Source organism: Heterodontus francisci, chromosome 42 (assembly GCF_036365525.1).
Source record: "Heterodontus francisci isolate sHetFra1 chromosome 42, sHetFra1.hap1, whole genome shotgun sequence".
In the NCBI taxonomy this organism is placed as follows: domain Eukaryota; kingdom Metazoa; phylum Chordata; class Chondrichthyes; order Heterodontiformes; family Heterodontidae; genus Heterodontus; species Heterodontus francisci.
Window position 1 is genome coordinate 8469177 of NC_090412.1, and position 838144 is coordinate 9307320.

Here is an 838144-nt window from a genome sequence, read left to right on the forward strand (position 1 = left end):
TAAAAAATACATTACCAAACAGTTTCAAACAGCACCAAAATACAAACAGTGCAAAGGAGATCAGTTTCCTTCAATACAATCATGAGTTGCCTCCCAACCCTTCCATTTCATTTGTTATGCCATATACACTGGAGAGTTGGTAACCCTAGACTCAGGGAACCTTCCATGTGAATTCAGGCTGCTTCGACTTAGTTTAAAGGACTGACTCAAACTGCATGTGACCCCCTTACAGTGATCTGTAATTATTACTCTCAGCACCAATCACCTCTTCAGCCTTGTATTTAAACACAAGGCAACTTTCAAGTTTTTACTTTTTTAGAACAGGAAACACGCTGATCATTAACCGGAATGATGTAGGCATCAGGGAGCCTTGATGATAGATTTTGTTCAGTGCTAGTGGTTTCTGCTGAAAGTTGAAACTGTTGTTATGTGGGAGGACAAGCTGACAACCAGTACATACTCGAAGTGAGTCAAAAAAAATTATGCATGCACGCTCCTTTGCACTGCCCACATCACCTGACAACTCTGCTTTAAGTTGCTAACTGGCAGGGTATTACAATAAGTCAGCGTAAAGACTGATGCAGCTGAGCACAGACATCACACAGAAACTAAACAGAGGCAGAATGGGAGAAGGAACAGGACTGTACACAGATTAGACAGTGGAAATGCAGTCCCTGCCAGGGTGCAACTATGGAATTTACTTTTTTCATCTCCAGTCTGGGGTTGTATTGTCTGTATGTCTATTAATTCAACAGGGGCTAACCTACAGCCAACGATTAGTACACCTGTAGCTGTTGATAATAGCAAGGTTAGTGTCGATTCAGTTTACTTCCTAATCACTCTAGTTCTTCAGAATGTGCAAAGGGCTTTCTTTCTCTGCCTATCTTAATGCCTCGGTCTCTCCCCTTGAGGACTGGCACTCCACTGCAGTACCGATGGAGTGCTGTATCTTTTGGGCGAGAGGAGCGGGGTGTTTTATTGGTACTCTGGCCAGTACTTCTCACTCAAAAAACACTGTCAAAAAGTAAGTCATCTCATGATTGTTTGTACAGAATGACTGCTGTGTTTTTCTGCCAAGCAAAATAATTTGTCAATTGTGAACTGCTCCCACATTTTCTCAATATTTGTTTTGATAGCACGCACCTTGGGATATTTTACCACGTTAAAAGTGCTTTATAAATACAATTTGTTGCTGTTGCTTTCAGATGTTTCTGCAAAATGTGATAACATGCTTTGGAAATGTCAGTCTGTCCTTCTCACTGTTTAGATTTGACTCTCACTTTTGCCTCATTCTTGGTTTCCTGTTTCACTGCTGTGGCTGCAACTTAATTTTAAACATTAAATACCACCCCATGGAAAAGTCCCAGAAATATATGTCCCATACTTCCTCCTATCAAACCTTTCATTCAGGAATATAAACTCTCAGGCATCTCGCTGTCTTTGTTTGATAAATGTAGCAGCCAGTTGACTTTATCACAAAACAATCTTGCTTCCTCTTCGGAAGATGCACTGATAATGGTAGAAACAGTTTTCAGATAGTTTTTACATGTGACTTTGTTAAAGCCCTGTTACATGCCTACTCATCTGCAAATCACCACCCTCACCTCTCAATAGTGATGCACAGTCACGTCCCAATGATTTAGTGGTGTGCAGTTTAGAGGTTAATGATGCCTTTTCTGAATACATCAACACTATCCAACAAAAACAAACAAAAGGGATCCTTTTTGAGAGGGGCAAACTAATAGAGAACTAAACCCCAATCCATTCATTCCATGCTATCTCTTTGGTCGCACAATCCCACTCCCCTATTCTTTCCCCACAGTCCTGCAAATGTTTTCCTTTCACGTTTTCATCCAACTTCCTTTCGAAAGTTACTATTGAATCTGCTTCCACCACCCTTTCAGGCACTGTCAGTTCAGTTGGTAGCACTCTTGCCTCTGAGACAGGAGTTTGTGGGTTCACAGTCTTACTCCAGCACTTGAGCACAAAAGCAATGCTGGCGGTGCAGTGCTGAGGCAGTGCTGCATTGTCGGAGGTGGCATTTTTTGGATGGGGTGTTAAACTGAGGCCCCCGTCTGTCCTCTTAGGTGAATGTAAAAGATCCCACAGCACTATTTTGAAGAAGAGCAGGGAGGTTATCCCCAGTGTCCTGGCCAATATTTATCCCTGAATTAACATCATAAACACAGATTAACTGGAGATTATCACATTGCTGTTGTGGGAGCTTACTGTGCACAAATTGGCTGCTGCATTTCCAACATAACAAGTGACTACACTTTAAAAGTACTTCATTGGTTATAAAGCACTTTAGGACATCCTGTAATATTGAAAGGTGCTTTATAAGTTTTGTATTTGTTTGACTCATGCTTTTTGCAACTAACCATTCATGCACAGTGTATAAATTACACTCCAGTTGTACATTGAGGTCAGTCAAAGGTTAAATGTGTCAAATGTTTGCACTTGTGTAAGAAATATAAATTAGAAGTGAATTGTGAAACCAGAGATCTGGGTTGCAGCTCCCAATTTATGTTTTTAAAATGGGCAGTTAGCCTGCCTGTCAACAATCTGCATTTCAAATGGATAGTTTGGTGTTTTACACCTTATAAAGATTACGGGCCTGCACCATTTCAAGTCTGCACCCCGGGGAAAAGCAAGTTTAACAGAGACCTCTTTACAAATCATCAGATCTAACACGTTATCTTTTATAATCTCTATATCTTTTCTCAAGTGTATCTGTATGTGTGAGAGCGGGTGTTGTGTACGTTTCCGGTGTTGTATAATAAATATTTATCATTCTTTTTAAGCTTACGAGAACCTGTCATTTGTCTGTTCTTCATAATTAAAGAACTCAGAGATCAAAAAGCAACTTTTTGTTTTTAAAGAATACTGTCTTCGGTCAGTCGAGAGGGGTCCATCCCTATCATCTCTCACCTGTCTGTGACATTTTAAAGGGACAGAGTTGTCACATTGGTGAAATTGGTCTTGGACTATAATGCAACAGGGGGAGTGTGATTCACTATTGCCCATTTTATGCAGTAGACCCAAGATCAATTTTAGCCCCACAGAGTTCTTAGACAGGTTCTGTGACTGGTACAACATGGGAAAGCATCAGTTCAGTGACTGCTATATCACAGAAGGCAGCCACTCGGCCCATCGTGCCTGCACCGGCTTTTCAAGAGAGCAATTCCCTCAGTTCCATTCCCCTGCCTTCTTCCCATAACCCTGCACATTCTTCCTTTTTATAGAGCTGTCTAATTCCCTTTTGACTGCTTCAATTGAACCTGCCTCCACCACATTCTCAGCCAGAGCACATTCCAGACCTTAACCACTCGCTGCGTGGAAGTTTCTCCTCGTGGCATTTTTGCTTCTCTTATCAAATACTTTAAATCTGTGCCCTCTCGTCCTCGATCCTTTCACGAGTGGGAACAGTTTCTCTCTATCTACCCTGTCCAGATCCCTCAGGATTTTGAATACCTCTTATCAAATCACCTCTCAGCTTTCTCTTCTCCAAGGGAAACAGTCCCAACTTCTCCAATCTATCTTCATAAATGAAGTTCCTCATTTCTGGAACCATTCTAATGAATCTTTTCTGCACTCTCTGAAAATGCCTTCACATTTTTGCTTAAATGCGGTGCCCAGAACTGGACGCAATACTCCAGCTGAGGTCAAATTGGTGTCTTATACAAGTTCAACATAACTTCCTTGTTCTTGTACTCTATGCCCCTATTAATAAAGTCCAGGAAACTGTATGCTTTATTGACTGCTCTCTCAACCTGTCCTGCCACCTAGAATGACGTAGACACATATACACACAGGTCCCTCTGTTCTTGCACCCTCTTTACAATTGTACCCTTTATTTTATTTTGTCTCTCCACGTTCTTCCTACCAAAATGAATCACTTCACATTTCTCTGCATTGAACTTCATCTGCCACCAGTCTGCCCATTCCACCAACTTGTCTATGTCCTTTTGAAGTTCTACAATGCTTCCAAGTTTTGTATCATCTACAAACTTTGAAATTGTGCCCTGTTCACCACAGTCTAGGTCATTAATGTATATCAGGAAAAGCGAGGGTTCCAACACTGACCCCTGGGGAACTCCACTACAAACCTTCCTCTAGCCCGATAAACATCCGTTAACCACTGGTCTCTGTTTCCTCTCACTTAGCCAATTTCGCATCCATGTTGCTGCTAACCCTTTTATTACATGAGCTATAACTTTGCTCACAAGTTTGTTGTGTGGCACTGTATCAAATGCCTTTTGGAAGTCCATGTGCACCACCTCAACAGTATTGCCCTCAACAACCCTCTCGGTTACCCCTTCAAAAAACTCAGCAAGTTAGTTCAACACGATTTTCCCTTAACAATCCATGCTGGCATTCCTTGATTAACCCACGTTTGTCCATGTGACTTAATTTTGCCCAAAGTATTGTTTCTAGAAGTTTCCCCACCACCAACTGCCAGAAACCATTTACACTGGAGATAAGATTTATATCTGCAGCAGCACAACATTTGGCACATGTTTTAGCTTCGTTTCAGCTCAAGCTTTACATGAAATTAATTCATTGTTGAATGGGATGCAAACTAGGTGGTCATTTTAAAAGTCTGATGGGCTATCTTCATGCTGCAAGGTGCCTTACCTGATGACAAATCCCCTTTAAGAGCAAAACTTTGTTTTCATCAAAATAAATTTTAACTCAGAATTTTATTCCCTTCTAACATTAATTAAGTTTGGACTGAGCCAAATCAAAGATTTTTTTTCAATTCAGGAATATCTGAATGTAGCCCAGTTCAAATCCTTGAAGCTCAGGGTGTGCTAATTTTAAAGAATATAAGGAGCAAAGAGACACTTTGCATGTTTCTCGCTCTGTTGCGATGGGTAAATGGACTACATGTCAAAAGTACTTCATTGGCTATAGAGTGCTTTCGGACATCCTGAGAACATGAAGGCACTATATAAATGCAAGTCTTTTTTTCTTCCAAAGTGCTTTGTGTCTGTGACAAGAAAGAAAGGTGTTCATTTAGATAGCGCCTTATTACCTCTCTGAGCACCTCATATACAGTGCAGTGACAGTTGCTATGTAGGCAGCCATTTTGCCGTTAGGAGGATCTCACAAACAGCGTTGAGAAGACCAGTTTTTTGGATGAATGAATGAAGCAGGAAGACAGAGCCCCAGTTTAATGCCTCACTGAAGAATAATATCTTTGACACTGTGGTACTCTCTCAGTACTGCATAGAAGTGTCAACCTCAGCTCAAGACAGCTGAAGTGGGTCAGGGATGCACTACTTTTGACTCAGAGTTGAGAGTGGTACCAACTACAACAACTTGTTTTTATATGGTGCCTTCAACATAGTAAAAGTTCCCAAGATACTTCACAGGAACGTCATCAGACGAAATTTGACACCAAGCCACATATTAGGACAGATGACCAAAAGCTTGGTTAAAGAGATTTAAGGAACATCTTAAAGGAGAGAGGCTTAGGGAGGGAATTCCAGAGCTTGGGGTCTCGGCAACTGAAGGCATGGCCAGCAATGGTGCAGAGACTAAAATCAGCAATGAGCAAAGGGCCAGAATTTGAAGGAGCGTAGAGCTCTAGGAGGGTTGTAGAGCTGGAGGAGGTCACAGAAATGGGGAAGTGCAAAGCCATGGCAGGATCTGAAAACACGGATGAGAATTTTTAAACTGACTTGACAAGAAAGTACTTCGATTTTTTCAAAGAAGCCCTTGTAAATGTTATTTATCCAATGGGCTTAAGGGCCTATTTCTGTGCTGTATAACTCTATGACTCTATTATTGTGTATTAGTCCAGGAGGAGCCCAAGTCCTAGCACTCAGGGGTATGCGTCCGATTCATTTAAAAACAAATCCAAGGTGGTTAATCATGTGAATATATCTGTGTTTGGGAGAAAGTCTGTTGGATTCCTCTAATGTCTTGTGTTAACTAAATCTGTATTCTCTGCTGAAGTAGTGATGCTCAATTTATTTTAATATTATTTCTGACATAGGGAGAAAATCAAATCGATTCCTCTTTTGCTGCAAATTTGGAGTCAGCATTCTGCAATGCAGTGATAATATGTGTGGTGTGCTTAGCAGTGTTTACTCAAAGGCATAAACAGGCAGAAGCAAATAGCAGACAGAAGCATTTTGGGGATTGGGAATGGTGGGGGGGGGGGGGGGGGTGGGGGGGAAAGGGGGGGAGCGTACCTATGTTAAATAATTTGGAGTGAGGAAACATGGTTATCTCATCTCCCCTTCCCCCACATGGTGGCCACTATAAGTTAGCAATAGTATTTCCAAAAAATAACTATATGGGGCCTGTGGCTCAACAACACAAGACTATCGCTCACTAATGTTACAGGATGACACTATACCATGATATAAAACATTTACGGCAAAAGCATTATACAATTAATAGAAATAGCTGATACCTGGGGTTGTGGGGGAGAGGTTGGTAAGTCCCCTGTATAGGGATACTTCAGTGTGTGAGAATCTCACTACAACATGCTGTATCAATTGTTGCAGTTAAACAACAGGCTAGATCCAAAATACAGTAGCTTAGATTCACTGATCGATGTGGGCCTGACTGAAAGAACATTGGTGCATCTTTAAAGAAGAGCAGAGAGTTCTCTCAGTGTCCTGACCAATATTCATCCTCAACTTAAACAAAGATGAATTGTTCATTCATCCGATTGCAATTTGTGGGATCTTGATGCACATAAATTAGCTGCTGGTTTACCTACATAAGAGCAATGACTATACTTCAAGATAAGTAGTTGGGTGTGAAGCACTTTGAGATGTTTCTGAGAGATGCAATATGGAATGCTATAAATGTGAGTCCTTTCTTTAACTCCCAAATGGCTTTCGTTTATTTTTGAACGTTTTTGTTTGAACCATGAGAGCTAGTTATATCGCTGGAGGTATTGGCTTAGAAGATGGCTGTTTAACATAATGGAATTATCATCAGTAAACAAGCAGCTCATTAACTGAGGTCTCATTAGTGAGATTGCCTTAATTCAGCGCCGACACACTGGCCTGTAACAAATACCAGCCAGCACCTCAATAGTCTTACTGGAACTCACAAATGAAAGATATATTGAAACCAACAGCAATGGGCAAATAAACATAAACAAAAGGATTTGAGTAGATTGCAAAAACATATTTGTTAATAAAAAAATCTGATAGTAAGATAACACAATTAAAATAGATTTTTTAAAAATCATATAATTTACATTAGTAATCAATTTACAAACAGCTTTGGGGGGTGGAAATCGTAATGAAATTAAATGCTTTTCTTCATCCAAATCCATCTTGTGTTTTGCAGATGCCGCTGGCTTGACCTTAGCCTGATACTGTGAAAGACAAAAGTCGATGATGTCAATCCACGTGCTGGAAGTCTGGGCTATTATCCTGGTGATACTGGCTACCATCATCGTAATGAGCTTCTTGATCGTGCTACCTCCTGCGGTTGTACTGATCTGGAGGGTGAAACATGCCCCTGACATCTCACTGGCGGGAGCAATATGAAGCAGGATTCACACACCTTTGTCCAATTACTGAGATATCACTGGAGTAATCGCCAACCTCTAATCTGTCAACTCAGTGTCTAGATGCAGTGCTCTGAACTGTTAGGCGCTAAGTTCCTAAATCTCTTGGGTTTGAATCGTGGCAGCAACCCTCCCATTGAAAATCTCAGGAAGACTTCTGCTGCTTGGAAAACCCAAGAGATTTAGGATAAATTCTGTCTCACCGATATCCCCATCGAATGGACTTCTAGGTGGAATGGAGGGGAAAACCTTGAAATCATTTAAGAAGTAGTCAGATGTTATGATGCTGGTTCTAACTGGATGGATGAGTTTTTTTTAATACTCATTCATGGGTTATGGGTGTCGCTGGCAGGCCAGCATTTATTGTCCATCCCTCATTGCCCTTGAGAAGGTAGAGGTGAGCTCTGGGATTGAATGCAGTTCTATCACAGAGATAGGGCGTTTCTCTGCTATTTTGGAACCCCCATTCTATTGAATTTTTTTTACAGTACATAAAATGCCATTTTGAAAATGAGGATATCTACAAATTAAGTCAGCTGATGGTCTCTAAGGTGTCGCTACTTTACAGGTTTCACCGTGTATGTTTATTAAACTCGAGCACATGGGGAGATATAGTAAATAACAGTTGTTGACTTGTGCACAATAATGGACAACTCCTTTAATGCAAATATGGTCCCACAAAGCAGGTTACAGATGTGTTCCTATCATGCAAAATTTTGCATGAATCACTTCCTTTGTCCTTATTGTGTGCTTATTTTCTACTCAATCTGCCACAGTGATCAACAAATACACTCTTGTGCGGCAAGATGAGCATTGACATAAAAGCAAATATCATGAGGTAATTTTAACTATGACAAATAGAACTGTGGCACCACCTAGTGTCAAATTAAGCCACATAAAACAAGGTCCTGGGCCTGATCTGGACTCTGTCATCCAAAAACCCCTCTGGCTGTAGTTGGGGTTCTCCATGGCCCGACGTTCCATGACAGTTCAGCTGCTTTGCAGTATGGGAGTGGGTTGGGGAAGACAAGTGGGAAGAAATCCATGGGAATACTGAGGACAGGATCCAGCTCAGTGTCATCCAATACATCAGTCACTAGATACATGTGGAAAATTGGGAATTGGGTGTGCATTTCTGAATAGTGAGCAAAAGAAAATGAGTGAAGTGCCACCCTTGGGCATTGTGATTCCAAAAAATCATATTCACGTGGCATATCCATGATCCATGTCTACTTTAACCTTTTTATGCATTTGTTGCTAAACTGATGAGACAAAACGCAGTGTGGTAGGGTGTTTATTGAGCATTGTAAGTGCTTTATTTCCTTGGTTACTGAATGGTGGTAGATGTTTTATTAATATACTCGTGAAGTACTGAGTCCACGTAAGATGTTTTCTGTAAAAATTAGTGCACATGGCTAAAACAGTGTCGCTGCAGCCAGACCTGTGGCTACTCAGTGATTTCTACTGGACAACACTGATGCAGTCAGTAATTGCTGTTCAAACACCAAAGGACTGATAGTGAAACACTCACAGCAAGTCAATGCCTTCAGAGGAGGGGGCAAGTAACTAAGAATGTTTGCTGTCAGCAACGTATCCCTGCTCCTTCTGACACCACAGAAACCTTTCTTCAAGCCACTGCTCAGACCTCAGAAGAATTGAGCAGAGCAGGCCCAAAGACAAACCAATTCAATGCACAGGTCCTCAACAAAGGTGTCAGGAGTGTCAAAGATGCATGTACGGTGCCTAATGTCTGTGTCAGACGGCACCAAGGGGTTGCTCCCCAAAACTGGCCCTCATTATGCCTATCTTAAGGGCATGACCGATGCAATGTGGCTCAATTTCTATTGCCAATCTCAAATATGGACTCGAGTCAAATGAAAGGTTGAGATGAACTACCTTTAATATTGAGACAGCAGTCAACCAAGGAGCACCGGCTAAACTGGTCAATCAGTCTCAAAGGTAGGGGACAACACAACTGCATAATTGATTGAGATTGGCTGCTATGAACCCCATTCTTGGTGGATCGTGGGACTACCAGGATTCTAGAAGACGAACTAAAGCGACCTTTTCTTGCCTGGCAATCTTGATGTTCCTCCAGTGGCAGGAGGCATTCCTGAAGTAATAGCTTTGTCTTAACCTTACACTGAGTCTTGTTCTTCCCACAGCAATAATTTGCTATTTCTGTGGTGCAAAGCAGGAATTTAAGTACATTACTGATTGGCAATTCAATAAATTTGTTTTACTATCTGGTCCATACTCCACTGATTTCAATTTTACGAGTGTACAGGATGATCACAGTGTCTCATTTCAACTGAGAGGTGGATTCGAACATAATATTAGTCAATCGCAGTAAAGTGCTATGCTTGGTTGGTGAGTTGTCAGTATTACAATTCAAAATTGGAATTGTTTCCTCCCGAGTGAACTCTTCAGTAATATGCAGGCATCATTTCAGCTGTGATAAGAGTCATGGGGCTGCATTTTCCTGACTTTGTTTTTTTATTGGGCATCAGGACTATTTTTGCATCAGCAGCCTGCACGTGCGATTAGCCAGACTGTAGATCCAATCTTCCGGGAGCCATCCAATTAAGAAGCAACTTCCGGATCACCATCCAATTAGAGATGGTAGTGGGTTGAGAACACAAGAAGATAGGAAATAGGAGCAGAAGTAGACCATATGGCCCATCGAGCCTGCTCCGCCATTCAATACGATCATGGCTGATTTTGGGCTTCAATTCCTGCCCGCTCCCCATATCCCTTGATTCCCAGCGAGACCAAAAATCTATCTATCCCAGCCTTAATTGTGACAGAGTATCCACAACTCTCTGGGGTAGAGAATTCCAAAGATTCACAACCCTTTGAGTGAAGTAATTTCTCCTCACCTAAGTCCTGAATGTTTGGCCGCATATCCTAAGACTGTGCCCCCGCGTTCCAGATTCTCCGACTAGCGGGAGGGCGAATCAGCACATGATTTGAAGGGTGGCTGCAGTGAAGAGTGCTGCTGAGGCAGAAAGGAGCACGCAACAAAATGGATGCGAGATAAGGCTGAAGGAACCGGCAAATGTTTCTTCACCTCAAGCACCATCCCTGACAGCAGTCTCAATGAGATACTACAGCAATGGTGACCCTTTTCCCACAGATGACCTCAGGCTTGCTGTTTTTCCCTGTTTTAAAGTTCACATTGCGTGTCACTTTCATGCCTCTCTGACCTCCCACTGTGCACTCGCCTGCTGTGAACTGATGGGTTACAGCCACGACGTGGGTCCCATGCACCCCTGGTAAAATTCCACTGCCCTGGGAAAATGGTTGCTAATTGACTTATTAACAAGTTGAAGTTAGGTGCAATGTTGGCAGGTTGTATGGTACACATCGGAGAACTATCTCACTGCCTTTTTCCCTCGGCCTCCTCCCCCAACCACCTCCAAAACCACTTCCATGGGCCTGGTAAAATTCCCCCCATTGGAGTCAGTTATTTTTTTATTTGTTTGTGGGATTATGGGCGTCGCTGGCTCAGCCAGCATTTATTGCCCATCCCTAATTGCCCTTGAGAAGGTGGTGGTTAGCTGCCGCCTTAAACTACTGCAGTCCATGTGATATAGGTACACCAACAGTGCCGTTCGGGAGTTCCAGGATTTTGACCCAGCGACAGTGAAGGAATGGCGATATAGTTCCAAGTCAGGATGGTGTGTGACTAGGAGGGGAACTTGCAGGTGGTGGTGTTCCCATGTATTTGCTGCCCTTGTCCTTCTAGTTGGTAGAGGTTGTGGGTTTGGAAGGTGCTGTCTAAGGAGCCTTGGCACGTTGCTGCAGTGCATCTTGTAGATGGTACACACTGTTGCCACTGTGCGTCGGTGCTAGAGGGAGTGAATGTGGATGGGGTGCTAATCAGGCAGGCTATTTTTTCCTGGATGGTGTCGAGCTTCTTGAGTGTTGTTGGAGCTGCACCCATCCAGGCAAGTGGAGAGTATTCCATCACGCTCCTGACTTGTACCTGGTAGATGGTGGACAGGCTTTGGGGAGTCAGGAGGTGAGTTACTCGCCGCAGGATTCCTAGCCTCTGACCTGCTCTTGTAGCCACGGTATTTATATGGCTACTCCAGTTCAGTTCCTGGTCAATGGTAGCCCCTAGGATGTTGATAGTGGGGGATTCAGCGATCATAGTGCCATTGAATATCAAGGGGAGATGATTAGATTCTCTCTTGTTGGAGATGGTCATTGCCTGGGACTTGTGTGGCACAAATGTTACTTGCCACTTATCAGCCCAAGCCTGGATATTGTCCAAGTCTTGCTGCATTGTTACACCGACTGCTTCAGTATCTGAGGAGTCGCGAATGGTGCTGAACATTGTGCAATCATCAACGAACATCCCCACTTCTGACCTTATGATTGCAGGAAGGTCATTGATGAAGCAGCTGAAGATGGTTGGGCCTAGGACACTACCCTGAGGAACTCCTGCAGTGATGTCCTGGAGCCAAGATGATTGACCTCCAACAACCAGAACCATGTTCCTTTGCGCTCGGTATGACTCCAACCAGCGGAGAGTTTTCCCCGATTCCCATTGATTTCAGTTTTGCTAGGGCTCCTTGATGCCATACTCAGTCAAATGCTGCCTTGATGTCAAGGGCAGTCATTCTCACCTCACCCCTTGAGTTCAGCTCTTTTGTCCATGTTTGATCCAAGGCTGTAATGAGGTCAGAAGCTGAGTGGCCCTCGCCGAACCCAAACTATGCGTCACCGAGCAGGTTATTGCTAAGCAGGTGCCGCTTGATAGCACTGTCGATGACACCTTCCATCACTTTACTGATTGAAAGTAGACTGATGGGGTGGTAATTGGCCGGGTTGGATTTGTCCTACTTTTTGTGTGCGGGACATGCCTGGGCAATTTTCCATATTGCCAGGTAGATGCCAGTGTTGTAGCTGTACTGGAACAGCTTGGCTAGGGATGCAGCAGGTTCTGGAGCACACTTCTTCAGTTCTATTACCAGAATGTTGTCAGGGCCCATAGCCTTTGCAGTATCCAGTGCCTTCAGTCGTTTCTTGATATCACGCGGAGTGAATCGAATTGGCTGAAGTCCAGCATCTGTGATGCTGGGGATTTCAGAGGAGGCTGAGATGGATCATCAACTCGGCACTTCTGTCTGAAGATTGTTGCAAATGCTTCAGTCTTATCTTTCGCACTGATGTGCTGGGCTCCCCCATCATTGAGGATGGGGATAACTGTGGAACCACCTCCTCCAGTTAGTTGTTTAATTGTCCACCATCATTCACAGCTGGATGTGGCAGGACTGCAGAGCTTAGATCTGATCCGTTGGTTATGGGATCGCTTAGCTCTATCGCATGCTGCTTATTCAGACTAGCACACAGTAAGTCCTGGGCTGTAGCTTCACCAGGTTGACACCTCATTTTAAGATATGCCTGGTGCTGCTCCTGGCATGCCCTCCTGCACTCTTCATTGAACCAGGGTTGGTCTCCTGGCTTGATGGTAATGGTAGAGTGGGGGATATGCCGGGCCATGAGGTTACAGATTGTGGTTGAGTACAATTCTGCTGCTGATGGTCGACAGCACCTTATGGATGTCCAGTTTTGCATCACTAGATCTGTTCGAAATCTATCCCATTTAGCACGGTGATAGTGCCACATAACACGATGGAGGGTATCCTTAATGTGAAGGCGAGACTTTGTCTCCACAAGGACTGTGCGGAGGTCACTCCTGCCAATACTGTCATGGGCAGATGCATCTGCGGCAGGCAGATTTTTTTTTTTTATTTAGAGATACAGCACTGAAACAGGCCCTTCGGCCCACCGAGTCTGTGCCGACCATTAACCACCCATTTATACTAATCCTACACTAATCCCATATTCCTACCACATCCTCACCTGTCCCTATATTCCCCTACCACCTACCTATACTAGGGACAATTTATAACGGCCGATTTACCTATCAACCTGCAAGTCTTTTGGCTGTGGGAGGAAACCTGAGCACCCGGAGGAAACCCACGCAGACACAGGCAGTACCCAGAATTGAACCCAGGTCGCTGGAGCTGTGAGGCTGCGGTGCTAACCACTGCGCCGCCCCAAGGGTGTCTACTGTGTAACCAATATGTGATTTAATTGGTTGATTTTGTACTGTCAGCTGATAGGTGGGATTGGCTATCCAATTAGCACTGTGTATTCAATTATGTGCTTTGTGATTGGTGCAATAGCACATTGATAAGCAACCAATTGAAACTTGTTGAGATAGAGCGGTTCGAGAGTTTGGATAAAAGCAAAATACTGCGGGTATATTTTATTTTAACCAGTTCTGATGGAAGGTCACTGACCTGAAACGTTAACCCAGTTTCTCTCTCCAGAAATAAAAACAAGAAATGCTGGAAATACTCAGCAGGTCTGGCAGTATCTGTGGAGAGAGAAGCAGAGTTAACATTTCAGGTCAGTGACCCTTCTTCGGAACTCTCCAGATACTTCCTGACCTCCTGCCGTAAAGTGTCGACAGTATTCACATGCTGACGTAAAGTGTCAGTGTGTTCCCCCCCCTCTCCGGCCGACCTCCTACCGTAAAGCAGGGCGGCACGGTCGCAAAGCTGACCGTTACGCCATGGTGGCCGTTCTCCTCAGGCCGTGGCCGCTGGTCGCTTTGTTCGCCTCGGTGTGCAGCCTGCGGGAGGCCGAGGTCTTCGAGGCGGCCTCGGCTCTGTCGGAGTTCGAGTTCGCCTGGGCGGGCGGATACCGCGGGCCGGGTAATAACGACAGCCGGGCCGAGCGGGAGCTGCCGGTGTTGCTGTGGTGGAGCGAGCAGCTCTTCCCGCATTTCCCGGGCCGGACTCAGCGCATCGACTGCGGCTCCGGCTCCTGCCTGGTCACCCGCAGCAAGCGGGCCCACCGGCAGCGCCGCACCGCCTCCATCATCTTCTACGGCACCGACTTCAGGGCCTACGAGGCGCCGCTGCCCCGGCCGCCGCACCAGACCTGGGCCCTCTTCCACGAGGAGTCGCCCATGAACAACTACCTGCTGTCGCAGGCCGCCGGCATCCGCCTCTTCAACTACACCGCCACCTTCCGCCGCCACTCCGACTACCCGCTCACCCTGCAGTGGCTGCCCGCCGCCAGCTACCTACAGCGGCCTCCCGCACTCAGCCTCGCCCACAAGAAGCGGCTCCGCCACCTGGGCCAAGCCCCCGTGCTCTACCTGCAGTCCCACTGCGAGGTGGCGTCTGACAGGGACCGCTATGTCCGCCAGCTGATGGAGCACCTGCAGGTGGGGGTGGGGGGTGGGGGGGAGTGGGGATTGGGGGGTGGAATTGGGGGGGGGGGGAAGAGGGCCGATTGACGGGAGGAGGGGGCGTTGATGGGAGGGGTTTTAAGGGGAGGGTAGGAGGTGTTGATGGGGGGATTGACGGAGGGAGGATTGAGGGGACGGGGGGGGGGGGGGGGGATTGACGGGAGGGGAGGGGAGAGGTGGGGGGGGAGGGCCGATTGATGGGAGGGGTTTTAAGGGGAGGGTAGGAGGTGTTGATGGGAGGATTGACGGGACGGGGGGATTGACCGGAAGGGGGATTTGAGGGGACGGGGGGATTGAGAGGAGTGGTGGGGGGATTGACAGGAGGGGAGAGGTGGGGGGGGGGATTGACGACGGGTGTGGGGCGGAAGGAGGGAATTGACGGGGTGGGGGGAGGTGGCGGGGGGATTGACGGGTGCAGGGCCTGTTTGGGGGGGCGGGGTGGGAATTGATGGGTGCTGGGACTGGGCACTGGGGAGATTGGGTCTGGGGCTAGTGGGTGGCAGCAGTTGGGTTCCTGGGGCGATACAAGTGCAGGGAGGGGCATTGATTGGTGCAGGGGTGGTGACCGGACCTGTGGTATGCCCGGGGCTGTTGGGGAGAAGGTCTACCACAGGTCGCATGGGGCCGGGCAGGCATAGGATCATGGCCAGGGGACAATGACAGATCAAAAGGCGGGGCTAACGGTAATAGGTAAAGGCTGGGTCCAGGGGTTAGGGTAATAGGTAAATTCACTGTTTTGATCATTTGTCCATTTAAAGAAGAGACTTGGATTTATATGGAAGCCTTCAAATATCTAACATTACAACAGTGACTATACTTCAAAACTACTTTATTGACTGTCGACACTTTGAGATGTTCTAGGATGGTGAAGTGTCCTATATAAATGCAGGTCTTTCTTTCACAACTTCAGAGTGTCCTATAAATCTTTACAACTAATAAAGTACTCCTCAAAGTGTAGTCACTGTTGTAATGTAGGAAACGCGGCAGGCAATTTGCACACTGCGTGCCCACAGACAGCAATGTGATCATGTGTTTTTTTTTTGTGATGTTTTTTGCGGAAATAATGTTGGAAATAATCCTCCTGCTCTTAAACTATCTGGAAGATGGCAGCTCTGACAGTGCAGCACTCCCTCAGTACTGTGCTAAAGTGTCACCTAGACTTTATTCTCGAGTCCCTGGAGTGGGACTTGAAGCCACAACCTTCAGACTCTAAGGGGAGAATGCTGCTGCCGAGCCATGGCTGACACCTAACTTTTTCACCCTAAATCAGTTTGGATTTAGAGCAATAAATTAGTGAAATGCTTTTTAAAAGTGTTTTGTTGCAAGTTTAAAAGGGTCTGAGTTAAGGTGATATCGAAGTAGACTGTAAATGATCAGAAAATTGGTAGCTTGTCTCAATAATTGATAAACACCTCAGACCCAGTGTTTTGGAATGTATCGGATTCTTTTGGACGGAATAGTCAGGAATAAAGCAATGGAGAAGCTGTTCCGGCGGTAAAGATATCTTCAAAAAATTAAGATTTGCAGAGACTTGACATGTCGAACAGGATAAACCATTGAAGCTGGTAGCATAGTGTTTTTTTTATGTTGGTACATGGAGCTAAGTTACATCAGTTGAAATAAGTGAATCTGTCCATAAATGTCGCTCTATATATTCGCCACCTTAATGATTTGGGGAAGAAAAACTTCATTTCACTTCATCTACTGTTAACTCAGTCTGTCTTTGAAGAGATTTGAAGAACTAGTCATGTGAAAGATACAAGAATTATGTTCAGCTCATGAGGACTGCTATTAAATTCCTGGGTTATGTGATTGTAAAAGTAGTGTGTCAATTCCTAGAAAAGGTAATATGTTCAGACCACTTAGAGAAGCTGAATCCACTGAACCTGAGGGGATATCAGTGGCAGACTTGAATTCATAAGTATCCTAAAACCAATTTCGCTGGCTACCTTGAGCATTTGGCTTCCTAAAATTGGCTGTAAAAGACAGTGTTAGGCAGCCTGCCATCACCCAGATCGACAGTCAGTCGCAGCTGAGTTTCTTTAATGAGTAACAAACTCAGCTGGTGTTTTGCCCAGGTTGTTTACATTGAGGTTACAGCATGAAAACAGGTCTTTCAGCTCAACAGTGTCAGCATCTACCCTCCACGCAGGCGATTAGTTGGAAGCACATTTATAGCCACAACAATTCACTGACTCGACCATTGTTCACTTTTGGTCGGGGGACGGGGAGGTGGAGTTAACTGTCTTCTCAGCTCGCCCAACTATCCAGTGCTGCTGTTGGGATTCAGCACAGAAGGTGGATAAGACTGGCACAATTCTACACAAGTATGTGGTGCTCAGCCTGTGACTGGTGCAATAAACTCTCACATTTAATCAGAAACAGTACATCTAAATTACATCACTCAGCAATTGAGTTATGTCATCAATCAGACCCAAAAGGACTTCAGTAACCCATGACTGAATGGCGGATGGCATAGTCAAAAAGACCAACTATCTGGCACCAGTAATCGGAAAGTGAGGTTGTTAAAATCACTCTGTAGGCCCTGAGATAAAGGCTCCTTGAGGGAATATACTTGGCAAGATGGTTTGCAGTAGAAAGTTGCACAAGGAAATTAATAACATCCTGCATATTTCTGGCGGAAGCATTTTGCGATCGAAGGAAAGGAACAAGGATGAGCTTTTCTGCAATGGCTGTGTGGCAGATGCAAGTGAAGAGAAACTTGACTTTAAGTTCTTTTTTTAAAAAAAATTAATTTGGCTATGGATAAGCGGGAAGTTTTAATTTCCCCCTTTTACAGGAAAGGTATGAGACCTTGATCAATTTCAGAATTCTCCCAAATGGTCCCAGCTGTAATCTGGCTTTTAGGGATGTGGGAGACAGTTTAGTGACTCAGACCATATCTTGCTGTTTCCCAAGAAGAAGGAGGTAAGTGGGATAGAGTGGTCGCCAGTATTGAATCTATAGTAAGCATAGAGCTTAATTCACACAGGACTTGTGTACCTGACATGGCTTTTGTAGTTGAGGTTTTATGAATAGTGGAGTGAGGTTAATTCATTTTATAAAAAATTCTATAGCACATAAATTTTCTCTTTCTCCACCGCATGCATTACAAATGAGGACGTTCTATGCCGTTTTTTTTAAATGGTTGAATTTTGAGCTTGATTATATATGAATTGAGGGGCAAAGATGATTTCAACTTGAGATTAAGATGGAAAATTAATTTGCAGAACAGTTGGTTTCTAAAATTTGAGGAAAGACTGGAAAAAGATCTTCACTCTGCAGTTGACCTGTACCTGACCTCGGAGTGCTCGATGTCACTCAAGCTTTTTTTTGTTAAAGATTCAACTTCCCAGTATTACTGTCTTATGGCAATGAGTACAAGTCTCACCAAAATGGTGAAATATTATCCAGCCTATTTGAAGAGGTGGGGAAGAGGATAGAGAAAGAGAATGCAAATGATTGCCTATAAATTTATACAAAATATAGCTTATACCTTTACAGTAGGGGGCAGTGTAACTCTACAAGCAGGAGAAAATCTGAAGAAGAAATCACAGTATTGGCTTCAACACTGGGTTAGTAAGTAAAACAGTTTTACATATGAATTAGGAGCAGGAGTAGTTCACTTGGCCCCTCGAGCCTGCTGATCTGATTGTAACCTCAACTCTACATTCCCACCTACCCCCAATAACCTTTCACCCCCTTTTGAAATATTGTTCTGCATTAACTGCAGCTACAGAAGTTACGAACAACATAAAGAGTTTTTATTTGAAATTCAAATTCCATTTATGTTTAAATATTGAATCTTACAATATGTCTATTTTATTTAGACTAATATCGAATGTGTTTTTTTATAAATGTCATATTTACAGATTCAGCGACAATAGATAGCATTGCACTTGTTTGTGAAATGATTTTGTTCAGTAGTTTAACTGATGCCATTCTGTTTAACGAAACATTCCTTTTTGACTAAGCTTTACATAGTTTTAATACTTAAATATGCAACTTTAATTAGACCTGGATAGAAAATCTGCATTTACTGTAAAAAAGAAACCTAAGTGATGAATCTGCTGTTTTGATGTATTCTGAAAGGAAGACTTGCATTTATGTAGCACCTTTCACAACCTCCAGATGTCCCAAAGCGCTTGACAGCCAATGAAGTGCATCCTTTTATCTCAACTGGATAAACCAAAAGTGATGAGGTGACTAAAATAGCCCTCTGTCTGCATCTGGGTTCTGTTGGCATACAAAGTGCCATAATCAAATAATAGAGTCGACTGTAGCTGTAACGTGTGTGTATATTATAAAGTTTTTATTAGTTACTGCAGCGCACAGAGATTCTGCTGCATTCTGTTTGAAGTTCATTTCTTAATCACTATAATAGGAACCTCAGTGGTTAGGCGGCCAAATATACTTTATTATGATTATAGTAATTTTGTTTGTGGTGTTGACAAAGACTAAAATTAACTGTTCTAAACCAGAAATGTTTTTGATATTAATTGACTTCTGTGATGTGGTTGAACTAGTTATCATGTTCACATTGCTATGTGGGGGCAAGCTTTGTTGCATCATTTGAGTTGCGGCTTATCCCCAAATTGCCCCTCCTTGCCATTCACAAACGAAAGAAAATTGCCATTTTAACTCTGCCTAGGATATGCATTTACTACTGGTAAAGCAAAGTAATGTTCCTAAGTCTTCACCAAGCAATTTTCTCTTCGTCAACTTTAACTTAAAACGACTCTTAAGACACATGTTGATGAATACTTAATTCAACTTTGTTTCCTTCCCTTTCTCGCACATAGATTGACTCTTACGGTCAGTGCCTGCAGAACAAAGACCTGCCTAGTGACCGGCTGGTGGATACACTAACTGCCACAACCGAAGATTCAGAGTTCATGGATTTCATAAGTAAGTACAAGTTTCATCTTGCCATGGAGAACGCAATCTGCGATGATTATATGACTGAGAAACTGTGGCGCCCCATGCACTTAGGAGCTGTGCCAATATACCACGGTTCCCCTGTGGTGCAGGACTGGATGCCCAATCAGCACTCTATAATTCTGATCGACAGCTTTGAATCTCCAAAGGACTTGGCAGACTTCATCAACTTCCTCGATCAGAATGATGAAGAGTATTTGAAGTATCTAGAGTACAAACAGCCAGGTGGCATCACCAACACTCAGCTGCTGAAGAGTTTAGAAAAGAGAGACTGGGGCGTGAATGACATTAGCAAGCCCAACTATTTGAATGGATTTGAGTGCTTTGTTTGCAATAAGGAGAACGAGCGCCTGCGGGCAGAGGAGGCTCACCGACAGCAGCCAGCTAAGTTTCTGCTTCCAGCCCCTAGAATAGCTGCTTATAATCACATGGGCTGCCCGCTGCCAATCCCTGGATATGGAAACTTTGATGAGATTCCTGAAGATGATAGGTACGTTACTGCCATCATTTCCGGTGTACAGAGCATAGGAGTATTGGAGAAATATTCGCACGACATGGCATTCGTTCTTAACTTGACCATCCTGCCGCTGCATTTGAGAATTCTTCCCCTGCTGTGTGTCCTATATATAATGGTGGTATTTTTGAATCGGTACTCACCTTAGGCAGTAACTAAGATATTGTGAGGTTTGAGCACACTGCTACATCCTTGGTGAGATAAAGCTGATCACTACAATGCACCCAGAGTGCTGATTCAGTTTTTTAAATTGATTTTGTATTTTCCATTCAAATAGAATTGTGTGCATCTCTTTGTTTTAAAGCATATCAGTCTAGAAATCGGGTCACGTAGTGCCTGCTCTTCAGGCATTATGCAGCCGACAAAGGCCTCACAATGGTGGGCAGGAAGCACTTGCACCTCCAGCTGGAAATGCGCCAATGCTTTTTTATTCATTCACAGGATGTGAGGATCACTGGCAAGGCCAGCATTTATTGCCCATCCTTAATTGCCTTGAGAAGGTGGTGGTGAGCTGCTGCCTTGAACCGCTGCAGTCCACCGCGGCAGCTTTGATGCAACTGAGTGGCTCATTAGGCCATTTCAAATGGAAGATGTCAACCAGGTCAAACCAAGTAAAGGTGGCAGATTTCCTTCCCTAAAGCACGTTAGTGAACCAGTTGGGTTATTGTGACAATCCGGTAGTTTCATGGTCACCATCACCGATAGTAGCTTTTTAGTCCAGATTTATTTCATTAATTGAATTTAAATTCCCCAGCTGCCCTGGTGGGATTTAAATTCCTGTCTCCCAGATTTTTAGCCAGATCTCTGGATTACTCGTCCAGTAACATAACTACAATGCCACCGTACCCTGCATATTGGGTAATGACAAAGGCAAATATGGGGCCTAATGCATGCTTGAAGTCCCTTTCCAAGATTGGTTTGCCCTGAGTTGGTGCACAGGGAAACCAGCCCTATGGAGCACCCACAATCCAGAGGGTAAGTAACTTACCTGAATATGAAGCCAGAAAGATCACTGCTGTCCTGGCTCCGAGAACAATTCCCAGGTAAAAAGACTTAGGAGTCGGGACACACAATGTTGACTCGCTGAGGCAGTGGAGGGCAAGGCAGAGCTGACGTGGGTACAGGAGAGGCTGGGAAGTTGAACAGAATCCAATGGCTCCTTCTTGGCTTGGCTGTAAAGCGCTTTGGGATATCCTGACGTTGTGAAAGGTGCGATATATAAGCTGGTTCTATATAGGATGTCAAAGCCTTGGAGAGGATGTAGAGGAAATTTACTCGAATGATATCAGGGATGAGGGACTTTAGTTATTTGGAGAGACTGGAGAAGCTGGGGTTGTTTTCCTTGGAGCAGAGAAGGTTATGAGGAAATTTGATAAAGGTGTTCAGAATCTTGAAGGTTTTCGAAAGAGTAAATAAGAAGAAGCTGTTTCTCGTGACGGAAGAGGCGATAACCAGAGGTCGCAGATTTAAGGTGACTGGCAGAAGAGCCAGAGGCGACATGAGGAAACATTAGTTTACATAGCTAGGGTGTTGTGATGTGGAATACGTGGCCTGAAAAGGTGAAAGCAGACTCAATAGTAACTTTCAAAAGAGAACTTGATAAATAGCTGAAAGGAAAAAAATTTACAGGGCTATAGGGAAAGAGCAGGGGAGTGGGACTAATTGGATAGCTCTATCAATGAGCTGGAACGGGCAGAGTGGGCCAAATGGCCTCTGCTGTGCATATCATTCTATGAGAGACTCTAAGTTCTTTCTTTCTAGATGCAGTAACCTAAGCTACTTCAATGATTTGTCTTTTCAGCCCTAAATACTAACTCCTTTCCCTCACATTAGCAGATCTTTGCTTGAAAGGTGTAACATGATGCATAGTGGAGTTTCTGGATTACCTGCTGTAGATGCCATATAGTGATGTATAGAGGTGTGGTGATGTGATCTCTGTAGGGCAGGCCAAGCAAGTACTAGAAGCTTATGAAAGAATGAACCAAATGATGATGTAATCTGTTAAGCTGGTTGTTGATGCCAGTTGTAAATGACAGTGGATTCTGTTGGTGTTTCAAATCCTTTAAGCTAAAATCCTGCTTTCATTCTGTTTTTTTTTAAATGGAAAAATAATTTGAGATTAGAAGAGTTTGAATTAGATGATTGCTTTTGAGCTTTGACGTGCTGAAAAGGGGGGATGGGGAGTTGCTGATGATGGCTGCGGGTTATGGATTTCTTACTCGGAGTTGAAACCACTCAAAAATGAGGCGAGTTAGTGCTGATATTGCTAATGTTAATCTGCATCTTCTTCGCCAGTACATTTAATTTTGCCTGATGTGTTGTACAGTTCATGTAAGGTTGAAATTCTGTCCATGGGATTGTACAGTGGTTGCATGGCAAGTGCATAGACACTGAGGGGAGGGCTTCAAAGTAAATTGTAATCAGTGGTGTAGGTGTGAATAAGCATGTTAGGATTGCAGTGATGAACTGTGTTTGGCAGGCAGGACATATATGAAAATATTGACAAGCTATTACTGTACATATTTACAACAGCAGCTTTTCATTTATATAGCACCTTTAACATTGTATAATGTCCCAAGGCACTGCAAAGGAGCATTATCAAACAAATAGCTAGTGTCCATGCTGTGATTTCTACTAAAATATCTGAACTGGAATTAGATAAAAGCTTTGACTAAGTACTGTATTTTGACTCTGTTCCCAGCATCATTTACTCTTGATGCTTTCCCATAGAAAACAGCCAGATTATGGAGGAAGGAAGGAAGATCATGGGGTCATAGGCAGTTGCTGTCTCCCTTTAGGTTATATAAGGAGGAGTTCATAGATTAGCTCATGCCAAAAGATGATTATGCAGGTCTGAGGGTCAATTTAAGGAGATGTAGAGTAGCACTTAATGAGGATAGGATGGGGAATGTGGTCCTGTGAAGCTGGAAGTTTTTTCCCATTTTGTTAAAACATATTTGTAAATGTTGCTGCTTGTTCACAACTATTGACCTGTGACGATGCACAGAATGTTTAGCTATGGTAGTAAGAAAAAATGAAGTGCAGTAACTACAGCAACAGCAATGTTTTGACAGAAGAGGAACAAAGCACGGCAGACTTACAAAGCAATAGGGTTGGTTAAATATTTTCCACCGTTAAAATAATTGTGCTACTGATACAAATCTTGTAATTAAACATGCAGTGCGCTTTAGTTAGTTGTATAGAAAAATACAACGCAAGCTGAATATTGCTTTTCAAGAATTGAAGCTAAACGCTACATTGATGACCAATGGCTGCTTTTTGTGTGTTGGTGATGGCAGTTTGCCATGAGTATATCAGAAGTGAAAAGCTTCTGCCTGCGAGTCCTAGTTATAACAGGGGGTAACAACCAGTTTTAAGATTTTGTTATTCTAGTTATTAAGTTGTTGAATCTATAGGATTGATTCTTAAAAATGTGAATTACTGGGAATGTTATGTATAACAACAAAGTCAAATTTATTAACTGCAACAAATTTAGATGGAGTGTTGAGATATATTGTTTATATTAATTCCTGGGTTGGGAGCATTGTTGGGGCCAACATTTAATGCCTATCCCGAATTGTCCTTGAAAATGTGCTGTTGGGTAGGGAGTTCCAGGATTTGCACTCAGCAATGATGAAGGAATAGCAATATAGTTCAAAGTCAGGATGGTGTGTGCTTGGAGGGGAGCTTGCAGGTGATGGTGTTCCTAAGCACCTGATATCCTTGTCCTTCCAGATGAAACAAGCCCCTAATGGGTTTGGGAGGTGCTGTTGAAGGTGGTACTTGCTATCAGTAAGTTAATTGGTCCAGGACTATTTCACTAGCTTTGACCAGTGTTCACTACTGACGTACAAAATGTGAAAATACTTAGCAGTGCAAAGGTTTTCATAAAGCAACCAGTAGTTACATGTTTCACATACCTAATTAAAACCTTTGCAGAATGGCTTTGAAAGTGTCGGAAAAAAACCTGCAGTTTATTTCTGTGATAACAGTAATTACTTTGAATATTAAAAGCTCCTTGGGAAGTAGTTGATCAGTTTTGTGCATCAGTATTATGGTAGACTGCTGTCAGGGTTGTAACTCAAGTGTATTAAATTGGAGACGAGCCCAAAGCTGAGTAAATGCTAAAATTAAAACTGTTATATTGAGTAATGGTCAAGGATGGAATTGGCAGGCAGCATGGATAGCTTTGTGCTGGAGCGATTCATTGATCTAACACAGTATGGCAGGTTTGTGGGATTAATTAGAGTGACCAGGTATAGAATATCTGTAAAGAGTCCTCAAGATTTAATGTACATTGTTTTTTTAATATATAACGTTGAAGGCCTGAGGTACAAGAACCTACCAAAGCATAGCCTAAATACAGTAAATCAAGATGAGTGATTAGGCAATGCCAGGTTTAAGCTTGAAAGTCCTATTGATTTTAGTCGGAAGGGATGAATGAGAGGGTCAAGAGTTCCAAGGTTTTCGGATCCTGTGGATGGTAACTTGTAGTGATGGTGCAGTCATTCTGAACAGCACCATGAGTATGCAGGAAGATGAAAGCACATATAAGGCTTGAGAGAATTCATCTGTAGTTTCCTCCAGGGCTCTGGACTGACTAGCATACTCTGCCTTGGCTGTGATTTGTTTTCCCACAGGCAGTTTAGTTTAGTTTAGAGATACAGCACTGAAACAGGCCCTTCGGCCCACCGAGTCTGTGCCAACCATCAACCACCCACTTATACTAATCCTACACTAATTCCATATTCCTATCACATCCCCACCTGTCCCTATATTTCCTTCCCACCTACCTATACTAGGGGCAATTGCTAATGGCCAATTTACCTATCAACCTGCAAGTCTTTGGCATGTGGGAGGAAACTGGAGCACCCGGAGGAAACCCACGCAGACACAGGGAGAACTTGCAAACTCCACACAGGCAGTACCCAGAATTGAACCCGGGTCGCTGGAGCTGTGAGACTGCGGTGCTAACCACTGCGCCACTGTGCCGCTTTAACTGTGCTGTTTAATTTACCCAACTTTTATCTATTTTCTCCTTACCCCAAAAAATACTGATATTTTTCTTAAGTACTTCATTGGTTGTGAAATGCTTTGTGGGATGTCCTGAGTCTGTGAAAGACGCTATATAAATGAAAGTCTTCCTCATTCGGAGGCCAGAAATATAGGAGCATAGGACTTTAGTAACAAACATAGACATACATAACGTGAGAGGATTAAATGCAAGGAGAATTTTTTGGTAAGATAGTAGCTGTGCATTAGCTGCCATAGAACCATAGAAAAATTACAGCACAGAAGGAGGCCATTCAGCCCATTGTGTCCGTGCTGGCCGAAAAAGCTAGCCGCCCAATCTAATCCCACCTTCCAGCACCTGGTTTGTAGCCTTGCCGGTTACAGCACTTCAGGTGCAGGTCCAGGTACCTTTTAAAAGAATTGAGGGTTTCTGCCTCCACCACCACTCCTGGCAGTGAATTCCAGACACTCAGAATCACAGAATAATACTGTGCAGAAGAGGCCCTTCGGCCGATCGAGTCTGCACCGATGCATTTAAACAGCTGACTTGTCTACCTAATCCCATTTGCCAGCACTTGGCCCATAGCCTTGAATGTTATTATATGCCAAGTGCTCATCCAGGTACTTTTTAAAGGATGTGAGGCAACCTGCCTCTACCACCCTCCCAGGCAGGGCATTTCAGACCGTCACCACCCTCTGGGTGAAAAAGTTTTTCCTCGTGTCCCCTCTAATCCTTCTACCAATCACCTTAAATCTGTGCCCCCTAGTAATTGACCTCTCCACTCGGGGAAACAGGTCCTCCCTGTCTACTCTATTTAGGCCTCTCATAATTTTGTTCACCTCTATTAAGTCACCTCTCAGCCTCCTCTGTTCTAAAGAAAACAACTCTAGCCTATCCAATCTTTCCTCATAGCTGCAACTTTCAAGCCCTGGCAACATTCTTGTCAATCTCCTGTACTCTCGCCAAAGCAATTATGTTCTTTCTGTAATATGGTGACCAGAACTGTACGCAGTACTCTAACTGTGGCCTAACCAGCATTTTATACAGTTCCAGCATTACATCCCTGCTTTTGAATTCTATACCTTGGCCAATAAAGGAAAGCATTCCGTATGCCTTCTTCACCACTCTATCTACCTGTCCTGCCACCTTCAGGGACCTGTGGACATGCACTCCAAGGTCTCTCACTTTTTCTACCCCTCTCAATATCCTCCTGTTTATTGTGTATTCCCTTGCTTTATTTGCCCTCCCCAAATGCATTACCTCACACTTTTCTGGATTGAATTCCATTTGCCACTTTTCCACCCACTCAACCAAACCATTGATATCATTCTGGAGTCTACGGCTATCCTCTTCACTATTAACTACATGGCCAATTTTTGTGTCATCAGCAAATTTCCCAATCATGCCTCCCACATTTAAGTCCAAATCATTAATATATACCACAAACGGCAAAGGACCCAGCAACGAGCCCTGTGGAACGCCATTGGAAACAGCTTTCCATTCGCAAAAACATCCGTCAACTACGACTCTTTGTTTCCTGGCCCTGAGCTAATTCTGGATCCAACCTGCCACATTGCTCTGTATCCCATGGGTTTTCATTTTACTGACCAGTCTGCCATGTGGGGCCTTGTCAGATGCCTTACTAAAATCCATATAGACCCATCCACTGCACTACCCTCATCAATCCTCCTTGTTACTTCCTCAAAAAACTCAATCAAGTTAGTAGGACATAACCTTCCCTTAACAAATCCATGCTGACTATCCCTGATTAATCCATGCCTTTCTAAGTGGCAGTTTATCCTGTCCCTCAGAATAGATTCTAACAATTTACCCACCACCAAGGTCAGACTGACTGACCTATAATTATTTGGCCTATCCCTTGCACCCTTTTTAAACAATGGTACAACGTTCGCAGACCTCCAATCATTTGGCACCTCACCTGTATCTAGTGAGGATTTGAAGATGATCCTCGGCGTATCTGCTAATTCTTCCCTGACTTCCTTTAACAACCTGGGATGCAATCCATCCGGTCCTGGCGATTTATCCACTTTCAAGGATGTCAGACCCTTTAGTATTTCCCTCTCATTATGCTTATCGTACCTAATATTTCATACTCCTCCTCTTTAACTATAATGTCTACATCAACCCTCTCCTTTGTGAAGACAGAGATAAAAAACTCATAAGAACCCTGCCCACATCTTCTGCATCCATGCATAAGTTCCCCTGTACATCTGTTAGGTCGTACCCTTTCCTTAGTTATCCTATTGCTCTTAATGTACTGATAAAACATCTTTGGGTTTTCCTTGATTTTACCTGCCAATAGTTTTTCATGTCCTCTCTTTGCTTTTCTAATTTCCTTTATTATTTCACCCCTGTGCTTTCTGATGTAGTAAGATTTTTGTGATCGTCATAAGCTTTTTTTTTCTGCTTTAACTTGCTCTGTAAGCTTCTAGATAACCAGGGGTCTCTAGATTTGGCAGTACCAACCTTTATCTTTGTGGGGTCATGCCTACACTGTCCCTGTAGTATCTCACTTTTGAATGCCTCCCACTGGTTTGCCACTGATTTTCCTTCAAGTAGCTGTATCCAGTCCACTTTCGCCAGGTCACCTCACAGTTTCTTAAAATTTGCCGTCCCCAATTTAGAACTTTTACTCCTGTTTTATCTTTGTCCTTTTCCATGATTATGCTAAAACTTACCGTATTATGGTCACTGTCTCCAAAATGGTCACCCACTGTTATTTCCTCCAGTTGCCCAGCTTCATTACTGAAGACTAAATCTAGAATTGCGCCCCCTCTTGTTGGGCTTGTTACGTGCTGGCTAAAAAAAGTTCTCTTGAATGTAGTTCCAAGAATTTTGTCCCCTCTGTGCCCTTCACACTGTTTGTTTGTATCCCAGTTGATATTGGGGTAGCTGAAATCCCTAACTATTATTTCCTTATAGTTTTCGCACTCAGAAATTTGCCTACATATTTGTTCTTCTACCTCCCTCTCACTATTTGGGGGTCTATAGTACACTTCTAGTAGTGTGGCTGCCCCTTTATTATTTCTGAGCTCCACCCATATGGCCTCATTTGACGATTCATTTCGCATATCATCCCTCATCAAAGCTGTTATTGATTCCTTAACTAATAATGCTACACCCCCTCCTTTTTTTTATCTCCCTCTCTGTCCCTCCTGAAAACTCTATCTCCAGGGATGTTGAGTTGCCATTCTTGCCCCTCCTTAAGCCAAGTTTCCATTATAGCAACGATATCATGTTGCCTTGTGTCTATCTGTACCCTCAGCTCATTGGCTTTATTTACTATACTCCTTGCATTTAAATAAATATCCTTTAACACTGCCAAATTCCTGTGCTGCACACTTTTTAACCTTTGCTTCTTCTGCCTTTCAGAGTCACTTGCTTATTTTCTGCCTCCTGTTCCCTGCCCTGAAATTGTCCTATCTAAGACTGCGCTCAGGTTCCCATCCCCCTGCCAAGCTAGTTTAAACCATCCCCAACAGCACTAGCAAATCTTCCTGCGAGGATATTTGTCCCAGTCCTGTTCAGGTGCAAACTGTCAGCTTGTGCAGGTCCCACCTTCCCCAGAACTGGTCCCAATGCCCCCGAAATCTGAAGCCCTCCCTTCTGCACCATCTCTGCAGCCATGCATTCATCTGGTGTATTTTCCTATTTCTATACTCACTCACATGTGGCTTTGGGAGTAATCCAGAGATTACTACCTTTGAAGTCCTGTTTGCTAATCTCGTTGCTAACTCCCTAAAATCAGCCTGCAGGACCTCATCCCTCTTTCTTCCTATATCGTTGGTACCAATGTGGACTACGACCTCTGGCTATGCACCCTCGCCCTCCAGAATGCCCCGTAGCTGCTTAATGATATCCATGACCCTTGTACGAGGGAGGCAACATACCATCCTTGAATCACAGCTGCGACCACAGAAATGCCAATCTGTTCCCCTATCACTATTGCTGTCTTGTCCTTTCTCCTCCCTCCCTGCACGGGTGAGCCACCCATGGTGCCCTGGTCATGACTGTCGCTCGACTCTCCAGAGGAACCCTCTCCCCCATTGGTACTCAGAACGTAGAAAGTGGGATGCCCTCTGGGAACTCCTGCACTACCTGCCTTGACCACCTTGTCTGCCTGTGCTCTCTTAAGCTCCGGAGTGACTACCTCCTGAAACGTGTTATCCACGTTATCTCTGCCAAGATATAAGAATGCGTATGGGACCACCTTTTGTCAAGAAAGCTTTCTGTCTAGATTAAATATGAGGTCGTTCCACTGCAGTGTACTATTAAATCTGGCTTGTCTGTACTTATAGAAGTAAGGCTGTTAATTTTAGAAATTCAACACTGTTCTGTTCAGACTCTTAAGTCAACCCATCATTTAGTGCAGCCAGATTTCATTTCTGTAAAATGTCCATTAAAGAAAGTGCCCATCCTGTGTAATAAAATCAGTTGGAAACCTTCCACTTAATGACTGCTTTCCTCTGCCCAGTTTCATTCCTCACCGCAAAGTCATCCTATTATCATGATTCATGGAAGCGTTTTTTCTCCAAAAAGAAGCATTCTGATTGAGCAGACACATGAAGAAAGCAAGAAACAAAGTACCATCAGAAAGTATTCCCAGCTTTCCACTTGCTGCCCCGTGTGTGGATTTCAGTGTAAATCAATTAAATGGTGATTATCTTTAATCACCAGTCGCTTACTCCATTATGGTTGTGCTTACAGTTCAGTCCCCACAGCAATGTAGAAGCATACTTATCTGTAGCCTCCTCCAGGATTACAACCCTCTCTGATCTCTGTCCTTCTCCAAATCTGGCCTCATGCACATGGAGTTTCATCGCTCCATCATTGGCAGCCATGCCTCTAGCTGCCGAGGCCCTAAGTCCTGGATTCCCTCCCTGAACCTTCCCGACTCTCTACTTCCTTGCTCCTTTTAAGACTCTCCTTAAAGCCACTTTCACCAAGCTTTTGGTCATCTGTCCTAATAGCTCTTTATGTGGCTCATTGTCAAATTTTGTTTGATGCACCTGTGAAGCACCTTGGAACTTTTTACTACAGAGTGAGGGGACAAGTAGTATAATGGATAACAAGCTGACTACAAAATAAAAAACAGAGAGTATGGGTTAAGGGTAGTTACTGAGACTGGCTAAAGGTAGGAAGTGGTATTCCACAAAGATTGGTGCTTGGACTGCATTTTTCACTGTTTTCATTAGCTATTCAGAAGGCAATGTTGAACATACAAAATTGACAGGCAGCAAAAGACCAGCTGGTCCATCAGGCCTGTCTCACACCTGTAATGGCTGGAGCATCATGACTAAACATTTCTTGCTTTGCAGGAGGATAATTCCTTCCGTCTCCCATCCCCATCACAAAAATTGATAGACATGGCCAAATTTTCTCTCATTGATGAAATCAGTGTCAAAATACAGGATGCACAAGCAATTCATTGGCCCTTTCAGGGACAGGTGCAAAAGTATATTTATCATTAACTGAAGATTTTGTTCCTTGCTCTATAATCAAGGTGAACTCTTCAGTGTGCACTGTATTAATGCTAAGTACATCATTTAGATACACTCAGGGAAGTGTATTGTTTGCAGCTTTTCCCAACCGAATGAAGAGATATGGAAACAAACACGGAAGTGGGCAGAGGAGAGGAGCAAAATGTTAAAAATTAATATGGAGTGGGTGGGGGGGGGAAGGATATTTCCAACAGGGTATCATTATCTTTTACGTTAATCATAATGACAGAGTAACTGCATGGATTTATGGGATCATTTTTGGGGACCACATTCTTTGATTCCGTCCATAATGTAATCAGAAAATGCTGGACAGTTCAACAAAGTTTCAGCGTCAGGAGGGTACAGACCACAATAGTTGCCAAGAACATGTGGTAAATGCCAGGTAAAGAGTGGTAAAAGCTTTGTACAAGTCAGTGTATACTCACAAAAGCAAGCGCTGTGATCCATTTGAAATAACCTATTGTGCAATTATTGAGTTTCCTCATAAGCATTATATGTCAATCCTGCTACTTGCATTAAGCGCACTTTGCCTAGACATGTTAGCTGACCTCTGTAAAACCCCACAGCATGCTGCTAGGTTAATTGTGATCTAATTATGTTTTTTGTTTGTGTATCCAACATGCTAATGATGAGTTATATCACAATGTACAATTTTTGAAAGGATTGCAGGAACAGAGAGACCTAGGAGTTCACATACATAAATCTTTGAAGATGTCAGGACAAGTTGATCAGGCTGTTAGAAAGGCTTATGGGATCCTTTGCTTTATAGAAGCATAGAATACAAAAGCAGGGAAGTTATGCTGAACCTTTACAAATTGCTCATTAGGCCTCATCTGGAGAATTGTGTCCAATTCTAACATCACACTTTAGGAAGGATGTCAGGCCTTGGAAAGGTTGCAGAGGAGATTTACCAGAATGATACCAGGTATGAGGGGCTTCAGATATTTGGAGAGACCAGAGAATCTTGAATTGTTCTCATTAGAGCAGAGTAAGTTAAGGGGAGATATAATAGGTTCAAAATTGAGGGGTTTGGTAGAGTAAATAAGGGGGAGAGTGGGACACCAATTGAAGATAATTGGCAAAGCAACCAGAGGGAAGATGAGGAGAAATTCTTTTACTCAGCCAGTTATGATCTGCAAGCCATTGCCTGAAAGGGTGGTGGAAGAAGATTCAATAGTAACTTTCAAAGAAATATGTACCCGAAGGGGAAAAATTTGGGCTATGGAGAAAGAGGAGGTGGATGGAACTAATTGGATAGCTCTTTCAGAGATTCAGCACAGGCACGATGGGTTGAATCACCCCCTCCTGTGCTGTATAATTCTATGATTGTGTTGGGATGTGACTGTGTTGTCAAAGGCTAACATTTGTTCAGTGCTCTGATCTATCCTTGGCCCCCCTCCTATTTTTCATTTACATGCTGCCCTTTGGCAACATCATCTGAAAGCACAGCGTTAGTTTTCACATATGCTGTGACACTCGGCTCTACCTCACCACCACCTCGCTCCAATCCTCCACTGTTGCTAAATTATCAGACTGCTAATATGACTTCCAGTACTGGATAAACGGAAACCTCCTCCAATTAAATAAATTGGAGGACTGAAGCAGCTGTTTTCAGTCCCCGCTCCAAACTCTGTTCCCTAGCTACTGACTCCATACCTCTCCCTGGCAGCAATCTGAGATTAAACCAACCTCATGATGAACTTCTGACTACATATTCACCAAGACTGCCTATTTACACCTTCATAACAACACCCTACTTCGCTGCTGTCTCAGCTCATCTGGAAAAGAAAATCTGCTGCTGAAACCCTCATTCGTGCCTTTGTTACCTCTAGACTTGACTATTCCAACAAACTCCTAGCTGGTCTCCCACATTCTATCCTCTGCAAACTTGAGGTCATCCAAAACTCCGCTGTCCATATCTTAACTCACACCAGGTCCTGTTCCCCTGTCGCCCCTGTGCTCACTGATCTAAATTGGCTCCCAGTCAAGCAACATTTGCTTTTAAAATTCTTATCCTTGTTTTCAAATCCCTCTATGGCCTCACCCACCCCTATCTCTGTGATCTCCTCCAGTCCCACAACCCTCCGATATTTGGGCCTATCTAATTCTGGCCTCTTGAGCATCCCTGATTTTAATCACTACACCATTGGTGCCTGTGCCTTCAGCTGCCTAGGCCCTAAGCTGTAGAATTCGCTCCCGATACCACTGCAACTCTCTACCTCGATTTGCTCCATTTGGACACGCTTTAAAACTTACCTCTTTGTCTAAGCTTTTGCTCATCTGCCCTAGTAACTCCTTATGTGGCGAGGTGTCATGTTTTGTTTTATAATGCTCCTGTGAAGCACCTTAGGATGTTTCATTTTGTTAAAGGCGCTATTTAAATAGAAGTTCTTGTGTGATTAAACACAAGAGTTAAATATACTGTACTGCCTCTCAGTGATGCTGCAGCTTTTGAGAATGATCATAAATTAGCCACATCAAATGTTGAAATTTAACTCTTAGCTTCAATAAAACATTGAGTGGACATACGAACTGGTTTGTCTTGCCTGCCCCATACAGTTATGATGCGCTGTGCATGAAAATATTAAAAATTCCCACCCATTGCAATCTTCTGGGAGAACCAGATTTAAAAACCCAGGTCAACTTTGGGGGGTGGGGGGGGGGAGGGTAGAATGTGGAATTTTCCTCTTAACCCCCTTAAGTGATCAAAATTAGTCCAGGAGCCCACTCTAGCCCAACGTTACTAGGTACCTACCTCCTTGTAGTGGATGATCTCCACACCTGGTATAAACAGGTCCAGCTGTCACTTGAAGGAATTCAGTGAATCAGTGTTCACTGCACGAACTGGCAGTCTGTTCAAGGTCCACTATTCTCTAAGAAAAGAATATCAGCATCTAACTTGGTTCTGCTGTTAAAACATGTCACTGACTGAATAATCGGGTACAAGGTAATCGGAAGAGAGGATGCTGTAGGCAGGGCCATGTGGCCAGAAAAGATCACTCGGTAGGGGTAGAGTGAGAGGTTTGAGGATGAGTGTGTCAGTTCTTGAACAGGAAGGCTGTGAGACTTTACAAGGATTAGAGAAAATGGGACTACAAGAGAGGACACAGGGTGATGCAAATAATTATTATCCAGTGGAAAAAAAATTGCATTTCTATAGAGGCCACTATACTTTAGTTTTAATGCCGTTGATTATGTCATCCTTATTGATAATTTGTGATCTTTCCTGGTTTAAGGTGTAGGTTTGAGATTAGCCTACATTTTCGTTAAAGTAAAAATAGTGGATGAGATACAATTCTAAAACATCCACTTCTGCAGCAAGTTGCTAATTACATTTGAATTTTCTTTGAAAGTTTGATGGTACGATTTACTGCCGAACCTGTAAAAGAATCTGAAAATAGCCAAGTGGCTTTTAAATGCTACTAAAACTGTGCATTTTTTTTAATGGTTATTACTAATTGTCATGAGTTAATAAACTTGAGCTTGTCAGCCTTGATAAGGAGGTAACTGAATATAGAGCTATTTAAGGTGAAAAATGGTACAGAGAAGCTAAATCTAGAATGTGCCTTTTGATCTAAATCACAGTTGCAGGACATGGGGGTACAAGCTCAAAGTGGCAATGGGGAAATGTGAGTCTGGTGTCCGGAAGCTCTGCACACAAAACACTATGTACTCCAGGTAAGATAATAGGGACTAAAACCCTGGAATTGTTGATGGTTCAATTGAATGCAGTGGGACTGGCCTTCGATCTCTTTCCAATTTAGGATTGTTCTGCAGGATTAGCAACGTAAATATTTCTTATCAAATCCTCCTGCCGCCTAACTCGCTGATCTAATTTGATCCTTTCTCCACAGTTGGAAACAAATGTGGCAGCAAGATTACTGGCAGAGCCTTGACCAGGCTGAAGCCCTGACTACAATGATTCACCGCAATGAGACAGACCCAAGTAAACTGTGGGATTATGTTCATCAGCTGATGACAAAGAGAAACAGACTCTGACATTGAGACTAAAGACATCTGTGACTGCTGCTTGGGAATCGGCCCACTGGATAAACACTACCACCTGTGTGTTATTTTGTGAATTCAATTATCATGAGTTTTATGGACTCCTTTTTTATATAGGTATATTTTTATTGAAAACACTTTCTTACAACTTTTTAAAAGCTCTTTGCATATTTATCCTGTTAAAGCTTCCCCCAAAATAGGCAGTTTTTTTTGGGAGAGGAGGGGAAAGAACCATTCAAATTGGATAAATAATGAGCTGCTTGCAGGAGTCCTGCACACACTATATAATGCCCATTGTGTTAAAGATGGTGCTAACCTTTTGTGAGACATCCGGTTTGGGACTGAAGTTTGATGGTGCTGTCGCAAAATCTGGTCGCATGTTTTTACGACACGAAATGGATGCCGGACAGAGACCCATGATGCTGCAAGCATGGGCCCTTCTCTTGGACTTCTCTCCAGCTGCAATGCAAACAGAGATAAATATCTTTAAATTTCACTGTGAACATTACAACACTTAGAGTTTCTATTAAATTTGATTTTCTACTCTTTTTTTTTAAGCCTTTCAATCTGGTTAGCACCTTTTGTTTTAAGGAAGCAACAAAAGAATTTCACATGAACGCTACAGCACGTAAGAGATAGGAGCAGGGAAGAACATAAGAAATAGGAGCAGGAAAACATAAACAGGTATTCGGCCCAACAAGTTTATCTTCCACATGAGTCCCCCCTCACCTTTCTTTATCTTGCCCTGCCAACATAATCTTTTATTCATTTCCTCCCTCATGATCTTATATAGCTTACCTTTAAATGCATCTGTGCTATTCAAGTTTCTCCTGAATTCCCTAAAGTATTTATTAGTGACTACCTTCTGTTTATGACCCTTAGTTCTGAACCTCCACAGGTGGAAAGATCTTCACTACGTTACTCTGTCAAGCCCCTTCATAATCTTAAACACCTCTATTAAGTCACCTGTCTTCTCTGTCATAGAGAAAAGAGCTCCAACATGTTCAGTTTTCCTGATGGTTGTACCCTCTCAGCTCTGATATCGTCCTTGTGAATCTCTTGCATTTTCTCCAGTGCTTCTATATGCATGGTCTAACCAAGATTCTGTATAAGTTTAACATAACTTTTCTTTTGAGTTCTGTTCCACTAGCTGATATGCAGTGGCATTGCCACAGGGACTCGAGACCAAGTGTAGTCTTCAGATGGTGCAGTATTAGAGGTTGAAGGGGTAATTGAACCAAGACATGCAAATGTAATTTAGTCCTCTTTTGAAATGTTTTTTCTGTCATTTTACTTTTTCATTTATAATAGAAATGGCCTGTGTAAACTTATCACGCTGGTGCAAGCGTGTAATTATAGTGTAGTTTCAGATTTAAATGGGGGCATAGGAATTTGTAATGTAGGGGAAAAACACAGATACAGATTTTTATATATATATATTAGGTGTTGCGTGTTAGGGGAGTTAATATTCACATTGTAATTTCAAAGCAGAAGAGTTTTCAATCCTGAAATGTGCTGCTTGATGGCATATCTTACCAGGGAAAAAAACTATATCTCTGGAAGGAAAGTGGAACAAGGAAGAAGAGGCTATAAAAAATATGTTCACAAAAATGTTCTTGAGGCATGCCTCCTGTACTGGTACCTTGGGAGCTGCCATTGTAGACCTTGTTGGAGATTCGTTACATGCCAACTTGGAAATGCGTCCTCTGCCTTTTCAAGGTTACTTGTTCACTTATTTGGTCATTGGGGGTACAGTGCTTCAGGATTCCATATATGCTTTTCGGTGATTGACGGTGCTGATGTTGGAGCAGGGTTAATTGGTGCCTGAGGGAGACCCAAAGCTCCACTTGAAAACTGTCAGTAGCTCAATTATCTCAGGTTTTCAGCTATTTCCCAAGCTTTATGAAATATGAATCTCACTGTTGAGGAACGATTTTATTAACACCATGAATCAAATTTTTTTTAGCTATTTTTGGCAAAAAAAGACAGTTTACAGTCCAAGCATGACCAAGCAAGGTAGCCAGAGAATAGTAAGAAGATTGAGATGATTTAAGACATATCTTCCTCTATCCATACAGATGCTTTTAAATCACTGAAGGATATCAGTTTGAGACGAGCATGGTATCAAAAGTATAGCACGTGATTGACCTGGTATCTGTGAAATACTTTGTGCATTACTTGCAGATGTCACAGTTGAGTGCAGACAACATTGTGAGGGATGTTTTGTTAAAAAGTTCGGTACATCATTAGAACCATTTTATCATCAAATTAGCAATGCAGCCTCCTCGAGTTTAAAGTTGTATTTTTCTTTAATTCTCACAATATGTATAAATTCCACAATGGCAAGAATAGTGGAATAAGCATGTTACCCCCACCTATAGGGGAGGCATCATACTTCACTCACTATTGGGTTACTCTTATGGAATAAACCGCTGATCCACTTTTCCCCACATGCATCCCAAGTGTTGGTAGATCACGACATGATTATTGATTATAACGCACTGTACTAATTGCCACCCAAGAGCTTGCACAAAAAATGAAATGGAATTTGTGCACTGGAGGAGTTGAAGTTACACTTTGCACTTTCCAAGCAATTCAGATATTGAGATGAATTATTACATCAGTTCAAATAAGTGGATGCCAGAGAATTATTTTAAATTGTTTGCATGGTTCATTATAAATTTAAAGCACTGATCATTTTTGAGTATTATGTGCCTTGGGCTTTGCCTTCTTGATGGAGGTTCATGTTGAAAGATTGATTTTTATTTAACCTGTATATCTACACATCAGTAAGGCTTAACTAGTTCCATATAGTACCGATTACAAAATGTATTGCCTATAGCCAAAGAAGTTCATTGTTGGATACCTCCTTAGTGTTTACCACTATATTTCTCCAGCAGACGTTCCTTTTAACGGACAAAGGAAAATCTCCAAGTTTGCTGTAGCTGTTCCATATTGTTAAGTTTATATTTTGCACCATGTAGGACTAATTTTTTTTTTCCTGTTTGGTTTTATTTTGTATTCCAGTGGCTTTGAGTTTCTCTTAATGCCTATACAATGTGGATAATGCAAAGTGATGAATGATGGAAATGTTAATTCATAGGTGAATTATGAATCAGTGAAATGAGAGGGCAATAATTTCCCCTAAGTATCTTGGTACAGTAGCCTAGTAACAATGATACTAGTGACTAGGAACCCCAGGGATCAAGTTCATAGAATTGTCCAATGCAGAAGGATGCCATTTGGCCCATTGTGCCTGTACCTGCTCTTTGAAAGAGCTGTCCAATATGTTCCCCTCCCCTGCTTTTTTCTCCCATACTCCTGAAAATTCAAATATGAAATTGAATATAATAAATCTGTTAATCTGTGGAGATGAACAATGTCCACGAAAGCTGCCAGATTGTCATTAGAGCTCACCTGGTTCAGTAATATCCTTCAGTGAAGGCAGTCTGTTAACCTACTTGAGTCTGGCTACTTGTGACTCCAGTCCCAAACTGTAGAATTGACACTTACTACCTTTAGGCCTAGTAGGAATCAGCATTAAATAATCCCTTGCCAGTGTTGTATCCCATGAACCAATTTTTTTTTTAAAAAAAACCTTTCCTCTATTGCGAACCTCCTGAACTCTTCAATTTGATATCTGTCCCAAGAATATAAAGTAAAATGTAGGGTATAGGACCCAATGGACTTCAATCAGCAGACATGTTTCCTAACTGTTCTTTCAGAACTGGAAGAAAGCTCTAACCATTTCATCAAATATGTTACAGTAGTTATGATTTGACAATCTGGTTGCATTTTGAGTTGTGATAGACAGTATTATTTGTACAAGTATAGAAATACAGAATTATTGCATTGTCAACAAACTGTGACATTTGAGACAAATGCCTAGTTAATTTATTTTGTCTTTTTTTTATTTTATTATTTAGAGATACAGCACTAAAACAGGCCCTTCAGCCCACAGTCTGTGCTGACCAACAACCACCCATTTATACTAACCCTGCAGTAATCCCATATTCCCTATCTACACTAGGGGCAATTTACAATGGCCAATTTACCTATCAACCTGCAAGTCTTTGGCAGGAAACCGGAGCACCCGGCGAAAACCCACACGGTCACAGGGAGAACTTGCAAACTCCGCACAGGCGGTACCCAGAATCGAACCCGGGTCCCTGCAGCTGTGAGGCTGCAGTGCTAACCACTGCGCCACTGAACTCTTGGTTTAATTTTTTGCATATTTGATGTTCTAAAAGCTTCTTGTGAGGAGAAGAAGTGTTCTGAAAATGTCATGGAACATAGGTTGACGTTATAATCAAAATTCGAGCCTCGTTCTCTGGGGACTCATTATTTCTTGATCATATCTAAGCTGAAAGGAAGAAGTTGTTCTCCAAATACAGATAATGCTGTGTATAAAATCAAAAAAATGAAAAATAAGCTTTATGCATCTTACTGAAATAGATTATATATGTATCGGCAAACCAGTTATTTGTCTCAGATGAATTCACTGCTATTAGTTTGACCATAATATGGTCGGTGCTACTGTCAACTCCCCCCAGCTCCCCCCTCCTCCCCACCCCCACCCCCCCCCCCCCCCCCCAGTTGCTCCTCCTGAATTCCAATTCAACCTCCAACACACTTCTGCTCAAATCCTGTGTTGAAATCAATACTGCAGTTTTTTGCTCTAATTCATGCTTTCTTAGGACCTCCAAATCTTCCTCCTACAGTCCTCGTGCGTTTAATTTGCAACCATGATGTCAGCTAATCAATGCTTCCTATCTTATCTCACCCAATACTTGATGTCAACTTGGCTCAGTAGCACTCTTGCTTCCCAGTTAGAAGGTTGAGAGTTTCAGCACTGCTCCAAAACATGAGCACATAGTTTTCAACAGCAACTTGCATTGATAAAAACAGAAAGTTCTGGAAATACTCAGCAGGTGTGAGAGAAGCAGAGTTAACGTTTTAGGTCTCTGACCTGGCGAAGGGTAGAAATGTAATAGATTTTAAGCAAGTGAAGGCGGTGGGGGAAGAGAACAAGAGGGAAGATGTATGATGGGGCAGAGGACAGGAGGGATTAAATGACAAAAATGTCTTGGGACAAAGGGAGTGTTAAAGGTTGCGGTGAAAGACAAAGCATTGTTCCAGAGAGTGTTAATGGCAGAATAATGAGCAGCTGTGTCCAAAATCACAAAATAAAAGAACAAGTTTAAGACAGGCGCATGGTTAAAACCTGAAATAAAATAATAAAAAGGCCAGTCATACTCTAATTGCTGAACTCAATGTTGAACTCATTTATATATCGCCACCTTTAATGTAGAAATGCATTCCAAGATACTTCAGAGGTGTAGTTGGATCTCTGAAAATGAATAATAAGCCAAAGGTGACTTTAGGAGAGTTGACTAAAATTTTGATCGTCAAGTGGTGGTTAGTAAAGGGTGTCTTAAAGGTGGAGGTGCAGATGTTAGGGAGACCATTTGGAGTGTAGGGCCTAGACTACTGAAGGCATGCCACCAGTATCATAGCAAGGGGTGTGGAAAATGCAAAATAGGCAAAGTTGGAAGAACACAGAGTCCTCAGTATTGTAGGCTTGGATAATGTTACAGAGATGAGGCTGGGTGAGACCATGGAGAGATTTAAACACAAGCATGAGAATTAATTTGATGTGTTGGCACCAGGACTCAATCTAGTTTTATACTTCAGTGCAGTACAGAATGCTGCATTGCCAGAGGTGGCATCTTTTGGATGAGATGTTAAACCAATGCCTTGCCTGCTTGTTCAGGGGGACGTAAAATATCCTATGGCACTGTTAAAGAGAACTCTGCTGCTCTTTTTCCCTTAACCAACATCACTAAAACATTATCCGGCAGTTGTTTGTCAGACATTGCTGTATGCAATCCGAAGTTCCGAAGAAGGGTCACTGACCTGAAACATTGACTCTGCTTCTCTCTCCACAGATGCTGCCAGACCTGCTGACTATTTCCAGCATTTCTTGTTTTTATTTCAGATTTCCAGCATCTGCAGTATTTTGCTTTTATATTCTTGCTGTATGGAATTGGCTGTCAAGTTTATCTACATAACAATAATGAGTACACTTCCAAGGTAATTAATTGGCTGTAAAGTGTTTTGCAAATGCCTGAAGATGTAAAAGGTGCTCAAAAGCTACAGGTTTGTTCTTCAATCTTAGTCATGTCCTGTCTTGACCTCAGGTTCCCAATATAAACAAAGGTAACACAAGAAACTGAAATAATTTTTCCTAATTCAATTGAGCAAAGGAAAGATAAGCTGGGGCTCTTCTCTGTAAACAAAAAAGAGAAGCCCGAGGGGTGACCTAATAGAGGTCTTAAAAATGAATGGGTTTGATCGGATAGACGTGTTTTCACTTGTGCGGGAGTCCTTCTGGGGGGACATAAATACGCGATAGTCTCCAGTAGATCCAATGGAGAATTCAGGAGAAACCTCTTTATCCAGAGAGTGATTAGAATGTGGAACTAGCATGGAGTAATCGAGGCGAATAGCATAGATGCATTTAAGAGGAAGTTAAAGTACATGAACGAGAAAGGAATTGAAGGATATGCTGATTGGGTGAGATGAATTAGAGAGAGAGGAGGCTCTTGTTGAGTGTAAACATCAGCATAGACCTGCTGGGTCAAATGGCCTGTTTCTGTGTTGTAAATTGTACGTAAACCACATTGTATTCCCATGGTCAGATTACTGAGGTCTATACAGATTCAACGTTGGGCTGAATTCTATAAACCTGCCACCGAAATTGGCAGTGGGTGAAAAAATGGTGGGCCGCACGCCAAAGAGCTGCTGCGATTCCAAGCACGGCGGATCATTTAAATAGCTGGGGCGGATCACCCGCCCCACCCCGATCACGTGGAGGGGCGGGCTGTCTGTCCCCGGAAATGCGTCAGCTGTCTATGTACAGGTGCTGATGCCATTTTTAAAGAGTTGTCAGCCCTACCGGGTCATTTAAATATTTAAAGTGAAATTGAATTAAAATAATTAAAAAAATTTCTTTTACCCCTCTCTCACCTCCCAATATCACTTAAATTAATTATTTGCTCTCTTCCCCCCTCCTCCCCCCCCCCCCCCCCACTAAAAGCGCTTACCTTCACAGTCTGACCTGCCCCCCCCCCCCCCCCACAAACTGCACAAACAATTTCTGACTTGCCATCAAAGGGAAATGTTGAATGGTGATCATACAGAGAAAGGGAAAGCTCAGAGAGGAAGTCACTCTAGGCAGACCCCTGCATACCCAAGAATAAGGCTATAAATGATGCTGGCCAAAATTTGGGATCATTGCCAGATGCAGTTCTCCAGTAAGGAGAATGGATCAAGATGCAAAGATATGGCCCTGTTCAAATTGAAAAGTGGCTTTTAAAATGTGCAATGCATCAAATTAAAAGGTATATTTTAATTGATTTATTTGCATTTTTTACAATCATAGTAAAGCCAGTGTTTAGGTACTTTGTAAATGAAATTCCTCATTCTGTCTAAAATCTCTTGTTTCCCTGCATTTATCCACTCCTGTTGTAAAATCAGGATCATTAAAAACCTACAGAATGGTGCCCTGATAGTAAAGACCCTTCCTAGCATGAAAGTGAATTGAACAGTCCAGGACGCTCCCAAGTTTGATCCTCAGTCCGTTAACTGATATCAGTCCAGGGCAGCAGTGGCCTCAGCATCTCCGAGCTAAGTGAGCGGCCAAATCAGCCAGCTTTCTCAATTCTAGATCTACCCAGTGACTCCTGCTGGAAGTGAGCATGCACAAGGGCATTGGGTGAGGACGGGGCTGAGCTTTGCTGTGATTCCCTGGATCAGTGCTCACTATCGGAACTTCTTGAAGAATAGACCACTTGGGCAATTTACAGGATACTAGCCGAGTCCTGGAGAACTGTATCCCAGCATGAGTTTTCAGGAGGGGAGAAAATTAGTATACTCTGGTAAGTGGCTCTTTGTTCACCAGAACATCAGGCCTGTTCTCAGTTTCACTTTATACTGCAGTTCCTTTAACCATTTTTACACCTCTCCCCAATCTACTGAGTTGGCAGTTCAGCAAGCCACTTCCACCCAGAACGCTCATGGATTCCACTCCATACAGTCAATGGAAAGAAATGAAGATTTGCATTTATAGAAGTGCCTTCCACGACCTAAGGAGCCCCAAAGTGCTTACAGCCAATGACTTGTGGTCAAAAGATATACGACAGCTATGTCACAACTTAAAAAGAAACCCCCACGTTAATGTAGGAGAGAAAATTAGATGGAGGAGGTGGGGAAATTACGGGATGTCTTTTTTGCTGATGTGGTTTTAAAAAAAAAGTCAACACTCAAAGGGTTAAAATCAATCAATAGTTTTAGCCCCAACTGGAGATAAAATTGCACTTTAAAGAGAGTGGGCTCAGTTGCCTAATAAAATGCTTTGCTTCTGACGGAAATCCATTACAGATAAATAAGGAGCTGCTTTATCCTCAAGTTTATTTCCTGTGTGAGATCTAGAGTTTAAAGGGGAATTGAGATTGAACATCCTTGGCTTTTCAAAGTTGTTGGTACAAAAAGCTTCATGGATTATTCACAGATCTCCCTGAAGGCAGATGACATGTTTTTTTATCCTGCAGGCATGTTGTACCATGTAACCCACAGTATATTCTCCTGTGAAGGATGAATTATGTTTGAGGCCTTTTCTTTAAAGACCACTAAAGTCTCTGCTGTAAATATCCATCTATTAGGAGGTAATTACTGTTGCTGCAGGAAGTGTGCATTTGGGAGGCACTTGTAAATTTTTGGCTCCAAGTCTGAAGAAACCTGAATGAAATGACTAAACATTTTTCTCCTCTTTTTGTTATTACTTCTGACATTTTGAAATGCAACATCTGAAGTGCGATGGAAAATCGAAACTTATAGACAGAAGAGTGCTGTAACTCAGTAGAAAATGTATTTTTCAGCAAAGCATTCACCTTGAGAAAAAAGAACGATTCATTTGTATAGCGGCCTTCAGAACATCCCAAAAATAACAGCAAAATAAATACTTTTTGAAGTGTAGTCACTGTTGTAATTTAGGAAAGGCAGCAGCCAATTTGTGCACAGTAAGCTCCCACAAACAGCGATGTGACAATGACCAAATAATCTGTTTCAGGTATTGGTTGAGGGATAAATATTGATCAGGACACCAGGGAGAACTCTCCTGCTCTTCGTCGGAATAGTGTCACAGGGTCTGTTATGCCCACTTGACATGTTTGAACAACAGCTTACTGTGTCCAAAATCTTTGTATAGGACATTCTTGATGTCAACGGTGACATCAGTGTGAGAGGTCAAGTGAAGGCAGGGAGTTCTCCTGGCCAATCCTCCCTCAACCAGCATCACCAAAAACAGATCGACTCCTCTTTCATGTCAATGTTGTTTGTGGGATTTTTTTGCAAAGCATTAAATGGCTGTGGTGTTTGCATATGAAATGCTATATTAATGTCTGTATATCAAAATCCTTGTAGGTGCTGTGTTTTGATCTGAGGGATGTGATCAGTCTATACTTAAATGCAAGTCTCTTTCTTACTCCCTGGACCTCTGCCAATACGATCCTTGTGCCAGCTGTTAGGAGGTATACATGAGTGGGCCAAATTGACAAGACCTCTTTCCCTGATTATTCTCTAAACAGTTCACTCATGATCAGGAATTGACAACAGCAATTTGCATTAATGTAGAGCCCCGTGTCGAAGAGTGCCTTACGTTGGAGAGATATATAACACAAGCATGACCCAATCATTTACAGCACAATGTATCAATGCTCTCAGCACCTGGACAATAGACCCCAGGCTGTTCTGTGCTCCAAGTCTAGTCACAATAGTTTAGCAACATTGCACCATTGTTTCAAATACTCTGTACCAAGGCTCTCTATTTAGCTTTAAGTAATTTGAAAATAATTGATCTTGTACAATCTACAATGATATCAGCGTGCCAATTTTGAAATTTAATTCAATTAGGATATTTAGCTAAATAAAATTTATCCGTCTATTAAAAGGCATTGATACTCTTAGTGACTTACTAAAGGGCAGTGCGTCGAAAAGCACTTTCTTGGGGGAAATGGAGTATGCATAATAAAACCGCCTTTTTAACAGCCGATGCATTAGAATCAATGCTACCTTTTCATCTTGTTGAGCTATTGTCATTACTTTAACTGTGTGTATATATAAAGTGAAGATACACATGGGGCCAAATGTTTCGAAGGAATGTGTCTCTGACAATGGGCTGAAGATTATACAATTATCCCACTGTTGTACATAGGAAGAAGGGACATGACCTCCACAAGCCAAGCCTTGTTACTGTGGAAACGTGATTTGTTATCTGTGAAACGCAAAGGCCTGGATAAAGCAGCTTGACAAAGAATTGTAGTTTTCAGCTTCTGTTCTGGGTAGAGTTGAGGCCTGGCCAGTAGACGACTTCATCGTATCTGACAGCGTTTAAATAATTGTTTATTTTTGCTCACGCTGAAAAAAAGCCTTTTCTTTGTTCTTCCTCTCTTTGTATTTGATAATAGTTCTGAGCAATCAGAGGTCAGCTGCGATGTGCCTCAACAATGAAGTATCCATTCGAGCCACAGAAAAGTGTTCTGTACTGCAGCAGGTAACATGTCCACACTTTCTAGACCAGAGCTGCTGGGGGGGAGGGGGTCAATTGAAATTTCAAAAACTGCTATTGATAAATTTTCATTAGACAAGGGTATTAAGGGTTACGAAACCCAGGTGGGTAGATGGGTTTAAATACAGATAAGCAATGCTCTAATAAATAAAACTATTAAGGGGTTTGGTGGAATAGATGCTAGGAAGATGTTTCCCCTGGGTGGGGAGTCTGAGAGTAAGCAGCCAGCCATTTAGTACTGAGGTGAGGAGAAATTTCTTCACTCAAGGGGTTGTGAATCTTTGGAATCTTGTTGGTTAATTTTAGAATTCTCTACCCCAGAGAGCTGTGGAAGCTTTGAGTATATTCAAGACAGAGATCGCGCCAGTTATTGGGGGCCATTCACTTCCAGAGAAGGTACTTGTCATACTAGTTATATTATACTTTTCTGATATTTAGATAAACTAGCACATCAAGATTTGTCCATGATACTGAATAGACCATGCAGAAATTCAGTGCTTTATCCCAATCTTGCTGTGACTTGGTGGCTGGCCTCTTTGAAAGAATAGTGAAAGCCTTTGAAACTGTATTTTTATGTATATTTGAGGTAGCTATTTTCTGACAGATGCAATTGCAGTTAACTCAATAAAATTTTTGCAGCTTCAGAGATTGCTCCAGATGTTAACATGAATGCTAAACATGTAATATGACCTTAGTCAAGCACTTTTAATGAGATTCCAAGCCTATGTCTTAAATTGGTCGGTTAATTAAAGTAGCTTTCCTCATCAGCTTCAACTGTTTCTTCACTGCATTCCAGTTCCTCATAAGAAGCAGTTTTTAAAAATGCTTTTATATAGTTTTACTGAATTAAAAATCCATGAAATGTCTTGGATTATGTAGGCAGGCTATTCAATTGGTGAGCACACTGGCGGTAATTTTGACTTTGTGCAATAGCATGAAATGGGTGATTGGGAATCGTCAGCTCGGTTGACGTCTCTTCCGATCTCTATTTTTATATATAAGTCAGACAGTCAAAACCTACCCCACTGTCTTCCCCCCACTCCCCCACCATCCATTTCTACTTGTCTAATTCCGTCACTCACGCATGCTCACACACAAACACATATATATGCCAACAGACACAAGACTATCGAAACATTCACAAAGAGAATTGAAGGAACTCAACATCCTAAACATAGATAATACACACACAGTCTAGACATGAAGGAGGTTTAATTGTAGCTCTGTTAAATTCTAGTTCTGATTATTAAAGGTGCTTTACCTGGAATAAAATACACCTGGCTAAACCATTATATAACAGACAACCAAAGTACATAGAAATTAAGTTAAATGGTTCTAGTGCTTTGACATTCTACACCAGTAAGTAGATACAAAACTGCATGACAAGCCTTCGTGGTACTGTGTAATTCCTGCAGATTTTTACACCATGAGGATCTCTATAGTAATGCAGCAACTTTATACTGAAATTAGCTCTGGTGCATGTAGTGATAATAGGGTATTATTCTAAATGAAGACAGATATTACATTTTTCAACTGATTAAGATTTAGCTACCTCCAAAAGCATTAGCCTATCCAGCAATATTCTGAATGTCAATTTGTTTGCATTTCTCTTTAATCACCTTAATCTTTCTCTATAATGATCCCATCTGAAGCCATATAAAAAGCTGCGATATAGAGGAGGGATTATTGCAGACTAGCTCATGCATTTTATTGCTGAGAGGGCCTGAAATAATTTGTCAGAGAGTGTTCTCAGGAGTGGTTACTCCACACACTAACCTTTCCTGAGAGCTTTAAAGCCTACCTCTTTGACCAAGATTTTCTTCACCTGTCCTAATATCTCTTTATGTGCTTAGTGTCAAATTTTTGTCTAACAATACTCCTGAGAAGTACCTTGGGACATTTTACTTTTTCCCAAAAATTTACTTTATTCATAAAAATCTGTATAAAAAAAAAATGCATTACAAAACAGTTCAAAACAGCACCAAGTTGACATTTCAAAAAGTGCAAAGGAAATCAGTTTTCTTCAATACAGGAGTGAGTTGCCTCACAACCCTTCCATTTCATTTTAAATGCCATGTACATTTTACAGCAAACCCATATTTGGTGTGTACAGCCCGAGGGGTTTCCCATGGGTCCAGCCCCTCAGTTCCCTTTGGTGGGAGGACCTTACACTGTGGTCTTTCCCCATTCAGCCTTTGCAGCGGCTGCCCCAAGCTTTAGCGCGTCCCTCAGCACCTAGTCCTGGACCTTGGAATGTGCCAGTCTGCAACACTCTGTCGTGGACAACTCTTTTTGCTGGAAGACGGGCAAGTTTCGGGCAGACCAAAGAGCGTCTTTCACTGAATTGATGGTCCTCCAGCAGCAGTTGATGTTTATCTCGGTGTACGTCCCTGGGGACGGCCCGTAGAGCACAAACCCCTCTGTTACAGAACTGCTTGGGATGAACCTCGACAAAAAGCACTGCATCTCTTTCCACACCTGCTTTGCCAAAGACACATTCCAGAAGGAGGTGGGCAACTGTCTCTTCCCCACCGCAGCCACCTTGAGGGCAGCATGTGGAGGGGGCGAGACTCCAGGCGTGCAGCAAGGATCTGATGGGGAGGGCCCTTCTCATCACCGGCCAAGCTACATCTTGGTGCTTGTTTGAAAGTTCTGGCGATGAGGCATTCTGCCAAATGACTTTGGCGGTCTGCGCGGGGAACCATCCGACAGGAGCCACCATCTCCTTTTCCCGTAGGGCCTTGAGGACATTCCGTGCAGACCAGTCTGATGGATTGATGGTCAAAGGTGTTTTCCCACAGAAACTTTTCCATGAAGGATAGGTGGTACGGCACAGTCCAACTGGATGGAGTGTTCCGCAGCAATGTGGCCAGACCCATCCTTCGTAACACTGGGGACAGATAGAACCTCAGCACGTAGTGACACTTGGTGTTTGTGTACTGGGGCTCCACGCACAGCTTGATGCAGCCGCACACAAAAGTGGTCATCAGGAAGAGGGCGACATTGGGTACATTTTTCCCGTCCAGAGGTTTGAACATCGTGTCCCTCCAGGCCCAGTCCATTTCAGATCTCCAGATAAAGCAGAAAATGGCTCGGGTGACAGGAGTGGGGTATGGGCCAGACTCACGCTACGTACAGCAACAACGTAAGCGCCTCGCACCTGATGACCAGGCTCTTACCCACAATGGAGAGAGATCGCTGCTCCCACACGCTCAGCTCATGGTGTACCCTGGCTACTCGCTCCCTCCAGGTTTTGGTGCACGCCCCGGCCCCTCCGAACCATATCCACAGCACCTTCAGGTAGTCTGACCTGAGGGTGAAGGGAACAAAGGATCGGTTGGCCCAGTTCCCAAAGAACGTGGCCTCACTCTTGCCGTGGTAGACTTTGGCTCCCGAGGCCAGCTCGAACTGGTCACAGATGCTCATCAGTCTGTGAACAGACAGCGGGTCCAAGCAGAAGACGGCGACGTCGTCCATGTACAGGGAGGTTTTTACCTGAGTGCCTCCGCTGCCTGGGATTGTCACCTCTCTTATGTCCACATCCTTCCTAATGGACTTAGCAAAAGGTTCTATACAGCAAACAAACAAGACGGGGGACAGAGGACATCTTGGGACATTTTACTGCGTTAAAGGTGCTAGGGGGAAACAGTCACTCATTGGGATTTTGACCGGGCGCCCTAATTGGCATGGAGACAGGCTCCCTTCCAGGTAAGGGTGGCAGACAGGCTCTAAAAGCTGCAGGGCCAATCAGAGGCCTTACAGCTTAAGAGGAGCAGCAGGCTGTAATAGAAGATAAGTAACTTAGAGGGTGCTTCAACATGAAGGTGCACTCTCAGCCTTTTTTTTCAGAATTTAATTAAAATATAAAGAAAGCAACCAGCCAACACTCTGGGGGGGTGGGTGTATCCCTCTACAGGGTGCCCGCCTCCAGGCAGTAGATCTACCCCACCATCGCATCGGGAAACTGGGGGCTGCCTGGAAAATCCCAGTCGATCGCCTTAACTTACCTTTAACAAGGCACTTAATCCTGAAACATTAACTCTGCTTCTCTCGCCACAGGTGCTACCTGACCACCTGAGCATTTCCAGCATTTTCTGTTTTTATTTCAGATTTCCAGCATCCACAGTATTTTGCTTTTATGTTAATACGCCTAATTGGCTGCCTGATGGGAACAGGGGCTGGGAAACCAGCACGCCAGTCAGTTTTGGAGGGACCCGAAAATCCTGCCCCTAGTCTCAAGTAGTGGGAAAGGAGGTATTAATATGATCAGGGCAGACACATGGTGCCTTTAAAAACTTGTCTTGCCCCGAATGTCATAGCAGTAGACATGGCTTGGGAGCAGCCTCATAGAACAAAACGATCCCAACTGTGCAGCTCCCAAAGGAACTTACAGTCCATCCCAAGGTACTCCAGCTGCTCCATCCAGCCCTCCCAAGGCTTGCTAAAGAACTCTCTTGGCTTGTTTTCATGCTATTGGGCTTGTCAGAAAGAACTTGCATTTGTGTAGCACCTTTTCACATCGTTAGGATGTCCCAAAGCTCTTCACAGCCAATGACTTAGCTCTGAAGTGAAGTCCCATTCAATTCTGCTGCAAAGCAGTTTCAGCCTCCAGCTACTAGGTGTCCCTATGGGACTAGTTTCTGAAGTCTCACTCCCAACAATGTCATACATTAAAAAATACCAGTTTTACTCATACCTTAAATATTTGTAATTGTTTTTTTCCCCCAAGTGTTTTTTTTATTATTAAGTACTCTGTGACTTTAGTAATAGAGCTTTTAAAGTCTGGACCAATGCTGCTGTAAGTAAATTATTGCACTGGATTTTCCCCCATGGGCTTTGGGACTCTGACATCGGGTCCAAATGGAGGTCCCGAGTCTGCAGTTGCCGCCAGCAAGACTGACGCCACAATCTTCCAAGAGGCTGATTGGCTGTCTCGCACTCGCAGTCCTGTTAAGGATGGTGGATGGGCTCTTGATGCCGTGGGGCCAATCAGAGGGCCAATCCCCACCGTCCCGTCTCCCTACCACCCTAGGAGAGGTGGGCGCTGCTGAGGCAGGTCGGGGACTGTGAGGGCACCTCAACATGGAGGCACTCTCGGAGATTGTGGATACAAGGTAAAAATTAACGAGGGCCGGAGCCGTTGGGCACCTCGGAAAGGAGGGAACTGCCAGCGGGAGGGATCGTTTGGGCTGCCAGTGCAGCCTTTCCTGCCCACAGCTGCATCACTGGGGCATGGACCCTCCAGCTCCAATGACTCCCTAGCCTGTCAAAGTCCATTGGGCTGGCAGCCTCTGCATGCGGTGAGGGGCCGCTCCGCTAGCAGCAAAATCGCCCCTCATTGGGGGCCTTAACCAGTGAAGACAGCAGCTGATCCTATTCCCAGCCCACCCCTGGGAAGTTCTCCGGCCATAGTAATGCACGGGGAGCTGTCTCAACTCGGCTCCTCCCTATTTTCCCAGCCCCACTGCCTGCAAGCCCTCCATCAAGGGACCGGGAAAATTCAGCCCATTGTTTCATTAAGCCAACAATTAGTTACTTTTGGAAAAATTTAACTCAGTCGGCAACATTCTTAAGGAAAAGTAATTAGGAAATATAAATACATTAATAAATCAACTATGGCCTCTAGACTTTACAGGGTTTAATTATTACAACTAATGCAGTCTATATTCAGCAGACACTATTTCATGTGCAATTGACTGACACAGTTTCTCATTAAGTGCTGATGATGTTCGCAAAAACTCCTTCCTGATGCATCAGTGGAAAATTTACAACTCATTGCCCTATTCATTTCTTTTAGTGCACAAGCCCTATAATTCTACAGTGAGATAGCAGCATACGAATGCATGACATGCTCTCCGAGGCTGGGTTTTGATCGCCTGAGGGAGTTGCAGAAGGGTTTTCCAGAGTATTTTTCTTCTCTTGGGTTTTTCTCTTTTTTCTTTCCCAGAAGATTACATGGTAGGAAGTGTCTGGTCATGAAGCTCCAGCTATCACGAGGATGGAGCAGGCTTACCGGGCATACTGGCCTTTCTTGCCCGCCATCTTCGTATGTTTGCCTAAATCCCTCTATCTGTTTTTTGTTGGTTAATGCCTGCACTTAAAGGACAGAAAGAGGAATCGTCGATGAATTTGTGCACTAGATTGCCAAGGCAACATTTCAAGGGCCCGCTTGGTGTTTATTTGTTTTTTTAAATCACGAACTAGCATTGGAGGCAGTTCAAAAGAGATTCACTAGGCTGATTCCTGGGTTGAAGGGGTTGACTTATCAAGAACGGCTAAACAGGCTAGGCCTTTATTCATTAGAGCTCAGAAGAATGAGGGGTGATTGTATTGAAACGTACAAGATTCTGAGGGAGCTTGACAGGGTAGAGGTTGAGAAGATGTTTCCACTAGTGGGGGGAATCTCGAACTAGGGGACATAGTTACAGAATAAGGGGACACTCATTTAAAACTGAGATGCGAAGGAATTTCTTCTCTCAGAGGGTGGTGAATGTCTGGAATTCTCCACCTCAGAGAGTTGTGGAGGCTAGATCACTGAAAGTGTTTAAAGAGGAGGAAGATAGATTTTTGAAATATCAGGGTGTTGATAGTTATGAGGAGCTGGCACCAAAGAGGAGTTGAGGTCTGGGGCAGACTTGAGGGGCCGAATGGCCTACTCCTGCTCCTATTTCTTATGTTTTTATGTACAGTCAGCTCCTCATAACTCAAAGTTGCTTAATTTGAGTTAACTAATAAAATGGTGCAAAAAATGCCTCCTGTGTTCTTTTTTTAGGTAGTTCCCTTAATTAAAACTACAGGATTCTTTTGAGCAGGGAAACCATTTTGAATTAGCCAGGAGTAAACTGCATTAAAATCTTAGCATTTGAAGTAAGCACAGCAATTCCGATTTTCTTTGACCTCACATGAAATTAAAAGTGGCTATATTGTGGCTGTAACGGATCTACAACTCCTTAGCACAATAAAGCTGCAACACTAGCTTGTTGTCCCCTAGTGAATTCAAACAGCATTGAACTCTGCAGTCTGGGCTCTATAAAGATGACTGTTTAATTGAGTCGGTGAAAAAGCCATTTTAAAGGTGATGTGTTACACTCGAACTCCACACTGTGCTGCTTGGAATAATAAATATGGACATTTTCTGGTTTTTGCACCTCTCGAGTGCCTCAACAGCAATAAATTGCATTTATATAGCAGTAAAACATGCCGAGGTGCACTGCAGGACCACTACCAAACAAAATTTGGCAGTGAGCCACATGAGATCATTAGGAGCAAAAGCTTGGTTAAAGAGGTAGGTTTTAAACAGCGTCTTAAAAGGAGCAGATAGAGAGGTGGAGAGGCTTGGGGAGGGAATTCCAGAGTTTTAGGGTCCAGGCAGCTGAAGGCACTGCTGCCGATGGTGGAGTGCTGAAAATAGGTGTTGCACGAGGCCAGAATTGGAGGAGCGCGGAGAATTTGCAGAGTTGTAGGGTTGGAGGAGTTTACTGAGATAGGGAGGGATGACGCCATGGTGGGAATTGCAAAGAAGGATGAGAATTTTAAAATCGAGGTGTTGCTGAGGTGGGGGCCAGTGTAGGTCAGCCAGCACGGGGGTAATGGGTGAATTGGACTTGGTGCGAGGGCAGCAGGGTTGTAGATGATCTCCAAGAGCACGAAAGGAGTTTGGCCAGTGTTTCCAAATATCGCCCGTCTATAAGCCATGTTTCTTTCTGGTAAAATGTACACAGCAGAGACACTTTCTTTCCACCAGGCTTCAACATAAATATTACCTGTCACTGCAATTCAGCTAGGATGGGAACAGATGGCTGGTTTTGCTCCAGCTACCAATACCTTCTCTTCAGCATATTTAAAATCAATTTATTGAGCCTTTGCTATTGATGTCGGCCTTGTGCCTGTGTTGAATCTTAAGGAAAGTAACCCTTTCTATGAAAGGTTGCTCATGCCCTAACTGCTGTAAATCAACATGAATACATCACCATGTTTTATATTATGTGTGTATAGCGGCCTGTCGGCCCATTTTTGATAGAATCTTGGGCAGCTGAATAATGTACGAGTGACACATTGGCAAATGTCTTATAACGGAAGTTCTGTCATTGGAAAACTGCCGTTTCCAATGAGGTGTTTGCTATAACTCAGTGGGAAGCACTCTTGCCTCGCAGTCACAGGGTTATCTGATGCCTTGATCCTTCATCTCCAATCTATCTGTAACATAGGAGATTCCATCCATTTAAAAATTCCATCCTACTAATCATCACCTCGGAAAACATTTCAGCTTGGATGTCGAATATTTTCTAACCAACTTTTCTTCCATACAAATGCTTAACACAGTCACACTATATCCTCTGGGCACTTTCCTGACCAGCTTACTTAGCCCTGCGTTAAAAAACACACAGGGAATTTATGTGAGGAGATTTAAGTGTTTGACTGGAAAAGGCTGTGGTTGGAAAATGGTCCCTATATCCCTGCACTTAGGAAGAGAGCTAACCTCTGTTACTGACCATGGATGGCCTGAACTTTACCATTTCAGATTAAAATAAAGAGTAGTGCTTCCATCAAAATGGCAGATAAAACTCACACAAGAATATTAAATACTCATTCATTAATATCGCCAGTAGAAACATCTAGGCTACAATCTTCTAGAGTTGTGGGAGGGGTGGTTGCGGTGTACAAGTGGACTCAGAGTGAGATTTGAATTGAAATGTAAGGATAATATAAAGAACAGGCCAGCACTGTTATCTACTTCCACCTCAACTCAGTTGGTGTCTTCGTCCGTTCATGTACAACATGGCAGGTGTTTCACTCATTAGAACTGAATCCTTCATAACCACAGAAAACTCTGCTTTATGCGTGCAGGCAGCTCTACGAGTAAATGTAAATATGGAATTACTGAACTTGAGCTCCCCCCACTCCCCAGAACAAACTAGATGTTAATTACAGAGCTGTACCAGTGACAACAACAACTTGCATTTAGGTCATATCTTTAAAGTAGTAAAACAACCCATGGCGTGCTGCAAGATCGATTGTCCAACAAAAATTTGACACCAAGCCACTTCCATAAATATTAGGACAAAGGGCTTAAAAGCCTGGCCAAAGAGTCAAGTTCCATGGAGTGTTTTGAAAGAGGAGAGAGAGCTGGAGAGGTTTAGGAAGGGAATTCCAGAAGTTAGGGCCGAGGCAGTTGAAGGCACAGCCGCCATTGATGTAGCAAAGAAAATCGGGGATGCAGAAGAGGCCAGAATTGGAGCAAAGATCTGGAAGGGTTCAGGGACTGGGAGACTTGCAGGGATACAGAGGGTGGATGCCATGGAGGGACTTGAAAATGAGGATGAGGATTTTAAAAATCAAGGCATTCTCACAATGGGAGTCAAAGTGGGTCAGCAAGCACAGAGGTGATAGACGAACAAGACATGGGGCTGAATCTTACTGGCCCACAGGAAGCAGGCTGTTGGGTGGGGGTGCAGTAAAATTGCAGCGAGCCACATTGGACCAGCTCCCCGACATGATCACGCATTGGGCATTTTCCCAACAGTGAGATCAGAAGTGGAAAGGCTGGTCACTCCAAGGAAGCAGGCAGTTCCATATTTAAATCTCCATATTTAAAGGCCCAATTAGGGGTCATTTTTCATTGCCTTGGGTCAAACACTGACTGTGAGGAGACTGCCAGCTAAATGGAGGCGGCCACCCAGTGGCAGCCTGGGGGCAGGGGGACAATTTTTATGCAACAAAGAGGGGGACGTGGGCAGGCAAGGCAGTTCCCGTGGCCCCAATGATTTCCCCAGAGGGGTTCCCCTCCAGCACCCGGCCCTTTGATTGTTTAAATGCTTTTCTTCACCTACCTGCTGTAGGCTCCAGGTTTCCTGCCTGCCTCAACCACCTCTCCCAATGGCGCTGCTGAGCTCTTGGGGGTGGTGGGGGGGGGGGTCGGGCCACTGACAATAGGGATAGTAGCTGTGGCGGCAAAGTGCAGCCCCAGGTCCCGCCGCCAACCGAAGCGGGGTCACCCCCACTTTCTGAGTCTTACTGCCTCCATGAAATTCCAGCATTGATTCGAGTTAAAATACAGGCAGTACAACTGTCAAGCCATTGAAATCACTCCCAATATCCATTGACAACAACAAGGACAATGTTAGACTTTACAGAGATGCCAAATGTTTGCACAATTATTAAGATTAATGTAGTGCCCATTTAAGATCATGTCTCAAAATCGGTATCATTGTTCATTAATTGCTGGTGCAACATGATGCTAGGTCTTGCAACAAAAATCTTGCGAGCTGGAACCTGTATGAGACTGATTTGGGTGGATCCATGCACGAACCATCCTCATCTATTCCATATGTGTTTGCCAGTTATGAATTAATAACTCAAAGAATATATTTATACCCAAAGAGAAACAGTCGCCAAATAATTCTGATTCAGAGCCATTATCTATGGGAAGAAGATCAGTATTGATCTTGTTGAAAACATTGCTTCTCATGGGGCAAGATTCTGTTCACATTCAGTATGAGAAAATACAATAGGGTTTTTATCCCCGACCACCAATGAACACTTTTAGCTGTCGAGCATGCTTTTAAAACAGCTTCAAACCCAAATTTCTGGAACTGATCTTCTTTTGTTATATTTCTCCTGTATGTGACTCTAATTTATAAAGTTATTTTTGTAATACTTGCATTTAGTGTGTGTGCTGCATGAATTCTGAGCTACCGGGAACATGGAAATATCATGTCAAGTGAGGCAATGTGTCAATTATCATATAGGGTACATTTTACAATTTAGGGCTTCTGGGGCAGTTACACGTTAATTTCAACTTGTACTTCATCGGCTGTAAAGTGCTTTGGGATGTCCTGTGGTCATGAAAGGCTGTATATGAAGGCAAGTCTATTTTTTTAATGGAAATTTGGGCAGGACTCAAATCAGGCCCATTGATTTTCATGCCTAAATTCCCAACACGTGTTCCACTGCAGGAGGGTTCCATTTTTTTTCAATCAATCTTTGTGGGCGTCGCTGGCAAAACCCACATTGATTGCCCAACCCTTGTTGCCCTTGATAAGGTGGTGGTTGGGCCATCTTCTTGAACCACGTCACAGTGATGGTACTGCCACAATGCTGGAAGGTAGGGATTTTGACCCAGTGGTGATAAGGGAACGGTGATGTCCAAGTCAGAATGACATGTGACTTGGAGGGAAACTGGGAGCTGCTGGTGTTCCCAACCGCGTAGTGGCTTTGTCCTCCTGGGAGGTGAAGATCTCGGATTTGGGAGGTGCTGCTGAAGAATCTTTGGTGATTTGTTGCAGTGCATCCTGTAGATAGTACAGACTAAAGATAGTACAGACTGTAGATAGTACAGACTGTAGTGATGGTGCACAGGTGGTGGAGGCATTGGGTATTTAAGCCAGGAACATTTAAAATAATCCTCAAAATCGATGTTGGTGATATTAATGGACAAATGCTTCATGGTTTTCATGACATTCCTCAATCCATTATTTTAATAAAGGGACTAGGTTCTGTTACAATAGTAGACGGAGGGAAGCCAGAAAAGCAGGTTAAATTCACCCGTTAATTTTGCAACGTGGCATTTCTAGGCTCTAGGTTAGACAAGTACCATGGAGCTTTGTTTGAATATCTCAGGGATGACAGGGCGAGATTTAGCAGATCTTTTCTTCGGAAGGTGAAATTAAAGGGTTGGATCAACTCCACAACAGAGCAGCATGTACATGGTGTGTGGAAGGAAGGGAGTTGGTGTGTTGAGTAATCTTTTATCTCCTTCACATATTTAATGTTCTTAAGATTCAGCTTCCAATCAACATTTCTTCCTGAACACAGAGCCATTCATTCAGTCTAATGCATCCTGAGTTTGACTACCACATGTACTTTGTTCAACAATAATGCAACACCAGTATAAACTGATGCAGATATTATTCACCTACATGGTGAATATGATCATTCCTTCATTACGTGTTCTGTAATAAGAAAAGAGATACTATTCCTGATTTTAAAAAATAACAGTTTGCGCTAGTGTGCCTTGGGCAACTTTCAGATTACATAACCTTTCCTATGGGAGTTCTGCCTGCCTATCGCAACTTCAGAAACTAATTTCATAACAAGACTTGGAAATGGTTACAGACAAAATATTTTCATCGCATCAAGCAGTAATTTGTTTCTTCTTCTCAAAGGTGATTTGCCATGACAGAAAAGCAGTTACTCTTGGGTACGTGCATTCTCTGTGATACTTTTGGTGGGATAACTAACACTGTACACCCTGCTGACACCACAGCTGAAATCCAGATCCATCAACTTCAAAGGCAGAGACAGCTCTTGTGCCCCCAAGTGAAAGAAGATGGGGAGGAGAAGCATTGGGTGCCAATTTATTGTCGGGCATGTAAAGAATAATGATCTGAAGGATTGTGATGGTAGCTCCCTCCAAATCTGACGAAAATGATTTGTCGTACACCTACTACAGAGGTGCAATGTAGAGCAGTATCCAGGAGACAACCAGAGGGTGAGACGCCAACCCAGGAGAGAAATAAAAGAGACATCAGCCCCAAAAGTTTCTGGAATTGCACAGACACGTTTGCAATTGTGCACTTATGTCCTGTCAATATGCTCAACTGCATTTTTTAGTGTTTTAATAATGAGACTGCTGTTCCCGAGCCAGACACGTTGGCAGGCTTTGACTGACGTTGGCAACAACACATCATTTCAGTTGATAAACTGCGGGATGTGACTCTGCTCTGATGCCTAATATGTCGGAGGATAAAGCTGACACCTGTCAAACCTCTCCCTGGTCGTGAATCTAAAGCTTTCTATTGAGTGAAGTTATCTTCTCACATTGTGATGACAGGGGTCAGACCAAGTGGCCAACTGCATTGAAAGTCACCCAGCAATTTCAGGAGAGTAGGGGAAAAAAAGGGGCTAAAAATCGTCCGATCAAGTCAGCCAAAGAAAAGTGAGCAAAAACCCTTAAATATATATAGAATCATAGAAACTTACAGCACAGAATGAGGCCATTCAGCCCACTGTGCCTGTGCCGGCTCTTACAGCAGTCGTGTTTAGTCCCACATCCCTGTTTTTTGTCCATAACCCGGGAAGTTCCTCATCCTCAACTCCCTTTTAAAATTATTTATGGAATCAGCTTCCACCACCTTTTCAGGTTGAGTGTTCCAGATTCTGACAACTTTGAGTGAAAAAAAATTATCCTCATCTCCCCTCTAGATCTTTCGCCAATGATTTTGAGTCTAAGACTATGTGATGTCTGTCAAAATGTAAAGAGTTCGTTTTCTACAATACATTTTCCAGATTATTTCAATATAGAGAAAACCAAATGCATCAATATTCAATATATAATTGGCAGAACGAGTACACAAATTCTGGATAATGCATCTGTCCGAATGAAAACTGGGATAATTGATGGGGGATGCTGAACTGTCCAGCTCAAGTTCAGTTAAAAAGTGAAAGATAAGTTTATATAGCAGCCGTATCACATCTCTCTGAAATATCTCAATGTATACCAGATACAATGAACTGCTTTTGTAGTAACTGTGGGTATGTAGGGACAATGCGACAGCCATTTTGTGCACAGAAAGATCCCGCAAACCAGCAACGAGCTTGTGACTAGTTAATCTGCACTAGGTCTGTTGATTGAGGGAAGGATATTGGCTGGGACACGGGGGGGGGGATCTCCAGGCTCCTTATCAAACAGTGCTAATGGATTTTTAACATTTACCTGAGGTACCTGAACGTGCAGATAGGACCTCAGTCAGCAACTCTCACGATGGCAATGCAGGCTGAGTAAGGTGTTAAGTGTGACCAACCTGCACATTGGAGTCAGCAGGTAATGGTCTCATCCATTCATTTAAAAAAGTTCTTCTCCTATTGTGCAGCATTTTTCCTAACAGGTTGTGTTTTTCCACAGTGACAGTATGCCGGGCACAACATGCCACTAAAATCTGCCATATCTTCCTAGCAGTATACTTATGAAGTGCATCTTTAGAATGCCAACTGGACTTCTGGCACTTGCATTTCTCATTGAATCACAGAATGGCACAGCACAGAAGGAGACCAGTCAGCCATTGTTCAGCTCTTTGAAAAAGCTAACCAATTAGTCCCATGACCCTGCTCTTTCCTCACAGACCTGCAAAATCTTCCTTTTCCAGTACATATCCAATTCCCTTTTGAAAGTTACTCTTATAACTCTCAGCTGTGGTTCCGTCATAGCACTCTCGCCTGTGAGGCAAATGGTGCGGGTTCAAGTCTCTCTGGTTCTTTTGCCAATTGCCTTACTTCCGTGTCCTTTGGTTGCCAATTCTCTTGCCGGTGGAAATAGTTCATTTTGAACCAGCTGGGATAAAACAATGGAGTCATCATCTGTGATTTCAGTCTGCATCCATTGACAACTAGGCAAAAGCTAATTCATTATTTTTAAAAATATTGCCTTACCTGGTTGTTAACTATCATTGGGTTTATACAATTCAATATGAGTGCAGATCTTTAATAACAATGACAGAAGGTTTGAATATAATCAGATATTTCATACTTTACTCCTACAAGGTGATTCAGATACAGTAAACAGTCTGGATTGCATTACAAAGCTACAACATTTTGAAATAAGGGATCACCTTATAAACAGTAGAATAAAGCCCAAGTCTTTATTAATTCATTCTCAGGATGTGGGCGTTGTTGGCATTACTTGCCCATCCCTAGTTGCCCTGGTTACCATTCACTAACTTGCTTATCTACATCAGAGAGCAGTTAAGAATCAACCACTTTGGCGTGAGACTGGAGTGCACGTATGCATAGAATTACATAGCACTTACAGCACAGAAATAGGCCATTCGGCCCAGCAGGGCCATGCCAGTGTTTATGCTCCACATGACCCACCTCCTATCCAACTTCATTTAATCCCATCAACATATCCCTCTATTCCTTTCTCCCTCATGTGTTTATCTAGCTTCCCTTAAATGCATCTATGCTAGTTGTATCAACTGTTCCATGTGGTAGTGAGTTCCACATTGTCACCACTTTCTGGGTAAAAAAGTTTCTCCTGAATTCCTTATTGGATTTTTTAGTAGCTATCTTATATTTATGGCCCCTTGCTCTGGTCTCCCCTGTAAGTGGAAACGTCTCTACATCTACTCTAGTCTTAAAGACCTCTATCAGTTCCCCCCTCAGTCTTCTCTTTTCTAGACATAACAGCCCCAGCCTCTTTAATATCTCCTGATAGGTAGAACCTCTGAGTTTGATATAGCCCAGACCAGGTAAAGACAGTGGGTTTCCTTTTTTAGGGGCATTAATAAACTATTTAGGGTTTTTACGCCTTTCCAATGCTTCTCAGTCACTTTTACTCAACTTTACCACTTTTTTATAAAACTGAATTCAGGTTTTCAAGCAACCCTGATGGGATTTGAGCACATGTTCTCTGGATTACTAGTCAAAGGCCTCCGGATTGCTAGTCCAGTAACATAACCATTGAACTACCATGCCTATAGCAATTTACTGGGACCCCAGCAAATGAAGGTGACACTGCCAGGATTGTGGTGGCATAACTACAATTGCCCTCAGTGCCCTGTAGAAAGGAAAAGGGAAAGAAACAACCAAGGTTTCCGTTCCTAATGGTTAATCAATGATCCCACTCAGAAATTGATTGTGTGTGGTTAGGTGGGAACAAGCATGAGATTAGCTGTGAAGCATCCACAGTTGAATAGCTTACTAGCACTATCGGGTTCACACATAAAGGATGAGATTTCCAGGGCCAATGGAGCCGTACCTCAACATGAAACACTTACTCAGAAAAACTGTGAAGGGGAGAGATTTCACATGTTTTTCGCCACCTGTTTTGGAACTGAGACCCAAACTGAAAACAAAATCCAAAGATTAATATTTTAGTAGACAATCACGATCCTGGAGTGATAGACTGATATGGTCACCTTATAGATGTGACCAGGTCAACATTTAACTTGATTTTGCTTCAGGTATACAGAAGAAATATGGCTGGACAAGTGATCTTGTCCATGGTGCTGACTACCTGATAGGGCCCTTAGTTAGCTCACTGTATAGCATGCTCACTCTGGAGTCAGAAGGTTGTGGGTTCAAGTTCCATTCTAGAGATTTGATCACATAAGCAAGGTTGGCTAGTACTGAGGGAATGCTAGATTGTCAAAAGTGCTGTCTTTTGGACAAGATGTTAAACCGAGGCTCCACCTACTCTCTCGGGTGGATGTAAAAGATCCTACGGCAATGTTTGAAGAAGAGTAGGGGACCTATCTCTGGTGTCCTGGCCAATGTTTATCTCTCAATCAAGAGCCCTAAAACAGATGCTGTGGTCATTATCACATTACTGTCTGTGGAGGCTTGCTGCGCACAAATTGAGTGCTCTATTTTCCTATATCTCAACAGTGACCACACTTCAAATGTACTTCATTGGCTGTAAAGCACTCTGGGATGTCCCTGAGGTCATAATAGATGCTATATAAATGCAGGTTCTATGTTTCACCCACACAATGCAGGTTAATACTCTCTATCGGTGTATTGCAGCAGCCAGTAACACTTGGCAATACAATACCTATGACTAAACCTTCCTACGAAAAATAGTTTTCAAAGCATTGATTCTTTAATATCTTATAACAGGCCAGTTGCCAAACATTGAGGTAATGTTAGTTCCTGCCTGAAATGCTGATCAGTTATCCTGATTGCTGCCTGAGTCACACACTAATTGTACTCATTTGAGTTTTTCTAAAGATCAGTCATCTATTAATGAAAGCATCTTTAAGTTCTACAATATTATGATAGAGGGTTATTACAGTGACTCCTCCCTGCCAGTGTAAAGGTTAGGAAAACCTTTAAAACTAATGCCTCTAAACTCAGGTATTTATTAGCAGTAGCAAGGTTTATTGGCAGTGGTAAGGTTTATTATCTAATAGATAGTGGAATGGTAGGGCTGCTCCAACGTCTGGTGTGCACATCCTGTCCTCCATGGGAACTCTAGGACACTTCCTGTATCTGGGATAACCGTATGTACAGGAAGTGTTGTTAGTTGCAGCAGCTCAAGCTCCAGGTTTTGGAACTCGAATAACAGCTAGTGTCACTGCAGCGCATCCATGAGGTTGAGAGCTTCGTGGATAGCACGTTTGTAGATGTGGTCACCCCATAGCTTAAGAGTATGCAGGGAGAGAGGGAATGGGTAACCACCAGGCAGTCAAGAAGAAACAAGCAGGTAGCGCAGGAATCCTCTAAGTACCTCTCACTCTCCAACCGGTATTCCGTTCGGAAGACTGAGGAAAGTGATGATTCATCTGGGTAGCGCAGCCAGAGCCAAGGACATGGCACTACGCCTAGCTCAGCTGGACTGGAAGAACGATAGTTATAGGAGATTCAACAGTTAGGGGAATAGGCAGGAATTTCTGCGGCCGCAGTCATGAATCAAAGATGGTGTGTTGCCTCCCTGGCGCTAGGATCAAGGATGCCACTGATGGGCTGCAGAACACCCTAAGAGGGGAGGGTGAACAGCCAGTGGTCGTGGTCCACTTTGGTATTGACGACAGAGATAGGAAGAGAGATGTGATTCTGCAGTCAGAATTTAGGGAGCTAGTGTGAGAAATTAGCAAGTAGGACCTCAAAAGTAGTAATCTCCAGATTACTCCCGGTACCATGCACAAGTGAGTATAGAAATAGGAGGATATAGCAGATGAATGCATGGCTGGAAAGATGGTGCAGGAGGGAGGGCTTTAGATTCCTGGGACACTAGGACCAGTTCTGGAGGAGATGGGACCTGTACAGCCTGGACAGAGCTGGGACAAATTTACTTGCGGGACGATTTGCTGGTGTTATTGGGGAGGTTTTAAACTAACTTGGCAGGGGCGTGGGAACCAGGAGATAATACAAGAGAGGAACACCATGGTGCACAGATAATTGGGAGAGACAGATTGCATTTGAATCTTTTATACCATTTGCTAGTGATAAATGACAGTATATGAATTGAACGCAGCTTATTTTCAACTTGTGAGGACAGCCTATATTAGGGTTGCCAACCCTCCAGGATTGCACTGGAATCTCCAGGAATTAAAGAGTAATCTCCAGGACACTGCTACAAGTGACCCAGAAGAAAAATCATGGCCATTGAAAAAAAAATTTTCTTCTTTTTAAATTGAACACTTTTGTTTAGATATTCTTAAAATATTGTACATGGGGAGGAAAGGCTGAGTCAAGAATCATCCAAGAGTCTAGTCATGTTCCAACTGGCGTGGGAGGGCCGGGCCCCGAGAGAATGGACTATTGAGTGACCGATGGCAGGAGTGTGGGGGTGGGACAGTTGGAAAGCAGCAGTCAGATCATGACACCTCCAGGAATATGTCCAACCACTGTTAGCAACACTACCTTATAGAGCTGAGACCCATCTACAACTTTCTGATCAGGTAACTTGTCTGTTCAATATATTCCCCTGCATCTAATTATGGGGACTGATCCCTTATAAATGAGTAAAATGTGTCCTTCAATGTAAAAGGTACTTTCTGTACAGCTTTTGTAACTGGTAGTATTTTGAAGCCTTCTGTTACCAGGAGGCTCAAAGATCTTCCAATTGTGTTTTAAAACAACAACTTGCTTCAATACAGTACCTTCAATATAGGAAAGCGTCCCACAGTTTTTATTTTCATCTGCAAGTATGAGCTACAGCATTACAAGGTACTTCTCATGCAAGGCACACATCAGTCCAGACATGTCCCTGAATTATGATGGAGAAAATGAGCTTGTCTCTTTCCTGCTGAAGCTATAATTGAGTATGAACGTGTTCTGCAGAAGCCAACAAGCAGTTCATTTTTTATTTACACCCGTCATGGATTGCTGGATCTCCACATCCTACTCTAAGTGCAACTGTTAATAATTAACAGGAGTTTGAACATGTCAGAATACAAATTGAATTAAAGTTTCACACTGACGTATATGTCTAGTATCTTCCATTCATCCCAGTCAGTGTAATTAGCTAATGGTAGTCAGATAAAATCTGAAATTCATGCTCAATGTCAAGCTGTCATAGCTTCAGGGATGACTTTTGTGAGTAGCAGATTTAAAAAACACTATAATTCTGCAGACGAAAAGGCCAGAAGTGACAAGTTATGAGTTGATTCTTACTGGAGAATTTTCTCTTTTTTGTTGCCTGTCAAGGTGAAGAATGTCACTGCTGGAGAATGGAACTCTTGCATTTTTTTGCAGCATCACGTAAGGCACTTTTATATTACACTTAGGGCAATGACATTGTGTACTGAGATGCTTCATAGCGGTGTGAGGAAAATGGGCTCGCCAGGAACTTGCATTGAATGTACTGCAGAGAAACAGGCTATTCAGCCCAACACGTCCATGCCAGTGTTTATGCTCCTCAACAGCTTCCTCCCACCCTACTTCCCTACTTTATCTCACCCTACCAGCATATCCTGCTATTCTTTTCTCCCTCATGTGTTTATCTAGATTCCCCATAAATGCATGTTTCTTCTATCACTTGTCTCCTACTCAGCTTCCTTATCCCATCCCGCTCCCTCTATTTTCTTATTCATCTCTCCTTGTTTCTTATTTCCCACTCTTCATTTCCATCCCTTACTCCATTTTTCCTTCATCTTTTTCATCTCCACTTTGCTCACTATTTCCCTACCATGACCATTGCTGCGTCAAAGAGATGTGTTGAACTGGAGGGCCTTCAAGGAGGAGAAAGAGGTAGAGTGCTTTAGGACATCCCAAAGCAATTTACAGGTAATGAAATACTACTTAAGTGTAGGCACTTTTGAATTAAATAATAAAGGGAAAAAATAAAGAATCAAAGCAACAGAATGTAAAACAAACTTTGCATTAAGAAGAGCTTTGAATGGGATGTTTAAGTGCACCCTCATTTGTCCTCACTAACCAGTAGAATATATAGTTGTGTATATCCATACAAAACAGCAGCAAGACATGTCCTGAACTGTTACAATTGGCTCTTTTCAACGGTGATATTTACGGCAGTAGGTCAGCGTCCAAAGGTGGCGTATTCCTTTACGGCAGCGTGTTGCGCAGGCGCAGTTGCAACCTGCTCTGTCGGTGATGGCGGTGTCTGGAGGTAATGTCCAGGCCCGGGTGGCCTGGCTGGTCAGCAGGCGACACGGGAGGCCGGTGCTGAAGCCCAACAAAGCCCTGGTGCTGGCCGATAAGGTGGCGAACCGAAAGAGCCGGCTGGGAGGTGAGTGTCACCCGGTAGTAACACAGGAAAAGGCCATTCAGCCCAGCAGCTCCATGCTAGCCCCCAAGCCTCTGGACAGCCTCTTATCTTATTGGCATTGTTTTCTATTCCTTTCTCCCTGAGGATCTAACCATGGCTCAGTGGGCAGCACTCTGGCCTCTGAGTCAGAAGGTTGACACTACTAATGTCGGTACTGAGGGAGGGCTGCACTGTCAGAGGTGCCATCTTTTGGATGAGAAATTAAATTGAGGTTCTATCTGCCCTCTCAGGTGCACATAAAAGATCCCACAGCCGCTATTTTGAAGAAGAGTGGCAAGCGGATGTCTCCCCGATGCCCTGGGGCCAATATTTATCCTCAATTGACATCAGTTTTTTGTTTAAAACAAAGAGCAGATTATCTGGCCATTTATTTCATTACTATTTGTGGGATTTTGCTGTGCATGATTTCCTACATTACAACAGTGACTGTACTTCAAAAGTATTTGCTTGGTTGTAAAGTGCTTTGGGGCACGCTGAGGTCTGAATAAATGCAAGTTCTTTTTCCTTTATCTCTGGCGGTCTTCCACTGCTCCTGTAATCAAACTTTTGAAATTTGAACTTGATGCTACCTTCTGATTTATCTTGTTTTATTTTCAGTTCTCAAGCTTAGACTGGCTTATGAGTGTCAGCCCATCATCTACATTTCATCATTTAAAATAGGCAGAATCTCTTCTATTTATGTATCAGCATTTATTCTAGCTATTATCCTTACCAATGTTTTAATAATTCACAGAGGCAACGTGTATCACAGAGATGTCGGTGATGATGGCTTGCTGGAAACAAAATGAGTTCAGTGAGAGAGCCTGTGCCAAAGAGATTCAGGCATTCTATGCATGCACAGCCAAAGCAGAGGTAAAATTAAAGTAAACATACTATGCTGGAACTGTAGTTAATGTTGGTATATTTAGTGCAAAAGAAAAAAAACTGGCCATATTGCCAATTTCACAAGAATACTTTTGGGAAAGGGAGTTCAAGAGAGGTTAAGAAAAAATTATTTGATCTAGATTTCCTTCTGACTCCAGGTCTCATTTTTATGGCGGGGTGGGATGAGTGGCTATATGAAACAAGAGTTAAATGTCATAGCCACTAGATGTGTGAGAGAGAGAAACTGAGGACCAGTGGTGAGAGGGGGAACACGTTTTGCATACCAAGCAGTTTTTTATGCCCTGTGTGTAACTTTGAAAAGTGTACCTGCCTCAGATGTGGGAATATGTTCAAGCCTTAGGCAGACTTGGGCTTTAGAGTGAGTAACAATAACTGAGGGTAACTCGTGGAAGAAACAGAATCCAATGAGATATCACAAAAAATGAATGCACTTAGCATGCAACAAAGCACATTGTGTGTTCTATCCAGTCAAGTCCACAAGTTATGTAAATATGGTATCTCACTGAGACCTGTATGGTAATGTTAATATATTTTATTTTTAAAAGAACTTTTTAAAGAGTTGGAGAATCTTGGATGTCATTGAGGAGGGGTATGGCAGTTACTGCACTGTAATTTTGCAGTTTGTCCAGCCTTGTGGCATTTGATTACATTTAATGGATTTGAATGCAACTCACATACACACTTCAGTTTATTTTTATGGAGATTTTGGGTAGTCTTCTCATGGATTTCATTTATACCCTTGCTGGGGTTTCTTCTCTTTGCTGGAATTTCAGTTTTTGAAGAACGCTGGCAGCAATGGGTTGTCCAGGGAACCTTGTGATTGTTGACTACACCGGTATTGGAATTGATGGCAGTATACTGCTCCTAAGGCCACACTCACTGTATCAAGTACATTCTGTAACATTCCTTTCACAGGCAAAAAATGGGGCTTTATCCCAGGCACTCTGTTATGCAGATCAAACCTTCCAATGTAGTTATCTTGATGCCTTAATGGGAATGTCTGTCTTGCAGGCTGAACGGAAAGCGAGAGCAAGTTTGGACAGTGTGGGACAAACAGGTACTTTGACTCCCAGACAAGCCATGAAGTTGCTCCAGCGATATCCTAACAAAACGCACCTGACATAAAATTCTGTTTCTGAAGCACGCAAAAGAACTATTTGGATTCAAAAGGCTGCTGTTAGCCCCTTTTGCCTGTTTGAGTGGCTTTTACCTGAAGGATATAACAGCTGTGGGAATTGCATGAATATATTGTTCATCAATAACAGTACAAATCTGACAGACCTAAGACCATGTCCTCAGCTGAAATACACAAATATTCAAGACAATGGGTCTCATTGGGTAACAAATAATGGTGATTTATTATATTTTGTGAAATACATGTTGAAATATTTCATAACTGACAGTTGTGTTGCATGCACATGAAGGATCTGTGCCTCTTTTGGGTTGTGTTGCATTTTAGTCTCACTCCTTGGGTCTACCACATCACATAGAATTCCCATCTGTGAAGATGATCTGCTCCCAGGTCTCTTATCTAGATGTGAGGAGGTGCACTACAGCAGTCTGGGCTGATGCTGCTTCCATCCCTGCTTTCCACTTTTTTGCCAATGGTGGTAATGTCTGAGATCACAGACCCCATTGTGGGATATTGCAACTCAAACCCATTTTGCACATTTCCATACAACGCTTTCTTCAATATGTCATCCAGCTGTGCTTCAGAACAATTTCATTCTATTAAAGTAAAAATCATTCACATGTAAAGTAAAAATCATTCACATGTCAAGTAAAAGCGAATCTTAACATTCGGGAAGATCTATCAGAAAAATCTACCAGTTTGTATACGAAAGAACAAGTTTTGAGAATTGCCTATTACATTTTCAATGGTTTGTAGATAATCATATATCATAAAGACAACAGTGAAGTTAACATTGAAATAATCCTCCTTGAATGTTGTTCAGTATTGTCACAGAGTTGTATAAAATCAAACCAAGCCCTTTGTAATCACAGGAGAAAGGATCTTGTGTTCCTGTGCTCCAATTAACTTGGTCCAATAAATAAGTTCCAATACTTACTGTACTTACAGCCTTTACTAATAGACCAGCAGTGATTTTGTAAGAGTGGGGAAGTGTCTTGTGGATGTTTTGCAATAACATGCATTGTGGGGCCAGTCTCTGCTCGCTGATGTATTAGAATGTTAATTAATTTTTGTCTTGTTGAACGATGGTAAATTGTTTAAAATATCATCGAGGAAGATTGTTGCATCAGCAACTTTTCCCTCCCCTTTAGTATTTGTGTGAGCCGATGTGTTCGGTGTATAATTCTGATTTTAAGTAGATGGTCCTGAAAGTGGAAGATGGTGGGTTGTTGGACCTGGTGTCAACTTTAACACTGACATAGTTCCTTGGGACCACGCTCGGTAAGAGTGAAAGGTCTTTCATCGAAGACCAAGTCCCAGTGCATATATAAAATTCATCCAAACAGTTCTCTGTTGTGCCTCTAAGTTGCTCAGAATACAATAGAAAGGTTTCATAGAATCATAGAAATTTATAGCACGGAAGGAGGCCATTCAACCCATCGTGTTGCACCGGCCGACAAGTCACCATCCAACCTAATCCCACTTTCCTGCTCTTTGTCCATAGCCTTGTAGGTTACAGCACTTCAAGTGCCTCTCTAAGTACGTATTAAATATTATAAGGGTTTCTGCCTCTACTACCCTTTCAGGGAGTGAGTACCAGATCCCCATCATCCGCTGGTGAAAAAATAGCCCCTTGAATCTCCTCTAAACTATCTACCTCTTACCCTAACTCTATGCCCCTGGTTATGGATCCCTAAAACAATAGGAATAGAGCTTTCCTCTCATAATTTCATACACTTCAGTTAGGTTTCCCCTCAGCCTCCTCTGTTTTAAAGAAAACAACTTTAGCCTATCCAATCTTTCCTCATAAATAAAATTCTACAGTCCAGGCAACATCCTTGTAAATCTCTTCTGTACCTTCTCTTGTGCAATCACATCTTTCCTCCTCTTCTTTCTTTGGCCTCCTTATCTCGAGAGACAATGGGTAAGCACCTGGAGGTGGTCAGTGGTTTGTGAAGCAGCGCCTGGAGTGGCTATAAAGGCCAATTCTAGAGTGACAGGCTCTTCCACAGGTGCTGCAGAAAAATTTGTTTGTCGGGGCTGTTACACAGTTGGCTCTCCCCTTGCGCTTCTGTCTTTTTCCTGCCAACTGCTAAGTCTCTTCGACTCGCCACACTTTAGCACCGCCTTTATGGCTGCCCGCCAGCTCTGGCAAACGCTGGCAACTGACTCCCACGACTTGTGATCAATGTCACAGGATTTCATGTCCCGTTTGCAGACGTCTTTAAAGCGGAGACATGGACGGCCGGTGGGTCTGATACCAGTGGCGAGCTCTCTGTACAATGTGTCACATGGCCAAGCCATCTCAAGTGCCGCTGACTCAGTAGTGTGTATAAGCTGGGGATGTTGGCCGCCTTGAGGACTTCTGTGTTGGAGATACGGTCCTGCCACCTGATGCCAAGTATTCTCCGGAGGCAGCGAAGGTGGAATGAATTGAGACGTCGCTCTTGGCTGACATATGTTTGCCAGGCCTCGCTGCCATAGAGCAAGGTACTGAGGACACGGGCTTGATACACTCTGACTTTTGTGTTCCGTAACATCTTTCCTATAGTGCAGTGAAAAGAACTGCACACAGTACTCCACCTGTGGTCTAACTAGTGTTTTATACATTTCCAGCATAACCTCCCAGCTCTTATATTCTATGCCTCGGCTAATAAAGGCAAGTATCCCATATGCCTCTTGACCACCTTATTTACTTGTCCAGCATCCTTTAGCAATCTGTGGATTCCAAGGTCCCACTGTTGCTCTACACTTCTCAATATCCTACCATTTATTGTATATTCCCTTGCCTTGTTAGCCTTCTCCAAATGCATTACCTCACACCTCTCCGCCTTGAACTCTATTTGCCACTGTTCTGTCCACCTGACCAGTCCATTGATATCTCCCTGCAGTCTACAGCTTTGTTCATCATCATCAACCACATGGCCAATTTTTGTATTATCTGCAAACTTCTTAAGCATATCCTTACATTCAAGTGCCAATCATTGATACAATGCACAAAAAAAGCAAGGGACCTAGTATTCAGCCCTGTGGAACTGCACTGGAAACAGTCTTCCAGTCACAAAAACATCCATCAATCATTAACCTTTGCTTCCTGCCTCTGAGCTAATTTTGGTTCCAACTTGCCACTTTGCCTTGGATCCCATAGGCTTTTACTTTCATGACCAGTCTGCTATGTGGGACTTATCAAAAACCTTGTTAAAATCCATATAGACTACATCAAATGCACTACCCTCATCGACCCTCCTTATTACCCCCTCAAAAAATTCACTTGCTGGTCAGGCCCGATCTTCCCTTAACAAATTCATGTTGACTTGCCTTTTATTAAAACACGTCTTTCTAGATGACGATTTATCCTGTCCCTCGGAATTTTTTCCAGTAATTTTCCCATTACTGAGGGTAGGCTGACTGGCTTTTAATTACTGGGTCTATCCCTTTCTCCCTTTTTAAACAGTGCTAGAATGTTAGCTATCCTCTGGTCCTCTGGCACCACACCTGTAGCCAGAGAGGATTGGAAAAAGATGGTCAGAGCCTACACTATTTTGTCTTTTGTTTCCCTTAACAGCCTGGGATACATTTCATTCAGGCCTGGGGATTTATCCACTTTCAAAGATGTTAAACTCCTTAATACTTCTCTCACTATGTTAATTTCATCTAATACTTCACACTCCTCCTCCCTCATTACAATCCCTGTATAGTTTCTCTCTCTTGTGAAAACAGACACCAAGTGTTCATTAAGAACCATACCCATGTCCTCTGCATCCACACACAGGTTACTGTTAAGAACCCTCATAGGCCCTACTCTTTAGTTAGCCTCTTGCTCTTTATGTATTTATAAAAAATCTTTGGGCTTTTCCTTGATCTTACTTGCCAATATTTTTTCATGCTTTCTTTCCTAATTTCCTTTTTAATTTCACCTCTACACATTTTATACTCCTCTAGGTTTTCTGCAGTATTGAACCCTCTCTGTCTGTCATATGCTTCTCCCTTTTTTTCCTTTATTCTCTCCTTTAAGCCCCTTGACATCCAGGGGCCTCTGGATTTGTTAGTCCCACCCTTTTTCTTTAAGGGAACGTATTTGCTCTGAACTCTCTCTATCTCTTCCTTGAATGCCTCCCACCTTTCCTTCTGCTCAAGACCAAGTTGTTGATTTACATCAGTACTTTCGCTCCCATTGAAGAGACAAGAAAGAACAGATAACCTATTGCTCTTTCCGAGCAAAATTCGAAAACATTATGCTAAAATTGGCACCCAGCAGACCTTCAAGTTCTGATACTCAACAATATAAACGGAAAATTCTGGAAATACTCAGTGGGTCAGGCAGCATCTATGGAGAGAGAAACAAAGTTAATGGACTGAATCTTCGGGCCCTGTGACTTTGGGAGCTGAGGCAGACAGGGCCCAAAAATTACGAGGCTGGCCAGCATGCTGGCTCCCCTACCCCATTCCTGATGTCGGCGAAATGTCTGGGCCTGGGAAGGCCACCACCCCCGTGAGGCGGGGCAGGAAATAAGGCTCGTTAAGAGCTTTGTTGAGCAGACGCAACGGGGGACAGAGCAACTACCTGGAGGCAAGCGCCTAGTGCGAGGCTGGGGTGCCAGTTGGCAAGACGACAGGCCCTCCCTGCTTGCCTGGATGGGGGTACAGCCAAAGGCCACCCTGTAAGAGGTTCTCCCCCTCCCACTCAGCACACACACCAGTTTCTGGCTGCGTTTTGTGTTTTTAATTGAAGTTCTTTAAAAAGTGGCTGAGAGGGCAGCTTCTTGTTGAGGCGTCCTCCTACTTACTACCTTGTACCGCAGCCGGCTGCTTTTCTGAAGCTGGAAGGTCTCTGATGGGCCTCCAACTTCAAGAGCCTGCTCACTGCCCTTAATTGGACAGGAAACCCGTCTCCATGCCAGTTTTTAATTGTTCTGGGTGAGGTTACCATAGATACCATCTAGATAAAGAGAAAATAATTGAAAGTTGCCAGCACAAATTTCAAAAGGAATGATCGCTTAATAAACCTCAGAATTCTTTGAGGAGGTAACAAGGTCATAAATAGTGGACATGCAGTGGATGCAGCAAACATGGACAAAGAAAGTTATAGGGTTGTAAGTTCATTCAGCATTTGATCTTTTAAAAGTTAAACATTTGCCAAACCTGAGCCCATTCTTCTAATTCATCAAGATCTGCTCACATTCATTGAACATCCTCTACAGTCCTAGTTATCACACATATCTTGGTATCATCTGCAAACTGGCAGAACATTCTCCCAACATATGCATCCAAATCATTAATGAAAATTGTAAGTAACAAAGGTCCTAACACCAATCCCCTGTATGACACCACTGGTAACCAGTCTCCAAGCAGATCCAAATCCATTAACAACACATTTCTGCCTACAGGAATTCAGACAATTTTCAATCCCATGCAGTTGATGATTTCTTAATTCCAGCAGATTCTCTTGTGAGGTACCTTATTAAAAGCTTTCTTAAAGTTGAGGTATATAATGTCTACTCTCATCTACTAACCTGGTCACTTCTTCAAAAAGTTCAATGAAATTCGTGCGACACAATCTTCTTTTCCAGAGGCAGTATTGGTTATTCCTGACAAGACCTTCTCTATCTCTGTAGGCATATGCGGCATCCCTAATGATTCCTTTGAGTGTTGTACCTGTTATTGAAGGCAAGTTCACGGGCTTATAGTTACCTGGTTCTGCCACAACCTTTTTTAAAAATTGAAATTATGTTAGAATCCTTTCAGTTTAGGGGAACAGTCCCCAAGTTCAGCAGTCAATGAAGGATATGAGCAAGGGGCTTGCATACCAACTGCTCCATTTTTTTAAGGACGTTAAGGGTGGATATCATCTGGTCTGGTAGCTTGATCTATTTGTAAGCAGGTAATTCACCAGTGTTTGCTGGTAAGCTTTATGGTTTTAAGCAGTTAAAACTCCAGCAGTCCTCCACATACATTTGAGGGTTCCCATCCTTAGTTCTTGCAAGCAATGATGATTTGGGGACTTGCATTAGTGCAGTATGTCCCCATAGGGAGAGACAGCACCACAAATCAAACTGACTCAAAGAAAGAGGTGTTATCAACCTATCATTGCACTATGCAATTCTCGGGATATGGGAGTCGCTGTCAAGTTCGGTAGATATTGCCCATCTCTAGTTGCTCTTGAGAAGGTGGTGATGGCTCTTCTAGAACACTGCAGTCTATGTTGAAGGAGCTCCTACAATGCTGTTATGTAGGGAGTTCCAGGATTTTGACCCATCGATAGTGATGAAATGGCGATATATGTCAGGACGGTACGTGACATGGAAGGTAACCAACTATTGCATTCTTAAAAGTCGATTAAAACATTTTAGAAATGCCTCATTTGTTTACTCAGTTTTCCAACTCATCGTTAATGGTTATGTGTGTCAGTGAGTAGCATTCTCACATGAGTTGGATGGCAATGGGTTTATATTTGATAGAGCAGGGATAAGTAGTTTGGAATATTTTGTATAAACAAAGCTATATGTGATGGGGAACTATTCAGGAGCACACAACTTTATTCCATCCAGTTTCCTGTGCATGGTGAATTTAGTAATTAAATTAGGGGATGTAATTAGCAACTATACACTGCGGAAATGAGTCAGGATGTTTGGTGAGAATCTATGTTATATATAGGAAGGAGGGGAGAAACAACATCTACTTGGATCCGGCTTTGCCCTGTTCAATTGGATGGATTTCCTGTCACCATCTGAACCCTTGGAGTACTCTTAATTTATTTAAATATAATTTTAAAAATTGGCCTGGTAGTTTGGGTTGGAGGCTCAATCCCAATTGTATGTTTTATTGTCATTGTGCCTAACACTGAACCCAACTCCCCCGATGTTACACTGACAAATTCTGAAGTGTAGACGGGAGAAAATATCACTCTGTTTCTACCCTACATCGACTTTCGCTCCTCTCTGCAGTCTCTTATTTTTTGTCTTGTGTTTACTAATGGTTGGAAAGGGAAGGCAGAGGGGTGACCTAACAAAAGTCTTAAAAATGTTGCCAAGTTTTGATACAGTAAACACAGAGAGAGCATGTTTTGCACTTTTGCAGAAGAGACCAACTGAAGGCCATCAATATAGGACAGTCACCAAGGAATCAAGTAGGGATTTCAGAAGAAACTACCCAAAGAGAATGTGGAACTGGTTGATGCTAGATAAGCATATGAAAGAGAAAGGAATAGAGGGGTATGCTGAAAGAGTTAGATGAGGAGGGGTGGGAGAAGGCTGTGCCAGCATGGACTGGTTGAGCTGAATGGCCTGGTTCTGTACTGTAAATTCTATGTAATCTTTGGGCTAGGAAAGTTTTCTGTTGTGAAGACGCAGCTCCCTTACATCCACTTAAACCCGACCCTGTGTTCAAAGGGCACTGTAATCATGATTGACACTTGGCTAGCATCCTAGAATGGGCTATGATTAAGGTGATGCAATGGCGGGGGTGGGGAATCTTTTGCCAATCCGGTTGTGCCGAAAGGGAGAAGCGAAATATGCCGATGGGCTGAGATTATCTGCAGTCTGATGTGTTTTTTTTGTGTGTGTGTGCACGGTCTAGTCCCACCCATTCACTGAGCTCCTACACACACACTCACTGCAGGTCTGGCTCTGCACTGTGATTTTCTGGAGACTCACTCTTCTGAACACTCTCGCCTGTTGACCCGGGACAGGACTGGACTGCCTTTCCTCCCATTCCTTTGGAAATCAGGGGAAAGCTGTTCTGGAAATTGCTTCATTCTGATTTCAGACAGATAGATCAGTGGGGTCGCAGCAGCTCCGGAATCCGGGCTAGGATGTAACTTCAGAATGGTATTGCCTCCTGCTATCTCCATAGTGCTATATTTCTATTCCGTGGGCGCAGAGGTAAGGTTGCAGCTTAATTAATTACTTTAAAAATTAGTCCACAAGCTTTCTTAAATTTAAAATGATAGAAACAGAGGAACAATTTGCAGTCAGTTTGCCCGCTCTCTGATTGATAACCGTTGCTATTTTGCTGCTCCAAAGTCCCCAGTTTTCTTCAGCCTGGTTTGAACCTGTGAATTGGACTTGATATTGCATGGTGAAATCTGGTTTTAAAACGGCACTGAGAGACATGCAGCAGCTCACCATTCTGCAGATAGGGCACATACATGTACTGGGTTAATTCATATTTTATGATGTTTTCTTTATTGCCAGTTCGCAGAGACCCATCAAGAAAAAGACAATCATCTATCAGGTAACATGTTTTAAGTCTGTTCTTGTTAAACGACATCTTTTATACATCTAGATAAAAAAAGACTTGCATTTATAAAGCTCTTTTCACAACTTCAGGAAGTCCCAAACCATTTTACAACCAATCAAGTGCTGCTGAAACATAGTCCTTGTTGTAATGCTGGAATAGCTTAATATATAATATAATAGGAAATATAAATACAATACAAATATTTTTAAAACATGCATTTGTTATCACAGCTTATCAGATCTCAAAGCACTGCACAATGTGAATCATTTGGGAATAGAGAAAAGTCACCTTGCATGTTTTACCCACGTGTAGATTTGTTTTCATTAAGTTGTTATAAAAAATAATTTATTATTGAAAACAATAGTTTTAGAAGTCAAAAAGAGTGAATGTTTAGTTTGGAAATTCAGGAAGACAGCCTTGAGAAGCTTTCTTGTCATTGCAGTAAAACTGGTTGGCATGATAAATAGTTTTTTTTGTGCAATTCAACATGTTCCTACATTACTTGGATCTTCTGAACAGCGAGGAGTGAAGCTGGGTTCACGCGAGGGCAGTTACTTGCTGGGAGCAATGTTTTCATTTCTTCTAATGGAAGAGCAAACAATTTAAATGATGAAATGGGTTCAAATAATATAATTCTGGGTGAGATTTCACAGATAGACAGAACAAGCTCAAGGGGCTGAATGGCCTATTCCTGTTTCTATGCTCCACGAATAGCCCCTTACTCACACAGACATAGATCACCCCATTCCCAACATCTGCTGCACAGGAGTTGGGGGGAATTTTCATTTCAAGAGATCATCACATTTGCTGGACCTTTTGAGTTTGTCAAAGGCTTTAAAAAGATTTTCATTTATATATCACCTTTCACAACTTCAGGATGTCCCAAAGTACTTAACAGCCAATGAAGTTTTTTTTAATTCTTTCATGGGATATGGGGATTGCTGGCAAGGCCAGCATTTGTTGCCCATCCCTAATTGCCCTTGAACTGAATGGCTTGCTAGGCCATTTCAGAGAGCAGTTTCAGAGAGAGTCAACCACATTGCTGTGGGTCTGGAGTCACATGTAGGCCAGACCAGGTAAGGACAGCAGATTTCCTTCCCTAAAGGCCATTAGTAAACCAGATGGGTTTTTATGACAATCGATGATAGATTTATGGTGCCATTACTGAGACTAGCTTTCAATTCCAGATTTTTAATTAACTGAAATGTAATGCAGGAAATGTGGCAACCAATTTGTGCACAGCAAGATCCCACAAACTGTGATGTGATGATGACCAGATAATCTTTTTTAGTGATGTTGATTGAGGGATGAATATTGGCCAGGTCTCAGGAATAACTGACCCGCTCTTCTTCGAAGTAGTGCTGTGGGATCCTTTACATTCTCTTGAGAGGTTTAATATCTCATCTGAAAGACAGCACCTCCAACACTGCAGTATTCCCTCAGTACTGCACACAGGTGTCAGTCTTTGCAGCGGGGCATAAACCAGCAATCTGTTAACGCAGAGCCAAGAGTGCTACCACTGAGCCACAGTGAACAATACTCACTACATGTTGTACGCTACAACAAAGAAGTCCAGCAGAAGCGAAAGGCGGTATTTGTAACTGCAAGACAGGTGCTTGATGTCTAGAAGAGGGAGCCAGGCTGTTTGTGTGTGTGCCAAAGTTCAAACCCACTCCTGTCCAGTAGGGATTGAGTTTCAGAAAAACACCGAGGGACAGGTGTTTCCCCAGTCTCAAATCTACCTTATTATCAAAGCAGAAGACTTTGACTTTGAACTGTACCTTTGTGAAATTAGGTGGTTTCTTTATGTTGTCTACGATGCTTAGCTTGGCAAGTCAGATATCTGAAGTGAGCTGAGTACTCAGTTGAGATCCCAGTCAGACCTGTACAGTAGTCAGAGGTTCAGTCTTCAACCAGAAGTGGCTGGATGTAGGAGTTCTCCTATTTTCTGAGTACTGAGGGAGTGCTGCTCTGCTGGAGTGCCGTCTTTTGGGTAAGATGCTAAACCGAGACTCCGTCTGCCCTCTCAGGTGGACATAAAAGATTCGGTAGCACTGTTTAAAGAAGAGCAGGGAAATCCTCCAGTATTCTGCCCAATGTTTCTCTCTCAGTGAACTTCACCAAAAATAGATTGCCTGGTCATTCATTCATTTGCTGAGTGTATTGCTTTGCTTTTCAAAATTTGGCTGTCGTAATTATCTACATAAAAACAGTGATTGCATTTCAAAAAGTAATCAATCAGTTCTAAATCACTTTGGGACAACCTGATGATAAAGCAATGTGAATAGAAATGTTTTCTTTTAAAATTATTTTATACCCATGTTTGATGTGGTTATGCATTGTCCTAATGGAGTAATTTAATCTAGTCTGCACTGAACATCTGTTTAGAAACAGTTCTCTTTATGGATCCAACATATTTCAACTTTGAAAGATGATGATCCATATTGCTCATAACTTTTAAAACCTGCGTGTCTTGTGAGATGTCAGTTTTTTTTATATACAGAAATTCTGGCCGGTATTTTTCTGAGTAGCACGTTGACCAAGGATGTAGATGGTCCAATATGCTGAACCAAGGCATGGTAAGAGCCAGGCTAATGTTTGCGGTTCCCTATATTTTGAGTTCTCAGTCCTTGCAAAACAGTGAGGGTTGTATAAGACTTTGTTTGCTGTAAGATAGACTGTTTGCTTTAAGTCCTGCCCCTGCCTTCAACTTATTGTGTCAGCTGTGGCTCAGTTGGTAGCACTCTTACCTCTGAATCTTAAGGTTCTAGGTTCAAGTCCCACTCCAGCCCTTTTAAGGGCAAAAGTCAAGGCTGACATCCATTGGTACTGTACTGACTGAGGGTGTTTTCTCTCAGAGGAGATGTTAAATTGAGGCCCCATCTACCTGCTCAGGTGGGGGAGTTATCCCTGGTGTCCTGGTCAATATTTATCCCTCAATCAACATCACAAAAACAAATTATCTGGTTATTATCACATTGCTGATTGTGGGAGCTTGCAGAGCATAAATTGGCTGCTTCATTTCCTACGTTACAACAGTGACTACGCTGCATAAAGTACTCCACTGGCTTTGAGATGTCCGGTGGTTGTGAAAGGCACTATATAAATGCAAGTCTTTCTTTCCTTCAAAAGGACTTTTTTAGCCGTAAAGGACTTTGAGATGATCTGAGGTTGTGGAAGGTGCTGTATAAATGCAAGTCTTTCCTTAATTAGCCGACACAGTGATGTCAATAGACATTTTGTACAATGAGAAAGCAGTGATGAGCAAGGTTTAGAAAATTCCCACAAGGAATTGAAAGGGATTGACCGAGAGTAGTACATTCTCAAACATCACTTAGTGGTTGAATCACGTGTGGCATTGACAGGTTCCTGGGAGCAAATTACTTGCCCATCCTCTTTAACAGTGTAAAACAAGTGAAGAACAAAGCCTAATTACTTAAAGCCTTCCTTTGCTTCTGCAGTTGTTAGCTGGTGCTTAGGGAGTTTCACAAAACTGGGTTACTACACTGGGTCGGTGACATTCACTGTGACTGGAGAAGAGTGTCTGAAGTGGACAGAATTCCCAGACTATGTCCAGCAGTATCCTAACAAGGGTCTCGGCGACCACAACTTCTGCCGCAATCCCGATGGCGAAACAATTCCATGGTGTTTCTACAGAAAGAAAACGGGGTCAATAAGCTGGGCAGAATGTGACTGCAATCATGGTAAACAGCTCAGTTTTCTTTACACTCATCATGACCATTGAAATGGGTGAAGGTATTCCTCAATTTCTGTTGGGCTGCAGAATGCTGATCCAGGCAAGAAGGAAAATAAAACTGAACGGATAGCTAAGCCTGTGGTTCGCAGTTCTCCACATAGGGATTTCCCAGTCCTGTCAGGCAAGGGAGGTGATAGAGGCCCATGCATTCTCCCTTGATGAAGGAATTAAAATCTATGGGCAAAATCTTTGAGTAAGACGTACTCACCTTCACTACCAGGGGGATGATGTGTAGCTTGGGAAGGATTAGAAGGAATGTAAAATTTAAGGGACAGTCAATCAACTTTGAGTGCCCTGGAAAAGGATCTGTTAGGATGCTTAGCAACTGATGTGAGAATTGGTTTTTAGCTTCTTAATGAAATGATGTGCTGCATGGATTACTGTCCATCAGCAGCATTCTTCACCTCACAGTAGAGGAAAAGTGGGCAAGACTAAAGCCCATTACAGGGGTGCATCCCCCTCATGAATCCAACCATAGTTGGTGGGCAATGTAGGCAAATTTGTGATCCAAATCCTCCTGCCTTTTCCACTGGGAATAATTGGGGATGGAGGGCAGGAGAGGTACAGGATGAAGTTTGACCAGTTGCAATGTCGAAATAGGTAAGTAAGATATCTAGATTATCAAAAAAGTAGCTGTTGTAGATATCTTTCAATGAAGGAGTGAAAGGGTTCAATGTGCCGATACACTGTAGAAACAAATTAATCTTTAGATAGAAAGGCTAGGAATATTTGGCAAAAGTATATAATATATATTAAAGTGTATGTTTTTGAATATTTCCCCACCTCTCCATTAATTTTCCCATCTTCAAGGCATTGAAACCTTGCTGTGTTTAGGTCCTTGGGAGCTGAACACTCTCTGCTGGCTTGCTTTCATGGCCTTTCTTCGTGTGGGGCCCTAGACAGTGCATATCCTGCAGGGGATTTAAAAAACATTTTTTTTTAATTCATTCACGGGATGTGGGCGTCGCTGGCCAGGCCAGCATTTATTACCCATCCCTAATTGCCCTTGAGAAGGAGGTGGTGAGCTGCCTTCTTGAATCGCTGCAGTCCATGTGGGGTAGGTACACCCACAGTGCTGTTAGGAAGGGAGTTCCAGGATTTTGACCCAGTGACAGTGAAGGAACGGCGATATAGTTCCAAGTCAGGTTGGTGTGTGACTTGGAGGGGAACTTGCAGGTGGTGGTGTTCCCATGTATTAGCTGCCCTTGTCCTTCTAGTTGGTAGAGGTCGCGGGTTTGGAAGGTGCTGTCTAAGGAGCCTTGGTGCATTGCTGCAGTGCATCTTTAGATTAGATTAGATTAGATTAGAGATACAGCACTGAAACAGGCCCTTCGGCCCACCGAGTCTGTGCCGAACATCAACCACCCCTTTATACTAATCCTACACTAATCCCATATTCCTACCAAACATCCCCACCTGTCCCTATATTTCCCTACCACCTACCTATACTAGTGACAATTTATAATGGCCAATTTTACCTTTCAACCTGCAAGTCTTTTGGCTTGTGGGAGGAAACCGGAGCACCCGGAGAAAACCCACGCAGACACAGGGAGAACTTGCAACCTCCACACAGGCAGTACCCGGAATCGAACCTGGGTCCCTGGAGCTGTGAGGCTGCAGTGCTAACCGCTGCATCTTGTAGATGGTACACACTGCTGCCACTGTGCGTCGGTGGTGGAGGGAGTGAATGTTTGTAGATGGGGTGCCAATCAAGCGGGCTGCTTTGACCTGGATGGTGTCGAGCTTCTTGAGTGTTATTGGAGCTGCACCCATCCAGGCAAGTGGAGAGTATTCCATCACACTCCTGACTTGTGCCTTGTAGATGGTGGACAGGCTTTGGGGAGTCAGGAGGTGAGTTACTCGCCGCAGGATTCCTAGCCTCTGACCTGCTCTTGTAGCCACGGTATTTATATGGCTACTCCAGTTCAGTTTTCAGTCAATGGTAGCCCCTAGGATGTTGATAGTGGGGGATTCAGCGATGGTAATGCAGTTGAATGTCAAGGGGAGATGGTTAGATTCTCTCTTGTTGGAGATGGTCATTGCCTGGCACTTGTGTGGTGCGAATGTTACTTGCCACTTATCAGCCCAAGCCTGGATATTGTCCAGGTCTTGCTGCATTTCTACACGAACTGCTTCAGTATCTGAGGAGTCGCGAATGATGCTGAACATTGTGCAATCATCAACGAACATCCCAACTTCTGACCTTATGATTGAAGGAAGGTCATTGATGAAGCAGCTGAAGATGGTTGGGCCTAGGACACTACCCTGAGGTACTCCTGCAGTGATGTCCTGGAGCTCAGATGATTGACCTCCAACAACCACAACCATCTTCCTTTGCGCTAGGTATGACTCCAGCCAGCGGAGGGTTTTCCCCCTGATACCCATTGACCTCAGTTTTGCTAGGGCTCCTTGATGCCATACTCGGTCAAATGCTGCTTTGATGTCAAGGGCAATCACTCTCACCTCACCTCTTGAGATCAGCTCTTTTGTCCAAGTTTGAACCAAGGCCAATCGAGTGGGGACCCTTACCCCATTCACCCCTACCTAGTCAAGGTACAGCAATCGTAGCCCCTCTAGTTGCTAATCTGCTGAGACCAGCTGACCCAGTGCAGAACAGATTTCAAACCAGGCACCTTCCTAGACTGTATGGCACATCTACTCACTTTCTTCATGAGGTGAGCTGTTGGTGATTCCCAGATCACTTGCCTCAAATAATCCTCCCTCAACCTAAGCAGATTTAATGAATATCAACAAATCTTTCAAGAAAGCAGTTGGAAACCAGCAGCAAGATTGTGAAGCAATAAAATTTTCAAGTTGAACTTGATCTTCCTGGTCAGCTGGGCTGAATAATGAGGTAGCCCACGCGAGCCTGTGTTACTGATCCATGCATATTCTTAAAGTAATGAATTTATTATCAGGCTTAGCTGTCTAATTACTTCGACTAACTGCCCATCAGCCTAAATTTCAGAAACAGCGCTGTGTTGGCTGCAGTTATGTTGTGGCAGCAGCAATGCATGAGTGGTAGGAAGTCAACTCTAAGAAGTGGAGGTGCGTTGGTGCTGGTAGAGTTACAGAGCACTCTTTAGGATGGCCTGAGGAAAATTGGTCCTGAAGTGCAGGATTAAGGGGATGCCAGTTGGATAAGTAATGCGACGACAAAATCAGCATGTTCTAAATCAATTAGTGTTGGGTTACGATGCCTGAGGAGAATTTCAGCATGGCTTGAGTCTTTCCAACACTTGTAATAACTCGTCTGAAGTATTTATGATCTACATAATAAGTGGCAATTTATTTTGATTAAGGAATTGTTACTTTTCAAAGGACAATAAGTCTTTTCTTAGTTTTCTTGGATTTTTAAGGTGCCATTCGACTGAGTGGAGGAGCCAGCCAACATGAGGGAAGGGTGGAGTTACTTTACAATGGACAATGGGGCACTGTCTGTGACAAGAATTGGGATGATAGAGATGCCAGTGTGGTCTGCCGTCAGCTGAGATTGAGGTATAAATATTGGAACAATACATTCAGCAATTATTCTGAACACAGTAATTACAGTTGTTGCCAAGGTTATATTAAACCTCCGAATCAATGTATAGATCTTGGCATCATACTGTTCAATGTTTAATCACTTTATACCCCGTGTTTTTATTCTACCGCAGTAGGAATTGCTTGCATCAGTTTTGAACCATTTTGTTTCTGGTCAGTTGTTGTGTTGCCGGATTCGTCCCATTGTCTCTTTCACTGTTTTTAAATGACAAAGCTTTTTGAGGTTGGGGAGCAAAGTGGCACAGCCAATTGGGCCGGTACTGCATTAGCCAGAGTGACAGGGTGCAGGTACACCCCTGCCTTGTCCAAGTAGTGCGCTATCAACATCAGCCATACTCCAGCTGAAAGCCGAATAGGGAGAGTGACTTCAGCGCACTTTGAAGTACCTGTTCATGGCCATTGCTCAGCCAGAGTAGAAGAGGACTGGGAGCAGGTGACCTGCCAGTCTTTTGGGCCAGAGATGTGACGTAACATGAGCAGAGCACAGCGGGGAAGAAATACTAACACTTTTAACATCAAAACCAAACTTCCTTTCATTCGAAAGCCAGAGGGGAGATGAGGAGAATTTATTTAACGCAATGGGTTGTCACTACCTAGACTGCACTACTTGAAAGTGTGGAAGCATATTAAATAGTGGCTTTCAAAAGGGAATTAAATATATACATGAAAAGTAAAACTTGGCAGGGCTACAAGGAAAGAGCATGGGGGTGAGACAAATTGGATTGCCCCAAAGAGCCAGCACAGACACAATGGGCTGAATGGCTTCCTTCTATGCTGTAAAGGTCTGTGATTCACTAATTCTAATGTCATTTATTACATATTGTTCTCTCTGTGTTATCAGCCATTTCCTGGTCTGAAGATAGCCAACCAGACTTAACCCACGATTCATTCTTCCTATTGAGGGCTTCTTATTTCAGTGAAAATTGGCACCTTGAAATGTATACAATCACAAACGTGTGCCCAACCACACTATTATAGCAGATTTGACTATTTCTCCTTTCGCAGACTTCTAAAAAGCCCAGGGAAAAATACAAAGGCTGAAATTAAGCTTGACCTTTTGTGAGTGAAGCTCATCTTGACAACAGAACAGGTGAAAATGCATCAACTGCCACAGCAGAGTAAAACCAGCTGCTGACTCGCTATTGCCCAAGATGAACATCATCCCTGCTGTTTTTACAATTAATATTTCCAATATTTCCTTTCTAAGCTCTCTTTGAGGTGGGAAGGCGAACCGTGTGGGATATTGAAGTCTGCAGTTACACTCAGTACTGCCCCTACCTCCAGTGTATCTCTGGAAGGCAGGACTGGCCCCATCTCTGATTTCTCCTTTAGTTCAGGCAGAGCATTTTATGCCACATGCTCGCGTCTGGAGGACTCCACAGCAAATCTACTGATTGCGAGCAGTACAAGTATGAGCCCCTCAAAGCATATTTGTTCTATTGGTTCCAGTCTATATTTACAAACCTTACCTGGAACGTGCAGTGAACAATAAAGCAAATGTTGGAGTCAGCCATCTAAAGGATTGAATTTCACATTTTATATATTTTATACTAAAATCAAGATCTTTTCTCGTAGTAATGATTAGAAAATAATTAGATAACTCGACCAAGTAATATCATTGCAAATGTAGGTCTCAGTGGGTAACACTCTTGCCTCTGAGTCAGAAGGTTGTGGGGTCAAGTCCCACTCCAGAGACTTGAGCACTAAAATTAAGGCTAGTAGTACATTATTGTTACGTTTATGTTATAGGAGACTGCAAATGGTAATTGTTGTTCAGTCAATTGTTAATTTTAAATCTGAGATTGATAGATTTTTGGTCATAACATGTGTTAAGGGATGTGGGGCAAAGGCAGGTATGTGCAGTTATATTGCAGTTCATCCATGATCTCATTGAGTGGCAGAACAGGTTCGAGGGGCTAAGTGGGCAGTTCCTTCTCCTATGTTCCTGTGTGCACTGGGATAGAAGAACTGGGCTATTGTTTTGGGAGATATCTATTGCTCTTTGTGTTGGCAGAGTGAAGTCAACATACTGTAGGCAAAGTGAATACAATGCTGAACAGGGGGTTATATTATTTATCTCAGGTCATTTTAGCAGCCCTATGATTACCTCCAGGATTTAAATAATCTGAGGAAGTGTTATCCAATGAATCAAGAAACAGTTTATTTATTTATCAAATCTATAAAAGAAGCTTAATTTCCTTTGCACGTTATTTTCATTGATTAATGTCTTTGTGTTAAATTTCCACACTATTTTCTTGCAGTCATTAATCTGCTTATTTTTAGAAAGTTAATGAGTGCATCAAAATAACACAAATTTGTTAACTAGCACACTAAAAACAATGCACAGAGGAAGTAAATTTCCAAAACATGTAGTGCAAACAATTCTACTCATTAAATAACCAGTTGTCACTTCCTTTCCTTACCCCTCCTTCTCCTTCCCACTCTTTCTTCTCCTCCCTTTCCCTCCTTTCCCACTGCGACCGCCTAACCCGTCCTTTCCTCCTGATCCTCCCTTTCTCCTCTGTCACTTCCGTTCACAGTGAAATAGGTTTTGGCAAGAAGAATTCATTCTTCGGCGCGGGATCAGGACCCATACATGTGGAGGTGGTTCACTGTCGTGGTGACGAAGCAGCCTTGCTGCGATGTAGAAACAGCACATTAGCAAGTGGAGTTTGCAGGCACACCAATGATGCAGGAGTTGTGTGTGGACTTCCAGAAGGTAAAAGTCAGAAGTAAACTTCTCATCAAATTTACCTGAAATTAATGGATTTGCAAACAAAAACAGTTGATACTTATTATTTCTGTATAATATAATACATTAGACAAAGAACTGGATAGCAGCTTTATTGTAACTGGGTTCCCTTGCCATCCTAACGCTCACCAGGTCCCGTTCACCCATTGCTCCTGTTTTGCTGACCTTCATTAGCTCCCAGTCTGGCAACGACTCAGTTTTCAAATTCTCATCCTTGTTTTCAAATCCCTCCATAACCTCACTCATCCATAACCTCTGCCGGCCTACAACACTCTGAGGTCTCTGCACTCTTCCAATTCCGGCCTCAGACTTGTACATCCCCTGGTTTTTATCACTCCACTGTTGGTGGCTGTTCCTTCAGCTGCCTAGACCCTAGATTCTGGAATTCCCATGCTAAACCTTTCCATCCACTCTCTCCTTCAAGGCACTTCTTAAAGCCTACCTTGTTGACCAAGCTTTTGGTCACCTAACCTAATATTGCCTTCTGTGGCTCAAATTTTGCCTGAAAATCACACCTGTGAAACACCTTGGGACATTTTACTATGTTAAAGATGCTATATAAATGCAAGTTGTTATTGTTGGTCATTCTCAGGTGAATAACTTGTTCTTAAAGACATGTATCATGATAAGGTGCCAAATAAGTGCAAATTTTTCTTTATAAGAGCAAATAGAAATGGCTCTTACAGCACAGGCAGCAGATAAGTTATTTTACATTTTCTTCCACACGACATGCGCATTGTCCCAGAATCTAGCATGGTGTTCTATGACCTAGAAAGAAACTGAGAGTAGATAAAAATGGGCCTATTTATCTATTCCTCAGTGTGGACAATGCTTAGGCTCTGCCACCTCCCAGTTGAGGCACACCTAAGATAAGAGACTCATCGCATGGAGAATTCAGCATGCAAAACCCACCTCTCTGTGCCATAGAATCTCCAGTCTGGCCAGGCACTGTAGTGCCCTAAAGTTATCATCATTGCATTTTACTGCGAGTATCAAAATTGTCATTGAGGATTATGTTGATATTAAAATGTCACTTTACAGGTCCTTGTCTTGCTTTTCTCAAGTGCAGGTTCAGTAATGCCCATTCGTCTGGTTGGAGGGCAGGAGGACTACGAAGGTCGAGTTGAAGTTTTTCATGGTGGAAAGTGGGGGACAGTGTGTGATGACCAGTGGGATGATCTGGACGCAGAGGTTGTCTGTAGACAGTTGGGCTTAAGGTATGAAAACAATGTAAAGGGAAGTTTTTTTGCCTGTTCAAACGTTCAAATTATCAAACATTGAATAATGCCAACACAGAGTCTTAAGGGATAATATTGAAGGACGGTTGTCAAGTTATTGACTAAACTAACTCCTTTAAAAGTAGAAATTCAATCATATGTGTTACATTGGAGTTTGCATTGCAGTTGGAGGGGGTTTTCTACGATTTATTCCTTTACCTCTACCATGTAACATGTCCTGTTCCACATCCCCTGGAATTAAACACCATTCTTGGAAAAATGCTGTCATGTAATACTTCATGTCCAGTGATCAGATCCTCTGTCCCATATTAATTAACTGACAAGATTATTTAAAATTGATTTTAAAACACAGTAGAGATAACAGGAAACCAAAAAAAACTGCACATGCTGGAGGAAAAAAACAGCCGATCAGTCAGCATCTGAAAAGTGTAAAATGTCCCGAGCAAAGAGCCTTTGTCAGAATGAGCAAAGTCCAAGCTTTCCACTCTGGCCAAGGGACCACATATGAAATATGAACCCACTTTTCTCTATGCAGGTGCTGATGGGCCCACTGTGTATTTCCAACATTTTATTTTAATACTTAAAAAAAATTTGTTGCAGCTTTTTGCAATAGGGTTAATATTCTGACAGGCTGAACTGTGTAAGTAGCTCTGGAGCTTGCTAAGAGTAAAAATTGACCCAATGTAGGCCTGTTAGGAGGCAAGCTGTGTATAGACCGTAGAGAATCTCAATAATTGAAATAATTAGAAACTTTTGCAATTCATCCTCTCATAATAACTGTGTATCTTATTGAATGATCTTATTGAATGGCGGAGCAGGCTCGAGGGGCCGGACAGCCTACTCCTGCTCCTAGTTCTTATGATCTCCCTGCCGCTCGGCGACAGCAGCGCCATTTAAATATGTTAATCAATGGATATCAAAGAATTAATGACTTACCTGGTCCCGCCGGCTGCCCGACTCCGATATTGCTATCGGTGGCCAGCACTCCCACACTGTCCGATCTCCGACCAGTGATGTAAGGCGGAACACTGGTGGGGAGGGGGGAGCAGGTACGTTCCTCAGTGCAGGAGGGGGAGAGCGGGGTCAAACTATTTTCATTGGTCTGGGGGATTGTAGGAAGGGGTAAAGATTAAAGTTTGTGAACTTTGTGGGGTGGGGGGGGGAAGGGGAAGGTCAGGTGCACAAGGTAAGTAATTTGGGGGGTGAAGGCAGCTAATGAATTGTTTAGTCATTGGGGAGGGTAGGAGAGGGGCTCGAAACTTCTATTAAATTTTTAATTTAAATTTGTAATGCCTATAACTTTAAACATTCAAATTAAATATAAGGGCTTGAAGCCCTTTAAAAATGGCGTCTGCGCAGTGGCGCCGGACACTGTTGCTGGGTATGGAGCGCCCGCCCCCTCCATGTCATCGGGTGGTGGGGGGGGGTTGGTCCACTCCAGCCAGATAAATGAACCGCCGCGTTTAATATCACAGGGGCTCCATGGAGTAAAGCCCGTGCATGCAGGCCACCATATTTTACGGCCGGAGGCGGCAACATAAAATTCAGGCCGTAGTGTGCAGAAGTGTTTCAGTAACCTCCTATAGGAACAAGAGGAGGCCATTCAGCCCCTTGAGCTTCCCATTCAATTAGATCATGGCTGATCTGTAGCTTAACTCCATTTACCTGCCTTGTTTCTATACCCTTAATACTTTCACTGAACAAAAATCTATCAATTTCACTTTTGACACGTTCAGTTGACCTATTCTCAGTAGAGTTTTGTCACACATTAGTCACATGTTTACTATTTTGATATCAAATATTAAATATGTGTGATAGAATGCTGAGGAGACTACAAAAAGTGGTTGTTATGATCTTAATTGAATTTCTTTGGTATTGGCGCATGAAACTGAAAGCTATTTATTTCCCCAACCCATTCATCTGCTCAAAAAAACCTTAATAGCTTTTAAAGATTTGCAGTAAACTTAATGATGCATAGTTAGTAAATAATATTAATATAATGTTCAACATGGAGGTAGTAAAAATTAACATCTCAAGTAATGAAGCAGTTCAAAAACAGGTCGTGAGCAACATCAACAGCTCTTGTTTCATAATCATGAAGGTTAAAGCTAATTTAACTTGGGGGGTGTGGACCGAGGGGCCTGAGGGAACCCCCAGCGACTCCTTGGCACAAGGCACGGCCTGTGTAAACTCCTTCAAATAGTTTAGTTCTGTCTCCTGCACAAAGTCGGCAGGAGTGATGACAAGGCTGACAGTTCAGACCCAAACGCTGGTGGAGTCCAAAAGAAACAATTAAGTCATGGAGTGATTGGGAATCTGGGCTATTCCCACTTGGAGGAGGGTGGGGAGAAATCCCAGGATAGAGGAGTCGCAAAGTCTTCTTGTTGGGCCAGGAGGCGCCCTCCTCCTCCTCTTGGGCTACAAAAACATAAGAAATAGGAGCAGGAATAGGCCATGTGGCCCCTCGCACCTGCTCCACCATGTAATAAGATCATGGCTGATCTGATCTTGGCCTCAACTCCACTTGTCCTGCCTGTTCCCCATAACCCTAATCTGTCTAGCTCAGCTTTGAATATATTCAATGGCAGTCTCCACTGCTGTCTTGGGTAGAGATTTCCAAAGATTCATGACCCTCCGTCTTAAATGGGCAACCCCTTATTCTGAAACTGTGCCCCTTAGTTCTAAATTCCCCCACAAGTGGAAATATCATCTCAGCATCTACCCTGTCAAGCCCCCTCAGAACCTTATATGTTTCAATAATATCACTTCTCTTTCTAAACTCCAATGACTGAACCTGCTCAGCTTTTCCTCATAAGACAACTCCTTCATCTCAGCAATCAACCTAATGAACCCTCTCTGCACTGCCTCCAATGCTGGTATACGCGTCCTTAAATAAGGAGAACAAAACTGTACGCTGTACTCTAGGTGTGGTCTCACCAACAAGGAACCTTCCAAAAGCAAATTCAATCACTATTCGCCTGGGCTGCTTCTGGCTCTAGGCTGCTTGTCACCAGCTTTTGTTAGACACTTGGGGACTGTACATGTTTGCTGCATCTCAAGGTGAAATTGTTGCTATCTGAATAACGTCATCGATCCCCAACATCTCAATAACACCTCCACATTCCCCAAAACCTTGGGAATTAAAATGGCAAGGGAGCGGGAACACTGCGAGAACAAAGTGGAGTGTGAACAGTTGCCATTTTAACTCCCCCCCGCCCCCCACAAACCCCCTCCTGCCTGCATCATTCACACCAGGTGAGCAGGGTTAAAATCAGGGCTGAAATTTCTGAGCAAGTTTCAATGTTTTCTTAAGTCTTCCGTACTAGAAGTAGCTAGCTGAATAATCACTGAGCTGTGAACTGTAATGCTTTGCAAGAGCTTCATATATATGGATTTAGATTGTTACTGGGAATAAACCACACGTGATCATATAAACTATGGAATAGGTACTTAGAGGGGTACAAAGGAACATTACAAAGTTTCTGGCATTCTACCCAGGAGACTTTTTCGTTCTTTGTCCTTGTCTCTTCCCTACATAGTGGGACTGCCAAGTCCTGGATGTGGTCTCACTTTGGTCACGGGACAGGTCCAATACTACTGGATGAAGTTGAGTGCACGGGCAATGAGCTGTCTTTGGATGAGTGCAAGAAAAGCAACTGGGGAGAGCACAACTGTGAGCATGCAGAAGATGCTGGTGTCTCCTGTGACCTATATGCAGGTAAAACCTCCAAGTGTTTACTTGCGCTGATTTTAAGTTGACTTGTTTGGGGCAGGGGAAGAAAATTACACGCGGAAACCAGCTGATCTCCCATCACTAAGAATGACCATAGAATTTAACATTATCCCTTTCATTGTCACAACCCTGTATTTGTTTTTACTCATTCTCAGAATGTGGGTTTCGCTAGCCATTTATTGCCTATCCCTAGTTGCCCCGGGAAGGTGGTGGTGAGCCTTCTTCTTGAACGGCTGCAGTCCATGTGGTGAAGGCACTCCCCCTGATCCAACTGCATCCTGGATAGTTTTAATCTATGTGTAGATTTGAGTGCACTGGTTAGATTTGCCAGCTCTCAAGGATTGGCCTGGAGTCTCCAGGCGTTAAAGACTAATCTCCAGGACACTGCTGTGAGCAAACTGGAGAAAAATCACAGAGGCAACAAAAAAATTGTGTTTTTGTTTTACTCAAAAGGGTTCCTTGACCCTTTTTGTTTACGAGTTACAAAGAAAAAGTTATAAAGTTACACAGTCAAGAATCATCCAATTGGCCATGGGCGCCGTAAAGATGGGCAAGTGTGTGTGGCAGGACGGGGGTAGGGGGGACGCGGAGGTGGGAAACAGCAGATCATGTGATGACATCTCCAGGAATATGTCCAAGCAACTGTAGAACTGGCTGGATCCAGCAGTTAGTGAAAAGGGTGAAGCGAAAAAATATTTATATAACAGAATATTAGGAAAAATGTCTATATAATAGTTTGGAACAATATAGTATAGTAGGCCAGCCTACACGTGACTCATCCACATTATGTGGCGAACTCTTATTGACTTTTGAAAGGGACTAACTGTACAAACAACCGTAATTTTCCAAATATAATATGCCTCCAAATATAATACACACCCAGATGTAATATGGACCTAGACTTCCATGAACAAAATGCCTTATCATCATGTATGATACACGCATAGACATTTGCAATATTGCAGTCATTATTCCCAGGGGCATGATAGGCAAGTTGCAAGTGATGGACATCAGCTGTGGCCTGTGCGAGAGTGCCACACTCCCGGAAGACTCCTGCATGCCTGCCTGTTACATGACTTATTACATAACAACTAACAAACCCGGACGATGAGTATCAAAATAGTCATCTCGTGAAAGGTTTTGGATGACGTCCCACTGCTTATGATACCAGTTGAGTGCTCTGGTGGATTAAAACCTTGCAATCCCCAAATGGTTTGCCTCAGAGAAGAACTCGCACCAAGTCAATCTTCAAAGAATGCACTGTTTAACCCTCTTGCACACAGCACTTTTCTTTTATAGCCTCCCTTGTGAGAGTTTCCATCATTCTGCCCTTATATAGTCTCAGGATTGACTGGATTCTCCGTGAGACCTACTTACCGGCTGCAGAAAAACCCATTTTGTTTTTTTTACTATGCATAATACGCAGCCCCTAACTTCGAGATCAAAAATGTTTATTATATTCAGAAAATTACAGTATTGCTCTGACCACAGTCGATGTAAATACAAATGTCTCTCACAACCCGTGAATAAGTTTACAACAAAGAACGTCTAAGATGGAGGTAAAAACATTAGGGACAGTCAAAATTACGCTGGTTGCTGTAATGAAAGTGTAGAGGGTAGGATTGGTTAAGCTTCAATGGGCCAAACAGCCTTTTGTTAGATATCTCAGAGCAGTTGCTGTCAAATTTCTTCTGAAGCCGTTTAACCTGCACAGGACAAGATCTGCCTACAACTGCCAAATCCTGGGTCATGTTGTTTATTTCACAAATTTAAGAATGTACAGTTTTATTCTCATTCAAAACCAGTGATGCCAAAACAGCAATGCTTTGTTCATAAGCCTGAATCTTTAACATAACTGAACATTTCTCAAACCTCACAAATCACAAATGAATTTTCTACTACAGTACCCCTTACGTTAGGTCTGATCAGGATGCGAAGCATTTGTAAACTCATACAGCCCCATATCTTATACAACTGCAGCAGTGCTCCCTACATCCTGTAAAGAAGTTACATTCTCTTGAATGGGACTTGTGCTAATGTGGAAGTCACATTTTGTAAGCTAGGTACTTGCATATTTTGATTATTAAAATTAAGCTGCTTTTTTGTAAAACCTTGCTTAAATCTGTGCATTTGAGGAGGATTCTGACAAGGAAAATCAGATTACTGCAGGGTCACGAACAAAGCATAGGATGATATTTTAACTCATTCAAAACGCACCCACTTCTACAGAGTTAAAATTGGGCCCTATTAGCATCCTCACAGTAGCTGAATTTTATTGTCTGCCTTATTATGCTCCTTAAAAACTACCACTGTGGTCATCTTTCCTAATATCTCACGAGACTCGGTTTCAAATTTTATTTTGATAACATTCCTGTAAAGGCCTTGGGAAGTTTTACTATATTAAAGGCACTATATAAATGCAAGTAATTGCTGTTGTTGTTATAGACCTTGGATATACTTCAACCAGCCTCAAGCAGTCAAAATTAGAATCCTTAGTTGCTTTTACATTGAAGCCTGGATCACAGGAGTGCAATCTAAGTGCCCCACTATCTTGTACAGATGACGTATAATGGTGGTTATTGTACTGGAACAGCAACACTGAAGTCACGGATTCAGATTCAATAAATCTAATCAATAGTGACTGATCAGCAGGAAAGAATGACTGTTGTAAAAAATAAAACTGGTTCTCTAGTGTCTGGGAAACCTACTACCCATGGCCTACATGTGACTCCAGTCCCACACTGCGATCGACCCTTCATACCATCAAGTCACTCAGTGGGGTTCATTTGGACCTTCGGTGGTCTGCCCGTTTTAACGGCAAAGAGGCCCCTGCTATTTGAATTCGGCAGACCAGCTGCAGATCACCAAACCGGTGACTGGTGTTCCAGTGCAGCCCACTAGATTGAGGCTTCAATGCCAGCCCGGCCGCCTGGAGGATAAGTTGTGGTTGAGGCATGGATGGGAGGGGGAGTGGTACGATTATGGAGGGTAGGGGTTTGGCGCATCAATAGCCAGAATATTTTTATGGGCCCTAGAAGAGAAAAAGTAATACCTACCTTTAGCCCGTCTCCTTGGTTCCTTCGTCCGTGAAGTTAGTCCGATGTGCCCTTCTCAGAATCCAACCAGGATCCCAATTTCCATATAGACAGGGACTTATCACCTGAAACAGGGACGTGTTTTGGACACCCAGCTGTAGGTCCCTTTCAAAATGGACCCACCATAGTGCCAGGGTTAACAAGCATCGAAGGTGACTGATCCCATTCTGAGGCCATTATCACCCCATGGGGCGGCACAGTGGCGCAGTGGCGTGCACCGCAGCCTCAAAGCTCCAGCGACCCGGGTTCAATTCTGGGTACTGCCTGTGCGGAGTTTGCAAGTTCTGCCTGTGACCGTGTGGGTTTTTGCCAGGTGCTCCGGTTTCCTCCCTCAGCCAAAGACTTGCAGGTTGATAGGTAAATTGGCCATTTGTAAATTGCCCCTAGTGTAGGTAGGTGGTAGGAATATGGGATTACTGTAGGGTTAGTATAAATGGGTGGTTGTTGGTCGGCACAGACTCAGTGGGCTGAAGGGCCTGTTTCAGTGCTGTATCTCTAAATTTAAAAAAATTAACGCCAGGCGACAGCTGTGAAAATTGACCTCAATCACTCAAGAACATGTCAACTAGGGTAGGCAACAAATACAAACATATATTAGAAAGCTAATATGAAACGCTGCAGTCTGAAACATTTTGTTTTATTCATTTCTCAGGATTTGGGCATCACTGGCCAGGCCAGCATTTATTGCCCATCCTAATTGCCCTTGAGAAGGTGGTGATGAGCTGCCTTCTTGAGCCACTGCAGTCCATGTGGGGTAGGTACACCCACGGTGCTGTTAGGAAGGGAGTTCCAGGATTTTGACCCAGCGACAGTGAAGGAACGGTGATGTAGTTCCAAGTCAGGATGGCATGTCCTGGATGGTGTCGAGCTTCTTGAGTGCTGTTGGAGCTGCACCCATCCAGGCAAGTGGAGAGTATTCCATCACACTCCTGACTTGTGCCTGGTAGATGGTGGACAGACTTTGGGGAGTCAGGAGGTGAGTTACGCGCCACAGAATTCCTAGTCTCTGACCTACTCTTGTAGCCACGGTATTTATATGGCTATTCCAGTTCAGTTTCTGGTCAATGGTAACCCCCCCCCCAGCCCCTCAGGATGTTGATAGTGGGGTATTCAGCGATGGTAATGCCATTGAATGGCAAGGGGAGATGGTTATATTCTCTCTTGTTGGAGATGGTCATTGCCTGGCACTTGTGTGGTGCAAATGTTACTTGCCACTTATCAGCTCAAGCCTGGATATTGTCCAGGTCTTGCTGCATCAGTGTAGAAATTCCTTATTTCAGACTGAAAGGTGGTATAAAGCATAATACACCCATTTAATATATTATTTCACAGAATCATAGACATTTTAGTACAGAAGGAGACCATTTGGTCCATTGTGTCTGTTTTAGCACCACATCGGAGTTTTCTATTCTAACACCACTTCCCTGTTCTTTCCTTGTATCCCACTGTTAAAGCATGGTATGTAAAGTACAATCTGGAGACTTCACTCCCAACACAGAGTCTCACTCAATGGGACAGTGATTCATGACAATCATGAATTTTTAGTGATGAAGGTTCTGAACCAGATATTGGGCGTGTTACTGCCCACATTAGGTGGTCATTTATCTCATTAGTGTTTGTGGGATTCAGGATAGCTGCTGTGTTTGCCTACATAGCAATGGACCTTCACTTCAAAAGTAATTCATAGGTGAAGTGCTTTGAGATATTTCAACATGAGGAGTTGAAATGTAAATGAAAGTATTCGTCCTCTTCTCCACCTGCACTCTTGATTTTTGCCCTTTATTAAATAAATGATACAAACGTGTGTTCAATGGATGATTACTACAGATGGTGTCTTACGACTGGTTGGAGGCAGAGATTCCAGTGAGGGAAGGTTGGAACTTTATCGCAACGGAGCCTGGGGTACAGTGTGTGACGACAGGTGGACTGACTTGAATGCTCAGGTTGTCTGCAGGCAGCTTGGATTCAGGTAATTTCAAATCCTTTCAACATCCGTTATTTAATAGAATGATGCAGCGCGGAAGGAGGCCATTCAGCCCATCATGCATATGCCAGCTCTCTGAAAGAGCTGTCCAGTTAGTCCCGCACCTCTGCTCTTTCTTCATAGGTGTCAGTGGTGGCTCAGTTGGTAGAACTCTTGCCTCTGTGTCAGAAGGTGGGGATTCAGGTCTCACGCCATGATTTGAGCACAAAATTATAAGCTGATACTCCAGTGCAGTACTGAGGGAGTGCTGCAGTGTTGAGAGTCTCATCTTTTGGCTGAGTTGCTAAATCGAGGCTCTATCTGCCCTCTCAGGTGAACGTAAAAGATCCTGTGGCACTATTGTGAAGAGCAGGGGAGTCACCCCTGGTGTCCTGGCCAATATTTATCCCACAAGTCAACATCACTAAAAACAGATTATTTGATCACCTCTATTTGATCATTATCACATTGCACTGTGTGCAAATTGACTGCTGCGTATCCTATATTACAGCAGAAGTACTTCATTGGCTGTAAAGGGCTTTGGGATGTCCTGAGGTCGCGAAAGGTTCTATATAAATGCAAGTACACAAACAATGAAGAAAGAAAAGGAGACCTGGGTCTCAGGCCCCACACAGTTGTGATACCTTGTGTATCGCTGTCCACCCCACTCAAAAACCTTGCATGAAAGAAAGTGCCCTTGGGGGGGAGGAAATGGGAGAAGAAAAATCCACGAAGGGAAAGAAACATCCTGAAAAAATAAAATCTATCGAGGGATATGGGCCTGTTGAGGATATTTTCACAAGTAACGCTATTGACAACAGCTTCAACTATGATTCGAGAGCATTTCACTAACATTACACGGACGCAACGCAACTATACAGAGCTATGAAGAAATTATTTGTTGTATAACAGGGCAGCCAACTCCCTTTGTGTGGTGGTGGTATATTTAAGGGAACTGCAGTCCAGTGTTCTTAATTCAAAGTTTTTCAATTCAAGTTAAACTGAAGTCATGTCAAGAAAAAATAAAATTGCGTAGTTTGCACTTGATAATTTGAAATTTTGTTTCCGGCACAAAATGTTTTTTAAGTAGTGGGAGTTACCTGTATTAAAACGCAGCAGACCTACATCCTCCCACTGTCTTTTTGCGATTGTACTTCCTGCCTCAGTGACTTGTCTTTACCATTGACCAGTGGCCCTGGGATTGTGGCACCTGAGGCTAAATTCGGACAAGGAATTGGCTTCATACTCCTGGATGAGGTGGTCTGCGCGGGGACTGAACCAGATCTTCTGGGATGCGCTCGGAGCAACTGGGGCCAGCACGACTGCTCGCATCACGAGGATGTGGGCGTGGTATGTGCACAGGAAGAGACCAATAAAATAAGCGAGTCTAATTTAGGTAAGAGGCATGCAGTTTCCAAGTAAACGCTTTTAAGGGGAAGCTGAGTAGGCACATGAGGGAGAAAGGAATCGAAGGTTATGCTGATAGGGTTGGATGAAGTAAGGCAGCAGGAAGCTCAAGTGGAGCATAAACACCAGCATTGAGCAGTTGGGCAGAATGGCCTGTTTCTGTTTTGTGAATACTATTGCTGGAAAAGCTTTAATTGAGCACAGGCAGCTAAATATTGTCAGGAGTGCTATTACAGGGCACCACCCTAAGGTTCCTGCCCTTTCCAAACATTTTAATCACACAGCCAGGTACAATGTTTAAGAGAAAACAATGATAGACAGCCTTATCACGATTCTCAGAAGCGTCTCCAAAGTAGTTCATAGAATAATACAGCACTGAAGGAGGCCATTTGGCCCATCGTGCTTGTGCCAGCTCTTAGATGGAGTTATCCAATTAGTCCCACTCTCCTTTTATTTCCCCATAGCCCTGTAAATTTTTTCCCTTCAAGTATTTATCCAATTCCCTTTTGAAAATTACTATTGAATCTGCTTCCATCGCCCTTCCAGGCAACGCATTTCAGATCACAACAACTCGCTATGTAAAAGAAGTGTTTCTCCGTGTCGCCTCTGCTTCTTTTGCCAATCACCTTAAATCTGCAGCCTCTGGTTACTGACTCTTCTGCCACTGCAAACAATTTCTCCTTATTTACTCTATCATAACCATTCATGATTTTGGACAGATGGTGTGAGGGAGAAGAGTGGGAAATATTTGGGGAAGGGAGAGAAGAGAAGGCAGGATGAGATTACAAAACAAGGCAGAGTCACGTTGAAAAATCAGAGCTACCCTAACAAAAATAGGTCAGTTGGTACGTGTGATGTTAAGGACTCTGAATCTGGAGCTCCTCAACATTGGTGGGTAGATTTCTTTCTGTATTTTGTTGCAGTGTTTCTTCTGTGACTGGTTCTGCTGCGTTTCCAGGGCCAATTATCCGACTTGTGGATGGAGAGAACAGCAAAGAGGGGCGTGTGGAGGTGTACCTCAATGGAGAGTGGGGAAGTGTCTGTGATGACGGATGGACAGACAGAGACGCGAGAGTCGTCTGCAGGCAGTTGGGTTACAGGTGAGTCGAGGAGTGTGACCACCTTAAAGCGGTCAGTCAGCTCTCTGAATACTTGAATCAAAAACATATATAACGATGGCAAAATTCAGAAACCTAAGAAACACATTGACAATGCATTTAATTATGTTTTGCTGCCAAGACAATGGCCCAGAACTTGCTCAAGTGGGCCATTACTGGGATGGCGGGACTGACGTGTGAAGAGAGGTTGAGTCGGTTAGGATTATATTCGCTGGAGTTCAGAAGAGTGAGGGGGGATTTCATAGAAACCTATAAAATTCTAACAGGACTTGACAGGGTAGATGCAGGAAGGATGTTCCCGATGGTGGGGGAGTCCAGAAGCAGGGGTCATAGTCTTAGGATACGGGGTAAACCTTTCAGGACTGAGATGAGGAGAAATTTCTTCACCCAGAGAGTGGTGAGCCTGTGGAATTCGCTACCACAAAAAGCAGTTGAGGCCAAAACATTGTATGTTTTCAAGATGGAGTTTGATATAGCTCTTGGGTCTAAAGGGATCAAAGGGTATGGGGCGAAAGCGGGAACAGGCTACTGAGTTGGATGATCAGCCATGATCATAATGAATGGCGGAGCAGGCTCGAAGGGCCGAATGGCCTACTCCTGCTCCTATTTTCTATGTTTCTATCTCGTGGCCCGAGTTGGGCTTTTTCCCTCACTTTTGCAAATTGCTGGAAATGCAAGTTGATAACAGGGCTTGTGAAAATGAGGAACAGAAAGAAATTAGTATTGATAAAGACCTAGTACTCAAAAAATTAACTGAAATTCCCTTTTTCCCTGAAATTAACTGAAGGTTGATAAATTCCCTGGACCAGATGAGCGACATCCCAGAGTGTTAAAGGAGGTGGCTATAGAGATAGTGGATGCATTGGTGGTTATCTTTCAAAATTCTATAGATTCTGGAAAAGTTCCTGCAGACTGGAAAGTAGCAGGAGGAAGAAAGATTAAATTAAGAGAGAGCAAACAAAGCAGACAGAAAGGACAAGTAATAACATTTTAATTACACCTAGTAACAACTTCCTCCAGTAATAACTCACTACCTGTAGGAGTGAGACTACGGTTTCACTCATTCACTTCTGGGCCTTTGAGGCTCTCTCATGTTAGGACCAATAATCATGTAATTAACAGGGTCCTTATGACATGAAATCACATTCCTATAGGTGGCAAGATTCATTTGTATTTGTAGTGCAAATGCTGCAATTCCTTGAAATTAGCAGAGCAATTGACACAGAGCTCTAGTTTTTGTGAGGCTAATGGTAGAGTGATGCTAATTGTCCAGCGATTTGCAGCTCACAGGGTACCTCTTCCTTGTCACAAGTTGCTGGGTCTTTTGCGCACGAGTAATGCTGTGCGCATTAAAACCTGCCATTACTTCTCGAGCAATTTCTGAGACATTTTATAACAGACAGATCCGAAGAAATGTACTTCAGTTACATTAGATATGTAATTGGGCAACGTTTGCAACACTCTGCGGCCCGGTGAGGGCGTGTGGGTCAGAGAATCTGACACAGAGGTCGGCACATCCGATTTACAGCACTCCTGAGTTTCCAATCATAAAAATTAACATTGTGAGCGCGGCAGGTTAAATCTGCTGATCTCTGTGCTCGATTCTCCGTTCTGTGCTCCTGGTGAGTGAGACTGTATACGGGGAGCACTACCATGTGAAATGTACCTCAACATCTCATGACTACAGTGGGCTGATTTTAAAGTGTAGGGTCGTGAATATACTGATGACCTTGCAGGTTCTATTATATAAAAATATGTGGGAAGATTTCCCTTGTTGGTTGTCTGTCGTCAAGCTGTAAATATGGGTACCAAACAAACAAAATCTCCCTCCTAGAATTACATGGAAATTACAACACGAGAAACAGGCTCTTCAACCCACCCAGTTCATGTTGGTGTTTATCCTCCATATGAGCTGTAGTCCTAATCTCAAATAGGTGCCCTATTCTGTAAGAACTAGGAGCAGGAGTAGGCCATACGGCCCCTTGAGCTTCCTTCGCCATGCAGTAAGATCATGGCTGATTTTCTACATCAACTGCACTTTCTCGCCAGATTCCCACATTCCTTGATTCCCTTAGTGTCCAATAACCTATCGATCTCAGTCTTAAATATACTCATCAGAGCATCCGTAGCTCTCTGGGGTAGAGAATTCCAAAGATTCACAACTCCATTGAAGAAATTTCTCCTCACCTCGGTTCTAAACGGATGACCCCTTATCCTGAGACTATGACCCCCAGTTCTAGACTCTCCAGCCAGGGGGAAACAGCCTCTCAGCCTCTACCCTGTCAAGCCCTCAAAGAATTTTATACGCTTCAATGAGATCACCTCTCTTTTAAACTCCAGAGAATTTAGGCCCTTCTACTTAATCTCCGATATCTCCTTTATTTGTTGCCATAATCCCTTTATTCCGTTTCCTTCAACCACCTATCAAGCTGAGTCTTAAATGTTGACATGTTTCTCTGCTTGAATCACTAATTTATATTTACAACCCTCATTCATAAGCTTTCACCTGCTCTTTCATCTTTTTTTTACTCGTCCATGCCATGTGGGCGTTGCTGGTCAGGCCAGCATTTATTGCCCATCCCTAATTGCTCTTGAGAAGGTGGTGATGAGCTGCCTTCTTGAACTGCTGCAGTCCATGTGGTGTAGGTACACCCACAGTGCTGTTAGGGAGGGAAATATCTTGCATTTGATTTGATATCGATGTTTCCTTGTTCTCTGCTGCTCAATCACCGGAAATATGTCTTTGGGGGGATTTTTTCAAGTATTCCCCTGATTGGCCACCATACCATCAGCCATTGGAAACCTAATTGTGCTGTTTACCCAGGGTTTCTGCTGAAGTTCTAACAGCTGATCCCACCACTCGTCTGGAAATTCCTAATGACATCTTCCATCTACCCTCTTCCATTCCCTTTATCGTGTAAAAAAAACCTTTATCATATCACCCTTTAATCTCTTCTGTTCTAACAAAAATAGCCACTTTATTTTCTTTGTTTAAACTGATAACTATGCGAAATAGTCTATTATGTAAATACAAAGGCTTGTGTGGGCCATTCAACCCCTCAAACTTGTTCTACCACTCAGTTAAGTCTTGGCTGATCTGTATAGTAGCTCCATCTACCCACCTTGTTTCTGTAACCTTTAATATTCTTTCCATATGAAAATTTATCAATCTCATTGTTGAAGTTTTCAATTGATCCCACCCAAGTTTCAACAGCTTTTTGAGGGAGTGAGTTCCAGATTTCCTCTATCCTTTGTGTGAAGAAGTGCTTCCCGACATCACCCCTGAATGGCCTGGCTCTAATTTTAATGTTATGCCTCCATGTTTGGACGGCAGTTGTGAGTAAAAATCCTTCTGATCACTATGCTCTAACAAGGTCAGAAACACAGAGGGGAAGATTTCCCGCATCAGCTGTTCTGTCAAAACGCAATCTCTTCAAACCATTTCACAGGTTGGGAAATCTTTCTTGTATGGTTATGGTGGCGGTAATACATGGCGGTCAAAAGAAATCTCTAGTTGCCGCACCCCACGTTCTTTGTAGAGGAAATGGGGAAGTGGGAATCTGACTGACAATGAAAGACGACTTCCTTTGCAGTGGCAAATCCAAAGCAAGAACAATGGCCTATTTTGGGGAGGGCCACGGACCTATCCACCTGGACAATGTGAGGTGTACAGGCCATGAGCATTCACTGGCTGAGTGTGACACACCTGGCTTTGGAATCCATAACTGCTGGCACAGTGAGGATGCAGGCGTCATCTGTGATTACAAGGAGCATCCACTGGAGGAGCTTAGCAGTGGTGGTGAGTATTGATATACACTGACGGGCGAGTGGGATAAGCTCCCATATAGCCATTCTTGTCCAGTATTTTCGCTGAGAGTTACTGTCTTGATTTACTCCATATAGCGGTGAATGTTGATAGCCTCACTTTTATTTTTACCATGAAATCCAGGCCCTTAATGAAGAATTATTGCCATCTAAACAAATTATCAAAAAGGTGGCTTACATGGATATATTCCTGAAACATGATTCTGTTTTTTCTCTTTACCGATACTGACAGACTTGCCTTTTAATTCCAACATTTTCTGGGCTTATTTTTAACTTGTAAACAAAGTGACTTCCAAACTTGATATTTTCGCCAAAACAATTTTTTCACACCAATAACCCTCGCCCGTGAAAATCCAACTTTACTTTCTTTATCTGTGGAAACGAAATGCTTTTATAATCTTTCACACAAATATTCCTCACCCTTTGCAAAAGTTATTTTGGAACTAACAAACCTCAAGCAAACCTCAAGCAGGATTGAAATTACTTTTTGTAGAGTAATGATCTGAAGGAGAAGTTAATACCTTTTAATGAACTCATTTTCAAAAGGAACTGGATGAGTATCTTATGAAAGAAGCTGAGGTTAAAGGGATGACTGTACACAGTGTATTTAAAGAAAGGGTTCGGTGGCCTGAATTACAATTTTTGTCCCTTGTTTTCTATAATCTTTTGTTTAAATCTACACATATACCAGCTATTTATAGGTAGTACGTTTACCCCACAGTCATAAACAGTCATGATAAGCTACATTGCTCTCAACCATTTCTATTCCTTCAAGAGTATTATTTAACGCTTGTTTAAGATCCCACTTTGAACCCTTATTTAAGACGTACCCTTTGGCTTTTATGCTGAAGAGTTTTTTTTTATTCCGTGGTAAACTTAAATGTTAATCGATTTTATTTGGGATGTTTAGGTTCTTTGCCTTCAGTGTGTGGCCTACGTTTAATTAATCGTCGTAAAAAGCGGATTATTGGTGGGAATAAGTCTATCAGGTAGGAATTGGAAATGGTATTTTAATCAACATTTTGCTCTCTGTTTGGGAACTTGGTGGTGAAAATGTCATCTAATGATCAGCTGAGTTTAAAAGTATACGTGTTGCCAAGTTTGGCCTTACTTTTGATAAAGGTAAATTAATAATTACAAAGATTATTTCATCTTCCTACTGGTTCACCAGGAAAGTTAGTTAATTGTGGGTCAGTTGATGTCTTTATAAATGCATGGGACCAGCTTCTTTGGAGAAAGGAGTTTGGGGGTTATAGAGTTATAGATGAGGTTGATTCACATACGGGTTAGGAAGAGATTCCGGAGGTCTCAGGGGTAAGGGCGAGAGGGAACACATTGTTCAAATAACCCTTTGTCACTCCAAGCTTTCTGCTGCTCATTCTATCAAGAAAATAAAATAATTGCTCCCTTATTTTCATTTCTTTAATTCTCCTTATTTTTGCTTGGGATCATCTTCACACATTCCTTTGTGACCAAATAGTCACTTCACTGCAAACTGTATTGCCCTCAACCAGCAATGTCACAGAGCATTCCTAACTTTAATTCCCAATAGACTAAGTTGCTAATTTCAGTCAGGTACTTGGAGGCGATAGGAAGTAGAGGCTAAACCTTTCCCCACAGGGAAGGATGTTCATGAGTTATCTGGAGTGTTATCTGGAGACCTAAATGTACAGCAGGATAACTGTAGTCTCTGTTTAATAGAACATAGCCACCATGGTTCATTAACTGCAAGTCTTAGCATCTTGTTGAATGACATAGGGAGAGAGGCTGAGAGTACATTTGTATGCATTTGTAATTTTCAAATTAACTTGCAATAAGTTTGATGCACAAGTTGTACCCCCTTGAATGCAAGTCTCTCGAGATTAATGAAGTTCATAGGTGAACACGTTCAGTGTTATCTGGAGGCCTACTTTATATCTGATGTGTATGGGAGGACATCCACAGTGTGTGTGATGTGTCTGTGCATGTGCACAACTATCTGTGGAAAATGAGTGAGGAAAAACATGAGTTTTCAATTACAGTCCACTATGTCTGTAAAGAGCATGTTTATAGTGGACGATTACATATATCAAATACTGAAAGCCATATACTTATATCTACCAAGGTAAATGGACATTGAAACTGGTTTAAGTGGATAAAACCTCTAATTGTGATATCTTCTTTACATCTCATTGTCCACTCCCAGAACTAGGGTACGCTCAATCTTTGCATCCATATAGATTCTGCTTTACATTGTACTCGATAAGGAAGTTAGAACCTGCATTGAGTGCTACTTAATTTTAAAACATGTACACTACCTCCTGATACAACTGGAATTGTTGTTTAATTGTATTCCTGTATTGACAAGTGCAGTGGGTATTCAATGTAACAACAGCTACTGTTACAGTCAATACCTGCGCTGGTCACCAGCACAGTGGCTGATTTAAACAGCTAAGTTCTAGTTGCATGAGTACGCTGTGTAATGATTCTAACATCTAACCAAATAAGGTAAATCTGCATAGTTTTAATCTGCTTTTTGATGCACCCTATCATTACCTCCTATCATTTTCTACACCTCTATTAAATCTCTCCTTAATCTTCTCTGCTCTAAGGAGAACAACCCCAGCTTCTCCATTTTCTTCACGTAACTGAAACCACTCATCCCTGGTGCCATTCTCGTGAATCTCTTCACCCTCTCCAAGGCATTGACATCCTTCCCAAAGAGTGCTGCCCAGAATTGGACACAATGGGCTGAATTTTTCCAGGATTGATGAAGTCCCGCCGGATGGGGCTGAAAGTGGGAGCGGAACCCACACTGGCGGGCAATGGGAGGTGGGACTCCGGGGCGGTATTTTACCAGTTGAGGATGGGACGGTGGCCCACCTTCTAGACTACAGGTCCAATCAGAGGGCTGGCAGTTCGGCAGCATCACCGCTAGCAGCTGGCAGGCCCCAGCGAACAAGGGGTGGGAGATGGTCACCCTCAAGCGGCGGTGCGTAGCTGCCGGGCCGGCCATTGTTGCCAGGGGGCCCCCTCTGTGGGCCAAGGGGCAGCCATTAAGGATGGCCACCCCACCCCACCACCCCTGGGAACCTACTGGGAGGCCGCCAGGATTTATCTGGCAGTCTCCCCACAACGTGGCGGCCCCTCCCGTAGCTGGTAAAATGCCAGCGGGGGGGGGGGGGGGGGGGGGGGAGGGGGTGCAGGTATGGGAAGTGACCCTTAATTCAGCCCTTAAGTGGTTAAATTGGCTGCCCATCCAACTGCAGCTCATGACATCTTCCCCCACTGCATTACCAGCCCTCCCGTCTCCCAGTCCATCTCCAAATGGCTGGTAAAATTCATCCCAGTGCTTCAGCCGAGGCCTAAACAGTATTTTATGAAGGTTTAGCAGAGCCTCCTTACTCTTGCACTCAATGCCTCTATAAGGCCAAGAATCTGGTTATAACAGGAAAAACATGCCTGCCCATATGGGTCCAAAATAAGCAACTTTCCCCCAGACCTAAAACAAAACATACAGGTTACTCTTCTCTTTTGGTTAATTCTGTACATACCATCACTGCACAGAGGTGTTTATAGGTGTTTTGCAGTAAAGGTATTTTTGGTTTATGGTTCCAGAGGTGGATGGCCGTGGCAAGCTTCGCTGAGGCTGAAGACGTTTTACCGAGAGAGTCGTTTATTGTGTGGAGCCACATTAATCAGCAACTGCTGGGTGCTGACCGCAGCTCACTGCTTCAAGAGGTTTGCAGAGGGCGGGAAGAATAATCCCTTGTTTTCATTCAAAAAGTAGTTTTGGTCCTGTTTCCTCAGTCCATTTAGATTTATTAGTGTGGCTGGCATTTAACTTTTGTTTTGCACTTGAGTGGTATTTGCACTTACCATGCATTGTGTTGGCCACAGACTTCAATGTGGAGACGTAACCATGTAGAACTTAGTGCATGCTTGTTTGTCATGAGGCTGCCATCTGTTAAGTGTCAGTGGTGGTTCGGTAGGTAACACTCTTGCCTCTCAGTTAGAAGGTTGTGGGTTCAGTTCCAAGTCAGAGACTTTATAAAATCTAGGCTGACACTCCAATGCCAGTGATGCTGTCTTTCAGATGAGATATTAAACTGAAGCCCCTTCCCCCATCTGCCCTCTCAGGTGGACATACAAGATTCCCATGTCATTGTTTTGAAGAATTTCAGGGGCATTCTCCCTGGTGTCCTGGTCAATATTTATCCCTCAATCAACATCACAAAAACAGAAGATCTGGTCACTATCACATTGCTGTTTGTGGGAACTTGCTGTGTGCAAATTGGCTGCTGCATTTTCGAAGCTACATCAATGACTACATTTCAAGAAAAAAATACTTCATCGACATACAAATTAGGAGCAGAAGTAGGCCATTCAGCCCTTCTAGCCTGCTCCACCATTCAAAAAGAACATGGCTGATCTGTTTGTGTCTCGAACTCCACACTCCCATCTACCCCTGAGCACTTTGGAACACCCTGAGGTGCTATATAAATGCAAGTCTTTCTTTCTAATTACTCACTTTTGACACTCACTGGTGACCTTGGAATTACCACCTTCCTTTGTCTGTTATTTTCATGGAGGCATTATCCTGTTTATTTTAACTGGGTTCACTCCTCTGATAAAACAGTAGACAAAGAAAGTGAGCACGAAGACATTAAAATGCTAATATTCTCACAGAGTAGTTGTACCCCAGTTTGGCATAATTGGAAAATTGAGGCCTCCATGTCTATGCTGTTGTGTGAAGATACCTGTAGACACCTGTATCCATGCTCCGCCAATGCCAGCTGCTTCTCTGCTTCATTCCATGGCTATTTCATTATAATGCTGTGAGAGGCTCTGGTCATCCTACATACACCAGCCCAAAAGAACTGATGTGAACATAATGCAGTAATTCAAGATTTATTAACTCTTAGTACACTTGGACGAGCATAGGAATTGATATAGCATTCAACATGCTACAAGCCCATCTATAACACCACAACTATCACTGGCGTAACCGTCAAATGTTTCTTCGATAGCGTCTTCCAATTCCATGGCAGAAGGCACATCTGCAGTTTCCCTTCCGCGTCACGCACCAGCCTGACTTAGAAACATATCGCCGTTCCCTCACTGTCGCTGGGTCGAAATCCTGGAACTCCCTCCCTGACAGCGCTGCGGGTGTACCTACACCACAAGGACTGCAGCAGTTCAAGAAGGCAGCTCACCACCACCTTCTCAAGGGCAATTAGGGATGGACAATAAATGCTGGCCGAGCCAGCGACGCTCACATCCCATGAACGAATAAAAAAAGTAAGGCTTGATCTCAGTGATTATAATACAGCTCAAAGGTTGGCTGATCCTTAGCACAAGTAAATAGAGTCTAAATCATCAGAACCCAAGGAATACATTTGATTATTCAGTATTACAATATCACAGCAGTAGTGGGGATGAACTTAGCATTATATAATGGGAAACTTCAGATTCGAAGATTGTATTGCATCCTTGGCAAAATTCAAGGTGGCACTGGTACCCTTCCACTGGTAATATGAATGTAATAATTATAAAAAGAATGAATGAAAGACCTGCATTTATAGAGCACTTTTCACAACCTCAGGATGTCCCGCAGCACTTTGCAGCCAATGAAATACTTCTGAAATGTAGTCACTGTTGTGATCAGGCCAAGATTACCCGTTGTATCGTGTGGTGCTGGTTCAGGTTCTGGGAGTCTATAGTTATCTGCTTGCTTGGTTAGTGGAAATCCTTGTCTCTTATTTTCTTTCTGCCTTTCTTTCCAAAACGACCATTTTCTTCAAGAGTTTCCATTTCAGGTGAACAGCGTTGAACTGTACAACAACAACTTGCATTCATATCATCTTTAATGTAATAAAATGTCCGAAGGGGCTTCACAGGAGCGTCATCAAATATCAAAAGAGATAGGTTTTAAGAAGCGTCTTAAAGAAGGAGAGAGAGTAGAGAGGCAGACAGGTTTAGGGAGAGAAGTCCAGAGCTTGCCAGGGCAGCTGAAGGCTGCCAGTGGTGGAACGATGAAAATCGGGGATGCGCAAGAGGCCAAAATTGGAGGAGCGCAGAAATCTTGGAGGGCTGGAGGGGATCACAGAGATAAGGAGGGGATGAGGCCATGGAGGGATTTGAAAACAAGCGTGAGAATTTTAAAATTGAGGCGTTACCAGAGTAGAGGGAAATCCTTGGAATGGCTTTTCTCCCTGATATCTTGGATGGCGATAGAGGTTGCTACAATTATCCTGAGCATCCTTGGCTTGAACACACATGGTGCAAAGTGCTATGATAATCTAATAAACAGCCTTCCATGTTTGAGCTGGAAGCTGTGAATTTACAATGAAATCAGCTCTCGTTTCCTAATGTTGTTTCCTGTGCCTGATTGCAGGCTGATCTTTTCCATCACCCATCTTCCTATGGGGACGGACAGCAACATTTATCAAACAGTCAGTCGTAATCAGCATCATGCACCAGAGGAAGGTGGGGTGATTGGCATGTTCTTGAGAGTTGTCATATACACAGGGAACAAAAAGGGGGCAAGAAAATGGAAGAACAGCTACTCATGGAAAGAAAGACTTGCATTTATATAGCACCTTTCATGACTGCAGGACCTCTTAAACCAGTTTGCAACTGATGAGGTACTTTTGAAATGTAGCCACCTATTTGTGCACAGTAGGCTCCCACAATCAGCAATGTGATAGTGACCAGATTATTCTGTTAGTTGACATATCATCTGAAAGTCAGCACCTCCAACAGTGCAGCACATCCTCAGTACTGCACTAGAGTGCTAGCCTAGATTTTTGTGCTGAACTCTAGGAGTGGGACTTAAACCCACAACCTTTTGGCTCAGAGGTGAGCATGCTACCCATTTAGCCAATGAGGGCAGCTATGGAGATGCTGTGAGAATGTCTTGGCCTTCCCTTTCCTCTTACTAATCATAGATCATAGAGAGATACAGCACTGAAACAGGCCCTTTGGCCCACTGTATTTGTGCTGACCAACAACCACCCATTTATACTAATCCTACATTAATCTCATATTCCCTACCACATCCCCACAATTCTCCTACCACCTACCTACACTCGGGACAATTTATAATGGCCAATTTACCTATCAACCTGCAAGTCTTTGGCTGCGTGAGGAAACTGGAGCACCCGGCAGAAACCCACACAGTCACAGGGAGAACTTGCAAACTCCACACAGGCAGTACCCAGAACCGAACCTGGGTTGCTGGAGCTGTGAGGCTGCAGTGCTAACCACTGCACCACTGTGCCGCCCTCTGCAGAGAGTGTAAAATGGAAAAGGTGAAAAACCTTACATTGTAAAAACTTTACTTTATAAAACCTCCATTTCAAAAAGAGCTTTGTGTTTACTGAGCTGTTGAATGTTTCAGATTTGGTAACAAAACGCGACCTTACTTTATTCGGGTTGGAGATTATCACACAGCCGTGGAGGATGAATATGAGCGAGAAATCCCTGTTGAGAGGATTGTCACACACAAGAACTACAAGCCAGACAGCAGTGATAATGATATAGCGCTGGTGAGAATGAAAGGCAAAGAAGGACATTGTGTGACATTTAATCAGTATGCAACACCAGTCTGTTTACCAGGCAGAAAGGAAAAGATCAGAATAAACAGGCAAACCTGTTACATCACTGGTTGGGGAGATACAGGTAAGCAGTTTCCAACTGCTGCAATTATTCATAGAATTACATCAAATTTACAACATAGATACACGCCATTCGGCCCAACTGGTCTCTGCCGGTGTTTATGCTCCACACAAGCCTACTCCCACCTTTCATCTAACCTCATCAACATATCTTTCTATTCCTTTCTCCCTCATGTGTTTATCCAGCTTCCCCTCAAATAGTTCTATATTGTTCACCTCAACTACTCCTTGTGGTAGCGAGTTCCACATTCGAACCACTCGCTGGATAAAGAAGTTTTCCCCTGAATTCTTTATTACATTTATTAGTGATGATCTTGGTCTAGAGTCACCACTTCGGGCGCAATCAGGAAACTGGGCATACATTTGCGCTGTTTTTCCAAAGTGAAGTTCAAATATCCCTCAACTCATTTGCATAATCACAAATGAAAAATCTTCCATGAATCAGTGCAGAGTTTACTCATGTAACAATTTTTTTCCCTTTGTATTAAAAAATATTCTTTGATATATTTAGGAGTGGTAACCTGATGCAGTTTTATTAATACAGCTTGTTAATACACAAAAGATAAGCAATTATAATATGAGTGTCTAGTCCTCCGTCTGTAAGTAACCTGATTTTAAGAAACTGTCAGAACCATTTATAAGTTCATTGGTATATAGTAGCCTGTTTCTTAGCAAATTAAATATTTTGAAGCTTATAAAAGGTGCCTATTAGTGACCTTGCACTTAAAAAACAAAGAGCTTAACTTTTACTATTGCTTCAGTTGTACACAACCTTGGTCAGACCCCAACTGGAGTACATCAGAAAGATATATTGGCCTTGGACAGGTACAGTGCAACTTCATCAGAGTGACACCAGTGTGTCAAGGGTTAAACTATGAGGCTGGTTTGTATTTTTTTTGAGTTTCAAAGGTTGAGAAGTGATCTAATCGAGGTGTTTAAAAGGATACTTAAAGAGATAACAGTTTCCCCTATGGGGGGCATCCAGAATAAAAGGGTATCATCTTAAAATTAGAGCCAGGCCCTTTAGGAATGAAATCAGGAAGCATTTTTTCACACAAAGAATACTGGAAATCTGGAATAAATGATGGCTGTGGATGTTGGGTCAATTGAAACTTCCAAGACTGAGAATAATAGACTTTTGTCAGGTAAAGGTAGCAAGCGATCTGGAGCAAAGGCCATGAATAGTGGAACAGGATCTGAATAGCCTCCTCCTGTTCCGACATGCAATGTGATAGTAAAGACCTTTACAATCTGGTTTTTACCATTTAGTTACATGCAGAGAGGAAGCTGTCCCCCATCCTTCAGCCCTGATAATATGCACTTTTTCACTCTTCCGTGACTTTGCCACAGTGTTATCAAATAGCACAGCACGAGACCATTTGGCCCATCAAGTCTAGATCAAGTCTTTCAAAGACCAAATTTGACAGTCCCACTCCCTTGCTCTTTCCCCATATCTCTGCAATTTTTTCTCCTTCAAATATTAATCCCGTTCCATTTTGAAGGCTACTATTAAATCAGTTTCCATCACCCTGTCACGAACCACTCATTGCATAAAAAACCTTTTCCTCACCTCACCTCTGCTTCCTTTGCCAATCACCATGGGGAGATGGTAGCATCTTGGTAATGCAGTAATCCAGAGGCCTAGGCTAATGCCCTGGGGACGTGGGTTCAAATCCCATCACGGCAGCTAGTGGAATTTAAATTTAATTAATAAAAAATTTTGGAATTGAAAAATTGATAGTTTCAATTGTCATTAGGAACCCCTGTGGTCCACTAATGTCCTTTAGGGAAGGAAATCTGATGTCCTAACCTGGTCTGGCCTACATGTGACTCCAGATCCGCAGCAACGTAGCTGACTCTTAACTGCCCTCTGAAATGGCCTAGCAAGTCACTCAGTTGTCAAGGGCAATTAGGGATGGGCAACAAATGTCTCCTCTACTCTGAGGAGAAAAATCACAGCTTCTCCAGCTATTCACATCACTGTAATCCCTCAACCCTGGAAGCACTCTAGTTAATCTCTTCTGTACTCTCTCCAAAGCCTTCATGTCCTTCCTAAAGTGTGGTGTCCAGAATTGGACACAGTACACCAGCTGGGGCCAATCTAGGGTAGAAGATAATGTGGTAAATGTAGCAATATTTTGAAAAAGGATACTCCTTAAAACATATCAGAATAGAACTTTCAATTGGCAAAGTTTATGTACGAGTACTTACCCTGCTTCTACTGCATTATTGTATGCACTGTCTTCACACAGGCATCGCACTGCTTAAAATAAATGTTCCTGTGTGAAAATTGTTTACATTGAATTACATGGCACAGAAAGGGGCCATTCGGCCCATCATGTCTTTGCTGGATCATTGAAAGAATTATCCAAATCCATTAGTCCCACTCCCCTGCACTTTCTCCATAGCCCTGCAGATTTTTTCTTTTCAAGTATTTACCCAATTTCCTTTTGAAAGTTACTATTAAATCTGCTTCCACTGCCCTTTCAGGCAGCGCATGCCAGATCACAGGAGCTCACTGTGTGAAACAAAAAGGAAGGCATTGAGAGCACATACATCAACTTTGCCAGTTGCAAGCTCTACCTTATTGCATTGAAGTAAAATGGCCAACACTGGCCACTCTAGAGGCAAGTAATGCGATGACTCATTGTCGTTCTAACCTACTTTTTAGGAAGATCCTACTCAAGAACTTTATTACAAGGCGCTGTCCCCTTACTGCCAAAGAAGATTTGTGAACGCCGCTACAGGAACAAGTTTACTGCCCGCATGATTTGCGCGGGCAATCTGTCTGAGCACAAGCGGGTTGATAGTTGCCAGGGCGACAGCGGTGGGCCTCTGATGTGCCAGCGCACAGGAGGACGCTGGGTCATTTTAGGCATCACCTCATGGGGCTACGGATGTGGAAGAAAGGACTCTCCTGGTGTTTACACAAAAGTGTCCAAATTTGTCTCTTGGATCAAGAAAGTGACTGAAACCAAAGTGAAAATGCAGGAAAACCTGGTGAGCAAGCAAGCTCAGAAGGCATAAGGTGGCAGGGGAACGGGGAAAAACTGCTTCAAACAATAAACGGCCAAATTATTTCTTACTCAGCTGCACCAACGAGCTCCTGGAGTAATAATTGGGATATAATCTCTCTCCATTAGACATTTAAAACAACCAGCAAACATAATGTTACAATAAACTACAGACAATAAAAATAATTGATGCTGGCGATTCCCTTGGTGAGGAATAGGCTGATGTTTGACAATTCTATTGACAGTTATTTAAATGATGCATTGCATTATCTTTCTCACCAGTTTTTTGGCTATTCAAAAGCACGGAGGGAGATTCTTCCATCTGCTATTCACGGCAAAAACTTAAATATGTTTTTTTTAAGCTACTTCTTAGATTTTCTCTTCTCCTTACATTTGTTTTGTAAACTAGAACGGGGTTAGTTAGTTCTTGGCCTTGAAATCATTAAAATTGAGCTGCCCCGAGATGATAACCCTTATTATGGCCTAGTAAGGTGGTGTAGTATAGTAAGGTCATTGCAACACATGACTTGCATACATATCAGGTACACAGATCATTAGAATGTCACGAGCAGGTACAGAAAATAATCCAAAAGGCTAATGGAATGCTGACCTTTATATCCAGAGGACTAGAATACAAGGGGGTAGAAGTCACACTTCAACTATACAAAGCCCTGGTCCGACCTCACCTGGAGTTACTGTGAGCACTGGACCTTAGGAAGGATATATTGACCTTGGAGGGAGTGCAACGTAGATTTACCAGAATGATACCTGGACATCGAGGGTGAAATTACAAGGAGAGGTTTCAAAAACTATGGTTGTATTCCCTGGAATTTAGAAAGTTAATGGGTGATTTGTTCGAAGATATTAAGGAGAACAGCTAGGGTAGAGAGAGAGAAACAATGTCTGCTGGTTGGGGAGTCTAGGACTAGGGGGCAGAGGCTAAATATTAGAGCCAGATTTTTCAGGAGCGAAATTAGGGAACACTTCTACACACAAAGGGTGGTAGAAGTTTGGAACTCTCTTCCACAAATGGCAATGGATGCTGGATCAACCTGTGAATTTTAAATCTGAGATTGTTAGATTTGTATTAAACATAGGGATTAAGGGATATGGAGTTAGGTCACTGAACAGCCAGGGTCTCATTGAATGGCGGAACAGGCTGGAGGGGCTGAATGGCCTCCTCCTGTTCCTTTGTTCATATGTTCCCATTCGCTGATACAATACTAAGCTAAACACACAGCCCCAGGCTAACTCTCTCCCTGGCAGGTTAAAACAGGAAGACACAAAATGTGGCTCACTTTTTTTTCACATATTATCCCGGGTGATTAACTTGACTTCTGGTCAATTGTTGGGGCATCACTATGATTGCTTATCAGACCACTGCTGTAAAGAGTGTGATATGGTGAATATGATTTCTCTGAAATGAAAGAGGTTGCAATTATGAGAGGACTGACCCAACGCACAAAGCACATCATCCGCGATTGCAGGCAGCTCAAGGCACAAAAGGGCGGACAGACCTCAGCCACCCTGTGCATGTGCATACTGAGCCTCCAACTCTCATGATATATGGCGCTTTAAACCGTAGCTTGTCCCTTGCAGGACAAGCTCATGGGTTTATCCTGCTACACGTACTCATTTTTAAAAATTAAGTCATCAAAGTGTTAATATTTAAATCAAAGCGAAGCTTTTGTGACCACTGTCCCAGTCCATGTAGCATTTATTTTAAGGAGCAGTTCTCTAATCCTGTGGATATTCCAGTCAGCAAACTGCCATTGTCTGCAGTTTCCTTCTTTTCTTCTTTTGGGCCTCCTTATCTCGAGAGACAATGGATACGCGCCTGGAGGTGGTCAGTGGTTTGTGAAGCAGCGCCTGGAGTGGCTATAAAGGCCAATTCTGGAGTGACAGGCTCTTCCACAGGTGCTGCAGAGAAATTTGTTTGTTGGGGCTGTTGCACAGTTGGCTCTCCCCTTGCGCCTCTGTCTTTTTTCCTGCCAACTACTAAGTCTCTTCGACTCGCCACAATTTAGCCCTGTCTTTATGGCTGCCCGCCAGCTCTGGCGAATGCTGGCAACTGACTCCCACGACTTGTGATCAATGTCACACGATTTCATGTCGCGTTTGCAGACGTCTTTATAACGGAGACATGGACGGCCGGTGGGTCTGATACCAGTGGCGAGCTCGCTGTACAATGTGTCTTTGGGGATCCTGCCATCTTCCATGCGGCTCACATGGCCAAGCCATCTCAAGCGCCGCTGACTCAGTAGTGTGTATAAGCTGGGGATGTTGGCCGCTTCAAGGACTTCTGTGTTGGAGATATAGTCCTGCCACCTGATGCCAAGTATTCTCCGAAGGCAGCGAAGATGGAATGAATTGAGACGTCGCTCTTGGCTGGCATACGTTGTCCAGGCCTCGCTGCCGTAGAGCAAGGTACTGAGGACACAGGCCTGATACACTCGGACTTTTGTGTTCCGTGTCAGTGCGCCATTTTCCCACACTCTCTTGGCCAGTCTGAACATAGCAGTGGAAGCCTTACCCATGCGCTTGTTGATTTCTGCATCTAGAGACAGGTTACTGGTGATAGTTGAGCCTAGGTAGGTGAACTCTTGAACCACTTCCAGAGCGTGGTCGCCAATATTGATGGATGGAGCATTTCTGACATCCTGCCCCATGATGTTCGTTTTCCTGAGGCTGATGGTTAGGCCAAATTCATTGCAGGCAGACGCAAACCTGTCGATGAGACTCTGCAGGCATTCTTCAGTGTGAGATGTTAAAGCAGCATCGTCAGCAAAGAGGAGTTCTCTGATGAGGACTTTCCGTACTTTGGACTTCGCTCTTAGACGGGCAAGGTTGAACAACCTGCCCCCTGATCTTGTGTGGAGGAAAATTCCTTCTTCAGAGGATTTGAACGCATGTGAAAGCAGCAGGGAGAAGAAAATCCCAAAAAGTGTGGGTGCAAGAACACAGCCCTGTTTCACACCACTCAGGATAGGAAAGGGCTCTGATGAGGAGCCACCATGTTGAATTGTGCCTTTCATATTGTCATGGAATGAGGTGATGATACTTAGTAGCTTTGGTGGACATCCGATCTTTTCTAGTAGTCTGAAGAGACCACGTCTGCTGACGAGGTCAAAGGCTTTGGTGAGATCAATGAAAGCAATGTAGAGGGGCATCTGTTGTTCACGGCATTTCTCCTGTATCTGACGAAGGGAGAACAGCATGTCAATAGTCGATCTCTCTGCACGAAAGCCACACTGTGCCTCAGGGTAGACGCGCTCGGCCAGCTTCTGGAGCCTGTTCAGAGCGACTCGAGCAAAGACTGCAGTAGTTGGGGAAAAAACGCCCAAGTTTCTACTTACAAATGATCCAGGTGACCATGTTTATTAGATTAACCAAAACAGGTGTTACAATGAGCTTTTGAAACACTGCATCATCCAAACAACGACTGAATGAATGTAAAGTGCTCATTTAATATTGATAGATTCCATTGCATCCATCAGCATGCTTTTTGCTGATTTGATTCTCTGGTTATGGTGTAATTCTGCAGAAACACCAGCAGGTGACGATCCATTACATTTTACAGAATTTTCTCCTCACGGTCAATGTCTTTGTCAGCAGAAGAGTGACTGGCTATTACATTGGGGTTAATAACCACACTGTTACAGGTCTTAAAACTAATGTTTCACATTAACACTGTTGCTTAAAAAAAACTCACCTAAATTTCAATTGCACTGTCACCGAATGAATGCAATTTATAAAAATTACTTTCACCTCATTCTGATAATCATTGTTAACATTGTAAAGAAAGACTTGCATTTATATAGCGCCTTTCACGACCACAGGATGCCCAACACCAATGAAGCATTTTAGAAGCGTTGCCACTGGTATAATATAGGGCAAACAGCCATTTTTTTTTACGCAGCACAATCTCACAACCAGCGACTACATAAAAGAGCAGCTTGTCTGGCCTTGGTTGAAGGGTGTTTCGGAGTCATCTGGTGAACCCCACTGCTCTTTTTCCAATAATGGCCCTGTGATCTTTTATGTCCACCCTAGAGAGCAAACAGGGACTTGATTTAATACAGCATCTGAAAAGCAGCACCCTGTCGGTACTACACTGGCGCATCAGCCTGGATGTTGTGCTTACGTCTCTGAAATGGACCTCGACCCACAACCTTCTTAACTAAGAGATTAGAGTGCTACCCACTAACCCATAGCAGCCTGAAACTTATGTGACTGCAGAATAGTCATATGTAACCCCTGTTGTAAAAAATAATTATACTTCCAAATGCTATTTTTTCTATGTGGGAGGTAATTTCTCTAAAAATAGTTTGGGTTTGAAATTATGCTGTGGGATTACTCACGTTAAAGCACGTAAATGTATTTATAAAATTCGCCAATGTTTAAAGAGAGGCGTTAACCTGTTTATGGTGTGGGGGAGGGGGGTCTAGAATCAGGGAACACAGTCTCAGAATGAGATAGGCCATTTAGGACTGAGATGAGGAGGAATTTCTTCACTCAGTGGGTGGTGAATCTTTGGAATTCTCTACCCCAGAGGGCGGTGGAGGCTCAGTCATTGAGTATGTTTAAGACGGAGATCGATAGATTTCTAGATATTAAAGATATCGAGGGATAGTGTGGGGGGAAAATGGCATTGAGGTAGAAGATCAGCCATGAATGGCAGAACAGGCTCAAGGGGCTGAATGGCCGCCTCCTCTCCTATTGCCTATGTTTAAAATAATTTAAAGGTTTTCATCTTCAGTATGCAGTGTAGAGCAGTCAGCCATGGTTCAGTTGGTAGCACTCTTGCCTCTGAGTCACAAGGTTCTGAGTTTAAGTCCTGCTTCAGGACTTGAGCACAAAAATTAAGGTGGACACTCCAGTGCTGTGCTGTCATCCAGATGAGAATTTAAACCACGGCTCTATCGACCCTCTCAGATGAGCATTAAAGATCCCATGGCACTATTTTGAAGAAGAGCAGGGGAGTTCTCCCTTGTGTCCTCACCAATATTTATCCCTCAAACGACATCACAAAAACAGATCATCTGGACACTATGACGTCGCTGTTTGTGAGAGCTTGCTATGTGCAAATTGGTTTCCATGTTTCTTACATTACAACTACACTTCGAAAGTATTTCATTGGCTGTAAAGCGCTTTGAGACATCCAGTGGTTGTGAAAGGTGCGATATAAATGCAAGTTTTTATTCCTTTTTGCCGTTATCTGACCTGTCCACATCTGAAGAAAGGTAATAACAGACAATTCAGAGATATTTTTACACAAAAGCTCTTTTATTGAGATTACCACGTGATGAAACCTGATTGGAGTGGGATACCTGCTTGAGAAGCGCCAAAGGCCCATTAGAGGCTGGCACATCGGTTTTGGTTACCAGTATTGATCAAAACATTCTGGGAAACTTGCCTTCTTGTGATTTAAATGTTTCAATAGTAGGTCGTAAATTACACTTAAAAATGGGAATTTCTCTCACTTTTCAAACACAAACTAATACAGGCCCAAAAATCCTTCCCACAAAATCGAAAGCAGCTTCCCGCAAAATATCACCTTATTGATAACTACAGCTGCTTTTAAATCGCATGCCTACTGCTTTGTAATCTTTGATTTTTCACATATCCCTTTTTAGGATGCTGTCTACTCATAATTCAAAGTTATTTGTGATTTTTTTTTAAATTGAATTACCCAACAACTTTTAAATTAAGTTATGTAAATAAAACAGTGAAGTGGCCTCTAGTTTTACACTTCCCCACAAGTGGAAACATTCTCTCTGTGTCCACTCTTTCCAAACCCTTCATCATTTTAAAGACCTCCATTCAGTCACCCCTCAGCCTTCTCTTTTCAAGAGAAAAGAGACCCAGCATGTTCATCCTCTCTTGATAGTTTATACCCCCGAATTAATGGTATCATTGCTTTAAATCTTTTTTGCACCCTCTCCAGTGCCTCTATTTTTTTTATATAATATGGCGATCAGAATTGGGCACGGTACTCCAGGTATGAACTTTGAATTAAGAGGAGTAGACTTGGAATACTGGGATAATTTCAGTGAAGTCATATTGGCAAAACCCCTCTGTTGTCCTTATCAGTATCTACTGCTCTGTGAGTATCCTGTGTAAGAGTCCAGATTAACTCAAGCAGTGTATCTCAGAGCCCTTTCCTATCCTGAGTGGTGTGAAACAGGGCTGTGTTCTCGCACCCACACTTTTTGGGATTTTCTTCTCCCTGCTGCTTTCACATGCGTTCAAATCCTCTGAAGAAGGAATTTTCCTCCACACAAGATCAGGGGGCAGGTTGTTCAACCTTGCCCGTCTAAGAGCGAAGTCCAAAGTACGGAAAGTCCTCATCAGAGAACTCCTCTTTGCTGACGATGCTGCTTTAACATCTCACACTGAAGAGTGCCTGCAGAGTCTCATCGACAGGTTTGCGTCTGCCTGCAATGAATTTGGCCTAACCATCAGCCTCAAGAAAACGAACATCATGGGGCAGGACGTCAGAAATGCTCCATCCATCAATATTGGCGACCACGCTCTGGAAGTGGTTCAAGAGTTCACCTACCTAGGCTCAACTATCACCAGTAACCTGTCTCTCGATGCAGAAATCAACAAGCTCATGGGAAAGGTGTCCACTGCTATGTCCAGACTGGCCAAGAGAGTGTGGGAAAATGGCGCACTGACACGGAACACAAAAGTCCGAGTGTATCAGGCCTGTGTCCTCAGTACCTTGCTCTACGGCAGCGAGGCCTGGACAATGTATGCCAGCCAAGAGTGACGTCTCAATTCATTCCATCTTCGCTGCCTTCGGAGAATACTTGGCATCAGGTGGCAGGACTATATCTCCAACACAGAAGTCCTTGAAGCGGCCAACACCCCCAGCTTATACACACTACTGAGTCAGCGGCGCTTGAGATGGCTTGGCCATGTGAGCCGCATGGAAGATGGCAGGATCCCCAAAGACACATTGTACAGAGAGCTCGCCACTGGTATCAGACCCACCGGCCATCCATGTCTCCGCTATAAAGACGTCTGCAAACGCGACATGAAATCGTGTGACATTGATCACAAGTCGTAGGAGTCAGTTGCCAGCATTCGCCAGAGCTGGCGGGCAGCCATAAAGACAGGGCTAAATTGTGGCGAGTCGAAGAGACTTAGTAGTTGGCAGGAAAAAAGACAGAGGCGCAAGGGGAGAGCCAACTGTGCAACAGTCCCGGCAGACAAATTTCTCTGCAGCACCTGTGGAAGAGCCTGTCACTCCAGAATTGGCCTTTATAGCCACTCCAGGCGCTGCTTCACAAACCACTGACCACCTCCAGGCGCGTATCCATTGTCTCTCGAGATAAGGAGGCCCAAAGAGTATCTCAGTGATGCCTTTCAATTTCCTCCAAGACTCAAGATTTAAAAATGTTCAAGATCTGAGTCACCATCCATAAAAGATGATGCATTTTTGTGAAAACTATAAACTGATTTGGTTTTATGGCAACAATATTCCTACATCTTAGATTGCTCACCCAGTACAGGAAGCCTTTTCTGCTCCTGTGTCTTCCAGCTTCCAGTATGGATTCCACTATATGCTCAGATCTGTTGTTTTAGAAACATTACTTGTGGCCACTATGATGTAGATGTCAGAAAAATAAGGATATTGGTGGGCTTGTTTGAATCAAACGTTAAAATATTTTAACTGTTAAATTATGCTTGATGTTCGAGAAATATATTAAGCAGATGTTGCTCGGAGGAAGTTGCTGAATATATTCTGTCACTGTTGATGTCACTATGGCTTGTTTTAGCTGTACTTTTTTCCCTGTTCTTTTCCAGTTATTTATTGCCTCCTCGCCCTCACACTCTTCCTTGTACCTGCATGTTGCCCCTGTTCCTCCTCTTCCCTCTTTTTTTTCAAATCAACAGAGTGAGAATAAAGAGACGGGTTATTTAAAAAGAAAGGTGACAACAGGAGAGGAGGGCGATTTAACTAGAGCATAGCAACAGGAGAAAAGGAAGAAAAAGAAAGTCTTTAATTTATATAGTGCCTTTCACAACCGGAGGACTTCCCAAAGTGCTTTAAAGCCAAATGCAGCAGCCAATTCACGCACAGCAAGCTCCCACAAACAGTAAGTGATAATAGCTAGATAATATGTGTGTTAGTGGTGGCCTTACACCAGACCACAGTCTACGCTCTTGGTACAGATGATGGAAGACCAAGGAAAGGGAGACAAATAAAGGAAATAACATCAAATATCTGATTTCAACTTATTCTGTATGGAGGGTGTGCAAACAAGCACAAAGTTGCACACATTTAGTTATAATTGGCAAACAAACTATGGCATAATGATGAGTGAAATACACATTGATTGATGCATTGTCGATGTCCACTACTGCCCACACGGCTGTGCAAATTTAAGAAATATTGAGAGACCTGGATAAAGCAACCTGGGGCTATTTGAAAGTCTTGTTTTACATTCAGGAAGCTGATCTGCTCTTGGCAGAGCCTGTGAAATAATATCAGCAGAGCAATGGAATGAGAACACCCAAGCCAAAAAGAAATGGATTGTGTGGGAAGTAATGGAAACTCTTAAATATCGCTCTTCAACTGAAGCAACAGTGAGATTAATGTAGGGAGAGGGATAAGGAGGTTGAATTGGTTACGCAATCAAGATTGATGGAGCTGACTCAGAATCTCACAAATGTGTTACAGCGACAGTGGATCTGATTGAGGTGACTAAGACACAGTCAAGGACACAGCAGCGAATGATCCTGAAGTTGCTTGAAGATTCAGCGGTGGCACTTATTTCCCATTGCTGGATTTCCTCGATTTCCTGGAGACAATGCTTGTATTTGCCACTTGGGGGTGCTAACTCTAGCACTATTGTCACCTAGAATCATAGAATGATACAGCAAATAGGAGGCCATTCAGCCTGTCATGGCTGTGCTGGCTCTTGACAGAGCTATCCAATTAGTCTCACTCCGCTACCCTTTCCCCATAACCCTGCAAAATTTTCCCTTTCAAATAATTATCCAATTCCCTTTTAGAAGTTATGTTCTTATTCATTGGCAGCATTGTAAAGGAGTATAAACCAAAATCATTAATAGACTAAAGTAACACAGTATTAGTGCTTCATGTCACCTACGAACAGATGGTTTAATTTACTGCTGCTGGTAAATTAACCCAGTGAGAAATAGGACAATGCTGTACTTAAAGAACAGCACTAAAACTCTAATGACATTTAGGGGTAATTTATTTACCACTTTTGTGCTTCTGATGCAGATCCGTGCCTGCTAACTCATTCAGACGTGGCCTTCGATTTCCTGCCCATTAACCGCGGGAGGGTCTCAAATTGAATACTGGCAAACTCATAGCCCCGATTGTCCATCCAAGTATAGTAACCAAGGGTTGACTGGAGGATTTTTCAATATTGCTCACAGTGACCAGGGCTCCATACTCCGATTGTAGAAGTGAAGGTTTGCCTTTCAGTTACTGGTACAAGTGCTTTAAAAAACACACTCACACACTTAGGGGAATTGCCAAGAAACAGAAAGAAAGACATGCATTTACATAGCACTTTTATGACCACTGGACGTCTCAAAATGCTTTCTAGCCAATGAAGTACTTTTGAAGTGCAGTAGCTGTTGTTATGTAGGAAATACAGCAGCCAATTTGCACACAGCAAATTCCCAAAAACAGCAATGTGATAATGACCAGATACTCTGTTTGACTGAGGGATAAATATTGGCCAAGACACTGGGGTTAACTCCCCTGCACTTCTTTGAAAGAGTGCCGCGGGATCTTTTACATCCACCTGAGCAGATGGGGATCACTGTCTAACGTCTCACCTGAAGGACAGCACCTCTGACAGTGTAGCACTCCCTCAGCACTGCACTGGTGTGTCAGCCTTGATCTTTTTGCCAAAGTGGGACTTGAACCTAGAGGCACAAGTGCTACCAACTGAGCTACAGTGGACAGTGGTCAACTATACCTGTCACTTCCAAAGTCACAAAGCTCAAAATTACTGACCTGATGGTTTGTACCTTATCAACATTTCACACTTTCTTGTGACATTCCTCTGTTCATTATTTGATGAGAGTGTTAAAACCAAAATATTACTGTATTTTTCTCTCTTAGATGCTCTTAACCTGCTTGCAGTGCTGTTGAAATATTTCAGTGTCTAAATTTGCTAGTCCCTTTTGTGGGGATTGCTGTACAGCTGGTGGCAAGGACTGTCCCCTCATGATAGTGAAGTTTTGCAGCATGCAGCAGAAACCTGCTCTGCCAAGGACTGCGGGCATTCCCCAGAGTGGTCCAGACAGTGGAAGCTTATTTTCAGGCCACCAATGGTCGGTTCTATCACATTTCATGTGGCAGCAAGGCTTCCACTGTATGTATTCTGTGCCCGTGTGCATGGGTTGCATGCTGGATTTATCAGCCATGTGGCCAGCGGATAGCCCTTGTCGCACAGTGGAACCCTTTGGTTTACCATGGTGGCACAGCGGACCACCACAGAATGAAGGGATCATGACTGATGCCAGGATACCGGGCGGGGTCACATGCCAGCTGGATGCTGAGGGAGTGGAATTCCTTTTGGTTCTAGTATAGGGCAGAGTTGACATGCTCGCAAAGCGATGTGCCTGCAGTCATTGGCACCATGGGGAATCCTGCAATCCCAGTAAAGGCTCACGCTCGCTCTGTCTGCTTCCCTCTGGAAAGAGGGAATGAAATGTCGTTAGTTGTCAATGAGTAGAAAACCTCAGTGGCCTCCCTTCCACGACAGTAGATGGACAACTGCAAGATGTTGCAAATATCACCAGCTCCAGCCTGGAAGGGAGGCAGCCGCATAAAAGTTCATCTCCATGGTCACCTTCAAAGCTACTGGCGAAGCCGTCCTCACTCTACTCTGGCTGCAGTTGTGGCTGCAGCAGGTGGCAGATTTCAGTGAGGACATCCTTACTGAAGCACCGACGTCTCACACGTTGTTCCTCGCCGAGGTTCATGTAGGAGAATTGCTCCCTGGGTGGATATAGGCTCCTGCTGAGAGCCCTTCTCCCTTTTCTCCCTCTTCCAGCAGCTTGCCCTATTCCGTGTGGCCTCTACTCATTCTCCAGGTTGTGCTGTATTCCAAGGGGCATGCCTACTAGTGCACCCATGTCCAGGAGCAACTGGTTTGTGCAGAAGACTTGAAGTCAGCAAAAACTGCCACACCACGCCCTGTTGGTTTTGGCAACTTTGAATAACAATAGAAAGCTCGGAACACTCATAGAATTATAGCAACACCTATAAGAAATCAACCAGCAACTAATCTATAAGTAGTTGATAATCCATTTAGCATTGGTTAGGGGTTTGGCTCCTTCCTGCTACTAAATACGTGTTCAGTTGTGCAAGGTTCAGAGAGGGCATTAGCTGGAGCGTTGAGCTCTGAAATGGCACTGTTGGCTTCACATCAGTGTTGCACACAGTTTGATGTCATTGTCTGGCTGCTCTGCATACTTCTGGTGTACATTCACTGCACTCGCTAACATCCTCGCCAATATAGCATCTGGCCCTATTCGACCCGCATGTATGCACCCAAACCACAAGCACTATTTTGGAGCTCTAAAAGTACTTGTAGCAGCCAAAAATGGGCAGTAACGATCCCAATGTTTTGCCCTTACTGTTTTGGAAACCTTAAATCATGCAAGGCTGGAAATAGATTGATAAACTTGATGGACTTGATAATAGCTGGCAAATACTTAATGTACTTGTGACAATCTTCTATCTCCTATTTTAACTGATGTGATAAACGTCTTATTTGTAAGGAAATAGACAACAGAAAATAAACATAGCATATGGTCCTGCAGGGCATATACTGTTATATTAGACCCTTCTATTTTCCAGTCTACATAAACTTGAGTTCATCCAAAACTATGCTGCCTGTAACCTAACTTGCAACAAGTTCACCCATCACCCCTGTGCTCGCTGACCTATATTGGCTCCTTCTCTGGCAATGCCTCAATTTTAAAATTCTCATCTTTGTTTTCAGATCCCTCCGTGGCCTCGCCCTTTCTTATCTCTGTAATCTGCCACAGCCTGACAGCCCTCCGAGATCTCTGTGCTCCTCCAATTCTGGCTTCTTGCACATCCCTGATTTTACTCATTGCACAATTAGCAGCTGTGCCTTCAGCTGCTAAGGCCCTAAGCTCTGGAATTCTCACCCTAAACCTTCCTGCCTTTCCACCTCTCCTCCTTTAAGAGGCTGCTTAAAACCTACCCCTTTGACCAAGTTTTTGGTCATCGGTCCTCATACCTCCTTATGTGACTCGGTGTCAAATTTTGTCTGATAACACATCTATGAAGTGCCTTGTGACGTTTTACTACGTTAGAAGGTGCTGTATAAATACCAATTGTTGTTGTTGTAGAGGAAGAATTGTGGCAAAGTCAGATATAGTTTTATAATAAACAGAAATGATTACTGTTTAAAATCACAGCTAATCTAATCTGCCAGTACTTTTATTGTAACTTAGAATGATGCCAAGAAGCAGAGCACACACTAAGTGACTGTCAACTGATAAACCAGGGCCTCAAAAGACTGAAACATATGACACAGGCTCTTTAATGATCAGTTGATGTCTGTAAACCGTTAATTACTAGTGGCAGATGGGTATTAACACTGGACTGGCACTGGCACTGGAATACATATTTCATTAGCGACAAAGTCACAAAACAGTCTGCCAGGGGATCTCAACCATGTACCATCACAGATCGTAAAATCATGTGTGCACTTTAATAAAGGAATATTTAAATTGTGCAGTTCAAGTTAATGATTGAACTTGAGAATGAATCTGGTCTTAATCAGTTTTCATCAAAGTAAAGCAGACTTCACATGCAGTGCGTCAGAGATGTTTAGGTCGAAACCAGTTGCTACAAGCCTGTGCTTGTCAATATTGAGCCACACTTAATGTTGTATACGTATGCATTACCAACTTGGCAATTTCAAATTCTGCAATACAATTAAATATACAAATGAAAACTCATCATTCTTGTTTGTTCTGAAAGGATGAATCCTACATTGTAGAAGTGAAGGCTGAAAAAGGTCATTTAACATTCGGATGAGGTGAAGCTAGTGTAAGAAATGCCTTTGCAGTTCAAAGGTTTCTTCTTTTTAAGTTAATCTGCTTCATTCAAAATAGATAAGTTTGAGGCTGGTTTGTATACTGCCCACACATTGAAGTTACATTGCACTACTGAGTCTGAATTTAAAGCAGGAATGATGATATCTATGTTAACAACTTAAGAAATAGGAGCAGGAGTAGGCCATTCAATTAGATCATGGCTGATCTGTATCTTAACTTCATTTACCCGCCTTGATTCTGTAGCCTTAATACCCTTGCCTAACAAAAATCTATCAACCTCAGTTTTGAATTTTTCAATTGACCCCCAGCCTCAATAGCTTTTTGGGGGAAGAGAGTTCCAGGTTTCCATTACCCTTTGTGTGAAGAAGTGCTTCCTGATATAACCCCTGTAATTTCTTTAATTCATTCATAAGATGTGAGCGTCGCTGGCAAGGCCAGCATTTATTGCCCATTCTTAATTGCCCTTGTGAAGGTGACGGTGAGCCGCCTTCTTGAACCACCGCAGTCCGTGTGGTTAGCCTAATTCATATAATGACAGAGAGAAAGAAGAGAAATTGTAGGGTGGGTAACTGTATCAAAGGTCTAAGCCAAGCCTCACAAAGTCTCTAGTAACGCCCGAGTTGGATAACAGTATGGCAGTCTGCCAAACAGGAAAGGTAGGTCACATGCTAATATACCAGCCAATCAAATCCACCCTGTTGGACATAATCCAACCCGACACATAATCAAGCCAGTTTTAGCTGGCACTTCTTTGTATATGGTTAAGCAATGCAACTTCAATTAAATAAATAGTTCAGCTTCGTACATAATGTCTTACTAATTACACCCAGGCTGGCTGCTTTGTTACAGATAGACATCAGGAGAGGGATGGGGAGATAAAACAAGGGATCAAGAGACAGAGAAGAGAGTCAAACTAGCCTTGAGAAGGAGACTAAGGGCTGAAGTTTGCTGAGAGCGTGGGAACCTGGTGTCGGGACCATTGACCTCACTCAATGTCATAGCGTGCCTGAAGCAGCCAATCAGTAGGCTGCCTCCGCGTTTGCTGTCCAGTTAGGTTCGGCAGGCAGGTTCTCTAGGCGGGAGCTCAGGACAAAGCGGCCCATAGCGATCGGAGACATCCATCTCCAGGAATTCTACATCGGCAAAGCTGTAAGATGGGAAAACAGCAGCCGAGCCATTGTGTGCCAGAGACATCTGACTATCTTTCCTCTGTAACGCAGCCTCCACCTCCGACCGTGCAGCTGCCTCCTTATACCTGACGAGATGCGAACACAGCAGGGGGTGGCCAGTGCGAAGCTGAAAAAATTGCTGTGCTGCTGCAATTAGCGCCTTCTAGTGGAGTCCTTAATTGGGTTCAATGTAATCCTGCCGTTGTCGGGCGCAAACCTGTCATCTCCGTGAAGCTGCCTCAGGAAAAACCGCGAGGAGGCGGCAACACATGGGGCAACCAGCACACAATCCTCTGCCGTGAATTTACCAGCCCACCTGACTCCAAATCCACCTCTGGCACTCTGGGAAAATTTCCCCCTAAGCGTTCATAATCCAAAACAATTATACTACGAGCTGTTCCCACTCCCCCAGTTTAGTGTTGTTAGTTAGGCAATCAAACCTCATCAGAAGAACTCATCTTTGTGCTCATAAATAATTTTTCCAGCATCCATCACTGCACTGATGAAGGAGGGAGGAGCGGTCCAAGACTATCTTTGGAAAGGAATGATACAGAGAGTGTGAGAAACCATTTGATCACGCTTCACAGGGCTCACTAACTTCTTTCCATTTAAATGAATGGAATGAAAATGGGGCAGGTTGCCCTCAAGCCAGGCAATGCACTCAAACGAAAATCTACCTATCCATCCCCACTTCCTTCCCCTATCTTTGGACATCATAGATCCATTTATGTGAATTCTCACATTTATAGGGATTTTCAGAGTGACACACTCCTACAGTCAGGAAATCAATTAACTGCACTGAAAGCATGGCCGCCAATGGTGGAGCAATTAAAATTGTGGATGCTCAAGGGATTAGAATTGGAGGAGCACAGAGATCTTGGAGGGTTATAGGACATTACAGAGATAGGGAGGGGTGAGGCGATGGAAGGATTTGAAACTAGAATAAGAATTTTAAAACTGAGACTTTTCTTAACACATATGAAGAGATGCATGGGAGGTATGTCAGAAGCAATTCTGGGATTTAGAGTGGGTAGAATGCATCACTGAGTCCCTCATGTCACCTCCCAGTCTTTGCTTCAGACCTGATAAAGAATTCCTTATTGATTGAGTTCCTTTGCTAAATGGTGAATCACTCAGTCACTTTGCAATAATGTTGGTTTAATGCATTTTACATTTCCCTGTTGCAATCCAATCCTTTTTAGAGTTAGTCCACACCATGTGTATGCCTTTAACCTAGTCAACCTGCATAAACTGTACATTACTTTTTGTGGGATGGCTGTTGGATTTTCACTCCTGCCTATTTGCATAGTGCCATATTCTTGAAGCAAAATGCTAAGATTGGACTTCAGTTACTCAGTCGCCACATGCCACACAGTGAACGGGCGCACTTCATAAGAAATTGGTTGCTTTGGAAAATCATGAACTGTCCAGTTAGATAACTCTCCAAACACCTTCTATGAAAGGATTCTGAGACATCTCACACAGTGACGTGTTTCAGCCAGCAGTATGTGGGTCAGATCAATATCTGAATATTACATCTGTTATGACTGAGACAGGAGGAGTGCACTGTTTATTCTAGTTCCACTTCTCCACGGGTCACACTCTATATTTAAATTTTTTCCCACTTACCGATGCGGTCAATCATTGACTCTATTTTTATCCCAGAATAAAACACACCAACCAGGTTTCTTTAATAAACAACAAAATTATCAGTTTATTATAAAACAAGTCTTAACCAGTAATGAGGTAAAGCATAAACACACAGATTGAAATATTCAAGTTACCATTTGACCTTTAGCCCCTCACACGTACACACACACATAACTGGAAAAATTGAGGTATTTTTGTTTTTAGAGCTCTTTTACATACAAAAATCCCACTTCGGCTGAATATTTACTCATTCTTGAAGAAACAGCAGATGAGGTATGTTGTGTTCCAAAACTGGCATGCAGTCTGGCCTCTGAGTACACATAGATGGGTCAGTGGGATCTTTTAGAACACTTCTTTTCAGGCAGCATTGAGAATTAATTTAGCAGGCTTTTCTTCAAAGACAGGAGACGAGATGAGTTGACACAGTGGATTTCTCAGGGTCTTTTAGAGAGATACTGGAAAGCTGAGTTGGGTTGTGGTCTTCTCCCCTTCTTTGGGAATTCTCTTCTCTCCTTGGAAGTTCTCTTTCTTCTGCAGGCTTTTTAAAGAGATGGAACAGGCTGGGCTGAGCTGCGGTTCTGTCCTTCAATTTTATTTTTTAAAACGCCAACCCCTTTTAAACAGTTAAGTCTCAACTCCAAACAATTCAATAGTGAAACCTTCGCCTTCTGACCTGTCACTTCTCTGCACACATCTTCCCCCAGTTACCAGGGTTTCTGTTTCATTTTTTAACTTGAATCATGTGACAACCAGTAAACGTTGTTGTCAAACAAGTCCTTTCGGTGACCTCCTGATGACCCTCTTGAAAAAAAAACTGGTCCAACATTTCTTCAGTTTGACTATGAATCCTCAAAAAATATTTTTTAACCAAAACAGAAGCACTTTCATAACACAACATCTGTAGAGAATTTGGTCAGGTAAGAAAAGAAAGCAAGATCATCGACAGTTCACAGGAAGTAGAAATAATATGAACATGGATTAATCCATGCATTCATCTGACGTGAGCTTTTGCTTAATAAAACCCATGAGATTACAGTTTAATTGTCAACTGACTTTGAAGAGAGCCTGTGATGACATGGGTGTTCTTCAATTTTCATTGAGTTTAATGGGGCTTATTTCCTATTAAGTGTACCTTGAGGTAGTTTTGGCTGTGAATTGGTATTTAAACCACCAAACTATCTCAAAATATTAGCAACTCAATTGCTGCTGTGTTGCATGTTGCTTTAGCACCAGCAACAAGTTAAGCCATCTCATTAGAAATCATACAACAAACACAGAGAAGGAAAGTCCATTAAAATAAAAGCAAAATACTGAGGATGCTGGAAATCTGAAATAAAAACAGAAAGTGTTGGAAATACTCAGCAGGTCTGGCAGCATCTGTGGAGAGAGAAACAGAGTCATCAGAGGTCTGGTGAAAGGTCACAGACCCGAAAGGTTAACTCTGTTTCTCTCTCCACAGATGCTGCCAGACCTGCTGAGTATTTCCAGCACTTTCAGTTTTTTTTTTATTTCAGGAAAGTCTATTGTTGTTCATTTATCCAAAAAGAAAAATCTATTCCATTGACTAAACTCTTGAATGACTATGAGCTTTTCACCTTCATTACTACTACTGTACATCTATTTGAGCACCTGAACAATTGGACTAGACCGCTGATCACATGAATTAATACAGAGAACACAACACTGTAAGCCCTTGGCAAAGTCAGCATAGATTTCCCATCCCTAATTGCCCTTGACAATTGAGTGGCTTGGTTGGCCATTTCAGAGGGCAGTTAAGAGTCGACCACATTGCTGTGGGTCTGGAGTTACATGTAGGCCAGACCGGGTAAAGATGGCAGATTTCCTTCCCTACAGGGCATTAGTGAATCAGATGGGTTTTGACAACAATCGATGATAGTTTCATGGCGCCGTTACTCAGGCTAGCTTTCAATTCCAGATTTTTATTAGTTAATTGAATTTATTAATTAATTGGATTTAAACTCCACCTGCTGCCGTGGTGGGATTTGAACCCGTGTCTCCATGGAATTAGCCCGAGTCTCTGGATTACGAGATCAGTGACATTACCACTGTGGAAACTGGAGCAGGAAAACAAGACCAAAAAGTTGGGATCCTTCAAAATGACTACAGAAGAGAACTTGGGCTGGATTTTTGCTGCGGGCATGGGAAACAGAAGTCGGGATTGTCTCCGGTCTGCAAACATGCCCCTAGGGGCGGGGAACAGTAATTGGCCTGAGTTTCATGGGGGCACCCTTTAATTGGCCTGGAGACAGATTTACTGGGGCTGCCATTTTACTGTTGTTACATCAGATGAAAGAGCAGAGAAGATGCATATTCAACAATGTCTCAGGACCGCCAGAGGCCTGGAACCCTGGCAACCCCAGATACAGACCTGGAGGTCCTATTGGAGGCCATGAGGGAGAGGAGGGAGGTCCCCTTCTTGGAGGGTGGCAGGAGGAGGTCACCTACCCAGACAAAGCAGGCATGAATGCACATTGCTGATACAGTCAGCAGAAGGAATGTGGTCTGAAGAAGTTGGATCCAGTGCAGGAAGAGAGTCAATGACCAGATAAGCTCTGCCAGGCTGAGTGCAACCCCCAACCCTTAGGACAGGCCTCTAGGTATTCAGCCTGCAGCAGACACAACAGCTGAGGAGTGATGGAAATAGCCAGATCGCAGACCATGAGGGAGTCGGCCATGGTGAGTTGGACTTCATGGTGGAGATGGTGATTACAGAGGGCAATGCGCTTAGCAAGGGCGAGGTTTGCATTCCACCCTGTCCGACAGCATTCTGAAAACTGAATGAGTACTAAATGAGTACTTTGCTTCAGTATTCACCAAAGAGAAAGACTTGGTGGATGATGAGCCTAGGGAAGGGAGTGTAGATAGTCTGGGTCATGTCATTATCAAAAAGGAGGAGGTGTTGGGAGTCTTGAAAAACATTAAGATAGATAAGTCCCCAGGGCCTGATGGGATCTACCCCAGAATACTGAGGGAGGCAAGGGAGGAAATTGCTGGGGCCTTGACAGAAATCTTTGTATGCTCATTGGCTACAGGTAAGGTCCCAGAGGACTGGAGAATAGCCAATGTTGTTCCTTTGTTTAAGAAGGGTAGCAAGGATAATCCAGGAAATTACAGGCTGGTGAGCCTTACGTCAGTGGTAGGGAAATTATTGGAGAGGATTCTTCGGGACAGGATTTACTCCCATTTGGAAATAAATGAACTTATTAGCGAGAGGCAGCATGGTTTTGTGAAGGGGAGGTCGTGTCTCACTAACTTGATCGAGCTCTTTGAGGAAGTGACGAAGATGATTGATTAAGGAAGGGCAGTGGATGTTGTCTACATGGACTTCAGTAAAGCCTTTGACAAGGTCCCTCATGGCAGACTGGTACAAAAGGTGAAGTCACACGGGATCAGAGGTGAGCTGGCAAGATGGATACAGAACTGGCTTGGTCATAGAAGACAGAGGGTAGCAGTGTAAGGGTGCTTTTCTGAATGGAGGGCTGTGATTAGTGGTGTTCCACAGGGATCAGTGCTGGGACCTTTGCTGTTTGTAGTATATATAAATGATTTGGAGGAAAATGTAGCTGGTCTGATTAGTAAGTTTGCAGACGACACAAAGGTTGGTGGAGTTGCGGATAGCGATGAGGATTGTCAGAGGATACAGCAGGATATAGATCGGTTGGAGACTTGGGTGGAGAAATGGCAGATGGAGTTTAATCCGGACAAATTTGAGGTAATGCATTTTGGAAGGTCTAATACAGAAGGGAAGTATACAGTAAATGGCAGAACCCTTAGGAGTATTGACAGGCAGAGAGATCTGGACGTACAGGTCCACAGGTCACTGAAAGTGGCAATGCAGGTGGATAAGGTAGTCAAGAAGGCATACGGCATGCTTGCCTTCATCGGTCGGGGCATAGAGTATAAAAATTGGCAAGTCATGTTGCAGCTGTACAGAACCTTAGTTAGGCCACACTTGGAATATTGCGTGCAATTCTGGTCGCCACACTACCAGAAGGATGTGGATGCTTTGGAGAAGGTACAGAAGAGGTTTACCAGTATGTTGCCTGGTCTGGAGGGTATTAGCTATGAGGAGAGGTTGGATAAACCCAGATTGTTTACACTGGAACGACGGAGGTGGAGGGGTGACATGATAGAGGTTTACAAAGTTATGAGCGGCATGGACAGAGTGGATAGTAAGAAGCTTTTTCCCAGGGTGGAAGAGTCAGTTACTAGGGGACATAGGTTTAAGTTGCGAGGGGCCATGTTTAGAAGGGATGTGCGAGGCAAGTTCTTTACACAGAGGATGGTGAGTGCCTGGAACTTGCTGCCGGGGGAGGTGGTGGAAGCAGGTACGATAGCGACGTTTAAGAGGCATCTTGACAAATACATGAATAGGATGGGAATAGAGGGATACGGACCCCGGAAGTGCAGAAGGTTTTAGTTTAGACAGGCATTAAGATCGGCGCAGGCTTGGAGGGCCGAATGGCCTGTTCCTGTGCTGTACTGTTCTTTGTTCTTTGAATTGCATTGGGAAGCCTCAGTGCTTCAAGCTTCTCCTTTCCAAGTCTACCTCTCATGTCCTCTTCCTGTGTCTCACACAAGTTCAAGAAGGCGGCTCACAATCACCTTCTCCAGGGCAATGAGGGATGAGCAACAAATGTTGGCCTTGCCAGCGACATTTACATCCCATAAAAGAATAAAAAAAAGTGCAGACATCAAGCTAAGGAGACCATCTCCCTTACTATCACCAGACCAAAGGGTCCCTCACCATTACCAGGCCAAAGGCTCCCTGACCATTGCCAGGCCAAAGGCTCCCTGTCCATCACCAGGCCAAAGGCTCCCTCACCATCACCAGGCCAAAGGCTCCCTCACCATCACCAGGCCAAAGGCTCCCTCACCATCACCAGTCCAAAGGCTCCCTGACCATTGCCAGGCCAAAGGCTCCCTCACCATCACCAGCCCAAAGGCTCCCTGACCATCACCAGGCCAAAGGCTCCCTGACCATCACCAGGCCAAAGGCTCCCTCACCATCACCAGTCCAAAGGCTCCCTGACCATTGCCAGGCCAAAGGCTCCCTCACCATCACCAGGCCAAAGGCTCCCTGACCATTGCCAGGCCAAACGCTCCCTCACCATCACCAGGCCAAAGGCTCCCTCACCATCACCAGGCCAAAGGCTCCCTGACCATTGCCAGGCCAAAGGCTCCCTCACCATCACCAGGCCAAAGGCTCCCTGACCATCGCCAGGCCAAAGGCTCTCTCACCATCACCAGGCCAAAGGCTCCCTGACCATTGCCAGGCCAAAGGCTCCCTCACCATCACCAGGCCAAAGGCTCCCTGACCATTGCCAGGTCAAAGGCTCCCTCACCATCACCAGGCCAAAGGCTCCCTCACCATCACCAGGCCAAAGGCTTCCTGACCATCGCCAGGCCAAAGGCTCCCTCACCATCACCAGAACAAATGCAGTAGCTGAACTCCGAAGAAGCACCATCATACCTTACAAGCGCGCCATTCACCAGTGCAGACACTCTCACCTCCGTGGGTCCTCGTGCAGAGTTGGATAGGATGGCAGTGGGTGAAGAGCACAACACAAGTTGCAGGAGGAGGTGCATGAGGCAGAGAGAGCTGTGGTCAGGCCTCCTTGGAGGAGAAAGCCCATCAGCCCTGCTCAGTTGGGCTCAGATGCAGGGCCTCAGGAATCACTGTAAAGGAGGCTGTACCTAGACCAGCAGCAGAAGATGTGCTCCCACATGCCAGAGTTCCCTGACGGAGTGCGGGGTCATGGGCAGAGAATGCGGGAGTCCATCAGCTCATGGACGCCACAATGGCTTAGGGCTTTGAGCGCATGTGCTCCTCCATTGAGAGAGTGACCAAACTCATGGAGAGCCACATGCGGCAACACTTGGAGCGCATGCAAGAAATGTGCACTGACATACACAGGATGCATGCCACACTATGTGGCCTGGACCGGTCAGTGGTGCTGGTGGCAGAGAGATGTTTGGAGGGGATGCCAGTTGCAGCCCAACTGGTGCCCCCTCCAGCCATCCAGAGCACCAGCCAAGGGCTAAGGATGTCACCGAGGAGGATGAGGAGCCACCCCTCACAGGGCTCCATTGTCATCTTTGTCCTCCTTGGCAATTCTGACAGAGGCTGCCCCTGCAATGATTCGGGTACAGTAGCCTCCATGGGGGCGTCTCCATGGAGGGGACAAGTGCGACGTGCATCTCAGCTGCAAGCCAAGACAAGTGAACAGGCTGCCTCCACCTCCTTCGAGGCCACAAGGGGAGTACTGTGTAGAAGTGGCCAAGTGTGGAGGCCACTGCATCGCGCAGAGCACTGAGTGGGCCACTGGGGTGTTTTTTTCCTGTAACTGTGCACTGTTTGCCTTCTAAATATTAACACTTGAAGTCAGGCATGTGAGCCTCCTTTTATTACTGGCAATAGATCAAAAGCGGTATGAGGTTGTGAAGGAGAGCAAGCGTTCCTCAACAGTGACAGTGAAACCTCTGGGCAGATGTGCATCCTTCATCAGCAGTAAGAGCTCACATGGTCCAAGCTTCATCTACAATGGAAGTGTTAGCACAGGTACCTCACACTGAGTTCCATACCACGTCCTTCATCCTGGGTCAGAGGGGCTCAGTTGAAATATGCCTGAATCAGATGATGCTTGACATTCATGGCATCCTGATGAGACCTTAGCGCACGCGCCAGGTCCAGCCACCTCCCTGGGCAGCCAGGGCACCTTGGTTGTCTGCATTTAACCCCTCTGCCTGTGTTACCTCCTCCTCGCTTACCTCCTGCCCCTCCCCCGATGAGCTGTCTCCTTCCAGGGCCTCACCTTCCTCAGGGTCCAGCCCTCTCTGGAGGCCCACGTTATGGAAGGTGCAGCAGACCACCACAATGAGCGAGACCCTTGCAGGTGTGTATTGCAGGATGCCACCAGAACCACCTCTTCAGTAGGCCGATGACCTGCTCAATGGTGGTCCTGGTGAGCAGGTGGCTTTGGTTGTATCGCCTCTGTGCCTCTGTCCAGGGCTTTCGTAGAGGAGTGAGTAGCCATCTCTTCAAGGGATATCCCTTGTCCCCCAGGCTCCAGTGTGAGGAGTGGAGTCACAGGTCTGTGAAACGTTAACTTTGCTTCTCTCTCCACAGATGCTGCCAGACCTGCTGAGTATTTCCAGCACTTCCTATTTTTATTTCAGATTTCCAGCATTTGCAGTATTTTGCTTTTATTTATCCAAGAGCTGAGACCTGCCCCCATTGACAGCTGCAGCCTTCCTTGTGCTCCCCAATTGTGTTTGGCAGCCTTCGCCCCTGCTCTTATGCCCCCACGATGCCGGGGGGGGTGGTGGGTGACGGTCCCCAGTGCTATCCAAGTGCTTACTGTCCACTCTCCCTGTCACCTGCACTGTGCTGATGGCACTGCACTGTCTGCAAGACCAGAAAAATTAATCCCCTTATGTGTGGAGTCTCTGTTTTTGGGGTAGCTGTGAGCCTCCCTTACCTAAAGGCATACATCAACAACATCCATGCTTTGTGTCTACATCTGCAACTGAATTTCCACAGGGCTCCTCCTGACCGACTGCTGCAATATCTGTGGAAACCTGGTGTAATTCTAGAGGGATGGCATAAATAGAACCACAACTAGCATTTATATAGCATCTCTAACATAGGTCATTCATCGGATGTGAATGTCACTGGTAAGGCCAGCATTTATTGCCCATCCCTAATTGTCCTTGAGAAGTTGGTTATGAGCTGCCTTCTTGAATACAACTGATGTCTTGCTCAGCCCTCTCAGAGGGCAGTTAAGAGTCACCACATTGCTGTGGGTTTGGAATCACATATAGGCCAGACTAGGTAAGGACAGCAGATTTCCTTCTCTAAAGGACGTTCGTGAGATTTTATAACAATCCAGTATCTACATGGTTGCCATTATTAATGGTAGCTTTCTATTCCAGATGTTATTTAATTAATGGAATTTAAATTCTCCAGCTGCCGTGGTGGGATTTGAACTCTTGTTTCTAGATCATTAGTCTAGGCCTCTGGATTACTAGTCCAGTAGCACGACCATTATGCTACCTCTCCGCTCTATAGTGAAATGTCCAAGGCACTTCAGAGACTAAAATAGCTTTAAACGGTTAAAAACATTCCATTTCCCTTACCTCCATCTCAGAAGAACATTGGCCGAGATGAAGGAGATGGTTGTCTTGACTATTTTAGCCCCAGGTGGTGCTTAGTCTTGGGAGCAAGAGATTGTGAAAGAAAGTGAACCCTCAAAAATTAAAGCTACAACTTATAAAACTGATTTACCTTCTGTTTCATAAGGTGATTTCATTCTAAAAACTTATTATGATATCATAGAATCTATCATAGAATGGTTATAGCACAGAAGCAGGCCATTCAGCCCATTGTATCTATGCTGGCTTTCTGCAAGAGTAACTCACCTAATCCCACTCCCCCTTTTGTTGCTTCTTTTGCCAATCACCTTAAATCAGTGTCCTCTGGTTTTGGATCCTACTGCCATAGTTTTTCCCTATCTACTCTATCCAGACCCTTCATGATGTTGAACACCTCTTTCTATATAAAGCTAAAGTCTTGTATATTTACTAACTCCAAGAATCTAGACTTTAAAGAATTTGCCTTTTGCAACTTAGATCTAAATACATTGAAGTACATTGAATTTTACAGCACAGGGGAGATGGTGGTATAATGGTAATGATACTGGACTAGTAATCCAGAGGGCCAGGATAATGTCCTGGAGACACAAGTTCAAATTCCACCATGGCAGCTGCTGGAATTTAAATTCAATTAATTAAAAAAAAATCTGGAATTGAAAGCTAGTCTCGGTAATGGTGCCATGAAACTATCATTGATTGTTGTAAAAACCCATTTGGTTCACAAATATCCTTCCTTAAATAAGGAGACCAAAACTGCACACAATATTCGAGGTGTGGTCTCACCAATGCCCTGTATAACTGAAGCATAACATCCTTACTTTTATTTTCAATTCCTCTTGTAATAAAGGATAGAATTTCATTAGCCTTCTTTATTACTTGCTATACCTGTATACTAACTTTTTGTGACTCATGCACTAGAACATCTAGATCCCTCTGCACCTCGGAGTTCTGCAGTCGTTCTCCATTTAAGTAATACTCTGCTTTTTTATTCTTCCTGCCAAAGTGAACAACTTCACATTTTCTCACATTATACTCCATCTGCCAGATTTTTGCCCACTCACTCAACCTCCTTATGTCTTCTTCACAACATATTTTCCTACCTATCTTTGTGTCATCTGCAAATTTAGCTACCATGCCATCACTTCACTCATCTAAGTCATTGATATAAATTGTAAAAAGTTGAGGCTCCAGCACAGACCCCTGCGGGACTCTACTCGTCACATCCTGCCAATCAGAAAAGGACCCATTTATGCATGCTCTCTGTTTTCTGCCAGCCAGCCAATCTTCCATCCATGCTATTATGTTACCCACTACAACATGAGCTCTTACTTTGTGTAATAACCTTTTATGTGGCACCTTGTCAAATGTCTTCTGGAAATCCAAGTACAGTACGTCAATGGGCTCCCCTTTATTCACGGCACATGTTACTCCTTCAAAGAACTCCAATAATTTGGTTAAACATGATCTCCCTTTCACAACGCCATGCTGACTATTCCCGATTACCTTGAGTTTTTCTAAGTGCTCAGCTGTAGCCTCTTTAATGATCGATTCTAATGCCTTCCCCATGACAGACGTCAAGCTAACTGGCCTATAGTCACCTGTTTTCTGTCTCCCCCACCCCAATTCCGTTCTTGAATAGAGGGATTATATTGGCCACTTTCCAGTCTGATGGAACCCTTTCAGAATCTAGCGAATTTTGAAAAATTAACACCAGTGCATTTACTACCTCATTAGCCACTTCTTTTACGACCCTAGGAATGAAGTCCATCAGGACCCGGGGACGTGTCAGCCCACAGCTCCATCAGTTTGCTCAGCACTGCTTCCCTGGTGATTGTAATTTCACCAAGTTCCTCTCTCCTTCCACCTCCTGATTTACAGCTATTACTGGAATGTTTTTTGTATCCTCTATAGTGAATACAGAAGCAAAATATTTGTTCATTTCATCCGCCATTTCCTTATTATCTACTATTAACTCCCCATTCTCACTCTCTCGAGGTCCAACACTCACTTTACTTACTATTTTCCTTTTTGAGAAACTCTTGCTATCTGTTTTTACATTTCTAGCTAGCTTCCTCTCATACTCTAACTTTTAGGACAGAGGTGAGGAGAATTTTTTTCTCTCAGAGGGTTGTGCAACTTTGGAATTCTCTGCCTCAGAAGGTGGTGGAGGCGGGGTCACTGAATATTTTTAAGGCAGAGGTAGATAGATTCTTGTTAAGCAAGGTAATCAAAGGTTATCAGGGGTAGATGGGAGTGTGGAATTCGAGATACAAACAGATCAGCCATGATCTTAGTAAATGGCAGAGCAGGCTTGAGGGGCTGAATGGCCTACCTCTGCTCCTAATTCGTATGTTTGTATCCTTTAGGGAAGGAAATCTGCTGTCCTTACCTGGTCTGGCCTACATGTGGCTCCAGACCCACAGCAATGTGGTTGACTCTTAATTGCCCTCTGAGATGGCCTAGAAAGCCACTCACTACAAGGGCAATTAGGCTTGGGCAACAAATACTGAACTTGCCACCAATGCCCACATCCCATGAAAGAATAAAAAAAAATTGAACAGGCCATTGGTCTATGTCTCCTCCCAACCCTCTTCATCTCACCACGTTCTTCTATAAATGGAACAACGAAAATCAGCACTACACAAAAGGTCAGAATTGGAGGCATGCGGGGATCTCAGAGGGTTGTCGGGCTGGAGGAGGATTCAGAGATAGGTCGGGATGAGGTCATGGCTGGATTTAAAAACAAGGATGAGACAGGGATGCTTGCCGGACTGGGAACCCAGTGCAGGTCACCGAGCACAGGAGTGATGGGTGAACTGGGTCTTGGTGCAATTTAAGATGCAGACAGCAAAGAGCAAAGGGTTGTCATACCCTGTAACGCATAATGTACCATCATCTTTTTCTGGGCACTTGGGTTACTCATGGCTTCTGCCCCTCTTTAATTCCAAGTTCCATGTATTTCTGTGTTAGAAATCGTGTTAAAAAAGCTTACACCCCCTCTCAGTATCATACTTGTTCCTTGTCACACTTCTGACTCACTGTGAGTAACGGCACTTTAATAATATCTAAACGTTTCATCTTCACGATTCTAAGTCCCTCTCTGAATTACCCAGCAGCAGAGCCAGATGGGAAAAGTTAGGCCAGTTCTGACAATGGGAGGTATTTACACGGTGCACGGGGGCCCCAGGGGTGAGTGTCGTGATCCCCAACTTCAGCCTTTACAAGTTTGTATCTAGAAGCTCGCAGTGGAGCTTACAATAAACACCAGGAAAAAAAACCTGACACCCCAGTCCTGAAATTCTGGCTAGGAAATTTACAGCGTGCACAGAGCCAAAAAAATAAAAAAATAAGGCAGGCAAAATAAATATGCTGGTTTCCCACAGCCCAAGATCAATGTCCTAGAAAATGTTTATTGCACGACTGTGGGATTGTGTAGCTCAGATACAAGGAAAACTTCCCGAAAAAATACATTCAATGGATGAATTTCATTCGTGTAGAAGGAGGCTGGAGCATGAGCTGTGAGGATCACAGGGTGAAACATGAATCAGACATTTCTAACTGGGGTGGGGGGGGTGAAAATGCAATTGAATTCTCGCTCCCAGCAAAAGCACACGGTTAATCCTAAAAAAATAAAAGCAGGCTGCAAAGAGGAGACGGGACCGGGAACCCTTTATTTTCTTGCTCCCTCCCACTAGTGCTGACTGCATAAGCATTCTGTCAAAAAAGTGGCTACACGTCAGGCTCTCATTTCCTTTTACGTATAGGAAGTGCCCGGGTTAGAGGTCGTTTGTACACACACATACACACATCTTAGGAAAGAGAAAGGAGAGACTGAGAGCTGAGGCTTGGCTGGCTGCAGCTTGCAGGAGCTGTGCTGCTGCCCCGGGGACCGAAGCGCTGGCCTGAATGAAACCCCCCCCCTCTCTTTTTTAACAACAAAGGTGGAGAGGCAGTGGGCAAGAAATCTGTGTGCAATTCAATTCCCAGCCTGTGCAAAAAAAAAACCACACACGGGGAGAGAAAAATCATGTGATAGAAACGGAAGTGGCCAACAGCTGATGAGTGGCCCAGGTGAAGTATCCATGTTTGGAGAGGACACTCGGGGCTTCTGAAGCTGTGAGCAAACTCCCACTTGCTTTGTGTGCCTGCTTTATTTATTGATGCTTGATTATTTGTGCGACAACTTTGTGGACTCCCCTTTTCCCCCCCTGCCCTGTTGCAGAGAGAGAGAGGAGAGGAAAGGGGGAGAGAGAAGGGATTGGTTGGGTTGAAGTTTGTTACCTGTCGGAGGCAGGGCTTCCCCGTTCTGTTTCCAGCTGAAATTGACACATTTGTTGCCAGCGCTGCTGCTGTTGTTGCCATTTGGAGAGGGTGGGAATCCCCTGGTTCTCTCTCTCGCTCTCTCTCTCTCCATGTCTTCCTGCCCAATGTTGCTGGTCAAGGACAATTTGCTCAGAAGGAGAGGCAGCAGCAAGAACTGATGGCTCCGTTTAGCCAACACTGCTTCCCAGGCACAGAAAGAGAGGGACTTTAATCATTCTTTTGTTGTTGCAGATTTCCCGAAGATTAACTGGAGGTGACTTTTCCTCCTCCCGCCCCCCACTTACCAAGTGCTTCCTTACCCGAGAGAGAGAGTGTGTGTGTAAAGGAAACAAAAGGGACACAAGCGGTCGACAAGCCACAACAAAACGAATCCCACTTCCCTGGCTCCTGGAGAAATAATTGAAGGTTCTTTTTCTTTTTATATTCCAACAGTAAATTGGGGTTGCAGGATTTGTTGAACCTGTTTATTAAGGGGATTGATGATGGACCCGAATGAATGACAAAGGACTGCGTTGTTTCCACTCAAAACAATAGGAGGCTGTTTCTAACATCGACTTCAATTTGAAGAACTTGTTAATAGAGGCTCCAAAGGAATTGTGTCCAGATCTTTTGTTTTTAAGTGCTTGGAGCTTGGATTCCTCCACACCTTGGCTGCTTTCTTTGTTTGGATCATCCCCGACGCTGTAAATGTGATGGAACTAATGTTTGCCGAGTGGGAGGACGGTGAAAGGTTTTCCTTTGAAGATAGTGATCGATTTGAGGAAGATTCTCTCTGTTCCTTCATCTCTGAGGCAGAGAGTTTGTGTCAGAACTGGCGAGGATGGAGGAAGCAGTCTGCTGGTCCAAATTCACCTACTGTTAAGATCAAAGGTGAGCCAGTTATTTTTTTAAATAAGCAAGTGTCCTTGGCAGATTTTTTTTTTGCAGATTAACTTTGTCAATAATTTTAAAAAACTGAAAGTACATCTAGTGTTCTTGGTACAAAGACACCCCTCCCCCAGCTTCTTCAGACAGTGCAGCCATACTGTCTGCAGAAACTTTTTTTTTTACACAAAAGGACATTTTATTGACCTTTCCTAACATGATTCCCATAGGAAGGGGATACAAAACCAAACAGCGAGGCTCTAAACTTTGTTCAAAACTTGCCTTTATAAGAGGTACAGCTGCCATTTCAGGGAAAAGACTGGTGTACAATATTGGATTGTCATAATTGTGTTGATTTGCCCATTTTTTGAAAAGAATTATTTGGAATGTTTGGAAATCTGAGAGGCCTTTAATTTGATGTGTGTTATTTATAGGATCCATGTGTTCCTGCATTCTATAAATGTATTATGCATTAGTACTCTTCTCAACAGAACATTATTGCAACATTTTGTGGATTACTGACATTTGGTGCCTTGCATTATTATATACCCGGGGCAAATTCATTTGTAGGCTGTTAATGTTTCTTCTTATTCTCCGTGGAAAGCAATGTGTGTGTATATGAATTGGATGAGTTGCTGCATGACTTTTGTTAGTGGTGAGTTATGCCCTTGGGGACAGTCTGTGCCCTGTTTGCTGGGTAGTGATTGTATCAGCATATCAACTTGCATTGTGCTTTATTAATATTCATTTATTGCCAATTCCAATGCCGCAACCACCAACAGCAACCCCCCCCCCCCCCCCCCCACCGCCCCAACCACCTTGTACCCTCCGTGAACCTGAGTTCATCCAAAACTGCCTGTATTCTAACTCTCACCAAGTCCCATTCGCCCATTACCCCTTTGCTCGCTGAGCTACGTTGGCTCCTGGCCTGGCAATGTCTCTGTTTTAGATTCTCATCCCTGTGTTCACATTTCTCCATGACCTCAGCCCTCTCTATCTCAGTAACCGCCTCCAAGACCTCTGAGCTCCTCCAATTCTGGGGCATCCTGCCCCGTCCCCGATTTTTAATCGATTGGCAATCATGCCTTCAGCTGCCTAAGATTTGGAATTCCCTCCCTAAACCTATCCGCCCCTCTCCTCCTTTTGAAAGCGCTTCTTAAAACTTGCCTTTCTGACCATCACCTGTAGCTCGGTGTCAAATATTGTTAGCGTACCTGTGAAGCTCTTTGGTGACTTTCTACTATGTTACAGGGGCTATATAACCGCGAGGGTCAGTAATGGTATTTTTGTGATTGGGTCCAAATTGTGCCTTGTATTTTTTGCAGTGATGTGCGCAGCCACCCTTGGCTAGTAATATTGATGTACAATAGTGGTGGTGGGGGCAGTGTGGGGGAATATGGAAACAAAAGGCCAAGCTTGGAGCTTTCAGTGGATGGATGGAGTCGTGACTGTTTTACACAATAATTTGTGCAAGGACAGTAACTGAAAAGCAGCAAGACTGGAGAGATCTTAGAAAATATAATGTGTAGGTTGGTAGTACCTGAGCATTAGCTATTTCAAGCTGATTTTTTTTTTAAAGAAATATTTGAGCTGGTCTATTGTTGGAAGGGAAGGTTTATTAATTATATGCTTCCTGTACAATTTGTCTTTTGATCTGTAAATAAATGCTTACATAGCATTTTTGAATCGCAAGTTCTTTTGTTCCTGATATATGCAACATGAGTGTTGCAAATTGTTGGGTTTTTTGTACCCAAGATGTTGAATATATCTTGGGGACCCAACTTTACAGGCAACTTATTTTTACAACATATTTTCTCAATGACCGTACACGTATCTCTGTGTGTTTTGGATCCATCAATGTCACACATCTCAACTGTACTTGAGTAAAGGAGATTTACTACTTTAAAGGCACTATATAAATGCAAGTTGTTGTTGGTGTACAGCTGACTGTGGTGTTTTGGATCTGTACCGATTCAGTGGCAGTTAAAACTAGAGAAATAAATGCTTTTCAAAGACATTGAAGCTACAGGGATTTTGGTGATTCAAATTGCGTTGGTCTGAGGTAATGCGTGTCCCTTTTAATTAAACACACAAGTTCTGCGTTTTCCACTAAAACTGTTTCAAAGCAGAGTTTTTTTTAATTAAAAGCTAGATTGAGTCAGAGTTGTGCGGTTTATTTGAGGTCATTGAATTTGGGTCTGTGAATATTTAACCTTAATTCCTGCAGTGGAGGGTGGCTGAGAAGGCAATGAAAGACCCTCGCAGAGGTGGAGACTGCTTCCTGTAACTATGGAGATTATTAAAGTACCCAAATGTTACTATTGGGCCAATTTAATGCATTGACACAAACCTGCTATAAGGAAAAAATCAAAGTCGACCACAATGCTTTAATTCATCATCATCCGAAATTCTCCGCACCATAGTGACTGGACTGTAATTATTTGTATGTCGCTCCTGGTCTTGAGCAGTTCGTCTGTTGTTTAAGTGGCCCCAGAGGAGTGGGAGATTCTCTAACTCGAAGCAGCGTTCATCCCTATTTATTTTATTTACTGCTCTTTCTCCAGATCCGGAGTGGAGGCCTGGGATTCCCATAGTTAAAATGCAGTGAATCTGGCTTGCTTTTAGTTTTAACAGTAGATCTCTGATGAAACATGGGCTATTCTTAATTCCATCAGGTCTGAGGAGCCCAGGTTACTTATATGAATTGTGGGGTATTATACATGTGGATGTACTTCAAAAACCTTGGAGCCTTTACTGAAATTCTAGAGACACAGTCATATGCTTGTTCCGTGTGGAATGTATGGGTTAAGTGGAGTAAAGACCTGCTCAGGCCAGGAAAAAAAACCTGACCCGAACCCGACGGAACCACATCGGACCCGAGCCTGACCCAGCCTGAGTCCCTCTATTTTTTCCCAAGCCCGACCTACCTTCCGACTCGGAATCTGCAGGAAGCTGCAGCATGAGCGTAATGACGTCATAGAGACACTCACACGCTCACTGCACACACTCAAGCGTTTCCCTGCTTGATGTCCTTGACTCGCAGCTCAGGTAGGCTTTTCAACTTTTGACACTTACCAGCAGAGCAAAATGCAATACTTTTTGTATGTGTCTGACCCGAGCCCGAAAGCTGCACCCGGAAGATCGACCCAAACCCGACGCGTGTCGTTGGTCTCGTCGGGTTCGGGTCGGGTTGCAGGCTTTTAAAATGGAGTCATGTAATGCTACGACGTGAGACAGACAGATTCTGGGTCGAGGGTTATGGGGAAACAGGTACGAAAGTGGAGTTGAGGCCAAGAACGGATCAGCTATGATCTTATTGAATGGCGGAGCAGGCTCGAGGGAGTACTGTGACCTACCCCTGCTCCTATTTCTTATGTTCTTGGTTATTGGGCATCCACAGTTATCTGAGGCATGTGGGTCCAGATGAGTTATTAAGTCCAATTGCTTGTTGTGCATTTCCTTTGTGTTTTGCTGTTTGCACTCTTCTGCTATAAGTGAATGTATATCTTTGTTTTGGGGCTGCCTTTTCCCGAAATGAGTGTGTTGCATCCGGCATTCGCATTCTCCTGCTCCCTCCAAAGTTAATTAGCATCAATATCCTCCAAACCCCTGATGGTTTCTGCCATGATTCTGCTTGGCTTGTCAGCTGAACTCGCAACATGAACTAACTTAGAAATGTGACCTTTCCCACAGCAATTAATGTGGGTTTGCTCGCCCTGTTTAAGTGCACTGTTGATTTGCACAGATGTATTTGAATTGTGTATGTGATGAGCCCCATCTTGCATTCCGTTCATCGAATGCATGTCAAATATTTTCTCAATTATCTTTACGTAGAGGAGTGTTGGAGCATGGAGTGCTTTGCCACAGGGAAGAAGCAGAGAGCAATGCACCTTTCTAAGGGAAAACCAACTAAATATTGAGGAAGGCACAGGGCTAGGCAGAGGGCAATGGGATTAACTTCAAACAGCAAAGAGCCAGCACAGATGCAGCGGGCCGAATGGTTGCCTCCTGTGCTGTAAACCTCTGTGGTTCTACCAGAAATGACTGTGGAAATAAATTTAACTCCGTTTCATAGTGGACATTATTCTGGGGAATTAAATAAAGAGATGGATTGTCTGCATTCTATGCTTGGTTAACTCAGTGAATTCAGAACTGTAGGCGGTTTTGAGAAGGCTTCTGTTAGACTGGATTTTCTATGTGCTTCTGAACTTGAGCTGTATGGAAACAGTTTTGCTAATTCAGTGGTTTACACAGTGAGTAGCTGAGTCACACTGGCCCACAAGTGTTTCAGGTATGATCCCCTGTTAACATTGAGTTATCTGACCTCTGCCAGGGTGCTATAACTGGCCTTGTCAATTATAAATGTCCCTGGCTGCCCCCTCAGCTGGGCGTAAGAGATCCTGTGGGCACTATTGTGAAGAAGAGCAGGGGGTTTGACCCTGGGTGAATATTTATCCCTCAACTAACACCACTAAAACAGATTATCCAGTCATTATTGCATTATTGTTTCTGGGAGCTTGCCATGCACAAATTAACAGCTGTGTTGTGATTTGCAATTTTTTTTTTAGTTGAAGGACTCCTTTTTGAATGGATTAGTCATCACCGATTCCTCCCTTCCATCTAAATTATAGTACCATATAATTCTCAAAAGCTAGGTGAATTTGTGTTTTAGCACCCTTTCTGAATTTAAATTCTTAAATAACAAACTTCCCTCTCCTGAACTCACCTGGTGCCCCCCACCAGCCTTGGTAACTATGGGTCTACGTGGCCATCTTCTGCCACTCTCAGGGTGCCTCCATGTGCGCTCCCCTCCTGGGTGAGACAGCCAGCCCACTCTGAGCTGCACATGTGGCGGCCGCACTCCGCTCCAGCCTCCCAGCTCCCACCAAGCCCACCTCCGGCCTCTGCCCATTCGCTTGCTGCTCGACTCCTTCCCGGCCCCCCTAGCAAGTTTCTTATGCGCTCCCAGAGGTCCCCGGACACCAGTTTGAAAACACTGTCATACGTTACAACAGTGACTACGCTTCAAAGGCACTTCGTTGGCTGTAAAGCGCCTGAGGTGGTGAAAGGCACTATATAAATGCAAGTTCTTTCTTTTATTGTGTCTGGGTTGGGGGGGGGGGACGTTGACCCTGGTTGCTGTGTCTTTGGTCACCATCCAATTATCTGTGCCGGAAGTGCTGATATCGGGAAGTCGGGTGAGGATAGGTTCAGGCTTGGCTGTGATGCTTCTTGTGGTAAAATAGCTCGTGGACACTTGGGCCTTCTGTTATGATCACGATGCCATTTTAAGAAGCTGCCGTCGGGCTCCAACATGACCGATGGCGGCCGATGTGCGGTATCGTTAGGCATCTATTAACCCAACCCAACAAAGTGTAAATGATTAAAGGAGTGCAAGGGGAATGGTGGGGGAAAACTTGACAAGAAACGAAAAAGTAGCGTTGGGAGCTAGAAGATGCAGGAGTGGTTGTATCAAGGTGTATTTTGATTGATAATTTCAGCTATCATCACCGCCCAATATGTCCTGGTATGAATACATCCATCGCAACACTAGCACTTTGATCTCCTGGCTGTGGCTCACTTCACTGTCAGAGGGATTGGCTTCCAGTTGTATTTTTGGAGGTTTCTCAAAAGTTGCCTTGTTAGTGCCAGAATTATTGGCATTGGGCCATAAAGCAGTTACTTTCACTTCCCTGAGAGACGAGTGGATGTTGGGTCATTTTCGCATCAGATCCAAATTGGGCCAAATGTGTGTTTTTTAATAAAACAATAGCATGATTCATAAATTGCTAAGGTGCAGTGGGTGCTTTAATTGACAGTTCATCCCTGGATAAGTTGGAGGTCCCCACAGTTTATGTTAAAGGCCATAAAATCGAGGTGTTGCTCTTTTTGGCGATTGCGAGCGCCCAAGCAAAAATTTAAATATGGTTGGGGAGGAAGCAATGGGCTAGATTTAACCCCTTGATTTTGTAAGCTTTATTTTTTGACCATTTTTTTTCTGGCTTCTTTTAAGCAATCTCCAGTTGTCAGGACAGGCCACTCTTATATTTGTTTTTAAGAAAACAATTCACAGGATGTGGGTGATACCAGCAAAGGTTAGCATTTATTGTCCATTTCCATCTCCAGTTGCTCTGAGAAGGTGGTGGTTTGGCTTTTTCCTTGATCCACGGCAGCTCTTATGGCAATGGTATTAAATAGGGAATTCCGGGATTTGAAAGCAGTGAAGATGATGGAATAGCTAGATGTTAATGGTGTGTGGCAGCACCTGCTTTATCTACTGTCTGGTTCATGCTGCTGCTGCTTTATGACCAACTATTGGGTGATGTGCACAGCAGTATGTTTTCAGATTGGAAATGGGGTTTTTTTTTTTGTTCTTTATATGGTGCAGCCCATTGCCTCTGCAGTGTCAAAATGTTTGGGAATTTCCCATGTGGTGATCTGGGGGTGGAAACTGATGGCTTTGTCCGTCAGTGGTTTATTGCAGAGTCACAGTGTGTTGTTGGAGCAAAGCTCAGAAAAGATCACTTTTGCACCTCGTATGCAAAAAAGAAACCGCGCGCACCTCTGAAGTGAGTGTTGCTCTCTCTCTCTGTCTGTCAGGGTCGGTCTCTCTTTACCTCTGTTCATATGATAAAAACAGTTGCTGAACTTTCTAAGGTTTTCTATTTCAAATTTGCAATGCTGCTATTTTATTATTGTTATTCGCTGCTGTGCAGAAAATGGTTGATGTGTGCCATCATAAGGCAGCTCGTTTCAAAGAATTATACGCGAGACAGTTCTGGACAATATGATCAGCTGCTGTGTAAATGCAAGTCTGTCTGTCCTTGTGCGTGTGTACTGAATTGTATGTTTAAAGTGATTCTTTATCTTGCATAAGGCTGGACAGTGACTCCGAACAAGCTGCTCATCAGGGCCAAGTTTGATTATGCTTCTGCCAATCACGTACACATTCTGGCAGGGAGCGGAAAGTCAAATGTTTATACACTTGCAAAAAGTGCTGAAAGTTTGATTCAAGCACTCCTCCCCCCCCCCCCCCCCCCCCCCCCCCCCCACACCCCACAAAAATCCAAGTTTATTGCAGAATGCAGTCAATTTTGCGAACACGGCACTTCCCTCTCAAATAAATTGTACTCGTTTTAAAAAAAAAAGTGGTAAATGTCGGTAGTTTATTTTAAAAAGAAACATAAAATCTTGTTGAAGTGTTTTATGTGCTGTAGGTGAGGTTGTGTTGCAGAGGGATCCAGTTTGTAAGGTTACTCATGAGGGCCACTGTTGCTCCACAATGAGCTAATATTCCTTATTGCTTGTGCCATGACTTCACCACAAAGATTGGCTGACAGTTATTTTGGGTGACTTAATTCTTCTCTCTGTTTTCCTACTGTTTCGAAATTGGACCCGTGTGATAAGACATGTGGAGTGGTCTGCTTTTTACTAGGAGACCACAGAGAGAGAGAATGCGCAGAGAGCAGTAAAAGACTTGCATTTCTGTAGCGCCTTTCATAGGAAAGGGCCATTTTGGCCCCTCAAAATTGCTCCGCCATTCAACTAGATCGTAGTTAATCTTCTACCTCAACACCATTTTTCCGCATTATCTCATTGCCTCAGGGTGGCTTTGCAGCTGACAAAGTACTTTGTGAGGTGTAATCACTGTTGTGATGTAGGAAACATGGCAACCAGTCTGTGCACAGCAAGCTCCCAGAAACAGCAATGTGTGGTTCATGTCCAAATAATCTATTTCAGTGATTTTGGTGACGGGATAAATATTGGCCAGGACACCGGGGAGAACTTCCTGTTCCTCTTCTAATCGTTCCATGGGATCTTTTACATCCACCTGAGAGGGCAGACGTGGCCTTGGTTTAATATCCAAGCCAAAGGGCAACAGCTCTGACAGTGCAGCAGGAAGAGGGATTGTTTAGCTCCAACTTGTATAAGCGAATAAAATGCGGGGCATGAAAAGTATGGGTGTATTGTTGCAGGGAAACTTTGCTCCATGACTTTGTTGACTTTTGTTATCAATTTAAGTTAGATTTACAAGGATGATACCAGAGCTGAGCGGTTATTCTTATTAGGGAAGATTGAAGAGACTAGGGTTCTTTTCTCTAGAAATGAGAAGCCTGAAGGGTGACATAGTGAAGTTATGAAGGGCTTTGATAGGGTAGATGTATAGAGAAGCTGTTTCCACTTTTGGGGGACCAAAACTAGGGGTTATAAATATAAGATTATCACTATTAAATTCAGTAGGGATTTCAGGAGAAACCTCTTCACTCAGAGGGTGGTTAGAATGTGGAACACACTACCCCATGGAGTAGTTGAGGTGAATAGTGTTGATGGAGTGGGAGGAGGCTTGTGTGGCGCATAAACATCAACATAGACTTGTTGGGCCAAATGGCCTGTTGCTGTGTTGTTAAAAATTAGTGCAATTGAATATATCCTCAATACTGCACTGAAGCATTGGCCTAACTTTTGAAGGAACTGTAGTTTGAGATATTAAAGGACAAACAAACTCCATCCTAATTTTGGTAAATTTTTTCCATAAATAAATTAGGCCTTTTTTACGTAGTGTTCTGAAGCACGTCATCGTGTCCACTGGAACAGGTGGACCGGGTCGCAGTTTAAGATGTTGTCTGAAGGATGAGATACCTCTGATAGTGAAGCAGTCCCTCAGTACTGCACTGGATTGTCAGCCCAGAAACTTCCGGTGAAAGTGAGTCATTGATGTTTTGAACCACTGGCGAGAGTTCTAACAGACACGCACGCACAGGAGAGGACAAGGAATTCAGAAGAGTAACATTTTGGGAGACAGTTTACGAGCAATTTGAGACGTGACGTGTGTGTTAAGTGTAACATGCTCAGGTAGGCCAAGGAGACTTTGGAACTCTGGTTTCCAAAGTTCTTAATCACTAGGGTTTTCCCTGTGTTGTTTCTGGGTCTGTCATAGACTAACTGATAGAGGTTGGTTGCTATGAATGTGAGACAGACGTGATTCCATCCTACTTCGGGTGCCTGCACACTTGTTTTCCAGCATTAATGTTTGAATAACTAGCAGTAGCAAATTTCTTTTTCTTTTCCTTTTCCTCACCAAGGTCCTTAATTGTCCTGTCCTGTTGCCAGCCACTGACACTTTTTTGATATATTAATTCTCCATTTCTGCTCCAGTGAAAGTCATCCCAATGTCTCAAGTCTCTCTCCAATTGCATTGGGCAAGGGTATGGAGTCAAGACAGAGTTAAGATACAGATCAGACATGGTCTAATTAAATGGCCGAACAGGCTGGAGGGGCTGAATGGCCACCTCTGTTTCTACTGCTGATATCAGTTAACTTGGTACAGTCTGTGGATTAAACCCAGGGCCATCTGATCCTTTATAGGTTTTTACTGACTGAGCTGTTGGGAGTCTCCAATTTTTAATGTAATATCTTTTTTCCTCTGGTTGACTGTGATTTTGCTGACTTTGCATTAACCTATAACTTTCTTGTAACCTTTCTGAGTTTTTCTGACAACTAAAATGAGGGATGTTGGCAGTGGGGAATGGAGTAGATACCGATGCTAGGTACCAGGTGTCCGCATCGGCCGCCGCTGGTTATGGAATAAGACAGTGCCCGCTCCTACTCCTGGAATGATGTTCCTTAGTCCATCTCAGAAGTGTAGCCTTCACTAGCCTGTCATTCTACAGCCTGTCTGAGCGAGAATGCCAAGTTGCATGCCCATGTGGAACTAGGTTGAGACTGCCCAAGCGTCTTTCTGGGTAGGACTTTGGCAAGCAGCAGAGAACGATGACTTTCATTCTGATAATCTGGATTTACTTCAAATCCAGGACCTGGGCATGAAAGCATCTTGTGCGAACACACTGCACCTTGTCTTAAATAATCTCATCCTTTCCCATTTCTTCTAGTTTGGAAAGTGCAGCCATGGATGTTGCTCATTGTGCTCTTGCTTCTTGTAGGAGCTGGACTGTAATAATAATAATGACTCTTTTCCCTTCGTATCTTCCCTTCTCTCATTTCTCCAGCCCCCTCTCTACCCCAGAAAGAATGCCTGAAGCACCATCTTAAGATTGTCAAGTTTGCTTTCTGTGGGAGCCTTGGAACTTGTTCTCTGGTCTCCCACCATGACTATGTCTCCTTGAGTATAAAAATCTCCATGGATTCTCCTCTCCCAATCTCTGTAACCTCCTCCAACCCTCTGAGTTCTCTGTGTTCCTTCAACTCTGGCCTCTTATGCAGCACTGATTTCCTTTTTCGGCATTGTTAGCGGTCATGCTTTCAGCCGCCTAAACCCTAAGCTCTGGAATTCCCTCCCGAAACCACTCTCCTTTAAACTCTAGCTCTTTGACCAAGTTTTTGGTCACCTGTCCTAATCTCTCCTTACGTGGCTTGGCCTCAAATTCTGTTTGGTAACGCTCCTGTGAAGTTCCTTGGGACACTTTACTTTGTTAAAGGTGGTATAAAAATGCAAATTGTTATTGTGACTCCACCGATAATGCAAGTATTGCAATGTATCAAACACAGAACCAGTTTTGAATCCCAAGATCACATTGCGAGACTTATTTCACTTAATGTAGTGCTACAATACAACAAGCAGCTCTTTATAGCGAATTACCGAAGCTATACGAACACGCAAGCAATTCATTACGAGATAAGTGTATTGTTGTTAAAGGGTAGAATAATTACTTCATGGCTTCAAGATTGTTAATGTGCTTTGAAATATATTCTTTTGGGCCTCCTTATCTCGAGAGACAATGGATACGCGCCTGGAGGTGGTCAGTGGTTTGTGAAGCAGCGCCTGGAGTGGCTATAAAGGCCAATTCTGGAGTGACAGGCTCTTCCACAGGTGCTGCAGAGAAATTTGTTTGTCGGGGCTGTTGCACAGTTGGCTCTCCCCTTGCGCCTCTGTCTTTTTTCCTGCCAACTACTAAGTCTCTTCGACTCGCCACAATTTAGCCCTGTCTTTATGGCTGCCCGCCAGCTCTGGCGAATGCTGGCAACTGACTTCCATGCGGCTCACATGGCCAAGCCATCTCAAGCGCCGCTGACTCAGTAGTGTGTATAAGCTGGGGGTGTTGGCCGCTTCAAGGACTTCTGTGTTGGAGATATAGTCCTGCCACCTGATGCCAAGTATTCTCCGAAGGCAGCGAAGATGGAATGAATTGAGACGTCGCTCTTGGCTGGCATACGTTGTCCAGGCCTCGCTGCCGTAGAGCATATATTAGTCCTTTTAAATGCCTTGCCTTATTCAGTTGAAGATTAAATCGAAGCAAGGTCCAACTGCAATATCGACAGTTGTTAAACTTTTTGTGCAATCTCATATTCGTGATCCCTGTGAGGACAATTGTGATCACTTTTGAAAAATATCAAAATACTTTTTGATTTCCTCCATAAATGGAGTGCTCAGCATTCCCTTACTGTTCACTCCTGGGTCAAACAAGCCACAGAATATCAGTTTTGTGGATGTTGCTTTGAAGTTGAAGTTACAGAAGTTTATTTTTTAATCTACCAAGAAACCTCTGGGATTATTTTTTTTACCTGGTCAGATCCAATTAGCAAACTCTACATGGGCTCTTTTTAAGTTGCGTTTGAATAAGATTTCCAAAGTGAGAGATGTTTTAAAAAATTACAACAGCACAATAGCGCCTTTGGTGAACAGGTTTTGCAATCTGTAGAATTATGTACAATAATCTCATAATTTGTTATATTAAAGGCGATTGGCAAAAGAGCCAGAGGTAACAAGAGGAAACATTTTTTTTTTATGCAGTGAGTTGTTGTGATCTGGAATGCGCTGCCTGAAAGGGCGGTGGAAGCAGATTCAATAGTAACTTTCAAAAGGAAATTGGATAAATACTTGAAGGGAAAACGTTTGCAGGGCTATGGGGGAAGAGCAGGAAATTGGGATTAATTAGGTAGCTCTTTCAAAGAACTGGCACAGGCACCGTGGGTCGAATGGCCTCTTTCTGTGCTGCATCATGCTATGATTCTAGAATGTTAACACAAAAACCTCTTTTCTTTTTACTTGTAATGTTATCAAGAGTGGTAAATGGAGAAGGACAGGGATGTTAATACTCGGCTGAATGACCTGTAGGGCATCATGCATGCGATCGTGGAGGGGTGAGCTACTAGGTTCAATCTATAGTTTCCACTGTGTTCCTGGTGTAGACTGGAAGGAGAAGCAAGTCGGGTACGTGTGATGACCCATAAAACCCCTGACCTGCTGTGGTAGCCCCAGCCATTAGCAGGTGGGTCCAGTTGAGTTTCTGGTCAGTGGCGCCCCCGAGATGTTGCTGGATGCGGATTCGGCGATGGTAATGCCATCGAATGTGAAAGAAGGTGGTTAGGCCGGCTCCCTCTTGTTTGAGATGCTTGGCACTTGTGTGGCGCAAGGTGGAGAAAAGGAAATTCAATTTTTGGGGAATCTTAATGGAGCTCCTCTCCACACCAAATAGTCTTCATTGGCTGCTCAAGTGTATAAGGTGGAGCCTCGGGGGATGCCTGTTGTAATGTTTTAAGTCCATCTTCCTATTATTTGACACGAATCTCACACAGTGCTGATGCCAACAGATCTTGGTGGCTCTGATTTTGGATTTACCCATCCATGAGGCAACCGTGCTGAGAACAGTCTTTTCCAAACCCTCAGGCCAGCAACATTTAAAACCGAGCAAAACGAGTAAGTGAGGAATAAAAACGCAAACAGGATTCAGTTGCCTGGGCTGGATTATCAGGGTCCACTGTACTTGTGTGCTGCCTGTTTGAAAGAGCTGCTCAATTAGTCCCACTCCCCTGCTCTTTCCCATGTGGAGTTAGATCACAGATCAGTCATGGTCTCATTGAACGGCAGAACAGGCACGAGGGGCTAAATGGCCTTATTCGGAGATACCTGTGGCTGTAGCTTAGGCACACAGCCGTAATGCAATTGAGAAAACTTTAGGCAACCAATGAAAAATATACCTAATTCCCCAACGCCATGCGTGTCTCCCACCGTGTGCTGCAATTTTCTCCATCAGGAATGTATCCACACTTAACATGCTGCATCTTCCTTGTTCTGAATGGTAACAGACACCGGAATAAAGAAGTGCCTTCTGGCATCCAGCCTCAGTATTTCTAGGCATGCTGTCTTGTTTTGCTATCACTATTGAAGTGTACTAATGTCACGTGAAATGTAAGTATACAAATCTTTGAAGGTGGCAAGCTGTTTAAAAAGCATATGGGATCCTTGGCTTTATTAATAGACGAATAGAGTAAAAAAAGCAACTAAGTTATGCCTAACCTTTATAAATCAGCTGTTAGGCCTCAGCTGGAGTATTGTGTCCAATTCTGGGCATCATACTGTAGGAAGGATGTCGAGGCCTTAGAGAGGGACGGATGAAAAACTTCAGTTGTGTGGAGAAACTAGAGAAACTGGGATAAAAAACAAGAAATGCTGGAAATACTCAGCAGGTCTGGCAGCATCTGTGGAGAGAGAAGCAGAGTTAACGTTTCAGGTCAGTGACCCTTCTTCAGAACCGGCAAATATTAGATATGTAAAAGGTTTTAAGCAAGTAAAGCGGGGGTGGGGCAAGAGATAACAAAGGTGAAGATGTTGATAGGACAAGGTCACAGAGAATAACTGACCAGAAGGTCATGAACAAAGGCGAACGGTATGTTGATAGTGTGCTGAAAGGCAAAGCGTTAGTACAGAGAGGGTGTGAATGACTGTAAAGCACAGAGCACTCCAAGCACAAACATAAAAAAACACATTAAAAAAACCAAAATAGTGGGTAAGCACAGTGGAAACAAACTAAACAAACTGAAAAACCTAAAATAAAATAACCAAATAAAAGAGGAAAAAGAAAAAAATAACTAAGCATAAAAAGGGGGACCCGTCTGAAATTATTGAACTCAATGTTTAGTCCGGCAGGCTGTAGCGTGCCTAATCGGTAGATGAGATGCTGTTCCTCAAGCTTGCGTTGATGTTCACTGGAACACTACAGCAATCCCAGGACAGAGATGTGAGCATGAGAGCAGGGGGGAGTGTTGAAATGGCAAGCAACCGGAAGCTCGGGGTTTTGCTTACGGACTGAGCGGAGGTGTTCCGCAAAGCGGTCACCCAGTCTGCGTTTGGTCTCCCCAGTGTAGAGGAGACGAGAGAAACTGGGGTTGTTCTCCTTGGAGCGAAAAGATTATGGGGAGATTTGACAGGTGTTCAAAATCATGAAAGGTTTTGGTAGAGAAAATGAGGAGAAACTGTTTCCAATGGGTCAAGTGTCAATAACCAAAGGATTTAATGCGATTGGCAAAAGAACCAGAAGCGACATGAGGATTTTAAAAATATACGAGTTATTATGATCTGAATTGCGCTGCCTGAAAGGGCGGTGGAAGCAGATTCAGTAGTAACTTTGGATAATTGGATAATTCTTCTCCTCTTGATCAATTCTTAAATTTTTGGTTTCAAGTCCTTCCATGGCCTCGCCCCTCCCTATCTTTGTTACCTCCTTTTAGCCTTTCAACCCTCAGGTTTCAGTGCTCCTCCAATTGTGGCCACTTGTGCATCCCTGATTATCATCCCTCCATCATTGGTGGCTGTGCCTTCAGCTGCCTAGGCCCTAAGCTCTGGAATTCTCTCCCTGAACCCCTCTGCCTCTCTCTCTCTTCCTTTAAAGACATTCCTTCTGACCTACCAGTTTGACCAAGCTTTTGGTCACCTGTTCGAACCTCCTTATGTGGCTTGCTGTCAAACTTTGTCTGACAACGCTCTTACATTACTACATTGAACAACTTGCATTTATATAGCGCTTTGTCTATTTTGAACAAATTGAAAGATTTATAACCTGAATGAAGTTTCGGGGAACATTGGTTAGGGTTTAACAGTTTGAGGGAAGATGGATGTGGTTGTCGGAGGTCAGTCATCTGAGCTGGGGATGTTCGTTGATGATTGCACAATATTCAGCACCATTCGCAACTCCTCAGATACTGAAGCAGTCCTTGTAGAAATGCAGCAAGACCTGGGCAATATCCAGGCTTGGGCTGATAAGTGGCAAGTAACATTCGTGCCACACAAGTGCCAGGCAATGACCATCTCCAACAAGAGAGAATCTAACCATCTCCCCTTGACATTCAATGGCATTACCATCGCTGAATCCCCCACTATCAACATCCTAGGGGCTACCATTGACTAGAAACTGAACTGGAGTAGCCATATAAATACCGTGGCTTCAAGAGCAGGTCAGAGGCTAGGAATCCTGCAGTGAGTAACTCACCTCCTGACTCCCCAAAGCCTGTCCACCATCTACAAGGCACAAGTCAGGAGTGTGATGGAATACACTGCACTTGCCTGGATGGGTGCAGCTCCAACAACACTCAAAAAGCTCGACACCATTCAGAACAAAGCAGCCCGCTTGATTGGCATCCCATCCACAAACATTCACTGACACACAGTGGCAGCAGTGTGTACTATCTACAAGATGCACTGCAGCAACGCACCAAGGCTCCTTAGACAGCACCTTCCAAACCCACGACCTCTACCAACTAGAAGGACAAGGGCAGTAGATGCATGGGAACATCACCACCTGCAAGTTCCCCTCCAAGTCACACACCATCGTGACTTGGAACTATATCGCCGTTCCTTCACTCTTGCTGGGTCAAAATCCTGGAACTCCCTTCCTAACAGCACTGTGGGTGTACCAACCTCCCATGGACTGCAGCAGTTCAAGAAGGCAGCTCACCACCACCTTCTCAAGGGCAATTAGGGATGAGCAATAAATGCTGGCATAGCCAGCGACGCCCACGTCCCATGAATGAATAAAAAAGTGAGTTGTCACTTCACAGAAGAAATAGAGCTTGACTCTGGTTTAGAATGTTCCTTAACATTTATCCTCCAAACTAGTTGCTGTTGCAACTGGAGATTGATTAGTTTTTTCAGGAGAGTAATAAGGACCCGACCCTTTTTGTATTAATCCTCCCTTTGCCTGTCTTTTTTAGCAGGATTTAATTATCCTGTTGCTCAATTGTGTACCAATCGTGGATGTACGGACATATGGATTAGGAGCAGGAGTAGGCCACTCGGCCCCTCGAGCCTGCTCTGCCATTCAATAGGATCATGGCTGATCTGATTGTAAACCTCAACTCCACATTCCTGTCTACTCGCAATAACCTTTCACTCTCTTGCTTATCAAGAATCTATCTACCTCTGCCTTAAAAATATTTAAAGACTACTTCCACTGCCTTTTGAGGAAGAGAGTTCCAAAGACTCACGACACTCTGAGAGAAGTAACGACCCCTAGTTCTAGATTCATCCACAAGGGGAAACATCCTTTCCCCATCCACCATGTCAAGACTGCTCAGGATCTTGTATGTTTCAATCAAGTCGCCTCTTGCTCTTCTAAATTCCAACGGATACAAGCCTAGACTGTCCAACCTTTCCTCATAAGACAATCCGCCAATTCCAGGTATTAGTCTAGTAAACCTTCTCTGAACGGCTTCCAACACATTTACATCCTTCCTTAAATAAGGAGACTGTAGACAGTACTCCAGATGTGGTCTCACCAATGCCGTGTATAACTGAAGCATAACCTCCCTACTTTTGTATTCAATTCCCCTCAAAATAAACAATAACATTCTATTAGCTTTCCTAATTACTTGCTGAGCCCGCATATTAACCTTTTGCGATTCATGCACTAGGACACTCGGATCCCTCTGCATCTCAGAGCTCTGCAATCTCTCACCATTTAGATAATATGTTTTTTTATTCTTTCTGCCGAAGTGGACAATTTCACATTTTCCCACATTATGCTCCATTTGCCAGGTCTTTGCCCACTCACTTAACCTATCTATAACCCTTTGTAGCCTCCTTACGTCCTCTTCACAGCTTACTTTCCTACTATCTTTGTGTCATCAGCAAATTTGGCAACCATACCTTTGGTCCTTTCGTCCAGGTCATTTATATAAATTGTAAAAAGTTGAGGCCCCAGCACAGATCCCTGTGGCACACCACTCGTTACATCTTGCCAACCAGAAAATGACCCATTTACGCCTACTCTCTGTTTCCTGTTAGTGAGCCAATCTTCTATCCATGCCAAAATGTTACCCCCTACACCATGACCTTTTATTTTCTGCAATAATCTTTGATGTGGCACCTTATCAAATGCCTTCTGGAAAGTACAATACATCCACCAGTTCCCCTTTATTCACAGCACATGTTACATCTTCAAAGAACTCCAATAAATTGGTTAAACATGATTTCCCTTTCAAAAAACCATGTTTTTTAAATTTTATTTTATTTAGAGATACAGCACTGAAAGAAGGCCCTTCGGCCCACCGAGTCTGTGCCGACCATCAACCACCCATTTATACTAATCCTACATTAATCCCATATTCCCTCTCACATCCCCACCTTCCCTCAATTCCCCTACCACCTACCTACACTAGGGGCTATTTACAATGGCCAATTTACCTATCAACCTGCAAGTCTTTGGCTGTGGGAGGAAACCGGAGCACCCGGCGAAAACCCACGCGGTCACAGGGAGAACTTGCAAACTCCACACAGGCAGTACACAGAATCGAACCCGGGTCGCTGGAGCTGTGAGGCTGCGGTGCTAACCACTGCGCCACTCACGATCTTAAATTCCACCAGCTGCCATGGTGGGATTTGAACCCGCGTCCCCAGGACATTAGCCAGGGCCTGTGAGTTACTAGTTTAGTGACATTACCACTACGCCACCATCTCCCCTAACTAACTTGACTCTGCCTGATTACCTTGAATCTTTCTAAATGCCCTGCTATAAAGTCTTTAATAATAACTTCTAATATTTTACCTAAGATGTTAAGCTAACTGGCCTGTAGTTTCCTGCTTTCTGTCCCCCTTTTTGAAGAAAGGAGTTACATTCGCTATTTTCAAATCTAGTTGAACGTTCCCCCGAATCTAGAGAAGTTTAGAAAATTAAAACTAACGCATCAACTTTCTCACTCGCCGCTTCTTTTCAGACCCTAGGGTGAAGTCCATCAGGAAGCTAATGGGGAAATGCTGGTAATATATATTTTTTGCAATATGAAGATTTCACACCTATTTTTAGGTCTATATTTTTAACCAAACAGCAACGAGCTCTTTAAAATTTTCTATAATTATACTTGTTTTGGAAGAGCACTTTGCAATCATTGACTCAACTATTTATTCAACCTCCTATGTACAAATGAATAGGCTGTCATCCAAAACAGGGGAGGAGTGAAGCAGGTGCCAATTCCTAACAAAGCCGCATTCCTTCTGTGGATCTTTTTGAGTGGCAGGCACCCACGTAAACTGTGTGCGTGATTTTCAGAGGTGTGTAGGCTGTTTTGCATTAAGCAACAATGCTTGCCATAAATAATTTAAGTCACTGGAAGGAGTTCCAGCCAGCTTGGAAGGCCGTAGCTTTCTGTTACTGTTCTTGGAGAGTTACTGCGTTACCTTAAGGTGTTAGCTATTGGCAGCTGTCATGGTTGCTGTCAATGGATGTCACTCAATTTTGTGACATGTGGCAACAGTCCTAGTGAATGGCTAACAGTTGATATAATCACCGACAAGTTTTTTGGGTGGCAGTCAACAACTGCTTATCATCATTGTTATCTGTAATGCACTGTTGGCTCCTGATAATTTAAAATGCTTTTATACTAAAAAAAAATTAATTGTCCAATAATCTTGAATTAAACAATGTAAATAACAAAGTAGAAAATTAGTGCAAAAAGTTTGAATGAAGTGAATCAAGTGACTTTGAAATAAAAAATAGACTCTAGCGATAACTGTCAGTTAAATTCTGGCACTGGGATTGTGCTTAATTCTTTGAATACTGTTTAGTATTTTTCTTGAGACTCGAGAATTAAAATAAAACGTGCCTTACAGGCTCATAAATTGGAAACTTCTTTTTACAGTACTCTTTTTAACTATTGTTTTGGACATTATTTAGGTGAGGGATTTCAGTTCTGATTGGAAAATATTTTGTCCTTTAATCATATCAGTTATAGAAATTTTCAGCCCAGAAGGAGGCTATTCAGCCCTTCGCACATGTGCTAGCCCTCTTAAAGAGCTATCCACATTGTCCCTTTCCATATACACTTTACAAAATTTCTTTTTGGAAAGGAGATTGGTATATATTTATAGACCTACCATGGATTCTCTGTATCCTTTCTGGCAGGACATTCAGTGTCTGAATGAACAGCCCCCTGCATATTATTAAAACAAAACCTCTCCTTTTCCTCCATTTGTTGACCTTAAATTTGTGCCCTCTGGTTAGCAATTCACTCACTGACTACCGGAAACGATTGCTCCTGTATTTACATTTTCTTAATCCGGACACCTGTGTCTGGTCGCGTCCCGCCACGGCAACTGGGGAATTTAATTTCCGTTAATTAAATAAATATGTAATTAAAAAGCTAGTATCAGTAATGGTGACCTTGAAACTACCAAATTGTCTTAAAAATCCATCTGGTTCACTAATGTCTTTTAGGGAAGGAAATCTGTCTTTACTCAGTCTGGCCTATATATAAGTCCAGACACACGGCAATGTAGTCGACAGTTGTCTCCTGAAATGCTCTAGCAAGTCACCCAGTTGAATTAAAGAAGGCGGCTCATCGTTACTTTCTCGAGCACGAATGGGGATGGGCAATAAATGCTGGCCTTGGCAGCAACGCCAAAACAACTTTACTAAGTAAAATAAGTGGATGATTCATTGTTGGGGACTTGGATCAAAGTGTTGCCATGTTAAAGTCTAACTGCAGATTTTCTACAAATTGCAGCTGCGTATAGTGGCACCAAATGTCCCAGCCAGAAAATCATGCCTGGAGACATCACTGGTGTAAGCGACTGCGATTGACTTTATGCCTATAATTTGTATTAACTAACTATTCTCCGCTCACTGCCGTCTTTCGGATGATATGTTAAACCAAGAAACACGGCAGCCAATTCGCATTCAGCCAGGCCACATAAACAGTGATGAAATGAATGACCTGATAACCTGTTAGTTGTTGGTTGAAGGATAATTATTGGCCAGAATTTGGGGGAGAACCACCCCCCCCCCCCCCCCCCCGCCCCCCCTCCTCTTCACCTAGTGGGCAGATGGGCCTCGGTTTAACGTCCCATCTGAAAGATAGCACCTCTCGACAGTGCAGCAGTCCCTCAGTACTGCACTAGAGTGTCAACCTGGATTACATGCTCAAGTCTCTGGAGTGGAACTTGAACCCACATTCTCTTGATTCAGGTGAGAGTGAGGCTGAGAGTATGTGCGATGTTGTAAGGTTTTAGTGCAGCAATTAGTTCACTGTTGGACCTTTCAAGTGTATCATTGCAACACAGCCATGCACTTATGTGGTTGTAAACTAAGGCATCGTGTGTGTCACCATTATACTCCAGCAGGTCTGGAAAGTCCAGGGAAAATAAAATTCATGTACAGTGCATTTCTTGTACAGTTCTACCTGTGTGCATTTGCTATAGGGGAGAAACTAGTTTGAGCAGTGATTAACCTACTGTGGACGAGGTTATTTTTAGAACGGCTAAGGATAAACTGGATACTTTGCTCGCATGCATTGGAATATCTATTCCAAACACTTCATTAATGCCGCCTTTGTTATATCAAGCATTGTTTTTCACTGCAGTGTGCGTGTCTGCATTTGTAGATTTAAAAAAACTCCGATGGGATGTGAGTTTTATTCAGAAGCAGGTAATATGTTTTAACTTCTGTTTTTAGATTGGGTGTCCTTTGCCTTGGATGTTGGTCAGCTTAATTGTTTTGCAGTCGCAGCAACACATAGGCTCCTGTGCTGCCTCCGATCCAGAATGTGGGTTCAAGCCCCACGCTAGTTCAGAATCTAGATGAATAATCCAACGCAGTACTGAAGGAGGGCTGCATTATCAGAGGTGCCGTCTTTCTGATGAGGCGTTAAACTGAGACTCCATCTGCCCTCTTGGGGATGTAAAAGATCCCATGGCATTAATTTGAAGAAGAGCAGGGGAGTTCTCCCTGGTGTCCTGGCCAATATTTATCCCTCAACCAACATCACTAAAACAGATTAACTGGTTATCATACTATTGTCTGTGGGAGCTTGCTATGTACAAATTGGTTGCCGCCTTTCATGTGTTATAACAGTCACCACAGTTCAAAAGTACTTCATTGGCTGTAGAGTGCTTTGGGATGTCCTGAGGTTGTGAAAGGTGCCATATAAATGCAGGTTTATCTTTTGTTAAAGCGGCAGTTCAGGGTTGATGGTTTATTAACCGGCTGGGGAAAAAATGCTTCTGTGAATTGGTGCTTTGCTACAAGAGATAAGAGGAGAGTGAGAGGAAAAAAGTGGATATTTTGAGTTCAATGTAGAAAGAGTTATGGGCAGATTGTAGTTTAATAATGAGCAGTACAGATCAAGGTGTAATACACTCATTCCTTTTGTTTGGCAGATGTTACTTGCTGATGAATAAATCAGCCATGATCTAATTGTACGGTGGAACAGGCTGGAGGAGCTAAATAGCCTTCTGATCCTATGTTTCATTGAAGGAAATGGCACTCGCCTACGAAATGCTGTGAGGAAGTATTTAATCACTTGAGTGCTTTAAAACCTGTGATAGAGCGCAACTTTTCCAAGTTTTCACATGCTTGATGGTACAGTTCCCCTGAGGAGGGGGATTGCCCCAAGTTACTCCGTTGATCCAGGCCCCATTTTTAATTTGTTAATTGAAAGTTAATTTTCCAACGGGCTATGTCACCAGTATCTTTCTGTGTGGATTTTCAGTTGTTAGCAAACGGGTGCAATCTCCACTCAAGAGACTACAATAGTGATGCCCACCATTGTCAACACCTTGTCAAATACTGGCTGCCATCTGTCTCTCCTGACCAGGAGTGAGCTCTGCACTTGCACCCGCACACACCCCTTCCCTGCTAACTGGTAGTTCTTACATTCCAGAGCATAGCCTCCATGCTGTGCTCAGTAGATAAGGCAGAAAATGCAGTGAGGGCCAGTTGGCAATTTGTGAACTGCAGCAAGCCTCACTTCATCTGTTTCCAACGCAAGTCAAAAAGGATTTTGCGTGATTTTAACATCAACGAAGAAATTCCAAGCCGTCTGAAAATGGGTTTATGTTGGTGTTTCTCATTTCTGCTCAGATTGCATGTGACCTGTTGCAGCCACGCTAACCTGCACAAAGCTGATATTCACATCGACCTGACTGGCAGGGTGGGGTGAGCGGTGAGCCCACAACGTCCCTGCTTCTTGAGAAAGTTGGCGGTCTGAAATCTTTTTGCTGTTGTAACAGGCCGAGCGCTTACTGCTCCTGCCAACTGTGGAGAATTACCCACAAAGAAATGTCCGAGTTGACGTTCTGTGGGGTGGGGACAGTCCGCCCAGCTCCTACATCACACCTTTTTACCCCACCCCCAGTTGCAGTCTATCCAAGATGAAATCCTCAGCCACTGGCTAATGATCTCAGCCTGACAAGGAACTAGACGAAGGTTCTCTGCCGAGTTCAGTTAAGTTCAGATGGCTGTCCTATAGCCCTGCCAAGTGCTATTCATTGGGGCTGGCAATTGCTCACTTCATTATCAAAAGAGAAAATGCAATCTATTTCTCCCATGGCTCTTTCTAAAGTGAATAGAGCTCCTTCCACTTGAAATGGATTTCCAGGCTTTGCCACTCTTGAGGAACAGGCATAATGTTTATGGTCAACAGCTCCCATTCTGTCTGAAAGCCAGTGTTCAGGGCAGTATAAGCCTCTAACTCAAGCCCCTACAGCTTGAATGTTGAGTTTATAGTCTTTTGAGATTAATATTTTAGCACAGTAAAGACCATAAGTAACTGTTGCAGAGGGCTGTGTGGCTAACGTAACGTTTTCAGCTAATTCTACTTGGTTATCTCTACAGGAAATAGATTTGACTTATGTAATGAAAACCTCTGCTGAAGTTATCTTCTAATGAGTTATTGAAATCAAAATAGATATTTGTGACTTAGTGTTACTAATCTTGTCTAGTTTCAATTCTGTTTGTTACTATATTTGTTTTCACTGACATTCAGAAGAATGAACTTGCAATGCTACATAGCAGGATGTCCGAAAGCATTTCACAGCCAATTAAATAGTTTCAAAGTATATTTTATTATGTAGGTTAAATGCGACAGCCAATTTATGCACAGAAAGGTCTCACAAGCTGTGTTGATATAATGACATGTGTTTCTGGTGGTTCAGAGATAAATATTGGACTCCTCTGCTCCTCTTCAAAAAAAAAGTGCAATGGGATCTTTTGGGAGGGCACTTGGAGTCTCTGTTCAATATCTCATCTAGAAAGCTGCACCTCTGACAGCACAACACTCCCTCAATTGCTACACTGAACTGTCATCTTCGACTATCTGGTCAAGTCCCTAGAGTGGGGCTTGAATATGTGACTTGATTCAGTAAAGTGCACTACGACCGAGGTGCTTGTTAGTTTTGTACTGCTGCTTGAAATTTTGGGCATTTTGAAGACTTTTTTTTTTGCATCCTCAGGCACCAATCGTAAGCTGAGCACCTCTTGGGTCTTACCCAGAGTTTTCCATGAGCCAGCCAGTTGGGAGCGTGCAATGGTTGATAATTTTGTTTTTGATGCTGCATGAAGCATTAGGTAACCTTGGGAAGTTGCTGTTGGGAATTGTGGATGCAGGTTAATGCTGCACCAGCCTGTGGCACACCTTGTGAGCACCTCGATGCAGAGCACCACTCAACTACCCAAATGAGAATGGGCTTCACATCAGTGTTAAACAATGTCTGAATAAAATGGATATCAACTTTTATGTGTTGAACTCACTTTCCAACCAAAAACGAAACTATTCCAACTTCTTTTTTTCAGGGCACTCCATATTAATCTGGGGGGATAGAAACAACAAATGCTGGAAATGCTCCAATAATCAAAGTGATCGGGCGGGGGAGAGGTGCAGCATTGAGATGTGGGAAAGGAGACCAGGCTAAATAAACAAACATATTTGTATTCAACAATAAACAGACCATAATATTGTATACGCACGATATGACAAAATGAAGGTTGAATTGTACCTGGTCAATTCCTCCAATTCTGCCCTCTTTCTTACCCCTGATATTAATCACTCCATCATTGATATCCGTGCCTTCAACTGCCTAGCCCCTAAGCTCTGGAAAAGCCTCTCTCTGCCTCCCTCATTTAACTTAATTGCTTAAAGCCGACTTATTTAACCAAGCTATTGGTCACGTGGCTTAATACCTCCTTGATTGGCTCAGCATCAAATTTTGTTTGATCATGCTCCTATGACATTCTACCACCTTAAAGGTGCTATATAAATGCAAGTTGTTGTAGGAAAAATATAATGCCAGTGCGTTTTCTGAAGCTGATTGGCGCTCATTCCACTTGGGTCACGACTTGCAGATTATCCAATAATTGTGCATCTATACTGACTGCCTGTTTTAATTATATATTGTAGCTATTGTCATGCTAGGCCTTCACCTGCCAAGAATGAGGCACATTAATTTTGTCATGAACATTGATTTTAAACTTACTGGAGTGAAGAAAGGACTTGTTAAACAGATCGGCCTTGGCTGGGAAAGACATTTGCATATTAACAGACAGTGCTTGGAAGGACAAAGGACCATTCCCTGACACATTCAACCCACAATGGACCTTGATCACCAGCTATTGTGGGTAAGAGGAGCATTCCAGTGATTGCTATAATCCAAGACGTGGTCCGATCAGTTAGTCACATGACTAACCTGCTTGGCAACCTGGGTTTTTCTGAATTGTCCAGAGTTTGAACGCAGAAAGTCTGTTTGCTCCTGAACTGTGAAGATCTCTCCTGTCTGCTCTCATCTCTTTCTCACAAGCCTCTGAATCCACTGAAGACACAAGAGCCCCAAGAGAGAGAAGTCTCCTACAGTGAACAAGGTTTAAGAAGAATACTGGGCCCCAGTGAAAAGAAAGATCTATCTACAATCAAGGACTCTACAGTGAGCTCGAAGAACCCGAACAAAAACTCTTCAGATACTGCCTTAAATCTTTCCACTTTATTTTTCTTCTCTTTTCTGTCTCTATTTGCATGTGTGTATCACATATGCATGCTAGCATGGGCGCGTCGTGTATCCGTAGGCGTCAACCAAATTAGAGTTTAAGTTCAAATTTAATAAATTTCAAGTTTTCTTCGTTAAACCTAAGAAAGCCTGTTTGTGCTGGTTTCTTTGCCTTATAATTGGAAAGCGGTGAGCAAGGATTCACCAAGGGGGAACTAAAAACACAGTGTGTTTAAAATTAAACCCTGTTATGGTAAGATCAGGTGCAGGCTGAGAGGGATCCCTGGACACCTTTTTCACCTGGCTGTAACACTACATACTTCCAGCTTGTAACTAACTTGTGTTACCTGTTGCAATTCTGCACTCCTGATGTGCTGCTGCTTTGCATTATATGTATGAAGTAGAAAAGTTTCAGAAAGATGTGATAGATTGTTGTTGGGTAACATTATTAAGGGTTACAGACTAAGGTGAGTAGATGGAGTTAAGATACAGATCAACCATCATCTAATTGAATGGCAGAACAGTCTTGAGGGACTGAATGGTCTCCTCTTGTTCCTGTGTTACTAATGTAATCCGGACACGAGGGAGACATTGAGGGGCTAGAGGCGGTGCGTATAAGAGCTATGCGGCTGATCCCCAGTGGTGCAGATTAAATTGAGGAAAAACCTGGCATTGAAAGGAGGCATCAAGAGGTGATCTTGGAGTGGTATGTGAAGTTGTGAACTGTATGGTAAAGGTAAACCTGGAATAATAATTTGTTGAGAACGGGACAAAGGGACGGAGATTGGAATTAATAAAACCTCAAGATAGGAGTGATATCAGGGTTGTGTGCTTCAAAACAAAAGTGACAAAACACTGATTTAAAAAAAAAACCCTGGAATCAGTTGAGAATAAATTGGATGCTTTAAACTGATATTTAGTTCTTGAGATGAGTGACTTGGATCCTATTCAGCACTGTCTCTGACACGGACTTTAGTGCAGACTAGGATGTGATGATGAATGTATTTGGAGAGGTGAAACTCTTAAGGATGAAACAGTTCCCTGGGCTGTGTTCCTCTTGTGGAACAAAGCCCACTGGAGCTAAATGTTCTGAAATCAATTTTGAAGCAGTCACTGGGCAGCTGTATCAGGCTGGGTAAGTTCCAGTTGGACTGTTCACTGGAAAGCGTTGATCCACAGCACTGTACTGAGCTTCCACAGAAAAGCTTTTTACCAGCAATCGCTCTATAGCTTTGGGCACTGTGCACACGCACATAGTGCAAGGGTTTCTGGGCTAGTTGAAATGTTTGTGCAGCCAAATCCTCAGCCATTGCAGCAGAGCACTTTGTCAGTAATAATACTCAAGGCTTCCAAAACATTGTCAAATCAAATATATAATCAATGGTAACTTCTAATAAGTTGGCACAGATGGAAGTGAACAAGCTTGAAGGGCTGAATGGCCCATCATCTGCGCGCGCGCGCGTGTGTGTGTGTGTGTGTGTGTGTGTGTGTGTGTGTGTGTGTGTGTGTGTGTGTGTGTGTGTGTGTGTGTGTGTGTGTGTGTGTGTGTGTGTGTGTTTTTTTTTTCTCTCTGGTCAGCACTTTATGTACAGATTCTCAGTTCTGAGGAAGAGTCTTAGACCTAGAAATATTGACTGACCTGCGAATGACCAACCTTTCTGTTTTTTATGGGTTGCCTTGTTGATTTTTAATTTGCGTATGTAAATGTGATTTCATTGTGTACTGTGCACTAAAGCAAGCTGCGTACAGGTCCAACCATCTCAAGGCAGTTACAATAATGAGGCAGTTTGAAGAGTTTATTACTGACATATCCACTGCCTGGACTGTGTTACACCAATGTATTGAGATTAACAAGTAACAGATCAGCATCTGCAAAGGTGAGAATTGAGGTTAATGTGCTACTTTAGTATGAGTTACAAGTATGTATTTCAGACCTCTGAAGTGCTAGTAATTAAGGGCACTTAACATTTTATGAGGTTGCCTTGAACAGTTCATTAAAATATACATGTATTAAGCATACTTCGAAATGGGAGACTGAAAAAAGGCTGAAAGAAACCAGATTTCTTTCTGGTCTCTTGCTTGTCCCTAATTGTCTTCACTTCACCATTGGCAGCCATGCCTTCAGCTACCTAGGCCCTAAACCCTGGAATTCCCTCCCTAAATCCCTCTGCCTCTCTACCACTCTCTCCTCCTTTTCAGATGGTTCTTAAAACTTACCTCTTTGCTTAAGTCTTTGGTCACCTGACCTAACATCTTGCGTGGCTCGATGTCACAAAATTTTTTTGACGCTCCTGTGAAGTGCCTTGGGACATTTTATTATGGCTATGTAAATGTAAGTTGTTGTTATAACCCTGATTATAATTTGTCTTTTTGCAGATGGCCAAGTTACTCCTTTGGTAGAACTGTCAGCCAAGCAAGTAGCCCTTCACATTCCCTTTGAAGTAGTTGAAAAGGTTTATCCACCCGTACCTGAGCAGCTGCAACTTCGCATTGCCTTCTGGAGTTTCCCGGAAAACGAAGAAGACATCAGGTAATAAGACGGTGAACACACGCGACTCTTCCAGCACAGTCGCTGCACAGCCAGTGTATTATCTTTGGATGGTAATGAATTGTGGCGCAAGTGTACATTGGACAGTTTGCCATACTTCTATTTAAAACCTACCTCTTTGACCAAGCTTTTGGTCACCTGTTCTAAAAGTTTCCTTACCTGGCTTGATGACATTTTGTTTTATCACCCTCCTGTGAAGCGCCTGGAGAAGTTTTACTACATTAAAGGCGCTATATAAATGTAAGTTATTGCTGCTGTATGTAAACGCTTGTCCGGTGGGGAATGGGCATATAATTGGAGACTGAGGAGGAATAATGAAGCAATAACTGCAATTATTTAGAAGCGGTAACAAGCCCCCTTGCATTACAGGAGTGACCTTGGGTCAGCTGTTGTAGAACTAGCGTGTCATCAACTTTGCGATGCAATGCCGAGGGCTGTTTAACTGGAACACTCGACAAAGTTGGATCACAAGCCAGGAAGGTGCCAAGGTCATTGCCTGTTATCTGTTCTCAGCTGGGGAACGACCTGAGATGCTGCCGTTGAGCTGAGCGCCTCTAGGCTAGGGGTGGAGAAGGGTGGGGTGGTGAAAGAGAATCAACCAGGAGTTTTGCATAGCATATACAACACAGAGACGGGCCATTCAGCGCAACTGGTCTGTGCCGTGTTTATGCTCCTCACAAGCCTTGTCCCCACTCCTCTTCATCTCACCCTACCAGCATATCCGCGTATTCCTTTCTCCCTCAGGTTTATCTAGTTTCCCCTTAAGTATGTCTAAGCTGTGAATGCTGAGGCGGATAGTGATAGACTTCAAGAGGACATTGACAGGCTGGTGGAATGGGCAGTCATGTAGTGGATGAAATTTAATGCAGAGAAATATGAAGTGATGCGTTTTGGTGGAAAGAACGAGGAGAGGCAGTACAAACTAAAGGATACAACAGAAACGGAGAAACCTGCGGGTACGTGTGCACAAATCGTTGAAGGTGGCAGGGCAGGTTGAGAAGGTGGTTAAAAAGGCATACAGGATCCTGGGTTTTATAAATAGAGGCTTAGAATACAGAAGCAAGGAAGTTATGATGAACCTTTATAAAACATTGGTTTGGTCTTAACTGAACTATTATGCCCAATTTTGGGAACCACGCTTTAGAAAGGACGTGAAGGCTTTAGAGAGGGTGCAGAAAAGATTTACAAGAATGGTTTCAAGGATGAGAGACTTCAGTTGCATGGATAGATTGGAGAAGCTGGGTTGTTCTCCTGAGAGGAGATTTGATAGAGGTGCTCAAATTCATGAGGGGTCTGGACGGAGTAGATAGAGAGAAACTGTTTCCATTGGCGCCAGGGTTGAGAATCAGAGGGCACTGATTTAAGGTGATTGGCAAAAGAACCAATGGCGACATGAGGAAAAAACCATTTTACGCAGCGAGTGGTTAGGATCTGGAATGCACTGCTTGTGTGTGTGGTGGAGGCAGGTTCAATCGTGGCTTTCAAAAGGGAATTAGATAATTATCAAGAGATAATATTTGCAGGGTTATGGGGAAAGGACCAGCTGTGTTGCTCTCGCAGAAAGCTGGCACCAACATGAAGGGTCAAATGTCGTCCTCCTGTGATATAACTATTCTATGATTCTATGCTATTCACCTCAACCACTCCATATGGTAGCGAGATCCACATTCTAACCACGCTCTGGTTAAAGAAGTTTCTCCTGAATTTCCTGTTGGATTTAGTTATAACGACCTTCTATTTATGGCCCCTAGTTTCTGGGTCTACCTCACAAATGAAAAACCTCATCTACTTCTTCTGCCCTATCACACCCTTTCATCTTTCTTTGGCCTCCTTGTCTCTAGAGACAATGGGTAAGCGCCTGGAGGTGGTCAGTGGTTTGTGGAGCAGCGCCTGGAGTGGCTATAAAGGCCAATTCTAGAGTGACAGGCTCTTCCACAGGTGCTGCAGAAAAATTTGTTTGTCTGGGTTGTTACACAGTTGGCTCTCTCCTTGCGCCTCTGTCTTTTTTCCTGCCAATTGCTAACTCTCTTCGACTCGCCACATTTTAGCCCCACCTTTATGGCTGCCCGCCAGCTCTGGCGAATGCTGGCAACTGACTCCCACGATGTGATCAATGTCACAGGACTTCATGTCGCGTTTGCAGACGTCTTTAAAGCGGAGACATGGACGGCCGGTGGGTCCGATACCAGTGGCGAGCTCTCTGTACAATGTGTCTTTGGGGATCCTACCATCTTCCATGCGGCTCACATGGCCAAACCATCTCAAGCGCCACTGACTCAGTAGTGTGTATAAGCTGGGGATGTTGGCCGCCTCGAGGACTTCTGCGTTGGAGATACGGTCCTGCCACCTGATGCCAAGTATTCTCCAGAGGCAGCGAAGATGGAATGAATTGAGACATCGCTCTTGGCTGACGTACGTTGTCCAGGCCTCGCTGCCATAGAGCAAGGTACTGAGGACACGGGCTTGATACACTCGGACTTTTGTGTTCCGTGTCAGTGCGCCATTTTCCCACACTCTCTTGGCCAGTCTGGACATAGCAGTGGAAGCCTTTCCCATGCGCTTGTTGATTTCTGCATCTGGAGACAGGTTACTTGTGATAGTTGAGCCTAGGTAGGTGAACTCTTGAACCACTTCCAGAGCGTGGTCGCCAATATTGATGGATGGAGCATTTCTGACGTCCTGCCCCATGATGTTCGTTTTCTTGAGGCTGATGGTTAGGCCAAATTCATTGCAGGCGGCCGCAAACCTGTCATAATCTATGCAGATTCTATTCCAGATTTCTGCGCAATGTTGCTTGCTGAAATATGTGACTGAATCAGCATCATGTGAGGGTAAGATTGAGCCCAGCTGAGATACCCACTGTGAATGAATGCTCTGCTTGGACATGGTCTAGGAGTGTCACTGGTACCCATCGGTTACCATGACAACAGGACAAACGCAGAAAATCTCGTGACATCCAGGCCAAGATTGCAGTAAATGTTTTCTAGCTTTCCCAGACAGCAGCGAACTTGGGAGCTAAAAGCAAGTGGACAGGTACCAAAAAATGACTTAAAAGGCTGAAGTACTGAGCTTGAGGCAGCACTCGAGCCAGTGCTGGGTAAGATGTGAGGAGAAGTTAGGTTGGGTCAGTCTGCCCATGCCAGTGCTGGGAGCGTGACACCACAGTGCTGCCAGGCCAATGGTGCAGAGTTGCGGGTGATGGACTGAACTTGAGGCTGCCACTAAGAGGGCTGGAGTCATCAAGGGTGAGGGAAGCCTTGTTGTCAGGCTGAGTAATGATGAGGTTGGAACATGGCCAGAGTCTGGGAACTGAAATATTCCCAGTGTCACTGACCTCCATATCGCTGCACAACCGACACATACAGGTGGATCCCGACTTTGCTAGCGCTCCAGGACTTCTTTGCTTTGGCCCTCAGCTGAGGTGAGCTGCAGAATTTAGGGGACGGGGGTATCTGTGAATGATGCCCAGCATGCTATGCCAGGTTATGCAGGACAGTTGTTACAACAATTGGAAGATGGGATGGGTAAATTTGCAAATTTGTCTCCCTGCATCAAACTTCTTTCTGTTAATTTCTTTCACGTCAGCTGTAGGTCAGTTGGTAGCACTCTCACCTCTGACTCACAAGGTTCCGGGTTCAAGTCCCACTCCAGTGCAGTGCTGAAGTGTCAGAAGTGCTGTCTTGGATGAGACGTTAAACCAAGGCCCCATCTGCTTACTCAGTGGATGTAAAAGATCCCAATACACTATTTCCAAGAAGAGCAGGGGAGTTCTCCCTGGTGTCCTGGCCAATATTTATCCTTCACTCAACATCACAAAAAAAACAGATTATCTGGTCATTATCACATTGCTGTTTGTGGGAGCTTGCTGTGTGCAAATTGGCTGTCGCGTTTCTTACATTAAAACAGTGACTACACTTCAAAAGCACATTGGTTGTAAAGCGCTTTGAGATGTCCTGAGGTCATGAAAGGCACCATATAAATGCAAGTCTGTCTTTGCTGGGTTTTTTTTTTGGGATGTCGTTGACAGTATGCTACGGATTGTTTCTGTTAGAATGGTTGTCTTTTGTTACTAATCAGAAATGATACTACAAAGATGGTTCTGAGATCCGATTCGTCCATTGGAATATGGTATTGGGTCTGATTGGTTCCTGGTTCTGGAACTGATTTGTTAAATGGCGAGACGGTTTGTCGTTCTGGAATGTAGTTGGTTGTTGATTCCTTGTTTTGCAGTCTGCTTATAGGGACTTTGCATTGTTGCAGTGCTGCATTCGCACAGTTAGTCCACTCTTGACTCAAAGTTACTTAATTCACATTATTAGAGAGCAAAATGTGAGCTGACAGTCCTGGTCTCAATTTATCTGCCAATTCTGGTTGGCACCATGCTTTAGAATTCCTATTCAGTCACTTATCTTCAGTTTAGCAGGAACCTGTGACACTTCCTATGGGGCTTGGCACAAATTGTGTATTCAAAAAATCAGAGCCAAGTTTAAAATTTACAGATAATTTAGAAGAAATTTTCAGCAGTGTTTCAACAGTTTGCGGGAGCATTTCATTTTTAAAGTTACAGCCACTGTTCTGAAGAACCCAAGGCATGTGGGCTAAGTAGAGTCTTGGGTCCTGGCTACCTGCTGACTAAGGCTCAATTTGCTGCTTGTTTGTAACTTTGCTGCTTTCTTCTATTGAAATTTCATTGATCTGCGGGTTTGGAAAGGTCTATTCATAACTCTACTACTCGCTGTTGAGTGCATCTTGAATCAGCAATCTAATATCTTGCACTTGTAGTTTGACATAAGCAGATGAGTTGAAACATACATTTAACGTCTCTATTTAGCTCATGGAGCTTTGTACTACAGATTGAAGTGTTACAAGTTTGGATGGCAGTTGCTGTTATAGAGTCATAGAGTCACATTGACTACTATGTATATAATAAAAGCAAAATACTGCAGATGCTGGAAATCAGAAATAAAAACAAAAATTGCAGGAAATAGTCAGCAACTCTGGCAGCATCTGTGGAGAGAGCAGCAGAGTTAACGTTTCAGGTCAGTGACCTTTCATCAGAACTGGCAAAGGTTAGAAATGTAATGGGTTTTAAGCAAATAAAGTGGGGGTGAGGCAAAATAGAACAAAAGGGAAGGTGTTGATAGGTCACAGAGAGTAACTGACAAGGAGGTCATGGGGCAAAGGCAAAGAGTGTGTTAATAGTGTGATGAAAGACAAAGCGTTCGTGCAGAGAGGGTGTTAAATGACAGAATAATGAAAGCCCAAGCCAAAAGCAAAAACATGATAAGTGGGCAGGCACATGGCAAAAAAAAAATTGAATGATGAAACAAACTAAAATAAAATGAAATAAAAATAAAAAAGTGGGGGGCAAGTCATTATTGAACTCAATGTTCAGTCCGGCAGGCTGTAGTGTGCCTAATCGGTAAATGAGATGCTGTTCCTCGAGCTTGCGTTGATGTTCACTGTAACACTGCAGCAATCCCAGGACAGTATTGTGGACATGAAAGCAGGGGTGTGTGTTGAAATGGCAAGCAACAGGAATTTCGGGGTCATGTTTTCGGACTGAGCGGAGGTGTTCCACAAAGCAATCACCCAATCTGTGTTTGGTCTCCCCAGTGTGGAGGAGACTGCATTGTGAGCAATGAATACAGTATACTACATTGAAAGAAGTACAAGTAAATCGCTGCTTCACCTGAAAGGGGTGTTTGGGGCCTTGGATAGTGAGGAGAGAAGAGGTAAAAGTGCAGGTATTACACCTCCTGTGATTGCATGGGAAGGGGATGAGGTGTTGGGGGTAATGGAGGAGTGGACCAGGGTGTCGCGGAGGGAACAATCCCTTCGGAGTGCTGACAGAGGAGGGGAAGATGCATTGGTAGTGGCATCACGCTGGATGTGGTGGAGGATGATCCTTTGGATATGGAGGCTGATGGGGTGGAAAGTGAGGACAAGGGGAACCCTGTCACGGTTCTGGGAGGGAGGGGAAGGGGTGAGGGTAGAGGTGCGGTAAATGGGCCGGACACGGTTGAGGGCCCTGTCAACCACAGTGGGGGGGAATCCTTGGTTAAGGAGAAAGGAAGACACATCGGACTACTGTGTATATGTTGAAGAATATGTGTAGTGATTATGCTGCTGACTTGGAATCCAGAGAAAGCAGGTGGAGTTCAAATCCCATCATGGCTGTTTGGGAATTTGGTTTCAGATTTTAAAAAGCTGGTGAATCTGTCAGATGGTCATTTTTAAAAAAAACACAACTGATTCACGATTGCCCTTAAGCTGGTCTGGTCTATAAGTGATTCCAGTCCACTCCAAATGTGGTTGACTCTTAACTGTCCTCTGAAGTGGCCCAGCAAGCCACTCAGTTGTATTAAAGCCCTACACAGGGGTGACTATTGATGGATATCAGGGGACTTCTTGGGATGGTTTTTTTTTGTTACGTAGGTTGGTTGTGTAAAGACACCAGGAAACAGTTGTGCTGTTGCTGTATTTAACTGAGCGATGAAGCCTTATGGAAGTGATTTCACTTTTGAGTATAGTATTGAAACTGCTGAGAATAATCACAATGCAGGTTTAGCATACCTTCTGCCCATGTGTCTGTGCCAGTGACTGGTTACAGTCGGCAGTGACTATTATTGTGCTTCCTCCTCTCTCTGCGTTTGTATAGCCCAGCCTGTTGTGCAGTTAGAGGAGGTGAATGTTGGGCGTAAACCTCCATTGTCCCTGGTGCAATGCGCCGAGACAATATTGGATGCCACCATGTACCTTGTTTTACTGCTGACCACACACAGTTAATGAAACTGGCCATATTTTGGATTTGGTATGAACCAGACTCCTCCTCAACGTGCTATTTAAAAGCACATAAACTATTGAAGGGTGGTATTTCTAAAGCCGTACTGCATCTTCATACATTGGCATGATGGTATTCATCAAAATATGTAGCTCCAGGCAAATTATGGACATCAGTCTTCTGCAAGCTTGTGAAAAGAGAAAAGTTGGTGCATTAAGATTGCTTTTTGTTTTTATATTGCTCATGGTGGGTCTGTAATGGGTTGCGAACCATGTTGAAGGATTTCTCCCCTCCAACTGCAAACAGTTTTGTTGGAAGAGCAGAAATGTCCTCCCCAAATAACCACCTTCAACATTAAACTGGTGGAGAAGATCTGCTCACTGGCTGATGTCAGCTGCTGGTCTGGCAATGATTAACAGTTGAGAATACAGGAAATAGGCATTGGGCACATCAAGGCCACGCAACCAATGACCACATGCAATTATTCTATCGTGGCCTCTTTATCTTGCTCCACCACCTGATGGTCAGCTACAATATTTAAAAAAAAAGCCAAATTCCACCCTCCAACTCCCCTGAATAAAATCCAGACTAATATCTTTATGATCAGGGTGGGCAGCTCCAAAATTAGGCAACAAGTTGGACAAAATGTGCAAGTGGGTAGAACGTGGCAGATGTAATTTAATGTAGGCAATTGTGCAGAAAGGAGAAATGGGAGGGCAACACATGTACTGTATGCGTCGTGCTGGAATAGTCACAGATTAAGTTGCAAGAGATCCAGGAGTCTTGGTAGACTTTGCTCATCATGCTCAACCAATGCAGAGCAGCAAAAAAAAACTAAAAGCAGTAAGAGGTTGGACTACATAATGCAAGCAGTTGAGGTGAATAATGTAGTTGCATTTAAAGAGAGGCTAGATAAGCAAGTGAGGGAGAAGGGAAAAGAGGATTATGCTGACAGTTCGAGGAGGGGAGAAGCATCGAGTGAAGCATAAAGGATGGCATGGACTGGTTGGGCTAAATGCCCTGTTTCTGTGGTGCATACCCTTTGTAATTGTATGCAACACAAGTCAGGAGAAGTTGTGATCAAGCTGTTTTATTGCTTGAGTATTAATCGGGCATGACCTCAAAATTCGAGCCAGGCCATTCAGGTGTGATGTCAGGAAGCACTTCTCCACACAAAGGGGAGTGGAAATCTGGAACTCAGTGTAGGTCAGTTGACAATTTCAAAACTGAGATTGATGGGTTTTATTAGGCAAAGATATTAAGGGATATAGAACCAAGGTAGTTCAATGGAGTTAAGATACAGATCAGCCATGATCTAATTGAATGCCGGAATAGAATTGAGATGCTTAAAATGGCCTAATCCCATTTCTGAGTTTCCCATGTATCCATTTCTGGTCACCCAGAGTTAAGGGAGACATTGAGGAGCTAGAGACAGTACAGATAAGAGCCTTGAAGCTGGTCCCCATTGGTGAGGATTAAATTATGAGAAAAAGACATTGAAAGGAGGCATCGAGAGATGATCTTAGGGTGGTATGTGAAATATTAAACAGTATGGTAAAGGTAAACCTGGAATATTAAATTGTTGAGAGTTGGAGAAAGCGACACAAGCTGGAATTAATAAAACTCCAAGATAGGAGTGATTTCAGGGCATTGTTCTTCACAGTAAAAGTGATAAAACGCTAATTTTCATTTCACGCCTGTTTGTGAGATGTTTATAGTACAGAATAATCATCTGTCTTCATTATATTTGCTGCACTTTTTAAAAAAAAAAGTAGTGTTGAGCCTTTTGCGACACTTTGATGCAATTGACACTGTGGGTCTGTATCGATGGTAGTTACTGGTGTCATGCCATTATGCAGATACCAATATTGGGGTATCCGATTGCATTTTTGAAACCTTGGCTTGTTTGTGATACTTCAAGTTTACTTTTTTTAAAAACAAAGTGAGCATTGACACCACAGTGTCAATGAATGGGGGATGATGTGAGACTTATGGCAGGACTCCTGGGTCTATTTTCAGCGAACGAGTCCTTTTACTCAGCAAACAGAGTCTATTTTAAACGTCGTTTCCACAAGCTATAGCAAGCAGAACTCCTGGCCGAAACTACAGCAACATTTCCTGATAAAAGAGGGTTTATTTCTCCAGCAAACTGCAGTGAGTGGAGGATAGTTGCGGAATATAAATTGTGATGTAAAATCAGTCCTGGTCACTCACAGTAGTCCAGTCTGCAGGTATGATTGACAGGGTAATTACCCAATCACCTCCATTCTGGCCTTGACTTTTGTCACGATAATGCAGTCTTATTTTTAAAAGCCTCGAGTACAAACATTGGTTCATATTGGTGCTCCTATGCAAACATAAAAACAACTACAATGGGTCTTAAAATCTTCTGTAACTGATTGGATTATGATATTTAACACAGGATAGTACTTCAGTTGATGTGAAGGTGTTATTTGTTCCAGCAATAGTCCGACCTGGGATTTAGTTTGGAGTGAGTGTTGCTTTACTTACTGACTGCATATTGCAGGTTTTACAGAATTATGCTTTTCAGTACTTGTAGAATGGTTGCAGCACAGAAGGAGGCCATTCAGCCCATCATATCTGTGCAGGCTCGCTGCAAGAGCAGCTCAGCTAGTCCCACTCCCCTGCCCTTTCCATGTAGCCCTGTAATTTTTTTCTCTTCAGGTGCTTATCGAATCCCCTTTCGAAAGCCATGATTGAACCTGCCTCCACCACACTCTCAGGTGGTGCATTCCAGATCCTAATCTCTCACTGCACCTTCTTTTTAAAAAAAAAAGGTTTTTCCTCATGTTGTCATTACTTCATCTGCCAATCGCCTTAAAATGTCCTATGGTTCTTGACCCTTCCGTCAACTCTGTCCAAACCCGTTATGATTTTGAACATCTCGCACTGGTGAGGGTGCATTAAAGATTTACAAGGATGATATCAGAAATGTGAGGTTTTACTGTACAGGCTGAATGTCTTCTCGGGAAAGGAGTGAATTAACTGAGGTCTTTAAAATTATGAAAAGTTTTGATCGAATACACACAGAGAGGGTGTTTCCCCTCACAGGGCAGACCAGAACTAGGGGCCATCAATATAAGGTAGTCACCAAAAATAATCAAATGGGAAATTCAGAAGAAGCTTCTTGACCCTGCAAATGGTTGAGGCAAATAGTCTGGATGCATTTTCGGGGAGGCTGGGAGTAGGGGATTGATGGCCTCGTTGATGGAGTTTGATGAGGAGGAATGGCAGGAGGTTCAACAATGACCTTTGGATCTCTAATCAAAAAGGAAAACTTTGGGCGATGGGGAAAGAACAGAGTGGAGTGGGAATTAACTGGATAGCCCTTTCACAGATCCAGTACAGGCACAATGACCTGCTTCAGTTCTGTACATTTCTATGATCACCGTGTGTTTGAGGGGGATTTAACTGCTCCCACAGTGAAAGTAATTTGTGTTGGCTTCAAAAATTAGATTTGTTTGCTGTGGTTAAATAGCTGGGTGAATTGCTAAAACTTTGAACACCTGTGATACTTTAACAAAGAAAGAAAAAATTGCATTCATAGTGTTTTTCACGAGCACCGGACGTCTCAAAGCACTTTACAGCCAACGAAGTACTTTTGAAGTGTAGTCACTGTTTTAAGGAGACAAAATACAAACATTGATACAAGGATATTAACAGCAACATGTAAAAACAAGTTGCTGGTGATTCCCATATTAAACCAAGGCTCTGTCTATTGATCAGAGAAAGGAGGAGTATATATTGCTTAAATTCCAGCATAAAATGTGGCTAAAGTTTGTTCTCAAGACAGGCTCATTTTCCTAATTGGCCTAATAAAACCTGTAAGTTAAAAAGAAAGACTGGAATTTATATAGCACCTTTCACTCACACATATTAAAAAAATAGGAGTAGCCTAGTTGTCCCCATGAGCCTGCACCAGCATTCAATAAGATCACGGCACTTTCTCACCCAATCTGATTTTATTTATTTATTTAGAGATACAGCACTGAAACAGGCCCTTCGGCCCACCGAGTCTGTGCCGACCAAGAACCACCCATTTATACTAACCCTACAGTAATCCCATATTCCCTACCACCTACCTACACTAGGGGCAATTTACAATGGCCAATTTTACCTATCACCTGCAAGTTCTTTGGCGGTGGGAGGAAACTGGAGCACCCGGCGAAAACCCACGCGGTCACAGGGAGAACTTGCAAACTCCGCACAGGCAGTACCCAGAACTGAACCCGGGTCCCTGGAACTGTGAGGCTGCGGTGCTAACCACTGTTCAGAAATGTCCATTCTTCTGGAGCCTCATACAGGAGATGCCAACCTGTCCCCTCTCCACCCTTCAGGACTGTGATCGCTGGCACTTATGCACAAACCAGCTTGTCCCAGCATCACTTTTTAGAAATTTCTTTTGCGTGAGCTCACTATGGTGACAGAGCTTTCACACCATTATTGTGATATTACAAATCCACCACTAAATCCTGCAAATCCCACAGCAGGGCAAGGCTCCAGAGATAAGGAAAAAATATATAAACAAATGCAAGAGTGAGGGAGGTTCATGCAATTAGTGGGGACACAAGAGTGGTGCAACGCATGGCATCATACAGGGGTGGTAGAAAAGTAGAATCACGGCTGGTGTCCTTGCCAATATTTATCCCTCAATCAACAGCACCAAAACAAATTATCTGGTCATTACCACGTTGCTATTTATGGGGGCTTGCTGTGCACAAACTGTCTGCCGTATTTCCTACATTATAACAAGCAACTACACTTCAGAAGTACTTAGTTGGTTGCAAAGCGCTTTGGGATGTCCCAAGCTTGTGAAAGGTGCTATGTAAATGCAGGTCTTTCTTTCCAGGTCTGTTGAAGGTGCTGACTCTGGACGATGTACATTATGATGGGTGCCCTACAGTCCCTCATCCCATTAGTCATTCTTCACTGGAAGGCCCTGAGAGCAAGTGTCAACAGCCTATCGGCTGTGAGCGCTTCATTTCAGCCAAATCCAACCCTGTCCTAACCTGACACATACTTTCCAGCAGGATTCACTTGGACAGCAATCAGATAACCACAATTACACAAGAGTTGAGCTCAGGATATAGATCTTTACATTGTGACCTTAAAAGGCACAAGACTCTTTAAACGCAGCTCCGTTTCTGCAGCAGTGTTGGATGGTATAACACTCCCGTCATTGCAAAACAGAGCATCCTCAACTTATCTGAGCAACGTCACTGGGGAGCTGCTAGTGTAGAGATCCCTTAGACCTCCGGATGTTCCAAAAAGTTTCGCAGCCAAAGATGTACTTTGGTGGGGATCTTTACTGTGAGTTTTACTTTTGTGAAGGTGGAGAGAACTGTGGAGAGAGCAGTTATTCTCTGGAGCTAGGATTCAAATCCAACCCAGAAATGTGTGGTGAAGATCTGCCTTGAAAAATCCCTCGTCAAATGAGAGCAGACAATCTTAAACAAATTCCTAGCACCCCCAACAAAAACCATCTCTTAATTTGGCACTAACATAGATGGAATTGAATGTCCTCTCTCATGTAGAGAGGACAAGAACAGCTGGTGTGTGTGGGAAGTCGGAAAATGTCACACTGACATGGTAGCAGCTACTCTCCTGAAGATGGGAAGGGAACTCTATTCTGTGTGTCTGTGTCCTTGTGCTATTTCTTATCTTGAAATGCTTGAGGCTGAAGCCTTCAGCATTGCCCCCCACCAAGAACCCCCACCCCAGCTTACTTTATCTCCCTTGCGCCATGAAACACACTGAGCTATCTTTATGTATATGAGCAGTGTATCAGAAATACAAGTGCTTGACACTGGGTGCTTAAAATGGACAGTTATTAAATTCCTCTGCTGTACAAGCCCTCACCTTGCTGAATCCAAGAGGAAAAAGTATTTTTTTTCTTGGACCTTTATTTCTTCATGTGAATGGTCTAACTTGACTTCACTGGACTTGGAAGAAACAGTTCTAAACATTGAGATTTGTAATATTGCCTTTGGAGCAGGATGATAAATGGCAATAGTGTGTGTTTTATTTAAGGAAAAACACATGTTAGCGCCTGCATTGTGGACAGATGCAAACAGCCGAGCAACAGTCAATCTCCAGCCTAGAAAAAAAAATATCTTAGTGTGACACAGCGACCAACCTTGGCAAGGATTGGAAATTTCACTTTGCAACCCAGCAGTAATGTGTCTTCTGACATTCTCCTTCTGGCCATGGGGAGGTGCACAGAAGACCTTCTCTTAGACCCCTGCCCATGATCTGTTTCCCTGTGGTGATATTACCCCTGTGCATTTGTTAAGCCCTCCCCACCTGTAGAAAATGCCAAGATTCTACCTCCTGCAGAGGCCCTAGATTTCACTATTGGATAGAATCTGCAGTACAGAAATGGGCCATTTGCCCAAATGGTTGATGCCAATGTTTAATTTTAATCATTCAGTTGCCTTGGCCCCAAGCTCTGAAATTCCCTCCCTAAAGCGCTCTATTTCACTTCCCTCCTTTAAGACACTCCTCAAAACTTACCTCTTTGACCAAACTTTCGGTCACCTGTCCTAATATCATCTTATGTGGCTCAGTGTCAATTATTTCTTTAGAATGCCCCTGTGAAGCACCTTGGGGCATTTTATTCTGTTAAAGATACCATATCAATGCAAGTTATGATGCTGTACGTGGACCTTCTCCCACATTTCTTCATCTCACCCAATCAGCACGACCTATTATTCTCTCCCTCATTTATCGAGCTTTCTCTTTAAATGCAGCCGTTTATAAAGTTGCAAACCCTGCTTGGACATATTCATGGAGGTTTCATCACATGACCTTCCGCCTTCAGCTGCCTCCCAGTAAAACGACCTTTTTTTCACCATCTTCAGTATTTTTATAAACTAACAAACAAAAACATTCAAAGAAAATGAATAAAGCGCTCTTTTTAAAAAAAAAATACTGCTATGATTTTCCTCCTGGGTTGCTTGCAACAGTGTTTGGAAGATTAATATTCAATTACTGGAAGCTCCAGAGCAATCTGGGAGTTACTGGCTGCCATATTTTGCAGTTGGTATTGTGGTGCTGTCCCATCACAAAACGTTGCTTTTCAGTATAAATTAACAGCAATCGCTAAATAGCATGAGATTTTAAAAAATTCATTTGTGGGATGTGGGCGTTGCTGGCCAGGCCAGCATTTATTGCCCATCCCTAATTGCCCTTGAACTGAGTGGCTTGCTAGGCCATTTCAAAGGGCATTTAAGAGTCAACCACATTGCTGTGGGTCTGGACTCACATGTAGGCCAGACCAGGTAAGGACGGCAGATTTCCGTCCCTAAATGACATAAGTGAACCAGATGGGTTTTTACAACAATTGACAATGGTTTCATGGTCACCATCAGACTAGCTTTTAATTCCAGATTTATTAATTGAATTCAAATTTCACCATCTGTCGGGTTGGGATATGAACCCCTGTCCCCAGAGTGTTAGCCTGGGCTCTGGATTACTAGTCCAGTGACATTACCATTATGCCAATGGCTCCCCAGTGAGATTGTGCATTCATCAGTTTTCTGTCAGTTTTGAGAAGCTTTTTTTGCCCTCGTTACTGTGGAGCCCTGATTGTCTTGTAACAAGTGCAGAAATTTGTTTCAAACAAGTAGTGAGGGTTTAAAGTACAGGTAGTCCTCTCTGTTGGTTACGGAATTGGCAAAAAGGTTTATCTCTGCTGTGAGAGGAGCAATTCTTTATGGAACCATAGAATGATGCGGCATGGATGGAGGCCATTCAGTCCATCATGCCTGTACTGGCTCTTTGAGAGAGCTATCCAATTCGTTCCACTCCCCTGCTCTTTCCCCATAGCCCTGCAAATTTTATTTCCAAGTATTTATCCAATTCTCTTGTGAATGATTATTGAATCATCTTCCAAAACCCTTTCTAGATCACAACAACTTGCTATATAAAGAGAAACGTTTCCTCATGTTGCCTCTGGTTCTTTTGCCAATTGCCTCAAACTTGTCCCCTCAGGTTACCGACCATTCTGCCCTGGAAACCCTTATTTACTTTATCAGAACGCTTCACAAATTTGAACACCTCCATCAAATATCCTCTTCTCTGCTTAAAGGAGAATTCAGTTAAGATAAAGATGCTTTGAAGGAGACGGCATTCCTAAAATGTTAATCGATGTCTTTTTGACAGACATCTGCATGTTTGTGTGGAAACAGGCTGAAGGAAAATATGTACCAGGCTCAGCTGTTGCAGTTTGGTATCTCTGTGTCTACTGAGATGTGAAGAATACTCACGTTTTATTTGCTTTATTGTTTCAATAGAAATGGATTTACATCAAAAAGGGTGTTTGGATGAATAAGCTCTAGCTATTAGTCTTTGAGTTCTGGTGTGAATGCACCAAGTTCCACAGTTACTCCAACCTTATTTTAGAATGTTCCAGCATAGGAAGAGGCCATTTGGCCCATCATGCTTGCTTATTCTCTATGCAACATATCCCCTGAGGCTGTGGACTGTTTACCAAGGAAAGGCAAAGTTAATTTTGCTCTAATGACCATAAGTTTGTAAAAAGGCAGCTTTCTGAAAAAGTTTCCAATTTTTATATAAATATGGTGTTCAGTGCCTTGTCGATATCTATTTTTTGTTTCAAGCTGAAAATTATTGCTTCAAGCCAATTCAAGGGATCCGAGCACATAATCTAGGCTGACACTCCCACTGAGGGAGTGCTGCACTGTCATAGGTGCTTGCTTTCAGATAAAACATTAAACCACCTCTCAGGTGGGTGTAAAAGACCCCACGGGACTGTTGCAGAGAAAAGCAGTGGGATTGTCCCTGGGGTCCTGGTCAATATTTATCCCTCAATCAACACCTTTTTGTTTTTAAAAAAAAACAGATTATCTGCTCATTATCACATTGCCGCTTGTGGGATCTTGCTGTGTGAAAATTGGCTGCCCGCATTTCCTACATTACAACAGTGGCTACACTTCAAAAAATGTGCTTCATTTCTTTTGAAGTGCTTTTGGCCATCCTGAGGTCATGACAGGCGCTATAGAAATGCAAGTCTTGTTGTCACTTCATTTGTAAGTAAATTTGCCTAAAGTGGTCTAATGAAGTGATATTTTCCATCTTTCAGATTGACTGGAGTGCTATTGTGAGCGTTTTCTGTATTCCTGGGGGTTGGAGTTAAGTGTTGGGCTTGGTTATGTTAATCCAAGGGAATAAAGGTGCTGTTTACATAAACTGTGTCATGGAAGTTTACACCAGGGATCGTCGACCTTAATAACAAGAAAAGCCACTTTTTAAATCTAGTCAAAACGTAATATATTAAGAGCCATAATGCTGTTACGCAAATGCCAATAATAAAGAACAAGACATTTATGGATTTCTTTGCAACACCTTTTTACTTCTTTCTTCTTTGGCCTCCTTATCTCGAGAGACAATGGGTAAGCGCCTGGATGTGGTCAGTGGTGTGTGGAGCAGCGCCTGGAGTGGCTATAAAGGCCAATTCTAGAGTGACAGGCTCTTCCACAGGTGCTGCAGAAAAATTTGTTTGTCGGGGCTGTTACACAGTTGGCTCTCCCCTTGCGCTTTTGTCTATTTTACTGCCAACTGCTAAGTCTCTTCGACTCGCCACACTTTAGCCCCGCCTTTATGACTGCCCGCCAGCTCTGGCGAACGCTGGCAACTGACTCCCACGACTTGTGATCAATGTCACAGGACTTCATGTCACGTTTGCAGACATCTTTGAAGCGGAGACATGGACGGCCGGTGGGTCTGATACCAGTGGCGAGCTCGCTGTACAATGTGTCTTGCGGGATCCTGCCATCTTCCATGCGGCTCACATGGCCAAGCCATCTCAAGCGCCGCTGACTCAGTAGTGTGTATAAGCTGGGGATGTTGGCCGCCTCGAGGACTTCTGCGTTGGAGATACGGTCCTGCCACCTTATACCAAGTATTCTCCGGAGGCAGCGAAGATGGAATGAATTGAGACATCGCTCTTGGCTGACATACGTTGTCCAGGCCTCGCTGCCATAGAGCAAGGTACTGAGGACACAGACTTGATACACTCGGACTTTTGTGTTCCGTGTCAGTGCGCCATTTTCCCACACTCTCTTGGTCAGTCTGGACATAGCAGTGGAAGCCTTTCCCATGCGCTTGTTGATTTCTGCATCTAGAGAAAGGTTACTGGTGATAGTTGAGCCTAGGTAGGTGAACTCTTGAACCACTTCCAGAGCGTGGTCGCCAATATTGATGGATGGAGCATTTCTGACGTCCTGCCCCATGATGTTCGTTTTCTTGAGGCTGATGGTTAGGCCAAATTCATTACAGGCAGCCGCAAACCTGTCGATGAGACTCTGCAGGCACTCTTCAGTGTGAGATGTTAAAGCAGCATCGTCAGCAAAGAGGAGTTCCCTGATGAGGACTTTCCGTACTTTGGACTTCGCTCTTAGACGGGCAAGGTTGAACAACCTGCCCCCTGATACTGTGTGGAGGAAAATTCCTTCTTCAAAGGATTTGAACGCACATGAAAGCAGCAGGGAGAAGAAAATCCCAAAAAGTGTGGGTGCGAGAACACAGCCCTGTTTCACACCACTCAGGATAGGAAAGGGCTCTGATGAGGAGCCACCATGTTGAATTGTGCCTTTCATATTGTCATCGAATGAGGTGATGATACTTAGTAGCTTTGGTGGTCATCCAATCTTTTCTAGTAGTCTGAAGATGCTTTTTACAGATGCTCATAAATGTACATGTATTAATATCAATTAAAGAGGGCATTTAATTATCAAAAATATTTTAATGGTGTGTACAAAAAAGTTGCTACAAAGTCATTTACGGCACAGAAGGAGGCTATTTGGCCCATCGGGTCCATGCTGGGTCTCCACGGAACAATCCAGTCTGTCTCAAGCACCTTAGCCCTGCAAGTCTCTCAATCCAACTTCCTCTTGAAGTCATTGATCGTCTCCACTTCCACCACCCTTGTGGGCAGTGAGTTCCAGGTCATTTCCACCTGCTGCATACTTTCTCATAAGTATAATGTTTAAAAAAATGAGACAAGCCATTTACTTACCATGCAGCAAAGCACAACCTCTCTGAACAACTCATGTGATTGGCTAGCGTGTGATAAATAAGCCATTGGTGATGGCGCATGACATCATTTTGCTTGGCAAAACAGTGCAACTGTATCTCATAACTTTTGGGTCCAAGCAAGTTTCGGATAGAATTTCGTAGTTTTGAATTTCACATGTTCTAGCTGTGTTATCTGTTTAAAATATTCATCGCCAAGGAGATTTATTTTTAGATGTTTGATATTCTTTTAAAATTAGAAACACATTTAGATAACTATTTTCTAAAAAGTGATAGAGAATAAAATGGGTTCAGTCCATCAAGGTTGGAAGCCGCACATGAGTCCTTAGCGAGCCTCATTCAGCTCGGAGCCACAGGTTGCCGACCCCTCTTTTAGACGAAAGAGTGTGGGGTGGAGGCGACAATCTTAAACTGTGACCCTCCCGTGACTCCCTCTGAGTATATTTCATTCAGGGAAACAAAATGGGCGCAACACAAATAGAAAATGCTGGAAATATTCAGCAGGTCAAGCAGCATCCGTGGAGAGAAAAACAGTTAACCAATGACCTTTCATCAGAACTGGCAAAGGTTAGAAATGTAATAAGTTTTGAGCAAAAGGGAAGACCTGTGATAGGGTGGTGGGCAGGAGACATTAAATGACAAAAGGTTTCATGGTACAAAGCCAAGTAAAGAAACAAAAGATGTTTCTGGATGAGGTGTAGAATGCAGGATTGCAGCCATCCAAACATATAGTGAAGAGATGAACGAAAGGATGCAGGGGTTATGATCTTAAATTGTTGGACTCGATGTTGAATCCGGAAGGGTGTAAAGTGGCCTGTCGAAAGATGAAGTGCTGTTCCTTGAACAAAATGGATTCTTTGCTGAACCAGACTGGGCTTTATTGCAGTCTTAATTTTGAAGGCTGCATCATAATCTGTTGTGGGTTATACATCGTTTTATTATGTGGATGGTGTAAGATTTTGAGCGGAGGTACAGTCTTGCAATGGAAGGTGCATTTCATAAATTAGTTAATTAAAAAGAAATTGGGTCACCAGCCAGTGAAGCTTGAGTTTTGTTTTTATGTACAGTCGCTTTTTAAACTTTTGCGTTTACACTCTTTGTGCCAATCTTAGCTGTACTCAGCAGTCTTCGGCATGCAAGCCTGAAATTTCATTGGCTGAAAGCCAGGGCTTTGTGTATGCTTCAGTCTGTCAGGAATTCCTGGTTCAACTGCTTTTATGATGCCTTACTGCATTCAAAGAATTGCAAAACTATAGTCCTCTAACTTATTAATGGGAGTCAACAAGATTAATCCTCAGTAGGTGTTAACCGTGACTCTTTGGGTAGCACCCTCGCCTTTGAGTCAGAAGGCTGTGGGTTCAAGTCCCACACCAGGATTTGAGCACAAAAATCAAGGCTGACACTCCAGTGTAGTACTGAGGGAATGCTGCTCTGTTGGGGTTGCTGTCTTTTGGATGAGACATTAAACTGAAGCCCTGTCTACCATCTCAGGTGGATGTAAAAGATCCCATGGCACCATTTTGAAGAAGAGCTGGAGAGTTCTCCCCAGTGGTCCTGGCCAATATTCATCCCTCAATCAACATAAGAAAAACAGACAATCTGGTTGTCATCATATTTCTGTTTGTCGGAGCTTGCTGTGTGCAAATTGGCTGCTGTGTTACCTGCATTACAACAGTGACTACACTTCCAAATACTTCATTGGCTGTAAAGCATTTTGGGTCATCCTAAAGTCACAAAAGACGATTTGGAAATGCAAGTCTTTTTTTCTCATCACTGATTGGTATAGGAAAAATGCAACTGCCAACTCATCGCCACAGAAGTATCGACCAATGGCCTTTTTGTCATTCTGTTTTCTTTTTTACATTTCACCCAGTTTTTTTGAGTGAATTTGATCTATTTCGTGTGTTTTTGTTGTGTTTTATGTGGAGCTGTTTTGCTGTGTAATGCAATAAACAGGCCACTGGGTTCAATGTTGAGTTACCCTACTAGTTCGGTGAACTAATCTGATATTTAACCACCTCACAGAAGAACGGGAGGCAGCCACTCAACCCCTTGAGCCTGTTCCATCATTCAATTAGATCATAGCTGATCTGTATCTTAACTCCATCTACCTGCCTTTGTTCTCTTACCCTTAATACCCTTGCCTAACAAAGGTTTAGCAATCTAATTTGAAATTTTCAATTGACTCCCTGACTGAACAGCTTTTTCGTGGAGAGCGTTCCAGATTTCCACTACTCTTTGTATGAAGGAGTGCTTCCTGACATTGTCCCTGAACGACCTGGCTCTAATTTTAAGGCTATGTCCCTTTGTTCTGGATTCTCACCCACAAGAGGAAGTAGTTCTTCTCTGCCTACCCTACCAAATCCTTCAATCATCTTAAACACCTCAATTAGATCACTCTTGTCTTCAATAGTTAAGGGAATCTCCCTGTGGCTCTCTTCAGTTTGACAGTGGGAGTCTAGCCTGAAGATTTGAGGGAAGATTGCCATTTAGACATCACAAGGTGATCACAAAGCAGAGCAAAGGTCGATCAAAATGTGTTGCTGTAATGTTGCTGCTGGGCATGTAGTCTCTGGAGAAATTGGTTCACTCGAGGGCAAACCTAGCAGGATTGTAAAACCTGTGCACAGGATAGTGTGCGCGCTTATTTTTAATCCCCAAACGATTACACCAATTTTTAGCCTAATGTGTATTTATGGTAATGTCCATTTTTAAAAAACTTTCTATTAAAAAGGTAACTACAGTTCATTTTTAGGAAAGTTATTCAAAAAAAAAATTGTTTCACATTATGACTTGTTATTTGTGTGAATCTGTGCCAATCATTAGCACAGCTCTTAGCGTTGTCTTTGCCTTGCAGTAGATGTTGGAGAATTTTTGCAGACATTTCCTGTTCTGACCTGATCCAAGCAAGAATAGTTTGAACAGGAAGTGTTGCTGAATTACCACAGAACGTTGAAGTGTTGTGTTTTGTGTCCTATTTTGACATCCTCTGTTTAACAAATTATGCAAGTTGCGCTCAAGTCAAGATTTTCCTCATTTCTTCCTATACATATCAAGGCAGTATATGGGCTGGGGAAACTGTGGCATGCAATCCTTTCATAGTTACAACAGTAAAGACTGCTCCAAGTTGAGACTGGGTTGTTTGTAGGAATGGTTCTTTTGCGATTCAGTCAAATATTCTCAATTCCTCAAAATTTGAAGATCTGGTTCTCAAACCTGTTGCTCCTGGAACAGTTTTCTTCTATGAATACGAGATTCACATTGCAATAAAACTTTGTCTTATTATCTCAATGATAAAAATAAAAAAGAACATTTATACGCAACCTCGTGAGGACCAAGGGTGCTTTGCATCCAGTGAAGAGCACTTGAAGTGTTCTGATGAAAGGTCATCGACCTGAAACATTAACTCTGTTTCCCTTTCCACTGATGCTGCCAGACCTGCTGAGTATTTCGAATATTTGCTGCTTTTATTTCACTTAGTGTTGCAATGAAGCAGTGCTCTGACTTTCAGAGGCCTTCAGGAAGGATCTAATTTTGGATTTCTCAATTATTGCAGGCAGCCGTCTGGGGTTTTCATAACGTATCTGACATAGTGACCTATCACTGGGCCACTTGGCAGGCTGCAGGATTTGTGGCCAACGCTACCTGTTTCTCAAAGGGCTAGCAGCATGATTTGGGATGTTTTAAAGGCACTACCTAAATGCAAGTGGTTTTTGTTTGTTTCTTGTGGTACTATTGCCCAAGTGGTTAAGACTGTTACAGTTAAACTTGTGCCATTGGTTCCTGAAGTGTTGATCAATCCAAGCCAGCTATTCTTTTAAGCTTGGTGGCCTTGAGGAAAGAGTTGCAAGTGAATTGCCCAGGCAATCTCCCAGAATATCTGTTACCTGGGAAATACATCAACTTTAGTTGGAGTGTAGCCATGTCCTGTCACACATTACTACATCAACAGGCTTGAGTTGCAACTGGTATGTTTAGCCAGCTCAACAAACATGATGGGTAATTGGCAGAACTCTAGTCTGACAATCCCACAGAGGTGGTAGGAGGGAAAACTCAGTCCTGCTGGCCATAGAATGGCAGAATACCCCCTTGGTAGTGACATAAGAGAATAAGAAATAGGAGCAAGAGTAGGCCATTCAGCCCCTCGAGCCTGCTCCGCCATTCAATAAGATCATGTCTGATCTACTGCCTCAACTCCACTTTCTCACCCTATTCCCATATCCTTTGATTCCCTTCGTGCTCTAGAATCAGTCGATCTCAGTTTTGAATATGCTGAACAACTGAGCAGCTACAGCTCTCCGGGATAGAGAATTCCAGAGATTAACAACCCTCCAAATGGAAACATTTCTCCTCATCTCCGTCTTAATGGACTGCCCCCTTCTCCTGAGACTGTGAACCCCTAGTTTTAGACTCTCCATCCAGGGGAAACATCTACCCTGTCAACCCCTTTTAAAAAAATATTTCAGTGAGATCAGCTCCCATTCTTCTAAACTCCAGAGACTATAGCCTACTCAATTGACAGAACCTCACCAATCGGCCATTAAAAATACACCATCAAGAGGATGCCCCCCATCTTGTACCCCTTGTGAATTTTGACAACTGAGGTTACCTCGTGGAAGAACTCCAGAATGATTTCCCTCGATAGTCAAGGCAGCCTGTCGGTCTCTGGAAGGGAGTGCTTTGTATATTGATATCCTCTTTCTGAGGATAGTTAGCTCCAATCAGGTGGTAACCATGGTGACTCCTTACTGGCCAAGGCAAAAAGCAGCCTTCTGGACCTTTTGGAGTGTTGACCAGTCTGCACCAGTTCCCCGCAGGCAGAACCTGCTATTGCTAATGAAGACTGAGAAACATCATGAACCTCCTCAGAGCCGCCATTTGTTTGCTTGGCTGTTCAAAGATTAGGCCTATCACCCTTCCCACCCTCTTGTGGACATTTTTGACATCCGTAATAAGTCTCATTGGATCACACGATTGGAAATAGCTCTTCACATGCAAATTCTAAACTTAAGGCAACTTGTCTATTTTGAAATTGATGTTTAAATTGTGAGTTATTCTTACTTATACAGCAACTTGCATTTATATAGTGCCTTTAACATAGTAAAACATCCCAAAGAGCTTCACAGACGCGGTTATCAAACAAAATTTGGCCCCAATTGCATGACGAAGTATTAGGACAGGTGACTAAAAGCCTGGTCAAAGAGGTAGATTTTAAGGAATGTCTGAAAGATTTCTTATTGAAAACAGAAAATGCTGCAAACACTCAGCAGTATCTGTGGAGAGAGACACAGTGTTAACGTTTCAGATCGATGACCTTTCATCAGAATTGGCTATTCAATTCCGATAGCAGTTTAGATAAAGCCGCGAGTTGTTGCATTAAAAAGACACACTGGTGTTTGTTTAGTGCTTTATCATGTTTTTGCTTCAAGTACAGTGAATTCCTTTGAAGCGCAATGACTGTTTTAATTCATGCAAATGCAGTGGCCACTTTGCCGACAACAAGATGTCTGAAGCAACAGTGGAACGGGTGATCAATCTGTTTTTGGTGGTGGTTGAGTGATGAATATTGGTTAGGCCATCGGGAGACCTCCCTGTTCTTCTATTGTAAAACCCATCAGTGCAGAGTAATGAAATTTCTATGAACCATGATAGTACTCTTGACAAGTTTTTCAAGACTGGATTTGGGGGCGGGGTGGTTATTCCCTCCCTTTTAATGGTTCAGCAATCCAAGCTAACTAGTTTTGCCTCCTTTCTCTGTTGATGACCTTGCATGTGTTAGGATGTGAATGAAATGAGGTAGATTCTAGATTAGATTAGAGATACAGCACTGAAACCGGCCCTTCGGCCCACCGAGTCTGTGCCGAACATCAACCACCCATTTATCCTAATCCTACACTAATCCCATATTTCCCTACCACCTACCTATACTAGTGACAATTTATAATGGCCAATTTACCTATCAACCTGCAAGTCTTTTGGCTTGTGGGAGGAAACCGGAGCACCCGGAGAAAACCCACGCAGACACAGGGAGAACTTGCAAACTCCACACAGGCAGTACCCGGAATCGAACCCGGGTCCCTGGAGCTGTGAGGCTGCGGTGCTAACCACTGCGCCACTGTGCTGCCTAGATGCAGTTAACTTGGGAATGTAAGCAATGACACCACTGAGGGGAGTGTCTGCTCTCTCTGATGTCAAAGGATGTTGACAAATGGCATAAGCACATTTGGCTGTGAGGAATTTCTTTTCTCCAAGGTAGATATTTCCAGTCTCTCCATGTAGCTCAACGATCAAAATTAAGGTAACAAAGTAGAATCTATGCGGGGGCAATGCCAATACTTTGTCAATGTCCATGGTTACTTTCAGAAATTTTGCTCCACCTTGTTTGATAGAGTGCTAGAGTTATACAGCACAGAAACAGGCCCTTCGGCTCACCGTGTCCACACTGGCCATCAAGCCTATCTATTCTAATCCCATTTTCCAGCACTTGCCTTGTAGCCTTGTATGCTATGGCGTTTCAAGTGTTCATCTAAATATTTCTTAAATGTTCTGGGGGTTCCTGCCTCTACCACCCCTTCAGGCAGTGTGTTCCAGATTCCAACCACTCTCTGGGTGAAATATTTTTTATCAAATCCCCTCTAAACCTCCTGCCCCTTACCTTAAATCTATGCCCCCTGGTTATTGACACCTCCGCTAAGGGAAAAAGTTTCTTCCTATCTACCCTATCTCTGCCCCTCATAATTTTGTATACCTCAATCAGGTCCCCCCTCAGCCTTCTCTGCTCTAAGGAAAACAACCCTAGCCTATCCAGTCTCTCTTCATAGCTGAAATGCTCCAGCCCAGGCAACATTCTGGTGAATCTCCTCTGCACCCTCTCCAGTGCCATCACATCCTTCCTATAGTGTGGCGACCAGAACTGTACACAGTACTCCAGCTGCAGCCTAACTAGCATTTTTATACAGCTCCATCATAACCTCCCTGCTCTTATATTATACGCCTCGGCTAATAAAGGCAAGTATCCCATATGCCGTCCTAACCACCTTTATCTACCTGTGCTGCTGCCTTCAGTGATCTATGGACAAGTACACCAAGGTCCCTCTGACCCTCTGTACTTCCTATGGTCCTACCATACATTGTATATTCCCTTGCCTTGTTAGTCCTCCCAAAATGCATCACCTTACACTTCTCAGGATTAAATTCTATTTCCACTGCTCTGCCCATCTATATCGTCCTGTAATCTAAGGCTTTCCTCCTCACTATTTACGACACCACCAATTTTCGTGTCATCTGCGAACTTATTGATCAGACCTCCTATATTCACGTCTAAATCATTAATGTACACTTTTTTATTGCATCAAACATTGCGCCGATAGTTTGAGCAAGCTTTTCACCAAGGGTGGGACCCGCCATTCGTGGTTAATTAAAACAGTTAAAGATGGTATCAAACTTAAAGAAAAAGCCTATTATTGTGCAAAGATGAGAGGCAGGTCAGAAGATTGGACAGAATATAAAAAAACGGCAAAGAAGGACTAAAATATTGATAAGGAAGGTAAAATTAGAGTACGAGAGAAAGCTAGCTAGAAATATAAAGACAGATAGTAAGAGTTTCTGTAGATATTTAAAAAAGAAAAGTTAACAAAGTGAGCATTGGTCCCATATAATAAGTGATTCTGGGGGAATTAATAATGGATTATAAGGAGATGGTAGATGAATTGAACAGATATTTTGCATTTGTCTTCACTATTGAGGATATAAGTAACATCCCAGTATTAGCTGTAAGTCAGGAACTGGAAGGGAGGGAGGAACTCAAGAAAATTACAATCACCGGGGAAGTGGTAGTGAACAAATTGTTGCAGCTGTGGGCTGACAAGTCTCCAGGTCGTGATGGACTTCATCCTAGGGTGTTAAAAGAAGTGGCTAGTGAGATAGTTGATGCGTTAGTTTTAATTTTCAAAAATTCCCTAGATTCGGGGAAGGTTCCTTGGAAAATAGCGAATGTAACTTCTTTATTCAAAGGGGGAGGGAGACCGAAAGCAGGAAACTACAGGCCAGTTAGCTTAACATTTGTCTTAGGGAGAATGTTAGAAGCTATTATTAAAGATGTTATAGCAGGGCACTTAGAAAAATTCAAGGTAATCAGGCAGAGTCAACATGGTTTTGTGAAAGGGAAATAATGTTTAACCAACTTATTGGAGTTCTTTGAGGGAGTTACATGTGCTGTGGATAAAGGGGAACCGGTGGATGTACTGTACTTAGATTTCCAGAAGGCATTTGCTAAGGTGCCACATCAAAGGTTATTGCAGAAAATAAAAGGTCATGGTGTTGGGGGTAACATATTGGCATGGAGAGAAGATTGGCTAGCTAACAGGAAACCGAGATTAGGCATAAATGGGTCATTTTCTGGTTGGCAAGATGTAACAAGTGGTGTGCCACAGGGATGAGTGCTGGGCTCTCAACTTTTTACAGTTTATATAAATGACTTAGATGAAGGGACTGAAGGTATGGCTGCTAAATTTGCTGATGACACAGAGATAGGTAGGAAAGTAACTTGTGAAGAGGACATAAGGAGGCTACAAAGGGATATTGATAGATTAAATGAGTGGGCAAAGACCTAGCAAATGGAGCATAATGTGGGAAAGAGTGAAATTGTGTACTTTGGCAGGAAGAATAAAAAAGAAACATATTATCTAAATGGTGAGAGATTGCAGAGCTCTGAGATGCAGAGGGATCTGGGTGTCCTAGTACATGAATCGCAAAAGGTTAGTATGCAGGTACAACACATAATTAGGAAAGCTAATAGAATGTTATCATTTATCGCGAGGGGAGTTGTAGTACAAAAGTAGGGAGGTTATGCTTCAGTTGTACAGGGTATTGGTGAGACCACACCTGGAGTACTGTGTATAGAACTGGTCTCCTTACTTAAAGAAGGATGTAAATGCATTGGAGGCAGTATAGAGAAGCTTTACTAGACTGATAGCTGGAATGGGTGGGCTGTCTTACGAGGAAAGGTTGGACAGACGAGGCTTGTATCCTCTGGAATTTAGAAGAGTAAGAGGTGACTTGATTGAAACATACAGGATCCTGAGGGGTCTTGACAGGGTGGATGTGGAAAGGATGTTTCCCCTTGTGGAAGAATCTCGAACTAGGGGTCACTATTTAAAAATAAGGGGTCGCACATTTAAGACAGAGATGAGGAGAATTTTTTCTCTCAGAGGGTTGTGAGTCTTTGGAACTCTCTTCCTCAAAAGGCAGTGGGAGCAGAGTCTTTGAATATTTTTAAGGCAGAGGTAGATAGATTCTTGATAAGCAAGTGGGTGGAAGGTTATCGGGGGTAGGTGGAAATGTGGAGTAATCAGTTCAGCCATGAACTTATTGAATGGCGGAGAAGGGTTGAGTGACCTACTCCTGCTCCTAATTTGTATTTATGTATGTAAGTATCTCCCAGATTTATCCCCTTTCTTGTGTTGTATCCTGGCTAATATGGTTTCGCACATATTCTCATTGTTCTACTATCCCAGCCTCCCTATTTGTCTGCGTTAAACAACATCTGCCACAAGCCATCCCAATTGCAGATTTGTGTACGTGCTATCTTATTTTGTTCGCTGCCACACAGTCCAGTAGTAGGGTATTATTTCTGCTTTGTAGATGTTTGCAGAACCCCAGGTTATTCTGTGGCTTGCACAGAACAACTAGACAACCTTCACACTTATTAACTTCTGATGGCATCCATAAGGCAAGGTAAATCAATAACTCAGTGGCAGACTGCAAAGTGGATGGTTGACTGCATCCTACATTCTGAGAAGAAACCCAAGGGGCAGATTAAGGGATTTTTCACCTGTTCCATGGGTGCTTCCTGGGCATCTCTCCAAATCTAATTGATGGCATATGGCAGGCCATCACATGCAGCAATCCTGATACATTTCTTACGGATTTGCTGTCTAGATTTAACTGCAGAACGTGACGACTCCTGTTGACAGCTTGACCCTGGCAGCTGGTGTCATGCTGCTGAAGCAAGGGTGTCATCATCCTGGGTTTTTTCTCGTCCATTCCCGCAGACTTTGCAAGGGTGTGGTTTCTTGGAGTTAGTGGCAAGTTTGATTGTAGCTTTAGGTGAAAATAAACTGACGCTGGCTCTGAGGTTTTATCTGCCATGGCAGTAAGATACCACGTGGCATATGAAATTGTGCCTATTCCACATCATGACTTTTTCAAGTGCGTGCTCAGTTTCTGGAGAAACCGTGCTCTATAAGCAAGTCTGTGTTCCTAATGTCCAGCAACACTTGATAGTTCAAGAGTGAAAAGAACCCTACTGGTAATCTATATTCTTCAGGTGTTTACACACGATGGCATATTGTTATTTGCCTCCTAGGCATTTGTAGGAGAAAATTATTGACATTTTGTGTTTTGTGGTTTGGTTGCTCCTGCACTGGGAGGAATCTGCAGAATTGGTGGTTCTGTAGGATGGTCTCATTATCCTTGTCTGAATTTGGATTTACTGCTGCTATTCAATTGCTTCCTTGTCTGGAATGTGGCTTGGGATGTTGGACAGAGGTCATTCAATAACTTGGAATGTACACCCGATAGGGGAAAAATGCCTTTTCACTGATCGATTTATAATTCAAAGTTGGTGATAGAAATTTTGAGAATATTTGTCTTTGGAACAGGCAGCATTTCATTGTGCATTCAGTATATGTCCCGAGTGTAGTGAAGAGATGATTCCGCTTGTGCGGACGTCCAAACCTAGGGGCCATAAATATTAGATAGTTGCTAATAAATCCAATGAGGAATTCAGTATAACCTCCTTTCACCAGACAGTGGTGAGAATGTGGAACTTGCTACCACATGGAGTAGTACAGGCGATTAGAGGAAGTACATTTAAGGAGAAATTAGATTAAGTACATAAGAGAGAAAGGATTGGAAGGATATGCTGATAGGGCTAGATGAAACAGCTTGGGAGGAGGCTTGTGTGCACCTATTGGGCCCCAAGGCCTGTTTCTGTGCTGTAAATTCTATGTAATTCTGTGCCATGTATTTCCGATCAGTTCCTTAGTTCCCTATGTTGCAGTTGTTGTAACTTAACTATACGTCTCTCAACTTGTTCTCAGATTATACTCGTGTCTGGCTAATGGCAGTGCCGATGAATTCCAACGAGGGGAGCAACTTTTCAGAGTGCGGGCAGTCAAAGATCCACTGCAGATAGGTAAGCTGTTGATTTTAAAAACTTCATTCCCCGTACAATTATCTTGTCAAATGTCGTATCTCGTAATAAACTGTTCCCGCTTAACAAACCTACAAAGTGTTTGGAAAGTAGGTAACTGTGACGGGTTAAGTAAGATCGTACTGGAGAGGGTGCAGAGGAGATTTGCAAGAATATTGCCAGGACTGGAGAGTTTTAACCATGAGGAAAGATTGAATACAGTGGGGTTATTTTCCTTGGAACAGAAGAAGCTGAGGGGAGGTTTACTTGAGGTGTATAAAATTGAGGGGCCTAGATAGAGTTTTTTATTCGTTCGTGGGATGTGGACGTCACTGGCTATGCAAGCATTTATTGCCCATCCCTAATTGCCCTTGAGAAGGTGGTGGTGAGCTGCCTTCGTGAACCGCTGCAGTCCATGGGAGGTAGGTACACCCACAGTGCTGTTAGGAAGGGAGTTCCAGGATTTTGACCCAGTGGCAGTGAAGGAACAGCGATATAGTTCCAAGTCAGGATGGTGTGTGATCTTGCAGGTGGTGATGTTCCCATGCATCTGCTGCTCTTGTCCTTCGAGGTGGTAGAGATCGCGGGTTTGGAAGTGCTGTCTAAGGAACCTTGGTGTGTTGCTGCAGTGCATCTTGTAGATGGTACACACTGCTGCCACTGTACGTCGATGGTGGAGGGAGTGAATGTTTGTGGATGGTGTGCCAATCAAGCGGACTGCTTTGTTCTAGATGGTGTCGAGCTTCTTGAGTGTTGTTGGAGCTGCACCCATCCAGGCAAGTGGAAAGTTTTCCATCACACTCCTGACTTGTGCCTTGTGGGTGGTGGACAGACTTTGGGGAGTCAGGAGGTGAGTTACTCGCCGCAAGATTCCTAGCCTCTGACCTGCTCTTGTAGCCACGGTATTTATATGGCTACTCCAGTTTAGTTTCTGGTCAATGGTAGCCCCTAGGATGTTGATAGTGGGGGATTCAGTGATGGTAATGCCGTTGAATGTGAAGGGGAGATGGTTAGATTCTCTCCTGTTGGAGATGGTCATTGCCCGGCACTTATGTGGCGCGAATGTTACTTGTCACTTATCAGCCCAAGCCTGGATATTGTCCAGGTCTTGCTGCATTTTTACACTGACTGCTTCAGTATTTGAGGAGTCGCGAATGGTGCTGAACATTGTGCAATCATCAGCAAACATCCCCACTTCTGACCTTATGATTGAAGGAAGGTCATTGATGAAGCAGCTGAAAATGGTTGGGCCTAGGACACTACCCTGAGGAACTCCTGCAGTGATGTCTTGGAGCTCAGATGATTGACCTCCAACAACCACAGCCATCTTCCTTTGCGCTAGGTATGACTCCAGCCAGCGGAGGGTTTTCCCCCGATTCCCATTGACTCCAGGTTTGCTAGGGCTCCTTGATGCCATACTCGGTCAAATGCTGCCTTGATGTCAAGGGCAGTCACTCTCTCCTCACCTCTTGAGTTCAGCTCTTTTGTCCATGTTTGAACCAAGGCTGTAATGAGGTCAGGAGCTGAGTGGCCCTGGCAGAACCCAAACTGAGCACCAGTGAGCAGGTTATTGCTAAGCAAGTGCTGCTTGACGGCACTGTTGATGACGCGTTCCATCACTTTACTGATGATTGAGAGTAGACTGATGGGGCGGTAATTGGCTGGGTTGGACTTGTCCTGCTTTTTGTGTACAGGACATACCTGGGCAATTTTCCACATTGCCGGGTAGATGCCAGTGTTGTAGCTATACTGGAACAGCTTGGCTAGGGGTGCGGCAAGTTCTGGAGCACAAGTCTTCAGTTCTATTGCCGGAATATTGTCAGGACCCATAACCTTTGCAGTATCCAGTGCCTTCAGTTGTTTCTTGATATCACGCGGAGTGAATCGAATTGGCTGAAGTCTGGCATCTGTAATGCTGGGGACTTTAGGAGGGGGCTGAGATGGGTCATCGACTCGGCACTTCTGTCTGAAGATTGTTGCAAATGCTTCTGCCTTATCTTTCACACTGATGTGCTGGGCTCCCCCATCATTGAGGATGGGGATATTTGTGGAGCCACCTCCTCCAGTTAGTTTAATTGTCCACCACCATTCACGACTGGATGTGGCAGGACTGCAGAGCTTAGATCTGGTCTGTTGGTTATGGGATCCCTTAGCTCTGTCTTTTGCATGCTGCTTATGCAGTTTGACATGCAAGTAGTCCTGGGCTGTAGCTTCACCAGGTTGACACCTCATTTTGAGGTATGCCTGGTGCTGCTCCTGATATGCCCTCCTGCACTCTACATTGAACCAGGGTGGTCTCCTGGCTTGATGGTAATGGTAGAGTGGGGGATATGCCGGGCCATGAGGTTACAGATTGTGGTTGAGTACAATTCTGCTGCTGCTGATGACCCACAGCGCCTCATGGGTGCCCAGTTTTGCATTGCTAGATCTGTTCGAAATCTATCCCATTTAGCACGGTGATAGTGCCACACAACACGATGGACGGTATCCTCAATGTGAAGGAGGGACTTCGTCTCCACAAGGACTGTGCGGTGGTCACTCCTACCAATACAGTGCCACCCTTAGTGCTTTCTGCAAGTGGTGCTCAACATGGAGGAGTACTGACTGATCAGCTGAGGGAGGGCGGTAGGTGGTAATCAGTAGGAGGTTACCTTGCCCATGTTTGACCTGATGCCATGAGACTTCATGGGGTCCAGAGTCAATGAGGACTCCCAGGGCAACTCCCTCCCTACTGTAGACCACAGTCCCGCCACCTCTGCTGGGTCTGTCCTGCTGGTGGGGCAGGACATACCCAGGGATAGTGATTGTTGTGTCTGGGACATTGTATGTAAGGTATGGTTCTGTGAGTATGACCATGTCAAGCTATTGCTTGACTAGTCTGTGGGACAGCTCTCCCAATTTTGGCACAAGCCCCCAGATGTTAGTAAGGAGGACTTTGCAGGGTCGACAGGGCTGGGTTTGCCGTTGTCATTTCCAGTGCCTAGGTCGATGCCGGGTGGTCCGTCCGGTTTCATTCCTTTTTATTAACTTCGTAGCGGTTAGGTACAACTGAGTGGCTTGTTCAGCCATTTCAGAGGGCATATAAGAGTTAACCGCATTGCTGTGGGTCTGGAGTTACATACAGGCCAGACCAGGTAAGGACAGCCGATTGCCTTCCCTAAAGGACATTAGTGAACCAGATGGGTTTTTACAACAATCGACAATGGTTTCATGGCCATCATTAGACTAGCTTTTATTTCCAGATTTATTAATTAAATTCAAATTCCACCTTCTGCTGTGGTGGGATTCAAACCCATGTCTCCAGATCAATACCCTGGGTCTCTGGGTTACTAGTCCAGCGATAATCCCACTACTATAGAGTGGATAGGAAGGACATATTTCCCTTAGCAAAGAGGTCAATAACCAAGGGGCATAGATTTAAAGAAATTGCTAGCTCGAAAGTGTGATGGCTCTTTTTGGCCATCGCAGAGACGATGGGCCAAATGGTGGCCTCCTGTCACGTAAATTTCTATGATTCTATGGTAAGAGTTATTTTGTTTTCACCCCCCTCAGCTTTTTACTTGATTTTTTTTTCCCTTAACGTTTGGTTGGCTGGGCTAGATTTGGAGTTCAGCAGGTGTGGGAGATGGGGTGGTGGGGGGGGTGGGGTGGGGTGTTGGGGGCAGGCTCTGATTGGACAGCAGGATTTATTATGCATGCATGAAGCAACTCAACTGTTGCCTGTCCCATTGACCATTTAGTGGCATTTTTACCTGTTCTGGCCATTGGTGTGGTAGCTGTTGCTATGGTAGCCAGTCCTTGATTGGCATGATGCTTCTTGTTTTGTCTGCAAAACCGTGGAATGCAAGATTGTACCAAAATTTGCAAGCATTTTTTCCTCTCTGCAGATTTTAAGTCCGAACTCAAAGCTTTCACATCGGCTAGGCAGCGGCACGTTGCATAGTGAGCTGCAGAAGCTATTGTGCTATATGTTTGAAACTTTCTAAACCCTGATTCATGTCTGTTCAGCTACAGTGGAATCCTAGTACACGTCAGCTGACAGTTTCCATGCATTTTGAAAGAGATTCCCAAGTAAAATCTCTGACTGTACAATTTTCTCCATTTGTTGCAGTTTTCACAGTAGATTCAGCTGTTGGAAAAGCTCTTTGAAGGTTTTCTCTTTCAGACAGTTTTTGGATCAGCTTTTCCGAACAGTACCCAGCAAAATGGTACTACTGGAGCTTAATGATTGAAGCAGAGACGATAGCAACATTTTAAAATAGGTTAGATGAAGAAAGGGGGATGAGGAGATATTGGAACAGGGCAGATATATGGAATTAGGACTACTAGGTGTGTAGGATCTTCAATGATGATTAAAGTTGTATTAAAAGAACACTTGATTTTGTGATTCCTATACTGATTTGTGAACTTGTGATTATTTCTATATTTGGAATATCTAGCTGAAAGTGAAATTCATATTTTTAATCTGTTTGTTTATTTTGTTAATGCATAATTTTTTTTGGGGGGGCGGTCAGCCAGGTGTCTTGGCACCTGCAGAAACTCATGACTATACTTGGGAGTTTCCAAATTAAGCTATTGAGAAATCCAAACAAGTGGAGTTTCTGCACTTGATATGGAGTCACCACTCCCCATAGGGGATTAGCTCATTACCCGAATTCCTAGAGATCAGGCACTTGCTGGCAAGAGCCAAACTTGAGAGACTCCACATGTGTCTTGGGACACTGATGGTCTTCAACCCATGAATGACATTCGTGCCCTCGTCCCTGAGTAGGGAGGTAGTGGGTTCAAACCCTACCAAAGGAATGGTGTATGCATTCTAGGGAGTGCTGCACTGTCGGAGGTGCTGTCTTTTCAATGAGATGTTAAACTGTTCAGGTGGACATAAAAGATTCCGTGGCATGTTGGTTGACTAAGAGCAAGAGAGTGTTCTGATCAACATTTACCATTCAACAAATAGCACCAAAACTGGTCAGTTAGCTCCTTTGCGCTTGTCGACCTTGCTGAGTGCATATTGGCTACTGTGTTAGTATAACAGCAGTGACTACACTTCAAAGTGGATCATAGACTTTGATCTACTTTGGAATGCCACGAAAATATGAATGATGCTATATACATGTAAGCCTTGCTTTCTTTTCTTCCTTTCCTTGTCTTAAGATACCAAGCATTACCTTGCAGGGCTATCGAGAGTGAAGTTAGAAGACTCCCAGTTCCAATAACTGCTATTCTAGGTCATCCTAGTGCATTAATTTGTGCTCTGAAGTATAGGATTCATTTCGAAAGAAGTGCTGGTTTGCTAAAGGAAATTCTTAGACAAGAATTTCTGATTGGCCATTGTGTAATTACTTCTGGACAGGCACACACAAAGGTGGCAGTTTAAATTACTTTGCATTTGCAAAACACTAACAATGTTCCTCATTTGCATAAACTGAAACGTACTGGTGTACTACAGACACCAAGAGCTAAGAGTTGATTGTATAGTACTCGGGACTGAAGTGACGCAGTAGCTGTGGCTGGGTTTGGAATCTTGCATTTTTTTTTGTAGCCGGTTTCCATACCCTGGTGTGTGTGTCAGATCGTTTTCAATAAGTAAAGGTTTGACTGAGGCTTGCCTGTAGTTCTTCCTATATTTGCCATGCAGTCCCACAGTGCATCCATCTGTACCCAGGCCATTCCTCTCAGTGTGCTTCTAACAGGCTTTAGAATTTCCTGTTGTTCAGTTGGCTTGATGGGTACAAGACTTGCTTCTTTTCTGAAGACAGGACAGTTCCTATGCCTGCCCACCTAAAATCCTACTAGAGGGGCTATTTTTGATTCACTATTTGACTTTTAGCTGTCCGTAACACTCTGCTTAACACCTCTGCTTTTCTTTTGTTCGCTGGCCGAAATTGTCCTTGCTGTGCTTAGCAATCTCTGGGCGAGCTTCAAACCGAATATTTGTGCATTAGATCTGTAATCTGCCTCTGCAAAGAGGCTTTTGCTTATGTCATGTGCTGCTGCTTGTGAAGTTGGTCATTTTAGAAGGAGCTTTATTTTTAGATGATGTGTTGACTGCTGCTTTAAAAGCTTCCCCTCCAGGGGTCTCTTGTGTGTCTCTCAAAACTCCTCGTTTCCAGCAAAGCGGTGATCGATTTCTGATCTAGGTTGTCGCAGTGTTATTGAACTTCCATCTAGTACTGTGCACTGCTCCACAATATGGAGCTTAAAAAAGACATAAGACATTGCTCATCAGGCCCCATTTAGTGGTTTCTAAGGTGACATGAAAAACATCAAGGAGTTCAACACAGTTTCAGTAAATGAATAAGTGACAAATAGGAATGTTGTCTGGGTTTGTATTCTCTAGAGCTCAAACACCTATTGCAGTTTTGGGTTAATACGAAGACTGCTTTGAAAGTGGTAAACTAGAGTTCAAGTATGGGAACTAAGTTACTTGTCCTTCTCAAGCAATAGATTCATTTAGTATGTTGTATATAATGGGTGATCAGCATTTAACGAAGGTCACATGTATTGAGTCAATCTTTCTAAAAAAAAAATCTAACCATTATAAATCAACCTAGTCCCAAAGGTTGTTGCAAATGAATTTTGTCTCTGCTTCTCGTGTCATGAGCAGGAGGAGTATGGTTCAATTGGCACTGACCACCCTCCTGTATCATTGCCTAAGTGGCCATATGTGAGACCAGCAGATGAGAGTCGCCAGGTTGTTTGACTGTGGGACTTTCACAGCTGAGCCCAGTCCTGGCCTGAACTGAACTGTCCATATTGTGACCACTGATGTGTCTGAAGTATAGCAGTAGGAAAAGCCTAGAAGAAAATTTTCTCCGCAGTTTGGGGAGTAGCGTAATAAATGAGTGAACATTTGGGGAAAAAAAATCTCTTAATGGTTGAAATGTTTGTGAAACAAGGAGACTGTTAAGGTTTTGAGATGTCCCATTATTGGACACAAGTTTTGACTGTGTGGTTTATGGTTACTTTTTGGCCCGACTCTTAAATTATCTGCTTGGCATAGAAGATTTTGCCTGTAGTGTATCACAGGAACTAGCAGAAATATTACAGTGCAATAAAGCTTTGTTTGGACAAAACATTTGGTAATCAAGTCAATGCCTTTTGGCTTTGTGTAGCACATCCATTGTGATGGCTTATTTAGCAAAGGAGCATATCAATGGAGTATGACTAAGAACAAGTCAAGATGTTGGATCCTTGACTAGATTTGAAACTTTTTCCTACATTTGTTTATCTCCTTTTCAAATATGTTCACAATGACCTTGTTTTGCCCTGATTTACAACTTGTGTTTGTAAGAAAGAACTTGCACTTATATATCACCATATCACATCCCAAAGGGCTTGACGACAAATGGATTACTTTTGCAGTACAGTCAATATTATTATTTGGCAAATATGGCAACTGATTTGTGTAAAAGAAGATCCCCCAAAAAACAGATAAATCAAAGATGAATTGTTTGCTTTTGGTGACATTGACTGAGGGATGAATGTTGGCCAGGACACTTAGAGTTGCTCCCTGGTCGACTGGTGCCATGAGATCTTTTATGTCCACCTCAGCACGCAGATAGTGCCTTGGTTTAATTGGTTGGTCTTCAATGTCTCTGAAGATAGCTTCATTGTACAGGTTGAACAGTTTTGGGGACATAACACATCTCTGACGCACTCCTCTTTTGATTGGGAAGCTGTCTGACAAACTGCTGTCAAGTCTAATCACTGCTGATTGGTTCCAATATAGATTCTGAAATATCCTTTTATCATTTCTGTAATTTTCTAGTTTGTTTAAGCACTCCATTATTTTCTGATGGTGGATTCTATCAAATGCCTTTTCATAGTCTATGCAGCATACAGGTTTTTGTACTTTCAGGTGTTTTTCAATGACTACTCTCAAATTAAAGTTGCCTTCTCTTGTTCCTTTCTTTGGTCTGAATCCTGACTGACTATCATCTATCTCTGCTTTTCTAGATTCGTCATTTCTTTCTAAAATGATTGTTAGAATCATTTTTATCACATGGCTCATGAGGCTCATTGTCCTGTGCTCTGAGCGCTTCCGGGCTTTTGGTTTCTTTAGGAGCTTAACGAACACGGCATAAGATCCACAGGCATGAATCCTGTTCTGTAAATTTTGTTGCAGAGACCTGTCGGTATACCAGTGTTAACATCATTCAGGGCTTTTAGGTATTCTGTTGGTATCTCCGATTCCAGGTGCTTTCTTTGCTTTCATCTTTTTGGCCACTGCACTGACTTCTGCCTCTATTATCTCTTCCTTCTGGTAGCAATTCACTTCTATCTTCGTCATACAGCTCTCCGATGTACTCCACCCATCGTTTCTCTAGACTTCCTTTCTCGAAGAGAAGTTCACCTTCCTTGCTCCTTATACATCCACTATTTGTAGTTATTTTCTTGTCTGTCAGTGCTTGAACTTCCTCATGCACAGCTCTCTTATTGTTCCTTTTCTCCAGTCCTTCTGTTTCCTTCCAACTGTTTTCCTACCACTTTTCTTTGGGCGCTTTACAAGCTTTTCTTATCTGCATTTCTGTTTGGTCATATTCTTTTTTTCCTGTCTGCTTTTCTGCACCACATCTAGTATTTCATCAGTCATCCACTGTTGATGTTTCCTTCTCTCTTTCTGAAGGACCGTCTCAGTTACTGCATATTTCATGCTCGGTTTCAAACTTTCCCAATGTCTTTCTGTTGTTTCCTCTTCGCTAACATCTTGGTCTGTCACTTCCTCAAGTAAAGGTTCAAACTTGATATTAACCTCCACAGCATGAAAGAACTGATCGAGCTAAAGGATTTCTTTTCTGAGACATGTTTTTTTATTTTATTTATTTTGTTTAGAAATACAGCACTGAAACAGGTCCTTCGGCCCACCGAGTCTGTGCCGACCATCAACCACCCATTTATACTAATCCTACATTAATCCCATATTCGTATCACATCCCCTCAGTTCCCCTACCACCTACCTACACTAATTTATAATGGCCAATTTACCTATCAACCTGCAAGTCTTTGGCATGTGGGAGGAAATGGAGCACCCGGCGGAAACCCTCGTGGTCACAGGGAGAACTTGCAAACTCCGCACAGGCAGTACCCAGAATCGAACCCGGGTCCCTGGAGCTGTGAGGCTGCGGTGCTAACCACTGCGCCACTGTGCCGCCCAATGATAATATGAAGAACCTTCAGGGGAAATATATTCTTTCAGCCCGCACTGTAGTTTGACTTTTACAAATACTTTTCACTTTCTGTTGCTGTTAGCACAGCAATATTTTACTGCAGGTGCTGTAATTCAAGGATAGTTTTTGATCAGCTGATTTTCAGCATCATTGAAAAGTAACAGTTACGGTATCCTGAGATTCATGAGTTGGGAAATGAATATTACAATGTGCAGCCATTGGACTTAAGCATATAGTTTAGATGGCATGCTGTAGTGTCCGTTTTCCAATCACTGAACAGTAACTGCATTTTCATTAGGAGTTGTGAATTGGTTGATTGCACAATCGTAGCTGCCTTACCTGTTTCAAGCATTTTCAAAATGTGGATCAGGCCTCATTTATAATAAAGAGTCGATCTCTGGTATCAGTGCTGATGGTAAGTGTTATAGGAATATGATTATAAAGAAAAGAGAATTATAACAAGGAGTGCAAAATGCATGTTCTGTTGAAATGGACTCATGTAGTTTGGCCAGCTGCTTTAGAACACCAGTGTGTGTGATCAGTGGTAAGCTAGAGGTTAGATGTTCTTAATAGATCGTTCGGTCAATTAGATGGCAACTGTGAAAAGGTTATAAATCAGCTACATCCTGAGAAAGGAACAAATGGTACAGGGTTTCCTGCCCTGCCCCTTGGATAATGTTCTGACCTGCTTCTGAATTCTTCCAACCACTGCTCAATAACTACAACAAGAACCTGCGTTTATATAGCAACTTTAATGTTGTAGGATGTCCCAAAATGCTCCATAGGAGTGTTATCAACAGAATTTGTCGCTGAGCCACGTAAGGAGATATCAGGACAGTTGACCAAAAGCTTGGTCAAAGAGGTAGGTTTTAATGAGTGCCTTGAGGGAGGAAAGTGAGGTGACAGGTTTAGAGAGAGAATTCCAGAGTTTAAGGCCTTGACAGCTGAAGGCATGGCTGCCAATGGTGGAGTGTTTAAAACTGGGGATGTTCAAGAAGCCAGAATTGGAGGAGTGCAGAGATCCAGACGAGTTTTAGGGCTGGAGGAGATTACAGAGATGGGGAGGGGCGAGGTCACGGAGGGATTTGGAAACAGCTATGAGAATTTTAAAATAGAGACGGTGTCGGACTGGGAGCTAATGTCGGTCTGCTACAGGCAGAAGTGCAAGACTAAACCGGGGAGACGACTACCCAGATTCTGAGACCACTACTCAGATTGCCTGACTGAGACAGTGTCCTTGATGTGGCAAATTGTAAGTGGAAACTCGTCGAACCATTCAGCTAAATAATGACATTGTTTTTATAGGCTAACAGGGCTGTTTATAATTCAAATTTGGAAGCAAAATGTTTATGAATTTAGTAGTAATTCATTTTCCCTTCAGGAGATTTCAGATTAGACGTGTAAATTTCCAATGTGGTCCACAGTTTCTGGAGTGATGACTTGTTTTCAGGGCCACTGTGGTTTCCCCAAGCACTAATGCACCAGAATTATTGGAAGAAATGTCTAAAGATATAATTATGCAGTTGAGCCACTGCAGATTTATCATCACAAGTGGTTGAATAATCAAGTAGTGAAAGCCTTGGTTGCTGCCACAAAAAGCGCTATATATGATTGAAGACTTGCCTTAAGCAATGCTGTTCCAGTTCATTTTTAGCAGTTTGTTGTCTCTGAAAGCAGGAATAATGTTGCTTAGTCAAATGTGATTTACATAATGCAAATTTACAGGTGAAATAAGTTGCTCCACACCTTAGGAAGGATATTCTGGCCTTGGAGTGGGGGGTGGGGGGGGGTGGTGGTGCAGTGTAGATTTACCAGAATGGTAATTGACACCAAAGGTTAAATTAGAAGGAGAGATTAAACAAACTAGGGTTGTTTTTTCTGGAATTGAATTTATAGTTAAGGGGTGATTTGATCAAAGCTTTTGAGGTCTTAAGGAGAACTAATAAGTTCAGTTAGAGAGGAACTATTTCTGCTGGTTGGGGAGTCTAGGATTAGGGGACGGAGTCTAAAAATTAGAGCCAGACGTTTCAGGAATGAAATTAGGCAGCACCTCCTGTTCCTATGTCCCAAAGCATCATGAATTCACAGAGCAGCTGGCATCTTGTCCTGCCACACATGTGGTGTCGTTTGATGTACAATTCTGTCCAAGGTATTTCAGTGAAGGAAAGAGTGTTCAGTTATTTCTCTTTGACCGTTCTGCCAGCTGACTGTATAGGGAGGCTGCTTTCCACATGAGGTATTTTAAGCTTGTTAAATCATCATACTTGTATATACCTGGAGTGTCTGTTACCTTAGAAAGTCTCTCTTATGCTTCCTACTTCCAATTCAGTTTTTGTTATCCTATAATGATGTAGCACTAGTATTTTTATAATCTGCGACTTCCTTATTTGGTTTTTGTAAACTACTATGCTTATAAGCAAATTAAATTCTTTGTTAAAACAAGACTGCATGGCCATGGTACCCTAGTAGTTATGTTACTGGGCTAGTAACCCAGAACCTGGACTGATCATTCAGAGAACCTGGATTCAGATCCCACCATGGGATTAAGCAGAAAATGAAAAAGCATCCAGAAATAAAAATGCTGGCACCAGAAATGTAAGCTGTCAGATTGTCATAAATACCCAACTGGCTCACTAGTGTCCTTTTTAGAGAGGGAAACTTGCTGTCCTTACTTGATCTGGCCTCTATACGAGTCTGCTTCTACGCTAATGTGATGGATCCCCCACCATCAACATCGTGGGTCTCTCAGTGAATGAAAAACTAAACTGGACCAAGCCACGTAAATGCTGTGGCTACCAGAGCAGGTCAGAGGCTGGGTATTGTGCAGTGTGTGGTTCACCAGCTGACTCCCCAACCCTTCTCCACCACCACCAAGGCACAAGTCCGGAGCGTGATGGATCATGCTCCATTTCCTTAGATGAGTGCAGCTCAAAAAGTACGGCAGCATCCAGGACCGAGCAGCCCACTTGATCGGCACGCCATTCACCACTTTGCACATTCACTCCCTCCAGGTGTCAGCATCACTCAGTTGGTAAAACTCTTGCCTCTGAGTCAGGATATTGTGGGTTTAAGTCCCACTGCCACACCAAAAGCTAGGCTGACACTCCAGTGCAGTACTAAGAGAGTGCTACACTGTTGGAGGAGCCATCTTTCAGATGAGATGTTAAACCCAGGCTCTGTTTGCCCTCTCAGGTTTGTGTAAAAGATCCCATGGCACTATTTCGAAGAAGAGCAGGGCAGTTCTCCCCGGTGTCCCGGCCAATATTTATCCCTCAATCAACATCGCAAAAACAGATTATCTGGTCATTATCACATTGCTGTTTGTGGAACTTGTGTGCAACATTTCCTACATTACAACAGTGACTGCACTTTAAAAGTACTTCATTGGCTGTAAAGTGCTTTGAGATGTCCTGAGGTCATAAATGGAACTAAATAAATGCAAGTCTTTTTTTCACAATCAGCGCACCAGATCTGGAACATATACTATCTACAGGATGGTATTGGCTCAAGTTATGGTTTGTTTTTCCATGTGTTGACAATACCAAACTTGCCTGTGCCAAGACCTTCTGCTAGGACCTTTTGTGATAGCGTGGCTGAGGTCAAGACTTGGTATGCGTGGGAGTTGTAAGCATAAACCCAGTTCTTTCTTCATGGCTTACACTGCAATAATAATACACTCTGTTGATCCTATTACTCAACACAGCAATAATTCATTCCTACAGTGGCCCACTCAAATGCATCTGGGCAACAAACATGTCTCATAGCTCTCAAATTGTACATTGTTATGAGAATTTTATTTACAGAACTGAAGTGTGGACCGGAGAAAGAATGTCAATCTGTCTTTAAACTCTACATTGTTGCATGCCTTCACAAAAATGCATAAAACAACCTCCAGAATTTTGTCATCACTGGTTTCTTCGAATAAGCAGCTTTAGTGTAGAGAGGACATACTTTTTGCCTCAGTCTATTCTACTGTTAGGCACGATGGAGACCCTTAGTAATGACGTTAAGTTGTTGCAGAATATCCTTTCCCTTTCAGTCCCTGGTCGAATGAGAGTTTGCGTCAGGAACTTTGTATTAAGATGGAAAGCTTTTTGTCAACTAGACCACGAGTATGTGGGGTACATAATCGGGTAATATTAAGGGGTATGTGTTAGGGTTACTTGTGGAGTATGTATTAGGTTAAATGAGTGTATTGTAGACTAAGATCTGTAATTCATGAAGAACTTAACTAATTGGTTTATTACGATTCACCCATCATGTGAAGAACTCATGCTGAAAGTATCCTTCTGCCAAAGAGTTTGCGTTTAGGTGAAGAAGCTAAGCACTTTGGTAAAATATAGGCATTATGTCTAAAAGCATCCAGTGCGCACAGGCAGTGAAATGTCTTCTCCCTCTGCCTTTTGGATTTATTTAATTATTCATCCTCACTTCAATCCCTCCATGGCCTTTGTTTCTCCCTAGCTCTGCAATCTTCTCCACCCCTATGTCTTGGTACATGCCTTCTACACTTGCAACTTCTGTATACCGTGCATCTTTATTGTCTTTGTCTGCGTTTCCCCCCCTGCCACAAACAGCCTGGGCTGCCTCACCATTTGTATTAGAGTTCTCATCCAGGCTCCAATTCAAGCCCACAAATTTGTATCCTATGTGTAGTAGTTTTGCTGAATAGGTAGCATTTTCTCATTTTAATCACTGCAGTATTCTGGATCTGTAGTCTTAGAATCACCAAAATGATCAGTGCTGTAGTTCCACGTGTTTCTTTGCTCTTGAGACTGGTCAAAGGTTTACTGATGCTCTCTGTGTTAGACCTTGTAACTTCTGTTTCTCCTCAGTCTTGTTTTTGGACTGTGCTTTCTTGTATCTTTGGCATTCGATCTTGGGGCATATGGTCTGGAACCAGAGTGCAAAATATGTGCTGGCGTATACTTATCTACAAAGTAATAGACCTTGAACCTAATGCTGTTTAAAGAATCTGAAAGAAGCCTTAAAAGTAAAGGTTTCAAATAGCTTTCTCTACTGTGGTTGTCAGTTTGTGCTGACTGACACATCAGGTCACAGTTCATGGTTAAACATTAAATGCCACCTTCTACTAAGAGCAATCAAGCCACATTAGTCGTCAATATAAGTGGAAAGCTTATCCTGGAAATACTTTCTCTGCCTCCAGTTGATTTTCCAGAGCACTTTGCAAATCATTTTTGCACCAGTCAGATTGAAAGATGAAGCTCTGCTACCTGAATTTAACAAAAAGAATGCCTCAAGTACTGATTTTACCTGCATTAGTGCTCTCCACATAGCTTTAATGTCGTGCTAACATTGTTTTGTTTTGTATGAGGCTCTTAGTTCATCAACTTCAGTTGCATCTACAATCACTGGCAGTGGCAGTGACTGTGACCAACATTTCACCCCTAGTTTCATACAACTCAACTTCTACCAGACGCAATCAACTTTGGGCGGGGGAGTGGGGGGGGAATGTGGCCAGGCGGAGGTTAGGTCAACGGATAATGGGCATTTATTTTCAGCTGGTTTTTAGGAAATAATTCGCAATGGTAAGTACAGATGTTGGTAATGATGTAGCTCATTAAATTCATTCCTCTACAGAAGAATCTACTGATGGGAAATGCTTTGGGCAAGGTGCATTTGATGGTGTCAACCTTTAGAGCAGCTTTGTACAAATTCTAGCTCTGGGGCTAACTTTGGCTCCCTGTCCATAGCAACCCAGCTGGCAAAGTCCAGGTGTCTCAAGTTATGTTTAGGTATCTTTCTTATTCCCCTGGTTTATCCTGTTTGGGTTTTGTAGGCCGGTATGTTTTGAAAGAGCTGCTGGAGGAGAGATTACACAAACTAGGGCTATATTCACTGGAATTTAGGGTTTGGGGCAATTTGATGGAAGATTTCAAGCTATTAAGGGAAATTGCTAGGGTAGATAGAGAGAAATAATTTCCACTGGTTGGAAGTCTCTGACTAAGGGGCATGGTCTAAAAATTAGACACTGACCTATCAGGAGTGAAATTAGGAAACCTTTTTACACATAAAGGGTGGTAGAAGTTTGGAACTCTCGTCCGCAAATACCAATTGCCAGATCAATTGTTAATTTTAAAACTGAAATTAATAAATTTTTATTAACGCAAGGTATTGAGGGAAATAAGGTGAAGACAGGTAGATTAGGTTCCAGATCTGTCATGATTTCATTGAATGATTGGACAGACTCGAACAGCTAAATGACCTCCTCCTGTTCCTGAGCACTAATTCAAAGCCAAATACTACGGATGCTTGAAATCTGAAATAGCAACAGAAAATGCTGGAAACCGCTCGACAGGTGAAGCAGTATCTGTGGAGGGAGAGAAAGAGTTGATGTTTTAGGTCATAAAGTCAATAAAGGTTTAGAACGAAGCCATTCGGCCCATCGGGTTCATACTGTCTTTCTGTGGAGCAATCCAGTCAGTCCCACTCCCCCGCTCGATCCCGTTAGCCCTGCACGTTTATTTCCTTCAAGTGCCCTTCCAATTTCCTTTTGAAATTAATGATTATCTCCGCTTCCACCATCCTCGTAGGCAGCAAGTTCCAGGTCAAATTACCACTCGCTGTGCAAAAAAAGTTCTTCCTCACACTCCCCCTGCATCTCCTGTCCAGAATCTTCAATCGGTGTCCCCTGGTCCTTGTACTACCAGTTAATGGGAACAGTTGGCAAAAGGTCATTGACCTGAAAGGCTAACCGCTATTTCTCGCTGCACGGGTGAAGTCCGACCTGCTGCATGTTTCCAACATTTTCTGTTGTAACTTCTGCTCTTCGTATTGATGTATTTACTTGTGGGAATGCTCTAAACCGGAATTCCAAGATCTGTTCAGATCAGCAACTGAAGATACGTGCCAATTAGCGAGAACATGGATTAAAATCTTATGGTCACAGAGGTTCAATGGAGGCCCATGAAGTCCAACAGCTTGGACAGTCCTGTCTTATTGTTAATTGTATATGAATTATGTTTAATTGTATGCAGTTGGCGGGCATTAACTGGGGATTCACTTGTGCTCCCATAAATGGGAACAGACTGAAACTGTGGTTGTTGGATGAGGAAGTGCATGTTTGTAATGTGTATCTCTGTGAATAAATGCTTATAAAAGTGTGTAAAGATTGGCTCTAGTTCTATCCAGGCTTTTTAGGTTATAACATTTAGAAGGTAAATTCTTTCTTGATCAAATGAAAGAAAAGACAGAATTCTATTTCTTTAGCGCGTTTTACAATCTTGGGATGTCCCAAAGCACTTTGCAACCAGTTTAGTACTTTTTTTCTCTCCAAGCATAGCCGCTGTTCTGACATAGGAAACATGGCAGCTAATTTTCCCACAGCAAGGTCCCACAGATAATGTCCAGGTAATCTGTTTTTGTGATGTTGATTGAGGGACAAATATTGGCAGGACACAGAAGAGAGCTCCCTGCTGCTTTTCTTCAAAATAGTGACGTGGGATCTTTTACACCCCCACCCCCGAGATGGATAAAAGGCTTTGGTTTAATGTCTCATCTGAAAGATGGCTCCTCCAACAGTGCAGCACTTGCTCAGTATTGCACTGAAGTATCAGCCTACATTATGTGCTCAGATCGCTGGAGTGGGACTTCAACCCACAACCTTGCTATCGTATCTGCTTCCACCACCTCCCCTGGCAGCAAGTTCCAGGCACTCACCACCCTCTGTATAAAAAAAACTTGCCTCGCACATCCCCTCTAAACTTTGCCCCTTGCACCTTAAACCTATGTCCCCTAGTAACTGACTCTTCCACCCTGGGAAAAAGCTTCTGATTATCCACTCTGTCCATGCCACTCATAACTTTGTAAACCTCTATCATGTCGCCCCTCCCCTCCGTCGTTCCAGTGTAAACAATCCGAGTTTTTCCAACCTCTCCTCATAGCTAATGCCCTCCAGATCAGGCAACATCCTGGTAAACCTCCTCTGTACCCTCTCCAAAGCCTCCACGTCCTTCTGGTAGTGTGGCGACCAGAATTGCACGCAATATTCTAAGTGTGGCCTAACTAAGGTTCTGTACAGCTGCAACATGACTTGCCAATTTTTATACTCTATGCCCCGACCGATTGAAGGCAAGCATGCCGTATGCCTTCTTGACTACCTTATCCACCTGCGTTGCCACTTTCAGTGACCTGTGGACCTGTACGCCCAGATCTCTCTGCCTGTCAATACTCCTAAGGGTTCTGCCTTTTACTGTATACCTCCCACCTGCATTAGATAGCAACGTTTAAGAGACATCTTGGCAAATATATGAATAAGAAGGGAATAGAGGGATATGGGCCCCGGAAGTGCAGAAGGTGTTAGTTTTGGCAGGCATCAAGATCGGCGCAGGCTTGGAGGGCCGAATGGCCTGTTCCTGTGCTGTACTGTTCTTTGTTCTTCTGACTCAGAGGCTAGGGGTAAATGAGGCAATAAACCTGTGGGTGACCTGTTCAACTCATTTTATATGTTACCACTGACATTCAAAGAGAATTTGCCAGCGTCACTGGTGCAACATTTTCACAACTTTCCAGATAAATTAATAACCGAAGGCAAAGTGCTGCAGACATGTTTTCTATTTTGCAAATATCTTCAGGCAAAATCAGAGTGCCTTGGAAGTGTGGATTTTTTTTCATGTTCACTTTGTTTAATGGGGATAAATGAATGAGATTACTCAATTTCACTCAGATAACATTGTTAAAAATACTGGTATACTGTATAATTTACATAAAATTTGATTTATCTGTAGCCATTGCTGTGAATTCAGAAATGCCAATTGTATGAATGGTTAAATGATATATTTACAAGCTTGAGTGTAACCATTTGTTTGGTCTGCAGTAGTACCCCATTAAACCTGTTTTGCTGAAGATCGTCTGTATAGATGTTGCTTTTCTCTATCGTCATAGAATCGTACAGCACAGAAGAAGGCCATTCAGCCCATCCTGTCCATGCCAGCTCTTTGAAAGAGCTATCCAGTAGTCCCACTCCCATACACATTTTCCCCCTAGCCCTGCAAACTTTTCCATTTCAAGCTTCTATCCAATTACCTCTTAAAAGCTATTATTGAGTCTGCTTCCATCACCCTGTTAGGCAGTGCATCCCAGATCACAGCAAATCGCGGCATAAACTATTTTTCCCTTATGTAACCTTTTTTTTTTTTTGCCAATTACCTTCAATCTGTATACTCTGGCTACTTGACCCTCTGCTACTAAGATCACTTCCTTCTTATTTGTTCAGTCGAATCCCTTGAACATTTTGAACACATCTCTACAATCTTCCCTTCCCCTTCTCCAAGGGGAACAGCCCCAGTTCCTCTCCTTTTCCACATAGCTGAAGTTTTTCATCTCTGGTACGATTCTAGTAAATCTCTTCACCCTCTGTAAAGTCTTGACATCCTTCCTGAAGTGTGGTGCTCAGCATTGGCTGCAATAATCCAGCTGGGGCCTGACCAGTGTTTTATAAAATGTAACATAATCCCCTTGATTTCGTACCCTATGCTTCTATTTATTAAGCCAGTGGTTCTGTGTACCTTTTTAACAGCCTTCTCAACTTGTCCTGCTACTTTTGTACACCCCAAGTCTCTCTGTTTCTGTATCTTTCAGTTTGCTCATTGAAGAAATTGCTTGTCAATCAATCAATCCTTGAGTCACTTTGAGTTTTCCCAAGCCTTGCCAGCTTTTCATGAATTATGTACATTGGAAATGCTGTGTCGGCAATTTTCCAATGTCTCAATACACCAATGTTGCTGCAGTACAATGTGTCAATGTGTAGCATTGAGTTGCTTATTAAGTGCTAATAAGAATTTAATTGAATACACAGATTGTAATCGATAATTCATTTGGTGATCATTCTAACAGAATAGTCCAACTTTAAAGTTATATTTCCCCATCGACATCCGTTCTCATATTTTTGGATGACTCATTAAAATTATGAATTATTTTATAAACAAGTGTTTTGCAATATTGTAAAATCCATTCATAAAATAATGCTGTGGGGGTGTACTAGAGCACTGAGTTAGCACATTGCCCTTTCACTGTTGGGGCCTGGGTTTGATGACTGTGGTGAAAGCATTGCTTCTCAAAAAGATGCTCCATGAAATGTCTATGGGAAGCTTCAACCCAACTCCTAACGCACAACACATTGGTCACCAGATTGTCAACCTCAGAAGAGGTCATCATGGCAAATGGAAATGCGTAGCAGGGATATTCTTCAGTTGGGTGTTGTGACAGGCATTCTGAGATATACCAGACCAGAGGAGCAATTAATACCAACGCTAGAGTACAGAAGTGAAGAGTATTCAATTCTCTAACATCGATGCCTCTCATGTTTGAGTAATATTTTTTAATAAATCACTTTTGGGTTAATTACTTTCACCAGTTTGATTTGAGAATTTCATATTACTAAAGCCTGTTTCTGGAGTTGTTTTAAGCAATCTTCATCTTCACTAAATGATGAAGATAATTGACATTTGCCATGCAGAAACTTTTGTTGTTCAGCCATTCCATTGATGTTGTTCTGGTTTATTTAGAAGCTAATGGGGTTGTCTTTACTCGCTCCACCTTTATAGTCTCTCAGTAATCGCTGTACAACAAACACATTTTTTTTAGTGCCTCATATGGAAGTCAGTGAATCTTGCTAATAGATGGTTGTGAATTAGACTAACAGTTGAGGTTGCAACCTGCCACCAAAATATTGGCTTATTGCTCCTGTGTAACATAAATAAAGTTGCACCTCCTGAGGAGATTCATTGGGTAGAGAAACTATATGTAGTCTTGAGGTGAAGTGGAGTTACAGGATGGGGAATAATTAGACCAGGACGCATAATTTTAAAGCCATGGATTCTATCCTTATTTTTATATAATAGATTTTCTATTATTTACTTTTAAGTAACAAAACTTTTGCCAGTTTGGGAGGCAATGGATTGGTTAGAGCATTAGAATTTCTCTGCAGTAGTGGGTGAGGGGCTGGGTAATGCAAAGGTGAGGAGCTACAGGCACCACCAGTGGTAATGGGGTGTAATTACAACGTGACGAGTTTACATAGGCCGTTCCTCTCATGAATGTGAACGCGGGAATTTACAATGGGATAAAGCTAATACAAAAGTGTGACAAAAAACGGACGACAGGGAATGCATGCAAACAGAAGATTTTAATTGTCTAATGCTTATGCACTGTAGATTATTGTGTGACCACTGATCACTTCAATCCTTATTTCCTTTTCTCTTCCTCCCCCTCCCCAAAACAGGATTTCACTTGAGTGCCACAGTGGTTCCTCCGCAGACTGCTCAAGCTAAAGGGGCATTCAATGTGGCTGTTATGTTTGACCGCTGCAGAATAACCTCGTGTAGCTGTACCTGTGGAGCAGGAGCTAAATGGTGTGCTCACGTAGTGGCACTCTGTCTCTTCAGGATACACAATGTAAGTATGGTGTAATATTGATTTTTTTTTTTTGCTTTAAATTTAAATAGAAATTACTGTGTATTTTGGCAAATCACATTTCCCATTGGTACAAGGATGATTTAAAATATTAAAGGAGTAAAGTCTTTCTCTTTAATCACTGGACGCAGTCGGAAACTCTGCCAATTCATAGGCGATGGAGAATTTTGCCCCAAAGGTTTCATAGCACACAAATAGCCCATCTGTCCCCTCCCTTGCCCAAGTAACAATCTTCCCACATTCAGATCCTCATTCTTTTTTTAGTAATTCATTGACTCTGAAAGAGCTGGAATATCCAACATGGAAACACAATGCAGATTGTCACTTGATCTTGAACTCAATGACTTTTCCTTCCTGAAATCTTTATTCCTTGGTCCTGAGAGGAATTAACTTCAGGTTTTTTTTTTTTGTCTCTTGCTGTTGTTACCGTGATCATACCTTTTTCTTGTCTTTTTCCAGTGACTTGCAGTTATCTTCTGTGTCATTTGTTTTCTGATTTAATTTTCCTTAAAGGTCCTCGTTATTTGCTTCGAGGAGGCCTTTCTTGTGGCTGACTGACAACAACAACTTGTATTTACATGGCACCTTTAATGTAGTAAAATGTCCCAAGGCGCTTCACAGGAGCATTATGGAATAAAATTTGACATGAAGCCAGATAAGGGGATTTTAGGATACATGGCCAAAAACCTGATCAAAGGGTTAGGTTTTAAGAAGCCTTTTAGAGGAGGGGAGAGCTAGAGATTCAGTGATGTTCAGTGATGGGATTCTAGAGCTGAGGGACTCGGCAGCTGAAGGCGCGGCCGCCAACAGAGTCATAGTCATACAGCACTGAAACAGGCCCTTCGGCCCACCGAGTCTGTGCCGACCATCAACCACCCATTTATACTGATCCTACATTTAATCCCATATTCCTTACCACGTCCCCACCTTCCCTCAATTCTCCTACCACCTACCTACACTAGGGGCAATTTACAATGGCCAATTTACCTATCAACCTGCAAGTCTTTGGCTGTGGGAGGAAACCGGAGCACCTGGCGGAAACCCATGCGGTCACAGGGAGAACTTCCAAACTCCGCACAGGCAGTACCCAGAATCGAACCCGGGTCGCTGGAGCTGTGAGGCTGCGGTGCTAACCACTGCGCCACTGTGCCGCCCGAGGAGCAATTAAAATTGGGGATATGCAAGAGACCTGTTTTGAATTGGAGGAACGTAGAGATTTTGGAGGTTTTGTATGGCTGGAGGAGATTACAGAGATCAGCCAATAAATACAGGAAACAAATCAGAAATTTGAAGACCTTAATGATCTCTGGGTTTGCCCTCACGGACCACTGAGGTCCAGAGATCTAAATTTGAAAACCCGTGCTATAGCTGTGTGCTGGGAAGTTTGAGAGTGCAGGATCAGGTGACTAATGTCTTCTTTCCCTGTGAAGGGTGATTGATCAATGGAATTTTATCTGAGGTGAGTTGTGCTGTCCTGCACCTCAGTCCATTGGACCTTTGCTGCTGGCAAAGCTTGGCCAGTCCAAGTAAATATGGCTGGGAATGATCATGGCATGTGACCTAAACCGGATGCAGCTTCTAAGTACTGATGCACTTGCAATCTGCCACGGAGGATTTGGGCAAACAAGTCGGGGCTGGTGGTGGGGGTGGGGAGGGGGGGAACCAAATCAGTTAAGGTTGGAAGATGCTGAAACTTGAGTTTCAAGCCTTGTTTGACTGTTAGTGCAGCAAGAACTGTGGTGTAAACCTTTTGGGGCCATATACAGAGACTTGCATGTTGTTAGCGACAGCAAGTTTACGTGGCGAGGGGTGGCAGGGAGTGAAGAAGTGTTCAGTCAGGGTGGTCTGCCCATTTATGGTGTGGGGCCGGTTTGATGGTTCAGCTGGTCTGCTCCTGCCTGTCAATTTCGTATGTTGGTAAGTTGCAACTTAAAGTACCATTTTGAGAGAGTAAACATGGTTGACCTTGCACATTTTCCTTTAGTCTGCAGTGCACATATGCATGTTGTACAAATTGTTCTCACTCTAACCGCATGTGTTGAAATGGGAATGTTGGTGAAACAAACCTGACCCAAGTTTAGGAGGCACCAGCACTGATGTACAAAATGTTCTTTTAGGCTTACTGTTTTTAACTCCTGTAATGAGTACAAATGAGATAAAACCATGTTTCATCTTAAGAGAGTAATAGGACAGGGATTCTCCGGTGCAGGCGATGGATTTGAACATTTGTAAATCGGGCATTGCTTAGCTAAGGCATGTTCTGCACAACCAGTAGGATTTGTACCAACTCTCAAATTTGCAGCAGTATGTCTTCATAAAGCTTTTGGTATCATTCTCTGTGTCATGACATTTGTTGATGGATTAACATTATGTTCTAGCACAAAGAATTTCCACTTTTATATGACCAAATGCTTTTCTACATGTCCTTTAGTGAGAACGTGGCACTCCTGTGGCATGGGTGCCACAACAAGGGAGGGGGGATTCAAGATAACATAATTACTCCTCTTCGCACCCCCACCCCATCCCTATCCCGCAGTAGTTTTAGGAATGAGTTCCTTTCCCACTCAGTGTCCTGCCTCAGCCTAGGTCCCACTGCCCAAGTTTGGGCTGGAGTGTTCATGCTGACCACTCCAGCCTTCTGTACTTGGTTCGAAAGCTGTGCCCTCACCCACTTCAGAATGTAGTCATCTCTGGGACCAGTTGGATGGGCCGAACTGGCCTCTTCCCCTCCTGTATGTTCCCATGACACACGGAGTTTCACCCTCCTTTCACTCTTTCTTGGGTTCTTGATCTTTTTATCCCCCTCTCTTTCTCTTGCTTTTCTTGTCTCCCTTGTTTTCTCTATCCCTCTTTCTCTCTGCATCTCTCTCTTTCTTTCATCTGTTTATCACAATCCAAGATACAACAACAAGAGAAATAGTTGGAGATTATAGAGTCATAACAGCACAGAAGGAGGCCATTTGGCCCACTGAGTCCACACCAGCATTCTGCAGAGCAATCCAATCAGTCCCACTCACCAGCTCTATTCCCATAGCCCTGTAAGTTTATTTCCCTCAAGTGCCCATCCAATTTCCTTTTAAGTCTGCTTTTCATTAAATTATATTCATGCTCTCTGATCATGTTTGAAGTAATATCCAGTAACATTTCTGTCTTTGGGTGTTGATTGTTGATCCTCTGTAAGGTGAATTGCCAACTTGCCCATTTGTAATTCTGTTCTTTGATAACTTGCTACCGAATGTAAAATACTCATTGATGTATCCTGATGCGCCAAAAGAACTTGCTTTTCTTGAGTATCTTTCAGAACAGGAGTGGCGCAGTGGTTAGCACCGCAGCCTCACAGCTCCAGCGACCCGGGTTCAGTTCTGGGTACTGCCTGTGTAGAGTTTGTAAGTTCTCCCTGTGTCTGCGTAGGTTTCTGTCGGGTGCTCCGGTTTCCTCCCACAGCCAAAGACTTGCAGGTTGATGGGTAAATTGGTCATTGTAAATTGCCCCTAGTATAGGTAGTGGTAGGAGATTTGAGGGAAGGTGGGGACGTGGTAGGGAATGTGGGATGAATGTAGGATTAGTATAAATGGGTGGTTGATGGTCGGCACAGACTCGGTGGGCCGAAGGGCCTGTTTCAGTGCTGTATGACTCTATGACTCTATAACATCAGGACGTTCCAAAGTGCTTTACAACCAATGAAGTACATTTTTGAAGTGTAGTCACAGTTGCAATGCAGGAAATACAACAGCCAATTTGTGCACAGCAAGCTCCACAAACAGCAATGTGATAACAACCAGATGATTTGCTTTATTGAGGGATAAATATTGTCCAGGACATCAGGAAAAATCCCCTGCCTTTCTTATATTGCGGTGGGATCTTTTATATTCACCAAATGGGGCAGTTGAAGCTTTGGTTTAATGTTTTAACCAAAAGAGAGCAGCATCAGTACGACAGTGGAGCTATCAGCCTAGATTTTATGCTCAATGCTGTGGAGTAGGGCCTTCTAAAACGGAAGCAAGAGTACCAACAACCGAGCCATGGTTGATGCCTAACTACTCCCAATTTGGAGTATATTTTGGTTATTTGCAATCTGGCTTTCTCGTTGGGTTGTGGTGAATCCAGCACGCTGTGGATACTGTTGATGCAGGAGACCCACAGGCAAGGACGTGGGAACCCAGCACCTCACTAATTCCAATAGGAAAGTGGCTGATGTTTTGGCATGTGACGTTAAATACTGAAAATGGGGCCCCTGGTATAATGCAGGGTGTACCACCATGTTCCGCATGCAACTACTGAACCCCCTGGCGTTTTCTCTCGATGCCTTGGGAACACTCTCCTGTTTGTGTTTTGAGCGTTTAGCGATTTGGCAGCGGCTGTTGCCTCATTGATGGATAAATCCTACAGTGGAACACCTCAGTTTGTTATCAGCAACTGGTGATCAATACAATAATTGGGACATCGAGATCATCCTTGTATGTGGCCCCAAAGATGAAATTGGACACTCCTGATCTAGTTCAGTGTGGCACTGAGCCACATTGAGTGTACGCAGTGCGTTTTCTGTCTGCGTATTTCCGTGAGCTGATGCTGGTGAAGGGATGTGTCCAGCTGAAGCAAACTCCATCTCGCTGGGAAAAGTAGAGGGGCAAATGAAAGCTGATCCCACTTGGCATGCTTTCTATTCTCAACGCATTTGAATAAATTGGACCAAATGTTCTATTTTTTTCAGTGTTTGCGATTGAAAAGAGACCTGGACTCACGAGGGAGGGAACAACTCGTAATCAAATGCCCGTTCTACTCTAAATTGGCACAAGCCTATGGGGAATAAATTGCATTTGTATTTTAGAAAGCTGCCCTTGAGTGTGTGTGTGTGGCTCAAAAGCAACTTTGCAGCAACGAAGGAAGTCCCAAGTGTTCTAGCTTTTCGCTTAATCTTCTCCATCTCAACTGTTTCACCACATCCTGTCCCATTGCATTCCTCATCCTAGCACTGGGAAGGATGAATTAGTTTGCTTCTGTGCCAGTGACCTATTGAGCCATTGGGAGGTGCGGTTGGCACTGAGGTGCTAAAAAGGGAATGGCTTCAAACTGGCAAAGACGAAAGAATGAATATGCATTTGTATAGTGCCCTTCACCTCGGGGCATCTCTATGTTCTTTGCAGTCTGTGAAGTACTTTTGAAGTTGAGTGTTGTGTAAGAAACGTGTAGCAAATCTGTGCACAGCAAGCTCCCACAAACAGCACTGTCATAATGACCAGATAATTTGTTGTTGTGATATTGATTGGGGGTTCAATATTGACCAGGACACCGGGGAGAGTTCCCCTGCTGTTCAACATAGGGCCAACGGATCTTTTGCGTCCACCTGTTGGGGGTAGTGGGTGGAGCTGCCTTTGGGCCCTCCGTTTAGCATCTCATCTGAAAGACTGCACCTCTGACAGTGCAGCACTCCCTCAGTACTGCATTGGAAGGTCAGCCTGGATTATGTGCTCACGTCTCCCGAGTGGGACTTGAACGCTCAGACCTTGAACCAGAGGTGAGAGCACTACCCACTGAGCTAAGGCTGAATAAGTGAAATCAACCTGACTTGAGACCAACAAACCTGAGTAGACAGTTTTGGGAACTTGAGTGGGCAATCTTCCCGTCATGTGATTGATTGCTTCCCTGCCCCTCCTCAATGCATTGACTAATCCCTCTCCCCCTCCCCTTTCTCTCCCCCTCCCTCTCAGGAGAGTGGAACTAATTGGACAGCTCTTTCAAAGGGCTGGCACAAGCACGATGGGCCAAATAGCGGCCTCCTGCGCTGTGTCATTCTATGCTTCCGTTTCTGAAGCTAATCGCTTTCTCACAGGGAGGGGCAAAAGAGTGGCCTCTGTATCTGAGCAGCCAGTTATACCCTGGCAGTGTCAGGGTTCTCAGACCTGCTCCCTAACCACCCTTTCAGTTGCCAAATGGTGTGTTGCTTGCATAGATCTGAGCTGTGGAGTAAGAATGTTTACTCTTTAAAATAAAAAAAAAGTAACAAAGCTCCCTCTGTGGTTCTATCCATTTACAGGAACAGAAGGAGGCCATTCAGCCCCTTAACCCATTTCTATTCACTTAGATCATGGCTGATTTGCATCTTATCTCCATCTGCAAGTTAGGAAACAGGCCGCAGTGTTAACTGTTAAAAATGGCTCCAATGTTAATGAAGGAAGCAGTTTAACAATCCTGAGATTGCCTCAACTTCTGATCTGGATATTTTAATGCAAGTTGAGCCGTCTTGTTTTACTGAATGCTATTTCTTATGAAATTCTGGCGCCACGATTGTAAAGGAGCAGAGCAGACACTTGATGAGTTGCTCTTAATGCAAAAATACTGCTGTAGTTGAGTGTGACAGCGAACGTTAAGAGTGAACTCACTGAGGTGTGAAAACGGTTAATTGGTTTGCCTTCACTTTGTGATGGGGAATTACTAGAAAAGAGAAGTTTTATGAAAAAAAAATTAAGGAACGCCTGGTCAGAAAAGCCAAATTTTGCAGCTACAAAGGTCTTCAAATTGTGCTCATTATTCTTAAAAAGGCAGAGGCTGATTCCAGGGAGCGCTGCAGCCTAATCTGACTACAGTCAGCTGTCGTTCTGTAGCTGAGAGTGATGTACCTCTGAGATCGAACATAGAAAGGCAGCTGTCTCGATAACCCGCACAGAGATTATGGCAAACCTACTGCGTGGCTTCTTGAGATTTACCAATAATCTGCCTTTTGCCTATAAAACTGTTCCAGATTTCTTCCGGTTCACCCCTCATCGCTAAATTATTCCCTCTTGTGTATAATTTAAAGTCTAATAGGAACATCCAGAAAAGCAGAGTGCTGACGCTGTTGTGTGGTGGGTGGGGAGGTGCGGAGAAGAAAAGTGCTGTGTGCAGTCCAGGCGATTTTAACTAAAGTCAGCATCCTGGGATCTAAAATTTGGGTGACATCCCATTCTAAAGCTCTTATGTATTGGGCAGAATGCTCGGTTAATTTATTTGATAACTTTGAAGTTATTTTGCTTCCTAGATGGCGTAGCTGTCAGTTTGTGGAGCGGACAACAGCAGGGGAAGCAGTACAGGCAAATTGGACTCTCGTCAGGAACCGCGGTTCATTCATGTTTTATTGGCTCCAGCTGTTCACTGGAGTTGACACCCCCTAGTCTTGCCTGGTCCTGTATAGGAGTGTCAATAGATGATTGCCATATTGCAATGTTATGGCATAAATTGAGCAATCATGTAATGAACTAACATATCATTGGGCCCAACTCGATGGGTCTCTTCTTGTTTTGTCTGATATTAATTGACCAGATTGGGATTTACCTGGTTTACTGTACAGATGCAGGGCAGCACTGAGCGGTAATGAGGCTGTCGAGGAGGAGGAGGAGGAGGTTCTTACTGTAGGCAATGCATTGCCATGGTAATGACCAGGCCGCGAGGACGCTGCTAATAAAGCTCCCCACGCAATAAGGCTGTGTTCTTGTGTTCCTGCATGAGGCCCCACAGTATCAGATGAGCAAAATTTCACTCAGTATTGAATAATACCCTTTAGGGAGGGAAATGTGCCATCTTTTACCCAGCCTGGCCTACACATGTGACTCCAGACCCACAAGAATGTGGTTGACTCTAGTGGACCTCTGAAATGGCCTAGTAAGCTACTCAGTTAAGCAGAATGAGGGATGGGCAATAAATACTGGCCTTGACAGTGACTTCTACGTCCTTTGAATGAATTTTTAAAAATCGTTTTATTTTTAAATACAGAATTTGCCAGCAAAATAATGGAATGTTTAATGCTTACACCATGACTGCTGTGTAAATTGTCCAGCTGTTTGTGACCAGGGAGAAGTATGGTGTGAATTTCGAATTGCCACAAATTGATGTATGATTTGCTGTTGCTGTTTCCTTCCCTCTCTCTTTCTCTTTCTCCCTCCTTCCCCATTGTTCCTCTGTTTCCTTCTCAATCCTTAAATCTCAGTGGCTGAGGAGATAGGCTGTTGGCCCCTCCATTGATAGCTGGTTGATCTTGTGCTACCGTTATCAGCAGATTTTTGAGCTGAAGGGTGAGGGATGAAGACTAACTGATGAATTCTGCTGTGAGATGACTCACTCCTGCAAAGTCTGGGCCTAAACAAACTGGTGGTATTTTTTAAACGTTGCACAGTGAAATGTATTTGTGTAAGACTGTGTTCTTCAGTGCTCTCTCTGCCCAGGGGCAAGTCTTTACGCTTTCAAAGTGTCTCTATTTTTAAAAAAATTCTTGAGTTTGTGGAGAGCTGGCTCCCAGTGCTCTCATTGTTGAGGTTCTCTAGATCCATTGCCAGCTGTGCTTCACTTTTCCCTTGACCTCCTAGCTCTGAGTCACAGTCTGAATTAATACCACCTTGGATCCAACTGAGACCAAGTGGGAAAAATACACTTGGAAAATGCGACTTGGAAGTCAGCACATACAGTGTGGGTGATGGCTGCAGATGTATCAGTCAGCTTTTCAGTAATGTACGCCAGTGATTTTTGAGAGTGTCCCATTGGCAACCACACCTTCAGCTGCTCAGATCCTAAGCTCTGGAATACCTTCCCTAAGCCCCTCTGCCTCGCTACCTCTTTCTCCTTTAAGATGCTCCCTAACACCTACCTCATTGACCCAGCTGTTGGCCGTCTGTCCAAATGTCGCGTTGCGTGGCTGATTGTCAGACGTGGTTGGATATTGCTCCTGTGAAGTACTTTAGGAAGTTTTACTCACGTAAAGAGGGGGGGTGAAGGAGGGGATAAACTCAGTTATCCAGATAGTTCAGCAATTAGGAATTGTTAAAAAAAAAGTAAGTCTGGAATGCAAGTGGAAAATGCTGAACATATGAGGGTGGGCAGTCAGCATCTACAAAAAACAGGCAAGTTAATATTTCAATGTAAACCCTTCCAGCAGTCAGGGTCTGATATAGGAGACACACCCAAAACATCATACCCTGCCTTGTCCAGTCAAAAACAGAACATTGCAAAGTGTGTCAGTCACGTGTCCGATCTCTGATCTTAGTGGGCATGGTTGTGTAATGGTTATGCTACTGGGCTAGAGACCTAGAGGTCATCAGTAAAAATTCCAGCGTGGCAGTTTGTGAAATTGAATTCAGCAAATCTGGTTAATAAAGAAAAATGCTAAATCTCAACTGACTGAAGGAAGCATGCCTGGTCTGGCTGACACAACAACAACTTGTATTTATATAGCGCCTTTAGTGTAGGTATCTCTACACCTGTGTTTCTCACCAAAATAATATATCCTAATGCACATCAGGAATGCTCCTACACATACATTTAAAATAAAGCACACATTCAAATAGGTGTCGCTACTTCTGAAATATATTCAATTTATTTCTTCAGGTTGGAACCTGTGATTCGCCGGTGAAACCCGGCAATACGCAGGTACTGGTGCATTTTCCGTGCCTATGTTTTGTTCCCTGACAAAGATGTTGGGAACTCATCTTCACGGTTTTGAAGTTACAAAACGTTGGAATGGTTCATGCATTGGTGGTTTCATTGGATCATCCATGTTGCAACGCAAAGCAGGTCATTTGACCCCATTAAGCCTGTGGCACTATTGGTTCAACTTATAGAGCTGTCAACTCCAAACCCATATCCCTGCTGTTTTCTTGTACCACTTAATATTTAATTCCCTCATAAATGTGATTGACTGGACTTTAATTTTTAAAAAAACTTTCTCAGATGATTGGGGACAAAAAGTAGCTTGATCTCTGCCCCTGCCCCATCTAGTGGCAGAAGTTTGGTCCTGAGTCAGTTGAAGTGGATGACTCCTCCTCCCTATTCACCTTCACACTTTGACTGGAGTGAACAGAACAAAAATGCAACAACCACTGATTGACTGAAATTCAAGAAGTTGTTTTGTATAATTCTTTCTGTACAGTAAGCTTAGTGTAACAAGGGAGTAGTCCAGTAGATCAAAGTTTGCCTTCTCTCCCTTAAGTGCAAAGCAACTTCAAAACACCCAAAACCTTAGAGTGAAAACTTCCTCAGGGAAGGGGTTGGGGATGAGGCAGTTCATTTCTTTAGTCCTTTCAAACAAAAAATCAATCCAGCAACAGTTCTCTGCTTTAGAGAGAGATTAGATATTGCTTTTGGAATCCTACTGCAGTGGGATCCAAGTATGGTGTAATTTATGATCATTTGCTCTCTTATGTATCTTGTGTCACTGTGTTCAGGTCAGGGCGCTTTTCAGTAATTGGATAATCCGCTGTGCTGGAACAACAAATAAAAAGCTAACCTGTAAATCTATCAGTGCTGTTCACTGCACTGCTTCAGACATTGCATCTCTTTTCTTTGAGGAATGACCTTAAACCAACTTGAATTGTTTATGTGGCACCCTTTCAGAATTTTTATTAAGTATTTGTTCTTGGGATAGGGACAACACTTGGCAAACCATCTTTTACCATTTTGTTTTGTCCGTTACCAGTTGCGCTGAGGGCATTTAGAGTCATAACTAGGCTAGATCAGGTAGAGTTGGCAGTTGGACTGAGTTGGATTAATGTGTAAAATGACCATCTTCAGTTGACCCAAATGCCTGATTTCAGTTGAATTTGGCATTGTAGGAATAATAATAACATAAAAACATATAAATAAACCTCAGGGTTCTCCCTAGACCGGAGGTAACCAACAGTGACACCACATGGAGCTCACCAGGCTCTGATAGACCAGCCCTTGTACCACAGTAACTCGGTCCAATTGATGCTTTTATAACTTTGAGCTTTGTTGACGTGGGCATTTGGCAAGGTCTGCTATTCTTGTCCTTGTCTCACTGGTGGGCAAATCCTAAATCTGAACACCAAGATCTGTTCGTTATGAGCACCTTGAGATCTACACCGATTAATAGCTCCATGGTACATCTGTATGCAGCCTGTAAAAGTATGGACAGCCTGCCCTGCATTACTCCTCCTTATGATAAATGCAAGCTGTTTATGATATTAAGCAGGCACATTGTATCTCTGCATTTAAGTATTGTTTCTGCTATTGTATGATTCACTCTGGGTTGCTTATTGTTTTGGTACAGTATGCTGTGATAGAATTTATGCCTATTGGAGTGCACGTCCACAGATCTCTGAAGGTAGCAGGACAGGTAGCTAAGGTGGTTAAGAAGGCACAGGGGATGCTTGCCTTTCTTCGCCAAGGCATAGAGTGTAAGAGCAGGGAGGTTATGCTAGAACTGTATAGAACACTACTTAGACCACAGCTAGAGTACTGTGCACAATTCTGGTCACAGCATTACAGGAAGGGTGTGATCGCACTTGAGAGGGTACTGTGGAAATTTGTGGGTCTGTTGCCAGGAATGGTGAATTTTAACAGTGAGGAAAGAGTGGATAGACTGGGGTTGTTCTCTTTGGAGCAGAGGAGGCTGAGGGGAGATTTTATTGAGGTGTACAAAATTATGAGGGGCCTAGATAGAGTGGATAGGAAGAATCTATTTTCTTTAGCAGAGTGGCCAATAACCAGGGGACATAGCTTTAAAGTATTTGACCGTTGGATTAGAGGGGAGTTGTGTTTCACCCAAAGGGCGATAGAGGCAGAAACCCTTATCACATTTTTAAAAAAAAACTTGGATATGCACTTGAAGTGCCATATCCTACAGGGCTCCTGCCCAAGAGCTGGAACATGGGATTATGCTGGATAGCTCTTTTTCACTGGCATGGATACGATGGGCCAAATGGCCACCTGCTATGCCATAAATTTTCTGTGTTTCTATGTTTATAGCAATGGCTGTCAAAGTGTGGTCCGCGAGGGTCCTCCAGGTGGCCCGCTGGCTGGTCCAAAATGCAAGTCAGTGACGCACAACAGTGGAGGCCATACGGGAACCCTCATCCCCGCCACTCGCCTGATGTCACACAACCAGAGCGGCTCCCATGTGTGCAGCACTTGTTGGCATTAGTGCAAGCAACAATAATGTAGCTTTATAAGCAAGATTCATTTTGCTGTTGATTTTTGTTTGATTAATTTGGACATGAGTATTAGTTTCTCAGAAGAAGATTATTGTGATCATTTTATAACACATATTAGAATGTTTCAAATAAACCTGTTCTCTTGTATTATTAATGTTTATAATATGAAAACATCTATACTGCTTCTGGTATGAATTAATATACCTGTATTAAAAATTAATGCACATAAATTTATTCCAATTAGTGAAAAAGTAGCATAATATTTATAGTTTCCATAAATTCCCATTAATTTTGATGAGTTTTGTTTTGCGGTGGCAAGTAAAGGTGGGTAGTTTAGGACCTAAGTAGTCCGCAGATGAAAATGTTTTGAGAGTTTATAGCAAAACCAGATGGTTTTCTTAGTGATTGCTACATATTCATTTAGTTGCTGGGTGGAAAAGAGTTTATTAAGGCTTAGAGGGTGCTTACTTGTTTTCTTCTATGAATATGAATTGCAGGTAAGTGTAATTTAAATTGACTGTAAATATTATAGCTGATGGATGAGGCTAGTGTAAAGTGGTGCGAATGGAAATCACAACAACTTGCAATTTATGTTGCACGTTTGATGTAGAGAAAAACATTGCAGGGTACTTCACAGAGGTGTAATTGGACAAAATAGCTAAAGAAGCTCTTAGGAGGGGAGACCAAAGTCTGGATCAAAGAGGTGAGTTTTCAGAGGGGCCTTCAAGGGAGGTGGAAAGATGGAGGGGTTGATGGATGGAGTTCCCGAACTTGGGGCCTAAATGGGTGATGGTGCAGCCAACAATGGTGGGATGACAGAGGGATGCATGTCTGAGGAACGAAGAGTTCTGGGGTGCAATAGGGTGGTTTGTTAGACTGAAGGAGGTTACGGAAATAGGGCGAGGCCATTAAGCGATTTAAACATAAGGATGAAAAATTAAACTGGAGGGATTCGGGGAGCCAATGTAGGCCAGCAAGGACAGTAGCAATGGGTGAGCGGAATGCAGTGCAGGTTAGGTTATGGGCACCAGAATTTTGGATGAGCTGAAATTTACAGGCATGATGGATGGGAGGCCAGCCAGGAGAGCATTGGAATAGTTAAGTCTGTGTGTGGAGCATGCATGGATAAGAGTTTCAGCAGTGGATGGGCTGAGGTAGGAGCAGTGAGTGTCAATGGAGAGGTTATGGGATTGGAAAGGCCAGTTTAGTGGGGTAGAATAGGGTGCCTCGGTTGGGAATAGTTTGGTTCAGCTCGAGATGATGGTTTGGAACACAAGAGGGAGGAGGCCATTCAGCCCCTCGAGGCTGTTCCACCATTTATTAAGATCTGTATCTTGGCTTCATCCGCCCGTCTTGGCTCCATATTCCTTTATACTCTTGTCTAGCAAAAACCAATCAATCTTAGATTTAAAGTTATTAATTGAGCAAGCATCCACTGCTTTCTGTGGGAGAGTTTGACATGGCCTGGCACTGATTCTAACATTATGTCCCCTTGTCAGAGACTCGTCCAGCAGCGGAAGAGGTTTCTACTTCCCCTATTGGTTCCTTTCAAAATCCTGAGAACCTAATCAAATCACCCCATAACCTTCAGTATTCCAGGGAATACAATCCTAGTTTATGTAATCTTTCCTCATAATCTCTCTCCAATTTGGTCATTAAAGCATAAGGATTTGGTTGACAATGAGTATTTGTGGAACTAACCCAAGATTTAAGGTTCTACTAATAACAATGGCTCCTTATACTGTTGGCATTGTTTCTGTATAAGCAGTATTCAATGAGTAATAGTATTTTTTTTTTTGCCTTCATAGCAGTGTTATATGAGAAGTTAAAGAAAGTTCAGGCTTTTCAGAGCAACTTTATTGGAGTAAATGTACTGCTTGATGTTGAACTAATTGAAAAAGGAGGTGTTGCTGTTCTTTCTCTTGCGCTCTCTCTCATCTTCCCCCACTGCCACTGCACCATCCCAAGGATGAGGACATTGGAGGGGTAATTAAGTCTTGGGTTGTTGGCAGCTTGTAGCAGTTGATGTATTTTTTAGAGCTGGCCATCAGCTCATCCATTCAGCCAGAATAGAAGTACACAGCCCGAAGAAAGACTTGAAGAAGGAGGGGAACGGGAATAATGAGAATGAGTATCTTTCCTCTTCCTCCCCAATCTCATTTAATAATTGACCTCCATACTAAGGGTGGAAACTCGCCTGATTTCTGTCAATATTTGAGTTTGCATTCAGCTTCTGACCAGTCCATGAACCTTGACACTTTCCATTGCTGAAATCCAAGGAAGAAAGTAGCAGCATCTTGTCATGTTTTCTGCCTGACAGACTTTACAAACTCTCCTGGAGCAATTATTTCTAGATTTTCCCTGTTTGAGTTATCTGCCAATTAACGCATTTGACCAGCCTGCTCGGGATAAATAACTGTCTCGAGGGACAGAGGCTGAAGAGATGATGTGTGGCCATGAACTCCCTTCCTAACAGCACTGTGGGTGTACCCACTCCACATGGACTGCAGCGGTTCAAGAAGGCGGCTCACCACCACCTTCACAAGGGAATTAGGATGGGCAATAAATGCTGACCTAGCCAGTGATGCCCACTTCCCATGTCTCAGCAGGGTATCCAGACCTCTTGGTCTTCCCTTTGGAGGGTGCTTTTTTTTTTCTGAAGTTGCAAGAGACCTTTGCCTTCTGACAGAGCAATAGTTGTCATCTGTGGATGCTTCAAGTTTTTGGCCAAACTTCTGCAGGTCACAGGCCTCAAACGCCTCAGTAAAACATTTAAAAACATTAATTCTTCTGATTTTGAGAGAGCAAGAGAGCTTCTGCTTCAGAAGGAGCATAGGAACAGGAGGAGGTCATTCAACCCCTCTAATCTGATCGATCCATTTAGATCATAGCTAATTCAAGCCTAATGGTTCAACTTTTCAGTGGTGGCACTCTCTCTGAATCAGAAGGTTCTGGGTTCAAATCCTGTGCTGGAGAATTGAGCACTTAATCTAGGCTGACGCTACAGCGCAGCACTGAGGGAGTGCTGCACTGTTGAAGCTGCCGTCTTTCGGTTGAAATGTTAAACCAAGGCTCCATCTACTCTCTCAGCTGGATGTAAAAGATCCAATGGTACTATTTCAAAGAGGACCAGGCGAGTTATCCCCGGTGTCCTGGCCAATATTGTTCTCTAAATCATCATCACTAAAACAGAGTATCTGTTTATGTATCTCATTGCTGTTTGCGGGAGCTTGCTGTGTTTACAACAGGAGCGACACTTCAAAATTGCGTGACTGGCTTTGAAATGCTTTGGGATGTCCTGAGGTTGTGAAATGTGCTAGACAAATGCAAATTCTTCTTTTTTCAGCTTAACTTATGAACGTCTAGCCAGTGGACTCTCCAAGTCCTAATGAGTACAGTCAATGTCGAATCCCCTTCAGGGTGAATGTCAGTGTATTGTCTACCTTCATTGCTTTGCGAATGTGCATCACTGTCAATAATATTGCATTATTCCTGTCAAATTGAAAACTTTTTCCGCAGCCACTGTGTTGTCAGATAACCTTATTGATTAAAAGCTACCAAGTTTATTCATGCTAGTTCATGAAGTGGTTACTACTTTGTGGGATATGTAACTCATCTTTCACCCGAGATACTTTAATGATATAGATAGTGTAAGTTCAATAGATTGGAAATCAAAATCTTCAAGACTGTTGAGGGAAGGTATTGATTAGTGTTATTGATCTTCAGGACATCTATCCTTCACAAAACAATTATTCATTTGATGAATAATGACTTTTGAAGTTTTTTTTTTGTAGAATGAAATTAATCTCAGAATATCTTCTTGGTTCTTTCTCTTGAGGTACACTCTGTTTTATTGAGCTAAAATAAAAGCAAAGTACTCCGGATGCTGGACATCGGAATTAAAAACAGAAAACGCTGAAAATAGTCAGCAGGTCTGGCAGCATTTGATGAAGGGTCACAGACCTGAAACATTAACTCTGTTTCTCTCTCCACAGATGCTGCCAGACCTGCTGAGTATTTCCAGCATTTCTTGAGCTGTCTCGTTCTTCGAGTCTGGTTCCTGAGAGACGTGCGTGAACAGTCTTGACAAGAACGTGTTGGCCAGTGTTTTGCCCTTCCCTTTAGAGATTGTGATTCATTGAAATGCCTCCTAGCCTACTTGCAGAAGGCTTTGGAACGTTTCTGTCACGTCACCATGGAATATTCGCAAATATTATACTTGGGAAAACTCATGTATTCTTCTTTCTTTTTGTAGGCCTCGGCTGTGTGTTTGCGCGCACCAGTATCTGAATCACTGTCCAGATTACAGCGAGATCAGCTGCAAAAATTTGCTCAATATTTGATCAGTGAATTGCCTCAGCAGGTAAGGAATTATTGGCTAACCAGTGAAAATCTTTGGAATTGGCCGTAAATCCCAACACCGTTCCGCAGATGTTTCCATGAGTGAATAAAACTGTAGTTTGTAAAAACTATTGAGTGAAGCTTTTAAATCGTTTGAATTGTAACTTTGTCAAAAATGATCCTGTTAAGAAAAAAATATTGCATTTTGCTAAGTTGAGTTGTTGAGAGACTTGGAAAGGGAAAACTGGAGATGACTCCGGTTTCGCAGGTCATTGTTTGGTGTAGTCTTGCATTATGTTTTAAAGCTATGAGAGGTAGCAACAGGAATTAATACAATTTGACGGTTGTGCCATTGATCAATAGAATGCAGATTTGTTACTGGGATGTCTGTAGTGATGTATTTTGTGCAGAAATGTCACTTCTTGAAACTATTGATGCAACAAGATGATTTTTGGCAAGTTGGCAGAAAGCCACCAGAAAAAGTCAGTGTGTCAACCGTCCTGTACAGCTCATTTCCCAAGAGCAGAACAAATCCCAAATAAAATCTGCACAAGATTTCTGCACCTGCCATACTTCTGGTAACTAGACAGTAATAACTCAGGAGAAAATCCAAGAGGGAGTGACGCTGTTTTAGTGCACGAGATTTGAGAACGGAGCTCCCAACTGTTCATTGCACTCTCATGCAAGCTAATTGAGATTTCAGACCTACCCCATTGTGGCTGGTACCTCATCTGTTTGTCGTCAGTACGCAAGGCAGGCATTGAATTTCTCCGAATTTAGATACAACTTTTTTTTTTATCTTTTTAAGGTAGGACAGTGTTGAAATTGGGCTTTACGAAGATGCCAAAATATAAACTGGAGGCCTGCAAAATTCCAGGCTAACTGGGTAAAAATGAACATCAAGCACGGCCCTTACCGTAGGTTGAGCTAGTCCGGTATATTGTATGTGACTTGAATTGAAGCAGTACTTAAAATGTTGCAGAACTCAGGTCAGCTTTACTTACATTGGAGGCAGTACAGCAAAGTTCACTAGATGGATTCCTGGGATGAAAGACTGAGTAAATTGGGCCTTTACTCCCTGGAGTTCAGAAGAATAAGAATGTTTCTCATTAAAACATACAAGTGGGTGGCGCAGTGGTTAGCACTGCAGCCTCACAGCTCCAGCAGCCCAGGTCGGTTCTGGGTACTGCCTGTGTGAAGTTTGCAAGTTCTCCCTGTGACCGCGTGGGTTTCCGCTGGGTGATCCAGTTTCCTCCCACCTCCAAAGACGTGCAGGTTGGTAGGTAAATTGGCCATTGTAAATTGCCCCTAGTGTAGGTAGGTGGTAGGGAATATGGGATTAATGTAGGATTAGTATAAATGGGTGGTTGATGGTCGGCACAGACTCGGTGGGCCAAAGGGCCTGTTTCAGTGCTGTATCTCTCTATGACTCTATAACTCATGTTACATGGGAGAGCATTAAGTAAGACCAGTTTTGTTATATCCTCTTAGTGTGTGTTCATTTCTCTCTCTCTTGTTGCCTTTTTTTGGAAGATCCTCCCCACTGCACAAAGGCTTCTCGATGAGTTGCTTTCATCCCAGTCGACAGCAATTAACACAGTCTGTGGGGCTCCAGGTAACAGAAATCTGGTGAAATTTGTTTTATAGTTTGACTGCCTTTTCGCATGGAAACTATATGGATAATCTGTCAGATATCGGTCTTCCACTTATAACAGAGATTTATAGTTTGGTCAGAAGTGAGAGGAGAGTTAGTGATGTATATGCAGGATAATCTAGATTTCAGGGAAGTTTAAACAGTGTCTGGGAAGGGGAAGAATGAAAATATACTAGCCTCAGCTTTCAAACAAAAAGGGTCAGAGTACTGATTAACAATTGGAGTCTGCTACAGGCCACTGGGAATGGTAAAATAAGACAACAGCATCTTGAGATTAGAGTAGTTTGTATGTGGTAATAATGGATGACTTTGAATAACTCCAAATGCCCCAAGTGGGAATGTGACAACAGGATGTGAACTGGTAAATGTGGTGCAAGATTGCTTCTTGCTGAAGGGGTCATGGACCCCACAGGGGAGCTCTCATCCAGACTTGGCTCTTGCAAGTAATTACAATAATATCCATAATTTAGACTCTGCAGACTAGTGACCATAATATATATAATATTGCCTTGCTTGGAGCAATTTCTGTGCCATATTAAATATTCGTATTGCTACACTTGAATTAACTCGGCTATTAAACGTTGGCTGGGTTTTACAGACTTAAAACTGCAGCGACTAATAAGAAATGAGAAGCATGTAAGATTAGGAAATTCTAGAATTGCAATGTATAAACCTACATAGACCAAGAAAAGTCGCCAATAGGGTTACAGACCCTTCATAAGGTCTTTGGCTGATTTTTTTTTTAAAAGTCACTGATACGTGTTGAGTAATGTTCTGTTTTGGGAGGAAATTTCCCCTTGCTTTCCCTAACCAAATGCCAGAAGAATTACTCAATCAAAACCAAATCCAGCTTCATTCTTTTGAAGTAGAGATTTCTCACAACTGAGATAACTCTAACTGATATGCAAGTTTGCAAGGTACAAAAATAGCTCTTCAAACCAACAAACTATCGCTAATATAATGAGCATGGATTTATCATGGGGCAAATAGTTCAGTGAGGTGTGCCTTCCAAACCTCCTTATAGAGTGCTGATTGTAGTTAATATATTTCTTGTGCAATTCTTCATGGCCATTCCCATTCTTGTCCTTGCACTTGTCAAGGCGAGGCATGTTAATGTGGGGAAGGCATCCAGTGTCCATATCAAGCACTCCCAGTTTGGGTATTACGCAGCCCGATATAGAAAACAGTTCCCTCCACTTGGCCTGAATGTGGAGCTTGTGACCACAGGGAGTAGTTGAGACAAATAGCGTGAATGCACTTAAGGGGCAGTTTGATAGACATGAGGGAGAAAGAAAGAGAAGGATAAACTGGTCGAGTGAAATGGGAGAAGGCTCATGTGGAGTATAAACACCGGCATGGACCAGTTGGGTCGAATGGCCTGTTCCTGTGCTGTAAATACTATGTAATATATCTTGTACCATTGGCTAAACAAGCATGTTTTAAAAATTGTCTAAGTCTGTTGCCAGCTCTGTGGGAAACCTTAAATTCATTTGAAAAAGTTGATTGTTATTGACAGATCCCACTGCTGGGCCATCTGCTTCAGACCAGAGCACCTGGTACCTTGATGAATCCACGCTTAGTGACAACATCAAGAAAACTCTCCACAAATTCTGTGGCCCCTCTCCTGTTGTGTTCAGGTAATGCTTTTTCTTAATCCCGTGTTCCATTGGCTTTCCAGGATGTTGTATTGTTTGTAAACTGGCAGCTGTGGCTCAGTGGGTCCTACTCTCGCCTTTGAGTCAGAAGGGATCAAGTTCCACTTCAGAGACGAGAGTGCAATAATCAGGGCTGACGCTCCAATGCTGCACTGGTCAGAGGCGCCATCTTTCAGATGAGTCGTTAAACCGAGGCCCCCTCTGCTGTCTCAGGTGGGCACAAAAGATCCCATGGCACTATATCCCAGGGTCCAGGCCAATATTGACCCCTCAATCATCATCACAATAACAAGTTATCTGGTCATTATCAAGTTGTTGTTTATGGGAACCTGCTGTGTGCAAATTGGCTGCTGCATTTCCTATATTACAACAGTGACTACACTTCAAAAGTACTTCAATGGCTGTCAAGCACTCAGGATGTCCTGAGCTGGTGAAAGGCGCTATGTGACTGCTTTTCTTTGTTTAAAAAAAAAAAACCCTCCATTCTGTCGGAGAATTTGCACAGGTTTCCAGTTTTTTGTAGCAAATAAATTGGGAATAGAACAAATTATACATCGATCACAATATCCATGCACGTCCTGAGTGTTTAACATTTGTCAAGCACTGTCATATTTCCCTGCTGGAACTTCGTCAAATGGTGCGAAATGTTTGTGTTGCAGTGTGACCTAAGGATGGCTTAAAGCACTTAGCAGTGAATTCCTTTTTGACGTGTAGTCCATATTATGGGTGCAGGCACGGCAGCCAGTTGTGCGCACAGCAACGACAGCGGGCGAAATGCACGACCACTCTACCTGCCTCCCTGCCTTTGATAATATTGGGTCGCGGTGTCGATGGCGCCATTAGATCACCCTGCTGATGATGTCACCAGGCTGTGACTTTTGCATGTTAAGTAGTGCCCTCGCGTGCCTTCAGCGGGAGCCTTGTTGATGACTGAAATTGCCACCATGTGGAGTGGGAGATGTATATAATCTAGCCCCTTATGTCTACACTTCGAATTCAGAGGAGTCTCACAACAGTGCCATCTTTCATAATTTTTTAGCTACTAGATTGGCTGTCTATTAAAGCAGCTCTACCTTTTAGACTGGTGCCGGGCCCAACGGTTGCCAGTCTCCCTGGTCTATGCAGTTTGCACTGTCTCAACTCATGTATTATGAGACTGTTAATATTCCAGCAATAAAACATTACATTTTAGGAGATACATCTTTAATTGTAATAATGCCAAGCTACTAAAATGGATGCTTGAGCACAGTTTAATTAAAAAATAAATCAAAACGTTCAATTCTGCTAGTAATTTTTCACCCTCTATCTGCTCTATTTATTACATTTCTGATAATGTAGCCCATATTAATCTCATCTGACTCAATCCAATTTAGCCTAACATCTGATTTAATCCAATCTAAGCTTCAGCCATATTGCAGATGAACCTAACCTAAGAACATAATAAATAGGAGCAGGAATAGTCCATACTGCCCCTCAATAAGATTATAGCTGATCTTGACCTCAACTCCACTTTCCTGCCTATTCCCCAGAACCCTCGACTCCCTTATAGTTCAAGATTCTGTCTGTCTCTGCGTTGAATATACTCAATGACTCACACTCTGAGAGAAGAAATTCCTCCTCATCTCTGTCTTAAATGAGCAACCCCTTATTCTGAAACTTATGCCCCCTAGTTCTAGATTCCCCCACGAGGGGAAACATCCTCTCAGCATCTACCCTGTCGAGCCCCTTCAGAATCTTTTATGTTTCAATAAGATCACCTCATTCTTCTAAACTCAAATGAGTATAGGTCTAATCTGCTCAAAGGACAACCCCTTCATCCCAGGAATCAACCTAATGAATCTTCTCTGAACTGCCTCCAATGCGAGTATATCCCTCCTTAAGTAAAGGGACCAAAACACTACACAGTATTCTAGGTGCAGTCTCACCAGCACCCTGTGCAGTTGTAACAAGATTTCTCTACTTGTATACACAATCCCCTTTGCAATAAACGTCAACATTCCTTCCATTTACCTTCCTAATTACTTGCTGTACCTGCATATGCTATCTTTTTGTATTCCATGTACAAGGACACTCTGATCTCTCTGTAACACAGCATTCTGCAGTCTCTCTTCATTTAAATAATATTTTGCTTTTCTACGCTTCCTACCAAAGTGGATAACCTCACATTTTCCCACATTATACTCCATCCGCCAAATGTTTGACCACTCGCTAAACCTATCTATATCCCTTTGCAGACTCCTTGTGTCCTCCTCACAACTTGCTTTCCCATTTATCGTTGTATCATTTCACTACAGTACACTCTGTAATTTCATCCAAGTCATGAATATAGTTTGTAAATAGTTGAGGCTCCAGAACTGATCCCTGTGGTACTCTACTAGTTACAGCTTGCCAACCTGAAAATGACCCATTTCTCCCAACTTTCTGTTTCCTGTTACTTAACTATTCCTCTGTCCTGGCTAATATATCACCCAACACCATGAGTTTTTATCTTGTGTTGTAACCTTTTATGTGGCACCTTATCGAATGCCTTTTGGAAATACAGATACACTACATCTACTGGTTCCCCTTTATCCACCCTGCTTGTTACATCCTCAAAGAGCTCTAATACATTTGTCAAACATGATTTCCCTTTCATGAAACCATGTTGACTGATTGTGTGATGATTTTCTAAATGATCTGCTACTACTTCCTTAATAATGGATTTCAGCATTTTTTCAATGACAGACGTTAGGCTAACTGATCTATAATTTCCTGCTTTCTGTCTCCCTCCTTTCTTGAATAGTGGTGTTACATTTGCAGTTTTCAGTCTGCTGGGACCTTTCCAGAATCTAGGGAATTTTGGAAGATTAGAACCAATGCATCCACTATCTCTACAGCTACCTCTTTTAAGACTCCAGGATGCAGGCAATCAGATACAGGGGACTTGTCAGCCTTTCGTTCCATTAGTTTTCCAGTACCTTTTCCTCTAGTGATAATTGTTTTAAGTTCCTCCCTCTCTTTTGCCCCCATCCGATTCGCTACTATTCTACTAATTGGATGCATCTTTTCTTAGTGGCACTTGAGAATAAAATAGCTGATAATTGTATGAGTCAAAGTCCTTCTGGTTGTGACGTAACTATGCCGAAAATTTTATATTACGCTGGTGTATGTTAACCAACATAACCTGTGACCAAGGACAACAGGCACCAAGTTCCTCTCCAAGTCACACATTTGGAACTATATCGCTGTTCCTTCACTGTCACTGGGTCAAAATCCTGGAACTCACTCGTTAACAGCACTGTGGGTGTACCTACACCACACAGACTGCTGTAGTTCAAGAAGGCGGCTCACCACCACCTTCTCGAGCAATTAGGGATGGGTAATAAATGCTGGCCTTAACTCCAGCTGAAAATTCACATTGCTTTTTAATATTTTATTGCGCAACTTTTAAAATTAAAATCTTAATTCAGAGTCTTGTGTGCTCTTAATTCTTTAGCAGCCAGGAAGCACATTGATAAATCATTTGAAGTCTCCGCACTTCTGTTCAGGTATTGTTTGATGGCTCTGGTTAAAATTCGTAGTTGTGTTTTCAGCTCGACGGTTAGATTCATAGACGGATGCATTCATTGGGCACAGAAAGAGGCCATTCAGCCCATCATACCTGTGTGGACTCTGAGTTTCCACTTGGTCCCATTCCTCTGCTCTTTCCCCAACAGCCATGCAAATTTCCCCCTCCTCTAATTGTCTCGTCGTATTATGTTTTTCACTCTTCCTGCAGTGATGTCAACTCTTTGTATTTATCCTCAACGGAGCCGCCAGCTGCTGCGGAGTGGGCTTGCCTCTTGCGACCCCTTCGTGGAAGGGAGCCAGAAGGCATCTGGAATCTTTTATCCATTGTCCGCGAGATGTTCAAACGCCGAGACAGTAACGCAGCTCCCCTTCTTGAAATTCTTACTGATCAGTGTTTGACCTACGAGCAGGTAAGGCTTTGGACGAATTCAGTCCCTTTAAACACTTAGTGGTTGAACTGCCCATTCATTTCGCCATCGTTTACTTAAATCTAGAAAGTCCGTGCATGTAATGCAGTCGTCTGCTGTCAGTGAGGGAGTGAAGGAACGTCACTACCGGGCATTCGTATTGCTACTTTAGCGTGACAGTAGAAACATAGAAAAATGTATGGCAGCAGAAGAGGCCATTTGGCCCATCGTGTCCATGCCAGAAATGCAATGTAATTGCAATGATGCTACAGTGAGGGTATAACTAGGAAACGGAGAGCAGCTTGAGATCTGCACGGTAGCCAGTATCGCTCTGCTTCGTTTGGGACCTTCAGAATATAGAATATCTCTCTCTTTAGTGTTGACGCTGTCTGGCGTACCGTTCAAACTGGCCTTATAAGGGATCTCTTGCACTACCTGAGCAGAGCTTTAAATGAATATATTGAGTATGGGGATTGCGGGACCTGCCTCCCATTCACAGGAAACATTTACCAACTAGGAGCAGAGGTTTTTGTGTGTCTGTATGCACATGTACTCAAAGCTGTGACTCATGCACCTGGGAGTGATCTAGCCTGTACCAGGCATTGCAAGCATGGTCTCGGACTGGTTGTATAACATTCATGTACAAATGCATCGTTTAGTAATCAGTAACTTCGCCAAAGACGAGTGCACCAGACAATTTTATTTCCCCTATAATTACACAATTTGATTGGGTGAGTCACCAGAACGAGAGTGTGGCAGGCCAGAACAATAACTGTAGAGGGAAGTACGGTATAACTTTATCATTTTCACTGTAGGTAGTTCCTTTCTTGTTCACATGTTAGTTTTGAGCTCTCTCTCACTCGCCTCTTGAAACTGGAAAGCGTTAGCTGAAATTACACTTTGGATTTATTTTGATGCCAACTTAAAATTCACAGACAATGCCAGTATTCCCTCCCTGTGGATGAGGGTTCCACACTAACAACAGAGACTCATTGTTCAAGTAGTATTTAAGAGGATCTCAGCCATGGCCTTGCATTACCTTTGACCTTGCTCCTGTAATCCTTAACCTCATTCCATGTGCTTCAGTGTCACCTTTTTGACCAACTCAGCATTCTGAAAAGAACCTGTTGCACAAGTTAAAATTGCTGCTGCCCAATAAACTGACTTTCACCTGTCTTGATTAGCTTTGAGTCGGAAGGTTGTGGTTCAAGCCCGACTTCAGGTCGAGAGCAAATTGTCTAGACTTGGCACTTCAGTGCTGTTCTGAGGGGGTGCTGCATTGTAGAAGGTGCCATTTTTCAAATGAGACATTAAACTGGAAGGCTGATGAGGTGGAGGTAAATGCTCCATGGTACAAATCAAGTCGGGGGTTTCCTGACCAAACCTTATCTTGCAATCGAAGCAGACTAAATGGCCAATTATCTCACATTGCTGTTTGTATGATCTTGCTGTGCGCAATTTGGCTGTCTTGTTTGCCCTCAAAGTGGTGACTCTGCTATATGTGACTCCAGTCCAGCACCAATGAGGCTGATTCTTAACTGCCCGCTGAAGTAACTTAGCAAGCATCCTCGTTGTATCAAACCGCTACGACCGCACAAACTGCGGCAGTTCAAGAGGGATAGGCAGTAAATGTCGATTATGTCCATTTAGAGCCTTGCGCAGATGAAACGCTCCAGTTTAATGCCCGTTTTTGCGTCAAGCTTTTAATTATGCTCCAGGCAGTTTTGCTGATGTTCTGATTTCTTTAATCTGTAGATAATTGGATGGTGGTATAGTGTGCGAACCTCAGCGTCCCATAGCAGCGCCAGTGGTCACACAGGCCGCAGTAATGGCCAGTCGGAAGTGGCAGCTCATGCTTGCGCCAGCATGTGTGACGAGATGGTGGTTTTATGGAGGCTTGCGGTCCTGGATCCCACCATGAGTCCTCAAAGGTAAATAAAGGTTAATCATTGAGAAGCCGCGATAAGGTGGTAGAGGCTGGAACCCTCACAACATTTAAGAAGTATTTAGATGAGCTTTTGAAACGCCATAGCTTACAAAGCAACGGGCCAAGTGCTGGAAAATGGGATTAGAATAGTTAGGTGGTTTATGGCCGGCACAGACATGATGGGCCGAAGGGCCTGTTTCTGTGCTGGAAAACTCTATGACTGTAAGCCCCCATGCCCATAGTGCAGGCACGACCACATTTGAAGAGGGATGGTAACTGAAAGTAGTAGCAATGTTGAGCTTCGATTTTAAAATAAAGACCTGGATGGTTGTGATTTTTGTTTTATCTAATAGCCATGCCACAGCCAATGGAGGGTGTTCGAGCCTTTTGAAGTTACTAAATTGACACCAGTAACGTCATGTTCTAGAATTCTCCAGTGCCTGAATGAAAAGATTTCCATTTATATAGTGCCTTTCATGATCTCTGTACCTAAAGTGCTTTACAGCCAATGAAGTGCTTTTGAAGCATAATCACTGCTGTAATGAAGAGTTTCCAGTTTCAGAGTACTCTTATATTTTTCAGAGTACTCTCTCTCAATTCTGGAACTGCCTCAATTTTGAAAAGCTGGAATTGTTTCCATGCCATCTCCTGGACTGGGTTTCGATCACCTGCCAGAGTGGGAGAGAAATTTTCCAGAGTAATTTTTCCTTTACTGGCTCTGTGTTCTTTCTCTGTTTTAGTCTCTTCCAGGAAGTTATGTGACTGGATGGCAGGGTGAGAAGGGAAGGGAGTCGTCTAGTCCTGATGCTCCCAGTGTGGGGTGGTCTTGATGGAGCAGCTGGTCTTTTCCTGCCCTTCAAGTTTCATCCGCTCCCGGTTGGATAGGGCTGTGAGGTTGAAGTGCAGGTCTTTGGGAAGGTGCAATCGGTATTAGACCACCTGTGGAATGAGCCTCACCCCTCAGGGCTTTAGTGCTCTTGGCAGAATTCGGCAGTTGCTGCTGTGCACCAATGCATCTTTGCATCTGAGCAAAAACAGCAGCTTAAATGCAGACTTGGAGACCACAGTGTTGAATAGATTGGGGCTGTTAAAATGCGCACCTAAAAATAGTCATCCGTCTGCAAAGGAATTGCTGAAATGACGAAAAAAGCTGATTACACCGTTCTGCTGCATTCTCTCTGAATATAGCAGGGTTTTCTTTGCATGACATGCAATTTGAAATTTGCTTTAAAACTTCTTGTAGCGTTTGATTTATTTGTTGTTTGACATGTTGCCTTTGCAGGAGGAAAGAGCTTTGCTCACAGCTGAGGCTGTGGCACCTGAAGGTGATTGAAATTGTAAAGAGAGGCCAGCATCGTAAGTCACTGGACAAACTCTTCCAAGGCTTTAAGCCAGCCGTGGAGGCTTGCTACTTCAGTTGGGAGGAGGCGTTCCCCATTCCCGGCATCACCTATAACAGCGCTGAGAAAAAGAGCAGCTTCTGCTGGGGTAAAGCGATGCAGCACAAGAGCAGCAAGACCTGTGGGGAAGTGCAGAGCACTGACCCGACCTGCGAGGCTGGCGGTATGGCACCACCGAAGACTCAAGGGCCAGACGCTGCTGGCGTGAAGCTGGCCACTGTGAACAAAAGCAGGAGCCCGCAAGAAATGGCCATCCGGCCAAAAGACAGTGTGGCGAAAAGGAAGGCTACCTCCGACGCCTCTCGCAGCAATCTGAGCAGGGCGTCAACGGATGCTGACAAGCCCGTTTATAAGCCGAGCGCAACCAAATGTAAACTACCTCAGGGGAAATGCTTTGCCAGCAAACATTCAGGGAAAAGGCGGACAAGCAGTGAGGACAGTTCTTTAGAACCCGACCTGGCAGAACTCGGCCTGGACGATGGGAACCTTGCACTAGGGGCCGAAGCTTGCAATACCTTCGACTTTGACGATGGCCCAACCAATAGCTACAAGGATTTATATCCAGATGAGAATGAAGGTTTCTTTGCTGAAAATTTTGATCCCGAAATGAACAATACTGTCACAAAAGGGCAGGGCGGAGAACAGGTTGAGGAAATGAGCAATGGAGAGCAAGATGCTCTTGCCGAGACTGACTCCTTGTCGAAAACTCTGGGCCCGGAAGTTGCCGAGAGCTCTGCTACAGGCGAGGACGACTATCAGGTCTATTACCTTAATCCACAGGAAGTGGCTAAAGAAGAAGTAAAACAAGAGGGAAGCAATGAAGAGGAACAGGACATCTTTGCTGGTTTAAAGCCACTTGAGCAAGAGAGTCGGATGGAGGTAAATACTCTTTTTTTAAAAAAAAAAAGGAAATCTTTTACCTTTGATGGACAGCAAGTATGGTCATGTAGTAGTTAATGCACAGAATTAACAACCGAGATTGAGAGTTCAAATTCTATTATGGCAAGTTATGAAACGGAACTTAATCAGAAAAGTGACCACCAATTTTTCAGAGTGTTGTAGAAAAAAAAACTCATCTGGTTCACTAATGTTCTTCAGGGAAGGGAATAGTCACCCCACCCTGATCTGACGCACACAGACTCCAATCTCCAGTGTTTTAAACCCTTAATGCTATCTGATGTGATTCAGCAATATACTCAGTTGTAAAAACAGCTGTCTCAATTTTTGGAGACATGTTTCCTGCAAAAACTGCAGCAGTTTGAGAACGCAGCCCACGGCTGCTTCAGGGAAGCGTGGAACAGGCCAAAGTCACTCACACATCCTGGAAACATGACTGCATTCATTGTCCTGGGATGACAGTGATGGGCTGCCTTGAACTGCTGGTAGTGGTCTGCTTTTACAACTGAGTGGCTTTCAGGCTACTTCAGGAGACAATGAGTCAGCCGCCCACTATTCCATTTGTGAAGTGTGGAAATTTTTGGGGGGTTTTGTGGTGGAGTGAGGATTATGTATGTTGAATTTGGTTCTAGTTTGTTTCCTGTCTTGAGTGGAAATACTTCAGGCTTGGCTCACTGCCTCAGGTTTCTGATTGTATTTCAATTATCTTGCTTTTATGCTACAATTTTGGCATCAAAGTGACAGCCTCCTGGGCACTAACTGGATGTATGTATTCGACAAATATCCTTCAGTGCTGCCATTTATACCAGTGGCCAGACCAATTGGAAGGGACGTCTGATGACCTAACTCTGTATGTCAGCCGTGGTTTCAATGTACCCACTGTAAAGTCTGCCAAGAAGCACAGTATTCATTTCTTTTTGAAGAAAACATTCTTGGATGTGGGTGTCACTAATATCTATTGCCTGCCCCAATTGTCCTTGAGAAGGTGGTGGTGAGCTGCCGCCTTGAATCACTGCAGTCTGTGTGGTGAAGTTACTCCTCGATGCTGTTCGGTAGCAAGTTCCAAGTTTTTAACCCAGTGTTGATGAAGGAACAGTCGATATTTGCCTAAGCTATGATGGTGTGTGGCTTGGAGGGGAACTTGCAGGTGGTGGTGTTCCCATGCGCCTGCTGCCCTTGTCCTACTAATGGCAGAGCTCGCGGGTTTGGGAGGTGCTGTCGAAGAAGCCTTTGCGGGTTGCTGCAGTGTATCTTGTGCTGGTTGTGATCTGGTGTACTGATATTTTACCTAATGCTGCATACTGGAAATACACAGCAGACCGGTCAGCATCTATAAAGAGAAAAGGCAAGTGTGAAATTCTGATGAAGGTTTCAGATGCTGACTGACCTGTTCTGTGTTTCCAGTAATTCCTGTTTTTAGTTCAGGTTCCCAGTAATTGCAGGTTTTCTTTTAAATTTATGGTCTTTTTCCCACTGGAACCCAGTCTTTGACCATCAGCCTGGACTAGATGGCCTGAATCGAGTTAGCAAATGCTAGTCCTCTATGTTGGGGGTATGCATTTTTTTAAAAAACAAACAAGAATTCTGTCTGTAAGTTGCTCTGAATCTCACTTGCAGTAATTCTCAATTTGTGAGTTGGGGTGATTGAGTGCTGTTCTGGGATAAGCCGACATGGTTCTCTTCACCTCTGGGAGTTGGGTTCCAAACAAGCCCACACAGTCAGCCTTTATGGATGATCTCAATTGAAGAGAAAAAAGGAAAATTTTGCATTTATATAGAGCCTTTCACAAACTCAGGGCGTTCCAAAGTGCTTTGCAGCCAAGGAAGTACTTTTTGAAATGTAGTCACTGCGGTAATGTAGGAAATGCAGCAACCTATTTGCGCACAGCAAGCTCCCACAAACAGCAATATGATAACAACCAGATTATCTGTTTTAGTGATGTTGATTGAGGGATAAATATTGGCCTGTACCTTGGGGAGAACCCCCCTGCTATTCTTCAAAATAGTTCTGTGGCATCTTTCATGTCCATTTGAGAGGGCTGACAGGACCTCAGTTTAACTTCTCATCCAAAAGATGGCACCACTGACAATGCAGCACTCCCTCAAGCCTGCAGTGGAGAGCTGGCCTAGATTTTGTGCTCTGGTCTCCTGGAGTGGGACTTGAACCCATTACCCTTCTGACTCTGAGACATGAGTATCTTGGAAGAATTTGCTAGTATAGTGGGTGGTTTGAAAAAGGATGTCACTGCTTCCAATGCCAGGTTTAGTCAGTTCTTGGTTCATTATAGCAGGTGTAATTTAAGCCTCTTTTCTCTAGATATTGTTTGCCTGTGCAGAGGCACTTTACGCCCATGGCTACAATAACGAAGCATGTCGACTGGCGATTGACCTTGCCAGAGACCTCTTGGCCAACCCTCCGGATTTGAAGGTAGAACAGCCTCAAACGAAGGTAACAAAAAAAAAAAAAATGCTTGCATGTTCAATTGATTCCCGCCTCTGCTTTTGTTGTATTGTGAATTTTTGGAAAGAACGGCAGTTCTTAAGCACCTTGTTCCGAGTTTTTAATGACTGTGAATTCATATCTAGAATTTTCTAACAACTTGTATTTTGATAGCACCTTGAAGGGAGTAAAACATCCCAAAGCACCTTCATATGAGCGTTATAAGACAAAATTTGGCACCAAGCCACTTTGAGTGATACTAGGACAGGTGATCAAAAGCTTGGTCAAAGAGGTAAGTTTTAAAGAGTGACTTCAAGAAGGAGAGTTAAAGAGTTTGAGGGAGGGAATTCCAGAGCTTAGGGCCAAGGCAGCTGAAGGCATGGCCGTCAATGGTGATGTGATGGAAATTGGGGATGTGCAAGGGGTCAGGTTTGGGGGAGTGCAGAGTTCTTGAAGGATTGGAGGAATTTACAGAGATAGGGAGGGAGGCCATGGAGGTATTTGAACACAAGGATTCCAATTTTCAAATTAAGGTGTTGCTGGACTGGGAGCCAACGTAATATATGAGTCAGAGCTGATGGAGATATTTGAGCTTGTGAACAGGGGTTGATTGGGTCGATTGGAGAGAAAATACCTTAACTTGTGGGGTGTCCAAAACTGGAAGTCTTAAGTATATGACAGTCACTAATAAGTTTGATAGGGAATTCTAGAGAAACTTCTTTACCCAGAGAGTGATGAGAATGTGGAATTTGCTAACAGAAGAAATAGTTGATGCGAATAGCATGGGTGAATACCATAGATACATATAAGTGGAAGCTAGATAGGTGCATGAGGGAGAAAGGAATAGAAGGATATGTTGATAGGGTGAGATGGAGAGGGGTGGGAGGAGGCTCATTTGGAACATAAATGCTAGCATGGACCAGTTGGGATGAATGGCCTGTTACTGTGCTGTAGACTTGATGTAACTCTACATCCACATAATAAAGCATTTAATTTACTTGTGGCAGTACTGTAAATTGAAGTATTAATACATTGGTGACAATATGATATAGAAAATAGACTTCAGTGATCCTTTAAGTCGCCGCCTCATTGCTCTCATTACTGCCACCTTAAGTGACGGATGTGGTGACACCGACATTTCACCCTTGTGTTGCACAGCTTGAAACGTTATCTACAGGCACTCAAACTGTGGAAAGACACAAACTATAATCTAGTTGTACTGTTGGATATTTTTCAGTTTGAACACACTGACAAGCAGCTGAAAATAGTAGCTTGCACTCAATATGTTTGGATAAAAATTATAGCAATACATCTTAAGTGGCGTGACACAAACTTTGAGTTTCTACCTGGCTGTCACTTTTACATTACAGACGTTTAAGGGAATTGATAATGGAATCAAAAGGGGATTCGAGGAGAATGTTTTTTTTTCTCACAGCGAGTTCTGATGATCTGGAACGTGCTGCCTGAAAGTATGGTGGAAGCAGATTTAATGTAACTTTCAAGAGGGAGTTGGATAAATATACTTGAAAAGGAAAAATTTGCTGGGCTGTGGGAAGTGGGACTAATTGGATAGCTCCTTCAAAGTGCTGGCAAGGGTGCAATGGGACGAATGGCCTCCTTCTGTGCTGTATAACTCTGGTAATCTTAACTGGAAGATTGGGAGTACTGGAGAATGATATCTTACACAACACAGCATGCAGTGAGCTAGTCAAGGCCAAGTCTATCTTCATTCTCTCTTTTACCTTGGCTGTAATTGGTGTTTCCTTGCCTGCAGTTTTTTTATTTGGCACTGACTACATTGCACGCGATATTGTCAGAGGGTATGATGACACACCATTCAGTTGAAAGCTAGTGAGAAACGGTAATTGAGAGGATGAGAAAAGCTGTTTGAAAGGCATTGAGCAGATTTAGGAAATAAATTGGGCAACATTCCCACAGATCAGTAGATGTGTGGAACAGATTCCTAAAGATTTTTTTCTTAGATTGTTGTGTGTTGAGAAGGGGAATTGAGAGTTATGGAAGTGTAGAGCACAGCTTTATTTTTCCTGGGAATGTGGGGAAAAGCACTTGGCCATTGTTAAAATGGGCTATCGACAGATGAAATGGGGAAGAGGGACACAACAATGATGGACTAACTCTACAAGGATTCTGTTTGGAATGGGCCTAGAACTGGGGTCATAGTTTCATTTGAGACTGAGATGAGGAGAAATTTCTTCACTCAGAGTTGTGAATCTTCTATGGATGCTCAGTCGTTGAGTATATTCAAGACTGAGAGCGGTAGATTTTTGGGCACAAAGGACAGGGCGGGAAAGTGGAGTTAAGGTATAAGATCCGCCATGATTTTACTGAATGGCAGAACAGGGTTGAGGTGCCCTATGGCCTACTCTTGCTCCTTGCTCCTGTTTCTTATGTTCTTATGGGCTGAATATCTTTTTTCTCACCTTAGCCTTAATATTCTCATGTCGAATTTTATTCAGAAATATTGAAGCATTGATAACCTATGTTTGTTTCTCTTTCAGGGCAAGAAGAACAAAGTTTCAACTCACAAGCAAACACTAATTGCCGCCAATACCCTGACTAAAGTTGCCTTCTTGCTAATAGTCCTCAGTGAAAGGCAGGAGCTCCACAACTTAGCCTATAGTATCGGAATGTTTTCCCTGGAACTGCAGAGACCACCAGCATCAACAAAAGCCCTGGAGGTGAGTAAGAGTTAAAAGACATATACTGTAATATCCCTTTTTGTAATGAAATACGAAGGCCAGTAATTTCCTCGGAGCTGCTCCCTCTGCCGTAACTTTGCCGGACGGGATCTTAAACCCGGTTCGTGCACGTGAATGGGGTTTACGCCGCATTTTGGATGAAGTTTTAGCAGGCGAGCTAGAGCCACACAGAGGAATTTTCTAGCTGAAATGTTTGTCTCCTGGAGAAGCTTCCAACAACAAAGTATTCTCTTGGTTCCTTACTTATGTCGCTTTGCCCTGTGCAAAGTGACAGGATTTTAAGCAGATGTTCTGTGCCGCAAAATGTGTATCATAAAAGCTCTAGAGTGAATTTAATTGAATGCGGCCAGCACGCGATCAGATAGTCTTCATTTCCCTCTAAATTCTATAATTAGTCGAGCAGTTTTATCGCCATTATGGGAACAAGAGGAGGCCATTTGTCCCCTTGAGTCTGTTCCACCATTCAATTAGATCACGGCTGATCTGTATCTTAACTCCATCTACCCACCTTTGATTCATATCCCTTGATACCCTTACCAATCAAAAACTGTAGATGGTATGCATTCATATTAATTGCAAAACTGGAAAGCAAAAGGTAAAGGGCAATTATAAATCACACTTAAAAGGTTTATATTTATATTCCTGACCGTAGTATGTGAGACTATTGGTAGTCGGCACTGGGCGGGCAGTGGTTAACACCACAGACTCACAGCTCCAGTGACCCAGTTTCAATTCTGGGTACTGCCTGTGCGGAGTTTGCAAGTTCTCCCTGTGACTGTGTGGGTTTCTGCTGGGTGCTCTGGTTTCCTGCCACAGCCAAAGACTTGCAGGTTAATCAATAAATTGGCCATTGTAAATTGCCCCTAGTGTTGGTAGGTGGTAGGAGAATGGTGGGGAGGTGGTAGGGAATATGGGATTAATGTAGGATTAGTATAAATGGGTGGTTGATGGTCGGCACAGACTCGGTGGGCCGAAGGGCCTGTTTCAGTGCTGTGACTCTCTATGACTCTCTATGACTCTAGTGGCTGAGGAGCTGCCTAGATTCAAGGTAGCCAGTCTGTGTGGACTACAGTATTGAGTATCGATTGTTGTATCTGATGTCAGTGTAGCCCTGGTAGGAAATGAAGGGGGTCAAATGTTAATATAACCTGAACTACCCCCAGGAGGCAGAATTGTGACATCAGTGGGATATCAGAACGCTGCTAAATCCCTAAATTTTTTTTCCCCCTGTTATATTTTGTTTCTACTCCATGTCTCTCCCAAACTTCCATTTGAGACCACACCTTGAGTACTGTGAACAGTTCTGGGCACCACACCTTAGGAAGGGTATATTGGCCTTGGAGGGAGTATTATTATCAGAATGATACCTGGTTAAATTATGAGGAGAGATTACACAAACTAGGGTTGTATTCCCTGGAATTTGGAAAGTTTAAGAGGTGATTTGATCGAAGTTTTCAAGCTATTAAGGGGAACAGATGGGTAGATAGAGAGAAACTATTTCTGCTTGATGGGGAATCTAGGACGAGGGGAGTCATAGAGTTATACAGCACGGAAACAGGCCCTTCGGCCCATCGTGTCCGTGCCGGCCATTAAGCACCTAGAGCCAGACCTATCAGGAGTGAAATTAGAAAACACTTGTTCATGCAAAGGGTGGTGGCAGTTTGGAACTCTCTTCCGCAAATGGCAATTGCTGCCAGATGAATTAATTTTAAAACTGAGATTTATAAATGTTTGTAAGCTAAAGGTATTAAGGGATATGGGGCAAAGGTGGGTATATGGAGTTAGGTCACAGATCAGCCATGATCTCTGAATGGTGCAAGAGGCTCGAGGGGCTAAATGGCCTCCTCCTGTTCCTCTGTTTATATTTTTTTGCTTCATGGCTGCAATTCCATTGGTGACGAGCATTAAACAATTGGATTCCTCCATTCCCTGAAGGTCTTCCCCAGAGAAATGCTGGTCTGTAATAGATTGAGGATCAAGCCCCAGCATTCCTTTGAGGGCAGTACATGGAGCTTTAGTGATCTATCAACTGGAAATCTGGTGTAGAATGCTCGGTGTTTTCCTCCACAGTGCTGTATCCAAATGGAGTTCCCCCTGGTGTCCTGGCCAATATTTATCCCTCAACCCACCTCACAGAAACAGATTATTCGGTCATTATCACTTTGCTGTTTGTGGGAGCTTGCTGTGCGTGTACTGGCTACCACCAGTATATTTTTGGCTGTAAAGTGCTTTGAGACGCCAGGTGGTCATGAAAGGCGCCATATAAATGCAAGCTTTTTTTTTAATGCTTTCAGCAGAATTCCACTCTTACTTTGAAACAATTGGAATAAGGCGTTTGGAAAACGGAGGGTTTATTTTGAAAATGAGCAGAAATTAATGCATCCTATTTAGAAGGCTCTATCCATATTAATATTTAATGCAATTCATTGCATGTAGATTTTAAATTAAAATATTTAAAAAGCGACAGCTGCATTTTGGTCACTTAGAACCAGCTTATGGAAAATGTTGGATCTTAAAGAATGAAGCTTACTGTTTCTTCCAAATATTCAATTAATTCTTGCTATTTTTAAAAGCTGTGGAATCAGAGGCCAAAGGTTAGCTGGAGCACTGCTGAAGGAAATGGTGCCCAGAGTAATGGGTGCAAATTACAGTGGTAACGATGTAATCAGATCGCTCCATTGTTCCCCTGCTCTCTTTCCCCACCCCCCCCCCCCATTTCTCTTAAATACTTGTCCTCTAACGAAAGAATGTGCATTTCTATAGAACCTTTCATAACCTCAGGATGGGCGGCACAGTGGCGCAGTGGTTTGCACCGCAGCCTCACAGCTCCAGCGACCCGGGTTCAATTCTGGGTACTGCCTGTGCGGAGTTTGCAAGTTCTCCCTGTGACCGCATGGGTTTCCGCCGGGTGCTCCGGTTTCCTCCCACAGCCAAAGACTTGCAGGTTGATAGGTAAATTGGCCATTATAAATTGCCCCTAGTATAGGTAGGTGGTAGGGGAAGATGGGGGTGTGGTAGGAATATGGGATTAGTGTAAGATTATTATAAATGGGTGGTTGATGGTCGACACAGACTCGGTGGGCCGAAGGGCCTGTTTCAGTGCTGTATCTCTAAATAAAATAAAGTAATAAATAGATGTCCCAAAGTGCTTCACAGCCAATGAAGTGCTTTTGAAATGTAGGGAAATGTGCAGACAATTAGCATTCAGCAAGGTCCCACAAACAGCAGTGAGATAAATGACCAGATCACCTGTTTTACTGGGATCAATGTTGGGCGAACTTCCCTGGTCCTCCTCAAATATTGGCCTCAGGATCTTTCACAGTGACTTGAGAGGGGAGATGGGAGCTGGGTTTACTGAAGTGTCACCCTATCGATCAATTTGCTATCTGATTCCAGGCCAACACGAGAGGGATCGGGAATTGGCAGATTGAAACACCCTTCAATCTTCGCCCAGACTGTCCCTGTGGCTTTCCCTCTCAAACAGCTTCCTAATGGAAGAATCAAGTTAAAATTGCCCCCGATATTCTAGAAGAGCACAGTTTGAATTGGCTTGCTGTACCTTTTTAGTTCTCTTCTGCCTCCCATGTTCATCACTGCGTGATCTTCTGTCAAGAAGGTTAGCCTGCTGCCACACAGGTTTCCATAGCTGCTGCTCAAACAGTTCCTTAAACAGCATCAACAATTGAGGTCGTACCTGCTGATTCTGACATCTTCTCCTGACGGAGATAACATGTAGCATTTCAGCAAGTAGCTCAGCCAAGCCCAAATGATTCTCACTCAAATAATGAAACTCGCCTTTTGAGTGAAGAACTTGTGTCCGAAGCGTCAGAAGTTCAGCCCTCTGCTGGGTGGAAATCTCAATTTACTTCAATACACTTGCTGTTACAAATTTCGATGTAACTTTCTCCACTCCCACCATGCAGTGTTAATTCATCAGCTGTTTTGGTTGCCATTGGGTTCCTTTTAAGGAAGGAAGGATGTTTGCAATACTCCTGTGCATTTTGTATTCTGAAATATCTCATCAGTTTGCTGTGTGGCTGCAGTGATCAGTTTATCCATTTTTCTTCAAGTGATTATAACCTACAAATGTAATGCGGTGGCACATATCAAGTTTTCCACTCTTTCAGGTTAAACTTGCATACCAGGAATCGGAAATTGTGGCTTTGTTGAAGAAGATCCCGTTGGGTATAAATGAAATGAATACAATCCGAGAAAGGGCAGAACAACTGAGGGAAGGAAACTTCTGCGATTACAGGCCTGTCCTGCCACTCATGTTAGCCAGTTTCATCTTTGATGTCTTGTGCACTCCAGGTAAACTTCTGTGACTCAATTACCCAGTCATGTGTGATTACATAGAATCTACAGCACAGAAACAGGCCGTTTGGCCCAACAGGTCTATACTGGCGTTTATGTTCCACATGAGCCTCCTCCCGCTCCTCTTTATTTCACCCTGTTTGCATATCGTTCTATTCCTTTTTCCTCATGTGTTTAGCTAGCTTCTCCTTAAATGCATCTATGCAATTTGCCTCAGCTACTCCATGTGTTGGCAAATTCCACACTCTAACCACTCTCCAGGTAAATTTTCCCCCAAGCTCTCCATTGGATTTATTGGTATTTATTGGTTATAATTATAACCTCTCGTTTTGGACTCCCCCACAAGTGGAAATATCTTCTCTACATCTACCCTGTCAAGCCCTTCATAATCTTAAAGACGTCTATCTAACCCTAACCCTCAGTGTTCTCTTTTCTGTTGTTTTTATTTCTGATAGCCTGAGTTTAGCTCTTGACGGTTTGTGAAATAGCTCGTGTTGAAAAATGCGAGGACATCGCAATGTAGGTGAGAGACGCAGTATTAACAAGGCATTTGGATCTGGAGAATAAGTAGGTGGGTGAGAAGTGTTGGAATGAATGGTGACGAAATAATGATTCGATTACTCTCACTATGGAGATCCAGACCAGGAATATGATTCCGGGAAAGTTCACTACCATACACAGTTACTTTGGAATTTTGGTGCAAGACGTTTTGAGAACTCTGATTGCAATCAGTTGACGTTCCCTCTGAGCTGTGTCTCCCAGTTTCTTGCTTCTACCCGAATAGTACAGCCATTGGCAACTTCCACTGTCTCTTCAGAGGCGAATAAAAGATCTGCAAAAAGTATTGGTTTGTGGTCCTGATATGAATTTGCAAACTGAAAATATTTTGTAGATTTTTCCCCCATTGCCCTTTTCTCTTTTTAAATGAGAAATGTTTGAGAGTGTTTCTCCCTTGGCATTAGAAAAAATGGGTAGTGACAATTTAAATCTTATTTGATAGCAATAAATGGGCAGCTCCATCGTGTGATGTTAGGGAACGTGGTGACCAAGATAATCCAGCATGGGTCTGACTTGGTAATGACCTGGAACACGATCATTAAGATGGGTCAAGAGACCATGGGCAGTCATCTGGAAGGTGTTCATGAGTCCAGGTGGACTGTTGTTTGAGTTATTCACAAAGGAGACATGACCGAGATGGTGGGATCTGCAGAAGGCAAGAGAGGAAAGTATTGAGGATGGTGCTGCCATGACTGAAGTGACGATTTTATTCAAACGTCAAGTTGAATAATCCATCATTCCTGTGGTTATTTTTTTTCTCTCGAGTGCGTTGTCAGCAACAATAGGACACGGAAAAATCTAGACAAGTTTCTGCCTCTTTTTCAGTTGTTTCACCAACTGGATCGAGGCCCCCGAGTCGTAATCGCAACAACGAGATGCCTGGAGATGAGGAACTTGGCTTTGAGGCAGCTGTTGCTGCATTGGGTATGTAGACATTTGATTCTGCAGTGAATACAACAACAACTTGTATTTATATAGCACCATTAACACAATAAAACATCCCTTGGTGCTTCACAGGAGCTTTGGATTTTGTGCTGAAGATAATGGGGGGGGGGGGGGCCCAGAGGCGGGTCAGAAGGTGGAGGGGGGAGGACCCCGCTTCTGCCCTCTGTTGGGTCATGTTGCAATTCCACGGCAATTAACTGCCCGCTGTCCCTTTAAGGGACGAACTCCCGCCTCCAAGAGCTGCTGGCCAATCGGAAGGCTGACAGCTTTGCAGTACTGGCAGCGCCACTGGGAGCAGTGGTGACTGCTGGTACTGCAGGAGGTCCTGCAGTGCCAAACAGTTCGGAGACCGCGGGAGAGGTGAAGTGGGATTGGGGTTGCTGGGGTCATTCAGACAGGCCCTAGTGACGGGGGTAGGGTTAGTGAGGATGGGTGTGGGTCTTGCTGTGGGGGAGGGGCATTGGCGATCACTGCCAGGTGGGCCCGCCAAGGGCCCTGGATTGCCCCCAAAGGAGTGACACCCTCCCCCCCACCCTGACCCCGCTAAGAGGCTGCAGTTAATCTGTGTTTGGTAATTTGATTGGGGGTAGGGGGGGAACGGTGGTGGTCAGTGGTTGGCCAGGACAGCAGGAGACCTCCCCATTCTTCTGCAACTAAAAAAGTGCCCTAGGTTCTTTCACATTCAGCTGAGCGCGTGCGTGGGATCTCCCTGCACTGTGAAATAGTAACTACATTTTAAAAGTGTTTCACTGGTTATGCGCTTTGGGACATCATGGGGTCATGAAAGACACTAATAAAATAAATGCAAGTGTTTAATTTTTTTTTAATTGGGCATCTATTAATACACTCTTTAGTCTTTCAGTTTTGTGCGAGAATGTCATTAAGATCCATTAATTACAGTTGGGATGAAGGTGAAACTGATTGGAACAGTAACTGCCCTCAGACTCGCTGCTTGTGCGTCAGCCACTGATTACAACTGTATAGCCGGGAAGCACTTTGGGACCTTTTGCTATGTTAAAGATGCTTTATAAGTGCAAGTTGCTGTGAAAATCCTGTCCCATTCTGCCGTCTATGGAGATATGTGCGTGGATATTTGATCGTAAATGTGTGCTTAAAATGGCAGGCGCCATTGTTGTGCTCACATGCAGCTTTCAAACGCCAACTTTGATGCAGGTAAAACTCACAAGGTTTCTTCACTTCTGCATCTTTCCTTAGGCATGAAAACCACAGTAAGTGAAGCAGAGCACCCCTTGTTATGTGAAGGCACCAGGAGAGAGAAAGGAGACCTCGCACTTGCCCTCATGATCACATACAAAGACGATCAAGCTAAGCTTAAAAAAGTACGCATGACGGTTAGATCTGTAACGTCACAGGTTTTATATATTGCAAGTGGCTGTCGGTAATTCTAGAAATGTCTGCCGCATGTTTAGGTCAGCTGGTGCGAAGGAAATAATTTCATAAATTGCCAAGTGTGTCCTTACACAATGTTTTTTTTAAAAAATCAAGCAAGGTCCTTTGTCAATGAAATGCTTTCCTGTTGATCTTGATCTCAGCCACATTATAGCAGCTGAGTCAAACCCCTGTCCCATTTGCTAATAGTCATATGTAGTTTCCATGAGCTGTGTCATTGGCTGTTGTAAACTACAGCTGGTGAAGCTGAAATTGAAACCCTTGGCATGTGCCAGATCAGGGGTTGCCAGCGTGTCGATCGCGAACTATCAGTAGCTCGTGTTGGCCTTTGAGTAGCTCGCATGAAGCTCCTGACAACGTAGTCTGATTGCCCACATCATCCTGCTGGCATTAATCCACACATGGGCATCCTGGTGCCACCGCACACTGATGTCCCAACGGGAAGAGCGAGCGGAGGGTAGAGAGCGAGTGGGTAGTGGGTGGCATGTGATATTTCTCCTCCGCAGTAGAAGGAGCTTTCACTAAAGAAAAGGTTGGCGAGCCCTGTGCCAAATGGACAAGTCCACTTTTCAAAGAATTTGAACATTTTTTTTTAAAATGTGCAGACTATAGCCTTTCACTTAGACTTTAATTTATTTTTGATAAATGAATAAAAGTTATTTAAAAATGTAAATAATCTTTGGTCACAGGTTTAAGATAACTGTCAAAAAACTAAAGCCTAGGGCGGTGGGTGAGGAAAGATGAGAATTTTTGTTTAATTCAATGCGCTGTTGTGATCTGGAATGCGCTGCCTGAAAGGGCAGCGGAAGCAGATTCAATAGTAACTTTCAAAAGGGGAATTGGATAAATACTTAAAAGGAAACATTTGCAGGGTATTGGGGCAAGAGCAGGGGTCGGACTATAATTGGATAGCTCTTTCAAAGAGCTAGCCCAGGCACGATGGGCTGAATGGCTTCCTTCTATGCTGTATGATCACAATTGTAAAAGTGTTGTGTGTAGTCTTGCTGTCTGCAGCTGCCTTCTGCAGTAATGCTATTTTGCATTTGCCTGACAGTAACCTAATGCTTTAAGTACCACTAGGTAGGCTTCAGTTTTGCCTAGTCTGGCATCATGGATTGTAAAACTGCCTCCCAAGCTTGGAAGCAAAACAGCAGCCAAACAATGAGCCTGTAGCTGAGGGGAATAAACTCCCGCACATGGACTCCCTTCGGCTTGATAACCGTTCAGCTTGCTTTGAATGGGAGGAAATTCCTCAAAATGGACTTGGGCAGGAGTGAATTTCTGTATTTGACATTTGTGGTCTTGGGCACTGTAGTGTGATTTTTCTTTTTATCCACCAACTAAATGACTGTTCGAAATGATTCACATTGGGGCGAAACTTGCTGGAAGTCCTTCTAAGTGGGATGTAAATCATATTGGCAACTGACTTGCTGGCAGAGGTAATAGAGAGCTTTCTGTGGAGTCTTGAATTTCCACCCGCTTGTGTGGCAGAATTACTGCCAGATTTAAAACTTAAAAACTCTAGTAAACTTTGAAGACTGCAGACTTTGGGGTTTGGTTAGCTCAGTTGGCTAGACGGCTAGAGTGTGATGTGGAAAGACGCCAACAGCGTGGGTTCAATCCCCGTACCGGCTGTGGTAGCTCATGGGGACCTGCCTCCTTGCCTTGCCCCATGCTTGCAGAGTGGTTCCCTTCAAGCTATATGTTGCCAACTGTCTCTAATGGAGAGAGGTGCCAGTGGTCCTTTGGGATTACAGCTAGAACAATAAACAATGCCAGAGTTTTCTTTGCTGCATCTTCTGCTGTCCTTTAAGACTGAGACTACCACATGTAAAGGTAATACTGAGTGCAGCAAAATGTGAAGTTATCAAATGTTTTGTCGTGAAATCAGAAGTTACAATGTGGGAAATGCAATTATTTATTTTTCTTTTTGCCTACTCTTATTTTACAGCCATTATCTAAATAGTGCAAAAACTGGTGCGAATATTACTGGAAACTGAAGCTGTTTTTGTATTGGGATTAGTGTAGTGTTTGTATCACCAGTTCCTGGTAGTTTCAAAGCTCAGGGCAACCCTGAATGCTTACTGGATTTTCTATGGCAATCGGGAAGATCTGATTTTCAGAAGGGAGAAAAGCTTCTCTCGTAGCCCCGACCTCGGATAATGTGTCAAGTTGACTGTGGGTTTACAACCCACTGACATCTATGCATTGCAGCGGGGAATGTTATAGTCCAGAAAGCCAGTTGGTGAAGGATAGAACTGGACCCAATCTTTACACACTTTTATAAGCATTTATTTACCGATTTGCACATTACAAGCAGTCACCTCCTAACCTAGCAAGCACAGTTTTAGTCTGTGTCTATTTTTGCCTCTTTTGGACCAGTCGGGAGGTTGTTAATAAATAGGAACTAAGTGCCCCCTCTGAAAGGGGCACTGTAACAGAAAAAACCCACAAACTTAATAGGAAACTTAGGTAATGAGACTGAACTGACATTACCACTGGGAGAACTCTGTCTTCAAATAGTCTCCTTGGATCTTTAACATCCACCTGAATACTCGGATGGAACCTCAATTTAATGCCTCATCCAAACCATGTCACCTCTGACAATACAACACAGCTTCACTATCTCAATGGAGTATCAGCTTAGATAACATGTCCAAACCCTTGGGAAGGGTGATTAATCCTACACCTTTCTGACTCAACTGAGCTAAGCAAATGCAATTAAGGTTATTATTTAAGTGCCACCCAAATCTGATCATTAAGTAAAGAGGTAGACCCTGTATCACTGATGGGACTTTGCATGCTTCCAACACATAGCAGAAAATCCTGAACACTGCACCCTAAGTACGTTTGTCCTGACAAGCAATTTTATCAGTAGTTTGGATTCGTAGAATAAAGGTTTTCGGCTGTGGACATCCCTTGCGAACATTGACACACTCCTAAGGGACCCACTGTCGATACTGACCCACTCCCAGGGACCCCTGCAAAGCCCGACACACTCCCAGGAAACCCCTGCAAACACTGAGACTCTTGTGTTGTAACTTCTGAATGACCATGTTAACCACTGAAAGGAAGTTTTACTATCAGAACATTCTTATTAGTTTACAGCAAGAGAAATAATGTGAGTAGGTCAACAAATGCAGAAATGCTGACCTCGTGAACTCCCTGAATACTTCATTCGTAAACCTCCTCGGGGTCCAGAGAAACTAATTTGTAAACCAAACCAGAACTTGACTTCTACAAAGCATTTCTTTTCACAATTGAAATTTTCTCGTTCTAGATTCTGGACAAGTTGTTGGACAGAGAGAGTCAAACACACAAACCTCAAACGTTGAGCTCGTTCTACTCATCTAGTAAGCCACTGGCCGCCAGTCAGAAATCTCCATCAAAGCATGCATCCCAGACTGCCTCCAGTGTCCATCAGATGGCGAGCACATCATCAGCACCTCAGCAAGCTAGTGTGACGGCGCCTGTGCAGAACACTCCAGCGGAGAACTTTCCGGAAGGATCCACACAGGGTATGAATTCGTCCAGTCTTTTCTCATTTTTGATTTTTCACAAATAATTCAATTAGAAAGTTATGGTTATGATTTTTTTTTAAAGTAATTTCTTCCCATTCAATTTTATGATGTATTGGAAAAAAACAAAGTTGAAAGATCATAATTCTTGATTCTTGGGGCCCGTAGATGGATCCAGCGCAGAGGCACGGGACCGTTGCCCTTTGGGCACTGTACACCCCTGAGACACAGAGAGTGGAAGCTGTGCTGTAAAACAAGGCCAGCACGTTACTTGATTTTCACAGCAGTTCCTGGCATGTACTGTGTGTTGCCTTTCCAACGCCTGGTGTCAGGAACTGTAAATATATGGTGCCAGGGGCTCTTAAAGAGCTGCTGGTCACCCTTAAAGGAGCAGTGGTTAAGAAGTGACGGAAGGCAAACCATGGTCTGAGCAGTGACGTTTGAAGTATAATGCCAGAAATGCTTGGGGCAGGCGAGAGAGAAACAATTAATGTTTCAGGTTTCATCAGAACTGGAAAAATTAAGAGACGTGGCAGGTTTTCAGCAAGTACAGAGGCAGGGAAAGGGGGAGGAGGGAGGAACGAACAAAAGGGAAGGTCTGTGATCGGGTGGAAGGCAGCAGAGATTAAATGACAAAAGGGGTGATAGTGCAAAGCCAGAGGGGATGGTAATTGTTAATCTGTTTATTGTGTATTGATTATATGCAGGTGAAGGGTGTTAATTGGGGTCTTAGTTGAGCACTTATAACCAACATTTGCTGAGACTGGTGGAGGGTTGTGAGTGAGAAATAGAGAAATACAGCACTGAAACAGGCCCTTCAGCCCACTGAGTCTGTGCCGACCACCAACCACCCATTTATACTAATCCTACATTTAATCCCATATTCCCTCTCACATCCCCACCTTCCCACAATTCCCCTACCACCTACCTACACTAGGGGCAATTTACAATGGCCAATTTACCTATCAACCTGCAAATCTTTGGCTGTGGGAGGAAACCGGAGCACCCGGCAGAAACCCACGCAGACACAGGGAGAACTTGCAAACTCCGCACAGGCAGTACCCAGAACTGAACCCGGGTCACTGGAGCTGTGAGGCTGCGGTGCTAACCACTGCGCCACTGTGCCTACATGTTTCTAATCCTTTTATTCTGCACAATAAATGTAAAACTGAGTAAATGTAGGCTCCAGCATTATCCTTCCATAACAAGCTTTCTGGAATTTAACAGTAATGGAACAAGTAAATAAACACGAAATGGGTTTAGAGGAGGTGTAAATGGCAACAGCAGAATCGTTACCAGCAGCTGCGGCTGGAAAAATAGGAGCAGTGGCTATGATCTGAAATTGTTGAACTCAGTGTTGAGTTTGGAAGGCTGTACCATCCTTTAGTTTCATTCTTCAACCTTGCTTGCTTAGCTGAAGGCAGGAAGTCCAAAACATGGGGCCTAGGCAGCTGAAGGCACGATTGCCGTAGTGCAGGGACGGGCGAGTGGAGGCTGGTGTGATCAGAGTCAGCGGAGAGTAGAGATCTGGAGGTGGGGGCTCGCAGGGCTGATGCAGTGAATGGTAAAGAGTTAGGCCAAGAACGTGTTGAAATAGGGAATCCAAACTCGCAGGATGCAAATTTTACATATGAGGTGGTGGGGGAGTGGAAGCCAGTGAAGGACAGTGAGATCAGGAGTGATGGGTGAGTGGAGTGTCTTGCAGAATAGGATATGGTTGTCAGAGTTTTGGGTGCACTGAAGTTTATGGAGGGCGTGCAATAGGAGAGTATTGGAATAGTTGCTTTTCTTTGCATTTTGATGCTCCTTCATAGGGTGCCTTCCTGCCAGCACTCTTAAAATATTGTTATTCTCCCACTCCTCTAGATGCCCAAGAGGAGGAGAGGTTAGAACCCAACCTAGTACTTCACAGCACCATCCACCCCTACAGCATCCAGTGCATGTGTCAATTGGGGACTTGTAGGAAAGATTACTTGCTGAAGCACAAAGCTCAAATGACGAAGGCTTGTGGGATTTGAGGTGGTGCAGCCTTCAGGTTGGAGGGCTATCTTGAGTCCTTGAGCTTCTGACCCTAGGGAACAAGAAGTCACAGTGCCTGACTAAAGATGCACTTTGAAAGTTCAGCGTCAGCAGCTTGTGCAGTCATTTGAATGTGTGCCAAACAACTTGCATGCTTTGGGAGACTCTACTAAGGAGCCCACAACTCTCATCTTCATGACAGCCTCACCGAGTGTCAGGCCACCATTGAGCGTGAGCACTCCAGAGCCCTCTGCAGAGCTTCCTGTTCCTGCTGTCCTAATCTCGGGCCTAGCTACCATTCCAGCTGCTTTGATTGGAGCTTTACAGTCTTCAGTTTATTTTGTTTGGATTCATCGAATTGGGGAATTAGTTTGAAACAATCCTGAAGTTGAGCTTCAGCAATCTCATTGCTGCCTGTTTGTGGTCTTACACTGGTATCTTGCTTTGATGAGGGAATGCCTAACAACAGGGGACTGGAAGATGATTGCACAGGCGATGCTTTGATTTTTAAATTCCCTCCATAGCCTTGCCCCCCCCTATCTCTGTAACCTCCAGCCCTCGGACTCTCCAAGATCTCTGTGCTGCTCCAATTCTGGCCTCTTACACATTCCCGATTTTCATGACTCAAACACCATCAGTGGAGTATTCAGCTGCCAGACTGTAATTCCCTCCAAAAGCCTCTCTACCTCTTTCTCCTCCTTTAAGATTCTCCTTAAAGCCTACCTCTTTGACCACCTGTCCTAATATCTCCTAATGTGGCTCAATCAAATGTTGTTTGATCTTGCTCCTGTGAAGCATCTTGGGAAGTTTCCCTATTGTTAACAGTGCTCCATAAATACAAGTTGTTGTTATACACCTAGCCTGGAGGTTTTAAGAGTGCTCGTCTTGCATGGTAACGCCTCACTTCCTTCTTCAGAATCCATAATTAGATGGATGTCCTTTGCGAAAGCTCAGAGACGCTGTGTACACTCTGAGCAATTGCAATCTCCATGGTGACCACTTGATGATGGGGCGGGTAGGGAGAGACGGTACGGCTTTAAGAAGCAATGGACACTGAGTGACTGCTTCCCTGTTCAGGCACTGAACGCATTATGGAGCCATTAAAGTAATTTCTAGGGCTTTAACGAGCCTGATGCATCATAGACTATACCACAGACTCCATGGGACTTTATCGTATTGTGCATTGCACATCCAGTCCTAATAAACTGCTGGGTGCCAGCTTCTGTTCAGTGCCAACACTGACCTTATAAGCCCCGTCTTTATTTGTAAGGGAGTTGTAGTGTGATTAGTCATTCACACATCACTTGATTGAAGAAGCTCCCACTATTAAACGCTGCAGTAGAAAACAATGTCATTATAAATGCATTACTCTGTAATTGTATTTTAAGCAAAATAGTCGAGAAATTGTATTTATTTTCCCTTTAATGCAAAGAGAAAAAGGTGGCTTGACTGCGCGTAACTGCTTTCCCTTAGGGTGCGGATGATTCATCTCTCATACAAACAGGGCAGAGCGTGTTGTGCATTCTGTTGCAGTAACAGCTTTAGATTTTGCAAGATGCTGTCACACTGCAAACTCTGTATTCAGCCATTTGTGCAGGCAGTGTTCATGGGGGTGGGGGTGGGGGGAGTGCTTGGATTTTCCGTTTCGTGCCTGGTCCTTTGGAAGCTCTGAAAAAACCAGCCCCGGTAAATCACAAGGGGTCGTCTGGTCCTGATGAAATGTCCTGTCTGCCCTCTGGAGATTGCTGTTTGGGGCCAGCTCCTTTGAATAATTGGGGGGCCTGATGAAATGATCCAGCAGTCTGAACTTGGCTTGGGACCCTTCTGTTATGTATCACAACAGCAAATTGGATACACAGGCACCTAATATGAAGCGGCACATTTTAAACAGGTGATCTCAGTGGAGATAGAGAATTCGGGTTAACGCTATTTGTGTGTTTTGCCTGATTTTTGCAAAAAATAAAATGATTGTAGGTTGTATTATTAGGGGATCTGGCCAGGAGGAAAGGAGTTTTATCAACACTTTTTCAAGAATTGCAGTCTTCGAAATGATGTGTTGACGTCATCGCAGAATGAAAAAGCACAGAAAGAGGCCATTTGGCCCATCGTGTCTCGAGCTTCTTCCACTCCGCTGTTATTGGCATTTAGCCAAAAGAGACCACGTGTGAAACGAGCTGAGAGAAATTTCCTAAATCCTAACTAATAAGTAAATTTTTCTTGACCAAAAAAGGTAGGCTTGGTGATGATCTTTAGTCTGTGCAGAAACTCCTCTTTTCTGTGGATCTTTGCATATGCTGTATCCTGAATGTAAATCAAATTGGTCTTTAATTATTTAAATTTTGCTTCAAGTTCTCCTTTGATGTAAGTCTCTTTGATAGCGCGTTAAATTCACACCTGTGCTATTCATGTCCTTTCTCTTTGTGTAAGATTGATTCAAAACTTCACTTAAGGGGAAGCTAACATTTTGTCTTTAATAGTGGAGTCGGCATCCACTGAAGCAGTTTGCTCAGTATTGATTGATAACTGAATTTGTGAAGCCTTTATAATGCACGTATGCTTCAGAATTGCATACAATTAACTATGGGGAATAGAATTCCCTGACCTCCTGCATCCATTCCATGTGTATAACCTGATGTCCTAAATATACAAACAAATTTTTCTTGCAGATGGGAACTTGTCTTTTATTAATATGCAATATTTAAGTCGATGGGCATTAAATAGATTTCAGTTGTGCGATGATGCAGTCAGTTATCTGCCATGCGTCCAAAGTATGTAAACCTTTTAAGATATGAATGGAGGCTGATTACTTTTTAAGCCTGATTTGTAGGATATATTTGCATTCGGATTTGCTTTAGCACTTGACTGTCAGAGGTGTTGGTTCTAAAAGCTGTAGATGAATCTTATTGTTTTCCCAAATTTTCTGGCTTCATCCTTGCTAAGCGGTGATGAAATCTTCCCTTCCTGCCCCTCCACTGTTGCCTCCAGAATCCCCTAGGGATCTACTCTTGACGCCCCCCCCTCTTATCTGTATGCTACCTCTTGGCGTTATCATGGCATTAGCTTCAACATGTACATTGATGATCATTTTTACCTCACCACTACCTCTCTTAACACATCCACTCTTCCATGATCTGCACTTTTCTTGAGTTAGAGTCATAGAGTTCTACAACACAGAAACAGGCCCTTCAGCCTATTGTGTCTGTGCCGGCCATCAAGCACCCATCTATTCTAATCCCATTTTCCAGTACTTGGCCCGTAGTCTTGTATGCTATGGGGTTTCAAGTGCTCATCTAATACTTCTTAAATGTTGTGAGAGTTCCTGCCTCTACCACCTCTTCAGGCAGTGCGTTCCAAATTCCAACCACCCTCTGGGTGAAAAGATTTTTCCTCAAATCCCCTCTAAACCTCCTGCCCCTTAACTTAAATCTATGCCCCCCTGGTTATTGACACTTCCGCTAAGGGAAAAAGTTTCTTCCTATCTATCCTATCAATGCCCCTCATAATTTAGTATACCTCAATCAGGTCCCCCCACAGCCTTCTCTGCTCTAAGGAAAACAACCCTAGCCTATCCAGTCAGTCTCTCTTCATAGCTGAAATGCTCCAGCCCAGGCAACATCCTGGTGAATCTCCTCTGCACCCTCTCCAGTGCAATCACATCCTTCCTATAGTGTGGTGCTCAGAACTGTACACCGTATTCCAGCTGTGGCCTAACTCGCAGAAGTCCCTTTCTTCGATCCCTACCATAAACTCTGTACTCTTGCCACTGATTCCATTCCCTTCCCCACCACTATCTGTTTGTGATCTCCGTGCCTTATTTGACTCAAGCATAGCTTCCAGCTTCATGTCCTCTACCTCACAAAGACTGCATTGTCGCTTCCACTCTTGCCTCTGCCCTTTTACTGCTGTAACCCTCATTCGTGCCTTTGTCTCCTCTAGATTCCTGTTGCTTTCAGGCAAGTGCCTGTAGTTCAGTCTCTGTAAAAATCAGCTGATCCAAAACTCTGCTGCCCGTGTCCTAACTTGAGGCAAGTCCTGCTCACCCACCACCAACTCTCCTTTCTGACCAACATTCACTCCCAATCCTCTTTCACATCAACTTCAAAATTGACATCATTATGTTTAAATCCCTTCGTGGCCTCTCGCACATCTACATATGTAACTACCTCCAGCCTACACTTCCCCAGCATTATTCATTGCTCTGATTCTAGCCCCTTTGCATCTCTCCTTCCTTTTGGTAGCTGCACAAACCTCTGGAATTCCCTCCTGAAACTCTCCCTCCTCCTCAGTGTCAGCCATTGCTCAGGCTTGTCTCTGAGTCAGAACGTTCAAATCCCACTGCAGAACTTGGGCACAACAATCAAGGCTGACACTCCAGTGCGGTACTGAGGGAGTGCTGCATTGTCGGAGTTGCTGCCTTTCAGCTGAGGCGTTAAATCGAGGCCCCTCTGCCCTTTCAAATGGATGTAATAAATCACATGGGCACTATTTTGAAGGAGAGCAGGGGAGTTCTCCCCAGTGTCCTGGGGCCAATATATATCCCTCAATAAACAGACTGTCTGGTCATTAACACATTGCTCTTTGTGGGAGTTTGCTGTGTGCAAATTGGCTGCCCCATTTCCCACATTACAACAGTGATTACACTTCAAAAGTACTTCACTGGCTATAAAATGTGTTGGGATATCCTGTAGTTGTGAAAGGTGCTATATAAATGCAAGTCTTTTTATCTTTCTCTCCTTCCTTTCCTCCTTTAAGAGCCTCCTCAACACTCACCTTTGCCTAAGGGTTTGGCCACTCCTAACATCTCCTTCACTGGTTTGAGGTCCTTTTTATTCAGATTGCACCTCTGTGTAGGGACTGTTGCTGCTGACTATACTTTCCTTGGGTTGGGCAAGGTGTGGGTGTGTTGCGGCCGGGGGAGAAGCTTGTGCTCCGAGATGCTACGTAATGGCCTCTGCTGGGAAGTGAATGTATGCATTTTGGGCAAGGGTGGGATTGTGGTTTGCCTTTCCCCCACCCCTCCATTAGCGAAAGATTGAGCATCCTGCCAATGCTTACCACCTGGGTTTGCACATGGGGATGTATTTATCATGACGATAGTAATGGATTTTGTCAAGTGAGCCAATTCTCAGAAGTTGCCATGCCAGCAGCTAAGGCCCATCCTGTGTGCTTTGGCAAAGAATGAGGACTATACCTGTCCAATGATTACTACTTTCACCCTCATTTATGGACGGCAGTCTTTTCTTCAACTTGAGGACTAGGTGAATCTGTGTGGAGTTAAATTAGCATTCAGATCACGCTGTGTTGTTTTCTCTGTGGATATCTATTGCGTCAGTGGTAGAGGAAAAGGAAGTGGAGCAGATTGATTGAGATGGAGTTGGCCTTAATCCCAGATTCATTTCCCAAGGTGTAAATGCAAGTGCCTTTGATCTTACTCATGTGTAAACGTGAGCAAATATTTTCTGTATAATCTATTTCATCAGGATGCAATATGACGCTAAAATTGGTGCAGTGAACTTGTTGATGTTGATACTCTGCGCTGCTTCTAGGCTGTTTCATTTTTGAAGCTTATTTCAGTCCAATGGTATTCTTAGATGCTCCATTTTTCATGGTATTCGTACGCAAAGGCAATCATGGATACCATAATCAGGCTGTTTACTTCACTCCCACCCCTGTGCTTGCAGCCCTACATTGACCCCCCAGTCAAGCAACATCTGGAGTTTAAAATTTTCATCCTTGTTTTCAGATCCCTCCATGGCCTCGCCCCCTCCCTATCTCTCTAATCTCCTCCAATCACACAGCCCTCTGCGAAATCTGCACTCCTCTAATTCCGGCCTCTTGAGCATCCCCGATTTTAATTGCTCCACCATTGGTGGCCGTTCCTGTGGTTGCCTGGGCCCTAAGCTCTGGAATTCCCTCCCTAAATCTCCTGCCTCTCTACCACTCATTCTTCCTTTAAGGCACTCCTTCAAACCTACCTTTCTGACCAAGCTTTTGACGATCTGCCTCAAATTGCCTTGTGTGGCTCGATGTCTAATTTTGCTTTTTAATACTCCTATGGGAGTGCCTTGGGATGCTTTATTATGTTAAAGGGGCTACATAAATATAACTTGTTGAATGTAACTCTCTTTATATTTTGCATGTGTGTGTTTATAGGTGTATGAGGTGATGAAAGAGTGAAATAAGTGGTTAGTTGTAAGGTGGATTTGGTTCCAGAGATGCTTAAATCGATCAGAAAAAGAGTGACAGAATTTTCTTGTGTTGTGAACACATTCAAAGTGTTGCTGAATGTTCCACTATCCTATGTTTAAAAAGAAAACTCAACTGTGAAGGGTATTCAATAGGTGTCTTTCAGATATAAACTGGAGTACATGTGAGCAGAAGAGCATACACGCGTACGAATTTGGAGCAGGAATAGGCCACTCGGCCCCTCGAGCCTGCTCCACCATTCAACAAGATCAAGGTTGATCTGACTGTAACCTCGACACCACATTCCTGCCTACCCCCGGTAACCTTTCACCCCCTTGCTTATCAAGAATCTATCTACTTCTGCCTTAAAAATATTCAAAGACTCTGCTTCCACTGCCTTTTGGGGAAGAGAATTCCAAAGACTCAACCCTCTGAGAGAAAAAGCTTCTCCTCATCTCTGTCTTAAATGGGCGACCCCTTATTTTTAAACAATGACCCCTAGTTCTAGATTCTCCCACAAGAATACACGATTAATGGGAAAATACTGAGATGTGTAGAGGAAGTGAGAGACCTTGGAGTGAATGTCCACAGATCCCTGAAGGTAGCAGGACAGGTCGATAAGGCGGTTAAGAAGGTATATGGAATCCTTTCCTTTATTAGCTGTGGTATAGAATACAAGAGCAGGTAGGTTATGCTGGAACTGTATAACTCATTGGTTAGGCCACAACTTGAATACTGTGTGCAGTTCTGGTCACCTCATTACAGAAAGGATGTAATTGCACTAGAGAGGGTACAGAGGAGATTTACGAGGATGTTGCCAGGACTGGAAAAGTACAGCTATGAGGAAAGATTGGAACGGCTGGGGTTGTTCTCCTTGGGACAGAGAAGGCTGAGGGGAGATCTGATTGAAATGTATAAAATTTTGAGGGGCCTGGACAGAGAGAAGTTGAAGGGTCTATTCAACTTAACAGAGAGGTCAGTGACTAGGGGGTATAGATTTAAAGTGATTGGTAGAAAAGTTAGAGGGGAGATGAGGAAAAACATTTTCACCCAGAGGGTGGTGGGGGTCTGGAACTCACTGCCTGAAAGGGTAGTTGAGGCAGAAACCCTCAACTCATTCAAAAGAAGTCTGGATATGCACCTCAAGTGCCGTAATCTGAATGGCTACGGAAGGTGGGGTTAGAATCGGTGGATTGTTTTTTGGCCGGCACAGACACGATGGGCCAAGTGGCCTCTTTCTGGGCCTTAAACTTTCTATGATTCTAAGAGAAAACATCTTTTCCACACCCACCCTGTCAGGACCCCTCAGAATTTTATATGTTTCAATCCAAGTCTCCTCTTTCTCTTCTAAACTCCAGCAGATACAAGCCTAGCCTGTCCAACCTTTCCTCATAAAACAACCTGCCCATCTTAGGTATTAGTCTAGTAAACCTTCTCTGAACTGCTTCTAACGCATTTACATCCTTCCTTAAATAAGGAGACCAATACTGTACACAGTACTTCAGATGTGGTCTCACCAATGCCCTGTATAACTGAAGCATAACCTCCCTACTTTTGTATTCAATTCCCCTCACAATAAACGATAACATTCTATTAGCTTTCTTAATTACATACCGTACCCGCATACAAACCTTTTGCGATTCACACACAAGGACACCCAGATCCCTCTGCATCTCAGAGCTCTTTAGATTTAGATAATATGCTTCTTTTTTATTATTCCTGCCAAAGTGGACAATTTTGCATTTTCCCACATTATACTCCATTTGCCAGATTTTTGACCACTCACTTAACCTATCTATATTCCCTTAATAGCCTCCTTATGTCCTCTTCACAACCTGCTTTCCTCCCTGTCTTTGTGTCTTCAGCAAATTTAGCAACCATACCTTTGGTCCCTTCATCTAAGTCATTTATATAAATTGTAAAAAGTTGAGGCCCCAGCACAGATCCCTGTGGCACACCACTCGTTACATCTTGCCAATCAGAAAATTACCCATTTATGCCTACTCTCTCTTTCCTGTTAGCTAGCCAATCTTCTACCCATGCCAAAATGTTACCCCTAGACCATGAGCTTTTATTTTCCGCAATATCCTTTGACGTGTAACAGGATCGCATACTGTAATACTATCATCAGTTTTGCATGCACTAAGTATTTCCATTTCACAGCAACTCTGGGCTGAAATTTCTACAGAAAATGTGAAATTTTGTTACTGGCAGGGGAGCAGCAAATCTCTTTGTGTTTACTTAAGGTGCAATTTTAATAATGCAAGTAATCAAATTAATATTCGTTAAAGCAGTTTAATAAAAAGGTTAATATTGAACATAAGGGATAAATTTTGTAACAGTATCCCTGTTAAACAATTGTTGGTGCAGTGTATTCACACCTAATCTGTACTAATGCTTTGTCTTTCAACACACCATTAACATATTGTTTGCCTGTTCTCCGTGACCTTTTGGTCAGCTATGTGGCCTGGTCCAATCTGCACCTTCTCCTTTGTTATCTCTTGCCCCACCCCCACCTCACTTGTTTATAATCTGTGACTTTTCTAATATTTGTCAGTTCCGAAGAAGGGTCGCTGACCCGAAACGTTAACTCTGCTTCTCTTTCCACAGATGCTGCCAGACCTGCTGAGTGATTCCAGCATTTCTTGTTTTTGTTTCAGATTTCCAGCATCCGCAGTATTTTGCTTTTATTATATTGTTGGTGCTTACTCTGTCCTCCTTGGTTGAATGTGTGTTCTCTTCCCCACCTCCCCTGGTAGGTGTAACTTCAAGAGTCACGTCTGTTCACTGGCTGTGCTTTTGATTTCGCACACAGAGAATGCTCAGCGTGCCCCCAGCGAGCCTCCAAGCGAGTCTGGTACCTTCAAACAGGAGGGGAAAATCCCCAGCCGATTGACGCTCAGCAGCAGAGGTGGATACAATGGCCGGTGCTGGGGATCGCCAGTCAGACAGAAGAAAAAGCACACGGGTATGCATAATGTGCTATTGTAGCTCTTTCACATCTGACCAATCCTCCTTTATTTTGGGATGTTCTCAAGAGTTGGATCTGGCACTATCAGGCAGTTTATAAAAAAAAAAACAATTCTCCGGCAAACTGACCATTCCATAATTTTAACTCCCCTGGAGCTCGCATTGTACTCCTAATTTTATGACACTTCGAACGTGCAATCTCAGATGCTATGCAAGTAAATTAGATTGAGAAGTGTGCAAATTGTCGACTGACTTATGCTCTTCAGTTTCGTAATAGATGAAGCAAAGAGAGGTTTTCAGGAATCAACAGCATGTAATTGATTGTAAGGACCTTATGTTCTCGATGGTGATTGTAAAACTAATCGTTCTGGTTTAGTTTTCTACCCATGTCATTTGGGGAGTGGCAGTTGAATTTCAGCACCAAGGGATTGTGAGTCATTTATAAGTTTTGAATGTAAATGTCAGCAGCTTAGTCAATGACTAGCCAACAAAAGCAAGGCCAACCCTGGTCCTCATTTCACATTCAGTTTGAGCAAAGGGTTATTGGGTTATGTTTAGGACCGAGGCTGATCCTCCTTCACATTGCCCCTCACCTGTCCCATCGACCCAGTTGCTAATTGTAGCATGTTCTCTGAGTGCAGCCTGGATTTGAACCTGGGACTATCCCCTTTCATATGGTTCAGTTATGCATTAGATAAATTATTGAAGAGTCTGTGCATGTGACTTCAAAGGTTATTGTCTTGCATGCTAATCATGAGAATGCCTTTGTTGTTTTGGGATTTCACTTCTCTTTGAAGAGATTTTCGAGAGCCACATCTTATTAACATGCTCAAGCATTTGCAATTATTTTTCTGTAAATTTGTAACCCCATTTAGATTGGGGTCTGTCACTCTTCCACCTCCTGTGGTTTCCATTAGCGATGTTATGCCAGTGTAAGACTAGTATGGTGAAGTTTATTTTGTGCCATTGTAAGTCACTGTTTAGCTCCCGTATTCACATTGAGGTCTCCAACTGAATGCTAGTCTTTCCTATTTACTGTCTGCCAAAGCTGTAATTTAAAACTTGGGCGGTGATTTGGTTTTTTGTGGTTGGACAAGTAAGAGGCCCTTAGCTTTTATCACTGCCGTTGGAAACTCTTGCTTTATGTTGACAATTGCTGTTGATAGCAGTAATACATGAGTTTGCTGTTGACAACACTTCTTCAATGTAAAATACCCTTTTAGTTTTTCTCGTGTGACTCCAGCTTTAATCTCAATGTACTGATGTTTTCAGCGCATAGACAATTTCTTAACTTGGAATCCTGAGATAACAGCGTGAAAACGCTGTGTGATGCTTTCCCCTTATTTCTGGGCTACTCCGAATCAAGTCTTGTTGGGAGGCATTTTTTTTTTTATGAAGTGTGTCTGTGAATTTTTTCATCTCTGTCTATGAGACTAATGACCTGGTGAGGTCCCTATAGCCGAGAGTTCATTCTGTTCAAATGGTTAAATTATATGTGAGAATTTTGGACAGCTGCTGCTGAAGTCTGCTCACCTGCACAGATCAGTTTTCCCATTTTTAATTTTTTTTGAAATATTTGTTAGGAACACAGTATAAAAAAAGCAGGCCCAGGAGCCAATGCAGAGCCGGTCCTGTGCATCTGTATGCTCACATCACGATGGTGATGTAACTCGCTGTACAGGCAGAGAATTGGAGTCATCTAACCAGACCCACAGAAGTCTGGTTTTAGGATGCTGTCAGGCTGTTTGTCTTCGGGAGTGAGTGAGTTGAAGACGAGAGAATGTTGCATTTGCTCTTATTCCTGCTCCCTTAAGACAAAAGCACCTGTGCCCACGTGACTGGATTAAGACGGTCCAAGGACAGCACAATACCGCCAACTACAGACCAGCACCTAGAATGAGCTTCGCCTGACTTACGCTGAGTACTGTGCGATCAGCAGGATTCTGCACTGTAATATGAAATCTCTGCTGCTTGTACCACTTTGAGATGCTGCATTTTAAATTAACATGCAGTGACACATCAAAGGATGTTTTCGACTTCCTTTGGGATAAGTCTTGCTATTGCTCGTGTGGTGGTTTGACGGTGGAATTTATTAATGGATGGTAATTAAGGAATCTAAAGACCTGTAGAAGGGTTGATTAGTGATATGCTTCAGTGAACTGAGTCAAAAGCAGAATTAAACTGAAAATACTTGATGCCGTAATGTCTCTATAGATCTTCATACTGAATCAAATTCCCTCAGAGTTCCAGTACTCAGCTGACTGAGAAAAAAGCTTGACCAGTCCATTTGGCATAACTGCTTTCATGTCAGTTCTGTTCCCCTGGAGCAAATAGCTTTATAGCTTTGGCAGCTATTTGAATAAATGTGTTTTTCCATCAATTAATTTTTTGTTGTTCTCTTTCCGGTCTATGTTGCAGCTTTTTCCTTCGTTCCTCTTTCATAACACTGGCTTATTTGCTGCCTGTTTGGAACTTTTGCCCTTCAATTAAAATTCAAGCAACACCAAAGAAATGCTCATTGGCATGAATTTGCCGCAGCATTACCGTCATTGAAATAGTTTGCATTGCAAGATGGTGACATACAGCCTCACGCAAATTCCGTGACCATCTTGGGAAAACAAAGTCCTTTAACTCTCTGGACCAATAAACAGTTCATCTTATGAATCGGGTTTAATTGTGAATACGAGTACACCCATTTGCAGTGTCTCCTTTTAATACAAATTGTCGTCTAATTTGGATTGGATTGGATTAGCACTGTTGAGTTACAGATGACAGCGATGATGCAAACTACATTGCATTATATATGACTTGCTAGGTGCCTTTAGCTGTAGCCCAATTTGCTCAAAACGTTTTTGCCTTGGCTGCTGTGATTATATTGGTTTCATAGGCAGCAACTAGAGTGACAGGACACACAATATCCCTTTCCATCCCTTTACTCTGGTGTTATTTTAGTGCAGAATTTGTATTTAATACTGTGGTTGCTTGCTTCCGTTTGAGTTGGGGCAGTTCATGGGTTATGTGACGATAGTGTGATTTATTAAACATAACCACATAGATTATACAATGTCCAAAAGGTGTACATGGCACCCAAGTGCCTTTGGCATTGGATTGTACCTAATGTAAGTCTTCTAGGGCTAGTGGTGTTGAACCGGAGCCAGTACATGGCGTCTGGTCATGGGCAGGCACAAATCTAGCTAAGTGCTGCCCACGCTTTTGAGTTTGCAATCTTGGTTGAATCACCCAAGCACAGGGCAGATGCTGTCCCAGTGGGAGAGGGGGTTGGAGGAATGGAAATGGCATTTCTTTTTTTCTGTTAACATATCTACTCTGAAAGGTATGGCCAGCATTGACAGCAGCGCTCCTGAAACCACCTCAGACAGCTCTCCCACGCTGAGTCGCCGGCCCATCCGTGGAGGTTGGACAGCTGCATCCTGGGGCAGAGGACAGGACAGTGACAGTATCAGCAGCTCATCTAGTGACTCCCTAGGATCCTCCTCCTCCAGCGGCAGTCGAAGGGCCAGTGGAGGCGCTCGAACCAAAAGCACCGACGTTGGGAGGTAACATCCAAGTTCAACTGTTCATAATTTCTGGAAACCTCTTTACTTACGTCTTTGAATAATTGCAAGAGCTGAAATCATAGAAATACATAGTATTTACATAGCAGAAACAGGCCATTCAGCCTAACTGGTCGATGCTAGTTTTTGTGCTGCACACGAACCTCCTTGCACCCTTTTTTCATCAAACCCTAGGATATCTTTCTACTGCTTTCTTTCTCTTGCACTCATCTCTTTCTGTTTGGCCAACCTTGTGGTCACCTGTCCCTAAAATTTCATTATGTGCCGCAGTGTCCATCTTAATCTCCTGTGAAGCACTTTGGGGTGCTTTACTACATTAAAGGCGCTACATAAATGCAAGTTGTTGTTGAGGTAGAATAAAAGGGGCAGTTTTAGCTCTCGCAGGCAGAACACACTAAGAGGCGAAAGCTGGGTTGCTTAGCGTTGAAAGAAGCCGTTGAAAGGTAATCTTCGAGTAGTTTATAAGATTAAACAAAGTAGATCCACAGCAATCTTTCAATCACCTGTGAAAGTAGACATTAGGCCTGGGTGTTTATCAACGCATTAGTGTCAGAAATGAAGCTCTTCACTGAAAGAATGATCAACATAAGGAATGGACTCTCTGGTAAGAACATGGGGCAAACAGCCTTTAATGATTTCGGAAACACTTGGATGCTGTGATAGGGTGGGGTGGGTGTGGTTAGGGGAGGCTGTAGGGTATTCTTGGATGAATGAGCTAAGATGGGCCAAATGGCCTTCCTCATTCGTTTCTATCCTGTAAGCGTAAAAAAAGCTTGGAATGAGAGGCATGTTTTTCTCATCAAGCCAACTCTCTTCCCACTGTCCATGCATGATGCCCTCCCTCCTAATTGTGAGATAAATCGCCTCTTCCTAATCCGATGTGCATCAAACTCAAGTACGTAATTGATAGATTTTTATGAAGCAAAGGTATTAATGGTTACAGAACCAAGGTGGGTGGGTGGAGTTGAGATACAGATTAGCCATGATTGAATTGAATGGTGGAACAGGCTTGAGGGGCTGAATGGATTATTGTTGTTTCCTATAAATATACTACTCCTTGTCCCTCTTCCAGGATATAATCTTCAAATTCCTGCATTTAACCATATTGTAACACTACATCCCCAGTACAACAATTGAACATTAGTCGAATTCAATGTAAGCTGATCTTTCATTCTAGATGTGATTGTTTTTGGTTTGATTCCCTTCCAGGTACAAAGGCAGACGTCCAGAATGTCATGCTCCCCATGTACCCAACCAGCCATCCGAAGCAGCCGCCCATTTTTACTTTGAGCTTGCAAAGACTGTTCTTATTAAAGCAGGAGGAAACAGTAGTACGTCAATTTTCACCCACCCATCAGCCAGCGGAGGCCACCAGGGGCCCCACCGCAACCTTCATCTCTGCGCCTTTGAAATTGGGCTGTATGCACTGGGCTTGCACAATTTTGTGTCACCAAACTGGCTTTCAAGAACCTACTCTTCCCATGTCTCCTGGATTACAGGTTTGAGAAAGAAATATACCTTAGTGACTTCAAATTAACATCCTTTGTGTAATATTCAGCTCTCCAAGTTCAACCAGAAACACAGTGACAGGTTCCTCTTGAGCGTTGAGGATGGTCTCATTCTATATCTGTCCACCATGTTGAATTTTTGAGTCGAGATGAGCTTCCAACCACATATTTGTGCCGTCACTAAGACAGCCTATTTCCACCTCCATAACATCGCCCGACCCCTGTCTCGGCTCATCTGAAACCCTCATTCATGCCCTCGCTACCTCTAGACTTGACTACTACAATGTACTCCTGGCTGGTCTCCCACATTCTACTCTCTCTACACTTGAGGTCATCCAAAACTCTGCTGCCTGTGTCATAACTCACACCAAGTCCCGTTCCCCATCACCCCTGTGCTCGCTGACCTACATTGGCTCCCGGTCAAGCAGTGTCTTGATTTTAAAATTCTCATCCTTGTTTTCAAATCCCTCCATGGCCTCTCCCCTCCCTTCCTCTGTAACCTCCTCCAGCCCCACAACCCTTAAGATATCTGTGCTCCTCTAATTTTGGCCTCTTGTGCATCCTGTTTTTAATCGCTCCACCATTGGTTGCTGTGCCTTCAGTTGCCTAGGCCCCAAGCTCTGGAATACACCTCTCCACCTCACTTTCCTCCTTTTAAGGCGCTCCGTAAAGCCTACCTCTTTGACCAAGCTTTTGGTCATCTGACCCAATATCTCCTTTTGTGACTCGGTGTCATACTTTGTTTTATAACGCTCTGTGCAGCACTTTGGGAAATTTTATTATGCTAAAGATGCTATATATAAATATAAGTTGTTTGAACCTTTGTGAGCATTATAGGCAGTGATCATTGTACTGTATCATGCTGTGCCAAATATATGTATTTATACAAGATATGTGTTTCCACTGACCTGTTTGATAGTCACGGTCTTGGCATTTCCAAAGCTGAAAATTAAAGGTGATGTTTTGTCATTCAACCCCAATCAACTCCCAGCACCCCTCCAGCTTTCAGTGGAAGAGAAGCAGCTGCTGGAGCACGTACTCAATGGCACCTCACTATCCTTCTGACCACCAGCCTTGGAAATGGCAATGTGCCAGAGTGATGGGGACCTCTCCAAGGGAGTTGTAAAATTTATGATGTGTACTAAAAGATGTAATGGAGATGGCCCACGTTTCTTTTTCCTCAAACACAACACACGATCATTCTGGGGCTTAATGCTGGAGTATTTGCTTTTTTTTAATTTTCGCTGGTCCTTCTTTCAGTGCATTTGTTTTGTGATCTGCTTTCAGATCTGCTCCTTTGCTAGGAGATGTAAAAAGTAACTTAGTGTCAGTCTCAGCAAACTTCCCAACTTCCCAATGAATGCACTACTGCTGTTGGTCATCGATGTGCAGAGTAATTGAGGCACAAACCCATATTCTACCATGCTACTGCATTGACTAACACCTTCTCAATTAAAAACACATGGTGAAGGCATTGAGCTATTGGAGATTTCTCTTTTTGTTTTATTAAAAAAAAAAGACCACCTTAGTTTTCTGTGGTGCCAATAATTGCTTCTAAATCTCTTTAAATGCAATAGGCCAGGCGATGGAAATTGGTAGTGCTGCACTGAATATTTTGGTTGAATGTTGGGATGGTCACCTAACACCTCCGGAAGTGGCATCTTTAGCAGATCGTGCGTCACGTGCCCGCGATCCCAACATGGTCCGAGCTGCAGCAGAGTTGGCTTTAAGTTGTCTACCCCATGCCCATGCTCTGAATCCAAATGAGATCCAAAGAGCATTAGTTCAATGCAAGGAGCAAGTATGTATAGTTCACAATATTGGCATGAATGTTGATTTTATTCCTATTAAATATAAGATATAATTAATCGTTGTAATATGTTAAACAAGTATACCAAGTTCAATGTTTGTAGTGATGAATGTTGTGTGTTAACTTGATTCATTTGGTAACTCATTTCTTCTGTGTTGGAAAGTTGCCCGTTTAAGTCTTGTACCTGGAGATGTGCCATGTACTCCAGGCTGCCATTTGAGGGCAGTCCTGAGGGGTTGCCATATTGTGAAAGGTGCCATCCTTTTGAATGTAGAGTTTAACCAAGGCCCCATCTGCCGGTTCATGCGGGTGTTAAAGATACCAAGACAGTTTGCAGAAGAACAGAGAATTCTTCTGGTATCCTGTTTAACATTCCTCCCTCAAATGGTATCACTAAAAACAGCTTAAGTGTCACCTCATAATTGTTTGTGGGAGCTTGATGCTGTTCTTATGCATTAAAGCAATTCATTGCATGTTTGAGTCATTTCTGAGAGACAGAGGGAAATATATCCATTGTGAGAAAGAGTTTTACTCCCTTTCGTGCTCCCTTCTCCTCTTCTCTCTGAATTTCCGTGCCTGCTCCTCCTCCTCCTCGTTTCCTCATGGCCCTCCTCTCTTTCACTTGCTCACTCAATTTCCAGCTTCTTCGCATTTCTAAGTGCTCTTCTTTCAAAGGAAAACAATGGTAACCCCTCAGTCTTACTAGATTTTCAAACATTGTCCTTGTTGAATGTTTAACACATCCATTGTGTTATCGAGAGACCTGTACATTGCTTCCAAGATACTTCTGACAGATGGTTAGTGATCCCTCATCAACAGTTAAACTTCCCTAACCAGCCCTTGTAGCATTATGGTGATGTAAGCATGAGTGTTAGTTGTGTATCCATTCTGCTGCTAGGTTGAGGGTGTTGATGCATTATTCACTTATGTGGATGAATTTTCATGAATTCTTCATTCCAATGTGCCAGTCCTGTTTGGGCCGAATGGCCTGTTTCAGTGTTGTAAATTCTGTTTTATGTTGTTGTCGCTCTAGGATAACACCATGTTGGAGAAGGCTTGCATGGCAGTGGAGGAAGCTGCCAAAGGAGGTGGGGTTTACCCCGAGGTGCTCTTTGAGGTTGCTCATCAGTGGTACTGGCTTTACGAGCAAACAGCGGGCGGTTCGCAGCAGCAACGGGAACTGTCAGCAATCAGCGGCCGCGGATCTCATGAGGTGGGCAGGGCAGTGACGGAACACTCGCCATTAACCGAGGGCTCGGCTACAGTGACTGTGGCGGCTACGGTGACGGCAACTGCTGTGGTGCCGGTCATCACCGTCGGATCCACCATGTACCAACAGCACACCATAGCTGGGACAGCAATCGCACATCCCCACGCTCAGGTCTTCCCAACCAGCCCGGCCATGACTCATCCCTACACTACAATCCAAACTCATATACCATCTGTCTGCAATGCTGCCTATCTTGGACATCCGATACAGCATGTCCCTCGACCTGCAATTTTTCCTGTTGCTGGAACTGCATATCCTCAGGTACTTCAATACAGTACCGGTCATTTTAATCAGCTGGGGAGGGGGAGGTTTGTGTAAATGCGTGAATAAAACTTGGAACATTAACATTGAAATCCCCAATCAGATTGCAACATGAATACATGTGTTTGAAATTGTGTGCTGTGTAGAATCGTCCATAGAGGAAGTACACCTCCTTTTATCTTTCACACTCATTGAAAGTTGTGAATAGACATGCAGCTAAATGTAGCCTGTGTCTGTGTGAAATACCTCCATATCCTCTGGTCTACTGCACATGTCCTATCACCATCAAGGCTGAGCCAATCTGCCTCTACGCTCTCTAAATAATTCTCTCCCTAATTAGCCCCTGCTCATCTCAGTTTGCCTTATCTGCAATCCTCCCCAAACTCTTTTTGTGCTGTCTGTCACCTCCCACTCTTCCCCAACTTTTTAATACCCCTGTGTCCCGTGTAAGTGTCTTTGTTGCAGAAGTGGAACCTGTTTCTGTACATTGCTAATGCTAAAGTTCGATCACTATAGTTAGCCTTCGCACTACAACATTTTGCATATGTTTATTTTTGAGGCAGAGGCAGCTTTTTTTAAAACATTGTTCTCCTGTCCATGTGTGAAGTCAGCCTCTACTGTCCAGACCATCTAAGTCTTCTGAGTGTTGAGGTTGCTGGGGCAGCTGGAGTTTAGTAGAGGAAACATTTAGGCCTGGAGTTTCTGCTGGTTTTCCCAGCAGAACCCATGCAAAAGGTGGTGCAATTTTACGTGTAGATTGTGATCAATTCAACTTGAGTTTCCGCGATCGTTTGCTCTCAATGCTAGCCCTGCCGCAAAACTGCCCAAGCCCTCGGAATGAAATTAGGCAGGTTTACACTAATTGCACTCGTTTGCAAGACTTCGAGGAAGTTCCAAAAATTAAGCTGGTTCATGTGGCCACAAGGACACGAATGGGAACATTTTAAAAGCTCTTGAATGTAATTTTTTTTTAAATCACTAAGAAACGGCCGATTGTACCCTAACATAATCAACAAATTGTTCTGTATGTTTTTTTGTAAAAGTCATTTAAAATTGGATTATTCGCAAATGGTGGATATTCAAAATGTTGATTTTTAAAAAAAATATGATAAACCCATTCTCACCTGTATTAATCTAACTACCCTACTTACCACTCTTAAATATATCAAAGAATATTCCTTAAATCAATTTTTTGTTACCTTTTAAAACACAGCCCGATTGTGCTGCTTCGTGGCAGGCTTTGCATTTCGTGACATGTGGACGGGCAGAAATGTGAGAAAAAACACTTTTCATGATGGGCACAATCTCCCTCCCTTTTTCCAAATGCGCCCAAGGCAGAAACTCTGCACCTTGGTGTATAAATTGCTTCAGATTGGGGTGGTAAAGATAGTTTGGCTCAGTTGGTAAATCTCTCCTGTGTGTGCAAAGCTTTTGAGGTCAAACCCTATTCCTGGACAGGATCTAGGCAGACACGCCAGTGCAGCAGAGGGAGAAATGAAATGAAAGCCTTTTCTGGCTGTTTGGGTGGACTGTTGGAAGAAGCGGTTGTGTTCTGGCTAGTGTTGCTCCCTCAACCAGTATCATCTTTGTGGATCAAAAATAAAGTTCTGTTAACCGGATGCTTCTTGTGTCATCTGATTATTACACAGTTTAATGGGATTTGGATATATAATATTTGGATTGTTGTCAGGAAGTTGCTTAAGCAAACTTTGACTAAATGGAGTCCTGGATAGATTAGTGGAGGAAAAATGCCCTGGAATCATTTAAGAAGGAATTGGATGCTTGGCAGGGACAGAGAGCGTCCAACTGTTTCAATGAACTAGGAAGAGCTGTGTGACTCCCTTCTCCTGGATCTATCTTGATTGATAGAAAAAGTAAATGAGAAAGATCGTGCATATCGAGTTGTCGGACGGTAACACAATTGGAGCCATGGCAGCTTACAAGTCAAACTGAAACCTTGCTAGTAATAAAATCGTAGGCGATAGAAGTAGGATGTTCAATTATTTACTGGTCTGTAATCTGTTTAGGGTATGCACCCGGCATTCATTGGAGCACAGTATCCTTATACAGTTGCGACCACAACCCATCCAGCCATGGCTGCTCCACCGGTGACCTTTGCCGGGGTTCCTGTGCCCCCTATGACACAAATGGCAGTGCACCCCTTCCAGTCTGACCCGAGCTTGCCTTTGGCATCAACCGTAGCAGGTGCGTGAGATCTTTCAATTGTTAACGAAGGTAGATCTGTAATAAATGTGTAACAGTGCTTTAAAATATGTACCGCTGTGGCGGTGAATGCAGTTCAAAACTCCCTAGCACCCCCAGCTCCATTTGCGCTGGGCTTAAGCGAGTGAGTGTTCATCGGCAGTACAAACAGTAAAGTAGTAGGTGTGGGGAGTGCGTTAACAAAGCTCTCACTAGTGTACCTCGTCCTGTGACAAGTGCTCCCTCTGATGACTGAACATGGAACAGTTAACAACAGAGCCGCATTCGGTGTCCAATATACACAAATGAAATACACAATCTAGAACCACAAGACCAAGATACAGTGAAGAGGGAAGAGGCAGTGAGGAGAAATATTTGTAAGATTATAAAGTTTTGCATCTGATAAATTTTAATCGTATAAAAGGCGATATTATTTAACATGCCATCACTCCATTTTAGCTGTATGATCAGACATGTTCAGTTGAAAAATAGTATTGATTGAATGTAAACTCTAGCTGAAACCTTGACTCTGCTTCTCTCTCTACAGGGAATGACTAAGCTGCGAGTATTTTCAACATTTTCTGTTTTTATTTCAGATTTCCAGCATCTGCAGTATTTTGCTTTTGTATTAGCCCTAGAATAAGGTAGTTCATGGGTTTCTTTTACTCTTGGCTGTTTTCACCCAACCCTCATGCCCCTGAAGGCGCTGTCCCTGGTCATCTTACCCAACTGGCCATTAGTCAGACGCGATCCTTGATGACAGAGCAGGTCACAGGTTATCCTGTCCTTACCTAAAATCCACATCCAGCAGGAACTGTTGAACGATGCTAGGAATTGGGAGTCTGGCTGAAATCAGCTGTTGAACACAGACCAGGGAGCAAACTGTATGGCTCAGTGACTTGCTGGTTAAGCTTGCTGTCAGTGGAGCACAATACCTCATATTTAAGCAGCTAACATTGGGTATTGCAAATCATGGCGTGTGATCCAATTCACTGGTCTAACGCTGAAAAATAATAATTGAGTAAAATTCTTATAAACACCTTGTTTTTGGTCACCTGTCCTAATATCTCCTTAAGTGATTCAGCATCAGATTTTGTTTGATAACACTCCAGTGAAGCATGTTTTACTACATTAAAGGTGCTATATAAATGCAAGTTGTAGGCAAAAAGCAATATAATTGAAAATTGGGAGGTGGGAAATGACCCCTTTATCTGCTGTCATTGTAAAAAAAAAAATCAGCTTTTTATTAGGATGTGCGTCTTTATTATCTGTCCTTTCTATAATCTGGGGGCAGCAGTTATACATTTACACAGTGCTGCAGAATGGATTGTGCTCTGCAGCACTGTAAGGAAATTTTATTTTAATTTTATTTAGAGATACAGCACTGAAATAGGCCCTTCGGCCCACCGAGTCTGTGCCGACCATCAACCACCCATTTATACTAATCCTACACTAATCCCATATTCCTACCACATCCCCACCTGTCCCTATATTCCCCTACCACCTACCTATACTAGGGAAACTTTATAATGACCAATTTACCTATCAACCTGCAAGTCTTTTGGTGGTGGGAGGAAACCGGAGCACCCGGTGAAAACCCACGCAGACACAGGGAGAACTTGCAAACTCCACACAGGCAGTACCCAGAACTGAACCCGGGTCGCTGGAGCTGTGAGGTTGCGGTGCTAACCACTGCAGCACTGTGCCGCCCAATGTGGCAGTGTAACCCAGGAGCTGGGTATGGTTTGGCTCTGGGATTCAGCGGAATAACTCGTTCGACCCCAACCGTGGCAAGAGGCTGCGGGAGGACAAACCCCTGTGTCGCGGAGCCGAACTTAACGAGTGCTACTGGGCATCCCTAGATTATCCAGAGCACGCAATATACTGCAACAGATTTAAATGTTTGCATCGTCTCACCCAAGCTCCCAATATGTTTGCAACTTGGGGTCGGGAGCCAAGCTCTGTGTATGACTGTGAGCAGAAGGATATGAATGCTCACCTCTTTTCTCCCCCCCACAGTGGGGTTTGAAGCCCAGTGCTTTATATAAAATAGAACCATTTATAAGTCACTGATAGTGACTGAGTGAAAGCATAATCACAGCCTAAATCTACAGATAAATATTCCAGTAGCAATATAGTCATAATCTTTATATTAACTGTTTTGCACAGGTAAGTTAGAACAAAGTCCCTGAGGATCATTCACTTTACCAATATCCAGCTGAGGAACAGGCAGCTCCATTCTGGCTTTTAAAGTAATATCTCCACTAACCCCTGTCCAGGGCTAATAGTTAAAAGCACTGTAGGCAAGTCTCTCTTTAAATACTGCTACCCCAATATCGTGAACAGTACAGAATCAGTGTGTTTGCTTTGTTTCTACAGCACCACTTAATAAAAGCCGTGCAGATTTTTAAGAGCATTCCAATTGGGAGAAGAATTGGTAGTGAGAACTTACAGGGGAACATACGAATTAGGAGCAGGAGTAGGCCACTCGGCCCCTCGACCCTGCTCTGCAATTCAATAAGCTCATGGCTGATCTAACCTTGGCCTCAATTCCACTCTCCTGCCAGTTTCCCAAGACCCTTACCTCCACTGTAGTTCAAACCTGTCTATCTCAACTTTGAATATACTCTGACTCGGCCTCAACAGCTCTCTGAGGTAAAGAATTCGAATGATTCATGACCCTCTGAGAGAAGAAATTCCTCCTCGTCACTGCCTTAAACTGGCAACCCCTTATTCTGAAAATATGCCCCGAGTTCTAGATTTCCCCCATAAGGGAAAACATCCTGTCAGCGTCTCAGAATCTTGTATGTTTCTATAAAATCATTTCTCATTCTTCAAAACCCTGATAAAAATAGGCCCAACCTGTTCAATCTTTCCTCATAAGGTAACCCCTTCATCCCAGGAATCAACCTAGTGAACCTTCTTTGCCCTGCCTCTATTGCAAGTATATCCCTCCTTAAATAAGGAGACCAAAATTGTACACAGTACACTAGATGTGGTTTCTCCAATGCCCTTGCCCTAAATTGCACCATTGCTGTTCAACATTACACAGTTATAACTCTTTCTTTATCAAACTTAGGCTAAACTAAAGACACTGCAACTCCCGGTTTCGGTGACGTCGTTTAGCTGGACATGCCAGTAACAAATGAAATTATCATTGCCTTTAAAAGAAAATTGGAAACTTTCTGCAGAATCAGTTCGCGTAGGTGAAGAGGTTTACAAACTCACTGGGGTCGAGTTTCCAATGGTTATATCATCACAATAGGGCGAAATCAGCCAAACCAGTGCAAACGGGTTGGGGAATTTTAACCGTGTGCTACAGCCAAATCGCTTGTGTTCATGTTTTCCGTGAGCTTTTGCACAGTTCAATTCACCCAAATTAGGCACTGTCCCCAAAACTGGCCACACTCCCAGGTTGAATCTGTGAGATTCTGTCGAATATGCTGGGTCAGGAAGGCTAATCAAATTGCGCACGGTTTTTTAGACACCCAGGCAGTAGGGGGCAGGTTGTAAGAACTATTTCCTATCAAAAAATATTTGATTTACTCAGAATGTACATCAATGAAACAATTAACTGGTTCAGTATAGCTTTTTTCAGTGATTTTTAAATCAGGTTATTCACAGGAAAGGACCAGACGTCACCGTTAAGAATGTTTAGTTTTGGTGATAAACTCATTTTCAGCTTTATTAATAAAACTGCACCAGGTTGCCACTCCTAAATACATAAAGGAATGCGTTTTGATGGAAAGAATCAGGTACGTTCTATTATGCTGCCCGATTGCACTGGTTATTGAAGATTTTTCTTTTGTGATTATATAAATGAATTTTAGCAGAAATCTGAAGCCTGACTGAATCGGTGCATTTTGGATGCAATTTCCTGAAGGCGCCCAAAGTGAAAACTCTACCCCACTTTTCTTGAAGCTGAAGACTGATCATATCTAACAATTGCTTGGAAAGAGTAGGACATCTGTCCTTTTAGTAACTTAATTATTCAGATGCTAATTGCTATTTGTAATCGTTATGAACACATGAACTGAGAAATGCATGTGTTGCACTGTATCTGACTGCAATTTTAGCCCCATATTTTAGAGTTATACGAGGTTATATGCTGAATATAATGGCTAATGTTGGGTCTCTCTCTCTCTCTCTATCTCCAGTTGCCAGTGTGCAGGCTGGAACCACTTTCCAGGCTGTTCAAGGAGCATCAATGCCGACCTTAACAACGCAAGGTCCCTCGATAGTAGCCCCAACTTTTCCGACAGAAGATGAACAGCACTCTCAACCTGTCAGCCCTCAAGGACTGCACTACCTGCATTCAGCTTACAGGGTTGGTAAGTGTACATTCAAATAATCCTTCATTACGAGTAGAAGACTGGCTTTTCTCCAGTGCGTTTTACAGCCAGTGAAGTGTAGTCACAGTTGTAATGTAGGAAACGCAGCAGCTAAACAGCAATGTGAAAATGACCAGGTAATCTGTCTTTAGTGATGTTGATTGAGGGATGAATATTGGCCATGACACCACTCAATCTCTTCTCATAGGACAGCCCTGTCATCTTGGGAATCAATCTGGTGAACCTTTGTTGCACCCCTAAGGAAACCAAAACCGCACATAGGTGGAGTCTCACCAAAGCCCTATATAATTGCGTCAAGACTTCCTTAATCCAACCCCTTGAAAGAAAGGTTAACACACTATTTGAATAGCAGAGGTCTGTGAGTTACATTGCCTACCTAGAGCTTGCCAAATAAAGGTGCTTGGGCTAGAGACCGGAAGAAGTCAAAATAATTAAAAAGGAGGGAGGACTATTTTGACCGACACTTGAACCAGTTCAAGTGTTTTTTTTTTTTGCAAAGCTCAGATGGTGCAAAGGATGTGATTATCAAAGATGTATTCCATTAGCTGGGGTTGTTCTCTTTTGAGAAGAGAAAGTTGAGAGATTTTATGGAGGTGTTCAAAATCATGAAGGGTCTAGATAGTAGAGTAGATAGAGGGAAACAGTTTCTATTGGCAGAAGGGTCGAGAACCAGAGGACAACAATTTAAGGTGATTGGCAAAAGAAACAACAGCGACATGAGGAAAAACCTGTTTACGTAGTGAGTGTTTTGGATCTGGAATACATTACCTAGGAGTGTAGTGGAGGCAGATTCAATCAGGGCTTTCAGTTGGATAATTTGCAGGACTGCAGGGAAAGGGCAGGGGAGTGGGACTAACTGAGTTTCTCTTCCAGAGAGCTGGCACAGAAATGATGGGCTGAATGGCCACCTCCTGTGCTGTAACCATTTTATGATTATTAAAGGAAAGACTTGAGCCTTGATTTTATGGTAAAAATAACAGTGAGGCTATTGGCATTCACTGATATTAAAGAGTAAATTAGACAGCAACTTCCAGCAACCACGCATGCAGAGTTAAACGTGGAAATCGGGATTGCCTTGCTCCTCCAGAAGCTGCACTACAACAGTATCGCACCAGGAGACTCAGCATTAAAACACCTGGAACTGGTGAGGTTGCTGCATTTACCCAGTAGTTCACCAGCAAAAGTTAGGACTTGACCATTCTACTGCAAGTGGATTTTTAACAGTGTGATGTGTTAATTACTACTGAACAGCTTCTCTGGCCCGGAAAATTAACTTTTGTAAGTGCGATGACTCATTCCTTCAGATTTGGAAATTTTTTTTAAATTCTACTTTTATCGCTCTCTCAATCCCATCTTTTATTCCCTCTCTTTTACTTACTGTAGATGATTTGACATTGAATTAAATATTATAACTAATACTTCTGGTTTGGACTCTGCCGCTCATTAACAGTTTTTCAATCTGATTTATGATTGGTCAAGGAGACCCATCATTGACTGCCCTGCTCACATAGCTCCCAGATCTCCTGTAGAGAGCATTGGGCTATTTTGGATTTCGAATTACTGCATTTTCCATAGCAAAAGCCCACAGAATGTGTGGTCAATCATAAGTGTAATGAATGGCTGGGACTGTTCTTTTGCCACTGACTGCAAAATCCTGGCCTTTGTCTTTTAAATGATGGCTCCATGTTTCGATAGTTTTCAAATTTGAAGACACGAGGAACTTGTATAAAGTTTTCACATTATTGTTAACGTCAGGTGTGTGTAACCTTCCACAACAATACCATAAGATCAGAATTGTCCAAACTTTTGTCTTTGTGGCTTTGCTTAGGTCTACTCCAGAGTCTCCTATACAAAGTTGAAGTTAATGTCCTTATTAACGTTCAGATACTAACAGATCTTGCTGTGCTAATTCTCCAGTGAGGCAGCAATACGAAAAACAGCCCTTTCTAATCCTCCCGAACCTTGATATGTGTATCGGATAAACTGGCGACCTTCAAGATTATGAAAGAGTTTGATGGGGTAGACGAAGAGAAGTAGTTTCCACTTGTGTGTTAGACCAAAACAAGGGGCTGTAAATATCAGATATTCACTAAAATCCAATAGGGATTTCAGGAGAAAATTCTTTAACCAAAGAGTGGTGAGAATGTGGAACTCACGACCGCATAGAGTAGTTGATGCAAATAACATTGATGTGTTTATAGGGCAGCTAGATAAGCCCATGAGGGAGAGAGGAAAAGAAGGGTATACAGATAGGGTGAGATGAAGAGGGGTGGAAGAGGCTCGTGTTGAGCATGGACCATTTGGGCCAAGTAGCCTGTTTCTGTGCTGTAAATACTTTGTAAATATTAACCCATGTAGAAGTGGGCTAGATTCCAGGTGTGCATGTGATCAGACGCAATCCTTTGGACTCTGTTGCTGTAGATCGGGCTAATCCGGTGGAATGTTAGCGTGCGCTATGCTTGTGAACTGGTCACCAGTGCTGATGGCCTCGATGGTCACAGTCTTTGTCACAACCTCATATTTGACAGTAAGATTGTACCTCATTGTGAATTAATTCCTGTTTTTACTTGAGCTTTTCACGCAGTTACCGTTTTAACATTTATTTTCCTCTAATGCAAAGAAAAAAAATGTTTTCTCGTATGATGCTGGTTCTGAAGCTGTGTTTGTTCTTTACAGGAATGCTGGCTTTGGAAATGCTTGGCAGAAGAGCTCATAATGATCACCCAAACAATTACTTCTCTAGGAGCCCACCATACACAGAGGATGTGAAGTGGCTTTTAGGATTAGCGACAAGGTTGGGTAAGGAGAATCTTTGAAACAAATCCGACCTGACACGTGATGTAATTTGGAAAATACAAAAGCTGAACAAGCAACTACAGGGCCTGGGGCTCAAGGTACAAAAGCATAAAATTAATATTAACTCATTCGGTGCAATGAAATGAATGGCCAGTTAATCTATTTTGCTGGTTTTGGGGTTGAATGTTGGTCAAGGACACCAGAAGAACACCATTCTCCTCGCTATAAAAAATAAATTGGTGAGGGGACTTCCAAATCCATGAGAGGGCAGACGTCTCAGCTGTTTGCTGTCATCTTAGACATTTTAAAGCCTCATCTGAAAGTGGGCACTTGTGACAAAGCAGAACTCCCCTCAGTTCTGCACTGAAATGTCAGCCTTGATAAAGTGCTCAGGACCAGGACCCACGACCTTATGACTGAGGCATAAGTAGTACCAGCTGAGCCAAACTGAACATTTACACATTTGACATAAACAGAGTCATACTAGTTAATCCAGTGTCAGTAAAAAAGATAATAGGATTGTACTAATTGCTCAAAGCCTAACTTTGTGTGGTATAAATACACTGAGTGATAGCCTTCACATCTGGCATGCATTTAAAAATAATTCCCAGGCTCTGTTCATATATTTAGCAACTAGAATGATTTGTTGGGACTGTGATGGTTATAATGGAGGTTTGTTAATGCAAGATTGTGGATCGTTCCGCTCACTGTCTTCGACCTGACCCTCTACACAATCAACTTTGCCCACATGTTGGGTTTTGCCACCCTGACGATCTATAGCACTGGGTAAATTCAACTCACTTCTCTCTGCATTCCCAGTGCTTGGCCCCAGTCCCCTCAACCTGTCTGTTCACCCCTAGGCATCTTCTGTAGGCTGCCGTTGTAATGAGTGGGTTGGGTACCATTTGCCCGTTTCCCCCACACTGAATTTGTCACTTGGCTTGGGATTGCAGGAAGGGCTTTAACAGAGGTTACTGATTTTGTCACATGGTGGGAAAAGTGTAGTGTCTCCTATACTGAGCTACCTCACGCGCCTGAACGACAAAGGAGAAATATGCAGGGCTATGGGGGGGGGGGAAGAGAGGGGAGTGGGACTAATTGGAAAGGTCTTTCATGCACTATGGGCCTCCTGTGCTGTATAAGTCCAAGATTCTAACTGGTTATAGAGTCACATGGGTGCAGGTTTGGAGGCGGCCCTCCCAAGAAGAAGCAGTGGAAAATAGAATCCTCAGTGACAAAGTAGTTTGAAAAACAATCTTGGGTAAGTGGTTCCAACTGCGATTTCTGCGAAGCAAATCAACACTCGAGTGACAGGAAAATGGGAGACTTTTCACTGGAATTATCTGATAAATTTATTTTGCAGATGTGCCATTATCCTGTAGGTTCCATTACGTTAAATAAAGATGACCTTTTTAAAATAAAAGTGTGTTTCTTTTGCTTTATCCCATAGATTAGTTTAGCACATAGTCCTGACAGTTTGGTATATAACAGATGATCTTCACTTCTATTGGAAAGTTGCTGTGTCAGTAAATGCTGCAGAACATTTCTTGTGACTGTCTAGCAGCTGGCTGCCATGTTAACTTTTCTTTTCCCAAACTAGGGAGTGCTTGGTGCTGCCAGTTGAGAATTTTGAGGCATGTTCTTTTGTCCCTTGTGTCACCAGGTGTGAACTATGTCTATCAGTTCTGCATGGGCGCAGCCAAAGGAGTACTGAGTCCATTTGTACTGCAGGAGATAATCATGGAGGCCCTGCAACGCCTTAATCCTGCCCATGTACATGCTCATCTTCGAACCCCTGCATTCCACCAACTTGTTCAGAGGTGTCAGCAAGCATATATGCAGGTAAACCTAACCAAATGAGTAACCTTTTATGAATGAAGATGTATTTTACTCGCTGAACTGCTACAATTTTGTACCTGGGGAGTTAAGACCAAGTGTAGTCTTCAGGTGAGGTGGGGTTATATTTTTTTTGGGACCAGGGCATGCAGTCACCATTTTAAAGTCCTAATTTTTATTATATACTGGGAACTTTGTTATTTATAGTTAAATAGCAAAATGTTGAAGTTGCTTGGGAAGTCAGGAAGTCAAATTGGTTGGAGTGTTAAGAGTTTCTCTGCTGTGGAGATGCAAAGTTGAGACTCTGCAGTCTCAGCAATGGCAGGCACGTGTATTTATAGCATGGCCAGTTTACAGAGGCAGTTCTGTTATAAATGTGGACATAGTCACTGATAATGGAAAAAGCGGATATAAAAGTCTGGCAAAAAATCGTGATGGCCGAGGGTTTTGTAGATGGTAAGTGGGCACAGATATGAGTTCTTAAAACATATGAGATACCAATTACGCCATGGCATTGCTTGTTGAATCAGAGGTTCTTTAACAAACAAGGGAGTTAGCAACAAAGTGCAATGGGGGAAGTGTTAATGATGAGTAATTGTGAACTTGAGTTGACTTACACATTAAAATATAATCACCTACAAGCAGTTGAGATTGCACAGGAATTGAAGTTCTCGGTGTCCTGTGCTGTTTCTGTACTTGTGTATAAACTGTAAAACCAGTCTATACGACTCACTCACTTAGCCCTGAAAAGCAGGAACTCCAGAACAGTCTCTGGAATCCCATGCTACATAAATGAAGGATTCCGTCTGTTACTGGCACCAGTGATTATGGTGAATAGCACCCCCTTAGTTACATTGCAGACACAGATACTGGTTTTCAGTGCTTATGGGGAAAAATGAGCAAAGTGCTCTTAAAAAGGGAATCCGTCTCACCTGGTCAGTGTTCCTCTTTGAATGATAGAAAGTTTACAGCACAGAAAGAGGCCACTTGGCCTATTGTGTCTGCGCCAGCCGAAAAATGAGCTACTGAGTCTGATCTCACCTTCCAGCATTGGGTCTGTAGCTCTACAGGTCACAATGTTTGAGGTGCATATCCAGACACCTTTTGAATGAGTTGAGGGTTTCTGCCTCAACTACCCTTTCAGGCAGTGAGTTCCAGACCTCTACAACCCCCTGGATGAAAAAAAGTTTTCCACATGCCCCCCTCTAATCTTTCTACCAATCACTTTAAATCTGTGCTCCCTAGTCACTGACCTCTCTGCTAAGGTAAATAAGCCCTTCTCAGCCACTCTATCCAGACCCCTCACAATTTTGTATATTTCAATCAGATCTCCCCTTGGCCTCCTCTGTTCCAAGGAAAACAATCCCAGCCGATCCAATCTTTACTCATCGCTACATTTTTCCAGTCCTGGCAACCTCCTCTGTACCCCCTCTAGTGCATTTACATCCTTTCTGTAATGAGGTGACCAGAACTGCACACAGTACTCAAGTTGTGGCCTAACCAATGATTTATACAGTTCCAGCATAACCTCCCTGCTCTTATATTCTATACCTCGGCTAATAAAGGAAAGGATTCCGTATGCCTTCTTAACCACCTTATTGACCTATCCTGCTACCTTCTGACATCTGTGTACATTCACTCCAAGGTCCCTCACTTCCTCTACACCTCTCAGTATTCTCTCATTAATCGTGTATTCCTTTGTCTAGTTTGACTTCCCCAAATGCATCACCTCACGCTTCTCCGAGTTGAATTCCATTTGCCACTTTTCTGCCCACCTGACCAGTCCACAGCTATCCTCCTTGCTGTCAACCAATCGGCCAATTTTTGTGTCGTCTGCAAACGTCTTAATCATGCCCCCTAAATTTACATCCAAATCATTAATATATGCCACAAAAATCAGGGGACCCAGTACTCAGCCCTCCAGTCGCAAAAACACCCAACAATTACCCTTTGTTTCCTGCCACTGAGCCAATTTTGTCTCCAGCTTGCTGCATTTCCCTGGATCCCATGGGCTTTTATTTGTTTTGGATCAGTCTGCCATGTGGGGCCTTGCTAAAATCCATGTAGATCACATCAACTACACTACCCTCATCAATTCTGTTACTTCAAAAAATTTGATCAAGTTGGTCAGACACGACCTTCGCTTGACAAATCCACGCTGACTATCCTTGATTAACCTATGCCCTTCTAAGTGACCGTTTATCCTGTCTCTCAGAATTGATTCCAATAATTTGCCCACTACTGAGGCTAGACTGACTGATCTGTAATTATTCGGTCTATCCCTCACTCCCCTTTTAAACAAAGGTATAACGTTAGCAGTTCTCCAATCCTCTGGCACCACACCTGTATCCAGTGAGGACTGGAAAATGGTCAGAGCATCCGTTATTTCCTCCCTGGCTTCTTTTAACAGCCTGGGGTACATTGCATCTGGCCCTGGTGATTTATCCATTTTCAAGGATGCTAATACCATTAATACGTCACACCCCTCCTCCTTAACGATGATATCTGCATTGTCCACTTTTGTGAGGACAGACGCAAAATATTCATTAAGAACCATACCAACATCATCCGCCCCTACGTAGGTTACCTTTTTGGTCTTTTATGGACCCTACTCGTTCCTTAGTTATCCTCTTACTCTTAATGTATTGATGAAACATCTTTGGAATCACCTTGACTTTGCTTGCAAATATTTTTTCATGCCCTCTCTTTGTTTTTCTAATTTCCTTTCATCCCCTCCACTTTCTATACTCCTGTCAGCTCTCTGTAGTATTGAGTTCTCAGTGTCGGATATAAGCTTTCCTTTTCTGCCTTATCTTACCCTGTAAGCTCTTTGACATCCAAGGGGCTCTAGATTTGGCCATCCCATCCTTTCACTTTGTGGGAACATGTTTACTCTGAACCCTGTGAATCTCCCCTCTCCCCTTTGAATGCCTCCCACTGTTTTGATACTGATTTAGCTTCAAGTAGCTGTTTCCAGTCCACTTTTGCTAAATCATTCCTCAGTTTAGTAAAATTGGCCTTGCCCCAATTGAGAATTTTAAGTGCTGTTCTATCTCTGTCCTTTTCCATAATTATGTTAAAAGTAACTGAATTATGATCACTACCACCAAAATGCCACTCCTTTCACCTGCCCAGCTTCATTTCCTAAAACTAAATCCAAAACTGCATCCTCTTTTGATGGACTTGCTACATACTGGGCAAAAACGTTCTCCTGAATGCACCTCAAGAATTCTGCTCCCTCAAACCCTTTCACACCAAAACTATCCCAGTTAATATTGGGGTAGTTAAAATCCTCTACTGTTACTGCCCTATTGTTGTTGCATTTTTGAGAGATTTGCCTACATATTTATTGTTTGATCTCCCTCTGACTGGGGTCTATAGTACAGCCCGGTGTGACACTAGCTCAATCCATATAACCTCATTTGAGGATCCTTCAAACATATCGTCCCTCCTCAGAGCTGTAATTGTTTCTTTGACTAAAATTGCCACTCCCCCTCCCTATTGTGTCTGAAAACATTGAGCTGCCATTCCTGTCCTTCCTTAAGCCATGTTTCTGTAGTAGCTATGATATCATGCTGTTTTACTTGTTCTTTTTCCAGTGGCTACCCTGAACTGTACGGAGTGAGAATAGGTTTGTTATAGACCGTGTTCAACCGTAGAGGGTGGGAGGGTGGAGTAGACTAGGAGACCTATTCTGGTTTCTTATATGTATTGTCTTTAGCCATAGAGACTAATACAGTCTACTTTTAATACATAAAATGACTGGTTATTTTAATCCTACTCTGGATGATTCAGAGGACACAGATTTAAGGTGATTGGTAAAAGGAGCAGAAATGTTAGGTTGTGCATTATGATCTGGAACGCGACGAGCAGATTCAGTAGTAACTTTCAAAAGGGAATTGATTAATAGTTGGAGTGGAAAATTTTGAAGGGTTTCGGGGAAAGAGTCAGACAAACTGGATAGCACCTTGAAAGAGCATTAGTACAGGTACAATACCTGCTTTCCAGAAAGTCTATTCACTGCCTGGTGGTATTTTTAAACAGAAGCTTTGTATTTTGTGCTGCCTGTGGATGTTCTTTTTTTTTAAAACCCTGTGCCTATTACATCTCTTCACAGTGCATCCAGTACAGGTTGTACCACATTGCTCCCGCAGATTATGATGATTTTGTAAACATCATCCGTAGTGCACGCAGTGCTTTCTGCTTAACGCCAGTTGGAATGATGCAGTTCAACGAAATACTTCAGAATTTAAAACGTGCAAAGGGTCAAACTAAGGACTTGTGGCAAAGAATCTCATTGGAAATGGCGACCTTTTCTCCTTGATGTTTGTGCTGATTTAGGTTCAATATTTCCCCCTCCCCTTTTTACACCACTGATCGTGTACTCTTTACTGCTACATTCCTCCTTGAAACATAAGGTTTTAAATGTTAGGAAGCCACAATAGGTTCATTTTTTTTTTGTTGGTCTTGTGAATTTTCGCCAGATTTCATGAGCACCTCTTCAACCCTCCCCTCAAAAAACTTTTGTATGAGGTAGTTATTATTCATGTACATGTCTTTAACTGTGTGTTTATAAAGAAAAAAAATTGTGTGCTGCAAGATACAGTATGACTGGGTAAATGGGCAGGTTCAGTTCACAGTGGCTGTTCTGGAAAGATCCAAATACCACAGCCACCCTGTATAGATTGTGGTTTTTTATTTATCTGGGTTTCTCTTTTTTTTTGGCCTTTGTTTCTTCAATATTAATGTTTTTTCATACTTAAAAAGTTTTCAATTGTTTAAAAGAATTATATATTCAGATTCCAGGGACACTGAGTACTGGGATAGGTAAAGCTTTGACACATTTTTCAGTGTTACAAATCAACTTATGTAGGTTACTGCACTGACCAACCCTGTGTTTGTCTTCCTCATGTAATGTTAATATTTTAATGATCTGTTCTTTTTAATGTGCAGTCCACATTTTTTTCTCCCCTGTAACAGCTGCACAGGTAGTAATGATGCTGCCTGTGCTAGGAAAACTTGCATGAATGTTTTGTGTGGGTAGTTTTGTTCACAACAAAAAAACTTTATTATTCAACCATTCTGTGCTGTGTTGAATACATACACAATTATTTTTGATTAAAGTACACAAAAAAACTGCAGTACTCTGCTCGTAAAGGCCCTATATTAAATGCTTGGCTTTGGAATGGAGATGCTTAGATTGAATTTACTGAAGATAACAGATCAAGGAAGGTAATTATCTTGCCATTGATTTTTTTGGCTTTTCACAGTTGAAGGAGAATTTCAGGCACCTGTCTGATTGCTAGGCTGGATTGTTAATGTATACATAGATTTACTTGTTCAGCTACTGTGGAGAGTTTAAGGCCTTGCAAAGTACATCACAATCAACCACAAAATTTACACCAAAAAAAAAACAATCCACTGGATGTTGCAGCTCAGAAAATATGTTCAGCCTCTTGAGAGTAAAATTCTCCAATAACATCATTCAATGTGAATGACAATAAGTGAGACGTACTGTGAGGTGAAATGAGTCAAAGATAAAGGGGCTTTGTATCTTGAAGAAACAAGCTGAAATCCTCACCTTAGCCCATTTAAAAATGGTGCTGTTGCCTTTTAAAATGTAACTTTTAACAGTACTCTAGTAGAAAGGTGACATTCTTGCACCAACACTGATTCTTTTTAAAACTAAAGTTTTACATTTTTAAATGCCATTTTCCAATGACGTTTTGAAGTGGGGCATCGTGAACAAAGTGAGGTAACTATCCGAGGAACGGACCCTGTTCTGGTGCGGCAGACATGCCCGTTTCTCTGGACTGCAGCTGAAAATTATTGCCTCAGGGAACTATATACACATTTAGTAGTTAATTGGTATGCACATGATTAGTACCTGGATTACAGCAGTGTCATTAACACACTGGACAGGGCAGAAACTATTCCCAACAATGTCAATGTTTAGTGGATAGGACACTACCATTGTAAAAGCAGCTGATGTAACGATCATTCCACAGTTTGACATTTGAGGATATACATCAACACTACAAGGATTAAGGGCAGGTTCTTGGAAGTTTCCAGTATTGGGGCAAGTCCGACGTTGTCATGTACCACCGTTCACTAGAGGGACGTTTCAGAGTGGTCCTGGGTTGTACAAGGCCTACACAGATGTGGCTTGCCAAAAGGAAAGGAGCTTTTTAGCTGAAACACCAAGCCTTTGCAGATGGGATTCATATCTTCCAGAACCTACAATCGCACCAACCAGCACTGCCTCCTTGAACATGATGCCCACATCACATGAGCTGGAGTTTGTAAAATGGAAGAGAGGTCACGAAAGCAGTGTCCAAAGAGTGAAGGCATCTGCTGACCATGCCCATCATTCAGCTCCAACTGCTATGGTGTAGTTCCTCTCTCAGCCAACTGGGCAGTGACTGTCCCAAGTTGTTTAGCTGTTTCGATAGTTCAATGTTGTGCTCCCTGTAGTAACTGCTCAGGAATGTCCGGGACTGGGGAATGAAAAAAAAAAGCCATAGGTTAGCTAAATTTGGATACCCCCTCAAACTGAGGTAAATGTAACTCACCCTGGGGTTAAAAACAAATCAGGATTGAAATAATACATTTCCTGTTACTTTCATCATGTACTGTAAATACAACTTTGTTTCCCTAAGCAATAACTGACCAGAGCTAAATGGCCTGCAGGTTGCCACACTGGATCCACAGACTCAGGGATGGTCAATAATCTGTACGGACAAGTGCATGTTATACACAAAATTCTTGAACACTTTCTCCCTTGGGTTGTCCAATCAGCTACACAGGGGGAAATATTCAGTCTCAGGATCCTCCCCAGAGCTGCAAACCTTCACTGTGACCACATACATGAGTGGGGGAGAGGGCACAACAAACATCCTTTTCTGTGCCCATAAACACAGGTCAACTTGCAAAAAATGTCAATTGGTGCCATTATGAATTTATTCAGCTGCCACGTCTTGTTACTACTGGCACTATTTAAAAATGCCATCAATTCTAAATAGTGTATAAAATACTTGTATATAGCACCTCCCAACATATTAAAAATGCCTCGAGGTGCTTCACAAAAGAGTGTAATCAGGCAGAAATTACACTGAGAAGGGGGCTTGAGACAGAGGGAATTCCAGAGTTTAGAACCTCAACAGTTAAAGGCACAGCTGCCAATTGGGGGAAGAAAGGAAACACCAGTGACCAGAGTTTTTGCAGGATTGTAGGGCTGGATGAGATTATTCAGATACCAAAGGTATGAAGCTTTGGAGAGTGGAAAATGGGAGCTGGCCAGCAAAGAATAGTCAATTCTGGAGGTGCTAAAGGTTTCATCAGCAGATGGGCAGAGTAAAGACAGGCAAATTCAACAGACATGGTGCATTTTGTGAGAAAGAATCTTCTTTCTGGAACAACAGTGATGTAACTCACTCAACAACTGGGGCTGGTTAAGGCTGCTCCTCCCCTCAGCATTGTCCTCTAAAGACAGGCCTCCAGCTGTGATTGACAGGGGAAACTGCCCAATCATCTCCATTCTGGCTGGGACTACTGGAGCCACTATAAATCTACAAAGACACTATGCTTTGAAGTTTACCTGTGTTTAATGTGCACTGAAAAATATTTTCTCTTATGCCCTCCCCAGAAATGGTCACTAGTCCAATAAGCATCACCTGTGGCAGGATCCAGTCACGCTGCACTGGTCTGCATCAGACTCCATCCACGTGAATGGGCAGCAAGGAGGGGTTATGACCCCAGGGTTGAATCATTCCCGTTGCCATAGCTAGTCAGACAACTCAAGCGGCTGCAGGGGAACTGAACCCAAAGCTGCCTAGATTTACATGGTTGAGTTTGACACCAGGCACGATGGGTGTGAGCAAGACTTTAAAAATACAAACACTCACTGATGAATCCATCTCTGGATATCTTCTTCCTTTACTTTTGCCCAAGCACTTTGATTTGCCGCCTTCTACCATCTGACACCAGAAATTCTTGTTGTCGTCATACCTGAAATGAATGGAAAGCTGTTTTTTTTTATCATGCTGGCATAATAATAGGAGTAGGCCATTCAGCCCCTCGAGTCTGTCCCACCAATCAATGAGATCATGGCTGATCTGCAGCCTAACTCCATATACCTGCCTTTGGCCCATATCCCTTAATATCTTTGCTTAACAAAAATCTATCTATCTCAGATTTAAAATTAACAACTGTTCTAACTTCAACTGCTGTTTATGGGAGAGAGTTCCAAACCTCTACCACCCTTTGTGTGAAGTGCTTCCTAACATCTCTCCTGAATGGTCTGGTCCTAATTTTTAGACTATGCCCCCTAGTTTTAGAATCTCCAACCAATGGAAATAGTTTATCTTTATCTAGCCTGTCTTTTCCTGTTAATATCTTGAAGACCGCGATCACCCCTTAACCTTCTAAATTCTAGCGAAAACAGGCCTAATTTGTGTAATCTCTCCTCATAACTTAACCCCTGTAGTCCAGGTATCATTCTTGTAAACCTACGTTGCACTCCCTCCAAGGCCAATATATCCTTCCTGAGGTGTGGTGCCCAGAACTGCTCACAGTACTCCAAGTGGGGTCTAACCAAGTTTTTGTACAGCTGCAGCATAACCTGTGTCTTCATACTCCAATCCTCTAGATATAAAGGCGAGCATTCCATTAGCTTTTTTGATTATTTTCTGCACTTGCTCGTGGCATTTTAAAGATCCATCCACCTGAACCCCCAAGTCTCTTTGGGCATCCACTGTACTTAACCTCTTCCCATTTAGAAAGCTATTACAGTTTTAGATCCTTTTCTGTTCCTCAATTCCACCCATAAGGTCTCCACTGGATGCTTTCCCCTCATTATATCCTCCCTCACCAATGAGGTGATATTATTTCTAATCAGTAAGGCTACTCCACCCCATCTGCCATTTTCCCTGTCCCAACCAGGTATATCCTTTTTTGGTCCAAAATGGATAACCTCATACTTGCCCGCATTGAAATCCATCTGCAACAGTTTTGCCCGCTCACCTAGTCTGTCAATATCTCTTTGCAATTTTATGCTATCATCTAGACTGTCTACAATGCCGCCTAACTTTGTATCATCAGAAAATTTGGATATATGACTTACTATGCCATCATCCAAGTCATTAATGAATAATGTGAATAATTGAGACCCCAACACAGATCCCTGCGGGACACCACTAGTCACATCCTGCCAGTCGGAGTACTTACCCATTATCCTCACTTTCTGTCGCCTACCACTCAACCAACTTCCTAACAATGTCAATAATTTGCCCTCAACTCCATGGGCTTCTACCTTAGTTAACAGTCTCTTATGTGGGACTTTATCAAATTCTTTGTGGAAGGCCATATAAATAACATCCATAGACATTCCCCTGTCCACCACCTTAGTCACCTCTTCAAAAAATTTAATGAGATTTGTCAGGCATGACCTTCCGGTCATGAATCCATGCTGGCTGTCCCTGATTAACTGAAATTTTTCTAGGTGTTCAGTCACCCTATCCTTGATTATAGACTCCAGCAACTTGCCCACCACAGATGTCAGGCTAACCGGTCTGTAATTTCCTTGGTTTCCCCTTTCACCCTTCTTAAAAAGTGGAGTGACATGTGCAACTTTCCAATCCAGAGGGACCTCTCCTGAATCTAGGGAACTCTGAAAGACTATAGTTAGGGCATCTACAATGTGCTCCCCTACTTCCTTTAACACCCTCGGATGGAAACCATCAGGTCCTGGGGATTTTTCATTCTTTAGTTCCATTAATTTCCTTGTTACTGAAGTTTTACTTACGTTATTTGTATTAAGTCCCCTATCAGCTATTAATTTTTTCGGGACTTCCAGCAAGTTATCCTCCTTTTCAACTGTAGAAACTGAGGCAAAGTAATTGTTCAACATGTCTGCCATTTCCCCATTATCAATGACAATATCTCCAGTTTCAGCTTTTAGTGGGCCTACATTGCTCTTGACCACCCGTTTTCCCTTTATGTAACTATAAAATTTCTTATTGATTTTGAGATCCCTCGCAGGTTTCCTTTCATAATCTCTTTTAGTAGCTCTTATAAGCTGCTTTGTGACCCTTTGCTGGTCTTTGTATCGATCCCATTCGGCCGGATCTGTGCTGCGTTTTGCATTTTTATAAGCCATTTCTTTTTGTTTTATGCTATCCCTAATCTCTTTAGTTGTCCATGGCTGTTTATTCTGTGAAGTGGAGCTTTTTCTTCTCAGGGGTATATACTCGCTCTGTATTTCGTTAAATGTTTCTTTAAATATTCTCCACTGTTCTTCAGTCGTTTGACCCATTAACAGATCCACCCAGTTTACCGTGGACAGTCTCTGTCTCATCCCGGTAAAGTCAGCCTTACCCAAGTCTAAAATTCTAGTAGCTGATTCGTGCTTTTCACTTCCAGCCGCTACCTTGAATTCGATCATGTTGTGATCACTATTTGATATATGTTCACGCACAGGTGGCCTACTAATTAAATTTGGCTCTTTACTCATAACTAAATCTAATATTGCCTGTCCCCTTGTTACATCTAGGGCATATTGCTGTAGGAAACTATTCCGGAAATTCACTACCTTTCTGACAGGTGCTAGTCTGCCTCTCCCAATCCATGTGTAAGTTAAAATCCCCCATTAATACTACTCTGCCTTTGTTACACACTTGCCTAATTTGTGCATTTATACAATCTAACACCTCAGCTACCAGGGGTCTATATACAACATCTATTACAGTTTTAGATCCTTTTCTATTCCTCAATTCCACCCATAAGGTCTCCACTGGATGCTTTCCCCTCATTATATCCTCCCTCACCAATGAGGTGATATTATTTCTAATCAGTAAGGCTACTCCACCCCGTCTGCCATTTTCCCTGTCCCAACCAGGTATATTTAGTTCCCAATCCCGACCATCCTGCAGCCACGTCTCCGCAATGGCCACCACATCATAATCTTCCATTTGAATTTGCGCCTGCAGCTCATCTAGTTTATTCCTTACACTCCGTGCATTTGTATATAGAACTCTTATTTGGGCTATACCCCCTAACCTGTCCCTCAGCACTGATGCTTTATTCGCCTGTTTATTATTTCTCTCTTCTGGTTTAACCAGTATACTTCTTGCAGTTTGGTAACAATCAGCCTCACCACTAACCTGCACTCCTACCTTCTCCTTTAACTTCCTGTTTTTCCATGCAACTGAACCCTCCCCCCCACTATTTAGTTTAAAGCGCTGTCTGCAGCCCTAGTTATGCGATTCGCCAGGACTCTGGTCCCAGCATGATTCAGGTGGAGCCCGTCCCATCGGATCAGCTCCCTCCTTCCCCAGTACTGGTGCCAATGTCCCACGAATTCGAACCCATTTCTCCCACACCAATCTTTGGGCCACGCATTTCTCTCTTTAATCTTATTGACCCTTTGCCAATTTGCTCATGCATCAGGTAGTAATCCGAATATTACTACCTTTTTGGTTCTTTTTAATTTAGCCCCTAGCTGCTCATATTCCCTCAGCAGAACCTCTAACCTTGTTCTACCTATATCGTTGATACCAACGTGGACCACGACAACTAGATCTTTCCCCTTCCACTCCAAGTTCCTCTGCAGCCCAGATGAGATATCCCGAACCCTGGCACCAGGTAGGCAACAGACCTTCGGGACTCTCGATCCTGGCCACAGAGAACAGTGTCTATGCCCCTAACTATACTATCCCCGATTATGACTACATTTCTCTTTTCTCCCCCCACTTGAATGGTTCCCTGTACCATGGTGCTGTGGTCAGTTTGCTCATCCTCCCTACAGTCCCTGCTCTCGTCCACACAGGGAGCAAGAATCTTGAATTTGTTGGATAAGGACACTGGCTGAGGCTCCTGCAGCACTACCTCCTGGATCCCTCTACCTGCCTCATTCATAGTCACACCCTCCTGTCCCTGACCACTGGCCGAATTCAAGGTAGTTAATCTAAGGGGTGTGACTGCCTCCTGAAACACAGCGTCCAGGTAACTCTCCCCCTCCCTGATGTGTCGCAGTGTCCAACGCTCAGACTCCAGCTCATCAACTCTGAGCCGGAGTTTCTCGAGCAGCCAACACTTGCTACAGATGTGTTCACCAGGAACCACAATGGGGTCCACCAGCTCCCACATCATGCAGGTACCACACATCACCTGGCCCTGCATCTCTATATAATTAGATTTTAATTTGTTATGTAAATTTCCGACTGGTCTTTAGTTTTTTTTTAAACCGCTTTAGTCTTTAGTTTATATATTTATAAATTAATTAAGTCTTACTCTATGTTGATTCAATAAGATCTAACTTGATGGCTGCAGATTTCATTCTTAAAAACAAGATAGACACCAATGACCAAAAGCCAGTCAATCCAAGAAAACACCCACAACATCCAGGTGTTTTTTCAGAAGCTCCATGGTCAACCCAAAGCAGCACAGTGTGTCAGTCTTTGTGTGAAGGTGAACTTTGCTTTTTTTCCCAACTTAGACATTTAACTTCTTGTCCCAATGCCACAGTCTAATATTACATAAAATTCCAGATTTACCTTTTCTGCTCTTGGTATCTTACACACCTCTGTGAGGTCCCTGTTTCCAAGGGCGCATAACCTATTTTACTTTGATTGGCAACGAGAGCTCTTTGTCAGCGATGTGAATTGGTTACCTTATGACCACACACACCATTTCCCCCCACCAATACCCAACCTCCTAGATCCAGAATTCAGAAGATTGAAATATTCCCGAAACTGCACATTAACAAATGGATCCATTTAATCTGAAATGAAATTCAATTACCCGTGGCTTTGTATTTTAAAAAACGCTGGCAAGGGGAAAAAAAAAATCATGCGCCAAAGGGCACTTAATCCAGCGAATTATGATCGCATTCATGCTGTACGTTTAGCATAGGTGCACTGATACTGAACTTGTGTTAGGCCCAAGCAGATTCTGGAATGAAAGAATTTGTGCTTTGCAATGACATTTCATATCTTGTGTCTCACAGTAAGACACGATGCAGTTTAACAAATGCTTAGAGATGTATAGAATGCATAGTTGGAATCCACTATCTGTTACAAAACTAAATGTATCTTCAGACAGCCCTGAACTTAGGAGGGTAGAAACCTTTGCAATTCATTGTCTCAACATAGCAGTGTATCCTCTTATAACTCGCAATGCAAAGCTACTGAAAGAGCTAACCTGGGCCAAGTAGATTATACAGATCACTGGAAATGGAAGTGTTATCATATGACAGGATAACATAGCCATTTCCCTCAGTTTTGCTCCCTGTTAACAGTATATGGTTTCATAAACCTCCTATAGGAACAGGATTAAACCATTCCACCCCTCGAGCCCCTCATTCAATTGGATCATAGCTGATATGTATTTTAACTCATTTACCTGCCTTGGTTCCATATCCCTCAACACACTTGCTTAACAAAAAATCAATCAATCTCAGTTTTGAAGTTTTCAGTTGACACTGCTCCTCACAGCCTCAATAGCTTTTTGAGGGACTGCGTTCCAGACTTCCAGTGCCCTTTATGTGAAGAAGTGCTTCCTGACATCACCCCGCCATGGCCTAGCTCGAATTTTAAGGTTACACCCCCTTGCTCTGGACTCCCCCCACCAGAGAAAATAGTTTTTCTCTGTCTACTCTATCAAATTGTTTAATCATCTTAAATACCTCAATTTGATCACCCCTTAATCTTCTATACTCAAGGGAAATACAAGCCAAGTCTATGCAACCTGCCCTCATAACTCAACCCTTTTAGCTCCAGCATCATTCTGGTGAATCGACATTGCAGCCCCTCCAAGGGCAATATATCCTTCCTGATATGTGGTGCCCAGAACCAAACGTAGTACTGGAAGGACTAAATATATTTCACCTCTATCAGTAAGTTACTGATCATTGACAATCATCTGCACAGCACCTTTTGCAGCCTCGGGATGTCCCAATCAATCGCTTTACAGCCAGTGAGCTACTTTGGAAGTGTAGTCACTGTTCAATGTAGAAAATCTGCACACAGCAAACTCCCACAAACAGCAGTGAAATAATGATTAACTAATCTGTTTTAGTCATGTTGGTTGAGGGATAAATGTTGACCAGGACACCAGGGAGAAATCCCCTCCACTTCTTCAAAATACTTTCAGGTGGGTGCAAAGATCCCATGGGAGGGCAGACAGAGCCTCAGTTCAACATCTCATCTAATAGATGGCATGTCCGACACAGCAGCACTCCCTCAGTACTGACACTGAGTTGTCAGCCTGACTTATGTTCTCAAAACTCTCAACTAGAACTTGAACCTTATAACTCCCAAGGTAAAAATATTTCTAACTGAGCCAAGTAAACATGATTTTCTCTCGACTCCTGCACTGTTGCTAAACTATCAGACTGTTTATCCAGTACAAGATGAGCAGAAATCTTCTCCAATTAAATATTGGGAAGACTGAAGCCATTGTTTTTGGCCCCCCACTCCATACTCCATTTCCTAGCTATCGACTCCATCCCTCTCCCTAGCAACATCCTGAGATTAAGTCAGCCTGCTCACAACCTTGGTGTCACATTTGACCCTGAGATAAGCTAACGACCTCATTATCTTGCCATCATTAAGACTGCCTACTTCCACCCGTGTCTCAGCTCATCTGCTGTGGAAACCCTCATTCATGCCTTTGTTACCTCTAGACTTGACGATTCCAACACACTCCTGGCTGGTCTCTCACACTGTACTCTCTGTAAACTTGAGGTCATCCAAAACTCTGCTGCCTTTGTTTTAACTCGTGCCAAGTCCTGTTTCCCTATCACCCCTGTACTCACTGACCTACATTGGTTCCCGGTCAAGCAACGTCTTGATTTTAAAATTCACCTCCTTGTTTTAAAATCCCTCCATTGCCCCCTCCCTATCTCTATAATCTCCTCCAATCCTACAACCTGCACTCCTCTAATTCTGGCCTCTTGTGCATCCCCGATTTTAATCGCTCCACCATTGGTGGCCGTGCCGTCAGTTGCCAAGGGAATACCCTCCCTATACCTCTCCACCTCGTTTTCCTCCTTTAAGACACTCATTAAAAGCTACCTCTCTGACCAAGCTTTTGGTCATCTGACCTAATATCTCCTTCTGTGGCTCAGCGTCATATTTTCTTTTATAATGCTCCTTTGAAGCACCTTGGGATATGTTTTATTACGTTAAAGGTGCTGTATAAATATAAATATATAAAAAAAATATGGAAACTGAGAGTTACTCTTCTAACAGATGGAAAAGGAGTTGATGGAAATACATACATCAGTGCCTGAGTGTAGTTGAAGTGAGGGGTTACACCAAGGAATTTCTGCACATTCTCCATGACAGCCACGGGGTTGTTCCGCAACTGTAGGCCATTGACAACGAGAAACTACAAGGAAAAGAAGAAGCCGTCTTTTAAATGTCAGCCTGAAGGAGGTCCCACATACAATTACATCAAATTTACAGCACAGAAACAGGCCATTCGGCCCAACAGCTCCATGCCAGTTTATGCCCCACAACAGCCATCTGCCATGATACTTCTTCTCACCCTATCAGCACAACCTTCTATTCCTTTCTCCCTGATGTCTTTATCTAGCTTCCCCTTAAATGTTTCTACGCTATTTGCCTCAGTTACTCCCTCCCTCCATGTGGCAGCAAGGTCCACATTCTCACCACTGTCTGGGTAAACACGTTTCTCCTGAATTCTCTATTGGATTTATTGATGACTTTCTTATATTTATGGCCTCTAGTTTTGGTTTCCCCTACAAGTGGAAATATCTTCTCTATGTTCTTTATGTCTACCCTAGTCATGTCTACCCTATCAAACCCCTGCATCATTTTAAAGACCTTTTATCAGGTCACCCTTCAACCTTCTCTTTTCTAGAGAAAAGTTAGAAAAATTTGTTGTTAGAACTAATGCAGGTGGGGAGGGGAACACTCAAAAGATCACGAACTTGAGTGTTGAAAATACTTGCTCTTAAAACAAGTGTTCCTGGTCGGAATTGGGGGAGGAAATCTTTGTTCTGAGAATAAATGTGTTTGAGCAGTTAGTGAGCTGTTTAAAAAAATTGCTAGAGTGATTGACACTAACAAATCTTTATTTTGTGACTTAGTCATTTCTCGCTATGACTTACACTTCATGAAGAGCAGCAGAGGACAGTTGGAGGCCCTCAGCGAACAGTGTAATGGAAATTCAGCAATCCCACACTCAGAAAGAGTAGTCTCACTTGATTGGATGGTGGGTTGGAGATCAGCACTCTCCAGTGTTGTGATCCTCTGTCCCATTGGGTGTACAGGATCACAACTGATTTAACTTACCTTTTTGCTGCCATCACTGTTTTTGTTTCAATTATTTAAAGAGGTAGGAAGTGAAGGCTCCTTGCACCTCCTACTTTTGGTAAGTCGCCATAAGATAAGACAAGCTTCCCAAAATGTTTCCGCGTGCATTAAAGGCCTGCTACCCGATCCGAACCCGACGAAACCAGGGTTCGGGTCGGGTCAGGTCACTCCTCCAGGTCCGGCTTTCGAGCTCGGGTCGGGGTCGGACACACACAGTAATTAATTGGACTTGAAAGGTTGTTTAAAAAGATGAAGATTGGAGCCACGAAGTCAGTGATTGTTTGGTCACAAGTTAAACAGAAACCCATGGAGTTGTGCCCAGACAGGTTGTGCCACACTGTACGAGTATCTGCATTGCTTAAAATAAACACAGCAATTGCCCAAAGGCTCAGAAAATATTATACATTACCTAGACCCCTGCCTTACAGGTTGAAATACTTGCTGCAAGTTTATCCAGTGAGCAGCTGAGATGCAGAGACCAGGAAGGTCCTGAGAGTCCTGACAGTCATCATTTTATATAAATACTGTATATTTTATAATAATTAATCATTCAGGATCTTTCTGGTCTCCTCATCTCAGCTACTCACTGGATAAACTTGCAACAAGTATTTCAAACTGAAAAGAGTGAAAAACGGATTCGGAATCGGAAGGTAGGTAAAATGAACATTCCGGTGGTTGGGTCAGGTCGGGCGCGGGAAAAAATGGAAGGACTCGGGCCGGGTCGGGCTCGGGTCCAATGTGGCTCTGCCAGGTTCGGGTCGGGTTTTTAAAAAACCCGAGCAGGCCTTTAACGTGCATCACACTATACGGGCACCTTCGACAGTGCAGCACTCTCTCAGTACTGCACTGACGTCCCAATCTAGATTTTGTTAGTGGAGGGATAAATATTGGCGAGGACACCAGGGAGAACTCCCCTGCTCTTCTTCGAATAGTGTCATGAGATCTTTTATGTCCAGCCAAGAGGGCAGACAGGACCTCAGTTTAACATCTCATCCAAAAGAGGGCACCTCCAACAGTGCAAAACTCCCTCAGTATTGCACTGAAATGTCAGCCTAGATTTTGTACTAGTCTCTGGAGTGGGACTTCAACCCACTACCTTCTGCCTCAAGACTCACGAGTGCTACCCACTGAGCTACAAATGACAGCCAAGGAAGTAAGTCGTACCTGAGTTGGTTGATAGCGTGTTAACCACCTTTCAATGTGAGTGGCATACCAGCCGGGAAGCAAGCACCGATTCTGCAGAATACGAACTTCTCTCGGGGAGTCTGGTCCTGCTGTGATCACCTGATAGAAGGTGTAGTTTAGAGCTGCAGAGTCATGGTGAGCTCGCTGGTGCTGTGGAGAAACCAACAGGTTAACATTCTGGGAGAAGTGTGCTGTTACCGAGTCTACTCAACTTTTGTGAGGCAAGGTTACGAAACCAAGGCAGGTAAATGGAGTTCAGATACAGGTCAGCCATGATCTAATGGAATGGTGGAACAGACTGAGGGGCTGAATGGCCTCCCTGTTAAATGTGAGGAAACACAAGTTCAATCATCACGAAGACTCTTGTTTGATCTTAAAGAAAGTTGGGCCCTAGACCACCTCTGGTTAACACACCGCACAGCTCCTGTTTATCTTTCTAACACATCATTGCTTGCTGTGAAGAGACCATTAGTAGCTTAGATCAAGAGCTCACACAGTTGCCTTCTGGCTAAACTAACATGAAATCTCACACTTGTGTGTGTTTTAAGTTCAGTTTTTAGTTGAGCGCAGCACAATCATTTGAAAGGGAGAAGTTCTGCTTTCTGATTATTGATGCCAAATAAACCGTAAAATAGTACAGCACAGAAAAAACAGGCAATTCGGCCCATCGTGCCTGTGTTGGCTCTTTGAAAGAGCTATCCAGTTAGTCCCACTGCCCTGCTCTTTCCCCACAGCCCTGAAAATTTTCCTTTCAATCATTCCTCTTTGAAAATTATTATTGAAACTGCTTCCATCACTCGTTCAGGCAGCATATTCCAGATCGTAACCATCTCACCTCTGCTTCCTTTGCCACTTACCTTAAATCTGTGTCTTCTGCTGACTAGACCTCCTGCGAGTGGAAAGTTTATCCAAGTTTACCCTATCAAAACCCTTCAGAATTTTGAACGTCTATTCAATCTCCTCTTAACCTTCCGCTCTAAATACAACGACCCCAGCTTCTCCACATAACTGAAGTCTCTCATCCCTGGTACTATCCTGGTAAAGCTCCTCTGTGCCCTGTCTGAGGCCTTGACATCCTTCCTAAAGTGTGGTGCCCAAATATTGGACACAATTCTCCAACTGAGGCCTAACCAGCGATTTGTACAGTTTTAGCACATGTTCCTTATAAAGGGACAGAATGAACAAAGAACAGTACAGCACAGGAACAGGCCATTCAGCCCTCCAAGCCTGTGCCGATCTTGATGCCTGTCTAAACTAAAACCTTCTGCACTTCCGGGGACCATATCCCTCTATTCCCATCCTATTCATGTATTTGTTAAGTTGTCTCTTAAACGTCGCTATCGTACCTGCTTCCACCACCTCCCCCGGCAGCAAGTTCCAGGCACTCACCACCCTCTGTGTAAAGAACTTGCCTCGCACATCCCCTCTAAACTTTGCCCCTTGCACCTTAAACCTATGTCCCCTAGTAACTGACTCTTCCAACCTGAGATAAAGCTTCTGACTATCCACTCTGTCCATGCCGCTCATAACTTTGTAAACCTCTATCATGTCGCCCCTCCACCTCCGTCGTTCCAGTGAAAACAATCCGAGTTTATCCAACCTCTCCTCATAGCTAATGCCCTCCAGACCAGGCAACATTCTGTTAAACCTCTTCTGTACCCTCTCCAAAGCCTCCACATCCTTCTGGTAGTCTGCTACTTTAACTATTCTAGTGTCAGCAAGCAACGTGGCACGGTCACCTTGTGATTGGGAGAACATTCATCTCAAACGTTTACATGTCAGACTGGCTCAGTTAGTGGGCTCAAAGTCAGAAGGTTATGAGTTCAATCCCTACTTCTGGATTGAAGACAGAAACTAGGCTAATAGTGTAACATGCCATCCTACAGTTAAGATGTTAAACTGAGGCCCTCTTCTGGCGATTCGGCTATGAAGATTGTTCAGCACTATTTAAAAAGGGGGCAAGGAGGTATTGAGTTTGGTAGGTTAAGGGACAATCTAATCAAAGTGTTTAAAATGGTAAAAGGATTCGATACAGAGAAACCAGAAACAAAGGGTGTCATCTTAAAATGAGAGCAAGGCCATTTGGGAGTGAAATCAGGAAGCATATTTTCCAAAAAGAGTGCAGGAAATCTGGAACTCGCTCCCCAGAAGGCTGTGGATGCTAGGGGTTAATTGAAATTTTGGAAGAACGAAATTGATAAATCTTTGTTGCACAAGGATATCAAGGGATATGGGAACAAAGATGGTTAAGTGGAGTTGAGGTACAGATCAGCCATGATCTACTCGAATAGCAGAGCAAGCTTGAGGGGCTGAATGGTCTCCTCCTGTTCCCATGTTCTTCCTAGTATATCGGCCAACATCCTTACCTCAACCAAAGATAAATGAACATTCACTGGCGTTTGCAAGCTGTTTGTCGGTACAAAGTGGCTGTTGCATTATCTACCTAACTGTTGACCATGCTGCAAAGTGATTCACAGGGTGTGAAGCATTTTGAGATGCGATAAAAGGAATACAAATGCCAAATCCTTTTTCCTCTCTTTAAGCAGTAAAAAGCCGAAAGAAGTGACTGCCACTTGGAAACAGATATAGGAAGGAGTGTTGTGTGGGTTAAACAAACTCCTGGCAGCTTCTCATTTCCATTCAAACACTGGAAGTCTCTGCAGAAGTTGTACCTGCACAGCTGTCAAGCTTGATAAAATCAGCTGTGGTTCACCCAAGTTGAGGAAATAAAAAAAGAAAAATCTCTAAACAAGTAAAATAAACTTTCTTCCTCTGCAATTTGCCAATTTTCAAACCGTAAATGTGGAAGTCCAGCACGTCTCTGGGCTCACACAGTCTGGCTTCTAGATACTGGCCGACGACAGTGCATCATCATCCACCATTCAGCACAGACTGACCCACTCTCTCAGGGAGGTCAGGAAGAGAGTTGCTGCACACAAGGAGACATTGTGTACTGGTGCATTTCTGACAATGGGGCAAAGTGAAGGAATCTGCACCCCACAAAGGGTTGCCAACTCGAGTTGGACTTGTTCCTGGAGATTTCATCACATGACTCCTTGCCTCCAACCATCCCATCACACCCCCCATTCCTCAGTAAAAAAGACTTTTATCTCAATCTTCAAGACCATTACAGTTGATCAAGGAACACGTCCAAAGAAAATGAGAAAAACGTGATTTTTTTTAAAGGCTCCCTCTGATTTTTCTCCCAGCGTCCAGGAGATTAATCTTCAATTCCTGGAGACTCCAGGGCAATCCTGGAGTGTTGGCAATCTTAACTCTATGTCCATTCTGCTCCCAGTGACCTCAGTGCTGACACTGCAAGATAATCTGCTCCATGCCCCAACACTCACATCCCTCAAAAAACTGTCCAACAAAAATATCAATTTGAAAAAATAGCACTTCCAGAAATACCTTGAGAGTTGGAATCATAGAGATTTACAGCATAGGAGGCAGCTATTCGGCCTGTCGTGCCTGTGAAGGAGCAGTCATGCCTCCCTGCTTTTTGTCCGTGACCCTGTAAGTACCTGTCTAAAGCTCTCTTTAGAAAATCAGCTTCCACCACCTTTTCAGGTAGAGTAATCCAGATCCTGGCAACTCTCTGAATAATTTGTTTCTCATTCCCCCTCTAGATCTGGTGTGGCAATTCGAATAGCTTGAATACACATTATCAACAACAAATTGTATTTATATAGCACCTTCAACGCAGAACACCCTAAGGTGCTTCACTTCAGTGATATCAAACATAATTCAACACTGAACCACATAAGAAGATAATAGGATAGATGACTGAAAGTTTGGTTCAAGAGGTAGCTTTTAAGGAGCGTCTTAAAGGAGAGGTAGAGAGGACTAGGGAAGGTATTCCAGAGCTTAGGGCCTTGGCAGCTGAAGGGACAGCCGACAATAGCAGAGTGAAGGAAATCGAAGATTCGCAAGAGACCAGAATTGGAAGAATGCAAAGACTTTGTCACAGAGTCAGAGTCATATAGTACAGAAACAGGCCCTTCAGCCCATCGTGTCCGTGCCGGCCATCAAGCACCTATCTATTCTAACCCCATTTCCCAGCACTTGGCCCGTAGCCTTGCATGCTATGGTGTTTCAAGCGCTCATCTAAATACTTCTTAATGTTGTGAGGGTTACTGCCTCTACCACCTCTTCAGGCAGTGCATTCCAGATTCCAACCACCCTCTGGGTGAAAAATCTTTTCCTCAAATCCCCTCTAAACCTCCTGCCCCATACATTAAATCCATGCCCCTGGTTATTAACACCTCTGCTAAGGAAAAAGTTTCTTCCTATCTAACCTATCTATGCCCCTCATAATTTTGTATACCTCAATCAGGTCCCCCTCAGCTTTCTCTGCTCTTAGGAAAAGAACCCTAGCCTATCCAGTCAGTTTCTCTTCATAGCTGAAATGCTCCAGCCCAGGTGAATCTCCTCTGCACCTTCTCCAGTGCAATCACATCCATCCTATAGTGCGGTGACCAGAACTGTACACAGTACTCCAGCTGTGACCTAACTCGCGTTTTATACAGCTCCATCATAACCCCCCTGCTCTTATATTCTATGCCTCAGCTAATAAAGGCAAGTATCCCATATGCCTTCCTAACAACCTTATCTACCTGTGCTGCTGCCTTCAGTGATCTATGAACAAGTACACCAAGGACCCTCTGATCCTCTGTTCTTCCTATTGTATATTCCCTTGCCTTGTTAGTCCTCCCAAAATGCATCACCTCACACACCTCAGGATTAAATTCTATTTGCCACTGCTCTGCCCATCTTACCAGCCCATCTATATCATCCTGTAATCGAAGGCTTTCCTCCTGACTACTTAAGACACCACCAATTTTCATGTCATCTGCGAACTTATTGATCATACCTCCTATATTCACGTCTAAATCATTGACGTACACTACAAACAGCAAGGGTCCCAGCACCGATCCCTGTGGTACACCACTGGTCACAGGCTTCCACTCGCAAAAACAACCCTCGACCATCACCCTCTGCCTCCTGTCACTAAGCCAATTTTGGATCCAATTTGCCAAATTGCCCTGGATCCCATGGGCTCTTACCTTCTTGACCAATGTCCCATGCAGGACCTTATCAAAAGCCTTACTGAAGTCCATGTAGACTACATCAACTGCTTTACCCTCCTCTACACATCTAGTCACCTCCTCGAAAAATTCCATCAAGTTTGTTAGACTTTGGAGGGTTGTAGGGCTGGAGGAGGTTACAGAGATATGGAGGGGAGATGCCATGGAGGGATTTGAAAACATGATGAGAACTTTAAAATCGAGTGTTGCTCAACCATCTAAAAGGGAACAACCCTCTACCGTCCACCTGCAAAAGCAAACTATTTACTGTGGAGAAGGTGGCACAAACCTGGTACCAGGAGTACGCTCGCTCTGCTGGGTTGATCAGAATGGCAATGATCTTCGCTCGGGGTAGCAGTGCTGCTGCCCTCTTGGGGACCACCTCGGATTCAAAGTAATTCGCACTCTTCTCAAACATAAAGTCTGTGCTCGCGTTTGATGGGATCGGGAAGAACTCCATGTACCTGAAAGATAGGAGCCAATTATTGAGAACCAAGTGATGGAGAGTCACCCCCTCCCCCTCTGGGTGGAGATGATGTCTTGCTGTCCAGGAAACTGGCTGCTGTGACATCAATTGTTTCTCTTAAATACAGCAGTCTGTAGAATAATTACAACAACTTGCATTTATACAGCGCCTTTAATGTAGTAAAAGCATTTCAAGGCACCTCACATGAGCAGTTATCAGTCAAAGTTTGACACAGAATCGCATAAGGAGATATTTGGACAGGTGATCAAAAGCTTGGTCAAAGAGATGGGGTTTGCAGGAGAGCCCGAAAAGAGGAGAGAGAGAGGTGACCAAGGTGGAGAGGTTTAGTGAAGGAATTCAAGAGTTTAGGGCCTGGGCAGCCGCAGTAATTAAACTCCTGACGACTCCAGGGCATTCTGAGCGTGAAGGCAAATGTTTCTGAGCAGGATTCCTGCTGAGGGATCCTGGATACTAAATATTTGCAGGGATTCCTTGGGCCCGTTCCAATATTTGGAGGGGTTCCTTAAACAGACAAGTTTGGAAACCACAGATTATAAGTGAGCTACTGTTTTTGACTGAGAGCCGTTCCCCTATGTGTTAATGTTCCAAGTTACACCACCCCAGAGAAAACACAATCTAGAAATTTAAACTGCCCCTGAACCACTCGCGTTTATAAAGCCGACCAGAATCGAGTAGAGACACTTAAGTTAATGGCGTCTTACCAGTCTATTCCTTTGTGATAATTGGCCCCATTGAAGAATTGAATCTCCTCATAGGTGAGCGGGCTGGGGAAATTACTCGTGACTCCAGGATGTAATGAGAGGAAAAAGTGCAAAGCTGTGGTACCTGTGGAAAAGGACAGTGCCATTCATTAGGGCGCCATTTTCAAACGTTCATTTCTTTTTCGTCTAACACTGAACTTTAAAAGAGAAAACAATATTTTCCCCCAACTGACTTCAGAAATATGTTCAAATTTATAAGATGATGTGCATTTAAATAACATCTAATCACACCTCCTAGCAATATCTCAAAGTGCACCACACAGTGAAGTACTTTGAAGTGCACAAGCAAACACAGCAGCCAATTTGGAGCCAGTGAGTCCTCCAGACATCAGTTAACTTCTTTGTTTTCTGGTATTGTTGTCTAAAGACAGAATATAGTTCAGGACACCCAAACTCTCCTGCTCTTCAAATCATGCCCTGGTATCTTTAATATCTACCTAAATGAACAGATCAGACCTTGACTTAATTTTTCCTTTGAAAGGCAGCCCCTCTGACAATGCAGCACTCTCTCCGTATCACACTGAAGCACCAACCTGTCTCAGCATGAGTCTGGGCTCTGCACTCTTAATGGAAGCAAGAAACTTGGATTTTTTTTAAAAAGTGGAAATCTTTCTGCACAAAAAAACTGATGAAACTACTTGCTCCCCACACAGAAATTTCTTGCCTCTTTAATGTGTCAACACTAAAATAATACTATTTCAAAGGCTTAAATTAAGATGAATGAAATCGAAGAATAAAAGGTTACCAGTTTTCTGGGGGCCAATGATTAAAAACTTGGGAAGCCTGTCACAAGTTTTCTCTTTCGACCAAATGTCCTTGTGTCGTTTGTCATCACATGGATTCTGAAAAAGAACGTTTATCAGGAAATTATAATCTCGCAAAACAAAGGTATTTACCTTTATAAATAGGCAATGCAATTCAAATAGCCTGAAAGTTACGACAGTGGTCACTACAAGGAGGATCAGACCCCTTCTAATAAAAAAAACTTCCAATTTTACTGTACAAAAAGGTTCATCTTCAAACCCTCCAAGAAAAGTAAGATACTGGATTCTAAACACATGTACAATAATAATCACTTATGTGAAAGTCTTTGAATTTTATCACCAAACCGATCTGACTAATACTGGATATTAAGTTAGGTCTGACCAACCTGTTGGCAGCTGCCTTAATTCACTTTATGTGGCTCAGTATCAGATTTTGCTTTATATAACACTCCTGTGAAGCACCTTCGAGCACCTTACTATGCTAAAGGTCCTTTTCAAATACAAGTTATTGTTGTTGACAATATGGACATAGGCAGCTATACACATGCGCACACATATCCATCCACACACATGCATGCACCCACAACAACAACTTACATTTATGCAGCTCTTTTAATGCTTCACAGGAGCATTATGAAACAAAATGACACTGAGCCACTTAAGGAGATATTAGCTCAGATGGCCAAAGGAGTGTCTTAACGGAGGAGAATGAGGTGGAGATACAGGGAGGTTTAGGGAGGGAATTCCAGAGCTTGGAGCCCAGGCAACTGAAGGCATGGCCACCAATGGTGCAGCAAGTAAAATCAGACATGAAGGGGCCAAGCACAAACACACATACACAACCATACCAACACACGCACGCACCCACATGGAATAAAAAAAGGAGTTGATGCCAAACCGAGACAAGACATTGTTTAGGCTGCAACTACATAAGAAACATAGGAAATAGGAGCAGGAGTAGGCCATTCGGCCCCTCAAGCCTACCCCGCCATTCAATAAGATCATGGCTCATCTGCCCCAGACCTCAACTCCCCTTTCGTGCCAGCTCCCCATAGCCCTCAACTCCCCGATATTTCAAAAATCTATCTACCTCCTCTTTAAATATTTCAGTGATCTCGCCTCCACAACTCTCTGGGGTAGAGAACTCCAGACATTCACTACCCTCTGAGAGAAGAAATTCCTTCACATCTCAGTTTTAAATGAGTGTATCCTTATTAGTCACTTCATTAATGGAAGGATATTAGAATCATGGACAGGGTGCAACGTGGGTCCACTCCAGGAATCAGGAGGTGTATTAATGAGGAGAAAATTGAAAACCTAGTGCTGTATTTACTGGGGCAGGGGAACATTAAACAGGATCTAACACAAATGTTCAGAATTTTGAAAATGCTTTCAGATTGTTTCCACGGGTTGCTGAATCAAGGGAACACGAATTTAAGATCAGCAGTAAAGGAGGTTAAAAGAAGTTTTCACTCAAAGGGCGTTTTCGAATCTGGACTGCCTTTTTTTGCGAGAGAAACTGAAGCCAAGTCAATCGTGACATTTCAGAGGGAACTGGATAAACACGTGGAGAAGAAACAGTGTTAAAAGGATACTGGGAAGGAGCAGGGAAGCTGGCATGGACTTGATGGGCCAAATGGCCTCCTTCTATGCTATAATGATTCTATGATTCTACTGGCTGTACTGATAGAATCAGCAGAGGCACAATGGGCTTCTACCATGCTGTAGTATCTCTGGTGTTGTCCCAAGTCAGACTGACATTCACCGATATCTGGGTGGCAGATTAGTTTTCCAAAACAAACGAAGATTTATAAATTTGCTGAGTAGAGTCCCTGGTCACTTGAGTAAATGGGGCAGATGTGGCACCTGATCTTTCTTTTCTTTTTTTCTTTTGGGCCTCCTTATCTCGAGAGACAATGGATACGCGCCTGGAGGTGGTCAGTGGTTTGTGAAGCAGCGCCTGGAGTGGCTATAAAGGCCAATTCTGGAGTGACAGGCTCTTCCACAGGTGCTGCAGAGAAATTTGTTTGTTGGGGCTGTTGCACAGTTGGCTCTCCCCTTGCGCCTCTGTCTTTTTTCCTGCCAACTACTAAGTCTCTTCGACTCGCCACAATTTAGCCCTGTCTTTATGGCTGCCCGCCAGCTCTGGCGAATGCTGGCAACTGACTCCCACGACTTGTGATCAATGTCACACGATTTCATGTCGCGTTTGCAGACGTCTTTATAACGGAGACATGGACGGCCGGTGGGTCTGATACCAGTGGCGAGCTTGCTGTACAATGTGTCTTTGGGGATCCTGCCATCTTCCATGCGGCTCACATGGCCAAGCCATCTCAAGCGCCGCTGACTCAGTAGTGTGTATAAGCTGGGGATGTTGGCCGCTTCAAGGACTTCTGTGTTGGAGATATAGTCCTGCCACCTGATGCCAAGTATTCTCCGAAGGCAGCGAAGATGGAATGAATTGAGACGTCGCTCTTGGCTGGCATACGTTGTCCAGGCCTCGCTGCCGTAGAGCAAGGTACTGAGGACACAGGCCTGATACACTCGGACTTTTGTGTTCCGTGTCAGTGCGCCATTTTCCCACACTCTCTTGGCCAGTCTGGACATAGCAGTGGAAGCCTTACCCATGCGCTTGTTGATTTCTGCATCTAGAGACAGGTTACTGGTGATAGTTGAGCCTAGGTAGGTGAACTCTTGAACCACTTCCAGAGCGTGGTCGCCAATATTGATGGATGGAGCATTTCTGACATCCTGCCCCATGATGTTCGTTTTCTTGAGGCTGATGGTTAGGCCAAATTCATTGCAGGCAGACGCAAACCTGTCGATGAGACTCTGCAGGCATTCTTCAGTGTGAGATGTTAAAGCAGCATCGTCAGCAAAGAGGAGTTCTCTGATGAGGACTTTCCGTACTTTGGACTTCGCTCTTAGACGGGCAAGGTTGAACAACCTGCCCCCTGATCTTGTGTGGAGGAAAATTCCTTCTTCAGAGGATTTGAACGCATGTGAAAGCAGCAGGGAGAAGAAAATCCCAAAAAGTGTGGGTGCGAGAACACAGCCCTGTTTCACACCACTCAGGATAGGAAAGGGCTCTGATGAGGAGCCACCATGTTGAATTGTGCCTTTCATATTGTCATGGAATGAGGTGATGATACTTAGTAGCTTTGGTGGACATCCGATCTTTTCTAGTAGTCTGAAGAGACCACGTCTGCTGACGAGGTCAAAGGCTTTGGTGAGATCAATGAAAGCAATGTAGAGGGGCATCTGTTGTTCACGGCATTTCTCCTGTATCTGACGAAGGGAGAACAGCATGTCAATAGTCGATCTCTCTGCACGAAAGCCACACTGTGCCTCAGGGTAGACGCGCTCGGCCAGCTTCTGGAGCCTGTTCAGAGCGACTCGAGCAAAGACTTTCCCCACTATGCTGAGCAGGGAGATTCCACGGTAGTTGTTGCAGTCACCGCGGTCACCTTTGTTTTTATAGAGGGTGATGATGTTGGCATCGCGCATGTCCTGGGGTACTGCTCCCTCGTCCCAGCACAGGCATAGCAGTTCATGTAGTGCTGAGAGTATAGCAGGCTTGGCACTCTTGATTATTTCAGGGGTAATGCTGTCCTTCCCAGGGGCTTTTCCGCTGGCTAGGGAATCAATGGCATCACTGAGTTCCGATTTGGTTGGCTGTATGTCCAGCTCATCCATGACTGGTAGAGGCTGGGCTGCATTGAGGGCAGTCTCAGTGACAGCATTCTCCCTGGAGTACAGTTCTAGGTAGTGCTCAACCCAGCGGTCCATCTGTTTGCGTTGGTCAGTGATTATGTCCCCCGATTTAGATTTGAGGGGGGTGATCTTCTTGATGGTTGGCCCAAGAGCTCTCTTCATGCCATCATACATTCCTCTGATGTTTCCGGTGTCTGAGGCCAGCTGAATATGACTGCATAGGTGTTGCCAGTAGTCGTTTGCGCAACGCCTAGCTGTTCTTTGTGCAGTACTTCTGGCTGCTTTAAGTGCTGCGGATGTTAAATCGCTGGGGGCTTTCTTGTAGTTCAAAAGTGCAATGCGCTTAGCGGCTATGACAGGTTCCAGCTCTTCATTATGAGATTGAAACCAGTCTGCATTTCTCTTCGCACTTTTGCCGTAGGTGGTCAAAGCTGACTCATAGATGGCGTCTCTGATGTGGGCCCACTTGGTCTCAGCATCCCCTGTGGGAGTGTTTTGAAGGGCTGTTACAAGTGAATTTAGAAATTTTTGTAACAGCTGTGGGTGAGAAATTCTGCTCGTGTTGATGCGCGGGTGGCCCTTCTGCTTGGAATGATGCAACTTCTTTGGTCTGAGTCTAACCTTGCTGCACACCAGGGAGTGGTCGGTGTCGCAGTCCGCACTGTGGAAGCTGCGTGTGATTTGAACACTGTTTAAAGAGGCTCGCCTTGTGACAATGAGGTCTAGCTGGTGCCAACGACGTGATCTTGGGTGCCTCCATGAAACCTGGTGACAGGGTTTAGTGTGAAAGAACGAGTTGGTGATGCAGAGGTTATGATAGGTACACAACTCAAGCAGTCTCTGTCCATTCTCATTCATCCTTCCAATGCCATAGCGCCCAAGGCAGGAGGGCCATGAGTCATGGTCGGCCCCAACCCTGGCATTAAAGTCCCCCAGCAGGAATAGGTGTTCGGTGTTGGGGATGCTGCTAATGATGTTATGGAGTTGTTCATAGAACTGGTCTTTAGCTTCAGGTGGGAGGCAGTTTATTTACGTGCTGGACCCAAAGGGCCCTTAGCAAGACGAGACATCTTCACACGTGTTCAAAAGCTTTTCCTTAGCTTCCGTTCCCTTCTTCCCAAAAGTAGCTTGTACAACTCAACAACTGAATTCTTCTCCTTTCTCCCCTTATAATATTTCTTGATCTTCAATTATAAACAGCCCCTCGCCAGTGAAATAGTTTCACCAAAAGCAGATCTGACAGTCTGCAGCTGTGCTCCTGAAAAGCTTAACAACAGACACTCGATACTCCAGATACTGGATTGTTCTCTCAGGTAAAACCATTAGATTTATTTTCTGTACAGATTTCGCTCTCTTTATCGTAAGGTAACAAACCGCAATAATAATAAAGATCAAATGGTTTTACCTGAGTGACAATCAAAGATCTGAACGAGGTGTTTAAAATGTTAAAAGGATTTGGCAGCTCAGATATAGAAAAACTCTTTCCTCTGATGGGGGAATCCAGTGCAAGGGAACATAACCTAAAGAACTGGGCCATTTAAGAAGGAAATCAGGAAGCACTTTTTCCACACATAAGGGAGTGAAAATCTGGAATTATCTCCTTTCCAAAAGACTGAGGATACGAGGTTAATTGGAGACGGAAATCAATAGACAAAGCGTATCAAGGAATATGAAGCTAAGGTGGGTAAATGGAGTTGAGGTACAGATCAGCTCTGGTTGAAATAAATGGCAGAACAGGCTCAACGGGCTGAATGGCCTCCTCCTGTTCTTATGCTCCTAAAATGGGGGGTGCAGCAAGCCAGTAGGGAGACAAAACAACCGTTTCCAAAACGAGCAGTCCGAATTATAACCAGAATGCAAAATAAGGGAGTAAATATGACACAAACTTACATTTGAAGTTTGTAAACCTCGGACAGACTGGAGTCTATTTCCCATCTGAATTTCTTTCATAGACATGTGAACTAAACAGCAACTAGATTCATAGCACCAACTTACAGGATAAGGGGTAAGATGGAAAGTTAATCAAAAGTGGGATTCCTGGACCCCCGGTGTCGTGATGCATCCACAATATCATCAGTTTCTCTCCGTCCTGTTAGATTTGTTGACTTTTTGACAAGACTATTTCTGTTGCTGCGTACTATTAAAGATTTTTGTTGTCATTTCAAGGTTAATACTGATTTCCTTTCAGTATTTGGCACTGACTTCCAGTCGTTAGGACAGGGGTCCCTGGAGTGAGTCTTTATTTTATATACAGATGTTCCCAGGATGTGGACAACATTGGCAAGGCCGCATCGATTGCCCATCCCTAACTGCGGCAGTGACTGGCTCCACGCCAGTGGTTTGCTCGGCCACATCAGAGGACATTAAGAGTCAAGCTGGTAGAGTGGGATGGGACTCACATGTCAGTAGGATTGCCAACCCTCCAGGATTGACCTGGAATCTCCAGAGCAGTGCCAGGAGAAAATTCATACACGTATTATTAAAAAAAAAGGTTTCCATTCATTTTCCCTCAACATTTTCATTTATTAATTGTGAAAATATTGGAGATTGGAAAAAAGACAGTCAAATATCAACTGATAAGGTAATAAAGAGTCCAATTAGTGGGGGAAAGGCATTAAACCACGAGGATAGGCGATTGAAGGCAGGATGTGTGGGGTTTGGGTGGTTGGAGGCACAAGGTCAGGTGATGAAACCTCCAGGAATGCACCCAACTAGAGTTGGTAACCCTATGTGTTGGCCAGACTTGCCGGGGGTGGCAGGCTCTCTTCCTTGAAGGATATTTGGGTTTTTATTTAACTAGCACATGGCAACTTTCAGGATTACTTTCCTGGCGCTGGCTCACAATCGGCCAGATTTACTGAAATCAACTTCACAACTCAGTGGGATTCGAACACGAGTTACAAAGCCGTTGCCACTAAGCAGCCATATTTCCATTAAACCCCAGGGAGTGTTCCAGTATCTCTATAGAAAACTACTAGTATATACATATTTAAAGTTCCCTTAACAAAGGGACCAATCTATGAAAATACTGCTAATGTATTATAGGCGCCACTTGCTGATAAACTGCAGAGCATCAACAGCTCATTTTTAAAGGACTAAAGAAGAAACAAAGGGTGATCAGACAGGGATTTTCTAGCAATAGTTCCTCTTTCACAGTACTTTGAATACATTATGACAGCTCAGTTGCATTTCTAAGACAAACATAATGCTGAAACCATACAGAAATGTAGTAGCATTTCGGGTATAATAAAAATATTTGCCAAATGACAGACACTACTAGAACAGGCCGAGGCGGCAAGGAGCTGGAAGGACAAGAATGCTCTCACCTGCCACAAGGGGTCCTTCTCTTCTGGGAAAAGCTCAAAGTACTTGGCTGCCAGTTTTACTGGTGGTAGTGTCTGCAGTTTTAGGTTGGTCCAGCACTGGATGAATTTCACCAGGCTTTCAAACGTGTACAGGCCCAGTCGATCATTGCCATAGTTTGACAGGTGGGTCATGAAGATGCTGATCTGCAAACCAAATGAACGTAAGCTGTGAGTGACCCTCCAGCGTTCCAAGGAGCCTGCACCCATTGCGAAAATACCTCTCGTTCCCAACGGGCCCTGAAGGCGTTTCGGATTACAATTTTCAGCGATATGTGTATTGAAGAAACGCCAATTTTTTTTTCCAGCCGCAGAAGGTGTACAAATATTCCACCGGGATCTTTTACACAAACATTCATCAAAAACCATGGGCTGTGTTCTTCATGGGCAACAAGTACATTTACAAGCTCGTGGAACACATACAGCATCACGCTGACAACCACAGGTTCGCTTCTAGCATGAGTTGCTATGCAGTAACCAGGAGCCAGGGTTCCTATCCCTTCCTTCACAATCACCCTTACTGTTACTCTGCCTGAGCTCAGTCAATCCAATACAAACTGGGTATTGAACAATAACTTGCATTTACATAGCACCTTTAACATAGTAAAACATCCCAATCAGAGTTATCAAACAAAATTTGACACTGAGCCACATAGAGAGATATTAGGGTAGATGACCAAAGGTTTGGTCAAAGAGGTAGGTTTTAAGGAGCTTCTAAAGGGAGAAAGAGAGGTCGCAAGGCGGAGAGGTTTAGGGATGGAATTCCAGAGTTTAGGGCTCAGGCAGTTGACGGCATGGCTGCCAATGGTGGAGCGATTAAAATCAGGGATGTGCAAGAAGTCAGAGAGCACAGAGATCTCAGAAGGTTGTAGGGTTGCAGTAGGTTATGGAGATAGGGCAGGGGAGAGGCCATGGAAGGGTTTGTAAACAAGGGTGAGAATTTCAAAATCAATGTGTTGCAGGACTGGGAGCCCATGTAGGGCAGCGAGCAAAGGGGTGATGAGTAAATGGCAGTGCCCTACAGTTAGCCCATTGTATATAGCTCAACATGTCTGCTATTAACCGCCATTACCAACTGCGCCACTAGGGGAGCCACAAGCTGCATATTCAATGGTTTACAACGAAGTTACTCAATGCAGAATAAAACATATTCAAATGAATGGAGCTAAGGAACTGTTTCAAGTGTGAATGTTTGTGTATTTGCTGAAAGAGCTTAAACCTGTTTCCACAGCCCAGAAATGCATTAACAGTCTCCCAGCTTGGTTCAATCTTCGAATTTACAGCACAGAAACAGGCCATTCAGCCCAATGGGTCCATAATGATGTTTATGTTCCACAGGCCGCACATGCTTTGGAATTCCCTCCTTATTTAGGACACTCCTCACTTTAGGAACCCACACTTTTGACCAAACATTTGATCACATCTCCTGATAGCCTCTTTGGCACGACATTTAGATATGCACTTGAAGTGCCGTAACCTATACGGCTACAGGCCAAGAGCCGGAAGCGGGATTAAGTTGTATTGTTCTTTGTCAGCCGGCACACAGACAATGGGTCGAATGGTCTACTTCTGTGCCATTAATTTCTATGATTCTATGACATCCAAATTTTCTCTCTCTCCCCCACACCTTGGGAAGCTTTTCAACATTGAAACTTGTTTTAGGTGACGTCGAGGTGACAGAGAACTGTCACTGATCTCATCTCCTCTGGAGATCTTCCCTCTACAGCTGCCAACCTCATAGACCCGCAACCCCGGACAGCCTGCTTCTACCTCCTTCCCAAAATCCACAAACAGGACTGTCCCGGCAGACCCGTTGTTTCAGCCTGTTCCTGCCGCACTGAACTTATTTCTTCCTATTTTGACTCTATCTTTTCTCCCCTGCTCCAGTCTCTTCCCGCCTACATCCGTGACTCTTCTGACGCCCTACGTCATTTCGACAATTTCCAGTTTCCTGGCCCTAACCGCCTCCTCTTCACTGTGGACGTCCAATCTCTCTACACCTCCATCCCCCATCAGGACAGTTTGAGGGCTCTCCACTTCTTCTTTGAACATAGGCCCAACCAGTCCCCATCCACCACCACCCTCCTCCGCCTGGCTGAACTTGTTCTCATATTGAACAACTTCTCCTTCAACTCCGCTCACTTCCTTCAAGTAAAAGGTGTTAGTTTAGTTTAGAGATACAGCACTGAAACAGGCCCGTCGGCCCACTGAGTCTGTGCCGACCATCAACCACCCATTTATACTAATCCTACACTAATCCCATATTCCTATCACATCCCCACCTGTCCCTATATATTTCCCTACCACCTACCTATACTAGGGGCAATTTATAATGGCCAATTAACCTATCAACCTGCAAGTCTTTGGCATGTGGGAGGAAACCGGAGCACCCGGAGGAAACCCACGCAGACACAGGGAGAACTTGCAAACTCCGCACAGGCAGTACCCAGAATCGAACCCGGGTCCCTGGAGCTGTGAGGCTGCGGTGCTAACCACTGCGCCACTGTGCCGCCCCAAATGGTGCAATGGGTACCCGCATGGCTCCTAGTTATGCCTGTCTTTTTGTGGGATATGTCGAACATCCCTTGTTCCAGTCCTACGGAGGCCCCCTCCCCCAACTCTTTTTCCGGTACATTTATTTTTTTTTAATTTTATTTTATTTTAGAGATACAGCACTGAAACAGGCCCTTCGGCCCACCGAGTCTATGCTGACCATCAACCACCCATTTACACTAATCCCATATTCCTACCACATCCCCATTGATGACTGTATTGGTGCCGTTTCCTGCTCCCACCCGGAACTGGAAAACTTTATCAACTTTGCTTCTAATTTCCACACCTCTCACCTTCACGTGGTTCATCTCCGACACTTCCCTTCCCTTCCTCGACTTCTCTGCCTCCATCTCTGGGGATAGGCTGTCTACTAATATTCATTATAAGCCCATCGATTCCCACAGCTACCTCGACTACACTTCTTCACACCCTGCCTCCTGTAAGGACTCCATTCCATTCTCCCGGTTTCTCCGTCTCCGACGCATCTGCTCTGATGATGCTGCCTTCCACGAAAGTGCTTCCGATATGTCTTCCTTTTTACTCAACCGAGGATTCCCCCCTCACTGTGGTTGACAGGGCACACAACCGTATCCGGCCCATTTCCCGCACCTCTACCCTCACTCCTTCCCCTCCCTCCCAGAACCACGACAGGGTTCCCCTTGTCCTCACTTTCCACCCCACCAGCCTCCAGATCCAAAGGGTCATCCTCTGCCATTTCCCCCACCTCCAGCATGATGCCACTACCAAATGCATCTTCCCCTCCTTTCCCGTCAGCATTCCAAAGGGATTGTTCCCTCCAAGACACCCTCGTTCATTCCCCCATTACCCCCACCACCTCGTCCCCTTCCCATGCAATCGCAGGAGGTGTAATACCTGCCCATTTACCTCCTCTCTCCTCACTATCCAAGGCCCCAAACACTCCTTTCAGGTGAAGCAGCGATTTACTTGTACTTCTTTCAATTTAGTATACTGTATTCACTGTTCACAATGTGGTCTTCTCTACATTGGGGAGACCAAGCACAGACTGGGTGACTACTTTGTGGAACACCTCCGCTCAGTCCGTAAGCATGACCCCGAGCTTCCGGTTTTTGGCCATTTCACCACCCACCCTGCTCTCATGTTCACATCTCTGTCCTGGGATTGCTGCAGTGTTCCAGCGAACATCAACGCAAGCTCAAGGAACAGCATCTCATTTCGAAGAAGGGTCACTGACCCGAAACGTTAACTCTGTTTCTCTTTCCACAGATGCTGCCAGACCTGCTGAGTATTTCCAGCATTTCTTGTTTTTATCTCATTTACTAGGCACGCTGCAGCCTGCCGGACTGAACATCGAGTTCAATAATTTCAGAGCATGACGGGCCCCCCTACTTTTTATGTTTGGTTATATTTTCTTTATTTGGTTATTTTATTTTAATTTTTTTAGTTTGGTTAGTTTGTTTCTACTGTGCCTACCCACTGTTGGCTTTAAAAATTTTTTAATGTTTTTGCTTTACAGTCAATTCACACCCTCTCTGTACTAACGCTTTGTCTTTCAGCACACCATTAACATACCGTTTGCCTTTGTTCTATGACCTTCTGGTTAGTCATTCTCTGTGACCTTGTCCTATCAACACCTCTTCTGTTGTCTCTTGCTCCACCTCCCCCGCTTTACTTGCTTAAAACCTTTTACATTTCTAATATTTGAAATTCTGAAGGAGGGTCACTGACCTGAAACGTTAACAGATGCTGCCAGACCTGCTGAGTATTTCCAGCATTTCTTGTTTTTATTTCAGATTTCCAGCATCTGCAGTATTTTGCTTTTATATTATTGAGGTGACAGCATTATCCGTAGAACTAAAACATTTTATTTTACAGCCTAGTATTGCGTCTAATTAGGTGATAATTCCATTTTCTAGCACTAAATTCCCACTTTGCCTACGTTATTTACATTGCTTAATTGCTTGAAGTGCAAAAAAAAGCTTCAAATCATCCGGCATCAATTGTATAGGAGAACAAGTTGGGGACAAATTGAAGATTGTGTAGGGAAATGAGATCTACCCATTTCTCAATCCACCTGCTTTTATCACAGATACTGACTGTAATCAACATAATTGTACAGAACCATTCCCTGATGTGTAATTGCAGCAAAATGCATAAAGTTTGCTGTTCTCCTGTTAACAAGAAGCAAAATTAAATTCCGTCCTCGCAGTGCAGCTCAAACCACATGGGCACAGCAGCAACTCAGGCTAAACCATGTCATTTAGTGGTAAGGAGTTTGCCCTCTTGCCCCCGACCCTGCTGCCATTGCGACAAACTCCAAAAGTAGAACAAAACTATCGGCACCAGTCTAACCCGAATACATGACAGGACAGACTGGACTGCATTCAAGGACGTGACACATCTAGGGACTTCAGAGATACTGATAAACTTAACACTACGCTGCCTTGCACTATGGTTCATACGCAGTATTTCACAATTCTCCTCTTCATGTTCAAATCCCTCCATGGCCTCACCCATCTTCTCCAGCCCTACAACCCTCCGGAACACAGGAATGGACGAACACTCTGATACATCTGGCTAGTCCCAGCGTTGGTGAAAACAGATCCCACAAAACCTTTCACGTCTGACCCCGCTTTTTCCTGCAGTATCGTTTCTCACAGGTTCCAAGCTGCAGGCCACTTACAATATCGCAGTCATTTCTGCGCTAAGAAAGCTTGAGTTATCCAGTATTCGGAATTAAACTAGAGAAGTAACAAAGGAAATAGTGAGTTAGTGCTCTAAAAATAATTCAACTGAATTGATTTAGAATTAAAAGGAGTATGCCATCCACCCTTTGTGCTAAAGCAAGTGTTCATTCTGGTCTGAAGCACGTAATGAAATGGGACGTCACCTAGATTACAATAATCAACAAATCAACAGCTATAATTTAATTGTAATCTTTCTCAGATATAAACATGACTGCAAAGGAAGTAACACTGCAATTGTAAAGGCTAAATAGAGAATTCGAATCATCTGATCGGGGAATTCAAATCCGAGCTGATAAAGGGATACAGAACAATCTACAAAAAGACCAGTAGAAATACTCCATAACATGCACCAAAAAAACATGCATTTTGGGGGAATTTTGTACGAAGGAAGGGATTTGACATTGGAGACTTAGCAATTGAGAGAGCAACTAATCACTGGAGGAAACTGAGAGAGGAGGTTTGATCCAGGACTTTAAAATAATGAAAGGTACAGATAAAGCTAAGATAAACTAATCAACTTGGTCAACGAGCAAAGGATTGGAGGAGACAGGTACCTAATTCATAAGGCTTGAAAGTTTCAAGTTTGAAGAATGTTTTCCCTGCAGTACGGGAGACATATGGAAGAGACTCCCAAAGAAGGGAGTTGATTTCAGATCAACTGGCACCTTTAAAATGGAGCTGGATTGGTATTTGTTGAGTGAAGGATCTGAGATTTATAGAGGCATTAATTGGACTGCTTGTCTGTTTCATGGAAGGTAGGTGGACATGAAGCAAGAGATCAAAAGATGATGTGGCAGAGAAGTCTGCGATGGAATAGTCACCAAGGATCCCCAGGCAGATGGGCCTTGCAGGGCTGAATGTCCATCACTCTTGACTTCATGTTTTTACATGTGGTTTTCAGCTGAATCACTGAAATATAAAGCAAGTCTAAGTAGAACTGTACTTGGCAGAAGCAGAGACGACCAGACAGGATCGGAGTTACAAAGCATAAAACAACATGTGTGGTTCTCTAACCTGCCCTCTCCTGATCTTACCGGGGGCGGCGGGGCAAAAGAATCTGCCACTCTCTCAGTTCAAAAAAAAAAGCTGCAACCTCAGAACTCTCAGAGTAACAGCTGTCCCGTTGTGTCCCCTGCAATCCAGGCATTTTGAGCAATGACAAAGGATCGAACAATAGCTTCCAAGAACTGCTTCAGAATTGGCGAACTGCACAGCTGAAATGCTGTTAATCGTGCCCGTGTTGCCAGGGTGCTCTGGTCAGCTGTTAATATAACACTTGCCGTAACACCGGTCAACATTTGGCTGAAGGCCTCACGCTTGCTGATCAACAGATGTTGGTGAACATGCGAACGTGGTTCCATTTAAAGAGGTGGTGCTAATTTATGACGCATCCTAGAGGTTTTGGTGGCTGCGTTGTGACCTGTCAATGCTTTTCTTTATAATTGTTGAAACTCTACATTAGAGGAGGACAGGGATGGGAATGGAGTTGCTCACCTAGAACTTGGTAATGGTGGAAACAAACTCACAGCTGCATTCTGGTTTTTAAACCGTATGATGCAGGTCAGACTTGGGTGTTGACCCACATAAATTGAATTAATTTCATATCTACATTTTTAAAAATACAAGTAGGTTGTGACGGGTCATTGCATGGCAGCTACATGAAGCTGATGCTTTATGGCTGAAAGCACTGCCAGTAATGGAGGAGTACAGGGAGAAAGGGTTTCACAATAGGCCCGAGTTGGAAAATCAGAGGGTCTGAGTTGAGATACAACAACTTGCATAAAAGTATCACCTTTAACATAGTAAAATATCCCAAGGCGCTTCACAGGAGCGTCAAACAAACAAACTTTGTCACCGAGCCAGATAAAGAGATAATAGGGTAGGGCGGGGGTGGGGCAAGAGATAACCCCCGCCTCACTTGCTTATAACCTTCGACATTTCTAATATTTGCTAGTTCCGAAGAAGGGTCACTGACCCGAAACGTTAACTCTGCTTCTCTTTCTACAGATGCTGCCAGAGCTGCTGAGTGATTCCAGCATTTCTTGTTTTTATTTCAGATTTCCAGCATCCGCAGTATTTTGCTTTTATTTGTGTTGGCTGGGGCCAGGTCGCTCGGAAAAGGAAACCCAATATCATGGATAGAAATGGATGGAGAATAATCATTTTGAAAGAAACCAGTGATGGCATGGCTGCCTGTTCCTGAATTTAAATAGTATAATTCACCTTTATACTTGACTGGGAGGGTGTAGTGACACATCTCCAATAACAGACATGCAATACCACTTAATGTTTGGACAGTGCTGTTTGTTACATACCCTATGCAAACAATGATCAATGTTTTCAAAGTCTTTAATGGAATCAGTCAGTCGGTTTCCTACATTTTTGGGTTGGAACAAAGCTGATTTTATTTAGTTTAGCATTGTCAGAAATGTCTTTATCATTGGGAAGGATTGTGTATTGTCAATGCAAAACACCCCTCTTTGGTACTTCTCAATGAATCGCACACAAACCTTGGTTCAATTTACTTCCCTTTTTTTGTTGCTGCACAGAGAACCTTGCAAAGTTGTTTGCTTTTGCAATAGGAGAGAAATCTGACCTATTCATGGAACTGATTCCGAACGAGGCTGTTTAAATATTAACTCAGGCGCAAACTTCAGTGAAGCATGTGTACTCCTGAAATGAACAAAAGAAATCATCTCATTAACCTGACTCAAAGGGGAGAAAATAAACTCCATTCACAACATAATCCAGCTCAATATGCGAATCAATGCGGGCTGACTGAATGGAGCGAGCTCATGTCCCTCTTTCAGATCAATGGAGTACAGTTCCTCAGGCAGTGTTGCTTTTCTTTCATATTCAGGATCTGCACACTCTTTGCTTTCTTGCAAAACTAACTGGAGGAGGTGGCTGCACAAATATCCCCATCCTCAATGATGGGGGAGCCCAGCACATCGATGCAAAAGAAGGCTGAAGCACTTGCAACAGTCTTCAGCCAGAAGTGCCGAACTGATGATCCATCTCAGCCTCCTCTTGAAGTCCCCAGCATCACAGATGCCAGACTTCAGCCAATTCGATTCACTCCGCATGATATCAAGAAACAACTGAAGGCACTGGATACTGTAAAGGGTATGGGCCCTGACAATATTCTGGCAATAGTACTGAAGACCTGTGCTCCAGAACTTGCCGCACCCCTAGCCAAGCTGTTCCAGTACAGCTACAACACTGGCATCTACCTGGCAATGTGGAAAATTGCCCAGATATGTTCTGTACACAAAAAGCAGGACAGGTCCAACCTGGCCAATTACCGCCCCAGTCTACTCTCAATCATCAGTAAAGTGATGGAGGGTGTCATCAACAGTGCCATCAAGCAGCACTTGCTTAGCAATAACCTGCTCAGTGATGCTCAGTTTGGGATCCACCAGGGCCACTCAGCTGCTGACCTCATTACAGCCTTGGTTCAAACATGGACAAAAGAGCTGAACTCGAGGTGAGAGTGACTGCCCTTGACATCAAGGCAGCATTTGACCGAATATGACATCAAGGAGCCCTAGCAAAACTGAAGTCGATGGGAATTATGGGGAAAACTCTCCGCTGGTTGGAGTCATACCTAACGCAAAGGATGATTGTGGTTGTTGGAGGTCAATCATCTGAGCTCCAGAAGATCACTGCAGGAGTTCGTCAGGGTAGTGTCCTAGGCCCAACCATCTTCAGCTGCTTCATCAATGACCTTCCTTAAATCATAAGGTCAGAAGTGGGGATGTTCGTTGATGATTGCACAATGTTCAGCACCATTCGCTGAATCTCCCACTATCAACCTCCTAGGGGCTAGCATTCACCAGAAACTGAACTGGAGTAGCCATATAAATACCGTGGCTACAAAAGCAGGTCAGAGGCTAGGAATCCTGAGGCGAGTAACTCACCTCCTGATTCCCCAAAGCCTGTCCACCATCTACAAGGCACAAGTCAGGAGTGTGATGGAACACTCTCCACTTGCCTGGATGGGTGCAGCTCCAACAACACTCAAGAAGCTCGACACCATCCAGGACAAAGCAACCTTCTTGATTGGCACACCATCCACTAACATTCATTCCCTCCACCACCGACGCACAGTGGCAGCAGTGTGTACCATTTACAAGATGCACTGCAGCAATGCACCAAGGCTCCTTAGACAGCACCTTTCAAATCCGCGACCTCTACCAACTAGAAGGACAAGCGCAGCAAAGGCATGGGAATACTACCACCTGCAAGTTCCCCTCCAAGTCACATCCTGACTTGGAACTATATCGCCGTTCCTTCACTGTCGCTGGGTCAAAATCCTGGAACTCCCTTCCTAACAGCACTGCGGGTGTACCTACCTCACATGGACTGCAGCGGTTCAAGAAGGCAGCTCACCACCACCTTCAAAAGGGCAATTAGGGATGGGCAATAAATGCTGGTCTAGCCAGCGACACCCACATCCCATGAATGAATAAAAAAAATGGTTAAGTAGGATGGCAGGGCATCTGACAAATCTTCCAACTGATCTCACACGGTATCTCCATTAGGATTTAAGGGGATTGAAAAAAGCACCAGAAGCGACATGAAGAAAAACTATTTTACGCAATGTGTAGCTAGGATTTGGAATGAACTGCCTGAGAGGGCAGTGGATACAAAGTCAACAGTAGCCTTCATAAGGGAATTGGCTAAATAGTGGAAGGAGAAAAGAAAATTGCAGGGATCTGGGGAAAGAGAAGGGGGAAGGTTGGACTAACGGGATCATACTTTGGAAAAGCCAGCGTGGACTCGATGGGCTGAATGGCCTCCTTCTGTGCCATACTATTCTATGATTCTATGCCATTCACCTTAGAATGGACTTGACTTGGAAGGAGGACGGACATGAAGTGGAGCAGTTACTGGATCTACAGGGGAAATTGGCGATTGCATTTCAGAAAATTAAGTATCGCCAACGACTTGTAGAAAATGGGACTTTAGGCAGCTCTCAAAGTGAATGCAGGGTTGATCGACTTTTTACAAAAACAATTTGCATTTACATAGCACCTTTAACATAGTAAAATGCCCCAAATCACTTCACAGGATGTTATGAAAAAAAACTGACACCAAGCCACATAAGGTGATATTAGGACAGGTGACCAAAAGGTTGGTCAAAGGGGTAGGTTTGAAGGAGCATCTTAAAGGAGGAGAGCTGGGTAGAGAGGCAGAGAGGTTTAGGGAGGGAATTCCAGAGCTTAGGGTTTAGGCAGCTGAAGGCACGGAGACCAAAGGTGGTACACTGAAAACTGGGATGCTCAAAAGGCCAGAATTGGAGGAAAGCAGAGATATTGGAAGGTTGTAGGATTGGAGGAGGTTTACATCTATAGAAGCCATGGATTCGATGGAACCATGTCTGTGATAGACTGACGTGATGGAGAAACTCTGGTGGCAGCTCAAGGGCTCCCAAACAGACAGCTTAAGCTTAAATTCATTCACCATTGCCTTCCGATGGAATACAGCAGATGGAGAGCTCCACCTTAAAAGGGGGAGGGGAGCCAGTCTTCCCTTCTCTCCCAACCAGATGATACAGTTGGAGATGGACTTGAAATGTGACGGAGAAATAGATTACACCATTCAAACTGTCCGAAGCACTATAAAGCCACTGGTGAAGTCACACTGAGCAATCAGCACACCTTTACCCAACCCTGCATGAAGTGTATGGCGACTATTGAAGCAGTGCCGCATTAAACTCAACTCAACTTAAAAACAAGTGAATTTTGCGGGGCGGGAGGAAAAGCACAGTGATTCATTACCAATCAACACCAATGGACACCTATTTTTATTTATGATTACCCAATTACATCACATGAAGCCAATCAGAATTCTAAATAGTCAGCTCATATAAAATTACACTACAAACCAACTGTTTTATTGGCCAAAATACACAACTGCCCAATCAAAATGCAGCAGAACTCATGACCTGTCTACCGTCAACCAATCAAAAATCACAGCGGGCCTCAGTCTCCAATTTCCACTTTGGAAATTTGGCTTGGTGACATTATCACTGAAATAATGGAGCCAGACACAAGTGGGCTTATTTAACTTTGGATAAATAGGATAATGTGCTTTGTTTGAAAGGAACTATCCTAATAACTGTGCAATCGTGCAATGCAGGATAATTTATTCACTGTTCTTTTCGCTGTTCGCCAATATGCAATCTGCTCCAGTAGGCACACTCAACTCTACGTCAAACCAGCACAATCAATATTCTTACTTCTAACCCTGAAAATCATCCAATATAGTCAAACAACACGTAAGACAATGCTGCCAAAGTTACTAGGAAAAATCATCCATCAGCACTCATTAATGAAGGCTGCGGCCTTGCTTGATGTGCAGGAACTGTTCATCACCTCTCAAGCTTAATGGCTTTTACCTCTATAGCTTAAACAAAGGACAAGGTAAATATGGGGTGGGGGGGAAGCAGTGGAGAGGGTTGTTACTGCCCTGCAGTAATTTTAGTTGAAATTTATAAGTATTATGGTACTTAAGAAAAATAACTAGATCTTTTTGGGCGGTGGGGGAATACTCTGCATTGGCAATAGTCTCCTTGTCGGTGGCTCGTCCTTAACGTGCAACATGCTATAGACAGTGAGAGCTATGAGTTTACTCAAAGTCAGAACTGATCTGAAATGCAGAATTTGTTCCCTTTAGCTAGGAAAATGAGTGGCGTTATGCTGTGTTGTAGACTTAGGTGAAGCAAAATCACTTTGCACTGATATTATAGTTACAACAACTTGCATTTATATAGCACCTTTAACAGAGGAAAACTTCCCAAGGCAAGCAAAAGCTTACTCAAAGAGGCTGGTCTTAGGAAGCATCTTAAAGGAGGTGAGAGAAGCAGAGAGGTTTAGGAAGGGATTTCCAGAGTCTAGGGCTTAGGCAGCTGAAAGCATGGACTCCAATACTGAAGTGAAGAAAATCGGAGAAGCACAAGTGACAACTGGAGGAACGTAGAGACCATAGGGGTCTAGAGATAGGGAGGGGTGAGGCCACGGAGAGATTTGAATACAAGGATGATCATTTTGAAATCGAGGTATTGCCAGACTGGGGGTCAATGTAGTTACAGCGCAAATGTAGAGTAAATCTTGCAATGTAAATACATCCTCAGTCTCATTTGCAAGACAAAAGTCTGTTCAACTGAGACTGGAAGGGTGACCTGAAACACACATTAAGGTGAATAGAATGCTGGCCTTTATATCTGGAGGAATAGAATACAAGGGAGTAGACGCCATGCTTCAGTAATGCAAAGCCATGGTTTGACCGCATCTAGAGCTCTGTGAGCAGTTCTGGGCACCACACCTTAGGTTGTATTTCCTGGAATTTAGAAGGTTAAGGGATGATTAGATTGAAGTTTTCAAGATGTTTAGAGGAACTGATAGGGTAGACAGAGAGAAACTATTTTCGCTGTTTGGAGAGTCTGGGACTCAGAGGCATAGTCTAAAAATTGGAGCCAGAACAGGAGTGAAATTAGGAAACACTTCTACACACACATTTGTCTTCTGCAAACCAGAGTTGATGTTAGATCAATTGTTAATTTTAGATATCTGAGACTAACCAATTTATGTTAGCCAAAGGTATTAAGGGATATGGGGCAAAGGTGGGTATCTGGAGTTAGGTCGCGGATCAACTACGATCTCAGTGAATGGTGGAAGAGACTCTAGGGGCTAAATGCCCTCCTCCTGTTCCCATGTTTCTACGATGGATGGCGCTCTAAATGTTGGGGCCATTACATTACAATGCGATATTGTATGGTTACAACCAATGGTTAAGAAAAGCAAGCTTGTGTATTTTGCCAAGATGAAAAGAATAATTTTAATTTTTCAGCAATTGGGGAAATACAGGCGATAACATATACACACCCTTCCCAATTTCCCGGTGCATTGACCTGTGATCCATTGTTTTTACTGGTCTGTGATCCAGTAGCTTTTCCTTGTATCTGATCCAGGAACTTTCCCTGGTAACCTTTGGATAGAACTTGTTTGCTACCTAGAACTCTAAATATTATGCATCTCATTGGTTTGTGGGATATGAATGTATGCTCTTATCTACACAAATGAAGAACAGGAAAAGACCCACTAATCCACCTCAACGGTCCCATATAGTTGTGATGCCTTATCTATCCTGATAGAGCCTGCACACCCCATGCTTGTAATCTCCTGGGAGAGGTGAAAAACCAGATTAAAAACCCAGGCCCAATTCGTGGGTAGAAAAATCTGAAAAATTTCTCTGCAACCCAAGGATTCAAATTGACTGCCATAGTTATCTACATAACAGCAGCAATTTAAAAAGTATTCACTTGTATGTGAAATACTTTGGATTGTGTCTGAGACACACTGTCAGACCCTATTAGAAACACAAGTTCTTTCTAACTGAAGAAACAAGTTACATACAGTTGTAAAATAGCCCATCTGCCCCCTAACTACATCAATGTGTGTGCAGTCCTCCAGGATTTCCTGCACAAACTGTTGGCGTAAGGATCGGCAGCCTGCGTGAAATGCCCCAGACTCGCTTATAACCCGGGGTTGCTATCGATGTCTTGGCTTACGAATCAGTTTGACAAGATGTAAAACTGAATACTCTGCAGCACAGGAAAGATTTTGGTCTGTAAAGGGCTAACTAAAATCAGATGGGCAGCACACAATGACAGATGGTACAACATTCAAGCCAGTGTACAAGAGTGGTTCATTTATGCGTCAGTTTTCCCGTCATTATCAACTAGTAATTGTAAATCAAAATCTTCCCAATTAGAATGTGAAGCTCATCTATAAATCACATCAATCAAAGGACACAGCATTTACAAGCACGATGAAATGAAGCCAACTAATGTGCAATTTAAACAATGCTTTTGCGTTTCATTTAGCAAAGGCATTTCCTGATTTGAATGAAGGGCCCTAGGGGACCAATAATGTTCCAAATCAGATCCCTAGTCTGTGCTGGATTAGCAGATCTCCAATGTAATAGCTGTTTTGCATTAACACTCGGGCTCCACATGCCTATGATGGGGTCTGAAAAGCAAATCAGAATCAATGGCAGATTTCACATCAAATTTGGCTGAATCTTGTGCTGCAAAATTTGTGTTAAATCAAAGGAAGGAACAAATTCTCTAAAGACATTCAGCAAAAATTATGGAGAGTTTCAGAGACAGATGTAGTTTGGGATATAACGGGGTAAAAGTGCACTATTGTGACATTAAGGTGATCAAACTGGCAGTATCCACCTTATAAAAAAGGTCAAGCGTGTGCCATAATGAGCCTCTCATTTCTTAGAAACAACCTATGGAACAAATTGAGGAGCAAAAATTGTCCTCATCTTCTGGCGGGCTGCTCACCACTTTTATTTCAACACGCATATTAATTGAAGGGAGCGAGAGAGAGAGAGAGACAATCCCCACATTGTCCTAATTCAAACTTCAAGGTATGTTTTAACATCTACACAAACTTACCTGAGACTAGATCTCTCAATAGAAAGAACTGATGTAGAAGGATCCCAAGAGTGATTACATGACCTAAGTATAATCAAGCAATTTAGAAGAAAACTTGAAATATAAGAAAATGCTGGAAATGCACCACCACTCAGTTTTGATGGGCAGTTCCACCACAAACATTTTTCCTTCATCGAGTGACAGACATGCTGCCTGTCAACATTCCCTTGTTTTTCTTGCAGTACATAATCAAGGGATTTGGACATCAAAGCATGATGGTGAGGTCTAATCCATTATTTCAAGACTCACTGTGTGGTCTCCTTTGCACTGGGGGGACCAAATGCAGATCGGGTGATCGCACCTCCATTCATTCCGCAAGCAGGACCATGACTAACATCCTCGCAGGGAGATTTGCTAGTGCTGTCGGGGAGGGTTTAAACTAGATGGGCAGGGAGTTGGGAGGGAGCTCAGACTGGAGGGAAGCAAAACTGGTAGCTGGAAATAGAAAAGCATTAAGTGAAACTAGAAGGCAAACAACTCAAAGGCAAACATCAAATAGGATCAGAATGAGGAATAACGTTAAGACTAAAGTCAAAGGCTGTCTATCTGAATGCATGCAGCATTCGCAACAAGGTGGATGATTTGAAGGCACAATACAGGTAAATGGGTATGACTTAATTGTCATTACAGAGACGTGGTTACAGGGTGACAAGGACTGGGAACTGAATATTCAGGGATTTTTGTCATTTAGGAAGGATGGGCGGAGGGGAAAAGGAGGTGGGGTAGCGCTGTTAATAAGGGACGAGATCAGTACATTAGTGGGAGGGCATTTTAGATCGAAGGAGCAAAATGTAGAATCAGTTTGGGTGGAACTAAAAAACAGCAAGGGGCAGCAAACATTGGTAGAAGTGGTTTATTGCCCATCAAACTGTAGTGGTAATGTTGGGTATAAATCAATAAATTAGAGTTGCATGTAGCATGGGCAATATAGTAATAATGGGCAACTTCAATTTAAATACAAACTGGGTAAACCTGATCAGCACTAATTCTGTGGAGGATGAATTCCTGGCGTGTGTAGGAGATGGTTTTCTGGAGCAGGATGTTGAGGAACCAACTAGGGATCGGGCTATTTTAGATTTAGTATAATGTAATGAGAAAGGGCTAATTAGTAACCTTACAGTAAAGGAGCCATTAGGAAATAGTGACCACAATGTGATAGAATTTTACATTAAGTTTGAAAGAGATACAGTTCATTCTGAAACTAGGTTCGTAAATCTGAACAATGGAAATTATGAAGGTATGAGGGGCAAGTTAGCTATGGTGGATTGGGAAAATACATTAAAAGATTTTACAGTAGACTGGCAATGGCTAGTATTTAAAGAAGTATTACATGGTTTACAACAAATACACATTCCTCTAAGACACAAAAGCCCAACAGGATCGGTGAATCAACTGTGGCTAACAACAGAAATTAAAGAACGCATTAGATCAAAGGAAGTGGCTTATAAGGTCACCAGAAAAAGTGGCAAGCCCAAGGATTGGGAGCAATTTGGAATCCAGCAAAGGAGGACCAAGAAACTGATAAAGAAAGGGAAAAGAGAATATGAATGCAAGCTAGCTAGAAAGATAAAGGCGGAATGTCAAAGCTTCTTTAGGTATGTGAAAAGGAAAAGATTAGCAAGAACAAATGTGGGTCCATTACAGGCGGAGACAGGAGAATTTGTTGTGGAGAATGGAGAAATGGCAGAAAGACTAAACAATTACTTTGTGTTTGTCTTCACGGAGGAAGATACAGAAAATGTCCCAGAAATACCAGGGAACCAAGGTACTTGTAAAAATGAGGAACTGAGAGAAATTAGTACCGATTAAGAGGTAGTACTCAAAAAATTAATTGGATTGAAAGTTGATAAATCCCCTGGACCAGATAAGTTACATCCCAGAGTATTGAAGGAAGTGGCTATAGAGATAGTGGATGCATTGGTGGTTATCTTTCAAAATTCTATAGATTCTGGAAGAGTTCCTGTAGATCGAAAAGTAGCAAATGTCACCCCACTATTTAAGAAGGGAGCAAGAGAGAAAATGGAGAACTACAGACCTGTTAGTTTGACGTCAGTAGTAGGGGAAATGTTAGAATTTATTATAAAGAATGTAGTAACTGGACACTTGGAAACTAATGATATGATTGGGCAGAGTCAACATGGATTTGTGAAAGGGAAATCATGTTTGACAAACCTGTTAGAGTTTTTTTTAAGTATGTTACTTGTAGCATAGATAAAGGAGAACCTGTGGATGTGGTGTATTTGGATTTTCAGAAGGCTTTTGATAAGGTCCCACACAGGAGGTTAATGAGCAAAATTAGAGCACATGAGATTGGGGGTAACATACTGCTATGGATTGAGACTTGGTTAACAGATAGAAAGCAGAGAGTAGGAATAAATGGGTCATTCTCAGGATGGCAGGCTCTTATGAGTGGGATACTGCAAGGATCAGTGCTTGGGCCACAGCTGTTACCAATCTATATAAATGATTTGGATATGGGGACCAAATGTAATATTTCCAAATTTGCTGATGACACTATACTAGGTGGGAATATAAGCTGAGGAGGAGGATGCAAGGAGGCTTCAAGGGGATTTGGAAAGGATAAGTGAATGGGCAAGAACATGGCAGATGCAATATAATGTGAATAAGTGTGAAGTGATCCACTTTGGTAGAAAAAAACAGAAAGGCAGAGTATTTCTTAAATGATGAGAGGTTGGGAAGTGTTGATGTCCAAAGGGACCTGGGTGTCCTTGTTCATGAGTCACTAAAAGCTAGTATGCAGGTGTAGCAAGCAATTAGGAAAGCAAATGGTATATTGGCCTTCATTGCAAGGGGATTTGAGTACTGGAGTAAATATGTCTTCCTGCAATTATATAGAGCCTTGGTGAGACCGCACCTGGAGTATTATGTACAGTTTTGGTCTCCTTATCTAAGGGATATATACTTGCCATAGAGGGAGTGCAGTGGAGGTTCACTAGACTAATTCCTGGGATGATGGGATTGTCTATGAGACTGCAGAAACTGGGCCTGTATTTTCCAGAGTTTCGAAGAATGAGAGGTGATCTCATTGAAACTTACAAAATTCTTACAGGGCATGAAGGGGGAGATGTGGATAGGATGTTTCCCCTGGCTGGTGAGACTAGAACTAGGGGAGACACTATCAGAATAAGCAGCAGGCCACTTAAATCTGAGATGAGGAGGAATTTCTTTACTCAGAGGGTGGTGAATCTTTGGCACCTCTAACCCGGAGGGCTGTGGAAGCTCACGCACTGAGCATGTTCAAGACAGAAATCGACATGACATCAAGGGATATGGGGATAGTGGGGAAAATAGCATAGAGGTAGATCGGTAGTCATGATCGGTTTGAATGGCGGAATAGGCTCGACAGGCTGAATGGCCTACTCCTGCTCATATTTCCTATGTTCCTGAGCCTGCTCCTGAGCTTCCAGTCACTTGCCACTTTAATTCTCCATCTCACTCTGACCTCAGCTTCTGAACCTGTTCCAACGAAGCTCGAGGAGCAGCACATCATCTTTCGATTAAGTACTTTATAACCTTCTGGCTTCAACATAGAGTTCAACAATTTCAGATTACAACCACGGCTCCCATTTTATTTTGGACAGAAGGTGCTGTCACTATTTACAGCTCCTCTAGACCCATCTTTTGTTTCTTCATCTGTCCCATTGCCCTCCACTTTTGCCTTGCGCCATCATCCCTTATGTCGTTTAATCTCTCGTCTTCCAACCAATCACAGACCTTCCCTTTCATTCTTTCCTCCCCTCTCCCTGCCTCTGTACTTGCTTAAAATCTGTTCCGATGAAAGGTCACTGACCTGAAACGTTAACTCTGCTTCTCTCCCCACAGATGTGGCCTGACCTCTTGAGTACTTTGAGCATTTCCTCATTAGATCTGATTTGATGAGAGTTTTGAACTGACTTCCTTGTACCTTCAAAAAACTGGAGTGTGCTGGTCAATCTCCCAAGGCACTGAATGCAGGGAATGGAACCTGAATATGGTCTTCAGGTGAAGTGGGGTAAGAGGGCAGGAGATAATTACAGCAGGGCAGGAAGACTTTAGTTTTTTAATAGGTCATTGAGCAAAACTAAAGAAACGGAGCTTGTTGGAGTATTAAGAGCTTCTCTACAACAGAGGCTGCAGAGCTTGGCGATACTGAACTGAGAGGCTATAAAACTGGTGGAATGGTGCCATTATAGTGTGACATGTTTACATAGATAATTTCCATTATAAGCATGGACATAAGAATTCATGATGCTGGCAATATGTGACAAAAGTATGGAAACAAAAAGTAAGGTTTCAGAAATTGGACTATTTTTAATGTGTTATAATAATTGCACATAGACCCAATTTAATAAAACGTTTGTACAGTGTTAGTGCGACTGGTTTGTGTTCCCACTTTAGGGTCTCCAGTGCACATTCCGATGATCAGAGCACTTTCTTTCACTGATAACACAAGCGTGATGCAATTAAATTGTTTATTTAAGCAAAAGTTTGCATATTTAGCGCCAGAATATTCCATGGATTATATATTACCAGCAAGTCTCCTCTGGCACTGCTCAGGTAAATTGGATGACAGGCTGTTTTTTTTTATATAATAGCAGGAGCATTATCTTTAGTTTTTATATTTAGAGATACAGCACTGAAACAGGCCCTTCGGCTCACCCGCCGAGTCTGTGCCGACCATCAACCACCCATTTATACTAATCCTACACTAATCCCATATTCCCTACCACATCTCCACCTGTCCCTATATTTCCCTACCACCTACCTATACTAGGGGCAATTTATAATGGCCAATTTACCTACCAACCTGCAAGTCTTTTGGCTTGTGGGAGGAAACCGGAGCACCCGGAGAAAACCCACACAGACACAGGGAGAACTTGCAAACTCCACACATGCAATACCCAGAATTGAACCCGGGTCACTGGAACTGTGAGGCTGCGGTGCTAACCACTGCGCCGCCCATGTTATCTCATGTGACATGCCGTGTATTATTCAGCTGCTAAGGTGCAACAGTGTTAATGTAGCCTTCCCTTTCAAGCCACTGAAGTCTGATTGTTTTAAACATTGCAACCAGTTACAGATGGAAGAAGTTTGCAGATTGCCTGGTGCTTGTAAATTTCAGGCTGCAGGTTAATCTGCAAAAAAAAAAATCTCTCATTGACCCTAATTGCATGAAATTAATGGTTTTCATTTTGTATTTTTTTTAAAAAATACTTATACACTTTGGAGTGACAGGCACGCTCTAACTTTTATATATTCTGGTAGATTTTCCATGGCGCTGGATGCAGTAACTGAATTCATGCTCTGTTTTATAAGGACTAAAAAGTGTTTTGTTGTATCATGCACAATGTATTATTCTTCTCTGTTGGAGCTGTGTCCTCTTATGGTCACAAAGGACAATTGATAAGTGAACAGAGTACTGAGTGAATCCAGTTTAATTGCTGTTTGATAAGGGAACTTTGCCAGTTAGCGTTCCTCAGCTTTAGGCTGTCGGTCAGAAGCATCCTGCATTTTAAGATAATCTTGCATTTGCAACCAGGTGTTACATCTAATCCCTAATGCTGAACTGCAGCAATTGTTCATACTATATATGTTTATTTTTTCTCAACTCACTCAGTATATTGAATTGTGCTAGATTGATTCCTGGGATGAGAGGACTGTTCCTATGTGAAGAGATAGAGTAGAATGGGCCTCCAGAAGTGATCTCATTGAAATGTATAACATTCTTAGAAGCTGCTTCCCCTGCAGAGTCTAGAACTAGACTTGGAATAAGGGGTCGGCCAGTTAGGACTGAGACGAATTTGATTCACTCAGAGGGTTGTGAATCTTTGGAATTCTCAACCACAGAGTGGTCTGGATGGTCAGCCATTGAGTATATTCAAGACTGAGATTGATAGATTTTGGGCAATAAGGGAATCAAGGGATATGGGGATAGGAAAGTGGGTTGGATGTAGACCATCCATGAACTTATTGAATGGCGGAGCAGGCTCGAGACCTGTAAGGCCTACTCCTGCTCCTATTTCTTGTGTTCTTAAGGAGTGATTTATGGGATACCGAGTGCAAAGTAATCTACGCGGTCCTTCCTCTCACATACACTTTGCCTTGGCCAATGGAGCACCTGTAACCGAGCACAACTAGCTTGAGGAAAGCACGTGACTCTACTCCCCCTTAAATCAACGTATTTATCTTCAAAGCCACCTTACTGCACAAATCCCCCGCTTCACCTTGTTCACCTGCTGTGCGATACACGCAAATGGACAGTCTGCAGAAAGACAGCGATCGGCATTTCTTTCTGTCTGAGCAGCTGGACTGGTGAATAAGACAGCTGAATTATGCCGGAACTACCACAATTAATGGTGACATTAATGGTAACTCACAATGTGTGACTCCCATTCCTTGAACAAGAAGCCAGAAGAACTAGTGACCGGAGATGTTTCAAAATAGCAGGCAGACTTTTCATTGCGAGTGAACAGCAGACAGGGCTTTTAATGTATCCATTCAAACTAATTGAACATTGAGTTTAGCTGCCTGTGTACCACTTTTGCGCTTTATATGAATCTAATTCATCATTGGAGTAAATTGATTATTCTCTGACTGGAACAGATAAAGATTCCTTGAAAATGTTCAAGCAACAACTATGCTGTTAGAGGTCTTGCATAATTCTTCAGTCCCTTTTTAAACTGGAATGTAGGCTTCAATATTAAAGTGCAAACACTCAGGAGGTGAAACTGGAGTCATATTCAATTCTATCAAAGTTGATGGGATTGAATATCAGGCGACAAATGCGATTTTACCTGTTGTATAAATCGCTGGACATGTTCACTTTCATCCCCAGACTGCCTCCACATGACATTTCCCTCTCTGCTACTTTAACACTCGGGCTAATCTCTTTATTTTGAACAAGACAATGCTTCCAGGACAGATCAAACATCTTCAGTGTCTCATTCAGCCCTATGAGCACACTGCTTTCAATGTTGCCGACTTCGTTTCCCTGTACTGACAGAATTACATTCATGTGTTTGGCTGCAGGTTAAAGATAGTTTCAGCTATCTCGGGACACCTGCTGGTCCAACTCGACAGCCATGGCTCTCACCTCGGAGTCACAAGGCTGTGGGTTCAATTACCACTCCAGAGACTTGAGTGCATAAATTCAGTTGGATATTCCCAGTGCAGTGCTGAGCGTGGACTGCACCGTCAGATGTGCCGTCTCTGGGATGAAATGTGAAACCGAGGCCCCGAATGCCCTCTTTAGATGAATGCAGAACATTCCATGGCATGATTTCCGAACACATGGGATTTTTCCCCGGTGTCCCAGATAATATTTATCCCTGAACAAACATCATTAAAAAAAACACTGGTCACTCGCGCATTGCTGTTTGTGGGAGCTTGCTGTGCGTAAATTGGCTGCTGCATTTCCTACAGTGACTGTATTTGGAAACTACTTCTTTGGATGTAAAGCACTTTGCGACACCCTGAGGTTGTGACAGGCGCTACGTAAATGCAAGTCTTTCTTCCATGTACAGACCAATAGCTCTGAAAAGTTAGGGGTTATCAGACAGTAGCAATGACCTTTGGTGCATATTCAAACCAGGGGCTTTGCATTGCTTTATATACTGCTCACAAGAGACTAAAACTGAGATTCTGTCGGGAATGTGCCACTAACAAAGATTTCAACTGAGCTCCACCCATACCTCTGATTGACAGGTTTAATCCATTGACGGACGTGTGTTATTTACTCTCTGCCTGTCCCAGTGCAAAATTCACAGGGGAAAGTCAAAGGTATTAAAGTGACCAGGTGCCCTTATTAGTCCATTGTAGCTGGATTTCACTGCTGTGAGCGAGTGGAAATATTCCCATACTCCTACAATAATCAGGTTATCATTCAAACAAATCATTAAGTCTGATTTAAATCTCACTTACTGGATTAAGCAGCGCCGTAAGAAAGAGCTCTCCACCCCGAATGCTTTTGTCCAATTCCTTAGATCCTCCTGGATACTCATTATAAAAGATGGTATGTGTGAACAGCCCACAAGTTTGGCGAGGCAGAACCTGGGATGATGTGAAGAGAGAGAGAGAGGGAGAGAGAGGGAGAGAAAAATAGTTCACCAGGCTTATGTCATCGTGATCAATTTAGATTCGTTCTTTTGTAAACGGAAATTTGTTGCAACAAATTGTCCATTGCACACAAGCCAGCAGCAAACTTGTAACACATTTTCAGTAACGGAATCCAGTGATTTGAAACAGTTTTAAGTGCTTAGACGTGATGGGGAATTTCAGATTGCTTTTTGAAAACAATTTTGGAATCCCCTAAAAACGCGAAAAGCTCTCGAAACACTGACTGCATTATCCACAACCCTGAACAAAAGGTCGAGACTAAAACCGCTTGGCAGACATTTTAGTTAGTCTCCTGTACGCTGTAGATTCTACAGAAAGTGGTGCTCATTCTGCAAGGTACAGTTGCTATTTATTATATCTCAGTAATCATATAATCAAAGAATGATTCAGCCAATCATGATTGTTGCTGTTTCTTTGGTAGAGCTAACCAATTAATACCACTTCCCCAGCTCTTTCCCCATACCCTTGTAAATATTTTGCCTTAAAGTATTTATCCAATTCCCTTTTGAAAGTTACTATTAAATCCACTTCCACTGTCCCTTCAGGCAGCACATTCCAGATCATAATAACGCTGTGTAAAAATAAAGGTTCCCTCACGTCACCTGCTTCTTTTCCAAATCACCTTAAAAAATAACTCTGTATGAAGTTATTGTACATATTTACAGATTATGTAACTTGTTCACTGAAAGTGCTATTGTGCTCGCTGCACAATTTCGAAATGTTTATGCACAATTTTAATTACGAATTAATAAACCAGATGTATTCATCACTACTGCTGCTTTTTAGTGAATTAGTGATTTGCTTGAAAAAAAAGTCAATGGCAATCTCTGGTACCAATTAACACGTTTTACTATCAGTGTTGCAGAACAGAAGTTGCCCAGTAGCAGAGTTTATTATTTCTTTAATAAGCTGTATCATGGACCGACAGGAAATAGGTCGAGGGCTGTGTTTACTCACACACTGGTGGTAGCTCTGCTTGGAGTTGGATTTTCCCCCAGATGGTGGGGAAGAGGGGGAGAGGGGAGAAGGGATGGTGAGGGGGGGAATGGAGGAAGAGGATGAGGGAGGAGGTAAGGAGGATATCCTCACGTCTCCCAACAATTTGGGCACTAAACAATAAATGAAAGCGGCCTGGGAACATGAGGTAGCCATTCAACCCCTTGAGCCAGTTCCTTCATTCATTTAGATCATGGTTGACCTTGCTCTCAACTCCATTTACCCGCCTTAGTTACCCTGAATACCCTTGTCTAACAAATACCCATCAACACCAAAGCAAAATACTGCAGCTGCTGGAAGTCTGAAATAAAAGCAGAAAATGCTGGAAATACTCAGCAGGTCTGGCAGCATCTGTGGAGAAAGTAACAGAGTTAATGTTTCAGGCCAATAACCTTTCACCAGGACTGATGAAATATTTGTCAAACTCAGTTTTGAAATTTTCAATTGACACCACCCCCACTCCCCTGCCCCCACCCTCGGGGGTGGGGGGGGTGGTGGGGAAAGAGTTCCAGATTTCCACTACCTGTTGGGTGAAGAAATGCTTCCTGACATCACCACTGAACATCCTGGCTCTAATTTTAAGGTTATACCCCCTTGTTCTGGTCCTGCCCCCTCCAGAACAAACACTTTCTCTCTTTAACCATCCTATCAACTCCTTAAATCATCTTAATTACATCACTCCTCGAGCTTCTATACCCAAGGGAATACAAGTCTATTCTCTGCAATCTGACCTCGTTATTTAACCCTTTCAGCTATGATATCATTCTGGTGAACGTGCAATACACCCCCTCCAAGGTCCCAGTGTGTTCGCAGCTTACTGGGGGGAGGCAGGGGGGGGGAAGAGAGTGGCAGAGAAATTTGAAGGTTATTGAGAGTCAGTTGGCTTCTGTTTCTCATCCAAGTGCCGGTCCCTCACGTCAGAGTCCGTGACCATGGGCAGGGGGGCGGGCATGTGGAGATAGCTGGGCCTGGCCCTGCCCCCACCCAAAATGCAAACATATCAACAAACAGCAGCAAGCCTGGCTAATTTTCCTCCATTTGTAGTGCAGCAGGGAACAGAAGGGCGCTCTGTTGTGCTCCAAATGCTGACAACATCTAACTCAGCATGGAACAATGGTAGAACCTGGAACCTCTACAAGCCGTCAGCTGTGACTCAGTGGGTAGCTCGTGTGCCTCTGAATCAGGGGGTTGTGAGTTCGAGTCCCACTCCAGAGATTCAATCACGTAATCCGGGCTGAATTGAAGTGCAGTACAGAGGGAGTGCTGCACTGTTGGAGATACTGTCTTTCGGATGAGATGTCAAACCAAGGCCCTGTCCGCCCTCTCAGGTGGATGTAAAAGATTCCATTTCGAAATGGAGTAGAGATGATGTCCTAGCTAATATTTATTCCTCAGCCTATACAACTAAAACTGATTATCTGATTATAATCTGATTATAATCACATTGCTGTTTGTGGGTTCTTGCTGTGTTCAAATTGGCTGCAGCGTTTCCTACAACAGCGACTACACTTCATAAAGCGCTTTGCGACGCCCTGAGGTTGCTGATATAAATGCAAGTCTTTCTTTCATTTCCTTCTTGATCTGCACAATATTGGGGAGGGGAATTCCAACCCGAACCAGTGGGGGAAACTGGGTTTTGTGACACAGAAAACACTCTCTCGTAACAGAAGAGAGGAAGAGCAAGTTTTACAAGGCAGTACTGCCTGCACCCTACTGACCCACTGCAAACAATCCAGACATACGAAATTGTGAAGGTCATAAATGCAGAAAGGTCTCACGCTGCCTTGAGATGTGCCACTCACCATGATACCATTGTGGATGAATCCCCTGCGATATCGAGCTGGTTTTAAGTGGGGATACTCCTCCGTGCTGGTGACTCTGATCCCCCAAATGGATTTCCAGGCTTCATACAGCTGCCTGTGAACTGGGTACACCCCCGAATGATGTGGGGCCACTGCATAACCCATGTCGATTGGGATTCCATGGTCCTGGAAGAGTCCGGAATTTTAATTAGAAAAGGTTGTTTCTACAAAAAAAAAATGAAGCACACGACCCTTTAAACAGAATCCGATAGAACATGCCTGATCATTGCCCACCGATTTCAATGCAATGTGAATCAGGCTGGTTCTATAACATTGAAGGCTAAGGAGAGATTTAACATATGTTCAAAATTATGAGGAGTTTTGATAGAGTCGATAGGGTGAGACTGTTTCCACTGGCAGGAGACTCAGTAACCAGAGGACACAGATTTAAAATAATTGGCAAAAGAACCAGTGGGGAGATGAGATTTTGTTTTAAACACGGCGAGTTGTTGTGATCTGGAACGCGCTGCCTGAAAGGGCGGTGGAAGCAGATTCAATAGTAACTTTCAAAAGGGAAATTGGATAAATACCTAAAGGATAACCCTCCAGGGCTATGGGGGAGGAAGCAAAGCAGTGGGATTAACTAAAGAGCTCTTTCAGAGAGCCGGCACAGGAATGATGGGCTGAATGGCCTCCTTCTGTGCTGTACGATTCTATGAACTAGATTACCACCCAGGTGATGGAGACTAAAACCCACCCTGCAATTGCGTCACGTTAGGCATAGAACGATACAAATTTATTTTTTAAGGTCGTGTTCTTTAAAAAAAAACAAACCCACGGTGCCGCATTACATCTCAAAGTGCTTCTGAAATTATGAATCATCTTGATGGGCGGCAATGGTTATGTCGGCTAATGCACGGCCAGTTAATCTATTCTTGGTAGTATTGGTTAAGGGAGGAGTGTGGACCGAGGAGACCCTGATATTCAAATAATGACCAGTGGATCAATATCCACCCAGACAAGGTTTTAATTTAATAGTCCATCTCAGGGAACCCCCCGCCCCCTGCAATGCAGCACTCCCTCAGTACAGTACTACAGTGCCAACCTAAATTAGGTCAGGTCTCTTGAATGGAACTTGAACTCATGATCTTCTGTCTCAGAGCCGAGACTGCATCATCTGAGCCAGACTGACACTAAAATTCAGTTCTAAAACTTAACTGGAAGTAACGCTGAATGGCTGTTATGTTGCGACATACCCAACACAATGGGTAATTGTTGCCATGTTTCTTAAAAGCTGTAATGCAATCCATCATTAGCAGGAGCTTTTGTGCTTCTTCATAACGTGGCAATTTAAAAAAAATTCATTCCTGGGATGTGAGCACACTGGCCAGGCCAGCATTTGTTGACCATCCCTAACTGCCCTAACCACCGCGATGGTGAGCTGCCTTCTTGAACCGCTGCAGTCCACGTGGTGCAGGTACACCCACAGTGCTGACTTTTCTGTAGGGGTTTTTGATACAACAAAGTTGCTCGCTAGGTCATTTCAGAGGGCAGTTAAGAGTTTTGGTTTGGAGTAACATGTAGGCCAGACCAGGTAAGGACGGCAGAATTCCTTCCCTTAACGGGCATCGGTGAACCAACGGGTTTTTCACGACAATCCCGTAGCTTCGTGGTCACCATTGCTGAGACTAGCTTTTTATTCAAGATTTATTAATCAATCAAATTCAACCTACTCTACGCAGATGTTAGCTATCATTTGGCACTTGAAAGGTGCTGAGACATACCTGCCCTCCCCCATATTGGGCCCCCAAGATAGTTTTCCTCTGTACATCAGACAACCTGTCAACACTTGTGATGCTCACCAACCACTTCAAGACTGAGCATTGGAGTCAGTTGAGACTGGGGTCAAGGGTCTCACCATTGTGCGACCAACATTCTAGCATTGCCATTGCTGGCCCACCCACAGTGGTTACATTTGAGCATCCTCCCTGAACAGCAACACTGATCTGGATCCTCCCCTCCTGCTTCCCCCATCTGCTTCACATCCATCAAAAGTACAAGATTTCCAGACACACGCTTTCAGTTTTATATTGAATGGTCTGCCAACTGTCAAGTCCTTTCAACAATCCCCTGCAGCGCCCAGTTACAGAACAAATGCGATGCAATGTAGTCAAGAAATTGTTGGTAGTGGATCCATTGCTCTGCGATTTTTAAATACAAATTAAATTTCTTTCTCATTTGAACCTTGGCGCTCAACTTTTAACCCACTGCGAATGACAGTTTGGAGGCATTGAGTGAATTAGGAGCAGGGGAGATTAAGATCTTTTTGTCTCGCTACTGTTGGTACCAAATAATAAACACAGGGCATCAAGAATGCGTTTACAATTTCAGTACAAATAACAAGCAGGACATCTTCACCGTCACTGAGTAAAAGGTCACGCTGTACAGAGTTTAATTTACCTGTCGGTTCACGAGGTATAATGTTCAACTGGGGAGCGTTAGCACAACAGTGGAGAATTTTTAAAAACTGTTTATTTGACTAAATATACCTCACAAATGGAGTTCATGGAGATTCGCTTTTAGGCATTCACCAAAAAGATCAGGACGAATCTAACAGTGTCTGCACTTTATAAGAGTACTTCATTGACTGCAAAGCACCTTGCCATATCCTGAGGTCATAAAAAGTGCTATATAAATGCACGTCTTTCTTTTAAACCTAGCATCTAAAAGTGTAAAGAAATGAGGGATGTAGTCACAGAAACCAGGAATACAACTGGAATAGCTCCATTAGTTTGCACAACTGATTGTGTTACTAACAACACTGAATTTATCTTCAATGAACAGTCAAACCCAGTCACATTACAGAACAGTCGGGACTGGGAAAGAACGGCTCTCCTTACGCAGCTGGGGACGGTAAGTGGGTCTGAGGATCATCTGATCAAAGTTTGAGCTGCTGCACTGACTGGTAATGGAACTTCTGGAGGGACCACTGGGAAAAGGTCTATTATGAGTGAGCGATCGCTGACAACAGACGTGGCAACAGGAACCCACTCTAATGCTCACTGGTCTTTGTGTGGACCAGAGAGGGAAACCAAGGTCACGTCACAGCTTAATGTTTCTGACACAGCGTTACATTTTCATTTCCATTTCACTCTGCCAAAGAGATTCTGATGAATCTCCATTACCCCAGCCTACTCCAACGATTAAAGGCAGTCACCAGTTGTTGCAATAGAGAGCACAGCGATTTCAACTCAAAAGCATGAATAAAACATGAGCAGTTCGCAGTGGAACGAATTTTCAGCAGTGATGAAGGGTGAAGGTGGCTTCAATTTGAAAGGGCTGTCAAACGCATCCGCCATCGGGAAGTAAGCCTCACGCTTTCTGTCCTGAACTCTGTCTACAAGCAATGGCAACATTTGTTAGGGGTGCCTGGATAACGAAAGGACTTGGCGTCAGGGCTGGTATCTACCAAACAGGACTGAAGTTCTGAGTCTTGGCTCCTCTTTCAGGGCTGGGAGTACAGCCTTGCAATGTTGGGCCTTAAATCTCTGGAGGCTAATGATATTTTGTTGTTTCTAATCTCAAGACGTCTACAGAAATTTGAGTTGTGGTAATAGTATACTCTTTCTGGAAACGGTGCAGAATAGTCTAAGGTCATTTTACATTGTGTATCCCCAGAGATTTGAGTTGACCTCCTGATCCACAATTACCTCTTAATGGAACAAAACAGTTCGGTGAGAAGTTTAGTTCTGAGAATGAATGTTGTGAAGGATCTCACTCTTATTCTGTTCATGAAGAGGGCCATTTTACTTGGAGAAGGCCCGAGGCCTTAAAAATGAACACCACATTCCTGGAATCATGCTGAGATACTGACCCATGAACACTGAACACATTCATCTGAAATTCCTTTATAATTGTTAAAAATAAGTAGGTTCACTGAAACAACAACTTGTATTTATGCAGCACCTATAATGCAGTAAAATGTCCCAAGCTCTTCATGGCAGCACTAGAACATAGAACATAACAGCGCAGTACAGGCCCTTCAGCCCTCGATGTTGCGCCGACCTGTGAACCCATCTGACCTACACTATTCCATTTTCATCCATGTGTCTATCCAATGACCACTTAAATGCCCTTAAAGTTGGCGAGTCTACTACTGTTGCAGGCAGGGTGTTCCACGCCCCTACTACTCTCTGTGTAAAGAAACTACCTCTGACATCTGTCCTATATCTATCACCCCTCAACTTAAAGCTATGTCCCCTCGTGTTTGCCATCACCATCCGAGGAAAAAGGCTCTCACTATCCACCCTGTCCAACCCTCTGATTATCTTATATGTCTCTATTAAGTCACCTCTTCTCTTCCTTCTCTCTAACGAAAACAACCTCAAGTCTCTCAGCCTTTCCACGTAAGACCTTCCCTCCATACCAGGCAACATCCTAGTAAATCTCCTCTGCACCTTTTCCAAAGCTTCCACATCCTTCCTATAATGCGGTGACCAGAACTGTACGCAATACTCCACTATCAAACAATATTTAACACTGAGCCACATAAGCAGCTATTAAGTCAGGCGACCAAAGGCTTGATCAAAGAGGTAGATTTTTATTTATTTTTATTTAGAGATATAGCACTGAAACAGGCCCTTTGGCCCACCAAGTCTGTGTCCTACCCCATCCTCACCTTCCCTCAATTCCCCTACCTGTACTACGGGCAATTTATAATGACCGATCAACCTGCAAGTCTTTGGCTGTGGGAGGAAACCGGAGCACCCAGCGAAAACCCATGCAGTCACAGGGAGAACTTGGCAGTACCCAGAATTGAACCCGGGTCGCTGGAGCTGTGAGGCTGCGGTGCTAACCACTGCGCCACAGTAGCATCTTAAAGGAGGAGGGGGAGTTTTTGGGATGGAATTCCAGAGGTTAGGGCTGAGGCAGCCGAAGGCTTGGCCGCCATTGGTGGAGATATAAAAATTCTGGATGTGGAGGAGCGGAGAGACCCTGGAGGTTTGCAGGGCTGATGGAGTTTACAGAGATAGGGAGAAGTAAAACCATGGAGGGATTGGAAAACAAGAATAAGAATTTTAATATCGAGGTGTTGCCTGACCATGTAGTTAATGCAGGGCTAGAGAGGGGAATTTCAAATCAACAACCGAAGTGTTCATATGCTTGTGGTCCACAATGCAATTCCAGATCCTGTTAATGAAACAGAGCAGAATATAAGTGACAGGACCTCAGAAGATTTGGCCTCCAGACATTAATGAAACTAGAGAATAGGGTCTTCAGATTTAAACTGATTAGAACCTGTGAACAAACATTCTCCTGACTGGTGCCAAAAAGAGATGCCAACTCTAGTTGGGCAAATTCCAGGAGGTTCGATCACATGGCCTCCCTCCTGCAACTGCTCCGGCCCCACAATTCCACCATTGGTCTACTGAAGCGTCAATCCTCATTCACTGTTACCTGATTGGATGCTTCTTGATTGTTTGTCAGACAGTCTTTCCACCCACCTCCAATATCTGTTCAATTAATAATCAAAAGTGTTCGAGGAAGGCAGTTTGTTTTTCTTAATGTTTATGATTTTTCTCCAGTGTTGCTCACAGCCATGTCCTGGAGATTAATGCTCAATTCTTGGAGACTTCAGAACAATACTGGAGGGTTGGGAACTCCAGTGCAATAAAGTAGTTGCCATTCAGAGTTGTTCCAGGAAGTTCCCAGACTACTTAACCAACCTAACATCTGGAGTGGCTCATCCCACCTTTTGGGATCTCCCAAAAGAAGCCTCCTTCAACAGCACCTTCCAAACCCATGACCTCTACCACCGAGAAGAACAAGGGCAGCGGGCGCATCGGAACCCCACCACCTCCAAGTTCCCCACCACCCTGACTGGGAACTATATCGACGTTCCTTCATCATCAAAATGCTGGAACTCACTCCCTAATAGTACTGTGGGCGGGTCTACATCACACGGGACTGCAGCGATTCAAGGAGGTGGTTCACCACCACCTTCTCGAGGATAATTAGGGGTGGACAATAAATGCGGGCCTTGCCAGCAACACCCACATCCCATGAATGAATAACAAAAATGGCCTTTCCAAACTCCAGGTCGAATGGCTGGAATAGTAAACCTTTTAAGGCTAAAGCAGAGGCTTTTGCTTTGGAGTGAACTGGATGGAGGTGGCATCAGTGAAAGCGAAATTGCCTTCATTTACACAAGGTTTTGTTGGACATTCTCACATTCCTTCACAGCAAAGCTATAGTGGACTTGTGTGCGTATTACAGCAAAGGAGAAGCTAGATTAAAATCATAAAACATTTTGATTAGCTCAAGGAGGAAATCCCTTTCTAATCTGTGGCCAAAGCTGATCCACCAAAGCTCTAGCACAAGTGACCTACATACCAGACTGAGCTGAGGGCAGATATAACAGCACTGGATTTTTCTTCTGCACATCGAATACAGGGTTTAAAATCATAAATTATTTTATGGAAAGGTCTTAGTCACACTCCCTCTTCTGCCCTTTGAGCCACAGCCCTGCAGGTGTCTTTTTTCCTTTACAAGTATTTATCCAATTCCCTTTTGAAAGTTACTCCTGATTTGAATTTCCACCATCCTTTCAGACAGTGAACTCCAGCTCATAGCAACTTACTGCGACAAAAAGTGTCTTCTCATCCCACCTCTTTTGCCAATTCTCTTAAAACATGCCAGTTGGCTGCTTGTACGCCATCCATGTAGCCTGCATTCATCTGCTTGTACATTGTCCATGCCCATTGGCCACGTGGCCTGCATTCATCACTGAGTCTTGCCGCACTGCAGGCTTTTCAATTGTGCGGGAAGCACAGGAGACCCCGAGCCTATGCTCACCTGAGGTCTACACCTGCGGACTTTCAGTCTGTGGGGGGTGGGGGTGTTAATGGGATGGGTGATCAGGAGCAGATAACCTAGAGATTTTCCCCCAACATGACCATTGAGATCAGCTAACTCGACGGAGATAAGGGATCGAGCAGGCAACATCCCTAATTTCTTTCTGCCTCCTATACACTTGGTAAACCCTCTGAGCCAACTGAGGAAGCCACTAAATGGTCTCGAAACATGAATATTCTGCCATAAATGTTAAAAAAAAAACAAGTTATTTCTTTCAAAAAACCTAAGAGTGCAGGTTATGGTGCAAAATTATTCATGGCCAATTAATTAGACTGGTTATTTAAAAATCCTGTTTTGTATGGAGCCACAGTCTAAATAATCGGTCTCTGCTTCCAGGTGCTATCCTTTCGGCTTTTCCTGGGTTTATGTTTTAAGCGGTTTTTGTGAGTAATTCAGCCTGTTATTTAGCCTGATCCATGGCCCATGTCCTGACTGAATGTTTTCCAGAAAATGCACCAAAGGGTCATTTTGTATAATTCCACACTGTTGCCTTGAAGATCTGCTTTCAAAAAGGCAAGCAACCAGAAGCTCGGGGTTATGCTTACGGATTGAGCGGAGGTGTTCTGCAAAGCGGTCACCCAGTCTGCTTTTGGTCTCCCCAGTGTAGAGGAGACCACATTGTGAGCAGCGAATACAGTATACTACATTGAAAGAAGTACAAGTAAATTGCTGCTTCACCTGAAAGGAGTGTTTGGGGCCTGAGATAGTGAGGAGAGGGGAGGTAAATGGGCAGATATTACACCTGCGATTGCAGGGGAAGGTGCCGTGGGAAGGGGACGAGGTGGCGGGGGTAATGGAGGAGTGGACCAGTGTGCCGCGGAGGGAATGATCCCTTCGGAATGCTGACAGGGGAAGGGAGGGGAAGATACGTTTGGTAGTGGCATCACGCTGGAGGTGGCGGAAATGGTGGAGGATGATCCTTTGGATATGGAGGCTGATGGGGTTGAAAGTGAGGACAAGGGGAACTGTCGCAGTTGTGGGAGGGAGGGGAAGTGGTGAGTGTAGAGGTGCGGGAAATGGGCCGGACACAGTTGAGGGAACAACAGTGGGGAGGAATCCTCGATTGAGTAAAAAGGAAGACATATCAGAAGCACTGTCATAGAAGGTAGTATCAGCGCAGATGCGTCGGAGATGGAGAAACTGGGAGAATGGAATGGAGTCCTTACAGGAAGCAGGGTGTGAAGACGTGTAGTCGAGGTAGTTGTGGGAGTCGGTGGGCTTATAATGAATAGTAGTAGACAGCCTATACCCAGAGATGGAGACAGAGAAGTCGAGGAAGTGAAGGGAAGGCGAGAGAAGTGTGGAAATTAGAAGCAAAGTTGATAAAGTTTTCCTGTTCGGGACGGGAGCTGGAAACGGCACCGATACAGTCATCAACGTCCCGGAAAGAGTGTTGGGGGAGGGGGCCTGAGTAGGACTGGAACAAGGGATGTTCGACATATCCCTCAAAACGACAGGCATAACTAGGACCCATGCAGGTACCCATAGCAACCTTTTACTTGAAGGAAGTGAGTGGAGTTGAAGGAGAAGTTGTTCAATGTGAGAACAGGTTCAGCCAGGCAGAGGAGGGTAGTTGTGGATGGGGACTGGTTGGGCCTCTGCTCAAGGAAGAAGCGGAGAACCCTCAAACCGTCCTGGTGGGGGATGGAGGTGTACAGAGATTGGACGTCCATAGTGAAGAGGAGACAGTTGGGGCCAGGAAACTGGAAATTGTCAAAATAACGTACGGCGTCAGAAGAGTCACGGATGTAGGTGGGAAGAGACTGGAGCAGGGGAGAAAAGATAGAGTTAAGATAGGAAGAAATAAGTTCAGTGGGACAGGAACAGGCTGAAATGATGGGTGTGCCGGGACAGTCTGTTTGTGGATTTTGGGAAGGAGGTAGAAGCGGGCTGTCCGGGGTTGCGGGACTATGAGGTTGGAAGCTGTAGAGGGAAGATCTCCAGAGGAGATGAGGTCACTGACAGTCCTGTGGACATTAACTGATGTTTGGTGGTGGGGTCATGGTCTAGGGGGAAGTAGGTAGAAGTGTCTGAGAGTTGGCGCTGAGCCTCTGCAAGGTAGAGGTCGGTATGCCATACAACAACACCACCACCCTTGTCTGCAGGTTTGATCATAATGTCGGGGTTAGACCCGAGAGTATGGAGTGTAGTAAGTTCAGAGGGGGACAGGTTAGAGTGAGTGAGGGGGACAGAGAAATTGAGATGACCAATGTCTCGCCAACAGTTTTCAATGAAAAGATCAATAACGGGTAAGAGGCCAGAGGGAGGGCGCCAGGTGGAGGGAGAATGCTAGAGGCGGGTGAATGGGTCTACTGATTGGGGGAGAGTGGGGGGGGGGGGGGGGGTGGCGGGGAGGACTCCTGGTCAAATAAGTGTGGATCTAATTGGATAGCTCTGCCAAAGAACTGGCACAGATACGATGGGCCAAATGGCCTCCTTCCATGCTGTATCATACTGCGATTCAATGAATTTAAATATTTTTTATTGTGTCTATCATAACAAATTATAGCATTGGGCAAGATTTGAGAATCCATTGACTTATAGAATGGACATTGAACGCTGGCTGCACAAGGGTCTTCACTGCCGTTTCCAGATGGGAAAAATCCAAATGCATGACTTACCAGTGCAAACTGCTTGTTCAGTTTCATCTGCTCGGCTAAAACTGTCTCGTTGTGGAACAGATGTGGCTGCATGTGACTCCACATGTGGGGAAACCACCAGAACTCGTTTCTGTGCTTCAGCAGCATGTCATCGCCTTCATCCTCCTCGTTGGCTCCTGGATGAACACATTTGAGAGAGCAGAGCTTTAGCAGAGCAGCTATATGTGAATGATGAAACCAATGAGGTAAAATAGCAACCTCCTCAATGGCCTGGCCCACAATCTGTTAAATTCAATGTTAGCATGGAAAGGTTTTCCAGAAGAAGCACAGTATTGAATAGGTCATCTCCAAAACTATTCATTGAGTTTAGGTGATAGGTAAAGGACACTGAGCCAGAACGTTTGGGGGGTCAGGGTGGGGCGTTGCGGGGTTTCAGATGAGGAAAACTTTTCTTTAAACACAGCAAGTAGTTGTGATCCGGAATGCGCTTCCTGAAAGGGCGATGGAAGCAGATTCAATAGGGAATTGGATAAATACTTGAAAAAGAAAAGTGAGGCTCTGGGATTAAATAGATATCACTTTCAAAGAACTAGCAGAGACACAATGGGATGAATGGCCTCCTGCTGTGCTGTATGATTCTATGTACAATGAAAGCAATGACCAATCAACAATTCTCAGGCACCAGCGTGACCAGAATCAACATTTCTGTGTAAACCACATAAATGTCCTCAAATGACTAAGTTGCTGAAGGCAATGTGAACCTCAGCTTTACAAACTAGTGAGGTTGTGGGTTCAACTCCCAGTCAATGCTTAGGGAGCTGATCCCAGTTAGACCGTCAGTAGGGGAGCTACAATTGACGTCAGCAAGACTTGGCATAATGACAGAGGAAAAATAAAATTCAGCCCCAATGAGATCCCATGCTATTGTGATTGCTGCTGATCGCAAACCAGCAATTCCTGCTGGAGAGGTACATATGAGGCAAAGTATTGGGCTCGGCACTGCAGTAATCTATGATTAAATAGCCCACCTGCGTTCACTGTCTAGATTCACATGTGGAGAACCAACTTGGGCAAGTTATCAAACTGTTACCAGTGCCCAAAGAACAGCATCCCAGAACACATCAGAGAGGGTGAGAGTCGAAAAGGGAGAGAGAGAGAGAACATGAAGGAAAAAGGTATGAAACTAAAGAACTTGCAGTCTTCCAAGTCCGCAGGACATCCCAAAGCACATAACTGCCAACAAAGCACTTTGGAAGTACAGTCAGGGTTTTGTAGTCAAACATGCCAGCCAATTTGCATACAGCAAGATCCAACCAACAGCAATGAAATGAACAAAAGGCAACCTGATGTTGGCTGTTTCCAAAAACACAACCACTATGGGATCTCTTGCATTCACCAACATGGGCAGACGGCACAGGCCTTTGCTTAACGTCTTGTTTTAGAGATGGCACCTCTGACAGTGTAGCACTCTCTCAGTACTGGACTGAAATATCAGCCTTGATCATCTGCTCAAGTGCTGCAGTGAGACTTGAACCCATGCCCTTCTGACTCTGAGGTGAGAGTGCTACCCACGTCACCAAGCTGACACAATTTATGCAGATGTAACTTGGGCTAAAATTGTACTCTGGTATAAAGCTTCAAACATATGGTTATGGATTGAGCCTCCTTACCCACACCAAGTCCCATTCATCCATCATCCCTGTGCTCGCTGACCTGCATTGGTTCCCGGTCAAGCAACGCCTCGATTTTAAAATTCTGATCCATGTTTTCAAGTCCCTCCAGGCCTCGCCCCCTCCTTATCTCTGTAATCTCCTCCAGCCCCACAACGCTCTGAGATATCTGCACTCATCTAATTCTGGCCTCTTGAGCATCCCTCATTTTAATCACTACACCATTAGTGGCTGAACTTACAGCTGCCTCGGCCCTAAGCTCCGGAATTCCCTTCCTGAACCTCTCAGTGTCTCTTTCCTCCGTTAAGATGCTCCTTAAAACCTACCTCTTTGATCAAGCTTTTGGACATCTTCACGAATATCTCATGTGGCTCAGTGCCCAATTTTGCTTCATAATGCTCCTGTGAAGTGCCTTGGGATGTATTATTACGTTAAAGGTGCTATATAAATGCAAGTTGTTACTCTTATTAAAAGTGACGAGGGGTTCGTATACTTGATTTAACATTTTCTCTTCACAGAGGCAGCTTTGTAAGCAACTGGTGAGCATTACTTGCTTGTCAACCACATCAGAGACAATAGAGGGTAACCTGAGGCTGCCTGTGGACTCAATGAAAGGCACCTCAGAAGCAAAACATCTTAAAACCCACAATGTTGCTTTTTCTTCACAGAGGCAAATTGTTTTGTTGCTAAGCACTTTTTTAAAAATTGCTGAGCGTAAACAGGAACCTGGGACTTATTTTTTTTTTCAGATTAAAGTATGAGTCATACTGGGACCTTTAAAAAGCTTTCACCATTTCAATCCATAAGCATATTTGAAAGCACACAAGTTTTTTTAAAATTCCAAATGGCTTTTTGTAGCTACTGTTGTCACCCTAGGGCAGTACTGAGGGAGTACTGCACTGTCAGAAAGGCCATCTGTCAATGAGATAGTAAACCAAGGTCCGTTTGCCTGTCCAAGTGGAAATTTAAAAAAAAACCATGGTACTATTTGAAGTGCAGCAGAAAGTTCTCCTGTCTTCTGGCAAACATTCATTCCTCAACCAACACAAACAAAATCTGATTAACTGGTATTTCAACTCAATTATCATTTGTTTGGGGGGGGGGGGGGGGGGGGGGGGGAGGTGAAGGAGGATAAATAACCTGTGTCAGAACGGGAAGTCTGCGTCTCCCGAGATATGGAGCCTCGGACTTCATTGTCTTACAGCTCGCATGACACAATGGCGTACTGTCGAAGACTGGAAGAAAGGCAATGACAAAACCCAGCCGCACATAAATTTGCAGCACAGGAGGCGGCCGTTCATCTCACCTTAATACAAGCATCATAACATAGAAACTTTACAGTACAGAAGGAAGCCATTCGGCCCATAATGCCTGTGCCAGCTGAAATCCAGCTTCACCCCACTTTCCAGCTCTCGGTCTGTAGCCCTATAGGTTACGACACTTCAAGTGCACATCCAAGTACTTCTTAAATGCAATGAGGGTTTCTGCCTCCACAACTCTTTCAGGCAGTGAGTTCTAGATCCCCATCACATTCTGGGTGAAGATATTTCTCCTCAAATCCCTCTAATCCTTCTGCCAATTACTTTAAATCTATTCCCCCTGGTTACTGATCTCTCTGTTAAGAGAATCTTCCTATCCACTCTACCTAGGCTCCTCATAATCTTATGCACCTCAATTAAATTTCCCCTCAGCCTCCACTGCCCAAAGAAACCCGTAGCCTATCCAGTCTCAGCCAAAATTCTCCATTCTCGACAAAATCCTTGTAGATCTCCTCTGTACCCTCTCAAGCGCGACCACATCCTTCCTGTAATGCAGTGACCAGTTCTGAATAGGAGCAGGATTAGGCCATTTGGCTCCTTGAGCCTGCTCCGCCATTCAATAAGATCATGGATGATCATGCACATCAACTTCACATTTCTGCCTGATCCCCATATCCCTCGATTCCCTTAAGATTGCAAAAATGCATCGATCTTGCCTGTGCCAGTGATAGGTCTTTGACTGGAGCTAACTACTCCGATCTCACCACCCCTTACCCAATTTGCCTTCTGAGCTGCTTCAATTCAACATCAGCTGTAACTTCTTGACACTGAAGTAGTTGAGTTTTACAATAACTCAGTCTTTTCCTATTTTAAACAACACAGTGGGCGGCACAGTGGCGCAGTGGTTAGCACCGCAGCCTCACAGCTCCAGGGACCCGCGTTCGATTCCGGGTACTGCCTGTGTGGAGTTTGCAAGTTCTCCCTGTGTCTGCGTGGGTTTTCTCCGGGTGCGCCGGTTTCCTCCCACAAGCCAAAAGACTTGCAGGTTGATAGGTAAATTGGCCATTATAAATTGTCACTAGTATAGGTAGGTGGTAGGGAAATATAGGGACAGGTGGGGATGTTTGGTAGGAATATGGGATTAGTGTAGGATTAGTATAAATGGGTGGTTGATGTTCGGCACAGACTCAGTGGGCCGAAGGGCCTGTTTCAGTGCTGTATCTCTAATCTAATCTAATAACTCGTGCACCCTCACTGAAAACTCAAGGGAATCGTTTCTCCTGTACCATTCCATGGCCAGCAGTTCCATGTAACTGTTATTTGTACGCGAGTCTCACCAGGGAGAGTCAGCAGGCTATTTGACCACCGAGTGCATCACAGCTGAGCCCAAACATGTCCTTAGCTGATGTATACAGGGTCGAGTTCCAGCTGATGACAAAGGTTGGAACCCCAATACCTGTGATCAGTACAGACATGCAGTGGGTGGGGGGTCAAAACAGGAATGTTTCAGGACCTAGTGGTTCTGTTACTCACTGGGCAAACTAACTCAGTCGTCTGTTGTGTGTACTGTTTATTATCTGGATCGACTGTGAGCCTTTTAAGATTGACTGGGGTGTGCCTGCATTTCTGTGAACTGTCAAATTTGCGCACACTACCTAATGTAAAGAGGAACTGGAATTATGTAGTAAATTGTGTAAACATCTATCTACATGTTCTATGATGAATTTTGAAATGTCGCTCGAGTTTACAGTCTAATCCCTTACAAGAAGAATTAGTGCTTAGCCTACAAGGTTTAAACAATCTGAAGCTTGCTTTTTGGACCAATATGCTGCTAAGAAAAGGACTGATGAAAGTTTAGGCTAGTAAGTCTGGTTTCCTGTCCACATACAAATACAGTAAGGTGCAATGCAACAAACCGGGAGGACTACAGACTCTGATCTTTAACCTCTACTTTTTGTGGATGGGACTCACGAACTATATAGCTCTAGAGAGGACAATAGACCACTACTGCCTGGGAGCCTCTGACAACACTGGAGTCAGGAATTACTATGGGTTGCCTGCAAACTCAAATATGTTCACACCAAATTTCCATCTCTGTCGCGTGGCCTGTTTCTGCCCTGCCTCAGCTCATCTGCTGCTGAAATCCACATCCATGCCTTTGTTACCTTCTAACTTGACCATTCCAATGCTCTCCTAGCTGGCCTCCCATATTCCACCCTCCATAAACTTGAGCTCATCCAAAACTCTGCTGTCAGAATCCTACCTCCCACCAGGTCCCGTTCACCCATCACCCCTGTGCTCACTGACCTACACTGGCTCCCGGTCCGACAATGCCTCAAATTTAAAATTCTCATCCTCATTTTCAAAGCCCTCCACGGCCTCGCCCCTTCCCTATCTCACTAACCTTCTCCAGCTCCTTCTGCACATGCACACTATGACTAAAACTGAAACTGTAGGCTCATGGAGGCAAAAGTCTCATCATTCAAGAAGCATTTGAATGCTGTGAGGAGCGGCCGCAGAAATGAAGGTTGCTATAGAAGGATACATTACATGTGACAAATGGCTTGCCTCATCAGGAATTATCTTTGTGATCTTCCTTTACTTCTGTAAACCTATCTTCTGAAAACCTCAATAACTTTGCTCCATGACTTGCCTTCTAAGCGCACGGCTAGTGCACATGAGGTACTTAATAGCTGTGGAGTCACGCAACCTCAGCTAAAACTCAACAGGCTGGTTTGGTTTCTATCTAATGCACAAAGAGACAGAGTTTAGCCTTGTTGTTCCACAAATCTAGTTCTGGATCAGGTTACAACTTATTTCATGCAATGAAACCTGCACTATGCAGATACCCAAGGGATTCCCATAGAGTAGTGGCTTAATCCAGGTTTAGCTCCATTCAAGCCCAAGGTCACCATTCAGCTGACTCCTATTCATCTCTTTTCAATCGCTCATATTGTGCCTTATCTGGCTTCAAACTGCTTTTCATCTTCCTGCTCTACACTTTCCTTTCATTCTCTTATCGCCTTTCATTTCCCGTCTCTTAACTTTTAAAAAAAAACTTTGTCCACGTTTTGCCTTTGCCAGCCATTCACTCCAGTCTTCACTTGCTACCTTTCCCCATCTGACACGTTCCAACAACAACTTGCATTTATATAGCACCTTTAAAGTGGTAAAACGTCCCAAGGTGCTTCACAAGAATGATTAATAAAATCAAATTTGGCATTGAGCCACATAAGGAAACTCAAACAGGTTTCAAACTCAACCAAAGCTAACTATTGGTAAATATTAAAATAAAAGCAAAATACTGCGGATGCTGGAAATCTGAAACAAAAACAAGAAATACTGGAATCACTCAGCAGGTCTGGCAGCATCTGTGGAAAGAGAAGCAGAGTCAACGTTTCGGGTCAGTGACCCTTTTTCGGAACCTCAAATTTAAAATTCTCACCCTCATTTTCAAAGCCCGAAGAAGGGTCACTGACCCGAAACGTTAACTCTGCTTCTCTTTCCACAGATGCTGCCAGACCTGCTGAGTGATTCCAGCATTTCTTGTTTTTGTATTGGTAAATTTTCCTTACACAGATGTGAAAGTCATTAAATTCCGCCCCATTTTTGGGGCAGTAGCACCTGTTGGCGTTGATTCTGCTATTCCTATTTACACCTCCTCTACAGCCATCTTTTGTTTCTTTACTTGCCCCTTTACCACCTCCTTTTGCCTTGCACCATCATCCCTTTTGTCACTGAATCTCTCCTGCCTTCCACCTTATTAGACCTTCCCTTTCGTTCTTCCTCACTCCCTCCTTCCCCTGCCTCTGTACTCGCTCAAAACCTGTCACATCTCCAACTTTTTCCAGTTCTGATGAAAGGTCATCAGCCTGAAACATTAACTGTTTCTCTCTCCACCCATGCTGATTGACCTGCTGAGTGTTTGCAGCATTTTCTGTTTTATTTCAGATTTCCAGGATCCTCAGCATTTTGGTATTAAATTCCTACAGTTGTGCAAAGCCAAACACTGCCACAGCAAATACATCTTGCAATATCCCAGCAGAAAAGGTTTTGGGAAACTATTAGGCTTGGGTTAGAAGTCAAAATCCACACATTCTGTATTTCCCATTCTTCTCTCGGAGGTAAATTCCTACCCGGCGTAAAATGATCAACAGCACAGCCGGTTACAAAAATCTTGATCCTCTCTTCAATTTGACGTTACTGCTGGTTTAAGCACTGAGCTTCTTTAGTGTATTGATGTCAACACAATATATGAGAGAAATCACAGACTTAAGCCAAAACGCAATTTGCGAGATGCTCATAACTCATCACTCGGGCCACAGGCTCACAGTGGCTGAAGAAGTCAAATCCCATTTTTATTACATGGGATTCCAGGCTTCTGGTTGATGTTTTCGGGATGGTATTCAGCAATTCCAGGTGTCTCTGTGCAAACTGAAAGCTTATTTCAACGTCTCAGAAAGCTGTGTTGACTAACTGATGTACCGTGATACGTAAAAGCTCCAAATAGTAAAATGCTCTCTTCAGCCAAAACTTGCAAGAATGAAATTTATAATTGCGTTGCTGGGGTGTGCAGTTTAAGTAGGCAGAGTACCCAAGTCACACATGAAATCCTTTGATTGCTCTGCTCAGTTCAACAACCGTATTACGAACAAAGCATGTGTTAGAGACACGTGCTCAAGGAATACTCATTCCATCTTTCTCCTGAGCTGTAACTCCCAGGAGAGTAAAGATGATGAGCTTTTGCATGGACATGACAGTAAGTAGACTGTCAACCATCTGTCATTTCCATGGAAGCCACAATTAGGTACCAAAACCTATTTTTCCTATTCTGCTCTCCTGTCCTGATTTCCAAGGAAGCGTTCACACAGAAAAGGTTGCACAGTATTCCTCAAAATTAATATTTCACAACAAAAGCTTAAGCAATCTGGGAAGAATGGACAACCTAAATGATTTATCACATACCACGGGCCATCTCTAAGTGACATCTTGATTTAGTTGGCAACAGTTATCCTGCAACCAACAGATAGTGTGGCAATTTATTTCATTGCGGTTTGTGGGAGCTTGCTGTGCACAAATAGGCTGTTGCATTTCCTACATCACAACAGACACTACACTTTTAAAAAGTACGTCATTGGCTGTAAAATGCTTTGGAACATCCGCAGGTCGTGAAAGGCACTATATAAATGCAAGTCAGTCTTTTTTTTATTGTGCTATAATTGCAAGTGTTTCTTTTCTCATTCTGTATGGCAGAGTCCAAAACTAGGGGCCATAAATATAAGATATAAATATAAAATAGTCTCAATAAATCCAATAGAGAATTGAGAAACGTCGTTACCCAGAGAGTGGTGAGAACGTGGAACTCGCTACCACAAGTAGCTGAGGTGAGTCGTCTGGATGTATTTAAGGGGAAGCTTGATAAACACATAAGGGAGAAAGGAATGAAGGGATGTGCTGAAAGGTCAAGATGAAGAAGGGTGGGAGGTGTTGCGTGAAGTATAAATGCTGGCATGGAGGGGTTGGGCTGAATGACTTGTTTCGGTGCTGTGAATTCGATGCCCTAGACCCCTCCTACGTTATTCCCACTAGCAACCCATTAAGAATGCAGCCTGTTGTATTCTGTTACTGAAATGTCACGACTACAGTTCACACTCAGAGATGACAGAATACTACAAAGGAACAAACATGAGAAAAGCTGAACCACATGCCAAGACACTTTCCACCATCCCATCTACAACAGCTAAAATATAAAAGGAGCATTTATACTCTGTACAGCTGCATCAAAATCAAAACAAGCTTCAATTTACAGAAGGTCTTGTGTAACAGTGAAATGAAAACACAAAATGCTGGAAACACTCAGCAGTTCTGGTAGCATCTATGGAGCAAGAGACAGAGTTAACGTTTCAGGTAGCTGAACTTTCATCAGAACTGGGAAAGGTTAGAGACACAACAGGTTTGAAGCAAATAGAGGCAGGGAAAGATGGAAGGGGAGAAAAAGAACAAATGGGAAGATTTAGGGGGACATAGGTTTAAGGTGAGAGGAGCAAAGTTTAGAGGGGATGTGCGAGGCAAGTTCTTCACACAGAGGGTGGTGAGTGCCTGGAACTTGCTGCCGGGGGAGGTGGTGGAAGCAAGTACGATAGCGACGTTTAAGAGGCATCTTGACAAATACATGAATAGGATGGGAATAGAGGGATACGGTCCCCGCAAGTGCAGAAGGTTTTAGGTTAGGCAGGCATCAAGATCGGTGCAGGCTTGGAGGGCCAAATGGCCTGTTCCTGTGCTGTAGTGTTCTTTGTTGATCTGTGATAGGGTGGAAAAGAGAGGGGTTTTGGGACAATGGTGCAGGGCAATGGGACAGGTAAAGAAACAACAGATGGGTCTAGAAGAGGTGTAAATAACAACTGAATCATTACCAGCAGCTGCTGTCTGAAAAAAACAGGAGCAGTGATTATGATCTGAAATTGTTGAATTCGACGTTGAGTTTGGAAGGCTGTGAGGCACCTAATCATAAGACAAGGCACTGTACCTCGTGTTTCTGTTGAGCTTTATTGGAACAGTGTGGGAGATTTGAGGACAGAGAAGTCAGGGTGGGAGTAGGTGTTAGTGACATGACCTGAGTGATGTTGACTGGTGATTTCCTTCCATCTCCACAGTAAAGCCATGGAAAAGTTGTGCCACTGGGCAGAACAAGCCAACAGCAGTGTTGATCCAATGCCACCGTATTACGAACTAGGAGCAGGAGCAGGCCACTCGGCCTGCTCCGCTATTCAATAAGTTCATGGCTGAACTAATTACTCCACATTTCCACCTACCCTCGATAACTTTCCACCCCCTTGCTTATACGTACGAACATACGAATTAGGAGCTTCATTTACTCAATCCTCCACCAGCATTCTATCTTGACCATATCTTAAAGTCAGCACGTAATCCAACAAATTCTGTTTATCATACAATCCTTAAAACATGCAACATACACTTCTCTCAGGCAAAATGATCATTTCTATTTGGCAACATTCGTTGGATCACACAACTCACAAACCCTGACCTGCAACTATCGAAACCTGCAAATTGAAACCGTATGCAAGGCAGCTTTGGATTCCCAGTTTCCTAAATCATTTGCAAGCCGCATATCAACTGTGACATTTTCCCCATCTGTCAGCCCTGCTTCTTCCTTACTTTCGGACATATTTTTCTAGTCTGCCCATTGCCGTTTCTCTCATCCCTCACCTCCAAGACGGCATTCCCCAGCTAATGTGAACCTGCCATCTGCTAGACATACAAACACTCTGCAGTCTCTAACGACCTTGTTACTTGGCTCCTACAGTCAGAGTCTGCTGCATTCATCAATTAAGATTAAAAGTGACTCAGGGTCAATTATTCAGGGAAGCAGCATGACTGCACTGTCATAACCAGGTTTACTTACAGGAATCCAGAGGCCTCATTAAAATTACTCTCCTAGCCTCTCCCTTTTATCTTTTTGCTGGCAGCGACACCCACTTCCTCCTCCACCTGGGAAGTTCAGATCTTACAGCAAAGAAGGTGGTGGAAATCCATATAGTGTGTCTGGGCCTGAGCTCACCCTTCAGCTGGAGCATTCTAGCCCGTTGAGCCCGTTCTGCTATTCAATGAAATCATAGCTGACCTGTGACCTAAATCCATATACCTGCCTTTGGCCCATATCCCTTTACGAATTTTGTTAAAAATTTGTAAAAATTTTGTAAAAAAGGCAAATGGTATGTTGGCCTTCATAGCGAGAGGATTCGAGTGCAGGAGCAGGGATGTCTTGCTGCAATTATACAGGGCCTTGGTGAGGCCACACCTGGAATATTGTGTGCAGTTTTGGTCTCCTTATCTGAGGAAGGATGTTCTTGCTATAGAGGGAGTGCAGCGAAGGTTTACCAGACTGATTTCTGGGATGGCGGGACTGACGTATGAGGAGAGATTGAGTCAGATAGAATTATATTCGCTGGAGTTCCGAAGAGTGAGGGGGGGGATCTCATAGAAACCTATAAAATTCTAACAGGACTTGACAGGGTAGATGCAGGAAGGATGTTCTCGATGATGGGGGAGTCCAGAACCAGGGGTCATAGTCTAAGGATGTGGGGTAAACCTTTCAGGACTGAGATGAGGAGAAATTTCTTAACCCAGAGAGTGGTGAGCCTGTGGAATTCGCTACCAGAGAAAGCAGTTGAGGCCAAAACATTGTATGTTTTCAAGAAGGAGTTAGATATAGCTCTTGGGTCTAAAGGGATCAAAGGATATGGGGCGAAAGCGGGAACAGGCTACTGAGTTGGATGATCAGCCATGATCATAATGAATGGCAAAGCAAGCTCGAAGGGCTGAATGGCCTACTCCTGCTCCTATTTTCTATGTTTCTATGTATCTTAACAAAAATCCATCAATCTCAGATTTAAAATTAACGATTAATCTAGCACCGACTGTTATTTGCGGATGAGAGTTCCAACCTTTTACCACCATTTGCATTAAGAAGTGTTTCCTAACTTCACTCCTGAAAGGTCTGGCTCTAAGTTTTAGGCTACGTCCCCTAATCCTAGACTTGCCAACCAGCAGAAATAGTTTCTCTCTATCCACACTATCAGCTCCCCTTAATATTTTGAAAACCAGTCAAAACTTCTAAATTTCAGGGAACATGACCCAAAACCTTAATCAACTTTAACCCCATTTCCCTGCCCTTTGCCATATCTTTTTATATTCTTCCATCACAAATAGAATACTCACCACTTAAACTGTCCACGTTTAAAATGGGCCGTTGCTGATATTGAGAGAAAAACGATAATCATTATCCATTTTGATTAACAACCGTTTCAAAGTTGCCAGTTATGGCACCATACGAACTCTGTCTATTTCAGACAGAAACAGCTGCACTTACTCATAGTCTGTGCCGAATTAGGCTGCACTGAAAGTGCTAAAAGAGTTTTATTGAGACAGATCACTTCCCATTGGCTTCCATTTCTTGTGAAATAGTCCAGATATGAGCCTGGACCCAAGCAAATCCACTGTCTCTGAGACTTCCTGACAATGTGACAAGGCGCTATATAAATGCAGGAATCTTTCCTTTCAGCTGAATTTATGGAAATGGGTTCGGATGAAGCGAAGTGTAAACATCATCTACATAAACCTCAGTGCTGCAGCCCAAGAAAATACACATAGACTCTGTCACTGGCAGGTCCAATTCAGGTTAAGAATTAACATTAAGAAATGCCTCTCAAAACAGTACGAGAATTTAAGCAATTGTAAATAATCGGAATTAAAAGGGCATGCACTAGGCAAATGATTTTTTTAAAATTCATTTTTAATTTCAATGCTGCTACCTTACACCAGCCTTCACATATAGCTAGCGAATCAGGTCCCCACAAGCACGCCCGCTATACGCAGTGGGGATTGTATTAATCCAATTCTCTTTTGAACTGTTACAGGCTCTGCAAAGGAGGACACTACAGTACAGTACAGTACTGAGGGAGTGCTGCACTGTTGGGGGTGCTGTCCTCCGCATGAAACTGAGGTCCCATCTGCCCTCCCAAGTGATGTCAAAGCACTATTGTGAAAAGGAGCAGGGGAGTTCTCCGCCAGCGTCCTGGCCAATATTTATCCCTCAATCAACATCACTAAAAAAACATTCACTTAAGCAATCAATATCTCTTGGTAATTTTATGCTTCCATCTACACTGCTTACAATGCCACCTATCTCTTTGTCATCAGCAAATTTGGATATGTAGTTTTCTATCCCGTCATCCAAGTTGTTAATAAATACGGGTGAATAGTTGACTCCCCAACGCAGATCCTTGTGGGATACCACAAGTGAAGTACAAATTGAGATTTTTAATTGGTATGTTATTATAATCTGGTTAGGGCAAGAAGGAATGGAACAGCTTTTAAAATTCAATAATACAGACTTGACTACTATTTGTGGCAGCTGCTTGGAGTTTTTCATGAAATGTGGGCTGCATTCAAAACTATCGCTCCTAATGTGCAATTTAAATAAGGTTGTTAATCCTGTTCAGTCTTGGAAAGCTGCCAGCGATGGCAAAGTAGAACATTTTGTTCAGGTAGTCAAAACCTTGGTTTATCTCCAGCAGCAATATTGAACCGTAAAGGAATGAAGGTTCGCAATCTCTGCGTGGATTATTACCCAAACAAACTGCAGCGTGAGCACGGCCAGCAGTAATCATTCTACGGCAGCCAGCCGTAACCAGATAAACAGATGAAAAACGATAATCTGGTCATTAGCACATTCCCTGTTTGTGGGAGCTTGCTGTGCACAAATTGGCTGCCACCTTTCCTACATTACAACAGTGACAACACTTCAAAAGTACTTCACTGGCTGTAAAACTCTTTGAGACATGCAGTGGTCATGAAAGACGCTACATAAATTCTGGAGGTGTAACACCTGCCCTTTTACCTTCTCTCTCTTTTCACCATCCAAGGCCCCAAACACTCCTTCCAGGTGAAGCAGCGATTTACTTGTACTTCTTTCAAGTTAGTATACTGTATTTGCTGCTCACAATGCGGTCGCCTCTACATTGGGAAGACCAGGCGCAGATTGGGCGACCACTTTGTGGAACATCTCCGCTCAGTCCTCAAGCATGGCCCTGGGCTTCCAGCTGCTTGCTATTTTAATTCACCACCTTGCTCTCAAGCCCACATATCTGTCCTCGGCCTACTGCTGTCTTCTGGTGAAGCTCAATGCATGCTCGAGGAATAGCACTGCATCTTTCGATGAGGCACTTTACAGCCCTTTAGACTCAACATTAAGTTCAACAATTTCAGACCATGACCCCCGTTTTGATTTTTCTTTTGCCATGTGCCAGTCTTATACTTGTTTTTCATGTTTTTGCTTTTGGGCAGAGCTATTCATTATTCTGCCATTAATACTCTCTGGACATATGCTTTGTCTTTTACTATTACCACTCCCTTTGCCTTTTGTTCCATGACATCCTTGTCATTTAATCCCTCCCACCCTCCGTCCTATCACACACCTTCCCTTTTGTTCTTCTTTCCCCTGCCCCCCTTTCACACGCTCAAAGCCTATTACATTTCCAACCTTTGCCAGTTCTGATGAAAGGCCACAGACCTGAAACGTTAACTCTGTTTTTCTCTCCACAGATGCTGCCTGACCTGCTGAGTATTTCCAGCACTTTCTGCTTTTATTCCAGATTTCCAGCATCCGAAGTATTTTGCTTTGATATAAATGCATGTCTTTCCTGAGGGAGTAAGTATTCATCAGATATTTCCCACACTTTGAGTCCTTGAACTCATGCAGGAGATTGGGGGAGGGGGAGCACAAAGATTTCTTGGTATTTCATTCTTCTCTCCCAATCCTGTTCAGAGGGAATGTTTTTCTCACATGGCCTGCACACCCCACCAATAGAATCTGGGGGAGAACTGGCAACTGGCTGGCTGTACTAGAGGTTGAGGAAAGCTTTAAGCATTAGCCGAAAGAGGGTAGAACGGACTTTTTTTTTAAAACTATTTTTACCTGTGTGGTAGAATTTCCCAGAGAATCCAAGGTTGAAGGTGAAGTTTGGAACCAGAGTTCTCAGCTTGTTTTGTGTGGTCAGTAAAGCCTGTAAGAGAGAAAAAAAGAAAACAGAACAGTTTAGCACCAGGCAAAGCAATCCACACAGCCGTCTGGGGACAACATGATCAATGCCACAAGCCAGGCAAGCTAAAGTACTCATTATTTTCTTCCTGTTTTGACCAGTCCACCTTCAAATCCCCCCCCCAAAAAAATCTTAAACAGCATCAAAACTGACTAATCATAAGTACCAAGGCTTTGCATGTGGTAAACGTGCTTGTACAACCACAGACTTTTCCATATTTATTCTAATTTGAAAAACATTCCGATCATTAACCAACTGCTAGACACTGCCAAATGACAAGTATTTCAGTAAATTTCCAGCAACTCAATCCATGAGGGAGCCCTTGCTCTGCATTACCTTCTGTCAGTAACCATATGCAAGAAGCACTTCATCCGCACTTGGGCCATTCCCAGTATGTGAAAGCCAGGCATATATTTAACACCATATTTCTCATAGGTCCCAATCATAAAATGCACATGGACAGACGATGGAGAGGATATGGGACAGCTAAAGGACCACAACTTAAAAGTTTCAATGTCGTATGCGAGCAAGGTGAAGCTTGAATGCGTTCTAAAGTCTATCAGCATTATGAGGCTGTATGATGGCTTGTGACTATCTGCTTTCTGTGTCACAATTTGGAAACTCAATGTTATTTTTATTAAACAGTCCATGTCCCAATGATCTATCTCAAATGACTCAATGAAGTGACAGAATTTTATAAGCATTTGAGGCTAGAACGTCTGCCTTTCCTTCCAGTCACATAGCACCATACAGCACAGAAGGCGGCCATTCGGCCCATTGTGCCTGTGCTAGCTATCCAATCAATGCTCTTTCCTTATAGCCCTGCACCTCAGACAATGTAACACTCTCTCAGTACTGCACTGAGGTGCAGACAAGATTATGTGCTGAAATCTCTGGAGTGGGGCTTGAACCCACAAACTTCTGACCCCAAAGGTATTATTCAAAGAGCAAAGCGTTCTCCAAACACCTTAGCCCGCCGGCCATCAACCAACACCATCAAAAACAGACTAACTGGCCGATCCATCTTATTTGCTCTGTGGGTCCCAGTGTGCAGGTGTGGGCTGTTGCTTTGCCTAAATAACCACAGCAATTTAACATCAAAAAAGTAATTATTATAAAGTTCTTGGGATGTTTCAGGAAGTAATAAGACACATAAATGCAAGTTCTTTTCTTGCCGTATTGATTCAATTTCTAACACTACTGTCCGCTTGCTGTCTAGTCAAAAAAACATGCTGGTTGTCCCCAATTCAGGCTTGAGCTGACTTTATGCTTAAATTGGCAAGGACAAGAACACGTATCCTTAATTTGCAGTATGGATGACTGACCACTGCTGCTAGTGAGGATCAGAGTGAAGCAAACTGATTTCTCGGCAGTAGTTTGCTTCTGCTTTCTTGTTGAACTCACCTCACCTCCAGGAATTCCTAACGCGAAGACCTGCTCTACTGTCCAACAGGATTTCTGTTTGTCTCTTTAACCCTTTCTCACCTCCCTGACTTTGTTTCCCTCCTCATGTTTGCTCGCTGCTCTCACTTAGAAGCTGCTCAACTATTAACGAAGGGTCACCGACTCGAAACAATAACTCAGCTTCGTTCACCGTAGGGGCTTCCTGACCTGCTGAGTGTTTCCCAGCATTTTCTGTTCTTATTTCGGATTCCCAGCGCCTGCGGTATTTTGCATTTTGCACTAAGGATCTGTACTTGTTCCTTCCCCAGCACCCAAATGCATGCAGAAGAGTGATCTCAGGAAGCCAGATTTGTGGCAACCTCGTGTGACAACCAACTGCAAAGAAGCCCAGGTCAGCCTCCCTGTTACAAGGCAGGAACACTCCATTCCAAAATCTAAAAATACCAACACGCTGTTTAAACATTTACTGTTAATTTGGATGCAAATTATTGAATGAAAATTGCTGTACTATGCTTTGAAGCACCACTTTTGAAAAGAAAGCACTATTAATTATGGCACCAATCTGCCATCCTGCACCTCACAATTATAGTTGGACTGCTCTTGTGGAAAATGAGATGCAGGTGGGACAAAATACATTCCCAAGCCAATGTAGCTGAAAACCCAAAGTAATTACAAAGGTTAGCTATTGACAATGGGATCATTATTTGGCTTAATATTTAACTTGTGGCAAACATTGATTCCTGGCACCATGCTTAATTACACTTCTATTGAAAGTGTGCAGACCTGAAAAGGGTTCCCAAGAGTGATCCAAGCATCCCCCTCACACAATGAGTTACAAGAGTGGAGTGATTCAAAAAGTCTTTAAGCACATGTCATACAAGGAGGAAGTCGGGTAGATTGTATAAATAGGTTTAAATATCCTCCCTTTATATTATGAACTGTGTTTAGAAAGGATATGTTGGGTTTGGAGCACAGATTTATCAGAATGATGCCAGAGATAAAAGGGTTAAATTGCGAGGACAGGTTGCATAGACTAGGGCTGTATTCCTTTGTTTATAGGAAGATTGAGGAATTAAGGATCTAGTTGAGTTATTTATCGTTCAAGGAGTTGCTAGGGTAGGTAGAGAGAAACTATTTCCTCTGGTGGGTGAGTCCAGAACAAGGTGGCATAACCTTAAAATTAGAGGCAGGCCATTCAGAGGTGATGTCAGGAAGCACTTCTTCATACTAAGGTCAGCGGAAATCTGGGAATTCTGTGCCGCACAAAGCCGCTGATGCTAGTGATCAATTGTAAAGAGTATCAAGGGATATGAAACTAAGGCAAATATTTTAGTTATTCATTCACAGGATCCGAGCAGCGCTGGCAAGTCCGGAATTTATTGCATATTCCTAACTGCCCTTGAGAAGGTGGTGGTGAGCTGCCTTCTTGACAACTGAGTGGCTTGTTGGGCCATTTCAGAGGGCAGTTACAAGTCAGTCACATTGATGTGGGTCTGGAGTCACATATAGGCCAGACTGGGGAAAGACGACAGATTTCCTTCCCGAAAGGATATTAGTGAACTAAATGGGATTTTACAACAATCTGGTAGTTTCATGGTCACCAATACTAGCTTTTTATTTCAGATTTATCTCATTAACTGATTCATGTCTGTGGATCATTAGTCCAGGCCTGTGGATTACTAGTTCAGTAACAATACCACCATGCTACTGTTCCTATAGAATCATAGAATGGTTACAGCCCAGGAGGCCATTCTGCCCATTGTCTCTATGTTGGCCCTTTGCAAGAGCAACACAGCTAATCCACTCCTCTGCCCGTTCCCTATAGCCCTGCAAAATTGTTTCTCTTCAGATGCTTATCCAATTTCCTCTTGAAAGCTACGAATGAATCTATCTCCACCACACTCTCAGGTAGTGCATTCCAAATCCTAACTACTCACTCTGTATAGAAGTTTTTCCTCATTTTGCCATTAGTTCTTTTGCCATTCACCTTATGTCAGTGTCCTCTGCTTTTCAACCCGTCCGTCAATGGCCAATGGGAACAGTTTCTCTCCATCTACTCTGTCTAGACCTCTCATGATTTTGAACACCCTCCTATCAAATCTACTCTCCACCTTCTCTTCTCTAAGGAGAACAGCCCAGCTTCTCCAACCTATCCATGTAATTGAAGTCCCTCACCCCTGGAGCCATTCTTGTAAATCTTTTCCACACCCTCTTCAAAGACTTCATATCCTTTCTAAAGGGTGGAGCCCAGAATTATACACAGTATTCCAGTGGAGGCCAAACCAGTGATAAGGGTTCATCATAACTTACTTGCTTTGGTACTCTATGCCTCTATTTAGAAAGCCCAGGATCCTGTACGCCTTCATAACTACTTTCTCAACCTGCCCTGCCAGAGTCAACAATTCATCCACCAATACCCCCAGGTCTCTGTTCCTGGACTCTCTTTAGAATCATATCCTTTGTTTTAAAGTGCCTCTCCTCATTCTTCCTACCAAAATGTATCACTTTGCACTTCTCTGCATTAAGTTTTATCTGCCACTTAACTCCATTTACTGGCAAGGACGGACAAGATACAGATCAGCCATGATGAGACAGGCTTTAAGGGCTGAATGGCCTCCTCCTACACCTATGTACCCCACTCAGTTTTAAATGACCCTGATGTCGAAAGCAGGCACGCCTGCAAAACAGATCAGTTGACAGAGAAGGCTGACAATGGAAATGGCTCTGGGGTCACAGCAATAGTGTGTGACAGGATTCCGTGAAGAAGCTGCTTTCAACGTGACTTTTGTTAAAAGGATGTAAAGTGCCATTTAGTAAAGTGTATCCTTCGCCCACTTTAAAATAATATAATCCTTACATTGGCAAGACATATAGCAGCATCTTCGAGAGAGGATAAAAAAAAAAACATTCAGGATTAAATATGCATCATCGAGACTGATGTAAGTTATGTCTGATCTGTCGGACTACAGATGAAAACCGGTTTCCGTATACGGAGGCGGTTGTAAGTTGGCACTTCACGTGGTTCACTCACTACTACCACATTGGGAGTGTTTCAGATTTTTGACCCTTCAGATCTTTTGCACAACGCAATGCTTAAATTCAGAACACATTGCCTAACATCTCATGACTGCAGGTTCCAATTCAAGATCCCTTTTAAAAGTAGGCATCGACAAGGCTGAGAGTGTCATCAGCATGTAGCAAGCGAGGCTTCCCACTTGAGACTATAACAACAAACGCCCAACCATCAGCTCGAGAGAGATCCAGACCCCCTGCATGCCTGTTGCCCAGGGCGAGACGCAGTGTCAGAAAAGGGACCAAGGTGGTGACCAAGTAACTCCACAAAGCACTGAAAAATGAATGAATGCTGCAGCAAGTAAGGGTCAGCTCAAAAAGTCATAGTTGGGACAGTGATATACAATGGCACACACTGTACCAGCTCCCATCATCTGTCCTCCTCCAGCTGGAGTGTCTAATATTTTGGGGCCAAGGGACATCACAGCAGGAAAGGTTACAGTGATTAACAAGAAAGGAGCTGCACTAATGGATTTATTCAGACAACACTGTGCCCAATCCCCCTCTTCCCTTCTGCCTAGCCAAAATGCAAAAGCATGGCCCCACCACAGCCCTTCCCAGAGGAAACTGTCTCAACTCGCCCAACCGAAAACAGTAGCTTGCCTGGGACTTCCACTGATAACCCCTTGGTCATCATTCCCTTCATTGGTGTCATTAGATTCCCTGATGAAAGCAGAGAAGATATTCTCCAAAACTAGATGTTACAGACATAAGATAGTCACAAATAAACCTAATAAGGAATTTGGGAGAAATTTCTTTACCAGGCAGTTGTTATGATGTGGAGCTTGGTGTTGTTGAGACGAATAGCAGAGGTGCATTTAAGGGGAAGCTGGATAATTACGTGGGAGAAAGGAACAGAAAGATAAGCTGATAGGGTTTGAAGAAGAGGAGTGGGAGGCGGCTCATGTGAAGCATAAACACTGCCATGGACCAGTTGGACCGAGTGGCCTGTTTCTGTGCTAAACACTCCACGTAATCACAATCCTGCAAAGCAAAACTGGAATACGCTCCATTCTCAATACAGCACTCAAAATATGTTATAAAAAGGAGTGTGCTGTAACGAATGCCTTAGAAGATAGCATTAAATGTAAAATAATTCAATTAACAGACTAATTAATCCCATTATTGAGGTCATCTGCTCACTCAAATGCATCGAATTACATAGAATTTACACATAGAAACAGGCCATTTGGCCCAACTGATCTTTTCCAGTGCTGATGCTTCACACGAACCTCCTCCCACCTTACTTAATTCGTCATATCCCATCCCATCAGCTTATCCTTCTCTACCCCGTGTATGTATTCTCATGTACTTATCCAGCTTCCTCTTAAATGCATCTATGCTATTTGCCAGTTCCACATTCTCATCACTCTCTGGGTAAAGAATTTACTCCTGAATTCCCTATTGGATTTATTAGTGACTATTTTATATTTATGATCCCTAGTTTATGGTCTAAGTGGAAACATTTTCTCCACATCTGCCCCATCAAACTCCTTCACAATTTGAAGGATCTCTATAAGGTCACCCTACCTGGCCACGGGGGAGGTGCCAGAGGACTGGAGAACAGCTAATGTGGTCCCACTATTTAAGAAAGGTTGTAGAGATAAGCCAGGGAACTACAGACCAGTGAGTCTCATGTCAGTGGTGGAGAAAACTTGATTAGGAATAGTCAGCATGGCTTTGTCAGAGGTCATGCCTAACAAATTTGATTGAATTTTTTGAGCATGTGACCAGGTGTATAGATGAGGGTAGTGCAGTTGATGTAGTTTACATGGATTTCAGCAAAGCCTTTGACAAGGTCCCACATGGGAGACTTATCAAGAAAGCAAATGCACATGGGATACAAGGTAACTTGATGAAGTGGATTCAAAATTGGCTTAGCTGTAGGAGACAGAGAGTGATGACAGACGGCTGTTTTAGTGACAGGAAGCCAGTGTCCAGTGACATACCACAGGGATCTGTGCTGGCTCCCCTATTGTTTGTCATTTATATAAACGACACAGATGACTATGTGGGGGGTAGGATCAGTAAGTTCGTGGATGACACAAAGATTGGCCAAGTGGTTAACAGTGAGGTTGAGTGTCTTAGGTTACAGGAAGATATAGACGGGATGGTCAAATGGGCAGAAAAGTGGCAGATGGAATTTAATGCTGAAAAGTGTGAGGTGGTACACTTTGGAAGGAGTAATGTGACACTGAAGTATTCAATGAATGGCCTGACACTGGGAAGTTCCGAGGAACAAAGGGACCTTGGTGTGTTTGTCCATAGATCTCTGAAGGCAGAAGGGCAGGTTAATAGGGTGGTGAAAAAGGCATATGAGACACTTGCCTTTATCAGTCGAGACATAGATTACAAAAGCAGGGAGGTCATGTTGGAGTTGTACAGAACTTTGGTAAGGCCACAGCTGGAGTACCGTGTGCAATTCAGGTCACCACATTATAGGAAGGATGTGATTGCATTGGAGGGGGTGCAGAGGCGATTCACCAGGATGTTGCCTGGGATGGAACATTTAAGCTATGAAGAGAGGTTGGATAGGCTTGGGTTGTTTTCACTGGAGCAGAGAAGACTGAGGGGTGACCTGATCGAGGTGTACAAGATTATGAGGGGCATGGACAGGGTGGATAGGGAGCAGCTGTTCCCCTTAGTTGAAGGGTCAGTTACGAGGGGTCACAAGTTTAAGGTGATGGGCGGGAGGTTTAAGGGGGATTGAGGAAGAACTTTTTTTACCCAGAGGGTGGTGATGGTCTGGAATGCCCTGCCTGGGAGGGTGGTAGAGGCAGGTTGCCTCACATCCTTTAAAAAATACCTGGATGAGCACTTGGCACGTCATAACATTCAAGGCTATGGGCCAAGTGCTGGCAAATGGGATTAGGTAGATAGGTCAGGTGTTTTAATGCATTGGTGCAGACTCGATGGGCCGAAGGGCCTCTCCTGCACTGTATTATTCTGTGATTCTAAGTCTTCTGTTTCCTAAAGAAAGATTCCCAGCCTGTTCAGTCTTTCCTGGTTTACGTGAACACTGTTTGGTTGAGGGCTGAGTGGCTAAATCTCACCATTTAAGGGGAACAAAGGAAGATAGTTGTGATAGTTGGAGGTCAACCATCTCAATCCCAGGACATCACAGCAGGAGTTCCTCAGGGTAGTGTCCTAAGCCAATCATCTTCAGCTGCTTCATCAATGACCTTCCCTTCATCATAAGGTCAGAACTGGGGAAGTTTGTTGATGATTGCACAATGTTCAGCACCATTTGCAACTCCTCAGATACTGAAGCAGCCAGTATCCAGATGCAGCAAGACCTGGACAACATCCAGCTTGGGCTGATAAGTGGCAAGTAACATTCGCACCACACAAGTGCCAGCCAATGACCATCTCTAACAAGAGAGAATCTCACCATCTCCCCTTGATGTTCAACAGCATTACCATTGCTGAATCTCCCACTATCAACATCCTGGGGGTTACCATTGACCAGAAACTGAACTGGACCAGCCACATAAATGCTGTGGCTACAAGAGCAGGTCAGAGGCTGGGATTTCCGCAGCGAGTAACTCACCCCGTCTCCCCAATGCCCGTTCACCATCTACAAGACACAAGTCAGGAGTGTGATGGAATACTCTCCACTTGCCTGGATGGGTGTAGCTCCAACAACACTCAAGAAGCTTGACACCATCCAGGACAAAGCAGCCCACTTGACTAGTATCCCATCCACCACCTTCAACATTCACTCCCTTCACCATCGATGCACAGTGGCAGCAGCGTGTACCATACAGAAGATGCACTGCAGCAACTCACCGAGGCTCCTTCGACAGCACCTTCCAAACCCATGACCTCTACCACCTAGAGGGACAAGGGCAGCAAATGCATGGGAACACCATCACCTGCAAGTTCCCCTCCAAGCCACACACCATCCTGACTTGGAACTATATCCAAGTGGCGGATGGCGGTGTTGTGGGGAGTGAGCAGGTGCTATTTTAATAATAATCCTTCAAAATAATTATTCAGGAAAGAGCATACATGTCTACAGCATCTCCTCACTAGCTCAGGGCGTGCACGAGTATCTCCAAGCTGATGAATTATTTTTCAAGAGCAACCCCACTGCTATAATACAAGAAACATGGCATCTAATTTTCACCCAGCAAGATCCCACAAAGAGTAACAAGACCAATGACCAGAGTTTTGGTGTTTAATGGTGGTGGTCATTGAAGGATTAATGCTGGTCACTTTTCCTTGAATACTACCATGGCATCCACTAAACCAACAGACTGCACCTTGGCTGAATGAGCTCATCTCAAATTTCACCCTCCATTGTCTTAATGGAAGCACTAATTCATTGACCCATTAATTTCAAACATGGTCCGTCAAAGAGGCAGAAGATTTAACATGAACAGATTAAGTATTTGTAAGATGATATCGGTCAAAGTTATTTTTCAGATCTACATGGTGAGCACGAACCATGCTGATGATGTAACGACTTAATTGTGTCCTTCACTGACAGAAGCTCAGTGAAATATTTCACCAGAATGACAATACCTTGACTCCTCGGATGGCTGAACGAGTTTATTTAGAGCATAGCTGAACCATAAAGGCCAGTGAGGTCCCAGGTTTTATCCCCAGCCTGTGTGCAGGTAGCTGTTTTCGCTAGTTTGTCTCACTATCCTGGATAAGGGAAGCAGGAGTGGGGGCGCAGTGGGGTAAATAAGTAAGTCAATCAGCCAGCATTCTGGGTTGCTATCTGGAAAGTGCGGATATCAACTGAGAACAGCATTCGGCAGTGGTGCTGCCTCACCACCTTTGGCCGAATAGCTGGTCACACTCGCACTTAGGGTGAGGTACTGGAGGTGACAGCAGCACTGCGGGCCGTACCCCATTGAGGTGTTGACAATGTTCAGGAGGAGGAAACTGGCAGAGATAAATTTAGAACAAAAATGCTCCTTGAAAGGATCTCAAACACCCTCCAGGAATGGCAGTATCAGCACAAAGAACCTTTCATGAAGTAGATCAATACTAGATTGATTCCTGGGATGAAAGGGCTGTCCTATGGGGAGAGATCGAGCAGAATGGGCCTACACTCTCTGGAGTTTAGGTATTCTCATTGAAATATATAAATTCTGAAAGGGCTTGACAGGGTAAATGCTGAGAGTGTTTCCCCTGACTGTAGAGTCTCGATGTAGGGTTGTTAAACTCAGGATAAGGGGTGGCCATTTAGGACTGAGATGAGGAGAAATGTCTTCACTCACAGAGTTGTGAATCTTTGAAATTCTGGCTGTGGATGCTCAGTCCTGGAGATCGCTAGACCTTTAGGCAGAGAGTTGGGGTATGTGGAAACTGGAGTTGATGTGGAAGGTCAGCCATGATCTTATTGAATGACAAAGCAGGCTCGAGAGGCCATATATCCTACTGCTGCTCCTGCTCCGTGTTATCCTCTTCAAAGTTCCACCAGGACTGAATATAGGGTGACCTGAAGGTAGCTCGAGGGGTAATGAAGCTTTGTTTCTGAAGGTTGGTAGAACAAATCATACCTATATAGAGCCAGTGAGCAGCCCCTCAGTCATTTGCAATGGTTTTTTAAACCATCTCCACGTACCAGGAAAAACAACACTGAGCTCTCAGCAACCTATCCTGTTAATGAGCCATATTCACCCACTCGCAAAGTCAGCACAGCTATTTCTGGTAATCCCCACATTGTGGGGGGGAGAAACAAAATGACTGCAGCACAGAGTTAAAATACCAGAAAGTCAATATCATCGCCTTACACATCAGTTGGATCAACACTGGTTAACATGAATTACCTCCCACTCCAGTGCTAATGAAGGCTACCCTTTGTAGCCACTGAAACATTATCTTGGCAGGAAAGAAAACCCGATGAGAGTTTCACTTATTAAACCCATCAGCGGCATCAAGGGATTATGTCGAAATATTTTGAGTCCGGTCGCTTCACGAAATATTTTGGCAACTACTGTTTTTGATCAGCATCCGAGTCCCAAGATGCCTGTTAACCTGCAGTAAACATTCAAGTACAGTCCACTCCTGTCAACTCAAAATCGGTTTTTGCTTGGGAACAAGTTTCAATTATTCAGTATTAGGAATTGAACAATCGTAACGGAACAGATCAAGACCTTTTTCCACACATTTCAGGGGAGATTTACCAAAATGGCACCAGAGATGAGGGAATTCAAATACATGGCAAGACTTCGGGAAGCTGGGATTGTTCTCCTTATAGTGCAGAATGTTAAGGGAATTTTAATAGAGGGTGTTCAAAAGTTTTGATAGGATACATAGGGAGAAACTGTACCCACTGGCAGGAGGGTCAGTGATCAGAGGACACAGATTTCAAATCATCTTCAAAAGAACCACATGTAAAATGAGGAGAATTTTTGTTAAGTGGCAAGTTGTTAAGATCCGCCATGCGCTTCCTAAAAGGACACGAGAAGCAGATTCAAAAAGGAATTGAATAAATAATTGAAGTGGATAATTTTGAAGGGCAAGAGTGGGGAGTGGGGCTAATTGGATAGCTCTTTCAAAGAGCCGGCACAGAGTCGAAGGGCCGAACGGCCCTCCTCCTGTGCTGTGATATTCCATGATTTCAATTTGAATGAACTGATTATTCAAATTAAAGGACAACATTTTCATTTGCCATTTCTAAGTACGTTGCCCTCTGTGTAAAAGGGATCATTCACGGAGTCCGTGCTAAATTTACCCTTCGCTACACTAAAAGGAAAGCAGAATGTGCAGGAAGTGCTCAGCAAATCAGGGAGCATCTATGAAGTTAATAATTGGGGGCATTTAATTTAATGTAATTTTCTGGGCAAGAAACACATTGAATTCGACAGTAAAATCGAGCAGGGTGTAAATCCAGCGATCCACCGCATTCCATCAGCAGCACGACGGGCAAAAGGAGGTTAAAATTACCTCCAATGTTTCAGCTATGTTTTAAAGTTGAGTGATATAAGCCAAGAGAATGAAGTTGAACGATCTTGTAAGGTAGCAGGAGACGTTGATCCACGTTCGAGATGTCCTTCTTTCAGTTAGAAAAACCTCACCATCTATTTTCCCCCAGGAGTCAGTGCATTGCACTCTTGCCTCTGAGTCAGAAGGTTGTTGGTTAAGTCCCACTCCAGGACTTGTCCGCAAAAATCTAGGCTGACACTCCAGTGCAGTACTGAGGGAGGGCTGCACTGCCGGAGGGGCCGTCTTTCGGATGAGATGCGAACCAAGGCCTCAGCTGTTCCCTCAGGTGGATGTAAAAGATCCCATGGCACTAACTATTTCAAAGATGACCAGGGGAGTTATCCCTGGTGTAATAAAAAGAAGAAATGCTGGAAATACTCAGCAGGTCTGGCAGCATCTGTGGAGCGAGCATTTCCAGCATTTCTTTTTTATTTCAGATTTCCAGCACCTGCAGTCTTTTGCTTTTAGTTATCCCGGGTGTCCTGGTGAATATTTATCCCTCAATCAATATCACAAAACAAAAAAAATCAGATTATCTGATTATCATCACATTACTGTTTCTGGGAGCTTGCTGTATGCAAATTAGCTGACGCGTTTGCTACATTACAAATGTGACTACACTTCAAAAAGTACTTCACTGGCTGTAAATCACTTTGGGACAGCCCCAACAGCCCCAACAAACAAATTTCTCTGCAGCACCTGTGGAAGAGCCTGTCACTCCAGAATTGGCCTTTATAGCCACTCCAGGCGCTGCTTCACAAACCACTGACCACCTCCAGGCGCGTATCCATTGTCTCTCGAGATAAGGAGGCCCAAAAGACTGTTTCTGGGAGCTTGCTGTATGCAAATTAGCTGACGCGTTTGCTACATTACAAATGTGACTACACTTCAAAAAGTACTTCACTGGCTGTAAATCACTTTGGGACCTCCTACGGTCATGAAAGGTGCTATATAAATGCAAGTTGTTCTCTTCAACTGAACCTGGGTTGCCTTGTGCTGTTGCTGAAAGTAGTGCTCCTGGAGTATACTCTTTGCCTGGTCGATTATCTTAGACAATTCTCATCCAGACTGAACAGCCAGACTTATGTAATTGTAGCTGATGTTCGAGTTTAACTCCCTCCCCCCTTGGCAGCATTCACAATTCCTCGAAGCAATGCGGTCACCAAGGAAACGCGTCTGGTTTTCCTCCCCACCCTGTGATACTGCATCATGCTAAGACACTTCATCTACTCCTGGTGGACTAGCTGAGGGTTTGAAAGCAGCACGGAGCCATGAGTGCTCCGTTAGCACGAGTAACAGGCAGCTTTGCAGCTCAACCCCCCACCATCCGGTTAAGTGGAAGTGTTCCCACCATCTGTGCACCTGCAGGCCCTCCTCAAGCTTTACATCTTTTACCGTTATGCTTGTATGATGAATAAGCCAGAAAGCTGAGGCAATCCATCAGTCCTAATTGAGTTGTAAAACAACTAAAACACTGATTTCAATAAAAAGCAACATAACACTAAAAATATGTCTATAACGGCGACGACAGACTGAATCCCCACTCTTCTATTCCAGCTTTTAATATCACAGTATCACTGAACAGTTCTGCATTTCAGCTTGTTCACCCACAACTTAATAATTGTCTCTCCTAGGTTCCTAACTCTGTAAGACCAGCAAGCTTTCACAATGACTGGATGACTGTTGCTAAAATGCGCCCAAACCACATCATACATTTTTTGAAAAAAATTAATCGATGGGTTTATTTAATGAAAGAAACGTTCAAACAATATCCACTACCTGCAATTGTATTCACCATCCTGTAACTAGGGAGACACTGAGTATTGAGGGTCCAAACACCATCTGAACACAGTTCAGGTTGCCGACCCACCAGGATTGCACTGGAATTAAAGATTGGTCAGCAATGGCACCAAAGAAAAAGATTATTCTTCATTTTTTGAATGCCTTTGTTTATAAGGAATATTGAAGATGCCGGGGTGAGGGGGAGTGGCAGGGGAACAGGCTGTATGGGCAAGACGGTAGAGGCACGGGAGGTTACGGTATGAAACCTCCAGGAATACGTCCAACCAGAGTTGGCAACCCTGAACACAATATGCATTTCAAACCAGCTCCCTCGAGAAGCTGAAGGTAAACTGGAGTAAGAGAAATGAGTACCACTCAAATTTAATCTACTCCCTTCCAAAAAAAAAAACAAAATATTAAAATTGTTGCAGGGCTTTACTCGCTAGTGAAGTGGTGCAGAGGGTGATGTGTTTACAACAAATCCCACATAAATGTTAATCACGCTCTTCCCTTCTCAAGCAACAAGGCAATATTCACATAACTTACCATAAACAACACTCTGACAAAGCCTCTGCCAGCACAGTCAGACAGAGTCAAAATTCAATTGCTTCCATTCATTCGCCCTAAGTGCTGTTCCCTTCTGGGGCAAAAATACAACTGCTTTATTCGACTGAATGTGCAACAAAGAACAGGAAGCCAATCTCCAAGCCATAAATAACACAGATGCTGCCACTTAGGTAGGGCCCCGTCAGCATTTGGATTTGAGAATATATTCTTTTTTGGCTTTATTGCACACCATACCCATAATACATAATCCTGGGAAATCGTTGTTGGTGAAATTAAGCTGTTGTCAAGTCAAAGCCAGATCCATAGATTCTTTCAGATCATTGCATGGAAAAGAAAAGGAATATCAAAGAGAATGGGAAGTGAGGATAGTGGGATTATAGTGCAGACTCAACGTTCAAGTGGCATGTTCCTGTCTTGTTCTCTGATTCCAGCAGAAAAATGTTTGCACAACATTCCTCCGCCAATATTGGTGTTAAATTAAAACTTGCATTTATATACTGCCTTTGACGGAATTAAATCACCCCAAAGACAGTTCACACAAATAGGTTACGCATCAATCCACGTACGTCAGCGATAGCTTCCAGTTTGTAGTTGCACCAGACTTCAAGTTTTCCTTCACATTTAAAGAAGGATTTGCATTTACACAACCTCCTTCAAGACCTCAGGATGTCACAAAGTGTTTTACAACTAAAATACATTTGAAGTTGTAATATAGGAAATGCAACAGCCGATTTGTGCACATCAAGCTCCCACAAACAGAAACGAGATAATGGCCAGATAATACGTTTGAGTGGTGCAAGTTGAGGGATAAATATCGGTCACCTGAAACCTTGGTTTAACGTTTCATCCAAGCATGATGTGCCTGACATTACAGCACTCCCTCAGTACTACACTGCCGTGTCAGCCTGGATATGCAGTCAACGGGACTTGAACCCACAACTCAGTAGGTGAGACTGTTACCACACAACAAAGTCTGGCACCTTAAGGCGGGTATTTATTACATCTACTCTCCATGTGTATTCTACAAGGACGGACAAATATGTTTGTCTTTAAAAGTCTGCATAATTAGACCTAATTACACCTCATCCTCTAACCCTGCTTCACTTGATGACAACACCTTGGTCTTCATTTACTGTGTGCATCATTGCAGGAAATCAACTAGTGATAAATAAATATCCAAACCATTAAAGTCACGAGTACCCCAATCTCCTGCACTTCCCTCTCTTTCTCTCTCTCTTCTCTTTGGCCTCCTTGTCTCTAGAGACAATGGGTAAGCGCCTGGAGGTGGTCAGTGGTTTTTGAAGCAGCGCCTGGAGTGGCTATAAAGGCCAATTCTAGAGACACAGACTCTTCCACAGGCACTGCAGATAAAATTGGTTGTCGGGGCTGTTGCACAGTTGGCTCTCTCCTTGCGCTTCTGTCTTTTTTCTTGCAAACAGCTAAGTCTCTTCGACTCACCACTCTTTAGCCCCACCTTTATGGCTGTCCGCCAGCTCTGGCGATCACGGACAACTGACTCCCACGACTTGTGATCAATGTCACAGGACTTCATGCCGCGTTTGCAGATGTCTTTAAAGCGGAGACATGGATGGCCGGTGGGTCTGATACCAGTGACGAGCTCGCTGTACGATGTGTCCTTGGGGATCCTGCCATCTTCCATGCAGCTCACATGGCCAAGCCATCTCAAGCACCGCTGGCTTAGTAGGGTGTATATGCTGGGGATGTTGGCCGCCTCGAGGACTTCTGTGTTGGAGATACGGTCCTGCCACCTGATGCCAAGGATTCTCCGGAGGCTGTGAAGATGGAATGAATTGAGACGTCGCTCTTGGCTGACATACGTTGTCCAGGCCTCACTGCCGTAGAGCAAGGTACTGATGGCACAGGCTTGATGCACTCGGACTTTTGTGTTCCGTGTCAGTGCGCCATTTTCCCACACTGTCTTGGCTAGTCTGGACATAGCAGCGGACGCCGTTCCCATGAGCTTGTTGATTTCTGCATCGAGAGACAGGTTACTGGTGATGTTTGAGTCTAGGTAGGCGAACTCTTGAACCATTTCCAGAGCGTGGTCGCCGATATTGATGGATGGAGCATTTCTGACGTCCTGTCCCATGATGTTCATTTTCTTGACGCTGACTATTAGGCCAAATTTGTTGCAGGCAGCCGCAATCCTGTCAATGAGTCTCTGCAGACACTCTTCTGTGTGAGATGTTAATGTAGCATCGTCAGCAAAGAGGAGTTCCCTGATGAGGACCTTCCGTACTTTGGTCTTCGCTTTGAGACGGGCAAGGTTGAACAACCTACTGAACAACTAGTGATATATAAATATCCAAACCATTAAAGCCACGAGTGGCACAGTGGCGCAGTGGTTAGCACTGCAGCCTCACAGCTCCAGGGACCCGGGTTCGATTCCGGGTACTGCCTGTGTGGAGTTTGCAAGTTCTCCCTGTGTCTGCGTGGGTTTTCTCTGGGTGCTCCGGTTTCCTCCCACAAGCCAAAAGACTTGCAGGTTGATAGGTAAATTGGCCATTATAAATTGTCACTAGTATAGGTAGGTGGTAGGGAAATGTAGGGACAGGTGGGGATGTTTGGTAGGAATATGGGATTAGTGTAGGATTAGTATAAATGGGTGGTTGATGTTCGGCACAGACTCGGTGGGCCGAAGGGCCTGTTTCAGTGCTGTATCTCTAATCTAATCTAAAAAAATCTAATCTCCTGCACTTCCCTCAGTTGTTATTATCTTCCATTGTCCGAGCATGAGGCTAGAGCTCCACCTTCTTATATCAAGCATTCCTTCCCTCCAACTCCCCCTCAGACCCCAGATCCCCTGAAGACATTAGGCTCTGCTTGCAACTATATTCTTAGATCAGACCAGGTGGTGAGGTTCAACCACGAAAGCACCACAGCTGAGATCAATTTTGGATTCACCAAAGATCCACAATGTACTGCTCGCCTGTGGCCACTGAGTTACAATCAGAGGCAAAAAGTTGTGGCATTTTTCATCCCCTCGCCTTAACTGAGGAATCCTGAGGTTAGCTGTGGCAACCCCTGCTCCAGCTAACTGACATCAAAATCTAGACTAGCAGTCAAAACTGCTTCTATTTAATCTCTACAGGTTCCATCAGACTGCTTCTAAAATATGTTGCAAACATCCTTCCAAACCCACGACCTCTACCACTTAAAAGGACAAGGGCAGCAAATGGTTGGGAACACCACCACCTTCAAGTTTCCCTCCAAGCCACACACCATCCTGACTTGGAACTATACCACCGTTCCTTCACTGTCACTGGAACTCCCTCCTAACAGCACTGTTGGTATACCTCTACCCCAGGGACTGCAGCAGTTCAAGGCGGCAGCTCACCACCAGCTTCTCAAGGGCAATTAGGGATGGGCAATAAATGCTGGCCTGGCCTGTGGCGCCCACATCCCATGAACGAATAAAAAAAAAATTCTGATACAAATTCTCAATCATTTATTAAAGTCTCTTATACGCAAGTTATGAAACACAAGAAAGTACTAGACATACCAACTGGCACAGAAGGTTATGCTAATAGTGTTAGATGAACAGGGATAGGACGAAGCTCATTTGGACCAGTTCAGCCAAATGGCCTGTTTCTGTGCTGTACATTCTATGTAATAAATATTACTTTCACGTTGACTCTATTTTTGCCTAAGTAGTTCAGTAAAACGGTTTTACACCGACATGTCGGTGACTCCCTGCAGCAGGACAACACTCTGAAATAGTTTTAACTTTGCGATACTGAAGCCTGCCTTCACTGCAGTGCCTATCACAGCTATTTTTCAATGCTGTAGAATTATGTGGCGCCATTAATCAAAGATGGGCAGGATTTGTTAGCTCCCATTAATCTTCGATCAACCTTGTGAATCCCAGGTTTAACCCACACCGATGAAACAGAGCTGTTGAGAATGCCTGGTATTCTGGCGCTATTTAATAGGGGAATAATTTGCACAGGGAAGGGTGCATATATTAAATAGCTCAGAAAGTCGAACTCCAAACTGAGTGGAGCCTACCCTAAATAGGTGTTGATTCCTGATCATGATTCAGATGTCAACCTCTCCAACTGAAAAGCAAGAGTGTACTAAATGACAACAGGGTGTTCAGAATCGTCCCACCCTGATGGTCAGCTGCTCAATTCTTCAACTCTCGATGGCAAAATTTGGCCAGGCAGCTAAATCCTTCTTGAAGTTTATTAAATGTTTCTGCAGTTTTATGGCAAATTAAAACCAGTTCAAATAGTTCTTATATCTCGGGGAGTCGAGGCTTATGCAGAGCAGGCCCGAAGGAGGAGTTGCGGCCTGGGACAGATCAGCCATGATCTTATTGAATGGCGGGCAGGCTTGAGGGGCTGAATGGCCTACTCCTGCTCCTATTTCTTATGTTCTTAATAGAGAACAGACGCGAACAGTTATGAAGGGTTACAGCAAAGGAAAGACTAAACAGGGTGGGCCTCTTTTCTCTCGAGGAGAGATGGCTGAGAGGTGACCCAATTGAGCTCTTTAAGATTGTAAAGGGGTTTTGATGGGCTAGACGTAGAGGGAACCAAAATTAGTCGCCATAAATATGACAGGCACTAATAAATCCAATTGAGAATTCAGGAGAAACTTCCTTCGCCAGAGAGTGGGGAGATGTGGAACTCACTACCACAGGGAGTGGTTGAGGCGAACAGCTGAGACACAGTAAGGGGAAGCTGGATAAGTAAATGAAGAAGAAAGGATTGGAAGGCCATGTTGATAGAGTGAGAGAAAGTAGTGTGCGATGAAGCTCGTGTGGAGCATAAACAATGGGATGGACCTATTGGGCCAAATGGCCTGTTTCTGTGCTTGCAGATTGCATGAAATCCTCTGCAGTGCTCATTCACTTCTGGCTTTCTTCATTTGCAGTGTTTATGGAATTCTTCGGTGGGGAGGGCAAATTAAATTAATTAGCAGGAAGTGTGAAAGTGATTCACAAATGGTCAGCACATTTATAGTTGTTAATAAAGCAAATACAGGATTCATTCATGTGTGTGCGTGTGTATTATTTAACTTGTCACATAGGGAATACAGCAGTGAAACCTGGTGTAACAAATTTCCACAGCATTTTTTTCATTTTAGTCAAATTAGCAATAACCTACAAAGGCAGTAATGCATGCACAGGTGACTGCTATATTGACAATGCCCTCAGAACTTTCATTATCCTTAATTATTGGTGTCAATCCCTCTTATTGTAATTCTGTACCAGATTCACCCTGCAGGACTGGCAGGTCTAGAAGAGGCAAAATACTGCGGCTGCTGCAAATCTGAACATCAGGGCTGTTCAGTTGCGACGCGCCTTATCGCCAATCCCTCCTGAAACAGGCTCCGTCTTTCTCTTAGACCTGTGCCAAAACACCTTCATTAGAATGACCATATTGAGTGCAAGAATGTGGAGCTTGCACAGTTGAGGCAAATAACATGGATGCATTTCAGGAGAAGCTAGATAAGCACGTAGGGGAGAAAGGAATAGAATGATCCGCTGATAGGATGAGAAGAGGTAAGCTGAGAGGAGGCTCATGTGGAGCATAAACATAGTTTCTGCGCCATACATTCAATGTAATTCTACGTCTCGGGGGTGAAGTTGATCACGGACAAGCGATACAATACCAGATCAGCAACCCGCTGTTCAAGGTGACCCAATCCTCCCCACCTCACCCCACACTGACGTTGATCGAGCAGGGGCAGGTCGATTATCAACAAAGACCAATCGCACCCCCAGGATGCCTCGCATTTACAACGTGAAACCTGTCAAGTCAATAGGAAAAAAAGTCCATCATCCCCAAAACTAAAGCCACTGAAACAGTTTTTGAAGGCAGGTAATTCGTGATGGAGTTACAGCCAAGTGTACTTGCCAGTGTGGCCATTTTTGAAACAATCAGCATTTGATGAAAGCCAAGCTTCATCCGGCCTCAAAATAGAAATATTTCTGCATTGTATTTTCCATGAGAAGTTAAACTGAGGCTCTGTTTGCCTTCACTGGAGGAAGCAGAAGATCCCACGGCACGATTCAAAGAAGAGCAGGGAAGTTCTTGCCGGTGTCCTTACCAATATTTATTCCTCGGCCATCAATAGGTTATTAATTTATTTAGAGATACAGCACTGAAACAGGCCCTTCGGCCCACCAAGTCTGTGCCGACGAATAACCACCCATTTATACTAACCCTACAGTAATCCCATATTCCCTATCACCTACCAACACTAGGGGCAATTTACAATGGTCAATTTACCTATCAACCTGCAAGTCTTTGGCTGTGGGAGGAAACCGGAGCACCCGGCGGAAACCCACGCGGTCAAAGGAGAACTTGCAAACTCCGCACATGCAGTACCCAGAATCGAACCCGGGTCCCTGGAGCTGTGAGGCTGCGGTGCTAACCACTGTGCCGCCCCTAATCTGGTCATCATCACATTGCAGTTTGTGGGAGCTTGCTGTGCACAAATTGGCTGCTATGCTTCGCACATTACAATAAGGACGACACTTCCAAAGTGCCTTGATTGGCTGTAAAGCACTTTGCGATTTCCTGAGGTCACGAAAGGCACTTTATAAATGCAAGTCTTTCATTTTTTCTTTTACCTTAATTTGCGAGAAGTTATTTTTTTTTTAAATCAGTGCCTTTGAGATGAGCAGTCCCGAGTTCCCCAGCATTCCTTAACTGGTGGCGACTCACCAAAAACAATACTGTAGATTTTTGTTTATGGTATTATCATATCGGCCTTGTAAATGAGGAAAAAGTACAAGAGTACCATCACCGGACCAAATATCAGTCAACACTTTCATGGTCTCTGCTCCTCTCCTCTACTATTTCAGTTCTTCATGCAATCCAACAAACCACACTCTGTCACCATGGAAACATCTATCTCCCACATCATGTTAACCATGTGCAAAGGCTTCCTCAGTATATAACTAAAATTAGGATTTTGGAAAGACCTTTCCAGCAGTCCTGCTCCATTGCCCAAAAATTAAAGATCAATCTCCTAGACACTGCTGTGAGCAACGCCCGGGATAAAAGTCATCAGGGTTTTAAAAAAAATTCTTAAAATGTTTCCGTGTTTTGTTTAAGGTAGCGGAGATGGGGGAGAAAAGGCTTTTTGACTGACAGTCAGGAATCATCCAATCATGTGACGAGTTTGTTCGTTTACTGATTGGCTGTGGGAAGGTAGACATATAAGGATGGTATGTATTGGGCAACCAATGGCAGGAGAGAGGGGGTGGGCCCATAGAGGCTAGAGATTATGTGAGGCAACCTCCAGGAATACACTGGACCAGAGTTTGCGACCTGACTGCTCAATGGCCTCAATAAAAGCAGGGGGGGGGGGGGCTTAAGAAGTAGACCAATAGAAAAGGAGCAGTAAGTCACATGAACAAAAGCGATCCATTGAAAAGTAGTGGTTCGGAAAAGGAGGAAATGAGAGAAACATTAATGGGACTGAAAAGCACCAGAGAGAGGAGTAGCTGATACGGGAGACAAAGCTTCAGTGGAACGTCCCACCATGCCAGCTTTTCGCTTCCACGTTCCTTCCCCCATTCCAAGAAATGCATCTGCCTCTAATTTATGTCACCAGGGGCCCACTTGCAAGCTATCACCATCCACTCCCCATACTTGGTAATAGGTGTAAAAAACTTGCATGTTAAAGAATTGTCTTGGTAACCTGGCTCAGGGCAGGTTACACAAGGAGAATGTGTGGCATTTGTTCTGGCAGTTCCAATTCAGTTTTTAACTAGCTCAAAACTTGAGTTCTGTGTAAAATAATACTCTTCAACAGAAGTAAAGACATTTGCAATATCCACATTTTTACTGGATCCCAAAGGATTATCATGAAAACCTGTGCTGGAAAAGGGGGGCGGTGGTAATATTGAGGAAGCTACAGCAATATATATATAAACCTATAGCGGCAATGGAGAAAGACAAGGGGAGTATCTCTAATCGGATAGCTCGTTCAAAGGGCCAGCACAGGAACAACGGGTCAAATAGCCTCCGTCTGTACTGTATGATTCTAAGAAAGGAGTCAGCACTCACCTCTCTGGAAAGTACTGCTTCTTAAAATAGGGAGATGTTTTTCTCTGGCGAGTGTTAAGCTGCAGTCAAAGAAAAAAATCAATGGCAACAGGAGGAAAAACGTTCGTCTGGAGGAAGCCAGCGAAGACTCAACAGGCCAAGTGGCCCCCTCTGTGCTGTAACCTTTTATGATTCTAGTAGGGCGGGATGTTAAAAAAAAAATAACCATCCTATGATTTGATGAAATATTGAAATTCCTTCCGTTTTAGATCTTCTGCTCCTGGACAATCATAGGCCAAGAGTGACCACGAAGAGCTGAATTTTATTAGCGCGCTGCGCTTTGAAGTCGACGGCCTTCAGGCACGGAAGCGCCGCTGAGCCCCGCAATATTTCGCTCATTTAAATGGAAGGGGCGGAGCGACGCCCCCGATGACAGAGAGGGGGTGGCTGCTCCATCCCCAGAAATGGCGTCCGACGCCATTGCGCAGGTGTCATTTTTAAAGGGCTTCAAGCCCTAGCAAAAATTTGACTTTTTAAAATTATATCATTGTTGATTTTCATTAAACAAATAATTAAAAGCTGGAGGGCCTTTTCCAAACCCCCAATGGTTTTATTAATGGACTATATGATGAAAAGTTATTTTAGTCCCAACCCGAACTTTCCCCCAACCTCTTCACATTTGCCCTTCAACATCATCCCACCATCCTCATAGCCAAAAGAAAGTGTTTTCCCCGCTCCCCTCCCCCACCCCCCCCCGATAATTTCACATCCCGAAGACGCACTAGTTGCGGATGGTGGCCGCAAAATCGGCGTGGGATGGCCGCCGGGAACAGGCACGTTGACTTGCATGTTCTTTTAATTAGTTTTAATATTTAAATGAGGTCCCCACCGCCAAGCGGCAGGGGGACTGGGTGGGTTACACCAAGGCCTCGCTGCTGCCGGTAAAACGCGACGGGGCTTTCTTGGCCTCGGGGGTCGTGGTGGGCCTCTCCTGCAAGTATTTTATAGGCCCCTCCCCCGCAACGAGCCCTGACGTCGAGGGGCTGGTAAAATTCAGCCCTGAGTGTCAGCTGTTAGCATTTTAACCTGTGTCAGCTTGCCTATGCATCAGAAGAAAAATGAGCCGTTGCCACTGGGACTGAAGGTTGCCTTTGACAACGGAAAAGATCAACTGGAAGATGGACTGAAGGATTTGAGAATCCATCAGCTGCTACTTTTTCTAACTGTTAGCAATACATAAACTTCAAGACCACAAATTTTAAAATGAGCCGATGGTTTTTGATAGGCATAATTACCAATGTTTCTATTTAATGCCCTCCCCCGCAAAAGATATATGACAAATAATTTTCTAAAATGCAGCCTTTATAACCTTATCATTCTCTCTGAAGAACTGTGCTCAATTGTAAAGGTTGACATTGTTTAAGACTACTAGAGAGGGTGCTGAGGAGGTTTACAAGAATGGTACCAGAGACGAAAGACTGTAAGTAATGTGGACAGACTGGAAAAGTTGTAGTTTTTCCTAAATAAAAGCAATTACAGTAACAATTCCCTTCAGCTTACGAACATAACATTATAAGGAAAGACATGTAATAGGAAGTCTCTGATTTAAAATATTGCAATCTCTAAAAATAATTTCATCAGGTGGAATTTTGCCCAATGGAGGATTGCAAATCAAAGTATACCATCAACCTAAATTCAACACCAATTCCACGAAATTAAGCACGGTCTTCAAAAGTAAGACAATCAAGTCATTTAATCTAGAATGTCCCCAAGAAGAGCCACAAGTCAACCCAATATGCAAATAATGATCATTTGTCAACATAAATCGATTTTAATTATCAAAACTTCACGTTTCAGTACTTAACTAGATCTGAAATATTTTCTTGGGCCGATTTAAAATTCCATATTGGTCAAAACAAATAATTGTTTGGAAGTTGCCTGAAAACTGCCATTGAAAGTGGGTCTGCCAATGTACTGGCTGTTACTGGAAAGAAAAACTGAGAGTCCGAATTCTACGCGAGTGGGTTAAGAATGAGTCCAGTTTTAACTTTTAAGGTAATTAGCAAAAGGTCCAGGGATGAGATGAGGAGAATTTTTTTTAATGCAGCGAGTTGTTGTGATCTGGAATGCGCTGCCTGAAAGGGTAACTTTCAAAATGGAATTGGAGAAATACTTGAAGGAGGGAAAAAATTGGCAGGGACATGGGGAAAGGACAAATTGGACAGCTCATTCTCCATTTGTGTTGTATCATTCTATGATTGAATGAAAATACAGCATGTTTGTTTCTGCTTACCTCAACATCCAAGACTTTCATTCTTGTTCCTTCCTTTCCCACAAAGATGTCATCAATGTCCACCAAGAGGTAGCGGTCCAGGCGCAGACACAGGCGCTTGCCTGTAAGGTAGGCAATCGCGTCCACGAAAATCAGCTTGTGCAGCCAGAAGTTTAGGTTGTTCCCAAAGAAGACTCTCTGAATGCCATCGTACAAACCCAAGTCCTGGACGACAGTCGCATGTAGTGCTTTGTGCGTGCTCAGGTGGGGGATAAACTCTGCTGACTTGGTGCTGGCCAGGAGGACCGGCTCGTAGGTGCTGTGGTTGGACTGAAAGACTGTCCAGTCATCTCCTGGCAAAAGGCCCTGCTCCACCTCGTTGGCCCGCGTCACGTAAAGCAGCGGCGCATTTGGGTTGATGTGATAGTCCTTCAATCCGAGGTTGGAGTGCAGGTACAGAGGGAAACCCTTAAGTTGAGCGCTTAGCAAGCTGTTTTCATTGGCTTTGAAGAAACCAATAATTCCAACGCTGTACTCTATGCAGTATTTATCCAGCAGCTCTCTGTTCCAGGCATCTAGGTTCACATATTTCAGAACATTTTCATATACAATGAGGGCATATCGTCCCCGATCTTTCTCCGTTAAGGTTGGCACATCCCCTTTCCCCGGGGCTAATTCTATCCTATATTTAAAGCGGCTGGACTCTAAAATGGTCACAATTTCTTGTCCTAGTTGAGAATAAATACTTTCGGCAAAAACCAGGACCACAGGGTCAGTCCTCGACGTGTCCACCGCAGGCATAAAGCGCCGGACAGACTGGGGCGGCAGAGACATTCTGTGTTGACTGTTGCAATTGCTGATGGGCAATGGTAGGGCCTCCTTAATCTTTGGGCTATTGGTCACATAGTATGCCAGGAAACACATGGAGATTAAACTGAAGGCGATCAGCAATAAAATCAAGCGGTGCAGCTCCAGCTGGCGAAAATTCCGTACAAACTTCCAAAAGTTAACCATTGTGAGCACTGGGCGGCGCGAGCCTCGCAGAACGAGAATGAGTCCAAGAGAGGTCCACGCAATAGCAGGGACGACCAGCAGCAGCAAGTAGTAATCCACTCCTCATGAACTGCCATTTATTCTACGTGACCATGGCAAAACAATCCCATTGCTCTCTGGCTGGTGCTCGTCCTTTATCCCTACCTCCCACCCCCCCACCCCTCCTCTTTCAGACTTCAATTGGCACTAGACTAGAGGGACCACCGGCCATCCTGAAGAAACCAGCACTGCCCTTGCCACCAAGCCCAGAAAGATACACCGTTCAATTTCCTCACTGGATGGGATCACCAGACATTCTCTCCCGGGCAAGACCTTGGAAACCTGCAATACACAAACAAACAAAACACAGATGAAATGACAGCTTGTGACGCCAACTGACTGGCACGCCATTGGCTTGGGAATAAGACGTGATTTGCCCTCATGGCGATCATTCTGCAACAAGTGGGTCACATGACTTGTTGCCCGTTTTCCACAATTAAGCCAGAAAAGTCCCAGCTTACTGACGTAACAACACGCTTGCTTCACAGCTGAGCACATATGCATAAAAAACAACTTGCATTCGCATAGCACCCTGAACTCAGTAAAACTTCCCAAGGTGCTTCACAGGACTGATCAAACACAAAATTTGGCACCAAGCCACATAAGGAGATATTAGGACAGGTGATCAAAAGCTTGGTCGAAGAGGTAGGTTTTAAGCAGCATCTTAAAAGGAGGTTCAGGAGCTCTGGGAGGGAATTCCAGTGCTTGGGGCCTAGACACACTAGTATGCATATTGCCAAAAACATGGAATACGCTAAGTATTTCTGGTGAAGTCAACAATAATCTGTACAAAAAGTGTGATACAAATCCGTTAATTGTAACACGGATTTTGACCACTCAGCGAAGCTGCTCAGGCTGAGTCTTTAACCTGCTCTGGCCAATTTGGTTATTTGTTATAGAGTCATAGCAGCACAGAAGGAGGCCATTCGGCCCACAGAGTCCATGCCAGCTCTCAGTAGAGTAATCCAGTCAGTCCCATTCCCCCGCTCGTTCCCCATAGCCCTGTAACTTTTATTTCACTCATGTGCCCATCCAATTTCCTTTTGAAATCATTCATCGTCTCTGCTTCCACCATGCTCGTAGTCAGCGAGATCCTGGTCGTTACCACTCGCTGTGTAAAAATGTTCTTCTTCACTTTCCCCTGCATCTCTTGCCCAAAACCTTAAATCTGTGTTCCCTGGTCCTTGTACAATCAACTAATGGGAACAGCTTTTCTTTGTCTACCTTATCTAAACCTGTCATAACCTTGAACACCTCTACCCAATATCCCCTCAATCTTTTTTGCTCCGAGGAGATCAAGACCAGCTTCTCCAACCTAACCTTGTCGCTAAAATCCCTCATTCCTGGAACCATCCTGGTAAATCTCCTTTACACCCTCTCAAAGACCCTCACATCCTTCCTAAAGAGTGATCAGGATTGGATGCAATACTCTAGTTATGGCCTAACCAAAGCTTTGCAAAGATTCCCAATTTCGCAAAACCCGATGTGTTCTAAGCTGTACATTATTGAAGTCTTGTTTGGTTTCAGTTCTTGCACTGGTACTCTCTCTCTCACCCCTCTCCTCCGCTGATATCAAGACTGGCCCCACTCTCCACTCGTCGGAATTCACATCCAATGTAATATCAGTGTCGGTGCCTGGTAAAAATAGGTCTGATCGAACGGCAGACTCTTGTCTTTGCTTTGTGCAGCTTGCCCCTGTGAAGGATCAGCATGCCGGCGTGTTTCCAGTGCATTGACATGTGCCCCGGGGCAGCTGCCTGGCTGCATTCCAAGGTCCAAAGTTTGCAGCAGTGTAAACAACGCTGACCTCAGGCAGTTGTATCTTATCTCAAGCACCGCAAGACACACTGACCCTGACAGCGAAACCACAAGGAGGAAAAGTGGAAAATCACAAAATGTCGTAAATGCTAGAAACGTTCAGGCAACAAACAACAACAATTTGCATTGTATAGCACCTTTAACGTAGTAAAGCATCCTACGGCTCTGCACAGGTAGCATCTTTGGAGATAGAAATGTAGGGTTAATGTTTCAGGTTGATGGCCTATCGTAGTTTGACTTTAATTGGGCAGGGGGAACACCGGTTTACATACTCTGCTCAATATCACACATCAATGGAGGTTAAAATCAATTGGGGGGGGTAAAGTGGGAACTGCACCCCAACCTGTCAGTCTCCCGACAGGCCAGCCTGCTTAAAATCATCCAAGTCGAGTCTATGGGCTGGATTTTAAGAGCTCCAAAAAAAAATGGCGGCCTGCGCAGAACCACGGCAATCTCCCGCTCGACAGCTCATTTAAATGTGAGTATTCGAATTGTGGTCCCATTGCCCAGTGGCAGGGTGGGGGCTGCCACAGAGCCTCGTCGCCACTGGGCGGATCAGGCCGGGCTCTCACGGCGTTGAGGTCCGTGGTGGGCCTCATCCGGAGCCATCTTAAGGCTTCCCCCCTCCGCTTTGGAACACGACACCTGGGGGAGAACAAAATCCAGCCCTACGTCTCTCCACAGACGCTGTCTGAACCGCCGGGTATTTCCAGGGTTTTCCGTCTTTGTTTTATGCTCAACCAAAGGTCATGTTGATCTGATCGAATTCTGCAATAATATTTAATACTGATAGGAACAATGTTGAAAAGCACTAAAGGAACCTTTGCTACTTCTGAAACTACATGGTGGCAGAAATTACGCTAACCTTTCTGGGAAAGACAACTCACATACATGAGCCGACTGCAAAATGAAGGAACATAAGATATAGGAAAAAGGAGGCCATTCAGCCCCTCGAGCTTGCTCCACATTCAGCAAGATCATGGCTGATCTTTTACCTCAATTCCACTTTCCCATGCTCGACTCCCTTTGTATCCTAAAATCTATCGATCACAGTCTTGAATATACTCAATGACTGAGCATCCACAACCCTCTGGGGTAGAGAATTCCAAAGATCCACAACCCCGAGTGAAGAAATGTCTCATCTCAGTTCTGAATGGCCGACCCCTTATCCTGAGATTGTGACCCGTAGTTCCAGACTCTACAGACTGGGGGGAAACAGCCTCTCAGTGTCTCAGCAAAGAACTTGCATTTATACATCACCCGATCATCCCAATGTATTCACAGTCAATGGGTTCCCTTTAGAAGTGGAGTCACCACTGTTGCATAGGCACAACAGGAGCCAATTTGCACATAGAGAGATCCCAGAAGCAACAAATGGAAGGAGTAACCGATTTGGTGCAGTTGATTTGAGGAATAAATGCCGAGGGAACACCCTGACCTTTTAGTATGCCATTGGATCTTTTAATTGTAGCTAAACAGGCAGATGGAACCTCGGTTGCAAGCCTCATCTGAAAGATGGCACCACTGACGAACAAGATTGAGATGTCAGGCTGGATTATGTAATCAAGCACTGGAGTGGCGCCTGTTCCTGCGATATTCTGACTCAAAGCGAAAGTGCTGCCAGCTGACCTAAAATCCAAGGCTATCAAATTGCTACATGGGAGAGTTCATACCAACAAGTTATATTTGTGTTTCAAAACAACCTTTTGTTTTTTGCAAGTATTCAAATTTAGAAACAGCTTACTTTGAAAATAATGACCGTGTGGGAAATTCACCGCTGCCCTTTTTGCACGTGAGGCATTTTTACTTCCTATAGGTAGCTCTGTTAGTATGTGTCCAAAATCTCGACATCAGCTAAACTGTCCTTGAACAAATGTAAAAGACCAACAGCCAAAAATTCCCGCAGGTATGATCAGTGACTTCAACACGTGAACACAAACCCCAACTTTGAGATTCCTGCTTCCACCATATTTCCAGGCCACTGCCGCCTTCTCCTTTCACCGCCCTCAATGTTTTCTATCCTTCTCCTTGTTCTTATGCTATTCTGCTGCAATCATTTATACCTCCTCCGGACCCACCTTTTATTATTTTATTTGTCTCATTATCACTTCCTTTTGCCTTGCACCATAATGTAGGTACAGCAGGCTATTAGGGAAGGCAAATGGCATGTTGGCCTTTATTGCAAGGGGATTGGAGTACAAGAATAAAGTCTTGCTACAATGATACAGAGCTTTGGTGAGAGCACACGTGGAATACGATGTGCAGTTTTGGTCTCCATTAGAATTAGAATTAGAACATTACAGCGCAGTACAGGCCCTTCGGCCCTCGATGTTGCGCCGACCTGTGAAACCATCTGACCTACACTATTCCATTTTCATCCATATGTCTATCCAATGACCACTTAAATGCCCTTAAAGTTGGCGAGTCTACTACTGTTGCAGGCAGGGCGTTCCACGCCCCTACTACTCTCCGAGTAAAGAAACTACCTCTGACATCTGTCCTATATCTATCACCCCTCAACTTAAAGCTATGTCCCCTCGTGTTTGCCATCACCATCTGAGGAAAAAGACTCTCACTATCCACCCTATCCAACCCTCTGATTATCTTATATGTCTCTATTAAGTCACCTCTCCTCCTCCTTCTCTCCAACGAAAACAACCTCAAGTCCCTCAGCCTTTCCTTGTAAGACCTTCCCTCCATACCAGGCAACATCCTAGTAAATCTCCTCTGCACCCTTTCCATAGCTTCCACATCCTTCCTATAATGCAGTGACCAGAACTGCACGCAATACTCCAGGTGCGGTCTCACCAGAGTTTTGTACAGCTGCAGCATGACCTCGTGGCTCTGAAACTCGATCCCCCTACTAATAAAAGCTAACACACCATATGCCTTCTTAACAGCCCTATTAACCTGGGTAGCAACCTTCAGGGATTTATGCACCTGGACACCAAGATCTCTCTGTTCATCTACACTACCAAGAATCTTCCCATTAGCCCAGTACTCTGCATTCCTGTTACTCCTTCCAAAGTGAATCACCTCACTTTTCCGCATTAAACTCCATTTGCCATCTCTCAGTCCAGCTCTGCAGCCTATCTATGTCCCTCTGTACCCTACAACATCCTTCGGCACTATTCACAACTCCACCGACCTTAGTGTCATCCGCAAATTTACTAACCCACCCTTCTACACCCTCATCCAGGTCATTTATAAAAATGACAAACAGCAGTGGCCCCAAAACAGATCCTTGCGGTACACCACTAGTAACTAAACTCCAGGATGAACATTTGCCATCAACCACCACCCTCTGTCTTCTTTCAGCTAGCCAATTTCTGATCCAAAGCTCTAAATCACCTTCAACCCCATACTTCCGTATTTTCTGCAATAGCCTACCGTGGGGAACCTTATCAACGCCTTACTGAAATCCATATACACCACATCCACTGCTTTACCCTCATCCACCTGTTTGGTCACCTTCTCGAAAAACTCAATAAGGTTTGTGAGGCACGACCTACCCTTCACAAAACCGTGCTGACTATCGCTAATGAACTTATTCTTTTCAAGATGATTATAAATCCTGTCTCTTATAACCTTTTCCAACATTTTACCCACAACCGAAGTAAGGCTCACAGGTCTATAATTACCAGGGCTGTCTCTACTCCCCTTCTTGAACAAGGGGACAACATTTGCTATCCTCCAGTCTTCCGGCACTATTCCTGTCGACAATGACATATTTAATGAAGGATGTACTTGCATTGGAGGCAGTACAGCAGAAGTTCACTAGATTGGTTCTTGAGATGAGAGGTTTGTCCTACGATGAGAAGCTGAGTAAATTGGGCCTATATTCCCTGGAGTTTAGAAGAATGAGAGATGATCACATTGAAACATACAAGATTCTGAAGGGGCTTGATCGGGTAGACACAGAGTTTGTTTCCCCTGGCTGGGGAATCCAGAACACGGGGACACAGTCTCAGGATAAGGGGTCGATCATTTAGGACTGAGATGAGGAGAAATTTTTTACTCAGAGGGTTGTGAATCTTTTGAATTCTCTACCCCAGAGAGTTGTGGATGCTTCATGGTTGAATATATTTAAGGGTGGGATAGACAGATTTTTGGTCTTTGGTGAATCAAGGGATATGGGGAGCAGGCAGGAAAGTGGAATTGAAGCCCAAGATCAACTATGATCGCATTGAATGGCGGAGCAGGCTCAACGGGTTGTATAGCATACTCCTGCTCCTAGTTCTTATGTTCTTACGTCATTCGATCACTGCTGCCCCGCACATTTGCGTTTTTCTCTGCCCACTTGTCCCTGGTTCTATACTGAAGTAAAATACCAGTGGATACTGGAAATCAGAAAATCACAACAGGAACTGCTGGAGACACTCAGCAGGTCAGGCAGCATCTGTGGAGAGAACAAGAGTTAACATTTCAGGTCGATAACTTTTCATCAGAACTGGAAGATGTTCACCTCTTCGTACCTTCCGGGTCTGATGGAAGATGCCCAACCTGAAACTTTAACTCTGTTTCTCTTTCCACATAGGCTTCCTGACCTGCTGAGTATTCCCTGATTTGGTTTCGGATCAAAATAACTGAAAGTAGCCTTCAGCTCAGTTCCAGAATCATGTCAGTAGCCAGTGTCAGGTGATAATTGTAAAGTATCACTGCAATTTCCTGCTTGTCTGAATTCTTGCCCCACTAAGCAGTGAAACCTTCTTTCATTGCCACAGGATAACATAATACAGAGAAGTATGATACCAGATTGGGAGCAGCATCCAGCCCCATGTATTACTGCCTTAAAGAGTACTTTTGTTTTATTTAACATGAAACATGTAGGACTCTCCTCTCCAAAATTTGTTCTCCTGAAGGCAAGGACTGAGCTGGCAGTCCCTAGTACCTTGTCCAAGAGACCATCCTTCTTGTGAGCGTTTGGGAACCCACCTCCACTCCTGTCCAGTTATTTATTCTTTTTTTTTATTTATTCATTCATGGGATGTGGGCGTCGCTGGCCAGGCCAGCATTTATTGCCCATCCCTAATTGCCCTGAGTGGCTTGCTAGGCCATTTCAGAGGGCATGTAAGAGTCAACCACATTGCTGTGGGTCTGGAGTCACATGTAGGTCAGGTCACATGTAGGTCAGACCAGGTAAGGACAGCAGATTTCCTTCCCTAAAGGACATTAGTGAACCAGATGGGTTTTTTTTTTTTTACAACAATCGACAATGGTTTCATAGCCATCATTAGACTAGCTTTTTAATTCCAGATTTATTAATTGAATTCAAATTCCACCTTCTGCTCTGGTGGGATTTGAACCCATGTCCCCAGAGCAATACCCTGGGTCTCCGGGTTACTAGTTCATGGACAATACCACTATGCCACCGCCTCCCCCCTAGTGCTGCACTGTCGGAAGTGCTGTTAAACTGAGGCCCCGTCTGCCCTCTCAAGTGGTTGTAAAAGATCCCATGACACTACTTTGAAGAGCAGAGGAGTTCTCCCCAGTGTCCTGGCCAATGTTTATCCCTCAATCAACATCACTAAAATAAGAGAGATTTTCTGGTCATCATCACATTGCTGTTTGTGGGAGCTTGCTGTGCACAAATTGGTTGCCCCATTTCCTGCATGACTACCCTTCAAAAGGTACTTCATTGGCTGTAAAGTGCTATGGGACATCCTGAGGTTGTGAAAGGTGCTATGGAAATGCAATTCTTTATTCATCTTTCATTCCACACATTTCCATAGTGGAACCAATATAGAGACCTCGAAAACACTACAGAAGCTAAAACTCTCGTTAACTTTTGGTCCCTTTACAAGTGATGGTAGCAAACGTCCAAAGAAAGAACCTGCATTCTAAAGCACATTACAAACTCCTGGGACGTCCCAAACTGCTTCTTGCTATGTTGGAAGCGTGGCAGTCATTTTGCACACAGCAGAAGTCCCATAAACAGTAGATGAGACCAATCATTGAATCATAAAGCACCGACAGAGGCCATTTGGCCAATCACATCTGTGCTGGCTCTTTGAAAGAGCTATCCAATTAGTCCCATCCCTTGCTCGTTCCCCATAGCCGTGCAGCTTTATATATGTTGCAGTATTGGGTATTGCAGTATTTAAGACACAAGTTATTTGAAACTATTACAATTAACATACAGTAGAATGTGCCTATGGTGAATGTCCCTCCTTCTGTTAAGAGTATTGTTTCACAATTTTAAGCAGGTTAAAATGACTTGGAACCGGCAAAATAAATTCCGGACATTTACTTTGCACAACATGCCGCGAGGCAAGTTTTCAAGTCAAGTTTTTAATATGCGAGTTATCTAAAACTATAACAGACACAGTGCTATACAGAGTGGATGGGCAGTGCTCCCCACTCACCTGCTCCGAATAAGCAGTTTGCTCTTTTTTCAGGGGAGTTTTTGACCAAGTTAGGAATGTTAGACAGGATAGCAGGAGAAATCCCGGTTCTTCCAATAGTGCCATAGGCTCTTTGATGTCCACCTGAACAAGCAGTTGGGGCCCCAATTTAACATCTCATCTGAAAGGTACAGCATTCCTTCAGTGATGCACTGAAGGGCCAGCCTTGATCATGCGTTCAAGCCTTGCAGTTTGGAATGAATAAGAGAAAGGCATTGAGTGTGACCCAGAGACAGAATGACGGATAATCAACTGCAGCGATGTCGCGAGGATTTCACTAAACTGTAAGGACGGCCATGCAAAATTTGCATATTATGTGCATTGAACACCCAATCATAGATTACATCATTCAAATAACACCCATCCACCACCCTGCATAAATCTTAGCTCATCCGAACCTCTGCTGCCAGCATCAATGTCCTGTTCACTCACCACCTCTGTACACACTGACCTACACTGGTTCTCAGTCCCCCACATCAATCAAATTTCCCACACTCATCCTCGTGTTAAATTCCTCCCTATTTCTGCAACCTCCTGGATGCACTAAAACAGGGTTGTCCAACATAGGGCCCACAGGCTAGGACCCAGATCAGCAAAGGTTTCCATCCAGCCCGCAGGTGTAAACTGTATCCCTGGGTCGTTCCTCATCCTCGTTAGGGCTCCGTGACCGGAGATGGGAAATTTCCCACTGTCTACTTCTTGCAGAGTGGCCTTTTTAAAAAATATCGCGCTGAATTTCACAGTTCAGCTGCTGAAGCATGAACACGCTTCCCACCTTTGACAGATTCGGGGTTTTCCGACTTTTTTTTTTTTCAAAAGCCCGCCAGAAAACCCCGAATCTGTCCGATGTTGTGAAGCGCGTTCCTGCTTCGCAGCTGTCAGCTGTGAAACTCAGCGCGATTTTTAAAACAAACTGACCGAGCACAAAGCTGCTGTGCTGAGTGCTCCCGCTCAGTCAACTGTCAGAGAGAGCAGTGTGGGGGGGGGTCGGGTGGGGGGGAAACAGGGAGAGAGAGAGGGGGAGGCAGAAAAAGAGAGAGAGGGGGAGGGGGAGGGAGCAAAGTGTTAATGGATAATAAATACCTGGTAGTTCAAGATAATAGGGTAAACAGGTGTTGGGTATGAATTAGTTTATTGTATTCAAGTGTGTATATATAAAGAAACAGACAGCACTGGCTGGTGGTGTTGTTCGGAGAGCAGAAGTAAGCTCTCTGACAAGCAATAAAAAAATCTCCACCAAAGCATCCTAGTCTCAGTGTCTTCTTCACAAACAGGCTTGGAAATTTCTCTAACACAAAGAGAATTGGGGACAGAGAGAGAGGGGGGAACAACACAGAGAGGGGGGAACAACACAGAGAGGGGGGAACAACACAGAGAGGGGGGAACAACACAGAGAGGGGGGAACAACACAGAGAGGGGGGAACAACACAGAGAGGGGGGAACAACACAGAGAGATAGAGACAGAGAGAGAGAGATTACGATCGCTCCTGTCAGATGGACATCTATCCAGAATACTCTTCATCACTACATCGAGTGTGCGGGCAGAGATTGATTACTTATGCAAGCAAAAACAATGCCAGGTATGTCACCAAATCAGTTTTCAAATAACGACAAGAAAGCAAGTCAATAAATTAGTCTTCTCATTTAAAGCTTCTTGACAAAAATGCACATTTGTTGTTTTTATTAGTAAAATTAAATTTTTAATGCCTTTATCTTTCAAAATTTGCTCACTGGCCCCCAGGCTGAGCAAAATTGTAATGCAGCCCTCCACCCGAAAAGGTTGGGCAACCCTGCATTAATGCATGGCGCAACTGCCACAAAGGCTCAATGGGGAAAGGCCACTGTGTAAGGCCCTCCCGCCATAGTATACCGAGGGGCTGGAACCCGTGTAAAACCCCTCAGGCTGTATGCAACAGAGAACGTTTTTAGGATGAATTGCAAACGTACATTGTAAATATAACCTAAAATGGCAAGGGTCGTGAGGCATCCCATGTGCTGTATTGAAAGAAACTTACCCGTATTGCACTTTATGAAATATCCAATTTGAACTGTTTGGTAATTTTATTATTTTTTTTACAAATTTTATGAATAAAGTATATTTTTGGAAAAAAATACTCGGTGAAAGATGCACTTTGATCTGCTCGAAACTTGCTGGTCATCTAGTGTAAAGAGTTGTCCACGACATTAAGAAACTCTCTCTAACTTCCTGCAACCTGACAAACCAGCAACCTCCCCCCCCCACCCCCAACACTCATCTGCTGTGTCACTGTCTTCTCATGGACCTCCCTAACCCCATTCAAACTCTCTTTAAAACAGACCCCTTCGACCAAACATTTGGTCAGCTCTCCTAACATCTCCTTTGGCTCAGCATTGCCATTTCTCCTGCTGTCTCTGAAATGCGTTGGGGTCATCTTTTTCTACTTTAAAGGAACTACGTGAACGCAAGTTGTTCTTCCTCCTCTTCCAAAATTGAGTTGAGGCTGGAGAGGTAGACTGAGCAGTCCAACAGTAAGCTGCAACACCAATCTGTCACTGGTGGCACGAGTAATGAGAGGTAGTGGATTGAAGTAGCATCTTGGTCTTTGAATGTGCTTTCTCTACAGCATGTGGATACCAGCAGGCTAAATGCATCCAATAATTGCACTGAATTGTGCAGAGACCAGTATATGGAGTCTGCACGCAGTTCTGAAAATATTACCCTGCGGGGCTTGAAACAGCTAATTACACTTTACCAAAAATTAACTTTCCTTTAGAAATGAAATTAATAGATTCAGCTCTAACTTCCAAGAAAATATGTAGCTGCAGGTAATTTCTAAATGTGCTTTTGAATCACTAATGAAGAAGAAACATCACCCACAGTAACACAATACTAATATAACACTTCCTCTCAGATTATTGGTAACTGCAGTGTAGTCTGGACTCCTCCAAAAGAACAGAATACACGATTAGTTTTATATCTTTCCCACTGTTGCACATGTTATAGAAAGAAAAGGACATGTATACATGCCTCTCCACATTCTTTACAGTCAGTCAATGAATTATTTTGAAGTGTAGTCATGGTAATGCTGGCAAATGCAGCAGCCAATTTGTACAAAGCAAGATCCCACGCACAGCAACGAGATGGATGACTGGTTAATCTGTCCTTGGTGGTGAACATCGATGGGTAAATGCGGGCAAAGGCACCAGAGAACTCGCTCGCTCGCCTTCAACACAGTTTCTGGGAGTTTTCCATCAATTTTTGTTCACGGAGGAGCAGTTTCACAAATTTTAAAGGGGATATATCAGCCTAATGGGCTGAACAGGCTGTTTTCACCCAAAGTAATGATGGATTCTCTGCTCTCTTCATAAATCATATCATTTGCAAGTCTCTGCTGGATTCGATTTCTGATGCCAGTAAACAAGCTTGCATCTTTCAAAATTAGATTTTCTTGCTCGTAATTAAACCCTGAGGATGGGTCACATGATCGCTTCATACCTTAAAGTCAGAGTATCTCCGGTTGCAATGAACTGCTACTTGTTTAATTGTGGAATGGCAAGAAATTGTGTTAACATTTCAAAGCAGCCAATAGATAGGAGCACAACCAGGCAGGCATCACAGACTGGGATCTCTGGGCAACGTCTCCTCACCTAACCCAGTCAATTGAGGCCAATTCTAGTGTTGCCCTGACAGAGACTGAAAACAGCACAGTCTGGGATCCGATCCTGGGATCCTCCCATTCTGCACTGCTCAGTTAGGGACCCGGTCGACTCGTTGAGCCATGAAGACTGGGCTGTGTTTCTGCCTGGATTTAAAATGTTGCCCTCCGAACACAGACTTCGGAATCATGTACGCAGCACTTTTTAAATTTAGCACGGTGTCTGCAGGAAGACGTCAAGCCAACTTTTAAACAACAAGGTCCGCACCTGCCCAATTAGGAGAGTGGTAAAACTGCTGAGACCCAGATGCTCCAAAGGAGCAGCAACTGCCCCTTTGTTAAATTAGTAGTGTGCTCCATCACCAATCGATCACAAGAGCCGACTCTTTAGATTCTGTTTTCACTGCATTTCATAGGGTAGTGGAGTGGGAATTGAAGGATTACAGAGAAGTCATGAGAGGCGAGACAACCACTGGGACTGGGAAATTGGTGATGTCTAAATCAAAAAACACTCCCAGTATCAGCTGGAAGAAGCTTTTACCATGATATTTATGCCTCTTCTGGGACCTCGCGATCAATCTTACAAGAGTCTTTTGCTCCCTTATTTCTTCCCTTTCCCAATTTTTCGGTCCCTTTATTCTCTTCCACCGCTGAATCCAGTGGTTAACAATGGTTGCATGCTCACAGGCACTGCCAACCTCTGATACCTTACCTCATGAGCCATTGATATGACCCTCATTCTTGAGATATGGGCATTGCTAGCAGTCTAGCATTTATTTCCCATCCTTAGCTGCCCTTGGGCACCTTCTTCCTGAACTGCTCTGTGCGGTGAAGGTACTCCCGCAGCACTGCTGGGCAGGGCGTTCCAAGATTTTGACCCAGAGACGATATATGTCCATTGACACCAGGAATATCAGCATGGTGGTTATGTTACTGTACTAGTAATCCAGAGTTACGCTGCCATATTTTTGTATATTATAACTGTGATTACACTTCAAAATGTGCACTGGCTGTGAAACGCTTCAGGGTAGTGAAAGGTGCTATATAAATGCAAGTTTCTGCTACTGTTACAAAACAACATATCCAGCAACTCATCATGAGCAATGCCATGGGAGACGTGACAGCACCTACAAGGAGTCTATTGTATGTTGACTTCCCACTAAAGAACTGCAGCAATTTAAATAAACCACAAAAACATAGATCAATCTATTACAGTAGATAACTAACAGTAGACCTTATCCACAAAATGCCAAGACAATGTGATTTTCTTTTTGTGTGTGCATTCATGATTCTGTTAGCATAGGTTTAGGGATCTGTACCTCTGGGTGCTCCATCTAATGGTAGAGGTAGGCAGCTGCAAGCATGACTTTGTGTCACAGAATTACAATGCCCAAATAAAGAACATGTGGCATGTATGAAGGACCAATGGTTGCTTCTTAAGCATTTGGTCTCCTAAATTAAATCTTAAAACAGAAAGAACTAGTTTTAAAGGGAGGACGACAAGTCATTCATGGAATACAACCAATGGAGATTACACAAAGGCCTAGAGGAGAAGTTAGACAATTATGCTCCATTAGAACAGAGATGAAAGAGATGTTAGTCTACGAGGAAAACACCAAGGACAAAATATACTTCTTTCAACTTAGGAACATAGGAATAGGAGGAGGCCATTTAGCTCCTTGAGGCTGCTCCACCATTCAATGAGATCATGGCTGATCTGTGATCTAACTCCATATACCTACCTTTGCCCCATATCCCTTAAAACCTTTCGATAACAAAAGTAAACCAACCTCAGATATAAAATTAACAATTAATCTAGCATCAATTGCTGTTTGCAGAGAGAAGGCAGGATGGAAGAAAGAAAGGGAGAGAAAGAGAGATTCCACAAGCAGTGGAAATATAGTTCCCCTCTATATGTTGAAAACTTTGATCAAATCACTGGCCAGCCTTCTAAATTCCAGGGAATACAATGTGTGTAATCTCTCCTCATAATTTAACCCTTGGAGTTCAAGTATCATTGTGTTATATCTACGCTGTCCTCCTTCCAAGACCAATATATCCTTCCAAAAGGTGTGGTGGTCAGAATTGAACAGAGGACACCATGTGTGATCTAACCACAACTTTGTATAGCTGAGGCAAGACTTCTACCCCCTTGTATTCTAGTCCTGTACATATAAAGGCCTGCATTCCATCAACCTTTTTGGTTATGTTCTGTACCTGTTCATGACATTTTAATGATCTATGTACTGGACCTTTGGATCTCCACTTGTTCAAACTTTTCACCATTTAGAAAGTACCCTGTTCTAGCCTTTTGAGGTGCAAAGTAGATGACCTCACATTTGCTTGCACTGAAATCCATTTGTCACTGTTTTGCCCATTCACTTAATCTATCAATATCTCTTGGTAATTTTATGCTTCCATCTACTCTGCTCACAATGCTGCCTATCTTTGTGTCATCAGCAAATTTGGATATGTGGCTTTTTAACCCATCATCTCATTCATTAATAAATACTGTGAATAGTTTACGCCCCAAAACAGATCCTCGCAGGACACCACAAGTGAAGGTGCAAGTTGAGATATTTAATTGGAATGTTATTGTACCTTGATTAGGACAAATGGAACAGCTTTTAAAATTCAATAATGGACTTGAATACTGCTCGTGGGCAGCTGCTTGGAGTTTTACATGAAATGTGGGCTGCATTTGAAATTATCGCTCCTGATGTGCAATTTAAATAAGGTTGTTAATCCTGTTCAGTCTTGGAAAACTGCCAGTGATGGCAAAGTAGAACATTTTGTTCAGGTAGTCAAACCTTGGTTTATCTCCAGCAGCAATACTGAACCGTAAAGGAATGAAGGTTCTCAATCTCTGCGTGGATTATTACGCAAACAACCTTCAGCGTGAGCACGGCCAGCAGTAATCATTCTATAGCAGCCAGCCGTAACCAGATAAGTTCAAGATGTGTCCAAAACGCGCCTCTCAAAATAGATGGTGGTCAGGAACTGGAGAAGGTTCTTATTGCATTTCGCAGCTTCACACTCTTCCCCTTGAATCATTTTAATCTCTTTGGAATTCCTCCCTAAAACTCTCCGCTTCTCTCAGAACTGATGAACGGACGTTCTGATGAAAGGTCATTGACCTGAAATGTTAACTCTGTTTCTCTCTGCACAGATGTCGTCTCACCTGAGTATTTCCAGTATTTTCTGCCTTTATTTTTGATTTCCAGCATCCACAGTATTTTACATTTGCTCTCTCTTCCTCTACCTCTTTCTCCTTTAAGATCCTCCTTAAATTGTACCTCTTTGTTCAAGCCACATGTCCTGGTATCTCCTTGTGTGGCTCGGAGTCAAATTTTTTTTTTTTTAAAGAGATACAGCACTGAAACAGGCCCTTCGGCCCACCGAGTCTGTGCCGACCAACAACCACCCATTTATACAAATCCTACATTAACCCCATATTCTCTACCACCAGGGGCAATTTACAATGGCCAATTTACCTATGGCTGTGGGAGGAAACCGGAGCACCCGGCGGAAACCCACGAAGACACAGGGAGAACGTGCAAACTCCGCACAGGCAGCACCCAGAACTGAACCCGGGTCACTGGAGCTGTGAGGCTGCGGTGCTAACCACTGTGCCGCCCTTTTCTTTGATAATGCTCCTGTGTGGTGCCTTGTGATGATTTACCATGTTAAAGAAGCTACATAAATGAAAATTGTTATCAATATGTAAAGTATCACAGCTTTTTGGCTATGTGAGGTACATAATGCAGAGCCTGATGAGGACGGTATAAAGTAGAAATCAACACGCCTGTTCATTTGCAGTTATCTTAAGTTGCCGAGACCAATAGGTTGCGACATCCTGATTTCAGTGTTATCCTACCATTGAGGCAGCAGCACCACGAACAGCCCATTCCAACCCTTTAAACCAAAACATTCAAACTGGACAAATTAGGGAATCGCAAATAAGGCCCAGCAGGACTAAACTTCCTCAGGAAGAGGCTGCCAGATTAGGAAAATGGCCCAAGAGCACCGTTGAGTAATAAAAGTTAAATTATGAAAGTTACTTGAATATTTGACATGATATATATGGATTTTACTTTTGAAGTATTGCCCTCTCATCTATATGCGTAGATGTAGCAAGGCTTGCAAAGTGTAATTATTCTTTTAGTGGGAGAGAACGGATTAACACATTTTCATCAATATATTGGTCAACTGTAGAAATATCAATAGTCGCTCAGGTTACAAACTAATTTCACAATATTGATTGGGCTGAGAAAAGTCAAACAGCATTTTTTTCCCCCCTATTTTCTCCCCAAAGGCAGTCAGTGATGATAGATTCTCCATATTAGTGTCTTCCTTCATGCATCATCTAAACTTGGGAAGGCCTATGCCGCATCCCAAAAGAGGCTGTACAAAAGAGGCAGCACAGTCACAAAGGGCTGAACGGTCTCCTTTCTGTGCTGTATCATTATATGGCCACATGATGAAACATCTCAGTTTCAATAGAAGCCCTCTCCATATTAAAACCATGAATTTCCAAGAAAATTAAGATAGCTGTACAGGTGGAGGAAGTATGAGAATGTCTAAAAGGCAACCTCTATTCTTATTTTGTTAGTCTTAGATTCTTTAATTTGGACAATTTAACGAATTCAGAAACAGCAATAAGATGAATGACTGGTTAATGTGTATTTGGTGGTTGGGGGAAGAAATGCTGTCTAATACAGCAGAACATCTTGGTTAAGGGAGGAATATTGGGCAGGACATACCACTCTTCCTTGGATAAAGTCATGGGATCTTCACTGTTTACCTAAATCAACGTAGACAAGGCTGTGGTTTCATGTCTAACCTGAAGGAAAGCACGAGTCCCCCACTCCTGCTCTGGGAGTTTCAGCTATAAAAGGAGTGCAAAGACTATACGATTATCTTTCAAAGTCTAGTTTAGTTCCATCAAGATGGGTCCACAAGAGGAGGAAAATCAAAGGTCAAATAATAACAGAAAATTTCCAATGTGAATTTACAGGTGAAAAATGTTTGAACAAGATGACAAAGAACTCGTCTATCAAACAGACTGAGCGTATAGAAATCCCACAAGTAATAAGTGTTTGGCAGAAGTTGCTTATTATAGCCATTTGCTTGGAAGGTAGTTGCAGCTTTGGTTGAAAGGAACACAAGAGCATCTTTCTGCAGAGTAGGGATGGTGCCATTCTGAATGAGAGCTGAGTAAACATACTGAAAGATTCTAGATTTAACTCATCCACACTGGATTTGCTGGCAAAACTCATCATATTTCCCCGCTGTGAAACAGGTGCGATAGTGAGCATTTAAATCGCCTTTAATGGTTCACACTACACAGTAGGCTTTAGGTCATATCACTGTGCATTAGAGGTTCTTTTATTTTTGCAAATGTTATGTCAGGGCTTACCGTTTCACCAATGAAAGAAGTCACATGTTGTACTGCCAGTGGAATAAACTCCTGCAACTATTCATCAGTAATTAATTTGGTTTTAACCTGGCACTATTATTGTTGAAGTCAGCAAACACTGATGCTGTCTGACAATACAGCACCTGTAGGTAAGTTAAATTAAGAGGAGGCAACTACAAGAAGAATAGTTGAGTGGAGCAGATCACAGACAGGAATTGGAGCTACAAGGTGACCTCCACTGAAAACAACAAATGGGGAGATGTCAGAAAACCAATACTAGCTGAGAGAGAAAGACAGACTTGGGATTCATAAAGCACTGTTACATTTCTAACCACCTCTCGTGGGTGAGTCCTATTCCCCATACATTTGAGTGTCTCCACCCTTGCTCCAAGATCGAAGTCATCTTTTGGCAAAGCACCAGGGGAACAAACAGCACATTCTGCCCAGTAAGTTCTTTTAACTATTGGATTTATCTGGCACTTTCATCAGATCTCACTCCCGTCTTCAAAGATGACAAAGCATCACACCAGATCTTGATTTAAGTTTACAATATCGAGAAATTGGCAAAAGGTCTGGTCGTAAGTTAAAGAACTGTTAAATTTCCATAGTGCTTTTCATATCCTCAAAACATCCTAAAGCACTTGGATAGCCACTGAAGTAGCTTTTGAGGATTGACTATTGTTGTAATTAGGCAAAAGTGGCAGCCAATTTATCAATAAATATGGAGCATTTGTGCACAAAGACTTGTATTTATATAGAGCCTTTCGCAACTTCAGGACATCCCAAAGCCCTTTTAACAGCCAACGAAACATTTTTGAACTGTAGTCACTGTTGTAATGTAGGAAGCATGGCAGCCAATTTGCACACAGCAAGCTCCCACAAACAGCAGTACAATAAATGACCAATTAGTGTTTTGTTGGTGTTGCTTGAGGGGCAAAATTTTGGCCAGGTCACTGGGGAGAACTCCTCTGCTTTTCAAAAACTTTAATGTCCAACTGAGAGGGTAAAGAGGGCCTGGGTTTAACATTTCATTTGAAAGATGGCTCCTCTTTCAGTACTGCACTGAATGTATAGGGTGTTATCAAAAAATAGGGGTTTTAATCAACAAATTGAAATGCTCCATGATCGGAAGAAAGACATTAAAAAAAAAACTATTGCAATATGCTAAAAATTACCAACTTTGCGTGGGCAGGTTAGTTTTAGTACAATTCAAGAATTCAGTTACTGACTTCACGACGATCTCAGGAGTTTGGCCTATGGCACAGTTTATGCAGTTCAACCCAAATCCTTGTAACACAATGGGCGGCACAGTGGCGCAGTGGTTAGCACCGCAGCCTCACAGCTCCAGCGACCCGGGTTCAATTCTGGGTACTGCCTGCGTGGAGTTTGCAAGTTCTCCCTGTGTCTGCGTGGGTTTTCTCCGGGTGCTCCGGTTTCCTCCCACAAGCCAAAAAGACTTGCAGGTTGATAGGTAAATTGGCCATTAGCAATTGCCCCTAGTATAGGTAGGTGGTAGGGAAATATAGGGACAGGTGGGGATGTGGTATATGGAATTAGTATAGGGTTAGTATAAATGGGTGGTTGATGGGCGGCACAGACTCGGTGGGCTGAAGGGCCTGTTTCAGTGCTGTATCTCTAAACATAAACATAACCTTATTTCCGACATTAAAACAGTGACGACACTTCAAAAGTACTTAATTGGCTGCAAAGCATTTTGGGACGCCCAGAGGCCGTGTAAGGTGCTATAAAAATGCAAGTCATTCTTTCATTTTGACAACCTGTGTTTGTGAAGAAGTTTTTTTTTTAAACTTTCCATTTTGAAAAATACTGCTACAGATATATTTCCATACAACAATATTTAAAAGCTCATTGGCCCAGAGAAACGTATCACCTTTATCTGAAATCATTCCCTCACTGATAGTCTGTTTAAAATAAAAGGGTTGATGTCTTTGTTGAAACAGTGCAGGGGGAATAGATTAAGTATCCCGACCCTATAGCCTGATGTCAGACTACTTGCTCTCAGGAGGCTTATAAAATGACAGACTGCAGCTACATGGTTTCTGTCCCTCTCATGATTTCTTCACTGCAACCTCTGAAAGGGGCACAACATCCTGACTCCATTAAAGAGCAAAGTTTAATTTGGCAGCTATCACCGTTTAACAGGCTGCTGGATGATCTTACGCAAAGTGACCGAAATAAGAATCTAGTGTGCCTCTAATGTGTGGAACTCTCGCGAAATTACTTTTCAATAATAAGAGAGAAGCATATATGACAGCTGCAAGAGTGTTCAGCCAGTGTTTAGGAAAGACGTGAGGGCATTGGAGAAAGTACAGAAAAGATTCACAAGAATGGTTCCAGGGATGAGGGATTTCAGTTACGAAGATAGATTGGAGAAGTTGGGATTGTTTTCCTTGGAGAAGAGAAGGCTGAGAGGTTATTTGATAGAGGTATTCAAAATCATGAGGGGTCTGGACAGAGTAGATAAATAGAAACTGTTCCCACTCGTGAAAGGATCAAGAAAGAGAGGGCACAGATTCAAAGTATTTGGTAAAATAAGCAAAAGTGACATGAGGAAAAACTGTTCCACGCAGCGAGTGGTTAAGGTCTGGAATGTGCTGCCTGAGAACGTGATGGAGGCAGGTTCTATTGAAGCATTCAAAAGAGAATTAGACAATTATACGAAAAGGAAGAATGTGCAGGGTTACAGGGAGAAGGCGGGGGAATGGAACGGAGGGAATTGCTCTTTCGGAGAGCCAGTGTGGACACGATGGGCTGAATGGCCTCCTTCTGCACTGGAACGATTCTGTGATTCAGTGTTGTACTAGAGGTGTGCCTGACCTCTCAACTTTAGATAATTCACTGAGGGGCTAGGATAGAGTGGAGGTGAAGAGTCTATTCACCTTAGCAGAAAGGTCAGTGACGAGGGGGCATAGATTTAAAGCGAATGGTAAAAAAATTAGAGGGGAGATGAGGAAAACCTTTTTCACCCAGAGGGTGGCGATGGTCTGGAACTCTCTGCCTGAAAGGGTAGTTGAGGCAGAGAGACCCTCAACTCATTCAAAAGGAGTCTGGACCTGCACCTCAAGTGCCGTAAACTGCAGGGCTATGGACCAAATGCTGGAAGGTGAGATTAGAATAGGTGGATCGTTTTTCGGCCAGCACAGACACAATGGGCCAAGTGGCCTCTTTCTGTGCCTTAAACTTTCTAAGATTGTTCAAGATTTGTCCCTGATGATGTCACTATCTGAAAGGCCATTCTTGCTATAACGGAGTGTACTTTTCAGGCCCTATACTTAGTATCGATGCAGTCATACCAGGTTTCACCATTAATTGTCTCTTGTATTTTCCATAAATAATGCAGTTTTCTCTCAGCCGCAAGCTATCATTCCCTTTGCTGCCAGCAGCATCAAGCAATGCACTTTTACTTGATCGGAGAAGGGTGTAACTAATTATCAGGAGGGATTCGCACATTTTGTGGTCTTCAAAATCAGAAATAAAGGATGCAAAGTAGCTCAGTGTTATTGAATTGTATACTTCTTTCTTCATTTGAAATAGTTTATATAAACGGCCATAAAAATACTAAATTTCCAATTTTTTGCAAAGCCAATTAAGGCATTAAAGATAGCGCAACCATAATTTGGTTGGCTGAATTCACTCAGTTTATTTTAATGAAATATTACTACTCATTTTTTGTTTCTACTATCCACTAATCATTGCTACAACATTTCAATGATTTATTTTACACTGGTGTATCTTTGGCACAATTTATTTTTTAAGCCTAACATTGCTTTGTTCTTTCAAAGCAACTGCCTCAGATCGGATGCAAGTTAAAACAACGGGACATTTTTCTTCAAGAAACTGCCATCTGTTCAACTCTGATAAGGTGGTAATTTGGAACTTCAAAAACACTTCCAGTGCTGCGCGCACACATCCACCTCAGTCAGAAGAATATATATGTACAACAAAAGTTAAAGTGAGTTATCAGCTTTCACATTCAGACAGCTGGAGGCAGTACAATTACAATACCAGAAAATAATGTGGTGGGAATAGATTTCCACAATGAAACAACTGTCCTCCTAACGAAATAAAAGTCTACAAATTTTAGTTGCTTCTTAGTCCATTCATGTTACAACCTGAGTGTCAGTTCAAACCAATTTCACATGTGTAAATGAACTGACTCAGGAGTCAGGGCCACCCAGAGTCAGATTCCTTGGAGTCTCAATCCATATCACTCTTGTTAGGGCACTGATATCTGATTTACACCACACAAGGTTTAGCATTGGTCCCACTTGGCTCCTGAACTCATTACAGCCTTGGTCCAAACATCGACAAAAGAACTGAACTCAAGAGGTGAGGCGACATCAGGGCAGCATTTGACACAGTATGGCATCAAGGAGCCCAAGCAAAACTGAGGTCAATGGGAATCAGGGGGAAAACCCTCCGCTGGTTGGAATCATACCTAGCACAAAGGAAGATGGTTGTGGTTGTTGGAGGTCAATTATCTAAGTCCCAGGACATTACTGCAGGAGTTCCTCAGGGTAGTACCCTAGGCCCAACCATCTTCAGCTGCTTCATCGATAACCTTCCCTCCATCATAAGACCAGAAGTGGGGATGTTCACTGATAACTGCACAACGTTCAGCACCATTCGTGACTCCTCAAATACTGAAGCAGTCTGTGTAGAAATGCAGCAAGACCTGGACAACATCCAGGCTTGGGCTGATAATTGGCAAGTAACATTCGCGCCACACAAGTGCCAGGCAATGACCATCTCCAACAAGAGAGAATCTAACCATCTCCCCTTGACAGCCAATGGCATTACCATCGCTGAATCCCTCACCAACATCATCCTAGGGGTTACCAGTGACCATAAACTGAGCTGGACTGGCCATATATATTCTGTGGCTGTAAGAGGAGGTCAGAGACTGCGAATTCAGAGGCTAGTAACTCACCTCTTGACACCATCTAAAAGGCACAAGTCAGGAGTGTGATGAAATACTCTCCACTTGCCTGGACAAGTGCAGCTCCAACAACACTCAGGAAGCTCGACACCATCCAGGACAAAGCAGCCCGCTTGATTGGAGCCCCATTCACAATCATTCACTCCATCCAGCACCAACACACAGTGGCAGCAGTGTGTACCATCTACATGATGCACTACAACTCACCAAGGCTCCTTAGACAGCACCTTCCAAACCTGTGGCCTCTACCACCTAGAAGGACAAGGATAGCAAATGCACGGGAACATCACCACCTGCAAGTTCTCGTCCAAGTCACCCACCATCCTGACTTGGAACTATATCGCTGTTCCTTCATTGTCGCTGGGTCAAAATCCTGGAACTGCCTCCCTAACAGCACTGTGGGTGTGTCTACCCCACAAGGACTGCAGTGATTCAAGGCGGCAGCTCACCACCTCCTTCTCAAGGGCAATTAGGGATGGGCAATAAATGCAGGCCTCGCCAGCGATGCCCACATCCCACAAAAGAATTTTTTTTAAAAAGCTGATACCACTTTCTTAAACAACTCAACTTGTAGTTTAAATACACCTTAAATTGGTCTTTCAGTTGTCAGTGCCTATGCTCAGGAACATAACAAGCACATTCTTAAAAGAGTATTTATTTGGTTTTCCTGTTTTGACTTGTTCTGTTTCTCGGTCGCTGTTGCGCCAGATTGGCTGCTGCATTTGCCTATAAAACTAGCGACCAAACTTTATTCCACTGAACGCGTAATGTGCCATAACAAATGCTAATTCTTTCCTTCTATGCATCAGCACCATCAAATGGAGGTCAGTCTGACGCCCCTCGAGCTGATAGGCTCCATCGTGTGAACATGGCTGCCTCCTTTAACCTGAAGGCACCATGAGAAAGTGCCAATATGATCTGTTGTTGGGATAAGGGGTTGTGGAAGGTGTTATAAACTCAGGCTGAAAATGACAATCTGCCTGCACCACTTCAAAGAAGTGTCAAATATAATATGTACCACCTTCTGCTTTCTTCAGCACTCTGAACCCCGATGGATGGACAAATAACTCGTCCAAAGCTTCACCAAAGAGGAGATGCTAATGCTGGATGTCAGCCATGGCCCGGTTGCCTCCGAGTCAAAAGCTTTAGGTTCAAATCCCACTCCAAACACTTGAGAACATAATCTAGACTGACACTCCACTACAGTACTGAGGGAATGCAGAACTGTCGGAGGTGCTGTCTTTTGGATGGGATGTTAAACAGAGACCCCTGTCTGCCCTCTAAGGTTGTTATTATAGGCCCCATGGCACTATTTTGCACCCCCTCAACCAACATCACGAAAACAGGTTTGGTCATTCCCAGTGCTGTTTGTGGGAGCTTGCTGTGTGAAAATTGGCTGCCTCATTTCCTACATTACAATGATGATTACACTTCAAAAAATACTTAATTGACTGTGAAGAGCTTCAGGCCATCCTGAGGTCATGGAAGACACAATCTAAATGCAAGTTTCTTCTTTCTTTCGGCCTTCTTTCCCGCAGGTCCATGACAAACAATTTTGCCTTAATCACGAAACTCTCCAATGCTGAGAATTTGACTTCAACACAAGAGAAACTGTAAGTGCAAACAAGGGCCTAACTTTGTATATCAATCCTCCACAACAGTCGGCCTCTCCAGCAAACTTCCAGTTTGAAATAAAACTGCTGCACAGTTGAACTGAACTCTCACCCGAGTCAATTCAGTGCCTTGCCCTCCGAAACTTGACCTTCCCTTTTTCTTTTCTTTGAAACATCCCTTTCTCTCTCTCGTGTCAGCACCACAAAAGGAACGGAAGCAGAGCTGGTGCGCGCCAGCACACAATAGAATGCCAGGTCACTCACTCCAGCTTCTGTTGCACCTGCAGGCTTCCATCTGATACTCAGGCCCGAGAATGTGGCTGCAATCCATCATTCTGTTGAATTAACACACTGTTTGCCAAGACAATGGGCTCATTCATTCTGGGGTTGAGGCACCAAAACAAGTCTTGTTTGTTATAAAGAACCGAGAACACATGTAAGTATCAAATTGCTGTGCTGCAATCTGTTAGACAAGATCTACTTACCAAGAGCTGAGATACAAAAGAAATTCTTCGTTACAGTGGGCATCTGTGTGAAACCTGAACAATCCCAGGGAACCATAATGCTGACCTCTTGAGCCGTAGACTTCCATTTTTTGTTTGTGAACAGTGGTTAATGTACAGGTTCAGGTGAGCTCAAGGGCAATTAGGGAACAACAACCTGCAGTCATGTAGTGTCTTTAAAGTAGTAAAACGTCCCAAGAAATTTCACTGGAGCACCAGGAGATAAAATGGGACATTGAGCCACGTCAGGAGATATTAGTTAGAGATGACCAAGCGCTTGGTCCAACACGGAGATTATAAAAGGAGGAGAGCTAGAGAGGTGGAGAGTTTAGGTCGAGAATTCCTGGGCTTGGGGCCCGGATGGCTGACGCCACGTCCGCCTTTGGTGGCACAATAAAAATTGGGGATGACAGAATTGGAGAAGCACAGGGATCCTAGAGGGATTGCAAGACTCGAGGAATTTCTGGAGCTAAGGAGGGCAGCTGAGGGCATGGCCGCCAAGGCTGTGGTGAAGGAAATTGGAATTGGGCATGCACAAGGATAAAGCTGAACGGGGCATGTCTGTTTTAAATCACAGCTTTACCAACTCTGGATGCTAGGAGGGTCTGAAAAGAGATTAGAGGGATACCTGAGATCATCATACATCTACCCAGCTGATATCTGATCTCTATAGTTGCTGACTTATTAGCAGCAAGATCCTACAAATAGCAATGAAATGAATGGTTTTTTTTTTTGCTGTTTTGGGTCATATTGGTTGAGGGAGGAATGTTGGAGCAGATACCTTTGATAAGGCAGCACTGCTGGACCTGGGCTACAATAGGACAGAGCCTGATGTTAGCTCTGTGTAAGTGAGTGTTTTTTGAGCGAGTTAAAATTGGGTGTGTGTGTTACTGGACTAGTAACCAAAATGCTGAGTGTCCAAATCCCACTGTGGCAAGTTATTAAGAACACTACTGGAAGTGAGCCCAATTCTCCTTGCCCAAAAATTAACCATCGTTCATCTCACTGTGGGACCCAGTTTGGTTCATTAGCTTTAGAACATTCTGGTTCATTATCAATAAAACACTTAGTATAATGGAGCAGCAGCACTTGTTGGAAAGGGATCGCAAATGGGAAGAAACTTGAAAGAAACATCGTTCCAGGCAAATGTGCTTTATTGCTAGTGTTGGTGGCTTTAATAAAAATAAATCTAACATTTAACTTCTAAAAATTACCTCCTTTAATCTGATCAGCAAGTCTCTGGATCCTGCTGTATGCAGCTAGCCTGCGATGACAATCAGCTGTCTTCAATGCCTTTCTCCCCCCCAAGCACATCAATTACTGACTGTCAGTGAAATGTTATCACATCAAGCAAGAAAGCTTCTGATTCACCTTCTCGTCAAAACTGCAGCATCACCAAGATAAGTCTTGATATTCCAGGAACACACATAAAATCGCTAAATGCCATAGCACAGAAACTGGTCATTTGTCCCAGTATGCCTGGTATCCTTCTCTACACCAGGTCTAATCCTACACTTCCACTTGCCTCCGATTCCCTTGAATATAATTGTTTAAGCATCAAGCAAATTCCATCCTATAAGAATTGATAGATTATGCTTCAATAACAACTTGCATTTATATAGCACTTTTAACCTAATAAAACATCCCAAGGTGCTTCATTGGAGTAGCATCAAACAGAAATCAATGCTGAGCCACCATAAGGATATCTGATAAGCAAATTGGGTAATAAAAATAAGAAATGCTGGAACCACTCAGCAGGTCTGGCAGCATCTGTGGAAAGAGAAGCAGAGTTAACGTTTTGGGTCAGTGACCCTTCTTCGGAAGCAAATTGGGTGACCGCTTTGCGGAACACCTCCATTCAGTCCACAAGTGTGACCCCAAGCTTCCAGTCGCTTGTCATTTTAATTCTCCACCTTGCTCCCACTCTGACCTTTCTGTCCTTGGCTTACTGCAGTGTTCCAATGAAGCTCAATGCAAGTTCGAGGAACAGCAGCTCATCTTTCAACTGGGCACTTTATAGCCTTCTGGACTCAACACTTGAATGAGCACTTGAAATGCTACAGCATACAAGGCTACGGGCCAAGTGCTGGAAAATGGGACTAGAATAGTTAGGTGCTTGATGGTCAGCACAGACACGATGGGCCGAAGGGCCTGTTTCAGTGCTGTATAACTACGACTGTAACATGGAGTTCAACAATTTTAGATCATAAACTCTGCCCTTATTTTGTTTTGTGTTTCTTGGCTGGTTTGTTTTTTCTCTCTTGTTTCCTACACTTTGTGTTTTGATGACAGCTATTCTGCCATTCCCATCACCTCTAGACACATTTTTGTTTCTTTACTTGTCCCGTTACCACTCCTTTTAGCCTTGCAACATGAAACCTTTTGTCATTTAATCTCTCTTGCTCTCCACCCCTATCAAAGACCTTCCCTTTTGCTCTTCTTCCCACCCCTCCCCTTTCACTTGCTCAAAACCCATTGCATTTCTGACTTCTCCCCTGAAACGTTAACCCTGTTTCTCTCCACAGACGCTGCGTGACTTGCTGCCTATTTCCAGCATTTTCCGTTTTTAAGGAGATCTTGGGACAGGTGATCAAAAGCCTGGGCAAAGAGGTAGATTTCAAGGAGCATCTTAAAGGAGAAGCGAGGTGGAGAAGTTTATGGAGGAAATTCCACAGATTAAAGCCGAGGCAGCTGAAGGCATGCCCACCAATATGGCGCCAACCTTGGCGCAAACACATTTTCTTCCAACTGCCCTTTTTACGCTCCTGATGCAATATTAATAAGGTGATTTTATTAACACAGCTACTGAGACAGACAAAAAGGAGACATTTACACAGGAAAGCTCTCATTTCCTTTATTGTGCCTACCCTTTGGCCTCATAAAATGCAGTCAATTCAATGCAGCATTTAGAGAGATTCAGGATTAATTAGCAATGCTGTTAGGAGACTGTTGTTATGAAAAATGTCCAAGCAATGTAGTTTTATAGATTATCTCAGTAAACAGTTTGTGATGAGAATCAAGAGTGAATCGATTACCTTGTTTGGTGAGCAATTTGCTTGCCCTCCATGTAACAATGGAAGTATTAGGAGCTGGAGGCAACGGGTGTCTATTTAGACAGATCACCTCAAATTAATTTCAAGTTAATTGATCCAACTGGAGTCTGTTCTAGGACCTAGTTTACACAGTGCCTTGTCCCTGAAGCAGGATGCACGTTCAATGATATCAAATTACCAGCCAGCATATGTTTTTCACTGTACAAAGGCAAGATATTCTGCAGGGGATTCAAATGAGGCCACTTATATAGATCCAATATGAATTATTACCAGTCACCACTGTTCTGAAACCAAGCACAAGATACCCATTTGCCACGCAGTCCAAATGGATTTAAATGTACTCGTTTGTGATAACGCAGCAGCTACCTGTAGACTCTAGTACAAACTATCTGTAGCTACTGGAAGGTTGGAAGCTGCAGTTTGGACACTGAAATTAACGTCAGTGCTACAGGGTGGGCAAAAATAATAAAGACTTGTGTTTATGTAGCACCTTTCACAACCTCAGGACCTGCCAAATTGCTTTCCAGCCAATGAAGTACTTCTGAATTGTAGTCACTGTTTTAATGTAGGAAATGTGACAGCCAATTTGCACACAGCAAGCTCCCACAAACACCAATGTGATAATGATCATCTGTTTTAGTGATATGGATTCAGGGATAAAAATTGGCCATGACACCAGCGATAACTCCCCACCTCTTCAAAATAGCACCTTGGGATCTTTTATGCCCACCCGATTAGACATTAAACTGAGGTCCCATCTGTCCTTTCTGAAAGTTGGCACCACCAACACTGCAGCGCTCCCTCGGTACTGGCACTGGAGTGTCAGCTTAGATTATGTGCTAGAGTGAGACTTGAACCTACAGCCTTCTAACTCAGAGGCAAGAGTGCTGCCGACTGAGGCACAGCCTTAGATTTGATCTTTCCAATTAGACGTAAAGCCCAGGCCTCATTTGCCCTTTCAAAGAGATGGGGGTGCTCTCCCGTGTCCTGGCCAATATTTATCCCTCAACCAACACCACAAAAACAGATTATCTGGTCATCATCACAGTGCTGTTCGTGGGAGTGTGCTGTATGCAAATTGGCAACCTCGTTGCCGACAACAGTGGCTACACTTCAAAAGTACTTAATTGGCTGCAGAATGGTTTGGGACATCCTGAGGTCATAAGAGGCGCTATATAAATGCAAGTCTTTCTTTCTTTCTAATCTTGAATGCCGACATAGTTTCTGTAGCAACCACCAACCCTGGAAATGGATTCCACAACCTCACAACTCCCTCGTGATGAAATTTCAAGATCGCTTCTATTTTATCTTCTATCTACAATAATCTCGATCTCTGCCCGCAAGGGATACAAGTTTCAAATATAAACTGGGAAACGTCAGAGACTTTTACTAAAGCCAACAAGAAACAGGGCTCGCTTTAATCTATATAAATATTTCCCATCCCCCTGCTATTTTGACATGGTCTGGTTGGGTTATCTGTCTGATCAATAGACAGCTGGAAAACAGATGGAGAAAAAAATGGCAAACCTTCTAAATCCCAAGTTCACATATGTTTTCCTCCAACAAAGATTTAAAGCATTTTTTTTTTTTATAAAGTTCTGCTCTGTGGTATAATGAATGAGAAATATAAACACTTTCATCGAGTGACAACAATTGGTCTCAGGGCTCCTGAGCTATGGCCAACGATACCTGTTGGAAGGTGCAAGTGCAGGTAGGTGAAAGGAAGATTAGGCTCAGATCTGATCACCTCTCAGCTACAGCCTTCCAAAGACACTCACTTTCCATTACCAGCGCCTCACCTCCCCCAATTATTGAGAAACCAAAGACCCCGTAACGCAGGACACCACCAAAGCTGATGGGAATAAAAAAGGAGCAAGTTGGTAAGTATGAATATATGGGCAGGTATAAACCATCTAGCCCATCAAACCTGCCCCACACTCATCGTGGCTGGAGCATCATTGACAAAACACTTCCTTGCCTTTCCCCACAATTATGGCATCGGCTCACACATAGGAGCATAGTGGAGGATTAGACTACAATGTACTGAGTCTACCCACCATTTATTAAAGAAAAGATATACAGCCCCGTGCAGGACCACCAGACATCTCAAAGCACTTCAAAGCCAATGCAGTTTTTTTTTTGAAGTGTAGTAACTATTGTAATGCAGGAAACGGGGTAATTAGTATGTACGCAGCCAACTTCCACAAACTGCAATGTGATAATAAAAGCAAAATATAGCAGATGCTGGAAATCTGAAATAAAAACAAGAAATGCTGGAAATACTCAGCAGGTCTGGCAGTATCTGTGGAGAGAGAAGAAGAGTTAACATTTCAGGTCAGTAACCCTTCAATGTGGTAATGACTGGAAAATCTGTTTTTGTGATGTTGATTGAGGGATAAATATTGGCCAGGACACTGGGGAGAACTCCCCTGATCAGCTTCGAAATAGTGTCATAGGATCTTTTGCATCCACCAGGCAGATGGGGCCCCGGTTTAACGTCTCATCTGAAAGATGGTTCCTCCGACAGTGTAGCACTCCCTCAGTACTGCACTGGAGTGTTGGCCTGGATTTTTGTGCTCAAGCCCTGCAGCGGGACTTAAACCCAGAACCTTGTAACTCAGAGGCGAGAGTGCTATCAACTGAGCCACGGTTGACCCTTGACAAGGTTTTTTTTTTTAAGAGATACAGCACTGAAACAGGCCCTTCAGCCCACCGAGTCTGTGCCGACCATCAACCACCCATTTATACTAATCCTACACTAATCCCATATTCCTACCACATCCCCACCTGTCCCTATATTTCCCTACCACCTACCTATACTAGGGGCAATTTATAATGGCCAATTTACCTACCAACCTGCAAGTCTTTTGGCTTGTGGGAGGAAACTGGAGCACCCGGAGAAAACCCACGCAGACACAGGGAGAACTTGCAAACTCCACATAGGCAGTACCCAGAATTGAACCCGGGTCGCTGGAGCTGTGAGGCTGCAGTGCTAACCACTGCGCCACTGTGCCACCCACAATAATGCTGCAATTAGAGTGCTGGGCTTTGATTGAGAGCAATGAATACTGTACCAATATTCATTTTATAGTATTAACATTCTGAGCAGCACATTAGCTGGAGAGATTGAGTGCTATTTAATCAGCTTTATAAATGCAGGTAGATGTTTAGCACACTTCTCAGCAATGCAGTACACATTCTATCCCAGCTATCTGGGTTGACAGTCATTGGCTTTGGGGGCCTTGCTGTTGCTGTCCAAAAACATTTTGGGCCTTCTATTCTTTTGCACCCTCCAATCTTGGAGGCTGTGTGCAATTAGTAAACCCCATTAATTTGGGGCACCGGTTCATCTGGAATTCCACCAAGCACAGATTCAAAAATAAGGTAGAAGGCATCTCATTAACATTATCCTGGTCTGCTTCCACCCATGCTCAGTGCAAATCCCTCATGGCTGTCTGGGGAAATCCCAGAAGTACCTGGAAGCTGAAGAGAGGATGTCTGATTGCTTCAAGTCTCTGGACACAAAGCAGTAGTAAAAGGGGCAAAAATAAGCTGCCCCTAGATGCATAGCAAAGAATAAAAAAGAATCACTCCTATGTGTCAAGAGATAGGAACACATGAAATAGGAGCAGGAGCAGGCCATGCGGCCCCTCAAGCCTGCTCTGCCATTCAACAAGACCATGACTCATCTAATCGTGGCCTCAACTTCACTTTCCTGTCTGTCTCCCATAACTCTTGACTCCCTTGTAGATCAAAAATCTGTCTCCCTCAGCCTTGAATATATTCAATGACAGCCTCCACCGCTCTCCGGGGTAAAGAACTCCAAAGATTAACAACTCTCAGAAATTCCTTCTCATCACCATCCCAAACGGGAGACCCCCTATTCTGAAACTGTGCGCCCCTAGTTCTAGACTCCCCATGATGAGAAACATCCTCAGCATCTACCTGGTCAAGCCCCTCAGAATTTTGAATGCTTCAATAAGATCACCTTTCATTCTTCTAGACTCCAATGAGTATAGGCCGAGCATGCTCTACCTATCCCGACAAGACAGTGGCCTTCATCCCAGGAATCAGCCTAGTCGGCCTTTAGTCTTCCTAGTACGTTTTCCTCCCTCCCTTTTGCCCCTTGACTTTCTATTACTGAGATATTTTTTAGTGTCTTCGTTGTGAATGGAAATTAAACATACTGGGGTTAAATTTTCAGCTTTAAATTAGAAGCTTTGTGTGTGAAGGGAAGACATTTTGGAAAACAGGCGAGCAAAGTATTAGCAGCCCCGCAATTTTCCACCCATTTGTGTCAAGTCTTATGTTATGAGCCTGAATCGGACACCTCTGAGGAACTGGAGTAGGCCATTGAACCCTTCGAGCTTATTCTACCCTTAGATTATATCATGGCTGATCTGTAACTCATCTCCATTTACCTGCTTTAGTTACCCTTAATACCCTTGCCCAACCAAAATCCATCAATCTTAGTTTAGAAATTTTCAATTGACCCCCAGCCTCAACACCTTTTTGAGACAGTGTTCCAGATTTCCACTCCCCTCTGTGTGAAGAAATGTTTCTCTACCTCTCCAGGATCCAAAGAACTTCAGATCTTGGTTCCAAGAGACAGCAAATGACACATGGTCAAGATAACATGGGCAGCCATCAGATGGTGAAGGCGGTAAGCTACTGTAATCAGGAGCTAGTTTTTTTTAAAAACAATAATCCATTTCAGAACACGTGATTCACATCTTGATCAAAACCTAGAAATTGTGGTTGGCGGATAATCATTTAGCACATTTGTTTGACATTTCCTTGTCTGATACTTCAAAGGAATTGTTGACCTGTTTAAGAAAGATAGGTCATGTGCCTCAAGGCGGCATCAGAATGGCAGATAGAGAATAATCAGACTGATATCGCAGTCAATGCCATGCTCAGAATTATAGGGGCATTACTAGCCGATTATTCCAGAGGAAAAGCAAAATCCTGCAGATGGTGGAAATCTGAATTAAAAACAGAAAATGCCGGAAATACTCAGCAGGTCTGGCAACATCTGTCGTGAGAGCAGAGTTAACATTTCAGGTCAGTGAACTGGACTAACAACCCGGAGAACATGAGATCAAATCCCAATGAATTTGAGTTCAGTGTTTCAAAAAAAAAAATCTGGAAACTGCTATCAGTGTTGGATTATTATTCAAAACCCACAACAATGTGGTTGGCTCTTTGCTGCTGTCTGAAGTGGTCTCACAAGCCGGTCAGTTGCATCACACAAGAAGGTGGCTGTTATCTTCTCAACGTAACAAGGATTGGGCACTGAATGCTAGCCTTGCCAGTGGCACCCACATTCCAAGAACTGGCGTCTGACATCCTGGAGAAGTACTTTTAAACTCTGGCGAAAGTCTGGTACATTTTTAATGCGACACGAAGCTACTGACTAAGCGCCTCATCAATCTACCATTGCTTCACTGTGGCTGTTAACAGCTTCACATTAACTTAACAATTGGCTTGAAAATAAAGGGACTGATTTTGCTCGTTCTAATACAATTAAGTAATGAAGGCATTTTAATTTCTATGGAAAATACTGTATTAGAGACTGTAGCTGAATGCAGCTAATCATTTTAGCAATGTGATTCTAAAAGGTTATTATATACTTGGAATGGAAAATACACCCACGCAGATTGAAGAGCAAAGAATGACAATGATTATGCAGAAGTCACTTATTTTAGGATTAATTACAGACAAACTCTTACACGAGAAGCAGATCTGAAAATCACATACTTTGAGGTCTTCCTGAAAATACTGTTAGAGGCTTCATTGACAAATCTTGTCCCCATCGAGAATGTTAAAGCTCTTGTGACACTATTCGAAGAGGGGCAAGGAGCTCTCTTGATATCCTGGTCAACATTCCTCCCTCAGACATGGTATCCTGGACAACATTCCTTCCTAAACTAAGAGGCAAAAGGGGTGTGGGACTAATCGAATAGTTCTCTCAAAGAGCCAGCTCCTCAGATACTGAAGCAGTCCATGACTGCATGCAACACCTGGACAACATTCAGGCTTGGGCTGAGAATTGACAACTAACATTTGCGCCACACAAGTGCCAGGCAATGATCATCTCCAACAAGAGAGAATCTAACCATCTCCCCACGACATTCAATGGTAGTACCATCGCCGGATCTCCCACCATCAACATCCTGGGGGTTACCATTGACCAGAATCTTAACTGGACCAGCCATATAAATACTGTGTCTACAAGAGCAAGTCAGAAGCTTGGAATTCTGCGGCGAGTAGCTCATCTGACTCCCCAAAGCCCGTCCCACCATATACAAGGCACAAGTCAGGAGTATGATGGAATATTCTCCACTTGCCTGGATGAGTGCAGCTCCAACAATCAAGATGTCCAACACTGTCTGGGACAAAGTCACCTGCTTGATCGGTACCCCATCCACTACCGGCGCACAGTAGGGCAGTGTGCGCCATTCTACTAGATGCACTACAATAACTCACCAAGACGCCTTCAACGGCACCTTCCAAACCCGCGACCTCTACCACCTGGAAGGACAAGGGCAGCAGATTCATGGGAACACCACCACCTGCAAATTCCCCTCCAAGTTACACATCATCCTACAGGAACTATGTCGCATTTCCTTCACTGTCGCTGGGTCAAAATCCTGGAACTCCCTTCCTAACAGCACTGTGGGTGTACCTATGCCACATGGACTGCAGCGGTTCAAGAAGGCAGCTCATCACCACCTTCTCTAGGGCAATTAGGGATGGGCAATAAATGCTGGCCTGGCCAGCGACATCCACATCCCATGAGCGAATAATAAAAAATGCACAGCCACAGTGGGCCAAATGACCTCTTCCCGTGCTGTAAGATTCTACGATTCGATCACACTTTGGTTGTGGAAAGAGACGGATATTCTTTGGAAATGCAGTGAGCACGAGTTTAAAAAGTATTGCAAAGGACTGTTCAGTTATTTGGAAGTATTATCTGACTGCAATGCTTCACTATTCAGCAATGGGTCTTCTTCTTGACCTTTGCAGTCCGTGTAGCTAGACCCACTGTGATGTCAAGGAGGGAGTTCCAGGATTTTCACCCAGCGATGAAGAAGAAATGGTGATATAGTTCCAAGTGTGTGGCTTGGAGGTGGGGTACTCCCATGTGCCTGCTAGATGGTAGAGGTTGCAGGTTTGGAAGGTGCTGTCAAAGAAGCCTTGGCAAGTTGCTACATGGTACACACTGCAGCCAAGCCCGAAGAACCACAAACTCAAAGTAGGTTACCTTCCATGATAAACAGTGTTGCTTTAAACCAGATATTTCTGGGTCTGTATAAAATACTTCATCCAGTCAATGAAGAATCGAGGCAATGCTATTTCTTTCAAAGCAGTACAAAAGAGAAAACAGTTGCTGAACATCAAACCCCGACAGTTCATAGCAACGAGTGGAGATAAATATTAGTTATGAACATACAGTCAGCAATTATTCTGACAGTGGAGGAATTCAAATCCAGACAGAGGCTGCAAGAAGCCAGAATACCAGAGAGAGGAGCCTCCTCTTGAACATCAAACTGCTGACAAGGTTACTGTACGCTCAGGGTAGTGAACTTACGGCTGAACTGTGTCAGATGAAAGCACAGTAAATATTGTAACAAGCAGTCAGTAAGTGGGGTGATAATGTCAAGCCTCAGCACAAAGGCGAAGGGGAGAAAACATGAAGTACATTTTAAATTTTAATGAAAAGTATATTTAAAATGATCGAATGCAGACAGAATTGATCAATTGTTCTAACAAAAATGCAGTGGACAAGAGTGTGTAAGCTTCGTTTGATGATCTTTGGCTTTCATGCTCACTCTGCCTGCAGCTGTGATGGTTATTGATGTATAATCGCAACAGGGCGGAATTACTTTAGCCTCGAGGATTAATGATTCTGCAAACGCAAACGATGGTGTCTTGTATTCCAAGAACAGAGGAACGTGTGTGTGCGCGTGCATATACACGCAAGTGCATGTGTGTTTTCACTCATTACCTTGCTAAGTAACAACAGACTCAGGTGTGGAATTTTTCAAAGGCAAATTCAGCCATCCAGCAGTGTCGACTTGGAACCTCACTAGTTGGGAGTACAGGTCAGGGATGGGGCTACAATACCATCATGCTGCTTCACTAGCTCACAAGCTTTCAAGTAAGGCTCTGTGCTGGGAGCTCTAATTGCTGAATATGTTTTATATTTCCATATCAATAAGCCACTATTTTTCTAAAACAAAACTACGTTTGGAATTTCTGAAATGCATAGCAATAGGTACAATATGCAAGCAGTTAAAAATATGGGCTGTTACCCAAGGATGAGATTTCAGTGGTGAGTGGAACTCTGCATATTTCAGGCGCCCCGTATCAGCATCAAGGACTCCCAGGTCAGGTACAGCACAGCAAACGACATAGCTCCTTGCACTCTACCACAACAATCTGCCTCAGTACTAACCCTCAGTAGAGCATCCCTTTCAGAACCAGTGTCGATTTTCCTTTTTCCAATTCGATGGCAGTGAGACTGCTTGTTGGTGCCTATTTAAGGACAACTTTGTGCTTATATGGTCTGGGCCACAAGGAAAGAGGCTGAGAGGGCTAAACTCATTTCACATTGGGCACTCACTGTCAGCAGATTGAGAAAACTTTCATCCCATCAGGTTGGATTGCATTTTAACTCAGGCCCCCAAAAGGTAAAAAGGCCATCGTTCAATCTACTGCTCCACCGAATGATCCAAGGTCGCCATCTGTGTGCCGTGCGAACCTACACAGAACTCGGGTTCGATTCCCACTCTCAACAGGGCAGGACGGCTTCAGCAGGAGCCAGTATAAACCGGTGCTCATGTCCTGGGTTAGGAAAGGGAAACAAAAATGGCCAACCTCCCAGCTCCTGAAAGTGTGTACGCGGAAAGATGCTTGGTGAGGTCAAGCTCAGGTGCGATTTCCCCCACCCCCCCCCCACTCCCCCAGTGACAACCTTTAACGCTAAGGTTCAAACATGAATAATGACCATATGAGTCAGATACCATCCCCCACCCTGAGGCAAAGACACATCACAGCCCTCAAAAAATAATCCCCAGTGAGACAGTCAATGTTGAAAAGGAGAAAGTAATTTTAAGATATAGGAGAGCAATACCCGTGATGTACCTAAAGTTGAAGAGCCCAATACAGTAACAGCAATATTTCTGATGAGGAATTTTGTCTACAATTGTTAGAATATTAAGAGTGTATGAATTTTTAAAAATACATTGAAAGAACAAATGTGGGGAGAGAATATCACATTCATACCCACCACTCATCCATTTAATGTACCTTTAAAAAAAATTCACACAGTTGATGAATGATTTAAGAACCACAGACGAAATGGTATTCAAATTCCCCATTAGCAATTTTCTGTCATGCACATCTCTCATATTGGGCTTTAAGATATCTGGCACAACAATAACTTATATTTATATTACACCTTTAATGTATTAAAGCACCCCATGGTGCTTCACAGGAGCATTAAAAAATAAAATATGAGTCACATAAGGAGACATAAAGTCAGACGACCAAAAGCTTGGTTAAAGAAGTAGGTTTTTAAAAAAATATCTTAAAAGACGGAAGTGTGGTAGAGAGGCAGAGAGGTTTAGGGAGGCAATTCCAGAGCTTAGGTCCTTGGCAACTGAAGGCATGGCTGCCAATGGCGGAGCAATTAAAATCAGGGATAAGCAAGAGGCTGGAATTAGAGGAGTGCAGATATCTCGGAGGGTTGTGGGGCTGGAGGAGATTAGAGAGATCGAGAGGGTTTGAAAAAAATGAGAATTTTAAAAGGTATCTCTCTTTCTCGCCCCTCTCTTTCGAATTCACTTTCTCTTCTCTGTTCCATTGAAGGTGCAACTCTCTTATTAGTCACAACCTGGGAATTGCGAAAACAATTCCTCATCAAAAGTTTTCTCCAGTTACCCACAACTCTCATAAGCAAGGTGCGATCACCAAGTTTATGGACGAGAGTGGTGAAATCAGTCTGATCTCTGCAAACCTAGAGCATACCTACAAGCCTGGAAAGGAAATGCACTAAGTTCGCAATAAACCTTTTAATTCGAACAAGAGGAAATATTTAAAGCAACATTAAATTATGTCCACGTGGGGGAAGGAACAGGGAGTGAGGGATGGCGATCGTGACAGTGCAATTATATAGAACAGCACCACAAAACCATCTCAATCTCAGCTCAGAATTAAGCTGTCTCCTCCAAAGCCTTCCAATTTCCTACCGCTCCCTGCCTTAATGACATGTCAGCTTCCTGGCTGTATACATAATTTAGCAGCAGCTCAATATTCGTCAGCTGCCACTGTGACAGAAGGGAAAAACAAATCGAGCGTCTCACTTGCTGCCGAAATGCACAACTCAGTAAAAGCACTGGAAGTAATGGGATGGCTGAAAAAAAAAACACACAGGTGAACGTTTTAAACTACCATTTGATTTGCTCCAGCTCAAATACCTGACTTCATGACCGCCTGAAAAATGTCAGCAAAGAGCCAAGCTTGAAATACACTCTCGCCTTGTTTATTCTGTAATTCTTCCAGTGCCTCAATGAGATTTATGTGACTCACCTATCATCAGTGTGGTTCAACACAGGAAATCGCTTCTACAACATGTACTTCTAAAACCAATCGTGAAACTTTGGCATAGATTCAGAGACAGAGCAAAATCTCTGAAAACATGAACAGAGAGCGGGGCTGACGGCAGAGACTGACGGAATCAGATCCAGGATTTTAAAATCGGAAAACTCTTCAAATCCCGGGAGAGTCATCCACTCCAAAATGTGTAATGCCCATTGAACTAAATCTTTTGCCTACCACGGGGCTCAATTTCAACTCTTTCATTACTATTTGACCTCTCCAAAGTCTTTACTCTGGCGAATACCGGTACCGAATGCTGAGTAACCGAGTGTAAATGATGTGCTGTACCAAGTGGATTTAATGCATCTCACAATAAATTAAAAATTGTCTCCTTGCTGCCTGGGGACTTGATCGCAAACAGAAGTTTGCAATTTGAGAAAGAAAGAAGCTTCAAAACATCTCAAAGTCCAATTTTGTCACATCCAATACATGACTATCTGAAATACATTCATTGTTATGTAAGTAAACAAGGCAGCCCTTTTCCTGCAGAGTGAAGTCTCACCAACAGCAAATTAGATGAAATGACCAGATAATTATTCTTTGATAGCGCTGGTTAAAAGATGGGTGCTGACCAGGCCAAAGGAGAACTCTCAACTGTTCTTCGCATAGTGCTATGGGATCTTTTTACATCGATCTTAATAGGCAGATGGAGCACATTTTGGATTAATGACTCACCTGAAACAATACAGCCGTCAGTTGCACTGAAATATCAACAAAGGTTAAGTCCTGCTGACTCAGAGGTGAGTGCGAAATGAGTCAAGTTGGCAGTTAGCTTCACAAAAAAATTGCAGAGAATGAGGTACAGCCAATCATCAACTTGACTCGCACTTATTAAGCAGCTTTAAAAAGTCAAGACGAATTGGAGGAGCTAACTGAAGAGGAGATTGTAGTGGTGGGTTATTAAGGTGGGATAGGACTCAGCAAGATGGCAATGCAAGGAAAACAATCGAGAGAGGGAGAGCAGTGCTCAACGAGTGAAATATGCCACACGGAGCCAAGGTCAGCAGAGGGAGTGGCACAGTGCAACACAGGCTCAGTGCCAGCCGTGGGTGAGTGGGCAGCACTCGTGCTGCGGGTTCCCGTATACCACCCTACAAGCTTGAGCCCAAAATCTAGGCTGTCACTCCCCGTGCAGTACTGAGGGAGCATGACACTCTCAGAGGTGCTGTCTTTCAGATGAGTTTTAAACTGAGGCCCCAACTGCCCTCCAAAGTGGATGCGAAAGATCTCATGGCACTATTTCAAAGAAGAGTAGGAAGGTTATCCCCAGTGTCCTGGCCAATAGTCATCCCTTAACCAATATCTCCAACATAGATTATCTGGGTCAATATCACATTATTACTTGTGGGAGCTTGGCTGCTGCCAGGTTTTCTACACTTCAAAAGTACTTCATTGGCCCCTTTGAGGTGTCCTGAGGTCGAGAAAGACACTATAAAATGCAAGCCTTTCATTGGAGTAGAAGGTACAAGCTGAGATTTCGGGCTGAAGGAGGAAGGAGTACAGTTCGGCTGGATCGAGGCTCAGCGTGACTGGTACATCAGGACAATGGTTTGAAAATTAGCATTTAGAAAGCGGGCTGGTAGCTGGCGTTAATTTTACAACCAGCTTTTCAATGGCAGCCTTAAGTTCCTGACCCTACATGCTGCGCGATCAGCTGAAGTATATTGAACCTTACAAAGCTTTAGTTCATTTACACTTTAAAGTAACGGAGATTAAACTCATTAATTTATCAACCCGCAAGTGTGTGCTTTGCAATATTCTAAAATATCTGACTTTTTTTAAAAAAACATCAATTTTTCAGCTGCCCTTGGCAAGGGGACAGGTTATCAAAGCAGCAGCAAATGCACAGCCATCTTTGTTTTTTCTTAAATACATGAAGTGCCTTGACAGTATTAAGTGTGATGTGTTGAGTGTCATGGCCTGCTCTAGATCCAAGACTTATCTAGATGGATGGATGGAGCTCGGGCAGACTGTGTAGTTAAGGCTCTTTCAATAATAGCCAAGGAAATTACTAAATATGTTCCCACAATGGTCTGATTCTCAAGACTGTCAAGATGTCCATAGTCACATCAGACCAATACTCTGAAGTAGACACTGCAATCCCCATGTCAATATGAATTTAAGCAATGCCTTTAAGTGGGGTGGAGGGGGGTGCAGAGCTAGATAAAACACACAAGTGAGAAAGTAATAGAAGGATGAGGGTGGGAGAAGAGTCATGTGGTGGATAAAAAAACAGCCTGGGACCAGTTGGGCTGAATGGCCTGTTTCTGTGCTGCGATTTCTATGTAACATTATTACAAGTTGAAATCTATTGAAATTAAAAATGGAACCACTCGATGACGTTATCTGGAAGCCCATGCGGCTGTTTGAAAACTACAGAAGCTGTAAACGACTGAAGAGTGATGCTCTGAAATTATGGAGCAACCAAGATGAATATTCTACCTGACAATACGATGCATGCTGGGACAGAAGTGGCAGACAATCTCCTGGAATATGGTGGAACCGCCAACGGTATAGGAGTTCAAGCTAACGTGCAGAGAAAGGTTGCATTTATCTGCGTCAATGTACTGAGCATAATGATCTGCAAATTCACACCAGCGGAGTAGCTTCCAAAAGGTGCTGCCCTGTTCCTCAGCCATGATGCAAATCTCAACTATCACCCAAGGCTGCAGCTGATCAGGTTAGCAGCTCAGGGCTGATCAGTACAGTTGAAGGCAGTCAGCAGGTGGACAAGCAAGTGGACATCCATCTGTTTTCAAGTATTGATAATCTCATCCAAGATCGATAAGAGGTACAACACAGTATCAAGAATAAGTGGATTCTATAAGACAAGATAACTCAGGACTGTCCTGTGAATACTGCTTTCCTAAACTGAGCCAGGTTGGGGGGGGGTGCGCGGCAGGAGGGCAGGGAGGGAAGAGGGGATTGGCGGGTTGAAGAAAAGTGGGACAAAGTCTCAATGGAAAAACATGGAAGATATTACCTGCTATAAAGATGGACAGAGCCTGTGGGTTCAACAGAAAGTTGTGGGTTCAAGCCCACACCAGAGATCTCAGCACAAGACCAAGGCCAATACTTCAGTCCAGTACTGAGGGAGTGCTGCACTGTCAGAGATGCAGTCTTTCGATGAGACATTAGAAGCATGTAAAAGAGCTCATGGCACTATTGTGAAAAAGAGCAGGGAAGTAAAGGCCTGCTACCCGACCCGAACCTGATGGGACCCGACGACATGTGTTGGGCTCGGGTCAGGTTGGGCCGCTCTTCCGGGTCCGGCTTTCGGGCTCGGGTCGGGTCGGGTCGAGTCGGGATCGGACGCACATAGCAAGAAGTGTTAAAAGTAAAAAATCTACCTGAGCTGCGAGTCCGGAACGTCAAAGAGGGAAACTCTGAGTCTGCGCAGTGAGCGTCTCTATGATGTCATCACGCTCATGCTGCAGCTTCCTGAAGATTGGGAGTTGGAAGTTAAGGAAAGGGAACATTCTGGTGGTCGCTTCGGGTGAGGCTCGGTTGGGCGCAGGGGGAAAATGGAGGGACTCGGGTCCGATGTGGTTCCATTGGGTTCGGGTTGGGGTTTTTTTTTCTGACTTGAGCAGGGTTTACAGGGTAGTTCTCCCCGGTGTTGTGGCCAATATTTATCCCTCAAACAAAATCACAAAAATAGATACATAGAAACATACATAGAAAATAGGAGCAGGAGTAGGCCATTCGGCCCTTCGAGCCTGCTCCGCCATTCATTATGATCATGGCTGATCATCCAACTCAGTAACCTGCTCCCACTTTCGCCCCATACCCTTTGATCCCTTTAAACCCAAGAGCTATATCTAACTCCTTATTGAAAACATACAATGTTTTGGCCTCAACTGCTTTCTCTGGTAGCGAATTCCACAGGCTGGGTGAAGAAATTTCTCCTCATCTCAGTCCTGAAAGGTTTACCCCGTATCCTAAGACTATGACCCCTGGTTCTGGACTCCCCCACATTCGGGAACATCCTTCCTGCATCTACCCTGTCAAGTCCTGTTAGAATTTTACAGGTTTCTATGAGATCCCCCCCTCACTCTTCTGAACTCCAGCGAATATAATCCTAACTGACTCAATCTCTCCTTATACGTCAGTCCCGCCATCCCAGAAATCAGTCTGGTAAACCTTCGCTGCACTCCCTCAATAGCAAGAACATTGTTCCTCAGATAAGGAGACCAAAACTGCACACAATATTCCAGGTGTGGCCTCACCAAGGCCCTGTATAATTGCAGCAAGACATCCCTGCTCCTGTACTTGAATCCTCTCGTTATGAAGGCCAGCATACCATTTGCCTTTTTTACCGCCTGTTGCACCTGCATGCTTACCTTCAGCAATTTGTGTACGAGAACACCCAGGTCTCGCTGCACATTCCCCTCTCTCAGTTTATAGCCGTTCAGATAATAATCTGCCTTCCTGTTTTTGCTATCAAAGTGGATAACCTCACATTTATCCACATTATACTGCATCTGCTATGCATTAGCCCACTCACTCAACTTGTCCAAATCACCCTGAAGCCCCTCTGCATCCTTCCCACAACTCACCCTCCCACCCAGTTTTGTGTCATCTGCAAATTTGGAGATATTACATTTAGTTCCCTCATCTAAATCATAATGTAATATTGTGAATAGCTGAGGTCCTAGCACCGATCCTTGCGGTACCCCACTAGTCACTGCCTGCCATTCGGAAAAAGACCCATTTATCCCTACTCTTTGTTTCCTGTCTGCCAACCAATTTTCTATCCATCGCAATACACTACCCCCAATCCCATGCGCTTTAATTTTACATGCTAATCTCTTATGTGGGACTTTGTCGAAAGCCTTCGGAAAGTCCAAATAAATCACATCCACTGACTCCCCCTCATCTAGTTACATCCTCAAAGAATTCTAGTACATTTGTCAAGCATGATTTCCCTTTTGTACATCCCTGCTGACTCTGTCCGATTCGACCACTGTTCTCCAAGTGCTCTGTTATAAAATCTTTGATAATGGACTCTAGAATTTTCCCCACTACTGACGTCAGGCTGATTGGTCGATAATTCCCTGCTTTCTCTCTACCTCCCGTTTTAAATAGTGGGGTTGCATTAGCTACCCTCCAATCTGTAGGAACTGTTCCACAGTCTATAGAATCTTGGAAGATGACCACCAATGCATCTACTATTTCTAGGGCCACTTCCTTAAGTACTCTGGGATGCAGACCATCAGGCCCTGGGGATTTATCGGCCTTCAATCCCATCAGTTTCCCCAACACCATTTTCCTACTAATACTGATTTATTTCAGTTCCTCTCACTAAGCCCGGTGTTCCCCAACATTTCTGGTATGATATTTGTGTCTTCCTTTGTGAAGACAGAACCAAAGTATGCATTTAGTTGGTCAGCCGTTTCTTTATTCCCCATAATAAATTCCCCTGTTTCTGACTGTAAGGGACCTACATTTGTCTTCACCAATCTTTTTCTCATCACATACCTATAGAAACTTTTACAGTCAGTTTTTATGTTCCCTGCAAGCATGCTCTCGTACTCTATTTTCCCCTTCTTAATCAATCCCTTCGTCCTCCTTTGCTGAATTCTAAACTGCTCCCAATCCTCAGGTCTGTTGTTTTTCCTGGCAAATTTATATCCCTCTTCCTTGGATCTAATGCTATCTCTAATTTCCCTTGTAAGCCATGGTTTGACTACCTTTCCAGTTTTACTTTTGCGCCAGACAGGGATAAACAATCGTTGCAGTTCATCCATGCGCTCTTTAAATGTTTGACATTGCCTATCCACCGTCATCCCTTCAAGTAACGTTTCCCAATCCGTCATGGTCAACTCACGCCTCATACCTTTGTAGTTTTCTTTACTAAGATTCAGGACCCTTGTCTCAGAATCAACTATGTCACTCTCCATCTTGATGAAGAATTCTATCATATTATGGTCGCTCATCCCCAAGGGGTCTCGCACCACTAGATTGTCAATTACTCCTCTCTCATTACACAATACCCAGTCCAGGATGGCCTGTTCTCTAGTTGGTTCCTCAACGTATTGGTCCAGAAAAACCATCCCGTATACACTCCAAGAATTCCTCCTCTACGGTATTGACAAATTTGATTTGCCCAATCGAGATGCAGATTACAGTCACCCATAATTACAGATGTTCCTTTATCGCATGCATCTCTAATTTCCTGTTCAATGCCATTCCCAACATCACCACTACAGTTTGGGGATCTATATACAACCCCCACTAACGTTTTTTGCCCTTTAGTGTGTCTCAGCTCTACCCATACAGATTCCACATCGTCAGAGCTAATATCTTTCCTCACTATTGCGTTAATTTCCTCTTTAACCAGCAACGCAACTCCACCGCCTTTTGCTTTTTGTCTGGTCATTATCATTGCTGTTTGTGGGAGCTTGCAGTGTGCGAATCGGCTGATGTGTCACCAACAGTACTACAGTGACAATATTTCAAAAGTACTTGATTGGCTTTGAAGTGCTTTGGGATGTTCTGAGGTCATGAAAGCCACTCTATAAATGCAAGTTCCTTCCCTTTCTTCCCCATAACTACTCTCCAGAAACCAATTTCCATATCCAAGAATGCCTTTTTGTGCATTACTTTCATATTTTGATTAAAATATATTTAACATTTGCTTACTATGGCCACTCTTCCAAATAAATGATTTAAATTGACAGAAAATTGTAGGCAGTAATAATGCAATTTTCTAATATGAGGTGAGGTCTCCTGTGGGTAACTCATACTGGGAAAATTGACCCATATATGCCTGATGGAGAGCGCAAGAGATTTTAATAGAGATTATCGGTAATAAATAAGGATAATTTCCTGCATTTTTTTTCACTGGTTTTCCAAAAGTCAACTCCACATTGAACAAAACCCTTCAGCTATTTTGTGGCAAATAAGTGTTTATTATAAACATTGTACCTTGTACTGCTTGATGTTCTGAAGTACTCCTTTTCTGCACATTAGTCTTTTGAAGTGACAGTATAACTTTGCACTAGGGGTCACTCTTCATGCCAGTAGCATATAATGAGTTATCCTGCATCAGAGTAAGCAGGCGGATTTTTGTGCCACTCCAACAAGCTAAAAAATGATTTGAAAAATGGCACAAGTTAATCAACTGGGAATCAATTTCAATTATCCGCATGCTACAGAGGCAGAAAAATCACGATTTCCACCTTTGTTCAAAGCTTGTTAGTTTCCTTGTGTCCTCTATTTTGACAGTCAGGTTTGAAGAAAAAAAAAAATAAAACCCCAATTTTTTAAAATCTCTTTTACTCCAGTGTTAGCTGTGGCTCAGCAGGTAGCACACTCACCTCTAAATAACAAGGTTCTGGGTTCAAGTCCCACTACAGGACTACAGCACAAAAATCAAGGTCAGCACTCCACTGCAGTACTGAGGGAGTGCAGCACTGGCAGAGGGTCAGTACTGAGGGAGTGCTGCACTGTCTGAGGTGCTGTCTTTTGGACAAGACGTTTAAGTGAGGCCCCTCCTATCTTCTTAGGTGGACGTAAAAGATTCCAATGAAGAGTGGGAACGTTTCTCACTGTCCTGGCCAATATTAAACCCTCAACCAACATCACTGAAACAGATTATCTGGTCTTATCACGTTACTGTTCGAGAAGCCTTGCTGCATGCAAAACTAGCTGTCATCTTTCCTATGTTATGACACTTCAAAAGTGCTCAAATGAATGCAAAGCACTTTGGGACCTACTGAGTTCACGAAAGGTGCTATATAAATGCAGGTCTTTCATTCTTTACATTAACATTAAAGCTCAGAAATGACTTTATTGAGCAAGTGCTCAACGTGCTCCCAACAAATCCTTTGTTTGAACAATTCAAGGCCTGAACTAAAACTGCAAACGCTGAAATTCGACAAGAACATGCCGACCTCCCACACGACCGCCTACCCATTAACCCCGTAGACAGAAGTTCCTTCCCCATCTCCCTGGGAAAAGTCTCCCAGAGTATCTGTTTACCATCTACCATTAGCATCAGTATCTATTATCAGGGTTTGTAACATTAGGCTTCACAAGATAAAGTGCTTATACCGTAAATAATTTGTGCTGTACACACATTCCATTCAGATCCTTCAAGGTGAATGAAAAGAATGCTTTAGTTTCAATCTCACTTCACTGCTCCTGCTGCCAGTAGAATGGAACTCGAATCCAGTACCGAAAATGGAAAACTAACCACTGCATTTGTCTATTAGTGTCTCTTTGGGCCTCCTTATCTCGAGAGACAATGGATACGCGCCTGGAGGTGGTCAGTGGTTTGTGAAGCAGCGCCTGGAGTGGCTATAAAGGCCAATTCTGGAGTGACAGGCTCTTCCACAGGTGCTGCAGAGAAATTTGTTTGTTGGGGCTGTTGCACAGTTGGCTCTCCCCTTGCGCCTCTGTCTTTTTTCCTGCCAACTACTAAGTCTCTTCGACTCGCCACAATTTAGCCCTGTCTTTATGGCTGCCCGCCAGCTCTGGCGAATGCTGGCAACTGACTCCCACGACTTGTGATCAATGTCACACGATTTCATGTCGCGTTTGCAGACGTCTTTATAACGGAGACATGGACGGCCGGTGGGTCTGATACCAGTGGCGAGCTCGCTGTACAATGTGTCTTTGGGGATCCTGCCATCTTCCATGCGGCTCACATGGCCAAGCCATCTCAAGCGCTGCTGACTCAGTAGTGTGTATAAGCTGGGGATGTTGGCCGCTTCAAGGACTTCTGTGTTGGAGATATAGTCCTGCCACCTGATGCCAAGTATTCTCCGAAGGCAGCGAAGATGGAATGAATTGAGACGTCGCTCTTGGCTGGCATACGTTGTCCAGGCCTCGCTGCCGTAGAGCAAGGTACTGAGGACACAGGCCTGATACACTCGGACTTTTGTGTTCCGTGTCAGTGCGCCATTTTCCCACACTCTCTTGGCCAGTCTGAACATAGCAGTGGAAGCCTTACCCATGCGCTTGTTGATTTCTGCATCTAGAGACAGGTTACTGGTGATAGTTGAGCCTAGGTAGGTGAACTCTTGAACCACTTCCAGAGCGTGGTCGCCAATATTGATGTATTAGTGTATGTTATTACAATCAAGGCGGAAGGAGTGAACTGTCTTTCTCTAGTTCCACTTGTCCACAGGTCACAATATATATTTAAATATGTAACCAGTTACTGATGCAGCCAATTATATACTCTTAGTTTAAGAATAAAATCCACCAACCTGGTTTCTTTAATGAACAACAGAAGTGTTAATTTATTATAAAACAAGACTTAGTCAAAAGAGATGCAAAGCTTTAACAGACAGTTTGAAGTATGACTGTAAATATATACATTCCCTTCTAAATACCCAACACACACACACATGCACACAGGTTAAAGGAAAAATAAAGATGCTTTGGCCAAAGTACTTGTTAATTCTTGAAGAAAAGGGATGATAGGTTATGTTCCAGATGGCATAGAGCCTGGCGTCCGAGTATATGTCGACGGGTTACTGGGATCTTTTCAGAAGCAGTTGGTTCAGATGTCGAGAGGAAGTCTTCCAGAAGCTTCTCTGGAGAAATGCTGCTTCAGTTTCTCTATTTCTTACACTGGAGTCTCAGGGTTTCTCAAAGAGATGGAGAAAAGATGAACTGGTCTTCTTCTCTTTTAGCCGGCTGACCTCCAAACTGACTCAAAACAGTTCACGCCCCAACCAGAAAGTCAAAACCTCTTGACCACCATAAACCGAGACGTGTGGCTTCTCTGTAAACAACTCCCATAGTCAGAAGACACCTGTTGTTTACTTAGCTGAGGACATGTGACATCCAGTCAATGTTGTTTTTAAACAGAGTCCTTCCAGCGTCCCTTTAAAAAAAAGTCCAGCATCTATGGCATCACTTCAGTCCTCCAATGAATCCATTGTCACAATTCTAAAACACGAGTATTCAAAAAATATTTTTAAAATGGAAGCACTTTCATAACAATGTGTAACAATAGGGAATCACTGGATAGCTCCACGACAGAACGCAGTACCTTAATTTACACCAAATATCATTTTCTAATGCTGATAAACAGTAATGATGCTAGTCAGTGAATTATTATAGAAAATGTCATATACTCTACCCAGAACGGATGAAGCTGCATATATGCAGTTGGAGCTGAAGAAAATCTTAACCAGCATAATTTTTAAAAAACGCACTATGTTTTTGAACCCTAGCTGACGATGTCAGGATGGGCAACCTCTCCAACATTCCCCTCCCCCATTTCCCCCCCCAATTAAATGGATAACCCAACAACCTTCTATTCATGAGGCACTTACTGCAAAAGAAAAGCATTTCAGTGCACGATGTAACGAGGTGATGTGAAAACTGAACAGGAAGGGATGGAGTTTGGCGGGGGAAGTGGGTGGGAGAAAAAAAAAAAATCCAAAAGGGCTAGGAAGCCTTTGAAATTGGTGAGCGAGTGTTAACTAGGATAAGTGGCTTCGGGAGAAGGAGCCAGAGGAGAGGGTGTAAAGGCTGAAGGATCGTCGTCTGATGGAGAAGCACAGGGATCAGGCAACAAACAATAAGGTATAGTCAGAGGAACAACAGGTGCCTGGATAGTACAGGGTGCATAAAAAGCTCAGCTCAGGATCCTGGCCCACCCAACCCCCACTATCCCAAACACATCAAGGGAATGGAGAGATGTCTCAAGTATCAGCCCAACTAAGATTGCAAACTAAATAGAGAATTACAGCTTTGATCCCCCTTAGGAGATGCAACATGTTCTATCACTGGGCTATCACCTACGAACTTATAAGAACACAACCTGCTCAGTGACGCTCAGCTTGGGTTCCGCCAGGGCCACTCAGCTCCAGGCCTCATTACAGCCTTGGTTCAAACATGGACAAAAGGGCTGAACTCAAGAAGTGAGGTGAGAGTGACTGCCCTTGACATCAAGGCAACATTTGACCGAGTATGGCATCAAGGAGCCCTGGCAAAACTGAGGTCAATGGGAATCAGGGGGAAAACCCTCCGCTGGCTGGAGTCATACCTAGCGCAAAGGAAGATGGTTGTGGTTGTTGGAGGTCAATCATCTGAGCTCCAAGATATCAATGCAGGAGTTCCTCAGGGTAGTGCCCTAGGCCCAACCATCTTCAGCTGCTTCATCAATGACCTTCCTTCAATCATAAGGTCAGAAGTGGGGATGTTCGTTGATGATTGCACAATGTTCAGCACCATTCGTGACTCCTCAGATACTGAAGCAGTCCGTGCAGAAATGCAGCAAGACCTGGACAATATCCAGGCTTGGGCTGATAAGTGGCAAGTACCATTCACGCCACACAAGTGCCAGGCAATGACCATCTCCAACAAGAGAGAATCTAACCATCTCCCCTTGACATTCAACGGCATTACCATCGCTGAATCCCCTATTATCAACATCCTAGGGGTTACCATTGACAAGAAACTGAACTGGAGTAGCCATATAAATACTGTGGCTACAACAGCAGGTCAGAGGCTAGGAATCCTGAGGCGAGTAACTCACCTCCTGATTCCCCAAAGCTTGTCCACCATCTACAAGGCACAAGTCAGGAGTGTGATGGAATACTCTCCACTTGCCTGGATGGGTGCAGCTCCAACAATACTCAAGAAGCTCGACACCATCCAGGACAAAGCAGCCCGCTTGATTGGCACCCCATCTACAAACATTCACTCCCTCCACCACCGACGTACAGTGGCAGCAGTGTGTACCATCTACAAGATGCACTGCAGCAATGCACCAAGGCTCCTTAGACAGCACCTTCCAAACCTGCAACCTCTATCAACTAGAAGGACAAGGGCAGCAAATGCATGGGAACACCACCACCTGCAAGTTCCCCTCTAAGTCACACACCATCCTGACTTGGAACTATATCGCCGTTCCTTCACTGTTCTGGGTCAAAATCCTGGAACTCCCTTCCTAACAGCACTGTGGGTGTACCTACCCCACATGGACTGCAGCGTTTCAAGAAGGCAGCTCACCACCACCTTCTCAAGGGCAATTAGGGATGGGCAATAAATGCTGGCCTGGCCAGCGACGCCCACATCCCTGAATGAATAAAAAAAAAAGACGGAAAAGTTAAAAACTAGAACAGGCTATTCAACAGATCCAGCTCAATTGTTTAATACTCCAACTCTTCCAGCCCAACGTACAATTCCTGGTGGAATTCCCTCCCTATTTTCGACTCCACTGCTTTATTGGATTATTTCTATTATTTATCGCCCTTTAAGTAAAGGCATTTTCATCTGAGACAAAATTTCCCTTTCGTGAATTTAAATTCATATCCTTCTGTCTGACCCGGAAGTGATCATGTGTGGGGTCACCTTATCCATCCTTTAATTTGAGAATGTTTACGGGATGTGGACAAGGTTGCATTTATTACCCATTTCTAATTGACTGGAGGACATTAGGCATCAATCACATAACAACATGGGACTGGAGTCATAAGGAGGTCAGACCAAGTAGGGGAGAGAAAACCCCCTTGCTTGAAGGAGCAGTTTTTTTTTTTTACAACAATCTGGCAGTTTTCATGGTCAGTTTATTTGGTGGTAGCCAATAACATACCAGCTGTACTGAATTTCCCAACTGGGATTTGGACTCTGTCACAGCCACTTGGCGACTGTGGCCAATAGAAACCTCAGTGAGGTTCCCTCTCTCAACCTTTTCTTCCCCCTTTTCGGGATATTAAAGATATCAAGGTGAATATCAAGAGAAGTGTAGAGGAAGTAAGGGACATCGGAGTGAATGTACACAGATCCCTGAAGATAGGACAGGTCAATAAGGTGGTTAAGAAAGCATATGGAATCCTTTCCTTTATTAGCCGAGGTATCGAATATAAGAGCAGGGAGGTTGTGCTGGAACTGTATAACTCATTGGTTAGGCCATAACTTGAGTACTGAGTGCAGTTCTGGTCACCTCATTATAGAAAGGATGTAATTGCACTAGAGAGGGTACAGAGGAGATTTACGAGGATGTTGCCAAGACGTGAAAAATGCAGCTATAAGGAAAGAATGGATAGGCTGGGGTTGTCCTCCTTTATCTTAGCAGAGGGGTCAGTGACAAGGGGGCACAGATTTAAAGTGATTGGTAGAAAGATTAGAGGGGGAGATGAGGAAAAACTTTTTCACCTAGAGGTTTTTCGTCCAGCACAGTCATGATGGGCCAAGTGGCCTCTTTCTGTGCCTTAAACTTTCAATGATTCTATTTTATGATTGAAGGGATATGGGGATAGTGTGGGAAAATGGGGTTGAGGGAGAGGATCAGCCATGATCTCGTTGAACGGCACAGCAGGCTTGAGGGGCCAAATGGCCTACTCCTGCTCCTATTTCCGGTGTTCCTATGTCAAACTCTTCTCGCTTCTTTAATCTTTCCTTATAGCTCATGACCTTTGCATTAGAGGTCAATCTACTGCTCTTTGCTTTACTTTTGCCATTGCAGGTATGTCCCTTTTGAAGTACGGGACACCAAAACTGCATTTATTATTGCCAATGTTGCCTGGTTAGTGCATTATCAACCTCTGGTCTGAAACAGAAATTCCTGTAAATATTTAATCACAAAAATGGAACATGAATGGAATGGACTAATCATCATCAGGGGAGTGGTTATAAACTGCCTTGAAAAGCCTCACACATTTCAGCTATGTAGCCCAAGATAATGCATGAATGATCTATCTGCCACACCATTTTCTGAGCAAAAACAACAAAAGGTACATGTCCGTACAGCAAGGCGACCCTAGCACATCTGCAGGCTACTCAAAAACAGTGGAGAAACAGAGAAAAACAAGGAAGGTACCATAGGCCTGATAAAATGGAAGGATTTCAGAGGCTTTGGAAAGCAGTGGGAGGTGACAGCGCACAGTGAGATGCAGAGAGAGTTCCAGAGATCAGGAGTTGTGGCTGATGGAGCAGAAGAAAAAGGGAAACAAGGAAAAAAAAAAAAAGAGGACAAATTGGCCTGAACGATTGCTTTCAAACCTTCACGTCCATACTTCACCCAAACAGGACGATCTTGAAATCTAGGAAAATAGTAAATTAAATTGCTTACATATTTCCTTTGTTGAGCTTCCTGTCCTGCAGCTCCGCATGTAGAAACCACACCAAGAAAACCTGAATCCCAATCCAAAACCAAATATTCTGCAAAAACTGACTTGTTAAAACTTGCAGTGCAATTAAATCATCTTCGCTAGCATTGCCTAGAGGGCAGGATTTGATCTGTTTTGTTTTCAATATTTCAGCCCTGTTAATATTAAACTGATGGGAACAACTTATTGTTTGCTGCGATTGAAAATGTCTTGTTGGAAAAGCCAAATAGATTACAACACTAATACCTGTCCAAGATTGGCATTTGTGTATTTATCCAGAGGGAGAATTTAAATATTATTGACATGCTTAATGCAACTACCATAAAAATGAGTGCAGTTGTAATACTCTGTAAATGTTTACAAGACTTAAACACTGGGCATGAATCTTCTGAGAAAAATAATGCAGGTTAATGAAGTGCACATTATTTAATGCACAAATCAGCCAGAAGGTTCGGGGGATGGAGATACAAGTTGAGTTGCAAATCTCCAAAACCTGGTCAATTTATGCCATTCTGCTCTTTTATACAAACAACATCTTGCCCTTAGCCTCATTATTTTTAAAGCGTACTGAATTTGCACATTAATTGCCCATTAAACTCACCGCAGATGTTAGGCCTGGACCTCTGATAATTGTTAATGTGATAGCGTAGACTTAATCAGAGACACCAACAGCAGCGGAGAATGAATGTGAGAGGGAGTGAGAGGGACTTCAATAAAACACAACAGTAGTATGGAAAATCTTTGTCCTGTATCCACCTGAACTTTAAAAAAACCCACCCAGCAGTACAATTATCGATTTCACCCCTCCAATTTGAGTTGTGCCTGAAGAGAACATTACGGATGATGTAACCCGAGGGTGAAGTGTTGCTGATTACAGGATTGCCAATTCAGTGAGGGCAATTTGTGCTGATGAATTAAAAATATCTCACCACATGAAACCAGGTTAAAGCGTACAGGTTTCAGTGCAACTTGAATTTATTTGTACCCAAATGACAAACAAGATAGTGATAATTCCAAAAACCCTCTGTGTTCGCCTTTCAGGTTTCCACAGAAGCCATTCCAGGCTGAAGAATTCCCCACAAGCCAATAAGTTTTTATGTTGGACAAGGGCGTAAATCACACTGACAATCACAGTAAACATAGAATTACATGGAACTTACAGCACAGAAACAGGCCAGGTTTATGTTCCACATGAGCCTCCGCCCATCTCCCTTCCTCTCACCCTATCAACATAACCTTCTATTGCTTTCCCCCTCATGGGTTTATCTAGCTCCCTTTAAATGCATCTATGCTACTCACCTCAACTACTCCACGTGGTAGCGAGTTCCACATTCTCACCATTCTCTGGGTAAAGAAGTTGCATCCAAATTCCCTGCTGGGTTTATTAGTCACTATCTTATAGTTATGGCCCCTAGTTTTGGCCTTTTCCCATAAATGGAAAAAAAAATTCTACTTCTACCCTATCAAACTCCTTCATAATCTTACACCCTCTAATAGGTTACCCCTTAGCCTTCTCTTCTCTAGAGAAAGAAGCCCCAAGCCTGATCAGCCTTTGCTGAAAAGTATGCTCTCTCAGTTCTGGGAGGATAAATTACCCACCTTTAAGCAGAAGGTAATACAGAATGTGCTTAAACTCACAAACTGAAGGCCGCTCGGAGTGACAGCAGCAACGTGACTGACATTCCCTGGAGCACATTTAACATTCCCAATAATGGTTTTCAATTTATTCTTCATTATGGGTGTTGTTCTATTTGCATGGTGCAGTACACTGCCTCAGGCAAATGAAGTGCTTCATTCACTTGGGCTTTCCATCTATTGTATTTGCAATGAGTACCAATAGGGGTGCTTTACGTTTGAAAGCCCACCAGCTGCCGAGGACAGGGAATTCAATGCCAAAGGTGTCTCCATTTTGTTTAGAGTAATTTCATTGAGATTTAGTGAGCTACACGGCGTAGGGAAATACTGCTGAGAGCTTCAGTGAAAAAAAAGCAGCCAGCAAAATTTATCACTGGTTTGAGTCAGTAAAATGATCAAAAAGGGGCACCTCATCCCATACAGATAAGCCAACACGTCACACACTACACAAAGCTTCGAGGAACAAACACGTTATCTGGTGGCACTGAATTCAAATCAAAACCAGACTGATTAATTAGTAGGAGTTACTATTGATTAGCATTCATTGTGGCAATATAACAAGAGCTTTAATATAAAAGTCTGCTTAAAAATTAAAGAAATTGCTGAAGGAACAAGTGCCATAACATCTAAATATAGAAATTAACCTTTATATAAAACTGAAAAAAGAAACACGATTATATGACTTATAATCTAGTTTAACTGCTTTAGTGTTAACTTTGACGGAAGTCCCGCATCAGTAAAATATTTGGTTAATTACACGCGATAGTTGCGTAAGCATCATGTTTGATTCAAAGTTAATTGCATAATATGATGCTGGGAAATGAAGTCAAGTGGAACAAGCTAAACAGGCCGTGAGGAGTTTTAATGGAGGCTTTAAAATTAAGGGTTTTGGTGGCCGTGCCTTCAGCTGTCTAAGCCCTAAGCTCTGGAAATCCCTCAATCTCGCTGCCTCTCTCTCCTTCTTTAAGACGCTCCTTAAAAGCCAACTCCTTGAATAGGCTTTAGATCAGCTGTCCTAATGTCTCCTCTGTTGGTGTGATGTCAATTTTTGCCTAATTATACCACTATGATATGCCTTGGGACATTTTAACAAGTTGCTATATAAATGCAAGTTGCTGTGTAAGGAAAAAAACATTTTCTCTGCTGTCGAGAATCAGTAATGAGGGATCACCGATTTAAAATGGCCATTAAAAGAGTAAGGAGGAAAGATAGGTTAAATTTATACAATGGGTTTTTTTGCAGCTTGGATATCTTTGCCACAGGGAGTAGCTGAGGCAACCTTTAAAGTAACATCGGATTAGCTTTTCAAGCAGAGGGAAATGCACATTATGGGAAGAGAGCAGGGAAATGGTATTTCTTTTGGATTGTTATTGTTAGAGCAAAGAAACAGAGCAAACACAATGGCCAAACAGTCTCCTTCTGTGCTGTAAATTTGCTGCCAGCCGGATTATAGATCAGTCGTTTTCATTCACTTCCCATTTTTAACACTGCTTTAGATTTTTAAAGAGACTGAACCTGTATTTTGTAGCCCTCACGGGCTTTTCATTTGATACGTTTAATCCTGGCTCCTGCCCTCTCCAACAAAAACTGAACAGTTCAACTTTCAAGGAAGGTATGCTAGATGTGTGTGGAGTGGTCAGAAAATGAGGAACTCGCCACCACAAGAAATAGTTGAGGTGAATATCATAGATGCAGCTAGATAAGCACGTGGGGGAGAAAGGGATAGAAGGATATTCCTCAAAAGGCAGTGGAAGCAGAGTCTTTAAATATTTTTAAGACAGAGGTAGATAGATTCTTGATAAGCAAGGGGGTGAGAGGTTGCCAAGGGGTAGGCAGGAATGTGGAGTCGAGGTTACAAACAGATCAGCCATGATCTTATTGAATGGCGGAGCAGGCTCGAGGGGCCGAGTGGCCTCCTCCTGCTCCTAATTTGTATGTTCATATGATATATTGATGGGGTTGGAGGAGGATCATGTGCAGCAGTAACACTGGCTTGGATCTGTTGGGTCAAATGGCCTGTTTCTACGATGCAACTACTTTTTAATAGAGTCAGATTTACAATGGTGCAAAAGGACTCCATTCGGCCCATCAAGTCCATGTTGGCTCTATTTATGGCAATCCAGTCAGTCCCATTCCCCCGTTCTATTCCCATAACTCTACCATTTTATTTCCCTCAGGTGCCCATCCAATTTCCCTTTGAAATCATTCATCGTGTTCTCTTGCACCACCCTCATAGGCAGCAAGTTCCATGTCATTATCACTCGCTGCATTAAAAAAATTCTTCCTCTCATCCCCCCTGCATCTCTTGCCAAAAACCTTAAATCTATGTCCCTGAGTCCTTGTGCCATCAGCTAATGGGAACAGCTTTTCTTTATCTACCTTATCTAAGCCGGTCATAATTTTGTACACCTCTATCAAAACAAATGCAAAATACTGTGGATGCTGGAAATCTGAAACTAAAACAGTAACTGCGGGGAAAACTCAGCAGGTTCGGCAGCATCTGTGGAGAGAAAAGCAGAATTAATGTTTCAGGTCGATGACTTTTCATCAGGACTGGCAAAGGTTAGAAAGGCAAGAGGTTTTGAGCAAGTGAAAAGTGAAAAGTGGTGGGGCGGGGGAGGGAAAGACCCACAAAAGGGAAGGTCTGTGACATCATCAATCTGAAACATTAATGACCATCAAATCTCCTCTCATTCTCCTTTGCTCCATGGAGAACAATCCCAGCTTCTCCAACCTAATCTTGCAGCTAAAGTCACTCATCCTCGGAACCATTCTGGTAAATCTCCTCTGCACCCTCTCAAGAACCCTCACATCCTTCCTAAAGTGTGCTGACCAGAACTGGATGCAATACTCTTGTTGCGGTCTAACTAGAGTTTTATAAAGGTTCAGCCTAACTTTCCTGTTTGTCCTACTCAATACCTCTATTTATGAGGCTCAAGATCCCATATGCTTTACTAACTACGCAATATGTCCTGCCACCTTCAAAGATCTATGCACATGAACCCCAGGTCCCTCTGTCCATGTACGCTCTTTAGAACAGTTGCTTTGTAGCCGTGTGGTCCAGTCACCTCTGGTTCAGAAACAGGACCACCTGCCCGCTTTGTGTCATTGAGCGTTACCCTCCAGGTCAGTTTTGCGTCCGGACTGTGTGCTTTACCTCAAATTTAAGGTGGGTCTGAAGGCTATACAACCTTGATCCCTAGAATGCTTGGCATAATTAACCCACTTCGCGAGCCTACTCAAATCCACGTTGCTTCCGAGAAGCTGAATGGTCTTCCCCGAATGCAGTCTAGACAAGAGATATAATTACCGCCTCACAGTCACTACCTTTCAGCATCACGGGTCAGCTGTTTGATAATCCCAAAGCCTTTATTTAGATTGTAAATTTAATAATGGCACTGCCAACACTACAGCAAAAGTACAGAGGGCCTCCCGCAAACAGAAATACTTTGTGCAAGAACAATTGTGCAAACGTCAATAATTTGGAACTTCTGAAAACATGGAAGAAAGATCATGAGATTACGACAAGATAGCAAGAAGTCCCACAATGGCCCTGAGAGAAAATCACTTCAACTTTTAAACTTGCTCTGTTGACAGCACAGTTCTGCTAAAAGAACTTAACACGTCAGCACATCCTTCCAGCAATCTAACCCCGGCTACCAATCTCTCCTTCTCTGACCTGCGTCCACTTCCCTCCTGATTCTGTGAAGCACCTTCAGGTGTTTTTCACAAAAATGGTGCTATATCAGATCAGGTATATTGTCGTGTTATCAAACTGTACAATGGCTTCATAAAATATATATACGAATGGTCTTGAAAATTTAATTTAGAAAAAACACACCGAGATGCCTCATTTCAAAATGATTCTTCCATTTTAACTCCAATCTTCCTGAAGTAAAAGCAATTTGCAATGAATAAATTGAATGAGGAAATCATAATAAAAGGGAATGCATACTAACCCCTCATCACAAGAACCTGCATTTGAAGATCCAATATCTATTACAAAATTGGGAGCTATAATAGGATCAATAGGATGAGAATATGAAAGTGTGATATAAATGTCTCGGCCATGGCTCAACGGGTAGTGCCCTAGCCTCTGAGTTAGAAGGTTGTGGGTTCAAGCTCCACTCCAGAGACTTGAGCATACAATCTAGGCTGACACTCTAGTGCAGCACTGAGGGAGTGCTGCATTGTCAGAAATCAGTAAATAGAAAGAATCCGCAGCAGTATTGTGAAGAGGAGTTCTCCCCCTTGTCCTGGCCAATATTTATCCCTCAAACAGTAACATGAAAACAGATTATCCAGTCATTTATCTCAATGTGGGATCTTGCTGTGCACGAATTGCTGTTTATGGAAACTCGGCAGCCAATGAGATAAATGACTGGATACTCTGTTTTCATGTCAATGGTGGAGGGACAAATATCGATCAGCACCACACCAGGAAAGCTCCCCGGCTCACCTTCAAATAGTGGCCAAGAGATCTTTCACATCCAAATGAGAAAGCAGGAGGGCCCAAGGTTTAACGTTTCATCTGAAACATCTCCAGTAGTGCAGAGCTCCCTCTGTACAGCAGTGCAGTGTCAGCCTGGATTATGAGCTCAAGTCTGTGTAACGGGGCATGAACCCACAAGCCTCTGATTCAGAGGCGACAGTACTATTACTGAAAGCAAAGCTGACATCTTTCACATAAAATATTTATTAGATATCTATCTAATTATCCACATGAAAGAAGACCAAATGCTGCACACCATCTTAGCATAAATCCATGTGTTTGGTTTGACCTCATTTGCTCATTGCAAGAAGCAAGCTGAACTAATTTCTACATGAAGAAATCAGCTACAATGAAAGCATGTGAAAAAAGGTCAGTGCAGGTAACAGTATTCTGTTAACAAAGAGGATAAGGAATGCTTTCTAATCCTATAAGAACTTGTAGTAAATCATTCATTTTGAATGCTAATGGATTAGTGTGAGATATTCGTTACTGAGTGCAGCGCTAAGTTTACAATCATAAAACCTTAATAGAAAAGGGAAACTAATCAAAAATTTATTGGACTGAAGAGTCACCAAGCTCGCATAGAACATAACAGCACAGCACAGGCCCTTCGGCCCACGATGTTGTGCCGAACCTTTAACCTACTCTAAGATCAAACTAACTACCTACCCTTCATTCTACTATCATCCATGTACCTATCCAAGAGTCGCTTAAATGCCCCTAATGTATCTGCTTCTACTACCACCGCTGGCAGCGCATTCCATGCACCCACCACTCTCTGTGTAAAGAACCTACCTCTGACATCTCCCCGAAACCTTCCTCCAATCACCTTAAAATTATGCCCCCTGGTGATAGCCCTTTCCACCCTGGGAAAAAGTCTCTGGCTACCCACTCTATCTATGCCTCTCATCATCTTGTACCCCTCTATCAAGTCACCTCTCATCCTTCTTCACTCCAATGAGAAAAGCCCCAGCTCCCTCAATCTTTCTTCGTAGGACATGCCCTCCAGTCCAGGCAGCATCCTGGTAAATCTCCTCTGCACCCTCTCTAAAGCTTCCACATCCTTCCTATAATGAGGCGACCAGAACTGAACACAATATTCCAAGTGTGGTCGAACCAGGGCCTTATAGAGCTGCAGCATAACCTCGCGGCTCTTAAACTCAATCCCCCTGTTAATGAAAGCCAACACACCATACGCCTTCTTAACAACCCTATCAATTTGGGTGGCAACTTTGAGCAATCTATGGACATGGACCCCAAGATCCCTCTGTTCCTCCACACTACCAAGAATCCTGTCTTTAAGCCTGTATTCTGCATTCAAATTCGACCTTCCAAAATGAATCACTTCACACTTTTCCAGTTTGAACTCCATCTGCCACTTCTCAGCCCAGCTCTGCATCCTGTCAATGCCCCGTTGCAACCTACAACAGCCTTCCACACTATCCACAACTCCAGCAACCTTCGTGTCATCGGCAAACTTGCTAACCCAGCCTTCCACTTCCTCATCCAAGTCATTTATAAAAATCACAAAGAGCAGAGGTCCCAGAACAGATCCCTGCGGAACACCACTGGTCACAGAGCTCCATGCTGAATACTTTCCATCTACTACCACCCTCTGTCTTCTATGGGCCAGCCAATTCTGTATCCAGACAGCCAACTTTCCCTGTATCCCATGCCTCCTTACTTTCTGAATGAGCCTACCATGGGGAACCTCATCAAACGCCTTGCTAAAATCCATATACACCACATCCACTGCTCTTCCTTCATCAACGTGTTTTGTCACATCTTCAAAGAATACAATAAGGCTTGTGAGGCATGACCTGCACCTTACAAAGCCATGCTGACTGTCTCTAATCAAACTATGCTTTTCCAAATAATCATAAATCCTGTCTCTCAGAATCCTCTCCAATAATTTGCCCACTACCGACGTTAAGACTGACTGGTCTATAATTCCCTGGGTTATCCCTATTCCCTTTCTTGAACAAGGGAACAACATTTGCCACCCTCCAATCATCCGGCACTACTCCAGTGGACAGTGAAGACGCAAAGATCATCGCCAAAGGCACAGCAATCTCTTCCCTCGCTTCCCGTAATATCCTTGGGTATATCCCGTCTGGCCCCGGGGACTTATTTGTCCTCATATCATTCAAAATTTCCAGCACATCCTCCCTCTTAGCCTCAACCTGTTCGAGCATATCAGCCTGTTCCACGCTGTCCTCACAAACGACCAGGTCCCTCTCACTAGTGAATACTGAAGCAAAGTATTCATTTAGGACCTCCCCTACCTCCTCCGACTCCAGGCACAAGTTCCCTCCACTATCCCTGATCGGCCCTACCCTCACTCTGGCCATCCTCTTGTTCCTCACATAAGTGTAGAACGCCTTGGGATTTTCCTTAATCCTACCCGCCAAGACTTTTTCATGTCCCCTTCTAGCTCTCCTAAGTCCATTCTTCAGTTCCTTCCTGGCTACCTTGTAACCCTCTAGAGCCCTGTCTGATCCTTGCTTCCTGTTCCTGATCCTGGCTTTCTGTTTGAAAGTTTGCTTTCTTGGTAAATTTGCCATAAATGGACTAGTGCAGACAAAGGGGATCTTAGATTACACAGTAAAAACAAAATCTTCCACCTCCTCCCTTCAGAGTGAGTTGTCTGGGGCTCCGAGGCAGGAGATTCATATCAGGGAAGCATAAACCAGTTGCGATGAAACGCCTGCTGATTTCAGCTGGAAGGCATAATTAAGCGGACACACCAGGCAGTAATTTGATGTAGGAGGGGACACGGCGCCTGTCGTCAGCACAAACTCTTGATGGGATTGCATTCAGCACAGGTCACTTCGACCCGAAATTAATGTCATCTGTACACACAGATGGAGGAGTTCATGATGCCTGCAGTTCCAAGCAGGTTATTTACAAAGCAAAGTACAGAATGCTCCCAATGCGGTAGGAAAGTCTTTGTGTCTTTGAATGTGTTAGACAATCTATCACAGCCAATTACTGGATGACAACCTAAAGGAACAGGTTTCCAAATTGGCATCCATGGGCCTGAGGGGATGTTCAATGAGCGTCTCCCAGTTTGGAAACCTACATCCTAGGTCTTTGGCTTTCTGTTCGTCTTGGGGCCAGGCATAATAGGTGCAGTGAGCACACATCATCTTGTGGTCTGTACTCTGTTATCTATCTGTATTCTTGTGAAAACAAGACCTTCATGCTCAGTACCAGTGGGAGTTGAGCACTTCAACTAATTTATACCTGATCTCAACCTCAGTAAAAAGAGAACTTGCAGCATCTGTTGATCTACTGATTGATGTTCCTTTGAGTAGCGGACTCAGTTTGGAAGGTGGGACCAGCTGGATTGCTTTAGCATTTCCCCACGGACTCCAGGGGTGAGTGATCTCCTTCTGTGCTGTAATCATTCTATGATATATTGTGTGAAAATGCACATTGGAGACATGAAGCCCGTTGCACACAGAAAAACTTTGAACACCACTAGACTAGAGGTAGAATCCCTTTCCGAACAGCTCAGTTACCAATACGGCGGGGCATGGAGTGCTCGGGAAGAAGATTACAATAATTTCCTTTCAAAACTGAGGTCAGCATTGCTCAAAGGTTTTACTCGTTTCATCAAGCTATGGTAGAAATGTCCCCCGCAGTTACGTTTCCATAACCTCAGTGACGAAAACTGGAGAGGAGGGAGGTGGGCAGGCCAATGTAAAGTAGGCCAGAAAGCACAGGGCCCATCCTGGCCTTTAAGGCTGGAGGTGGTTGCAGAGTATGGGAAGGGTGAGGCCAAAGGGAGCATTATATTCGAAGACATTGAATTCGAAGCACTGGGAGTTGGGAAGCCAAATGGAGATTGGAGAAGTTTGGGAGATCGAGAGCCATGAGATAAGATGCAAGGGACCTGTAGTTTATATAAAACAGAACTTGGAAGGGTTGGCGAGGAGATCATTGTAGTTGAGCATGTAGGTGACAAAGGCATGAATGAGGCTTTTTCATCTTCATTACCCCTTTCCTATTTGCAGAAAACACTATCTTTTTCTGGTCAGTGCATATTGCCAGCTAGGCAATAAATGGGAGCCCTGGCCGATTTTTCCTTTCGTAAATCAGGAGTCTCGAGTTGAATAGTGACGTTCTTACATCAACCACAGTTGAAATCACCTAACTTAGCAACAGTGATCAAACCCAGGGCCTTTGCGGTCTGAGTGGCTCAGGTACTTCACGGTCTCTAGGTATTTGTGGTTGAACCTTCTTGCACTACCAATGGGAATATAGGTCAGAGAGTCTGGACCAGTGGTGCAGTCCTATCTCCAACTCAATGCCCCATTCAACTGCGGCTCCTCACTGGAAATGTGAGACTGGTGAAGTTACCCTGCTGTTCAAAACAGTAAAGGCTCGCTATACCTTTAACAAGGCGGCCCGCACTTTTTCCTCCACATGCTGACTGCTGTTTCTTCCCACTATTTTGAAAATGATGAGAGTTGTGGACAGCACATTAGACTGCTTTGAGAAAACAGCTCCAACCCAAAGCTCCAGAGAGTTAGATGAAAGGTTCAAGCCTCAGAGCTTTCAAAACTAAGGCTCCTGTGTTAGGGGCAAATTAAAGCCAATGATACATTGTAGACTTTGATCTGTCAGACACTAACACTCCGACTGCCACAACCACAAGCTCATTTCACGTACCAAGGGAAGCCTTTGAATCCAAACTCCCTCATTGAAAACTGTTAATGAGCCCCTTCGAACCTCACTGAAGGGAAGAATTTTTAGGGGATGTGTCTGAACCAAAAGAAGTCTTATGACACTTATTATGATGCATTACAAAGTATTGTAACAGATAACTCCCTTGGCACAACAGCGGACCGAGTGGAGCAACATTTCCCCATGAAGTTACCTGTAATTTTGAAATATATAACATGAATAGTGAATTAAAATAAAATGCTGACAGTTTGTCATGCACTTGAATAGTTTGTGCAAAACAAGTTCCTAAATATGCAGCTTGAAATTCGTATGCCCTGCTGATTTTTTAAGTTTTAGCTACCCACTGACATTTTCAAAAGATGAAAAGCTAATTAGATTTAAGATTTCAAGCCGCTTTTACTTTGGATTAGGGCTAAGGATGGTGCTTGGGGAAGACCTGTGCTTTTTTGAAACCTGGTCTAACCAAGCCTCCCAGCTTAACAAATCTGGCAAGTTTGCCTTGGAGTTGACACAGGCTACGGGAACCCCAAGTCAGGAGCAACAACAACGTACATTTATATAGCAGCTTCAACATAGTAAAGCGTCTCAGGGCACTTCACAGGAGCGTTCGACGAACAAAACTTGACACCGAGCCACATAAGGAGAACCAAAACCTTGGTCAAACGGGTAGGTTTTAAGGAGCCTCCTAGAGGAGGAAGGAGAGGTAGAGAGGCACAGAAGTTTCGAGAGGGAATTCCAGAGCTGCAGGCATTGGCAGCTGGAGCCACAACATGAAGGCGGCTGACAAGGCAACAAGTCTGCTCTCACCGTCAAGGAACAGTGATTGCTTTTACTGAGTACTGATACCACAGTGTCAGCCAATGTGTTAGGAGGTAGGGTAGGATTTACTCCAGGATTGGTGAGGGGAGCGCTCACCTATAAAGAATTTGCAGGCCCTCGTTTCTTGGCCAGAATTTCCCATACAAAACCAAAATTATTATTTTTAAACCAATAAACTCTTGAAAAGGCAAAATAATGGGCAATGGCTCATCTTGAGCAGAACTTAATTTTCAGTCTTCACTTGTGCGGAATGTCTATTTATATTTGTCCGCTCCCCCAGTGAGCTACACTATTCCAACTTCTTCATTGTACACTGAACTTCCAAACCTCTCTCAGTATCTCACAGGATTGATACAATCGTCCCCATCAGGCGTGGCTCAGTGCATAGCACTCTCCCCTCGGAGTCAGAAGGTTCTGGGTTGAAGTCCCAGTCCAGAGATCTGAGCACCAAAGGCTAGGCAGACACTCCAGTGCAGTACTGAGGGAGTGCTGCACTGTTGGAGGTACTGTCTTTCAGATGAGACGTTAAACTGAGGCCCTGTCTGCGCTCGGTGGACATAAAAGATCCCATGACACTAATTTGAGGAAGAGCAGGGGAGTTATCCCTGGTGTCCTGGGGTCAATATTTATCTCTCAGTCAACATCATCACATTGCTGTTTTTGGGAGCTTGCTGTGTGCAAATTGGCTCCTGCATTTCCTATATGGCAACAGTAACGACACTTGAAAAGTAATGAAAAGACCTTAATTGGCGGTAAAGCGCTTTGGGATGTCCTGAGGCTGTGAAAGGCGCTATAGAAATGCAAGACCACCTGCCTTTTTTTTTTTTTAACAGACACCCCCATATTATCCAACTGTTGTATATATAATACCAGGTTCTCCTCTCCCGTTATCCGATTTTCAAAAAAAAAACTTGCATTTACATAGCACCTTTCACAACCTCGCAAAGCACTTTACAAATCAATGAAGTACTTCTGAAGTGTAGTCGCTGTTGAATTGTAATTTCCATGCCATGTACTGATCAGCCTTTGAGTAAAACAGCCCCAAATCTCTCCTTGCACTCTCATTTACATTGCTCGCTTTCCTCTCACCTGCGTATCCGTGTGCTGAGTTTATCAGAGCTCAGGTTAAGTGCTGGTTAATTCAGGAGGTGCTCCACACTTTCACAATCATCACTGAGCATCCTGAATCCATTCAGCCAATTTAACTTGGAACATGCAACTTGACCCTTCGTGACCTCCTCCCGGGTTCAAGCGGCAGTGACAGGCTAGAGAGCTGGGAACAAAGCCACGCAAGCTCAGTGACTCTCCCGCAGCCGTCTGGCTGAAACAGACGGCCATTGTCAAGCTACACTGCCTGCATTGCGGCCGATAAGCCAAGTCCACAGACATGTCAGCGGGACCAGAATATACTGCAGAGGGTAGGATGTTGACAGCCTGTAGCTGATGTTACAGGAGATCTGAAGGCAATTTTCATAGCAAGAGAGGCTGAGGGAAGTGGGGGAGCCCAACGAAACTCAGCAAGAACAAATCGATAAAGTCAAAATAAAATATGGAAACAGTCAAGCTGCTTACTAAAAATATAAATGGTAGCTGAAAATTGAAGTAGCTTTTTGGTATTTTTGCATATTTTTAGGTTTTTTTCTTCAAGATTTCTCAGGTAGTTTTGCCAATACGGTCATCATCCAAATTACAAGAACTGGGATTTGCACAGCACCTTTAACATAATAAATTTTCCCCAGGGCATCTCATCTGAGAGACACAATCTGCAGAGCAAATTCCACTGACGTTTACTACACGGGCACCAATGCTTCAATTAGCTGTCATGTTCCTATATTTGCGATCGTTACATGCTCCAGCATTCAGTCAGAACAGCATCATCAATTAATTAGCTTGCTGATTTATTGCTTTGGCTACTCTCAAGGTGTGGGGCAATGTGGATTGGTTGCCTGTTCCTAGTTGCCCCAAGAAGCTGATGGTGGGCCCTCTCCTTGACCCCCACGGACCCTTGTGCCGATGGTGTTCCCACATGGTGTTGGGGAGGGAATTCCAGGCTTTCAGGTCGGTCACCCTTATCCACAGATGCTGCCAGACCTGCTGAGTATTTCCAGCATTTCTTGTTTTTATTTCAGATTTCCAGCATCTGCAGTATTTTGCTTTTATAAAAATAGATTATCTGGCCATGATCACACTGCTGTTTGTGGGATCTTGCTGTGTGCAAATTGGCTGCTGCATTTCCTACATTACAAAAGTGACCACACTTGAAAAGTACTTCTGCAATCGGCTGCAGTGCGCTTTGGGACATCTTGAGGTTGTGAAAGGTGTTATATAAATGCACGTTAGTTGTGCTGTGGACACAGCGTGAGGTGGTGACTGGACTTGACTGTGACGCCCGGCTTGGTCGAGCAGCTTGCTTGCATTTCCTGTGTTGTCCACCTGTGGTGGGATAGCAACTTGGGCAAGGAGCTGGACACTCCTGGAGCCAACCAAGCAACGAACGAGAGATTTGGCTAAAAGACAAACATTGTGGAGTAGTGCAAGGTACAAGTTAACACAAGATAAAGATTTTCTAAATTCGCCACCAATGGTTACACTAGATCAACAAGTGCGCTTGAAAACTCACATCACTGATAAATCCTTCAATAGGGCTGGCTCTTACAGATTAAGTTGCTGAACCAATATTTATTTTATTTATTTATTTAGAGATACAGCACTGAAACAGGCCCTTCGGCCCACCGAGTCTGTGCCGACCAACAACCGCCCATTTATACTAACCCTACAGTAATCCCATATTCCCTACCGCCTACCTACACTAGGGGCAATTTACAACGGCCAATTTACCTATCACCTGCAAGTCTTTGGCTGTGGGAGGAAACCGGAGCACCCGGCGAAAACCCACACGGTCACAGGGAAAACTTGCAAACTCCGCACAGGCAGTACCCAGAATAGAACCCGGGTCGCTGGAGCTGTGAGGCTGCGGCGCTAACCACTGCGCCACTGTGCCGTGCTTTCATAACATAAAAGTACACTCAAATTAGACTCATCCTCCTGCTACTATAACATGCATTTATATAGTGCCTATAAAGAAGTAAAACCTCTCAGGACCAATTATCAAACAACATTTGACGCTGAGCCACAGAGATATGTGAACAGGTGACCAAAAGCTTGGTCGAAGAGGAATGGTTCACTTAAGTCTTTCAGGGGAGGAAATCTGGTCTGGCTGATATGTGCCTCCAGACCCACAGCAATGTAGTTGACTCTCAACTGCCCTCTGAAATGGCCTTGCAAGCCACTCAATCGTAGGTGGCTCACTATCACCTGCTCAAGGGCAATTTGGTATGGACAATTAATGCTGGCTTTGCCAGCGACATTCACATCCCAACAATGAATTTTTAAAAATGCTTTGAGTGTCTTAAAGGTGCAGAGAGGGGTCGAGAGGCAGAGAGGTTGAGGGAGGAAATTCCAGAGCTTAGTGCTCAGGCAGCTGAAGGCACGCCCACCATTGATGGGGGCGATGAAAATTGGGGATGCTTAAGAGGACAGAATTGGAGGAGTGCAGTGATCTCAAAGGGCTGTCGGGCTGGAGGAGGTTACAGAGATAGGGAGAGGAGAGGCCTCGGAGGGTTTTGAAAACAAGGATAAGAATTGTTTTCAATCTGATGACAGAATGGGACAATTAGTACACTTAATGTGCAACTGTGCCATGAAGTGGAGATGTGAATCAGTTTGGAGGTTATTACAATGACTCACATAAAACTGAAACAAATGGATTATTGTGTTTAAAAGTGGGAGGGAATATAAATTGTAGTTTCAGTTATTATTTTGGTCTTGGGTTACACTTTTACACATGATTACAGCCCACACTTCAGATTATCGAGCAATTTTATAAAGGCGTCATTAACTTCAGTCTTTGCACAGCATAAACACACATACAAAACTGAACAGGAAATGTTTACTGGATTCCTGAGGGAGTACACAGAACGGGGACTGCACACAACAGATTATCCACCTAGCCACCCATGTAACTATTCGGGACAATCTGGGATATATTAGAAATGCGTAAGACAGCTCAGATAAACGAGTGTCTTAGGTCAGCTTCCCTGTGTTTCTTTAAAGTGCCGTTTTTAAAAGGAAGTAAAGATTAATATACACAATTCTGGAATTTACACCTGATCCGATATTTATAGTTGAGTTCATCTGCCCAGTTGGCTGGTTTGGCACAACATTGGAATTCCTCTGAAGTTATAATAAATCTGACCCATTAAAAAAAAACAACTCTCCCGGCATTACTCTGTGTATAACTGGAACCATCAGACGGCATTCAGAGCTGACCTATTCCTGTGGCTCAGCCCTGAAAAGTAGCTGGCCTGTTTTAATATAATGCAGTGGCTGAACAGGATGAGTAAGTGGGGAGTTGTCAGAAAAGTTATGCGACATTTGGGAGGAGGTACGGTGTAGTGTGCAGTGTGGATCCGAGCTGGGACCCTTGCACGTTCCCAGTCCGGCAGTGCTTCGATTTAACAATTCTCATCCTTGTTTTCAAATCCCTCCACGGTCTCACCCCTCCCCATCTTCTCACCTCCTCCAGTCCTAAAACCCTCTGAGATCTCTGCGCTCCGCCAATTCTGGCCTCTTACACCTCCCCAATTGTCATCACTCTACCACTGGCGGCTGTGCCTTCCAGCTGCCTAGGCCCTCGGCTCTGGAATTCCCTCTCTAAACCTTTCCATCTCCCTCTCCTCCTTTAAAGATGCTCTTGGGAAAAAAAAAAATCTACCTTTGACCAATCTTTTGAGTACCTGTCCTACTAACTCTGTGTGGTTTGGGATCAAATTTTGTATTTCAATCACACCTGTGAAGTATCTCGGGATGTTTTAACTATATTAAAGGCACTATATAAATGCAAGTTGTTGTTGTCACAACTGCAGCGAGTCAAACTCACCGACGTTACCAAGCTGTTGACTTACAGGCAGCATTCAAAATCTTAGATAGGTCAGCAGGATCTGCACCCGAGCTGATCAGTGATAAATGATCAGTAACTTCAAGTACCCTTCCCCGTAGAATGAATTTTCCCTTTCCTTTAACACCTTAAGAGGCCTTCAGATTATAAAAGGATTTGACAGGGTAGACATAGAGAAGATGTTTCCACTCACAGGACAGAACCAGGGGCCATAAATATAAGATAGTCACTAATAAATCCAATAAAAAATTCAGGAGAAATCTCTTTACTCAGCAAGTGATCAGAATGTGGAATTCACAAACGCGCAGAACAGCAGGAATGCAGTTAAGGGAATGTAAATGCAAAATACCACAGATCTTGGAGATCTGAAATAAAAACAGAAAATGCTTGAAATACTTGGCCGGAAACATTAACTCTGTTTCTCTCTCCACAGATGCTGCCTGACCGGCTGAGTATTTCAGGGATTTTCTGTTTTTGTTGCATTTATGCAGAAGCTAGATAAGACAAGGGAGAAAGGAATAAAAGGATATGTTGACGGGGTGAGGCGAAGAGAGGTGCGAGAAGGCTCCTGTGGAGCACAAACACCAGCATGGATCAGTTGAACTGAATGAATGGCCGGTTCCTGTGCTGTAAATAAGTGCAATATTTTATGGTGGCTGAATCAGTCAGATTACACGGGATTTTGGGATGTTCGCTGTTGTTTTTTTGGATCCCAAAATTCCAATCTGTTCATTATTCTGAGCAAATCACAAATCAGTGGCCTAGAAGGCTGCTTAAAAATGTTTATAAAGCAGCAATCTTATCTCCTGGTTCATATCATCGACAGTTTCTACATGAATTAAACAGCAAGTGGCATTCAGCAAATAATCTCACCCGGCTGTCATGTTAATGTGGTGGCAGCTTGAAGCATGTCGAGGATAGATCACAGACACCAGTACCATATTGAAATATGGGTAATTATGATAATATTAGCTGTCAGAATTCGTCAATCGCAGTGCAAGTTCCCAGCTTCCTGAAGACAGGCGAGCATCAAAAAGGGACCGAGCAACACCATCTAATCAGCACTAGCCTGGTAACTACTTTGTAAACAAAAACCTAACTGATGCACACTGAATAGCATACAACAGGGCAACAAAAACAACAACTGGCAGAGACAAGGAGTAACATGAGTACAACAGATTCCTCCCTACAATCTGGGTCAGCGGTCATGCCAAGGAGGTGTGACACACAGGAAAACATCTCATCAGCAGTATGCGACAGACATCGCAATTACCCGCAACGATGCAAAAGACTGCAGAAATGTAACCAAAATAGTTCACACAGAGTCAGGCACACACAGGCAGAGATACACAGAGACATGCAAAGACAGACAGACACAGAGACAGGCAAAGACATGCACGTATGCTAATGCTATGTATGTATGGGATTTGAAGGGTCTTTGATGTTGGTTTAGCCCCATCACTGGAGCTGGCATTTCAGACACGTACTACACACAAGACTGGTACAGTGAGAAACTCACTGCTGACAGGCAAGGCTCCTGCCCGCTTGCACCAGAGCCTAGTAACTAATCCATATTGCATGGCAACATTAGGAACAGTTTCAATCAGGGGTGTCATCATAAACCAAGGAAGAGCTCCCGTACTGGAAGGTCACAATTGAACACTGGTCCAATTTCCCCTCTTGCTAAGATTTCATTTTATAATCGATTTAGATCGAACTTCAGCAGAGAAATGACACCGATCATTTTCAAACAGTCCAGGTTTGCAGGCCATTCACTTCAGCATAACATGATGTTTTATTTACCTCTTTCTGTGCGGGTCTCCAATACACAACTCCTATGTCCCTGCTATAAATGCTGAGACACCCCTGACATCCACTTGTGTCACACAGTGTCAATGAGTTTTGTTAGGCAAGGATATTAAGGGTGATGGAGCGAAGGCAGGTAGATGGATTCAACATGTAGATCAGCCATGATCTAAACAAATGACAGAACATGTTTGAGGGGCTGATTGGCCTCCTCCTGTTCCTGATTTAACCCATGCAAAGCTGTTGCCTTTTGCCCACGACAAGAAGCTGTCTTTTTCTAAACTCTGCCCGTGCAAAGTTGCACCCTGAGAGCTAACAATTAATACACAGACCAGAGCAACTAGTGGTATTAAACCAAGGCCCTGTCAGCCTCTCAGGTGGACCTAAAAGATCCCATAGCACTATTTTGAAGACAAGCAGGGGACTTCTCCCCGGTGTCCTGGCCAATAGTTTCTCTCTCAACCTACATTGAACACAGATGATGTGGTTGTTTATTTTTTGGCTGTTTCTGGGAGCTTGCTGTGCACAAATTCGGTTGCCATGTTTCCTTACATTACGACACTTCAAAAGTACTTCATTGGCTGTGAAGCACTTTGGGACATCATTCGGTTGTGAAAAGGCACGATATGTGCTTTAGTGTTTTTTCTTTGTTTAACCATTATCTTTTATGAATTTTGATCAACCCTACCTACAAAGCTTGTATGTGTTGTCAACAAACTGTTACATTCACAATGACTTTGTGAGCAACGAACGAAACCATGTCTGAATTGCTTGTCTCATTGCCTTTACTGTTCAAACAGGGTCTGCCTTTTCTTAACAAAACCAGTGTCATCCAACTTAACACTTAGAGGTCCAACTAATAGAAAGTTAAACTATAAAACAAAGGAAACTTATAAAGTAAATAATACTGTTGCTTGTGTCCCCTAAAACAAACTAGCCGCAGAAGGCCTCGAGCGTACTGGCGGGCACCACGTGCTCCATCTCCAGGGCAACCTGGGCACGGACTAGGCGGCGGAAGAGGGGTAGGCAGCTTGAGTGACCCCTCCCCCACCACTGGCCACCTGTCCCTGATCTAAATAAAACGTGGCTTCTTCATTTTGGTAGCTGGAAGGTCACACGAGGTTTTGTTTGATCTGTTCAAGTATCCATGCTCCCAATAGTTACTTTTACCACATCAGGAGTTATGTTTAATATTTTACATTGAGTATTTGCTGTTGGTTATGCTTTTTTTTGCTAGTTATTTATAAAGAAAGACTTGCATTTATATAGCACCTTTCACCATCTCAGAATGTCCCAACGCAATTTACAGCCAATGGAGTGTTTTTGAAGTGTAGTCACTGTTGTAATGCATAAAAATGAAGCAGCCAGTTTGCTCACAGCAAGCTCCCACAAACAGCAATGAGGTAAATGACAAGCTAAGTGATACAAAAGTAAAATACTGCAGATGCTGGCAATCTGAAATAACAGAAAATGCTGGAAATACTCAGCAGGTGAGGCAGCATCTGTGGAGCGAGAAGCAGAGTTAACGTTTCAGGTCAATAGTACTTCCAGCATTTTCTGTTTTCATTTCTGTTCTTAGCGACGTTGGTTGAGTGATAAGAACTCTCTTACTCTTCCTTGAAATAGTGGCATAGGATTTTTTCACATCCACTTGAGGGGGCAGATGGAGACTTGGTTCAACTCCTTCAGTGCTGCACCGGGAATGTTGGCTTAGATTATAAGGTCAAGTCTTGGGAGGTGGGGTTGAATTTATGTCCTACTGACCAAGAGATGACAGTACTACTCACACACTGGGCTAAAGTTAGAGCCAATTTGGATCCAAAACACAACCTACTTAGCAAAATCAAAAACCATGCTTATGATAAAAATGTTCTTTTTCTCACTCTGAAATGTATTAATTACAAAAAAGGACTTAAGCAGTTGGGCTATAATTCCCAGTTTCCCGGTACTATGAACGTCTTTGCCGTCCAACTGGAAAATCAACGTGTCTCTCATGAACCTTGGCGCTTAACTTCAGTACTGCAGCCCGAGAATGACAAACACCATTTACAGTTACATCAATTTATTCAGTCGCTCCACTTGTAGGATGATGCACTTGCTTAGCTGTACAGGCCAGGGAAGTAGGAAGAGAAAATCTCTGGTCTACACTGAAGCAATTACACTCCTGAAACACCCAGAAGAATAGGAAGGTGCGCCTCGGCAGCCACCATTGAGATGTGTCCTTGCATGGAGTTTAAGTCAAGGTACCACTGAGCTTGGCATTGTGATGGCCTCTTGTTCACCCAAGAGAGGCAGCCGATGCCTTCACTTCAGCTACAACTAGTTTATTCCCAATTCCCATTTCTGCCTTGATGTACATTCCTCACCATGTCTAAAACAACATTCAAGATCACCTCCCAATGCGTGTTTCTCCGTGCTACCACATGACTAAAATGCTGCAACTTTGTCTTCTTTATCAAGGGTGGATTTAAATATTATTGATCTAAACTTATTCATTCAGCATTCTCAGTCTCAATCCTGGTGTGCGAGCCTTATTAGCACAGCCACTACATCTCAGCTTGACTGGCTGATAATGGTCCTGCTCGAGCATGATACTTGGCGCCCTCCCATTTACAGTGTTCCAAGGTTTCCATGCTAATTGGCTTTGGGAATGTACAATCAATGCCAAGCATGTTACAGGGCAGAAAGAGAGAAGACTCCGGAAGACAGAAAGAAAACAAAGTGCTCGAAAGAATTGAAGGCAAGAATCAGAAAATAACCTGAACTTAGCCTTCTGGTGAAACTTCACTACCCAGAGGGTGGCTAGAATGTGGAACGTGCTACTAGATGGAGTGGTTGAGGTGAAAAGCGGGGATACATTTAAGAGGAAACTAGTTAAGTGTACGAGGGGAAAAAGACAGACTTGCATTTAGCGCCTTTCACAACTACTGGACGACCCAAAGTGCTTTACAGCCGGTAAAGTATTTCTGAAGTGTAGTCACTGTGAATAGAAGGACATGCTAATAGAGTGAGATGAAGAGGGGTGGGGGGAGGCTAGTGTGGAGCATAAGGCCCAGCATGGGCCAGTTGGGCAGAATGGCCCATTTCTGTGCTGTACGTTCTATCTATAACTCCAGCAATTGGTCAAATGGTGACTTGAAAATACTGCATCCAGGGATGTAATGCTCTCATTCAGCAGCTTCTTCACTGAAAACCTCAAGTTACAGAATTGCTAGTTTCATTTTCAGTAAGGTTAACAATTTTCCACGCCTTGGGGTATCCTGATTGCTATTTCACCAGTGTGGCTGACCGTAACTTACTCTCTATATTGCTTGCCTGTAAATTCCTTCTACAGTAAGACCAGGAACAAAGGAACATAGTTTTAAAATTTGTCCTAAGTGAGTTAAACGCAAAACCCAGAAAAAAAAAAGTTTCTCTGACTCAGGAACCGTAGCCATGGAAACATCTGAGGATGTGAATGACGAGGGCAGGATCGCATGCATTTCCCATCTCCAGTTATCCTGAGAAGGGGGTGGCATGCCAGGGACCTCAGAGGGCATCAACAGGACAACAGTCACAGGTAGGCCAGACCAGATGAGGTAGAATTTTACAGCACAGAGATCCATGTTGGCTTTTGTTGCACACAAGCCTCCTCCCACGCGACTTCATCGCACCCTATCAACATATGCTTCCATTCCTTTCTCCCATGTGTTCACACAACTTCACTTCAAACCAATCTAAGCTATTCACATGAACCACTCCATGTGGTTCCAAATTCTAACTAGTCCCCCAGTAAAGAAGTTCCTCCTGAATTCCTTATTGGATTTATTAGTGACTGTCTTATCTTGATATCAATATATATTTATAAAGGGACAGCAGGCTCCCTTTCCCTGAAGGAAATTTGTAAACCAGTTCTGTTTCAAGAAAACAGTCTGGCAGCCATCATGGCTGGTAACAACCCAAAAAGATACCAGATGTATTCAAATGAGGGAGAACAAAAGGATAGTGGTTATGTTACTGGACGAGTAATCAGAGTTCTGGGCTAAAGATTTGGAGACGCGAATTCAAATCCCACCACGGCAGCTGGGTAACTTAAATTCAACTTATTAAATAAATCTAGAACAAAAATCTAGTATCAGTAATGGTGACCACAAAACTGTCGGACTGTTGTATTAAAAAAAACAATTTTGCTCACTAAAGTCCTGTAGGGAAGAAAATCTGCCATCCATACCCTGTCTGGCCTATATGTGACTCGAGACCCACAGCAATGTGGATAACTCTGAAATGGCAGAGAAAGCCACTCAGTTGTATAGGGATGGTTAATAACTGCTGGCCTTGCCAGCCATGAACATAACTTGTGAATGAATAAAAAAAATTTCAGGATGGAACTTGAACTCGAGCTCTGGGTGACTTGTCCAGCCCCAAAACAAGTAGCACACATTCTTGGGGTCTTTACTCTTGATACATTTCTCTGGTTCAATATCTTAATATCGCCTGATGTAGCTCAGTGGCAGGTTGTGTTTGGTAACACTCCTGTGAAGCATCGTGGGATGTTTCACTATGTTAGAAGTGCAATATAAATGCAATTTGTCACCATTTTCACTAATATTGAGAGGTTGTGGGCAGTGTGCCATCCCTTTTTACACCACGTAAACTTCAGTCGTGGTATTAAAATAGCTTTTATTGTCTTGCAACCCATTTTCTGCCTCGGGCACAATTCTGCCTCTTGTTCGGCCCAGTGACTTACTAACCACCAAAGGGACACATTATTCAGCTCCACATCTAATGCCCATTACTGGGGAGCACGATAAATATATTTTCAACCTGAACTGTTCCTTTCAAATGTAAAACAAGGAATGCGGGAAAGCATAAATGAATATATAAGGGCAATTCTGAAACCTACAGGGAAAAGTCACACCTATAAATTAGCTTCTCCATAAAAAGCCCAACAGTCGAGTAAGCAGCGAATGGATTATTCAAAGCTTGTTGACCAAACACCAAAGGGATAAAAGAACGTTTGTGATTTCTTTTTCTCTACCACCCCCCCTTACCTCACCTTCTGCATTTGACAATTATTGAAGAAATAAAGTACAACTCAAGGAAACAAACACGCTAAAAAGCGCAACAACAAAAAATGCAACTAAACACCGTGGGACTGGTTGGAAAATGCCAATTAGAAAGCAGGCATTATTCTCATTGGAAACAAAAGGACTTTTGACAAGGCTGATCATCTTTTGATGTTCAAAGAAAGTCTTTACAAGACGGAAGGCCAAATTGTAGTAATTAAAGGAACTCTCCAGGACCCCCAAAGTAATTTCTGCGCACACTGAACAAGACTCCAATATTCACTACCTTGCATCAATTAATTATTATTTTTAATGCATTTTCTGCACAGCCTTTGGGGGAGGGGAAAATAAGTTTTCCCACATACAGTCCAGATTACATCATCATCAGACAGCTTGTTAATACTGGCCAAAAATACACAGGAAGCCGGAAATATCAACATAGGAGGGATTTTTTAAAATTAGATTTCATAAAAATAGATATTTGGCTTCTCAATGAAACAGAAGAGGCTTGCTCTGTGGTAAGAAAAATAATAGATACTCAAAACACAGGCCCAACTCCTAGATTCGCAGGGCAATGGGGACAGAGCAGGAGTAAGTTCAATTAATTGGATAGCTCTTTCAAAGAGCCAGCACAGCTAAGATGGGCTGAATGGCCTCCTTCTGTGCTGTTTCATTCTATGATTCTACATCGGGGAGCAGTAGCAAGACGCGTGACATCATTCCCTGAGAAAAGCACGGCTGACAATCTGACCCGATCCGTTAATGACTGCTATCAGCAAAAGTCAAATCTCATTTATCATTTGTGCCACAAAAAGAAAAGATTCTAATGAATTCACACCATGAGCTAGCTGACTAGAGGACTGACTGATTTACTTTAAATATTAAGTCATTTGGAGTTTTAAGGACACGCTGATGGCACTAGAGTGTATCACTGGTGTAATACCATGGGGTTACTTTGGACTCCGCAAAGGATCAAAAACACCAAAAGCTCAGTAACTATCAAGAGAGCTTCCCTCCTTCACCTCAGCATCAAGATGGCTGGAGGGCAAAGGTCATACAGGAGATTCGTCAGAGCAAATCTAATCAAATGTTAATGTTCGATACATGGCTGCATAAAACACCCACCGTGCCAGTCAGCAATTCTCACCAAGGCTCCAAATGGTTTCTGAGAGAAGCCTTTCATTTTAGATTTCAGAAATTTCCCATCCCTCCTTGGCCAGGAAAGCTAACTCAGACCACAAACAACTCCTGCGATACTATGAATACCACTTGTCCCATAAGGGAACCCACTTCTGACACAGCTGAGACTCCCTCCCTCTCACAGTGTTGTCTCGTTGCTCTCGTAGGCTATCAAGACTTGGCAAGCCTGTCTATTATGTAAAGACCAAATCTAAAAGTCAGTTTGGGCTCTTCTGCTCTCCGAGCCAATGATCTTGTAACCTGGTTCCTGAATCAGTAAGACACATTGGAAAACTCCAATGCTCCTTTGTCGTTTGCAGTTATTCACGAGTCATTTAGTAGGTTCAGAGCTGCTTACTATGGTTGGATGTATTCCTGGACTATTCATCACATGACCTCTTGCCTCCAATCTCCCTGCCCCCATTAGTTGCCCAATACATCAATCCTTACACATTCCACCTTCTCACATCAACTGGAAAGCAAACAGACTCTTAATTACCCAATCAAGGTCTTTAAGATGATTAAAAGAGTTGATAGTTTCTCTCTATCTACCCTATTTCTTTCGGGAGTGGGGGTGAAGTGGGGAATCCAGAACAATGTGAACTCTCTCCCCCAAAAAGCTGTTGAAGCTGCAGGTCAAATGAAAATTTAAAAACTGATATTGATAGATCTTTGTTTAGGCAAGGGTATTGAGGGTTACGGGACTAAGATGGGTAAATGGAGTTAACAAAGGTCAGCAATGATCTAATTGAATGGTAGGGCCAGGCTCGAGGAGCTGAATGGCCTCCTCCTGTTCCTTCGTTCTCTGCGTAGAGCAGGTAATTGAAGGCGAGGCCAAGAGCAGCCTATTGAGAAGGCTTTCCAAGGTGGGGAGACAAACAGCAAGAAGGAGAGGGGTAAGGGAGAGAGTTTTATAACGCAGGGCTGAGGTGGTGGAACAGAGTGGAGAGGCTACACCATCAGAAGAGTAGAGTTGAGACATAGGACTGGCGGATGTGAATTGGAGCAAGGCAGTTAATGACAACAACACTTGACTTTCACATGTTTTAATGACACCTGGTTAATTAAATAAATCACAGATTATACCAAAGTCTCCGCCACTACTCCAAAAAAAAAAATGATCACTGACCGATTGGGCTTGATCATTTATGCAACGCTTCCAAATCTAGGGCTTATCCAAAGCACAAAACATAAGCAATCCAGATCTTCACACCTGCACTGTTCAGACCGGCACTGTTCAAACATTCAATCAGTATTAAATCACCGTCAGTTCAAATATATTTGTACCTGTGTTGACGTACATATGGATCTGAGCATCCAGGCAAGATTGAAATAACTGACAGCAGCACAAACCTAAAGTGAGATGCCAATCTTATCACCACTGGCCTGCAAGCACAATGCAATGAATGAAACAAAAAAATGCCGATATCTGTCTTGCTGAAATTGATGTCAAAAGCAGGATGACTAAAATCCAGCAGTTAGTTCTTGGCTGTATTACAACCTCTTTTCAGAAAACCATGTGCAGTGCTTCCTGGTATCCCGTGAAAACTATGTTGATACAACATACAAAGACTGAAATGGGGACTTACTGTGTGTGAAGTGTTACGCTCTGCGAGAACATTGTGCTGCTCAGTACTTGCACATGCTCTTCCTTGGTTTCCCATTTCAGTCGCAATAAGATCAAAATGTAAGAATAGCAGGAGGCCATTCAGCCTTTCGAGCCTGTTCTGCCGTATAATCAGATCAGGGCTGATCCACATCTGAACTCCATCTAGTGCATTGGATCCATAACCCTTAATAACACCCTTGATGAACAGCAATCTATCAATCTCAGTTCTGACAATCTTTTAATTGTCCCCCAGCTTCAGCAGCTATTTGGGGAACTGTGTTCCAGATTTCCAATACCCTTTGTGTGAAGGAGTGCTTCCTGACATCACCCTTTGAAGGCCCAACTCTACTTTGAAGCTTATGTCCCCAAACAGGTCATCCAGATGTCGTTGGGCCAGTGACTGGGAAGGACTCAGCTTCGACCTTGATCATTGCTGAGATCGTCAATCATGTCAGGGTATCCAGTGGACGCACTGCAATTGCCTATGGTGTCCTCGGTCTAAGGAGGGGCAAGGCAACCCAAGGGCTGTTGAGTTTCCATGTTAGTTTCTCTTTTCAACTGCCTAGACCCCAAGCTCTAGAATTCCTTCCCTAAACCTCTCCTCCTCTCTTCCCTACCTGAAGGTGCTCTTTAAAACCTACCTCTTTGGCCAAGCTTTTGGTCACCTATCCTAATGTCTCCTATGTGACTTAGTGCAGAATGGTTTTTGATAACGTTCCTGTGAAGTGCCTTGGGACGTTTTACTACATTAAAAGTGCTATATAAATGAAAGTTGTTGTATTATCAGCGTCCAACATTTTGGCTACCATATTTTAACCTCACTAATTTTACCTGTCAGGTTTACAAGAATGGGCAATGTTCTGTAAAATAAGTTGCATTTCATCAGGCTGGTTATTATATAAGGCTGTATTAAAATATTGTGTGTAATATATGAGAACTGTCACCACCTACCACAGTCTACTCTTGTCCTCAGCTAACACACTGTCGAATAACACTCAGAATTGCTACAGCACAGAAGGCAGCCATTCGGCCCATTGTGTGCGCATCAGCTCTCCAAATGAGCAATTCACTTAGTGCCATTCCTCCGCCTTCTCTATGTAACCTTGCACATTCTTCCTTTTCATCTAACTGTCTAATTCCCCCTTGAATGCCTCGATTGAACCTGCCTCCACCACACTCTCAGACAGAGCACTCCAGATCTTAACCACTCGCTGAGTGAAAAGGTTTTTCCTCATGTCGCCATTGCTTCTTTTGCCAATCACCTTAAATCTGCGCCCTCTCGTTCTCGATCCTTCCACCAATGGGAACAGCTTTTCCCTATCTTATCTGTCCAGACCCCTCACGATTTTGAACACCTCTAACAAATCTCCTCTCAACCTTCTCTTCTCCAAGGAAAACAGTCCCAACATCTCCAATCTACCCACGTAACTGAAGTTCCCCGTCCCTGGGACCATTCTCATGAATCTTTCCAACGCCTACACATCTTTCCTAAAGCGTGGCGCCCAGAACTGGACGCAATACTCCAGTTGAGGCCGAGCCAGGATTTTATACAAGTTGAGCATAATCTCCTTGTTCTTGTACTCTATGCCCCTATTCATAAAGCCTAGGATACTGTATGCTTTATTAACACTGTTTTTGGTTTTCAATGCTTTTCTGTAAGTCATACTTTCATCAAACTCTTTGCTTTCTTGAACATGGATCTAAACCATTGTTCAACGTAATCTGGCTACTTACGTAGATACAACTTTGACTTGAGTTCTGAGATCAGCACTAATATATCACCTCACACACGGTTAATAAAACAAAGCAGCAACAATCCCTTCTGAAAGTGCACTAGCACGACATCATACCTGGAATGGTGTCAGTCATAGGAACAGGTCATTCAGCCCCTCAAGCCTGTCCTGCCATTCATTTTGAACATGGTTGATCTGCATTTTAACTCCATCTATGCATCTCATTTCCATAACCCTTAATACCCTTGCCTAACAAAAATCTAGCAAGCTCAGTACTGAAATTGTTAATTGACCCACAGCCTCAATAGCTTTTCTGGAGGGAGGAGAGTTGCATATTTCCACTGCCCTTTATAGCTTAGTGCCGGCACAGTAGTAAATAAGATTTCTCGGACAAGTTACTGGAATAAAACCACAGCACTGCACCTTCAGAGATAGCACGATGATTGATCCCTCTCCTCCCCATTTTTAAATAAAAACAACTCACACTTAAAGGAGGACCTTTGTATACCGAACCTGTGTCATTTTACAACAGCATCAGAACATGCCCGTTTAGCATGACCCCAAAACTAAATATTAACCCATCACCAAGAAGACAGCAGGAATGCTCGGAATTGTGCTGGTGAATCTGTTTAACTGGATTGAAACTTGAGTGCACAAAACAGAAGTTGCAAATCAACTCTTGGAGAAGCTCCAGTCACAAAATACCGCTAGTAAAGAGTTAAATGCAAATTATGAATTCAACAGAGAGGCTCGGAGGCAGTTCTGTCCTGCCTTGCAGTAGTCACAATAAAGTCGACAATGCTGTCAGATCTCCATTAATCAAGGGGAAAACACGCAGGCCCATTAACAGTATCCAAACAGAAATCAACACAGCTCCTGACCTGTGCCAGCTCCAAAGAGGCAAAGGGTCACCAAATTAAGTCATAAAGTGACTACAGCCCAATGTTTGACACGCAGGCAAAATGGGGGGATAAGGAAGCACTGCTCCTGCACAGAGCACAGTAAGCATTAAAAAATAATCTACTCAAAATGCCGTGCGCGCAGCCTAACTCACCGCAGGCAATGCCTTTTGGAATTAAAACAGCCCTCGAGTCAATCCAACTTACCGCCTATGCCAAGTATCAGTTGGAGAGATCACAGCAACACAGCCTTTTCCCCCACAAGCTGATTTCCAGCCTCCTCTGGTGAGCATCAAGCCACAGGGAAAGCAGAGAGAAAAAGTACATCCATTCTGTCAAACCAAGGGAGAACTTGCCAAGAACAACAGCCTCTACCTGACCACGCACACAATCACATACAAATTCAGGACCGTCTTTACAATTTTTGCAGCTGAGACCAGCTCGTGAAAAGAGCTGATAAATGTGACACTAATCTTGCACATACCATCCACGTGAAGTCATCCTATTGGATCGGGGAAGGCAGGCTTTGACCCTTAGACCCAGGCAACACTACTCTCTGGCAGGATTGCTCATTCACAACAATGTGTACAGCCAGCGTTACTACGCCCTGCTCAATGCAAAACTGTGTAGCAGTTAGGATTTTCATGCTAGATTTGTTTTTCAAGCCATGTAGCACATTTCTTTATGCAGAAAGGCTTCAGCAAAGGAAAACTTAAGAAAAGATTCAGAATTTAAAAAACAATTTCTGTTACCTGACAGATAATCACTTTTTCACAAGAGTATAGATTTTTGATCACATATTTCGTGGAAAACAGCCAAGACAAGGTTTCGACAAGGTCCTGTCCTAAAACGCCACTCGGTATCCCAGCAGAGTCACAGACCTTTATCTTTCAGGGAGACTAGTTGACACAAACAAGCAGTTTAAGTCCCATCAATCCTGGGAGGGCACACATTGGATTGTCAGTGCCTGAGAGGAAATCATTTTTTAAAAAAGCTCCCATAAGTTCCTGGCCCTTCGCTGTAAACTTCATTTCACTTTCAGCAAAGCCTGCACTCAAGCTGATTTGCATGCTAATAGTAGAGGGGAGGAGGCGGAAACATAATCCGCAGCGATTTAACTCCTCAGCATAGTTTCAGGGTGATAGTGCCCCTCAACGCTTCTCAACACTGCTACTGATGGAAGCTGCATTTTCAGCCTCGACAAGCCATCAGGAAAAGAGTTAAAGCAGGACAGACTGGTAGAAAAGATTGGCAAACCTACCATTAACTGCGTGCAGCAACTCCAGGCATATTCTCTTAGCCATTCTCTTCCATTTCTGCTATTCAAAGGGAGAGGGGAGGTCGTGTTGATTCAAGACCCAAAATTAAGTGCGTGAATCACGTTTTCCTTTGTCAAGATGCTGCAAAGGTGCAGGACAGTTTTTAAAACAGGTTTTCTGGGGGAGGGGTCGCTCTTGATGCATCGAGTCCTGTCTACACCCTTCAGCTTCAATTTGACATGAAAGCAATTTACAAATTCTTTTGTCCGCTGGCCTCTGCCTCGCAATATACAGGACGATGGCAGTGACCTGCTGACCCACACCCCCACTGTTGTCCAGCAGATGGAACCAGACCATAATGCTGCTCTGTAACCATGGGAATAAGCTTCAACACTGGATTTCATTGCCTGCTTGTCGCTGCAGGTATCTCCTGCTGTAATTAATCATTAACCCTTGATTACTGACAATATCAAAATCCTCAACTTCTAATTAAATCTAATTACTAAAAGAGCACTAAATTGTTCACTTGTTGGCAACCAGCAACATCTTAAACAATCAGCAATGCTGCAACAATTTTGCAAAGCAATGAGGCTGCTAATGGGAAAGTTGGGGGGGGGGGGCACAATCAAAGCAAACTATAAAACAAAGGCTTTCGTTTGCATAGCATCTTATAGGCATCTTTCAAGAATGTCTCAAAGGAACCGTCTCAAAGAGCAGCAACTGTTATTTATGTATGACATTCCGTGCAGAGGCAGATCCCACAAACAGGAATGTGAACCAATGACTAGCTAGTCAATTTTTGGCATCTGCTGCTTGAGGGAGGAACACATGGCCAAATCTCTCGTGCAAAGCAAGATCCCACTAAACAGCATTGAGATGAATGAGCGGTTATATAATTAGTCTTTGGAATTGTTGGTTGAGGGAAGAACTATTGGCTGAGATTCTGGGAATCTCTTTTGAGCAGTGCAACAGAATCTTTAACGTCCACCAAAAGCAGGCAGAGAGGACCAAGAGCTTAATGGGGCAGTCAGTTTATTGTGCTGAAAGGAAAACTGGTTCTCCGACAGGCAGGCAGTCTGCTCCACCAGGTTACCAACCCGGCAGAAAAACTGAAATGCCTCACCCAAAAGTCGAGATGATCTAATGGAGCAGAACTTTATAGTTTTCTTAAAATTCCTCTCAATACAAGAATCACGAGTCCCAATAACTTCATTTTAAAAGCTTTAAAAGTTGCAATCTATGCGGAAGTAACTCAACTTATTAATACCACACACAACTACTTGCAATTATATGGCACCTTCAATGCAATAAAATGTCCCAAGGCACTTCACGGTGAAGGAGATATTCGGACAGGTGACCAAAAGCTTGGTCAGAGGTAGGTTTTAAGGAGGAGGGGGAGGTTTTGGGAGAGAATTCCGGAGCATTATGCCCAGGCAGCTGAAGGAGTGGCCGCCAATGTTGGAGCGATGAAAATCAGGGATGTCAGAATTGGAATTGACTTACAAGTTCTAGTAACAAGCATCTGGGCACACTTGGATAGGGAGGGAGTGTTTGGGGGATGTGGCGAGGGGTTGAAGGGGGTGACTGAAAAGAGAGGAGTCACTTCACTTCACCTGGAAACTATCCTCTATGGTCTGCTGGAATCCATTGCATGAAGTCCTGCGCTACAATGAATACACAAACCAAATTCTCTGCTAAAAAGTAGTCATTCATCTACTGCACGTTAAAGAATGAGTTCTCACTGTCAAGGGGGTGAGGGAAGAAAGAGACCCCAAGGGTCTTCAGAAAACCCCAGGGAGAATCATCAAGGTTGTCAGATCTCTGCCATTGGACTTGCTGACCCACCAGCACATTACATCCACTGCAGTTCATAATGATAAGATCTGTCAGCTGCAATGATAACCCAGTGTCTGCAACAGAAAAATAAATCTACGCCACTGTCTTTTGCAAGTTCATATAGAGCTACACGGCAGTGTGTCAACATTCAAAGGTCCCACTGCAGAGTTAAGTTGGTATGTCACTGGGTCACAGTTTAAAAAAATAATTGTCCAATAGTAGGGTCAATTTCCAACTAATGGTCATGCCAGCTACTTAATAATAGGGGACTAAGTCCCAATCAAGATAGTGAAGCTTTTCAGCAATCCATCGACCCCACACATTCTTTCAATTCCTCTCCTTCCTCATTTTCCCCTTTTTTTTTTTTAAGTTCAGGGTTGGCAGGGAGCCTGGGGCTCTGGGAATGAACCTCTGTATCCTATTGTCAGGGACTGCATTAAATTGAGCCCAGGATGAACTGGCCTATGATTGCCCTCTGCTGCCTGTAGAAAAATGCCCATCTTCTGCTTGGAACCTCATGGTGGCTGGGCTAAGTTACTGGGTAGGGAACTGCAGCTGTACATAACTCCCCACCCCACTCCTCCACCAATCTGTGGACCGAGCACTGCTATAACTATATCCATCGTGCTGCTGGACGAGGCCTAGTTTTATAACGCAATGTTGACCCATGGGGTCTGCACAAGCAGACCCCCTCAGCCCAATAATCATCTCAACCAGCCAAGGACATCTTCTGGAGGAGCTTTTAATTCATGCCATTACCACAAATGACTTGACACATGGCTGTCCCACAGTTCACTGTGCTCTTCAAATGAGCCAATCCCCAAACAGACTGCGGCAGCACAAACCCAGTGAGCCTCCTGCACTGGGGCCACAATCCCTTCCTGTGCAGAGCACCAGAATGCAAAATCGTCAGAGAGAATAGAACGGTGTCCGTGCAACACCTTTCTCATCCTCTCGCAGTTTTCCAAGTGCCTTACTGTCAATCAACTGCTTCTGCAGCCTTGTCGCCTTAGTAATGGAAATCAATTTGCGCACAGCAAGGCCGGACAAAAAGCAAATCAAATAAATGGCTAGCTAATCCGCTGTATTAGTGCTGGCTGAGGGATAAATGTTGGCCAGGAGGGAAAAAAGAACAGATGGTCAAGAATATCAACAGCTTTACGTTCCCCTCCACGTCTCACAGCATCCTGACTTGGACATATATTACTGTTTCTTCATTGTGACCGAATCAAATTCCTTACCCAACACACCCTTGTGTTTGTGTCAGCCCTAGATTTGGCCCTGTCCTAACATCATATTTAATAATACCCAGCATGTATCCCCTGTGGATCTTATGGAAGTTCCCTATTAAATAAACTGGAAGCACACAGAACACCATTTTAGCTGTGGAATTTGGGTTATTTCTTTACTGAACAGGCCATTAAAACCCAGACGTCTGTATGCAGCCCATAGAAGGCACAGCAGTACCTGCCAATCACACATAATCTGTCTCTTCCATTTACCATCACACTGGAGCAAGCGTTTTGCATTCAAAGCACCAAAATCTATCAGCTTCAGGAATGTGTTTCCAGTTTTAAATGCTGGGACCTCAAGTGATATGAGGCAACTCATTGAATCTTAAATGTCAACATTAAAGATAAGAAAGCGCACACAAAAAAAAAATCACAAACCAGGACAAAAGAAAAATTATGCACAACTTTTCTGATTGATATTTTTGTAACTAAGACACGTTGATCTTTTCCCTAATCATCAGGTACATCTATGCACCCTTACATAAATTCCACTAAATTTTTATTGCTTATAAACAGTCTCCTTCCTCAACTGAGGATGATTTCTGACAGGCTTGAAACTAAAATCTCAGTTCTTTAATTGGTTATTAAAATTCTTTCACGTCAGAATCAGACATAGAAATGCCCAATCATCTCCCAAGTCAGGAGTGTGATGGAATACTCTCCACTTGCCTGGATGAGTGCAACTCCAACAACACAAGAAGCTCGACACCATCCAGAACAAAGCAGCCCATTTGATGGGCACCCCATCCACCACCTTAAACATTCACTCTCACCACCACCAGTGCACAGTGGCAGCAGTGTGTACCATCTACAAGATGCCCTGCAGCAACTTGCCAAGGCTTCTTCGACAGCACCTTCAAAACCCGCAAACTCGATCACCTAGAAGGACAAAGGCAGTGGATGCATGGGAACACCACCACCTGCCAATTCCCCTCCAAGCCACACACCATCCTGACTTGGAACTATAACATCATTCCTGCACTGTTGCTGGGTCAAAAACCTGGAACTCCGTCCCTAACAGCATTATGGGAGTACCTACACCACATGGACTGCAGTGGTTCAGGAAGGCGACTCACGAGCATCTTTTCAAGGGTAATTAGGGATGGGCACAAATACTGGCCTTGCCAGTGATACTCACATCCCATGAATGAATAATAAAGCTAAAGCCAGGCACAGTTACCTGAAGACTCCACTAATGCCAGTCTGTCAGGAGCAAAGGCCATATCTTCACCAAACGGCCTGTGCAACCTCAATCAGATGTTCTCCGAAGACAGATGATAGCTTGGCAATAAATCCATTTTCCTTTTTGGGACAGTTATTAGTCAAGGTGATTACCAGGCACTCTTCGTCATATCTTCTCTTCCCCACACAGGAAGCCAAGGCTTCTTCTGGATGAGGACTGTAGCCGTAAAAGCTCACTTAGACAAGCCCTCTTCCAATGAAGCCCACAATCAGATCATCCTGTAATTTCAGCACTCCAGGTTCACAAACCCTGGGCTTTGAAACAACCACAATCTTACACGACCGACCTTTGTTTGCAGTCAACTTTGAAGCTGAATTGCAGCTGGCCAAGATGCATAAAAAGAAATCCTTATTCTTGCATTAATTAGACATTAATAAGTTTCTAGAGACACACAGACAAAAGGACCTCTCAATAAATGGAAGACGTGTCTGCTGAATGAAAAATTCCTTCTGGATGAAAGCACCTTCCCCATTTCAAGCCTCAACAGAAATGCTTTTAAATCTTCCTGTCCGTCAGACTGTCTGTTAAGTCTGCTTCATATCTCTCAAAAACTGACCATTGTACCAACACTATTTGCAAATTTGATTGCATTCATTATGGGCAGGGGCAGTGGGGTGGGGGGATGGTGGTGGGGATATAGGCTGGAGAGAAGGCATCCAGTCATGCATAACTCACCTTACATTCGCACCTCAGGGTAGAAAGCACCACAGGTGTTGTGAATTGACAAAGAGTTCTTCCCTGTAAGAGTATCCTCTCCGTGGCTGCAGAAACGAATGCAAAGAAACCATGGATTAGTAAAGCCAATAACTCCCAAACAATTTCAAATATTTGTTTGGAAAAAGCCTCAGAAACACGCGCCTGGTCTGGCACCGATAACTCCCTGTTAAATATTAAAGGCTCCTCCCTACCAATTGGAAACTTGAAGTTTAACCCTTTGCAAGGCTTCCCTGTTGAAAAAGGGCTGGGGATCTCTCAGCGATTAGCTGCTTCACAGCTATAGAAGGACAGTAATGTTCACGCAACCAAACAGAGCAGAGGCTTGAGATCCAATTTTCATTGCTCCTCCACTGGTGCCAGTCGCTACAGTTGACGAGGCCCTAAGCTCAGGAATTCCCTCTCTAAATCTCCCTACCTCGTTTTCCTCCCTTAAGATGCTCCTTAAAACCTACCTCTTTGACAAAGCTTTTGTCCATCTGACCTAATATCTCCTTATGGGGCTCGGTGTCAAATTTTGTTTGATAACACTCTTGTGAAGTTCCTTTGGGTGTTATATTACATTAAAGATGCTTTATAAATGCAAGTTGGCTGCAGAAAATATATCCCCGATTTGGAACAGAATCATCAGTTTTAGATTTGGCAATGCAGTTGATAAAAATGGATGCAAGCAAGAAAATAAAAGTAGGAATGTTGAGAGCGATTTCGACTCCAAGTCAATATCTAACTACAAAGAGGCAGCTGCAAATTCAGAACAAAATGCAGATTCCAAACTACTGTGGAAACATACAAGCCTATGGTGTCAGCTGCGGCTCAGTGGGCAGCAGCACTCTCATCCAAGCCAGAAGATCATGGTCACTGACCCGAAACGTTAACTCTGCTTCTCTTTTCACAGATGCTGCCAGACCTGCTGAGTGGTTGCAGCATTTCTTGTTTTTATTTCAGAAGATCATGGGTTCGATTCCCACTCCGGAGAGCTGAGCCCATATTCTAGGCTAACACTCCAGTTCCAGTACAGAGGGAGAGATGCACTGACGGCAAGAGGTGCCGCCTTTTGGAGGAGCCATTAAACTGAGGCCCATTGGCTCCCTCGGTGGACATAAGATGATCTGGCAGCGCTATTGGAAGAGCAGGGGCATTCTTACCGGTGTGCTGAACAATACAAGATAAATTAGGAAATGTGGCAGCTAGTATGTGCACAGCTAGCTCCCACAAACATCAATGTGATAACGACTGGATAATCAGTCTTTGAATGATAAATATTGGCCAGGACACCATGGAGAACTTCCCTGCTCTTCTTTGAAACAGTGCCGCTGGATTTTTTTTTTTACATCTTTTACAGAATGGGAGAACGTGCCTGCGTCCCAGTAGTCAGAGGACGCAAAAGAGGAGAATTTTTCCAACAAGTCGGTGTTAATCTTTTAGGTTTTTTTCGTCACTTAGAAAAACGATCCACAGCTGCGCTCAGTAACCTCAGCACAGACTGGAATCTAACCTGCGGCCTTTTGACATGTCCACAACAGTTACAACACTGAGCCATTGGACAGACCTGAGCCCTGGCTTTCAAGCTATGCTATTCCATCTACCCTAAATCCATGCTAATTGAAAAGTTAACAACAATCTCTTTCTGCTTCAAGATACAATCATAGCATCATACAGAACAGGAAGCCATTCAGCCCATCATACCTGTACCATTTCTTTGACAGAGAATTCGAATTAGCCCCACTCCCCTGCTCTTTCCCCATAGCCTTGCAAATATTTCCCCTTCAAATATTTATACAATTCCCCTTTTTGAAGTTACTACTGATTCTGTTTCCACCACCCTTTCAGGCAGCTCATTCCGGAGCAGTAGTTCATTCAGCCCATCGAGCCTGCTCCGCCATTCAATAAGATCATGACTGATCTCCTACCTCAGCTCCACCTTCTCGCACTATATGCATATCCTTCGATTCCCTTAGTACCCAAAATTTATCAATCTGAGTCTTGAATTTACTCAACGACTGAGTATCCAAAGCTCTCTTTGGTACAGAATTCCAAAGATCCACAACTCTCTGAGGGAAGAAAGTTCTCCTCATCTCAGTCCTAAATGGCTGAGCCCTTATCCTGAGACTGCGACCCCTAGTTCCAGACTCTCCCCAGCCATGGAAACATCCTCCCAGCATCTACCTGCCAATCCCCTTAAGGATTTTATATGCATCAATGAGATCACCTCTCATTCTTCTAAAGTCTAGGGAATATTGACCTAGTCTACTCAATCTCTCTTCATAGGACAATTCCCTCCTCCCAGGAACCAGACTAGTGAACCTTCATTGCACTCCTTCTAAGGCAGGTGAATTCCTTAGGTAAGGAGACACAGACCTCCAGCTGGGTCTCACCAAAGCCCTATACAATAAAACTTGTTTACTCTTATACTCCAATCCTTTGCAATAAAGGGCAACATACCATTTGCTTTCCTAATTGTTTGCTGTACCGGTGTGTTAACTTTGTGATTCATGTACAAAGTCACCCCAGTCCCTCTGCATACCAGTCTCTCACTATTCAAAAAATATTCTGATTTTTAAAATATTTTTCCTACCAAAGTGTGTAATTCCATCTGCCATATTCTTGCCCACTCAATTAATCTGTCTATATCCCTTTGAAGCCTCTTGCCATCTTCCGCGCAGCTTACTTCCCCACCTAATTTTGTATCAGCAGCAAATTTGGGTACATTACACTCAGTCCTCTCATCAAGATTGTAAATAGCTGAGGCCCCAGCACTGACCCCCATTGGTTACAGCCTCCCAACCTGTAAATGACCCGTTTATTCCTAACCTCCGTTAATAAATTCTCAATCCTAATATATTAACCCAATTCCAGATCATCATAACTCGCTGCGCAAAAAACTCATCTCCTCTAGTTTTTTTGCCAAATGTTTAGGAAATCCATAGGGCTAGGAATTGGAATCATTTCATTCCCTCTCAGCTCATTAAATTACAGAAGTCCTACTTACGAATCCTGGGGGAAACCACATCTAGCGGGCAAAAGCATCAACCTTGGCTAGGCCAGAAATGGAAGCTTGGTAAACGTGCCAGAGAAGGAGGACAGACAACCAGCATTGTAATTCACTTGCGACTCTTCCAGCAGCTCAGCAAGTTTCCCCAGTGACTAGCTGATGCACACAGTCCAAGAAAGTCTTTAGTTTGATCCCAGTCTCCATTAGGGTTGCCCACTTCTCATTCGGACATAATCTTGGAGGTGTCATCACATGACTTCCTGCCCCCAACTGCCCCAACTCCACACTCCCGCCATTGGTCAGACGCCACCTCCATCCTCGCAATGCCCACCTTCCCACAGCCAATCAGAAAGCAAATAGACTTTTTTTTTTGTTTATTCACAGTATGGCCAGCATTTATTTCCCTGTCCTAACTGTCCTCGAGAAGGTGGTGGTGAGCCTTCTTAAGTACAAACTGAGTGGCTTGCTAGGCCAGTTTAGAGGGCAGTTAAGAATCAAGCACATTGCTGTGGGCCTGGCGTCGCATGTAAGCCAGACCGGGTAAAGGACACTGGTGAATCGGATGGGTTTTGGGAAATCCAGTAGTTTCGCGGTCACCATTACAGATACTAGCTTTTTGTTCCAGGTTTATTTAATTAAATTCTCCCATCTAAGGTTTTTTTTATTGCTAATAACTAAAGTGTTTTAAAACAGTGTTTTTTCATACCCCTATGAGTTTTTTCCTGCTGGGTTTGCACACAGCAGCATCCTGAAGGTTAGTCTTTAATTCCTTAGCCTATGTTGATCTCATCAACAGCTGGTGCGCTGCGATTGGCCGCCTGCACCTTGACTGGAAGCAAGTGTCTAACAGGGAAAGGACAGGGCTCAGCTGCGATGCCCTACAAAGTTCAATTACCCTCCGCACCTCAGCCAGGCTCATACACACCAGGAACAGCTGCTTGATACGCACAGTACAAGATGGCAACATCTACACTGGACCTGCTCAGCATAAGGGGAGAGGAGAGAGAGAAAAAAAAAAAATCAATACAACAAATCAGCCAAACGAAGAAAAAAGAAAGCGCAATCATTTGTTCTCTTCCACCTGAAACCTGTTCAAGTACGGAGGTTGAAAGGGTCAGAGAATGATGGATCTGTGCTTTCGGGGCACGTATTTTCAGCATCGTGCTGGAAGGCATCCAATTCCAGCACCAACCAACAATGCAAGTGTTACCTACTCGATTCCCACAGCCTTCAAACTGACTTCAGCTGCTCGAAACAGTGGTTTGGTGGGGGATGGGGTTGATGATAAAATCTGGACGCGTGCCCATGGCTCCCCCGCAGTAAATGTGGCCACAATTCAGTAAAAGGCAGTCACTGACAAGACCCTTTTTTTAAAAAAAAGGTCCCTTTGGCCGTAGCAAATTGGCCGACTTTCATTTGGTGGTGGAGAGTGGCGGAAGACAGTGGGTTAACACTGGTTGCTCAGCACCAGCACATTTGGAGCTGATGGCCTCAGCATCTCACTTGATCTGTTCAGATCAACCCCACCACAATCTGAATCAACAGACAGCTGCACCCAGCTCCACAGGCCAGTTAAAAAAAAGTTTCTCCTCGTGTCACCTCGGTTTTTATTCCAGCCATCTTAAATCTGTGCCCTCTGGTCAGCGACCCTTCGGCCACTGGAAAGAGAATCTCTTTATTTACTCTATCTAACCCTGCATGATTTTAAGCCTACTCTGCTCGAAGGAGAATGCCAGCTCATCTTAGCTCAGCTAAACTCCAGTGCCGTTCAAACAACAATTTGCATTGATATAGCACCTTTAGCATAGTGAAACATCTCAAGGCAAACAAGCAACATTAAGGATCAGGTACGATTTCTAATCCTCTCCTACAAACCTGAGCTACCCAAAGTTGATGGACTCCTCACTACGTGCTGCAGTACAGTCCTCACCACTTACACCATCCCTGTGAACCCTGGTCAGCCATTTCTATTAGACAGATCACACACCCTATTTCGTGTGTCTGCTACTTCAGGCAGTTCGAGCAGACACTCACAGCTGCTACTCGTCACAAATATGTTTCAAAGTCAGGCTTAAAAAGAACACAAACGTTTCAATGATAAAGGTGAGGGGGGAATCTCGGCTGATTCAAATCACCCTCTGGCTGTAATTGGAACTGCTTCTAGTCTTTGCAAAACACATCTTTGACAGTATAATTATAGCACGTTACACAGAGTAAAAGAATGGTTACAGCACAGATGAAGGCCACTCAGTCGGACGTGTCCGTGCCAGCTCTCTGCAAGAACAACTCACTTTCCATTATGAATTGAAACAATGCTCTGTCACTATGATTTTAGAATTCTCATCTTTGTTTTCAACTCCCTCCATGGCCTCACCCCTCCCTATCTCTGTAACCCCCTCCAGCCCCACAACCCTCCGAGATCTCTGCGCTCCTCAAGTTCTGGCCTCTTGTCCATCCCTGATTTTAATCGCTCCACCATTGGTGGCTGTGACTTCAGCGACCAGGGCCCTAAGCTCTGGAATTCCCTCCCTAAATCTCTCCGCCTCTCGCTCCTCCTTTATGACGCTCCTTAAAACCTACCTCTTTGATCAAGCTTTTGGTCACCTGTCCCAATATCTGCTTAAGTGGCTCGGTGCCAAATTGTGTTTGACAATCGCTCCTGTGAAGCACCTTGGGATATTTTCACGAGGTGCTTTATAAATGCAGGTTGTTGTTGTATGGCATCTGACTGGTAGAGCAGATGTGGATGAGAATGTTTATGCTCACTCGCCCATTTCGAGAGAACTGAAGGCGTCTTCACTGCAGCAGCAACTTCTTCAATCATTCCAGCTCTTTTTTTTCCTCTAGGTGTTGAGGTTATTTTATTGGGGCCTGATCCATGCCTCAAACCAACTCAACCCTGATCCAAACCACCCAGAATTTCCATTATTTTAAAATGCACACTTGAAACTCTTTACAAGTAAGGATAATCCATGTACGTGTGGGAGATTCTGGAGGCAGTGTTTACACTACACTCCCTTTCACCTAAATAAACTGGTACGTCCATTTCCTGTTGATGATCCCATGGCAGAATAAAGGGGAACATTTCTCCCTCAACCACCGTCAAGAGCAGATTGACGGGTCACTCACCTCATCTGCATTTTGCTGCACATGGCTGACATGTTTTCCTACAAAGCCGTAACAATTGCACTTCCAAAGTAGTTCATTGGTTGTGAAGCACTTTTGGGGCCTACTGAAGATGTGTGAGCGTGCTATATAAACACGGGATCTTTCTTGGCATGCTTCACACACACGCTGTCTGATCAATCACGAGCAGTCATGGCCAGCAAACCGGAATAAAGAACCACCAACCATGAACTATTTGGGGAATCTGACTTAAACCTCACTTTCGTTAATTTGAAATACATAGAACTTACTGACAGGCCATTTGGCCCAACAGATCCAGACGGTGTTCATCCTCCACACGAGCCTCCTTCTACGCCTCTCCATTTAACTCTAGCCTTCTATTCCTTTTTCCCTCCTGTACTTATCCAGCCTCCCCTCAAAATGCATCTCTACCATTCCCCTCAAATACTCCCTGTGGTAGTGAATTCCACATTCTAACCACTCACTGGGTTAAGAAGTTCCTCCTGAATTTGTGATTGGATTTATCGGTGACTATCTTGTATTTACGGCCCCTAGTTTCGGTCTCCATATCATACATGGACCAGGAAATAACTATGGCTAAAGACAAAGTGTCCTATTGGTTAAAGTCCCTGAAGTAACATTTACAAAATCTTGACAGGCACTCTTGGGAAAGGAAGGGACTTCCACTCATTCTCTCCAGTGTTTTCTGTGTGACAAACCAACCACTTGTTGAAGGGCTGAACTGAGGCAAGTGACTGTGTATCAACTTTGCATGAAGAAGGTCAACTCTAGCTAAGCCCCCAAGGTTTCACAATGCTGGACTGAACTAACTCAGGTTCTTAATAATGACATACAGCAGCCAAATGTCACTTGAAAAAGACATGGTCAGCATTAGCTGGTTGCAAACAGCGAGGTGTGCTGAGGTGAAATAGGACTCTGCAAATGCACAACGTAGAGGAAACTAACCTCAGTAACTGCCGCAGAGTCGCCACATTTTCATTAGCAGGCCTCCTGTTTGTAAAACAAGCTGTCATACAGCACCTCGAAAAAAATGCTGACTTTCACATCAAATCAATATCTGTCTCCACAGGTGGACAAAGGGCAGCAATTTTAAACTACTGGGCCTCAAAAGAATTAATGAGGACTTGCATGACGCTATAAATCTGTGGAAGGAAAAACATCAAACTTTACCTATCACCCTTCATCTTGACAATGGGACTGTAGACCCATTTACAGGTTATCTACTTGCACAAATGTTGTGCCACATTTCTCTGGATCTTACATTTCACTGTCACTGTGAAACATTCCAACAGCGGAACAGCTTCAAAAGATACAAGATTGATCAAGTACAACATCTGTGACCATGACTGTATTGACTTTCAGACCAAACCCTGATACTGGACAGGGAGCAACAGCACAGCTTTAATAATATAAAATGTCCGGAAAAATGATCAATTTTGGATCGTCGCTTACCAACAAATAGCACAATTCGACGGCAAGGCAATTCTCTTTTAGCGGGTCTTGTCACAAAGCAAGACAGAGGTTAATTCCAAACAGTTGCATGAAAGTGCTTAAATGTGAAAGTCAGCCTCGAAAAGATCAAGCTAGAGGAACAGAGACAGCTGTCCTTCTGATTACACTGAGAAGTGTGAGCTTCAGTGTCGAGCATGTAACAGGATTTTTTTTTTCTAAAAAAGGGGGGAAGGGGAACCACTTCAGACTTTCACCAACTGCGGGAAAGTTGACAGGCGCAGAGAAAGCAAAATCCCGCTGGTGATGTTTCAGAGCAAGACAACCAAATCCAATCCGGTGAAAGGAGAGTCACTCTATTGTTATATTTACAATGCAAATGGTTCACATTCTTCAGCAGATCCTCCATTCATTATCCCAGCAATCACTGGCCTGGCATGTGAAACTCAAGCAAAGAGATGAATCTCATTCATGATATTTTTTTAAACTCCTCCAACACCAAGTTTCCAGTAACATTTTTGGGAAGTGTTTTCTGCAGCCACTAACAGTCCTAAAATTAGATGCGACAATTTCAAATTTACTCATAAAACATATTTTTTCTTCGTGATAAAATCTCAGAACTCACAACTGAATGTACGTACATGGTTTCCCCCCCATGCAGTACAATGGCAGATCTGGAGACAGTGTTGGAGTCTGGAGCTAAAGCCTTTCAGTTAAAAGGTCATGTCTTTTGAATGAAAAAGCACTTTCTATTCCATTTCCTGTTTATCACTGTTTCGATTACTGATATAGCCCGAGAGGAGACCAAGCAAGTTCTTGTTACTTAAAATCTCATTCATGTCTCCCTTGATGGTTCAGTGAGTTAATGCAGTGAGTACCTGAGCCATATGGAGCAGGGGTGTTCCTGGAGTAGACAGGGGGGAAACGAAAGCAAATTTGAACAAAGTTGCCCTTTTGCTTGCAATCCACCAATAGGTTCGAGGGACTGAATGGTCAACTAATGCATGTCCCCAACTTCATAAGTAATGTTGCAAGGACACACACGGGGACCTCTGCTAAGGCCAGGGAGGGACCAGGCTGTGATGCCACCTGCAGTTGAATAGCACACTGACACTCAGCCTCCAGGTTCACTCACATGAATAATGGCCATTGGGCTGTACTACCAGAGGGCCTCATCAGCAAGGATTCAGTCTTCACAAGAGGAGGAGAATACTGGCAAGGAAAACAATCTATTTCCTGAGAGTGTGTTCCACACAACATCTACCATAATGCACATCTTTTGAAGAACAGAGTTCAAAAACTGAATACAGTGTTCCACGTGGGCTCAATAAGACAACAATTTTAAAATCACCTGTTTCAGTTTACACACCATACTCTTTTCCATACAGTCCAACATTTTGTTTGCTTTCTTTACAACATGGAAGGTATTAGCGGCCTGTCTAGTAATATTCTCTCTTGCCGCAAAAATCTTCAATACTCTCCCACTGAGTTCATCTTCTATGTCACCTATTCGTTCTGGACTCCAAGGGATACATTACAAGGAGAGATTGCACAATCTCGGGTTGTATTCCCCAAAATTTAGAAGGTTAAGACGCAATTTGATCCAAGTTTTCAAGACATTAAAGGAGACAGATAGGGTAGGCAGATAGAGAGAAACTATTTCTGCTGGTTGGGGGTCTAGGACTAGGGGCAGAATCTAAAAATTCGAGCCAGACCTTTCAGGAGTTAAATGAAGAAACACTTCTACACACAAAGGGTGCAAGAGGTTTGGAACACTCTTCCACAAAAGGTAATTGATGCCAGATTAATTATTAATTTTAAATTTAAGATTGATAGCTTTTTGTTAACTAAGGGAATTAAGGGATAGGAGGCAAAGGTGGGTGGTAAATGGAGTTAGATCAGCCATGAGTTCATTGAATGGCGGAACAGGTGTATGGGGCTAAATGACTTCTTGTTCCTATTTTGCCAATCCTCACGTCTCATTTACCTGCATCTGCCACTCGCCCACCCAGAAGCCATCGCCTCCAAATCCTTCGCAACTCGAAGCTATAAATTCTCAGTATTTGACACCACTTATAACAGATTACAATTACCCATGATCGGTATAGTAAATAACACACCAAGTGATATCAGGATTACAGTATCAGTCGTGGCTTGGTGTGTAGCAGTCTCACCTCCAAGTCAGAAGGTTGTGGGTTCAAGTCCCAATGCAGAGCACAAAAATCCAGGCCAACACTCCCAGTGCAATACTGCGAGAGTGCTGTACTACTCTCAGAGGTGCTGTTTTATGGATGAGACGTTAAACCGAGGCCCCATCTGCTCTCAGGTGGACCTAAAAGATCCTACAGTGCTATTTTGAAGAAGAGCAGGGGAGTTCTCCCCAGTGCCCTGGTCAATATTTATCCCTCAATGAATATCACAGGTCGTGGTCAGACGGCTACTTACAGGAGCTAGCTGTGCACCAATTAGCTGCCATGTTTTCTACATTACAACAGTGACTGGACTTCAAACCTACTTCATTGGCTGTAAAACCCTATGGGGCGTCCTAAAGTTATGAAAGGTGCCATATAAATGCAAGTCTTTCTTTCTCGTATCATTTCAAAGGAATATTTATTCACATGGTTGGCAAGACACAAACCATTCAACTTTGCATCTTGCAAATAGTCCCACGTATTCAATATTTTTTTTTTTAGTTTTTAGAGATACAGCACTGAAACAGGCCCTTCGGCCCACCGAGTCTGTGCCGACCATCAACCACCCATTTATACTAATCCTACACTAATCCCATATTCCTACCACATCCCCACCTGTCCCTATATTTCCCTACCACCTACCTATACTAGTGGCAATTTATAATGGCCAATTTACCTGTCAACCTGCAAGTCTTTTGGCTTGTGGGAGGAAACCGGAGCACCCGGAGAAAACCCATGCAGACACAGGGAGAACTTGCAAACTCCACACAGGCAGTACCCAGAATTAAACCCGGGTCGCTGGAGCTGTGAGGCTGCAGTGCTAACCACTGCGCCACTGTGCCGCCCTATGTCTATTCAGGCAAGGATTCCCAACATTCTTGGGCAGAGTTTGTTCTCTGTCTGGTACTCCAATTGACTGGTAGGAAGAGTGTATTCAATTGTAAGGCTGTCAATACATAACATGAATCCGTATTCTTGGGTAGGGAGAATGCACACACTCTGACACCCGCCTCTAAGATCACTGCTCATCAGCTGTGGGAATGAGGGAACGCATAGGAGCGGCATCAATATCAACTCTCACTGCCATTCAATCTCTGTGGGGAAGAACGTGGTTTACACGACCACACAAGATCAGGAATGCAGCTGAGGGGGGAGATACAGTAAGCTGCGTCCCATCACTCAATTGTACTGCTTTGCTGTGGTGTCTGATTCCCACCATTCCTGTGCTCAGTGTGCAGACCAACTTGGCAGGCAAGTGGAGTGAACAGACATCCTCATTTACTGGTGATTACTGGGAAATTGCACCCTAATTTGGCTGAAACTTTGGCCTTCGAGAAGCTTGTTTGAAAAGAAAACGAACTCGGAACATTCAGCTAATCAGCATGATTATCAATGTGAGCTTATTCAGTCGTGTACTTCCGATCCATTTGCTTCACGTCACGAATTCAATTGCACCCACATGACACCATGATTCAAGCAATGCTGATGAATCATCACAAGGGTATATCTATTTAGAGAAGCAACAAAACACAAACTTCCACATGCAGCAACCTAACTGTATCAGTACCAATTTAATTCACTTTTACTGGCTTTGTGAGCTGTGTTCTTCTGTTCAACCACCTGATTATTTGGATAGAACCTAGTAATCCGTGCAGCTAGAGTCTAAGTCAGATGCAAGAGTTCAAGCAATTTGTCAAACTGATCGACAGCATAGATGACATAGGGTCGCTTAGAATTTTACAGCACAGAAACAGGCCATTTGGCCCATCCAGTCGAAGCTGGTATTTAAGCTCCACACAAGCCTCCTCCCACCTTACTTCATCTCACCCTATCACTATATAAGCAAAAAAGATATTTCTTAAATAATAAATGCGTCTAAACTTTAGTTTGTGATCTCGTGGGCAGCCTTAAAGAACAAATGGGTCAATGGTTGTGTGGGTTTTACTCAAAAGTCCTTTTTTTTTTAAGAGACAACCGTTTCCATTTAGCCAAAGGTGTGGCCTCATTATTCATGGGCTCCCAATGCTATGACAAACAATTTTGGGCTTAAAGGGGACAGGGTGATCAGACTTCTGTAGCAAACTGCTCTTTGAATTTACATTGCACTCGGGAATAAAGCTACGCAAACACCTTTGCTCAGGATCTAGCTTGCTCCTCCCTTTTTCTTTTTAAAAGAACCTATTCATGCCATGCATGGAATGGCATAGGAACAGCAGTAGGCCATTTAACCCCTCTAGCCTGCTCTGCACAGCACGAGAATAAATATTATTCCTAGATAATGGCGTAAATACCATGGAGGGTATGTGGGTTTCCCACCACATCCTCCTTTGTTCTCCAAGCAGTGGAAAAGGGTGCACTGGCAAAACCTTACATTCAGGCTAAAATTAACTGTCACATTTATCTACAATTTCGATAATTACATGGAAGCAGTAAGCCAGCAATTAACCTAAACACAACAACAATAAAATCAATTAAAATATCCTCTTCCAAACATTTTTTTTTTGCAGTGAGATGGTCTGCAAGACTTTCGAATCAAAAAAAAGGGCCCTCGTCCTAGTGCAATGTCGTATGTGAGGGACACGATTCCTATGCTGAGCTCATGGAATTGAGCTTCACAAGTGAACTTAATTGAATTGACGATATCGAGCGAAGTCCCCAGTACCAATTCCAGACTCAAAGACCTCTGAATGAAGAGCTGGCAATCAATTAAGTGTGAAGACAAGAAGGGAGGAGATGTTTACACTCCACGCTTGTCCAGGTGTCTCATGTTTGTTAGCGTCCAGGTCTTTTCTATGTTGATGATTATGCTCTGCATAAGCCTTCTCCAAACTTACTTCATCTAACCCCGTCAAGATATCCTATTCCTTTCTCCCTCATGGACTTATCTAGCTTCCCCTTAAATCCATCCATGCTATTTGCCTCAACTACTTCTTGTGATAGAGTTCCATCTTCTCACCACTCTCTGCTATTATATTCAATAACAATACTTAATAACCTGATAATGTCTTCACCATGAATGCATTGTGCTGTATGGTCCCCAGTAGTGCCGGAAATATGTATTTATAAGAAGATTCGTGCTGATTTTTCCCCCCCGTAAGGTCACCCTGTCCAAAACACGATTACTGAACCAAAGCCTTTTCAAGCAAGCTGCAACTGCAGGATAGGGACAGAAACATTGCCCCACTAACTCCTCGTGGGCAAACAACCAGTCAGTGCACCTCCACACCCCACCAAAATGGTGGAGAACCTGCTGGAGGCAGAGGGAGCTCTGGAGGAACTCCAACATGCTCCATTGTTGAGCTGCTGGCAACATTAACAATTCTTAGTCATCACCACCACTGTCTTGTGTTCAGAGTAATACAATGCAGGAGACAACATGAGGTTGCCAGAAGGTACATTTCAGCAACAGTACTATTGATCCTTTCTGAAAGTGCTGTATAGACAGACAGCATACAGAAAGAAATTGATGAATTAGTACATTCAAATTGCACTGCCCTCCATGGAATAATCCTCCATGTATTATGTATCACATGTTCCAGTTCAATAGACGTTGAAGTACTTTTTGCACCCGCCTTTCAGACGGTTCACTTTCCAAATTGCCCTTTTTCAAATATCACATTCAGTCATGTTGTTGAGTTCAGTAAGTATCATAATGGTTATGTTACTGGACTAGTAATCCAGAGGTCTGGACGAACGATCTGGAGTCACAGCAGCTGGGGAATTTAAATTCAATAAATCTGGAATAATAAGCTGATATCGGTAAAGGTGACCATGAAACGAGCAGATTGCCATAAAAACTCACTTATTCACTCGTGTCCTTTAAGGAAAGGAAATCTGACATCCTTACCCGGTCTGGCTTATATGTGACTTCAGACTCACGGCAATAGATTAACTGCCTTGGAAATGACAGTTGTATTAAAGGCAGTTCACCCCCACCTTCTCAACGGCAGTTCGGGACGAGCAATAAATGCTGGCCTTGCCAACAATACCCAAATGCCAAGAATTAATTTTTTTTAAATCTTCTCAAGCTGCCGATCTTCATCTTAATGGAACAATGCTCTTTAACTGGTTCCAACTTTGCCCCAGTTGGAAAAGGAATAAGTTATTTGTGCTTAGGTAAAATCTAAGACATTATGACAGTAAGCACCGTGCAGTTGCTGCTTAAAAGATTTGACACTAGTGACTCAAGAATTCCCCTCCTCCCCGGTAGACGATATAATGGAATATCATTCCCTGGTGATTTCACCCCCCGCCACCCCCCCCCCAACCCCGCCTCAGCACATCTTCTGCTGAAAGCCTTATCCCTGCTTTTGTTACCTCCAGACTCAACTATTCCAGCGCTCTCCTGGCCAGTTTCCCATCTTCCCTTCTCTCCCCACCCACCCCCACATCCACCCCCATAAACTTGAGCTCATTCAAAATTCTGCTGCCTGTATCCTAACACACATCGAGCCCCGTTCACCCACTGTCCCTGTGCTTGCTGACCTACATTGACTCCCGGTCCAGCAATGCCTCAAATTTAAAATTTTCATCCTCGTGTTCAAACCAACCTTCTGACGTGGAGGCGAGTCTGCTGCCAACAATGCCAAGCCTGACACCTTTGGATCATCATCAACAAACCTCTCCCCCTACCACAACTGATTTTCCAAAGTTCATTGAATCAAAGGCAAAGAGCCATGAGAAGTTGCCATGGGAGCAATTAAATCCCAGAGCAGGTTTTACCCACAAGTGACGAGACAGTAGTGAATTATTGTCTGCTGCAATGGGGAGAGATAGATCAGCTACAGTTCTTCACCATATCTGCTTTTAAGAGCATATACTAGGTGATAATTAGCATATTAAAATGATAAATATAGGCCCACACCCCAGTGCAGTACCGAGGGGATGTCACATTGTCAGAAGCGCCGGCCTTTGGACAAAGCAGTAAAATGGAGACTCCGTCTATCTGCTTGTTACCTCCGTTTGGCTGAGCATTGAAGTGTCTGCGGTACCAAGGCATCCTTCCGGTCTCCTGGCCAACATTCCTCCCTCACCTCCAATTAAAAAGATCAGCAGGCCATTTGTTCCGTCGCAGTTTGCGGGATCCTGCTGTGCACACAATGGCTGCCGAGTTTGGCAGCATTCATCAGCGCATCTAAGTGACTGAAGCCTTGTCGGACGGCCTCAGAACACGGCGATACGCAAGTATAGCCAGTGTTGCTCTTCCTTTCTAACCGATAACAGTAAATTCTCATTTTAACCGGGAACCAAATTGATGTTTGGGTTGGAGCTCATCAAGGCAATGCCTCTGTCCCCACGGCAATACCTCTTCCCATTTGTGGCATCGCCACCAAACAATGAAAAATACCTTGAGAGAAAAATATTACAAGTGGTAAAAGCTGCATTTACAGCTGTCTGTAAATAACTGCGAGCGAGAAAATGCTAACAGCAGGCCAATAAATCCGACATAGATTAATCAGACTGTAATTTCTAATCTAGCACACAACAAAGGAACATTCGAGATGGGAAACTGACAACCATTGTAAACAGATATCTGTGATACGCTCTGTGTCTGTCCTGGAGGCGTGGACTCAGGTTGGGCTAAGGGTTGTGCGCCCTAAAGTCCACTTTACACCTGCAAGGTCAGGCTATGAGCATCACTAAGAAAGGCGACGACTGGGCGCATTACAGTCGCACTGAGTCCTGTCCTAACCGAGCATCCGCAGTTCCAGCAAGAATCAATCAGGAGAGGGAACCTGAATTGATTTCCTCTCCCGCATCCCTCCTCCCCTTCCTAGCCCAGTGACACTGAGACCAACAGTACCCACACTGCCATTCCTGCTGTCCACAGCTAAAACCAGGGATCAAACTAGTGTCTTCTTGTCTGAATGGCTCAAAAGCTCAGAACCCAGTCAATTCATGCCCCAAGCCATCAAAAGAACCAGTTTAATTCTCATAATAAACAGCTGGTATATAACCCTCTGAGGTGGAGGTAAACAGTGGCAGTCTTCCAAAGAAAAGCAGAAGAGCTATTCCCAGTGTCTTGGCCAATATTTTATCCCTCAACCAACATCACTAAAAACAAGGGTTCCGAAGAAGGGTCACTGACCCGAAACATTAACTCTGCTTCTCTTTCCACAGATGCTGCCAGACCTGCTGAGTGGTTCTAGCATTTCTTGTTTTTATTTCAGATTTCCAGCATTCGCAGTATTTTGCTTTTCTCACTAAAAACAAATTATCTGGTCCATGCCACATTGCAGTTCATGGGAGCTTGCTGCGCATAAATTAGCTGTCGCGTTTCCTACATTACAACAGTAACTACACTTTAAAAGTACTTCATTGGCTGTAAACGTCCTTGAAATGTCCTGAGGTTGTGAAAGGGGCTACATAAATGCAAGTCTTTGTTTCTTTCAGAAGATGAACTTCAGGAGTTCCCACTCTGCAGCGACTCGGTGATTCAAATTGTTTAATAACAGCAATTGTGTAGCTTGTTCCTCCACTAATCTCCAGAGCATCACATTGTACATAGCCTCATTATTAAAAGCAATCATTGCTCTATCTGTTCACGAGCTACAGTAATAACAAATGCCAGTTATTAACTCGCTGCGGGGGTTATTTTGTGTTTGGCTCTCCGGAAAAGAAAAGATTTCTAATCTTTTGTCAATCTATTTTACTGAAAATCTGCCTGACATAAAGCCAAACTGTTGCTATATTTGGCTGCCTCTGGAGTCCATTAAAAGCTTGCAATGCCTTGAAACTGAGCTACATCCCTCATTACTACGGAGAAATGCACTTTCCTTACCCCTGAAGATACCTGGTCCCCATAAGTTCAAGTCAGCCACTGCAACAGGAAAGAATTGCTTGTTCCAGTGTACAACCAAAGCATTCTCTCTGTTCCCCTTCCTGTATCAAAAGAGAGTGTTTCTTATGAATAGGATCTATTTTCAAGTTAAAAAAAAAAATTAAAGATGGTGGTTTCAGTGAAGTAAGAAACAGTCCCAATGTACAAAATTCCAAATTTATTCAGGTTTGCGATTTTCTTTTTGCCAAGCTGTTCCATCCAAGGTGCCAGGGTTCTAAATGCCATGATGGGCATAAACTCCACCACACCCACTCTCCATATTTCTTCCCTTCCTTTCCTGATTCCAAACATTTCAATACGGAGTCAGAGGAGGTAGGGGTGACAGATCCCCAAGTCCTGGAGAGCATTAGTGATCCAGTTTTGTCTTTACGACAAGCTGCCAGATTCCTGGTGCCAGCTAACAAGTAACCGGACTTAATGAATTCCGTTTCCCAACTTGTATGGGGGGGGGCGTGGGGGCGGAATTTAACTCAACCAGTATACGAACCACTAAGCTAACCTACCCGGCAACATAAAGGCTGCACCCCACATTTACATAGAATGCACAGCACAGAAACAGGCCATTCGGCCCAACTAGTGCATGCCGGTGTTTATGCTCCTCATGAGCCTCCTCCCATCCCTCTTTAACACTATTGTCATATCCATCTATTCCTTTCTCCCTCATGTGTTTATGCAGCGTCCCGTTAAACGTGTCACTTCAAACTCTTAAGAAAGTATGAACTTGCATACATCTCCAACTAAAACCAATGTTTTGCTTTTAAAGGACAGTAAGTTAATATAGGAACACCGGAGAAAATTTTAATAGCTGAAAAAAAAAAACAATGAATCAACAAAAATCTATATATTTATCTCGGCTTTTATCAAGCTGCCCCCAAAATGTTTAAATATAGCATTAAACGATGTCCAAACTGTGAAACATAGTCCCTTCCTCCTATGGAGTGTGGAAGCTGATAAAACATAAGTAAGCCAGCCTATAAAACATTTTCTCAATATTTTACAATTTTCACAACTTCTCGATGCATTTGGGAAAAGAGCAGAGGAGTAGGAATAACTGCATTGTTATTTCTAAGAGCTTTACAGACATGATGGGACAAAAAGGCCTCCTTCTGTGTTGTCTTTCTGTTCTTGGTTGATCACAACGCTTCTGGCTACTTGCTGAGTTTTGTACAAGTTTGTTCAAGGTTTCTTGATGGGATATGAACCAAAGCGATTGAGAGAATCATTTTAAGATGCAATGCAATGCCACCAGTTTTATACAAGTCGATTACAGCAGAATAAGCCTAATTAAATTGACGACGTGAACATTTATTTAAGATTTCTCAACTTATTGAGATGGCATCATTAAAATAAAAAAATGACAAAAACAGCCACCCCCTAGGTATTCTTTAGAATCTAAACACTGCGCCTGTACTAATTGTCTGATCTTTATACCTCTGCCAGCTGTCAAAACAAGACCTTATCAAAGGCAATTTTAATTATCAGATTGGAAAGGTTGCTGATGCAGCAAGATGGTAATTTATGAGTAATTTGTCTTTTTATCTGCAAGTTGTTGCCCAAATAACTTTGAAGCAATCTAAGGTGCAGGAAAAGCCGCGATTGTGGCTCGACATGGTAAGTTATCAGGAGGTAACCACATGGAGCAGGTCGAGAGCAAAAGAGAGCCCAAATGTTTAAAGGCATTGACAATTGAATGGGTTCTTTGTACAAGAACTTTAATGCAGTGAAATATCCCAAGGCACCTTGTAATAAGGGTACTGGACGTCAAGGGGAAGACTGGGAACAGAACCAGTGGTGGTGACAGAAGGAGCTGTTAAGAGATGGGTTTTGATGAGGCCTTTGAAAGAGGGCAGAGAAGTTGTAAGGGTGAAGGGGGGTGAGGAAGATTCCACATTGCTGGGGCATAAGGACTGAAGACTTTGCCATGGGGAGTGGAATAGAAGGGGGGGGGTTTACAAAGATATGGCGGTCTCAGAAGAACAGAGCTGAGGCATAGGGCTGGAGGGAGGATGAGAAAGACAATCTTGGAGAAAGGAATAAGAGGTTATATTGATGGGGTGAGATAAACAAAGGTAGGAGGAGGTTCATGTGAAGCATAAGCACTGGCACAGACCTGTTGGGCCAAATGGTCTGTTTCTGTGCTGCAAAATTCTATGTAATGCTATGTATTTTTCTGTCTCTGTCTCCTTTCCTCTGTGCCCTCTCACTTCTGCATACCTCCTGCTCTTTGTGTGACTGTTACAGATTTTGACTTTATCCCTTTGTCTCCATCTCTTTTTATCTCTCCTTCTGTAATTTCACTCTCTCTTTGGCTTCCCTATCTTCCGTACAATTCCCCCTCCTATAACGCTTGTTGATATTCTCTTTCTCTATATCTCTATGTACATCTCCCATCACCTGCCTGTCCCTTCACTTCACACAAACGACTGAAGCCAAACTTTGAACTCTGACTCTGTCAGAAATGATCTCATCTCCCTCTGGGCGCAAAGGAGGGGCAGGGAGCTCGATCCTGAGGAAACATAAAAAAGAGAGATGTATTTGCTGAAGAGTCAATTTTGTGAATTTGTACCCTCTGCTTTTGTTATCTCTAGACTTGACAATTCCAATGCTCTCCTGGCCAGCCTGCCCTCTGTAAATTTCAGTTCATCCAAAACTCTGCTGCCTGTATCCTCACTCGCGCCAAGTCCTGTTCACCCTGTGCTCTCTGGCCAACATTGGTTCCAGGTCTGGAAACAACTCAATCTTAAAATTCTTACCCTTGTTTTCAAATCCCTCCATGGCCTAGCTCCTCCTCTTGTCTGTAATTTACAGCCCGATAACCTTCTGAGATTGTTGCGTTCCTCCAATTCCTCCTTCTGCGCATCTCTGATTTTAATCACTTCACCAATGGCGACTGTGCCTTCAGCTGCCTCAGCCCTCAACTCTGGAATTCACTCTCTAAACCTCTTCCTCCTCCTTTAAGATGCTCCTCAAAACCCACCTCTTTAATCAAGCTTTTGGTCATGGCCTAATAGCTCCTTACCTGGCCAAGTGTCACATTGTCTCTGATAATTCTCCTGTGAAATGCTCTGGGACATTTTACTGTGTTCAAGACTAAAGAAATGCAAGCTGTTGCTGAGATCAGTAAGTACTGAATGCATTATGGTTGGAAGAGATATAGCAGGAAGGCCCTGTCACCTTGCTAAACACACCTAACACAGGGCAAGACTGACCAGGACACTGATACCTTCATTGCCCAGAAAGGATAGCAAGGGCACAGGGCTGAGAATGGAATTAAAACCGAAAGGGGCAGTAGAGATCTTAAGAACCTTTAAAATAGTAACCTTTAAATATCCAAGCTATGATATTTTGTTCTTTTTGTCCCAAGCCAGTGGGTTCGGACGAGTTTGGACATTGTTCAGTCCACTGCTGCAAGATAAAGGCGCATTATAAAGAAAGTTGTTTTTATACAGGATTAAGCTACTACTGGACTGTAGGAATTAAGCATGCTGGATTGTTCTGTTTTAAAATCCTTACAATGCTTTCAAATCATTCAAAGAAAAAACTTGCATTTTCATCTAAAGCTTCCCTGCTCCAGAAGCAAAGCTCTTGATTGTTCTGTTTGCCCTCTTCTGAAACAAAGCAAATCGTGTCTAATCTTTCAACCTTTAACCACATCTCCAACTGACTGTAATACAGGGGAAAAAAGTGAGTGATCATTTAAAAATAAAGGGAAGCGAAAACAAAAATCAAACATGCAAATACTATCAGTCTTCTTTGGCAGTACGCAACGGGATAGCCAGAAGTAAAGTTCCTGAAATCTAGCAGTGATACACAGCTGCTGTGAGATTGCAGGCAATGTATTCAGCACTCGTGTCACGTCCCTGCTTGCTGCTAAACACACTGATGGCCCAGATTTTGCGACCAGCGGCAAACAAATGGGGCTCGCCAGTCATTGCACTTACACTTGCGTACAGGTTTTCTGTGGGCTTTTACACTGCAATTTGTGGTAAGTAGAAAGCCCTCTACAGGGGACCTGCGAAAACAGGGCAAGCAACCTTGTGTTTCCTCATCTAATCAGATTGAGAAATCCTCACTGAAACATGCAAAGGAACTGTAAGTTAGAATATTCAATTTAAAGGCAGGACATGTACAGAAAGTGAAATAAAGAGAGGGAAAGAAAGATGGAATTAAGAGAGCGAGAGAGATCTAAAAGAGTTAAAACAATTAAAAATACAATTTCTTTCTTTTTAAATCTCCATCAATAATTACATTTTGAAGGAATGAGACTCCATACTCATAAAAGTAAATTTTCAGGGCCAAAGAGGTTGCTTGGCAGTAATTAAACTTAACATCACTATTTAAAAAATCACATATTTGAACGCATCAGCCTTTTTTTGCCATGTTTCGTGGACATCTAGTGTAAGTATCACAACTTCAAGACCTTCATGCATTTTAATGCCAAGCTTCTTGACAAGGCATAGCAGAGCTTGTACAAATCAGACAGCAAATTCCTGATTTCTGTATTTAACTGTGCAAGTGCAGTCACAGGAAGTTGCTGTTCGATTTACTCTTATTTAATTGTGAAGACTGATAGCCTTACTGTTATTCCAATTGCAAATTCCGGCCCATTATAAGAGTTGAATGCTTTCAGAACTAGCTTCCTATCCATGTGGGATCTGCTGAGCCTTCATACAATAAAATTATTTTAGCTTCTTCAGAGAACTAGCAGAGTGTACCTCACCTGCGAAAACCCTTATATAATGGCACGTTTGACCCTTAATTCCTACAGTCCAGTAATAGCTTAATCCTCAACAACTGAGGAATAGGCCCTTACCACTTAATCAGCATTGCAGGAAACAGGTTAAAAACACTCACTTGCAATTTTATCTCTCTCTCACACCTCTCTTGACCAAGTATCCTCATTGGGGGTTTGGATTCACAGACACCAGCAGCCCTTGGATATGTTGCCCAAGTAGACACTTAGTGAGTGTCAGCAGGCTGTTCAACCACCAGAGGAAGCACAGACAAGCCCAATCCCTGTTCTCCGTCACAACTCTCGATGGGTATATTCCTGGACATTTCATCATATACCCTCCCATCTCCAACTGTCCAATCAAGCTGCCCCTTTGCTCCGTCTCCAATTTTGTTTATAATTAATGAACAAAAGTGTTCAAAGAAAATAAAATAAAAACCTTTTTTTTAAAAAAATGCCCCAATGATTTGTATCCAAGTGTTGCACACATCAATGTCCAACAGATTAATCTTTCATTCGTGGAGACTCATGGAAAGGAAGATTGGCAACCCTGTATCACATTCACACAGAGACACACACACAGACAGACAGACACACAGACAGACACACACAGACACAGACAGAGACACACACACAGACAGACAGACAGACAGACACACACAGACAGACACACAGACAGACAGACAGACAGACACAGACAGACAGACAGACAGACAGACAGACAGACACAGACAGACACACACACAGACAGACACACACACAGACAGACACACACAGACAGACACACACAGACAGACACACACACACAGACACACACAGACAGACACACACAGACAGACACACACACACAGACAGACAGACACACACAGACAGACAGACACACACAGACAGACAGACAGACACACAGACAGACAGACACACACAGACAGACACACAGACAGACAGACAGACAGACAGACACACACAGACAGACACACACAGACAGACAGACACACACAGACAGACAGACACACACAGACAGACACACACAGACAGACACACACAGACAGAGAGACAGAGACACACACACACACAGACACACAGACAGAGACACACACACATCACAGACACACAGACAGACACACAGACACACAGACAGACACAGACAGACAGACACAGACAGACAGAGACACACAGACAGAGACACACAGACAGAGACACACAGACAGAGACACACAGACAGAGACACACAGACAGAGACACACAGACAGAGACACACAGACAGAGACACAGACACGAGCAGGAACCTTGGTTACTGTTTACTCTTCCTAACACAGGAACATCAACACCGGCTGCTACCCTGGGGCAAGATCGTCCACCTCATGATAGATAGAGAATCAAATCTCGGACCTTCTTGTTTGTTAGGCTTCAGGTACTCCATCACCCAATTAGGCCACAGGACAAGAACTTGTTCAATTTTGAAGCGTTAAGAATATTTCTCACTCCCCTCACCTGCCCCCCTGCCCCCCCCCCCCCCCCCATCACCCAAAGATTTGCTTCGTCCCTGCTGAACTATTTTCAAATATTGTTCATCTATACAGAATTCAAAGTCCTTGGTCACAGACCCCTGCAAGGCCTTGCCCACCTGACCTCGGTAGTTTGCTCTGGCCCTACAACCTAACCCCATCCTTAAAATCCTCTGATTCTGGCCCCGCTGTGCATCCCCTCTTCCATCTGTTGCTGTCGCTGATGTACGGTGCCTTCAGCTGCCTTGATCCTGCTCCATGGAACTCCCTCCGTAAACCTTTCTGACTTCGTTGCTTCTTCCTCTTCCTTAAAAAAGTCTTCAAATCCAATCATGCTTTTTGTTCCCTTTCCAAATTGATCCACTATTGCTCAGGGTCTTATTCCACCATGAACTGTTTTCAGACATTATCAATAACAACTTACATTTACATAGCATCTTTAATGCAGTCAAACTTTCCAAGGTGCTTCATGGGAACATTAACAGATAAAAATTGGCACCGACCACAAAAAGCAATATTAACACAGGTGACAAATTGGTACTTTTTAAGGAGCGCCTTAAAGGTGGAGGGAGGGACAGTGAGGTGGAGAGATTTAGGAAGGGAATTCCAGAGTTTAGGGTTTAGAGATTAGATAGCACACTACTACAGTAAGTGCCTAGTTTTGGACCTAATCAAGGGATGAGTGGTAACTTCTACTTTTACCAAACAGTTCAGAGTGAGGAATAAAAGAACAGTTAAATCGCCTTGTGTGACGAGAGCAACAATGACTTTGAACATGCAGCAATCATGCCTTTTACATTCTTTTTGTAATTCTGATGGCTCCTGCTGTAAAGGCAGGGCCATTGAGTGGGGACAAGATCAGGCTCCAATATGTTGTCTTCCCACATCCAAATAGCTAACCAACACTCATTCCCTGGGGTCACTCAGGTAAGGTGCCACAGCTCAGCATCTCCTGGAAGGTGGGTGAGGCAGGAGGGGAGAGTAAACTAATGGGGATTTAAAGAAAAATGCACAGTTGATATGCAGTAATATATAAATATAAACTGTTGTTGATGTAAGGATGACGCAAAGGTGGGGGGGAAAGAGAGATTGAGTGTGAGCGAGTCAGTGGTCCTTCGATTCGGGAGACGGCTCATTGCAATATGCCCACAAAGTAAGGACAAGCTTCAGTACAGCTTCCTCTCTACTAGGCTAATCCAATGTATCAATATTTACAAAAAGGGACAGGCTTAAATCTTGTTAGCAGGTTTTAAACAAATAAAGCACACTGCGGACCTGCACATATAATTAAATTAACATTTGAAAACCAACAGGAAAGATTGAACAGGCTGGGGCTCCTTTCCCTCAAAAGGAGAAAGCTAAAGCGTGACCTAAAAAGATCTTCAAACTTATGAAAGGGTTTGATATGGTGAACGTCGAGAAGATGCCTCCACTTGTGGGCGACTCCAAAACAAGAGGCCATAAATATAAGACAGTCACTAATAAATCCAATAGGGAATTCAGGAGAAACTTCTTTATTCAGAGAATGGTTAGAATGTGGAACTTGCTACCAGAGGGAGTAGTTTGAGGCAGATAGTGTAGATGAATTTAAAGGAAAGCTTTGGGAAAGAGGAATAGAAGGTTATGCTGATACGGTGAGCTGAAGTGGGGTGGGAGGAGGCTCGTGTGGAGCATAATTACTGGCATCGACCAGCTGGGCCGAATGGCCTGTTTCTCTGCTGTACATTCTATGCAATTTGTTATTTAAATGTATTTTCTTCTTCAGGACATTTGCAACACCAGATAGAAGGTCTTCCTCTGATCGCTGACAATGGTGCGACAATCAAACAAGCCTCACTTTAATACTAATACTGACTTACTTCCTAACATTATCTAATAGAGGAAAATATATATGAAGGTAAAAGATGTTTGATAGATTGTTCAGAACCTGTAAAGTGAAAGGACAGGTTATTTATTTCAGCTCCTCACTCCATCAGATTTCCAGCTTTCACATCTTTGCCGTCCCATTTTATAACCCAAGATTATCAAGCAGTTTACAAACATATCTGACCTTTCAGACATTATGCTTCCTCTGCCACCCCAAGACCATGTGCCTGCTGTTCTTTAACAGACTACAAAATGTAACAAGAGTCTCCTATCTAAATGGATATGGAAACCATCCAGGGGTGGAGTCGTGGCCATGCAATAAAAGGTAGGAAAAGGTTCGCAGTTTGTGAGGATGTCACTCACAGGAGCTGGGCCTTACGCTGAGAATGTAAGAAATAACCATGAAAGCTACCTTCAATAATGTTAGTAACACGGGGTCTGAATAATCAGGTCCAGCAATTCCTCCAAACCAATTCCTCTGATATCATCAGCACCCTGAGCTTACACAGAAACATATTCCCCACAAAAACACAGATACATTCACACAAGTATATATATCTGTCACAACTTCTCAAGGCAGTGCCAGCTACCCAAAGGTGACCAGCGCTATCAGGGCAGAACATGTCCTTCTATTAGCGTACAATAATAGAAATAAAGACACAGAGGCTGCAATCCTAGTGCAGAGCTTCACTACATGGGAGAGCAGTACGTAGAATCAGTCTCTGTATTGTAGCCCTATCTCTAATCTGTCTCGTGTCCAGCATAGCTCCATTCTGGTAAAGCTGCCACAGTAAACGTGCCCTATAATGTAATCAGTTAATAACTACAGGAATCTGATAGCCTTATGGTTCCCTGGGATCCCCAAAACACAAAAAAGATAGACAGCAATAGGGGAGTAAACCCTCAAGGACAGTGGAATCGCACTTATTTTGAATAGACAAGAGGCTCCAAATGATGAAAGAGTATCTGAAGATGTGACTTTCAAACGGCTGGAGTTCGGCCTTTATCTTTAGATAAAACAAAGAGTTGCTGAATTTCTCAAGAAATTAGATTTAAAGTTCAACACATCTTCCAAATGTGTCATTTACAATCAACAATTTTCATCAGAAGGCGATTAAGATAATTGGTAGAAAAGCCAGAAGTGAGATGAGGAGAACTGTTTTTAAACGCAGCGAATCGTTACAGTCGGGAATGCGTTGCCTGACAGGGCAGCGGAAGCAGATTCATTAGGAACTTTCAAAAGTGAATTGGATTAAATGCTTTAAAGGGGAGAAAATTTGGAGGGCTGTGGCAAAAGGGGAAAATGGGAATAATTGTACAGCTCTTTCAAAAAGCCGGCACAGAGATGATGGGCTGAATGGCCTCGTTCCGTGGTGCATGATTGCTCTCATCCATCGGTTGTGGGACGATTTAACCCTTTCTATAGCCTTGTAGCTTTTTTGGTAATCAGCACGCATGTAGCCCCGAGTTGCAGCTTCACTCGTCTGGAGACTACCAACTGAGCCTAAGCTGACATGTGACTCCCTATCAGCACAAAGTATCACAAATACAGGTGGGTGCTCTGCAAACCTATTTTCAAATTACTTCATGGCATCGCCCCTCCCTTTATCTGAAATCCCCTCCAGCTCCACAGCCCTCCGAGATCTCTGCACTCCTCCAATTCAGCCCTCTTGCACATTACCAATTTTCATCACTCCAACATTGGTGGCCATACCCTTCAGCTGTTTAGGACCTAAGCTCTGGAATTCGCTCCCGAAACCTCGCCGTCTCTCTCTCCTTTAAGACGCTCCTTAAAACCTACCTCTTTGACCAAGCTGTTGCTCGCCTGTCTTAATATCTCATGTCGCTTGGTGTCAAATTTTGTTTGATAACACTCCTGTGAAGTGCCTTGCTACTTTTTACTGCATTACAGGTGCTATATAAATGCAAGTTTCTGTTGTTGTTGAACACGCAAGAGACTAACATGGCCCGTGACAGAGCCCAAGAGGCAGCACGTGGCATGACTGCAGGCAGTGCCAGCAGGATACACGTGTCGGTGGGTCTCAACAGCTCTGCAGGAAACAGCGTGACGCCTGCAGGAGATGTCAGAAATTCCCCTGCTTCTCTGGCACTGAGACAACAACAACAATGAGCTTTACAGCCTAATCTGAAGTACATCGCACCCAGCGAGGACAGAATATGTGTCCAAGTGCGGGATAATGCTCAACACACACAAACCAAAGCAAAGCTGCTAAATAGTTCAGCACTACATCGTTCCATGGAAGATTCTGTCCACCACCAAAATATTTCTCAGCCGCGAATCCATGAGGACAAGTAGCATTTTTATTGAGCAAGATATTTCCTGCCTTTAAACAGAAACCAAGTTCTCTTGGTGGCGGGGGCATGCATTAGAGTATAACCTATTTTAATCTTTCATGCTTCAAACATAAGTCACTTTGCAACAGCAAGAAATAACTGTTCATCATTTCATTCCTCATCCTCTCTGCTACTTTATTAAGAATGTACAGTGAAAAGCTCTATATACCAAATATACTATTCAGGCAACTGATAAATTATTCAATTCTATATTAGAATTTACAACCCCTCCAATGCAAATAGTGGGCACTCCAACACGAAGAATTAAAACAAAAAGCCCCAGGCAAACCATTAAATGTACTGCTGTTTTCCCCACTATTTTCAGTTCTTAGGATAATAAATGTCTTAAGTCCCACATTCATTTCACAATAAGTCATTGGGCTGGGCTGTAACGAACTTCAGCCTGAAATCCATGATTTCCCATAAAACCCATCAATCCGCTTTATATGAAAACACTTCACTCAGCTTCTCATCCTCCGCGGCTTTTTTTTTGTAACTGTAGAATTTTCTTGGCCTCTGCTCACACTTTAATTCAAAATGTGGGTAGTTAGAATATCCTCCATCATCAAACAGCACAGTAAATGTGTTCTGATATCAGTGAAACCAGTAAACGAACACTTGGAACTGACAGAAAAATGACAGCATAGCACTGATGGTGCTTTCCCATTACCAGCCATTTGATTGCTATCAATGCCCTGACACAATTCCCATCCTTTACCAGACTGCAACACAGAATAAGATGTAGTTATCGTTACGCAGCAACCCTTCGTGGTGGAAGCAGATTCAATAATAAACTTTCAAAAGGGAATTGGATAAATAATTGAAGGGAAACAAATTTGCTGCTCTATGGATAAAACATAGAAACATAGAAAATAGAAGCAGGAGTAGGCCATTCAGCCCTGCTCCGCCATTCAAAAAAAGATCACGGCTGTTCGTCTAAATCAGTACCCTGTTCCTGCTTTCTCCCCATATCCTTTGATCCCTTTGGCATTAAGAAATAAAAGGCGGGGGGGGGGGGGGGGGGGACGAATTGGATTGCTCTTTCAAAGAGCGGGCACAGGCATGATGGGCTGAACGGCCTCCTTCTGTGCTGTACAATTCTACAAACTGAACCCGACAGCATCCATCAAAGGTCATCAGTTGGGGATCGGTAAGGCAGTAATAAGCATGCTGTACTAGAAAAAAAAAACAAAGGCTGAGGTTGAGCAAACACATCACCCTATAATTTCTGAGCTGGAGGTAAATCAATGCACGTAACTTACACTAAAGCAAATTTAATATATTGCAGATACTGGAAATCCGATGAGACGTTAAACTGAGGCCTCTCCAGGTCAGCTCACTTTAAATGTGATCGTTTTACTGGTCAGAACCTCATTTTAGCAAACAGACCGCTGTTAAATAATCCAATTAAAATACATAATATAAAATAAAAACAAAATTGCTGGAAACAATCAGCAGGTCAGGCAGCATCGGAAGTTCAAGATTTAACAGTCTATGGACAAGTACACAGCTAAAGAAATGGGGATAAAAGCAAAATGAGAACTGGGGAAGTGGGGTAGAAAAGAACAAATGGAAAGGTCTGTGACGGAATACTTTCTTATAAACTGTTAAATAAATTCTTCCAGTTCTGACGAAAGCTGATCAATCTGAAACGCTAAATCTACTCCCTCTCCACAGAGGCTTTGTGACTGATATTTAATATTACCAACATTTTCAAATCTGGAGAGCAAAGGTCCGTTTAATCTGGTCTCTTACATTCCCTACCCCCTCCTTCAGCTGCTAATGCCTCTTGCTCTGGAATTCCCTCCACCTGCCTCTCCTCCGTTACGACCTTCGCTAAAACCAAATTCTTTGATCGACCTTTTAGCCAATCCCTCGTAATCCCTGCCCTTTTGGCTTGACATCTACTTGCCTTTTCCCTGCACCTCTCTGAGAGGCACGTTTATCGACCTACAAAAAGACGAATTTCCACAGGGATTTTCCCAACCCAGTCACCATGCAGGGAAAAGCCACGGAATGCTCTGGAAAAGGCAGGGCACAAATGCCATTTCGCCGAGTTTTCTGTCTCTCTGAATGGGAGGATCTGTGCTGAGAATCATAAAATAAATGAAAGTTTTTATGAATATGTTGCATCCAGAGTGCCCTCTTGGTAAAGGAGGAACTATATTTCCACAGCTCATCACAAGATATACACACTAATGAAGAACGCATAGCAATATATGCTGTAGTGAGGCACGCATATAAAGTGTGCTACACCCAAAGTCCCAATTGAATATAATGAAAGAAAATTCACGGAATATCATTAAGAGATCCTGCCTACACAGTACTGAATGGTAGTTATTTGGTATTGCAGAGGCCTAATTATATGTAATTTGCTCCCCATTTGCACAACACTGATATTGTTAAAAATAAAAATACAATTAGAAGACCACATTTCATAGCCAGGATGGAAGTGCCCTCCGTCATATGCTGTGCAAATGGGCATTGGGATCTTCAAACTTATGAAAGGGTTTGTTAGTTGTGTGAATTTCAATTTATATAGTTGATTTGAAAATACAATTTGCCTTTTGTTGAAGAATGTCCAATGGCAATTAACTATTAAAGCACTCTTCCTCTAAGTGATGCCCCACAGGGTTTTAAAGAGGTGCCATCTTGATGAATGTACCAATGCACCAAGACATTGCTTTAAGTATATTTTCAATGCCGACTGAATATTAAAATACCCTTCCCCCTTCTGTGTGCTTCACTCCATGGAATTTTACATCAGTATTATCTTCATAAGCAGCTGTCAAACCTTTTTTTTTGAGACCCATGCAGCATTGACATCAAGTGAGGTGATGATATAGGAGATCCAAAACTAGGGGCCATAAATCACTAATAAATCTAATTAGGAATTTAGGAGAAGTTTCTCCACCCAGAGAGTGATTAGCATGTGCATCTTGCTACCACATGGAAGGGGAAGCTAGATAAGTCATTGAGGGCACAGAAGGTGGTCATTCGGCCCATTGAGTCCATGCCGCCTCTCCACAGGGCTATCCAGTCAACCCCACTAACCCCCACTCGATCCCTGTGGCCCTGTGTCTGTTACCTTCAAGTGGCCATCCAACTTCCTTTTGAAGTCATTGATTGTCTCCACTTCCACCACCCTTGAGCATGAGGAAGAAAGGAATGGAAGATTATGCTGAATGGGTTAGATGGAGCAGGATGAGAAGAGCTTTGTATGAAGCATAATCACAGGCATGCCCCAGTTGCGCCGAATGGCCTGTTTCTGTGCTGTAAATTCTATGTAGTTCCACATCATAGCTTTGTTCTTTATTTCCCACTCTTGGCTGAAGGCTATCGCCAATGGCAGCTCAAACTCCAGCCCCATAGCGTAGCGTAAATAAATGGACATATTCCTGGAGGTCACATCACAGGACCTCCCCCTCCTCCCATTGGTCATTCCACACATCCACCTTCACAGGGCATCACTTTCTTACACCAATTGGAAAGCAAACAGATTTCATTACTCGATTGTATAATTCGTGACTGTCAAACAGCCTTTTTACCCATCCCCAACTGTTTTTATTATTTAGAACTAATTCCTGGAGACTTCAGGACAATCCTGGGCAGTTGGCAGCCCTAACTCGAGTACAAGGCGAGGTAAACTCACGATATGGGTAGTACCATGAGAAGACTCTGCCTTGCAGTGAAGGCCCAGTGTAATGATGTTTTTGAGCACAGTGTTTCTGTATCATTGTGTATTTTGTCTGCCCAACACGAGAAATGTATAGGCTACAAAAATCAAAATACTGTTTCTGATTGTCTGTGGAAAGCCATATAAGTGATCATTAAGAATTGATCCCTAGACATTTAGTGCTTAACGGACTGTATGAAATAGAATAAATATAGGGTATTCATGCTAGAATAATAAATCCATAAATTTGACTAAAGTAGTTCTTTACTAACCTCAATGCTACATCCGAGATAGATTTACTTTATCATAGTTCAATCATGCAAATAATATTTTCCTGATGTATCAAGCTGTCTAATGTTGTATTGTCATTCAGGAGTTACATTGTAGGTACACTGGTTGAACTAACGCTTGTATAGCCACAATTGGCTGCTATCTATTCTGATAGAAACAGCAATCACATGACAGCTGGTGTCCCTAATTCTTCTGTTGCTATTTTATTTCAACACTCTTGTTTTATTACAGCTGGTGTACAACTTGACCGAGTGGTTCAGTTGAGAAATGAAAGGTTCAATGTGGAACTGAGGTACAGAGAATAGGACAGTGCCAGATTTAATCCCCAGCCTCGGCTGAGTCAACTGGTCTAATCCGGTGCAGTCATATATTTAATAGAAGGGTCACTGACCCGAAACGTTAACTCTGCTTCTCTTTCCACAGATGCTGCCAGACCTGCTGAGTGAATCCAGCATTTCTTGTTTTTGTTGTGATATATTTAATAGAGTTAGCCTCAGTGCCCTTGTGCTGAGGAAAGGAACGTTAACTTGCAATGTGCAGCGCAGAAACAGGCCATTCAGCTCAGCAGGTCCATGCCCACATGAGCCCCCTCCCACCCCTCTTGAAAGTTGTCCACAGGACCCCTTCAAGAAACTGTACATGTGATAACGTTGAGTAAGATCTTTACTCTTGAGTCTACCCCAGTGGAATAGCCAGCCACCATTCACTAGATGCAAAGAAAGTCACAACCTACGGTAGGTAACAAGTGGTTATTCATGGTCAATATAGTTGGAAACACAAAGAATGGCCTTGCAAGAGCCACCAAAGTATAGTGATTACACACAATTGAGCAATGATACAAAAAGGTCCCAATACACTAACATTAAAGGGAATGAAAATGCAAGCCTGTTTCTTCCTTCAAATGGCAATTTGTCCTAAATTGTCTTTGAAACCTCTATTATTGCTTTTCAATATCACTAACTATTCGTACAGGATGGAAACTTTCCCTGTGTTGCTGATTTAATAAAATAAGCAGTGATAAATATCTTTATCGAAAGTTACATGAATTCCCCTGGACTCCTTTAAGCTGGTAGATGTAAAAACCTAATTGATGGGTCACAGCTAAATGCTGAAAGGGGACTGGATCTGCGGAGCTGACGGACGCAAGTTTAATGAGACCACAGTGTAATGTGATAAGAAGCTGACATCACCTACAAGTGAGTCATCTTTCAGCAAATGAGCAATAGATTAGATCTGGTGTTGCATCACATTTCTTCATCATGCACTCGGTTTAATTAATTTCAGACTGGAGGCTACCAGACAGCGATTCCGCAAAGAATACACGGCCACCATTAGCGTCTGGAATGCCAACTGCTGTGCACAGGAGCTTATCTGCAGAGTTTATGATCACCCAATGATCCGAGTTCAGTTCTGTGCAGCACCTGTCCCTCTGTGCCCAGCTGCACCTTGCTAATAATCAGAATGTGCCATTTATAGTAACATTTCTTGCGTACGTCAAACCTGCCTCCTGTATGTGGCCATTGAGTGATTGGTCGATATTCTCCATATTGGTTAAGTATTTTGAGGGGGGAGGTAGGGGGATATTGGTCTTTGAACCTATCTTGCTCCGCTGATCTACATTGAGCCAAGTTTTCTTTTTCAGGGAGTTCAATGAGCTTGGAGGAGTACAGGCTTGACCTATCTTTACCAGCATATTTTGTGCGACAGCCACAAACCAATTTCACCAACTGTTGAGTCTTTCTATCTTTTGTAACTGGCTGTTTTCTACGGTTGTTATTCATCAATTAAATTATGCAAAATCCGATTTCCTTTTTTTTTTTTAAAAATTCGTTCCTGGGATGTAGGCATCGCTGGCCAGGCCAGCATTTATTACCCATCCCTAATTGCCCTACAGAAGGTGGTGGTGAGCTGCCTTCTTGAACCGCTGCAGTCCTTGGGGTGTAGGTACACCCACAGTGCTGTCGGGAAGGGAGTTCCAGGATTTTGACCCAGCGACAGTGAAGGAACGGCGATATAGTTCCAAGTCAGGATGGTGTGCAACTTGGAGGGGAACTTGCAGGCGGTGGTGTTCCCATGCATCTGCTCCCCTTGCCCTGCCAGATGGTAGGGGCCGTGGGTTAAGAAGGTGCTCTCGAAGGAGCCTTGGTGAGTTGTTGCAGTGCATCTTGTAGATGGTACACACTGCTGCCACTGTGCATTGGTGGTGAAGGGAGTGAATTTTGAAGGTGGTGGATGGGGTGCTAATCAAGCGGGCTGCTTTGTCCTGGATGTTTTTTTATTCATTCATGGGATGAGGGCATCGCTGGTGTGAGCTTCTTGAGCGTTGTTGGAGCTGCACCTATCGAAGCATGTGTAGAGTATTCCATCACACACCTGACTTATGCCTTGTAAACGGTGCACAGGCTTCGGGGAGTCAGGTGGTGAGTTACTCACCGCTGAATTCCCAGCCTCTGAACTGCTTCTGTAGCTGCAGCATTTATGTGGCTGGTCCAGTTCAGTTTATGGTGAATGGTAATCCCCAGAATGTTGATAGTGGGAGATTCTGCAATGGTAATGCCATTGAATGTCAAGGGGAGATGATCAGATTCTCTCTTGTTTGAGATGGTCATTGCCTGGCACTTGTGTGGCGCAAATGTTACTTGCCACTTCTCAGCCCAAGCCTGGATGTTGCCCAGGTCCTGCTGCATTTGTACACGGGCTGTTTCTGTATCTGAGGAGTTGCGAATGGTGAATGTTGAGCAATTCTTTTTCCCAATGCAGAAGGGAGAATAAAATCTACATTCAAGTCTGGACAGTATCAGTAGGCAAGTCCACTGTGAGAGCGTCAGTCATCACAGCTACGCTTGATCTTATTATCACCTCTACAGATGCATGCAAGGGTTACAGAAAGCAATTAAGCGCAGGAACTCTGACTGATAATTCCCTCCTTCACCCCAGGAGATACAAAAAAAAACTCCAACTGGGCTGCATCCTCCCCTTGATTGAGACCAACTAATGCAGCACAGATAAAGGGCTGAATCTGAGACCTTACTGATCTGAGCAAATCACGACCACAGCAGGGGATGCCTATCGAAGTCATCTTGCAGACTCTTCTATCCTCCCATTCACAAACCGAACAGCAGGGGCATCTTCATCACGAGCGGAAACCATGCCCATGAGCTCAGTCCCTACGACTTTACCATACAGCATCTTGCTAAATGGATGTGAGGAACCACTGTTTTGTCCAATACTTTTCACTTAAATGGACCCTTTTTACACAGGAACGGTGCAACCAATGATGGTGGATTAATTAAGCCCCCTCCACCATCTGCAGTTCTCAGTGTAAACAAACCTGCAATAAACCCTTACTCCGACAGCAGAATCACATTGCAAGTAGCAGGAAATGTAAATACAGGGACCTATCACACACCCGAGCCTCCCAGCACTTGAACGCATCAAGTTCTACAACACAGGAGGCCACCATTCGGCCTATCACACATCTGCTAGCTCTCTGCAAGAACTATCCACATTCCCATTCCCTTGTTCTTTCTCCAAATCATTTCAATTTTTCCCGTTGCAACTATTTATCCGCTTCCCTTTCAAAAGCTTCCCTCACTATTTCTGGTCGGGCATTCCATGTCCTAGCAAGCCCTCTGCATTAAATTCTCCTAGCCTCTCCTTTCATTCTTGTGATGATCATGAATTTATAGCCTGCAGTTACAGAGGAAATCGATGTTCATCAGCGATTCTACCAAAACCTTTTATAATTTTGAGACCTCTAGAAGATCTCTTCCTACCTTCATTACAACTCAACTCTCTCTGGTCTCTTCCTCACACCAGTGCTTTCATCTCACTGAATCTCTCTTTGGCCTTGCCCTCTTTCCTAATGCAAGATACTCAATACTGAACGCAACATTCTAACTGCGGCCTCACTGTTTTGAAGAGATTGCGCATTTAAGCAATGCTAAATATGAAAGCATCTTTTCAGTAAGTTTGGCCAAGTTACCAAAACTAACCAAACTATGTTTTTCTCCAAACCCCTGAGACTCAATGGTGCTGTGCTCCACAGTCACCCACTCCAACCCCCCACCAAAAGAACTTCAAACACAAAATGGGCGAGAATACAACTTACATTTATATAGTGCCTTTAATGTAGTAAAAGCTTCCCAGTGTTTCACAGGAGCGTTTTCAGACAAAATTTGACATCGAGCGACATATGGAAATATTAGCACCGATGACCAAAATCTTACCAAAGAGATAGATTTTAAGGAGCATCTTAAAGAAGGAGAAGGAGGGAGAGGAAGAGGCGGAGAGTTGTAGGGAAGGAATTCCAGAGCTTTCGGCCTGTTAAGCCCAAGGCACAGCCAGCAATGGCGGGACGAAGGAAATAAGCCCTGCGCAAATCGGAGGAGGATAGATATCTTGCAGTGTTGTAGGGCTGGAGGAGGTTATACAGTGATAGGGAGTGGCAATGCCATGAAGGGATTTGAAAACAACATTGAGAATTTTAAGCCTACTTGATCTACGTTTGACAACCTCAACGAGAGAGACGCTGTGTCACAAAAGACACCACCATAATCACAGGACAGTATATGTTTACCAGCTACTGACAGGCTCATTCCAACAACAACAACTTGCATTTATATAGCAACTTTAACCTAGTAAAACATCCCTCGGTGCTTCACAGGAGTGTTATCAAACAAAATTTCACACCAAACCACATAAAGAGATAGCAGGACAGGCGACCTATTTATACTGCATTTATAGAGCGCCATTCATGAACTCAGAATGTTCTAAAGTGCTTTTCACCCAATGAAGTACTTCTGAAGTAAAGTCACTATTGGAATGTAAGGGAAAAAACAGCTTCAGCGAATTGGCAAAAACTAATATACAATGCATGGAAGTTACAAGGTTTTTGCTGGGACCTCTTCCAGGTTATGTTGGCAGGACAGCCATTATTCAAACTGATTACTTTGTTCTGGAAGTCACAATAAAGCACAGTTAATATTCCGAGGGTTGAAACATCCCTTGAATTCTTAGAAGAGATGCAGTGATCCAAATTCTGCACACACATTTTCACCACACCAACTTATGAGCAAAATATCACCCTTGATGGAAGTGCTGACAACTTTGGCAAAAAAGACAACATCAATTCACATTTATTTTGGTAGGATATCATTTTGGAAACTTTTCAGTTCCAGAATTAAAAACAAGAAGATTGTACAGAGAAGCTGTACGTTCATTCATGAAAACTATACAAGAAAAGGTCCCATGCACATGGAAGCAAATCTTTTTGAATTTATTCCCTCTCCCCAAAGTGTTCTTTGCCTTCAGCTGCACATACTGGTTACAATTCTAACTAGCTCCTCCGGTAACCAACCATGGCGACCATCCTTTGCGAGTGGGCCCAGGCACTGATTGACAGCACACTCATCAATCTGGCCAAATCACGTCCTCATCCTACAGGATTCCTCTCCCCACCCCCCACCCCATTCACACATTGTAGCCACAGCTGGCTTCTCTCCATCACTCCTCCCCCAACCTGAGTTAAGCTGTTTTCTATCGGGGTTGGTGCAATAAATCAGCATCAACTTGCATTTATATAGCACCTTTAATACAATAAAGTATCCCAAGGCACTTCACTGGAGCGTTATCCAACAAAATCTGGCGTCAAGTCAGACAAGGAGATATCAGGAGAGGTGACTAAAAGCTTGGTGAAAGAGGTAGGTCTGACGGAGCGTCTTAAAGGAAGAGAGAGAGGCATAGAGGCAGAGGGGTTTAGGGAGGGAATTCCAGAGCTTAGGGCCTATGCAGCTGAAGGCACGACCGTCAATAGTGGAGCGAAGAAAATTGGGGATGGGCAACAGGCCAGAATGGGAGGAGCGTAGAAGTTTTGGAGAGTTGTAGGGCTGGAGGAGATTGCAGAGATAGGGCGGCCTACATTTACAGCACCATACCAATGCAAGTTTCCGTTGTTGCTGCTGCTGTCTTTGAAATCTGGCTCTGTATGACCAAGTGACTGTCTCTACTTACTAGGTCAACAGGAGGCTTGAGAGTTATTAATTATGGAGTAGATTTAAGTAAATTGATGCACACAAGATTCCAGTGGAGAGTAAGGGTTGTTGAGTAAACTATGAGGTTAAACCATCATTTTTAATAAGAAACTTATCTAATGCTAAAGACAAATTACTCAGGTGTAGACAGCAGAAAACTGCTATATACTGCACGGAATACACTCACTCCACATTCAACAGTTTTGCTACAATTCACCATTCTTACTGGTTTTTGGGAATGTGAAACGTATTTTAAGAAAAGTTATATCTCTTCAGTCTACACCAGGCAGTTCAAATGCCCATTCCCACAAATGATAGCATCCAGGTCTCTCTAGACAAGCACAGATATGTACCAAACCCCAAAGAGACCAGGGGTGAGGCCAATGTGGAAAGGGGCTATGAAATAACAAGAGTCTCCCTGCAAAAGTCTCAAAAATGGAAGAGAACTCAATGCTAGAAGACATCCACCGCGGTTAGGCAAGGCCTGACCTGTGGTTCCTGGATGAACTCCAGGGAGAATTGCCACACTGTTAGGCCCCCAAAAACACACTAACAAACCGCGTGCACAGCAATCCAGGCAATCCCAACATACCAATGTCCGCACCGTGAATACGATGCAACGAAAGAGATGCACAATTTTTTTTTGAATGCTAGTTTTCTTTTTAAAAGGCTGGATTCAGTACCACTAGTTTTTATTGCTATGACTTATTCCATACTCGGTACATAAACCACAACCTCAGAGCCCTCGACAAGGACAGCAAACAGGAAATTCGCTGCTGCATTTTCTACATGACAAAAGTGACTGCACTTCAAAAATACTTCATTGGCTGTAAAGCACTTTGGAAAGATCTGGCGGTCGTGAAAGGCACGATACAAAAGTATGTCTTTCTAAAATTTGACGATAAATTTTGGATTTAACTAAACATGCTCTTCGGCATTTATTAAAGATCAGAAACAAAGCTGCACAGCAGCAAATGCTCATTCTTCTCATTTAAATGTTACAGGCCATCAGCTCCAATCTTTTCCAATGACCTTTCAGTTTTCAATTATCAGAGCCTACCTGGTAGTAGCACGAACACAGATGCCCCATCTATCTTGCAGCCTTCATCGAGACTGCATTTAATTCAAAGCGTGGACAATGTAAACAGAAGGCAATTTTACAGGGTTGATGCCTGTATCTCCCCACATGAAGCTCCAAGAGCACTGTCAATATTAAATTATCATTCGACAAATGGATCAAGTATCAAGTTTCTGCAGAAAAGGCCAGCAGGTAGTCTGGGGCTGTTGCAAGCCTCCTGTGTCAGGAGTTCTGCACTTACACCAATGGAGTAACAACATGCTCACTGACAAGCAAACACACACCGTGGGAGCTCACACTTTTGTCTAGTTGTATATTCTGTGGATATTACCAATCAGCAAGGCTGTCCTTTTCATTGTAAACAGATCTTTTCAGATCATTGAAATAACTTGCATTTATCATGGTGCTTCACAGAGGCGCTTCCAGACCAAAACGGACACTGAGCCTGATATTAGGATGGGTGGCCAAAAGCTTGGTCACAAAGGTGGGTTTTAAGGAGGGCCTTAAAGGAGAACGAGCGAGCTGAAGTGGCAGAAGGGTTTATTCAAGGGAATTTCAGATTGTTGGACTCAGATGGCTAAAGGCACAGCTGCCAATGTGAGGGGGGATGCACATCAACCCAGAGTTGGGAGACAGTTCTAGGAGGGAGTGGGTTCAAGGATTACATAGAAATCATAGCATTTACAACACAGAAACAGGCCATTTGGCCCAATAAGTCTATGCTGGTTCCTCACGAATCTCCTCCCACACGACTTCATCTCACCCTTCTATTCCTTTATTCCCTTGTGTGTTTATCGAGATTCTCTTAAATGAATCTATGCTATTCACTTCAACCACTCCTTGTGATAGTGAGCTCCACATTCTAATCATTCTCTAGGTAAAGGAGCTTCCCCAAATACTCTACTGGATTTATTGATGATTATTTATGAACCTCTATGTTTTGGGCTCACCCTCAAGTGGGAAGGAAGAGACACAGAAAAAGGAAGCCACAAAGTGACTTAAACTCAAGGATGTGAATTTTGAATTGGCGACTTTGGACGACTGGGAGCCAATGTAGGTCAGCAAGCACAGCCTGATGGTTCAGCATGACTTGCTGTGAGATTGGCCAGGGATAGCAGAGTTTGGGATAAGTTGAAGTTTATTTTCTCCCATCTCGTGATTTCCTCATACCGTCACTGCAATAAGGAGTGAAACAAGGCAGGGGTGGGTGTGGGCTGGATGCGAACACCAGGAGGGGTGGCCAAGTGCGAACAGAGGAAGAAAACTTTGAGGTGGTAGCTCCATTGCATTCATACACTTTTGAGAGGACGCCTCAGTGGGAGTTCGAGATGCGAACAAGTTGGGGTGATGGGAATGGGCAGGAGAGCCCGCAATAACGTGGTTGTGCAGAATTGAGGTGCGCCAATGGTCCATTCAAAAGAAAAAGCGGTCCTGAAACATCTCTTCATGAGTCCCTACAGCCACCGACTGCTGGGGAATCATCCCCATGGTCTCCAACCGCTGCGACTTATTGCTCGCACCTGCCAGCTGGCCGAGCGGTCAAGCTGTCGGGTGGCAGTTTGCCCAAAATTTCTCAAATAGAGGCCCTGCCATTCATAGAAGGAAGACCTTTAAGTCCCTGGCCTTGCCAGATTCTTGGCCTGTCAATGGACTCCCTCGCACCCTTCCCCGCCTCTCCATTAACAGCAGGGCCATTGTTTCAGTGGCCACTGCGCAAATAAGACCGATAAGGCAAGATGTTCATTCTCATTGCTTGGCACCAATGTCCACATGATACAAGATGGCAGCTGAAGCGCGCATAACCATCAGGAGCACAACACTGAAGCCATGATAGAGTTGGAAATATCCATTTTCCTTATTTGTTGGCTAACATTTTACACAGAAGAGACATCTCATGGGCAACACCACCAACTGACTAAATACTTGGCTTTAACACAGCTCAAACCCCATTATTTTATATTCTGCTCTAATTGGTGATTAACTCTCCCTCTCTGGTTAACAGCCTGCAAAGACCTGGATTAGCTCTTGCATTTAAATACTTTAATCTCAAAGGAAGAAATTACAAAGTGCAACAGTTCAATCCTGAGCAATTTCCCTTGGAGTGTTTACATTGTTGTGTTTGAATAGTTATCTGCCTGTCAAGGAAGCTTGCAAGGCCACAAATCAAGGAATCCTTGAGGTAGTCTTGCTACTGAAAATAGCCAAGCTTAAAAAAGGATTTCTTTCTTTCTGCTTTGTCTCTCTTAAAATGGCCAGGGTACGTATCCTCATAATTCTATATTCAGCACATATCAAAGAGTCATAAACACAGAAAGAGGCCACCGCCCCTATGCCAACTCTTTGAGCTATCTAATTAGTGCCATGCCCCTGCTCTTACCCCACAGTCCTGTAAATCTTTCCTTTTCAAGTATACATCCAAATTCCCTTTTGAAAGTTACCATTGAGTCTGCTTCCACCACTTTTCAGGTAGTGCATTCCAGCTCATATCAACTTAGTGTAAAAAGATTTTTGACCTTCCCTCTGGTTCGCTTGCCAATTATCTTGAATCTGTGTCCTCCAGTTACTAACCCTCCTACCAGTGGAAACTGTTGCTTCTTATGGACTCTATTAAAACCCTTCAGAGAGTCACAGAGTCATTTACGGCACAGAAGGAGGCCATTCGGCCGATCGACTAGAGGGACCTGGAGGTTCCCATACACAAATCTTTGAAGGACAAGTTGAGAAAGCTGTTCAAAAAATCATACGGGATCTTTACTTTTCTTTTTAAAAAGGCATAGAGTACAGCAATAAGGTAGTCCACGTCTGCTCTCCACGGAGCTATGCAGTCAGTCCCGCTCCCCGGCTCAACCTCCGTACCCCTGCAAGTCTATTTCTCTCAGGTGGCCATCCAACTTCCTCTTGCTGTCATTGATCTTCTCCACTTTCACCACCCTTGTGGGCAGCGAGTTCCAGGTCATTACCACCCGCTGTGAAAAAAAAGTGCTTCCTCATTTCCCCTGCATCTTTTGCCCAAAATCTTCAATCTGTGTCCCGTAATCCTTGTACCATTTATTAATGGGATCAGTTTTTCCTTGTCTAACTTATATATGACTGTCATAAATGTTGTACACTTCTATTAAATCTCCCCTCAATCTCCTTTGTTCCAAGGAGAACAAACCCAGCTTTTACAACTTAACCTTGTAACTAAAATCCTCCACCCCTGGAACTGTTCTGGTAAATCTCCTCTGCACCCTCTCAAGGATCCTCACATCCTTCCTGAAGTGTGGTGACCAGGACTGGATGCAATACTTCATAATTCTGAAGACCGCTATTAAATTTCTCCTTAACTTTTTCTGCTCGAAGGCCAACAATCCCAGTTTCTCAAGTTTCTCCACATAACAGAGGTCCCTCACCCCGGGTACCATTCTAGCAAATTTTCACTGCACCCTAAGTGAGGGCCTGAATATCCTTCTTAAAGAGCGCCGCCCAGAATAGGACACAAAACTCCAGCTGAAGTCTAAGCAGTGTTTTATGAAGATTGAGCATAACTTCCTTGTTACTGTACTCTATGCCTCTTTGAACAGGAGTGCATCGAGCTTGAGAAAGGTTTGGGAAAGTAGAACATTTTCCATAAATTATCCTCTCTTTCTGTCGCTGACCAATTGTGCGTGATAAGCCCCTCCCCCACTCCATCACCTTCCACTCTGGGCAGTGCATTCAAACCCAAAGGTCAGTAGGAACGCTGAAGTTAAACAGTTGCACTGCAGCAGTTGAGTGAAGAAAGAAGGTAAATGAGAGAAAGATCAAAGAAGGAGAGCCAGACTAGCATTTTCATAGCACCTTACCCCATCCTCACAACCAATAGCTAAGGCAAATTTAGATCTGATATCAGGTAGCTCTTCACAAAGAGTGAACACCACATGGAATGGGCCTAGAATCGTGGAGGCAAATGTCTTGCAATTATTTAAGTGAAAGCTGAATGCTGCAATGGGAGGACTGCAGAGTTTCTTTTAGATGGATGAAGAAACTTTTTCAGCAATATTTATCTTGTGACCTTTGACAATCCATCACTGCCTCAGCGCTCAGATTTCCACCTCTGATTGGATGTAACCCTGGAGGTTTTATTACGACATTCCACCTCCCACTGCCCCACCCCCAACTTATCCATCACCATCTTCCCATATCAATCACAAAGCAACTTTTCATGAGTCCATTCGATGATTCTTGGCTGCCAAACAGCCTTCCCTCTGCCTCCTACTCCTATACTTTTATAACTATTGAGCAAAACCATTCGAAGAAAATGAAAAAAATTAATGCTATGATGTTTTATCCTGGGTTGCTTGCAGCAGTGTGCTGGAGATGAATCTTTAATTTCTGGAGACTCCAGGGCAATCCAAGAGGGTTGCTAGCCCTATTCTAAAGTGTCAATCCAGATTATTTATTTATTATTTTATTTTTTATTTATTTAGAGATACAGCACTGAAACACCAAGTCTGTGCCGACCAAGAACCACCCATTTATACTAACCCGACAGTAATCCTATATTCCCTACCACCTACCTACACTAGGGGCAATTTATAATGGCCAATTTACCTATCACCTGCAAGTCTTTGGCTGTGGGAGGAAACCGGAGCACCCGGCAAAAACCCACGCGGTCACAGGGAGAACTTGCAAACTCCACACAGGCAGTACCCAGAATTGAACCCGGATCCCTGGAGCTGTGAGGCTGCGGTGCTAACCACTGCGCCACCCTGGCCAAGTCCTGGGGCGTGGCTTGAACCCACAAATTTCTGACTTATTGGCAAGCGAGATTCAACTGAACCAAACCAGCACTTGGACATTTTCCAATGTACAAATTGTGAGCAAAGCAAAAGGACTTAACGTTTATCTCTCAATAGGAAGACACCAATCGCTGCGTGATAAATTTATCTTCAAATAAAAAAAAAATCCTAATCAGAGTTTGGAATTAAAAAATGATCTCGTGAGAATGCAGCTGATTCCATGGACTAGATATTATATTTAAACACAAGTGCATTCCCAACTGCCCAGTACTTTTATGAACATGTCAGGCCAGATCAACTGCGAGCGAAGCCTTTTTCCAGTTTCTATTTTGTTGGTGTGCGAGAAAGGTCTGGCAGTTACTTACCTCAGCGCCCCAATTTCAAGCCTTTCTAAATCCCCCAAACTCCTGTCACAAACTGTCTTATATCTTGAAGACAATAAAACCAGAATCATTGTGCCTTTTAATGGGCAAAATCTTCCTACCTTTTCTTAAGCACTTAGATGAGCATTGCTTCCTACATATGTATCATTCAAGAGAAACGCTTCTCCCTGAAATGCAAAGTAGAGACAGCTGATTTTCTGAAGAAACCTTATACTGCACATTAAAAAGCACCGTAATTAATCCGGCATCTCTCCATCGCAAACTCCTCCAATCCTGTCAGCAAATCAATACGTGTGGGGACTTTCAGAATCTTCCTAAGCTCTGTTTAGCTGCCGCTATTACACAGTAACCCTGCAGTTAACTTGCCCAGCCCATATGATTCCATTATTCATTTACCCTAAAAGCTGAATCTCTTACAAGTTGATGGTCAGACATCAACCACTCTCAGGCATTACTGAAAACGGATATACCTACCCACCTGCCCCCTTGTGGGATTTAATACACAAATTCTTCCCTAGCCTTATGTTCATGTCCTGCTGCCAGATTGTCCCACGATTTAATTTAGTTTCCATTGGATAATGGTTAGTGAAGAACACAACCAAGTGCCTTTTGTAAAATAGTTCAAATTGGAATGGCCTCTTTGGAACTTAAAAAAGAAACATTTATTTTTCCTGCTCATTTTCTCCTCTGAAGGCAGCAACTCTTTTGATGGGGTATGGCTCCATCAGTACGAGGAGCCCTCCAGCACTCCAGCATATTAGCTGAGTGGACACTGTAAGACATTGGTGACAAATGCTGATAATCTATTCAATCGCAGGACCATGTCGGTCAAGCCTAACCCTATCTTCACTCGATGTCTGCACTTCTATGAGTTTCTCGGTGTCAGCCGTGGTTCAGTTGATAGCAACCGCGCCTGTGGGTTCAATTCCCATTCCAGAGACTTGAGCACAAAACTCAAGGCTGACACTGTAGTGCGGTACCGACTGAGTGCTACACTGTCGGAGGTGCCGACTTTTGGATGAGTCGTTAAACCGAGGCCATGTCTGCCCTCTCAGGTGGGCATAAAAGATACCATACACCATCTTGCAGAAAAGTAAGGAGTTATCCCCAGTGTCTTGGCCAATATTTAACTCTCAATCAACGTCACTGAAGCAGATTATCTGGTCATTGTCACATTGTGCACAGCAAGCTTCTACAACAGCAATCTAATCATCTCCCCTTGACGTACAATGGCATTACCATCGCTGAATCCCCCCACTATCAATATCCTGCAGTCACCGTTGACCAGAAACAGAACTGGACCAGCCACATAAATGCTGTGGCTACAAGAGGTCAGATACTGTGGATCCTGCAGTGAGTAACTCCCCAGAGTCTGTCCACCACCTACAAGGCACAAGTCATGAATGTGATGAAATATCCTCCACTTGCCTGGATGGGTGCAGCTCCAACAACACCCAAGAAGCTCGACACCATCCAGGACAAAGCAGTCTGCTTGATTGGCACCCCATCCAACATTCACTCCCTCCACCACTGACGCACAGTGGCAGCAGCGTGTACCATCTACAAGACGCATTGCAGCAACTCAACAAGGCTCCTGTAACAACACCTTCCAAACCCACGACCTCTACCACCTAGAAGGACAAGGGCAGCAAATGCATGGGAACAACACCACCCACAAGTTCCCCTTCAAGCCACACACCATCCTGATTTGGAACTGTATCACCATTCCTTCACTGTCGCTGGGTCAAAATCCCGCAACTCCCTTCCTAACGGCACTGTTGGTGTATCTACACCCCAAGGACTGCAGTGGTTCAAGAAGGCAGCTTACCACCATCTTCTCAAGGGCAATTAAAGATGGGCAATAAATGCAGGTCTAGCAGCGATGCCCACATCACATGAATGAATAAAAAGAAATTGGCTGCTGTGTTCATAAATTCATCGGTTATAAAGCACTTTGGGATGTCCTGAGATCATGAAAGGTGCCATATAAATGCAAGTCTTTCTTTCTTTCTAGAAAGGGTCACTGAACAGCCATCAGAAATGTCTGTCCTGGCCAATTTTCTTCCCCACAGCCCGAGTACTGAGGCCAACTATGATACACCAGCTAACAGCAATTGACTCAGCCCAGGCTAGCAATCAAACCTGGGATCATTCAGCTCCTAACAGATTAGAGACTTACTCTGTAGATAATAAGGGCTTGCATCAAAGCCATTCCCGATTAGGAAAAATAACCATACCTTCTGTAAAAATATTATAATGCATAGTTTTATTTGCAATCTCGACAGGAAGACATATTCCAGATTGTCATCTGACTTTAAGATATTTCACAGCAACAAGTGATGCCAGAGTCCAGGTATTGGGTTGAAGATTGGAGCAAGAAAATCACAAAACAACATTTTTAATGCTATTCCTGAGGAAACAAAGTGAGATGAGGAGCAAAACCAGGGAGCAATACATCGGGGCACTGTTAGATTAACAGGAATTTCAGCATCGGAGGCGCCAATCTAGACCATCATGTCTGGACCAGTCCTATTTGCACATCTTAGCGATCTATTCTATTCCCATTTCCTGCTCTTTTCCCATACCCGCTAATATTTTTCTTCAATTGTCTATCGAATTCCTTCTGAAATGTCCTGATTGCCACAAATGTCTATTGAAGCCAAGACACTGTACTCTAACAACACCTTACAGAAAAGAAAACCACTGCAACATGAGGAGAGAAGGTTCATCTTGGCCCCAACATACATACGAGATCCTGAGGGGTCTTGACAGGGTGGATTTGGAAAGGATGTTTCCCCTTGTGGGAGAATCTAGAACTAGGGGTCACTGTTTAAAAATAAGGGGTCGCCCATTTAAGTCAGAGATGAGGAGAAATGTTTTCTCTGAGGGTCGTGAGTCTTTGGAACTCTCTTCCTCAAAAGATGGAGGAGACAGAGTCTTAGAATATTTTTACGGCAGAGGTAGATAGATTTTTGATAAGCAAGGGGGTGGAAGGTTATCGGGGGTAGGTGGAAATGTGGAGTAATCAGTTCAGCCATGAACGTATTGAATGGCGGAGCAGGCTCGAAGGGCCGAGTGGCCTACTCCTGCTCCTAATTCGTATGTTCGTACGGATGTATGTAACTTACCCATGCCCATGGTGTTCACAATTTTAGACGTGCTGGTGATGAGAAGCAACAAGATAATAATCACAAAGTCTTCTTGTAAATTCCTGATAGCCAGATTGATTTTGAGAGTAAAAATTGTCAAATGCCAGTCCTGCACGCTATCTAATGACCCCTGCTCCAAGCTTGCATGTGTGAATATCGGATGAAGATGGAATCGTTGTGCTCCGCTGCTGTCACACAGCCTGCCACGCTCATTACCAAGGTTCCCCCATGACTGACGGCCACTTGTGGAAGCCCGTGGAACCTTAGGACAGCAAGAGCCAACACCTTGAGAAGGGGAGGGGATGAGAGAGGAGAGGCGGAGGAACAAGTTGGAGGAGAACAATCCAGAGAGAAAAAAAGAGCTAAAGAAATCCAGGCTGAGAAAAGAGGAGTTGATGGATGTGAAATTGGAACTGGACTTTAATCTTCAAAAGCTCCATCGAGTAAAGCCTCGAGACACAAATTTGAGAACATTTTCATGACAACAGTTGTGGATTTTCAAACACAGCTCCAGTCCGAATGCTTGCTATTTTACTTTGTCTTCTCCCGTGCTGCCCTGAAGGCAGAGCTCAAGTTGGGGTCAAATTGCACGGACTCCAGCCACACCTGGCCAACCCTCCTGTGTGAACCAAGAGGGGTATCCAGGGTTCCACTGTCTCCAGACCAGAGTTAGCAATAAAACGCAGCATTCTTGGCCATTTTTCTTGATTGATTTGTATTTTCTCGCCTGTGGGACACAAATTCCAGTCCCCCTAACTCTGCCTTCAAAGGCATTGCTGGAAAATAAACGAGCTGACCGACAACTTACTGAAGGTGCTTTCATTCACTGGCTGAAAAAACAAATATCAGCCTGCTGTGCTTTGTGCCATCCCATCTCTGCCATTTCATCCCGAGTGCTACTGCCCCTGGCATCAAGGAAAAAGGCGAAGATGTGAATGCTACTTGTAATCTACTGTACCCAGTAATCTGCTGCTGCTCTTCTCCAAATCTGCCCTACAATACGAGCAAAGCAAATAGGAATCGGGTTCTCTAAACAGAACCGTTTCCTGGCGACTGCTGAATGAGGGTTACACCTTAGCCAACTTCAGGTAGTTTAAACTTTGGGGGAAAAAACCCTTCTGAACTTGGCAGAGTGTATCAGTTTTTTCTTCAGAATGTTAAGGATACCAATCGATCTGCACTCGTCAAATTTCAGATGTAACTGCTGTTACCTCGATGTCGATCAAGCTGTTTCCAAGCTCAAAAAGGAATAGAAACCCTATTCTCTGGGGAGTTTGCAGGCAAAAAATAATTCTGATGGTCAGTGAAGACATTCTTCAGTCGTCACGATGCTCCAGTATTTGGCAGGCAGGGTCACCTCTGCTTTCTTAATTCCACACCAGCACTGAGAGAGAAAGATCACATTAGAAACTACACCCAAGATCTGCAATTAAAGTTACAGTAAACTAAATAAATCACTGCTGTTACCATGCACAACTGGCTCTGCACTTGGGAGTCTGGAATCAAAGCAGTTGCCAAGGCCGATTTGCAAATGATGCAACTGCAAGCCGAAGCTGAATTTTGCAGTGGAGTCTGCAGGTCGAAAGCATCAGTGTGCTGATACCATCCTGGGACACAGCTTTTCAAACTGGGATCCCGGGAGTTCTACAAAACCATCAGATCTCTTCCCCTCTGGGGTGAGATGGACTACATACCTTGAGCAACGCCCCAGGAATTTTATCTATTAATATAAAGTATAATAATAATCTAACTTCTGCCTGTGTTCTGCTTATAAAGTCCTATGTCCCTAGTTATAATGAGAAACGACCCATGTAAACTTTACTGTGCTGCAATTACACCTTCTCACCAGTGGCAAGCACAAGTTGAAACAGCCAGTGCGCTTAAAACACTGCAAAAGGCAACTTTGCAATTGGCAGTTAACAGTAATGGTAAATGATTAGTGCTATTTGCCCAATTTAACTGATGGTCTGATCTAAATGTGGACCGTTTAAGTAGTGGGGAGTATGCCATCATTAATCAATCATTGCTTGCAGGATAACAATGTATCCCGTATTTGTGTAGTGTCTTTAACAGAGTAAAAAGTCCCAAGGCGATTCACAGGAGCGTCAAACAAAAACTTGACACTGAGCCACATAAGGAGATACTAGGACACGTGACCAAAAGCTTGGTCAAAGAGGTAGGTTTTAAGGAGCGTCTTAAAGGAGGTAGAGAGACGGAGAGGTTTAGGGAGGGAATTCCAAAGCTGAAGGCCTCAGCGGCTGGAGGCATAGCCACCAACAGTGCAGCGATTAAAATCGGGGAAGCTCAAGGTCTGAAATGCGCTGGCTGAGAATGTGGTGGAGGCAGGTTCAATTGAAACATTCAAAAGGGAATTAGAGAGTTATATGAAATCCAGAATTGGCCTTTATAGCCACTCCAGGCGCTGCTTCACAAACCACTGACCACCTCCAGGCGCGTATCCATTGTCTCTCGAGATAAGGAGGCCCAAAGAAGATGAAAAGGAAGAGTGAGCAGGGTTATGGGGAGAGGGCGGGGGAATGAAAATGAGGGAATTGCTCTTTGAGAGAGCCGGTGCAGACATGATGGGCTGAATGGCCTCCTTCTGCACTGTAACAATTCTGTGATTCTGTAAGAGGCCAGAAGTGGAGGAGTGCCGATATCTCGGAGAGCTATAGGGCTGGAGGAGATTACAGAGATAGGGAGAACACGCACAAAAGTGGCTTAAATACTTGAATATAGTCTATTCTGACCAGCGGAACAGACAGACTTAGCCCAAAATGCAAATAATTAATAAAAGGATGAACTTTGCTGCTGGGATTTAATTCCTTTTTAAAACAGAGACCAAAGTCATCACACTGACCACCTCTTAGAGGTGCACAGCAGAGGGATACCCACAGTATTATCAGGCACTTTCCGATCTACCCCCAAGGTTTTTGCACGTCAGAGAGCAAATTGCAAATTATGTAAATACAGCATCTAAATTCGCAACCGTGCAGACAGTACTTAAAAGCCACAAAGGCTCCAGTTACTGCCTGGTGGGTCACTCTATCCTGGGGGGGGGGGGCGGAGGGGGTCAAACCCGATACCCCTGCCACCTCCTCGGCACTTCCGTTGGCTGAATCACAGAATAGCATTGGTACAGGAGATTAAACAGGAGCTTCCTCAGTCTCATAACCGAAGAGCAGCCTGCCAGTACAGGAAAAAAACAGCTGAACTGAAACAAGGTAATCGGCCGACAGTACAACAAAAACATACACAATGAGCAGACTTTACTATCAATCTACCACTGAAGCAGGCCCTCGACAGATGGACACAGGGGTGAAAGATGATGCCACATCGTTGGCAGGCTGCAAAGAATTTTCCCCAGTGAACAAATTCCCTGTCCGGGGAACCCGCTGATGCCAATTATTCAGCGAGTGACAGAACCAATGAAGCCCAAGGCAAACACCGCTGGACATAATTAATGCGTCTGGATTCAACCACTGGCAACGTACAGGTCAACACTGTTAGAATGTTTTTCATCCTAGTTACAGATGAAGGGAGACTGGAGATGCCTTTGCACTGCAGTGGGACTGGTGGTCCTCAGCTTTCCTACGCTCGAGAACAACAGTGCAGCCTCTTTGTGTAAGCTGGACCTCTGATCAGAAGCCTGTTGGCTGCATACCCAACAGTCTTAGTCACTTCAATGGAAGTGTACATGCACCAATGGCCAAAGTTATTCTGACAAGGCTTCAGAACATTTCGCCAAGTCATCTGCAGGCCACCATGAACCGGCAAATACAGGAAAACTGCCACCGAGTTTAAGGAACTGCAGAATTATCTTTTGTAGCAGTCTCCACTGAGTGTCACCTGAGTGTCCTGACATAATAACAATACCCCAGTGTAAGGGCTTTAAATTTGTAGTTAGCCGCCTCTTCAGAAATTGGTACAAAAATTTAACACAATGGTCCACAAATGTAGCAACCAGCAAAGGCCGCTCATTCTGCCCTTTTCCCTCCGTCATTCACATACTCATCCAGGACCCGAGCTGATAGTTTACTTAAAAAAGAAAGCCAGATTCCTATGCCCAAACCATTACTGCATTACTCATTTCTAAGGAAATTATATACCTAGTGAATGCATTACAGCTTTCAGACACTTTCCCAGCTATTTCCTCTCCCCGTGCATTCTTATCAGTTTATCGCTCATCGGATACAAGAGACAAATGGAGTATGCAATGTCGCAGTTTTGCAAGAAAGCAGATTTTGCCATTAGAGACCACACAAGACAACTTGTGTGCTTTATAAAGAGAATCATCCGCAGACGGAAAGGGATATCTCAGAGTGAATTACATGACAATAACCTTTTTGTGGGCTGGTGTCATCTGATCTGTCCTTTTTTGATCCCTGGCACCGAAGAATGCGGGGTTATTTACACCATATACAGCAGTAAGGAAATTCCAGAGTTAAAATAGGCTTTAATATTTCACCACAACTCATCAATCTGAAGCTGCGTTTCATTTGTCGACACACGAATTCTGGGAGATGTCATTGGGGCAGTTCCCAGCATTCCCAACTCTTAAACCCAGCTCTCACAGATGGGTCATTGACCCAGTATTGCTGCATGTCTGTGATCCTATTGCTGGGCTCAGGGAGCTGGCTCACAGATAACACGCTTTCAGAATCTGGACGAAATGAGCATGAGTATAAGGGTGACCCTCGGTCAGTGACAATATCACTGGAGGTGCTACAACTGACTGCAGGAGGATTAAAAGGGGAGGGCCATAATGATCTGCTAAAGATCCCCATTCTACTGACTAAATCGCTGACCCATACTGCAAAGTGCGTGTGTAGAAGTCAGGTATGAGCAGGATGAGAATCCCTTACCAGTGCTGCTGTCATTAAGTACCACTAACCGCTAACTAATACTATTATAAACAACAACAGCTTGCATTTACATGGCATCTTGAATGTAGAAAAACATCTCAAGGCACTTCACAAAGGCGGAAGGGAAGTAGATGCCAAGACAAAGGTGGTGAAATCAGGAGTGCTGACCAAAAGCTTGAAGGAAGAATTGGGTTTGAAGGGGTGCAGGGGGTGAATAGCCCACCTTCACGTACCATTTAGGGCCAGGTGTGAAGAAGGGCTGAGACTCTGGGTGGCTGCCCTTGCCCCATAAGCTCATCCCAGCATAATCAACCATCTTGTGGCTCAGTGGTAGCACTCTGGGCCCACTCAGAAAGCTGTGGGTTCAAGCCCCACTTGAGCGCCAAGTCAAGGCTGATACTTGTAGACCGGTGAGCCTGACGTCATTGGTAGGGAAGCTGCTGGAGAGGTTACTGAGGGATAGGATCTATTCCCATTTGGAAGAAGATGGGCTTATCAGTGATAGGCAACATGGTTTTGTGCAGGGAAGGTCATGTCTTACCAACTTAATAGAATTCTTTGAGGAAGTGACAAAGTTGATTGATGAGGGAAGGGCTGTAGATGTCATATACATGGACTTCAGTAAGGCGTTTGATAAGGTTCCCCATGGTAGGCTGATGGAGTCCAAGGTGTACTAGCTAGATGGATAATGGGCAACAGGAGACAGAGAGTAGCAGTGGAAGGGAGTTTCTCAAAATGGAGACGTGTGACCAGTGGTGTTCCACAGGGATCCGTGCTGGGACCACTGTTGTTTGTGATATACATAAATGATTTGGAGGAAAGTATAGGTGGTCTGATTAGCAAGTTTGCAGACGACACTAAGATTGGTGGAGTAGCAGATAATGAAGGGGACTGTCAGAGAATACAGCAGAATATAGATAGACTGGAGAGTTGGGCAGAGAAATGGCAGATGGAGTTCAATCAGGGCAAAAGCGAGGTGATGCATTTTGGAAGATCCAATTCAAGAGTGAACTATACAGTAAATGGAAACGTCCTGGGGAAAATTGATGTACAGAGAGATTTGGGTGTTCAGGTCCATTGTTCCCTGAAGGTGGCAACGCAGGTCAATAGAGTGGTCAAGAAGGCATACGGCATGCTTTCCTTCATCGGACGGGGTATTGAGTACAAGAGATGGCAGGTCATGTTACAGTTGTATAGGACTTTGGTTCGGCCACATTTGGAATACTGCGTGCAGTTCTGGTCACCACATTACCAAAAGGATGTGGATGCTTTGGAGAGGGTGCAGAGGAGGTTCACCAGGATGTTGCCTGGTATGGAGGGCGCTAGCTGTGAAGAGAGGTTGAGTAGATTAGGATTATTTTCATTAGAAAGACGGAGGTTGAGGGGGGACCTGATTGAGGTGTACAAAATCATGAGAGGTATAGACAGGTTGGATAGCAAGAAGCTTTTTCCCCCAGAGTGGGGGATTCAATTACTAGGGGTCACGAGTTCAAAGTGAAAGCGGAAAAGTTTAGAGGGGATATGCGTGGAAAGTTCTTTACGCAGAGGGTGGTGGGTGCCTGGAACGCGTTGCCAGCGGAGGTGGTAGACGCGGGCACGATAGCGTCTTTTAAGATGTATCTAGACAGATACATGAATGGGCAGGAAGTAAAGAGATACAGACCCTTAGAAAATAGGCGTCATGTTTAGATAGAGGATCTGGATCGGCGCAGGCTTGGAGGGCCGAAGAGCCTGTTCCTGTGCTGTAATTTTCTTTGTTCTTTGTACTTCAGTGCAATACTGAGGGAGTACTGAACTGTTGGAGGTGCCGTCTTTCGAATAAGATGTTGAACCGAGGTACTGTCTACCCTCACAGCTGAACATAAAAGATCCCATGGTACTACTGCCCGGTGTCCTCAACAATATTTCCTACAACAGTAGCTACACTTCAAAAAGTACTGCATTGGCCGTGAAGCACTTTGGGATGTCCTGAGGTTGTGAAAGGTGCTATATAAATGCAAGCCTTTCTTCATCTTCAGCCAAGAAAAGGAGGGGAATAAAAAAAAAAAAAGAGAAAATGGAGGTAGAAGAGGTCAGAAGACCATGGCCAAGTTGTTCCTAAATTCTTGAAGCAAACAAAATGGTACAAACCCAAAGTGGTTTGTGAGCCTTTTGTCCTATAGAGCAAGTATGAGGTCTCACCGTCATGCACAAACCTACTACTTTTTATAAACACAGGACTAATAAATTACAGCTGGATTTAAAGGTCACCGGTGACAAATGGACATCTCAAAAAGTAGGCCGCGTGTCTATTATTATTCCCATTAATTTGATTTATTTTGATTGATGAATTCATTATTGAGGTAATTGTATCTTAATTGCTTGCTGAGCACTGAGCAACATGAAGGAGCTTTAACAGTAGGGGCTGAGCGAATGCAATTAATGGAACAGCTTCCAAGGGTCACAGAGAGTTAAGGGTTAAATGCGTCCATCATTTTTAATAACTGCAGGCATTATTCCTGCTCTCTTGTTAACATAGGGAAAGCATCACTTTAATATAAAGGCAAGGTCAGGTCATTTCGATGATTTAACATCACTGCTAAAAACAGTCCAAGTGCAGTTGTTTAGATGAAGGACATCTCAGGAAATGCCAAGGTTACCATATTATATTATATATAGATGGCAGTCGTAAAATGGCATTGAAATGGCAGACACGCAGATAGACATGACAGAAGGGAACTTTGGCTGGAAACTAGTCAGTCGGTGTTCTTAGTGTGTGCTCGTATCAAATTGCTCTCATTGCTATTTTAATAGAGGTGACAACCTGTTTAAAATGAACAGATTGCTGCTCCTGTTAAGACAGCAGAGAGATGGATTTCATGACGAGTTTGTGCGAACATCTCACCGAGAGGCAAATTCTACCCTTCCAAGCAGACAGAAAAAGCACCAGACACAAAATTCAAAAAGAACTAAATTATTCAACATATCTATTTAATTTTCCATGCTTCACCTGTTCCTACATAAGTCAAACACTGTCAGCTGTTAATGGAATCTAGAACATTTAGCCACCCATCAGCAATAAAGAAAATTATTTGTCATAATATAAACGCCCTCACTTTATCCATAGCAGCGCCATGCTAATTTATATAAACGCCCCAATTAATTCAGCAGGATGAGTGCAAGACTCGAACATGATTAGCTCCTTTTAGAACCAAAGCTTAAAAAAATAATTATTGCTCAGAGGTGTACTCAGAGAAGATGGCGGTTAAACGAGGGAGTGGCTCTGTAGGCCTCATTAAGAGTCACCTCTGTTGCGTGAGCCAACTTCACCAGCAGGCCAAACCAGATAGGGAGATGGAGGGCAGTCTTGCCCGAAGGTGGTTAGTCAACTGGTTTGGCTTTTCCGCCAATCCACCAGCTTTTATGGCTTTTTTTTTTCTGGTGCTGGGCCATCACCAGAGATGCTGAAATTAATTTCACACCTTGCTCTGGCGGGATTTAAAAATCAAGAGCTATTAGTTCAGCAGCACAACCACTGGACCCCTATACCCTCAAGAAGCTTGCACTACTTTCTACCAATAACTAGCACATCAACAAGTTTTTTTGTTTTTAAAAAGAAGTCTATTAGAATCATTGAGTTATCCAGCAAAGAAACAGGCCCTTTAGCCCACTGTGTCCGTGCCAGCTATCAGGCTTCTCAAAAGTTCCAGGCAAATACTTATAAATCAGGGAACACATTAATATAAAACAATACAGTAGGTATTAAGAGCAGGTAAGTTGGACTCCTCAGCAAGGATCGAACAAATCAATTCCCACCCTTCTCAACCCCAATGTGAAAAGAGGAGGGAAGGAAGGAAGGAAGGAAAGAAAGGCTTGCATTTATATAGTACCTTTCATGACCTCAGGACATCCCACAGCGCTTTACAGCCTGTTCTAAGGTAGGAAACACAGCAGCCATTTGCACACAGCAAGTTCCCACAAACAATGCTTTAGCAATGTTGGTCAAGGGATAAATATTGGCCAGGACACTGGGGAGAACTCCCCTGCTCTTCTTCAAATAGTGCCATGAGGTCTTTTACATCCCTGAGAGCGCAAGCAGGGCCCTTGGTTTAATGGCTCATCTGAAAGACGCACTGCTGACAGTGCAGCACTCCTTCAGTACTGCACTGGGAGTGCCAGCCTTTTTGCAGGAGATTTTATAACCACCGTTAGCTTTGGTTTGTGGTAACCCTGACTGGAGAGATTGTTTCCGTGAAGAATGTGATGGGGATGGCATGAGAGGGAGGCAGGATGAATGAGCTGATGAAATCGGCTAAGTGGAACAAAAAACTCCAATGGGCATGCTAACACACAAACTTAGACTCAAGAAAGGAGCAATTATAATGTTCTGAAACTTGAATCCTAAACAAGGACTTTGTCATGGAACAAGATTGGTGTTTAGGAAGTTGTTTTCTTTGATGTTAGATTCTGGAATTATAATAGGTAGATTTGAAGTAAATAGAGTTTTTATTCCTTGAATAATATTAAGTCCATCAGATGTAAACGTGCCTTTTCAACTCAGGAGAAAACAGTTCCCAATTAGACTTTCATATTCTATAACTATAAAAAAGTCACAAGGCCAGACTCTTGAGAAAATTTGCATTTATATTCTTAGGCCTGTTTTACACATGGACAGTTTTATGCAGCTTGTTCCAGAGTGAGAAGTTTTGATTCTGTTAAAAAGTCTTTGCTGAAAGAATAACTAGAAATCCTGTATTTAAAGAACTACTGTTGCAGTAAAGATACTAATTTGACTGCAAATGTTTTGCACGTTTCTGCTGGTTAAAAAAGAAATCAAAGTTCATGAACTGCAACGTATCAAATCTTGTTCTTATACGGAAAGTTACACGCGCTTAAAGTTGTATAATTGCCTCCTCTGTAGACGCTACCATGAAAATTGTTTTGAATATAAGAGTGAAACTAGGAGTGGGAATTAAAATAAGCTTTGAGATGAAAGCCTAGGCTCACTGAACCTGCCGACAGATTCTATTTGCACTTTAAGAGTTGTACGTGCTTTCTGGACTATTACTTATCAATGATGAGCATTTATTGGCTTTGCACCAAACCCTTCACTTTGCCTGTTAACCTGTAGTGACCAAGTTAAATACAAACACAATTTTACACAAGCCCTCAGTAAAAGGTCCCATATCAACCCATCTTGCCATGCCAAAACAGAAGGACAGCTACATACAAAATTGAGGGGCAGAAAAGAACTTGTTGCTCCATCAAGCTTGTCCCCACACCATGATAGCCACAGCATCCTGGCTAAACACTTTATTTATTTATTTATTTAGAGATACAGCACTGAAACAGGCCCTTCGGCCCACCGAGTCTGTGCCGACCAACAACCACCCATTTATACTAACCCGACAGTAATCCCATATTCCCTACCACCTACCTACACTAGGGGCAATTTACAATGGCCAATTTTACCTATCACCTGCAAGTTCTTTGGCGGTGGGAGGAAACTGGAGCACCCGGCGAAAACCCACGCGGTCACAGGGAGAACTTGCAAACTCCGCACAGGCAGTACCCAGAACTGAACCCGGGTCCCTGGAGCTGTGAGGCTGCGGTGCTAATCACTGTTCAGAAATCTCCATTCTTCTGGAGCCTCATACAGGAGATGCCAACCTGTCCCCTCTCCACCCTTCAGGACTGTGATCGCTGGCACTTATGCACAATACCAGCTTGTCCCAGCATCACTTTTTAGAAATTTCTTTTGCGTGAGCTCACTATGGTGACAGAGCTTTCACACCATTATTGTGATATTACAAATCCACCACTAAATCCTGCAAATCCCACAGCAGGGCAAGGCTCCAGAGATAAGGAAAAAATATATAAACAAATGCAAGAGTGAGGGAGGTTCATGCAATTAGTGGGGATACAAGAGTGGTGCAACGCATGGCATCATACAGGGGTGGAAGAAAAGTAGAATCGTTGCTGGTGTCCTTGCCAATATTTATCCCTCAATCAACAGCACCAAAACAACAGATTATCTGGTCATTACCACGTTGCTATTTATGGGGGCTTGCTGTGCACAAACTGTCTGCCGTATTTCCTACATTATAACAAGCAACTACACTTCAGAAGTACTTAGTTGGTTGCAAAGCGCTTTGGGATGTCCCAAGCTTGTGAAAGGTGCTATGTAAATGCAGGTCTTTCTTTCCAGGTCTGTTGAAGGTGCTGACTCTGGACGATGTACATTATGATGGGTGCCCTACAGTCCCTCATCCCATTAGTCATTCTTCACTGGAAGGCCCTGAGAGCAAGTGTCAACAGCCTATCGGCTGTGAGCACTTCATTTCAGCCAAATCCAACCCTGTCCTAACCTGACACATACTTTCCAGCAGGATTCACTTGGACAGCAATCAGATAACCACAATTACACAAGAGTTGAGCTCAGGATATAGATCTTTACATTGTGACCTGAAAAGGCACAAGACTCTTTAAACGCAGCTCCGTTTCTGCAGCAGTGTTGGATGGTATAACACTCCCGTCATTGCAAAACAGAGCATCCTCAACTTATCTGAGCAACGTCACTGGGGAGCTGCTAGTGTAGAGATAGTTACATTGCTGTTTGATTACAAAAAATAATTGGCAATTGTTTCCCCACCCCCCCCCCCCCCCCCACCCCCCCACAAGACTTCCCCGGGAATGAAACAATTTTTGAAGAACTAATGCAAAAATGTAATTGCCATGGGGAAAAAAACCCTAGAAAATTATGCAAGAGTTTGACCGGGTAGACATAGAGATGATGTTTCCACTTGTGGGTGAAACTAAAACTATGGGGGTTAAATCCAATTATGAATTCAAGAGAAACTTCTTTACCCAGAGAGTGGTGATAATGTGGAACTCACTAACACGTGGAGTGACTGAGGTGAGTAGCAGAGATGCATTTAAAGGGGAAGCTAGATAAACACAAAGGAGAAAATCATAGAAGGTTATGTTGATAGGGCTTGTGAAGAGGGGTGGGAGGAGGTTCGTGTGGAGCAGAAACACTGACATAGACCAGTTGGGCAGAACTGTAGATTCAACGTAACTTACTCTGTTCCCCTCTCTTTCTCTGTTTAATCATTCGCAATATTTTTAATGTTACATTGGCTTTTTTTTTTCACCTGCTTATTTAGAAATTACACTTGAGACTTCATTACATAATTACTCTGAAGATCACAGGGTCTTCCCAGCCACAGGCCTTGGCCACAAGTTAATGCCTCACTAAAAAGGCGCCACTGTGGTCAAATAAAACACCCGCTGTGGAAGGTTAGCTAATGGCTTAGTTATTTTAACTAATAATTTCAAGGCTGCATTAATGAAACACAGATTCTGCAAAGGAACAAGAGAAGCAGAGGCACGACTGTGACCAAAAGTTAAGGAGATGATCAGATATCATGCAAAGTTGGTCATTAAGTTCCCATCCCCTTACCCACTCCCTGTAAACCTGTACAACATCCTGCAGCGTAGACAGTCTCTCGTTATGTTATAGCACAATAATTGGGCTTACATACAGTGCAGATAGTTTTAAATTGGACACTTGTTATGCTTTTGGATGCCACATCATTGCAATTGTCCCAGAAGGCTCCCATTGACATATCCAGTGATTTGCAGATCTCGCGTCTAGGTATTAGAATAATTTGAGGAGACGGTGACATAGCTGTAACGTCACTCAGCTAGTAATCCAGAGGCCCAGGCTGATCACCTGGGGACACAGGTTCAAACCCCCACCACAGCGGCTGGTGAAATTTAAATTCAATCAATCAATCAATTTAATTGATTAATAAAAAGAAATCTGGAACTGAAAGCTCGTCTCCGTAACGGAGCCACGAAACCACCATTGATTGTCGTAAAAAACCCATCATGGGAAAGATTAGCATCATTTTCATTCCAGGCTTCCAATCCAACACTGCCAATTATTCTCAGTCTTGGTAACAGCACAACAGCAAAGAACCTTACACAGAGGGGGCCAAGTCCTACCAGATGTACATATAAGTAATCGTTCACCAAGAAGTAATTTTATTGTGCGATGATATTTGCCTGTCTCATTAGTGCAATCCACATTGAAGTGACTTCCTCCAATTCATCTTTGTTAGTTCAAAGCAAATTATCCTTCACTCTTGCAACCTCCAAGGCAAAGAAACTGCAACAATTTCTGCTAACTCAGGGGTTTGTCCACATCAAGTCCCCGTGCTCGCTGATCACCATTGGTTCCCGGTCAAGCATCACCTCGATTTTAAAAATCTCATCCTGGTTTTCAAATCCCTCCTGGGCGTCCCCAATTTCAATGGATGTACCAATCGGAGCTGTGCCTTGAGCTGCCAAAGCCCTAAAAGTCTGGAATTCCCTCCCTAAACCCCTCTACCTCGCTTTCCTCCTTTAAAATGCTCCTTAAAACCTACCGCTTTGTCCAAGCTTTTAGCCATTTGCCCTCGTATCGCCTTTTGTGGCTCAGCGTCACATTTTCCTTCATAATGCTCCTGTGAAGCATGTTGGGATATTTTATTACATTAAAGGCGCTAGATAAATACAAGTTGTTGTTCCTGGGCTGAATCGAGTCATCAAGTGCAACGGTTCAAGCAGATGCCTTGGCCCAATGACTCAAACATGTTCTGCTGCACAACAGGGGAAGCACTGGAACTTTTGTATTTCAGCCACATGCAACGTGAATGTTTAAAATATGATTACCGTAGCTAACTCGAACTGTACAATTACGTCAAAATATACCGAGTATGCCATGACAGGGTGGAAACTTTTTTAAAAATTCATTCATGGGATTTGGGCGTCGCTGGTCAGGCCAGCATTTATTTCCCATCCCTAATTGCCCTCGAGAAGGTGGTGGTGAGCTGCCTTCTTGAACCGCTGCAGTCCATGTGGGGTAGGTACACCCACAGTGCTGTTAGGAAGGGAGTTCCAGGATTTTGACCCAGCGACGGTGAAGGAACGGCAAGCGGAGTGTATTCCATCACATTCCTGACTTGTGCCTTGTAGACAGGTGGACAGGCTTTGGGGAGTCAGGAGGCGAGTTACTCGCCGCAGGATTCCTAGCCTCTGACCTGCTCTTGTAGCCACGGTATTTATATGGCTACTCCAGTTCAGTTTCTGGTCAATGGTAACCCCTAGGATGTTGATAGTGGGAGAATCAGCGATGGTATTGCTGTTGAATGTCAAGGGGAGATGGTTAGATTCTCTCTTGTTGGAGATGGTCATTGCCTGGCACGAATGTTACTTGCCACTTATCAGCCCAAGCCTGGATCTTGTCCAGGTCTTGCTGCATTTCTACATGGACTGCTTCAGTATCTGAGGAGTCGCAAATGGTGCTGAACATTGTGCAATCATCAGCGAACATCCCCACTTCTGACCTTATGATTGAAGGAAGGTCATTGATGAAGCAGCCGAAGATGGTTGAGCCTAGGACACCACTCCGGCACCAGTTTCAGTTTGCACCAGATGAAGTAAAGACAGGAAAAAAAATCATAGCGGGGCCCGCTGGCTTACTGGTAAATGACTAAGTCATATTTCAATGTTTATTACATGGATTGCAGATCCTTTAGGGGTAATTCGGGGATTGCATTCCCTGATTCCATCTATTTAGAATTACAGCCACTGGTTTATGGTCAATGAATAACTCAAATTCCACTTTTATAACGTGATTCAGGGTTTTGAAAATTACATTCCACAAATTCAGGCATTTTTCTGTGGCCTTGCTCATAGCTGCCTTTCCCCATGAAGATCTTTTGTTTTCAAAGATTATCAGCTTTGGGGCTTGCGGAGTGAACTGGCCGATGAAGATATATGAAAAAAGTCATGCTCTTAAAACTTACATTCTGAGCTTAATGCGCACATTCTTGCCCTGGTGTTCCAAATGTAAAAAGTAACTTGCATTTATATAGCGCCTTTCACAACCTCAAGATGTCCCAAAGTGCTTTACAGCAAATTAGTAATTTTGAAGACATAAAGGATCCTATGGCCCGTCTTCAAAGAAGAACATGGGAGTTCTCCCAGGTGCCCTGATCAATATTTATCCCTCAACCAGTAGTTTATTTGGTCATTATTAATCTCACTGTTGCCAGTGGGAGCTTGCTATGCGCAAATTGCTGCCAAGTTTCCCAGCAGGACAACAGTAACTACACTTCAAAAGTGTTTCACTGGCTGTAAAGTGCTTTGGGACGTCCTTGAGATTGGGAAAGGCGCTATAGAAATGCAAGTCTTTCTGTCCATTCCACAGAAAGTCTTTTATTAGCCGGGAGGCACAGGGTTTGAACCTAGAACCTTCCATGTTCGCATGGCCGAGATTTACCCATTAAACAACCAGGAAGCTTTTCAAGTTCAGTTCAGCGCTGAAAAGAAAAAAAATTGTTTCAGTTCATTGTGGAGCGATGGAGAAGAAGAAAAGGGTGCTCGTTACCCACGGAGACCGGCCTCATTATGGGCTGGTCCCAGTCCAATTTTTTTTTTATATAAAGAAAGTGGAACTCTGCAGCAATATGTAGCAGTGTTTTCCTCATTGAAACACTTCAGTCTTGAGCCGAGTTGTGCCACACAATGGCCCGACACATGCTACTACAGTGCAAGCTGGCAATACAGCAATCATCTACCGAAAGCAATGAAAGGATGCTTAACTACCACAGCGTACTGCACTGTTCAATAAACCCATTCAATAAATTGCAGGGATAGGGGCAAGAGAAATGGGACTAACTGGATTGCTGTTCGAAAGAGCTGTTCCTGACTTGCTGGGCCAAACAGCCTCCCTTCTGTGCTGCAGTATTCTATGATAAGTGGCGATGCACTCTGCAAGATCACCCTCAATGAGCAATTAACGCAACATAACTGTTGTTGATGAGTGGTTACTTACTCTGAAATATCAGTGTCGGTATTCGGAGATACATGTAACTTGTGGTTCATTACAATTAACTCCTAATCCTATTTCTTCCGTTTTTATGTATTACAATGATTTACTTTCACATTTTTCCTATGCTTAAGTATCACAATTTGTAGCAAACATCTTGGACAACGAATATATCAAAGCAGGAGGACATTACACCTTATTTTAAACAGCTATTATGTTTCAGCAGATTCTCAAGGATTCATAATTCAGATTTTAAAAGGTTGTATAATGGTATTCACTGTCAGAAAACAGCTTTGCCATGCAATACGGCTTTTTCCAATCTTCAATCCTACCATACACAATCAAAATGTAATTCTGCAATTTAATTGCAATCTTAACCATATGTAGCAAATAATTAAAATTGAAATTTAAAGATCTCCCCTACTCCCTAAAGGTGTGCCAATTGCTTGCTGAGGCCCACTGGGCTCCAGTAGCTTTCGAGTCCCTTGACCAAGAGGCTATTTATCAGACAAGAACCTAGACAATGATCATCCGTAAACTACTCAACTGTGTCCGGTGGGGCGGGGGGAAAATCATAGCCAAGCCTCGTCTTGACCTGGGCAGACACACTCACACCCGCATAAAATTTCTAGAAGAGGTCACTCAACAGCCCTCAGAAGTGAGACCCCTTGGTTGGTTCCTGCCCACACCTCCCTCTAGACCAAGATCAATGATGCCAACAGCACCACCAGTACTGCCAGCAGGACCCTGGTGACCGGTGAGTGACGCAGCTCTGTATCAGTCAAGACACTCACACAAGTACGTCACTGCATTAATTAGTCTGCTAGAGGGCTTGTTTCTCAACGTTTCTCCCGAGCGTGGGCAGCTATTTCCAGGTTCAGAGCAGAATCCTGAGGACAGAAGAATGACTTGGATGAAAGGGAAAGTTACCCTTGAATCATGATTACAAACCAGAGCAGGCAGGTCATTCACTGAACTTGCTATAGGTGTTGCCTGGCAATTCCAGACAACAAGTACATCTGATCCGAAGAAGGGTCACTGACCCGAAACGTTAACTCTGCTTCTCTTTCCACAGATGCTGCCAGACCTGCTGAGTGATTCCAGCATTTCTTGTTTTTATTTCAGATTTCCAGCATCCGCAGTATTTTGCTTTTAAATACATCTGATCAATCAGTTGACAGAAAGATGCACTGCTGCAACATGTTCAGTCATGATGGCCACTGAGTTTTTTTTAAACAAGACTTTCTCTCATCTCATATTTTAATAACCAAAGTTTTCAAAGATCTCTTTCTTTAAAAGCGCAATTTCTTATTCTCCCTACGATGTTCCTCCTAGGCGTTGCTTGCAGCAGTGTCCTAGAGACTAATCTTTAATTCCTGGAGGACTCCAGGGCAATTCTGCAGGGTTGGCAACCCAAACCAACATGTCAAAGATCACTTAAAATCTGCCCACTATTGTATACTGTTTGGTAATAAATAAGCCTATTAAATTGTGGCTTTTTATTAAATGATCTGGAAGCTTTGCCCAAGACTCTTACACTAAGTACAAGTAAACACACGTCCACTAAAAGTAGAAATTTAAACATGGTCTTAAGTGTTTTATAGGGCTGTAAGTATAAAAAAGGACTTCTTACTTACAGTTAATGCCACTTCCTGCACAATCTTACTTCTTTATTTTGATTTCCTGAAAGGAAAGGGAAACAAATTTTTAAAATCAGAATAGGAAAACAATCGTCTTGTAATCTCTGTGTTCACGAAAGACTTCAGTTCAGCCTTCCCAGTTTCAACCTTCTAAAATAAAAGCAAAATACTGCGGATGCTGGAAATCTGAAACAAAAACAAGAAATGCTGGAATCACTCAGCAGGTCTGGCAGCATCTGTGGAAAGAGAAGCAGAGTTAACGTTTCGGGTCAGCGACCCTCCTTCGGAACTGACAAATATTAGAAAAGTCACAGATTATAAACAAGTGAGGTGGGGGTTGGGCAAGAGATAACAAAGGAGAAGGTGCAGATTGGACCAGGCCACATAGCTGACCAAAAGGTCACGGAGCAAAGGCAAACAATATGTTAATGGTGTGTTGAAAGACAAAGCATTAGTACAGATTAGGTGTGAATATACTGAATATTGAACAGCAGCAAGTGCAAACCTGAAGAAAAACAACCTGAAAAAAACAGTGGGTAAGCAAACTGAACAAACTAAGATGAAATGAAATAAATGCAAAAAAAGATTGTAAAAAATGTAAAAAGGAATGTCAAAAAAAAAAAATAATTTTGTCATTTTTAGTTATTTTTTCTTCCTTTTTTTTTTACATTCCTTTTTACATTTTTTACAATCTTTTTTTGCATTTATTTCATTTCATCTTAGTTTGTTCAGTTTGCTTACCCACTGTTTTTTTCAGGTTGTTTTTCTTCAGGTTTGCACTTGCTGCTGTTCAATATTCAGTATATTCACACCTAATCTGTACTAATGCTTTGTCTTTCAACACACCATTAACATATTGTTTGCCTTTGCTCCGTGACCTTTTGGTCAGCTAAGTGGCCTGGTCCAATCTGCACCTTCTCCTTTGTTATCTCTTGCCCCACCCCCACCTCACTTGCTTATAATCTGTGACTTTTCTAATATTTGTCAGTTCCGAAGAAGGGTCGCTGACCCGAAACGTTAACTCTGCTTCACTTTCCACAGATGCTGCCAGACCTGCTGAGTGATTCCAGCATTTCTTGTTTTTGTTTCAACCTTCTAAAGCCTGTATACCTGATTGGCACAGTTCTCTGAAGTGAAATACCTCAGGCAATTCAGTGGAGTCTATCGTTGTACACAAGACCAGTGCACGGGGCCCTTTCCTGTAACTTGCGTCAGAACTTTTTTTTTTCCCAGCACCTTCCGAGACTTCTAGCAAGACCTTCATCCCAGAGCATGTGTCAGCCTAAGGCTAGAGGACATCAAATGGACTACAACCTTTACGATGAGCAAGAGGGTTGCCTTCAGCAAAGGTTAATAGTAATTGGGACTGATCAGAGGGCTTACTAGAATCAAGAGATTTTTTTTTTTATAGCACTTGGCAAGAATTGGCTGCCTCCTTGTAAATTTGAAATTGTTGCATTCGGTAGCAATAATCGGATTGAGGAGGCGTTTATTGACACTCTGCTGGCTTCTCTTTTCAGAAATTTAATGCAGTGTTCGCAGCCAACACTAGCATTCAGATTGTATGGCTACGATCATGTGGTGCTCAAGGACTGCAGGCACGTCCTTTAAGCAAACTGCAAACCTGGTTCACTCATGTCTTTTAGGGAAGGAAATCTGCCATTCTTACCCTGACCTGCGTGACTCCACAGCCACAGCAATGTGGTTGACTCTTAACTGCCCTCCGAAATGTCCTGGAAAGCTATTCAGTTATATTCAAGGTGACTCACCACCACCTTTTCAAGGACAATTAGGCATGAGCAATAAATGCTGGCCTTGCCAGTGAAGCCCACAATCCATGAATGGATCTTAGATTGGGTACAGCACAGAAGGAGGCCATTTGGCCCCAGTGTGTCAAAACAGAAATCAGTCAAAGAAAGAGGGCCCAAAATGAAGCAGCCTTTCATTCACATTTGGAAGCCTAAATTTTGCAATGACAGAAGTGAAGCACATCATATCTTTCATCCTGAGTGAAATGTGTGCACACTCTAAGAGGTTTCCCTACAAGAAGTTATCAGGTCATTATCACAATGTTGTGTGTGGGGTCTTACTGTGCACAAACTGACTGTCGCGTTCCCTACATTACGACAGTGAAGACGTGTCAAAACTATTACCTTGGCTGTGAAATGCTTTGGGATGTCCTGAGGTCATTGAAAGGTGCTACATAAATGCAAATCTGGCTTTCTTTGGCCGCTTACTAACCATTGATAGCAAATCATACAATTACAATTGCACTACAGGTGGTTTGCCAATATAAATATCTGTTAGCAGGACAGCACAAATTATTCCTATAGGTCTCTTACTGGTCGAAGTCTCAGTAGGGGAGCATTTCAGGAACAGTGACCATAATTCCGTAAGTTTTAAGGTACTTGTGGAAAAGGATAAGAGTCATCCTCGGGTGAAGGTGCTAAATTGAGGGAAGGCTAATTATAACAATATTAGGCAGGAACTGAAGAATTTAGATTGGGGGCAGCTGTTTGAGGTTAAATCAACATCTGACATGTCGGAGTCTTTCAAACGTCAGTTGATTAGAATCCAGAACCGGCATGTTCCTGTGAGGAAGAAGGATAAGTTTGGCAAGTTTCGGGAACCTTGGATAATGGGGGATATTGTGAGCCTAGTCAAAAAGAAAAAGGAAGCATTCGTAAGGGCTAGAAGGCTGGGAACAGACAAAGCCCTTGAGGAATATAAAGAAAGTAGGAAGGAACTTAAGCAAGGAGTCAGGAGGACTAAAAGGGGTCATGAAAAGTCATTGGCAAACAGGATTAAGGAGAATTCCAAGGCTTTTTATACGTATATAAAGAGCAAGAGGGTAACATCAACTGCTGCTGGAGGACTATCAATTCGGTGAAAGGCGCCCTTTGGTCCGCACGAAACTTGCTGGTCTTCCAGCGCAAAGAGTTGTCATGACCGAATGTTGCAGACTGGCACATTCCAAGGTCCAGGACTACGTGCTGAGGGACGCACTAAAGCTTGGGGCAGCCGCAGCAAAGGCTCAATGGGGAAAGACCACAGTGTAAGGTCCTCCCACCAAGCTGAACTGAGGGGCTGGATCCACGGGAAACCCCTCGAACTGTATTGTTAATATTTTCATTTGCTGTAAATGTAAAACTGTAATTGGCATGACAATTGTGAAATGGAAGGGTTGTGAAGAAACTCATGATAGTATTGAAGGAAACTGATCTCCCTTGCAATGTTTGTATTTTTTGGTGCTGTTTGAAACTGTTTGGCAATGCAATTTTTACAGATTTTTATGAATAAGGTATATTTTGGAAATAAAAAAAATTAAAAAAACCAGGGAAAGGGTTGGCCCACTCAAGGACAGAGGAGGGAATCTATGTGTGGAGCCAGATGAAATGGGCGAGGTACTAAATGAGTACTTTGCATCAGTATTCACCAAATCCACCATTGGTGGATGATGAGCCGAGGGAAGGGAGTGTAGATAGTCTGGGTCATGTCGTTATCAAAAAGGAGGTGGTGTTGGGTGTCTTGCGAAGCATTAAGATAGATAAGTCCCCCTGATGAGATCTACCCCAGAATACTGCGGGAGGCAAGGGAAGAAATTGCTGGGGCCTTGACAGAAATCTTTGTATCCTCATTGGCTACAGCTGAGGTCCCAGAGGACTGGAGAATAGCCAATGTTGTTCCTTTGTTTAAGAAGGGTAGCAAGGATAATCCAGGAAATTATAGGCCGGTGAGCCTTGCGTCAGTGGTAGGGAAATTATGAGAGAGGATTCTTCGGGACAGGATTTACTCCCATTTGGAAACAAATGAACTTATTAGCGAGAGGCAGCATGGTTTTGTGAAGGGGAGGTCGTGTCTCACTAACTTGATTGAGTTTTTTGAAGAAGTGACGATGATGATTGATGAAGGAAGGGCAGTGGATGTTATCTATATGGACTTCAGTAAAGCCTTTGACAAGGTCCCTCATGGCAGACTGGTACAAAAGGTGAAGTCACACAGGATCAGAGGTGAGCTGGCAAGATGGATACAGAACTGGCTCGGTCATAGAAGACAGAGGGTAGCAGTGGAGGGTGCTTTTCTGAATGGAGGGCTGAGACTAGTGGTGTTCCGCAGGGATCAGTGCTGGGACCTTTGTTGTTTGTAGGATATATAAATGATTTGGAGGATACTGTAGCTGGTCTGATTAGTAAGTTTGCAGACGACACAAAGGTTGGTGGAGTTGCGGATAGTGATGAGGATTGCCAGAGGATACAGTAGGATATAGATCGGTTGGAGACTTGGGCGGAGAAATGGCAGATGGAGTTTAATCTGGACAAATGTGAGGTAATGCATTTTGGAAGATCTAATACAGGTGGGAAGTATACAGTAAATGGCAGAACCCTTAGGAGTATTGACAGGCAGAGAGATCTGGGCATACAGGTCCACAGGTCACTGGAAGTAGCAACGCAGGTGGATAAGGTAGTCAAGAAGGCATGCGGCATGCTTGCCTTCATCGGTCGGGGCATAGAGTATAAAAATTGGCAAGTCATGCTGCAGCTGTACAGAACCTTAGTTAGGCCACACTTAGAATATTGCGTGCAATTCTGGTCGCCACACTACCAGAAGGACGTGGAGGCTTTGGAGAGGGTACAGAAGAGTTTACCAGGATGTTGCCTGGTCTGGAGGGCATTAGCTATGAGGAAAGGTTGGATAAACTCGGATTGTTTTCACTGGAACGACGGAGGTGGAGGGGTGACATGATGAGAGGTTTACAAAGTTATGAGCGGCATGGACAGAGTGGATAGTCAGAAGCTTTTTCCCAGGGTGGAAGAGTCAGTTACTAGGGGACATTGGTTTAAGGTGCGAGGGGCAAAGTTTAGAGGGGATGTGCGAGGCAAATTCTTTACACAGAGGGTGGTGAGTGCCTGGAACTTGCTGCCGGGGGAGGTGGTGGAAGCAGATACGATAATGACGTTTAAGAGGCATCTTGACAAACACATGATTAGGATGGGAATAGAGGGATACGGACCCCGGAAGTGCAGAAGGTTTTAGTTTAGGCAGGCATCAAGATCGGCGCAGGCTTGGAGGGTCGAATGGCCTGTTCCTGTGCTGTACTGTTCTTTGTTATCTTATTCTAATACAGAGGGCTGGAGCAGCATTTCTGTACTAAATCAACAATTTTAACAGGTTTTGCTTTTTAATTTACAGATTAATGGCACATACTACAGCGTCCCCAGTGTAATGAGATTCACTCGATTTTGCGGCTTTGACAGACGGAATGTAGTGAGCTACACATCACCTCAGAATGGGTTGCCAACCCTCCTGGATTGTCCTGGAGTCTCCAGGACCTGGAGATTGATCTCCAGGGCACTGCTGTGATCAATCTTGAAGAAACAAAATCAATGGAATGTCAAAAATTATTGTGTTTTTAAAAACCAATCTTCTATGTACACTTTTGCTTATTAGTTACAAAAACCATTGGAGGTAGGGAGAAAAGCTGTTGACTGAAGTTGGGAATCATTCAATTGGGTAATCATGAGGCTGTTCACCTCTCAGTTGGTAGATGGTGCGCGATGCACTGCTGTATAAGTGCCACATACTAACTGATGGTGCCACAAAACTGGTGACAAGACCTTCCAATCAACAATAGCAGCCAGAGACAGAACGGTGAGGGGGAGGCAGAAAGAGGGCAGCTGCTCGAACCAAACATCCACCACCACGCCTACCAGCCGACAACCAACGTCCTTGCTGTGGGCTCATAAACCACCTGCAAATCCACAGTCAACACGGTCATCTCACTTCCACCCAGCCATCCGCAAAGAAGAATCGACCACGACACGAGGGATTGCCAATGATGATGGTAGTTGGTGCCCTGCGAGATTGGGCATTGACCAATGATGGAAAGCAGGGCAGTGGGAGGTGGAGGTCTTGCGGTGAAACCTTCAAGTTGGCATCCTTATTTGACAGCTGAAGTGGTATTTTAAAATTTCAAGAGATTGAATATTACAGACACAGTGTTACGTGCCAGCGAAACCTCTTTCCAAGCCAAAGCTTCCACGGGGCTGCTTCTCATTTCGCTACTGGCATGATGAACAAGAGCAAATCGCACAAAAGGACAAAATGTTACCAAAAGGTTAAGGAAGTTATGGTAAAAAAGCAAAGAAAAGCTTTACTAAAACCCCGGTTAGGCCCCAGCTCGATTATTGCAACCAATTCTGCACACCATCCTTTTGGAAGGATGTCAAGACCTTTGAGAGGGCCGAGGAGGAGATTTACCAGAATGGTACCAGTAATGAAAGACTTCAGTTACATGGACAAGACTAGAGAAACTGGGATCATTCTCCTCGGTGCAGAGAAGGTTAAAGAGAGACCTGATTTGATTTGATAGAGGTGTTCAAAATCATGAAGGGTTTTGAGAAGGAGAAACTGTTACCAGTGGCAAAAAGGTCGATAACCAGAGGACACGGATTTAAGGTAATTGGCAAAAGAACCAGAGGCAACACGAGGAGAAGAAAAATGTACACAGCAAGCCATTATCTGGAATGCACTGGCTGAAAGGGTGGTGAAAACTGATTTAATAGTAACTTTCTAAAGGGAATTGGATGAATGTTTGATGGGCAAAATCTGAAGAGATATGGGTAAAGAGCAGAGGAGCAGGACTAATTGGATAGCTCTTTCAAAGAGCTGGCACAGGCACGATGGGCCAAATGGCCTCTTTCTGTGCAGTATGATTCTATGATAAGAATCTTAAGCTACAAATAGTAAAGGCTGACGTTGCTACGGCAGCATTCACATAGCTGTCCTGTGATTAGCCTGAGATTTTTATTCTAAAAGTATACAGGAATTTTATACTTAATGAAATTGCTAAACAGGTTTCTGTGACTTACTCTTTCATTAACTACTTTTAATCAGAAAAGCCCACTTGTGGATTTCTGAAATATAATACATTTTAAATAGAAAGGGGAGAATATTCATCTTCATTCCAACAAGTCTGCTCGAAAATTTACAGTGCTGAGAATAAATTTCCTCCCCAAATGACGACCCTTTCTGCTCAGCTACTCCCCAAGTAATAATACCAACAGAATGGATGCATACAGTAGAAAAAAATTATCTCGTGCCTTGGTTTAATTCAGCAGCTAAGGGTTAAAGGTTGCCTAATCTATTCATAAGAAAAAATATGGCGAAATACAGCAGATGGCTGATGCTTAGTTATTTAGACCTTTGCATAAACCAATTCTATCAATATGAAAACACAAGTGCAAACCATCTGTGAGGAACAGTGGTAGGACATCCAAAACTAACAAATCTACACTATGAAATACTGCCGAACAGATGCATTAAAATGTACCCTGGTTGCACGTAGAATGTTCCAGCACAGCTCATTCAGCCCATCGTGCCTCCGTTGGCTCTTGAAGGGGCTATCCAATTCACCCCACTCCCCTGCTCTTTCCCCACAGCCCTGCAATTTTCACCCCTTCAAATACTCAACCAACTACCCCTTGAAAATTACTAATGAATCTGCTTCCACCACCCTTTCAGGCAGCAGATTCAAGATTATTCAATAGATTATCCACTGTAGACCATAAATTGGATCCTAATGTACGACTGGGCTTTATATTTATTTTTGAGTTGGTTTCATGGAATACAAAAGTGAGAGGAGGGGAGGTGCTGACATACTGTTGTTGAAAAGTATCTGCCAGTTAATTTTGAAAGGCAGCTTAATGAAAGACTTGTCCTCAAGTAAGATCCCAAGTACAGTGATATAAACTTCCCTTCCTTTTTTTCCCTTTCTCGCCTGAAAATTCTAACAACAATTCTGATAACGTCACTTCAGTACTGATTCTTTCATCTGTGATCCTGACCTGCGAGGGCCTGGAAACTATTCGACCAAATAGCTCATTGAAAATTGAATAAAATGTAAATTCTCATTTATCACCTATCGCATGGCTACATAATTAAATTTGAGTTTCATGTAATTCAGACAAAACAAAATGTGATTATGTCTAATTGGCACATGGGGAATAAATAAACCTTCCATTTCCTTGGCACATCGAAAATGTTTTAAAAATGGACTCTGAAGTAATTGTTACGCTCACCAAGTTGTGAAACAGAACCAATTTGTATTTTACACATCATATCATCAAGTACTCCCAACTCACAAATGTAATGAGACAGATAACTTTCTACATAAGTAAACCTCTAATTCTGAACAGTATCTTCCATTTGGCACTACAGTATGGTGGTTTTAGGTGGAACACACGTGAAATAGCTGATTTTCATAAGACATTGCAGACTAGGTGTTAAATTGACAAATGAGCAATAGACATAAATGCAAGGGAGCACATTTTGGTCGTAAGAATAAAGCTGCTGCATACTACTTGGATAATAAGAATCTAAATGGGGTGGAGGAGCAAAGGGACGTCGGGGCAGAGATGTACAAATCACTAAAAGTAGCGACGCAAGTTTATTAGGCCACAAAAAAGCAAACACAACATTAGGGTTCATTTCCAGAGGGACAGCATTGAAAAGCAGGAAAGTCATGTTAAATTTGTATATAACCTTGGTTAGATCACACTTGGAGTACCATGCGCAGCTTTGGTCTCCATATTGTAGAAAGGACATAGATGCATTATAGAGGGTGCAAAAAGGATTCACAAGGCAGCTATCAGAACTGAGAGGTTACAACCATCAGGAAAGACTGAACATACTGGAGCTTTTTTCTATAGAATAGAAAACGTACATATGACTAGGAGCAGGAGTAGGCTATTCGGCCCCTTGAGCCTGCTCCGCCATTCTATAAGATCATGGCTGATCTGTTTGTGGACCTAACTCCACTTTCCTGCCTACCCCCAATACCTTTGACTCTCTTGTTTGTCAAGAATCTGTCTATCTTTGCCTTAAAAACATTCAATGACCCTGCCTCCACTGCTTTCTGGGGAAGAGAGTTCCACAGACTCACAACCCTCAGAGAAAAAAATTTCTCCTCGTCTGATTTAAATGTGAGACCCTGTATTTTTAAACTGTGCCCCTTAGTTTTTGTCTCTTCCATAAGGGCAAACATCCTTTCAACATTCCTGTCAAGTCCCCTCAGGATCTTATATGTTTCAATAAGATCACCTCTCATCCTTCTAAACTCCAATGAATACAGACCCAACCTGTCCAACCTTTCCTCATAAGATAACCCTCTCATCCCAGGAATCAGTCGAGTGCACCTACTCTGAACTACCTCCAATGCAATTATATCCTTTTTTAAGTAAGGAGTCCAAAACTGTACAATTATACTCTAGATGTGGTCTCACCAATGCCCTGAACAACTGTACAAGGCTGAGGGGTGACTTGATTGAGGTCTTTAACATAATGAATGGTGGGTTTGATAGGGTAGACGTAGAAAGGATGTTTCCACTTGTGGGGGAAACCAAAACTAAAGGCCACAAGTATAAGATAGTCACGAATAAATCCAACAGGGAATTCAGAAGAAAGTTCTTTATCAAGAGACTGATGAGAATGTGGAACTCGCTACACATGGAGTAGTTGAGGTGAATAGCATAGATGCATTTAAAAGGAAGCTAGATAAACACGAGGGAGAAAGGAATAGAAAAGTACACTGATAGGATAAGATGAAGAGGGATGGGTGGAGACTCGTGCGGTGCATAAATGCTGGCATGGACCTGATGGGCTGAATGGCCTTTTTCTAAGCTGTGACTCTACATTACTCAACTTAACGGCAAGTTACACAGACTTATGGGTAGTTCTAAGTTCTTCACTTACACCCAATTAAAAGACAGATATTGCTCAACCTCGTTTTATTTACATCCCTTGAGCAACAACACAAAGAGATTGATTTTCATCTGTGTGGAACAAAATCAAACCCGGGAGCGGGGTGTTTATACACTCCACTGTACGTACTCAGGAGTTGGCTCTTGGTTAATTTTCAAAGCGAGTTTGTGTCTGATGCTAGAGAACAGGATTCCTTCACAAGTTGGGGCTTTACACCCACATGCTGGCTTCATCTGTTGGTGCCTTTTGCTCAACCACAGCAGACGTGTCTTTCCTTTCAGCATCAGAAGCTGCATGGAATTAAGCTGCTTGAAAAAAAATCTGCTCATTACTTTAGGCTGCTGAGCATCTAAGCACCCAACTGTCCTTTACTGCGCTCGGAAATAATGATTATGGGATGTCTGGATAGAAATATTTCCTCAAAGCTGCACCCAGCAAGGCCAACCTTCTAGGCCACAGAACTGACGCTATAAAATGCTAACATACAAGGTCTTGATACCTGAATGTTGCTTCATTAACCCAACTGTTTATCTCAAAGATCACTACTGTAGTGCACTTACAATACCCGATATTAACCACCAGTGTTTCAAAAAACTATAATTATTAGCTTTATATTATGCAGACCTTGCAATGTTTCCAGTACCCAAGAAGGATGAACGCAGGTCAAGATGAAAAGGATATTCAGGGGCAATTATTATTTTTTTTTTTAAATCTCCGAATAATTGTTTCAGAACCTGAATTTTGATTGCTTACTGGAACAGAATATGCAGTATGCACTTCATTCACCTAAAAAAAATTGCCTCTTTGATCAGATCAATTTGGTTGGCTATCTCGATTTAGTTAGCAGCATAGGTTTTGAATCAAAATAAATGATCTGTCGCATTGTGAAGAGTTACATCGTGGCTTAGCACAGGCATGCAAAGAGACACTTCCATTCCCTGTTGTTAAATAGATATATGTACAAAGTATTATTGAGCTTGCTTAGGAATCTCCACATCAGAGGTAAAAGACATATTGGTTTCGACACTTGGTTTTGCACCGAGTCCCGTTCACCCATCACCCCTGTGTTTGCTGACCAACATTGGTTCCTGGTCTAGCAATGGCTTCCTATTAAAATTCTCATCCTGCTGTTCAAATCCCATGCCCCTCGCTATCTCTGAAATCTCCTCCAGCTCTGCAACCCTCAACGATCTCTGCGTTCTTCCAACTCTCACAAGCATCCCTGATTTTAATTCCCTCTATCATTGACAGCCATGCCTTCCGTTGACAAGGCCCTAAGCTCTAAAATTTCCTCTGTAAACCTCTCTGCCTCCCTACTTTTCTCTTCTCCTTTAAGTCGTTCTTTAAAACCTAGCTCTTTGACCAAGCTTTTGGTCACTGGTCCGAATATCTCCATGTAGCTCAGTGCCAAATTTTGATTGGTAATGGTCCTGCAAAGCACCTTGGGACATTTTACTATGATAAAGGCGAGTGGCTGCTGCAAAGACTTGGATCCTTTCTAAACCTGGTATTTGCTTAGAACGAGATATCCAGCTTCACTTACTGCCTCATTCAACTTAGACACTCCAAACTGATTCATTAAAAGAACAGGCTAATTTTGTACAGAAATGTGCTGGCATTAATGTCGCACTGTTTGTATATACAACTTATCGTGCTTCAAATTATTGCAACTTAATTATATGTGGAAATTAATGGAATGGTTGGTAAATTTTTGGTACCACTAAACTGGCTCATCAATGCTGGAGATTAAATCGTTCCACAATTGTCCATGAGATCAAGTGCATATTTATATATTCTTGGATACAAGTCCGAGAGCTGTTAACAGGAGAAAGAGGCAGGTAGCTTCAAAAATCTACCAAAGATTCTATGCAAAGAAAGTGACAGAAACTTGACATATGCAAGGCTCTCAACATAATTAGCCATAACAACATAATGAGACATAGTACTTAAAAATCCACCAGTGAACCAGTTCATCTGGCTGTCAATCAAAAAGATAAAACTAAAAATTCTCAAAAGCTGAGCTTGTACAGTTCACTGTTTCCTAGCTAACCTTATTTGTTGAGTATATTCAAGATAGAGATCAGTAGATATTTGGGTAGTAAATGAATTAGGGATTGAGGATAGTGCAGGACGGTGGAGATGAGTAGAAGCTCGACCATGATCGATTTGAATGGCAGGGCAGTCTCAAAGGGCCGAATAGCCCAATCCTGCTCCTGGTTCTGATATTCTTTCAATTAAGTTTGTACAAGATGCTAAAAAGTAGTAAATTAAATAATTAATATGCCCAGTACACAAGCTTCCCCTCCCCCCCAACCTTTTCCCATATTATGTCATATTTACACTTTAAGTATGGCATTGGGGAGTAGCTCCAAAACCCCTGTCCCTCCACCACCTGCAAGGACGAGGGCAGCACCACCACCTCCAAGATCCCCTCCAACTCACACGCCATCCCGACTTAGATGTATTATCGCAGTTCCTTCATTGCACTGGATCAAAATCCTGAAATTCCATCTCTAACAGCACTGTGGGAGCACCTGCAACCCATGGACTGCTGCAGTTCAAGGCGGCAGCTCACCACCAGCTTCTCGAGGGCAGCTCAGGATGGCCTTGCCAGCGATGCCCACATCTCAACAATGAATGAAGAGTTAAAACAAAGCTCAGTTCCTGTAGCTAGTCTTTTATTTGATGAATTTCATAGAGGAATGGGAAGATTGCTTTGAGGCACTGCAGGTTCAACAAGTCTACTATAATGTGAAGAACTAGAATTGGTTCTTGCCTGTTTCCAACTATAAGTTAAGGACATTTGGAAAATTCCCCTCCAAAATGTTGCTGAAGTTAGATCAATTGAAAATTTCAAAGCTGAGACTGATGGGCATTTGTTAGACAAAGGTTGCAGAACTGAAGCAGGTAAATGGAGTTAAGCTGCAGATCAGCAATGATTTAATTGAATGGCAGAACAGGCTCAAGGGACAAAAGGGCGAACTCCTATTTCTTATGTCTCTATGTTAAGAGCTTGAGTGACAGATGTTTCAGATAGCCCTTGCTTTTGTTGCATCTTCACAAACCTGGTTGTAATCTTTTTACTGTCTTTTTCTGCGCTTTGTAGCTGGCAAAATACCCAACTGTGAAGAAAAGCTAGGACAATGATGGATTACAACCAGAACCGTGGAGATGAATCAAACTCGTTAGAAAAAAAGACAAGCCATTGTCAGACATATGAACACTACACAGCAATCAGAAGTTTACACACACCACCGCACCTCCACACACCCAGCCTCCCAACCACAGGAATGTCATTGCGCAACAGATAAAATACGAGCCAAATGTGGCACTTCAATTTCACCACAGTTAATGAAAGTTAGTGGAAAAACCATTAGTGAATCAGCCAAGAGAAAGTTAAATGACAAATTGGCATTTTAGGAAACCACTGACCCCGATAATTAAATGATAACAACTCGAAAGAAACCTGTTGTTGGTTAAACCTCAAGAAAGCCTGAAAAAGTAGCAGGTTAATATCCGGTCAGGAAGCTTTTCAGGAGGGGAAAGCCATCCTTCAGCTGAATTTGGACATGGCTTCATTAAGGAGGAGGTATAATATGCTTGCAGTGATCAGTAAGAATGCATTTCCATTGTCAGGTATCAGCTGGGCCTCATGTGTCCCTGGATCCAAAGCTCCCCTTCGGCAGTCACCGAGTCTCATGACGACACAAGATGCCTCAGAAACAGTCCCATTAACATTGTGGGTCTCTAAACACCGGTGAAGGATGTCAAAGTGCTCTTTGATCTAAAGACAGGAGAGAACTTAGAGCAGAGCATTGCACAAGAGATTTCAAGCTACAAGGGCCACAGGACCAGCTGTGTGCACGCTGCCCTGGCGGTATTCATCAGACCCAAGATAATCCTGGACCCCACCTGCATCACAAGGCTTCGCTTGGCAAGAGGCGGCACATGATTTCGTTCCCTCTCCTGAACACCCCTTTGTGGAAACAATTGGGAATTTGATTGATTATTCATTGATATCAGGCAGGCCATCAATGCCACATGTTGGATTCCGTTTCTTCCATTTGTATGTGCATGTTGAAAGAATTCCAGAAGATGGTCTACTGACAGTTGCTCTTTACACACACACACACACACACACACACACACACACACACACACACAGGAAAAGAAACACAAGCAGTGCGAGACACACACAGGAAAAGAAACACAAGCACAGTGCGAGACACACACACACACAGGAAAAGAAACAGAAGCACAGTGCGAGAGACACAGGAAAAGAAACAGAAGCACAGTGCGAGAGACACAGGAAAAGAAACAGAAGCACAGTGCGAGAGACACAGGAAAAGAAACAGAAGCACAGTGCGAGACACACACACAGGAAAAGAAACACAAGCACAGTGCGACACACACACACAGGAAAAGAAATACAAGCACAGTGCGAGACACACACACAGGAAAAGAAACAGAAGCACAGTGCGAGACACACACACATCCACACAGGAAAAGAAATACAAGCACAGTGCGAGACACACACACAGGAAAAGAAACAGAAGCACAGTGCGAGACACACACACAGGAAAAGAAACACAAGCACAGTGCGACACACACACACAGGAAAAGAAATACAAGCACAGTGCGAGACACACACACAGGAAAAGAAATACAAGCACAGTGCAAGACACACAGGAAAAGAAACAGAAGCACAGTGCGAGACACACACACACACACACACACACACACACACACACACACACACACACACAGGAAAAGAGATACAAGCACAGTGCGAGACACACACAGAGGAAAAGAAACACAAGCACAGTGCAAGACACACACAGGAAAAGAAATACAAGCACAGTGCGAGACACACACACAGGAAAAGAAATACAAGCACAGTGCAAGACACACACACAGGAAAAGAAACACAAGCACAGTGCAAGACACACACACACAGGAAAAGAAATACAAGCACAATGCGAGACACACACACACAGGAAAAGAAATACAAGCACAATGCGAGACACACACACAGGAAAAGAAATACAAGCACAGTGCGAGACACACACACAGGAAAAGAAATACAAGCACAGTGCGAGACACACACAGGAAAAGAAATACAAGCACAGTGCGAGACACACACACAGGAAAAGAAATACAAGCACAATGCGAGACACACACACACAGGAAAAGAAATACAAGCACAGTGCGAGACACACACACACAGGAAAAGAAATACAAGCACAGTGCGAGACACACACACAGGAAAAGAAATACAAGCACAATGCAAGACACACACACACAGGAAAAGAAACACAAGCACAGTGCAAGACACACACACACAGGAAAAGAAATACAAGCACAATGCGAGACACACACACAGGAAAAGAAATACAAGCACAGTGCGAGACACACACACACAGGAAAAGAAATACAAGCACAGTGCGAGACACACACACACACACAGGAAAAGAAATACAAGCACAATGCGAGACACACACACACACAGGAAAAGAAATACAAGCACAGTGCGAGACACACACACACAGGAAAAGAAATACAAGCACAGTGCGAGACACACACACACACACAGGAAAAGAAATACAAGCACAGTGCGAGACACACACACATCCAGCAGCAGGAGGACAGTCATGGGAAATGTTAGCACAATGGTCACGATATGGACTAGTGATCCAGAGCCCTGGACTAATAATAATGAGCTCAATTCCCACCACAGCTGTTGGGGAATTTAAATTCAATTAAAATCTGAAATAAAAAGCTAGTATCAGTAATAGTGACCATGGAACTACCAGATTGTCGTAAAAACCCATCTGGTTCACTAGTGTTCTTTAGGGAAGAAAATCTACTGTCCTTACCGAGTCTGGCCTATATGTGACTCTTAATCACCCTCGAAATGGCTTAGCAAGACACACAGTTGTATTCAAAAATGTGGCTCAGCACCAGCTTCTCAAGGGCAATTTGGGATGGGCAATAAATGTTGGCCTTGCCAGCGTCAACTGCATCCCATGAATGAAATAAAAAGAGAAATGCACACACAAGCAGGGACTCATTCACGCAGAGACAGACACACATGGTTTGTGTAGATCAAAACTGACTTGGGTATTGTGAGGCTTCAGAATCTTTCCACTATCTTAGGACAGCATGATGGAAACGTGTTCAGAACTCTGAGTAGATGCTCTTTGTTAAATGAAATTTAAAGGAGGAAACAGCTGCCAATGTGACTGAAAAGGATAACACAAGAGGTTGCTTAAAACATTCTGTTGTCAGCAAAATACAGAGTGAAAAGAAAATAAAGGGAATTAATTGGTGGCACTTACAAATGTAAAACCTATTTGCAGTTTTATGCGTGTATTCTGCATCTCTAAGCAAGACATTTGCTAGCAATCATTTCCCTCCAGTTATGAAAGCTTTCACAGTTCGACAACATATGGAGCACTGACAGTAATTTCATACATTCAGAAACAACCAGCGATTGATCTTTTTGTTAGGCAACTAATTTATAAGCAGGCTCATTAAACAGAAAAGTGCTCGTGATAAAAATGTAACAGAAATGATTTTCCTTTGTTACACTTCAATTCAGGACCAGAAAGGCTCCGGAGATAAAACATGCAAAAACAATACAAGGTAACTTCAGGTTTGGGTGTGCTGTGCAACTCGCAAAACACATCTGCGGTGTGTTCTCATCCATTTACTGTCAACTATCAACAAAGGCGGGGCTAAAATGTGGCGAGTCGAAGAGACTTAGTAGTTGGCAGGAAAAAAGACAGAGGCGCAAGGGGAGAGCCAACTGTGCAACAGCCCCGACAAACAAATTTCTCTGCAGCACCTGTGCAAGAGCCTGTCGCTCCAGAATTGGCCTTTATAGCCACTCCAGGCGCTGCTTCACAAACCACTGACCACCTCCAGGCGCGTATCCATTGTCTCTCGAGATAAGGAGGCCCAAAAGAAAAAGATTCAACAGAGAAGAAACTTGCATTTATATAGCGCCGTCCACGTGTGCAGGATGCTTGTGCATCATGTTACTTAAATGAACCTGAATAATAACAGCAATAAATAAATCTGATATTGGGAGTTTTATTATTGTTATATTAAATGTTTGGTACTTAAACAATAAAGCAAGTTAAACCTTTCCCTCGTCCTCACAGTGCCCTTCTCTTCCTATCTTAATTTCACTATATATTTTTTTTTTAACTGATGCAGTGTGATAAAAAGCCTGTAATATCTGCCGAGCCAACAGCAACCAAAGTAATTGATTTGCATGTGAATTGTTTTGAGAAATGAAACATGGGTCTCTATAAGTACACGTCTTCCTCGCGTTTTCCTCCTGCAATTTCCCTGCCCACCAACCCACCTTCACTCACCCCACTGACGAGAAGCATTTGCCTAACTCTCGAGACCTGTCCAAAATTATATGGACCATGGCTGGTCGACACTAGCTGCTCCAATGCAGTGGTTTGGAATGTTATTTTACATTGTTAGTGTCAAAACTAAATGAATCCCACAATAATGGGTGAAAAAATAAAAAGCATCTATAAATGAAGCAGTTGAGATGAATAGTGTACATGAAGTTAAGCGGAAACTGGACAAATGCACGAAGAAGAAAGGAATAGTAGGTTTTGCTGATAGGATGAGATGAAGAGGGATGTGAGGAGGCTCGTGTGAAACAAACATGTACCAGTAGGGCTGAATTAATGTACAATGTAATTTTATGTTAACACTGACACTAAAAGAATATAAATCCCCCACTTTTTAAAAAAAAAAGTACAGTGCTCGATCTTCATTTGGAGATTAAAATCCACTCACTAGTGCAAGATATCGCCGACGCTAAGCAGCAGTAAAGGCAGTAATGTGCTAAATGGTTGTGTGTGGAAATGCCAGAAATGATCCAACAGTTTAATATTTAGCTTCTGCACTCATTTACAAAGTGCAGTCATTTTCCCCACAATGGGAAGCAAACAACCAGCGCTGAACACAGACTCAAACCAAACAACCCCAGGACAGGTCTGGCAACAGTCTATTCTTTCCCAAAAGTGTTTGTTACACCATTATTATCAACAGTGGTGGTTACAGGGATTGGGGGTGGGGGGTGGGGGTTGCTATTTAAAGACTGGATTGTTGCAATTCTTGAAGTGATCACTCTTCAGTCACATTCCAAGATTGGAAGATTGACAACCCAGAATCACGGGCTTTATACATCCAAATAAATGGGCATTGGCACTACACTGTCCCAGCTTAACATGTGCCTCGAGGCTGGAAGTTCCATTATTCCCTTCAAGTGCTCTAGATATGTCCCCTGTGTGGATTAAACTTCATTACAGAATGTTCACTAATATTCCCAGGATTCCAACCTTGCAATGATGTCAATCCTTCTATCTAATGTCTTACAGTAGCAAAAATGGAAATTTTGTGAGCATTTGTTAAAATCAATAGTGAGTAAAGCATAGTGCTAACTGCAATTTTTTTTTTACCTACGCTACATTTTAGATTTTTGTCCAAATACTTTGGAGTCACGACTGCTTCAAAAGCCATCTATTACCTTCCACAGTCTACTGGCTACATTTGTTAATAGTTCTGTTTGCTTAATTATTTCTTCTTCTCCTGCCCTTCGGCCCATCGTGCCTGTGTCGGCCATCAAGCACCTATCTATTCTAATCCCATTTTCCAGCACTTGGCCCATAGCCTTGTATGCTATGGCATTTCAAGTGCTCATCTAAATACTTCATAAATGTTGTCAGGGTTCCTGCCTCTACCACCCCTTCAGGCAGTGTGCTCCAGATTCCAACCACCCTCTGGGTGACAAAAGTTTTCCTCAAATCCACTCTAAACCACCTGCCCCCTAGTTATTGACCCCTCCGATAAGGGAAAAAGTTTCTTCCTATCTATCCTATCAATGCCCCTCATAATTTTGAATACCTCAATCAGGTCCCCCCTCAGCCTTCTCTGCTCTAAGGAAAACAACACTAGCCCAGCAGTCTCTCTTCATAGCTGAAATGCTCCAGCCCAGGCAACATCCTGGTTAATCTCCTCTGCACCCTCTCCAGTGCAATCATATCCTCTTGTGGCCATTCTGAGACAGAAAGTGGTCTGTTCAAGTCCAAAGCAAGGGTGATACTACAGTGCAGTACTGAGGGAGCGTCAAATCGTCACAAGTGCCATCCTTTGAACGAGATGTTAAGACAGACCTTGTCTGGCTGGTCCAATTTTTCAGGTGTATGTTGACACTATAGGAGGAAATTTGAGCATTGCCCCAGTACCTTGGCTGGCAATCTTCATTCAACCAACCAACACCAGAAAAACAAATTAGTTAGCTGCTCAAATGGATGCACATTATGGGATCTTGAGGTGTACAAAATGGCCACCACGTTTGCCCTTCAAGTCATTCACTGTATGTGAAGTGCTTTGAGGCATTTGAGTCATGTGATAAGGCACCATGTAAACCCAAAACTTTATCAGTTCCCTTTATTTGTCCTAGCTCCACCATAACCAGGTTTAAACATCCAACCTTTCCTCCATTTCAATCTCTCATCATCTCGTACTGCCTTACCATTTCCAGCATGTTTTGGAGTTTACTTGGCAGATCATTTTGCAATAATTGAGCCTTTCAACAATTATCTATGATTCAAGCACATTTTTTAAACCTCTCTGAAAGGAATGGTGTCATAAATCTTCATCTCAAAAAAAAAAAGGCTTGGCTAATTCCAACATCTAAGATTGCAGACTCTGGCCCGAACGAAATGGAGAGTGAAGCCGAGGCCAAACTACTTCTGATTTGACATGTGGCAATACCACAGTATTTTTTAAAAGTTTGTTTATAGTGGATAAGGCACAAAATATTTGGGTATCACTAGAGGCGATATTTTGCTATATCATTATGTTTAATCTCTTGTGCACTGCAGTCACATGTTCTCGATTGTGTGGCTGTTATTTCCTTGGAGAGATTCTGACCGCTCATTCTGAATCCATGTAAATGTATTTTCAAGCACTCACATGGAACCACACTTTATACTAAAAGTAGATACAGTAACTGTCCTATTTCACAAGGTTGGACAATATGAGTAAGTGAACTACAGAGGCACAATTTATAGGTACATCAAGCAATTAGGAAGGCAAATGGTGAAGCCTTGATGGCAAGGGAATTGCCATATAAATGTATAAGTCCTGTTGCAATTATATAGATAGGGCTTTGGTGAGACCACACCTGGAATACTGTGTATAGTTTTGGTCTCCTTACCTAAGGAAAGACATACTTGCTTCAGAGGTGGTGCAGAAAAGGTTCACTAGATTGATTCCTGGGATCAGAGGATTGTACTGTGAGGAGAGATTGAGTAGAATGGGCCTACATTTCCTGAAGTTTGGAAGAATAAGAGGTGCTCTAATTGAAATGTATAGTTTTTTTTTAAAGAGGGCTAGACAGGGTAGATGCTGGGAAGCCGTTTCCCCTGGCTGCAGAGTGTAGACCTAGGGGTCATGGTTTTAAGAAAAAGGGGTTGGTCATTCAGGACTGAGATGGGGAGAAATTTCTTAACTCAAGGGGTAGCGAATCTTTGCAATTCTCCACCCCAGGGGGTTGTGTGTGCTCAGTTGTTGAGTAGATTCAAGTCGGAGCAGGCTCAAGGGGATACGGCTTACTCTTGCTTCTATTTCTTATGTTAAAGGTAAAAGCAATCAGCCGACTGGGCAATCAGTCTCTCATGCACTTCAGTAAGGTCCCAGGTTTGGTGTACAATTGGCCACATTCCCTACCTCCCTAACCAAGAGGCAAAGAAAAGTAACTGGGCTGTTCCCAGTCCCGATCTTCATCCAGTGAAAGCTGCTGGAAAGTGGCTGAATTGCAGACCTGGCTCAGCTGTGAGGCCTCCCAGTGTGGGATAGCCAGCCAATACCCACAGGAAGAATGGCCACCCGGGCAAGACACTGAAGTCTCCCCAAACCCCAAGGGACCCTCTCCCAATCTAAGTCATCCACAATGAGAAGCAGAAGGAAGGAAATCTGGGACGTTACCTGTGTATCTCAAATCTCTTTAACGTGTTAAATACATAACAGAAAGGAAGTACCCTCTCAAAAAGAAACTGCTGCATAATATACATCCAATTTATAGCCTTTCCCTGAAATCTGCTTCAAATTACTTCTGGATAAACCTGCAATGATTTAAGAATTATAATATTCCCCTATAATAATAAGCATTGTGCATTCTCTGGTACCCAAAAGTTGCAGAAATAGTTCAATACATACAGTGTTGGGTATGGAACTGTGTATGTGTAATTAAAAGTCAGTTTTAGCATTAATTCTTGCTTTAGAAAAGATAACCTGCTGGTCACTAAACTCATTCTCACAGGCGTGCACCATTTTCCACGTAAAATCCTAATATGTGAATTCTGGTGCTCATTTCCCTCCCTTGGTTTGCACGATCTATGACAGCCAACCCGACAACCTCAATGTGGCAAGCCGGATCAAACAGCAGTGGGACCAGAGGTGCTGCTCCTGCTAAGGTTACTGACCTTGCCTTGGATTTAGCAGCCGTGCCTGCATTTGGTGCTGTGCCCAGTACCTGGTCCAAGGTGGACAGCTTGCCAACAATCAACCAAACTAGAAAATAAAAACTGATTGCAAACTTCAGCAGGTGGGTGGGATTCAAACCAACTTCCCATTCGCTGGCTCTGCAGCTATATCAGCACTATTTACCTGGAGTTTATTTAGACGATATGCCACCAGTGCAGAATTATATGTTACCTGATAGAAGTAGAAGGAACAAAGGTCATTCCTAGATAGTTCGCTGAATCTCTGGGTGTGCTGCACAGCTGGAAGATGCTAAGAGCACTTTATTGCAGAGGAACCCACAGCTCTATTGATTAAAGCACACAATATAAGACGGCAGCACTTCCCTTTAAAGTACAATCCAGTATGAACACTAAGCTAATGCAAATTGTATTTTCGCACATTTCAGAGTCAACAGTGAACTGTATAAATTTAGGAATCAGCAATGAATTAAGACCCTCACCTCCATTAACACCTTCAGCCCAAGAATAACTTCAAATTAAGGCACTGATTTTTCCAAACAAGGTATTCTGCGGGTAAATGCACCCGATACAGAGAATTAACATACATTTTGTTGGCAACAATTAAAACAGGTGATGTAGTATGATGGAGCTTGACTGAGTTATGATGATCTGGAACGCACTTACTGAACAGGTGGCGGAAGCAGAACAGTAACTTTCAAAAGGGAATTGGATATATACTTGAAAAGAAGTTTGCAGAGCCATCAAGAAAGAGGAGAGTGGAACTAATTGGATAGCTCTTTCAAAGAGCCCACAGAGACATGCTGGGCCGAATGGTCTCCTTCTGGAATATATGACGCTATGCTCCTTTGAACCTTACTTCATTCCTCTACCTGAAGCCAATGTCCTAATTCAGCGGGTGCTGATCATCCCCAGCTACAAAGTGCATTTCTTTTCTGCTCCTGCTGCCCTGGTTCTACATGGTCACCTATATCAAACACGGCAGATTTAGCTACATGCGCGCTTTATGGACTGTTTTCCACAAAATGCCCATCCAAAGTTTCTGGTTAAATATTCTACGTTGAGATGGAATCATAGAATTTACAGCACAGAAGGAGGCCATTCAACCCATCATGCCAGTGCTAGCACGAATCAGCTGATGTGTCATTGAAGTGATGGTGCTAGTGCTTGAACTGGAACTGTCTACTTCAATTCAATTGTCCTGCTCCTTCTCCATATCTTTTTATATTCCTCTCTACCAAATTCTTACCCAATTTCCTTTCAAATGATGTTATATTCTAACTCAATAACCATTGTCGTAAAGCATTCCATGTTCTAATACTCCTATGCCACTTTATTACTGGTTGACAAACCAAGTGAACAATCATTCATTCACTACTGACACTCTCAAAGCTTCATCAGTTTCCAGCCACCCCCATCCTCCCATAACCTTCTCGGTTCCAATGGAAAGAGCCTGAACGCCAGCCAATGAGTAGCAAGAGGGGTAGGTCCTACGACAGGACTTGTAGCAAACAGACTAGTTTAAAGCAAACAGAGTCTATTAAAAAAAAACCTCTACAAACTAGAGCTAAGAGAACTCATGACCCAAACTACAGCAAAGTCGCCTGATAAAAGCAGGATTATTTCTCCAGAAAAATACAGTGAGTGGAGGATAGTCACCAAATACAAATTATGTGCGTAAAATCAATCCGTGTCACTTCTTGGCATGATTGAGAGGGGAATTACCCAATCTCCTCTATTGTGGCTGGATGTAATGTCATGACATGCCACCTTTCCTCTTAATATAACTGCTCATCCCTAATATCATTTATAACAGCGTTGTCCAACACATGGCCCACCAAAGGTTTCCATCCGGCTCGTGGATGTATTTTAGATATGAGAAATTTTTGATTGTCTTCTTCTACCAGACCAGTTTTTTAAAACATCACTCTGTCAATTTCACAGCTGACAGGTGCTGACATGGGGAACAGCAAATTCCCAACTTCGGACCGAGTAGAAGTTTTCAGGTGGATTCCTATTTTTATTTAAAAGCTCGCCGGAAAACCCAAATCTGTCCAAAGTTGGGAAACTGCTGCTCCCAATGTCAGCACCTAACAGCTGTGAAACTGACAGCGTGATTTTTTAAAAAGAAATTGACCAACCACAAAGTTGCTGTGCTGAGAGCTCCCACTCCCTGCAACTGTTGGGGTGGGGGGGGGGGGGGGGGCGGGGGGGGGGACAAAGAGAGAGTGGGCGAGAGAGAGAGAGGGGGGACAGACAGAGAGAGGCAGGAACAGAGACAGAGAGAGAGAAAGGTGTGGGGACAACACAGAGAGAGGGGCGACGCAGAGGGGGAGGAGCGACGCAGAGGGGGAGGGGCAGCTCATGGAGAGAAGAGAGAGAGGGAGAGAGAGTGATCAAGATCACTCCTGACAGATGGACATCTATCCGGAATACTCCACATTGCCACAACTGTGTGGGAAGACATTGACTACTTTGCAAGCAAAAAAGGCAGGTATCTCACTAAATCAGTGTCCAACATAATGATGAGAAAGTAAGTCAATAAATTAATCTTCTCATTTAAAACTTCTTCACAAAAATGCACATTTGTTGTTGTTTTGATGAAAAGTAAGATAAATTTTTCATGCCTTTATCTTTCCGAAATTGTCTCACCAGCCCCATCTAAGACAAAAATTGTAATGTGGCGCCCCCCCCCCCCCCCCCCCACAACACGGAAAGTTTCGACAACTCTGATTTATAACAAACATATGAATACATACACAGGTGATTTGGAGCCTGCCCTTTGTGACCATCTGAGAGGAAGTTTATAATTAGGTGATATTATTACAATCACTAAATTATGAGATGGCATCTAAGTATTTCCAGTAAACACGTCACAAATCACTCCTTTCTCCATCTTTATTAAAGCCAGAGAAGAACAATTAGAATTTATGAATTAAGTATATTAAAAGGCTGATCTGCTTTCTCTCCTGCTCCATTCCACAAAATACTCATTAATCAGGATATCGAAATGATTGGAGATTAGGTTTTGAGTTGTCACACAAACATCACACTTTGTAAAACAAAATACGTATAACAATAAAAAAATCAGTCCCAGCTTAATCTAGAGATGTCAAAAGCACAAGTCTTGTCCACACCTAATAAGTCCAAACAACTAGACTATTATGTTTCTATACTACATAATCTTTCCTTTGTGGTAAACTGATGAACTAAAAATAATTGGAAAATATGCCTTTTTGTCAGGAATCCTCGTCAGATGTGCAATGATTCCTCACATCCAGCATGACTATGATGTAGAGTGAATAAATCTGCCATCCACATGGTTGGTACCTCCAGACTTGACTATTCAATGCTTTCCAGGCTGGCCTCCTACTTTCCAAAATCACTGAATTCAATTTGACAATTTGCCGTGGTAGGATTTGAACTCTCAAAGCAAGCTCCCATTACAGGGCCTTAACCACTAGGCTACTGTATCATGTACTGAAAGCAGATCCTCTACTTAAGAATTCCTCAGCATACTGAATGCACCAACCCAACACCTGGATGCCACAATGCATAAGCTCCGTTAAGTGAATAAACTCAGGACAATATATAGTGTCAGTCTCAGGATAATAGTGAGATAGACCCACGTTGCACTGCATTTCCCTTTATGAGCTCTGTGCTAAACCAGCTCTCAACAATCAGACTTTTGATTACCAACTGAATAATTTATGATAGAGAGCTTTTTATTGACTTTTTTTTGCAAATCACATTAATGTATAAACTATGCAAGTGGTACAGAACTGAACATTCTAATTGAGGGCTTTGTAAAAGACTGGTTTAATGAAAAAACTGTCAAGCTTAAATGCAAGGAGGTTAATGAGGGGCCTTATCACAGGATATAAAACATTAAACAGTACAGACAGTTGGGTCATAAAGGGAGGGGACGTAACTGTGATTGGAAGGATATTGATCAGCCCAGACTTAAAGCAGCTGCAGAACAGTCCACTTTTTAAAATTGCAGAGGATATGTTTGCAATTAGTAGAAAGATCGGCAGACTTACATTAATGCAGTACTCTATTATATCTCAATTATCCCAAAGAGCATCAACTACAATGAACTATTTTGAAGCATAGCTCCTGTTATGTAGGTGAATGCAGTAGTCTTTTTGTGCGTAGCAAGGTTCCACAGACAGCAATGAGATGCACATGAACATGGCAGCACAGTGGCATAGTGGTTAGCACTGCAGCCTCACAGTTCCAGCGACCCGGGTTCGGTTCTGGGTACTGCCTGTGCGGAGTTTGCAAGTTCTCCCTGTGACTGCGTGGGTTTCCGCCGGGTGCTCCGGTTTCTTCCCACAGCCAAAGACTTGCAGGTTGATAGGTGAATTGGCCATTGTAAATTGCCCCTAGTGTAGGTAGATGGTAGGAGAATGGTGGGGATGTGGTAGAGAATATGGGGTTAATGTAGGATTAGTATACATGGGTGGTTGTTGGTCGGCACAGACTCGGTGGACCGAAGGGCCTGTTTCAGCGCTGTATCACTAAATAAATAAGTAAATAATGAGGTGAACGATGACCATTAGAATGCAAGAGTCAGGATGTAAAGGTGAATCTATGTGAAACCTTGATAAAAGCACAGTTGGAATACAATGGGCAGTTTTGGACGCCATACCATAGCAAGGATGTTGAGGCAGTAGAGAGGGTACCACCCCGATTCACAAGGATGCTGCCCAAATACGAAGAGAGACTCAAAAATTGGGCTATTTTTGTCACAACAGAGGAGCTTAAGGGATGATGTGATGAAGGTCTTTCAAGTTAGAATGGGATAGGATAGAGTATATGGAAGCAAACTGCAGCCAGTGGCTAAGGAGTCTAGACCAAGGGGGAATAGATACAACACGAAATTTAGAGATTTAGGACAGAGAGCAGAAGTAGTTTTTTTTTTTACTTCGGGCTGCGTAACTCAATCTCAATTTTCCTGCTGATTCTCCATATCCCATAATACCTTTGGTTGATGGTCGGCACAGACTCGGTGGGCCGAAGGGCCTGCTTCAGTGCTGTATCTCTAAACTAAACTAAACCTTTATTTCCCAATTATTTACCTCAATTTTACTGAATCACTGGTGTTCTAATCAGTCTGTTCCACATTCTCAAAGCCTACAAATCTGATGCCACACTTTCAGATTAAATTGCAGTTTGACATGCAAGCACATACACTGAATGTTAAAAGCACTTGCATTTTGGATCAGTTCACCTGCAGTTATTTTCTTCCAAGGATTTTTTTTCTGGTTGTTGCCATTAACTATTTAGATCAGATCAGATCAGATCAGAGATACAGCACTGAAACAGGCCCTTCGGCCCACCGAGTCTGTGCCGAACATCAACCACCCATTTATACTAACGCTACACTAATCCCATATTCCTACCAAACATCCCCACCTGTCCCTATATTTCCCTACCACCTACCTATACTAGTGACAATTTATAATGGTCAATTTACCTATCAACCTGCAAGTCTTTTGGCTTGTGGGAGGAAACCGGAGCACCCGGAGAAAACCCACGCAGACACAGGGAGAACTTGCAAACTCCACACAGGCAGTACCCGGAATTGAACCCGGGTCCCTGGAGCTGTGAGGCTGCGGTGCTAACCACTGCGCCACTGTGCCGCCCACTTGGGGTCATCCATTCTATTTTGAAGAGGTAATTTGGTCACAAATTTCAACATTTCTCTGAGGGAAACCCTCCGCTTCTGATGGATTGCACCAATGGCAAGTGAGAGCAGGGTCGGAAATATCTCAGTCAAACCGGCCTCCAACACTGCAGTCCCAGCTCCTGCGGGACAGTGTGGCAAGTTTTTTTCATTGTGCACCCATTGAAATTGTATTATTTTCTGCAGCCACTTAACTAACCCATTTTTTGAACATTTACATGATCTCCACTTCAATCACCAACAGTGTGTGGATGTGAAATGCACTATGTAATTTCCCCTCCCCTGTCCCCCTTACTCTGTGACCTAAATCTCTCAAATTCAATCTAGTACCTATGTTTCCTCATTCTGGACTCCTCAGGTCATTGAAAGCAGCCCGTTTGCATTCGCAGTGCCTTACCCAGTCATACTTGGAAACGCCTCAATCAAATCACCACACCATATCCTCTGTTGTAGCGAAAACCTGAACTGACCCACAGCACGAGGAGGACAAAGCCTGTATCTATGATTGGGTGTCCGTTTACTCACCTTGAAGACAATGGAGGCAAAACCAGCCAGAATCATCAGAACCAGTCAGTGCTTTATTCTCAGAATTGCCACGGAGTGACAAGAGTTAAAGAGAACAGGGCAGCAGAAGTGACAGCATTTCCCCCAAGGGAAACAAGTCAATTTTTATTTTCATTATTAAGGAAATGAGAAAGATGTACAGTACCGAATGTTCTTTTGACACAGTCTTATCTTCAAATTATCCTATCCATCATCAGACTCCGCCAGCCTCACCATAAAGCTGTGAAAAATAAAGATACAACAACCTAGTGTTGTAACTGTTGAATTTTAACAACCAACACTTCACTACATAGAATTTAGAGCACAGAGGCAAGGCACACGCCCAGTGTTTATACTCCTTCGATTCCAGTTACTTCATCTCGCCCTAACAGATTCTTCTAATCCTTTTTAAAATCAATGGAATTCAAGCAAAGCAATGATAGAAATTAGGAGTGAACATCAGCAAGGTTCACACCTCTGAGTAGGAAGTTTATGGCTGCCAGCCTCGTGACAGATCTTGTAATAAGGGAGAGAGGAGTACCAGTCTCTGAATACTGGATTAGATCGCCACCATTATCCTATCTTGGCATAACGGCTGCATTGAACCTTCAAGAAATCTCCTCAAATGTGCGTTTGCTATGATGTCACTATGGGCACCTGTATGGGACCCAGCCAATGCTCCCTCTGAGCTGAGCGTGTGTGCGGTCGCGCAATAATGCAGAGCACACTACACAGTGTAACAAAAAGGCCCCACACTGTGGGGTCCCTTTAAGATGCACATCTGCCTGGCCAGGGCAGTGCACAATTGAGGGCAACCTTGCACGGCCAGCTAAATGCTGCTTGGTCACTCCTAGTCTAGTCGGAAATATAAAATTACATTGAACACACAAGCACAGAAAGAGGCCATTGGACCCAATTGCCCATGCTGGTGTTCACATGCCACACAAGCCTCCTTCCACCCTACCTCATCCAAACCTATTACTATTCCTTTCTCCCTCATGCTTATCTTGCTTCCTTTCATATGTTATTTGCTTCAACAATGTAGAGAGAGGAGAAAAACAGCAGACAAAAAAAAAATCAATGCTTATGTGCAAAAGGTGCCAAGAATGTGTAGTATGTAAAAACTGATATTAATGAGCACAGCTCAAACATGGAAAAATTATGCTTCTAAGAGTGCAAGAGAACAAAGCTATAAGATATACAGTAATACTTCTAAGCACAATGGATTATTACAGTACAAAGGCTTAGGAGTGTTTTATAATGTTTCCTTTGAAGCATCATAATCTCTTTTGTGATATTGAGATGGGCTCCCACAGGGATCTTGTAACTAGTCAGGTAGCGAAAAGTCCTTCCATCTGAGCATTCTCTTTCATACTGTGTCTATCAATGCAATTTTGTCTTTTGTTAACAAAAATTCGGCATGATGGTAACATAATGTACAATTCAATAGGATGATGCCCCATTTTTTGTTTGCTTTGCACATGACAATGAGAATGGTATACTGGGGAGGTGGTGGTGTAGTGGTAATGTCACTGGACTAGTAATCCAGAGCCCAGGCTAATGCTCTGGGGACACGGGTTCGAATCCCACCATAGCAGATGGTGAAATTTGAATTCAATTAATAAATCTGGAATTAAAAAGCTGGTCTAATGGTGACCATGAAACCATTGTCGATTGCTGTAAAAACCCATCTGGTTCACTAATGTCCTTTAGGGAAGGAAATCTGCCATCCTTACCTGGTCTGGCCTACATGTGGCTTCAGACCCACAGCAATGTTGCTGACTCTTAAAATGCCCTCTGAAATGGCCTAGCCAGCCACTCAGTTCATTACACTTTTTTTTTCATTCTTTCATGGGACGTGGGCATCGCTGGCAGTAGTAGTAGGAGTAGGAGTATGCCATCTAGCCCCTCGAGCCTTATTTCCACTTTCCTGCTGCACCCCCCCCCCCCCCCCCCACCTCCCCCAAATAACCCTCCACTCCCTTGTAGATCAAAAATCTGTCTAACTCAGCCTTGAATATATTCAATGACCCAGCCTCCACTGCTCTCTTCTGTGGAAGAGAATTCCATAGCTTAGCGACCCTCTAAGAGAACAAAGTCCTCCTCATCTCCATCTTAAATGGGAGACCCCTTATTTTTAAACTGTGCCCCCTAGTTCTAGACTCCCTCACAGGGGGAAACATCCTCTCAGCATTTCCCCCATCAAGCCCCCTCAGAATCTTACACAATTCAATAAGATCACCTCTCAATCGTCTAAACTCCAATCAGTATAGGGAAGGCCAGCATTTGTTGCCCATCCATAATTGCTCCTGACAACCGAGTGTCTTGCTAAGCAATTTCAGAGGGCATTTTAAGAGGCAACCACATTGCTGTGGGTCTGGAGTCACATGTAGGCCAGACCAGGTAAGGATGGTAGATTTCCTCCCCTAAAGTACATTAGTGAACCAGTTGGGGTTTTACTACAATCGATGATAGTTTTGTGGTATTACTAAGAGTAGCTTTCAATTCCAGTTGTATTAATTAATTGAATTTATTAATTAATTGAATTTAAATTCCACCAGCTGCCATGGTGGAATTTGAACCGGTGTCCCCAGGGCATTAGTCAGGGTCTTTGGATTACTAATTCAGTGACATTACCATGACTCCACCGTCTCCCCTTTTTTTTTAAAGCTTCAAAAATATTTCCTTCTAATATAGCTCACAATTGTATTCCATCCATTTTATTTCGCCAGCAACTAAAACAAATGACTGAAATATAGTGCCTTACTATGTCACAGGTGCTATATAAATGCAAATTATTCTGTATACTTGAAAAGGAAAAAATATGCTATGGGGATGGAGCAGCAGAGTGGAAATAACTGGATATTTCTTTCAAAGTGTTGGCACAGGAATGATGGGTCGAATGGCCTCCTTCTGTGCTATAAGTTTCTATGATTGGGGTTCACAGCCTTGAAGGGGAATGAAGCCTTTCTTGCTCAGCAAGTATACTGCTTCTCACTGCTACCACACAATCTGCTACTCTAGTCTCCCTCCCTCTTTTGAAGCCACGGACTTAGGTGAGGGAATGCCTTCATGAGCACCAAGTTCCTCATCAATGAGGCCACTCGTGACGAAGGGATGGTCTTTTTCTACCTCCAACAAAAGAGATGAATCTCCTCTCTCAATTAGAGCCTGTGCTTCCAAAAACAACCTCTTACTCTTTTCTTATTGCATTCATATGGCTATTTAATAAAGTTATTGTATACTTGGATTGCACGGTCTTGTAGAAGGAGTGCAATGAAACATTGAGGAGAGTCCAAGTTATAGGAAAACAAGGCAATTCCAACGACTTTTAAACTTGTTTCAGAAGATGGCTGAAGCTGGCAAAGTCATAGTTATTGGCCAGCTATAGTGGCCCTAAGTATTGGGAACACCACCACCTGCAAATTCTCTTCCAAGCCACACACCATCCTAACCTGGAACTATATCACGGTCTCTGGGTCAGACTCCTGGATCTCCCTTCCCAACAGCACTGTGGGTGTACCTACACATCAAGAACTGCAGCGGTTCAGGAAGGCAGCTCACCACCACCTTCTCAAGGACAATTAGGGATGGGCAATAAATGCTGGCTTAGCCAGCGATGCCCACATCCCACGAATGAATAATAAAAAACTCTCTTGGACCTTTGCTCCCATGATCACAAAATTCCATCACTTTGATTACAACAGCAACATCAAGCAATGTGTAAAGAATATAGAGCCTCACCTCCAATGGTACTTTTAATTTGATGCTAATTAACAAAAGTTTTAATATTCAAATATAATCAAAAGAACTAAAGCCTACAGGTGTTTAAAAACCTCCTGATTTGCAGTCTAAGTAAATTGATCATGTATCTATTATATCCGTTAAACTTTCACTCATGACTGTCTAGAATATGTCTCTAGATATAACATTCATTATAGAATTTCTTGGGGAATTTTATGCTCTCCCCCGTGGCGGGTTTGAGGTAGGGAGAGCATATAATTGGTGGGATGGTGGCAGGAAGGACCCCACCACCTTCCTGCCTCCGCGAAAATTAAGTCTGGAGCGGGAAGGCCAGTGCCCGCCCCGCGGCCTGAAGCTCTTAACTGGGCAATTCATGCCCAATTTAGGGCCTCATCCCACTGCTGCCCCAATTTGCCCAGGGGCAGGTGGCCCTGTCACCACACGGGAAGCACAGCAGGAAAAACTGTGCAGGCTGCTTGCCTGCTCCAGTGGGGCACACATCATGACTCATCAGTAAACAAAAACTGAAGAACATAAAGTCTGGGCAAGAAAAGGCCAGTCAGCACATGAAGCCAGTCCTTCCAGAGTCCATGCATCACAACTCCCTACTTCAACCAACTGCTGATCCCCTACTTTAAGGCACACCAGGCTCCTTCCCTAATGTTTTGAACAAGAAGAAAATCAACAGTACTATTAATACCCCTTTCCAAGAGGTAGACCCTACATCTTTTCAAAGGTTTTAAGTGACCTGGAACCAAACTACTTCCTCTGAGAGCCTATTCCACAACTCCACTATGGGGGGGCGGGGGGAAATGGAGAGATGGGTGTTTTTCCCTAATCTCCAGGTCACTGTTAATTATGTTCTTGTACGTTCTCCATCCAAGCTTGCTGCCTTCAATCTTTAATTATTTTGACCACTTGCATCATATCAAGTGAAATCAGCTTGAACAATCTGATCAAGGCTTTATTGAAGACCATGAACAGGACATCCACCTAGCTCCAAGACAAAACCCGTGTTGGGAACGCAAGGGATTTTCCATGAAGAGCAACAGTGTTTGCAGGTTCAGAAACAAACATGAGATGCTGTCAAAAGCTCGTACACAGAGGTACCAAAGGAGTAAGCTGCATGCAGGCAGAAACATACTGGTGGATCAATCAGCTGCACAGCAATCTGCTTGTTCAAATTGGACAGCATTTGCTTCAAGCATCCGGGACAGATACCAAATCCCAGCTGGTAAGTCAGAATGAGCTCCTCTACATCAAACTAACCCAATAAACTTATCAGAGTGGCAATGCTGATTGTACATCTAGAAATCACATTAAGATTAATTAAAAGACTAAGCTGACATTTGACACTGTTTATTAAATATTACTTGACTATCATTTTCATACCTCAGTAGTTAATTAAAAGTACTAATGAATTCCTATTTCTCATCATAAAATGCTAAACACAGTCAAACAATTTATAAAATTATATTAGCTGCACTTAAAAGCTTTCAGCCATTTAAATCGCTACTGCAGATTTGGATTTTAATTTGTCATAATTCATTAGAGTTCACCTCATGAGATTGTAGACAATGGTCAGTGGTTTTTGAACGTGACCATGATGTGGACACTCCCCAACTGACGAAGCCCCAAGGGAGTACCCCACTGGGAAAATAATGACTCACCCCGCCAACCTTACTTGCAAAAGACAGCGCCAATCTTCAAAGGGTTCACCAGATATGGCGCTCACAGAAACCTGCCTCCAAGTCCCCTTGCAGCCCCCAGTTTGAAAACACAAGCATAAAATAGAGAGTAGGAGCATTAGCGGGAGGCCATTCAGCCCCTCGGGCCTACCCCGCCATTCAATTAGAACATGGCTGACCTGTATTGTTTAAAATGTAAAATTCCAAACCACAATTAATCAAAATCCTCTGTTTTCTTATCTTCTTATTTCCAAAGAAGAAATTGGAAGATTTAGCTGCCTTTAAGGGACAACATTTTGCATTTGCCAAACCACTGAGCTGCCAAGCCAGCCAGGAGACTGACAAAAGAGCAGAGAAGTTTCCTAGACGACTGGTTCTAGGTTGCAAGTGGGAGAGCTCTGTGACCTGGGCCAATCCTCTCTCAACAATAGGTGGTGCACAGAGGTGCAATTCAGCGAGAGGGGGCAGAGAGCAAAAGAACAATTTCCTTTCCACTCCTTACCAAGGAAATTTGTATACAGAATTGACAACCCTATTCCTTATAGTGGGGTGTGTTAGTGTGAATGCGATATGCCTGCTATAAGGAATAGGGTTATCAATTCAGGTTGGACATACTCCTGGAGGTTTCATCATGTGACCTCCCACTGTCAACTGCCCCACACCCCCGCCTTTAGTTCCCCAACATATTAAACCTCATGGAGCCCGACTTTCCCACACTAACCTGAAAGTCAACAGCCTCTCACTATCCAATCAGATGATCCTTTATTCTCAGTCAAGCAGCCTTTCTCCTCATCTCCCAACACTTTTGTAATGAATAAAGGAAAACGTTCAAGAATGAAGCTGTGCCCTGAAGATTAATCATTCCTGGAGACTCCAGGGTAATCGGCAACCTAATAAGGAGGGCTAAAACCTCTCCGCAATGTATACAAAAAGCAAGGAGCTGGATCATCTCTGGGTCTCCTCTGGAGGACAGGGATTCTCCTTATTTTTCCATAGTCTCCTGTGGACTAATTTGCAATGACATAATGGAGCAATTCAAGAGTGATCGAGTGTCTTTGTTATGGAGCCCATCAATTCAAAAGCATTGAAAAGTGGCTGGTGGAAATTTGCGAACATTATGACAAAGCTTCTAGCTCCTGATTGTGCCTCAAATAGTCAGCGCGCTTAATATGTTGTAAGCGGTGCCTTTGTAATCAACTGCTAAGGTTATGGGAAATGATTTGTGCCAAATGCCCACTGGCCATGATTATTATCGATGGTACAATTGGTGGGAACAGTACCTGAAAGGAAAAAATAAAAGACTTTTATTTATATAGTATCTTTATCAACCCTCTCAGAAATATTAAGTGCTTCACATACAGTTAAGTCATTTGAAATGCAATCACTGTTGTTAGATAGGCAAGTCAGAGGTTAAACCACTTATTCAGGATGAATGTTTCCAGCATCATAAACCACTAGTATCTGAATAGAATGGGTGCATGGAATGGAATTCTAATACCATGTGACTCCTGCGCCCATAGACAAAATTGTGGAAAAATCCCTCTCCTTTTGTAATTTGGCTTTCATGAAGTCCAGCAGTCCTGCCAAGTACAATATTGTTCCTAGTCGGAATCAAAATGCCAAATCTGGTGACACCAATCCACAGTAACATAAAATTTACTCTCAAATTCACCACTGAGACAAACAAATTACAAAGCTCCACATTTCTCTGCTGTATAGCTCTGCCTGTCTGGCTCATTCAAGGTTATTGTGACCTTCTTTCTAGCACAGGACATCTTCTGCAGCCATAATGTTACTCCCAGTACAGCAGTTAAATATCTGCCCAGTTTCTGGTGCCAAACATATTATGGGCTACACAAGCTGGTAACAGAACAGAACGTGTAAGTCACAAATCCAAGGCTCTGATCACCTCACCGCACCTGAAACAAAACTTGACTTGCAACCATGACTGTGTTAATAATCACATGAAAAGCAGCCCATTTGATCTCACCAGTCTGGAATATCACATTTTGTATTCCCATTATAAAATCCATCTAATTTTTGAACCCTGCACTTTAGCCTCGACCATCCCCACCTAGTAACCCGCTGCAGCTGCTGACGGCCCGCTGTGTAAAGAGTTACTTCCTCACATCTGTTCCTACATTTTCCCTTCACACTCTGACCCGCCCTTGCTGTTAACTCTGGTCAGCTGCACGTGACCATTTTGGCCTCATCATAGTCTTGCTTCTGACCAATGTAATTGAAATTGGAGTTCCTTCTTAATATAGAAGTTGTAGGTTATTTGAAGGTGACTTCACTTACAACTATAATAGAGAGCCTCTCTAATGTGGAGGAACAAGGAACAATGATGGTTATAATATAGGAACTAATGTTGTGTAGCATTGAGAGATGCAATTTCTAATCAAATTCTCTATCACATAATATTTACGATTCTCTTTTTTTTTTAAAAAAAGGTGCAAACCAGGAGATTAAGTTCCACTGGTTGCAGCCTGGTGAGTCAAACAGGGAATTCTCTGTCACAAACTCTTGTGAGGTAAAGTCTTTTAAGTTCCTTGAAAAAGCATTCAGATAGCTGAATATTAAAAGTTAAAAATGTTTCATGTAAGTAATTAGAACTAGTAGGGGAGTGATGTGTGTATATGCTGGGGAGTCCAAAGCTAAAGGGCCATAAATATAAGGTACTCATTAATAAATCCGGTAAGGAATTCAGGAGAAACTTCTTAACCTACAGTGGTGAAATTTGCGACCAAATGGAATAGTTGAGGCGAGTAGCTTAGATGCCTTTCATAGGAAGCTAGATAAGTAAATGAGGAAAGAGGAGAAGGATATTTTGATAGGGTGAGATGAAACAAAGTGGGAGGAGGCTCATGTGGAGCATAAACAGTTGGGTCAAATGAATTTTAGAGCACAGAAACACCTACAGTCAGGTCCTGCACAAAACAGAACAAGTCAAGGGTTTTACGCCCCACACATACATCCCAGCTTCATTCACTTTTCTAATCTCCGCACCGATTTAATCATTTAATATAGGCTACATGTCGATTTGTACATCTGCACACATGCAGAATCGAGTGCTCATGCAACAACCACTTGAATTTATCGAGCAACTTTAACATAACAAAACATCCCAAGATGCTTCACAGGAGCGTTGTCAGACGATAAATGGCACTGAGTCATGCAAGGAGATATTAGGACCAGTGATCAAAAGCTTGGTTTTAAGGAGCATCTTAAACGAGATGAGAGATTTAGGGAGGGAATTCCAGAGCTCAGCAGCTGAAGGCATGGACGCCAATGGTGGGGTGAAGAAAATCAGGAATGCGCAGGAAGCCAGAATCGGAGGAACACAGCAGAGATCATGTACAGCACACACAGCTATCTGAATATTTCCTGGCAGTTACACTGAAATGAAATGGCTGCATAAATGAAAATAAAATGATTAACAGCTCTTAGTGCTTCTTCTGGAACTGGGAACCACGTGGACGAGCCCCATTCAACAGTACAGACCTCACAGTCCAAGGTCGACAGTGACTCATTTTACATTCGTGCGCAGAGAAATAATGGGTGCCAAGATGGACCGCAATAAGTTCACCTTTCTATTGCGCTCGTTACCAATGCCAACTCTTCCAGTTCTACGGGAACTCCCGGATTTCACAGGAACGTAACCCACATAAATTAGAAAGGGCAAGGCAAATAGAAAAGAGTAACAGCCTACTTTGGATTGGTGAGAATAAGATTGTCAAGGAGGGGAGCAAAAGGCGGAAAGGTGAATGTAGCAAGCAAACATAGGACAATCAGTGTTCAGATTTTTGTAGGATTTATCTGCATATCACAATTTGTTTTTTGTTGTCTAGAGATAATTTTCCCCAAAGGTTTAAATTGAGTAGGGCCACCTGGAAAACCAGATGGAGGCGATGGTGAAGAAATGTTCCAGTTGGGCCCAGGACTGAGAGAATCAAGCTGTCTTTCTGGTCTGACACACTCATTAACCAGCTTAAACTGTATTCAATTCAATTATTCTCTGCAGTATCTACAATGGATGAGTCACCACTTTGGTCCAAGATCCCTCTTTGCACCATTTTTACAAACCAATTTACTCATGACATAGAGATAAATTTCATGGGTTAACAGGCGTGTTATAAATAGAGTGCAAAAGAATGTCATATGAGCATTACACATCTATTATCACCGTCACGGAGTGATTTCGTCCCCTTTGAGAGCATCTAGTAATAGCAGTGATGAAGATATAGAACCTGTCAAAAGATCTGTGTCTTAAAAACAAGGCTGCATATAATGACACAGGTCCAAACCAGAATGGAGACAACTGGGGACCACACTGCTGTAAGTGACTGGGCTTTTACGCACCTAATTGATATTGCGACTATCCTCCACTCACTGCATTTTGCTGGAGAAATAATCCTGCTTTTATCAGGAGACTTTGCTGTAGTTTCAGTCATGAGTTTTGTTTTCTCTGGTTCAGAGGACTCCATTTAAATAGACTGTTTGCCAAAGTGCGCCATTTAAATAAACTGTTGTTCGCTGAGCAAATCAAGTTTTGTTTGCTGGAAAATAAACTCTTGACTGCAAGACCTGCCATAAATCCCGTTGAGTCCAACAGTGAACTCATTCCGTTAAAAAAAAAGACAGCATACATTATGGGATAGCTCCATCGCCCAATACCGTCAGATCAAACGCTACCCAAGAAAAGCCTCGTGGACAAACGTCTGATCGAAGACCTCCGCCACATTTCAGAGAGCGGAGGTCTTGCACAGATAAACATGAATACTATCCGCCTGAGATACCAGCATCGACAGCCATCACCAGGGAGACGGGCAGATGAAGCAGCAGGATCTCAGACAATGTGGGCAGTTTTGCCGATCACCACACAAGCAATGAGGTAAATGAGATTCCTCTGGAAAATTTTAAATGAGTTAAATATGAAACAAATTTCCGACTCAACTTTTCTAATTTATCAGGCCATGAAGTTTTGAAGAGGCAGTTCTTAATTCTGCTTGAAATAAGGCATTTGGTGCTCGACTTGGGCTTGTTCAAACCACGGTACCAAGTTAATTTGTCAAAATTCCCATGTTCTGACATTTACTCCCGATAAAGTATATTTTGAATTCAGATGTCCTGTCAGCTCTTCACTCACTTCTCTATTTTGTTAATTAGTGATCCTGTTAAGGTACTACACAATTCCAATCAGTCGTAATAACTACATACATATGTCTGGGTCCACCATATTTTCCCCAAACAAATTATTCATCATTACTAAAAAAAAAAACACCTGCAGATAGGTTTACCCAAACGTACACAGTTTTACTGCAGAAGCTCAGTGGATAGATTTGCTTTGACGGGGTATTTGTAGAGACGGTTAATTTCCTGATTTATTGTTTAATTTCAGGTTGGAAGCAGCTCTTTATAAAACTGATAAAATGACTTGTTTAGCAATTGCAGCAACTGCCCCAATGCAAAGGCTGTCAAGAGAGTCGTCACGGATCACTGAATGATCTGCGATTCAAACAATGTGAAATCATGGCCACTGTTGGCCATAAGTTGGCAGTTATCCTCCAAAGGACAAATGACAGCAGCGGCAAATGCCATATGAAGCCTGAATTATTGCTTCCCTGATGCATCGTTTCACATTCGACAATATGTGCTCCTTTTCCCCTTGGCCAGAAGAGTTGACCTTTCTCTCCTTCCGTTATCTGAATGCATATCACATTACCCTTTAGTCCCACCATAGCAACAACTTCCATTTAGGTAGCATCTTTAACATAGTAAAACGCTTCATAGCAGCGTTACCAAACAAAATTTGACCCCGAGCCACAGAAGGGGATATTCGGGCAGGTGACCAAATGTTTGGTCAAAGAGGTAGGTTTAAAGGAGCATCATGAAAGCGAGGTACAAAAGGGTAATGGTTTCGCAAGGGAATTCGAGAGCTTAGGGCCTAAGCAGCTGAATGCACGGACACCAATAGTGGAGTGATGAAAATTGGGGATGTGCAAGAGGCCTGGATTGGAGGGGTGCAGAGACCTCGGAGGGTTGGAGGGCTGGTGAGGGTTGGGGGGGTGGGGGAGGAGAGGCGGTGCGAAGCCATGGTGGGATTTGAACAGAAGGATATGAATTTAACAATCAAGGCAGTGCTTGACCAAGTCTCAACACAACACACGGAGTTTATTTTGGAATGTATATCCAGTAACCTGATCAGTAATGTACATGCAACATAAACTGATTCTCAGATACCTCAGAGACAAACACAGTTCGGCAAGTCAGGACTGAGGATTCTGCTACTGTTCTTTCAGCATTAAGACTTTTTCCAATTTTCACGAACAGCAATGATAAAGGGCTAGATCTCCAGAACAAGCCTACACATGCTGAGATAGATAGGGGAAAAGAAAAAAAACACACAAGTTCTGGGACTCAAATAAAAACAAAATATTACTGGAAACGCACATAAGGTCAATCCACATCAGAAGCTACAGAGGAACAAAGAACATAATATTTGCAGAATGGGCAATGTTTCAGCAATGGCAGTAGCCATTAAACCCTCATACCTGTGCTTGCTCCAGCTCTACGTCACAACTATCTACTGCAATCCCATTTTCTTGCTCTTTCTCCTGTATCCTTTAACTATTTAGCCAATTCTCAAAGAATCTGGCAGTTTTGTGCTTTAGGATTCATGTCCATTAGGAATTGAGTTGAACATATTTCTTGTACACACCCAATCCTATTCTGTCCATTATGGATTTGAACCAGGATCCTGAAGGATCAGCATTCTGAATCACTGTATCATCCTGTTTCCGTGTGATCCTTCATTGGAACTGTGGAAAAATTAAGTTCTGATGAAGGGTCTTACCCAAGATATTAACTGAACTTACTTTTCAGTGAAAAGTCAAAGTGGACGAGGTCACAGTACTTGGCTGCGATCCGGCCACGAAGAGATTTCAACACAAGGACAAGAATCCTGGGGACCATTGGGGTAAAAGGCAGCTATGCAGCTTAGTGAGGGTGTGGGGAGAGTCGGCCTTTCTGCAGGAAAGGAAAAGCTCAAAGAGCACCTGGGACAAGTCTGCAGAGGGTTTTAAAAAATTCATTCATGGGATGTGGGCGTCACTGGCCAGGCCAGCATTTATTGCCCATCCCTAATTGCCCTCGAGAAGGTGGTGGGGAGCTGCCTTCTTGAACCGCTGCAGTCTATTTGGGGTAGGTATACCCACAGTGCTGTTAGGAAGGGAGTTCCAGGATTTTGACCCAGCGACAGTGAAGGAACAGCGATATAGTTCCGTCACGATGGTGTGTGACTTGGAGGGGAGCTTGCAGGTGGTGGCGTTCCCATGTATTTGCTGCACTTGTCCTTCTAGTTGGTAGAGGTCGCGGGTTTGGAAGGTGCTGTCTGAGGAGCCTTGGTGAATCGCTGCAGTGCATCTTGTAGATGGTACACACTGCTGCCACTGTGCGTCGGTGGTGGAGGGAGTGAATGTTTGTAGATGGGGTGCCAATCAAGCGGGCTTGCTTTGTCCTGGATGGTGTCGAGCTTCTTGAGTGTTGTTGGAGCTGCACCCATCCAGGCAAGTGGAGAGTATTCCATCACACTCCTGACTTGTGTCTTGTAGATGGTGGACAGGCTTTGGGGAATCAGGAGGTGAGTTATTCGCCTCAGGATTCCTAGCCTCTGACCTGCTCTTGTAGCCACGGTATTTATATGGCTACTCTAGTTCAGTTTCTGGTCAATGGCAGCCCCTAGGATGTTGATAGTGGGGGATTCAGCGATGGTAATGCCATTGAATGTCAAAGGGGAGATGGTTAGATTCTCTCTTGTTAGAGATGCCTGGCACTTGTGTGGCGCAAATGTTACTTAGAGGGTAGAGGTGGACAAGAAGTACACTCGACAAGTTGAGGCATGAGGCAATGATGCTATGAACTAGGGGTTCGGCAACAGTTCAAGGAATCATAGAAACATACAACACAGCAGTCGAGAAGGAGCCCATTCGGCCCATCATGCCGGTGCCAGCTCTTTGTCGACTATCCAATTAGTCCCACGACCCTCATGGCACTGAAACGTTCGCCCTTTCAAGGAGGTACCCAAGATGAGGAGGGGCAAAGGCAACTGGGTCAGAAACAATACATTACTCTCCAAGTCGCTGGTAATATTAATTAGTAAACACACACTGTGTTGGATTCTACCACCGTGGTACGATCTTCCCACACAGGAGCCAACATCATCAGGAATATAATGGGGAGTCACAATCACAACGAGAGAGAATGAAATCCAACTGAAAACAGGTTCAAACAAATGCAACTGTGTTTTTTTTTTAAAAAAGAGTGATATGTATATCAATATAGGCTGGATTTTTAACTCAAACCTTCTATGTGTCTCTGACCTACATCAGATGGGAAACTGTTGGCTTTTATGGCAATTACAGAACCACAGAAGGCGACCATTCGGTGCATTGTGTGGCTACCCCATTAGTCCCACTCCCCTGCTCTTTCCCCATAACCAAGCAAGTTTTTCTTTTTCAAGTATTTATCCAATTTCCTTTTAAAAGTTACTATTCAATTTGCTTCCACCGCCCTTTCAGGCAATGCACTCCAGATCACAACAAGTTGTTGCGTAAAAATAATTCTCCTCTCTGGTTTGTTTGCCAATTACCTTAAATCTGTGCCATCTGGTTACCAGCCCTCCTGCCAGTGGGAACAGAGTCTCCCTATTTACCTTATCAAAACTCCTCAATTCAAACAGACGCCTTTCCTCGGCATTATTCAGGAAGTTATGAAACAAAGCTAGTTGTTCAAACTTGCCCAGAGGTCATAAGTGGGCACTGAGATGCACATCGTGACTCTCACAGAAGCAAGATAAAGGAGAGGACAAAAAAAAAGAGACACACAAGATGTGGGAGCATACAATGGTTATATGACGCAAACGTTCTCTTAAAAGCGAGAGACAACATAAAAACATCTTCAGCAAGTGAAAAGTTAGCTGGAGGAAAGTGAAGACTAGCAATCTGGTGGAACTGAATAGTCATGTTGTAGATTTCCACAGACCAAATACATGCTCCATAAGTTTTAGCCCAAGCAGGAACACTTCGGCAAAAAAACCTCAATAGCAATTTTGTGACCACCTTTAGAGGCTCAGACAAGAAAGCTATAATAATCTCCCACCAAAAGGCAAATTATAAGCCGCAGAATCACAATAGTATGGCAGAGAGGGAGAGGGAGGCCATTCGGCCCATCCAGCATCTGCTAAACATTAGTCTCCAAGTTGCTGATAATGTGACCCAAACACTGCCAACAAGAATTTTTTTTTGTTGTTTATTTTTTTTGAGTACTGTTGAGACAATTATCTACACAGCGCACTCTAGCTTGCTCTGATCACAAGGCACTTCCAAAGTTTGAATTTGATTCATGCATTTGTGTTATGCCCAAACTAGTCTTTAGAATCTAGACTAATTAAATCTAAAGATGATGTTTCTACTTGTAGGGAAGTCCAAAACTAGGGGAGTCATAAATAAAAGATAGTCACGCGGATATTCATAGAACAGTACAGTACAGGCCCTTCGGCCCACGATGTTGTGCCGAACCTTTAACCTACTCCAAGATCAAACTAACTACCTACCCTTAATTCTACTATCATCCATGTACCTATCCAAGAGTCGCTTAAATGCTCCTAATGTATCTGCTTCTACTACCACCGCTGGCAGCGCATTCCACGCACCCACCACTCTCTGTGTAAAGAACCTACCTCTGACATCTCCCCCAAACCTTCCTCCAATCACCTTAAAATTATGCCCCCTGGTGATAGCCCTTTCCACCCTGGGAAAAAGTCTCTGGCTATCCACTCTATCTATGCCTCTCATCATCTTGTACCCCTCTATCAAGTCACCTCTCATCCTTCTTCGCTCCAATGAGAAAAGCCCTAGCTCCCTCAATAAGGAATTCAGGAGAAACGTTTTTACCCGGAGAGCGCTGAGCATGTGGAACCCGCTACCACAGGGAGTAGCTGAGGCAAATAGGACAGAGGCTTTTAAAGGGAACCCTGCTAACTATATGATGGAGAAAGTAGCAGAATATACTGATAGGGTGAGATGAAGTAGGGTGGGAGGAGGCTCGTGTGGAGCATAAACACCAGCACAGCACTAGTTGGGCTGAATGGCCTGTTTCTGCGCTGTAATTGTTATGTAACAAACAGAATTATCAACTGTACATTATTCAGAATTTGCCCATTTTATGACCAAGCATGACTCAACTGCTGGAAGCCTGCGATGCGAGCACAGGAACACAAGGAGACCATTCTACCCCTCGAGCCTATTCTGCCATTCAATTAGATCATGGCTGATTGGTATCTTAGCCCCCATCTACCCACTTAGGTTCCACAACCCTTAATACCCCTGCCTGACAAAAACCTATCAATCTCAGTTCTGAAATTTTCAATTGACCCCCAGCATCAACAGCTGTTTGGGGGACAGATATCCAGATTCCCATGACCCTTTGTGTGAAGAAGTGCTTCCTGACATCACCCCTGAGTGGCCTGCCTCGAACTTTAAGATAATGCCCCCTTTGTTCTGGACTCCCCCATCAGAGGAAATAGTTTCTCAACTCTATCAAATCCTTCAATCATCTTAAACATCTCAATTAGATCACCCCTCAATCTTCTACAGGGAATCCAAGCCTAGACTATGCTACCTGTCCTCACAATTTAATCCTTTAGCCTCAGTATTTTTCTGGTGAATCTGCGCTGCACCCCCTCCAAAGTTAAGGAATCCTTCCTCAGGTGCAGTGCCCAGAACTGAACACAGTAGTCCAGATGTAGTTGACTCTTAAAGGCCCTCTGAAATGGCCTAGCAAGTCACTCAGTTGTAGCTAACCACTATGAAGTCAATAAGGAATGAAACTGGGTGGACCATCAGGCATCGACCTAGTCACCGGAAACGACAACAGCAAACTCAGTCCAGTCAACCCTGCAAAGTCCTCCTTACCAACATCTGAGGGCTTGAGCCAAAGTTGGGAGAGCTGTCCCACAGACTGATCAAGCAACAGCCGGACATCGATATACTCCCCGAAACACACCTTACAGATAATGTCCCAGACACCGCCATCACCATCCCCGGTCATGTCCTGCCCACTGGCAGGACAGACCCAGCAGTGGTGGCTGCACATAGCATACAGTCAGGAGGGAGTTGCCGTGGGAGTTCTCCAAATCGACTCCAGACCCCATGAAGTCTCATGGCGTCAGGTCAAACATGGGCAAGGAAACCTCCTGCTGATTACCACCTATCACCACTGCCCCCCACCCCCACCTCAGCTGATGAATTACTACTTCTCCGTGTTGAACTGCACTTGGAAGAAGCACCGAGGATGGCAAGGGAGCAGAATGTAATCTGGGTGGGGGACTTCAAGGTCCATCACCAAGAGTGGCTCGGTAGCGCCACTACTGACCGAGCTGGCCGAGTCCTAAAGGACATATCTGCTAGACTGGGTCTACGGCAGGTGATGAGGAACCAACGAAGAAAAAATATACTTGACCTCATCTTCACTAGTGCCTACTGCAGATGCATCTGTCCATGACAGTACTGGTAGGAGTGACCAGTGCACAATCCTTATGGAGACCCGTCTTCACATTGAGGATACCCTCCATCGTGTTGTGTGGCACTACCACCACGTTAAATGGGAAAGATTTCGAACAGATCTAGCAATGCGAAACTGGGCATCCATGAGGCGCACTGTGGGCCATCAGCAGCAGCAGAATTGTACTCAACCACAATCTGTAACCTCATCGCCCGGCATATTCCCCACTCTACCATTACCATCAAGCTGGGGGATCAACCCTAGTTCAATGAAGAGTGCAGGAAGGCATGCCAGGAGCAGCACCAGGCATACCTCAAAATGAGGTGTCAACCCAGTGAAGCTACAACACAGGACGACTTGCGTGCCAAACAGCGTAAGCAGCATGCGATACAGAGCTATGCGATCCATAACCAACAGATCAGATCTAAGCTCTGCAGTCCTGCCACATCCAGTCATGAATGGTGGTGGACAATTCAACAACTAACTGGAGGAGGTGGTGGCTCCACAAACATCCCCATCCTCAATGATGGGGGAGCCCAGCACATCAGTGTAAAAAATAAGGCTGAAGCATTTGCAACAATCTTCAGCCAGAAGTGCCAAGTGGATGGTCCATCTCAGCCTCCACCTGAAGTCCCCGGCATCACAGATGCCAGTCTTCAGCCAATTTGATTCACTCCACATGATATCAAGAAATGACTGAAGGCACTGGATACTGCAAAGGCTATGGGCCTTGACAACATTCTAGCAATAGTACTGAAGACCTGTGCTCCAAAACTTGTTACGCCCCTAGCCAAGCTGTTCCAGTACAGCTACAACACTGGCATCTACCTTGCAATGTGGAAAATTGCCCAGGTATGTCCTGTACACAAAAAAGCTGGACAAGTCCAACCCGACCAATTACAACCCCATCAGTCTACTCTCAATCATCACTAAAGTGATGGAAGGTGTCAACAGAGCTATCTAACGGCACTTGCTTAGCAATAACATGCTCAGTGATGCTCAGTTCGGATTCTGGCCACTCAGCTCCTGACCTCATTACAGCCTTGGTTCAAACATGGACAAAAGAGCTGAACTCAAGAAGTGAGGTGAGAGTGACTGCCTTTGACATCAAGGCAGCAATTGACCGAGTTTGGCATTAAGGAGCCCTAGCAAAACTGGAGTCAATGGGAATCGGGGGGAAACTCTCTGCCGGCTGGAGTCATACCCAGCAAAACGGAAGATGGTTGTGGTTGTTGGAGGTCAATCATCTGAGCTCCAGGACATCACTGCAGGAGTCCCTCAGGGTAGTGTCCTCGGCCCAACCATCTTCAGCTGCTTCATCAATGACCTCCCTTCAATTATAAGGTCAGAAGTTGGGATGTTCGCTGATGATTGCACAATGTTCAGCACAATTCGCGGCTCCTCAAATACTGAAGCAGTGCATGTAGAAATACAGCAAGACTTAGACGATATCCAGGCATGGGCTGATATGTGGCTAGTAACATTCGCACCACACAAGTGCCAGGCAATGGCCATCTCCAACAAGAGAGAATCTAACCATCTCCCCTTGACAATCAATGGCATTGCCATCATTGAATCCCTAACTACCAACATTCTGGGGGTCACCAATGACCAGAAACTGAACTGGAGAAGCCATCTAAATACCGGGGCTACAAGAGCAGGTCAGAGGCTAGGAATCCTGCTGCGAGTAACTCACCTCCTGATTCCCCAGGGCCTGTGCAACATCTACAAAGCATAAGTCAGGAGTGTGATGGAATACGCTACACTTGTCTGGATGGGTGCAGCTCCAACAACACTCAAAAAGCTCGACACCATCCAGGACAAAGCAGCCTGCTTGATTGGCACCCCATCTGCAAACATTCACTCCCCCCACCGCCGATGCACAGTGGCAGCAGTGTGTACCATCTACAAGATGCACTGCAGCAACACACCAAGGCTCCTTAGACAGTACCTTCTAAACCCGCGACCTCTACCACCTCGAAGGACAAGGGCAGCAAATGCATGGGAACACCACCACCGGCAAGTTCCCCTCCAAGCCACACACCATATTGACTTGGAACTAAATCGCCATTCCTTCACTGTCGTGGAGTCAATATTCTGGAACTCCCTTCCTAACAGCACTGTGGTTGTTCCTACCCCAAATGGACTGCAGCGGTTCTAGATGATATCTCACCAGCACCTTCTCAAGGGCAATTAGGGATGGGCAATAAATGCTGGCCTAGCCACCAATGCCCACATCGCATGCACGAATAAAAAAAAGATGGGGCCTAACAAGAGCTTTATATAACTGTCACATAACTTCCATCACTTTGTATTACAACCCCCCTCCCCCCACCCCCCCAAAGTTGAAGGTCAACATTTCATTAGCCTTTTACTTATCCTGTGTATTCTTTTACTAGCTTAGTGATTCCTGAACTTGGACACCCAAATCTTTGTTTCTTCACAGTTCCCAGGTTCTTCCCATTTAGAAAATACTCTGATCTATTTTTCTTTAATCCGCGGTCCATCCTCAAATAACCTTTAGTCTTCATTGAGAACTGCAGAATTAAAATGGCATGTGTCCTTACTCAACTAGGTTTTTCCTGATTTCTTGATCCAACATGTCTCTAAACACATCAGTGTTGTTCTAAACAAATCTGTCACTGCAGAGCCAGCCAGCTGAGTTCAGCAGGAAAGGCCAACCCAGAGTCTGCAAAGTCAATGGAAAGCAAACTTGTGAACTGAAGATGTGAGGCACTGGCTGCAATTATTAGAACTAGGAAAATAGATCACTGATTTCCTGATCCGTGACCCTAAGAAATAAATCTACTTGTGCGCCGAGCTGTAACTGAGAATATTTTTTAAAATCGCATGCTGATCTACATCGCAGTGAATCTCGGTCCAGTGCATTCCTATAATACATGGTTCCTGATGAAAAACAACAGTCAGCACCTTTAATAACTTGGTGTAAAAGCATTGTGTGCATGCATTTTATGTATAACACAGGTACAGAATGTTAAATGTACTTTCAAATTTTTGACAACAGACTTTTTGTTCATAATTTACGTTGCTGCTAAGTCATTGGTAACACAACTTCAGGGAATAATGTAACCTTGCGGCAAGTAGCCAAACGATAAAGGAGTAAAGGAAGCTTTCTTGTACTGTCGAGCTGTGATGACTGGTATATCCCACACAGGGCTGCATCCGCAAAGGGGCTGCATTTAGGAACTGAGGAACAGTTTGCTGATCACACTGAATTGGGGGAAATATTCAAAATCTGACAAGGTTGTAGGTAAGGTAACGGCATAGTTTTGGTCCCCCTTATTTAACGAGGGATATACTTGCATTGGAAGCAGTTCAGAGAAGGTTCACTAGGTTGATTCATGGGATGAAGGGGTTGTCTTTTGAGGAAAGGTTGAACAGGTTGGGCCTATACTCATTGGAGTTTAGACGAATGAGAGGCGATCTTACTGAAACAAAAAAGATCCAGAGGGAACTTGATAGAGTAGATGCTGAGAGGATGTTTCTCCTCGTGGGGGAATCTAGATCTAGGAGGTACAGTTTTTAAAAAAAAGGGTCTCCCTTTTGAAATGGAGATGAGGAGAAATTTCTTCTGAGGGTCATTAATCCTTGGAATTCTCTTCCCCAGAGAATATATTCAAGGCTGAGTTAGACAGAGTTTTGATCGATATATGTTATAGGGGCAGGCAGGAAAGTGCAGAAAGGCTACATTTAGATCAGCCATGATCTTATTAAATGTCAGAGCAGGCTCAAGGGGTTGAATGGCCTACTCCTGGCTCTATTTAATATTCTTATAGACAGGGGGCTGTCAGACGCAGCTTGACTCAGAGAAATGTGATGCATTTCGGAGGTGAAAATAGGAGAATAAAGTGCATCTTAAAATGTAAGGTTTTAAATGGCCTCAAGGAGCAGAGGTGTGGGCATATTAAAGGGAACATAGTAAGTAAAAGGCAACAGACTTTCTAGATTTTACATCTAGAAGCACAGCATACAAAATCAAAGACATTAATGTTGAACAGGCACAAGACCTCGTTGAGGTAGCAGTTGAAATTGTGTGTGTAGCTTGGGCACCCACTTTAGAGGAAAAATATTGAAGCCAGAAAAGGTGGAGTCCAGATTCACAAGATGTCACCAGTGACACGTGGCTTACAAGTCACGAAGGGAGTCTTCAGTACTTAGGGCTCCTTTGCAATGTCAGCAGACCTGGGCAGAAAGAAGGTCAAATGCACTTTTAAATGCATTTTCAAAGCTTCAACAGCAGCTGAACATGGAATCTCACACCTTCGCCCCCTTCTTCTGGAATGCAAGACAGCCTTCAAGAAGAATTAAGCACCCGAGTGCTTTTCTTGTCCTGTATGCAAGGGCCCGGAGACGGGTGTATGTGTAACTTAAATAAAGTGGGTCCACTGACCTATAATGAGGAAGATTGGATGTGAAGAGAAAGCATATTGAATGAAATCATCTCATCCATGTCAATGAAGAGTACAACTTTCCCAATTCATTTCATATTATATATGTATTTTTTTTTTAGGAGAGATATTAAAAAGCCTATGAGGGCATTTAGATGAGCAATTTACAGCTCAGAAAGGTATGGCAAGTGACGAATTTGTAATGAGCCTTTGGATTTGATCGGGGAAAGTTTGAGCCCATTGGCAGCATCCTCGATAGACTTCAATTCCCAGAATTAAGTTCACTTAGTTTTGTTAATCTTTCAGCTGAAATTCAAGGATTAAACTTTGAATAAGTGAAATTGTACTTATGCGTGCATTGTCTTCCTGCCATTGAATGAAGTCAGCAAAAGCTGGCTTGCAAACAGGCAGGAACTAAGGACGCTGAACGATGACGGATAGAGTTTGTAACATTGGGAAGGGTGACAATAGTGATTGGTCAGCAAAACAGTAACGAGAGGGGACAAGTTGCAGAGCTTCACACAAACAATTAAGGAAGAGGTCAGAAAAAATGCCTTTACGCAGCAGTTGGTTCAGAATGTGGACCCGTTTGCCAAAAAGTGTTGTTCAAGCAGAGTCTATAAGGGCTTTTAAAAGGGACTCTGATAGATGCATGAAAGGGAAGAATATTAAAGGGTTCAGGAAGTGAGCAGGAGTAGTGGCTTATATGGAGAAAATTTACCGGTGCCTGCATGATGGGACTTGTTTCATATAATGTTCACACTCTATGATTCTGCAGGTTGCTGATCACTACAGATGACTAAGAAAATACACCAAGGTTTTTATTGGTATCCGGTGTTAAGGGTGTGGTGGAAACTTTTTTCAAAAAGTGAATTAAACTGTGTTTATTTCTGAGCATGCCACAAATCGCAGTAAGAAACACTCAATAGGACTATAAGCGGACATGGTAATACCTCATTAACAGGTGGTACAAATATTCTAGTGAACTTCAATTTAAACCCCTGCTTGCCCCTTCCAATGAACAAAGAACAAAGAAATTTACAGCACAGGAACAGGCCCTTCGGCCCTCCAAGCCTGCGCCGATCCAGATCCTCTATCTAAACCTGTCGCCTATTTTCTAAGGATCTGTATCTCTTTGCTTCCTGCCCATTCATGTATCTGTCTAGATACATCTTAAAAGACGCTATCGTGCCCGCGTCTACCACCTCCGCTGGCAACGCGTTCCAGGCACCCACCACCCTCTGCGTAAAGACGTAAAGAACTTTCCACGCATATCCCCCCTAAACTTTTCCCCTCTCACTTTGAACTCATGACCCCTAGTAATTGAATCCCCCACTCTGGGGAAAAAGCTTCTTGCCATCCAACCTGTCGATACCTCTCATGATTTTGTACACCTCAATCAGGTCCCCCCTCAACCTCCGTCTTTCTAATGAAAATAATCCTAATCTACTCAACCTCTCTTCATAGCTAGCGCCCTCCATACCAGGCAACATCCTGGTGAATCTCCTCTGCACCCTCTCCAAAGCAACTACATCCTTTTGGTAATGTGGCGACCAGAACTGCACACAGTATTCCAAATGTGGCCGAACCAAAGTCCTATACAACTGTAACATGACCTGCCAACTCTTGTACTCAATACCCCGTCCGATGAAGGAAAGCATGCCGTATGCCTTCTTGACCACTCTATTGACCTGCGTTGCCACCTTCAGGGAACAATGGACCTGAACACCCAAATCTCTCTGTACATCAATTTTCCCCAGGACTTTTCCATTTACTGTATAGTTCACTCTTGAATTGGATCTTCCAAAATGCATCACCTCGCATTTGCCCTGATTGAACTCCATCTGCCATTTCTCTGCCCATTAAAACATATTCATTGGTATAGTTAAGAATGGCAACTTGGTGCAGGTTTATTCATACCAGAGACAAGGCATTTGTTATATATTGTTATACTATTTGTAAAGTGTTAGGAAATAATTAGCTAGGACTAGTTGTTATGTGTAAGTGTGCCAGTGGGGGGGGCCACATTCACGGCTGCACTGGGGAGTCATGTTATATGTAACACAAGAACCAGCTGAATTAGGTTCTACAGCACAAAGCATGGTGCTAAAATAAACAAGACTGACTCCAGCATTTTCCAAGTTTAAAGTGTGATTCTTTCCAACATTTGGGAACCAGAAAACAACAAAGATGAAACATGCTGGCAACAAATGTCTGTGAGTAAACCTAGAAAATTTTTAAAAGCATCAGATTGAGAAAAGTGACCCAAATTAGTGTCAGAGAGAGAGAGAGAGAGAGAGAGAGAGAGAGAGAGAGAGAGAGAGAGAGAGAGAGAAAGAAAAATTGAGTGACTCGTGCCAATACTCTTTATAAAAAAAAAGAATCGTCAACCACCACAGGAATTAATGCACTGCCGTAGCCCATCATGAATTGGGAAGCTGATAATGTCGTAGAGGCATTTGAGAAGGATACACAAAAGTGCAATTTGGCATTCAGTAGTTCCCTAAAAGGCACTAGTGAAGGGGAGAGGGTCAGGTATATCCTTCTGTGGGCTGGAGATAAAGGACTAAATGTATTTAACAGTTGGGACCTAAGTGAAGAGGACAGCAGAAACCCAGACAAAATTTTTGAAAGATTCAGCACCCATCTCCAGCCAAAATCAAATCATTGGATATACTGATATGAATTTCAAGGCCTCAAACAGGAACTAGTTGAGTCTATTGACAATTTTCTAGCAAGATTGAAAAATGCAGCCAGAAGATGTAAATTTAAGGACACAGATGAACGGCTGATAGATCAGCTCATTTGGGGTTCTGCACATCCTGAAGTACAGAAAGCTATAATCAGACAGGACAAGCTCACAATATCGCAGGCTGTAGACACTGCCAGAGCACATGAAGCCACAAGCAGACAGATGAAGACTCTGACCTCCCAAACGGCTAGCCTTCAGTTAAGCCAAGAGACAGGCAGCAGGGTCGGTGCAGTGAAACAACAACTAAAGAATGTACACCAAACAGAGAGAAAGACGTGCAGGAGCTGTGGACGACCACATGACCTGACAGATAGAAGGAAATGTCCAGCATATGGATCAATCTGCAGAGCTTGCAGAAGACCAATCACTAGGAAAAGATGTGCAGAACAAGGCAAGAAGGCGGCAAGAAGGAGGCAGACGCGTCATTAGAGCCAGAGTAACGGCGAAGGAATAGCGAAAGAAACCAAAACATATATACCTTGGAAGATGACGATGGGTTTGAGAACATGATAGACATAGGAACCATAGAACTGCACAAAATGTATGGATGTGACAGTTCCCAGAGAAAAGAAATTCACACAACCATTCACATCAGGAAGAGGCTGGGAAATAAGCCCACAGCGATAAATCTGAAAGTTAAGCGCAGAGTATCATCTCGCTCAGACTATACCAGAAGATCTTTCCTGAAAATTTGGAGAAAAATGGTTATCCAAGGGAAGGTGCTCTGAAACCAAACAACATGATGCAAACAGCATATGGGGGGAAACTGAGATTCGACAGCTAGGAACAGCCCAAATCAGAGGGAGACACAAAGGAAAAGTTGTTAATTGTATGTTGTACGTCACAGAAACAGATGGTCCTGCTATACTGGAGTTGAGCAGTTGTGAAGAGCTGCAGATTATCTCAGTAAACCATGAGGTGAAGGAGGCGACACTGAGGGTTGAAGATAGTACACCTGTTGAAAACTGCCCTCTGATCAGAAGCAAAGAAGATCTGGTACAAATGTACCCAGAGTGTTTTGATGAGATAGTTGGATGCTTCGAAGATTTTGAGTATCACATCACTGTTGACCCAGCGATGAAAACAGTGATTCATCTCCCACATGAGGTTATCCACATTGGTAGCAAAAACAGGAAGGCAGATTATCTGAATGGCTATAAACTGAGAGAGGGGAATATGCAGCAAGACCTGGGTGTTCTCGTACACCAGTCGCTGAAGGTAAGCATGCAGGTGCAACAGGCAGTAAAAAAGGCAAATGCTATGTTGTCCTTCATGGCGAGAGGATTCGAGTACAGGAGCAGGGATGTCTTGCTGCAATTATACAGGGCCTCGGTGAGGCCACACCTGGAATATTGTGTGCAGTTTTGGTCTCCTTATCTGAGGAAGGATGTTCTTGCTATAGAGGGAGTGCAGCGAAGGTTTACCAGACTGATTCCTGGGATGGTGGGACTGACTTATGAGGGAAGATTGAGTTGGCTAGGGTACTCGCTGGAGTTCAGAAGAGTGAGGGGGATCTCATAGAAACCTATAAAATTCTAACAGGACTTGACAGGGTAGATGCAGGAAGAATGTTCCCGATGGTGGGGGAGTCCAGAACTAGGGGTCATAGTCTAAGGATACGGGGTAAACCTTTCAGGACTGAGATGAGGAGAAATTTCTTCACCCAGAGAGCGGTGAGCCTATGGAATTCACTACCACAGAAAGCAGATGAGGCCAAAACATTGTATGTTTTCAAGAAGGAGTTAGATATAGCTCTTGGGGCAAAAGGGATCAAAGAATATGGGGAGAAAGTGGGAACAGGTTACTGAGTTGGATGATCAGCCATGATCATAATGAATGGCGGAGCAGGCTCGAAGGGCCGAATGGCCTACTCCTGCTCCTATTTTTTATGTTTCACATAGAGTATCAGTTAAACTAAAAGGAAGGCTTGAAAGAGATCAACAAGAAAAATCTATGTAAAGCATCAGCACGACTGCAGAGATTACTCTTGAGACTTCAGAGTTCTGATTTCTCTCTGAAATATAAGTCAGGAAGAGACATGGTGCTGGCAGACACCATATCTCAGTTGTCACCACAGGAGAAACATGAAGTAGAAGATCTAGGCATAAAGATTCATCACCTCGTGAATGTAACACCACTGAAACGGAGACAAATTAGAGATAAGACCAGCAAAGATGAGGAGTTACAGATGCTATCTCAGCAAGTGATCCAGGGATGGCCTGATAGACCAGTACTGCCGTATTGCTGGCTGTGTGTGCTGTATCCTATCAGAGATGACATCTCACTAGAAGATGGTGTTCTGCTGACCGGATCCAGAATAATCTTACCCAAAACAATGCAGGAAGAACTTCTCCAAAAGATACACGAAGGCCATATGGGAATGGAGAAGTGTAAGCTCAGAGCCAGATCAGCTGTGTACTGGATAGGCATATACAAAGATATCGAAAATATGGTGTCTACAGGCAATGTATGCCAGAAATACAGAAACGCACAGCAGAAAGAAGAGATGATAGCTACTGAAGTACCACCCACACCATGGCCATACTGTAGGAGTCGATTTAGTCACACATAATCACGAATGGTATCTCATAGTCGCAGACTACTACTCAAAATTCCCTTTTATCCAGAAGATGAAAGAGTTGAGAGCCACAACAATAATCTCAACAGTACGAGTTCTGTTCGCTGAGCAAGGGATTCCTGAAAGGTTAATATATGACAATGGCACCCAATTTACATAGAGAATTTAAGGAATTCACTGACCAGTGTGGGTTCAACACCATCCCCTCATCACCACACTACCCATGGGGACACGGATTTATAGAAAGACACATCCAGACGATCAAAAGAACACTTGTGAAATGCCAAGAGACGAAAAAAGACCCAAATCTGGCCTTATTATCACTCCGATCCACACCTCACAAGGTGGACATGAAATCACCTGCAGAGCTGTTAAATGGAAGAAAATATAAGACAACTCTGCCAAGCAAAATACATCCTTCAAGAGACCAGGAGGAATTGAGACAAACTGCAGCCTCACAGCTCCAGGGACCCAGGTTCAATTCTGGGTACTGCCTGTGCGGAGTTTGCAAGTTCTCCCTGTGACCGCGTGGGTTTTCGCTGGGTGCTCCGGTTTCCTCCCACAGCCAAAGACTTGCAAGTTGATAGGTAAATTAGTCATTGTAAATTGCCCCTAGTATAGCTAGGTGGTAGGGAATATGGGATTACTGCAGGGTTAGTATAAATGGGTGGTTGTTGGTCGGCACAGACTCGGTGGGCCGAAGGGCCTGTTTCAGTGCTGTATCTCTAAATAAATAAAATAAACAAACTCTGAAGCACAGGAAAGAGAGCAACACTTCAACAAATATGCTAAATCCCTACCCGAGCTGTTGAAAGGACAAACTGTACACGTACAGGATCCAATCATGAAAACCTGGAGCCCAGCAAAAGTTGTTGTGAAGCTGATACCCCAAGGTCATATATCATTGAGACCAAAACTGGTAACCAAATGAGAAGGAGCAGAATCCATATTCGACCTACACCTGAGCTGGAACAACAGAAAAGACCATCAACAACACCGGAAACATCACTATCCAGTGAGACAACATTAACAACATCACCAGCTAGTGACACAACATTGCCTGTACAGTGTGCCAACTCACCACTGCGAGCAACTCATGCCAAATCTACAAGATGGAGGCACAACATCTTACCACCCAAGCGATACAGTGAATAATTTTTTTTTAAAAATACACGCTATAAAAGACTCTAAAAAGGGGTTCAGATTATTTCCACAAGTCGGATGATAATTTTTATTTATATTGATATAGGGGCATTATGCTTTAAAGAAAGAGTGATGTTATATATGTATATATTGTTATACTATGTGTAAAGTGTTAGGAATTAATTAGCTAGGAACTAGTTATGTGTGAGTGTTCCAGTGGGGGGGGCCACATTCACAGCTGCACTGGGGAGTCATGTTATATGTAACACAAGAACCAGCTGAATTAGGTTCTACAGCACAAAGCATGGTGCTGGAATAAACAAGACTGACTCCAGCCTTTTCCAAGTTTAAAGTGATTCTTTCCAACATCTGGAAACCAGAAAACAACAAAAAGACAAAACAGGGTTTATCACAAAAAACAAAGTGCCGAGTCTGCCACCTGCGAGTGACCCAATTTTAAATGGCTGAAAGTGACTTAAAAACAACTATAGAGCCATTTACTATTTACATTGTTGTACAGTAGTCAGTTTCTTATTAAAAAATGTTTTAAATATTTGTAAGACTGCCTGTTAAGCGTCCTTGTGCCTAAATAAAACAGCTTAATTTAAGAGCTTCTTCAAAGGCCCGCAAACAGGCACAATTAGCGGAAACTCACCTGGTGATTATTTCGATCTGTGGGCGTGGCCAATCTATTGGCCGGGAGCAGCTTCCAACACAATTTTTTTTAAAAAGCAAACGCAAAAGATCCCACAAACTCTAATTGCACTGGATGTAATTTGCACTCAAGCCCCTTCTACGTTTTGTGCTGATTTGGCCCAATTTTGGATGATTTGCGTCGGATCCAAGCCCTTGAATACATTTGTATGGAGGCGTCAGTGGCACATTCCCTATACGTGACTTAGTTCCTTTGGCAGTGAGAGATAATTAAAAGAATGAAACCTTTAAATGGAATCTGCTTCCTTTCCATGCAACAAAACAAAACAGAACAGAACAGTATCCAACTCATTAAAAGCAACTCATACACCAAGCAAACGTAGCCAGCATTACACGCTACATCCCATCACATCCCACTAATTTTTTGCCTCTTCCCAGCTACATGCAAAAGTACATTAGCAGTCATTTTATATAACGCACTTTGTTTTTAATGATATCAAGTTGCGGTGTTTTTCTTTTATCTCATCTCACATGGCCTCAAGCAAGTTGAGCTTTAAGGATCTAATTGGATAATCCGACAGAATTTTAGCCAAAGAAATTTTAATTTAAAATACCCAAAATACCAATGTCAGTTTATTCTGACACTGCAAATTCCACCAGCACTGTATTTATTGATCCTGGGCATAGGAAGGGGAGGGGAGATTTTAAAAGAAAGAAAATGAGTTGTACAGCAAGAAATAAAAGAATTAAAACAAACAACTAATGATCGGTGAGGAATGAAGGAGACAAAGGGAGATCAATTTTTATCTGGCACCTTCCTTTTTTTCTATTCCATTATTTGACTCCCATGTTTTTTCATTTCCCCCCCAAGTGCACCATCAAAGTTGCATTTATGGAGTGATCTAGCTTCTAATATGTCACACCAAAGAGGTAAGGAGCTAAACTGATGGCATATCATTCGTTCAAAGGAGATTATTGCAAGCCACTTATTTCCATGAGTGAAGCTAGTTTGCTTGCCTTCGTCTCTTTTTAGCTATACTGGAATGGACTCGAGGCCTGTCTCCTGTTTAAATCTGGAGGGGGTGGGAAGGATCGAGTGGTGCCTTTCAGTCCCGTGATTCAAGCACACGTGTCTCCTTGCTGAATTCGGCACAAAATCATTGGCGAATTTGGCCTGATTGCTGGGACGATACCCAAAACTCATGAGGCAGAGACAGAAACAGGGCACCACATGAACTTCACTCCCAGATACAACAGACACCCAGAATGAAGCTTCACAGATATTCAAAGCAGTGCCAAAGCTACAAGAGTCAATGGATGTCCAACTCTCAAATCAACTCCTGCCCATGCTCTGAAAGTGTCTACAATTGTACACAATACTTACGAGACTTTCTGGGCCATTGTTCGTTGCCAGAGATCCAAGTGATGGAGTATCTGACAAGGGAGCTGAAGAGCAAAGTGAAAACTGAGCAGAGGAAATAAGAGTTAGCCTGAATACATGAACTGCAAATGCACGATCACACCCACATTTATGAACTCATAAGGCACAATGAAATATTGACTCATAAAAGCACTTACATTGAATTGATTCAATCTCAGCTTTAAAATCAGATTCACGTTTAAAGGGGACACAGTACTTTAGACCTCCGTACTAGAATGCTGACTGCCTTACCACAAAGCAATGCAATGAACACTGCCATCGAACCATAGAAATCATAGAATCATAGAAAGGTTAAGGCACAGAGAGAGGCCACTTGGCCCTTTGTGTCTGTGCCAGCCGAAAAACGATCCACCTATTCTAATCCCACCTTCCAGCATTTGGTCCGTAGCCCAGCAGCTTACGGCACTTGAGGTGCATATCCAGACTCCTTTTGAATGAGTTGAGGGTCTCTGCCTCAACTATCCTTTCAGGCAGTGAGTTCCAGTCCCCTACCACCCTCTGGGAGAAAGAGTGTTTCCTCATCTCGCCTCTAATTTTTCTATCAATCACTTTAATTCTATGCCCCCTCGTCACTGACCTCTCTGCTAAGGTGAATAGACCCTTCACTTCCACTCTATCCAGGCCCCTCAAAATTTTATACATTTCAATCAGATCTCCCCTCAGCCTTCTCTGTTCCAAGGAGAACAACCCCAGCCTATCCAATCTTTCCTCATAGCTGCATTTTTCCAGTCCTGGCAACATCCTCGTAAATCTCCTTTGTATCCTCTCTAGTGCAATTACATCCTTTCTGTAATGAGGTGACCAGAACTGCACACAGTACTCAAGTTGTGGCCTAACCAATGAGTTATACAGTTCCAGCATAACCTCCCTGCTCTTGTATTCTATACTATAGCTTATAAAGGAAAGGATTCTATATGCTTTCTTAACCACCTTATCGACTTGCTACTTTCAGGGATCTGTGGACATTCACTCCAAGGTTCCTCACTTGCTCTACACTTCAGTATTTTCCCATTGATCGTGTATTCCTTTGCCTTGTTTGACCTCCCCAAATGCATCACCTCACACTTCTCCAAGTTGAATTCCATTTGCCTCTTTTCTGCCCATCTGACCACACCATCAATATCTTCCTGCAGCCTACAGCTATCCTCCTCGCTATCAAGCACACGGCCAATCTTTGTGTCGTCTGCAAACTTCTTGATCATGCCCCCTACATTTACGTCCAAATCGTTAATATACACCACAAAAAGCAGGGGACCCAGTACTGAGCCCTGCGGAACGCCACTGGAAACAGCCCTCCAGTCACTAAAACACCCGTCAACAATATTGTTTCCCTTTGTTTCCTGCCACTCAGCCAGTTGTCATTTCCTTCATTTCACTTTGGAAGCTCAATCTTAAAAAGACTTGCATTTCACTAGCACCTTTTACAACCATAAGACACTCCAAAGTGCTTTACAGCCTATGTTATACTTTTGAAGTGTAGCCATTGCGCTAATGTAATAAACACAGCAACCAATTTACACACAACAAGCTCCCACAAACAGCAATGTGATAACTATCAGACAATCTGCTTTTGTGATGTAGATTGAGGGATAACTATTCGTCAGGACACGCTGGATAACTCCCTGTGCTCCTTCGAAATAGTGCCACGGGATTGTTTATGTGCACTTGAGAGGGCAGACGAGGCCTCGGTTTAACGTCTCATCTGAAAAACAGCACCTCTGATAGTGCAGCACTCCCTCAGTACTGCGCTGGAGCGTCAGCCTAGATTTTTTGTCAAGTCCTTGAGTGGGACTTGTGTCTGTCTCAGAGGCAAAAGTGCTAGCCACTGAGCCATGGCTGGCACGGGGATGAGTGGAGAATGCAGAAATTCTTGGAAAACAAACCATGCAACGTTGGCGTTTATAAGTAGAAATTGGGGCAAATCTGAGATGGATCGTTCAATATACGGCCGTGACACTAAAAACGGATTGGCAGCATCAGCAATTCCACTTTGAAACTTGATGCACGGAATCATTCGACATGGTCATTCACCGAATGACAGAAATCACTTCAGGTTTTACAGGTCAGCGGCAGAGATTTAAACAAAGTGTGATCAATAAGGGAGAAGTGGTCATGGTTATGTCACTGTACTAGTAATCCAGAGGCCCGAGATAATGCCCTGGAGACAGGGGCTCAAATCCCACCATGGCAGCTGCTGGAATTTAAAAATTTAATTCATCAATAAAAATATGGAATTGAAAGCTAGTCACAGTAATGGTGCCATAAAACTATCCATCGTCACAAAAACCCATCTGGTTCACTCCTGTCCTTTAGGGAAGGAAATCTGCCGTCCTTACCTGGTCTGGCCTACATGCAACTCCAGACTCACAGCAATGTGGTTGACTCTTAACTGCCCTCTGAAATGGCCAAGCAAGTCACTCAGTTTTCAAGGGCAATTGGGGATGGGCAACAAGTCCCTTGCCAGGGATGCCCACATCCCATGAAAGAACATTAAAAAAAAGTGACCACCTTAAGCTGTAGAACAGCAACAAGTTATCGAGACAGCTGATGAGCAGGCAGTGTCTCGCTTTTGGGAAATTTGATTATGATCATTCAGCTTGGTAAGAGCACTGCCATGCAAAGTGAACCTGCACAAATCAAATCTGATTTGAAACACAATTATGATTGAAGCACAGAATTCAGTTCTCCATCATGATCAGAATTAAGCTAATAACATCAAGCAGGGAAAATAGTCCCCGTCGATCCCCTCTTAAATGCCACAATCATGTCCAAAATGTAGACATGATCATTTGACTGGCCTCTTCATGGATTGCCCTGATGAAGCTCTTTAAGCTTTTGCCCCATCTTTCTGCCCTTCATCAGTCTTTCTGATGAAGGGTCACTGCCCTGAGAGGTTAACTCTGCTTCTCTCTCCACAGATGCTGCCTGACCTGCTAAGTATTTCCAGCATTTCTTGTTTTTATTTCAGATTTCCAGCATCTGCAGCATTTTGCTTTTACTTAGTCCTGCATGTTCCATTAAACCTTGTCCGCTGAAGCATATCTCACCCCAAATGGTATGTAATGAATGTGCGATGTACTGTAAAGTGTACAGGAGAAAGAGATTGTAAACATTGAAACTTTAATTGGTTTCAGTTCCACAGAACAAAATGACAAAGACCCAGAGACGGACTGGCCCGCCCCTTCAGTGTTTCACAACATCCTGGCTTTGAGGTAGAGCTGTGCGGAGAATGCAATTAACATACAACCACAACTGCAAAGCTGGAGCGCCAACAAGGCATCAATTATACCTATGAACGTATGACAACAATGGAGCCAGAAAAGACTAGCTGGTCGATCTAGCCTGCTGCACATTCGTGATAGCTGAAGCATCGTGACTGAACACCTCTTTCCCACTCCACAACCCTTATGCAACCATGCAATCTCCTGGGAAAATCAAAAAAAAAAACAGGACCAGTAAGGGGAACAAATACTTTTGAAAAATCCTCTCCGACTGCCTCAGGTGATCGAAACCCAGTCGAGGAGATCACATGGAACAAGTGTCATCCACAACTTTGTTGAAAGTGCTGTCTCACAAATAAGACATTAAACTGAGGCCCTGTCTGCCCTCTCAGGTGTGCATAAAAGATCTCATGGCACTTTTTATTTTAGACCAGGGGAGTTATCTCTGGTGTCCTGGTTAATATTTATCCCCCAACCAACATCACTAAAACTGATTATCTGGTCATTACCACATTTCTGGTTATAGGATCTTGCTGAGCGCAAATTGGCTGCTGTGTTTCTTATATTGCAAGAAGGATTACTCTTCAAAAGGCGCGTCACTGGCTGTAAAAAGCTTTGGGAACTCCTGAAGTTGTGAAAGCCACTATATAAATGCAACTTTCTGTATATGATGCAATCTCTATCCCAGTCAGGAACCTGTGATGCGACTCCAACACCATGACTGAAATCAGAGAGTGAAGCAGACAACGGAGAGTCTTCCGTGCTGTTTTAACTTTGCCATTCTTTTTGTTCAGATTTCAGGAGACCCCCTCACTGCGTTTACCTGACCAAATCGATCTCCTTCATCCTGGCTGCACCTTCGGAAATCCCGTCTGTTAACCCAAGGTTGGGATAAGAGAGCTGGATTCAAGCTGCTTTTAGAGTACGTGAGGCCCATCGTGAAAGGGCATTAGATCAGACACATAAGGAATAGTAGGCCACTTGGACCTTTGAGCTTGCTCCACCATTCAAGAGGATCACAGCTAACCTTCTATCTCAACTCCACCTTCCCGCACAATCCCCATATCCTTTAATTCCTTTTGCGCCCAAAACTCTATCACCATCTTGAATATACTCAGCGACTGAGCATCCACAGCCCTCTGAAGGTAGAGAATTCCAAAGATTCAAACTCCCTGAATGAAGAATTTTCCCCTTACCTCAGTCCTAAATGGCCAGCCCCTTATTCTGAGACCGTGACCCCCACCGCAATCCACCCCCCCCCCCCCCCCACAACTTATTCTCGATGCTTCAGCTGAGGGAAACATCCTCCCAGCACCTACCCTGTCAAGCCCCCTTCTACATCTTGCATGTTTTAATTAGATCACCTCATATCCTTTTTAACCTCCCGAGGATATAGGTCTAGCCTTCTCAACCTCTGCAAGACTTTCTTTATACAGGCAGAGCTGATGTTCAGCTTGGATTCAAACCCCAGCACTCGAGATGAGAGGGAGTGTGTCCTGGCTCATACATCACCCCACAACAGAAAAGGAAAAACAACTCATCTTGGCTTACAATTGATCATATTTGGCATCATTGTAACTTAACAGTCACTGAATTCCAAAAGCAATTCTGGCGGTTACATGCTTTGAGGGGTTTGAATGGCACTAGACTGAAGTATATCCTTTTACAAAGTCGAGCGTTCTTCTCACATTCAGCCCTGATGATATTCAGCAATGTTATACATTATGTGCAGCTGGCTTTAAGCCAAAACCCTTACTCATACTTTGTTCCAACTTCAGATGCCGCTCTGGCTGAAAACATCCACTTACTTAGGGAACGGGCCGCTAATCATTATTCACACTTTTAAATTCACAACCAAAACATCAATTGAGAAATCGTGCTCCGTGTTCAGGACACGGAGCTTCTCGTGCTCTCGAACACCGTGGATCCTCAAACTTAACAGTGCACTGAGATTCAAGGCCAATTTTTAAGTAAAGAAATGACGAAGAAAACATTTTGGATATTTCTAGAGTCTCTGTTCAGGTCAGACACACCTCAGCATGGTCAGCAGCTCCATTCCAATATCCAGGCTGCGGACATATGTCAGAAACACCATCAACGACTTGTATTTATGTAGCGCCTTTAATGGAGGGAATCTTCACAGTAGTAAACAAAAAGAAAAATAGTCACCGATTCAAAGCAGGAGCCATTAAGACAAGTGACCAAAAGCTTGGCCAAAGAAGTAGGTTTTAAGGAGTGTGTTAAAAGGGGGAAGACAGAAGTAGAGACGTTGAGGCCGGGGATTCCAGAGCTCAAGGCCCAGACAAGTGGAGGCACAGCCAGCAAGGGTGGGTTGAAGGAAGTGTGGGGGATGCACAAGAGCACAGAGTTGGAGGGGCACATAGAGTTCACCGAGGGTTGTAGGGCTGGAGGAGGTTACAGAGATGGGCAAGCGCGAGGCCACGGAGGGATCTGAACATCGAGGGATTTGTTCAGGGAAGGTCATGTCTTACTAACGTGATTGAATTTTTTGAGGAAGTAACAAGGAGGATTGATGAGGGTAGTGCAGTGGATGGATTTTAGTAAGGCACTTGACAAGGTCCCGCATGGCAGACTGGTCAGTAAAATAAAAGCCCATGGGATACAGGGGAATGTGGCAGGTTGGATCCAAAATTGGCTCAGTGACAGGAAACAAAGGGTTGTAGTCGACGGATGTTTTTGCGAACGGAAAGCTGTTTCCAGTGGCATTCCACAGGATAAAGGCCGGCCCGGGTCTGCAAATGAAACCCGACCCGAGCCCGACAGAACCACGATCTGACTCGAGCCCGACTCGGCCCCAGTCCTTTCATTTTTCCTGGGTCTGACCCGAACTGACCACCAGAATGTTCAGTTAACCTAGCTTCCGTTTTTGACTTTTTAAGCTTGTGCAGATAAGCAACAAAAACTGTAACTGGATTGAACAGTTGTTTAAAAAGTAGATTTAAGATTGGAGCCACGTACCAGAGGTGGTGACAGAGTGTGCCTGACCGGAACCAGACTGCTGGACCCGGAAGAGCGATCCGACCCCGACACATGTCGGGTTTGGGTCGGGTAGCCATGCTCTACCACAGGGCTCAATGTTGGGTCCCTTGCTGTTTGTGGTATATATTAATGATTTGAACTTAAATGTGAGAGGCATGATTGGGAAATTTGCAGATGACACAAAAATTGGCTGTAGTTGATAGTGAAGAGGATAGCTATAGATTCCAGAATGATATCAATGGTTTGGTTGAGTGGGCAGAAAAGTGGCAAATGGAATCCAATCCGGAGAAGTGTGAGGTAATGCATTTAGGGAGGGCAAACAAAGCAAGGGAATATACTGTTATGTATGTGTACATTGTTATACTATCTGTAAAGTGTTAGGAAATAATTAGCTAGGAACTAGTTGTTATGTGTAAGTGTTCCAGTTGGGGGCCTCATTCATGGCTGTGCTGGGGAGTCATGTTATATGTAACACAAGAACCAGTTCAACCAGGTTCCACATGGTGCTGTGATAAACAAGACTGACTCCAGCCTTTTCCAAGATAAAATGTGATTCTTTCCAACATTTGGGAACCAGAAACAACAAAGACTAAAAACATATACAGTAAACAGGGGGATATTGAGAGGGGTAGAAGAGGTGAGAGACCTTGGTGTGCATGTCCACAGGTCCCTGATGGTGGCAGGACAGGTAGATAGAGTGGTGAAGGAGGCATATGGAATGCTTTCCTTTATTGGCCAAGGATGCAATGCTGGAACTGTATAAAATGCTGGATAGGCCACAGCTGAAGTATTGCATACAGTTCTGGTCAACACATTACAGGAAGGACACAATTTCTCTGGAGAGAGTACAGAGGAGATTTATAAGAATGTTGCCAGGGTTTGAAAGTTGCAGCTATGAGGAAAGATTGGATTGGCTAGGGTTGTTTCCTTAGAACAGCGGAGGCTAAGGGTTGACTTAATTGAGGTGTACAAATTATTGAGGGGGCTAGATAGAGTAGACAGGAAGGACCTGTTTCCTCTAGCAGAGAGGTCAAATTGCCAGGGAGCACAGATTTAAGGTGATTGGTAGAAGCATTAGAGGGGCATGAGGAAAAACTTTTTCTCCCAGAGGGTGGTGGGTGTCTGGAATTCACTGCCCGGAACGGTGGTGGAGGCAAAAACCCTCAACTCTTTTAAAAAGGTACCTGGACCTGCACCTGCACCTGAAGTTCTGTAACTTGCAAGGCTATGGATCAGGTGCTGGAAAGTGGGATTAGATTGGGCGGCTAGTTTTTTTTTCAGCCGGCGCAGACACGATGGGCTGAATGGCCTCCTTCTGTGCCGTAACTTTTCTATGGTCAGTCTCATTTCCAGTGACTGTGACCCAACTTGATCTGGGCTGTTCAGTTTGCACCAGAAAGCAAACTGAAAAGCATAGCAATTATCTCGAAAATGTGGGGAGGATTGTTGCTACTTAGCAGCCTGAGAAAAACCAAGTAAGCTGGAATAATTAGCAAAGCTGCATTATTAAAAGGGATAAAAGGTCCCAATTATCGCTTCCTTTTACTTTGTGCCTGAAATTTAAGGATCAGAATTTGAGAGTCTTAGAAAACCATAAATAGAAACTATTCTGTTTATACCAGCATCTTTTCACCACACATGGAGTGCTCGTTACATATCCTGAAAATGTTGCATTTTTCTTCTGCATCAGTTGTTTCGCTTACAAGAGGCTCGATTCTTTGCTTACTGTACAATTCCATGAGCCTCCATGATGAATTGACAAGCTTTGCAATCATAGTCAGATCACAGTAAAGACCAATCCTGATGTTCACTTCCATCAGGGATCAGTGCAGAACAATCCAGAGCAAGAGCGATATTCCTTTTGCTGATCCAGAAATACCAAGAACGACTGTAGCCCTTCCAATGTTGGGAACAGGCAGAGAGTGGAGAGCCCTGATCAGTGATTGGGAGGAGGAGAGTGGAGAGCCCTGATCAGTGATTGGGAGGAGGAGAGTGGAGAGCCCTGATCAGTGATTGAAAGGAGAAGAATATTGAGCAGCAATCGAGAATGACAAACCCATTACTCGAACATTCTAGAGCTGGTAAAAGATCTGAAATTTTATTTAAAAACCTTAACAATAGCCTCCTCCTTTCCCAACATGTCCTTTATCTCATTGGAAGCTGGACTAACTGCCAGTTTCCATTTCTAGAGGACCCCATCATAGTGACAGGTAATTGAGTTTTCACTGTACAGCAACTGGGCACTGCTTTCCTTTCAGTAAGTTGTCCTGTATTATCACAAATGTGCAACATAATTGACTGCTGATTTCTTTTTGTATTGCATTTATAAAACACTTGGATACGCACTTGAAGTCCCACAATCTAAAAGGGCGATAGACCAAGAGCTGTAAATGTGGGATTGGGCCGGATTGCTCTTTATCGGCTGGAAAAGGCACGATGGGCCGAATGGCCTCCTTCTGTGGCAGAAATTTCTATGCTTCTCGGAAAGCGGGGACATCTACATTCTGCAAATTACATGCCTTCAAATGCAGAAGGGTAGGTTTTGAGCAGCATCTTAAAAGAAGATATAGAGAAGCGGAGAGGTTGAGGGAGGGAATTCCAGAGCTAAGGAGCTAGACGGCTGAAGGCACAGTCATCAATTGTGAGGTGAAGGGTGTGGTGGTGGGGTGGGATGCACAACAGGCCAGAGTTGGAGGGGGAGAGAGTTCACCAAGGGTTGCAGGAACAGAGATAGGAAGGAGCAAGGCCTCAGATGGATCTGAACATGGAGGAATCGTCAGGCTCATATCCAGTGGCTGTGTGGGTTCATGGAAGTGCCTGGTGCTGCTGATCAACTCTGACCTGGGCTGCCTCTTTACAGCAGATTGACACAGCCTACACTGTTTACAACTGGTGTGTGGTGGGATAAGGTGAGGTAGCTCAGTCAAACTGGATAGGGCACTGTTTATGAAGTTGCTGTGATTCTCAGTCGTCAGGAGAAACCGCGAAATACTGCCTTTGAGATATGGAGAACATTTGGAGGACGAAACAAGCTGTACTTATAAAGAGCACAAGTTGTTGTATGCTGCAGTTACCAGGCCCAGTTTATTCCCCACTGTCACTCCCTCAACACAGCAGAAATGCAGCTAATCCTTTGAAGCAAAAAACTGGAGATTCGCAGAGTTAGCTAATTGCATGACAGAGCCAAACTTACATGCAATGATAACACAGATTCCAAATTACCTCTCTGGTTAGCTGCACAGATTAAATTCAAATAGTCACTTTAAATAGCATGAGATTTATGCAAACCTATGGTAATTGAATAAAATTGAATCCAATAATCATTACAATAAATTCCTATTAGAAGCAAATGTTGCTAGAAGACAACTCATGAAATTTGTTACAAGTGGGAGTCAGTTGCCAGCGATCGCCAGAGCTGGCGGGCAACCATAAAGGCGGGGCTAAAGCGCGGTGCGTCAAAGAGACTTCGCAGTTGGCAGGAAAAAAGACAGAAGCGCAAGGAGAGAGCCAACTGTGTAACAGCCCCGACAACCAATTTTATCTGCAGCACCTGTGGAAGAGTCTGTCACTCTAGAATTGGTCTTTATAGCCACTCCAGGTGCTGCTGCACAAACCACTGACCACCTCCACGCGCTTACCCATTGTCTCTCGAGACAAGGAGGCCAAAGAAGAAGAAGATAAATTATGTCTGTCTGTTTTGTTTCCAATACTTGATTTCATGTAGTTATGAAGCCCATCAATTTTTTGTGAAGAGTTTGCCCTCGTTAATCTGTCATCTGCATGTGCTTTTTGAGAAGAAAAAAATTAGTGTTGTTGCTTTAGATAAAGTGGATAGGAAGGACCTATTTCCCTTATCAGAGAGGTCAATAACTTGGGTAAGTAATTGGTAGAAGGATTAGAAGGGAGTTGAGGAGAATTTTCTTCGCCTGAGGGTGCTTGGGGTCTGGAACTCACTGCCTGAAAGGGTGGCAGAGGCAGAAACCTTTGTTACATTAAAAAAATGTAAATTAAAAAAAAAACACTGCAGCAATGCACCAAGGCTCCTTAGACAGCACCTTCCAAACCCGTGACCTCTACCAACTGGAATGACAAGGGCAGCAAATACATGGGAACACCAACACCTGCAAGTTCCCCTCCAAGTCACACACCATCCTGACTTGGAACTATATCGCCGTTCCTTCACTGTCGCTGGGTCAAAATCCTGGAACTCCCTTCTTAACAGCACTGTGGGTGTACCTACCCCAAATGGACTGCAGCGGTTCAAGGAGGCAGCTCATCACCACCTTCTCAAGGGCAATTAGGGATGGGCAATAAATGCTGGCCTGGCCAGTGATGCCCACATCCCATGAAAGAATTTTTTTTTAAAGTTATCAGATTTCAAAAGATGCAGCTTCTCCATGCTCTTTTTAACTAAGCAAACAGGATTGATTAATATATAAAATTGAACAAGTTTATTTTTAAATCCAGGCTCGAAACCCAAGAATTTTACAGCACAGGAGGAGGTAGATCAGCCCATCATACCCTGTGGTGGTTCCCCGTTTTGGAGTGGAGATTGAAGTCACGATCCGCTGACTCACGAGGCAAGAGGGCTAGCAGGTGATCCATGGCTGACACATTCCCACTTCAGTTTGTCCACATTATAGCCTTTGTTCAAGTGGATATAAATTCCTTGGGAGGAATTTGACTTAGGGAAAAAAAGTAGGTCGCTAGCAATGGAAGATCCAAGAGCCTCAGACAGAATCTAGGAAACCTGAAACAATACAGAGACAGGATCCACACCAATTAAAGCCTGTGCCAACAAAGAGAAAGGAAAGTCAAAACTGGACCAATGGTGGACAGAAGTGGGGGGTGCTGGGGTGGGTCAGTGCGGGAAGTCATGCAATGAAACTCTCTAGGAATAACCCAAACAGAGTTGGCAAGCCGAGCTGCAAGTCATACCAATGACATAAAGAGATAGGAGGCTAGTGTGAGAAAAAAGGCATTGAGGTGGATGATCAGCCATGATCATATTGAATGGCAGAACAGGCTCGATGGGCTGAATGGCCTACTCCTGCTCCTATGTTCCAATGATACAGCAATGCGGGTCGTCTCAGAATAAGGGTGGTGAATCGTTGGAATTCTCAGTCGTCATGTATGTTCAAGTCTGAGATTGACAGATTTCTACATATTAAAAACATCAAGGGATACGGGGATCGTGCAGGAAAATGGGGTTGAAGCAGAAGATCAGCCATGATCTCACTGAATGGCAGAGTGGGCTGAAAAGCTGAATGGCCTATTCCTGCTCCTATTTCTTATGTTCTTTTATTGTTAAAAATGTTTCCATTAGCATTGGGGCAAATGTATTGCTATCTGGAATGTCTGAGGTCAGGCATCCTAATGGGTCATAGAAAGAAGACCATTCCGACCTTCAAACTTATCCACAATAGACATTCCAAAACTATTCAAAGAATTTTACCAAAAAAATGATCATGGAATAGGCACGTAGCTTTACCTGTCACAGTTAAATGATATTCCTCTTCATTGCAGTGTTATAGTTCTCTGTCTTTTCCCAATAAAATACCAGAGTTCCATTCCAGGATTCAGTATTTTCAATCATTTATTGTATTATATCGTAACACATGCTTGTTGTCGTTGCATTGAAGGCTTTTTTGAAAAAAAATTATTCATTCATGTGATGTTGGTTTTGCTGCCAAGGTCAGCATTTATGGCCCATCCACATTGCCTTGGAGAAGGTGATAGTAAGCCACCTTCTTGAACCACCACAAGCCATGTGATGAAGTTATATCCACAGTGCTATTCGGGAGGGAGCTTCAGGATTTTGACCCAGTGACGATGAAGGAACAGCAACATATACAAGTCGGGATAGCGTGTGACTTGGAGGGGAACTTGAGGCCGGTGGTGTTCCAATGCTCCTGCTGCCCTTGTTCTTCTCGGCAGTAGAACTCACAGGTTTGAGAGAGCTGTCGAAGAAGTCTTGCGGAGTTGCCACAGAGCATCTTGTAGATGGTTGATTCACTATAAAGGATAACTTTGCAGGGAACAGAGATGTTTTCTGTCCTCCAAACATCACGAAGGAGTGGACGTCAGGTTTTCTTTCCCTCTTTGTCCTCTCCCTCCAAAAACTAACGATACTTGACAGGCACTGAGCCTTCTTCATCACTTCATAATCATGTCGCTAAGGAAAGCATTCAATATAAGCTTCACTTCAAGTCTTCTGAAAATAAATTGCATTGTTCAATCTTACAAAGAAAACATTCTGCGCAGTTCCACTGCAAGTAAAGCTCAGAAAGAAAATTATTAATTTGTTCACTGTCATGTTGATACTAATGCTGCACCTGTGGCCTTCACATCGAAGCTGACTTCAAACAGAAATGTACAATGTCACTAATTTCTAGCTGATAGAACTGATCAAATCTGAACACTTATAGCTGATTTATAGCTCAGGATCAAAATAGTTGCTTCAGAAGCATGATGCTGTCAAAACCGACACTGGCATGTCACAGCAACATGTCATCCACATCCTCAGAGAGAAGGGTTGATCACACCAATTTGGTACTAATGTGAGAGCATCAGTGAGCTGCAACGTGGAAGGGGAAAAGACAGAAAGGAGGGATGAGGGAGACAGGAAAAATAGAAAGAGAGCACGAAAGGGACAGCAAGAGGCGGCAATTCATCCACAGCATTAACGCTCCCAAGACAGCACCTTCCAAACCCGCGACCTCGACCAACTAGAAGGACAAGGGCAGCAAATGCATGAGAACACCACCACCTGCAAGTTCCCCTCCAAGTCGCACACCATCCTGACTTGGAACTATATCGCCGTTCCTTCACTGTCGCTGGGTCAAAAACCTGGAACTCCCTTCCTAACAGCACTGTGGGTGTACCTACCCCACATGGACTGCAGCGGTTCAAGAAGGCAGCTCACCACCACCTTCTCAAGGGCAATTAGGGATGGGCAATAAATGCTGGCCTGGCCAGCGACGTCCACATCCCATGAATGAATGAACAATAAAAAAATTCATTTTGAAAAGTTAGTGTCAGCCATGGCTCAGTGGGCAGAATATAAGAACGAGGAAGAGGAATAGACCATACTGCTGCCGTGCCTACTCCCATGTTCAAGACTCCCCAGCTATGGGTAAAACAACCTCTCAGTGTCTACCTTGTCAAGCCCCTTCAGAATCTTGTATGTTTCAAGGAAACTACCTCTCATTTTTCTAAACCCCAGAGAATATAGGCCCAATTTACTCAGTCTCTTATCATAGGACAACCCCCTCATATCCCTGGACCAATCCAGTGAACTTTTGCCATACCACCTCCGATGCAAGTATATCCTGCCTTAAATATGGAGACCAAAACTGCACACAGTACTCCAGGTGTGGTCTCACCAAAGCCCTGTACAATTGTAGCACTCTCTTCTCCATGTCAGAAGGTTGTGGGTTCCTGTCCCACTCCTAAAGCACATAATCCAGGTTGACACTCCAGTGCAAAACCGAGAGTGTGCTGCACTGCCAAAGGTGTTGACAATTGGATGAGATCTTAAATTGAGCCCCGTCTACTCTCTCACGTGGATGCAAAAGATCCCATAGCACTATTTTGAAGAGGAGTAGGGTAGTTATCCAGTGTCCAGGCCAATCTTTATCCCTCAACCAACATCACCAAAAAATAGAATATCTGGCCATTTAACTCATGCTGTTTGTGGCACCTTGCTGTCACGTGACAACACTTCAAAAGTACTTGACCGGCTGTGCTTTCAGATATATTGAGGTCATGAAAAGCACTACACAAATGCAAGCTCCTTCTTTCTCTAAATTTGGTCCATGACGTGCCATGGGTTCTGCATCGAACATCAACCAATTGAAAATTAAAATAGGGAAAATGCTACAACTATGTAGCAAGGCTGTCAGTATCTATAAATAGAAGGGATGTGTTCATGCTTCATGCGTCAACTGTTCACCCGATGAAAGGGTCTGCATCAACCTATCCGTTTTCCTTGCAGGTGCTGACGGACTTCCTGCATGCTTCTCACTGTTGCAGCTGTAATAGTATTTGGCTCATTGCCATCATTTCATGACAAATCATAAAACTTCAAATGCAACATTTGTAGAAGACAAATAAAGCACGATGATTCCTGCTTCCCTATATTTAGCACTGAACTAATGCTTCATTAGAATGGAAATGGCCAAGTCAGTATTATATCCACAAGTGGCAATTAGTTGTTTGGGAGAGGCAGCACTTTGTATGTGTGACATGAATGAGTGATTCCAAGTGAGCCTGTGTGAATTTAAATTGGAGCACTGTGCAATTAGGTTGAGAGACAGCGAATTGATGGGTTTATGAGGGCACCTAGGCAACCTGCTTCTAGGCTTATCCCAAAAGCTGCCTGAGTTGCCCTCTGCTCATAGCAACACATCTGAGGCTAACAGAATTGCATAGAATGTACAGCACAGAAACAGACCACTCGAACCACTCGAGTCAGAGTTTACGCTCCACATGAGCCACTTCCTTTCCTTCATTATTTAACTCTACCCGCAAAACCCTCTATTCCCTTCTTTCTCATGTGCTTACCTAGCCTCCCTTAACTGGCCTCAACCAAAAGTAAAAATGACTGACAGGAGAGCATTGGCCAGGGACTCGGCAGTTTGCACTGTGCCATTGGGATCTTTAATATATCCACCTGACCAATCTGGCATAGGCAAATGTGGTGTTAGGTTTAATGGTCCAGTCACATCCATTAGTTTATGCCTGCACTATTACACTTGCATACCCCGATTACAGAGAATAAGATTGAATGGAAATGCAATTCAGAGCTTTTAAGGTACTGAAGCAAATAGTTAAAAGGAAGGGTAATCTTGGAATTAAACCTAGAAAAATGATGTTGGAGACTAGCGTTGTGGAGATAAAGGAGCAGCAAACTTATGAATAAAGGATAAATTTTTGCAGGTGGAACAATCTCCCATCACAAGAAATGGGCAGCTTTCTGATTTCAGAGCAAACAAACAGAGCTCAGTTAAAAGATAGGGATAATAGACTATTCTAGATGATGGTGTTAGCGGTCACGACTGTTGGTACCAAATGCGACAACTTACTACTGCGACAATATAACAGCAGCAGTTTACACTTACATAGCACCTCAAAAAAAAAAATGTCCTCACATGCTTCATAATGGAGAGCGATTGAGTAATGGACATGGTTGAACTACTAAAAGGATAACTCAAAGACTGGTCAAAACCGTGGCTCTTGAGCACATTTTTAAGAGAAAGGAGGAGATGCCCATTGACTTAGGCCATGAGCTCCACAGAGTATGACTGAGTATGAGTCAACTGAGAGTCTACCACCATTGGCAGAGTGAGAATGCAGAAAAGGCCCAAGGTTGAAGGACAGGGATAATTTGCGTTCGGACTTTGCATTGGAGATGTATTGTATGGCCCTGTGGATGCATTTTAGGCAGTGCTGCTGAAGATACTAAGGCACAGCATGAAACGCTACAGCCAGGATAAGTGGGGTTGACTTTAGGGCCTTTTTCATTTTCTGCCTTAATTATCTTTTGAAATATTGATTTACTTTCCAAAGGGTAACCAGTTTCTCTCTCCGCAGATGCTGCCTGACCTGCGAAGTATTCCCAATCTCCAGTCTGGTATCTTCACTTTCTACATTCTTACATGTGTATTGAAACACCTAAAATGCTGGATTCATTAACAGTTTTGCACCTTGAAAATCAAAATAAACCTTAATTTTCTTTATAAGACCAATTCTTGAGCATAATGCCAGCACTTCAAATTGTGCTTTGCATGCTGTAGCCTCCAATGTACCTTGTGTTTCAGACAACCAAAGAAATTTGCTCTTACATTGCATGACCCAGTTGGCATTTGCAGCACAACACGAAGCCTCAGTTCATTCATGTTTGTTGTGTCGAACTCTCACCTCAACCCTACCATGATCAAAGCAAATATCCAACCACTATAAAACAGATCAGTCGCTCAATGCATCAATTTAGCCTCCAGACACAACTGTGCAAGAGCACGGTTACAAATTTAACCCAAATCATATAAGGAATCATAGAAAGTTTAAGGCACAGAAAGAGGCCACTTGGCACTTCGTGTCTGTATCAGCCAAAAAAGATCCATCTATTCTAATCCCACCTTCCATCATTTGGTCCGTAGCCCTGCAGATTACAGCACTTGATGTGCACATCCAGACTCCTTTTGAATGAGTTGAGGGTCTCTGCCTCAACTACCCTTTCAGGCAGTGAGTTCCAGACCATCCGCACCCTCTGGGTGAAAACGTTATTCCTCTTTTCCCTTCTAATTTTTCTACTAATCACTTTAAATCTATGCCCCGTCATCATGGACCTCTCTGCTAAGGCAAATGGACCCTTCACCACTCTATCCAGGCCACTCAAAATTTTGTACATTTCAATCAGATCTCCCCTCAGTCTTCTCTGTTCCAAGGAAAACAACCCCAGCCTATCCAATCTTTCCTCATAGCTGCATTTTTCCAGTCCTGGCAACATCCTCGTAAATCTCCTTTGTATCCTCTCTAGTGCAATTACATCCTTTCTGTAATGAGATAACCAGAACTGAACACAGTACTCAAGTTGTGGCCTAATCAGTTATACAGTACGAGTTATACAGTTCCAGCATAATCTCCCTGCTCTTGTATTCTATACCACAGCTAATAAGGAAAGGATTCCACATGCCTTCTTAACCACCTTATCGACCTGTCCTGTTAACCTTCAGGGATCTGTGGACATTCACTCCAAGGTCCCTCACTTTCTCCACAGCTCTCAGTATTTTCCCATTGATCGTGTATTCCTTTGCCTTGTTTGATCTCCCCAAATGCATCACCTCACACTTCTCCAGGTTGAATTCCATTTGCCACTTTTCTGCCCATCTGACCACTCCATCAACATCTTCCTGCAGCCTACAGCTATCCTCCTCGCTATCTAGCACACGGCCAATCTTTGTGTTGCCCGCAAACTTCTTGATCATGCCCCCTACATTTAATATATACCACAAAAAGCAGGGGACCCAGTTCTGAGCCCTGCGGAACACCACTGGAAACAGCCCTCCAGTCGCTAAAACACCCGTCAACAATTACCCTTTGTTTCCTGCCACTGAACCAATTTTGTGTCCACCTTGCTGCATTTCCCTGGATCCCATGGGATTTTATTTTTTTTAACCAGTCTGCCATGTGGGACCTTATCAAAAGCCTTGCTAAAATCTATGTAGACCACATCAACGGCACTACCCTCATCTATCTTCCTTGTTACTTGTTCAAAAACCTCAATCAAATTGGTCAAACAAGATCTTCCCTTAACAAAACCATGCTGACCATCCTTGATTAATCTGTGCCTTTCTAAGTGGCAGTTTATCCTGTCTCTCAGAATAGATTCCAATAATTTGCCCACTACTGAGGTTAGACTGACTGGACTGTATTTATTCGGTCTATCCTTCATTCCCTTTTTAAACAGAGGTACAATGCTAGCAGTTCTCCAATAGTCTGGCACCAAACCTGTATCCAGAGGACTGGAAAATGATGGTCAGGCCCTCTGCTATTTCCGGGGATGTCACTGACTAGGCTGGCATCTATTGCCCATTCGTGGTTTCCCTGATGACTGAGGGGCTTGCTAGGCCTCTTCAGAGAACAGTTAAGAGGCAAGCACGTTGGTGTGTGACTGGAGTCACACAGAGACCGGACTGGGTTAGGTTTCACTCCCCCAAAGGGGCATTAATAAGCCAATTGTTTTTTTAAAAAATGACAATCCAACAGCTTTCTGGCTGCTTTTACCGATGCCAGCTTTTCTGAAACTGAATTCAATTTCTCAAACTGTCATGGTGGAGATTTCAACTTGCATTGTCTAGATTATTACTCAATTAACATAAGCTCTACACCAGCGTACCCAAGGAGGTTCAACTAATCCGGTATCTTCCTTGAGGTCTCAGCATCGAAAGGGCAAATAGTTCCTTAAGTAAGAACAAGGTTTTTCTTTTAATTGTTCAGTGTTCACTGATGATTACATACCAGAGCACAGTGTTTCGTATTACTAACAAGGAACCTCAGTGATATAGGTTGAATATGAGTACAGTGGTTATGGTATTAGTTCATGAGTTCAAATCTCACCACAGCAAGAATACAATAAATCTGGATATTAAATAATACATAATAAATAAATCTGGATATTAAATAATAATACATCTGGATATTAAATAATAATACATCTGGATATTAAATAATAATACATCTGGATATTAAATAATACATCTGGATATTAATAGTAAATAAATCTGGATATTAAATAATAAATAAGGGCATTAAATAATAATTATAAATAAATAATCTGGATATTAAATAATCTGGATATTAAATAAATAAATCTGGATATTAAACAAATCTGAATAATAAATCTAGACATTAAAGCCCTTTGAAGCTGTGTCTCCCCAGCTCGCTAGACTGCACTGCTGAGAAACTTTGATGATCCAACCAACCCCAAATTCCCAATTGCTGTAGGTTGTGCTTAACTATAAATACCACCAAACTGAAGTACAGTACAAAAATGAGAGAATGTATGTCTTTAAAGTGGGGAGTGAATTTCATTGCCTACCACAGTTTAATTACAGGCCTTGCCCTCTAACCATATTTCACCAGAAGACTACCCTTGAGCTACACCCTGTGTAAAACGCCATAGGAGACTCATCAGCATTTTGAAGAAAAATGGTATCTCAATAGCGAGCTTAAAGCAGTAAGCTACCAAGGCTCTGCTGATCTCACCAACTGCACAAGCTCTCCCATCAAGGTGCGAGACTTCCTGCATCCGCAGCATTTTGCTTTCGTAAGACTTCAGTATTGCTCAAGTAAATTACTGCTTTTTTTTTTACTAAACTGGCAGCCATCTATCAGTGTGCATTTACTGAGCCTGAAACAGTGAAAATGTGTATTCATAGCATTCTGCATCAAGCACTCAGTGGATGTTGGTTATTTCATTGGGGCCCAAAGCTTATAAATGGTCCACTACTCATCATTATCCTTCACCAGTAGAATGAGCAGAAACCTCTGTGATCACCAACATGGGCATATGAACCAGTCACTGCTACAACTGCTCCAGTGTGTGATGTCGCTTCTAGTCAAGCAATGAAGAGTTCAGCTTCACGCAGTGGCAGAGAAGTGTCGGTGAGCCAAAACACGATCGGGTCCAGCTTGATTGTCCATAATGGCGGGTGAGCAACCAAGGCAGAACCTACATCGGTTTCCTGCATTATTTGAAGAGCAGGGAGTTCTCCAGGGTCCTGATCCGAGACTCCTTCCTCAACTGACACCAAAAATAGCTCAACCAATCGATTTAAGAGCGTCAATGTAAAACTAGAGCTTGAAGGTGGATTTGAAGTAATCTGGCAGGAGAGCGGGGGTGGGGGTCAGCAGGGGAGTTAAGAGCAAGTGAGGTAGACTCCCTTTCAAGGCGCTGAATTCAGCAGAAGAAATAGAGAGGTAAAAATGTCGGAGAAGTGCAGCAAGATTAATTTTAAAAATTAGTACAGGAAAAGGCAAAAATGGGAGAAATTATTATATCAGGGTGTCCAAACTAAGCTTCCTTAGATGGTATATATTCAGAAACAATGGGGGTCTAGAGTAAAATAATAGGAATGATTGAAGTGGAAATCAAACTAATAACGCAAACTGCAGTGGCAATTAGTTATTCCTGGATTTAAAAAAACATTGGTGGGGGGGGGGGGGGAAAAAGGGAAAAGGGGTAGCGTTAATTAGAGCAGTGGCTTCTCAAACTGGGGTCTACAGACCCCTGGGGGGGCCCGCAAAATAATGCATAAGTACTTATCGAGCAGGGCTGGCCTTATGGATGGGCACCCATTGAGCCACTGTCGAGAGTAAGCAAATGAGCAGCGACCGGAGGCAGGTTTGGTGCGAACCGGGAGACAGGAGTAGAGTGCGACTGCCAAATAGGCAGTGCAGAGTAGGCTGGCTGTCAGGAGACCCCTGTGTTTATTTGTACTGTTAACCTGAGCTGGGTCAAAATTTTTTTTTTTTTTTTAAAGGGAATGATATACATTGGGAATATTTTCCTTCTGGAATGAATACGGTACAGGTCCAGTGAAATATGGCACCTATATGGTCTGACAGCACCAATGAGATAACAAGATATAGATAGGTTAAGTGAGTGGGTTTAAACTTGGCAGATGGAGTATAACGTGGGAAAATGTGAGGTTGTCCACTTTGGAGGGAAAAATAGAAAAGCAGATCATTTAAATGGAGGGATCTGGGTGTTGCTGTCCATGAATCAGAAAAAGTTAGCGTGCAGGTACAGCAAGTAATTAGGAAGGTAAATGGAATTTGTCATTTATTGCAAGAGGGATGGAGCATAAAAGTAGGGAAGTCTTGTGACAACTGTGCAGGGCATTGGTGAGACTGCACCTGGAGTACTGTATACAGTTCTGGTCTCCTTATTTAAAGAGGGATATACTTGCATTGGATGCAGTTCAGAGAAGGTTCACGGCTGATTCCTAGGATGAAGGGTTTGCTTATGAGGAAAGGTTGAGCAGGTTGGGCCTATACTCATTAGTTTGGAAGAGAGAGGTGATGTTATTGAAACATACAAGATTCCTGAGGGGGCTTGACAGGGTAGATGCTCAGAGGATGTTTCCCCTCATGGGTGAATCTGGAACTAGGGGGCACAGTTTCAAAATAAGGATTCTCCCTTTTATGACAGAGATGAGGAGGAATTTCTTCTCTCAGAGTTTCGTTAATCTTTGGAATTCTCTTCCCCAGAGAGCAGTGGAGTCTGGGTCATTGAGTATGTTCAAGGATGAGTTAGACAGATGTTTGATCTAAAAGGGAGTCAAGGTTATGGGGGGGCAGGCAGGAAAGTGGAGTTAAGGCCACAATTTGATCAGCCATGATCTTCCTGAATGGCAGAGCAGGCTCGAGGAGCCAAATGGCCAACTCCTCTTTCTTATGATCTTGTGTGAGAAAAAAAACCCTTTTGCTAAAAGCCCATTATCTTAACTCAATCAGTGACTCTGCTGTACACCTGCTAAACAACTCAACTTCTACATATATTTATTGCAACGTCATTTCTAGGTTAAAAAGCGAGAACAAAAAAAAATCAATTTGGTTGAGATTGTCTCAGATTGTAGATAATAAAAACTGTTATTCCTAATTGGTAAAACTCCACAGATTTCACCTCTTCATACAATTCAGCAGCTGAATTTAAAATAAAACCCACTGTGTTCACTCGCCTGAACAAAGACATTCATTTATTGTCTGAATGGTTAGGAAACTGCAGTAGCAATTTGCATTTATATGGCGTCATTAACGCAGTAAACAGCCCCGAGACACTCATAGATCACGGTTAAAATGGACACAGGCTATCGGTGGAGTTAGGAAAAGCAACCAAAAGTCAGGTCGGAGAGGGACATTTCTGAAATTTAGGAGAGGGGCAGCAAGGAAGAGGATCTAGATGGAAGGTTCCGGTCAATAGGGTCAAAATGGCTGAATGCTCTGCTATTGAGAGTCCAACGAAATCAGGGCAGGGGATGGGAAGCGGCGAGCTGTAGAGGGTTACTCTGCAAGGCAGAGGTCATTCATTCTGATGGCCAGACTCTACGAACAAAGTAAACATCACATTCTACCAGCACTGGTTAAACTGTATTCAGCTTTCAAAATCCATCCTGACAAAAAAATACGGACATAGGAACAGCGGCAGGCCATTAGCTCTTCAAACCTATTGCTCTGTCAATTAGATTATGGCTGATCTGTATCTCAACTCCATTTCCCCACTTTTGATCTATATCCCTCGATACCTTTACCAAACAAAAATCTATTGATCTCGGTCTTGAAAATTTCAGCTGGCCCCCACATCCACAGCTTTTTGAGAGAAAATATCTCACATTTCCATTGCCCTTTGTGTGAAGCTATGAGATCCTGTTGGCATTTATACAGCCTAAACCAATGAATAACTGAAGTAAATATTATAAAATACAATGAATGGATGAATCACAACAGTTTTTTGAGCAGTTGTCATTACGATGACTGGTAAATTGAGAAATATGAGCACAGATTGTAACCAAGTCAGAAACAGATAGCATAGGCCATATTTCCAGTATTTTATGGTGGAACGGACTGAATCCTGGAACTGGATCCTAAAGATATTGACAAAAATCCCATAATCGCCCATAATAAAATGGAATCTGAATTATTCCATTCCTATAAACCATTGGCCACTAAAGAGACAGGTTCACAAAAGCAATATCTAAAACACTGCAGAAAATGCCACAATTGCGTGCAAACAAAACAGAATATGACCCGAGCTCACTCAAAGGGGATCAGCTGGTTCATTTCCAAAGAAACGTACAGAAAAGGACAGCCATTCCCCTGACTGAACGCATCCTGTCCCAAAACCTATGATCCTTCATCATAAGATCTAAATGCCTCCTGAATGAATTCAGAGTTTCTGCCTCCCCCTTACTCTCATTGGGCAGATCCTTGACCACTAAGTGGAGAAGGGCTCCTGACATCCCACCTCATCTATTTAGATTGCAGTGCTCCTGACTAAAAGTTGCTCATTCCAAAATTAATCGACCTTTTCAAAACACCCAATGTCACATTGCAACAGTCTGGAAATGAAATGCACACTGTGTGATATTAGTCACAAATACATTAACACATTCATGTGGATGCTGCTATCTTGACCAAAATCACAATGCGTGATATTAGTGATAACCCATTAAATACAAGTGTTTTTAACCAGGTTAACACCAAGACTAAAATAACATACATTTCATCACAGTACAATTTTAAATGTATTGATGTCTTTGTTATACGCTGATTTTAAGCACAACACTCCTATAAGTACATGTAGATATATGTTTTAGCTTCATCTATATTTCAGATTAATTTTAAACATCAGTGATCAAGATCATCCTCGGACCCCAGATTTCCATTATCACTCACTGGTTCTCTTATGCTCAACCAGGAGACGTGTTCAGGAGACCCACTGACTCCCACACACACTGGCCAGATATCTCCACCAGTGATGCACTTTCCCTGATGCACACATTTTAATCGACAAATCCATTGCATTCGGGAGGAAGAAAATAACTTCAACACTTCGACTTAATCATGAGAAAAGGCAGATTGCATTACTTGCCAGATAGAGCGATACAATTTTAAACATTTAATAACAGCTCTATTCTTGGCATCATCTCCACGTCAAGAGCCATCAGCTCAAGTACTTTAAGTAACTGGGCCAAAAGCTCTTCCCAAAGGAGATCAGTAGCAATCAAATAGCCCCACTGAACAGCAGGCAGCACTATGACTGAACTGCCAGGAGGATCTATTTCTGGAGCACTTAGTTTTGTGATGCATATTTTATACAGAATAATAATACTCAAAACACATGGAGGAGGAGGAGGGGGGTTATATATTTGTTCCTGATTGCCTTCTGCCCCCTCTAACTCAAGAAACTCTAAAAATGTGCAGCAAGGGGACACATCACCTGTTGGATAAACTGCGTGAAGGCCCAAGAGATCCAACCAGCTTTCCTCTGGTCTCACCACATAAGGAGGAATATTAATATTAGCTACCAAGTCAGTAGTACTGACAATCCAACCCCTTTCTGATGGAAGGGGAGGACGTTTGTAGAGTATCGCTGCAAAAGTGTTTTTTTTTTAAAATGAATTCTTGAAAATGAATTATAATTAACAACTTCCTTACTGAGTTCTGGCTTGTTGCATCCCACAAAATGTTATCACATATCTCTCTCAGTGCCCTGCTGTGCACCTGGTAGGGAAAAGCCTGATAAAACACTCATTAATGCACAACCTCCATGTTCCTCTTTAATCTCGCCGCAGAATATTAATGAAATCAAAAAAGTAGAATCTAATTACAACCGAACAAAAAGAGGGCCCAGTTTCTGTAAAGCCAAAGCACAATGGACATCCCTTTGCTGTAGCTCTTGCGGAACATTATCGGTTATCTCAGTGGAATCTGCCCAAGTTCAAGCCTGCTTAATTTAATGAGACAAAAATGTTGGGGTTCTTTAAATCATCCAATTTCCAATTAAACATCCCCTCTGTGTGTTGCCTAGGAAATACTTCACCTACACTGATTATTAAAGGAAGACTTGTATTTATACAGACCTTTCATGACCACAGGACATCCCAAAGCGCTACACAACCAATTAAGTTCTTTTGAAGTTTAGTCACTGTTGTGAGATGGAAAATGCAGCAGCCAATTAGCACACAGCAAGCTCCCGCAAACAGCAATGAAATAATGAGCAGATAATCTGTTTTAGTGACGTTGGTTGAGGAGTAAATTTTGACCAGGACACCTGGGAAAACTCTCCAAGTCATCTTCAGAATAGTGCTTCGGGATCTTTTACAACCACCCGAGGGGGCAGATGTGGCCTTGGTTTAACATCTCATTCCAAAGTCAGCACCTGTGACAGTGCAGCACACCCTCAGTACCGCACTCTTAAGTAAACCATTTGACAATTAAATGATCAAAAATTGAACAAACCAGTATAATCTGGAATGCTGTGTGCAGTCGGAGCCCTCACTGAACTTTTCAGTTAAATAAATGTTGTACCATCTGTTCAGATGGCCATATCTGAAATGATCCAAGTGAGAATGAGAATGCACATTCCCAAACCTGTTCCTAAAGGTATGGCACGCCACAAAACTACTTCTAGCTGGCAATAAGTTTCTCACTCAAAAGATTACTCGAGTGAGAAACAAAATCAACCTGCATTTATGCAGCACAGTTAACGTAAAAAAATGTCCCAAGGTGCTTCACCATAGCGTTTTATAAAGATTTGACACTGAGCCACATTAGGCAATATTAGGGCTTATGGGCAAAAGCTTGGGCAAATAGGAAGGTTTTAAGAAGTCTTAAAGGATGAAGGGGAGGTTGAGGGGTTTAGGGAGAGAATTCCAGGGCCTTGGACCTACGCAGCTGAAGACATGGCCAGCAATGATGATGCAATTAAAGTCGGGGTTGATCAAGAGGCCAGAATTAGATGAGTGAAGATATGGAAAAATGTTATATTGGTACAGTAGAGATGCTCTTCCATGGTTAGAGTCGAGGCATATGGTTGGAGCAGAGTAGAGGGAGCGTACCTGATTTATGAGAGTTTGATGCCAACTCTATACATGGGAGTTTTAAGGTCCTATTCTTCAGCTCTTAACGTCCCTCACTTTCAAAAAGTGACCATCAAAATAAACACCACCATCAGGATGCCCCTTACCATCATTCTACGACTGCTCCCTCTGGTAAAGATGCTTTAACTGGGCTAACTGACGGACAGCAAGAGAAAACAGCTTAACAATGAAAAGCCCTGGAAATCATTCTAAACTAAATTTGTAGGAATAGAAATAAGGATGACAGACCATCCCGCGATATTTATACTCATTTATTCATGTCATTGTAATAGATTTATCAATAACATGTCTGCCACTTGTATTCCCCAATGATTGTCTACTCTGAATTCTAAACACCATTTCACTCAAAACCCCCTGCAAGCACAGTTCAATTTCTTTTTCCAATTCTTCCATCACTCAATGGAGCCATCAATCAAGGCTGCTGTCCTAAACCTTACCGCCACCGGTAGCCGGTGGATTTTTTTTTTAAATAATTGTGATGCGAGGCGACAGTCTTGGCTGCAGCTGATTTAATTTGTGCACACTAATGCAACCCACCTGCGTTTGAAATGGAAGTGTTGCCATGGTTACACTCAATTTCAGCATTGAGAGCACTGTCCGCTCGCAATCACCAGGCTCGACTCAGAGAGAGAGAGAGAGAGAGAGAGAGAGAGAGAGAGAGAAAAACAAGCCCATCTTCTGCGTTGTCGCACATGGGGCAAGTGTAGTCTTTCGGGGAGGCTGGGTTTAAAGGGCACGAGATAATTGGCACAGGGAGCAGAAACATAATTCAGCTCCCATTTTAAAGGTGGACAAATTTTCTGCCTCTTTAGTTACCATCCGAAGAAAGGTCATTGACCTGAAAGATTAACTCAGTTTCTCTCTCCATAGATTCAACTTGACCTGCTGAGCGTTTCCAGCATTTTCTCTTTATATTTGGGCGTGCTACACTCTTGATCCGAAGCGGACAGCCCAGGCATTTTGGCAGGAGGCGGCTCATGTGGAGCAGAAATGCTGGCATGGGCCAAATAGCCTGTTTCTGTGCTGCATATTCAATGAAATTTTCTTCCTTGGTGTCCAACACAACTTTGAGCCTCACAGGCGCAGAAGATTGCCCAATTTACCAATGTCAGAGGAAGAAAGCTAGGAAAGCTAGGAACTTGTACCTTGCCGTAACCTACACTTAAACACATGTGCATCGCGCCAGGCAGGAATTTACTAATCATTTACAAATGAATATAATTTCTTAAACAAGAGGAATAACTGACTGCTAAAGGTGATTTAATTGGCTTAATAAAGGTCATCACTAAGCAGTAAAAGGTTACCCATTAGTAATGAGGCTGACCTACAATGACCACCCAGGAGACTAAGTCTGGGTGGTCTTCCTGCAGTTGATCTGCTAACACGTGTGAGCACAGGCTATAAACCACCAATTTATTGTTAAGGCCGACAGCAGATGGTCATTATAGACATGTGGTGTCGCTCCACACAAGTGCTTTTTCCAAGTCCACTTTCATTGCATGTAATATTTTGGACAAAGATTTACAGCTCAACTTATTTTGCCAGAATACAAAACCAAACAGGCACATTTAAAACAAGATTTCATATTGTAGTCTCCAAGGGGAAAAAATTTGCTCTCTGTGCAAAGGCAGAATGTCAGAGTGTTTATCAAGATCCTATTTAGGATTTTGTTCCCACTTACTGCAGAGAGCAAACCCTGCCCCAAGATTCAGAGTATGACTGAAGGCTTCCCTATTTTTTTTAAAAAGTTAAATGTTCAGCCCTCAGTGTTAGCTTGGCTCAATGGATCAGGCTTGTGCCTCTGAATCAGAAGGTTATGGGTTCAAGCTTTACTCCAGCGCATGACAACATAAGCTATGCCTAACTCATCAGGGCAGTACTGAGAATGCGATGTATTGGCTGAGGTACCATCCTTGAGAGGAGACTCTGATTTGAGGTTGCAGTTGTCAGCAGCTCGAGAAGATACTAAAAATCCCGTGAGCTATCTTTCCCTCAACCAACACCACCAAAAAAAGACGGTCGTTCAGCTCTGTGCTGTTTGCTGCACACAAAATGACTGCTTCAGCAATGGAAAAAAAAAAGCTCACATTTGTATAGCAACTTTCAGGATCACCAGATGTTCCAAAGCGCATTACAGCCAATGAAGTGTAGTCACTGTTGAAATGTAGGAAACATGGCAGCCAATTTGCACACATCAAGCTCCCACAAACAACAATGTGACAATGACCAGATAATCTGGTTCTATGATTTTGATTCAGGGATAAATGTTGGCCAGAACACCAGGGAGAACTCCCCTACTCTTCTTCAAAATACTGCCATGGGATCTTTTGTGTCCACTTTGGACAGCAGGTGGGGCCTCGTTTTAACATCTCATCCGAAAGATGGCACCCTCTGGCAGTGCGGCACTCCCCGGGTCCTGCACTGCTGCGTCAGCCTAGATAGTTGTGCTCAAGTCCTGGAGTGGGACTTGAACCCTCAAAAGTTCTGACTCAGAGGCGAGAGTGCTGCCAACTGAGCCACAGTTCATTTTACATGAAGCCCTTTGGAATGCTTGTGTCAGACTCGCTGAGGCTTTCTAGATACTCTGGTTCTTTCTCATCATAGGGAGACTGCACGTATTGATCAAAGGGAGTGGTCATTAGCCCCAGAAACCACCTCTTCTCATCGCCAGCTTTGTTGTGTGGACGACGCATCAATAGTTAAACAATGCTAAGTCGCTGCCCGAGCAGATGGGAATGACAAAAAGCATCAGGCCAAATCCAATTTCTCAAATGGAAAATCGTTACTACTGCAGAGGGCTCACGATTAACTCATTTTATAACACTGTCCAATTAATCACTGGCAGCAGAATTTGTCTATGTCTAATTACATTGAGAGAAACATGGGGGGTGGGGGGAAGGGGTGGAATGGAGCACCCATTTCACTAAGTTGCAACCTTCAGTCCATACAACCGGCAGCAAAAATCAGTCCCACGGGTAAGTGGACACAGATTAATGGTTGCCGCACAAGGAAAATCAATATGGCAAACGAAAATAATTAGACGAGACATTCCCTGCTTTCCTTCATCCTGTTCCTTATAGTGTGACACTAACCCTTTAAAATAATTAGTGCACGGACTCCAGTTACTTGGGCTTTGGTTACAGATGTAATAGTTATCCAAAGTCTGCTGCATGAATTCAGTGGGATGTTCCTCACTACTGTGCTCCAGGGACTGGACCCACCCCTTCCACTCCCAACGGTCAACAAACATGACAGCAAGGGTTAATGATCATCGTGTTTCCTTCCATCACAATTAAGAGCTGTCTGCTGGGCTGCAAGACAAACAGACAGGAGACACACATATAGGCACACTCCCCATCTGCTGCAAATGGAAATTTAGTCAGAAAACTCCACGCAACAAATTCCCCTCAGGCCAACAAATAAAACGTGCAAATGTCAAATGTCAAAAGTCAAAGTAAAAACGGAATATGTTGGAAAGACACAGCAGGTTGGGTTGCCAAATCTGGTTGGGCGTACACACAGAGGTTTGATCACGTGACCTCCTGCCTCAAACCGCCCGCCCCCAAGCTCCTGTCATTGGTCCATTCTCCAGGTGGCACTGCCTCAATGACCAATTAGAAGGGGAGCAGACTCAATTGGATGAATCTTGATTATTTGGGGCGGCACAGTGGCGCAGTGGTTAGCATCGCAGCCTCACAGCTCCAGGGACCCGGGTTCGATTCTGCGTACTGCCTGTGCGGAGTTTGCAAGTTCTCCCTGTGACTGCGTGGGCTTTCGCCAGGTGCTCCGGTTTCCTCCCACAGCCAAAGACTTGCAGGTTGATGGGTAAATTGGCCATTGTAAATTGCCCCTAGTGTAGGTAGGTGGTAGAGATTATGGGATTACTGCAGGGTTAGTATAAATGGGTGGTTGTTGGTTGGCACAGACTCGGTGGGCTGAAGGGCCTGTTTCAGTGCTGTATCTCTAAATAAATAAATAAATATACGAATTGGCCTTTTTCTCGCCATCTCCAATATTTTTACAAGTGATAAGCGAAATTGTGCAAAGAAAATGGAAAAAAAAACCCCACAACTTTTTTGAATGCCCCTTCTGATTTTTCTCCCGACTTTGATCGCAGCAGTGTTTTGGGAATTTAACCTTCAATTTTTGGAAACTTCAGGACAATCCTGGAGGGTTGGCAACTCTAACAGCAGGTCAGTCAGTATCTGAAGGGGCGGCTGTGTGGTGGTGGCATGAATGCTTGGGACAGAGCTTCATTTAAACTCTCCTGACGAGTCCCCTCCTGAAACGTTAAACTGTCTCTTTTGCCCCTTCACAGACTGACTGACCAGCCGTGCATTTCAGCACCTTCTGTTTTTATGTTGTCGTGATCGGTGTGATTGAAGTAATGTGAAAGGGTGAACGGCAGGAAAAAAAAAACCTTGAACTTACATTTCCAGCATTCTAATGGAGCAGCAGGCAACAGCCTGAACAAACCCCCACTTCTCACATAAGGTAACAGCAGAGGGAAACATGGGCATCAATTGCACACAATTCATTATAGGCTCAGGATGCACATTATGGTTTCAGTTACCTTGGTGCTAATCTCTGGGACAGCCTTCCTACATCTTCTCAAAACCCATCGCCTTGGCCCAGTGAGCCCTCCTAATCTCTCTCATCCTGCCTCGGTCTCCACACATTCCTAGTCAGGAAGCATCTTGGGATCGTTCCTTCTGTCAACATCACCAGAAAAACACTTTGGATACAGCACTTATTCAAACATTGCAGGTAAGATTTGGCAGGTTTGCTCTCTGGGTAAACCGCCAACATATCCTCCATTGACACTATGGCCGCTACAACAACAACAACTTGCATTTATACAGCACCTTTAACGTAGTAAAAGTCCAAAGGCGCTTCACAGGAGCATTAACAAAAATTGTCACATAAGGAGATAAACGGACAGATGACCAAAAACATGGTCCAAGGGTCAGTTTTAAGGAGCGTCTCAAAGGAAGAGAGCATGGTGGAGAAGCAGAGAGGTTTAGGGAGGGAATTTCAAAACATAGGGCCTAGGCAGCTGAAGGCACAGCCACCAATAGTGGAACAACTGAAATCAGCAATGCTCAAGAGGCCAGAAATAGAGGAGTGCAAAGACCTTGAAGGATTGTAGGGCTGGAGGAGATTACTAACATAGTGAAGCTGGAGGAAGTTGAAAGCAAGGATGAGAATTTTAATACCGAGTGGCATTCAGAATCAATCACCACCTCTTCAGAAGGTCACAATCCATTTAGATATGTAGTCCAAAGGTCACAGCCCTCCAGGACTTCACCCTACTGCTTTATCCTGGGTGCCAGCCTAAATAGTGAGCGTTGATGAGTTATTCAACCATTAGGAATACACAATAGGGTTGCCAACCCTTCCAGGATTGCTTTGGAACTCCAGGAAGCAAAGCTGTTGTGAGCAACCCCAGGAGAAAAATAATAAGGGTATCAAAAAGAAATCCACTTTCTTTTTGAACACAGGTTTTGTAGTTATACAAATGTTGGATATGGTGGGAGGCGGGTGTGGGGGAAGGCTGGAGGCAGAAATTCATGTGATAAAACCTCCAGCATTACATCCAACCAGAGCTGACGACCCTAATCCAACTAGAGTTGACAACCCTGATATATAGATTAGATTTAGATTTAGATTAGAGATACAGCACTGAAACAGGCCCTTCGGCCCACCGAGTCTGTGCCGAACATCAACCACCCATTTATACTAATCCTACACTAATCCCATATTCCTACCAAACATCCCCACCTGTCCCTATATTTCCCTACCACCTACCTACACTAGTGACAATTTATAATGGCCAATTTACCTATCAACCTGCAAGTCTTTTGGCTTGTGGGAGGAAACCGGAGCACCCGGAGAAAACCTACGCAGACACAGGGAGAACTTGCAAACTCCACACAGGCAGTACCTGGAATCGAACCCGGGTCCCTGGAGCTGTGAGGCTGCGGTGCTAACCACTGCGCCACTGTGCCGCCCTATATAGTCAAGCCTAACTTTATTCACTCAACAGCTTGGGTCTCTGTGCAGAGATCAAGGCCAATCTCATTCCTTCCTAACTCATTGGCACAGTAACCAATTGTAGCACCGAAACTGCCACCCCAGCTGAGAATGGCATGAACCAAGACTGAGCCTACTGGTTCAGCCCACAATGCTTGACCCACCAGGGGACATTGAGTAAGCCTGTAAATCTTTAAATATGATTCCAAAACAAATAATCTTACGTATTGCTGAAAATAGAGACTTTTTTTTAATAATTTATTCATGGGATGTGGGCATCGATGGCTAAGCCACCATTTATTGCCATCCCTAATTGCCCTCGAGAAGGTGGTGGTGAGCTGCCTTCTTGAACCACTGCAGTCCATGGGAGGTAGGTACACCCACAGTGCAGTTAGGAAGGGAGTTCCAGGATTTTGACCCAGCGACAGTGAAGGAACGGCGATATAGTTCCAAGTCAGGATGGTGTGTGGCTTGGAGGGGAACTTGCAGGTGGTGGTGTTCCCATGCATCTGCTGCCCTTGTCCTTCCAGGTGGTAGAGGTCGTGGGTTTGGAAGGTGCTGTTTAAGAAGCCTTGGTGCATTGCTGCAGTGCATCGTGTAGATGGTACACACTGCTGCCACTGTGCGTCGGTAGTGGATGGAGTGAATGTTGCAGGTGGTGGATGGGGTGCCAATCAAGCGGGCTGCTTGTTGTGCAAGATTTTCAACTTGTATTCATCAGTCAGGACAATCGCAAGAATAATCAATGTAAGGGAAAACAACTCATACTGCATGAGAAGAGAGTGCTGATTGTTTAGCAAGTGAACTCTGATTGGTAGAGGCGTTGCCATGGCGAATGCACCAGTTTACAGTGACTGACAGTTAACTGCCAAGCTTTGTTTAAAATTTAAACCAGGCAGCTTGACTCTGATTGGTCAAGGCATTGCCCTGAAGAATGAACCAGCGAATGGCTGTCACTTATTTTGTTAAGCTGAAACAGGCGCAATGTGAGTTGTGAGGAGGATGCAGAGAGGCTTCAGGGTGATTTGGACAAGTTGAGTGAGTGGGCTAATGCATGGCAGATGCAGTATAATGTGGACAAATGTGAGATTATCCACATTGGTAGCAAAAACAGGAAGGCAGATTATCTGAACGGCTATAAACTGAGAGAGGGGAATATGCAGCGAGACCTGGGTGTTCTCGTACACCAGCTGCTGAAGGTAAGCATGTAGGTGCAACAGGCGGTAAAAAAGGCAAATGGTATGTTGGCCTTCATAACGAGAGGATTCGCGTACAGGACCAGGGATGTCTTGCTGCAATTATACAGGGCCTTGGTGAGGCCACACCTGGAATATTGTGAACAGTTTTGGTCTCCTTATCTGAGGATGTTCTTGCTATAGAGGAAGTGCTGAGAAGGTTTACCAGACTGATTCCTGGGATGGCAGGACTGACGTATGAGGAGAGATTAAGTCGGTTAGGATTATATTTGCTGGAGTTCAGAAGAGTGAGGGGGAGATCTCATAGAAACCTATAAAATTCTAACAGAACTTGACAGGGTAGATGCAGGAAGGATGTTCCCGAATGTGGGGGAGTCCAGAACCAGGGGTCATAGTCTTAGGATACGGGGTAAACCTTTCAGGACTGAGATGAGGAGAAATTTCTTCACCCAGAGAGTGGTGAGCCTGTGGAATTCGCTACCACAGAAAGCAGTTGAGGCCAAAACATTGTATGTTTTCAAGAAGGAGTTTGATATAGCTCTTGGGTCTAAAGGGATCAAAGGGTATGGGGCGAAAGCGGGAACAGGTTACTGAGTTGGATGATCAGCCATGATCATAATGAATGGCGGAGCAGGCTTGAAGGGCTGAATGGCCTACTCCTGCTCCTATTTTCTATTTTTCTACATATTCTTTCTGTCTGCAATGAACCCTGTGTATTACTATAGGTAGCTTTCAGCATCTTGCATTAGCTGGGAGGAATGATCATAGTGCTCCAGTGCCGAGGTCAGAGGATAATTAGGCAAAGACAGTGACAGCTGGGTATGGTGTAGATTGACTCACAACGGCAATGTTGTCAGAGTCATGAAAACCCTGTCAAATTGTTCTCTGGGACACACAGTGCCTTGCAGACACGATTAGCAACTCATTTAATCCCATCTCATTGTGGCGTGACCATCAAAAAAATTTGACCTGCTTGCTTAAATAAAGATCAGACTGAGCCTTTGATCGACAGATCAAATGGGGATTCTTTCCTCAATTTAATTAACAGTCTATCTATTACATGAAATTAATATCTTGTTTCACTGTGAAGATTTTGCATGTGGTGCCAGCATGCAATAGTCATATCTTCTGGGATTGGTCAAGTGTTAGTCGGGATGTTAGTTCTCCATTATGAATTGTAAACACCCATGAAATTTGGCCCAATCCATTCGAGATCCTCTGCATCGAAGGAGCTAATTGAAGTGTCAGTTTTGGGTTTAAGACGTGCAGTTCGAAACCAGACTGCAATTTCTCCAAATTCTGCTACTTAATCAGACTGTCAAGTTTATTTTCATTTCTGCGGCAGAGGGACAATGTAATATGATAAACTGATGTCAAAAGTTATACAGGAACACTAAAATGGCTGTGCCTGCAGTGCAAGGAACCAAAACTTTGGTTATCAAATCTACAGGAGCCTTCATAATTATATAGAACTTGACAGCACGGACACAGGCCACCAGTCCAACAGTTCCGTGCCACTGTTTACACTCCACACAAACACCCTTCACCATGTTATTTAGAACCTGTGTTTGCATTTATTGTACTTTAGTATATGCCATGCACTTCATATTACAACTTAATTGGAAGTAAATGTGTTAATGACTTTATTCTGTGAAACCTCTAATCTGTAATAATATCAGCAGCACTTCGAAGACAGCTTCATGGCTCAGAGCATATAAACAATCCATTAAAGGGGAAAACAAATGGGGCAATTGTTAACCCCTCAGCTCCACTCCCCTATGAAGGTAGTCTTGAACAGGTACAACATTTGGATCGTAAGGGACAAGAGCGCACTGGCAGGAACCAGCAGGTGGTACTATTGAGGGACAGATTTATTCAAACCCCCAAATTCTGTAACTGTTCTCACGATGTGGCCAACACCAGGGGGACTGGATTAATTGCCTATCCCTGGCTGCTGAGGTGGTGGTGCGGGTCCACAGCAGAAGGCATTTAGGATTAACCACTTAGTGCAGAATTGAGAGTCGCGTATGGGTCAAGAGCCTGAAGGGCATCAGGGGAACGAGTTACAATTTCAATACAAAATGCATACCAGCCCAGAAGGTTAACTGAATTAATCTGGTCATGGTGGGATTTGATCCTCCAGCGTTACTAATCCAACAGCGACAGCAGCACCTCAAGCACATCAATGAGCAAATATCAAAGCATTGCCAACACAAAATCACGTGCAATTCCACAAAACGTTAAGAAATAACTCGTGGTGACACAGCAGCATAGTTCCATTGATTCTGGCTTCTGGCATTGTCTGCAGTTTTGTTTTTCCCTATACGGACACCCGACAGGGTTTCTAACATAGCTTTTTCCAGACAAAAGCAGGCACAGTGAAAGTGGTCACTGTTCCTGTGGAATGCGTGCACAGTCAAACAGATGCATATTTAAAACAAAGGGGGAAAGAAACATGTTAAAATCCACCAAATAAAATGGAGGACCTGGCTCAGGGTTTGCTTCTGGCTCCACCTTACCTTGAAATAATTCAGGATTTTTCTATTACTCTGATGGGGGAAACAAGAGGCCAGCAGCAGTGTGGTGGATATGTTACTGGACTAATAATCTAGGTAACGCACATTTAAAATCCCACCACAGCAGTTGGAGAATTTGAATTCAGTTTCAAAAATTCTGGAGATAAACAAAGAGATGAGGCAGTAAAAATGATCATGAAGCGGTCAGAAAAAAACCCCCAAATGATTCACTAATGTCCTTCAGGGAAGGAAAGCTGCTGTCCTTACCCATCTGGCCGACATGCGGTTCCAGACCCACAGCAATGTGGTTGACTCTTAACCGCTTCCCAAAATAGCCGAGCAAACCATTCAGTAAAGGCCAGCTTGGGTCTGCAAGAAAAAAAACCCAGCCCGAGTACTTCCATTTTTCCCGCCCGACTCGACCATACTTTCCGCTTTTCACTTCGTTGCTGATCTGCACAAGCTTAAAATAACTGTAACAAAACCACTTTTCTAGTCCAAAAATTAAATTAACAGTGGAGCCATTTACCTGTGATAGAGCGTGTCCTACCCGGCCGGACCCGAGCCCGAATGCCGGACCCAGAAGTGCAACCAGACCCGACCCGTGTCATCGGGTCCCGTTGGGTTCGGGTCGGTTGTAGGCCTTTAGCATTCAGTTGCATCAAACTGCTCTAACAATTCAAGGCGGCTGACTATCACCTTCTCATGCAACAAGGAACTGGCAATAAATGCCAGCCTTGCCAGTGGCACCCACATCCCCAGAATGAAATCAAAAACGGATGAAGTATAATACCTCAGGATTTCAGCACCCTGACTGAGAATCATAATGACCACAAACTAGTTTTCGGGTTCATAGAAGTGCTCAGAAGACAGCGTTTTTCACTGTGGAAATTAGATCACAACACAAAACACTCACTGACCAACTGAACAAAAAGCAGCATAAAGTTTCTGTAAACATCGAATGAACTAAACATGGTGCTGCACTTTCCTGTTGTGCAGACTGCCAACAGCATATTGCACAATCAATCGGCAGTCAGTCAGTCTGGATTCTAGGCGTGTGACTCTCTCTGATACACGGCCTTACACTGTCCCAAAGGAAGACATGCAGACAGTGATTGCGAAGCAATATTCAGAACAACCATGTTTATACAACGACAAAGCAAGGTGGCTTACTAATGTATTGATTGTACAAAAAGTTTAATCTGTAACTCCAAGAAGCCCATTTTAACAGCCTCATCTCCCCTCTGATTCTTTTACCAATTACCTTAAATTCCTGTCCTCTGGTCACTGACCCTCCTGCCAGTGGAAACAGTTTCTTATTTAGTCTATCACAAACCCTGCATCTTCACTGCTTAAAGGTGAACAATCCCAGCTTCTCTCATCTCCCCACATAATTGAAGCTTTTCGTTCCTCAGTACCATTCTAGCAAATCTCTATTTCCTCTCAATGGCCTCAAGATCCTTCCTAAAGTGTGGTGACTGGAATTAGACACAATACTCCAGAGCTGAGGCCTACCCTATTATTTGTAGCTATCAGTGTCATTAGGATCAAGAAACCTCATCAGTCCCACAGACCTGAAAGATGATAGACATGGCTAACCACAGCAATGCCTCACTCATTTTCGCATCAAGTCTCCAGATTTGTTTCCTCACAGAACACTACGGGTAAGGATTCCGCACACAAAACAGCTACAGCATAAGAGCAAACCTCTCTGGTCCAGTCAAATGTTTGTACAGTAAGGATGGAATATGTTTAAAATAAGGAAAAAATGAAATTAAAAGTAACGGACAGAATTTTTTTTAAAGCTGACTTTAACAAAACTAGCTTAAGAGAGTGGTTGCCTTGAAATGCTGAACACTGCATATTAATTTCTTTCTGTGACATACTCAAAAGGGAAGAAAAAGCTTGAAAGAAATTGCTCAAGGTTTGAACACACTGACAGATTCAGAACAAATCTGTCAGTGGCTTCAGGGCACGAGGGGAGAAAAGTGGAATAAAATGTGGGCGGGAGCACAAGAGTGAGATACTGTCAGAAATTCAGCTGTGAATTTGAAAAAAAACTAATTGGCACATTGTTAGCTGGAGAGTCTGAGATATAAAGAGTGACACTGCAGCATTTTTTAGTGTTTCTTTTCAAAAATAATGGGGGGGAAAACCCAGTGCAAATGGTTTGTTCATGCTAGTGAATCTAGTTTGGGGAATCAAGTCTGAAGCAGTCAGTGTAGAAATGCAGCAAGACCTGGACAATATCCAGGCTTGGGCTGATAAGTGGCAAGTAACATTTGCACCACACAAGTGCCAGGCAATGACCATCTTCAACAAGAGAGAATTTAACCATCTCCCCTTGACATTCGGCATTACCATCGCTGAATCCCCCACTATCAACATCCTGGGGGTTACCATTGACTAGAAACTGAACTGAAGTAGCCATATAAATACCATGGCTACAACAGCAGGTCAGAGGCTAGGAATCCTGCACTGAGTAACTCACCTCCTGACTCCCCAAAGCCTGTCCACCATCTACAAGACACAAGTCAGGAGTGTGATGGAATACTCTCCACTTGCCTGGATGGATGCAGCTCCAACAACACACGAGACGCTTGACACCATTCAGGACAAAGCAGCCCGCTTGGCACCCCATTCACCACCAATGCACAGTGGCAGCGGTGTGTACCATCTACAAGATGCACTGCAGCAATGCACCACGGCTTCTTAAACAGCACCTTCCAAACCTGCAACCTCTACCACCTAAAAGGACATGGGCAGATGATGTATGGGAACACCAGCACCTGCAAGTTGCCCTCCAAGCCACACAGCACCCTGACTTGGAAATATATCATTGTTCCTTCACTGTCATTGGGTCAAAATCCTGGAATTCCCTTTCTAACAGCACTGTGGGTGTACTTAGACATGAGCAATAAATGCTGGCCTAGCCAGCGACGCCCACGTCCCATGAATGAATAATTTTTTTTTTTAAATGGAGCCCTCAGGTGAAGTGAGGTTCGAGGTTGGAGGATCAGGACACTCTAGCACAATTCAGCCCACATTCATCTCTTAATTTTATACTTCCATTATAAATCCTTTTAAAGAGCATAGAAAAAAAATACAGCACAGAAGGAGACCATTCAGCCCATCGTGTCTGTGCCAGCTGAATAAGCTATCCACCCAAACTAATCCCACCTTCAAGCACCTGGTCCACAGCCCCGCAGGTTACAGCACCTTAAGTGCATGTCCAGGTATCTTTTGAAAGAATTGAGGGTTTCTGCTTCCACCACCAATCCTGGCAGTGAATTCCAGACACCCACCACTGTCTTGTCTATAATCCTTCTAACAATCACCTTAAATCTGTGTCCCCTGGTAACCGACCACCCCGCTAGGGGAAACAGGTCCTTTCTGTCCACTCTATCTAGGCCCCTCATATTTTTGTACATCTCAATCAAGTCACCCCTCAGTCTCCTCAATTCCAGGGAAAACAACCCCAACCGATCCAATCTTTCCTCATAGCTGCAACTCTCAATCACTGGCAACATTCTTGTAAATCTCCTCTGCACTCTCTCCAGAGCAATTCTGTCCTTTCTGTAATGTAGTGACCAGAACTGCATGCAATACTCCAGCTGTGCCCTAACCGGCACTCTATACAGCTCCAGCATCACATTCCTGCTTTTGTATTCTATACCTCGGCCAATAAAGGAAGGCATTCCAAACGTTTTCTTCACCACTCTATCTACCTGTCCTGCCACCTTCAGGGACCTGTGGACATGCACTCCAAGGTCTCTCACTTCTTCTACCCCTCTCAATATCCTCCCGTTTATTGTACATTCCATCGCTTTATTTTCCCTCCCCAAATGCATTACCTCACACTTCTCAGGATTGAATTCCATTTGCCACTTTTCCGCCCACTCATCCAAACCACTGATATCATTCTGGAGACCACGACTCTCCTCCTCACTATTAACTACACGGCCAACTTTTGTGTCATCAGCAAATTTCCCAATCATGCCACCCACATTTAAGTCCAAATCATTAATATATACCACAAACTGCAAGGATACCAACAATGAGCCCTGTGGAACACCACTGGAAACAGCTTTCCATTCACAAAAACATCCGTCGAATACTACCCTTTGTTTCCTGACCCTGAGCCAATTCTGGATCCAACCTGCCACCTTCCCCTGTATCCCATGGGTTTTCATTTTACTGACCAGCCTGCCATGCGGGAACTTGTTAAATCCCTTACTAAAATCCATGAAAACCACATCCACTGCACTACCCTCATCAATCCTCCTTGTTACTTCCTCAAAAAACTCAATCAAGTTAGTAAGACGTGACTTTCCCTTAACAAATCCATGCTGACTATCCCTGATTAATCCGTGCCTTTCTAAGTGGCAGTTTATCCTGTGCCTCAGAATAGATTCTAACAATTTACCCACCACCAAGGTCAGACTAACTGGCCTACAATTACCTGACTTATCCCTCTCACTCTTTTTAAACAATGGTACAACGTTCGCAGTCCTCCAATCTTCTGGTACCTCTCCTATATCTAGTGAGGATTTGAAGATGATCCTCAGCGCATCCGCTATTTCCTCCCTGGCTTCCTTTAACAGCCTGGAATGCAAAACATCTGGACCTGGCGATTTGTCCACTTTCAGAGATGTCAGCCCCTCAAGCACTTCCTCTCTCATTATGCTTATCTAATATTTCACACTCTTCCTCTTTAACTATAATGTCTGCATCAACCCTTTCCTTTGTGAAGACAGAGACTAAAAACACATCAAGAACCCTGTCCACATCTTCTGCACCCATGCATAAGTTCCCCTGTACATCTCGGATAGGCCGTACCTTTCCCTTAGTTATCCTCTTACTCTTAATGTACTGATAAAACATCATCGCGTTTTCCTTGATTTTACCTACCAATAATTTTTCATGTCCTCTCTTTGCTTTTCTAATTTCCTTTTTTACTTCACCCCTGCACTTTCTATACTCCTCTAGGCTTTCTAAAGTATTAAGATATTTGTGATCATCATAAGCTTTCTTTTTTTGCTTTAACTTACCCTGTAAGCTTCTAGATAACCAGGAGATCTAGATTTGGCAGTACCACCTTTTATCTTTGTGGGGACATGCCTACACTGTGCCTGTCGCATCTCACTTTTTGAATGCCTGCCAATGGTTTGCCACTGACTTTCCTTCAAGTTGCTGTATTCTCCAGATCACCTCTCAGTTTCGTAAAATTTGCCTTCCCCCAATTTAGAACCTTTGCTCCTGTTTTATCTTTGTCCTTTTCCATGATTATGCTAAAACTAACTGTATTATGGTCACCATCTCCAAAATGGTCACTCACTGTTACTTCATCCAAATTATCTAAATTTATGTAGGAAACCGGATTTGTAAATTTGTCACACTGCAATTATGCGTTCCCACATGTGGTGGCACATTAGATCAATAGCTTTTAGGACACCAAGGGAATCAAGGGATATGGGGATAGGGTGGGAAAGTGAAATTGAGGTAGATGATCAGCCATGATCTTACTGAATGGCAGATCAAGCTTGAGGAGAGGAACAGCCTATTCCCATTTCTTATATTCTTAGCCAGTACTCCAATGGATTTCCTTTTCTAAAAGATGAATAAAAAACTGGCCTAGTTACCGATTCCTCACCACACCACCCCCACCTGACCAATGAACATGGCACCTCATAGCACTACCACTGTTTCTTGCAGTATCTTCATCCCCACGCCACCATCGCCAATTTGCCATGCTCTGATCATCTTCCGTTTCAGTGACTCCGTTTTTGCAAAGGCACCAGGGATTGGCTGAAGTTTGAGAAAGGCACAGGTGGCGAGGACAGAGACAGGAACAGGGAGTTTACCAGAATACAAAAGTATTTAGGGCCGTCACATGACAAGACGACTCCTTTTTGAAAGATGTTTGCTATTCTACCAAGATATGATTTGTCCTTTCTCTAAAGAAACTCTAAATGTCCCCAAAGTCGCATTAGATCAAGAAACCTAATCACACTGTGCTCCTGGTTAGAGTTATGAAGTGAGTATTGAAAACACTTCAGAAGCTTGACACCATCCAGCCACCTGATCAGACCCCATCCACCCCCTGCACCACCAGCACACAGTGGCAACAGGTGCACTTGCAGCAACTCACCAAGCCTCCTTCAACAGCACCTCCCAAACTCATGACCTCTACCACCTGGACACATGGGAATACCACCATTTGCAAGTTCCCCTCTTCCAAGTCATACATCGTCCTGACTTGGAAATATATCACCATTCCTCCAGAGGCACTGGGGCAAAATCCTGGAGCTCCTTCCCTAACCGCACTGTGGGCGGACCTACACCACACGGACTGTAGCGGTTCAAGAAGGCAGCACACCACCACCTTCCCCGAGGGCAATTAGGGATGAGCAATAAATGCTGGTCTTGCCAGCGATGCCCAGATCCCATTAATGAATTTTTTTTAAATGTACAGGAGTGGCTGGGAGTTAACGTTTCAGTGTTGAAACAATCACTTTCAGTGGTCATTTCAGAAATGGCAAGATGGTTGCTTAGACCTGGTACTGCGATTAGAAAAAAATGCTTTTCAAACATGAGGGATTTTCTTTGGATGAATTCTACAGAGGAATTAATTGCTAGATTCCTATACTGGAAATATTGTGTGAATATTAGAGAGAGATTCTCTTTGCTGATTGTAAGAGGTTTACTTTATTATATCATTCCATAAGTACAGCAGAAACATCCTACTTAAATCCATATATCCTGGAGAATTCCATTGGAAATAATTTTTCTTCCCAAAGGCTGATTCTGGCATTAAATGGCAAGTCATTAGTGAGATCAGCGCCTTGTCATATTTTTTTCCTTCAGGGATTTCTGCAGTGTGGGATTTGAAACAGCTAAAGTAATAATTTTGTTGCTATAAATTTACTCTTCAATTTGACAAATTTTTATTTCATTGCATTCTAGAACATAGCTGAACACTCACAATAACTCGCGACTTTTTAATCTTGAATTGGATTGTTTATCCAAACAACCTTCAGTCCCTTGACTCATAATTATAGTCTTACTCTACTTGTACTGCAAAATAATTACAACTGTCCCTCGCACACTGTTAAACTAGACCAGATCCAGATGTTATATTTATTTTTTCACTTAAGTGTGATATAGCATATCACTGCTGCTGACATTTCTGGCATTCCTGCAATGAACCGTGTTTTCCATGATTGACTGAGTTTGCATTGCAATCTTGGGAGAAAATCAGCAACAAGGGGATTACAACACAAGGCAATAGCAGTGCCAAAGTAATGGGAGGCTTTGGGTATTGTCTGTATCGATGTTTATTTAGAGTTATTTCCCAAATCAAAGCCTATTTCTAATCTACTCGTGGATCTCCCATGGAATGTCTTCAACGTCAGGGCAACATGTATTTCCCTCAGAGTGCATTAAGTCATGCTATTAGTTTTGGCACTGCTGATCACAACTCACGTCCAGTCCCATTCACCCGTCACCCCTCTGCTCGCTGACTTTCATAGGCTCCAGGTCAGACAATGCCTCGATTTTAAAAATCTTATTCCTTGTTCGCCCCTCCCCATTTCTGTAATCTCCTCCAGCCCCACAACCCTCCAGGATCTCTGCAATCCTCTAATTCTGGCCTCTTGTGCATCCCTGATTTTAAGTGCTCCACCATTGGTCACCACTGCCTGAGTACCAAGCTCTGGAATTTCCTCCCTAAACCCCTCTGCCTCCTTACCTCCCTCGCTCCTCTTTTCTGACACTCCTTAAAACCCACCTCTGCGACCACTTGTCCTAATAATCTCCTTACGTGGCTCGATATTAAATTAAGTTTGGCAACACTCCTGTGAAGCGTCTTGGGATGCTTCACTGTGTTAAAGGCATTGTATAAATGCAAGTTGTTGTTGTACGGGAATCTGCAGCAACCATGTGTAGTGGGACAGCTGCGACTGTGCAACTATATGATGGGAAATCCAATTAAGATGCCACCTGAAGGCACAGCAGACAGGTAATAAGCGAGGAGTGCATGACACAAACAGCAAGTTTAACAGATTGTAGATGTTTATATAGAAAAGAAAACTGCAGAAATACTACACAGAACCACCATCACCTCAGAGCACAGCAATAAATCACAAACCACTGTCTGCTTGTTGGATCTCAACGCCAGGGCAGCTTTGTTGGGTTTGTGTTCTCTGGCCGGGTTCATCTATCGCAAGGTAAAACTGTCCAAGTGAACGCAACTTCTCCTTTACCTTCTCAGGCAGGTTGCTCGCAGAAACTAAAAGAACCACTTACTACACACAGCAGAAACCGGATGATGGAGTCTCACATAATATTACCTGGAGTTTAGAGCACGGAAACAGGCCAAACTGGTCTATGCTGGTGTTTATGCTCCATAAGAGCTCCCTCCCACCCGTACGTTCATCTCACCCTATTCCTTTTCTCCTTACGTGCTCATCAAGCTTTCCCTGAAGTGCATCTATGCTATTCACCTCAACGACTCCCGGTGGTAGTGAGTTGCACGCTCCCGCCACTCTCCGGGTGAAGTATCTCTTGAAATCCCGATTGGGTTTATAGGTGCTCCACCAAAAATTACTTTGAAATACCATTCATTGTTATGCTAGCAAACCTGACAGCCATTTTGTGCACAGAAAAATGTTACAACGGTAATGAGATGAATAACTAATTAATTGTTTTAAGGGAGTTGGCTGAGGGAGGGAAGTTGACCAAGGCAGTGGAAGAATACCAAGCTCTACTTCGAATAGTGTTGTGAAATTTTTAACACCTACCTGAATAAGCAGATGGGGCCTCAGCTTAACATCCCATCTGAAATATAGACGCTCTAACAATTTAGTACTCCGTCATTAACCTATGAGAGCGTGGCCTGCACCCTATGCTCAAACCCTCGAGTAAGGCTTGAAGCTATAACCTTCTGAAACTCTGTTGCCCGTGTCCTAACTCACAGTAAATCCAATTTGCCCATCACCCCTGTGCTCTCTAACCTACCAGTTAAGCAATGCCTCGATTTTAAAATTCTCATCCATGTTTGCAAATCCCTCCAAGGCCTCAGCCCTCCCTCCCTCTCTTTGTGATCTCCTCCAGCCCCACAACCGTCTGAGACCTCTGAACTCCTCTAATTCTGGCCTCTTGAGCATTCCAGATTTTAATCGCTCCACCACTGGCGGCCGTGCCTACAGCTGCCTGGGCCCTAAGCTCTGGAATTCCCTCCTAAACCTCTCCGCCTCTCTTTCTTCCCTAAAGACGCTTATTAAAACCTCCCTCTTTGACCAAACATTTGGGCATCTGCCCGAATATTATGTGGCTCAATGTCAAATGTTGCTTTATCAAACTTCTGTGAAGTGCCATTTTATGATGCTTTAGGCGCTATGCAAATGCAAGTTGTTGCTGAGAGCCAAGTTGACACTGCTGGTTTGTGACCATTAAATATGATGAATTAAAATGTAGCTAGCAATGTTGTATGTTTACCACATTGAGCATTTAAAAGAAAAAAGAACAGACTATGGACAATTCCAATGGATACGCTCCATGTCGTTTCCATGTGATCACCTGGACTGGTTCCAATTGCCTGAGGAGTCAAAGAGGAATTTTACAGAGCAGCTTTCCCTAACTGTCCCTGGGCACTCTTTCTGCCTCTCCCAAGAGATTGCATAGCTGCGGGATGGTGAAGGAAGAAATGTTTCGTCATGTCAGTGCAGCCATCACGTTGTGTGGGGCAGACTTGATAGACGAGCTGGTCTTTTCCTGCCTGAGAATTTTTTTGTTCATATGTTTTAACACAGGATTGCAGTTTTCACTGGAAAGTAGCACTCAATTAACAGAAAAAACGCCAAACTCAATCTTCCGATGAAAGGTCATCGAACTGAAATGTTAATCCGGTTTCTCTCTCCGCAGATGCTGCCTGACCTGCTGCGTATTTCCAGCACATTCTGTTTTTATTTCAGATTGCCAGCATCCACAGTATTTAATTTTTGCTTAATCCTCTTAGCTGGTTCACATCAAAGTACTGTCATAAGGTAATTTATTGTTTTAGCCACAGAAAAGATGAGAAAAATGTTACAACCAGAATCACGAAAATGAGATCGTGACACATGAATTAGTTGCCATGGGTGAATTCCTGGTCTGATGTAATTATAATGATTTGCTCTGAGGGGTCTTCTGAATGCAATTGTATTTTTTCCATTGCAGTCTTTCCTAAGTAAACTTCTAAAAGAAGTCTGTCAAAATATAGGCTGTATAATAAAGATTTTTTTTTAAAATCTCCTCCCAGGGTCAGTTTTTTGTTGAGGTGGATTAGATGGCAAATGCTGATGAAATCTGAACGAATGTCTCATTGCATAAAGTGATGATGGCATTTTAGTCACACTCTTGGACGGTCACAAAGAAATCCTATGGAAGCACTTGGAGAGAAAAGTAGAAAGGAACATAGCAGCAGCAGTCGGCCATTCAGCCCCTCAAAACCATTCCGCCATTGTTAGATTGGCTTGATTTTGTATAGGAGGTTGGGCTCCTGACCCGGGGCCGAAAAGCATTTCCGCCCCCACCCCCGGATCGATGCTCCAGTGTTTTTGAAGTGTAAGTTTCAGGATGTGGGATCCCCGTCTTTAAAGGGACGGGGATCCCGCCTCCAAAAGCTGCTGGCCAATCAGAGGGCTGAAAACTCAGCAGTATCGGCAGCGCCAACAGATGCAGTGGCCACTTCCAGTACTGCAGAGGCCTTGGACCCAGGCTCAGTGGTGGAACCCCAGACAAGAGGTAGGCAAGGCAGGGTTTCCGGGGCCAGTCCAGACAGCCGCGGCGAAGGCGGCTTGGGGGGTTCTTTTGTGGTCAAAGGGGAAGGGGTTCTGGGGGATCAATTTGTTCCCAGTGGGGGTCCTCCATGGAGGAGGGACCCTGCGCCCACCCACAGACCACAGGGAAGGTGCCTCGTTTTGGAAGGAGCTCCTCCACCCCCTGCACCCAACCACCCGCTGGTAAGATCCCATCGGCAGCGGGAAGAGGCCCCTAACTGGGCTCTGGGCGAGAAGGCTGTTGTTGGCCTATCCCGCCCCCAGGAAGATCACTGGGCAATGGGCCCTCCATCCCACCGCACCCTCGCGATACTAAGTGCCCCCTCTTCCCCCCTCCCCCACCAATCTCCGATCCTGCCTCAGAGGGGCTGTAAAATCCAACCCATCATGTCTGATCTGTACCTCAACCATGTTTTCCCGATTTTGATCCATATCCCTTGATATATAATTGCAACAAAACCCTACTGATCTCAGTTTGGAACATTTCTATTGACCCAGCATCAACAGCACTTTCTGGGAGTGGGGAGGGGTTATGGGGAACTAGTTCCCGATTTCTGCTGCCCTTTACATGAAGAAGTGCTTCCTGATTTCACTAAATGATATGCGCAGGACTTGCATTGATATAGCACCTTTCACGATCTCAGTGTTTTACAGCTAATGAAGTACTTTTGAAGTGTAGTCACTGTTGTGATATAATCGTAACATAATGCAGAAAACAAGGCAGCCAATTTGTGCATAGCCAGGTCCCACAAACAGCAATGTGATCATGACCAGATAATCTGTTTTGTGATGTCTACTGAGTATTACCCCGGTTCTTCTTTGAAATAGTGCCATGGGTTTTTTTTTTTTCACGTCCACCTGACAGAGCAGACAGGGTATTGGTTTAACATCTCATCCAAAAGACCGCACCTCCGGCAGTGCTGCACTGGAGTGTCAGCCTAGATTTTTATGCTCAAGTCTCTGAAGTGGGACTTGAACCCTCAACCTTCTGACTCAGAGGTGAATGTGCGATCCGCTGAGCCAAGGCAGACAATGAAAATTGTCTCCCAAAGGTTCATGTATGCCCTCAGAGATCAAAATAAACACCCTAATGTACACTGACCAAACCCCTCGCCCCGATCCTTGAATAATTAAATCCTTCCAACGTGTGCATCCAAATTAATGCATCCCTCTGAATCATCTGAAGGAAATAAGGTGCTGCTCCTCCTCAGCAACAAGATACCATCAAAAACATTCAATAGCAGTTGCTGCTCTGTGTACAAAACCCCTGGGTGACGCAATGTGAGTTTCTGCCAATCCATTGCCACTATGTTGAACTCCAGATCGGATTTTGTCCGTGGTGTAGGTGGTGAATGGGCACCAAGCTATGACAACAACAACTCGCATTTACGTAACACTTTTGAATGAGTAAAACAGTCCAAGGTGCTTCACAGGACTGTAATCAAACAAAATTCCACATCGAGCCAGACAAAAAAAAAGATATTCGGTCAGATGACCAAAAGCTCAGTCAAAGAGGTAGGTTTCAAGGAGCGTCTTAAAGGAGGAAAGAGCTGTAGAGAGGCGGAGAGGTCAAGGGAGGGATTTCCAAAGCTTAGGGCCTGGACAACGGAAGATACGGCTAGAAATCGTGGAGCAATGATAAATGAGGACGCACAAGAGGTCAGAATTGGAGGGACGCGGAGATCCGAGGGTGTCTAAGTGTTTCCAGGCGACCATATCTGAACTCAATATTTAGCCAAATGTCCTCTTGTAGTCAGGACACATCTGTGACACATCTTTCAGTTATCCAGGTTTCTGACCTGCGGACAAACTCGTTCCCATGCCTAAGAGTCTCCAAACTGAGCAAACCACACAGAGAGTTAGTTTCCAATTGGGGTGCTTCCCACTTCCCCACATCCAGACAGCTAAAGGTTAAAAAGTGCCAAAGCTCAGGGACTCTGAAAAGTGCACTGGGATAATGGAGGGAATAGTAGCAGTGGTTATGTTCTCTGACTAGTAACCAAGAGACATGAGTTCAAATCCCACCACGGCACCTGGGGAATTCAGTCATTAAATAAATCTGAAATAAAGAGCTGGTGTTATTAATGGTGACCATGAAACTACCAGATTGTCGGAAAAAACAATCACATGCTCTCATGCCCACTAGAGAAGGAAATCTGCTGTCTTCGTCTGGCCTGTGTGAGACTCCAAACAGCAATGTAGTTGACTTTTAACAGCCCTCTGAAATAGCCTAGCAAGCAATTCCGTTAAAGGCAATTAGGGATGGGGCAATAAATGCTGCCCTTGCCAGCATCACCCACAGCCAGTGAATGAATAAAAAATAATGCTGGCGAGTTTAATCTGCACAAAATGGGATTAAGCTTCCAAAGTGAACCAATATACTCATCAGGACAACAGCTTGCTGGAAAAACCTGTTTCTGTGCAAGTATTTTTCAATAATTAGACATGTTTCTGTTCTTGACGCAGGTGGAATCATTTTTGCTCAAATACTGTGATCTTTAAACAATAGAAAAGGCAGATACACATAGTCATAGCCAGACAAAGCTTCTTTCCAAACACACAGCCTTATTTACGCAAGACATCTCTCTCCCTTTCACAACCAAGCTTGCAATCTACAGCGATTTCAGTGACTGGAATATAGAGACCTGTTGGCCAAGAAATATTGACCTTGCATGAAGATATTGTTTCAATTGAAAATTCGACAAACTGCAGACAAAAATACCCATGTTGAAAATATTAGTATCATTGCCCATTCAACCAGTCACTGGATAAATTACTGCTTTGCTCAAGTTCTTTTTTTAAACACGAAAGTCATTAGAGATTTGAAAATGTGCTGCAGCCTGTATGTGATATTCAACAGTTTGATAGAAATATCAACAGTTCCAGTACACTCTATCAGGAATTTCATGCAATAGGACTAGAAGATTCAGTACAAGGGAATCGGATATATTCTCAAAAAAGGAAAAATATACAGGACTTTGGGGAAAGTGTAGTGTGGGGGGGGGAGGGGGTGGAGGGGTCAGTAAGTGGGACCAATAGGATAGCTCTTTCAAAAGAGTTGGCGCATGCATAATGGTCAACCAGCCTCTGCCTGTGCTCTACGATTCTACAATTCTGAGCTTGTATCATTTTCTTTGCAATAAATATGCATTTTCTTGAAGCCAATTACAGAGAATTAGAGGCGTGCAGAGATGGGGAGATGGTGGCGTAGTGGTAATGTCACTGGACTAGTAATTCAGAGACCCTAGTTAATACTCTGGGGACACGGGTTCAAATCCCACTATGGCAGCTGGTGAAATTTAAATTCAATTAATTAAAATCTAGAATTGAACACTAGTCTCAGTAATGGTGCCATGAAACTACAGACGATTGTTGTAAAGACCAATCTGGTTCAATAATGTCCTTTAGGGAAGGAAATCTGCTATCATTACCCGGTCTGGCCTACATGTGACTCCAGACCCACAGCAATGTGGTTGACTCTTAACTGCCCTCTGAATTCAGTTGTCAAGGGCAATTAGGGATGGGCAACAAATGCTGTCCTTGGCAGCGACGCCCGCACCCCATGAAATGAATAAATAGTTCCGCCAATGGTAGAGTTAGTTGATGAAACTCAGACATCCAGACAAATATGGACGTGGTGACGCTAATCGGGTATCAGGGCAAAGCTGAATTTTCTGTTTGTACAAACCAATTCAGTCAAATAGCCGGTTCCTGTGCTGCAACTTCTATATAATTCCTGATGGGTCTGAATTTTTATTTTTTATTGATTTATTCACAGGGTGAGTGATGGTGCCAAGAGCATCATTAATTACCAATCCCCAATTGCCCCGCCGAAGGTGGTGGTGGGTTGTCTTCTTGATCCGCCGCAGTGCAAGTGGTGACGGTACACCCATTGTGCTGTTAGGAGGGGGTTCCAGGGTTTTGACCCAGCAATTATGATGGGACAGCGATATAGTTCCAAGTCAGGATGGTCTGAGACTTGGAGGTGGTGGTGTTCACATGCACCTGCTGCCCTTGTCCTACTAGGTGGTAGAGGTTGTGGATTTGGAAGGTGCTGTCAAAGCAAGTGTGATCCCCAAGTCCACGCAGTTCAATCTATATTAGGTCGGCAGATCTTAGACGGCATGGTTTTAGATCTACAGTTAGCACCCAGTTTTGGAGGCAGGAGAGGAGTTGGAATGGCCAAGTTACTATCCAGTAATAAATGATTGCCAACGTTACAGATTTGTGAGGCATTAACTCTCGAGAACAGTGACGCCCATTAAAAAGTGTGGGTGTCAGAGTGAACAGTAGTAGCTAGGACCTCAATAAACTCCCACAGTCAAATCACCTACTCACTCTCACTAGTCTCATTAAAAAAAAAAGGCTGCTTGAGATGATTAAGATTTCCTAGTTTTGGGCGCAATTCTAATTATTTCACTGCACATTCAAAACAAAGTTCGACACCATCCAGGACAAAGCAGTCCACTTGATCGGCACCCCATCCACCACCTTAAACATTCACTCCCTCTACCACCAGCGCACAGTGTGTACCATCTACAAGGTGCACTGCAAGAACTCACCTAGGCTTCTTGAACAGCACCTTCCAAACCTGCGACTTTTACCGCTTAGTAGGACAAGGGCAGCAGGTGCATGGGAGCACCACCACCTCCAAGTCACACACCATCCTGACTTGGAACTATATCGCTGTTCCGGCATCGTTGCTGGGTCAAAACCCTGGAACTCCCTCCCTAACAGCGCTATGGGTGCACCTTCACCACTTGCACTGCAGCAGTTCAAGACGACAACCCACCACTACCTTCGCGTGGACAATTAGGGATGATCAATAAATGCTGCTGTTGCCAGGGACGTTCACATCCAGTGAATGAATAACTAAAAAAGAAATCAAACCCATCAGGAGCACACTGTAAACAAAATTCTATAGAATCTACAGCACAGAAACAAGTCATTTGGCCCAAATTGCTTGTACAAACAGAAAACTCAGCTTCGCTCTGATACCCAATCAGCATCACTAAGTCCATAGGTTGTCATCAGCAGACTGTACCAACTTAATTGAGGATTGACAAAAAGCTGCTACCTTCAACCTACAGTTTGCCATAAGTGATACTATGAGAGGTGTAAACCTGCAAAAGAAACTTTGTTACCCACTGAGTTAATAATCATAACGGAAAAGTCCAATACGGAGCACACGTGCAAGATTGGAACAGAATACCAAGTGAAGCCCATTCGGAAACGGTGACTGATCTCGGAGCTGAAAAAGCGGTAGGAATCTGTGCACATGGCACCTGTTTCTCTACTGTGAAGCGGGCCCATTGAGCAGTGGGACAGCCTGCTCCCAATCAGCATAGGCATCGCTTCCACTGCTATATTCGGGGACTCTTTTTGTGGGTGCCCCAGATGTGATTGGGCCCCTTGAATATGTAAATTAGGCATCCAACGTCTGCTGAAGGACTCCATTGAGAAAGTCACTGATGATTCTTCAGCAGTCTCCTGTGACTTCAAACCCCAAGTAAGAAATTCAAATTTCTTTGATCTTTTTTTAAAAAACACATCCCGTGTTGCCAGGAGCAGCAAATGAAGGGCGTCTATTTACATAGCGCCATTCACGGCCTCAGGACTCCTCAAGGTGCTTTATAGCTAATGAAGTACTAGAATGGTCCTCAGATTCCAGAGGACCCGTAACCATCCCTCCCCACCATTGTAGCCTGCATTAGTTAACCCCCACGCAACACACTCAGAACTTCCCAAAGAAGTGCTGCCAATGAGACATTAGGTCCATTAGTGATCTTTTCACTCGGGTGAGCAGCCTGTTGTGGGGGAGGTGGGGGGGGTGGTGGTACGACCACCCGAGTATGTCATCAAGGCCCGAGGACCAATTTCCACTGAGCCTTTGGGCTTGTGCTAGTCGCAAGGCGGTGAACCTGGGCCCGAAAATGGGCCGCAAGCCCGTTTCTAGGCCCAAAACGTTGACCCTGCTTTTCTCTCTCCTTTGATCTTGACTGACGTTTTGCCAGAATTTTCTGTTTCCGTTTCATCAGTTCTGTGCACAGAAATGTGCTCATTAGCTGAAAGGATGGCACAGAAAACACAATGAGTTAAGATGGCTTCAGTGAGCGATTTTAAATTGCTTTTTTTTTTAGGGGGAGATAAACAAAACACGTAATTAGAATGGTTATTTTCGAAGTCCAATGATGAGGTGTTCTTACAGTTAATTAAAATGAAGTTTAAGGGGGTGAACTGCAAAGACACTAATAGGCTGTCAGATCATTGCTCATCTCTCTCCTCTGTTGCAGGCTTATTCCATTTTCTGGCTGATGATTTGGGCTATTTCTCCTACAAAACCAACAGCACTTAGAAAGATCTAGGGATATTGATCGCCAAGTTAGCAGAAAATGATTCAAGGACATTTGTCTTTTCTGCAGCACTGAATTGCCTGAAGGAATAAATATCAGCTCCAAACACTGCGTGTAGCACAGTCTCGCATGGCTGAATCTGGTCAACAGTACAAGCAGCCTGCAACATGAGGGCGATATAACTGCAATAAAATGCATTTCAACAGCTAAACAAGAAAGGAATCAATTAAATAAATTACAAGTGGAAATACAGAGTAGGCCCACCAGTATCTGAACAGAGCAAAGCCAGGCTAGCTCCTCCTGACCCCCACATTGGGGTTGACAGCATCATGGATTCCCACTCTTCAGGTGCCATCCCCCTCTCCTTCAACATGGTCACCATCGTCCCCACCCCCCTCCCCCCAAAACCCTTCCATCCTTGATGGCCTCACCAGCCATCGTCCCATTTCCAATCTCCCTCCTTCAAAGTGGTGGCGCCTCCCAGTTCTGGGCCCAACTCTCCCAAAACTCTCTGTTTACATTCTGTTTGTATGTGTGGCTTCTGTCACTCTCAGGAGGAGCTGCTCAAGAATGGCCCCAGCCATAGTCACCAGTAAAATCCTCAGCAAGTGTATTATCCATTCTCAGCCTTTCCCATAACAATCAACATAACTGGCCATGTTATTTCCCACCAAGGCTCCACCCTCACCATCCAATGGGTCTACCCTCGCATGGTTCCAATCCCACCTTTCGAAACACACCCAGAGCTTCTCCAGCAATGGCTTCCCCTCCAACGCCTGCATTGTTACCTTTTGAGTCACTCGAGGATCTCAGCAACCCCACAGCCCCCATCCTCTTCATCCACAGACATTGGGCTAGCATCTACACTGAGGTTGCTGGCATCCAGCTTTATCTCTCCGTCACCTCCCAACTGCCTCTGTTCACTCAGGTGGCATACTCCTGTGCATAATTGAGAAAGATAGAGAGTGCAAGAGAGCACGAGAGAGTGAGAAAGAAAGAGTGCACGCGAGCGAGAGCAGAAGAGGGAGAACAAGAGCGGGCACACGAGAGGAAGTGCAAGAAGCAGTGCTAGTGCATGGAAGAAAAATAATGACACATTGCAGAGTGTTCATAAGAATCCGTTACATGTGTACTGCCTAAACTGCCTCTAACACAGATTTAGAAAAAGTTAAAATTGTTTTTGGATGAGAGTTTAAACCGAGGCCCTGTCAGTGCCCTCAGATGCATGTAAAAGATCCAATCGCAATATTTGGAAGAGCAGGGGAGTTCTCCCAGGTGTCATGGTCATTATTGAGGAAAAGCAGTAATAAGGATTGGAGACCACTGTGTAAACACAGAAAATAAAGTGAATGGAGCAATCAAACTTGGATTACAAAATCATTTACACCACACACACACACACAGGAAGCTGAACTGGAGAGCTGGTGTGCTCAGTGGGCCTCTGCAATAAGCAGCTGGTTTGAGAACGGAACATGGCATGGTGCAGTCAGACTCATGACTGCGGAGAGAAGGCCTGATGCGCAAAGGCAGCTGAATCTGCAGCTTCTCGATAAGGTCTGAAAGTGTAACAGAAAACACTAATCCTCACAGAAAGCCCATTCGCCACGGCTGTACTGGGAACCATTAATGAGTGAATTTCAGCTGGCTGCTATTCATTTCTTCTAACTGTGCCATTCCTTCCCTCGTGAGTGGGTTCACTTTCAGAATAAAATCTGCACACAGTAGCAAGAGACATGCAGAGTGGGTTTACTGTGCCCACAAGCCGTGCCAAATAAAACCCTTCACTTGTTTTCTCCCACAAGGATTCAACTAAACCATCTGCATTGACACAAAGGGAGGTTCAACGAATTCATTTAATTTATATTCCACAATCTACCTTTGATGTGAAGCCAGTACCTTGGCAACAGGGATTAGAGTAGGAATTGATTTCAATGCAAAAAATCAAAATGGCTGCTTCCGGAAAAGTTTTTAAACTTCATTTTTCTCCTAATTATGCAGTGACCCGGTCAGGAGTTTCCAAATGTAAAATTTAACCAGTATTTGGATGCAAGCGAGCAAAATCTGCTGGCTTTGCATAAACACGGTAATCTGTAGTACAACTCAGGTCTACCAAACTAATAATTTAACTGGTAAACAGAGTGGTCACCCAAGAATTAAGAAATAAAAAACAATACAGAATTCATGAGAACCCATTTATTGCACTGACAGAATTCTGTGACAAAATTGAATAACAGCTTGAATTTATGTACTGCCATGAACATGGTAAAATGTCTCAAGGTGCTTCATTACCAGATTAAAGCTGACACTGAACCAAAGACATCAGGATCTGTGACCAAAAGCTTGGTCAACGAATTAGGTTTTAAGGGCTGTCTTAAAAGGACAGAAGTTTGGGGAGTTGCAGAGATTTAGACAGGAAATTACAGAGCATAGAGCCTTGATGGCTGAAGGCACCCTCACCAATGGCAACGTAAAGGAAGGGGAAAGTGCAAAAATCGGAGGAACTCCTATCCCGGAGGATTGTCGGGCTGAAGAGGTTACTGAGATAGGGAGGGGCAAGGCTGCGAAAAGTTTTGAACATGAGGATTATATATTTTTTTTAATTAAATCCAGTCTCTGGTGGACCGGGAGCCAATGTAGGTCAGTGAGTATAGGGACAATGGATGAAGGCGAACATGTGCGAGTTAGGATACAGGCAGCACAGGTATTTTTCTTTATTTGGTAAGGGAATTTGGGCGTCACTGGCAATGCCAACATTTATTGCCCACCCTATCGGTCCTCGAGAAGGTTGGGAGGAGCTGCCTTCTTGAACCACTGCAGTCCATGTGGTGAAGGTGCACCCACAGTGCTGTTTGGTAGGGAGATCCAGGATTTTGAACCAGCGACAGTTAAGAAATGGGGTGATATATTTCCAAGTCAGGATGGTGTGCGACTTGGAGGGGAACTTGCAGGTGGTGGTGCTCCCATGCATCTGCTGCCCTTGTGCTTCTAGGTGGTAGAAGTCGTGGGCTTGGGAGGTGCAGTCGAAGAGTTTTGGTTGAACTCAAACATGGTGTCGCTTCTGTAAAAAAGCGTCAGCACATCTTGCGAAAGGTCATTCAGGTGAGCCTTCTAATATAAATTGGCAGCTATTTCAGATCCCCAGCTGCCCTGCTCTTTGTCCTAGAGCTAATCTGTAGAGCTCAGCGAAATGGACTCACAGGTACACCTAGCTCGGCAACAAACTAAACTTTGACAAGTTTTGTTCACCCTTCAGAGAGAAAAGCAGCAAATAAGTGAACACCCACTCGCATTGAAATGAGGTTATTTTTATATTCAGCTGTGTCAGATACGCCAATAAAAGGGAGAATTTAGAAGCAGCAATTTAGGCAGAAAGTAAATCAAGATTTTAAATATAATACCCCCCCAAAAAAATTTCACGGGCACAAAACCAGAGTTAAATTCCTCAAAGTTAGCACAAGTCTCTTAATATTTGTTTAGCAATGTGATTTTGATTTGGCATCTCTCCTGACAAGTATGCTTAGCAACAGCCTGCACAGCTCTGGGTTCATGAAAGCTTCAACAATAATTCTAGCTCCACATCTTGGGGCACTGGATCTATTTTTGAAGTGTTATTTATTTGGCTGCTGTTAATTATTTTCCTGTATTGGCAGACACAAGGCTGATATAATTTTTAAATGCCGTGCATGTTTTGTGTTCTAGCACCATTACTGAATAATACATTTCCCCACAAGAAACAATCTATTGACAAAGAGTAATTTGAAACAAAAAGGAAGCACGGGCTGAAATGAAGAATACTTGAAGTAAATAGGCTGCTTCAAAATTCAGAATAGCAATTATTTTCATATCCTACAATAGCTCTCTTTTGAACTATCAAGCTTAATAAGTAAAAATTCAAATTTTTGAGTCTACTAACATTTTTTGTATATAAAAATGTTATGCGCTCAGAAGGAATACTGAAATGTTTCTGCTTCAACCGGACAGTTAGAGCTGCACAAAAATCCATTTAACAAAAGCATTGGGACAGTCAGTTGTTCTCGACCATTAGGTCACGTAGTACTGAACAAGGCTATGGGAGTAGGTCAGTCAGCACAGGTTGCAGGGATAACCTAATATTAGGGTTTCACAGAACCAAAAGAATGGTTATAGCACAGACGGAGGTCATTCGGCCTGTCGAGCCAGTGCTAGCTCTCTGCAAGAACAATTTAGCTAGTCCCACTCTCCCTCCCCTTTCCCTGCAGCCCTACAAATTTCTTCTCGTCAGACACTTATCCAATTCCTTTTGAAAGCCATGCCTGAATCTGCCTCCACCACACTCTCAGGCAATGTATTTCAGATCCTAACCATTTGCTGCATAAAAAGGTTTTTCCACGTCACTACTGATCCTTTAGCCAATCGCTTTAAATCTGTCTCCTCAGGTTCTCAACCCTTATGCCAATGGGCACAGTTTCTCTCCATCTAGACCCCTCTTGACTTTGAATACTTCTATCAAATCTCCTCTCAACCTTCCCTTCTCTGAGAACAATCTCAGCTCCTCCAATCTATCCACGTAACTGAAGTCCGTCATCCTCAGAACCAGTCTCGTAAATCTTTTTGCACCCTCTCTAAAGCCTTCACATTGTTCCTAAAGTACAGTGCCCAGATTTCGACGCAGTACTCCAGTTGAGGCCGGACCAGTGTTTTATAAAGGTTCATCATAACTTCCTTGCTTTTGTACTCTTATGCTTCAATTTATAAAGCCCAGGATCCCGTATGGCGTTTTAACCATTTTCTCAATCTGCCCTGTTACCATCAATGATTTGTGCACATAGACCTCCAGGTCTCTCCATTCCTGAACCCCCTTTAGAATTGGATCCTTTAGCTTATATTGCCTCTCCCCATTCTTTCTACTCTGCGCTTCTCTGTGTTAAATTTCATCTGCCACATGTTGGCCCATTCCACCTGCTTGTCTATCGGATTGAGGCGAAAAATTAATATAATTTGAAGCAACAAAACAGCATTTGAGTCAGGGTGGTAGCGGGGGTGGGATTGGTGGTGGGCAGGTTGATCTGTAGGGTGGAGGACCCTTGAACAGAGCACAGAAGTGACAAGGGCTTGAGCTCATTGCCCCACCCACTTTTATCACCATTGCCAGATCATTACATTTCATTTCATATTGTTATAATTCCACATCCACTGCAGATATCACTTGTTTTTTTTCTTTCCTTTACTCTATTTTTCCTGATTTTATTTGTGTGGCTTTTCAAACCTCGCCCCCTCTCATCACTGACACACCCCTCCATCATATTCCCTGCTCTCCATCTTTACTTAAAATGCCCATTTATTTCTCAGTCTTCAGTTCTGACAAAGGGTTACACAACTGACATGTTGCAACTTCTTCCTCTGTACAGAAACCGCACTTTCTGCATTTATTTTTATCCCATACTTCAGCATGTGCAATTTATCCTGTACACGACCAACAGTGAGAACAAAAATATCATGCCATGTATGAAAGAAAATTTTATTCAGTGCAGTTCACATCCATTAATGTGTAAAGCTGGGGTATGAAATAAAACAGGATCACACTGGTTACCATTTACAGAGGAAATGCCCATCAATCATTCATGATAAGCAACATCATCCACTTGTCCGACTGCACTGAGGGTCAAGAGTTCACGCAGAAGCACTGACGTTATTTGATATTTGATCAGAGGTGCTGCCTACTATGTGAGCTAAAAATCCACTTCGATATTTGTGCCTTAAAAGCAGATTAGAAATGCTCAGCTCCCAGTATTGCTGGTGAGCCATTCTAAAAGAATGCAAACCGAGACAGTAGAGCTGCTATATCTCGCACCAGTGTGAATTGGTTTAGATCATTTTCAAGTCATTCCAATGAGCAATACAATTAAGTCTAACCATGAGACACATGGAACAGATTCACCTGCAGCTGCCTTTGCAGCATAGGTCAGAGCTTCTTTCAGACCACTTGACACTAATATATTGTCACATGCTGGGATTTGGTACAAATACAGAGCAGATATGTGTCCTTCAGCACAAAGCTATTCGGGAAACTGCAAAACGTTACATTTTAGGCCATCTTGCTTCAGAAATCCAAGGACTTGGTGTGGAAGCCTATTAAAACACCTCCTGTTGCAGAAGAAACACTATGTAAATACCTCAGTCTATAAAGGTCTGACCAACAAGCATCAGCACCTGTGCAAGTGCATTTCTAGATGGGACAATGCATTTGCTTTTGAAGCTATTTAAGAACATAACAGGAGCAGGAGGTGGCCATTCAGCCCTTTGAGCCTGCTCCACCATTGAGCAGATCTTTTACATCAACTCCACCTTCCTACCCAATCCTCATATCCCTCGATTCCCTTTGTATCCAAAAATCTATCAATCTTTATCTTGCATATACTCAATGTCTGAGCATCCGCAGCTCTCTTAAGGTAGAGAATTCCAAAGATATGCCCCCTACTGTGACCCCTAATTCTAGACTCCCTAGCAAGGGGAAACATCCCCCACCCACCCCCCCCCCCCCCCCCCACCCAACATCTACCCTGTCAAACCCCTTAAGTTTATATGTTTCTAAGAAATCACCTATTTTTCTTCTAAACTCTAGGGAATAGAAGCCTAGTCTACTCAACTTTCCTCATCCCAGGAATCAGTCCAGTGAACCTACATTGGTACATCTTCCTTAGGTAAGGAGACCAAAACTGTAACTGTACTCAGGGCTCCAGGATAGCCAACAATGATGGCAGCAATTGCAACTACATTTTAAATCATTTTTGCTTTCAAGGAGAGGGAAAGGGACAGGAAAAGGAAGAAGAGAAAGGTTTGAGGGCAAAGAGGGAAGGAAAGTTTTCTTTACAGATTTAGGGAGTAACCTTCTCATCCAACAACTGGAGTGTCTTTTGGGGCAAATACAGAAGAACAAAGTCCAGAATATGACGCATAAGCTAGCTCGCAAATTCAAACAGGACTTTATATCTGCCATCCGAAACAAAGCCATCCATCGTCCACAACAAAATAGGCCAACAACATCCTGGGACCATCTTGTTATGACATTGCAGCAAAGATACGTGGGCTGGAGGTTGCAAAATGGGTGAAACTGTGCTGAGTCATCCCTTTAGTATGAGGACAAGATGGCCAATTTAACAAGGTACACAGTCCTTACCTGTCACTTCACAGCATAATATTGAGGCCAGAAGGAATCTTCTCAGATCTGAAACAAAATTAATAATTTCAATCAATAGCTTTTTAATCGCATGATATTTTCGTGAACTTAGCAATTAAATAAAACCGACAAAAAAAAACCTAAGACTGGAGGTTGCAACACAAGTGGAAACAGGAACATTACCGGCCCCGGGTAAGGGTACAACACAGAAAAGAACATGCATCCAAAATTTTGCCTTGTTCAATATCTGTCTATTAACATTCATGTGGGATATGAGATTATGTGGAACAGGACAACTGATCCTATCTCTCATAAATCTCTAAAACAAAAGTACATTAAGACTCCAGGGGTCCTTCAATTGACATTGATACCAAAGTGCAAACAATACTAAAACTATAAGATGCAAAGGGTAAGGGTAAGAAATGTAAAGAGAAAATTGATTTATTCTCTAGTCCCATGGCCATTATCATGTATTTAATACATAATTATCAATAATTGTTAGCTATCCCATTGTTTCACATACGAAAGTGAGGGTTAAATATTTGTGTTGATTAAGTTATTCTGAACAATACAATTTGTAGGACATTTATATAGCGGAATTATATTGTTTAAATGATTGAAGCGGGGTTAAACTTTGATAGCTTAAGTTGCTGAAAATTGAGTACTGTTATTTGAACTAATAGCTTTGAGGAGTAAGGAGGCTTTGAGGTGGTTTTGCAGAGGAAGGAGACAGAGAGATGAGAGATAATGTAGTTTGCCTCTAATCAAGCAGATTGGGCGACAACAATTGACTTGAAAAGACAAGATTCCAGGTTGCTGAATCAACACATCACCAAGAAATATTGAGCTGCTCAATGCACCAACAGATCTGCTACCCGATGAAAGAGGTTGTGGCCTTTATAATCATGTCAAAGTTAAAGACTTAACTGGAAGCATACTGGTCCTACTTTGATATATCACATACAAATATTAACTGTGCCAAGTACGTTCCGAATCCTTAAAGACTGAGTATCTACATTTAGCCTGAGAAGTTGAGCCAAGGTCATGGTTGCCTGTTGCACAGGACATTCTGGATCCAAGAAAACCTTGGGAGTTTTCCCGGTACACTGGTCCTGCAGACGGTCTAACTAGTTATTCATTTCATGACTGCTTGTGGGATAGCTACTGGTACACAATGGCCATTGCTTTTCCTACGTAACAGTCGCTGCAGCAACAACAAGCATTAACATTGTGCCTTTAACATAATAAAACTTAGATGATGCAAAGCTTGGTCAAAGAGGTAGGTTTTAAGGAGCAACTTGAAGGAGGACAGAGAATTGGATGGGTTAGCGGAGAGAATTCCAGAGTCTTAGGGTCTAGGCAGCTGAAGGCACGGCCGCCAATGGTGGAGAGTAGGAAATCTAGGATACACAACTGCCTAGAATTGGAGGAGTTCAGAGATCGCGGAGCACTGTAGAGCTTGAGGAGATTACATTGCGAGCAGTTGAAGATCTATGTGTTAACACTGTCTAGGTTTCAGTCTAAGGACTCAAACTGCTCCACATTACATTGGCAGGCAGCTGCACATTCTTAAACAATACTGTAACTCAGTGCAGTAATGCAAATACATTTCAGGAGCAAGAGTTTCGGGCTGTGTAAGAAAAATTTGAAAAGAACAAAAAATATGTCATTAATCTTTTCAAAGTTTTTAATGTAACAGAGATTATTGAAACTGCAGGAGATAAAAAGAAAAAGTAGATTTGAAGAAGTGGATATGGGGTTTGGCTCGTCATGCACTAATTAGACGACAGAATATTTAAAATTTGAACTAAATTAAATCTTCGAGGATATATAGCTTAATTTCTGTACCAGGTTCAAGGATGCAAGATTACTGGGTTCTGCAGTGCATTGGTGCAACTGCGCACAGTGTCATATTGGGTGGGATTCCAGATCAATGAGATCCCAATTTCAAGCCACTGTGCTTAGATAATTGCTCAACAAAGGCAACATATCTTCCCACTAAGAGGTTGGCAATGGTGAGGAGGAAGAGAGAGGCCAACGGCTGAGGACAGGCATCACTTGGCCACTCTTGGTTGTGTCTAATCATTGGTCCACAGTAGGATCGATTGGAATCTCGAGACAGGTTGCCAACTGTTACGACTGGGTGAGGAAGGGGTCTTAGGCTCCCCTCTGGCGCCTTTCCTGGTTTGGCCGTAACAGGGTTTAACTATTAAAAACACAGTGTTTTAGCTTCACCTTAATGAGTCCTTACTCACTGCTCTCTAATTGTAATTGTAAATGAACCAGACAGGCTTTCTTAGGTTTAAACAAGAAAGGTGTAGGTTTATTAACCTTATAATTCTAACTCAGTTAAAATTACTAAAAATGCACAACGCAACCACACTAGCATGCATACAAGATAAACACACACAAATAGATAGAGAGGAGGAGAAAGAATTAAAGGGGGAGAGTTTGGAGTAGTAGATGGAATTCAGTTACTGTCTTCAGTTTTGCTGTAAAGTCTTTGGTTGGAATTGTGGTCTTGTAGTTCTCGCTGGGGCCCAATGCACACGTTCAAACTTGCTTCTGTGGTACCAGAAGGCGGAAGAGGTCCTCTGTCTTGATACTTAAGTTGCTTCTGTGGGTTCTGGGGACTTTGCTTGAGAGAGAGAGACAGAGACAGAGACAGAGAGAGACAGAGACAGAGACAGAGACAGAGAGAGACAGAGACAGAGACAGAGAGAGACAGAGACAGAGAGAGACAGAGACAGAGACAGAGAGAGACAGAGACAGAGAGAGAGAGACAGAGACAGAGAGAGAGAGACAGAGACAGAGAGAGAGAGAGAGACAGAGAGAGAGAGAGACAGAGAGAGAGAGAGACAGAGAGAGAGAGAGACAGAGAGAGAGAGAGACAGAGAGAGAGAGAGACAGAGAGAGAGAGACAGAGACACAGAGAGACAGAGACACAGAGAGACAGAGACACAGAGAGACACAGAGAGACAGAGACACAGACAGAGAGACACAGACAGAGAGACACAGACAGAGAGACACAGACAGAGAGACACAGACAGAGAGACACAGACAGAGAGACACAGACAGAGAGACACAGACAGAGAGACACAGACAAGAGAGACACAGACAAGAGAGACACAGACAAGAGAGAGACAGACAAGAGAGAGACAGACAAGAGAGAGACAGACAAGAGAGAGACAGACAAGAGAGAGACAGACAAGAGAGAGACAGACAAGAGAGAGACAGACAAGAGAGAGACAGACAAGAGAGAGACAGACAAGAGAGAGACAGACAAGAGAGAGACAGACAAGAGAGAGACAGACAAGAGAGAGACAGACAAGAGAGAGACAGACAAGAGAGAGACAGACAAGAGAGAGACAGACAAGAGAGAGACAGACAAGAGAGAGACAGACAAGAGAGAGACAGACAAGAGAGAGACAGACAAGAGAGAGACAAGAGAGAGACAAGAGAGAGACAGAGAGAGACAGAGAGAGACAGAGAGAGACACAGACAGAGAGAGACAGACAGAGAGAGACAGACAGAGAGAGACAGACAGAGAGAGACAGACAGAGAGACACAGAGAGACACAGACAGAGAGACACAGACAGAGAGACACAGACAGAGAGACACAGACAGAGAGACACAGAGACAGACACAGAGACAGAGACAGAGACAGAGACAGAGACAGAGACAGAGACAGAGACAGAGACAGAGACAGACAGAGAGAGACAGAGACAGAGAGAGACAGAGAGAGACAGAGAGAGACAGAGAGAGACAGAGAGAGACAGAGAGAGACAGAGAGAGACAGAGAGATAGCTTCCTTCTCTTTTGTCTTCAAATTGCAGTCTGCCCTGTGTGGCACAATTCAAAAGGTCCCCAGTTTGGCCAGCAGGTTATTCAAGTAACCAGCTCTTTGTCTGAAACAGCATCATCTGTGAGGATTGTTGATTTCAAAAGCTCTCCAGTCACACTCAGTGGTGGGGGGGGGGGGGGGGGGGGAGGGGAAAGAGAGGGGGTGGGGGGGGGGGGGAAGGTTGGTCTCTTACAACGTCAGTGACTCTCAATGTCTTTTGATTGACTATTGTCTATTGACAAAACTCATCTCACTAACTGAATCAGTGAGCACTCCCATCGTCTCTCAATGCAACTGTCTCTCAGATTGCAAATGTGCAACCATGTTTTAGCAGTTCAGCTCTGTGGTCCTTTTAAACAAGTTATGTTCAATGTCCAGTAAAAAGGGTTCAAGCATCGTTCCATATGACAAAATTAATATGTTTCCATTTGGCAGGTATGGTTTCCGTCACACTTACTCTTTTGGATGCTGCTTGAATGTTGCCTGGGAATCCAGACAAAAGGAAGGGGATGAAGCACAACCTAAAATCACTGCACTACCATATAGCAGATTGGAGGACGTAAATTGTATACTGTATTTGCTGCTCACAACGCAGGCTCCTCTAAACTCCTGCTAAACACCTCCTTTCTGACAAGTGCGACTGTGAGCTACCTGTGGCTCACTACTTGCTCACCACTATAACATCCCCTCCCATTTCCACTCTGATCTCTCGGCCACTGGCATCACCCAAAGGTCTTCCATACCAGCACGAAGGACAATGTCTCTCTGTACTCCAAGGCACACGACAACAATCTGGTCTGAACACCAACTTCAGACAAGAATGATTGGAAAATATGTGCCATCCTTCACTGTTATGCTTCAAAACTGGAAGAAGAGGCAAGTGTACTAATGCAATTAAAAATCAGGGGAGCAGGAAATGTATCATTACAAAAAGGTGTTTTGAAGCATAATAATGAAGGATGGCACATATTTTCCAATCATTCTTTTTCATACGGGAAAAACAGAGTATTGCTGAAACAAAAAGGGGTGTGCTGTTGAAGCATTTTGTCTTGAACTTATCAGGACAGATGCAAAAATGCCAAATTTCAAAGGGAGCAACAATTTATACTGCATGAGAAGAGGGGGCTGATTGGTTAGCAAGTCGACTCTGATTGGTCAAGGTGTTGCCATGAAGAATGCACCCGGGAACTGTTGTCCCCCACGCTTTTGTTTAATTCAAAAAAGGCGCAAAGCCTGGACACGTTCCTTTTGCCTGCAGAGGACAGGTCCCTGCGTACGAATATATGTAGCTTCTAGCAAATCTAAGTGAGCCACATTGCGAGCCCGACTGATGATCTTAGGGAAAATAGAATTAAACTGTGGTAATGTGCAGCTAGAGTTCACAGGCACAATGGGATGAATGGCCACCTTCAGTGCTGCAATATCCAGAAAGTAAAAGCCTAAAGTAAAAACATTACATTTGAGTTTATGATTTATGTAACATGCCAATAATTTTCAAACAATATGAAGTGTCTCCCATCCCCAAAAGATGTCAGGTAGACAAAACCTTTTAACGGCTGAAGCCCGGATTCAAAAAGTATTACTTTTTCCAGAGGAAATCCATTACAATATGAAAGAGCCTCTTCATTAATGTGATGCTTAGTTCTGTATCTGCAAACACTGCATAACATCAGATGCTGAACACTAAAGAAGTGGTCGGCGGCGGGGAGGGTGCATTGGGGGATGGAAGGAAAGCTGGAGAGAATTACAGTCCTTAAACCTGTTAAGTGGATACATTATACTGATGAAAGGAAACATCCTCCACAATAGCTGACTGATGGATTGCTTTTCCTGCTGTAATTCACGATAAACTGCTTTTACATTATTTGCATTGTTCAGATTCTGGGAGCCTGGCATCACCGAGGGGCTCTCAGCATTCATGCTTTCTGACCTGCTTCCTGTAACCCAGTGGCATAAGCACCAAGCCAGCTACATCGACACAGTCACCAGCCCATAGCACAAATACCAGGAGCTGGCCCAGACATCAGGCTCCGGGAATCCAAAATTAAAATATAGAAGGCAATTAAAATAACAGCAGGAGGAATAATAGGCCGTCGTGCAGCAGCCTGACACATTAGCTCCAATAACCCTTCGGAACTGCTCCCCATATTGCCGTTCAGGCATGGGGAAAGATTTTCCAGTTGGGCACACAGGCCACACAGACAATCTTTGCTCGGCTAGAGATTGTGCGGATTTACCCCCAAGGTCTCAGGCCAATAAACTAAAGCCACTGATGCGATTTGAAATCAAATGCAGGTGAGCAATCTTCCAAATGTGCAGCTTTTTCTTGGTTGATTAAGTCTGAGCACTGGCAGCCAACAGACTGAAGCGATTCTGCAATACAAGTGGAGCGTGACAGCACCCTTCTTAGTTTCACAGGCAGAAAAACCACCATAGTGACAAGGGGATAGAAGGGTTAAATCATGAGCACAAGTTGCATAGACTAAGCTTGGATTCCCTTGAATCTAGACGATTAAGGGGTGATCTAATTGAAGTGAATTGAAGCATCTGATAGGGTAGATAGAGAACAAGGTGACATAACCTTAAAATTCAAGCTAGGCTGTTCAGAGGTAATGTCGGGAAGCACTTATTCGCACAAAGGGTAGTGAGGATCTGGAACGCTCCCTCAAAAAGCTGGGGTTCAATCGAAAATTTCAAGATTGAGATTGATAGATTTTTGTTCGGCAAGGGTATTAAGGGTAAGGGAACAAAGATGGGTGAATGGAGTTAAGATAGAGATCAGTCATGATGTAATTGAAAGGCTCAACAGGCTGGAGGGGCAGAATGGGCTACTCTTCCTTTGTGACAATCAGTTTGATTCTGTGGGGGCTTTTCTGTGAGATATTTGGTCTGTCAAATGCTGGTCTTTTAGAATTTAGAACATTACAGCGCAGTACAGGCCCTTCGGCCCTCGATGTTGCGCCGACCTGTGAAACCATCTGACCTACACTATTCCATTTTCATCCATATGTCTATCCAATGACCACTTAAATGCCCTTAAAGTTGGCGAGTCCACTACTGTTGCAGGCAGGGCGTTCCACGCCCCTACTACTCTCTGCGTAAAGAAACTACCTCTGACATCTGTCCTATATCTATCACCCCTCAACTTAAAGCTATGTCCCCTCGTGTTTGCCATCACCATCCGAGGTCTTAAAAGGGATAACCCCCTCAAAAGAATGCCTTGTGTACTGCTCCTGTCCTTATAATGTGGTATGTCCTACAATTACTGTGAGCAACACCATGGGGAATCAGCGAGTTCGAGATGGTCCAGCTGTCAATGCATTCAAAAAGCCTCGCTTCAGCACAGTAATTCAGTTGTTTGCAGATGTAGAAAATAGATGTTTCTCTGTGCCACCAAACCTGCAGGAAAGATTTTCCATTTAAGTTGCGAAAAAAATTACATCTGAGCTATTATTTCCATTTGCAAAACCAATCAAATATGCAGATGCTGCCAGCTGACTCTATTTCACACAGCCATACAGAGAAATGCCTGGATTCTTCTCAGTGTTAAAAAAACCAAATATCTGCATTTCTATAGCTCCTTTCATGTCCTTGGGACACTTCACAGCCAATGAAGTACTTCAGACGCAGTAGCTCATCTGCGCACAGCAAGATACCACAAACAGCAATCAGATAAATGATGGCGATAATTACCGTGGGTGTTAAAACACTGATGGGAAGATTCAGTCTAAAGCATATTTACTTAAATGTAAGGAATGCACCAAGACATATCGAAGGGTCGCGCCTGCACAGAAAATGAACTTGGGAGATTTGCAAGCAGGGTTCTACACAAAGATGCCAACTGTTTAGTCAAAGATGTCAGCTGTTCAGATTTTCCTTTACAAATTCATACATTTTAGCTAACAACTGGGCGTTGGCAAAATGTCCCACATAAACAGGTTATATCAGTTGTCGCAAAATCTACCTCACAGGCATCAAGTTTCATAAACATAGGCCTAGCAACTAAGGTCAGCTACCTACTCTCCTGCTAGATTAATGGTGCGATACGGAGCCACACAAGACAGAAAAGCCTGCGGTTTGATCTCCGTCCTATGCTGCGCTGGCTGATCTCTGTCTCAATGGAGTTTGGGGGAGTTTGGGAGCAATTGGGGGGTGTAAAACCCAGCCAGGGAAGCCTCTCCAAATTGCTATCCAGTGATCTCTGCTAGCAAACGCTTGTGTGGACAATGGGTAAGCTGGGACTGGTCTCAGACTAGATGTCTACCCTCCCCTTACCACAAGGCTACAGCTTGCTGATACTACGTCAACTCAAGAATGCAGAATATTTATTTGGGCAGAATATCAGTTGACCCAAGGAAATGTATTTCAGTAAGAGGCAATTCTTCATGAATCGGGGGAAGCAGGGAGAGAAAACGACAGTAAAGCAACTTCCAAGTAGGACAACATTGTCCCTTGAACTAAATGAAGTGACAATTCAGTGTCAGTGGATATAGGGTTACAGCTTCAGACCGGTCAGCAGAAATGGGGTTCAGGCTGGAAAAGTGCACATAGTCAAAGGGACTCTCATTCATCTTGAGAAGGGATATCAAATGGAGTTAGAAAGTTAGTTCCTCCTTTAGAATTTAAGAGAAACCCAAAAGGAGCTCATCTTTAGAATCCCAAGTATGAATATGTGCTGCCCATTAGCGGAATGGAAAAGATAGGAACACAACAGGTACATATCGATCCCGGGCAGCTGCAAATATATGGAATAATTAATAGGCAAGACCTAAAGTTGCAAACCTAACGATTGAAAATTGCATTAGCAAATAGGCCAATTGTTAATGTATAGTGGGTATAAAAAGAATGTTATGACTATCGACCGCACCAAACGGGACAAACAGTTGGGGATATCACCTAATAAAGATTGTTTGGCCAATAAAGAGAACCTGATTCTAAGGCTTAGATGAATGAATTTCTTTCCTGGGACAAGGTGGTTTGAGAATCCAGGTTTGAGCATTGAAAAAGAATCCATGTTATACACCCTAATGTGTTATACTCGAAGTGTAATTACTTGTTTAAAAAAAAGAAAAGTGATCAGGCTATCTAACCAAAGAAAAAGATTGCAACAATTATGCCTGTGAGGCAATATCTACAAACAATTAAAAGCACAGAGCATCTGGAATAAGCAAGCAGGTTAGCCTGAGTGAAGGGAAATTTACAATATTCCAAAGTATACAAAAACGTGGAATTAATAATCAGTTCCGGTGAGCTTTATTCCTTATGGACTAGTTAGAGTAAAAGCTCCATTAAAGGAGTATAACAAAACACTTCAGTACTGTATAAAAGTGCACTCTAGAATATTACTACCTCAATCAATTAGACTGCAAGCTATTCCATGAGGGATACCAAGTGCACTTTGGTTGAAAGGCATTAAGAAAAAGTATTACTAGCCAATGTTCAACCACCACACGCACAAGGGTATACTGCAAAATTATTATGCATTGCCCATACATCACAATGTCTGCCAAGCCAGCTTCAGAAGTCCTCCCGGTAAAATCTTTCCATCAAAAAATGTAACCAAGGCACTAGTGTTTATTTCTTTCATAGAACTCAAAAGCAGGAGAGGTTATGTTAAACTTATATAGAACCTTGGTTAGGCCACACTTAAGAGTACCTATTAGCATAGTTTGGTCTCCCTAGTACAAAAGGGATATAGAGGCACTGGAGAAGGTGGACAAAAAGAATACCAGAACTGAGAGATTACACCCATCAGGAAAGACTAAACAGGCTGGGGACCTATTCTCGAGAAATAAGACTGAGGGGTCATCAAACAGATGTCAAGATTATGAAGGGGCTTTGATAGGATAGGCGCAGAGAAGATGCTCCCATCCTTAAAAGGAGCCCAAAAATGGGGCCATCAATATAAGATCGCTACTAATAAATCGAATAAATTCAGGAGAAATCTCTTTACCCAGAGAGGGGTTAGAATATGAAACTTGCTACCAGATGAGTAATTGAAGACAATAGCACAGATGCATTTAAGTGGAAGCTAGATAAACAAGCAGCCCTTCTTCTGGGAGTACCAGATATTCTGTCTATCTCTGCAACAATACTTTGAAAATTTCACTGTGGTTGTTTATGGTTTCAAGTCCTCCTTCAACTATTCCAGTACAGCATCCCACAAATCCCAGAAGATGCTGCTTGTTTGTTATTTGTCCGCCATCATTGGGAACCACTGGCAAGGCTATGTTTATTGCAAATTCCTTGGTGCCCCAGAATACTCAGAGAGGCAGGGGGACATTAAACATTAACGAGTGTAGGACCAAGTTCAGGTATGGGAAGCAGGTTGGGGTTTTAGCAACAATCCATCAGTAAACGTGGCGTTTTAATTAACTTCAATTTCTCAATTCTTTGGGATTTGAACTCCCAGCCTTTGGGTTACCACTGTTCTGCTGCAGTATTACGCAGCTATACCCACAGTAATATACCTCAGCAGCATCCTATAACTGCAGAGGTAAAGTGAGCTGAAACATTCTAATCGCCGGTCTTTCCATTACACTTTGAACAACCAAACATTGCTAACTAGCAGAACACCCCAAATCCACCATTAAGTATTTCTTGGCAAACTTCAAGTTCAAAACCGTCTCGGGATCTACTTTGGAATCCAGCCCAGTCTGATGAGAGAAAGACCTCCTCTCTCTGACTGATGCTAACGGTCTGTGAAGTGAATTTTTTCTGTCTATGAATTGATTTAGCACAAGTTTTTGTAAAACAAATCTCTGCACTCGAGTTTCAATCTCTTGCTTTAAGTTTTTTTGTGTACTCATGAAGATGTGGTGTGAAGGAAAAAGGCAGGTGCGGCACGAAGGGCAAAAGGAAAGATTTCCTGCCTCAGGGACCCAGTGTCTGCATCGAGCCCTCACACATCAGGGGGAACATTGGAACGAGAATTAGATAAAATGACAAAATGATCCAGAGGACCCCAAGCGAAAGCCATATTTTTACAAAACAAAAACAAAGCACATCATTCGTATGTCCACTATTTTGTGAAACTTTTCCACGCCCCAAACTACAACAGAAACAGCAGCTGAATAATCAAGATACCCAATCATCCTTGCTCATGAAACAGTTGCCCCTTTAGTGCCTTTTCCTGACAAAAGCCAGCATGGACTTGGCACCTCTCCTGTCCGAGTCTCAGTGTTAATGCAGCATCCTGGGTCAGTTCCTCCCCTCAATGCCGTATCCTAATAGCAGGGATTGTAGCTGCTGTGTATTGTAGATTTGAACTTTCACAACAGCAGCAATGCCCACCTGCAGCTTACGTTACGAAACCTAACTAATGTCCTGTTCAGGCCAATCTCGAGTCAATGGCCTGCTTTTTGAAGCAATTGACCCCTTTTGGCTAGCTTTCTAGTTTGGCATCTATAATATAGTCGCTCCTGCTCCTAATTCGTAGGCTCGTATGTCCCATACAATCTCCTGGACTAAGGGCACAGGAGAGGAATTTTCCAGCTTCTTTATCAGCCTTAGTCAGCCCAGGTTTTCACCTCTCCCAGGAGATCACATAACTTCCAGATGGAATCCTAGGTGTTTTGATTGCCATAACTGTATGGAACAGGCTGGATGGACCAGTGGGTGTTTCCCTGTCTATTATTTCTCATGTTAATATATTCAAAATGCCCAATTTCTGGCACTCTGTAGTACTTTAAGTTTCCTCCATTCACATTCCGCATCTCCCCGCACCACCCCCTCCCCCACCAATCCTCCTCATTCATCTAATCAGATTGTTTTCTCAAAATGATCCAACTGCTGCCAATATCACCTTGTTAAAAACTTCCATTTTTGCTCCCATTACATCTTTTCAGCATTGTATGCCAACACTGACAATATTACACATCGCAAAACCCCAATAAAATTCCAGTGGCTGAACTCAATCTGCACATAAATAGAAGGAAGATTGCAACTGCTGCAACGTTACTGATGAAAGTTACCTCAACTCCAATCTTCAGTCTGAAAACACCGTACGAGGGTTGACCGATGGCTGTCAGCTGCAACTCTTCAAATTAAAATGCTTCTTCCAAGCGGCCTTGAATCACCAGACAAGGTGAATTGTTATGTTATGAAAAGTCACGCGTTAGGTTCAATGAGCCTCCTGCGATGGTGCAGCACAAAAAATTGTTTTGAATGAACGTGAGACAGTACAGCCTAAATGCCACGACAGACTATGAAAACCCTAATTAGGTTTCCTGAGGTCTAATGAAGTGAGTCTAATATAATGAAGATTGTTTATCTCCAAGACAGATAATAAATCTGTATTAGTACCAGGTGTATTTTTTTCCCAGCCCATCCACAGCAGGGGCACAACTAGAGCTCTGGGATACTCTATCTCGTAGAAACATCCCTGTTTAATCCCAGAACTACAACACTTGAAAGAGAGATAAACACAAGTACAGACAGCAGTTTTACCGTTATAGAGCTGTGTAAGCAAATTCTGTTAACCAACCAATTCTAGAAAATTAATATTCCACAAGTACGATTTCTCAACACCAAGATCCAAGAAACAGCGAGACTTCATTCACAGTGCAGCTTACTTGAACAGCGACAACCATCAATAGAATGATACAATTCCAAAGGAGGCCATTCGGCCCATTGTGCCAGCTCATTGAAGGAGCTATCTGATTAGTCCCACTCCCCCTAGTCATCCTACAATCACCTTGGAAAGGTTTTCTTTTCAAGTATATATCCACTTCCTGTTTGAAAGTTACTGCTGATCTGCTTTCACCACCCTTTCAGGCATTCATAATCATTCTTAAGACACACCTTGAGCATATTTTTAATTTCTTTGTTCCCAGGATATGGGTGATGCTGGCAAAGCCACATTGACTGCCTCTAGACGGTGGTTGCAGGTGCCGCTGCATGCCTTGATAGGTCATTTCAGAGAGGATTTAGATTCAGTCATGTGGTGTAGAGCTGGAGTCACATGTCGGCCAGACCAGGTAGGGTTCCTCTCCCCAAACAACATCAGTGAACCAGTTGGGTTTCGAACAATAAATCAGGCAAATCTCATCGTCATTTCTGATGCCAACCCTCAAATCATGAGATTTACTGAATTCAATTTTACAACTTGCCATGGTGGGATTTGAACTCTCAGCCTCTGGCTCAATAGTCCAGTACTGTAATGGCCACAATGACCATATCCTTAAATTATGCCAAATAACAAACAGGGGAAAGGATTTTAAAGTGGAAAACTGCTTATGCAGTTTTTAAAAAAACCAACACACACCCAAAAGCTCTCACTTTTAGACCATTACTCAATCTGGCATGCTCATTCACTAAATTTTCTGCACACAGAACCCCCTCTCCCCTCCTCCAGGAAATATTAGCACACTCCTGAGGAATCCCTGTTCTAAAGCCCAAAAGATAGGATCAGTTACCCACTGGAAATTAAACAATGTATAGTAAATGAAGAGCACATCAACTAATTCAGAAATGTGATAGTCTCAGGGACATCAAACCCCAAGTCACACACTGTCCTGACATGAACATACGTCACCGTTCCTTTATTGTTGGTGGGTCAAAATCCTGGAATGCTCTACCTAACACCACTGTAGGAGTTCCTCCAACACACGTGACATGGTTCAGCATCAGCTTAAGGGCAACTTTGGATGGGCAATGAATGCTGGTCTTGCCAGTGATGCCCTTAGCCCGAGAATACATTTTTTTTTAAAAACCCTGCAATCTCACTCTAGAATCCTGATGGTCAACACGCACACATCCACCAGCGACCTAGAAAATAAACTAATTGTGGTTGGCTCCTCACAATTTGCTAAATGTTACAGCTTGCAGCTAAACTCATGCTGTGACAAACGACATCACATTGTCGGCAGAAACAGGGAGCATGCTGAACCTGTGTTTGGAGTGAGAAGATTGGCTCTAGCTTAGAAATAGCCAATCTATTTAAAACTTGATATAACACTGTGCCAGGTAGTCAATTATCGGAGTAATCCAATATTGTGTCAAATATAATGTTGAAGCATTTGGGCACATTATAGAAACAAGGCAACTTGTTGATTAAATGAGAGAATATTACTGTTGCACCAAATAAACATAAACTCAGTTTCTTCAAAATGACGAGAGGGGAAAGGGAATCAAACTAACAGCTCAAAACCTAGAATACATTTCAGTCCTATTTGTCACATCAGTGTGAGCTGTGTTTCTGTACAACCAGAGTTAAATGTATGCACAAGCCAATTCTGGTCTGCTCCTTGACAAATCAATTAGTGTCCACATGCCCAGATCTACAGACATGAGCAGTAGAAACTGACCCGCCCCCGCATTAATCTATAGGTTTAGCACTGCTTTTTTTCCTGCTCAGTTCCATAACAGCTATACAGAGTCTCAATGACTTGAGCATGTAATCCAGGGTGATACTGCAGCGCACCACTGAAGGAGTGCTGCACCATCGAAGGTGCTGTTCTTCGGATGAGACATTAAACCAAGGCTTCATCTGCCCTCTCACTACTTGAAGAGCAGTGGAGTTCTCCCCAGTATCCTGTCCAATCTTTACCCCTCAATCAATATATACAATACAAAGAAATACAAAGTGCAGTCACTGTTGTAATGTACAAAATGCAGCAGTTAATTTGCATACAGCAAGCTCCCTCAAACAGCAATGAGATAAATAACCTGATAAATTGTTTTCAGTGGTGTTGGTTGAGAGAGAAATATTGCCCAAGATGTCAGGAGAATTTCCCCTGCTGTTCTGCAAATAGCATCATCTGAAAGACAGCACCTCTGACAGTGCACGCCCTCCTCAGAGTCAGAAGGTAACAGGTTCAAATGTCCCACTCCAGACACTTGAGCACATATTCTAGGTTGGTTCTTCAGTGCAGTACTGAGGGAGTGCTGAATAGTCAGAGGTGCCGTCTTTCAATGGGGCACTAAACCGAGGCCCCATTCACTTAGGTATCAAAGGCTCTATGTCAATATTCAAAGAGAAGCAAGGGAGTTTTTTTTAGGTGTACGGCTGAACATTTGTCTCCCAACTAACACCACACAAATAAAAATAAGTGATCTGGTTATTTATCTCACTGCTGTTTGTGGAATCTTGCTGTGTGCAAATTTGCTGACGTCACAATAGAGACCAGCCTTCAGAAAGAAAAACACTTCATTAGCTACGGAGTGCTTTGAGATGTCCTGATGATGTGAAACATATTACACCTCATATAAACACTGCTAATGAACCACTCAGTCACTGTTGAGGTGCAGGTCACCATTTCAAACTCTCAATGCAATGCAGCCTGATGGCCTACTTCCCCTACAGTCCACTATATACTTCCATAGATTTCATTCTCCTCGAAAGGATTTCTTCATCGAAATAAAACATGAAATTATGCTGAAGAGCTTTTTGCAGACATTACATTAAAAAAAAACTTGCATTTATATAGCACCTTTTACAACCTCAGAACATCTCAAAGCACTTTACAACCAATTTGAAGTCACTTTTGAAATGCAGTGTTATAGTCGAGTGAGGAGGGATCGAAGGGCTTCCCTCTTTTCTCTCTCCTTGTTTGACAACAGATTTAATTCTTTCTGAAAGTGGATGTACTGGCCAATTCAGTAGCTCTTGGATTACATACTTGCTACGATCATGACAAGAACCAAACAGGTTTTCTTGAGTTAACAAAGGAAGAGTTTAACTTTATTGTACCTAAACCAAACTAACAAAGTAATAAACAACATGTCAACTTTCACTCACACACACACACAAAAAGAGGTTACAGATGGGGGAAAGGTAGATTGGTTGAGTTAGAGTCCTGGAATAAAAGAGTGGGTGTACAGTCTGTGGCCTTTGGTGAATTGGCTGGCTTCTAGTTGAATTCGGTGGTCCTGAGGCTTTTAGTTTGAAGAGTTAGATGACTGGTTCGGTGAGTTTCTTGGAGATAGTGATGCAGATGATTTCCTCCAAAGGGTTTTCTGTTTGCAGCCGGTGTATACAGAGGTGGTCAGTCAACAAGCAGGATTTGAAAGCTTTCAAGCTAGAATGGAGGGAGAGAGAGAGGGACCCCTACTTAGGGTCTGCTCATGTCAGACTGCTTCTCCTCTGCTGCAAAGAAAAACACTAGCTTAAAACCACAGATGGGGAGGGGGGAGGGGGCTTGTCACATGACAGTCACTCCAATTCAAACATAGCAGTGAGCAGTATTTCTCTGCTTGCTGAGAGAACAGGCAGTTCCTTTAAACCTCCTGCGTCTTGGTTCTTGCTGGGAAATGCGCAGACATTTTGTCTCCCTTCTCACAGTCCTTTGCACTGTAGGATACCATGTTGCAAACTAGGTGATCATCTTAAGCTGAAAGGATGACTTCGCTGGTAGCTTGTCTTTTAAAAATGCCTTTTTAAAAAAAAATATAAATTCAGATCACCAGTCAGTGGATTAAAGACATTTATAATTCAACAAAACACATTGGCATAACAGTAGTTACTGTTGTAATGTAGGAAGCACGGCAGCCAGTGTGCGCACAGCAAGCTCCCACAAACAGCAACGTGATAATGACCATTTGATTTTTTTTTTTAAGTGATGTTGATTGAGGGATAAATATTGGCCAGGACACCGAGGAGAACTCCCCTGCTCTTCAAAATAGTGCCACGGGATCTTTTATATCCACCCAAGAGCACAGGCGGGGCCGCAGTCTAGCATCTTATCCAAAAGATGCCACCACTGACAGTGCAGCACTCACTCAGTACTGCACTGGGGTTCAGCCTGGATTATGTGCTCAAGTCTCTGAAGTGGGACTCGAACCCACAACCTTCTGACTCACAGGCGAGACACTGCTACCCACTGAGACACCTGGTATTAGAATGCCCCCAAAATCCACACGGATGCCATTATACGTTGAATAGACCACACTTGCAAAATATTTAATTTCATGAGCACGATGGTCTTTTTCCAGAAAGAATTCCTCCTCTACGACATTCTCTGAGGTTCCTTCTGTCGCTTGCTCACCGCCAAATTAGCTTACTATTTTTTTAAAGCAGCCAAATTAAGTGGTTTGTTCAAATGGAAAACCCAGGGAATATGCAGAGTGGGAAACTATTAAACCCCCCCATCTGCCCATCAGTAATTGTTTAGAACGTATTTAACAAGCTGCCAAAATCCAACTTCTTCCATTTATTCATCCCTGCCTTTCATGCATTTTTAATTACTTCTGATATAATTTTCAAGCATGAAGCTGTCAAACAGTACATATTAAACCACTCAAGTGGTTCGAACCATAGAATGATACTGCACAGGAGGCCGCCATTCGGCCCATCATGCCTGTGTTGGCTCTTTGAAAGAACTATCCAATTAGTCCCACTCTCCTGTCCCTTTTCCCATAGCCCTGCAATGTTCTCTCCTTCCTGTATTTAGCCAATTCCCGTTTGAAAGTTACTACTGAATCTGCTTCCACTGCCCTTCAGGCAGTGCATTCAATATCGTAACAACTTGCCTTGTAAATATACTTCTCATCTTGCCTTTTGTTCATTTACCAATTCCCTTAAATCTGTGTCCTCTGATTGCAGACTCTTGCCACTGGTTAATCCTAAGAGCTAAATAAAAGGGTCATATTAAATATATAATACACAGACATGATGATGATTTTGGACAAGAGATAAGAGATAAATTTTACACAGCGAGTAGCAAAGACCTGGAACTCGCTGCCTATGAGGGTGGTGGAAGCGGAGACGATGAACGACTTCAAAAGGAAATTAGATGGACACTTGAGGGGAATAAAGTTACAGGGCTATGAGGATACAGAGGGGCAATGGCACAGACTGGATTGCTCGACAGAGAGCAGGCACAGACTCAATGGGTCGAATCGCCTCCTTCTGTGCACGCAAATCCACGAATGTAGGAATATGAATAAGCTAGTCAGAATAAATCTAAATGCGACCACTCAGATGAATCATCTATAGAATGCTTAACAAGCGTGCCAAAGAAAATGACACACAATTGAATTTGCAGTGTGACAGCAGAAAAAAAAAGACACCAACAATGCCCAAAATATCACTTAGTTTAGAAGCGGCTAATGGTTTTCATCATTATTCAGAAGTGTCGCAAGTTCACTATCTGACAGTCCTATGAATGCATGTCCTTGACCGTCATACCATAAAGAGAACAAGCAATACAGCACTGTTCCATCTAGGTCACCTGCAGATGTATAAATATTCCTCCCCAAGAGGTTACTAACTGAAGAGGGACGGAGGGAGATGTGCTGAGGGACAGGGCACTATATATCTGGAACAGAGTGTTGAATGCTTGCACTCGAGCTGCCAGCGATAATTTATATAAAACACTGCACCTACTGTTTAAAATGTTGAGCAAGTGGTTGTGCTGACTGTGACTTGACTTTGTCTTCGTCCCAAGACTGAACGTTTACCCATCCAAAGATAAAGCCTGTGATGGTGTTTTGTTCTTCAATGCGAATGTTGTTCTGTCAAGGTGAGGGATATCGGTGCTCGGAAATGGAAGAAATACCCTTTGTTCCAGGCACCCAATGTCAGCAATAACACCATCAAGACAGGTTAGAAAACGCTTCGACACACAAAGGGTGGTAGAAGTTTGGAACACTCTTCCACGAACGGCAGCTGATGATTGGTCAATTTTTTATTTTAAATCTGAGATTGATAGATTTCTGTTAACCAATGGTATTAAGGTAAATGGGGCAAAGGCGGGTGTATGGAGTTAGGTCACAGATCAGCCGTGACCTTATTGAATGGCGGAACAAGCTCAAGGGGCTAAATGGCCTCCTCCTGTGCAGATGAGAGACAACGCCATTCATAATGTCACAGCTTGATGGACTCACAGGGGCAGCTCAGTGAAGTGGTTGATAAACACAGCAGCATGCTGTTATTTTACAACAACTTACATTTATATAGCACCTTTAACGTAAATGAAACATCCCAAGGCACTTCACGGGAGCACAATGAAACAGAGGATGACACCGAACGACAAATGGAGATATTAGGTCAGATGACCAAACGTTTGGTCCAAGTGGTAGGCTTTAAGGAGTGTTTTAAGTGAGGAAAGCGAGGTGGAGAAGCGTAGGGAGAGTACTTCAGAGTTTCGAGCCGAGGCAGCTGAACGCCTAGGCAGCGTGGCCACCAGTGGTGAAACGATTAAAGTCAAGGATGCAAAAGAGGCCAGAATTAAAGGAACGCTTTTGGAGGTATGTGGGACTGCAGGAGATTCGAGATAGGAACCAGAAAACCCTCAACTTCTTATAGTTATCACTGGATATTATTTACTATCCAAAGACAGCTTGCATTTGATACAAAAACATCCCAAAGTGCTTCACAAGAGCATAATCAGACAAAAATTGATACCGAGTCAAAGATGGAGATATTGGGATTGGTGAACAGACACTTGGTCAAAGAGGTAGGTTTTAAGGAACACCTTAAAAGTGGAGAAGACGGGCAGAGAGGATTGGGGAGAAAAATCCAGAGCTTAGGACCTCGGCAACTGAAGGCACGGCCTCCAATGGTGGGTCAAAGGAGTGGGAGATGCAGAAGAGGGCAGAGTCGATGGAATGTAGAGACCTCGGAGGGTTCTGGGGCGAGAGGAAGTAACACAGATAGGGAGGGGCACAGTCATGCAGGGATTTGAAAACAAGAATGAGAAATTTTAAATCACTCCTTATAACAAAAGCATTATTGTTACTTTACCCAAACTGAGGCAGGTCACAAGTGGGACGATTTTCTTTTATTTAAAAAGAGATACTCACCAAAGCTCTCGGCCATACTGAAAGTGGCGGGGGGGGGGGGGGGGAAGGGGGGTTGAATGGTGATGGTGGTGGGAGGAAGAAAGTAAATAAATCTCATCCCAACGTCTCGGGGATAAACAATGCCCAGAATTCAATGATTCATTGAAGTAGGACGACTGCAGCAAATCACCAACCCGACTCTCAAACCCATCCCAGCAGGAATTCGCCTGCTCATTATTCTCTGGACCTGACAGGCCCCATAACCAACTTCACACATTAGTTCAAATCCACAGTCACCAGCACAGGAAAGGAAATTAAATCCAATTAGAAAAATAATCAGCATCATTTTCCAACTGGATTGCAAAAATTAGTTCCCATTTCTGTAAACTGAGCTTCATGTTGTCAAACCTCACGGCATGAAGACACACAAGAGGGATTATTACGAAACTAAAATCCCCTGAATATTATGACTCAGTTGCATAGTCTGTCCTTGGCTTTTAAAATTAAGTGTTTTCAGAAATTAAAGGTTGGCAATGTAACCTGTTTCTGCAGTACCTTCCCCTGATTTAGAGGGCTTCCCCCTATTCCCTCACTCTACATCTCCATGCACATTTACAGACCCTAAAGTTCCCCCTATTCATTAGCATCTGAATATGTAAATCTACAGAGACACACAAGGTCTGTTCATCGGATTAAAGGGAGAGCAGTATGAAGGCGGCACTGTTGGACTAAAAGACACTGGGGTGGATTTATTTCGCATGACTTCTCCCTATCCCACCAGTAGAATAGAGAAACCTCCGCTTTACTTACCAAAGTTCCTTTTTAACAATGCTTCAATGTCACTCTGCCCATGAACTCGATATACAAAAAAAAAATTAAATGGTGTGAAAGAGTCAGTCAGTCTCATCATTAAATCAGTACTACTGAATGAAGACAAATCAATTCCCGAGTACAGAAATCAGGGGTTTCTATGACTGGTTTTATTCAAAGTTTATCAGCTTATTCTTTAACTTGGGAAAGTGCCTTCTTTAGATGGAACTCAAAGTTTTGATCGAGTAAATAAGGAGAAACCATTTCCAGTGGCAGGAGAGTTGAGCACCTTTGTTCTTTAAGGTTTTAGTTGAGGCAGGCATCAAGATCGGCGCAGGCTTGGAGGGCCGAATGGCCTGTTCCTGTGCTGTACTGTTCTTTGTTCTTTGACACAGATTTGTGATTGGCAAAGGAAGCAGTGGGGAGAGGAGAATTTTTAATGCAGTGAGTTATTACGATCTGCAACACAATGCCTGAAAGGGCGGTGAAAGCTGGTTTAATGGTAATTTTCAGAAGAGAATTGGACAAATACTTAAAAAGGAGAAATCTGCAGGGCTATGGGGAACAGCGGGGGGGTTCGTTGGATGGTGTTTTCCAAGAGCTAGCACAGGCACGATGGGCTGAATGGCTATGCAGTATGATTCTATGAACTCTTCCTGATACGGCAATATTACTACTTCCCTCCCTGTTTTTAAAAAGCTCCTTAAAACTCTCCGACCTTCCCTCTCTCTCACAAACACACGCACATCCATCTTCCCCTTCAGCCCCATGGCACTGTGTCTACTGATTTCCCCTATCAGTGCAAAGTGGTTTGAGATGAGGAGCATGAGAGAAATCTAACTAGAGCATTAATAGATCTGAAGCACACCTTCCCAGAAAAGGTTTTTACTTCTGCTTCCTCAACCCTTCCCCACATAAGCTTTTGTCACCTGCTAATAAATACACAGGTTGCACAGTGCGACTTGACCTATGAACCCCTTGCCTCAGCATTGCAACTTCCACAAGTCAGTTGAGACAGAAACATGGTTGGCTGGCTGGTCAGCATCCTTCCATCTATGAAAGATGATGGACACGCAGTAATCAATCCATTTAGGTGGGGGTGTCTTCTCTTGGTGCACCTTTGCTGATGGCTGTGAAGGCCAATCCTGGAGAGGCAGGTCCTGCCACAAGTGCCAGATGTGAAGCTGCCAAGTGACACTGAGTTGTTGTTTTTGATGTTGGCACCTGTTGCCAAGCTGCTGTAGCAACTGGTCATCGTGATAGTTCACACCAGTCCACAGGATATGTCGCCATTTCCCTCTTTCGCCAGCTAGTGACTTCCAAGTGCAATTGTCAACATTTAGGGCCTTCATGTCATGCTTGCGAGCATCCTTGAAGTGGAGCTTTGGGCTTCCCACTGGTCGTCTGGCCCCGGCTACCTCACCATATAGAAGGTTCTTGAACATGCAACCTTCTTCCATCCTGCAGACAAGTCCAATCCACCGAAGCCGCCTCTGTTTGATTAGTGCCAACACACTGGGGAGCTCTGCCTTTGAGAGGACTGCTGCATTTGTGATTTTGTCCCGCCAGGATATACCCATAATGCGCCACAGGCAGCGAAGATGGAAATTATTGAGCTTCTTTTCTTGGTAGCTGTAAGTCGCCCATGTTTCACAGCCATACAGCAAGCTGCTGAGAACACAGGCCTTATAAACCGTCAGCTTGGTGTTATCCCATGCGTGTTTCACAAGTCAGCCAAAGCTGGTAGTTGCTTTCCCTATGCATGCATCAAGCTCTGCATCAAGGGATAGATTGTCTGTCACCGTGGACCCAAGGGAACAGAATTTGCTAACCACTTCCAGTGGGGTGTCCTTTAGTGTGATCAGGGGCGGAGATGCAACACCTTCTCCCATGACCACGATTTACTTGATGCTTGTAGTCAAGGAGAACAAGTTACAGGCGTGGGAGAGACAGTCCACAAGTCTTTGTAGTTGAGTTTCTGTGTGAGAGACTAGTGCAGCATCATCAGTGTAGAGGAGTTCTCTGATCAGGACGTGATGTGTTTTTGTCTTTGATTTTAGCCTTGATAGATTGTAGAGCTTGTTGTCTGACCTAGTGTGCAAGTAGACTCCTTCCACATCTGCAGGGAAGGCAAAGGTCAGGAGAATTGAGAAGATGCCAAACAGAGTGGGGGCTAGGACACAACCCTGTTTCACTCCATTCTTCACTTCAAAACTGTTGGAAGTGGAGCCTTCAAACTGTACAGTGCAGTGCATGCTTTTTTTTTTTTAAAAGAGATACATCACTGAAACAGGTCCTTCGGCCCACCGAGTCTGTGCTGACCAACAACCACCCATTTATACTAACGCATGTTACTTAATGTTGTCATGAAAGGAGTGGATGAGACTGAGGAGCTTTGGTGGACAGCCACTTTTTTCCAAAATCTTGTAGAGCCCTGCTCTGCTGACGGTGTCAAATGCCTTAGTGAGATATACTAAAGTAAGGTGAAGGGGTATACTCCATTCTGTACACTTCTCTTGTAGCTGGCATATGGAGATGATCATATCCACAGTAGATCTGCTGACACAGAAATCACACTGTGCTTCCGGGTACACTCGGTCTGCAAGTAAATGGAGTATTTTAAGTATGACCCTTGCAAAGGCCTTTCCTGTGACGCTAAGAAGTGAAATACACAAGTAGTTGTTGCAGTCTCCTCTGTCGCCTTAGTTTTTGCAAAGGGAGATGATTTTGGCATGATGCTACTCCTGTGGAACAGCTTACTTTCCAGCAGATAAGGAGAAGCTCATAAAGTTGAGGCAATAGATGGGACTTTCCGTGCTTGAGCAGATCAGCTGGGATTCCATCCTTGCCCGGTGTCCCTCTGCTCACTAGGTAGTCTATGGCATTCTCGAGCTCCAGTGATAAGGATTCTTCATCTAACTCATCCATGACGGGAAGCTGCGGGAGAGCATCGAGTGCAGACTGAGAGATGTCCAACTCACAGGAGTACAGCTCACAATAATGTTCAGCCCAGAGGGACATCTGTTTCCTTCTGTCGGTGAGTGCTTCAACATCTGCTGACTTCAGGGGAGCAACTTTGGTGATGGCAGGGCCAAATGCCCTTGATTCCTTCGTACATTGCTCGTAGATTTCTTTCATCACATGCAGTTTGGATTTCTCGACATAAGCTGATCCAGTGTTTGTTTGCGCCGGTAGTTCCCTCTCCTTTGCACGGCTGTCTTGGCTACTTTCAGATCATACAGTATCTTAGCTGTTGGGTTTATGTTCTGCATTATGTAGGCTTTGTTTTTTGCATCAACGACAGATATCATCTCAGCTGAGTAGGTCTCAAAACAGCCCTTGCTGCGGGTTCCGCCTTTACCAGATGATGCTTCTGCTGCTTCATTGAAGATTGAGCATAGTGACTTCCAAGCTTCATCAATGCCAGCATCGGTGCTTCCCGTTAAGGTTTTGGTGGGTAGAAAGTGTAGCGACAGTGCGAAGTGCTGGTGTTTGGCATCATTGCTTATGCAAGGGATGTTGATATGTGGCAGAAATATACACAGACAGCAATAGGTTCATACTTGCATCTCACTTCTCAAAACAGGAGTTGCTTGAAATCCACTAGAATTGAAACACTACCTTAAACAATAAAGTGGGGGGGGGGAGCACAAGACGACAGTTGGACTTGCCAGAGACACTTGCATGAACTTCAAAAATAAAAGTCTATTTTAAAGGTGAATAGGTACATTCAGAAATTATCTCGTGAACAGATTTCTCTGCATCTCACATTCCAGCCACCTTCTAGTTCCAATCAAGGCCTCTTATTCCAGCTCATTACAAGATCAAACTTATGGGCAAGAATGTTGTCGGCACAGGTACTGATGCAACAACTTACAAATATATTCCTTTCTTCAAGTATGTCCTTCAATTTATCTATATGATGATCCAATGCGAAAATAGCAAATAGTGCTTTTTCTTTAAAAAAAAACTGAGGTTTACCAAAGAGTTCTTGAAGACATTGCTACAAACAATTGGAAATATCAACTGAAAAGCAATACCACTCAAAGTAACTATGTGTACGTGTTCCTACATGAAGAGTTGCATTGGCATGACAAACTCTTGATGTTTACGCAGAAATATTAAATACCGCAGCTCATTCGAAACTGTGCAGAGGAGCTGACTAAACATGCACTGTTGAGCTAACACAAACACTGAAGTTACTGGCTGACTCCAATTCTGGTAGCCTCACTTCTTCATTGTTATTACAGACCGCACCAAATGAAAGTCACTTCCCTCAATGAGGTCACCAACATTCCTCGGTCACAAAAACCTCTGGTCAGAAAAAGTCATGAAAATTTACATAAACTTTTTTTTTTTTTAAATTACTTCCCGACCGAATCCAAAAATGAAGCAGAAATTGGCTTTATGTTGCTTTGATGTTGTGCTTTGTGCCAACACCCCTGACTCCTGGATCCCACGCAGCCTTGGGGATGCAACCAGGGGTCAGCAACATGACCGTGGTAAAAATTTTGAGGTCCATGGCAATTTATTCAAAAAATATACAATTTACAAGCTCTGACAAAAAAGACGTGATTTATCTGCGTACATTTTCCAATTACAATGCAGATGGGGCAGTTTTGGCTTCTGCTTCTCCCCGTAAACTGGCAATGACGCAAAGATTCTACAATAACCATAGTTACTCTAGAATCTTGATGACACTGAAAGAAAGAAGCTTTGTTATCCAATCAGACAAAGCATTAGCTACATCGCCGTTTCTCACTTTATTTTCTTACCCGCGAAAAAAAATCACGGCGTCAAATTCGGAAAAAGATTGTTCAACCCAGCTTAGGAAAGAGAATTTTTTTTGTAGCTACAGCAGCGAGGTACATTTGAAAACGTTAAAGTGAGTTGAATTTGTTAGCTTGCGAGCTACCTAACTAGGACAGCTAGCTAATCACTTTTTCCAGCGTGGAAAATTATTTGCTATTTTATTGGTTGAAAGACAAAGTTACTTCTCAGTCCTAGTTTTTAGCGTGTAATGGTTTAACTAGCTGGCTACATGTGAACACAACATTAGCACATGGCATAGCCAGCTCTATTCTGTCGACAAAAGTAATTTGCATTGGCACGGTATACGGTTTTGCTCGCTAACTAGCTCATACAGTTGTGCTGCTCTCCATTGATGTTTGTATGCTTGGCTACTTTATTTATAGGGAGAAATGTGTTTTTAATCAGACTGTGTTTTAGAGTTGCTTTGAATTTTACAGCAGAAACAGGGTGATGGCATTAGGTTGGCTATACACTTTATCAGGACTATATCTCCAACACAGAAGTCCTTGAAGCGGCCAACACCCCCAGCTTATACACACTACTGAGTCAGCGGCGCTTGAGATGGCTTGGCCATGTGAGCCGCATGGAAGATGGCAGGATCCCCAAAGACACATTGTACAGCGAGCTCGCCACTGGTATCAGACCCACCGGCCGTCCATGTCTCCGCTATAAAGACGTCTGCAAACGCGACATGAAATCGTGTGACATTGATCACAAGTCGTGGGAGTCAGTTGCCAGCATTCGCCAGAGCTGGCGGGCAGCCATAAAGACAGGGCTAAATTATGGCGAGTCGAAGAGACTTAGTAGTTGGCAGGAAAAAAGACAGAGGCGCAAGGGGAGAGCCAACTGTGCAACAGCCCCGACAAACAAATTTCTCTGCAGCACCTGTGGAAGAGCCTGTCACTCCAGAATTGGCCTTTATAGCTACTCCAGGCGCTGCTTCACAAACCACTGACCACCTCCAGGCGCGTATCCATTGTCTCTCGAGATAAGGAGGCCCAAAAGAAAGAAAAAGAAGAACACTTTATGTACAGATTAATTGCCCCCATGTCCATGGCAGAGTCGAATAATTTAGTCAAATGACCATGATGCAGCATATGAACATATGAATTAGGAGCAGGAGTAGGTCACTCGGCCCCTTTAGCCTGCTCCGCCATTCAATAAGTTCTTGGCTGAACTGATTTCTCCACATTACCACCTACCCCCGATAACTTTTTACCCACATGTTGGGTAAGTCCCTGGAAGCAACTCCCAGCGTACATTTATATAAAAGCAAAATACTGCGGATGTTGGAAATCTGAAATAAAAACAAGAAATGCTGGAACCACTCAGCAGGTCTGGCAGCATCTGTGGAAAGAGAAGCAGAGTTAACGCTTCGGGTCAGTGACCCTTCATCGGAACAGCGTACATTTGCCTGATTCACTGAAGGCCAGCCATCAGAAAGTGGCAGTCCAAACAAAATGCCTCATCCCTGGCCTTAGCAAAACCACCAAGTTTACACAAGATAGGATCTTATACAGCTGGTGTCTAACTCTAGAGCGGCATGAACACCCCTGAAACCCAATAGTCGAGCAACTGCAGATTCCAACACTCCAACAAATTACAAGTACCTACTCTTTAAATTGCCTACAGTAGCAAGCATTACTCAACTATGAAAAAAAAGTGTCATTGCAAATTGTACAATAGCTCATTCCAGTTCCATTGAACAATAATGAATTCCATTTATAAAGCAATCTACAACCTCTGCACTACATCTTCACATGCATATACTTTGTGAAAGGTTTTTCAACTGAAGAAACTTTTAGATTCTCATAACCCTTGAAGCACCATTAAGCACAGCAGTGTGTAGAAGGAAACCACAAACAGCAATCAATGCGAATATTTAATTTTATATTTCTTTAATTTGAGACCTTATTTGGATTCAATTTGCCATTTGAGTGATTCTGAAGCTTGCAATGAATAAAATGGGGACCAGATTAGCAGAAATCCTGCAGCAGTTTTTGAAATGCTGGCGCCGAGATCTCAAATTCCCGTCTTTTGTGCATCCCCAATTTTAAAATCGCTCCACCATTGGGGGCTATGCCTACAGTTGCCTGGGCCCTAAGCTCTGGATTCCTTTCCTAAACCTTGCTGCCCCTCTACTACCCTCTCCTCCTTTAACTCGCTCCTTAAAACCTACCTACTTGGCCAGGGTTTTAGCCACTTTTTAATTACTTTACATGACTCAATGTCAAATTTTGTCTGATAGTACGCCTGTGAAGTGCCTTGGGATGTTTTACTACATTACAGACGCTAGATAAATGCAAATGGTTGTCAGCGGCGTGTCCCCAATCCCATCACTTTGATGACAGCAGCCAACTATGAAAGGGAGTGAGCACATAAAACAGATAAGTTTCCCACTCGGAGGCACCAGCATTTTTGCAGTAAGGGTCATGCAAAAATGTATAATTTATGGTTTCATCCCAATGCGTTCAGTGCTTCTCACAACATCCAATGTCATGAAGATATCAGGGGGCGATCTTCAGTCTATGCTATGTTAGCTGTTCTCAGCCAGGCTAAGAGTAGGGTCCCTTTCATTAATCTCAACACTCCTGGCTTTGGGGTGAAATCAGCCAGGGCTCCTACTCCTGGTTGCCACTCAATGAATCCTGCCAGAAAGTACACCTGTGGACTGTATCAAACTTGGCTAGAAAGTCCTCCTGTAGTTGAAGAGCTTGCCAACACTCACTGTCCAGAGATAAATGAATAATCGTTACTAGAATGAAGGCTAGCACACATGAAACAGTAACCCAGCACAAGTCAGTGCCTTCACAAGAATGGAAGGCACAAAAAAATTACTTAAGAATTAACTGCTCAAATATCTCTTCCCCTCAACAGTACAATATGTGGATCTAACAATATCTCTCAAAATTGTAGTTAATGAAATGCAAGAACAAATTGAGCCAGGCAACACCAATGAGCTGGAAGATACTGGTTGTACAGATGCCAGTGGCCTCCTCCATTGTCAAACACATTGATGTGCGATGAATGAGCTTTGACTCTCATTTCATGCTCGACTCTCCAGTCTCTGCACAGGTACCACGACAGGGCCAGCGTAATCTATGCCGATAGCCGTGTAATTTCTCCTCATGAATGTTTCACATTCTCCACTTGAAACAACAATTTAAAAAAAAAGACACACAGCATAATGAGATTTTGTACAGCATACAAAGCGCAAATAAAATTCACAGAAAAGAAAAACAAATTATAATTTAGAAGCATTGAGATACTGGACCAATGGGACATTTGGCACAATTCTCAACAGTAAGTTAATTTAGGAGACCAAATGAAGCTTTGAATACCAAATGGTTGAACTTCACTAGAATTTCTCAGCCTTTGATCCATTCCTACACGATGGATCTGAATGTTCAGCTTATTTGTTTTTTTCCTTTGTTAAATCCAGCTGCCTTGTGCCAGCAGCCGACCCACATAAGAACCAGGTACATGGGTTTATCAGTGGGATAAGGAAGTTGGATTTAGTGGTATAAATGTCAGCAGTTGCCTCACATACTCCAGTCTCCTGAAGCAATATAAAAACAGCTGGAGGAACATGTGCCACTTGGCCCAGCAAGTGGTACACTACAACTGGAGAAGGAATAACAGAGTACTGGCAGAGGCCAAGCCAGCTTCACGGAACTTAAGCACAAAAGAGTCGCTGACACCCCAGCGAGAGAGTGCTGCACTGTCGGAGGTGCAGTCTTTCAAGACGAGACAAGAAACCACGGCCTCGTCTGCTCTCTCAGGTGAGCACTAAAGATCCCATAACACGATTTCAAAGAAGAGCAGGGTAGTTATCCCCGGTATCCTGGCCAGTATTTATCTCTCAATCATCATCACAAAAAACAGATTATCTGGTCGTCATCACTCTGCTGTTTGTGGGAGCTTGCTGTGTGCAAATTGGCGGTCAGGTTTCTTACATTACACCACTTCAAAAGTGACTTAATTGGTTCTAAAGTGCTTTTAAGATATCCAGTGGTCATGAAAAGCACGATATAAATTTAAGTCTTTCATTTTAATGGAACGCTGTAGATTATTAAAACAGCAGGGATTGGGTCAGCTCCCAAAACATACATTTTTTAAAATCTGTATGATCCCCGAGCTCCAAAACATCGGCAAATACACCAAGGTGAAAAGGGGAAGCACAAAACAAAACAGGACAGCAACCATTTCACCGACTAACCTGAGAGTTTTCAACTCTCTCAACAGACAATTTAACGGAAACGACTCCATTTCTCTTCCTTGGTCTCTCCAGGTTGTGCAGTGAAACCAATTTCATAAAGACACTTTGTTTGGAGAGAGAGAGAACTCACGCACTTATGGAGCCTTTATCATCAAGTCTCTTGGGAAGCCACAAAGTATTTTGCATATAATGAATTATTTGGAACAACCACCACTGTTATGTAGGCAAACACAGCAGCCATTTTGAATACAGCCAGTTTCCCACAAACAGCAATGAAATGAATCCCAGTTAATCAGAGTTTTTGTGTTGGTCTGAGATGAAATTTTGGCCAGGACAACAGGAGTGCCCCTACCCTTCTTCAAGATAGCGATGTGGAATCTTTGAAGTCCCCGCACAGAACGTGCCTCAGTCTAACATCTTATTAGAAGGAAGGCACCTCTGGCAATGCAACACTCACTCAGTACCTCACTCGTGTGTCAGCCTAGAATTTGCAGGCAAATGGTGGAGTATGACTTATCATCAACACATGCTTATACAATATCTTTAATTCAATTAACTGTCCCTTGGTATTTCACAGAGGTTGATCGGTTACAAAATACCCACAATCCCCAGACGCCAAAGCTTCCAGCTAGCTTAAGGGGACACATGTTGACCCAGTTTTTCATGCAATTAGTATTGTGCTGCCAGATAAATGCCTGACCATTTTGATAGGTGTTCAACTCTGATTTATTGGTGAGTTTGTCTGAAAGTCTTCACATCAGGGAGTTCAGTGAAGAACTGATGAACAGAAGTGAAATCAATCCAGCTTGCAACATACCCTTAAAAGAATCGTGAGCACACAGCTGAAGGGAGCACCGAGACAGAAAGAATACCACACTATGTCTGACGTGGCTTACTGGGAACACTCTCAAGTTAGCAGGTTGTGGGTTCAAGTCCCACGTGAGCACAAAATCTAGGTTGACACTCCACTGCTGTACTGAAGGAGTGCTGGACTATTAGAGGTGCTGTCTTTCAGACGAGGCGTTAAACCGAGGCCACTGTCTTCCCTCTCAAGGGAGGTATAAAAGATGGCATTGCACTATTGTGAAGAAGCGCAGGGGCATTTTTCCCAGGTGTCCTGCCACTATTTATCTTTCAATCAACATCAGTAAAACAAAACAGATTATCTAGTCATTATCACATTGCTGCCACGTTTCCTACATTACAACAGTGACTTCACTTCAGAAGTATCTCCTTGGCTGTAAAGCACTTTGGGACTTTGGCACTCCCAAGGCCATGAAAGGTGCTACATAAATGCAAGTTCTTTCTTTAAAGGTATTTTGATTAATTCCCCCACATGCTCCCATCATCCTACAGTGCTGTTCTTCCCACCCAAAAATAAGCCACCTGCAGCATCACCCTGTATATAAAACCAGTACAACATTTTTCACTATGAACTTAGGTCAGGGTCTTGAAATTCCACATGGTGAATTGCACTGGGTTTGCAACAATGATGCTCTGCGCAGCTGAATCTGCCAATTATTTAGTGTCTCAGCTTATTTATGCATATCAACTGGACGTTTGCTAGTAGAAATCCTGTTGAAAATGGACAAAATGTGCTGGGTGTACTTGGAAACAAGACTGCAGTCTTTAAAAAGTCAAGACTAGCTGAGGATTGCAGCACAGGTTTAGTGCTGTGCGACTGTCAGATAGCCTCCACAAAAGCATCATCTTCTGAGAACGTGCCAGTTACCAAGGCTCCAAGGAACAATGTTCCTTGCAGATACTTCAATCTTTTTGTCTCTGTAACCAACTCAACTACTGCGTGCTTGAGCTGCTCCATCTGTTCACAGTGGAATGCAAACTCTGACCTTCAACTCAATTACAGCTCTTCAGCATGAATCTAACTGAGCACAGGATGGGACACCAGGCTGCCCGGCACAAGCTCCAGAAACACATCCGGCCACACTTCCCTCCAGGAGCAAGCTGCCTTGAGGGGAGATTAACTCACTGTAATGAGCCATCTGTAGTGCAGGCGTAGACAACTACCTCTTGAGATACTAGCCTCTCAGGAGAGTTACTGTAATAAGAGAAAGGCTTGTTTAGTGTCCCTGGGAAGTACAGTGTCAGGGACGAGCAGCTGGTTCCTGTTCACTTTAGACTTTGAGTGCTTATATCATGCATGGTTATTTGTGTAGATTACACTCAGACAGGAAAAGTGATATTCAAGCAGCCAATCACGTAGGGGTGAAGAGGGCCGACGTTTCATGTTCTAGAATAGGTGCTAAATTAAAAGATTAGTCCTTTATTTGAAGTTTGGGAGAAGGAGTTAAGGCAGCCACGACAAGTAAACTTTGGTAATCCATTGTGCGTTGACGTGAAGGATCCTTTGCATGTTTTCACATACCACCTGTACTTTCAGGAACTGGGAGTCTTTTCTGTTGAAGTGGAGGGGGCTGAAACAGGAGTTCACAAAGCAACATGGCTGCCTGTCTATTGCAGCCCTAAGCACAGGGTACGTGCCTCACACTTCTCATTCTAACATACCTTTAGTGCGGAAAGCCAGGAAACATGCGGAGATGAAGAATGGACAGTGTTCTCCGGAACTTAACTTTGCGAGCTGGATCCTTGGACAGTCTCAACTCAGGTCCTTCAAAGCACAAGTCCACAGGCCAACACTAACTGGAAGTCTCATTGCAGAAGATCACATGATGTGGACAGATAGTCACACCATAGAACGTCTCCAATAGCTGTCTCCATTTTTGCCAAGTGCTTTGTATTCTACCCATGGGAAAATACACAATATATATTCAGAATGTCCATACAAGTTCAACAAGAGTGCAACTGTTCTAAAAGGCACGATTGCACACGATATTCTGTGGGCCCACGTCAGGCACCCGGGAATTCTACAGGACAAAAAATATATAATAATCCATTACACCAGCTTATTCAGATGAATGCAATTTTTCAGGAACGATGAATAAATCATACAAAAGAAAATCAATTTTTTCTGGGAACTGTGTAGAGACTATTAACTTTTCAAGATTGAAAGGCCCCACAACGTAACTGAAGTGCTGAGTAGATTTATAAGCGAGTTACATTGTCTAGCAAAACCCATTAAAAGGCCAGAATTAAATACCGATTATTTTCTTCCATTTAGGCATGTGAAATGGAGTTGTATTTGCTATCTTCCATTTGATTGTTGATGGACTACTCTCAGATACACTGCAGTGGATTACAGAGGAATAATTAGCATGTTGTTTTAAAATCAGAGAACTACAATTCATCTGAATGGTGGTATACTCTATTATAAAACATAATCCCACCAATATAATCACTCTCTGTCCCATCTCATTTAATTGTTCTTCCACTGAATTTCTATTATGGATTTCTTGTTGCTCTTCTGGGTTGTTCCTCAAGCTAACAACAGGAACCCAAGGCCAAACCACAAAGATTTCAGCAGTTAATATCTGGAGTTTCCCCCATTTGACTTTCATCACAGTGTGTGTGGTTAGGATAGGCATGGAATCGAAGATGGACAGGTTACTGTGGGATGGACTTTGTGCCTCAGTTGATAGACAGACACTAGTCTCAAATCACTGAGTGTCTTTCAGGCAGTCCTACAGTTACTCAACCGAATTTGAATCTAGAGGGGGGAGGGCAGGCCGATCCAGGACACTGGCCTGCTACACTTGCATATTCTTCATATCAAAGAATGCTCAGAACTAGTACCTTGCTGAAATATGCAGCCTCCAGAGGATGCAGAAAGGATTTATGAGGATGGTTCCAGGGATCAGGGACTTCAGTTACATGGGTAGACTGGAAAAACTCAACAGCAGGAGAAGGTTGAGAAGAGATTTGATAGAGAGATCTAGACAGAATAGATAGAGAGGAGGGTCAAGAAAAAGAGGAAGCAGATTTAAAGTGATTGGCAAAAGAACCAAAGGCAACATGAGGAAAAATTCTATGCAGCGAATGGTTAAGATCTGGAATACACTGCCTGAGTGTGTGGTGGAAGCAGATTCAATCATGGCCTTCAAAAAGGGAATTGGATGAGTATCTGAAGAGAAAAAAATTATAGGGCTATGGGGAAAGGGCAAGGAAGTGGGATTTGTTAATTGCTCTTGCAGAGAGCCAGCATGGGCTCGAAAGGCCAAATGGCCTCTCTGTGCTGTAACCATTCTATGATTCTATTCGTCTCAACAGTCTAGCTGCAGGTGTGATATGATTTTTTTTTTAATGAAATAGGAGATCAAACAAATGCAGCCAACCTCCAACTTCAGAAGACAAAGATTTCTCTTCCATCATCCCCCAACTTTATGGATGTCTCCAAACTATGAATGATCAGTGAGTCTTCAGAAAATAACACATTCTTTGTTGATTCATTCAAATGGTTTCTTCAGAAACCTAAACGTTTTTGCATGCGGCGTCGCAAATGTATCTTTCTGAACAGTTTCTGGCATTGAGCATAAAGTCATTTGACCAGAAAAAGTACAGCTTTAGGCTTGGTGCCTGCATACAATTGTCAACTGGGGAACTTCCTTTCAATCTTGACTTCTAACAGAAGCCTCCTCTTCTCTTCATGATCAAATAACTGGTGGTGCTCATAAAAGGTTTTCCAAGTCAACTGAGTCAGCTCATGAAGATGATCGCGCCACTTCTGCTGCTGGTGAGATGATTTGAGGAACACGCCATTATATTTGCACAATGCTGCACACTGTGGCATTCGATAGCTGAGCTCTGCAACCACAATTGCATGGAGAGTCAAGTGCAGTTCGCAATTTCCTGGAGGCCAGATTCAGTCATTGCATGTATTTCAGACAAGCATCCTGTGGCACTTTACAGGTAAGGGCATTAATCCATAGATTGCAAACCATTTCAGAGAAATGCCCATCTGCCTGGACCAATAGTTACGTCTGTATTCACCATATTGTGATACTGAAAAACATTAGTATGGGAACTCAAATATCAAATTTACGACTGTAACATTAATACTTGTAAGAAAATTGTGGGTTCATGCCCTACTGTAGGATTCAAGAAAATAATCTAGTCTAACTTGGGGGTTATGCTACATTGTCAGATGTGCCATTCTACCCAGAGGGCTGTAGATGCTCAGTTGTTGAGCTGAGTTGCGGATAATGATGAGGATTGTCAGAGGATACAGCAGGATATAGATCGGTTGGAGACTTGGGCGGAGAAATAGCAGATGGAGTTTAATCCGAACAAATGTGAGGTAATGCATTTTGGAAAGTCTAATGCAGGTGGGAGGTTTACAGTAAATGGCAGAACCCTTAGGAGTATTGACAGGCAGAGAGATCTGGGCGTACACGTCCACAGGTCACTGAAAGTGGCAACGCAGGTGGATAAGGTAGTCAAGAAGGAATACGGCATGCTTGCCTTCATCGGTCGGGGCATAGAGTATAAAAATTGGCAAGTCACGTTGCAGCTGTACAGAACCTTAGTTAGGCCACACTTAGAATACTGCGTGCAATTCTGGTCGCCACACTACCAGAAGGTCGTGGAGGCTTTGGAGAGGGTACAGAGGAGGTTTACCAGGATGTTGCCTGGTCTGGAGTGCATTAGCTATGAGGAGAGTTTGGAAAAACTGGGATTGTTTTCACTGGAACGACGGAGGTGGAGGGGCAACATGATAGAGGTTTACAAAGTTATAAGCGGCATGGACAGAGTGGATAGTCAGAAGCTTTTTCCCAGGGTGGAAGAGTCAGTTACTAGGGGACATAGGTTTAAGGTCCGAGGGGCAAAGTTTAGAGGGGATGTGCGAGGCAAGAGGGTGGTGAGTGCCTGGAACTTGCTGCCAGGGGAGGTGGTGGAAGCAGATACGATAGCGACGTTTAAGAGACATCTTGACAAATATACGAATAGGAAGGGAATAGAGGGATATGGGCCCCGGAAGTGCAAGTGTTGTTAGTTTAGGCAGGCATCAAGATCGGCGCAGGCTTGGAGGGCCGAATGGCCTGTTCCTGTGCTGTACTGTTCTTTGTATATTCAAGGCTGAGATTGATAAGTTTTTGGACTCCCAGGGAATCGAGGGATATGGAGATCAGACAGGGAGGTGGAGTTGAGGTCAAAGATCAGCCATGATCTTATTGAATGGCAGAGCAAGTCCAAGAAGCCATATGGCCTACTCTTGCTCCGATTTGTTATGTTCTTTCAGACGGTTAGTCACAACTCACCCCCTTCCCCACATCTGTTCACTTGAATGCTCAAGATTCCCTGAAACTATTTGAAGAGCTGCAAGGATTTCTCCGAGTCCTGGGCAACATTGCTCCCAACATTTAGAAAACAAACTGACTGGTCATTCAACATACATCTGTTGGTGGGATCGTGCTGTGCACAAAATAATTCCTACTATGGCCTACACAACAACAATCACCGCACTTGATTAATTGCCTCTAAAGCCCCTTGAAAAGTTTCAGTCAGCTATGATAAGGAGTTCCATGAAGGTTTTTAACTCCAATTGTTATTCTTTTTAAACATTTTCTAAACATTCCCCTCGTCTAATTTTTTTTCTTCTGACTCGGGTTTAACATGCACAGCTTACCACTCTTCCTCAGACTCTCTGCTGCCTCCAGTTCGGGGGCGAGTGCCAGTTTTTAAAAGGGTGACTTCATTGGCTGAAAGTCAGCTTTAAAAGCCAGGCAATTAAAATCCTCGATTCAGAAGATTGACATCGTACAACCAGGTCAATCCTTGTTGCAAAAACCATGTCAAAACGCAGAAGTGTTTGGGCCTGTAACCTGGTTGTGTCTGAACCATTCAACTCTTCCCTTGGCACTCAATGATTTATTAAATCTGAAAGGTTAATAAGCTCATACTTTGATGCTTCAGAAGGCGAGCAGACATTCCCAAACAGTTTTGCTAATGTCGCCCCATACGGGAAATTCCTCAAAAAAGCATTTATATAGGAAGTGCAATACTAGAACAGATATCACAGCAGAAATATAAATGGGTGAAGGTTCAGTCTTACATTTTGTGTACTGAATGTCAAGCTCAAATTGATTTCGACCTTTGTTTCCAGAGGCAGTTGCCTGGCTGTGTCACTGCTCAAATACTTTTGTGACTAATTGCACAGAAAATCAGAGGTTGCTGCTAACATACACAGACAAGATGAAGGGTTTTAACAAGCTGGGCCTGTGCCAGTTCATGCTCAGCACTGCTTCTGCATGTTTCAGCTGTCCTTTTATCTGAATTGGAGCAAAGAATAAAGCATGTTCCTTCCAGAGCCTTGCACTCAGATTTTGCCTTCACTTTATTCGACTTCATTCAGGAAGGCTCTCTATTTTTCCCCATTACCATGATCCATATTCCTTCTCCCCTCCCCCCTCCTCATCCATCACCAGTCTTCAAGCTGGTGAGTTTTTCATTTGACCTTCCAGCTGTATGATGCATTAAGTCCCCTCCACCTTTCTACATTCCATCTTTGTCCCACAGCTTCCCAGTGAGCGCACTGCTTTTCCCTCAGATCAATTTTATTCCACAAGTCAAGCATAACCCAGCTGACAAAAAATAAAAATGATCATTCCTGCCACTCAAAGCACGAGCAGCCGTCTTTCTATTTCTGGCACAGTTTATAGATTTTTTTTTTTTAAACTCCCATTTTAAAACAGGCTAAAAAAAATATAATCGCAATACTCTGTGTCACCAACCAGATGAGTTTCCTAGATAATTTTTTGTATCGATCAGATGTTCTGACACAATAAAGGGGTTCAGTGGAGGGTGTGCAGAGTATCCACAACCTTTTTGCTTTTGGAGGAGGGAGTCGGCACTGTTTGGCAGTACATAATCAAGGGTTGCACAGAGCAGACCCACTATTTGATGGTATGAACGGAGAACATACCTGAGGCGAAAACATGAATATGAATTAAATATAAATCAGCTATGCTTTAACCTGCAACATGTCTTCCATATATGCACTGTTTAACCTTCATTCATACCTGATCCCCATTACTATACATCACTAGCAAATCTTTGGCATTACCCATAGTGTGTTGGAGGCCATAGCATTTTATATTGATAGGGGTCTCATCAATAAAATGTTACGGGGAAGGGTTACAGGAAGTGCACACTTTATGCTAGACTTTTAATACATTTTAGATGCATAATCCACATTCACATACTGCACTCAATCCCTTCCATAAATAATACACAGCGTATTTCCCCTTCATAAAAAAAGACTTGCATTTATATAGCGCCTTTCACGACCAGCAGGCGTTTCAAAGCGTTTACAGTCAATGAAGTACTTTTTGAAGGGTAGTCACTGCCATAATGCAGGAAATGCAGCAGCTAGTGTGCGCACAACTCCCACAAACAGCAATGCAGTAATGACCAGATAAATTTTTTTTTTGTTTGAAGGACAAATATTGGGCAGTACACGGAGGAGAATTCCCCTGCTCTTCTTCAAAATAGTGCCATGGGATCTTTTACATCCATCCAAGCAAGCAGATGGGGCCTTAGTTTAGCATCTCATCTGAAAGATGGCACCTCTGACTGTGTAGTGTTCCCTCAGTACTGCACTGGAGTGTCAACCTTGATTTTTTTTTTTTTTAAGTTCAAGCTCTGGAGTGGGACGTGAACCCAGAACGTTGTGACTCTGCGGTGAGAGTGCTACCAACTCAGCTACAGCTGACACACACAAACTTATGATTGAAGTGAATGGATAAAAAAAATCCTCACCTCAATATGAAATACTTATGGGCCATACATTGATTTATCCATTTCTGTTGCTTCAACCAGGTATCCGATTACTTGTTTAGATAAATAACACCTTTAGACAGGATGGCTCTTATTTTAAGGTTTCGCCACCTGAAACTAGATGAGATCAAACTCAATTTCGAGGCTGTACATTAATGAAGAGGCAGAATAATAAAGGTATCCTTACTGCAGCACAGGACTTTTCATCTCAAACACAGCAAATAGTAGGTGATTAATATTTACTGACCATGTCGTGCTCTGTCGGGTGCCAAATCACGTCCTGGTTCCAAAGACCAGCATGACAGCAAATGACACACAGCCAAGGTGCCATGGACAACCAACTTCTGATGAAGATTGTTAGGCTTTGTGGCAGTTACAGTAATGAAGAACTATCTTACATTGCCCTACCTATAAATCAATAATTATAATTAACTTTGAGGCTAGAGCTTAGAAGTTTTCACAGAATTGTTACAGCCATTCGGCCCATCATGTCTGCATCAACTCTCCGAAAGAGCAATTCACCCAGTGCCACTTCCCCACCTTCTCCCCATAGCCCTGCGCATTCTTCCTTTTCATATAACAGTCGAATTCTCGGTTGAATGCTTCAATTGAACCTGCCCCCACCACAGTCTCAGGCAGCGCATTCCAGACCTTAACCACTCACTCCATTTGCTTGTTGGCCTCCCTTGAACAGAGTAATACAGTCTTTAATCCACTTCCAACGAAAAAATACCACACGACTATTGGAAATAGACATCTGTAGGCTCAAAGGTACAGCAATATAACAAGACACTGGAATTAAGTTCATTACTTTGTTTATCATAGATTGCTACAAGTTGCATGATTCATGGTTATGGCTGTTTGCTCCAGCTCAGAGATTAAGAAATTGAAATTGCATATATTCAGAAAATGTTCACATAAATAGAAAAAGTCTACTCCTATGTACACCAAATAATGTGTTTAAAAAAAGATCAAAATGTTCATGAGGTAGGAGAGGGGCTTGCTCCAGACTTCTAGAAAATAACGCCCATACGTAATGTGCTTGACACTCGGTTGTCACTACATCACTGGATACAATACAGGGTCATTCCTTCGACTCCAAACCAGCAATTTACTGATTTCAATTATATCACCATAAACAAACACCAGATCTAACCAAGAACTTGCCACGAAAGGGAAAAGAAAATCAGGTCACAAAGCAGCTTTGCTAGAGGGTTGGGAGAAGACCCATCATTTGCTGTAACAGTCACTTTGCAAACTTTAAGAGGGGGTAATATTTGCCATAATTGGCTCGGGAGAGATTCCTTCCGTCTTGGGACCATCATCACAGCCAAGAATGCTGGGCAGCAACAATAGATTGGACTTGCACACAATCTAAAAGAGGACAAAAGATGGAATGATCTTCTCTCTAAGTAAACTGTTTTCTCACCAGACTTGTTTAAGAGTACTGGTTCCAATATACCAAGGGAAAAATTGGGACAAATTCCAACATGCTTAATGCTACATACCAAGAGACTTCTTGCATGACTATCTTCATGAATCACTTTGAATTGTACCACCACTTCCAACACCATAGGGTTTAAAATATTCTCTCCAGGTATGTCCCAAGTTTGGAAGAATAAAATCTGCAACCAGAGTGCTAGGTATTTTCAGTTCAAGTAGACTTAGAGATTTTCACACATTTGCCATTACATTTTATGGCAATCCCAGCGAACACTTGAATCGGAGTAGGCCATTCAGCCCCTCAAGCCCATTCTGTCATTCAATGTCATTCATGGCTTATCTGCATCTTAATTCTGGCTTTGGTTCCGTAACCCTTAATACCCTTACCTAATAAAACACTATAAATCCATTTTGAAATTTTCAACCCCTAACTGGCCTCAACAGCATTTTGAGGAACAGAGTCCCAGATTTCCACCACCCTTTGTGTGATTAAGTGTTTCCTGACGTCACCCCTGAATGACCTGGCTTTAAATTTTAAGGTTATGCCCCCTTGTTCTGGACTCCCCTCAACAGAGGAAATAGTTTCTTTCTATCTACCCTATCGAATCCTTTAATCATCTTAAACACACCAATTACATTACCCTTTAATCTTTGATACTGATAGCACTAATGATAAACAGACATTTTAATCATCAAAAACAAAAGCATGATATTGGCACTCTCAATATCATGAGTCTGTTTAATTCACAAGATAATTACACATGAGCAAAGCCATTTTCCCATCTTAATTGATCATCTAGAGATATTCTGACATCTCCCCATTGTAGCAGGCAATTATTTCTTAATTGATTCCAGGGTTTTTTCTCCACTCAGTGTCAGCTGTGGCTCAGTGATAGCACTCTCGATAGCAGACGGGCTGCCATACTCCACAGCTCTCCCTGCACCACGTAGAGGATAAAAATTTTGAAAGGAACAAGAAAATAAACAATCAAAATTCATTAATACTGGCGTCAGTGGTAGCAATATCACCTCCGAGTCAAAACTTCAAGACCCGCACTACTGAATTCTGCCCAGATTTTTGGAGTTACCTTTTCTGGTTGTTACATCCATCCTTGGAACAGCCATTGAGACATCCCTATCAATAGTAGCTCTGCTATTTGTATCTTTACAGGGCTTTCTTCACTAAATATTTTGTAGTCTCTTTGCAGGACTATGCCCACCTTCCACTCACTATTATGGCTTCTGTAGCTTGACTCAATATTTTAATTTGCTGTGTATACCTCTATTTCCAATAGCTCATTTCGAATATCTGTTGCATTACCATAAAACTGTTTGAAGATTATCGTCAAGACATCATCCCTATAGTAATCTTTTACCATGTTTACGTTTCTCTCTTCCCCTTGGATTACAATATATTTCTACCTACCTCTCGACAACCAACAACCATTTGTTCATCTATATTTACCAAACCAATAAACTGAATTTGGAAGAGACTGGAAGTGAACAATTATTAGGACCTAAAAGCTTTGCATCAGATTATGTGCAGTCCATGATTAGTGTGTGCATTTGTAACATCATAAAAAAAAGCTCACTGGCTTTGTATGGTCAATTCTCTCCTGCAGGAGTCACTAATTGAGAGCTCATTATCTCCAGACAACGACTTACATCCTCTGTCTCTACAGCACTTTAGGTGAATATCCAAGTATATTTAAAAAGTGATAGGACTATTGGCCTCTATCACCCTATCAGGCAGTGAGTTCCAGACACCCACCACCCTCTGGATGAAAACATTTCTCAACTACCCTCCAATCCTTCTGCCAATTATTTTAAACCTCTGCCCCCTGGTTATTAACCTCTCTGCTAAGGGAAATAGGTCCTTCCTATCCACTCTATCTAGGTCCCTCAAAATTTCCACACCTCAATTAAATCTCCCCTCCACCTCCTCTGTTCCAAAGAAAACAACCCCAACCTATCCAACCTTTCCTCATAGCTAAAATTCTCCATTCCTGGCAACATCCTAGTAAATCACATCCTTGCTCTAATGTGGTGACTAAGAACTGTAATCTAGCTGTGGCCTAACTAGTGTTATATACAGTGACATCTGATAAAAAAAAAAATCACAGACTTGAAACGCTAACCCTGTTTCGCTCTTCGACAATGCTGTCAGACCCACTGAGCATTTCCAACAGTTTGTTTTTATTTCAGATTTCCAGCATCTGCAGTATTTTTGCTTCTGTTTCAGTGTTTTATCCAGCATAACATCCTTTCTCCGAGATTCTATAAACTTGTCCTACTCATACGCTTTATTTAAAGTTGTGTTCCATATTTACCTGTTCTGCCTGTTTATTACCTTCTACACCTCCTCAGACCTCCTTTCAAAGCTAAGTAATCTAAATTTGGTTGGTCTTTCTTCATAACTCACATCTGGCGTCTGTCTTGTGGGTCTTCTCCGCATCCCTTTCCAGCGTTTGAATAGTGACTGTGGCTGGAACTTGAAGTAATATTCAAGATGCAGTCTGGCCACAGCACTTCACAAACCACAATAAGCTTAGAATGACTGCCTTTATTATTAAATATACTTCAGTAGTTTCCTTCATTACCAGTTCCAATATACTTGCCACATGGACATGAAGATCATATTTCCCAGGATTAGGTTTCAAACCCTTTTCAAATGGGAACACTAGCTATTTTCAAATCTTCTGATGCTATCACAGTAGCTAATGAACTGTGAAAAATCAAATGTTGCCATTTTCTCGTGTACTCTCTGATTCAATCTCCCTAGTTCAGTCAGTCTATCAACATCCAAAATATAACGTCACCCACAATTTATAACAACACATTGCACTGAAAGAACAAACCACCATTTTGACAGGGGAGTGCTTTGTCAGAATTATAAATTTTTATATTTCTCTTTCACCTTTATTTCTTTAAGGGATCTTACTTGACAGCTGTGGCTCAGTGGGTAGCATTCTCGCCTGCGCGCCAGAAGGTTGAGCACAAAATCCAGGCTGATAGTGTAGCACTCCCTCAGTACTGCAGTGGACTGTCGGGAGGTGTTGCCTTTCAGTTGAGACATTTAAACTTCGGCCCTATCAGGTGGATAAAGATCCCATGGCAGTATTTCGAAGAACAGCAGGGGAGTTATCTCCAGTACCCTGGCCAACGTTTATCCCTCATCCAACATCTCTAAAGACGGATTATCCAGCGATTATCATGTTGCTGTTCGTGGGAGCTCACCGTGCACAAATTCGCTATGGCGTTTCCTACACTACAACAGTGACTACATTTCATAAGTACTTCATTGGCTGGAAGGTGCTTTAGGACATTCCGAGATTGTGAAAGGCGCTATATAAATGAAAACCTTTCCTTTCTTTTACTTCATTCTTCATTTATAAACATACTGCTGTTCTACACGAAACCAACCAAGGCCATGTCTGACAAAATGTATGGGGCCTGAAATGTTAACCCTACCTTTCTCTCTACCCAGATACTGTCTGGCCTACTGAGTGGATCCAGCATTGTCTGTTTTTATTTCAGATTTGCAGCATCTGCAGCATTTTGCTTTTTGGTGTTAAGGCCACATCTATCTGTTCAAGCAGTTCAAGTGGATGCTAAACATCCCATGTCACTATTCAAAGATGGTGTTTTCTGGGCAACATTCCCTCCCAACCAATACTATCCAAAACAGATTAATTGGTTGTGCAGCTCATTGCAGCTTGAGAGATCTTGCAGTGTGAAAAACAACTATCTATATATAATAGTTGAACGTCAAAGCAATTTACTGTATGTGATGTGCTCAGAGATATCTCAAAAGCTAGAAAGTGTTACATAACAATGAATTTGCATTTATACAGCACCATTCACATCCTTTGGAGATCCCAAAACTTTGCCCAGCCAATGAAGTATCATCACTGTTGTTATTTAGACAAACATAACAGCCAATTTCCACATAGCAATGGATAAATAATGAGATAATTTGTTCTGGTGATGTAGGTTGGGGTTAAATATTGACCAGGACACTGGGAGAACCCACTCTCTCTCCAAGTAGGACCATGTTATCTTTTACACCCACCTGAGCAGATAGACAGGACATCAGTTGAACATTAAAATAAAAGCAAAATACTGCAGATGCTGGAAATCTGAAATAAAAGCAAGAAATGCTGGAAATACTCAGCAGGTCTGGCAGCATCTGTGGAGAGAGAAGCAGAGTTAACATTTCAGGTCAGTGACCCTTCTTCAGAAATAGCAAATATTAGAAATGTGAAAGGTTTTAATTCAGTAAAGCGGGGGTGGGGCAAGAGATAACAAAGCAGAAGATGTAGATAGGACAAGGTCACAGAGGATAACCGACCAGAACGTCATGGAGCAAAGGCAAACAATATGTTAATGGTGAGTTGAACATCTCATGCAAAACACAGAAGTGCAGCATTTTCTCAGACTGGCAACAAAGAGCATTCTTAGGACCAATAGAAAGTTGTGGGGGTGGGGGAGGTGGTGCAGTGAAACATGTATTTAAAATCTCAGTGAGGAATGTCAACACATCACCACCATCTGTCCCTTTTCACCCTTCTTTTCCCACTCACTGCTTGGTTTAACATTGACGCTTGTATCACCTAGTCAGCTGGAAGCTCAGGAGAAAGTCACACAGACACATCCGCGAGGCAGAATCTTGCCAAATGGCGAAGATCACTCATCGCAATATACACAGAGATTAGAACGCCAAGTGTCAGACACCATTCCGACTTCTATACCATTCCGATGTATCTCGACAGTCAAAAAGAATGGCACTTAGTCTGCAATTCTGTCTGAATAAAGAACCTGGAAAGGGGAGGTGGTGCGAGAGGTGGGGGAGAGAGAAAACTATTCGGCTGTCACCATGTGTCCAATGGTCCCACCAATGGTCGACATTCTAATCCAGCTTTCTTGCAAGGATCAGGCTGTTCAAATTGAAAATGTGTTAAATGATTCGAGATTCGCATGATAGTGCTTGGAAATCGCTTAACATGTAACATTTACACAGGAAAGCAAAAATAATCAGGACCATTGAGTTTGCACCAAGGTTTTTCCCCCATTTTGATTGCTTGAAGCCATTACTAGCCTCCTGGAATCTGAAAATTGGAATGTCAGTGGGCTCTAGTATCAGAATCCTAGTAATCAGAGCCTCGTAATCTTAGTTCTTGAAGCAGATATCTTGCTTTGAAGGGAGTGCAGACATTTTTTTCGTGTAGACGTGTCGAAGTGACTGCTGCACAGTTTACATACAGCTAATACATCTTACCCTGCATACTAAAGGTGCAGTTCATTCCCACTGCTGTACATTGCATTTCCATAAATGAGCACAAAGTGTCACCCACTTAATGCATAGTAAATCACAGCACGCCTGAATTGACAGCATCACTGCAAATTAAAGGCCATACATAAACAGATTATTTAACTCATAGCCCTGTCACTGTACTTGAATGTCACTGAAGCCAACCCTTCAAATGGATATAACACTTTGGCTCAGGACAGCTCCATTTTAACTGGGGGTGAATGGAACATGGTGGTGTAGTGGTAATGTCACAGGACTAGTAATCCTGGGTAATGCCCTGGGGACACAAGTTCAAATCCAAGGTGGAATTTAAATTCAATTAATAAAAACTTGGAATTGAAAGCTAGTCTCAGTAATGGTGCCGTGAGACTAGCAATTATCGTAAAAACCCATCTGGCTCACTCATGTCCTTTAGGGAAGGAAATCTGCTGTCTTCACCTGGTCTGGCCTACATGCGAGTCCAGACCCGCAACAATGTGGTCGACTCTTAATTGCTCTCTGAAATGACCTAGAAAGCCACTCAGTTCAAGGGCAATTAGGGATGGGCAACAAATGCTGGCCTTGCCACCAATGCCCTCATCTGATGAGAGAATAAAAAAAGGACTGGCCAACAACATCTCAAGGTCATGGCTCAAGTACCTGAGCCGCTTCCCATCAATGACATAAGCAGCAAGAACACATCTCAAAGCCAAGCCTGCCAATCTGATAGATGTCATGTGCAAAACAAACACCAGAGGATTAACCATATTTTATGCTCTGTTTTCCCCTGTTAGTGCCAACGCTACAATAGGTGAACCCAGTTTCGCCTCACACACTCAGAATTTAAGCAACAAATTTGTCCCTCCAAGACAAAGGGGTAGACACTCCTGCACTAGCCCCATTCTTTCTTGGGCCTAATCTCTGGAACCTTAACTCAACCACTCCCACCTTTTTAAAAAGTGGCTTTCAGAACGTTGGTATCGCCGTCAAGGCACCCCATCCCGAGGTGCCCTGAGAAGGTTGTGGTGGTGGGCCTTCTTCTTGAACCAGTGGATAGCAGTTTGATGCCTGTTCATTCCGACAGCAGCACTTCATAATCAAGCCACTGATTAAATATAATTAAGCCATTCAACTTCAAACCTGCTTCATTACTTTTTTAAATATAATTGATGTGTTCAAAATTCAAATGGACTGAAAAAGTAAATAATTCTATTTAATGGTGTAATTATATTTTATTTAAAAGTGGGAAAAATAGTGTAACTTGTATAAATAACCAGAGAAATTAATTATTGACATCTTGCATTTTCCTCCTAAGCTACAACTCTCGCCCAGGGATGTCCAACCTGTTTCCATTCAGCCGCATGGGGCCATTCAGCTCTTATAATGTGACCCTCAAAGTGCAGACAACTAACTCAGCCCTACTTGCTCTTGAATGTTTTATTTCATTGCATTGTCCAGTTGAAATTTCAGGGATCTTGAGGTTTGTTCTTGGTGCTGCTGCCTTACTGGTGTAAAAATCCTAGACTAAGATCCGCCTGTATTAGATGCATGCAAATTGATGGGAAATGGATTACAACATTATACAAAAGCCAGTGCAACACTTACTGAAGTGTTCCTCGATGACAAAGGTATGGACACCCTTGCTCTCGACCTTTTTTTTTTCAGTTTCATCCTACTTGGTCCTACTCTCTGTAACCTTATCTCAACCTTTCTACCTCTCCCACCTTTTAAAATATTTGCCCTCAGGATCTGGGTGTCATCAGCAAGGGTGGCATTTATTGCCAATTCCTAGTTGCCCCGAGAAGGTTGTGGTGGACTGCCTTCTTGAACAAGTTAGTAGCAGTCCGATATAGCCTGTTGGGCCACATCAGAGGACATTTAAGAAGGGCCTGCATTTATATAGTGCCTTTCACAACCTCAGGTCATCCCAGAGCACATTGCAGCCAATGATGTACTTCTGAAGTTTTGTCACCGTTGTAATGTAGGAAACAGAACAGCCAATTTGCACACAGCAAGCTCCCACTAACAGCAATGTTATAATGACCAGATAATCTGTTTTTGAGATGTTGATTGAGGGATAAATATTGGCCAGGAAATCAGGATAACTCCTCTACTCTTCTTTGAAATCATACTGTGGGTTTTTTTTTTTAGCGTCTGCTCAAGGGGAGACGGGGCCTCAGTTTAAAGTCCCATCCAAAAGATGGCACCTCAGACTGTGCAGCACTCCCTCAGCTATTCACTGGCGTGTCAGCCTTGATTGTTGTGCTCAAGTCCCTGGAGTTGGATTTGAACCTACAATCTTCTGACTCAGACACAAGAGTCAACAGGTTGCTGTGGGACCGATGTCAGATACAGGCCAGCTCGATAACGACGACTTTCATTCCCTAAAGAACAGTAGTGAAACAGTTGGGTTTTTACAACAACATGACAGCTACATCATCATTTTTATAGGTACTAGCCTTTTATTTCCCGATCCTGAAGGAAACAAAAATTGCAGGGATATATGGAAAGAGCAGGAGAGTGGGACTAACAAAATTGCTTTTTGAAAGAGCCAACTACAGACCCGAAGTGCCAAATGGCCTCTTTCTGTGCTGCACTTTTTTTCTTAAATTTCAATTCTTAAACTGCTATGCTGGGATTTGAACCCTCATTCTCTGGAACGTTAGACCAGTAACATAACCATTAACCTACTGTACAATCTCTGAAAACTTCCCCAAAGTCTACCTTTTCATCCATGGTTCTCATTTTTCCCCAACTCTTTTCACTATATCTTGGCATTCGTCTCTCGTTCATGAAAACGTTGGGGATTGTTGCAGATTTTGGATACAAATTTAAGTAGAAAATGCCAGCCGATAAAAACTTTAACCACGTCAGCTTCCTAACATAAGGTCCATCAGCCTTCCAAGATCCTTAGTTTTACCTTCCCGTTACTGTACTTCCATTTCATCAACTGGCAAAGGCGGATAGAGGTGATTGCTTGCTTATGAAATGTCACAACTGTGGAACGTTTTCACAGAATCACAGAATAATACAGTGCAGAAGAGGCCCTTTGGCACATCGAGTCTGCACCGATGCATTAAAACACCTGACGTGTCTTACCTAATCCCATTTGCCAGCACTTGGCCCATTGCCTTGAATGTTATGACGTGCCAAGTGCTCATCCAGGTATTTTTTAAAGGATGTGAGGCAACCCGCCTCTACCACCCTCCCAGGCAGGGCATTCCAGACCGATTTACCATAGATTTACCATAGATTCCATTTGAAAAGTAGGCAGCTTTCGGTTTTAGAAATCATACATTTTCCACTTTTTAATACTGAATGTAATACTCATTATATTAAACATGCGGAAGGCATCTACTCCTCCCTACCAAAATGGCCCAATTTTAAGCTTATCGACAGCCTTGAATACTAGGCCTCAGGCTTCAAATCTGCACTGTATGTCATGATGACCAACATGATTTTTAAGGTTTGCCCTGTAATATTGATTTCTATTAATCTAAGCTTACATTGTGCAATTTGGGTGTGGTACTGGAATATCCTATGTGCCTATGCACGTACCCCCCAACAAGAGTCAATACGCCCCCAGGGGAGGAAGGAGAAAACTGGCGGGAGAAAGAAAATAAATCAAAAAGGATACAAGTAAAGGGTCAACAGGAGTCACAGCAAAAGCTCTGATGAACTGCCATCCCACCAGTCAGTATATTAAGTCTGTCTAGAGCTTCCTACACAGGTCAGTTGGCATGCGTGCTGACCGGTGTCACACAGGGCGTTCAGGGCCCAGATTACATCCCTGGCATTTGCAAGATGAGCTGACCTCGACTTATGCCATTGGAAAAATAAAGTGGCACCTTGAGAGAAAATTAAATGAGTTGTCAGATGGGGAACAGGGAGAGAGGAAGAAGTCAGGAGAGAGAAAAAGAAAAAGAGGAAAAAGATGAGAGAGAGAGAGAGAGAGAGAGAGAGAGAGAGAGAGAGAGAGAGAGAGAGAGAGAGAGAGAGAGAGAGAGAGAGAGAGAATAGAGAAAGAAAAACGACAATAAAGTAATGGGATTTTAAATGAGTGAGCAAGATCTTTGCTCACTCTGACTATAGCTGTGTGAAAATTCAAACATTTTTGCTCATACAAACCAAGGAGATTGAAAGCAGCAAAGATTACACAAAGTTGGGGGGGGGGAGATAGGGGGGGAGGGGGGGGTGAAAGGGAAGAAGAGGAAGAGAAAGGAAGGGATGAAGAACGAGAAGAGATCTAAAAAATGGCCACTGACCTTCAGTCTTCAAAAAAAAAAGGACACCATTGCAGGATAATCAAAATATCATCTCAATCCCAGAAAATTCCATTATTCCAAGTAATAAACCAAAAATCAAGCTTGGTCTATCAATTAAAACCAGCGGCCTTAATAACAAGTAGATCCACTAGATATTTGTAAACTGTCCAGACCCATGAACTGGAGTGACGAAAAATCCTCACGAAAGGGATTTTTGCAATTAACTGCAGTTTCTGGCATGACAACAATTATTTGGAAAAAACCATCTCTGGCTGGGCACAGATTCAAACTTTAATGTTCAATGTGTTTATTCTTTAAAACTTATGATTAGGGTTCTTGGGAAGCTTAAAACATTTTAAGATTTCATGAAATCCAAGGAGTACAGAACAGAACACATTGTTTTGCAACTGATCCATGGAGTGGCCTTAAGTGAATATAGGTCCCCTGGTTAGATACGGAGTAGAGATAAGCATTTTAACTTTACCATCACCAGTCAACTCGCAAACACAGATGAATGAATAAAAATTGCATTTTTAGATAGTCGATTAAACGCCAGCATTAACATTGGTGTAATTTATTTGCCCACTTGTCCAACTGCAAGTTCCAACTAGATTTAAGAGGTGTCAGCTATGGCTCAGTGGGCAGAAGATTGCGGGTTTAAGTCCTGCTCCAGAAACCCGAGCACAAAATCTAGGCTGACACTCCAGTGCAGTAGTGAGGGAGTGCCGCAGTGTTGGAGGTGCTGTCTTTCGGATGAGACATCAAACTGAGGCTCCGTCTGCCCTCTCAGGTGGACATGAAATAACCCACGGCACTATTGTAAAGAAAAGTAGGGGAGTTCTCCCCAGTGTATTGGCCAATATTTATCCTTCAAACAAACATCACAAAAAAAAAAATGACCTGGTCATTATCAAATTGCTGTTTGTGGGAACTCGCTGTGTGCAAATTTGCTGCCATCTGGCCTACATAACCAAGAGTGACTACACTTGAAAAGTATTCCATTGGCTGTGAAGTACTTTGGGATGTCCTGAGGTCATGAAAGTGGCTATTTCAATGCGTTCTTTTTTTCCCCCACACGAGGCTGTATGATTGATCAACATCACAACACAGCAAGAGGTTTTCAGCTGTCTCAGGGCTCTGAAATTTCATTACGTCTCTCTTCAAAAGCCATCCTCTAAAGGTAACTTTTTGATCCTGCCTTCAGTAATTAACCCTAATCCTCTCTCTCTCTCTCCTACCCCACCCCCCCTCCCCACCCCACCCCACCCCCCTCCCCTCGCTGCTTTCTCTCTCTGGTTACCTCTACCTCCGTGTAGCATCTTGCGATGTTTCATTATTTTTACATTATGCCAATGTTACTGGAACCCCAAGATGTGGGACTTGTGCCGCTTGCTGCAAGTAATTCTGCTCTGACGTGCTCAAACTGGCATACCAAAAACATTCCTTGATGAACTGGCAGGTTGGGACTGTATAGTACAATGTACCATCCTAGCCCAAATGTTTCTATGCCTTCTGGATCACTAATGTCAGTAAGTCCCGACAGTTTGACTTGCAGAAGACAGCACTTAAACCAGGCATCACCAATATAGAGAGTTATACTGATAGGGTGAGATGATGAGGGGTGGGAGAAAGCTCATGTAGAGCATAAACACCGCTATGGATCAGTTGGCCCAACAGCCTGTTTCCGTGCTGTACATTCTATGGAATGTCAAAGCACCCAAAGGGTGGAATAAGCGCGAATCACTGATGTATATTTCTGAAGCCTAGCCTGCTGAAAACAAACGGACTCCTGGGCACTATTCTTTTAAAACACACAAACATAACGAGAAAGGGCCATTTTCTGCTCCACCTCTTGAACTGTTTTCAAGTCTCACTGCCATTTCTCACATAACCACACACAACACAAGCTGTTGTAGACAACATAGTTTCAAAGATTTGAAACCCTGGCAAGCCAAGCTCATTCAGCCTTGAAAAATAAGGACTTAAAACCCTGTTTCAAAGCTGATTTCTGAAACAATCTTGTACTTGCATGTTTTTTTATTTTAAACTGCCTAGATTACCAACTGTTCTCGATAAGATTTTGACATCAGCAAACAGACTTACGGACCTATATTTTGCAAAGTAAACATAATGCATTCACTGTTGAGTATCAGCCTAGGAGGAAACTCATTTGGGAACAACTGAATTAACAGCATTTTATCTTGGGTTTCCAACTACTGACAACTGGTACCACAGGCATTTCCTGGAGCAACATTCACAAAACACATGATAATCCCTAATGTATTAAAACCAGCCACGAGAATCTGATTAGGATGCATACAATGTTTTCCCAGATCCCAAGTGAGGGTGTTGCAGAGCTGGTTTCCACCCCCACCCCCCCCCCGCCATCATCTTGATTCTGCTAAGCATAAAACCAACACACATCTGAAAACCACATTCAGAGAACCACAAACTAACACTGAGGCTCAGATTTCATTTCCTCTTTCATTTATTTTGGCTTTTGAAACAGCTAACATGGAGGAGCAGCAGAAACTTCCAGGAAATCAGCATGGCTTTAAACCTGGAGGAAATCGGAAGCTTGGAAGGCAGCAATCGGATCACAAAAATCATTCTGAGGCAACATTCAGCGAGATAAATTCTGCAAATTAAATACCGCCATCCAGGAATGGAAAGGTGCCGACAAGTGGTGCAACTGGCATTTCGCACAGCACAATTTTCAATCATGGCCAGATGTGTCATGGGACCAGGGCCACACATCATTTTACAAGTAAAGCAACTGGTGCTTAAAAAACAATTCAGACCACTGAAACAAACAGTAATAATCACCTCAAGCACAAAGCACAGGTCAAATATTTTCAAACTGGAATCCATGGTCCGTCAGCACTACAAGGCCCTGCCTCCAAGGGAATCATGGTCTATAAGCCAGTTTTTCAGCAGAACAGAAGGGATGAACCTTATTCTGGTGCTGAATGCCAGACTTGTAAATTTTTTTAAAAACTAGTTTAAGTATTTACCCTCAACGTCATTTCCTTTCAAGTAGAGACCAATGTATTAGCATCTATTTTATCCTTCAATAGCTGGCTTCCTCCTCTCCCACCCCTCTTTGTAGCCTCTCTCTCTCTCTACAGACCCCCTTCTCCTCTATCAGACACTGATCTCCCTCACTCGCTCCCCTCCCTCCACCCACTCTTGCCAGCAGAGCAGCATTCCGTGTACCAATCCCCATTCTTGGAATATCACAGTGACCAGCTCCTTGTCCTGGTTTGTTTATGCGGCAAAGAGCAGGTTGCTAGGATCAATCATTTGGAGTCCAAAGATATGGGGGCTCAACTAAATACAAGTTGGAGATGGGCATCTCCGACATTGATAACACACACTACCTGAATAACATGCAACAGGATGGCTGTCGGGAATTTTTCATTCTTCTGGACCTTATTAATGTCCCAGGATCACGTTCGTCTCTTGCGGCGCATAAAACAATTTGAAGTAACAGTAGCTCCTTTCTAAGCCTCAAGTCATTTTCTTGGCAGGAGGGAAGAATAAATCACCAACATCTTCCCAACGTGCCGCTGTGGAACGGAGAGTTTCAGTCTTTTCTCTGTGCAAGCATCTAGATGCTCCTTGTCCTAACTTCAGAAAGAGAGATATCAGTTACCCAAAAAGAAACAATGCAATAACTACAAAAATTTTGTTCTTTAAATATATTATTGCAAAACAGCAGAAATAACAGGACAGCCATTCAATGCAGGAATCTGATGATAGTTGGGCAGAAATCTGAGGTGATCAAGGACCACCCCCACCCCCCCCCCCCCTAAAATTCTATAGAGACCCTCCTCCCCACTAGAGTTTAGGGAACTCCATTTGCAAACCAAGCCTTGCAGCAACTATACATAACACAATGACTCAAACTGGGATACTAGCTTGGGCATGCTATGGTCACGAAGATGACTGAATTAAGAGTACCTGCCACAACCTCCTCCTAATACAAGCATCCAGAGGATCCAATAGCAACACAATTCAGAGTGACTGTCCAGTCCATCAAATGATGGGTCGCTTGCCTGAAATCATGTCGCAGATTCCAAAGTCAAAATTGAAAAGAGCAAGTCCTTTTCTGTCAGATCCTTTGAGGGGTGTACCGGGGCAACATTTTAAAAACGTGCATAAATAAAGCTTTTGAGACCGGCTTCGAAACAATCTGGTGGTCCGAGGACCTTTGTGCCGCTTTCAGTTTTGTTAACAATGCACACAAAGGGATGGTCCTCCAAGCATGAACATCATTCTTACATTTAGTGAATTAGTCAAAGCTGAATAGACATTCACTACAACATTCACAGACTAACCAACGGCAGCCTCCTTTGTAAAAACACAGCCAGTATAGTTCACACCAACTGTAATACAGACAGGAAAAAAGACTTACATTGATAGACCGTCCTCAGCATGTCCCAAATCGCCTTCCACTCAATGGAGTACTTTGTGAAGTACAATCACTGTCCTAATGCAGGAAACACAGCAGCCATTTGTGCAGAGAAAGATCCCACAAACAGCAACAAGAACGCCCCTGCTGCTTTTCAAAATAATGCCGACTGTTACAATCCCATTGGGGACTGTTAACTTTTAAAAAGGGAAAGTCGAATTCCCAGTTATGACTGAAAGAATTACGCCACAAGACTTCACGTTTTAAACAAAAACCTTATTGTACATGCGTTAAGCAAAGCAAAACACTACTAACCTAACACTAGAATTTGGAAACACATATTTTAAACTTAAAATCATAACAGAACATGAACACGTATACTTCAAACTCTAAATCTCAAGAGAACACTCATATTCAACTCAAACAAGAAATGCTGGATTCACTCAGCAGGTCTGGCAGCATCTGTGGAAAGAGAAGCAGAGTTAACGTTTCGGGTCAGTGACCCTTCTTCGGAACTGACAAATATTAGAAAAGTCACAGATTATAAACAAGTGAGGTGGGGGTTGGGCAAGAGATAACAAAGGAGAAGGTGCAGATTGGACCAGGCCACATAGCTGACCAAAAGGTCACGGAGCAAAGGCAAACAATATGTTAATGGTGTGTTGAAAGACAAAGCATTAGTACAGATTAGGTGTGAATATACTGAATATTGAACATCAGCAAGTGCAAACCTGAAGAAAAACAACCTGAAAAAAACAGTGGGTGAGCAAACTGAACAAACTAAGATGAACTGAAATAAATACAAAAAAAGATTGTAAAAAATGTAAAAAGGAATGCCAAAAAAAAAAAGAAAAAAGAACTAAAAATGACTAAAAATGAAAGTAAAGTGGGGGGCTGTCATGCTCTGAAATTATTGAACTCAATGTTCAGACCGGCAGGCTGTAGTGTGCCTAATCGGTAGATGAGATGCTGTTCCTCGAGCTTGCGTTGATGTTCACTGGAACACTGCAGCAATCCCAGGACAGAGATGTGAGCATGAGAGCAGGGGGGAGTGTTGAAATGGCAAGCAACCGGAAGCTCAGGGTCCTGCTTGCGGACTGAGCGGAGATGTTCCGCAAAGCGGTCACCCAGTCTGCGCTTGGTCTCCCCAATGTAGAGGAGACCACACTGTGAGCAGCGAATACAGTATACTACATTGAAAGAAGTACAAGTAAATCGCTGCTTCACCTGAAAGGAGTGTTTGGGGCCTGGGATAGTGAGGAGAGAGGAGGTAAAGGGACAGGTATTACACCTCCTGCGATTGCAAGGGAAGGTGCCCTGGGACGGGGACGAGGTGGTGGGGGTAATGGAGGAGTGGACCAGGGTGTCGCGGAGGGAACGATCCCTCCGCGAGGAACAGCATCTCATCTACCGATTAGGCACACTACAGCCTGCCGGTCTGAACATTGAGTTCAATAATTTCAGAGCATGACAGCCCCCCACTTTACTTTCATTTTTAGTCATTTTTAGTTATTTTTTCTTCCTTTTTTTTTTGGCATTCCTTTTTACATTTTTTACAATCTTTTTTTGTATTTATTTCAGTTCATCTTAGTTTGTTCAGTTTGTTCACCCACTGTTTTTTTCAGGTTGTTTTTCTTCAGGTTTGCACTTGCTGATGTTCAATATTCAGTATATTCACACCTAATCTGTACTAATGCTTTGTCTTTCAACACACCATTAACATATTGTTTGCCTTTGCTCCGTGACCTTTTGGTCAGCTATGTGGCCTGGTCCAATCTGCACCTTCTCCTTTGTTATCTCTTGCCCAACCCCCACCTCACTTGTTTATAATCTGTGACTTTTCTAATATTTGTCAGTTCCGAAGAAGGGTCACTGACCCAAAACGTTAACTCTGCTTCTCTTTCCACAGATGCTGCCAGACCTGCTGAGTGAATCCAGCATTTCTTGTTTTTGTTTCAGATTTCCAGCATCCGCAGTATTTTGCTTTTACTCATATTCAACTGTTAGTTCCACCCAAAGAATATCCCTATACGCTACAGGATTGGTCGTTTGTTCTCTTTTCCTGGGAGCAATCTAAAATGTACCACAGCTCTTGAAGATTCACTTTGATTTCCGTAGTTTCTTAGCTGTCTTTTGAGATCACCTCCCAAATCTGGACTTCACAGCATGAGCACGGGACTGCCTCAAAACAGAAACACCCCTGGTTCCTGATGGCCTCTTTGCTCCTGAGCCCACTGACTTCCAAAAGCCAACTTTCTTTTTCAAAAGCCTACTGCTTGTCTAAAAGCCAACTTCTTGTCTATGTTAGCAAGCACACACAGATCAAAAAAACCCCAAAAAGGCAGCCCTGCATCATGCATCTCCATTGCAAATTGTTCACATGGGATGTCCCTGATAGCAATTTAAACTAATTATTTCAAACTCCAAATCTTCTCTGTTCTGGGAAATTATATGAATAATTTAAACCCCTGACAGAGGTAGCTGCAGACACACCATCTCCATCAACAAGTTAAGAGGGGTTCCCATTGTGTAGGGTCTTTACACTTCCCAATATGACCTTACTAAATAAACATGGGCCACCCTTTGATTTGGAACCACCCAAGGCTTGTTTGCCAGCTTCTCAAACCAGGCACTTTCATTCATCTTGCATTAAAAAAAATTCAATTCCCAAATTAAAAGTAACCTCCAGAAAATTAATACAAACCATGAACCAGGTGATCGTAACACGCTGAACCTTATATGTCCATTCGAGGGGACAGACAGAGCCTCGGTTCAGCGCCTCATTTGAAAGTCAGCACCTCTGACAGTTCAACAGTCCAGTGTCGGCTTAAGTATGTGCTCAATCTCTGGGGTGGGAGTAATGCACAACTTTCTGATTCCAAGGTGACAGTGCTACCCACTGATCCATGGCTGACAGCCAAGACAACCACAAGACCCATAATAAGAATCTGAGCTGAGCGTTCGAAAAGTATTGTGTAATTCTTATTAACAAGGACTGGATAGCCACTTGGAAGGAAGATGCTAGAAGTGTTTTGATTTCTATGAAGTCTCCTTTGGTTGATGTTGTTCCTCTAAGCATAATTTTATGTCTCGCTCTTCAGAAGATTATTAGAAAGTACAAATCAGAATAGGTCTTTCAACAAAGCTATCTTACTGGATCATTTTAATCAACATAAAGGACCCATTCTGACCATTTTCTGTCCTTTTGTTGCCTGAGGTGCATTGTTGGGGCAGAGTAGAGGGAGCACTGCTCTGTATAAAACCACACTGAACCCAAACCGGACATGCTCGATACCAAATCGGGACGCTCAAAACAAAAACAGTTCCATTTTCCTGTGTCACAGAGCTTGGAGTACAGAATTCACAGATCAAAAACTGCAGCTGGAAGGTTTACAAAAATTCACAGGAAGAAAGTTATGGTTAAGCAGGAGAAACCAAAGACACTATTCGTGCCTGCCACCAAATGAATTGTGAAGCAATAACAACAACCATAGCATGAATCAACCTTAAAGTGTGGTAGAAAGACCAAAGGTGATGTAACACACAGTTGGGTAAATGGACTTTGCTACAGTTCCATAATGGATCAATAGGAGTAGGAATTAGGATTGGTGCAGGGGAACGAAAAGTGGCCCAGGTCTTCAAAGGAGGGATGGAGTTTAGGTAAATAGAGAAGAGAAAAAGCCTCGAGTCTCAGAGAGAAGCAGGCACCCCAGTGATATGCATATTTAGACCAAATGCCTTATTTATAACATAGTCTATGAAGATGGGAGATTGATAATAACACACGCAGTGCTAGGTATCCCATCACATTGAGCAAACTTGCAGGGAAATTACAGAGGTGCAAAACCAATGAAAAGGAAATTGGATGGGCACTTGAAGGAAATAGACTTGCAGGGCCACGTGGGGATCGAGCAGGGTAGTGGGACTGACTGGATGGCTTCCCGGAGAGCCGACATGAACTCGATGGGCTGAATGGCCTCCTTCTGTGCTGTAAATGACTATATTAAATAATATATCCATATTAAAGGCAGCATCAAGAAATTCACATACCATTTGTAGATGCCTTTTGCATGTTTCTCAATTAAAAACAAGTATTTATTTTCGAAGAAAAGTACTCCGAACTCCAAGTGGTAACACAAATACATTTCCATAGTGGAAATCCACCTAAATTCCAATAAGTCCTCTGATTGTGGGAAAAATCTAACGCATTGCATGGTGACGACAGAGTAATTGCTCCGAATGCTGTGCCCCTACTGACTGACCTTTCCTTCATCCAACTGTAAATCAACATTGTCCACTCCTCCTGTACAAGATAAGTCTCCGTTCAATAGTGCCCAAAGTCAGTAATCGAGAAATGAAAAAAAAATTCCTTTACAAGATTATGTACCAGTTGTTTATTGATGGCCTCACTTACCAACCTCAGGTTTCATTTTTAATGCCCAACACACTAATGCATATCATACATCATAGGAATGAGAATTGCATAGCTCTCTTACAGATCAGTAACATTGGCTAGTTACACAGTGAGTAATTTAGTTGCCAACAAGTTTCAGTCAGAGATGTGATGCAAATTGGCCAGGACAGTAAAAGCACCAACTGGAATCCTAAGTAATGCTGACAGCCGCAAAATAAGAACACATTCTTCACACATTAATCTAAGGCTGATTGGTTTATTCCTGGGTGCAGTGGCTCATTTGGCTACGGTGCAGAGAGGAGAATCAGATTAGGAGAATCACAAGGCTGTAAGGGGTGAGCAGGCTCCCTTATGGGTGTACGATCTTCCCCAGTTGATCCCCTCCCCACACACTGAAGCCTAGCGAATCAAAACTCCCAGTAACAGGAAAATCTGGTCTGGTGCCTCCTGGTTTAGTATTAGTGCTCTTACTAATATTGTAACTCCTCACAGAATGCAGCTACTAATTGGAAATCCAAGGTGGTCCCTTCTATTCATAGTGAAAATACTGGGACAGTCTCAAACTCTATACAGATACAGCTAAAATGAATAGGAAACAACTTCCCTCCAAATTGTGCAAGTAAAAGCACATGCCAAAAGAATCCAGATTTTTGTTCGAGGTACAAGCAATTCAGCACTTGTTTATATTCAAAATAGACTAATGGGACTTAAAGCTGGTGTCTCTTTTTCCCAAATGCTTTGTTTTGTTGCAAAATGCCTTGATAGCTGGTTTGCAAGTATCCAGACACCACCTAAACATTCCCACAGTCATGATATGTTTTATCCTACTCCTGGTCCCATGTTCCTACATTCAACCAATCCAGCCTGAAAGAAATAGTCCCGGACAAATTTATTCTTTTGAAGTTACTTAAGACAAAAAGCCAGTGCTCACATGCATGTCAATAGACTGAATGAGAATTCCGACCCAACCACCTAATTAAAAAGAACGCTGACGTATACTGATATACAAGTTGCTTTAAAAAGGTCACGTTTTCTGCAGCGTGAACTCTTTTGCACACTGTCTTGCTAGCAGAAAGTAAAACGAGTGCTTTTCTTTCGGTGCGACCTCTGAAATGTCACTACCTCGGTCAGTGTGACTCGCGGAGTGGAGATGTCTCACTGGAAAGCAACGACAAAAGTGCAAGTACTGGATTTTTACAGTCACTTGCGAAGTGTTTGCCATGAGCACCAATTTAATTCACCTGAATGAAAATGCCTTAGCTTATCCAGATTCTGGAGGCTACTTCAGTATTTAAGAATTCAGACTCATTCGTCACCTCTCTACTTGAATTAATGTCAAGTTTTAAAAATCATGAATTCTGCCTTGCGGACAAACTTGCACAAATTCTTTCAAGAGTGTGATTGATTAAAAATGAAGAATAATTATTGATTTCTTCAGGAACATTTTAAATCATCTGCGAACCTTCAGAAGAATGAGTGAGCAGTGAATGTGGTGCTCTGGGATCATACACACTCCAAGCCAGTCTTCATTCCACATGGGTTATTTTTATATTGACAACTGACATCTTTTTTTTTTTAAATGCAGGAATGCTTCAAGGTAAGTGAACATTTTGGTCCGGATTCATAAATTTTCCAAAAATTTCTTTGGCTTTTAGACATGAAGGACATACCTGTAACTTGTATCTTTCTCTTGCTTGGAAGTTCCCCCCACACAAACTGAGGAGGAAGAATCCAGGAACGTTCTGAAAGGAGGAGCAATCCTATGCACAACTGAAAAGCAAAAGTAAACACAAACACAGCATTTAACCAGTTTTACATGTAAATGTAAAAGCAGTTGATTGAAAGAATTTGACGTGTATTTATGAGAGAAATAATGCACACAAGGAAATCCAATTAAGACTGCAGTGCAGTTCATAAAAATGAGTACTGTTAACTCTTTCAGCACTGAAAAACATTCCCTGCCATTCAGATTCTGAATCACTCTTTCTAACTCTGCAAAATTTCTAATGGTTTAAATAAGATTTGATAACTGCATGCACCAGACATCATTGACTTGTAATCTTAAGTGCCGAGTTGTTGCTAGTCAAAAAAGAAATTCTTAGTCTAGGCAAAGCACAATGTAATGTAAACCCTGCAACATTCCATACCTGCTTTTCAGGTTTCTGTAAAAATCAGTTGCAGTAGAAATTAGCGAACGAACAGGAAATATAAAATGGCCAACATAAACCAGCAAATCTCAAGACAAAATGGTGACACTTTCATTGGAAGACCATCTGGAGCTCTTAAAAGAATTCAATGTCAATGGGGAAAAGAAAAGGAAAAGGCAGACAGCTTACACAGGGCTTTCTTCATTTGTAGAACGTGCAACACACACACACCTGCTCACATACACACGCATGAACACACACATATGCACATAAATTTATGATCCCCTTTGTAAAGATCTGAATTCGTGCTCATTGATACAGAAGGATAGTGATTATGTCACTAGACTGACAATCCAGATGAATGAACTAATGATCTAAAGAACACGAGTTCAAATCCCCTTATGGCAATTTGAGAATTTGAGTTTGGGAGCGGGAGCGGGGGGGGGAAAAATATCAGATTAAGAGTAAGCACTGCCTGGTGGCTACAATATTACAGCCTTGGAATCTCCGAGTTAGCCTAAAATCAGAAGCCCAGCCTCAACTGTCAATTTGTCAATGGCCACTAATGAGAGGGTCGTATGACCGCAATTCGAACATGCCCTGCAGGCATGGAGCAGCACTGATGGTGCATGTGGCGATAAGGTGGACCAAACCATTCTCCTTTTCCCTGAACAATGGGGATGCAGAATGAAGGGGGAAGGGCAGAAGAGAAAGCGAGGGCTTTCCGGCAGAAAATGAATGTATCTAAGTTAACCGTAACAGAGATGGATCTTGCCAACAGCAATACCCTACACAACATGGCAGGGGACTGGCGGCCTGTGATCGTCTCAGTAACGTGCTGCCTGAAAGGCTGGTGGCAGCAGATTCAATAGTAGCTTTCAAAAGGGAATCGGATAAATACTTGAAGGGGAAAAAAATTACAGGGGTATGGGAACTAATTGGATAGCTCTTTAATAAGCTGGCACAGGCAAGATGGGCTGAATGGCTTCTTTCTGTGCTGTATGATTCTAATAGGTTTGAAGAGTTTCAGCATCTTGATCTTAATGCTGATGCTTCTACATAAAAGCTCAAGTGTTCAAGCTCTTCAAAAACAGCATTATTGAAGAGATCCTGTGGCTGTCTGCCACTGTGGCACATAAAGCAAAATGGGCTGTTTACATTGAAAAGATCTGCCTTGCAAGCCAGAAATGTCTACAGGAATGCCCCCTTTAACAAATTCGATTCAAGCAATTGGCAGCAGTCGCACAAGACTTCAATCAACTGGAATTTCCCCCAAATAAAAGCAACTCCATGCCATTGTACTGCTTTCATCCCAAGAGGTCCCGTTATCTCCAAAAACACAAAACATGGAGCACGTGGCATTAAAACTCTTTAACCCAGCATTGTTTATGTTTGCAGATTAACTCGATTGAAATGCTGCCGGCACGTTTTCAAGACAACCACTTTTATACATGGACATGCAATAATCTGAAACACCAGCAGGATTGGAATTTTAAGCTGCAGCTATACCGTCACACCTGCATGGGTGTTGCAATGTGGTTTTGGGTGAAAGTCACATGGTAACTCGAGAAATGTCCCCAGTATCAATCTAGAACAGGGGTCGGTAACCTTAATAACAAGAGCAGCGATTTTTTTTTAAATGTAGTCAAAAACGCAGGATCTCAAGAGTTGCCATCCCAATAATAATGAAAATCAAGACAGACACACATTTCAACAACATTTTAAAGGTTTCTACAAAAAATTTGTTGATTGAATGATACTTTCTCACAAGTACAAAGTTTAAAAAAAAAGAAACGAGCCATTTAATTACCATCAAAACGGGCTCAATCCATCAAAGCCGGGAGCTTCACGAGTCCCTATTGAGCCGCAGGTTGCAGACCCCCTGCTCTAGAACATATTCAAACCAAGTCGTTATAAGCCCCCTTGAGGAAGACACCTGACATCAGTGCCATGTCAAAAGTTCTGGTGGTTCCACCCTCCCCTTCACTAAGTCAAATATCTCAAGCTAGTTTGTAATGCACCTAACGTTAACTCACAGCGGTTTACTTTTTTGTCAGAGGAACTTCAGTACAAGAGACCTTTTATGGCAGTCATCCATAGCTTCCACATGGCAGTTATGTCTTCTAATCCCTGTCCTTTCCCCTTGACGAAGAAAAATATTAAAAGGTGTCAATCGCTTCACCCTTATATTTTCAAATCCTCTCTGGCCACAGGAGAGGTACCAGAGGATTGGAGGACAGCGAATGTGGTACCATTGTTCAAGAAGGGTAGCAGGGATAAACCAGGTAATTACAGGCCGGTGAGTCTAACCTCAGTGGTAGGGAAATTATTGGAAAAAATTCTGAGAGACAGGATTAATCTCCACTTGGAGAGGCAGGGATTAATCAGGGATAGTCAGCATGGCTTTGTCAGGGGAAGATCGTGTCTAACAAATTTGATTGAATTTTTTGAGGTGGTGACTAGAGGTGTAGAGGAGGGTAAAGCAGTTGATGTCGTGTACTTGGACTTCAGTAAGGCTTTTGATAAGGTTCTGCATGGGAAATTGGTTAAGAAAGTAAAAGCTCATGGGATCCAGGGCAATTTGGCAAATTGGATTCAAAATTGGCTTAGTGAAAGGAGGCAGAGGGTAATAGTAGAGGGTTGTTTTTGTGAATGGAGGCCTGTGACCAGCGGGGTACCACAGGGATCAGTGCTGGGACCCTTACTGTTTGTAGTATGCATTAACGATTTAGACGGGAATATAGGAGGTATAATCAATAAGTTCACAGACGACATGAAAATTGGTGGTGTCGTAAATAGTGAGCAGGAAAGCCTTAGACTACAGGACAATATAGATGGGCTGGTAAGATGGGCGGGGCAGTGGCAAATGGAATTTAATCCTGAGAAGTGTGAGGTGATGCACTTTGGGAGGTCTAACAAGGCAATGGAATATACAATGGGTGGTAGGACCCTAGGGAGTACAGAGGGTCAGAAGGACCTTGTCCATATATCACTGAAGGCAGCAGAACAGGTAGATACGGTGGTTAGGAAAGCATAAGGAATACTTGCCTTTATTAGCCGAGGCATAGAATATAACAGCAGGGAGGTTATGATGGAGCTGTATCAAACGCTAGTTAGGCCACAGCTGGAGTACTCTGTACAGTTCTGGTCACCACACCATAGGAAGGATGTGATTACAGTGGAGAGGGTGCAGAGGAGATTCACCAAGATGTTGCCTGGGCTGCAGCATTTCAGTTATGGAGATAGACTGGATAGGCTTGGGTTGTTTTCTTTAGAGCAGAAGGCTGAGGGGGGACCTGATTGAGGTATACAAAATTATGAGGGGCATTGATAGGATAGATAGGAAGAAACTTTTTCCCTTAGCGGAGAGGTAATTAACTAGGGGGCATAGATTTAAGGTAAGGGGCAGGAGGTTTAGAGGGAAGTTGAGGAAGAATTTTTTCACCCAGAGGGTGGTTGGAATCTGGAACACACTGCCTGAAGAGGTGGTAGAGGCAGGAACACTCATGACGTTCAATAAGTATTTAGATGAGCACTTGAAACGCCATAACATACAAGGCTACGGGCCAAGTGTGGGAAAATGGGATTAGTTAGGACAGGTGCTTGATGGTCGGCACAGGCGCATTGGGCCAAAGGGCCTGTTTCTGTGCTGTAAAACTCTATGACTCTAAATGTTGTGATTGACTTAAATTCACTAGTCACTAGAGGCAATATATTCCGCATTCCATTATCACCCTTTATGTTTCTGGTACTAAACTGCATCATGTCTTTTTGTTCCCCATTCACTGTCTAGTGGAAATAGCCTTTCATTAAAACACTCAATGAAAATTAGGATACTCTCATAACAGATTAATATCAATGTAAATATCCAACTGAACAACAACTTATATTTATATAGCACCTTTTACATAATAAAAATGCCCCAAAGGCATTTCACAGGTGCATTGTAAAGCAAAGTTTGACACCAAGTCACATGTTAGGGTAGATGGCCAAAAGCTTGGTCAAAGGCGTAGGTTTTAAGGAGTGGCTTACAGGAGGACAGTGAGGCAAGAGGTGGAGAGATTTCGGGAGGGAATTCCAGAACTTAGGGCTGTGGCAACTGAAGGCACAGCCGCCAGCTGGGAAGGAATTAAAATCAGGGATGCTCAAGAGGCCAGAATTAGAGGAGTGCAGATATCTCAGAGGGTTGTGGGGCTGGAGGAGATTACAGAGAAAGGGAGGGGCTTGAAAACAACGATGCAAATTTTTAAATCACAAAAAAAGTCACTCATTTTAGTACTTAGCAAAGATGGAACTCTAAACAATTTTGAATGATGGTTGAACATGAATTGCTATAAAACAGACAGCACAAACTGCTGAAAAACTAAAAGATTTTAAAATAAAATTTAACCGGTGGATATATTTAGGACACCATTAATTCAATCACCATGATGAATATTATGGCAAAGCATGCAGACAAAATCCTTTAATTTCTACCCAAAGAAATACTACATGAAAACACCTAAAGCAAAGAGACCCCTGAAGCTCACTCCTTCCACAGGAAATTAAACACAACTCCTAACATTCATGCATCCCTGTAACCCATTAATCAATGCTGGCCAACCGCCCTCTAAATGACATCTAATCTTGGGTGGAAATGCAGCTGCTAGACTGGCTGCCTTCATCCATTCTTATCCCCATAATCCACTTCTTTCGAGCAAGACAAATCATCACATGACTTCTAGCAATCCATTGCACAGGAACACAACTCTGGGAGGAGGGGCCTGGTAATTTTCCATCTCTGACCTGCAACTCTTCACTCACAGGCCACGTTAAACCATCCACTTACTTGATGTTATCCAGGTGTCTCGGCATCTTGAAAACTTGAATCACGCTCCCCTAAATCTTCCTTTCCCGCAGCAAGAAATTTCAGATCTGCCTGTCTACTCCTAACTTGCGGCCCAAATCCAAATATCTAAGGCTTTCCTGTCACAACCCTCTCCAATTCAATAGCGTCCTTTTGAAGTTGGCTGTCCAAAGTTTCATGCAAAGTCCCAAATGTGGTCTGACCAATCACTCAGAGAAGATCCAAATCATTTCTTTTAACTTATCATTCAAGTGCTCAAGGGATACGGGGATAGTGCAGGAAAATGGCGCTGAAGTAGATCAGCCACGATCGCTTTGAATGGCAGAGCGGGCTTGAAGGGCTAAATGCCCTCCTCCTGCTCTTATTTCTTATGCTCTCAAGATGCACACAAGTTGACAATGGCTTCACATTGACTTGAAAGCTTCAATGAGTGATCAATAACAACATGCAAATGTTTTTTTTTCATCTTTGCTAATGGACATTCTCCAGTACGTGTATGCATCATATTTCCTATTCCAATATCCATTATATTACATTTAGCCGCATTAAATCAATCCCCCTCCCTTTATCTGAACAGCTTAATTGATCTACGTCTCGAAGGATACTGTCAATCAGTCAACAATATACTTCTCTCATGGATAGCTTCCCACAATCTATCAACTACATGCACTTCCTTCACGTTTTTCTTACACTGCACAAAGACTGGTTAGAAACCATACCAATGGCAAAGCTTTCTGAAGGATTGTTCGGAGTCCTCAGGTTGTCAACACCAAAAAAGATTACTAAACGTACTATGGTCGAACACACCGAAATTAGGTGTGTGAAAACAGGGGTGCTACTCCAACACAGTGGAGCTCAGATCCCTATTTTTTGAGGCAGAGGAGGGGAATTAAGGGATATGGGGATAGTGCGGGAAGGTCAAGTTGATTCAAAGATCAGCCACGAATTTGTTGAATGCTCAAAGGCTCAAAGGGCCAAATGGCCTACTTCAGTTATAATAAATGGCCTACTCCAGTTCCTAGTTCTGTTCTTATGTTCTATTCCAATCCGCCATGCTCAAAATATTCTCCTAAAATCCAGATGTGGTAGCGAAGGATTTATACCAGACAATTCACAAAGGAAGGTGTCAATCTTGGACCCACAACTGTAGAATGTTTACACAAATCAGGATTTCAGTTTATTTCAATCTTAACGCTGGACTTGGAGAAGTATTTTACAATTAACTATGCTGATCCACTCAGTGCTAAAATCTCGTGCATATTTGCTAGCAAAACTATAAAGGAGACAAATGCGGTATGTGCCACACACCTTGCCCCAGAGTTGATGACCACATGGCAAGTTTTAAATTGCTGCCTTACCATTGGCAGAGGGACACATTAAAGACATGATGCTTCCCCTCTTCTGGGTTGGTGGATGGGGTGTGGAGGGGGAAAAGGAGGGCCGGAGGTGAGAGAGGTAAAAAAGAAATGCGTAATAGCTAACGCAATGTGGTTAGTGGTGCCCACAAACATCAATCGTCAAAAGGAGAACTTAGAAGGTTTGAGGCAACTGGTTTCTCCATCCTCTTTAGTTAGAATTATATAGAACATACAGCACAGGAACAGACCATTCAGCCCATCCATCTTGTATTAGTGTTTATACTCCACAAGAGTATCCTCCCATTCCAGTGACCTCAGCCTTTCAGCCCATTTTTCTATTCCCTTTTCTCTCTTGTACTCATTTAGTTGCCTTTTGAACATAGCAATAAATTGGCATCATCAGGCTTTATATGGACAGGGAATGGGCAGTGGAATTTTGCTATGGCTGCTGAAAATGCAAGGTGTTGGACAGAAGCTACAAAAGGAACAACAGTCGAGAAAGATGGGCAGCACAGTGGCGCAGTGGTTAACACTGCAGCCTCAGAGCTCCAGCGACCCAGGTTCGATTCTAGGTACTGCCTGTGCGGAGTTTGCAAGTTCTCCCTGCAACCACGTGGGTTTCCGCCAGGTGCTCCAGTTTCTTCCCACAGCCAAAGACTTGCAGGTTGATAGGTAAATTGGCTGTTGTAAATTGCCCCTAGTGTAGGTAGGTGTTAGGGGAATTGAGGGAAGGTGGGGATGTGGTAGGAATATGGGATTAATGTAGGATTAGTATAAATGGGTCGTTGATGGTCAGCACAGACTCGGTGGGCCGAAGAGCCTGTTTCAGTGCTGCATCTCTAAATAAGTAAAATAAAAGGTATGGAGCACTGTATATGACGCAATTTCAGAAGTATCTTGACACAAGTATTTCAAGTACACTCTAGATGCTTGTGTACATCAGATTGGCCCAGGCATGAAAACAGACCTGCCTTCCTAATTGGTGTTCAAACAGGCTAAACTGATTCAGCTTACATTTTCCAGCCAACACACACACACGGACACACGCACACATGCAGAAATGTGTTGATTTACACAACCAGACCACCACATTTGATTGCTATCACAACAAATTCAGCAACCTGAAGAAAATGGATCTGTCCAAGCAGATTAAATATACACTCACTACTTCAACAACCCCACGCCAGCCGTTTCCATGGCAACACAACTGCCAGGGCTCATTTAAGATTTCTGCTGCTTAAAATAAAATGCCAGAGACCAATGCAGTCAAACTTGTATCTCAGTTCCCGCATAACGTCCACAAAAATCAATTACTAAGGTATTCTCAGTTAACGTTCAAAATGTGGAGAGCTGGCATGGACTCGATGGGCCGAATGTCCTCGTTCTGTGCCATAAATGACTATGAATTAGGCTGTGCCTCTTCTGCTCTCAGGCCTCAACCAACGTAAGCCAACTAAGTACAAGTGGAAGTGAGGGCACCCATATTCTGACACTCAGCTGGACATGCCCAGCTTTCAAGATTCAGGCTTTGCACATTGGGTCGAAGTTTCCCAAAGAAAACATCAATAGTAACCCATTTATTTTAGATAGAACGCATTAAAAAGAGGGATGTAGTGGGGGCGGGGAAAGATTAGTGAGAGCAGGGGAAGGAAAACTGTTTACTACAGTAGCACACAAGTGATTTGACAAAGCTGGTGGAAACATTTGTTTGAATACGATAAAATAGATAGGCAAATTGAGATGGAGAAAGGCAGAAAGCAGTGCCTTTCACAATCTCAGAATGTCCCAAAGCGCTTTACAGCCAATTAAGTCTTTTTGAAGTTTAGTCAATGTCGGAAACAGTTTGTGCACAAGCTCCCACAAACAACAGTGAGATAATGACGAGGTAATCAGGATTTTTTTTTATAGCGGCATTAGTCGAGGAATAAATATTGGCCAGGACAGGGAGAACTCCTCTGCTCTTCTTAACACCTGAGAGAACAGACAGGGCCCCAAGTTGAGCATCACATCCAAAAGATAGCACCTCCATCAGTGCAGCACTCCTTTAGTACTGCACTGGAGCGTCAGTGCTCAAATCTCAGTTGTGGGATTTGAACCCACAACCATCTGACTCAAAGGCAAGAGTGTGGCCCACTGAACCATGGCTGACAACTGGTAGTCTTTAATAGGGCAACAATGTACTTCAATGGCTGTAAAGTGCTTTGGGACATCCTGAGGAAGTGAAAGATGCTATATAAATGCAAGTTCTTTTTTTCCTTTCAAATGTGGAAGAAAACGCCTTTAATCCATGTTTTGAGTTTATGCCTTTGCTTTCCACTGATTTTCATAGCTATAATTTTAAAAAACCTCAAGACATTTGCAGTGAAATTAGTATTTTTATTGCAACAGAACTTCTTCAAATACAGGATTTCTAGTTATTCTTTCGCCAAAGACTTAGAATCAAAAGCTACATAAAGCTATCCATGTGGAAAAACAGGCCTAGGAATATAAACACAAATTTTGTCAAGAGTCTGGCCTTGTGACTTGTTCATACTCACAGAATATGAAAGTGTAATTGGAAACGGTTTTCTCCTGAGTTGAAAAGGCAGGTTTACTTCTGATGGGCTCAATATTATTTGAGGAATAAAAACTCTATTTCCTCCAAATCTGCCTGTTAGAATTTCAGCATTTATCATCAAAGAAAACAGCTCCCTAACGACCAATCTTGATCCATGACAAAATCCTTGTTTAGGATTCAGGATTCGTAGCAACATTATAACTACTGCTTCCTGAAGTCTGTGTTTGTGTGGTGGCAGGTCCATTGGAGTTAGATTGTGTAGAAACTTGAGAGAGAGTGGAGAATGTTATCATCTTCATCTATTGAATCATGCAGCTTTTCTAAAACGTTTTCATTCAAATCTCATGAATCTTCATTTTTATCACAAAGAACAGCTTTCGAATAATAAGTTGCATCAAGTAACTGTCCCCACCGTTCTGCCAGACTTAACCAATTCTATCACCTCACCCACCCATCTCATGCCACCCTCCCACACAATTCCCTCCCTCCCATGCCATCCCATCCCTCATAGAAACAATCTCTCCAGCCAGGGTAACTTTGTTGGGCTCCCCTTACCTTCCATTGTTTTGTTCTCCACCTCCCTCCCCTCCCCCTCAACCATTGCTGCCACCACCAACCGTTGGCAGTCAGATGTACGTCACACACTCCAGTCCACTGTGGCCCCACCTGCCTCATTGTACACCAGGCACCGCCCACCAAATCAACCTACCGACAGACGCACCCCTTAGACTGACCAGTCAAAACAGTCCAGACAGACAAAAACTGATTATGGTAATAGACCCCTGAAACGCAGAGTTACATCTGAGCTCAGATCACACACAGAACTCAAAAGATTTCTCTAGCTGGCTACAAGACCAGTTCCTTCACGTCTTCTCCATCTCCTATCCTGCACCTGGAACAGCCATAGATGCTGCTAGTAATCATTGCTTACTTTTAACTGCATTCCTGACAGCATGGGGTTAATCCTCTAAGGTATTTGAGCTCCCATGCTGGGACCAAGCATCCTCGCTGGCTGTTGTAGGGAATTGACAATATATATTCTTGCAGAAATCTATATACCAGACACAGAATTCAATTCTGTGCAGTGTTTCAAAACAACAACTTGCATTTAAATAGCATCTAAAACATTCCAAAATCCCTGGCGTTCATGAACAGATTTGATTATTTTCAACAACCGACTGCACATGCAAATTCCAAGCAAACAAATTAAGTGTGGTTCACAAGCAAATTACTGGATAATGTTCACTTATATGAAAAATACAAATGTGACGCATGAATGGTCAGGAAAACCGATTTTACATGTAGAACCAGCAAACAATCACTCGCATAGAAAAAATACAGCTATTTAAACCTGATCCAACCTTGATCACTATTTATAAAAGGAGGTTTCCTAAGTTTCCAGTTTACATGCACAGTCTTGAAATGCCAATCCATTTATTTGCTCATCTTCATATCGATGGAAATAATGCTTTTTTTTTTAAAAGAAAAGATTATCGTCCCTCGCCCTGACATTCAGTTGGTTAAAACAATGGGTTACTGAGCGACACATACCAGACATGTTCATGGTACAATCACCAGTCTGGGCAGTGTTAGCTAATCTCAACCAGAGCAGCGGTAACAAGACTACAACGGGGCTCAGTGCTTCTGGATTAGCAAAGGAAAATCAGCTAGATTGCTCACTCCTGATTGCTACCCATTGATCCCAACCTCGGCAGTGCCCCGATTTCACAATTCTCATCCTTGTGTCCTAAACACTTGCCCTCCATGGTCACACCCCTCCCAATCTCTGAAACCTATAACCCTCCGAGATACTTGTGCTCCTCCGATTATTACCTCTTGTACATCCCTGATTTCCTTCCACCATCGGTAGCCATGCATTCAGCTGCCTGGGCCCTAAACCCCGGAATTACCTCCTTCTCTCTCTCCTTTAAGATGCTCCTTAAAACCTACCTCTTTGATCAAACTTTAGGTTACTTGTCCTAATGTTGCTTGATTTACGAGCATACGAGTTAGGAGCAGGAGTAGGCAACTCAGCCCTTCAAGCCTGCTCCGCCATTCAATATGTTCATAGCTGAACTGATTACTCCACATTTCGACTGCTTCCACCGCCTTTTGAGGAAGGGAATTCCAAAGACTCATGACCCTTAGAGAAAACATTTCTCCTCATCTCGGTCTTAAATGGGTGATTCCCTATTTTTAAACAGTGATCCCTAGTTCTAGATTCTCCCACAAGGGAAAACATCCTTTCCACATCCATCCTGTCAAGACCCCTCAGGATCTTATATGTTTCAATCAAGTCACCTCTTGATTTGGCAGTGTCAAGTTTTGTCTGATAATGCTCTTGTATATCGCATTGGGACATTGTATGACGTTAAAGGTGCTATATAAATCCAAAATGCGGTTATTGTTGTAAGTTAATGTAAGTGGACCTGAGGACACGATCAGGCTTAACCGCCATGTGCTGCATGGGGAATTATCCCACCAACCCTAACTGTCAAGGGTTATGCTGACCAATGGGCAACAGGCATTGATCTAGAATCAGCAATGAGTCAATGTCTTCAGGAATCAACAGGAAGGAAAGAAATTGGCAAAAAGTAATGGGGGAAAAAACCCTCTTTCTGGCTTTGCACAAAGACTGAAGCTTTGTCACGTAGATCGGATACCAATACTTGAACTGACTGTGGAGCAGCATGCCCCAATATCAGGCCTGGTTCAGGCTGCACTTACTCCACTGCTGCAGCATCAGGGTAAAGCAAATGCATCTTACACGGTTGCCACTTACAGTGTAAACGCACCCTCGGAGTCTGGCCTGCTCACGTACATCTTGCTCAGAAGGTAGTTGTGTCTCACTTGTGACCAATTGGGCCACTGCACACAACCAAGTAAACAGCGCTGGCAACAAGGCGATTAATTAACCCACTCGAACAAGCCAGGGAACCAGGTGAACGTGGAGGCTCAAGCTGGAATTTATTAAATCCTACCTTTCAAAGAAAGACTTGCATTTATATAGCGCTTTTCACGACCAACGGACATCTCAAAGCGCTTTACAGCCAATTAAGTACTTTTGAAGTGCAATCACTGTTGTAATGTAGGAAGTGCAGCAGCCAGTATTTGCATAATAAACTCCCACAAACAGCAATGTGATAATGACCAGATAATCTGTTTTTGTGATGTTGATTGTAGGATAAATATTGGCCAGGACACTGGAGATAACTCCCCTGCTCCTCTTCGAAATAGTGCCATGGGTTATTTTACAACCACCCAAGCAGGCAAATGGAGTCTTGGTTTAACATCTCATCTGAAGGACAGCTCCTCTGACACTGCAGCTTTCTCTCAGTACTGCACTGGAGTGTCAGCCTTGTGCTCAGGTGTCTGAAGTGAGACTTGAACCCAGAACCTTGTGACTCAGAGGCATCAATATAACGTAAATTAAGTTGTTCACTTTTCTATTAAATAGGTCACAGCTGAAAGTTGAATAGTATTTCCAATTGCAAGTTAGAAGCAGAAAATGCGTCCCAACATTTCTCTTCACATTTCAGTCTTTCATATCATGCGTCAATGCCTAACTGAGGGGGCAAGCGGGTGATCTGCTAAAGGGGTCTCACAAGCAAAGATTCTTGTACTTCCAATTTTCTCTTTCGCCCTGGTAAAACACCGCACCTCCATTTTGCGACTTCCTCCTCACAAACCCCCGCCTCCGCTCCCCAGATCACAAACGCAGCGAATCATGGGCTTAAACTGAAGTCCAGTGACCACTGGGACAAACTAGATGGGCATTGGGTCCTTAAGTCCAGCATTTCCTACACTGAATGTGCCCCTCTACCTCTATGGCATCGGTCAAGCAGAGCAATTCACACAAATACCATTCGTTTTGCAGCATGGTTAAGCATGAATTACTGAACTGCAGACAAGTTACAGCAAGTTACCAATCATACTTTAAAATCCTATAATTCCAGGGATTTCTCATCCCCAATTTAATAAACATAATGGAAACAGCTTGCTGGTTCCAAAGCCGAGAGCCCTAACCTGCTAACTTTCACCTCTGCTTAAAGGATTGTAAGTGATGCCATCCACGTCAGGTTTGTTTATACATTATCATTACACTCTCATATTATTTCACTGCATACAACACCGAGTGTGACCGAGATAATAGATAAGGCACATACACCAGACCCCCCCAATGAACACTCTCTGCGGCTCTTGTTCATGAAAAATGAACTTAAAGCAACACGATCCCATTATTCAATTGCATTTGCTAAGTAATGGTTGCCAAGTGCCAGCCACTGCTCAATGGCAGCGCTCTTGCCTCCAAGTCAGAAGATCATATGTTCAAGTCCCATTCCGGGGACTTGAGCACAAAATGTGGTTCTCAAACGGAGGTCCATGGAGATTTTCCAGAGTGGGGGGGCGGAGGATGGTTATCTAAGAAATTATTGAGCAGCGGCCAGAGGCGGGTTTGGTGCGAGCCGGATGGTGTGAATGGAGTGCAACCACTACATGTGCAGCACAGGGTGGGCTGGTTGTCTCACCTTTAAAGGAAGCACACATGGAGGGATGCTGAAAGTGGCACAGTTACCAAGGCTAGCGGTGGGCGGCAGGTGAGTTCAGCCTTGTTCAAAGAGAGGGGAATTTTTAAAAAAATATTTAAGCACTACACCCATCTCACTGATATCTAAGTAAATACCTATTTTCTTAAAAGCATTATTACAACACTGTTCACATGCAGCTCTTTCCGATTATGTATTGTAGGATATTATAATTTAGACAGTGGTCCATGATCACTTATCTGCTTGAAAAGGGTCCTATCAAAACAGTTTGAGACTCACTGCTCCAGGCAAACTCTCCCACTGCCAGGTGCTGTCTTTATGATAAGACCCGACATTAAATCGCGGCCCTGCCTTCCTGTTCTGCTGGACGCAAAAGAAAAATATCACAGAACTTGAAGAAAAGCAGGGGAACACTCACTCTCCCGATCAACAGTTATCTCTCAACCAACACCACTATAATGCAGATTAACTGCTCAATCACCTCACTGCTGCTTGTGGGATCTTGCTGTGCATCGATTAATGCATTTGTCTACAAAAACAGCGACTACAGCTCAAGAGTATTGTTTACAGACGATGAAGGGCTCTGGGGTCTCCTGAGGGAATGAAAAAGTTTGATGCAAGCGCAAGTTCTTTTCTTTCCAAGCACAACTTTTTTTTTAAATGCAGTCAATTTTGACTGCTTATGGTCGAGCTGCACGAGGTCGCACAGGGATGCCTCCTTCAGAATAACGATTAGCAACGTAACTGCGGCAGAACTCACAAGCTCCCATCCTGAGAATATATAACCTCATGACTGAACAGCACCACCAGCTTTCCATTAGTGCATCACAACATAACTGAAGAAAAACGCATGCCAACTTTCTATGCATTAAGAAAATAAATCAAAATTCAACCAGTTTAGACAAAGTGAGGGAGTGGTAGGTGAACACACAGTTCAGCAAACCCACCCCACACACCCCCTGCCTCTCCAAACCCCTACGTTGGAAGTAGGGTCATTCCCCCAGTGATGGGGATGTGGGGGAGGCAAAAAAGTAGAGGCGCACAAAAGGCCACTCGAGTATTGGCACTGGTTCAAGAGCAACAAGGAGGCGGAGTAATAACTGAGATCCCACAGCCCTCTGGAATGTTCTTTAGGAGTTATCCAAACAGGTTATGATGAGGACGAGGGTTTTTTTTTATTAAATGTGGTTTTGAGTAAGGGCACCACAAATCATGTGGGTTATACCACGAGTAGTGAAACAGATGATAATTGTGAGCAATTACTTCATTAGTGACCACTATTTTTAATTAAAATTAAACGGGATGCAGAAAAGCACAGTCTATGCTCAGCAAGCCTTGAACTCAAATGCAACTTTCCTGCAGACAGTGACCGCTTATTGAATATCTGCCAGCAGAAAAGTTTCCAACAGAAAATGACCATGAGGCTAAGTGAAGGCCTAATGTTACTGGGTGATTCAGATGGGGCAAGGCAAAAGTCTCTGATGTGAGGTGCCTTCAAACGGCTGTTTGCATTTTGTACTGGAGATTTAAGGTGCGCCAGTGGCGGTGGGAGTCATGGCTCAAGTCCGAGTCTCGACATATTGCCAGCTCCCAAGCACAGGCCAAGTCGTGCCAACAGGAGGCCAAGCAATCTGCCCACCGGAAGGGAGAGGCAGTCACTCCACAGCGCTCTCCCGCCCCTCCTCACAGCCTGCTGGGTGGTGATGCGGATAGAAGCCTGGAAGCAATTAGTCTCCCGACCCCTAGAAGGCGAGGACGGCAGATTTCCTGGGCAGACCCTGAAGAGGGCTTTCAAAAGAAAAAAAACTATTTGGTTAGATGATGGAACACTTCCCCAACTTCCATCTCCTTGTAATGTGCTGGCAGAGGCAAGGTGGGCCAAATGGTGTCCTTTTGTGCATCATTCTATGACTCTTTTAAAGAGGACATGTCTGTATAACACACAGTCTCCCTATTCTTAAAATCTATACAGAAAGCAAGAAATTGCATTTCTATAGTGCCTTTCACACAACCTCACAGCACTTTTGAACTGTAGTCACTTGTAGTGGACATGGCAGCCAATTTGCATTCAGCAAGATCCCACAAACAGCAATAAAGTAGCGATGTTTTAGTAATGTTGGTTCAAGAATAAATACCTGCCGGGACACTAAGAACTTCCTTGCTCTTCTTTGTAATGGTGCCATGGGATCATTTACTCCCACCTGCGGGGGCCTTGGTTTAACATCTTGTATGTATTTATTTGAATTATAAAAGTGGCCAATATCTGTGCCTAACTAATCACCATTAACATTGATCCAATCAATTCATGGCTTGTGATATTTCACTACAATTCAACATAACCTTTGTGCTGTTATGTAAACTCTGCTTGTTTAAACAGCTGTTTTATTATAACTCTCCATTGCAAATGTAATCAGATTTTCCAAGATTGTTTTTGTCGTTTAAAATAGACCATAGCTTAAAATCACTTAACAACAAGGACCATCATTCCATTCAAGAAAGAAAGACCCTGCAATTAAAGAACTTCCATTTATATACTTTTGCTGTTGCTCTTTTTTAGGATCACTGCTCAAGATCATGTTGCTTTGAAATGATGCATCATTCTGGTTGAATAAGTGAGTCGGCAGTCTGATTATGCTTTATAAAAAGGGAAGCTACCCTCGCAAGGGACAAATGCCTTTCAGACCAAGTGCCTTTTCCTTAACTGATCCCAGTGACTAGGAAATATCATATTCCACAAGGTCAGTCATAATCCTCAACCAAATTGTTGTGATCCACCATTTCTCTCACATTTGCTGATGGAATTAGTCGACTAACTTGCAGTAACATGAGGCTTCATTAATCTCATCTGCAAGAATTATTTTGGTAAATTATCGAGGGTAGGGTTACAAGGTCCTGAGATAAATATAAAATTTACTGTGAAATTTGATTTACGCTGCTGTCTAAACGCACAGTGCTCACAGCGCACGATTAACCTTTTACAAAACACTGAAGTATAGTGGACTTATCAGCCAATTTTCTTAGGATGTGCAGAATTAGTCTGGATAAGAGAGAGGTTGCTTTCCATTTATTTCACCGTGCATATGAACCGAACAGAACTAAAAATATTAACTAAAAAACTGGGGGTGGGAGAAAGGGAGGAGGGCTGGATAATCAGATAAATAACTGGAAGTACTTACACGCACACTTCCTCACACTATTATGCCTACTTACCAGTTACCTTCTGCAGTTTTTTTTAAATGATTCAGAGCTGAAATCAAAAGCAACAATGAAATGCTTTCTCTAAAAGAGGATTTGAATGCTGTGAATTGCAAAATCATAAAATGACATTTTTAAACACAGAGACTACACACAAGATTTTACACATTGTGCACTCAAAGCTCAGCTTAATTCAACTCATGCATTTTCGACTTTCATTACACTAAGTGTTACACATTGAATTCACTAAGGTGATCTATCTAGCCAATGTGGGTTCCTCAGGTATTTATCTAGCTTTCCCTGAAATGCATCGGTGCTATTGACCCCCAACTATCCCCTGCGATAGCGAGTTCACACTCTCACCGCTCTCTGGGTAAAGAAGTTTCTCCTGAATTCTCTATTGGATTTATCAGTGACCATCTTATATTTATGAGCTCTAGTTTTAGACTCGCCCACAAGTGGAAGCAGCTTCTCTGCGTTTACTCTGGCAAAACCCTTCATTTTAAAGACTTATACTGGAACACTTCTTAGTCTTCACTTTTCTCAAGAAAAAAAAGCCTCAGTCTGTTTAGTTTTTCCTTATAGTTATAACCTCTAGGTTCTGGTATCATCCTTGTGAATCCTTTTTGTAATACGGAGACCAGAGCCGTGTGCCATATTCTTGGTGACCTTTTGTTCCAACGTACAGCACTATTGCAGAGTCAACAGTGTTTCACTTTACAATAGCGACCAAACCTCCCACAGTTGAGAATCCTAACTTTACTGCAGCCACTTGAGCAAGAATCTAACACGAGCTAACTTCTCAAAAATTGCCAAAAAGCTTTTCGAGACAGCGAGCCAATCTTTGCCTGCACGCAATGTCTGAGTGGTGGAAAGATAATCCAGCATAGAGTTATACAGCACAGAAACAGGCTATTCAGCCCATCGTATCTGTGCTAGCTCTTTGGTAGAATAATCCAAATAACCCCAGTTCCCTGTTCTTTCCCTATAGCCCTGTAAATTGTTTCCTCCAATCAGATGAGAATTTTTTTTAAATGCAGCTAGCTGTTATAAACTGGAATGCGCTGCCTGAAAGAATGGTGGAAGCAGGTTTAATAGTAACTTTCAAAAGAGAGTTGGATATACAACTGACAAGGAAAAATTAAGGGAAAGAGTGGGGGAGTGAGACTAATTAAACAGCGTTTTCAAAGAGGTAGCACAGGTATGATGGGCCGAATGGCCTCCTTCTAGGCAGTTAATTCATTCGCGCGAGGCATCTTCTTAAAGTAGTGGGAAAAGTAACACCGGCAAATGGCAATCTTCCAGTGAAAATCCTGTCCCAAGATTTAACAATTCATAATTGTAGATTGGAGAAGCCACAAATTCAGGGTTTCACCAAAGTGGCAGTTTTTGTAGCCTTGTGTTTTTAAAAGTTGAAACAGCCTACCCAGATCTGAAAACAAATAATCTCAAAATACAGGAGGCACCATGAAAAAAGTAAAAGCTTATTTTGAGAAAGTTTTGAATTAAAAGTTTGAAAAGGAACATTCACAGGTTTAGACCCATTGAACAGTAACATTCTGCAAACGTCTGTAAAAGAGCCAAGATATACACTCTAAATCTAGTCCCAGGTCATGCAATGGGCTCGATTGTTTTTGTCTATTGAACAGGAATTGGTGGAAAATTTGGGCTAGTGTTAATTTCCTGACTTCTGCAGCACTCCCACTGGCTGAACGCGCTGCGATATGTGATACTAAACCATGTTTATTGGAGAGGGCACAGGGCTGTGCAGTCGTCACTAACTTCGGCTGAGGTGGAGTCCACAATTGGCCTCAGTGCCACTGAACTGGGAAGGGGGCCACAAAAAGAACAAAACAAACCCAAATATCAACTAGCCAGTGACCTCTGATGGACGTGTAGAAGTTAGGTGAGAGGAGGACTGGACTCAGCTCTGGCACCCTTCATAGTTGACTGGCCTAACATTCCTTGTCTAGACTCACACTTGGGCAAAGTACCAGAGTACAGCTTGCATGCACGCACCTTATTCAGGCAATTAAAACTTCCTGCCTTTCACATCAATTGATAAACTTTGAAAGGTCTTTAAAAGCCATCTAGAATATATTAAAAACGTACATCCGCATGTACTTCCTGTTATGTTTTTGTTAAACCTTTGTGGGAACATTTCCATGAACTTTCTCCTTAATAATTCCTATGTCCGCATTTACGGAGTGGTGAGGATGTGGAACTTGCTACCACGGGGACCGGTTGAGGCGAATGGTATAGATGCATTTAAGGGGAGGCTAGACAACCATACGTGGGAGAAGGGAATGGAAGGATTTGTTGAGAGTTAGATGAGGAAGGAAGATGTGGAGCATAAATACTGGCATGGGCTGCTTGAGCCAAATGGTCTGTTCCTGTGCTGTATATTCTATGTACAATGGAACCTGCCTATGTAAACTCATCACGCTGTAGTTACAGCCTCCCACCAGCGGTGACACTGTGGTGCCTCAATAATTGGAAGATCAACACCCACAAGAACTTTATGTAGTCCCCTGAACACAAGAATACCTCCCAAGGCACTCACAGAAGTGCTATCAGGCAAAAACTGGCTTTGTGCTAAAGGTAATATTAGGCAGGGAGACTAAAAGCTCAATCAGCGGCTAGTTTATTGAGGGTATTAAGAGAGGAGGGGCAGCGAGGTTTAGGGGAAATTCCAAAGCTTTGGGCCTGAATGGAAAATTAGGGCCAGCACTCATCGCTGCAGTTGGGAGTATGCAGCTTTGAACTCTGGTCCGGAGTCCCATCAGCTCCCTACCGAGATAAGAAAGGGGAAAATTAAGTAAGGTTGGCCTGCCCTGGCAATACTTTGATCTCATATCTGCAGGCCAAAGCAGACATTGGCAAAGGTTTTTGAGCAGGCTGCCCATTCACTCTTTCTGCAAGGAGAACAGCAAACACAGGCGACTTAAGGTTGCACAGGGGTAAATTACATTCATTAAAACGGGACAGAGCTAAGTGCGGGGGCATTTCCCAAGAGCACCATACTGATGTAGGTTTCACCACCTGTCATCTTCAAGCACTTTGTGCTCATTAAACCTCGCCTGCAAAAAGTAGAACTCAAAACATTAATCAGAAGGGTTTGTTGTTAATGCATTTGCTGAAAGGTATAAATTATACAGAGTTCAATTGCAACGCGTGTCAAAAGCCATCAGCTGCCCAGCAGGAGTAGCATATTTCTGTTGGCGATTGCCAATTTTAGGTCAAGCTAGCAGAGCCAATTGGCAACAAGTTATGAAGTGGGGATAAGCAGCAGCAGATGGAGCATCAGCAGTTAGTTGCGGGAAAAAAAGCCAGGCAGAGACGGAGACGACAACGGAGACAATGCAGTCTGGTCTGACCAGAATCTCTCAGCACAGAAGGAGGCCATTCAGCCATCGTGCCAGTGCTAGCTCCTGGAAAGGGATATAGAATTAGTCCTACTCCCCTGCTCTTTCCCCATAGCCATGTAACCATTTCCGCTTCAAATATTTAGCCAATTCTCTTTCAAAAGTTATTACTGTTTCTTCCACCACCACCCTTTCGAGCAGCATATTCCAGCTCATGACGATTCTTTGTAGATAAGCAGATTTTAATTTCTACCCCCTGCATTTTTGCCAAACCTCAAATCTGTGCCCTCTGGTTACCAACCCTCCTGCCAGTAGAAACAGTTTCTCCCTATCCACCCTGTTCAATACCCCTCAATTTTGAACACCTCTATTAAAAATTCCCCTTAACCTTCGCAGCTCTAAGGAGAATAATCTTAGCTTCTCTGGTCCCTCCATATGCCGCATCCCTCGGACGATACTAGTAAAATCTGATATATAAAAAAAGCTTTTTTAAAAAACTTCAGGCATTTTGCACATTGAGAATTGAGAGTAGGGGGATCAACTTATTTTTAAAAGAAAGTAATAAACCGATTTGACTCAAACACTGAGTGTCCCATTCAAAAATTGCAGCAAATGTTTTTAATTCGTTCTTGGGATGTGGGCGTGGCCAGCGAGCCCAGCATTTATTGTCCATCCCTAATTGCCATTGAGAAGGTGGTGGTGAGTCGCCTTCTTGAACCGCTGCAGTCCATGTGGTGTAGATACACCAACAGTGCTGTTAGAAAGGAAGTTCCAGGATTTTGACCCAGCGGCAGTGAAAGAACAGCGATATAGCTCCAAGTCAGAATGGTGTGTGGCTTGGAGGGAAATTTTCTCATTGAAGTTCCCATGTGCCTGCTTCTCTCGTCTTCTTAGTCATTCTACATTGTCAGAACCAAGAAAAAAAAAAATTCTTCCAAAAGTTTCCTTTAATCGAAATCCGAGCACTCCTGTTTGACGCTGGTAGTATTGCAGTCAAAAAATGGATTGACACATTTTAATAAGAAATTGTCCTTGAAATGGGAGCCTCACCATATAATTGAAGTCAGACAAGCTAAACATGAGACAGTAATTCAGTTGACTGCTCCTGCAATTTAATGTAATCAGAGACAAATTCTGAACAGTTTTTTTTTTAAAGCATCAGCAAAGCCACAGGTTTCCTGGTCCAACTTGGGGTCACATGTTTGTAACTCTTTATACACTTGCAGCCAGGTCTCTTTTGTGGTGCTGCTCACTCTGAGTCAGACAACACACGCCACGTTACAACAGCAGCAACAAGTTATACATGTGGAACAGTGCACTGTTGTGCTGCTAAGGTCAAGCTGTGTTCAAATGAGGCCTAATTATTTTACCTCTATAAATAAGCAGATCCCGCGGGCAATTAGAGACAAATTACTGTTACATACATATGGGACAGAAGCAGGCCATTCAGCCCAACCAGTTCATACCAGCGTTTCTGCTCCACTCAAGCCTCCTCCCATCTTTCCTCATCTAAATCTATCATTGGAACCCTCTATTTCCTCATATGCTTATCTAGCTTCCACTTAAATGCATCTATACTATTCGCTTCAACCACTCCCTGTGGTAGCGAGTTCCACATTCTCACCACTCTCTGGCTAAAGAAGTTTCTTCTGAATTCCCTATTGGATTTTCTTGGCGACAATCTTATATTGGCGGCCTCTAGTTTTGCTCTTCCCCACAAGTGGAAACATTCTGTATCCACTCTATCAATACCTTTCATAATTTTCAAAACCTCTATTAGGTCACCCCTCAGCCTTGTGTTTTCCAGAGAAAAGATACCCAGCCTGTTCATCCTTTCCTGATACGTATACCCACACATTTCTGGTATCATCCTTGTAAAACTTCTCTACACCCTTTCTAGTGCTTCTATATCCTTTCTATAATATGGTGACCAGAACTTCATGCAATACTTTAAGAGTGGTCTAAACAAGGTTCGGTACAGGTTGAGCATAAATTCCCGACTGTTCAATTATAACCCGCTAGAAATAAACCCTAGTGCTTGGTTTGAATTTTTAATGGCCTTGCTAACCTGTAGTCCTATAGTGCAACATTTAGCAAATATTATATTTGTACTCCAAGATGCCTTTGGTCCTCTAGCCCACCTAGACGCGTACCTTCCAAGCATTAAGTGGCACCCCCCCCACCCCCCCAAATTCTCCCAAAATGTACTCTCACAGAGGTTGAGGACGTTGGCAGATCAACGGTTGCTTTTAAGTTCCTAGCACTGGGGGAGTGGAAAGAGAAAAAACAAAAAGGAAATAATTGCCTACCATTCTATTAGTTTTAATGGCTACATATAATGACACAAGTCCCGCCAAAATGGAGATGATTGGATAATTCCCCCACACCACCCGTGTCAATCACGCCTGAAGACAGTACTGCTGTAAGTAACGGATTGATTTTACGTACATAATTTGTATTGTAACTATCCCCCATTCTGCATCTTGCTGGAGAAATAATCCTGTTTTTATTGGGAGACTTTGCTGTAGTTTCGGTTACGAGTTCTGTTTGCTGTAGTTCGTATAGTCTCGGTTTAAGTAGATCATTTGCTGCAGTGTGCTGTTTAAATAGACTCTGTTCGTAGTTTGCTGAGAAAACTGGCTTGTGTTTTCAGTAAAATAGACTCCGTTTATTGCAAGACCTGCCATAAGTCACCTTCCCCTCAACTCCCTCCCACACTTCCCCCATCCCCGCCTCCAACTCTTGGCCGACATGGTGGTGTCAATGCTCACTTAATTTTAAAACAGGACAGACATTTTAAGTGACAAAATATGACAAGCATCTGAAAACTTCACTCCTTGAGTAGATCCTGTGGCACAGCTTACACAGAGTCCTCTTTCCCCAATCTTGGTGTCTGCCTCATTGTCTTCTTGACCCCGTCTGAATCACCTCTTAAATGTTCCTCATTTTTGTCTCAGGATATGTCTGTATTCCTTGATGTCTGTATGACCCAGTAACCTCCATCTCTCTAACTACTAATTTCATTCACCTTCAAGATATCAATCTCTGTATCTCTCTCCTGTCAGATTGATCTCATACCTGAAATTTCTTGGCATCTATTTGAAATGGGTACCAAAGGCATGCGTATTAAACATTTATATGCCAATGGTCTCAGCCCACCATGTGCAATGTTTCTATATGGGCGACCTTGCAAACAAGAGGCCCAACTGCAACAGCAATACATCCAGGATAACAGCAACTGCGTACAGAAACTAAGGCTGGGCAAGGAGGCAGAACCAGGAGGGTGGAGAGGGGGGCAGGTGTGATGATGAGTGAGCCCAGTTTGCATCGAGCGGAGGCCATGGAAAGGAAGAGAGAGAACAGGTAGGCATACTAATGAAGGGTAGGGTGAGAAGAAAATAAAGTCTTCATGCCCATGAGATGGTGAGAATGGGAGCAGACGCAGGGGCAGGATTACGATCAGAATATTGGGCTGGATTTCGGCAGCGGCCATGAACAGTGGCGGACGCACTTCACGGAGCCACCGTGGTATTAAACGCAGTAGCTCATTTAAATGGCCGGGGCAGACCGCCCCCCACCCCCCACCCCCTCCCCCCCCCCCACCGATGACATGGAGGGACAGGCAATCTGTCCCAGGCAATGCACCCACCCACCCAATAACCATAGAATTAAGTGCCTGTGCTCTCACCCCATCCAAAACACTTACCTGGGTCACCTGAACATCCCCCCACAAATTTCATAAACTTTACCCTTTCCCAGCATCCCCTAGACCAATTGAACTACTGACACCGCTCCCCTCCTCCCGCACAGAGAAACTTACCTGCTCCCCCCTCCCCACCAGTGTTCCGCCTCAGATCTCCGGATGGAGATCCAAAGGCGCGGGAGCACCAGCCACCGGCACCAATATTGGAGTGGGATGGACGGCGGGAGCGGGTAAGTAATTAATTCATTTATTTGCATTTTTTTTTTAAATGCATATTTTGTTCCCGTCGCCAAGCAGCAGTGGGGGGGCGGGGAGGGGGGCTGCCAAGAAGCCTCGCCACTGCTGGCAACATCAGGCCTGGCCTTCCCTGCGTCGAGGCCCATGGCGGGCCTCCCTTGGAGGCATTTTCAGGCCCCGCCCCCCCTCCCCCACCCATGACCCCCGATGTCGGGGGGTGGGGGGGGGGGGGGGGTGGAAAATGCTATAAAATCCAGCCCATTGTGTTATACCTGACTGTAGGATTGCCCTGGAGTCTCCAGGAAGGGGAGATGCACATCCTGGGCAAAGCTGCCCACAACTCGGGGAAAATCACAATGGCTTTAAAAAGTTTTTTCTTCCATTTCAAAAATTTTTTTTATTAGTAACAAAAATATTGAAGATGGCACAAAACTGCTGCTCGACTGAGTGGTTGGAACCAAGAGGTCATTTGATGAATATGACCAGAGCTGGCAAGCATACGCGGCTGCAGATGGAGCTGGACATCCCCTAGTCAGATTCCAGCCGCACCACTCGGTATCGAGACAGACGCTGACAAGTTAAGCAGCAGCAATTCTAACAGTTCCTCAGCATTTTGGGCAAGTGCCTCCCAGGCACAAGGAAGTACTGCAGAGATGTGACAAAACCACAGTTCAAAAGCAAGTAGGTTAACAGGAAGGATGAGCAAGATTTTAATGTATTATAGACATAATATATCTGCAACAGTATCTGTTCCTCCAACGGGTATGCCATTTCTAAGCAAGGAGATCGAAAAAGGTCCCTAACTCATTGGAGCAAAGTGGGCAGGGGGTTGGTGGGGGAATGGGGAAGATCCCTCACCAGTAGAGTCAGAGAGAGTCATAGAGAGATACAGCACTGAAACAGGCCCTTCAGCCCACCAAGTCTGTGCCGACCATCAACCACCCATTTATACTAATCCTACATTAATCCCATATTCCCTACCACATCCCCACCTTCCCTCAATACTCCTACCAGCTACCTGAACTAGAGGCAATTTACAATGGCTAATTTACCCATCAACCTGCAAGTCGTTGGCTGTGGGAGGAAACCGGAGCACCCGGCGGTCACATGGAGAACTTGCAAACTCCGCACAGGCAGTACCCAGAACCGAACCCGGGTCGCTGGAGCAGTGAGGCTGCGGTGCTAACCACTGCGCCGCCTGTGTGTAGATTTGCTGTGCAGTAAAGACAAATTTGTACATGCTTGGTCTACAAATACAAACACCTGGGAGGTGACTGATTTAGACAAAGTGTCTGCAGTGCACAATTATCCCACCAGCACTACTTAGACAGAGGCTCATTTCCAGCAATCCTAAAGCTGTATTCTCCAACCTCATGTGCTTGAGCAACTGCTTCAGCTTTTCTCCCACAGTTGTGATCATCTCCACACTTTTCATTAAATTAATGCTTTGCTTTTACTTTAAGGCATCAGTTATTGTGTATGTAAACTCTCTGAACTGCTCAATTAAGAATAATGCCTTGTAATCACTCATAGGTAATCAATTCTTCCCTGTATAATACTGTAGCACAATGGAATAAAAGAATGGTTAAATGTACAGCAAAGACAATGTTGCCGAAGGGCAAGAAAGCTGCAGCTAATCAAACACATTTGTATCTTTTTCCACTGCTAAATAATGATGTGGAGAAATACCAGCCGCAGTCCGTACCTATAAGATTTATTAGCTCAAGATAGAACACAACCGCTCACCTTTCTGGAATCTATTGGGTTGCTAGCAAATGCTGAGAAATACAGCAAGCAGAACCTGTGTTGACCTACCTTCCTCAGGTATCCAAACACTGCATTAATAAGATGCACTGAAAGTGCACGAGTGTTCAGAGTTGACATTTTATTTAAAAAGATTCCAACACATGAATATCATGGGCAGTGCATATCATTGTACTTGCCACAGAACAGAGTATTGTTGAGATTAAAAGGAAAACATTGAATCACATTTGAATATTCTTTATTCACATCGTACAGAGGGTCTTCTTTACAAAGCTCAGGATATAACCTGTACTTTTTAATGACTCCTTCAAAATAGTGAGCTAACAAAGCCTTTAGAACATGGTTTTTGCATCGCTCTCAAAAGACAGCAGCATTAAAGAAAATGTCTATTGTACTTTTCAAATAGGAATTGGTCCCAGTTCCAATATCAAAAAATGAACAATCTAATCTTTTTCCACATTTCCGTTTGAGTTATGTATTCAGCCCCCAAGCACTATCCACATTCACCACACACAGTCAGCCCCTAATTTATCTCCAAGTTACAAACTGTATCCATCTTTCCAAGGTGAGTGACGAATAATTTTGTACTGTATGATTTCAAATTCAATGCTCTTCAACTTTCCCCTTATTAAAACCAGAGTCAATGGATTATTTTGACCAATATAAAAAAGGAAAGTGATAAAAATCTAGAAAGCAAGGGTTCTAAATAGCACCAAGTTGGTTAAGTGGGACAAAAAGTTTCAAGGCAAATACAGAATATGAAATTTTATGGTTCATTCCAAAATAAGCTTCAACATTAACTGGAAAGGTAGGTACAGTTAACGTAGCTTTGAGAAAGCAGATATGTTGTAGATCAAGGACATCTTTGTAGATCCTGCCCCGCACCATTACAGAATCTGGGCAAAATGCATCTAGAGATACTGCAACTATACAACTAACAGAGAACTGAAGTTCCTTCAATGCCAGAGCTAGATCAGAGCAAAGCCCAAGTTCAAGTGGGTTATATTTGATATCGTTAACATAACTTCTTCATTCTTTAAGTGTTCACCTGCACAGCTTGAAACAGACCATCATCCAAATGGTGGGGATTCAGAAAGCACTGTCTCTTTAAGATTTTTATTGTTGCAAGTCATACACTCTGCCCTGCCCCAACTTGCCCCATGTTAAACCGAAGCCCTGTCTGCCCCTTTCAGGTGGAGTAATTTATCCCAGGGCACGATTTGAAGAGTATGGGAGTCACAATTTACAGCACAGAAACAGGTTATTCAGCCCAACTGGCCTCTGCCCAATACAATAAAACACATCTCCCCCAATCAACGTCACGAAAATAAAATTACCTGGTCATGATCACATTGCTGTTTATGGGAGCTTGCTGTGCACAAATTAACTGCTGCGTTCTTCTACATCACAACAGTGACTACACTTCAAAAAGTACTTCATTGGCTGTGAAGGCTCTTGGGATATCCTGAGGTCATGAAAGACTCTATATAAATGCAAGTTCTTTCCTTTTCTCTTGCACACAATTTGGGACTCTATTTCTTCATCTGCATTCTCTCCCTTCACAACCCCCCTCCAACCCGCCAACTCCAGTTAAAAGAATTATGTTGCCACAAGGCACAAGAAATACTTAGGTCCAAACAGTCCAAGTTAGAGCCAGAAAATGGAAGGAATTTCTGTATGTGGAGCTAAATGGCGTGCAAGGTCTGAGAGAGATCACACATAAAAGTAACTAATAGTCACTGGTTCAGCTTTCACTTATAAAGATATTGTACCAAATTAGCACAGTGACAGGTAAACAGTGAGGCACTGAAGCACCAAAGCACTAATCAATGAGGAGCACAACCAAGGAAACACTTTTCGAAAGGTTCACAAGACCGATTAGTCAACTATAGAAAGGTTACAAACTAGTCTGTGTATCTGCGTAACAAATAACCGGTTATGATTAACCCTCTGCAAGCTGGTCCATGAAAAGTAGAATGAGTGTTTTGCCTACGGGGTTCACGAACAGCAACACAAAAAACATTCTGCTCACTCATACTGTTTAGTAACAGGCCCACCTGCATGTTGATTGACAAAACAACTAAATGTCTAGCCTGGCAGGTAAGCTGTAATTGTTTCTGTGCATCTCCAAAGCAAGAAACAAATCGGGACTTTCTAGATAAGTACACAACATGGACTTTAAGATGCCATTAATCTCCTTGGCTCAAGCTCAAATCATTATAGGCAAACAAATGGATGAAGTTATACAACTGCCCTATCCAAGTGCTGAAACACAGTAAGGTGCATCAACCAGAGATACATAATGCTTACTTACAGCCTATCACGTGGGAAGATTTAATTCTCATGGCCTCAGAAACAATCTTGCACCAGGGGCATCATGAAGATGACTAGAGGTCATTTTTCCCTGCAGGGTCTGCAAATTGCACTGCTGTTGAATCTTGGCTCTTTGAGAGGTAGAAGCATATGAATTGTAATATTGTTAAACAATCCTACAGGATGAACATCATGCCTGGAGGAAACCAGAACAAAGCATCTATGGAGGACAGATTTAGCATCAGTTCTAGTTGGGAAATCTTTCAACTGATTAACAATTGCAGCTTGTCTGTGGTGTTTGTAACTTGCTGGACCATTGCAGTAGTCTGAAGAAGAGTCGATAATCAATGAGGAGTGAAAAGGTCTCAACTGAACGCGGCAAAGAATTTAAGAGAACCAAAAGCATGAGACTCTAAATGGAAAGTCATCGATGAAAGTAAAAAGCAAAATGTTGCAAATGTTGGAACTCTTGAAATAAAAATAGAGCATACTGAAAACACTCAGCATGTCAGACAGTACCTGTAAAGAGGAAGCTAAGGTTAATGTTACAGTTTCATCATTGAAAGTACCCGTGAAGACCAATTAAGTTATTTGTCAAACTTTTTAGGCCATTAAGAACCCTTTTCTCAATAATCCTGGAACACAGGACGACTGTTGGTGACAGGATAAAGAAACTGAGGTGAAAATCCAAATTGAAGCCTTGCACACAACACTGGATTAGAGGAGGAAAGAGTCACCTGGTCACTACAGCTATGCAAGTCTGAAAGCAACAGCGTACCACGCTATTGCTTGCTTCACTGCCAATTGCCAGCTGCACTAATAAGGCAGGTTTTTTTTTCCAGTTCTACTCCCAGAAACAGATGCTATGGTCTTTTCTAGAAACAAACAAGGAAAGCAAATAATTCAGTCTTGTGATGGACGACCTGTGCCAAGACCAATAACATTCAACATAGAATAATGAATAGAAAGTGATTGTAAGGCTGTGATCCAGTCAAGGGGCTCAGATTATATCATAGAGAAGATATTTCCACTTGTGCAGAAGACCAAAACTAGGTGCCATAAATATAAGATAGTCACTAATAAGTCCAAGAGGGAATTCTGGAGAAACGTCTTTACCCAGAGAGAGGTGAGAATTCGGAAGTTGCTACCACATGATATGCTGAGAAGGGTAAGAGAGGGGTGGGAAGAAGCTCGTGTGCAACATGGAGCTGTTGGGCTGAATGGCCTGTTTCTGTGCTGTAAATACTGTGTAATATGACATCACAAATTGCAAGAGTAGCACAGGAATTATTTGAACCCCAAGATTAGATTGAGGATGAAATAAATCACTTGTTATTTAGATTCTATCCTGGATGTTTGAACGGAGGTCATTATGCAAGTTTGAGCCACTGCTTCATTTATTCATCTGTGCCTCAATACTGAAACCCATATTGCATGTCAGAACTTGTGGCTATACCTGCAGCAAATAAAAATATCTCTCACCTTAATGGAAAGGCAGACAATAAAAACAAGGACAGAGGCTCGTTTCTTCACAAATGATCTCCTTCAAGGCTTCTCTTTCACCTCCTGCAGATTTCTTTGGTAAAGTGACTGCTGAGGGCAGTGTGGGATCACTGCCACAGAAGTGTATTGGAGAGACGCCTGTGACTTCAGCACTGCAGGCTTACAAAGAGAGCATCTGCAGTTGATTATAGAAGAATTTAGGGAAATGAATGCAAAGTAATGACCATGTTGCAGCTTCCCACAGTCACCCTCACTGGAGCCCCGAAATGGTACATGGTGGAGTGGAAGAATGTAGCTTTGTGGTCTGCACAGTCGCTGAGTGGAGACAAGGCATTTCACCACAGGAAGAGAAACAATTATACAAGCAACGAGTCTCACACTCCTCCTAGTGGCTGCTACCACCATGTCATTGCAAGAAGCAGTTTACCCATTGGGCCCAATGTGGTTCTGTGGTACAGGGGAAGGGGAAGGCAGAAAAATGTCTTCAAAAGGGAAGGGAGAGGGTGGTCCTTACTCTCGCCCTCCAAAAAGTCAACCACCCTCCTCCAGGGCCTCTTGAGATTCAAATGATATAGCTCTTGCAGTTCGTGATACCATCTGAAACCCTCAATTAGATCACAATCATTGCACCTCAGCCACATGCCCAATTTCTGATCTTATCTCATCCCACTGCTGCCAAAACCCTCAATCATGTCTTCATCATCCCCAATCCTTGCTGGCTACACAATGGATCCCTATCCCCCAAAGCAATGAATTTCAAGTCCTCATCCTCAAATCTCTCCATACAGCCTTTAGCTTATTCCCAACCGTCCCGCCATTGGAAAGCTTACAAACTAGTCTCGCAGACAAAAAAAATCAGGAGAAATTAAAACAGAAAATGCTGGAAATACTCAGCAGGTCAGGCAACATCTGTGGAGAGAGAAAAGCAGGTTTAACCTTTCAGGTTGATGATCTTTCGGCAGAACTGGGAAAAGTCAGAAATGTAATAGGTTTTAAGCAAGTGAAAGTGGGAAGAGTGGGAAGAACAAATGGGAAGCTCATTGATAGGGTGGAAGAGAGAGGACAGATTAAATGACACAGGTTTTGGTAGTGCAAGGCCAAAAGGAATGGCAATGGGACAAATAAAAGGAACAAAATATGCGTCTAGGGGAGATGGAAATGGCAGAATGAAGAACTGATGCCGCCCAAAGCAAAGAAAAAGAGAGTAAAACCGAAACCTGCAAAGTAAAAGGAAACTAAATAGGGGCAGAAGTTACGGTCTGAAACTGTTGAACTCAATGTCCGGGGAAAACCTGGGCATCCTGACCCATCAGCAGAACAAGGTTTTTGCCTTGGTAGTTCATGACCAGCTGCAAAGTAACAGGAAAAAACATTCTGCTCAATCATACTGCTTAGTAACAGGTTCTCCTGCATTTTATTGCCAAAACAACTAAATGTCCAGCCTGGCAATTAAGCTCAGATTGTTTCTGTGCATCTCCAAAGTAAGAAAACAAATCAAGTCTTTCTAGATAAGTACACAACAGATGGACTTTAAGATACCATTAATCTCCTTGGATCAAATTCAAACCATTTTAGGTAAAAAAAAATAATGGAGTTACATGACTGACCTATCAAAGTACCAAAACAAGGTGCATCAACGAACGATACAAAATGCCTACTTTACAGCCTTATCCCAGCCATACCTTTAGCTCATTATCCACCGCACCCACCCAGCCTCTGGTGGTAATGCCTTCAGCAACCTCAGCTCTACTCGCTGCAGCTCCCCCACAAATCACGACTACTTCCCCCAAACACACCATCTTTTGATGCGTTTTGGTCATCTCCCCCACCTTAACTCAGTGGCTATTCGTTTATGTCTTAAATATGCTTTCTCTCTGTAATGTGGTACAGTAGTGACATCATCTTTAAGAAATCGTACCTTTAAGAAATCAGGCCACTGATACCTGAACACCACAGCTTATAACTTTGATTTGTCTTTCTGCGATCCAAAGTAGATGATTTCACACTTTCAACACCTGCTAGAGTTTTTAAAACACGCACTTAATTAGTCAACATCCCTTTGTAACTTCCTGCTCCCATCCACACAGCGTTTTGTGCCTTCTAACTTTGTGTCATCTGCAAACTTGGACATACCACTTCATTTCTTCATCCAAGTCATTGATATAAATGGTGAAAAGCTGAGGACCCAGTACAGGTTTCTAGGGAACACCACTTGACACATCCTGCCGGTCAAAGTACATTCCATTTACTATTACTCTCGCTGCTACTTCACAACCATTATTAACACACATCACAAGTTTACCATCAATTGCACATACTCTCATTTTGCTAAAAATGTGCAGAAACTTATCAAGTGCCTTCTTGAAGTCCATACAAGACAATATCCATAGTCCATGTTAACAAACTCCTCAAAAAAATCAATCAACTGCATTAGTCAGACATGACCTACCCTCCACAAATCCTTCACTCTAATCTACTCATATTCGTACAAATGCTCAGCGCCTAATGATAGATTCCAGTAACTTTCCCACAACTGGCACTTTTGCTCCTCAAAAAATTCCATGAACATCGATTAAGTTAGTGGGATACCAAACTGGTAGAAAAACTGGAAACACTTGGACAACTATGATAAACCTCCAGCTCTTCTCAACACCACTTTCTATAAAGGTCAAACCTAATCACACGAGTTGTTCTCCAAGGAAGAATTCTTATTCTGAACCTAAGAACTGTAGCCCAATTTATCCACTGGTAAATGATTAAATACTTCCACTATTTATGAATGGTGGGAAGGGAGCTGAACGAAAAGAGAAAGAATGAATAGAACAGAAGCTCTTGCTCACCTAATAACGTGGTTTGCAAAAGTTCACACATAACTTGAAGCGGCAAATCCATTTTGTAGACATTTTAGCACATGGGCAATATTTTACACAAATGAGGACAAAGCTTGCTCCTTTGAACAGTATCTCTTACAAAACCTAGTATATTCATTTTTGGGGGGGACAGGGAGAGACTAATTGGGTCTTGCCATCCATTTCTTTTGTTCAACACATGTATGTTCTGATGGTTTGGAAGGTCAGTTTGACATATAGTACATTCGCTTTGACAGGAAAGGTACAAAGAAATGGGCAAATAAAATAACTTTTAATTGCAACATTAGCTACTGTGAACTGTTACAAGGCAGCACAGATCAAGTTGCATTTACAGCGTGGACAGAAAGCAATGCAAGAAGGTGCTGTATTCACCCAAAGCCACTGTTAAATGCATTTTATGACACTGCCATAAAATAAAGTAAAAGGAGGGAGCCTGGGTACAGTCTCTAATATTTTCTCCAGTTTTTTTCCCCCTCTGATTAGATTGGGGTTCAATGAAGGTTACAACTAGCCTACAGTTAGCAGAATTTTCTACTAGTCTATGTTGTTTACTTCGGATTTACTGCCCTGTTTTTACTCTGGTATGTTCAGTCTGTAGGGTGAAGAGACTACCCACACTAGACCTCAGCCACTACTGCTCTTAATTTAACTATTAGAAGTTGTACAAGAGTAGCCAGGATCTTATGTTCGTTTGACTCTCTATGGTCATCACCTTGGACCTCGATAGGCAGATGGGCGTTTTCACATTATATTACCAAATGAGACATTGCAAACAAAGTCCAGCACCTTAACTCACCTTAGCATTCATATCATAGAATGATACACCACTGAAAGTGGCCATTCGGCCCCCCGTGCCTGTGTTGGCTCTTTGGAAGAGCTATCCAATTAGTCTTACTCCCTTGCCCTTTCCCCACAGCCCCGAATGTTTTTCCAGTTCAATTTTTTCATCCAATTCCTTCTTAAAAGTTATTATCCAATCGGCTTCCACCACCTTTTCAGGCAGTGCATTCCAGATCACAACAACTTGCTGTGCAAAAATAAAATCCCATCTCACCTCTGGTTCTTTTGCCAGGTACCTTAATGCTAGACTACATCTACAATAGGTTTAATTGTACTTGCAAGGTACATGTACCTACCATTTGATGGAAATAGGTATATTATATAACGTAATGCTAGAGGAAGAGGACTGAGAGAAAAAGTGACACTGCATGCAAAAATAATTACTTCCAAAGAAACCAAGCATCAGCGTCTTTTACAAAGAGGAAACTGAATCATGGTTTACAATGAAAGGGGAATTTAACAATGACTGTAGCAGAGTTGAAAAGTACAGGAAAATGTGGATTCAGAAAAAAAATTAGTGTAAGTGATCCTGCAAAAATCAACTAAGTAGGAAATCTATACATTCTGCAGCCAAAATAATGAACACACAAGTCAAATTCAGACAGTCTGGAAATTTGCTCTGCAGCATCATTCCCAGAAGGATCGGTTATAAAGTACAATGATTTATCTGTTTCCACTACTGCTCGCCCATACAAATTGCCAACTGCAAGTCAAAAACTCCTGATGCCTAGGGCCACTCATTCATCTGCATGGACATTGACAGACATAACCAAATTGTACTGGATAAGCACATACATTCAAGCCCTCTTCAGTCAATTCAAATTAATGCTCCCACACAATTCCATTTTGCACAACCGTCCCACTGAAACAAGTGAGATATTAGTCAAATCATTGTCAGAGTGACTGTACATGAAACAGCTTTTGGCTTTAAGAGTTAGGATGCATATTCCCTAAGAGAATGTACCCATTTACCATAAAGTAATACGTGAGAGGGGCTCAAACTGGCATCGAGCACTCCAGGTCAGCAACGGCACAGCAGCACTTTGTTATTGGTGCTCACTTAATTTGAACAGAGGGAGAGAGCGTCACACCATGCACTGGCATTTATACGGACCACTTTATCCAGCCTGCTCAATTATTAAGCCACCTTGCAGTGTGTCTACGCCTCTGCTGCATGGATAATGACACCAGTTCCAGCAATGCCATTGCAGAGATTCCGATGCCACTCTCTTGAACTTCAAATAAAATGAGGAGCAATGATAAAAGTGTTTTGAGTTGATGCAGTGGTACACTCCATCTACTCTGCCCCAATTACACCATCACAGCAGGAATTCCCACTATTCACCAGCCATCCTGATGGCCAAAGGCTGCCATCAACATCCTAGGGGTTACCATTGACCAGAAACTGAACTGGAGTAGCCATATAAATACCGTGGCTACAAGAGCAGGTCAGAGGCTAGGAATCCTGAGACGAGCAACTCACCTCCTGACTCCCCAATGCCTGTCCATCATCTACAAGGCACAAGTCAGGAGTGTGATGGAATACTCTCCACTTGCCTGGATGGGTGCAGCTCCAACAACACTCAAGAAGCTCGACACCATCCAGGACAAAGCAGCCCGCTTGATTGGCACCCCATCTACAAACATTCACTCCCTCCACCACCGACGCACAGTGGCAGCAGTGTGTACCATCTACAAGATGCACGGCAGCAATGCACCAAGGCTCCTTAAACAGCACCTTCCAAACCTGCAACCTCTACCAACTAGAAGGACAAGGACAGCAGATGCATGGGAACACCACCACCTGCAAGTTCCCCTCCAAGTCACACATCATCCTGATTTGGAACAATATCGCCGTTCCTTCACTGTCGCTGGGTCAAAATCCTGGAACTCCCTTCCTAACAGCACTGTGGGTGCACCTACCCCAAATGGACTGTAGCGGTTCAAGAAGGCAGTTCACCACCACCTTCTCAAGGGCAATTAGGGATGGGCAATAAATGCTGGCCTGGCCAGCGTCACCCACATCCCATGAATGTATTAAAAAAAAATTTGCACCCAACTGAAGAGATTGTGGGGCTTTATTTTTCCTGCAATTTACGTGGCTTGAGAAAGGGCAAACTCATTTCACCCACAATCCACACAGCAACAGTCAGAAGATTTAAAACCCATCGTTCCGGGCAGAATGCAAACTCAAGGTCCAGAGGATAAACTTAACTCTCACCACACTTGGAGAATGGTGCACAGATCTGGTCACCCGGATTACAAACAGACATAGGAGCACTGCAGAAAGTGCCAAAAAGAGAGTTGTGGTGTCATAAATGTCAAGAAAGGATGGACAGGCTCGGGCTGTTTCCTCCAGAAAAGTGGAGGCTGAATTGAGGTCTTTAATATTATCAAGCTGGTCGAAAGGGTAGACAAGGGAAAGGGCTTGGGTTCCGCTACTGTAGAAGGCAGAGATGCATAAAAGGTCGGGAGAACATTTCCTTGGTGCGGCTCCCGCTCTGCTGATATAACTTCAGAGGAAGTGGGGCAGAAATCCCATACAACAACACAGTGCGAGGAACTTCAAGGAAATTCTTGCGTCATTGGCGCAGGAAGCAGAGAAACAAGGTTATGTTTGAGTCAATCATCATGTTCTGTGCCGTTTAGACAGATCAGACACTTAACATTCCCTATAGACAGTGTGTATACTATATATGTATAGATATATACATATTGCTGAAAATAGACATGTTGTAGAAGCTGTTTGTCTTGCACTTATCAGGGAAATCTGAAAGAATACCAATGTAAGGGAAAACAACAACTTTATACTGGATGAGAAGAAAGTGCTGATTGGTTAGCAAGTGAACTCTGATCGGTAGAGGCGTTGCCATGGAGAATGCACTAGTTTACGGTGAATGACAGTTAACTGCCAAGCTTTGTTTGAAATTTAAAGCAGGCAGCTTAACTCTGATTGGTCGAGGCATTACCCTGAAGAATGAACCAGCGAATGGCTGTCACTTATGTTGTTTAGCTGAAACAGGCACAATGTTTGTACATCATCTTTCTGTACAGGGCCCTGTGTATTAATATATGTAGCTTCCAGTACGTGCAAATGCACCACATTGTGAGCCCTACTGACAATCGTAAATTGGTTGTCAGTGTAATTCCTAGCACACTGAGGATTATTTAGCAAATGTTGTCCAATCGCGGAATCACATCTAATGTTGGACACTGTGTTTTGAGTTTTGGAAGCGTGGGCTGGTTGGGTACGGCCTGTACCATGCCCGTTGCGAACAGCGGAAGGGACATGTTGTTTGATACGATCCGCCAGTCTTTGGGACGTACAGCCTATATATCTAGCATTACATTGGCACTGCAGTAGCAACACATGTAGTGTTCGTCACTAACGAGATGTTGCCGTCAAGCCAAAAGGACGTCCTGCCTATCACACAAGTGAGTAATGTGATGTATGAATTTCAAACCTTGGCAGTTAACGGTCAGTCACCGTAAACTGGTGCATTCTCCATGGCAACGCCTCTACCAGAGTTCACTTGCTAATCAATCAGCACTCTCTTCTCATACAGTATAAAGTTTTTGTTTTCCCTTACATTGGTATTCTTTCAGATTGTCCTGATGAGTACAAGACGAAAAGCTTCAACAATATGTCTCTATTTTCAGCAATACTCAAGTCCTGTACTACCAAACAATGCAATATAGATAGATAGATAGATAGATAGTTATGGTCAAGAGAGAAGGGGTCGAAGGGCTTCCCTCTTTTCTCTCTCCTTGTTTGACCACAACAGGTTTAATTCTTTCTTAAAGTGGATGTACTGGCCAATTCAGTAGGTGTTTGATTACTTACTTGATGGTACAACCAAGTGAGAAAGGCAATCTCTGAAGAGGGTTTTTTGTTACAGATCTTCAAACTCACTTTAGAGACCTTGATTATAGGTAGATCTTGCTTTTCGTTGGGGCCCAGTATTCTTCTTAAACCTTGTTCGCTGTAGGAGACTTCTCTCTCTTAGGGTTCATGTGTCTTCAGTGGATTTGGAGTTCCGTGAGAAAGAGATGGGAGCAGACAGGAGAGGTCTTTACAGTCCAGGAGCAAACAGACACTCCGAGTTCAAACTGTTTGTACAATTCAGAAAAACCCAGGTTGCCAAGTAGGTTAGTCATGTGACTAACTGGTCTGACTACATCTTAGCAGGGCCTGGAATGCGCTTCCCTGCCTTCAATGTCTGCTGCTCAAAGTCCATTGTGGGTTAAATGGATAAGGGAAGTAACCTCTCTTGTCCCTATTGGTATGTAAATGTCTTCCAGCCAAGTGTCTGGCAGCCCTTGTAACAGGCCTTCTCTTCTTCCCAGCAACAATTTGAAATATAATGTCCATGTGGCAAAATTAATGTGCCTCATTCTTGGCAGGTGGGGGCCCAGCATGACACTTGCTATGATCATAACAAGAACCAATCGGACAGGCTTTCTTGAGTTAACTGAGAGGTTCATTTTATTGTACCGAAACTGAACTAATGAAAATAATAAACAACGTGCCAACTTTCACTTATGCACACACACTACAGGTTTACATCCACCCAAATAAGTTACAGAGTGGGGAAAGGTAGATTTGTTGAGTTAGAGTCCATGGAAAAAAACAGGGGTATACAGTCTGTGGCATTTGGTGATTCGGCTGACTTCTAGCTGAATTTGGTGGTCCTGAGGCTTTTAGTTTGAAGAGGTAGATGACTGGTTCGATGAGTCTCTTGGAGATAGCAATGATTTCCTCCAACAGAGTTTCTGATTGTAGGCAGAGTATGCAAAGGTGGTCAGTCAACAAGCAGGATTCAGGAGCGGTCGAGCCGGATTACAGAGAGAGTGAGAGAGAGAGAGAGAGAGGAGCGAGAGAGAGAGGGGGACCCCCACTGAGTGTCTGCTCATGTCAGAGTCCAAAAGTTTCTCCTCTTCTACAGAGAAAACACCAGCTTAAAACCACAGATGGGGTGGGGCTTGTCACACGACAGTCACTCAGTCATTCAAACACAGTCCCTCAAACACAATCCTTTGCAATGTAGGATATAGTGTTGCAAACTGAAAGGATGACTTTGTTGGCAGCTTGTCTTTTTAAAAATGTCTTTAAAAGAAAAATAAATAAATTCAGATCTCCAGTCAGTGGACCAAAGAAAATTATCATGCAACAAAACACATTGGTATAACGATATGTATAGTAAACACATATATATACACAAAGTATACCATAAATAGAAAAGGTTGAGATTTGATAGTGGCGTTCAAAATCATGAAGGGTCTGGACAGATTAGAGAGGGACAAACTGTTCCCATTGGTGGAAGGATTGAGAACGAGAGGGCACAAGACGATAACTGGCAAAAGAAGCAATGGGGACATGTGGAAAAGGTTTTTCACACAGCGAGTGGTTAGGATCTGGAAAGCACTGTCTGAGAGCGTGGTGGAGGCAGGTTCAATCAAAGTATTGAAGAGGGAATTGGATCGTTATCTGAAAAGGAAGAATTTGCAGGAGAGAAGGTGGGGGAGTGGCACTAGGTAAATTGCTCTTTCAGAGAGCCAGCACTGACACAAATGGGCCGAATGGCCTCCTTCTGTGAAATAAAACTATACAGCTAGTAAAATAAAAAAAAGGAACTTAATTCAAACCAACATTTTCCAACCCTATTTTATTTCCACGGGGAACACAGAAGTTCAAGGGAATTAAGTGGTGCTGGTATAATTTTTCCACATTGAAACACCAACTCACAAATCAAACCATACTTTCTAAAATTGCTGCTTAATAGACATATTATTCCAATTACACTTCTTTTTCAAATGCAGATTATGTTACTTCGAGAATGTCCTCCCGTTACCTTCGTAAGAACCTCACTGATTGATACCATTAAGCTTGCACAAGTCAAAAACTGAAGCAGGATGAAACATTATTTTTATTGCAAAGTCTTTGGTACAATCCCAGTTGCAAATTAATACTTCCAATTATACTGAACTTGAAGAACATTGCAATCAGAACCCTAAAAAAAAGCATATAGTTACGCAAAGGGAAAATCAGATTTCCTTAGTCACAGACTGAAACTACAATTGCAATCTACAAATCCATAGGCAATTTCAAAGTTCCAAGTTTAGAAATCAATCTGGAACTTTGAATAGCATTTCTCAAAGCTCTAATATCGAACAATCCCATGTGGCAGTTCCCATTCTACATCAGAGAATAGGAACATAGGAGCAGGAGTAGGCCATTCGAGCCTGCTCCACCATTCAACTAGATCATGGCTGATCTTCTACCTCAATGCCATCCTCCTGCACTATCCCCATATCTCTTGATGCCTTTAATATCTACAAATCTATCGATCTCTGTCTTGAACATACTCAATGACTGAGCCTCCAATGCCCTCTGGGGTAGAGAATTCCAAAGATTCACCACCCACTGAGTGAAGAAATTCCTCTGCATCTCAGTTTTGAATGGCCTGCCCCTTATTCTGAGACTGTGTCCCTGGGTTTCAGACCTCCCAGTCAGGGGAAACATCCTTCCTGCATCCACCCTGTCGAGCCCTATAAGAATTTTGTATATTTCAATCAGATCATCTCTTATTCTTCTAAACTCCGAGGAATTAGTCTGGTGAACCTTTGTTGCACTCCCTCTATGGCAAGTACATTCTTCCTTAGGTAAAGAGACCAAAACTGTACACAATACTCCACATGTGGTTCCACCAAGGCTCTATACAATTGAAGCAAGACTTCTTTACTCTTGTACTCAAATCCTCTTGAAATATAGACCAACATCCTCTTTGCATCCTCCTCACAACACACATTCCCACCAAGTTTTGTGTCATCAGTAAACTTGGAAATATTACATTCGGTCCCCACATCCAGATCATTGCTATAGATTTTGAGGAACTGAGATAGGCTATTTTAGAACTACATTGAAGTACACAGAGAACCTAGAACAAAACAGGCCATTTGGCCCAGGCAATCCATGTTGACAAATACCTTCCACACAAGCAAGCGGGTCAGGAACAAAAAGTACAACAGTTCAGACAAGGAAATGAACCAGCAGTGGGCACGACTTTGGGCAGGCAGGCAGAGGACAAAAAAGATGAATAAAATCACAGATCTTCCAACATGCTGTCCACCAGGATGACCGACAGCAAGCCTGGAGCTAACCGCAAGCTCAAACCTCAAGAGAAGACTGTTTCTCAAGGCCAAGAGCGTGGGCAATTTTGCGGGCAAGTTCCATCTTTCTGTAAATTATTTATGTTCTTACATGTTTGTTATAAACTGTATTTTTCCACTGGATTGTATTCAACTGGCCTAAGAAAAACAATTTTCTTTTAAAATAATTTAATTATCCATCCCTTTACCCAGCTCTGTATTTGCTTAAAACCTCTTATTTCTGATTGGTATTTTTTGAATTATCTGATTTGTGGTTTTCATTCTTGCTTAGTAGAGTGCTCAGAGAAGCTTGGTGGTCTTGTATCTTAAAGTGCAGCCATCCTGGTGCCACTGGTGTTGCTGTAGGCCTGCTAGTCATGGTGTCATATGATGCTTTAGGGTAGGGAATTCCAGGATAGCAAAGGAATGCCAATATATATCCAAATCAGAATGAAGCGTGACTTGGAGGTAATGATGTTTCCATAACATTACTGCTTTTGGCCTGCTCAGTGAAAGGGATTGTGGAGTGGAATTTGTCACTGTTTTACATCAATGTAAAATTTCAGACAATCAACACATTATACAACACCATAATTCAAGTGTGATAAACAAAAGGTGCACTGGACTATAGGATAGTATTTAGAATATTAGCAATAAAGGCACATTCTTGCTCTGAAATCTGCCTTACTTGTACACGCAAATCTATTCCCAAACTACCTCCAAAATTTCCAGGATGTACATTATTGGAAAGAGCAGGTACAGTACTTCACAAAAGTACGTGCAGCCGCAGGGGAGTGGGACTAGCTGAACTGCTCTTGCAGAGAGCTGGCATGAAATTGATGGGCTGAATGGGCTCCTACTGAGCTACAACCATTCTATGGTTCACGAAGACAAGGACAGTCACTTCAACCAATCCAACTTAGGCATTTGTTTCAATATAAACAAGAGAGAGTTCCGTGAAGCAGAAGCACACATTTAACAGCGTTCTATCAAATAATGCCTCAGCTCATACAAGCCAGCAGTCTCAAATCTCAAGCAGCTCATTGTTAATCACTCACACGGGTCCAGAACTGAAGACAGTAGGGCTTCTCCACAATTCTGCTTCAAACCAGGTGACGCATCCCCCTCCCCTTGGTGTCTACAGCTGTCAATCAAAAAGCACCCACATCGCCAGGAGCAGAGGCTTGTCAACTCCAGTTGCAGTACTGCAGTAAGGCTGATACCAGGACATGCAGGCAGTGAGTCACAACTCAAGCAAGTAGGTTTTGTATGCTCTCAGTAAGCTGCTCATTTAGACAAAAAGCCACAAAAACCACAAAACTGAAACAGCACACATGCAAACACCCACAGTAAGGGGTTTTCCTGTCCTGATTATGCAATGGTGACAAAGAATTTGCTGATCTCCACAGATTAGAGGGACAAAATTCCACAGTTCCTGGGCTTGAGGGGCACAGGCAGGAGGTGCCTGGATTGCAGACTTGGAGCTCTTTCTTCCACACCCCCTATTTCCTCCCCTCCTCTGAAGAGGTCAACTCTTAGAGCTACTCATATCTCTTCCAAGTGGTTAAGCTTCATGTGTGTGATTGCATCCTATGCATTAAGCGGGCTGCTATTCAACTGTGGAGGACTGAGTCCGATTCTATTCATTCCCGATGTACATACTGCACTCCAATGAGCAGCAGGATTCCTTGCTGACTGAAGCCAAATTAAACGCTAGCACAATCCCACCGAAAGTCAATTAACTCAGTACAATTTAGGAATCCCAGACATGGCAGTTGATTTGTCTCACTACTGTACCAAACAGTCCCTTTACCCATCAAATCACTGCATGACTCAATCCAGACACTTACAGCCACTGAATGAAATTTTCTACACAACACCTGGGTCGCTAGAATGCCCATAGGATTTCCCCATACAGAAAACTTGCATCCGTACTAAACCAAAGCATGATTTTTGAAAAGATATATCCCAGCATTAGCTTTATGTCTGAATTGAATGACATACTTTCATTGCATGCTATGAAAAAAACCATCTCCTCCAAAAAAAAATGGTTCATCTCAATGTTGTTTGTGGGATCTTGTTGTGCACAGAATGGCTACTGTGTTGTAGTATGTAGAATCCTCATGGGCATTTCTGAGAGATGCAATGAGGAGTTACAAAAATGTACCATTATTTCCTCTCCAGACAAGAGCTCTTCACACCAAGTACACCCCATTACGTCACTTCAAAACCAAAAACTTCCACCCACCCTCCCTCCCACCTAACCTACCCATAAAGACCCAGAAAGTCAAATCTTCACTTACTCAGAAGCTGCTCAATCAAACCTGGAAACCGATACTTTTTGCAGATCACTAGATTAACCTCCAGCCAATCTAAAGAATTACTACAAGCCACATGCACATACCAAGTCATCGGATAGATTCCACTGAAAAAACCCCACTGGAAGCAGGACAGAAAATGGCAGATTAATATAGGGTTGGGGGCCCGGAGAAGGGAGGAAACTTTATTTTTCTATCAATCATCATGAGGTGAGAATATTTACCTTTTAAAGAAAAAACTATAGATCAAAGAAGGTTTTGATAAAACTACTCCTGAAAACACATCTATAAACACCGCATTAACGTTTGCTGACCATATATAATCAACGAGTAGTGCAGGTGATCAGAGTCTCAAAAATCAGGTACCAGTGAGGGAAAAAAAAACTATCATTTTATGAATTAGCAGAATAAAATCTGTTTATATAAAGCTACACAATCTCAGTTTCTGGTTACAGGTCCTGTGCTAGGAGATTCTCCATGTTCAGCAGTGCCATCACCATAATGTGCATTCAACAACAGGAATTTCTTAAGATCAGGGAGGAATTGTTTCCACTGGCAGGAGGGTCAGCAGCCAGAGGACACAGGTTTAAGTTAATTGGCAAACCAAAGAGTAGGGAAATGCAAGTCGTTATGCACGGCCTGAAAGGGTGATGGAAAGAGATGCAATACTAATTTTCTAAAAGAAATTGGATAAATACTTGAAAAGGAAAGTTTTGCAGGGCTCTAGGGAAAAAGCAGGGGAGCGGGACTAATTGAATAGCTTCCAAAGAGACAGCATGGGCGCGAGGGACCGAATGATTTTAAGATTCTAGGAGAGGAAGGGGAGAAACAAGACAGACTTGGTCTTGGAAGTAACCTGCTCTGCACAGTAACCCTCTAATGGAACAAAGGAAAAACAGCAAGGGGGGGGGGAGTGAGAAAGCCAGAGAGAGAAAAAAATAAGCATATGAGAGAGAGAGAGACACACACACACACACAAATTCAAGAAAACATGAACTAAAGATTCCAAAAGGTAAAAATACTAATTTTTAAAAAGGTTAAAAATGAATAATGGGAATTTTGAGGTTGAAATATATTTAATTATATAATACATTACAGTCCTCCAATATCCAGCACCTTACACTAATTTATTTTTGATCATTTCATCCATGCATTAAAACAAGTCTGGACTTGGACAGTTTCCATTTACCTGGTAATCCAGTAATGACCCTGGTGATATCATTAGACATTCAGGCAATTTCTCCAGCAAAGAGAAATACTGGCATCTGTGAACTGGCACATCTCACCCTCATAACTGCAGGAGGAGACAGGAATTCATTTGAGAAAGTTGGAAAATCAACAATCACTTGTTAGCTCACTGTTACAGCACACTATAGCTCCCATTCACTGCAAGGAGTAAATCTCCACAGGTCTGCACAGACACATGTTTAGCAATGAGGCCAACTTACAGTTGTCTTTGTGCTAACTGTACAGTATGCGGCGCACCCGACAGATCCCAAGTCATACTGCTAACTGCGCCACACTATTGATCAGAGCTCTCCACATGCACCCCTGGGATACTTGCTCAGCATTCTGCTCCACATGCTTATCATGAATACAGCTTTAGTCATTCACAACAGAGGTTGAGCTTCATAGTTTCCTTGAATTTGATTCATACATTCCTTCTCTTCCTTGCTGGATGTGATTTATTGTTGGCTTGTGAATATGAAATTTGAGACAATTTGATCACACACACGCGCGCGCACACACACACAAAACCAAGACCCAGCGACTTTAATCTGATTGACAGAAAGAATATAAATAGTAGTTTGCCATTCGCCACTCATTTCAAGGGCATCACATCTCAAAAAGTCACACTTCTGTCAGGCAAAAATAAGTATTTATTTTAACTAAGTATCCGACTAAATGTGAACAGTTCAAAAAGTAACAGAATACCAACTGAGAGATAAGTAACTGATGGAAGACCAAAGCCCCCAGTGCTAATCGGTCAAGTACCACCATAATGACCAAACTACTCAATTTCTGCACGATTTTCAGATATCATTTTGTTTCACAAGCATACACACCAAGCATGACAACAATTACCAGAAGGGAAAACAAAATACTAGTTGCTGCAGAAATTCTGGATGCCATTGTGAAAGGGCAATTATGCTGCACCTTCAGAATTACGCTCTCCAAAGGCCATGCAGATAGAATTTAAGCACCAGGGAGTTCTAGCTTATGTGTAGACATTAAAATAGATGAGATTTTAACCCATTCACAGAGTTAAAATCAGGCCCATTGTGTCCGACAGAGAGGGTGAGGGAGGGAGGGAAAGAGTGGGAGGGAGGGAGGGAGTGGGAAAGAGGGGTGATAGAGGAATACATATAATGTATGCATAATAGATACAGGATCTCAGTGATTGACCGTAGAATTCAAACTCAACAATGTTACAATTGACAATGTACATGTGTATATTACTGTACATTAAAGACATTGAGTGCACCAACTAACATCTGCATGGCTTGCACACGGAACGGGAAAATAAAATTAAAACCATATATATTTGTGAACAGTAGCAGATACCAGGAAGCGATTTTGTGGCTATAATCTAACCTCATATTTCAAATGCTTGTTGTGACCAGTTTCAACTATGCTTGTGATTTAGGACACAATCTGAAAGCCCTTGATTAATTACTGCCTTGAAGTTACTGCCAAGGCACATTGCCCATAATAGGAATCAGGAGCTACTTTTCCAAAACTATCATGGGGATCTGAATCTTAACTTTCAAGCTGAAAATGCTGAGAAATTCAGCATGCGCAATTTCTTAGAAAAAAAAGTTTCAAAAGATTGAGAACGTGATAAAAATGCTCACAATTTTGACTTGTTCCATTGCATTGAGTTGTGTATACAATCTATTTTAGGTTAGCTTCATACAGTAAAATCTTTAGTTTCAGAATGAAGAGTAAATTAGAATTTATTTTGCCTCTTCAGCAACACATTTGTCACAAGTTGTAGCCAATGGAGATTTACAGCACCTTTTTACAGAAAGAATGGTAGTTTTCCAAGTTATAAAATGCTGCAGTCATTACCCGTAACCACTTCATTGAGCAGACGGTATTTTTAGATAAAATTCCTGCTTTTACTCCCATTGATGGGATTGTGGCATTGGACAAATTCCGAAAATTGCATAAACAAAATAACCCCTGATTTTCACAAGTCAGTGCCTTATGTCAATGACACTATATAAATTATCAATGTACCAAGTCATTTTAATAAGCAATGGTTTTTTATGCACAAAGAATTGCGGAGAGTTCCTGAGCGAAGAAAACCCCCAGTACTGCACTTTTTGTCTTCTTTACATGCATATTCGCAAACAGAAATCCAAGAGGTAATGAGCACAGCAAACCACATTGTTGAGCATAAGGTAATTTGTGCATGGAAATTTGTATTCCTAATTTTCAACGGAGGAGTATGCCATCTACAGGACTTCCTCCCACCATTTCATCTTACGGATATATAACAAATTCTAAAACACATGTTCAATAAGTACTGATAACAGACCAGCAGCCTGAAAGGTTAGCTCCGTTTGTCTTGCCAGAGACACTGCACAACCCCGCGGAGTGTTTCCAGAATCTTCTGCATTTACTCAATGTTCAAAACTGGTTGTTAAAGAACATTGTCATAGAACACTGTTTTAACCCCAACCCTAAACATTATTCAATGCAGAAACCATTGTCTAGCCCAGAGAGTTGTGGATGCTCAGTCATTAAATATATTCAAGACAGAGGTCAACAGATATTTGGGTAATAAGGGAATTAAGAGACATGGGGATTGTGCGGGAAGGTGTGTTAAGGTAAAAGATCAGTTGTGATCGTATTGAATGGCGAAGCAGTCTTGAAGGGCCAAATGGCCAAATCAAGCTTCTATTTCTTATGTACAATAATCATCATAAAGTTCAGTTATAAGAAAACAGCTCAATGTCTTCAAAATACAACTTGCGTATCACCCCAAACAGGCATGTTTATCATCATAATCTAGATGACCAAATGTTCATATGCAATCACAGGAGATTGATATCTGAGATTCCGATTGGTGTACACCTGCACTATTGCTGTTTTATAAACATTAAGTTTTGCATTTTTACCGTGCCTTCAGAACATCCCAAAGCACTTCACAATCAGCGAATTACTTTTACAATAACTGTTATTATAACAAACGTGGCCACCAACTTGCAGATAGTGTAGCTTGGTGCCGAAAAGAGAGGAATAACCAATTCATCGTATTTTGGCAGTGTTGACTGACAGATGAATATTAGCCAGGACACCAAGAGAATTTCCCTGTTCTTCTTCAAACAATGCCATGCGATCTTTTACACCCACCTATACAGGCAAATGTAGGAAACCCAGCACCTTTAACACTCCTTCAGCACTGCACTGAAGTCATCAGCCTAGATTATGTGCTCAAGCTTCTGGAGTCCTGCCTTAATGTCTAACACCAATCTTGTCATAGCTAATGTTGCTGAATTAGAGTCACTTCTTAAAAAGTCAAAAGGACATATTCTTTATAAATACATGGTACAGGCACCTATACTGAAATCAACAGGTCTTTCCATATCAGTAGATAGGAACCGAGGACTTAGGAGCAGGAGTAGGCCATTTGGCCCTTCACGCCTGCTCCACCATTCCATGATCGTGGCTGATCTGGTCTCAACTCCACTTACCTGTCTGCCCCCCATAACCTTTGACTCCCTTGTCCATCAAAAATCTATCTAACTCAGCCTTGAATAAACTCAATGACTCAACCTCCACTGCTTTCCAGGGAAGAGAATTCCACAGACTAACGACCCTCAGAGAAAAAACTTCTCCTATCTCCGTCTTAAAAGGGAGATCTCTTATTCTTAAACCGGGTCCCCCTAGTTCTAATCTTTCCCCACAAGGGGAAACATCCACTCTATCAAGTTCCCTCAGGATCTTACACGTTTCAATAAGATCACCTCTCATTCTTCTAAACTCCCAACAGGCATAGGCCCGACCCGTTCAACTTTTCTTCATATGATAAGCCCTTCATCCGCGGAATGAGTCGTGTGAACCTTCTCTGAACTGCTTCTAACGCAATTATATCCGTTTTCAAATAAGGAAACTAAAATTGTACACAGTCCTCCAGGTCTCACCAAGGCCCTCCACAGCTGCAGTAAAACTTCCCTATTTTTATACTCTATTCCCCTTCCAATAAATGCCAACATTCCATTTGCCTTCCTAATCATTTGTCGTACCTACATAGTAACTTTTTGCGATTCATGTACCAGGACACCCAGATCCCTCTGTACAATTGAATTCTGCAATCTCTCTCCATTTAAATAGATCAACACTGTAAGGTGAAGGGGTGAGTTAATAGAGGTTTTTTGATAGTGGAAGAAGAATAGATACCAAAGAACTAACAGGTCAGTTGGCAAAAAAAAACCTGGGGGAAATCAGTTGAATATTTTTTATTTCTTTTGGGCCTCCTTATCTCGAGAGACAATGGATACGCGCCTGGAGGTGGTCAGTGGTTTGTGAAGCAGCGCCTGGAGTGGCTATAAAGGCCAATTCTGGAGTGACAGGCTCTTCCACAGGTGCTGCAGAGAAACCCGTTTGCTGGGGCCGTTGCACAGTTGGCTCTCCCCTTGCGCCTCTGTCTTTTTTCCTGCCAACTACTAAGTCTCTTCGACTCGCCACAATTTAGCCCTGTCTTTATGGCTGCCCGCCAGCTCTGGCGAATGCTGGCAACTGACTCCCACGACTTGTGATCAATGTCACACGATTTCATGTCGCGTTTGCAGACGTCTTTACAACGGAGACATGGACGGCCGGTGGGTCTGACACCAGTGGCGAGCTCACTGTACAATGTGTCTTTGGGGATCCTGCCATCCTCCATGCGGCTCACATGGCCAAGCCATCTCAAGCGCCGCTGACCCAGTAGTGTGCACAAGCTGGGGATGTTGGCCGCCCCAAGGACTTCTGTGTTGGAGATATAGTCCTGCCACCTGATGCCAAGTATTCTCTGAAGGCAGCGAAGATGGAATGAATTGAGAATTTTTTATGCAGCGAGTTATTATTTATCTGAATCACAGGACCTGAAAAGGTGGTGAAAGCAGATTCAATAGCAACTTTGAAAAGAGAAATGGAGATATATATACACACACACACTTGAAAAGGAGAAATGTGCAAAGCTGTAGCAAAAGAGCAGGGCGGAATGGGACTAATTGGATAGCTCTTGCAGATTCAGCACAGGCACGATGAGCCAAATGGCCTCCTGCTATACTTTGTGATTCTATGTATTATTAAGCAGCATGTGTCCATGCAGCATCAGCATGATGGGGAGGTTACTGTACCTGGTTAATGTGAAGTAGCATGCTGCCACTACAATTTTAGCACAGACAGCCTGACACACTAGCTGCAGTTAGCAGTGGTTACTACTGCTGCCATGCTCCTGCAGTAAATGGACCTTATCTGTTGACCTACTTAAGCAAGGTGCATGTAATATGTGCTTCAAATGTCAACTTTACAAAATGCTACATGCAATTCAACAAGAAACCTCAAACATTGCCAAATCTGCAGAAGTTTTTCCACTGAAAGGCAACAATTAAACCAATCTAGTGTGGAAATCTGTACAAAACGATTCTGAAAGAAAAGCACTATTAAGTACCCCCTTTGGTTAAGGTCACAAATGGTAAGGACAGAAAATTCATTTGCCAGCTCATGTTGCATGTTTCAACTGTGACTGAATTCTAATGGAAAACTCTTTGTTTTGTTTGTATCCTGGCTAATATTTGTCCCTCAATCAACATCACAAAAACAGATTATCTGGTCATTATCACATTGCTGTTTGTGGGAGCTTGCTGTGTGCAAATTGGTTGCCAGATTTACCACAGGACGCCACACTTCAAAAAGTACTTGATTGGCTGTAAAGCAATTTGGGATGTCCTGAGGTTGTGAAAGGCGCTATATAAATTCAAGTTTTTAATTAAAGGTTTCCATCCCCAATCCGTGTGAGCCCTAGGAAACAGCAAGATGCTACCTGTAAACATGTCAGTTCAAATACTTCTAAAAAATTTTAGGTGTTGTAATCACTCAAGTGGACAAAAGCAGCTGATTCTCAAGTTTTGTCTATCTTGTAACAGACTATCATATCCTGTTTGCCTTTATTCACAGTTAATCAACATGATGTAATCTACTCACTGCAATGTAACCAACCCTGCGAACACATACCAGAAATCAACATTGAAATTGCACGGTTAATACATCTTACTCAGTAGGAACCTTTAAACATAGCACGAATATTTATGGTCCTTCTCCCTTTATAAATCTAGATAACGGAAAACCTGTTAGTATCTTCATTCTCCGTCAATCAACTAAATCTGGTAGAAAAGGCACTCTTTGTACCCTTGGCAAACGGATAATGATCTGCTATCAAGTTTGCGGCTTTCCCTTGTGAATAGGATACAAAACTGCACAGCTGTTGCGACTAGAGTCATCTCTGTTCAGAATTTAGTACAAACTATGACCGCTTTGATATCAGAAACTGACCTTTTTGGGGAACAGATTCAATTGTAAACACCTTCCAGCAGAGAGGAGTGGGGGCTGAGGGACTAAGACATCCCAGCACAATACTAGCACGAGGTTAGCAAGGCAGCTTTGTTATTGACGATGTGGGGAGACGCTTCATTTCAGGGTAATTACACTGCGTGTTTGCAGCTTGTTTATTGGAAAGAAACGGGGGAGCGAGGCGAAACTTACAAGGCTCGCATTGTGTCAATTACACAAGCCCTTTGAAATCAACAAGAAACTAACGCTAAAGTCACACAACAGCCCGGGATGATGCAAAAAGTAAAAAATATTCCAACGGTACTGAGCAATAATTAGGTTCATTTATCAAAGTTCTAGGCACAATTTCTGCTTTGGCTGCAAAGCACACAATGCGCTATTAAAGTTAAAGTTAGTCCAGTGGACACAATCTGGAGCAGTTACAATGTAACACAGGCCTGCTGATACAGTAACCCAATGCAAAAAGCTAATTCAACGCCAGCATTTGCTCATTAACTTTCTTTTTTTTTGCCAGCATTCACCGTACCTGCGTTTCTCTTGTAGCTCTCAGCAGGTCCGGCCACCGAGGGGAGGAGGAAGCTGCAGCAATTCTGCGTTCTTTTAATATATTATATTAAAAGCCTGCAAACGCCACCTCTCTGTAAGCCTACACGGCTCCATAAGACGCCATAGCCAGAGAATTGCTACATTCAGCCCAGACGTGGCGCCAACCATTCAGAGGCAAAAAGCAAGGGGGTGGATAATTATAGAGAGAGGGGGAAAAGATGAAAAGGTGGGTTTCCAAGAGATGTAGCTGATGGTAGACATCCTGTCACACTAATAGGAGCTGACAGGGGAGATGATGTCTGTTGTAATGAGAATAGGAAGTGCGCAGAGATCCCCATTTCCCCCCAGCAGCTGATGGTTGGGTCTGAATTGTATCCCTCACGGATATGTATCAGAATGCTGCAAGAGCTGAGACAGTCAGAGCCTGGGCGGGCGGCGATGGTTGCAGAGTTGTGCTGGGTTAATGCAGTATTTTGTTATTGGATTGGTGTGGGTAACACCTGCAATGCTCGCTCTGTGCAGGATGAAGGGCGATACGAAGAGTTTTAAAGCCATCTTCGTGTGATGCACCTCATTTAAAAAGGGTAGAGGTTGTGGGCGGTCATTGAGTTCTTGTGGATTGCAACCTTGGCTTCTTGTCTCTTTACTAATAGAGTTGTCACCTTGTCCAGTCTGGCAAGTTTCCAAGCAGAACCCGCCCAGTTCACAAATTCCGGCAATTAATGCGTGATTTGGGTACCTGTCCAATACAAATCTATCGGTGTAACTTTTCTTAGCGCTGCTCCCGCGTTTCCATGCTTGTTGCCAACTCCAGCATTCTCGCCTCTGAATCAGAGGGTCATGGGTGGAAATCCCTCTCCGAGACTTGCATTCAGTCTCAGCTGACACTCCCAGTGCAGCACTGTCGCAAATGCCGTTTTTTTGATGAACGGTTAAGCCACCCACCCTGTCTGACCCCTCAAGTGGAAATAAAAGACCCCAAGGCACTATTTTAAGAGTAGGAGTTCTGAAGAAGGGTCACTGGTTAGTATCCTGGCTAACATTTACCCCTCAACCAATATCAATACAACAGAAAGTGCTGGAAATACTCAGCAGGTCTGGCAGCATCTGTGGAGAGAGAAGCAGAGTTAATGTTTCAGGTCTGTGACCTTTCACCAGAACTGGCAAAGGTTAGGTTTTAAGCAAGGGAGGGGAAATGGGGGGGAAGAGAACAAAGGGGAAGGTATTTGATAGGGCAGAGGGTGATTAAATAACAAAGCTGTCCTGGGACAAAGGCAAAGTGTGTGTTAATGCTTGTGGTGAAAGACAAAGCATTAGTCCCGAGAGAGTGTTAATAGTGGAATAATGAGCAGCCCTGACTGCATGAAAAGCGGGCATATGGTTAAAAAATAAAATATTAAACAAAGGCCAGTCATGCTCTGAAGTTATTGAACTCACTGTTCAGTCCTGAAGGCTGTAGAGTGCCTAATTGAAAGATCAGGTGCTGCTCTTTGAGATTGTGTTGATGTTTACTGGAACACTGGGGGAAGACAAAGACAGAAATGTTGACATGATAGTTGGGGGGGTATGTTGAAATGGCAAACAAACAGCAGCTCGGGGTCATGCTTTCGGACCGAACGGAGGTGTTCAGCAAAGCGATCACCCAATCTGCGTTTGGTCTCCCCAATGTAGAGGAGACCACATTGTAAACAGCAAAGTTTTCTTTGGCCTCCTTGTCTCGAGAGACAATGGGTAAGCGCCTGGAGGTGGTCAGTGGTTTGTGAAGCAGTGCCTGGAGTAGCTATAAAGACCAATTCTAGAGTGACAGGCTCTTCCACAGGTGCTGCAGATAAAATTGGTTGTCGGGGCTGTTACACAGTTGGCTCTCTCCTTGCACGTCTGTCTTTTTTCCTGCCAACTGCTAAGTCTCTTCGACTCGCCACTCCTTAGCCCCGCCTCAGTATACTTAATTGAAAGAAGTACAAGCAAATCATTGCTTCACCTGAAAGGAGCGTTTGGGGCCTTGGATATGAGGAGAGAGGAGGTAAATGGGCAGGTATTGCACCTCCTGCAATTGCATGGGAAGGTGCCGTGGGAAGGGAATGAGGTGTCAGTGGTAATGGAGGAGTGGACCAGAATGTCGCGGAGGGAACGATCCCTTCGGACTGCTGACAGGGGAAGGGAGGGGAAGATGCATTTGGTAGTGGCATCACGCTGGAGGTGGCGGAGAATGATCCTTTGGATATGGAGGCTGGTAGGGTGGAAAGTGAAGACAAGGGGAACCCTGTCGCGGTTCTGGGAAGGAGGGGAAGGCGTGAGGGCAGAAGTGTGGGAAATGGGCCGGACACGGGCCATGGGCCCCGTCAACTACAGTGGGGGGAATCCTCCGTTAAGGAAAAAGGAAGACATGTCAGAGGTGCTGTTGTGGAAGGTTGCATCATCAGAGCAGATGTGTCAGAGACGGAGAAACTGGGAGAATGGAATGGAGTCCTTACAATAGGCAGGTGTGAAGAAGTGTAGTTGAGGTAGCTGTGGGAGTCGGTGGGCTCACAATGAATATTAATAGAGATGGAGATAGAGAAGTCAAGGAAGGGAAGTGTTGGAGATAGACCATGTGAAGGTGAGAGAAGGGTGGAAATTGAAATTAAAGTTGATAAAGTTTTCCAATTCGGGGCGGGTGCAGGAAACGGCACCGAAATAGTCATCAATGTCCCGGAAAAAGAGTTGGGGAGGGGGCCTGAGTAGGACTGGAACAAGGAATGTTCGACATATCCCACAAAAAGACAGGCATAACTAGGACCCATGCAGGTACCCATCGCAACACCTTGTACTTGAAGGAAGTGAGTGGAGTTGAAGGAGAAGTTGTTCAATGTGAGAACAAGTTCAGCAAGGCAGAGGAGGGTGGTGGTGGATGGGGACTGGTTGGGCCTCTGTTCAAGGAAGAAGCGGAGAGCACTCAAACTGTCCTGGTGGGGGAATGGAAGTGTTGGGAGATTGGACGTCCATAGTGAAGAGGAGGCGGTTAGGGCCAGGAAACTGGAAATTGTCAAAATGATGTGGGCATCAAAAGAGTCACGGATGTAGGTGGGAAGAGGCTGGAGCAGGGGAGAAAAGATAAAGTCAAGATAGGAAGAAATAAGTTCAGTGGGGCAGGAACAGGCTGAAACGATGGGTCTGTCAGGACAGTCCTGTTTGTGGATTTTCGGAAGGAGGTAGAAGCGGGTTGTCCGGGACTGTGGGTCTATGAGGTTGGAAGCTGTAGAGGGAAGATCTCCAGAGGAGATGAGGTCAGTGACAGTCCTGTAGACAGTAGCTTGATGTTTGGTGGTGGGGTCATGGTCCAGGGGGAAGTAGGAAGAAGTGTCTGAGAGTTGGCGCTGAGCCTCTGCAAGGTAGAGGTCGGTACGCCAGACAACAACAGCACCACCCTTGTCTGCAGGTTTGATCACAATGTCAGGCTTAGACCTGAGAGAACAGAGTGCAGCAAGTTCAGAGGGAAACAGGTTAGAGTGAGTGAGGGGAGCAGAGAAATTACCTCCATGACACCCTGTCCACTCCTCCATTACCCCGACCCTTTCCCCTGCAATCGCAGGAGGTGTAATACCTGCCCTTTTACCTCCTCTCTCCTCACTATCCCAGGCCCAAACATTCCTTCGAGGTGAAGCAGTGATTTACTTGTACTTTCAATTTAGCGTACTGTATTCGCTGCTCACAATATGGTCTCCTCTACATTGGGGAGACCAAACGCAGATTCGGTGACTACTTTACTGAACACCTCCACTCAGTCTGAAAGCATGACCCCGAGCTTCCGGTTGCTTGCCATTTCAACACTCCTCCCTGCTCTTATGCCAACATTTCTGCCTTTGGTCTGCTCCAGTGTTCCAGTGAGCATCAACGCAAGCTCGAGGAGCAGCACCTGATCTTTCGATTAGACGCACTACAGCCTTGTAGACTGAATATTGAGTTCAATAACTTCAGAGCATGACTGGCCTTTTATTAATATTTTATTTTTTAACCATGTGCCTGCTTTTCATGCAGTCAGAGCTGCTCATTATTCCACTATTAACACTCTCTCTGTCTTTCACCACAAGCATTAACACACGCTTTGCCTTTGTCCCAGGACAGCTTTGTTATTTAATCTCTCTTGCCCTATCAAACACCTTTCCCTTTGTTCACTCCCCCACCCCTCTCCCCTTCACTTGCTTAAAACCTCATTCTTTTCTAACCTTTGCCAGTTCTGGTGAAAGGTCACAGATCTGAAACATTAACTCTGCTTCTCTCTCCACAGATGTTGCCAGACCTGCTGAGTATTTCCAGCACTTTTTGTTTTGTTTCAGATCCCCAGCATCAGCAGTATTTTGCTTTTATCAATAAAACTGATTATTTGGTGGTTTATCTCATTGCTCTTTGTGGGACCTTGCTGTGTACAAATTGGTTGCCATGATGACTATACTACAAAAGGTATTTGGCTGAACAACACTTTTTGGACATCCTGTGGTCGTGAAAGGGACTGTATATTTCGTCACTGAGCCATAATCGCAGATCTCCCTATCCAACAGCATGGTGGGAGTACTGTTCAAGATGGTGGCCCACAACTAACCTCTTCAGCACAACTAGGAACAGGCATTAGATACTGGTCTAACCAGCAAGCCACATCTTTAAAATTAATGTTAACAAATAAATGCAAAGTCTTTCTTTATTACACGTTTCTTATTTTTGACCTGTGAGATAGTGACCTCTACAGCATTCCAGACTTCCCAAAGGGGAAATGCAAAAATGTCTGGTCATCAACTTCCCCTCAATAATCTGTTGTGAGCTGGATATGAAGCAGGCAGGTTCATGAGATTAGCAGAAGAACCAACCATTCAGCTTCATGAAAAAATTGTAAATGTGTGGGTCTGAATCTGGGGCTTTCCACAGGGTGGAAACTCGTGAGAGTTTCACTGTTCGATTCAAATAGTGAACCTCATTGCACTGTCGGGTTTCATTTCCTTTTAAGTGGGCCTAGGCTATTTAGGCATACACTGTTCTCTATCGCAGAAAGAAAAACTGGTATTTATATAGCACTTTGCACAACTATTGGATGCCCCGAAGTGCTTCACAGCCCAATGTGAAGCTACACTTTTGAAGTGTAGTCAATGCAAAGTTGTCCATTTTGACAGGAAGAATAAAAAAGAAGCATATCACCTAAATGATGAGAGATTGCGGAGCTCTGAGATGCAGAGGGATCTAGGTATCCTAGTGCATGAATCGCCAAAGGTTAGTATGCAGTTATAGCACATAATTAGCAAAGCTAATAGAATGTTATTGTTTATCGTGAGGAGAATTGAATACAAAAGTAGGGAGGTTATGCTTCAGCTACACAGGGCATTGGTGAGACCACATCTGGAGTACTGTGTACAGTACTGGTCTCCTTATTTAAGGAAGGATGTAAATGCATTGGAAGCAGTTCAGAGAAGGTTTACTAGACTGACACCTGGAATGGGTGGGCTATATTCTGAGGAAAGGTTGGATAGGCTAGGCTTGTATCCGCTGGAATTTAAAGGACTAAGAGGTGACTTGATTGGAACATATAAGATCCTGATGGGCCTTGACAGGGTGGATGTGGAAAGGATGTTTCCCCTTGTGGGAGAATCTAGAACTAGGGGTCACTGTTTAAAAATAAGGGGTCGCCCATTTAAGACAGAGATGAGGAGAATTTTTTTCTCTCAGAGGGTCGTGAGTCTTTGGAACTCTCTCCCTCAAAAGGCAGTGGAAGCAGAGTCTTTGAATATGTTTAAGGCAGAGGTATATAGATTTTTGACAAGCAAGGGGTGAAAGGTTATCGGGGGTAGGTGGAAATGTGAAATTAGTTCAGCCACGACCTTATTGAATGGTGGAGCAGGCTCGAGTGGCCTACTTGTATGTTCATATAATTACCAGATAATCTCTTTTTATGGTGTTGGTTTAAGGATAAATATTGGCCAGGACACTGGGGATTACTCCCCTGCCCTTCTTCGAAATAGCACCATGGGAACTTTTACCTCCACCTGAGAGGGTAGACAGGGCCTTGGTTTAACATCTCATCCAAAAGACAGCACCTCTGACTGTGCAGCACTCAGTCAGTACACCACTGGAGTGTAGAGACCAATGTTTGGTAGCTCTGTGTCCACCAGAGCAAACTACAAGCCATTCCCCTGCCCTTCAATTTAAGGAGGGGCCCCTCTGATAAAATAACATGATATTTTTTAATTTTGCAAAATTAGTATTCAATTTTTTAATACAGCTGTTGTTAATTTTTGACTAACAATACAACAGCAGCAACAATTTGTAGATCTATGGCACCTTTAATGTAATAAAATGTCCCCGAGCGATTCACAGGACCACATTACCCAACAAAATTTGACACCAAGCCACAAAAAGACATATTAGAGCAAATGACAAGATAGGTTTTAAGGAGCTCTTAAAGGAGGAAAGAGAGGTGACAAGTTTTAGGGAGGGAATTTCAGAGCTTAGAGTGTTGGCAGTTGAAGGTACAGCTACATATTGTGGAGCGATTAAAATTGAAGATGCTCAAGAGGCCATACTTAGATATGTGCAGATGTCTTGGAGGAGACTATAGAGATAGGGAGAGGCAATGCCATGGAGGGATTTGAAAACGATGATGAGAATTTTAAAATCAAGAATTTGTTTAAATGGGAGCCAATGAAAGTCAGTGAGCATAAGGGCAATGGATGAATGGGACTTGGACAGCAGAATTTTGGATGACCTCAAGCTTACATGACCTTAAGCGAGGCCGGACAAAAGTGAATTAGAATAGACAAGTGTAGAGGTAACAAAAGCAACAATGAGGGTTTCAGAAGCAGATGAGCTGAGGCAGAGGTGGAGTAGGGCGATGTTGCAGAAGTGGATATAGGCAGTCTTACTGATGGTGTGGATATGTGGTTAGAAGATCATCTTCGGGTCACATAGGACACCAAAGTTGCAACCTGTCTGGCTCAGCCTCAGAGAGGGAGAGGGATGGAATCAGTGGCTAAGACACAAAGTTTGTGGCAGGGATCTAAAACGATAGCTTATTCAGTTGTAGGAAAGGTCTGCTCATGCAGTACTGGATGTCAGACAAGCAGTGTAACAATTTAGAGATAGTGAAGGGATTGAGAGAGGAGGTGGTGAGATAGAGCTGGGTGTTGTCAGCTTCATGTGGAAATTGACACTGCATTTTCAGATGATGTTGCTGAGGGCCACATATTGATGAGAAATAGGAGAGTCCAAGGATAGATCCTTGTGGGACACCAGGGATAACGGTGCAGGAAAAGGGAAGAGAAGCCATTGCTTGTGATTCTCTAGCTACGTCTGAACAGATAAGAATGAAACCAAATGAGTGCAGTCCCACCCAGCTGGACAACAGTGGAGAGGTGTTGGAGGAGGATGGTGTAGTCAAAGGCTGCAGACAGGTCGAGAAGGACAAGAAGGGATAGTTTACCTTTGTCACAGTGTCATAAGATGTCATTTGTGACTTTGATAAGAGTTTTGGTACTGTGGTATAGGGAAACCTGATTGGAGAAATTCAAATATGACATTCTGGGAAAGATGGTACAAATTTGTGAGATGACAGCAAGTTGAATGACTTTATATAGTTTATTCTTGGATACAGAATGAACAAGTGACAACGACATCAATAAAGTGATATAAATAGTGATTGCATATAATTGTGCCTGGTAACATCCTTCACCCTTGGTCACCCAAAAGTGTCAGTCATGATTACTCTTGACATACTTTAACCTGTAAGTATCTATACCTCCCTTCAATGACCTAGTTTCATTTCACTTAATATTTTTTGGTTCTATTTTCATACTTAGCTCAATTTGAAACTTCAACACTGAATGCTGAATTTATCATAGCTTCAGGGGGGAAATGTCCTTATTAACAAATTCATCCCAATCTCGTGTAAGGACATAAAGAATTCAAGATAAATAGCTTGTAATTGGATCCTTAAAGCTTAATATGAACTCACCTAAGAGACTTTGCAGGCCTCTGGGAGGTGGCACACATTCATTTTGCATTGCAACGGAGCTGGAATTAAGCTTACCTCAGATCACAAAATAGGTAAGGGAGAGGAAAGCTATTCAGCCCATCTTCTTTCAGTCATATAGAATGACATTATAGTTGCCCTCCTTCCAATTGTAGCATTCAACTGTTTATTAAATGATTGACTTTGACGTTTCTTCTCATCAAGTGGGACAAGGAAGCACAATTTTGGGAATGAATAAGACAGCACGTTTTGAGTCAGAGCTTTCAATCCGTTCTGACGAACGGTCTCATTTGAAATATTGGCGTGTCTTTCTCTTTCGGATGCTGATTGACCTGTTCATTTCCAGCATTTTCTATTTTTATTTTCAATTCCCAGCATTCGCCGTTCTTCCTTACATCAATCCCTTTGGGCTGCTGTGTGTGATAAATGTGTAGTTTATATAGTAAAGAGCAATTATACAGTTACAGACTGGTGGGTTATGTGATCCCAGCTCACTGGATGTATTATCACTTTGATAAAACTGTGGCTGCAGGGTCATGTACCTCAGCTTTGCAACACATCGGCTGCCAATTTGGATTTTTAAATTATTCTTACATGATATATTTACACAATTTGAAATTTGGCAGTGAATAGACATAAATTTAGAACAGCACTGTACCCAATAAAATGACTGTGCAGCGCTATTCTCAACAATAAGCTTCAATTTTGTTGCTGCTGTAAGGGATAAGAGGTAGATTAGATGCATTGAGGCCAAAGGTGCAGGAGAATAGAATGGTAAGAATGAGATTAATCAAGATGAAATTGGGATGCAAAGCAAAAGGGAAACTGAAGATAGAGGCAAATACTTGACCAGGAGATAGAGTATCAAGAGAAGGAGTAGGAGAGAGGATGGTGAGAAGGAGATTTGTACTCTGTTCAGACCCCATCGCGAGTTTGTGAAATGTTGACAGTAGTGATATTCTCCCTAAAGAATGGCCTGAAATAAACCCATGGTATACCATTACGTTTGATATCATTAACTTAATATTTGCTATTTCATAACAAAAACAGAAGATATATTTAGTTATTGTCTAGTTCAGCACATAAGAACATAAGCAGTACATATGCAACAATGCAACTCTTGGCTAATGTAACAGACAGCCTACATCCTAATATTACTATCACTGCAGAATTATCTTAGCAATTAAATGATACTTGTGGTTGTCAAGAGTGTAATTGAAACAGCAAAGTCGAAAATAACTTTCACAATCACTTCCAAAAGTAAAGAACATATGATGTGCCCTATATTTTTATTATAAAAGGGTAGTTACTTCAATTTGATTCAGTGCATTCAAAATTACCTCCCTTTTACCTGGCAGCATCTGGACATTTCATTCTTGCTCAGTGTTCAATGTGGCATCGGAAATGGATTCACACAATGTGGGTGACATACTTTCCATTTTCACTAATTTTAGAAAATGGTTACAATAATTCAAAACTTCTATTCAAGCAAATTATAATTAAGCTGCATAAAATACAATTCTCCCTTATATTTCATCTTTAAAGTAGCAAAATGGTCAAAGGCCCTTCACAGGAAAGAGGTAGTGGAGGAGTGGAAGGAAATGGACACCAAGTAGAAGAATGAGAAGAAGTTGACTGAAGTCCTAGAACCATAGAAAAATTATGGCACAGAAGGAGGTCATTCAGGCCATTGGGTCTGTGAGGCTGAGAAAAACTAGCTGCTCCATCTAATCCCACCTTCCAGCACCTGGTCCATAGCCTTGCAGGTTACAGCACCTCAGGTGCATGTCCAGGTACCTTTTAAACGAGTTGAGGGTTTCTGCCTCCACCACCATTCCTGGCAGTGAATTTCAGACACCCACCACCCTCTGGGTGAAAAGGTTTTTCCTCATGTCTCCTCTAATCCTTCTACCAATCACCTTAAATCTGCGCCCCTGGTAATTGACCTCTCTGCTAGGGGAAACAGGTCCTTCCTGTCTACCCTATCTAGGCCTCTCATAATTTTGTACACCTTAATTAAGTCACCCCTCAGCCTCTTCTGTTCCAAGGAAAACAACACCAGCCAATCCAATCTTTCCTCATAGCTGCAACTTTCAAGCCCTGGCAACATTCTTATAAATCTCCTCTGTACTCTCTCCAGAGCAATTATGTCCTTCCTGTAATGTGGTAACCAGAACTGTACGCAATACTCCAGCTGTGGCCTAACCAGCATTTTATACAGTTCTAGCATTACATCCCTGATTTGTATTCTATACCTCAGCCAATAAAGGAAAGCATTCCATATGCCTTCTTCACTACTCTATCTACCTGTCCTGCTACCTTCAGAGACCTGTGGACATGCACTCCAAGGTTTCTCACTTCTTCTACCCCTCTCAATATTCTCTCATTTATTGTGTATTCCCTTGCTTTGTTTGCCCTCCCTAGATGTATTACCTCACACTTCTCTGGATTGAATTCCATTTGCCACTTTTCCGCCCACTCAACTGAACTATTAATATCTTTCTGGAGTCTACAGCTATCCTCTTCACGATCAACTACATGACCAATTTTTGTGTCATCAGCAAATTTCCCAATCATGCCTCCCACATTTAAGTCCAAATCATTAATATATACCACAAACAGCAAGGGATCCAACACTGAGCCCTGTGGAATGCCACTGGAAACTGCTTTCCATTCGCAAAAGCATCTGTCAACTACTACCCTTTGTTTCCTGTCACTGAGCCAATTTTGGATCCAACCTGCCACATTCCCCTGTATCCCATGGGCTTTCATTTTACTGACCAGTCTGCCATGTGGGACCTTGTCAAATGCCTTACTAAAATCCATGTAGACCTCATACACTGCACTTCCCTCATCAATCCTCCTTATTACTTCCTCAAAAAACTCAATCAAGTTAGTAAGACATGACCTTCCCTTAACAAATCCATACTGACTATTACTGATTAAAATCCGTGCCTTTCTGATTAAATAAGTAGGTTTTGAGGAGGGTTTTGAAGGTGGGAAGGGATGGAGGAACTAAGCCAGAGAGTGTTGGAGTGCTTGTCCCTGACTACTGGAGACTCCGCCAATGATGGTGGAGCAGAGAGGAAGGGGAAATACACAGTTGCAGAGCCTGACTTGTAAACAAGAGGAGAATTTTTGAAGTTAATGCTTTAGGGGACAGTTGAGGTCAGTAAGGAAAGAAGTGACTGGTGAGTGGGATAGGATATGACAGACAAGTTTTGAACAGCTTGCACTTTATATAAGATGTATTGAGTTCGAAAGACTTTTAGAGGCATTGAGGCAGGTGCAGTGAGGTTTGCAATGTCAATAGGGTTTAGGTAAAGGCAGAAATGATGTCCATGGCCATTTTCTCTGTCACTCCATGTTTGAACCTCTCCAATTTGGTTTCCATCCCTACCACAGCATCAAAACAGCCGAAGACACCATTGGCATCTTTTGTGACCATGGTGCATTATCACTCTGTCTTCCTTGACCTCTCTGCAGCCTTTGATACAGTCGACCACACCATCATCTTTCAATGCTTGTCCATCTCAGTGGACTGTCCTCGTATGGTTCCACTAATAACTACCTGATTGCAGCCGAAGAATCTCCAGCAATGGCTTCCCTTTCTGCATAGATCATACCGTTACTTTCAGAGTCCCCAAGGATCTGTCCTTGACCCCTACTCCTTCTCATCTGCATGCTGGCCCTTGGCAACATCTGTAGACATGATTGGCTTCTACAAGTCTGCTCACAACACTCAGCTCTACCTCCCCACCAGCTCTCCAGACCCATCTACCGCCGTTGTGTTGTCAGTCTGATGGTCCAATATGCAGTCATTGCAATTTCCTCTAATTAAATATTGGGAAGACTGAAGACATCTTTTCCAGCCCCAGCTACAAAATCTGTACCCTCCTCATTGTATTTCCCTCCCCAGCCATTGTTGCAAGTTGAATTAGCTTGTTCACAATCTTGCTGCCCTATTCAACTCTGAGCTGACCATCAGAGCCCATATACTCTCCATTACAAAGATCACCAACTTCCATCTCTGTAAAATCCCCCACCTCTGTCCATGTCTCAGCCCATATGGTGCTGAAACCCTCATCCATGTCTTTCCTCCATATTTCACTACTCTAATGAAATTCTGACCAGCCTCCTACCCTCTGTAAAGTTCAACTTATCCAAAAATTTGCGACACCATCCTATCCCTCAATACATCCTGCTCACCCATTTATCCCTGTCCTGCATTGGCTCCCAGTTCCTCCAATTTAAACTTCTTATCCTCATTGTTTAAATCCATCTATGGCCTTGCCCATTGCTATCTGTAGCCTCCACTAGCCTTACACCCATTCCTTCATCACTCCCTGACTCTGACCTTTTGTGCTTCCTTCCCTCCTTTCATCCCACTATTGGGGGCTCTGTCTTCAACAGTTTAGGCCTCACATGCTGGCATTCCTCCTAAATCCATCTGTCTCTCCACCTCCCTTTCCTCCTTTAAGGCCTCGTACAACCCACCTCTTTGACCAAGTTTTTGGTCACTCCTCCTAATAGTCCATTCTTTGGTTTGGCATCCATTTTTGCTTGATTACGCCTCTGAAAGCACTGTGGGACTTTTCTCTATGTTAAAAGTGCTATATCTTCCTTGGCCTCCTTATCTCGAGAGACAATGGGTAAACGCCTGGAGGTGGTCAGTGGTGTGTGGAGCAGCGCCTGGAGTGGCTATAAAGGCCAATTCTATAGTGACAGGCTCTTCCACAGGTGCTGCAGAAAAATTTGTTTGTCGGGGCTGTTACACAGTTGGCTCTCCCCTTGCGCTTCTGTTTTTTTTCCTGCCAACTGCTAAGTCTCTTCGACTCGCCACACTTTAGCCCCGCCTTTATGGCTGCCCGCCAGCTCTGGCGAACGCTGGCAACTGACTCCCACGACTTGTGATCAATGTCACAGGACTTCATGTCGCGTTTGCAGACGTCTTTACAGTGGAGACATGGACGGCCGGTGGGTCTGATACCAGTGGCGAGCTCGCTGTACAATGTGTCCTTGGGGATCCTGCCAACTTCCATGCGGCTCACATGGCCAAGCCATCTCAAGCGCCGCTGACTCAGTAGTGTGTATAAGCTGGGGGTGTTGGCCGCCTCGAGGACTTCTGTGTTGGAGATACGGTCCTGCCACCTGATGCCAAGTATTCTCCGGAGGCAGCGAAGATGGAATGAATTGAGACGTCGCTCTTGGCTGACATACGTTGTCCAGGCCTCGCTGCCATAGAGCAAGGTACTGAGGACACAGGCTTGATATATAAATATAAATGCAAGTTATTGTTATTGCTGTTGGACAGTGTTATGGAGGTAGAAATAGGTACTTCTGCTGTTGGGTGGGTTGTTGGTTTGAAATAGGGCTCATAGCAGTGGGGGCCCGAATATCTTTTGAGTAGTGAGTAGAAATTTCAGTGAAAATGTTCCTGATGACCATATTTAAAGTCTACATGAAATTACAACAGTCACATGACTGGTACATCAATGGTTCACCAGGGCTTTCAGATTATAAAATCTCTTTGGACGTGCACTGAAATTAAAATGTTTGGTTTCAGAATGGCTCATTAGATAAAGGTGTAATACTGAGCCTTATGGACCATCATGGGACCAGTTTCAACTCCTGTTCTAGGCTGAATCAGTTCCTCTGAGCAAAGTCAACAGTTGGCATGGTATAACTGGTAATTCAATGCCAGGCAGAGGAATGATTAGCTAGGGTTTCTGCTCTTAGTCACCATTTGTGACAATGCAAGAAAGTACATTTGTTGGGTGTCAGATAAGGACATAATTGAGTTAGGCTATACCCTGACATCTCCTGTTCCCGACACAGTTGAACAGCCTCCTGGCACTCGATACCTGGGCTCATAGGTATTTAAATGAGGCATCATTGGGTTTCTGGTGGCCATAGAACTTTTTGGTGCCAGCTGTGGCTCAATGAGTAACACTCTTGCCTCTGAGTCAGAGGGTTGTGTGTTCAGGTCTCACTCGAAGAGACTTCAGCACATAATCTAGGCTGACACTCCAGTGCAGTACTGAGAAAGTGCTGCACTGTCAGAGGTGCCATTTTTTGGATGAGTTGTTCAACCGAGGCCTTGTCTGCTCTCTCAGGTAGGTGTAAACAATCCTATGGTGCTATTGCAAAGAACAGAAAGGGAATTCTCCCTGGTGTCCTGGCCAATATTTATCCGCCAACGAGCATCAGTAAAATGGATTACAGTGCTGTTGGTTGGGATCTTGCTGTGCAGCAATTAGCTGTCACATTTTCTACATTACAATAGTGACTGCATTTCACAAGTACTTCATTGGCTGTAAAGCAGTTTGGGATGTCCTGGAGTCATGAAAGCCAGTATATAAATGCAAATTCAATCTTTCTTTCTCCAGCCAGTAGCTTGGAAAACTGGGGGGAGCAGGGGCGGAATAGTGGGTGGTGGTGAGTATATAAGTGTCGATTGAAATGATTTGATCTTAACAATTTCTATGGTAACGCCATTATGTCAAAGCATACAGCCAGAGATATATGTGAACTTAATACCTTATGTAAGAAAGTGCTGTGCCAAGGAATGTTCAAGGAATGAGGATAGCAGTAAAACTTATCATCGGCCTTCTAAAACAAAAGGACACCTTTCAAATGTTGACGAAGTAATGGAGCAGTTTTGCATCTATTAGTACCATATTGAGTTTCTGATCTGGCTCTTATTAGCATGCTGTAATCTAATTTTCCCTTTGGGATTACATTTCTTAGGACAAGAAACTAATTGGAAACTGTGGACTATTATGTGCTTTGTGCATCAAGGCAACATGAGTGAAATTAGCATCGCATTGTCGCATCTTTTGTTATGTTTAGTAATTCATGTGACCCAAGGGATCGTTTGCAGAGTTTCATTCATCTGTACTTGCATTCACAAAATAAACAGTATGATTTTTTAAAAAAACGAATGCTGTGTCCACTTGTGCAAAAAGGTCTCAGGATAGCCATCAAGTACATGCTTGAAAATCGAGATGTCCCACTGAAAACTAAACAGCACCTGCATCTCCTTGAGGACGCTCCCTGAAACTTACCTCTTCAGCCAAGATTTTGGTCACCTAACCTATGTGGCTCGGTGTCAAATTTTGTTTCATAACGCTCCTCTGAAGTACCATGGGATGTTTTTAGGTGTCAGTCGTGACTTAGTGGGTAGCACTCTCACCCCTGAGTCAGAAAATTCCGGGCTCAAGTCCCACACCATGACTTGAGCACAAAAATCAAGGCTGACACTCCACAGCAGTACTGAGAGAGTGCTGCACTGTTGGAGGTGCTGCCTTTCAGATGAGATGTTGAACTGAGACCCGGTCTGCCCTCTCAGGTGAACGTAAAAGATCCCATGGCACCATTTTGAAGAAGAACAGGGGAGTTATCCTCGGTGTCCTGGCCAATGTTTATCCCTCAATCAACATCACAAAAACAGAACATCTGGTCATTATCACAGTGCTGTTTGTGGGAGCTTGCTGTGTGCAAATTGGCTGCTACGTTTCCTTCATTACAACAGTGACTACACTTCAAAAGTACGTCATTGGCTTTGGTGCACTTTGGGCATCCTGAGGTTGTGGAAGGCACTATATAAATGCAATTTCTTCCTTTATGTGAAGTGTTTTGAAAAGTGGTTGAGCGATTGTGACCTAAATGATGCAAGAGAGCTGGGCCCTCTCGCTTACCTGAAGAGAATAAATGAAGCTTGATGAAGATAGCGGGTTTTTAACACAAAACTCCAAATGGCTTAATATTTAAAGTAAATCAGTCAGTCCTCCCACAGCTCGCTCATGGTGTGAATTCATTAGAATCTTTTCTTTTTGTGGCACAAATGATAAATGAGATTTGACTTTTGCTGATAGCAGTCATTAACGGATCGGGTCAGATTGTCAGCCGTGCTTTTCTCAGGGAATAATGTCACACATCTTGCTACTGCTCCCCGATGTAGAATCATAGAATGAAACAGCACAGAAGGAGGCCATTCAGCCCATCTTAGCTGTGCTGGCTCTTTGAAAGAGCTATCCAATTAATTGAACTTACTCCTGCTCTGTCCCCATTGCCCTGCGAATCTAGGAGTTGCGCCTGTGTTTTGAGTATCTATTATTTTTCTTACCACAGAGCAAGCCTCTTCCATTTCATTGAGAAGCCAAATATCTATTTTTATGAAATCTAATTTTAAAAAATCCCTCCTATGTTGATATTTCCGGCTTCCTGTGTATTTTTGGCCAGTATTAACAAGCTGTCCGATGATGATGTAATCTGGACTGTATGTGGGAAAACTTATTTTCCCCTCCCCCAAAGGCTGTGCAGAAAATGCATTAAAAATAATAATTAATTGATGCAAGGAAGTGGATATTGGAGTCTTGTTCAGTGTGCGCAGAAATTACTTTGGGGGTCCTGGAGAGTTCCTTTAATTACTACAATTTGGCCTTCCGTCTCGTAAAGACTTTCTTTGACCATCAAAAGATGATCAGCCTTGTCAAAAGTCCTTTTGTTTCCAATGAGAATAATGCCTGCTTTCTAATTGGCATTTTCCAACCAGTCCCACGGTGTTTAGTTGCATTTTTTGTTGTTGCGCTTTTTAGCGTGTTTGTTTCCTTGAGTTGTACTTTATTTCTTCGATAATTGTCAAATGCAGAAGGTGGGGTAAGGGGGGGGTGGTAGAGAAAAAGAAATCACAAACGTTCTTTTATCCCTTTGGTGTTTGGTCAACAAGCTTTGAATAATCCATTCGCTGCTTACTCGACTGTTGGGCTTTTTATGGAGAAGCTAATTTATAGGTGTGACTTTTCCCTGTAGGTTTCAGAATTGCCCTTATATATTCATTTATGCTTTCCCGCATTCCTTGTTTTACATTTGAAAGGAACAGTTCAGGTTGAAAATATATTTATCGTGCTCCCCAGTAATGGGCATTAGATGTGGAGCTGAATAATGTGTCCCTTCGGTGGTTAGTAAGCACTGGGCCGAACAAGAGGCAGAATTGTGCCCGAGGCAGAAAGTGAAAATAGGTTACAAGACAGAAAAAGCAATTTTAATACCATGACTAAAGGTTTGTGTGCTGAAAAATGGGATGGCACACTGCCCACAACCTCTCAATATTAGTGAAAATGATGTTTTGTACAGAATACAATATAAACTTTAGGAATTAAAAAGTAGTTAAATAGTAGGAACAGTATTTATACATGTTTTGGGTGCCCCCATCACAACCTGCATTTATGTAGTGCCTTTAACATAGTAAAATATCCCATGGCATTTCACAGGAGCGTTTATCAAACAAAATTTGTCACCAAGCCACATCAAGAACTACTAAGAGGTAGATTTTGAGGAGCATCTGCCAAAGACTTGCAGATTGCTAGGTAAATTGGCCATTATAAATTGCCCCTAGTATAGGTAGGTGGTAGGGAAATATAGGGACAGGTGGGGATGTGGTAGGAATATGGAATTAGTGTAGGGTTAGTATAAATGGGTGGTTGATGGTCGGCACAGACTCGGTGGGCCGAAGGGCCTGTTTCAGTGCTGTATCTCTAAACTAAACTAAACTAAGCCTATTAAGAGGAGACAGTGGCGTAGTGTAATAGCACTAGACTTGTAATCCAGAGGCTCAGACTTATGCCCTGGGGACATATGTTTGAATCCCACCATGGCAGCTGGCAGAATTTAAATACAATTAATTAATAAAAATCTGGAATTGAAAGCTAGTCTCAGTAATGGTACCATGAAACTATCATCGATTGTTGTAAAATCCCAACTGGTTCACGAATGTCCTTTAGGGAAAGAAATCTGCTGTCCTTACCTGGTCTGGCCTACATGTGACTCCGGATCCACAGCAATGTGGTTGACTCTGAAATGGCCTAGCATGCCACTCAGTTCAAGTGCAATCAGGGATGGGCAGGAAATGGTGGCCTTGCCAGTGACACTTATATCCCATGAAAAGAATAAAAAAATCGACTAAATATAATTCTCCTAAATGAATTATTTGAGCTCCTGTGTTGTTTTTGCTGTTTTATTAATAGAACGATTATTTAACACTGTAATCAGCTTGTTGGTATCTCTGATTATGTATAGATTTTTTACCCCTTTGGAAAACATCCTTATTTATAAGGAAGTGCCATGTTTGAAATGAAGAAAGACTTTAAATTCACATCCTTAGCACATCCCAAAGCACCTCACAACTAGTGGCATCCAAGTCATTATACCACAGGCCTTTTATAAATTTATAATTTATACCCCAAAGGAACTATCGGTTACTTTTTCTGGCCTCTTGTGCATCCTGATTTTGATTGCTCCACAATTGATGGCAGTGCCTGCGGCTGCCTAGACCCTATACTCTGGAATTCCCTCTCTAAACCTCTTGGCCTCTCTACCTCATTATTCTCATGTAAATTGTTCCTTAAAGCATACCTCTTTGACCAAGCTTTTGGTCACCTGTCCTAATATCTCCTTATGAACAGAAATTGTCAAATTGCATTCCTGTTAAGTGACTTGGGACATTTTATTATGTTAAAGGTGTTACATAAATGCAAATTGTTGTTGTAGACAGAGAAATCTAGAAAAATAAAATCGATTAAATACAAGGTGGTGGGAGGAGGTGGATTAAGAAATAACCTTACTGGAACAATAATATCTTCAAAGAGTGGATTTGATACACTTGCCTTAACGTTTTAAATCATACTTTTCAATTCAATTTAATGGAAATATACTTAAGCTATCCTAAGCTATCTGGTTATTACATATAATCTCATTAAAAGCTCCCAAGAGATTTTAATGTAATTGTTGCAGAGTGCATTTTTGCTTACAGATATATGTTAAACTTTTAGCTGTTTTTGTTCAGATTTTGAATGGTTCAGTGGATTTCTTTGATAAATGTAAGTTGTTATTAAGGGCACAATATTAATCTTTCACCTTTTGGGGTTTAAGTTTGGATTCAAACCTCAAAACTTTCCTTTCTTGGATGGTTTTTAAGTCTTTAATAAAATGAGTAAGAAAGATTTACATTACTACAATGGTTTATCATGTTTCTTAGAAATATCTCAAAGTGCTTCGTATATACACTGAATACTTTGAAGTTGTTACAACCGAGGTGGGAAGAGCGCACTGTCTTTTCTAATTCCACTTCTCCACGGGTCACAACATATATTTAAATGTTTACCCAGTTTACGATACGGTCAATCGTATACTCTACTCTTTATCCCAGAATAAAATACACCAGCCAGGTTTCTTTAATAAACAACAAAATGAGCAGTTTATTATAAAACAAGACTTATCCAGTAACAAAGCAACACACAGATTGAAATAGGAAAGTTCCCTTTTTTTAAATATTCCCTCCCCCCCCATACGCACACATACTGACACACACACACTGGTTAAAAAGAGAAAAAAAAATTTCTCTACAGAGCTCTTTTACAAAAAAAAAATTATACTTTAGCCAAATACTTGTTCATTCTTGAAGAAAACGGATGAGATATTGTGTGTCCAATAATGACATACAGTCTGGCATCGGGTACACGTAGATGGGTCACTGGGATCTGTTCTGAAGCAGTTCTTTTCAGGCAGTGTCGAGAATTAATCTGGCAAGATTTCCAGGAGCTCCTCAGGAGAAACACGACATCAGGGGTTTTAGCTCCCACACATTCGATACGCAGCGTTTCAAAGAGACAGGAGGAAGGAGGCAAGATAGGTTGCTTCTCTCTTGGCAGGTTGTTGGCCAACTAACTCAAGACAGTCCACAACACAACCAGAAAGTCAAAACAATATCCCAAAAGCGACCTCCTGACCATCATAAATCTTGACATGTCACTTCTCTTGTAAACATCTTCCCCAAGTCACCAAGGTTTCTGTTGTTTATTGATCTTAAGGCATGTGACTTCCAGTAAAGGTTGTTTTCAAACCAGATCTTTCAGTGACCCTTGTAAAAAAACACATCCATGGAATCTTTTTAGTTTTAAGCACAAGTCCTCAAAAAAAATTTATTGGAAGCACTTTCATCATAAAGTGCAGTGATGTTGTGTTGGAAAACATGGTAAATACTATTGAACAGCAAAGACCCACAAACAGCAACGTGATGAATGATCAATTAGTCTATTTCTGTGGTGTTGGCTGACAGCAACATTACCCCATTCCTTAGGAGATATTAGTCCACTGTACAGTTGTGTCCTGACCTAGATTTATTCCTCAAACAATATCACAAACAGATTAATTGGACATTTATCTCACTATAGTTTGCAGGGTTTTGCTGTGTCCAGAATTGTCTGTTATGTTTGCCTATATTAAGACCATGACTACACTTCAAAACTACATCATTGGCTGTGGTTATAATTTTGGTTATGCTACTGGACTAGTAATCTGGAAACCCGGACTAATGATCCGGAAACATGAGTTCAAATCCCACCACAGCAGCTGAGGAATTTAAATTCAATTAATTAAATAAAATCTGGAATAAAAAACTAGTATCAGTAATGGTGACCATGAAACTATCGGATTGTTGTTAAAACCCATCTGGTTTACGCATGTCCTTTAGGGAAGGAAATCTGCTGCCCTTACCTGGTCTGGCCGATTTGTGACTCCAGAGCCACAGCAATTTTGTTGACTTTTAACTGCCCTTTGCAATGATTTCGCAAGTCACTCAGCTGTATTCAAGAAAGCAGCTCACCACCACCTTCCCAAGGGCAATAAATGCTGGGCCTTCCAGCCAAGTCCCTATCCCAGAAATGAATAAAAAAAAATGATGTAGTCATGCAAGGCATTATATAAATGCAAGTTCTTGATATAATTTTACATTCATTTGCATTAACTCATTTCCACAGTGTTTTATAATACCTGGGCCAGTTGTTTTTTGTGATGAATTCGCTATAAACGTCAAATGAAGTAGAGTGGGAGGAGGATCACTTGGAGCAAAACTCCAGCACAGACCAGTTGGGCTGAATGGCCTGTTTCTGTACTGTAAATTCAAAGTACTGCTATATCGTCTTTAGACCATGGGCTGAATTTTTACAGTTCGCCGCCAATTGTGTAAGATGTGCACCGCTGAACTGCCGTGATATTTGACAGGGCGGCTCATTTACATGGAGGGGTGGAACACCCGCCCCAGATGACGTAGAGGGGACGGGCACTCTGTCCCCAGAAACGGCATTCGGCACCACAGCGCAGGCGCCAGTGCCATTTTTAAAGGGCTTCAAGCCCTTCAGGGCCATTTAAAGTTTGAAAGGTCCTGGTCTGCAAAAAATACAATTAAAATTTTAATAGCACTTTGAATCCCCTCTCCCACCACGCCCCCAATGAGTAACCAATCTATAAATTGCCCTATCCCCCCAACAAAATTTTTATTCCGATCCCGAACATTCCCCCCCCCCCCACAACTCCCGAATTTTATTAACTTTGACACTCAACCCCTTCCCACCATCCCTTCAACCAATACCAAGCGTTTTCCCCGCTCCCTCCCGACTCCCGCCTGAACAGAGATCCGAAGAGGCAGGAGTTCCAGCAACCGGCCGGAATATCGGCGTGGGCCGGCCGTCGGGACGAGGTACGTGATTATGCATTGATTAACATTTATTTAAATATTTAAATTATGGTTCCATCACACAGTGGCAGGGGCTGGGTGGGGAGGGGCCACCACAAGGCCTTGCTGCTGCCGGTAATATGGGGTGGGGCCTTCACGGCATTGAGGCCCGTGGCGGGCCTGTCCCAGAGGTATTTTCCGGGAACCCCCCCACCACGTTCCCTGACGTCGGGGGGCGGGGGGGGCTAGTAAAATCCAGCCCCATCTGTTACTATGTGTTAACCTTGTTCACCCATGTTCTTTTTGGAAAGTCTCCATATATTCAAAATATATTGTGTTACATCTACATAAGAGGTGTAAAATACACCAAATGATAATTTTTAAAAATATAAAGGCAGCTATTTCCTGCAGCATTCCTCACAATTAGAGGATCCACTGTTCTATAACAATACATGTCAACAACAGGGCTATTGATTTACATTCACTGAAATTTTATTTTTATTCAATGGCATTCTGGGATTTTTACTGGTAATTTGAGGATTGCAATGAACGGCCAAATAGACGTGAAGGATGTGATTGTAGGGGGCATGATTAGTAAGTTTGCAGATGACACCAGAATTGGTGGTATAGTGGACAGTGAAGAAGGTTGTCTAAGGTTACAACAGGATATAGATCAACTGGGAAAGTGGGCAAGGGAGTGGCAAATGGAATTTAATGCAGACAAGTGTGAAGTGATGCATTTTGGGAAGTTAAACCAGGGCAGGACATATACAGTGAATGGCAGGGCCCTGGGGAGTGTTGTTGAGCAGAGAGACCTTGGGGTGCAAGTACATAGTTCCCTGACAGTAGCAACACAGGCAGACAGGGTGGTGAAGAAGGCATATGGCATGCTTGCCTTCATCGGCCGAGGCATTGAGTACAAGAGTTGGGACGTCATGTTACAGTTGTACATAACGTTGGTTAGGCCGCATTTGGAGTACTGTGTGCAGTTCTGGTTGCCGCACTACAGGAAAGGTGTGATTGAGCTAGAGAGGGTGCAGAAAAGATTCATAAGGATGTTGCCTGGTTTGGAGGGCTTGAGTTATAATGAGAGATTGGATAGGCTGTGTCTGTTTTCCCTGGAGCGAAGGAGGTTGAGGGGGGACATGATAGAGGTATATAAAATTATGAGAGGCATAGATAGGGTAGGTAGCCAGAGTCTGTTTTCCATGGTAGGGGTGACTAAAACTAGAGGGCATAGATTTAAGGTGAGAGGGAGGAGGTTTAAAGGGGATCAAAGGGGTAAATTTTTCACACAAAGAATAGTGGGTATCTGGAATGAGCTGCCTGAGGAGGTGGTGGAGGCAGGAACAGTAGCAACATTTAAGAGGCATTTGGACAGGTATTTGAATGAGCAAGGCATGGAGGGATATGGAATTAATGCAGGCAGGTGGGATTAGTATAGATAGGCATTATGGTCCGTATGGACGCGGTGGGCCGAAGGGCCTGTTTCTATGCTTTACGACTCTATGACTCTATAAGTGCCTAAAAGTATTTTTGTCAAAGCTCATTACTGATTACCACAAACATTGGATGCAACCATATTCACTGTCCCATAGCCATGAACTTCACTGCTTGGCTATGCCTGTACTCATGAATGCCACTATGAAGCCACCTACATTATTATGAAGCCATAGATATCAAACATAACCAGCCACACAGAAGGAAACATTGCTATGCAGTCATGTATACAATCACGAACATGGCTGCACAACTCAGCAAACTTAAGTCATCAATAAACAAAATCCTCAGCTACAGTCTATTAGGAAATAGCAAAATAAAGATCACCGCACACCAAAAATGAATAGGGGACTGGGGAGAGAGAGAGCTGAGAAACAGAGAGAGATCAAGGAAAGTGAAAATAGTAGAGAGCGAAGAGGAGGGAGAGTGAGCACGAGCAGAGAGGGGATCTGGGAGAGTGAACATAAACAGGCAGGCAGAGAAAGAGAGTGAAAATGAACAGAGAGAGAGAGATCAGGGAGATGTACAAGAGTGAAGAGAAATCACCATTTTATGTGTAACCGTTTAATACCATTGTTTGTATTTGTTATTGCATTGTGTTAATTTACCATTAACTCCTTTTCTGCATTTTCAAAACTCTCTGTGACATGCAGCACAGAATTATGTTAATATACCAGTAAACGACCAAAGCTGATCACATCAGATTTATACCAATGCTCCCTGCATGTGTGGCCTATCTAACAGGTGACTATCTCACTTGTACCCATCATCGACCATAACTTTTTTTTGATGTTAACATAAACATTCAAAATTTTATCGCATTACTGCTCAGTGTGCTTTTTTAAACCTCTCACTGCGCTTTTTAAATTATCTTACAACTTTGTTTTAAAGCAGTTAGTCATTGGTGATTAACTAGCAATTTTTTTTCTCTTCGAAATTTCATTGGCCGTTGTAATCTAATGCTAACCAATGGTTATGCTGGGCTTGTTAACAAAATTGATAGCACGTGTTTTGAACATTAGTTCTGGTGAACGGTCACAGACCCGAAACGTCAACTCTGCTTCTCTTTCTACAGATGCTGCCAGACCTGCTGAGTATTTCCAGCACTTTCTGTTTTTATTTTAGATTTCCAGCATCTGCAGTATGTTGCTTTTGTGTCAAACATTAGTCAGTCACTTTGCATACCTGATGCCTTGAAAGGTGGAAGTACAAATGTAAGAAAAACTCTTTAAAAAAAAGTTTATTTTTATAATACTACTTTTATCTTCTGGTAAAGATAATATTTTCCACTGAGCACCTAAGGTATGATTTTGATTTGATGCATATTTTTCTGCAGTTATTTCTGTTTCCAAGTCGAAATAGCTTGTGAGTTTTCTAGCCAATGACCTTTTGTCAGCTCTGATGAAAGGTCATCTACCCAAAACGTTAATTCTGTTTCTGTCTCCACAGATGATGCCTGACCTGCTGAGCGTTTCTGGCATTTTCTGTTTTTATTTCAGATATTTGCAGTATTTTGCTATTGTCTGAGCTTTCTATTGTTTTTGAAATGAAAAGGTAAGAAAGAGTTTTTTTGAGAAATGCTTGTCCTGGGAATTGGGACATTTACACAATTTCTTTGCCTATGTTGCGAGTATCACACATTCCCATGTCTGGGTGGAATAGATTTCTAACCAGGATCTGACCTTTCCTGCATAACATCCAGTTTCTTAATCTCCCTCATGTTCTCTGGGTGATGTCTGTGTGGGTGCAGTAAAAGAAAGGAAATCAGTATGATATCTACAGGGTGTTTGACAGGAAAAAGTCGGCTATTACACAATATTGTTTAGTGCTATATCCCCCACTTGGATTTTTTGTTTAATTTTCCACCATCTATTCTGTACATTTGAAGTCAAACTCTGTTTCTGTAATTTGTTTCTTCTTCACTTTTTCTCTTCTATTTTATCCCAAGTCCATGTTACCCTGAGTTAGCGTATGCTATACAATCATGGAGCACAGGAGAAGGCCATTCTGCCCATCATACCTGTGCTAAGATGGGATGAATTACTATCATGTTTCACAGACATGGAGCCTATTTTATGTCAGCTACTAGGGGTGGCACTGAGTTGTCCAAGTGACAGAAGCCAGCACTTCAAGTGCCCCTTTTGAAAGGCACCACTAATATAACCTAATACGTGATCCAATTCAACTGAAAGATAATTAAAAGAAAGAAACCAAGTCCCATTTCAACCAACCCAAAGGAATAAGTTCATAAGAAATAGGAGAAGGACTAGGCCATTCGGCCTCTTGAGCCTGCTCCGTGATTCAGTAAAATCATGGCTGTCCTTCTACCTCAACTCTACTTTCCTGCATTATGCCCATATCCCTTGATTCCCTTAGCATCCAAAAATGGCATGTAACTAAATCATAATGTTACAACATGGTTATTCATCACACTATTCCCTGTGGCGTACACCAGTCATGCAAAGCCCCAAACGCACGCTGAACACTCCTTTTCCAGGTGTGGACAAGACTATGGAAGAGAGGTGGGCAGCCAGAACACAGACACTGGGAAACTCATAGATTAAGTGTCATTTGGAATTCCTCACCGGTATCTGTCTTTGCGACCCTATAACTATAAGAATCTGCACCTGTGCTCATTGACCTACCTTGGCTCCAAGCCCAAAGATGTCTCACATTCTCATCTTTTTATTCAAATCCTTCTATATCTTCACCCCTCACTATCTCTGTAACCTCCTGCAGCCCTAGAACCCGCTGCAAACTCTGCGTTGATCGAATTCTGGTCTCTTGTGGATCCCTGATTTTCTTTAGCTGTCTAGGCTTTAAGCTCTGCAACTCCCTCCTAAACCTCTCTGCCTCGCTACCTCTGCCTCCTTTAAGACACTCCTTAAAACCTATCCCTTTGACCAAGCCTTTGGTCACCTATTCTAATGTCTCCTTACTTTGTCTGATGATGCTCCTTGTGAGGCAGTTTGGGACTTTTTACTATGTTAAAGATGCTATATAAATGCAAGTTGTTTTTGAGTTCAGTATCTCAGGCAAGCATTGCGGTATACTGTACTAACAATGAATATGCCTTTAACTCAACCTCAACAATCTATTCCGACCAGATTGACATGACATTTACAATTGCCACATCAACTGTTTAAATGACCTCTTTCTGAATTTCAGTGCTGCTCCACACCCATTGGGCTGAGGCTACTGGCATAGATTTCACTTGAGACCTTCACCCCTCCCGAACTAAGAAAACTTTATGCTGTTCACTTGTGCTTATTTGTTAAATCGCATTTGAACTTCAGTCGTTGATTCTGAATTGAAGTTAATGGAAATCATTTTGAACACAGAAGTCTTTTTTCTAAGTTTGGTGCCTGTGGGTGTCATTGGGTTTGAGGTTTTCACGATTTATTTTGTTCCACTCAGTCACCTAGGAATGGAGCTTTACAGTTTTGTGATTTATGGTTTGTTGTAATTTGACTCCATTTAAAAAAAATTCCAGAAGAAAATGCAAACGTTTGAATACCACACCATTCCTATTTGGCAAGTTTCAAGAAGAACTGTTGAACAGGGTTAAATAGTGCAGTTTGTTTGGTAAGTCATCTTGACTAAATGTCCTTTTGATGGCAGTAGTGGCACTTTCATGTGGTTCTCAGCTCTTGAGAGTGCTAAATAAATAGCTGATTAGCTCAGTTGCAAAAGCTGCCAAGAAAAAACCAAGGCCAGAGTGGTCTCCAATTGCATTTTTTCACTATTTTGGATTTATGATGAGTGAATGTAATGGACAAAATGGAACTTTAATTAACCAGTCCCAAAGGATGCGCAAAGCATGAATATATAAATGCACAACATGTCCTAAAGCAGATGCCCGAAGTCTTCAATTCCATTTAAGAACGAGTTTAATAAAGAAAAGCAGGGCTTTAGTGAAATACAAGTTGTAAGGAGTGGATGGACATTTTTAGAACATCAGAACAACAGAACTCACAAAGTTGATTTTTAAGTTTGTCTTAAAGATATGTTGAGGTATCAATTTATCTTGGGCAATAACACAAAACAGACGATAGTGAATCCACAGCCCATTTTGAACTCCATCTGATTTTCTTTGGAAAAGAAAACACAGGCCACTTCTTCCCACTCACATTCCCATTACTGACATTATCTTTTTATTGTTCTCCAGACATTCCACAGATTTCATCAGCCAAGTTTGGTCTTCAGAATCCTTTTCTCTTTTTATCCCATTGAGGCCTATTCTCCATTCATACACCCAACACTTCCACCAGACATCTGGCCGTCTGTCCTGCAATTAACGTTTCATTCTCTGATCATCCTACCTTGAACTTCTTGGTCTTGTATCTCTGCATGCCTAGAGAGTGAATTAACCTAATTTAACGCTTACCACTATCACAACCTACCCTACATGTTTGCCTATATACTATTGACTTTTTGACCTAACTTACTGGTCCTCACAGGTTGTGCTTCCTGGGAAACCACCCTGTATTAGTTTGTAAGCAGTATTTTCTTACTAAGCCCTTGGTCATTATCCGAAAGTGGGTTGGCTCCATTTGCATTTATGTTCTGGTATCTGCATAGGTGTTGTCAACGTCTGTTTCTGGCAAGAGATCAGAAATGGATAGCAAGCATTTGTCTAATATGCCAGCAGCAGTGGGAAGAGGCCCTTAAGTGACTGATAACAGGCCTCTGAGCAGGACAACTGTCTTAGGCCTATCCCGCCCCCAACTAAATTGCGGTGCGATGGGCAGGTGATGGTCCCTCCATTCTCCCGCCTTCTGTCGCAATTCAATGGTCCCCCCTGCCTCCAAGCCCATCTCTGGGGGGGCCTATTAAATCCAGCCTGTGCATGTACATTTACTCCTGCAAAAAGAGTAATGGCTGCACCACCAGAGAGGTTCCAGTAGCAAGTGTGTTGTCAATTGAGGTAGGCTTATTTTGTCGTGGAGACAAAGAGAGTCTTCAAAATCAGATACAAGTATTCATATGCTCGTATTATCTTTAGGCCAAAGTTAGATAGATTCTTGTTAGGCAAGAGAATTAAAAATTATCGGCGGTAGATGGGAGTGTGGAATTCGAAACACAAATAGATCAGCCATGATCTTATTGAATGGCAGAACAGGCTCGAGGGGCCGAATGGCCTATTTCTGCTCCTAATTTGTATGATCGTATGTCTTTATGTCTTTGAAGTCTGTTTTGATTGACAATTCTATGTCCAATGGTAGTGCAGGTTTGTGATAAACACGGCTGCCTGGAATTGCCTTAGTTCATGTAATTCAGCTGTTTAGGTCCACATTGCAGCAATGATCTGGAATCCTGTGAAATGGAAACCCCAAAGATTCCACGATGCTTTCAGTCGTCTGCAATGATTACAATTGTTACTCTTCACTCTCAAGGCCACAATTTAGATACAGATGAGGAAAGCCATCTTTTTTTTTCTTTAATTTCACGGATGTGAGCAGCACTGGCAAGGCCAGTATTTACTGCCCATCCCTATAAGACTGAGTGGTGAGTGGTTTTGTAAGCTATTTCAAAGGGCAGTTAAGAATCAACCACATTGCGGTGGGTCTGGAGTCACATATAGGCCAGACTAGGTAAGGACTACAGATTTCCTTCCCGAGAGGGCATTAGTGGGACAGATGCGTTTTTAATTGTCACCATTATGACACTAGCTTTTTAATTCCAGATTTATTTAATTAACTGAATTTAAATTCCCCATTATTAGTCAAGGCCACTGGATTACTAGTCATGTAGCATAACCACTGTGCTACCATACTCAGTTTAGCTCACTCATCCAGATTTTCCTTCACGCAGCACAGCTGTTCTCACAAATAATTTCAGATTTTCTGTCAGACTATCTGGAAGTCCATTTCAAGTGTTTAATCATTGAATAAAAGAATTGCTGACGCCAGCCATAATTGGGACGTTTCCTTGATGGCAATGAACTTATTTTGTTTTGCTTCTTGGTGTTGGAGCCTGTGTATAGTATAAGACTTAAAAAATGGCTGATTATTAAACTATTATTAAAATATCATTATTAAAGAATGCTGATAAAAGGACTCAATATAAAAATAATTTATTATGTTAGACTCGAAGAACAGTTTAATGTACCCGTGAGACAGGGTGGAGGAGCTGTAACTAAATTGCAATCTTGTGATGTAAAAACACTACTGGAGTTGTTATAGATGACAGCAGGATGTCGGGAAGCTGTGAACCTTGCGACAAGGACATTTAGTCCTTTTTTGAATGTTCCTATTAGGAGTTACTTCCAGCAACTTGCCCCAGGTTATTTATGAAGAAGCATATTCACATGATTAAATCTTGTAATAAGTGGATAGTGGCATGTACTTATTAAAATCAAGTAAATGTTTTTAATCCATCAGTGAGTTGATTGTACATGTTGCATTAAACTTTCTGGGTAGATGCTGTGTTGGAAAGTCTGTTGTCCCAGCTATTTTAAGCCTGTTTATTTTAAGTCTGTTAAGTATAGGGGGATAATTTCTACAATATGTCAGAGAATAATAATCTAACTGGAGCTGAGTGTGGTTTGTGCGTTACCACCATCAGCATACCAAACATAACGACTCCATGACAAATTGGATGTTGGCTTGATGCTTTACCCAAAGTATTTGCATTTTTTTTTGCATTTGCATTTTGGTGCAACATTTTACCATTTCTGCTGATAATAGTAATGGAACTATGTGAATTTGTCACACTGTATGTACACCTTCCAGTAATGAGGATATTATAGTCCCTCAGTTTTGTGTGGATGCAGGAATTGCTAATCGAAAATGTTAACCGGAAGCACATGCAGGTTTTTAAAAAAAATATATAGATAATATATCTGTAATCTATACAGGTCTAATTTAAAAATATCCTTAAAGCACATTGGTGTACCTACACCACACAGACTAGAGCAGTTCAAGAAGGCAGCTCACCACTACCATCTCTTAGGGCAATTAGGGATGGGTAATAAATGCTGGCCTAGCCAGAGGCGCCCACATTCCACAAACGAATGAAAAAAAACTGGGGAAATGGGTTGCCTTCAGTGTTGCTCTGAAGGGAAGCTGGCCAACATCAGCCTTTTCACTGGTGTAAGCTCTTTATAAATTGCTTACACTCTAAACTTGACTGCATTGCCATCTTGCAGGCAGATGCTTCTGCATTCATAAGTGCAGTGGGGAAAAAGGGTCCCATTTTTAATGTGTCAGATGGAGCCTATAAAATTTATAGTTTAAGAGAGATGCTACAGCTAAAATTCACCATTTCCTGTTTTGTTGATTATTATCACGTGCAAGATGTTATTTGAACTCTAATATATCATGAGGATTTAGAGCAGGGAAGGGTACTGTTGGAACATTACTGTTTGTACTTACAAATTAACCTACTAAAGAATATGCAAAGTATACAGAAATAGAAAGAGATATATTCATTGCAAGGACATTTTAGCATCAGTTAAGGAGCTACATTCCCTGATAAAGATGGGTTTGAATATGCAGAGGCATTATCATTTATTTTTGGCAGGGAGGGAAATTGCTTCAAATGCTGTTGAGTGTCCCCACACCCCCACAACTTCAAGACGCACCATTCCACAGCCAAGAAGGCAGCTAGACAGGAAACCTGTTCCTCGGCCTTTCCCAAAGTCACTGTGCAACCAGAAGCTGGGAGACAAACAAGATGTCAATGACTTGGCTCCGATTTCTCATTATTCCTTGTAAGGAAGCTCAGTGCTTTCTGACTCCTGTGATGGTACAATGGAAAGAATCACAGTTGCAACACAGAAGGAACCCATTTACCCCAACAGCTGTCTGCAAGATCAGTTTAGCTAGTCCTATTCCCCCACTTTGGGAAATAGGAAACTCACTCGTTGGGATGTTAGACCACTGTACTGCCCCATACAGAAGCCTTTTGAGTATTGTTTGTGCACTTCAGAAAGAATCTTAACGTTCAGATTATTAAGTTCCTCAAGTTTTTTTTTTATTTGAAGTATTTTCTTTGGTCCAAAATCAGTAGAAAAAGACACTCCAGCCAGTGGCGCTAATTGCAGTAAATATACTTTCTGCAGTAAGAACAATAAAAATGAAATGCCCTGCAGGGAAATGGGCAACATGTCCTCTGTTGTGAGAATTATTGCATAATGTGCAAATGCCCTAGATTGCAATCAAACTTAAGGCACAGCTCATTAACTTCAGCATCACTTGTTATGAAAAACAGCAGCCCTCAGTTCAGTTAGCGGCTGGTAGGTTTACAATTGCAAACCAACAGTTTCGAATCTATAATTACACCATATTAATGGCAGTAAAGAATCGAAATGGGGTGAATAATAAATTAACACCTCTGCTTGTAAATTACATACAGATAGTTGGAGAAGAAACTGACACAGATAATCATGAAATATTATTCACACAATGAATCCTCGTTATATTCTCTTTAATTAATATTGACAAAGGAGGCAAGCAGGAGCCTTTCCACACAAGACTAACCTTTGGATTCAATCTCATTTCAAGAGTTTAAAAATAGTCAATCTGAGTTTTTTGAGAGGCCAAAGCCAGCAGCGATAACCTTTTTATTTTAATAGGAGATTACTCTCATCCCTTGATTTCTCCCTTCTTTCTGAAGGCAATGACTTGTGGCGCGATATAGGGAACAATGGGTTCAGCTACATATTCTGTCTTCATGTGCAAGTTTACATAGGTTCTCGATAGCACCTCATGAAGTTATTTCAGAATGTGCCGTGCAACCGGTGCAGTTTGGGGACAAACACGGAGGACTCCGCAACCTGCAACTGTGCAGAGCTGCCTGACTACTTGACTTGAACTGCAGGGCACTGTGGAGAATATGGTCACTCCAGGGTTCTCCTGGCTGAGGCTCTGAGTTCCAAGTGCTTTCCACAGGAAATGCGCTGGAATTGCTGACTTGAGCACAAGTAACCTTTCGGTTACCTCCTTGATGCAACTGTGGATTGGAGGCTTGTGATATGGCTGAGGTCTCCCATACTTGTCTGGAAAGACATTAAAGGTCACAACAGCAGCCACCTTGACAGCCACTGACAGTGCATTTGATGTACTGGGTGCAGGTTGTTATGTCTGGCTGCAGGAGTTTTTGCAGAGTTCAGCAATGGCTTCCCTCAAGGAATCTGGCAAGCCTCTTCTTCTGTGAACCCATAGTTCCCAAAGCTCTCCACCACAGAGGTTTACATAAGAATATAAGAGATAGGAGTAGGCTTCTAGTGTTCTGTGCATTTTAACGTCTCCACGATTAGCGGCTGTGCCCCGAGCTGCCACGCTCTGCAATTCCCTCCCTAAACCTTTCTGCCTCGCTACCTCTCTTCATTTAAGATGCTCCTTAAAAACTACCTTTTTAGTTAAGCTTTTGGTAACCTGTATGAACATCTCTTTACTTGGTTCAACGTCAAAGTTGGTTTGTGTGAAGCTCCTTGGGAGGTTTTACTACATTACAGGTGCTATCTAAATACAAGTTACTATTCTTCATTATAGTTAATGGCTGTCTTGAGTCGGAACTAAGGGCAGGGTTTTCCGACAGTGTTCAGGACTCCACCATCAAACCCAAATGGGGGTCAGAAGCCCACACTGTGGGCTGAAATTTATATTTCGAAAACAACAGTGGCCCACCCGTGTGGGCCACACGTCGCGGAGCCTCCGCAATATTAAACGCAGCAGCTCATTTAAACAGCCAGGTTGGACCGCCCCCCCGAATGACGTGGAGGGGGCGGTCAGTCTGTCCCCAGCAATGGCGTCAGCTGCCTTTGCGCAGGCACTGACGCCATTTTTAAAGGACATTGAGCCCTATTGCTACATTGAAATATTTAAAGGAAAATTGATTTTTAAAAATTAAATAAATTAATCTTGCCCCTATCCCACCCCCCCCCCAATAACCATAGATTTAATTACTTGCCCTCTTTCCCACAAAACACCTGACCTTCCCCAAAGTGCATCAACTTTACATTTTACCCCTTCTCACCTCCCCCTAGACCAATGAAGTGACTGTGACCCTGCTCCCCACCGCCCACACAGCGAAACTTACCTGCTCCCCCCTCCCCATCAGTGTTCCGCCTGGAACTGCGGACGGGGATCCAAAGGCGCGGGAGTGACGGCCACCGGCACCTATATCGCGCCGAGACAGGCAGTGCGAGCAAGAAGGTATTTAATTCATTTATTTAAATTAATTTAGATATTTAAATTGGGCTCCCATTGCCGAGTGGCGGGGAGGGCCGCCACGAGGCGCCACCACCGCGGGCAATATCGGGCCAGACATTCCCGACCTCGAGGTTCGTGGCGGGCCTCTTCCGGAGGCATTTTCTGGCCCTCCCCTGCCATGACTCCCGACATCGGGGGTGTCTGTAAAATTTGCCCTGTGTTGTAAACAGCCACTCACCTGTGATTTTCCCTGAATTGGCCAATTATTGGCCAAAGGGCAGGCTCATCATCTAATTAAGGAAGGCCGTGGGCTGTCAAAGCCGGAAGCCCAATAGGGGGCCCTCCAGCTTGATGGCAGGAGCTGGATGCTATTCAAAGCAAGTGAGCGACAGGGCTCCCCAAAATGGAGGTACCTTCTCTCCTACCTTTTCGAACCGAAAATAAAAAAGGCCTTTGCAGCCGGGCCACCACTGTGAGGGGAGGGGTGGCGGAGGGGAAACCCTTCCACAAGGCGTCCTGCGACTGCTGCTGAATCCAAGCAGGCAGGGAGAGCCTCTAAGCCAGCTTGGAGCCCTGGCCTTACTGGGTCTGTCGCCGGAAAGCCAACTCCAGGCACTGCACTGTTCCCAGCGCCTGCGGAACTTGGAGGACGAATGGAAAATCCCAATTGGCCTCTGTTAACAGGCCTCCATAGGTCCTTAAGCAGCTGAATTGGCAACCCACCGCTCCCCCCATCCCTTCTCTGGGAAAATGGCCCCGGGCTGGATGGAGCCGGAGAACTGGCACGCAGGTTAGTAACGCAAAATTCCATCCGCCTCTATTCCCGCCCCCAGTGGGGGATAAAAATCCAGCCCTAAATCTTCACATGAAAGGACGACCAGCTGAAGAATAGGTTTTGTAAGGTGAATTCTTTAGTGTGTAGAGATTTATTTACACAAAATTTAATTATGGCGAAGTGATATTTTATTATAAGTATTGCTGGCAAATTATTAATGCCTTATTTTCCGTGAATGTCATGATGTCTTACCTTTTTCCCAAGATTAGCACACCAAAGCAATTTTTACTTTTCATTCTGCATCGAAGTTTTAATATCAGCTTTACAGGGCTGCTGCCAGATGTGCACTTTTCATAAAATAGGATGGTATGCTGACACTGCATATTGGTAACTGGTGCCAGAGTAGCACTATGGTTGATTGTTGGCATCTGTCTGAAAGTCCATTGCGTTGATTTTCAGTAATTGCAATTTATTTATTGGTTTATATGTATTCTCCACTGCAGTACAATTGTTGAGTTGGTGCTGTTACGAAATTTCACTCACCAGAAGGAAATGCATTTCTGGTTGTGGTTTTAACCCATAGTTGGCATCAATGCCAGCCTATGGTAAGCCCACCTGAGGTATGCTCATTTTAATCCTACCCCCTCCCAAAATAAAGCAGCCTGCATTGATGCTCAGTCTGGGCAGAAATTTGCCAAATCTCTTCAAGTAAAGGTAACTAAGTTCCAATCGCAACTAAGAGAAGGCTAAATTTCAGTATTATTAGGGAATTCAATGGTTTGACAGTATGAAATATTAGCTTGTTGCTGTAAGTATAGTTAAAGCACTTTAATTGGCATACTTGAGGTATATAGCGACTTATAGATTATAACGGAGGTCTAGTTCCCTACAGCTGAATTGGTCCTGAAAGTTTTTCCAGTCTCTGTCTCCACACTTGTTTTTCTTATTGAACGTAACAAAAAACTGTTAGGACTGCACTAGAGTTCTAACTCCCTTTTTCTATATTAGGCAGCAATTGGTGATTATTGGACAAAATGGTTGCTGTAGCAAGGACATGCTTGGTGAAATTGTAATTCGTGAAATTGTAACAAGACAATTGTGAAATATGTATATATTGTTATACTATCTGTAAAGTGTTAGGAACTAATTAGCTAGAAACTAGTTGTTAAGTGTTCCAATAGGGGGCCACATTCATGGCTGCACTGGGGAGTCATGTTATATGTAACACAAGAACCAGTGGAATCAGGTTCTACAGCACAAGCATGGTGTTGAAATAAACAAGACTGACTCCAGCCTTTTCCAAGTTTAAAGTGTGATTCTTTCCAACATCTGGGAATCAGAAACAACATAAAGACAAAACATGGAGGCAGCGAGTGTCTGTGAGTAAACCTACAACATTTTTAAAAGCATTAGATTGAGAAAAGTGATTGAAAAATTTACATCCAGAGAATTTAAGGAATTCACTGACCAGTATGGGTTCAACACCATCCCCTCATCACCACACTATCCATGGGGACATGGATTTATAGAAAGACGCATCCAGAAGGTCAAAAGAACACTTGTGAAATGCCAAGAGATGAAGGAAGACCCAAACCTGGCCTTATTATCACTCCGATCCACACCTTTCAAGGCTGACATGAAATCACCAGCAGAGCTGTTAAAAGGAAGAAAATATAAGACAACTCTGCCAAGCAAAATACATCCTTCAAGTGAGGAAGTGAGACAACAACTCACTGAAGCACAGGTAAGAGAGCAACACTTCAACAAATATGCTAAATCCCTACCCGAGCTGTTGAAAGGACAAACTGTACACGTACAGGATCCAATCATGAAAACCTGGAGCCCAGCAAAAGTTGTTGTGAAGCTGATACCCCAAGGTCATATATCATTGAGACCAAAACCGGTAACCAAATGAGAAGGAACAGAATCCATATTCGACCTACACCTGAGCTGGAACAACAGAAAAGACCATCAACAACACCGGAAACATCACTATCCAGTGAGAAAACATTAACAACGTCACCAGCAAGTGACACAACATCGCCTGTACAGCATGCCAACTCACCACTGAGAGCAACAAATGTCAAATCTACAAGATGGCGGCACAACATAGAGTGATACAGCACTGAAAAAGGCCTTTCGGCCCACCAAGTCTGTGCTGACCAACAACCACCCACTTATTCTAATCCTATATTAATCCCATATTCCCTACCACATCCTCACAATTCTCTTTCCACCTACCTACACTAGGGGCAATTTACAATGGCCAATTTACCTCTCAACCTGCAAGTCTTTGGCTGTGGGAGGAAACTCGAGCACCCAGCAGAAACCCATGTGGTCACAGGGAGAACTTGCAAACTCCACACAGGCAGTACCCAGAATTGAACCTTGGTTGCTGGAGCAGTGAGGCTGCGGTGCTAACCACTGTGCCACTGTGCCGCCCCATCTTACCACCCAAGCAATACCGTGAATAATATTTAAAAAAAAGAATACACTATATAAAAGACTCTAAAAAGGGGTTCAGATTATTTCCACAAGTTGGATGGTAATCTTTTTTTATTTATATTGACAGTTATATTGATATAAGGGCATTGTGTTTTAAAGAAAGAGGGATGTTATATATGTATATATTGTTATATTATCTGTAAAGTATTAGGAATTAATTAGCTAGGAACTAGTTATGTATAAGTGTTCCAGTAGGGGGCCACATTCATGGCTGCACTGGGGAGTCATGTTATATGTAACACAAGAACCAGTGGAATCAGGTTCTATAGGACAAGCACGGTGTTGAAATAAACAAGACTGACTCCAGCCTTTTCCAAGTTTAAAGTGTGATTCTTTCCAACATCTGGAAACCAGAAACGACATAAAGACGAAACAGCAATAATAGGAAAGTTCTAGATTTTCCCAAAGCCTAATACTTGATAAAGAACCCATGGTTCAGTAAACAGTAGGTCTGCATTTGAACTTCTGGTTCAGATTGGCAACTGTAAGAGAGTTGAATAATAGAAGTCACTGTTTCTAAGAATAACTGGCAAAGGGATTAAATGATCAGCCAAGCCCAAAAATATTAAATCTATGCACCCAATGTTATCCATATAACCCCAAAATGCTACAAAATCCTAAATTTGATAGCGAAGGTGTTCCAAGAAGCAATTAATTCTCACTTTCATTGTGAATACTGTGTGAGATGTTTTACTGTGTTGAAGGTGCTATATAAATGCAATCTGCTGTTGTTGAATTGGACTGCCACATCATCCTCCAAAATTCTACCTATCCAAGCAAAGTTATGTGAGTCTGCATTTTCCTGATATTGAATTGAAATCAAAGCATTGTACTCTCTGCAGTCCATTTATTGGCTACTCTTAGACAGAGGCTTGAAGCTTGTTCAAGAATTGTGTCCTTGTTGCATGAGTATCTCTGCAAGAACATTTGAAAGAACTATGAAATTGCTCTTTTACTGATTACATGTGAACAATTGCAACGGTTTGTTGCTCCACATGAAATGTACACTTCCAATCAAACTTGTTGCTAATTTCCTGTTCACCTTTCTTAAGAGTGTTGCACGGCTGTGCGTACATATATGGTAGTGTGTCCCTGCAACACAACAGTGGAAAAAGGGAGCATTGGCTAAAACTGGTGTAAGGTCAACTTTGGGTAAATATCAGGAAAAAGCTCGTCATGCAAAGAGCCATTGACATTTGGAATGCTCTTCCGGGTAATGTAATGGAGCCAAAATATTTTTTCTGGATGGATATGCGAAGATGAGACAAACTTCCTCCCTTATTTGTGTTTATCTTGTGAATTCCAGACCTAAAAAAGAATCTGCTTGCTGCTTACTTAATCTATTAATGATCAAGGCAGTTTTTGATCTGCATGGGAAACCATTTCCTCTCTCATTACAAAAGTGACTGAAAACAAGTACTCAAGCCCAAAAGGTTAAAGCCATTTTACTTTGTGCTTCTAGAAGCTAAGGAACAAATGGTTACTAACTGACTCTTAAAAATGTCTCTAATCTATCTTTTAATTACGCCTTTCATTTAAAATTTATTTCAAAACCCAAAACACATTTTCACTTCTTTATGGCCTGTTTATTGTGTCTCAGATAGTAGTGAACTAGTTTATTGCCGTTAGCTGTCACTCACCTGACGACTATTGGCAGCAATGGGAATACTCTATCCCAAGAGATCTGTTTTATAAATGTGTTTATTTTTAATTTTTGAAGAAAGCAAGTTTATTCTACGAGGGGTTCATTCCTTGAAGTGTCATTTAAGGGACACTGAACACAATGGGCAAGATTCAAAACCCATTAACTTACAGAGTTATAAATCAGACCCAATAATGTGCTGATGATACTTCTGACATAACTCAATCTAAAATGCATATCATGTCATTAAACTCAGACACTACTATGGCACAGTCTGTTAGTGTCGGATGTGCTCTATGATGCAGTGGGATAATAAGCGCCCATGATTTTCTGACTCTACTCCCAACCCAATATGTGGTGTTGTGAAACACAGGATAATTGAGAACCCATGACTTTCCTGTCCTCCAAATTTCTGGTCTTGGCATCCACATTCGGGGAGGTACTAATCAGTGGTGATAAAGTGGGGGGAAAAATCATGTGGGGTGGGGATTGAAATTTGATGGAGCAAAAGCTGGAAATCTGAAATAGAAAAGCACTGGAAATGCTCAGCAGGTCAGGCAACATCTGTGCAGAGAGAAGCAGGATTAACGTTCCAGGTCAATGACTTTTCATCAGATCTTTCTTCGATCTTCCACAGATGCTGCCTGACCTACTAAGATACAAAAGGTTCCCCATTAACTTAGGAACAGGAGTAGGCCATTCACCCCAAGCCTGTTTCACAATTTAATTAGATCATGACTGATGAGTATCTTAACTCCATTTACCTGCCTTGGTCGCAGATCCTTTCATATCCTTGTCTAACAAAAATCTATCACTCTAATATTTTACATTTTCAATGGACCCCTTGCGGAACCGCTTTTTAGTAGAAGAAAGTTACAAATTTCCACTACCCTTTATGTGAAGAGGTACTTTTGATGATATGACTTCTTGCCAGTTTTCCTAGTGGAAATTGCACTATAATATTTCTATTTTTACTGTATGAATTCCACTGGTTAATTGATCCTCTCTCATTTATCTGTTTAAAAAAAAAACAGCCATTGCACAATTCTCCAAAGTGGTTGCAGATGGGAGTCGAGCATCTGCCCACGATTTTTTTAAAAAGCTTTCCTAATCGTTTTGGGAGCATTTTCCGCTGCATGTTGTTTTAAGTTAACAAATTTATAATTACATCAAGCATTTTGAAAATTGTTACTTGCTTGGTGATAAACAAGTAAAGAAGCGAGACTGCATTGAATTTACCCATTGGGGAAAATTACTGGTTGAAAGGAGGTAAAGTTAAAAATGAATATGCTTTGAATTAACAAATCCTTCCCTTGTTAAATACATATTTAATATATTGAAATCATAAAATCTCTGTTTCTTTGCATTCTTTGGATCTTTTGGGAGTGGGAGTTGTGAGCAGATACATTTGGGCAGGAAATTTCAAACTTGCATTCCTCACTACAAAGCACAAAATATCGCAGGAATGTAGCTGATCCCATAGTTCTTATCGGAGGATTCTTGGTTGTGCTAAATGTAATGAATAAATACTTCATGGTAATTGGCACTTAAGAGGATAAGGATCACCCTGTTAAACAAGGAAATTTGATGTATAATTAGCATCACCTATCACAAATCCATGAGAGAATAAGTCACCTCCCTTCGAATTTCTTTACAGCTCTAACTGGAAGTGATGAACTGATTGAGACACGATGCTCCGATCTCTGCCAGGCAATTGTTGAATGTGTTTGCACAATGCCAGCTGTCACCTGCATTGGTATTAAAATGGTGGCTACACCAATGGACCCAAGGCAAGAAACAAGAATTTATTTTTTTTGGTTTTTATCTTCTTTGCACGAAACATGATGGGTGCATCGGTTAGAACAAGTGAACGGTTCTTGAACTTAGCTTCCAGATTGTTGTGATGTCACTTCAAGGGGTTAATTTTCCATTTTTCCCATAGGGAGCCACTGGGAGGGTTGTCAGTTGACAATGCAAAGTTTGGAAAAATTGACCCTCCTTTCGCAGGGTTTTGCCACCAGAGAATAATTTTAAAAATTCACAACAATGCGATTCCAATAACCTGTAATTTCCCCCCAGCCCGTCTCCTTTAATGTTGGGGGAGCAGGACATCTTTGCCCTGACCAGTTACATACTGGCATCCTTACCATCTCTGGGTCCCATCGTACGTCCCCAGGGTCAGCTCACTTGGATAAAGTGAGCGGGTGTCTGCAACAGTGTTGCCGGGGTTGGGTGGGTTGGAAATAATGATGCAAGCCAGCTGCTGGGCCTCACTGTTGCCAGGCCTGTCCATTGTGAGGACGACAGGCTCCTCTCTATAAAGGGCAGTCAATAATTTTCCGACTAGCTGTGGTAGGGAATGTTTAGTTTTAGTTTAGTTTAGAGATACAGCACTGAAACAGGCCCTTCGGCCCACCGAGTCTGTGCCGACCATCAACCACCCATTTATACTAATCCTATACTAATTCCATATTCCTACCACATCCCCACCTGTCCCTATATTCCCCTACCACCTGCCTATCTGATCTTTCAAAAGTTATTGGGCCTCACTGCTGCCATTTGGTAGTCCAACTTCCACTGCTGGCCACGCCCACCCTGGTAATGCCCCTCCCCCTTTGTGGCACTAATTCCAAGGAAATTCAAGGCCCTTATTTCATTCTTTTTTAAAAATATCTGGCAGAAATGCTTGTTTGCTTCTCTAATGTCCTGATGATTGATTATTTCCAATGGTGAGACTGTACCGTTAGTGTCAAGTTGAAGCGCTTGTCAAGAGGAAGAGATTAGATTAGAGATACAGCACTGAAACAGGCCCTTCGGCCCACCGAGTCTGTGCCGAACATCAACCACCCATTTATACTAATCCTATATTCCTACCAAACATCCCCACCTGTCCCTATATTTCCCTACCACCTACTTATACCAGTGACAATTTATAATGGCCAATTTACCTATCAACCTGCAAGTCTTTTGGCTTGTGGGAGGAAACCGGAGCACCCGGAGAAAACCCACGCAGACACAGGGAGAACTTGCAAACTCCACACAGGCAGTACCCGGAATCGAACCCGGGTCCCTGGAGCTGTGAGGCTGCGGTGCTAACCACTGCGCCACTGTGCCGCCCTATAAAGAGGGTGGCTTATGTTAGGATGAGACGTGAAGGCTCAGTTAGGGCGCTTGAGAGTTACAAGCTAGCCAGGAAGGATCTAAAGGGAGGGCTAAGAAGAGCAAGGAGAGGACACGAGAAGTCATTGGCGGATAGGATCAAAGAAAACCCTAAGGCTTTCTATAGGTATATCAGGAATAAAAGAATGATAAGAGTTAGAACAGGGCCAATCAAGGATAGTAGTGGGAAGTTGTGTGCGGAATCAGAGGAGATAGGGGAAGCATTAAATGAATATTTTTCGTCAGTATTTACAGTAGAAAAAGAAAATGTTGCCGAGGAGATTACTGAGATACAGCCTACTAGGCTAGATGGGATTGAGATTCACAAGGAGGAGGTGTTAGCAATTTTGGAAAGAGTGAAAATAGATAAGTCCCCTGGGCCAGATGGGATTTATCCTAGGATACTCTGGGAAGCCAGGGAGGAGATTGCAGAGCCGTTGTTGTTGACCTTTATGTCGTCATTGTCGACAGGAGTAGTGCCGGAGGACTGGAGGATAGCAAATGTTGTCCCCTTGTTCAAGAAGGGGAGTTGAGACAGCCCTGGTAATTATAGACCTGTGAGCCTTACTTCGGTTGTGGGTAAAATGTTGGAAAAGGTTATAAGAGACAGGATTTATAATCATCTTGAAAAGAATAAGTTCATTTGCGATAGTCAGCACGGTTTTGTGAAAGGTAGGTCGTGCCTCACAAACCTTATTGAGTTTTTCGAGAAGGTGACCAAACAGGTGGATGAGGGTAAAGCCGTGGATGTGGTGTATATGGATTTCAGTAAGGCGTTTGATAAGGTTCCCCACGGTAGGCTATTGCAGAAAATACGGAAGTATGGGGTTGAAGGTGATTTAGAGCTTTGGATCAGAAATTGGCTAGCTGAAAGAAGACAGAGGGTGGTGGTTGATGGCAAATGTTCATCCTGGAGTTTAGTTACTAGTGGTGTACCGCAAGGTTCTGTTTTGGGGCCACTGCTGTTTGTCATTTTTATAAACGACCTGGATGAGGGTGTAGAAGGGTGGGTTAGTAAATTTGCGGATGACACGAAGGTCGGTGGAGTTGTGGATAGTGTCGAAGGGTGTTGTAGGGTACAGAGGGACATAGATAGGCTGCAGAGCTGGGCTGAGAGATGGCAAATGGAGTTTAATGCGGAGAAGTGTGAGATGATTAACTTTGGAAGGAGTAACAGCAATGCAGAGTACTGGGCTAATGGGAAGATTCTTGGTAGTGTAGATGAGCAGAGAGATCTTGGTGTCCAGGTACATAAATCCCTGAAAGTTGCTACCCAGGTTAATAGGGCTGTTAAGAAGGCATATGGTGTGTTAGCTTTTATTAGTAGGGGGATCGAGTTTCGGAGCCACGAGGTCATGATGCAGCTGTACAAAACTCTGGTGAGGCCGCACCTGGAGTATTGCGTGCAGTTCTGGTCACCGCATTATAGGAAGGATGTGGAAGCTTTGGAAAGGGTGCAGAGGAGATTTACTAGGATGTTGCCTGGTATGGAAGGAAGGTCTTACGAGGAAAGGCTGAGGGACTTGGGGTTGTTTTCGTTAGAGAGAAGGAGGAGGAGAGGTGACTTAATAGAGACATACAAGATAATCAGAGGGTTAGATAGGGTGGATAGTGAGAGTCTTTTTTCTCGGATGATGATGGCAAACACGAGGGGACATAGCTTTAAGTTGAGGGGTGAAAGATATAGGACAGATGTCAGAGGTAGTTTCTTTACGCAGAGAGTAGTAGGGGCGTGGAACGCCCTGCCTGCAACAGTAGTAGACTCGCCAACTTTAAGGGCATTTAAGTGGTCATTGGATAGACATATGGATGAAAATGGAATAGTGTAGGTCAGATGATCGGCGCAACATCGAGGGCCGAAGGGCCTGTACTGCGCTGTAATGTTCTAATTCTAATTCTAAATTCTAGCTAGATGGCAATTTGCTTGTGGAGCCTGGCATTGACTGGAGCTACTCTCCTGCTGTTTAACAGCTCATTTTTTGAGATCCCCTTTTATACTCTCAGTGGCCATGGTGAATCCATGATGAGTGAGGTTACCAGAGTTTCCCATAGGATCTCTCACTGTCACTCCTTTAGAGTCAGGTTCGAACTCATCTCTAGAATTATAAAGCCACATTAGATCAGCTTCCATTAACCCAATTTGCAATGATCGTCAAGTGACAATATAAATATGCCTTAGTAATGCATCCTGCTCTTTGTGCCAAGTACAACCTTGGGTACACTTGCATCTTCTAAAGCATAGTTAGCACAAATCTTTGGGGCTGGAAGGGTGCATTTTCCCCTTATGAAAGTAAAATTTTGTCTGCTTTAGTTGCCCTTTTCTGTGCCTTACCATTTCTGAATTCTTCCTTGACAGGTGTAGTGTAGGCTGGTTCTTATTCTCTGTCACGAGCTATGTCAGCGCTAACCTGCTCTCTAATGGAATACTGCAGCAGACTAGGAGACGCTGGTATGCATCAAACCCAGCCTCGAGAATGCACTGCCTGAAAGAGTGGATCATGGAAGCAGATACAATGCCAACTATACACGTGCAAGGATACAACTAATTGGATAGCTCTTCCAAAGACTGGGTGCAGGCACATCATCAGATTATTTACAGTGTTCATTAACTTCTACATGAGTACATTTAACGGCTGATAATTTGGACTTGGATGTTGTGTGAACTGTAGCCCATTGTCACCAAAGCATTCAGTAGATATTTCGGGTCTGAGTAAAATAGCTTTCATGCCCTTTGTAATTGATTTTCTTGTGATGTTGCGGACTGTGACTAACTCTGGGGATGTTAAACAGTTGTAACTATTGACGCGCCGTCCTCCTGCAACGTGAATAAATTGATACTCACTTGTTGGTACAGTTGATGCGGTGCTGGATGAGGTTTCAGCGGTTCTGGTTGTTGGTTTGGACTATATTTAAAATAGAATGAGTGATTCATTACCACACAAGTAGTAGTCTGATTTATACTGGGCCAGCACATGACCTCTTGTGCCAGTTAAAAAAAAATTCTCTATGCCTTTATGTCACTAGTGAGAATTTTGCAGCATTTCTTAGCAACCATTTTATTATCACATTCTTACGCTCTTCCATTTCTTACTAAGTTCTCTTTATAGTTGATATGCTTGTGAACATTTGGAGAATAATCTTGCTACTTGTGGCCTTAACCTCCATTACTGATTCCTTGAGGGTTCCAAAGGTATTTTTTCTCTCTGTCTCTGGTTGGTGCCTCTATGTTCAAGTTCATAGTTCCAGATCCAACTTTTACAACCATTTTCTAAGAACTGATGAACTTTCCATGCAGGTTGATATGAAGCTATGTGGTTAAGTGACGATACCCAGGAGTGCCTCCACCTCTTTCAGAATGTGCAAAGTCAGGTATGTCATATGCTGACTACTTAAGACTAACAGATTTAAGACCTTTATTAGCAATATTACCAGAAACCTTGAGCCCAGTAATTTGAGATATGCATTTCATAGAATTGTACAGCACAGAAGGAGGCCATTTGGCCCATCATACCTGTGCCGGCTGTCAGAATGAGCTATCCAATTAGTCCAACTTTTCTACTCTTTCCTCAAAACCTTCCAATGTTTTCTTTTATAAGTGGAGATCCAATTCACTATTGAATCTGCATTCACTGCTCTTTCAGGCACTACATTCCAGAACATAACAACTTGCTGAGTAAAAAGATTTCTCGTCCTCTCCCCCCACTTGACTTTTTTTGCCAATTACTTCAAGTCTGTCTCCTCTGGTCAATGATGCTCCTGCCAGTGGAAACAATTTTCCCGATCCACACTATCAAAACCACTCGTGATTTTGAACACCTCTATTAAATCTCCCCTTAACTTTCTCTGCTCTAAGAACAATCCCAGCTTCTGATGCCTTGAATATTGACCTACCAAGTAACTTTAAGTACGCTCTGACGTTATGTGACATTTGTTGGACACACCCCATTCAATTATGCTATCCACTGATGCCTTGGCCCCATAAATGTGCTCATATTGTATGGATGCTGCTGTGATGTTCTTAAGATATTTCTTCCATTACGACTGTAAAGTGCTGTTGGATGTCCTGAAAAGCACTATATAAATGCAGAAATGCATCGTGGAGCAGAAGCAATGCCAAAAGGAAGCTGAAAGAATCTGAGGCTCTGATGAGAAGTATTGAAGTGCACATCCTGGAAATTGCTTCATTCAGTTTCATTTGCCAGAGGCCAGGTAACTGGCTACACTATTTTCCTTTAGTAACCATGTCAGAAATTGGAAGCTTAAACTGCTTCCTTTTAATGACCTTACTTAGGCTCCTTTGAACCCAAACAAATATGCAATTCCTATTCCTTTTGCCAATTATTAATGAGTTCATCTATTTTCTCGGTTCAGCTGTTTTCTTGGACCTTTTCCAGTCTATCGTGCTCTGTTTTTAACTTATCCTGTAATGCTAATGCTACCTTTCTATGTGGCTGGATTACTCAATCTTAATCTTGATCTCGATCTAGTATTCACTGGCAAAGAAGTCAATTCTTGAACATTTCCTGTGAATAACTCTGTTGACTGAGATTTTTGCAAGCACTCAGACCTACCCAGCAAATACACAACATCTCGGGAACATCTATTCGGATAAGCTTTGTAGTTCCCCATTTTCTGTTTCTATTTCAGATTTTCACATTTCCACTTTTCCTCCTTTTTAACTCAAGACTGTTGGATATCTTTTGGCACCATTATAAATGCTTGCTTATATTTGGAGTCCTTTATATGCGTTGCTGAGAACACATTCATTCTTATTGGCATGCTTATTGCTGAATATTCTGTCACTTTTACCTTAGACTCCTTTGGGTTAGCTATTATATTCTGCATTTCCACCCAGATGTAACAATCACTTATGAACTTCTGCTCAATTTTGTGACTCTTTCATTCACGGGTAATCATTGAATCATAGAATGGTTACAGCACAGAAGGAGACCATTTGACCCACCATATTCATGCTGGAACTCTACAAGAACAACTCAGCGAGTCCCACTCCCCCACCTTCTCCTCGTAGCCCTGCAAATTCTTTCTCTTCAGGTAATTATCCAATTCCCTTTTGAAAGCAGCAATTGACTCTGCCTCCACCACACTCTCAAGCAAGGCATTCCAGATCCTAACTACTTGCCACGTTAAAAAAAAAGTTTTTCCTCATATCACCTTTGTTTTTTTTTGCTGTTTGGTGTTCTCTGGTTCTTGACCCTTCGGCCAATGGGACCAGTTTCTCCCTATCTACTCTGGCCAGACCCCTCATCATTTTGAACACCTCGATCAAATCTCCTCTCAACCTTCTCTTCTCCAAGGAGAACAACCCCAGCTTCTCCAATCAATCCACATAACTGAAGTCCCTTATCCCTGGAACCATTCTCGTAAATCTTTTCTGCACCCTCTCTAATGTCTTCATATCATTCCTAAAGTGTGGTGCCCAGAATTGGACATAAGATTCTCGTTGAGGGTGAACCTTCGATACAAATTCACCATAACTTCCATGCTTTTGTACTCTATGCCTCTATTTATAAAGCCCAGGATCCCATATGTTTTATTAATCGATTTCTCTACCTGACCTGCCACCTTCAATGATTTGTGCACATGTATCCCAGATCTCTCTGCCCCTGCACCTACTTTAGAATTGTATCTTTTATTTTGTAGTGCCTCTCCTCATTCTTCCTACCAAGATGTATCACTTCACACTTCTCTGCGTTAAATTTCATCTGTCACATGTCTGCCCTTTCAACCAATCTGTCGATGTCCTCTTGAAGTTTATCGCTATTGTCTTCACTGTTCACAATACTTGCAAGTTTTGTACCATCTGCAAATTTTGAAATTGTGCCCTTCACACCCAAGTCTAGGTCATTAATTTAGATCAGGAAAAGCAGTGTCCTAATACCAACCCTTGGGAAACCCCACTATAATACCGTCCTCCAGTCCAAAAAACAACTGTTCACCACTACTCCCTGTTTCCTGTCACTCAGCCAACTTCATATCCATGCTACTGCTGTCCCTTTTATTCCATGCGCTTCAATTTTCTGATAAGCCTGTAATGTGACATTTTATTCAACCAATTTTTGGAAGTCCATGTACACCATATCAACTGCACTACCCTAATCAACCATCTGTTACCTCATTAAAATCTCAATCAAATTAGTTGAACACGATTTGCCCTTAACTAATATGTGCTGGCTTTCCTTCATGAGCCCACATTTATCCAAGTGACTGTTAATTTTGTCCTGGATTATCATTTCTAAAAGCTTTCCCACCACCAAGGTTAAACTGACTGGCCTGTAGTTGCTGGGCTTATCCTTACACCCTTTTTTGAAAAAAGGTGTAATGTTTGCATTTCTCCAGTTCTTTGGCACCACCAAAGGAGGATTGGAAGATTATGGCCAGTGCCTTTACAATTTCCACCCTTACTTCCCTCGGTATCTTTGGATGCATCTGATCTGGTCCTTCAGTTGCAGCCAGCCCTTCTAATACTACCTCATTATCAATTTTTAGCCCATCCAGTCTCTTAACTACCTCCTCTTTCACTATGACTTTGGCAGCATCTTCGTTCGTCCTTGCAGAAGATCAATGCAAAGTACTCAACTAGGACCTTAGCTATGCCCTCTGTCTGCATGTGTAAATCCCCTTTTTGGTCCCTAATCAGCCCCACTCCTCCTTTTACCATCTTTTTACTATTATAAATTCCCAAATGAAGACATATGGATTCCCTTTTATGTTAGCTGTCAGACTTTTCTCATGCTCTCTCTTTGCTTCTCTTATTTCTTTTCTCACTTTACCTCTGAACTTTTTACATGAAGCCTAGTTCACACTTGTATTATCAACCTGACATCTGCCATATGCAGCCATTTTCTGCTTCATCTTAGGCTCTATATCTTTGATCATCCAAGGAAGATGGCTGTGGTTGTTGGAAGTCAATCATCTGAGCTCCAGGACATCACTGCAAGAGTTCCTCAGGGTAATGTCCTGGGCCCAAACATCTTCAGCTGCTTCATCAATGACCTTCCTTCTATCATAAGGTCAGAAGTGGGGATGTTCGCTGACAATTGCACAATGTTCAGTATCATTCGCGACTCCTCACATACTGAAGCAGTCTGTGTAGAAATGCAGCAAGACCTGGACAATATCCAAGCTTGGGCTGATAAGTGGCAAGTAACATTTGCGCCACACAAGTGCCAGGCAATGACCATCTCCAGCAAGAGAGAATCTAACCATCTCCCCTTGACATTCAATGGCATTACCATCGCTGAATTCCCCACTATCAACATCCTAGGGGCTACCATTGACCAGAAACTGAACTGGAGTAGCCATATAAATACCATGGCTACAAGAGCAGGTCAGAGGCTAGGAATCCTGAGGCGAGTAACTCACCTCCTGATTCCCCAAATCCTGTCCACCATCTACAAGGTACAAGTCAGGAGTGTGATGGAATACTCTCCATTTGCCTGGATGGGTGCAGCTCCAACAACACTCAAGAAGCTTGACATCATCCAGAACAAAGCAGCCCGCTTGATTGGCACACCATCCACAAACATTCACTCCCTCCACCACCAACGCACAGTGGCAGCAGTGTGTACCACCTACAAGATGCACTGCAGCAAAGCACCAAGGCTTCTTAAACAGCACCTTCCAACCCCGCAACCTCTACTACCTCGAAGGACAAGAGCAGCAGATGCATGGGAACATCACCACCTGCAAGTTCCCCTCCAAGTCACACACCATCCTGACTTGGAACTATATCGCGTTCCTTCACTGTAGCTCGGTCAAAATCCTGGAACTCCCTTCCTAACAGCACTGTGGGTGTACCTACCTCACAAGGACTGCAGCGGTTCAATAAGGCAGGTCACCACCACCTTCTCAAGGGCAATTAGGGATGGGCAATAAATGCTGGCCTAGCCAGCGACACCCACATCCCATGAATGAATATAAAAAAAAGAGGAACAAAATGCAGGGAGCTCTGGCCTTGCTTGTCTTACCTTTCCCCCTTTGGGAATGTACTTCGACTGTACCCAACCTATCTCGTTTTTAAAGGCAGCCCATTATTCCGTAACAGTTTCGCCTGCCAATTTTTGATTCCAATTTACCTGGGCCAGATCAGTTCTCACCCCATTGAAATTGACCCTCCCCCAGTTAATTACTTTTATTCTGGATTACTCCTTGTCCCTTTCCATAGCTAACCTAAACCTTTTGATACTAACCCCTAAATGTTCCCCTACTGGCAACTGATCCACTTGACCCACCTCATTCCCCAGAACCAGATCCAGCAATGCCTCCTTCCTCGTTGGACTGGAAACATACTGATCTGGAAAATTCTCCTGAGCATACTTCAGAAGGTCTTTTCCCTCTCTGCCCTTTACACCATTACTATCCCAGTATATTAAGGTAATTAAAGTCCCCCATGATAACTACTATAATTTTTGCACCTCTCTGTAATTTCTTTGCAAATTTGTTCCTCTACGTCTTTCCCACTAGTTGGTGGGCTATTGAATACACTCAGTAGTGTAATGGTTCCTCTATTGTTTCTTAGCTCTAACCAAATAGATTCTGTCCTTGATCCCTCTGGGATGTCATCTCACTCCAGAACTATAGTATTCTCCTTAATCAAAACTGCTACCCCATCTCCTTTCTTTCCCCGTCTTTCCTGAACACCTTGTTATACAGGAATATTTAGTATCCAGTCCTATTCTTTTTTTTGAGCCAGGTTATCGGCACAACATCATACTTCCACATGGCTACCTGCACCTGCTGCTCAGTAACCTTATTTACGACACCCTATGCGTTCACATACATGCACAGTAAACCTAAGTTAGGCCTTATTGCATTCCCTCTTACTCTTATCCCACCTAATACCTTACTATTTCTTAATCTAGTGCTATCTTCTCTCCCAATTCTTCGTACACCTTGTTTTCCCTCTCTGATGTTACCTCTAGGTTCCTATGCCCCTGCTGAGTTAGTTTAAACACTCCCCAGTAGCACTAGCAAACAACTCTGCAAGGGACATTGGTCACGGCTCTGTTCAGGTACAACCTGTCCAGGTCCCATCTCTCCCAGAACCAGTCCCATGCCTCAGGAATCTAATGCCCTCCTTCTTGCACTACCTCTCCAGCCACGCATTCATTTGCTCTATCCTCCAATGTCTATACTCACTTGCATGTGGCACTGGGAGTAATCTGGAGATTACTATCTTTGAAGTCCTGCTTGCTACTTTCCTTCTTAGTTCCCTAAAACCTGTGTGCAGGACCTCATGCCTCTTTCTACCTATGTCAATATGGACCACAACCCCTAGCTGCTCACCCTCCCCACTCAGAGTGCACTGCAGTTGCTCAGTGACATCCTGGACCCTGGCACCAGAGAGGCAACATACCATACAAAAGCAAAATACTGCGGATTCTGTAAATCTAAAATAAAAACAGAAAGTGTTGGAAAGACTCAGCAGGTCAGGCAGCATCTGTGGAGAGAGAAACAGAGTTAACATTTTAGATCTGTGACCTTTCATCAGGCAATCTACTATCCTGGATTCATGCCTGCAGCTGCAGAAACCTAGTTTAAACCAGGGCCCAAGTTTAGCGGAAAAAACCTGAATACCCACCAACCAATCACCTACCTGTTGTCCTGTGATGTCATTCCTTGATTTTTGTTGTTGTTGCTAATTTGTTCTCGCAGTGCTCCCTCTTTCTCTGTCATTGCTTTATCCCCACTGCACTCTCAGGTCTCCCACTGTTCTTGTAGTGCTTTCTTGGTCTCTCCCTTTCTCTTTCTTGCTGCTTTATGCTGGCTGTGCTCTCAGACCTCTCATTATTCTTGCAGTGTTCTCTCTCTCCCCGCTTCTGCTTTATCCTCATGTGCTCTCACACCTCCCACTGTTCACGTAGTAATGGTGGAACCTAATCTCTCTCATTTGTTTGACTTGTGTTTTCACGTGGAATCCTCAAGTGACTTGTTCAACAGTGTGTATCTGATTTCCATCTGTTCAATGACTTATGATATCCTGCCTTTTGGGTACTTATGCCACATTTTATGTATGATTTCCACAAAGTTGGGCAATGTTTCAATTTATTCTGTATTTCACACCATCTGCACACCTCTCCCTCTCCATCATCTTTGATGAACAGCATTTCTAACCTCTCTCTTGTTTCCCAATTCCTTTCTTAACTACATTTGAATTGTTCAGTTTTCCTTCCTGTACAGTTTCTCGAGCACTCATTCATTGTTTCTGGTCCCTTACTTATCTATACTTGCTCCCTCGGCAGCCCTTCTTTCAGAGAATCGGCTAGTATTCCACAAGTGATTCTGGTTTTAGTGGTAATTTGGTCAGTTCACCAAATCTATCTGTCTTACCATGACCATTTAACACAGCCACCTGCTGATCAGTGGGTTCCCCTGTTGCTGCACACATGGAAAGTTTGTGTCTTCATTAAAGCCCCATTTTGTTTAGGATTGCAGTGCCTTTCAACATTTATACACAATTACATTGCATACAAGTTTTTCTCTTTACTCAAAGTTAAAATTATTTTAAGTATCTAATAATGTAGAAAAATAAATGCATTCACATTCTCACTTTTTGAAACTTCTAACCACTGTTTAAACCTTTTCCAATTTTCTTGTGTTTCCAATTATCTGAGGAAGGATTAGTGGAGATTTGCCAGTTATCCATCTAATATATCGCCTACTTTGAATGGTTTCTTTCTCTTATTTTAACTCCAAGGTTTGCTTATGCCTCCTTTTCATTCTACACTTCTGACCTTGTGTCTGATCTGTCATACCCTTGTGTTTATATTATTTGGTCTCTCATAAACAAACCTACATTGGTAAAGGTTAGATTTCTCACAGCTAAAAGCCATTTGACATTCAGAATCAGTAAATGGCAATGCTTAGAAACTTCAATCTGATCAACTGGTTAGTTTGGTTCTTCCCATCACTGTTTGTTAAATGTTGAATAAATATTTATAAATTCTCATACTGAAGTTGAAGTATTGCTATTTACTGATGCTAGAGGAACATTTAGAAATGAGCATACACAAACTAATACATCATTATAGAAAAACTGGAAAGAAGGCACTACTGAAGTCTTGTACTTGTTGACCTCCATTGGCTCCTGATTTGGCAATGCCTAGATTTTGAAAATTCTCATCCTTGTTTTCAAATCCCTTTCTTGCCTTGCCCCTCCCCCTATCTTTGTAACATCCTCCAGCTCCACAACTCTTTGAGATCTCGGCGTTCTTCGACTTTTGAACTCTTGAGCATCCCAGATTTTAATCGCACCCCCATTGACGCCCATGACTTCAGCCTCCAAGGCCCTAATCTTTGGAATTCACTCCCTAAACCTCTCCATCTCTCGATCCTCCTTTAAGACGCTTCGTAAAAGCTACGATTGTTGTCGCCTATTCTAATTTTGCTTGATAATGCTCCTATGAAGCATCTTGGGACATTTTACTGGGTTCAGGAGGCTACATAAATGCAAGTTGTTGTTGCTGTTAAATATCAAAGGTGTGAGTTAGAAACATTGAACAGGAATTGGCCAATCAGCCCCTTGGGCCTGTTCTGCCATTCAATTAGACTATGGCTTATCTCTATCTTAAATGGATGGGTGGTAGCAGGTTGCTTGCTTACCCTTTCTGGCCATGGCAATCTGTGATGGTGGGTTGGAAGGGCAGTGGTGGGGGGGGGGGGGGGTGCGAGGGGGTGAAGGTTGGCAGAAAAGCAACTACTTCACTCTAATTAAATTGAAAAGAGTGTCAGAGTACTTGTGAATTGCATGTCAATGTGATTTTCAGTATACTGTGTATAAGATTCTGGATAATTTCATGTTGTAAATTAGTGCTGGGCATGCACTCAACAAGTATAACCTACAAGGAACCTGAATGAAGTCAACTGTATTTTAACATTCTTTCACAATTCTTTAAAAAAAAAACTTGCATTTCCGTAGTGCTGTTCATGACCTCAGGATATCCCAACGTACTTTACAGCCAATAAAGTACTTTTCTGAAGCATAATCATTGTTGTAATGTAGAAAACACAACAGTCAATTTGCGCACAGCATGTTCCCACAAACAGTAATGTGCTAATAACCAGATGATCAGGTTCTAAGGTGTTGGTTGAGGGATAAATATTGGCCAGGACACTGGGGAGAACTCCCCTGCTCTTCTTCAAAAACAGTAGCATGGGATATAGGGGCGGGGGTGCAACCCCAAGGGCTATGGGGGCCAGACAGGAAAGTGGAGTTGAGACCACAACCAGACCAGCCATGTTCTTACCGGATGGCAGAGCAGGCACGAAGGGCTGAATGGCCTACACCTGCTCCTATGTTCCTATCTTTACTGTCCACCTGAGAGGGCACAGGGGCCTTGGTTTAACGTCTCATCCAAAAGAGGGCACCTCCCTCACTTCCTCCAATACCAATTGTGGCAAACCATTTGAAACGCTGTTGGCGTCAAATCCAGAAGTAAATGTATGAATATTCAAAGTAGAATGACAAAGGGATTGATATGTTTATAAAAATGAATTTGAATTAGTATATTGCCTTTACCCCCAAAGCACTTTATAGCCAACAAAGTACTTTTTTGTAGCGTACTCATGGTTGCAATGTAATACAATGCTATCACTGAGCCAAGGCCAATACTTGGCATCACTGAACGGCTGGTTCCACTTAAGAGAAGTGGCATGGTTTGATTGAAATGTACAAAATTGTGAGGGGCCTGGATAGAGTGGATGGGAAGGGCTTATTTACCTTAGTAGAGAGGTCAATGACTAGGGGGCATAGATTTAGAGTGATTGGTAGAAAGATTAGAGGGGAGATAAGGAACTATTTTTCTCACCCAGAGGGTGGTGGGGGTCTGGAACTCACTGTCTGAAATGATAGTAGAGGCAGAAACCCTCAACTCATTTAAAAAGGTGTCTGGATATGCACCTCAAATGACGTAACCTGCAGGGCTACAGACCAAATGCTGGAAGGTAGGATTAGGCTGGGTGGCTTGTTTTCCAGCCAGCACAGACATGATGGGCCAAGTGGCCTCTTTCTGCACCGTAAACCTTCTACTGCACTGGAGCATCAGCCTGGATTTTTGCTTGGGTCCCTGGAGTGGGACCAGAACTCTCAATCTTTGAGATTCTGATTGAGAGTATTACTCACTGGGCCAAAGCTAACAGAGGTGGAATAGTGCAGGTTAAACAACACAGTAGCTTCATACTGTCGATCTCAAATAAGATATTCATTTTACAGTTCTACTGCATTACAAATGAGCAAATTAATAGCATGCAGACAATCCAGCCAGACACTGTAACCAAAATGGGTCTTTATTGTGCTTTATTGCAAATACTACAGTTGATAAGACAAAAAAAAATAAGCCTGATAATGCAGTTGAGAAAAGCAATTGGATCGAAATGGAATCTTTTATATGACACTGACATCTAGTGGTTCATGTGGATGCATTTGTGCAGACTTACATAAGCCACATAAAAGGGCTTTGTTTCCTTTTCGGACCCTTTTTTTTTGCAAAACATGCCATTATCCTGAAATTTGACTGCTTACAAAGTTGCATGAACAAGAGATCAACTGTTGATAAAAACACTTAAATCCTCTTACTAATAACAAATCCCAGTGTACACACAGCACATTACCACTAAATCTACTAATAAAAGAAACAGACTTGTATCTATATAGCACCTTTTTACTATCTCAGGACATCCCAAAGAGTTTTACATTGATTTTTAACTGCCCTCTGAAATGGCCTAGCAAGTCACTCAGTTGTCAAGGGCAATTAGGGATGGGCAACAAATGCTGGCCTTGCTAACGATGCCCACATCCCATGAAAGAATTAAAAAAATTCGGGTTAAATACTTCTTGAAGGGCAGACACTGTTGTAGGAAACGCAGCAAACAATTTGAGCACAGCAAACTTCCACAATGAGATAATGTTCAGCTAATCTGGTTCAACAATGTTGATTGAGGGACAAATATTGTTCAGGACAACTCCCCTGCTTTTCTTCCAAAGAGTGCCATCCACCCAAGAGAGCAGTGCCTCAGTTTAATGTTGCATCTGAAAGACAGAACTTCCTCAGTACTGAACAGGAGTGTCAGCCTCAATTCTTGTGCAGAATGGGAGTTGGACCCTGAACCTTCTAACTCAGAGGTGAGAGTGCTAGAAACTGAGCCACAGATTACACACATACGAAGAATTGTGGACAGGAGGATATCAGAAGTGCATAACATGCAGGGAAGGAGATCTGGGATCATAAAACTCCAAGTGGATCATCAAATCTCTAAAAATGTGTGAATATTTGTAGTCTATGCAATACATGTAAATCAACACATCAGCTGGCTCCTGCAGAGCTATTACATCATGTGGCCTTGGCCCTGAATTTGCTCTCATGTCAAGTGTGACTCTAATGGAAGCACTCTCACCTCCAAGTCAGAAGTGGATTCAAGTCTCATTTGAGGACTTGAGCACAACAATCAAAGCTGACACTGCAGCAGAGTGCTGTGCTGTCTTTCAGGTGAAATGTTAAATCACGGCCCTACCTGCCCTCTCGGGTGAATGTAAACGATCCCATGCCACTATTTTTGAAGAGCAGCGTTGTTATCCCATATCCTAGTCAATGTTTATTCCTCCATCCAACATCACGAAAAACAAATCATCTGGTCATTATTACATTGCTGTTTGTGGGAGCTTGCTGTGCACCAATTGGCTGCCACGTTTCTTACAACAGTGACTGCACTTCATTGTAATGTGCTTTGGAATGTCCTGAATATGTGAAAAGTGTTATATAAATGAACATCTTCTTCATTACCTCCTAATTACATTGACACAGTAACCATTTTTCTCCTCCTTCAGGATTTTCTGCATGGGAATCATGGCCATTGACTTGCTTTTCTCCTTTCTATGACCCTGGAGCCATGCAGTTAACTAAGATCAGCTAACTCAACATCATCTGAATATATGAATATACAAATTAGGAGCAGGAATAGGCCACTCGGCCTCTCAAGCCTGCTCTGCCATTCAATAAGTTCATCGCTGAACTGATTACTCCACATTTCCATTTACCCCTAATAACCTTTCACCCACTTGCTTATCAAGAATCTATCTACCTCTGTCTTAAATATGTTCAAAGACTTTGCTTCCACTGCCCTTTGAGGAAGAGAGTTCCAAAGACTCACGACCCTCAGAGAAAAAATTTCTCTTCATCTCTGACTTAAATGGGTGACCCCTTATTTTTAAACAGTGACCCCTGGTTCTAGATTCTCCCACAAGGGGAAACATCCTTTCCACATACACCCAGTCAAAACCGCTCAGGATCTTATATGTTTCAACCTCTTCTAACCTCTAGTGGAAACAAGCCTAGCCTGTCATCATTCATTTTTCTTACCATGTACCTGCCCACTGTTTTTTTCATGTTTGTGCTTTGGGCTAGGGCTGTTCATTTTTCTGTCCATTAACACCCTCTCTGCACTAACGCTTTGTCTTCCAACACCCCATTAACATACCGTTTGCCTTTGCTCCATGACCTTCTGGTCAGTTATTCCCTGTGACCCGGTCCTATCAACACCTTTACTTTTGTTATCGCTTGCCCCACCCTCACTTTATTTGCTTAAAACTGATTGTATTTCTAACCTTTGCCAGTTCCGATGAAAGGTCACTGAACTGAAACGTTAACTCTCTCTCCACAGATGCTGCCAGACCTGCTACTAATTTCCAGAACTTCTTGTTTTTTATATCCGTTTGTAGCCTCATGTCCTCTTCACAACTTACTTTCCTACCTTTGTGTCATCAGCAAATTTAGCAACCATACCTTTGGTCCCTTCATCTAAGACATTTATATAAACTGTAAAAAGTTGAGGCCCCAGCCCTGATCCCTGTGGCACATCACTTGTTACATCTTGCCAATCAGAAAATGACCAATTTATGTCTACTTTCTGTTTCTTGTTAGCTAGCCACTCTTCTATCCATGCCAATATGTTACCCCTACACCATGAGCTTTTATTTTTTGCAATAACCTTTGATGTGGCACATTATCAAATGCCTTCTGGAAATCTAAATACATCCACTGGTTCCCCTTCATCCACAGCACATGTAACTCCCTCAAAGAACTCCAATAAATTGGTTAAACATGATTTCACTTTCACAAAACCATGTTGACTCTGTCCGATTACCTTGAATTTTTCTAAATACCCTGCTATAACATTTTTAATAATAGCTTCTACATTTTCCCTCAGACAGACGTAAAGCTAACTGGCCCGTAGTTTCCTGCTTTCTGTGTCACTCCCTTTTTGAATAAAGGAGTTACATTCGCTATTTTCCAGTCTAACGGAACCTTCCCCAAATCCAGGGAATTTGGGAAAATTAAAACAAACACACCAACTATCTCACGAGCCACTTCTTTTAAGACCCTAGGATGAAGTCCATCAGGACCCAGGGACTTGTCAGTCTGAAGTTGAGCACGGGACCCAGCTAATATCTATGCATTGATCACTCACCCAACATCCCTGTTATGGTCACAGCAAAGCCTTTTCCAAATTTGAAAACAGTAAAAAAAATGTTTTAAATGATTTTTCTCCTTTCCTTTTTCAGGACATGCCACCCAACATCACCAATACCACCCCACCCCCCACCCCCCCCCAAGTCATATCTAAAGCAGGCTGCTTAGAGATATGTGAGTGCTTTTAGAATGAATTAATCTTTCCTTCAATGCTAATAGCTCTCTGCTTGCCTGTGTCATGGTTATATGGCTAAGATCAGATACTTACTATATATAGGGATCTGAAAAAAAATAAACCACACACTGGTGAGGCTATTGTTATCCTATTCCAGTGATGATAGGTTACCTTGATTTGTCTTTCCAATTAAAATGTACTGTTATATCTAAATAGACAGATTTCTTTTTTCGCTTTAGGATATTATCTCTAAATATCTCCCTAATGTATAGCATCTTGAACTGAGATTGTGGTGGTGCTGCTCCCACAGTAGTGTTCAAGAATTCCAGGATTTTGACCCAGTGACGACTAAATGATGGTGATGTGTGTCAAGTCAGGATGGTGTGTGACTTGGAGATGATGCTGTTCCCACAACATTGCTCCTCTTGTCCTTCTCGGTGACAGTGGTTGCAGAGCTAGGAAGTGTTGTCGAAGCAAGCTTGTTAAATTTGACTGTCCCACCCTCAGATATGAGTGTGTTGTGTGCCAACACATGTTGGGATGTCGGATAAATGTGAAATGCAGTGAAGGGTCAAAATGTCATTTAAAGGAATTTACTCTTCAATCCCTTCAGAGGGGATGGTCTCAAATTTCCAAGTTGCTTTTCAAGTCAAAGTTGGAAGTTGATTATTTGTGCCAACAGGAAACTACTTTGCTGATTTGGTAAACTTTGAGGGAAGCCAAACAAGCAGAGAGCGCTTTTAAAAAGAAGGGAGAAAAAAAAACTACTGCTGCTTGAAATCATTTTTATTTCTAACATTGAGAAGTTTAAT

General features: G+C 43.2%; 5 protein-coding genes and 2 long non-coding RNA genes across 22 annotated transcripts; 6 read left to right on the plus strand and 1 right to left on the minus strand.

Annotated features, from left to right (window-relative positions):
- The first annotated feature begins 328 nt into the window (after window positions 1-328).
- LOC137355435 (uncharacterized) lies at window positions 329-9792 on the plus strand. Its single transcript, XR_010970926.1, has 2 exons — window positions 329-808; window positions 7321-9792. It is a non-coding gene; the product is annotated as an uncharacterized lncRNA (long non-coding RNA).
- Window positions 9793-13930: 4138 nt separating this feature from the next.
- Window positions 13931-35355, plus strand: fut11 (fucosyltransferase 11 (alpha (1,3) fucosyltransferase)). Of its 2 annotated transcripts, XM_068020503.1 has the most exons (4): window positions 13931-14795; window positions 19622-20247; window positions 34393-34485; window positions 34662-35355. In XM_068020503.1, the coding sequence occupies exons 1-4, from the start codon at window positions 14136-14138 to the stop codon at window positions 34804-34806; spliced, it is 1524 nt and encodes a 507-aa protein (XP_067876604.1). In that variant the 5' UTR covers window positions 13931-14135; the 3' UTR covers window positions 34807-35355. The 2 variants fall into 2 exon arrangements, with proteins under 2 accessions (XP_067876604.1, XP_067876605.1); XM_068020504.1 differs by lacking the exon at window positions 34393-34485 and having other exon boundaries at window positions 13939-14795.
- A 30112-nt stretch (window positions 35356-65467) lies between these two features.
- Window positions 65468-68615, plus strand: chchd1 (coiled-coil-helix-coiled-coil-helix domain containing 1). The gene is made up of 3 exons (XM_068020308.1): window positions 65468-65627; window positions 66400-66518; window positions 67563-68615. Exons 1-3 carry the CDS (start codon window positions 65492-65494, stop codon window positions 67674-67676), a joined length of 369 nt encoding a protein of 122 aa, XP_067876409.1. The 5' UTR covers window positions 65468-65491; the 3' UTR covers window positions 67677-68615.
- A 6605-nt stretch (window positions 68616-75220) lies between these two features.
- si:ch211-51a6.2 (neurotrypsin) lies at window positions 75221-113257 on the plus strand. Of its 2 annotated transcripts, none has more exons than XM_068020505.1 (15): window positions 75221-75563; window positions 75876-75915; window positions 79383-79625; window positions 83038-83176; window positions 85762-85940; window positions 87043-87190; window positions 90751-90929; window positions 95867-96008; window positions 97169-97398; window positions 98368-98509; window positions 102121-102326; window positions 103263-103341; window positions 105950-106072; window positions 109734-110014; window positions 112682-113257. In XM_068020505.1, the coding sequence occupies exons 1-15, from the start codon at window positions 75507-75509 to the stop codon at window positions 113035-113037; spliced, it is 2544 nt and encodes an 847-aa protein (XP_067876606.1). In that variant the 5' UTR covers window positions 75221-75506; the 3' UTR covers window positions 113038-113257. The 2 variants fall into 2 exon arrangements, with proteins under 2 accessions (XP_067876606.1, XP_067876607.1); XM_068020506.1 differs by having other exon boundaries at window positions 97193-97398.
- Window positions 113258-140918: 27661 nt separating this feature from the next.
- Window positions 140919-299081, plus strand: zswim8 (zinc finger, SWIM-type containing 8). 3 transcript variants are annotated; one of them, XM_068020508.1, is made up of 28 exons: window positions 140919-141232; window positions 141671-141844; window positions 141974-142309; window positions 169659-169812; window positions 198793-198887; window positions 219297-219469; window positions 235658-235765; window positions 237277-237358; window positions 238914-239034; window positions 242810-243011; window positions 244764-244939; window positions 246218-247214; window positions 249550-249681; window positions 252192-252371; window positions 256520-256703; window positions 258090-258188; window positions 259425-259549; window positions 262900-263137; window positions 274158-274310; window positions 277647-277869; window positions 279097-279386; window positions 280973-281196; window positions 282239-282736; window positions 284764-284941; window positions 289096-289269; window positions 291967-292089; window positions 293750-293928; window positions 298040-299081. In XM_068020508.1, the coding sequence occupies exons 3-28, from the start codon at window positions 142132-142134 to the stop codon at window positions 298244-298246; spliced, it is 5493 nt and encodes a 1830-aa protein (XP_067876609.1). In that variant the 5' UTR covers window positions 140919-141232; window positions 141671-141844; window positions 141974-142131; the 3' UTR covers window positions 298247-299081. The 3 variants fall into 3 exon arrangements, with proteins under 3 accessions (XP_067876609.1, XP_067876610.1, XP_067876608.1); XM_068020509.1 differs by lacking the exon at window positions 141671-141844 and having other exon boundaries at window positions 141872-142309; XM_068020507.1 differs by having other exon boundaries at window positions 140919-141187; window positions 141671-142309.
- Window positions 298960-779589, minus strand: ndst2a (N-deacetylase/N-sulfotransferase (heparan glucosaminyl) 2a). Of its 12 annotated transcripts, none has more exons than XM_068020513.1 (19): window positions 779413-779588; window positions 728279-728378; window positions 668684-668731; window positions 551718-551763; window positions 487871-487956; window positions 445552-445710; window positions 399481-400833; window positions 375267-375354; window positions 360859-361013; window positions 351323-351508; window positions 348330-348458; window positions 325584-325766; window positions 318525-318621; window positions 317720-317843; window positions 316821-316995; window positions 311424-311594; window positions 309200-309309; window positions 301827-301929; window positions 298961-300419 (listed from the first exon to the last, which is right to left on the minus strand). In XM_068020513.1, the coding sequence occupies exons 7-19, from the start codon at window positions 400471-400473 to the stop codon at window positions 300294-300296; spliced, it is 2640 nt and encodes an 879-aa protein (XP_067876614.1). In that variant the 5' UTR covers window positions 400474-400833; window positions 445552-445710; window positions 487871-487956; window positions 551718-551763; window positions 668684-668731; window positions 728279-728378; window positions 779413-779588; the 3' UTR covers window positions 298961-300293. The 12 variants fall into 12 exon arrangements, with proteins under 12 accessions (XP_067876622.1, XP_067876624.1, XP_067876614.1 ...); XM_068020515.1 differs by lacking the exon at window positions 445552-445710 and adding an exon at window positions 531310-531375; XM_068020514.1 differs by lacking the exon at window positions 445552-445710 and adding an exon at window positions 721161-721410.
- Window positions 779590-784454: 4865 nt separating this feature from the next.
- LOC137355318 (uncharacterized) lies at window positions 784455-823529 on the plus strand. Its single transcript, XR_010970904.1, has 3 exons — window positions 784455-784670; window positions 819172-819304; window positions 823030-823529. It is a non-coding gene; the product is annotated as an uncharacterized lncRNA (long non-coding RNA).
- The last annotated feature ends 14615 nt before the right edge of the window (window positions 823530-838144 follow it).

Bases quoted from the DNA above. Each gene is read 5' to 3' on its own strand.
- fut11 (XM_068020503.1), top strand. From the start codon at position 14,136: ATGGTGGCCGTTCTCCTCAGGCCGTGGCCGCTGGTCGCTTTGTTCGCC. The intron at 20,248-34,392 runs GTACGTTACTGC...TCTAAATCACAG, and splicing joins GAGATTCCTGAAGATGATAG to TTGCAGGACATGGGGGTACA. The intron at 34,486-34,661 runs GTAAGATAATAG...CTTTCTCCACAG, and splicing joins CAAAACACTATGTACTCCAG to TTGGAAACAAATGTGGCAGC.
- si:ch211-51a6.2 (XM_068020505.1), top strand. From the start codon at position 75,507: ATGGTATTGCCTCCTGCTATCTCCATAGTGCTATATTTCTATTCCGTG. The intron at 102,327-103,262 runs GTGAGTATTGAT...TGGGATGTTTAG, and splicing joins GGAGGAGCTTAGCAGTGGTG to GTTCTTTGCCTTCAGTGTGT. The intron at 103,342-105,949 runs GTAGGAATTGGA...TTATGGTTCCAG, and splicing joins GGTGGGAATAAGTCTATCAG to AGGTGGATGGCCGTGGCAAG.
- ndst2a (XM_068020517.1), bottom strand. From the start codon at position 400,473: ATGGTTAACTTTTGGAAGTTTGTACGGAATTTTCGCCAGCTGGAGCTG. The intron at 317,844-318,524 runs GTAACCTTTTAT...CCTTTTCCACAG, and splicing joins CATTGGCCCCCAGAAAACTG to GTACCACAGCTTTGCACTTT. The intron at 311,595-316,820 runs GTTTGTGCCACC...GTTTCTCCACAG, and splicing joins GAGCGTACTCCTGGTACCAG to CACCAGCGAGCTCACCATGA.
- chchd1 (XM_068020308.1), top strand. From the start codon at position 65,492: ATGGCGGTGTCTGGAGGTAATGTCCAGGCCCGGGTGGCCTGGCTGGTC. The intron at 65,628-66,399 runs GTGAGTGTCACC...AATAATTCACAG, and splicing joins CCGAAAGAGCCGGCTGGGAG to AGGCAACGTGTATCACAGAG. The intron at 66,519-67,562 runs GTAAAATTAAAG...TCTGTCTTGCAG, and splicing joins CATGCACAGCCAAAGCAGAG to GCTGAACGGAAAGCGAGAGC.
- zswim8 (XM_068020508.1), top strand. From the start codon at position 142,132: ATGGAACTAATGTTTGCCGAGTGGGAGGACGGTGAAAGGTTTTCCTTT. The intron at 259,550-262,899 runs GTACGCATGACG...TTCTCGTTCTAG, and splicing joins ATCAAGCTAAGCTTAAAAAA to ATTCTGGACAAGTTGTTGGA. The intron at 282,737-284,763 runs GTACTTCAATAC...TAATCTGTTTAG, and splicing joins CTGGAACTGCATATCCTCAG to GGTATGCACCCGGCATTCAT.